This window comes from Acinonyx jubatus, chromosome C2, assembly GCF_027475565.1.
Source record: "Acinonyx jubatus isolate Ajub_Pintada_27869175 chromosome C2, VMU_Ajub_asm_v1.0, whole genome shotgun sequence".
Lineage (NCBI taxonomy): Eukaryota > Metazoa > Chordata > Mammalia > Carnivora > Felidae > Acinonyx > Acinonyx jubatus.
The window spans coordinates 90641801-91754105 of NC_069384.1; the positions used below are offsets into that span (position 1 = coordinate 90641801).

General features: G+C 35.5%; 2 protein-coding genes and 1 long non-coding RNA gene across 11 annotated transcripts; all 3 read right to left on the reverse strand.

Moving 5' to 3' along the window:
• Positions 1-71910: 71910 nt before the first annotated feature.
• On the reverse strand, positions 71911-75271 carry LOC113599878 (uncharacterized). The gene is made up of 2 exons (XM_027061409.2): positions 74800-75271; positions 71911-72329 (listed from the first exon to the last, which is right to left on the reverse strand). The coding sequence occupies exons 1-2, from the start codon at positions 75269-75271 to the stop codon at positions 71986-71988; spliced, it is 816 nt and encodes a 271-aa protein (XP_026917210.2). The 3' UTR covers positions 71911-71985.
• Positions 75272-122526: 47255 nt separating this feature from the next.
• On the reverse strand, positions 122527-946599 carry NLGN1 (neuroligin 1). 9 transcript variants are annotated; one of them, XM_027061411.2, is made up of 8 exons: positions 945951-946599; positions 770896-771708; positions 770394-770453; positions 577980-578039; positions 571469-571621; positions 130297-130509; positions 126036-126825; positions 122527-125154 (listed from the first exon to the last, which is right to left on the reverse strand). In XM_027061411.2, exons 2-8 carry the CDS (start codon positions 771386-771388, stop codon positions 124332-124334), a joined length of 2592 nt encoding a protein of 863 aa, XP_026917212.1. In that variant the 5' UTR covers positions 771389-771708; positions 945951-946599; the 3' UTR covers positions 122527-124331. The 9 variants fall into 9 exon arrangements, with proteins under 9 accessions (XP_026917212.1, XP_026917213.1, XP_026917216.1 ...); XM_027061412.2 differs by lacking the exon at positions 945951-946599 and adding an exon at positions 944593-945027; XM_027061415.2 differs by lacking the exon at positions 945951-946599 and adding an exon at positions 791943-792723 and having other exon boundaries at positions 130324-130509.
• Positions 458260-460319, reverse strand: LOC128315239 (uncharacterized). Its single transcript, XR_008297808.1, has 2 exons — positions 460035-460319; positions 458260-460004 (listed from the first exon to the last, which is right to left on the reverse strand). It is a non-coding gene; the product is annotated as an uncharacterized LOC128315239 (long non-coding RNA).
• Positions 946600-1112305: the final 165706 nt, after the last annotated feature.

Consider the following 1112305-nt stretch of genomic DNA (forward strand, 5'->3'; position numbering starts at 1 on the left):
CAGGCTAACCTGTTAGCCTGCAAGGAGGACAAAATATTAAGCCCTTCTCAGTTTTTGACAGAAAGCCTATACCTCCTTGCTGGGGTGGAGTAGTGAGACTCTTCCCTAGGTACTTGATCTCAGCCCCAGGCTGTATTGGATGTTCCCTGTATTTGCTGTTCCTATATTCTGCTAAGTTTTCTTACTTCTTACTAACCAATTCCTCATTATTTTAATTCCTTATGGTTGATGATTCTTTACATTAAACTTTTCCTGTTCAAATTATTCTGTCATTTCTTTCTTTTAATAGTACTAAGATGGATATAAGATTTACAAAAGAAAGCTAAGCAGCACTTAAAAACAGGTCCTGGCATACTACTGGACTCAGAAACTGAGCTTCTGACTCAAGAACATCAAATGACCGTGTAGTAAAAATGATCTGTCTTGAGTCAGAGCTATCAGGTCGTAACATTGGGCAAGGCTGACAGCAATCTGTTGTAAGATGGAAGTGGTATGCTGAGGTTCAGGCTCAACTAGGTCCAGAGGGCACAAGTAACCTGCAAGAACAGATGGCTTAGACCCTCATGCCAGCTGCAGCCGTTGCATTAATAGCTATCCTTCAGCCTCGTGGGACGGGTTCTCCATTGCCAGCTGTTGGAGAAAGTTTAAAATTGATTCATGAATGGATTGTCTTGGTACACTGTTGCAAGTTGAAAATAAACTTTTTAAAACTGCATCTCCTCCTCAGGAATGACCCTGAAAGACCCTGAAATGACCCTGAAATGACCCTGAAATGAAAAGACCCTGAATGACCCTGAAAGGGAAATCGTCTCAATGGGCAGCACCTCAGCCAGTTCATCTGGTCATTCACTTTGTGTAGAGACGGAAGTGGTCCACAGTCACAGTTTACCTGGAATCATAAGCTTTGGTGAGCAGATCAGCTGTTTGGTCAGAAGTCTGGAAAGAGAAGATTGGGGTCCAGGAGGCCTAGGAAAGAGGCATGTGCTCAGGCCTCTGAGACTGGGTGAGCAGTGTGATCATCTCTGTATTGCGTGCTAACGACTCTCTCACCCTCTTTTATGTCGTTTTACTCATTAAAGCTGCCAGGGCATTTGGTACTTCAGAATCAGTGTGGTATCAATATGTTCCTCCACACCCATGTTTTTGCAGTAATCTGGCAATAGATCCGGACTGCATTAAATTCAGCTCTTGCTTCTCTCTCTCTTTTATCAGTAACAAACCACAAAGAGGCGATACGGTGCATACTTCCTATTGCGTCTCACCAAGAACATGATATGATTGTCCACTTTTACTTAGGTTAAGATGGTTCAAATGTCATCCATCCATTAAAAAAAAAAGTACCATAAATCTTTCATCTAACAGCTTTAACATTTGTTATTTGGTTATAAGTTGCAAAATGGTAATGTTTCAATTCTAATACTCCTCCTGAATTTATTAGTTGTTATTCTTTTTTAAAGAAGAACTTCCATCTTTTTTGGGGGGGGCTGGTGGGGGGAGATATTCTGAAATACACTTTGAAAAGACAGAATAAATAAATGTTTTTTTTCTTTTATTTATAAGGTTCCTATCTTAGCAACTATCATAGCTACCCCATGAGTTTCTTTTTTAATATAATTATGAATTTAAGGACTTATATATATAAATCTTATATATGGGAGACATTTTTTTTTGGTCTAGTGTAGTCACTACTTTTTTTAAATGTTTGTTTTATTTTTGAAAGAAAGAGAGCAAGGGGAGAAGCAGAGAGAGAAGAAGACAGAGTATCCCCAAGCTGGCAGCACAGAGCTGATGTGGGGCTCGAACCACAAACCCTGAGATCATAACCTGAGCTGAAATCAAGAGTCAGATACCTAATCAACTAAGCTACCCAGGCACCCCGCAGTCATTATCTTTTTATTGCTCATTTTGTTCTATCTTTCGTAAATGGAGCTGAGAAATGAATATTTTTTAAAAAATATAGTATAAGTTTATTATTTATTTTACTAATAAGTATATTATTTATTTTGCTAATGTATTTAATTTTAAACTTGTATGTCTTTTCTGTTGCTTTGAAAAACCTGGTTTCTTAATAATATATTCATTTGCTTTATCATTGTATATATGTATGTAATAGTTTCAAAATAATAATGTCAGTATGCCAAATACCAAAATAATGACACCAACATTACTAACAAGACCACTGAAAATAATCTCAGTATGTTTTTCATTTTGTTTGTTTGTTTTCCTTAGGGTATATCTACTAGTGATGTACAGTCAAAATATTGTTTTCTAGTTAATTTGGAATAATTCTTGTTCATAGAGTTATGATTTTAACCAGATATACACTTAGATTGATGCATTTCAATTTGTTTTCAAATGTTAAGCATGTTTTGTTTTTTTTTTTGTCATCCTTTGATTTATTATTTTTTCAAAAAAAATATGCAGGACATTACATGATTCTGAATTTTTTAGCTTCTATCCTAGACTATCTCTCCTGTTCTCTTTTTCCTTGTTTTGGTAAACGTTTAAAATTTATTTTTGTCCTTTCCTTGTTTTGGATTTTGGGTTTGAACCCAAGTAGTCTGGTTCCTCAGTCCATGATCTTAAGCACAATGGTAGATTGAAACTGCCCATCAGAAATTACCAAATCCTTTTTTAACACAGGTAGGGGTAGAGGTGGGGATGGGGTTGGGTAGTGATGCCGTTGAAAATTGTATATGTTTGTAACTAGTTCTTAAGTGTGTAAACTTGAGGGTTCTTTATAAGCCCCACTCCCACATGCACCTTCCAAATTCAAAACCACTAGGCAGCAGCTAAAAGCCTCTTTTATGGCTTTTTGTGTTCCAGAAGCTTACAGCCTTAACCCAGATACCTACTTTATAGATTCATAGCATGCAAGCTTTGCAGATATTCTTTTGAAGTTTGCATTTATAAGGCTTTGTGTACCAGCTTCTGTAAATTTCCATGTGACCTGTCTGAACTTCTTGAAGACAGAGTGTGAACAAACATTACAAGCTTTTTGTGAAAGAGAATGTAGGCTCCATATAAAAAGATTTTTCCTAAATCCCATTATATCTCCTTTAACCATCCCTGTTCATTCTTACAAAGTTTCACTACCCCTGGTCACTCTCACATCTCTCTCTTCTACTTTTGCTTCACTCCCCGCTCTGTCTCCTTAACTCTGGGTTTCTCAAAAAGTCTATTCAGTGCACCAAGCCCACTCAACATAATAAAAGGCTGCCAGCATGTGGAATAGCTTTAGACCACAAAAGCACCAAAGGCAGGGTTGTTAGCTATTTCCTTTGTTCTTTATGAATGCCCCTGGGGAGTCCTCAGTTTATCCAGTTACACTTCAAATTTTTTCATGACCTTTGTGACCTTTGACATAGCAACTCTTCTGGGAATCTAGCCCAATAAAGTAATTCAAACTGGTACAAAGATGTTCATTGCAAAAATTGTATAATAAAGTTTGTTACTGTTTAAGTGTCCAACAATAGGGGGATGATTAAATGATGCTACTTATTTATCCTAGGCTGTTAAGGATTCATTATGCTATAAAGACAGACAACCTTAATAATATAAAAACTCTTAAGATGTACTGTTAAGCGATTAAGTATAAACACAGAAATAGCAGTAATAATCTGAAGAAAATATGACAAACTATTAGCAATCTTTTAAAAACATTAATAATGATAAACAGCATTAATTTCTGTGTTTTCCAAGTTTTCACAAATGGGGATACATTACTTTTATTAATAATACACACCCATATATACACAGACTAACCACAAGGGTATAAACATGGGAGCTGATTGCTCAAGCTTTTTATGTCTATAAAACACAGATCTGAAGGACAATAGTCCTCAGAGAAAAAATGGGCATATAAAGAGTTATAATTTGAAGATGTGGGCTTCAAAGGAAACAGTTTCCAGATAAAGTCAAACAAAGTCAAGATCTGGAAAAGATAATGAGAGACTGCAACTGACATCGCCTGGCCTTATGGAAGCTGGGATAGGAGAAAAGCACAGCACACACTGGAGAAAGTGACACGGAAACTGAAGCTTTCAATGGAAAATTAAGGTAGCACTTCTTAAAATGCAACCATTTGGGATTTTTGTCATCTCTACTTTCTACATAAACTATTATTTTTTCAGTATTTTTCTTTAAATCAACTCACCATCTCTCTCCTTTTTTTAATCAAAAAGTTTCCTTTATTTTTAACCTAATCAATAATATGTCTGCAAAGATGACTCGGATATATATTTTTCTAATACACATTAAAAATGTAGTTATTAAAATTAAAATATTTACCCAACGGACACCCTGAAGTAATCTTTGAGGCACTACTTTAGAGCAAGGAGATGAAGAGAACTTTCTCTGAAGAGAATGAGTATGCAGAAAAAAAGTTGCCAAGGACATAAGACTCCAGAGAGCAAAGTGAAAGTTTCTGGATGGCAATCAACAATAAGAAAATGGGAGAGGGGTTGGGATGGGCAGCGTAAATCTTTAAGTGACAGAACAGAGTAATACACCAGGAGAATCTGCATTTTGAATGATGGTGCTTGACTATTAAGATGAGAAGCATGAATGAAATTATCTGATCTATAAGCATTCACCTTTGGCTTAAAAAAGAAAAAAATAGGGGCACGGAAAGAAGGGAAAATTTGGGCCTCAAACAATAGGATCAACTAGAGGTACCAACAGTGGACCAAACTAGCAGTGCATGATACATTTATAAAAGAGGAGTATGTTGGCCAACAGGGGCAACACTAGGACCCACAGAGTTGGTCACCCCAGGGAGAGCTAACAGGCTGAAACAGACCTTGCAAGCACTGAATCCAGAGTCACTTTGGGGGAACAGACTTCTAGTTACCAAGGCAAGTACCACTGCTCAGCTGTAAGCTGGTGAGGAAGAACCTGATCTCACACATGGGCAAAGTAAAAAAAAATATGTCTAGTCTCAAGTATTTGGGTTTACTTATACATATATCGAAATGAATTTCAACTTTATTACACCTGGGCAACAAATAGATATAGCAATGAAATAATTAAAATAATAAATGCTTTGTTAAGCATTGACAGGAACTATTCTGTTTTATTTCGTTCATATCACTGAATATTATTTTACTAATGTCCATAAGATCAGGGAATTTGTATGTTTTGTTTCCTGCTATATCTTAAGTGCCTTAAAAAAGGAACTGACACAGAATAGAAGCTCAATAAATAAATATTTCTTATTTGACTGGTGGAATGAAAGAAGGAAGGAAGGAAGGAATGATGGACAAGTACTCCAAGGACTTGTCTTGAGCCTTGGGGGAGGGAGGGATTAAGCAGAGTTATTAGAAAAGAGAAAAGGATTCAAGATTCAGGATGGGACCTATGAATCGTAAGGATTCAGAATTCACGAGGGAAACAGTTACCTTGGTTTGTACTTAGGATAAAGAATCCTCAGGCAAATCTCCAATAGCAGGGTTCATATATTCCCAATCTCCCAGTCTCATATTGGCAATAAGAGGTAAAGGAAAAGCTTAATCAGTTCTATGAACATATTCAGCTTTCTCCTTTCTGAGGGTCTTCTGATCTGCTATTTTCCTTGGTTGCAATGTTGTTCCTTTGCCCCACTTTATTTATTTTCTTAAAGACTTTTTAAAAAAGTTTATTTACTGATTTTGAGAGAGAAAGAGCAGGGGAGAGGCAGAGAGAGAGAATCCCAAACAGGCTCCATTCGCTCAGCATGGAGCAGGACATGGAGGTAGAACTCACAGACTGTGAGATCATAACCTGAGCTGAAATCAAGAGTCAGATGGTTAAGTGGCTGAGCCACCCAGGCACCCTTCCTTTGCCTCATTTTATAAACATGGTGAACTACTTCCCAACTTTCGACTTTCAGGTCTTAGATTTAGGGAAATTCCTTGACCACCACCATCATTGTCTCTTCCTGTACCCTGTCTGCTTCATACCGCTATCACCATTTGTAATTGCATACGTACTTATTTGTTTACTGGGTTATCGTCTCTCTCTCCCACTAGATTTAATATCCTTAAGGGCAGTTTCTCTCTTTTGTGTTCCTCTCTCAATACTCAGTGCTTAATACGGTGCTAGGTGCTCTGCAGATGTTCAGGAACTTTGTTGATGGTAGTGAAATGAGATATAATGAATAGTTCTGGCCATTGCATTCATGTGAGTTCATACTATATCCATTTTTCTTAAATGGGGGGTGGGGAAGACTAGTTTTGCAACTTAATCTAATACATTAGCATCAAAGTTAAGAGAATAGAAAAGTTACACAAGGAAGAATAGGGTGACAGATGGTGTTTGGGAAGTTCTTTGTTAACTGCAGTCAAACAGATATAAAAGGTAGTGTTTTCCCTACACAAAATATAATTATTTAGCTTCTAATGATACAGGGACAGTGGCAAAGTTTAAAGAAAATAAAGTTATAGTGAAATAATAATATGTGGTTGAAAAGTTAATATAATTGTGCAGGAAAAATTTTTAGGCATTTTACATTGTATAAAATTGAGTATTAGTGGAATGTTTAATCTAACAGTGTTTCCATATTTTTATACACATATCCGTTGGTATAATACTACTTATTAATTTTCCCTTCATATTATTATTTTGAAATGGGGCTGGGGAAGCAGGTAGTAGATAGGAATAAACAGAAAAAATTAAGCCACAGAGGGGAAATTTGCCAAGCTCTTGTGTTCTCAGCCTATATAACTCTTAGAATACTTTGTACTCTTCACTTTTATCAACAAATAAAAGGAGATTTATCAGTGGTGGTATTAATTTGTCCTAAATTTCCTTATTTTTTCTTGCCTTAATTTATCCAATTCCTAATAATGATGACATGACATACGAGATATTACCAAAAATTCCTGACAGACTGTTAGATAACAAGAAAGAAAATTTTCAGCTAAAGTGTCATATTTATAGAAAAGTTTCTTTTTACTCTGTGTTCTTTGGATGGGAACAAAAAACTGAATAGCAACTGTAGTTCCAGGTCATATCAGGAGCATCTGCCTAAGATTCACATTGTACAATGGGAGCTCTGTAGACAACTCTGTGAGGGTACAAGAGAAGAAACCTGAGTTTGTGTTAAGAAGTCAAGGATAAATACACCTGTCCTTTGCTAAGCAATTTGAATTTTTCCTGAAAACTGTAACACAAAAGCTCTTAAAGAAAGCCATTTTCCATTAGTTGAAATGGGAAATGTTATGATGTGTTCTTTCTATCTTATTCCAAGGTAACCAAAGAATATTCATAAATATAAAAAATTTCAATTAAACAACAAAAACAAGCAAGTATAAATAATAAGTAAAAACTAAAAGTGTTTTCAGTTTGTACTTAAAAAAATTTTTTTAACGTTTATTTATTTTTGAGACAGAGAGAGACAGAGCATGAACGGGGGAGGGGCAGAGAGAGGGAAGCACAGAATCTGAAACAGGTTCCAGGCTCTGAGCTGTCAGCACAGAGCCCAATGTGGGGCTCGAACTCATGGACCGCGAGATCACGACCTGAGCTGAAGTCGGCCGCTTAACCAACTGAGCCACCCAGGCACCCCAGTTTGTACTTAAAATTTAACTATGATTTATTACACCTCCCAATAAAGGGAGACAAGACTTGATAAAAGATGGTGACTAGCAGGGCAAAGAGAGAGGGTTGGTGCAAGGGAATCATTCTTTGGCAGGTGTATTTTTTTATTCCATTTTAAACCTTTTTTTTTTCAGTCCTTCTGAGGCTCATATATGTTTTATATAAAACTTCACTTTTAGGGCAAACAACTTTAGGGCAAAATAAAGCCAAAATATTCAGGGCTACAAAATAGCCCAAGTGGAAATAGCCCAAGTTCACAATAGGGTGAAAAATCAAAGAAGATTCTACCTCTTCATTCCTCTTGTGTATATCCAAACATAGTGCACAATTCAAATTTTTCATATGATATTCTCTCACTAGAAAATCTTGTGATAAATAAATTGGTGTGTCTTTGCCCAAAGCCATAGTGTCAAGATTATTTTTTCATATAGAAAATTTATATTAGGAATTTTGGGATTAAAAAAAGGGTTGTAATGCTAAGAAAAAGTAGTTGTCTGAAAAGTAGTGTAACTTTTCAAATATCTAAATGATGAAAGTAGTTAACTGAACCACTGTGTGGTTAAGGCTGTAGTTTTCTACTAACCTCTTTTCTGGATTCCCATCTGGAGATGAAAGAGCAAAAGACTTTCTGAAGCCATTCCCAGGGCTACTGAAGCTCCTCTGCTCAGATTCTTTGCAGGGAGAAATAGAGGCGTATACTATGAAACGGTCTCTCCTCCTGACAAACAGAAACAGATTTTTCTGCAAAGAAAAAACTCAACAAGCAAAAACAGAAACTAGATTTGATAGCGCCAACTACATCATATGCTCCCATTTAATGTGACAATAGACTTTGCCACGTTTGATTTTGTGGCATCACTTAGGTAGTCTCATCCTCCCCTAAGTTACTCTTTGTGTTAGATATCTATATAATGTTGACTTTCATAGTATGAATTTCCCTAGACCTAAGCAGGACACTAGGAATTCATATTCCCAATGCTTTTTCATTTAAAAATTATCTTTGTAACCCTGTGCAAGTTACCTAACTCTCTGTGCCTAAATTTCCTCATCTATAAAATGAGGATGATACTATGTATTTCCCTCATAGCAGGGGTAAACTGAGAGAATACATCAGTTTTAGACCTGTGCCTGGAACAGATAATTATTGTCACATGCTTCTACCACCATAAGAACAATTTTATTTTATTTATTCACAGAAAACTTGACTCTTTTTCCTAACATTTGGACAGTTTAAGTGGCTAAGTTAGACTGGGTTTAACCTCTACCTATAAAAGCATGGTTGTTGGTAGTAGGCAAGACATACAAGAGATAAAAATGATAAGAATTATTGCAAATATTCCCTGAAGACACACCTCAGGCCCTGGATAGAACAAAGCAATTGGGAATACTGAAGAGACTAATCAGTTTCAAAATGAGAATATTTTATGGGTAAGTAAGTCTCTATTTAGCCCTCTGGCCATCATTATGGATTATTTGTGAAAGTAGAAGATGGTAATGATCAGTCAGAGAGCATCATCAGGCTCTCAACAAGCAGAAAGTGGCTGATGTACAAAATATATCATGATTCTAGGGGTGTCTGGGTGGCTAAGTCAGTTGAGCATCTGACTCTTGATTTCGGCTCAGGTGATGATCACAGGGTCATGGGATTGACACCTGTGTTGTGCTTTGTGCTGTGCATGGAGCCTATTTAAGATTCTCTCTCTCTCTCTCTCTCTCTCTCTCTCTCTCTCTCCCCAATATCCTCTCCCTAAAATTAAAAAAAAAATTTACCAATGGTTCTTAAGTTATTGTATACAATGGGTCCTTTTTCTCCCCCCAGTGGATCCCTTTTTAAACAAATATTTTGTAGCACTCTCTTTATCATGCAAAAGTTAAATTTATAGTTTATATAACCTATCTACACAATAATAAAAATCAATCAACATATTTAATGTAATATAAAGGAGGAATGAAAGGAAAACAATTCACAAACTAGTATGTACTTCAATATGTAAATGTTCCATAACTTTAATTACTGCAATATGTAATAAAATGGACAGTTGTTTGCACCTATATGTATAATCACTGTGAATGCTGTAACTATAAATATGGACTGATGAAACATGTTTTAATGCCATATTAAGGATTACAACTAATATTGTCATTGTGAATTTCAGCAATGGTGAACACTCTTAGCAAAGTCTTTCCTCAGTAATTGCTTTGTTGGAAAATTCAGTGTATGTTAAATTTGTCAGAAATAAATTTTTCAACATATAAAATGAAGTCAAGTCTAATATTAGACTGGGAAACCATCTGGTGGCATGTTATAAGGTATTATGGAATGCAGGACAATTTTTGGTTTTGCAGAACATCTAACAGCCCTGTTCTACCCAATGAATACCAGTATCATCTACTGATCAATGTAACAAACAACACTAATTCTCCCCCTCCCCTCCATATTTCTAAAACATCCCCTAGAGGGTAGTACTATCTTCATGGAAAACCACTGATTTATATCCTGCAGATTTCAACCACACATGCTGTTAGGGGAGTAGAAATCAGACAGACAAGAAATGTTCTCAGCAGACAATAGTGCCAAAAAACACAAGTACATTAAATGGATTAAAGGATCTCCATTTATCCTCACTGCCAAGAAGAAACAATAAGGAACTCCCCGCTTTGTACCTAGATGTCATCTTGGAGTGGTTTCTGGAATGGCAATTAATATCTAAGAAACCAGGACTTTTTACCTAAAGAAAATGACCTAATAATGTGGCTTAAATTATTACATAAGACTAAAATTTCACCCCCATTTCCCATTAGGTGAGGACTTTGATGTTCCAGACATCTTAGCTCTACCCAAGAAATAATGAATCATCAGTAGTGTGAAATGCTTTAGGAAATAACACAAAGGCTAATTAATTGTAATACAGAGGATTCTTGCTAACTTAGGGAGAACAATTTTCATGAAGTTATGTGTTGCCATAGGAGATGTGCTTAGGAGGTGAGGGTATGGAGTCAAGGAAGCCCAGCTATGAAAAGGAAGAAAAAAAAAGTGTTTTCTCTTTCTAATCTGTCTTTTGACAGTTTAATTTGCAGTTCCCAAATACTGAACATAAGAGGGTGGAGAATAAATATTTTCCTATCCTGACAATAGCTATACCAGCTAGAGGAAGCTGAGAAGCAAACAGGATTTTTATTTTGTTTTGTTTTGTTTTTGAAGACTGAAGAAGCTTTAAAAGGCTTACATGCTAAGGGGAAAGTGTCAATATACAGGATATTGTTGAGATAATGGAGAATGGAGCTGATCAATGAGAGTGCATTCCTTGGATACACAGCAGGATGAAATAGTAACCCATGGTAAAGGAATTTCTTTTGAATTACGGGAGGAAGCAGTCATGGGAGTAGAACCGAAGCATTTGGGGATTTGAAATCAATTGAAGGGAAAAGCTTGGGAATTCTTAAGTTTTACCCAACATATGTAATAATTACATTTGAATTATATTCTGAGTAGGCCTTCAGGGGGTTATTAACTTATTAACTAGTTTCAATTAATCCTTACTTAATATTTTATTGAACTTTTAAATAAAGTTTAATATGTTTATATAAAATTGTATAAATCATAAGATTATAGTTCAATAAGTGTTCATCATTCAGTAAATGAGTAAACCCCTATGATCACATCCAAGTCAAGAGGGAGAATGTTACCAGCACCCCCAGAAACTCCCTCTTACCCTCTTCCAGTCACAATTTCCCCCAGGGGAAACTGCTAATCTGACTTCTAGTTTTGGATATTTTTGAACTTAATAACAGATATGGAATCTTACAATATATACAATTTTTTAAAAATCTGACTTCTTGTGCTCAACATATTTTTAAGATTTATTGTATGTGATTATAGTTTTTTATTTATTCTCACTGCTGCATAGTATTCCATTGTGTATATATACCCCCAAATGTATTTATCCATTCCACTCTCGATTGGCATTTGGGTAGTTTCTAGTCTGAAATAATAATGCCACTATGAACATTTGTGGTCTTATTTTTTTGTTTATACACTTACACATTTCTATTGGGTATACACTTAAGAATAAAAATCTGAAGTAAGTTTGGTATTTTTAACTGCCAAAATTTATTGGTCCATTTTACTAGCATGGAGAAACAGTGACATCTGGTGCATGAAATAATGAATTTCAAGTCTTCGTGTATATTTGAAATTTTTTAAGGAATCTGTTCTTATAGGTAGTATGAAATCTTATAAGAATTCATATGAACTGTGAGCTTATAGTTCCTGTTTCTAATATTTAAATTAACCTAAAATTTATTTACTTTGGACACTTAAAAAATTCGAGAATAAAATTCTTAAACTCTTTTAAATAATCAGTAAAACCAAGTAAGTAAAAAGATAATTCGATTTTTGAAGAAATGTTATTTTGATATGTATAGTATCAATGTATCAATATGATAGTTTTTAATGCAAATTGCTACCCTTAAAGTTGCCACACAGTGAAAGATTTTCAGAGTTTGTGAAGTACAAAATTTCTTATCTAACCTAAGCCACTGAAACCTGAAAAAAATGCACACAAATAATATGCTTCTAAGGTAATAAAAAAGTAAAACTAATTTATACATTGGAATTCTGTAGAATTCAGTTAAGGGAGTTCTCTGTCCTTGAGTAACTTTTCTACTTCTGCTGAAGAAGATATTTTTTATTACATTATATGATTAGGATACATACACATGCATACCACTTTATTTTTATGTTTGTATGTGATTTTGCTATCACATGATACAGGTAGAGGGGTTAGGTATGTCATTTAAGGCACTATTTTGATTGATCTCTACAGTTCTAGAAGGATGGTACAGGTTTCTTTCTTGACACTGTGAAGCTCATGGGCAGGATTATCACACTGAAACTTAATGCTTTTCAACATTTATTCCACAAATGTTTATCACAACCTTTTATCCGCTGAGCATATTGGCTAGTGGAGTCCTAGATGAAGCTCTCTTCTCCCACCTGTCCCCTTTAACTCCTTCCTTTCTTCTTCCTTCTCTATTTCTTTCCTCTATTTCTTTTTAATATGAGAAAAACATGAGTAAAGTTAAATTCTGAGAAAAGTCTTGATCACTGTCAAGATACTGAAGATACAGGAGAGAGATGGCATGATTAATGTAGGAAAGCAAAGATTAAGGTCATAAACTTTAGTTAGGAGAAAGAATTGTTTTCTAATTGTGTCAGGAGGAAGGAAAAAAGAAAGGGGGAATGTAAAATAAAAAATAGAGTGACAGGAAGTTGAGAAAAATCTAGCTGTTGTTTTTTATCAGGTAATGATTGAGATCGTGTTCTAAAAGTAGCATTAGAAGAGATATCCTGGCAGTATGAAGAAAGAAAACAAAGGTTGTGGTAGTAATTGTTAATGATTGAAGGAAGTGGAAGTAACTAGAGGAAATATACAGGATTCCTGAGTAACACTGAAAGCCCAGCTGAGGGAAAAATCTTGAATTTGTAATGGTGCCAATGATCAGCAGTGCTCATCAAGCAATACTTAGGAAGAAGGAGGACAGGTGAATTGACCTGGGTTGAGTGTTTTAAAGAATATACGTACTAGAAGACAAATGGGCCAGAGAGATGAGGTCTACAGGATGATTATGGAAATATTTCATGGAGTTGATGTGGATTTCAAAATAAGGGATATTTTACAGGTAGATTATAGACAGATTTTGACGTACAGAGACAATGTTGATGGTTCTTAAGTACTTGGAAATTAAATGAAGAAAAAGTATTATGGCAATAATGAAGTAGGAAAGTTGAAAGGATGAGAGAGGTTAAGGTCAGAAAAAATTGTGAATTTATGACTTTATGAAGCATTGGCAGCATTTGCAACAATAAGTGATGCAGGAGAGTGTGGCAAAAGTGAAGTGGGGATGGAAGTCACTGGAAGTGAGAAAGTCAATAAAATGACAAAGATGTTAGATAGACACTGATTGATAACTAGAATAATTGCAGAACTTCAGAAAGTCTGAGTGATTTTACAAAGTCTTTAATAAATGAGGGACAGTGATCAGGATGTGAGGAGATGAGAGTAGTATTGGTAAGGATCAAAAATAACTCATTGAAAGACATTAATAATTTTTAATAGAAGAAAATTATCTGATTAATAAGCCTATAAAACAATGTCCAACTTTACAATTAATAAAATAACTATAAATTAGAAAAATGGGAAACCATTTATTTTGCCTATGAAATTAGCAGAGATTTAAAAAATCATTGTCAAAAAAAATTTGTCAAAGATGTAATGAAATAGATAATTTAATAATATGAGTGCAAACTATTAAAAAATGGAAAACTATTTAACAATATTTATTAAATTGATCCCAAAAACTTTTGATGAAGCACTTCCAATTCTGGAAAACTATTATAAAGGGATTGTACAAAACCACTGCAGTGCTACTTAAAATAATCAAAACCGAAAAGCATCTGAGTATTTAACAAAGGAGGAAATGCTTTTCATACAATGGTAAGTGGAAAAGTATCTTAACAATGTTTTATATATAATATGATCAAAATGTTTAAAAGCAAAACCTGTGCATATGTAAAAAGACTGGAAGAAAATATCTAAACAAAAATGAAAATGAATGATTTTATCTTCATTTAAAAATATTTTCTTTTGTGTTTTTCAAAATTTCCCTAATTAGTATTTTATTAAACTATACTAGAAATATAAGACCAAGTTTATTAACATTAAAACTAACCACCAAGAGGACCACCACCAACAAAAATTCTAATGGGCTTAGGCTGCCTGGGTGCCTCAGTCACTTATAAGCATACAACTTTGGCTCAGGTCATGATCTCATGGCTCCTGAGTTCGAGCCTGGCATCAGGCTCTGTGCTGATAGCTCAGAGCCTAGAGCTTGTTTCGGATTCTGTGTCTCTGTCTCTCTGCCCCTCCCTCACTTGCATCCTGTCTCTGTCTCTCAAAAATTAATAAACATTAAAAACAAACTTAAAAAAATTCTAATGGGCTAAAAATATAAAAGAAAATTAAGATAAATGTAAACATACATACAAATAAAATAAGCAAATAATCTAAATTTACATGCTAATGGTATTTAAAGTAGAATTTGATACATTGACTCTCAAGTTTTTCTTGAGGAGTAAATTAAACAGGAAAATATATATTGTAAAGTTTAATTTGATAAAGCCTATAAGTATCTATAAAAATTTTAAATATTTAGGCCATTGACACAGGAATTCCACTTCTGAGACTTTAACCTATAAAATTGTTAGAACAAATGCAAAAGGTACATTTGTAATTCTATTTATCATCACTTTATTTCTAATATAAAATCCTACAGTTACTTAAATGTCTTTCTATGAAGAGTCTTTAAAATAAATGGAGCAATGTTTGTGTTAGGGAATGCTATGCAGGCCCTAAAAAGAATGAGATGTGGTATGCGACATTGATGCAAAATATCTCTAAGACATATTCCAGGTAAAAATAAATAACTATTAGGGTTCTGGATTCTAGTAACAAAGGAATATAAGATTCATCCTCCTGCTGACAACAATTATAAATTGAAATTTGAAAAAGATTGCTCAAAGGCAACTGAAATCATACAGAAACTGGAGGGAGTTTGAACCTTGGAGAAGGGGACCCCAGGTAGATTGACATATATTTCTCTGTGAATTTCCTTATTCTGAATTCTGAAAATTCGAGCTGCATTTGTCTCAGACCTATCTGCTCAATTCAGTGAGAGTATTGGACTCTTTTTGGGTTTGCCTTCCCTGCATCAAAATCTGGCAATAATTTCCAGTCATATAGCCAAAGCAATGTTTCCTTTCCTTTTTTTTTTAAATAAGCACAGTTTTATATTTGTTTTTTAACTTTTTTTAAAGCTTATTTCTTTATTGAGAGAGAGAGAGAGAGAGAGAAAGAAAAGCAGAGAGAGACAGAGCGAGAGAGAGAATCTCATGCAGGCTCTGTGCTTTCAGCTCAGAGCCCCACACGGGGCTTGATCCCATGGGCTTGAAATCATGACCCGGGCTGAAATCAAGAGTCAGAGGCTTAACCGTCTGAGCCACCCAGGCACCCCTCTTTCCTTTTCTTAGGGATCACAGTCCTCTGCTAACTATACTCCCTTATCTGAAAATACTTGTTTTCCATAATTTTTCCATTTTCTAGTTGACAGCAAGACGCAATTCTGGACCATCTTATTCCCTCATGACTGTAAATGGAAGTTCCACCTAGCATTTTAGATCCAGCAAAAATATCTTTTGAAAAGGAAAGAAAAAATAATATACTTTCAGAGAAATGGAAGCTAAAAGAACATGTTGCCAGCAGAATATGCCATTGTACAAGAAATGCTAAGGGAATGTCTTCAGATTGAAAAAATTGATACCAGATGGGAATTCAGATAAAATAGGTAAATATAAAATGTTATCTTTTATTCATTTTCATAAGTTCTTTAAGTCATAGACCATGTATACTGTGGGGTTTATAACACATTTAGAAGTAAATATATGACAAAATATTGCAAAAGATAGGAGGGTATCAATGGAATTTTACCGTTGTTTCTTACCTAATCCGTGAAGTTACACAATCATAACTCAAGAAGGCTTTAATTAATTAAGAATGAATATTGTATCCTCTAGAGGAAACATGGCAAAAATGAAAAACCAAAGTAAACAAACAAACAAAAAACTTCCACAAGGCTGTATTAGCTAAATAGCCAATAGAAAAGATAATATGGGATATTAAAATTTTATTAACCCAAAGAAAGAAAGGAAGAACAAGAAAACAGAGCAGAGAATAAATACCATGATGAAGACAGTCTTAATTACAGCAATGATTTGAATTCAAATTTATCAGCCTGTATACAAAAGTGAACCCCAACTATTTTCTGTCTACAAGAGATCCACTGGATATATAATGATAAAGACAGAACACAAGAAATGGAAAAGATACATCAGGCAAACACTAAGAGTATGAAGGCTGGTATGCTATAACAACACCAGACAACACTGACTTCAAGACAAGGAGCATTATCAGATGTAAAATGTGTCATTTTATAATCACAAAAGAGTCAATTCATTGAGAAGACATAACAATCTTAAAGTGAATACATTTAATAATAATATTTTAAAATACACCAAGCAAGGGGCTCCTGGCTGGCTTAGTCGGTAAAGCATGTGACTATTGATCTCTGGGTTGTGAGCTTGTGCCCCATGCAAGGTGTAGAAATTACTTAAAAATAAAATCTTTAAAAAAAAAAAAGTACACCAAGCAAAAAATGGGCAGAATTAAAGGGGGAAATAGATAAATTTCAAAGTTACAGATTTTAATACTTCTCTCAGTAATTGATAGAATAAGTAGACTTTGGTCTACTTATCAATATCAATATAGATCGTCATAGAAGATTTGAATAACACTATCAATCAACTTGGCATAACTGACATTTACAGAACGCTATATCCAGTAACTACAGAAAATACATTCCTCTGAAGAGCACCTGGAACATGCACTAAGATAAATCATGTTGAGTCATAAAACAAATCTTAACAAATTTCAAAGTCTTGACATCACGTTCCCTGTCCACAACCAAATTAAATTTTAAAAAGTAGTAGAACAATATGTACAGTGTAATCCTATTTATGTTAAACAATATTGATCACTCAAATCAATATACTATAAATCCACAAAATATGCATATACATGTATTAAAAAAAAACCTGGCAGAATATAGATCAAAGATCACTTCTTAGGAGAATGAGAATGGAAAAGGGATTGAAGAAGAACATCCAAGCTTTATTTATATGCATTTCTTTACTGTTGGATTACTTTTATCCGTATGTCACTTGTGTATTTAATATTGATAAAAATAAGTCTTATAAAGAATAAATAATATTTCTGAACAAACCATAAAAGTTTTGAACTAGAGGAATAGTGAAAAAGAACCTGCCCTACACTACTAAAAGGTTTTAAATACTTATGGTACCTTAGGTACAGTTATGGGAAGCAACAAGGCACTAAGTAGAATAGAGTCCTGTAACAGACTTACTACATATGAGAATTTAGTAGATAATAGAGACGCCACTTAAATTTGCTGGGCAAAGGATGTTATCTTTAATAAGTGGTGTCAGAAAAATTGGCTAAATGCTTGGGGGAAAATTAAACACTATTATTATAGTCATTAGTACTGTCCTTCACATACTTTTAGCTCTCTATTTTGGGGCACAAAATAAGACTATACTTCATCATTACCTTTGAAGCCAGATGTGCCTAGTGATTTGTTTTGGCCAATGAGATGTAAGCATAAGTAGCAGGTGTCATTTCCAGGTGGAAGTAATGTGTATCTGTTCTAGGCAGTGGATGTACAATTCACCATTTCCTCTCCTGCTATTGCAGTGATAACTGAAATGCATCTTGAGATAACACCTCTGTAAGGCTGGCTTTCTGAGTGCCATATAAGCAGTACACCCCCTACCTGCCGGCACTGGATAGGATACACAAGGGAAAAGTAAATTTTTATTGTGTTAAGTAACTAGATTTTGGTGAGTTTGCCACCACAGCACAAACTGATTAAAATAAAAATTGCTATCTAGAATTTTAGAGAATTTTATTTTTTTAATTTAATTTAATTTAATTTAATTTAATTTTATTTTATTTTATTAAGTAGGCTTCACACCAAGTGCAAAGCCCAACACGGGGCTTGAACTCAGTACCCTGAGATCAAGACCTGAGCTGAAATCGAGTCGGACCCTTAACTGACTGAGCTTACATCCTGGCAGCCCTAGAGATATTTCTTTTTAATTTTTAATTTTCAAAATGTTTATTTATTTTGAGAGACAGAGAACGTGCATGCGAGTCGGGAGTGGGGCAGAGAGAGAGAGGGAGAGAGAGAATTCCAAGCAAGCTCTGTGCTGTTAGCACAGAACCCAACACTGGCCTCCATCTCATAAACGGTGAGGTCCTGACCTGAGCTGAGCAGAAACCAAGAGTTGGACGCTTAACTGACTGAGCTATCCAGGCGCCCTGCCCTGGAGATACTTTAATAAAAACCCAAACTTCTTGCGTTAGCATTGAGGCTGGAAAGCAGGTGGGAAGAAAATTATTACTGGAGTTGGAATATTTCCCATGTTCTGCAGTAGCAAAACTTATCATAAAACTGTTGCTCACAAGGATGTGGATGATTGATTATATATCTAATGAACTTTTTGTCCTGGGGGAAAAGACTAGAAAACAGAATGATAGTAGCAAGCGGTGGTTGACGTAACCTGAGTCTGGCAAAATATTACAAGAAAGTTGCTTCAGATAGAAATTGCCACTTTGCAAGCAGAAATGAAGAGGTATAATGGAATCTAGGAATTTATAGATTTGTAGAGATAGAAAAGGTGACGGCTTCTCAATCTCAAACAGTTAATATAAAAATGAAAAGTAATTTAAACTATATGAGCAGCTTAAAACTCAGCCTTGGTTTATTTATAATTGCCAAAAACTGGAAATAATTCAAATACCTCTCAACTATAGAATGAAGAACTCCCACAACTTAAGAGTACACTGTAGTGTATTGATTCAGTAGAATACTACTTAAAAGACACAAATGACTGATACATGCTACCACATGGATGGATCCCAAATGCATTATGCTAAATGAAAGAAGTTAGGTTACATGACATATATACAAAGCAAAACTACAGGGATAGAAAACAGATTGGTGATTGCCCTAATCTGAGGATGAGGGAAAGACCCAGAGGATTTTGTGGGGTTTTTTGAACCTTATTTTTATTATGGTGGTAGTTTCATGACTGTATACACTTGTTAAAATGATAGGGAAAAATCTGTTATAAGATGGCCCACAGGACTGATAGGGGAATTCCAGTCCCTGCTTAAGACTTTCTGGGTTTTTCTTCCCACCCCGCTTGCGGAGCTCATAAAGACTATAAATTGTCCCGGCTGCTTATGCTCAGGACTCAGACCTCTGGAGAATGATCTCTGAGCCCAACTGTAAAATAAACCTGCTGCCTCCCAAGATCTCCAAGTGCTGCTTGGTTCTTCTGCCAGGTGATCCAGTCCAGTTTCTTGAACAAAAGCTCACAAAGTTGTACTCTAAAAAGCGTAGAACATGTTTGTAAGCCCAAGAGGAACCCTGTTTTAATCATTAAAAATCCCAGCATGAGTAGAGGACATTTAAAGATGCAAGAAATTAGCCTTGCCAAAGACACTTTGCAATAACCATTTATTAAGTACCTATGAGGTGCCAACTAGAACCACTCTACTAAGCACACTTACATAGAGAAGTAACTGTATCTCCAATCCTTATAGCTTCCTATGGGAGAAGCATTGTTATTCCCATTTTAAGAAAACTCAGGGTCAGAGAGATTAAATAACTTGCACAGGTTGCTTAGATAGTAAGTAATAGTCCCAGGCAGAGCTGTCTGTTAAGCTCTAGCAGCTTCCTCTCTATAATGTGGAAACTAGAATGAATGATGCTAGAGATTTTCAGGTAGGAAAAAGGAAGGAAGCTGAGGAAATTATAATCAGGGAATGTTATCACAGCAACATTGTAAAATCTGGACATCTGTTGGCAGTGAGGGGATTAATGGGGTAAAGTTGAAGCCTTGAGTAGAGTGGGAAAAATTGAAGGAGGCTGTGATGATTTTGACATTGTTCATTCTACTCTTTGTCCCTGTACCATAAGGAGGAGATACCATTCCATTCTTCGTTACATTAGCAGAAAGAAATCCTGAGGCAGGATGCAAGAGACCCACAATAGTATTCACTGAGTGCAGATTATCATAAGAATGTGCGACTTGAGAGCCTCTTATTTTACAAGGACCAATTCTTATCCATTCCCCAAGCCCCATTCATTTCTGTCTTCTGTTTATAAAGAATATGTCATTGAAATTATAGTATATTCCTGAGAGTGTGAGAGAAACTTTCAAGTATAAAAAGGAATCATAACTTATAGATGACTGTCCTACGAATCTCTGATGGGTTGATTAACCTTGATTTCTCCCAAATTCTTTAGGATCTCAAAAAATAACTGGAAAACATGAAGTGTAAGATCATAACTGCAAACCCACATCTTTACTGTTAATGAAACCTAGGCTGGTTTCAGAGAGATCACTGATAAGGGAGCATAAGGCAAGCTGACAAGCCACAAACACCGCCACCCCCCTCCCAACCAGGGGGATATGTGTGATATTCCTCAGGCACTCCTGGCTGCCCAAGCACAAAGGAAAGTGAAAAAACAAATGGTTAACTGATAGAGATCATAGTCCTGCAGGACCTAAGTCTCCATCATCCCTCCATAGTGATGTGGGAAACAAAGGAAGGAGGAAATGGCAGATAGAACTAAATTTACTTATAGCCTGCGGCCCATTGACAAATACCTGAGGCTGGCAGAGTAAAATGTTTCTCCAGGAACTCCCTACAGTCTTAATGTTAATAAGGGAAAACAACCTCAGCTTGACAATAGCAAGGCCTCCAGTATCCGGTGAGTCTTCTTTAGCATATGAACATCTCCTTGGAAACTTCCCCTGGACTTTACCTCCCCCAACTCCATAGTATAAAACCAGTCCCTCCTCTTGGTCACAGGCAGCTCTTTCTGCCAATGGGTCCTGTCCCCGTGCTTTAATAAAATCACCTTTTTGCACCAAAGCCATCTTCAAGAATTCTTTCTTGGTCGTCGGCTCTGGACCCCACAAACCCGACTATCACCCCAAAAAACCTCATCAATCACTACACGAAATTGTAAATTCCATGTCAGTTTCCTTTTCTAAAGGTACATATCATGAAGCCTTGGGTATTTTCATGGTGGATATGATGGATGACATTTAATGTTGAAAGCATTAGGAAAACTTTCATAAAATAAGATCAAGTTGATTCAAATAGTGTTAAAACGGGAAGCAGCCTTAGAAATCACCTAGTTCAATTTCTTCATTTTGCTTGTGAGTAAAATAGTCTGGATGAAGCAATTTTCTCTAAGCTCACAAGAATTTGTTAACCAATCATAGCATACCTTTTAAAAAATTTTTGTTACGTTTACACATTCTTTTTTGATTCCTTCTTATATTGCACCCACAGGGTGACAGAACTAAGGATTTAAAAATTAAAAGAAAATGTTTCTGAATAGTAATGGATGAAGGTACTTTAAAATATTACTGCATGTATAGAGGAGGTAAAATAAATTGTCCTCTACCCTTCTAGGTTCTTGGCTAAGAAAGTTCTTCCTCCCCCTCCCCCAACACAAATGAAAAGTAAAGTAATAAGAAAAACAAACAGAGCTTTAATAACATGAATACTGCTGAATACACAAGAGATAGCCAGGAAAACTGAGTAACTCCCTGAAATGGCCCACATCACCACCTTAAATATCATCTCCAGCTAAAGACAAAAGAAAGATGTTGGGTTAGGGGGTAGGGAGTCAGAAAATAAGGTTAAGGTTGTTATGCAAATTTAAGTTTTTGTCTTCCCCACTGCTAAGAGTTTTAGATTTGTTCATCCTTCTTTTCCTGGCACTGAGAGGGAGACATCTTTACAAACAGATTTCCCTTATAAATGTAAATGTCTCTTACAAAAGGGTAACTTCTACTCAGTTTTCTCCTGTGTCTGCTGTTTCTTAAAAATAACCAACTCAATGGGGCACCTGGGTGGCTCAGTCGGTTGAGCTTCTGACTTCAGCTCAGGTCATGATCTCACGGTCTGTGAGTTTGAGCCCTGCGTCGGGCTCTGTGCTGACAGCTCAGAGCCTGGAGCCTGCTTTGGATTCTGTGTCTCCCTCTCTCTCTGCCCCTCCCCTGCTCATGCTCTGTCTCTCTCTCTGTCAAAAATAAATAAACATTAAAAAAAAAAATAACCAACTCAAGATAGTCCTTATGCCAAAGAGAATATTTTGGGGGGGGGATTATGCTCCTTTTCATATGCATTATATTTTTTTGTCCAGCTTTGCAGTGGCATACGATATTGGAAAGAATGTTGAGTTAGCAGTAAGAAGACAAGAGTTCTAATCCTGCTCACTCTCTTCAGGACTCAGTTTCCTCATTTTATGTCCCTGGTTATCATAGAAAATAAAAATCCTATATGTTTAAAAAAATACATTAAAATAAATGAGATTTTAAGTGGGTAAATAGAAGCCCTTCTTATAAGTTGGATGATTTAAAGAACTTGAAAATTATGAAATACCTGTCGTGGAATATGTTTATGAAGAAAACAAACAACCATCAGTCTGGAATGGCATTGAGATATCTGGAGAAAAATGGATAAATTTGAGTCTCTAGAGATTTTTTCTAGATCTATAGTCTTATGATTATGTCACTACCAGGGTAGTAGGCAAAATAAAGCTTAACACATGAATTCTCATCATTGTAGAGTTTATCTACAGGTTCATGAAATTTTACTGCATTGCCATTGGTTCACACATATGCCATAGCATCCCAGAGGTGGTATCTAGGCTGTAAATAGATGATCTTTTGAACTTTTATAAGAAAACAATTTATGTAGAGCAGCCACTGAGTAGCTGACGTTGAGTCTTTACTGTGTGACACCTGGCATACTTGTTAGAAGCAGAGTCCTAAAATCATATTTAAAAGTTTTCAAACAGAGACATCTTCATCTTATCAAATGAAAAAAAAAAAAAAAACCACCTTTAGAAGTAAAAGATTTTTCCTTTACACAGGAATGATAATGACAACACCACTGCTCTTTTACAGTCTCTCTGGGAGTTTTTCTCACCACAGCAGTTATAAGAGAATGAAAGCTTCATGCCTTGGGAAGGCTGCATTTTTATGTCTGGAGCTCTTCCATTAGGTCACACTGTTAACGGCACAGTTCTTTCCTAAGGGAGACCTTCCCTGCTTCATAGCAGCCCCATTTATTCTGCCTGCAGCTTCTCTGTTCCCTTGTACTCCATGCAGACCAACCTTATTAAAACAGGGTGAAAATGATTCTTATGGAAAGTGCATCACTGTTGGCTTAACCAGCTATTTTAAATATAAAAAATACAGTTTGAGTTTTGGAAAAAAAAGAAAATACTGTACAAGTTGTGTCTGGACATTTCCAGGACATAAAAACAAAAGAAGACTGCTAGCTTCTACACAGCATATATGTTTGGCTTTCTTTTTCCATGGTGCAAAGGAAAAGTACCAAAAGATGATGCCACACTTCCTAGATGATATGGAGGGAAAAACTCAATGTATCAACTTCATTCTCATGTACCCATATAGTCAACAATGTCAGGATCCTCCCACAGAAGAAAGAGATATGAGAAAATAAGATGATTCTGTACTCTTTTTAATTTTCAATTACTCACACTTTTTCTTCTCTTCTTTTTTAGTTGTTCAGGATCCCAAGGTATAAAATACCATCTTGACTTCTTCAGTGGAATGTCAAATGGAGTCTCCCTTAACAGAATGCTAACTCTTTCTCCTTGTAGCTCAGTGATGTAATTCCATCTGACCTTTCCCTTCTTTTTTCTGTTTAACATCTGGGCTTTTTATGAAAGCCTAGATCAGACTCACAGACATTAAACTTAAAAGCTATGTATATATTCCTTATTATCGAGAAAACAACTTCCTGGATTAAAAAATATGGTGGAGGCCCTTTATTGATATGTGAAGATGGCAACTTGAACATGTGTCCCAAATCCAAATCAGTAGTATACAACTTTTCTTGAGCCAAACAACTGTTGGACCAACTGACTGGGGGCCTGCTGAGTATGAGCCAGGTCTTATCTCTTCCAGGACAGATGAAAGGAAATGGAAGACCTTTTGACCTTTGTTTTATGATACCTCTGAAGACCAATCATGGAGAGAGCTGAAATGATGATCAAAATTATTTAAATTCTGGAGAGAGTTTGCCCTGTAGAAACTCACAAAATCCAGGAAGATTTGCCCAGGGGGAAAGATGAAGTTTCCTGGGAAAACCAGTTGGCTTCCAGCAGGGAAGTCAAGCAGATGGTGTGGGTTTTTTTGTAACACTAAGGCTTGCAAAATGCTGGCTTTTGCACAGAAGGAGGCTGCAAGCAAAATGAAGTTTTTTGTGATGTTTCCATTTGCGACTGACAGACTGCTGGCTGGTACATGCTAATCTCTTGATATATATACTGTGATCCTTGATCCCAGCAACAATGGCATCACTTGGTTGTTTAATAACAATACGTAATCTCAGGCCTCAACCCAGATCTACTGAATCAGAACCAGGATTTGAACAAGATTCCCAGGTGACCTATAGACACATTAAAGTCGAGAAGTCTACAGACACAGAGACAGCTGTATCTCCCCTCACCTATGGTATTATCATCATTAAGTTAGATTAGCAGCTATACCCAGATCTCACTGAGAAAACTAAAACTCCACCAATCATGGTTCTGATATGCCCCGATTCGAGAGACCCCCCGAAAACAAACCACCAGAGTCCAGAGTCAAAGCCAAGCGGCAAGGGTCGTTTATTGCAGTTTCGAACCCGGTCCTCCGCGCACTCCTTACCGGTGACGCTAAGAGGCCCCGAGCAAGGATCTTACAGCTTCTTTTATAGACAGGCACAAACAAGTTAGGGATTTTTTGAGGTTACAGAGCTGTTATTGGTTGACATTTAAATTTGAACGCTCAGCAGAACTTGTTTGGTTCCCCCCTTTATTTCAAACCACTCAGCAGAACTTGATTGGTTCCCGCCTTTGGGTCAGACTACAACCGGGCACGCCCTGGCTGGTTTCAGGAATGGTGGGGGGGGGGGGGGGGTGTCTTTTCTTTGCAGTTGTGAGTACACCTGGTAATTTTTCTCTTAGTCTCTCAGTTCTTAGCCAAGTAGTGCTGGAGGGGACTGATGAGTACTTCAGGAGATAAATAATGTTCTCTCTATCTCTCTCTCTCTCCTTAGCAGAGAGACTTTGTGTTTGAACTAAAAAGTTAATGATAATTTTAAAGAGAAAATGGTCACTGCTAAGACTTGAATAAGTGATCCTGAAGATTAAATAAAATAACATCTTAAAACAAAACAAAATAAACAGATAAAAATGTAAATAATAAAGGAAATCATAAAAGATAAAAATTCAAGAATCCTAAAATTCAAGTACTATGGATTCTAGAAAAAGAAAAAACAATAGACAGAAAAAGAGAAATTATTTAATTGAAGAAAATGTCCTATTCTGAAGCTAGTTGGTAGTCTGTAGACTGAAGGGGTTTAGCAAATTCCACACAGGATTGCGGGGGAAAGAGAGATCAGACATTTCATAATAAAATCCCTGAATTCTGAGAATAAAGAGCATTACACGCTACCGATGGAAAGAAAAAAGTTGCTTACCAAATGAAACAAATCAAATTGGCATTAAACTTCTCATCAGTAGAAAGCTGGTGGTGTGACCACCGTAGACAACTACAAGTACAGTATGCAATTTAGCCTAGCTTGCTAGATTGCCAATAGTACCAAACCATTTCAGTAGAAAGTAGGGATTGGCTGGTCAGGGATGTGTGGTGGGAAGTAAAGGCATGCTAAGTTCTCATCTTTTTTTTTTTTTTTTTAATTTTTTAACGTTTATTTATTATTGAGAGACAGAGAGAGACAGAGCATGAGCAAGGGAGGGGCAGAGAGAGGGGAGACACAGAATCTGAAGCAGGCTCCAGGCTTCCAGCTGTCAGCTGTCAGCACAGAGCCCGACGTGGGGTTTGAACCCACAAACTGTGAGATCATGACCTGAGCCGAAGTCAGAGGCTTAACAGATTAAGTCACCCAGGTGTCCCCTAAGTTCCCATCTTATGGGAAGGGAAGAAGAAGTAGTTGAGAATTACAGCATCTTTGTTGAGAATATTTGGTACCTTGTGTTCATATTTTGGGAGAGATATATGTTTGATTATGGATGTCTCTAAAAATATAGTGATAGTTGGTAAATAACTATAGATAAATGAAATAAAACTTTAACTTAGAAAAAAAACAAGTAAAGAAAGAACAGTAACTAAAAAACAGAAAAAATAAGGACAAGGAAAAAGAGAAAATAATACACTAGGCAGGAAACAAAGTAAGATGAGTAATATTAATTATATCAGTTATTGCCTAAATGTGAGTATACTGAATGTTTTGCCTTCAAGATAGAAATGGCACTAAAAAAACCCCAGAAATTACAGTTAAAAAAAAACCAACGAAGGTATATGTTGTTTATAACAAGCAATGATAAAGAAGGTGAAATGTGATAAAGGAATAGCTGAAGACGAACAAGGCCAAAAAACCCCTAAAAACAAGCAAAAAGTATAATAATAATGTCAGTCAATATGGAAATTTAAGTTAAAATGATAAAAGTATATTTTAATGAATGAATATACAGTAAATCTCTATGCATCCAATAATACTAGCAGCAAAATAAATGAAGCAAAACATTAAAAATGTAATACGGGCCCAACAAAAACAATTATAGTGGAAAATGTTAATATATATATATTCTTAGCAACTTTATTAAAAATGCATGGTCATAGAAAAATTGAAGCAGATAATCAACAAACTTGATTACAAATGCATGTATGTATACATACATATGTGTATATATACACATACATAAACTTTAGATCCTTTGAAGAAAAAAATTTCATAAGTCCAAAAAAAAACTGCAAAAACAAATCTCTCTTTGACCACAAAGTAAACTTTAACACTTTTTTTAGAGAGACAAATTTTTACCTTACATTCTATAATATAATTATAATCCAACAAAATTAGAAATAAATAATAAAAGTTTATCTTAAAACCCTAATTGCTGGGGCGCCTGGGTGGCTCAGTCGGTTAAGCGTCCGACTTCAGCTCAGGTCACGATCTCACAGTCTGTGAGTTCGAGACCCGTGTCGGGCTCTGGGCTGATGGCTCAGATCCTGGAGCCTGCTTCCGTTCTGTGTCTCCCTCTCTCTCTGTCCCTCCCCCGTTCATGCTCTGTCTCTCTCTGTCTCAAAAATAAATAAAAAACGTTAAAAAAAATTTAGAGAGAAAACCTCTTACTATGGAAACATTGAACATACATAAAAGTAGATAGCATAATACAATGAATCCTTACAAATACATCAAATCATATTTAAAAATTATCAACAGTGTTTGCTTCGGCAGCACATATACTAAAAATTATCAACATTTTTTCCCAATTTTATTTTATGTATCTATCCCTTCATTTTTTTCTTTCCTGGCATATCAAAATATATCCCAGTATTATATCATTTCACCCATAAACACTTCAAATAAGAATTCTTAAAAAAAAGTAATTACCACAACATCATTATATCTATGAAAATTAATAGTAGCTGTTCAATATCTAATATGCATTTGATGTTCACATCTCCTCTTTGATTCAAAAATGCTTTTATACAATTGATTATTTAAATCAGAATCCAAACAAGGTCTACACATTGTATTTTGTTGGTATATTTCTCAAGCATCTTTTAATCTATAAGAGTTTCCTCCTTCTAGATTCTTTATGCAATATGTTTGTTGAAGAAACTTGGTTATTCATTCTGTAGCATTTTCTACATTCTTGATTTAGCTCTTTGTTTCCTTGTGGTTTTATTTAACATTCTCTTTGATGCCTCCCTTCTTGGGAAATGAGTCAATCGCTACAGACTGAAGATCTACCAGGTTTTAGTTAAATTGTCTGGACAGAAATATGTCATAGGTGGTGCTAAATACTTCCTTCGCATCACATTTGCAAGCATACAATATCTAGTTATTCCACTTTTCAATGTTAACGTTGATTAATGTATTCAGGTATTGTCTATCTGATGACCAATCTACTCTTTACCCAAAGGGTTTAGCATCCATTGATGATCTTTGCCTAGATTCATTATTTCATTAGAAGTCTTCTGGTTGAATGCATTTTGGTACATCTATACTATGAAGTAATATTTTGCAATTATTGCAAATAATAATACCTAAGCCTTTTAAAAGGCTTACTTTGAGTAATGTACTGTTCTAAGCACTCTCTATATATTTATTATACCTAATAGCAACCCAATGAAGTAGATACTATAATTGTGGGGTTCAAACTCATGAACCATGAAGTCGTGACCTGACAGACCCTTAACAGACTGAGCCACCCAGGCGCCTCATGAGATGGCAGAAATTTTTATTTTTAATCTATAAGAAGTCCCACATGAAAAATGGAAATACTTCAGGTTTTCCACTTGAGATAGGACAAGGGTTCTAAGTGAGAGAAGATGGACAAATATTAAAACAAACACAAATTATTCATCTTTGAAGAAACTTTCCTGGTAAGTACCCAAAGAAAGCAGACCCAGAAAAAAATGGTTTAAATGCTTTAATGAAGTTTTCTTGAAATTATTGTGAATATTAATGCTTTTCCAGGTTTATATTAGACTTTCCATTTACAACTAGAAAGAAGCCTTTATTATTAGCACTTTAAAATATTAGTAATATTACTTATTAGTAAATGATACGGTTAACATTTAGTAGCATACATTTATTGATTATAGATACAATACCTGGTAATGGTGTTTTGAAATGACAGAATATATAACTAAGAAAATATATATTACTATATTCTAACCACTCAAAGATGACAGAACACATGTTAAGATTTAAAAATATTTATTGGTATGCCAGATATTGTCATTTGGGAAACTATACGCTCAGCTTTTTTTTTTAATGAGATGATATATTTTATTTCATTTATTTATTTATTTTGAGAGAGAGAGAGAATGCCCGAGTGCACTAGCAGGGGAAGGGCAGAGGGAAAGAGAGAGAATCTTAAGCAGGCTCCACACCCAGCACGGACACAGGGCTGGGTAGCACAACCCTGGGATCATGACCAGAGCCAAAATCAATAGTCAGTTGCTCAATCAACTGAGCCAGCCAGGTGTCCCACTATATGCTCAGCCTTGGAAGCAATTTAGACCCTTCATAATGTATCTTTGGGAACTTTCTAAATTAATACATGTAGATAAACTTTATTTTTAATAACTACTTAGAATTTTATCATATGGGTGTAATTTATCTAAGCATTTCTATGTTATGGAAAATTAAGACTGTTTGCACAGTTTTACATATTTTTAAATAAGAATGTAAAATCCATGAGGGCAGATACTTTTTATTCTGCACGCCAGCTAAAAATAACACTTGAAACCTAGTAGGCAAAAAATAAATTTATTTAATGAGTATGTTGACTGAATAATGTCATACTGAGTATCTTCATATAAAACTCTACCTGGGGGTGGCTGGCTGGCTCAGTCAGTAGAGCACCTGACTCTTAATCTCAGGGTGTGAGTTCAAGTCCCACACTGGGCATAGAACCTACTTTAAAACACACACACACACACACACACACACACACACACACACACACACAAACTTCTGTCTGTATTTCTGATTATTTACTGAATGTAGAACTTTTTGATCAAATAGTAGGAGCTTATATCCATTCTTCACCATGTGCTTTCCAGTCTCTTTGATTAAAAAAAAAAAAAAAACTAGTCGGAAAAAAAGAACTCACTCACATGGTAAAAAATGTACAGAACAGGACATCATTATATTTCTAAATATAACCATTTGTTTTAAATTTTCTGTTTACACATGAAACTTTAAAAATTACTTACATGATTTATATGTACTTTAAGAGATTTGTTTCTGAAAACTATTTTAAGAAAATAGGTAGAAAGTACCAAAAACCAAAACATGAGAGAATTAGAATTAAAACTTCAAGTATCAGTCCAGGAAGAGCAAGACCTAACTAACAGACATACCAGAAAGAGCAAAGGTAGGACATATTAATGAGATAACCTAAACAAAGTTCCCAAATCTGAAGATACTTATGACCCCTACTACCACTTGAAGGCTATTGTTCCAGTCTTTAAATAGTAGTTCCTCCTTTAAAGTTTGTACTATATGAGTGCACAGGGGTGTTCTTAGTACCCTGACTAATACTACCTGAGAGTCCTCCCCCTTTCACTTTTTCCCTCCTCCCATTCCTGCTGTCCTGTGAGAACTGGGTTTTACATCTCCTAGTTTCAGCCACTCTCCACCTTAACGAGAGAGTGATAAGCAGATTCAACTCGAGGATACTGTTCTTCAGGATTTTATCAGCTGGAAGACATGCTATCTGAAAAACATTTCAAAGACCTTACAGTTCTTTTGCTCTATTCCAAGGATATCTGCTTAAACCTACAGCCATAGTTTCCCATTATTTTATCTTCTTCACCTAATGGTTGTTATACCTCATATCTAGAATTTATATACTGAAGACTATGCAGAAGTCAGGATTGAACAAGAGAGCATACGATTTAGTTCATGGCTCCCAAATTTATATCTTGGGTCTGAACTCTTCACTCAAACCCCAGACTCAAATATTCAATTCCCAGCTATTTATTTTCATCTATTTTAAAATTTTTAATGTGTATTTATTTTTGAGACAGAGCACAAGTGGGGGAGAGGCAGAGAGAAAGAGAGGGAGACACAGAATCCGAAGCAGGCTCCAGGCCGTAAGCTGTCAGGACAGAGCCCTACACGGGGCTGGAACCCACGAACCCCAAGATCATGACCTGACCCTAAGAACGATGCTTAACTGACTGAGCCACCTAGGCGCCCCTCAACTGCCATTTATTTATTAGGCACCTCAAACTTCACGGGTTCAGAAATTGCAAACAAAATTGTAGGGATCATCTCTCTATCCTCTAGCCTCTTTTTGCACCAGTGTCTTCCAGATTCATCATATTCCTGACACACTGACCTTTTATTTATTATTAGAAAACACCAATCTTATGTTTTCTTGGGCTTTCCACTGTCTGCTCTCTCTGTCCTGAAGACTCTTCCTTGAGATCTGTACATACCTGGCTCTTTCACATATCATTCATGTCTCAGCTGTAATGTCATGTCCTCAGAGGACTTTTCCCTGACAAAATTAAATAAAGCTGCCCCTTCTCATGTTTCTCATTTTTGTCTATCTTACTATGTTTTGTTCATTTTATTCATAGCACTTGCACTATTTGAATTTTTATCTTATTTGTTTATTGTCTGTCCGTCTCCATTATTTACATACTCTGTTACAGTAGATACACGTTCTGTCTTCTTCACCATGTATCTCTGAGCAATGGGAAAATAGTGTGGTGCATAGTAGCTAAACAGTTAAGAACTGTTTTTCAATAAATGGTTGAATGACACAATTTTTCAGTAAATCCAATACAACTTTTTTTTTTTACTTTAGACCCATATTACTATTTCTTGTGTTGAACATTAAAAGAAGTAGTTGGTTTGTTAAAGGCCATGTTGTACAAATAGTATGTATGTTTAATCTAAATTTAGGTTGATAAAATGCAGCATACGGGATCTGAGGCCTACAAAGGAAAAAGCAGATTCATATCTTCTGTTTCACTCTCCCTCAATGGCTTTTCCAATTATGACTTTAGCCTCACTTTAGTTTGTCCTTCCTATAGCTAAGATTTACTGAGATAACCAATTACAGAATTATCCCTTCTTTCTGACAGCACGTGATTCATGACAAAGCCCTACTTCCTTGGACCCTGTCCAAAATCACTCAACCCAAATCCAAATCCTATAATTCATTTCCAGCCTTCTCTTACTGAGACATCCCAGGATTCCCCATGATGTGTGTTACTTCTTCTGGAAATCAATAATAAACCCAACTTGTTCAAGTGTTCTTGGGTCTTTGGCTGGAGGACATTATTATACCTGACACCTTGTTACACCCATTGGCAACTGGTAAAACTTCATCTATACCTAGGTAACTCCATATAAAGGGAAATTCTAGGACTCCCCTTTGGGTTACTTGACGTAGCAGCACGTATCTACATGATACAACTAAGTAGAGAGCTACAGCTGCTAAGATCTGTTGATGGAAATACTGTTCCTTCTTTCTCCAAAAGACCACAACCCTGTGTCTGAGGGCAGTGACACTCAAACTATAATGTGCAATGAATCACCTGGAGATCTTGTTTAAAAAAATAAAAGTTCCTATTCAGTAGGTCTGGGTGGGCTCTGATATTCTGCTTTTCTAACAAGGTCCAGGGTAATATTAAGGAATAAACTTTGAGGAGAAAGTTTTTAAAGGAACTAGAGGCAACAGACTTGAGCTCCTATTTCCCATTTTCCCTCAGATAGGATGCTCAGATGACCACTGCATAGGTAAGATGTGAGTTGTGTCCTGAAATTATAGACTTCTCCTGAACCTCCTTTCTATCTTGGAAGAAGGGATGGAAAAAGATGAAAGGCCTTGCATTAAATTAGACATGTATATATGTTTGTGCTCCTAATCTTTAGGTACAACCAAGAGCAAAAAGATTTTGAGATTGGTTTTTATTTGAATGTCTGTGGATACTCCCAGCAACAAATACTGGGACAAAGATTTGAGATTCAGTAGGAAGGTAGTCCCCAGAAACACCAGTAGGGAATATGAAAGTGAGGCAGGAAAAAGAAGGAGGCCAAGAGAGAGCAAATTATCAACCAAGTTACCACTGTTGACAACTGGAGCATAATCTCATTGGGGAACTCTGTGCAGACTATGCCTTAGAATTATCTCAAGAGAGGGGTGAGTGTTCCTCATTGGTTGAGGCCGGCTTCTAAGGAAATTAATTCTTTATCACTATTGCCCTACCTTGATAGCTGGCCTATTGTGCTACTAAGCCAGAGAAAAAGAAAAGGCAGCTCTTCAGTAAGGAGTCATACTTATTCACGGTAAGCAATCTTTAGCTTAGAGGTAAGCAGTGAGAAGATATATAGGTGAGACATGGACAGCAAATGCTTCCTGAGTTGGGGCCTTTGCTAACACAAGGTGAGAAGTAATTCACCTATTACCTCACCTATTACCCTCAAGAAACTTAGATGTTTCTGATCAAGGGAAGAATATGCCTGAAGCTACTTCTTATCACAAATAACCTTTTTCATTAAGGGGTGACAGCAGGGCCCCTTGAGAGACCCTGAGGTATCATTGCAGATGGATGAAACCTTGCTCTTCAGATAAAAGCTCTCCTCTTCTTTATCCTCATCAGCTGGAAATGCTATCGGGGAATACCCACTCTGAAAATCTAACAAGGTGAACTCTAGGTGTTCTTTCCAAGTAGTCTATTGATCACTCTGAGTTCAGCTATTAACAGTATGATAATTCACACACTCAATTTTTCCCAGACTCCTTTCTCACTACAAAAATTGGAGAGGCATATGGGCTATGATTCAGTAATGATCCTGTTAGCCAACAGTTCTTTAACAGGATCCCTTAGGTAATTAATCTTTCACAAAGTAATCGTCCTAGATTGTTCTGGAAATGCCCTTGAGTCATTTAACATGATGGTGTGCTGATCCCCTTGGGCAAATCCCAAGCAACCCAGCAGGCTTGCAGGGGTTGACTTCAATTTTCACCTCAACTCATCTTTATGCTCAAATGCTGAAGATACCACAAAGTGCAGGAAGACAGGGCTCAGGCCATGGGAGTTTCTAGGACCGTGCAAAGGAGGAGGGAACTAAGGATAGTTTTCTTTTCTGGCTTCCACTTTTCTTTTCTGGCTTCCTCAAGGCATTGTACTTGAGACATGTTTGGTGTGTTTAAATATCTCCTAGTGCTTGGTGCTGACCATGTGTTCTACAAGCTTTAGAGAGAGTTATCCCTCAACAGATCCATTATTATCGAACTTGGTGAAGCAGGACATATCACGGAGCTACTTACTATTTCTTCTTTTACAGTCTTTTCAGGGAATTTCAATATCATGATAAATGTGCCCCATAGGACTTGTTCATTATAACCAAATTCCAATCTTGGTTGGATCAGATGTTAACTCTAGAAACACCTGAACCTCATATTTTTTTAATGTTTATTTATTTTAGAGAGACAGAGAAAGAGAGAGAGAGAGACACGGAGCATGAGCGGGGCTCAGTTGGTTGGGCGACCGACTTCAGCTCAGGTCATGATCTCACAGTTTGTGAGTTTGAGCCCCATGTCAGGCTCTGTGCTGACAGCTCAGAGCCTGGAGCCTACTTCAGATTCTGTGTCTCCGATCTCTCTGCACCTCCCTTGCTCACTCTCTGAGTCTCTCTGTCTCTAAATAATAAATAAACGTTAAAAAAAATTAAAAAAAAAAAAGAATCCAACTCTTGATTTCAGCTCAGCTCATGATCTCATGGTTTGTGAGTTTGAGCCCTGAGTTGGGTCCACTGACAGCACAGAACCTGCTTGGGAATCTCTCTCCATCTCTCTCTGCCCCTCCTCTGCTCACGCACACACACACACACACGCGCGCGCACACACACACACACACACACACACACACACACACACTTTCTCTCTAAATAAATAAATAAACTTAAAAAAAGAAAGATGGAAGCCCAGTAGGTTGTAAGCACCTGAATTTTTGTCAGCATATGGCACTTTTCATATTCTCCATTAATTTATCATTATTTGTTTTGTTGTCTTATGTCACTAGTGAGATTTTAAACTTTTTACAGGTGGAGGTTGTGGCTCACTCATCTCTGTATTTCCTTTATTGTTAAGAACAGTGCTTTGCCCTGGGAAACAGCTGGTGCTCACTAACTGTTTAACCAATAAACTATGCATGAACAAATGAGTGAATGCTCTTTTGCTAACAGTTATAAGGCAATACAATTTAATTGGAAGAACTAATGGGTGGCTTGGAATGCCAGTTGTCTTGTACCATGTTACTTAAACAGCTGGTTAATTTAAAAGTAATATGAATCAAACCAATGTTTTGTCATCACATAGACAAAAATTGGCTCATTAACTGGATTGTTCACTTTCCAGTTTGTGGCTATCAGTTCATGTAGATAGAAATTCGTAGTGTTTTGTCTTCTTCCTAGATAAAGCAATATTTAATTGGATGATCCTGACCAAGTAAATTAAAATCTCCCTGGATCTTCTTTTCTCCACCTGCTAAAGAGTATAGTCAACTCTGCCTGTTCATTGCCTCACAAGGAAATTGTCATGCTGACAATTTTATAAAAGAGGATTTTATATGGAGAAAGAAAGGATGAAATGGCTTAGCTCCTATCTCTTCCCAAGGAAGATTTTGTAAATGACTTTATTCTAATTCATCAATCCAGTTTGTGTTAGAATTACGGCAATTGTGAGCCATGAACTCCTCAGCATCACCCTTATTTTCACATCTTTATTCTTTGGTTGATTCACTAAGTAATGTGATTACAAATGAAGACATTTGATGGATATTCTTGTGTTCCTTGGTATGTGTGATTCCTTGGACTCTATCATACACACACACACACACACACACACACATACACACACATGGAGAAAAAGAGAGAGAAAGGGGAGAGAGAGAGATATTTGCTTTAAATATCTTTAAACTCTTTGGTTATTGAATTTTGTTTTATTTTTTGACCGAGAAAAAAAAAATAGAAAGAAAAAACCCAACTAGTGACTTAAACTGACACATAATCTTTTCTTGTGAGTTTTCAAAAGATTAAGTTCTAAGGTTGAATTCTAAAGGGGATCTATGATCTAAACACCTGACATATTCATACCTAATATACATTGGTCCTTGCTGTTCGTGTCTTTATATCAAGTCTGTTAAGTCTTAGTGTCTTAAGGATTCTCTGCTTCTATTTTCTCCCTCCTCCAAATTATAATGTACATTATTACCAAATCTATCTTCAAAAAACGCATCAAGTACCTTCAATCACTTAATATTTGACTACAGCAGGATTTGGAAAACTATGGCATGAGAACCTAATCCAACCTACTGTCCATTTTCATAAGTGAAATTTACTGCAACACAGACATGTTTATTCATTTATATATGGTCTACGGCTGCTTTTTTGCTACAATAGCTGAATTAAGTACTTGCCACAGAGACTGGATGCCCTACAAAGCTTAAAAATCCATTGTTTTGCCCCCACCCACCTTTTTTTTACACAGAAAAAAAGTTAGCTGACCTCTGGACTACAGGATAAAATAAAAATTCTACAGTCTGGCATCTATGGCCTTTCATAAACTGTAGTTGGAATATAGCAGGTGATCAATAAAAGCATAATCTAGGTAAAAATTTATGCTGGAAATATATCCTACACAATTAATTTCTAGCACAGTCTCCTAGCTTCAGCAGTCTCCTGTCCTGTTGGGAGGGACTGTGCAGCAAACAGTCAGGTGTATGCATAGGATTTAGTCAGACATGACTGGGTTCAACTTAAAGCTTTGGCATTTACTAGCTGCATGGCTTTGAGCAAGTTAGCTTTCTGAATCTTGGTTTTCTCATTTGTAAAATGACTTCATGGGGTTCTAAGAATAAAATGAAGTAATACATTTTAAATACCTAATATAACAGTTCATACTCAAGAAAGGCTATTGCATAGTTTCTTGTTTAGTCCATGAACTAGGATTGCTTAGAAGATATGGTCTATCAGTCAGCTTGGACTGCCATTAAAAAAGTACCTCAGACTGGGTGCCTTCAACAAAAGAAATTTATTTTCTCACAGTTCTGGAGGCTGGGAATTGTGAGCTCAAGGTGCTAGAGGATTTGGTTTCTGGTGAAAGCTATCTTCCTGGCTTGCTGATGGCTACTTTCTCGCTGTGTCCTCATGTGGTGGAAAGAGAGAACGAGCTCTCTGGTGTCTTTTCTTATAAAGACATTAATTCTATGGGGTCGGGGGCTCCCCCATATGACTTTATTTAATGTAATTACCTCCTTTTAAAAAATCTTTTTTATATGAACTTTTAAAATGTTTACTTATTTCTGAGAGAGACAGAAAGAGCAGGGTGGGGCAAAGAGAGAGGGAGACAGGATGCAAAGCAGGCCTGATGCAGGACTTGAACTCACAAACTGAGGTCACGACCTGAGTTTAAGTCTGACACTTAACTGACTGAGCCACCCAGGAGCCCCATAACCTAACTGTCTCCTTGTAGGTCCTTTCTCCAAACACAGTCACATTGACATTAGGACTTTAACGTGTGAATTTACTGGGGGACACAATTTAGTTTATAATACATGGCATGCAGAGGGTGATGACTCAATCTATACCTGGTGGATTGATCACTGTATTCCCCACAGAGTGGGTTTCATCTTTAAGTGAGGCAAGCATTTGGTTTTCAAACTTTAAAACCATTGTCATCTTATTGGCATAATATGATATTTATGTATATTGTTAAGCTGCAAAAGTGTATTACAGGACAACGTATTGTGAGATTACAGTTTTTGGTAAAAATACACAGAAAAAAATACACACAAGGGATATATGCCCCAAAAGTAACTGAAGTTATTGCTATTTGATGGAATAATGGACAATTAAAAATGCTTTTCTTTTTCACTTCCTACTTTTTATATAATGAAAATGAATTGCTTATATAAAAGTGGATATATGAGTAGGGCGATCATAAAACAAACTTAAAAATACATTAAAAACCCCACATATTTTGACAGTGTCTATCACTTTTTAGTTATTTAGTTTTTATTTTAGGTGAAATTCTCATAAAGTTAACATTTAAGAGTGGCATTTAGTACATTAAAATGTTATGCCAACATCACCTCTACCTAGTTCCTGTCCATAACTTTTAAAAACGACTTTGTAAAGGTCTATTTACATATCTTATACTCCTCCATTTAAAATGCACAATTCAAAGAATTCTGCATATTTACAGAGTTACACAACCATTACCACAACTCAGTTCTAGAACATTTCCATCACCCTGATAAGATTCTTTGTGTCCATTTAGATTTTACTCCCATTCTCACTTCTAGCTCCAGGCAAATACTAATCAACTTTTTGTCTCATTAGATTTGTCTTTTCTGGACATTTCACATATGTGGAATCATGTAATTTGTTATCTTTTGTTTTTGGTTCCTTTCATTTTGCATAATATTTTTGAAGTTCATTTATTGCATAGCATGTATCAGTATTTCATTATTTATTTTTTTCTTTTGCTGAATAAATTGCATTGTAGGAATAAACCACATTTTATTTTTCCATTCACTCATGGACACTTGAGTTGTTTCTATATTTTGCCTATTATGAGTAATTCTGCTCTGAACATTCACCTGTTAGTCTTTGTGTGGACATAGGATTTCATTTCCACTGGGTAGGATCTTAAAAGTGGAATTACTAGGTTGTAAACTCATATTTAACTTTCTGTGAAACAGCCACATTGTTTTCTTCATAACTTAGTTTTTCATTTCTATAAGCATCAACAACAACTACATCTTTGAGTTCCATAAATTGTGTAAACTGGGTAAGTTTCTTATGACCTCTTCATCTCTTTTCTCATCTATAAAATGGGGATATCATGGGGTTCATGTAAGCTTTAAAAATAATATACAAAACACTTAATATGTGTGAGTTCTAATTGAGTGCTAGCTGTTATCACAGAGTATGTTCAGAAGATTGGGATACTGACTGGAATTTCTTGCATAGACATAATATAAAGCCATAATATAAAATCATTCATTATTTTCTATTTTCTATGGTTCTTTTCAGTAAAATATCTTTGCAAACTCTTCCTACATTTTTAGAATTTTTTTTTGCCAGATCTTTCCATTTCACAGCTTACTCCTTATTTAATGATCTTGATTTAGTTCTTCCCAAAGTATCCAACTTAGCTTTTTTGTAAATTAGTCTTCATAGAAACATCAACTCTCATTCTATACTTATATATTATATTCACACTTCATTATTTTATGCAATTATATGCCTCTATGGTTGGAGCTGAGTGGCTACCTGGACATGAGGTTTCATATGCTGGGAATATTACTAAGTTTTACAAGGTGAATGAATACTTCTAGTTAATCTGGCAGCTGACTGAGTAGAACTTGGTAAAGATCTCTTACTTTACATGGCAGTGTCTGTAGGAATTTCTACCAGTTACAAAGTTAAAGAAGAGGAAACAGTAATACAGGTTTATCTCCACATTCTGCAAAACATGAAGCAAACTTGGCATATTCATCATGTAAGATAAATACAGCAAAATTTGTGGGTGATTTTTTAAAACATGGGGAAATATAATATTAAGATTAAAAAGTTGAATACCAGTAAGTCTTGAGGAGGAAACTGTGGCTTTAATAGAATTATAGGTTAATTTTTTTCCCTGCATCTCTATACTTTTCTCTATTAAAAGTAATAATGTGGATAGCTTTGACAAATACATAAAAAGTAAATAGAACTTATGGTTTCCGTTACAATATTTAAAGAGCTTGGAAGTTGCCCTCTAATCCTTACAATAAAAAGGTAAACAAATGGAAAATCAACAATTTCTCTTGAACCTATTAGGTAATTGAGGTCACAGGGCAAACTGCCACCCAGAAATATCTAGAGATGGGTAAATCCAGAGTCATAGTCAAGGCCTGCTCGCCTAAAGTAGAAGCAAGCCATAAACTGGTAGAAATACTTAAAAGGTATTGTTAATGAATTGGTGGAGGTTAAGTATAGACACATAAAACCTACGCATAAATATTTATAGTAGCTTTATTCATAATCACCAAAAACTAGAAAAAATAAAATATCCTTCAATCAATGAATGGATAAAAAGTGGGTGGTACATCCATGTAATGGAATATTATTCAGCAAAAAATAAAAGGAAAGGAATTATCAAGCCACAAAAAAGATATGGGTGAGTCTTACCTATATATTGCTAAGTTAAAGAAGCCCATGTGAAAAGGCTACATATTATAGGAGTCCAATTAAATACCTTTGGAAAAGACAAAACTGTAGCACCTGTAAAATATCAGTGGTTTTCTTGGGTTCCGTGGTGGAGGGAAATAGGTGAATCACAGAGGACACATTTAGGGTAGTGAAATTATTTGGTATAAGACTGTAATGATGGGGGCGTCTGGGTGGCTCAGTCGGTTAAGCGCCTGATTTCATCTCAGGTCATGATCTCTCAGTCAGTGAGTTCGAGCCCCGTGTTGGGTTCTGTGCTGACTGCTCAGAGCCTGGAGCCTGCTTTAGATTCTGTGTCTCCCTCTCTCTGCTTCTCCCCCACTCACTCTCTGTCTCTGTCTCTCTGTCTCTGAAAAATGAATAAACATTAAAAAAAATTTTTTTTTAAAGACTGGAATGATGGATGTGTGACACTATGCATTTGTCAAAACCTGTAGAACTTTATAGCCTAACAAGTGAACCTTAACGTATATAAATTTGATTTTTAAAATTTTAGGTTGCAGTTTCCCAGGAAGGATTGCACACTGTGACAAGAGACTTTAACCATGTTACAAATGTATGAAATAACTTCCTGAAGGGGGTGGGAGGGAAAAGCACTGACCTAAGTACTTTTGGAAATGAGCAGCAAAAGGAACTGCCCATGGCATTGTACTCTAGTTGATCATTTTTCCCCCATGAGAGGGTGGGTTAATAATTCTGAAATTTTAGTACATGTATACGAAATGAACAACTAAGTAAATGTGTGGTGGGCAGCAGGAGCCAGATGTCTCACTGTTGGAGTAGGAATGTACAGATAAACAAGTGAAGGAGTCTAGAATGATCCATGTGGTAATGGATTAGAGATATCAGTATAAATAAATTTTAACTTATTTAGTTAAAAGATACAGATGGTTATATATGGAAATGTTTATAGCTTTGTGTGTATATATGGCTTTGTGTACACACATATATTTCCTTGCTCTGTCAGCTGAGAGGACCTAGAAGCAATGACATGCCTAGAGCTCAGATCTGGTTTCTAATACCATTCTCCAATAAAAGGATCCAGGACTGCTTAGAGAAATGGCTGATTTGCTGGAGGAGGAAATATACAAGATGATCCTGGAGAATCCACTAGTGCCAAAAATTTTAAAAAAGGGGTTTAGAAATAAAAATCTATAATAATGAGAGTATGTCAGTGGAACACAGGAACCAATTGAGAGAGCTCTCCAGGGCCAAAACTGAGAACATTTGAGCACCCAAATAAGCAAAGTAGTACTGGATTATAACCCAAAGTAAAGAATAAGTATCCATAAGAACAAACTGACATAAATATTAAAAAGTAAATAGATGAAGAATTTGGAATGAAGGAATAGATAAGATAAAGCTATGGTAAAGCCAGTACAAAAATTTCATACTGTTGTTCTCCTGTGCTCTCTCATGAAGGTGGACTGCATATTTCTTCTGAGTTTCCTAGCAGTCAAAGCAGAAAATGAAGCAAGTTAGAAGACTTCTAGTATACATAAGCATATAAAAAAACAAAACAAAACAAAACAAAACAAAAAAACAATTACTACTTGTTCAGGAGAAGGGCAGCTTCTCTTAAAAATGAGATTCAAGAGACCTTGCTTTCTTGGGTTTTCACATCCTTACAATAAAGATAATAAGGAATTTAAATAATCTTTCAATATAGACTAATTAATAGGAAATTTGTTTAATTAATTCCTCATGGCACATGTCTGATAATGTTTAAAGATACTATAATCCATACCCCCATAAAATCTAAAATCATAACTTGTTTCTAAAAGAGGAGGTTTTAATTTATTTGAATTCTTGAAATCACAGGTGGCAGAAACTGACAAAAATTATTTAAACACGACTTCAAATTTTATTTTTATAATCCTGAACTTTCCTGATAATTAATAAATTGACATGTGAAAAATACATATTTCCAATTTTAATCCTGAGTTTTACATACATGTATTTTAGAAACAAGACCACAGCTACTGACATTAATCCCCCCTTTTAATTTTATTTCATCCTATTATGGTCACAAACCTTTGCCTATTTCCAGTTACTGACATAGCTTCATCTAAAAGCCAAAGTGGTCCCAGATTTATTTAGAATAGGTTGTTTATGGATTGAAAGAGCTCATCAACTCTGAACTTTTTTTCTAAGATTGGCTTGACTTTCTAACCTACTAGAGGTGTAGAACAAAGCTGTGAGATCACACTGGAAGCAGTCAATTGGTGCCTGACAGTACTCTCTTCCACAAGAAGAGCTAGGAGCCACTGGTAGGGTAGCTTACACAACATTAAGTCTAAATTAAAAAGAAGAAAAACACAACAACAATGTATATTGATCCCCACTGAAGATTGAAACTAGGAGAGCTAATTTGTTCCATGCGGGGAAGAAACACTGTAGACTCCCTGCTCTAGGCGCTGTGGGTTCTTACCATTTAACTCATCATGGGGTGTCCTACAGAAGCTGACCTGGAATTGTTTTGGAGTGAGACTACAAAGACAGATATTTAGTATGGTACTCTGTATAAGCATTTCCATCAGATGTGGCATTTAAATTACATTATATTTTAATAGTCCTTCACGTATTGTATCTGTAAACAGAGCGGCTGCTTAGTTTGCAGCACTTCATTACTTGTGACATTTTATCCAAAATGAGAGTCTGCATCTAAGGAAATGATTGGCAAGTTGACCGAGACTACTTTTCCTTGTGTTAAAAGACCAAGACCTATACACCCTTCACTGTGTAATTTAGTAGCTTATGATTCTAATTATTGTCATTGATCCAATAATTTGGTCAGGTATTAAACTCCAGTAAAACCCAACATTACCCTCTTGGTGTTTGTTGGTAGGGTATTATTTAATTTAAGATAGTTTTAACAATTCCCCTTTCAAAGCTTCAGCAGATACTTTAACTGAGACATGAATTCTTCAAAGTCTGTCCTTCCATTCGTCAAATGCGATGGTGTGTTTTATTTCCATGGGAATACATTTCTTCTAATGTAATCGTGTTTTTTAAAGTACATTATCCCTTGGGGACATATTTTCTTATTTATTACTTAGAAATCTGAAGAGAACAAGATAAAAATACTAGCTTAATCAACAGAATACTTACATAAAACCTAACTATTTATATTTAAAGCAGGTCCTTTTAAAATGTTTATTTATGTGTGGTAAACAGTATGATGCGCTGGCACACTAGGATGGTAAAGGGCACTGTGCTACTATCACTTAGGTATAGACTAGGCAAAACAGAGCAGCAAACATAGAAAAGGTCATTATGTAGCTAGAGTGGAAGGAAAACAACAGTTGTATAACTTCGAAAAGTTAAGTGGGAAAAAGTCTCCTGTATTGAGGGGACTTTTACTTATATCGTAATTGGATTCCAGATTTCATTCTCTTTTTCCACTTTTAGCAGTTTGCCTCACTTGCCTTCTTTCTTATATCTTCTACCTCTTCCTCTGCTAGCTACTTCTAAAATTTTCTTAAATAATATTAATTAAAAAAAACCAATTTCTTCAGAAACTTTTCCTTCTTATTGTTGCATTGTAACTCTTTTTTCATTCGCCTATAAACATGGTGGAACACTATTCATCTACCGTTCACGTTCATGTTTAAATCCTTCACAATCTGTTGTTTCCAACTGTTTGTGATTCATTATCTTCATATTATCAGATCTCTTTATTTTTTTAAGTGAACTCTACTCTCAAGGTGGGACTCAAACTCACAACCCCAAGATCAACAGTCACAACCGACTGAGCCAGCCTGGCACCCCTGTCAGATCCCTTTAAATTGTCTTTTGACGTGAACTCTATTTCCTATATGTGCCCCATCCTCACTTCCCGCATGAACTATCTCCTCTTGGCTTCCTGGTTAATGCTCTATTTTTTTTTCCCTCACGAAACTGTTTTTGTGGGTTTTTTTTCTTCTTTTTTGCCGTTAATATTGACTTGTGATCTCTGTCTTCAATGTGTCCTCTATTGCCTGGACTCTAAAGTGTTGGTTTACTCTCCCTAGACTTCTCAGTTTGTGCTCATTCTGAGTGACTTCATCCATTAGCAGAGCAGCCGCTCTCATTCATGTGCTGATGAATCCAAAATCTAAATGGATCAGATGAAGAAAAGCTGGACTACTTTGAGAAGAAGAAGTGGACATAATGAGTAATAAAAGTGGAAAGATAATTTTAAATTATGAAAGGACACTCAATACATTCAATTGCAAAGTAGATTTACAGGCTCTAGCTATTAAAGAGAAAAATAATTAACCCAAGGCACTAAATTCAGAGATTGTATAAGACCATAGGATGACTAAAATTAAGATCAAAAAGTCATCATAGTATTTTAGAACTCAAAGATGCTCCCTCTTCTTTGGATAGAGCAGGAACTCTTCGCCTATAGCTTCCCGGTAGCTTGTACTAAGTAACAGAGAATGTCATGGTATGGAATTTTCTTGCTGTGGTTACTTGTGGAGTAGCGAGAGGAACTAACGAACAATAATAAACATCAGGATTTCTGAATAGCTATAAAGTATACTTTAACCACATCTCAAAGTGGCAAAATGAGATGAGTAGGCAGGTGAGTTAAGATATTAAGACAAGGGGTGCCTGGGTGGCTCGGTCTGCTAAGCATCCCACTTCTGCTCAGGTCAAGACCTCACCATTCATGAGTTCAAGCCCTGCGTTGGGCTCTCTGCTGACAGCTTAGAGCCTGGATCCTGCTTCTGATTCTGTGTTTCCTTCTCTCTCTCTGTCCCTCCCTGACTCAAGCTCTATTACCCTCTTTCTTGAAAATAAATAAGCATTAAAAAATTTAAAAAAGATATTAAGACAAAAAGGTCTTTGTTGCTGATTCATTGGGAGGTATGTCAGCTAAAATGTTGAAAGCAAAGCCCGAAAAAATTGCCTGAGCCAGAAGTGAGTTTTGTGGGATAGCAGTAATGTTGTATGAGTGGATCCATAGAGTATAGTAATTCTTCATATTTTAAAAATAAAGGAAAAGGAGAACTTCATTGATTCAGCAAAGTCATAGCAAGGGTTTACTAACAGACGTTGTATTAGAATTCAGACTTCTGTCTTACGAGCTGTCATAACTGTCAGCCTCTAAAAAATGAGGAAGGCTTAGAGAAATTTAACGAAATTCTTTGTTTGAAAACCATTTTCACAATGCTTTGCCCCAACCTAGTAAACATCAACAGTTATTAAACAAAATGTCTTAATTTGCAGGGAAAATGGTAAGTTATCAGGGTGGCTGATGAATGTTTCATTGCTCCTTCTACTAATCTGAGCCCTGGAGCCTGTCCAGCATTGTTGGCTGTAGGGACAATTTACTTCTTTCAAAGTTCTCTAAATTTAGAGCTGAGATGCTCAGAAAATCATTCATCACACATAAATAAACAGCCTTATTGTTATTTCCAAAACATTGAAAATCTTGGAAAGGAACAGGAACACAAAGTTTCTTTGAAGAATGAAGTGTCTTTGCTGTGTGGCCCTCACCAGTTTAAGAGGCTACTTGGCTACCGTTTTAGATAACTCACTCCATTTGACACATCAAGTGCATTTTTTCAGTGAGATTATCTTTTTGCAGACTTTCCTTTCTCATTTAGCTTGATTATTAGCAATTTAGAAACATTTACAAATGCTGCAAATGATCCAATTTAATTAAAAATACAATATAGATGAGAGGTATATATAGAATGGGGTTTTGTAATAAAGGAAGTCAATCTTTTTTTTTCTTTTTTTTACATAAAGGAAGTCAGTCTTCAATGAGAAAGACCCACTTCATACACAGCCCTTGCATAAATTGACTGCTATTTCTGTCGCTCTATCTTTCCAGCACAGAAAATCAGTGCATGGGTACCATACAAAGACTTGGAGCTTTAATGGATAGGCCACATTGGTTGGGTTCTGGCAGTTGTTTCTTACTGTATTTTGTTATGCTACCTGAAATTCCTATAATTAGAATATTTGGACTCAAAAAAAATTACTCTGATATAATTGCAAACATTTCTGGGAATGGTAAATGGCTTAGAGGCATTGGCATGTAAATATGAATTCATTTAATCAAGTTACTTTCCTCCTAAACCCAGCTGCCCCTTGGCAATATGAGTCTTTGTTTGGAGAAAGGAAAGCAAATCATTTGAAAATAGAGTATTTGGGTTGTTGCGAGCCAGGCCTGGATGGACGACATTGTAGGACAGGAATCACACTAAAGATAGATATGATTAACTATAAGAACAGAGATTTTTTTAAAAAAGCATCCTCTATTTTCTCTGTAGGTGCATACACACATGCGCGCGCGCGCACACACACACACACACACACACACACACACACACACAGGTATACTCAATATCTCTGTTCTGCCAGAAAATAGAAGTCAGGGCATGCCAATAACACCATAAGGATTAGCTATACTGTGGCTTAAATAGCTTATATTATGGACTGGCTTAGATAGAACATTTTTCTGAATTTCAAGTTATAGACAAAAATAATAAGCCTTTGCAATGTAACTGGATTATAAATTTTGGAATTTCTAGACATCATAAATAAAAGGAGAGTCTCCTGAATAAAGGTTAATATCATAAAGTTGTTTTTAGGGTTTAACACCCCAAAAGAGTTTCTTTCTCTTAAAGGACTAGAAAGTTTTTGTTTTTGTTTTTGTTTTTATTTTTTAATGAGATAGTAAGAATTTTGTCACTCTTTTGTTCTGGTCTCTAATAAATTCAAATTTGAGGCCTAATCATATTACAAACCTGGCTCTTTTGTTGATTTATATGCCACTCACTTTTAAAAATTATTTTGACTTTCAATTTCTAAATAAGCAACCTAATTATAAGTGGCCTTAACTTTTGTTTTGTCTTGTTCTGCTTTGTTTTAATATGGTAACCAAGAGAAGGAAGAAGAAACAAAATGTTATGATGTGCTACGTGTTATACATGTATTACCTCACCATTCCTCCCAACGTCCTGTGACATAGGTCTTCTTATCCCATTTTTATAAGTGACGCCGGATTCAAACAGATCTGAAGTGACAGTGTTGATATTCAGACTTCCCTGTATATAACCACTTTATAGAATGAGCAATATTCTGATAGGTCATAACCAGGACGTGGCTTTTTTTTTTTCTCCCATGTTTGCATTTGAAAAGGGGTGTGTGTGTGTGTGTGTGTGTGTGTGTGTGTGTGTTTGTGCGAGCGCGCGTCTCTCCCTTACCTGATCAGGGAGATTGCACAGCTTTTAAATCACTTTCAGCTTAAGGATACTTTTGATTTTAGGTATTCCCAAGTCTAATCCTTTCTAAAACAACTCTCCAAATCTCCATCTAATTCAGAGTTTTTCCCCTGCCTCATGTAAGGCCTGAGATGGGCATCAGAGATTGGAAGTGAAAGAGCTGCTATAGGCCTTTTCACTCCTTCTCCCCACTTAGTCTATAGCTGTCTGCTCCAGAGTTTGGGGGAAGGGGACCTGAGGAGAGGGAGCTGAAGAAAGAAGGAGGTAACAGGAAAAAGCAATGCCTCTCTTGCAGTAGGCTCTAGTAATTCATCTTCCCGGGTCCTCTTTGATGGCAAGCTTCCAAATGCTGGCTGACACAGGGGATTCACTCTCTGGCTGACTTCTTGAAACTTCACTCCCCCCACAGTAAGCCATATTTCCAGCTTCTTCCTGTGGGATGCCCTTTTGGCTGGGCTTCATCAATATGTTTTACACCCTACCTTCTGAGATATCCTTTGGCATGAGGGAAATTAAAGCGCCTTCTTTCACAAAGCAGTGGAAGTGCAGTTTGCTTCCCACTGCTGCCCTTTCCATTTGCCTTGCCATTCAAATCCACTTAAGATCTTCCCAGCTTTAGTACTGTCCAGGTGAGAGGCAGGGGACAATCTCTATGTTTGCATAGGCTCTAGGAAGATATGTCAGGTTCTCCCAATAGCCAGCTGGGGTCCAAAGCCCCCTTGCAGACACTGTTAATATTTATGCCAATTTTCCTATTCCTTCTCCTTTGTCTTGATTTGTGTGAAGGGAAATACTTCAACAAGGCTGATAACTCTTTACCCTGATTAACCTCTTTAATAAACCCATTGATAGTGTTCTTTTATATAGCCAGGAAGAAGGGGTCAATTACCACACTGACATTGCTGCCTTAATTTGGTCCACATACATATAGCTAACACCTTTCTTTAAAGTGTAAGGAGTACCTATCATCCATTTTTCTGAGTCTTCGGGGTTCAGCTGAAATTCAGAGGCAATAGGACAAAACCCATTTAACATCCTGCTGTGTTGTTTTTAGGGTTCCTAGTCTTTTCACTATAACATCCTATTTCTCCAAATTCACCTTATGTGGATCTATTTACATTCTTTAAATACCCCACCTTTAAGATGTTCAATATGACAATAAATGTATATGTATTTTTTTTTAATTTTTTTAACGTTTATTTATTTTTGAGACAGAGCATGAATGGGGGAGGGGCAGAGAGAGAGGGAGACACAGAATCAGAAGCAGGCTCCAGGCTCTGAGCCATCAGCCCAGAGCCCGACGCGGGGCTCGAACTCACGGACCGTGAGATCTTGACCTGAGCTGAAGTCGGACGCTTAACCGACTGAGCCACCCAGGCGCCCCTAAATATATATGTATTAAAAAGTAACCAGACCTTATATTGTGAAACTCATTTCTATCTCTGTTTCTTTTCTGAACACAAGCTATGTGTTATCCTCTACAAATATAATATTGAATTGCAGCTACAGATTATCAAAATGTCAGTATTTGCTAAACACAATAATATTTCTATGGAAATAGTTGCAAGCAAGCATTAAGGAATTTACCATTTTATTCTGCTTTTTTCCCAACATCGCCACTAGTTGGCTGGTTAAAAGTGTCCTGCAAAGAACTGCTAATTGAAAAAAGATATAGATCTTACTTTTGGCCTTAGTACTGAATAGCTGTATGGGCCTGGCAAATATGTTAACCTCTCTTCCACTCAGGGTTCCTATAATTAAAGACTCTTACTAAGTAATCTTTAGAGCCACAAAAGGTTAACCATGCACATAGTGCTTAGATGAACCATTTCAACGAAGCACTGAAATCCTTCTAAATAAAGCCAGAGCCATTGAAGCTGCTGACTAGAAAATAACCCCTGACTGAAAATATGTCTGGACAAGCCATTATCCAGGATGGGATGCTTTGATTTCAGTAAAGTGAAGTGCTAATCTAAGCAGTTAGTTCTTCAGAGTTCCCAGAGACTAAAAAGGATACAAACCAATAAAACAAGCATATTTACAGAACATGTTATTTCTTAATGTATAGATACCAATATATAGACAATGTATAGAGTACATGTGTGTCCATGAGTAAATAATATTCTGACAACATTTTCACAAGTAATAAACTGATCTATATAAATAGGTATGTTTTAAAATATGGATGCATATCCATCGGTTCCAGGGTAAAAATCAAACTCTGTGGCCTGAATTACTAGGGCTTCCATGACTTGGCCTCTGCTATTTTCTTTAGTCTTGACTCTGGCCTTCCCCTGACTCCTATTCTGTCTTTTGGCAGTACTCAGCTTCTTGTTCTTGCTTGGAAACACCAGGTTGTTTTTCCCAGGCTGCTCCCATTGTCTGCTACTCTAGTTACCTACTGCTATATTATAAATTATGCCAACACTTAGTGGTGGTCCTGGGAGTCGGCAGGGCTTAACTAGGTGGTTCTTGCTCAGTGAGGTCTGTGATGTAGATGCAATCACATGATGACTGGAACTGGAATTGTCTGAGACTTGCTAACGCGCATGTCTTATTGCTGGGCTTGAAGGACTTGAACAACTGGTATCCAGAATAGCTGGCTTTTTGGGCATCTTTTCATGTGGTCTTTTGAAATGGTCTCTTCATTATAGAAGCTTCAGGGAGTCAGACTTCTTACATGCTGGCTTGGGCCTTCAAAATACGTGCCTCAATGGAGGAGCAGAGCCAGGCAATAGCTGTATCATCTTTTATATTAGCTTTGAAAGTCATACACTGAGTCACTAAGGACAGCCCATCTTCAGCAAGAAGGGAATTAGACTCCATCTCTTGACAGAGCAAGTGTCAAAAAATGTGGGCATGTTTTTAGGCCACCATGCACACATGGCAAATACCTGTTACCTTTCAAGCCTCCTCTTGATAATCACCTTCACAATGAAGCCTTTAGGCCAAGTCTGTGCTCCACCTGACTCCTTTCCCTTTCTCAAATTGACCACATTCTCCACTGTATGGAGAATTACTATTTCTATTACTACATGTATGATGTCTTTTTTTGTATACATGTTTATCTGGTATTTATTTATTTAAATTCCATTTAGTTAGCACACAGTGTAATATTAGTTTCAGGTGTACAATACAGTGATTCAATACTTCCATACTATCTGACCTGTTAAAATACACATTTCTTTTTTAAAAATTTTTTTAATGTTTATTTCTGAGAGAGAGAGAGAGAGAGAGAGAGAGAGAGAGAGAGAATGAGCAAGGAAGGGGCAGAGAGAGAGAGAGAGAGAGAGAGAATCAGAAGCAGGCTCCAGGCACTGAGCTGTCAGCACAGAGACCAACGTGAGGCTTAAACTCGTGAACTGTGACTTGAGCCAAAGTCAGATGCCCAACCGACTGAACCACCCAAGCGCCTTTAAAATACACATTTCTTAAGGGCAGAAATTATTTCTATTTCTATGTTCTTCTCGTCAGCCCGATTATTTGGCCCAGTGCCTGAAAAAAAAAAAAAAAAAGGAGTAGGGTTACTATTAATTTGATAACTAATGCATTGAATAAAAAATTGAATAAGAAATAAGAGAATATATGTGAAACTTATAAATGCCATAAAATTTGTTACAAAACATTTACTTTTTTTGTTGTTAAAAATATTTTTTTCTTTTAATGTTTATTTATTTATTTTGAGAGAGAGAGTGAGTGAAGCAGAGAGAGAGGGAGAGAGAGAATCTCAAGCAGGTTCCACATTGTCAGCACATAGCCCGAGGTGGGGCTTGATCCCATTAACAGTAAGATCATGACCTGAGCTGAAATCAAGAGTCTGATGCTTAACTGACTGAGCCACCCAGCAGCCCCCAAAACAGATTTACTTTTAAAATTATATTAACCCATTTCTTCCAATACTAAGAACATTTGGCTTTGGGGATTATGAAAAATTACAATTTGCTTACTCTTTTGTCTACATTGGGGAAAAGGTGACTGAAAACCCTAAACTTATTTTTTCCTTGCTAGAATTATGGTCATTGAAAGCAAAGTGTCATAATGGATGAAAAGCTCATGCTCTTAGTTTTGAAGCACTGAAAAAAATTAGAGTATAATGTCAAATATATTCATCTTCTTTTTCTCAGAACTTCAGTCTACGTTAATCTTGTAGGTGCTCCAGTGCTGATTACTGTGAGAGCCATCAAAGGTCCATAAAAGCCTACTACAATAATGGAAGAAGGAACTTTTCCAAGATGAATTTAAGATATGATGGAATAAAAAATGTAATGGTTAACTTCCTGGCAATTGTGTAATGAATGATAAGCAGAAATTAAGCAATGCACTTCTATTTGCTTTAGATTTATATGTTTGCCTTTTGAATACATGCTGGCCATCGAAATTGACAGCATTAATATTTGGCATCTTTGTTTCATTTCCTACATAAAAGCTGGTTTAAAAAGATGTTGCAACTCTCACACAAATTAGTGAAAGCAAGGTTATTTATATTTAATTTTCCCAAGAGCCATACTTTTTACTTCCTATGTATTCTTATATCAATATTAGCATTTTGTATATTGAGATATTTTTAAATTGAATAGTTTACTGGCATATTTTGGCAACTCAAGATCCCTGCTGCCTGCAATTGCAATTGCATGGGGAATGGGTAATTATTCTTTAATAGTAGAAGAATAGTAGGGGTCACATTTGGCTCAGAGTCATGAGTAGCGTTTTCATTAAATATCACCGTCTAATCATTACTCACTGCACATTTTAGCAAGACAGCTGATGAGGAAGGACGATAGAACAGGGACATTGCCATCAATAGTCAGGGCACGCACAGGCTCAAGAGTATAATTTGGTTCTACTAGTACTTGGAGACACTTACTGTCACATTATGCCACCCTACAACTAAAAAGAGTTTAGGGAATAAAAACTATTGTTTAGGGAAAATGTGTGGTTGTCTGATGGCACACGCTTCCAACTGTTCGAATAAAAACTAAGACAAAGTGAGAGAGTCTGCTCATCTTATTGTGTCTTCAATGAAATTTAGGACACTGAATCCCACAATTTTATGTTTCCTCAGGCAATACATGCAATAGTGTCCTTCAGGCAAGTCAAGTGATATAAAATGAGCGCTATTGCCCAATCATTGCACATTCATTGCACATAAAGCTTGAATATAGGGGTGCCTGAGTGGCTTAGTCAGTTAAGCATCTGACTTCGGCTCAGGTCATGATCTCACATGGGTTTGAGCCCTGCATTGGGCTCTGTGCTGACAGCTCAGAGCCTGGAGCCTGCTTCAGATTCTTTGTCTCCCTCTCTCTCTGCCCCTCCCCTGCTTGTGCTCCATCTCTCTCTCTCTCAAAAATAAACATTAAAAATGTTTTTTAAAAATGCTTGAATATAGAGGGAGGTAGAAGAGGGGCTTTTTACCTGATTTCTCTGTACCTTTAAACATGATAGAAAGGAAACTTTTACACGGATTCCTGCCATTGTCATTTTATGCGATTTTTCCAGCTTAGAAAGATCACTCAGATTCATCACTCAGATCACTACGATCACTCAGATTCATTTCCAGATATTTTATTTTGTGTTTATAAAATGAAAAGCAAAACCAGAAATCCCAATGATCCGGGTACACAGGGTGTTCAGTGTCAGCACACATGAATGGTTTGAGATGATTTATCCCTTTTACAAACTCTATTGGCCACATTCCACTCCTTGAGCTTCCCCCCGCAAAACACACACTCCAATTAGACAGTGAGAACATGTGTTCAACATATCTCTCAGATAAGTCTCTGAACCTCATTCTAGCCAAATTACTTCCCCCAAGTCCTTTCATATAGAAATTCTCAAGTGGCCACAGGTTACATTTTCATTGGAACACCTAGCTCTCAAAAAAACTTCTTACTTCTACCAAGATACTTCCAGAGGATAAGAAAAATAGTAAGTAAGTCTGTATATTAACATTTGTAAGAGTCTATGATTTAAAGTATGACAAAAAGGTAAAATCAGAATTCTTTGAGATCCCTAAGAGGTCTGGGATAAAAACTATTAAAAAAGGATAAAAGGATGGGTAAGGTCATTTATACGCAACAATACTCACTTGAAGCAATTTTAGAGGGTTTTATAAATTGGGGGGGTTCTCTTTTACTTCAGGCTTTATGTTTTTACTAGTTGTTTTAAATCTGTATGTTGAGATAGAGTGATCAATATTTGTGTAGGCTTCTGGACATTGGAGCTTCCTCTCGCTCTAGATGGGAAAAAAGAATAGGAAACAAGGCAAAAGAGTCATTTCAAAAGAGTGGTCACGATTTGGAAAGTGACAGAGAGCAAACAGACTGTGCCTGTATCATTGTCTTATGTACGGTTGTCCCTATGCTTCTCTTTTTCCTACCTATTGTTTGTTTTTAATTTTACTTTTGCCTTTCAGATGATCTTAGTGGCACTCTATAATCTCTTTTACTTTCCCTTTATTTTTAAAGTTGTGAGATATCTTATATAACACATAAAATGTACTGTTTAAAAAATAATTATATATACCTTGTATCACTATCTACACCAAATGTTAAATCACATCTAGCTCCAATCTTCAATACATTTACAATTTTAGTGGAAAAGTGGAAACAGTAAATGACAAAATATAATGAAATGTTATAGATATTTTAAAAGACCCATGCCTGCATATAAAGAGTAGACACCCAAAACAGGGCATAGATTAATTGTATTCACTGGAGAGAGGAGGGAAAGAAGAGGGATGGCTTCATAGATGAAATTAGAGGTGAGTCTTACCAGACCAACTGGAAATTGTCAAGAGAACAATCAGGTAATCCAGAATTCTGGGCTGAGAAGGTGCAAACCACCAACATGTGAAAAATCTTGGCATATTTTGAAATCATGAGTGGGATTATGGGGTGTAGTGCAGGGAGGCGGCCTTAATACCTTAAATTTTCTCTGGAATACCAATTCTAAAGTTTGAGTGGGACAAGTCTGGAGGCAGAGTGACCCAATAGAGGATGTTTGGGTCATCCAGGAAAAGACTAAGTTAGAGGTTAGGGAATATGGAAATATTCCACAAATTTGAGGACTTTTAAAGAAATATAATTTAAGGTGCGCCTGGGTGGCTCAGTCGGTTAAGCGTCCGACTTCGGCTCAGGTCATGATCTCGCGGTCTGTGCGTTCGAGCCCCGCGTTGGGCTCTGTGCTGACAGATCAGAGCCTGGAGCCTGTTTCAGATTCCATGTCTCCCTCTTTCTCTCTCCTCCCCTGCTCATGCTCTGTCTTTCTCTTCTCAAAAATAAATAAACGTTAAAAAAATTTTAAAAAAAGAAATATAATTTAAAATAAGTGCAATTTTAAAGAAGTATAATTTTCAAGAACTGTTGATTAATGGGATGTAGATAGTCATGAAAGGAGAATGTAAGAATCAGCCCCAAGTTTTTATTGTTTAAAAAATTTTTTTTAAGTTTATTTATTTATTTTGAGAGACAATGAGGCGAAAGAGCTGGTACACGAGCCAGGGAGGGGCAGAGAGAGAGAGAGAGAGAAGGAGAGAGAGACAGAATCCCAATCAGGCTCTGCACTGTCAGCATGGAGCCTGATGTGGGGCTCAAACCCACGAACCATGAGATCATGACCTGAGTCAAAGTTAAGACTGGGGCACTTGACCAACTGAGTCACCCAGGCACACTCCCCTGCCCGTTTTTATTTTAAGTGATATCATTTAGTTGATGATGATACCTTTAGGCAAGATAGAAAATTCAGTAAAATTACTCAATAACACAAATTTGGATACAATGGAATTTATCATTGGGTCTAATTTTCTTTCCAGCCCTAGTTCTCAAACAGGGAGAGATGAGGAGGGAAAAAAAAAAAAAAATACAGAAGGCAGGAATACAGAGCAGGAAGTAATTGGGAAGTAAGTGCCATGTGTTCATTTGAGACTTTCTCAGTGTATGGTCATCTATATTCAATACATGTTTCACTATCTTTACTTCACTACTTTACTTTTGTGCCTATTATAATTTTATAGCATGACTTTTTAATTAATCTTGCAATAATGTGGCCTTGAATTTTAGCTGACACAATTTTTTGGACCCCACATATAGCATTTTGGTATCCTACTAAATAGGAGGGGGATAGCATCAAAGATGTTGTAATGAGTTTTAATACTGAGTTTGTGGTGCCCTTATCATGCATGAAAATGGGCTGTATATGAACACATATATTTCAAAATCAAAACTGAGATGGATATGCAGATTTAGTGGCTATCAGTATATATCTGGTACTTGAAATCATGATTATATGTTTTGTGGGAAGCTGACATTTTGGGAATAGGCAGAAAAAGAAACCCACATAGAAAATAAGAGAAAAATCATCCTGATTCAAACACATTTCAGGAAATCTAATGAGTGCAGAGTCATGGAAACTAAAAGAATAGGGAGTTGTTTTGAAAAGAAAGAAATGAAACAGTAACAAACGACTGGAAATTTCCCCTGCATTTAATAATTAGGAAGCAACCTGTGGTCTTGGTTAGAGCCATTTTAGTAGTATTCTGGAGGTGGAGGGCTGATGGTAATGAGATAAGAAATGAATGAAGCTAACAAAGTGAAGACTGAGCATATGTGTTCAAAATGTTTCAATGAGAAGGGGAATTTTTAGGTAGTTATTCAAGTACACAGGGTCAAGAGGTTTAAGATGGAAGAAAGTTGAGCCTACTTGTGGTGCTAGTATCTAGGGAGAGGTCTAAGCCTCAGGAGAGAGAGAGAAAATAGACCATAAGACAAAGCTCTTGGATATTGACAAGAATGAGATCACGAATGAGAATGGCACTCTTGGCCTTGAAAAGGAGAAGAAACACCTTTTTCTCAAAGGTTAGCAGAGAGGAAATTAGATGTTTGTAGATCAGAAGGAATCAGCAGTAAAAACTGACCTTGGCTGATGACCTCTATTCTTTCAAGGAGACAAGAGGGAAGGTTAATGACAAACCATAAAAAATGGCTCTTGAACGTTAGCTAACAAAAATTGAAGGCTGGTTGATGTGTGTTATGTGAGAAAATTACCAAAATGTACCCAAGTGCTTTGTTTTCTTAAGCATTGTTATAAATACACTCATCCTGACTACTAGAAAAAAGTGACGAGAAAGGATGTTGTAAACGGAACACTGGAGACTGACTTCTGATTACAGTCTTGCCATATTTCCAGCTCCATTATATTAGACAAGCCAATTTAACAGATTTCTTATCTGAAAGGGAGATGAACTAAATGACCTCTAAATGTCCTTCCTAATACAAACCCAACTTTATCGGCTTTAATTTCCATAAGGGCAACTAAAAGGCCTGAAGAAAGGTTTAAGCCACCCTATTTAACATGTGTGCCCATGCCATGCTGTTGGACACCTGGTAGCAGGAGACTTAAATTAGAGCTTCAGGTTTGGGGTAGAATTTTTAATTTATTTCAGAAATATTTATGGCTTTCTTACTTTGAGTCAAACACTGTGCTAGGTGTTGTGTGAATAAAAAGATATATTAGATGGGTTTGGGTCCTCTAGGGAGCTTACAAACTAGTAAAAGAATTGAATATACATCTTTCAAATCTTGAAACTATAAAACTGAAGACATGAAGAGACAATAAACATTCCAGGACTGAGCATAACAACATAGATAGTCTTTGTTCCCAGGCTGTTTGTTAATTGCCACAGACATTTGCTGTTAATTGGCCAGGACATTTTCCAGTTCAGTTCATGTGATGTGCTGCTAGATCCCTCTTGTCTACTAAATCTGTTGCCACCATAGCCTGGAGAGATTCTAAAAGTATCATAGAAGACTACAGAAATGTTACCTCCCTGCAGAGGGAATTGGCTTGGGCATGAACCCATGAGCAGTTTAATGTCATTCAGCTTATGTCGTGTGTTATCCTTAAGCTAACTAAACTCCGCCATCAGAATCAGGGCTGCTGCTTGGGGGCCGGGGATTGGGGGGGTTGAGGGGATAGTATTCCATTAAACTTGGCATTAACTCCTCCTCTGCATATCTGCAAACCAAATGAATTTTCAGCACTTCCTCTCTCTCTCCCTCCCCCACCTCTTTTCTTCTCTCTCTTCTTTCCTGTCTCTCTCTCTCTCTCTCTCCTTTGTTTGCTCATGTAGTTTGTAAATTTTTACCTCAATTTTTACTTGGCCCTGTGCTAGCTGATATGCATGAAAAGATTTAAAAAATACAGCTTTTTTTTCCTCATAGAACTCATAATCAGGAGAATAATATACAAATCAACAGTAATGATATGCCTTGATAACTGTTTGGAGGGTATTGTGCAATAAAAAGAAAGAGGAGCAATCCATCTGGAGAAGGGAAAGGAAGAGATAAGGGTCAGGGAAGACATTCTGAGTTGAGCCATGAAACATAGCTGTGTGTAACTATGTGCATGTATATTTCCTTTCTTGGGAGAAGTTACTGCATCTGCACAAATCCTGAGGCAAGAAGGCCACACATGGAAGAATTTGATGGAGAGCTGAACTTTCTGCCCCTGCTCCAAATTGTGGATGAGAAGTTGAGCCTCAATCCTACCACAAAATTCAAATGCCAAACTAGAGTTTTTCCCTCCTTCTCTCCTCTCCTATCACATCTCTCTACTCTTCAAATGACATTGCATCTAAAGACTTTGTTTCTGCATACACCTACAGGCCCTAGGACCTTGTCTTAACCTGTTTGTACTGCTCAAAAGAAAAAGAAGAAAAGTAACTTTTTCTTTCTTTCTTTCCTTTGTTCTGTAGAGAAAGTGTCTATGTGCTGTCACCCATTTTTACTATTTAGGTTGCTGATAAGAACAGGACAAGGTCATCATTAGGGAAAGTGCCAGTAATTTAGAAGGCCTAGAAGGTACAAAGAGGAAAAGAGCACAAAGTATGAGATTGGAAAGGTAGACAGGGGACAGATCTCAAGATGCCTAGTATGCCGCTCTAAAGAAAATAGATCTTAGCCTGAAGGTGGTAAGAGCCAATGAATATTCAAGGAGGGAAAAGACACAGTCAGACCTACATTTTATAATGGGCATGATTAATCGTATTTTGTAGTGTGTGGCATTGCCCAGAGAGAGGTCTGGCTTTTGCCCTCAGTTTGGGAGTTAATCTCCTCAAACCTGAGAGAACTGTCTTTGTTCAGGGTAGGGAATGACCATACCAGATCTTAGGGTGGAGCCAGTAACATCTGATAATCTTGCGTGAGGGCTGGGACTAATTCTGTCCAGAGAGGCCAACCATATGATTTAGGGTACAGTATCAGTCAACCCAAAGGCTGAGATCGAGCACATGGACAATCAATCAATCTTGTGTAATGAAACTCCAATAAAAACTCTGAAATCTGATGCTTGAAAAAGCTTCCTGGGGTTGGCAAAACTCCATGAGTATTATCCCATGTTGGTGCTGGGAGACTAATGCATCCCAGCATGTTGGGGAATGAACCAAGGAAGATAACATCTGGAATTCCCCTGGACTCTGCCCTATCTGTCTCTTCCGTTGTCTGATTTTAATCTCTATACTTCCCTGTATTAAATTATAACCATGAGTATAATAAATTTCAGTGAGTTTTGAGTTGTTTTACTGAATTATTGAAATCCAGGGTGGGTTTGGGAAATCCCCTGATACTTGCAATTGCTGTCAAAATTGAGGACAGTCTTGGGGACTGTGCCCTCTAACTTTAAAGTTCACTGGAACTTCTTGCACATAGTAATTAAAAGTACAGGCTTTGGAGTCAGACCTGGATATAAATCCTAGCTTGGTTACTTTGCAGTCTGTGTTACCTCTCAAAAAGCTTTCTTTATGAGAAACAGATGACTTTGGTGCTTTGTGTCACCTCCCCTTGGCTTACCTTGGATTTAGCTGCAGCTGTGCTTAATAGTTTCCTGTGAGCTCAGGCTCACCTTGCCCTGGTACTGGTCCAGCTCAAATGTGTGCTGTGTATCTTTTCTCTTTTTGTCCCTGGGCTGTGGGAGCCTCTCAATCAATGCAAAATTGGCCCAAGGTCAGTCCTCAAATAAGGGGGTTGGCAGCTGTAGTCATATTTTGAATGGCCATTTCTTGGGGGCATTCTGTTCATTTCTCAGATATTCCAGCTTCTGTTGTTGATAGCAGCAATCATGATAATGTACCTTATTGTAGCTTTTCCTGCCCATTCTCTCACCTCTGCTTTCTACCTAAGACCTTTCTCATGCTCTCTTTTAGAAGCTAAATTAAGACACTATCATACTCTTGCTATGAAGATTGGGATATTTACTTAGAAGAGTTTTAGTACTTCATATATAAAGGCTGCTATTAAGATGGTGAGATATGCTAAGGGATAGTGAGGAATCTGAGATGACTTCCAGAATTCTGACTTTACCATTCTTTGAGAAAGAGACTAGGAGAGAGAGACAGGTTAGTGGTGGGAAGTACTGAAAATCATATTTGACAGAAGAAGCTTGATACTCTTGTGGGTGGACAAATGTGACTGTCCATTATGATATTCTTTCTACATATCTAGAGCTAAAAAGACAGGAGGTCTAAAGAACAAGTTACCACTGACCCTGAGCAACCCTTAACATCATCAGAGAAATGTATACCGAATAGAGGTTCCAGATTGGACCCCACAGGCCCACACATAGATGGCTTTTATTTGGTCTGACTACTATTTCCCCATATGTTGGTATTTTTGTTGTTGTTGTTGTTGTTGTTTGTTTTCACTTATTTGGAATAATTTTCTAGCTTATTTTACATAAAAATACAATAATAAGCTTGCATTTATGAATGGCAGCACTCAGATGGGTCTGAAGAGCATGTCAGCTTTAGAAAAGGACAAGCTCTCTCCAACCCAATGCAGGACACACCACCTGCTCTACCTTTAGACTGAGAGTCAGTTGCTCTTTATCATGAATGTATTCGTTAGTTTTCCTTGTAACAGAAGCACATCACTCACTTTTGTTATATATTTGCCTCCTTGTAGGCATTTGTGATTGAAATCTGTGCAGAATAAGGAAGTAAGGGATGAGGCAAACCCTGGGGAAGCATTACATTTTAAGGGGAGGATACTTTGGAAGAAGATCTGAGAAAGGAGACTGTACTGGGGTAAAGGGTGTCCCCTTAAAATTCATGTTCATCTTGAACTTGTGAATGTGATATAATCAAATTAAGATGTAATCAAGTTAAGATGACATTATACTGATTGAGAATGGACCCTAAATTGACCGTTACTGGTGTCTGTTTAAAAAGAGGGAACAAACACGGACACATACACACAGACACACAGATACACGACACACACACACAGACACACACAGACACACACCCCATGTGACAACAGAGGCAGAGATTGGGGTGGTGCATCTGCAAGCCAAGGACTGCCAAGGATTGCCAGCAACCACTAGAAACATTCTCTCTTAGAGTCATCAGAGAAAACATGGCCCGGCTGATGCCTTGCTTTCAGACTTCTAGCCTCCAGAAGTGTAAGAGAATAGTACATTTTTTGTTTTGTTTTGCTGTAAGTCACCTATTTCATGGTACTTTGTGATGGTGTTGCTAGGAAACAAGGGTAAGGATAAGGTGAAGAAGAGAAGGGATCAATGCAGAAAGTCTCTTCAAGAAAAAGGGTGTTGTTATTAAAATGCTGAAAAGTAGTCAAATAAAACAGAGACTGAGATTGTTATAAGTGACAAGTAAGAATTTAGTGCTAACCTTGGGTGGAGAACTTTCAAATGAGTGATGGAAGTATCATCGAGATGGAAGTGGGCAGAAGAACTTCTCCTGGAAGGAGATGAGAATAACAAGAAAGAAAATAGAGGCAACAGAAAAAGGCAACAATGGAGAGAAGTTATACTTAATGTGGTTGAAATGTCAGGTTCTTGACTTTAGTTCACGCTTTGCTAACAAACAGCATATGACCCCTGATAATCCCAGGTTTAGAGTTTTTCTTCCTTTCTCCAGCATTTTGGGTTCCTTTGTCTTGTCCTTCTAAGGGGTCTGACTTTTAGATCCTTCTTTCCCTCTCATATACAGAATCTGCTGCCTCTTGAAGGAGTTCTTCTCTAAAGCCTATAAGCATGCTTAATTGTCTCCTATCTTAACAAACAAAGAAACAAATAAAACACAAAAGACCATACTTTCTCCACCTACTTCACAGGAATGTTATGGATGGGCATGAAGTTGGCTTGGGTATAAACTCCATGTAAGCAGGGATTCTGTCTACTTTAATCTGTGCTGCATCCCCAGACCATTGCCTATTACCTAGATCGTGACAGAAAAGAAATAAACAATAAACAATTATTGAACAGATACATGAAATAAGATAATACATGTGCTTTTTGAAAGATAATATGTGTGATTTGAAAGTGGTATTCAGTACAAATATAAAGGCACAGATGATAATTTTTATCTTCCTTTTGAGCAAACTTTTAATCAGCTATAAAACACATGCAGAAAAGTGCACATATCACAGCACAGTTCAATGGCTTTTGGTAAAGTATTCATGCTTGTATAGCCAGGACCAAGATCAAGGAAAAAAATATTACTGGCACCCAGCACCCCTAAGTTTCTCTTATTTTTTTGTTTTTGTTTTTGTTGGTTTTTGTTTTTTGTTTTTTTTTACTACAGGCCTCCACATACCACGTTGCCTTGTATCCAGTTTCACTAACTCAACACTTGTTTTGGAATTTCATCCATATTATTTCGCATAGTTAATTCATTCCCCCCACTTTGTAACATTCCATTGTATGAATATACTCAAATCTACCAGTTCTACTGTTGATAGATATTAAAGTTATCTCCAGTTTTTGGCTACTATGATAAGTGCTTCTCTGAACATTTTGAGCATGTCTTATGGTGGATCATATCCAGAGGCTAGAATTCCTAGTTGGTTAAGGCTGTGTATTAAAATGCCTCCTAAAATATCCAATAAGTAATAACAACTCCCTCAAATCCACTCAAATAAGAAGGGTTTTATTGAAAGGCGCACAGGTTCCACAGAATTCAAAAAAATGGGGCATCCATCTGAATTCATAGAGCACAGCACTTGGGTTTGAACAACTTGACATATTTTAATAGATCCAGAAGCATTTCAAATTTTATAACTCAGAAGGCTGCTCATGAGGAGGCCACTATTTTCAAGAACAAATTAAATTGTCAGGGTTCTATCATGTATTTTAGAAAAAAATTTATTGACAAATTAAAATATAATTTAGATCTTAATAAGAAAAATATTCAGTAATGTGGAATATCTTCTATTCTAATCTTGCTTTCCTAAAAAGTCTAAATAGCTGCTATTTTATTGAGAGGAAAAAAAACCCACAATCTTTTTATATAATGAAGAAAAATATGAGGAACACCAAAGTTTATTTTTAGCATATTTCAATTTTATATTCTCATATATTTGAATATACAGTTAGACATAGTAACCATTTATTAATATATTGCTCTATTTATAAATTATATAATTATCTTACATATGATATACATATAACGAAGTAGAAGGGCTTTCATTAAAATGTGTTGATTACATGATTATAGAGTTCATATAATATGTGCCACGTAAATTTTATCTCCATGTACCTACATTATTAAAAGTTCTATTGGCCACACAGTTCCTCAAGGTAATGAATTTGTGCTATAATCTTTATTCTGATTTCCACAGTGATATCCCATCTACACCACTGGAGAAGTAATTACTGTTTTCTCTAGGTGCTTACTTAGGTGACCTCCTGCTTTGTTATGCAACCTTCACTGAAATGTGTCATGAAGTGCAAGAGAGAACAGGTCTATTATATTATTAGATAAGCATACCTGTCCCCTGGCTAGTTCAAAAGAACATTGTAAGAATTAATGAGATTATATCATTGGAGTACCTTTAAATACTGGAAAAATTCAAGCTATGTAAATGGTTATGACTTTAAAATGATCACCAAAGGTATATTTCAGGAGTGTGATTGTATTCCATTCAAAAATTATTAAGTCAATAAATTAGCTTTATAATGTCATTTTCCTAAATTCAAAGGGTAGAATCTTGAATTAATTTAACTTTTGTGAAAGAGACCTTTTCTATAAGCCAGGATTCTTTTAGTTGCAACTCTGAAAACCCAGCCCAAAGGAGCTTAACTATTAAAGGGAATTGATTGGCTCAAGTAATTGAAGAGGCTGGGGGGTGGTATACCTTCAGGCAGGACTGGGTGGAGAGTCTCAAAGGATAGAATACTGCAATGATCACTCTGTCTTCTCAGTTCTGCTTTCTCCTAGGTTATTGTTATTGTTGGGCAGATTCTCCTTCGTGAGAACAAATTTTGTCAGTAGCAGCTGCAGAGGTTTCTCAACCCATGTGAAAACCCCAGAGGAAAAGGATAGCTTATCTTTCCCAGCAGTTTTATGAAAATCCTCAGACTATTATTGGCCCGCTGTGGCAATGAATTTCCCACTGTGGTCAGTGAAATGCAGCCTCTTTTAGCCAGGACAGGTCACTGGTGTATCCTGGAGTCAGAGGGTTTAATATTGTCTGATCCAGACCAAGAGGAAAAGTATGATAGGAAAAGATAGGATTCAATAGGCAGAGAGGGAAAGATTAGGACCTGAACTCCCAGGGTGGGGAAAAGCACGTATTTTGCAACAATGCTGGGAGTGTCTGGCCTCAGCAAAACCCCTCAGGTGTAAGGCTCCTCTTGAGAATGTAACAGACCTACTTCCCCTCAGGTTTCCCTGAGGAATTTGACACAAGACCATAGGCCATTGGCCACCTCTCATACAATGGAATCCTGCCAGTCAGGAATGGACAACTCAGCACCTAGAGCTATAGAGCAAATAAGGGTAGAACCTGAGAAGGAATGAGAGGGCAGGGGGTGGGGCAGAACCTTATAAAACAAAGACCCTTGCTTACAGTCTACAGGCATTCACTTTTAAATGTCTCCTCTATGTAAAGAGAGCTTTCCTACTCTTCTTACTTTCTGATTTTGTACTCTAATAAACTTTTACCTGCTGCTCATTTTGCATCCACCTCTTCATTCTTCAAAGTTGGGAGACTCCTGGGTATTGAGATAATAACATCCTGCAACAAAAGGGCTGCCTGCCCAAAGGAAGAAAAGGTGCTGCTACCAAGAGTACAATGCCAAAGGCAAAATCAGCAAAGGACCAAGTACCCTTTTACCAGTGTGCAATGTGTAAATTAGAAAGTTCAAAAAAAAAAAAAAAAAAAAAGAGAAATGATTCCAATAAACCCAGTTGTATTTTTAACATTTGTTCAAGATTGACAAAACATTTAATGGTTTGTGTCTGAATGTTCTGCCACTGTAAATTACCTCCTGGGTTTAGCAAAACTACTTGTTGAGATTGTATTGACTCGGTGTTGCAGAGATTCACTGCTGCATTTCTCCTCAGCAAGATCACAACTCTACACATGTGAGTCAGGATATTTGGAGCCCATAAGAGAACATTCAGTGAATACATAAGGCAAATTGGATGCCCTTGTCGTGTTTGAACATGTATTAGCTAGGGGCACTGCAAGGTTTGAGAGAGCAAATGACAGGTTACAATTCTAATGGTTAGAGGAAAACTAGAAGACCAATCAACTTGATTTTATTTGTAGAAGAGATTCTCTACAAATAAATAATTAAAAAGGAATTTAGAGCCTCAAGGGGAAAATTAAAGGTCTTATAAAATAGTAGGAAAAGTAACAAGGGCAAAGAAAGTCAAATTACAACAGATGTACTTGTTGGTGGGTCATTTGAATTTTGCCGGCGGGGCAACCCCAGCAGGAGGGGTATTTTCACATCGTTTAGCAGAGGCCACAGCAGGGATAAGGAGTTCTAATCACTTTATTAGAATCACAAAGTCGTTAAAGGAGGCACAGGCATGTGGGAACTATTTATGGAAATATTCAATGAAATGCTTGTATGACCACAAGAAATAATGGAAAGTAGATATTGCTTATGGACACATTAAGAGAAAAAAAAATGATTTATTTTGGCTGAATAGATGGACTCATGAGCTTCTCTTTGGTGAGGAAAAGAATTGTTCTGAGAATGAGGCATTACGCGGGCAGCTTTGTTGCACAATCTTGGACCATTGACTCCAATTAAGTCCTTTTGTCCCTTTGCTAAGAGTGATGAAAATATCAATTTACCTTACAATGTTGATTGTAACATATAAACTTGCTTGGAGTTTTTTAAAAATCACTTCTGATGGGGGAATTTTGAACTATTTGGGATTCTGCTCTTCCTACCAAGGATTTCTTTTCTTTCTTTCTTTCTTTTTTTTAATGTTTATTTATTTATTTTGAGAGAGAGACAGAGAGAGACCATGAGTTGGGGTGGGGGGAGACAGAGAGAGAGAGAGAGAGAGAACCCAGTAGACTCCATGTTCAGCATGGAGCCTGAAGCGGGGCTCGATCTTATGACCAATCTCAATACCATGAGATCATGACTTGAGCTGAAATCAAGAGTTTGATGCTTAATCAACTAAGCCACCCAGTCACCCCCCAAGGATTTCTTAAAAAAAATTTTTTTTAAACCTAGACACAACAGATCTTGGTGATTCTACAAACCTAGCTCTGCAATGCAAAATCTGCTACTTCATAACATCAATCTCACTCATTTGCATGGTTCAGGGAAGTAAAAGTGTGCCTAAGACTGGCTATTGTCACCAGCTAAGCCCCAAGATCTGACCTTCACTGCTCAACTACTTATACCCATTGACCTTTGTCCCATATATATATATATATATATATATATATATATATTTCTTTTTTTTTTTCCTTTAACCTCTTCTTTCCAACTTATAACAAAAGACCCTACAGGCATAATATCCCATGATGGAATAAAAAACTACCCCTCAAGCAATAAGGACCTCCCTGAGGAAGAGCTCTGGTGGCCCAGACCACCAGACCAGGTTGAGTCAAACTCCCAACTTGTTCCTGTGCAGATGGGCCATGGAATGACCTCTGGAATGATCCACAATTACCTTTACATCATTATAATGCTAAAATCTCTGCCCCAGGAGGAGCACCAGCCTCATTTGCATAACACACAATGTATGTATAGCATGTTTACTTAAGGCACATTCATGACCTTGTGCCTACTTTTGCATACAATGATGAGGCTTCCCTATCTAATTACTCATCCTAACCCTAAATAAAAGGGACCCACTCACCCTTCTGAGGAGAGTCACACCTTTGGAAGTTATTCCCCGTGATCTCCTGATTTGCTGTAGATAAAGTTTCCACTGTGTGACAACTCATATGGTGTAGTTTCTATCGGTGAGTCACCAACAAGTGAACTCAGATTGGTTGGGTTATACTATCACCACAGGCCAGAGGCCCTTTTGGGCTAAGGGAATATGTATTAGTGTTCTATTACTGTGAAACAAATCACCATAAATTTAGCAGCTTATAAAACAATACCCATTTGTTAGCCCACAGTTTCATAGTCAGAAATTCAGACATGGGAATGGCTGAATTTTCTGCTCAGGGTCTTGCAAAGCTGAAACCAAAGTGTTGGCCAGCTCTGTTTTCATCTGGGGATTCTGGGAGAAAATTTGTTTCCATGTTCATTGAGGTTGTTTCTTTGTGGGCTGTCACCTGCAGGCTGCTCTCTACTCCTATCCTAAAGATTGTCAGCATACCTTGCCACATGGCCCATGGCTTATATGCAAACCCAGCAATGGGAAATCTTGTTGAATCTCTTTTGTGTTGAATCTCTGATTTCAGGAAGAGCCCAGTCCCTTTTAAAGGCGTACCTGATTAGGTCAGGCTCACCTAGGATAATCCCATTTTCTTAAAAGCCACTGTCTCGTATACATACTATAACCTAATAATGGGAGTAAAATCCATCATATTCACAGTATCACGGGTTATGCAGGCTATTTGCAGTGGGTATCTTGGGGGGGGGGGGTCATCCTAAAATTGTGCTTACCACAGGAAGGACAATACCTTTCTTTCACCTAAATGTAGGTGGTTAAGTCTACACTGGTCTATATTTCAAACAAAGAAATTATCACTCTAGTGTTCAACCTGTTTCTACCTATCTATCACTGTCCTCCTGTCCCAACAACCGTGAAAACTGCCAAATTATGACACATTAGGCAGTGGTTCCTGTGAGAAGTAAATGAGACTTCATTTTCAGAAATATGAAATAAAAGCTGTGCTGTCTAGTTAACAATAGGTTTACAACTTATTGGAAATATGCACAGACCCCTCTCCCCCCAGTGGAGTCCCAAACCCTTAGACACTTCACTTCCTAGTTCTTCTTCCCCTCTCCATTTCGTGGGCTTATTTTTCACAGGCTTTGCGATGAGCATGTGCCAAAGAACTGAAGTCTCTGTGACACCTCAAGGAATGTACATTTATTTGTTCCAAACAGACTACTTTTTGGTCTTACATGGGCACAGGCGACTTCTGGGCAAGGCTCTAACCTCTCTAGTACTCAGCCAATGAGGAATCAGGGGAGGGACTTCACACCAGGAGATAATTTGCCTGCTGTGACCACCTCAAGTGTGCCTGCCCATCAGACACTCACTCCTGCAAGAATGTTGATGAAAGCCTCACTTCACTGTGCTCTGAGTCTCCATGTCCCTCCTTTGTTTGGGTCAGTGGGCTTCTTTCTCACATTCCTGAACTTAAGTGTGCATGAGTCTTCTGGGAAAAATGTTAAATTTGTAGCTTGCTGGCTACCAGTCCTAACAAATTCTGGCTCAGTAGGTCTCAGAGAGAAGTCAGGAATATGCATTTTAAAAGTGATTCTGTTGTATGCAATCAATAGAACACAGTTCAAGAAGCACTATGGTTTCAGAATCTGTGTAGTGATCCTTGCAGTCTGGTGTGGCCCCTATTCTACTCATAGCCTGATGTACATAGCATTTTTTAAATTTGAAAACTGTAAGATTTCTGAAAGTATTTGAGAACTAAATTTGAGATCTACTTTATCTAGTTCTTGCAAATGGCAAAATATTTTAATGTAAAGCAACTTTGGATGTAAAACATAAAACAGCCAAAAAACCCAACAAACCATCAAATATTATAGAGAAATTGCTTAAAGAGTTTTAATGTTGTTTGAGTGTCATCATTAAAAATGTCATTTTTTTCCATCTGTGCTATATTTTGCTATGTTTACAGTAGGCATTTTTCACTAAGATGAAGCATCATGAATATTGACTGCATTTTGCTTTCATTCATACATAATGATGATCACAGATCAAAACATGAAAAAAGTGCGGTAGACTATGCGCACATGCTGAAATAGACATTGTATTTTGGGATCATCAGTTAAAGTCTAAATGCAGAGTTAGAGTTGATTTATGGAGAGAAATGAGAAATGAAAAATGAAAAATAGCACCATAATAAGCACCACACTTAAAAAGACTGCTTTTTTTATACAACAATTTTTTGGAATTACTCTCAACATTGGATTGTTTCATCTTTTCTTAATTACAGTGACTTCAGTTTATTCATATTTTATTTTTACAGGTCTTTCATCCCATCATTAAATTAAACCCTGTTTGTCTCTGGAAAGTACTAAACAGTTTAAAGAAGAAATTTGTGCATTTCAACTAACATTTGCAACCAGGCAGGTAGTGAATTTCCTTCGCGATTATGCCAGTCTTTGAAAAACAATGCAGTAGATACACATTCAAATACTCTCTTTAAGAATTGTAAGCTATATAAAATGCTTACCTTGTCTTACCTGGTGAAATGCAAATAAATCTTTTCAATTGCCATTTGCAAGCAATGACTGTGGTAATAAATGAATATGGATATCCAGCATCACTTACTTACCCATTCACATAAACCAGGATAACATAAATTGATCACATTTTTATGCCTGCTAATTCTACTATTAGATAAAAATAGTGGCTTTTTAAAACCAGAGTTCCATTTGACATCTAAATATTTTATGATATTATTACTGAATTTACTAATTTCAAAATATATGTGATGATAATATTTAAAGATGACCAAATGAAGTGAATTCAGGAACATTAATTCAGCTAATATGGTTGAAAATGCAGCATATATCAATGTGGGTTTTTTTTCCAAGAAAATAATTTTCTCTTTCTTTCTTTCTTTCTTTCTTTCTTTCTCTTTTTTCTTCCTTTCTTTCCCTTTCTTTTCCTATAACTATTTTATTTTTTTTCAATATATGAAATTCATTGTCAAATTGGTTTCCATACAACACCCAGTGCTCATCCCAAAAGGTGCCCTCCTCAATACCCATCACCCACCCTCCCTCCCACCCCCCATCAACCCTCAGTTTGTTCTCAGTTTTTAAGAGTCTCTTATGCTTTGGCTGTCTCTCACTCTAACCTCTTTTTTTTTTTTTCCTTCCCCTCCCCCATGGGTTTCTGTTAAGTTTCTCAGGATCCACATAAGAGTGAAACCATATGGTATTTGTCTTTCTCTGTATGGCTTATTTCACTTAGCATCACACTCTCCAGTTCCATCCACGTTGCTACAAAGGGCCATATTTTGTTCTTTCTCATTGCCATGTAGTACTCCATTGTGTATATAAACCACAATTTCTTTATCCATTCATCAGTTGATGGACATTTAGGCTCTTTCCACAATTTGGCTATTGTTGAGAGTGCTGCTATAAACATTGGGGTACAAGTGCCCTTATGCATCAGCACTCCTGTATCCCTTGGGTAAATTCCTAGCAGTGCTATTGCTGGGTCATAGGGTAGGTCTATTTTTAATTTTCTGAGGAGCCTCCACACTGTTTTCCAGAGTGGCTGCACCAGTTTGCATTCCCACCAACAGTGCAAGAGGGTTCCCGTTTCTCCACATCCTCTCCAGCATCTATAGTCTCCTGAGTTGTTCATTTTGGCCACTCTGACTGGCGTGAGGTGATATCTGAGTGTGGTTTTAATTTGTATTTCCCTGATACGGAGCGACGTTGAGCATCTTTTCATGCGCCTGTTGGCCATCCGGATGTCTTCTTTAGAGAAGTGTCTATTCATGTTTTCTGCCCATGTCTTCACTGGGTTATTTGTTTTTCAGGTGTGGAGTTTGGTGAGCTCTTTATAGATTTTGGATACTAGCCCTTTGTCTGATATGTCATTTGCAAATATCTTTTCCCATTCTGTTGGTTGCCTTTTAGTTTTGTTGGTTGTTTCCTTTGCTGTGCAGAAGCTTTTAATCTTCATAAGGTCCCAGTAATTCATTTTTGCTTTTAATTCCCTTGCCTTTGGGGATGTGTTGAGTAAGAGATTGCTACAGCTGAGGTCAGAGAGGTCTTTTCCTGCTTTCTCCTCTAGTGTCTTGATGGTTTCCTGTCTCACATTCAGGTCCTTTATCCATTTTGAGTTTATTTTTGTGAATGGTGTGAGGAAGTGGTCTAGTTTCAACCTTCTGCATGTGATATGCCCCGATTCGAGAGACCCCCCGAAAACAAACCACCAGAGTCCAGAGTCAAAGCCAAGAGGCAAGGGTCGTTTATTGCAGGTTTGAACCCGGTCCTCCGCGCACTCGTTGCCGGTGATGCTAAGAGGCCCCAAGCAAGGATCTTACAGCTTTTTTTATAGACAGGCACAAACAAGTTAGGGATTTTTTGAGGTTACAGAGCTGTTATTGGTTGACATTTAAATTTGAACGCTCAGCAGAACTTGTTTGGTTCCCGCCTTTATTTCAAACCACTCAGCAGAACTTGATTGGTTCCTGCCTTTAGGTCAGACTACAACTGGGCACGACCTGGCTGGTTTCGGGAATGGTGGGGGGGGGTCTTTTCTTTGCAGTTGTGAGTACACCTGGTAATTTTTCTCTTAGTCTCTCATTCCCCCCTCTCTTTGGTGCCTTAAGAGCCAATCTTGGATCTTATGTGCCTGACTCAAATGTTTCGGTAATGACGGGTTGGTATTGGGTCCTAAGGACCATCAGTTGGATCGTGTTAACTCGGTCTCTGATAAAGGCAACTAGTTTATTAATAATATAAGGCCTGAGGGTGAGGAGGAGAAGGAGGAGTATAAGGGGTCCAGCTAGAGCAGAAAGCAGGGTGGCTAGCCATGGGGACTGATTGAACCAAGACTCAAACCAGCCTTGTTGTTGCTCTTGTTCACGCTTCCGTTTGGCCAGGCCTTCTCTAACTTTAGCCATGGACTCTCAGACTACTCCGGTGTGGTCAGCATAAAAACAACATTCTTCTCTTAAGGCTGCACATATACCTCCCTGTTGGAGGAAGACTAGATCTAGCCCCCTTCTGTTCTGTAGGACCACTTCAGAAAGGGAGGTCAGAGATTTTTTGAGGTGCGAGATTGAGTCCTCAAGTCTGGCTATATCCTCATTATTGGAGGTGTCACAACTCCAGGCTGTGCAATAGAGGGTTTTTAAACCCTCCACATGTGTGCCTCATCACCCCCGTCCTAAATCCCGGACATGCATAAAATCCATTTCTACTTATTGATACCCTCCTTTGCAGTTGCCTCCATTTACGTCCTTCCATTTCTTTTAATGGACTAATTTTTTCTAAATTAAAATATAAATCTGGCCACCAGGTATTTAATGGGGCAGTTCCTAGGGTTCTGTTGTAGACTTCACGAGTCTGTAAATTAGTAATTTCCCATGTCAAATTATAGGGGTTGTGGGGGTTTGGATTTACAGACAGAATTTGCAGAACAACCAAGAGAAGGGCAAGTACCATAGTTACGGCTCAGTCCGTTGGCGGTGTAGGGTCAATTTTAAAGGCTTGTCCTTAGTCCGATCAACAGTCCAGGTTGTCTTTGAAGGTCCGATGAGGTCTGAGAACAGGTCCACTGGTTTGGCATGGGCGAAATGGATCCAGGTGGCGATTCTGTCTACTTTGATGGCAGTAGGCATTGTCAGGAGGACCTGGAAGGGTCCTTTCCACCTGGGCTCCAGAGTTCCCTGCCGATGATGTTTGACGAGGACCCAATCCCCTGGCCGGAATTGATGTGGAATAGGCGGGGGTCCAGTCTCATAGAGTTCCTTTAATTTGGGCCATACATCTTCATGGACCCTCTGCAAGGCTTGTAGGGAGAACAAGAATTCAAGACTACTATCGTTCTCAGCTTTGACAAGGTTATCTTTTAGGTTAGGGATGATGGGGGGTGGTCTACCATGTATTATTTCATAGGGTGTGAGTCCCAGTTTGTATGGGGAATTACGCACCCTGAACAGAGCGTAGGGGAGAAGGACTACCCAATTAGCGCCAGTCTCCATGGTCAATTTGGTTAGGGTCTCTTTTAATGTTCTGTTCATTCTCTCCACCTGTCCTGAGCTTTGGGGTCGGTATGCACAATGTAATTTCCAATCAGCCCCAAGTATGGAAGCCAGTCCCTGACTTACCTTAGAGATGAGTGCAGGTCCATTGTCTGACCCTATCATTACTGGAAAATCATACCTGGGCAGGATTTCTTCTAGGATCTTTTTGGCTACAATCTGTGCCGTTTCATTCTTGGTTGGAAAGGCTTCAGTCCATCCTGAAAAGGTATCTACAAAAACTAGCAAATACTTATATCCATATTTTCCTGGTTTTACCTCAGTGAAATCTACTTCCCAATAGGTCCCCGGTCTGCTCCCTCTTTGTCTTACCCTTGTTGTCTGAGGATTGCTACTCGCATTGTTGAGTTGGCACACTGTACATTTAGTGACTATTTGATCAACCTTATCAGAGACATTTCTGATTTTTAGTCCAGTCTGTCTCAGTAAGTCCAACATTCGCCGGGAACCTAAGTGGGTGCTGCGATGGATCCGCTCTAGAACTTGCCATCCTAGTTTATCTGGGGGTATAATGCTGCTTTTGGAGTCTCTCCACCAGCCATCTTTGATTCGGGTCATAGGAAGTTTGCTCATCCATTGAATGTCGCTTTCTGAATACTCAGGGCTGGGGGGCAATTCCTAGGGTCCGGGGTCTGGCAGCTGTAGGGTCAGTAATTGCACTGGGGGCCGAGCTATATTTTGCAGTCTGATCGGCCAAATTGTTGCCCCGGGAAACTGGGTCGGTTGTCTTCTGCTGTCCTAGGCAATGCACAATCGCTAGCTTTTTGGGTTCCCATAAGGCTGCTAGCAGGGCTAGAATCTCTTCTTTATTTCTGATGTCTTTCCCTTCACCTGTGAGGAGCCTCCGTTCTCTGTATATTGCCCCATGTACATGAGCGGTGGCGAAGGCATATCGGCTATCAGTGTACACGGTTAGCTTGCGGTCTCTTCCTAACTTTAGGGCCTGGGTTAAGGCTATTAGCTCAGCCTTCTGGGCCGAGGTTCTGGGGGGTAGGGCTTCTGCCCAAACCACCTCGGTTTCTGAAGTTACGGCCACCCCCGCATAACTTTGTCCCTGGTGAACGAAGCTGCTTCCATCGGTGAACCAGATGGCGTCCGCATCCGATAATGGTTGGTCCTGCAAGTCCTCCCGGCCCCCTTTGCCCTGTTGGGGCGGCTCGAGCTGAGGCTGAGTCGTGCGCGGGGCTGTGCCCTGGGGATGCTTGCCCCAGTGGCGGCCCGCGGGAGCCACGGCGTTGCCTGCTGCTGCGCGAGCCGCGGCCCCGCCCCCGCTCCCCGCTGGTGATCGCCCTGGTTGGAAATGAATTTGGGCCCCCATTTTGGTAAGCAAATCCCTCCCCAACAGGGGGCAGGGGCTGTCAGGAATGACCAGGAAGGAGTGGGTTACCTTCCCAGTTCCTAAGTCCACAGTCCTCTGAGTTGTCCAAGGGTACTTCTTTATTCCGGTGGCCCCTTGTACCCAGGATGATTTTTCAGATACTTTTCCATGGGGCTTGACCAGAACTGAGTGCTGTGCCCCGGTATCAACTAGGAACTGGACCGGGGTCCCCTCCACTTGCAATGTTACCCTAGGTTCGGGGAGGGGATCCGAACCCCATCCTCCCTATTCTGTATCTTGGGTAAACAGTATGGGGGCTATTTTAGGCTGCCATTGCCACTGGCTGGGGCGGGGTTGTTTCTTCTTGGGGCATTCTTGTATCCAATGGCCTTTTTCTTTACAATAGGAGCATTGATCTTTATCTAAGTGCTGCCTGGGAGGGCGTATTGTTTGAATGCCTTCTGGGGGTGGCTGTTCTTTCTGGACTATAGCGGCCAGGACTTTAGTCATTTTCTCTGTGGCTCTGATCTGTCTCTCTTCTGGGGCATCCCTGTTGTTGTAGACCCGTTGTGCTATACAGAGCAGATCCTGGATCTGTTTACCTTCTAAATCCTCTAGCCTTTGGAGTTTTTTTTTTTTTTTTTTTTTTTTTTTTTTTTTTTTTAATGTCAGGAGCTGCTTGATTTACAAAGGACATAACGACAACAGCCTGGTTCTCAGGGACTTCTGGATCCATGGGGGTAAACTGCCTAAAGGCTTCCATTCATCTAAGTAAGCAGCTGGACTCTCTGCCTTTCCCTGTACGACTGAATATACCTTAGCCAAATTGGTGGGCTTGCGAGCTACAGCCCGGAGACCCGCCATCAGAGTCTGGTGATAAATGAGTAGCCTTTCCCTACCTTCTGCCGTGTTGTAGTCCCATTCGTCCTGTGGAGGTCTGGTTAGGGGGAAAGCCGCATTAATGAGGTCAGGGTTAGATGTCGGCCGACCGTCGTCTCCGGGAACCAGCTTTCTTGCTTCTAATTGGATCCTCTCTCCCTCCTGCTGGGTGCGCCCGCGGGTTCGGCCGGCTGGCCCCTCGTGGTTGGTTTCATTTTCAATGGGGCCCGGCGCGGCTGCTGCCTCCCGTCCTCCTGGTTCTGGTGCAGCTACCGCTTCCCGTCCTCCTGGTTCCCCTAGGGGGGCAACTAGCGGGGCGACTGGTGGGGCGGCTGCTGTGGGCAGGGCCTGGGGTGTGAGGGGAGGGGGATGATAGGGTGGAGGGTCTAGGGATAGTAGGTCCTGACTATCGGGCAATATGGGATACAAGGGCGCGGCTGGCGTCCTTGATTTTGGGGGACCTGCAGGCTGCATGGCAAGGACCTTACACATTCCCAAGGATAGGAAGGGGGCCAACCAAGGGGGTGGATTTTCCACTAAACTCCACCATACAAGAAAGTAGGGAATCTGATCCGGGTGCCCCTCGCGACCCGGTAGAAAAAATCTTTGATTTCACCTTAGCAATTTAGGGAGGCAGAAAGTTCCTTCGGTTGGCCATCCAACGCCGAAGGTTGGCCATTCGGAGTGGCAGAGGGTTATTAATTTTCCCCGCCGGATGTCTAAACTCAAATTCTGTCCTCTGGTTCTAACATCCCTGAAGTTCACAAAGAGGAGAGAAAGAGGAGTGCTTTGAGATGGGCCCATCTGTATCCTGGAGGTGGAGGAAAGGATTAAAAGGAGAAACAGTAAAGTTATGAGGATTTCTGGCTGGGCCAGGCCAGGTCACCTGTGAAAGAGAAGGAGTTTAACACTTAAAGGTTATAGAATAGAGAACACAACACTTAACACTTAGATCGCTAGCGCGTTTCGGGTGTCTGCCACCCGAACAGAAAAATTCCGATGGGCCCAAAAAGGTGCCCCAGATGGGTGCCAGTGGACGTCTCCTACTGGACCTGACTGACTGCCCTATAGCGCGTCTGCCAGGGCTGTGTCAGTCACCGATACAGATCCCGTGCGGGAGAGCCAGAAACGAACAAACAGAAACGAACAAAGCCGGCTCACTTACCAATCGGTCTCAGGTACGACCCGTTGACTTGGGGTCTGGTGGGTTTGGGGGGATCCCGGACGAGCCCCCAAATGATATGCCCCGATTCGAGAGACCCCCCGAAAACAAACCACCAGAGTCCAGAGTCAAAGCCAAGCGGCAAGGGTAGTTTATTGCAGGTTCGAACCCACCCGGTCCTCCGCGCACTCATTGCCGGTGACGCTAAGAGGCCCCGAGCAAGGATCTTACAGCTTCTTTTATAGACAGGCACAAACAAGTTAGGGATTTTTTGAGGTTACAGAGCTGTTATTGGTTGACATTTAAATTTGAACGCTCAGCAGAACTTGTTTGGTTCCCGCCTTTATTTCAAACCACTCAGCAGAACTTGATTGGTTCCCACTTTTAGGTCAGACTACAACCGGGCACGCCCTGGCTGGTTTCGGGAATGGGGGGGGGGTTCTTTTCTTTGCAGTTGTGAGTACACCTGGTAATTTTTCTCTTAGTCTCTCACATGTTGCTGTCCAGTTCTCCCAGCACCATTTGTTAAAGAGACTGTCTTTTTTCCATTGGATGTTCTTTCCTGCTTTGTCAAAGATTAGTTGGCCATACGTTTGTGGGTGTAGTTCTAGGGTTTCTATTCTATTCCATTGGTCTATGTGTCTGTTTTTGTGCCATCCTATAACTATTTTAATTACATGCTCTAAAGTCATTCCTCAATGGGTTGAAAGGCAGATGTTTTTCCTCAAGTTCAGATCTTCCTTCAATATCTCCCTTTACACACATGTCCCTTTCTTTTCTATATCCTCCCCTCTTTTCCTTCTTGATTTAAATTCCTTTTTGGTCTTGAATTTCACTAAGGTGTTGGAAGATAAAGGTGGTACATTACAAAATTTCCATAATCTTCATCACCTTTCTCATTACCCTTATCACCCAAAGACGTGGCATATAATCTTCCTCCTATTTTATTGAGTAAAATCCAAGCTCTCATATATAAACTCCCTCTGATTTTTTTTCTTCTTTGCAACTCAAAGTATATTCACTTAGTTAGCATCCTCGGCTTGCCTGACAGTGGGAATGCATTATTATATTAATGCTAATCCCTTTGACTCTGGTCCAGATTCCAAATGATAATGTCTTTTCTGAGAACTATTCTATCACCACCTGCTTTTGGATCTTCAGTCTAACCACTAACTTTTTCTTTTAGCTTTGTAACAGGGGAAAAATAATTTTCCCTCTACCTCTCAAGAGTTCTTGGCTGAGATGCCCCTGTAATAAAAAACAGATTACCAGTAGAAAAAAATTAATTACATATGTAATGTATGAGAGCCCCACAAAATATGAGACTCAGAAGGCAGCCAGACAATTGAGGCTTATACACCATCCACAGCTAAAGAAAGCTCAGACCCCTATGGGGTCTTTGTCTTCAAAAGAAGGAAGGTAATTTATGGGAAGGTGAGAAGAGGAAATGTTTGGTAAACAAAACTTGCTCTGCCTTGCAGATAAGTTTCTCAGGGTGGATGAGTGGCTTCGGGGGTCCAGGTGGGGTGGAAAAAAGTGATCTTTGATAATAACTTTTCCTGGTACAGGCCCCTTTTCTAATGTAATTTCCCTCTAATATAAAAGGGGGAATATAAAATAATATATAAAGTATATATAAAAACTCTATTTTCAGAGTTTCTCTTGTGCCTGTTGTTTTTCAAAATAGTTCAAGGTAATCCTGATGCCAATGAGGCGTATTTTGGGTTGACACAATCTGCTACTTCAGTTTATAAACACACTCAAGCATCTCTTAATTCTCCCACAAAGAACCGAGATTATCTCAACCTGCTGATTACTCTTCCCACTACCAAGTTTCCTTAAAAGGGTAGTCTACATGAACTTCCCCATTTCTAATAAAAAGCTAACAATCTCTTATATTCTGGCTTTTTTTTTTTTTTGCCTTAAACTCACACTTTCCTTCTGAAACATTTCTCTTTCTGCTCTTTTTCTATTCCATCTCTACTCTTTTTGTTATTAATGATGCCATCTTTTTGGAAATTGTTTTATATAGATCAATATCACTTTGATGATATTCAGCATTTTTATTTTCCTATTATTTTATATCCATCTCTATTGCTATTCTAAGTTAGTCCTCTTTGCTTACTTTTACAATGTATATTCATAATTATCACTGTTATAGTTTCTGTTTCTACATGTTACCTCTTATTCTATTCACTTTCTTTTGGTAATTTCATAATAGATAACTGGAAAATTATTTCCTAATCAGATTTCTCTTGGTCTAACTTCTGCCTTGAATTTCAAGACCACCTTCTCCGTTGTTTTTTTTGAATATTTCACAAGGGTGTCCTTTGTGAATCAACATTTTACCTTGTCCAGGACTGCTGCTAGAGTCACACCTGTCACTTTCTCAGAATGGTGCTCCTTCCTGATCATCTTTATTTTCCTAGTGGTTGGCACTGGGAAGGATTCAACATATGCTGAATAAGTTACTCCTTCTCTGTATCAGTGGCTTTTCTATTTTACTTGTTACGTAGGCGTAAGGCCATTTTCTTGAAATTCTTGCTTTTCTTCACCATCAATATAAACAGGGCTCTGTCAACTCAATCTTTGCAATAACTCCTGCTGTCATAGTCTTCTTTCCTATTGCTTTTTCACTCAGTTGCTTATATGTCAGGGATGATATACTATTTTGTTCACAATTTTAGTACTTAGCATACAGTCAGTATCAATAAATATTTGTTGAATTAAATCAAACGTTCATTGTTTTTTTGCATGGACTGTTATAATAGACTTGGACTCTCTGCACCCAGTCTTTTCTCTAATCCATCCCACACATTGCTAGTGGTCACAAACTACTACTCTTTTGTCTAGGTATAAAAATTTATCCTGCCTCTTGGTTATCATTGACCAAATTCCTGGTTATTTCCCAACATGTGTCCAAGCTTTGGATGTGCAAAATACATTTTTTTTCCGTTTCAAATTCTTCCATTACCGTGAATACTTCAGTATCTAAGTGTATGACCATTCTATGTGAAATATCACAATTTCTAGTTCACTGTATCAATCTTCCAGAAATTCTTTAGTATCTTTCAGTTTGTTGAAAGTTTACAGTCTAAGCCTTTGCTGAGGTATCTCTGTATCTTTTAGTTTGTTCAATGTATGTTTAGAAGTTTTCACCCAATATCAGAAAATAGACTTGTTAGCTTAAATGAGCTTTCATAATACTTTGGTTACACAAAAACACATTGAATATCCACAAGACTGCCTCTTTCTGATATGGAAAACAGTGTGATGAGATCAAGAAACACTGTTTTAATCATATTACAAATTACTATCTTAGTATATTGAGAAGATAATATTCCATGAATGATAGTGCTTGACATTGTAGAAGACTGTGCTCTTATGAATAGCTCTCCTGAGAAAAATAAATCATTTTCTGTATCTGAGTTGCCAATCCATTTATGTTATACTTTAATCAGATTAGTAAGACTTTATTTCTCATTTTATTCTTTGCATTATATGTAAATATAATATTATCGTAAAACATCATATTTTGATTTTCTTTATAACTGTGATACATGTTGGTCTTGTTTATACCCTGTATCTGTTTTGGAAAAGATATACCTAAAATGAACACCATGATCTACAGTCATGTCTGTGTTAATATGTCTTTCATTTCATTCCCATGTAATAAGATTCCTTTGACAACAAGCAGAATATGTTCCTTGGACTCTCTGTATTTCAACTATAATTTGCATGATTTTTGGTATCCCACAAGTTACAAAACTTGGGTTGTTACAAAACAACCCAGAGATAATTTTCTTTTCACATTGAGTTATTTTCATTCATTATAATTGAGTAGTTTAAGGTATCACTTTGTCATTACTTGCATTCTCTTGCAGAAAGTTTGGATTAGAAATGTTATCAATGATACTTTGGAAATGGAGCTCATATAACATTAGTAGCCATTTCTTGTATCGCCACAGATGCAACAATTTGCATGGTTTAACACTGATTTGATAGATTAAATAACTACTAAGCTGAGTTATTTAACAACTCTAGGTAAGGAAAAAAATTACCCAAATTAAAATTAAGAAAGACCACAAAAAGGATAAAAGTTTTAATAAATTGGAAAACATTAATCAAATGAATAATTTTCTAGAAAAGTATAAGCTGCAAAATTTCAGAATAATTTCAAAAGTATAATTAGTAAAATATAGGGATTTCTGGCCTATCTCTGGAGGAAGATGGCTTGTTAGCCAATTATTTAAAACTCCAAAAGACATATAATGCTTATACTACATAATATGTTACATAGCATAGCAAAAAGGAGAAGACTATCCAAGTTGATTTTATAAATTAGAAAACCTTGGTAGTTTTGGACTTGACAAAAAACACAAAGCAAACTTTAGGTCAATATCATTTCGAAATATATATGTATAAATTATAAATAAAATATTAGCATGTCAAATTCAACTCTACATTAAAAAATATCATCTATCATGACCAAGTACAGTTTATTCCAGTAAAGTAGAGATGATTCAAGCTTAGGAAATCTATTAACGTAATTCATCACTTCAAACTGTCAAAGAAGAGAAGTCTTATGATCATCCCAATTGAGTCCAAAAATGTTATTTCCTGAGAATATCTCCAAGAAAACTCAGAAAGAAAAATGCTTACTTAAAATCATAAACAATATCTACTTTGACCAATGGTTCATGTCACACTTAATGGTGCAACATTTAGAAGATTGCCTTTAAAAATCATGAACAAGATAAGGATGGCTTCTGGTTGTCATTTCTAAAGGAAATATGGCCAGCATCCCCGAGTCTTCTAATCTCTTCCAATCAGCAGGTGTTGATATATCTACCCTTAGTTTTTACATGTGAGAAATGATAGCCAAATGGATACCTTTTCTTGTATGCTATGGCTTCAATCATGTTATCAGGGAAGATATGTGATCCTGAAGGATCAAACTTAGCCTCTTGTGTGGTTCATCTACTAGTGAGAAGGGAGTCAGTTGAGCAGGAAGTCCCATCAGTTTCAATGTTATGAAACTATTCACATTAGACAAGGAGGAGAAAAAAGATATACAGAGGGCAGAGAAAGAAAAAGAATTTGAAATGAGTGGCTTCTCCCCATCCATTTCTACTTATTTAACCTGTTAATATAGTCTGTTTTACTGTAGTTACACATTAACTCTGAAATCTTAGATACTAAAATAACACAAGTTTGTTTCTCATTCATGCTACATGTTTAATGAGAATTAATGTGGGGAATTGTTCCATGCAGTTATTCAGCGACCTAGGCTGCCTGTGGCTTCCCCATCTTGTATCTATATCATATGGCACACATGACCCCGTCATATGGCTTCCTTAGAAAATATAAAGAATGGTGATTGCTCATGGGCTTTTCATTGTCTCAGTCTAGTAGTAATTAGAGTCAATTTCAATCACATTTCATTGGGTAGAAAATCTTATGACCCTTTAGAAAAGCAAGTGGGATATTTGTTGAACCCAAAATGTCTAGCACAAAGATCAAAACCAATTTTCTTTGGTGGCCCTCAGACTCTAATCAGTGTATGAATGAGATCACTGGCTGGGATGGAAAAAGCAAGAAAAATGGAATGACTGTTAGTTCATTTATTCCTTACTCTAAGTAGCTGTGACCTCCCAGGTGTTACCAATAAATTGATTTGAAATGTACATACTAAATATATCCTATAATTGTTCACTTCATCAGTATTCTCTGCTTACAAACAAGCCATATGGGATGTCAACATTATCAGAAAGTTGAAGTGACCCTAGACTCAGAAAGTAATAGTAACACTATGACAACAACAGGTACTACTTGTATTAATCTTCTGTAGTTGCATAACAAATCACTACAAAGTTTGTGGCTTAAAACAACACAAATCTTTTATCTTGCTATTTCCATGTGTCAGGAGTCTGAGTATGGCTTAACTGGGTAATTTGGTCAAGATCTCACCACAGTGAAATTAAGATATCAGCAAGAGCCGTCACCTGATGTTCGAGGTCCTCTTCCAATCTCATTGATTATTGGAAGAATTTATTTCCATATATATCTTGTAGGTGCCCATTTTGTTGCTTGTTTTCACCTGGGGACCACTTTCAGTAGCTAGAACTCCTTGTCAGGTGCTTGCCCACAGCCACGTCCTCTCACAAAATGACAGTCCACTTAGTCTTTGAAGCCAGTGGGAGAATCCTCCTAATTCTAAAGACCCACCTGATTATGCCAAACCCACTGGGGATAATATTTCATTTGATTAATTTACAGATAATTGATTAGGAATCTTAAACATGGAAGTGATGCCCCATCATATTCAATGATTCTTGCCACAGTCAAAGGGAAGTGATTAGAGAGGGTGCATGTATGAGAAGAAGGAATTTGGGGAACATCTTTGAATTTAGCCTACTACACTCATAACATTTACTGAGAAGATACTTTGTGCCAGGCATTATAATAAGCATTTTACATGCCCTGTTTCACTATTTTGTTTCACAAAACCCTATGAAGTAGGTATTATTAGTCTTATTTTAGAGATGAAAAATTGAATGTCCCAGAACAATCTACTCAAAGTGTCAGGGGTAGCAATTGCTGAGCCAGAATTTTAACCTAGGTTTGATGGACCCAAAGTCAGTCTGCTTCACTTCTATACTATATTGTACTTCCTTTTATTGCCATCCACTTAATAGAGCAAGTGTTGGATGTGCCCACTATGACTGTTCTAGATATTGTTTGCATTTGTGTTGGATATTTTGTTTTTTCTCTATGCAACATCTATGTCCACATCCCCTTCTTTAAAGCCTCTTATTTATTTATTTATTTTATCTTAGAGAGAGAGAGAGAGAGAGAGAGAGAGAGAGAGAGAGAGAGAGGGAGAATCTTAAGCAGGCTCCGTGTTCAACATGGAGTCCAACTTGGGGCTCGATCCCACAACTGGAAGATCATCACTTGAGCCAAAATAGATGCTTTACCAACTGAGCCACCCAGGTACCCCTGTCCACATCCTCTTCTAATGGACATATTCTTTAAGGTTTTATATTAGATTCAAGTGTTGCTGATCCTAGAACTATTCTGCCTCCTTAAGAGAGCTTTAGTTACCTCTGATCTGGTCTATCAGTTTTTAATGTAACTTCTTGAAAGCCTGTTTATTTCATCACATGACAGGTAGTTCCTATAGATACAAAAGTTGCAGAAAGGGACATGATGAGAGACTGAGGACTGGAGAGTCTACTTATAAAAATTTCCAATTTTTCTGACAGGCACTGTTCACTGAGAGAGAAGGATGTCTTTTTAAGTAGAGTTGTTGTTTTTAACCCAAGGCTATTGAAATCTTAATTTCATAATTTATCTCCTTCAGGGGCATATCAGATAAGTGTTATGAAATTTACTTGTGATAGTTTCTGAAGAAATGGCCCAAAATGCCTGACACCTGGTGGAATTCAGACCCTGGAGCCTTCTTCATCCCTCTTTAGTGATTGTACGCTCCCCTGATTCACTTAATCACTAATTCTCTGATTTAGTATTCAGAATGCTGATTCTCAGGTTGACAAGGAGTATAAATTTCAACTATGGTGCATTCTTTTTTTGTTTTTTTCAATTAAAATTTTTTTTTCAACTCTTTACATGTGGTTGCGTATCCTAAGAAATACTTTCCTTTAGGGGCACCTAGGTGACTCAGTTGGTTGAGCATCCAACTTTGGCTCAGGTCATGATCTCACAGTGAGTGAGTTTGAGCCCTGCATCAGGCTCTGTGCTGACAGCTCGGAGCCTGGAGCCTGCTTCGGATTCTGTGTCTCCCTCTGTCTGTTCTTCCCCGCTTACATGCTATCTCTCTCTCAAAAATAAATAAAGGTTAAAAAAAATTTAAAACAAAAAGTACTTTCCTTTGTGTACCCTTTGCTCGTCTCCATACCCTCAAATCGCTGCTGTAATGAGCCACCTTACCAATGGCAATAGATACTATCCTTTGGATGTATTGATATTGAAAATGTATTTGAAAATAACTGGACTAGAAATGAGGAAATGCGTTGGAATCTTTTACTCAAATTTGAAAGGAAAATACTATTGTAAAGAGAAATATTGCATAGATTAATAGCTGTTAAAGTTGTTACTTTTGTTCTGGGATTGATTGCATTTTTTAAAGTTTGTGGGTGTGGTGCTGACATATTCTTATGTGACTGACTTTGGAAAACGTAAGTTTGATAATAGAGTCTTGGAGCTTAAGTCATGCAATTTTTGGAGGTTGTGGAGGAGTAACCCAGCTGTAGCTGTTGAATGAGAAGTCTAGACTCTAACCAGTGACCCTCTGAGTAGGATTCAAGAGAATAGGAAGAAAATTGGGAGGTTGGTGGTGGTTTATGTACAGTTAGACAATTAAAATATACATTAGGTGATTTCACTGACTTAGAACATCAGATAGAGTTGGAAGCTTTATATTTTATGGAATGGAGTGTCAGACAATTGTATGTTGCATTATTTGGATTGAGATGATACTTTTTGGGGGGCAAAGGTAGCATAGAGGGAAAGCACTCCCTCTTTGGAGCCAGACTTCATGGATTCTAATCCCCTCAGTTAGTGGATGAATTAACTAGAGGTAATTACTTGGCCTATGCATTTGCTAATCTATAAAATTAGAATGGTAGTAGCATCTACTAAATAGGGTTATGTGAGGATCAAATGGATTAATGTCTGTCAAAGTACTCAGCATAGTGCCCAGCATGTAGTAATTAATCAATGTTAGATATAAACAGGGTGCCCTTAGTGCAGTAGGACAATAGAGTCAGTAATATTTTGAGAATTGGGAATAGCATAGGGGTGACTGCTAGACTCAGTATATAAGGCCACCTGAAATATTTCACTAACAATCAGCATTTACAAATGACTACGGGACTGCAAGGAAAAAACTGGAAATAATTCTCATCAAGATGCAGACCCTTTTTAGGAAAAATCCTTAAGAGACAAAAACAACAGCCAGAAAAAACTATACATTTACAAAAACATTGCTTTGACTCAAGGAAAAAACAAACAACCAACCATGATTGAGAGTGTGGGTTACAAGATTTAATCTCTTAGGGGAATTGAAGTATTCCCACCCCTCTTGCTACTTTACTCCTCAGGAAGAGTAACTGAGATGGGAGACAAATACAAAATGGAACCCTCAATCACATTATCTTAGACCAATGGCTTAGGGCTTGATTTTCTGTGGGAGAAATGTTCATATCACAAGTAAATCTGACTCTACCTTGAATACTTTCTGAAACGGGTTGAGTAAGGAACAAACAGATAACTGTCTCAAATTTAGAAACAAATTAAATGGATTCATTTGATCATTCTCTTACACCCCTCTTTGAGCCCTCTCTAAATCTTTCTTGCACTGTGCTCTTTGATTTCTTTCATTAGCATTTGTGACCCGTGGTAGGATCGGCTTGGGAGAACATGAGAAGTCATGAAAGAGACTGGGTGTGTCCAGAGGAAAGAGTAGTGACAGATGCTCACACCTGGCCCAGCTTTCTTCATCAGAGAAGACCTGATGAAGATTTGGATCCAAAGCACCAGATGGAAGTGAAGGGCATACAAAGCTTAGGATATAACATATATACTAATGATTTGTAGTTGTAAGTCCTTTGGGTCCTGCTATCTTCCTTTTACATTACAAATACTCACCATTACTAGTATTACCATCATTCTCAAATTTCTCCCCAATGTGTAGAGATAATTCAAACTGGCCCCTCAAAATCCATTTTTTAAAATGTTTTTTTAATATTTTATTTTATCTTTGAGAGACAGAGAAAGACAGAGCATGAGCAGGCAAGGAGCAGAGAGAGAGGGAGACACAGAATCCGAAGCAGGCTCCAGGCTCTGAGCTGTCAGCACAGAGCCTAATGCGGGGCTCGAACCCATGAACTGTGAGATCATGACCTGAGCCCAAATCAGACGCCTAACCGACTGAGCCACCCGGGCACCCCTCAAAATCCATTTCTAATGTATCTCCGGTATAGAGGTTGGAAAGTAAATATCTCTGGCAGAGTAACATGTAATCCAGTGATGTGTTGGCAAAAGTCCCCAGGAGGCCTTCCTTTCATAATGGGAAGCAAAATCTCACCAAAAGAAACTCCTTCACTCCTTCCCTTTCAGTCCTTTCCCTGGGGGGAATGCAGAAGTAATGCCTGAAGGGGGAGCAGCCATCCTGAATGATGAGGTAATACAGGCAACAAACTGAGCTTTAGAAAAGCAGGAAGAAAACCCAGCTGCTAGGCAGAACTTCCTTCTTCCCAACTTCCTTAGATAAATTCTTAGTTGAAGTGTAACAGAGGTAGAAAAGTGTAGACATCATGAATACAACACACATCTGTGTAACGACTACTTGAATCAAAAAAGAGGATATTATTAGCACCGGAGAAACCCCGCTCATGCCATTTACTTGTCATTAACTCTCTCCCCAAAGGCAATTCACTCTTCTGAAATCCATCATCATGAAATAGTGTTTCTTGTTTTGGAACTTTATATAAATGGAATCACACAGTATATATTTTCTTTTTAAAAAATTAAATAGCAATGTGACCAGTACTTTTCTGGACACACTGGAAATATATTGCTGGGTGGGCGTGGGGGTCAGGAAAGATTATAATTTTAAATCAAGTGATCATGGTGAAGGCTTGGGAAGTTGGCAGGGAGACCTAACCTGGGTGTTTGCCAGACTCCTCTGTTAGAAATAACATTTTCATGTACACTCTTATGAACATATAACAGTACCAGGTTTTCTGTAGGTCATGGGGATAGGCAACGGTTTCCTCTTCTTACCTTGCTGAGAGCTTCTTCACCAGTCATTCAGACTTTGTTTTGAATAACCAAATGGGAGAATTCCATTAACTAGCAAAAAGTGGGAAAAAAATAACAACCCTGAAAAGGTCAAACTTCACAACATGAAAAGGAATGGAAAAATTGGATTATTAACAAATGGAATATGGGACATGTAATATTGAGCCCTTTATCTTCCCTCCCTGCTTAACAGTGACCACATGCTTGACTATTGTTTCTTTCCAACCATATAGGGAGAGTATACCAATTGGATAATGCATTTCTCTCCCTCGTCTCCAAGATGCATTGACTCCAGCAGCCCCAGCTTCACTTTCAATCTAGATTTATTTCATTTCTTCCTTTACAGTATTGTCGGAGGGTCCTTTCTAAAATCTAAATGTGACCCAATTCTCTCCTGAAACGTCTTCACATAGAAAACCCTCAATATAATTTATAAAGCCCTTCAAGCTTAGTCTGTGCCTACTTTTCAAGCCTCCTGTCTCACACTTCTGCCCACATACCTACCATATGCTAGCTAGATATGTCACCCTTTTGTCTTTCTGCGTGCTATTCTATTTTCTTGGATGTCCTTTCTTCTTCATCTCCTTCAATGATGGAGGGGAGTGGCTCTGCCATGGTGTGCTGGCAGCCTTGCACATATATACATAGGGCATTCAGGTAGAGGCTTGAACCACAGCTAATCTGAAGCTTGAAAGAATGTCTTCGTGATCGATCATTCCAGGACTTGAAAGGATAGGACGCTTGTAAGGAGCTCCTATGAGGTCATCTCTTGCTCACCTCCCTATTTCACCAGGGAGGCTATTAACAACTTCTCATCACCCCCCAAAGTTCTGATGACCTATGAGGCTTTCTGTCCAGTCTCCTTCAGACGAGAGCTGCAGACCATAAAACCACTTAGCAGCAGTCTGGAACTGATTCCTCGGCAATGGGGTGTCCAACAACTCATACTGCAGTCAACCAGCATTTTTGTTTTCATGTCATCCTTTCTTGGTGTGTAGCACAGATTCATGGAGCTGGCACTTTCGTCTATTCTCCCTTTCACTGTTAATGCAGATAATAAGCTCCTTAGATCTAGCCGTGGCTCATTATATCTTCACTGACTGGGTCCTTTGGCTCTCCTGCTGTTTGATGCTCAACTGGTAACTCCCAGGATTCCGTCAAGTCTCAACTCAGTCTTCTCCGCATTCTGAAGACTTTCCTGTCCAACAGCCTGCCTTAAATACCTTTCTCTCCCCACTCTTTTATATCCTGTACACACCTTCCTCTATATTAACAATTAGAACATAATCTATTTATACCTCCTCTGTGTGGTATGATAGCCACTAGCCAGATGTGAATATCGAGCACTTGAAGTGGGTGTAAAATAAACACTGAAGTGCAAATATTTAGTATGAAAATAAGCATAAAAGTTTTATTAATACTGTAATGATACTGATTACATGTTGAAATATTTGGGATCTATTGAGTATATTATTAAAATTAATTTCACTGATTTTTTTTCTTTTTAAATATAGTCTATATTTTAGAGCAGTTTTAGACCGACAGAAAAGTTTCCCAGAAAATACAGAGACTTTTTCATACCTTTGTCCTTCTCAGTTTTCCCCATTATAAATATCTTGCATTAATTTGGTATATTTGTTAGAACTGATGAACCAATACTGATACATTATTATTAACCAAAGTCCATAGTTTACATTAGGTTCACCTTTGTGTTGTATGTTTGAAGAGTCTTTACAAATGAGTAACGTCAAGTGTCCATCATTAAATATCATGCAGAATAGTTTCTCTGCCATAAAAATCCCCTGGGCCCCACCTATTTATCCTTCCCTTCCAATCTCTGGAAACCACTGATCTTTTTACTCCTTAGTTTTGCCTTTTCAGAGTGTTATATAGTTAGAATCATGCAATATGTAATCTTTTCAGACCGGCTTCTTTCACTTAGCAATATGCATTTAAATTTCTTCCATGGGTTTCTCTGGTTTGCTAGATCATTTCTTTTTAACTTCATCCCATTGTGGTTGCAGAAGATATTTTGTATAATATATTTTTAAAATGTATTGGCTTAATTTGTGGCCTAACAAATGGTCTGTCTTGGAAAATGTCCCATGTGCACTTGAGAAGAATGTACATGTTGTTGTTAGGTAGAGCGTTCCATACGTTGGTTAGATCTAGGTGGTTTCTTGTATTAAGTTTCTATTCCTTCACTTATCTTTTGTCTGGTTGTTCTATCCATTATTGAGAGTGCGAGACTGAAGTCTTCAAATATTTTTGTAGAATTGTCTATTTCTTCCTTCAGTTCTGCCAGTTTTTGCTTCATATATTTGATGGTCTGTCATATTTATGATTGTTACATCTTCTGGCTGTTTTGAACCTTTTAACTTTTTAAAATATGTAACTCTATTTAATATATAATGTCTTTCTTTGTCTCTTGAGAAGGTTTTTGATTTAAAGTATGTTTGACTGATATTAGCAAAGTCACCTATGTTCTCTTTTAGCTACTATTTGCGTAGTGTATCTTTTCACCATTTCATTTTCAATCTAGTTGTGTCTTTGGATCTAAAAGTGAGCTCTTCTAAATGGTATGTAGTTGGAGTCTGTATTTTTATCCATTCTACCAATCTCTGTCTTTTCTATTTAACTCATAATTCTACCACATTAGTCCTCAGGAAGAGGAACTGAGATATAAGACAAATACAGTATTAAATCTTCAATTCATGAACATGAATGTCTTTCCAGTCTTTCCCTTCCTTAGCTAAGCTTATTCCCTGGTATTTTATTCCCTTTGGTACTATTGTAAATGGGATTGTGTTCCTCATTTCCATTTCAGATAGTTCACCGTTCATCAGTTGCAGAAATACAATCCATTTTGCATCCTGCCACTTTACTCGATTAACATTTTTTAATAGAGTCTTTAGGATTTTCTCTATATAAGATCATGTCATCTGCAAACAAAGACAATTTTACTTCTTTCTTTATGATTTAGATTATTTTTATTTCTTTTTCTTGCCTAATGCTCTGGCTAGAACTTCCAGTATGATGGTATATGAAGGTGGTGAGAAGGAATTTCCTTGCCTTGCTCCTGATCTTGGAGGAAGAGCTTTTAGTTTTTCTCCACTGAGTATGATATTAACTGTCGACTTCTTGTATATGGTCTTTTAAACTGAGGTACTTTCCTTCAATTCCTAGTCTATTGAGAGTTTTTACAATGAATGAATGTTGAATTTTGACAGTTTTTATCTATCTGTAGAGATTATCATGCAATTTTTATCCATTATTCTGCTAATGTGGGGTATCACATTAGTGATTCGCATATGTTGAACCATCCTTGCATCCCAGGAATAAATCCCACTTTGTCATCATGTACGATTCATTTAATGTACTGTTGAAATAAATTTGTTAGTATTTTGTTGAGGATTTTCACATCTATATTCATCTAGGATATAGGCCAGCAGTTTTCTTTTCTTTTAGTGTCCTTATCTGGCTTTGGTAGTAAGGTGATTGTGGTCTCATAAAATATGAGTTTGAAAGTGTTCCTTCATTTTCGATTTTTGGAAAAGTTTGAGAACAATCGGCATTAATCCTTCTTGGAATGTTTGGTAGAATTAGCCAGTGTGACCATCAAATCTTAGATTTTTGTTGTTGTTGTTGGGATGTTTTTGATTAGTGATTCAATCTCCAAACTAGTTATACATCTATTCAGACTTTCTTTAATTTTTTAAATGTTTCTTTATTTTTGAAAGAGAGAGAGAGTGTGTGTGTGTGAGTGGGGAGAGTGGGAGGGAGACAAAGAATTGGAAGCAGGCTCCAGGCTCTGTACTGTCAGTGCAAAATCTGACGTGGGGCTCAATCCCACAAACCATGAGATCATGACGTGAGCTGAAGTTGAACACTCAACTGACTGAGCCACCCAGGTGCCTTGTGACTTTCTATTTCTTCATGATTCAGTCTTGGCATATTATATATTTTTAGAAATTTATTCATTTCTTCTAGGTTATCTAGTTTGTTGGTTTATACTTATTCATAATAGTCTCTTAGGATCCTTTTTAATCCTCTGGCATCAGTTACAATGTCTCCTCTTTTACTTTAGACTATTTGAGTCCTTTTTTTCTTAATATGTTTAGATAAACATTTATCAATTTATTTATCTTTTCAAAAAATCAATTCCTAGTTTCATTAAAGTTTCCTATTGTTTTCTATTCTCTATTCCATTTATTTCTGCTTTAATGTTTATTATTTCCTTCCTTTTGCTAACAGGGGTTTAATTTGTTTACTTTTTCTAGTTCCTGGAGTTATAAAGTTAGGTTCTTTATTTGAGGTCTTTCGTCTCTTTTAATGTAGATGTTTAATGCTATAACCTCCTCTCTTAATGCCACTTTTGCTGCATTCCTTAAGTTTGGTATGTTGTGTTTTCATTTTTATTTGTCTCAAGACATGTTCTAATTTCTTTTTTGACTTGTTTTAATCCATTGGTTGTTCAAGAGTATGTTGTTTAATTTCCACATATTTGTGATGGGCCTTTAAATGAATGTTTTGGAAAGTATATGGCTTTCATGATAATTGTTTTTAATTTGAATGCCTGTGGGATATTTAGCAGCTCTTTTTTTCTCTGCAGCATACTGTATCCATCTCAGTCATTATCCATATCACACTCGATTCTAATAGTTGCTTACTCCATTGTACACAGCATCCTGGATTGTGACTATGTTGGGGATAAATTCTCCTTGTGTCTTCACAGTGCCTACCTCAGTGTCTGGTGGCTTATGGGTACAAGTAAATGTTTCTTGAATCAGTGAACAGATGAATGGGTTTAAATGTTTGCATGTCATGTGTGTTCTAATATCCTCTAGCCAATAAGAGTATGTATGAGAAATAATTGTATGCTATACACGTTGGTTCCAAACTCCACGACAATTTTTAGAAGAATGAGGTTTTGAAAGGAGAGAGTGGCATGCATGTGTTACCCCAGGAGGCACAAAAAGTAATCCCATGTTTGAAGGCATGAATAACACTTCATGACAAAAGTCAATTTCCTGCCATATCCCTAGAGCAGCTAACACAGGAACTGTCAGTTTTTAACTTATTTGCAACTGCTATATTTTATTTTTCACTTCAAGGGCAATATGGATTTTAGTAATTTTAGTGCTCTAGAGAAGCAACACATTTGAGCACAAGCCTCTGTTCTAATAAAGCAAGTAGCTGACCCCTTAATTCTCTGAATGTCATATTGTTGTTTTGTTGTTTTGCTTAGTGAAATAAAAGATTTTAGAAAATTTTTACAAAAACTTTAGGAGTAACAGTAGGCCAGAGGACAAAAGAAAAGGAAGAAATCTGGAAAATTGATAAATGTCAATCACTTACTGCATACCATTCAGCTTACAGCAATCAAAGTATGTCTAAATTTGCAAAACATGTGCAATATTGTTTTTTTTATTTGATTCAAACAGATGTCAAAGATAATTTGCCTTAATATTAATGTCTAAGTTTTTGCACCTTTCATCTAATATTTATATGCTAAAACCATGATAAATTAATTCATATGAAAGGGTTTGTTACCAGAAAAGACATTTGTTTGTACCTGTTTATTCTTTGCTTTGTATTTAAGTTTTACATGTCTAATTTGGCAAGGCTTTATTCCTACTAATCACAAATAGAGATTTCAATCTATATCCAAGGTATTTAAATATGTATAACTCTGCTGTAGTTGGCACATGCCATTTTGATGACAAATCATACTGATTATTCTCTCTTGAACCTACCAGAATAATAGCATATTTAATAATGTAGGAGAAAATCATGGTGAAAACATTGGTTTCATATAGTACCAAAATAATGGCAACTTTTTTTTTTGGCTCTTTACAAAAATTTTCTTCTAATAGTTGCAAAATGTTTTCACATGTATTTTTTTTCACATGTGTTGTTTAGTCTTCAATTCATGTTATTATTATCCTCATAAGAGGTTCAGAGAAGTTAAGCAACTTGCCCAGCATTACTCAGCTCAAAGGTATAGTAGAGGTGCCAGTTGAACTCAGGTCACACTAGGGGGCATTTTACAGACAACTTGTTAGGAATGTATCTGTTCCATGCATGTTTTGTGAAGCATCTTATTTAGCTTTGAGAAGAAAAACAAATGTCCTACTTCTCAGAACCAACTAACCAATCCCTAACAAGTAACAAATACATCCATGCATAAACAAACTTTATTGCTAGCAGTGAAGTAACTGTCATTTCAGTTTCCTCCAAATATTTTTTTTAGGTTTATTTATTTACTATTTTGACAGAGAGTGTGCAAGTGGGATGGGGAGGGGGGAGAGACAGAGAGAGAGAGAGAGAGAGAGAGAGAGAATCTCAAACAGGCTCTGCACAAGATCATGACCTGAGCCAAAGTCTGAAGCTTAACTGAGCCACCCAGGCACCCCTCAGTTTCCTCCAAATCTTTTAAGGCTTGTAACAGTAGTAGTACAATGTTTCGGTTGATAGTATATGGTGTCTCCTTGCAGGAACATTGTCATCATAGGATCAACTATTTCTTTTAGGACTCTGTTAATCATTTTCAAAGGATCAGCTACTTATCACAATGTTACTTCTGAAAAGCAGTTTTCAAATATTTATGGAGTTCTTGTGTATGTTAGATTTTGTTCAGAATATAAATAGCTTAAATCCCTATTACCTGGAGCAGTAGTTCCCAACATTCTGCCACCAAGGGCCTTTTCTCACAAGTTGTCTGTCTGCTGATGGGTCAGATAAATACTTAATCATCCAAACAAACTGTTTACAGCAGTTTACCATGGCCTCATTTGGGAGAAATAGGGTTTTTTCTCTAAGGATTTTTAAAATACTTATATTTATTTGAGATTTGTGTGGCTACTTTTTGGCTGCTTGGGTTCAAGAATTCTAGGCTGTCAAGTGCCAAGGTTTGGCTCCTTGGCCAACCTCCACACAGCAAGCAAGCAGAAGCTCCGTAATGAGGCTGGGGTGGTAACCATCTATACTCCTCTGCCTGGGCACACTCCCTGCCCTAAAATCCCTACCTTAAAATGTTCACAATTTCCTTGGGTGAAATGAATCCAGACTCCAGAAGAGTCTTATATTTTAGTTCAGAAGTAGTTTTAAATGAAAGAATGTTGAGAATTAATGGATAAAAAAAAAAAAAGTCTTGAGCAAAGAATTGGGGAAAATTGAGAGAACCTGACTACATGAGAGGGGGCAGGATGTGGGAAGGTTAGACTCTGGAGGCTGTGGGAAGCTTGGAGACAATTTGGGAACAGTGACCGAGTTAGATGCTTAGGAGATGTTGTTAAGGAGGTGAGTAGTAACCAAGTGATAACTTGTATCACTAAGCTTAGCCCAGCCCTATGGTAACACAACACATTTTCTTCTCTTTCATTTTAGTAGCCTCCCACTGCAACTACAAATGTAGCATTCTTTAGAAAACATTATTTTTCTCTCTCCTGCTTTCATTTTTTTAAAAAATTTCTTATTTGGTGTGATATTGGTAGCGTAAGATTTCTCTGATAGTGTTTGGGTTCAAGTTTAACGAATGTTGAGAGTTCTTATTCTATTGAACTGAGTTTGTGGATATTGATTATCAGAAAACATTAAAACCTAGAATTAAATGAATTATGTGATATTCAAATAGGATTTATTTTTAGTTGTCATATGATATGGGTACTACTTTTGGCCTCAAGAAACCTATCTCTAGTTTTGTAGTCACATATAAGTCATGTATGCTATCCGAACTTTAGTTTTTGTTCTGTTTAGTCTGGACTGGGGAGTGACTAGGAAGACTTCCAGAAGTCATTTCACCTCATGTTCAGTGAGAGAGCACCAGGTGGCCTTGGTGATTTGAGACCTTACAGAAGACAGGTTAGAGAAACTGACTATGAAATATGAGCAGATATTATGAAAAATATAAAGCTGAAAAAAGATTAGATTATAATGGTATTCAAACCACAAAGTTTACTCTGAAATATTAGTTGAATGTAGGATCTTCTAGATTTAACCAGATGCCAGAAATATTGCTTCAGGCACATCTTTACTGAAAAAGTAAAACAATGTACAAAAATGTGTGTGTATATATATACTTGCATTAATATAAATATATAGTATATCTTTCTGTACATTATTTTTAATGATGAAATTAGTATTGGAAATTCTGGTTCAGTTTCTGTTCCAAGTTAGTCAGAACTACGGTTAGCAAAACAGATGTATAAATCACAATCCTTTGGGTAGCTGTTTCATTTAAACATTTTTTAAATCGTACAATATAATATATATTTAAAAAGGGATAAAACATAAATATATAGTTTAATGAATTATTGTAAATGCAAACACTTGGGTAGGCACCTCTCAGTTCCAAAAAGAGAACGTTGTTAGCGCTCTTCAAGCCCTCAGTGTGCCCCTCAATTATAACTGTCTCCCTCTGAGAAGTAACCACTAATCCAGTTTCTATGGTAATCACTTCTTTGTTTTGCTTTATAATTTTAACACCAAAGACTGCATTTCTAAACAAAGGAATTTAGTTTTGCTTGTTGACAAAAACAATACATTTTTGGCTAGAAATGACTTAGCGTATGTGGAAGACCAGGTCATCACCACTCCGTAGTGATTAAGTCAATATAATCCAATCACCATTTTAGAGACAAAGCATGCTCCCACAATCCAGCCTAGCTATGCCTTTATTAACAAGAAGTTAATTGATTTTCAAACAATATTTTCTTCCATTTAGGTTCTTTTCCTCTTGATTTCTCCTTTTAAACTCCCTGCTCCTTTAAAAATGTTACTGGATGTAAATGTGAAAACATAGTTTCATAATAATGTTTTGTTTGTTTTTGTGTTTTACATCTTGGGCTATTTCTACATTCATGACTGTAGACGGTTCCAACCTTGATATTGATTAAGCTAATTGATTGCTGTTGTCTACATAACAGCATGATTGGCAGAAGCCGGAGATACTGATAAATTCAATCTTGCAGATGTCTATGAAGACTGTTGAGCCATTTGAAAGAAAGTGGCTTGGACAGCTCTTAGTACCATTCTGCGATCTCCTGTGTAGATCAGACTGTTGATCTCATAAAACTTATGGATGTACTTCAAATTGTGTTACTTGTACAAACCAATCTAAGAAGAGTTTAGCCCTTTAAAAAGCAGCTGCTGGGCATAGAGAGGCTAAGAGTTCAATGCCTCAGAGTATCTGGGGCTAGTAGAAAAAAATGAAGTTATTTTTCTTCAGATCAAAAAAGACTAAAGGGACAAAGACTCTAACACATTAATAAATGAGACATGACCCTTTACACTGATCCCAGATATTAAAGTTGCTTTTCCAAAGTAAGAGTTTTATTTTTCAAGAGAGACAGGGTCATATGGGAAAGAATAAGATCAGAAAATGAAAGGTGATGTCACATCAGAGTAGTTATAATTAATAAGTGCTACTGAAAACACTGTAAGAAATGTCAAGAAGGTAAAAAACATAATTTTAAATGACTATTGTAATTTAGAATATTGTTTTCAAAAGAAAAAATACTTTCAAACACAAATTTATGTACTTAATGGATCAAGGTTAGTTATAGTTAGATTAAATACCAGATATACACTGAATGATTTCAGGGCACATGGAATTGATCTCTCTTAGTTCATCATGTGAAAAAGATAAGTCACCCTATAGCCCATGTCTCTTTCTTATTTGGGGAACCATGTGTAGCAACAAGTTTAAAGACTTTGTAGTATTGAAAATTAATAACATATAAAAATAGAATAAAACTAAAACAGAAACACCCTCCCCCCACCACACACACAAAAGTAGAATAATAATGGCTCCATATTTCCATCATCCAACTTCAAAATGAGCAATTCAATGGGCATCTGGGTGGTTCAGTTTGTTGAATACCTGACTTTTGATTTTAGCTCAGGTCGTGATCCCAGGGTCATGGGATTGAGCCCAGCATGGGCTCCTGTTGAACATGGAGTCTGCTTAAAATTCTCTCTTTCCCTCTGCCTATCTACCCTGCTTGCACTCATTCTCTCTCTCTCTCAAGTAAAATAAATAAATAAATAAATAAATAAATAAATAAATAAATAAATAAAAATAGAAAAAAACAAAACAAAACCAAAATGAGCAACTGGGATCATTGTTGCACTACCAAAACACCATGTTCTTTCATTAGTAAAAAACATTCCAACACTTATCTCCAAATATATGGATGTTTATTGTCATTTTCATAGTTATCTTTGACGTTTTACATTGTAAAATTTTTTCCCTCAAATAATTACTCCATTTTTTTTCTTCTCTTGCATAACAGTTTTCAAACGTCAGTGCAGGTGGGAATTATCAGGAAAGCATCTAGGATAGAGGTCAAGAAATCACATTTTATCTTACTTTATTTTATTTTTATTTTTTAAAGATTTTATTTTTGTATAATCTCTACACATAACATGGGGCTCAAACTTACAACCCCAAGATCAAGAGTCGCATGCTCTAGCCAGCCAGATGCCCCAGAATGTGCATTTTAAACATACATGCTAAAAATTTTTATACTATTGATCTGTGGATCCCACTTTGAAAAGCATGACTGTGGAAATTCATACTAGAGTTTCAAAGTATTTCTGTGAAGTTAAAAGGAATGTGTTCCATGTGAAGGCCACTTTTAAGGTGTTTTCTTTTATTCCCCTCTATGTCCATTGTAAGTACTTAGAATCCATCAGTGTAACACTATTTGCCATTTCCTTTCATGATGATTCTACATTTGTTCTCAGTTTAAATGATTTTTAAGTTTGATGTAAATAAAATCTAGGTGTTATATTCTTACATGAATGGAGGTTTTATCACCTCTTTTAGGAGAGGTTTGCTTTAGAAAACAGTTGTTTCTGATCCTGTCTACATTTGTTATGGGAATTATTATTTAATTTTGTGAATTGTGTAGCTGAAGTACTCTTTGGGAAGGAAGAGTTAAATTTGGGTTTCTCTGAGAAAAAAATAAACAGTAGCTAAATACAAAAAGGCATTCCTCTTATTGGTTAAAGAAAAATTGGAAAATTATTCTTCTGGTGGTGAAATGCTTGGGTGCTCTCATTCCACTTTCTGACTCTGCTCATGAAGAGAGATACAAATGAAGGAAAGATGAGTGGGCAGACTTAAAAGCCAAGCTAACCCTTGGCCAAAATTCTTGGAGGGGAAGGATCATTGTGAGGAAAAGCTAATGACGGCTCCTTTATAAGTTGTAAGTAAGCAGGGTTCTCACTAAAGAGATAAAAATGTTCCCTGTTCAGGAAGATCTAAACAGACTTTGAAAAACGCTCTCAGCAGGCATCATTAGACATGATTTGGATCTCTATTGACCAGAAGTGGAAATCTGACCAGCAAAGGTGTGCAGTTACCAAACATTCCAAAAGAAAAATGAAAACCAAAGATCAACTTTTCTGTCTGTAAAGCACCATTAAGGATTTGCCCTTGTCTTGGCTGCCCATGCTGGACTCCAGATGAAAGAGCCTTCACAGTGAAGACTTAAATTTTCAACTTATTTTCCTAAATATCCCAACACAGCACATCCTACCTTTTCTTCTTGGTCTCTTCTCTGGCCTCAGACCAGATCTAGATAAATCCTTGCTTTCTGCTTGCAGCTAGGCTGTATTTCAGACTCTTGGAATCCCAATTCTGTTGGTCCCTTCCCTGGTCCTGCTTCCTGAGTATGTAGTAATAGGAGGGTTGAGTAGGTAACTAGGAAGGACAGCTCAGGGTTCCTACGTTAACGCATATGCCACTTCCCCACATCTTTTCCCAGATAAAGCAGAAATCATATTTCTTTACGGAATGTTTTAGTCCTGCATGGGGTGTTCCAAATTGTGGAAGGACATTTTTCCACATTTTCCAAATTGTGGAAGGACAGTTTTACTACTGGTCTTTTAGGAATAACAGTTTGTACCATTAGAGAGAGCACCATTTTCTGGGTAACATAGTAGTTTCTCATCTTGTATCATTCAGTGGGGGCTCTGGAGCCCGGGGTATAAGTACACTTATGGACAATGATATGGATATGCCTGTGGAGGAAAATAAAATGCAATTATTAAGATAGAGGCTTTTATCATCTTTAGTCTCTTCTGCTTTTAGGATAAAGGTAAGTGTGAATGTTGTAGGAAGGCCCAAAGAATATCTCACACCAGGGCCTGGTGCTGCTTAATGTAATTCTTGTACAGTTCCAGGTACATTTGAGATCCTTCTAGGTCACCAGTTGTACAGATCAACTGGAAGTTATTAGTAGATGTAAAAGGCAGATGTGGCACTAAGGGTTGAAGGAAAGCAATGAAAAAGGATCTCAATCTCTGTGGAAGCTAATATGATGGGTAAAGGAATGCAGGGAGCCATATTCAATTACTATAGTGTAATTGATAGTTGTGCTAGGATAGTTGTGCTACGAATGTGCTAGTAGGCAGTAGAGGAATACAGATCAAGGGATATGCTCCACTAGGCCATGAGTTTAATTTCTAAGTGGGAGATTTGTTAACATAGCCTGTGAGTTCCTTAAACAATGTCACCAAAAGCCAGAAGACATTTGGAGAATAATACTCTAATTTTATTTTATTTTGCTTTATAATTTATTATTTTATTATTTTATTTTATTTTGTTATTTTATTTTATTTTATTATTTTATTTTTTGAGAAAGCAATTGAGAGACCATGTATATGTATGAGCACAAACAGAGGTGGGGCAGAGAGAGGGAGAGAGAATCTTAAGCAAGCTTCATACCCAGCATGGAGCCCAACATGGGGCTTGATCTTATGACTTTGGGATCATGACCTGAACTGGAATCAAGAGTTGGTCACTTAACCAACTGAGCCACCTAGGCACTCCTCTGCTTTTTAAGAACACCCTAATTTTAGAGGATATGTGCTTAAGTATTTGATTGTAATGTCATAATATGTGCAACCTACATCCAAATAGTTTAGTCAAAAGAGAAGGATAAAACAAACGTGGCAAAATGTTAACAATCAGTGAATCTCTGTGAAAGGTACCATTCTCTCAGTGCTTCTGTGGCTTTGAAAATTTTGAAAATAAAAGTTGGAGAGTAAAAGAAATTATATATGTGTGTATGTGTGTATATATATATATATATATATATATATATATATATATATACACACATATATATGAAGGTAAATGCCATATAAAAGAATCAAACCAGATGAAGTTAATTGTCTCTGGGGAAAAAAATCTAGTTATAGTGGCTGACTGTTGTTTTTCCTTATGTGACTTTTAGTACTATTTGGTTTTTAAACCCTCTGAACACATTATTTTGACAAAAACTAAACAATAACTTAATTTTTTTCCTTTTTTAAAAATTTAAATGTTAGTTAGTTAACAGTGCAATATTGGTTTCAGGAGTAGAATTAAGTGATTCATCACTTACATACAACATCCAGTGATCAACACTAACTTTAAAAGGAAAAAAAAAATCAAATAGACAAACTAGAACATCAGATTGACAGGTGCTTCATGGAATTGGAAGCCCATTGATAAATATGCTGGAACAGTTTTATTTACGTGTGCAAGAAAACAAACAAACAAACAACATCTTGGTGAAAAATACAGTCACCTCAGGGAGAGGATGATAGCCATAATGAGAGAGAGCAAATCAGAGATGAAACAGAAGGAATCTAACTGTCAGGAGAGGGGACAATATTCTCGTAGCCACTCAATTCAATCTTCCTTAAGAAGTAATATAAGGGGGCGCCTGGGTGGCTCAGTCGGTTAAGCGTCCGACTTCAGCTCAGGTCACGATCTCGTGGTCCGTGAGTTCGAGCCCCACATCAGGCTCTGTGCTGACAGCTCAGAGCCTGGAGCTTGCTTCCGATTCTGTGTCTCCCTCTCTCTCTGCCCCTCCCCCGTTCATGCTCTGTCTCTCTCTGTCTCAAAAATAAATAAAACGTTAAAAAAAAAAGAAGTAATATAAGGTTATTTATTCATGAACAATTACACGACTTTGGCCATTTCACAGATCAAATGAAATCAGTAGATGTTTTTACTGGGTTACCATGTCTTAAAGGCCATTGTCTATAGAGACCTTAGTTCCATGGATAGATTGTAGGTGCCCTAGAAATCTAATTTACTAACTACCGATTCTTGTTCAAGAGACCAGAGACCTCTATGGGTACAAGAATGCAGGGAGATACTTCTCATTTTATTATTGTAATGGTGAAAGAGCTCACTATTCTGGTGTTTATGTTCAATTTTATTGTTGTTTAACAAAAACACAAGGTCTCCTAAGGGGAGAGGGAATCCTGCTGATACTTCTCTGTATTCCAAGGGTTTTATTAGTGTACTTTTAAATGGCCTTATCCTTGATCTCTAAAGGAAAATGTAGTGAGGTGATAGCCAGAGCAGATACTGGACCCTTGAGTAGCTTGGGCAGTGGGTGGATGATAGGACTAAGTGGTTGAAATGCTCTCTACATATAAATTAATGGGAATAATAATTTCAACAGGAAATTAGCCTTACATGACCAAGGTTTGGGCCATTATGCTGCTGGATATTTCTGAATCTTGACACCAGTGAATAAGTCTTTTTTCTCTGCTCTGTTATTCCATTCTTATTCTTGGTTGAGGTATAAGAATTGTACTGCCTTATTGGTCACTGACCTTGCCTCATGTCAAAGCTGTAGCCATCTCATTATAGATTGTCACAAACCCCAGCTTAGGGCTGAGCTGCCTGGGAGGCCATGTGATCCAAATGACTTTGCTTCAAGATGGAGGAGAGATCCTGACTCACATCAGTCTTTATGAAAAAGAGAATGAAATCTTTATTATGTTAGGCTACCATTGAGACTGAGAATTGGGTGTACCTTTATTATGGCAGCTAAAAATGATTATCCTCATAAATGCAATATGATTTGAAGAAAGAACTGGAAGATCTCCAGGTCCACAGTGAACCACTACAATGGCATTAGGGACCTCAGAGGCACTTGTGAGATAAGGGTTCTGAGTTCTAAAGTAAGAGAGTAGTTTCTGCATCTGTCATTAGATCATGTTTCCTGGCTGACAGAATCAGGTGGGAGCCTTCAGCAGCTGCCACAGTCAGGCTCTGCAGCAACTCTCAGTTGTTCCTTAACCAGAAAAAAATAAGACACAAATCAGACACTGAAGGATACAGAGAGGCTCATGAAAGATACTACTCCAGGGTGTTCTCGTATGTGGATCCCAGATGTCTTCTTAAGGACCCCTGGAGAGTGGGGTGTGAAAAGTGGATTATGAGAGTCACTCGGTGTTGATCTCACATCCATTTCCAGCCTTCTTTTGCTCTGTTTTGTATCACAAGGGTTTGACCTTGTTGGTTTACATTTGGTTTGGCCAATGGAAGGAACTGGCAGGAAATGGAAGGTAGAGAAGTCAAGTAGCCAAGGTTTTATTCCCTTTTACTCTGACTTGGGAGAGATTTAGGGCGATGGCCATGTCTCTTCTTGTGGTACTAGCTTAGCATTCTGTTCTTCCTTCTGTGGTCTCATTTTCTATTGACATCCCTGGCTCCTGGATTCTAATAATCCCATATATATATATATATATATATATATATATATACACACACACACACATATATGTATATATAAATATATATGTATATATAAATATATATATTCCATATAAATATATATATATATATATATATATATATATATATATTTAACCCTTCAACCCAAGGCATGATGGCAGCTTTCTGCTCTTGCTAACCTAGGGGTTCTCTTATCATCCCTTTGAATTTTACATCTCTTCTAATACTTTAGAACTTATCCCTGTATTTAAGGTCCCTTTTGAACTACCTGTCAAGGGCTCTGTTTTCTTGATTTACCCTGACTCACTTGGGCTATAGACCTTGCTGAGGTTCCAGGAGCCAAGTATGGATGAAGTAATGCATAGAAATGGACCTCTAGACTTGGGGAAAAGATAAAGAGTGATGCCATGGGTTTGTGGGGGAGATTTGGAAAAGATTCTTGGCACAATGGGTCATTGGGGGAGGAAGATATCTTTTATGGGGTACCCACATATGAGTCTTTGGTAAGATGGTACATATTCCGTATCCCATGAGTCATGTTTTAGCCTCCCAGTTTTGACTAGGTGTGCTTGGGAAATCCTTAGAGTATCTAACTTTCCTCCTACAAGCTCTTTAGCAGGACCTGAATCTGGTTTTCTTTCCTAATGAATAACTATCCTCACTATCCCTCTTGGTGTTTAGGGGAAGACCTAGACCTCAGTAACATAGAAAAGTTGTTTTGCGGATGCTTAAGCTGTTTGGCTTAGGTCAATTTTATTTTCCATCCAGATGGGTTGCCTTTTGCAGATGATAAGGCCCATATGCAGCTTCTGACCCACTTGCTAGGTAAAGGGATTGAACTATGCCAATGCTTAAAACATTTGGATTCAGGTTTACAAATGCAATTATTGAAGTGAAAAATAGAGACTAAAAATAATTAAACTAACAGAATTCTCATTTCTTTTCTCAACAGTGAAGTATTATTTAAAAGCTAAATGTAATTAACACTGCCTATTAATACAATAAAGGTTTATTTATCAACTTAATTATTGATCAAACACGAAAATGCACTATATTCTACCAAAAGTACTTAATATAGGCTTAGCTTGCATTCATTTATTTTTTGAATCATTTAGTTAGTGTTACAGTATTATCTTTAAGCAGTCACTTAGGAACTACTCTAATTGGTTTCATTACATTTATACTCAGTTCTTCTAATATTATTTACTATTATTTTTTCTTTAATTAAGTGCATGCATGTATTTGTAAAGAACTAATGATGCCATAAAAATATCCTTAAAAATTCAGGTGTAAGTTCTCAGATTTTCTACCCTTAAGTTCACTATTCACACTGAAATATTAGAGAAAAAGAAAAGAAAAACTGAATGTTAATGCCATGAACTTAAATTTGTTGTAAGCTTTTGGAGAGAAGGTATAAATTGCTAAGGAGGAACCTTTAAAGACCAAACTGAAAAACACTCTATTTCATTGTAGCATGCTTCATTTCATGGTTTTTAAACATAACCAGGGTGCTATGTACTCATGGTGGCAGAGGTGTTCTAGGATTGTTTGCACAATTCCACTCAGGCAAACTGGGTCAAGCAAGGAGGTATGATTGAAATGACATATCATTCAAGTTCTTTTCAATTCTTTTCTCTTCTCTATCTAGTCATCTCTAACTTGTCATTGAAGACCAACTCAAGAAATAGATATTGAGCTGTAAAACATTCCACTCATCTCAACACATAGTTTCTGCTAGCTGTGCTCCTCTCCTTTGCTTATTAAGTTTTGTGCAAATTAAGTTGGACAAAAGGATACATGACATGTGTATGTCAAGCAAGACGTGTGTATAATGAAAAAAATTAACTCTCACATACGTTCAACCACTATGCTCCGGTACAGAGTCAGAAAATCCTTTAGATAATTGGCTACTTATGCTCTCATAAAAACTGATCAAAAGAAGTAAAACAAATAAGAAACTTTAAGAGGATTGGTGTTCCTGTGATGTCACAAAAATGTTTGTTGGGTGGACTGTAGGAAATAAAATTAAAAGCAATTTCTGAAATTTATGTGCTTCAGACCAGTGCTTCTCAAGTTTGTAATGTGTAAATGAATTACTTGGGGATCTTGTGAAAATGCAGATTCTCATTCAGTAGGTCCCTGGGAGGTCTCCAGGTTTTCCTTCTTTAACAAGCACCCTCGTGTGTGTACCTTGCTTGTCCATGGACCATTCTTTGAGCAGTAAAGCTTTAGACCATGTTGACCATTTCTGGGTTGCTGAAACACTGATATCTTCTAAATAATTGCTAATATTTGCATTTTGAAAAAAATGCATTGCAAGCAGTAAACAATGTCCAAAAAGTGATGGTTTTATCTGGATTAATGATGGTGGAAGGCCAAATCATGAGTCAAAAGTGAACCTTTTGGGTGAGCTTCAGTCACAGTGAAAGCAGCTTCAGACCTGTTTTAATTCATATGAAGATAGGTCTACGTTGCTTCTCATGTCTGTAAGTGTTGAATTATTCATTTGAATGCTTCACAGAAGCTTTCTATAAATCAAATGAAGAGAAATGAATTGGGAATTGTAATGGTGAGAAATTCTGAGCGTCTAACCTGATTTACCTGGGCACTCTCTCAGTAATCTTTCTCTTGTTCTGATCAAATCATTCCTGGTGATTTAACAGCACCTAAATTTAGCCCCAGAGACTCTTTCATTATGGTATGTGATTTTTAAGCTCTTGATTTTAAAGCCTTGTCAGATGGATATTAGAGTCAATATTGAAATCTCAAGGTGCCATGTGAGAGAACTTCTAGAGAAAGTTTGCAATGGCTCATCCAATTGCTTTTTCTCTGTTAACCATGTTGGATTAATATGGCTGTCTCATAACAATGGTTAATTGTTAAAAGTTCTTAACTTGTAAAACTTGTAAAAAGTCCAACTCTTTTTACAGAAACATTTTGTTATTCCATCTAATAATAGTACAATGTTCTCCCTTCTTCCCCTCAAGACAGTTTGGCATATGTAAGGATTGAAATATTTTATATGGCTGAATTTCATTCATTTCTGTTGATTTTCTATTGATAAATGGCTCCTGAATATTAGAGGCTAGAAATTTGACCAAAATCCTAATTCTCTGATTAAAGTAGTAAGAAACTGAGCACATGTAAAATTATACATAAAGCTTTAAAAGTAGGTTGAAATAATTGTCAGTATCATACAAGTGATTTATGATGATATAAAAGATGTAAGCTTTTGATAATGCTTTGTCTTACTTGCCTCACAAGATTGCTATGAGGATCAAGTAAGACAGTGTCTTTTGAAAGTGATCTGTAAAGTATCAACGGTATTTTGTCTTAATCTCATTTCCTACCAACCTATTTTACATAAGGTCACCAGATTAATCTTCTGAAAGCATCGCTTTGATTACATCATTTCCTGGGTCAAATCCCTTCAGTGCCCATCCCAACCTCCTTCTGATGAATTGAGTTTGACTTCTCTTGGCATTTAAGAAACATCATGTTGCTTTTCTAGCCTTATCTTCAGCTATTTTCTTATTTCTCTTATATTCAAAGGCTGTTTGATTAAATCACATATCCTGAGCTTCTGGACCAAATTTTCCATTGTCTCCTGGAGAGCTCCATCTGGTCATCCATAATGACCCTAATACCAAACATAACGAAAACTAAGACCATAAGCTTTTTTTAAATATATTTATTATTATCCATTCAGTGGCCTAAGCCAGAAAATGAGGAGTTTTTGTTTTGTTTTGTTTGTTTTTTACTTGCACCTCTAAAGCACACCTTCAGTTAGTAATGGGGAATTTTTTCTTCACCTACCCTTCTCCCTCAAGCCACCCTCTGTTGCTATCAACATCCATTAATTCTCTGTTATTTTGTAGTGTAATATCTTGTGGTTCTTTTAGTGAACAAATATTTGTGAATCATTTGCCATGTGTTGGCTCTTGTATCAGTTTCACATTATTGCCATAATATATTACCACAACCTGGTGGCTTACAATGGTACATTTATTATTTTAGACTTCTGGATGTCAGAAATCCAAATGGATTTTAAAAAAATCCAAATGGGCTAAAATCAAGGTGTAGGAAGAACTGTGTTCCTTCTGGAGGCTCTAGGAGGGAGACTCCATTTCCTGGACTTCTCTGGCTTCTAGAGGCCACCTACATTCCTTGACTTGTGTCTTTCTTCCATCCTCAAAGCTACCAGTTATATGTTCCAACCTGTGCCTCTATTGTCATAGCTTCTCTAACTCTTCTGCCTCTCTCTTTTATTTGTAAGGACACTTATGATTATACTTAGGTTCCACCTGGATAATCCAGGATAATCTCTCCATTTCAAATTTATTGACATAGTCACATTTGCAAAGTCACTTTAGCCACATTAGGCAACATATGTACAGCTTCTGGGGATTAGGACACGGCCATCTTGGGAGAGGCATAATTCTGCCTACCACAGCGATCTTCCTAAGCAGTGTGAACACAAAAGTCAAAATGATGATACAGTCCTTGCCCTCAAGGACATCAGAGACAAAGCAGTTAAATGAGTAGGCAGCTATAATATCCTATAATTACTGCAATGGAATTATAATAAAAGCTATAGGAAATCTTTGGGGATCAGGGAAGGCCTTGGAAAGAAGTGATATCTAAGACATGATTAAAATTCTATTTGAGACTCTTGTTACATTTTAGGAGGGAGAATAATGGCACTAAATAAGTTTGGTACAACATTTTAGGCTTTAATAAAATCAGACAATCTGATTCTCTCACTTTTACAGTGGTGAGATTGGCTTAATATAGATACTAGTTATACTCCAAAGTTATAAATACAGGTACTGTATAAACATATTATATTCATATACATATTCTTTATGTATATGTAATATACCATTCAAGACATAAATAAGCAATAGAATCAACAAGTATGAGCAAAATCCTTTTCTACGGGCAAAGGGGAATAGCAAAATCAGACACAAATTCTGCTCTCCGGATGCTCTCACTTTACAAAGGGTACAAGATGTGGGTATAAATATTCATAAAAATATGAGGCATAAAGAAATGACTATCATAAGAGAGATATTTGGTATTGTGTATATATAGAGCTGGAAGGAAATACTTTCAGGTTAGAGATAGCAAGAAAGATTTCAAAAATGATGTCTGGGGTATCTAAAGATGGGTGGTTGGGCTTTGGCAATGAGAGAGACATAAAGAGGGGCAAGTGTTTCACTTCTTAGGTAGAGGAGAAAAAAAGTTCTTGATGGAGATCTTTGAGTCTTTGAAACATCAGTTGAAGATATGCAAATTCTAATTCCAATTTCACTTCTAGTGAACAGAATTATTCACTTCTATTACTCGCTTCTATTCGCTTCTATTACTCTCACTGGGTCTTCGGAAGGATTTCTGCTGCAGTCTAGTAAGGAGAATATGTATAAATAAATCACATACTTCCTTGTTAGAATGGGAAAGGGTAAGAAATTTACAAATGGGAAGTATTATTACCAAATATATTCTGGAGAAAACACAGTAAAGTTTATAGCTGTGGGAAATTATTTCATAATAATTCATTCAGTATATATTAAACCCTGACTGCATAACTCTGTGATAGATGATATAAGGGATACAAATCTATTAAGACTTAGTTCCTATTTTTATTCCATCTATTTTGGGAGGAAAAAAAAAACAGAGATTGAGTATATTGCAAAGCAATGTGTGATTCATGTTACATGGTTAGAATATAAATCAGATCAATTTTAGTTGGTCTGATTAAGCTAAAGTTCATGAAGAAGAGAATACCTCAGTCTGACCTGAAAGAATAAGCAGGGTTACAATAGACCAAGGCATGTACATAGGGCTCGAGGGAGAGTAGATTGGTAGGGATGAAATTCAGGCAAAAAGACAACATGTGAAAAATCACAGAGGTAGAAAAGTCAAGACTTTTTCAGAGACTGTACATTGCTATTTTTGTCCCCAAAATAGAACTGAGCAGTAAGCACAGAGAATACAACTGCAAGTAAGACAGTCCCTGACTTCAAGGAGCTTACAGCCTTGGGAAGGGAAAAGAGAAACAGACAATTACAGTAAAGTGTGATTTACCTTGTGGCAGAGAGAAAACACAGTGTCCAGTTTTTACCTAGTCTAGAAATCACAAATACCAGAGAGAGCCACCCAGAGGAGGTGGCATGTAAGCTAAGTCCTGAGGGATTACTGAGTTGCCCGAGTGAAGAGAGGGAAGATGGAAAAGTATGTGCAAAGACCCATAGCAGAGAGCAAGAGCACAATGCATTTGAGGAACTTCAGAAAGTTTTTTTTGGTTGGAGTCCAGGATTTATGGGAAGAGGTGAGGAAGCCTATTGATGTAAACAGCAGCTGAGTCATACAGGATTTTGGAGACCAGGTAGGAGTCTGTTTTAACATCGAGATCAGAATGGTTAAGGGTCAAAACTATGAAACGGCAATGAGGATTAATAAGAGAATACAGATGAGATAGATATGAGATACATGAAAGAAGATACCTAGAAACCTGGGTTATTAAGGAGGGGTTTTTACCACAGAAAGTCTCTATGAATATATCGCTATACAGAAGTGATGAAAACTCACTTAGGAGTAAAGCCAAGGTGAGAAAGACAAAGGTGGTGCATCTAAGGAGAAAGGATGAAACAAGATTGCAATAAAGGTTAGGGTCATGGGAAGGCAGAAGTGAGGGAAGAACTCAGGAAACTCAGAATCTGCAGTGAACTATTCTTTTTCATAGAAGCTAGTATAGACAACGGTATGTCGAAGGTAGCCTTTGTAATGAAGTCACCTTAGCTGGGTAGATGCAACTTGATGAATCTTTTTACCTACTGTACAGAAGAGTGGTTAGATGATTTGGCCACGATATTTAAGGCTAAATCCTCATAAGAAAGAGACAATGTCATGAGCTTCAAATCATCTCTCAACTTTTCTGTTTTGTTGGTTTACATGGCAAAGACAGGATATCATATTCTCTGGTAGGTGAGCATCGTTCCCTTCATGTCAAATGTATATAAAATCTATAGTTTGATATCTCTTGGTTTTTGGTGAATTTCTTGATTTCGGAAAGGGGAAGAAAATATAGTTTAGCACTGGATTTTAACTGTGGAAAATTCAAGGGGAAATTGACAAGACTGACTCTTATCTTGATCATTGCTTCTTTCTTCTTAAGATTTTTCTCTATAAATAATTATTTCAGCTTTAGCTCAATCTTTCCCCATGTTTCCTATGTAGTTTTTACAGCTCTTGAAGCAAATGTATGCGATTATTATTCAAAGAACTTTTTTGTTGCCAGGGGAAAAAGATACTTAGAGTTCCCCCTCCTTAACACATCTGTTCACATCTGCTGACAGCCCAATTCTTTCCTCCTTCCCTTCCCTCCCCCAAAATGTCTTATTGGAAACTGTGCACATATTGCTAAGCTTTTTTTTTTGTCTCCCATAACACTGTGCAGACTTTGTGCAGAATAGCAACCTGATGTAGACCTAAGATAGATGGATGTTAAGTGTACTTGGACCATCAACTAAAGGATTTCTCTATATACAGCCTGGCTCACATGGTACCCAATTAACCTTTTATCACTTTTTAAAACATACACAGCTTCATGGCATGAGCTCATTCATCTTTGCTAAAAGCCTTCATGGAAATCTGAACAAAAGTAGTTTCCATTAAATTTTCTTCAACTCTAATGTTCAGCCTTTTATTACTTCCTTTTAGTTTTCTCTTCCCTTTTTTTTTTTTATTAATAGCTATTCTTAGGCTCTTTAAGGTTTAGAGTAAAAAAGTGTAGAAATAAGTCATGTAGCCAAGTGCAGACCCCAAGAGTCAGTTTCAAAAAAAATGATGGCCAGAGAATCAGAGATGCAATAGATGTCTTGGGCAATGGATGAGGAAATTAGGCAGAGTGAAATTAGATTTCTCTTAGTAATGTAGAAAACGTGATCAGAAGACTATCTACTCTATAGCTGTACAATTTGGGAAGAAACCTGAGACCACAAGAAAGATACCGTAAAGATGCCAAGTCAACCATTGTTGTCTTTAAGATACCGTACTCGGTAAAAATCCCTGGCAATACTATGGCAGCATCTACCTAGCATTTGGTTTAGGTCTGTGAGTCCAGGGGCAGGTGGAGGTATACTTCTGTTGTAATTTCTCTTTCCTGACTCAATCTAGACCGAAATACTTACCCATTATAGTTCTTTTCTTGCTGCTGATTTTCTGATAATAGGACTCAGCAAACTTGTTATTCTTAATCTATTTTAAAATTGAATGGCAGTTAGAAAATAAGGTCTTTAGACATGAATATATTTTATAATCCAAAGCCCACAGCAACACACATGAGCAGACTGGGATTATAAACCAGAGGATTTTCCTTTCACTGGCTGGATAATTTTAAGCTTTTTGGCAGCTTCCTATTTGGAAATAAGATGTCACATAGTAACAGGGCAGGTAGGTTTCAGTCATGGGCATGTAAGAAGACAGGCATAGGTAGTAACAATCCACGTGTGGTTTAGTTAACGTCTTGCTCTTCTATAGTCCTGTAGATTTCAAAATCTGAAAATAAAAAGTTCTTATCTTTACAATAAAATACATTACTTTTACTCAGGTCTGAAATGTATTAAAATCTTGACTTAATCTGGGACAAAATAAAGCTTAACTTCCTCCTTAATCTGTTACGACAATATAAATTTCAGATGGAGTAAAGATTTAACTATAAACAATGAGGCTGTCAATAAAGAAAAAAATATGATTAGATTAAAAATTTTGGAATAGGGAACATCATTCCAAGCAAGACAGAATCCAGAAAACATAAAGGAAACACTGATACATTTAAATAATAAAATGCAACCATTTCCACCCTGCACAAAATAACATAAAATTCAAAGGAAAATTGAGCAAAATTATTTACAACATGTGTGACAAAAAGTACTGATTTTATTCATCTATAGAGTGCTCTTATAATTCCAGAAGAGATTAAAAAACAAATAGAAAAAATATACAGAAGAAGACATTTAATATAAAAAGAAATACAATGGCTTATAAGCATAAGAAAAGATGCTTTACTTCAATTTAAAATGCAAATTAATACAATAATGATATCCCATTTATATTAAAATGAAAAGGTAAAAAAGTGCTAATTACAAATTTGGCCATAGTATAGGGAAACAGGCACTCAAATACATTGTTGGTGGGAGTGTAAATTTGTATACCATATTTGAAAATAAATCAGGAAATAGTAAAAAAAAAGAAAATATCTTTTGTTCTAAACTTTCTATTTGTAAGAATTATTCCTTAAATGTACTTCTATGTACATGTGCACAAATATATGTTCAAGGATTATGTTCCATTCTTATAATAATTTTTGCTTTTCTCTCATTAACAATGGTCTTTTTGTTTGTTGCTTAGTTTTGTTTTTTTTACATCCTTCCCAAATTCAGCAAAGAAAATATAAAACCTGTACAAATAACTTTTTTCTTTTTGCATAATGAAACACATCAGATACTCTATCACTTTCAATTTTATTCTAGTGACATTTCTACCTGGGTCCCCTGTGTCACACTCTGAAGCTGGATTGGTTGTTCTCCAGCAGACATGTTAGGTGTTCCCTTAACTGTCCTCCTGGATCTATGCCTTCTTGGACTAATAGCACTGCACTAATATTTTGTTTAGATATAAAATTCTAAATTGATCATAATTTCCCCTAAACAAATGTGAAGGCCATTATTCAAGGCATCTATTCTTAAAGCTTCCAGGACTGGTGTTGAGAACCCCTTTTCTTCCTTTCTGGAAGCTGTAGGAACTTTTCTTTTCATCTGATGTCCTGACATTCCTTGATGGTATGCCTTGATAGGGTGCTTTTTACATCCATTATAGTAGGCGGTTGAAAGGCCTTTTCAATTAATAAACTCGTACCTTTTAAGTTTAAAACATTTTTATGTATTATCTCTTTTATAACAATCCTTTTTATTTTATTATAAAATGTAACACTGGCACAGAAAAAAACTTATGAAATAAGTGGTTTGAAACATCATCAGAGCAAAACTCTGGAGAAAAACACCCAGATTAAGAAATACCACTTTGGAAATTACCCCAAAATCTTCCACATGCACCATCACAACCACTTCTCCTTTCCTATAAATAATCACCATGTTGAGGGCTCACTACTCACCTTGTTTTCTTTAAAATTTTATCCCCCAAAGATACTTCCCTAAACAGTATATTTTTTACATTTTTGTAAATTTCTTTTAATCTACATGTTATCCCACCATATTTTTTCTTTTAATCATTTGTTGAAGAAATCAAGAGGTTTAATTGATAAAACTTCCTATAGTATGAATTTTGTTGATTTCATCCCCATGGTATATATTGACCTGCTCTTTTGTCCTGTGTATTTCCTGATAGTTAGACCTAGAGACGTCATTAGATACAGGTCCATTTTTGGGTGCAAGACTCCTTCAGAGGTAGTGTTAAGTATTTCCGTTCAGGAAGCACATAATGACTGGCTGTTTTTTATGATGATATCAGCCACTGATGCTCAATAGTTAGATGCATTAATTCATTAGGAGTGAGAAAAGGGTGAAATTCTAATATGATGATTCTTTCTTTTATTAGCTGCAATAAATTTTATAAAGTGTACTTCCCTTTATCTGCTATTTGGCTACTTAGTTATATAGTTCACAGAAGAATAGTAGGACAGATTCTTTAATGCTTCCTTTTATTTATCAGTTTCAAAACAATTAGTTGAATTGCAGTTATCCTTCATATGTTCAACTTGATTTATTTCAATTAATGGAGATTATCCTTATTGACGTTCAAACTTTCCCATCTTTACATAGTCAGATCTTCAAGTTGGCTTTTGAGTCTTTTTCATATAACCATACAAGTCTTTGACAAGATGTTCCAGGTTCATCTTGTATAGTTTCTTCCCCAGCTCTCTCTTTCACTTTCTGTGTGTGTGTGTGTGTGTGTGTGTGTGTGTATGTGTGTACATTTTATCATAGGGAATGTTATTTCAAGATTATAATCTGAGCCCGGAGATGCTCTTTGCTACTGGTTTGGTCATTTTTTTGCATAACATTTTTCATGTTTATTCTGATACTTCCACTTTAAAATCCACACCATGGGGTTTAAACTTAACATCACTTATCCTGCCTCAGAATATCCTTTCTTCCACATTAAGATTGTTCATTCTCAAGACAGTGGAGATGTCAATATTAGCATATCATAGTATCATAGTATCATAGTATCATAGTATTCCTCATCTGCTGTAACCCTTGTTACACTGGTAACAGTCTCAGGGTAGCAATAACACTATTACCAAAACCAATATGATGACTGAAGGTAACTACAATTTCTGCATATGATTTACCTACTCTCCTCACATTTTTAAAAATAGTTATAATCTGTATCCATTGTCAAAACATATAACCATTATAGAATGTACTTTCCACCTTGCAATCTTCATTTAGTCATAGTTCTTTGAGCAAATATATATATATTAAGTACCATCACCAGTCCTTACATCAGTGTCACCTTTATGTTTGTCTGAAGGTCATTGTCTGTTAAATTTCTCAGGAAGCGTTCATAGGAATAGTATTACATGAGCTCTTGAATGTGGATAATAGTTTCTTGTGGCCTTCATATTTGCTTCCTAAGTAAAGTTAGTTTATGACTGAATATAAAAAATCATTGGCTCACATTCTCTCTTCTTGAGCATCTTACACACTCAACTCAATTTTCTTCTGTCATAAAGCATTGTTTTCAAAAAGTTGGATGATAATCTATTATATTATGAGAGTCTCCCTTATAAGAGACTTGGTCTTTTTATCTGGATGTGAATGCCTGAAGAATTTTTTCTTTGATATTCAATAATCTTCCTGGAATGTCTTAATGGTTTTCTCAGATACTCAGTGCACCATTTCAAAAATGCAATTTTAAATATTTTTCTGTTGCATTGAGAATGTTGTCTTGAATTCTGGTTTTTATTGTATTTGTTTTGTCCCTTATCTTGATTGTCTTTTCTGAAGACTCCCTATATACATATATTGAGTCTTTTTTTGTCTGTCTTTTTATTAGTCATTTACTCTTAATTTTTTTTCTTCTACCTTCTCTTTTCTTTTGGACATGTTCTCCTTTTTACCTTATATTTCTTTTTCGACATTTTTTAAGTCTCTTAAGGCATTCTTTGGTCCTGTGTTTCTTTCAACCCAATCTTCATGTTTTTAAAAAACATGTATATTTATTTATTTTGAGAGAGAGTGTGTGTATTTGAGTGGGGAAGGGGATCAGAGAGAGAGAAAGAAAGAAGCCCAAGCAGGTTCCATGCTCAGCATGGAGGCCGATTTGGGGCTCCATCCCACCACCATAAGATCATGACCTGAACTGAAATCAAGAGTCAGATGCTTAACTGACTGAACCATTCAGGTGCCCCTAATCTTTACTTTTGAAATCATTCTGTCTTTTATTTATAATTCGTTCTTGAGTTCTGTTAAAGCATTTCAACTTTTCTAATTTGTTTTATGTTATTATTTATAGATTGTATTATTTCCTTAATATCTTAGCTTATTTAATTTTAATCTTCCAAAAATGTTTTAGAACTTCTTAGCTGTTATCTCTTCTTCTATTCTCCTTGTTCTGATAGCCTTATGTATTTTTTTCCCTCTTATATTTTTGTGAGGATTAGGGAGAGGAAAGAAACAAAGACATATTTTCAATCCATAATATTTAATCAGCCTCATTTTTCTTGGGGATTGTCTTTTCTTTGATTTATAGAAGTTGTCTATCCAACTCATTAGTGAATTTTTCATTGCTATACATATTATAAATATTTACTTTTAGTACGTACTTGTCATCATTTAAGCAATCTTGTTAATTAATTTATTGAGATTTTCATTTCAATTTCTTATCCTTTCCTTTATGGTTTATACTGTTTTTTGTCTTGTTTAATAAATTCTTTCCTATTCAGAAGACATGGCAATATTTTCCTATGTGTTCTTCTAAAACATTTAAAATCTGCTTTTCATGTTTATGGATGCAATTTATGTAGGATTAATTTTTGTGTGCAGTAGGACATAGAGATCATTTCCCCTCAAGTACAGAGCCATTTTTAGCTGAAGAGTTTGGCATTTCCTCTTGATTTGTAATGTTTAGCATACACCTAATTGTTCCTTTTTCATAGGTCTCTTTATGAGTTTACTATTATTTTTCATTTCTCTCTCTTTAAATTGATACTACTGTTTTAATTACAATAGCTTAATAGTAACTCTGAAGTGAAGTAGTTGCTCCTTGTTCTTTTGCTTCAAAATGATTTTGGCCATTCTTGACCTTTACCCACCTAAGGTCTAAACACAGACACACACAGAAACATGCTCTGTTACAATTTTGATCAGAAAAGCTTTGGGTTTGTGGATAAATTTGAGACTTATTTTAATGTACTTCAATTTTTTCATGAAGCAGACATGTACTGTGCTTTCATGGTGTCCAGATGAATTTAAAAAAGAATACATACATATAATGACCCTTGCACATATACATAGACAGTACACATTTGCATGTTTGTATATGGATGGAATATTTGTAGAGATAGATATACAAATTAGCACCTGTCAATGTCTCTGGGGAAGGGGACTGAGGAATTGGGACCTGATGTAAGTAGGATGTTTACTTTTCACTGTAAAATATTTTATCATATTTGGGTTTTATTAACCTTGTGCATGTATTACCTTTTCTCGTAAGCAATTCCATTTGAAGACTACACTTGACTGGCCTACATCAGCATCTTAGTTATGACAGGTGACTGGTATGAGAATTGGGGAAAACATCATAGTAGCAGAACCACATTATTTTTCCATAATTTCTTTCATTTAATAAGCACCAGCAACTCAGAAATCTCCAAATGGGTCTAAAGTAATCTCAATTTTCTTACTTAGGATGACTATCACATCATTCAAATATTTTAAATGGAAGAAAACAGATTCTTCAAATTTATCTGATAATGTAGCTTGTGCTATGTGTGTAGACCAAATGAAGAATCAGTCAGTTGCAAAAGAATAAAGGCTACATTTTATTTACTTTTCTATCATCAGTAGCTCAGTGACTCACATATAATAATAGATCCTTAATAAATAGGTCTAAAACTATTGATACATTTTTGAGGGTGGCATGTAGTGGTTTATTGTGGGGTACGATACAGAATCTAGGATATAGTAAGTGCTCAGTAAATGTCAGCTGTTTATTTTCTCAGTAGTATACATACTATTTCTATTAACATTACTCCAGAACTTTATCATTAACCTGATTCTGCATAGTATCTTTGTATCACCTGGGTGAAGATAAAAAAGGTATATTTATCACTTTATTGGATGTAATTACTCTGGGGTGGGTAGAAAGATCTTCATAGGCTGGAACAATGTGCTGAATCTAATGAGGTGGAATGTAGTAGTGTCCAGTATCCTGACGATGAGATAATCCTCAAATGATCAAGGACAGGATGAAGGCATAATTTGCTTACCAGTAGTACATGTAGAAATTTTAAGGAGTTTTAATAGGGAGTAGGTCTCAATCTGAGTTACCAGTGCACTGTGGCCACCAAAGAATATAATGTTATCATGTTATATTAAAAGAATACAGTTTCTACAATGAGGATATTGTTAGTAGTGCTCTATTAGGGATCAGTCTATACTTAAATCATTTGTTATATGCAATTATAGACATCACACATCTTAAGAAATATAAGATTGAGAGAATATTTTAAAAAAGTGATCAAAATGGTGAAGACTAAGTTATTATGTATTGAAAATGGGAAATTTGCTTTGAGAAGAAAATGACTAATGAAAGATGTGATAGTTGTCTTTAAATATTTGAAAGGAAGTCATGTGATGGAGACTTTATGACTTTCAAAAGAAAAAATAGAGTAATAGATCAATATAAGGAAGAAATTCCAAATGCTCTCAAGAGTAGCCACCTGCTTTAGAATTCCAGACCAATGGTGTGCAATAATAAAGTTCGCAACCACATGTTAGAACTGTGGTAGAGGATTAAGGAATCAGTTAAGTGGCTGGATTGGATGAACTTTAAGCTGGATATTTCATGTTTGATTTATTTTGGCATAGTATAATGTGGCTTCAGATATTGCTATATTTATCATTGGAAAGGATTGTCACACACCTGCCTTTATGGGTGAACTTGGCCAATAGAATTCAACTAATATGGCTGTGAACTCAGCAAATACTGTTTTATATTTACTACTTTGAGACATTTAAAACAGATAAAACAAAGTATTGTGTAATGATTTGGTACAGTGAAGAGTTGAGAAGGATATCTGAATAGTTTAAGTGTTTAAACCTATTCCAAGGGTGGTAATAGTTGTATTTTATTGGGTAAGTGTTTAACATTCAGGCCATTGTATTTAAAATTCAGCACATTGGCCCATGATGAGCACTATTTGTTGAATAAATAAATGACTAATTCTTCTCATTGCTTGAATGATGTACACTAGCTTCTAACCTGTGTGAGGAACAGAGGAAGCCAATTCCTAAGGCACCATTCATTTGGATCACCTGGACATATTCCCTATAAATTCTACATTCTTGGAGAAGAAGTCATAGATAGTTATGGAAGACGGCGTGGAAATAAAAGCTGCTGGTAGAAAGTAGCTGGTAGGAAGATCTCTAGTGCAGAGGACACCAACTCAAGAATGAGGCTGAATATTTTCGTGGGAGAGAAAGAAATGTTTTAAAGGGATATTCAAGGAAACTCTCCAGATTTGGGGCAGTAAGAAGAACTGAAAACTTTGTCACTCCATTGGTAAATAGTGTTTTCAAATAAACATTTATGGAATATATTTGGGACCGGTTTTTGAACTCAGAAATAACATTCTGTAACCTACAAGGAAATGTAAAGATGTGGTAAGAATGTAATCATGTAAGACATCAAACCCTACAAAACATCTAAACCCTTTTGTGGAATGTGAAACTCTTTGAACGTCTTTTTGATGTTATTTGGTACTGATGGTTATATGTGGCCCCAGAGACCTGCAAAACAAGACAGTTCTTTTATTTAGCAATTTGGAAATATTGATCTTTAGGGCATATTTTGGGAAATTCTATGATGGCTTATTTGTTTAACTGTATTCTTACCTAAGGCTATATACAGACGAGCAATGCCCATACCTCGCTCAGTCTTCTCTATCAAGATCACTATTGATTAAATAGAACATGACTAGAAACATATCACCCTAGATTTTATTTTTATTTGTTTCCAGTGAAACAATTTGACCAAGGCCTGGATTAAGGATTAAATTCATTGTCTCTTCCTAAATCTTATTCTCTAAGGACAGTGGATTATGGTTTAAAGAGATTTATTTAAATTTCTACTCTTCTTTTTTAATAAGCTGTCATTAACCTCTAAAAAATAACTATTTGGAGGTATAAAGTCATTAATCTAAAACTGAGAAGGTTTTCTTCTTTTTTTCTCCCTCATTTCCTTACTCCTTCCCTTTTTCTCCTCCCCCTTTCCTCTCTCTTTTCTGACAAGCTGAGCAATAAGTGTTCAAGTTCCCCAAATTCACTCTCTAGATTCTTCCTCTGCATTCACCAAAGGTGAACAGACCATTGCTCTGTCAAATCAGAACTGTCAGCACATGTGTGGGCAATACGAAGAAGTTGGAAAGGAACATTTATCTTGGAAATGTTTTTGTGTGTGTCACACAGACAACAAATTATTTCTGAGTTTAAAAATAGTCAACACAACTTGGAAAACATGGTAATATTTATTCATGATAATAAATGTGTTTTAATGAAAGCCATGGATGTCCAAACACAAACTGAATCATGACACCCAATGGCCTTTTTTACAAAAACCATGACATATGTCCCATTAATTTGCTAAATGATATGAGTGCAGAAAAGATGAATCAAAAACACTAAAATTCTTTTGAACATACCATCTAATATAGACAACAACCCTAGACATGGCATTCAAAAATAGTCCCTTTGTTTTAACTTCATCTGCTGTGTTTTTGTTACTGTACCTTTACAAATTTCTTTAAAGCTTTAATTGTTACTGTTCATTTCAACACAAAACTGCTAGCACTTTGGCTTGACCTTCTACAGAAGATTAAATTCTATGACATTAGTACATATGTAGAATGGAATACAAAGTCATTTGAAAATATATGAGTCTGGAAGGACCATTACAAACATCCTATAAACCACATACTATATAGGATATATATACCATGTGGTATATATAATGGTTGACTAGAAAAAGTGATATACTTTCTAACTTATGTTTGTCCCTAATAGCTTCAGACTCCTTTTAAGTTAAATTTACTTATTTGGAAAAAGGTTAAAGTTTGTTAGAGATTTAAGTTTCTACACTTAAATACTATTACATCAGATGCCTAAATAATTATTTGTTATTTTCCAAAAATTCACCTTAATCTTTTGTAGGAGTAGTTTGGACCCATTTGCTGTCATACAAAAATCAAGTTAAATGCAACAAAAGATCTTTCTAAATAAAATTTTCTTTTTGGAAATTTATAACATGGTCATCCTATTGTATCTTTTGAGTTGAATTATCAGGATCTGCAAATTTAAAAAAGACAATAAGAAATAAAACTCTAGGAAGGAAGGCACTTATACCCTGCACATGGTAATTCTAGGCTGTATTCTCCATAATTCTTATCAAATGTAATTGATTTTTGGCCTATATACAAACACACCCAAGTGCCAGAATAGAGAGAATCAAGTTGGCTACCAACTGTTTCACATTAGCAGGATTTTTCTTTAGAGGCTTCTGATGGAAATTTGAAGTATATGTTATCATATCAAGTGCAGGAGAGGTATAAGGCTGTTGGAGAAATTCCCTTAGTTTATTGACTAAAAAGCCAAAACAATTGTCGTTAACAGTAAAGCTTGACAAGATAATTAAATGAATGATAACAAAATCTCAGCAGGGAAATGCCCATTAATTGAATTTATTTGGGAGCATGTTTTCACAAGTATATATAACCAAATTATCTAATTTTCACTCACGTTAAAAACTGATAGTCTATAACAACTAATTACTAGAAATGAAGAAAAAGCCCAGTACTTTAAACCAATAACACAGAGGAAAACAAACATCAAAGGATTGCCATGATATTTGACAGCTTCCTAAAAATTCCATTCATCATTTTGCCCTGTGAAAATCTTTCAGTGAAACTCGCCAAAGAAAAAACCCCAGTAGTTTTTATGTAGTAGTGCTGTTAAAGCTGAAACACATTTGCCACATTCTTTGTATCTTTTCATGATATTAATATGTGTGTCAGTATGAGTATGTCAACAGGTGAAATCACTGAGAAGAATATGATAAAGATACAACAATCGAGTTTTGGCATTTCTTTTCTGTAAGAAAATTAGTGCGTTGTTTTCCTTTTAAGTATTATATATGGTTAATTATTTTTAAAAATTTGTTGCTGTTTTCACATTGTACAGATCAAAAAATCAAATGAAAGCATCATTATGGCCAACTTTTAAATTTGAAATGAGGAATGAAACAATTTACACTTTACTCAGATTTTCTTCTTTGAGCTGCTAGCATGATCTCTCCAAATTCAAATTGGACATTTTTAATGCTTTAGCAAATGACTTTCCAATTTCCATAAAGCTAATGAATCTTATGACACATCTGTAGTAGCCAACCAGATTGTGTTCAGAGTCAACATATTCAATAGAAATTTAAAACTATGGAAATTATCACTTTCATGTTTCTAATCCCATACTCTAGGACAACTTTAATCTATTGATCAATGTCTGGCAATAATTTTATAGAATAGCAAAACAGTGAAATAAAGTCCATTTTGGCTTAATGTTTGTATAAATTCTAAGCAGCCTTGACTATTTGCAATTTAATCTGAGGGAGGAAAATCTGAATTAATAAGTAATGTCAAAAATATTCTTTTAATTTTGTGACTTACTTCTTTCTAAAGAAGATTATCTAAATAAATACATTTTAAAGATATTGGTTAAAATTTAACAATATCCAAAGTCTTTCTTAGATTTAGAAATTATGTTTCAGCTTTAAAAACAGTTCTTAATATTCTGTTTATTGTGGGAAATCATTTTATGTTCAGAAAACTAGCTGCTGTAATTATAAAACTAACAACTAACACTCCTTCACGATGACTTTATCACAACTTGAGAACAGTAATAAAACCTAGAAATGCTTCTTATCTTTCACAGAGTTGGTACTACATTAATTTAGAAAAAAGAGTAGAACTACGCTTTGTTTTACTAAATCACTTCCCTAAATTAATATAACATAGATGTCAGTTATGGCATATATAGGTAGATTGATAGATTAATTTAGAGCAACAGCTACGTAGGTGGACGTAAATATGGCCATCATTAAGATATAACGGAATGCCTGATTTTGCCAAGTGAAGTAATGCATATGAAAGATTTCACTCATATCTTATTTTGTTACCATTTCTATTTCTGCTTTTTAACCAGTGTATTAAAAGACGGGTTTCTGATTAGCAATATTTCAGATGCTAAGCAATTCGTTTTCTTGGTTTACATTGGCAGTTCACAGCCTAAAAGCATAACCACATCAGGCAAAAACTGCATGTAGACCGCTCCGGGTTTTGAAGACTTTTTGCTTCTAACAGGGATTTTTATTTGAAGTTATAGAGTAATTTCTACATTTAATTGATAGTTAATAATTGGGAGGGGAAATTACAAGCAAAGAAATTCCTTGATATAGAAGATTTTATCTTTTAGTGTCAGCTTAATGTCTTGCTCAGCACTTTTAAATTCTCTTAGGAAGATAACTTCCTATCCATTACTTTATGATAGCTTAATCACCCTTATATTATGAACCTAGCTATTCTCATTCCATGAAATATTGCACATTTATTTCCAATAGACCTTTTCCTTGACAATGAGAATTGGGACCTGTGTTTCTAATTGAAAACAATTGGCACATTTTATTTCTACAACACTTTCACATAAGAGGTATTTAAAAGTACAAAGCTAATATTTTTCATGAGTTCCTGGGCTTATAAAGTTTCATCAATTTCATCTTAGATGAGACTTGCCTTTAAACACATGGTGTGTTTCCTGTAGAAGTTACCTGTATGTCTTCAAAAACCCTACTGGTCTAGAAAAATGATTCTCTGAGACAGTCATGTTTCTTTTCTTTTCTTTTCCTTTTTTAAAAAAAGACAAAACAGCAATAAACATTTTAGCTCTTTAATGAGCAAAGATCATGTCTCTTAGCATTGGACTAATAGTCATTATCCAGATTATCTTTATTTCACGCAATGACCAGTGACATGGCCAAGATGTACAAAGTTGTTTCCATCAAGTAGTATACAATTTTTTTTTTGTATAATAAGCTTTCATTCTTGAAAAAGAGTAACTGAAAAGAAAGGTTTCTGTTACTGCAGTTAGTTTGTCAGAGAAAGTTCTTTGCATTATCTTACAAACTATCAAAATTGCTAGTCATCTGAAAAAATGTAAAAAAAAATCACATAACTTTAGTCTAATAGAAATATAGTACAGGTAAGAGAGAAAGTATTTATCAGGATGTGCTCTTTAAGTCCATCTCAATTTTTTTAAATATAAATGTACATCTGATTACATATACAAACATTTGGAAAGGTCTGTGATATACTGTTACTGGTAAACAACAGGGGGATGAAGAGTTTCCTGTGGTCTTAAAGTATTCATTTAAAATCACACATACGTGTAAGACTAAAATCCTCCAGGTGTTGACTCTCCTTCTAGGTTCTGTATCTATGTTGTACTCTACTGAGATTGCGTGAGTAAATTCCAGTGGATGAACCTCAGTGAGAAAGATAAGTGATATGAGGAGGGACATAACTGTATATTGAATTATTAGTAGTAAACATTTTGTCATGCAACATGAGTAAATCAATTAACTGAGAACTGTAATCAGAGTGGTAATTTGGGGCATCCTCATATCATAAAAGACTGTTGCAAGTAACTCTTTGGACACACTTCACCTTACCAAAAGGAACAAAATACAGTATAACAAAAACCACAGAAAATTATAGATCCTGTAGCACATGTCCAATTAGGGCTGTATTTCTATAAATTATTTAGGTTGGAATGAAAATAACATTAAAAACACAGGAATGTTTTTTTCCTGGGATTCATATCAGCGAGTATTCACCACTATACCTATAGTTTCTTCAAATACCTTTAATAACTAATTCTTCCTATTATCAAAACTACTGTGAATTATTTACTTCTAATTACTTTTGCCCCTTAAAAATCTTCTTTAGGTTCTGCCAATTGATAGAGGAAGCTTCTATTAAAGACTCCAATGGGATGAGAAGAATTTTAATTACGGCTTAATCAGCAGCACAGCCACCAAGCATATAAATTATCATGCACATCGTGCTAAAAATATCCAGTTTCCTTTATCCCCACAACTTTATACTGACAGCACTTATGTGATAACGTTGTACCTGCCAGTCTTTAAACTTCTTTGTCTTACTGGCAAATTTCAGCATGAGCCTCCGCTAAGGCCATTAACAGCACTGGTGCTTTGTGTACTTATCCAAATATGTAAATATGGTCTACACAATAAAACAGCTCCAAATAAAAACTGGTGAAAATTATCTGACATTCCATTGGTGTGTCCCTTGTGCATATTCATGGTTGTTTTTTTATTTTTATTTTTTATATTTCAGACATAGTTCTTTCCTGTTTGGTGTTCCACATGCCTAATTCCATTATGTAACATAAATCTTCAAAAAATTAATTCTTGAATATGAATGAAAAAGTATCATTCAGGACAATTGCTTCAAGCAATTGAAATTCATTTTTAAAGTTGATTTGTGTATATATATACAATTTAATTTTTTCAAAACCCCCAAAGTTCTTGATATGTATATTCACATAATATTCCTCCTTATTTAAATAGTAAGAGTCTTGTAGGTTGAAAGCCAAGGAATCTTCAGTAATCTTTTACTGCAATCCATCAAAAAAATAGAGTTTGTTTCTCTTATCTGGCTATACCCTGGTTGTTGAATGTGAATGGGGGTGGGGATGGGGATGGGGCAGAGTATTGTTCTGTCCTCCGGTAAATGTATTGAATGTGTGTAAGGGTTGAATCCCTGGTATAGTATTGGGAATCATTGTAATGGTGTTGGGTGTCATTAAGGGAACATCATCAGGTGACCTCCTCATAGCTAGTGTGTAATCTGGGGGGCAGGCGGTCCGAAGAACCACCTCATGTGGATGGATGGACTCACATTCATGATCCAAATCAGTGTGCTTCATTTGGAGGGACATGATCTCCTCTTCTTGTGCGTGGGTCAGATCGTTGGTTGTAGTACGCTGAGGGCTGCATCTCCTATGAACGTCATGTCTCCTCTTATCCTTTTTGTAGTACAGGGCTGCAAAAGCAAGGATGTTCAGAAACAGCAGTGATGCTCCAACTGCAATAGTGACGCTCAGCTCTGTGGAGTAGTCCCTTTGATCGACTGAAAATGGACTCGGTTGTTGTTTGGGATCATCCTGCTTGGCAGTGGGAAATGCTGATGTGACAGGTACAGAATTCTTTCTCGTAGGTCTGAAAGTGATGTCAGTTGATGGCACTTTAGTTGTTGTCGAGGTATACTGAGAAATGTCATTGAGATTATGCAGATGAGGTACCAGCTCCAACCAGAGGTTCACCTTATTGGCTCTATAATGTTCTTTAACTCTTGGTTTTAATCCAATATGGAGATAAAGTTGATCTTTCTGGGAATATCTGGTCCATGCTACTTCTTCAAAGCGGTTGGGTTTGGTATGGATGAATTTTGTGTCTTGAGGGACTGGTTGATTTGGGTCACTAGGGGAAGAACAAAAGCGCTCATGAGAACAAAGTTGTTTTTGTTTTTGTTTTTTCTTATTCAAAATAGTACTACTTTAACATCTAATTGAAGAGGTAACTTGGCAAGTTAGCAAGGCTTTAGATTGTGTTTTAATAACAATTTGGGTCAACTTAGAAATATAGATCCTATCATAGGCAGGTTAAATGGATGATGACGTGATGCGAGTAAGCCTCACGATCTTGCTCTCTCTGGCCATTTAGAGATGGGTTACTATCTACCCAAAGGTTTTTAAATTCACACACATACACATTGTCTCATAGGCAAACTAGCAAGGACAGCATGGAATAGTGGAAAAAACCCGAGTTTTGGAATTGGTAGATGAAGCTGTAAGTCCTAGTACTGCTATGTATATCATAGAGCTATGAATATCTATATGAGGCTAGGCTCTCATCACCTCAGTCCCTTATTTACAGAATGGATTAATGATACCTGACCTGCCCACCTAAAAAATAAGTTGGAAGGATCAAAGGACAAACAATAGTCTAAATTAGAAAGCACTATAAAATAATATTTGTCACTACTAAATAACAAGAATAAGTCCCGTGTAATTAAAAAATAAAATAAATTTATTTATTGAGTAATACAACAGAAATATAAGTCTTTCTTTCTTTCTTTTTCCCCAGAGGTATGTCTTTCTTAATAAACTTCTAAGAAGTAAGAACTAATAAAGCAATGATTTCTGAAACAGCACAATATACAAGTTTGAATAGAGACTTAATGTATTATTGGTATTAATCCATTAAGTTAAATCATTTGGACACAAAGTATGTATTATTTTTAAATGCTTACAAGGATATTTTTATTCAATTATAGGTAACTTTATTACTTAGGTACATACCCAGTTTTAGCAAAATTTGTCCAGTATGTCATTACAACTGCACTCAGCATCACATCATTTTTGGAGAAATTGCAAGGAAATAACTCTGTAGGTCCAATCATGGGGATTCCTAGTACGTAGGGAACTTCATCCCCATGAGCTGCATCAGCCCAAGCTGGAACCTGATCTGTTTGGCAATGATGGTAAAAGGCATAGAAATATGTAGGTGAACCAAAGTTTGAGTGAAGATCTGCTGTAGCTACAGCTGGTGCCACCCACTGATGGTCTGTAAACAAAGCCAATAATGTCTTCCTTCTGGTTTCAGGGTTATGACGGTCAGCCCAGTCAGTATACATGAATTTAATGGTTTCTCTCAAAACATCTTTGCCTTCAGGATATCCATATAAATTATCAACAAAATTGGAAACAGCAAAGTCAAAATCACTAGCTGATATACCATCATCACTATCTACTATATTTTCAACAAATTTTAACCCTTCCCCTTGGTTAACTCCTAACATTATATCATAGTTGAGAAACTCTCCTTGCTCCATCAATATCTGAGGGTCATCTGGTATTACATCACCATCAATCACAGGTCCAAAGGCTATGTGGTATCGTGCTGGTTGAATATCTTGGTCAACAAGTTCTTTGTAAGGCTTCTTCTGTAGGCATTCCACTAACTCTACTGTATCTGAAACATTGCAACCAACTTTTGTGGCCAACATTCTAGCATATTTTGCAGGTTGGAAACTAACAGCCCAGCTGGAAAGGGCTGTTCCACTTTGAGCTATTGCTCGTTGAAAAAGTCCTATAGGAAAAACAACAGAGTTTGAGATGACTTTTGAATAATGTTGTGGTAAAACAATAACATCTGATATTTTAGCTGTGTAAATAAAAACCCATATACAACTCAAGAAACAGGAAGATAGAGACATTTTTGCTTAAGAGAAGGTACATAAAGACATCCCCAAGGTATAAGGAGTCAAAGAGGTAAAGTCTTATGCTTTGAGTGGCATCTGCTTTAAGGATCAAGAGGTCTAAATTGCTTAGTGTCTCAAAGAGGCAATAAGCAAGGAGAGATGGAGAACATGTACGTATTAGTGGTAAAAAGTCCCAAGTATTTTTTCACCCAACATGTAAACACCCATGTTATTATGAAAGCCAACCAGGTGGGCTTTCTCCCCCTTAACTCTTCATTAGAATTTGTACTGGTTTTTTTTTTTTTTTTTGAGAATATTTCTTCCAATTTGGCTGCATGTATCTTCTTTCAAAATGGCTCTGTATGCTTGTTTTAATCAGATTTATTAAAAAAAAGAATTGCTGGGGGCTCACACAACTACTGGGGCTGGGGAATTTGCTAATACCCTGGGGATGGCCCAGAAGGCACACAGAACAGAATATCACTTTAGACATACTCTTTCCAACTTTTCTTGTCAGACATAGTGTGCTGAATATTCATCTTTCAGAAGAAGATATAACATTTGAAGTGTTTTCACTAGGTTAAAGAAAAAACCATCAGCAGAAGGATTCAGTGTGTGTTTGTGTGTGTGTAGGGGGGTGATTTAACTTTTTCCACTGTTGAATACTCACTGCTATATTTTATCATAAAAGATGAAAAAGTCATGGTCCACTGCTTTTTACTTAATTGCATTTAAGAATTATAAATCATGGTCCCAAATGCAGTTTGATAAGGGCTGCATCCCATTCAAATTTACAAATGCACTTTATCTACTCATTAAGATATTTTCAAATAAAATTCTTGTTTTTAAAACATAATTTATCTATTTTCTTTAAAAATTACATTTATTATCAATTTCCAAAAATATCTTCATAGTTGTTATTTAAACACATGCTCAATTATTCATATGTGTTAATGAGATAAGAATTATTCTTTTCAAAAAGGTGTTAAAGCAGTGTCTGAATTAGAAGCAAAGTTCCAGATTTTTCTCCAAACATGTACATGTATTCAAAGTGTCTATAATGTGTTCTTAGATAATTCTAAAAATATTCAAAAAATCAAACAGTACCAATTTAAATTTGTTTTGGTTTCTGACTTCTTTATGAACATATTTTTAGTTTATCAGAGCAAAGTATGCCAGAGCAAATGATATAAATACAGATATTTTTTAAAAATTACATAGGCTATGTGTTTGTTAACATTTGTTCAGAAAAAATATTTTACTAATTAAAAACTTTACAACTGAAATAAACTTGGTGATTATTTCCCATTTCAGGGGCTCATTGAGATTAACTAAATATACCAAAGAAGATTTGGGAAAAATACATATTACATTATATTCTGAAATATACCATCTAGATAGTATTAGAAAAACCAAATACTTTATCATTAATGAAAATGCTTATTATGTATATATAAGTTGTGGTTGACTCCTGGTAGATACAAGTCTGAGCATTGCTGTAACCTTGGGGAGTTTACAGACTTTAAATCAATGTCTGCACTGGAGACAGAATTAGCTTGATGATTTTAAGGGATCTCCTGGGCATCTCCTGCGAAAAATCATGCAGCCTTTTTGTAGAGATAAGCTTAGGACTAAATCAAATATAAGTCCATTTCTCTGGCCCTGCCATGGACAGTCTTCCTTGAAGAGTGTGATGGAATATTATATTTTCAACTATTGGCATAGACATTGGCCACTGTTCATTAAATCATCAATTGATGAATAACAATGCTGGCCAACTTACTAATTGGTTCATCTCTTTATCAAATGATAGTTTTATACTAGGTGATTAGCTTTGGTGCCCATTTTTGCTCTACATTTAGAAAAACTTTTAGAGTAAATAGGAAGAAATAATATTTGAGATCAAATGACCCTAAGAAGTCTGACCAGATTGTCTAATGTTAACCTACATAAATATTGGCATTCATATAGTCCTCAGCTAGAACAATCTAATCTCTTCAATGAAAAAACAATAACAACAAAGTTTATTTCAAAATAAGTCACTTCATTATAGACCAAAATCCCTATACACTTGGAAATGTTCTCATATGTGTCATTTTGTCATCTCAAATCAGAACTCTATTAACTCTATGACATAAAGAAGATGTCACATAAACTATACCTATAAATTAAGTCTATGAAAATATATGATTCTCCAAATATATATACTCATTTAGTGATAGGCTGTTCTTTTGAAATTCTACATCAATATATCTTTGATACTGAAAACACATATTCTATGTCTGATGCTCCATATCATAAAACTCAGTCTTACAGATCAAGATGCTTCATGAATTACACTTGACAGTATATACTTCTTTAATATATATAAAATGACAATAAAAAAAGCAGAAAACACAAAATGGTCTGTGTTGATGTGCCTGCTCTGTCTTCCTCTCTGTTATGTATAATAGAGAAAAAGTATTTGCTTTTGCAGTCTTTTCCAACAAAACACTTCTGTTCTTGCGGATATTTCAAGTTAATAATGCAATTAGAATGAGTGAATTAAACTCATGGTAAAATGGAAATTCATAAAAAAAACAACATGATGAGCCTTGGGCAGGCACTTTGGAAAAAGGGTGTCAAGGCATGAAAATGGAGACAAGAAAAATGCTTCATGGGTTTAAGCAGCCTCAGTGCTCCAAGCTGCTTTGCCAAGCTTTACAGGGAAAAAAAAATAAACACTTTGGAAGTTGAAAATAGAAAAAGCACAAATTCAAACTTAATATTCCTTTTAATGAAAAGCTCTACTAGTGACCTTGATGCTTTGACAATTTTGGATCATGCATGCAAAATAATCAAACATCCATTCTCTATTCAGACAACAAGTGAAAACCTTGTTTCCAGACAAACCAGCTTGTGACTGCTTCCTTATCTTCCTACTGGTGAAGGGTTTTAAATGCCTATTGTCTTGAAAATAGATAATACACAATCCTTGCATTAAAAAAAACAAAAAAACAAAAAAACAAAAAAACCTGTCTTTGATTTTTGATTACTGAATAAACAGAGATGACAGAACTGTGAACATCTTTGATTTTCCCCAAAATCACCTTTTAGAGGAAAGAAAAGGAACTGTAATGCTAACTATTCTGAAGTGTGCTTGAAAGGGCATCCTTACCAAGCTCCACAGGAGACAAAGAAAAGAGTTTGACAAAAATTTAAACATGCATAGAAAAGCTGAAGAAACAAAAATTTAAACAGTTATTGAGCTCAATCTAACACTCAGTTTCAACAGAGAAATATGTACAGAGCATCACATACTACTGATGGTGGTAGCATGCAGACACCAAAATTGTCAAAATTTGCAACCTGCATAATACCTTTGGTTGAATTGCTCCAACGGTTACCTTCAGAATAATGGGATAAAGTCAGCAGATTGACACATGAACCCCCAGCGCCAGATCCAAAAACAGTGATTCTTAAGGGGTCACCACCAAAGAATCCAATGTTCTCACTAGTCCATCTTAAAGCCTGTATGAGGTCAAGGAGTCCATAGTTTCCTTTTGCAGCCTGATCCCCTGTGCTTAAGAAACCTGGAAGATTGAAATAAAAGAATACCTTAGATCACCTTTTTGAGTTGACATGAATCAAACAGACATTCAATTAAAATACAATTAAAGCTTGGGGTGCCTGGGTGGCTCGGTTGGTTAAGCGTCCGACTTCAGCTCAGGTCATGATCTCGGGGTTTGTGAGTTCGAGACCCACGTCGGGGTCTGTGCTGACAGCTCAGAGCCTGGAGCCTGCTTCAGATTCTGTGTCTCCTTCTCCCTCTACCCCTCCCCTGCTCGCACTCTGACTCTCTCTATTTTTTAATAATAAATAAACATTAAAAAACACAATTAAATCTTGTATTCATCAAGGTGAGTACAGTACAAATTCTTTAGTAAAAAATTATTTCCCACCTGAATAGAAGAATATACTTGAGGAAGAATAGTAGACACTGAAATCTGAAAAGTGACATTTATCCTCCCCAAGTTACCCAGGTAATAGGTAACAAGGGGCAGATAAAGAGAATGAAAACATTCTCAAAAACTTCAAGGGAGACATTCTATAGGCCAAGTTACTTGGTGGAGATATTTGAGATAGTATCACGGGGAATATGAGAATGTGCTTTTGCATAAAACACTGTGTCAGTCCTCAAGTTGCTCATGATCTAACATGGTTGGAATTTAAGGAATGTGTAGCACAGGGGCAGGATGTGAGGGTGATGAGCACGGGTATTTTTCTAAGACTTGTGCATAAAATTATATGCAACTCTTTGCATGTAGATATATATGCACATTTTTATCAATGATGGTCCATGTTTAAGAAATAATCACTGTGTTGGGGCGCCTGGGTAGCTCAGTCAGTTAAGTGTCCGACTCTTGATTTCGACTCCAGTCATGACCTCGGTGTCCTGAGATTGAGCCCCGTGCTGGGCTCTATGTTGAACATAGAGTCTACTTAATATTCTCTCTTTCTGTCTCTTTCTGCCCCTCCCCTACTCGCGCTCACTCTCTCTCTCTCTCTCAAAATAAAATAAAATATAATCTTTAAAGGAAAAGAATGAATCAGTGTGTTAGAGGTAATTTGAGAACACATTTGGAATACCTTAAATGCTAAACTGAGCATATTTGCTCAATTAGAAAACAACATAGAATAATTGAAGGTTTTTAAAAAGTTCAGACTCATATATCTAGAATGTTTAAAGCTCTGCTTAACAGTAAATCTGATAATGAAGAGGAATATATATTGCATAATACAAAGAAAGGAGGTAGAAGAAAGTTTATAAGGATCTGAACTGACAGATTGGCAAAGACAATTGAAAAAAGGGGATAGAAAAAATGTTGTGGCTGTAACAGCTGGCTGAGTAACTTTCTTTATATATGAAAGTTTTAGAGAGGAGTCAAAGATAGTACTTTAATAATACTTTAAACATAGTCACTCATTTCACCGACTTAATAGCTTTTATATTATGTTTATTACAACTTGTAAAACAAATATCTACTCTCTAATATATTTCCACATTTGCCATAAATGAAAAAGTATAAAGTAATTCATAAAAGATTCCATTTTATAGATTATTCACATATTGTGTAGGAAATATTTAGAGATATATTACACATAAATTGATTATATTTAGGGATATAATTTCCAATCTCACCAAGTGTATAGAACTCATATTTTTAATTAGATATATTCCCTTATTGCAGACCCATTAGAGGAACTCAACATAAAAAAAAGTAAAAATTACTTTGTTCAATGTGAAATATACCTTTATTTTATAACTGACATTTATACCTGACTTTTATTTATAAGTCAGGAAGTCAGTGATACTTGTGAAAACCAGACTGTGATAACAGTACCTATCAGTTAAGTGAATCAATCCATACCCAAAATGAATAAAGGGACAGGAAATTCTTAGGATCACTGTAGGAGGCAATAGATGAAGACAAATCTTTTTGAATAGTTTTGCAAAAAAAATATGAGGTAATGTTGATTAGTCATTCTTTTTCTATAAGACCAAAAAATTTAAGAAACAAAAACACAATCTCTAGTCCATGATGCGAGCATATGTGTTCACGTGCGTACACGTGTATGTGTGTGTGCGTGTGTGTGTAACTGCAAAACCAATCACCCTTGATACAGAGGTTAACTTTTAAAAAATAGGATTCAAATAAATATATCTTTCTGGACATACTCATTACTTTTTTATTAAATATACATAACAATTTAAGGAAATCTTCACTGTATCTTCTTAACAAAAGCACTTTTGAATATTCAAAGGTCATATAAATGAGAGCATATTAAAATACAGAACAAAAACATGGCAAACAGCTCTTTTAACTTTATTTGCTATTAAGTAAATTTTGGTATAAGATAGAACCATTAGTTTAAGTTCCTGAAGGGGTCTGTTACACCTTTTTTTTCTATAAACATGGACTGATAGCATGAACTCTGAACACAATCTTATGAAAGGATTACTATGCACTAGATACAAGTGACTCTTGAAGGATAAAGTGACTCTTGAAGGATATAATAAGTGTGTGTGTGTGTGTGTGTGTGTGTGTGTGTGTGTGAAAGAGAGAGAGAGAATAAATGAATGAGAGAATGGGAGTACACTCTAGGTAGTTTATTACCTATAATTTTATATTCAGATAGAAATTAGATTTCTGAATATAGCTTATGCCACTCAGCATAAACCCCAGGATTTGTATTTAATTCCTTTTGAAATAATATTGAATAATTCCAGTATTATTCAAATAAATCTGTATATTCATACAAAATTGACTTCCTAATAAAATAATCATAACTCAATATGTAGCATGTAGAGAACCATAGTAATAATATTATTATCTCTAACTTAACTAAAATATAGGGCCTCTATAATTCCAGTTTTAGTAGCATCATTTTAAGGACTCTGGTAAGTTGGTCAAGTAATTTTGTGTTTATATCATAATACTTGTAAAAGCATGTCAATTGGCCAAAAAGCAAGTTATAATTTATATATGACTTAGTGAAATCTTATAGCATCATCAAGAAAAAATAAAATAAAGTCAATTCAATTCCAAAGTTGCACTGTTAAGTCATAGCATGGAAAATGGAGTAAATCATCAGATAAAAGATTGTGGTCCTAGGCTTGGAATGTCCAAGCTACTCTGTCAAACTTCATTTTTACCTTTCATTACAGAATTTCCTTCACTATTAATTTTTATTTCATGTGTATGCTGTAGTTTATCTATATCTATCTATCACCTATCTATCTATCTATCTCTCTATCTATCTATCAATCATCTATCATCCTCTAACTAAAAGCAACTGATCATTAGCATGAATTAGGAAAAAATAATACCTACTGCCTTTATTAAGGTCAGCTAGCCAATCAAAATCATATCTCTTTAGACCTGATAAAGTAATACTACATGCTTGTATGAATTCTTTGATTTCTGATGCTATATTCAAACAAGAGTTTGTGGCTCAGCCAAGGGTAATAAATGAGGAAAGTTAAGTAAATCGCTGCCTCAAAAGAGACACAGTTCGCTAATTACCCAAGTGATTTGCATTGGCAGTATTCTTTATACTTTGCTATCCAGTGAAGTGTCATTTAAAGTTCTGTTTAAAATTGACTTAGGTGCTGTGTCCTTAACAGCAGAATCATTTCAGATCACTCTACTTGGAATTTTACATTGGACTTCTCAACTACAGGCCAGCCATGGCAGAACTCAATTTTGCAAAGATCCCAGTGTTCCTTACCTTCCTGATTACTTTCGAGAAGGTTTTTCCCTTAATGTCACTTAAGTCATTCTTTACAGTCATTCAATTTATCAGGCCTTTCCTGGCTTTCAATTGTAAGCTCCTAGAATGTATGACTAATTATTGTCCTAACACAATTACACATTATTTTGTAATATAGAACAATAATGATTACAAGTTCTTCTTCTTTTTGGGGGAGATAGCAACAGAATTCTCCAGAAAACATTATTTACCTATTTAATTTACTTGACTCATGAGTATAAAACCTGAAAACATTATTACATTTAAACTTAAGGTAAACTTTCCAAATTCATAATAACAAGTATGCCAAGAATTGTTTCAGTGGCTCATGTACACAGTATAATTCTCACCAACTATGTGTTCAAATAGAATTTATTTAATGCCTTTTTTTCCCCACCTAAAAATTAGTCCTACTAAAAAAAAAAAACAAAAAACAAAAAACTTCTCCAATCATTGTTTTTACTACCTGGACTACTAGTTTTACTGATCTGATTAACTTTACTGAGCAGGGTTTGATGTTTACCTGATCTGGCAACTAGGATTACTTTCAGGTGTTAGAAACCAAGCAAACTGAACATGGGTCCACAGGCCCTTGGAATGGAAAAATCAGATCAGGCATAAAATAAATTGGCAAGGGAGAAATAAATAAAAACAGATAATGGCTGTAACCAGCTGTTGGTTTGGGCTACTGATGCCCACCAAATTCAGACAGACAGACCTGAGAGAGTAGGAGAGAAGCTGAGTTAAGCTGTCTGGCAGCAGCCCTGCAGCTTCTTGGTTGACCCGATCTATATTCAGGTCACTTACAGTATAACTGTATAGACGACATATTTTGAATGTAAAACAAAAGGAAAGCAGGGTGCTTCTCAGTAAAAAAGATCTAAACATATTCAAGGAGGACACTGAGAGTAGTGAAAATGCAGACTGTTTTCATCTGAGATGACATCTAGATTTTCAGAAATTAAGATGTCAGTGATTCTAGGGGCGCCTAGGTGGCTTAGTTGGTTAAGCATCCGACTTTGGATCAGGTCATGATCTCACAGTTTGGGGGTTAGAGCCCTGGGTCAGGCTCTGTGCTGACAGATGAGAGCCTGGAGCCTGCTTCAGACTCTGTGCCTCTCTTTCTCTCTGCCCACGCCCCCCCCCCCCCCGCTTGTGTTCTCTCTTTCTGTTTACAAATTTGTATAAATAAACTTAAAAAATAAGATGTTAGTGATTCTATGTTGTAGTTATGCTTTCTTTTTTAAGGGGAGAAGGGCAAATCTGAATGCCTATGCTTATAGTGTTTGATATCTGACAGTGTTTCTATATCTATATCTATATCTATATCTAGGAGTCCTCAGTATGTGTTCGTGCTATAAAAAAGTAAGAAAGAAATCTTGTCTGTTTATCAATGCTGTTGCCTGGATACAGACGGTTGTGGTTGGTCTTTGAGTCAAATTGATAAGAACTTCAAAATAGAGGCCATACTGAGCATTAAAGAGCCTGCCTTCAAGACATGAGACTTTGAATGATAGTGAGGCATCCTTCTAGGGACTTGGGAATATAGATCAGAAAAATAACTCATTAAGGATTTTGCATCTTAAACATAAAAGGATTTAAAACAGTAGGATTAATATCTCAAAACCTCCCAACTAAAAATCCGACTGAAAATCCCATGTACTAACTTTCCCTGTCTTCTTAGCTGCCAAATCCAGTCTGTTCTTCCTCTGCACTCTATTTCTTGCTTTTCACTCCTGTTCCTGACTTACTCTATTCCTCCTCTTTCTTTCTTAGACTCATGAAATTCTTCGAGCTAGTCATTCAACATCCAAACTTTCAGCAAACAAGTCCACCTTCCATTCTGTCACCAGACTCACTTTTGAAAAATATTCTGTTCTAATGGTGGACATTGTTATATCAAATAAAACGCTTATGTTAACACATATTGGACAGTTCCTCCTCAATTTCTCTTTGAGTCAGGATTGTTTAAAATATGATGGTTTAAAATTCCCCAAATTGGACAATTTGGGGTCTGTGTAGGGAAAAAGAATACACATAATATTATTAATTACTCGTCACCTCTAGCTTAACTTCCCTGCTAATGTGTTCTTTTGAGAGCTATCATCTAAATTTTTCTTAGAAAGCAATAAAAGACAAAGTCAAAATAATTCCCTTTTTGTATGTATCCTCCAGAAAAAACTTGCTCTGAAATGGGTGATATCTTAATATCAAATAACTTGGTGGTATTTCCAAACTTTATATCTTGGTACATTTACTATCTATCTATCTATCTAATCATCATCATCATCTATCATCTACCTATTTTTTTTATTGTGAGGTAATTTGCTTTTTAATGGCTCATGTTTGGGAAAAGCAAACTGAATTACTGGCCACATCTCTTGATTGCTGACAGCTGACATGGAAAAGGTGAAGGTGACTGCCAGCAGATGTCTGGAAATAAGACACCTGTAGATGTCTATTTTTCAATCTTCAAATTTCCCATATGTTTGCCATCTCCAAGGTAAACAGGTGAGATTGGTCTTTCTATATTACAGTCAATGGTAACATTTGTGACTCTTTCCCCCATAGATAGTAATGAAGAAACAAAGGTTCTGGTTTGCTTGGCTCTGAATTGTGTACACTATTCCCATTTCAAGGATAGCCCAAGATACTAGGGAAAAGGTAACTCTCAGTTCCTGATCCCATGCCATCACCTCTATTCTTCACCCCAACGTGAGGCTGTTAATGTTCACAGTTCTTGGTCTCCATGTCAAGAAATGCTTATGCAACATTCCTTGAGTTAGGCTTTGTGTACTTTCTGGCTATTTGAATCTGGACAACAGGCCTAGTATCAAAACTGATAAAATTCCCATCCTTTCTGAATAACTGTTCTCACAAAGAAGTGAAAAAGGACTCTCCCTTCTAAAAAAGCTATTTAGAGGAAAGAAATCACATCGTTAATTTCTAACTGTTCTGATTATGCAGGAATGTGTCTAATGACTTAAAAGCATAATTTACTTCAAAGCAGGACATTCAAGGAGACACAATGGCTGCCATATAAGAAAAATCTTCAGCACCTATATATATAGTTCAGAACTATATAGCTTCAGGAACAGTAAAGACTATAAGAATATTCCAACTATCTGTCTAATGCATATTTTGGTCTTGCTATAATGTGTGTGTGTATTTTGTAATTTATCATTTGTATTTACAATTTGTTCATCTTTTTTATTTCCTCTGAACTGGATGCTCCACTGTACCTGCCCCCAAATGGCCATTCTGTACATGTTTTCTGAATGAAGGCAGGAATTAACATGTTATAATTCTGTTATAATATGGAGACCAACAATTAAATTCTTTCCAAACAGAAGAGGTCTATGTATCTTTCTTTGATGGCAGCAATGAAGTGAGAAGTTAGGAACCTCTCAGCAGCCAATCTGTTTGGAAATTGTTCTTAAATATAGAGTGGATGGTAGCAACATTAAAGGGGGAAAAGTAGAGCCATACTGGGTAGAGACCTCCTGATGGAAGAAGAGGACATACCAACCAGCAAACTGGCCCCGATATTGACTCAGATTACCGTCCCAAGGACATAAAGTTAGAAAGGCATTTGAGATTCTCTCAATAGTGAGTGTTGTGAAAAAAGCACAAGGCTTTAATAGGACAACTTTGATGTGCAAGCAAGTTGCTGGGTAAGTTAGTTAGCCCCTCTGTGCCTCCGTTTCCTAACGGATAATATTAATAGTAGTACCTACCCTACAGAGTTATCATTATTAAAAGATAATGTCTTGACACACAGGAGGGCTTAATATATGTTAGTTAAAACTGTTTTGGTTTTAATCAACTAATTTGACATTTTCCTCATCTTGACCTGTTTAATTAAATTTTTTTCCATTTTGATTGAAAAAATATGAACTTCAAAAGGATTAAAAAGAAAAAAATTTGGGGTGCCTGGGTGGCTGAGTCAGTTATGCGTCAGATTCTTGATTTCGGCTCAGATGAATCTTATGGTTTGTGGGATTGATCCCTGTGTTGGGCTCTGCGCTGACAGCACGGAGCCTGCTTGGGATTCTCTCTCTCCCTCTCCCTCTCTTCCCCTGCCCTGTTTGAGATCTCTCTCTCTCTCTCAAAATAAATAAAAAACATTCAAAAAAATTAAAAAAAGAAAAACAAATTTCAATTACAAAAAAGTTAAATGTATGTATATAGACAATAAGGTTAAATTTACCAGAAGTTTTTATTTTATTTTATTTTTTATTTTATTGAAGTATAATTGCCATACAATATTATATTAGTTTCAGGCATACAACATAGTGATTCAACTTCTGTATACATTACAAAATAATCAGTTCAGTAAATCTAGTTATCACTCACCACTATACAAAGCTAATACAGTATTATTTTCTATATTCCCTGTGCTGTACATTATATCCCAATATGACCTATTTATATTTTATAACTATATTTTACTTATTTATTTTGATCCCCTTCACCCATTTTTCTCAACTCCCAACCCCCACTTCCCTCTGACAACCACCAGTCTGTTTTCTGTCACAGAGGTTTCAAAATTGTCCTACGGGCTGTGGTGGGCAAGACAACTGACAATACATATGTTGCCCTCTAAATTCTAGTCAGGTCGTAAGGATATTTGTTGTGACATAAACACATTTAGGGAATCCTATTAAGCATAGAAAGCATGTTAGTATGTATTGTAGATACATCCTTCGAATTCAACTCAAACATATAATTGGGTTGAATTGTAATGAGAACAGTTTCATAAGCCAAAATACTGTGATGATGACTAAATAGAACACGTGGCATCTTGATTTGCTGATCACTCATTATTTTAGAATAGTCAGCAAAATTGCTGAAACATATTAGTAGTACATTTTTTTATGTAGAAGAAAATAGCAGAAAAAAAAAGATAAGTGATTTTTTTAGTAATTTTGACTATGATAAAACAGGCAACAGTATTCAACTGCACATAGCTGAGACCTGAGAGAGACGGAGGGATGCTGTGTTCTTCAATTCCACACTAGCTGACCTCTGAGAAAGATACAATTAATTAAAAAAAAAAAAAAACGAAAGAAAGGAAGGAGATAAAGTCTGGGTAATGAATAAATGTCTGGTAATGAATAAACTTAACTAACTTAAGACAATTTAACTAATTTCATATGAATGTTAACCAAACCAGATTGTTTTATATATTTTGTTTCTACTATAGTAGGAGTTTTTGAGAAGATAATATTGTCCTAAGGTATGACTAATAAAATTTGATAATCTTTAATGCTGCTTCCATTGTATTCTTCTCTACTAAAAGCTACCCTGATTTACCAATTTAATTTTTTTTATTTTTGAAAACTTTCAATATTACCAAACATTTCAAAAAATAGTACAAAAATTTACCATGTATTCATCACCCAGATTTCCCACATATTAACATCTTCTTTCCTTCCTTCCTTCCTTCCTTCCTTCCTTCCTTCCTTCCTTCCACTAGTTCTCACTCCCCCTCACACCATCAAATCTAGAATCACATGCTGAATTTAGTTTTCTACTTAATCTCCTTAATTTTGAACAATTTATTGGTCTTTCTTTGTTTTTCTTAACCTTGAAATTTTTTAAAGAATACAGATCAGATCAGTTATTATGTAGAATGTTCTTCAATTAAGATTTATCTGATATTTCTTCCTGATTATATTTCCTCAGGTTATCAATTTTTGACAGAAGGACCATGGAAGTAACGGTGTATTTATCTCAGTTCATCAAAACAACAGGCACACAATGTTGATTTGTCTCATGACCACTTGGTTAAGGTGGTAATTTTCCATGTTTTTTCACTATTAAAAGTTACATTTTTTCCCTTCACAGTTAATAAAAATAAGGTAGGCAGATTATATTGATACTATGTAAATATCCTGCTTCTCATCATGCTGTCATCCACTAACTGGCATCTGTTTATGATTCTTATCTGAAACAAATATTAATTTCATCATTTATTTTATTGTTAGTTGGAATTGGCAGCAAGAAAAAGGCCTTCCCTTCTCTGTACTTTGTTTTCATTCATTTATTTGTATTGTAATGGACTCATGGGTTTTTATTTTATTCTAGGAGTTTGAATCTTTTATCGTTTATTTTTATACTTAAATTGTTCCTTATTTGGCCAGTAGCATTCCCTCCAAGCTGGCCCCTATGTCATTTTGACATGTCCTTATCATCTTTGAGCACATGGTTACTTCTCCTTGAAACAATAAAAATAGTATTTTTGCAAGAAACCTCTAACTACTCTTGGGGTGTTGGACTTCCCTTTGGTTAAAATTTCTGAATACTTTTTCATATATAAAGCAATTACATTTTTTTTAGTAATTGCAAAATTAATTAAATTTCCAAAGTAATTTAGTAAAGGTAAATTAAGATTATGAAAATCATTTACAAAAATAACAAAAATATTTAGTAATACAAAAAAGCAGAAACTGAAGTTTATTCTTGAATTTTGGAGTATAAGGTATCTCATTTGTGAAAAAGTGTCATACAACGAGGTTGAAACCACTACCAACTAGTGTTGGAACAACACTAAATAATTTCACCAACACCACATATAAAATACTAACATACCACCACACACACACAAAAACACACAACTACATACCAAACAAAAACAATGGCAGTAACAAATCTATGACTCAGCCTAGCTAAAAATATTTTAATGCCTCAAAGTATACAGATTATGGAAAGAACATAGTAATATGGGTTATCTGGAGTGAAAATCTACAATATAAAGTAGTGAAAGCTACAATATGAAGATTACACTCAACTACCTCCCAATAGTCAGATCTCTGATAAAACTTGAATGATAATCCAAATTTCTCACTCTCCCAAATTTTAAATTACAAAGGTTATTTATTTATTTATTTTTTTAACTAACTTTTCCCAAGAAGTTTCAATTAGTGATTCTTAAAAGGCAAGTTTGTGAACCCTAGATTAGGACCATATGGTATGCCTTTGAGAGCAGCTGCTGAATGTACATAAAGGCACCAGAAGGGACCCAAAATATCCTGAGGCAAACCAATTCCAAGGACCAATGTAGCAGCACCAGCAGCTAGCCTTGTGTAATCTCATTTACTAACGCCAAAGGGATATATGATAGGTGTTACTTAGATGTTAACAATAAATCCACCTAATCTTGAAAATTGGAATAACTTTTGGGTTTGTACTTGAGCATAAGTAACACAGGGCTATTAGCCCCTGCAATCCATCGGAAGTATGGTCTGAAGCCCCAAATCTATTGCTGTGTTAATCTGTGAAAGCTCACCAAGGAGAAAATTACTCATGTAACTTGGCCTTCAGTTGGAGGAATTTTTCAAAAGTCTTCCTAGACCAGCAATTCCTACAGTAGCTAATATAGATCTTCAGCTCAGAGGGTCATGGAATGCTGTTCAATAGTGAAGGAAATATTGAAACAAGTAGAAGGTCAATTTAGAAGAAGCAGTGAACTGAATCTCCCCCAGGGTGCCCTCACATTAAGCTTGGATTTGTAATTGAAAATAAATCTTTCATGTCTGGGTGACAAGTCTGAGGTCCTGTCCTGGGTACAGTTTTCACTAAGCATTATATTTTCCAGCTTGAAGTCACTGTCCTTTTCAGCTGATTTGACCTGCAATGCCAGAGTAGGATGTTGGCTGCCAAGTGATTAGCTATTCAAGAAAAAAGTGAAACTAATCTCGGTATTAATATACATGAGGGGAAATGAGAAAGAATCGGAGACTCGAAGGCACGGAGACTGATGTTACAAGCTGTGCAGTGAGGCATACTCCCCCGGATCCAGTAGCAGAATCAAACCCCACAGAGGAAGGGTGACATGTGGCAGAGGTGGTGCAAGAGACAGCTGCTGTGGGTGGAAGTGACAGCTTGATTCTCTAGCACTTTAATGGAAAGAGTTACTCCTTTTTCAGAATAAAAAGAGCATCCTGTCATTATGGCACTTAGTAAAATGCATACAAGTGCAGAATTCAATTTTTTCCTTTACATTGAGGACAAGAGAAGTGCTATATTGAAGAGAAGCTACGATTTTTCTTTTTTTAATTTGCTGACCTACAAAGCACTTCTACATCACTTTGTGGCTACCGAGGAACCTTTATATAAACAATTTTCCCTCTGTTAGAAATACCCCTTCTTTCTCTTAGAGAATTTGATAATCATGGAGACCAATTAATATCACAGATATGAATCTTTTAATGAAAACAGCTGATTAAATCCACATTCGGTGGGACCTACTCTTTTCCGGGCATTCTGCTAGTTTACCCAATATACATCATGTCCTCTGTCCTTCAGAAAGTTAGTTTTCGTTTGAATGTTTCTTGAATGTATTCCTTGGTTTTCCTGCAATCTCACCATAGAGACAGTGTGTGAAAAAGATTCTGTGGACTCTACCTGTTTAACCAGAATGTCTGAGAGAAGGGCCCAAAATCTGGGGGTGGAATATGCACTTTGAGCAAGTTCCAAGGTGAGTTTGAAGCATACCAAAATTTGAGAACTCTGATGTCTTAAAGGTAAAGAATGTAGGGAATCCTGACCAAAAATATTAGGGCTGGAAGGAACTTTAGTAACTAGTGCAACCACATATGTTACAGATGAGAACACTGAGGGTTGGAGAGTGAATATAAATTATCTGGTGTCACACAGCTGGTTAGGACCCCAGTTTTCCTGTCTTCTAAGCCCAGTGCTTGCAAAGTAAGGACATTGTTTTGGATTTCTTAACTCAAACAATGCATTGCATTGTCTATGTTCCCCTCTTGTTTTTTATTTAGTAATCAGTTATTTCCATCAACTATGATGACAAAAGTTTGGTATATGAAGCTCTCTACTCTCCTGACCTTTTCTACAGACTACCCTTCATCCACCCTTAACTATCTAGACAAGCAAGGGTATTGTCCCATGCAAAAATTAGATCTCCTGCAACAAAAAATGATTATGTGAGGCCCTCCTATTCTACATACCTTTATTAATTTTTCTTGCAGTTAAAAATGCTAATTTTTATTTACAAGTTATCCTTTTATTTCCAAAGTAAAGTAAAAACTGGATTTTAAAGTGTGAGGCAATAGGGGTGCCTGAGTGGCTCAGTTGGTTAAGATTCTGACTTTGGCTCAGGTCATGGTCTCAGGGTTTGTGGGTTTGAGCCCCGTGTTGGGCTCTGTGCTGAGAGCTTAGGGCCTGGAGCCTGCTTCGGATTTTGTGTCTCCCTCTCTCTCTGCCCTTCCCCCACTCACTCTCTCTCTTTCTCTCTCTCTCTCAAAAGTAAATAAACACTAAAAAATTAAATAAAAATAGAAAAATAAAATGTGAGGCAATAAAATCTTTAATCTTACTTTTAAGGTTCTATCTACCTTGGGGGAAAAAAGTTCTCTTCTAAACTAATTTTATTATTCTCTTTGTTAGGAAATTCTTTTCAGAGTCGAAATATCTATGTAGCTTAAGCCAGTTTCCTTTTGTTCTGTGCTCAGAGAAGATGGAAAACATCTGGCAGGTTCTTTTGGCAGGATATCCAAGGAAAATCTTTACTCTTCAGGCAAAATAATCCAATTCCTTTTTGTCTACATTGCGTGGAACTCCTCTCCAACTCTTACATAAATGGATAAATTGCATAATGGAGATGGATATTTGTTGATCAGAGCCAACTTATAGTAGTTTAATTTGCCATTTCTTTGAATAAAGTTAATTATAACAAAAGCAATGTTAATAAATTCTACAGGAAATAATTTGCTCTTTAGGTTTTTCATCTGTTAGCCATGCCAAAAGAAATATCATTATGCAGCATGTTAAGGATTTTTTTTTTTTTGAGCTTATCTAAGAGGAAAGGCTGGCTGGTAGCCTGCATTTGACCAGCCTTTACCAGGTGTCGTAGGGGTGCCTGTTAGCAACTTCATGGTGAGGAAATCATCACGGCACAAGGCTGCAAGGGGCACCTTTTTATCTAATTTATACAAAGGTGCCTTATGAGTTAGTGGCACCTGGCTCGAGGTCCGCCACAAGCTTCCGCCAGTTGTTCAGCATTGTATTTGTACAGGTTTAGACTCTTTTCCTAGACATAGAGAGAAGGCCATTCTACCATTCTCACAAAGAAAAAATAAGAATAATATGTTGTACACTGCAAATTGGTCCAACATTAAATGAACATCATTCGAAAAGTTTTCATTTTTTAGTAGCCATTTCTGTGAATATTTTAGAGTTCTACAATTAGCAGCTTTCTATTTTGTACATAGCTTCCTTTTTTTTTTTTTTTTAATGGAGTTAGTGGATTTCGCTAGCATCTAAGATGAAAAATTCCACAAAAGCACACTTGGTAGGCTGACTCTAAGTTTGGCAATGGAGCAAAGCTTGATTTCCTACTAAGATGGGCTAGTATAATCACACTGTACTCAGTGGAAAAACAGAAAAGCCCTTTCCTTATTAAAACAGCATGTCAGATTCTGCCCAGAGAAACCTTGCTCACAGGAACAAGTAAGGCTCTGAGGGTAGAAGGGGTGATCAATATTTGATTATCTATACATCCTAGGTCACAGCTGCTTCTCTCCCTGAGCTGGGCCATAGTTCTTAAATTATTTACGCTCAGAAGTAAGGAATGTTAACTTCTCAAACTCAGCTTGGAGGCCTACCACCAAGTCTGCTCCACTAATATGACCTCCTTCTCCCTCTCTTTCTTTCAGCCTCTTTGATTCAGCCAGGCATACTTTTATTCCTTTCTTTTCCAGAGTCTTCCTCCAGGCTTTCAGTTATGCCAGTGTCCTTCAACTTGTCTCTCCTTTGCCGTTTTAAAGTTTCTCTGCATCAGATTCTCACTCCTCAAGTGATCATTTTTTTCTTTACCGTCTTTTTTCCTGAATACAAATAAACCCCTTATTCCAAGCCAAATAAAATAAAATTTAAATTAAAAAAATATAAAATCTTGTGTATATATATATATGTATATATATGTAAAATCCTTCCAGAATATGGACTAATTGTGTGATTTTAATAATTCCTATTCTATTACTATAATAATTAAAAATAATAGTGATTAGTCCTATGTAATATGACTACAAATTACTGAGAACCTCACATCACTCTAGGCACTTAGTTAAGTACTTTGCATGCCACATTTCATTTAACCTATATAATAACTCTGAATAGTAGATAAGAGTTTCAGGTCATCTAGTGAGTTAATGACAGAGTAAGACTTAAGGATTTGCTCTGAAGAATGGCATACACTTAATATTTTGATAATGAAGTGTGTCTTTACTGTATGATCTTTTTTTAAGCAAAATATTCATCTGCTGTAGCAACATAAAAGACAAACTTTTCCTGGGCTTCTAAGCGTCTCTATTCTGAACACTTAACATTTTTCCCCCCTTAACAAATCATCCAGCCTACATAACCTCCTTCTATTCCTTGATAATATAATCTTCTCCTTTCCATAGGTCACACACTGGAACAAATGCATGATCCATTTGTGACAATGAAACACAGCAGCCTCCTTCTTATAATACAAAGGCACAATCAGAGAAGAGAAAAATAGCTAGGCAAAAAAAAGGAAAGTGAGAGAAAAACTACTCTGATTTTAAACATAACTCAATAGAAAATTTGTCTTTCATCAAAAGTATTTCCAGGCTAATGACTTGTGGTTTCTTTAGTCCTCATTTAAGTAGAATAGGACTCACTTTTCATAAAGTAGGTAAGTGGATAAAGTACTCATTCAATTCTACATTAATTTTAAAGGGAATGTGAATTAGCTCCACTTGATATGAGCACTCATCTCAAAGAAAGCAGGTTGTCAGAGTTCCTGGGGACAGAACTGTCTAGTCTTCTTTCCAGAAAGGGCCATGTTCCCTGGTCATGCAACTTAAAGAAATGGGCATTGGATCTTTGCCCTAAGTGCTCCATTTTTCATAACTTCTGACCATGTGGTTCTAAGGGGGGTAGGGTGGGGGAAAGAGTGTCCTAATTATATTCAGAATGTATAGTTTAGTTCGTTGGAAGATTTATTGGAACATGTGACATGCACAGCACTAGGCACTGAATTTGGAGAGGCATAGAACAATCACATTTTAACAACAATGAAGGAAGAAATGCATTTCTTACTTATTGCTCTCCAAAATGGAGCAGTGCCATAATATGAAAGATGGGATGTGGGGGGAGGGCAGTATTACAATAGGTACGTTTTTAACATGTAGAAAATACAGGGCACCTGGGTGGCTCAGTTGATTAAGCGTCCAACTTCAGCTCAGGTCATGATCCCATGGTTCATGGGTTTGAGCTCAGAGCCAGAGCCTGGAGCTGCTTTGAATTCTCTGTCTCCTTCTCTCTCTGCTCCTCCCTCACTTATGTGCTGTCTCTCTCTCTCTCAAAAATAAATAACCAAATTTCAATAAAATGCAATTCTTTTAAAGGAAAACATGTAGAAAATAAGACTTTGGGTGTGCATTATTTTATTCAGAGTCTAAGGCCATAACATGAAGAGACAAAGATATGGGCACTAACATAATTGTTATATCTCCTTTAGGGTTCCTTACAACTCTCATCTGAAACTTTCAATTGTATATAGTACCATTACAAATCTCCTGGACACGGAATTAAGGGGGCAGAGAAGCAAGGGTGGGGAAAATGACAGTGTAGAAGTAGTATAAAATACTCTATATTGTACAGTGTATGTATTGTATACTGTAAATTGTATATTGGATTATAGAGCCTACTTTTGTTTCTAACCTCCCAAACTATTATCTGTGAGATACAATCTTTATATTAGAATTCTTTATTGTATAATGCAGTAAGTGCTCCTAGTATACTTTCTAATAAATAATAAATACTCAATTAATGCTTGCTGCATTGGTGACTATACATATTTATTGTGGATAATCCCTTTTTTAAAGTTTTTTTTTAAATTTATTTTGACGGGGTGGAGGGGGCAGAGAGGGAGAGAGAGAGAGAATCCCAAGCAGGCTCCTTTTTGTCAGCACAGAGCCGGATGTGGGGCTCCAACTCAGGTACCATGAGACCATGACCTGAGCCAAAATCAAGAGTCAGATATTTATCCAACTGAGCCACCCAGGCACCCCAATTGTGGATAATCTTTATAAATAATTATGTGCATGACTTTTTTCCATTTTAGACTAAAAACATTTGAAGGAGATTGAGGGAAGAGAAAGAGAATTCATCTTTATATCCCCTCCCAGACTCTGGCACACAGTAGGTCATATTTTATAGAATGGCAAAATGTGTAATTGAATTTGGGTATCTTTTCTTCTAACCCCAAATGGGGTTTTGGCTCTGCCAACCCCTTGCTTGTTAATGATCTAGCTGAGCTCCACTTGCAAATCTGAAGGTGGAGCTGGAAGTCTGGCACCTACCAGTTTGGAAGCTGAACTGATTGTGCAGTGATCCACATCACTCGCTAACACAGCCAATATGAATGAATTAGTCATGCCTGGTCTGCTTATTTCTTGTGTACAGACACAAGCTAAAAGCATGTCATGTGGATTATTATTTTTTTCAAGAATCTATAATTTACACACATCTGCAAATTTTCAGGCAGCTTTATAGACACTCTCAGCCCTTATTCAGATGAGGTTAGATATTGGAGCAAAGCAGAGCAGTAGCCATCACTATGAAACCTGAACAGGCTAGTCTTTCACAGCCAGGGAGGTTTCCAGCTGGGATGGCTGTTAGTGACTTCCTGAGATAGCGGTAACGGACTGTTGGCTTAGGCTCTCTATCTCTTCTCCGACCTGGGCTGCTTGATTGGTGAATGATGAATGCAAGCTGGTCTAGCTGACAGCTGTCTACTGCTGAGGGGCTATAGATAACTGTAAGTACAGTTAAAAGATGGGAGACTTCTCAGCTGCACTGATAAAATCATTTAGATGAGAAGTCTGAGTAAGAGGTGGAGTCCTGAGATAACCAGGACAAGAAAGACCTGTCACAAGGCCCTCTGTAAAGGTTTTGAGAGACAGACCCTTAACAGAGAAATAAAGGTTGGGTTTTTCTCTCAAACATTGAATATACCTTCTGCCAGATAAGGATGGAGAACTCATGTTAAGAAGACATTCACTGAGTGGTGAGCCTGTTGAGGTCAAGGATTATTTTTACAGTTTTCAAGTGATGTGTATCCCTAGGGCTAACCACAGAATAGGCTCCTAATACCTGTACACAGACTTGAACTAAAATGGCCACAGTACTGTCAAGACTAGAGCATCACCTTCGATGTTGATCTCTAATGCCAAAAAAACCCCGACAATCCATACATTTTATTGGCATTAGAAAGAGACATATGCAATCTTTTCTACTGTATGATTCACAATAATTTAGAGAATGCTTAATATGTACCAGTCTTCAGAATTGGAAACATTCCAATTGAATAGGCTTTTGTGGTTTTGATTCTTAAGAATTATTTTCTATATACCTATCTGACCCATAACATAACTAGGTTAAGAATCAATGGGCATTTGAGTTGGATGAACTCAATTTACTAGTCACTTTCTTACAGTACACTAACTGTGCTCCCTTTAGTTCTTACTGATCACGTCCATCAGTGTGAACATCTGCTGATTATCAAGAGCCATTTTTCACCACTGCAAGGAACTTAACCACCCATTCATTCTTGAGTGTGTTTCCTCTAGGATCCAGAAAAGGGTCTTGTTAAAAATGAAACTAGGGTCATCCCAGTGAGTTTCTTCTAAAGCATACCCCTGCCCGTTTTTCCCACAAAATTTTGTCTGCTTGTAGAGCTGGTTTTACACTGATAACCAGATGGATTTGGAGATCAAATATAGAGCAATCAATACACTGAAAGAACAATGACTTCATTTTCATTAAACACGACTTAGGCAAAATAGATAAACAAGAGTGTGGTGGGAATCTTGACATTGCTGCATTTCTTTTAGATCATTCTGCTTTCTTCTATCCTCTACAGGTATCCAGTGCTATCCAGGGCCAGCATTACCATTCTCAGTCCTAAAATATTTGTTCTGGGACTAGGTAAATAATCTGATGAATGACTTTAAGTATGTAAGGGCTTGCCAAATAATGTGCACCCAATAAATGTACATTGCATTGAATTGATGAAAAATGTGCATTGAGGCACAACTTTGTCAAGGCTAGAGAACCATGTTTGATGTTAGTCTCCAAGTAATGCCAGTTCGGCTCCATATCAGATACCATATTAGGTTACCATATTGCGTAATATTTTCATGTAATTGGAGGCTCTTGGAGACAACGTTCAGAGCTGGCTATAGGTTTAAGAATGTGAAAAGTAATTGGGCAGGATATTTTAATCAAAACATAAACTGATCAATTTGTTCTTATAGAGAATTTACAATTTGGAAAACACCTAGATGTATTATCCTTGATATAAATAGTATTTACTAGTAAAGAGGAAAACTGGGAAGCAATTTCATCAAAACTTTATAGTTTTGTACAGTTAATTGTATCTATATCTGTTCAATTACTGTTGTGTTTAGAGGCCAGGTGTATTGTCTTCATGGTTTTTTTTTTTTTTAATTTTTTTTAACGTTTATTTATTTTTGAGACAGAGAGAGACAGAGCATGAACAGGGGAGTGTCAGAGAGAGGGAGACACAGAATCTGAAACAGGCTCCAGGCTCTGAGCTGTCAGCACAGAGCCCAACGCGGGGCTCGAACTCACGGACCGTGAGATCATGACCTGAACCGAAGTCGGATGCTTAACCGATCGAGCCACCCAGGCGCCCCTGTCTTCATGGTTTTTAATTCCAGGTAAAAACTAATAAACCAAGAATATTTTTCCAAATGATACTGGTTATGATAAAACAGAAGACCATAGTTTTAAATCAGTTACCTATTAATATTCAGCAGCTATTGGTGATATGTTCTTCCAGCTGTTTTTAGAATTGGTAGAGTGGAATGCCTAGTATTGAGTTCACTTGTGTTGCCCTTCCCCACAAACCAGACAGAAAGCTTAACATGTTTTATATATTAAACAACAGCAGCTATGTAGGAGAATTCATTTAAAAAATAACAGAGGTAGTTGCCTTTTGAATTAAAAATCACAGACTCTAAATGCCACTTTGAAAAAAAAATGAGTGCTATTAATCTACACTTCCCAAATGGAATCTGGGAAGATTAAGCTACTGCTGGCTGCACATCTGTTACACAAAACAGCTGCATCAGAGGGTAGAGATTAAAATAGAAATAGATTGTGTAGATGCTCTTTTGGCTCCAGCACATCCTTATAAAACACCTAGTCACACACAGTCTCCCTCTAATTTTCCAGCAACAATTTAAATAAATACAAGATGTCAGACAATAGTCCCAGTTCAGGGAAAAAAAGGGCTTCAATTCCACCCAAGTTAATTGAGGCGAGAATCATTCCTGCAACATCTATGGCAATTTCACATTGGTGCACTTCAATTAAGGAATAATAAGAGTGCAAAGTAATTTATACTCATAGATTAGATGTCGTCTGTGAAAAATTACCGATTAACTCAAAGGCGGCCTCTGGAGTGCTCACCAAGCATTTTAATGGGGGTCTCTCTGTCACCTCTTGTCCTCATATCTGGTCAGAAACTAGCAACACTCTAAATTTGCCTTTTAAAAGACTCAATATACCTGTTTTACACATCTATGACTTCTCCTTTTTAAAATTCCCTAAACGACAAGTGTTTTGCAGTAATAATCAATTTTAATCATCTCCCATTTTTTTCTATTATTTTGCTTACACATTTTTCTTTTATTTCAATTCTGGTTTTACTTAGCATTAAAGGACATTTTCTTCAATAAAGTAACAATAAGAAGACATTTTTTGAATAACATTGTTATTCAAATGTTCTGTATTGTGTTTTCACCTCAATGAACATACATAACTAACTTTCAACAATGTGAAAATGTAGTGTTTGTAGTAAAAAGAAACCAGATTCTTAATTACTGTTTTCCTCAAACTAAAATTTTAAGTCTTGGTACATGATGATCATCATGAAGAAATTTTTGTGCGTAATATGTTAAACTCTCCTCAAATTAAGCAGGAGGATTATTCTTGATTATCTGTTCTCAAATCAGTACTTAAGTGTCTACAGACATGGCTAAGAAACAGTAAAGTAAAGAAGAGAAGTAAAAATAGCTTTATTGAAACCATCCCTTTCTATTCTTCAGTTATTATCTGAAGAAAAACAAACTGAAATACAAAGAAAACTCACATTTATTGTATTAAGCAAGAAAATGGTCTATTTAATAACTTACTCTTAGATACAAAAGAGCAGAATTAAACACAAGTGAAACAAGTTGATTTTTCCCCTTTTCCTGTGATGATGGAAGTATCCAAAAGCTTGGACCTAATAAAGTAAGACAATCTGTGTCCTCAAGTGAGTTCAACCACTTACTAGCGGTGTGAATTTTGGGTGGACATTTTGATTTCTGTGAAATGGGATTCTCTGGAGAATGATATGATAGCTCAGGGGGTTGTTATAAGGACTAAATGGATTAGCATATATTGACTGTGTGTAGTAAGAGCAATTGTCATTTTTGCAGAGTACTTTTCAAATAGGACACGAGGATAATTTCTAAAATGTTTCTGAGAGGAGCTCCTGGGTGGCTCAGTCGGTTAAGCATCTGACTTCGGCTTAGGTCACGATCTCACAGTTTGTGGATTTGAGCCCCACAGCGGCCTCTGGGCTGACACCTCAGAGCCTGAAGCCTGCTTCGGATTTTGTCTTCCTCTCTCTGGCCCTCCCCCATTCGTGCTCTGTCTCCCTCTCTCTCAAAATCACATAAATAGATAAGTAAATAAACATTAAAATGTTTCTGAGACATTTCTTTTTCTCTCTGTAGCAAGTATTCTACGGTCCTTTTACTAAGAGGAAGGAATCACATAAATTGTAATTAGTGAGCACCTGTAAAACCACCAACCCAATCTGACTTCTAAAGAACATATTAGGAAGGTTTAAAAAGTTGGGGTAGAAAAGGGTCACAGAGGTTAATTTGAAAGAGATTTTGAGAAAGGAAAGACCTGGGTAATTTAATATTAGGTAAAAATTTCTGCACCTACAGTCATTAAAATGTGGTTCTATGTTTAGTTTAGAATTCTTGCTTTGTGGCAGCAGTTTATTTATATTGCTGACACTGTTAAAGCTGTCATTGCCATAGTGACTAAGTCCCTGGCCTGCCCACCTGTGAGCCTGAAAAGTCACATTCAGTTATTCTGCAAGCCCTGTATCTGGGAAGATAGACACGTTTGGAAGGACAAATTTAAATATGATCTCTGGTTTTCTTGAAGAAAAGGGTTACCAAAACAGTAGGCAAAGGGAATAATTTTTTTTAAGAAATTAGAAATGTTTGTAAGTGAATATTTAAATACACCAGTAGCTTGGGCCTGTTTAGATATCCTATTCAGCTTTGGAAGATTTTTGATTAAAAATGGCATATGATTTAGCCCCAACATACGTTCTCTCAACTTCCCTCAAATAATAAAAAACACATAGAGAAATTAAAAGCTGGAAATGACAAAGAAGTCAAGGCTGGGAGTTAAGGTATAATAAGCATTTTGGAGGATTTGTAACTGATCATGAAGTTGATCGAGCTAGGTTTTATTTCTTTAACATCTGTAGATCACATGTGATGTACCAAGCAATCTAAACAACTTACAAATGTTGACTCATTTGATCCCAATGAATCCTATTAGATCAGTATTTTTTTTAATAAATTTTTTAATGTTTATCTTTTGATGTTTTATTTTTTATTTTTGAGAGAGAGAGAGAGAGAAACAGAATAAGCAGGGGACGGGCAGAGAGAGAAGGAGACACAGAATCTGAAGCAGGCTCCAGGCTCCAAACTGTCAACACAGAGCCTGGCGCGGGGCTCGAACCCATGAACTGCGAGATCATGACCTGACCTGAAGTCGGTGCTTAACCGACTAAGCCACCCAGGCACCCCAGATCAGTTTTATTAACATCAGCTCAAAATCACACAACTGGTTAAGTAGTAGAGCTTGGATTTGAACCCAGATGCTCTAATTCCAAAGTCCTCTCAAAAACATTCCACTCTGCGACTGTGAGATAAAGGATTACTTTGGGGAACAGAGCTGCTGTGCTGTGTTAGCACATGTCCAATTGACAAGAATGTGTATGCAGGTAGGTTTATTGTTTTAGTACCTGTATCCCCCAAAGACATAAGATCCTTCAAGACAAAGGCTATGTTGATTTTGTTTTTTGTTTTTTTTTGTATGTTAAATACCAGAAAATGTTCGAAGAAATTTTTTATTGGTGGATAAGTGTATGCCTGAACAATAGCTAGAAAATTGTTTTCAAGGATTCCTGGCTCCAAAGTCCAAGATCAACAATATCTGATTGGGCATCTCTCTCTCTACTGTATGAGAACAGCTTTTTGAAATTTTAATCATCTATTGTTTTTTTTTTAATCATAAAAGCAGTAAACTAAAGAATATTTAAAACCTGAAAAGTAAAACAACAAAAATAAAAATAAATTAGAGAAAAAATAAATTACTCAGTTCTTACTAGACAGACAGGGAAACAACAACTTAGGTTATAAGATAAGAATTTTAAAAAGATATAGAAAGATATGATCAAATTTCCTAATAATTATAATGATTAAAACTGAACTTTATCCACCTCCACTTTTCTAGGAGGGAAAGAAAGGATAAAAAAGCTTTATTCAAGATTTTTTTATAAAAAGGCATTCAAGATGGTGTGTAGCTGTCAAAACTAAGCTTGTCGTTGTTAGCAAGTATTAGACTAGGACAGCACTTACTATTTTAAGTAGTGACCAAATAAGTCAAGAGAGGCCATTTCAGTTGTTGGGGTGCCTGGGTGGCTCAGTTGGTTAAGTGTCCAACTGGCTCAGGTCATGGTCTCACGACTCATGAGTTTGAGCCCTGCATTGGGCTCTGTGCTGACAGCTCAGAGCCTAGAGCCTGCTTTGAATTCTGTGTCTCCCTTTCTCTTTGCCCCCCACCCCCCGCAAATAAACATTAAAGAGAGAGAGAGAGAGAGGCCATTTCAGTTGTAACGTGGAAGACATGGCACAAAAAACACCTTTTGGAAGTTGATGGGAGTGTGGAGGCAGAAGGGAAACAGCTGAGGAAAATGTTAGAGCCCAGTATCTCCCTTGGGTTGTAGAATTCCCTTGACATGGCATAGTCCACCTGGATTCCTGAGTTGGGGCCAAACAAAGGTATGAAAAGAGCCATAAGTCCTCTTATAGACTTGTGCTTGAATCCTTACTTTTGTTTCAAGATGAATGCAGGTGTGGTGTATATTGTGAGCCTTTGAATATCTGAGGATAGAATAATATCCTCAGGTCACAATGTTTTTGCCTAAAACTATGGATGCTGCTCTGTCATTTTCTGGAATGACGTTCCAGAGAGGGCTGAGGCCAGTGTGATTTCTTTTTTTTTTCCTTTCCACAATAGGTATACTATTGTGTGTTAGTTTTGTTGTTTTCTTTGTGGACTTTATTTGGGGTGGGGAGGGGGTGGCCTGGAAAATGAGAGTACGTGTTTTTCATTCTTTGTAATTAAAAATGTTTTAGGATTTATCTAAATATGGGTATCTTTTTTTAGTCATTGCTTACATTGAAAGCTTTTTCAGTTTGGATACTCGAGCCATTTTTATCAACTCAAGAAAATTCTTCCATAATATATTTCATTATACTTCTATTCCAATTTTACATCTTTCTTAGACAACTCTTCTAAGGTTAACTTTCCATATTTTTAATACCATACCTATTTTTTCTCCCTCCTCATGTCAATGCTATTTTCCTTTTTTTCCCTATATTATGAGTAAGCTTTTAAAGTATGACCTCCACATCAATGAATTGACATCAATCATTTTGGATTTAAAATCTGCCATTATTATTTCATTCTCTTGATATCTTTCCTTATCTCACCACCCATTTTTTAATATCAGCCTGCTGCCTTTTATTTCAATCTGTGTTCTCCAAGTTGATTTATACCTCTGTTTCAAAGGTAATGTATTATATATTCTAGGAAAATGTCAAATTTCTAAAATTATATTCTGGTTTCTACATCGTTTTCAGAGGTCTGCTTTTCTTTTTGTATGATGATATCTTTCTCTTGCTTGATAACATTTTAAAATGGGAAAAATGTATTTTTAATGTTTTCTGGTTTTTTAGTTTTCACCTGGAACATAGCATCCAGACAGGAATTTTGTCAAATTATGAGTTTTGACTTGTTCTTACTTCTACTCAGTCAACTTTTCAACTGGTAAAATGCCCTTCTTAGATCTAAGACTGGTTACCTGGTTGATGTCCACTCTCCTTAACCCTGCTTTAGTATCTACAATTTTATGGGCTCTCTTTCTGACATGCTAAAATACATGAATATTGATAACTATTGTATTAGTCAGGATTCTTTTATAAAAGGGGAAAACATAAAAATGAATCCAGCAAAAAAGAGCAACAACAATAAAAGGAATTTATTGGGGCATATGATGAAATAACTAAAAAGTAATTGGCATCAGGCATGGTTGCATCCAAGGGTTTAACCCCTACCATCAGGACCTTCTCCTGAATATATAAGTTCTAGATACAAGGTCAGTACAGTACTAATGCACACTAAAAGCAAAGATGTAAGTACTCAGATTTAGGCAGCATACCATTCTGCCTTTTACCTATAGGTATGAAATTGGTATCTATGCAGTTCTCAGGGTAGTCAGTGATTGGAGCCATAACCTTCTACCCACACTATTGAGTATAGATGATATTTCATTTGAGGATAAGTAAAGAAAATTAAGGAGAAATTGAAAAAGAGAAAGAGAATTATCTGTATGACTGAAGATGAGTTTTTATCTCTAAAATTATTTACTATGGAGATTGGAAAACAAATATAGAGAGTACTATTTTGCATTCTCTCTAGGGGCAAAAATATATAGTTTATAAAACTGGATTAGGAATTCATAAGAATAAAATAAAGCTTGATTTGAAAATGGAATCTGTAAGGAGAAAGAAAAACTTAGGAAGCTTCCCTATAATAGAAAATAAAAGGACAAAGATACAAAAACAAAGAGAGAACAGAAATTAGATATTGAGAAAATGGCTATGTAATCTTAGAGTTATAGATATTAATTCCAGAGGAAGACATCATCAGGGCAGTTACAAAGTGGGCAATTAGCAGGTACAAATTATCAAAGCAAAAAATCAAGTACAGGGATACTTGTACTTGATTGAAAAACAAAACAAAACAAAACAAAACAACTAAGTACTCCGATGATCTAGCCTGAAAAGATATGAACATATAGGCATGTAGTAGAGCAAAATTTTGGAATCAGAAGGATAATTAATACATCCTACTGTCAACTACACAGGTGAAAAGGCTGTCCACAAAGGAATGAAAGTCTGACTAGCAACTAACTACTTTGAGACATAAAATACCCGGAGACAATAGAAGAGGTGCTACAGAGTGTTCAGGGCAGGATATCAACTTATGGCTTAAAATTGTATACTAATGTAAAAACAATGGAATGATAATTTCAGATATGCTTGGCTCAGCAAGTTATGTCCATTTTGCAAATATTACTCAATGATGCATTTCACCTGACTGATTAACTAAAACTCGGAATTGAAAAACAGGGAAATTATATCACTAAAGGACTAGTGTGATTTAAAATTGTTAAACATAATTAATATTCTAAGTAATTATAAATTTGGGTGGGCAAATGAGTAAAACATAACACATTGCTAAAATAAAACTATAAATAAAAATCAGTGTAACTGTTTAGATCTAAACACATAGCATATATTAACAAAGTCTCTAAATTGGGAGGCAGCAAATAGAGGTGAAGATAAAGTATTTGAAATTCCCAACATTAAATTAGAAAAGCAGAAAGGATTTTATTTACTTGTTGACTTTACCAATGAATTAACTGTAATATAACACTTTTTTTTTTATAATTTCTTAAAAGGAACCCATTAGATTGGAAATTCCATACTTTTTGTATTTTGGCCACTGATATACCTCAACTGCCTACAACATTTCCTAGCACACGGTAGATGCTCAATAAATATCTGTTGAATGAATTAATGAACTTAGAGTTAGAAGCACAGTGTATATATGTATTTGTATTTATTTTTATAGGTTTGAAAATAGTTGTACTCATTGGGAAACTGAAAGCAAACCCCCAGAATCCATATAATAAAAACACAAAAAATGAAGATAACAGCCAGAAATTACAAGCAAGATAAAAAACAAATGAAAACATTGAAAACTAGAATAAGGAGGGCCAAGAAGTGGGGTGCCTGGGTGGGTCAGTTGGATAAGTGTCTGGGTCTTGATTTCTGCTCGGGTCACGATCCTGGGGTCAGGGATCAAGCCCTGCATCAGGCTCTGCGCTGAGCATGGAACCTGCTTAAGATTCTCTCTCTTGCTACCCCCCCTCTCCCCACTCATGCATTCTCTCTCTCTCTCTCTAAAAAAAAAAAATTAAAAAAAGGAAGACCAAGGAGAGTAGCAATCATAATAAATGCAAATGGGATAAATTCTACTTTTAAAAGATGAAGAATTTCTGACTGGTTAGGATGCAAATTCCAAATAAATGCTGATTGCAAGCAATACATTTAAAAATGTAGAAATCAATGGGTGAACAAGATTTGCAAGGTGATACAAACTAAATGGAAGCACTGAAGGCAGGATTAAATGTAGACAAAATGAAAGTCAAGAAAGAAAGTAGTAAACAATTTGATTTTTTTTTCTTTTTTAAAATTTTTTTAATGTTTATTTATTTTTGAGAGAGACAGAGACAGAATGCGAGTGGGTTAGGGGCAGAGAGAGAGGGAGACACAGAACAGAAGCAGGCTCCAGGCTCTGAGCTGTCAGCACAGAGCCCGATGCAGGGCTGGAACTCACAAACCGTGAGATCATGACCTGAGCCCAAGTTGGACGCTCAACCGACTGAGCCACCTAGGCGCCCCTTGATTTTTTTTTCTAAAGAGGAACATTTTTGTTTGGACCAGAATTATAACCTGCAATGATAATAGTTGTCATGAATCTTTACATGACAAAGAGAATAACATTAAAATTTGTAAAATAAGCCTCTTAGAAATATAACAAAAAACAAGGGAAACATTGGTAGAAACACAAAGTTATTTTAGAAGACTTTATGTAACTCTGGGCATTTGACAGATTACATAAAAATAAATATGGGTACAGAGAATTTGAATTACATGATATGAATGCATGTTGTTTGGATTGTAGGTTGAATTAACATGCCTAAATAGGACCACAAGCACCCTATAGAGAATACAAGTTCTTTTCAAGCACCTATGTCATATTTACCAAAATTGATTAGACAACAGACCTCAAACCTTTATAGATATCAAAAAGCATATTAGCCATATTCACTCATTTATTTATTACTATTTATTGAGGGCCAGCACTCAATATTTATGAGCCAGATTTCTTCTAAGCATTAGAAATACATCAGTAAACAACACAGAATAAATACTTCCTGCCTTCTTGGATTTTATGTTTAGGTGGGGAAAGACAGGAATAAACAAATAAGCCAGTAAATATATTGTATATCAGATGGTGGAGAGTGGTATAGAAATAAAGAAGGGTCAGGGGAACGAGGGATGATGATTTTGGAAGAATTCACTTTAAGTACTCGCTTTTTTGGAGTAATTTTTTCTCAAACCTACTGGAAATTTGGGCTATTCTTTAGTTCTGCTGTTTAAGACAACACTATCCTGTTTAGAATTAAGCCTTTTATAATTTCACATAAGCTATCTGACCATAACAAAGAGGGTAAGTTAACAAATCCACACTTTTAACATGTAAGTAGCAACCATATATCCTGTTTGTACCCACAAAGAACTTAAATCTATAGAAAGAATATCAGCCTATTAAGGAGGATTTTCCATTTTTAATTAAAACAGATTCCTTATTATTTTTTTTTTTCTGGGTTTAGGAATCTGACCTTACGATTCATCTGACTAGGATATTATAAAAGGACAACTAGGTGGGGCGCCTGGGTGGCTCAGTCAGTTAAGTGTCTGACTTCGGCTCAGGTCATGACCTCATGGTTTGTGGGTTCAAGCCCCGCATTGGGCTCTGTGCTGAATGCTTGCTCAGAGCCTGGAGCCTGCTTTAGATTCTGTGTCTCCTCTCTCTGCCCCTCCTTCACTCATGCTCTGCCTTATTCTGTCCCTCAAAAATAAATAAATGTAAATAAAATTTGTTTTTTTAATAATAAAAGAACAATTAGGTGATATGTATTTGAAAAGGTTTGATAAACCACTGAGTTAGAGTCACATTGTCTCCCACAGATACAGAAGAATACCCGAGTGTGAACAAGTAACCATACTAAGAAGTATGTGCTCTCCATTGTTCACTTTTCCTTACACCAGACTCACTCGAGTTAATTATTACCACTCCCCAGGACTGAGGTTTTGGCCCAGAGAAAAAGTTCAGGGAAAGGGCAGGAGAAGGACTGGGGGTTACATATTTTCCATATTCCAAAAAGGGGTAAGGAGGGGACAATGCTTATTGGGCTAAATGTTCTTATGAGTAGACTTCTAAATGAATTTGGGGGAAGCATACTTAAACTTCAGAACATGTGAAATCTGAGTTCTCAGTCCAAGTCAGTGACACAGTTGGAAAAATTCAGGTCAAAGTCTCCACATGTTGATTTCATTATATGTTAATACTAAAACAAAACAAAACAGGAAACAAACGAACCTAGCCATCATTAGAACAATGAGAGGAATAATTTCCTTTTGTTGTTGTTGTTGTTGTTGTTGTTTTACAAAGGCCCATAAGGGTGGGTTATAAAAATATGCACCAAAGAGAAGAAATGTGAAGGAAAATTATTTTAAAATTCAAGATATAAGATAATTTGGGGAAGAGAAGATTTTATATATATAAATATTTTTTTAAATTGAAGTTATAAACTGCACAATTTTATTTTACATTAATTTGGTGCTAAAAGCATAACTGAGTGATTTGGTGTGGAAGGGTTAAATGCCATATTCTTTTTATTCATATGGAACTTTAAGTAGGTTACTGAAAAAAAAAAAACTATAGAAAATTAAAGTTTAAATGCCCACATAAAGAATAAAAGGAAAAAGAACTGTATGTCAGTATGTCACAGGAACAACCAAAATAAGCTAGAAATTAACATATAATACTGACTATAATAAATACTGAATTTGCATTATTACTAAAGAATTAAATGGCTAGGGTGGTAATGGTGACTACTCTTTAGAGGTTGGTATTCACTAAATGCCCCCTTCAGTGCAAAGTTCTCTCTGCTGAAATCTCCAAATTTGTAAATCATTCCTTTGGCTCAAGAGGATACTCATCTAAATTTTCCAGTATCATTGTGCCATAAAAACAAGGAATGTGCAACTTCATGATTTTATAGAGGATTAACCCAGACTTAGAAAGATGATGCCATTTCTCCATGTAGCCACCATAAACAGGAGCCTCACAGGTGAGAAAAGAGTCAAGTATGGAGCATGTCAGCATCGGCCAGGTCGACTTAACTTGAACGTGGCATCCCAGTTTGGGTTCTGGGATGATAGGAAGGCCTGAGAGCCCAAGACTGGGAAGCATGAGTGCAGAGACACCTGGATTGGGGAAAGCGCTACTTTGCAGAGAAGCACTGTTGGCAAGTGTGTTTGCAAGTCTGCGTATTTTACCACTCTTCCAACACCAGTCCTGTTGGCAGCCGGCAATCCTCAACATTGCAGACACACTGCTTGGAAAACCATGGAAGACTTGTCCAGACCTTTCAGGCTCCCTCACGTCTATCTTCAGCACTTCCTGTTTGTCATGAGCTAGTCCTCCATGTCTTAGACTCGGAAGGCCCTAATTTTTCCCACTTCCCCTTATAAATCATTCCTCAGCAAGTTGACCCATTGGAAAGACTGTGACAAACATCAATCAAAAATTAAATTCTATTTGGGGCACCTGGGTGCCTCAGTTGGTTGAGTGTCCACCTTCGGTTCACGTCATGATCTCACGGTTTTTGAGTTTGAGCCCCTCATCGGGCTCTGTGCTGACAGCTTGGAGTCTGGAGCCTGCTTCAGATTCTGTGTCTCCCTCTCTATCCCTCCCCCACTCCTGCTCTGTGTCTCTCTTTCTCAAAGATAAATAAACATTAAAGAAATTTTTTAAGTTAAAATCCACTTGAATAAATACATACTTTTGAGCACCTACTCCCAGGCACCCTGGGAATACAAATAAGATCTAGTCTATTTAGGTCAGTGAGGAACATAACTTGTAATAAAATATAGTATGAAAAATATAGCAATAAAGAATCTAGAAAACAGAGGTGGCACAAAAAACCTAGGGAAGCCTTTGAAATGATATAGTTGGTTACTGGAGGATAATAATAACAAAAGCTTGCTTTTATTGAGTATTTTCTGTTTTGGGTAGGAGCCATATTATGAAGGATCATACATGTCATGCTGAAAATATATCTTCTAATCTTACACCAAAGTTCAGTGCAGGGCTTTAATATGCAGGAGAAAACAAGAGGTTACATGGATTTTCCATCAGTTTGACAGCAACATGGAAAGTACAGTGGGGAAGCATAAGGCTAGAGGGAAAAAATTTATTTTAAAGATTATTAGATTATTCTTAGTGTAGAATGATATGAACTAAAACTAAAGCCCTAATAAGAAGGAAAATAGTAGATGGTTTTTTTTGCATATAACAACAGTTCAATCTATTATTCTTCGAGGTTTATTTGTGTAATATCAGGGATTACACCTTCACCAAACCAGGACATTTTTGAGAGTGAAAGTGGACATTACTAACAATTATATCTAGAGAAGAGGTGTAAACCAAGACTATTCCAGGTAATCTTTTAAATTAGTTTTTAAGAACTAAAAGAACTTTTAAAAGAACTAGTGCTAGACTGACAGAAATCATTTGGGGGTAGAAAAAGAAACATTTCAGAATGTCCAAAGTACAAGTGGTCAACTTTTAAGAACTTCCCTGCTGAATCCTAACTCAACCTATTTTTTGGAAAGCAGAGAACGGATGTGCATAATTTTTCAGCTATGAGTATCAGACATAAAACCACCCAACATTTAGAGGTTTCCAGACTCATTGTGACAACCGACTTTCCACTGAGGTGATTTCTCAATGTCTTGCCCCTGCCTGTGGCTCTAGTTTGCTCCTCCTTTGGACATTCCCTGATTCTCACTGAGTTCCTGGAGGGACAGAACTAAAGGGGCAGGACGTTCCATTCACCTAGCTGTGCTGTGATTGGGATGTCAGAGAGTTTCACAAATCTCTTCTTTAGAGCTTGAGCAGTACAACTTTTAGCAATGGGGCGGATGTGCTTCTGGGTGTTACTGCTGGACAGCAAATTGACACATAAATGAAAGCAGAGGGTTATGTTTCTTTCTCTTTGGATTCATTAGCAACTTCCTGCCATGTGGATGAGAGTTTAAATTAATTTTCATAAACCAATAATATGCTAATATCTTAATATTCTTTGCTATGTTTTCTAATGTCATTTAAATCAGATTTCTATAGTTTTAAAAGGCATTCAGTGACTATAATACCAGTACATGCCATTGTTGAAGAATTAGAAAAAATAAAACTATAAAAAATTAAATTAATTATCACCCATAATTTCTTCACCTGGGTATCTCCTGTTAATCAAGAGAATTTCTTACATTTATGTATATAGTGTGTATAGCTTTCATGTGGCTTTTTCACTTAAAATTGTATCAGAAATAATTCCCTATATCATTAAAGTCACCTCAAAGTATAATATGTAATAACAAGATAATACTTTGTCTTATAAATCTACTGTAACTTATTAATGATTTCTCTATATTTGTACATATAGATGGATGCCAATATTTCACTAAAACAAATAATGCCAAGGTGAAGGCTTCTGGGCATATATCATTTTTTTCCATACTCTGATCATCTTTAGCTTTTTAGTAGTGAAATTACTGGGGAGAATTGTACTCATATTTTAAGGTGGATATATACTATGAAATTTCTTTCAAGAAAGTTTATATCACTTCACACACTAATACTATTGAATGTTAGATCCATGTTATTATATTACCCTTAGCACTGGTTATTATAGTTTTTGTAATCATCTTTGATAATTTCATGGGAGAAAATGGCAGCTCATTTTCTTTTAATTTGTATTTCTTTGATTTTTAGTGAGGCTTAAAATTTTCTCATGTTGTTCACGAATACATTTAAGCTCCTTGATTGAAATTTTCCCAGGAAAATACTCATCTCAATTCTCAGGCATCTTTTGAAGTTGAATGTGGTGTTTTTTCAATTTTATACTTCCTCTCCAATGACAGGGCCTCATAAGGCACCAGGAAGTGAGAACCTTATTTGCATCTCACTATATTGCCATGAATGAACATGTAAGGATTTCACTTGTAGGAAACTCTTCTAGAAAAATGTATCTGAAGACTATAATGAAATGGGGGGAAATGTTTTGATGAGAAGGAATTTAAGGACTTTTCTGAGCTTCCTTTAATTTATGAATTTGAGATGAATATGTTTCTTGTGAAATTAGTATCACACAAGAATTGGAGGCTCCCGCGTATTCTGTTCAGACAGAAGTGGGTAGACAGATCTCCGTATGCAAGCAATAAATGGCAACAGGAACAGGTTTATGTAAACCAGACCTAAGAACTCCTTTTAAAAGTGACATTACATAATCATAATTACAATAAAATGGAGACTTATTCTATTCTTTTGATTTCTTCTAGTCGAACACTTCCTTAAATTAATGAACCAAAATTCCAACAATATTTTAAAGATATTTGGCAAATTCTATAAACAAATATATCTATTAGGTTTTTTTTTTTAAACATTCATTTGCAGGAGACTGCTAAAGAAAAGGGCCTGAAAGAAAATCTATTATACTTCAAATTAAGCTACTAAAACAAACTTATCATTTGAATTTTATTAATTTTGGCATTACAAAATCTGATTTTGTCTCAAGTTTGTAAACAGAATTTGAAGAAAAGTGGTGAGGGAAAAGGGTATGTAAGTATTATAAGCCTGGCTTGATGGGTATCTGAGTCCTATTTTTAGATGAGGAAACTGAGACTCACAAATTTTAGAAAACTTGTACAAGATCTCACAGGTAATAAAATGGCAGATTCATAATTAAAACATGGGCACCAAAGCCCATGTTCCTTCTAGTTAATGTTTTGCCTCCCAGGTAGCTCATTTAATTTTCTTAATACTTCTATATGATAGGAACTATAACTACCTATTTTACTGTGGGGAAATTAACACAGAGAGAGGTAAAGAATTTGCTCAAGGTCACACAGCTAGTAAGCAGCAGGGCTAGGAATCAAATCCAGGTAGTCTGAGACTAGAGTCTGCACACTGGATCACAACACCACACTACCTCTTGACGTGCTGTGGAAATAGATGAAATCAATGATCTTCAGTGAATATATGACATCACAGCCTAATTTCTACCATGTGACACTCTCCAGGAAATCATCAATGTCTGCTTTATCCAATGTCTGGATATAATAGTCTACTTACATAATGAATATTTGTACTACTTCTTGGTTCCCACAGAAACCTGGTAGACTAGAAACACCATGTTATTATCCCATCAATAGATTTGTACAAAAATGCTTATCTGGAGACAGGACATATTCAGAAGAAAGCTGTGAAAAGAAAGGGCATATTTCGTGCTATAGTTTGAAATGAAATTTTTTCACCTAATGTAGATACAGGGCAAATGGAATTTTATTTGCAGGAACGTAATATCAGTGGAATTAAATGCAACTGTATAGTTACTATATAGCATCTATGCCACACTTATTTTCTAAAAGATATTTTCGAAATGTCCACCTTCCCCTTATATGCACAGTGAAGAAAATACATTGGCATCGCTAGTTTTGTTTCTGTAGCCCCTATCATGTAGTAGTATCCTGCAAATGCATGCCTTTGGGGGATTAAGGTAAATGATTTATGCTAATAGAACCATGATTAGACTCATAATTGAGCCAAATTCTGTTATGTGGAACTGCATGCTATTTGATTTGCAAAAGTTGTTCCATCCGACTTTATGGGAAGATACACTGATGATCTATCATTTTAATTTCTTTCATGAGCACTCACTGGAAAAAAAGTAGCAAATGACAAGGTTGTTTATTTGTTACAGTAGTGTTCCTCCAAAATCAAATGAACAAAGGTAATCTTAATTTCATGAATCAATTATCTTAATAAATACCTAAATAATTAATTAAGGAATTCTCTTTGGGAAAGCCAACTGAGAAATGATTTCAATGTAAGGAAGTAGAAAGAGATAAACACAATAATTCTAAGGTAACAATAAACTCCCCCCCCCCACAAATATGGCATAGAAATTTTCCTAGGCATATGTACAAATATACATCAAATATGACTTAAGTATATATAATGTGCGAATTATATCAGGTTTGATTCTGTTATTTGGGCTTATACAGTGGCCAAGTTTCCAAGCAACTAGCCAAATTATATTTTTAATACACTTGGTATATCTAAGACAAATATGTATCAGATAAGGCTAACATTAATGTCTTTCTCCATCTCTGTACTTGAACTATAATTCCACTGAAATTAACTTAATAATGCTATTTTATAAATATTTAATAAATTAATTAAAAATATTTATTAACAATTATTAACAATTTTGACAGATTGTTGAAATCTGGGTCCCAACACCAGACACATTTGCCACCAGACATTTATTAATCTTTGAGACATTTTCTTTACCTGTTGTGGTCACAGTTTTCTCATCTATGAAATAAACGGTTTTAACTAGATGAAATCTAAGGCTTGTTTTCTGTTACAAAAATATACTTTTAAAAATATGACTATACTGATAAATTATGAAATCATTAAAAGTAAAAATAAAATAATTATATTAAGTGGTATGACTACTGTGTCCTTAGAGGAATCAAGAGCAGATTTGTGGTCAAATGCCTGTTGTAACTCTGGTGAGCTTTGTGACTTTATACTAACTTCTCTGAGCTTTTGCTTCCTCATCTGTAAAATGAACATGGTAGTAAAAATGTTGTTTTTCCCCAGGAGGTAGCAAAAGCGAATATTCCTCTCAGGTGGCCATATTTTAGTCTTACCATTTCATAGGAATTTGATTAATGTAATGAATCCATAGTATTTAAAATTACTTAAGTGTTCAATTAGCTACTTGTAAAGGTAATAAACATGGATTTATGCTTTTCACATAAAGTCTATGTGAACCTGGCAGGTAAGTACAAGGATTGTTCATTTCCATCTATAAATTCAGGTAAAGCTTATGAAATTAATCCTCATTACTCTTAACAACTTGTCTGCTAGAAACCTTACTAGACCAAGCCTAGAATTATTTTTAATATTTGAATGACTAAAAGTCCAGGATCCTGGGGTGCCTGGGTGGCTCAGTTGGTTGAGCATATGACTCTTGATTTCGGCTCGGGTCATGCTCTCCTGGTTGCGGGTATGAGCCCTGAGTCAGGCTCTGTGGTTGGGTGTGGAGCCTGCTTTAGATTCTCTCTCTCTTCTCCTTCTCCTCCTCTCCCTTGCTCATGCACTCTCTCTCTCTCTCAAAAATAAAATAAAATAAAATAAAATAGTCAAGGATCCTATCTCTACTTGTTTTCATTTCTTATATACCAGCAATAAATAATCAGGTCTTTAACTTCATTAAAACATGTGCTCCTTTGCAGCTAGGATAAATGGAAAAAGTCATCACCCCCTGAAGTGAATAATTCTCTGAACTCCCAATTGGATAAAATAGCCATAGTCAGGGAGCCAAGAAGTAGGGGGAATATTCACAAAGGAATATTTCAGCAAGTCACTTCATTTTAGTGTTGTTTTAAATTTTAGTGGATGGTATATAACCTTTTTTAATTGAGTAACAGACATATAGCACCTGGTTCTTATGTCATAAAATACTTCAGAAGTAGAGGAAGTAACAATAAAATTCGATGCATCATGAGTCTAGTAAAATTTGAGTTAAAGAAAAACGAGCCTAAAAGCCTCTTATACATAGATTGTCTTTAATAGCACCCTAATGTTACAGCAATAGAGAAATCTCACACAAACTAGCATTTAAAATTACTACTTCAGTATCATGCTAAGTGAACCAGGAAAAAAAAAAAAAACAACCAAAAACAACTCTAGAGAAAATCCCTCTTAAATCATGACCTGTTTAGATCTTCATACTATGAGAGATGGATGGTCACAGGTACACCTAGCTAACCAGGGGAGCAGCTAATGGCCCATCTCCCTCTATGACTCAGTATGTGCTTTTAATTAGAAACCATATACTTTCTTGGCATCCACAATCGTTTTCTAGTTGTATTCATAAAGAACTTCCATGCTTTCTTCATAGCTGAGACAATTCCAGCCATCTGTCTCTTAATCATCTCTTTGAACATATTTTGATGATCCAGGGGATAATGAAGACTTGGAGGCCATTAGTGAGTTTCAATTTTTTTTCACATAGGAAACATGATATTCAGTATAAAGGAGAAAACTGTATGGAAAATTGTGATCGTATCTGCACAAATTCTAATAAAATAAGATCCTTCTGTTCTTTTGCTATATTTCATATTGATAGTTCTGCTGTAGAAATCTTCTCCTTGACTTGTTTAATATGCTTTGCTACTCTAAACTGTAATGATACAAAATACAAACAACTCTAAATACCCAAAAAAGTAAAAACACTTCATAGTCCTAATTATAAGCTTTGTTTTTCTCCTTGCTTGTATTTATGGTTTGCAAGGCTAATCTAATAGTACAGGGATAAACCAACAGTACAAGGCATGTTATATCACTTTGGTTATCCATGTTACAAGATGGTTGGACAAGATGCTCATTGTTGAATTTCTCTTCCCCTTATCTACCACACAAAATGAATGCCCATTAATCCCTAGGGTAGGGATTCTCTACATGGGATCCCTGGAAGTGTTTACTGGGATCTGAAAATCCTTAAAATTCTAGACATTTGTTTTATCTGTAGAAAAAGGCCATATTTTTCATTAAGATTTCAAACAAGGTTCTAAACTCTTGTCTTGAGATTATTTAAAAAGATTATTTTATAACTAACATCTCAGGCTGCACAGATAGGACAGTTGTCTTTTCTGTTCTGGGAGAGAGGAAAGGGGCAGGAGGGACAAGGAAGAGCCTGTACTGAACCCCCCCCCCCCAAATGATGGGTTATTACTTAGAAGGTTTGGTTCTTCCTTTTTTTAAAATATTTATTTATTTTGAGAGAAAGAGAGTGCAAGCAGGGGAAGAGCAGAAAGAGAGGGGGAGACAGAATCCCAAGCAGGCTCTGTGTGATCTGCACAGACTCATGAACCGTGAGATCAGGACCTGAGTCAAAGTCAATAGTGGGACACTTAACCGACTAAGCAACCCAGGCTGCCTCAGATTGACTTAACCCATGAAAAATTCTCTAGATTTATATTTATCAATTGTCTCATTTTGGTCTTGGATTCCTTGTCTCTAAACAGAGTGTGTTGGGTTACATGAGTGTGATGTTCAAAGCATGTTCTTTGATGTCCTAAAGGGCCTGGGGGGTCTGGAGAAGTAGTTCAGTGGCCCTCCCAAGATAAAAGACTAGTGTAAAAAAGCTCAGTTAGCTTCATGCACCTCCTAAAAGGAAAGGTAGAGATGGTAGATGCCAAGTGAGTACATAGATTTACGTCTTCAAGTTCACCAATTTAAATTATGTTAGGTTGCTCCCTTGCATTCTCACATCAGATCTTTTCGAGATGTTGAAATTGCCCAAACTTCTAGGAGAACATTTTGTATATGGTGTGGTAATTTTTAGTTTACAATTTTATTTCCTCCACGGGATTGTTAGTAACTCAGGAGAGGCATTATTTATTGCCCATCTCTATAACCGAGGAAGTAGTTGTTATATAGAAGGAGAAAAGTAAACAGAAGGTGAAGGAAAATAATTTGTGCAGCAGTATGGAAGATGGATTAAATGTTCATGAGACAAATAAGACACAAGCAGAGTGTCAGGACTGTCATGCAATAGTCGTCCGTGCAGTGGGATGGAAGGATGGGAGTAAATTTGAGAGACAGTCTAGATGTAGAATGCTTCTGACTTCATGGCCAACATGGCAAGAAAGATGAGGGAGGAGAGCCCAAAATAACTTTCAGATTTCTCTATTGGGGTCTCATTAACCAGAAAAGAAAATACAGAAGGAGGAGCAATTTGGGAGGTAATGATGATTTGTTAAATTAAGGTCATGTTATTGGGAGCACCCAGTCAGGTGTCCCTTTTGTATCTTTGGGTATACTTTGTGATTTAAGATGCCAAACGTGTTTATTTCTGTGGGCAGCAGTCACCATAGTTTAAAAAACATTTTTTAAAGAAGTACGCATGAGATATTCAGTTGTCAACAAAGTACTTGTTCTCAATTTAGGGTACATATTTAGAAGTTAGCAAAAGACATCTGGCTGTGCAGAATAATTTGAGAGTTGCCAGTGGGCAGGTTAGTTGAAGGCAGGTGAGTGGGTGAGATTGGGTAAAGGAAAAGTGAGAAAGAAGAAACTCTGGAGAATACCAACAGTCAGAGACTGAGGAAAAGGAGACAGGAAAAGATACAAAAAAGTGTCCTGAAAGCTAAGAGAGAAGACCCAGCTCATCAGGAAGCTAATTGCGTCTGATTCTTAGGTTTTGTGCCAAGAAAATTACACAGATTTCCCTGTAGGAACTTATCATCAAATACCAAGTCGACATTGGCCAGATTAACAATAAATATAAAAAGCAGAACAGGCACACTAATTTGGCACAAAGGGAGAGTTAAGATAGATAAAACACATATTTGGTGAGGAAGCCAAGGGTAGGAGGAGATGTGGGAGGTGATGTGAGGGAGGGATAAGAACAATGTGAAGTTGTCAGTTCTCCTCTGATCAATGTGAGAACCCTGTTAGCAGAAGGGAAAGTACTCTCAGTGATTTGCAGAAGAGATACATAAAACCCCGTTGTGATCAGCTACTCACCTCTCTGGTGGCACAAAACATGCAAGAATCTAAGAAAATAAATCAGATGAAATGTGAGAATTGATTTTGAAAATGTGAAAAAATTAGTGGTACACTTCCAAAAATAAAGTACAACCTTAGAATAGTAAAAGTATAAGGGAGAAAAAAAGATGTGTTTTCAAATAAACACTTCCATTTATATCAATTCAACAACTCCATATGGTACAATAGATACAAACAGCAGCTAGGATGGTCTAATCAACACCTGGGAAGAAATGGATGAAAGAAATGAGCCAGTGGTGTGCAAAAGGAGATTACATTTACATGTGTCTTGTGAACCTGAACAATGGAAGAGAATTGCAAACCCAGAGAAAACGTTGCTTGCCCAAACAGGAATCTCATTTGGCCAGATATATTGACTGGGCTGAATCTAATGAGTTCTTGTGCCAATGCAAAATGGACCCCAAACCTAACCTAGGAACCTTTTATTCTAAAAATGATTAAGTGAGAGAGAACCATGTTGATTGTGAAAGAGTAAGTTATTTGCTTTGCAAGCCACATATTACATCTGTTTATACAGTAGTATATGCATTGATTTGGGGAGGGGAGAATGCTCTGGTTTATAAGTTTTCTAAACTCTAAATTAGATTAACTTTTACCTACTGAGTCTCCACATAGAGCAAAAGAATGAACTCTTAACCCTAGAAGTCTTTTGCTAGTTGAAGTATTTGTAAAATAAAGTTCAAGAAAGAATTATAAAATCTGCTTCTATTATAGCTATCTAAGAGGTTTCAAATAAAATAAATGCTGCATAAGTTAACATACCATAAAATCAAGCAGACTGTGTCCACGTATAATACGTATATGCAATAGCCCATTAATGAAAGACTTATGATTTAAATTATTTGAATACTCATGTCTAGTCAGCTCAAAATATCAAAAGATTTAGGGCTATAAATTTAATTCTCCTCATGAAGGGGGCTGAATAGTGTCTCCTCAAAATTTATGTCCCCCTGGGACCTCCGAATATGAACTTATTTAGGAATATGATCTTTGCAGATATAATTGGTTAAGATAAGGTCATACTACATTAGGGTGGGCCTGAAATCCAATGACTAGCGTCTATAAAAGAAAAGAGAGGGACATTCAGACACAAGCATGCTGGGGGAGAAGCCATGTGATGATGGAGACAGAGACTGGAATGGTGCAGGTATAAGCCAAGGGACACCAAAGACTGCTGGGAGTCATCAGAAGAGGCAAGGCTGGTTCTTTCGTAGAATCTTAAGAGAGTACATGGCCTTAGCAACAACTTGATTTTAAGTTTCTAGCCTCCAGAACTTAAAATAAATTTCTGGTGTGTTAAACCACCAGTTTGTGGTAATTTATTATGGGAGCCCAAGGAAAGTAAAATACCCAGTATTTTAGAAAAGGAGATGTTTATGTATGTTTACATAAGTACTGCTTATCCAGAAATCTGACTTTAATGAACTTCAAGCATTGTTTGAGTCCAAGAACTTGGGTGATTTGCTCAAGGTTATTTGGTACATGTGTCTTTGTTTTGTAATTGGAACTCAAGACCACCAACTATTGGGAGTGTTTGCAGTAGTCTCTGTCTCTTGCTGCCTCTGACTTTACAAGGATAATTCTATAGAAAAATGACTCTTGTAAATTCTGCTGTCAGTCAGTGGGAGCTGGCAAAGTGCTGGTGCTGATGGCTTTTGTGATTAGAATGCAGGGCAAACAGTCCCACACTCTGGCTTATAAAACAAGCTAAAGTGTCGCCTGCTTCCTCACCTCATCATTTCCAGAACGGTACTTATCTTTCAAGCCACAAAACAGTGCTGATGCCAAGGCCATAAAAAGTATTATATGGTTCTGCCTGCCATCTTTTCAAGGTGGGCTGGCAAAGCAGAGGACCACAGACAGAAAAATGGAGTAATAAAGTTTGAATAGTAGGCAATAATATTAATCTGCTGTGCTGCAGTGCCGATTAAGAGATTGAACCAACTCCCCGCAGTTCTAATTGGATTTTCCTGTGTTTTCTACAACCCTTAGGGCTCTACCCTGATAAATCCTATTTTTGCTTGCCATTTATTCCCCATGAATGACTCTATATAATGGACTTGTCTGTAAAAACACACAAACGTTTGTATTGCCGTAGAATATTTTGTGATTTTCTTTGTAGATTGCTGGCATGCAACTTTCTAAAAAGCAAGTAATTAATACACCGAATCGCTGGACTGATTGCTGTCTAAATATTTCATATGCATTGTAATATAGAAGGCTATAGCTCAAGTACTGAGAAAGCATGGTCATATGTAAAGTGATGTCCTAGAAAACTGTATTATGCTGAGACTAGCAAAATAGATCCATACTTCGTTATGGATAATATCTGAGGTAATCAAATGTAAAATGAAAGAGGAATAAAGCTTTATATTTACACGTGTCAGGGATATTTCTCAAATCTGTGAGATCATTTTCACGTGGTCAATTCACTATTATTTTTAATAATGCTATCTTTGCCTAAATTTGTCTTCAAGTATGTGTATGTGTAGTCAAAGAATACTTCGTTAGAATATTCTAGTCACTGCTTAGTTATGATTCCAATTACAACCGTTTAGCTCCAGTTATAAGATATTAATTATGTATTCCTAGGTCTAGATCAGGGATGGAGAGTATGTGAAAGAGGGTCTCAGTAGGTGCATTTCTTCAGAAGACCGCCACGCTGATTTACAACCAAAATTTTGATAGAATAGGTCTGCCCAATTTGTTTAATTTTATCATAGAAGTACTGATGTTTCTATTTTCTTTTGGTATGTTTTACTTTCAGTTTAATCTGGTACCCTGAAACTACATACCTCTGACGATTTGTTCACAAGAAATCTCCTCACAAATTCTCAGACTCAGTCACCCAAATTTTCTGCTTCAGACTGTATGGACAACATCTCTGCTATCTAGCTTGTGGTGTTTTGCCCATCAGACTTTGCGGACACCTTAGTCCCGACTGCCAATGAATACTGCATCATCTCTCTGCCTGGTTCCTTCCTGCTACAGTATCCATTCTATCTTCTACCTTCTTCCTTTCACTGTCTTCCAGATGGCTGCTACTTGTGTGATACTTGCTGGCTGCTCTTCTGCCATAATGCTGACATCTGGAAAAACTGAACTGCAGTCAACAATCCTGCTTACTTTCTGATGGTATGTCTTGCTTTTATGCTGTTTCACTTGAACCAAACATTCCTTGACCCTCCTGGTTTTCACCTCCAAGTCTGACCAGTGATTTCTAACCATCCATATCAACAAACATACACTAAGCATTTACTATGTGCCAAGGCATTGCATATTGGGGATACAAGGTGGAAGAGAATTTGTCCTTATTTTCAAGGAGCTAATAGCTTGTACAAGATTGCTCTGTTTTGTTGTATTCCTACTATGTAGCAGGAGGGTTACACTTAAATACCACAAAGGTGGGTTCTCTAGGCTTGGCAGCCTTGGTCATCATCTGGGATGTTTGCAAAAATACCAGAGATCTGCACTGCATTCTAGATTTAGTTATTCAGAATCATCATGAATGGGGTCAAAGAAACTGCCTAAGCAAGCAACTCCTATGATTATGTGATTATGTAGTAGATGATCTGAGGACCTTACCTTGAGACATACTGTCATAGCAACTCTATGGACTAGGTTGAATAATCCCCATTTTATGGATAAAGATTCTGGGGAAGAGTGGAAAGTTATGGAAGTTTCCCAATTGAAGAGTGGAAGAGGCATGAACCAAAGCCAATCTATATGGTTTGAAAACCATTGTCATTTCCACTCTCCTTCACAGAGCATCTTACCTGTGGGTCCCTGATTCACCTTCCAGAGTGGTCTCCCAGACAAACTGTATAATAATAGTAGCTGGTACTATTGACAGCAGTGATGGCTAATTATATGTGTCAACTTGACTGAGCCATGGGGTGCCCAGACATTTGGCCAAACACTATTTATATAGAAGTGTCTTTGAGGGTTTTCTGGACAATACTAACATTTGAATCATACGCTGAGTACAGCAGATTGCTGTCCCTAATGAGGGTGATATTTATCCAATCAACTAAAGACCAGACTAAAACAAAAAGGCTGAGTAACAAGGCTTGATTGTTGAGCTGAGGTTGTTGTTGTCTCCTGGGCGTTGGTCTTGGAAAGAGACATCGGTTCTTTTTGGGTCTTGATCCTGCTGGCTTTTGGACTGGAATTACATGTTAGCTTTTCTGGGTCTCCAGTTTGTAGTTTGCAGATTTTAGGGCTTCTCAGCCTCCATAATTGCATGAGCCAACCATATATATGATCTCCCCTGTTGTCTTTGTTTCTCTGGGGGACCCTCACTAATAAAATAGCATTTTCTAGCATTTTAGAAAATATGGAACCATTTTTTGGATATCTTGACAAGTTGCCTGAAATAAACCTGGACATTCCATACTTGCTTTAAAGAGGGAAGACTGAGTGTGAACAAATATGGCAGAAAATGTTCTAGGTCAGAATGAGTCACTAGCTGAACATAAACCAGGATTGTTCTGTCAGAACTAGAGCATCATCCCAATGTTGATAAATGGCAATAACAGCCCAGAGGCAATCCTTGCACTTGAGGGGACTGATGAAATGCTCTCAAACAATAGAAAATGGGCTACTGTCAGTTGGATCCCTGAACAGAGTGGGAAACTTGGAGAATGCCAAGAATCAAGAAACTACAATTACAATGTAGCCCAAGGGGGGAAATAAAGCTTGAGAAATGTAGGTTACTTATCTGATACAAGGCTCATTGAGCAATGCCTCAATTATGCTGCTCTGATAAATTTCTCCTCTGAGAGGTCTTATTTTAAAGGGTCATGTTAGCTCCCATCAAGAGTTTTCCAAAGATGAGGATGTCTTGTTTTGAAGGAGGTCCACAGCATGGACCTTGGCTACAATACTATTACAGAGTAAGGTTCTCAAAGACATAGTGCTGTTTACTGAAAAAGTTACTCTATGTTTGTGCTGAAAGGCAAAGAAAAGGAGGAAGGATTTTGGTTAAACTGAGAAAAGTCTGTAATTCTGAGTGAAGTAAGGCAGCATTGTACTTAAACCATTTCTGATAATCTCCTTCCTATTCCTTATCTCCCTCAAGGAGAGATGGTGCAGCAATACTGGGGGGAAAAAAAAACCTGTACTGGGAGCATTTTTATTATCTGTCTTAAATCCTCCCTAATGCAATTTTACCTTATTACTCTCGGGAAGGTAAGGGGTGGTCAATGAATGGCATTAGTCATAGTTTTCTTGGTAAGCTATATTCCCCTGGTGGCAGATTCTATTACCATGAATATTCTCATTTTAACCTTGCTTGATTATTTAAAGGGAACTTAAGTGGTATGGATTCAACTCGTCTAAAGCATTAATTTTTCCCATGAAAAAAATGGTATAAGCCATAAAAGAGCTGTGAGAGGGCCAAAGACAATTTTCTGTGGAAATTATTCATTGACTTAATTTACTTTAAATTGCAAAACTCTGCTTCTAAAGTTCATTTATCTTCTGGCCCAGGCAAACTTATGAAGTAGGTAAAGTTTGTCTTTTTCAGCCCTCCTCACTCCTTTAGCTGGCATAATCTTGTAGCCACCCCCACCTCGATGCCTCACATACTCATATGTGTGGATTCTGGGTTGCTGTTATTATACCTCTCTTGGGCCTGGCATCCTGGCTTCACTCTTTGCTCCTTCACGAGGCTGCTATACCCTCCTAACCCCCACTTTCACTTTGTGAGAACTTATTCATGTTGTTTATCATTTTTTAAGGGTTCTTGTTTCCTGCTAGGTGAGGTCCGACAAACCTGGTAAACAACTTAATGTGTGTTACTGGAAACTGTTACGGTTTGAATTATGTCCCCCCAAAAGAGATGTTGAAATCCTAACCCCCATTATCTTAGAATGTGACATTATTTGGAAGTAGGGTCATTACAGATGTAACTAGTTAATGTGAGGTCATACCCTATTAGGGGGGGCCCTAAATTCAATATGACTGGGGTCCTCATAAAAAGCAGACACATGAAAAAAAAAAACACCATAAGATGTCAGAGGCAGAGTGATGTTGTTACAAGCTGAGGAATACCTAAGGCTACCAGAAGCTGCAAAAGGATGGAAGCATCTTCATCTAGAGGCCCTGGGAAGAACATGACCTTACCAACACCTTGTATTCAGACTTTTAACCTCTAGAACTGTGAGAGAGTAATTTTTGTTGTTTTAACACAGAGTTTATGGCAGGCACAGGACACTAATATGGAGACTAACTCATTAAGATGCTATTTCTGAGTAACTTACATACATGTCTATTTTAATAAGGCCTTCAGTAGACAAAGTCATAGCAGAAGCAATACCACCAATGACCCAACTGGTCAATGAGGAAGGTATTTTGCAGTGGAAAGGGATGTGTGGTATCTACCAAGTGCACATGAGAGATTCTGATTTCTGACCTAGCATCACAACCTAACATCTAAACTATCCCGTGGGGCTTCAGTTCTTAAATGTTGCAATACAAAGAGGAACATGGCAAGGGAAGCAGTTGTCACTGGTTGAGAGTCTAAAGTATTAGGCACTCTGGTACATCCTTGCTCTCCTCCCGCACTTTCCCTTCATACAGTCTTTTCCGATTCAAGAAGGAGCACTTCCATCTACCCAGTTGTTCAAGGCCAACGTAATATTTTTCTTCCCCTTAAATCCCCAGCTCCTTTCATAATGCATAGGACACAGTATGTATTCAAAAACATTTGAAAGAATGAATGAAATAATCAGTCCATAAAGTCTGAACTGGCTTATCCTTGGGACAGGGGGGGTCACCATTTGTTGTGATTTCATGGGTGCTTTGCTGGGGGACTCTATGCTCCTTTGTTTATCTCTCTCATTGTCTCTACAAAGCCTTTATTTTATTTTTTATTATTTTAATTTAATTTATTTATCTATCTATCTATTTATTTATTTATTTGGAGAGCACATGCAAGCAGGAGAGAGAGGAAGAGGTAGAGAGAGAGAGAGAGAGAGAGAGAGAGAGAGAACCTCAACTAGGCTCCAAGCTCAGTGCAGAGCCCAATGTGGGGCTCAATCTGGGATCATGACCTGAGCTGAAACCAAGAGTTGGATGCTTAATTGACTGAGCTGCCGAGACCCCTGCTCCATGAAGCGTATTTAAAAGAAAATCTGAGAATACAGATCAATTGGCTGATAGCAGCATGTATAGAGGGAAGTATTAGGGAGTCAGTGGGAAGAGTCTGGATTCTGGTCTCAGCTCACCTACTAACTAGATACCCAAACCTGAACAGGGCACAATTTAACAGGAATTATTAACAAACACAGTAATGCAATTGAAACTGGATTGGAAATCCACTAAAATTGGATTTCTAATCTCTGTACTGCCAAAAACTCACCCCGTGGGGTTGTCCTGAATCTCCTCTGGGTCACATTTTTCCCCTCAGGATATTAAGGAGATTTGACTAGTTAAGAGGAAGTAAGCATAAAGCCATTTGGCTCTGTGGGGTGAGGGGCTTTGGAAGGATGAGCTGAACGGAGGGAAGAAGGTTGTCAAGCTGGGAGGCTGCGGTAGAAAAGATAAAAACACCATTTTATTTGGAGCCAGTGATGAGTATAGAAATAGTTTTCTTTTACTGCCCTCAAGTATATTCATTGGCAACACACTGCCCTTCTGTTAGATTTCCATGGTTTTGTGTGACCTACATTTGCTGTGATGTTTTACTGACTGCTTCATTTGAATTAGCTGCTTTTTTTTTTACATGCTTCCAAATGCCATTATGAATCACTGAAGCTCAAGACCATCTATCACAGTTACAAGGCATATAAAAGATGACAATCATCAGTCAAATATCTTCACTCTGCCTGAAACAAAATTTTCTCAGTACAAAATAAATACTTTCCCTCCTGCTGGATTAGCTAAGATTTATACTCCTTATATGCAAATAGTCCTTAAAGTTTCAGATGAAGGAAAGCATTCAGTGCCTTGGCTCAATCATAGGCAGGAGCTATCATTTTAAATAGGTATTTCTGCTTTGAAGCTTATCCACAGCTTCTGGGAGTGTCACATTTTTTATTAGTGGGACAGCACGTCGCACTCTGTATGCTTAAATATTTCTTCAAAAAGTTCTTATCTTGTGTCTTGAGCATACCAGGAGCCTATATTAGATAATAGTTAAATCCAACCATAATTTGTTTCTTAGACCAAGAAAGAAATGTTACATAATAGGAAAATATAAATAGCAATGCATTATTCAGTAATTCAGTAAAATTACTGAATTCGGGAATTGGAAGAAACCAACACATGGTCACTGTTAAATCAGTTGATGATTTGTGGCTCAAAGTTTAGAAAGAAAGCTCCTAATTAATAATACATGGACCTGAAATTCAGAAGCCTTGACTTTTGATTTGAACTCCCTGTCAATTCCATCAGATTCTAATAAATAATTAATTAAGCATGACAGAAACTGCTCATTGCTACCGAATAATCGTTTTTATCTTTTCCTGATTTTATTCTCAGCAACAAGGCATCTAGTCCAAAAACTACATTTTCCAGGTAACTTTTAGACAATAACATTTAAGTGTGAGACTTTGGTGCATTTTCTAAGAAGTTGCCATCTTGGACTATAAGATGACTTTCAAGGAACCCAGGCTACAATGATAGAATCTTGGGTCCCTAGTAACCACAGATCCATTCTACTTATCATCTGTGAATTTCTTTCACTTGAGAAACAAATAATCACCTATTTTATAAGCTACTATTATTTTGGGTTTTCTATACTGTATAGAGCTAAGACTAATTCAAACTGTATACTATGCTATTGCTATGCTTGAAACAAAACAAAATGAAAATAGAAAGCTTTCTAAAAACTCAATAACTGAATGTTTTGGAATCTGCCATCTTGGATCAACAAAAGGGCACCTAGGTTTATCTCAGAAAATAACACTAAAATGTATGCCCATAACAATGTTAAGAACTTATTAATACTTTAAATAAGGACCACTGTGGCTGCCTGGCAAAGAAAGCTAAGAAGTCACTAAAGGCAGTCTGTTTTTATAAGATAGTTTCACAGCAATTTACTAAGCATTTCAGAATAGCTAATGCAAATCCAGGTAAATAATTACATAATTCAGAAACTCAGAATGTGGTGAAAATAATGATTTTGAGGAAACGATGAAAATAGTGGGTATGTTTAAATTCTGAGGACATAATAGGCACTGCAAAATTTCATCTCTGATAATGTGGATTATGATTTGCATCCATTAAAACAAATCACAAATATTCTAAAAGACAAAAGCTGTATCTAATAAACTACGGTAACATCAAAAAAACCCTCTAGAGTAGGTCAAAATCTTCCAAGTAATGAGTAACATTGTCTTAAATGATTTATTGTTAAAGTGCTAAAATATTTTATATATATTAACTTGCTAAGCCTTTAAAAATCCCTTTAAGACAAATAATTGTAAATTAGTTATGGTAAAATAGCATCACAAAGCCGGTGCTTCATTTATATATATATATATATATATATATATATATATATATATATATATGTAATTTGTGTACATTATAAATATAAATATACATTATTTATATACATTATATATACACATATATTATTTATATACATATATACTATATATATATATATATATATATATATATATATATATATTTAGTTTTGAGAGAGAGCAGGAGCATGAAAGGGGAAGGGACAGAGAGATGGAGACACAGAATCCGAAGCAGGTTCCAGGCTCTGAGCTGTCAGCACAGAGCCCGACACGGGGCTCGAACCCAAAAACCGTGAGATCATGACCTGAGCTGAGGTCAGACACTTAACTGACTGAGCCACCCAGGCACCCCATTCATTCCTAAATTTAAATCTAAGGGAGACAAACACCATGAATCATCACCTGCAAATGTAGTAGTTTTCAAAGGTAAATTGTAACTTTGAAATTATGCATAACTTTTAACTCAATAGTCCTTTTAGAATTTTATTTATTTTAGTTAAGAAAAATTATCCAAGATTTAGGAGTAGAGCAGAGTGACTGTAATCCTTTCCAGTGTCATTATTTTAATAGGCACACCCAGGAATCAAAAAATTATCTAAGAGAATGAACCTAGATGTTTGATGACAGTGCAGGCATTGTAAATGACATCTTAACTAGTAGATTTCTATTTGATAGAAAAGAATAAATCCAAAGGTTATAATTTTATGGTCATATATGTTTCTTAACATTAGCAAAATCATTTAGCATTTCTTTGATTGATTATATACATCTTAGTTCCTCATATACTCCTTTGAACCAGTCTCATAATCATGGTTCTATTATTAGATGATAAGTGAATAAAATCTTCGACATGTGTTTATTTTAAACTTATATGAGAGTTTTATTTTTAACTTTTGATAAAGTATATTTTAACAGAAAAATGAACCATGGATCTGGGCAACTGCTTCAGCAGAATTTATCAGCACCAAAAATTGCCTACAACTCAAATGGTACCACACACTCCAATGTAAACCATAGTTACTTTGGAAGAGACAGACTTTTCAAAACATTTTTCATATTGCTTCTTGTAAGATGAATAATGCCCCCCAAAGATGTCCATAGCCTATTCCCCAGAATTTGTGAATGTTCTACCTTACATAGGGGAAGGTTGCAAATGGAATTAAGATGGTTAATTAGCTGACCTTCAAATAAGGACATTATCCTGGATTATGCAGTGTGGCTCAGTGTAACTGCAAGGTTCTTAAATGTGGAAGAGGGAGGCAGACCAGAAGGACAGAGTGTTATGGTGTGAGAAGGATGTGACCATGAGTTGCTGCCTTGAGAGATGGAATGAAGGAAGGGCCATAATCCAAGGAACATGGCTAGCTTCTACAAGCCAGAAAAGGCAAGGAAATGATCACCTGTTAGAGTCTCCAAAAGGGAATACTGTCCTCCTAACACTTTAATTTCAGCCTAGGGAGACCTGTGTGTGACTTGACACATGTAATTATAATGTAATAACTACATTGTTTTAATCCACTACCTTTGAGGTAACTTGGTATATAGCAGCTATGGAAAACTAATAAACTTTTCTATATTTAAAAATGCCATTTGTAATAAAGTGAGTAGGAAAGCATAGTTTAGAGCCTCAAGGCAGGGGTTGGAAGGGAGAAGGAAAGCAATACACAAAGACTTTGGACTTAGTCTCAGCTCTGCCAATTATTAGCCAAGACACTGAATACCTAATTTTCTTGGGCCTCAAGCTCTTTTCAGCTTTTAAATTCTATGGCATTTCAGGGCCTTCAGAAAATTTTGTCATCAGGGAAAATATGCAGTGGTGCTCCCACTTTCACCTTTGCTGACACCAGTCATGTTTATTAATCCTTTCTACAATACACTTTGAAGGACACATTAATTTATTCAACAAATATTTCTTGTATACCTACTATGTGCCAGGCACTCCTCAAGGTGCTGGAGTTACAACAGGAAGGGATAGAGACAAGGCCTTTAATCTCATAGATCTCTCACAGTGGAGAAGACAGAAATACACAGGGTAACAAATAAAATACATAGAATAAATTTATATGGCGACAAGTGAAATGAAGAACACCAAACAAGGGGATGTGACAGGTAAAAACCCATGGTAGTGTGCAAGGAAGGCGTTGGAGAATATAGATGATATAAGTTTCATGGAAGTGATATATGAGCTTGGATGTAAATATTAGAAGGGAACCTGCCATGTGACGAGTTGGAGGAAGAGGCAACAGACAGTCCCTCAAATAAGAATGAGCTTAGTGGATCTATAAAGAGAGAGAATTCCAGAGGGTCTGAGAAATGGTGATCTAGGTGGGGGTAGTAGGAGATGAAGGTAGAAATGTTGACAGACAAGCAGTGGAGTAGCCAGAGGGGATGTACCAGTGTGGTCAACTTGGTCTTCCTCCAGAGTGATGATGTGTCTACTCAAATAAACACATATTCTCATCTGACCTAACTACTTTATTAAGCATTTACTTGTAGGAACAAGTCTACACTGTGTGGTGGAGTGATCTACTGGAAAACACAAGATAAACACTATTTTTGTGGTGCCAAGCATTGAAACAATAAACTTTGTGTTGTTCTTCCACACCCTGATCTATGCACAGTGCTACAGATTGCAGTAAGAAAGAAACAGAACTGCTGCGTCACAGAGAAGGATAAAGGATTTAACAAATCATCAAAAGGAGAAGTGTCACAGTTAAAAATGTAGAATTACTGCCTGCCTATATCACTACTCCCTGTCTGAAATATACTAAAGACCCTCACAAACTCAGAAGAAGAAAGAAAGATGAGTGTTCAGTTCTTTTAGGTCTGATGCTGATTTCCTATGGGCCTTTGCTGATTGAATTGAGGTTCTAGGCGCTGTGCTTATTTTCTTGGCTCTCATGATTGATAAATTATCATTTCCTTTTTTTCCCTGTAAAGGCATTATGTTGCAATAATGGAACACCTTTGAAGGCAACATATGGATAGGCTGTCAAATTTATAAATGCAGGCTACTTAAGGCCGGCTGTGTGCCCACAATATTAGAGAGGGTTAGGGGACTTTCAGAGAGAGCCCAGACTACCTGATCCCAGACGTAGCTCTCTGAAGTAATGCTGATCAGATTGAAATCAGGTGTTTGAAATGGGGGTCATGTCTGCTATAGTAATGGTGTATCATCTACCTTGACATACCATTTGTTTCCTCTTCTTGTCTGGATAAACTCACTGTTAAGCTGTGGTAGCAAATCAGATGGCCCCCATTTCTGTTCCTTGCTTTGCAGGCTTAGTACAAGCTTTGCAAAGAGCAGTAACATTTAACCTGACTGAATTCAACTGTGTCTCCCCACCTCCTACAGACTACTCTCCTTCGGAAATGAGTATACAAAGTTAGAGTGCTGCTTTCCTTTGGGTGGCCATGCAGGAAACACAAAATTGGAAATGAATGATATTTTCATGACCTAGAAATAATGGGGAGCGGATGCCTTTTTTATATCATTCATTCATGTCCCCCAAAGGCATTCTTAAGAAGTCTCTGTGAAAACAAATTGATTTGCCTCTTGCTAAAGCTTTGTTTTATAATGTGTGAAGGGGTCTGAAAAATATAGGCAGTATTCAAAGAAAGCAAAGCAAACACATGCCCTGTTTGCATTATTTACCAATTAGAATTTGGCAAGCAGCTCTAGTTTGCATATATTTGAATTAAGAGAAATTCACTTGTACATCTCTAACAAGAATATTAATTCAACTTTCACTGAAGGCCTAGAATGTGCAAATTTCTATGCTTGGTACAATGAGGGGTTCAAAGAGGAGAAAGATTATGGTTTGGTGAGGCAGCAAGACATACAACGATTTAATAGTCATGAAAAGTTACAAGTAAACGTCTTTGGGGACAGTTATTCTTGGCCATCTTACTTGAAGAATAGAATAAGAAAAGTATCCTGGAATACAAAATATCCTTATAGTTGAAATTTCTCATAGTCAGTGACATCCATGTATAGGAGCCACATACATTTGGACTATAATAAAATCCATTCAGTTTACACACTTAGCTTGGCAAGAGAGGATGAATCAATTTCTTCATAATAGAAAAAAATAATCATTTGATTTCTAACTGAATTGAGAACAGACTGCATTCTGTCTGTATCCTTATGTATTTGCTGGGAAGATATGTATTGAGTGCCTACTACCTGTCAGGCCCTGTGCCTATGGCCCTGTGCCTGTGTTGGGGTCTCACTGTATGTACGGTCTTGGTAGGGCCGTTACGCTAAGAGATACAATAGAGGGGTGCTCTGGTCACCGAATGTTCTCTTTATTCATTATTAGCACGTACTGTTCCCAGATCTTGCCTTCATCACAAACGAGCTGAACAAAACAATGTAGAGTCCTCACGTATCCCCTAGATTTCTCAAGTCTAAATACTAACCTACTAGGTCTGAGTATGCACCCAGGCATTTCTTATTTATTGTTCTTTCTACTCTTTTCAGACCCCACTAAATCTTAAAAACATAAGCACCATTCAGTTTTAAAATCTCACCACTCCAGAAGAAGAGGAAAGAGGAAGACAATTTTTAATATCCTTTTACTATTCTTACAAAAGGCTAACCCAGCAGCCCTTGGAGCTGGGCAGGGTGGTCTTAGCCCTTGGCAAGTCTTTGATGTGTGTGTGCTTCCACTGTAACTTTGCGAGCAGTCTGGGGTCTAGGGAAAGGGAAGATAAGGCAAGTATGCAGAAGTCCATATTTCATACTCTCAACAAGAAATAGGCTCATAGGCTCTCTTGGATAATCTAGAAGACTCATGCCAATTGGTATCTTTTTTTTTTTCCAGACTTTGTACTAGGTCTCCGTGGGTAAATAAAGGTACATCTGTGCCTTTTGAAGCTTATCAGTTTCACAAGGATAGGAGCATATGGTGCTGCCTGGGTTCTAGAGTTCTTTTCCCCATTCCACACAGGTCTTCAGAGTGCCAGCTATGAAGAGAAGACTAGCAAGCAATTCACAGCAATAAAATATTTTTTTAAACATGTGTTTATTTACTTTAGAGGGGGGGGGGGCAGAGAGAGTGGGAGAGAGAATCCCAAGCAGGCTCCTTGCTGACAGCATGATGACACAAATCATGAGATCATGACCTGAGCTGAAATCAGGAGTCAGCTGCTTAACTGACTGAGCCACCCAAGTGTCCACACAACAAAGACCTTAACCTGCACTATTTACCAGGAGCTGCAAATAAGGCCTGTGAAACTCCATGAAGTTACTCCTATAGAGCACTGACAGGTTTCCAGAACATTTTGAAATGCGAGCAGTAATGGGATGAGTCTACACACAGGATGCTTCTTCCTCATCTGGGAGTGGGAAGCTTGTGGAGAGCAGTGATTAGATCTCTTGAGTAAATAAAAAAGGTTTGAGGGGAAGCCTATGAGTCACAAAAAGTGGTGTGAAGTGAAAGAGGGGCTCTCTCCAGAAAGATGGAAAGGTGTTCACACTAAAACATGATTCATGATTTTGCCAAGGACTGGCTCTGCTTCTGAGGTGCCTGATCATGCCTCCTTGATCTGGATCTGCCTTCCTGATCTTGGTGGCTGAAAGCTGATGTGAGCCCTGAGCCACCATCTGATTTCTCTCCTCTGGCCACAGACAAAAAGATTAAATAAAGAAAGGAACGTGATGCATCTCTAAGGTCTTTGGAAGTCCCTGCTCAAGTGATGATCTGTGGTTATTTTCTTGATCTGAAATCAAGTCATGTGTTCTTATTTTTGACTCGAAACAAATATGGTCATCACATCTGGAGAGTTTTGGTAGATTCGTGTAGACATTAACAATTGAGATGTGTGCTCAGTTGCTCCATTTGTTTTTTGGGTTCTAGACTGACCAAATTAACCACACAATTTCCATATCCACTTCTTATGTTGATGAAAATACTTAATAAAAATAATCATGGCCACAATCTGTTGGGCACTGGGTACCAGGAACTGCACTGAGGCACTTTACATGTAACCACCTCAGCAATCTTCACAAGAACCGTCTAAGGTTGAACTTAGAAGTTTGGGGAAACAGTCTTTAAAACAGTCCTTCTCCAGAATATATTGGGGAAACACTAAAATTAAAAGAGCACATTTTCTAGCCTGAATTTAAGGGCTTCTGTATTTCTTATTTAAAAATATACAGTCATTTATCTCCGTATTTTTAAAATGCAAATTAATAGAAATAGAAAAGAGACATATCTTCTAATTTATATCTTCTAGTTTATTTAGTTAATCATTTTGCTATTGTGAGAATTAGCTTCCAAATTCCTTTGTTAACACAATTTAAAAAGAAATACAAAAGAACTGTGCACACACAGATACTATGGCTGAAGAGTAAAAGTCCCGAAGAATTGAAAACTTTAAAAATGACTACCATAATAAGCATTAAAATATTATTTTCAGTAACAAAATACAGCTACTTTGACTTTTCAATGCTAAGTGAAGTTTAAATTTTCATTTAGTATTAAATTTGGAGAGGTATAGAGACTAATTTGAAAGAAGTACTGAAGTCATAGTGAGCAATGGAATTTAAGCGTCTCCATTTTCTTTTTGAAAAATGTAATGATATAATATTTAGCTTTAACCTCAGGCTAATTGTATTCTGAAAAGGGAATATGACAGAATCAATGTTAAATCTTCAAGTGCTTTGTTTTGAATATCTTAGTTTTCTAAAGAGAGAAATTCAGTGGATTCCTAAGGGTAAAATTACCACAACTATGTTTTCATGTCACTTGAGATATTTGTTGAAGATATAAAATGTTTTTTTTTGTTTTGAATCATATTGAAATTAATAAAAGCCTCATAATAATTTGCTAACTATTGGTGTTAAGCACAGTTACATACATTCTGGTCCCGGAGACTTTGCAACCACATGATCACGTGACTAGTTTGCTAAGTTCCATTTCTGTCAATTCATTGCTGGCTATCACATTTAAATCCTTCTTTAATAAGCCACAGCAGGCTAAAATATGATATCTGGAGGTGGGTAATCCAGAAGGATTTACAGGTGGCATCTAAAAAAAAACCTGTTTGAAGTTTAGTTAATACGCACTTTAATGTTTTTCATGCCTACGAATTCAGAAGTTGGAAAGTTGTGGTAGATGACAGGCTAAGCTGTCTTAGAGATAAAGGAGTGCCCACCTTAACAACCGAAGTCTTCATCTCTCAAGCTTTTCTGGGAATTAGTCATGGAAACACCACGATCTTCTATAATTTACCATGCATAGATACAAATCCTGCTAATCAGATTACATTCTTGCTTCTTCATGAGCTTATGCTGTCTCAGAACTTTCACCCCAAACTTCATTATTTAGGGGAAAAAAAGAAAAAAATCCTATGCTTAGTGGAGCAAATGCCAACAGAATCTGGCACACTCCACTGAGACCACAGGGTCTTCAGTTACCATTCATAGATGAATTTATCTTATGAACTAAGCCAGTGATTGATCAGCTGGAACATTCAATAAAGAGTTCTTTACATCAGCGGAAACACAATTAATCTATGCTTTTGCTTAATTAAATTTTAAATTAAAAATTTTTTTGATACGTGAAGAATATTTCTCCTTTTGGAAACATGCTAAGAGTGTTGTGGAATGTTAAAATATATTCTGATTCACTGTCCTTGAAGAACAAGAAAACTACTCTGGCATTAGAGGTTATTAAAGACTTTAGCTAATGATATGCTAATTTTATAAAAACAAAACAAGAACCCCCACTGCTGTGAAAAAATTGGAGATTTGAAGAAATAACTCTAATTAATAATTACTAACTGATCTAATTTTACTTATGTAGATACAAGTCTGTTGTCTCTTACGTCTAATAGAAAGATATAAAAATGTATTCTTTTATAAAATGAGTGTCTTTCCCTAAAAATGTTAATATTAATGTTAATATTAATGCTTTGAGAAAAATATCTGTACAACCATTATAATTTTAAAATGGTTCTAATAGAAGTTCTATATTATCTGAATCAAATTATAATATCTATTTAAGAAACCTATTTTGTGTCTGTGTTGCTGTGGAAATGTTTTTTTAATAAACAAGGATTGGATTCAGTGTCTAATAATAATAGAATAGCCACAGCTTTATCATTTGAATCTAGAAATTCTGTAGAAATATTCTTTAAAAATCTGCCTCTTTGAAGATCCTATTCCATTAAGTATAATTCCACAACTGTTAGCCTATATGCATGTAACAGGTCATGTTACGTTTGTGATGCTGGAGCAGAGGTGACGGGAGGGTGTTCTCTGGTCTTTCATCCATTTCCTTCATACATCTGGGTACCCTGGGTGTATCAGATCTATATCTGCCTTCTGCAGCTGAAGCAGCATGGCTGATGATGGAATAACAGTGCCTTGGGCAAGAGAAGAAAGTCCTGAGACAAAACACTACAGGAAAGCATGTTTATGATGGCTTCTTTTTCTCCTAAGATCCATCAGCCTCCAGCTGTCCAAGAACAAATGTGCAACTAACTAATCTGTAGGGGTGAATGCCTACATACTCCCCTCACTTTCTGCCCACCCCAGGACCTTCCAACAAGAATTCTAAACATCTCTCAGTGAAAGAAATCCTTAGTGGCAATTGGAATAGTAACCTTTGCCAGACTGCACAGGGGCAGAAAATTACTCCTCTTGTCTAGGTCACTGCAGCATGAGGAAATTTCTACCAGTCAGGGATGTGAGATGGTGGGTAGACATGGCCAAGAACTCCAATAATCATAGGAGAAGAGATCTTAAGTGTGTGCTTCAGTAAGCAAGCACTTCATACAGATAGATCTGTTCAGTGACACGTTCAAATCTGTCAAAAAAAGCCCATAAAACTTGTAAAGGAAGTGCTTCCTTTTTATAAGAAAAAAAAATCCAGAACTTCTAGCAGAAAGTAAGGGCAATTTACTTGACTGACGTGTTTCAGCACTCACTGAGGGCTAAAATCCTGCCCTCCACAACTCATGTGCAACTCATTGACTTCTGTGAGTGCTGACCTCTATTATTACTGCTGCAGATATTTATTCTCGAATAACAGATTTTTGGATGAGTCACACTCAGTTCTCCTCTAGTTCTTCCCCACAGTAACACCAGAATTCTTCATTTGCATCTCTGTTGCCATGGAAAAATGAACATTCTGAAAATCAGCAGGCAGGATTATGAGTTTAAGGCAAAGTCTAATAGTAGGGGACAGAGAGAATGCAGGTTGAAAACATGCCACAGCTAATATTACAGAAAAGTGCCAACTTAAATAATAAGAAAAAGAAAACAGAATTCCATTAAATCTCTGATAAGTAATCTTTTAGATAAAATACTTTGTTTCAAAACTATTTTGCAGGTTTTGTTTGTTTTTTAGTAGAAAACACCCTCATGTTTAGGGATAAAGTAAGCATGCTATTTTCACTACCTGGTGCAGGGCTGGTAAACATAAAGGCCATTGTACCCCAAACAGCAGATAATTGGATTGCATCTACAATGTGAACCTGCTACATCATTAACAGTCTTTTCGTTTGGAAATAGAAATGGCTCTTTAAGAGGAGCAGGAAACAAAAATGAAATACCAAACACTCTGTGTTTAGCTTTTTGGACAAGAAGATTTGTATTTGGATCAAGGTCATTTTATCTCAAATTCCTCCTGTACTATGGGTATTGTGTATAGAAGACATGTTTCAAGGGGGAGAGATAAGAAAAAAGGCAGAGAGACATCAAGAGATAGGGACATGTCAAGATAGTGAAACAAGAAAAAAGGAATTGATGGACTGTATTAAGCAGAAAAGGAGAAGAAAAAAGAGAAAGGAAGAAATATAAAGAGAGAACAGGGAAGTGAAAGAAGCATAAAAGAGAGAGAGAGAGACAGAGAGTGATCAAAGAATAAGAAGCAGAGAGAGAAAGATGACTGGAAAGAAATCGGAATGAAAAAGAGAACACAATAGGAAAATTCCTACCTTTAACAAGAAACTTCACCCAAAAGATCTGGGCAAATTAGGTAAAATGGGACCATGGAAAGAAGCAAGTAATGGAATGCTACCATCATCCTACACTCATTATCTTGTCCATCCGAATGAGGCTTCTTTCCTTCACACCCCAGGCACAAGCTTTCCTTGGGAGCAAGTGGCAGTCCCGTTGGGAGACCTTTCTAAATGAGAAACCTCTTTGGATGTTGTCTTCTCCTTTTACATTTAAGTTCTGAGAAGAATTTGACATCTTGATCCCTCTACTTCTGGTTAGAATACATCCATTCAAATGTGCAGTCCCTGGATCTCCAGGCTGCAGGGTTTTGTTTTTTGTTTTTGTTTTTAAATTAATTAATATATGTATTTTTAAATTTACATCCAGGCTGCAGTTTTTAACCCACCTATCCAGGGATGAGCAAGCTGTCAGCGACCTGCCATCGCAGAGGAGAGGATACGCTGCAGTAAAGAGAAGGCAGAACTGAGAGTCAGGAGACACGGAATCAATCTCAGCACTGCCACTAACAAAAAGAGACTTTAGGAGAGGCAAGAACAAACTACAGCCGATTTCTACCCTCAGGACATGCACACGTGTAGATTCTAAGGATGCTATTTCTTTCTTTAGGGGAGAAGAAAAGGTTGTCAGTGTTTTATACCCCATGCGATTGGAATATGTGTGCTTGATGGCTAAGTAGAATCAGTAGTGAGAGGAGGGCTAAGTGGTCTGTTTAGGATCTGGTAAGGTAAAGTTGCCCAATTTAACGGCTGAGAGGGAGGATGGAGTGAGAGTTTAGTCCCAGATAAAAGCTCATATAAAAGGAAGGGTTGTTACTATTACTACCTTGTGACCTTTATTAGTTGAAATTAACCTTTCCTCAACATTTAAAAGGCTTTCTTTGAAATCTATCCTATTGAGTGCCTGGGTGGCTCAGTCGGTTAAGTGTCCAACTTCGGCTCAGGTCATGATCTCGTGGTTCACGAGTTTGAGCCCCGCGTCGGGCTCTGTGCTGACAGCTTGGAGCCTGCTTCCGATTCTGTGTCTCCCTCTCTCTCTGACCCTCCCCCCATTCATGCTCTGTCTCTCTCTGTCTCAAAAATAAATAAACGTTAAAAAAATAAAAAAAAAAAGAAATCTATCCTAGTGAAGCATTTACCCCTTTCTACTATGTGAACCAATTATTGATGTTCACACTTCACCTTGTCTGCTAGACTGTAAGGACTTTCAGTGCAGAATCTGTCTGCTTAATCGTAATGCCTTCCACAGCCCCTGGATAGTGTCTTGTGCACAGGAAACACTCAGTTTACACTCAGTGCATGAATCTTAGAAGCAGTGAAGGGGGTCTGTTTCTGGGACAGCATATAAAGACTTAAGTTTTGAGTTTATCTCTAATTTTGTTGCTAATTTTGAGGAAATTGAGCTGAGAACATAGTTATTAATAATAACTATCAATTGCTATTATGTGCTAGGATCTTTAAAGCAGTTACCTTTCCTCCGTGAATTAACATTCCTAGCTAGTTGTTATTATCCTCATTTTGAAGATGAGGAAACAGGGAATTAATTAATTTGTCCAAGGTGATGTAATGAGTAAAAGGCAGAGGCAGAGAGGCTGAATTCAAATTCAGGGCAGCTGGTGCATTAATATTGGACACATATTGGTCAGATCAGGAATTATAAAAGTTCCCCTGCTAAATCCGGACTGCGTGGAGAGCTCTCCATGCATAGATGATTAAAAAAGGTCACAAGCAAGGAAAAAAAAATGCCAGACAAACTTAACTATAACTGTGGGCTTGGGCAGATATTAAACTCCTATGGCATTTGTTTCCTCCTCTGCAAATAGTATTACTCTGTAAATAACAGTACTTCCTCAACAGCTGTTGAGTATTTTTTTGTGTTAGGTTAAAATGAGATGCTTGAAAAACTCTCCTAGAGCAGTACCTTGGCACATGGTAGGTACGTCAATGAAGGCCATTTGAATCTGCGTTTCTGCAGAAGTAAAATGGTGGCATTTGTGGTACCACAATGATAATTGTGGAACTCTTTCCCCAACATTTGTAGCACTTTCTCCAAAGTCTATCCTATCGAAGCATTTACCACTTTCTACTCTGTGTACCAATTATTGATGTTCACACCTCAATATATTTTCATGGTTCAGATTGCGTATTTGACACTCCTCCACCTCCAGCCCTAACTCCAAGGCAAATAAATCTCATCTAGCTGTCATTCTCATTCATTGACACAGGTGTCTGCCAAGCAAGAGGACAATCCTGAGAGGAGATCTCCTAGATTTTGAGCTCTATGACAACCTTTCTACCCTGTCCAGACTTGCTCTCTGCGAGTTATTCAGATCAATGAGAATCAGAAAATACTGCTTTTAAGAGAAGATAACCTGGACCACACATCCACCTTCACTGTTCATACTATTACCCCTACTACTACTACTGATAGTAACTAACACTTGTTAACTCATAGTGAGTCACATATTGTCCTAAGCCCTTATGTCTTATTTCATTTAATCCTCAAACAAACCTATGAGATGTGTACTATTCTTTTTTTTTAAGTTTACTCATTTTTGAGAGAGAGAGACAGAGACAGAGCATGAGTGGGGGAGGGGCAGAGAGAGAGGGAGACACATTCTGTGCCCCTTTGTGTGTAAACTTTGTATATGACAGCTTCTACCCCAAGTACTTTAAATATGTTGAATTATTAATCTTTATAACAACCCTATGAGTAGGGAACAGTTATTATTTCAATTTTTGCAGATGAAGAACACTGAAGGTTAAGTAGCTTTCTCAAGGTCATTCAGATTGCAGGTGGAAAAGTAGGAATTAATTCCAGGTGGTCAAGCCCCAGAGTCTGTGTTTTAATGAATATTTCATTCTGTCTATTTAGAACGAAGTCTTTTGTAACATTTCCTGTTATTAGGGATGCATAGATGGCAAAAAAAATCACTTTCCTGTTTAACCATGACTTTTCCTGAAATATGGGGGAAGCTGTGCCCACAGAAGGTGAGAACATTTTATATACCCAGTTTTAACAAATAGAGCATAGAATTGAAAAGGCAAGGATAAGTTTCAACAACATAGTGTACGTGTTGTGTTCTAATGATAAACTAAAATTCTTTGTATGTCTTAAAACCAACTTATTAGTGTTATTAACTAATAAGTGAATGAGTTTTTATTTAGTCATTTCTTCAAGACTGGATTCAATTACAAGCAAAGTGATCTCTGGTTGCAAGCGGCAGAAGACAACTCTGGCTACCTTAAGCAAAAGGAAATGTATTCAAACAATAGAGGGAGGCCACGGAATCACAGGAAGGCTGGAGAACCAAGCTGGGAAACTAACAGGGACCACATGATCTTGGTGGAGAAGGAAAGCAGAACTATAGATTCAGTTTACATCAGGTAGAGTGGTCGAGGGAATCATACTAAGATGACAGAATTCCAAATATTTTTGGTTCGTTTAGCTACTCTACTCAAATTCTAGATTCAAATTATAATAAAGGAGGACTTCAATAACATGATTCTTTCTTGGCTAGAAAAAGAAGGGGACTAGAGTACAATCCAGCTAGACTATGTTCAGTGAGGACAATATGCCTTTCCTGAAGACCATTGAGCTTACTATTAGGAAATGGAAATAGATATGGGCAGTCAAAATTCCACAAATATCTATAGTTGTAACCTTCAAAATAATTACCACTGTCTTGTGTGTGTGTGTTTGTGTGTGTGTGTGTGTTGGTAGGGGAGAGTGTGGTTTAAAACAATCTATTGAGAAAACTGCTTTAAAATCATATTTAGCTTGAGGCACTTGGGAGGCTTAGTCAGATAAGCGTCCGACTTCGGTTCAGGTCATGATCTTACGGTTCGTGGGTTTGGGCCCCACATCTGGCTCTGTGCTGACAGCTCAGAGCCTGGAGCCTGCTTCGAATTCTACGTCTCTCTCTCTCTCTCTCTCTCTCTCTCTGTCCCTTCCCCTCTCACGTTCTGCCTCTGTCAAAAATAAACGTTAAAAAATGTATAAAAAATAAATTTGCCCTGTTAACTTGTTGAGAACAACATTCCTGAGTTACAACATCTGCACAGTATCACTTATTTCTATAAGAATTTAATATTCTCTTAATTGCATCTTCGATTGGACACCAAGCAACTATTTGAAAAGGCAATGTTACTCCAAGAAATTACTAGTCATCAAGTAAGCAAAAAACCCTGTGTAATTGAATTCATTTTTCAAAAATAAACTAGATTAAACACGTAAACAAGTTTTCTGTTTAAGATTTTGAATTTTTCAAGATAAAATTCCTTAATGTGTCTCAAAAATCCTATGATAGCATATCTTTCAAGGTTTTTTTTCAAATAAAGCAATTTTTTCCACCCTCTGACACTGTCAAAAACAAAACATATGTCTGCTCTGGGTATCCTGCTGTATGATCAATGCACAACAGCATTTCTGGGGTTTAGGCTCAAGGGAGACTAACTGAAGTATAAGTGTTACTGACTTTGAATAAACCACAGCCATTTTTGTTTGTTTTAACATACTTCTGTCAAACAGCATTGACAAGAAATTCTAATGGACTTCATTTGCAGAACTGAATAAGACACCCACTGGAAGCAAATTTTATAGATAAACAAAATGCTTACTCAGATTATTTTATTTGCAGATAGACCTTTGAAACTGAAAAAAAAATCTGAAAATGTATGTTCAAGCTTCAAAGCCTGGGATACCGCATTTAAGTAATCTTAATGATTCCGTTTCTCTATGCTTTGTTGCAATTATAATTTTGCTAAGCAGACAACACCTGTCAGCACTTTCTTCATAGCTTGAACAAGGTGGCCTGCTCAAACAAGCATATGAACACTATCAAACAACATGTGATTTGTAGTTTCATTTTTGGCAACAGACACACTTCTCACATAATGACAGGTCATAGAGTTGCAAGCCAGCCTCACTTTTTGATCTCTGTCAAGAGCAAAACTGGGGAGCAAAAATAGCTTTGTTCATTTGTCTTTTGCTTATTAGCTGTATGATTTGACTAACTGCTTAAAAGGAAGCATAGCTGTACCACTCCACTATGTACTAATAAAATATATACTTTGATTACTTCATTTCCCATGCATAACAGAGCAGTGGTTGTGACACCACCATTTTCACTTTCTAACAGCAGGTGGAATTTAGCTAGAGCAACAGTATGTTAGGGAGATCACTATACAGGTTTGCTTATTTGCATAAGCAAATTTCCTTACAATAAACTGGTGGAGACCAGAAAATGGATTTCTAAGGAAGACTAGATCCATGAATGAGCCAAACAAGGCTGGCAACTTTGGATTCCTTTCATAATGCATGCCATATTAACTATATGCAAAATCTTCTCTTACATAGAAGTAAAAATGCAATGTATTGGGTACATGCAGGAAAATAAAAGACATATATTTATTATTTAAATATATGCATTTATGTAAAGTATGTAAATATAAAATATGTAAATATATTGATATATAAATAGTATATAAATTTTATATGAGTAATATGTATATCAGTATACAGCCTTATGTGTTTATAAATATAAATATATTTACATATTTTATAGATATATTCATATTTTAAATTTAAATATATTTATATTTATATACTTTATAAAGTATACTTTTATACTTTATATACTTTTTATATACTTTATAAAGTATATAAATATAAATATACATTTATATATCAAGAGGAGAGAATACAATAAAATTTCAGTTATCAGAAATTCCTGCGGCCAATCAAACCCTTAATATTTGCCTTTGGAAAGACAGATTTCTGGATAATTAGTTGCTTTGGCTACACGAAGCATCAAATATGACATTCCCTGATGATTATGTAAGCAGAGCCTGTTTAGACACAAGGAAAGGGATTCCAATTTGTGTGGGTAACACTGAGGTGATGACTACCCGAGGTGGGGACTTACATAATAATTATATGCAGTTAACTAATAAATTGTGTGCACATGTGCAAACCAACAGCTGTGTGTAGCAATTAAGAAAACTCTTAAGTGTGTACACATGCACAAATTAATATCTTAATGATTATAATATAATGATCTTGGTGAACATAATCTATACTAAAAATGTCTGTTTTTATAATTAAAAACATGTTATTGTTGGGGTACCTGGATGGCTCAGTCGGTTAAGCATCTGACTTGGCTGAGGTCATGATCTTGTGGTTCATGAATTCGAGCCCCGCATCGGGCTCTGTGATGGCAGCTGGGAGCCTGGAGCCTGCTTCAGATTCTGTGCCTCCCTCTCTCTGCCCCTCCCCCAGTCATGCTCTGTCTCTCTTTCTCTCTCAAAAATAAATACACATTGAAAAAATTAAAATAAAATTTATTGTTAATTTTAAACTGATTTCATAGGTATATCACCAAAAACAAATGCCTTTCTCTGAGTACCTTAAAAAGTTACATGTTTTCATTTTTTTCTAAAACTAAAAATTAACCATTTGATGATGTTTTCTAATACTGTGAGTTTCACAATAGGGTGAGTTTCGGCCAATCAGCAGGTTCATTTTCTTTGCTTTTTAAATCGTGCAAAATCCTGGTAGGTGCTATTCTGCACTTGAAATTATCTTTCTTTTAAAAAACATGGAGAAAATGTTGCATTTAAAACCATAAACAAGAGTCTAAAACTCTTATTCTCCACGCTACTTAAATACAACTCAACCAAGTAGGAAATGTGTTTTCTAAATCAAATAATAATGCACTGTTAAAAACTGAGTTGTAGCACAGTGCTCAAGTGTTGTACCTTTCTACTCTTAAGTCTCAAGTGGCATCATGTTCTCATTTATTGAATACCCCGGATAGTCAAGTCACCTAGCTGTAAATTGGCTTTCCTCCCGGCCTAATAACTTGGAGACTTTTTTTGTAAAACAATTGTAATATTAAAATTCAGGCAAGTGACCCAAAAATGGCCCTAGAGGGCAGGCCTGCAATTTCCTGATTTGCACTTTCCTTATTCCCTCATTTGTTAAGTTTCGCAACATCAATTTTTATACTGTTGCTGTTTTATCCTGGCCAAATGGTTGTTGAATTTTAATGAACTGTCTCTTTTGACAAATGAGTTATTGTTTGATATATTACATTAGGGATATAGAGAATAAACTACTTATGGATACTAGATATTTGGATAAAATACATTTACATAATACTAGACTATTAGTGTAATGAGTTCTATTAGTTGTAAAAAAGACAATACACAGCAGATTTTGAAACATGCTGAAGAATGATGGACATATACATAATTTAAATCTCAGCACCTCAAATGAAATGGGAAGTATGTTCACATTACAGAACTTGATTTTTTCCCCTTTGTCATGGTGCTAGAGAAAATTTCGCTTTCATGAAACAGATCTGAAGGATGGGGAAACTTTTTCTGGTTATTAGCAATTACTCAAATAGGGTGGTACTTGATTGTGCTGTTAATGAAATGAAATAGGTGTTGAAGAGTAATTTAAAAGGTTGAAACACTATCGCTATGCTCCCTTTCTCCCATAATGCTTCCATCTCTCTGAGGAAGAGTGGTATTTTTTCTCTCACGTGAGAGTGTAGGGCTTGGATTGAAAGCACTCTTTGCTCTGTGTCTTCTGTTCAAAGTTGACTTCAAAATAATTTACCCAGACACTGGTACAGGAAAGGAAAATGTTTAAAGCCAACTCCCACATATTCAGAAGCTAAATGGCCCAAAGGTTCAAATACCCACACTTTAAAAATATTATTATATGCTAACTATGTGTATGATGAAGCACTTCAACATTCTGAAGTACCTTTCTAATCACTGTAGAAAGAGGAAATTCTATTTGGTATGACTTTAATGTTAAGTATGTTATTTTGTTCTAGCTATAGTAAAAACTCACATACTCTGAGTATAATAATTTTCTCCTACCCAGAATATTCGATTACCATTAATAGATGGTGGTGATTAAGAACATTGCTGTCTCTTAGAAGAACATTTGAGTTCCTTCTCCATTCTAACATTGACTAGCTTTGTGAACATGGGAGAGCAGTCACGATTCTTCAAAACTCAGTTTTCTCATCTGGGAAATAGGATGACCACGTACAACTCCCTATTTCTGTTCTGAGGATAAGTAATACAATGAAGATGCAACACATAGAACATAGGATGAGTTTACAAATACTATTAGTTGTTGTTCTTCTTGTTATTTAGGCCTGAGGAAACGTTTAGTGGGGGTGGTGAAGAGTCAGGACTTCGGGGGCAGACAAACTTGGCTTCTGTCCTGGTCTTGCTATTTCCTTGTTGTATGATCTTTGACATTCTTTTAAGATTTTGAATTCTGAATTTCCCCCACTATAGCAGGGAGCTTCCAATAGTCTCTATTTCATAGAATTGTTGCAGGGATTAAATAAGATGACACATGAGAAGTATTTACCGTATTAGTTGAAACATAGCATGAATGGTAGCTCATATTTTTGATGTTATTGTTGTTCCCAGTTTTATTATTATTGGCTATTATTTTATACCTTTTCATTTCTCCAAACATTCTGGGTAAACAGATACTTATTTTATACAAATTCAAATATACTTATTTCATAAATATACAAAATACAAAACTAAAACCATAGAAAATGTCCAAAAGAATTTTAGAAAAGCATAAACTATACAAATGCGTGGTGATGTAACCGTGAATGTTACTTTCATTATTAAAATCATTTAGCTGTTGTTAGCTCTGGCTTTAAAATTTTGTTCTCTTTGATAAATGCTATTTAAACATATACATTATAGAACTCAAATAGCTATTTAAGAATATTTTCCAAGTCTGTGAATTTTACTCTTGGATAAATACTAGAATATAGTTATTCAATACTATGTTGATTGATTGATTCATATCTACCATGCAGTAGAAGTTGTGCTTAGTGTGGAGGATACAAAGGTAACTGAAGCACAGTCCCTGGCATGTAAGCAACCCATTGTCCCAGCACACCTACAATATCACTTCTCCCAAAGAGAAAGCCACGGTGGAAGTTAGAGATAGGAAATGATTCTCCCAGGAGACCATCAAGTCAAGTGAGGCTAAGAATAGTTGATGTCATCATTCTTGATTCCTAAGAAACTCTTCAGTTAGAGGCTTTACCCTAACGCATGCAGCACTGGTTGACAAATATAAACCAGACTCCAATCTATCAGAAATGATAAACTGAATATGCTAGTCAGCCTGCTTGGTCTGAAGCAGAAGCATCAGGCAAAACTGCAATCTGTCCCGATTAGTCTTTGATGACATTGTCCCCTTGCATAGTGTTAACCTCTTACTATAAGAAGTAAAAGAAACTCCATACAGGTCATGAAATATTAAAAGAAAATAGTGAAAGAGCCAAAGTGGTTGAAATTAAATGTAAAACTAAAAGCAATGGGACTGTATAGAACAATAGGTAAGGGACAGGGAGAAAACAGCAATTGTGATTTTGTTTTAGAAAAAGTCTTTGGAAATAACATTTACAGGTTTTACAAGCACAAGGTGTAAATGCACGTATAAAGCAGGTGTTGCAGAATGTTTACTGATGATCGTTATTTATGGCCTTTGCAATAACTATCTTTTCTTTCTGAACATCCACTCTGCTAGTTTTATTAAAATAATTTGTTCTCTGTTTTCTCATTCATTTCACTTATCCAGTAAATATTTATTGAGTGCTTACAGTGTTCTAGGCTTTATATTAGAAACTGCAGATACAGTAGAGATTAGAAGTTTCTGTTCTCAAGGGTGTCACAGCATAGTGCGTGAAGACTTAGATATAATGAAGAGAGTACACTTTAGGGAGATAAATGTATTATAAAACATAAACAGAGAAATAATATAGAGCATCAGTATTTCAGCAGATTTTTTAGTTAGTTTGCATTCTAGGCCACTGTTACCAATAATTTTTTAATGTAAACTCTATTCATGTCACATTATTTTTCCTTCTTATCTTTCCATAGTTATTTTTATAATAGATGTTTATTCACTTTTGAGAGAGAGAGACAGAGAAAGAGAGTGGGGAGAGGTAGAGAGAGAAGGGGACAGAGGATCTGAAGCAGGCTCTGCACTGAGAGCAATGAGTCTGATGTGGGGCTCGAATTCACAAACCATGAGATCATGACCTGAGCTGAAGTCAACTCAACTGACTGAGCCACCCAGGTGCCCCAATAGTTATTTTTAAGTGCCCTTAAAATTTGTAACATTTTCATGGGATCTAATATTTATATTCATTACTTTGTCAAATACACATTGGGACCCACTCGGATTGGACCATTCATTTTACTGGATACATACCACAGTTGAATATGCTGAGGTATATGGATGATAATTCTTTCCCCTAAGAAGGTGGAAATGCACTGTCTGATACAGTAGCCACTAACCACATGTGGCAAGTTAAATTTTAATTCAAATCTTTGAAATTCAATAAAATAAAATTAGCTCCTTTATAACATTTGCCACATTTCAAATGCTTGGTAGCCAATGTGGGTAGAGGCTCTTGGACAGTGAGGATGTGTTTTCATCATTACAGAAAGTTCTATTGGACAGTGCTGGTTAGAATATGTGTGGGAGGGTTAGTAGTGAAGTTGGTAGTATGATTAGTTTTAAATTATAACCTATAGAAAGAATTATTAATAGATGTACAGAGTAGGATGGAAATATGAAGGTCTGGAAAGGTTTCCCAGAGGTGATAATGTTTGGGTGTCAAAGGATGGAATCAATGTTTGGGTCTCAAAGAGGCTTGAAACAGCATGTGTTCAGAGAGTTGTTCAGTAGGACCTGTGAATACAGTTAAGCAGGTTGTGCATGTCACAACTTTGAAGGGTTCCATTTGTATCTTAGTTGTACTACAGGTGCCCAGCTGTATGCCATACTCCTTCTGGTCTCTGGATCTATGATTATGCCCTTTCCTGAGTCTGGAGACATTTACATCTCCTCACATCTCTACACTCTGGACTGCGTGTCTGGTTCCTCTTGACATCTTTTTGATCTTTCCATCCCCAACCGTAAGACCATGCCTGAACTGTAGAACTTCTCAACACTGAGTCCCCAAAACAATTTCACTCTGAGCTACATTGTAGAGACCATATACTGGCTTTCACAGTTTCTCACTGTTCCCACTGTTAGGCATTGTCTTCTGACTACACTTTAATGCCCAGGAAAGTAGAGAGAGTCCATGTCCTCTGTTTCTTCTATTTTCCTCAGGTCAGTACTTGGCATATAGGTAGATGCTCAGATTGGTTTATACAGTAACTAATTATAAATCATTTTTATTCCACTTCAATACATACAGAGTTTACAACCCACGTAGGCACTCTAAAATAGTGGGGATAAAAAAATGAAAATTAAGGAAGATATGGAAAAGTTCCAGAATAATTTGGAGGGGGGACTAAATTATATACAACTGCTATAGAAGAATGATGGGATATAGAGGATTACTGAGGTTAATCCTCATGTAATGTGACACCATGCTTTACAATGTGAACAATCATCCATTGATGTTTCTATGTAAATTAATTTTTGGTGTAGTGGTTTTTGTTTGGGGTGAAATATAATGAATATTTTAAATCATTTTATTCACTGCCAAATTCCTTTTATTGATGTTAATGATGTAAGATTTCTGAGTAACAACAATTCGTATAATATAATTTGTTCAGGGTAAATGACAGGTAATCTTTCAAACGTTCCGTTTGCTTATCACTTTGTCTAGTGTTTTTTTGACTTTCATATTTTTATATGGAGAATTGGTCTAGAAAAGATGCTAAAGATATCCTTTTTTCTTACAAATATGATCATCTGTGTGGCTTTCTCATGAGTTGCTATGGGACATGATTTTTTTTTTCATTCAGGATCATCTTTGAATTGTTCCCTGATATTCAAGGTTGAGCTTTGTTTTCAACCGAAAAATAATAGTTCACAGATGTGTCTATACACACAGATATGCCCTCTCTAAGTAGGAGGAACATTGACTCCTCTTGCCATGAGATTTTTCATTTCAGCTCAGTCTAATATTCAAGACACAATTCACAGGACCTAAGCAAATAATGGAGTACTTTGAAAGGAAGGAGCAATCACACACTTTTCTGTCTTTTCTGCTGATTTCTAGAGATGGGCTAAAATTAGGTTAGATTTTTTTAAGGCAACTTAATTATGAATGTGTGCACATGTGCAGGGGAGTAGAGACTTAACATGTAAGTTAGAAATATGTTTTCCCCTCGTTGCAGTGTTTCTTAGCATTTTCCTCCTCTATTTTCCCTCTCTTCTGCCCTTTCACCCCAACATTTACTTCCTAAGTAAGTAATTAGTTAGGATTTATTCATTCAGTCATTTTTTAAGCAACAGTTATTGAAACACCTTCTATATTTTGAACATAACCTTATAGGTAGAGGCTGCAAAGAAAGATGAGATTCGGACGCTTCCAAATAGAGGCTTATATGTAAGTGTTGACATCAGTGGAAATAAATAGGTGTTATGTACTATGGAACTAAAAAGAACACTGAATACTTAACTCTCCTGGCCAGGTCAAGACAGGCCTCAGGGGGAGGGAAATTACCTCGAAGGATGAGTACACTTTGCCTAATAGACAATGGGGACAGAGCTTTCTGGGCAAAGGCAGCAGCCTGTAAAAAGCAGAGGAAAGAAAGGATGGGTGAGGGGCATCTGGGTGGCTCAGTCAGTTAAGCGTCTGACTCTTGGTTTCAGCTCAGGTCATGGTCTCACAGATTGTGAGTTCAAGCCCCACATCGGGCTCTGCACTGACAGCTCAGGACCTGCTTGGGTTTCTCGCTCTGTCCCTCTCCCACTTGCTCTCTTGCTCTCTCTCTCTCTAAATAAATAAATAGATACATAAACAGAACAAATTAAAAAGAATAAGAAAGCATGTGGTGAATGCAGGTTACGTGCACTAGCAGTGGTGGCAGGTGAACTGACAGAACTGGGCAGGGCCAGTGTGGGAAGGGCCTTCAAGTCTGGAATGTATACAGCAGGTGATGGATAGACACTAATGGGCTTTAGGCCCGGGCATGGCACAGTCAGATTTGTATTTTAGAAAGAGCTTTCTGAGTGTACTTTAGAGGGTAGGGAAGAAGAGGGTCAGGAAGAAGGGCAGCGGTGTGACTGTGCCAGGGAGTTTCAGGAAGTCTTTGGGGATAACATGAAAAGTGAGTCAAGCCTTATAGGATTAGGACATAAACTGTCATCTTCTCAGCTTACATTCTTCCCTCAACATGGACAGGTTTTCATTATATCTCCTATTGCGTCCATGAAGCCTGTCTGTCTTTAAAATCGTCACTAGGAAGCTACTCTAAGGCACTTAATGGGTTTTAATATCTTTCTATTCAAAGGGTGTTTCATGGTCCAGCAGCACCTGCGTCACCTGGGAACTTGTTAGAAATGCAAAATCTCAGGCGTCACTTAAGACCTGTGGAACCTATATTTTAGCAAGCTCCTAGGTGACTTGTATGCATGATGCATATGAGAAGCACATTTCCTGGTGCTCTATGCCCACATTGTATTTTTGAGGGGAGGGGGGTCTAGAGTGGTAGTTTCTACGCTCTGCTTCTTTTGGCTCCCCCAAAGCACATAATAGTGCATGTGGTAGGTGGGCAGCAAGCACTTCCTAGTTGATTTATTTTCAAAATAAGAGTGTTACTTCAAACAGTTCAACCATTTCAATTTAATAGACATTTATTGCAACTGGGAGACCAGTTAAGAGGTTATTGCAATATTGTCTAGGTGAAAAATGAAGTACTGCATTAAGGCAATGATAGTAGAGGTAAAAAAAAAAGTGGCAATAGAAAAGAAATATTTAGAAAGAAAGATTGGTAGGCTTGATAATTAAATATAAAAAGTGAGGGTAAGAGAAAGTACAGGATGTGTGGGTGAGGTGAGAACATCACCTACTGATTTTATCGGCCAACTGAAGATTGGATGTGATTCCAATTTTATTCAGACATTTTCCCTACATTTTTCTATTTTTCTCTCTAGTTAACAAATATTTATTGAGTTGGTGCCTTCCAGAAGGTGGGCTCTCTTCCAGGTGTTATAGATAAAAAGGCTCATCTGATATTATTTGGTCTCTGCCCTCAAGGAATTTACAGTCTAATGGAAGGGAGAGAAAAACAAACTGGCAACTGGAATGGAATAAAGTACGTGCTGTGACACAGGTAACCCCAACAGGCTACATGGCCTTGGGGAGGAGTCTGAATCTAGATTTGGGGTGGGTGGTTTCAGAAAATGCTTCTCAGAAGAGGGGACTCACACAAGACCCCTCAAACTCAATAAGCAGGCAGACATATGTGCATATATTCAGTGGATAAGAAGAGAGGGTGGGTAGACTTTCACACACAAAGCAAATCATGTAGGGAAGACCCTGGAGAGAGAGTGTGGATGGTTGATTCAGTAAATTTATGTTGTTCTACGTGGCGGCAGGGCCAAGAGGAGGTTTGCTATACTGAAAAATATAGGTAGATAATGTAATAAAGTGTCACTGATCTGGTTATTGCAGATCAAAGTACAAAGTAATTTCTTGCAAACCACGTCTCTCATAAGGAAAACACAGCAATTTAGTGTTATCCTTGTTCCTTGTCTGCTATGAAGTAAATCAAATTTAAATCTGTTTTCTCTGCACTCCAATCAGTTGATAGAATCCCACTGATCTTTCAGAATCCATTTAAATACTTCTTTTTTTAATTTTTAAAGAAGCTAACCCTATTCTCTCTCCCTTTTCTGTAGTTGCAAAGTTTTTCTAGCTCATTATCCATGGACTGCCCTTTTTCTTCGTGAGGTCTGAGTCTTCTACTTGCTTGCCAGTGATACAATGTCCTTGGTGTTTTACTCTCCTCTCCCTAATGTGTGCTAACATGCGCTCACATTTTTGCATTGTGTTTAATTTTTCTTTCATCTCTAACTCTTCTGTGACTCTTTTGCCTCCTTACTAAATTGAAAGAAGGGGCTGCGTTCTTTGGCTATAGAAATGGTAGCAGGGAGCATAAATAGTATTTGACAGCTCTTTTATTTTATTTTATTAAAGAAAAATAGATGGCCTCACTGAATCAGCTTGGGATTATATTGCTATAATTCTGTCACTGTTTTGGAAAGAACGTCCCTCCCAACCCAGGGCACCATAAATGATTAACTATGGGCACAGACCAAAAGCTGTTGCTATATAGGTTCTGTGGAAGGAGGTCACAAGTTAAAACGACGTAGTAGAGGATGGCTTTGTGGATGTTGCTCCTTAGAAATGAATTTCAAATTAAAACTCTATTCTTAAAAACTGTGAAAGGCCTTGTGAGAAAGCGGAGATCATCTTTGGATAGCAGTTTTAGGGTAGTAACCTCCAGAACTGTTTAATTTCTCTAGAGTTCAAATATACCCATTTTCTAAAGCAGGATATAATACTCTGGTTTTGCAATGAACTATGCATTGTCCTCCTTCCTCTCAAGGGCTGACATGGTGTTCTTTAAAAATATACAAAATAAAAGTTGTAAGTGAAAAATACATTTTTACCATCCTAAACTTTTTTCCTGTCAACATCTAACACATAATATTTAAGGTAATATAATCTCAGTCAGAGACACTAAAAAAATCTACTTGGTATTTGACCCTGGCTATGTATACATCAGAAACTGAATACTGATGTTTTTCATTATTCTATTGCAAAAACTACAATACATTTCTTTTCCACTGCACCCATCACTTTCTCAAATACACAGATTCAATTTTACCTATTTTTCCCCTGCAACTTCTCATATTTCTTAATATTCTTGCAGGTACACATGGACCTTGGAATCTCATTTTGTCTGCCCAATTAAAAACAAACAAACAGGGTAACCTGCTACTAACCAAGAACTCAATTTAATCCTATCTAGGCTTTAAGTTTAAGATGTTCTTGTGAGGCACACGATTCATTTAAAATAAGCATGGTGTTTCTTATGTCATAATCTTGGCCCAGAAATTGTTGGATATTTGAGGAATCTAACGAGACCCTTTGGTTTATCACTATGATTATCATAACCTCCACTGCTATTAATAACCTAGTGACTTAAAAAATAATCTGAAAAACAATGATGTGGTAGTTAAAATGAGTTTGAATTACATATTCTTTATAGTCTTCCCAGATGTATCACAGAATGATTTTATAACCTTGGGAAAGTCACTGAACCTCTCTATACTTCTACTCTCATCTCTTTAAAATAAAGATAATGACTTTGCCTTATTACCTAGTTCAGTGATGAAGGTGTGAAGACTAATAACCATAAAAAGTACATCAGGCTTTCTGCAAGCCAGGCTCAGGATAAATATAAAGTATTTATGAAAGAGAGCACACAAGGAGTTTTTAAATGCAAAGAGAAAGGTTTTATATAAAGCGTCTTGGAAAAAGAAAATACATAGAGCGAATAAATCATCTCGATAGTCATTTTCTGAGGTACTCCTGTGTCCACCATATCCCCTGAACTGTTAGTCAAAATGAAAGACCTGGGGGAATTTATATGTCGTTGCATTTAGCATTCAGCTACGGCTTCCCATTGCTAGGCAGTGAAATACTCATCTTCTACTTTAAGCACCAGATTTACTGCTCCTAATGGGAGATTTGCATTTGTTCTAAGATTACAAATAACAATTATGCCAAAGCAATTACTCTTAACCTCAATTTGTAGCTCTTGCTTGCAGCAGGGCACTTTCATCTGTTCCATTTATTTTCATTCTCATTTTGGCCTGGAGGTATTTCTAAATAAATCAATCACGGTAGATGTTGGAACAGGTCTATTGAATAACACCTAGGCTGACTACACACACTGTGTGGAGAATGGAGAAAATTATAACTATAATTCAAGCATACTTCAGGGGTCAGTTATCTGAATAAATCAAGGGATAAAGCTTTTTGCCCTAGATTAGCTAGTTTGCTCTCCTTTCCACTTATTCTGGTGGGTACAGAGACAGCCTTTTATGTGACAAATATAAAACAAATAATGCACTGCCTGTTTAGAAATAATTTGAATACTTCACATGGTATAAATGAGTTTCCTTTATCAGTAACTATAATTGGTAGAAATCACTAATTATAACTATAATAACTGTCCATCTTTATCCTGAACGTCCTACCGTGTCAGGCACTATTAAGCATTTTACCTCCGTACCCCCATTTTGCAGATGGGAAAACTGGGGCAAGGGGAGATTAAATTCATAAAGCTAGTGAGTGGCAGAACAAACAGTCCATCCTGGGCCTGACTCTGGAGCCTGAGCTCTCACTACTTGGCTCTCCTATCTTCCCATGGTGAAACAAATGTGTCACCAGCAGTACCGTTGTCTGGGTTGTCTTTCCATCATGATTAAAGACCGATTCCAACATGGAGAATAAATCAAAGGTTTATTAATTGTGACTATGCTTTTACTTCTATTCTCAAGACTACTCATATTTCTTGAGAATATAACACAATGAGAGGTCAGCAGTAAATGACTATGTTTTGACTGTAGGCAAGTATAATTGACTTTAAAAGTCTTACATTTTTCTTTCTATTGAGACTTACCAACCAAAGAATAGTCTTTTATTTGGTGTCCTAAAAATGAAAAGAAACTTGTTGCACAAATTTCAATAATGTTCTCTCTTGCTGAAGACACTGACTTTAATTTGTTATTTCATCATATTTATCATACATGATATATATGGAAAACCAAGAATGGAGGTTATAAACAAAGGAATCGAGCAGCAATGATCACCAATCATATGGTCATAACTTCAAATCAGAATACTAATTAATGTTAAATTTTTCAGTAAATATTAAAATTTTGTACTCGACAATTTCCTACAGTAGCTTTTAAAACAAAAAAATATAAGATATGTACTTAGCATAGGAAACTTGGGAGAAAGAAACTGTGAAAAAGAAGGAGAAAAATCACCTATAGGTGATACACTCAGTTGGAGAAAAATAATGGGTTGATTTATTTCCTTCTAAAATATTTTCATGAATATTTCAATAAGGAATTGTTAGTGAAGCAAAATGTGCATGCAGCCCAAAATTCTGAAATCGTTTCTAAATTTTTAGTTTCTTACATAGACAAGGGCACAGTTGAATTATAATAGCATATTGGGGCACCTGGGACGTTGAATTGGTTAAGCATTGGACTTCAGCTCAGGTGATGATCTCACGGTTTGTGAATTCGACCCCGCATCAGGCTCTGTGCTGACAGCTCAGAGCCTGGAGCCTGCTTCAGATTCTGTGTCTCCCCCTCTCTCTGCCCTTCCCTTGATCAGACTCTGTCTCTCTCTCTCTCTCTCTCAAAAATAAATAAATGTAAAAAAATTATAATCGCATATCTTCTACATTAACTGTATGTTCTACAATAGCATCATTTTAAGTTAAATATTTATAGCTTGTCAGATTATGAAAATCTCTTACTCTAGGCCTTGACCAGATAGCTATTTGATGTATTACATAAAATTTAGCACCTCACAATCAGTAGCATGCACGGATTAATTCTCAGTTATCAAAACTAAGGCAGTGTTGGGTTGAGGCAAGTCATACACATTACTAGTAGCTCTCTTTTCCGTCAGAATGTAATGTATCTAAATTATGGCCAAATTATATTAGCTGTGACTATATGGGGGTGCCTGTATGATTACGTGCACACGCTTACATTTAAAGATATACGTTTTGATCTTTAGGTCTAATTAAAATGATATTACTGGCCTCTGTTCTGTTCTCTTTAGACAGCAATCTATATTACAAAGCCATTACTTACTGTTTCTTCACTGTTCTACACTTGAACACACAAAACAACTTATAATCTGCAAAAAAATAATATAAAATAAAATAAAAACAATTCAGAGCACTAAGCTGTAATGGTTCTCTCCTTCCCAAGGAGGCAGACTACTCAGTAGAAAAAAGGAATCTTACATCTGATGGCTCGCAGAAAAGCTATTTACTTTAAATGCAAATTTCCGTTGTTCTATACATGAGGGTAGGAACTTTTAAAATGCCACTGGTGATTTATTTCACTTATATCTATGTATAGCTGGAGGTAACAAAAGACAATAAAGTTTTAAACATTTATATGGAGATTTTTATTGTAAAAATCCTGAATGTTTGTGTAGGTAACGGAGTTACGGAGATTCTTATTTGGCCACTTCCTATATTTGATAGAAATGTATTGAATGAGGCTCCATTGGATACTCTAAGGTAAAAAGTGAAGGGTATTTTGCACTAAAAATGTATAATTGCGTGTTCCCATTTCCTAATGTGACTCGTAAACGATGTAGTAAAATACATTATTCAACAAAGCTGATACCAGAGACAGAAATCTGACCTGAAAACAGAACTCCTGGATGCGTGGTACAGAAGTGCTCCTAATAATGTATGCTTTGAACTGCTAGTGGATGTGGATTTAATATGGGAAGCATATGCGCAGTGGATGAATGGGAAAAACAACTCTAACATTTTCACCATGGGTGGGAGAAGAGAAATATCCCAAAGACGTCTCAGTGGCAATCTGACCAGTGGCAAGCACAGCAGAGTTGGAAGCATTTGTGATATCTCTCTCTAGCATGCAGCCACCCAGGATTGGTGTGGCTCTCTTCACCACACCAGGATTACGGTGGGCAAATCTTTACCCTCCTTTGAGCTTTGTTTTCCTCACTCTGAAAATGGTGAAAAACACTTGTGGTCCTTTAAAATAATTAAATATTGGGACGCTTTATAAATGCTAAAGCCATCTGCACATGAGAGGTGGAGGGGTTAATAGATGCCACAGGTTTCTCGCAATGAAATTTTAATGATAACTTTCCATGCAAAATCCATGCCATTAAAGTAGGGGGTGGGTATTTAAAGGTCAGGAGAACTTCATAAGAGATATTTAGCATGACAGAGAAGGCTTTGGGAAAAACTCTTGAAATCCAAAGATCCAAAGATCTGAGTGAGCTTAAATTCTACCTAAGAATTACATTGGAATTTGGGGTTTAGCAAATAAATTGGGAAACGTGAGGGAAAGAATTAAAACGTGAGGGAAGAATAAAAAATTTGAATTACATGTGAAACATAAGCATCTCAAGGTCACAAAACTCGGATTGAGAGGTAGAACAATTGGTGATAAGGAGAGAGTCCTGGGACTGTTAAACAAGAAGTTAACCGATGTAACTAAATGCTTCATAGTTTGGGAGTAAAGTAATACCTAAAAATTCAAACTCCCAAAGTATGATATGATTTGTGGTACTGGTATTATGAGAACTCCATGAAAATGCTTATGAACTCATTTTACCCAATTTTATTAGTGGCCTCAGAAGGAAATTAAAGACTTTAATATTTAATTTTTCAACATAAAAGATCTCTCTAAAACACTAAATGAGTTATTAGAAAAAGATAAAAACTAGTTTTTAAAGCTCATATTCTAGATCAGGTTCTCTGCCAATAGTGTGCCACTATTTATTTTTGAATGGCAAATCCTATCATTGAAAAATGATACAGAAGGGGCATACTCAGGATAATAGATATAACAGGTTCTATTGTCAAATTCATTTTATTCATGATGCTTTTTAATTTAGTAGCAAGAAGAACAGTTACACAGTAAGTCTTTCAAAGCCCATGTTTTCTGCACTTTTTAATGATTACCAATAGTGACACCTGATTTTAAATTATTTTTCAGATTTGTATGAAATATTCATTTAATTTGCTTGCAAAAATATTTGACTTGTTACTCTCAAAGACATGACATTGCTCTACATTTCAAACTGAACTTTAGAAAAAAAATGTTTATTTATTTATTTGAGAGACACGTGGGGAACAGAGAGGCAGAGAGAAAGGGAGAGAGAATCCCAAACAGGCTCTGCACTGTCAGCGCAGAGCCCAACACAGGGCTCGAACCCACGACTCGTGAGATCATGACCTGAGCCAAAATCAAGAGTTTGGTGCTTACCTGACTGAGCCACTCAGGGGACCCTGAATTTTTTTTTTTTTTAAGGAGATAAGTGAACTTAGAGGTTTAGTCATGCATTTGTCTATCTATTCCTTCAATAGACATTAAAACCCTATGAAATGTCAAGTATTGAGTAAATGGATAACAGGGTTCATGATTGGTCTTCCTAAATAAGAATGCAAATTTTTGTTTCACATTTTGTTTCATGTATAAAAATATGTAAACAAACATGTAAATAGGTACATTTGACTCCAGAGATAATTCTGTCAACTGATAGGAGTACAAGTGTACATGTAATTAATTAAAAATTTGGGTTAATAGAGCACCAGAGTACATGATTGAAGAACCACAAGTGCGCAGATTAAAAAAACTTATACTGATATTGCTTAAATCTTTTCTTTAACTCAGATAATTGATCCAAAGTTCCTTGGACGTTGCCAAACACATGGTCACCGTTAACCAACATTAACTGATATCATACGTTTCAAATGAAAAGAAAATTCTACCTTGTGAACCAAGAAAATCTGGTGCCTGATTTCTCATGTATATAATTCAATATACAGCTGAAAGGTATAGTGAGTTTTCCCACTCATCCATATCCTTTCAAACTTTTTTCTTTCATTAGGACTAAAACAATTTATGGAAGAGGTCTGTTTGAAGCACTTTCCTTCCTGTCAGCCCTTGGGCTGATGATGTAATACAACAATCCATCATGGAGCCAGGGAGCCCTGCTGATGGATTAGAGTAGTGGGTCATCCATGTGCCATGTGCTCTGTAATACACTCTTACTGGGGCACAAAACCAAAGTAGCTTTGAAAGAACTGAAAATTCCAGATAAAGCTCTCTATTTTTTTCCATTTTAAAAGACATTACCAAAGGTGGAAAGAGGTGAGAAATGTTGATGGACTAGTTGAACACATTTTTAGGTGACACAGAAGAAAAAACAAAAACTTTTCTAGGTTTCTGACCCAAATGGAAATATACTCTGCATAGTTTAAAAATATTTTTAATGTTTTTATGTATTTTGAAGGAGAGAGAGACAGACAGAGCATGAGCGGGGGAGGAGCAGAGAAAAAGGGAGACACAGAATTCGAAGCAGGCTCCAGGCTCTAAGCTGTCAGCACAGAGCCCGATGCGGGGCTCGAACCCACAAACTGTGAAATCATGACCTGAGCCGAAGCTGGGCACTCAACGGACTGAGCCACCCAGGCGCCCCAACTTTGCATATTTTAAAGAAGCAACACAAGTTTGATTAGAGAGATTGGGTTTAGAAATGTCCATGGGTAGTGAATATGATTTCATAGAAGGAGAAAAAAAGAAAAAAAATAACTTTCTAACCAGGAGAAGGTTGATGCTTTTTCTCCCAGTCTAGAAAATATTACAGTCTAGCAGGTAGAGATGTCCTGTAATTAGTAATAACCTCAATATGGACAGTACTTATTAATGAAAAGTCTCTGTATAGTTTAATCTCATCTGCTCTCCACTTTAAGATATAGATTCAGGGTACTTGCTTGGAATGCATAGCTTTCAAGTGGTGGATAAAAAATGTGACCCTGTCTCTGGATTTTAAATTCAGTGTGGCAGACTACAAAGAGAATAGATATGTTTATATTTACCTCTTAGTGTCAATAAAAACTGATAATTCATATACTTAGTTCTGTGCCAGACACAGCAAACACAGCCGTAAAGTGATCTTTTTTCTTTCATTTCCCTAAGCCTCATTTAAATACATGTTTCTTCCTTGAATTATAGGCTCTCACATTATCCTACATTTGAACCCACAGAGAGCTTGCATTTTCACAAGATGGTAGAATAGCCATAAGGATGCTTTAAATTTGTCCCATTTCTTACTTCAAATCCATAGTCAGTATCCATACCCATTCTCTCATTGGGGGCAATCCAATTGTTTCTTTAGAAAATAGCAAAGTAAGATTTACGGGAACAAATAAAAAAATCTTGACTAAATTCAAGACATCATTTGTATAGTACAGAATGGGATATAATTCAGTTGATACAGTTTATCTTAAAAAGCAGAACAAAAAATAATGGTTTTATTGATCTCTTTTTTTTCAAAATTACAATCCTTTTCTAATCCTATTGCCCAGGGAGGAGATAATATTAATATTCTCCAGCTTGGGTAAAAATGTGGTCATGTCACCTTCCTCCTGTATTATTAAACCCAGTATCTTCACCCTGGGCCTCGCCCTCCTCCTATCCTTTTGTGGGATTCATTTACTGAGACTAACAGGGTCATCCACCCTGTCAATCACTTTTTTAATAAATGAAAAAACTATGAGGCGACTGCTTTAGAATTAGAGGAATGGCAACAGTTTATATTAGTGTTTTTATTCCCATCAAATTCAATCCATACCTGGATTACTTGGTATGTCTCTGGATGTTTCATTTCGACAAACTAAAGCATGATGTTAGAGTCTGGAAACCATCTCATGTTAGTTAGAAACAGAAAACTGACTAAATAAATCCAACAAATGGGGGACAAAAATCCCAAGAAGAACATGAGAGGTCTTGTCTTTGTTTGTGGGTGAGGGGTGCAATGTAGTCATGTTTATATTGCTCAAGAAGTTATAGCGAGTACACATGTGTACAAGATCCTGGGAGACCAGACAGTTCCTCAATTTAGACACTAAATTGTCCAGAAGTAGGTTTGTCTGCTTTTTTATATGACTTATGAGGGGTCAACTGTAATTGTTAAATTAAATGATGGAAGATTCCTGTGTTGGATAGAGATTTGGACCAGCCAGCTAAGGCCCTTCCAACCCTAGAATTCCTGTTTTGTGGAAGCAGATGGAAACTGAGGCTCACAATGATGAAAATCTTGAATCACACTGAAACAACTTTTTATACAAGTATGTACAAACACACATATGTATTGAGCACACAGTAGGTACTCTATACATATTTTTCTTCCTTGATTCCTCCAGAAGTTTCTTGTAAACACTAAGCCTATGTGAAGTCCAAACAAAATATTCTTTTCTTTTCTGAGTAAATATTGTGCTTTCTGACATGTGAAACTCTGACAGTGAGTTATGGTTTTCAGGTGAATTGTTTTGGTTGTTATTGCATTTCTAAGCTATGATCCATTGACTGAATATTATTCATATAGTTTTCCATCACAGATTCAGAGTTGATTGCACAATGTTTTACTCAACTGAGTAGAAAAAGGGAAAGATAAAGAAAACACAAATCTACATTATCAAGGTGTTTAGAAATTGGTCACTATTTTCTTTATGAAAATGGAAGTGACTGTATATAGTGTTACAATTGATGTTTAGTTAAATTAACTCCTTAAGGACACAGTAATTTTCATTGTTGTCACATTGGTTCAAAACAGAATTATATAGGTAATAAAAAATAGAATATTATCCTACCTGATTACAAACTGGAGATGTTAAAATGTAACATGACCATAATATTCCACAGGGAACTTTATGGTCTACAAAGTACATTCACAAATATTCTCATTTAATGGCTAGATAATAAGAGAAATAGATTACAGTCAATAGGAGTATTGGAGTGTGGAGGGCCTTGTTTCCAGTGTTTGGAGGAGGTAACCTGGGAATGTAATTTAGAAAGACTAAATGCGGGAGACATAATATGGTGAGGCCTGGCCCGGGCTGGTCGCAGTAATGACAGGAACACATGCCATTACAAAAGCAAAAATAATCAGATGTATTTGCTAAAGGATAGGAATAGGAATGAGGTGGCAGGGACTGAAAGGAAAGCTGCTTATCATTCTAAGAAATTGAACCTGGATGCTTGGGTGCCTCAGTCAGTAAACCATCCAACTCTTGATCTTGTGATCATGAGATCGAGTCCCAGATTTGCCTCTGTGTTGGCAGTATGGAGCCTGCTTTGGATTCTCTCTCTCTCTCTCTCTCTCTCTCTCTCTCTCTCTTTCTTTCTCTCTCTTTCTCTGCTTCTATTTCCCCTCCCTGTGCATGCATGCACGCTCTCTCTCTTGAAGTAAATAAATATTAAAAAAAGAAATTGAATGTATGTGGCTAAGAATATGATATAACCAAGGAGAGCAGTAGGAAAATAACAGAAAGGAAAGATGGTTTTGAAGATTTTTTGATATAAAAATAATAATAGTAGATCTTATATAATACCACCAAACATTGTTCTTAAGTTCTTTACATTGATTAACACATTTAATCCTCACAAAAACCTTACATGGTAGATATCCACATTGACATGGTTTCAGTGAAGTTAGGAATGCAAAGATTGTTGTTCTAGAATTTTACATTGGCTAACCAAAATAAACCATTTTCAGTTCTTCAAAACACCATTGTTAAAGCGGTATAGTATATTATACTGGTATGATTGAAAGTTATTTAGGATTGAAATATTTGTAGGGTTAAGCCTGGAATTTCAGAAGGAGGTGGGAATAAATATTTAGAGGAAAAACAAAGTGTCCAAGGTTTTATGCTTTGCAACCATCTCCTCCAAAACGCTTCACAAAAGGATAAGAATGAATATGAAGAGACGAGATGTCAGTAACTGAAAAATGCTCTTGTGGAAAGAAAAGCCAAAATAAAGATGTTTTTTAACCACTGATTTTATTGTAAATAAGACATTCAGTAGTAGAGGGTGCCGATCAATTTTAATAGTAGAAATAGTCTTAAAATAACTGATTGCTATGGTTAAATATAAAAGAATTTCTTTTCTTTTTCCAGGAGGTGGGAGGAGGGAAAGATGTATTTAGGAGAAAGAGAAATCAGGATGTACAGGTCTACAAGTTCCTCACAAATGGCTCAGACAAAAAATAATAAGAAAGACAAAAAGCAAAAGTGGTAAAATACTAACGTTTGAAACATCTCAGTATAATTTTTTGAATAATTCTTATAACTCTTCTTTAAACTTGAAATAATTTTAAAATACAAGTTAAAAAAGGAAAAAAAGTAATGGCTTCTGTTTGTAGAGGCTGTGTGTGTGCATGAGTGTGTGTGTGTGTGTGTGTGTGTGTGTGTGTGTGTGTCTATTTGGGGATTCTGGAGCTGGATGAAAGGAAAAGTTCCATGCTAAAAATAAGGGAACAAAATGAATATGTGTTTTGCATGAAAAAGAAAATCCCATAAGAAACTGATTTCATCTGGCCCATTCCAAGTACTTATGAAATGATACTGCTATGATTGTAATGCTGCATCTAAGAATAAAATCAATCCCCCATGGAGGCTGTCATGGTATCTTGTTAAATGCTTACTGAAGGTTAAGCATAATAAGTATAGTTGAATAGTAGTGGCTAGTGGATAATTGCTGAAAAGCTCATTGGAATTTCAAAGGATAGGCATAACAGGTGATAACTTACTTTGATGACTATCCTACAAATAAACTGTGGAATCAGACTAGCAGCCTAACTTAATTAACACATCAACCCCATAGCCTAGGGAACTTGTCTCTTGCTGCCTCTAAATTTTTTTCTCTTCTGTGTGATCTTCTCTTTATAAATTTTCTTGTCTCTCCACCTCTTTTAGAAAATCTTATTCTTTATTGGGCTTTCTTTTTTCCTTTCCCTCTCGTTACTTTTCACTAGATCCTGTTTGTCTCCCTCTTATCCATTTCTGTCTTTATAATCAGAACAAACAAGACTTTATAAAATTGAGTTGTTGCAGTTGATGAATACAGTGTGTGCCTTACTATTTTATACTTAGATCTGAAGTTTTAAAACTTTTCTTGTAATTAAACTGCCCTCAAATTGCTATTTCCTTGGATTTGGTCCTTTATTGGTTTCTTTTTTGGGGGGAGGGTGGTTGTTGGTTGTTGGTTGAGTGACATTTAGTTTTTAAAAATGGATCAAAATTTAACAGCAGTCATATAGGGGTAGATACCAAGAGTAAAAATGTCTCAAATATCCTATTTCATACTTGGCTTTAGACACCATGGGTTTAGAGAACTGTGGATAAAGAAGAAGTCTTGCTTTTATGGTAGCAGATATTCCCTAGGGAGCCAGTCAAGCTATTTTAGAATAGATACAATGCTACCCAGTGCATACTGGATGAATATCAGCCTGGCTATTCCTGAATCGACCCAGTGGTTATTCAGTAAGGAATTCTGCACCCTTCAGAAAAAAATTTTAATATCTTTCACGTACATTGTGAAGACTTCAGAAGAAAGATTTTAGAAAGGGAATCTAAAAAAAGATGAGGACACCCAGTAGCTGTGAGCATCTGTTACCATAGCCTGGATTAACATAGAAATTGATTGGAAATGCCTGAAGAATAAAGGAAGTTGGTTCATAAGGTGGTGTTCAGAAGCTCAGATATGAGTCTGATGTCTGTACTAAGCAATCCTTGATAGTTTGGTTAACGGCTTTTTCAAACTCTAGTACATATATCCTGTCCTGGCTCCCCTCATCCTCTTTCCACCTCCCCAGATCCCTCATCTTATAAAATACGTACACACCCACATAAGAAAAATACTGTTCTATGTAAGTGTTTCTCAAACATTGATGTGCATATAAATTATTGCAAAAATGCAAATTCTGACTCAGTAGATCTGGGACAGAGTCTGAGATTTTGCATTTGTAACAAGTATCTAAGAGGGCCTAGGGCTTCTAGTGGATACACCACAGAGTAGCAAGGATCTATATCTCAATGACTTTCTGGTGATTTTCTACTTTATATTGTCTGTAATGTTTATACGATTATAAATGTTATGTTATTCTTCCCCCCTCCTTAAATATATAAACTATTTAGGATTTGGTTTCTACTTATATTTTATCACCATATAATATATACAGTGAAAATAAAAGAAGCTTTATTAAAAATAGAGCTGGGAAGCCCTGAAGGGAGAGCTTTCACATGCTATTGCTCAGACTCCGAATAGGAAAAAGCTTGCTTTACATATCCCAGAAGGAGGAAAAAAGAATTTCTCCTTGTACAGCAACAGCTCAGCCAATGAGAAACTGCCACACTTAGCCAATGAGAGGCCATCACCACCTTGAACTTTTTGAAAGAACCCTCCAGGCTTCCTCCTTTCCTCCATAAAAGCAAGCCCCTCTCTTCTGTTCTCCTGACTTGCCTATGGTTGACCATACTTTGCTTGTCCTGAATTGCATTTCTCTGCTATTCCCAAATAAACCCATTTTGCTGGCAAAATAGCTGAATCTTTTTTTTCTCCAAAGGTTAATAACCTCGAGTTCCAGATGCACAGTAGGCACTTAATGAATGCATTCTCAAGTAAGTTCCACCTTAAATTTTATCAATTTATCTAATTTTTGAATAAAAATTTTCTTCTTTGCACAGGGGAAACTTATAGGTGAAATTTTGTTGGTTAGTACTCCAAAATAAAGTAGAAAAATAATTATCATGATTTGAGGAGAGAAAAAAACACACTTAACAACGTCAGTAAACACAAAATATACTGCTGTTCTTTGTGTAATCTTAATGCCATAGGGACATAGCACTTTATTTATTATAGATATTCTCTCCCACTTACAACCCTCAAGAAGCCTACAATAGATGGACTAGTTTACTGGAAAAGTGCTTTCTACTTAGGACAGTGGCAAAGAAGTAGTTTTAATGAGTGGCATTACAATCTTAGATTGTTGATTAAGACTAAGGAGTAGTGAAGAAAAATTATGTAGTAATGAATAAGAGAGTTCTGAAGAGAAGGAGAAAAAAAAGGATGTATCTAAAAAAAAGTGTCTATTAACATTTCCTCAAAAATATTTTTCTTCCCTGCCCTCATTCTGTTTTTAATATCCTTTCAGAATTCTGTCTGCTTCTTCCCTGTGCTTGAGGAGATGGCTAGAAATCATGACCACGGCAATCTATTTCCAGGAGGTCGAGGGGTTTGGGTTAGAAGTAAAAGTTCTCAGAATCATTTAGAGGTAAGAGGTATTTGCAATTATCTAGTCCAAATATGCAAGTAGAAATATGTATAAATGTGCAAGTACATATACTTTATATATATATATATAAATACCATGCAAATATATAATGTGTATATATATATATATAATGCAACATTTAAAAAGCTTACTCTACTTTTATAATGAACAGCTAAACTTTATTGAGTACCACCAATGTATTAAGCATTTGTCTCTTATTTACTTTTTTGAGGGGTGGGGAGAGGGGTTATATCAACTAATGTCTGTGGGGAAATTCAAAGCATATATTTTGAAAGTATATCTGAATTGGGGTGCTTGAGTGTCTCAGTCAGTTAAGCATCTGACTCTCGGTTTGAGCTCAGGTTATGATCTCATGGTTCCTGGAATCAAGCCCCACATTGGGCTCTGCTGACAGTGTGGAGCCTGCTTCAGGTCCTATCTCTCCTCGCTCTCTGCCTCTCCCTCTGCTTGTGCTCATCTCTCTCTTTCAAAATAAATAAATATTCCACATCTGAAAAACAAATAATCCAGTGAAGAAATGGTCAGAAAACATGAATAGACACTTCTCTAAAGAAGACATCCAGATGGCCAACAGGCACATGAAAAGATGCTCAACATCGCTCCTCATCAGGGAAATACAAATCAAAACCACACTCAGATATCACCTCACGCCAGTCAGAGTGGCCAAAATGAACGAATCAGGAGACTACAGATGCTGGTGAGGATGTGGAGAAACGGGAACCCTCTTGCACTGTTGGTGGGAATGCAAACTGGTGCAGCCACTCTGGAAAACAGTGTGGAGGTTCCTCAAAAAATTAAAAATAGACCTACCCTATGACCCAGGAGTAGCACTGCTAGGAATTTACCCAAGGGATACAGGAGTACTGAGGCATAGGGCCACTTGTAACCCAATGTTTATAGCAGCACCCTCAACAATAGCCAAATTGTGGAAAGAGCCTAAATGTCCATCAACTGATGAGTGGATAAAGAAATTGTGGTTTATATACACAATGGAGTACTACGTGGCAATGAGAAAGAATGAAATATGGCCCTTTGTAGCAACATGGATGGAACTGAAGAGTGTTATGCTAAGTGAAATAAGCCATACAGAGAAAGACAGATACCATATGTTTTCACTCTTATGTGGATCCTGAGAAACTTAACAGAAACCCATGGGGGAGGGGGGAGGGGAAGGAAAAAAATAAAGAAGCTAGAGTGGGAGAGAGCCAAAGCATAAGAGACTCTTAAAAACTGATAACAAACTGAGGGTTGATGGGGGGTGGGAGACTCTTAAAAATTGATAACAAACTGAGGGTAGGTGATGGGTATTGAAAAGGGCATCTTTTGGGGTGAGCACTGGGTGTTGTATGGAAACCAATTTGACAATAAATTTCATATATTAAAAAAATAAAAAATAAAAAGAAATGGAAAAAAAGACTAAATAAATAAATAAACATTTAAAAATATATCTGAATTATCTAAATCTATTAATGATAAGAAAGGAATTTTTAGGAAACTTGCATTAATCATATTTAGTAATATTACTTGTAATGCTTTTTAATAAACAAAAGCCTGCATATTATATAAATATGTGCTACATTGTTTATTCTTAATATGTTAATGCACAAAAATATGAAAGAGAAAAGAAAAAGTGTTTTGAGGTTACTGATTACACTTGTCATTGTGTTTATGTTATCAATTAAACAAGCATCTTGTTAAGAAACATCTTTGATCTAAAAATCTTCTTCAGAGCACTGTGGTCAAATTGGCTTTTGAGTAAAATAACCATTTTCTCTCCAACACATCTCCAGGTCTACCTCTCACCAAGTGCTTTTGAAGTTCTCATGTTAATGAATGTGTAATTAAAATATAGGGCATTTCCATTTTATTTAAAGAGCATAGAGTTTAATTTTTAAAATCGTATGTTTAAAATTAATCTTTACACATGATAATGAGATATTTCTATTTCCCATCTCAAGTAGTACTCTAGTATAGAAACAGAATAGTAATATATATTTATAATTCACTTGGTCAGTTAGCTTTGAAATTTGGTTACTTTTGATGTTTTTATTTTAAATTTCGGCATAAATTTTTATTTTGTATAAAACCTAGATTTTGTTAATATTACCAATATCACACGTTTTCAAATTTGTTAATTGGAAATTATATTTACCTCTTAAATATGAGGACCTCCTTAAGTGAGATGTACCCCCTTGTGTTTAAATTTAGACTGCCTTAATTAACATCATTCTTAAGACAATTACCTTTGATACATAGGTATCAAACTTACGTAACCCATAATTTTGTAGGCAACCCTCACTCTGTTGACAGAGGAGTAATTATATAAAGTCACTGAATGAAAGGGATTTCTAATTTTCAGTATATGTGCTGCTGAAGTGAGCACTTAAGGAGGTTTCTAAATATTCAATTCAAATTAGATAATCTTATTTTCATTCAGAAAACTAGGAGCATTAAAAGAACGAAAACAACAAAATAGGTTTGAAAAAAAAACAAACAAACCCTGGGTGCTATGGACTAAATTGTGTCATTTCTCCAAATTCATATGATGAAGCCCTAACCACCAGTGTGACGGAATTTGGAGAGAGAGCCTTTGGGGTTAAGATGAGGTCACCAGGGTAGGGCTCTCATGATGGAATTAGTGTTTTTTAAGGAGACATATCAGCTCTTTTTCCTTCCCTCCCTGTTTCTCTCTCTCCCTCTCTCCCTTTCTTTCCTCTCTGCTCACCACTCCAGACCTCAGCCATGTGAGAACAGAGTGAGAAGGTGGCCAGCTGAAAGCCAATGACAGGGTCTCATCAGAGGACTAAATTGGCTGTTGACTTGATCTTGGACTTCCCTGCCTCCAGAACTATAAGAATACATGTCTATTATTTAACCCACATTGTTTAATACATGTGATTATTTGGTTATGGCAGTCTAAACAGACTAAGATATCAGTCTACAGGGATAAACATATTTCTGGAAACCCAACTGACCCTGATTGAAATATCTCCTAGACAGATTTTCTAGAGAAATAAACTGTTCTGGGAATAGCTGTTAAAAAGGTTTACTACAGTATTAAGGCAGTTGACTGGCTTAAAAGATATTCCTAAAGTCATATCCAGGAAACAATGAGTTTCAGCTGCTATAATGCTATAAAGGCCTTAGAGTAGAAAAAAGCAGAGCATGATGTTAATCATTAAAGGAAAATAACTTTTTACACCAAAACTCTACCACCGCTCTTTATGCCCTGACTGATTAAAGGTGGTAAATTTTCTTCTCACAGCCAACGTACCATGCTTCTTCAAATAATCAACATGTATCCTAAATTTGGCCTCCTGCCAGTTTACCTTATCATGGAAAGGTATTTCAAAGTATTGTAGCTAGATTATAAATGAAGACAGAAACACTTGTAAGGGCAAAAAAATTAAAGGAGTAACTTTCTTTCTTTTCTGTAAGGCTTATAAAAGGGATTTCTCTAAGATGTACTTTACTCTCTGGAAAACCTGCAAGGCTTTCTTTACATTTAAAAAAAAAATGTGGGGGCACGTGGGTGGCTCAGTCGGTTAAGCGTCCGACTTCGGCTCAGGTCATGATCTCACAGTTCGTGAGTTCGAGCCCCGCGTCGGGCTCTGTGCTGACAGCTCAGAGCCTGGGGCCTGCTTCAGCTTCTGTGCCTCCCTCTCTTCTCCCCCTCCCCTGCTCATGCACTGTCTCTCTCTGTCTCAAAGCTAAAAAAACATTAAAAGAAAAATTTAAAAAAAATGTGAACACACACACACACACACAGACACCCTCCAGTTCTTGCCATCCTTATTTCTTTATTCATTTTCACACTTCTTCATTCACTTTGCATGCTCTTGCTTATTTTCATTACAATTTATGCTATATACAACTTCTACAATATAAAGTAACTCCAGCTAAGGAGACGTTTCTTTTGTCTGAAAATGAGAACTAAATGGAAAAAAAATCCATTACACCCTTAGTAGCTATGTTATTTGACATATCATTGAAACCTGAAAGACATACCAGTAAGATATTCCTATATTGTTTAATGAAAAGTTTGCAAGCATATTTTCACTGTATATTGTTCACAAATGCTTCATTGTCCCCTGACAAATGGTCTGTAGCAAATCTCTAAAATCTTCTTTTGCAGTACTACAGCTTAAAAGATTCATACCATCAAACACTGCACCTCAAAGGCTAATGTCTACTTTCCAAATTTCAAATACCATAGCCTAATAAAAATTTAAAGAGTCCGAGCTCCTCTCCAGGGAGCAGCTGTCAAGCTTCTCTTGAAAGAAAGAAACATAAACAGCCTCCACCTAGAGTACCAATGTCTTGTCTTTGAGAAAAGACATAGTAAGGGCAAGATTTTTTAATAAAAAAAAATCCAAGTTACGCTATTTGATGTTAAAATGATGGACTTTTGATCTCTCAATAACCAAGGAACAAAAACATTCCAAATATATCAGATGTATTTAGAAAAGAAAAATGAAAAAAATGTATATTATATATATATACACACACACCTATGTATAAAACATGTGTAAAACATATATATGTATACACACATGCACAAACACATATACCAAACATATATGCATATCTATTCTATTTGGGGGACATTACAGTTTCTTTTTAACTGCTTTCATCGTCAATTTTTTCTGCAGTTTGATTTATTGAACTCATAGCTGTATTTCATTAAGTCATGGCTGCCCTGGAGACAAAACAAAGTTCATTTTAGTTCAGCAGCATTTCACATTTTGCTCTCTTCTCAACACATTTCATCAATTATCCTTCATTTACACTTTCTGGTTCAGTAAAATTCCTTGTAGTAATATTCCTTCATAAAAGCTTGATCTGAAAAATCCTATGTAGATAGGACCAAACCACTTACTTTATGTCATCTACAGAACAATTTATTTGAGAACAGAGAGCCCTTGATTAGATTGGAAAGATTGCCACTTGCTTCCACAGAAAAGGAACTTCATTTTTCCATTATAGCATTTTAAGGTGTATTTATACCATCACCCCAATAAAGAGATTTATTTAAAATCGGTTTAATATTGAAGTTCTTTATAAAATGAAGCACAAACTATCTCTTTTGTAATCCATATTCTAAGATGCTTTCTGCTGACTTCTGCCTTGAGAGGAAAAAATGCACATCCTAAAAAAGATACTTCTAGATTCTTCTTGATAACCTAATATGATTCAGTGAAGAGGGGTTGTCTTCAAAATTTTCCATGGGCATTAACCACCTGCAATTACATATTATACCTACTTTTGTAAATGTCAAAGACAACAGCAACATATTTTTAAAAATATGCTACAACATATTGTGGCTTTATTCTGTGATGATATGCCAACTTTAACTCAATTTAAATTTAATGGAATCGTAAGAATTTAAAATATTTTTTAAATCTTAAGTATAAATATGAATGTTGTTATAAAATGGTAGAGTTGACATTAAAGATGAAGAGAAAAGTTAAGACCTCTAGCCAAACTATATGCTATTTTTGGTACTATTTGCTGAATAGTGCTACATATATCTATACCTATGAGTATTTTAAATGTGTGGGGGAAAGTGAATATCACCATGTTTACTTCCACATTTTTTTTTCAAACGTGAAGGAAATAGAGGTTAAAATTGTCCTTGAAATGTAACCTTGCTTACATTAGCTACACTCATCACATTGACCATTGTTCTATAAAATGCAACTGTCACAATATGTCAAAATGATAAATCGGGGTAAGTTCTATGAAGTGTTGAGGAAGACTAATAACTTAGTGACATATTAAGGTAAACATCTTCAAGGAAGTGCCATTTAAACTAAGACTTGACAATGAGGAAGTCAGCTAACAGAAGAGTCTAGTTACCCACAAAGAGCACCCAAGCAGGTGTTTAAAGTCTGTCTGGTGTATAGTGAGAGAGGGAGATGAGAGAAATGAGGTAAAGCTGGGAAGGTAGGCTAGGGCTAGACCATACAGAGCTTAGCAGAGACTGAAACAGAATTTTCATTTTATTCTGAATGAATGAAAAGCCAGTGCAGACATAAAAGCAAAAGAGTAAAGTAATTTGATAAATTTTAAGAACTGATCAATCATCCAGGCTTAAGCACGGGTAATGGATGGTGGTGATGACATGTGGTACACAGAAGTAAATGGTTCAGGATCTTCAGTTATATTATCTGGATTTCTTAGATGAGTATGAAATACAAAACAGTTTTCCCACAATATGACAGAACTCACTGGATGCAATGAACACCATGTACAGGCCTAAATGGTGTATCCTTTAAAGCTAATAGATTTGATAGGTAACATACCATTCATCTTTAAATTATTTTGCTTTATTGAAATTGAGAACATCCATCCTCTCCTTCTGGTGAAGAATCCTAAATACACTAAAAGTGATTTGATGGTATATTTATGCATACAGACAGACAGACAGGTAGATAGATAGGTACATTTTATATATAAATCTTGTTATATGAATAACATATGGTACATTTGGGATAAATATAGATGAAAAGCTTAGTTCTATTTTCCTTTAAACATTTTAGAATTTTAGTTAATATTATTTATTTCCCACCATTGTATTTTGCAATTTAGAAGAATACAAAAATGAGACCTATTCTTGTTGGCTGCTTTTTCATGTGATTTGTGGTTAAAGCCTTTCCACAATGTTTTGATATGAAAACTGATACACAGAGGTGTTTGGGGACTTATATTCTTTCCCTCAGAGCCATTTTCTTTTCTATTCATATTATAAGGTCCCAAAAAAATGCTTATAAATGTTCATGAGATATTTTTCCTTAGCCAACTTTTAACTTGGAAATGGATTTTTGAAATATGTGTTTTGTCCATCTGTAATGTAAGGATCATTTAAAGAGCTGAAGAGGAACTCTTGACAGTTCAAATACTGTAGGGATATCTAGATCTCATTTAATACACAAATGATTCAGGCAGCATATTTGATCTAAATCAGTCAATCAGTCCTTAATGCCAAAACCTTTTTAGAACTAGGTTTCACAAAGGAAATCCATCAACATAACACAATGATCTGAATAAATCCTTACCAAGCTATGCTTGTTTTCTGAAGGCTATGTAAAGGTTTACAAAGAACAAACATTCTAGAGATTCATGGGAATGTAATCTGTCTGTGATAAGTTCTTATGAGAAATTTATTTGGGAACATAAATATGTTCTAACTTAGAGGCCTGAGGACAATTCAACTTTTCAGAGAAATGTAAATGAACATATACTATGACAGAGATGTCAGAGGAATATTTTTAATTATGCACATCACCAGCATATTCAACATGATAGCAACTATTTCAAAAGCCTGCAAAGGTTGTCAGAAGGTGATGAAGGTAGAAAATAAAATTTTAAAGTATTGACAAGTATAGAGTGATCAACCAACAGATAACAACCTATTTAATAACTTTTCTGTTTAATAAACACCTTTTTCTAAGCTATAATACAAAAGCAGCTTTTTAAAGCTTGCATAAATAAGAATGAGGAATTAACTTCTTTTATATAACTCAATATTTCAAAATGAAGATTGTTTTTGTTGTTTTCTATATGTAAAGGTCATCATTTGTCAGCATATAAAACTGCAGCCTCGCTCTATCAGACATACACACTTAGATAAAATGAAAGAGGGAATTATGTGAGCAAAAGAGATGTTTCCAGACTTGGAGAAAAACATGTCTATGGCCCAAGGAATTCTAAGACAGAGGAGAGTAACTGCAATGGGGAAAATGCTATTAGAGACAAATGACCTGCTAGGTCAAGTCCTGTTAGTTTGAGAGGACTATGTTAGATGCCATAAGTAATGTGATATGATGGTAACATATGAGGGAATTAATTAAAAAAATTTTTTTTGAGAAAGAGAGAGGGTGAGCGTAGAGTGGGGTAGGGGCAGAGGGAGACGGAAAGAGAGAATCTTAAACATACTCTATCTATGCCAGCGTGGAGCTGGATGCAGGGCTCGATCCAACAATCGTGAAATCATGACCTAAGCCACAATCAAGAGTCAGATGCTCAACGAACAGAGACACCCAGGTGTCCCAAGAATTAATTTTTATTTAGAATTTTTATTAGCAAGAACTTAACGATTGAATATTTAATCTTTTCTTATGCCATTGCATTCTCCAATATTAGAACTTCCTAATCTCTTTCCACATCTACAGTTTCCACTCCAATTAGAACTAGTGATCTGCCATCTCTACCTATATACGTCTCCTCAACCTCTGTAGATCCTGGCCATATCCCCTAACTGTAGCTTCAATAGCAATTAATATGAGGCTTTGAAATGGCGGGCCTACGCTGGCCGACTCCATCTTGTTCTGTGTTCTCCACCTTGAGTGAGTATGTCCCTGACATGACCCCTTTTCCGGGAAAATTGCAGAAACCTCAGACCGCGCCTCCTCCCCTTGAGTAACCTCCCTCTCACCCATTCAAACTTCCTGATCAAAACACACCCAGCGACCTGCGAAACAGGACTCCAACCCTTCCCCAGCCAATCGGCCAAGGCCATGACCCTTCCCCAGCCAATCGGTTGAGGCCACAGCCATTACCTCACCAACTGCCCCTAGACCCCTATAAAACCTTTGTGCTTTTTGAAACTCGCTCTCTCTCCCTGGTATCTCACCGCTGCATCGGTGCAGGTAGGGGATTGAGCTCGAGCTAGCTCGAATAAAGGCTCTTTTGCTTTTGCATCGGACTCGGCTCCCTAGTGGTCTTTGGTGATCACGAATTCTGGGCATAACAGCTTCAGGATTCACATAGTGTCACATTATGTTAGGTCGTGTGATTTTCCTGGTTCTGGCTTACCTGTAGCCCGTGCTCCCAGCATAACCCTGGGACACAGGGTTGGCTTTAGACCAGTGGTTCTTAAAAAAAAAAAAAAACATTAAAAAAAGCAAAGCAAAACAAAAAACAGTGGTTCTTAACCAGGAGTGATTTTATCCTACAGGAGATATTTGGCAAGGTTAAGAGACATTTTGGGTTGCCACAAGCGAGAGACTGCAGAGGTCAGGAATGCTATTAAACATCCTGCAATGCATAGAACAGCCCCCTACAACAAATAATTAACTTGATACAAGATGTCAATAGTGCTGAGATTGCGAAGAAACTCTGCTCTAGGGGCATTTGTTTTGTAATCAATTTTGCTGAAACACATGAATCTCAGTATGAAAAAGAAAAGGGGGCAGAATTTGTTTTTGTAAGTGTTCGTAAACATTTATACTTCAAATAATAAGAATTTCTACCACATGGCATGATTTCTGATATTTTAGAGGAATAACTAAGTTTCTATCAATGGATTTTCCAGTCTACATATAATCCAAGTTACTAGCTGATTCCTTCCTTTACGCTGTTGATTACATTGTGACTATTTGGCTCATCCTCAGTAATAGAGTCTAAGAAGATGGGGAAAATAATGCTTTTAAGTTTTCCTGGTAAAAGAGTAGCAATTATCCGTCAATAAAGATTGAAAGCTACCCATGTATTGGAATGCCATATCTTGAGTTTATTTACAAGAAAAAATGAGGTTGTAAGTCACTTTTGACAGCAGGCAACATCTGTGTCATTCAGCATGCTTTCCTTTTTCTGCCTAGCTGTTCAGAAGCTCTCAAACAAATTTATTACCCACCCTCTGTGATCTGCTTATCCAGGTTTCTTGTAGTACCCAATTTTGTTTTCTTTAGTCTCTTTCTCTTTTACTACTATCCTACATTGTTCTAAGTTTCACTTGTAAATCACTTCAAATATTTTCAGAGATCTTTGGGTTAAAAATTTTGAATTTTATTGTTTATCAAATATTTGTTTAGTGCCTGTATCATTTTAAGAAAGTGATAAAAGGGGTGCGTGGGTGGCTCAGTAGGTTAAAAGTCAAATTCTTGATTTCCGGTCAGGTCATGATCTCACAGTTTGTGAGATGGAGCCCCACACCGGGCTCTGTGCTGACATTGCAGACCCTGCCTGGGATTCTCTGTCTCCCCCTCTCTCTGCCATTACCCCTCTCCCTCCCTCTCTCAAAATAAATAAATAAATAACTTCTAAAAAATGTGCCAAAAGGTTTGAAGGCATAAAAAATAAGAACCAAACTCCTTACATTGAAGGATGTTTAAAATTTGGTAAGTAAATGAAGAGAAGCATGCTAATAACTATTAAGCAAAACAGCAAAAGTAAAGGGGGAGATAGGGATAGACTAAATGTTCAAAATACAAGAGTCACTCCTTTTTGGGAAGGGGTATGAAAGTTTCAGGTTAAGGCTGGCTATTAAAATGCAGGCTCTTCACAAGTGGAGATATCAGAGGAAGAAGATATTGCAAAGGAATAGGATGTGAGAAGATGAATATTTAAGAGAAAATAGTGAAGTTCGGGTTACAATGAGTGTTTGTGGCAGATGCTCTTGGTGGATACTTTTGGCTGGAGCATGATGTGACCCAATTCTAGCGAATGGAAACTTGGGGAACATGAGGGGTGGTTTTTCCTCCTTGTTAAATACAAAAGTATGAGAGCTGGACAAGGTCATGACTGCTGGGTGAAGTTATACCTTTAGCACTTCCTTGTTCATTAAGCCCTTGCAAATAAAAGCATTCTAATTTATAATATGATCAGATGTGATAGGATCATTGGCGCACATAGAAAAGTAGGGAATCATGTCAGAAGGAGATTATATACTGTTGCGACAGGTGTACAATGATATACTGTGTCAATTGGTACTTCATTTGGTAGATCTGCAGAAGGTCTATAAACAGAGTAATATAACTATGGAAATGTGTAATACAAGTGATAAATGCTTTACTGTATTGCTGTATTATTTACACTTATGCTAGGGTCAGGCACATAGTAGGTGCTAAGTAAATATTTGATGAATAAATGAAGCCACACAAATAGCTATTTTAAGTCTTCAACAATTCTCAACAGCTTATTGTCTTTTATCCCTGTTTAATGATCCTACTTGAACTTATAACATGTAAAATTTCTTAGAATACACATACAAGGGTGGATGGTGTCTGTATCAAACAGATCTATATACTTAAGTGGGAGGACATAATTAAACACTAGTAAATTCAGTTATGCTGCTGAGTATTAATTACATGTTACTGAAAATGGATTTAAAGAAACATAGGCAAGAGAGTGGGAAGGAAAGAAAAAAATGTAAATGTAGCTATAAGCTTGTGGCAATTTGGCATGCGTTTCCAAATCATTAAGGTGAAAAGCGTTGCATATTTATATTTATTTATTTATGCACCTGGAGAAGAAGTACCTACCATTTTGGAACAATTAGTTATATTCTACTTCCACAGGTAATGTGTGGCTTCTCTAAGAACATATTATCCAGAACACATTATGTCACTTTTGAATGCAATCTAAACTAGTGAGAATGAATAGAAAACCAACATATTCATAAGTGACACATTTTGCTAAGGCCTTCCTTTTTTTTTTTTAAACCAGAAAAAGGATGTAACATTTACAAGTGGGAAAACACCAATACTCTTTAATCAGATTGGAGAATAGCTGATGTTTGTCACTGACAAAATTAAAAATTCATTGTTCAGTTTAGGAGCTTGAAACCCTGTTATGTCACGTTCTTCACAGAATGACACACATTCTTTTGTAGAAGTGTTCTGCTAAAAGCACACCAGAATGTTGGCAATTGGGGCATGCAAATTTGTTCTGCAACTAGGAACAAGAGGAGGATTTAGAAGCTATTTTAATTTATGTGGTGGTACATTTATGTTTAAAGTACAATAATATTCATGTCATTATCATGTATTATTCATATGCAGTGTTAGAAGTAGAGGTCTTTCCAAATATATTAAGAAACTCTTATTCACAATAATCTAATTAATTCCCACACCTCCCTTCCTCTAGCTTCAGCAAGTGTGAATCTTCAGGCTGAATTATATCACAGGCTATAAACTGGCACCTCATGGGCCAGATCAAGCTGGCCATGCGTTTTGCTCATACAGTGTTTATTTTTTTTTAAGTATTTGCCAGAATCTAAAAATAGAAAGCATTCCACAAAAATTCAGATTTTCAGCCCCTTTTGCAATAATCTGCCCTAGCTCAGTAGGACTCTGAGTAGGGCCCCCACAGTCTGATTTCGTGCAGGCCCCACCACACGCAACTTGTCTTTGGCTTGAAGAGGACTTCTGCAGACACTGGGAACATACACGGGTGCTACGTCCTTGCACACAGCCCGATCCAATTTCATTATCTATGGCTTTAGCTATAGTTTGGCAGGAATCAAAAACACTGGTGGCAACTAGAATACTGTTTCTGGAAATGCGGATGAATGGTAAAGCTGATCTCTGCTATTAGAGGGGCACCTTGGTTACCGATATCCGTAAGCCATCTTGAAGAGAAAAGTTTTCAGTTTTTCAGTTTTTCACCCTTGTTAAAAGACAGTTTCCATGACATGAATTTTCTTTTTCTCATAAACCTGTTTTATATAAACCCTACTAAAGAGAAGGGCGAATTACAGATTATGGACTAGTTTGTTAAAGGCACACGTCAGCTATTTTATAGATATTTTTATTTGAAACTTTAAACATGCAAAAGTATTTGCTTTTGATTTAAAATGAAAACTACCAACACTTTTACTGATGTCTATCATTTGTTGAGCAATTACTATTTGTTATAAAATTGTACTGATTGCTTTATATGCATTATTTTATTTAATCTCACAGAAACCATATGAAGTATGTGTTACTATCATCCTAATTTTATAACTAGAGATTAAATAACTTTCCCAAGGTCTCAAAGTGGTGAAATTAAGTCTTGAGGCCAGTTTTGCTTGATTTCAGAGTCATGTTCTTAACCACTGCAGCAGTGTGAGAAAAGGAAGTAACGAAGAAGGAAAGAAGAAGCAGGGAAGAAATGACAGAGTAGAAGAGAGTAGAATAGAATAGAACAGATTAATAGAATTGGTTATATCTAGGTCATGTATATATTACTGGTAAATTTGATTCTGAAACTTTCCATGCAATTATAAAGTTTGTGCATGTGTGAGTATGTATATGTTTTCATGTGTGCATACATCCTAGAAGTGGTATATTTTTCCTTAATGTGAAATCTGATCAAAAAAGTTTAAAGGTGGGGCACCTGGGAGGCTCAGTTGGTTGAGTGTCCAACTTCAGCTCAAGTCATGATTTTACGGTTCGTGAGTTTGAGCCCCATGTCAGGCTCTGTGCTGACAGCTCAGAGCCTGGAGCCTGCTTCTGATTCTGTGTCTCCCTCTCTCTCTGGCCCTACCCCACTCACACTCTGTCTCTTTCTCTTAAAAATAAATAAACATTAAAAAAAAAGTTTAAAGGCACTACACTATAACCTAATGTTTTCTCCTATTAGAGCTTATAATATTTAATGAAATTATATTCATATTTTAGGTATAGAGTTTAGATTTAAACATCTTTTAAAAACACATTATGTTCCTTTAACATTACAGTGCAAAAAAATTACTAAAATGTATTGCAACTTTCCAAATTAAGAATAATGGTTATACCTTAGTCTTTTAGGACATTAACTAGTCTTGTAAAAAGGAGAATGTTTTTGGAATTGATTCAATGTGCCATAAAATTCAAGTAGCAATGTCAGAGATTTAAGACTGATGACTCAAAAAAAAAGTACAATATATGTTTTGCCAGTGCTTTTTTTAAACCATTTTGTCTAACTATTTTATTTTAAACACCTTATTTCTTCTGTGAACACAAGGTAGACACATTAATCAGGCAACATTGCTTTATTCGGCTCTGTAGATATTGTTAATGAGTAATTAATTTCTGTTGTGAAGAATTTGTTAACAAATCCTGAACTCATGTTTGATGGAGAAAAATAAACACATTGGAGCCTGAAATAACTGACCATATTTTTATACTTAAGCTGTTTCTCTGGGATTGTACCAAAGGGTGCCTTGTGGGGACAGGCGTTAGACCTCAATAATCTCCAATAGCACCTCACAAAGTTGACCCTAAATAAAGTAAGTTTAATCTAATAGCAGTTTCTTCTGCTGGCTGCTTCATAGCCAATTTGCACAACAATGGAGTCCGTTTGGAGCAGAGACATTATTAGAGGGGACATCTTGAGGTAGATGGATTGATTGCATCATATGTTGGAAGAATAATAATTGTAAGGTTTGGGGCAAACATCAATAATAGTACCTTTGTTTTCCGTGGTTTTCTTCCTTTTGGTTTCATAACTCGGATTTATTTTATAAAACACAAATGTCCCAGTGGCTCATGGTGGCTATGGTTTTCTCCCTGCTCTGTGAAGTCTGTAGCAATTTGTAAATTACACACACACACACACACAGGCACAGGCACACACACACAATATTGTATTATGTTATAGATTATAAATAACTTTATATCAACATATTATATAGCAATATATGTTGCACATTAATATTATTATATATTAATATATCATCAATATATATTATTGATATAAAAGAAATGTATCTATATTTGAAAGTTACCAACAATTTGGTTTAGTGCAAAAAATCATGTGCTTCTCATCCTGATCACTATTTCAAATGTCTTACAAGACCTCATCTGATCTGGCCCTTTCCTAAGTTTTAGACCTTTTGCTATATTTGGGCTTCTTGGCCCTTCTTTCTCTTCTTTGAACAACAAAGTTCATCCCACTTTAGGGCTTTTGCTTATATTCTCTTTGTGTAGAATATTCTGCATCCAAAGAGTCTCATTTCCAGTGTGCACAAGTACTGCTACTTGAAAAACAAACCAGAAAATGTATCTAGAAAATTTGAACACTAGCATACGCTGTGACTCAGAAATTCCACATCTAGGCACATATCCATAAAGAAACACATATGTATCAGATTACAAGTATCATAAAAAATGATATGTGAGCTATGTTTGCTGTAACAGCAAACAAAGAGAACAAACATCCTGGAAAGAATCCAATATCAATAGAGAGCAGAATGGATAAATATTCTGTAATGAACTCACACACTGAAATTTAATATATAGCATTGAAAATAAATGAGTATGCATCAACAAGGATGGATATCAGAACAAAATGCAGACTCAAAAAAGCCAGTTATAATAAATAGCTATGATTTCATTTTTATAACATTATTTTAATTTTAAATTTTTTTAATGTTTATTTTTGAGACAGAGAGAGACAGAGAATGAACGGGGGAGGGGCAGAGAGAGAGGGAGACACAGAATCCGAAGCAGGCTCCAGGCTCTGAGCTGTCAGCACAGAGCCCAACACAGGGCTCGAACTCACAGACCGTGAGATCATGACCTGAGCCAAAGTCGGACGCTTAACCGACTGAGCCACCCAGGTGCCCCTCATTTTTATAACATTTTAAACACACAAAACAAAACAATATATTTTCAGGTAAGTGTGGTAAAATCATCAGGAAAACTAAGCAAATGGCAAGTACAAATTTTAAATGGTGGCAAATTCTGGATGTAAGGGCTAAGGGAAAAGTTGAGATAGGAGGGGCACATAGAGGCTTCAAATGTTTTATTTCTTAATCTTTAAGAACACTTTAAGAACCTATGTGTTTTAGTTTTACACATGTGGTATATACATGTAATAAATAATATAAATAAGAGTATTAAATAATAACAGCTTTATGTATTTAATATTATAAATTAAAACAATGGACCATCAGTCCTTTTTAAAGTCGTCCTGTTTTATTTTCTCATAATGTATCACTATCTGAAGTTACTATATTCATTTATTGCTGAGGCTTCTAGACTGTCTCTGTCCGTTTCCCTACTAGACTGCAGGCTTCACAGAAGCTGATACCTGGTTCAAGGCTCAAGGTAGGAGAATGCTTCATACTCAGTAAGCACTACATATACTTATTTCTTATTTTAAGGAGTCCTAGCAGATTTGTTTTACAAATAAACTAACTACAGAGAATTGTGAGGGGGACATTTTTTATCATGCCCTTTAGTTGGATTTGTTCAACATTACATATCTTCAGTGAATCAAACCATTTTCTCCTATCAAACTGACTTTATGTCCATGTACCCATTGCTCTTCCTTGGATAGCTGGCCACTGACACTTGTGATTTTATTTTCTTCACAGCAGACATACGAATTTTGGCATTTAATGAATCCTAATGTGATAAGATGAAAGATCAGGAAGTGCTTCGGCAACCCTCCTCTCATCTATCCTATCACTGGGTAGGAAAATTAGTCACAAATTTCCTAAAGAATATAATCTTATTCCGGTTAACTGCCTGAAAAATAATTTGCTTGTATTAAAGGAATGTCTTTTTCTTGTTAATTTCTTAATGAAAAACAGTGTAGAAACTGTTACTTAAATGGCACGGAAAATCCTGAAGTACTTAATTCAAGAAAGACCAGAAAAATGTTAAGTGAAGTGTAACAACAATTATAAAATGAGCTGAGAAGCCATTAAACAACACTTAACATATGTATTTTAAAATTTTGCTTTTACTCAAATGGTACCGTTTGGGTGTTTAATTATTTTAAAAATAATAATTGATAATACTTTAATGTAGAGATTAAAAATAAATTCCTAACATCATTTTCAAGAATTGAGTCATTAGCTAAGATAATTTTTTTCCAATCACAGAGTTATACAAAATCATTAAAATTTTGGCTATACGATTTATGAACACTTACAGAAAAAAATAACCTAACTGGGGGGATATGTTCCTCCTCAGCTCTTTCGTCAAAATTTAATCTCTGTAAAAAAAAGAACGATCTACAAGATAGGAAATGGAAGGAGATACCACTAACCAAGAGCAATCATGAATTTTAATGTTGCAGAGAAGAGGAACATGACCTACAGTAATGAAATGTAATAGACAAATCTAGGTTGTTGGACTATATTGATTGCTTGGATTTGAATACTACTTCTATCACCCATGTACAAGTTATATAGCCTTCAGAGAGTTACCTTCTCTTTGCCTTGTTTCCTCATCCACAAAATGGGGATAATAATAATAGTTCCTGTCTCATAGGATTTTCAATGTTGAATGAAATAATAGCTATAAAATATCTGGAACACCCCAGCATATAGTATGAGTTTACTACTTCCTATATAAAACATGGAACTTGAAGTGTAAAGATTAATTTATTTAATGCTTAAGTTCTGTGTGAAAGAAATGATGGGTCCCTTACAAAATATTAACTTAAAGCTAACTCTAGTCAATGAATATGTCTAAAATAAATCTGGAAAAATGTTAGGCATAGTCAATGTAACATATAAATTCATCTGGTAAAAAAAAAAAAAAACATGGATCAATTTGATGTTTACAGTCTTATAATAAATCTTGCCTGTCCAAAATCAAATCTGTTTAAAATTGGATAAAATAAATAATTTATGACAAATCACCTTAGAGATATAGCTAATATTTCCACAGAAGAAAAGTATCTGGTCAATAGAAGAAAACAAACCAGAGACTAGGAGAAAATATTTGTAAAAGACGTATCTGATAAAGGACTGTTATCCAAAATATAAAAAGGAACACAAAGTTCAACAGTAAGAAAACAAACAACACAATCTAAAAAACAGACAAAAGTTCTGAATAGCTAAAGAAGATCTATAGATGACAAGTAAGCATATGAAAAGATCAGAGATTTGTACATTACAACAACGAGATACCATTATACACTCATTAGAATAGCCAAAATCTGAAACACTGACAACACCACAGGCTGGCAATGATGTGGATCAACACCATTCATTGCTTATGCAAAATGGTAAGCCACTTTGGAGCACGGTGTGACAGATTCTTACAAAATGAAAGCAATCTTCTCATACAATCCATTAATTGTGATCCTGATATTTACCAAAGTCAAATGAAAACTTATGTCCACAAAAATACTGCACACAGGTATTTATAGCAGCATTATTCATAATTGCCAAAACTTGGAAGCAACCAAGATGTCTTTCAGAGGAGAACAGATAAATAAACTGTGGTGCATGCAGATAATGGAATATTAGACAATGCTAAAAAGAAATGAGCTATCAAGCCGTGACATGAAAAGACATGGAAGAAACTTAAATGCGTATTACTAAATGAAAGAAGCCAATCTCAAAAGGCCACATATCTTTATGATTCTGAAGGGGAGCAGAATATGCCACCCCAAATATGCCACTTTGGCATATTGATTATTTTATTATATTTTTTATTTTTTTAAAAAATATTTACTTTTAAGAGAGAGAGAGAGCAAGGGAGGGGCAGAGAGAGAGGGAGGCACAGAATCTGAAGCACGCTCCAGGCCCTGAGCTGTCAGCACAGAGCCTGATGTGGGGCTTGAACTTGTGAACTGTGAGATCATGACCTGAGCTGAGTTAGATGCTTAATGGACTAAGCCACCCAGGCACCTCTGATTATTTTCATAATTGAGAAATAGTTGGTGCAAGAAGGACACTCTGACTGTCCTTTGTCCCTCCTGAAAGTAGAAAATAAATCTCCCATGTGAAGGTATCCTCCCTATAACAGGAGAGGAAAAGGCATCCTTACTGCCAGAGATAGGCAATTCAAGGCCGAGAAGGCTGTATAAACAAACTTTGTTACTTCCTCACTAATATACTGTCTTAAGCCCAAACCTCTTTGTCTTGTCAATTCTTCACATTTTTTTTTCTTTGCCTAAAAGATATAAAAGCTGCCTGCTTTGGTCACTTCTTGGAACCTCATTCTTTGAGGCTCTCATACATATGAAATTTTTTCTTCTCCTGTTAACCTGTTTTATGTCCATTTAATTACTAGACCAGCCAAAGAATCTAGAAGGGAAGAAAAGTTTTCCACACCTATAATTCTCACTGTGTGACAGTCTGAAAAAGGCAAAATTATGGACACAGTAAAACAGTCGTTGCCAGGGATTAGGAAGGCAGAGCACAGAATACTTCGGTGACAGTGAAACTATTGTATATGATAATACAATGTAGATACATGTCACCATACATTCGTCCAAAACCATACAAAACACAACACCAAGAGTTATCCTTAATGTAAACTATGGGCTTAGGACAATAATGATGTGTCAAAGTATGTTCATCAATTGCAACAAATGTACCACTCTGGTGCAGGTTGTTGATAGTGGGGAGGTTGTACATGTGTGGAGACAAGGATTAATGGGCACCCTCTGTACTTTCTGTTGAATTTTGTTGGGAATCTTAAACTGTTCTAAAAAAATAAAGTTTATTAATTAAAAAAATATCCAGGTGGCCAACCGACACATGAAAAATGCTCAACATCACTCATCATCAGGGAAATACAAATCAAAACCACAATGAGATACCACCTTACACCTGTCAGAATGGCTAATATTAGCAACTCAGGCAACAACAGATATTGGCGAGGATGCAGAGAAAGATATCTCTTTTGCATTGTTGGTGGGAATACAAGCTGGTGCAGCCACTCTGGAAAACAGTATGGAAGTTCCTCAAAACACTAAAAATAGAATTACCCTATGACCCAGCAATTGCACTACTAGGTATTTATCCAAGGGATACAGGTGTGCTGTTTCAAAGGGACATATGCACCCCCATGTTTGTAGCAGCACTATCAACAATAGCCAAAGTATGGAAAGAGCCCAAATGTCAATCAATGGATGAATGGGTAAAGAAGATGTGGTATACACACACACACACACACACACACACACACACACACACACACAATGGCGTATTACTCAGCAATCAAAAAGAATGAAATCTTGCTATTTGCAACTACATGGATGGAACTGGAAGGTATTATGCTAAGTGAAATTAGTCAGCCAGAGAAAGACAAATATCATATGACTTCACTCATATGAGGACTTTAAGAGACAAAATAGATGAACATAAGGGAAGGGAAACAAAAATAATACAAAAACAGGGAGGGGGACAAAACATAAGAGACTCAAATATGGAGAACAAACAGAGGGTTACTGGAGGGGTATGGGAGGGGGGATGGGCTAAATGGGTAAAGGGCATTAAGGAATCTACTCCTGAAATCATTGTTGCACTATATGCTAACTAATTTGGGTGTAAATTAAAAAAAAATTAAATTAAAAAAAAGTATCTAGCATGTAGATATTGACCAAGCAATATACAATAATATTAGTAGAACATAGAATCTGGGTTTTCTGCACAAAGATTTGAAACTAGGTATTAAAATATATTTAGCCTACATACTCTTTAGCCATAATTATAAAATAACTAGAGAATTAAATTCAAATAAACAAACAAAAATGTCTGTTTCAAATTTACTGCCTGGAATTAACTGATCAACCAGATGATTTAATTTTTTTTTTTTTTTTTACATTCAGCACCCCGCCCTCCCTATTTGTCTTCTTGTGAACAGCCAAAAATAAGGAACTAAAAATTGATATTTGAAGCAATATACTCATTATTTTAAAAAACATTTAGAATTATATGCAGAATGAAGTAAATCTTAGTTCAAGAGTAGTAGGAAGTAGTAATAGTAGTAAATGTAGAATAAATTATAACTTTAAAACAATGATATCATTCATTTTAAATTACAACTAGAATTACATCTTGAGAAGACAAAAAGCAACCTTATTAAAAAAGTTTGCATGAATTTTGACAATCAACATTTTTTCCTAGTAACTTGAATTTACTTACCAAGAGAACATTGGAGACTAAGTTTCATGCCAAATTTCACATAAATGCCATATATATACATTCTACTGAGACCAAACTTGCTGTTAGACTATTTAATATACCCAAATGCCAAGTTATTTATAGCTTATCTTAAGCATTATGCTAGATTTTAGGGGACCCAAAACTTACTAGTGTTTGGGATGATTAATAGAATAGTTAGAACATAGTGCCGATTCTAACTGTGAGTCAAATGGATTAGTAGTGCAACTGGAGTGATCAATTTCTTCTATGCTAACAGTGTTAACAAGTAGAATGACACTTGACCAAATGTGACCAGATGAATGGTTTCCACAATAGTTTGGACACCTTATGTACAAATAAAACCTATTTTTGTCTTTCCAGAAATCAGGAGCTGGTATTACCCCTTTCTGCCCAAGAAGACTAGAGGGAATGATTTACTTTTCAACATTTAAGTTCCCCCAGATGTAAGATAGCTGAAATAATTCAGAAGTATATGTATTTTCTTACACCCCAAAATGTCAAAATTTACATGTCTGTACGATTCGTTATGTGTAATAGTCTTCTGTTATCCTAGGGCATTAACTGACACATAGTTTTTCTGGTAAAGCATAAAAATAGTCCTTCCATGTAAGAGTTTTTAAAGTTGCTTCATATCCATGACCTCATTTGAGAATTCCAATGATCCAGCAAGGTTGCCAAAATAGATAGTATTCCCATAGAATCAATGAAAACACTAAGGTTCAGAGTCGATATTGCTTTCCCAAGGTCATATGACAAGTAAGTTAGGTAGAGTCTAGATGAAAACCTAGACTCCTAAGCTGATCTTCTTAACTACAAAATAATGTTTTCATTCTTAATATTAAAGTGTTATTTTTAAATAGCCTTAGGACATTGTATAGTTCATATTTGTTTATAAATTTTTATGTTTTGCTTGTTGGTATATTTCATTTTCTTTTAGATTACACAGAAATATATTCCAGGAGGTGTTATTCGAAAAATAAAACTTAAAGCAGTGTTTTCCAAACTGTGTTTAATGGAACACATGTGTTCTGTGGGACTAAAGTTAATAAGTATTCTAGAAAAACAACATTCTAGAGTTAAATTAGTTGGGAAATCTATCACATTAGCCCCTTTTAAACAGTCAGTGTACTAAGCCCTGCAGTAAAGTTACCTGTTTGCTGCATATCTGTTGCATACATAGGAATATAACCTAAATTCAACTCATCATTAGCTCCTTTTCTCATGGAATGTATTAATGTATAATTGACCTTGGAACAGTTTCTGAAATATTTCCTTAAAGAAAATGGAATGAAACATAAATTATTGTAGTTTTCTTTAATTTTACTTTTTCTAGTAAAGGCCTTGAATCCTCTCTAGTGTTAATGACAACATTTTCATAACTTTAAGCACTCAGAGGGCAGGGACTATACATTACTCATCCTCTTACCTCCTACTAACTAATAATTGCTGGACACATAATGGTAAGCTTTATATGAATACAATTACCAGACATTTATTAAGTTACTATGAATAAAATGCTATTACATTAAGAGTAAAAACAAATTTATGACCACTTTGTACTAATTTTCCTAGTATTGAGTAAATCAATGATGAAGAGGAAAGATTAGAGCTCTAACCTGGAGATTTGTCTCTTCTTTTCATATGAGAATACAAATGCATTCCATTCTGATAGGGAATGAAGAAGAGCAAACAAGCACATTTCCCCAGTGAGCCCCCAGGTTCAATAGGGGAAAATGGTTCCACTGTTGATAAGATAAACTAGAATCACACACACACACACACACACACACACACTTTTTAAGTGTGATGAAATCAGAGGATAATAGCACTGGGGGCAGGGCATTGATTGAAGAGTGCTTTCATGATAGAAAGCAAGTGGATCTTCAAGCATTGATTATAATGTTCTTAACACCATTCACAGAATGGTATGACTAAACTCTAACCCTCATGAGGCCGAGACTGTTTCCTTTACCACACAGTACCTGGAACTTGACTGAGAGCTGACATAAGGCAAACACTGAATGAGTGTACAATTGATCCGGCCCTTTCCAGTAAAATTTAACTAGATTTTTCATTGGGCCAGAAAGTTAAGAGTATTTTTAGGTGAAAACTCCTACTATTTTCTTTTCATAGTTTGTTTGCACTGAATAAGTTTGAAAAAAAAAAAACAAAAACAAACACACCTCTCACCAAGACTCGAAAAGCAGTGACTTAATACACAATAATGTGTATTCAATTTAATTCTCAGGCATGCAGTTGCACAGTAAGATAATTGCAGGGATAGATCACTGTAAGCTATGCTACTGGAAGTCTGAGCCAGGGCCAAAATGGCCGCTAGGTGCTATTACAATTACGAATGATTGCCCCTCTTTGGTAGTATCTGGCTCTCGAGATAGTTAAGAAGCCTAAAGAGCTCAGCCTAACACAGGATCCCGACTCCTTGCCCTAAAGTCTTATGCAAAGCTGCTACGCAGACCTGCCTGGACCAGACATTGTTTTAAATGGAAGAGAGCTAGTTTATTCATGGTAGACTGCGTTGTTTCTCCTGGACCAAATGAAAAATGTCCGTGTATCTTTTCTGCCTCTAGTAGAATCCCCTCCCAACTTCCTTTGAGCCAGATGGTCTGTTCTTGGTGTGTTTTATTATATTGGGGTAATTTTTACTATCAGAATAATGTTGCAAAGTTTTCCAAAACGTGCAAAAATTTCCCTGTATCTTATCTGGCTTTGTGGTGTCACAATTCTACGACCAAGTTTTATAATACCGAGACACATAAAAACAGGTTCATGAAGGCAGACTTCAGTCTTCATTTGAGTTGGTACCTTCCTGAACTAGCTGGAAAGTGGAGGTAACAAACACCAATAATACGATATGTATTTCTATGTGCCTTTGTTTTCTTGTTCTGAATATTAATGTGAACATCCACCCCACCAAAACATGGGACATATATTTTTGTAGCTTACAGACATCTGCTATAATCCTGTGTGCTGCAAAATATTCAGTAGTTGAAGACTGTCCCAATCTTGCAATTTTTGGAATTCAAGATTTAGCAGAGATCAAAGCCCTCTACATGTGTGTATAGTGTCAAACATATTAGAATAGAAGCTAAGCTATGTGTGGCAAGAAAACAGAAGGGTAGAATTTTAAATTTTAAAAACAATGGTTTTTAAATAATAGTCACTTTTCACTTTATTGACTTTCAACTTTCAATGATACACTAACAGTTTATTTATTTCACCAGATTTAATCTAGAGCTGAATCTTAGAAATGGCTTTTTCAGAAGCTATTAACTTAAAATACTTCAGAACTATTACTCAAAATAGTTTATGTTCTGTAATTTTTTGGCTACATACTTAGCAGTTAGATAAACTTTAATTTTTATTCTAAATAAAACTAAAGCATCAAATGACCACAGTGATGAGTGCATATTTCGAACATCATTCTATTCCACAGAAGATCTGGAAGTGACAGAATATGCTTTTAAAAGTCAAGACTGTTAGAACTTTAAACCCATGTACCTAGAACTAGAGTGAAATAATGAAATTAGGTTATTAATAGAAATCATTAAAACCTGCTGAGAGAAAAATATTTGCTGTAAGCCACATATTCTCTAGGCAACTACCAGCCTTCTCCAAGCATGGTTAACACTGTTTACCTTGAAACACATGTAACACCCTATGTCACCTGCTTATCATTAGGATGTAACAGAAAACAATCCTATTGCATGTTCTAGCTAACTGCTCACAATTTTATTTGTCAAAAAAAATAAAAATAAAAATTTTACCTCATTCACTCAGCATTTTCAGACATTTATTTAATAAATGATTTAAAATAAACGTTCTGAGAAATATAATCTGTATGAAATTGCTTCAAAAATGGTTAACTTAGGAAATGCAATGTCTGATTAAGATGCATTAGAAATCTTAAGAAACAATAATGTTACATGTGGGATGATCAGAATGATAGCTATTATAATAAAGACATTAGGGAAATTATTTTAATAATCTCAGAACTTTGGTAGAACTCTAAACTGCCTTTTTCTGTATCAGAAGTAGGTATAATTGCTTCTAAAAAGAAAGAATAAATAGCAGGCTCTTGCAGGGAAGGTGCCATCCACTCCAGGAAAACAGTAGAAGGGCACCACCCTGGATCTCTCTTGGATACCCTTCAGAGAATTTCCTTGATAGTTGGGAAGGCAGGATCAGACAGACCCTGGCTTTTGCTTTCATCTGGGTACCCAGCTGTATCACAACTGGTCAGGTAGCTTTTCACTGTGTATGATAAATTGATCCAGTGTTCACACCCCTGGTGGCATAAGAGTGTTTCCTCAGAATTGCTGGGGCCCACACCATGTAGCTTCAAGTCATTTACTTAGAAACTGCAGCCTCCTTGGGGGCCGTGTTGAAATATTAGGATAATCAGGTTTCTCTTAGTACTTCACACGCCTCAGTCTCTTTGTGCAATATCATGTTGGGCATTCACTGTAGGTAGGGCTGGTTTCTCAGCCTCTCAGTACAGGTCAGGAAGGGGACAGTATATTTCATTCAGGTTTACAAAGGAATATAGATTTTTCATCCTCAAAGCCTCAAATGCAGATATAATTTAAATTATAAAGATTCCCCAAATGATCTATTTATTTACTTGGCTAAGTACATTGCTTTGTATACATGAAAGCATTGAATGGATGACCAAACATGGGCCATGCTGCTTTCCCATTGTTTTCGGCTTTACCCTTAGATTTTGTAAAAATGCTGTTGGTTTTTATCTCACCAACTCCTCATGTTCTCTTCACTCCTTAATGTTTTGCAAATTGGCTTTCCCATCCACCATTTTCTAAAATGGTCTTTTTAATTTTCTTCTTAGTATGTTGTCTGCTTCGTCTGTTACTCTCTGATTTCTGATTTCTTTTAACTACAACCATTCCTTCTTGGTCTCATGGTTACAATAAAATATAGTTTATCCTCTTCCTTCACCTTCAAGATCAAAATTGAGGAGAAAGAAGGCCTTGCCTAAGAACCTACTAAGAACCAGGTCTGTTTCGAATTCTTAAAAAGGCTCAAATAAGAGGTGTGTGTGTGTGTGAGTGTGTGTGTGTATGCGCGTGTTGTTTGTGCACATGCACACACACATGACTGGTATCGTGGGGCAGAGATTTAAAAAAATATCACTGTTTTGTGTGATAACAAGATCCATTCATTCCATTGTGAGAAAGACGGCCTTGCTAATTAAGAAGGCAGGCAGGGAGGGGCACCTGGGTGGCTCAGTTGGTTAAGCATCTGACTTCAGCTCAGGTCATGGTCTCACAGTCTGTGAGTTCGAGCCCCGCTTCAGGCTCTGTGCTGACAGCTCAGAGCCTGAAGCCTGCTTCGTATTCTGTGTCTCCCTCTCTCTCTCTGCCCCTCCCCTGCTCATGTTCTGTCTCTCTGTCAAAAATAAATAAACATTAAAAAAAATAAAAAATAAATAAATAAACATTAAAAAAATTAAAAAAAAAGAAGGAGGCAGGCAGGGAAAGGTTTTCTCTCTTGGGACTTGACAATCTGCCTCCAAAAACTTGTTTATCTTTGGGAAGTATGTGAATTAGATCTCATGGTCAGAACAGTAATTAACAATGTTTTCAGGTTACCCTGGAGGGAAGAGTTTCAGGGGGACTAGACTAGGAGATCTTGTTCAACAGATACTATTTGGCCTAATTGGGAGTACAAAGGCCTCTTTCCCTATCTCTTTGGTGCTGCAGTTTTATGATGTATAAGAAATATATATTTTGTTATTCGGATGGCCAAACTTTATTTCACATATGCATTTGGTTTGCCAAGGCTCCTGGCTCACAGCTACCAACACACTTGGAATTTCCTGCCATAAGAGCAATAAAGGTGTCTTCTATTATGTTAATGATGTGGCTTTTATAAATTAGCTCTTGGGTAACCTAAGTGTGGGGGGCTGGTTGTCAGGAAAACCAAACTTTTGATTAGAGGGTTGGAGCTTTCAGTCCCACACCCGTCCTTACCTTTGAGGAGGGGGAGAAGGGCTGGAGGTTGAATCTATCCCCAGTGGCCAATGATTTAATCAAGCACGCCCATATAATGAAGCTTCCATAAAAACCTGAAAGGACAGGATTTGGAAATCTTGGGGGTTGATGAGCATGTGGAGATACAGGGAGACTGGAGTACCTGAAGGGGACATGGAAGCTCCAATGCCCTTACTACATACCTTGCCCTATGCATTTTTTCCATCTGGCTGTTCCTGAGTTATATCCTTCCACAATAAACTGGTGATCTAGTAAGTAAATGCTTCTCTAAGTTCTGTGAGCTGCTCTAGAAAATTGATCAAACCTTAGGAGAAGGTCCTGGGAACCTCTGTTCTACAGCTGGTCTGTTAGAAGCACAGGAAACAGCCTGAAGCTTGCCTCATTGGTATCTGAAATGGAGAGTGGGGAAGGCAGTCTCATAGTACTGAACCCTTAACCTGTGGAATCTGATGCCTGCTGGTGTGTGTCTGGTGGGGTGGGGGAATCTCTGTTTCCCAGTTTGGAATTGGGTCTAGGAACCCTAGAAAAACACTTCTCCACATGTCTCCCCCAAAAAGTAAACATTGTTTTTAATTCAAAGGACAAAACCCTCTAAAAAGTGATTGCCAGGTGACCTATAGCATGGATTTACACTGAATTTCCTAGACTTGGAACTTTCACTGTTGGGGAAAGGGGGATGGGTCCTGAAGGAGAGATTAAATGGATGGATTTTCCTAGAAGGTCATTGTAAATTTAGATGTTAAAGGTTAGAAAGACATTTTCTCAGAGAGGCTCAACTTGAAGGTAAGGAAACAGGATAGAATCTACAATTTTTTATGACCTGTGCAGGTTTTAACTTCTTGGCTGCTTTTTCTTTGTTTTACATATGACCCTTTCCTGCATAAATTAATGTTAGAGTAGGCAGTTTCTTGACTTTAACAGGATTCCTGGAGGCCAGCAAAGGGTCATGGCTAGCTATTGGGAGAAGTTAGAGACCTGTCCTGGCAGCACTCCAAAAGCAAAGCCACTAGAAGCCAGATCAAACTAGACAGGCCCAAGACAAAGAAGATCAGAGACCCTGATCAAGTAAGGAAGAAAAAGGATGAAACCCTGGTCTCAAAGAAATCCCCTCCCCCAAGTAATAAATACTCTACCCCCTAGTTAACAATTGTCAATAAAAGAGAGAGACCCAAACCCTTGGATTTGGGTTTGAGGTCTCCCTTGGGCTCACTCACTCTTACATCTCATTTTAATAAACTTTCCTATTTGTACCACTCAACCATTGTGTCTGGTCTATCCTTGAATTCTTTCTTGAGAGGAGACCAAGAGCCTTTGGTTGCATCCTGGGGACGGGCTGGATGGAAGCCTCAGGGCCTAAGGGTCTCCCCAATCTACCTGGCAACATATCTGACCACATGATCTCTGAGAAAATTCTAATAAGTATATAAAATCCTTGTTTTCATATGAGAATCAAGGAATCAAGGAGTGGGGACTGAGCTGCCATGGATAGAATAAGAACCGAATTAATTCACCATCAGATGAGCGGAGTCTGAGATGACCATGAGAATCTACAGTACCCAGGAATTCACAACAACCTTGGGGAGGGCCCTGGACTTTCCAAAAATCATGGAGTAAAGGTTAAGTCTAATTTATCTGCCAAAGGATAGAGTGCTCCTAGTAGATTTTTGAATCCCACACTTAGTTAACATTCCCTATAGTTCTCTCAACCTCCGTGTCTTAAATTTAAGCAAGCTCATCCACTCCCTTGGCAGACAGCACTGAGTCTTATACCTGGGACATATTCAGTCATTTGTTAGATTGAATTTCCCAGTTGAGATCACTTAAAATAATCTCATTACTAGATAAAGAACAGAATCATTTTGCTGACACCTGCGGCACAGTGACTGAGTCCACTCTGAACACTATTAAGCCCACTGTGACTAGTAGAGTGCCTTGATCTCTGGGAAGTGCCTAGTAAATGTTTATTGATGATTAATCCAAAAGGTTCCAGAAGCTTTCCAGGAGGTTATAAACAGACTGAAAAAAATCCATAAATCCCTCGAGCCAGGGCCAGTCTTACAAGAGTATTCAAACTATTTTCTCTGAAGCAGTTTTAGAAGAAAAGAACCATGCAAGGACAATTCTAAATATCCTATCTTTACGACATGTGTTTGCAAGTGCAAGCAGAATGCCAAATATTCATATAAAGGGCTTATCTCCTTTTTTGTTGTTTTAACCTTCCCTTATCCCCCATTTGATTATGAAGAATGTCAAACAGAATACTCATATGTTTATCATCTAAATTCAACAAGTATTAATATTTTGCCACATTTACGTGCTCTCTCTTGCTCTCTTCTCATTCTGGGAGGAACATGTCTTTCCCATGAATAATTCAGTATTTGTCTCCTAAATATAAGCATATTTTCCTTTGTAGCCATAATACATCATTATCACATTTAAAAATTTAGCAATTCTGAAATATTATTCAATATCTGATTCACATTCAAATACTGTCAATTGTCCCTAAAATATCTACTATAGCTATTTTTTTTCAGACCAAGATCCAATAAATCTTCCCATATTGTTTTTCTTTGTTTTGTTATGTCTAAAGCATTCTCCCCACCACTTTTTTTCCCCTCATTACATTGACTTTTTGAAAACATCAGGGTAGTTGTTTTGTAGAATGGCCTACAATCTGGATTTCTCATATTGTTTCTTCCTGATGTTAAGTAACCTGTTTCTCTGTCCTCTGCATTTCCTGTGAATTGAAAAGTTAGATCTAAAGGCTTGGTTAGATATGTTAAACAATATATATTTTTTAAGTTTATTCATTTTGAGTGGGGGAGGGGCAGAGAGAGAGAGAGAGAGAGAGAGAGACAGAGAGAGAGAGAATCCCAAGCAGGTTCCATGCTGTCAGCCCTGAGCCCAATGCAGGGCTTGATCTCATAAGATTATGACCTGAGCCAAAATCAAGAGTCAGATGCTTAACCAACCAACTGAGCCACACAGGCACCCCTTAAATTAAACAGTGTTGACAAATATACTCTCTAGGCAATAATTTGCACTTCATATTACTTCAGAATCCACATAATATCAGCTTCTCCCACTACTAATGAAGTTAAATTTGATGTCTTGGTTAGTGGTTTCCACCAGATTTTTCTATAGTAAAGGTAAGTTTTCCCAGTTGTAATTAACAAGTAATCTATAAGGTAATATTTTGAAACTTTACTATTACTCTGTTAACCACCTAAACTTTCATATAATGGTTTCAGCATCCATTGGTAATCCATTTCTGAATCAATCATTTTACTGGGGATTTCTCAGCACTTTTTATTATTACCATAAACACAAGTTAAGTGATATCTTAGAGGAAATACAAAGAGGAAGCCAAACCATTAATAGAAATGTTTTGTCTTGAACTCATCTGGGAGCCTCCAGATTAGCATATAAATAGATAGCAGATGGGATATGTTGAATATATGGCAGAACATGTTTGTTTCTGTGCAAAAGATACTTCAAAATTAGTTCAAATATTTAAGGAAGTTTGAAGAAGATATCCTTTATCGTTTGTCATATACACTATGGAGGTCTTCGTCCGTTGTTGGTTATTTTAAGAGAATCTGGAACAGTTTGATAATAAGCATGTTAGAATAACTTAACAAGAAACAAGAAACAAAGGTGGGGGATAAACAGTAAATACTTTTGAAGTCTGAATAGTAAGACAGTAAAAGTAACTTAGAAAGACCAACTGATACCTTCAAGAATGGAAAGAATTTCTAAATTCTCTAGTGCAGATCATTTCAGCACTATCAAAATCAGAAATTGAATAAGTACAAAGGGCTGGAAGTTCCTTGAGTCATTAAGAAGCACAGCTCATCAGCAAACCTGAGTTTGTGAGTGAGAGTGACCCAAGTGACCCAAGTGGTTTTGTTAGCCTGACTGCACAAGGTGGTTTTCTAGTACTATGATCTGAGATAGAAATAAGAAGTTTGCCTTTATTTTTTTCTGCATATATATATATATATACATATATATATATATTTCTAGGCATCTCATTAGTAAAACATGCAAAATTATAAGAAGAATAATAAAGTTATCCCCTAATTACATTTTCTAGATATATCTTTTTCAGATATTTTAGTGTACATCATTCAAGATTTTTTCTATACATATATATTATAAAAAAATACAGTGATGCTATTTCACTGTTTTTTATATGTTTTTTTATCTAATGTATATTATAGACATCTTTATGTGTCAATAATATAATTTTATATTATCATTGTAATGGTGGAAATTATTACATTGTATAGATGTACTATAGTTTACTAAATAATAACCTGTTGAAAGTAACAGGACATTACTAGATTTCCCTGTTGTGAAAACTATAACAGTGATCTTTCCTGTATTTCATTTTTTTATATTATCATAATATTTTCTCATATAAAAGTTCTAGAAGTAGAATTGCTAAATCAAAAGATACACACTTAAAAACAACTACTTGTGATACATTTAAATCTATTTGTTGCTACATATTTAGCTTCCTGCTTAATTTTTTTTTGTTTAAATCTGACTAATTTTATTTTGCCTAAATTTAGTTTTAGAACATTTTCTTATCACATACTGCTTTAAAAAGTCTATCTAGGGGCGCCTGGGTGGTTGAGTTGGTTGAGTGTCCGACTTCGGCTCGGGTCATGATCTCGCGCTCCGTGAGTTCGAGCCCCACATCAGGCTCTGTGCTGACAGCTCAGAGCCTGGAGCCTGCTTCGGATTCTGTGTCTCCCTCTCTCTCTGGCCCTCCCCCTGTTCATGCTCTGTCTCAAAAATAAATAAATGTTTAAAAAAATTAAAAAAATTAAAAACAAATAAAAATAAAAAGTCTACCTATTGCTCTATAAGTCTACCATAAGGCTAGATATGACATCACCTTCAATTGTGTCCTTGTTTCGTAAATATCTTTAGCCTAGTAATCTAAGGCAAGTCGAGTTCTATAGATCTCCAGGCTACCAGGTGTTTATTACAATAACAGCAAATCTTACACCAAATTCTTTTACAAGGATTGATTGGCAAGCAGATACAAACATCATACATCCTTTTCTTGTAAGTTCAAGGGAGGCTTCTCTCTGTCCTGAGAATCTTTAGGAAAAAACTGTGAATGAATTTTCCTTTTCTTTTACATTCTAAGCATTTGCTGCAATGGAAGGACCAGCCAATTTTTGAGCTGGGTCAGGCAACAAAATATTCCATGAAATGGGAATGACATAGTACTACATGGTTGTTCAGACCTGAAACACATTTTTGAAAGTATTGAGCTGTTGGGCTTTTTGTATTCTAATACTTGTTTAGGAAAGGGCAGTGATGTCCTTATCGTCTTTCCAGGCAACAGCGAACTTTAAACATCTGTCATTTCACTACATAGATTTCTAACATCCTTCATACTTATTGGCAAACTTTCTGGTGTAGTTTCATTAATAATATTTGAAGTGTTTACCTTGGAATACGGATTCTTGATCAGAGCTTTTCAAATACTAGGGAATAATTTACATTTAATTTAAATAGTCACATATAGATACATATTACACTGTTTTACCAGAATTTTAAAAAAAGTAAGTTATCTCAGGCAGTAAAACAGGTGCTGTTATTTCTTGTTTTTGTCATTAATATTATCATTATTATTCCCATTTTATAGATGAGAGAATTGATGCTCAGAGTTTGCTGTAAATCATACAACTAATATGGAAACAACTCTATGTCCATGTAAATCAAAACTTAGCTCTGGGCTTTCATCTTCCACAATAAAGAGGTAAACACTGCAGTTATGTAATTTTCACAGGTAATCAAAGAACTTGGAGAAAAAACACATATATGTGTGAAAACATAGATATTAATCATTTTGGACAATATAATAGAGAATACACCTGTTGTTAATAGTTTGAACAATGCAGAGATGTTCCCATATATGATTATTTCCCATATTAGCCTTGGAGAAAGGCCAGGGTATCATGCTACCTACAGGAGGAGTTAAAATGCATGATGATGCTTAAAAGCTTCTTGGTAACCTGGCTTAATATAGAGATGAAGCTTAACAAATGAATGATTAATATATCCATTATACTATTTCACTATTTTTTTCTCTTCTTGGGAAGAGGGTATGGTGAATAAGAATCTCATGAAGATCTTTCACAATATATGCCTACATCCCTATGACAATTTTTAAAATATTGTCCCAGTAAGCATTTGGCAGGAACTGAATGCCAGACATTACAAAACACAATTTCTAGCAAGTAGTTTCAGAATAAGTATTCTCTGCTGTTGACCGAGGGATGTTCTGCATGCTCTAAACTTTCAGTGTAAAAATCAAATTCCTAAATTGAGTTTTTATTGTCTTTTCTCATTTCTCTTCTTTTTATACCCCATTTTTTCTGTCTTCATGAATGACCACAACTCTGTTAACATTCTGTCGTGCCCCTTTGCCTTTATTCTTATTGTCTGCTCCATCTGGCACACCTTCGCCATACTGTGTCCTAGCCACCATCTCCCAGCTTTTTTTTTATCTTGTGTCTGTCATATACCACATTATCAGACATATCACAGGTCCTCAAGACGGTGTGGAATGAATAAAGGCATGAATGTATATTCATTTTTATTTATTACATTTTGCTTGATCGATTTGGATTTCCCAGACCTTACAGATGCCAGGAAAGGAAAAGATTTTGGTTTGGACACTGGAAAAAGATTTAGAGGCATGTGGTGGGTCTGCAATACCTCAGAGAAGTATCATCTGCACTTTATCCTGATGTTCTATTTCTTTCCTTGTGTGCACTGTGGCTGAATTCTGTATTTTAGCAATAGACAGGCCTGAACAGAGGCTGATTACATGAGAAGTGTGGATTTAGTGACCAACATAGTAAGATCAGTAATAAATGTAAAGGCATTATTTATTTGAAAATTACACATGAGTTTTCAGTGGCAAATGTATTGGAGCAGACACTGAAAAATTATATGTATGACCCATTTAACTTAAATTTAGGTGTCTTATTTTATGAGGCACATTAGCTACTTTATTTTTGCATGATTTTAAGCAATTATTATTAAATACAAATATTTCTTTACCTATATAGTGGTATGGACTGATATAGTTCCCAGTCCTAGGCTTAAAGATAAAGTTACACTATTTCATTGGCCGGGATACCCCAACTAGCCAGCAGCACAGATGATGTCTAGCCCGCACAAGTTTTAAAAATGTCAAAGAACCTAATAAACCCATCTTAATCCAAGTGTCATATGCACCTTGATTGCTAAATTTAACTTTGTGAATTTAGGAAAATTCTTATTTCATAAGATTATATGCATTTTCAGCTCCAATGAACACTTTTTATTAGATACAGTGGAATTAATGAATGTCTCTGTGTGTGTGTGTGTGTGTGTGTGTGTGCGCGCGTGTGTGGTATACCTGGTGGGGGAACAGGAGGAATAGGTGGTGTATTGAAACACATTTATTCATCCATTCCATACCAACTGCCTGGGATTCTTATCTCTTTATATTATAAACCAAAAAATGGATTGTTTGGGCCCTAGTACTTCTAAGTCTTGAAGGTACAGAAGATTTCCCTGGCAGCCTGAGACAACTGAAACCAAATGAAGGTTTAATAAGGAGCGAAAAGTCACCCACTTTTATATGATGCCTATCTGCTGATATTAGGTCTCTCATTCCAGATTTGACAGCAGACCAACCACACATGCTTGGACATGTTTGAATTGAGGATTGTTACCTATAATGTCTAGGTAATGACCTCAAACAGATGCAGCATTCTTTTGCTCTTCACAGGACAAGGACGCACTCTGAAAATAAATTTGTCTCTAATTTCCTTTGTTTCCCGTTTCTATTTTGATTTCCTGAGACTGCTGTATTTGGCAGGCAGACACATTTTCCAGATGAGGCCGTGAGAAAAGCAACAATCAGGACATGCTTTATGATGTTCTTTTCAGGTTGCTTTATGCAGCACCGTATCTAAAGAAACCAGCCTTCCTGAATGTCCAGGCAGGTGGCTCCTTTATGAAGCCCACTGAAATAGCTCATCCCAAAATGGACAAGTTACAAGCTACCAACTGAGCAGGTAAAAGCACTGCACTCTGAGTTCTCTGAGGTCAGTCAGTTTGACTAAATGTACAAAGACGAGAACTACACGAACTTTGGGGCTGCTTTTAAAATGGGTCAATAAATAATCACCATTCAATCAGAGCAACAGTGGAAAGACTGGATGTATTCAACAGCAGTAAAATGGAGTTGAAAGCTACTTTCTTTCCATTTAACTGAGCTGTTGTAAGGATCAAGTGAGAATCCAAGTAAAATGTTTCAGAAAATGTTAAACGTAATTCCTATCTATCCTACACATTATCTTTTCTATTATTTTAGTATTTTTTTCATGACTCCAGCTGGAGAGAAGCTAGAAGTAATATCTGAATTATTACCCTTTACAAACTTATTAGAAATGAATGCCCTGTTAAAAAAAAAGCAAATATAGGATGGGTAGTAAATTACTGGCTCTCAGATTAAGCTTGTAGTTGTATTTGGTCAGAACAGGCTTTTCATCATAATGGACTTTGTCAGTAGAATTAAAAATTCAGAATGCTTCCAACAGAAATGTTGGATTTCTCTTCTTTATTGAGAAATTGGGATATCTGGAAGCAATGGGTTCTCATTTAGCATTAATTCAGTCACTCATCCAACAATATTTATTGAGGTTCTACTATGTGCCAGGCACATTTCTAAGCATTAAGAAAATGACAGAACAAAATCTTGCAAAAAGCAGCTAAAAATATCAGGGGCTGCTTCTATGTATAAGCACATGCTGTCTAGTTTTATCACAGCACACCCCCATCCATATTCTGAGTACCAAGCCTACTGTATTCATTTAACTACTTGATTCCTGTAAACATTGCTGTCTGTGATGCCTGCAATGCACTTGCACTTTACACATATACATCTATGTTCTAGAAAAAGCTATTTAATGGACAAAATTTATTCATTCCAAATAGTAGTACATGAGAGGTTAGTTTAGGAGGAAAATTGCTGTTATTAAACTCAACTCAAGCCTCTATTGAGTACCTGCTACATGTATATTCTTTGAGAGGGTGGTCTGGAGGTTGAGCCTTGAAAGGAGTGGAATTTCCACAGTAGAATGTGTGTGGGGAGGTAAGTGATATGTCTGGAGAAGGGGGTAGAACTGGACTATTCAAAAGTGCTGAAGAGACCAGCGTGGCAGGAGCATGGGACAAGGAGAGGCGGAGCAATATTTCATAACACTCTGCACAGTCAGAAGGGGCCGGTGCTACCGTCACTCTGTTCAAAGAACTAGCTATTACAGGTAAACAAATCCTCCAGAAAATAACAGAAGGATAGCATAGAATCAAGTAGCTTTAAAATACTATATTCTTATAATGCCTACATAACGGAACATGAGCACACACTTGGATTATGCAGTTGCTACTATACTTGTAAAGCTTTGAAAAGGGGAAAACTGATAATTGAGTTTTTAAATGTCTACCTTTGGTCCCACATAAATCCCACATACTTCGGCGTGATTGAACCATTTAAATAAGTTTTCTCACACAGTACTCCAACATATTAAGCTTGATGAGTCATCGGGATGAAAATATTGATTAAGCCCGGCTTCAGTCTAGGAAATAGTTTTAGCTTGTTCATGGGTCAAACATAACCTCTGAAATCATATAAGTCCCATGACATTAAAGGGTGGTAAGATGTAGTGTATTGTATGTGCACATAAATGATATATAACTATATTACAAATAGAGTTTAGAGCAGTAGTTAAGGAGTTAGAATGTCATGTTAGCACATGACATTTTGTAGTTCAGGAAAGAAAACTTCTAATGTCTTTAGAGGGCAAGAAATCTCTTCCTCATCAACATCCAATTTATTTACCTTATTTTCGTAAGTACTGTGTAAATACCATGTGCCTGGTGCTAGATTAAGTACAATGGAAATGGTAGCTTAGAGACATCACAGAACTTGTCCTTGAGGAGCTCATGATTTTCAGGGGTCTAGTTTTCCAATGTGGCATTTGCACAGGGTTAAGGGAAAGCAGAGTATCTCATTTTCTATTCTCTTCTCAGTCCCAGGGTAAGCAAGTTTTTGTTAGGAGTTGATTGACTCCTAAACTATATTAGCAATTATGATGGGTACAATTAACAGATGAAGAATTTATTATCACTTAACAGTATCCTAAGAATTAAATCTGATATATATTTTATCTTGTTCTGTAAAGCACACTGGGCAAAGAGGGATACAAAGAAATAATAAAAATCACATCCATTCAACACTTGGCTCATCTGTACCTGTCACTCCACTAGACACTTCATGGACATTATAATTTTTAAACTATGACCCAGGTCTGTCAGGTTGCAAAATCTATTTTCTTTCCCCCCTACACTATGCTCTGGTGCTTGCCCTTAGCGAACTCATAAATCTAGTGGGAAAGGCAAGGCTACTACATCCACCTAGAGCAATAACAGAATAAACAGAATCTAGTTCCGTGCCCTTGATTTTAATGCTAAAGCAAGCAAACAAACAAACAAACAAATAGCAACAAGAGAAACAGCAAAATTAATTCAGGAAAGGGCTAAGTCGTGCAGAGCATGACCATAGGACTCCATCTCTCCTGTGTTATAGACTTAGGTTTGAACCTCAGGTTTTCCCCCACCACTTCTTAATGTGTGACCTTGAACACTGATGTTATTTCCTCATCAGCCCCAAGGCAATAAAACCTACTGCACTATGAGAATTACAGTTAGATGTGAGGCACCCTGCATGGTGTATGCCACAAAGAAGAACCTCTGTGTTACTCAATTCAATGGGCATTTCTTTTCTGCCTCATATTATTTGACCACAGTAATTTTTGACAAGGTAAGTGGTGCTAATTCTCTTGAAACAACCTCATTCCTCAGGGCCTAAGATTCCAGTCTTAAAGGTTTTCTTCTATCTCTTTGGATACGTTTTTATTTATATATTTATTTATTTATTTATTTACTTATTTATTTATTTATTTAGGGCTCAGTGCTAGGCCTTTGCTTATTTCTTTTATCACTGTACACTCTCTTTCTATACAATCTCATGTACAACCAACAGATACATAGACACATGCATTCCAACAAATCCATATAGGACATTTCAGACTTTGACTTCTCTTTTGAGTCTTAAACTGGATTATGCCACTGTGTATTGAATACCTCCACTCAATGATGAATCACTACATTCTATTCCTGAAACGAGTATTACACTATATGTTAACTAACTAGAATTTAAATAAAAACTAAAAAAATACCCCCCAAACCCTCCACTTGACTATCCATGTGACCAGTATCCCAATAGGAATATGTCCATATTCCTTGAGCTCCTTATATCACACTGACTCCCACACTCAACCACCTCTTCCTCTACTCCTGTTTTAGAGAATGACACCACTAACCTCCTAGTTGCTCAAACCAGACAGTCAGGTGTCATCTTTGATAATCTTCATTTCCTTGTCCCCATATCAAATTGATTGTCAAGTTTTTCACAATATATTTTAAATATACTCTAAATCAAAACTTCAACTTTTTATCTGCCCTCATTGCACCCTTGTGCAAGCCAACTTTACCTCCAGACTGAACTATAGAATTTTATATACTTTTTCTTTTTTTGATCCATGTCATCCTACACACAGTCATCAAAAAGTTCTTTTAAAACTGAAAACCTACTTATACGGTACCTCTACTTTAAACACTTTAATGGCTTTCCATTGTTTTTGAAATAAAGAAAAAATCTTAACCTTTGCCTACATTGTAATCTGCCAATTAAGTATTTCTTCAGCTTCACCTCATATCATTTATTCCACATCATGTTCAATGATCTTCAGCTAGATTATCCTTTGTCAAGTTTTTCAAATGCTCTAAGTCCTTTCCTGGCTCAGGTTTTTTGTACCTCCTCTCCCTTCTACATCTTTGCCTGGTAAATTCCTCATTAAAATTACAAGTTTTAGTTTAAATTTTCTCAGAGAAACCTCCAGGAACCTCCAGACTAAGCTTGGTGCGTGTGTGTGTGTGTGTGTGTGTGTGTGTGATGCTTTCACAGAACTCTGTGTTTCTATTTCCTATAACTCAGCATATTCATAATATATTTGTTTCTTTTCCATTTTTTTCTGCTGAAGATTGATCCAAAGAACAAAAATTATGTTAGTTTTATTTACCAGTGCCAGTATATCCCCACTACTTAGTACAGTGCCTTGTATAAAATAGGTGGTCAATAAATATTTGTTGATAGATTTTTTTTATGTTCAACAAATGGTAGCAAACAAAAGAAAACAGCCACTTGACTGCAAACTCAGCATTGACTACTCATCAGCAGAAATCTTTGACCACCACAGTGGCTACATAGGCTCTTAGGTATCTATCTCCTATTAATTCACCAGCAACAAATACCACTGTTCTGCCTACTCAGGTGACCATTACTTTTTCTGTCTTTTATTATTGGTTTCCATTTCCAAAACATACTTACAAATGGTTCTCTATCTTTACTTTGGGATTCCCAGTTGTGAATCCTGATGAGTTGGTATGGTATAGAAATATATTTGGTCTTTGTCCCTGGTTCACGGAACAGAACTCTTAAAACCTTTGGGATTTTCTGAATGACAGCAGTGTCTTTTGTTATTTGTAAGGAACTCCTTTTGAGCACATCTGAGTTTATGCTAATGAGGTGACTTGGGATGGGGTTGGTCACCAGAAAGACCTAGTGTTTAGAAGGTAGAGTTCTCAGCCCCACCCACCAACCCTTGGGAAGGAGGTGCAGGCAGAGAAAACTGGAGATTAAGCTCTATAAAAAGTATTGAACCATGGGATTTGATGAGCTTCTAGGTCATGGAAATGGGAGAATGTGGTGCATGCAGAGAGGGCAGGGAATCTCCATACCTCTCTCCTTAAGCCTTGCCCTATGCATCTCTTCCCTCTAGCTGTTTCTGAGTTGTATCCTTTTATAATAAATCACTAAATGTTTCTGTGACTTCTGTGAGCCATTCTAGCAAATTATCAAACCTGAGGAGGGGATTGTGGGAATCCCAATTTGTTGCTGGTTGGTCAGAAGTATTGGTGAGGACCTAAACTTGTGATTGGCATCTGCAATGGGAACAGTCTTGTGGGACTGAGCCTCTAACCAGTGGGATCTGAAGCTATCTCCAGGTAGATAGTATCAGAATTAAGTTCAATTAGTAGGACATCCAGTCATTGTCAGCTGAGAAATTGGAGAACTGGTTGGTGTAGGAAAACCCCCACATATCTAATACCAGAATTATCAAGAAGAGAGGAGAAAAGTAGTTTTACCTTCCAGATGGAGACTACACTAAAGAGCCTCATGTCAGGTGAATTTACCTTAGATTAGGTATCTGTAGTGCCATTTGCCTACTACCTAAATGCGTAACTGGTAGTGTTTGGTATTCTCATTCTTGGTGTTTCTAAATTGTGCTCAAATATTAGTGGTTATTTGAATACAGTTGACCCTTAAACAACATGGGGGTTAGGGGTGCCAAAAATCCACATATAACTTTTAACTCCCTTAAAATTTTATTTCTAATAGCCTACTGTTGACGGGAAGCCTTACTGATCACATAAACAGTTGGTTACCATATTTTGCATGTTTATGTATTATATACTATATTCATACAAAAGATAAGCTAGAGAAAAGAAGATGTTATTAAGAAAATCATAAAAAAGAGAAAATATATTTATAGTATTATACTGCATTTCTAAAAAAAAATTCATATATAATTTAACCTGTGCAGTTCAAACCCTGTTGTTTAAGAGTCAACTGTATATGCTTACTATCATAAAAAGTTTTCTCCTTATCTCCTTTGAAGGAAGAGACATGCATTTGTTTGTTTATTTATCTATTTATTTATTTGTTTTAAAATAACATGGTGCTGAAACCAATTTTCTTTGTATATCTCTGACTATGAAAGCTACAAGTGTATACAGGCATGACAGATTCAGCTATTAAAAAAAAAAAGAAAAGAAAGAAATTTCTCTCTTCTGTTATTTAAAAGCCATAAAAGAAGCAAGGCTAGGAATGATTTTCCAGGTGAGGGAGAAGCCAGGGCAAGTGATCTTTGCTTTCTGAGATCTAGTTCTAGGTTTTGGCTTAAAAACAATGTCACTGTTAAATCTGAAGGGCAAATTTACCACATGATAATCACAGGGATGTCGTAAATTGCATTCTTTCCTTCTCCCTGAAGAGGTTATTATAGAGCAAGAATTATTTTGAAAATGTCATCAGAGAGGTGGAAAAAAATAATCTTCGCCTCTAGGTAGAAGATAATAAAAGACTAAGGGATCCTGGTGGATTTTCAGCTAACACAGGGCGCAAACCTTCTTTCAGTTAAAGCAAGAAAGAACGCAGCAAGGTTACATTTCCATTGTATGACCCTGCTATTTTTATGTTATGGTTATTAAGCCTTCATGCTCAAACTCTTATAGAACATGCAGAAAGCCAGTTTTAAAAATGGGTTAAAACTTTAAGTGAAAAAATTTTGCTCTCAAGGAGGTTACCTCCTAAAAAAGGAAAAATAATCAGTTGCAGGTGGCTTTAAATAACATACAGTGTTTTCATGGAGACTCAAAATGGGCAATATCACTCACTGGGCTTGGGAAATATGTTTACTCACTTCTCCTTTCACCTAGTTTCTTAATTCCATAGGACATTTCAAGGCAGCATGATCAATAGCCAGTCCAGAGGTGAAGTGATTTCAAAGAAGGGAAAGAGAAGTCTTTGCTTATAAAAGATGGGAAATTTAGATATAAAATATGGTAAAAGAATAGATGCAGGAGGGTGTTAGTGTCATTTAAAAGCAGGAAAGTCTGTTTGATGTAGAGAAAAAAATGACAAGTGTAAGAATAGTGAGTTTGGTTTCTCATATTTACATGCACGTATAAGTTCAGCTCTATGAAGTAAAGAAATTAGAAACCTATGTTTGGGTAGTATATTCCAGTTTTTGTTCCTGTAAAATCCTATGTACCTTAAATGTTGGGTGCTTTAATATATGAGTGTATATTGTGTAAAATCCTGGAGGTGTAGGAGTTGTTTATATTTGATGAAAAATTCAGTGATGAGAATTGGAGATTGAGCATCCAGAAATGCATCTATTCAGAACTAAATCTCATTCCCCCAGCTAAGGAGCAAAGTTTTATTTTCTTCGTCTTCTTCCTTCACTGTGCTGAAGGTCTACCTTAGAACTAATTTCTAGGGCTGCTGGAAGCTCAAGCCCTAATCACTGATTGCATTCATTTCATACACTTGCCAGCTTGTCTGGAATACAAATGTGGATCAATGTGGCAGTGTTGCCCTGTGCTCTACACACAGCATTTTCACACAAAGCACAGGTCACCCTATTGGGTGGAAATGTGTTTGGTCAGTGATCTCAAAATAAAATGCTGCTGTAGACAATAGCACTCTCAGGCACACTCATTCCACTTAGGACCTATGGACAGAATGGAGGCCAAGAAGAGTTGAAAAGGTCAAGTGGCTCTCAGACAGAACTCACTGCTTTTGTTCTTTCAAATGCTGTCACTAGTCTCTGCTCCAAAACAGCAAAAATAATGAGTATATGTGCTTGGTCTGAACCCTCGATGTTTTACCAACTGTAGGGCACATACAGGGCTAGCCAGTTGACTCTAAAGGTATCATTCAAATTGAACTTGAATATCTGTGGCTCTGAGGTACTTCCTAGTGCATAAGTTACAGGAATTTGAAAGCTTCAGACAATTTAGATTACCAAAGTGAAGAGCTAACATAACAAGGCCTATTGCTGTGCAGATTCAGATATATCTCAGGCCAGATAATGACTGTCGGGCCCTATTTTAGCAAAAGCCAGGAACATAGGCAGCATAGTGGTATTAAGTGAAGCCTAGATTCAGAGTTAAGTAGATCAGAGTTCTAGTCTTGGTTCTAGCACTTTTAAATTATGATACCTTGGCCAAGAAGCTGTATATTTTGAGGCTTAAAACTCTACCTTTTGGGGGTTTAACTTTCCTCTATCAATTCAAACTCCACTCTAGAGGGAGGGAGGGAGGAAGAGAGAGAAGGAGAGAGAGAGAGACAGGGAGGAAGAAATTTTTCTAAAACTCGAACGTGACCATGTTATATCCTGCTTTAAAGTCTCCAATTATTAAATGCCATGGGATCAAAGTTAAGTTCCTAAAGAAGGAAAGTGTGTTACTGGTAAATATTTTCTAGAGAGTCAAATTAATAAGTGATCCAACGAGATGATCAGATAGGTAGAACGGATGATGAAAACATTTTTTTGAACACCTGCTATGTGCTGATGTCCTGTTGCATCATATAATCAATTTATTTGATCCTTACAATCACAAACTTCTAATGATATCCCTAGCTCTATTATTTTGTGATATTTGGAATCTAGTTTCTTAACGTTTGTTATTTTTAATGTTAATGGACATTTTGTGAAATACCTAGGCATCTACACCAATGGTTCTCAAACTGTGACTACAGTATTTCATGAGATATCATAATTATTAAAAAAGGTTTAGGGGTACCTGGGTGGCTCAGTTGGTTGAGCGTCCAACTTCGGCTCAGGTCGTGATCTCACAGCTCCTGAGTTCGTGCCCCGCATCGGGCTCTGTGCTGACAGCTCAGAGCCTGGAGCCTGCTTCGTATTCTGTGTCTCCCTCTCTCTCTGCCCCTCCCCACTCATGCTCTGTCTCTCTCTCTCTCTCTCTCTCTCTCAAAAATAAACATTCCAAAAAATATTTTTTAAAAAAGGTTTAGTGTCCGTATTAAGAAAAGTTAGATGAAGCAAAGATAAATAAGTTTCTTTACTATAGGAATTTCCTGACTTTTAATAAAAGTTGGTGCCCCATGAATGTCCCAGGGGCACTGGGATACTATTGTATTATATGTCGAAGGATTCTTCTTGGTTGAACACGTATTGAACTCTATTAGTGCTCCACAGAACACAGTTGGAAAAATTCTAATCTAGATAAATCGATCCTAGAATTATGAGTCCTTGGCAAATATACCCAGAGCACTTCCCAAGTCAAAAAGAGCTTGCTACCACCTGAGGGTTTGGCTTCTAAGTAAGTCATACAGCAATCTTGTAGTCATTCTAAGAAGAAATGCTTGTTCTGAAGCAGTTTTAGAGTCCCCAGCCAGAGGGGCTGTCCTATAGAACAGAGGACCTTAATGCAAGTCCACAGAATAATTTGGTACCTGAAAAAAGGTTTCATAGATCCATGTGAAATTAGAACATTGTCCAATCTAATGGGATTGCACAAAATTATAACACAAGGAGGACTTAAAAAAATTATGGTAAATCCAGTCTATGTAGTACTATGAAGTGGTTAAATACAGTGAGGTAGACCTAGGTGTACTTCAGGCGAAATTGTCTATGGCATATTATTAAGTGAGAAAGAAACAAATTGAAGAAAGCACATTCTATAATGATTATGTTTATAATGTTAAGAAACATGTACATTTAGAAATACATAGAAATAGGTCTGGAAATATGCATACAAAACACTGAATGGTGTCTGCTGAAAAGATGAACTCTGGGGTGAGGGGTTGTGGGTGAAGGAAGACATTCAGTTTTACTCTAGTAACCTTAGTATTATTTGAGATTTCGATAGCTGGCATGCATTAATTTTATAATAATTTTATTTTAATTGAATCATACATATTCTAAGCATGAGAAAAAAAACCATATTCTGGTGATTTTCTTTTCCTTTGTCTACAGATGGAATATCAATTATTAATGTCTTTTAAAAGATTATAGAGAAGAATATTGGGAATACATAGGGTTATTTACTATAGACTCTGGAAAACATCAGGCATTGCTCACATGCAACTATGTACCTTATGCAAGCCTAGGGTGTGAGTGGGAAAGCCCATACTGTTGCTTTTAGTATGGAACCGAAGCCCCAGTACCTTACTTGCACTCCACACGTATAAAACTTCTTCCCAGATCCTTTCAAATGTTCAGATTTCTTTTCTTTTCTTTTCGACCACATAGGCAGCAAATGCTAGAAACATCCTTCGTTCTACTACCCATCCCACCCCCATGTATTTGTTGACTTCTAAGAATCCTTCAGGAATAACTTCAGAATTTTATTCTTTCATGAAATGTTGCCTGACTTAGCTCCTTCTCCACCAGGAGTGAATAAATGATGCTTTTATTTACCATTTATTATAATGCATTGAAATTATTGTCTAACCTTAGCTCTTGTCACTAAATCATATACACTTTAAAATATGTATGTATGTATGTATGTATTTTCAATTCCCAAAATGGATGGCTTGGTGCACCTAGGTGGCTCAGTCAGTTGAGCATCTGACTCTTGATTTTGACTCAGGTCATGATCTGAGGGTCATGGGATTGAACTTTGCATCTGGCTCTGTGCTGAGTGTGGAACCTGCTTGGGATTCTCTATCTCCCCCCACACCCCATCCCTCGCCTCTGCCCCTCTCCCCCATTGTCTGTATCTCTCTAAAAAAAAGAAAAGAAGAGAAAAGAAAAGAGAAAAGAAAAGAAAAGAAAAGAAAAAAAATAAAGTAAATGGATGGCTTTGGTCATGAAATTAGGATGCTATGTGTAAGATGGTATAGTGAGCTCTTTGAGGGCTTGAGGCTTAAGCAGGCTTCTCTAGGAAAATAAGTGAAATGCATACAAATAAGTATGATACTAAGAAGAAAGTGATTAGGGTCATGAGAAGAATTTAGAGAAACTGCTTGCTGTTCTCCCCCCTAAAAACATTGCTGAAAAGTGGTAAATAGTCATTGCTCAAACAATTTATGAATTTTAAAAATAAAAATAAATTAAAAGAAGAAAATCAGCAGTTATAAAAAGAGATGAAAAATCCACAAAAAAATAAGTAATAATGGCATGACCTTAATTATCAGAAAAAAGAGAAAGAAAAAAAAACCCACTCCTTGTGAAATAAATTTATTCCCTGCATGTAGGATTTTTTTTTTTGTTCTCTGTGAAGCCAGATTAGAATCAATTCCTGAAAGAGAGTGTTGGACTTGAATGTGTGTTAAGATTATATGTTAAATAAAGGGCATTTGTAATGGCTAATAAAATAAAATAATCTATGGAAATGAAAGTAATAGAGTTTCCCTCCAATCTTTGGCTGAATCAATCACATCTTTTGTACGGGTTTCAGATCTTCCAAGCTGGTGTGTTGCAGAGGTTGCAGGTGTATTAGATGTTGACCTCCTGCAACCCTCATGGTCATTCCTCACCAGCCATAAGCAGGCTGGCTCATTTGTCCTAGTGATTTTCTTTGTGTGCTATGATATAAAAAACTTGAGACACATTGATCTACTGTCATTTGAAATCTTCATTCTTTCATGTGAACCAGCTTTTTGATAAATGCCTATTACAGATGGTAATATAATTGAAGGGAATGGCGGCACAACAAAATAGGATATAAAGTTTAAAAATTGATGATCATTAACAAGTCAAAATTATCTGTGTCCTTAAAGAAGTGACCTAACCTCTTTATCCTTAGTTTGCTTATCCATGAAACATACAAAATAATATCTGCCAAACCTATTTTCACGTGACTTTTACAAATATCACATGAAATAATGGATGTGAAAGTGCTTTGAGCATTGTGTGTTATTAAATTGTAAGGCTGTCAATGCCAGCTTACACTACCCCCCCCCCCCCGTATGGACTAGAAATCACTTAACATACATCATTTTGTTAATTCTTTTAAGAAATGAAAAAATATTGTAAGTGAAAGTCATTCAGTACTAAAATGAAATTTAACTGGAATAAGGTTCAGTTGCCTTCTGTTTCAATTGCCATCATCTATGAATATTTGAATTCTACACTTGTAGCAAGTTAATATCAAAATCCAAAATCAACATTTAGCTTTTTGGCATGTGAGTGCACAGTTTCCAAATTCTATTTTTTTGCCTGTGTTTTCCCAAAATACCACATGTCTCAATTCAAAGTGCAGTATTCATAAATGTAAGAAGATAGTAATGTTTTGATGATGATGATAGCGGTGGTGGTAAGGATGGGGATGAGGATGATGACGGTAAAAATCTCTTACTTTTGACTCAACCTTTGTCCAAAGCCCTTATGTCATCTAGTGCAGCATTAATAAAAGTGATCTTAGAAAGTTCTTAGAAGCTGTTAAGTTTTGAATCTGAGGTGTTAATAATTTTCCTTTTGTACTGCACTTCCTACAGGTTTAATATTTCCTGCAGGTTTTCACTGTACATTTTCAGAGGGTAGATGGCATATACAGAATTCCCCATGGGAACATTTCATTCCTTCACTCCAAAACACCAAGTGGAATATTAACTATTTGGTAGAATATACTTTATGATGCTTTCATCTCATGAATAAATACATAGAATCTTAGTGCTAGAGATGACCACAGTCTCATGTCATCTAGTCCCACATCTTCACTGAACATAAGGGGCTTTGAAGATCAGAGAATTTAAATGACATCTTCTGGGCTACATAGCAAATTAGCGGTAGAGGAGAAATTATAGTCCAAACTTCTCAATCTAGGGCTGTGTCCTTTTCATTACATCAAGCAATGAAATAATAGCCCCAGGCTTCCTTTATCTCTGCCCAGTCTCCAAGTTAACCCTGACAATCCTTTCCCTCATCACCTAGTCCTAGACTCTCATGCTTTTCATTTCTTGGATCAGGGATTCAAAAGTTATCTCCATGACCTCCAGGCTCTCTGGCTTCAAGGACTTCTCTATGAATCATTTATCTTTATTTGGATTCTGTAATATGGTTTTATATATCTGTTTAACAGATGAGGAAAACAATATCCAGAAGATAAGATTTGTTCAAGGTCAGGCAGCAGTTTGTGACATGAAGAACCAGGGTTGAAGCCTAAACAATGCCTGATATCTAAACCTATTTTCCCATAAGCTTTAATTTTTACAAAATAATGGCTATCGTTTATGGAATTTAAATGTCAGTCTTTGTGCCTGAGTACTTTAGTTATCTCATTTAATCTTTTCACTGGCAAATGAGTAAACTCAGGGTGATTAAATTACTCTCCATAGTCCCAGAACTAGCAAGCAGCATTACAGGATTTGAACCCAAATCTAACTTCAGTATACTACTCTGCTGACCACACTTGGCTGACTTTGATTTTTAATTTGCAAATAAGAAAAACCCAAATCATAGGAAATGCTGAGAGAGACAGTCCACAATCTTGGGACCACTTTAAATGTCAGTGTAGTTAATAGTCCTTTGCTAACCAGACAGCATGGATGTTCCCATCAAGGTTTGGAAAACCTAGGTCCTGGTCCAAATTTTGCTTTTTATTGGCTTTCTAATCTTGAATGAATCACTCTGAATCTCAGTTTCCTTGCCTTGAAAAGATGAATAATAATGCTTATGATTTTGTAAAATAGTTCTGAGACTAAGCAATCTGGAGAGTCAGAGATGATAGGGAGTCAGGAAACCCTACCAGGTGAGAGAGGAGACCTAAAAGCTTTGCTGGAAACCTTCCAGTTTGGGTAAAAATGAGCCTAAAGGAAAGCCATGCATTTGCTGGGTACTTCTGTTGAGGTGGACAATGATAACAGCACCTTACAGATTATATAGAAGTACATGGAGACTCTGCAGCATAATACGCATGTGCCAACCATAACTAGAAGCTATGTGAGCAAAATCATGTTTCCCAAATTCAGAATTTAAGAGGAAACAGATTTTGAAAGAAGGGAGTCATGGATTTTGTTTTCTTTCATTTTTGACAGATTAATTATTTGTGTGGCTTGGTCTGGTTGAAACTGAAAGCCTCATTGAGTGAGGCATCAGATAAACTGGTATGAAGCATCCACTTTACAATATTTAGAGTACTCCTGGGAGTTTTGGAATTGTTTATATGCCATTTTAAAATGGAAGATTATGCAAAATGAGAGAAGAGATCATTTTTACAACTTCAGTCATATTACTAGCGGCTTTATGTTGATATTTGTAGATTGGTATTTTAATGAGTTACATAAAGTCTCCCCCTTAATGTTTATGACATATGGTTGGTACTGCAAGCTGTGTTGCTAGGAACTCAAATGACTAAATACTTCCAGTACCCTAAAAGCCATGTGGGTAAAAACAGATAGGAAACACAGTAGTTAGGATCGCGTGGCATAAAAAATCAAAGCCTGTGGATGCACAACACTGAAAAATTAAACCCAGCACCTCAGTCTAAATAAATATGATGCGGAAATATATTTCTGTTACACAAGAGTAGTTCCATTTAACATATGTTGAATATTTCAAGCTAATATTTGTACCACTTAATCTAAAAATAGAGAAGGAGAGGGAGATAACGTTGGAGAAGAAAGCTGGCAAAATGAAAAATTATCTCTATTAGAGTGGCACTTACCATTGCTGGGTTGTAGTTAAGTTCTGTCTGAGCCGATGCAATAAATCCTGAATTCCAAAGATTTATAGTGTGACTATAAAAGGGGCTGATATAGCCCCTTCAAATTTTCAGCACTTAAGATTTAAACTGACTCATCCACGTTCAGCTACTGATATATAAACTTAACAGTGTGCTTATCAAAACATCAAATATTTTAAGGATCATTTTATATGTTATATTTCTAAATATTAGCCATGTAAGATCTATACAAGTGATTTTATTAAATCTATACAACAGCTCTATACTATAATTGTTATTTGCATTCACATTTTAAATAATTAAATTGAGGTTCAGAGTAGTTCAGTGATGATTCCAAGTTCGCACAGCTAATATATGGCAAAGCAAGGATAGAAACCTAGCTTGGTTGATTCTTAGCTGCAATTGTTTATGTAGAAGTTAAGCTCATTAATTCTTATTACCAGATCTGAAACAACACAGAGCATCTCCATTTGCTGTCCTTATGACAATAATTGTTACAAAGCCCTTGGACAAAAGGGTATTTAAATTTATTTTAGCTAAGGAATACAAGAACGATAAGAAAGTTGTACTACCACAAAGTTTTAAATTACCTTTTACTGATACTTTCCCCTAATAAATACTACAGTAGAATATATTGGAATTAAATAGTAAAGATCATGTCTCCTAAAACTTTGTCTCATTTTGAAAATAAAGCCTATCTTTCTTTTTTGTATTGCTTTTACTTTATGATTTTTCTTCAGAAACATTTGAAGCTCAAAATCACTGTATGGTATTGATTCTTGGAAGATCAATTGTTTGAAAGTATATGAAATTAATATCCTAATCTACTGGCACGTGAAGATGTATGTTTGTAGCTTGCATATTGTTGAGAAGCAAATGCTGTTAAGAGTTATGCATCCAAGTGAGGAAAAAATGTCAAAGCTCTCACTCATGGTATAGAACATAAAAAGTAAACACTAAAAGTGTTTGAGGGGTGGGATTATTTCTATTTTGACTATTCTCATATTCCTTTCTTTACTAATGCTTCTATCCTATGATCACATGAATATTCCTTGAAAGTGGGAATGCAGAAATTATAGAGAATACTATGTGCATGTAGGCATACTTGTTTATACGCATATTCTATAAAAAGAATACAAACATACATACATGCTTATGTTTAGCCAAAAAGATTTGTGATTTGTATCAAGTTGTTTTGAGGATCAATTAAAGGAGAAAAAGGTCAAACCATCAATTCATTTTTTCACTATTTATTGAGTGCCTACTATATGCTAACCACTGTGCCATATTCATGATTAATCAGTAACAGGCCCTAAATAAAGAATAAATCATATTTGCATTTCAGTCAAAATACCTTAAAAATGTGATATGATTGGCTTATAAATAAGCACTTCTAAATCAATTTATTTTTGTCTTCTGTTTGAATTCATCATTTTAATAGAGAAGCAGGAGTAATGAGTGACATTTTAGAATGACTTTTCAATACAACTGAAGATGTAAAGTACGTTCTGCATCCAACTTGGGCTGTTAATCAGTGTCATGGATCTACTGAACAGTGAGAAGACAAGAGTGATATTAGCAAATATCACTGAAAAGGCATTGAGTCAAAAAAAGAGAAATTGGAATTGCAGTGTTAAGTTCAGATTAATAATAATAATAATAATATTGACTTCTCCCACATTTATTTTAATGACTATATGCACAAAGTTCAAACTCTATTTTGTGAATTAATTCTCAGATTCATAACAGTCTTCTTAAGTATAGAGTTTTTTTAACTTAAGATATGGTAATAGATTAAAAGAAAGTTTAATTTGATATCAATCTATCTATTTCAATCTCCAGATGACTTTATTTTTCAATTAGATAATTTGTGAAGTTCCTAAGTATGAACTACTTATACATCAAAAGACTTAGTTCTTATACCTCATTTAGAAATCTTTCCAAGCCATTAGAAATTTCCCTAGTTCATGATCTAGTATCAATGGCTTATATATTAATTTGGCAAATGTTCAGATATTACTTTGTGACATTTTTTGGGCCATTCTACTAAATTATGTTTTTCTTACACATCAACTTCTCAACTGGATAATAATCATCTTGCTAGCTGGGTCCTTCTTTTAGAACAGTAGTTGAAAATTGGTGATTCCAGGACTAGGTTCACTGGTAGATCTAACAGTACATGTATTTGATGTGGTCTAATATATTTTTAATTAGACCAAATATGCACAGAATTTGACCTTTCTTTCATGACATACTTTCCTTGTAGGTTCATGTGTGGCACTCATTTATTTAGTTCTCATTTAATTGATTATTTTTAATAATGTAATAGCTCTCAGGAACCCTTCACTTAAATCATAAGACAGGACCTTACTGATAACCTGTATTCAATAATTCATTCTTTTCCTTCCTCCACCAAATATAAGTACCACATTCTGTATCCCTTGTGTTCATCATTCCATTGCTTTCTTTTTCTAGGGTTTTATTGCATATGTATGTATTTATGAAAGGCTGATTTTAGAACTTTAAAGGTTATTTATTTATTTGGATGGAGAGAGAGTGAGCAGTGGAGGGGCAAGGAGAGGGAGAGAGAATCCCAAGTAGGACCCACACTATCAGCGCAGGCCCAATACAGGACTAGATCTCACAACTGTGAGATCGTGACCTGAGCTGAAATCAAGAATCACTTGTTTAACAGACGGAGCCATTCAGGTTCCCCAGATTTTATAACTGTAAACTTTACAAAAAGGTAAAAAGACTAAGTGAATCATTTGGGGACTCTATTTGTCACTTAATATATTGTTAAACTTCATTTTTATTTTGCATATTCCTGTAATTCATTTGTTTTGGTCACAGTGGGTTTAAAAACACATGAAATAGTAGCTCCTGAGTGGCTCAGTCAGTTGAGTGACCCATTCTTGGTTTTGGCTCAGGTCATAATCTCATGGTTAGTGGGTTTGAGCCCTGAGTCAGGCTCCATTCTGATGATGCAGAGAGCCTGCTTGGGATTCTCTCTCTCTCTCTCTCTCTCTCTCTGCCCCCTCCCACCTCAAAATAGATAAATAAAAAAAAATCCATGAAATATTTGCCACCATTATTTAAAGACTGGGAGAAATCCAAAGTTCTCTTAAGCAATTTTAAGATCTGGAGATATTTTGTCCCCATTTTTACATATTATAGATCAGAGGTAAGAAGCATTACTTTTGGACTGTGCTTTCCAGACCATACCATATGCTACATTCCACCCCCTGTTGATTTCACCACCTCACCTGGCATACTATGGGATATAAGTTGGTACCTCCTTTCTTAGACTGGCTGGTCAGAAATTGACAAAAGTAATACCTAATAGTTCAGAAAAGCACAGAATCTCAACTCTTTAAAATTACTTTTTTTTGGGGGGGGGGGAGAGACAGTGAGAGAGAGAGAGAGAAAGAGAGAGAACTTTATTTATTTTATTTTATTAAAAAAATTTTTTTCAACGTTTATTTATTTTTGAGACAGAGAGAGACAGAGCATGAACAGGGGAGGGGCAGAGAGAGAGGGAGACACAGAATCTGAAACAGGCTGCAGGCTCTGAGCGGTCAGCACAGAGCCCTACACGGAGCTCGAACTCAAGGGCCGTGAGATCATGACCTGAGCCGAAGTCGGACGCTTAACCGACCGAGCCACCCAGACGCCCTGAGAGAGAGAACTTTAAGTAGGCTCCATGCTGAGTGTGGAGCCTGAAGCAGGACTCATTTCCACGACCCTGGGGTCATTATCTGAGCTGAAATCAGGAGTCAGAAGGTCAATTTACTGAGCCCTAATGTGACTTTTTCTTTTTAAAAAAATGGTAATTTAAAAAATAATCTGGTCTGGTTGATCCACAAGAACAAAGTTACTGCTGCTTAGTGCCAGGTGGTACCCAAGTGTGTATAAGAAAGACCGACAATAAATATTTCTCAACACTTGCCTTAGGTGTTGCTGAACGTGACCTTTAAAAAAATAGCAATAACTGTTTACCAAAAGCCAGAAAAGGATTGTTCTCTGGAATAATATATTTCTTGTTTAGTGCTTTAAATTTATTTAACCTATCCACATTTTACCCTGGGTCTCCCTTGGTTAAAAGAAAATGTTCCAAGGCGCTATGTTTATATAGTCAAAATACACTGAAAATTGAAGCATTTGTCCAGATAATTTAAGCAAAGAGTCATGATATTAAGAAAATAATTCTTTAGTCAAAATAACATATCTTGGCAGTCTACATCAACCAAACATTTTAACCCTTACAATTATTCATTTGTTTATACACTGGATATATTTTTCCTGTTTAAAATTATGGTTTTTTAAAGTTTTTATTTAAATTCCAGTTAGTTAACATACAGTATAATATTAGTTTCAGGTGGACAATTTGGTGATTCAACGATTCTGTACATCACCCAGTGCTCATCACAAGTGCACTCCTTAACCCCATCACCTATTTCACCCATCCCGACTCACCATCCCTCTGATAACCATCAGTGTGTTTTCTCTAGTTAAAGTCTGTTTCTTGGTTTGCTTCTCTCTGTCTCTTTTGTCCCCCATGCTTGTTTGTTTTGTTTCTTAAATTCCACATGAGTGAAATCATAGAGTATTTCTCTTTTTCTGACTGACTAATTTTACCTAGCATAATACTCTCTAGCTTTATCCATGCCATTGCAAATGTCAATGGAATATTATACATATTAGAATATGTATATATATTGAGTATTATATTTATATATACTGTGTATATACACACACACATATGTATAGTATCTTCTTTATCCATTGATTAGTTGATGGACTGAGAAGACATTTGGGCTATTTTTATTAGTTTGGCTATTGTAGATAATGCTGATATAAACATCAGGGTGTATGTATCCCTTTGAAATAGTGTTTTTGTATTCTTTAGGTAAATACTTAGTAGTGCAACTGCTGCATCATAGGGTAGTTCTGTTTCAAATTTTTTGAGAAAGCTCCTTATCCTGGATATCTCTTGAGTATTTACTATGTGGTAGGCATTGTCCTTGGGATTGGTGTTGCAATAGCTAACTCTCTTTTGACCATGTTCATTCATTTTTACAAGGTACTTAAACCCAAAGGAAAAATACTTGAAAAGCCAGTTAGTAAAGAATAAAACAGTTTGTTTTCCAGTAGTTTCAGGTTTTTATGCTTTTTTTCCCTACATGTTGGATCCAAACAACAACAGAAATAATATTTAACTTTATCTGAGAAAATGAAAGGAAACAAACATTCCTTTAAAACAGTAAGATAAAAATAAAACCAGGATACAGCAAAAATGCAAGCAACCCAACTGAATGCTGTGATGAGTCCATGTGGGAGGTAGATATGTGGAAAAGAAAGTACAAATCTACAGGGAAATGTAGCACTATACTCGATGGAATAGAGAATTAAATAACTACAAATCAGGGAAATGTTCGCTAAGGAGAAGTCACCCAAGTGAACATCTGTAGTTTCAGGCTTTAACAAGTCTGGGGAAGTATGTACTGGCAGAATGTTCTAAAAATGACAAATCGAGTGCATACCATTCTGAAAACCGAAAAATGTGAAACACTCCACAGAATTCAATGAAGGCAGTGTTTTAGGTTTTTGTAGTTCTTTAACATGTTTTTAACTCACAAAAAGGGGTTTGCATTTTCTCCCTGTTCAACTAAGTGAGAAATAGTTTAGCAACTCATGGACAGCTTCTGATTTTACCTCAGACGTGAACACTACAGCATCAGCAGACATGAACTCACATTTAAATTTCAAAGGATTTGTTCCTAGAGAGTAACACCAAATGTAACCCTGGAATGGATCTTTAGAGGCTTAAAATATCTTCACATCTTTGCTTATCATAAATATTCTAATAAGGTACAACCCATTAATGGCTAATACTTTTTCCACACTGAATAAAAATTCAAAGAATCCAAAATAAAGAAGGATAAAAGAATATGTTTAATGTGTTAGTTTCTTATGGAGTCTTAAGATCAGCAGGGAGAAAAATATCATCAAAGGAAAGGAGAGGTAACTCTTTGACAGTGTAGGACAAATAAAATGTTTATGAAAACTAGGTGGTTTAATGAAATGTGCATGGTCAAAAAAGAGGATGGACTTCTTATAAGTTAGGAATGGAGAATAAAAATTGAGAAGCAACTTCAAAAGGCTATAATGGCCATTTGGCAGCACATAACAGTGACTTTTCAAAGCTGGTTAAATCCAAACTAGAAAGTGATACACAAGAAGTAATGCACAGTCAACGAGAGGCTGCAAATAGATATGGGGGAAAATACTTTCGAAAGATTAAATAAGGGAGTTTATTTATTTATGTATTTATGTATTTATTTATTTAGAGGGAGAGAGAGAGAGAGAATGCACAGGGGAGGGGTAGAGCAGGAGAGAGAGAGAGAGAGAGAGAGAGAGAGAGAGAGAGAGAGAGAGCATCCCAAGTAGGCTTCATGCTGTCAGCACAGAGCCCAACGCGAGGGTCAAACTCATGAACTGTGAGATCATGACCTGAGCTGAAATCAAGAGTCTGTCGCTTAACAGCTGAGCACCCAGGTGCCCTGGGGGGTTATTATTTTTTAAATTACTCCAGAAGGGTAAGTCACCCCCAAAGTAAGATAATTTAAGATCATTAGAAGATACTTATTTTAAGATTATAAAATTCTATTAGTCATTTTTCATTTCTCCCTTTCCAAATAGACCCATTCTTTCTAAAAACTTAGCAAAGAAAAAAAGTCACGTGTACATACACACACACACGCATACACACGCACAGACACACACACACACACACACACACACACCCACCCCTGATGAATCTCTAGAGAATTAATCTGAGTGAAAAATGCCAATCCCAAACCTTAGTTACTACATGATTCCATTTGTATAATGTTCTTGAAATGACAAAATTATAGACTAAGAACAGATTAATGGTTGCCAAGGGATAAGGAGCAAGGAGTGGGTGGAGCTGAAGGGAGTTGGGTGTGGCTAAAAAAGGGCAACATGAGAATTCCTTGTGGTCATGGAATTGCTCTTTATCTTGGCTGCCATCAATATCAAGATCCTGGTTATGATATTTTACTGTAGTTTCACAATATATTATCACAGCAGGAAATTGGGTAAAGGCAACATGGGATCTCTCTGTGTAATTTCTCACAACTGTATGTGCATCTACAATTATCTCAAGTAAAATTAAGAAAGTTTCATTAAGAAATATGGTGTTCCAGAAATCATGGCTATTAATTTCTTTGAGTAAGTGAAGTGCAGTAAAATAATTCTCAAAATCCTTATGAAAGACAAGAATATTTTGTTGAGTAAGCCTGAGCATGGATGGCTGGAAGATTTTTGTACATTTGCTCTGGATCCAGGAATATTAAGAGAAAAGATAAGGTAGAAAAATGTTAGCTTTAATTTATAATGGAAAAATGTAACCAATCTTGAATTTTTGAGAAAATACTACATACAAAGAATACTACTAAATTCTTGGTGAAAAAAGCATATATGAGAGAGCTCCTTAATCTCAAAAAGATATCAGGGCAGTTTACAAACTTTACACTAGGTTTAGATTTTAACATCAGTTAAAATTGTTCTTCCATGACTCTAGTTGTAAGAGTTTGGCCAGATGGTTTAAACTTTTTGAACTTCCTTTTACTCATCTGTAAAAGAAGACTAATGATTCTTATCAAGGATTGAATGAGATATTTGTATGTGTGTATGTGCGCGGGTGCCTTGTATATATCTGGGTTTTTAAAAATCATTTTATTTGAGTATAGTGGACACACAATGTTACATTAGTTTCAGTTGTACAACATAGTGATTAAACTCCTCTATGTGTTACCTTATGCTCAACGCACATGTAGTCCCCACCTGTCATCACACAAAGCTATAATGGTACCATTGACTACATTCCCTATGCTGTGCCTTTCATTCCCATGATTTATTTATTCCATGACTGGAAGCCTGTATTGCCCACTCCCCTTCACCCATTTTGTCCATCCCCCTACCCCCCTTCCCTGTGGCAACTGTTGGTTTTTTCTTTGTATTTATAGGTCTGTTCTGCTTTTTGTTTGTTTATTCATTTGTTTAGTCTTTTAGATTCCACATATGAGAGAAATAATATGGTATTTGTGTTTCTCATTGCAGCATTATTTACAATAGCCAAGATATGGAAGCAACCAAAGTGTCCATCAACAGATGAATGAGATATTTTATGTAAAGATCTCATCACTAGGTCAGACACAATATAATTCCCAATAAATGGTAGTTAATGCATTAATTTCAGGGATTCAAGATCCCACGTAAAGACTAATCTACCTTCTTCAGCAGATTACCAATGTGCCCCAGACACATTTTGTGGCCATGGGATACTGTACCCATTCATACAATGCTCCAAAACCAACATCACTGATAATATACATTTTCATGGGGTCCCTAGTGTCTTCTGTACTGTTATTTTTTTATTGGAGAAGTGGCAGCAACTCACCAGGTGAAAATTAAAAAGGTGGGAACAACAGAAGCCAGAGAGTTATATATTTCCGAGGGAAAAACAAAACAAAACAAAACAAAACAAACAAAACAAAAACAATCTCCTCAATATGGTGAAGACACTTACCCAAAATGAAAATTACCTGGTGTCACTGATTTAAATGAACAGCAAAATCCTTTAATCGAAACAATCAAGTTAGAAACTCAGTTTCAATTCCTCCCCCTCTGGCACCTTCCACATGAGTCAAAACTTAAGTCTTAGAAATTAGACTTTCTAACCTACTTTTTGGTCTCTCCTTTTTCTCAGCTCTACCCTAATTTCCAAAACATAAGTATATGTTATTTTTTACTCATACTTACGCTGTAGCCTCCTCACCAAAATCTGTGAATCTGCATTCTTTTCCTTTCTTGCTGCTGGTTACAATATGAAGGTACATATGTTGTTCATTATTGCCCACTCTTGCCACAAGCCATACCCTATAAACTCATTTCAAGTCATGTAATTTCCTGATCAGAAGAAATCTTTAGTAGATCCACACTGGCTCCAGAATAATTTCTGAACTCCTCATCATGGCACTTTATACCCTATATGATCTAACCCTAATTTCATGCTACTCATTTAACACAACCTATGATCCTGCCAAAATAAACTATTACCTTTAACTCTGCTGATTTGTATATCTTCACAAATATGAGCATATCTCTCCACTTCTTCATCACTTACAAAAATCCTATTCATTTGCAAGATTGTACTCCTCCCTGAAGCCCTTTTTAATCGGAGTAAGAATAAAAACAAAACCAAAGAACTGCAACTTTTTATGTACATTACAGCCCACAAGATATATATTTATTATTTTATTATTTTTATTTATATTATACCTAATTTTTGTGTGTCTAGCTTGAGTTATATGTCATGTTATATATTTAATTTTAATTTTAATTTTTATTTATTTATTTTTTAATATGAAATTTATGGTCAAATTGGTTTCCATACAACACCCAGTGCTCATCCCAACAGGTGCCCTCCTCAATGCCCATCACCCACTTTCCCTTCCCCCCCACCCCCCATCAACCCTCAGTTTGTTCTCTGTATTTAGGAGTCTCTTATGGTTTGCCTCATTCCCTCTCTGTAACTTTTTTCCCCCCTTCTCCTCCCCCCTGGTCTTCTGTTGAGTTTCTCAGGATCCACATATGAGTGAAAATATATGGTATCCATCCTTCTCTGACTGACTTATTTCACTCAGCATAATACTCTCCAGTTCCATCCACATTGCTACAAAAGGCCAGATTTCATTCTTTCTCATTGCCAAGTAGTATTCCATTGTATATATAAACCACAACTTCTTTATCCATTCATCAGTTGATGGACATTTAGGATCTTTCCATAATTTGGCTATTGTTGAATGTGTTATAAACATTGGGGTACAAGTGCCCCTATGCGTCAGCACTCCTGTATCCCTTGGGTAAATTCCTAGTAGTGCTATTGCTGGGTCCTAGTGTAGTTCTATTTTTAATTTTTTGAGGAACCTCCACACTCCACCTCCAGAGAGGCTGTACCAGTTTGCATTCCCACAACAGTGCAAGAGTGTTCCCGTTTCTCCACGTCCTCTCCAGCATCTATAGTCTCCTGATTTGTTCATTTTAGCCACTCTGGCGTGAGGTGATATCTCAGTGTGGTTTTGATTTGTATTTCCCTGATGAGGAGTGACATTGAGCATCTTTCATGTGCCTGTTGACCATCTGGATGTCTTCTTTAGAAAAGTGTCTATTCGTGTCTTCTGCCCATTTCTTCACTGAATTATTTGTTTTTCAGGTGTGGAGTTTGGTGAGTTCCTTATAGACTTTGGATACTAGCCCTTTGTCTGATACGTCATTTTCAAATATCTTTTCCCATTCCATTGGTTGCCTTTTAGTTTTGTTGATTGTTTCCTTTGCAGTGCAGAAGTTTTTTTTTATCTTCATTATGTCCCAATAGTTCATTTTTGCTTTTAATTCCCTTGCCTTTGGAGATGTGTCAAGTAAGAAACTGCTGTGGCTGAGATCAGAGAGGTCTTTTCCTGCTTTCTCCTCTAGGGTTTTGATGGTTTCCTGTCTCACATTCAGGTCGTTCATCCATTTTGACTTTATTTTTGTGAATGGTGTAAGAAAGTGGTCTAGTTTCATTCTTCTGCATGTTGCTGTCCAGTTCTCCCAGCACCATTTGTTACAGAACTATCTTTTTTCCATTGGATATTCTTTCCTGCTTTGTCAAAGATTAGTTGGCCAAAGATATTGAATTTTTAAAATAAATATTACAAATACTCAAAGACACAATCTAGGCCTAGTAAGATTATCTTTGAATTTCTAGTATCCTCCCTGGTGTTAGGTACATGCAGAGTACTCACATCGAAATGTCCCATAGATATTTTTTGATTAAATGAATGAATAACTACACATATCTGTATCTCTCTACAAATATACCCCAGTGCAATATATCTAGTAAGTGCTCAGTAAAAGCTGAGTAAAATAGCTTTGAGTGAAATATTATTATAACATTCCTAAAATTCATACAGCCAGTTTGATTGAAGTATTACTATAATATTTTTAAAGCTCAAATAATCAAACCATAGAACAGGGATAGAAGGAGAAATAACCAAACCGCTATAGAAGAAATAACGAAATACAGGCTAAAAAAAGATGATATGTAATGCTGAAAGAAGAAATGAGAACCTATTGTGAAAGACTATGAAATGGAAAATTGTATTAAATATATGTGTAAACAAAAGATAAAGTGAAATATCATCACTCTACGAGATGAGAAGAAACAGCCAGGTGTTCTTATGTTTCTGCCTTTACTCAAAACATAAACTAGGAAATGTTACCAATAACCTACATGCAGGAACAACAAAATAATAAATATCAGTTGTGTGAAGTACATAGCATTAGTTATCATGGGAAATGAAAAAAAAAAGATGTTATATTCTGGCCATTTCCCCTCAAAATCGTAGAACATGTGTATACAATTTGACAGGTAAATAAATGTACAGCTATGCCATCTAGTATAAACTATATTCCAGAACATTGGTAGTGGGGGATTTAGGTGTGATTCTAATAGGTAATAGTGTCTTTTATGTTATGTACAGCAGTTCACCATACCACTAATATACTGCAGCGTAACAAAAAGCCTATTTTCAAAGGCATGTTTTCTTATAAAATGCAGATAGGTTATATTATTTGAATGTATTCTAATAACATATTTGATAATTGCCTCTTCACCAGAGCATTTAATTGTCAACTCCCGTCATTGTATTTTAAAATAATATCTTCTCCAGTTCCAAATAGTAAGATGAGAAGATTATCTGGCTATTTGTGATAGTCCTTTCCAACAGTAAATTCTTAATTTGAGGAAAAGGTGGTATTTGGATAAGCAGGAATGAGCCTTTATCTGTAAAATTAACTACTTTGAAATATTTTTGAAAGCATTTTAAAAATGTTAATAGCAATTATTACTCTGTAGAATATTCCCTCTCAAGTCCAAAAACTTTTGAGGAAATTGCTTTTTATCTCTAACCAGTTTTATGCTTAATCAAAACCTTTCTTGAAACATTTCAACAAAGTGACACACTAGGAATTTCTATGTAGAAAAATGAAATGTTACTCACTATGACTAACTTCTAATGCAAATAAACCAAATGTCAAAACAATGTTGAAATTATAAGTACAACAGCAAGCTGCGAAAAAGATTTACAGTTCTTCTCAGTCCCCCATTTATTTTATAGCTGCCATATGAGATTTTATTTCTGGATGAAAGCTGCATTGATAAAGAGGTTTAATTGTCTGTCAGTGTGCCTTATGGTGAAGTTGCTTCATTTACTTCAAGCCTGAATCTCATTACCAGTTCAATTCTCCAGGCTCCTCTTCATCTTAAGGCGGTGCTTAATTAGTGCAGCCGTGACGATGAAGGCAAATACGGTGAATCTAATAGACTATTGATTTTCCATCCTTAAATAGATCAGGCACCATTCAATCATGATATTAGCTGTCCATTAGCTGGAATGCCCCACTCTGATGGGCTGTCAACACCACCAAGGCCACCCAATCAACCAATCAACAACTGGGTAGCACCTGCAAGTGGGGATCTCTTTAAAAACAGGCCTAAAATGCTGGTCTTTATTTTTTCCTTTAGAGGAGTTTCTATTCCTATCCTCATTTTTCTTATTTAGCATTTGAATAAGGCTTTCATTTCCTAACAACTATACTACTTGGAAAGAGGTGTTTGCTTTTGAAAGGTTGATTGTGTTATCTGCCGACAAGCCATAATTTTACTCAAAACTAATTCTACCCCTTTTCCACATGTGTAATATTTTGAAAATAATCTGACACTATAAACAGTTAGAACTTGTCAAAGCAAATAGATCCTTCTAATTTTAGAAAAAAGATCTTTATTAATTTCTACTGTGGTTTTAGGAGCTGATTATCATATTAAAAAGCAAAGGGTGGGGGGATGAACATTTCACTTACCCCCACCACTCAAACACATGAACATTCAACAGTAAAACCAAGAGGAAAAGAGCCTGACTTTTGTGATTTTTTTTAAAAATTGCATATTGACATAGGAGAAATCACAGCTAGCAACACCTCTGTCATTGAAAAGAATGGCAACCATAAATGCCTTCAGAGGGTAGAAAGTCTGAACTTTTGCATTCAGATTTAAAACTACTCTTCATTGTTTTTTAAAGTTATAGTACATGTTATTTACTAAGATTTTTATTGTACAATGAAAATAATGGTGCTCAGGGCCTCTGTCTAAAATGCCATTTCTTCTCACATCTTTCTACATGTTGAAGTTTATTCAAGTACCATTCTCTCTGTGAATACTCCTTAATCACCCCAGTGGACACAAGTGCAATATCTTCACTACTTACATTATCTTTTATTTCTTAGAGCACTTCTGACGTGTACTATGGCTTCTGTAAAAGCACCTTTCTTCCCTGGAGGGCAGGTAATCTACTCCATTCATTCACTCATTCATTCATTCATTCATTCAGTGAGTCAATCATTCTTTTAGTCATTTTTCCATTTCATAAACATTAATTATAAATCTATAATGTGGCAGCTACTGTGCTAGGTCTCAAGGAAAAAATGGATAAAAGACAAACACAAATCTGTCTTTAAGAAGTTCACAGTCCAATGAATAGATACTCTTCCAAAGAAGACATCCAGATGGCCAACAGATACATGAAAAGATGCTCAATGTCACTCATCATCAGGGAAATACAAATCAAAACCACACTGAGATGCCACCTCACACCGGTCAGAGTGGCTAAAATGAGCAAATCAGGAAACTACAGATGCTGGCAAGGATGTGGGGAAATGGGAACCCTCTTGCACTGTTGCTGGGAATGCAAACTGGTGCAGGCTCTCTGGAAAACAGTACAGAGATTCCTCAAAAAAATTAAAAATAGAACTACACTATGACCCAGGAATAGCACTACTAGGAATTTACCCAAGGGATACAGGAGTGCTGATGTATAGGGGCACATGTACCCCAGTGTTTACAGCAGTGCTCTCAACAATAGCCAAGTTATGGAAAGAGCCTAAATGTCCATCAACTGATGAATGGATAAAAAAGATGTGGTTTATTTATACAATGGAATACTACTTGGAAATGAGAAAGAATGAAATCATGCCATTTTCAGCAATGTGGATGGAATTGGAAGGTATTATGCTGAGTGAAATAAGTCAGTCAGAGAAGGACAGATACCGTATGTTTTCACTCATATGTGGATCTCGAGAAACTTAACAGAAGGCCATGGGGGAAGGGAAGGGGAAAAAATAGTTACAAGCAGAGAGTGAGGGAGGCAAATCTCAAGAGACTTAAATACAGAGAACAAACTGAGGGTGGATGGGGGTCGGGGGGAGAGGGAAAATGGGTGATGGGCATTGAGGAGGGCACTTGTTGGGATGTGCACTGGGTGTTGTTGTATGCAAACCAATTTGACAACAAATTATAGTTATAAAAAATAAATAAACTTAAAAAATAATTTTAATACCAATTGCTATTGCCTCAGCAGGGCAAGGTTTGATTGATAAAAATAAATCTCACAACTATAATGATTCAAGAAAGCTTATCTAATTTATCAATGTCAAAAGAGCAAAAATTATGTGAAAAATTGTTCGTAAAACATATTTTGTAATTTTGCTTAAATGAAAGTAAGGAAAATATTTTTATTAAGTAAATGAAAAAAAAGAAGTTCATAGTCCAGGGGCACCTAGGAGGCTCAGTTGGTTAAGCATCTGTCTCTTGATTTCAGCTCAGGTCACGTCATGATCTCATGGTTCGTGGGATTGAAACCCATGTCGGGCTCTGTGCTGACAGTGCAGAGCCTGTTTGATATTCTCTCTCCTCTCTCTCTACCCTTCCTCCACTCACAGCCTCTCTCTCAAAATCAATAATAAAAGCTTAAAAAAAAGAAGTTCATAGTCCAGTGAAGGAAGTAACATGTAATTACTACACAGGCCCATTATTAACTTTACAAAAAAGGCTGTAATTTATTGAAAGCCTACAATGCACAAGAACTAAACTGTGATTTTTATATGCACAATTGAATTTAAAATCACAAACCATTAGAAGTAAGCTATCATTGTTCCAATTTTATGGATAAGGAAATCAAGGCCAAACAGAGCTTAGTCAATACCTGCGTTCATATCCTATAGTTGATACAAGGTGAAAGTGGGGTTTGAAATCAGACCTGGTTGGCTTCAAAATAGTCATGCTCTTGACCTCTTACTTGCTGCACAAGTAAGTGCACTTCTACACAATCTGTAGAAGTGTGATAGCCTTGTAATATATTACCCAAACCCAGAAATCACTATATTGCCAAGCAAAGGGGGTGCTACCCAAATGGAATGCTGAGAAAACAGACATAGTTAGGTTTCCTAGTCAACCAGGACAATGGTTGCTCCATCCAGAAGGGGCATCTTTCTTACCCTTTAGAAGGATTTTATAATGCTTTTGGCAGGAGATGACCTCTGAACTGAAATTGGGAGATTCTGGAGAAAGAACACAAAGTTCTTTCATATATATGTATGTATATATATATATATATATATATATATATATATATATATATGAACAAAGTTCAGATATAAACTACAGCCTCAGTAAAGGCCTGGTGGTTTGATGGGGGAAACACTCTTAGAATTCAGTATGATTGGAATCGAGGATGTGAGAGTAAAGAAGTTGGACTGTAAATCAGGTAGGTGAGGCCAGATCCTAAGGAACCTTGTATGCTACGCTAAAGAGGTTATGACTTTATTCAACAACTTTGTGAAGCAGAGCCACTGCAGGACTTAAACTGAGAGACAGGACTAGCTATGCACTTTTGGAAGATGATTCCGTCAGGGGAACAAAGCTTAACAGTAGTATGTTAAATATAACCTTTAAGAAGAGCTAATAATGTTACCACACATTTAAATGGAATCTGATGTTAGATCTAATCAACAAATTCAGTGAAGTTGCAAAATATCAAAGTAACATTAAAAAATCAGTAGCACTTCTTATGTCCTATTCATTCAAGTAAAAAAAGTAGTTGGAGAGTTTAAAAATATGTAAGTTGGTTTAAAGATAACAATTGATTTTTTTATAGTGCAACATATTAGCAACCTCAACAAGAGTGGTTTTGGCACAATGTTTGAGAAAAATATTTAGTCTGCAGAAATGATGACAGAATAGGAGGTGCTGAAGTAGAGACAGATCAACATAAAGAAATGTTTCTAAAAATTTTGGTGAGGATAAGAGGTTCTAACTGGGTTATAGCTATTGATATATACGGTGTAAGGGACAGTATTTAACAGGTAATATTTAAATTAAAATTTTTATAATGACCTTTACTACCTATGATTCCACTTGTAATATGATCTAAGAGCCAGGGAAGGGAGAGATTGGAATACAAGGTAAGGTAGAGTAATTGTTCTTTATTAGAAGCTGTTATTGGTTGAATTTTGTCCTCTAAAAGATATAACCAAGTTCTAAGTCTCCAGAGCTGTGATATAATAAATTTCTATTGTTTTAAGCAAAAAAGAATGATAATAAAAAATAAAATAAGTTAATTTAGAAAAATAAGAAAGAAATTTAAATTAAAAAAATCAGTAGCACTTCTATACACTAACAACAGAAGTGTAAGAACAGAAGCGTAAAGAAAAAGAAGTAAAAGAAATTATCCCATTTACAAAATTTAACAGAGGAGATGAAAGATCACTACATTAAAAACTGTAAGACACTGATGAAAGAAATGGAAGAAACGAATAGAAAAATATGCAATGTTCATGGATTGGAATAACTAATTGTGTAAAACATGCCCATACTACCCAAAACCATCTATAGATGCAATTCTTATGAAGAGTCCAATGGCATTTTTTACAGAAGTAGAAAAATAATTCTAAAATTTTTATGGAACCACAAAAGACCCCAAATAGCCAAAGCAATCCTGAGGGAAAAGAAAATGGTGGCAGGGGCAGGAAGGTATCCATTTCTTGATTTCAAGCTGTATTATAAAGCTAGAGTAATAAAAACAGTATAGAATTGGCAAAAACAAAAACAAAAACAAAAACAGACACACAGACCAATGAAACAGAATTAAGAGTCCAGAAATAAACCCCAGACTATATGGTCAACAAATATTTGTCAAGGAGCCAAAAATACTCAATGAAACAAAGACAGACAGTCTCTTCAATAACTGGTGTTGGAAAGATTGGATATTCATATTTAATGGGTGAAAGTAAAGCTCTATCTTATACACCACACACAAAAATTAACTGGAAATGGATTAAAGACTTAAAAGTAAGATTGAAAATAAACTCCCAGAAGAAAACATAGAAAAATTCTTTTTGTCCTGGAAATAGTTTTTTTTGTTATGACATCTAGAACAGAAGCAATGGAATAAAAAAATAAGTAAGTGGGGCTACATCAAACTAAAAATCTTCTGTACAACAAAAAAAACCACCAGCAGAATAAAAAGGCAAACTACAAATAGGTGAAAATATTTGCAAGTCATATATCTGATAAGAGATTAATAACCAAAATATATGATGAACTCATAAATTCAGTAGCAAAACATAAATAAATAAATAAATAAATAATCCCATAACAATGGGCAGAGGACCTGAATTTACACTTTCCCAAAGATATTCAGATGGCCAACAGGTACATGAAAAGGTGTTCCAAGTCACTAGTCAGTAGGTCATTAGGGAAGTGCAGATCAAAACTACAATGAGACATCACTTCATGCCTGTTAGAATGGCTAATTTCAAAAAGTCAAGAGATAACTAATGCTGGTGATAATGTGGAGCAAAAAGCTCCCCTCGGTACTGTTGGTGGGCGGGAGTGGATTATAAAGTGGCAATCACTAAGCAAAACGTTACGGAGGTTCCTAAAAAAATTAAATGAAAGGAGAACAAATATACGTCCAGTGATGTCAATTCTGTGTGTGTATGTATACATACTCATATATATACACACACACACATATATAAACATTCATATATATATACACACATATATTCATATATATACATATATCTATATTCATATGTATATATGAAACAAACTTGCTATTTCGAAGATATATGGCCATATTCATTGCAGCATTATTTAAAATAAACAAGACATGGGGCACCTGGGTGGCTCAGTTGGTTAAACATCCAACTTTAGCTCAGGTCATGATCTCATGGTTCTGAGTTCGAGCCCCGCGTCGGGCTCTGTGCTGACAGCTCAGAGCCTGGAGCCTGCTTCAGATTCTGTGTCTCCCTCTCTCTCTGGCCCTCCCCCCGTTCATGCTCTGTCTCTCTCTGTCTCAAAAATAAATAAATGTTAAAAAAATTAAAACAACAACAACAACAAGATATGCAAACAGCCTACATGTCCATTGACAGAAAAACGGATAAAGCAGAGGTGGTATATATACACAATGGAATACTATCCAGTCATAAAAAAGAAGGGAATTCTGCCATTTGTAACAACATGGATGGCCCTTAAGAGTATCATGGTAAGTGAAAGTCAGAGAAAGACAAATATTGTATGACCTAATTTATATGTATGTAGAATCTGTGTGTGCGCGCTCGAGAGGGAAATCAGATTTGTGATTACCAGGGGTGGGAATGTGAGGAGAAATTGGGTGAAGGTGGTCAAAGGTACACATTTCCAATAAATAAATACTGGGCTGTAAGTTACAACATGATGACTATAGTTAGCAATGCTGTATGATATATTTGAAAGTTGCTAGGAGAGTAAATTCTTAAAGTTCTCATCATAAAGAAAACATTTTTTTTCTTTCTATATGAGATGATGGTGGTTAACTAAACTTACCATGGTAATCACTTCAAAATATATATAAGTCAAGTTATTATGCTGTGCACCTTAAACTTTTACAGTGCCACATGTCAATTATTTCTCAATAAACTGAAAGAAACAATCTGAATGAATGAATGAATGAAATCTGAGGTTAAGGAAACTCTAAGCATATTTTTTTCAGGTGAAATCAGGGCATTTAAAAAAAGTACACTACCAAATAAAAATGACCACCCTTTCCTTCACATATATTAAAACCTGGAGATTATCAACAAACTTAAACACTACAAATTAGCATATGCTCTAGCATGGCCTATATCATGGTCTGTTGTCTACAGCAGAAAATAATATCTACAACTTAAAACGTGTATTAAGTATAAGTTATAAGTTATTTCCAAATGCATACATGTGAATGACCATATTCACATCTCACTACATATTTATGAGATTTGAGCCAGATGTTTATCATCTTCAATTTACAGATAAAGAAAGCTGTTTCCATGGCAGAGCTGGGATAAAATGTCTGCTTCATAACTCCTACTGTTTTCCTTTGGACATCACTTTTTGATTTATATAGTTGTTTGTAAGGACTGCTTCCGGTGTTAATAGAAATGTCCAGTTTTAATAAAGCAATTTATCTTTAATACGACTATCAGAATTTCAGAGCAGGGAACCAGACTTAGTTGATACTTTCATTCTGTGGCATTTTCATTCATGTAAAGAGGTCTTATTTATGTTAACAAAGCTAATATTTCTGATACATGCATAAGTAGGCTCCTATTGAATTTTCTAATAACTTATGTATTTGGGGGGGTTACTCAATTTTTTGGGTCTTGGTTATAATACTCATTTGCTTTATGTCCAGTTCTTTAAACTAGATGTGATTCTACCTATTAATAGTTTAATATACTATACTTTTGCTACTCAGAGTACGATTGATTTATGGACCAACAGCCTTTGTGGGATTTGGTTAGAAATGCAGAGACTCAGGCGTCACACTGGACTGACTAAATCAGAATCTGAATTTTAATAAGATGCTCAGGTGATCTGGATACACAGGAAAGTCTGAGAAATACTATTCTGTACTCTATTTAAATAGTTTATCACTGCTGAATAGGATTGCAGAAAGCAGAGACTACCAGACATCCAACATTTACGTATTTTCTTATTGTCTACCATACTTGAAAAAGCATTTGAGGTAGCACGTTCCCTGAATTTGATAAAAATGTTTGCTACTGCTCTTCCTTTTACCTTCACCAAATAATCTGCTAGGTGGGTATAGAGACAAATGGTCATGGACATAAGTATAGTACATAAAGAAAATTTTTATCATGCACATAATTACTCTGAGTTTTCTCATTTTATTATAAAAACAAATTTTGCAGATTTGCAGAAACTGAATTACAAGATGTGAAACATAGATAATCAAACATACTAAGTACATAGCCATAAATGAAGGAAAAATGTTTGGGGAGGTTAATGAAACTCTCAATGGAAACAGGGCTCAATCCTAGATAATCTCATTAAGAGCTTTACTGCAAGTAGCAACAAATTAGCAACATTATGAAGGCGATTTGTATTTAAATTCCCTTTTTATTTTTCCTGCGAATGTGTTTGCTTTGGTCCAACATTTATGGGGAAATGCTTTGATTTTATCAGATGAATGTTAATACCCCTTCAGTGATATGCTGCAGAGAAAGTACTTGGAGGAGAGACAGATAAAACAGCTAATTCAGACACATGCTTAGAGCTACTTTAAACGGTGGGCAGTTTTGCCGGTAACTGCACCACTCACCCACTGACAATGACTCACCACCTTATTAGGGCAAACTGGTGTGGAGTGATAATAAGTGGGTGTCCTTGTAGCTAATTAGAGCTGTGCCATCCCTGACCACTTCCATCAGCACTTGATCTTTCCATGAAACTCCATGAGTTATTTCAGTGACTCTTTGTAACTGCTTTCTTTGTATTCTCAGAGCAAAGATTTTCTCCATTATATACTATGTTTTTCTTCACAGCTGGATACACTGACTCCAAAACACTACATAATTGTGCCCTATATTCATATCAGTTGAAATAATTTGGGATTTAATGATTGACTATTCAAAAGGTTGAGTGAGTGACTGGCAGAATTATCTGTTTTTAACACAGACTTGATAGAAATGACTCACGAACTTTGTATTAATACATAAAAACAATTCTTTGCAGATCCAAATCCAAACATTTTTAAAAGCTCCCATTTGGGCAATGAATATTCTATTTGACAATCTACACTGATCAAATAAATTGAACAACTGCCAAGTTTTCACTTTGGTGTTTGGTGCGGAGACCATCCAAAGTGATTCACATCCATTCACTGATTTTTGCTCTGAGGAATAAATATGAATGATTTCTAAAAGTGCTTTGAGTTCTAAGCAGAGCTAGACTTGAAATTCTGAATAGTTACAAAAATGAAATGATTAAGCCTTTGAAATTCCTTGCCATGAATGGAAATTTCCCATCTGCTTATTAAGAAAACATTGAGAAAATTGGATAATTATAATCATTTATATGAAGCTAGCATCTTTCTACAGTGGGGCTCATAGACCCACTGTCTCATTAACCCTCAAATCATTCCCAGAGTGGAGAAATGGAATCCCTTAAAATATGTGGTGGCAAAGCCATTGGTTCAAAAATTACACACACATACACAAACATGTGCACAATTTAATTATTTACTTACTTAATTCACTCCAGGTTATTACTTCCAAAAAGATGCAATTTGCTTTTTAAGGTCACTTATGAAAGTCTCAGAGTTTCTAAATACCACTGTCATTGAGGTTTCTAGAAATACAGTTACACTTTTTAAAAATTCAAACAAATATTAATTAAGAAGAATGTTGAGAGTGCCCACCAAAATAATAGAGTTCAATAAGCTTTCTCAAAAATGATCACTCCTAACAAAAACGTAAATAATATACAGAAGATCAGGTGGTTTTCCATTGTTATAAATTCTGTTATTCAAAAAGTCATAAAGTATTACTAGAAACCCTGTCTTAGTCAAGTGTTCATTTTTCATAGTCTAGGTTTCTACGTAGAAGTTTCTACATTTATAATTTATCCACTTTCAAACTGACCTCGTATCTATTTTTGTAAAGTAGACATATAGTCATAATCTCTTGCTATTGTTTTCCATGGTCTCTAACATTCCAGGTAGGATTACTCTTGATTAAGCCTTACAGGTGATTTTTATTTTATTTTATTTTATTTTATTTTATTTTATTTTATTTTATTTTATTTTTATTTTATCAGATGAGTTGGTTGTCATCTGGATTGTAAAAGAAAAAAAGTAAATCTGGATAAATGAGTGTGATTGTAAGAGGTATTAATGATAGAAGAAATGACTTTCTCAGGAGTGGTTCTTAGCACAGACTGGGGGAACTGTAACATCCATATACCCATTCTGCCATCAGTATTTGAGGGTGCAGTATCATTTAAAGGAGATGCATAAAAGACTGCTGTCACTTGGTTACAAAAATTTTATTGAGAGGCTTATTTATGAGGAGTGCTATTTGTTGGCACAATTTGAGTTTACCCATTCATAAAAGTAATGTTTCTATATTAATGTAAAATTGAGAGCCCCCAATGAACCAGGGGTTGTGCAAAATGGCTACAGTAACAATATTACATGGTTTCTGCCTTCAAGTATTTGTAGTTCACTGGGGACCCCAGAAAACCACTCATTTCATTCTTTCTCTGTGGGAGTGGAGGTGATGAGAATGAATTCTGACCACCCTCGAGAGTGTGTGTGACCAGCTTTGCCATTTAGACCTTTAAATATTAATAGAAGTTCACTTTGCAAAATTTCCAAAGAACTGCACCCTTAGGTATTTACAAATTAATAGAGCTAAATGCACTGAGAAACTTGTAAAAAAATAGGATTCCCTACTTGTATGATTTGGTCTTCTTTGGTCTTCTAATTTGAGACTATTCTAATCTAAAGTTATTGTGAATGTACTGAAATCTGTCATAACACTTGTGATATTCTTTGTGACCCTTATGATGAGCTGCACATAGATTGATATGTTTGCTATCCAAGTTCCAGGTGATGGAATTCTAATGTCAAATGCGGAGGAACCACTTGATTTTTAATGCCCATGCCCTCCTAGGAAAATTTATGACAATAAAGTCACTACGAGCCTCGTTTTCTTCAAAACGTGTGCCAAATTTCCCTCAAACCCTTCCTGAACTCAATAGCTTTTGTGAAAATATTTATTTCATCTCTGATTTGCTGCTGCAAAAATAAGGTAAGAAATATACAGATAATTAATGCTCTATGAAATAATATTTCCTAGGTTACATTAAGTGTGTTTTAGAAAGTTTTACACTATTAAAGTATATCGGCGATATTACCTGTCATTGATTAAATCAGACCAAGTTGCATGAAAGACTATTCGGGGGCCATGATGGGAGATGGGAGAAAGACCAAGTGTGTGGGGTTCCCAATTCTTTTCCATAACTGTTTTAATCACAGTCATTCTATTTTTATCGATTTTATACATTCAAGGTCCATTAAAACTGGCATATGAAAAAACTATTCTACTGCTAAAAATGCTTGAAAACTCACTCTTTGGATTTGGTGCTTATGGTAGTGTCTATAAAACATATATATATATATATATATATATATATATATATAAAACATATATAATGTTTCATATGAAGTTTACTAAGAATTATGGTAACTGTGTGTGTGTGTGTGTGTGTGTGTGTGTGTGTGTAGACTCTTATATATGACAGTGACTCCCCTATCATGTGTCATGTGTATACAGTCTGCTTTTGCATTGATCATTGAAATTCCTAGTGACTTTCCAGGAAAGTAATCTATAAGATGGGTGAGGACTGCCCTTATTTGATTTTCATTGACTACCTGTTTGTTACTAAAATTAGGTTTTTCTTCTTAACCTTAATCGAGCTCCATACCCATGTAATTTATTTTTGACAGAGCACCTTTATAACTTTTACTTTTGAAACTTTCTCATCAGGTTCAGGATCTATTTGTCCATTTTCAGACCCTGTCAAGTGAGCCTTATACATTTTCTTATGTCTGCCATGGTGACTGGGAAGAAACACCCTGACAAGGGTGCTGAGGCAAGAAGGGCCTGTCTGGTTATAAATACACACATGACCCAAAGAAGGTGTCCAGAACATTTGATACAATGGCTGTGTACCTGATTAACTCTCTTTGCCCTTTTCTGGGGCAGAGAGAAATGGCTAGGTGTTGGATGCCAATCTTTGATCAACCTCAGCCCTGAATTTCCACTCTGATTACTTTTCAAAAGGAAGGACTATTGCTCACCAAGTCCCCAAAACTGCTGAGATTTTAAGTTATAGGCTTTGTGACTGGCTTACCAAGTTTCCCTTTATTAGCTGAAAATATATGCTCAACTCTTTCTTTTTTTTTTTTTTGCATGGGGCCAAGGAATGTTGAGCAGGGAAGCAATTCATTTTCCCTATAAACACAGAAGGAGAATATTTATAGATGTTTAATAGGGTATAACAAGGGAGTCCTAAAGAATAAATAATAGATACTATCGTTTATACCCTCAGGGCAGATGGCCTGAAAGAGAGGGAAGAATCAGGCTTTACAGGTTTTGTAATGATGATATTTGAACGATTACCAAATTAGAGCTAAATTATGAGACAAAGGATTTGAAGATATTTTTTAAGGTAACTTTACCAATATAAGTCATAATTATTAGAAATTATAACTTGGTTTTACAAAGACATGTGTAAATTACTGAATCTTAGGATAACGAAGTGAACTGAGTAGGAATTGACCATGTGTATGTCACTATGTTTGCAACTACAATAACTAAGAGAATACCTGCTCTTAATATTTTTATAATTTAATAGGAGATATTAACATGTAAATAAGGATAGAGGAACAGGAGACATGGACATGGGCCTGATAATGCAGATTTTCAGATAAGAGACAAATGAACATGAAATAAGAATGAATCTGAGAGACTTTCAAATGGGAAGATCTACTTGGATGTACAGAGTGAGAAGATGAGAGACCTAAACATTATCCCCAAATTTACTCTTAAACTAGGAGGTGGATGGAATCATTACAAGAGATAGGCAGTGCATAAGGATAAGATGTTTTGGTGGAACCTATAGGAAGGAGAGAAATAATAAGCTGAGCTTAAGGCATATTGAGCTGAACTGTAGCAAGAGTTCCATAAGGAGATGCTCAGTCAGCAATTAAAACCATCCAATCCAATCTTCTGAGATGGTGTCTCTAAACAAACTGAATGTTCACAAATGTGCTTAAAATGACACTGCTCTATTCTTTATTAATTTACTCATTTAATCAGTAAGTATTGGGTGTCTTCTAGGAATCAGACCCTCTTTTAGGTATATGGAGAGGAACAAAAGAGTCATGGCAATCTTTTCTCATGGAGTTTACAGTCAACTGGAGGAGGCAACAGCAAATAAGGAGATAGAAATGTTTATAATTACAAAATGAGATCAATGTATTGAAGGAAAAGAAAAGGGTAAAATAGGGGGATGTATTTTAGATTCTGTAGTCAGAGACATTCTTTCTGATGAAATGACATCTAATCTGAGACCCAAAGGATAAGAAGGACCTGGATATTCAAAGATTATTTTAGGCAAAAAGAACAGTATATAGATGATAGATAGATAGATAGATCTTGAGGGCCACAAGACCTTGTCAATTTTAGGAATGCAAGAACAATGTGGTATGAGATGAAATTGGTGGATTTGTTAAATTTGCAATGACAGAGACCACTAAATGGAAATGTAAAGTGTGTGCCAAATAGGAAACCAGTTTTGTCCAGTGACCAGAAAGAAGAGGGAAATTTACTAAGAACGAAGATTCCTTTGAAAATATAAACATTTTTCTGATTTGCATTTAACTGACATCACTCTTCCTCCCATTTTGAAGCATCTCAGTTAAATGAAGCAGAACAGGAGTCCACTGAAGAAGACACAAGAGTAATCCTTCAGCAGATAAGCAGATAAGCAGGTGACGTCCACATGAACTTTGTTGTGAGAATAGGGAAGCCATACATTTAGAAATCCTACCCAACAAGGAATGAATATTTTTAAGATAAGCCATTTCAAATGTGAACATAATTTTTTTTTTTGCTCTTTATAACACAAAATAAAACTGGTAATAGCAATCTGTAGAATGATGCTATTGATAGCCATATACAGCACAACTTCACAATTTACAAAGCACTCTCTACACATTCATTTATTTCTTAGACTAATCCAGCGAGGTACATGTTACTATTACAGTTTTTATTTTATCAGAAAGGAAGCTGAGGCTTGGAGAAGAAAATTTCCTAGGACATTATACTTGCAGATGAATAAATCCCAGATATTACTAAAATCCCACCTGTCTTATTCCATGAGACAATTATGCTGCATAATGAAAGCTTCAAGTAGAATTTCTCACAGAGATTTATTGGGGATTAATAGAAAGTGTAATCTTCAAATGTGAACCCAACAAAAACAACACCCAATGGATATCTGATAAATCTTAATGGAAAATGGTATAATAGGAAGCATCAATTACCATATGGGAAAACTAAGGCAAAGTGACATGGAGGGATTTGAACCACAAGCCACACATGCTTCCAACCAGCTAAAAAATGGCCACTTCACTTTGTAGCCACAGGGCCCTGGAAGAGATAATGAGTCCTTACAATACAAATCCTTAAACATTTTAGATGGAAAACATTTTATATAGGAAATATATACTATTTATATAAAATCTATATTATATATCTATTATATTAGTATTATATAAATATATATTTCATAAAGATGGAAAACTTTATGCTATTTTGAGGATATTATGCTATTTTGAGGATATAGTTAATAAATTGCTTTTTAGACAATCAAATGGTACATCGATGAAATATAAAGTGTCTAAAATGTTTTTTAAATTTTTTTATATTTATTCATTTTTGAGAGAGAGTGACAGAGTGTGAGTGGCGGAGGGGCAGAGAGACAGGGAGACACAGAATCTGAAGCAGGCTCCAGGCTCTTAGCTGTCAGCACAGAGCCCATTGCGGGGCTCAAACTCAAGAACCACTAGATCATGACCTGAGCCGAAGTCGGACGCTCAACCGACTGAGCCACCCAGGTGCCCCTAAAATGGTTTTTTTTTAAGTTTATTTATTTACTTTGAGTAGGGGCAAAGAGTGAGGCAGAGAAAATCCCAAGCAGTCCTTGTGCCATCAGTGCAGAGCCCGACACAGGGCTCGAACTCATGAACCGTGAGATCATGATCTGAACTTAAATCAAGAGTCAGATGATGAACTGACTGAGACACTTGGGTGGCTCCAAGTATCTAAAATGTTTTAAAAATATATAAAATAATCCTGTTACTTCTAGTTCTGTATGGGTTGCTACTAATTTGAATCTAGCCTATATGATACAGAACACTAGGATATAGATTTTTACTTCTTTGGATAATGTTTATATTTATGCATTCCTATAATAAAGACAAATTTCCTCAAGTTAATTTCAATAGAAAACAGAATTTCCTTACTTAAATACCAAGACCATAATAGCAAATTTAATTATATTATCCTCTTCAGAGATATGAGAATACAGACAATAAAGACCATTAAAGAGAAAAACACATTTATGAGACATTTGTGAGTGGGTATATGTTGGGGGTGAGAAGAAACAAAGATACTCAATCTTTATATTTGTAATAGTGGATATTAACTAAATTATTCTGACATTGGCTACAAGGATTGTCAGATGTAAACCAACTAGCAGAAAACATTATATTTGCGGTGTGGACAATTTAATCATAAAGTCAAACTTGCAAAGCAGGCCATCACAATCAAATGCACACCTTGAATAAATGTTTCCCATGGTTTCATTTATATCAAATAAGCTAATGTGCAGCATTAACTTATTACCAGGCATTAGCATTATTGATGAATTTGTGTGTAACTATTAATTAGTTTGCTTCACAAACTGCTGTTTTCATTTATTTTCTTAACTATATTGAGATCTACCTTCATTTCCTTCCTCTACCCACTATGTCCTGTACAGCTGGGGTATGTATTGCAGCTGTTTAGTTGGAAGCTGTACCTCTAAAATACTCTCATCTTCTAACAGGCTATGTGGGATGTCACTTATTAAAGAAAGCACTATTCTGAAAACATGTATCTTTATTGCTTGCACTTTTTAGCCATAACTGAATTCTTGTATCTGGTTAAATTTATTTCATATAGGTATCTCAATTCTTCCTTTTCCTTCTCTTCTGCAAAATCCTGTTTGCTGAAAATAAGGCTTCGTGTTGGTACAGTGCCTTTCTGGTTAATGCAAATAAATGGAAGATTGTATTCCTTTAGATCCCTGATGTGCTAGGCAAGGTTAAAGCTTCATTCTCATAAGAAAAGTAAGCCTTTTAAAGCCATCCCAGAGTTTGATTTATTTTTGCATTCACTGTTAGGTATGGTCCTTGGGACTGGCTAGCTCAAGGGAATAACAATGAGCTATGGGGTTGCTCCCTTCTAGAATCCTGGTACAAATCCAGCTCATCTTGATAATGACTTAGAAAATTTAAAGACTTGATGGATTAAAACTTGGGGGAAGGGAGATAGATGACAGATTTGAAGTTAGAATCCATGGACCACATTTGAATTGGCAATTGTCCATAACTTTTGAATAACCATAAAGCTGAATGGTCATGTTCTCTTTAGTGACACCAGGACTGGATTAGCTATATATTTTCATGAGATGACCAGAGTTGCCATGCATTAAAGTGTTTATGTGGCAGCAGACGTGGCTCTAGAGACCCACTTTCCTCTCTGAAGTGAAAAAAAAATAAGAGAAATGTTATAAATCACGTCACCTTTTGGTTTGTCTAAAAAATGTGAAACACAGATCCTATTGTTGGTATGTTTCATTTAGTTTCTCTAAATTATCAAATGACAACCTATTTCGTAGTTTTTAATGGGAGGTAAGCACAGCTCTTAGAGCACCTATGGAAGAATGAAATGTATTGATGTACTAAAATTCTCACATAACCTCCCACAAAACTTTCTTTTATAATTGCTAAAAAGACAACATACTGTATCTGTTATACCATGGTACCTGTCTTCCATTTTTTGTAAATTTATTTTCTTTCTCTCTTTTCTTTCGCACTTGTGTATTTTCCTCTGCAGGCCCTCTTACCTCTGGTTTATCTCATGTATCTTTTTCCAGATCAGAGTTTCTGCATTTCATTTGCTAGCCCACTCTTCTTACGAGCTCAAAAAAGTCATCTGTTTTGGACCTCTTCTCAGAACAACTGCACTTTATACCAAGTATTCATGTGGCTACCAGGTACCTCAGGAGTGCTTTGCACAAAACATATTAATTTTTTTCTTTCTTCATACTTATTTATATTCCATATATTTTTATTCGTAATTATAATTTAGGTAAATTTGTCCTTTTATATGAGAGACTTATAAGCTCAGAGATGGAGAATTATTTTTCAGCTAATTATCTCGGGACTTCCTTAGTACAGTATTCTTAGATTCAGTGAACTTGGGGGACTTGGCCATTTTTGAGGAGGCTGATAATAGGAGTGATATTATCAAAGTCTAAATGGCAGAAGGAGGCAGAGGAACCACCGGTTAGTAATCAATGGATTAGAAGTATCATTCTAGGGGCGCCTGGGTGGCTCAGTCGGTTAAACGGCCGACTGCGGCTCAGGTCATGATCTTGAGGTCCGTGAGTTCGAGCCCCGCGTCGGGCTCTGTGCTGACAGCTCAGAGACTGGAGCCTGCTTCGGATTCTGTGTCTCCTTCTCTCTCTGACCCTCCCTCATTCATGCTCTGTCTCTCTCTGTCTCAAAAATAAATAAACATTAAAAAAATAAAAAAAAAAAAGAAATATAATTCTAGGGGCGCCTGGGTGGCTTAGTCGGTTAAGCGTCCGACTTTGGCTCAAGTCATAACCTCGCAGTTTGTGAGTTCGAGCCCCACTTTGGGCTCTGGGCTGACAGCTTGGAGTCTGGAACCTGCTTTGGATTCTGTGTCTCCTTCTCTCTGTGCCCCTTCCCTGCTTGCACTCATTAATTAATTAATTTATTTATTTATTTCATAAGTATAACTGCAATCAGGCAGGCTTCATAAGGTTTTATAATATCTTAAATGCAAAAGAACCTCCCCCCAAAACCCACAAACATATTCCTTTTAGAATGGCAAACTGTAACATTTTTACGTTTTCCAGTTCCTAAGGAAAGAAAAAAATAAATGATTCATCGAGCTATATTAAAGAATGATATTTCTGGATTAAAAATGATAGTAACCACAGCATGATCTCTTTGCTAGTTTTAAAGAAGAAAACACTGTGAAAGATCAAAGAATAGTTTTGTATCTAGTATGGTCCCTGGCTGAATAGTATACTATACCAGCTAAGAAAATATTTCTACAATAGGCAAAGTTTGAAGGCAAGCCTATTATTAATGTGAAGTTTCCTTTAAGTAATTGGAAAGTATTTTCTATCATCAGATGTAATTAAACATAATACGCCTAAATAAATTTTTAAAAATTCACAGAGAGGAAATATATTCTATAATTGTTAAATAAATAAAGAAACCACAAGAGGCACCAGTCACCCAAACAGAAAGCTATAAAAACCAAAAGCTGTTTTCAAAGGTTTAACTAGAGATGACCACAACTAAATCCCCTGAATCATCCATTTGCCCGATTGATTAGAGATCACCGCAAAGTTCATCTTGGCTTCACAACTTCCTTCAGTTTAATTTCCTTCAGGTACCAGGTCAACCAAGATCAATCACTGCTCTGGGAAGGACAGAGCTGTCTGGAAAAGAGAAAGTTTACCCCACAGCTTCAGCACTCTACTTCCATAAGGGTACAACAGCTTATGGTCTAACAATGTTGCACCATTATTTACAAAGTGAGAATCAGGAGGAAAATCAAGTATTTTTGAAGGCTAAACCTTACTACTCTAGCTTTAAAGGGAGTGAGAATCACCTGGATGGGTCACACTAGGGCAGAGATTAACATTTTCTTTCATTTTTAATGTTCACTTACTTGTGAGAGAGAGAGAGACAGAGAGAGACAGAGAGAGAGAGAGAGAGCACAAGCGGGGGAGGGGCAGAGAGAGAGACACACACACACACAGAATCGGAAGCAGGCTCCAGGCTCTGAGCTGTCAGTACAGAGCCTGATGTGGGGCTCAAACTCACAGACCACGAGATCATGACCTGAGCTGAAGTCAGACGCTCAACCAACTGAGCCACCTAGGTACCCTGAGATTGGCATTTCTAACCAGCTCCCTAGTCTATGCTGCCAATCTGAGGACCACACTTTGAGTAGAAAGGGGCCAAAGATGGCTGATAATCTGGAAAGAAAAATCTTTGCTCTCTTATATCTCCCTGTGCATCATGTTCAAATATTGCCAGTCCTCTGAGTTATCCTTATGTGCCCATATATTCAAACTGAATTCTATTGGTTTCATGACAGAAAATTCCTTTTTAGTTTGGTTCGCAAAAGACTGATACTCCCATTCTGTAGGAATTGATCCAAGTGTTCTTTCCCCCTGAAATATTTTTGTGAGCATTTCTAAAGCTATAAACAATTTTCTTAAGTAATTGTCTATTTTTTTCTTTTTTCTCTTTAAAATTCTAACACAAAATAATTTCATTAAGTATATGGAACACTTTGTTGGTTCTTACACAGAAACGAAATGATTACACATAGGAATGCGTGCTTTTCTTTATAACAGGCAGGTTGATTTCTCCCTACTTTTACATCTGTTCTATTTTACATGCATAGAATTTTTTCTTTATTCCTCACTTTAGAAATTAATGCATTGAGTGGATGCCTATTTTATGAGACAAATGATGGCTGATTCTTTTTTATTTTTTTAGTTTATTTTTTGAGAGAGAGAGAGGAGGGGAGGGGCAGAGAGAGAAGGAGAGAGAGAATCCCAAGCAGGCTCTGCACTGTGAGCACAGAGAAATGATGGCTGATTCCTAATGAAAAGCACATCTTTATCTATTGAACTGCTTTTTGGGTGATAAAGAGTTAATATAACAGGTCAAATAAAAATAACGATAAATCTAGATATAGTGAATGCACCACCACAAAAACCTGGGTCTACCACATATTATCTTGAAAGAAAAAAAAAAAAAAAAGGTCTGTTCATAAGTCTCTAAGACAAATACTACATAGCATATTTTGCTTCCTGAATGCATTTGTGAATTTGCCATAGAAATCCTGGATGCCTATCAGTGAGAGAATTACTTGAACTTAATTGGATTAAATGGATCTGTTGCACACTCCACATGAATACTTCAGATCTCTCTTGAATGATTTATTGGTGGCCTCTTCTGTTATAACAAGAATAAAAGTGTTGCTAAACGATCTTCTAGATTAATATATATTAATTACTTTTTAATTTTTTTAAGTAGAGGCTTCTTTTACCCCAAGGGCTCATAAACACAAAGGATAAGAAATATTTTCAGGTAGTTGGGAAAGACTATGTGCTTACAAAATTGCACATTTTTTTAAATTTAGGAAACTCTGATTACAAATTTCTTAAATCCTTTCTTATTTTTGAACAAGGCTGCAGTTTCTAGGGACTCTGGATGACATGTCCTCAAACCTGAGTCAGAGGCCAAATTTCATGATATTCTGATCAAGTTCTAGTTGAAAGAAGGAAAGCAGTAATGAAGCACAGGCTAGAGGAAGAACCACATACTGAGAATGGCTAGATAAGTTTCCAGGGAAAATATCTTAAGCAAATGGTACTGAAAGCAGGTTATATGTTTATTTATGGGACAAACTTCTACATCTCCCGTTATTCTCTGAAGTGAATGAATGCTGATCATGCTCCAGTCCCTGGAACTATATGCATTTAAATTAAAAATATAGAAAGTACAGTATATACTGAGGTGGGATCTATTGACTGTGTCAGTAATAGGAGCGTTTTCATTTTTCCTTTTGTAATAGAAGTCATTGTGTGTGTTCAGGATGCATTCTTGGTCTTTATTAATCTCAGCAGTGAGAGCACTTGGGATTTTAAAAGCTATTGATTTTTAAAAAAGAGATCGTAGGCTTATTCTGGGTTACCCTCAACTCCTATTTCCAATTTGTCATGAAATGGGTATTCAGTGCAGAGGGTCTGCAACTTGGTGGTGCATTTTAGGCACCCTCTTTAATATGTCCTGAAAGATTTGGATATGAGTTTAACTTTAAGGAATAAAACAATCTTGTTTTGGTTAATGATTTTCCTCCTTCCCCACCCCACTCCTTTCTTTTGACAATTTGATAAACAAGGTCCTGGATTGTGATAATAAAAGTTGCAAAATGGGTACTTTTAATGTGTCCTTCATTTTCATGTTGTCTCAAGGCCTCTAAGTGATCTATTTTCCCTGTAGTCACCTTTTTTACTTTCACTTACCTCTGAATCTTACTGCCTTCTCTCTAGAATTATCTGAACCTTTGTTGGCCCCTGGAATGAATTGCTTACTCTTCTTCAAATGAACCTTACATTAACTTATGTTATTAATGTCAATATGAAATGAATCTCGAAACAAAATGGGTGTCTTTTTCCATTACTCGATGATATTACTTTATTTTACATCATGACATTATAGGGAAAAACACAAAATGTAATGAATGCTAAATATATATCATGTAGTAAAATCTATTAAAACTCTGCTTGCATTCATAATGATTTAAAAGTCTCTGCCCTGAGCGGTAAATGGTACTGGACTGCAGGAATACAGAAGTAAAGATGACGGTGAAAAATCCTTCCTGAGATGGAGAACACATTTGCTTTCTTTCCCTGTTACATAGCTTGGAATTAAGAGAATTCCATATATCACCACAATTCTCGTTCACAGCTATTCAAATGAGTAAAGCATGTGGCAATGGATTCACTATCAATGATGGAAAGAATGATAAGAATTATAAGAATATGGGCAAATATGAACATACTGGCATCAAGTTTGCAGTGACTGTAGGTATAGCAGTGGCGTAGAACTCTACATTACATTTAAAGGTCAAGATATATTCTCATTAAAAATCCCAGAGAATGAATGTATGAAAAGATCTAAAACTCATATTTGGGTTTGGATTTTGAGAGTGGGAGAGTAAGGCATATTAGGTAGTGAAATCACCTAAAACTTGGCAACAGTATAACAGGTAATAACTTCTCTGACATCAGCTGTAGCAACTTTTTCTAGATAGGTCCCTGGAGGCCAGAGAAACAAAAGCAAAAATGAACTATTGGGATTACATCAAAATAAAAAGCTTCTACACAGTGAAAAAAACAATCAACAAAACTAAAGAGCGACGTAACAAATTGAAGAAGATATTTGCAAATGATACATCTAATAAAGGGTTACTATCCAAAATATATAAAGAGCTTATAAAAGACAAATAATCCAACTAAAAATGGGCAGAAGACTTAAACAGACGTTTCTCCAAAGAAGACATTCAGATGGCTAACAGACACATGAAAGGATGCTCACCATCACTTATCATTAGGGAAATGCAAGTCAGAACTACAATAAGATATCACCTCACTGTGTCAAAATGGCTAAAATAAAAAACAGAAGAAACAACAGGTATTGTCAAGGATGTGGAGAAAAAGGAATCCTCCCACTGTTGGTAGGAATGCAAACTGGTGCAGCCACTCTGGAAAACAGTATTAAAGTTCCTCAAAAAGTTAAAAACAAAGCTACCCTATAATCCAGCAATTGCACTACTGGGTATTTACCCAAAGAATACAAAACACTATCTCAAGGGACACACGCACCCCTATGTTTATAGCAGCATTATTTACGGTAGCCAAGATATGGAAGCAGCCCAAGTGTTCCTCTATTGATGAATAGATAAAGAAGATGTGGTATATATACAATGGAATGATATTTAGCCACAAAAGAATGAAATCTTACCATTTGCAACTACATGGATGGAGCTAGAAAGTATAATGCTAAGTGAAATAAGTCAGTCAGAGAAAGACAAATACAATGTAATTTCACTCATATATGGAATTTAAGAAACAAAATAAAAGAGCAAAAGGGGAAACAAAAGAGAGAGAGAAAGGCAAGCCAAGAAACAGACTTCTAACTATAGAGAACAAACTTATGGTTACCAGAGGGGAAGAGAATGGGAGGATGAACGAACTAGGTGATGGAGGTTAAGGAATGTACTTGTCATGATGAGCTTGAGGTGATTAAAATAAAAACATAAAACAAAATAGTTTTGAGTTTTCCTTTCCAGTTATTTTAAGTAGGTGTACTGTTTATATAGCTGTTCATAGAGAGTTATAAAATTTGTATTGCTTTCTGAATTTAGCATTATGCTACATTCACTTCTCTACAGTTCTACTGAGGCTTTTTTCCTATTGTGTTGAAGGCTGTCATGAATATTTTTTACACTTATGACTTCTTTTCTTTAAGAGTGCATATTTGAGTTATTAATAATTAATGTATCAAGATCAGTAAAAACTTAAACATCACTTGTTTAACAATCACATATTAATCCCAAATTGTATGTATGTATACTTATACATGGACATATACATATACATGCTTCATCAAATATTAATGAAAGGAAAAAGTGATTGTCATTGAGATAGGAGATTGGTGAAACATTTGGTACATTTGGTCAGAAAAGAGTAACTCTTCACTATATGTATATTTTTGTACTATTTTACTTTTTTTATTAAAAAAATTTTTTTAACGTGTATTTATTATTGAGAGACAGAGAGACACAGAGCTTGAGCAGGGGAGGGGTAGAGAGAGGGGGAGACATAGAATCTGAAGTAGGCTCCAGGCTCTGAGCTGTCAGCACAAGCCTGATGTGGGGCTCAAACTCACAAACTATGAGATCATGACCTGAGCTGAAGTCAGTAGCTTAACCAACTGAGCCACCCAGGTGCTCTAATACTATTTTACTTTTTAAAAATCATCAATATTAACATTTTTATCCAAAAGTGTATTCATTTTACTAAAAACAATTGACAATTATTATTGTAATGGAAATTAGAAGACTGTTCTAGTGCAGATTGTTCTCAACTCTGGTAGGACCTTAAATTATGTATGTTAAAAATATGGAATAAAGAAATTCACTTGAAAAAATTGAACTTAGATTCAGATATATTTTAAAATCGGTTTTCTGCTAACAAACAGGTATACTAGCTATTTCACTTTTCAATAAGTTGTTAACAATAAGCCAAAATTAAAATTGTACCAATTAGATGTTTAATTCAAGCAATAAAAAATGACCTTTTTCCTCTCCTCCTCAGGCTGTCCTTTCTTCCTATTCTGTAATACTCTGCTATTGAGGACAAAATACAAAGAATCTTCCCTCAAAATGTTAAGAATCAGACACAATGACCACAATACAAGGTAGAATGTGGGAGGGACCTTAACAGGGGAAGAGTTGTATGAAACGTTATGAAAATTATTCTACATGAAGTGTTAAGTATCAGGGAAGAAGGAAATTTGAACAAGACCCAAAGGATAAGAGAGAAATTACTTATAGGGTCTATATTGCTCAAGAAATGACTTGGAGTCATACTCAAGCTTCACGAGATACAACTTCATGAAAACAGATTCATAAATGAGGGAGGGGTGGCTCAGTCAGTTAAGTGTCTGACTCTTGATTTTGGCCTAGGTCATAACCTCAATCATGGTTATGAGATCAAGCCCTGCATTGGGCTCCATACTGGGCAGGAGCCTGCTTAATTAAGATTCTCTCTCCCTCTCTGCCCCTCCCCTGTGCACATGCAATCTCTGGCACTCTCAATAAATAAATAAATAAATAAATAAATAAATAATAATTTAAAAAAATGAGCGATAATAGATAATCAGTGAAGCAATTGAAAGTCTAATAAATGTTATTTTTCTTCATTTGAATAAGGTATTTTTAATTACTCTATTCTAAGAAGTATATTTTTCCCAACATTTTGTTTGGAAAAATTTCAAATCCACACCAAAGTCCACAGAATGCAGTAAGCATTCATATAACAACTACACCTAACATTTTATCATACTTCCTTTATCACATATGTATCCATCTACTCATTCTTAAGAAGCAAATTTTCAGAAATTATTTTTATATTTTTATAATTGCAACTTTCATGATATTGAGTTGCATTTCACAACCAACATATACATTAAATATGATAGTGTTGTTTTTCTTTCAAGGATTGTTTCTAACTTAGTGATGATTCTGATAATACTTAGTAAATGAGGAAATATAGTCTTAGTTTTGACAAAAAAAGACAAGTTGTAATTCAGTCTTCATATTAAGTTTTTTAAAGAGGTATTTCACATTTTTTAAATATTTGGAGTTAACTTGAGCAAGATTTTAAGACTGAAACTCATCATTCCAGTATTAAAAATATGAATCATGTTTGAATTACAGAATAGACTTTTATGGCATATAAAAGAGTGAAACAAAGAATTTGGAGCACTAAATGTCAGGTACAGTATTTCTCGGGGAAGTTATTACAGGTTGACATCCCTATCTGTGTATTTAGGCCAGAGAATCCTTTTCATTATTTTTTAACTTTTGAATGCTGATAAACATAACCATAAGAACTCCGTTATTTTGGTTATCTGGGTTCTTTTATTCTGAATTCTTAGAGAACAAATAATATGAGAATATCATTTATATGTTCAATCTCTGTTGATCTCCCTCTTCATTTTGCACTCTGTGTCATCTTTCCAAGAGTAGAAAGAAGCATGCTGAAAAAATAATAAAATAAAATAAAACAAAATAAAATAAAATAAAATAAATAAGTAAAACCTGGAGAAAAGGCCTATGAAAAGATATGTAAATTTTTATTATCATCTTCTCATTAATAAATCTTCAAGGACTACCGTTAGTTAAATTAATTGACTATAGCTATAATATACGTGCCTGAACAATCTTAGAAATATATCTGAGAAATTCAAAAGGAGAAAACTTTTAAAAACCTGTGATTTGGAATTTTTGTATTAGTACTCAATTATCCGAAATTGTTAAGGAATCTGCGATTTCATGTAATTATTTCTTTCCACATCCCATCCCACACAAAAGTATTAAATTAAAAAAATTTTCTAAAATGTGCGAAAAAAGTTCATGCTTTATGAAATAGTGAATTCTAATTGCACCTTAATGATAACAACTGAGCAGAAGCATCTCCTTTTTGTATTCACTGTATTGTAAAATACAAAATTATATTTTTCTTTCAGAAGCTGTTTGTCCACAGAATGAATGGTTCTCAGGCTTTTTGTTTTACTTTCGTTTTGTTTTGTTTCATAATGTACAGCTGGTATATCTCTGTCCTCCCTATGTGGCTCTTGGCTCTCTCTGTGTTTTCCTGTTGGAAAGCCTGTTATGAATGGCCACCATCTTTTCATCGGTTTCTTATTTGCTATGGTTATAAGGGGAAAACTGTGACCCAGTATTAGCACTGGGTTGAAAATAAGAACAAATCCTCTGAAGGCTTGAGAATTTTTAAAGAATGAATTACATTAGCATCAGAATATAAACTTTCTGATATTGAATTTTTAAAATATTCAAACCCTTAAAATGCATATTTTTAATTATGTTCCAAATAGTTAAAGATTTTAAGTAAATAACCTCAAAATGTGGGTGTTACCGAATATTATAAATCAAATTCTAAATTTTAACTATGTTGTTTTCAGAGAACATTGCATGTTAGGCTGTCCTCAATTTGAAATGTAATTTTAATTACAAATTTAATCATAACAGCTAATACCACTGACTACCAACCTATGTACCAGGCATTATCTTAATTGCTTTATATACAGTAACAAATTTGTTATCACAACAAGACACAGGGGTTAAAAGTCTAAGTATGCACATTTTATAAATTAAGAGGTGGGGATAGAGAGAGTTGAGACAACTTGCTGAGGAGGAATCACCATTTAAGCTCAATCAGTCTTGGTCCAGGATCTACATGCTTAACCACTTGGCTATCCTATGCAAGTTCACATTAACATAAGTTTATCTAGATTTGTTACTTTGTTTTAAGAACATAATTTATATTCATTAAGGAAAACTATAAATAAATAAATAAAAAAACAATGTAAAACAAAATGACCAGAAATTCTGCCACACACATGAAGAAAAACTATTAATATTTTGGTACACTTCCTTATTTTTAAAAAATTTCATAGCACTTTAAAACAAAGCTCCAATCATAGTTGGTATATATTGTATATCCTTTGATTCAATTTACTGCTGTATCATAAACTCTTCCCCAATCTATTATGTAGTCCTTTTGATCATTATTTTAAATGATGGAATAACATGCCAGCAACTACTTTAATACTGGTTTAATTTTAAACCAAAAGTCATATAAAAATTATTGCTAAAGGTAGTATCAACAAAGTGGATAAAATATCTACCATCTCTCTTTAAATTGCTACTTTTTTAATCAAATGAATGTCTCATTGGCCCAATGATCTGATCTAAACAAGGTCTTAGGTAAATGAATATTTATACTTTGAAAAGAATATTTGGATATATAAAGAGGGAGGGATGGGTAGTCATATCAGGAAAATATTGGTAATATATGGAGAAACAGGTACATAAGTATAATTTGAATGATAAAAGCCATTTTTTTAGATTCTCATTTTAACGCACACCACTAGTCAAATAATAATAACAATAATAATATTTAAGTAAAAGCCATATATGAAAGGCCCAGAGCTAATGTCCTTAATGGGGAGAGACTGAGAGTTTTTCCCTATGATCAGGAACAGGACAGGGATGTTCACTCTCACCACTGTTGTTCAACACAGTAGTGGAAGTCCTAGCTTTAGTAAGCAGACAACAAAGAGAAATAAAAGGCATCCAGATCAGCAGGAGAGAAGTCAAACTTTCACTCTTTACAGATTACATGACTGTACATGGAAAACCAGAAAGAGTTCACCAAAAAACTGCTAGAGCTGATACATGAGTTCTGCAAAGTCACAGGATATAAAATCAATGTACAGAAATCAGTTGCCTTTCTATACTCCAATAATGAAGCAGCAGAAAGAGATATCAAGGAATTGATCTCATTTACAATTGCACCAAAAACCATATGATACCTAGGAATACATGTAACCAAAGAGGTAAAAGATCTATAATCTGAAAACTATAGAAGCTTATGAAAGAAATTGAAGATGACACAAAGAAATGAAAAAAATTCCATGCTCATGGATTGGAAGAATAAATATTGTTAAAATGTCAATACTACCCAAAGTAGTCTACACATTCAGTGCAATCCCTATCAAAATGACACCAGCATTCCTCACAGAGCTAGAACAAACAATCCTAAAATGTGTATGGAACCACAAAAGACCCTGAATAGCCCAAGTAATATTGAAGAAGAAAACCAAAGCAGGAGGCATCACAATCCCAGACTTTAGCCTCTATTACAAAGCTGTAATCATCAAGACAGATTGGTGCAAAAACAGACACATAGACCACTGAAATAGAATAGAGAACCCAGAATTGGACCCACTAATATATGGGCACCTAATCTTTGACAGAGCAGGAAAGAACATCTAATGGAAAAAAGACAGTCTCTTCAGCAAACAGTGCAGGGAGAACTAGACAGCAACATGCAGGAGAATGAAACTAGACCACTTTCTTACACCATACACGAAAATAAAATCAAAATGGATGAAAAACCTAAATGTGAGACAGGAAACCATCAAAATCCTAATGGTTTTGGAGAAAGGAGAAAGCAGGCAGCAATCCCTTTTACCTTGGCAGCAACAACTTCTTACTAGACATGTCTCTGAAGGCAAGGGAAATAAAAGCAAAAATGAACTATTGGGACTTCATCAAGATAAAAACCTTTTACATAGCAAAGGAAACAATCAACAAAACTAAAAGGCAACCAATGGAATAGGAGAAGATATTTGCAAATGACATATCATATAAAGGGTTAGTGTCCAAAACCTATAAAGAACTTACCAAACTCAACACCCCAAAAACAAATAATCCAGTGAAGAAATGGGCAGAAGACATGAATAGACACTTTTCCAAAGAAGACATCCAGATGGCTAACGGACACATGAAAAGATGCTCAACATCGCTTATCATCAGGGACATACAAATCAAAACCACAATGAGATACCACCTCACACCTGTCAGAATGGCTAAAACTAACAACTCAGGAAACAACAGTTGTTGGTGGGAAGCAGAGAAAGGGGAACCCTTGTGCACTGTTGATGGGAATGGAAACTGGTGTAGCTACTCTGGAAAACAATATGAAGAGTCCTCAAAAAATTAAAAATAGAACAACCCTACAACCCAGCAATGGCATTTATTTATTCAAAGGATATAAAAATGTTGATTTGAAGGGGCACATGCACCCCAATGTTTATAGCAGCACTATTAACAATAACCAAATTATGGAAAGGGAGCAAATGTCCATCAACTGAAAAATGCATAAAGAAGATGTGGTGTATACATATACACATTGAAATCTTGTCATTTGCAACCACATGGATGGAACTAGAGGGTATTATGCTAAGCAAAATAAGTCAGTCAGAGAAAGACAGATATAAGATTTCACTCCGTGGAATTTGAGAAACACAACAGACAACATGGGGGAAGGGAAGGAAAAAGAAGATAAAGACAGAAAGAAAGGCAAACCATAAGACACTACTAAATACAGAGAACAAACTGAAGGTTGCTGGAGGGGAGGTGGGTGGGGGGGGATGGGTTAAATGGGTGATGGGCATTAAGAAGGGCGCATTTTGGGATGAGCACCTGGTGTCATATGTAAGAAATGAATCACTGGGTGTGTGTTAACTAATTTGAATTAATAATAATAATAATAATAATAATAATAATAATAATACTGTAGCCATTGCACATTTTTCAATAGCAGTCTTGTAACCTAGATGGTTCAAATTAGAACCCTCAATTGCTCTCTGGTATGAGCTAAACTGGGACGTAGATGTGCCCTTAAATTTGATTAAATAATTCAAGGTAAGCTTTTATAATGTCAGTGTCCCCCTTTCCCCCAAGTCATAAAAACATATTACGTGTGTTTTTTTCCCTCTGACACACACCAATATGGAGCAATGCAGACTTTTTCTCATCCAGTTTACAACTCATAGTTGAGGTATGTAGCAGAAAGTTGCAGCCTACCAACTGATGAAAATGATCTTCAAACTCAGCAGCCTCCCCAACACAGCAACCAGATTTCTGGCATTTAATTTCTATAAGAACTATAAGCAAGGGTTAATTTATTGTCTGTTATGATTCAGCATCTCTGTCTTATTGGCTATATATTTTGGATGCAGGCAGTGGCAAAATAGTTGTTATGACAGAAATTATTCCAATAAAGTGGAAAGAATCAGAGGTAATATATGGAGAGCATGCAGTCTAAAGCCACATGCACTAACATTGCAATATGACAGAAGGAAGAGCAGTATATTTACCTGTACACACATGTACACACATAGTTTATACCATGGCATTTTGTTTCACTAAGGTAATATGATCTGCATTTTCAGAAATCCAGCGAACATTAGAAATAAATGTTCTTTAGATTTGTAGGTGGGAAAGTGTTATGCAAGATACTCACAGAGTAGTTGGGAAGAATGAGATAAAATTGTTCTTGAATTAACACAACCAATATCACTTGTAATGTAAAACAGCAGTAATCAAATTGCTGGCCCCTTTCTTTTTCAGATACTGTGATGCAGAACAGGGAAAGTAATTTGCATCCTTAAGATCACCTTGTAAAACCAGAACCAGAGTCCTGTTACAAAGGTTTGAAGTGAGGATCAGGATTTAAGTTTTGGTCTTTCTTTTGACCCCAGAAGGTAACTTCTTTCCATCAGGTTATGACATTTTTGTTTGTGTGAAATATCAAGCATTCTTGTGAGAAAGAATCCTATATATACATGAATAGAAAAACAAAATTAAGACAACAGAATTTTAGAGTCGTAAGGGCCTTCAGAAACCATATAGTCTAATTTCCACCAAAACTCTTCCAATGGACAATTGATCACTATTAATTCTTTTAATAAATGCTATGGAATACCTCTCTTTCCTCAATGAGCAAATTGTGCTCATTCAGGACAACCCATTAACAAAATGGGTTTTCACTCTTTTCTCCAAAGGGATGAATCTAACATATGCAATCAGTAAAATAATCTGTTTTCCATATGTTGCTCTCCTTTGAAAACCTCACTGAATAGTAGCTCCTTTTCTAAAAATACAATGAAGTCATCATATAGACTTTTTAAAATATTGTACTTAAGTTTTAACAATCTAAGTTTTTCCCTCTGTACAGAAAAGTCTCTATGTAGCTTATACAGCATATACAGCATACGTATGTATAGAAATCGTATAAGGCATGAATGTTTACCTGTTAGGTTTTGTTCCTCCGTTCCCTACCTCACTACATCAGCTTTAGGAAACAGCCTTGTAATTCACTGGAGAGTAGTGGCACATTTGTGAGATTTTTCTGGCTTTCGTTCCCTCTATAGACCAAATGCCTGATATTTTGAGCCATACAAAATATGCCTTCCTTGAATGAATATTGTTAACAAGGAAACTGAGCAATAAAGATACAAGTCTAAACATACCAACTTTCTTTTTGTTATGTGAATATTTTCCCAACATTTTCAACTGTCTAAACAATCAGTTTTCCCCTCTCTATTACCACAAGTGTAGAAAGTAAAGTGCTTCCCTTAAACAGATTCCACTTTAAAACTAAGCTAGTTGAAACTTTTTCACAGATTTCAGTGTTCTAGTAGTGCATTTGACTCTTGTAAGGTTAGTCAGGGTATCTAGGTTGATGCCTTCCAGTCTTCATGGAGTAACATTTTGTAAGTTATAATGCTTCATTTCCTCCCACAATATTTCCTACATGATCTCATTTTAAGAATGGGGATAGATATTTTCAATTGGAAAAGAAATCTATTTTTTTTTCTGTAACTTGTCACTTCATGTGCCCATCATAGTGCTGATTTAGCAGCAAAATAGCACACAAAATACATAAAGTAAACTCTCTCCTGGAAATCAGTTTAAAATGTCATTGTTTGAACAAATTAGCTTTTATTAATACCTGCAGAAAATTCTGTAGACTAATTTTGTTCATAAGCTGGCATACCTGGAGCTGCTTTGGATAAGAGAAATTTGAATTAATTTAGGTACCATTGTCTGTGATTTCCAAGGGTTCCAACAATCTCATAGCCTCCTCAGCCAAATGGTGGTGCTCTTTAAAAGCAACAGGGAGTGCACATAGTCTATTCCTGTATCCAAAATGTACAGCCATGTAGGCAGAGGAAATGTTATTAAACAAGAAATCTTCTTGACTCACATGTTTGATTGTTTTGGTTTAAAATATTCTTTGCCCTCCGCCAGCCTTCTCCCTGGTATTTTCTTAGTGGGTAAGGTAAATATCTTATGCTACGAAAGGTCTTTCTCATCAAAATAGAACCTAGTGGTTCTTCCTTATTGGGTAAGATCAGAAGCTACCTGCTATAAAGAGAGCTGTTAAAGGTATATTAGCACTAAATTGAGAGTCTTTCATAGCTACACTTAGAATTATAAGAGAGAAACAGGCAGAATCTTTTCCTAAAACGTTTTGCTAATAGGATAAATATTCCTAATGGCAGTTACATTATTTTTTGATTACTTGGTTTGATTGCTTAGATATACAAAATATTTTAATTTTTTAAATGTTTATTCATTTTTGAGGAGAGAGAGCATGAGCAGGGGAAGAGCAGAGAAAAAGGGAGACACAGAATCTGAAGCAGCTTAGAGCACAGAGCTTGGTGCGGGGCTTGAACTCAGAGCTGCGAGATTATGACCAGAGCCAAAGCTGGATACTTAACCGACTGAACCACCCAGACATCCCGATATATGACATATTTTAAATATATTATCGCTAATCTTCCCCAAACTCTGCTAGAGAGATACCATTATTTGAATTTCACACATATAGATATAAAAGATTAGAAATTTTAAATTGATTATAGTTACGAGTATACCCTATAGTGAAGGCTAGGTGTGGGACTTGGACTTTGAATTTTGATCTCACTGGCTTTAACATGTTTGTTTCTTCCCTACTACAATGTCTTTATTTTTTAGTCTTTAGAAACTGCACCTTGCAAAAATTACATATGAACAGAAAACAAGAATAAAACCAAAGACTTTTATAGTTCTAATATGGGGCCTCAGCAGGACCCACTGCTACCCTATTGAATGTAGTGATTACTGCAAACAAATGCCAAACTTGCTCACTAGTCCAGGGCTGGACTCCCCTGCATCTACCTTGCAGTTTCAAAAGAGGAAGTTCTGTGGTGCCTGAAGCCTATATTATTTGGGGTGCTTCCCTTAAGAAAAAGAACAAATATCAAACACTAATTTAGGTACAAAATAATATCTATTTGGAATAGGAAAATAAGGGGCTCCTGGCTGGCTCAGTTGGAAAAGCATGAGATTCTTGATCTAGGGGTCGTGAGTTTGAGTCTCACATTGGCTGTAGAGAGTACTCAAATAAATAAAAAAAAAAAACTTAAAAAAAATAGGAAGATAAAACACACAAAATATTTAAATCTTGGAATTCAATATCTTTACTTGAGATCTCTATCAACAATTTATATAAGCAAATCATTTATGGACTCAATTGGCCCTCTCAACCTAGAACATTATATACCTTCCAGTAACTCCCAGTATGCCAAGGAGCCTGTGCAAATAAGAGGTCCTGAATATGAAGCTTCTTTAGCATCATGTAAATTACTTTGAGTGTGGATGATTCAAATGGACTTCACTATGACTGCAAGTTATTCCTGGTAACAAAACTTAAATCCACAACCACCAATAGTTTTAGAACCACAGACACATGCGAGCATGAACAGAAACACACATTCTCATACTTTCTGGCCTGGGGAGGGGCGGGGGGCGTGGAAGAATTAACTCCTGACTCTCCCTGGCAGTTTCAAGAACAGCCAGGACAGGACAATTTAAATGGACTGCAAAAGTTGTATAAGAATTTGTTAAGCAAAGGAAACATAGAGAAGTATTTCCAGTTGAGATGAAAGCTTTGGTTGAACACGGTGGAATATGCCTGGGTCTTCTCTGACCCCTTCTGAATGACTGTAATTTGGTACAGATCTAGCCATTCTGAGCTTTCAGAAAATCTCACTGATGTTCAAATAGAGTGACAGGAAGAAGACTAAAGCTTTATATTTATATGCCCACACAGCAGCTAAATGAATAAAAGAAAATTGAGTCTAAAGATTAAAGATTACATCTTATATGTTCTAAAACTTAGAATAACATTTCCTGTATCATTTCTAAAAACAATATTCAGTTGAAAATAAATTATTCTTAAACTTACAAAGCATCCTGCTTTAAAATTGCTAGTCAAGTTTGGACACAAGATATATATGGTAGAAAAATAACATAATGTATAATAGCTATATATAATATAAATTATAATTTAATTGAGTTAACAATTATAAGCTAGTTCAGTGATACAGTGTGGGCAGAGATATATAAAATAAAGTGCTGTTTCTTAGTTTAATTACTATCTCAGATGCTGTTACACCCACAGTGATTCTTCATACAACAATGTAAAGTATACATTCTTAGTATAAATTAGCTATTTCTATGCATGATTTGATACTGATCAAGTTAATTAAAGCAATGAAATTAAGATGCTAATAGCTTATTTTCAGTTCCATGGAGGCTTATATCTAAATATTGATATCCACAAGAATCAATAATCCACATATAGATTATTTCTATGTCCTCTTTATTTTCCTTTTCAGCTCTAATGGTAAAAAATAAATATCTTGAAGTGAACTTTATTTACCCTTATGATATTCTTTAATACACAAATGCTTTCTAGGCCTAGTGGTAAAAACTGAAGGAAAAGTCATATTAATTTACAGAAATGTCTATTCCTATGTGGTTCCATTCTGCCCTCAATTAGAATGTGTAATTCCTGGGCAGGTTATACTGCTAACATGAATATCAGAAATAAAATTTGTGACATTTTCAATCATGTCTGGCATTTACTTTAAAGGATCACTTAATCAAAATTGTGTCTACTCTGGGGGTTCTGATTATCATTTAAATTGATTTGCTGTTTATTGATTGATTAAGGAACATAATCAGCCAATATTATGTGGTTTTAAATCACTGTCATCACATAATAACTTATCTTGACAGTATGCATCCTTAAATAAATTATTGATTATATCTTCAATTTCCTCAGATCCTAGGACATGGAAATATATATATATATATATTTCAAATATTAGTGGAAACTTTTCAGACAAGTTAAAAATTAAGTTAGACTACTGTAAAAACACCCTTTAAATGCCACTCCCATTTGGGATGAATATTCATGGTAGATTCATGGTAGATACTCTTCAGTCAAATAGGTCCTAGAGCTCATCCAAGGTCTATTAGCTTCACTCCAAGAGATATCTGGGTAGCTAAATTTTGTTCTGGTTCTTTAGCACTATATTCAGGAACGTACTTGGTTCAAGCGCGCTAATCTTGGGAAGGCCAAGAGTGCTGAATGAGAAGTTTTTTCAGAACTAAGTGAACAAGGTAATTTTATTCACTTCAATAATAATGTGCACTGTACAATCCTAAGGTTGATCAGAAGCTCCCGGTTTAGGAGTAGATGGTCAAGGGCAAGGCTGCATCTCAGCCTGCTTTAACTGGTGTTTTTCAGGGTGGACTTACAGAAACGATTGAGTTTTCAGAAAGTGTGATGTGACCCTTACTCACTGAGAATCACCCACAACTGTTTCCACTAGTGATGCCGCATTGGGGAAGCCCAGGAGCTTACATCAACGTTTGTCATAGGATAACGTTGCTGATTATCTGCTGTCAACATTGACTGTGCTGACCTTGCTTTCTATTCCTTAGAAAAGCAAACTTTGCATCATTTGCTAAAAGTTAAAGCATGGAGTGAAATCCAGGTCTGATCCTAAACTTTGACTTGCATTTTGTTCCATATTTTCAATATGTTCTCCAAAGAAAACAAGTAATACTCCAGAAATTAAACTCACTTTTAATCTTTTCATTGGTTATCACCCAGAGAGACAGCTTTGAATTAAATATTTCTCTTTTCATGTCTTATTTTTCTACTACAATTTTTCACTACTTAAGTAGTGTGAAAATTATAATCATGAGCAACACCCAAACCATGGAAGCTTAACCATAAATATTATCACGTCATCATCTTTGCCAATAGGACATGGGCAGTAACTATGACTCATAAGATCTGCTTAATTCTCTTTATTTTTCCAGGTATTTAAACAGAGCTAGTCTTAAGCAGACGCATGTGAGAGTTATCTTTTGTACCCTCAATCTTCCATTTGGAATCAAGTCTGATTTTGAGATGTTCCTTCTACACTGGACTCAAGCTTATGTTATAAACATTCCCAGGAGAATCCTGTTCTTGACCTTTCCACTGTTTTCAATTTGATTGACACTTTTTCTGCATATTGTATCCATCTCTGCTTTCTGCTAGTTTGTTTGGTAAACCAGCCTTTGATTTTATATTAGGTGGGGCCAACACTTTACTATTACTTCATTCTAGGCAACGTTTACATTTTAAGTCAGGATGTTATGAAGACTGTAAAAATAGTGGTTCTTATTTTTCTTCAATTGCTTTATTCTTTCAGCTGTAGATCTTATGTTTGGAAAGATTTTGACTATCACTTTAAATTTTTGTGGAAAGAAGTGATCAAAATCGGCGCTGCGATGACCAGACATGCGATGCAGTTAAGTGTGTCGGCTCCACCAGACACATCCCAGAGGTTCGTGTGCTATCACTGAAGTTAATCTGAGCTGCTGATTAGCATGAAATTAGGGCTGCTATACTTTCAACCAAATGTGAAGGAGTAAATTATGTTTTCATGAGGATTTCCAAAATATTGAAAATAATCTTTTAGGCTTCACTGCTACCTATGCAGACATCTAGAAGGAAGAGAACTGAAGCAGAGAATAAGGGTCTTAATCCAAAGGAGTGATTTCAAGGTCTAGAATTTTCTACCAGTAGGGGAAATGCTTTTAGGTAACTCTCATCAGCTCTATGCTCACAAGATATGCTCTTAAACATTTATCCTGACAGTATTCAGGTATTCTAAAGTGGCCTTCACATCTAAGAATTCTGAAATTCTCTTTTAAAAGTTATTGAAAGCATTTTGAAAGTTATTGAAAGTTATTGAAGTTATTTGCAGCATAAACTTAGTCAATCTTAATGAAATAAAATGCTAAAATATGTAAAAGTTGTATATAAACTATGTAATTTATTAGAACATCGTTTGGTATTAAAGGAATGTCCTCGCTACCCCTAGTATAACTTCATTTGTTTGTTTGTTTGTTTGTTTGTTTCATTTGGAAAAAAACCCCAAAGGACTGGATTAATTTTTTTCTAGGTTCAGCTCTGGCAATCTATGCTTCTTGACTGCATTAAATCTAAAAATTTTAGTTTTTATTTACTTGTAATTCTCTTGAAAATCTGATTAAATAGCTGAGTTATATATTTTATATTAATATTATATAAACATAACTTAAGGAATTATTTAGGTAATGAAGTCATTTGATACTTGGATAAAGTCCCACACAAGAAGGCAAATTTTATTCACCCACTCACTTTATTAATAACACCCATTACTTTGGGAGCAGCAATGTGTCTTAATGTCATCTTCAGTTTGAGTCATTTATGTTTCAAATACACTTTACCAGAATCCACACTGAATAACAACAATGATTCACTCCTCTGTTCCCCAATTGCTCATATCCCAGTAACTTCCTCATAGCTACTCTGTCATGAACTCATTTTGGACTGACTCCATTGTCAGTTCCTTCTGTGGGGTTTTCAAACCAATTCTCGACTCTTTATGCCAAAGCAGCCACACCAATAGCCTTCCGTCACCCAAAGTGTCTTCTTTGTTCCTATCCTGGACTACAAACACTGTGGGGAGCTTTACCAATCTGGCAGTATTCACACTGCTGTTGGCCAGTTTCAGCTCAGACCTCACCTTTGTAACCCAGTCTTCTATTTTGCCATCAGTGCCCTTGATGTGCCCACTATTTTCATAGTTTTATTATTCTAAGTTGTCAACTATAACTCCTGAGTCTACACTTTCCAATCTTGGTGTGGATGTCGTTGTGTCATCTGTTACATAACAATCTCAGAATAAACTCTTCGTCATCGTTCCAAAGTTAGTTTTCGGCTGGCTCTCTGGTCTGTGTATAACAATACCACCTTTTAGTTCACCCAAGATCAAAACCTCCTTCTCCTTTCCTCCTTTCCACAAGGACATAAAGTCTCTCTTCAGGATTGGGAGTCCTCATATCACACTTTCTGCTTAAGTGATTTTAGACAAATCAAAGATTTTTTTGGTTCTCAAATTTCCCATTTGTAGAATGCAAAGAGCAAGCAACTATTATTCAGTGGAACTGTGAAGATTAAATACAATAATATGAAAGCATTTTTCTTACCCTAGACTTAACTTTCCAAAGATACTATAATTGTCCTCTTCTGCAGCCAAATAGCATAATTATTTTTACTTCTCTGTTCACAACTATGTAGCTCTTCTACCCTTTTATTCATTCAGGTCACTTCCACATAGAATGCTCTCTATGTTCTGCCAACCAAAGTCTTTCCTGAAGTTATTTCCTTTCCCGTTCCTTCAGAAGGCTTTCCGGATTCTGTAACTACATCTAACCTGTATGTAAGTTACTGAAAAGCAGAAAATTATTTCTATATCCTTGGAAATACTTCACATTGTTTTTCAAAGGACGCATGTGCTTAATAAATAACTGAATGAACTGAGAATATTTCTTACCTGCTTGCCAGACTTATATTTCCATATGCCCACCTGACACCTCCTTAGGTGGAATAGCCTATTCTTGTCCTAAATTCCATGCAACAAAACTAAAGTCTCATCACCTCCTCCTTAATTGATTCTATTTCCCTACATTACTAAATCCTTCCATATTCTATGAACATATCTTTGTCTTCCATGATCAAAAATTCAGTTATCTTGAGGAGCCTGGGTGGCTCAGTTGGTTAAGCATCAGACTTCGGCTCAGGTCGTGATCTCACAGCTCCCGGGGTCGAGCCCTGCAACTGGCTCTGTGCTGACAGCTCAGAGCCTGGAGCCTGATTCATATTCTGTGTGTGTGTGTGTGTCTCTCTCTCTGCTCCCTGCACCCCACTCGCCCTCTGTCTTTCTGGCTCTCTCTCAAAAATAAATAAACATTTAAAAAAATTCAGTTATCTTAAAAATAAATTCTGATCAAATACTACAGTAACAGAAAACTGGAAGATGCCTCAGATTCCTGTGGTCACAAATAAATTAAAACATTTTCCTATTTAGACTTCCATTTTTTAAAAAATTTCGTATCTTAGCCATGTCCTTTAGTCTTAATGAGTACAACTTCACAGTAATTTATCAGTTTATATACTTAGCCATTCCTGACACTCTAAGAAAAATAGTTTTAAATTAATGTTCTGATATTTAATATACAAACTTTTATATTAAAATGTCAGGGATTGTGAGGTGCATGTTATAAATTATCCGGCAAATAATAACTAACTACAATGCATAGTTACAGTGCTTTGTCCTGTATGTAATAAAAAAAAAATCTTAGGCAGAGTATTCTATCTAGGTTCTCTTTAATTCAGCCTTGCACAGTCTTTGTTTTCTTTGAGAGTTGCAGAAAAAGTCAGATTTCCACTCGCTTCTTACCATCTCCCAAGTCATCGGTTTGCTCATTTGTCCATATTACAGCAATACCACAATAAGAACTAATATTTATGTAATGATCAATTACTATATGCCAAACTTTACAGTCAATATTGTACATTAGTGTCTTATTTCATTCTCTTAATCACCCTACAGGATTACTCTACTATTTCCATTTTATAGACAAGGATACTGAGATTCAGTGATGTTTAAGTCATTCAGCCCAGGTCATATAAGTAGTAAGTTTTAGAGCTGGAGCTCAAAACCTGGTCTTTCAGCCTCCAAATCCTCTGTTAATAACCACTCTATTCCATACCTTTTTCAGAAATAACAAGACTGAGGTTCAAACAACTTTCCTGTCACTTACCTGGAACACTAAGATGGTTTCTTTATCTTCTCTCAATCTACAGTCCAAAAGCTATCTAGAGAGCTGCACCATCAGTGAGCTCTCTACACTGTCCCCTGTGTGGCCCAGTGTCACATTTCCACACACTACTATCAACTAATTGGTTGGGTTTCTCCTCCAATCCAACCTTAAAACACTCACTTGCTTCAGAAGATATATGTTTAGATAGCAAAGGTTTTATTTTTACCATATATGGGAAGAAAATGTATGATGCACACGTGGGTGGTTACCCTAGGGATATCATAGCCTTCCTCCAAATTTTTCATGTAGAAACATGAAGTCTAATTAATTAATTCTTCAAAATGTCTCCCAGGGTATTCCCTTCTTTTTCATTCCCACTATCACCACCAGTCTGGTCACTACAATAGCCTTCTTATTTGTCTATCTCATCTGGTCCCTTATTTTCTTCTTCTTCTTCTTCTTCTTCTTCTTCTTCTTCTTCTTCTTTGTCCCTTCTTTTCTAATCTGCTTATGCACAGCTGTCAGAGCTACATTTCCAAGACACTACTTTAATCATATTACACCCAGGTTCACAACCTTCAGGACATACTTTCAATTATTTAGCCTCGTATCCAAGGCAATTAAGTTCTTCTTAAGTATTTAACCTTACTTCCCCGTGAGATTCTGCTACAGATAACATATTACTTATTCTATACCTTATGCAAAGTTGCACTTATTCTTACTTAAAAAAAATTTTTTTTAATATTTACTTATTTTTTAAAAAGACAGAGTGTGAGTGTGAAGAAGGGCCGAGAGAGAGGGAGACACAGAATCTGAAGCAGGCTCCAGGCTCTGAGTGGTCAGCACAGAGCCCGATGTGGGGCTCAAACCCACGAGCTGTGAGATCATGACCTGACCCGAAGTCGGATGCTTAACCGACAAGCCACCCAGGCGCCCCACACTTATTCTTAATTCTATATCATGGGACTTCTCCTTAATTTTTCAGAAACATTAAACCCCATTCTTTCTACTTCTCCAAAGGTTGTACAAGTCTCCTGTCTTCCAATGGGACCTTCGAAACTCCACATCCTCCTTGACCCCATCCCATAGTTTAGCACAGAATTATATACATATGCATACATATGTATGGCAAGACCTGTTTTCTCCCCACCAACTCATTTTTTCTCCATAGCTGGCATGCTATAAGTGTAAGTAAATGCCTAGTATCACACCAACCTATCTCTTCACACCTTAATTTAGAATATACTTGCTATTCAACAAAAAGATTTTAGTTTGCTATTTCACATTAAAAATTAAAGATGTGTTTTTACTCAATCTATTATCTTAGATAAATATCATATTAAAAAGTTTAAATGAAGCAGAATTAAGATCCATCAAAGTAAAGTTGTGGTTTGGATCATTTCTATATCAAATATAACTCCAGGTACATCATTTTCTAAATCCATAAAATTAAAAGCAAAAAAACAAAAAAAACAAAGAAAGCCTACAAGTAAAGTGAGTGTAAGATAAACATTTGTGATGAGCAAATAATGTTTTGCTAATTCTAAGTGCAAGATGACTTCGGTTCAAATCAAGCACACGTGCTTTTGTAGAGGTCAGAGTAGCTAGCACACCAGGCACATGGTAGCAGCCTGGGACAGACAAAGCTTGCCAACAGATGCCTTTGTATTTCATACAATGTTTGCATTTCGTACAAATTTAACCAATTTTTTCCTAATGTTTATTTATTTTTGAGAGAGAGAGAGATACAGACAGACAGACAGAGTGCAAGCGGGGGAGGGACAGAGAGGAGACACAGAATCTGAAGCAGGCTCCAGGCTCTGAGCTGTTAGCACAGAGCCCAACGCGGGGCTCGAACTCAAAAACTTTGAGATCATGACCTCAGCCGAAGTTTGCTGCTTAACTGACTGAGCCACCCAACCGCCCCTCATTCAACTTTTTTTTTTTTTTTTTTTTTTGCTATGCTACCTACCTATCGTCAAGATAAGGCCCTCGAGTACTTAGAGTAACCAGACACTGTATAGTGAACTTAGAGGAGTTTTCAAAGTCCATCCTACTCAGAAACGCTTTTCCTCTCAGCTATTTTCAGTGTCAGAAATAACAAGTTTCCAGTACTTAAAGCAAGAGCCCAGTTAAAATGCAAATGCACATACCTAACTAGAAGGAATGACACAAAGGGGAAAAATACTCAAATCTCACCTACTTCCCTGTTCTGCCTCAAGCCAGCCTGCTGAGAGGAAATCCAATGGAGCTTCAAAGTAAAGAACTAGGGTGTGTTATTCAGGACTTTTGTGTCCTGATTCTCAAGACAATATTCTGTATTTGAACATTCCACATGAACTTTCTTTAAAATTTACGTCCTTTTGAGTTTTTCCCCAAATGCCCCAAACTATTTTCTTCGAATAGATGAATTTGATGATCCCATTTCTAAAAGCGTGTTTGTGTGTAGACACTGGGTTGGGGCGGGGGTGGGGGTGTGGAGTGTGGGGGGAGGTGATACAGAGAGTAACAGATGACTGAAACCAGCAATGGAGCTGGTCTGCACAGATTGATAACAACTTTGCCAAATGAAATTCCCTTGGTAGAACATTGTGTGCCCATTAGAACAGAGGAGACCCGAGAACAATTATTTTCATGGAAATCTATTTAGATTTGCCTACCTTAACCGAATTAAAACTTGATCAAACTCAGTAATGTTCCTGAGAAGAAAAGGAAGACTGACTCTTCACATAGACTTTTAAGTCACATTTCCTAAACAAACACCATTGTAAACTTCTAATATAAGACAGAAGAAAATCAATTCTAGATATTGAATGTACAATTATTGATCTGCTATTTCAAAATGCTCAGTACAAGTAAAAGTTACTATAGTTCAGATTGCCTTGATAGTCAGTAAATGATATACCCTCAAAATATGTTACTTTTACTAAATCCCATTTGCACTATGATTAATTTAATAGGGCTTGGGAGTTAGAAAGGTAGATCTATCAAATGTATTTTATTGTCTCAGCAAAAGAAGAAAAAAGATCAAGATTTGCCAACTTGACAACTTTAAACATAGCATCATTATTTACCTAATTTCCTTTGTGACTGTGTTGTTTTTTTTTTTTTTTCCTTTATCTGAAGGAGTCAGTTAAGGCAACTTCTTTCAGTGAAACAGTGAAATAGTTATAATATTTATTAAGTGAAGAAGTCAGAAATACAGAGAATAAAAGGATTTTAGATTAAGTGTGTCAAATAAGTTTCTTTGTGTTATTATTTTTAGGCCAAGAGCACCACAATCTGAGAAAAACACATTAGTGTCAGTGAGGATATTTGAAAAATTTACTTCCTATCAAATCTCTCCTCAGTCAAACACCCAACAGTCATTTGAACAAATTGCTGGCTCTGATCCTTTGTGTATAGGTCATAATTTCCAACATAAACAAATCATTCAGGTATGAAGTCCTGCTAAACACACCTTGCCCCTAGCAAGGACCAATTTAAGTTTATCACCTAAAGATAAAGTATGTCACAGAGACGTGATTTTACCTTCAGATCATGTAATACATCTTCGCTGACAAGACACTAGTGTTTTCACTACGTTAGAATTAACCATAACCTAAAACAACCAATATTATGGGGTACATAGAGAGAGAGAGAGAGAAAGAGAGAGACACAAACAGATTTTCTCCATAAGCCATTTAAAAGCTGCATTTAGGGGTGCCTGCGTGGCTCAGTTGGTTAAGCATCCAACTTTGACGCAGGTCATGATCTCGGGGTTCTGGAGTTGGAGCCCCGTGTGGGCCTCTGTTCTGAAAGCTCAGAGCCTGGAGCCTGCTTCGGATTCTGTGTCTCCCTCTCTCTCTGCCCTTTCCCTGCTCCTGCTGTCATTCTCTTAAATATAAATAAAGAGCCGCCTGGGTGGCTGACTTAGTTGAGTGTCCGACTTTGTCTCAGGTCGTGATCTTGTGGTCCATGAGTTCAAGCCCCACGTCCGGCTCTGTGCTGACAGCTCGGAGCCTGTAACCTGCTCCAGATTCTGTGTCTCCTTCTCTGTCTGTCCCTCCCCCACTGACACTCTGTCTCTCTCTCTCTCTCTCTCCCTCTCTCTCAAAAATAAGTAAACATTAAAAAAATTAAAAACAAATAAGTAAAAGCTGTATTTAGATGGAGTTGACGTCAGTTTTATAGTACTCCATTATATGAATGTATTAGAGTTCATGCACACTGTGTTTCCTAGGAGATTATCCATGCTGCTTTACTTTTCTAATCTATTTGCAGAGTTAGGCAAAGTAGTCTCATGATTTTTAGTTTCTTCTGTTTGAATATACTTACTTCCTTTAATTTTTTATTCTCCTCCTTTTTCTTGATCAAGATAGTTAGTGATTTAGTTAATTTGTTGATGTTTCAAAATGCCAACTTTATGATGGGTTTATTATATCTACCCTTCTTCCCTTTTCTACTTAATTAACTTCAGTCTCTTTCTTTATTTTTTTCCCAGCTTGATTTGTTGTTGTGCTTTTACCTTTCTGGGTTGAAAAATTAATTAATTTATAGGATTCTTTCATTTTTATTGATACAAATATTTAAGGTTATAAATTTTCCTCTGTTCACTACCTTTTTTATATCACACAGGTTTGAATATGTGGAATATTAGTATTAATCTTTGAAAATTCTGAAATCAGGGTTTGTATTTCCTGTTTTTCTCAAGAGTTGTTTAACAGAGAATTCTAATATTTCCAAGCAGAACGAAGCCTTTTAAAATTATTTTCTAGTTTTCCTATATATTGATAAAATGTTGATATTATTAAAATTTTGTATAGCACACTAAAATTTTCTTTATAGCCTAACAAATGGTCAATTTTTATTAATGTTCCAAGAGAACCTGAGAAGAATGTATATGATCTACTATCATGATGTAAATTTTACTATCTATTTACAATATCTACCTGATTATGTATTCAGTTCTTCTATTTCTATTTCATTTGTCCTTAGAGTAAGACTGATTAATGTTAAAGTCTTCTTTTACTTTGCCATGCCATTTTATTTATTTACTTAGAAGTTTTCTTTATTTGAGTATAGTCGACACACAATGTTACATTAGTTTCAAATGTACTACATAGTGATTCAGCTTCTCTATAGGTTATGTTACACTCATAAGTGTAGCTACCATCTGTCACCATACAATGCTATTAAATCATTGACTATTTCCTATAATGTGCCTTTTATTCTCATGACTTATTCATTTATAACTGGGAGCCTATACCTCCCTCTCTCCCTTCTCCCATTTCACCTGTTCCCTATCCCCTATCCCCTTTCCCATTGATAACCATCAGTTTCTTCTCTGTACTTATAGGTCTGGTCCTGCTTTCTGTTTGTTTATTCATGTATTCTTTTTTTTTTTTTTTTTAAGATTCCATATGAATGAAATCATATGGTATTTGTCTTTCCCAGTCTGACTTCTTTCACTCAGCATAATACCCTCTAGGTCCATCTATGTTGCTGCAAATATTTGTCATACTATTTTAAATCTACAACATTATAAGTTAAATGAAAGAGCTATACCCTTCAGAAGGGTTTGGATGCCCATATGTTAAGGAATTTCATGGTATGATCAACCTTGCCTATCCCTTAAGTCACTCTCCCTGAAATTCATATTCTAATACTAGGCTACCTTGGCATGGCTTTTCAGACCACCCTATTGGTATATTTTTTATTCCTGTTCCTTAGATCAACTTCCATTGTGCAGGAAACCCTCTTCTCTATACCAGCTGCTTCTTTGTTTACTTTCTTCCTTCAGTGAAGTCTTCCCAATCCACTAAAGAGGTAATTAGTCCCTGCCCTCCAGGTTGCCAAAAGCATCATACATTGTTTTACTTAAGCACTTATCATACTGGATTGTAATGATTTTATTTCCTCTACTAGTCTATCACCTCCTCTACTTAGCAGTAAACTCTGTGAAGGTGAGAAGCTTGTCTTCTTTGCTTTTACATCTCAAGAGTCTCACACAGTGGGTGGCACATAGAAGAGGCTCAATAAATATTTGGTATATGGTGAACCAATTAATTCTAAAAGCCCTGAGTGTTTTCTGAATGCCATACCCTCAGATTATCACATTTATTCCTCACAATCACCCTGATTTATTCTATATAACAAAGAACCCTTTGATAACTAGTCTACTTGCTATACTTATAACTACACATTTCCACTATATACATTACCACGTTGGTCTGTAATTTTCCTAGATATCTCCTTCTTAGCTAGGCTCTTCTCACAGAGGCAACTTTCTATAGCCTAGTGTACAACAATGACTAAGAAATTGTTGGATGAATGAATGAATTAATTAATTAATAAGATAGGCACTATTGCCAAGACAAAGACTTTGGTTGTTATCATCAGTATGTAATGTAATGTCATACTTAGGAGAAAACAAAATAAATATAATAGTTATTATTCATAATTATCAAACAAATCATATGATTAGTAGCTAGCATGTTTTCAGTATATACATTTTAATAGAAAAGGTAGTTTCTAAAGTGATAAAGAAATAACATTAATAAATGATTATGTTTCTGTCATGATAAAGGCAGTAATTTTTTCTAAAAAATTTTATGTATTTTGAGAGAGAGAGAAATCATGAGTGGGGGAGGGGCAGAGAGAGAAGGAGAAAGACAAAATCCCAAGCAGGCTCTGCACTGACAGTGCTGATGTGGGGCTTGATCCCATCATGACCATGAGATCATGACTTGAGCCAAAGTCAGATGCTTAGCCAACTGAGCCACCCAGGTGCCCCAAATAAAGGCAGTGATTTCAATGATACTTATATTTCGGAGAAAAAAAATTAGATAGAAAAATAGTTTTCTTCTCTGAACAGTGAGACCATTTGAATGAATGATACATATGACATATAGAGATCATTCTAGTTTCAAAGGCCTGTGCTATATAATTCCAGTTCACACAATTATTTATTTCCTCTCAGGAAATACTTTCAATACACCAAATTATATTGTCTTCTTAGATGATATTTAATTTCTGGAAAACAAGAATTTGAGAAATGTTGGGATTGTTATATGTGAACAACAGTAAGAGGTACTCAAACTCCACTTGGCCCAAGGAGGTCATTTAACAAATGTTGATAAAGAAAAATATCAATTTCTATATAAAATAGGTGCTACTTATTGAAAATAGAGCTATGGGAAGTTCTTCTACCTTATATTATAGGCCTTGATACCTTAACACTTGATACTTACAAAATAAGCTTTTGGATAAAATCATCAGTAATTTCTCATTGTCCCACATTCTCATTTTTTTCTAAAAATTTTAATCATTGAATTTAGGACGATGGGTCTTAATCAAGTTGAAACTCCTAAAACTAGTGTTAATTTTATAAACATATCTTAATGACTCTTTATCCTTCTCTAGAAAAACCTTTCTTATCCCTCCCCTTTCACATGTACTCCTAAAAGTCCATGCATAAATTAAAGAAACACATTGAACTAGTCTTATGGAATATCTAGGCTTCTAATTATTTCCAAGTAAGATTCAGAGTTGACTTAAGTCAACAGATGGTTTGGGGCTTGTTTAAAGAAGAAATTATATCACTCCATATGTACACTTGTGAGATGTGCAATCAACTGCTGCACTTTTGCACATAATTTCTAGAACTCCATTTTAAGAAAATGGATCCACAGAACATTCAATGGAGAACCAGTAATTTTAGAGTTTCTTTCCCTTTTTAGAGTAGTCAAGACCTCATTAGCTTACCTTGCTGGTCCTTACTAAACAAATTGGCTTGAAGCTGCTGCTATTTTGATGCTACTTTTATCTTAAATTCTTTTAATTAATTCTGTCAATAGCTATTTTAAGCATTTTAATTAGCTATACTTGCAACTCTGAACCACTGAAGCTAAAAACAATTCTGTATATCCCTTTAAAGAATTACAGTAATCACTTATGCAAAGTTCTTCTGAGACAATTGTTTCATATGGGTTGACAATACTTCTTATACTGGCAACCAGGAAAGCTGATATGCTTTATCCCTCTGGTTCTACTCCTCTTTTTGGCTGGCCCATCTACAATGCATTTACCAATTCCACTGGCTTTCCTCTGAGTGTAATGACTTTCCTTGTACTCTGTTAAAAATATATCCCCACAAATCAAGAAGAAGCAGATTCAGACTAAGTGGCTGAGAAGATTTACATTCTATTGCTAACCCAGTTATTACTCTGCTGAAAACCCCACAGCATCAATATAATGAATCCCTCAAATTCTGCAGCAAGCACAATTTTTCTTCCCAACCTCATTGGCTCCCAACTTTCTGCTTGACCTTTTACAATCTGTGTGCAGCAGAACTTCATTACAACCTTTTAATGATGCACAAATGGCACACAACACCAAGGTCACAGAAGATCCCAAGTGAAAACTTTTCAAACACCACGAGAATAGTTATTGAGAACTCATTTAAGAGGCAGAATAACCTTATGGAGAAATCATATCTTAGGATTCAGTATGTCTCCCAAGGGCTTATAATGCAAAATATTGACAATGTGGTAAGTTGAATACCTTCAACAAACCTTTTTTTTAGGGGAAAAGAATCTGAATTCTCAAGCCATAAAAGGCTAAGGGATCCTAAATGGCTCCTTTGGTGTCCTATCTCAGTACTGGAAGGATAATAGCTTTAGAATTCCAACCCAGACAGGTTTCATTATGTAATTCACAACACTGATGCAAGCTCAAGAAGCCAACACTTCTATATATTTTTTTCTCATCAGTTTGAGCCAGAAAAAAAGCACCTCAAAATCCCATTGTAAAATAAGTTAAGAATGTGAAAAGTACAAAATTACAGCATAGCTCTTTGCATGATTGATTGAAAGTGGAAGAATCTTGAAGGCCTAGGAGCAAGCAAGTTGAATTTAAGGCAGGACGGGATGTGGCAAGAAAGAAGAAGGGAGAGTTTTATTCTGATCAGCAATCTCCTTCAAGAAGAATGAGTATTTGCTTGAGGAAGAAGAGAGTTAAGGGAAAGAGCCTCAAAAAAAAAGTTTAGTTCCACTTGCTTTGAACCTTATTGCTCAGAGAGTGAAGGAGAACATGTGATCTGGTTCTTCTTTTTGCAATTTTAAATCACTTCCAGGGTTGGTTTCCATTTTGTCCTTCCCTATCCTACCTCTTCTTCTTCTTTATCTATTTTTCACATCAATTCAAAAAGCCCAAGTTATACAATTCATGGCTGAGGCTGTGTGATCTGCTAACGTGAGATGGAGAGACGCCTGTCCAGGTTTAGTTGGAAAAGGGGAAACATTCCAATTCACTGCTCCTCCTCCTCCTTTCATCCCCTAACTCAAATTTTTATTATAGAGTATATACTGAGAGCCATGTGAAAACACAAATGAAAAACAAGAAAGTCTCTTAATTGAAGACCTCAAGTCCAATATCGGTGGTACCATGATGACCATCCTCAAATGCCCTTTAAAATGCTAAATAATTTCTATGGGTGCCTCTCCTTCAATTCACACATTAACCATCAGCTTTATGGAGGACAAAGATGAGAATTCAGAAGCCACAGAAACTGGTTCTAAACCCACTGGGGCCTTGAGTGCTAGACGCCGTGTGTACACTGAAATAAGGATGTAGGTTATGCCTCCAAACACAGCCAGGTTCAAATCTGCAGCTCAGGCACTTGTAACCCTGTGAATTCAGCCCAACTACATAACTTCTCTGTGTCTCAGTTCCTTCCTGTCAATTTGTAATAGCATATAGAGCTAATCCATATAGAACTTCTTGCACATAGCTTGCTACTTAATGGATTCCCTTTAAATGGCAATGGCGATCATCATAGAGTATATGACTTGATTCAAATATTGCAAGAACTCATGGATGTTCATTTTCACCAAAAGCCTCAGTAACTGTAAAAAACTGCTATCAGCTTAAAGAGTAAGAATAATTTTCCCAAAGTTTTTGCAGAAAAGGCCATCTGATTCAGTTTTGCAAACTGTTTGATAGGGGGTAAAATTGGGAATAGAAGCTAATGTATTTTATATACAACCCCAGAATTTGATTACTTAAGTTTCTCCAATGCTCCCCCAAAACCTTTCTTTTACTGTAGTTTCACTCTTAGCCATTCCTTCCTATTGGCACTGAAAATACTGTTATATGGAATTATAATGTACTATCTTTTCCATGAAGAGTTGCCTTTGAGGCCATAATAACCCATGACTTTCTTTCATAGTCTAAGTCGATGCTGGGAAAAAAGTGATCCTTTGACTGGATTAACTAAGTCCAGCCTGGGAAGAAATACTAGATGGCACCATTTACCCTATCAGGCTCTCTGCCATAGGCTCTGAGTCCTAAGCTGTATGACGGCTGGCAGCTTTGCTAGTGAGCACAGACGGAGATTAATTGAAGTGCCCGGTGAGCACCAGGCACATTGCGAAAGCTCAGGAAAGTACTATACAGCAAGGGGAAACTGTTCACATTCTCTCTTCATACAGCTGTTATACACATTTGTGAATATATTTGTAAGTCAGATTATTCACATTTCATCCCCAAGTTGTCAGCATTAAATGGGAAAGATCTGGCATTTGCTTTAAGAGTTCTCAATATCTTGCCCAAGAAAATGCTGAACCTTTGGCAATAGAAATTATCTATAGAAAAGGAGGTATCAACACATTCATTCTTTAGGTATTTCTGCATAGACATTTGCTGCTTTAAAATCTTAAGAAAATGGTATTGATTACTGTAAGTAATAAGTTTTTCACAATAACCGTACAAAGCACATGCCTACTTCTAAACTATTTTTACATATTCCAGCAGAGGTAGGTGAGGTAAAATTAAGAATAAGAGATGTATTAAGATTTTTATTAATATTTAAAATACATATGCAAGTTGATTTATGACAAAATCTTTAAGTATTTTTTGATTAGTATTCATCTATTCACCCATGAATTCTTAAACAAATATATGGGTATCTACTTTCTGTGGTTTAAGCAATTTGATGGGCCCTGGGCAAGGAAGAAGCAGGATGATATACATGAATCTCTCCATTAGTACTGTAACATGGCACTCCTAATGCTCTTTTCCAAAATCTGTAAAAGTGAGAGATTCATCTGCAATGAGATGGGAAGTATGTCCAATTCATATACTTTTATCTAATTTAACTGAGACAGGCACTCTTCAGTATAAATGCTTTACTTTGCCATAAAATTTCATTACAGATGGTGTCAAAATGGTGTACAAGAAAATGGAGTTAAAGAAGTTAAATTTTCATAATTCTAAAAAGTCAGCTGTGAAAATAAAAACTGCCTCTCTGGCTAATTCCCCATGCACAGACTGCTTATACATGAATAATAATACAAAAGACTCTGAACTTGTTCACTTGACAAAGGAGGCATAAAAAATACTGGTAAATATATTCTTACCTGCCTTGTTACCACTTGCCATCTGTATTGTTACTGCATTCTACAGTCACTTCACTGCAAATGTAAAGAAATCATCTTAGCTACAACTCTCTCTTCCCTCAAAATCACAATCAATGCCCTGGGATAATGCCAATCCAAATCTTTTACTCTTCTTTCCACATCTGACTTCACAAAGACTTCTTTTCAACATCTAACACTATCTCCTTCTATTGTAAGAGGTAGAAGGACTTAGCAAATTAAAGGAAACTGTTTACCCTCCACAAACAGAGCTAGTTTCATAATTACACTCAGGGAATTCAAGAACTTCGATTCCCTTGCTTGAAAATGATTTCTTCTCTATATGGGAAGGTCATCCTTTTCAACTGAGTTGTGGGAGGGATGCAGATAGAGAGTTGAAGGTAAAAAAAGGGACCCCACTTAGCAAGTCAGAGTAGCAGAACCATCTCTGGAAAATACACGGTGAATAGATGTGGTAGCCAGAATGCCCTCCCATCGACATCCACACAAAGACCATGGCAGGATCAATGTTACTTTCAGCCAGAGCTGGCTTCTTGTGGTAATGATAATATATGTGGAAGTTTAGAAAACTTTACGGAGGGGAATTCCTCAAATCTAATTGCCAAGCAACACATTTCTATGCCCGTGGCTTTGTAAAAGTTTTCACATATATATACAATTATAGTTTCACCTTTCTCCCTGGCCACTCCAAGACCTGGGGCTGGACTGCTAGCATGGGATGGCCAAGAGTACCACTGTTACTTGTCTGAGGCTCATCAGCATGTCCACAGGTGCTGACTTTTTTTTTTTGTCTGCTAAGCATTGGAGTATTAACACATGTCTAATTGTCAGGAGGTTCCCTCTCCCCTACCAAAAACAGTGCCCTGACAGATCAACACCTCTAAATTTTGTTGTGATAAAAAATACCTAAGTTATGACTTGCTTCTCTTCTTCTCCACTAATTACAATCTAAGGGCAATTTAAAACCAATTAAGTTCTTAGTTTTTTCCCCAGTCTGCCATTAATAGGCCCTAAATTACAAGAATATAAGAAGCTGTGGAACATCAATCTACAGTCACAATACTTTCAGTAGAATTGTCATGAAATTACGGAAGAATAAGGAAATGATTGGATGTAATTAGGCGGGAGGGAAATAGGACCCAACTCAAGATGTCAATCAGCAAGTAATTAATCTTAAGGTAGAAAAATGGAATATATATCTATATCTATATCTATATCTATATCTATATCTATATCTATGGCTTAAAAGTCATTTTATATAAACTGTATTCCCCAGGGAAATGAAAGCATCCAAGATGAATTAGAAGCTCTATATTATTAATTTGATCAAGTTCATGTTTACCGTAATAAATGACAAGTCTTCTAAATTTATTAAAACTGCCTGAAAGGAGAATGGTTTTCTTAAGTCTGAAATATAGCACTCGAGCTTATTTGCAAATGCCATACAGAAATTTAATGTTTTATTAAATGGTTCATTACAGGAAAATAAAAACAGAAATGGCCATTTATCTTTGAGGAGTGACTATAAAAATCCCATTATATGTACTGGTCTTAGAGAACTTCTATGGTGAGAGTTTTGAATTCTTTTTTGTGCTGGAAGTAAAACCTCCTCCAATGAAAGATTTAAGGTTTACTCATCTTTTAAGAAAATTATAATCCTGAGTTAGTAGGAAAGAGAAGTCAAATAGACAATTTGTTTAAATGACATGTGACTGATAACAATTTTATATTACATACAATTCAATAAAGAGAAAAAAGTTACTCCTAGAAGGAAAAGATGAAAAAATATCTTCCAGCTCAACATTCCTCCCATCCATATGAACTGCCTTCAGAATCCCCAGAACCTAAATCTGAAAAAGAGAGAGAGCAAACCTGTTCTGCTCTTAATAAAAAAAATACATTAGAAAGAGAACTAAGCATGAAGTATGGGGAAAACACAGACATGAGGAATCACTTAATATACGTCATTATTACTGCAAAATATCTAAATGCATCTCTGGACAAATAGGCTGTAAGATGTCATGGTTAAGGGCTTGATTTCTGGAGATAGACCTGTGCTCAAATTCTCTTGGGCAAATTACTTAAATCATTTGAACTGTAGCCTCCTCATCTTTGAAAAGAGGGTAATAATAGTATTTGCTTCATAGGGTTGTGAGGATTGAATAGTAGAGGTAACACATATAAAGCTTTGAGCACAATATTTGGCATATAATCTGCTCTCAATACATATTAGCACTTACTAAAAACACAATTTATACTTAAATTCTATTGGGACAGATACAGTTGGTTGTAACCTATTTCTAAAAGAGGCAAACAAAGCAAATTCAGTGTCCAGTGTCAGTGAGTAGATACCTAACATTAAGGATACTGTGAATTTATTGATAAAATTAAGGGAAAAGTCAAGAATGGGAACAATTAATCATTGATAATTTATGGAATGCTTATAATACACCAAGTGATGTTTTAACTGTTTCACACATGTTAAATCACTTAATTCTCACCAAAAATCTTGAGATAGTTTCCATTGTTGCTTGTCTGACCACTCCACTAACTGTTTGAAAATGCGAATTATGTTTTAGGAGCAGGACAGAACATAGAACATGCCATTCAGTTGTTGCTTAAGAGCTGTGAACTGAACACATGAATGAATCTTTCTAAAATGCCCCAAATCTTTAATGTTTTCACACTTCCTACAAGTTAAGTCCAAATGTTTCCTTCTCCAGATTTCTCTCCAGATTTATCTGCCAGAGGCCCACAATTCTAGCTACACAAGACAAGTCACAGTTTCTTGGTCAGATCATAAATTCATGATCAATGCTTATTTTCTTTCTTTCTTTTTTTTTGCCCTTGCCATTTCTGCAGCCTGAAATATTCTGCTCCTTCAAATGCCTACCATCTTATTCTTCTTTCTAAGGCTAGTTCGAATACTGCTTCTTTAGTGAAATCTTCTCTACTTCCTTCAACCAGAATTAATACTTCCCTATTCTGTGTTGCCAGAGCTATTTACATGCTCTTTGGTTCATTTGGTGTTCATTTATTCACAAACTGCATATTAAATGTCAGTGATGACCACCAGGCACTCTCAGACACTGGAAAGAAAAGACAGGCCTTTAAGAAGTTCATACTCAGAAATGTGAACCTACTTGCCCAAATGCATGTGATACATGCAGAGAATAAGCATAGTAATGGGGCTTTGAATCAGAGTTTTGGAAGGCTTTCTGGAAGAGGTAACTTGACAGTCTGAGTTTTGACAGGCAAGTTGGGGATTAGTCAGGGGAAGTCAGGCTCATTCCAGGAAGGAGAAACCACAAGTGGAATGGCAGAGGGTGCCACACAGTTTGCAAATTGCAACTAATTTAAAAGAGTGTTACTTAAAACTGTGATCCACCACCTCACTGGCAGATTGTGCAAGAGATAAAGTCAGAGATTGAGAGGAAGCGTGTAGAAACATTTATAGAAAGTTGACCCTGCTGTGACATGAAAGCCTCAGTGGACCCATACTTGCCTTGAATATGGTATACATCCCATCTTGTACTGTTGAACTAGCATAAGGAGTCACACGTGGCATGAACAGCGTCCTAATCACTTGTTGTAGGACCGTGTACACGTCCACTTGGATTAGAAATAAAACAAACAAGAGTGACAGATCCTTCAACCCAGTTTGAGAAATACTGATTTAGAACATCTGAAGCATAGGAAGGAGGGATGGCGAGAAACTAAGAGGGGACAGGGTGGGTCAGATCCTAAAGGGTTATGTGGATCAACATAATAAGTTTATTACACAACTCATTTAGTCTGTCCCTTTAAGATTATAAAGTTTTTATCAATGACTGATTTGAATTTAGACATCTCTGTATTCCTCACAACTGCCCAGGTTTGTGCTGTCAAGTACTTTTTGAATAAAATTATTTGTGTATGCGTGTGATTTCCTTCATAGCAAGAGGCTAGTTAGGTTCCATGTAGCATTTGAAATTTTCCTGATGCATTAGTGTTGTGAAACACTGGCATAGATTTACAACTAATCTGTCAATTTTCCATTTTGTTTAGTGACTCAGAACTCCAAGCTAGGCACTGTGGATCTAGACATGAATAGACCTGAATAGACATGAATAGACCCTACTGTCTAGTTGTGTCAGTGGACATACATGAAGGAGCCAAACCTGTCATTCACAATGAAGCCATATATTGAACAAGTAAAAGTTTGGCAAGTTATATGGTCTTAAAAGTTCCAGTGATCTTTTCAAGGCTTCTTAAATGTTAGAAAGCTGTTCAGATTTGTATTAAACATAAAGAAATATTTAAGAAGCATGGCATAAATATGTCCCCTATATTGAACATTTCAGAATTTTCAATTAGACTAAAGAAAGGCAAAACTTTTAAAGTAATCAGTTTTAGTCAGTGTTGTAAATTTTCTTCTCTAGACACTAGATACCAGGGAGAAAATAGTGAAATGAAACAAAGGAGGAATTGAAGAGTAAAAGTTGGGAAAGAAAGACAAGGATTAAGGAACAGGAAAGGAGAATATAGACAGATGGCTCTAGAGGGGAAAAAAAGAAGAAGAAGAAGAAGAAGAAGAAGAAGAAGAAGAAGAAGAAGCAGCAGCAAAGGCCAAAGCCCAACGGGAAGTAATTATTAAATGTTAGCACTTGGAACTCAATGATCATTTGGCTTTACCCACTCCCTATTGGTCCTTTTCCGTACATGAACTCATCAAAACATGACTTCAAAAGTGTACAAAGATTTACTTGGAATGGTTTCAAACTAATAGAAGCCCAGTAAAGCTAGCTGAAAAAAGTACAATCAATTAAGTGAGATGTCAAAACTATATGTAAATAATGGAGTCAATTTTAAATGCCATATTTATAGTTAATAAAATTGTGTTAAGATCAATAGAAGCATAGATTTTTCAAAAAGTATAACAATGATCATTTGTCTCTGGCCTCACAGTTTACAAAATAACTTTCATCATATTTTATTATCATAACAACACAGATCTGAGTATAACAAGGAATTTTACTCCTATGTTGTTGATGGGCACACTGACACTCAGAGATATTGAGGAAGTGGTCCCTCCCTAATTACATGATCTTAAATCTTGAAGACAAGAGACTCACCCAACTTTTTTTTTTTTAAGTTTATTTATTTTGAGAAAGAGAAAGCACAAGTGGGGAGAGGCAGACAGACAAGGAAGAGAGAGAATCCCAAGCAGGCTCTGCACTGTGCTGAAATCAAGAGTTGGACACTTAACTGACTGAGCCACCTAGGCTCCCCCCAACTTTTTAAATGCCAGTTTCAGAGCACTTTCTTCAATACTCCACCATCCTTCTAAAAAGACAATATTTCTCTGACAGAATGCAGTAACTCTAAAAGTCCTATACATGTGCTTTGGGAATTGCACGAAGATAGACATGGAGTACAAATAGCCCCATTCCATAATGGTTCTCCCTGGATAAGGTAGTAATTAGTTAGCTATAAAATATTACTGCTATATCCATTTTGTTAGAAGCATTTTTGATAGAGCATTGCTGCTACTCATACAGAGCACTGGCACTGTGATGTAATCATCTCAACTGATTAACAAAATTGGGGATTTTCTTAGAAGTCTATTGATTGTGAATTTTGTTGTTCAAGTCCACACTACTGACAGTCTCACAGATCTCTGCATGAATATCAGTGACACAGATGCTAAAACTGTACACCCTCTAATAGAAGCACTCAATTACCTCACCTTTGTCCTATTAAAAACAAATAAGATGAAAATTTAAACAAATGGGATAGTAAAATATTAGCCCCAAGGCGCCCCATCACACAAATTTGGTTACTTCCATTTGACTTTTATCACCGTATTAAAATATACCTGTATATCACCCTATTTAATGCATTGAAATATATGCTATAAAAATATAGCTGTTCAGTAACATGTATTCCAGCTAAAAGAGAGGTCCCAAAGAACTTTGCTTCATGGTTCTTTAAAATGTTGATGCTTATTTATTATAAATTATGCATTCTAAAATATATCCCTTGCTTAATTAAAAGAAAAACTCATCAATTCTCTTGTTAACTCTTCAATAAAGTTTCCAGAGAAAATAATTAATATTCTTTTTGAGAAAAAGGAAGAACAGAACATGTAGAACATGCTATCAAAAGAGCCCAAAATTATGTCAGAGTAAGTCTTACACGTGTATTACAAATTAATGCACTGAATAATTTTGCCCCTACCCAACACATGCCCTCCCTTTGCCCCAGCTTAAAATGACAATCTCATTTTACATTTCCCACCTGGCACATTCATAAACTGGTTCACAGGAAGAGAAAAATCCCAGTGACATCTCAATATGAGTGTGAGGCTGCAAGTAAAAGAAGAAATTAACATCTTACTGAAAAATTGCTTGGAGTTTGTGAGCCTTGAGCTAAGTGTTGAAACAGATTATGTTACATGGAAAACTAAATTTCCCCACAGAGAGGAAGAGGATTTTTATTGGCCCTGGAAAGGCAGAGGATTCGAGTGTCTAGAGCTATTACTGTCAAGCTCAAGCACATACATCTCTTCTCAATAGTATCGCGTTGTATCTTTATTCACACAAACAGAAGATTAGATAGAACCAAAACATATGAAGCTCATCTGTCTGCCACGGGTGTACATTCCACCTGTGGGTGGGTGGGTGGGTAAAAATTTTAATGATACGAAGCATAATTCCACAGTATTTCTGAAGCTGTCACGCAAGTTAATGTCACTTACTTTCGAGGAACATGTTTTATTAGTTTGATCCCATTAGTTCTCCCCATAGCCCCAAGTTCTATAATTACCCTCTTTCTTCAGTTTTTGTAACATGCCCTGGTTTGTAAGCTTTTCATTCAGTTCCATTCATATCCTCCAATCCCTGAAGCATCCTTCAGGCATCCATGTAGAGTTGATTGCCATGCATAAGGGTAGGAGAAAGTCAGAGCCATTCCAAATTGATTGTAAGAAATCTGCCTCTCAGCTAGTTTGTTCTGCTACAGCAAAAACCAATTCACAAAAAGCAAATGGGAGCTTTGGTGTAGATGGCGGCTGACCAGCACACAGAGGAGAGAATGGAATGTCTCATCAGTGAAACCCCAGACTTGGCAACCCTTGAGAGGTGACATGCCAAACCTTCATTTAGTCTGTCTCTTAAATGGGGGCCATGGAAATTGAATCCACTTGGGACTCTACAAATCAGCACAATGACATTGTGGATGGCACCTGGAACTGGAAAGCAACTTTAGGTGAATCACTTTGACTCCCTAAATCCCAGTTACTTTATCTGATAAAACACTTTTTAGAATCTCTTGTTTCCTAACACCTGGAACCCCATTACATGAAACAGGTGCAAGCAGAGTTGTTGTGGTAGAATCAGAAGGTGGGAACTGGAGGCCCTCCTACCTGATTTCTTACCTCCTGCACTTGGCCATGAGGGAAGTCTAAGAATATTAGACTCTCACAGAACTCTGAAAACTGTGGACTCGGTGATTTCACACACTCACCAAATTCTAACCTCCTGTGAAATGTCCCTGCAGTTGCTAGTAATTGTACTGACAATGTTCTTACAAGCACTCCTGAAGGCAACCTTTGACAATGTTTCACTGGCTGTAGAATTCTAAGCAGCCCAACCTCTCCCAATATCTGACCTCTCAGCCCAGAGCTCTCTTCTCTGTGGCTAGAGTCCTCATGATCAACTCAGACAAACAGACAGAAGTAACACCTCTAACCCTTAGAGCAATACATAGCTCTAGTCCCCATTTCACCAGTATAGCTTCCTTCCTGTGATTCTAGAATGTTCTTCAACATTCATTAGTTGACTTTAAACATATCACGAGCCGAGAGAAGAAAAAGTTTTAAACAAACTTTTGGTGAGGAAAAGACCAAACAGCTGGTCCAATAAAGGTGAGGGAAGGCCCAAGAGACCAACTTCATCTTTCAACCCAAAGCAGAGCCTCCTCTCTGCACCAAGCTACAACATTAGTTGCCCAATTGAGGTACAGCTTATTTTATGCTCAATTATGCACTGTTTTCTAATGGTTTATCATAGACTTTCAAGCTATGATAAGTAGTAGGTCAATCTGATCCATAATCATGCTAGGATAAAGCAAAAAAAAAAGTTTCAAAATCCAAGTTTTACTCAATGGAAGTTCTTTCTCTTCATGGTCATCAATACAGGTATCAGCTAAAACTGTGATCCAAGAGTGATTTTTGTGGGCTAAGTGTCTATTCCCTAATATTGAGAACATAATAGAAGTGCCCATTCTTTTCAATTCTAGTCACTGACCTCTAGAGCTCTAGCAATTGTCTTTAAAATACAATGCTACTCTGCAATGCAGCTGTGCATAGAAGTAGTGATCATTTTTGGTATAAAATTCAAAATGTACACATAGATACATAATTTTTCTGATCCCTTTTCATAAATGCTACAAATGGCCTCAATTTTATATTTTTAACTTTTTTCTTATAACTCCTTTTTTTAAATTTATTTTCGAGAGAGCATGAGCAGGGGAGGGAAAGGAGAGAGGGAGACAGAGGATCCAAAGGGGTTCTGCATGACAGCAGTGAGATGGATGCAAGGCTCAAACTCACAAATCATGAGATCATGACATGAGCCAAGGTCAAGAGTCAGATGCTTAACTGCCTGAGCCACCCACATGCCCCTCTTATTACTTCTTAACACTGAACCCTAAAATACTCACTTTTTCTCTTGAAATTATTTAAAAAAAATTTTTAAGTTTATTTATTTATTTTGAGAGACAGAGATAGCGTGAGTCAGGGAGGGGCAGCAAGAGTGGGGGAGAGAGAATCCCAAGCAGGCACTGCACTGCCAGCACAGAGCCTGATGTGGGGCTCAAACCCACAAGATCATGACTTGAGCTGAAACCAGGAGTCCTATGCTTAACTGACTAAGCCGGCCAAGCGCCCCCTCTTGAAATTATTTAAGGTAACATGGTCCTCTTCCATCGTTCCTAACTCCTAAACACATCATCCTCTTCATTTCCCTTTTACTCCGTATCCTTCCATCAACGTCTCTAGCCCTCCAAATTCAGCACTGTATTGATTTTCTAGCTGCTTTTCCTCTCTATATTCTTAAACAGTTCTCTCGTGTTGGCTTGGCACATCTATCATTCTGTGGCCCCTTTTATACATAATGAATAATTGTATTTACATAGTGTCCAGTTCCAAAGAATTAAAGGACTTTAGATTACTTTGGGGAAATATGTATAATCAATTCTGACAGCATCTCTGAGACAGGTAGAAGCAAAATACCGTAATCCATTTTTACTAAGTAAGAAAGATGGCACTGGAGATAGGGAATTAGCTTAGGTCACACTGTCATTTTCTAGTAGTTACAAACTGACATTCAATCGCTGGCCAAGTTTGCTACTTCTCTCAGTCCTCTTCTTGCCATTCCTTCCATGACTGTCCTAGTTTGGGACACCTACACTACTGCCATAACTGGACTTCCTACTAAGATCTCCCATCCCAGACTCTATCTGCTCAAATTCTATTCTACTTTGTCATATCCATTACCACCTGATGTGTCTTCCTGAAGAACTTCTCAGATCATACCACTTACTGGTTCATAAACCTTCAATAGCTACTTATCACTCACCAAATTAAATTAAACTTTTCTTATATCAGCATTTGAGGATGTCAACCTTTTTCAAATATATCAATGACTGCCTTACATATATTCTTACATGCTACTTGACCAATACAGTTATGAGCTCTTCCCTGCAAGCCCCAAACTTTCCCACTTCCAAGTCTTTGCCCATGCCACTTATTTTTTCCTTTGAGACAGAGACAGAGAGAGTGCAAGTCAAGGAGAGGAGCAAAGGGAGAGAGAGAGTGAGAGAGCGAGAGAGCAAGAGAAAGAGATAGAGAGAGAGAGAGAGAGAGAGAGAGAGAGAGAGAGAGAATCTTAAGCAGTCCCTATGGTCAGCACAGAGTTGAACATAGGGCTCAATCCCACAACCCAGGGATCATGACCTGAGGTGGAATCAAGAGTCAGACACTCAACTGACTGAGCCACCCAGGTGCTCCTGCCCGTGCCACTTCTAATGCTCAGAAACACTTCTCTCCTCGTCTTTGCTAATCCTGTTGCTTTGTTCTTTTTGGGAATCATTTTGAATATTTTACTTCCATGAATTCCATCCTGGATCTGCTAGCCATATGTAACCTATCTTTTTCAAAGATTCAGAAAATTGTACTTGTCTTTTGGCATTTATGATAGTCTAACTTACTTTCTGTGGGTTTTTTAAAATTTATTTTATCACTTTTCATGGAATATAAAATATTTTAAAGCAATAACTATTTGCCTTATATTTTATAAAACCTTCTGTGTTACCTATCATCTACAATTACTTATCTAATAAAAATTCTTCTGTGTATTTAACTTGAATTCATTAATTGTATTTCATCATACTTAATATATCTTAGCCTCAAGTATGGTTTTTCATTACATCATGAATCATCATTTTCCTGAACTCTCTTTTTCTGTATCCCTATTGTTGGCTCCTGTTTTTTCTCTTAATTCTGGCATTCCTTATGGATTAATACATGCATCCCATGGATTGGTTCTTCACTCTTACCTATATACACCCTCCAGGAGAAATTCTTTTTCTCATAACTCTAACTTGTGACACTAACCTGTAAGATGTTTTGTCTTTTTTTTCCAGCCCCCTCTGTTGCCTTGTTTCCAAAGGATTCCTTAAAATTTCTGCTGGGATGTCTACTTGTATGTGACCAAACTTAACACCTCCTCCTCCAAGCCTCCTTTCCATCATTGCCACAAATGACTTCACTTCTTTTTGGCACACTAAGCTGAAATTTCTTCTCTAAACCATCTAATCCTCAGTGTGCACATGGGGAAACTAAACTTAAAAAGGGCAAGTCACTGGTCCAAAATTACACAACACAACTGTTCTTCAGATAAAGTTAATATTAAACCAGGAGCCCAACTGAGGGGATGTCTTAAAACAATCCTATGGAACTTGTGTTTATAACAATATGTTGAGGATGTTGACTCTGCCACATTGTTCTCTTCTTTAAGATAGATAAAAATCACTTCTTCCCTTTCTGAGTTCTGATAATAGATAGGTTGCTTCCTCTGCAATGGCTTTAGCTAGGCTTTCTGCGACAAACTTGAACAGATCTTCCCATTAGCTTCTAGAAAGTTCATATTCCAGTTTTTGCCCACATATAGCAAGTGTGTAAGACCTCAGAGCATCTGGTTTGAACCTTAGTGTCCCTTTTGATTTCAAATTACTTTTTCCTACCAATATTTTCCCTTTGCATAAATTTCATCAATTACCATTCAGTCATCTTAAAGAAACAACTTGCAAATTATATCTATTTTTGGACTATGTTGAATATTTTGGGTGAATAGAACAGAATAAAAATATTTAATTATGTAAGGAAAATTGTGATAAGTAGACAGATAAAATAGTAAAATAGAGAGATTGAACTAAGTACAAGGTCCCTAGACTCCTAGTAGCACACTATGTCTTTTCTGGCTGTTCTTTATATTTTTTGATACATATTGCTGTGTATCTCTGTGTGTGTATGTGTGTATGCATGTGTGTTTAAGATTTATTTGTGTTTTTATATCTGATCAGATTGTAAAATCCCCAAGGACAGAAACTGTCTCAAAAAAAACCTTTTTTTCAACCTTCTCCAGCAAATATAATAGTATGTGCATATGGTAGCAACTCAGTAAGTGGATTTGGATGACTCTCAATCTTGCTAAATCCTAACTCATATCTCAATTCTCAGTCACCATCTCACTTATATATATAGAATTGTATGTCTGACCTTGGCTAAAAGTCTAATACTTTACTTGACAGAATAGATATGTAATCTAAGGGTTTACTGTAAAATGATATTCTGTTAATGGAATTGTGTCTTCTCACTAACATGGAGGAAATGGAAAAATGTGCACTTCACAAAGATATACTTACATACGGTAGTCAGTATTTAAAATTACAGCATGATGATAATGTTTAAATGCATGTTAGTATTCAGAATATTAACAATATTGTTTTGTATTTAATGTAGGCTAAATATTGAAAACATACTAAGTAGAAAGACAAAGAGAATCTCTGATCCAATGGCATCTATTTTATTCTTTCCTTAATATTTCTTTCTCTGTGAAGGTAGAAAAATGTAAAAATCTAGAAATCCCACGTATTTATCATCAATAACTCTCTTAACAATTATATTTTTAAATGCAAGGCAGATTTGCTTTTAACTTTCCAAAAACTTAAAAGAAATTCTTTCAAATATAATGCACAAATTTCATATATACTTACTATTAGCTCCTTAAAATTTGCTGGGTGGATGATGACAGCACTAAATAAAATTAAAAAATAAAAAAAACAGTATCTTATTGAGCAGTGGAATCCACACCCTGGTACTTTGCAGAAATACATTAATTCAGAAATTTTGTTTGATTTTCACCTCAATATTATAAAGAAGGCAACATTAGTGTAGGGAGCCCCTTATGAAATAAACTAGAAGTCTATATTTCCTAAAACATAATCCTTACGAAACAAATACTTACAAAGTTGCATTGAAATTGTTTTCTTTGTTCCATGTAAGCACAAAGAAGTATGTGTTTGTTCAACCTAGTAATATGGGCTCAAACACAGAAACAGGAGGTAACTGGAGTCCAAGAAGTGTCATACTAGGGGCACTGCACCTGTAAGATTACAAGCAAATCCCAGAGCTTCTGCACAGCCTCATTTCCCATGAACTAGTGCAGAGCTACAGGAGGCATAAACAAACAAAGGAAAACAATTAAAAAAACTTTGTGCTTCTATTAGAGCCTATAGCACCTACTCTTATTAAAGCAAGACAAAATATGTTATTCCACCAATGTTCAATTTTCCATTACTATTTAAACCACAAAACTCTTCTATTAGAGTCCATTTGAGGAAATCCTATTGTCATATTTTTATGTATAAAAGCAATTTCAACTCACTGCTAAATTATATTTAAGAAAATATAGTATGGAGCCTCAATTTTTCACATGCTTTTGCAAAACAGTAGGCGCAGTTCTTACTAATGTGCTTGCAATAAATGTCACACATATTGAGACAGCACCTTTTTCTTTAGGTCATTGTTGAAACACTGAGAGTATAATGGCCAAATATTCTCCAAACAAATAGGATTCAGTTTTTACCCTAGTAGTTCTCTAAATCATAATGTATTTTTTCAGACTTCCTGAAACTAAGAAAATATAACTTAATATCAGAACTCTTATTAGAGGGGCGCCTGCATGGCTCAGTTGGTTGAGTGACCAACTCTTGATTTCGCTCAGGTCATGATCCCAGGGTCACGGGATTGAGCCCCACGTCGTACTCCATGCTGAGTGTGCAGTCTGCTTCAGATTCTCTCTCTCTCTCTCTCTCTCTCTCTCTCTCTCTCTCTCTCCCTATTCCCCACCTCTCAAATTAAAATAAACAAAAATCCTTTTTTTAAAAAAGAACTCTTGTTTGATAAATCATTTTAGAGGATTGAAAAACTTGCTTTGTTTCAGCTGATAAGAAAAACTGATTTTTAAAAAAATTTTTTAATGTTTACTTCATGTTGAGAGAGAGAGAGAATGAGACAGAGCGCAACTGGGGAGGGGAGGGAGCAGAGAGAGAGGGAGACACAGAATCTGAAGCAGGCTCCAGGCTCTGAGCTGTCAGTACAGAGCCTGATGCAGGGCTCAACTCATGAGCTGTGAGATCATGACCTTAGCTGAAGTAGGATGCTTAACCGCGCTCCAGAAAAACTGATTTTAAAAGCTCAGCTTTCCATACTTACTCTCTGCTACACAATTTTTAATCACATTTGCAAATAAATTCATTCAAACACTGCCAGTAAAATATAGGATAAGACATAATGAAAGGATAAAAACAAGTCATTAAACACATCAAGATACCATATAAATAATGCTGGTCTGAATTACAGTTTTCTCAAGGTAGTGTGTGGATTCAAATATGCCTGCTTTCTAAATAGTAGAAACAGTGCTGATACTAAATCTCTTCCTAGCAGGTTTAATATATGATTGGCACACTCCTCTTCATTAAGGGGCAATATAACACGTTGGTTAAGAGAGCAGTTTAAAGATTTAAACAGACCTAGGGGCAAGTTTCAGTTTTGTCACTTATAAGCTGTGCGACTTTGGCAAATTATTTTACCACTCCAAGTTTGTTTCTTTATTTCTAAGTGGACGTCATATAAAAATTTATTTAATGGAGTTGATATGAAAACTAAATGAGATAACCTATGCTAAGAAACTTGACCAATAATTTTTTGCTATTTATATTAGCATTTTTTTTCATTAGCCACAATTTTGGGGGAAATAACCTAAATTATCTTTTTCAGTCAAATGTGAGTGTTGACCGTTGTTTCTTGGTTTACTACCTATGAAATCTTGGGTAATTTATTTAAAAGTCTCTGAGAAATACCAAAGAAATACAATAGAAAAAGAAAGGTCTTTTCAGCAAAGGGTAATGTAAAACCAGATATCCATATGGAAAAAATAAATTTCAACACCTACTTCACGCCATAATATAAAAATTAATTTTGAACATTGACCTAATTGTAAAATCTAAAATTCTAAAGCTTTTAGGAAAAAATGCAGGAGACTATACGTATGACTTGCAGCTAGACAAAAGTTTCTTAGATCATAGAAAACAATAATTATAAAATAAAAAGTGACAAAATACATCAAAATTAAAAACTTTTGCTCATCAAAATATGCCATTAAGAAAATATATAGGTAAGTTACAGAGTGGGAGAAAATGTCTATGAAACATGTATCTGAGAAAGAACAGGTATCCAGGTTATAAATAATTCTATAATTTAATAATAAAAGTCCAATAACCTAATTTTTTAAATAAGCAAAATATTTGAACAGACTTTCAATAAGAGAAGATATAGGAATGGCAAACAGTACATGAAAAAGTGCTCAAAATCATTAGTCACCAGGAAATGAAAATTAAAACCATGATAAATACTACTACAAATACCTACCAGAGTGACTAATATTAAAAAACTGACCACACCAATTTTGGGAAAGATGTGGAACAATTTCAACTCACATATTGTTTGTAAGAACTTGAAATGGTATAGTCACTTTGGAATAATACCTCATAGCAATTTCATTCCTAGGTATTCACACAAGAAAAATAAGAATATATGTTTAAACTTTTTTTTAATGTTTATTTTTGAGAGACAGAGATAGAGCATGAGCAGGGGAGAGGAAGAGAGACAGGAGGAGACACAGAATCTGAAGCAGGCTCCAGGCTCTGAGCTGTCAGCAGAGAGCCTGATGCAGGGCTCAAACTCACAAACCCTGAGATCATGACCTGAGCCAAAGGTGGACTGTTAACTGATTGAGCCACCCAAGTGCCACAAGAATATATATTTATAAAAAGATTTGTACAATAATGTTCACAGAAGCTTTATTCTTAATAGCCTCAAACTGCAAACAGCCTAGGTGTCCATTAACAGGAAAATGAGGGGCACCTGGCTGGTTCAGTCAGTACCACATGCGACTCTAAATCTCAAGGTTATGAGTTCAAGTCCCACTCTGGGCGTGGAGCCTACTTCAAAAACAAAAACAAGAGAATGAATAAATACACTGCTGTATAATGGGATAAAATACTACTCAACAATAAAAAGGGAAAAATAGTAATAAACCAACAACGTGAATAGATCTCAAAATAATTATGCTGAAAAGAAGAAGCCTTACAGGAAAAAGTACATACTCTTTGATTCCATTATAAGAACTTTTAAACAGGTAAAATTAAACTGTTGTGGAAAAATATCAGAACAGTGGTTACCTCCTGGAAGATTCATATGGGGAATGACTTAGACGGAGCATGAGGATGATGCCACTGTTCTGTACCTTGAACACAGTTGACTCGCACAGTTGTGTTTTCATTTGTCAAAACTCAGTGAATAAATACTGAAGATTTTTGCATTTTGTTTCATTACATTTATGTGTGTGTGCACATGTATATTATATTAAAAAACTCTATAAACAAATACTGAATTCTAGTTAGAGCTATGCATGCTGAGGTATTTTGGCAAAAATGTGTTGATGTCTGTGATTTACTTTGAATTGCATTAAAAGATAAGATGGACTTAAGGCTACATAGAGGGATGAATAGATGGATAAATATATAGTAAAATAAATAAAATAAAATGTTAATGACAGAATTTAGGTGATAGATATCTGAATGTTTATTCCAAAATTCTTTCAACTTTATTGATGTTTGAAATTTTCCATAAAAAAAATTGTTGAAAAGGAGTGCCTAGGTGGCTCAGTCGGTTAAGCGCTGGACTTCAGCTCAGGTCATGATCTCACAGTTCGTGGGTTCAAGCCCTGCATCGGGCTCTGGGCTGACAGCTCGGAGCCTGGAGCCTGCTTCAGATTCTGTGTCTCCCTCTCTCTCTGCCCCGTCCCCACTCATGCTCTCTTTCTCTCTCTCTCTCAATAATAAATAAACATTAATTTTTTTAATGTTGAAAAAATTAAAGCTTTCTGATGTTCTTTCATCTTCTGGAAAGGGTGAATTATAATTACTACCTAAAAAGTTCTTCAGAGATAAAATGAGACAATGACATTTTAGAGATATGTTTTGTAAATATCTTTTCCTACTCTGTGATATCAATTCATTTCCTTATCGGTGTCCTTTGATGAGCAGAAGTTTTACATTTTGATGTAATTTATCAATTTCTCCTTTAGAATGAATGGATGAGGTGGCCCACACAAAGTTGATCTCTGATAAGTGTTGGTTCTTTCATCCCTTACTTTACCTGCATTCCCTTTCAGGGTCACAGCAAGTTTTATCCATAATAGCCTCAAACTGCAAACTCCTCCTTTACGAGTCTAGATTCCACTCAGATTCCTCAACCTTACTTTCAACTCCTCATCCTCCTGCACATGGTTGGCAGTCACTTGCTGAGTTCCTTCTGAAGAGTATCCTCAACAGGATATCTTCTGAAGGGTATCTCCTAGTGACAGACTTCCTTTCCCTCCCTTCCCTCACAACACACAGAGCTCCTCAATAGATCCATGTAGGCATTCAGGCTTTTTTGGCCCCCAGCCCCTTTTCTCTCAAAAGAGAGAAGAGTAGACAAAAACAAACAGAACTGAAGAATTCAGCAGCCAGGATGTCAAATGAGGGTCTCATGACTGGTTGGGAGCCAGTGTCAAATGCTATGGAAGGTCAGGGAGAATTAGGACAGAAGAAGATGCCTTTGAATTGTGAGGACTGTGAATACTGACCTCAGAAGGATCATTTTCAGGAAAGTGGCTGGAACATCAGAGGATTGGCCTTATTTCTATTCTGGGCTTATCAATAGCTCAAATTCAACAAACTTTCCAGCTACCCTTGCTGTAGGATAAAGGTCCTGCCTATTTTACGTTAGTTTCCCACATTCTTAAGCAGAAAATTGTTACCTCTCAATGTTCCTTATCTTCCTAAGCACAGGCAGTCACAGGCTTACAAAGGCACCATGAACACAAATGATTTCAAGTGTATGGAACACTCACTGCCAGGAACCCCAGCTATGTTTGTTAGTTCTGGAAAGCACTCTATTGCTGTTTTCATTTTCCGGGTGTATATATTTTGTCCAAAGTTTCACCAGCTTACTCAGGTTTATCTTTCTTATCTAATGCATTTTAATGCTTCATCCTCAAGGGAAAAAAAGTCACTTGGAGCCAATGAAAAGACTTTGAAAATACAAATATCAACCTAAGGATCTTAGACAGTCCTTCCTACATGGTCACCTTTTTTGAGGCACAAAACATCTTCCAGATCTTTAGGTTAAAAACCATGAGGTGAATTGTACTGGAGGCTGGATGTCTCCTTCCTAAATGATCTGCTCCTAAGGGATCCTGTCTTGTTTTCTGGTACACGAGGAGTCATCTACCATATGCAACAAGTTCAGCTGAAACTAGAGCTAGCTAAGAGAATTGCATTTACATTCAACAAGCATTTTCTGATGCTCAAGCCTATGTGGGTTGTTTGAAGCCTATAGAAGAAAAATGCCACATGTCCTTTTCCTCAAGACTTATGTACATGAAACCATTAGAGAACAATTCAAAATGCGAAACAATAAGGCATCACGGGCTACTGTGTATATGCACAGAGAAAGATTAAGGGGGCTGGGGTATATTTCCTTAGTTCTTCAAGCTTTCTAGAAAAGGAGAGGAAAACCTCTAAGAATGTGTAGGGTTTGTGAAAGGTAACCTGAATGCTCAGGAAAAGAAACATAAGAGATTTAGGACTGCTGCAGAACCAGAACATAATTTTTCTTTTTCCAAAACAAGTTTTTAACTCTTGGTAGTAGCTATTTTTAGGGTTTTTTTTTTTTAGAAAAGGATTTCCTTAAATTAACCAACAATAGATTCACTACGTATCCTTAGAGGAAATGCTCCATAAGATATGACACACGCAGGAGCAATTGCAACAGTACTTGTAGAAGAAAAATAAAAGAAGTTTGGCATTGAACTTCATTATTAGTATGCACTACATGATGCAAAGACCATCCTTAGGACAAGTTACAGAAGTGGCTTACTGCTGAGAATATTTTCTGAAGAAGTGTTTCAGGAAGAGTCTGTTTCCCGTATCACAAGAAGGGCAAAGGATATAGTTTAATTCCTTGTTGATATAGTGAATGAGTTGAAAACTAAGGGAGAGACAAAACAGCTGACATCTCAATGAATCAGCTTAGTACACTGAGTAAACACACACACACACACACACACACACACACCACACAAAACAAAAACAAAAAACCTGTCCACTAGCAACAGGGCAATTAGACATTGTATTTAACAAAATGTCAATTTTGGCTCAAACCTAACAATCCAGTGGGGTAGTGAAGTTCCATGACTTGTTCACAGAAGCCAAATGAGATTTACAGAGTTAAAACCAGATGAGAATTACATTGTCCAGATTCACACTGACTACTGAATTCTCTCTTTATTACCTTATTTTAGTTAATATTCTTCAGGAGGCTTTATGCCTCATAACATTCTTTGAATAATAAACAATTTTCCACATTTGCAAATGTATTTGTGTCATAAAATTCATTCAATATAGTTTTATCATTACTGGAGGCATTAATATCAGGCATCATCTCTGCCCTTACTTTTCACATCAATAATTCCTCCTTCAATCTGTTTAAACCACTGTTCTCATAACACCCTTCTTCAATAATGTTTCATCACACTGTCAATTGTACATTGTTATTGTTAAAATTACTACCCAATTAACGTGTTCAAAACCACTCTCTCAACCTTCATCTATCGCTATTAATTACCCTTTTCATGTGTCACCCCAGAGGAAGCCAAAGGTACAGAAACACAAAAAATAACATTAGTGACATATTTGCCCCTAAAAAAAAAATAATTGCCTTAAATTAACACACTAAAATCAAGTTCATCCTTAACTAATGACCTTAGCCAATATCTAACCAGTTTTGCTTCCTATTTCCTCCCAGTGCTTATCAATACAGAGAATTCTGTGGATGGAACTTTCTAAATGTCTTGTTCCATGGACCTCTATGTTATTGCGCCTTTGGCTCAGAGGAACATTGCATTGCTAATGCTTTAATCAACATGGTGAACACTAACGTCAAGAGAGTTTTCTCAAACTCCACCACACTGGTGGAGATCATTCCACTTGACAGAAAGGTGACACACTTGTTTCTGAATTGAGCGTACAAAGAAAATATCACCAACAATGCTCAGTGTTGAAACATAACAGAGGTGGATGAAAGTTGTGCCTATACAATGTAAGCTATAGCCTAAAACCTCTTTCCATAAATACTAAGTCACCAGATAGAATTTGTTTTGGTGTTGCTCCCTAATTTTTCTTTCTCGGAATTCTCAGCTTCCAGATTTACAGCTTGATTCAAACTTCCTCATGCTTAATCAGAGGTGGGATTATCCTATTAGTCTTTATTTGCATAAAAAGAACATGTTGAAAAAGCCAGCTGAAAAGTGAGGGAAGAAGACTCATACAAAAGGGAGCCTCTAGGAGCTTTGGTTTTTACTTCTTGTCAGTGGGTTAGCCTGCATCAAAACCACTTGGAGAACTTGTGAAATCATATATTTCTGGATCTCATCCCCAAGGTTTCTGATTCAGTAGGTCTGATGTGGATCATGAAAAATGTGTTTCTGACAAGTTCCCAGGTGATGTTGAGGCCACCAAGACCACACCTTGAGGACCATTGATATGCTCATCTTTCCCTTACCTGCCACCTTCTTAATCCGTGGGATTACTCTCTCATTACCCTTCTCACCACAGGCTTTCTGCTCTCACAGGTTCCTCCTACAGGCCATGTATCTTCAGATCCTATTCATCTCCCTATTGGGGCACCCAGTTCACTCATTCTCAAGCCCAGTTGAAACATCATCTCCCCTGTGAAGCTTTCTCTGTGCTACTTTTCTTTCTAAGCCTCTAAAAATTTTGACTTATCTCCACCTTAGCACACTTAAACACCTATCTTCCCCACTAGACTGAGTTTTTGAAGACAGGTCTCCTTCACTTTGTATTCCCAGAAGACAGCCTTGGACCTAGTTACATAGCTAGTACTTAGTATGTAGCTATTCATAATTTCATTGGCTTCCAGGATAAAGAAATATATTTAAGTAAAGTTTGTTTCATCCAGCTAGATGTTGTGAGGCAATTAAAAAAAAGTGGAAACACGTGTCTGCTATGAAAAGAAAAGGAAGTAAGGAGCTAGGTAGGTACTTACCCCCTTAAAGATGCATGGGAAGGAAATGGAAAAGCCAGGTTAGGGACTAGGTTCATCCGATTCCAGAAACTATAGAGTTATATAGTTATATACTGACTCCCCAAGTAATACAATTATTCCAGGATACAAGACAGACTAGAACTTTAGGCTTGTGATCCCCAGCCTGTGGTCTTTTGCCTACACCAGGCTGCCTCACTCATTTGACACTGTTGTTTTAAGTTTATCCAAGGGGGGCCAGTCAGTGTGACTCTGGGAAATATAATTTTTGTCAGATTTTTCCTCTCAACACTGTAAATCTCATTTATCTTCTATGCACAACTCACTAAACTTTACTGTCCTGCTTAATTGTTAGTTTGGGGTCAAAATTGAGCCCCTTTATGCCTTGTCTAGTTCTGCTGCAATCAGGAAACATCTAGGGTGTCCTTATCATGATTTCTTAGAGGGAGTAATAAAATGTTTCCATAAAACTCACCACTGGGGATACACTACTGTGTGTCTGAGGCTATAACACAGAGATGGTTGTGATCTCAGCTTGTGCAGCACCTCTGCCTCATGGAATCTCACTCTGCCCCTTTCTAACTGTGTGACTTTGGTGTGTTACTTCTTCGTCTGTGCCTCTGTCAATATGGGAATGACAATCGTACCTAATTCATACAGTTGTTACAAGCATTAAATGAGTTCATACTTGTCAAGTACTTAAAAGAGTACCTAGAATATAATAAGCATTATATAAGAGAGTGTTGAAGAAAACTAATATGTATTTAAAAAACCAAACCACAAGTGGAGAGGAGGCCTGCAGCATTAACATCCAGGTTAAACTACTTACTTATTTGTTTCATTTTGTTTTTGAAGTCTGATCTCAGTTTTATTTGCCAAGGTTCTCTACTTGATTGACAACTTTTGAAAAGAATAATATTTGTAATATAGCATTAATGTTTGGTTTCTTGCATAAGTTGCTGAACTGCCAAGGACACTTAATAGCCAAAAGACACCGACCATCTCATTATTATAAAGATATCCTAAACCATGCCATTTCCCACATCAGACCAAATCATATGTTGTCTGCTTTGTAATGGAGAGTATGTAAGATTGGTGATCCAAAGGGTCATGTAACCATGAATGAAGTTAGTAACCTGAAATACTGATGTACAGGGCAGTGATAATCAGATGTAGAATTGCCATCACATGACTTTCTAAGGCAGTTTCACCAACAACATCATCAGCCCTTTTTTTTTTAATGTTTATTTATTTTTGAAGGAGAGAGAGACAGAGTGTGAGTGAGGGAGGGGCAGAGAGAGAGGGAGACACAGAATCTGCAGCAGGCTCCAGGCTCCGAGCTGTCAGCACAGAGCCCAATGCAGGGCTCGAACTCACAAACCGTGAGATGATGACCTGAGCCGAAGTGGGACGCCCAACCGACTGAGCCACCCAGGTGACCCCATCAGCCCTTTTTATTGAGTAGAATTGCAGATCTCTGGCAACGAGACCCTGGATTCCAGCCAGCCCAGCCAAGCTGGAGGCACACTCCTTCTGGCTCTGCTCTCTCTGCAGGGTGAGGTGCTTGAGGATGATAAATGGTAGCAGGACACCAACACAGGAGCTGCTGTAAGTGGAGCAAACTCAAACTTGGCAGGCAGATGAAATGTACCAAGCACATATCAAAAACAACATCAAGCTCCCAGGAAACAGTGGAAATTGCCAGCAGAAAGAGTAGCCTATGAGTCAAGATGATCACATATCATATATGACAACAGGCCGGTGTGAAAGTTCTGCTGACCACTCATCCTAGGTCTCTTGCCTACCTGGGAGCAGTACTACTGTGAGCAGTTTTGAATAGGTTCCCATGACAATTATTAATGTAATACAAGACTAACAAACATAATGGTGTGTTGAGTGCCTGTTTGCAGTTTTCAAATGCTGATTTCACATTTGCTGTTTCAATGTATTAATATAAGGAAATTGAGGCAATGCTATTTTCTTGCATCTTTATTATCTTTACATTCAAACAGATGCTATCTATCAATTGGATTTTCATGAGTAATGAATGAGGTAATGTAAGTGAAAAAAAATCTGTCATGATGTTAAGACACACAGTAGGTGTTTTATATGTAATATTCCTCTTAAACTTTGACAATCTCCTTGTTCTGAAATTGCCTACTTCTGAAATTAACATTGCTACTCTAGCATTCTTTTGATTATGGGCATGGTATATTTTCCTCCATCCCTTAACTTTTGACCTACTTAAGTCTTTACATTTGAAGTAGTTTTCTTTTTTTTATTTTTTTAATCTTTATTTATTTTTGAGAGAGTGAGAGAGAGAGACAGAGTGCAAGCAGGGGAGGGGCAGAGAGAGACGGAGACACAGAATCCGAAACAGGCCCCAGGCTCTGAGCTCTCAGCACAGAGCCCCATGTGGGGCTTGAGCCCATGAACCATGAGATCATAACCTAAGCTGAAGTAGGACGCTTAACTGACTGAGCCACCCAGGTGCCCCTGAAGTAGTTTTCTTATAGACACTTATATTAGAATCTTGTCTTTCTATCCACTCTCAGAATCTGTCTTTTAATTGCTCTGTTTAGACTATTCACAACTGAAGTAATTATTACTGTTAGATTAATGTCTACCTATCTTTTCTATTTGTTATATTTATTTTTTGTAGCTCTCTGCCCATTTCCCCCCTTCTTTTTTGTGCCTTCTCTGGTTTTAAGCAAGCATTTGGATGCTTGTTTTATACAAATTAACTCATCAATATACAAAACCATTTCCCTTATCCTCAATTTCATAATTCCAAAAAGCTATAAAAATCAAGCTTTTAAAAACTCATTTTACAGCAAAACTTCACTCAATTTGAGTTTATTTGGGGGCAAAACTTGACCTGAACTGACATCTCTATCCCATATAGTGTGAATATTCATAGGTCTTGTTAGAGAAAAAATAATGTGGGGGCACCTGGGTGGCTCAGTGGGTTAAGTGTCCAACTTCGGCTCAGGTCATCATCTCATGGTTTGTGAGTTTGAGCCCCACCTCGGGCTCTGCTGACAGCTCAGAGCCTGCAGCCTGCTTTGGATTCTGTGTCTCCCTCTCTCTCTGCCCCTTCCCCAGTCACACACTCACTCTCTCTCTCTCTCAAAAATAAATAAACATTAAAAAATCCTTTAAAAATAATGTAATTGTCATACATTAGTGCATCCCTGTCTCCTTAGTGGTATTTTTTATGTACCATATTTCTTTTAAAAACCTGAAAAATCTGAAATTCTGAAATATTTCTGGCTCCAAAGGTATTGTGGCCCTGTGTAAGTATTTATAACCTTTCCCTCTAAAGCTTACCTGTTAGTTTTGTGTTTTGTTGATTAGGGTTATGAGTACAGCTGAAGAGCTCAAAATGAGAAATGGAAGTAGCTATAATAGGAAGAGGAAAAACTAAAACAAATCCAAACGTTGGAGAAGACGGTGTGAGAGAGAAAGATTGGAACTGTTCAAACAGTCCAAGAAGATAAATTTTGGAGGGAGTAATTGTCAGGATGAATAGTTGTTGGGCAGACAACTGGATAAATGGCATTTTTAGGAATTCCTTCTGGGTGTTCCACTATGCAGAAACTTTAGTATAGGCTTGTGTTGCTTTAGAAGTTTAGTGAAAATCAATTTCTGTTTATAGGGGGTTCTTTTTCTTCCATTTTAAAAATGGACCTGGACCTAACTTAGCCAAGTTTTATATGGCTTACCCTTCTAGCTGTATTCTTCCTGAGCATCTAGGACTCACTCAATCAATTTCTTGCACACACATATTGCTTAAAAGTGCTTTTGAAGTTTAATAACCCTTATTGCATGAATCTATGTAGTGTGGGGAATATTTAGTATAAAAGGAGTATGCAGTATAGAAAGAGGGTAAGATTAGGGACAGAAAGTCTCGCAACCTAGCTTCAAGTTCTGCCTTTGCTGTTAATAAGATACATAATGGAGTGAATTTTGTTTGATTATTGAATCTCAAGTGCAGAGAATTGGGTTAACTATTACTGATAGTTCATGGAACATGGTCATGACAAGTACTCTAAAGCTATTTATTTATTTATTCTTTCCTTTTGTCCCTGACCATCTCTTTCATCCAACTTCTCCTATCTCATACTCTATTATGCCTGAAATATGACCTGAGTTATGCTTGCAAAGTATGTAATAGTGTTGTATGTTCATCTGTTCTGTATTTACATGGGTAGTGCTTATGATGTAGTCTACATTTTAGTTGATTTTTTTTCTTAACTTATTATTTTTAAGATTAGCTATGTGGTTGAATGTACACTGGGGTATTAGGGTTGGAAAATTATCTCTGTGTATATTTTTTATTCACTTATTCATCTGAAACTATTTATTAGTATCAAATACATTCAGGGCATAATAATGGACAGTCTTTGGCCTCTGGGAAGACAGGACTAAATATGTAACTATATCTGAAAAAAGATTTCAATTTTTTTTATTGGTTTCAATTTCTAGTAAAGGGTTTGAAACCACTGATAAAATTTCTCTTTTTAAAAAAAAATTTTTTTAACGTTTATTTATTTTTGAGACAGAGAGAGACAGAGCATGAACGGGGGAGGGGCAGAGAGAGAGGGAGACACAGAATCTGAAGCAAGCTCCAGGCTCTGAGCCATCAGCCCAGAGCCCGACGCGGGGCTCGAACTCACGGACCGCCAGATCATGACCTGAGTTGAAGTCAGACGCTTAACCTACTGAGCCACTCAGGCGCCCCAAAATTTCTCTCTTATAAGAAAACATGTCCCACAAAATACAAGTTGCTGTCTCTTTATGACTTTTTAAATAAAGGAGTTTTACGTAGCTAAATTCTCCTGTGTAGCCAGTCATATGGCAGCCTTGTAAAGGCTTCTCTCCAGTGATAACATTTTCTCCAGAAAGGCCAATCATGTTTACACTCCTATCAACAGTGCCCAAACATGTGCCCAGCTACCTACATCCTTAGCAATCCTGACAGTTACTCACCTTTCCAGTTTTTGCCAAACTGATTGATATAAAATAATCATTGACTGTTTTAATTTGCACTTTTTTCTAGTTGTTAGCAAATGTAAACATCTTTTTACATGTTTATTATGCGTTTGTGCTTCTCTTTCTGCATTTCCCTTTCCTAAATACTTGGCGCATTTACTCTTGGAGTCCCTGGCATTGTTACTGATTTGAAGGAGTTCCTAGTATATTCTAGATAACAATCCCTTTCACTAGTTTTAAATGCTGAGTATATTTTCTACCACCTTAAGCTGCCATCTTTATTTTAGCTTTGTGTATAGTATAATATCTTTCATTAAACGGAATATCTTAATTTTCTTGTGTTTGCTTTGTATTTTTGGTTATGCTTTTTGAGTCATGTATAAGTCATACTTATGTAACTCTAAATCAAAAGATTATAAACTTAGTGCTTAATGATTCTCAGTAATGGTGCCCTCATTTGGAAAATCTAAGTTTGGCCTATGTACTTGTTAATCAGTTTGTCAAAGTTAAGTTTCTAGAAAAATCTACAGAATTTTGTTATTAGTCAGAACTCAGAATGTAGCTAAATGAAATAATACGGGTCAAGCATCTCCAATTTATGGCCCATAGGAGGCATTATACTAAGTAGCATTTACCATTATTATTATTAGAAGAGGTATTATTGGCCAGAAAAAAACAAACAGAGAAAGAAACATGTGGTCTCATGAAAACTGATGGGTGTGATTTAAAGATGGGAATTTAATTTTTATTTGTTTACCTTGTGCAATTAAATGCTGATAAAATGAAATGCGTTTATTTTCTGTTTTAAAGATTTCTAAGTGAAAGATGCCACAAAACCTAAATGGCATCTCTACAGAGCAACCTATTTAATGACAGCTAGATTAACAGCAGAGTGGTTATCTTATATTGTCAATAAACAGATTGAAAAAATTCCAGGAACCATTGGTGTTTATGAAAGACTTGATTCATGGTGACTCTTTGGTAGGCAATCTGACTTTCACCAGCCTTTTCACTGTGTGATAGAAGACTTCAGAGTCTTCCATGGCTCTGAATGATAACTAAAATTTTATTTTATTTTATTTTTGCCAGAAATAACCTGGGGTGGCCTATGGAGGGCCAAATACAAATGAGTGTCTTGTGTACAAACAGAAAATTTTTCTCAGTGGGATATAGAAAGTGTAAATCTGTGAGTTGTTATATACGCACCATAAACTTCAAGAATTCCCAATCCTAGCCTCTCTGTCATTCCTGAAAATATAATTAATTCTGCCCAGCAGATTAACCTATTTTCCTGAAGAGAGATATGCTACTCATAATGCTCAGTGCTTGTATTACTCATTTATGGGTTAACATTTACTGGCAGGAATCATGGGATCTCTCTCTATTCCCCCAAGTACCTACCACTCAATCCTTATACCCACTAGATACTTAAAAAAATATGTGCTGACTTATCAATGATCTATGCTCTACTGTAGCAGTTTACTATGATCAAACCCGTGTTATTATTATAGGGATGCTAGGAATACCAGAGAGTGATGAACTTCTGCATGTAGTGAACAACAACAACAAAAAAATCCTGGTGCCCTGTTTGGATTTTTGCAATAAAAACTAGTTTTCTCTCCTCTCTACATTAGTATCCACATGTACTAACCTGCACCTTGTGGTGTTAAGAGCGTGTTTTATTTCCCAAGCTTCTACATGTGATGGGTGGTATACAAGGAGTGGAGAGACTCACTGAACCAAACCCCCAAGGTGTTATTGGCAGTTGGCTCTTCCCATTTTCCGGATCAGTCTGCCCTTCGCATAAAATCTGCAGCTGCTGACTGCAGGGACTGTCACCGTTACCAGTTCTGCCTCTTCATCACACAGTCAGCAGGACTTTCTTGCTCAATCAAACTTACCCCGATTCGGATTGTTCCATTGGAGTGGTCTGGCTGCTGCTGCTGCTATTTCCCAGCTATTAACATAGACATTACAGTGCTCCAACCACTCAAAGACTGCAGCAACACAGTCATCCTGGACGGCAGCCACTTCAGGGAGATCTCAGACAGATGGTTGTTTGCAGAGGGCAGAGAATTTAACAGCAGTGCCTCTCCACACTGCGATGATGAATTTCCACCTCAAAGGAAGTAATGGGCATTAATCCCCTTGAGATTTCATGATACTCATTCTATGTTGTTTTACCCATATCCCATTCCTCACCCTTGCAAACAGCAAGCAGATGCCGGCATTTTGGACGCCTGAAAAGCAGGAGCTCCTAAGATTACCAAAGAGCATTATATATATCCTGGGAGAAGGAGTTTGTCTCTGAGCAGACCCTTAGCTCCTGCAGATACCAGGTTTGTGATTCTAGAGTCATATAACTTTGATGAACTCCTTTTTTTTTTTCACCTGTAAAATGGAGATAATAAATTTGACCCACCAAATTTTGGGGATAACTGAATAGCTATATAACATCTTGCACAGAGCAGATTCCTGGCACTCAGTAGATGCTTAGTAAACGTGAGCTACAGCAGGGAACCACACTGGGGCAATGGCATGTTGCCTCTCTTACATCTTTTTTTTTTCCTTTTCCTCCTTGTTTATCAGTGACTCCCTCTCACAGTAATTTATGTGTGTAATTTTTATATATCAATTAGAGCTTCCTTTTAGATATTTTTCATTTTTAAGTGAAATTGCACTTAATACACTACATACATAAAAAGCACCCAAATTCTAAGTTATAGCTTAATGAACTTTCACAAAGTGAACACACTTGTGTAACCAACACCCAGATCCAAAACAGACCACTAGCAGCACCTCCAGAAGGCCCTTTTTGCCCCCTTCCAGGTCCTATAATCTTCTGAAGGGGAATAATGAGCAGGAATATACTTAGCAGATACAGTTTTTTAATATTCTATATTGTTTATTTCTGCTCTGATCTTTATTATTTCTCTTCTTCTGCTGGGTTTGGGGTGTCTTTGCTGTTCTGCTTCTATTTCCTTTAGGTGTTCTGTTAGATTTTGTGTTTGGGATTTTTCTTGTTTCTTGAGATAGGCCTGGATTGCAATGTATTTTCCTCTCAGGACCGCCTTCGCTGCATCCCAAAGCATTTGGATTGTTGTATTTTCATTGGTTACCATATAGTTTTTAAATTTCTTCTCTAATTGCCTGGTTGACCCATTCATTCTTTAGTAGGGTGTTCTTTAACCTCCATGCTTTTGGAGGTTTTGCAGACTTTTTCCCGTGGTTGATTTCAAGTTTCATAGCATTGTGGTCTGAAAGTGTGCAGGGTATGATCTCAATTCTTTTATACTTATTAAGGGATGTTTTGTGACCCAGTATGTGATCTATCTTGGAGAATGTTCCATGTGCACTCGAGAAGAAAGTATAATCTGTTGCTTTGGGATGCAGAGTTCTAAGTATATCTGTCAAGTCCATCTGATCCAATGTATCATTCAAGGCCCTTGTTTCTTTATTGATCCTGTGTATAGATGATCTATCCATTGTTGTAAGTGGGGTGTTAAAGTCCCTGCAATTGCCACATTCTTATCAATAAGGTTGCTTATGTTTGTGAGTACTTGTTTTATATATTTGGGGGCTCCCGTATTTGGCACATAGACATTTATAATTGTTAGCTCTTCCTGATGGATAGACCCTGTAATTATTATATAATGCCCTTCTTCATCTCTTGTTACAGCCTTTAATTTAAAGTCTAGTTTGCCTGATATAAGTATGGCTACTCCAGCTTTCTTTTGACTTCCAGCAGGGGATCGCTGACGGCAAAGCAAGCTAAGCCTGCCCCTCCTGCCCTGTGGACACCTTGCAGATCCACCCCGGCTAATATGCCAGATCCCATCGAAGCAGCACCACAAGCCTGGCAGTGTGCAAGTAGCCCAGACAGGGGCCACACCACTCCACAGGGAGTCCTGCCCCTGGGAGAGGGGAAGATAAGGTACACACCAGTCTGACTGTGGCCCCACTGGTGGTTTGGGGGCAGACATCTGGTCTGACTGAGGCCCTGCCCACCAACACAAGTCACTCCGGACAGCACAGAGAAAGTGTCCTGCAGTTTGGAGCCACTGCAGGGACTACCCAAAATGACGAAATGGAAGAATTCTCCTCAAAAGAAACTCCAGGAAGTAGCGACAGTTAATGAATTGATCAAAAATGATTTAAGCAATATAACTGAACAAGAATTCAGAATAATAGTCATAAAATTAATCACTGGGCTTGAAGAAAGCATACAGGACAGCAGAGAATCTATTGCTACAGAGATCAAAGGACTAAGAAATAGTCATGAGGAGCTAAAAAATACTATAAATGAGGTGCAAAATAAAATGGAGGTGACCACAGCTCAGATTGAAGAGGCAGAAGAGAGACTAGGTGAATTAGAAGATAAAATTATGGAAAAAGAGGAAGCTGAGAAAAAGAGAGATAAAAAAATCCAGGAGTATGAGGGGAGAATTAGAGAACTAAGTGATGCAATCAAATGGAACAACATCCGTATCATAAGAATTCCAGAAGAAGAAGAGAGAGAGAAAGGGGCTGAAGGTGTACTTGAACAAATCACAGCTGAGAACTTCCCTGATCTGGGGAAGGAAAAAGGCATTGAAATCCAAGAGGCACAGAAAACTCCCCTCAGATGTAACTCGAATCGATCTTCTGCAAAACATATCATAGTGAAACTAGCAAAATACAAGGATAAAGAGAAAATTCTGAAAGCAGCTAGGGATAAACAGGCCATAACTTACAAAGGTAAGCACATAACGGCAGTAGCAGACCTATCTACTGAAACTTGGCAGGCCAGAAAGGAATGGCAGGAAATCTTCAATGTGATGAACAGAAAAAAATAATGCAGTCAAGAATCCTTTATTCAGCAAGTCTGTCATTCAGAATAGGAGGAGAGATAAAGGTTTTCCCAAACAAATAAAAACTTAAGGAATTCATCACCACTAAACCAGCCCTACAAGAGATCCTAAGGGGGATTCTGTGAGTGAAATGTTTCAAGGACCACAAAGTACCAAAGACATCACTACAAGCATGATACCTACAGATATCACAATGACACTAAACCCATGTCTTCTTTTTTTTAAATTTTTTTTACATTTATTTATTTTTTAAGAAATAGAGTGAGACAAAGCATGAGTGGGGGAGGGGCAGAGAGAGAAGGAGACACAGAATCTGAAGCAGGCTCCAGGCTCTGAGCAAGTGGTCAGCACAGAGCCCGATGTGGGGTTCAAACCCACGAACTGTGAGATCATGACCTGAGCTGAAGTCGGCACTCAACCGACTGAGCCACCCAGGCGCCCCTAAACCCATGTCTCTCAATAATAATACTTAGCAGATACAAAGGATCTTGGGAAATTTTGTACCAAGGACAAATAATGTATCATACACCAAATGAATGTTCTTCCAGAAGAAACTCTGGAGCCACAATTTTCCCAATCTGTGTCTCACTCTGCCTCAGTACTCTTGGTCAGCAGTATTTCAGTAATTGACCCAGGACTTCCACTCCAGAGATTTCTTTCCTGACTTGTCCAGAGTCCGTATTCTTAGCTGTTTTTAAAAGATGACTCTCTCTTTCATCTTCCTACAAGCAATTCCATAAATGGTATCTAAGTGATGAGAAATTCAGCCTTCAAGAGGCAAGATAATCCACTGCTGGCCAAAAATGTTGGCTTAATGGCATTCACTTGATATGCATTCTGATGTGACACTGTTAAAAAATTTAGAAAAAGATGTAAAAATCCCTAACATCAGGATTTAGTCTAAAAACAACTCTAAGATTTTTATGTGGTGTAAACTTGTATTGGTGCAGCCCTAGTAACTCAGTTCTATTCAAGGTATACTCCATAAGAGTAACTGAAAAATTCAAATTTTAATTGTTACTACAAGGCAAACATAATTAACAGTCTTATCAAGTGAAGGTACTTCAGAAGATAAGTTTGAATGTTCTAAAAATAGCATATCAATTATTTGCAAGTATATGCAAATTTAAAGTGATTCAAAAATTAGATATTACCTTAATAGTCATGCTTACAGTATTGGTTTTCTCTGTAAAAAAGATTTTCCAGGGGCGCCTGGGTGGCTCAGTCCGTTGGGTGACCGACTTCAGCTCAGGTCATGATCTCGCAGTTTGTGAGTTCAAGCCCCGCCTTGGGCTCTGTGCTGCCAGCTCAGAGCCTGGAGCTTACTTCGGATTCTGTGTCTCCCCCCTCTCTCTACCCCTCCCCTGATCCCACTCTGTGTCTCTCTGTCTCTCAATAATAAATAAACATTAAAAAAAATAAAAAAAAAACATTTTCCACTTTATGACGGTAAAGATACATCAATTTACAAAAAATTCCCTATCTGACTTATGCAAATTATATACTACTAGAATCTGAATTAAGGAGGATTTATTATTTAATTGACCTTAAAATGAGAGAAATATGAGAACTATATGTCATTAGAAGGGAAGGCAGAAAAAAATGGAAGTAATTCCAGACATATTCAATAAAGATTTCCAAGATATGATCTCAGAGAAGTAAAGGAAAATACTGTGTTGAAAATCATCATGTAAGCTCAAATCGCCTTGTTTCTGTATTTATAGCTTTTGAAAAATTACATGTTCATGTATTCCTTCTCACCTTGCAAATGTGGAATCTTCTAGATTATTTTATGTCACGGTAATAAATACATGTTAAATTTTTTTAATGTTTAATTGCTTTTGAGAGTGAGAGAAAGAGACAGAGCACAAGAAGGGGAGGGGCAGAGAGAGAGGGAGACACAGAAACTGAAGCAGGCTCCAGGCTCTGAGCTGGCAGCCCAGAGCCCAGACGCAGGGCTGAAACCCACGAACTGTGAGATCATGACCTGAGCCAATGTCGGTTGCTTAAACGACTGAGCCATCCAGGCATCCCAACATATGTTAAATTTTAACTCAGTTCCAGAGAAAAATGCTGTATAAAGCAAACTGAATATACAAAGGGAGATGCTTGATTAGGATTGAGGACAGAACCTAGGGCTGCCCACCTTATGCTTGACATTAAAAGGAGATCCATTATGAGTGAAAATCAACCAAGCATCCATCAAGAAACCTAGAGAGAAAATGGAGCATCAAAAATTTGTCAAAGTTGTAGGAGGTGCCTACCACCTACTAGCTATTTTCAGAACACCACGCAATGGAGCCTGTAGAGGGAGGGGAGAGGTAGGCAGCATGGCAGGCCCCCCTCAGACTTGTGCCACCTAACCCAGGTCTAGATTCTCATTCCCATATCTGCCTGAAGGCACGCTCTTGAAAGAAAATGTTCAAAGACCACTCACATAGAGCTGGAAATTGCCCTTTCCAGAATCTCCTTCACCTGGACATTCTTGTTTGCAGGTGACTGAAACCCAACTCAAACTACCACATTCAAAAAAGGGAATATGTGTATACTATTTCAAGTAACTAAAATCAACAGAAGAGCTGGACTCAGAGATAAGGAACCAGAAATGTGGTGGCCACTGGATCCCTCTATCTTTTTCCTAAGCTCTCTGTCAGCCCCTCTTGCGTGCACTCTCTCTCTCCCTGCTTTTCTCTGCATACAGATTTATTCTCTCAGATCTGCTTTTTCCACAAAGCTAGAACCATCACTGCTGGCATTTCCCACGTGTGAATTTTCACCTGAATGCTGAGAGGAACTGTCTTTCTTCTCTTAGCTTCTATTACATTGCTTCCAAGATTATTGTATTTTGCAAAATAGTCAAGTTAAAGTTAAAATATACACATACACACTTCTAGAAAACCAAGGCAGAATGTCCATTTTGTTGCTTTACCCAGAAGAGAAAAAAACAAAACTGAATGAACTTTCTTCTATTAACACTATCATTTCATTAAACAAAAGGACATTTTTAACTCAAAAAAAAAGGGGTGGGGAGAGTTTTATAATCTCAAAATAAAGGACAGTTCTTTAAATGGAATATATTTAGTTTTATGAAAAATTTATTACAGTGCCCTTATTTTTTTTTTTTGCCATTTCACCCATGAATGCATCGTCACTGACCAGCATTAGTCCTTGTAAATCACTGTTCAGAGATACCAGGAGATACAGACTACTGTCACGGGGACCTGCAGGGTTGATATATTTCTCTCTCCACACAGTCTTGCTTTAAGTTTCTTGTCTTCGCTATTGCCCAGTGCTCTCAATTCATTAGTACCCAGAGACCAGAGCCAAAAGAGATTCATCAAAAGCAAGAAATCAAGGGAAAAGAACAAGAGAGGGGCAACAATTGGGTAAAGAGACACCTCGGGCGGTAAAATCAGTTATGGGAAAGATATGGAGCTTGAAAGAGATCAGGATATGACACCCCAAAAGAAACCACTTTAACATCCAGTTTTATTTTGAGCTGAAAATATTTGAGTTCCTGAAATCACTTATCTGCCTAAAAGCAGAGCCTCCCAAAAGAACTCAATTGTCATAAATCCCTTGCCCTGAAGCAGGTCATAGAAATGGTAGGTGCTGAGAGGCCTGTCTGACCTCCTCTTTTCCCCTGAAGCAGGTCAAAAGACCCTCATGGGAGAGGTGTCTTCCCTAGCCCCATATTTCCAAAGATGAAGGAAATCCAGAGGAATCTGAATGAATAAGCCTTGCTGTTTACCCTGGTTTACCACCCTTAGCTCCTATCTTCTGTCCTACCACGGTTTTCCAGGACTTTGCACTCCTCAACAAATCTGGAATAAAAATGCTCAGGTTAACCATTTCTTCAGGTCTTAATTTCCTCATGAAGGCTCCTGTGTCACATAAAACTTACAGTAAATAAATTTGTATGCTTTACTCCTGTTCATCTGTCCTTCTCAGTTTAATTTTCAAACCCAGCCTGGGACCATAGGTATTCCTCCCTACAAACTCTTCTTCCCTTTCTGGAGTATATGCTTTTAAATCCTTTCCTCTCTTTGATTCTGCTACACAATATAAAAACATAGACCACACCCCTAAATCTTTGCTTTTAGCACCAATTAAAGAATACAAAATTGCTTTTGAATTCCAAATATTCATGTAAGAATACAGTATGCTAATTTGCTGGTATTGTTTTATAATTGCATTCTACCCATCCCTCCATATATCCAGAAGCATAATGAGGTCTTTAAACTGAAAGTTTTTCTCCTCTGCTAAAGAGCATAACCCAAACTGCTGTACTGAAATATATTCAGTCATTCAACAACCAGCCAAGCTTTCAAATTAGCATTTGCATTAGTGAATGACTCTGATATAATATAAAATTAATCCTTTACAAATTTATACAGGCTTCCTCAAATTGTTACTGTAATAGATTTCCTTATGAAAGCACATTTAATTACATCTTTTAGGAAGAGTAGTACATCAAGACCTAGACATCAATGTTTAAAAAATTAGGTAAAATTGCATTTCTAATGAGAAAAAAATAAAAGTAAAAAATAAAACAATACTAAAATTATTTACATAATTTCCAATCTTTAAAAAGAGCTGGTATAAATTCCCATCAATCACTTGGAGTCATTTTTGGCAGGGAAAATTTTTTTTTGTCCTTCCAAGGCAATGTAGCTTTCACTCAAACCTCGAGTTATATTTTTTTCTCTTTGACAAAAAAAATCACATCATATTCATTTTACTTCCTCAAGCATTTATTACAGAGAGAATCAATTAACAGTAAAGTTAATTACAAACTATAAAATTGCTAATTGAGACAAATTACACATGATGGCTTTGCAATTTGGGTAAATGACAAGTTCGGATGGATATGTGACCTACAAACTTATGTTATCCAAGACATTTGTCTTTTTAACAAAAATTTCAAAAAGACACATGCATTAAAATACTAGAGGAGCACAAGCTACCATAATGCAATATATTCCAGTAAAAATTCAGTAACAGGAAGTCTCCAGCCTAGAAGCTTTATTACTTCAAGTTTTAGAAGCAAGCCATTGAACATTGTTAAACTCAACCTATACAATCTAGTGACACAGACCCTGAGGGCTGAGTTACAGTGTGAATCAAGGTTTATCGTTCAAATGGTTTCTATCATGCTTTCTGTTTACCTGTTATTATTATGGTAGCAGTCAATCATTTGTTCTACTGCATAATCATATAAACTGTTTAAACCAAATACCAAAAGAAAATAGAGCTCTTTGGAGATTTTTCCTTTGTGAAAACTAAGTTTTCCCATTCTCCTAGTATGAAGTGATACATACTCATTGTAGAAAACCTAAATGAGTAAGAAGAAAAACAACAATCACTGATAATTCTACCATCCAGGGATACTCACTGTAAAAATGTAGGTGCCTTTCTGTCTACTTATCTCTAGTTGTATTTGCATATTTGAAAGTATTTACTTTCAACAAAATAGTATCATACTGTACATATAATTTTATAATCTACTTTCATAACATATAGATGCATTGGTAACACATTTTCTTGCTTAAATTCAACTATATATACATATATATACACAACTATATATACACACACACACACATATATGTATATATATTAGTACTGCTTGTATATGGTATATCTGAGTATGTCAATTCATTAATACTCCAGTTTTATGATATTTTGAAGTTCCCTTTTTGGATACTATAAATAGCATTATGGCCATCAACCTTTTAGCTAATATTTGTTTTTTGGGAGTTAATTTTCAGTTCTTCTGTTTCATATACATCTTTACTGATTTAGTCCTATCTTTAAAAAAATGTGTTAAAGTTAACACACACATATACACACACATGCAATGCACATTGTATTGGATCTAAATTATACTCAGTATTTGAATCAAATCAACATCACTTAACGCTTTTATAGACTTAAATGGAGAACCCTATATATAATATGCTTTAAAGGCAATTTTAATTTTGTTTTAGGAATGTTTCTAGATGTATCTATGGACTCTCACTCCTTGAGACATCATGTAGAACCTTCTAAATAAATCCATTATGAAATGACTACAAACTGTACCACTATCTATGATTCTACCAAAGAGACAACTGATATGAATGGATCTCAACCAACTAGGATACTTTGACAGGCTGTCAAAGAAATGATTCATTATACACATTCCAGAGACTAAATATACATATATGCATCATAAACCTGGCTTTGAATAAAATGTTCACAGAGCAAGCATAGACTTCTGTTAAAGTCCTAGACAGCAATGAAAAATGAACACCTTTTCAAAAAATTAAATAAAATGAAAAGCTCTAGACCCAACATTAGCCAAAAGAAGGGTGGAAAAACAAGCTAAATAATGTATTAACACTCTGAGCCCATGCATTAGAGTTTTCCTCTATTCAACTAAATTCATCCTTCAAATAATGAATACCTCCAAATAATACATACAGTTTTGAAGGCCCCTAACAATACAGTAGCAGATGATGGGGTTCAAGACATGCTACTCCCAAATCTGGCAACGTGGCACATTGAATATTTTAAGCTGAAGGAAATTGAGAAATGGCATGTGAAGAAGGGGTTTTCTGACTTTTCCCTGAAATGGGTCATAAAACCCTCATGTGAGCAGTGCCCTCTCTCTGCTAGAGGAAAAGGGGCATCCTTATCTCTAAGACATGAAGAGGAATATGAACAAACAGGCCTTGCTCTTTTATCCTGTTTAATACAGTTAGCTTTTTTACCCTTTTCTGAATCTCCACTCTTCATCAGAACTAGCACAGAAACACTGAGGTCAACAACTTCTTCGGGTCTCCATTTCCTTATGAAGGCTCCCATGTCATGAAAAACATATTAAAAAACATGTATGCTTTTCTCTTGTTTGTCTTTCTTGTGTTACAGGACCCTGTGCCAAGAGCTTAGTAGAGTGGAGGAAAATGGTATTTTCCTCCCTTATACAGCCTTGATAGAGTTAGTTACTTATTCATTAAATTTTGTTTTGTACATATGGTCTTCTTTCTCAAATGTTAGCATTCTGTTGTCAAGAGCTGCTTCTTTAAAAAAAAAGTCCATTTATTTAGTTTTGAGCAAGGGGGGCAGAAGGGCAGAGAAAGAGAGACAGAGAATCCCAAGCAGGGGACATGGGACTCAAACCCACAAACTGTGAGATTGTGAACCAAGCCAAAATCGAGAGTAGGATGCTCAACCAACTGAGCCACCCCCAGGTACCCCAAGAACTGCATCCTCTGTTCTCCAGATCATATCAAACATTTCCCTGTCCTTCATACTAAAATAAGTCATTCAATAATATTTTCCTAGCCCCATCTCCTTCCCAACCCTGTCTAATGCTCCTGGTAAAATAAGACTCCAAATGATATTCTTCTTTAGTGGCCTGGGAATTTCTACTGTTCTTTGTGAGGTAATCGTCTTGGCTGCTATGTAGCTCCAGGTGTATTTCCTTCTTTCTTGCTGAGATCTCAAGTGGAGGATATTCTTTGTAGCTTTGTAGCTTTGTAGCTCATCCAAAGGAGCAAGTCAATTATTAGTATACACAGAGAGTGCTGCCATTTTTTTTCTGGCATCTTCTCTGTCTGCTTATGCCCAATATTGAGGGTGCTGCTGTCTGTGCCAACAGAACCAGCTCTAGTCACAGTTGCCAGCCCCAGGGCTGCTAATGTCTTGTACACTCAATATCCCATGGTCATTTTAATGAGAAAGCTCTTTCTGGGACTTACTTACCCTTTCATTATAGTGCTATGTGAGCAAACCATGACTCCATGGGGAACTGGTTATAACACAATCTCAGTTGTACTTGGACTTGTACCCTTGGACTCTGTCCCATATACTTCTAAGCTCTTTTACTTTAGGATAAGTTATAACCCAGCAGTTTCTCTGACTCTCACTCTAAAGGTCCTCTGACAAACCTATATTTCTAGGTTTCCAAGTATGTCTCAATCTTAGCATAAACACATTTTGGTTCAAATTGGAGCATCTACTACTTATACAGTTGTTGGTCATTATTCAGAACTCTTGGGGACATATTATTGCAGCCCAATACTGTATTCTAATTCCTGGGAGGTCAGGGATGCTGCTGCTTTCTATAGAATACTGTCTCATGGTCACATATGCTATTCTTTCAAGGTTGCTTTAGGCATTCCAGACATTATTCTATCCTGTTTTATGATCTCTTGTCACCCCTTTGATGTTCATTCTCAGTCATCTTTCTTCTTCCTTTTCCAAAATTTTCTGTTCTCTTTTATTTTTTTTATTTTCACTCTGCATGTGCTTTCTTCATGGTTTGTGAATGTGTCACTTATGTGCTACTTATACACTAAAAACACTAGATGAAGACTCAAAGAACCTGAGTTCTAGTTGTTTTTTTTATCTGTTATTTGGTGTAAAGACTTTGGATAAGATACCTAACCTATCTTTTGTTTTCTCACTTGTATGAGATGTTGGAAAGATAAAAAGTAAGTCCCTTTAAAATCTATAGTTGTATTGAGTTATGATTAAATACTCGAATGTTTTTAAATACAGAATATACTTTGATAATAGATTCTGTAAGAATATATTGTGTTATTTCTAAACTGATGGCCATAAAATTAAAATAATGGCTTAACATATTTTCATCCAAAGAACTACAGGAATAAAGAGCAAACACGTAGTTTACAACCACTTTGAGACACAGACTAAATAAGACCATGCTTTTGTCCTTGTGAGAATTACTCAAATACGTGAGTTGGTAGAAACTTTATCCAGCTACTCAATTTGCTCCCCAGCGCTGCCCCTGTTCACCATTTCCACTTTCACCATTGCTTAGATAGACTTGAAAATGAACTCCCTTCTACTCTTTCCTCAAGAATAATGATCACCATTTATTAAGCCTGTACTCAGGGTTAGGTACTGTGCTAAGTGCTTTACATGGTATCTCACTTGATTGCCATAACAAGCTTAAGAGGTAGGTTAATACCTTCATTTTATAGATGAGCAAACAGAGGGTCTTGCTCTGGAGCATAACACTTGTGAACTAGGATTCAAAATCTTACCTTGTTTGTCTGGCTCCAAAGACTCTATCTTTTATCACATGCTATTGGAGATTAAGGAGAGGAAAAAGCATGCTCTCTCTTTGGAAACCAGCAATTTAATGAGTGAAGGAAAAGAGCAAAATGCAATCATAAGGCGAGATGGTAATAAATATTTAATAAAAGAATGCACCAAGTGCATCAGGTGAGGGGGAGGTGATTATTTCTTCTCAAAGTGGTAACATTTAAATAAGGCCTTGAACTGTAAGTAGAATATTGACAGGTGGTAAAAAGGGAGAAACAATACAGATGGGCTCAAGGACAAGCAATTGCCAGATGTAGCTTAAACCTAAGCAATACCTGGGATAATCTGAAAAGGTAGGTGAGGATGATAGAGTAAAAAGTTTAATATGTTAATAAGATTGGTGTTTATTACGTAGGCCCCCAAAAAAGAATAAATCATATGTTTATGCATTTACATAGAACAATGTGGTTTCCCTATTCTGAGATATTTTAATGTTATTATTTTTTTTATTTTTTTACATTTCCAATGGGGCTTGGGTTGCTTTCAATTTTGAGAAACTCTGTTAACTATCTTGATATTTTTTCAACACTTGGAGATTCTTCGATAAAGTTTCACTTCACTTAATACATGTAGCAGTATCAACCATATCTTTAGAACACACCAGTTCAAGATGAAAATAGAAAAATGGATAATTTCTCTGGCTTAAAGAATGTATTTGAGGCATCACACATTTCTTGAATTCTGTCTTTTAGTGTGGAATTTTAAGTTCTATTTGAATTACCAAAAATGTTAAACAACCGCTAGATGACCTTGCAGCTAATTAGCAGTTGACATCATTGTATTGAATTTGATCTTCCTAAAGATAAATTCTCACTCACTAATTTAATTGCTTCTGGGTTACTAAAATACTATTATTTTAGCATCTTTAAAAATGGTTTTGGTTAATTTTGAGCATATGGTTGTTAAACTCAATTGTGCTGTTATTTTGAGGGAAAAGAGGTATTTGTAAATCATAGAGCATTAGAAATATTCAAATTCTCCATAATAAGATATTAACAGTGCAAAGGTCTGCTGGAAATAGTTTATTGAAGAAGACTCAAAATCCCAAGTGTCTGTTATCATACCCTTGAACTGGTTAAATACCCTTAAACAAGAATTGGCCTTATTCAATATGCACTGCTTTGTGGAAAATCTGGAGGTGCTATTTGAAAGACTTCACCTGTCATGTGCATCACAATTTAAAGTTATTCTCATTTCTGAATTTAGTATCCTCTCACATTTTTGCAAAAGCTGCTCTTTATATTTGAAGATGACAATTTTGATGCATTTATTGCCTATGTATGAGTATCAATACAGTACCCGCTTTTCCAATTCACTATCTGATTCACTTTTACTGATCTAATCTAAACTTTGTGCTCTGTTTGGTAGTTTACACTGAAGATTGTGCTACCCAAAATATGCCACTTTGGCATATGGATTATTTTGAATTGAAAGCAACTGAGAAGAAACAGATGCAAAAGAAATAGTTTTCCGCCTTCCTCCATTTGTCCAGAAGTAGGACATACATTTACACCTAAAAACAGGTGTCTCTCTTCCCCTTTCTACCAAGAAGGACAAAAATTAGTCCCCAGAGAAATCTCAGCTTAGAGAAGGAACCAGAGGAATCTACATAACAAACTTTACTAACTAGCCTTTACCTCTGCTTTATCTCTGCTTAAAACTGCTTTGTTTGTGCTGTCATTTATCTACAGATTTACCATTCTTTGGCTGTTTGTTGAAGATGCTGTATACAGTGGAATTCTAAGTCACCTAAGACCGCCATTTCCCCAGGTATTTCCAATGTTTTCACGTATACTTGTTAATCAACTTGTTTTTCTCTTGTTAATCTGTCTTGTTTTACAGGGGTTTCAACTAAGAACTCAGAATGGTAGAGAGGAAATTATTTCCTCCTCTACAACAGCATATCAAAAATCCTTAAAGGACTGAAGAAGAGACCTTTGTTAATCATTAATTGTTATATCTAAATCTAGCATCTCTACTACATACCTTGACACTGGTATCTACAATTTCAACCTCATTACCAAAACAAAAAAAATTATTGAACATTTATTTACAGGGGTCAATAAAAGGGAGTAGACCATCTGTTGTTCTTATCTTAGGTATGAGCTATGACCAAACTCTAGTTTCTCTGAAACTATGAGAATGAAGATAGAATTGCAAATCTTTAAGTAGTTGGCTTTGAAGCTAAGAAGCTGGGGCAAGGATGGTGGGAAGAACTCGTAGAACTCCTTCACTGGAGGAGAAGTGGTAAAGAGGATGTGAACTGGACAATAGACACCTGGTAGTGTTAGTCAGGAATGAGTGACAGGATACTTTGTTATGTTCTGCTAATTACCCTGCCAGAAACTGAGAGTAAAAGCATGTGTCCTTTGTGTAGGAAAAGGTACTTCCTTTGAAACCCATGAGATTTCCCAGACATTCATACTGGAGAAAAAAGAAAGTGAGAGATTAAATTAAGGGATTGAAAATAACAATCAGAGAAATGGAGTTGGGGTAAATTCTTTTCTGTCTACTGGGGAGTAGGGCAATGTGGACTTGGTATTCCCTGAGGCTGGGATGTAGGTAAGAGAGGGAGGAGGTGAGGGGCACCTTGGGGGTACAGGGCTGTACCAAGCACAAGTTCAGCAGCACAAGCTAACTGACTTAGTGACCTGAGGAGGGAGAGAAAGGAGGCAATTTGAGCAAGTTCTTAGAGCTTACACCAGATGGCTCTTTGGGGGCTCAGAGAAGTGCTGAATGATCCTTTGAAGAGAAGCTCTGGTCCTACATCTATCAAAATTTGGCATTTAAAGGAAATGCCATCTCATTTTATAGTCATAGTCTGAAAAGGTCTGGAAATCATTAGCACCTACTCTACACCATAAAATGGCAGTTTTTCTTATATGGTAAAATATAAAGTTCCAGGGGAGAAGAGATTTTTCTAGGTTTTGTTCACTGATGTGATTTGTACTTACGCCAGTGTCTGGCACAATATGGGCTTCAGGGAATACTGTTGAATATGTGTTATTTTATTTCACCCTTATAATAACTCTGAAAGGAAGTTTTAGAATCCCAATTGTACAGATGGGGAAATAAGACCTGGAGAAGATAACAGAACTGCCAGCACCCTACAGTTTCGTGGAGAGAGAGAAGCACAATCTAGACTTGAACCTGGGTCTTTTCATTGCACACAGCTATTTCAGCATAGTTGTGGATCCAAGAAACATAAGCTAAAACTTTAACAATAAATAGAAGCTTTAAACTTGCAAAGCTAGTTTGCATTTTGTGTTTATAGCTACTGTTCTGAATTGAAACTGAATACAGATACTTTTTTTTTTCTCTTAGGGGTACCAAGGAAATTAAAATAAATGGGCCACATTCACTAATGTGAAATTGAAAACATTTTCCCTCTAGTCAGTTAAAAAATGAAGGCCCATTATACCATACAGCAAAACAGGATGGCCAAAGGAGGAGAAAAGCCAACAAACACTAAAGCCAATTTATTACTTCAATTAATGTCAGGGCAGTAATTGTGTGGGATGTGGATTAATACTGAAAAGAATGGATTTGTGTCATTCTTAAAATATAAATATGAATGCTTTTACCATAGAGTTAATAAAAGTATGTTGTCTGCAGTCACTGGTAATTGATGTGAAACAGTTACCTTTACTTTATCCTGTAAATGGCAGACACAAAGCTTCCACTGAGGGGGCTATTCACACATAAATTGTGTTTAATGGTTTCCTGTTAATGTGTTCTATTTTTATAATGAAAGTCTAGCCAAATTATAGGAGATGCTCTTAACTCCTTTATTGCTATCAAATTGAGCAGTAATTGAATCAGGCAAGAAATCCCTTTTTGACCTTGAAGTCTGAGATTCAGATTTTACGTACTTGTCCCATCATCAAATTCGAGGGAGACGTGGTATTAATTTTTCTAGTTTTTTTATATATTTTTTTACAGTAACCTAATGGTACTAAATAAAATGCCCTCGAATGGAAAATGCATGAATCATCAACAAATTCATCCACCTGCATACATAAACACAAAATTTTGAGGAAGCCCAACTTGATTCACAAATCCAAGTTTTTCATTTAACATTTTATCTGCTATAAAAAAATTAACAATAAGCAGTTTAAAGATTATGCAAAATCTGATATAAGAAAGATTGTGACTACATGTGGGAAGAAATGTGGTATATGAAATAGATAATACTATGTTTAAATGCCTTAATAGAATTATTCCTAAAGCATTTAAACAATATTTAATTTAATTGAAGAGATTTATGCCTTTGTATTACTATGTTATAAATTTTAAAAATCAAATAATATTTAAAAAACAGTGTATGTGGGTTGAACATGTTGAAAGGACTGTCCCTTTATATAACTTCTGTGATTTTCAGAACATGATTTACATACAATTGGTAAATTACAAGCCACATTAGACAGATCTATCCTCATTTTAAAAAAGTGAATAGCTAATTGAATTCATGCTCACTTGAAGACTGAATTGGCCTTAAGCACCACAGAGTTTGTTTTCAAGGTATTATGTTTTGATTACAAAATTTTTTGAAGTCCTGTTTTTAAGCCATCTTTAAAGCTGTCATACCATATTTCCTATAATACCCATAAAAACATTGATTTAGTGGGGAAGTAGTTCCCATTGACTTCCATAGACATGTTCACATTCCTTTAGTGTAGTCACTAAGGTCCTTTGTGATCCCAGCTTCCTCTGACCCACTAGGTACCCTCTTCATGTAGCATCACCCAGATATGTACTCTGTCCTATCCACATGGCCACATCCCTCTGACCTTGCTTGAGTCACAAAAGACCTCTATGTAGGGAATGCCTACTCATCATTCATACTCAGCTGAACCAGTGCCTTCTTGATGAAGAACTCTTATGTCTCCCTTCTGTTGCCTGTTAGAATTAATCACTCCTACCTTTCTCTATTCTTCTATGGAACTTAGCTTACAAATGCTACATTTAGTTTTCTACTTTTTATTTAACCTAGATATTTAGAAATTCCTGATTCTACTCATTACCAACTAGATAATAAGATTCCTAAGAAAGTAAACTGTGTATATTCAGTGGTTAGGAGTTTGGGCTAAGAAGTCAGAGACCATGATTCATGCTCTAATTCCACCAATTTCTGGGGAGCAAATATGGCAAAGTTTGCTCTAAGCTTTTTTTCTTGTCTACTATGAAACTATAGTATGTATCTCTTAGGATTTTGTTAAGATTTAAAGAAATCATGCAACTTATAATGCATGTATCTTGGTGACTGACATATAATAAATTCTCAATAGCTGTTAGATATTTTAATTACTGATTATTTAGTATCTTTCATAGTTGAACACAGTAACACAAGGCAGATGCTCAATACTCCTGGATGAATAACTGAATAAATGAACAAAATTAAGTCAATAAAGAGGAAGAAAAGTCTTTAATTTATAAAGAGTTTATCAACTCTTCCTAAGAAACACTGTCTGAACATCTAAAACTGTGAAAGGATCCTAAGTTTTATGGAGAAATTTGTTTCCTTGTTGGGAAGGTGATTATATAGGGAAGCTATATCCCTGCTCCCCTTATACAGGCATGCCCATCATGCCTGTATAAGCAAACCTGAGTGCCTGGCTAAAGAGCTAAGAGTGAATCACTCTTGCTCTGATGTTAGAGAAAGAGCATAAATGAGGAAAAAAATAGAAAAAAATATGGGAAGGAATATGTTGGAAGCAATGGGAATTTAGGATTCTTCTGTACCTCCCTTAATTTTCACATTTTTTGAAGTTAGCTTTATACTTCGAACCACAACCCCAAGGTCAAGAGTTGTATGTTCTACTGACTGAGCCAGTCAGACACGCCTCATATATTTTCTTCAAAACTGAGTATTTATAAGCCCCATTGATAAAGGGATTCCCTATGGGGGGAATATAATTCCCAGACCAGTGCAACCAGTTGCAAGAATGGAGATTTGGGGAATTATTACCACACCATAAACCAACAAACTACAACAGATATAGAACTCATCTGGGATTCATTCTTAGAGCAATTAAATCCTCCTGCAAAACCCCTCAGGAGCTTCCTCTGCCCTTGTCACACACACACACACACACACACACACACACCCCAAAATTAGCCAAGACTAGTCTGGGCCAGCAAAATCAAGGTACTCACTATACTTTCTATTCACTCTGGAAAACTCAGTAGTTAACAACTGCTACACACTTATACTGCATCATTTTGTTTGTGCATGTTCAAACATTAACAAGTATATGTGCATATGTATGTGTACACATTGATTTTATAACTGACTGGATCCCTAGATATGCATTATGAGAAGACCTGACTCCTGCTTTCTAGGACTTACAATATTGATGGAACTTCACATATGAAACCCTGGGAACATGAACAAGTAGTTATTTCATTACATCAAACACTGGTTTGTCCCACACAGTTAGTGTGCTAAGTATAGAGGATGATGCATACACATAACATCTTTCTAGATGTGGTTTCTGTTATCAAGGAGATTGCCTCCTAGCAATTATATACCATATATACGGCATATATATATATATATATATATATATACCAAATATAGCATATTTATACCTTAGCATAGAGGGTATAAATATGCACATGATCAGCTAGAAACTATCTTAAGATATAAAGTAATATATACCATAAAGGAGGGTGAAACAAAGTGCTATGGGAGGTCATACTCAGGAAAGATTTGAGAAATGTTCCATGATGAAGTAGCTTTTGAAATTGTTGATTGATGGGAGGAGAGTCATAGCATTTGAGAATGAGTGTATGCTGTGATTAAAAGCACAGAATGGGAAATAATAACTCATTTTGGTTAAAGCATGGGACTCAGAATGACTTAAGAGATGTATATTAGTTTTCTAGGGCTGCCATAACAAATATCACCAATTGGTGGTTTAAACAACATTTTCCCACAGTTCTGGGCTCTAGAAGTCCAAGATGAAGGTTTCAACAGGTTTGGTTGTTCCTAAGGCCGCCCTTTTGCGCTTGCCATGGCCACCTCACTTTGTCTTCATTTGATCTTTCTTGTGTACAAGTGCATCCATGATACCTCTTTGAATGTCCTTTTCTTTTTTTTTTTTTTCCAACGTTTATTTATCTTTGGGACAGAGAGAGACAGAGCATGAACGGGGGAGGGGCAGAGAGAGAGGGAGACACAGAATCGGAAACAGGCTCCAGGCTCCGAGCCATCAGCCCAGACCCTGACGCGGGGCTCGAACTCACGGACCACGAGATCGTGACCTGGCTGAAGTCGGACGCTCAACCGACTGCGCCACCCAGGCACCCCTGAATGTCCTTTTCTTATAAGGCCAGCAGTTCTATCAGATTGGGGTCCCATCCTAATGACTTCATCTTAATTAATTTAATCACCTCTTTGAAAGACTTAGCTCCAAATACATTCACATTCTCAGATACTGGGAGTTAGGGCTTCAACATATGAATTTTGGGAAGACATAATTCAGTCCATAACAAGGTGAGTAGACTGAATAAAGTAGAGGCTGACTGGCAACTGGGAAGAACTGAAAATTTGTGATCAAGATAAGGACACACAATTAGAATGGTGATTTAGATAGTTCATGTGAGGTTTGTAGGACCAGCACAGATTGCACAGATGTTTTCAAATATAGGCAGCCAATAACCTGGTTAAAGATAATATCACTGGGTGTGGAAGAAAAGGCATACATATGGGAGGAAATGTGAGACAGAATAAATAATGACAACAAAACTATAACTGATTTTATTTTGGTGACCAGATGTTTATACACTTATGGCCACAAAAAGGTAAGAGTTTTGAAGAGAATAGAAATGTAAGTCTTAAAAACAGAGCTAGAGTCCAGAGGGTTGCCTAGATGGCTCAACTGATTGAACATCCAACTCTTGGTTTTGGCTCAGGTCATAATCTCACAGTTCATAGGTTCAAGGCCTGCATTGGGCTCTGTGCTGACAGCAGAGAGCCTGCTTAAGATTCTCTCTCTTTGCCCCTCTCACAATCTCTCTCTCAAAAATAAATAAATAAACTAAAAAAAGAGAAAGAAATATAGTCTAGAGAAGTAGAAGGAGATTCTGAAATGAGCTATGAAGTTAGAGGAGGTAATTTTACAATATCAGTAGAGTCTTTAAAACTGTGTATGGGGCAAACAAAAGCACATTCTGAGAAAGGGTGTTAGATTTGGTAACTAGGGAAATATTGGCAACCTTATCAGTCTAGAAGAGAGCAGGGATGAGTTATAGAGGAGATGGAAGTGGAGGCTGGATAGAAGCTTGATTGCACAGCACAAGGGAGTATAAAAACAAGGTCTTAAATATAGTAGAAAATATCATAACGTTAACTTTGTTAACTATTTGGTCATTTAATTTTACAACACCTAATGGAGTAAAAACTATCATCATCCCCAATAAGCAGATGGAGAAGATAAGACATATAGGTAAAATATCATATTTAATGTTATATAGCTAGTAAATCAAAGAGCTAGATCTGACCTTAGGCATCTAATTTCATAATACATATATTTCACTATTGTTATTTTGTTTCTCTACATAAATTTGCTTGATGGTGAAAAGAAATTCATTTCACGAGTTTGTTACACAGCAGAGGGCTTATGTGAGTACTCGTCATAAGCAATAAAATGGGAGCAAGTTGAGGGAATAGGTAAATTTTATGTATTTGGACGTTGCAGTATGAGTCATTTCCTAAGTGAAAGAGTCATATATATTACGCTTCATTGGTACATTTATTCAACAAATATTTGTTGAATATCTACTACATTCCAGGCACTTAACACCAGAATCTAAAGATATGATGGAAAAAAACCCCACAGAACTGGTCCCAGGACTTATAGATTTTTCAGCTAGTAATGCTTACAGAGACCATCAGCAATTTGATAAAGAATGGAGCTAGCTATTTGATATCAGAGGTCATAGATTATAATAAACTACCTTCACCATTATCAGGACATACAATTCAAGGAAAGTCGTTATACCTTTGATATCCCAGTTTGTCCATCAATGAAACAGAGATAAAATTATAACAGACTTTTATATCTTTGAATAAAAGGTACATTGGAGAGGTGAAGCAATATTAATAAATGAAGACAGCATATAATACTGTTTAATAATAAGAAATCTTCATTTTATTTTCATTAGGGAAATATTAATTATTGGATTTGACCCAGGCAGGCTTGTTATTTCAATAATCTTTAGAGGCTTTTATGGTTTTCTCCAGAAGTAATAAAGCTATAATTTATAAAATCAGAAGTTAATTAAATGAAAAAATCTTACAGTAAAATTATGTTATGATTGAGATTTAACATGAACATAATTTAAGACATTGTTATGACTCCTCCAGTAACCATACTTCGCCCTCTCTCTATGTAGCCTTTTACTCTATTTAAATAATAGACGCTAAGAGTTGGACTGAGTTGTTGTCTGACCAAAAACATTAAAGTATTTGCATTTTGAAATCTCGAGGAGTATTTTTCCACTTTAAAGGTATAGTAGAAATATTTTTTCTTATTGCTTATAAATTAGCATCTGCATGTGGAAAGTAGCAAACTGAACAGAAGAAGCCAGCATAGATCTCATAGAACTTTCTTCTAAATTCATTTAATTTTTTAAAGGCTTTCATTTTTTTAAGTTTATTTATTTATTTTGAGAAAAAGAGAGAGAGAGAGAGAGAGAAAGACAGAGAGCACAGAGGAGGGGCAGAGAGAGAGAGGGAAAGAGAGAATCCCTAGCAGTTTCTGTGCTGTCAGCACAGAGCCTGATCTTCATTCCATGAACCAGGAAATCATGATCTGAACTGAAATCGAGTGGGATGCCTAACCGACTAAGCCACCTAGGCATGTCCAACTCATTTAATTTTAATATAGTTACTATTGGTAAATCAGGGAACAGGATATCTTGACTTTAGTAGAGCACTCCCTTAGATGTGAACATTTTGGTCAGTAATTAAATAAGGAAATAAAAAAGTGTATAAAATGTATAGATGACACCAAACACAGAAGGCTAGCTGTTACGAGAAGTAACAGAATCAAGGTTGAAATTTACCTTCACAAATAGGTAAAATACGTCACAAATACTAACAAGGTAATCCTAAACCCAAACTACTGGTGAGGCAGCAATTAGGTTTTCACACAATCAACTGTACAAGCCTAGCTTGGTAGAGAACTTTCTTGCCAAGAATTTATGGGAAAGTGTTCTAATAGTTTAGATTAACCATAATTTTATTTTTTAAAATTTATTATTATTATTTTTTAATTTAAATCCAAGTTAGTTAACATATAATGTAATAATGGTTTCAGGAGTAGAATTTAGTGATTCATCACTTACATATAACACCCAGTGCCTCATCCCAACAAGTGCCCTCCTTAATACCCATCATCCATTTAGCCCATGTCCCCACCCAACACCCACCAGCAACCCTCAGTTTGTTCTCTGTATTTAAGTCTCTTATGGTTTCTCTCTCTCTCTCTCTCTGTTTTTATCTTATTTCTCCTTTCCTTCCTCTATGTTCATCTGTTTTGTTTCTTAAATTCCACATATGAGTAAAATCATATGAAATCTGTCCTTTTTTCACTGACTTATTTCACTTAGCATAGTACACTCTAGTTCCATCCACGTGGTTGCAAATGTCAAGATTTCATTCTCTTTGATCACCAAGTAACACCACACCTTCTTTATCCATTCATCAGTCAATGGACATTGGGCTCTTTCCATACTTTGGCTATTGTCGATAGTGCTGCTATAAACATTAGGGTGCATGTGCCCCTTTGAATCAGCATTTTTATATCCTTGGAATAAATACCTTAGTGCCATTGCTGGGTCATAGGGTAGTTCTATTTTTAATTTTTTGAGGAACCTCCATACTGCTTTCAAGAGTGTGATTAGCCATAGTTTTTAGACAAATGGCCCTGAACAGCGTTAACACAGAAATAATAATAACAAAGCTAACAGGAATCTGCAGGCCACCCAGATCAAACTATAGGTTCCATATAATAATAGAAAAGTGATCATTGCTTTGTGGATCTGGTGCTTGATTCAATTCTGAGAAACATAATTTAAGTGACACTGATAATCAAAACCTCATCCACAGAGGAAGAAATTACAGAATTGAATGTGAATTATTTTAGGTCATTTATAAGATCCATTCTAGCATTAAAGTGCTATGATTCCATGCAAAGTGTAAACTGTTGCAGACCATGTTTGTATCAAACAAATCCCATTAAATACTGTACATATAATCCAGTACTTCTTATATACCAGTACTTCTAAAATCTGAGTTTGCATCAAAATTATTACCTTGATAAATCCCACTGTAAAACAATACCAGCTCTCATCATATTAACTCAGGGGAAGGCATCTAATCATTTAGGCTTTATAGATAAGATAGGCAAATATGGTTTTTTTCTTCAAGAGTCTTATTTTTCATCCAGCTTCTTTTGTAACAAACTCTATTTTTACACTGAAATTTACATAAAGAGATACATTAGAGTTAAAAAATACTCTATGTGTATTTTTGTAGGAAAAGGTATCTATTAGACAAGAAAATCTTTTAAAATTGTGTTTAGGCTAAGCATGAATTGGAATATAAAATAGTTTCCCCAAATCATTTTGTTTTAATATATATCTACTTCACAATTCAAAGCAGTGCTTCTCAAATTTTAATGTGCATATAATACACCTGCAGATCTAGCATAAAACCTCAAATTATGCATTTCTAGCTAGTTCCCAGGTGATATGCTTCTGGTCCACTGACCACTCATTGACTAGCAAGGATTTAAAGAACTGTGCTCTTCTAATATTACCAATTATTCTGAAATAATTCCTGCTACATGTAAAATTAAAGAAGTTATCTTCAAAAAGGGAAAAGAACCTTTGCAATTTTCTGTTCCTTGAAAGTCCTTAGCACTTCTGATATGATTCTTCTGAATAATGTCACTTTTTTTCCTTTGAAACATCAAGGCCTTCTTCCTACCTCCTCCACCTCAAAGGTGAGGCCCTTCCTTTACATGAGGGCTCACCAACTTGCCTCTCATTCAGTGGTTGCCATTTCAGCCTCACTCCTCCTCAATTCCCTGCTACTCCCTTTGGTTTTATGCTGTACTCTTTCCCATAGGGCTTTGAGGTTGTTATGGACTGAAAGTTTGTGTCCTACCCAAATTCATATGTTGAAATCTTACCCCAAATGTGATGTGTTAGGAGGAGGGGGTGTTTGGGGAGGTGACATGGGTGGAACCTTCATGAGTAGGGTTAGTACTGTTCTAAGAGTTTTGATAGAGCTTGCTTTCTCTGCTCTGCCCTCCATTATATGAGTTTGCAACTGGAAGAGGGACTTCACTTTGCTGGCACCCTGACGTTGGACTTCTAGACTCCAAAAAATAAGTTTCTGTTATTTAAATACCACCTAGTTTATGGCATTTTGTTAAAGCAGCCTGCGTTAAGACAGAGGTCTTCTATATACTTCTCTAATTTCCTTTTCACAAAGTATTGACATTTTGTGGCTATACGAATTACTCAAAAATCTTTATCCCAACCCAACTTAAAATCCTGACCTATATAAAAAAACAAAAAACAAAACTTCTTGCTATGAATAGTCATGCTTCTGACCCATACAGGACCATGAATGAGGAAAGTTGGGACAGCACCAACTCCTTTCACATGCCTTCTCTGCTCCTCTAAACTTCTTCCCAGTAGGTGGTGCAGAATGACTTCCTTAGAGGCAGAAAACTTAATGTAAAACTTTATGTAAACTTAATGTAAAGGCCAAAATGTACTGTGGCCTTTAACACTTGTCTGCTTCTGAGGAAAAAAAAACTCAAGGTCCAGTTTCATACAACCTTCCACCTATTAGTGATTTCATCTAGGCCAGCCGTTCTTAACTTGCAGTGCTATTGGAATCACTTGGGAAGCATTAAAAAATATTGATTCCTGGACCCCAATTCCATTCCAGAGTCCCATTCCATTGGGAGGAGCCTGAGCATTGGTATTTTAAGAAATATGTTTCGGTGATTTTATTAACTTAACTTACCTCACTTTCATTCCAAACTCTCTCATTTTTGTTTCTAAGACATCTTTTTTACTCATGTTAAAGCATTTCTTCTTCAAAAGGGTTTTTCAACCTCAGCAGTATGGACATTTGGGACTGGATAAGTCTTTGTTGTGAAGCTATGTTGTGGAGGTTCCTCAGAAAATTAAAAATAGAACTAACATATGATCCAGCAATTCTACTTCTGGTATTCATCTGGAGAAAGCAAAAATACTAATTCAAAAAGATATATGCACCCCTATGTTCACTGCAGCATTATTTATACTAACCAAGACATGGAGACAATATAAGTGTCCATGGATAAATGAACAGATAAATATATTGGTATATCCACCAATATATAATATAATGGAATATTATTTCATTAAAAAGAATAAAAAAGAATAAAGTTTTGTTACTTGCAGCAACATGGTTGGGCCTTAAAGGCAGTATGCTAAGTAAAATAAGTCAGAAAAAGACAAATACCATATGATTTCACTTATATGTGTATTCTAAAACACACACACACACACACACACACACACACACACTCATAGGTGCAGAAAACAGATCGGTGATTACCAGAGGTTGGGGGTAGGGGTGAAGAAAAATGATGACCTTTTTAAAATTTAATTATATTGAATAATAATGTATCAGAAAAGAAAATTAAAAGTGTTCCAAAATCAAGTACAGCATGTGCACTTACTAATGATTCCAATGCAAATTGGTACAGCTTTAAAAAAAAAAAAAGATAAATCTTTTTAAAACCTGGATTTTTAACTCATTACCTAGCCAGTTCAAATCATTCTATTCTAACCTTTAAAGGTAAACCTGAAGATTTTAGGCTGGTAGTTTGAAAGCACATTTTAATTTTGCCTCCATCTGCTTTTCTAACTTTATCTTCCATGAAAGATATTGGATTAGTGTGCTTTACAAACACCTTTTGTTGATGAATCCTCAGTACAATTAAATCTTGCATTTAAGCCTGACAAAGTATAATTGAGCTGTGTGTGTGGCAGGGGTGGGGGATGGCGTACAGTAGGCTTAAGTACCATGCAATAAACACTACAGAGCCAGTCCTTGTCCGGGCTCCCTGGATCTCCTGGGGTTTGGAAGAGCCCAAGGGAAGACCAGTGACCACCCCATTCACCCCTCGCTCTCATCCCCCACCACTCACAGAGTAATTTAATTCCGGTCTACCAATGAACACATCTGATCTGACGCATGTCTGGATTTGCACATGTTGCCACATTGCCCCGCTCAGGTCAGTTTTGCTTTTTCCCTTCTTCACCTAGAGCATTTAAGTTTACTGTCATTTAAGTTCCACTAAATTCGTGAATTATTCTCTAGTCACTTCCACCCAATGAGATCTCTCTCTTCTTTGCATTCTTACTCTCATTGTGCAGCTCTCATATTGGTTGCTTAACATATTTTACCTTATATGAAACACAAAGGCAATTTCTTAATCAATACACTAGAATTTTCTTAACAATCATTTAGCCAACTCCATGGATTAAGCAAACTCTCTGTTACCTTTGTGAAACCTATTGATTGCTCTCTAGCACTTGCAGAATCTGAGGCTGTAGGATTTTCTCTGACTCATCCACTTACTTTTGCTTTCACAAGTGGAGTTGTTTGCTTAGCAAAATTATTTCATACATTGTTTATGCCAGTTGAATTTGTGTAGGTGTATACGTAAATTCTTTCTCTTAACAATGAAAATGAAATTCAATATAAAGAGTCACTCTATGAAAACTAACTTAGATGCTTTGAAAAAAATTCAGGTGACTTGTGAATTAGGTGTGGCAGCATAACAGTTCAAAATAGCTGCTCATATTGATGAACAACTTTCTTGAAGATTTACTCTGCTTAAGGAAGTGAAAGCTGGGCATTTGCAGTCAGGGTATCATAGATGAGAAAGAATGAAAAGAATTCCCATCAGTGGACCAGGACACAAATGCAAGTTGTTGTTCCTACATCAAAAGACTGGCACAGTAATGTGTATTTACATGTTTAGGGATAAAATATTTAAAGTATTCATGCAATTCTTTATTATGATCCCCTGTGTTAATGGGCTTTTGAAGACTTAGTCATATTATTAAAGAAAACATCTGTTACTCCTTCAAATTAATAACTCTAGAAAGCCTTGTAATTATCACATTATTTAAAGTAAGTTTTACTCTTCTTTTGGAGATGTGATTGTATTTCAAAATGCTTTGCCCTGTGTACTTATTAGTGATATGTTTTCATTATTCAAGGGTGGATTCAATTCTTTGGAATTAGTTAAATGCCAACTGAAACTACTTTTGCGAATAAAATAGTGATCATGCTGGGTAATACCAGCTTCGGGCAAAAAGGAAGTATAACTAGAAAGGAAATTGATCTCTTTGTCTTATAAATTGGCTCAGAAGGCAACTGAAGAGGTAAGTTCCCAAAATGTTATTCGGATCTTAAAATATAAAGTGGTAGTAGGCGAATAAAGATACCCATTAGCTATAACTCTTAGAAAATTTTATATTCTTTTAATTAGTGAGTTTAAAAAAAATTTCAAATGTTATGTTCTATAAAACTTGTATTTGCATGATCTAACTCTTAGTAATTTTTTCCATTAATAGTGGAAATTCTATTTCTGGCTATTTACAACATAGATTCAGACATATCGAAGGTAAGATCATCTCTTAGAATCCCTCTAATGTTATCTATGACCAAGTACTTCAAATGAAATGCAGTCCTAGAATTTTTAAAACTTTGCTGGGTAGAAGTTTGGAAAAAAATGTTATCTAAAAGTTTTTTTTTCAAAACTCCATGAAATCCCTTTTGGGGCAGATTGTTCTTGTGTTCTGGGAAAACTACCAACTAGACTTTCTATTATGAGAATATCAAACAGCCACGCTCTGCTAAAATGGATATAACTAGTCAGTTGTATCTCTAAGGAGTTCAACTATTCCATCAAGTTATTTTATGGGGCACCCAGAGTTGCACTGCACTCTGGAAATAATGACACCTATAGAGACAGGTTTGTAAGTATGGAGAAAGCATGCTTTATGTCTAAAGACTGTTGCTGACCCTTAGAGAAGTAATTGTATTTCCTTTACTGGTGTGTACAACTCCTGATAGGAATTTAGAGGCTGAAGATCAGCAGCAGAAGGAACTATTTGCAAGGGACCTTTCACAGGCTGTATAATGAGTAATACCATTTTCAGACTCAGGTGATAGCATTTAGAGTGAGGTTAGAGGGTGCGTGTCTGTGAATGATGTTCTCTTTATCTTTGTCCAGAGCCCAGAATCAGACCAATATCTCAGGGGGTGACTTCACTGGAAGAACTTAAATCAGCAGTATCGTTGGTGCTCTTAGGGGATCTGTGGTACCACATGAAGCGATTCTCTGATGAGAATGAAACAACGTAGGTAGAATTAATCCTAAACACATGTCAGTGCTCTGGGGACTCTATGAAATAATTGGACTATAGGTAGCTAATCCCTGGTGGGCAGGGAAGGGATGAAATTGTCATAATTTGGGTTCTAATAAAAGTTATATTTTTATTTCACACATAATCAAGTGAAGCCTGACTTTGAGATTACACTTAACCATCTCTTCTTAAGGTATTTTAGCCACCTGCTAAAGAGAAATCATAACACTATTATTTCTTCCACTTAAACACTTAAGGCACGCAGAAGTTTTTTCTAAAGATGTAAGAGTGTGCCTTAAAGTTAGATAAATTACATATGAATGGGAAAGCTGTCTGTGAACTAGGAATATTCCAACCAAAGTAACATGACCATAGAGTACCTGGCAAGTGAAATATCAATGGATAAGATAAAAGAGATAAATGCTCTGGAGGTAGGCTGTCCTGAGTGGAAAGCCTGCTTGTGCTTCTTACTAAAAAAGTAACACAGGGAAAACTATGTATCCTTGTTGTACTTCACTTTCCTCCTTCATAAAATGAGTATAGAAAGAGTTCCTACCAGGAGGTTTTACAGATCCTCTCAACTAATCTCAAGTGTAGCTCAATTCCTAGAGAAATTTGTACTGATGGTATTATGTTGCCCACCAGGACATTACTTGTCAAAGTATACTTTAAATGGGCAAGATCCTGGCTGAATCGTTATTTAGTGAGAATAGCACTGAACAAACCGTGCATCTCAATTCTAGCTCTGGATCTCCTGCAGCTGTGGAGCCTGGTTCCAGTATTTTACTTCACTGCAATGTAAAAGTCTCCTTTTTAAATTAGGTGTTTGAATTAGATCAGGGTCTTTTAAAAATGATTTATTAGTCCCCCCCCCACACTTTTTTTTTTGTTGTTTTTAAAGCCCTTATTTTTCTCCTATCTGCAAAGTCCCTTTTGCCATGTGAAATTAACGTTCATTAGTTCCATAGGCTATGAAGTAGGTAACTTTGGGAGCCATTATTCAATCTACTATAGGAATTAATCACATTACTTTATTTAACTGCAAAGGGGTGGGGTAGAAACTGAAGCCACCATTGGATGGCTACTTGGCAGAAACCCTTCACTATGGAGGTGGGAATAGGAGAGCTAGCTGACTCTGCCACGCTCCTCCAGAGGGTTGTCACAAAAATTGAGATAATATGTGTAAAGATCTTTAACATAGTGCCTTGCTTATGTAAACCTTTGATATACCATATCTATTATTATTCTGTTTACTTTGTGTTCATTTGCAGTATTCCTCTCTTTACTTTGTATACACTCTCTGTTTTACTACTTTGATCTTGACTCTTTTGGGTTAAGGGTTAACTTTGGGAAATATTTTCCAAAACAAACTCTTTTTCATTTGTGCTCTGGGGTACTTACTATATGAGAGGTATTTATGGTATAATGATTAAGAACACAATCTGGAAATCTGGGCAAGTTAAATTTACCCTGCCTCAGTTTCTTCAATTGAAAAATGGGGGTGGGGCATCTGTGTGGCTCAGTCAGTTAAGCGACTGACTTCAGCTCAGGTCATGATCTCATGGTTCCTGAGTTTGAGCCCTGTGTTGGACTCTGTGATGACAGCTCAAAGCCTGGAGTCTGCTTTGGATTCTGTGCCTCACCCTCTCTCTCTGCCCCTCCCTGAGAGTGCTCTCTCTCTCTCTTTCTCTCTCTCAAAAATAAATAAATTTTTTTTAAAAAATGGGGCTGAATATAATATTACCATCCTCATAGGATAGTTATGAAGAAGAAGAATGCTTAGAACAGTGCTAGAAACATAGTAAGAATTCAAGAAACACAGTTAACTCTAGAATCCATTTGATAGAGAGCTTACTAGAGGTAGGATTAGAGATCAAAAGCCCCACACTCTTGGCCTCCATTTGACAACTCTCAGCAGCCAACGAAACTCTAAGGCACTCTTAAGAGTCTATAAACATAGTTTAAAAGTCACTGTAATAGATGATTCTGGATGTTCTATCCAGCATAAAAGTGCTATGACTTTTGAAACTGTTCAGAGATGCAGAATCTTAATCAATTAACAGGGGTCTACCATGTCTACTCTGTTAGATAACTCATCTCTATGTTCGCTATGGATAGGTTGCTTTTCCATTATAATTTTGCACAAAAGTACCCTAAAGCCTCATTGTAAGATAATTCAGTTTTGTTTTCATTTATATCTCACCCCCTTCTAAAAATGATTTAATGCAGTTTATTGTGCATTTTTATGATGAGAACTTGTCTTGTGAAACAAGTTTCACAGTATAATTACCTGTGTATAAAATATATTCCATCCTTGGGGCGCCTGAGTGGCTCAGTCGGTTGGGCGACCGACTTTGGCTCAGGTCATGATCTCGCAGTCCATGAGTTCCAGCCCCACGTCAGGCTCTGTGCTGACAGCTCAGAGCCTGGAGCCCGCTTCGGATTCTGTGTCTCCCTCTCTCTCTCCGCCCCTACCCCTTTTGTGCTCTGTCTCTCTCTCTCAAAAATAAATAAATATTAAAAAATTAAAAAAAAATATATGTATATATATATGCCATCCTGTTCCATCCCCCAAACATGGATATAACCTTCTAAATTGATTTCACCACTCACTGACATATCACAAGCCACTATTGGGAAAAAACATTGCCTTGCATAAATTTGGGGCTTATATTATACCTTGTTAGGGTGTTTTTTTTTTTCTGAGGAAATTCCTGGAAGGAATTCTTAGGAACCCATTCCAGACTTAACTGAATCAGAAACTCTGGGTGTAAGACTGAGCAGTCTGTGTTTTAACAAACATTCCAGGTGATTCTGATGCACTAGAAAGTTTGAGGAGAACCAATTCAAGAAAGTAGCATTTCTTTGCTGTTACATATGCAATAAGGATCTCAAAATAGAAGTAGAAATAATTTAAGACATGTGGAATGGAAAGAAAGTGCTATGTAAATTGTAGAGGCTGAGCCACAACCATTGAATAAAAGCAGGAATTAGAATTTTTCTATTTGACACCATTTGTGATTCTAAATTTTACTTTAAAAAATGACAATAAAGATACACTAATGCTTAGACTGATACTCTATGCTCTTGGGCATTCAATACATATTTGTTGGTGTTTTGGAACTTATTAAAGTCTGTTGTGATTAAAAACAAAACACAAAACAGTCTACCGTTAATCAGGAGCATTTTGGAAGTCTGATCAATTCACAGTAATCTTTTTCTTAATCCCCACTTCATTCATGGTAGAAGGTTCTCTGCAGCCATTTTGTACAGTGGGATGCCACCTGGGCACATTTGATTCGATCAGGAGGAGCACCTGACTTATTCCAGCTCAGATCCTCCATTTCAGGAATTTGGGCTTGGGCTTCATGGAGATTTACTCATTCCATCTTTATGCAGCTAGACTTGAAATATATAAATTCAGGAACTAAGGGGAGGCTAAGTTTTTTTCCCATGTGCCTTTGAAAGAGAGAAATCTGGTCTACAGAAAGAATGGGGAAAGGCACCAAGAGGAGCAGAAAGTTCCCTGAGGCTCTAAGTCATTGGTTGCAGCTCCTTCCTTGAGAATCTTGAAATTCTGGCCTTTGGGTTCATGACTCCTGAATAATCTTCTAATAAAACCTCCTTTCAGCTAAAGCCAGCTCTGGTTAGTTTCTCTCATATGAAACCAAACCCTCAAAACATAGCCTGTTTGGCACGATAATTTTTAACAAACTAGGAAGAGGAAAGATGAATTTTCTGGTGCATGAAAATCCACAGAAGTTCACATGTAATGAATGCGAGATAAACACAAACGTTAGAGACTTTCACTCAAAGTCAGTATTATACTTTTAAAATATCTAATAGTATTTGAAGGTTTGGTGCCCAATTCTGATAGCTTTAATCTCTCACCTTCTGTTTCCTCTTCACAAGGGTAAAGTTTCAGACATTTCCTCTGGAAAGCTGTTGATGTTGGTCTAGCCTTCTGCTTTGTATTATTACAGTTATTTGACATTTGTGAGGTATTCATGTTGTTCCAAAAACTGTTCAGAATTTTAAAAACAAAAATTTCAGTACCCTTTAAAAAAAGCACTTGTCCCCAATTATAACCTAAAGCCAAGGACTTAGATGCTGTTAGAGAGAAATGAAGGATTTATGCTGTCACTTAATTTTGCCTGTGTCTTTGCCAAACAAAATGTTTCACTGTAAAAGAGGTATGAATCACACATAGCTCAACATTTTGCCATCAGATATAAGATAGAGAACTAAATTTTAACAGGTTTTAAAACAGAGTCAATGCATTACTAATTAGGTTTTTTTTTGCTTTTTCTCAAGGTTAAATATAGAAATTTTCACACCAAAGAAACTCGCACTAAGTAATACCTGCCAATATATCAATTTATGTGTTTTGCAGTTTTAAGTGAAGTATGAAACTTATGTTTTTAATTTATTTTACTTTTTTCATAAAAGTTAAACCTCCAAAATCCTTTATGGCAATCTACTTACATGGATTGAGGTGAAATATTTACCTACAATAATATGAGGCAAAAAAACTGTGTTTCTCTTAACTTGATTTGTAGGCATTTATGTGAGTGTGCGCGCGCGCACACACACACACACATTTTACTATTAAATTACTGAATGAAAAAGCTGAGCTACTCTTAGTTGTCCCCTGCACTATATACATCTATGGATATTCTGCTTTGAATAAGGTCAAAGCATTAAACAAAACAAAACAAAACAAAACTCTTTGGGACCTGCAACTCCATCTACTGACCAAAAGTTACTATAGCATTCTCCAGACACACAGACGTACATGCGCGCGAGCACACGCACATATAGTCCTTCTCTCTCTCTCTCTCTCTCTCTCTCTCTCTCTCTCTCTCTCTCTCTCCCTCTCCCTCTCCCTCTCCCTCTCCCTCTCTCCCTCTCCCTCTCTCCCTCTCCCTCTCTCCCTCTCCCTCTCTCCCTCCCTCTCTCTCTCTCTCTCTCTCTCTCTCTCTCTCTCGTGAGAGAGAGAGGGAGAGGGAGAGGGAGAGGGAGGGAGAGAGGGAGGGGGGTAGAGGGATTGGGGCAGAGAGAATCTTAAGCAGACTCCACACCCAGTGTGGGGCGCGACGTGGGGTCCATCTCACCACTGTGAGATCATGACTGTGAGATCATGACTGGAGCTGAAATCAAGAGTGGAAGGCTTAACCGACTGTGCTACCCAGGCACCCCACTCTCTCTCACTAACGTTTGACCTAACTACTAGTAGCTCTTTTCATTTCATGCTATGATAACTTGTGTCTGCTCTGCAGCAAGTGGCATGAATCATATGTTCAAATTTGATCTGACGTTATGCTGCAAAGACAGCACAGAATGGACCTTTTACTACACACCTGGCATATCCTTTATAAACCACAAGTAGCAATATAAATAACTAAATGAGTGAATTGCCTTGGCCACATACAGGTGAACCCATGGAGAACTGATCTTTAAGATGGTTTACATGCTCCACAACAAATTTAACATGTTTTAATGAAAATGTTTTATCACTGAATATAGGATCCAACCATGTATAGACCACTCATTATGAGAGTATTAAACTGTGTCCCAGTGACATCAAAATAATGAAAATGCCTGTAAGGTGTCCCTTTTCTATTTATTTACACATTTTAACCAGAAACAGGAGGAATAATAAATGATAGCGAAGAACAATTTATCCCCCAGGAATTGAATAGCTTCTTCTCCTATTATACTACACAATCATTAATTTTAATTGCTTCAGATTTGTAACCCACATGGATAAAATTAAATCCATTCCAACAGGTGAGAAAAATAGACTAAGACTGCTGTAAATAGAAATAACTTCCAGGCTATTTTTTAACAAATAAGCACAAGTAATGCTGAATTATTTGGCTTAAGGATCTAAGATAAATATTTGGGTTCTTATGATAAACAGAATTTTAGATGATATTCATGCCATTAATATATTCTTGTCTCTTTGCATCTATGAAAATGAAAGAATATGTTAAAATCTAACACAACATACTCTAAGAGTGTGTTAAAGCTACACATTTACTGTTCAGCATAAAAGGTCACCACAATATCTATTTCTGGACAAATTCATCATCATATTTTAAAAAGATAAACCTATTTCTTTTCAAAAATTTTTTTTAAGTTTATTCATTCTTGAGAGAGAGCGAAAGAGAGAGAGAGAGAGAGAGAGAGAAAGTGTGAGCAGGGGAAGGGCTGAGAGAGGGAGACACATAATCTGAAGTAGGCTCCATGCTTTGGGCACAGAGCCCGATGCAGGGCTTGAACCCACAAACCATGAGATCATGACCTGAACCAAAGTCAGACACTTAACCAGATGAGACACCCAGGCGCCCCCCAAAAAAGATAAACCTACTTTACTTACGAAAATACTTTCTACATGGGACATTAATGTTTGATGTTTCTGGCAGTTAGACCATAAATATGTATCTTATTCTTGAACCACTTAAAATTAAATAAATAAATAAATAAATAAATAAATAAATAAATAAATAGAGCCACCGGTGCATTTGTTGAATTAGAAATTTCTTAGCTGTTCAGGTGTGCCCACAGCTTAGTGCAGGGTGGAACAAAAAAAGCTTTCTCCACTTCCTGTCTCTATACTTCTGCCCTGAGGTTCTATGCACAGCTTCAGGGCCAGAATCATGACTATCCAGCACAATGCTTTTCCATTTGAGTACTGACACATTATTGAGTCATAACTCATTTTAATGGGTCACCACCAGATTTTTAAAAAATCAAATAGAGAAACATAACTTAAAAGACTAGAGTTTCTTGCACTAATAAAAGTAAATATGGCTTTATAACATTTATATATTTTGTATTTATACATATGTATTATATATATTTATGAGTAGTATACAAACACACACATATATATATATATATATATACACATGCATATGTATAAACATAATATATAAACAAACATGAATATACATATGTATATTGTGTGTGTGTGTTCTGGGAAATGCTAAACTAATTTCATACTATTGAAATTGTTGACAAAAAAGTCAAAAATGTTTGAAAGTCACCATTCAAGTGAGAGCAGCTACTGATAGCCAGGAAAGGAAGACCCTACGACAGTGTTTCTCAAAGTGTGATTCTTAGACTACTTGTATCAGAATCACCTGGCCCTAGGCTCCACTGAAAGCCTCCGGATCAAGTACCTCTGGTGTTGAGCCTGTTCATGCAAAACTGGTTCTCCAGTTAATTCTTCTGTGTCCCAACACTTTTGGTTTATTATTCTAGAGACCATCTCCACGCTGAGGGGGGTGTCTAGAGCCTTCAATATGTACAGAGGAATTATTATCTTCTCTACACTCTACTTCATTCTAGATCTGTGATGTCCAATACAGTAACTATTGGCTACATACAGCTATTTAAATTTAAATTAATTAAAATGTAATAAAATTGAGGAATCATTTCCCAAGTGACACTAATCACATACCAAGTGCTCAAGACGCATATGCCTAGTGGCTACTTTATTGGGTAGTGAAGATATGGAATATTTTTTATCATCACAGAAAGTTCGATTGGACAGCTCTGCTCTAGAGGTTTACAATGAATTATGGAATTTGGTCCACCACGTTTTGACACTGAATACATTCATACAAATCTGGGATATTGAATCACATACAGTTTCTAAAACGTATATAAGTCACAGGGATGATATATTTTTATTGATATTAAAATATTTTCTGTTGGATTATATCAATTATTAAGACTTTTTAACATTTCAAAAACAACAGGTAGGCAAAGGAGGGATAAATAGAGTATAGAGGATTTTTAAGGAGTGAAACTATTCTGTATAATACTACAATGGTGCACGTATGTCATTGTACATTTGTCCAAACCCACAAATGTACCATACCAAGAATAAACCCTAATGTAAACTTTGGACTTTGGATGATAATGATGTGCCAATATAAGCTCATCAGTTGTAACAAATGTGTCACTCTGGTGGAGTATGTAGATAACCGAGAAAGCTATATGTGTGTGGGAGCTGGAAGATCATGGAAAACCTTTATACCTCCTGCTCAGTTTTGCTGTGAACCTAAAACTGCTCTTAAAAATCAAGTCTATTAAAAAAAGAATATATGCTTAGAAAAAATATTTTTTAATGTTTATTTATTTATTTGTTTTGAAGAGAGAGAGAGAGTGTGTGCACAAGTGGGGGAGGGGCAGAAAGAGAGAGAGAGAGGGAGACACAGAATCTGAAGCAGGCACAAGCCTCCGAGCTGTCAGCACAGAGCCAGATGTGGGGCTCGAACCCATGAACCGTGAGATCATGACCTGAGCTGAAGTTGGACACTTAACCGACTAAGCCATGCAGGTGCCCCAGAAAACATATTTTAATAAAAAAATAAAACAGAGTCAAAAAGCGTTCTTTATATTCTAATATCATATATCATTTTAAATAAAAAAACAAAATATATTTGATTAGAATACAATATTTATGAATATTCATAACGATACACACATTTCATATCAAACAGCTGTGAGTTGTTTACTAATTTTCCCTTTAAATTATTGTCTCAAGAAGGCACATACTGCTTGAACTGCTATTATAATCAAGTTGCCAATAGAGTAAACAACTTTCATGATACTAGCTGCGCATCAAATAATATTCAAAATAGATTAAGACCCTCTGAAAAATAAAACTTCAAAGCAATGGAATATTGTAAATTGAAATTGTTATGCAAGTCATAAAAATTTGCATACTCATTTGCAAAAATTTTCAAACCAGTTGCAATCTTAAGTATGTATCAAACAAAATGTATTTCTTTATAAATGTATTGTTGACCTATCCCTTTTAAAATGTGTTCACTCATGATAGGGAAGTAAAGAAAATAATCAACAAGTAGAGTCTAAATGAGAGAGAAAGGTAATGTAAGCAATAAGTACATGGAGAAAATTGTTAGGTTTCCTAGCACCCTAAAAACTAGGAAATAAAGGAAGTCACATTTTCCTCAAGTATAACTATATAATCATCCAATGGAGTTTGGTGCGGCTCATTGTTGGTGGCCTATTTAACAGCCATTTTTACTTCTTGCTTGTTAAGCATCCTCCACTCTCATCCTGGGCAATGTGCCCAGCCACTGAGAATGGATCATGATTATTCTAAACCAGTTATGCCAATCCTATTTTTCTATGCCAGTAATTTGTCTAGCTAGAATTGAGCTGGTGATCCAGGTCTGCCCACAGAGAAGTAAAGTGTGACGGGTAGCTTGGATGAGGTGGGGTGCCAGAATGTTTCTGATAAGACAGTGCTCTAAGATTAAAGAGCCTTGTTGCCCTTTCCTTCCTTTCTTGGTTTGTGTGATGTTCTACAAGCACTTGTAGCTGTGAGGATTGTGAGATGCAAAACCAAAACACCGAGCCTGGAGGAAAGGAAGGGTGGGAGAAGAAGGTCTTCGATGAGTTAGTTGAACTGCTTGTTACACTTGCCCTGAGACTACAAATTCTCACGTTTCTTTTTATTTTTTTTTTAATTTTTTAATGTTTATTTATTTTTGAGAGAGACAGAGACAGAATGCAAGTGGCTTAGGGGCAGAGAGAGAGGAAGACAGAATTGAAAGCAGTCTCCAGGCTGTCAGCACAGAGCCCGATGCGGGGCTCAAACCCACGAGCTGTGAGATCATGACCTGAGCTGAAGTCGGACGCTCAACCGATTGAGCCACCCAGATGTCCCTCATGTTTCTTTTTAAATGTCTTTATAGTTTAAGCTAAGGTGAATGGAATTTTTGGTTACTTTTGGCTAAACATATTCTAACTGTTTTAGTGGGTGAGAGTAAAGGTATGCAAAGTAATATTAAAGTTAAAAAGACTCCTAAATTAGACTATAACTTGACTCAAGTCAATCTAATTTAAAAAAGGATATATCAATCATAAAGGAGGCTGCTCAGGCATGGAGGTATAGAAAAAGAAACAGAGAAAAACATAAACCCTGACCCTTATTCAAGTACTTCACATGGGAGAGAGAATTTTGGCAATAGACTTGAAGTATTATGATCCTGTTGTCAAAGTTATCTTTATAACAGGGGTTTTTCAAGCTTTCTTAGCTGAAGATAATTTCTTAAGAAAAATGGACTCAGACTGTTTTGAGTACAGCATGTGACTTCCCACGTAGATTTGCCTAAAGGTAAGGAATGTGTAAGTCACGCTGATGCTGTTACAGCAGTCGATGTGACTGTTGGGGTTCTCATTCTAGGATACCAACTGTCTTATACCTCATGCCCTGCAGGCCTCGTTAATAAGTAGCAACCTGAGAAAGACATGACAGAATGAAGTTAGCTGAACCCAAGCCTGGTGACTTCACCAAATTAAGTGTCACTTCATGAAGATTCTTGCCAATCAGCTGGCTAGTCTCTCCTGCCTTATCTTGCCTTCAGCATTTTAAGTGGGAGAAAACAAAAGTGGATTGGACAACAGAGATGGAACCAGAGAACAAGGTTGAGAGGTGATGAAGTGAGATGATGGGGACAGTGGATGGAAATGTCAGGGAGGTCAATAAGATGCTTAGGAGAGAGTAATGGTACTGAAGGACAAGAAGAAGAAAAGAGGACGTTAAAGGAGGAAGGACGTTAAAGTAGGGTTGTTCAATTAAATTAGAAAGTAAGAGATAAATATTATTTAGGGATTAATAAATTTTCAAAACAGCGCTATTGGTATATGGAATTCAGAAAATTTGAGCAGGGAACAAAGAAGGTAGAGAAGAAAAGGTTAATTCCTGCCTGGACGCTGTGCTTGAGAAAGCATTAATAATTACTGGAGCAAATATTAATATTCCTTGGAAGTTGTGATAGGTAGACTTGTGCTAATAAGAAGGTAAAGTATTTCCACCTTGGTTCTCCCAGTTAAAGTCAAAGCAACCTGCTTTTTTTCTTCATCTATCCTAGAATTGGCTGAAAATAATGGCTATGAGAAGCCTTACTAAGAGTCTATGAAACTATATTTCAAAAGTGGGCCTATTCAGTAATTGGGTATCTTTTTACTCGAGGTAGTAGAAAAAAGTGAGCTTTCTCAAAATGAAGCTGTACATCTTTATCGTTGCTCTAGTCACATTAACTGAGTAGAAACTACTAGCTTTAATAAAATGAAAATATACTTTAAATCACTGACATTGATAAGGAAAGGCATTTGGGATATTTGACAGTAAAGCCATGACTAATTGACAATCTCATTAATTCTCAAAGCAAGTGAGAATTAGGAAGTAAGACCTTCCTTTACTGATAAAACCAAAAAGAATTATTAAGTCAATTGTTAAGTCCAACTGAATCACAGTATGGCATATTCTCAATGCAACCATATAATTATAAATAACTACAGGGCAGAGCTGGGTCTGCACATTGCCCTTTGCACAGCTGAATAATTGTTTTATTGGTGAAAATAAAGGTAAAGGTGATGATGGTAGTGTTGTAGATGGAATTATTATACTAAGGTAAGCCGGGTTAACAGATATGGAAAGGAACTATAAACACAGAAACAAAACACAGAAGTCATGGCAATTTTTACAGACTTTTGGATTCAAGCCTTGGTATTTTTCATATAATTCTTTCCATATTTTCGTCAACCCTCTTACGTTGAGATTAGTGCTAAATAGAAATCAAGCGAGGGCATTAAATTCTCTTTTCCAACTGCAAATTACAAATGGTGATCTCATTTTCCCAATTGGTAGCATTTTCATAGTTGATTCCCTCCAACTTGGATTTCTTCAGTCAATGACAGGGCCAAAGTCAATTTGAAATAACATCTGAACTAATTAATGACAAGAACAATTGGACTCTTTCCTTTGTTACAAGTGCTATGTTAAAGCTCTGACCTCTCTCTGTTAGGCTGAAGAGGTAGGAATTGCATTAGACCAATCCCAAAGAACGTTGGCAGTGGTAGCAGTAATTTCAGGAAGATTCGCTTCAATTTTCTGTATTACCTGCTTCTAACATCCACTTTCAAAATCTAGGCAGTTTTGCCCAAAATGTTGTTTGCTCAACCTTATGGAGCTGTACAAAGTGGGTTTCAAAGTAATTTCATTGCCTTTTATCTTTCCAAATATTTGTAATTTCTGCCAATCTTGGCTTATTCTGACTGAAGCAAAATACACTAGAACAGTAAAGGAAGGCTTTACCGAAAGGTCATTAAGGGATCTACTCCAAGACTTGAGCTATACCAGCAGTTCTAAGCACAAGAACTAAAGAACGTGATCTGAGGAATATTGCTCACTGAGTGGCTCTGTCATGCCCTAGGACCACTCAGACATTTGGTATTCTGGAGGGAGGAATTTGTCTGGCAATAGGATGTGTCCACACAGGACCAAGAGACCTGATTCCAACAGTTACATCCTTTTTAACTTTGCTAGGGCTATTGAAGCAAAGTACCACAAATTGAGTGGGCTGAAGAACAGAAATTTATTGCTTCACCTGTTTGGAGGCTATTAAGTCTGAAATCAAGGTGTTGGTACCGTTGGTTCCTTCTGAGGGACTGTCAGGGCAGCATCTATTCCAGAACTCTCCTGGATTTAAATGGCCACCTTATCCCCATATCCCTTCACATCACCTTCCCTCTGTGCATGTGTCCAAATTTCTCCTTTTTATAAAGACACCAGTTATATTAGATTAGGCAATATTTAGCTCACTAGCATTAGAATTTTGCAGCATGGGTTACTAATGTGGTCTCATTCCCTTGTTTTACATATGCAGAAATATGGACTCTGAGATAAAGTCCTAAAGAGAGAAGTCCTAGAGTCTAAAATCTCTGGTTATTTGGCTGAACAAAGATACATAATAAATCAGCAGAACCAGGACCCAAAGCCAACGTCTTGACCCCAGCCAGTGAACTTCTACACTGCCACAGGGCAGTACTCCATATACCTGAGTACTCTTGGGGGTTTCAGTTAGACTTGATTTGCCTCTGAGAATATTTGCTTACCCAGAAGAACTGGAATCATCACATTGTTTTGTTTTTAATTGAGAAATATCCTAGTCCTAAGACATCCTCTAGTCCCATGCTGTCAAATCTTAAGATCTGTGACAGTAACCTGGGGAGCTTGTTAAAGAATTCAGTCATTTAGTTTACAAGTATTTGTTGGAGCACCTTCTGCAAATATAGCAGTGAACAAAGCAGAGAAACAATCCTGTGTTAGTGGAATTTCAATTTTAGCAGAAACAGATGCTGAGTGTTAAAAATAAGTAAAGAAATAAATAATATGTGACACTGCTAAACACTTTGACACACATAAAGCATACTAATGAGTAGAAAAGTCTGTGAGCGTGGTAGCTGACTTTGGATAGTCATTGAACTCTGCTCTATGGAGGTGACAGTGAAACTCGTTGAACTACAACTTGAATGAGGAAAAGTAACCATTGATGGAAAGTGGGAAATGAGAGACTCAAGCAGAAGCAGAGCTGTGCATGGCCTCTGGTGGAGACATACTTGCCATGAGTCAGAGACCAAAAGAAGCTGGAGCATAAGGACCAAGGGATAGGAAAAGAAATGGGCATTGAGATCATATTCCTGGGATCCAGGGAAGATTCTGATTTCTTAGGTCTGGGATACACCTAGGGATCTGCCTTTCAAACAAAGATCCAAGTGTTTCTGAATCAGGAGGTCCGTGCAATAACCTAATGAAATTTTGTACTAATCCTTTGGACGTACACTGGACTCAAAACCGAAATACAGAAACATTTGCTGAGTAAAGAGGAATCACTACTCTCCACTCACAGCCCTATGTTAAGGGCAACTTAGGAACAAATCAACTAATTTAGGGAAATTTAAAGAAAGGGTGCTCTATAGTCATGCTTTATATAAAGTAACTGACTAGTTAGTGTGGTACGTGCCTATTGGCAGTGCATCCTGTCATGCCCATGTAAGACCAAACACAGGTATCCCTCCTACTTTGTGAAAGTTCAAATTATGTCACTTTGCTTTCATAAAAGACCACTTTTGTATCTGTTTCAACTAACCAAAGAATTTCCAAGGAACTTATGCTTTTATGGAAAAAAGGCAAAAAGTAAAAATAATGTCTGACATCCGTTTTGCAGCAAGCCATTACAGAGGAAGTATGCAGACAGAGTGGTGCCTCCCAGCTCTTTCGCCAGGTATTACACTCAGCATCAAGCTACTGTAGCTTTGAATCGTGACCATGAGCATCTGGGCTTTATCTCAATTTATTTTCTGCATCCAGTAGTAAGATGTGTCCCTAAGTTATCAGAAAAGCCTAAGAGAGAATCTTTTTGGGTTTGGGAATGCTAAAAAAATGTTCCATATAAATTAATGGTAATTGCTTCCTTGCTTTATGCTGTTTTGGTTTATGAAAGTTTTCATAGGAATGTTCTACTTTCAGATAGCAGGGGAAATCTGTAAGGTTAGTTGTCCTTCAAATATGAAGGGGAAATAAAAGAAAATTGACAATTCTTATGGAAGGCATGCCAAGACACTCACCCAAAATAATAAAGAAAAAAAAACCCAGAAGAAATCAACTACATATGCTTTTAAACTTAATTATCCTGTATTTGGTTTCTTTTTTTCTTCAGAAATAACAGGTATAATAGAAACAAAAATGTTTTTATAAGGAAAAAAGTAAAACTCCAATAGTCGATCATTCTAACTCTATCCAGTATCTCTAGATGACTGTACATATATTACTCATTTGGCTAGTGACCAGTACCTTTTTTAAGATGGGTGCCTGGGTATGGAGTGCCATCATGTTGCCATACAACAAAGAAAAGTCTGATGGTGTCAAGGAAACGCAACGCATCATCCCAAACTTGCGAATATATTTTTTCGAGTAAACTACAATCAAACTTAACTTAAAAAAACAGAGTCTGATATTTCTGAACTACTTAAATGTTCTAGGTACATGTCAGCACGGTTCTCACTGAAACTCACAGCAGCACTAGAGATGAAAACTGGACCAACCTTACCAATATGACAGGTAGCAGTTTGACTCAGAAATTGATACAGATACGGTATGTCTGACTGTGACCATCAATCAATTCATTCACTGCTTATCATTCCTAAACTTATTCTCTAGAATGATCAATAATTCTTCACCTGATAGAATTAACTGCCCTTACTCTAAATTTACTACCCATGACATTCTCTGGCTCTTTACCTGTGGGGTCTTCCTCAGCTCTATGGATCAAGCATTTAAAGATACATGGCAGAATTAGAATGATAGAGAGGCTACTGGATTTCTGTTTTTTTCTCTAAAAGCATTTTTCCATTAGCATATTCTTTCTCCTTCAAAAAAAAGGATACGTGTAATAATTAAATATTAAATATATAATTATTCAATTTCTTGTTATTTCTTTATTATTTTAGATAAGACTTCTTAGTATGTGTCTTGGAAAAAAATACTTATTTTCCTTTGATGCTCAGAAACCTGAGTGTCTCTGGGCAATTACATTTATATCAAACCAAAGAATGGCATGCATGAATGGTTAGGATACAGCTAATGGTTAGGGAGCTGAGCTCTAGTCCTAGTTATTTTACCTCATTTTCATATGATTATACAACATGTCATTTATGTCTTGAAGTCTTAGTTTTCCCATCCATAAATTAAGGACACTAATATCTGTTCTCTATCTTTCACATGTTTGCGGTAAATATCAAACAAAAAAATTTTAATGTGAGTGTGAGTGTGTTACAAAAATCATAAATGTGGTACAGAGTGTCAGCTATTAAAATCATTTTTCTTGGAGCGCCTGGGTGGCTCAGTCGGTTGAGTGTCCGACTTGGGCTCAGGTCATGATCTCACAGATCATGACTTTGAGCCCTGTGTCTGGCTCTGTGCTGACAGCTCAGAGCCTGGAGCCTGCTTCAGATTCTGTGTCTCCCTCTCTCTCTGCCCCTCCCCCACTCACACTCTGTGTCTCTCTCATTAAAAAATAAATAAACATTAAAAAAATTTAAATCATTTTACTTAAAGCAAAAAAAAAAGCAACATGGCATTTAATTGATTTCTGTATCATGACACTCATATGTGTCTGACTTTAGTCAAACAACATTTATTAATCAAAGAGAAAATGAATGCTTGTAAAATGCTTTGAAAACTATAAAATGCTATATGAATATGTGTGTTATTGCTAGAATGTGATTATATGTAAGAATTATGCTTGGTATCATGATGAATATGAAGAGGTAGATAACGCAAAGAGCAGACACTATTACATAGATATGTTAATTCTATATAGAAAAAAGGACAAACCCAAGAATGTTAAAATAAATAGCACATCAAACCATGATCTTAGAAAACACTGTAAGAAACAGAAGACATTATTCAGCCAATACCATTGAACAGCAGATTTAATCCATTGAATTAAATGAGATCCTTGCTTTAATGTAATATTGAAAGAATTGGAATTATATGGTGTATCAGTGATACCTGTAAACAATGACCTAAACTCTTTAGCAGTTTGAGCTAAAACAACTTCAAATGGAAATATATTTGGTCAGCATTCCCACTAAAGATTTTACCATTCTATATTTTTATTCATGCCATAAAACCATCCAAACACTACCAAATGAAATTCTTGGTGAATCTACAACAGAACGATAAAAGTAAAATAAACTAAAAGAAAAGCAGTTATCTTAACTTGCTTGGTTGATAATCTAAGTCACTGAGTAGCCAAGCCATTAAACATAATTCTTAAGTACTTGATATTTAATCCTCAACTGTTATACTGCAGTATTATCCCCGGATGAGGAAACTCTGAGGTAAGTCATTAGTAGGACAACCAGAGATTCAGAGGTGGGGTTTACTTAAAGTTTTACATGACTACAATCCCTAGAGCCTCAGCCAATAATATCTTCTTTAATGTAGGCTTTAAGTAGAAATTTGATATAAGTATTTAATTAAATATTTTATGTAGAGTTGCATATAACAAACTTAACTGTACTTTAATAACTGGGAAAGTGTGGACTAGAAAGAATATGTGGATCAAATTATAAGGAATGATTTCTCCAAAAAAAAGTAACTCAAATACATCGATAAGGAATAACTGATTTTCCTCAAAATATAAATGGGACAATCATAGTATGCAAATATTGGAGAAATATTCACACTAATATGAAATAACTCCCACCCCAAGCAAATTAAGGCAGAGGTGCCATTTTACATATAATTAACAAAAAATTTATACTTGATGTTGGCAAAGATAAGATGAGTCTAGACCAGTATGGAATTTATACAACCTTTTTTCTGAAAGCACATCAGCATTTGCTTGAATGTCTTTATCTTTTGATCTAGTAATCTCACTCATAGGTACATATCCTAGGGAAACAATCCAATAAGAATGAACTATATTCCCAAAGATGTTCATTAAGGTATAATGAGGAAAAAATAGAAATAAACTAAATGTCAAACAAAAGGGGAATAGCTGAGTAAATTATAATGCACCAACCCAGTGGCATTTTGTGCAGTTATTAAAAATGATAAATATGAAGACTAAATAGCAACATTGAATACTTTTATGATACAATGGAAAGTGAAATGAGATATAACATTTATGATTGAATAATAGAAAATAAGAATTAAAGGTAAAAATAACATGAAAGAAACTTAAGAAGAATGCATGTTCTAAAATACTGTTATTTTGTTCAGTGTAGTCTTGTTACTTCTTGTTTAACAAATATTTGAAATGAGGGATTTATATGTTAAAGCTATATAATAATTTTTCAAATTCACTTTCCAATAATTTAAATTTGGCCAAGAGGCATAACAGGTGATACAACTCACTGTATTTGTATTGAGTAGGTGTGTTTGGATGAGGGGCAACACTACATCTAAGTCTCTATATCATTAAGATACCATGGTTCAACCCAGAAGATGGGATGGAAGTAAATTCATGCTACTGCTGCTACTTGAGAGCTGAAGATCAACTTCAGAGGTACAAATATAGTAGTCATTAAGATGTCCAACGGGAAATCTCATTTCAATCCATTGAACCCACTATATTCTCACAGTCAAAAATATTTGGTATGCTTGAAGTGAGTAAAGAAAGGAATAATCTAGGGCCTCATAAACTAGACTCATCTCGACAGACACACAAGCAGTCAATGAAAGGATACGGTGAAAGGACTAGAACAGGGACATAAAAAAAGTACCATGTTTGTATAGGAGGATAACGTGTTCCTCCAGTAATCTTGGGCAGAGTTCCAGTCCCGTGCTTATCTTGAAAAATTCTGCATTTCATATAAGGCTTAGCATGAATTATGCTGTAACAGAACACCTTTGAGATATTGGTATTCAGTTACACTAACCACTGCTGTTGTTTGTCTCATTGGAGTCTTCACATCATTGGTACTTCTTATTTCTTACTCTTTATCTTATCTTCACACCTCTATTCAACCTGGATTCTAGGAGCCATCATTTTAATAAACTCTTATGTTTAATAATCCTCTGACCTTGTGCTTGGTACCTGCCTTGTCAAATCTGCACTATGAATTTCATCCTTTCCCATCTGTTGATATCCCTTTTATTTTATAGACCTTTAGTTTCTTCCTTTCTGTTGGATTAATCCTATCCACATTGAACATGCCTAGGTGTCTCTCTAATCAAACATAATACCTCTCTGATCCCTCTTTCTCCTTTAGCTACTGCTTTATCTCTTCCTCTATACAATTAATTATTCTGCAAGACTTATCTGCTTTTATAGTCTAACATCCTTCCTTAGTTCTTGTTTCTCCATTCAGTTTTTAATTCACTCCAGTCTAACTTAACCCTCCCCTCTCCACCTGCCTTTGCTCCTAGTTTATCAATGAAACAGCTCCTGATATCACCAGTGTATTTCATTGCTAATTAAAATGGTTGCTTTTGGTTTTCATTTTACTCATCCCCATTTTACTTGATTCTTGGGAATATTTGCAAGGTTGGCCATTTATTTCCTTTTTCTTGAACGTTTCTATTCCTTTGGCATTGGTGACACCATATTCTTTTGATATTTCCTCTTCCTAACTGCTACTTTTTGTTCTTATTTGATGGCTCTTTTATCTGCATCTAACCCTTAAATTCTAGAGTCCCACATTGCTAGGTGCGAGGTGCGAGGTGCTAGGCACTCTTCAGTTTCTTTCTGTCTTTATAGGTAATCCCATGCATTTTCATGACTTTACTTAGCACCTTCTTTTAATTTTAACTGCTTATGCAACACCTGCACTTGGATGTCTCACATATCTCCCCAACTCAACATGCTTATAACTAAACTAAAAGTTTCCTTCCCAAACTATTCTTCCTATGTGTTATTCATCTTAGTAATGCCAGTATATGATCAGTTGCACAGCTGGAACCTGGGATCCATGCGCAATATTCCTTTATCACTCATCCTTCCATCTAATCAATCGAGGATGAAGATAAAGCGAATGTCAAAGAAGGCATGAGGAGACATGTGGTTCTTAGTGAAATTGTCTGATCAAGGCTTGAATAAAGCCTGATCAGTGCCAGACATATGATTACCAGAAGTAATAAATACCACTTCATTACTCGACTCATGACCTTTTATCCCTTGCTTAGTCTATCATAAACACTGATATTGTTGGTATTTTCTCTCCCCTGGTTTCAACACAATTCTCACTTTGTTTTCCTCTTTTTTTCTCCTTCTTTCTACTCTTTTGGCATGCTCATCCTCCTTCAAGCCACAAGGTGTTGACATTCCACTAAGATTGCGCCTTAGCTCTATCTCCTTTTTTTTGTTTGGTATTTTCTCCCTGTGTGATCTCATCTATCCTCACAGATTCAATTATCTTCCAGTCACAACTGATTCATACAATTATATCTCTAGGCAATAACACTCTTCTGAGTTCCATATTTGTATAGCCAACTGCCTACTTTACATTGCCCCTCGGCATTTCAAAGACATCTCCAACTCAACATGACCAAAATCGATATACACGATTTTCCTTTCCTCACTTTCCCAAAGTCTGGATTCTGTCTATTGTTTCCAGTCTCAGTAAATAGCACCACTACTCTTCCAGGAGCACAAACCAAATCACTTATGTCATCTTTAATACCTTCATCTTCTAATATGAAAAAATTTAATTCACGCTTCAAAACTTTGGTAGCTGCCTATTTCATTTATAATTAAGAAACTTCTTAATTTGTCGTACATGATCCTGCATGATCCAATCTCCACCCACGTTGTCAACTCAGATAAAGCTCCCCTTTACCCTTTGCACTGCGGTTACACTATTACACTGCTCTTTCGCCTATCCTTTGCCATGATTCCTCCCATCACTGAATCTTTTCACATGTACCACCCCCCTCCTCCATCTCCAGTACCCCCATAGGAAAGCATTCTTCCCTTATTTGTCTAATTACCATCTGGTCATGCTTCAGATTTCAGCTGAAGTGTTATTTTCTCAGAGAAGCCTTCCCTGATGTACTTTGCAATGTCATACAGCACTCTCATAGGTTCACATAGTTTGGATATCTTTCTATTTTAGTGTTCATCACAGATGTAAATACGTGTATGAGTGCAGGTGGATGGGTGGGTGTTTGAATGTCTCTCCTCCGCTCTGCTTGCCTGGAAACTCTATAAAGGTGGGAAATTGACTATATTTTCTCACTGTTATATCCATAGTACTTGGCATAGCGCCTGGCACACGGTAGATATTCAATATAAATTTGTTAAATGGAAGAATGCATGAAAGAAAGAATGAGTGAGTGAATTTCTTTGCTGTAGTGCTCAGAAGACTGAGTTTAGACCACTGTGGTTGAACCTGGATACAAATCAGTAAAATGAAAATATATACACTTAATAAATTAGCAAGTGCCTAAAAAACCAAATTAGTAAGAGGTTGAAAAAGTATTTATTAGGAAAGATGAAAAGAACTGCCAATGTTTGCTTGAGAAAATGACAGTTAAGAAACATAAAAGGTCATAGATTCCTTAAGGGCATATGTCAGGGAAAGAATCATTGGCTTAGAGAATCCCATTCTTCAGTGTAGCCCAGAAAAACTAACTGAAATGAAGAAGATTAGAGAAATTGTATCATAATGAAGCATATTTATCCATGATAGAGAAGCAGTAAGAGAATAGCTAAAGTTCATAACCATTTAAAGTAGAAAAAATACTGACTGAGAATCAGGACATCTGTGTTCTAGTTCTGGCTCTACTATTCTCTCTCAGCTGAGCCTGGCTCAATCACTTAAATATACTGACTGTGACTTCTTCATCAGTAATAGTTCTAAAATTCCGATTCTGTAATTCCAGAAGAGTTTTACATGAAATGAGACTATCAACCACTCAAAGGAAGGATCACATCTTACTCATTGCTGCACTCCCCAGGCTCTGGCATGGGATATTGTGCCTAGGGATCTGTGATGTTAACCCAGTTGAATTGTTTGTTCTATAGCATACACTTAAGAATATCTTAAATCAATAAATCTCTTATTAAAATATATGCAAAAATTTATGTGTAGGTTGGAGGTGCATTTTTTCCTGGGGGGAGAAGAGCAAAAGCTTGTATAATATAGTTAAATAAGGGAATAAAGCCCCCAAGTGTAGAGTGATTAAATGTTTATGTCATTTCCATAGCTCTTTTTATACTCAATGTATATTACTCAGTTGGGATCACCCTGATTTATCACCATCTACCCCACTTTCTATAGTAAATAGTCACTTAATAAATATTTCTTTTTTATTTACCAATAGTGTACCAGGAGCTGGGGATACAGCGGTGACAATCAGATTTAGAAACAACAATGAATAAGGCATATTCCTGTCCTTAGGAGACTTAGTTTCCAGTGGAGAGAAACAGTGAATAAATACCCAAATATAAGAAAATAAATCAATGACATGAATATAAAATATCACAAAAAGCAAGATACAGGATAATGTGATGGACAATTATTGTGGGGGGAGGGAGTTAGAGTGGGCAGGGAAGAGCTGAAAATTCAGTTTCAGAGTAAAAAGGGCACTGGAATAGGATTCATAAGATACTATCTCTAGATAATAGCTTCTATTAGTTGTACAACCTTCAGTAGGTCAGGTATCCTGTCTGAATCTTCATTTTCTTGTACCTTTAAAAAGGTATCCTATATTTATTTTTCATACATCAAAGAACTATTACCCTTTTAGGTTGTTGTATTAGGATATTCACCTTCCTTGGAAATCAGTAACATTTCCATATGCAACCAATATTATCCCATGGTTTACATAGCAACAAACTGTCACTTTCTTCTGATCAATAATTCTTGTCTTGTCATTCTTTCCCTCCCACAGCCTCTTTCCCCAGCTAACCACTCTTTACTGATTGGAAAGGGAGGAGGCATATAGGAGTGGAGGAGAAAAGAGGGAGAGATTTGGAGGAGATTCCAATCCATCAAATATCCATGTAAACTCACTCCTTACTTTCCCTGAATCCCCAAATTAATGAGACAAAGTCTAGATTATTTTTAGCCCAAGGTATGTAGGAAGAAGCAATGGCTGTATCTAAAGAAAGTTGAAGCTATAAACACACTCATCTTCAGAAATTGGTACAATACGATGCTAACCCAGCTCTGGAAATGCATAAATCCAATTAGCCAATGTTCTTTATTTTTCTAGAGAAGTGTGAGCTTGGGTCACCACTATTTTTCGAGCTCATTGAACCGAATATTAAATATTCAGGGTGGCCTGTGAGAAGAGCATTATTGGTTCCCGAATGAAACTAGCAAAGGAAAGCCTAATATTTATGATTTATGATCTATGGCTTTATTTCTAGTTTCACCTATCTAGGAAGTAAGATGAGACTATAAAATCAAATATGTATACTTGCAGTTATAAAAGAATACACATGGACCAACAAAACATAAAGTAGGGCCCGCTCTGTGGAGTACTGTAAAACATCCCTATCTTTACCACTACGTGTAACAGATTCTTCAAACTTATAAGAATTAGGGAGCAATCCTTAGCTTTCTCTGAAGTCCGACAAAAGCAATCACTTCTTTTAAACTTTGTAAGTAATTTACTTGTACCTTTCTTAAAGAATTTTCTACTCCGTCCACATTGAACCATAAATTTTTAAAACACATTTTAATTCTTCACTGAGCTCTGATTTCAAAGGTCAGGATTTGTGACCATTTTACCTCTTCTCAACAGTGTTTTATTTAGATCCTTGCATATAGTAAATGCTTAGTAATTGTTTGTCAGGCGAATGAATGAGTCAGTTTGAGGACTCATTTAAATAAAAATACATGTATTTTATAAAAAAAGGTATCAATTCAGTACGAAAAGTCTTCAATGCTTCCCAAGCAAAGTTGAAAGAAAAACATACACGGTAATTCACTCCTTTAAAAGTTCAATGATCACCAAAACTTCCTTTCAGGAATGAAGTAAATCTTTCATCAAATACCCTCCTAAAACTTTACAATTTTATCTTTCAGCCTCTCTTAATCCTAATCGCACAATAAGACTTTTATTAACTCTAATTGCTCTTTGATCAGACTTTTGATTATTTACCCTGGGGCCACATTGTAGAGTCTAAGTTGTTTTGCACAGTTGTAATTACCATATGTTTTCATTGATCTAATTCTGTTAGCTGTCTGTTTACTGAGTGGTCTTAGTGTCAATCAATTATCCTGCCAGCCCAAGCATCAAAACAATTAGAATGGGGTTTAGTTCTCAAGGTGTAGTCATTAGGGTATTTTATTACACATTTCCAGCCTATTAGAGGGTAACCAGAAAAAGACAAATAGGAGATTTTCAAATGCAGTTTTTTCACTGCTACTAAGTACAGAACTACCAGGCACTCATCTATGTGGCTAACATTATGATCAAAGGATATGGATCTTGGAAAACATTATTAAACCTTTGAAAAATGAAGCCATGTAGATCTAAGTAAATGGAAAAATAATCAGTGCAAACTGACATCTCCTTTCAAATACACTGGAAACTGGGCTTTTCTAGTTAACACAGAAATTGTCCTTCACCATACCACTATAATTGATGGTCTCCCAGCAATATTTCTTCAAAGAAATACTTAAAATGTGTCAAAAAAATCAAAACACAATTTATTCCTCAAAAATTAGTTATCATATAGTTTTTCAAAACCTCTATAGAGTTTGACTACTTCTATATGCATTGCTCTGCATGCATTATTTCACTCTTTCCTACATTACTTCCTCCATTTTTTTCATCAAGCAATCCCTGAGCACATACCTCATGCCATTAAAGACATTGCACAAAAAGAAAAAGGTGCAAATCTTGGGCTCAGAGTTTGTGGCAAGAGACCGAGAAAATGAGCCTGTACCACTAAGAGGCAAATGTCACAAAGCACATCGGACTAATCAGAACTATCAATTCTTACAGAGGTAATTAGCACTTTATTCTATTTTCCTATAATAACAATTATTGACAGTTTTTGAGCATTTGCAATATACCAGAGACTGTTCTAAAGGCTTAAGATGCACTGATTCATATAGACTTTACAAGAATACTATGAGTTGGTTGTTATTAGATATCCTCATTTTACAGATGAAGAAACTGAGGCACTGAGAGGTTGAATAATTTGCAAAAAAAAAGGCACTCAATTAATAAGTGACAGTTCTGTGACATAAGCATAGAGCTTGTACTTTAAACCAGTCTTCTCCAGTGGTTCTCAAATGTTACAGTGTGCATGAGCATCACCATGCACAGGTGGGTTTGTTAAAACACTTATTGTTAATGCATGTATTTGTCCTTAGAGTTTCTGATTCAGGAGGTCTGGCTGGGGCCTGAGAATTTGCATTTCTAGCAAGTTCCCAGGAGATGCTGATGCTCCCCGTCCACAGATCACACTTTGAGAACCATTGCTCTACTATATTCCAAACCTCTCAGTCTCTTCAAGTCTCCTATCTGCCCACCATCTTACCACTACTCTTAATTCTCAGGAGAGAAACCGACCCCTTCTCAGAGAAAATGAGGCTCAGTAAGTCAAATTTCTCTTATTTTCACTTTCTCTTATTTCTCACTGCCTCTTCCAATTCAGTCTTATCTTCTTTCATTTATCTCTCTCTTCCACATTTGTGAAAATTTGCTGTTTAAGGTCCATTTTCCCACATGTGGACTCCATCACTCACGCTCCCTTGGGACCACATGTAACAGCATGTCAAATGAACTTGACTTATACATAATTAAAACACAATTTATTTGTATACTCTCATGCCCCTTCACATTTATTCAGTGGAGGGGTCTCTCCCCTCCACCACCACCACTATAAAAATCCAAACAGTTCCATGAATTTTCTGGTCATGTCTAGGCAGTAAAGAGGGCAGAGCACTTTAAATAACAAACAGAATATCACTAACTAGACCTAGCAATCCAGCTCTAAATAATAATCAAAACTCTGAACTCATAGCCACGTAGAAGTTTTTCTTACTGCAGGCAGGCAGATCTCCTGTCATCAAGGAAAGGCATATGTATTTCTTACTGTCTCCTCTCTCACTAGGAAAGGGAAGGTGCAACATTCTTACTTGATTAATGCTGTTGTAAGATGCTTTATCCTCTCTAGTCCTGTTTATATGTTTAAAGCTGATTTTTCTTTCTTCATGGGGACACTTGTAGGTTCTTCAGAAGCTCCTCAGCTGAGCACTTTCCATTGTAACTCTCATGATGTGGCTAATGACTTGCTCCCTTTTTGGCTTCTGGTTTCCTGGAAGACCACTCCCTACAGACCTATCTCATTACCACCCCAGATAGTCCATTTGAGCAAGGGTCAAAATGACAGTATGCCAGTTCTCTGTCTCAGAGGTAATCCTTACACATCCTTGGCCCTGGAAATATAGATATGCACAGGGAGGTCTTAACTTTCTTGGTGTGAGTTGAGTACCAGTCCTCTGTGCCCTGCGACTGGCAGGCACCCATATCATGTCCCCTGGGAAGCCCAAGAAACCTAAACCGGCCTTTCTACAAAGCAATCCACTGCCTCACTGTAGGATTTTACATCTACTGTTTCTCAGTGATTTGGCCGTATTTTTCTTTTTTTTTTATTAAAAAAAATTTTAATTATTTTTGAGAGATAGAGAGAGCAAGCACACACAGGGGAGGGGCAGAGAGGGAGGGATAGATGATCCAAAGCAGGCTCTATGCTGACAGCAAAGAGCCTGATGCAGGCTCGAACTCATGAACTATGAGATCATGACCTGGGCCAAAGTCAGATGCTCAACTGACTGAGCAACCAAGTGTCCTGGGGGAAATTTTAAAGAGAATTATGTTACAAAATTATTCACCACTTTCTTGTGCACTTACACTCCTTAATCAGCTCTTTCCTTGTGGTATGATAATGCACTCAAATTAAAGTGAAATAAAACACATCTTTCACCTCCTCTATCAGCATCATGCCTCTCTCTCTTTTCCCTTTTCAGTCAAATCTCTGTACTATTTCTCCATTTATTCATGTTTCAATCACTCCCCGTCCCACTGAAATTTGATTTTAGCCCCTCTCCCTCCCTGAAAGTGGCCAGTGATTTCCTAGTTTCTCTTTTTTATGAGTATCTTTTCAGCCTTTATCAAGGCTGACTTCCATTGGCAATCTGCAGTATAAATAATTGCCTTTCTGGAATCTTTCTTTGACTATTGTGGCATCACATTCTCCTAGTTCCCTTTATCGTTTCCTCTTTCTCATTCAAAGGCTTCATTTTCCCCCGGACCATTCCTCAAATATTAGAGCATGTACCCAGGTTTTCATATTTGAATCTTCTTGTCTATATTCTCTTCCTAGGCAATTTCACCATTCACCACATCATTGCCAATAACTCATGAACCAATTTCCAGAAGCTCTCAACTTGCCAGCTCAAATTCAACATGTCTAAAACACCGAACTCCAAACACATTGTTCTTCCTGTATTTTCAGTCAGTTCTCCAGTAGCACTCAATTCCTCCATTACCTCTAGTATTCAGTCTTTCTTCCCACTTTTTAAAAAAGAAGTTGCAGCTAGCATCAGCAGCAAAAAAGGTCACTTAGGTTCAGAAGCTGAATAACGGGCTCAAACCACAGAACTCTTAGGTGGCAAGGCCAAGATTTGAACCCAGATCTAGATGGGTCCTCTCAGTCACTATGTTATGTTGTATTCTCTGATAGATCTGGACTTATCTTTTCTATAAATCCTCAAGTTTAATTCATGCCTTATAAGCCTCAGATAAAATCCAACTTTCTTTCCATTTTAAGCAAAGTCCTTCATTATCTGGATTTTCTATCCCTTCCTACTTAATATCTTCCTACTTACCCATAAAACATCTGGACTGTAGCCACATTGAATGTCTTGCATTTGGGTTTGATTCTCATTAAAATGTGGTTCTTTCTATCTCAAGTGCTCATCATCTAACAGATGACTTTCTTCTGTTCTCACAAAGCACCCTGAACATCTCTTCTTATAGAACTTACCACAGAATATTACATTTAATTTGTCTGGTCTGCCACTAAACACAATTGCTCTGTTGGTCTTTAGCAAAAAGGACTGTGTTTACCTTATCATAGTTGCTCAATAGACCAGAGTATATTATTTAGAGATGTGTAAGAAAAGCCAAACTTAATTGCACCTACTTTTTTAGGTATCAAAATCTATAAAAAAAAGAGTTAAAAGAGAAACTCTAACAGAAATGAAACAAATGATAGGCATTTATTCAATGCATTTCAATGATTGTATGTAGCTCATGTAAAATATTATAGTGATATAATAAAATAGGGCATTAAAAGGTTTTATTTTATAATTAAATTTTTTTAGTACAAATATCCTCATCATGCTTCCTGAAGCAGAACTCTGAGATTTCTAATAAACTATTGGGCAATTACTTGGGATGAGTAAAAACTCTTTTTTGAAACAATTTGTATTTTACCCATAGGCACCTTTTTGTGCAAAAGAGTTAAGAACACAAATCAAGTTCCCAAATTTTCCTAACAACTGTTAGTTCTCTATTGATATACCACGTTTAAAGAAAAATGATTGCTATTGAATGAACATCATAGAATATTGGTATTTCAGAGACTCATCACAAATCCAGGCCTGAATTGACTATAGCCTAATTCTAAAACAGGCTCACTTAAATTAAGGATTTTTGAGACAGACTGCTCAAGAGACAGGCTAATTCTTGCTCTAGTTTTCTATTATCCATGTATTAATTTAGAATCTAAACTGTCTACATTTTAGAAAATACCAAATATACTTACTAGTGGTATTTAATTCTTGGCTTTTATAAATGACTGATATAAGAATATTTGAAGAAATTCCCCCCCCCTTCTGCAAAATACATCTGCCAATTATGTTACTTAAAAACCCATTGTAAGGCTTTATAGGTTAAACTCCATATAAAATTCAATACTAGGAAATAATCTGTCTTCCAGATGAGCTGGTATGTGTTCATCTATCAAATATTTAACATCATATTGTACAGCATAATGTCCTGTGTCTTTGACTACTAGAAAACCAATATGTTTTATAATTTATTTTATTTTTGGTTCTCTTTGTATGGTCACACTGTAATGTTGATATCATCCTCAATCTTATTTTTGTTTAGATAATAAGTGGGATATAAAAATAAATAAAATAAAAAATATATATCAACAAGTTGACAGTAACAAGACATTTTTTAATCTCCTTATTTTTTTTTGCCTTATCCAGCTAACAATCTGATCATGTCAAAAATTATTTTTAAATGATTATAGAGTATTAGAGAAGTGAAAAAATCATAATAGTTTTTTCAGAAAGCTTCATATTCAATAAAACATTCATTGACTACCTTCTGGATATAAAGGTGTGTGTGTGTGTGTGTGTGTGTCTGGTTAACACACTTTATTACAAGTATCAGGAAATATTGTGTCAAAGAAATAAAAATTGTCACTGACTCATTTTTTAAAACTACTGAAATTATCTAAAGAACTATAACTGTTTGAGAGATACATATAGCTACAGAAATAGATATATAGATATATTCTATACCTCATTATTAAAAGAAATTAGGTTTAATTATATTTGAAAGGCAAAAGTCCAGTAACCATATAGCTTGTGTAACAGGTAAAATGGCAATTCAAAGTTCAGTCAGTATTTAAAAGATTCATTTTCTCTAAGGGGAAATGATGTCCTGGATAGTTCCCAAGCTAGATTTTAGATATGGTGGACTTGTTAAATGAATGTTGTAACTTATATGACCTATTCTAAAATCATGCAACTGAAAGTCTCCAAGGTGTTTTCAAAGACTGTGGAATTTTTAAAATGTAATTTTACATTTTATTTATTTACTTATTTGTTTGTTTATTCATTCATTTATCGTGAACCACCACAAGCATGAACCACTCAAGTTTTTTTTTTTTAATTTTGTTAATGTTTATCTATTTTTGAGATAATACGAGAGACAGAGTGCAAGCAGCAGAGGGGAAGACAGAGGGAGACACAGAATCTGAAGTGGGCTCCAGGTTCTGAGCTGTCAGCCCAGAGCCAATGCGGGGCTCGAACTCACCAACAATGAGATCATGACCTGAGCCGAAGTCGGATGCTTAACCGACTGAGCCACTCAGGCGCCCCTTGAACCACTCAAGTTTTAATGTTGAAAGTTAAGGTTGAAAACCACAGCAAGTCTCATGTCATCACATTTGAGTTGTATATTACCGGGCACATGTCACCTACCAGCGAGGCTTGTAGGGCCCTCAACCCAGCCCTCATTAATGGAATAAACTCGAGTACGTTCCAATCAACTTTGCTATTTTTGGAATACTTAATCCTAGGGCTTAGACTTTATGTCAAGTTTCTAAAAAAGTAAAAATAAGTGCTTAGAGAAATGGAAACAAGGATGAAATAAGATGATATGTATTTACTGGACCTCTTGATTTTCTTCTCAGCTCCCGTGAAAGTAAGTGTTCATGGGACTGCCAAGTTTATAGACAGGATAAGACAGAGGGAAATGGGATGAAATATTTTTCAGAAGGATTGAGAATCATAATAGACATAGCAAGATATATATAGCAAGATATAAACATTATAAAGTACATACCAAAGGGAACAGAAAGCCCGTAAAAATTTCTCAGAAACTGAACTATGTAGTAAGTAATATGAAAACGTAAACAGAGGTTATAGGGAAGTTTGGGGTGACTGCAGAGTGAAATAAGGCACTTTTTTCCTTGGGTGACAAAGGTCAGATTTTGACAAGGACTCTTTTTCAGTGCAAATGTTAGTTGCGTCCAGATCAATACAATGAAGACTGATCTATATTTAAACTATTTCTAAGAGAAAGCATGCCATTACACACCTCTATAGAGTCACCTTATTACAGTTCAGGCAAGAGTCCTAGGGCTTGCAGAGCAGTCACTAGAAGGAAGCCACACAGGTTCTGACTGCTGTGCGCCAGCATGGTCTGTTTGCTGCTATCACCGTCCAGCGGTCAGGAGTTATGCCACATTGCTTAAAGGCCTTAGAGAACTTCTTTTGCCTACTGTGCTTACAATTACTCCATTTCGGCTAGTCTATCAGCTGTTTCGCCACCCTGCTGTTATCCATCTTCCACACATGTCCAACCCAGTATATCTGAATTTCAGTGAGCTTGACTTCTACCCTGATGTCCGAGGATCCTGCTGTTGTTGACCTTGTCTTGCCATTAGATGTTAAGTATGACTTGTAGGCAAAGTTGATGAAACTATTCCAGAAACTGTATGATATTTTTTTAAGATTTTAGTTTTCAATTCATGTACTGGAGAAATTTTGGCATTGTCATTATTTAGTCCTAGACTTTTCTCTTTGAATGAACCTAAATGTTTGGATTACATCATAGTTCCATATACTTACCTTGCAAAATGCATTCTAGTTCATGCAGCCACTTTCAATTTGGGGGTTTATCCATGTTTACTACCAATACTGCAATAGTGACACTATTTTAAAGGAATATTTCATCTATTTTTATATAGTGTTCTTTTCAACTTTTGTCTTTTTGAATCTATCAGACTATCAAGGCTGATTCTGCTAAGCAAGCAAGTAATACAACTCATAAAGTCTGCTTATTACTAAGCCTGATATATAGCAGATGGAGTCAATGTATGGGATGTACATATCCTTTCAGCAACCAGCTGAGGCATCTTAACATTCTTAAATTAATAACAACAGGTTTCCATGTTCTTTTACATAGTGTAAAAAACAGGTGGTACAAATAATTCACATACTGTCTTAGTTTATTATGTAATTATTTTTATGTCCTTTACTTGATAACACAAAAATATCTGTTTCTGATGCTAGCCCCTTTGGACTACCCTTCTACTTCACAATAGTATTTCAAATCAAAACAAATATATATATATATATATATATATATATATATATATATATCTTGGCATCTTCAGATTAACTACATGTCATACACTTTTATATTTAGAAAACCATGTTATCACCTATAAGGTGAATGTACTAAAGTGAGCTCTGGACTTTTTACTTGATCAGATGGTAAGTATGGGAAGGAGAGATTTCAGGCAAGAGGTCATTCGCTCTATTGTTACAGAAAGGGACAAGAAACAAAATTCCACTGGAAATAATACTTATCTCAAATGTTGATGCCATCCAAATCTAAAATATTTCATTCTCATAAAGAAGATAAGGTAAGTATTACTCAATTGTATAAAATTGAAGTGTTTGCAAGATTGTAAGCCCAGGTAAAGATCAATAATTATACTGATCTCCCCCTTCCCCAAAATCTACATACACATATGCACATGTGAATTATACAAAGTATGTATACTTAGAGGTGCCTTGTTGGTTCAGTTGGTAGAGCATGCAAACCTTAAGTTCAGAGTCTTGAGTTCAAGCCCCACATTGGATGTAAAGCTTACTTAAAATAGATAAATAAATAAATAAATAAATAAAATGTATAAATTATTATTTTTTTACAATGTCAGTATTGATAGTATTTACATGTACAATGAAATATGTTTTCCCTTTTGTTGGTTAGCTTAGCAGTTTTTTAGGGCATTAAATGCACCTTTACTTCAGGGCAATATAGACATTTGTGTCCAAAGATGTCTTAAAAACTTGGCTACATAATGAAAGATCCTGAAAAAAAAAATCTAACTTAAGAAAATTTTCTACCAACTAAGGAACACTTCTATCTTTGGGATGCTAGTGGATGCTCCAGGAAACAAAACAAGCTGTGGTCAAACAAGTTTGGAAAATGTTATTCAACAAACCTAATAGGGGTTCTTTACTGCAAGACTGTTTAGGCCTTTAATTCCACATTATACATTTCACATAGGGGATGAGGGAGTGTATACTAAAAGTGTGGCACCATTTAATCATAGACTTATTTATTCAGAGACTACATATCAGTAACTTAAGAAACACATTTGGAAGACAATAGCTGAAAATATAAACCAAGATACCAGCATGCCACTCTTCAGGGTATGTTCTTACTCAGAATGGCCATGCAGATTTCATATTAAACAATTATCACAAAATCCAAAATTTTCTGTAAATTTGATCCATGCAGTTACCAATCCCCTTCTCATGTACAACCTAAAAATGTTTATTGTAACTCAAACAATAGTCTTATTTTTAAAAAACTTAGCATAAAATTCCAAAACCATAATTATTTGGATTCAAGGACACAAATGTATAAGACCACCATAAAAACCAAACTTTTTTGGTTTTACAATGCCCTTTTTTTTTTACCATGTCCTTTAAAAAAATTTTTTACCATGCCCTTTTAAAAAATGCATTTAGAAAGAACAATTATTAAAAATTAAAAGTCAGAATTATAGCTGATTCATACAGCTTTCTCAAGTAGGGCAAATTCAGAAAGTAAGAGCAATGTATTTCAAGCTTCCACCTCATATCAGGTGAATTCAATACTCAGGATGCTGTCAAAACGTGCTTTGACATTCTATCACCCAAAGTGCAAGGTTTAGTCTTTGTTTCCTGCTACAGTGAAAAGAACATTGAATTGGAAATCAGAAGTGAATCCTGGTCTTGGCTCTGCCCCTACCTAGTTACCTGACCTTAGGCAAGTTCCACAACCCCCTGAATGTGCTCATATGTAACATGTCCAAGTTGCAGCAGATAACCTTGGGGTCCTCTCACCATTTTATGATTTCAGTATGGTAACGAGATGAACTGCAAGACTCTGTGTTGTCACTCACTATTCAGAATACATAAAGTAATGCCAGTGAATGCTAAAGTCTGGGCTGTTACTAGCAAATACTAATTTTTTTCAAATTAGAAAAAAAAAGATATCTCTTCTGGGAGGGTACATTGTAAAAGGCTTCCTTTCTGAGAAAACTAAACAGAAAAAGAAGCCACATTTATTGGGACTATTAACAAAAAAGCACCCTTTCTCCATCAGCCATCGCTCACCAAGCAAGACTCAGGCTGGATTTCAGCATCCAGTCTCCTCTCCACTCAGGGCCCTACATACCCATCTGGGTCAGTCCTCTCAGGACATCATGTTGACTTATCAAGACCTCATTTTGGTATCATCTCTCTGTTCTATATCTTAATTTTCTCTCTCTCTCTCCAGATAAATGTGTTTAAGTCTAATAAAACTCTTCTCTTGATTTCTAGCTGCTGACCTCTTAATCTGCTTCTCTGAACACCCTGGCTTCTATAAAATTTCCATTTACTTTCTCACCTCATCACCTACCATACATTCCTGAATACACCAGAGCACTGAGTGCTCAAGCCTGCCTACCTCTACTCTGCTCATTTCAAACTAATAGGCAAACCCTCTAGACAAATTTCAAGCCTTATCTTACTTGATCCCAGGATTTAATATTTTGACCATTTTCTATATTATAAAACCTGTCTTCTATTAGCTTTGGTGATAATACCCTGTGCTAATTCTCATATTATCTCTAATTTTTACTGCTCTCTAAATATTACTGTTCACCAGATCCTATCTTTTTTCTTCTTCTCAGTCTACAAAACTCTTTAAAAATACTTTGTCCATACCCAAAACTTCAACTTCTATTATCTACTGATGATTTCAAAGCTAACATTCAGACCCCTTTCTTGAACTCCATACCTCCACATCTAACTAATAGGCAACCCCTTCTGGAAATCTATCATGTTAAGCATAACATATATAAAATGGAATTGGTCATTTTTATTTTCTTCAATGTTTTCCTTTACCGTTCCACACTATCTAAGATGTACCTACATTACTAAAGCAATTTATAAAACTACAAAAATGTTCTTGTAGGATCTTAAAGTTCTTTAATGAACCCCCTCTTCTAACTGCCCCTTTTAGCCCACCATTCAACTCCTTGACTCCAATCCCTGTGTTAGTTAAAACTATCTTCTTTTTTCACCTCAGCTGCTGTAACTGTAGAATTGAAATGATAACTCTCTCACATAGTTGTGGCATGAGTCAGATGAGATAATGCATTTAAAAGGCTTGGAACACAGCAGGAGTGCAATAAATGGTAGAATATTATTATTGCTGGAATTATTATTTTTATTACTAGTAGGATTATGAGGTTCCATAAATTGTAACTCGACCATAACTACCACTAACTTTATTTGCTATAGTAATAATAGTTTAGGGTTGAACTTGATCTGATTTACTAAATTAGCATTTTTCAACTGCTTCATAGCAGTGAAAGGAAAGATTATAGACTAACTCAACATAAGAGATCCCAGCTTAATTTAGAATTGGAGACAGATATGGTATACTGAGCATCAGCTTTCAAAATTTTAATTAGAAAGCACCCTTAGGCTATTCTATATCAGAAAGATAACTTTGTAGTTAATGAGTCAAATCCAAGAATTTGTTTGTTAGTTAATGAAAGTAACACATGCCTTGGTATTAATAGAAAGTTTCCTAGTTTATTGCAGAGTAAATTCTTTACCATTTCAGAACTCTAATCTTTGGGACTAAATTTCCACCTGAAATAAGAAATGACTAGGAAATATTTGAGCCACTCTAGCATGCCTTTCAGAATTCAAAACCATTTTCAAGTGTGTTGGGTGGCTTGTGTGAATCTATTTTCTCAATTCTCTCAAAGGAGAGGTAAAATCACTGCTGTGGCCAAACAGATAAAAATTTCATTTAGATATTAGTAAAGAAATCACAGTGAAAATACTACACATTAAAAATTTGAGGCATGGTCAAAAAAAAAATTGAGGCATGGTCAAAGGTTTAACCAAAAATCAAACTTTTATCTGCAAATGTTTTATTAGTAAGCAAGAAAAACTAAAAATAAATTGACAAATTAAATATATAAAAGGAAATAAAAACAAGAAAAACAGGCAGAGACATGTTTTGGTAAATAAGTTAATGAATCATAAAGCTGAAAAAATCAGTGAAAATTATTTGACAAAGTAATAAAATAGACAAACTTCTGGCCTTATGTACTACTGAGAAAAAGAAGAGAAAGAAAAAAAAACTAAGTGTATAATTTCAGAAAAAAATGTCCAAAATCTGAGAAAAAGCTTAAAAATGCGATATACAAATCTGTGCAATCTAACATACAAATCTCAAAGTAAAGATGATTTTCTAGATATATGTCGTTAGCCAAAATCAACCACAAACAATAACAACAAGAACACATTGGAATATCAATAATTATGGAAGAAACCAGAAAAGTTGGCAAAAATGTTGAGGACCACAGAGGTTCAAAAGCAAATTCTTTCAAACTTTCAAGAAACCAACACTCTTTTTACATATTAATAATGAAGGAGCATAGAAATTATGGAAGATTCTGAAAATTGTTGTACAAATCTAGCATAATTTTGTCATCAAAACATTAAGAAAGAAAAATTTCTAGGCCAATATCACTTTTTTTTTATGTTGATGTAAATAGCCTAAATAAAATAGCACCAAACTGAATTTATTGCAGATTGGAACGTGTAGAGTTTGTTTCAAGAATGCAAAATGTTTGCTCATTGAATATTGGGATTCAATATTTATGTAGTTCCTCTTACCTTTAGATAAAGAAAAAAACTACATGATCATCTTGATAGATAACAAAAATTTACAAATTAAGGTATAAAAATTAAGAGTGTATTTTTTTTGTATCAGTGTGTAAGCATGGTCAGTCCAAGGCTTGTTCGGTGGCTCTAAGCACCGAAAACCCAGACTCCTCTCTTGTTACTCTGCTGTTCAGTGTTTCCTGCCTCTGATCTGACAAAGATGGTTCACTACTAAATGTCTATCCAGGACCACAGAAGGGAGACAGAAAGAAACTTCTATTTATGTCCCATTAGAGAGAAATTATGCACATGCCCCATTTAAATGGGATTATCTAGGAATCTAAGTAGTACAGCCTTTATTCTGGGCTAAGAATCAGGTGTTTTCCAAGAAAAGAAGCACACATAATAGGGAAACATAGCAGTATATGCTTCAGATCACATGTCTTTTATTTGTCAGTATTTGATTTTAAGCCATGAGTGCAAAAGAATAATATTTCAAAAGTTCCCAATATACTAACAGCTATCTAAAATATAATGAGCTTTGATATTTATATATACATTATGATCTGAAGGCTTTGAGCATCTGTTGGGGGAGAAAATTTTCATAATATTGTCTTTTTTGCCTTAATGCAGACAATGATTAATTAGTATTGGTTTAACCTAAACAATTTACCCATACAAATAAATAACACATTTGCTTCTCTCAGAAAGACATATGCTTTTAATGCTCAGATACTTTAAAATTTGTATTACATAGTATTTGATCGTTATTAAATCACTTTACCCTCCAAATGGTTATTTTTTGGTAATTTTATGGCATTAATCATAGTTTTATATCTGTATCTCTAATATTTTTTGTTATTGATAGCCTTTCATACAGATGCCTAAAATCACCATTTCATGATGCTCACCATATTACCAACTCATTAAAAAATATATAAAGCTCTGTTGGAAAGAGTGAATACTCTGAAGAAAAGAAAATCTGCCATATGCTCAAATCGGTGGGGAAAATGCATTTTCCCATCCCCATACAAAAATGTAAGCTATTTACTATGCAAGGTTTTACTAATGTTCCTTAGGATTCATAAGTGAGGATTACACTTAATGTTATTTATCAATAAGAAGTTTTAGTCATGAACAGTATCATCATGTTTTGTTTGGAATAAAACAAATGCAACACAATACAACTCTTTAAGTGTATTTAGTATATCTCAAATATTCAGAAATATTCAAATATACAGGACCACCTTGTAGGAATTAATGTTTCATAAAATACAATTTAATTGAGAATATATAAAATACATTTTTGTAGGATAGCAATAATTACAAATAATATTTACTTTATTTTAAATGATAACATTAATAACTTACAACTAGCTAATTAAAAAAGAAGGAGGAGGAGGAAGACGAGGAGGAAGGGGAAGAAGGAGAGGATGGCAATGATGAAGGACCTTTTGGCCAATTTCAGATACTGTTATTTTCTTTCCTCAGTTCATAAGCTGGTTTCATTTTGTTTCCTTTAATTGTAGAATATTGTTAGAGAAAAAACTGGATTCTTGTCTCTATTTACCACTAATTTGCTGTGTGACTATAAGTCTTTTTGCATTTCTGTACTTAATCTCCTTGTTCTAAGCAGGGCTTGGACAAACCACATGATGTAACAAAGCAAGTCACTGCCCCATCAAATGACTGTTCTATTAAATCCTTATTTACCAAATGGGTAGTGGACTGGATTTGACCTGCTATGTAAATAAAGCACACAGTTTGTTGACTCGTGATCTTAGTTGAATGATGGTTGACAGATGATCATTTTATTATTTTGTTTCATAATTTTCAAGTATTCTTACATATGGAATATTAGATAATACATTTAAAAATAGATAAAAATATGTCTTGGGATAATTGATTAAATATGAATAAGATCTGTAGATTGGATAATAGTATTGTAACAGTTTTAAAGAAAACTCTACCTAATCAAATTTGAGTGATTTTATTTTCATGTCATTAAGACTTCTATAAGATCTAGAAAAGCATTTTCTTTGTAGTTTAAAAAAATATTTTTTAATGTTTATTTATTTTTGAGAGAGAGAGACAGACAGACAGAGACAGAGACAGAGCGTAAGCAGGGAGGGGCAGAGAAGGAGGGAGACACAGATTCTGAAGCAAGCTCCAGGCTCTGGGCTGTCAGCAAAGAGCCCAACGTGGGGCTTGAACTCACAAACTGTGAGATCATGACCTAAGCTGAAGTCCGATGCTTAACCAACTGAGCCACCAGGTGCCCATCTATGTAGTTTTAAGTTAAAAAGAGAATTAACTTCACTAGTAAAAGTATAACATTAATTCTGTTTTTTACTAATAATTGACATCAGATTAAATTTGCTCTTTCGTATGATAAACCATATTTATTCTTGAGTGTTCGGAATGGTCTCTAATTTTATTAATAGTACTGATATATGTAATAGAAATGTATTCAAATGAATTATTTGACTAAACATAAATTAAATGATATCAAACATTTCCAAGGTCGTTTCTCTCATCATTAGATCATATCTTGACAGTTACAAAAGAAACAATTTTAGAGTAATTCCTAGTACATTGATATGTTAGTAATATTTTTCTTCAACTATTTTTACCTAAAATCTTAAGTCAAGCAATTATTCTCCAGTTTCATGTTTATATTCCATATTCCAACCTATCAGTCAAACTGTGATTATGCCCAGACATGATGTCACACCCATCTATAGCATCATTTGATTGGCAAGAAAGCTGGTTACACATGAAACTGACATCATATCCCTGCATGACAAAGCATTCTTTTGACAGCGTATTTGTCATGGACTCTATGTAAAAACCAATCAGAAGCTATTGTTTTTATAGACTTTTCCCAGTGCTATAACAATCTGTACTTTTTAAAGGAAGAAAAAAATTTAGTACCACTTTTTAGACATATTACATATACCTTGAGGCACATTTGGAGAAGTTTGTTGAAGGCCACATACAATTCTCTACCATTTTTTTTTGTTTTTAAATTCTGGATCAGACACAGCGTTAATGTTCTATGACAGAGGTCAGCAAACTATGGTTCCAGGCCAAATTCGGCCCATTGACCGTTTTTCTGTGGCCTATGAGTTAAGAATGGTTTTTATATTCTAAATGGTTGAAACAATTCAAAAGAAGAATTTTATTTCATGATTTGTGAGAATTATATAAAAATCAAATCTCAGTGTCCCACGAATAAAGTTTTATTAAAATATAGCCACATTCATTGTTAACATTTTAGCTATGGCTGCTTTTGTGCTAAAATGGCGGAGTCAAATAGTTGCAGCCCAGATCATCTGACCCATAAAACCTACATTTACTCTCTGGCCATTTGCTGAAAAAGTTTGCAAATGCCTTCTCTATGGCAAATGCCTTCTCAAATAACATATACATGTATTATACTAATTTGAATAAACTGAAAAACTACCACAAATTTTCCAAAGAAAATTTTCTTAATATTTATTTTTTCCAGTTAGATGGAAACATAGTTTCTTTTAAAATCTAGTTATAGAAATAATACCATGTTTATTTTTTATTATTTGTGATCTCTTAAGAAGTTTGAACATGAGTATATTTGTTTAAATTCTCCTTTGCCTAAAATATGTGTATTTAATGAAATTAAATTTACAACATACACTTAACATTTCAATTCCAGACAATGTTTTTAACCATGAAAAAATATTTTACAGTTCCCAGTAATTATATTTTTATGCCAGCAAATGTTTACCTAAATATTTATAAATGAGACCAAACAAACTTGGCTACATAAAAGTCTTACATTCACAGAGGCAAAATTTCAAAGTATTTACCAATTTGTTCCATTTGTTCAATGCAGTTTAAAAGTTTAGCATAAATTATTCTATTAACTATTCTTTGGAGCATTTTATAGATAATAAAGAAAAACAATAATTTTACCAAATTCCCTTAATTTTTTTAGTAACAAAAGGATACCAAGTCTCAATATAAAGTGGTCATATGGTACTAACAGTTGTTTTAGCCACAGTAACGACCCAACAACTATTTGTATCTTATGATTGCTAATACTTAACAAGCACTCCATTGAAGCATTTTCCAGGTCTATAAACAGAAATCACTCCAGAAGCAGATGGTTAAACATCCATCAAAATCAGAGGACAAAATTTATTAGAAGCCACATAAGTAATTGATCCAGAACTGCAAGACAGAATGATTTCCTCCTGACACCTTCCAGTCTAGTAACACTCTGGCAAATCTACTATAATAAATTTTTATAAATTCTAGCTTGATATAATTTTCATTTTAAGATTATTGCACTGTTGTGCTTCACTTCCTGACATAATATTATACAGATATTCTTTAGTATTTTTAACCTGAATGTTTATAGGATGCCTTCATTTTTTAAGACTTGGTTTTACCAACTGAAGACTATTTCACAATTCATCATATTTAGCCTGAAAATAGTAAAGACAAGGTTTCAAAAGCACATTTCAGACGCCTCTTTTGCCTCAGAGTATATAAATTGACATTTATGGCATTGGCTATTACAAGGATTTTTCTGAAAATATAAATAAGCAGGGTAGGACTTACAAAATGCCCCAAGTTATATAGGAAAATAAATCTTTCTAATTATGTTTTATGTATAGTTTTGCTCTTTTCTACCATGCAGATTAGGAAGTCTTATATTTCTTCAATGTATTATTTCTGTTAGGAGAGGAAAATGACTAAAAGTTGTATCATAATTAAAGCACTTCCCTTTTGGCAGCCAATTATTTAAATAATTAAGAATATACTCAGAAAGAATATGTGTATCTTGAAGATTTACAACTACTGTAAAAGACATTTAAAGACATGCTACCCTTATGTAAAAGGAACTGTATGTCTGGAGAGAATGTGCTAGGAGCTGTTTTTTCCAAATGCAAACTTCTACTGATTATCTAATTATTTAGCTCTTTTTCTTTCTAAATACCATTTTTTTTCAAAGTTTATTTACTTTGACAGAGAGAGAGAGAGAGAGCACAAGATGGGGAGGGGCAGAGAGAGGGAGAGAGAGAGAATTCAAATCAGGCATTGCACTGGCAGCGAGGGGCCTGAGCTCACAAACCACTGTGAGATCATGTCCTAGGCCTGACCTGAAACCGGGAGTCAGATGCTTAACCGACTGAGAGACCCAGGCGCTCCTGAGTAAGTAGTATTTTTTACATGTGTTGACTACAGTGAAAAGAGTGAAGAGAGGTGTCTACACATAAGGCAAATTTTCCCTAGGGTATAAAACTATGATTTAAAAAATTTAACAAACTATCTTCCATTTTTAAAAAATGTTTTTTTTAAATGCATTAATTATAAATTTTTCCAAATCCCTTTATTTTACCAAGCGTCTTTTTGGATTGCCACTCCATTTCAGTTTATTGTAATTGACTAAAACTTCTAGATACAGGATCACTTTAAAATAAAACTTTAGTAAGAATCAGGATGGAAAGTATTAATTGTTAACACTCATAAAAATAGGTACTTGAGTTTCAGAGCAGTTTAACACAAATATCATATAAATATTCATGCATCTGTCTGCAGCCACCTTTTGCCTTCCCTCATGTCACACCGCATAACTGCCCATCCCTCTTCCTGCCTATGGTCCTATCTTCTGGCCCTATTCCCTCCCAACTTTTCAGGGGCTTTCTCCTGGAACTTTTACATCTGTGCATTTACCACCCATATACTCATGACAAACAGATTGATTTCCAAACTTAGATCTTTCTTCTAAGTTACAGGCAAGCACAATGCCGTGTCTTCCCATCTTCTCCACAATGATGTTCTGCAGATGCCTCAAAGTCACATCTTGACACATCAACAGAACATTTGTTGGATAACCTATCATTGTCCATACAGTAATTAAAATCAACACCTAACATTTAGTTGACTTATGTGCCTGTGTGATGAGTTTGATATTCTTTATCTCACTTAATTTTCACATCAACCTCTCAGGTAAACATTCTCATTTTGTAAATGTAATGAGAGCCTGGAGAATGTAAGCAACATGTCCAGTGCCAACCAACTCTAAGTGGCGGACCTGAGATTTAAGATCGGTTTTACTGAAACACAATATGTGCCCCTCAGCAACCTCTATGCTGCCTCCCCATTGTCTCACAGAGGCATATCTGTTGATGATAACTTTAAAAGTCACTCATGTCCACTTGAAGCCACTCATCAGATGTTGAGAAGCAAATGAACATAGTTAAGTGTTTAAACTCTCAGCTGCTTGTATTTCTTATAGTAACAGACACTACAATTGAGTAAAATGGTGACGCAGTTGTTTTTTTTTTTTTAACTGTCTAGATAGATTGCATCCACTATTCCGGTTCGCTAGATATGTGCTTAATTCTACTTTATTTAATCCGTATATTCCAAATGTAGCAATGAGTATGAACATCAAATACTGGCACTTGATAAGTCAACAATAATTCTATTTCTTATTAACCTATTTTTTAAACATCCATTCTTCTCATAAGTTTGTCTTATGCTAAGCTGAAACAATCTTAAATTGCCACTCACAATATTTAATGTCTATATTTGATATTGTAAAGCAATTTTATGTGGATAATCTGAAGATGGCTTGATAAAATTAATTTCATCCATAACATTAGTCCATGTGCAGTACGCACTATGAGAAAAGCATAATAATTAAATAATAGCAGTCATGAGGGTTTCCTATGAGAGTTAACTATATACTAAGCATTGTGTTAAATGCTTTATATACACCTTCATGTATACTAAAAGAGTTAACATATATAAAGCGCTAAGGACAGTGCCTGGCACATTGTAAGGACTACAGAGATGTTTATATTATTACCATTCTTACTATTATTATATAAGGGAATATATGAATCTTAACAACTAATCCATGAGATGGTTACTACTGTTGTCCACATCATATAGGTAAGCTAAGGCAATTGACACAGGCCACATGACTTGGGTGCACTGTTATGGAGCACCAGGACACCTGGTTTTAGGGACTGCTCTCCCAAACACAACACTGAGCTGCTACCTATGTTGAGTTTCCTGTCTAAATTGAAATCACCATTAAACATGTGATAACTGTTTCAGCTCGCCAATGTAATTTAACAGAAAAAAATTTTTTTAACATTTATTTATTTTTGAGACAGAGAGAGACAGAGTGTGAGTGGGGAAGGGGCAGAGAGAGAGAGAGAGAAACACAGAATCCGAAGGAGAAGGGGTCCCTGGGTGGCTCAGTCAGTTAAGCAGAATCTGAAGCAGGCTCCAAGTTCTGAGCTGTCAGCACAGAACCTGACACGGGGCTCAAACTTGCAAACTGTGAGATCATGACCTGAGCCGAAGACGGACGCCCAACCAACTGAGCCACCCAGGCACCCCTCACCAATGTAAATTTTGAAAAGTATCCATATTTCACCTGTCATGTTGGCAATGATTAAAGTTACAATGTGAGTCTTAGTAAGCAGAAGCTAGTGTACAGGAAGAGTCTTTTGTCCTCCTCGAGTGGAAGTATATGAAGAGTTAATCCTTCTGTAGGGCAATTTGTGATAGATAGATCTAGCATGTAAATAGTCTTTTATCCAGTAATTCCATGTCTAGGAATCTGCCCTAAAAGACAAGATTCAGGAAATGCACAGACGTAATTTATGCATAACAAACATTGAGAAATAAATTAAATAACCGTTAATAGGGAGGTAGGTTATGTAAATTATCACACTGCCACATGAAAGAGTATCATAAAAATCATACTGTAACAATACTTATTGACATGGGAAATGTTCATAAACTATTGTTAAATAAAAATACATGCTACAGGGGTGCCTGGGTGGCTCAGTCAGTTAAGCGTCCGACTTCAACTCAGGTCATGATCTCATGGCTGGTGAGTTAGAGCCCATGTGGGGGCTCTGTGCTGACAGCTCAGAGCCTGGAGCCTGCTTCAGATTCTGTTTCCTTCTCTCTCTGCCCCTCCCCCACTCATACCCTGTCTTTCTCTTAAATATGAATAAACATTAAAAAATTTTTAAAAAATATATGCTACAAAAATATTATATGAAATGCTACCTTTTCTGTGAAGAAAATACTAAATGCCTGTATGTAGATACACACATAAATACACACACACAAGCATACAAAAGCCCTTACACAGTTGTCAAAAGGAATGCATCAAAATATTAAATTGGTTATCTGTCTGGTGGAATAACAAGTTATTTTGGTTTATTGGCTATAATTTTTTTAACTCCAACCTCTCTTTAGATTGAATGAACATTACTGCTGTTATTAGACAGAAAGAAAAAAAATAAATGTTATTTTGAAAATCTAATTTAACAAGAGGAAAAACATTGAGTTGGTTCTTTCCTATTCTGTGAAAGTGGGTCTGTGCAGAAGAGGCTGATGACATCTCTCAGGAAAGGGACAGATGACACAGACACATAAATATGTACTCAGCATTGGTTTATGGCACCAGGCAAAAATCATATTGTATTTGACTCAAAGTTGTCATGCCAAGACCCACCCTGACAGCCCAGAGATGCTTCCCTTAAGAAGCACAGTCTACTTTCGCAGGGCAACTGCAACTCGTCCTTTCCTTACAAATGCAACATGTAGAGTGGAAGACTGACAGCTTGTTAAAAGCTAATTAGGAAGAGAAGGAAAGAAGCAAGCCTTGCGCAACCAAGTGGGTACATTTTTCTCCCTCAATTATGCTAAAGACTAAACCTCTCATAAATGCAAGTGGGAGAAAAGTACATTTATATACTGAATGTATCATGTTAATATGTGTTAAGAGTCGAAATCCTGGATTCAGACACATAATATATGTGTAAAATAAACAACTTTTCATTGGCATTGAAAATATGTGCATATTTCTTACCGGGGAAAATGGCATTCCAGCTCATTAAATTATGTCAAGAATCATAGCTGAAACTCAACACAGACTGTCACCAAGCATCACACAAATAATATGGCATGGGCTGGCAGCTGAATACTACAGACTGTGCAAATAATGACAAGGAAAGCCTTTATTCTCAAACCACTTAGTGCAGATTCCAGCCAGCTCTGTATACTCCAGAGGCATTAACATTATGCACAGGGAAATTAGGTTTACACCCACATCAGAAAATGTATTTGTTGGGATAGAGGTGTGGGAGGAGATGCTGCTGGCTGCACAGATGCAAGCAATGTAACCAGAGAGAGATTTCTGGTTCCTGTTCCCACCACCCCTCCGAAGGGAGCAGAGAGTGGATGGAAAATACCCATCTATTGCAGAATTTCCAAAGGACTCCTGAAATCAAGCAGATGAGCCATAGATTAGAGTCCTTCTATCAGATCACATTATAGACTTTCAAATCAGGTCAAATGAAGCCCAGATTGGATGAAAGCAATCCAATCAAATTTTCATTTAAGTCCAGGTAAAGGAGGCTTAAGGATCTAAATTATTCAGAAAGTGGCCTCTGTCTCATTTTTACTTTATCATCAAAGTTTGTCAATATAAAGTTACCCAGAGAACTGTTAGAGCAACGAAAAAGCTTTGGTTAAAACTCTTGTTTTTATTATATATTCATTTGTACAAATGATGGTTACTGAATGACAACTCTGGACAACAGATAAGAATTTGGCATGGCCATTTCTTTCAGGAAGCTAACTAACAATCTAGGAGGGTAAACAACAATACAAAACAAATGGCTAAAACATTGTGCATCAAGTTGTCAAGCTAGAAAGCACCGGAAAGGAACAAGGTACAGTGGGATAGCAGGGGGCTACCTTGCAAGGGAGTTTCACAACTTTCCAGTTAATCTAAATTGATAACAGGAAAAGCCAGTGAGACTTGATGGGGGCATCCTCCGTTCTAGCTTGAATCACATCCCACATCCACCTTAGCCTTGCCAGCCAACTCTACCCTTGACAGTGAACACTCTGGGTTTCAGAGGGGGATAATTGACTGCTAACAGGTCATCCCAGTCAACTTTCCCAGGACCAGAGAAGGCTGCCCCTCCCAGTGTCTCTGTGCAGTCCAGCACAGAGAGCATCAGGAGGTGCTTCAGGGAAGGTCTCCATCGACTTCTCACTGCCCGTGTAAACAACACTTCAGACAAAAGTTCAATTTTTGTACTTTTTTAACATGGTATTTTAAGCACATCTTCCATGTGCTCATTCACAATTCGTTTCCATTGGGCTTAGTTTGGAAATATCAAAAATAAAATAGGACCTAATTGCTTCTAAGGCATACAATATTTCCTTCCTGGGCTATTTATTTGAATTCTCCTTGCACAGAGACCAACAAATTTCTATAATATGTTACTGGACACTTGAAATGAGGTTTTTAAGTAAGAAATGATAAAATGTTTTGGTTCCTTATTTTGTATTTCGTTTTTTCTAATATTAGCTGGCACAGTTACATATGTCTGTCAAAGAGTTGCTTAATATCTCCATTTCCTGTCACTTCTTTTGGAAAATATAAGCAAACATACTTATTACTAATAATGTTAGAAAGAGATTGATTTTCCTCTGTTTTACTACTTAGTGAATAATTCTTTAGCAGCTGCAAAACATTAAATGTTAAGTAGAAATACAACATTGATTTCTGAAGTGGTTCTGGAATAACAAAATGTCACAGCTTCACACTTGGAAAGCTTTGTTGGGCTCTCTAAATGCTGTTCTCACTTTTATAGGCAATAATAGTAGGAGATGTGAAAAAATCAGATGGCAGGGAAGGAAATTTGTCTGTAAAACACAAAAGCACAACCCCACCCCCCAAACTAAAAAGTTGAATTCCTCCAAAAGCTTCAATAATTGGTTCATTTTCAAATTCTTAGAGTTCCCTTACAAAGCACAAGACACAAAATGTTACCCAACTAACTCAAAGGGGAGTAAATACTCTAAGTAACTAAGAAAGGAAAAAGGACTCAAATGTAATTGACTGTGAATGGCCTTCCACTGAAGCTAACTTCTAGCCTTAGGTGTCTTCCTGAGATGGCTGGTTTTTCTGGTGCAAGTGATACCCAAAGACCTGTTAAGTTCTGAAATCCAAAGAAAGAATGAGTGGCTCAGCACGGAGTGTGTTTCAGTTACAAGAAGTACAGAAATGTATAAGGTTCCTTCAAAAAAGTAATAAGGAAACGCTTCTAAAGGAAAAATGTGTATTTTATGTCTTTTATTACCTTCATGGCTACCGGTATGCTAAACTGTCAGTCCAAAAAGAGAAAAAGAGTAAAAACAAAACAAACAACAACAAAACTGTCCTTTTTAATTAAATTAACATATGAAAATTTAGTTTTACCACTAACTCCTATATCTGCGTCTTTCATGGTTGTCATGAATATGACTATTTTTGTGGAAGATTAAGTCATTCATGCAAGGTAATATTAGACGCTGTAATAAAATATGGGGAGAAACAAGGGAAACAGATACAACACTGATCTCATAGGCATAAGAGTTTCATATCCCTTTGGACTGCATTTTGCTCTTAGCAGATGAAAACATTTTTCCCCCTCCAAATTGGGAAAAATAAAAAAGCTATGAAACTAACCCTTGAACTATAAAGCTTATGCCACACTTTCTTTCAGTAATTGTTGGTGATATTCTGAGACCAGAAAATGCTGGAAATACAGTAAAATCTGAACCACATGATAATCACCTGAGTCAACCTGAGGTCTCTCCCCCTCATACTATAATGGCCACTAAGGTAGTCCCCACTGACTAATACACTTCGGGTTTACATTTTGTTTTTTGTTTCAAACCAACACCATGAGAGTGAGTTTCTCTTTCTGGGTAACTTTAATGAGTTAATTAAGCAGATGTGACTAAACTTGACCGATCATAGCTCTTAGCTCTAAAACAGTAGAGCAGCCATTACAGGCTGCCAAAAATACACACATTACTTTACTATATATTATATATTACACACACACACACACACACACACACGTATGTATATAATAAGCTAGTGTCCCATGGCATCTGTGGGTGTCTGTTGTTTATAAGTAGGATGCTTTTATGATACATAATACACATGTATTATTCATGGCAAGGTGTCAGTTAGAAGCTGACAATGGCATCGAATGAATAGTGAAATAATCAAATGGGAGAGGCAAAGTCTAAATAATTCATCGAGGGCATAGTTAGCTTGTGAAGGAGCCAAAGATTATTGCAGAAGGACAGTTAGTTCTAACTCCATCTTGTTTTCTCTTGAAATAAACAAAAGAAAAATTGAGAGCCAAGGACACACAAGCCCATACAGATTTTTATCTCATCTATCTATCTATCTATCTATCTATCCATCCATCCATCCATCTATTATCTATCTACCTAATCGCTATCCATCCATCTGTCTAAATAAGCTCTCAAAAGCCTTTGGATTTTGTTTATTTGAACATCTTGCACAATAATACATTTTGATATGCTTAATGTAGAGCGTGAAGTGAAAGTCACCTTTTAAGCCAATTGTTTTGTTTTAGGCTTCAAACCATCAGAAGGAGGGGGTCCAATAGGATGATCTGAGCTGTCATTCTAAAACATTTAGAGATGCCTGATTCTAATTAAGCATATCAACTCTGATGCTTGACTTCAGTGAGACAAAGGGTGCCATGAATTTGATAAAACTCTGCTAAGCAGGGTTTAAAATTAATTCATAATTTCTTTTATGTTTGTCATGTGTTGTGAAAATGAACTGCCATTCAATTTTTCATAAGCCATGCACAAGCAGAAGATTTAATTTTAGGCAGTGTTCTGGAAGGCCTGGGTAAGTTTGGGGAGCAAATTATGATTCCATACTGTGATCTTAGAGTAATTGGAACAGCAAGCAAAACTTTCTGGCATGTCGATATTGACATTCACTCTCAGAGTCTATATGCATTTATACAGTTAGAGAACCTCCACTGTTTTCTCCCCATAATTACACCCTGACAGATCCTCAAAAGCCCCTTTATCAAACTATACCAAATGTAACATTAAAACTTTAAAAATTTTCTATAATTATGGAAAATGTAGGGAGAGTTGTGAAGTTTCAGAAGCAGTGGAAGTAAAAGGTGACTATTAAAACTAGATAGTATTCATGTAATATAGTATAAGTTGATCTTCTTATAAATGTGTAATAATAAGCAGCTGAGTGGCTTCAAGAACACCTAGCTGACAAATACACATAGAAACTCAATAATGTTAAACTGTTTATGAGAATTATGTGGCTATCAAATATCATCTGGGGAGAAATTATGAGACTACTTTATGAAATAAGAAAATAACAGGATATTATTGGAAGATCTCAAGGAATTTCAGATGAGATATTCTGTCTCCCAAGGCACAGGTGTTCTCAGATGGGTCAATTTTCTTCATCCTTGTTGTTGGGAGTTGGAGTCAACACTTTATTTTAAAATTTAATTTGTTCAAATCGACTTTTCAAAATGGAACATATCAAATCTACACTTTTAAATAAATGCCAACAGTTTTAGGACAAAACTCAGGAAAGATAAACTCATGTTGATTGAGTTAATGGTTTTCATCATTTCCTCCAAGAAGAACTAGGTATAGTATATACTATAGACCAGAATTTACAAGATGAAACTATTAGAATGTGAAACTTTAAAAACTGAGTTTTAATTTATTCATGGATTTATTTTTTGTTCCTAGACCAGTGCTTGAAACATCAGTTTTAATATATTTTTGTCGATTTCACACAATGTGCTTTATGTTTAAGACCAACTAATCATTTTTAAGTTGAAGATACACTGAACCACTTTTAAAGCCCTAAGATAAATATCATCCAACTTCTTTTAGATGATAAAAGTGACTTGATCAGATGCTATAGGCAACAGCAAGGTAAAAAACAAAAATCAAAACAACCCAGTAACATTCCAAAGGTGACAAAAGGCATGTGTCACGATTATTTGGGCAAAAATTCAAAACAAGAATTGAATTCTCTATTAAAATAAATTTTCTAAGGATTTTTTTCATTTTTAATATCATTATAGTTAGACAAGAAAAGTGGATATGAAAGCAAAATGTTAAAAACATTTTTCTGCCAGCTGGAAACCCTTATGTCTGTTTTGACAATCCTATCACACATATACAGACTGTCACAAAGGGAAAATCTTTCAGTTTCCTCTCAGGAAGATCATTATGAGCCTTTTTTATTGATTGCTTCCTGTGGTATGTATAATCCTCCTCGTGGTTGTGTGCTATCCAGGGAACCTGTTGTGTGTAAACAACCACAGGTGATCAGCGATCAATGAATGATTTTAACCTACGAGATAAATGGAATAGAACATGGACCTTCATGTTAAGGGCCGTTTAGTTTTCATTCCCTACAGATTTAACTTGATTCTTTTCAGCTGAAGGGAGAAGAACATGGAAAATCAATGTTGCTGGTTGAGGCCAACACAGTTGAGCTCTGCTCAAAAGAACTGTTAGATAAACATTTCTGGCTGAAATTTTAAGCTATATTGCGGGCAGTAATTTTTCTAGTATGTGCATATTTGGCATTTTGGGGTATGCTTTTACAAAATATGCTAACAATGCATTTATATAAGCCCATTGTGCACAATACACACAATGCTACTCTAGTGTAAAAAACAGTGAAGTAAGGTGCGGAGAAGATTCAAGATCAAAGTTATTTAATCATCAAGGTTAAATAGATGGTAGTTATATGAAGAACCAGTGACAATGTCACAATTTTATAGTTTTTATGGACATATCTTAGAATCTACAACTCTTATAACTGAAAGGAATCTTATAGCTCACCAACTGCAGGAGTTTCCAAAATAACTGACTCCTGCATTTACCTGGTCAGCTTTTTAAATATAAATATTTCTGGAGTTTTCTTTCATATATATTCAATCAGAGCCTATGGAGGTCTGGTAATCTGAATTTTCAAAAGGTCCTCAGATGGAGATATATTAAGATGAAAAAGCAACAAGTAAAAATAGAATGAAAAATAAACCTATCTTAGCAAAAATAAAACATTAATAATAATAAAAGACTTTCCATGTGCTACACAAATACATAAATACATTGCATGTTTCTGGATGCCTAAAAAAACCATTTATACTAATTCTTTCTTGGAGTAAGATTCACAGTCTAGTGAGGGAAGAGATTTATCTTATTAAATCTTTTGGTTTGGCTTATTCGGTATTGTTTAAAAAAGAAAATTCAACTTTTAAAATTTTTTCCTCAGGCCACTGAATTGACCAATTAGTTTTGGGAAACACTGATACACTCATTTCACCCCCAAATATTATCCCTGACTCAGCTGAAAGGTAAAAGTTGTGTGGGGGCATAGATCACCATCCCTACATTCTACTCTTGCCACCAAAGACATCTGTCATAAATCATTGACTCTGGGAGCCTTTGAGGGCACACTTCTTCTCAGCACCTCTCTCTTTGTAGGAGCCGATCAGATGGGATGCAGAATAGAGAAGGAAAGGTAGGAGACTTCCCCAGTCTGGAAAGTGTTTCTTCTAGTCCTCCTGTGAAACAACAGCATTGGAGAAACCAAGCCAATGACTAATTATTCACTTTATTCTATTTCTTAGAAGTTGGAATAGTATGATCAGAACTTCCTTTGTGCTTCCTTGACATTTCATACAAAACAGTAGTTTCAGCCTAGATGGCTAAGTTCCACTGCAGTAGAAAAGAACGCTGAAGTCTCAGTGGCTTAACAAAACAAATAAGTATTTTTTGCTCTTTGTACATGTCCAGTGCAGATCACCAAAGCCTTCTCATTCTGGTAATTTGGCCATGGTGGCTAAAGTCCTATGAGGAACACATGCTTCAGTGCTCAGCCTGACACGGGAGTGGAAGGACTGTGGTGACTCATTCTGGCTTATACATTTTATGCGATGGGGAGGAGACACTTGCTGGGGAGACACTTTTGGTTACATTGAATCTGCTAAAACTAGTCAAGGGTACATAACTTCATGGGACTGTGGAGTGTAATTCTACTCTGAACTTACAAAGAGAACCAGATTACATTCAGAACTGGATGCAATTTTTTGTTTGTTTGTTTCCCATGCTAGAAAGTGAGGTTCTTGAGGACAAGCACCTTCTCTTAATCATCATTGTATCCCACTGTTTGACAAATAATAGGTGCTCAATAAATATTTGATAACATAATGACTGATTTATGTTTAATTGTTTTAAGTGTTATATTTACCTAACATTAACTTTAGAAGGGTTATTTTTAACATCAGAGTAACTATATTATTGGATCACATCTACAAATACATTTCAAATTTTTAAATGTTAACAGGGCATTTAGCAGTAACTTTGTAAAATGTAAACACTGACATATATCTTCTTACTTAATTGCTTCACATTATGTGATGAAAGACATTTGCCCCTACTACCCTATCTTGGGCTAACCACGTTTTGAGAATACCCCAACATTTTAGAGAGATATAAACAAATAGCTACAGATGATATAAAATCACTTATCAAGGGTATAGTGGCTATTAGTGGTTTATCTCTAACAATTGCTTACTAAGGGATATAGCATAGATAAGAGAAGTTACAGATAATATGCTTTCTCCCATATATTAGCCCTATCTCTTTCTTTGCATTCTAATTAATTAAAAAAAACAACCTTACTAACTTTGGATAGTTAATTCTCAGTAGTAATAAATCAGTTGCAATTTAAAGATCTTATCAAGGTACACCTGCTGTTTGTAGTACCATTATTGAGTGCTTGTGGATTCTGATAAATCACATCTCCCAATCTAAGACACTATAAAGTTCATAAAGTCTATTGATTTTGTCCTGTGAGCTAGAATCTTTGTTTTATTGTACATATCTCAACACCCCTCATTGGTGGGTGAATTATTTCATAAACTCACTAGTAAGGAACTCAGTTTATAATTAATAAACAAAAAAAGGCACCTGAGCCGCTAATGTAGTCACAGTCCATTAACTGAAGATTATGCATTCATAACTAATCGCGTATGCCCTTACTTACAGTCAATGTATCCTAAATTTGCTCTTATTTCTAACAATCTTGATGGTCTTGTGCTCATTATATGGTCTGGGAACTGCATTACAGAATTAGAGGCAGCAGATAGAAAAGGAATAAAGTTATTAGTTCTATAATCTGAAAGCTTATCTTACAAGTTAATTCAAAAAACTTGCATTATGTTTCTGTGTATGTCCCTGTGTTCACATGAGTTGGATTTTATATGATTTCACACGCTACTGTAATTAAGAAAAAAATTATTTTCTATTACATTTTAAACAATTAAATGTAGTAATCCAAGACAGATCTCGCAAAACTAGAGTCACTTCCAAATCCTCCAATTTGTTAATTTACTCACTGCCTGACATATGATGGTCAATGTTGAAGCAAGAGTACCAACGTTAGAATGAAAACCTGAGGCAAGAGTCTGCCATGTTATAACCACTGTGGTACAACAAAACAAGGCATATAAAGAATAATAGAATCAAAATGCTAATTCATGAAATCTTATGCAAATCTTGCTTTGAGATTCTTTCTTCGATCTTGTGATACCCTTTCAGCTGAGAATTTCAATTTAAAATTTGTGAAAATGCTGCAATGAACTGCAATAACAATGCCCATGGTTTGCCATCTGCCATTATAATTCTGGTCATCTACACAGATTCACAATAGTGTCACTGTGCTTAGATGTAATTACCCTTATAATGCCAGAATAAATGAGAGAAATAATTTTTATAGTGTTTATTAACCTGAAATTTCTAAACTCATGGTGTAGGGACCAGAAATAATGCAAATTAAATACACTGTAATAAACATGAAATGCATGGTACTTATCAGGAAGTGTGGGAGGTAGACACCTATACGGCCATGCTTAAGATGAAAAATGGTGCCCTTAAGGAGAAAGCAAATGTAGAGACTGGATTAATAAACTACAAAAGCAGAATAAATGAATGAAATGTATAAAAGCAATACAAAATCTGATCACTCACTCCTAGCTTATTTTGTGAGAGCAGTTATATATGATTGTAGATCTACTTTCTGCCTTAAGATGTCAGAAAGCCCACCCAGCATTTGAGTAGACACAGAGAAGGAGGATTAACATGCATTGAATATCTACTACAAAGTTGAAATATTACAAGCTTTCATCTTTGAAACTTGAGTCATTAACACATTTGTACTACACAACAAGGCTATGAAGTTGGTATACATATTAAATATCCTACACAAGATTAAATATCCTACATAAGAATTTGAATCAAAGTTCATATTTTTTTGATTATAACATATAGTCTGAGGAAGAGCAATTTTTTTTCTTTAAAAATGAGACTTCCAGAATCTTCCTTTCAATAGAGGCTTCTGTTTAGAAAATTTACTTGAGAGAAAATGTTCTTATTTTAAGTATTTAATTATCTTTGTAACTGAAGTTGCCAACATTATCGATGTAACAAATATTCTAGGCCTTGAGAGAGACCTGATAAAAGTAAATGAAAAAGGGTTCACATTTTGGAAAAAAGGGAAACAAATGCCTTTCACATTGAAAGTAAATTTGACAATTGAAAAATTATTGTCTTAGATTAGGATTTGGTACATTTTACTGTAAAAGTCCAAATACTAAATGTTGTTGGCTTTGAGGGCCATAGGGTCTTTTTCCAACTACTCAGTGCTGCCATTAAAGGCACAAAACCAGCTATAAGCAATACTTAAATGAACAAACGGGGCTATATTCCAATAGAAGTTACTTTATGAACACTGAAATTTGAATTTCAGGTAATTTTTACATGTTCTAAAATATTCTTTTCTTTGATTTTTTTTTTCAACCGTATAAACATGTAAAAAGCATTCTTAGTTTGTGGGCCATACAAAAGTAGGCAGCATTCTAGACTTGACCTATGGGCTGTAGTTTGTTGATCCTTATCTTAGATGTCCTACTGTTAAAAAACAATCCTCTGCTAGTTGCAGGTGAAAATAATAAACATTTGAAAAAAACATTAGATAAAAAAGAGGAAACTATTCTCTTTACAGGGTTAATATTAATGTGGGAATTCAAACATTGTTATGAAGTAAATGACAGTTTTGCACAACAGATTCCATGTCTAGGAGAAGTTTTGGCAACTAGTTCAATGTTTTCCCTGAGGTATTACTCTTAAAAATATGCTTAAGAAATTTTAACTTGCTCAGAACAACACTTGCTGAAGGCTTTACACTGTCCATGGGGATTGATTAGTCTTTGGAGTCTAAAAATCTACATTAGTCATAACCTTCCCGCATGGTATAATTCAATATTTTCTTTTAGTCTATGAATTCTAATAACTTTTTGTGTCTTGGTTACTTCAAAAATACATCGCTTTGAACACTAACAGCTGGTTAAAAGACTTAAAAACACATACACATATATCTAAAACAAAATCTCAAATAAACTAATTGGGCTATCCAAAACTTAGTTTCCGGTTTAACAGGTGGGTTTTTTTGTTGTTGTTGTTTATTTGTTATTTATTTTTGTCTGAATCAATTTAATGGAAAGTGTGTTTGTGTGTGTGTGTGTGTGCATTTGTGAGTACTATGTAGACTCCATATTCTCATAACAAATGGAACCTGCCACTTTGAACTTCAAGGGACTAGAACTTGGCTGACTTTGTGGAGGTGTGGCATTATTGGATTTTTTGTTTCTCCTAGGTTCCAATGAACCTAGCATCTATTGACCTTTAGGGCAGGTACAAAAATCCATATTTTCATGTTGGACTGCATAAAAGAAAAGTTTTAGATTAGACTTTTACTATTGATTCTTGTCCCAAGATTTAACTAAGAATTGTATCTCTCATTCCCTATTGCAGCTAAATCCCATGTCTGATATTTTTTTAGCTGTATAACTTTAGGTGAGTCTCTTAACTTTTATAAGCCTCAGATAGTTTAACTGTAAATTAGCTGACATAGGCAAGATGAAAGATATGTGCTAGATAACTAGTTTGTATTTGATGCAAAATGATGAGGTAGTGGGATTAAAAAGGAAAAGACTCCAGAGCTCTTAGAAGGAGGGAATTTAGAGAGCAGAATTTAAGAATAATGGCTAGTCTGAAAAATTAGCTTTGCTTGTGAATACCCACTAAGCATCACTTCTTCATCCATTTAGTGGCAGTAACAATACTTACCTCACAAGGTTGCTGTGAGCAATGAAATCATGAAAGTAAAACTTACCTAGGACAGGGACTGACAATAAGCCTTTGCTTAATGTTGGCTTTTTTATTAGAGACTTTACCACAAGCATGCACAATCTCTTATCTCTTTAAAGAGATATTCCTGAGTTTTTAAATCATACTCATCAGATAATTAGTGACATGTTGGTGGCAAAGCTATGACCTCAACCCTTCCTGTGATTGGATATTTACCTAAAGGTTAATTTTGTGATCAAGACTGATACATCAAGAACTTTTCTGAAACAAACAAACAAACAAACAAACAAACAAAAAAGCAGTTTGAGAATACTGATTAAAAACAAGAAAATTGTAGCTTATTTATAGAGTGCTTTTCCAGGGTATAAAAGATAAGGGGAAAAATCTTAATTACCGGGGATAAAGATAAAGAGCACAATGTGATTTCTACTGAAGAAAGGAGTCAAAAAGCTAAGTAGCCAATGAGAAGTGAACAGTTGTTCAAAGTAATTCTTATCCTTCATTAAAAAAATAAACTTTTTGAGTTTTATCATAATATTAATTATAACTTATAGTTAGCATGTAATCAATAAAAATATGTGCTTATAATTTAAATGCAAATCTACTGTTCATATTGCTATTCAATTTTTCTTTCAACCCTTTCATAAAACAACAAAGTAGAATGAGGAACTTAGATATTCATTGTTTTATTTATCTTCCACAGAATGTAAAACATCTCAACTTTTTCTTTCAAGATTCTGGTAAATTGTTATTTTTTTTCTGGTAAATTGTTACTTAAAATTGTCCATTTATATATAGTTGCTTTACTTTACTTATGTATGTGCTTTTTCTCTAAGGATATTATAAAGTCTTAGAGAGTGACCCAGTGTCCCCTAATACTGAGAACAGTGTTGTACATTATTCAGGTGTTAAACATTTCTTCATCAATGAATGAGATATTTGTTTATTATACCATTCTTAGCAAAATATACTTATTCAATTACAATATATATTTATTACAAGGACTGTGATCTGACAAATATCTTAAGAGAAAGAAAATCTATCAAAAGCAAACTGAGCCTTTGAGATTTGTTGAAATATATGAGATTAACATTAATGGAGTGCAGTGAGAGTCTGCTTGATGTTATTCAGAACACAGAAATAACCTACTCACTACCTAATGGGATTTGTGTCTACATTAAGGGAAAGTAAATAATATATCACAAGAAAGCTCAGTTGATTTATCTGATAGTCATTATCATCTCATCATATGTTTCTGAAAGAGGAAATAGCAAAGGCCAGAAGGAGCAATAACTAATTATATCAAATCTAACTCCTCCTAAAGTGCTTGGGGTTCTCCCAAGCACCAGTAGGTCTGAGTCACTTGTAATTTTGTGGCAAGTTAAATAAACTGTCTCAAACACCTGTTATCTTTAAATTTTTTTTTTTACATTTTTATTTTACTTTGACAGAGTAAGACAAAGCGTGAGCAGGGGAGGGGCAGAGAGAGGAGACACAGAATCTGAAGCAGGCTCCAGGCTCTGAGCAACCGGTCAGCACAGAGCCTGATGCGAGGCTCGAACCCACGAACTGTGAGATCATGACCTGAGCCCAAGTCGGACGCTCAACCGACTGAGCCACCCAGGCACCCCTCAAATGCCTGCTCTCTTTATTGATCATCCAAGACAGCTATTTTTCTACCCCTTCTTATCACTTCCTTTCTAATGCCCTCTCTCTAGAACCCCATCTGTAGTCATCAAGCTCCCTTAATCCACAATTCCTTTTAACTTCTTGTCTTACCTGAAATGTGTTTTATTATAAAGGGTTCTGCTAGTGAGGCTCATTTTTATCTTATTTGTGAGTCCACTGGTGGAAAACATGTCCCTTCTCTTCACAATGTGGCTTCCAAACCACCACAGGGGTGGTTTGGCCCCCTTCTCTTGCCATTTACTTAACTTATTTTTTAAATTTTTTTAAATGTTTATTTATTTTTGAGAGAGAGAGAGAGAGTGAGACAGAGTGTGAGTGGGGGGCAGGGGGGAGGGCCAGAGAGAGGGAGACACAGAATCAGAAGCAGGCTCCAGGCTCTGAGCTGTCAGCACAGAGACTGACGCGGGGCTCGAACCACGAACCGTGAGAACATGACCTGAGCCAAAGTTGGACGCCCAACTGACTGAGCCACCCAGGCGCCCACCATTTACTTAACTTCTAAAGAATTCACATCTGATTTGTGGTCATTTCTAATCTAAGTGCTACAATTCCCTGGATGATTCCAATGTCCTTCTGAATGTTTAATTTGTTCCTTCTCATATCTTTGACCATTGATTTCTATATGTTCCATTCAATCATTCAATGACTCCCAAGATACCATATTTTTGCTCAGACCTGGTACCTCTCTTACTGGTCCCTAAGGCTCTCTGAGCTTCCCTGCCACTGTGTTTCTCAAGCTTTTGTTGTTTAGGACTTCTGTGATTCTCTGAGCATCCTTCAAATATATCCCACCCTCACCCATCACACCAGCCACCTTTATGCTTGAGTTGAATTTCCTTGCTTTCAGGTGGCTTCTACCAAAAGAACCTTAGCAAATACTCCCACGCTTACACATAAGCTAAAGTTATAACACAGCAGTTCCCTGAGGCAGCCGGTGTCTGGGATGAGTCACATTTACCTGACTCACCCTGCATGCACATCAGTCATTCCCTGGTCCTCAGCCAGTTACCCAGACAGACAGCCTTCAAGAGTACTAACCTCATTCATTCTCTTTAGCCTGGAAGAAATGTGATGAAACCAGCATTCTAATCAAAGTTAACAAAGAAAACACATTTTAGGATTTCCATCAGCTTCGTGGCTTAGTCCCTTACCCACCATCACCACATCCCCAAAGAATCTGTTCACACACAAACTACAGTCACCACGGGTAATGCTCCTATCTTAACACTTTTACCAAACAATAATATCACAGTTATTTTTTTGTTCCTATTCTTCTACCAGACTTAAAAGTGATCACACTTTTTAAATAATAAGACTTTTCTCTCACAGATTGCCTAGTTGAGGATGAGTTCATTTTCTAACTGAATATAACTCATTGCTCTCCAGTATATTGGAATTAATCAAAACATACAAACATATTTTCCCCATATACCCGTAGTTTAGTAATAAATAACAAACATGATATAGAAAGAGGAGTTATAGCCCAATTTGTTTCTTATGAATCAACTTCAAAACAAAATTAAGGACTAAACTATTGCCACAACAACATAAATCAATTTGAAATACTACCACTTTTTGCTTGATAACAGTAGGAATACAAAAACTCATTACAAATAACTGGAAAATATAAGCAAGTAACTTGTCTGATATTGACCCAGGTACCCACATGTGCACCCAAACACAAGCACACTAAAAAAACAAAATGAAACAAAGCAAAAATAAACCCTGCTTTCCTGTAACAGAAACCAATTCTTCCATTTGCTCAGGTGAAGAAACTTGGAGTTATCCTGACTTCTTCTTCTTCTTCTTTTTTTTTTAAATTATTTTCTGTCACATCGTTCATCTGAACTGTGAACAAATTATTTTGGCAGTACTTTCAAAGACATCTAGAATCTTAGCACATCTCCCTATTCTCTGCATTACTATCCTTCTCCATTTACCACCGTTTCCTACTTGAATTATTAGAATAACTTCTTAACTGGACATCTAATTCCTCCACAAAGAAGGCACACTGATTCTGTTAGAATGTAAGTCTGGTTTTGTCATATGTCCTTTCAAAACTCTCTATTTCTTCTACTCATGCACAGCAAAAGATAAAATTCCTCAATGACCTAAAAGTCCCTATGATGTTTGGCCTCCTACTCTCCAACACTATATTTCTACCCACTCTTTTCCTTATTCACGTCTTTCCAATCCCTCAGGAGTTAGTGATGTTCCTCAAACACCAGGGACATACTTCTGCCACAGGGCTTTTACATGTGCTGTTTTCTATGCCTGGAATACTCTTTCCTAGATATCCACAGGACTTACTTGCTCACTTACTTCAAAGTGTGTCCTTAAATATTTCCATATTGATGTTTTCCATTGCCTATCTATTTTGAAAATACTGTACCCACTTCCCCTCCATCTCTGCCACCGTGCATACTCCCTATCACACTTCCATGCTCTATTTTCCTCCAAAGCACTTCTCATCTGTAACAAATTTTATCTGCTATGGAGTTATTATGTTAGTATCTTGTTGACATTCTCTAAATAAAACATAGGCTCTATGCAAGTGGAATATTTTATTTGTTTTATTTGTTGTTTTATCTTGAGCCTCTAAAATGATGCTTGAGATGTAATCGGCTTCCATTTCATATTTATTGATCAAGTATTTGAATTCATTTATTAATTCATCTATTATGAGAGAAAAGAATAGAGGCAATGAATGTAAAAATCTCAGTATAAATAAGCAATCACAGAGATTGGAACTAAGTTCCACAAGTACACTGAAATGAATACTAGGGAATTATAACAATGGATAATTCCATGGTGCATTATCATTTATAAAACTTCTGCAAACATACACTCTCCTTAACAAAACCATGTGAGTGAGGAGTAGCATTATTTTCATTTGACAGGTAGGAAACAGCACCATAGACCTTAGTGACTTACTAGAGGCCACACATATTTTAAGAAGGAGGCTACCTTGAGTGCTTGACAAATGCTATTTCCAGCAGCCTGTTTTTTTTTTTTTTTTTTTTACCTCTTCTATAGAAACTCTCTAGACCTTCAAACAATCTCCTCAAGTCATATGATGATAGTATGTTTAAAAACACTGTTACTTTCTATTATGAAGACTGGACATCAGAAGCCCCAGGATAAATATGACAATTGAATTAACTCTCCATTTTCTTAATTCATAGTTTGGAGTACAAAAGGAGTGGTCTAAACTCAATCTTCCTTTCTTAGATTATCTCATTCTATCCTGTTTCCTTAGCTGAGGTGTAAGAGCTTTCACTGACTTGCACTGCATTACCTTAAGTACTTAAATTTCATTTTCAATGAAACCCTGTTTAATGAATATTTATGAGTATGTCCCTGCAGTGTTCATTCAATGTGTAGACTTCCCTTCACAGCAGGCTGCGGTTTTACATTTTGCTTTTTATTGCTAAAATGTTAGCCATACAAATCGATGTCGCTTAGGAAATATGAAAATAACAGTTCCTCCTCTAACTGGAACATTTCCACCAGAGTTGCCCAGTGCTGCATTGATGGTGCTCAAAAAATAGTAAATAATAATAATTAGAATAATCAGGCCCAACCTGAAGTAATATGCAATTTACATTTTTGATAGATGACATGAAAGTATAAATCTCCCAGGAGGTGCAGAGTTTCCTAGCTAAAACATTCATCATTTCTAAAAACATCAAGTGCAGACGCTGGGGTAGATATTCTCTTCTCACCATGAAAGCACCTACTAGTTCTTTTGCCATCAGGTGTCATCAGAGGGAAGTCTAGGGAGGGATTAACTTGAAAGAGTTTACTGGATACACACACACACTTTGATAAGGAGATTTTTCCTCCCAGAAAAGATTTGGGAGACTTTAAGCTGCTCTTTTTTTTTTTTTTTTCTTCTCTTTGTGTAAATGACAGTGATCATCTATAAAATATCCCATTATAACTACAGAATCAAAAGTCACATAATTCCCATCCACTCAGCAAAAGGTAACTCCAATTAAGACTCTCAGTGGGTGGTCTGACATCTGATACTGTGTGGGCAAATCTGACAACCTGCCATATACTTTGAATTCCTTTAAGGTGAACATTCAACTTAGCTGGTAATTTGCAAAAAGAAAGAATATGCAGGAGTGTAAAATAAATGACACCAACCATATGGCGCTCAGTTTGGAAACCCTTGATGACAAGAAGATAGCTGATCATCTTGCAACTGTTACAAGTTTTTCTTCCATCTGAAGCCATTGTGAGCCATTGAATTATGCAAGGAGCATTTTGCTCCTTTCAAATCAGAAAAAAGTAAGCACTTCGTGTAACTTTTGTGTATGAAGCATAGAATAAATGGAATGTATCTAATTTGCCAGTTGATATAAAACCTCGTTTTGGTATATAGGACTTGACTTTCACAAGAAAAACTAGAAGTTTTTTCATACAGAATTCTATAAGGATGAGATTTATAATAATAATTGACCTCTTCTTTTAAAATCTATACATTATTTATTTTGAGTACCTCTAAATGCCACTTCATTGATAGTAGAGGAAGAGAAACACAAAACAAAACAAATATGAAGTTGAAAATTAAGGCAAAAGTCTTATTATCTGTGAGAATTAATTCAATACAACCAATGTTAAGTGTCTTTCATGTGTCATGCACTATGTAATATAGTCTCTGCCCTTGGGTATTGTAGGGCTTAATTATTCCAATAAGTCTCAGAGATAGGTATTATTAAGATTATTTTATTTTAACAGATGAGATCATTGAGATTCAAAAAGTTCAAGTGGCTTGTCCATGATCACAGAGGTTGATGTACCACTCAGTAGGGGATCACAGCATTCTTCACAAGGCAAAATGGGAAGTTATCAAAGTTTAACTGCCTTACTGAAACAGGCTATGAGGTGACCCCAAAGAAAAAAGGATCACAAGGCTCTGTCACAAGCGTGTGACACTGGGCAAATTAATTAACCTGAGTCTCAGTTTCCACATATAAGAGAATAAGGACACTATCCAATTCTTAAGGTTAACAGCAGGTAACTTGTAACTAAGGATATCAAATCTGCTTTTACATTAAAATTGTTTAGAATAACTTCTCCTTGGTCACAGTAATAAAAATAAATAATGGAAATCTATCTACACTTGATGTATTCTGGGAAATCTGGGTGTGACCCTGGATATTGGCAATTTCAATGATTCAAGAAAAGGTTTATAGTCCTAATGAATAAGGCACTGTGCTGGACATAACCAGATCTACAGAGAAGTATGAAACTCTTGGCAACCCCTCTTCCTATCACTCTAAAAGCAGGGTACAGGGACACAAGGGGTAGGTTCCCTCAGCAGATGCTCCCTGGCTCAGAATGAAGAAAGGCTTTGTTCTTCTTGGTGGCATACCGGAACGACTACATGTGAACATGCATGTCTCTGTGTTTATTTTCATATGTTACATGTGTGTCTTTACACATGTGTGCCTATGTGTATGAGAATGGGAGGCCAAGGTCCCCTCAATGGTCCCCATTGTCTCCTCCAACTTGAAAATGAAGCCATTCTTGAAAAATGTATAAGTTCCAAGGGAGGTATTTCTAACTCCATGCCCTCTCCTGTTCTTCCTCTTCCTCTCCTTTCCCAGCTTGGGAAGAGGAAGCAGCAAATGGACAGAGATGTACAGTAGTAAGTGACTGTGTTCCCATCCCCCCTAGAAGTTTCTGAGCCTCGGTCAGGCTCAGAGACAGAGAAGAGAGAATTCAAATTTGATGAGATATTCCAGTTTTGACAGCAGATTATACTAGACTTTAAATACTAAAATTGAGAAAATTCATTAATTCACAGAATGTCTGGAAAAGCTATGAGAAGTTTTTTAATTATGGGGAGAAAGCATTAAGTCGTCAGAGCTTATTAAAAGGGGAAGTGGTAAGGGGCGCCTGGGTGGCTCAGCCCATTAAGTTGCAGGCTTTGGGTTTTGGCTCTTATGATCTCAGGTTTCATGGGTTCAAGCCCCAAGTTGGGCTCTGGGCTGATGGCACAGAGCCTGCTTGGGATTCTCTCTCTCTCTCTCTCTCTCTCTCTCTCTCTCTCCCCTCTCTTCCCATCCCCTAGTCATGCTGTCTCTGTCTATTTCAAAATAAATAAACTTTTTTTTAAGAGGGAAGTGGTAAGAAAGATTTAATTGGTTTTTTGCTTATCCCCATCCGAAATCAACCCAGTCAGTAAAACAGTAATACAGCTATAATGACATTTTGAAGATGGTACTGGGTTGCTTTAAGGTTTAATAAACACTAAGTTAAGGCCTATATTAAAGTCAGGACTGGTAATGTATCCCGCCCTGCATCTACCCACCTTCCAAACAGTTTCCTAAAATTTCTAAATTTCATGGAGCAAGTAGCCACATATACATTTGTAAGGTAAAAGAATATTACAAGGGACAACACACAGTAGGTACTAAAGATGGTATGGCTAATAAAACCCTCACGTGAGCAAAGAAATGAAATTCACTACATACTAGTCTAGAAAGAGAAATGTGTTATTTTTTTTAATTAAAAAAATTTAGTATTTGTTTATTTTGAGAGAGAGAGAGAGAGAGAGAGAGAACAAGCAGGGGAGGAGCAGAGAGAGGGAGAAGGAGAATTCCAAGCAGGCTTCTCTGCTGTCAGTGCAGAGCCCACCACAGGGTTCGAACTCAAGAACCATGAGATTATGCCCTGAGCTGGTATCAAGAGCCAGGTGCTTAACCGACTGAGTCACCCAGACATCCCAAAAGAGAACTGTTTTAATGTGGACAGAATCTAGATGGGTGGTAGAGAATGATGGATGTGTGAATATATAAAACAAGTAGTTTTTTTAAAGCAGATTAGTCTCAGAATTTAGTGGAAGATAAGGTGGGGAGACACTGTAGGACCAGACTGTAGGAATCAAAACAGACTCAGGTGATCTTCATTATCTGAGAGCCTACAAATTGTTTTTTGATTTTATGATTAGAAAAGAAAATGATGAAATGAAGTAGCATTATCTAGGGCAACTAGAGTTGGGAGCATAGCCTTTTTTTTTTTGAGGTTTCACAGTATACTTAAATTACAATTAGTGAAATTAAGATATCTTTTCCAGAATGCAGAGATAACTCTTTTGTAGACAAAATAGTTGTCTTTTATGAGACAGTTCTTTGTTTTTTTCAATGATAACATGAAAACAAACAAAAAACCCCACACCATTAAAAGAATGAAATTATATTTAAAAAAATCTTTAGAACTGAAGATTTAGAAGTATTTCATTGCATAATCACTTAAAGATTTTCTTAAATGGAATTAGATTATAGTAAGATCTTAACGGTTTTAGTACAGCGTGATTCTAATGAAAATGGCAGCACTAAAATAAGAATGAATGACAGCTAAAGAAGTTTTGAATGACACTTAAAATTTTTGAAAATTTTTGCATCCTAAATGGAAAGGGAAAAATGAGAACAATGACATAGATGCTATTTTTAAAAGAGAAATACATTTTTTAAAGGTACTGTAATGTTCTGTTTCTTAATCTGGACGCTTATTGACTATTAGGTAAACTATGAGTATGTATTTTTCACCCTTCCATATCTGTGGTATATTTTTAAATAATAATTTCAAAGATAGAAATGTTTCAAATTTGTCTTTTTAGAATAGATAATGGATCCATGGGGGGTGGGAATCTAATATTATCTCTCCCTATTGTATAGAGATGGGCTTTGCCCTGGAAGCAGTCTCTCGTTATCATTTGTTCCCCATCAGGCAGGACTGTATGCCCTCCAGCTCTTTAGTTAGCAGCAAACCGCATTTGGTTCTGGAGGTAGATAGTTAAAGAAAACATGTGGGTAGTAATAGTTCTTACTACTAGACATTTGGTCCAGGTAGATGCCTTTTCAATTGTTCTGAATTAGTGAAATAAAAAGCAGCTGCCTTGGAAATTTCTCTCCTCATTCTTGAAGGCACTGAGCTAGTTTGTCAGTCATGGAGTTCCTACTCTGAATTTTTTAAATGAACTATTTTTTTTCTTCAAAATATTGTTAGCGCAAAACTTGCATCAAAATACCAACATCCCCAAAAGAACCTCAATGGCTTACTTTCATTAGCCACGTACGGCTTTCTGAAATGTCACTTTTTAATTAAGTACTTAAAATGGATTATATTATTAACATTTATAAAAGGGAATTTTGTAGTACATCAAATAGTATTGTAATATCCCTGGCTTCCTCCTCTTCCCCCTACCACCCTCCCACAAAAACTTTCACAGGTCTGGCCTTTTGTGTGTTTCTGCCTGTGCTTATTTCCTTTTCAATTTTTAGGAAGAACATCAAATTTCCAAAGAGAATTTCCACAGAGCAAAAAAAATAAAATAAAAACTAGGTCTTTTAAAGATCGTAACACTAAATATTTCTAAAGCAATTCTGGATGAGATTCCAAATAAAAGTTTATGAAATACATGAAGTTAGTGTTTCATTTTCAAAATAATGATATCATCTTTGAAACAGATGATTCCTTGAAAGTTTTCACCAGCCAGTGGTTCTTAAGCATTGTTGCCCATATGCCATCTAAAAAAATATCTTAAAAACTATGTACTTTCATACATTTAACATCTAAGATATTTTCTCATAAATTTAACATTTGAAAATATTTAATTCGCAATGTAACATAAATATTGGTAGGTGAAAATAATTGTTTTTAACTTTTATTTGTTTTTAATTGATTCTAAATGTCACATCAACTTAATAAGCACCATCATATATTACAAAGTAAAATACATCAACAAACTCTGCTTAAGTAGTTAAAATATGTTTCATTGTTTCTTTTTCTCTTTGAACTTTTATTTTACCTGTCCTACACCATTACATTTTAGTGGAATAATTTGTTTTTTACATTGGAAGATCTGTATTGATCATCCTCTTATAATTTTCTGCCAAAAAAAGTATATAAATAGAAACTTTTAAAAAATTCTGTGATCATGAGAAACTAAGTGTTAATATTTTTCTTCAAGATTTAGCCTTTAGTATTATTTTAATAATATACTATTAATAGTATATATTTTTAGTATATAAATATGTATATTATATACTATTAATTATATATGCTAGTATTTTAATACATATTAAACAAATAAATATGCTTCATAGTTATGAAACATAAAAATAAAAATATATTGGAAATTCATTTCTTAATGAGATAAATGACCTTTATTTCTCAATTAGTCCTTATATTCATATCTGAATTTTTTTATTGCTATAGTAAGAAAATATTCAACATAAATTTGTTAGTTTTTATTTTTATATATGTCAGCTCTGAGAAAATTAATTCACATATATAATAAAATGAGAATCTACAGAGTTTTCTTATAAAATATCATTTAGTGCTTTGAACTTCTTCCAAATTATGTGCCAGAAATCACATTGTAATGTATAATAAAAAAATACTGTTAATGATCTCTCAGCTGACAACTCAATTAACATCACCTTCAATTTTTTTGAAAAGAAAGAACTGGAAATTAACTAACTTATAAAAGAATTTTTACCCAGCCATTTTCTTTCCCAATACAGTTACCAATATCCTAAATTTTCTTTGTTTCACGACTGAAGATATTTTTGTTTTAATCCATTTATTAGATGTATACTGAAGATTTCAGGAGCTAGAAAAGGGAGGTTATATCATATCTCACTCAGAAAACCAGATATTTCCTCAAGATTGCTTCATCTTGGAAAATGTTTAATCTGTCCCTGAGATTTTTAAATCACAGGGATCAGTAAACTTTAGGAAGCGAGAGAAGGAGAAAAAAAAAGGAGCACTGTACAATAGCTCTGTAGCAAGCATATTCTCAAGCCAATTCATCTTAGCATCATATGTGACCATTTGGGATGCAGAAGGATATTGATTCTTTTAGTAGTGTTGATTCTGAAACCTTTGAGGAATCTTGAAATTCCAGAGGTTTGCCAGTTTAGTTTGAAGAACAAAGTTACCATCCAACAGGACCCTCTACTAAAGGGTCCAATCTCTACTGCCAATCTTTCCTCTGCCCTCTCTCATAGACCTTAGCAACGATGGCTTTGAATCGACTTTTTTCCATCTCCAACTTTCTTTTCCTCTTCATTTCTAAGATTCATATAGTTAAATGTTTAAATTATAGTGAGATAAGATTTGAAAATACTGGATTAGGATATCAATCTTGCCTGTTAGCGTTTTAAGTAAGACTCTATTGGAAAACAATAACAAAATGTATGTGAAATCACAATAATGACAAAGATGATGATAGCAAACAGTTATGTAACACTTATTATGCACCTGTCATTGTAACTAAAGCTTTTCACACATTAACTTCCTCAAATTTCATTGGCTTGATTAAAATCTTCTGAGGTAGGCACCATTACACTCTCCATTTTACTGACGTGGGAACTGAGGAATGAAGTGACTTGCTCATGGTATTTAACCCCAAGTGGTCTGTCTCCTGTGACTGTACACCTACCACCATCCCATAACAAAACCATTTATTGGTCAATGCAATGAATCCCCAGTGAAGATACACAGCTTTACAAAATAAGGCAAAATGGAAAAAAAACAAAAAAACAAAAAACAAAATAAGGCAAAATGTGGTTAGTTATTTCCAGTAAAGAACCTCTGGCATCTTTTTTGTTTGTTTGTTTGTTGTCTAATTACTTTATCCCAAATCTCCCATCTCCTCTATTTGAAAAAGAAATTCCATTGGTTTTTTTTTTTTTTTTTTTGAAATTCTATAGGTCTTGATGAAGTGTGCAAAATTGACATAAATGAACCAGTGTGGAAAAATTCAGCCAATGCCCACTTTGGATGATATTTTAAATAATTCTATGAACATATAACAGCTTTTATAAGGCATAATGTTTAACATCTTTATTTCTAGAATAACTTTTCAATTTTAGAATGTGAACAAATATGGATGCATGAAGAGAAATAGCTTTTTTAAATTTGTGCTTTATTTCTTAATAAAGTCAACATTATTTATGAAATAATTAGCCATGGCAGCTAAATTGTGAGTTGATTGGTTTTAAAGTGAGTGATGGAGTATTTGTAAGATGTTAAATTTTCTTATCAGTTTTAATTGGACTACATTTTCAATTTTAGTATTCACATGGGAATTACAATTAGTTGAAAGTTACAAAAGAAAAGTATTGTGTTTTCATATTGTTAAATGCTCAAAGAAATATATGCAGCTTCTTAATATTTATATTTTGAAGGTACTATTAATATATTAAAAATGTAGTGAATATAATTGCTCAATTAATTATGATATGAAATCTTCATAAGTCACTATTAGCAGTAACAAAGACTATTTAATACAGCAATATTAATTTTAATGTATCCAAATCCTGATTTATTTTATTTTAACACATCAAATAGTTCTGAAAGATCTGTAGAATATGGTCTGCAAGATGTTTATTGGTCAAACTTTTTTTCTTGCTCACTTGTTTCTTTGTTTATGTTATTATGGTTAATATCCATAAACAAAACCAGCAATGATTAAAATAATTAGATAAAATCTGCTACTGTGATAAAATTTATTATATGAAATTAAGTATAAATGAGCCCTTGCCGGATAATACAAGGCTTTGTAATTTATTCATGTTTTGTCAAAGTAAATCATATTGTATTTTTAGTGAATTAAATCCATAGTTTATTTTAAAAGGAAAACAATGTGAAATCAGAGGGGGAAAAGATAGATGTACAAAATCAAAATTTTAAATATAGAAAAAATTAGAATAGTACACATATAATTTTATACAATGGCTATTAGAATATATATTTACATCATTAAAAAAAAAGTAAAACAATACTTTATGCTGGTAACACAAAAGGTCTAAAACCCAAATGCCTGTGGTGGCCAGGCCATAGCTAAGTATGAAGTGCGTCAGGTACAGAGTGTGGGGGATGGAGCTTTCATGATATGCCTGAAAGAGGTAGCCATTTCTCAGTTATATATCATTGTTCCCAGAGTTTCCCATTGTGTAATGGAAGACAGAAATATGGATTTTTAAAAAATGTAAAATTGTCTGCTTTTCAATATCAGTCATTGACTCCATTTCTTTTTAAATTACCATGTTATCTTACCTCCAAAATGGCCACTATAAATTCTTTATGCCCAATGTGCACAAGGAATTCCCCCACAGAGAGTTGCTACAAGTGACACTGTGTCAGCTGCAGATTTTTTTGTTTTTTGAGAGAGAGAGCACGCTCCCATGCAAGCTGGGGAGGAGCAGAGGAAGTGGGAGAAAGAGGACCCTAAACTGGTACCTTGCCCAGCGTGCAGCCTCATGCGGGGCTCGATCTCACAACTGTGAGATCACGACCTGAGCTCAAATCAAGAGTCAAGTAGGACGCCTAACTGACTGACCCACCCATGCGCCCCAGCATACATATCTTTTAGTAGAGCCAAGGCCAGCTTCATGGGCATGTGACTGCTTACAGCCAGACAGGATCCTATGCTTCAAAGGGCCTCATGTTTGGCTTAATGGTGTGCTCTCATCATCTTGAAATTTATAATGATGGTGGAATATGAAGCCCATATTTTATTTTGCACTAGGCTTCACAAATTACATAGCAGGACCTAAATAAGGTTTGTAATCTCTGCCTTCTGGGCTGGCTCCTGGCAAGAAGTCCAAGCTGCTCTGCTGCAGAGGGGCTTCAGAAACGATCACAGAGGCATCTCTCATGAGTGAAGAAGCCATTTTAGATGTTAATCCTCCTCAAGTCAAACCAGTCAATCACAGACCCATGAGACAGCTCAAAAATAAATTGTTCTGTAAGCCACTACGTTCTGGGTTGGGTTGAGATGCAGCAATCAATAATCAGAATAGGCACAATGTTTAATTAGCCTACAGTGAGCCTCAACTTTGTGACCTCTGATCTACTTGGCCTGTAGCCCATTGACCTCCAGGGCTGATCAGCTATCAAGACATTTTTATCAAAATATAATTTTATTTGAGTGTTTTAAATTCTTTTATTATCTTGATTATATTGTTTAAAGTAAGAGTTCAGGAAATAGGTTTTATTTTTCTTTTCTTTTTTTTAATGTTTTATTTTTTTATTTTTGAGAGAGAGAGCCACGGAGGGGCAGAGAGAAAGGGGACAGAGGATCTGAAGCAGACTCTGTGTGGACAGCAGCGAGCCCAAAGCGGGGCTCAAACTCACTAACCATGAGATCCATGACCTGAGCCGAAGTCAGATGCTTAACTGACTGAGCCACCCAGGCACCCATATTTTTCTTTTCTTCGTATTGAGCTATCTTATCATTTGAACTGATATTAGATCAAAAATTACAATATGAATTAAATCATTAAAAATGCTTACTATAATTTGCTAGTCACTTGATATATATTTGATTAGCACGTTGCCAATTCAATGTGTTTTTGTTTTTATCTGAAGACAACTTGAATTGATATAATTTCCTCATTATTCAGCATTCCAAATCTACCTTTCACAAACATATGTCTAACAAGCCATCAAATTTTCCCCTGAGTGCCCAATTTCCCCCTAAAATCTAAAATTATTGTATTTTTCCATGAGACAATTCCTCAAAACCTTTAGGCCATGTACCTTAAATCACTCATTTGAAGATGCCTTGCAAACAAATGATTAAATAATTCTCTCTGAATTTATGTTAGTAAACATGCAACTGGAGGCACAGTGCCTGAACTATATTTATATATTTTGTTCCTCTATCATGCTTGGCAAATAGCCTAGGGTTGCTTGATCCTTTCCATTTGAAGACCAAAGAGAGTTTCTTAATGAAAATTGATCAAAAATATAAAAAAACATAAATATTTAGTTCTTCATACAGCTTGGTTTATATTCCAAGTCAGAAAGAAAATCCATTTCTATATTTTTCCCTAAAGATTTCTAGTTGTATTTACTTGGATCAATGTGGCTGTTTCCTTAAAATATTATTTTGTAAGTGATAAATTTAGCAACTAATGAAGGAACACCATTACAAGACACTTTCAGTAAGTCCAAGAAGTGTGTAGAACCACCTTGGTTGCAGAGGCCCTGAACTTTGCCTTGCTGTGTTTGTTGGTATAATGCATTTGGAATGGCATAGGGAAAAATATTCTGCTTAGGATAGGAAATGAGCATCAAGAAAGAATAGTAATGCCCTAGGGGTTTGTTTCGGTCAATCAAGTGATTCAAATAATCCAACTGCTACAATTAGTAATGATCAACAGCACTTAATTCTTCATGATGTCAATTTCTGATACTTGTATTGTCAAAGTTTTTATGTACAGAAGAAGGAACACCGTGGTGAAAATACATACTAGTTGTTAAGAGTCTCCAGTTCCTTTTTTCATTTTGACAGTCACTGTATGATTTGGGACACATCATAAAATTCATACACACTTTAATTGCTTCCTTGAATGACGATTGTACTTTCCTATTGGAAAAACACCTTGATAATCTCTTAAGTGAACTGGAAATTCATATTTATACATTCAATTAAATTTGAGTTGCTGAGCAATGATTATTTCCTAGAGTAAAATAAATAAGATTTGATCACAATCAAAACAAAAGAAACTTAGCATTTAGACTGATGAAAGAAAACCATTTTGAATGTCTCTAAATGCAATCCCAGTATCAACTGAACTTGAACACAGAAAAAATAAATCACTACAAACAAAACAATAGATTACTAAAGTCAACTGCGTTATTTTCCACTGTATGTACATTAAGCATCAAATTGAAAAGAAATCTGTTGCTATGAGCTCCATATGAATTCCAAGTTGTTTGGGGGGATTTTTAAGGTTGAACTCATTTAAATTCTCAAAAGTTGAAAGCATCTTAGTTGAAAAACAAGTCAACAATAAATCTTGAAATTGAAACACATAAGCTGAAATCCAATTCACTTTTATATTATGTTCCTAGAATTTATAATTTAGTATTTGAAACTACAAGCTTCTTTTATTTTTAAATTTTTTAATGTTCATTTATTTTTGAGAAAGAGAGAGATAGAGGGACAGAGCACAAGTGGGGAAGGGGCAGAGAGGAAGACACAGAATCTGAAGCAGGCCCCAGGCTCTGAGCTGTCAGCACAGCTGAGCCCTGATGTGGGGCTCAAACCCATGAACTGTGAGATCATGACCTGAACTGAAGTTGGATGCTTAACCAATTGAGCCATGCAGGTGCCCCTGAAACTATAAGCTTCTCATTTTAATCATGTTTATACATTTGTCAACCAGGTATAAAGTGCTAGAACAACGATTTTCAGATATTTCTCTCTCCCTCCATCTCTCTCTCTCTCTCTCTCTCTCTCTCTCTCTCTCTCTCTCTTTCTCTCATTCAAAACAAACTAAGAACTAAAAAGGAAGGAAGGCTTGGGACACTTAATCCTTCCTTTTCTCAGTAACCTTTCCTCCTTCATTTAGGTGATTCATAATCACCTAATGAATTCGTGAACAGTTTAAAACCTATCACTTGGGCTAGAAATTGAATCTTCAAGAAAGTGAAATGAAATAATGGTTCATATTTTGAGTGTAGGAGGGAGTTATAACAAATGAGATGTCAGATATACATTCTTACAAGTTTGAGGATGGCTGAGGATAACAGTAACCAATGAGTAAATTGTTGCCTTTATGGTTCCTCTACAAAACCTTAAAAAATAAATAGCATTTCAGTATACTTGTTTGACTAAATAAAGTTGCAAAGCTCTTCAGCAACCACATTAACATTTTAAATTTGGATTGAATATCTTCTAAGATTTATGCAAACCTTAGAAAAAAGTATCAATTATCCATTATGAAAGAAAAAATAATCTTTTTAGCAAAAAGACTCTTTTGCTAAATATTTAATAGTTTCATATGTAATAGAGTAATATTTTCTATTTGCATGTTTTCCATTTTTAGTTTAGTAGAGAATAAACTCACAGGTGAAATGGCTAAGCAATTAGTCATGTAAAATATTATAGGAATCCTTGAAGATTTTATTTATATTTTAGGAATTCTCTTAAACCATTCTGGTGAAGATGTGATGAGTTATATGCAGAGCATGATCTATGCTAAGAATGCAAATTTAAATATGGCTAGGCTTGTTCTAAATTCTTGATTCCACCACCATTTGGGTGACTTTGGACAAACTGTCCTACAAGTCCTGTTTCCTCTTCTGTGAAATAGAGTAAAGCCAACTAACAAAGTGAGTGTGGCTTAGATAATTTTATGAAATTATGTAAATTATCTTGCACAATTCTGTCACAGGATAAAAATCCAATAAAAGTTTCTTCTGTTATATCCTTTTTTTTTAATATATGAAACTTACTGTCAAATTGGTTTCCATACAACACCCAGTGCTCATCCCAAAAGATGGCCTCTTCAATACCCATCACCTACCCTCTCCTCCCTCCCACCCCCCATCAACCCTCAGTTTGTTCTCAGTTTTTAACAGTCTCTTATGATTTGGCTCTATCCTTCTTGATTTACACTTGGAAAGGAGAATATGAACATTAAACTTGAATCTTTTTCATAATATGCCTTTTACGACCTTAAGGAATAAATAGACTTTCCTTTAAATTCACCGCAGTAAACAAAATAATGGCTTCCCTAAGATATCCAAGTCCTAATCCCCAGAATCTTGAATAGATAACCTTAACTGACAAAGAAGATCTTGCAGATTTGATTAAAGATGTTGAGATGGGGAGATTATCCTGGATCCTGTGAATGGATAAAGTAAAATCACAGGGGTTCTTGTCAGGGAAAGATGGAAGCGGGAGAATGGGAATTGGAAGAGATGTGATGAAGGAGGCAAAAGTCAGAGACAGGAAATGCAATTTGAAGATGCTAGGCCACTGGTTTTGAAGATGCAAGAAGGGGTCAAAAGCCAAGGGATGAAGGTAGCCCCTAGAAGATGGAAAAGGCAAGGAAATACATCCTTTACTAGAGCTTGCGAAAGTCGTGCAACCTTGCCAACACCTTGAGATTTGGACTTCTCATCTCCAAACTGTACGATAATTACTTACATTGTTTTGAGCCTCTAAGTTTGTGGTGATTTGCTACAGCAGCAATCGAAAGCTGATACAATCAGTGAAGACTAGACATGAATTAAAAGAAGCTATCATTCTATAAATTTTAAAAATTCTGGTGTCTAATATTTTTGGAGATAGAGAGCAAGCTACAGAGAACTGTGATATCTGATAAGTAGGTCATTTCATGTTGCAATACATCATGAAGCAGTAAATAAGTACATTTACAGTCCCATAAAAACATATTTTAAAAGTAATATATATATATGTTTTAAAAGTTACAAATCCCACATTTGATATGTAATAATGTATTATTTATATTAATAAACAACTTCAATTCACTATAATTCACTGTATATATATTTACTATGTGCCAGTGTAAGCAAAATGTAAGCATTTTACGTTCAATATTTCATTTAATTCTGGAAAAAACCTTAGAGAGAAGTATTCATACTATGGTTTTATAAACAAGGGACTAAATTTTTGTTTAACTTGCAAAAAGACAAACAAAAAGAAAGGCAAAGGATTTGAACCATAGTCTGTTGATTTACAATCGCATGTTATTCACCAAAGATAAATTAAGGGACCAAAACAAAAAAGAACAAAAACAAAAGATTGCTCTGTGAGAATTTTCGAGCGCTTCCCTCCTGACTTCAGATGATAATATTTCAACTTGTCATAGAAATGAGGTTTCTTGAACAAAGTGAAGGCCATCAGGCACCCCACCATTTCTGCCTTACTTTTGCTCTGAACATCTTTTTTTTAATAGGGAGCAATTGACCTACCCATCACTAGAGAACTCAGGACTGGCATTTTAGGTCAGGGCTTAGAAAAATACACAGGTTAAAAAAAAAGGTGTATTTACTTGTTTCAAATTTTACATAAAATCTGCTTTTTGATTCAACTTATGTTCTAGCTCTTGCTATTTTCTTAAGAGGCGATGCAACTCTGTATAAGAAATAAAAGTAAAATTAAACTAATATTAAATGAATACTTATTTTGTGCCTAGTCTTATGCCAGTCATCATCACACATACTATTTTATGTATTTTAATGTTCCTATTTTTACAAAAGAGGAACCCAAGCCTCACAAAGTTTGTCCATAATTACACAGTTAATTGAATCCCAGGTGGGACAGATTCTCATAGTCATGATAGAGTATCAACTAGGAAGATATAAAGTAATCCAAAAGATTATTCTCTCCTAATAATCTTCCTTTATGAAAAAATCCATGAACTTCCTCCTTATATAGGGAGGCAGTATTTGATTCTGCAAATCAGATCTTTCATCTCGAAATTTGGCTCTAGCTTCTGTCATGTGGATTCTCCCTTTGGAGTACACTTAGATTTCTTTGCTAGAACTGGTTTTTCAGCAATGTGTATCTTCTTCCATTTCTCAGTTACTCTCATTTAATTAAGCGGCATGCCAGAAATCAGCTTATTCTGCAATTACAGTCTGCGGTTGGGGGGAAAACTGCATCCAGATTGTCACAAAATAAGTCTGCTGTCCCGCCCTCTGCTTCCTTTGACAGTTTGGTCCAATCATTGAAACCATCCAGAACATTCATTTGTTCTTATATTCAAAAAATTTATGCTGATTAAAGCATTTCAGATTTGTTCTCAGTATTCTCCAGGAGGCAATGAGGCCTCAACCTCATAAGACCAGGATATCCTTTATGGATAAAATGAAACATTCCCTCTTTTTATAATCTGATCAAATTCAAGCACATTTGTGAAAAACCAGCCTCATCTCCATTTTCCATATATTTTGTGTAATTCTCACTAAAATATGTATCTCTTTAGGCTTTACAATAATAAAAAAATAGCATTAAAAGAGCCATTCTACTGAAATTGCTGTCTTGAAAGTCACCAGTGATTAACTGGTCATCATATCTAATGGCTTTCATGTAATTCTTTATTGTCACTATTATAACAACACATACAAAGACATTTTACATGTATCCAATCATTTCATAGTAAATACAATACAGTTGACCCTTAAACAATACAGGGGTTAAAGGTGCTGACCTCCCACACAGTCGAAAATCCACATAGAACTTTTGATTCCCCCAAAACTTAACCACGAATAGTCCACTGTTGACTGGAAGACTTACCTATATAACATGAACAGTAGATTAACACATATTTTTATGTCATACATATTATATACTATATTCTTATAGAGAGAAAAGAAAATGTTACTAAGAAAATAATGAGGAGAAAATACATTTACAGTACTCTACTGTATTTATAAAAACAATATTTGTGTATAAGTGGACCCACGTAGCTCAAACTCATGCTGTTCAAGGGTCAACTGTAATTAGACTGCATTGTAATTATGTGCTTCTCCTATGTACTTCCTTAAGCCAGAACTTATTATTTCCTTATTCCCAATGTCTCTCCACTTGGGGTGATCAACAGGTGAATGAGTCAATGGATGGACAGCATATTTCTAGGATGCCACAGGTGTGTTTTACAAGTTGTGTTTAGAGTTCCATAATACAACAGATATGATACCTGCGGTACAATGTTAATATCTTTCAAAGTGGGGGATTTATAATCTTTTTAATGAATTTCATATGGCATCTTAACTGCACTTATTTATTGCTTCATGATGTGTTGCAACATGAAATGACGTAGCTGTCAGGTATCATTACAGTTCTGAATAGCTTGCTCATCAAACTCAGCAAAAGTGAGGTGGCTGAAAGGCAATTGGATGCAGACCTCTCAATGAGTGATGATCAAAATAAGTAAGCACAACCGCACGTATTTTCACTATGTGCTACATGCTTACACGGCATTAGTTTATATAATGCGCTGATCTGATCTCATTCGTACAAGAAACCTAAGATATCTAAATGTAAATATCTAAATAATCTAAATTTTATAGATATGAAAACAGGCTCAGAAGAGTTACTTTCACGTGTTGCCTTCCCACACAATCTTGATTTAGCCTAAAATGATATTATAATCCAAAAATGACATCAGAAAAAAATAAGAAAGATTAGAATAAGTGTCAAATATGAGCATTAATCTGGAAATAAAATCTACATGGACATTGGATGCAAAATAAGACATTATGATTCTCAAAAAAAAAAAAATTAAAAGGCTAGTCAAGGGCCAGAATAAAGGAGAAGCAGATTACAAGTTACATGACTGGAGCCTCTAAAACTGTGGTTCCCCATTGCTATTTCTGACACATTTACTCCAATTTACAATAGTATCTGCATGATTTAACAGACAAAATGGGTCTTTTTTACTTTATTACTTTAAATAGAATGTATTACCAATGGTCTAAATAATTCTAGAAGTTACCTGGTTATTAGCAGGAGAATATATACATATATTTTTTTCTTTCTGGAATGCTCTTGGAAAATGTTGAAAAGCTTAATTGGATTTCATTCAAGATCAATAAATTTCCTGCCTATAGATATAGACTTCAGTCTACTCATCTGCCCAGAGTAAACAATGCTTTTAATGTAAATGTGTTCAATCTTGACATCCATGTAGACAGTTGCACTTGAAAATGAATGAATGAATTGTGTCTTCCATATGCAAAGGTGTTGGTTATTCATGAGATATAGGTCATGAAGTTTGAGTTTTTTCCCAATAGGAAATCAATTTCCATTGATTTGTTCACATACTCTTACAAAATAATCCTTGAGACCAGAAAAATGCATTTATAACTGGTAGGTTGGGGTTAGAAGTATAATCTATAATTATGGAACAGGGTCAGGTTAGCCAGGCCCCAAGAAATTCATGCCCGTGATCTGGACCCTGTTAATATGTCTCCCAAACCAGCTAATCTAAAGGGCCAAAGTCAAATTAAAAGTGTACATGATTTTAAAAAGTTACAATTAATGCTATTAATAATTTCATTGATTATTTTTAAATGCACAAAGATTATATGTCATTCAAAATAAAATCCCATGCCACATCCAAATATAGGCACGTCATCTAATGAACATCACCACAAACAAGGTATGGCATTCTTTTAGCTTAAAAAAAAGTCCAAACAAATAAACTTGAAACAGTTATTGATTTATGAAACAGTGATCTCTAGAGCTGACCCAGCATTAGTGTGCAGGGCCTGTATCAGGGAACTCAAATCGTTACTCCACTCAACCTGGTGATCTTGCAGTTATTGATTTATGTTTGCTTCAGTCTCTCCCTGTCTCAAAGACCCCACACCTCCATGCTTTCACTTTCACACAGCAATAACAACCACACACACATGCACACACACACTCACACACATACACAACTTCTTTACTTTGTACTTTGTCTTGGGCCATGAAAGTATGCACCTTATGGATAATACTATTTTTTCTCTCTCACTCTGTATTTTCTCCTTTTTTTCTTTTCTCTATTCTAGTAGCCTCCATGTTTCATTGCTTCTAGAGATATATAAGGCTGACCACGAGGCAGTCTGTAAGTCCTACTGGCCTCTGTTTTACAAAAGCCTAATTCCTTTGAAGAAAAGGCAAAGGGATTGGGAAAGGTTGAAGTGGAGCAGAAGTTCCCTCTGACTCGAAAGTCATTTGTCCCAGGATTTGGGGAAGGGGAGAAGTCTGTGGGAATTAGCCACATGTCAGAGAGTGATGAGATCTCAGAGGTGAATCTTGGGGTGAACTAGGAAGGCAGAACCACAGCTTAAAGATATGACACGTTCATTACCGTAAGGAAGAACAGGGCCCCCCAATTTCAAAAGACCACATTGGCTTGTCAATGAGAATGCCAGTGGTAACCACACTTGACTGAGGTTTAGTACCATATCCTTGTTTCGATTATATCATGTAAGTCCACTGGAGTGTGATGTGATTCTGGTCTGGGGAGAGGACCCTAACAATGAATGAGATGGAGTTTTCACTAACCAACAGGAGAGTGTGTTTCAGTCTATAGTTTTAACCTTCTTCAGTATATATTCTTCTGTTTTAAAACAGCAGCAAACACAACAAGTTAACAGAGACTCCTCAGGTAAATTAAGAATCACCTCATGGTTAGAAGCAGAGCAGTCTTGGTAAGAATTCAGTTTAAAAAAAAAGAGCAAAACATATATATATATATATGTATATATACATACATATATATATATATATATATATATATATATATGGCATCAAGCACTTTTCTTTAGCTATTACTGAGTTCTTCTGTTTGACATACTTTTTGCATGAAGTGAAATGTGGCCTGTCCTTGCCAGAGTAGATAATAGTACCTGGACTCTAGCCAATTTAGTTAGAATGTTGAGAGAGGAGAACATGTCAGCATTCACTGTGAGCCTTACCCAGCTGCCTCTGTCAATGCCTTCTTATCTGTCTTCCTCACTCCTTCCTGGGCTGTCAGCACTGAACCTGGCATTCAATGAACTGCTCTACTGCTACTTAAAAAAATTCAGCTAGAAAATCATGTGGCTCTTAGTTCCTGTGATCATTAGTTTGCGGTTATAATGAACTTTTAGTCCTATGGAAAACTCTAGAATGTGGACTTACAGCTGTTCTTCCCGTATGCCAGGATATCTACTGTCTAAATTCTAAATTTGAAAGAAAATGCATTCCAAATGCAAACCACACCTTTTAAGCAACCTTGCAAATTGCTTTCACTCTTCCACTTCTCTTCTACTAATTCTATCTCCTTGGTACATAAACTGGAATTCTTTCACACATGGATTCTTTCTTATAAATTCTTTTCTGTTTCTCACTTGAAGCAGCACTGCTCTGGGGACATAAAGGAAATATTCAAAAGTGTTGGCAGAACTACATTTTAGTGTCTGCCATAGCTTGGGTGAATGAGTTTTCTTAAATAAAAGAGAAAGAGGAAATTAAGGATGCATTCTAGTTGCTGTAGACTCCTGAAGGGGCTCACTTCACCACTCCAACCTCTACATGCTTTTCTTTCATTATCTTTTTCAATTGAAGAGATAGTAATGTGCCTTAAAGGAGGTCTTCTGTACAAATACAGAAATCACTTATAATCATATAACCCATACTAGTTTCATTTAGCAAATTACCTTCCTCATGCATGTATATTGTATATAATGATAGTGTATTACAAAGCCCATAATTCTTCTTCTGCTATTTCTAATACTATTATTTTTTTATTAAGTTTATTTATTTATTTTTGACAGAGACAGAGAGGGTGAGCGGGGGAGGGACAGAGAGAGAGGGAGAGAAAGAATCCCAAGCAAGCTCAGTGCTGTCAGTGCAGAGCCGGACATGAACCATGAGATCATGACCTGAGCTGAAACCAAGAGTCGGACACTTAACCTACTGAACCACCCAGGCGCCCCATGTAATATTGTTATTTTTATATCATAAATGTTCCTCCATAAGTCAGTTTTAAAATTCAAATCTTTTATGATTACATTATATTTAATTCTGTTGATATATCTAATTTAGTAATATAGAATTTACTAACTTCTATTTCTAATTTAGTACCTATGGATTGTTTTTGAGGTTTTGCTTTATAGATGATGCTGCATTGAGAAGAACCACATACTGAGAGCCCTGATAGATACACGAGGCATAGACCAGACACTTAACACATATGATTTATAAGGCTCCCAATCACCGTTCAGGGTGGATACTCTCAAGTCTGTTTTACAAATGAGGGAACTGGAGTCTTATAGAGGTAAAATACTTCCCCAAGGGTATTCAGTGAGCATGTGGCAGAACCAGGATTTGAAATTCATATCTATCTGGCTCCAAATCTCATTCTTTCTCCTCTATGTCATAGAACTCTTTATTTAGTGGAATTTCCCCAAGATAGAATCCCAAGAGTGGAATTGTCGAACCAAAGAGTGTGACTATCTCTGTGGGCCTTGTTACTTACCCATCACTGAAAATAACAGTGAAAAGGAGACAAGAAAAATCATGTGCAAACCTATTGTCTACCTTTCCCAAAGATCTCACGCTCTTTCTGATCAGAGGGGAATGCTGTCAGGCTTCATTTTTTACATGTGAGAAAATTATATGCAGGGAAATTTAGTTATTAGTTCATATTTCATGCAAGCAGATTTCTTGTGATTTTATGAAAAATCTTGGAAAAATGCTGTTCAAAATTTAGCACGTTGTAAATAAAATATTATTACCATAGAAGATTTAAATATTTGCTTGCAACTCTATTTAGCATGGATGGAATTCTTAGTAAACAGAGAAACACATATTTAATCTGTGACTAAATAAGGGGCCTTTGTGTAACAAAAATTAGAGGGGTCCCTTTAACCAGAATAAAAATAAACGTCAAGGAGACAAAGGGACGCTTTCATGGTTTGAGATACACTATTATTATTATGCCTTTTCAACAAGTATCAATGCTCTCTCTTCCCTTTCACTGGAAACAGTGGAACCTTTGCTGAACTGACAGTCAGTTAGAGCCAGTCAACAGAAACTGCTTTGGGGCACGTGGTACCAAGAACTGTTGTTGCCATCGCAACTGCACTATGATAAATTAGCCTGTCGCCACTAAGTATTTGGTTTGCCTACATGCCCTAGAAGGTGCCGTTTTGATATTCTCCTTGACAGTTTTGAGCTCATCTCTGATTCAACCTTTTCAGCAGGCTTGCTAACATTTACATATATTGGGGGAGAGTTAAAGGAAATTAATATTTTTCACTCATTAGATACATTGTGTCACTGTATCTGAAGAATTATCATATTTAAGGAGTATTTTTGCATTCTGACGAAGTTTGATCATTCTTTCAGAAGCCATTCTATGCAAGGTTAATAGGGATTTATTTCACCTCTTGGATACTTACGTATTACTGTCACTGAATAATTGAGATAAACTACTAGATATAGTAAAACTAGAGGAAAAACTGTGAGCTATAAAAGCACTGGAGTTTGTAATAGCTTAAATAATTATTTCTCAAAAATTAGCACATTTTTATTGTTTAGGGGATTACTTTCTTAATAAATTCTGTGTGGATACAAATCAACAGTTTATTTTCTTTCCAGAGGTACGATGAGTTTAGCAGGTGTTTCTTTTTTCCTTTACTCCATTTCTTATGCTTAAATGTAATGCAGTTCATTGATATTGGCATGTGAAATGTAATAAAATATAATGTGATTTCAGACAATGTACATGAAAATTTAATAATAATTAATATTTAGCAACTATGTAAAATGCTTTCAGTTTTCAAAGTGTTTCACATAAATTTTCTCTTTTCATCTTCAACACCCCTCACTTTATTATCACACCCATTTTACAGATGATTAAGAACAATTAGAGAAGATAAGAAATTTCCCAAAGTTATAATGAAATTAAAACAGCCCAAACTTAAAATCAAGTATCTGACTCCAGATATAGACTCTTTATGCTACATCACTACCAAAATAATTGCTTCTCTTTTTTCCAAACAAGCACATTATATGTACATAATATATACATTAGCTGAAAGCATTATGTATTATTTATAAAAATTCAGTAATTTTAAAATCTTAAATCCAGTTAAATATATATGCTTGAGTTGCATGTAAATCTGTATACCATACACAGAACCTAAATAAAAGAATGTTAAAGAAATGCAAACTATTTAAGGAAGTATCTACATCATTATTTCCATATTCTTTCCTGTATGAGGTAAGAAAAGAAGAAAAAAGAAAACCTCAGTAGAGCAGAGTAAAATAGTAGCAAATTTCAAATTTTAGACTTAAGAATGATCACTTGAATTACTGGAAGTGGGGAATGAAGGCTGATATTCACATTGTTGTAGGAAAAGACTGCATTTCTCTTTCTATGTCCCTCAGGGTTTGTCTCGTTCCTTAGTCCATGCTTTTCAAAGTATATTCCATGGATAAGCAACACAACCTATATCATTGGAGGGCATGCTGGAACTGCAGAATCTGAAGCACCACTCCCGATCTACTGAAATATAATCTGCATTTTAGCAGGATCTCAGGTGATTCGTGTGCATTCCAATGTTTGACAAGCACTGCATTTGCTGGAATCTCTACCAGTAATCAGGAAGGAAAAGAAGAAAAATACAGAACACCAATGCCAGTGTCTCAAGTGCCTGGATGAAGACTACATTGACATTAGGGTTTAAAGCTAATAACTCTCTCACACACTGACCTGACAGATGAGACAACAATATAATCCATAGCAATAATTGGTATCTTCAAGTGAATTGGTTGCTCAATAGTGCAGACTGAACAAGTGAATCTTGATATGAAATTATAAAGTCTCGGATGCCAGGGACTGTACCTAGCACAAAATACACAGACGCACACACATGTACACAATCCCTTTTGAATTGAATTCTGTTAAGGGAAAGTCCCAAAGCATGCAATGCTTTTGTCTGGGAAAGTCTATGATAAAGGATGATCTGTAATGCAGGCCCCCGGGAGCAATTTATCAACAAAAGTATCTGAAAGGGAAAAGAAGACCAACAGACTGTTAGCCTTGTTAGCTAGTCAAGTCCAGGGCTTGCAGTTCTGCATTGTTTTTCTTTCTAAGTGCCAGATGCCAAAGCCTGGGGTTCTTCTTTGTCTTAACTAAGCCTCCCTTACTCCCCTCAATCAAATCTTTCTTGCCTTGAATAATTCCATAAGGACTTCCTGACTTAGAAATTAGCTAATATAATAAAATGCATATGCCAGTCATTTCCTAAAAATGAATAATATTAATCTTGGGAGACAATGTCTTAATCCAAATGTGTGCCAGTAATGAAAGAATGATCCATTTTCCTCTTCCACTGATAGGAAGAGATTCTTTGTGACAGTGGAGACAAATGTGATTCTTAAGGCACCGGGCTTAAGGTACTTGAGTCTGGCCAGTTGATGTTATTGCATTTTAATCTTCAGATTAATTAATAAAGCTAAAAAAAATCTCTTTAGCCTGCCAATAGTTCCCATTAAAAATGTTTGTACAGACATTAAAATTATGTTAACAGAATTAAAAATGAAAGAAAAATAATTATTGCACAATTCTACTATTCCTACAAACCAAATCATTCATTTTTTTTTTATTTCCTTCTGGTCATTTACATTAAGTGTCTATTTTTTTTTAAATATAATTTCAGTAATGACATCAATACCAATTGTCCCTGACTTTTCCAGCCCTAATCTGCTACCATTAGGCTGCATTCGGCCTGGTCCCAGAGCCAACTCTGCATTACATAGGCTTCCCACCCCACATAGGCAGGTGGTGTTATACTGGTGGGTGTGTGGTGATGGGGAGAGAAATTACTATTGTCCATTAAATATTTAGGCTGTTTAAATTTTGATGTATAATAAATAACTGTGAACTCTTCTCACGTACCCTCCCCTTATTATGAATTATTTCTTTAGGATAATTTACCATAAGTGGGATTATGAGGTTTGGAGATGTGAGCATTTTTGGAGTCTTTTAAATATTATGAAAATTACTTTCCAGAAGCATGTTTTGCTCCATCCCTGAGGATCGGGGGTGGAGATAGAGGGCTGGCATTGGTAAGTCACAAAAACTGCCGACTGGGTTCTAATGTGCAGCCCTAATTTAAGAGCAACTACAGAGTGTCATGTTTTTACTGAAAACTAGTCTGGGTATTAACATTTAAATGTTGTTTTTGTTCTAATTTAGTCAATATAAATATGCCTTTATTTCCTTGTTTTAAGAGCTTTAACTGACACATATTTATCATTTCTATCAAATGTTCCTTGTTTTCTCCTCTTAGCTCTGTAGTTGGTGAAAAGGTGAAAAATAATTGAAGCAACTGTAAGTTACACCTGCTCTAGGATACTCTTCTTTTACTGTCACTCTCAGCTCTTTATATGAAAAAGAAGAGAGAAAATGACTTAGCTTGAGGATAGAAATGTAGGAACGTGGGGTGGGGGGGAATAGTGTTTGTCCTTGACACTAAAGAAATCTGTGGAATCTGGACTCTGGAAATGCCATGCAGGTCTGTTCTCCAACAACTGGAAGGGAAATACATATTTTAAATGGTACCTCAAAGTCAGAGGGTATCACCTGACATTATGTTTCAATGTGAAATAACAAGGACTTCCTGGGGAAAACAAACAAAAAACCAAAATAACAACAACAACAAAATCTCTTACACTTAAATATCCTCTCCGAAAGTGATGTGAGAGATGCTGGTGGTGAAGCACAGCTCTAGGCTTTCTGGGTTTTGAATATTTCCTGCTTGCTGAGCCTGACCAGGGGTAATAATAAGTGGATAATTCATACCACCAATCCCACTTCTTTAATTTTAAATGATGATGATGCCCAGACAATGGGAAAGACCTTCAAGTGTTCCCAGGGAGGAAAAATGCCAAAAGCTATAGGAGAAAATAGTTCACAATTTGCTTAGTATTTCAGGCTTTCAAAGACATTTTCTTTCTTTTTTTTTTTAACATTTATTTATTTTTGAGACAGAGACACAGCATGAATGGGGGAGGGTCAGAGAGACAGGGAGACACAGAATTTGAAACAGGCTCCAGGCTCTGAGCTGTGAGCACAGAGCCTGAAGCGGGGCTCGAACTCCCAGACCGCGAGATCATGACCTGAACCGAAGTCAGTTGCTTAACCAACTGAGCCACCCAGGCGCCCCTCAAAGACATTTTCAAGAAGTTATTAATTAATCAAAGAGAGCCTTGGTAAGGTGGACATTTTTTATATTTCATAAAGAGAAGAAAAAAAAAGGAAAGAAATACAGTGCTACAGAGGCAGCAGATTTGAAATAGCCCAAAGACCACAGTGACTCTGTGTTGGGAATGATGGAAAATATGGTTATAATTTATCACAAATTTGTTCACAAAAAGTGATAGGTTGTCTAGAATGATGGCAATGCAGTAATGTTCTGGAACTTTTCAGGGCAGTAGTGATATCTCTTTTATATCTCTAGAGACCATTCACAAAGTAGGTGTACAATAAGTGTTATAAAGCATTGAGTCTTATTAACAATTAACACGAGACATAAATTAGTTTATCATCTGCTTGTGAAATCAAAAGTAGCAGAGATCAGATTTCTGTTGAGTAAGATACACATAAGTGAACTGGATAGTGAAGAAAATGGACAGTGATCCATTTTATGATAATAAAATGGAGAGCAATATGATCTTGTGCATAGACCATATAGGTTTAGGGGCCAAAGTTGGATTCAAGTGTGCTATAAGACTAGCTGTGTGCTCTTAAACACATTACTCAAACTCTCTACTTCTAAGTTTCCTAATCTATAACACAGTCAGTAATAACTAGTGGATAAATACTAGTTTTCTTTCCCCTTGAAATTAAAGAGACCCAATTGGTTAGGGTGCCTCTGTTTCCTCAACTAGAAAACAATAGCAGTGGAATCAGTGACCCTAACATCCCTTCTCCCTTCAAGAGTTCTTTAATTCTATAATCTATTTACATAGGAGAGTTCAATTTCCTTGGTGTACCACAGGGATACATTCCCTGTGATTAAATTTCAAGGACCTTGCACAAACCGATGGAATAAATTTTTATTTCTGTCATGGCAAGAATTTTCAGAACCCCACAAATCCTACCATGTCAATGACATAATTTTGCCTCAAGGAAAGGCTATGCACGGAGACTTCCTTGTAATCATAGAGACAAACCTGCTAGAGAAAGTGTGGCTATATCCATGTCTTCTGTTATTTTTACCCGACATTTCTGTGCTTGCTTGAAATGCCTCAAGTGTTGTATTTCATATCACATCCATTGTCACTGGCAGATCTAGAAATGTAAAGTCACAGCCAACATCCAACAGGCTGATGAATGCCCCAGTGAAGGCCACACAAGAGGTATGTCTTCCTCTCTTTCAAAGATTTAGGATGGGGCGAGGCCAGGGATGGGAAACATCAGGAACACATGCCATTATTCCCCTCCTTTGCCTATGGAATGTATCCCTGATGGACCAGAGCCCTTTTTCACTGAACCAGAGTGAAGCATTAGAATTCTCCTTAACATATTGCTCTAAACAGGCAGTACAAATTGGGGTTGGAAGTTAACAAGAAATGTTTGGCTCCCCTCACTTTAGAGTTGTTTTAACAATTGAGCTGAAGTTGCAAATTCAAACTGTACACAATAGGAACAACAACAAAAAATAACCAAGAAATTGGCAGTGTTATTCATCTGTAAAAAATGAACAGTGTTTGAAACCTGTAGGAATAGACATCAGCAGGCCTGACGCCTAATTCTGCTATGGCAATGGTCCACTTGGGAAAGAGAGCGTGGGCAAGCATGTAGGGAGATTCTGGAATTGTTACCAATCACTTTTATCAGGCAGCAGCCAGAACTCGCCTTTATTGCAAGGAGGAGCCAAGGAGGTTCAAAACCTCATGAGACCAGAAAAGGGAGCTTTTCCAAAGTTCTTATGGAATTTTCATCACAAGAAAATGGCAGAAGCAGCAGTATCAGGGACTTTATGGGGACTGGAAAGCAGGGGCGGCCTGGCCTCCTCACTGGGAACACGGTGGTGTCTCCAGCTTTATGCAGTCTGTGTTAGTAAATTATCCTTTACCTACCTGAAGAAGAGGTCACTCTTGTTCTGCATCTGTTGGTATTTTTCTATCAAGTGTTATCACCATCATTTTGGTGACTACTAAGCAAAGCCACAAATGCAAATAAATGTGTCTGTATATGGTCAGATCTGGTCCAAGGCATTCCCTTCTGGAAGGAGAAGTGATCCAGAAAAAGAAATGGAAAGATGTGCCATCCACATCTTCTTCTATCTGCCATGTTGAAGAGGAAAACATTCACTGGACCCCATGTCACCCATTTGTGCTTGCCTACTTGAAAATTAAATGAAAAAAAAAAGCTATAGGGGTGTCTGGGTGGCTCATTCAGTTGAGTGTCTGACTTTTGATTTCGGCTCAGGTCATGATCTCACAGTCCATGGGATGGAACCCACACAGGGCTCTGCACTGACAGTGTGGAGCCTGCGTGGGATTTTCTCTCCCTCTCTCTCTGCCCCTCCCCCGCACATACTCTCTCACCCTCAAAATAAACAAATAAAACATTTTTAAAAAATTATATTCACATATAAACAATGGTCCATTGATGAGGAAAAAAGGCAGAAAATAAATTAAGCAAGGTACAAAACAAAAAAGGTGAAAGTTAAAAAGAGAGAAGCAGGTGCGATTCTAATCATGTGGCAGTAGGAATAGCTTTTTACTCTCTTCAAGTTTCTAGGGTAAAACAATGCCAAACTCAAAAATAAATATTTGTTGGACTGAAAATGAATAGAAGAAAGGGAGGGATAAGAAGAAAGGAAACAGAAAAAAAATGAGAAGGAGATTTTTACATCATACTTCTTTTATTTAAAAAGGCCTTGCAATAACAAATAATGGGTGGCCCCTAAAGGAACCCACAAGAATTTATATCAGACTAAAAACCTTAGTTTGACTTTTCAAAAAATAAAATTGGCAGCCTAAAGCCACAGAAGTTGAATATATTACAAAGTTCTTAAAGTTCAAATTGGACTGTCATATAGAAGACCTTCAACATTTCTTAGAAAAGTAAATCTCTACTTCAAAAGTAAACTTTGTAGCTCCTTGAAAATGAAAAAAAAAAAAAGGATTCTGAGTCTGCATTGGAGAAAAAAAGAAAGACTACAAGTATTTTAAAGCCAACTTCTAGAGGGCACATCAGGATTTGAAAGGATGTAATAAAAGATCTCCTTACAGCTCCCTGAAATATATGACAGTATTTCAAGGAATCTGGCTGAGACTGACACTGGCTCTCATCTGAGACTTTAAAATAGAAGACAAACTGTCCCAGCTTTCAGCAACCGCTTCGTTGTTTCAGGAGGTGTATACCCACAGGTAGAGTTTCCTACCTTCTCTTCTTCCATATCCTTTACCTCCAGTACAGCTGCCTTGATGAGGTAGGCCTGACTTTACCAATAGAGAACTCTACCTTTTAATCACCTTTTCCCAATCTGCAGCTGCCATCTGTCCCTTCTAGCAAGGAAATATGAAAATGAAGTAATAGAGAGCTTTGCTTGTTAAAGAGTATAAAGAAACCTGTTTATGTTTTATACATATAAATAGTCAAATAGTGAAATATACAACATAGTCAAATTACAAAGTTTACATCATCTTTATCATGCAAAAGTTTTTAAATATTGGCACACACATTCCTACAGTAAGATCCTCATCCATCCAGGCCATGATTAACTTTGACTCCTCCTATTCCCTCACTATTTCTCATCCCATCGATAGCCAAGTCAATTCTGGTCTGTTCTCTCTCTGAACCATCCTCTTCTCTCCATAGCAATCTCTTTTCCTTAGATCTGATCACCAATCTTGCTGATTATTGCAGATCTGATCTAATAAGGCCATAGCCCTCCTAAAAGCCCATCAACGGTGCCCCTTTGTCCCCAGGATAAACCTCCTAATAGAACATAAGATGCCCTTCCTGACCTGGTCACTATTCCACAAGTCTCTTCTCTGTGCTAAACTTGTCTAGACCTTTACACATGACATTCACTCTGCATAGTATGTCCTGATCCACTAAAGATCAGTTAGGTGATAAACCCAAGAATTCTCATAGTATATTTATTATAGCACTAACCATAGTCCTGTATTTGTTTTTACCCATGGCCTTACCCATGAAAGCCCTTTAATACAAGTACACAGACTTGTGTTTTGTTTTTAACACCAGAATAGTGCCTGGCACACAGTAGTCACAAAACACACATTTATTAAATGGCTGCTCCTGATAGCATCTTTAGACTTGATGTTATGGGTTCACAAAATAGTTATAGTAGAATGCAATTAAAATCATGTTCTAGATTTTCAGCTGGCCTAGAAACAAGCCAGAAGGTACTATTCCATGTCTGCCCTATGCTTACCTCAATGGAAACAAACAAAAAGTAAAGCTATCTAGTCTGTTGAAATAACTAATGATCAAATATGAAAATATAGCTGCCAGAGGCTTGCCAGCTTAAAAACCGAATAGCCATTGGTTACTGAAAGGTCATTCATAAGAATAAATACAACCTTGAATGTTTCTATCTTTTGAAAATCTAGTCAATACACAGGTAACTCCTAGGACTCAAGTTGACCTATAACTTTGAAATATCGTATTTTTCTTTACCCTCATACAAACTCTCTTAAAAGCCACAATTTTTTGAGCCAAGGGTCAAGTCTTTCTATGTCGGTCCTGAAATCCTCACCCACCAAGGAGAGAGATGAAGACATGGGCAAGTCGTGTGTCCATCCCTGTGCGAAGGTTAACACCACAGACAGAAGCTGAAATCCCTAAACGAAGTGTGTCATCGGTCCTAAACAAGAGGAGGAGAAAAACTAAAATTTGGAAAAGTTAAAGAAAAAGCATCCAGGCTATAAGAAGTGAAAGTATGGGATATGGAAGAATGGGAAACATGGGAAGTCTTTTTTAAAAAGTATGAACATGGATTAGGATACTCAAATAATATTCAGTCAAGGGCCATCTGAGTAAGGAACCAAATTTTGGATGCCAAGCAAAGTGCAAACTTGTCAGAATAAGATCTATACCAGAGGATCTGATCATTAGTTTTTATTCTAGCTCGTCATTAAAATGACTTAAATATAAAAGTTGTATTTTAGACAAGCAAAATGTATCTGAAGTTTCAATATATACTGTGTAATGTTGTGAGACAAATGGCTCCATCTCTGACACAGCAACTGCAATACGTCCTTCTGATTCAGCTCAGATTTCTCGAAGGACAGCGCAGCGATTCTCAAAGTAAATCAATAAAACTATACAGCATTTGAAGGCCGAGTCTTCAAAAAGAAATTAAGCCCCTGTGTAAATTCAGATCATTTCCCAATACAGTTTCCAAAATGAAGTGATCAATTCAAAATGTCTTGAGCACCACGAAGAGAGATTTCATTCTTTCAAACTTCAGTTTTGCAAAATAGAATCCTTTATCGTTTTGCAGGGAATCTTAGAAATAAGGATCTCATTTACCTAAATTTTATATACAGAATATGCAAATCTTGAATAAGAAAAATAAGAAATATTCTTTAGGGGGCAGCTAACAAATAGAATAAACTCCAAAATGAGATTGCAAGCAGATTTAAATGGAATTTCATATTACTCAAATCTAATATGCAATAGCAAGAAATGCCAAGCCCCTGAAAGAAAATACATTCTTTTAAAAAATTCGCACAAACGACAACAAAAATATGGTAACTAGCTTCCAAGTATTTTGTTTCTATTTCTGTTTTCGTTACTGATTTCAGAAGGGGGTCTATATATTAACTGCTTCTCCCTTCCCAGTCACACACACCATGGTGGGCCACACACAATACATGTACATGTTAAAGGGAGCACACACATGTGAATTCCTAATTGTTCTTGGTCACAGTGTCATGCTAAACCCTGAAGAAAGGTTTCCTGGGAAGCGAGGGGAAATAAATCTATATTCTAGATTCTGGTAGGCCAAATGACATTAACTGAATATTTTAATCAGATGGTCAAAAGTCCTAAGAGAGAATTTTTAAGGTGCTTTTCTTGAACTTGGCACCATAGAGTTGAAAAGCAATTGCAAAAGATATGAATTTGGAATCAGAAGACAGACTTACGTTAGTTATTGCTTTTGTGACCTTAAAATAGTCACTTTGTAATTACCCAGTTCTCTCTGCCACAATATGGGGAATATATCTCATACTCTCCTATCAGGATAAATGCTAAGCAAATGATAATTAAACCTGAATTGTTTTACTGATATACCAGGATTACTTTATTGGCCAAAATGAATGTTGCCCTGTCTCAGTGTCAATTCTATCCCTGAATCTTTGTACTTTGCGTGTTTGTCTTCCCCTGAAACTCTGAAGATCTCAAGATAGCTTGAGATTTGGATAGATAATCCTAAGTAAATTTTGCCTCTTAAAAATGAGAACTTAGATTCCCTCTCTTCTACCCATATTTATGAAAACTACACGGAATAGAGACAGAGATAGAATTATTCAAAATCATATTTAGTAATATAAGGAAAGTAATAAAAAGGGATCATGGGGAGAAATTCATGATTTTTCAAAATCCACTTTTGTCTATATTTGGCTAGCCTTAATCTGGAGATAATTAGTTTTCTTCTTCTGACTGGTTAGCTGCATTTGCAAATAAGTCAGGACAAATGACATTAGGCTATATTCACACCTATGCTGTAACAGATACACTCAAAGCTGTGGCCAGGCTCTCAGAAGGTCCAGATGATTCCAATCATTTGAGGCTGTTGGTGTTAAAAAATGAAATAATACCACAATAGAATTTATAAAACTTGGGCATATTTTAAAAGTATACGTTTGACAAATTAATGCTTACAATATACAGAAAAATAGCACACAATATAGTTACAAGATCTCTTTATTATCTCTGCCTTGAGCATTATCTTTACTGACATTTTTAAAAAGACTTCCAAAAACCTTTGCCCTTTTATCCTCTATGCTTTTTTGTGGAAGGAACATGAGTAGAAGATCCACCAGCTGCTTAAAAGCCTTTGGAAACTATTGAGAGGAAATGGAACAGATGATTTGTTATGAACTCAGTGGACTGACTATACATCATCTTATTTCCTTGTTTATATGTTTCATAATTAACTTATGTAGTTATTTGATATCCTTAAGAAAATTGTTGATCTTGTTAATTTGATTCAAGTCAAAAGAATGGAATCAAACACCAAATAAAAAATAAGTGTATTTTACTCCATGCTTAAGCAAATTTCAGTCAAGTGACATTTAGTAAATATTTTAGGCTTTGAAAGCCATGTAATTTCTGTTGCAACTACTAAACTTTGCCATTCTGGTCTAGAAGCAGTCATAAAGACATGTAAAAGAATGGGCATGGCTACGTTCCAATAAAAGTTTATGGAAATTGAAAATTCATATAATCTTCACATGTTAGAAAATATTCTCTTTTGATTTTTCTCACTTAAAAATGTAAAAATCATGCTTATCTCGGGAGAAATATAAATCACATGGTAAGCCAGATTTGGTCTACCAGTCATAGTTCGTCAGGCCCTGGCTTACCCTGGCTAGTCTAGTTTTGCTAGGAATTGCAAACTAGTGGACAAAGTTCAGCTATGTTTCTAATTAAAAGTTTCATAGAAGAAACATTTTAGGTTTATTCCAAATGTTTTTGAAAAAAAAAACATTAAATTATTCTACTAATGCACATCACTCTGAAATTTTTTTAACCAATTAGTTTGAAAACTTCCAGTGTGTTCATTTCAAATTGCAAAAATGACAAATGCAGACTCTATTCTCACACTGTAGCAAGTTCAGCAAAATTTTGTTGTCTGAGGCTGTCCTTTAGGTTATTTAAGCTATGAGCCTCCCAACCTCTCAAGCTTTCTGCTTCTGCTAAACTAACAGAAACCCACAATTTGATGGAGATTGGAATGAGGCAGTGAAGGAAAAGTAGAAGGAATGGAATTGGCTCCATGTCAATATTATTTGGTTAAAAAATTCAGAGATGTGTGTTTTGTCATTCCCTCTCTATGCTTAATTATTTTAAGAGTTGACATTTTCAAATAATTCTATTATTTTGGGAAACAACTGACTTCTTACCCCACTGATCAAACTTGACTTTTATTGCTACAATCACTTTTAATGTTCTCTTAAAGCTCTATCTGAATGACCCACAGGACAATTTCATTTTTCCTTTAGGTTCAGTATGCTTAATGTCTTTGGATGACTCTGAAAGTATGTTGATAGTGTAGCTGATAGTATGTTTATTACACTGATTATTTGTAGTTGGTGACTTGTCAGAAGAGTATACAACCCTACTACTAAAAAAGGATCCACAGTGCATAGTGGCAGTTTTACAGCAGAAATGAGTAAGTCCCCAGTTAACTGCAAAAGAAACAAAAATAAGCAACAACCCAAAACAAACAAAAATAACACCATGACAGCAACAGCAATAAGAGAAATAAGGAACCAGTACAAGTGTCTCCCTAGATTTAGCAGCTAACTGTATTGTTAGAGGTGTATACACACTAATATCAATGGTATGCTGGCTAAGCTTATACATACCTTTCTGGGGAGAACAGCCTTGATTTGTAACATTTGCTGATTTCCATTGTGTGAATACTCCAAACCATGGCTCGTTTTAAGCAACAATGTAACATCTCTGAATGCAGGACTGGAAAGAGTTGCAAGCTATGGAAAGACTAGCTACAGCACAGCACTGTCAGGTGCTGTACTAAGAGATTGTGGTAATTTTTCTGCTCATATCTAAAAGAGAAACTGAAAAGTAAAAGTCCTTCCAATGTTCACTTAAGCAAAATGTAAGGTAAAAATGTATGGTGAAATATAATTGTACAAAATGTATGATAAAAATAAAATCCTCTAAATGATTAAACTGTGGCCAAATGCTGGACTTAAAACACATCTTCAGGTTAACTTACAAATAAAGGTTTTGACAGTTTACATCTTTTAAAATTGTTATGTATAATGAGAGGGAAATTTAACAGAGAAATGATCATTGATAAATGTCAGCAGAAGCTTCTTTTTTAAGATATAACCTTTTGTTAGATATTTTTCCTTTCTATATTCATGGCAATTCAAGTATAATCTCAAAATGCATTTCTCTTATGTATGACTTTTAAATTCTATTTTCTCCCCAATATTAGCTTTTTACAGTATACCATGGCTTTTATGAATGCAAATCTGATTGATTGCCATGACTCATGTAGTCTAAAGGGGGCAAGAACACCATGCTATTCTATTAATATTGATTTGTAACATGAGGGGTAGATGTTCATGGCAAGGAGAGAAAAAAATCTATGGTTTCCTTATAGAACTGAGTCCCTAAAGCTTATCCAGTTCAGTGAACAAGGCTTTCCTCTTGTAAGATAATCTATTGTTGATCTTGCCTTCTCTATTACAGCAAGAATGCTTTACTTGTTTTACATTTAAATGAGGGTATCTGTATATTATACCTAACCTAGACATAATGAGATAGAAATGTAAATTGCCACTTAATTTAAGGTGCACATTCTAAAAGCAAAATTTCTTATTTGGACGAGCCATGCCTGGTGGTGACGGAGATGATACTTGGTCACTAACCAACTTATCCAATCTTAGATATTCATATTTGAATTCTAATTTCAAGATTCTACAAAGCTGCAGTGGGCATCAGCAAGGGTGTTTGTTAAACGATAGACTTATAGGAAGGCAGGAGCAATATGGAAAAGTACCCATTGAGGGGAGATTCCAAATCTTACTACCTCAATTTAATGTGATGGTTATTTAGGAAGGTAGTGGGTGCTTGAAGATTTTCTTATAAAGGCATCGAGGTGCTACTCAGGTGATGACCTCTACCAGGGCTGCCAGAAAGTAAAGCAGTAGAACTGAATCTTGAGGGATCTTATTATGAGGCAAAAAAGTCAATATAGATGGTAAGGAATTTAAAAATATGTGAAAACTGGAAGAGTAAAAACATACAGGGTCAGTGAATAGCGTCTCAAGAAGGAAGTAGCCAAATGCAGAAGAGAAGTAAGGTACATGCTTCTGGATGAAAGAACCCTGATTCTGACCAAGGAGATCTTTGAAGACCTTGGAAACAGCATCAGAATAAGACATCAGAATAGTTTATTGTGAAGATTTGATGGGATATATTCAGCTATAGGTTTGAGAATCAAGCTATAGGTTTGGGAACACCAAGTGACAGTCCAGTTCAAGGAAGAGGAAAACGGAGTGTGCCAAGGAAGTATTTATTTGGGTGAAATGGGAATTGAGAGTCACAGTCTCTAGCTGAGGGAGAGGGTGACTAGGTGAGAAGAGGGATTGAAAATTACGATAGATCAGAAGGCTGGATTGAGAGAGCTGGAGATTTTAGGGCCGAGTAGCACCTTATAATGAAGAATGCAATGTGCACTGAGTGGTTGGGAACTGAAACCAAAGACTGGAATGGAAAGGAGAATGAAAAAGTAGAGGTAATGTCAGAGAATGCCTAATAGAGACATACCAACTTTGTCCCACAGGCCTGCATTTTGTAAACCTAACTAACACATGCCAAATACAATCCTAAATACTAGGGAAGTAAAAGGCCTTCCCAGGGCATGAGAAACTTACTCAGGCGATCCCAAAACCTTGCTACACTAGAGATGGAAGTCTACCTCTGGTTCTTTCAGATACCTCACAACAAGATGTTCAGAGGACTCAATTATCCTATTTTTCAGAACCAGGGAGATTTTATTCTACATATCAGAAGCCTCCTAGCTTTCAGAAGGATCAGCCTGACAGTAATTATTGGGTTCTACATATAGTGGGCCAAACATGCTCCCCCAAAGTGGACCATGCCCAAATCCCAAGAACCCGTGAATATGTTACCTGCATGGCAAAAGGAACTTCACAGGTGTGACAACGATATGGGCTCAGTCTAATCTTATTAGCTCTTCATTTAAAAAATGCTTTTAATGTTTATTTATTTTTGAGAGAGAGAGAAAGAACATGAGCTGGGGAGGGCAGAGAGAGAGAGAGAGAGAGAGAGACTGAATCCGAAGCAGGCTCTAGACTCAGCTGTCTGTACAGAGCCTGGCATGGGGCTCGAACTCGTGAACTGGGAGATTATGACCTGAGCTGAAGTTGGATGCTTAACTGGCTGGGCCACCCAGGCACCCACATATAGTTATTTAAAAGACCTTGGTCAGAGAGATACAACAGGGAAGCATAAGCAGGAGTGACTCAAAGTGAGAGATTGTAGAAGCTAGGGATGGCATTCAGCTGATGTCCAACTGAGAAACTAAACACCAGCCCTACAACTGCAAGAAACTGAACTCTGTCAACAACCTGAAAAAAACAAGGCAACAGATTTTACCCTAGAGACTGCAGGAAGGAATGCAATCCTCCTGGCACCTGATTTTAGCCCAGTGAGACCCTCGTCAGACTTAAATTTAAGATAATAAATGTGAATTATTTTAAGCTAGTAAATCTGTGGTAATTTGAATGGCAACAATGGCAAGCTAATATACTATATGACTCTGAAGTATCTATGAGACTGTATCTTTAATGAACATCAAAGAAGAATGAGAATCAATATATATAACCTTCCAGGACAATGAATGAGTTAGGGACTCCTCCTCTGACCCCCAAAACTTGCAGGAGACAGAAGACTTTTCCATCCCTATAAACTTGAGTCTCTGGAAATGAATTACACTTGAAAGCTAACTAGTTTGAATGCCTTCCTTTTTCCTCTTGGTAAGCCAGTATCCTCCATTAGTTCCGACCCAAGGCTTCCACTCAGGTTTCCGGTAAGTGGTGTGCTAGACATTGACGTCCAGTAGGACCAGACTAGCTGTATAATTGTTATTATTATTGTTATTGTTATTATTGTTGTTATTATTATTATTGAATGGTTACTATTGCACCACCCTGTGAGAGCGTTGTAGTGGAAATCTATACTAAATATAGCATGTCCTACAAGAGAAAGCAACCAGCTTCCTTTCAGGGATTGGGAATGGAAGGAAGGAAGAAGTGGAGGTGCTTTATGGGAATTTAGTGAGTAGGAATTTGAAAGTTGGATAAATTGGCAGGACATTTCGGGCAGAAGTAAGGGTACAAGTGAAGACGTGAAGAAGTGAAATGACTTTGGTTCCTTCTCGTTCACATTTTGCATAAATGGGAGTAAAGGGTGTGAGTGGCAGGAGGCCAAAGATGTGGTTAGATAAATATTCAGGGTCCATATCATGCAAGACTTGCTATGACATAAAAAGGAGTTTGGGATTTATAAACACTAGGCAAGCTACTTCAGAATTCTAAGCAGAGGAAAACAAAATTGTATTTATGCTTCTGGGGCAGCATGAAGGACGAATGGTGGTAGGTTAAGCAAGAAATAAAGACACAGGGGAGGAGCCCTTACAATAATGATTATGCAAAAAATAATTAGAGCTTGAGGTAAAGTGATAGATATAAAGTGAAGATCTGGGGGCGCCTGGGTGGCTCAGTCAGTTGGGCGGCTGACTACAGCTCAGGTCATGATCTCACGGTCTGTGAGTTCGAGCCCTGCATCGGGCTCTGTGCTGACAGCTTGGAGCCTGGAGCCTGCTTTGGATTCTGTGTCTCCCTCTCTCTCTCTGCCCCTTCCCTATTTGCTCTCTGTCTCTTTCTCTCAAATATAGTAAACATTAAAAAAAAAGGATTAAAAAAAGAAGTGAAGATCTGAAGTACTTAGAATGTGCAGGATTTGGTGACTTTTTCCTGAAGGGTAGGTTGAGGAAAAGTCAAAGATCATCATTAATCAAAATGGTCATAACCATAATTAATTTTTTCTGGGTCTTAATAGATGCCTGTCACTGTGTTAAGCACTTTACTTAGATTATATCATGTGACCTGAACAATAAAAATAAGAAGAAGGTGTGATTGTTACATCCATTTTATTTATGAAAAAACTGAGATTTAAAGAAGTAAGTCACTCTTTCAAAGTTACACTGTTAGCATCAGAGCCAAATTCCAAACTCCAACCATTGACCTTAGAAACCACCTACTAAAAAAGTTGCACTCTTAACTACTATGTCTCCAAAGGCTTACACCCAGGTTACCAGCTTGGGTGACTGGGTAGATGGGGTAACACTCATTTAAAAAGTTAAAAATGAAAGATGAATAGCCAAAGGTCAGAATATATTCAGTTTGGAGCATGCTGTGTTTGAAGTATAAGAGACATCTAGGTGGAGAGACAAAGGGCTTTTGGATTTCTGGATCTGATTTCTCAGACACCTGTTTCCTGTCTGATTCTCATGATGGGTCAAAAATTAATGTAACTAGCAGGTATGCAAGAGGGAGGAACCCAGGAAATACACAGCTATACTACAGATTAACCTCAGATATTGAAAACCAGGGGCACCTGGGTGGCTCAGTCGGTTAAGTGCCTGAGTGGCTCAGGTCACGATCTCCTGGTTCGTTGAATTTGAGCCCTGCGTTGGGCTTGGTGCTGTCAGGATGGAGCCTGCTTCAGATCCTCTCTCTCTCTGTCTCTTTGCCCCCCCCCCCCCACCAGCCGCTCATCCCCTCTGTCTCTCACTCTTTCTCTCTCTCTCAAAAATAAATAAACATTAAAATTTTTTTAAATTAAATAAAAACAAAAGCAAAAACAAAAACAAAGCTTCACCAAATCTCCAAGACAGTATAATATCACCACCTACCATGATGGCTATCAAGGACAACATATCTTGAGTCATTGTAAAACCTATCTGGGGGGTTATGGCTGTACATTATAGGCACTCTTCACTTCTTCTTTCCCTTTACTGGTGCAGTCACCTTCCTGTGTTGCCTCCTGTTTTCCTGCCCTGTGGCTCCTGACACATAACTGGGATATAGAGCTAGGGAGGAAACCTTCAAGTTTCCAGCAATTGGAAATCATAGCAAATGTCCCAATTTGTAGTGCTAAATAGACTACTTTAATATTATCTCTTATTTTTCATTTCTTAACTGTCATTTTTTTTGCTTGCTTTGTCTTTTCCTGTTGCTGACACTTATTAATCTGTGGGAAGTTATAACACTTTTTGATACTTATTTTTCACATCTGTAAGCTGGGGCAGCTAATGTTTACCCAACAGTGCTATTCTGAAGGTTCAAAGAAAATGAGGTACACCAAATATGTATAGGAAAAACTCAATAATATTTTGTTCCTTCCACCTTTCATCTTACCAACCCACATTTTGAAAGGATACAACACGTCTGGGGAAAAAAGCTGCATAAAATGAAAGCGGAGAACAGAGATGAAGGAACTATTGGAGGATATGACATAGAGAGTCAGGCCCAACAGGAAAAGGAAACTAATGTGAATATACATAAAAATTGTGGAATTGCAAAAATATTTATTTAAATATTATCTTGATGCAGAATATAATTAAAAGAGATAAATACTAATAAACTAAAAATGGATGACTTCTCTCAAATATAAAGCTTCCATGATAAATAAAACCATTTCATTTATGTATTTAAGTAGAACAGTGATTTAAGTAACTGTTACTTCCCCTCGAAGCCTGCTTCCAAAAAAGTAATTGCTTTGACCTTGGCCGTAGAATATGCATTCTGCCATTTAGTGCACTTTACTGCATATTCATTCATCAAGTATTTATTACTCACTGCAAGGTGTGAGGCAGTGTGCTAGAAGCAATTTTGTCTTTTCTGCATGATGGGCATTATTGTGACTTGATTAGGACAGAGTTGGAGAGTTTATTTAGGGATAGTATAATCAGGTTTCATTTGAGCGTGAGGTATTAGAAAAACTCAACCTTTCTAAATCTGAATGTGTTGGATTTGAGGAGTCCCCGGGACCCTCTGTGGGGGCCACTCACACCCACTGTCCTGGTAAGTTCTGAGACTGTGTTGGGGAGGTTGACAAATGGCCCTGGACACTGGCCAGAAGTAAATCATCCTCACTGTTCAAGGTTTGTGGACATTTCAGCCAGGCAAAATTGGATTTGGAAATTTTAGAGGCAAAAATAAAGGTCAAGCTAGGTATACAGGGGAAGAAGGATGTGCTGGGCAAAGGGCATGGAACACCTGAGAAAGAGAAACTATTTTAGGGTTGGGCTTTGATCAAATGAAATACTCTGAAGGGATTTGAAAACCCTTTGCTCTATAAATATCTGAAATGATTTTCTGATTATTCAGATAACTTGAAAATCCAACAAAATACCACATCAAGTTAAAAAGAATCTAGGGAGGTATTGTTATTAGCCCGCAATGCTCCCAGCTGGGGACTGAGAGATCAAGGTATGTATTTGCTGCTTTCCATTATTTAGGCCATTGCACCTGATCAATAGTTCAGAGAATGAGCAGCGTACAATATTACTAATGTGTCCAGAGAGTTCACAGTTCTTTGTTGGCTTTACCTGTCAACCTTCCCAACATCTCTGTGTTGTGTGGAACAAGTGGTCTTGCATCATCCTATTTCATCGCAGAACTAAACATGGAGGGAGAAACGGTTGGTTGCAAAACAGCTACTTAGCCGTAAAAAATAAACAGAGGGCAGGCCATGTCTGTTAATCCGCACTACTCTCCTCTCCAGTCCATACATTATTCCCTTCAAGATGGACACTGAATGATGAAAGATTCAATATTTAATTTCCTTCTAGTTTTTTCCAAGATCATGTCATTGAACTCTCATTACAGGCGCAACCAATTCTTTTTTAATTTGTAGCCGAAAACTGCCATAGCACACAGATTTCTGACCATATTTTAATGAAGGCTTTTATTAGCAGAGTGGCTTCTATTGCCATGTGTGAAGGAGCTCTCAGATTTCCCATTAGAGGCCATGCTTTGGACGGGTTTATAACTTGGAAGTAAACCTTTTTGTCAGGTTGAGGGAGGGCAAGAAGGTTTTAGCCTTAAGAGTACTTTGTTATTTCATAATAATAAATCAATTTTCCTTCAAGATCAGAGTGCAATAACAATTTTCTTCCAATGCTATCTCCTTGTATTTCTCCAGGTTTATATAAATGACTACCTTTCACACATTTATATCTCCAAAAAGCATTCATTTAGGGTCAGGAAAAAGGGTTCAAGAGTAAGGCAGGTGAATATTTTGTGCATGATACTAATGCAATATCCAAAAAGGCCAGTTAGATTTTGCGCTGAGAAGAATGTCTGTACCAAAGGCATAGGCTTTATCTCCAATCCAGGCAGCCTTTTCAGAAATGCCTTCTGTTGATCACCCAGGAATTAGACAAACGTGTGTGGGTGGTTCTGAACAAAACTCTCACCATTATCTGAAAAACAACTGAGGGGTAGGTCTTTGAAATGAGTGTTAGTAGTATGGTCCGAACACATGAGAGACAGTCCCCTGTGCAAAAGATAATACCATCACTTTTATAAGGGAATTTCCTTTTCCAGTCCAGGTTAGTACATGTATAGTCTTAAATAGAACAGCTTTTGATTGCAGATACCTACACCATACAGCTAAGTGGGGTAACTGAAAATGATTACTGGATCACCAGAAAATGCTACAGAGCCCAAATGAACTCATGTGATTTTACCTAAGCAAACACACATGCGTGCGTGCGCGCGCACGCACACACACACACACACACACACACACAAAGCCCTTTATTTCAGGCAAAACCTCTACTGACTTCCACAATTTGACACATTCTTTCCCATGTCTATGAGCTTAAAGAATTTAAGTGTTTTTTTGAGAGTCATTCAGCATTGGAACTGGAGATGGTTCCTTTACAGTATAAATTTATACACCATATCTCTTTGGAAGGATGTGTATTTTATTGGATGCATCTGAATTAAACAGCTTTCTCACCCAGTACAACTAGTTCTTATTACTGCTGTTGGCAGCTGAACAACCATCATGGTTGTTGCCAGACCTTATGTTTGCTGTGTTCTTTTATTCCTCTTCATGTATCACTGTCTTTCAGTCTCAACCATCCTAGCTACCTTCTTTAACATAAATTGGACGGGATTTTAAAACATCATTTAACAACAACAAAAAACCTTTTTACTTCTTGACAACCCAGAGAAATGGATTCTTCTAAAAGGAAACAGGTTGCTTTAAAAACGACATGTCACAACTAAATAGTCGTGCCACCGAGCTTTATAATAAAACGTATTAACCCCTTGGGATTCCTACACTGACCTCTATTTTGCTCTCTTTGTCACAGTCTCCAGTAAAGCAATGGCAGGGAGCTGGCTAGAGGCTACAGTTATGCAGAAAGAAAGGGCAGAGAAACAAGATGGCTGCAAAGATGGGTAATCCACCTGTCAGCGATTCACAATCCTCCTCCCCTCATAACCATCATGTCATGCTGCCTACAGGCAAAGCTCCTTTTGCTTATATGCAGCTCCGAAAATTATGCTTATTATTGCCATGATCTCAAAAAGGCAAATTATTATTATTATTCATTCCCATGACCTACTTTCAGACTGAACAATTATGACTTCAGATGAGAAATAACAGTTTCATATCAAAATGCTCCTACATTTATGGAAATACATAGCTGTCATTCTGCCTAAAATTAGAAGCCTTCAATTTTAGTTTCAAAATCATTCTGCATGCAAATAGTGAATACAAACAAAAAATTGCTATAGCCGGGTTGAAATGTAGTATTCTATCCTAACAACAGAAAGTTTCCAGCCAAAACAGTTAATTAACAACTAAATCATGATAAGCCTGTCTTTGTACATGTCTTATAAATGGTGACCTGTGAATAGTCCATATGAAAATGACAAAAAAGGTAACAAAAGGAGGACCTTTGAGCCTTGATTTTTATTGGGATGCTGTTGAGTTGAAATACTCCTAAAAATCTTAATGCCCTCTTCAGCATCTAAAAAAAAAATCATGTAGGTATATAATGGAGGGGAAAAAAAAAACACTTCGTGATAAATGTTCTCCAATCTATTATTTTAGATAGAATTTTTGGGGACTCAAATATGCATATTAATAAAATGTCATAATATAATAATATACATTCATTATGCATTCAAAAGATTCACATATATTGAAATGAGCATAGTATAAAAATATTTTCAATACTATTTAGTTTATCTCTGGTGTTCAGAAGCACTTCAGTATCTTATTTTGCTTTAGGATATCTATTATTAAATCAATTATTATTGGACTGAAAGGTTTAGATATGCTTATAATTGAGAGTTTTGGGAATACAATAAAGAGGGTATTGTGATTCACAAAAAATGTTATTCCTTGCCTTATGTTTGTGGATCATATATGCCAATGCATTTCACTGTCACTTGCAATATGCATTTTCTATTATGCTAAACATCTGCATTATTTCAAGTGAGATATAGTTAGAATATTAGCAAAAGGTCACTTAGAAAGTTCTAACTGAAGTTCATAAATTATTTCTTTAAAAATAACCCTTATATGGGGGTGCCTGGGTGGCTCTGTCAGCTAAGTGTCTGACTCTTGATTTCGACTCAGGTCATGATCTCACGGTTCGTGGGTTCCAGCCATGTGCTGGGCTCTGTGCTGACAGCATGGAACCTGCTGGGGATTCTCTGTCTCCCTCTCTTTCTACCCCTCCCCTGCTTGCTTGCTCTTTCTGTCTCTCTCAAAATAAGTAAATAAACATTTTTTTAAAATACAATAATACATATTTTGGCAATGGTGGTGTTGGTGAAAGTGGTTTTTTGTTTTTGTTTTTTTATGTCATGTTTGTTGTTTTGAATCTTCTGAGTAAAATTTTTAAAATACAGATTGGTAATTTTAAAAACCAGTTATTAAAATAACGATAAAACTTGGAACAATCCCTTTCAGAGCTGGTTATATTTAGAAAGCAAAAACTATTTTTCACTAGTATATTTAGGAAATGATTGTATTTTAATACTAACTAAAGAACATCCGAATTAAAGTTATCCTCAGTAGCAACATAATGTATTGGATAGAGTACCGAACAGGAGTTGAGAGATAGGCTTTCTGTCAGAACTCTACCTCTAATTAGCTGTTCCCCTAAAGCAAGTTAAAGTTTTCAATTTTAGTGAGATGGAGTGCAATTGGAGGACAGTTTTCAAGACTTCTTCCCCTCTAAATATAAAATATTTATTTGATGCTTCAGACAAAATTTATCAAATATTCTTGATTATAATCACTATGCTAAAAATGTTAAGTTCATAAGTTCAACAAGATTTTGTCTTTACATCAAGTGTTTAGTGATAACAGTGCAAGAAATCAAAGGAGACAAAATTGATAACAGATGTCTGAAATCTGAATTCTGAACTATTTAAGATTCCAGAGCCATTACGATCCAAGAACGAAACTGGAGGTCTGCCCTCAACCCAATTAAAGTTTCTTATATGTGATCAAATCCTGAGAATAAGAAAGGTACATATCTCTACTGTAAATGGTGTCTACAACCTGTTCCCCAAAACTGTTATTTAAGGATTAACGCACTTTGTCTCAAATGAGATGAAAAAGCTATGCCTTAAAAAAATTAATGATAACAATGAATTTTGATTTACATGCTGGAAGCTGAAAATCTCAAGACTGATTCTGATGATAAGGAAGTGTAGAAATATTTTGCCGCTGACAAACTATAAAATCTAATCAGATAAAAGAGCCATATTTTTTAAAATCAATTTTCTTCTTGAATTCTCCTATATCTAGTCTGTAGTATAAGAGGAATCATAATGTGGTGTCATTGCAAAGGCATGTGGTGGGTTGATGGTTATTTTTATTGGTTTCGGTGGTCTATGGTCATGCACATATATTTCCCATGGAGTCAGGAGGCTACTTTTTTCCCCAGGAATTTCCTGAGTTGAAACACCAAGGTGATACAACTGAGGTATTTCATCCATCATTTTGATTTTTACACTCATCCATATTTTAGATTGTATTGGTAAAGTGTATTGTTAAAAATTTTTGCTTTTAAAGTATTTTGCCTTATACACAGTTTAAAGACTCAGTTTATAATTTAAGAGCTATAGAAATCTTGAGAACCAGAGAGATTCTTGTACTTGCCACCTGTTGAAAACTCGTCTTTATAAGAAAAATAGTGATTAGTAAAATGATGAAACTATTAAACATGTAGAATTCACAGTAGGGTATCTCTAGTATTAAAGATACACATTTTTTTCTTTTTTTCTTTTTATACCTTAACATTTGTTTTTGCGTTTAAAAAAGTAATATTCATATAATAGCAAATTTGAGGACTAGAAGAAGGAGGACAAAAATTATTCATGGTGTTTCTTTCATAATGCACATACTCTTACAATAATGAAGTATTTACTTTCATTTTCTTTTTGTAAGTGTCCTTCTTTTAGCTATAGCTTCTTTTAGCTTATAGCTATACTCATAATGTTTTTATAATTTTATATGCTAATCTTTAATTTAATAGTATATAATAAACATATTGCTATGCCTTATAGGTTTTGAGTGACCATTATTGTAATGCCAGTCTAAGTGTCTGTGTGGATGTACCATAATTTACCTAAGTATTTTTCCATTGATGAGCCTCTAGGAAGTGTGAAATACTCTGTCTTAAAAAATATTGAAACAAACATCCCCATGTAGGTGTATTTTTTTAACATTTTGGATTCTTTCCAATTAATTCATTCTTTGTCAAGGAAATAATAACAAATAACGTTATCACGTATATGGTTTCTGACACAAACTTCCAATTAGTTTCTAAAAAATTTTTACCAGTCAAAATACAACTGAGAATATGGAAGATAGTATTATTGTTTATTAATTGCTAATTTGGGGATTGGAAATAGATCTTTAATGTCATTTCAATTTATAATTCCTTAAATACAAGTAGGGTTAATTAGTTTTTAATAGATTTATTAATTACATGTTTTGTCACGATCACTTCCTGTCTTTGTCCATTTATCTGCTGAAGGCTAAAATATTTTTAGTATTTATGAATCCTTTAGCAAATAAATATTTGTATTGTTTTTAATGTTTGCTGAAAATGACGTTTCAGATAATTAAAATGTTTTCTTCCCTGCAGTTTATTTCTTCCTTGTGTTTATTCTGTTTCCTTAGCTTTCCCATTCAGCAGTTTAAAAATATTCTAGTGTTTAATTGAATATTTAGTGAACTGATAATGATGAAATTATAAATTTTATTTCCTTTAGATATTTATCCCTTAACCATTTATTGAATGGCCTACTTTTCTATTAGTGATTTACAATGCTATTTATCATATATTTAACACAGTACATAGAAGATAGTAAATTCTTATATATAACAGGATCTATTTCTAGACTAATAACACTATGTTAAGTATTTTAGTTTTACAACTAAAATACAACTAGCACAATTTTAGTTTTACAACTAAAATACAACTAGTATTTTAGTGTTTCCCTTGTCTTTAAGCTCTAATATGGTAGTGACAATGTATGACTTAGTCATTCTTTTCAACTCTGAATCATCTACTGTATCTAGTACAAGTACTTTGAGTTTCATTTATGTAAAGTACTTCAAGTGAGCTGGATAGACATAATGTATTTACAAAAAAATAACAAAATAGAGAGTATGCTTATTTTTCTAAGATGGGTCGCCTGGGTGGCTCAGTTGGTTAAGCGACCAACTTCAGCTCAGGTCATGATCTTGCAGTTTGTGAGTTCGAGCCCCGCATCAAGCTCTGTGCTGACAGCTCAGAGCCTGGAGCCTGCTTTGGATTCTGTGTCTCCCCCTCTCTCTACCCCTCCCCTGCTCATGCTCTGTGTCTCTTTGTCTCTCAATAATAAATAAATGTTAAAAAAAAATTAAAAAATTATGTGTGGGGATGATTACAAAAATTTAATTAAATAATATAATTGAGGGCAGGGGAAAATGTACAACACAATTTCACAGTGAAACATTAATACTTGCTAGATTCCTCAGGGAAGATCCTCAGAACCCACTAACATTGTGACAATTTACCTGAATACTATGGTATTGGTAGGTCATATATGTGTTAATATGATTTTAATTCACACAAGATAAAAATATATATACAGATATAGATAGAAGGTCCTATGTATATGCATATGCAGGGGACTTTTTTTTGTAATATGGGTATGGATGGGTGTAAAAATTTCAACTCATTTCCAAATCTGTAGGTCGTTATTAAATAACCTAAATCAATACCTCCCATCTCTCACTGTTAACAATGTATTAGCAGGTAGCACAGAAAGTGTTATATTTATTCTTCTTACATGAAGATCACTATGAACAGATATAGGGCACGCCATAAATCTGAAACCATCTATATTCTACTGTGCCTCATTAGAAATAGTGTGTAAGGATAAAACTTTAAGACTAGGATGGGTGGATTGAGATGTCCAGAAATAGAAATTAGGCGCTAGGAAACATAGTCATAAATAGCAGTTGATCCCTTCTGAGTTTTCTGCCTTATTTTTAATTTTTAACATTAAAAGTAGTTCTATCTCCTACAGAGAATTCGTACCAATTACAGAATAGACGATTCTTAGCAAAGGCAATGTAATTTTTTTTTAATTTTGATCTAATTTATGAGAAAGAAAACCTTTTCGGATTATCAAACACATTAATAGGTTTAAAAGTGAGCAAGAAAAAAATTATATCTACTTATAGGACATAGCCACAAAGTAGTGAAATTTTAAAAAGTCCAAATAATTTATATGTCCAGTAATGGTCCATCTACAAAATAATACTCTGGCGCTCAAAGCATTTTAAAATACACTTGGGAAATACTTTCAAGAATCAGTTTACATGGAATTATGTTTTTGGTCATGGCCAAGTAGCTCCTGTTGAAGTCTCAAATACAACAACTATAAATTCTGGGCAAAAGACAAAACAATCTGAAGACAGTGGACAACAGCTACAAAGAGGCAGATTCTAGAGGAATATACACACACCTTTGGAAGAACATAACAGAATCTAGAGTCTCTACACTGTGCTATTCATGAATTACATTAAAAGAAATAAGAAAGCAAGATCCATACTCAATAAAGAGACAACTAATAAAGACCAATTCTGAAGTGACCCTGGTGTTGGAATAAGTAAATGAGGATTTCAAACAGCCATTGCAACAATGTTCAAGGATGTAAGAAAACTACGTTCTGCATTAATGCAATAACAAATATGTCAGCTGAAAAAACAGGAACTGTCAAAAAATGAACCTTTGGAACTGGACAATGCAATACCTGAAATAAAATTTCACTAGATAGAGTGAACAATAGATTGAAGATACCTAAAGATTAAGTGAACCTGAAGATAGAGAAACAGAAATTATCCAATCTAAGGAATAGACAGAGAAAATATTGAGGAATCAGTTTACCTGGATCCTGAAACATTTCTGGTGGGCTTGCACATTGCTATAACTCCTTAGGCCATAATGTGACAAATGGGCCAAAAGATATAAACATGCAGAGGGGTGCCTGAGTGGCTCAGTCGGTTGAGCATCCAACCTCGGCTCAGGTCATGATCTCACAGTCCATGAGTTCGAGCCCCACGTTGGTCTCTGTGCTGGCAGCTTGGAACCTGGAGCCTGCTTCAGATTCTGTGTCTCCCTCTCTCTCTGCCCCTCCCCCATTCATGCTGTCTCAAAAATAAATAAACATTAAAAAAAAAGATGTAAACATGCATGTAACTATTGACTCAGCAATTCCATGAGTATCAGGTCCTTGAGGGCAAGAGAAACATTCTTTTGTTCTCTGCTGTATCTCTAGCACTTAGAACAGTGCCTGATACATAGTAGGAAAAATAATATAATTGAATTAATGAATGAGAAAAAGGATGAATAAATACATACATGTATAAATAAAAATGATACAAGAATGTATATACAAGAATGTTCATAGAAGTATTGTTTCTAAAAAAATAAAACCGAATGCCCAAAGACAGATATTTGATTGTATGAAGTCTAATACATTCACAGAAATAAATGTCATTCATATTAAAAATGAGGCAGATGAGTATTTATAGATAAGGAAAATACCCATGATCTAATGTTTACTGAAAAAGTAGGCTGCATATATATGCAGCATATATATGTCATGTGTTTAACAGACTGAGATGATTAAAACCTTTTCTTTAAAATTTAAAAATAGAACCTATAATAAGACAAAGGACTACTAGAGTCATTCCTATATGACCACACCTTATTTTTTTTTTATTTCAAGCTACCTAGCTTATTTGGCACTAAATGATTTTTAAAGACCAAACACATTGTCAAAGGACAAAGAATATTTACTTTAGAGTTAAAATCTGGGCTAAGGTCCCAGCTCCACTATTAACTGACCTTATGTATCCTCTTTTCATAGTCTTCTCATCTTTAAAATAACAGCTACAAGGTAATGTTGTAAACATTTTGAGTTAATATATGTAAAGCTTTTAAAGCAGTGCCTAGCACATGTTGCTATGTAAGTGCTAGTCATTATCTTATAATTGCATATGTAAGTTTTGTCATCATAGTTTTTATTTTTTAACTTTTTATGTTGAGATAAATTTAGACTTAATAGAAGAGTTGCAAAAATAGTATAATTACCATATATCCTTCACCCAGTTTCCTCTTATGTTAACATCTTACATAATCATATACCATTTATGAAAACTAAGAAATTAACCTGGGTGCATAATATTCAGTAAAGTACAGAACTTATTCAAGTTTCTCCAATTTTTTTCCTCAGCACTTTTTTCCTGTTCAAGGATCCATTCCAGAACCCTGAATTTTATGTACTTGTGTGTGTTCTTAGTCTCCTCCAATATGTGACAGTTCCTCAGTCTTTCCCTATCTTTTTCTAATTTTTTTTTCATGTTTATTTATTTGAGAGAGAGGGAGAGAGAGAGAGAGAGAGAGAGAATGAGCACAAGCGGGGGAGTGAAGAGAGAGAATTTCAAGTAGGCTCCTCCCTGTCGGCACGCAGCCTGTAGTCCCACAAGGAACTCGGTTTTGCAAACCATTAGATCATGACCTGAGCTGAAAACAAGAATAGAACGCTTAACCGACTAAGCCACCCAGGTGCCCCTCCTTGTCTTCTTTGACCTTGACACTTTTGAAGCGTGATGGTCGGTTATTCCACATAATGTCCCATAATTTTGGTCTATCTAATGTTTCCTTATTATTAGATTGAATTTATATGTTATTGGAAAAGATATCAGAGAGGTGATGTGCCCTTCTCAGTGCATCACATTGGGGTACATCATATTGATGTATATTATCAGTGAAATTAATCTTGATCATTTTGTTAATGTAGTGTCTGTCAGGATTCTTCACTGTGATATTATCTTCCCTTTGTAATTACACATTTGGGGAGGGAGATACTCTGAGACTGCAAATATCCAGTTTTTGTTTCAACCTTTACTCACCAGTTTTAGTATCCGTCAGTGGATCTTGAGTAAAGCAATTACGGCTTTGGTGTTCTAATGAGGATGTTCTATTTCTCTTATTCCTTCTACATTTATTCACTGGAATTCTTACGTAGAAAGAGCTATCATTTCGACTCCGTTTATGTATTGATCCACTTATGTATCTGTGTCAGTATGGATTCATAGGTATTTATTTTAGTTCAGGGGCGTAATCTAAAAAATTATTTATTTGTTCACTTATGTATTTACTTATGTTATTTATCTTGTTGCTTTCATTGCTTCAGCTTTGGTCACCAGGACCTCTTTCCATTTAGCTAGTAGGCCTTTTGGATACCACCCCCATTTTAAAGTATTCTTATTTTCTGTTAACCCAAGATGCCCCAGGCTCATCTTAAGTTTTCCTGCCCCAGCTCTAGGATTGTATAATAGCTTTTAAATCACACTATTTTTAGCAATGCCTATACATTTTTTCACAACAATGTAAGCCAACAGTATCCCTCTAAAATTCTCTAATTACTATTGAATTTTAGTTGCCTCATTATTTGATGCATGTAGACAAACCCCTGAACATTATTTTAATTAATTAGAAATAATCAAAGCTTGCTAATTTTTAAAATTAAATGAAACTCCCCAAATATTTTAAACTATAAGATATAAATATTCAAAGGTTGGGTTATAAGGAGGAAAAAGTGTTTTGTAAAAGTGATTTAACCTGTTCTGATGCATAACCACCACAAATGCATTGTCAAAATTACCCACTGCCACAGTCCTCATAACCTACTGTTCAAAAATTATACATCTTGTTTCCTCTAAGAACCCCTACCAACTTGACATTTCTTAATATGTCCCTGCCTTCCAGGGAATCAATTTGATTTTTCAGCTCTTTATCACTGTTACTATACTTACAATGTTATCACAGTCATCAATCAGTATCTTCAGTTTCAAAATTTTCTCAGACTTTTAAGGCATGTGGTAAGCTTAAAAATTCTTATCTACCACAGCCTGACCTGCATTAAACTCTTTGTACGTGTCGCCTCGGTTCTTACTGGGTAGTTAGATTTCATTTACAAAGACATATCTGACACACTACCTGCTAATCATATGACAATAAAAGTCTGTCATTAGATTAGAAATTGAATTGAAATGATGAACTCTTCTTATAATTTTATAGAGTCAGAAGTTTTCTTACATTTAGGGACTCTATCCTGTTTAATATTATAAAACTTATTAAAAACATAACCCTACAAAAATATAGGCCATTATTAGGAATATATTTGGGTAAAAGAGCTAAAATTAAAGTGCATTCTCATTTAAAAAATAGTGGTGCCTTTTTTGTTTAAAATTGTTTTGGATAAATAAAAAACCTTGCTACATTAATTTTCATTTGCCAGTACAACATTCAGTATATTTATTTTTATTATCATATTATTACCTTGTATTTGCATTGAATTACACAACTTATGATAAATGGATTTTGCATGTATTATTACATCTGATGCTTCGAACAAATCTTTTTAGAAAGCAAAACAGATATTTTTATTATGTGCATGTCTCGCTTAGTGAGAGAAATTCAGTGCAAATTGAGAGTCAGGACTTGAATACAGACCATAGGAATTGAGGCTCCAGACACAGATTCTACCTGTGGCAAGTGAAGTTTGGATGGAAGTAAGAAGGAGCTGAAAGTCATGGTCACATGTACAACTAACAATTGCCATGGCAATTTCTGTGTTACCTGTCTTAGTGCCTTTGGGCTGCTATAACAAAATAGCATAGACTGGGTATCTTATAAAATGATACATTTATTTGTTACAGTGCTGGGGACTGGAATCCTGAGCTCAGGATACCAATACAGTTGAGAGAGAGCCCTCTTCAAGGTTGCAGACCTCTTGTGTTCTCACATGGAGAAAGGGGCTAGGGAGCCCTGATGGATCTCTTTTATAAAAGCACTGACCCCATTCATGAGAGCTCCACCCTCATGATCTAATCACCCACCCAAGTCCCCATCTATTAATATTACCATCACGTTCGGGGATTAAGATATCAGTATGTGAATTTAGCAGGCGTTTGAGGAAACGCAAACATTCAGACCAGAGTACTGCCCCACCAAAGCATACATTCCAGTAGTTGCCAGACACCTTCTGTGTTATTCTTTGCAATGCTCGAGTCCTGGATGTCAAAGTCTGACAGGATGTGAGGAAGTGTGTGAAAAAATTTCTTGCTTTGCCACAGGAATAAATGAGGGGGAATGGTTTATAGCCTCAATAGTACATTGTCTTTGAAAACCAAATGCCCTAAGACCTGCTGAAGTTATTAGACATAAGTAGTCATATTGTCTGTAGTACACATACTCCCTAAACACTTCAGAACCTATTAATTTAGAAAGGCAACTTTCTTAGGATTCAGGGTTTTTTTTCCATCTGTAATCAGATTGCTCCCTCCTTTCCATTACCTGTCAAAAACATACCACTAGTGACAAAGGGAATGACCAAGAGAGGTGAGATAAACCTGCAAATTCATTACTCAAAAAGTGCATCTAATTAGGTAGTCTCAAATCCTTACCTTTTTTAAGAGTGACATCAGCATCATGACAGAATGAGTCATTCCCTTTGTCTCTCCCCTTTAAGTTACAACCCATAGGACATCCATAGCCCTGCAAAGAACCCTCTGCACAGAACACCAGGACGCCTGAGAGACTCTTACATCTATACATCTTAAAGTAGGTGGATTGGATGTAATAGAGGTGGTGGAACCAGGATAGCAGTGGCAGTGCCAGCTCTGGGAGCAGGGGACACATCAGTGACCTTGTCAACCTCAGCAACTGGGACTGACTGCGATACCTGATGACCCTGGCAGTGGTGGCAGCACCTGTGACACGCTTACCTCTCTGCACGATGCCAGAGACCCCACGACCTTAGCAATGCCCACCCCCAACCCTGGCAGATGGGGCGGGGGGTGGGAAGTGCAGGTTCCCAAATAGCCACAAGGCAGCTCTGTTAACCAAAAACTTGTGCTATAGTGCCACCTGCTGGAAGGAAGAAGAAAGGCCTCTAATTGCCAACCTGTTGAACTGTTAAAATTAAAGTAAGCAAAAGTTTACCTAAATAAGAAAGGTCTTTGCTATTCAAATGCATGGAAAAAGGCACATCTCATCAAACATCATGAAAAATCATGGCAATACAGTATCAGAAAAAGAAAAGAAAATGACAATCCTCCAGCAACCAAACTCAAAGTCATGGAAGATTGGGATTTAAGTGAGAAAATTCAAACTCGCTGTTTTGAGGAAATTTGATGGGCTACAAGAAAACTCAGAAAGGCAGTTCAATAAACTGAGGAATAAAATTAATGAAGAGGAGTACTCTGCCAAAGAGACTGAAATTCTAAAAAAGAACAAAACAAAAATTCTGAAGATGAAGAACCCAATAATGAGATGAAGAATGCATTAGAAAGCACAGGAATAGAGCAGATCAGATGGAAGGGACAATACAAGGTCTGTTAGATAGGAATCTAGAAATGATTCAGGTGGAAGAGAAGAGAGTATTAAGATTTTTTAAAAGTGAAGAAACCCTACGAGGGTTATCAGACTCCATTAGGAAAGCCAACACAAGAATAATGGGTATACCAGAAGGAGAAGAGAAGAAGGAGGGAAGAGAGAGGTTATTTAAAGAAATAATAGCTGAGAACTTCTCACACCTGGGGAAATAACCAGACATATAAATCTCTGAAACTAATAGATCCCCTTCCTATAATAATGCAAAAAGACTGTGTCCAAGACATATTATAATTAAGCTATCAAAAGTCAATGATTAAGAAAGAATCCTAAAAGGAGTTGGGGGTGGGGGGAAACACCCAGTAATCTACAAAGGAACCCCATTAGACTATCAGCAGAGTTCTCATTAGAAACTCTATAGGCCAGGAGAGTGGAATTATGTATTCAAAGTACTGAGAGATAAAACTTGCCAGTCAAAAATAATTTGTCCAGCAAAATTATCCTTCAGAAATAAAGGTGAAATAAAGACAAAAGCTGAGTTTACCACCCACTAGACCTGCCTTACAAGAAATGTTTAAACGAGCTCTTCTACCTGAAACAAAGAAACAAAAAGCAAAACTACCAAAGCTTTTGAGTAAGGTATTAAATAGAATCAGAAAATTGTAACTGCATTTTAGAATAGGGTGTTGGGCACCTGGGTGGCTCAGTGGGTTAAGCATCCAGCTCTTGATCTCATCTCAGGTAATGATCTCGCAGTTAGTGAGATCAAGCCCCATGTTTGGCTTTGCACCAGCAGTGCAGAGTCTGCTTCGGATTCTCTCTCTCTCTCTCTCTCTCTCTCTCTCTCTCTCTCTCCCTCTCTGCCCCTCTTCTATATGCATGCACTTGCACACTCCCTCTCTCTCTCAAAATAAATAAAATTAAAAAAAATGGAATAGGATGTTAAACTCTACAGCATAAAGGTTAAAGAAAAAAGTATTAAAATAACTATAGCTAATGCACTTTGGTAACAATCTCATAGCATAAAAAGGGATAATTTGTGACAACAAAAATATAAAAGTGAAGGAGGAAAACGATGGAACCTGTATAAGCCAATGAAGTTAAGTTGCTATTGGCAACTTAAAGAACTATTTTATCTATAAGGCCGTTTATACAATTCTCATCACAGCAATCACAAGACAAAAATCTAGAGCAAGGACAGGAAACATAAAGAAAAATAAGGAAACAAAACAAATCATCATACAAAATAAAACACCCCCCCTTTGCAAAATTTATGATTCTAAAGTCTGCAATCAAAGAAGTAGGGTGTGTACCTGAAAGAAGAAAATACTATGTCTGAAACCAGATGATAACAATTTTATTATTATTATTATTTTGAGTATAGTTAACATACGATTTTATATTTGTTTCAATATAATGTACAAAATAGTGATTCAACTCCTCTATACATTATGCTACCATCTGTCAGTATATAACGCTATTAGAATGTCACTCACTATATTGCCCATGCTGTGCCTTTCGTTCCCATGACTAATTCATTCCATAACTGGAAGCCCGTATCTCCTACTCCCCTTCACTCATTTTAGCCATCCCTCCACTCCCTTCCCTCTGGCAACCATCAGTTTGTTCTCTGTATTTATAGGTCTATTATATCTCTGTAGTTATAGATTCTTTTTGTTTGCTTATTTGTTTTGTTTTTTAGATTTCACAATTGAGTGAAATAATACAGTGTTTTTCTTTCTCAGTCTGACTTATTTCACTTAGCATAATACCCTCTGGGTGTATCCATGTTGTCACAAGATCTTGTGCATGGCAAGATCTCATTTTTTATGGCTGTGTAATATTCCTGTGTGTATTCACGTGCATATGTGAGTCTGTGTGTATACCACATCTTTCTTTATCCATTCATCTATCTATGGACACTTAGGTTCATTCCATATCTTGGCTATTGTAAATAATGTTGCAATAAACATAGCAGTGCATCTATCTTTCTGAATTATTGTTTTTGTTTTCTTTGGGCAGCTATCCAGCAGTGGAATTACTCGGCCATATGGTATTTCTATTTTTAATTTTTGAGAAACCTCCCATGCTATTTCTACAGTGGCTGCACCAATTCACATTCCCACTGACAGTGCACGAGAGTCCCCTTTTCTCCACATTCTCGCCAATACTTTTTATTTCTTACCTTTTTTAGTTTAGCCATTCTGACAAGTGTGAGGTAATAGCTCATTGTGGCTTTGATTTTTATTTCCCTAATGATTAGTGATGTTGAGCATCTTTTCATGTTGCCCAGCCAGGGCACCGCCCCCCCTGCCCTGAGCATCTTGGGATACCCCGGCTTGTACTCAGGTGATGGTAATTTTAAAAGATTAGACTTCTATAGATGACCAGGCCATACTGACTGGAATGAAAGACAACTCCAAAAACATTTGCAAAATTTATGCATCTCTTTTACTAAGAAAAAAATTCCACAATGAAACAAAACAAGAATTTTAAATAGTTTCTTGTTCTTGTTTCTTGTTCTTGTATAAATATAGAGCAAAAACATCTAGATTTACAAATAGCTCTTTTAAATAGTTTATAGGTAAAACTTTGAGTAGTTATAAGTTAATTTTCATTATATTGATAGAAATAAGGTTTTTTTTAAGTTTCTATATTTTGAAAGAGACAAAGACAACATGAGTGGGGGAGGGGCAGAGAGAAAGGAAGAGAGAATCCCAAGCAGGCTCCACTGTCAGTCAGCACAAAGCTGGACATGGGGCTCAAACCCATGAAACCATGAGATTGTGACCTGAGACAAAACCAAGAGTCGGACACTTAACCAACTGAGCCATCCAGCTGCCCCAGTAGAAAGAAGTTTTTAATGCACGTTTTTAGATTAAAAGTACAATATTTTAAGATTCATAACACACGCATTCCTGTATTACCAAGTTGTTACTGAGTTCCTTCACGTACTAGGCATTTTTGGCCTGGGGTTTAGGGACATTCCACAGTAGCATGACGTGGGTGACATCATGTCATCAAACTCTAAGAACTCACTCACTTCTTCTTTCACCTACTTTCCTATATCCCCTCTGTCTCGCTCTGCAATAAAGAACAAAAGACAAAGCTGCCAGAGGATGAAGGGAAGTTCCAGATGTTATTCAAATGAAAGCCCTTTGTGCAGAGATATAAACTACAGATACTTAGTGAGATTATAAGCTTCAAACTGACATTCAAACTTTACATTTAGAGAAGCCAAATAGAAAGAAAACACTAAAATCCTTGAAGCAAGCTTCAGGGCCTCAGTGGGAAAGAAAAGCAGTCATTCTGATAGCCCTGAAGCCACTTGGGCTCACCCCAAACACTGAAGATTCCTATGCAGTGGGGTTTCTGTTTAGCCTCAGGAAACTAAGGAGCTTCTGGAGGTGCGCGCGCGCGCACACACACACACACACACACACACACACACACACCAGGTGAAAGACATCTCTACAGTAAAAGTAGCAGAAAAACAAATTCCCTGGTTTGGGGGGGTGGGCAGAAAGAACCCAACAATAACAACTTTGTTTTGTTAAGACATCAGACACCATTGGACAAATCCAGGGGTCATTTAGGCATTTTTCCAGAGGCTCTGTCTGCCTGCAGAGATAAAGGAAAGATGGCAGAGATAGTACAGAAGTGATTTGTAACTCCAGATTTTTCACTTCCTTTTCGTTCAACTACACTGCCATCTAAATCATGATCACTCAAATCACCAGCACAGGCCCACACTGGAGACACATTAGAGACCCTTCCATCGTGCACATGCTCAATTTAGAGCAATTTAAATAGCGAGTCAGTCAAATCAAATTCTCCTCCTGCCTGTTTGGGTAGACAAGGGGACTGCCTTGGCTACCCCACCCTCTCTCACTCCAATAGAGGGAGGAGACTGCCAATGCCCTTGTGCATGCCTTCCTGTCTCATTACCCAGCCACCCTTTGGAGGCTAGCTCCACCTCACCTTCTGTTGGTGGGTCATCCAAACGGTCTTCATCTATTTAAATTACAGACCACAGGTGGTATTCAGGAATGTGCTTCTAATGAATTCTAGCTAACTGCTACAAGTGTTTGAAAATGAAAGGTCCTATAAATAATTAATATTTCAAATTTTATTTGAATGTCTCCAAAGTTTAAAATATTTTACATCCTAAACAATGTCCTAAGGTTTCTGGCTGCATCAAGACAATGATTGTGCATTTCGTACATTAGTACTTTACCTGAAGCAGAGAGGCATGCATGCACCTATGGCCTCTAGACCATTCTACCAGATGAAAAGTAACAAAAGCAGTAATATGCAGGCTTTACCTGTCAGGAGCTTCTCTGGATACATCATTAAGACTGTGGTCCAGACATGGTCCTATGGTATCACTTCTGGGTTTCAGGTATCATATAGCTCCTAGTAGGGCTATACTATCCTTTGGAGAACTAAAAAGAGTGATCTATTTCCAACTTGATTTTTTTTTTAATTTGTTTTAACGTTTATTTATTTTTGAGACAGAGAGAGACAGAGCATGAACAGGGGAGGGGCAGAGAGAGAGGGAGACAGAGAATCTGAAACAGGCTCCAGGCTCTGAGCGGTCAGCACAGAGCCCAACGCGGGGCTCAAACTCACGGACCGTGAGATCATGACCTGAGCTGAAGTCAGACGCTTAACCGACCAAGCCACCCAGGTGCCCCACCAACTTGATTTTTAATTGAGATTGAGATATGTCAATTCAAGCAACATTTACTGAGAACCTCTTATGTACCATGTATTTTGCTAAATCCTAGGGAAACAAAGATCAAAAAGATCTTCTTGCCTCTGGTGGCTTTTCAATGTAAAATCCTCACTGAGTAAACATAAAATTTCACACTGTCCTTTTTCATTGAAGGCTAACATAAGAAGCCTGAAGACTGTTTCTGTCCCTTTTGAAAAACGATATGTTTTCAACTGTATTCCAGGTTGATACATTCTTGAAATTCAGAACCAGGTAAATATCTCATCCTGAGTGCTCTTTTTTAAACAGAGCAAAATCAAACCAGTTTCCATTTTGCTGGAACTATCAGAAACTCTGAACTAAATTAAGTACTAAATTTTATCATTAAAAATCAGCTTCTAAATCTTTGTTTTTCTAGTTCAATTTCTCAAACTGCCTCAAACTAAGTAAGGATTCATTCTTTCAACATGTAGTCACCGCTATCATGAGATATCTACAAAATTTCTTCAAAAGCTCAGATTTAAAATAAGATTAAAATAATGGCAAAGTATAAACAGCAACTTAGTAACAGGTCTGAAGAGACACATGGTAATGTGTATAATCGTTTCTACAAAAATAAGGATCTCTACTAAAACCTAGGACCCCTTGCTCTGAACAGACTTTATGATAATCTGGCATGCTTCACACACTGAAATGTATTTGTACTGGTCAGCACTTCCTCTCTTCCAGCCTCTGGATCTATTGCCGAACATCACAGCTAGCAATGAAGTCAGCCGTGTCTAGAATAAAAGACTTTCTTTCAAATGTGTGCTCAATTTATCTGAATCAAATGCCTCTGGCTGCTGGAATTCTCGATACAGACTGAAATTGTAATTTGTAATTTGTTGAGCATCTGATGCAAACAGCAAACAGCAACAAAAACACCAGTCAAAAAGACAATGAATTAGAGCCTTGTTTGTGATATATATGTTATAAATGATAATATAAATTATATTTAATATAAGAATATATGATATAATTAGTGTATATATTTAATTCCATAAGGATCAGTAAAAAAAAATGGGGAATAGAAATAGAAGGAAGTTTTTCTCTCTTGTGCTGATTTGAAGGGTTCTTTTCCCACACCAAGAGGCATGTGTTTTCACTGACATGATCAGATGAGGTTAATAACCACCAACAAATGTGGCTTCCTACAGACAAATATTTTCATCCATTTCCTATTTAACAAATAGAAAATAGAGTGCCCTCTTAAGTGTAGATTCTTGGTATGGATTTATTTATTTTTTTTAACGTTTATTTATTTTTGAGACAGAGAGAGACAGAGCATGAACGGGGGAGGGTCAGAGAGAGAGAGAGACACAGAATCCGAAACAGACTCCAGGCTCTGAGCAGTCAGCACAGAGCCTGATGCGGGGCTCGAGCTCATGGACCGCGAGATCGTGACCTGAGCCAAAATCAGACGCTTAACCGACTGAGCCACCCAGGCACCCCTCTTGGTATGGATTTAAAGTGAACCTTCACTTTTCCTTATAATAAAGGATTATAGGTTTCTGATGTCCAGGGAATAAAACTAAACAACGTTTTCCATAGGCCATTAGTTAGTATACATATAAAATCCTAAATATGATTATGTCACAAAGTTAAGAATTGCTTATAATTTTTATTAAATTTATGGATTTTTAGTACCATTTTTATATGTAGAACTAGTTTTAAAGGCATATATTCATATCTGTGTTGAGACAATAGCTCATTTTCATCAATTATGAGTAATTACTAATTGAAAGGAATTACTTTTATTTCTTCCCAAATCTGATTGCAATTTTAATAGTAGTGCATGATGCTGCCATTTAAACTACAAAGTTCATATTGAATATTATTCACCATTTATCTGCACTTAAAAAAAATAATGGTGTAGCCAAGTGATATCCTAAGCAGTTGGCATTAACTTTTCTGATCTATTGTTACGTTCCTTAAAAGTTTGAAATATCAGTCAGTAAAAATATGTTAAAAATATGAAAAATGACATTTAAGTGTAGAAGCCAGTATCATGTGCTCTTTGAGAATATAATGAGAACTTTTGCCTTTCAGTTAAACTGTGGGTGTTCCAAGGTTTTTCTTTTATTTCTCTCTTTGCTTTCTTTGTTCTCTCTTCCTCCCTCTCTCTCTCTCTCTCTCACTCTCTCACATGCTCTCTCTTGCTCTCTTTCTTTCCCACTCCTGTGGGACACCTGTCTTAGATTACCTGAGCTGCTTGTTAAAATGCAAGAGTCATGTCTGAAAAGAACTACTGAATCAGGGTGTTTTTGTTTTTGTTTTTGTTTTGAGATAGGGTCCCAGTAAATCCACATTGTTACCAATGTTTGATATGCCTGGTGAAGTCTGACAGCCACAGCTCCAGAATTTATGTAGAACTTCTAGACCTGACTAATATCTGGTTGAATCTGTCCTTTCACCACAACTGGAATCATTTTGTTCTCACTCAAAGGTGTGAAAACCACAACTACAAGGGACACAAGATGCCCAAGTGCATTTTCATTCACTAATGAGTGAATGACAGTTGGTATAACTTTACTCTGTGATTTACGGTATTCTAATGACTTGAAAACAACAATCCAAATAAAGTCTATATGATGCAATATATACCAGAATCTCTGGGTAGCTAAAACACAGTATTTCCTGGCCTCTGAATAATACTGATATAGATACAGCTGTTGATTGAACGTATATACACAATTAACATATTACTGACTTCAACATCTTCCCTTAACCTCTTAGTTATCCAACTCCTATAGATTCTCCAATCACCTTATCTACTGCCTATATTGACCCACTTCACTTACTTCTCCCTACACTTAGTAATCATACCAATAGAGCTCTGTAACTGATGAAAAGTTCACGACTTTCCAACTGTTGTACTTTTACCAACCATTTATCAATTACTGATGTGAATAGAAACCACAAACATGAATTGGATGGCATTTACAAATGTAATTGGAAAATATTAGAAAGCTACAGTTTCATAATGCACATGGGAAACCTAAGATATGTACAAGATCTGAACTACTGTCCATGTGAAGATCCAGGCTTCTGGACAGTAAGTAACTTGTTCTTAATGGCAATAGCCACATAAGAATATTCTCTAGGGGTACAGTTGGTATAGTCAAAGCAAGTGCAACTCTCAGTTCAAACAAATGAATCAGTAGTCCACCTCACTTTGAAACACACAAACACACACGCATTTATGTATTTTTAGTAAGTGAATTTGAAACTTCTCAACCTATCATATATCCCTATCACTCTGTCTCTTCAGGTGATTTTTTTATGGGGCCAAATGTTTCTATATTATTACAATTGAAAAAGTAATTTAAGTATCCTCCCAGCCACCATTACATAATAATGATAAACCACCTTTGTTCACAATGTTCATTATAAGTAGTTGTCTGATAATCAATATGAACTAATATTTTAATTTACTAACAAGTCATGAGGTTAGAAAATATACCTACATTGTATATTTGTTTAATAGCTCATATAGTCTGTTTAATTTCTGGAAAGTAAAGTCATATTTATATTCTAAAAAGAATTATTCATAGAGTAAATTACCATAAAAATCAATTACCTATTGAAGATAGAAGTCAGAAACATCCTATAAGTGACACATAGTGGGCAAGGTCGGTAATCTTGTGCGACGAATTTTAAGTTGGCAAATACAGAAAAATATACTTTTTTTTTTCATCTCATACAACCTGTTTAGTAGACGTATGAACTCAAGCTATTGGCCATGATTGCCTCTACTCTGTGGCTAAATACAGGGAATACATTTGTTGGTAGGTTGAAACTAAATTTAAGGGAGACAAATGACTGATTGTTATTCTGAAATCTGATAACATCTCCCTAGATTTGGGTCAGGAGAGGGTTACATTTTAAATTTTATTTGATAGTTTCTATATAAATCGGTTTTAAGACAGCTTAATTGATCACCAAATAAATGATCCTTAAAGTCCTGCTCAGATCTTCCTAGTAATGCAGACAGACTGTACTGTTGGAAGATAGTACTGTGCCTAAACTATCTATAAACATTCAAGAATTACAGTTTGAAACTTACAATTATGAATGGTGTAATTTCCTAAGTTTTAGCTCTTCTCTGTTTTTACCTCTGTCTTCCAAAAATGCTGCACATCTTTCTGGAATGAGTTAAACCCTATGGTGTCTAGCTCCAGGAGGACGACTATCTCCAGAAAGGTGCCATTTAACTAACACCACCACTACATAAATCTCTACTGCCAACCTAATGGATATTCTCAAGTCAGAAATCACTGGCTTTATTGAAAAAGGGGTCTCTTCAGTGGCTATGTGTTAAAACAGGCACTACATCTTCTACGAGATTCATTTTTACCTAAAACCAACAAATGAATTGGATTCTGCTGAGGTTTCAAATTTGATATTGACTGAAAGTTAGTTAAGAACATAAAATCAACCATGTAAATCAGTTGCCAAAAATTCAATTTCTAATAGAGTTTTACTCATAATAGATGATAGTAAACATATGACCAATTTCTCATCAAAACATCATTATGCTCCCTCTCTTTCCCTCTCTCATTACTCATTCACTCATTCATATATAGAGCAACATATATTAGCTCATATCAGTTACATAATGTAAAAAAATAATCATTATCTAATTACTGTCATTACCATTTTCAGCTGCCTGCTCGCACTATCAGAAATTGTCAACATTGGAGCATTTGGCTGGCTCAGTCAGTAGAGCGAGACTCTTGATCTCAGAGTTGTGAGTTCAAGCCCCATGTTGGGCATGGAGCCTACTTAAGAAAAAAAGAAATTGTCAAAGTAATGATCTGCCTTATTATTTACAAATGAGCTGCTTTATTATTTCACAAAGATATTCTTGCAATCACCCTCTCAAACTGTAAAATTACCTTGATGAAAGAAAAGATGTCAGGCCCAAGGGAAAAAAAGGATATGTAGTCAGAGGTGTCTGGTTCCTCTAGGGGGCTCTCTCTACTGTGCCTTTAGACTAATACCAATGCTGTTAGACTAGTCAGCTGAAGAGGAAGCCTGCCACCCCTTACTTCTCAGACCCAGGACCACATGGCTAACAGCACAAGACAACTCTTACACATTTTTCTAATCACAATTGTGAAGTAAGGGTTTTGCTTCCTAAAATTTTAGCATTTAGTTTCTTGTCATATATCTTCCCCCAAAGCCATCTCTCATCCAGTGTTAAACGTATGATCATCAAAGGCTTCTTCCTTGTCATTCACCGAGGTGCATAAATAATGTCTAGTAACCACATTAAAGGGGTATTTCAAATATCAAAGCTCCATGTTTAAGATTCATGACAATGTTTCTAGAGTCAAACTACCTGGATTTAGACCCCAGTTTTTCTACTTTTCCACTTCTTAGCTGGGCTACCTTGATCACGTTTCTTCATCTTTCTGTATCTCAGATTTTTATCTGTAAGCTTGCAAATATAAGAGTACCTCTCTCACAGGGATGCACTCAAGAATAATAATTATTATTATTATTATTATTATTATAATACTTATAATAATACTGATAATAACAATAATAATAAATACATAAAGTACTTAGAATGGTTCTTGGCACATATGTCCAATACATATTAGCTATTATGATGTATGCATAAGAACTAACCACAGTTGTTGAGGCTAGAGCGTTTTGGAGGTGAGGAAGTGTCTTTCCTAAAGACACTGAAATAACAATACATACATGATCACATAATACACCTGGATTTTAGGACCTTGGGAGATTAAAGAGCTGAAGGTAAGTTCAAAATTGAGGACTTTTTTTTTTTTCTTTTTACAAATTGGACTATGTCAAGCAACATCTTTAAGTTTATTTTAAATAAATAATTAAATATAACCTCAATTGTGTTAATTCATTTTTATTCCCCATATTTATTATATTCCTCATATTTATCATGAGGTATAAAAGTGAAGAATTAACATAATTGAGGTTATATGAGGTTATATTTATTTCATTATTTATTTATTTTTTTTTAAATTTTTTTTAACGTTTACTTATTTTTGAGACAGAGAGAGACAGAGCATGAACGAGGGAGGGTCAGAGAGAGAGGGAGACACAGAATCCGAAACAGGCTCCAGGCTCTGAGCAGTCAGCACAGAGCCCGACGCGGGGCTCGAACTCACGGACCGCGAAATCGTGACCTGAGCCAAAGTCGGACGCTTAACCGACTGAGCCACCCAGGCGCCCCTCATTATTTATTTTAAATAGACTTAAAGATGTCACTTAATATGGAGTAGCCCTCAGTTTTGACAAATACCATACTGAACTCACAATCTTACTCTGGAATTAGTGCCAGCCAATTATACCATTAAATTGACAATCCATTCAAAAATAATCTAAACAAGTTTCATTAGTTAAACATCATCTATATACATGCTTTCTGTTATACTTGCAACAGAAGCTGATAGATATCAAATCACACCACTCAAAACCATGTCATTTTATTTTCTCCCAAAAGACAATTCAGACCATCTGACTCTCCTTTTTCCATTTCCCTCCTCCACCACCCATATTCCCAAGTTCCTCTACAAATAACTCCTTACCAGTAGAATTGTTTGCTTTAAAAGTCCCTTGATGGGCTAAAGAGATGTTATGTGCCAGTGCTAAACACACGTAGATGATTCCTGCCCTCAGAGCTGACCAGCAATATTTAATTACACCTGCATTTAAGTTTTCATTGTTTACATAAACAAAGCCTAAGTCTACTCAGATTTTTCATGGCATGATTACAAAATTAATGGTAAAGTAATTATATCTTTATAATTTTAAGATAAACAGAAAAAAATATGGACGTTCTTGAAGAGGCAAGTGTGCAAATACCAGTCATTAAAAATAAAATATTTTCTATTCTTTTTTTTAAGACACAAAGTAGTCTGAAAATTCAAAAGTTAAATGATTCCTATAATGGTTTCTCCTTCATGTAACAGTTTTGGTGAAATTGCTTTATGATAAATAAAGATTTTGCTTAAGGGAAAGAAATTTGTCATCCATGATGTAAATAGATTAAAGACAATGGAAGATCACATTCTAATTAAAAAAGTGACAGTAAATGATAATCTACTAAGCAAATTGCCAATATTTGCATCTATTAGCTGTCACATCCATGAACTAGGACAAATTTATAATATGTTACTTATACCTCATTTCTAAAATGGAGACAAGAGGTTATTTTTCCTGTCATATTTAATGCTTATGAAACTAAGGAGTACAATATAGTATTTCATGAATTCAATACTAAATTCTTGCATTTAAACAAGCCATTCAATGGTCTATTATTGGATTGACAACTTTATTTATACCAAAGCAAATGGTTAAATTTTTCCTTTCTAATCATAATTTTTCCATTTGAGACAGATCATTACTCCTCCAATCTTCCTCTCATCACCGTCATCCAAATATCAGAAGCTCTGTCAGGTTGTACTTTGGGTTTGAAGGGAGAATTATCTATGTCCTTGGCAATAGACTGATCACTTTCCCTTCATTAATATAAGATGAAGGCTCAGTGACAGCCGATCAAGTTCTCTTGTGCCCAAAGACTTCCAGGCCTCACCTTGTAGTTTTAGTAATATGGTCACCGCCATTCTGTGAAGGGCCAGTCCTGCCAGTAACACAGCAGATTGCTTAAAGTGAAGTCAGAGAGGGGTGTCTCCAGCATCTTGAATTTTACTTTAGCTTTCAGCTTGAGTCCAAACCCTGAAGGGAAATGGAAACTCATCCGAAGCCATAGCCATCAAATTAGCCCATGTGCATATTTTCCCTCTTCCTCACTCTGGTCATGACTGAGGTTTATTGTCTATTGGAGATATTCAGAATGCCTTCATTGACACAAGTTCTAGCACATTCACAATGAAATTAATTGAGGAAGGAAATGCCATTATATACTCTTGTACTCAACAGGATTTTATTGTAGATAGGACTTAGAAAAAAGAAGCATTACTCTGCTTATTAGAATTCTGAAACCTAAAAGTAAGCAAAGATTTGCTGCTGCTTTGCTGATATGAAAGATGATAATGAAGAAGCTTTAGGAAATGTATTATCCATTTTGGAGAAATCTGGATTAAATATGAACCACAAAGAAAGACAGGTATATGCCATTGAGAAAAACATAAAGGCACAGATGAGAATGTTTGATTTTTAATCTTGAGCTGAAACAATCTGGCATTAGCTTTTTCATAGCTTTTTAATGTAAAAAATGGGATGTGTCCAAATAGATAAGTGAAAATCAACAGGCAGGAAAATAATAGAAGACATGTTTTCCATCACGTTTCACTTACATTGCTATCTGAATGATTTTTAATTTTAATTACTAAAATCTATCAATTCTTAGTGGCTCATATAGACTGACAAAAAGAGCTTTCATCTATTGCATACCTACTATATGTTGCATATTATATTAAGCACTCAGTTTATATTTATTAATTTATTCCAGAAATATTGAAAGGGTTTATATTATGGGTAGGGACTAACTTGGGCTAGCTGCAGGGGTTAGAGCAGTGAGCAAGGCACAGAGAATTTCTGTACCCATAGACCTTAAAACCTGAATTAGAGGCCCAGACTAATGAGGTTAAGTTGGATATCCTACCGACAAAGTTATCTAGGATCTCAATTATTTTTACTATAAAAATTTTATTATATAATCAATGCATTGCAGTAGTGAAAAATTTATATAAATAATATATGGAATACAAAACAAAACACTACACAAGTAGTCATTGTTATTATTTAATGTGTTTATTTCTGGATATTTTTCATGCATTGATTAATATAAACATATGCATCGTTACCATTTTTAAATGCTCAGGATACATACAATTATATGTATTATATTTTTATTTTACTCATAAATATATTGTACTTCTCTTTCCTTATCAATACATATAGATGTGGCTAATTATTTAACTGAACAGTGTTTCTTTGATTGACTATAGGATATTAAATAAAGTATTATAAGTCATGCCCATAATTAAATATTTTCAACCACCTGGAAGGGTGTAAAATTAAAAGTTTAGTAACACACACACACACACACACACACACACACACACTCTAGTATGTCATCTCCGCTATCCTAAAGTTTCTATTTTCAATTGTTCTGTTGGCAATCAAATTTGTATTATTTGCTAAATATTATACTTATGGTTGTATAATTGTTGTTGTATAGTTAAATTATTATAGTATCTCTACAACTTATACACACATACATGACAATCACTTGACTTACCAACTCCTAACAGTATCTATTCATTAACTAGGCATTATGAAAAATAAGGAATTCAGGAAACTAAACACTATCTCTCCTCTCCTCTGTATCTCTCAATTCTAGATTCTGTTATTTCTTTTATCATTATAATTTCTTTTTAAATCTGTAGTGGTTGCCATAAGGACTTTGAGATTTTTATTCCTTCACTAATTTTTCTTGATTTGTCTAAATAATACATCTATTGACTTTATATTGTGGAAGACAAGAGGAAATACTTTTCTTTCAAACTCTCCTTTTTATACCATCGAATTTGTGTTACTTTATAATTATTATGATTTTTATATTGTCAAGGTTTAAGCATATGTTTTAAAGTTTGAGATATGATAAAGTTTTCAATTAGCCTTTACAATAGACTAATCAAACAGGGGTTCATGGGTTAATCAGTCAGTTAAGCATCTGACTCTTGATTTCGGCACAGGTCATGATCTCAAGGTTTGTGAGTTTGAACCCCCTCACATTGGGCTCTGCACTGACAGCTTGGAGCCTGCTTGGATTTCTCAGTCTCTGTGCTCTCTCTCTGCCCCTCCCCTGCTTGTGCCCTTGAGCATGCACTCTTTCTCTCAAAAATAAACTTAAAAAGAGTGTCTTTGAATACTAAAAAAAATAAAAACAGATCAATGGCATTAATGTATGAATCATATGCTATGATTGATCTATACAGAAAGAAATATAAGCTTATATTATAAAAACTTTGTCCACTCAAAGAAGATGTCTAACACTCCTTGGCTGTCTATTTATGTTTATTTTGACCAATACAGGCAACTAACATGGATTTCTTTGACAGGCCTATAAGCTTCTATCCCACAGGCCTGTCCCTTAAATGCGCCCTCCTACTTAGATATGTGTATATTTAGGTCATATCAATGGGCAAGTTCTCCTTCATATTTTAATACAGAGCAGAACAGGCAGGCAGACATTAGGGAAGATCCTTCTTTAAGAACAAGGTTATAATTAATTAAAATTATTTACATTTCATCTCCCTAGAGAGCAGTTCTCTTTGTAAGAGAATAGAAAAGGTTGAGTACAAATATCCCTGCCTTTTGGAATTTTTAATGAATCAACCTAATCACATTGCTTACAAGGGCAGTTTCTTTGCCCTTTTAAGTGAATTTTAACTACTCTATTAATGACACTCACTTTTACTTCTGTGCTATATTTGCATCTGTACCTTGATTTATTAATTTTAGAAAATATTTTTGATTCTAGAATGAAATAGTCTTTTCATAACTACACTGGATGACAAAAGGACATTTGAACAGATACAAAATAGTTGATAGCTTATAAACTGCAATTAGAAAGACTAATCAAATTGGAAATGTAAAAAGCAGCCAAAAATTCTTAGAAATTTAGATACTCAAAAAACACATCTAATAATGCATGGATCAAAGAAGATATCATAATGGATATTTCTAAATATCTGAACTGAATAACAATCAAATATTACCTATAAAAATATTTGGGATACATCTAAAGGTTACTATTAAATAATTAATAAAGTATTTACTAATGGTAAATACATAATAAGAAAGAAGAAGTAAAACTAATGAATTAAAGGTTCTAAAAATATGGTAAAATATAACAAAATAAACCCCAAACAATAAAAATAAACAAAAAGTAAACATAAAATATAACTAATGATAAGGAAAACAAAGAAACAAAAGAGTGAGGCTTAATTACACCAAGAGTTGAGTCTTTGAAAAATTTATAAAATAGGGGCGCCTGGGTGGCTCAGTTGGTTAAACATCAGACTTCAGCTCAGGTTATGATCTCATGCTTCGTGGGTTTGAGCTCTGGGTTGGGCTCTGTGCTGACAGCTCAGAGCCTAGAGCCCGCTTCAGATCCTGTGTCTCCCTCTCTCTCTGCCCCTCCCCTGCTCAGGCTGTGTCTCTCTTTCACTCAAGAATAAATAAACATTAGAAAAATGTTTGAATGATTTATAAAATAACCTTCTAGCAGGATTGATTAAGAAAATAAAGGAGAAGCAAAAATTTTTAAAGATTAGGAATAAGAAGGAGTAAAAGTGATGTAACTATTGGTACAACTGAGATTTGGAAATAATGAGAAAACTGTGAACAACTTTATGCCCAAAATTTAAAAATTTGAATGAAATGGATGAAGTTTAGTGTATGTGTTCTGTATGACATATTGAACAAAAATTTCATGTATGTAAACTAGGAGACCAGATCTATACATTATTTGTTTCAACGGCCTAAATATACAGATGAGAAAATCAATGGGGAAAAAGCTGCTAAATTAGCTGGTTCTACTTACTATATCAATGGATTAAAAAATATTATCAAGTACCTCTTTTATTGTTATCTCCCTAGTTTATATCACATGACAGCATAGCTTCCTAAAGAGTCAAACAGAGCCCTTACTGATGTTTTCCATGACTCCCACTTGCAAGCAGGTGTCTCTGAATACAATGGGTGTGGCCTGCTATTGGTGCAAAGAAATAGACTAACAGAAAAAGGAGAACAACTTTGCTTGGTCACAGTTAGGTATGCTTGGGAGATCAAAAAAATAAAGGAGGCTCAAAGGCAAACTTCTTAGAATACAAACAGGAAGACAGTGACTTTTTAAGGGAAGTACTAGATAGTAAGCTCTTTGAGAGCTATATATAGTTTTCACAGTGTTAGTTATGTGGACGATACACAAAATGCCCAATATTTTACTGTCAAACTAGATAAAATACAAAATCCCTTGAATTGAGAAGGTTTTATTCCCTTCCTTCCTTCCTTCTTTTTCTTTTTTTTCTTCTTTCTTTCTTTTTTCTTTCTTTCATTCTTTCCCTAAAGTATTTCAGACTTCATTGCTGTGCAAAGCAAAACAAGACAAGAGCAACGATAAAGGTAAACTAAAAAAATACTGAAATGGAACATCAAATATACATATTTTAATAAGAAGTGAAACAGCCTTAATATATACTATGATTTTTTTCTCCAATCTAAAACTGTAGACAGTTTTACTGCAGACAAAAGCTGCACAGACATTTTCAAACTAAGACATGATCCACGATTTCAATTAACCACTGACATTACTAGTGTGGTTTCTATGGTTGTGAAGACATGAATAAATGATTTGAAGATCATTTTTAGACCTAGAATAAGTATTTTGCAGAGATGCTGTAGTAATGAAAAATCCAGAGCTACCTGTATGACTATACATGAAATTTAGTTCTAATGATGAATAAGGAGTCTCATATAAAAATTTCATTTGGGCTCAGTACTTAAAGGTTTGAAACTGGGATTCCAAATGAATAAAATCTAATAATGTATGAGTTAGGAATCATCGAGGGAACCATCTACACCGACTCCTTTTGATATTAAAGTTGTGTGTTTACAATGGGATAACCAATGTTAGAAATCATGACCCATTTTAATCAACCACTATGATAAATAAGAGTGTTCAGAAATTGGAAGCCTATTCAAATGGCAGTGCTCCTTGAAATAAATCAAATCTTAGCATTTTACCAAGGCCTTACATAGGCTTGATTACCAGAATATAATTTTAAAACAGAAGGTAACTGTTTTTCCAGTCCTTGAAAAAGGTATCTGAAATTAAACATTCCAGAACAGGAAATGACAAATCATTCTATCCTTCTGTTTTGTCTGGTGTATGGATATAGGGAAAATATATGACTCTGTCCAAAGCAGAGAAATCTGACAGAGCTCATTTTTCTTCACTCATGCATCTTTTAAAATCCAGCACAGTATTGTCCCCTGGGAATTCAAAATGGAAGAGAGGAGGTTGAAAATCTCTTTCCAGGCTCACTGTGCATGTGGAGATACTAACAAAGAGGAAATTGCAAAATGAGGTCATTGAAATAGCAAGATGTAAAAAAAAAGAAAAAAATCACAAATAGACATGTTTTTGCATGCAGAATAATACTGAGATTTAACCTTTTATTTTCATATTTTTCCTATTAGGAATCATGGTTGATTTAATTTTTAAAAATGTGCTTGGGATAGGGAATAAAGGGATTCTAAAGTTCTTGGATAGTAAAATAAGAAAATAGTAACATCCTGAAGATATATATAGCTCAGTAAACAAAATCTATTTCAGAGGCCCCAGTCTTTAACCATTTTCTCTCTCTTTTTCCCTTCCAAGATGGCAATACGATATCCCCATGATTTTTCTGTACTGGCGTGTCGCTTTTCAAAGCTTCTTTAATATTGTTATTGCCAATTCCAAAAGTATTTATTTTGTGCCCACTTTGTACGATGGGGAAGTGGGAGAGTTAGAAGATCAGTTAGGTCAGTCAGGAAAATGGGAACATTGACTTGGGTTTTGAAAAATAAGTGATAAAATCTCAAAGACAGACATAGAGGGAGTTTTAGGTTGAGAAGACTTTCTACAAATCATGAAACTGGGGATTGTTTAGACATCAAGTTGTCTCGTCTCTTAGGATATTGATCACAAATAGTGTGGGAGTCTCAACATCCCAGATATCAAAAGTCAGTGGGTTCAAATTTTATCAACAATAAAATTTGTGTCCAAATTAGCATGGCTCTTAGTTTCCATCTGTTTGACCTATGGACCCTCACCCAAGGCTCTCTTCAAAGCCTTTGGTAGTTATTCTTACATGTTTCTAGAATGTTTGCCAGTAATTCTAACATGAAATTCCTTTTGTGCTCAAGAGGGAGTCCTAAATAAGAACATAAGCTGCATGAAGAATATTGTTTCTTTCTTTTCTTTTCTTTCCCCCACTAATGCTCTCAGAAAATGCCCAAAGAATCTTTTCTAGATTCCCAAGTCCCCAGCGTTCCAGGAGCCAAGTTCCTGTCAGGTTCTGTGTGGAAGAACAGTGACTCCACCCCCTGCAGTTTGTACTTCCCTGTCAACTTGGGCCCCTAAGTTCATCTTATCGTGAGTTTCACAAAGCCTATCATGAAATTGTATTTGTCAAGTTCTGGCTTTCAGGTGATATTCATGCCATTTGTTTCACACTCTAGTCTTCTACCACTCTCTTGACCTCCATGTACAAAACAACTCTCATTTTATTCAGACTCTCCTTAGAACAGTCTCCATGCATATGGATTTATGCAAATAGACTCCAGGAAAGATCATCAACCTCTTAGTTTTTGCAGAGCTGGTTTTGAATCCCAGCTTGAACCAAGCTGTCACACCTGCAATATATAATATCACTCTTGCTTTTGCTGGACAATAGCTTCTAGCTACAAAGGGAGTTCCTGATGGTAAACACACTTACTAAATATTGAGTTTCAGATCTGTATATGGTCAGGTAGTTTTTACCCTAGAGAAATCTGTCTTATATTCCCATTTCCACTATAGGACTTACATAAAGTTTTTAAGCCTTTTCAAAGTTCAATTATGCTCAGTTGCAAAATAGGAATAACTCCACCTATACCACAGGTAGTTTTAAGGATTAAATGAGATAGCCTGAGCCAAATGCAGGGTACAGTAGATAATGTGTAGCAAAAGGGCTACAAAATGCTACTAATTCCTTATTAGTGATGTTACTGTAACTACTACTGTGATAGCCTGAGTCTGTTGCAACAACACTCCCTAGAGGCAAAGTCTCTCTAACCCTCAGAAAGCAACTTTTGTTTTCTATCCATACTAAAGCAAGAAGACATATATTTGACAATGTACCCCAAGAGGAATGCTTCCAGATCCCCATACTGCACACCACTGAGGAATAGACAGAAATAAATTCTTGGCTTTTTGCTCTTAGTGGATAAATAAGACCTGGTAATGAAGATTCAGGGGGAGGAAAGATTCTCAACAGTACCATTCTTTCATCAAAAAGCAACTAATGTGATGGGGGAATCTGAAATGAAGTGGCTTCTTAAATGATAAAGGTGTAGTAGTACATGGTCCCAATCTACAGCCTGGCCACCATTAATGATATAAATTAGAAAATATTTGGCATATTTATTTATAGAGTTGAATTAGGACATTGCCTTGTCTCTACTGGGAGCAAACTGGCAATACTTAGATTTATTTAGAATTTCATGCTAAAATTAGTTACAGTATTGCTTGACATTCAAATTATGCATGTCAAATAATAGAAGTTTATTAAAAGTGCTAGTGTTGGCAATTCTCTAAACAGCCGTGGTCATCCTTTACTTTGTTTGTGACATGTCTCTTGGTTTGTGACTCTTAGGAAAGATTCCAAATTATGGCACATCTTGGAAGACTACAAGAATACATTATGTTGCCATAGAGGCATCTAAAATTAATGTTTCAAATATGTAGGGCTTAGTGCATAAAACTCCTTTGCCAAGTACATATTCTCAATTTTAAAAAATCAAGAATATTTTGTTATTAGTTGCCTTCTACTTAATGTACCAAAATTAACATTTATAAGGCAAGAGAGTACAGTTATTTGTAAAAATTTAAATATTTTCATGTTATTTTAACTTATAATTTTATTTTATTTGGACATACACACTTCAGTGACAATATATAAACATCCTGAGAAAAATAACTTGAGCACTGAAAACGTTTTCACATTTGATGTATTGTAATTTTACTTCAAAAAGGTCAGCTTTAGTCACTAACTTGGTATCACATGCAGATAAGACTAAATTTTAAAATATAAATTTTTAATATCACCACACTTATAAACACTATCATCAATCATTAATAATAATTGGCTTAAAAAAATCACCCACAGTTTGGCAAATTCTGTTGTTAAACAATCTAAAGTGACAGACTTTTAGTCCTTCCTTCAAACTGTGAAAAATGTGGAATATTGCATTAATATGTAACAGGCAAGGAGTGATACACTCTGCTCTACCAAAAAAAAAAAAATTCTCCATGGATTTGAATAAAATATTTAGTCCCTTTTGTTCAGATTTGTGATCTTATACTTATGGTATAGAAGGAAAAAAAATAGCCTGATGGGGATCCGAGTTGTATTTTTTTTTTGACTCTTCTAAACACTAGATATAACTAGAGAGGTAACTTAATCTTCCTGAGCCTCATCTTGGCAAAATGGTAACAATGCCTTAATCTGTGTTTCCTTCTATTTTAAAGCTATATATTCTTTGGGACCCAGATTAGGAATCAATTTCTCCTATGTTTTCCCCAAAGGATGTCACCTTCAATGGTAATCTACCCCTGAACTTCCATATATTTTTTAAAATCAGTCAATAATGTTGAATTTCCTATGCAAGCTCTCCTTTGGCTATCATTGAGATAATGAAATAATGAATGCACACATTGATTTTAAAAAAGTTAAATGAGTTATTCATTATCTTGTAGATAAGAAATTAGCTCTGGTTATGATATTTGTGACTATTATATAGACACAGAAAGTTAGAACAGATTCATACTCACATAACCCACCCTTCTTTCTTTATAATTTTCACTATTTTCATATGTGCTTAAGGAAATGGTCTTCCTGGGAGAAGCCAAAAAATAAAGCTTACAGAATAAAGCATTCTTGCACTGTTTTGCTTTTTATATATTGAAATGGCAGAGTGGTTATAGGACATTTAATTTAGGTAGCAAACATAATTTGATTGCTTTAATTAAAATGAGTTCCTAAGTAACTATCATTTTTAAAAGCTATACTGATGTATTTTGCAAAAGAAAATGGATATTTGAATTATGGATGCAGGTTTTTTTCCATATTAAAAGTGTACTTTACTTTTAAAAACCTAACATAATATTCTAAAGCATAAACGAGATAAAATGAGAATTTGGATATTTGAATGGTAAAGTTTACTTCCTTTGTTTTTTACATTGCTTAAATACTTGATAAGGATGTTTATAATTAACTTTCACAGGTACATTAAAGATATAATATTTTACATATTGAGTAAAAATATTTGGGGTGTAATACATCAACTATATAAAACGATACATCGCCATCAAAAGTACACACATTTTGATAACTAAATTATAAAATGATTATTTCATTAAATTTAAAATTCTAAAAAGGTATCATCATTACTGCTGACCCTGAGTTCCTATCACAACTGGATTGATTATTTTAATATTTAAAATCATAATATTTCTAGGGGTGCCTGGGTGGCTTAGTCAGTAAAGCATCCAACTCTTGGTTTCAGCTCAGATCATGATTTGATGTTCATGGGATTGAGCCACAAGTCAGGCTGTGCACTGACAGTGCAGAGTCTGCTTGGGATTCTCTCTCCCTCTCTCTCTGCCCCTCACCTGTTCTCTCTCTCTCTCTCTCTCAAAATCTCTTAAAATAAATAAATAAACTTTAAAAAAAAAGATCATGGTATTTCTAAAGGCAGTAAAAATCTGCAGAAAGCATGAAGCTTATATACAGTCTGTCTTTTTAAGTAATGAAAGTTTTTAAGATTAGAGTAGTTTGTCAAAAAACATATATTCGGTCCAAGGTAAAAGACAGTAAAAATGCACTTAGTAATAAATACATACAAGAATTGTGCCACTCTAATTCCATCCATTTATGCACTTCAACTACTCATCATGCTGCAGTGTAAATACATAATTTCCCCCATGTTAGACTTTTTGGACACTCTATTGTGTATTTGTTGTATTTATTTTTATATTGCATCTAATGTTAGAACTATTACTTTAAATACAAAAGTACACCTTCTGAAAAGGCAATTGGATTTGGAAGAGAAAGTTATTAAGGCTATTTAAAAATGTATTTACCACTGTACAAAAATCAGGTCATACTAGGTTTCCTGACTTTTCAGATGTATTGAAACTATTTTATATGAAGTTAATAATTAAACTCAATTCTTCTCTTTAAGCCCCATAAGCATCAGCAATGGAAGCATTAGGAGTATATGAAAGAGGAATATTTCTCCACTCTACAGATAAGTTGCTACGTGCCAAACTTATAAAGTATCATTTGTTGCTATCCTGTCTGGGATGGACCACCATGCTGACAACCTACAGCTAAAATCTGGGAAGAAGTCTAGGGCATTGACTAATGAGACAGGTTGCATGTGATTAGGGTAGTGTCTTAAAAGTAGAATGGTGTGCAAAGTGAAGAAGATATGGGTATAAATATGTAGAAGACTTGGTACATTTCTCCCAAATCTGTTCTCAGCAATCATATTGAAATAGCAATAATATAGGCCATTTGGAAGAACACAAATAAACTCACTTGAGACTACTGGAAACATCTTTATCCTTATGATTTATCTGCATCAGCATGATGAGATTAAAAACATGACTTTTTTTTTAACGTTTATTTATTATTGAGAAACAGAGAGAGACAGAGTATGAGCAGGGAGGGGCAGAGAGAGGGGGAGACACAGAATGAAAAGCAGGCTCCAGGCTCTGAGCTGTCAGCAGAGAGCCCAACGCGGGGCTGGAACTCACGAACCGTGAGGTCATGACCTGACCCGAAGTCAGACGCTCAACCGACTGAGCCAACCAGGCGCCCCCAAAACATGACTTTTTTTAAAGGGCTCCTGGGTGGCTCAGTCAGTTGAACATCCGACTTTGGCTCAGGTCATGATCTCGCAGTTCATGGGTTCGAGCTCCACTCCTGGCTCTCTGCTGACAACACAGAGCCTGCTTCAGTTTCCCTGTCCCTCTCTCTCTCTCTGCCTCTCCCCTGCTCTCTCTCTCTCAAAAATAAAGAAAAACATTTGAGAAAAAACTTTAATGACTTTTTTCAAAGTAAAATGATATTGTTTTTATTAACAAAAATCCCTTAATAGATCTAGACAGGTTGTTATTGATAATTTCAAGAATATAAAAGACTTATAACTTTAAGCAAGAACATTCAGCTCTGCTGGAATATAGAAAATACAGAGAAAGTAAAAGCAATTTATTTGTTTTTACAAAACCAACCTATCATGGAATTAAAAACTTCACAACTTCACAAATGTATCTTATAAAGAAATGATTCTGTAAAACAATTTTACATGAATAGTGATACAAAAGCTATAAACGCTTTAATAATAAATAGAAGTAAACAAGATATTTAATGAATAGTGTAGAGGCCGCTTTTAGGCAACATGCTTGAACAGTGGAAACCTGAGTAAGGTAAAAGGGCTCACTGCCACCACCAGGCTGAATGTAAACAGGCCGATTGGGTGACCCAACTCGAAATAGCCGCAAGCCTTGGCCGACCAATGGGCTCCAGGCACAGGCTCCAAAAGTGGAAAATTCCATACCTTCCCATACCTCCTCACCCTCCTCCCCTACCTACAGCAACCCCCCTCCCTCCCACCTGCTCCTGGCTGTCTCTCCTTTGCTGTCCTGACTGCTGCTCCCTTGCTGTGTATTCAATAAACTTCAATCTCCTTTGTTCTGCCTCAGGTGAATTCTTTCACTATCCACACCACTGGCCTCTACCCAAACGTGGTGGCCCCACAAACAGTATCTCATGAGCAGTAAGATTCGTTTCAGAAATACAAGGTTTGTTAAATATTAGAATTCTCAATAATTCTCCACAAGATGCAGACTCACTAGGAAAATGATGAGGCTTTAGATTCGGGATCTTTTACTCCTGAGGGGCCCTCCCACTGCAGCTCTTCTTCCATCCTAAATAACTACTTACTTTCAAGCCCTTCAGCATGTAAGCTTTGGATCGCCAAAAACGAGAAACACTCTAATTTACCATAATAATAGATAAAAAGGGGGGGGGTGCTAAACGATATCAAATTGCATCTGATAAAATTTTAAATTTATTTTTAATGACTCTGAGCATGGAAGAAATGGGTGCTTGATTCTTAAACTTTTTGACATGAGTGTGTTATTAGCTGACCCAAAGATGGAGTCTGACTTAACCATAGGACTCTTGAAGCGTTCTTGAAATTAGGCACAACAAAGGGTTGGTCCCCCTTTTGTTCAAATCCTAAGTAGTACCATGAGATCCAAGTCCTTAATATATTCACAGATGCGTTTTGAGCATCTTCCAGGTAACTGGCATTGTTGATGAAGTGATAATATTGTTAACAAACAGACCTGGATCTGGTCCTCATAGAGTTAACGTAAGCAGAGAAAGACAAGGATAACATTAGTAATATTTTCAAATGTCTTGGTTGTTTACATGGGAAATTTAAGTTATTAGAAAAGTTATCAGAAATTATAAGATGATTCTTTAACGTGGCTGGTTATAAATCACTTTAGAAAAGGAACTATTTGGATCATATAATTTAAACAATAGTCTCAAATATGCCTGGAACCAAAAGCCTGAAAGTCAAGGAATAAATACAACCACAAATTTATACAACCTAGATATATGTGTCTATTGACATAAACATCAAAGACTCGAAAATAGGAGAGACCTTATTCTTAGAGATGAATGACTGGACATTCTAAAATTGTTTATCTTCATTAACTTAAGGTACACAGTCACTACAGGATTAATGACAGTCCTATTATGAACATTAGGAGATTGGATCTGATGAAATGTTCTGAGACTTGTCAGAAAAAATAACACAGGAAGATGATGAACAAAAATAATGGATATGTGTGTGAAGTGGTCTTGACTCACCAGATATTAAAGCATAATATAAAGCTAAATAATAATACCATGGTATAAGCAATATAAAAGTTTAAAAGATACATAGAACAGAAAAGATAATCTAGAAAGAGAGCCAACTAAATATAAAATGAGACTTCTGGGATCTTAATACTCTTGATTATATTTTTTCCTGTGTTATTTGAATTTTCTACATCAAGTATTACAGTTACATGAAGAAATATGTGATGTATGTAATTAAAGCAAATACATTAATATAGAGAAAATATTAAGCTCATATAAATATATTTCATTTTAGTAGTATATATACTCTATTACATTTGAACTCAAATAACTTGGTGGTATCAATGAATCACACTTCTGAAAGAACACATCTATTACGTGGAGATTTTTCATGGTCATAGGATCTGAGAATTCTTTTTTTTTTTAATTTTAATGTTTATTTATTTTTGAGAGAGAGAGAGAGAGAGAGAGAGACAGTGTAAGCAGGGGAGGGGCAGAGAGAGAGGGAGACACAGAATCCAAAGCAGGCTCCAGGCTCTGAGCTGTTGATACAGAGCCTGAGGCGGGGCTCAGACTCACCAACCGCAAGATCATGACCTGAGCAAAGTCGGACGCTTAACCAACTGAGCCACCCAGGCGTCCTTAGGATCTGAGAATTCTGTCACAGTAGAGGAACATAGAAGTTATCTGGTTTAACTGTCATAATTTTATATATGAAGAAAGAACGTCAGGCAGTTGACATGAGTTGCCTTAATCCACACTAGAGGCTAAAGCCAGAACAAAGATAATTTCTAAATTGGTGCCATTTTCACTATATCACACAGTTTTCCTTCCAAGTTCCCACACTGCTCCATAGTGCTGGACTAGGGACAGGTAATTAGCAATGGCTAAAGCAGTATTTTAATGCTGAATTACTAATCCTAAAAATAACTTCACATTTTGCATAGCACAGATTTTGTGTTAATAAAATAGTATGAATTTTCAAACAAACTTCTAGTAACATGTGACCCCTACTAATGTTGGTAGTTGTTCAAACACATTCAGATGAAGGACCCACTGCCACTCTGCAGTCTCTTGCTTCGCCTGATTTGTCTTGACATTTCAGATGATTAAGTGTCACACAGAGAGGTCTGGTTTCTTGAGAAGGTAACTCGAGTTTGTCAAACATTTTATGCCTTAATGTCTATGAACTTCAGCAGAACTTACAGAAGTGACTAACCAATATGAATTAAAATTAAGTGCCAATCTACCTGGTACCACATACAAAGTCATTCAAATTCAAAAAGAAGTATCTATCACTTTGAAGGAAAAAAATATAATACTTCCCCAAATGCAAAAAAAAAAAAAAAGTTCTCTCTTCACTGTATGGTGGTTGCTATAAAGCTTATATAATATTTTTAAAAAATTATCTATAATTCAAGGAGAATTAATGATAAGTTGTATATAAAATCATGGACTCTTCAACTAGTTTCTTATCTCCTATGCAATTCTCCTCTCCCCCACAGGCCACCCCCACAACACACCTTATGCCTAGAAAATGCTTTTCAATTCTTTATGAGTTTTGTTTAAAAAGAAATCTATTGCAGGTAATTATGACTAATTTAAATATCAATAAACACTTTTAAACTTTATAACAGCTAGAAAATAAAATAGTTACATCTCATTAAAACTCAATAGGAGGTAAAACAATCCACATAAAGATAATAAATAAATAAAATATAGTGGTGCCTGGGTGGCTCAGTCAGTTGAGAGTTGGACCTTGGCTCAGGTCACGATCTCACGGTCCTCACTGAACTCAATGCTGTCAGCATGGAGCAGAGCCTGCTTAGGATCCACTGTCACCCTCTGTCTCTGCCCTCCCCCGCTCTCTCTCCCTCCCTCAAAAATAAATAAACATTAAGAAAAGATTAAATAAAATATCTATTAAAAATAGAACAAAAATATCTGACAAAATCAACACTGTATTCCAGACTGGAAGATGATTGCTTATACTTCAGTAAATACAGGCCAATATTCTAAAAAGCCTATTGGTTATTTCAAATCTTCTCTTTCTTAGCAGTTCAGGGGAAAATGGCATTTTGTTGTTATTGTTGTTGTTGTTGCTGTTGTTGTTATTTTTAATGCTAAAAGCAATGGAAGAATAAGACATTTTAGCATTCACAAAGATGACATTTGCAGTAGGGGGAAAAAACCCAACATAATTTGATATTATTACTGTCTTGTGAGATAAATGACTGGAAGATTTCTAAATATTAAAATTCCTTTGAAAACGAGTGTAAAGACCAGTGGATTTGGGAGTCTGGTGAGTGACATGGGGCTGAATTATTTTCCCTTCTCTAGAATACAACCTTGAGAGAATGATTTGACTTCTCTAAAGTTCTCTGTCAGAGATTATGACACTTACCTCATAGATGTGGATGAGGATTCGAGTAATTAATAGCTAATATTGATTTCATGCTTACTGTGTGCTTACCACTCTTCTAGGATCTTTAGCCTCATCATTTTATTAAATTGTCATAACTACATTAGATATTACAATGATCACTATTTTACAGAAAAGGAAAGTGGGATTAAGTATCATGTTCAAGGTCTCACAGCTAGTAACTGGAGAATCTATAATCTGAATCCAGGTGATAACAGCTCAGGAAATCATGTTCTTCCATTAACAAGATAGATGGCATTGAGTACATTTTCAGTAGAAGGGAAACTAATATACATGTTTGTTACTAACTTCCTTCATTAGACTGTGAGCTCACTGTGAACAGAAAACTTTTGTTTATTGAATGACTGTTATTTCTTTGACATTATATTCACTTAACCTGTTTCAAATCCTCCGTATATGCTTTAATTATACAAGTAAATAGCATTGCATGTAAGTTTTTCTCCTATTATTCTTATTGGTTGAAAGAAAATAACATTTATTTGTAAGGGAATAATTGGTATAGTTACCTTTATTGCCATTTCTAAAAATGTACCCATATAGCCAAGGATGAATTTTAGAGAAATGTAGGTTAAGAAAAGGTGAAAGTGGAATAAATTTCATAATATCAGGAAGTTTTACCTTTTTCTCTACATACTTATAATACAATTTTATAATGAATATGCTTTTTAGGAATGCCTAAAATAAAACAATAATATAACCTAAAAAAAACATTCTCATTGGAATAAATGACTCTCTTTAGAGACAACATTTATAATATAGCTGGTAGCAGTCATTGTGGGAAACATTTATTTGAAGAATTGAAGACTTGATCAAAAAGTCTGTTTTCCCTTTGTGTTTAATTTGCATTTGGTAAGTAATATAAAAACCTTACCATCTTTAAGATGTGAGAAAAATGCATTGAGAGATCTAAGTAATGTATGAACAGTCTTTCTGGCAAAAAAAAAAAAAGAGCAAAACAAAGCTATTCATCAGTTGTCATTTTAGAATGCAATCCCAAGATATCTTTAAACAACCTTCTCATTGCAGTATTTTTTAAGCAAGAACATATTTAACTGTCTTTTGCAAGTTCATCTTTTCAAACAGTTGTTCTCTAAACATTTAATCAGATAAAGGAAGACATGTAAGAGAGGCACCTTTCATATATTTTTTAAGACAACCACTGTGGAATATTATTAAGCAGCATGGACAATTTAACACTTTCCTTTTTTATGTACACATAGTACAGTAGGAAAGAAAAAAATATTAACCAAAGGAAGCCTTTAAAATTTTTAAATTATTGATATTTCAGGGAGATATTTACTACAGTGGTTCTTAGATTCCTTTAGACATAAGGACAATGTTTAGCCACTATGAAGACGGCTACCAAAGAGAAAAGTTCCCATTTAATTTAATAGCACATAGAGGACCGAGGAATGTATTTGTATGAGGTCAGTGATACTAACACCTGGAAAGTGGAGTGTCAGATTGGTGTAGAATTCTGAGCACACTTAACTCATTTTACCCTTGAGCAAATGATTTCATCTTCCCATGCCTCAATTTCCTCCTCAATAAAGTAAAATAACATCAGTCTCTCCCCAATAGGATGCTCTATGGTTCAGAACATTCATAGAAATGGGAGAGGATGGCATACAGTGAAGTCAGATTCCCCATCTCTCCAGGTCAGAGTTCTGGATGGAGCATCAAGAGAATTAAGAAACTTGCAAGTTTGGTGGGATCTTAATGAATATTCCTAGGCTTGAGTCCATTGTATGTTCCTTCCATCTTCCCTGATCCCTGACACTCCAGCTAATCCCTATAATCTGTTTTTAACTCCTATTCTAAATTACTTGGGGATGCACCCCTCAGAAATGTCCCTGAAATACCAGAGTTACCTTATTGGAAAGCACTGAGCCCTCAGTCATCCACTATCTGCTGAGAGTGCACCCTGCTAGGCCACAGAACCTAACATAGTGGCTTTTCTGTGCAATGAGGCTTTACTTGGTAACACTGGATAGAACTTTACGTGGAGAATTTAAAAATTTGGAATTTAGAAAAGATGGATTTTCTAAAAAAGAAATCATCTTTTAAAAAGAAACTGATGCCTCTTTTTCACTGTATTTCAACTTCTGGCTATCCGTTCACTGTTGTTTCTTTTCACTTATGCTGATCCATCTTTTTTGCTGAGATTCCCTCTATGTCTATAGTGTTTCCAAAGTTTCCGCTTTTGTTCTCCAATATTTTGCCTTCAGTAATTTCACTTGCACCCAGGAATTCAGGTATGCTCTCCATGGATGCTATCCCCATGCACATCTTCAATTCAATAGCTCCTCCCAGAACTATAGATCAGTGGTGGTTTTTTTTTATTTTGTTTTGTTTTGTTTCTGTTTTTGTTTTTGTTTTTGTTTTTTTGGCATCTCCACCTCACTATCTCATTATAAACTTAAATCGGCAAACATGTTAATGACTGAACTCCTCCTTCATCTCCCTGGAACAACCTCCTTCTGTCCTACATAGTTCATAAATGCCAAGACAATCTTAATTCCATCTATGTCACATGCTAAATTCAAAACTCCCAAAGATGACTTAATGAACAAATATACCCCCATTCAAAAGGAATGCAAATAATGATCCCCTTATAGTATTACAGTAAGCAATTTATAGATCACCATGAAGTTATCACAATTGATTGGTATTTGATTTGGGAGATACAGATATAACTAAATTGGTCAAGGTTTCAAATATTTCTAAGAACTTTAGAATTGCTTAGACACTCAAAAAAAGTGGGGAATAATAATTATAAACCTAATACCTTTTATGTTCACAGTGTGAAATTGTCTGCATTATTATAATTCTTAGCATGGGGTGACATCTATGATACTCATAGGGATCCTGAAAGAAATGAGGTTATATAGATAAGTTGAAGTCAAGTTGTGAGAATATTAAAAACTGGGTTGTGCTTATCAAAAAAACAGTTTCATCTTTGGCTCCTCCTTCCTCCATCTATTCTTGAGATGTCCTGTAATGTCTTTCACAAATGACAAAACCCCTCCTTTTCATGCTCACATTCTTAGTGCAACCCTCCTACCTTTCTTTGCAGGAACCTCATATTCTCTTCATCATCGCCCACCATTATGTACCTAGTTATTATCTACCATTATTTTCTTAATAACAGTCCAGGCATATCTTTTTGCTTCAAAAACTGTCACTAGATTTCCAATATCAATTTGTCTGTCAACATGAGTATAAGAGATGCCCTAACCTAGGTTTTAATTTGTAAAACAGCATGGTAGTTAGGCTGGAATTTGTCTCAAGTTGTCTCTGGGCTCAAATGTCCACATTGACCATTTACTAGCAAAATGAATATTTCAAGTTACCTTTATTTTTCTGTGCCTCAGTTGCCTTATCAGTTAGGTGAGGGGAAATAATAGTAGGGCCAGTAGCTATAGCTGTAATAATACATTTCTTGAAGTGATGCACTGGTTTTTCAGTCCATTTAAATTTTCTCCTTTCTGATTGTCACTAATGTTTGGATGATTTAAACATTATCCACACATCCTTAAACCTAGGATTTTGTTAAGAGGGTAGATACCATGTTAAATGTTTTTACTGCAAAACAAACAAACAAACAAACAAACAAAACACACTGGTTTTTAAAGCCTCTCAAAGGGTCTTCAGGGCCTTGTCATGCTGATGACTTGGCCTAGATCATTACCAGGTGAAATCTCATTGTGTCAGAAGATGACAATTTTATATGTATGCAAATGTTGTAAATTGACTTGAGACTTGAAAAAAATAAAAACAAGTAATGAAATGACAAACAGGGCAGTGACTATTATCTTATATGACTTAAGTTTAATGAATTAAGAAAAGGTTGATGGATTTTTTTCCCTATTTATATAAACTAAAGGTGAAGTAATTTACTGGCTTGTATCCTAATCTGTTAAAAGAAAAAAGAAGTAGCCATCTGATTCAAGAAGTCAAAGAAAGAATAGTGTGAGGGTTTAATTTTCTCTTCAAAATTTGATTCTTGATAATATGAAATTAAACTAAGAAAAATGGTTTCCTGAGCAAAAAATAACACACTCTAACATCTTGAACTGAATGAATATATGCAGAAGAAAAAATATAGTTCAATATCAGTAAGACTTTTCATGTGAAGCATCAGTCAAACTAGACTGCTTGCACATCATATTTTTATTCGCACACTCTCAGGATTCCAAACATAGAGACAATTTCACCCTATGAGTATAGAATCCATTGCCTCAGCAATCATAAGTCCCAATTTTTTTCTCTCTCTCTAAGCAATTCAGAAGTGCTTGGAAATATTCTGAAACTCTACCAACATCACTAGCCACTTAAAAAAAAAAAAACAACAAGTTCTATGGAAAAGCAACAGTGCATGATTCATTCATTCAACAAATACTTCTTGAGAGGTTCTTGTATGACAGTCAGGAATTTAAGGCTGGGATCCAGCATTGAATCAGACAGACAAATCCCTAGTTCATATTAGACATACATTCTAGCAGAATGACTTGGGGCCTAGGGTTGGCAAAAGCTATTTATTGTACTAAGCCAAGAACTTAAATTTTGAAGGGTGTACAAAATTATTAAGCAAATTTTTATTTGATAAATGTAGTAATCTAATCAGTGTCTGAATAAACCACTACATAAAGCGTAAAAGTTAACTTTCAAAATAAAATATTTCTTAAGTTTGCAGTTGGTCAAACAAAATAAGATAAATGTAAGTTATCCAAAATATAATTGATGTAAATTCTCCAAAATTTGGGGGCCATACCTATTTTATAAAGCTATACACTTGGCTAAATCTGATGTTAACACATAAAAATAAAATTTTATTCCTGTATAGTCTATTACTAAAATATATCTTTTAATCTTTTCCTGTTGAAACAAGCAAGTTAATTAGGTGGTATGCAATTTCAAATGTTCACATTAAGCAAAATGCTCAGGTTAACCAGGCACTGTGTAACAGGTCAAACTTTGACTTAGGAATCAAAAAATCTGGTTCTAGACTCAGTTTTGCTTTCACTTCCTATGATTTACCTGTGTAGCATTATTTCTTATTTTGTCAAATCAAAGTCAAAGTGGTAAGTTTTTGTCAGTCTAAACCAACATAATATCCATCAATAGATGAATGGATAAAGAAAATGGGAAATATACATATGATCAAGTATTACTCAGTCTTAACAGAGAAGGAAATTCTTTTGCAACAACATGGATGAACCTGGAGGACATTATGCCAAATGAAATAAGTAAATCACAGAAAGACAAACATTTTATGATTCCACTTATTTGAGGTACCTAAAACAGTTATAAAAGCTGGGAATAGAATTGTGTTACTAGGAATGGGTGAGTAGAGGAGAATGAGGAATTGTTTTTCAATTGATATAAAGTTTCAGTTATGTAAGATGAATTAGTTCTAGACATTTGTGGTATATAGTGCCTATTGCATTTAAAAAATTTATTAGTATGGTAGACCTCATTAAGTGTTCTTACCACAGGCAACAACAATGACAATGGAACACAAGGAGACTTTAGGAGGTAATGTATACGGTTGATTGATACCTTGACTGATACCTTAATTGTGGTGATGGTTTCATGGTTACATGCATACATCCAAACTCATCAAATTGTATACAATAAATATGCCCAGTTTCTAGTATATCAATTATGCCTCAATAAAGCTGCTTAAAAATGTAAACTGATTTGATTACTTATGAAAGTATATAAAAATTTCAGATCAAGAATACTTACTGTCTTGAGTTTCACATGATCTCCACTCCCTTCCCACCTCCTTCTACTGCATAGAAAGTCATTGTAGCCACACAAACATTTTGGCTAGTTATTCTTTTATATTTTTCTGATTTGCCTCAGTTAAAAAGAAAAATAACTTAAATGTATACTAATGTATGCTGGGAAAATGCTCTGCAGTAGAAAAAAGTAATTAGCACTTCAATATATGGATACAAATGTAGAACATCTTATACAGTGGAATTTGAATTTGAATGTTCAGCATGTCACTGAATTTGTTTTTCTGTGCTAAGCTCAGATAACCATAGAGTCTACCTCAGGTGACAGCTATTCCTTTTGCTCAACATATTGTACATTAATGAATATCATTATGGAACAAAGGCTTTTCAGAGTCTTCAGACACTTTTATAATAGACATTCTTTTAAAATTCAGATTGCCTCAGAAAGAATGGAGACTTGTCTATGTTTACTGTCCTGAAGCAGAATTTCCTTTGTTCTATAATTTCTATGGTAAGTACATTTAAATATAAGGAACCCTTTTAAAAATTAATAGAAATGTTACTTTAAAGTATAAATATCATTTGACTTAATTTTATATGCATTAAGAACCCCCTTTTGTCTTCAAAAAATAAACTAGTTATAGTATGAGCCCGCAAGAAGGTGAATTAAGAATGAAACGGAGTTGTCTTAATTTCCTATTTCTTATCACTTTTATGTATAATTTAGGGGAAAAGAAGAAAATTGTTTCCTCAACCCACAATTATTAAATTATTTGGTCCATTGTGTAAATATGTAAAAGGGATTCAAATGTTCCAAAGGAGATGTTAATATCTATATGTAAATATATTTTAGATGATTTTAATAATATACATTATGGTGTTTTCAGAAATAAATATCATATTACTCAGTAGATCAATATAGGGTCTTTAAATCAATCTAGCAAGTGATTATATATTTAAGATTCCTTTCTCCATGTGAGCATTATCACATTGTTGGCAGCCTTAGAAAAAATCCAAACCAGGAATGCTCATTTTAACATGAAATTATAGGAAATGCTATAGTGTTCTAACTTTTGATGCCACAGTCTGAATGTAGAAAAATTAGGATACAGGGATACTGATAGGGATCAGAAAAATTTTCTTTCTCAGTAATGGAGGAAATGGAAGTCAAATTTCAAAAGTCTAGAAAGTTCTTTCATAAATCATAATACTAGGTTAGGGTATAAAAATTAACAAGGTCAATTGAATTTAAATTTCCTGGCAGAAGTTCCTAAAGAAAATTCCCTAAAACCATAATTTCTTTCCCCATGTTTATATTTTTCCATTGGTGAGAATATATTGTTGAAATTTAGCCATTTTTCTCTAAAAAGTAAACTTCTAAAATCCTCCATTCCTGCATGTATAGTAAGGACTATAAATCAATAGACCATTATTATCACTGTTATCATTAGTATAATGATTATTACCACAACAGTATTAGTTGAGGTAATAATAGAAATAGCAGTTATGGTAATATGGTACTAATCCCAAAGAATAATTAACTTCATAGAATGGATAACACTTTAAAATTCTAACATATGTCTTATAATAATATTATAAGACTCTTGAGTTATTATAGAATTGTCACAATGGTTGAGACTTGATACAAAGTCATCATAAAGTTAGGGTTGTGCTCCAAAACATTCTAGTGTCTTTACTATCCCCTATAGTCATGATGGTATAGGTTTATGTTATGTGTTTATTATAATCTTATCTTATAAGATTTATTTATCTTATTTTTTTAATGTTTATTTATTTTTGAGAGAGAGAGACAGAGCGTGAGCAGGGGAGGGGCAGAGAGAGAGGGAGACACAGAAACTGAAGCAGACTCCAGGCTCTGAGCTGTCAGCACAGAGCCCAACGCAGGGCTCTAACTCACGAACTGTGATATCACAACCTGAGCCGAAGTGGGATGCTCCATCGATTGAGCCACCCAGGCATCCCTTATTTATCTTATTTTGAAGTTACATTTTTATCCTGAGTGAGGATACCTGGTTTCAAGTTCCAGCTCTGGCATGCAATGACTATAGGTGGAGATATTCTTGCTAACATCACTGAGTCTCAGATATCCCACATACAAAATGCAATTAGTACTTACTTTGCCAACTTTACTGAAATGTTGTAAGGGTCAAATCAGATAAGAACTGTGAAAATAATTCATAGGTGCCAAAGTTATAAATAAATATATTATTTGTATAACTTCTGTAACCCTATTGAGCTCTATTTATTCTCCAGTTCTAAGTTTCTCATATTCAAGATTCAACAAATGAAAACTTCTTTCACTCCCAAAAGAAAAATCTCGTGATTCATGACTTTAATTCAATATTAAAAACTTCACGTTTTATGTATCTGTTGCATCCAAATGTTATTTTACATTTTCTTGGAGACAGATGAGGGCATAGGTGAAAGAATGTATGTGTGTGTTTGTAAAATACTGAAAATATTATTTTTTACCTATATATTACATATAATAACACATGTATTATTCAATATAAACTATATTTTTACAAAATTCAATAACCAATTGACTTAGATTATTGACAATGAAATGTGTTCCAAAGAAAACATTTGGGACTTAAATTCTGTTGCAAAATTAAATTATCACTCCAGGAAAATTTTAGCAAAGAAAATTTTATCAACTATCAATTACAAATAAACATCTTTTCCTGAGAAGTTTCTCTTTTTATTTGTCTGTACACTATCAATACCTATGATTTCTTGTATGATATAATGATAAAAAATAGCCATATATTAAAGTTCAGAAAATGTTTATGAAAATGTTTTTTTTCTGATAAAATATTTACAATATTCAGAGTCGAATGAAAAATCACTACCAACTTCAAGGGAAATTACAATGGTATAAAGAGACAAATATAGTAGGGGGAATTATTAATAATTTATCAATTAGAAATTAATAAGAATTTTATTAATACTTATTAATAAGTACTTATTAATAAGAAATATTTCCTCCTGTGATATATTTGAAGAAATTATCAGAAAATTCAGGTAAGCATCCACTGGCAGAATAAGGCGGCCTACATACATTCATTGTCTACAGAACAATTAGTGACCTTTATTCTGGTTTGACGCTGGTATAATGGAGAGCATAGTGATGCCCCTTTTTTTCCAGTGAAATGAACAAATTTATCCTTGGTTACAACTCCTGGCCAGTTTGTAGATATACTTTGTTTGCCTTTTCCTCTCCCTTGATAAGTGAGAAAGATTAAATAGAGATAAATATAGTTTAGCATAGTAAGGACAGCATGAGCTTTAAATTCATGTATACTTGTGTTTGATAATCAGTACTGCTTCCTACTTAACTGTGAACATATGTAATTACTTCTCTGATGTTCAACTTCTTCACTTAAGTAAATACATGGTGCAAGAATTAAATGAGACAATATGTTTAAACCTTGTAGCACAGTGTTTGGAAAACACAAGCTCCCTAAGGGGTAATCGTTGTCTTTGTTGTTGTTGTTGTTGTTGCTGCTGCTGTTGTTATAGAATGTAGAAGAACTCCAGGTCATTTGGAAATGTGGAAATTCACTAAAAAAAAAAAAAAGCTCTACTTGAACAAATGGAAAACTACATCTATTTTCTATAGACTAACTCAACATCATGAAAGGTATTCTTCCTTAAGTAAATATTTAATGCAATCCCAATAAAAATATGATGAAAATTTAAAACTAGGTGAGCTGATTCAAAAATTCACATAGAAGAAATAATACACGGAGAAGGTCAGAGTTTTTCTTAAAAATAGAGTAATAATGGACAGGGACTAGCTATGCCCAATATCAAAATGTATTATAAAACTACAATAAATAGTTTTGGTATGACATATAGATATACAGTTAATCTAAAAGATAGAATAGTCTAGAATATGGATGTGTGTGTGATGATAATACAAATTTGGAATATGAAAAGTTCGCATTTTAAATAGGGGGAATAGATAATAATAAATGACACTGGGTCCACCATTTGAGGAAAACATGGTTTTGAGCGGGAAAGTTTGATCCTTATTTTCCACATTCTAAAGCAAATCTTATTTCCTACATACCAAAATAAATCCTAGAAGACTTATGAGTTAATTGAAAAATAAATTGTAAAAATAATGAAATTTTCAAAAAATTATTTTAAAACTCATTTAAAAAGTAATCTTAGTCTGATTTGAAATTACAAATCAGTTTAGTTTTTGAAGACATAGAAGATGGAAACCATGAAGGAAAAAATGTAAATGTGACTACATAAAAAGAATTTAAAGTCAAAGACTATGAGTCAGGGGTAAAAGGAAACAGTCATGTTCATAACTCTTTTCTAATCTTCATTTATTTACTTTTACTATACACATGTGTTACTTTTAAAATAAAAACTAATTATAATAATATATTTAATGTGGCTTAGAAGTTAACTTTTCATACTTTCCTAATTAATACAATTTAATAACTCCAGAAAATATTAGTTTTGATGAATAACAATAGTGGTATTTTATATCCTAAATAATCTTTCTGTTCTTTAAAGGGAGGTAAGTATTTCATACATGTCTTTTAGCTTTTAATGTTTATATAAACTTTTCTAACAAATATTAGTCTCAAACTGAAGGATCTGTTTTTGCAATGGTAAAAATATAAGACTGGTATAACTAAAAAGTAGCATATAATAGAAAATAATAATCCTATATTATGTGGTAGAGAATTAAGGAGAAATGATGTAGTGAAAGGTGAAAAAAAAACCAATAAACTGAATAGGCAACATAAAGGAAGTTTTCCAGTTTTAATAGAATGTTTTACATGTGTTGAAAGAAACATGAGAACTTTAGTGATTCAATGGTCAGGAAAAATCACTTTTTTTTTTTAAATTTTTTTTCAACGTTTTTATTTATTTTGGGGACAGAGAGAGACAGAGCATGAACGGGGGAGGGGCAGAGAGAGAGGGAAACACAGAATCGGAAACAGGCTCCAGGCTCCGAGCCATCAGCCCAGAGCCTGAGCGGGGCTCGAACTCATGGACCGCGAGATCGTGACCTGGCTGAAGTCGGACGCTTAACCGACTGCGCCACCCAGGCGCCCCCCCAAAAAAATCACTTTTTTAAAGAATAAAGTACAACATGGACGAAGCTGTATGAAAATATTAATAATTAATAATGAGTTGGTCATTCTAAGGTAAATAAGAAAAACAACAAAGATAAAAGGGAATGTAACATTCCCTTTTGCTGCTGTGATACGCAGCAAAAACCTATAAGTCCCCCAAATTTCTAGACCAAGAGCTGTCAGTTTAAAGATTTAACAAATTTTTAAATATATTTTTAACTGGTATAAAGTGGGCTAGACAGTCACGCAATGCGTGGCACTATCCTGCAAAATGAAAATTGCCCCATTTTCCGCATGACAAATAAGAACAACAGTTATGACACTATGTATAGAGTACAAATGTTGTACTTTGTTTTATTTGAAACTTTATCAAAACTTTTATTCTATTTCAGAAAATGGCGTCACCTACAATGCCACTAATGGTGTCTGAGACACCAGCACAAACATCAGTGTCTGTCAGCCTGCCTTCATAGTTGTGTGTTCACAGTGGTGCTACGTATCAGGGAAGACATATGAATACTTCACTATGTCTCCTAGCATGATCCTGAAGCAAAACTTGCACTTTGAAACACAAATTTCTTTAAAATTTACTTTTCTTTTATATCCTCTTTGTTTTACAGTAGAAAATGTGGTTGATATACATTTTTTTAAATATATGTGTAAGTAGGTAATACAATGCTAAGCATAATTTTTTTTTCTAGGATAGTTAAGGATGGTTACCAACTATTGCTTTTAAGGAAGATATCGGAACTGACCAAGTTGAGAACTGTAAGAACTCTAGATCAAATCTGAAATGATCTGTCTATTCCTATTAAAGAAGGCCAATGCTCAAATATACTCTTTATTGATGTTACTCTGAATCAGTCTCCTTGAAAGTTCTGAATTTCAATCTTCATGTAGAAATAAGAGTAAATAAAGATCTTAGGTATACAAGGTAAATATGACTAGTTAGTCATATGTTCCTCTTAGAGTATTTGCTATACTGACCAATTTTTATAGACATACACGCATATGACAGTTAATTCATCCTTAATATTATTTCTGTATACAATGCAAATAATATATAAATAATGCTACAATAGATTGCTTTGTGTTCTAGAAAATTACATTTTTCCTAAATTGTGAAAAGCTAAATATCACAACAGTGATTTTTTACAAAAAGAATGTGTTCTATTTGTTACATGAATTAGATTTCTTCAATATTTCCTAGCTATATGGTGTCATCATATTTTAAAAAATAATAAAGCAACCATGTGTTCTAAATAGGTGAATAATGCCAATCTATTTTGTTGGAAAGGACATAGAAATGAGATTCATATGATAAGAGCTATATATTTTCAAGAGGTTCATTTCATAAATAACTTGCCTGTTGTGCATTGCAATTGATGCTGTAGGCATATCAAGCACTAACCTATTGTTTATTATAGACCCATTTTGTCATTTTGATGGTACAGATTCAAGTATGGCAATCTTCTTTCCTCTCTCTGCTTCACTAGCTACATGACTTCCCTTGGCTAAAACCATACCGAAACATACACTTGAATGTCATAAGTTATGACAGCCTGGGAGCTGAATGGGAATCCTATTAACTGACCTATGAAATTAGGGAATTATAAATCTTGGTGAGTACAGGTTGGGCTGTATGCATAGCTTACCATATATTAAAAAGATATATTTTAACATGTTCAGATAAGTCCAAGTGAGCACAATTTAAACAGATGGAAACATACTGATAAATTAATTGAATATAAAGACTTTTTTAAGACACACACACATATATATGTGTATGTATATACATAAAACATATGTGTGTGTGTATGTGTGTGTATGTTGATATATATATCAATCCACTAATTCTATAACTGCTAAAACTGATCTGGAAAATATTATGACCACTCAGCAGGACATTTTGAAACCAATCAACTATTTAGTGCAGGTAAAAAGAAGACATCACAGAAGTTTTTACAAACCATTAGATATATGACATGTTCAAGTCCAATTTAAATAAAAAAGACTGAATATTAACTGTTAGAATACAAGGGGGCAGAAGAATAAATGGAAATCTAAATGAAAGGATTTGAGAAAACAAATCAGTTCAACCCTGTAATTTTCCAAAATTTTCTCTCTCTAGTCCAGACCTCTCCTCTAAACTCCTGACTTGTATATCCAATTACCAAGTAGAAACCTCCACTTTGATACCTAAAAGTCATTTTATAGAATTAAAAAAAATATTTTTAAGTTTATTTATTTTGAGAGAGAGCACAAGCAGGGTAGGGACAGAGAGAGAGAGGAGAGAGAAAATCCCAAGCAGTCTGCACTCTCAGTGCAGAGCCCAATGCGGAGCTCAAACTCACCAACCGTGAGATCATGACCTAAGCTGAAACCAAGAGTTGGACACTTAACTGACTGAGCCACTCAGGCATCCCACCTAATAGGCATTTTAAACTTGATATCTAAAACTGATCTCCTGCCTCGCCATCACAAAATTTTTCATGCCATTTTCTCCTTCTCAGAAAAAACCTTGGAATCATCTTGACTTTTCTAATTCATCCCTCAATTCTTGTCAGCTCTGCTTTAAAAACCTGCACAATCTAGGGGCACCTGGGTGGCTCAGTAGGTTAAGTGTCCGACTTCAGCTCAGGTCATGATCTTGCGGTTTGTGAGTTCGAGCCTTGCGTCGGGCTCTGTGCTGACAGCTCAGAGCCTGGAACCTGCTTCAGATTCTGTGTCTCCCTCTGTCTCTGACCCTCCCTTGCTTGCGCTCTGTCTCTCAATAATAAATAAATGTTAAAAAAATTTAAATCAATCAATCAATCAATAAAAACCTGCACAATCTAGTCACTTCTCATATCCTCTACACCTACCACTCCGGTCCAAGGAACCACCATACTTTGCCTGGATTATTGTAGTAGCCTCCCACATGGTTTCCTTGCTTATAGTCTTCCTCCCCTCCAATCCATTCTCAAACACAGAAGCCAAAGGATGACAGCTGAAAAGCAATTCAGGTCATTGCATTATTTCTCAAAACTCTTTAGGGTCTTCCCATATTACTAAGGAAAAAAAAAAAAAAAAGGAAGTTAGGAAGGCCGTCCAAATTCCTTCCAATGACAGCTCTACATCATTTGCCCTCACCTACTCTCCAGGGCCTATCTGACTCATCTGCAGACCAAGCTGATTTTTTTTTTTTTGAACATTTGAGTCCCTCTCAGCTCATATCCCTTGCTTTTGCTTTTTTCTTTTCCTAAAACACTCTTCTCCCAAGTATCTATTGGTGTAATCTCTCCATCAGGTCTTTATTGAAAGCCTTCTCTGGCTACCCTATCAAAATGCACTCCTCCTTTTCCAAGTTTCCCATCTATCTTCTATGATGTATTTTTCTCTCAGCACCTATCAGTATCTAACATACTCTGTACTTTACTTATATTTTATTTTGTTTATTGCTTTTCTCTTCTCACTAGGATATGAGGCACAACAGGGAAGAGGATTTTGCCTCTTTGATTTGCTGCTGTGTCTCCAGTATCTAATGGTATCTATCATGGTAGAGTATCCTGTGACTATTAGCTGGGTGAATGTTGAAGGACTCTTACTATCTGGGAATCACCTGCCTTTATTACATATCACATAAGACCTCTGTTTCTGAACATATACTATTAGCCTTTTATTTATTTTTTTTTAATGCCATATGGTTTTAAAAGGCTTACACAACTGGTTAAGTCCTGAAAAACATGACAGGGTTCATACTACAGAAAGAAATCTGCAATGTCAAAATTAATAAATGTTTTAAATAAGTGTCTACATGACATGACAGCAACTCAAATCATGCCATTGTATATACACAAAATGAAGAAGCTCCAATCACAGAAATGAAATAAATAATTTTAGCAAACTCAAGGTTATGAAAGTTATAAAACATCTTTTAATTTTCTTTTCTTTAGGCAAGCAAAACATTAATGTGGGAAATGGCACAATTTTGTTTATGTTTTTATGGAACACAAAAAGATATGATGGGGGTCTTAAGTTGCTGTCTTTTTGCTGTCCATGCCTCCAAATTCTCAGCACAATCAGATATATCTTTACTAGTCCATTCCTCCCATTTTCAGCTGTCATAATAATTTTACAGCTTACAGTTCCCTGCATGTACTGACCCCTCCACTCTTCTGGGCAGCTGACTCATATTCTTCTTTAAAATCTTGCTCAGGTATCCTCTATCCCAAACAGTTTTTCTAACTAACCCCCTATCCTACTCTAAGATAATAGGACCAATTTGGTGGCCTTAAATAGCCTGCGGTTTATTTACATCTCTTCAATAGAATCCTCACCTCAGTTTACAGTCCCTATGAAATCGGGATTTTGCCTCCATCTCCAAATTCATTCCTTACCACTTTACTCCTGATATATTATTCTCAATGTCACTGGTCAACGTTCTGTACACTAACTAATTACAATTTAAGAAACTTGGTCCTTCCTGGTCTTCCCCCCGCTAGAATGCTGTATTCTCAGATATTGGAATGGCTGGTTCCTCAGGTCTCAGCATGAATGGTTCCAGTTTAGGGCATTCTTTCCTGATTACTTAATCTAAAGTAGTTTTTCTAGCTTCATCTCTCAGCATCATAATGTTTTATTTTCCTCACGATACTCATTATTCTCTGATGTAAATTTTGTTTGGTGTGTTTATTCCCTATACACCTTTCCCTACCCTACTCTAAATATAGTCACTAGAAACTAGAAACTTGGTCCTAATCCCTATTTTAAGAACCTTATGGGTGATAAATAAATAATTATTGAATAAATGAGAGAATGTATTTACCAGTATAACTTAAAAATTTATATATCTTTTTCATAAATAAGTAAGCTTCTTGGACATAGAAAGACTATGGCGTGGCTTACTCCTTGTCCCCAGTGTCTATCTAGGATAAATTAACCATTTAGTAATTGTTTTTCAAATGAATGGATCATTATTAACACCCTCATCAGAAGCCCTTATTTTCAAAACACTGACAACTAGATTTTACAAAATATTCAGATGGAACCTGAGAATAAATCTCTGAGAAATCAGACACATGAAGTTCAAGTGTTGCCTTAAATGACTAAGGCATTGTGGCAGAAACAGTAATGACACACAACACAGTCTATTGCTTCCTTACATTTATCAGTCCTCTTGTAGTTAGGTGGAACTGTATCACTTGTTCTGGCCAATGCCATTATTTACTTTGAGCTGAGGCAATGTAAAGGCTGTGTGCAATTCTGTGATCTTCCTTTGCTTCAGGAAATGAGGAAGCCATGTATTGTGACGGCAGAGACACAAGATCAAGATCACGGCAGTCTGAGTTACAGAAATGTCACATGGATGGCTGATCAAGAGAGTTGTCTGTATCTCCAGAAGAATTTGAGTGAGCAAGAAGTTTTGTCATACTAAACCACTAATATTTTGAGTTTATTATCCCTGCATCAGAATTTAGCTTATTCTAAGGGACAAACATCCTTCTATACACACATAATGCACTTTTTGTTGTAAAAAAAATATTACATTTATACTCTAATTTAAATTGTGGGAATTTGTCAGTTCTGTTCATTAATATGTCTCATTGGTTCAAGTATATAAATAAACAAGGAGATGAACATCCACCCTAAGTGTGTTGGGGTAATCTTGCCTATTTCCATGAGGGCTGTGACTCAAATCCACTGCATTTTGCTCTACCACAGACCTATTTAAAAAACCAAAATCAGGGGCACCTGGGTGGCTCTGTTGGTTGAGCAACTGACTCTTGGTTTTGGCTCAGGTCATGATCTCACATTCCCTGGGTTCGAGTCCTGCATCGGGCTCCAGGCTGACAGTGCAGAGCCTGCTTGGGATTCTCTCTCTCTCTCTCTCTCTCTCTCTCTCTCTCTCTCTCTTCTCTCTCTGCCCCTCGCCCACTCACTCACTCTGTCTCTCTCAAAATAAACAAATAAACTTAATAAAATAAAAAACCAAAATCACAGATTAAGATCAGGCTCTCTTAGCTACCTACAGAAAACATATTATAGTAAAAGATTACTAATCTTTCACCTGGGACACCTCAAGCCTTTTTGGATTTGATATAAAAGATCAAAATGAGGAGTATGGTGATTTAATTTTACCATTATTTAGATCTAACCCTCTCAGATCTATTTCTGATTAATGGAAAACAGCATATCAAGTACCATGTAAATAAAAATCACATTGAATAGAGATCATCATCCAACTAATTTGGCTGGGAAGTGCCTGAGCTTTGGAGAAGAGGGTGTAAACATTGATTACTTTTGACTAAAGAAGTCTTAGTGCGCCTGGGTGGTGCAGTCGGTTAAGCGTCCGACTTCAGCCAGGTCACTATCTCGCGGTCCATGAGTTCGAGCCCCGCGTCAGGCTCTGGGCTGATGGCTCAGAGCCTGGAGCCTGTTTCCGATTCTGTGCCTCCCTCTCTCTCTGCCCCTCCCCCGTTCATGCTCTGTCTCTCTCTGTCCCAAAAATAAATAAACGTTGAAAAAAACAATTAAAAAAAAATTAAAAAAAAAAAGTCTTTATAATTTTTGGAAAAAATAGAATAAAGGAAAAAACTTTAAGTACAGAATGCATTTTATTGATATTAGCCATACAAAAATAACAAGGATAAAAAATGATATAAAAACAACAATCAAATTGAAATAAAAAATGGCATATTTTTACAAAATATGAAAAAAATCCCTTTTCTATCACTCATTATCAGCATGGCATTTAAAAATAAATGGTCAGACTTTATTTTATTTTTTATTTTTTTAATGTTTATTCATTTTTGAGAGGCAGAGAGAGACATAGCATGAGCGAAAGAGAGGGAGACACAGAATCTAAAGCAGGCTCCAGACTCTTGAGCTGTCAGTACAGAGCCCAACAAGGGGCTCAAACCCACGAACTGTGAGATCATGACCTGAGCCAAAGTTGGACGTTCAACCAACTGAGCCACCCAGGTGCTCCTAAAAATAAATGGCCAGACTTTAAATTTAGTTTTAAAGAATAAATAGTGGCACCTTGGTGGCTCAGTCAGTTAAGTGTCTGATTTCGGCTCAGGTCATGATCTCGCAGTTTTGTAGGTTTGAGCCTCACGTTGGGCTCTAGGCTGACAGCTCAGAGCCTGCAGCCTGCTTCAGATTCTGTGTCTCCCTCTCTCTGCCCCTCCCCCCTCTCCTGCTCTGTCTCTCTCTCTCAAAAATAAACATTAAAAAAATTCAAATAAATAAAAATTAATCATACTAGCAACATTTTAAAGCATCCTTTAAAACGTTTTCTTTTTTTTTGCTAAAAAGCTTTCTTAGTCCCTTTCAGCAGAGTAGCATAGTCTGAAATGTAATAAAGCATAATGTGAATTCTTATGAAGTGAATGAAAATGAGGAATATTTTTAAAATAGAGATCTTAATTCCTCCACTCTTACATTTGCTCGTTAGCTGGCACAGTTTTTTGTGCTCTTCTCTTGGGCACAGTTTGAGGAGGTCTAAGTGGCTATTTGGGTCTACTTTAAGACTGCCAGATTGTTGGATGGAGTTTTTATATATTCACAAAGCTGAAAGAACCCATATAAAGTCTTGAATCTGCTTTAAGAATATTATGGTGTTTGAGGGGGTTCCAAGATTGAGGCATAGAAGATCCTGAACTCACCTCCTCCTCCCACAGACATACCAAATCTACAGCTACATATGAATCATTTCCCTCTGAAAAAGATCTGAAAACTAGATGAACTGCTCTTCACAACAAAAGATTAAGGATCACACTGAAAAGGGTATGAGAGGCAGAGACACAGTCTCAGCAAAAATCTTCACGGCTGGCACTGAGGCTTACAATAAGAAGAAGTCTCCCCATTCTGGAGTTTCTCTTGCAGGAGCAAGTGGTTGATGCCCCACATCAGCATCCTAACCCTTGGGATCTGCACTGGAGAGATGAATTTCCAAAAATGCTCGCAGTAGAACATGAATGGGGTTGATATCCTATGGACCCAAAGTGCTATATAAAACTGATTCTCCTTTTAAAAGTCTTACATACACTCTGACTCCCCTGGGGAACCAGAGCAAAAGCACCAGTTTGAAAAGCCCCTAGACTGTTTTTGAAGGAGATTCATTTGTTGATCTGGGGGCATCTGCAGGAAGGGCAGACAACTGGGGCTCTCTCCAGAGATGGAGGCACTGGTGAATGCCAATTGTGTGCTCTCCACCTACCTTGCTAGTACAGGCAGGTGCACGCAGACAAAGCATGTCCTACTGCCTTGCTACGATGGGTTGGAGCAAGGAGTCATTGTACTGTCCCACTGCCTTGCCACAGCTGGAGAACAGGGACAGTTGCAGTGATGATCCTCTGCTCCCTGGGTGGGGTAGTTGAGCACAAATGGTCACAAAATTCTCCTGCCCAAAACTGGGGCCAGCACATGCACACAGAAGGAGCACTTGCCAGCAAGACTGTTGAAGCTTGTGGGCATGTGCAGCCAAGGCATGTTGCCTTTCTGACGATGATGAGCATGCCTGCTTCCTACACTCACCAGCTGCCCTGCTAAAGCCCACAGACATGCATAAACCACACAGGGGATGCCCATTGTTCACCTGGCTCTGGTGTCAAAAGCAGCTGACATTCCTGAGCTATAAGGGACTATAACATTTGCTAAAAAGTCTTGGTAAGCCAACACACCCAGGATACTGTACAGACAGCAGACTAAAACGCACCCTCAGTGAGAAAGACCTGGTTACTTATCCTGGAGCTTTAGCCCGACAGACAGGCTTTGGGCTTCCCACACATCAAGATGGAAAGAGGTAGCTATTTCATCTAATACATAGAAACAGAGTTAGAACAGAGAAATATGTTCCAAATGACAGACTAAGACTAAGCCTCAGAAAAAGATCTTAATGATAAAGATAAGTAATCAACCTGATAAAGAATTCAAAGTAATGGTCATAAACACATTCACCAAACTTGGGAACAGAATGGATGAACACAGTGAAAACTAGCAAAGAGAACACACTTTTTTTAAAGTACCAAACAAAAGTCACAGAACTAAAGAATATAATAATTGAAATAAAAAATACACTAAGCAGACTGGATGAAACAGAAAAATTAATCAGTAAACTGGAAAACAAAACACTGTCATTCACCCAGTCAAAACAGTTAAAAGAAAGAATTTAAAAAAAATTGAAGATAGCTTAAACACTAATAGAAAAACATCAAGCAGAATAACATTCTCATTACAAGGCTCCCAGAAGAAAAGAGAGAAAAGGGCAGAAAACTGATTGAAAGAGATAACAGCTGAAAACTTCCCTAATACAGGGAAGGAAACAGATCTTCAGGTCCAGAGCATTCCAAATAAAATGAACCCAGATATCTACACCAAGTCACATTATAATTAAAATGTCAAACTTAAAAATAAAGATCTTAACAAGAGAAAAACAAATTGTTGCATACAAGGGAAACCCCTAAGGCTATTATCAAATTTTTAACAGAAACTTTGCAGGCCAGAAGGAAGTGGCATGCCATATTCAAAGTTCTAAAAGAAAACATTTTCACCCAAGAATACTCTATTTAGCAAGATTCTTCAGAATTGAAGAAGAGATAAATAATTTTTCAGATAAGTAAAAACTAAAGTTTATCAACACTAAACTGGTCATGTTAAAAATATTTAAAGGGACTTCTTTAAGCTAAAAATAAATGGTACTCATTTATTTCTTGTGGTAAGAAAACATACAAAAATAAAAATTTCACTGGAAAAGGTGAATATATAGTAAAGGTGGTGGAGAGATCACTCATAAAGCTAGTATGAAGTTTAAAAGACAAAAGAAATAAAAGTAACTAAAGCTACAATAATTAATTAAGGGATATATAAAACAAAAGGTAAAATGTGACATCAAAAACATAAAATGTAGGGAAGGGGATAAATATGTAGAGTTTTGAAATTTGTTTAAATTTAAGTTACTATCTACTTAAAATAGACTGCTATATACATGGAATGTTATATGTGAAACTCACAGTAACCACAAAGCAAAAATTTATAGTAAATACATAAAAGAAAGTGAGAAAGTAATCTAAACACACCAGTAAAGAAAAACAAAATACCTCAAAGGAAGAGAAAAAGAGAAGAAAGAAACAGAGAGTAGCTATAAACTAATAATAGTAGGGGCTTTAACATCTCACTTATAGCAATGGGTAGATCATCAAGACAGAAAATCAATACAAAAACATTGGCCTTAAATTACGTGTACTTAATTCCACTAGATGGACTTAATAGATACATACAGAATATTCCATTAAAAAGCAGCAAAATACATATTCTTCTCAAGTGTGCATGGGACATTCTCCAGGATAGATTACATGGTAGGCCACAAAACAAGTATCAATAAATTCAAGAAGACTGAAGCCTTCAGATATCAAGGATCTGAAGGTATGAAATTAGAAATCAATTGCAAGGAAAAAACTGGAAAACTCACAAAGGTGTAGAGATTAAATAATATGCTACCAACAACTACTGGGTCATTGAAGAAGTCAAAGGAGTAATTTAAAAATAAGTAAAGAAAAATGAAAACAGAAAACCAATGTATCAAAATCTATGGGATGCAGCAAAAGCAGTTCTAAGAGGGAAATACATAGGCCTAACTCAAGGATCAAGAAAATCTCAAACAATCTAACTTTATTTTTTTTTTTAAATTTTTAACGTTTATTTATTTTTGAGACAGAGAGAGATAGAGCATGAACGGGGGAGGGTCAGAAAGAGAGGGAGACACAGAATCTGAAAACAGCCTCCAGGCTCTGAGCTGTCAGCACAGAGCCTGACGCGGGGCTCGAACTCACAGACCGTGAGATCATGACCTGAGCCAAAGTCGGCCGCTTAACCGACTGAGCCACCCAGGCGCCCCAATCTAACTTTATTTCTAAAGGAACTAGAAAAAGCAGAACAAATGAAGCTCAAAATTACTAGAAGCAAATAATAAAGATTAGAGAGTAGAAAGAAATGAAATGAGACTAAAAGCACAATAGAAAAGATCAATGAAACTATGAATGGGCTCTTTGAAAAAATAAACAAACTTGACAAAACTTCAGTTTGACTTGCTAAGAAAAAAAGAGAGCTCAAATATATAAAATCAGAAATAAAAGAGAAATTACAACTGATATCAAGAAACACAAAGGATTATAAGAGAATGCTATGAGCAACTATACACCAACAAACTGGACAACCTACAAGAAATGGATAAACTTGTAGAAACATACAGTGTTCCAAGATCGAATCAGGAAGAAGTACAAATCTGAATAGACCAATTACTAATACAGAAATTGAATCAGTAATCAAAACTTTCCAACAAACCAAAGTCCAGGACCAGACAGCTTCCCTGGTAAATTCTACTAAACATTCAAAGATTTGATACTTTGTCCACAAATTCTTCCAAAAAAAATTTTTTTTTTGAAGAAAAGCAAATGCTCCCAAACTGATTTTATGAGGCCAGCATTACCCTGATACCAAAACCAGACAAGGACACTACACAGAAAAGAAAATTACAGGCCAATATTCCTAATGATCATAGATGCGAAAACCCTCAGCAGAATATCAGCAAACCAAATTCAACAATACATGAAAAGCAACATATCCATTATATATACTATTCCACAGATGTAAGAATCGTTCAATATTTGCAAATCAATTAACACAATGCACCACATTAACAAAATGAAAGATAAAAATCATATGGTCATTTCAATAGAGGCAGAAAAAGCATTTAACAAATTCAATATCCATTTTTGATACTAATTCTCAACAAAGTGAGTATAGAGGGAATGTACTTCAATATGATAAAGGAGATATATGACAAATCCATAGCTAATATCATATTCGATAGTGAAAAGCTAAGAGCTTTTCCTCTAAGATCAGGAACAAGGCAGGAATGCGCACATTCCAACTTTTATGCAACATATTATCAGAACTCCTAGCCCCAGCACTTAGGCAAGAAAAAGAAACAAAAGGCATACAAATTGGAAAGGAAGAAATAAAACTGTCACTATTTGCAGATTGCATGATGTTATACATAGAAAACCCTAGAGACTCCATGATAAAACTGCTAGAACTAATACATGAATTCAGCAAAATTGCGGGATACAAAATCAATTAATTTTATTTTAAAAATCTGTTGTATTTCTACACACTAATAATGAACTATCAGAAAGACAAGTCTAGAAAACAATTCCATTCACAATTACATCAAAAAGAACAAAATACCTAGAAATAAATTTAACCAAGAAGGTTAAAGACATATATACTGAAAAGTATAAAGGTATTGATGAAAGAAGTGAAAGAAAAGATATTTCATGCTCATGAATTAGAAGAATTAATATTGTTAAAATACTCATTCTACCCCAAACAATCTATACCCTACCCATTGCAATCTCTATCAAGATTCCATTGGCATCTTTCACAGAAATATAACAAATAATTCTAAAATTTGTGTGAAACACAAAAGACACTGAGCAGCCAAAGCAATCTTGAGAAAGAACAAAGTTGGAGGTATCATGTTCCTGGATTTACAACTATTCTATAAAATTATTGTAATCAAAATAGTATGATTTGGCATAAAAAGAGACACATAGGTCAATGGAACATAATAGAGAGCCCAGAAATAAACTCATTCATATACAGTTAATTAATATGACATTGAAACCAAAAATATTAATGGGAAAAGGACAATCTCTTCAATAAATGATGTCAGATGTGCATTGGTGGTATAGTGGTAAGCACAGATGTCTTCCAATAAATGGTGTTGGGAAAACTGAACAGCAACTTGCCAAAAAATGAAAATGAACCACTATCTTCTACCATACAGGAATTATCTCAAAATGGATTAAAGACCTGAATTTAAGACCAGAACCATGAAACTCCTAGAAGAAAACATAGGCAATAAGCGGCTTGACATTGGTCTTAGAGATGTTTTTTTGGTCTGACTTTAACGTTACGGGAAACAAATGTAAAAATAAACAAATGTGCCCACATCAAACTAAAAAGCTTCCATATGGCCAAGGAAACCATCACCAAAATGAAAAGGCAACCTATTGAATGGGAGAAGATATTTGAAAATCTTATCCAATAAGGCATTAATATCTAAAATATATAGAGAACTCATGCAACTTAACAAAAGAAACAAACAATATGATTACAAAATGGACACAGGATCTAAACAGACATTTTTCCAAATAAGAAATACAGAGGGCCAACAGGCATATGAAAATAGGTACAACATCACTAATTGACAGGAAAATTCAAATCAAAACTATAATGAGATATCACCTTACACCAATGGATGGCCATTATCAAAAAGAAACAAATGTTAACTGTTGTTGTGTACATGCAGAAAGGGAACCCCATGCACTGTTGATGAAAATGAAAACTGCTGCAGCTACTATGGAAAACAGTATGGAGGTTCCTTAAAAAATTAAAATAGAATTACTATATGATCCAGCGATTCTAGTCCTGGATATTTATCCAAAGAAAATAAAAACACTAACTCAAAAATATATATGCACTCCTATGTTTATCACAGTATTATTTTCAATAGCTAAGATATGGAAGCAATCTAAGTGTTCATTGATAGATGAATGGATAAAGAAGTAATGTCACATATATGCAATGGAATACTAAGCCATGAAAAGGAATGACATCTTGTCATTTGCCACAACATGGACGAATCTTAAGGGTATTATGCTAAGTGAAAAAAGTTAGACAGAGAAAGACAAATACTGCGTGATTTCACTTATATGTGGAATCTAAAAAACAAAACAGACAAACCAAAATAAAACCCAGACTCATTGATACAGAGAACAGATTAATGATTACAGTGGGGAGAAAGAATGGGGAGGGTGAAATGGGTGAAAGGGATCAGAAACACAAACTTTTATTTATCAAATAAATAAGTCATGGGGATGTGATGTACAGACTAGGAAATATAGTTGATAATATGATTTTAACTTTGTGCAATGACAGTGAGAACTAGCCTTATGGAGGTGATCATTTTACAATGTTTGCAAAAATAGAATTATATGGTGTATACCTAAAACTAATATAACATTGTCTGTCAATTATACTTCAATTACATTAAAAAAATAAAAACTATATTCTGGTATTAAATGTTAGTCAATGAAAGATATTTCTAGTCATTTATATTATATACATTGAACCTGCTATCAATGTTCAATAAAAGAAAAATCCTCAAACCAAAGTATCAGCATATAATATCACCAAATCATAATCCTGATGCTAAGGAGCATTTTAACTTATATCAATAGTCTTCATAATGATAAGTGGTTACCCAGGGAAGACACAGTGATCGTGATCAGTCATATGATCTGAAGGGGTATGAGAAAAAAACAGCAAAACATGTATTTATATTTATCTTTTATAAAAGCAAAAAGAAATCTAACTTTTCTAACACACAGAATGACACTGAAGCCTTTCTTGGGTATGTAAAAGAAACATGTCATTTAAGTGCACATGTCATATAAACTTGTCATTTACAGTGCATGAGGGCAGGGGGACTGCCTGGCAGCCTGTTATGCCCTTGTTAATTTCATTATTGTAAAGTATGCTGCAGATTACACGGGCCCGCTTGGGTAGATCTATCATTTATGTCATCTAATTTTAATAAAACTAGCACTCACGGGGGGTCAGTGGCTTCAAAAGATTCCTGAAAATTCACCACAGACTGAAGACATTACAGATACCAATAAATCACAAAAAAGGCAAAGCTGACACTTTCTGTATGTGAATGTGTTAAGAATGAGCTCATAGCCAACTAAATTCCAAGGTAGAAACCATGACAATTCAATCCTACCTGACAAGAATTCAGTCTGCAAAATTGTCAAGACTATCATATGGATTTAAATATATTATAACATTGAACTTCTTAAATGTGTAGTTTGTTGCCTTTGTAAACCATCTTTTTCAGTTCTAATAGTCATTACAACGAAATATTAAACTGATTGTAGAAACAATCTTCCAAATATATGGATCACAAAATGTAAAACTAGTATCTTAAAAATAATAAAGCCTGTTTATCACATAATTTTAAAGTAAAAAGCTGTTTTTTGTTTTTTGTTTTTTTTAACTTTATTTTTTATTTTTTAAAATTTACATCCAAATTAGCTAGCATATAGTGAAGCAATAATTTCAGGAGTAGATTCCTTAAGGCCCCTTACACATTTAGCCCATCCCCCCCCCACAACCACTCCAGCAACCCTGTTTGTTCTCCATATTTATGAGTCTCTTCTGTTTTGTCCCCCTCCCTGTTTTTATATTATTTTTGTTTCCCTTCCCTTATGTTCATCTGTTTTGTCTTTTAAAAAGCTGTAAACTAATGTAACATTATGTGTCAACTATACTTCAAAAAAAAGAACTTTTTAAATGAAGATAAAATAACTATTTTTTATTAAAAATTTTTTAAATGTTTATTTAATTTTTAAAGAGCAACAGAATGTGAGCAGGGGAGGGGCAAAGAGAGGGGAGACACAGAATCCAAAGCAGGCTCCAGGCTCTGAGCTGTCAGCACAGAGTTCAACACGGGGCTCAAACTCATGAACCATGAGATCATGACCTGAGTCGAAGTTGGACACTTAATCGACTGAGCCACCCAGACACCCCAAAATAACTATTATTTTAAAGTGCTGTTTCACCTTCAAGATTTTTATCTTCTAATTTTGTAATATATAATCCATTAATACCCTGGTATATGAACGTAACTTGTAAATATATTCATTAATTGAGGGTTTTTGCTTCAAAAATTTTACCTAACAGATGAGTATAATCAAAAAGGTAAAGTATCTAATGTCTAGAGCTGCACTGTCCAGTAAGTAGCCACTATCCACATTAGACTATTGAGTACTTAAAATGTGACCTGTGTCACAAAAGAACCATATTTTTTAAATTTTATTTAATTTTAGTTGATTTAAAATTTTAAAAGGGAAGCAGCATCAAATATTGTTTTCTGATACAACTATATTATTTTGGGAAGACTATATTTCACTTTAGCTGTTGGAAATATAGCATCTGAATTTAGATGTTCTAGAAGTATAAAATATTTTAATGAATGAAAATGCATATGTTCCATTAATAATTTTACAGTGATTTCATTTAAAATTGGTAATATTTTAGTTGAATGAAATATTAGGTTCAATGAAATAAAGTTTTTAAAATTAATTTTGTCTCTTTATTTTTCTTTAATGTGGCTACTATAAAAATTAAAATTACATGTTTGATTGCATTGTATTTCCATCTGATCCAGAAGCAAAGTAGTGAATAGGGAAGTTTCCAAAAGGAATATTTAAGAGAATAGGTCTTTTATAAAATTCAAGACTAGAATAATAAATCATTTTTAACCTATACAAGGTATACATATACACACAAATTGAACACAATGTGAAGATACTTTTTATTGGGATTTATTGAGCTTAATGCCAATACTGACATATAGAGTTAACTGCCATGAAATTACATTGAAATTAGCCAATTTTAATTGTATTTCAGAAAAACAGCAGATTTTTTGCTTCTATGTAAAAACTGGACCAAAAGCAAAGGACAGGAAAAAGAAGAAAAGGATAAATATAGCAATCTTTTTATCTTTTTAAGAAAATGATAGAAAACAACAAGTATGGGATATGGATCATATGATTCTATTTTTAAAAAGGAAAACTAAGTAAATTATTCTTTCCTCTTAAAAACAGCAGATGATCTGAGCCAGCCACAGAAAAGTCTTTTTTATGAAAACCCACTGACTCAGTCTTCCTATACTAGTGGATTAACAAAGTAAAATAATAGGTAGTTTTCTCATATAAAACAAATATCCAATTAGATTTGCCTATAGAATACACACATACCATGGAAATGCATCTCTGTACATGGCTTTAATTTCTGTCTCCCTGTCCCCTATCTGCTCTGTAGCTGAAAGATCCCTCTTGCTGGACTCCAGCAACAAGCAGAGAAAATGTAACTCATAGGCTAGACGATTGCAGGAAATAGAGCATAAAAAAGTATGGTGCATGAATAAGCTTAAACAACAGGATTTGGGCTGCTTATTTTTAAGCATTTCATCATAGAGTTCTATTTTTATAATTGCCCCTAACATGAAATCTCACATGAGAAATTTCTTTTGAAAAAATCAGTGTTTAGAATAAATATCTTTGATTTCTCTGAAAATTGTCATGTTTTACACCCCTTCTGATAATTACAAATAAATAAAACTTGGTAGAGTTTCCAGCTCAGAGTGCAAATCATCAACTCAGAAAATGTTCTGAGATTACATTTTTTTGTCTTTTCCAGGTCTTCTATTTTCTCTAGACTTGATTCATTATTTACATCTGACTATAATTTTATGTATATACTCTGCATAATCTGTCACAAATACTTTCTAGAAAATGGAAGGGTAAAAACACATAAGTTTACTAAATGTGTGGTTAATTGTCTTTCTAAATATTAAGATTATATAAATTATGATAAAATATTACTAAAGGAATACATGGATAATATGCATTTGAATGCAGAATAGCCTGGGATTAGGGAAAAGTTATACATGACTGATGTGGTCCCTGTAAACATCTCCCAGAAAATAAACCCAAATATTAATTGTCAACTATAAACTGTCTATTTTGGTAAATATTGCAGATTGGCTTTAAAACAGAAGAGTCAAGGGGCACCAAGGTGACTCGGTTAAGTGTCCATTTTGGCTCAGGTCATGATCTCCCGGTTTGTGAGTTCGAGCCCCGAGTTGGGCTCTGTGCTGACAGCTCAAAGGCTGGAGCCTGCTTCAGATTCTGTGTCTCCCTCTCTCTCTGTCTCACCCCTGCTCACACTCCATCTCTCTCTCTCTCTCTCAAAAGTAAATAAAAATTTTTTAAAAAAAGAGAAGAGTCAAAAATACACTCTGAAAAACGTATTCTTTGTTGACTTTAAACAGATACAACTGTGGTATATTTCAAGGAAAAACTGTATCTAGTTAAGCATTTTTCTAATTTAGGTTAAAAAGAAAGAATGCATATTTTTTAAAGCTTATTTCATTCAAAGTCAAAAACCTTAATTCTAGCATAATTAAATGACAAAAAATCATTACATATTCTTTTCTGTCAGAAAAAAAATGCTGCAAATTATAATGTTACTAACAAATCCTTTTTAATAATTTATTTCTGTTTGAGTATGTTACATAGTCTTTTAAGAGAACTGACTCTTCTAGAAAAGGTACTGCTTTGAAAAGCTCAAACGCAAAAAGCTAACAAACACCAGAACAGAAATTAGTATTTCCCTTGGATATGTCTCGTCTCAGGAATATGCCTCAGCTCTTCAGAAAGGTTTCTAAATGGTGACTTTGTTGATACATAAATCAATTGAGTAATACAACTTGCCCAGTATTTAGAAATTTTTCTTAAAAAAAATTAAATGTATTGTCTTAATTGTTCTGTTAGATAAAATGGATCGGTGTGTGAGTAATCAATAGTTGAAGATCTCTCACCCCAACCTCTGTTTGTGGCAATAACTGAAAACCTGTAATTAAACTCAAAACAGGTGAAGTATCAAAAGGCAAAGAAATTATAAAATTGTTTTTACAAAAGAACAACCTTAAACTGCGTTTAAAAACATAAATTTCACAGGCCATTACATACATAAAGTCAATAGTTATCCTTTCTTTAATATTGTATATATTTTAATTCGAAGACTTGTGTTTCATCACTCTTTTTATGTTTAATCTAATTCTCATGAACACCAACCTTCTCACTCACTATATGTTGTGCAGGAAACAATTAATGTAGATTGTAAAGGTATGATAAATTCAGAAATCACTACTCAGTTTAAAATAAATTACTGTTGGGGTGCCTGGGTGGCTCAGTCGGTCAAGCGGCCGACTTCAGCTCAGGTCATGATCTCGCGGTCCGTGGGTTCGAGCCCCGCGTCGGGCTCTGTGCTGACAGCTCAGAGCCTGGAGCCTGTTTCAGATTCTGTGTCTCCCTCTCTCTGACCCTCCCCTGTTCATGCTCTGTCTCTCCCTGTCTCAAAAATAAATAAAACATCTTTAAAAAATTTAAAATAAATTACTGTTGTCATGCATTACAGTTCCAGTACCCAGGGCATTTTTCCAGAGGATCCAGGGGCTTTTCATACTACTGCAATTGGGAGCAAAGTATTGCTACCATCAACAAGACCTCACCTCATTTATGTGGGACAAGACATGAGACCTGGCATGCACATGGTTAGTAGTCTTTACTACCCACATCCTCCACTATCAGCCACTCATTCTATCTGTTGTTTATCCTAAGACATGCATATCATAAGAATAGGACAAAGTGAATTAATTTGCATGCTTATTGATTTTTGGATTATGTATGCAGAACACCCTGCAAGTCTTGAGGATATTGGAAAACCAGATTTCTATTTATTTTGTATTTATTTTCTAGTTTGGGATGCAAGGCATCTACTATATTGAGCAGTTAATATACACAAAGTAACAAGGGGAATTGGTTTTATGCATGCCAAAATGAAGGGTAGGCTGCCTAAGCTATGGAAGCAGACAGAAGAGATAAATCAGTCTGGCCTGAGATAATTTTGTAGAAGGTAGGGTGATAGCCAGGCTGTGTAGATTGAGCAAGATGACTATATTTGGCAAGTAAGCAATTGGAAATGGTCCTGGTATGCAGTGAGGAGGCTAGCCTGGCTTGAGTGTAGGACTTTCCAGAAACTAATAGAAGATAAAGTTTGCTAAGAAGAGAAGCAACACACTTTAGCAACCCTAAAATGGAAGGAAAAATCTGGAATGGATTCCAGAGTTAGTGAGAAATATTTAGAAATACAGAGCAGAGAAAAACTAAAGAAAACTGGTATTCTGTTATATTTTTAAGGATTATTTAAGGTGAGGTGCCTGGGTGGCTCAGTTGGTTAAGCATCTTGGTTTCGGCGCAGGTCATGATCTTGTGTTTTGTGAGTTCTTGCCCCGCACTGACACTGTCAGCAGGGACCTGCTTGGAATTCTCTCTCTCCCTCTCTCTGCCCCTCCCCTGCTCACTTTCTCTATCTCTCTTGAAACGAATAAACTTATTTCTTTTAATTTAAGGTATTTTTAAGGTAATTGGGCATGTAAGTTTGGGTCTGGAGGCTTTAAGTCAGCTGGAAAACCTGGTAACCTAAGGTGAGTAGTTAGTAGCAACAGAAATAGAAAAAAGGAGACAAATAGAAGGTATTTTTTTAAATGAACTATGCCAATTAAAAATAGAAAGACAAAGGAAAAGGGAACAATATCCAAGTGTTCATGGAGTAAATTATTCAAGGAAGAACTTTAGAAAGAGAAAGACATTACAAGGTGTTCTGGCAGATGAAATTGCAGTATATTTTTAAGGCAAAGTATTGAAAATGGATGAAATACCAAGGACCATGGCACTAGATAGATCATGGGAAGGGAGGGGGAGTAAGGCCTTAGTTTCTTACTGAGGGATCATCAGAGGTGGGAAAGGATCATTTGAAAGCAAGCTAAACCAGAAAGCAAAATCCGAGCCATCACTTTGTTTGGAACAAAGAGGAAAAACGACACTGGGTGAAGAAGATATTTATATTTCCACTTAAAAAATCATTAATGTGACTAACTTACACACTGCATGGCTTTTCTAGTCACAATAGGGCAGGTGAGGGAGAAAACCTTCAATTGTCTGTGAAAATTCCTATGATTATACTCTCATTCCATAGACCCAATAGTTAAGGGCTGGTCACTCCCCCCCTGGGATCCTTTCCCTGTTTATTGTATTTCACAGACCAATTTTGCTCATTACATTCAAATAGAGAATTTTGCCTGGTTGTTTGTGGGTGGTCTGTTTGTTTGTTTGGATTTTTGCATTTTTACCACAGCTGCTTGTTTAAATGCTTATTTAGCTTCTAAATACATCTTACATCTTTTAAAACTATTTCAAAATATTTTATCTGTCATTTAATACTTAACTTTGTAAATGCATGAGGGGAAAAAAACAAACAAACAAAAAAAACCACAACTAAGCTAGCATGAGAGGTACCAAAAAACAAAACAAAACAAAACAAAACATAATGTTTCCTGAAGCCCTCATTCTACATTTCACTTCCACAAATATTCTTTTTCTTGACATCCTCATCTTTTTGAAAACACAACTTACCAAAATTTGTACGAATAGCTTTGTTGGTTTGTTTCATGTCGATCTGCCTTACATACTTTGAAATCCAGAGAGGAAGGATTGAGTCTGATGTCTGATATATATATTATTTTATATATATTTTTTGAATTGTGAACACCGACCACCCCAACTCCTGGGAACCTGTAGTGGGCACTTATCAAATACTTGTGAATTAATGAGTGAATAAATGAATGACTGAGTTAAGATGATGACTTCTGCTCTGAAAAGGAAACTAAGTTTCTTTTTGCTTATGGTTTGTTAGTTGAAGTCTTTTGAGTACTTGAAGATGGTTGTCCAATTCTGGACCCAGAAGAACACCTTGAGTAGGAATGAGGGAAATTTTTATTCTGTGTTCTTAGGTCTTATTCCAAATGACTGATCTTAATGTCTCAAGAAAATCATAAATCACATACTACCAACTTCCTCCCAGGATTAATAAAAAAACAAAACAAAATTCCTTTTTAGGAAGCTAAGAGCTTAAATAAGGTCAAGGAAACATCATAATATAGTAATTTATTACAGTTTCTTATATTGGCCAGTCTCTGGAATAATACAGATCATATTGATTCACACTCCTTCAAAACAGGAATTTAAAAGATCTCTCCATAACACTGGTTTGATTCATTCCATTATTAAAGATGTAAGAAAATTAGAACCAAAATTAGTCATTTAAATAAGCAGTTGTGGTAAAAATGGAACATGCTGGCTTGATCATTCCATTATCGTTCATTCCATTATTGGCAAAATGTTTATATTGCTTTTTGTGTAAAAGACAGATTTCCATACTCACCTGAGTCAGCCAAGGCTTGGCTGGTCCCTCAATTTTCTATGAGCTAAATATTTGCCTTATTCACTGACTTTACCAAGCATCTCACTTTAATGAGGCGCAAGCCATGTTCTTTGTATCCATAGCAGATTGTCAACTTTGATCAAAGTCTAGGCCTGCTCAACACACTTTTCGAAATTCAAATCTAATCATGTGATTTATCTGCTCAAGCCCTATTATTGTTTCTCATTGTTCTTAGAAGTCCTACACCTTTAAAGAGATGCTGCACAGTCCGCTGCCTGTTTTCAACCTTACCTGACACCAACTGCCCTGTACTCCAAACATTCCAGCTGGGTTTGCTCAGTCCCTTTAACATGCCAAAATTCTCTCTTCCTCCAGCTTTCACCCAGATTTTCCTCACTGCCTGAAGCTCAGCCTCACCCTCCAGTCAAGGACCACATTGGATTAACACCTATTGATTCTTCAGATTCACATAAATTCATTCAACAAATATTTTCTCAGCAAATCCATTATGTCAGGGACTATTTCAGATTATAGACCACCAGACAACAATAAAACAAACAATCCAAATATAAATAGGAGCTAATCAGGTATGATCATTGTAACACAAAGAATTTTAAAAAGGAGATTACTTGTGATATGGTGGCTCTTGTTAGATTGACTGCACATGGATGGTCTCTCTGAGGAGAAACATTCAAACCAAGATCAGAAGAGCAGGAACTAGTCCCACACAGGTATAGGGAGAGGGAACAGCAAGTATAAAATATCTAAAACGGGAATGAATTTGGGGTATATAAAGAACAAAAGATGGGGGCACCTGGGTGGCTCAGTCCACTGAGCATTGGACTCTTGACCTCAGCTCAAGTCATGATCTCACAGTCTGTGACTTTAAGCCCCATATCAGGGGATCCTGCTTGGAATTCTATATCTCTCTCTCTCTGCCCCTCTCCCCCCTCAAAACAAACAAACAAACAAACAAACAGGAAACAAGATGACTGGAAATGAGAGGAGCAGCATTTTGAGATGAACTAAGATATAGGTACAAGAGGTACAGACACTAAGAGATACAGATACATGATACAGATTTATGAAAGGTTTTGTCAGGTCAGGGAAGGAGTTTGAATTTTATTCTAAGTGAATAATGGAAAGCCACTAGAGGGTGGTAAGCAGAAAAGTGAGCTGGTACACTTTATGTTGTAAAAAGATAATCTGGTTTTGCTGTATGGAGAATGGATTATAGGTATGGAGCAAAAATGAAAGAAGAAAATAATATAAGAGTTTCAAGGAGACTTAGTGTGGTAAAGGAGGAAAGCGAAAGAAGAAGACAGATCCAGGATGCATGGATTAATTCAGCAAGAGAAGCTGATGAATTGGATGTTGAGCATAAAGGAGAGACAAATCAGGGAAAATCTATAGAGTTTCACTTGATTATCCAGACGGATGGCAGTGCTAATGCCATCAATACAGTGTTGAAGAGAAGACTGCCTGGGTTAGAAGCCTGGCTCCACCACTTAATGCCATTTGACCTGTCTGACTATAAATAACATACTTAACCTCTCTATTCATTTGTTTCTACACTCATAAAATTGGGAAAATAACAACCCTACCTCACAGGGTTATTGTGGAAATTTAATAATGCAATTAATGTAAACTGCTTAAAATAGCTTTTGGAATATAATAAGTCCTCAATGAGTGTGGCTACTACTATTGCTATTGTTGCAATTATTATAATAATTGTGGAAGACAATGAAATACACTCATGAGAAAATCAACATATTTTAGCCATTAAGGTTGAAATATTCATTAGATATCTCCATGGAGATGCTGATAGGCCAAAGTATGTAACTGTGAAGTTTTAAGGAATAGGCAGTCCTGAAGATACAGCTTTGGAAGTCTCTTCCATAGAGATGGTATTTAGAGCCATGCATGAGGTTCCCTAGGGAGACATTGTAGAGAGGAAAAGGAAGGGAGCCAACAATTCTGCATAATGGTATTTCAACATTTAGAGATCAGGGTAAGAAAGAGATAGGGAAGGAGACTGAGAAGGAGCAGATAGTGAGATAGGAAGTAACCCTGGGGTGATGCCAAGAAACAGCATACTAAGAAGGGACTAGTTAACTGTCTCCAATGCAATGGAGAGATCAGGTAAGACAAGAACAGAGAAGTGGCCAAAGGAATTAACAAAATGGAGGTGCTTGGGAATCTTGACGAGGGCTTTCTCAGTAGAATATAAGAAATGGAAACTTGAATGTCACCTCCTTTGAGAAACATTTTCTGACTTTCTAGAATAGATTAACACTTGCCATTTCTCTAGTACATATCATCTAGATAATTGTAAAGAAAGTTGACTTCGCACTAAATCATCATCTATGTAAAAGATATCATTTGTATAATTATTCATTTCGTTTCTATCTTGCCTAATGGCTAGTAATCTACTGGATAGCAGGGATTACATCTATCATGGTTTTCACATTATTCTCAATAACTAGTAGAATGTCTGATATATAATATTACTCAATTTATAATGAATGAATTAATTAGTTACACTACATGACTGGTTCAAAAACACAATTTTAAAGAAAACAAACTTCTTTTGACTAACACTCACACTAATCGACATGCTTACTTTCAGGTTACTTCCAAATTGTTGGAATAACTAAATAATTGTTTTTATCTCAAGCCACCTGAAATCATTTTGGAGGAAGTAGGTTGAATAAAAATAGTGAACAAATAGTGAAGCTTCTCCTGTGACATTATCTGTCTTATGTTTCTTTATTCCAAAGGACAAACAATATCTCTACTCCAGTAGCTCATTTTAGCATTCAACCTAAAATTGATTGCCATCCCATCCTTATTAAAACTGAGTTGATATAGATATTTGAGAAAAGAAATCTGTGGACCAAGTTAACTGTCCATTGCTGTCAATTGGTTTTTAGCTCTATCCTATTATGAGTGAGTGAAATCACCAAATATCTTCCTTGAATTGCATTTGATTAGGTCTTTTTATGACACTATAGAAATTGTGGACATTTATTATTATGTCCTGGCTTTTATAGAGCATTAATATAAATAATCATATACTGAGACTATATCTGTATCTTTTAAGGACATCAAAACAATCACAGGATTCCAATATTGTTCAGGGTTCCAAATATAAACAAGCTATATGATAAATTTTGCTAGAGTATAGTGTAAGAAAAAGCCGTGTATTTTTTATTGATTAATAAGTATGTTTTCTTTATCTGATTATAACAATTATGAAATACAATCCATTATCCTTTTTACTTTCCTTCTGAAAAATTAAGATATACATTTTATCTTCAATTCTAATATAGATTCATGACCTAAGTGTCTGTATCTTTTCTCTAAAGCATATGTATTCCTATATGATTTTAGCAGCCTATTTACATCTGTGTTTTTGTCACACATTATCTCCACATTTTTGAAGTAGAAAGAGTATTGATCAAGAAAAACTGAAAGAAAGACCTTTTCTCTTCCCTTCAGTTAAACCCAGACATGATCTACTTTTCATGATCTTACTCAAATAAAATCAATCTTATGAAGAATTTTTGACTCTTCAAGGACAGCCTGACTCTCTCTTCTACCTCCCAAGAAAATATTTGGATCATCTTATAAAATCTTATATTTTATTATACATTGATCTCAAATATAAGGTCACATGTAAAGATTTTTATTTGTTTTAGGATTTATAGCCAAACAGGAATAAAAACAACGCAAAAAAATAAAAACAAAAAGACAAAACAAAAACCAAGAATAATGACAAAACATTGTGCCTCTTCAGAAATTAATATGCTTTTTTCTTTTTTAAATTTTTTTCCTTTAATGTTTATTTATTTTAGAGAGAGAGAGAGAGAGCACGAGCAGGGGCCGGGGTGCAGAGAGAGGGAGACACAGAATCCAAAGCAGGTTCCAGGCTCTGAGCTGCCAACACAAAGCCCAATGTGGGGCTTGAACCCACAAACTGGGACATCATGGGGCGCCTGGGTGGCTCAGTCGGTTAGGCGGCCGACTTCAACTCAGGTCACGATCTCACGGTCCGTGAGTTCTAGCTCCACGTCAGGCTCTGTGCTGACAGCTCAGAGCCTGGAGCCTGCTTCATATTCTGTGTCTCCCTCTCTCTGACCCTCCCCTGTTCATGCTCTGTCTCTCCCTGTCTCAAAAATAAATAAACGTTAAAAAAAATTTTGAAAAAAAAAACTGGGACATCATGACCTGAGCTGCAGTCTGTCACCCAATGGACTGAGCCAACCAGGCACCCCAACATGCTTTTCTTTTTAAATCATAAGCATAACTTAGACTTTACCAAATCTCTTTGCTGCTAGACTGCTCAGATTCAAATATGAATCTCAATCACTGCATCCATAGGGATCCATGTGATATTCTTTGCTTTTTAAAATTATAATTATAAAAATATTATTATAAATATGGAAAAGAATGTCAATTATTGTTATCTAGTGAATGTTTATTTCTCCCCTCTATTAGATTGAAACTGTCTAAAGATAAGTACTATATTGTTCTTACTTTTTATCCCTCATAGAAGATGTATGTTATTGGAGCAAGTACTATATATTTGATAACTGAGCACCACCAAAGTTATAGTAAGTTATAGTTCTTTCACTTGTCTAATAATACTTGAAGTATTATCATAAGGTAGAGAATATAGTTATAAGAATCAACAAATTTCATTAGCCATTTCTAATAGAATAAAAATTAATTCAGGTGTTCATTAAAGTTGATATGCAGTAAAGTTAAAAAAAAAAACTTGTGTTTTAAATGATTTAGCCCTGCATTATAAAGTAAGCTAAGTGTAACTGCATTATATTATTGTGTGATTGCTAAGTGTAATTGCTAAGTTTACATTGCATTAAAAAGTAAGCTAAGTGTAATTCTTCAAATACAAGTATGTACACTTCAAACTTTTTCACCAGACATTAGACTGCTAAAACTTGCCAAATTTCAGATAGATATCGGTACTTCCAAAATCTTTAAAACAATTGTTTTCTAATCTAAATCATATAGGTTAGAATTATGAACACATAATTGCCTCCAAAATATCCATATAAAGATCCAAGTAACATTAAATTTCCATCAGATAAAAATTGTGTTTGCCTAAATTAGATCCTAACAATGGTATAAAACTTTTTCATTTTCTCTAAAAATAACTCTTAAATTCACTCTAAATTTAAAGAGGCAGTTGAAACACATTTTTAACACTAATTTAGTTGATATGTTTTTTATTTTTGAGATTTGAAAATATAGCATTTAGATAGTTTCTATTTTCAAGTGTTAATTGCACAATACCCCATCCTAATAGTGTGAGATTTATTTCATATTTCCTTCCGGTTCTTGTTCATAAGTACATATGTTTATCTTATTTAGAACCATAATATTTAATATTATTTCCCCCCTAAAGCTTTTAGGGACATATGATCAAAACACTTCTCCTTAAATTTCCATTATGGTACTTTTATTAACTATACACTATAATATTAAAAATAAGTCCATTAACAATGATTTTAAATGTATTTTAAAAAACTATGCAACAATGTACTAAATAACAGAGGATGATGAGTTAAAGCTGGCTAAGGACAAAGAATGTGTACAACCAGAAGTGAAAGAAAGTCTAAATGTTCACTGGACGGGTGAGACTGAAGAGATAGGGTTGCAGAGAGCTCGAAGACAAAACAGGGGAAGTGAGATTAGCAGGCAGAGCCCTGCTCTTTTTTTCAACCTTTCCCCCCCCCCTTCCCTTTTTTTCAAACTTATTAGCAGTGTTTCTTATGATCATAATAGTGATAGTCTATGTTACCACTCTAAAGGAAACCCCAAAACAGTCTCGGTTGATAAACTAACTCCCACTTATTCCTAGCTTCGTTAGAACAATGCTACAATAGGAGATCTTTTTTTCTTCTATGCCACTTTATTTTGCAGTGAACAAAATCTTATTTTCAACATGAAATGCTTTAAACTGGAACCTTGCCTCTAGATAGCTGTATGAATTTTATTACCAAAACATTATCACATTTTTAGTTATTGCTAAAACAAACAAATAAAACCTGTAATATTTCTCCTCTGGGATGGCAAAATCAATCAACACTAATTACATTACCTGTTTCAGACATCTTGATTTTTTTCTGCAAGTCTTCTGAGAGCAATAGTCTTGTAATTAGCTAAATTGTACACTGAACCCCAAAATTCATATTCTTCATACCAAAGCATCCAAACCAAAACACAGATCAAGATTTCCTCTAATGTGGAACCAAATCTTATCTTCTACTTAATTTCCAACACTCCCAAATGCAAACTAAACGCAATAATTTTGGATCCCATACCCAAGAAACCTTGGCTTACCTTGTTACTATTAGACAAATTATTAACAACAAAACCCTATAATCTTTATTGTTGTAGATCACCTGTCAGATGAGCTGTTGATCTGGTTGTAGTATACTACACATGCTAAGTATACTGAAACAAATGTTTCAATAATTTATTTTTCATGAACTAATTCACTTAAATATATTTTCACAAAGCCCAATACGTATTTTAGGAACAAAGTGACCAGAATATACCTGTTCCAGAACTAGTATCCCAAAAGGCATCTAAAATTGTTCACCAACAGAGTTTCGTGCTTTATCATGTTGAGAGGTCTAGAAAGGACACCTGATTCTTAATGCTGATTATTAGTGAGCAACAAAGGAGCCAACTGAAAGTTAAACCCTAAACTGAAGTACAGCAGAACAAATATTTAGCACTGAGAAAATTATCCATCATCAACACCAACTCTGTTTGCCATTTCACAGACCAAGCAACTGATCAATTTCTTCATTTTTTAGCTGGTTAGTCTACTGTCCTGCATTTCAATCATTCAGAGCATGGCGTTTACAGATAGGATATGAGCACAAATACCGGATTCAAATTGGACCAAAATCAAGTCCTCATCAATTCTGAATACATTAAAAAAAACAGGCAAAGATTTAGTAACATAACAGCTTGTTTTATAGAATCTTACTTTATGTGCGTACAACTAAACAAAGTGAGGCAACATAAAGTATGGCCAAAAGATTTTTTTTTAAATAAAATAAATATATATGATTAAGTGCATGGTGAAGTTCTTGAAAACATTGCGGTCACAAATCGGCATTAAATTTTAAATTTTCAACTGGCAAACTGTTGACTGCTTCGGGATTTTCAATTTGAAAATTTCATAAGAAACTTGAGAATATAAACAACTGAGCTATAAATAATACTTAAAGTTAAATGTATTAAAATTTATTAAGTGTATTAAATAATTAAAATTAAATGTATTAAAATGTTAAAAATTCTTGCATTACAGTCTTGCATAAAAAACAAATGACAACACTAGGATATTTAAAGTTAAGAAGATGATTATGAACAGCTCTTTATATATCTTTCTAATATACAGTTTCATTGGTGGGAAAACACACATTCCTGCTCACTGTAATTATTAGAACATCCAAAGCAATGCCTGATTAGACACTATGGGAAACTAATGTGTATTTGAAAAATGTTACAGAAATATTTTATACCTAAGTTTGCCACGTTATATCTATTGTCTGCCATACTCCAAATTCAAAATAGAAAACCAGAAAGAGATCAAGATTTCACTTTGCAGGGCTAAAATATCTCCTTCCCCAAGACATGTAAAATTGATTCAAAAAAATTATTCTTTTTTTATATTTTGAGATTGGCATGAACATAGGCTTATGATTACATAGAAGTAACTAACACTGAAGAAGAAAGCAAAACTGATTCTCAATGGCCAAAATATATGATATGAACAATTATTATAAAAGAAAATCCTACTTAAATTGCTTTTCCAAAATCTTTTAAAGAATGAGAGTGAGGTCCTTCTTTGTGTGCAAATAACAGTATAAATTGTATACATTTAAAAAATGTATAGTATGTGATAAGACTTTAAGAACAATTAAGTTTTAAAAGATAAAATCTTTTGTGATCAATTGTACTCTTTTAGCAAATACTCTTAACTAATATACCACAATAAAGGTGTTTTATTAAATGATAAAGTAATTTCACTCCTGAGATTGTGGCAATACTATGAAAATATACTTACACAAGTAGAATATCAGGTTTATCTTTTAATAATGGTTTGTTATTACATAAAACAGTATTTCAGAGTGCTTGATAAGTTATTTTGAAAATAGTATTTCCCTATATTTTCTTCAAACCAAGAATCTCCAATTTGATTTTGTTTTACATATATGTATATATATATATATATATATATATATATATATATATATATAATTGACTTGAACTCTTTATCACTTTATGATATCAACACATGTTTTCCAAATCAAATATTTCAATATAAATGCATTGAGACAAATATTTTTAATTCTTATCTGACCAGCTTTTTAAAAACCCAAACCTATACCACAATGACAATCATTCCCCAAAGCCAGTCCATCCACATATTCTCAGAGACTATAAACTTGTTTCTAAGCTCATGTCAAATTTCAGACAATTTTATGGCATTGTAAAAAAGAAAAGTAGAAGGGAAAATTTGTCCAGGGACTAATTTTTCTTTAGAAAGGCCCTGACGTTGTTGCCTTTCACAGTTCTGTAAAGTGAAACCAAGAAATACATTACTCAACAATGTGAATAATTTCAGTACCTTTTACTTTCAAATTTTAAAATCAACCCTGTCTTTCATCACGTAATTTATGAACATACTTATAGAATTTATTAAAACTATCAAAAAATTTGGTTCAAACAAAATCAACAAGCATAGAACAATGAGTGAAACAAAGCAAAGCAAAACAAAATGAGTCAAAAGCAAAACTATCACATACTTCATGGATTAATGGTGAAAAGAAAAGAAGAGACTTCTTACCAAGTACCCCAAGTCGATAGTTGACTGTGATGACGATCACATTGCCATAACTTGCCAAGACACTCCCATCATATAAATTTCCAGTACCTTCCATATATGAGCCTCCATGGATATACACCATCACTGGTTTGGGACCCCCACTGTCCCGAATATCTGAAAAACAAATGGTTGGCAATTGTTCTTATCCTCAAAAACACACATCATGAAGCAGAGAATAAATTTTCCATTTTAGGGACGAAAGAGTATGATTTTAATATAGTTATTTAAATTGCTGTTTTGTTAAAGTGTTTCTTCAGCAACTCATATAATGATCTATTGTAAAGGAGAGGAATAGATATCCACTGTTTTCTGATAAAATTCCGTTAAAAACTATAATCTGAATTTCAAAACTTGGACAAATTGAAAATAGGTGCTTTTTGATTGATTTCTAAAGTGACAGTAGAACAAAAAGAAAGAATGATAATAGTTTTTAGAACTATTTTTTTTAATGTTCTGGACCTCATATGGAATTTATGAACCATATACTAAGGACAATGTTATCACTGCTATTGTGAATAAAACACTCTGTTTTTTCATTTCTTATTTACTATAAGGATTTTATTAAATGCATAATGATTATATTGAATAATTTATGCTCTAACTTGTGAACATAATTATAACACTGTGTTATAGGTTGCAGGAAGTTTCATTTCACGACTCAAGTATTAACTGGCAAATGAATGTTTGGGTAATAACGTCTGTATTTTTGTTGTTGCACTTAGGGGACTGTCACTTAAATGATATTTTTTAGTTAAGTCTGTGTTATCCGCCCAATTCACCTACTCTACCCTTTGGAAGAAGAAAACAGACTAAATTATACTTTTCACCTCTTTGTGTAATATTGTACTCTTCTTAATCCCACTTTGGTTCTCTGATTTTGTCTTGTAGACATGAAACAGAATATACTTAAGTCCAGGTGTCAAGTGCAAAATTTAAGATGATGTTAAAATGATTTCTACAGCTCTGAGTTTTAATCAACTGTGTTTGCTTTTCTAAGACACTATTCCCAAATTTTGTAGTTTTCAGTAAGGATTTCAGTAAGAAATGATATATAAGGGAACCATAAGATAATTTTAATAGATATTAAAAATGCCCTAATCTCTAGAGAAATACATGCTTAACTTTGTATTGGCAAACACGGTGTTAACTATTATATATTAAAATATTATATATGTATGTATATGATTATGAACATTCACATACATACATACATACATACATACATAAAACATTACTATTCTATAATAGCTCATTATCTCTTCTACTTACAATTGAAACAAAATTAGATCAAGTGTATTATCTTCTTGTTAATGCCAATATTAGAAGTGTCATTTAAAATTATAGTTTTGTTCCTTTGCCTTTGACATTTTTTGGTCAAACTTAAATTTCCTATCTTTGCAGTTGAGGTTTCTGCTTTCAGAATGGCTAATATAATACCAACTCATTGAAAAATCTGATGATTATTTAGGTGCTGCTTTACATTTCCTGTGAAAAGGATGACTAATATAAATGTGCCCATTTTTCTACTGTAATAACAAAGTGATTTTCTTAAATGAAAAATTCCTTTTAGGATCAGGAATTGCAACTCAACTCGTTTGTCCAGATTTTCAAATTGGGGAAATAAGCTCATTGCAGAATTTAGAGACTTTTTAAAAAGACTATTTTAAATTTGACTTAATACTAGCATATGAATTTACCATAAGCCCACCACTCCCAAGGGCGTACTTGAGAAGAATGTCTTACCTTTAGTGGTAGAGGAGGATACTTTGACATAGAAACTATCCACTAGACACAGTTCATTTCGAAGAAAAATCTAAATTTATTTTCTCCTTAAATCCTTGGGAGGGAAAATGGTATTCACTCATTTGTAAAGATTTGAGGGCTTGTGGAGATGTTAGGCTTACACAGAGAAAACAATCCTTTGGAAATTTTGAAACTATCCTCCATTTTTAAATGCCTGTTTGCTACATACAGTTTTAGCTTATTTTTCTAGTATGGCTGGCACTAAAGAAGCAATAATAAATTATTAAACTGAAATCATTAACTGACTGTTCACAGCAGACACTGTACTCTGCTAATTGTATGCTTGTAGGTAGCACAGAGGGAGGCTGTTTCAGAATTCTTCTTTAATTAAAATTACATAGAATTACAAAGCACCAACTGTGAACAGTAATGAAATCTTGGTAGAACCATTCTGTTCACCTGGAAAACAATACAGGCACACATTGAGAAGACATGCCACATTTTATACTTAATAACAGAATGAAGTGGACATTGTCAGGAAACACTGAAAATATGACAGTACATCCTAGGAGCCTTTTGAGTGGTGTCTCTTTATTTTTCTTTGAAAATCAGACTTGAAAGAATTACTGATAGTTTGGGCCCATTCTCATTTCCATTTTGTCTTTTCAAACTTCTTAAAGATTTCAGCTTTGTCTAAGAACTTAATATGTTAAGCTCTTTCCAGAAAGGTACATGAAATTTGAATGCTATGTTCTGAACAGTATTTCTTTTTGTTTGAAGTAATCCTGAAGCTAATTCTATATGGGGTATTAATTAATAAAATAAGTAAAATTACTGTATGTAACACCCCTTAAAATTACTGATAGTTTGGAAAGATGCCATATTTCTATTACAGAACAATTGGTATTCTATGATAGTGTTTATACAGAGGTCTACCCTAGACTTTATTTTCTTCATAGTATACAGTCTTTTTGATGCAAATGTAAGTCGTAAATAGTTTAAATAGCATAATAATATAATGATAAATATAAATAGCTTAAATTGTATTTATATTTCCTTTGTTTTTTTATACAGAATCTTTATAAGTGAGACTAATATATCAGATAGCTTACTATTGAATACTATTTGCTAATGCCATTCTTTTAATAATAAAATTTTGGGGAGCCATTATGTCTTTCATGCAAATGTATTAGATGTCCTTTAGTAATTGTTAATGAATTTATTAGAGCTAAGTCATCCTTCTAAAACGTGTCTAATATTTTTCTTTATAAATAAGGTGAATTTCACCTAAAATTTCTGACTTTGCCTAAACAGCTGCTACTGACTTTACTAAAATCAAAACCGCTCTCAGAGCCTTAAGCACTAGTTCAGGTAGAGTGAAAAGACCAATGTTCATAACGCATATATATATTTTCCATTATATGCATTTTTTAAGGCTTTACCAAACATCTAAATCTCTGAAAAGAGTAGGATGGTAAGGGGGAAATACTACACGGAAAGTTACTTTTTATGGTAAGAAAGTATTTAAGTGTTTCAAGTTAAAAAAATTAATAAACTTGGAATCTGAGTAAATATCTCGATTTTAAATTTTAGTAGCTATTTTACCTTTCTGATAAAAAGTTTAAGCCAACGTGGCAAGTGCCAATAGTTCTAGAGCAATTAATGGGGATTTATTTGTGCCTGGCAACCAGGGTTTGGAAATCACTACTCTCCTTAATGGTCTTAATGAATATTTATTAGTCACATAACTCCTTAAACAAGTTTAGCGGTTTCCTTTTTCTTAAAAAAAACTCATGAAGTTTTTAATTGCCCATAATTTAGAGGTTTTGGCATTTAAAAGTTTTTAAAATGTGGGGTAGTGCTGCAATTAAATTTTTCTTTGATACATTTAAAGATATTTCAAGATATTTTTTGTGCCCCTCTTTACTGAATTTACCAACCTCAGTTACCAACTTCATTCCAAACCAGCAAAAGAATATAGAAGTGTTGACTGAATATAATTCTTAGTTTAAAAGTGTATAAAAATCTACAAGAGCAATTTTTAAAAGGCTCTGTGTAGAATATAAAATTGCATTTGAATACTGAAATATTAATATCAAGGTATTCTTAGCACAATTAAAAACATTTAAACATCTCTTAAATTCCCAAAATAAATTGGTAGAAATCTCGGGTGTTGCTTTGACCCACTTTTATCACTTCAGATTAGTCTTTTTGGAACCATGGAAATAGTCTATGAAATATGTAGTTTTTTGAGGTATTATAAAACACAAATGAAAAGTGATACAATTGTGTCTGGCCTAAAATTAGCAAAAGAATAACGGTAAAGACACAAAGGAGAATAGGAAGTTACAATCATGCTCCACTGAGAAGCATGATTTGGGTTAGTTTAAGTGAATGAGGGGCACACCCCAGTCAATGCCTCTGGTAGCCTCTGAATGCGGTGGCTGTCATAGGAACCTTGAAATCTAGTAAAGGATTTGGGTTATCAGGGAGTAATGGAGAATGGGTAACTAGACTTTTGACTAAAGTAAAAGGAATAATTTATCAAGTAGTTTATATTTGTTTGCTTTATGTCTAGTGATGTTGATTTAACATTTGGAACAAATTAAATGTGAAAGTTGGCCTTGATTTTTATTCACACTCACATCTACAAAATAATTGTAAAAGGAATTGAATAGAAGATGCTCAGACTTTTCTACAAAGGTTTTTTTTAATCCTAAAAGAAATTGATTTATCTTTCTTGTCTTCTAAACAATTACCCAAAACGACAGCACAGAGGAATAGACTCAACTTGAATTGACTGCTCTTACATTCTACACTTTTGAGCATTTAAAAATATTTATTGATCTGATAACTCTTGTGACTAACTGGCTCAGTACTTAATCTGCCAATTTAAACAGGAGTTTAGTACATTTTTAATGGCTATTTAAAAATGTTAAATGTGCTTCAAAATAGGTCTATAAAATAGATTCACATTTACAGGGCTTAGCTCACTATGGTGGCTCAGAGGTATCTTTTGTAAACATGTAAATGTCTTACTTGATACATTTTACCAAAAGAAAAGAAGTACATTAAGTCAGCAATCAAAATATTTTTTTAAATAGGAAAACTATGTGTACTGACCTTGTAAGTACTTTCAGATAATTTGGAGTTTACAAGTCTACACACTAAGAAGTCCTTTATATTTAAGTATTATTTTAGATAACAAATGTCTAAGAGTTAAGAATTTTCAAAGTTAAGAATTTTCTCAACAAATCTCAAAGCCCCTAAGTGGAAGCAGCCTTCTTAGCTGTGAGAACAAAGTCAATAAATGTGTTGAATGTTTAAAAACTTCAGATTTCCAACAGTGTTTTTAAAAATCAAAATTTGCATTTTGACATTATAAGTTTATTCTTAGCAATTTAGCATTCAAAGTGATAACTCTTGGACAGTTTTAGTGATTTATTTCAAATATTAATGACGGCTTTGTGTTTAATCTTTAATCCACTGTTGGGGTTCAGGGTAAACATATTTTTAATCAAAGGTCATCAATTTCACTTAATCAAAATATTTCTTGAATGTTATAAAAATATGAAAACACAATAATATTTTTAAGCTTTCAATACTTCACCTTCAATTTTCTACTATGAGGTAGTTTATTAAATATATATGTCAACGAAAATAATTGAAATTGTTTAGTAAGGATGCATTCATTCATAGTTGTAACTCATGGAGATAGTATTTCTGCTGGTCTGCTTGTGGATTTATTTTCTTTTGAAAAACCATTCTCCCATATTATTAATATTTTTATGAAATTTAATTTCTAGGGTTCTGGGAGTTACTTTTAAGCCTGGGATTACATTAGTCACTTCTCTGAGAATCATAACTAGGGTAGCATTAAAAAAAAAAAAGTCCTAATTGGAATGAAGGTGAACTGAAAATATCAGTGGACACTCCACCTAACACCAGATAAAGGGACACAGTGGCAGAAGAAATGTCAAATCAATCCAGCAAGTACTTACATTTATAGAGTATATCAGATTATACATCGTAAGAAAGTTAGAAAGAGAAAACAATTTTGATATTAGCAAAGTAGGAAATATTTTACTGTTTATAGCTGGCAACACTTTGAAAATCAGAACATTTCCAGTTGCCGGTCTAGAAATTATCTAAATAGGCGGAATAACTTTATCTATACAATTAAATTTATTTACATAATATTTAAGCAAATCAACAGAAAACAGTATTTTTGTCATCTAAATTATATTGCTCAAGAAACACTTTAGTTTTCCTTCATTTTATTGGGTATGGGGTTCTTTTTAAACAAATATCATATGTAAAAATGAAACACATTTTGATATTGGGTAAAATGTTTACATATATTAGAAAACATGCAAAATGGGTACAAAGAGACTACAGGGGAGAGATTGTTAGTTCAAAGAATATGGACAAATTTCAGTCAAAACATGGGATGAAACATATCAAAAGTCAGTTCAAGAAAACAAAAAAAAAATGCCCCTCTTTCTAAAACATTTCAATGGTTGGCATCAAAATGTAAAACTTAACATTCATTTTGAAAAAAAATTAAAAATGTATATTTATATGTAACAACAAGCAAGAAGACAAAACACATCAAAAACGGGAATTAAAAACAACTCTTCAAAAAAAGACAAGAAGTAAAAAAATAGAAAGGGGTGGAAAAAGTGATTGAGGCCGTTGTCATGCAAATAGATTTGGTGGAAAAAAATACCTTCATCTTCCGCACCGTCATTATCACCTAAATCATCTGTCTGTTTCTTTGTAAGGGGACCTAGGATTGAGAACGGAGAAATGGAGGGAAAAAAAAAAAGACAATTCAAGAATAAACAAGACTGAGGGGGAAAAAATAAATGTAAATACTAAAATTCTCAAGGGTATTTCCAAAAAGAGCAGGGAAGTGGTTACGTCAAAGTGATTATCTATTTTGTTTAAGGAAAAAAAAAAAAAAAAAGAATCCCTTTCCCCAAAATATCTTATAGAAGATTTGGTTTGTGAATATATCCAGCATAAAAAATACATTATGGTTTGAAACTCAAGTCATAAGCAAAGGAAATGATTTTTTTTTAATATCTACTGCATATAAAAAAGTAAACAGTTTTAGCTGAAAGAACTTAATTTATTCAGTGCCTTTTCTAATTTGAATTGGTGACAACAACAAAGTAGGCCAAACTCGTCTTTAATTTGGGACAATATAATAACATTAGGGAAAACAGAGATATGAACATTTTTACGGTGTTTTTTTTTTCTTTTTTTTCTCCTGTTTTTTCTTATAAGAGAGTTAACACTTGGATTTTACACATTTTTATATCATACATTTTTCGAAACTGTGACTTTTTAAAATTACTTGTCATAAAACAAATATTTCCCCATTTGTTTTAATTAAATATTAGCTGTGGATTTAAGACATTTGCAGCCTGCACAAAAATATGAACAGATAATCTCATCACTCTGTAGAGAAAGCTACTATCATTAGAAGTCAGTGTTTAGTTATTAAGGAAGTTACAGAGTCAGGCCTTATATTTCATAAGCAATTTAGTAATATAACAGAATTGTGCCCTTGTGCAATTTCATGTCCAGTAGAGTTATTTATAATGGAATCATCTTTTAGGATAATAATTGCATTAAAACACTGTGAATGTTTAATAAATGTTTTATTATACTTAACAATACTAATTTGCTAAAATAAAGAAGCACACCAAAGGGGAAGCCAAAGGCCATGTGAAAGTAATTTTAAGTGTCACATTATTGACATATTCAGCACAATGAAAAAGCAAGTGAAGCCCCACATTTCTTTTTGTTTCCACAACCATTTAATTTGTATGACATTTCATAATCCTCATGCAAAAAGCAATCATTACAAACACAGGACACTCAAGTTAAAAGACAGCCAAACACAGCAATAAGCAAGAGAATTTTGTCATGCATAAAATAAGAGTCATAGAAAAAGGAAGGGGGAAAAAGGACTGAAAGTCATGTACTGATTTCAATAATATAAATAGAAAAGAAGCAGGCATTAACTGTAAGCACACTTCATACGGAAAGATTGTTAAACATTTCGAGAAAGATTTCTGAGTCTTTTCAGCGATTACTGTGCATTATGTTTGTAATTCAAACCATACCTATTATCACAACCCTCAAAGAATGAAAAACACCATCCCAGAAAATGGAAGAAAAAAAAAAGAGAGAGAGAGAGAGATAATCCAGTTGTTTCATCAGCTCAGAGAAACATCCCTGAAAAATAGTAGTAAGTGGTAAAATCCAAAATTGTAAATGAAGAAATTAACGATGTAACTGAAGGGACCCATTGACTACTCAATTGTAAGGTCATGGTTTCAAGGTCATTCCAAATACGGAGAAGGGGTACACAATAAATTAAGTGATACACTTTGATAGTCACTCTTGCAAGCAATCATTCCATTAAGAGAAAACCTAGATGAAAACAAGTCTATGTTAATTGACACTCAGCTATAAGTTCACAGAAATCTACATTTCTTTTATATGACCCTGTTTAGTGGAAAAAATACCCTCAATGTTATTGGAAGTCCATGCAACAATGATGCTATATTTCTGAAAAATAGAGGTTTTTTTTATTTAAATTTAAAAATTACTATATCAAAAACTTTATTTGAAATAGTCCTAATTTTAAAACATCACACAAAATGTTAGGCTCATAAAATTATGTTTTCAAACTTTTTATTTTTCTTTAGCTACCTTAAGCAGTAAATGAACAGACTTCAACAATTATGATTTCTTGCATTTCTATTTTCAAAGATGCTATATAGAAGTTATAGTTTTATTTACTGGTTAACAACACAGATTAAGTGCAATGGTCATTATTTATTGCTGCCAAAACCACTATCTACTTTCCAATTTTTGCCGAACTACTTAATTTGCTTAATTCTTTTTTTTTAAATTTTTTTACTGTTTATTTATTTTTGAGAGAGCAAGAGACAGAATGGGAGCAGGGGAGGGGCAGAGAGAGAGGGAGACACAGAATCTGAAACAGGCTCCAGGCTCTGAGCTGTCAGCATAGAGCCCGACACGGGGCTTGAACTCACGAACTGTGAGATCATGACCTGAGCTGAAGTCGGACGCTTACCGACTGAGCCACCCAGGCACCCCTTAATTTGCTTAATTCTTGACTCTATTAAGAAACCACTAATACGAGCTCAAAAATTTTTTTTTGCTGAATCATCAATTCACTAATATTTGGATACACATGTAAAACCTGTAACAATTAAATTAAGTCACTGTCTTCATTTTGTGCAGGCCTCTTTTGGATAATTCAGGCGAAGCGTCCTAGGGTACCCGAGGAAACTTACATGACTTCTTCAGGAAATCATTCAGCTTCTACAGCCAGTTTTACATACTTTGCACACACACAGAACTGCTGGTTCTTAGGTCTGCATAAGATGCAATATTAAGAGAACCTTCATTAAAACCTGATCTCCCACTTGTTTGCATGTGGGACAGAGTTCTCAGTTTTCTCAGTTGCTAACTGACTCTGGGTGTGCATAAGTAGGGAATCAATGGAAATGATACTGCATATACAATGAGATGACTTTTTCATGGATGAAATGGTTGAACCACCTTTTTTGTTTCATTATTTATTATCACCTTCTCTATTCAGGAAGCTGCACGCCTCTTAACTGATGCAGAATAATGATTACATACATGCACTGTATGGAACATCTTTTACTGTAGTAAATCTGAAGAGTTAAAAACAGATATAGATACTGCTTCAGCATCATAAGTAGATGGTGACATCATTATTGTAGAGAAAGAGTAAGTCAAGTTCTCCCAACTAAAGAATTTCACTTACTGAATACTAAATAAAATCTTATTATCATAGGATATCAAATTGTTACCACACTATGCGTTCCAGCAGTAATTTCATAATTCCAGCATAACTGGGTTTTCTTAACATCAATAATTGTTTACACATCTGATTTTCTAAAGGTTCCCTGGGAAGAAGAGGGCTGATAACAGTTTTTGGCAAAAATGATTATAAGAAAAAAACAAAAAAAAATAGAGTTCCTTTATCTCATATGCTTAAAGGCACAGAGAACAAGTATCTGAGAGTGTCCAGGAACGCAAAATAAAAAAACTCAACCTTGCTTTCCCCGAGAAAGCCTCAAGTAAACATATACTGTGGATTACAGAAACAGATCCCTACATGATCTCAAGATTCCTTATTCTAAGGCTAGAAGGAAAACAGTCTGTTGCCTTAAACTATCTTCTTTTTAGGATATCAGCAACACTGGTTCATTTTTTCTTTTCTCTAAACTGACATAATTTGGTATAATTACTGATGTTAATTTTTTTTTAGTTGAAAGAAAATACAGTAAAAGGTAATTGTCATTAATTGTTTTAGGAAAATTAGACAACCACATTTCAGAGACCACATGCTCCTATAAATTGATCAACATGATTTCCCCAGAAGGTTAAAACATTTATCCTTCAACGAAAATACATAGCAATCATTAACAACAATCCAACCACTGCTTATGCTTCTTTTAAACTACAAACAGTGTATTTTCAATACCAGCAGTTTAAATGGGTATCTTAAAGCATCAAAATATAAAGCGAATGAGTCCTCTACAACCTGGAGAAGTGATTTATTTTACCTTGAAACTCTATCGGATCTGTCCTCCTTGAGGAATGCACACATAACTCTCATTAGAGTTAATAGGAAAGTGGACCTCATGTCATTTTGAAAGGGAGTGAGAGTAATTACTATATTTTATATCTCCTATAGGCAATAAATAGATTCAGTGGTGAAACAACAGGACTAGGAAGGTAAAGGGAACTCCTAACCATAAACTTTCAACTCATTTAAATCCAAAATAGTTCCTTTGCCATTAGTATAAGCATAATTCAAAGTACTGCCCTTTACAAAGGACTTATGATACAGTCTTACATTTTAGGATCTGACCACAGTGCTTTTTATTTTTTAAAAAAAGGAATGAAAATATCAGCATTTCTCTGTAGTTAACTGGAGAATAATTATGAGGCTCCGAAATAATTACTATCCACCCATATTAATGCTGCTTTTTATCATTCTCTTTGATGAAGGGCTAATATACTTTAGGTCTCAAATACATTAGAACTGATTATAAATTCCTTCATTATGGGTTCAATTTAGCAGAAATTATCTGTACTTTGTGTCACACATATCTGCAAAAAGCAAGCAGGTTGAGGGTATTATTAGCTCCTGAGTTAGAAGGCTGGCTATGAGAAATGTGTCCTTCTGGAGAGAAGGAGTCTTTGAAAATTTTAGGATTATTTAGAGCTCCAGGCTCCTGTGAATAAAATTGTGATAGATGGAGAGCCCTGGCTAACAACCTTGCTCTATTCTTTCCCCACCAGACTTTGAGGTAAACTGACTCCATGGAATTCCTAAGGCTATTTCCACAGAATGGGGAAATTGAAGAATGTTGCAATTTATTTGGAAATTATATATCTGATAAGAATTTAATATCCAAACTATATAAGGAACTCATACAACTCAAGGCTGCAAAAAAAACAAAACAAAACAAACAAACAAAAACCAATAATCTGATTGAAAATGGGCAGAGGGCTTGAAAAGATATTTTTCTAAATAAGACCTACAAATAGCCAATTGATACATAAAAAGATCATGAATCATCAGGGAAATGTAAATCAAAATCACACTGAGATATCACCTCACACCTGGTAAAATGGCCATCATTAAAAAGACAAGATGTTAGGTAGCAGCTAGATATAAGCAGTAGAAGGCATACCCAGAGGCAGAGTCCCAAGTCCTTGAGGGGGAAATAATAGAGACAGGAGTTGGAGGCAGGGATGGTGATAAATAAGCCACACATTAAACACCCAGGGGCACAACATTCTAACCTTGTGACTTCCATGATCTTGGGTCTGACAGACCCAGAGTCACTTGTGCAGAACACTTACTGTCCTCTTCCACCCCAGGCTAACTCCTAGACTCATTAGAATATATTTGCATGGCAGGGGCACCTGGATGGCTCAGTCTTTAGAGCAGTTGAGCTTGGATTTTGGCTCAGGTCATGATCTCAAGGTTCCTGGGTTCAAGTCCACATGGGGCTCTGTGCTGACAGTTCAGAGCCTGGAGCCTGCTTCAGATTCTGTGTGTCTCTCTCCTCTCTCTCTGCCCCTCCCCTGCTTATGCTCTGTTTCTCTCTCTCTCTCAAAGATAAATAAACATAAAAAAAAGAGAATATATTAGCATTGCAGACACAGCTGTTCCTAGGGAGAAAGTCTCCTTTACTGTTTCACTACAAACCTGGTAGGTTTCACATCTCCCCCTCCCAGCCTGTGGGAGGAATTCCCCAGATGATTGGAAGCAGCCCCCATTAGAGACCACCCCACTACAAGTCGTTGCTTCTCCCAGCCCAGAGAGAAGCAACAAATATCCAATCCCAAAACAACCCAGGGCCTGGTCCACCTCCAGGAACCTGCTTGCTCTCCTGCTCTCCCACCCAGAGTGTACTTTCTTAAATTGCTTTGGGCTTGCCAAAAGGAAAAAAAAAAAAAAGAAAAGAAAAGAAAAAAAAATGTTGCCACTTATTCTGGGACAATTGGAAGCAGTTTAAATCTTTTCAGGAATGTTCATAGTCTTTATAAAACTAGAATCAAAGATGTAAAAATCTAATTATATCTGCTCTTTATGGAAGACAATGCCAGAATTCAGTACTTTATAAATAAAAAGAGCAGTATGTTACTGTATTTGAATTTTTCTAAATTGATAAACATTAAAATACAATGACTTAAAGAAATCAGACATCACAACAGTTGGTGTCATTGCAAAGGTAGTACATTTTTCCTATTGAAATTTAGTGGATTTTATATAACTATGATACATAACTCTTGAGAATATAGAAATGAATGAGATAAACTGATTTGGAATAATACTCATTAATTTGATGTTACTGTTATTTATTAAAGGTTATTATACTTCTTAAACTATCAGTTATATGAATATATAAAGAAATCATAGCTAAAATAACTTTTTAATTTTTCAATTAAAATACAGCATTCTTATACAATATCATAAATATGCATTATGATAAAATAAAAATGTAAAGCAAACTTCTGTGATAAGGTATTGGAAGCAAACTTTGGGAGAATTCATAGTTTCTAAAGAATCCATACCTGTGAAAATTTTGGTGGCACTACTATGCCATGTATGATGTTTGAGTATCTTTTAGGAAATCTGCCCGTTTAGGCTAGTCTAGTGGTTCAAGTATGCTATGGAAAGGACCAGGTTACAAGGTCATAAAAGTAGCAGACATGCTCTGTGTTTTATTTTTGCGTTAGGAGAAAACACCTACATGTACAAAAAATACATTCCCTCAGACAGTTCTTCAGAGGCAGAGCACAGCTTAAAACATGACTTTTGGGGAAAAGAAAAGTTAATGTTAAGGCCAGGAAAAAGGGAAAGAGAAATCATGGATCCAGTACATTGAGAAGAACTCATTCATATTTATAAGAAAAACAAGTTGTTTTTTCATAAAATTACCTTTGTTACAATACTTTGAAGTCAGAAGAAATCTTGTCTAGAACAAAAGTGATAGGGTCTGGGGAAATTTTTTTTAAGTAGATAAAAAGAAATTTAACTAGGCTAACAATCTGAGCATCACCAAATTTGCACAAGCTTATTATTTTTTTACATTATATTTGTTTGATTTTTAAAAAATGCACATGCAGTATTTTATAGCATGAAGAATGTCAGAATAATGCTCCCTTCTCATCTGGAGTAATGTGGCTGTATGTTGTATAACCAGTAGTACTTTGTGAAGATATACTCTCCACTGACCTGGTTTTCCACACATTATCCAGAGATGTACCTAAGTATGGTGAGGACACAAGTGCCACAGATGCCCAGAGCTCTCTGAGCAAGGCTTGAGGATTGGGATGGCATTAATAGCCCAAACTCCTTCACATGGCTTCCAGTATTTACTCATCCAGGCTTTCCAAATATATGCTATGCTAGGTCCTCAGGATACATGGTGAGCAAAACAGGCAAGACCCTAGCCCTCATGAAAATTAATTTTGTCAGAGAAAGAGACATTCGTCAAATAATCACACACATAAACATATACTCACAGACTGTGTTAAGGAAAAGAATCTTAGTGTTATGAGGGGTTATACAAAGTGACCTAGCTGAGCCTAGGATGTCTTCACTGAATAAGTGCAATGTGGCCTGAGGACTGAAGGTTGGCTCAGTACGAAGGAAGCCAAGAGGCTGGGGATGAGTAGGTAGGGTGGAAAGAAGATTCCAGCCAGAAAGGCCCTAAAATGAGAGGAAGCCTGGAGGTCAGTGTGGCTGGCAATGGGGAGCAGAGAGTAGTGGCAGATGAGGATGAGCACACAGCTCCTCCAGCCAGAGGATTTTTGTCTTAACCCTAAAAGCGATAAGGAAAGTCATTTAAAGGGTTTAAGCACACACTGACAAATTCTGGCTTATCTGAGTCTTCAACAGAAAATCAGAAACAGGCAAAGTCACTCCAAATAATATGGCAGAGAATATCTTACATAGAGATCTACATTATGTTCTTATGAGATGAAAGGAGTTTCATTAGAAGAAATCAGACGATGGAAAAGGAGTCTATAATTCTCTATTTTCTGCTTGCAAATAAAATGAATATCACCAAAAAGGAAAATCTAAGACTCCAGCACACCTAAAATTTTATGAGTATTTTTATTTCTTTCAGTTTATCTATTTATTTTGAGAGAGAAAGAGGTGGGCATGGACAGAGCAAGAGGGAGAGAAAGGATCCCAACCAGTGTCTGCACTGACAGCTGGACTCGAACTCACAAATGGTGAGGTCATGATCTGGCTTAACTGACTGAGCCACCCAGGCACCTCTATGAATATTTTTAAAGTTTTCTATTAAATATGTATTTAAAGTTAAATTTATGTTGCCTAAGAATTAACATAATGAGAATTAACATATCATAACTATTCTAATATTCATACAAAGGCAGATATTCTTTAAGTGATTTCTACTTGGATATCTCACCCCCTTCTCACTACAATAGGAATACCCACAAGGTCCACCTCAAGGCCAGTTGTATCTCCCATACAGGTTTTGCTTTCAGACTTATAACTTCCCTCTGCTTCCAAACTTTAAGCCTGGAGATAGTCATTAACCATTTCCTCTGCCTCCCTCTGGTCTTACCCAGATTTCATCAATTTTCCAATAGAAATTTTATTCTTGTCACACTGTCCCAAAGCTCTCTATTATTGGCCTTGTCTGTAGCCATCATGGTCACGTGCCTGAATTCTTGCAGTAGTCTCATAGCTGTTCCCACTGTCATCTAGACTCTAGACTGTCTCCAAGCCATTTTGTATACCATAGGTTTTTGAAGTTGTACATAATAATAGTGGCAAACCCAAAGAGAAAAAGATTTAATCACCACCAGCTAAAATGTATACACATTCAACTCCTTCTAAGACTAAAATTGCAAGCATTCCAAGGGAACAGGAACTCAAAAGCGTATACAAAAAACTTGTACTGTGAATTTTAAAATAGCTATAACAAGACAGATGAAAACTAAATATAGTTTAACACTCATTTTGATGTTTTAGAAATTCATGAGCAGAAAGATTTTTTTATTCAAAATGGAAACAAGTCATTTCAAATTTTTTTTAAATGCAGTTCAGATTACTGTTCATTGAAGACCACTTTCATTGTTTCACCACTTTGTTTAAAAGTTTTTACTATCTCCTTCTTTCTTATTATTTTAGACTAAATGCCCCAGAATAAACCTTAAGACTCTCCTTATTCTTTCCAGATTTTATCTCTTCATTCCACTGCTTTCCAAAACACATCTTTTCTGAATTCTGCCAAACATTTAAAAAAGAACTAATACCAACATTTCTCAAAGTCTTCCCCCAAACTGAAGAGTCTTCCCCCAAACTCATTTTATGTGACCAGCATTACCCTGATAGCAAAGCCAGATGAGCACACTACAAGAAAAGAAAATTACAAGTCAATATCCCTGATGAACATAGATGCAAAAATACTCAACAAAATATTAGCAAACCAGATACAACAAAACATTCATAGGCTCATATATCATGATGGAGTGGGATGCAAGGATGATTCAACATTAGCAAATCAATTAATATGACATATCATGTTAACAAAATGAAGGCTAAAAAATCATACAATCATCTCAATAGATGCAGAAAAAGCATGTGACAAAACACATCTATTCACGATAAAAACTGAACAAATTGTATATACAGGAAATGTATCTCAACAGATAATAAAGGTCATATATAATAAGTGCACAGCTAACGTCATATCTAATGGTAAAATGCTGACAATGATGCCCATTCTTACCACTTTTATTCAACATAGTACTAGAAGTCTTATTCAAAACAATTAGGCAAGAAAAAGATATGAGGTGTATCCAAATTGGTAAGAAAGAAGTAACATCACCTCTATTTGCAGGTGACATGAAATATCTAGAAAGTCCTAAAGACTCCACCTAAGTACTAATAGAACTAATAGACAAGTTCAGTAAAGTTGTAGGAGAAAAAAATCAGCACACAAAAATCAGTGGTGTTTTCATAACAATGAAATGTAAAAAAAAACATTAAGAAAAAAATCTCAATCACAATAGAATCAAAAAGGTTAAGTAAGATATTTAGTAATAAATTTAACTAAGAAGGCAAAAGATCTGTACACTGAAAACTATAAGACACTAATGAAAGAAACTGAAGAGGACATAAATAGGTGAAAAGATATTCCATGTTCATAAATTGAAAGAATAATAATGTTAAAATGTCTATACTATTCAAAATGATCTACAGATGCAATGCAATCTCTCTTAAAATTCCAAGGGTGCTTTTCACAGAAATAGAGCCAACAATCCTAAAATTTGTATGAAACCACAGAACACACAAATAGCCCAAGCAATACTGAGAGAAAACAACAAAGCTGGAGGCATCTCACTTCCTCATTTTAAACTGTATTACAAAGCTATAGTAATCAAGTCAGTATGATATTGGTATAAAAAGCAGACACACAGATCAACAGAACAGAATAGAGACCCCAGAAATATACCTAAGCATATGGTCAATCAATTTTCAACAAAGAAGCCAAGAATATAAAATAGGGAAAGGATAGTCTCTTCAATAATGGTGCTGAGGAAACTGAACAGCCACATGTAAAAGAATGAAGCTAGACCCCCGTACAAAAAGTAATCTCAAAATGTATTAAAGACTTGAATGTAAGACATGAAATCATAAAACTCCTAGAAAAAAACCTAGTAACAAGTGAGCTCCTTGACACTGGCCCTGGTAATATTTTTTTTGGCTTTGATACCAAAAGCAAAGGCAACAAAAACAAAAATAAAGGGGCTACATTAAACTGAAAAACTCCTACACACCACAGAAACCATCAACAAAATGAAAAGGCAAACTATGGAACAGGAGGAAACAGTTTCAAACCACATATCCAATGAGGAGTTAATACCTAAAATATACAATAAATTCAAACAACTCCATATCAAAACCAAAAACAACACACGCACACGCGCGCGCGTGCACACACACACACACACACACACACCAACATACAAACAAACACAACACAAAAAACCTCAAACAACCCAATGAAAAAATTCAGAACCTGAATAGGCATATTTTTTTCCCCAAAGAAGACCTCTATATGACCAATTGGTACATGAAAAGGTGCCCAACATCCATACTCATTAGGGAAGTGCAAATCAAAACCCTAATGAGATTATCATCTCACCTCTGTTAGAATGTGTTATCAAAAGATAAGAAATAAATGCTGGCAAGAACGTGGAGGAAAGAAACTCCTGTACACTCTTCATAGGGATGTAAACTGGTGTGGAAAACAGTACGGAGATTTCTCAAGAAGTTAAAAATTGAACTACGATAGATTTAGCAGTCCCACTCTGGCTATATAACCAAAGGAGATGAAATCATTACCTCTAAGAGATATTTGCACCCCCCATGTTCACAGCAGCATTGTTCACAATAGCCAAGGTATGGAAAAACCTAACTGTCCATAGGCAGATGAATGGATAAAGAAAATGTGGAGTATATATACACAACGGAATACTATTCAAACTTAAAGTTCTTTCATTTTTAGTAACACGGATATGCCTGGAGGGCATTATGCTAAGTGAAATAAGCTAGATAGAAAAACAAACTAACAAACAAATACTGCATGGTATCACTTATATGTGGAATCTAAAAAGAGTTACAAATAAGGAAATAAAAGTCAAATTCATGGAAATAGTAGAAAAATGATTGTCAGGGGCTGGGGAGTGGATGAAATAGGAAGACGTTTAGAGTGAAAGGTAAAAACTTTCAGTTATAAAATAGGTAAAGTCTGAAATTCTTAACATGGTTACCATAGTTGATAACACTATATTGTATAATTGAAATTTGCTCAGGAGTACAGCTTAAATGTTCTGTCATAAACACACACAAAGGTAAATATGTGAGAAAAAAAAAACCAAAATACATCTTTTTCCATTGTGAGTCTTGTCATTGTTGCACAAAAATGATCTCACATTCACATCTTGTGTGTTTTGTCTCATAGAGTTGATTCCTTAAAGTTCTAATCAACACAGAGGAGGAAAGGATGATGATGAGCATAGGGAATCTCCTCTAATATCCCATGTAAAATTTGTTTTCACATTGAAAAAAAAGGGGTACTATTGTATGGTTTGGCCTGAACTGTTGTCTCCAGGATACGAACTAGAGATAGTTCTATATTGCTCAGCAAGACCTGACTGTGAAAATACCTTAATTCCTGGACATTACTAAATTTTATCTCCATAAGTGAAATAAATAAATTGAGACAGTAATCTTTTTTCTTAGTTTTCACATATTTACTAGTATTTTTGCTAACCCTCTGTTCCCTCCCTCCTTCCTTCTTCCTTCTTCCTTCTTCCTTCTTCTCTTCTCTTCTCTTCTCTTCTCTTCTCTTCTCTTCTCTTCTCTTCTCTTCTCTTCTCTTCTCTCTTTTAATATAATTTATTGTCAGGTTAGCTAACACACAGCATATACAGTGTGTTCTTGGCTTCGGGAGTAGATTTGCACGATTCATCACTTACATACAACACCCAGCTGAGCCAGTGATTTTTAAGATCTATTTTCTGAGTGGTGCTCACTGGGAAATAAGTCAGTAAAGACAAGACCTCTACTGTTGAAGTACCAAAAGAGGTAGATTAACTGTGAGTGTATGTTCCCCTGAAGTGACTTCTTGACAATTTCTAGTCTCACACATGTCCCTCCTGGCTAAATCTCTCTTGTCCTCAGTGAAGCTATTTCACTCTTTCCACCTCATGCATTCCATTAGACATGGATTGATTCTCTCTTACCATGCAATCAGGAGTCTTTTGGGGACACAATCCTGTGCTCCCTCTTGCCTGATACAATAAATGATAAGCTTACATTTGAGATATATATATATATATATATACATAACCCACTTGTGAATCTAGTAATTATATGCCCAGACTCATAGGATGCTAACGCTGGAAAGGACCCTACTGACTACCAAACTCTCTCATTTAACAAGTCCTCAAACAAACAAACAAACAAACAACCATTAACTGATTATGCACAAGCCTCAAAACTAATTAAAAGCAGAGCTCAGTCTAGATCTCAGGTTTCCTATCACTTCTTTATAGTAAGTCACACAGCAATAAAAGATAAGCAGAGAAAAGGAAAAAAAAATTGGGTGTTGAGGTACTGGATGTAGCATAGATACCTTTTAAATAAACCACAAATCAACAGGCAGACCATTATTACAACTATGAAGCCTTTAGTACTCCTCCAACCAACATTTATTTAGATGTCAATGAGGTCAAACTTTAAACAAAAATAAATATTTATAGAAATATTTTCCTTTCTTTAAAAGAAAAAAAAACAAAAAAAAATTAAAACAAACCAACAGATTTGGAAGGACAAAGATCATAGAGTTTAAACCAAATAAGTAAAATCAGTTAAGAGGTACAATTTCCCAGTATTATTAAACTGAGTGATGTGTAGAATGAATAAAGTGTGAAAAAAAATAATCCACTTGACTTAGAAGAAAAACAATAGCTAGGGGATGTATGGCCCACAGGCCAATGAAATAGTGAAATGTTCTGTACAGGCTAAATGACTACTGTCCAGAACTCTTGAAGTCCCTGTACTCTAGCACCTAAGATGCTTTAGCTCAAACCATTCCTCAGATCCCTTAACTGTAGCATAATTAAGAAACTAAAGGGTTAATGTTTGGTATCGCAGGGGCTCCCATCACCCACCTACAGTGCTATCGACTGATATCCCTTTTAACTAGGCAATGTTAGCATTTTAATATCCCCTCTGGATTACTTTCAAAGACATTTTCAAACCTAGTAGTCTGTGACTCTAATACATTTCCTAAAATATATATTAATACTACTTGAGAGGCACCTGGGTGGCTCAGGTGGTTAAGCGTCCAACTTTGGCTCAAGTTATGATCTCATGGTTTGTGATTTTGAGCTCCACATAGGGCCCTCTGCTGCCAGCACAGAGCCTGCTTCAGAGCCTCTGTCTCTACTGCCTCTCTCCCCTGCTCGTGTTCTCTCCCTCTCTCTCTCAAAAATAAATAAACATTAAAAAAAAAAGTACGTGGTATTGTGACTGTGTTCTAATGGGTTTGGAAACAGATACATAAATATATACACACACGCATATAATTGTATATACACACACACAGGTTTGGATAGTGGCTCTTTCATGTGCTAGTGGTGTAATCCTGGACATTTTTTTTTAAGTCCAGAACACCTTAGGAACACAGTGCCACCCCATCCTCAATATCGTTATGATATAATTCAAAGTGCCTACTAAAGGGCTTAATGCAGAGAAGTACAGTTAAATTTTTGTTTGCCCTCCATGTTTCTTTTATTTATTGTCTCAAATCAAAATGCTTAACACATATGCACCTGTGTGCCTATGCACACACACCCCTACACTCACACATATGTCTCCCATTGTAATATATGCTAAAGAAAAAGGACTTTAGTGTTTTATTTATTTTTGACAGAGAGAGTGACAGAGCATGAGAGAGGGAGGGTCAGAGAGAAAGGGAGACACAGAATCTGAAACAGTCTCCAGGCTCTGAGCTGTCAGCACAGAGCTCAACGCAGGGCTCAGGCTCACAGACCGCGAGAACATGACCTGAGTGAAGTCAGATGCTCAACCGACTGAGCCAACCAGGTGCCCCAAGAAAAAGGACTTTGGAATTAGGTTGTTCCCACTCAGCTGTCTACTAGCTGTGTGATTTTTGTAACTTTCTTAATCTCTGTAGTATTCAGTTTCTTTAAATGTAAACTTGGACAATATCCACCTACCAGGACTATCAAAAGGATTCAAGATCATGGATATGAAATACCTAGTATAGTGTCTAATTTATAAAGACACTATAATAATAATGATAATTATCACTGAATTATCTAAATACGAGATTAAATTGTATTTAAGATGTACTAATATCTAATATACACATATGACAACTATTTCCACTGAACTTACAGAATTGACCCAGTCTTCCATTGCTTAATCTACAAACATCTAATTAGAGTCTAATATTGCATCATTCTCCCCAAATAATCTATCAACAGAATATACTGGCAAAAAGATGATTATGGAATCTTACATTCACCTAAAAGTACTGACACGAATTTACCAGAATATTCCTCAGATGGTAATAGTATGTAAGCTTTATGAAGTCTACTGAGCACCAAGCATCCTAGAAGGTGTGTGGCAATAGTTGACTGTATAAACATTATTTTCCACCAGTGACCTCCAGGAAGATTATGTCAAAGTACCTCTTGGTAGTACCTGCCAGGAGCAGTTTTCCTGAAAGTTATACATAGCTCCAGATTTTTACAATGACTGTGGTAGAAAGAAATTTTCTCAATGAGTCAAAAATTGAGCATCTACTTTTACACATCTAACATATAATGGATTTTCACATATTTTTAATTATAAGGTCATGCCAAAGAATGGGACACAATAATTAAAATTACAGTTTCTAAAACTATGCTACCCGGTTTCAAATCCTGTCTGTAGTTATTATAAGCTCTGTGATGCTAATTTCTCTGTCTTCATTTCCTCATTTGTAAAATAAGTATAATTAATAATGGTACCTATTTATGGAGTTACTGTAAGAACTAAATTAGTCAATGTACCAAATTGCTTACTCAATACACTGTAAATGGTGAAGCAAAGTGTTACCTATTGTTATGAGATGCGTAGTGATTATCTTCATTTAATAGAAATTAATGAACTGTTCAAAAAACCTGATGCTATGTTAACTACTCCACAAGAATTATCTTATTGGCTCCTCACAACTATTCCAAATCCCAGGATTATTATTATTCCATCTGTGGGTGGACTGGGAGGGGAATTTGGGGCTTAGAAAAATTATGTATTTTTCCAATATCTTCCATCTAATAAATAGGGATGCCAGGATGCAGGACAAGTTCTGTATTATTCTGGAATTCACACCATTAGGCTTCTTCTGTGCTTCCAAAGGGTATCACAAAAATGTCACAAAACTGCTTTCAGGGAGATTAATAGAATAGCAGTTAAAACTAAGACTGTCTCAATGGGATATCCATACATATGTGTATATATATATATGTATATATATATATATATATGCACACACATATACACACATAGTTATGTATCTATATGTAGCTATGTATCTCATGATATCTACTCATAATATATACATATTTGGATCTCTGCTCAGAGTAAACTTTACTGTTAACTTATTACATGACATTAGTTTCATTGAAATGATGAAGAGAAAAAGAAATGAAACTTTAAAATGTGGGGAAGTGCAAAATAAGATGTGTTGGGAAACTCTTTTATGGTGTGAGGAAAAAGAAGCAGGGTTGTGTATACAGAATTAATGAAATAAAATAAAACAAAATAAAATAAAATAAAATAAGATGACATGTGAGTACTATGCTGTGCAGAAGGACCAAGTCTTATGAATGGCTTATCCCTAACAGAAACACTGGGTAGGCAGAATGGAATTCACTTCATGGGAGCAAGACAGTCTAGAAAAAGGCAAGAAATGTTTATTCAAATGGAGAACATCAAAGTTGAACCTGGGTTTGTTACTTAGTCCTAGGGGTGTGGACCCTAGGCATATTAGGGCCCAGATGGTGAAGTTGTGAGGCAGTCTCTCCCACAGTAACCAGAGGCCCCAACAGCATGAGATGGTTCATTTTAGAATGCCAGCTGCCAAGTTCTCTGGTAAAAGAGTCCAAGATGACCTATATGATATTGTTCAAGTCACTTCATGTCTCTGAGCCTTCCTTTAGCTGTCAAAAGGAAGACAATATCGTCTAGCCACCTCATGAAATCGTTGTAAATCAAATCACGTGGTGTTTGTGAACACACGGCAAAGGCTTATCATATGTAATATGAAAGCTTTACATTATTGGCTCTGAACAAGTGGAAATAGTGGGGACTGCTCATTACAAAGGTCATGACTGACACAAAGGACTGGCTGCATCATGTATTCAAAAGAAGAGTATCTATACTATCTTAAAGAAAAAAGTCCATATATACATGTAAATATTTTTTTTAATTAAAATCCTCTTGCTTCCCTATGTGCCTATCAAAACCACAGGTTCTGGAATCAGATTTTCTGACTCCATCAACCTACCCACTGTCAGACTTCTTGAAAGTCATTTGACAACTCCACACCTCAGTTTGCCCAACTGCAAACTGAGGGTAGAAATAACACCAAGCTCATAGCATTGCATCTGAGACTAGAGGTGGTAATATATTTGTAGTGCTTAGAACAGTGTCTGGCATATTTTAAGGACACAATGCATATTAAGAATTCGTATTAAAACACAGTGAATACAACATTTAGAAAACTAGATTAATTGTCATTTTACAAGAGGAAAAAAATGGGTATTTTCTGGTGTCTTTAAAAAAGTGAAGGCTCTGAATCTAATTAATAATATGTTTAATATTTAGTCACTACAGGTTTGAAATTGATTATCTGCTAATGAGAATTTTAAAGAGACTTTCTTTTTTGGCACAATATCAGGTCTGAATTTGTAGTATTAGGGGAAAAAAGTGCAGAAAATTTGAAAGCAAAATGCCATAATAGTTCTCTATTTCCATTGTAATAATAGTCATTAAGGACAGAGTTGACAGGTTTGGGACAAGCTAGAATTTCTAATACTTTATCCAGTTGAAACACCAAGAATTTTTATAGAAAGGCAAAAGTGATATTCTGGATAGAATTATACTTTAAATTATGTGAATATTAAAATATTTTTTCTAATTCTACTATTTACCAACTTTGATATTCTAGATTTGTTTTCATAATTTGTAGTACTGTTTAAATGTGGTTATGTATGCCAGCACTGCAAGAAATAATTGTTTGCGGGTGACTCCACTCACGATGTGCATTTAAGATGCTCAGTTTAAGAACATCTGCAATAGGAAACATGGCCACCGAAAGCTTACATTCTATATTGTGCATGATTGTGTTTTGGGAAACCCATGAGCAAAATTAAGGTATTTGATCTTCAAAATATAAACATGCCATCTTAAAAGGGGTTTATCTCTCAAGTATTTAATGGTTGCTGGATTACAAGAATCAATATGGGATAAGAGGCTCCATGTTTTATTGATTTCTCCTTCGCTACATTTTCGTTCTTCCTTTAAGCTATTAAAATGCTTCAGATCAAGCTACTTTTTGTAAGATGGTCCAGAATAATAATATTTATCAAAGATAACATATCTAATACTAATATTTTGCTATTGGCAGTCAAGATTGCCTTTGAAGAAAATATATTTACTTATATCAATATAAAAGCTTTTGAGTTTAGTTGCTAGTATTTTTACAACGAAGGCACTTTTTCCAAATATATAGAGATCACATTTGATTTGTTAAAATATTTCACATTTAGGTAAATAGCCACTTCTTGAATATCACAGAATTTTTGTTTTAATATAGAAATCTAGAAATAGCTGTATTAAAATTTAAAGCAATAAAAATATGCAATTGACTTTAAGCAAGAGATGTGTTTCAGAAATTTGCACATGAATCAATGTTTGTAAATTTGGAATACACTAAGAAAGGCTTAGTGTTGGCACCCTGTAGTAAATTATTTGGATAAATAAATTTCTCTTATAAGAGAAGAGCCACCCCAATATGTGTTTTCTAAGTTACCATTCCTATGTATTTTTTTTCCTTTAAATATGGATGCATCTATATTTATTTAGTAGTAAACTCAACTCTTCTGGTTCATGTTAAGAAATAGTATCTAATGTTTTAATTGCTTATAATTAGGGTTCATTTATCTTTTATATTCACCTAAAGATATTTTTCACTGAGAATGAATGATTTTCAACATTACTTTGCTGAAATGGAGTAGAAATTTTCTTCTGCAGTCAGCTTAATTATTGTAGACATTTCTTTTTTTTTAAATTTTTTATGTTTATTTATTTTTGAGAAAGAGAGACAGACAGACAGAGTGCGAGTGGGGGGAGGGGCAGAGAGAGAGGGAGACAAAATCCGAAGCAGGCTCCAGGCTCTGAGCTGTTAGCACAGAGCCTGACGAAGGGCTTGAACTCAGGAACCTTGAGAATATGACCTGAGCCAAAGTCGGATGCTTAACCCACTGAGCCACCCAGGTGCTTCTGTAGATTTTTTTTTTTTTTTTAAGCAGAAGGGCAAAGAGAAAACTCCTAAGAGAACAGGGTGCAAAAAAAGACCAAAATGGTTCTGTGTTAAAAACAAAAGGAAAAGAAAAAAAAATGAATAGATAGAAATACTCAGGACAATTACATTGTACAAAATTCTCAGGTGGAATCCTTCCCTCACATGACTCTTCCTTTGTATTTGAACATATCTTTCAGATTAATCCCTGTAGGAAAATCAATAAAATTCAGTTCTCTAGGCAGTGCTTCTCCTATATAAGTGTACATAAAAGATACCCAGGGATCTTATTAAAAGTGACAATTCCTACTCCCCTTCCCTTTGAGATTGATCAGGGTTCAGTCCAGAGTTCAGCAATGGAATGATGAATGAGGTCTATGGAACACACTTTGAGGAAAGCTTGGGATCTAGACCCCTTTCCTATTTGGGGATTTTGACTCTTATTTTAACTCTCACTAGGAATAAAACAAGAAGATCTACATAAATATATGAAGTTGACAACATTGTGTGCATGTTTAGTTATGACCCACATGAGCTAGAAATATTTCTCTGACTCATATGGTGTCTTCTCTTTGAGAAGAAAATACCCAAAAGAAACAGAGTGGTCTATTCCCAAATAAAGCTTTATTTTTTAGAATACTTTAGGTGATATATAGATTAGGTAGATATGGATAGATATGTGTATATATGAACATGTATACAAACATATGTATACATATATATAATAATGTATACATGTATACATATATATAATAATACACATATATGTCATTGAAAATATTAAATGTCTCTATTCCTTTGCTTTAGTATTTAGAAATTTAGTCAAGAGATAATCTCCATCTCAAAATATTTCACAGCATATTTGTTTAAAATGTACTTAATCCTGACAATAATTTAGATTCTTTGAGGCTCACATATTACTAAGAAAACTCACCTTACTATCTCATGTAATATCATACCAGACCTTAGTAAAACTAAGGCTGGTAGGAAGAAATAAGTTTCAGACAAAGCAATGAGATCAACCTGAAGTAGTTCAGAACATACTTCTAGGAAAATTAAGGAATGTAACGTAAGGACGATGTAAAATTTCTTAAGAGATATCTAAGGGGTATAAATGTCCAGGAGTGAGGGAAATATGCTCCCTAGAACATAATGAAATAAACAGAAGTATAAAAATACAATAAGAACATAGCACAGCAATCTAAGGGTGGCAGCACCATCTGTGGCCTGGGAAAAGAGGAATCGTTGGGCACCCCCCTCCACCCCCTACCCCCACCCCCGCACCCCCCGCCTAGTGCAGGAGCCAGGGAAGCTAGGAAAATTTTGAATATTATAGTGAGAATTAAAGTCTTATTCTTTTTGTCTTCAAGCTATGAGTAACTAAGTCTCTGGTTATTTCTCTGTGTGTGTCTCTCTCCATGCATGGATGTCACATCTACCCTTTTGTGTGTATTTCTTTGTGTATAAATGTGTGTGAATTTTCCTGTCTAGTTAGGCGCACATTTCATTCCTATGGGGTTACGTGTCATTCACTTTGTCTGAATATATGAGATCTTCCCAATTACATCTTGCTGCTTATTTGCATACTTTGTTCTGCCTTGTGTATCTCTCTGACCAAGTGTGTGCTTTTTCTCCTCTCTGTTGTATATGTGCTTTGTGTCTCCATTTAGAAGACTTCTTCCGCTTCTGAGTGTTGTTGACACCTTGTGTCCCATTCTATCTGTACTTTTGTGTATTTCTCTTTGTATGCCTCCCTGATCATCTCACGGTGTCGGAAGGTTTACAGTGGTTGTCTCTGCCTCTGTGTTTCTGAGGGCACATGTTATTGTTTTTACATATATCCATCCATATGTGTCTCTCCCTCTCTTCCTTTTTGCGCCTCTGGGTATGGCCTGTATGCGTGTTTTTCTTGCAAGCTTGCTCCCATTTATGTGGGCACCTCTGAGCATCTCAATGTGTCCTCTTTTCTCTATATGTCTCTCTGTTGAGCATGCCCTGTGGGAGACTAGGCAGACGAGAAGCTCCCGTGATATATACCCTCTCTCAAGCCCAGTCTGTCAGTGAAAAGACTCAAGGAAATTATCTAGTCTTTTATTGCCTCCAGACAGAGCTACTGCTAACGTATTCCACAGAGAGATGTTAATAGCCATCTTTCTTACCTTTCCTAATATATTCTGTTTTACACATAGAATATCTATTCCATGACCTAAATGTCTCTAAGCATTATTTCCTCAAGTAAAAATTATGATAAAAGAAGGACCTTTTTGTAGGATTGCTGTGAAAATTACAGATGTAAAGTTCCTAGCACATTATCTAGCACATAGTTGGTGCTCCATAATTTTATGACTCTTATCAGGGCACATTTCTAGGCTAAATTTTGTTGAAAAGTTAAATTCCTCTAAGGAAATCTGCTATACAATTAAACAATTTTAAGAGAGATTATTTCATGCAACGTTCCTACCTTTAAAAAATATAGCTAGAAGAATGGTATAAAATGGATCTCGTCTAAAAATACTATGACAACATTTTGGATGGAAAATATATTAGAACATATGTTTCCATGCCTTCCGTGGCCTATAGCACTAATCCAGTAGCTCCAGATTATGCACAATCTTAGATCAATTAAAATATAACTCATAATGACATCTAAGCTATGAGATCATTTACTGTAACCTCTTCATCTGTAGCAGGTGCGAACACTGAAGCCAGGGAGATTGAGTCTCAGAGACCTGTCCGAAGTTCTAGGCAACAGTGGCAAATGTGCCACAAACCTTCATGCCCCTCAGGTTTATAGTCTATGCTGTTTCCAGTGTGTTTTGCTACCTTCACTATGGATTAAAAACAGTTTTTTTTTCATATAATCACATCGTTTGAATAGATAATTCATTCACAAAGTTAAAAAATCATTCAATAAATAAGAAGGGATACTGAAAAGTCATGGTCCATCTCACCTACCCTTAGCTCTCCTGTTCCTGCCTCATCCTTGATCCTGTAGGTAAGCACTCTTCCATTTTCTGTGTGTCCTTTCCATATTTTCTATGCAAATTCAAGGAGATTATTTATATAGACACAGTAGTTATAAACTACATGTATTTTTATTTTTTCTCTTTTTTACATAAAGGATAACATTCTAAATTCACTGTTTTGCCCCTTTCTTTTTTTTACTTAACCGTATATCCGGGAGATCTTTCTATATCAGTATACGAAAAACTTCCTCATCTTTTTTTTTATAGCTGCACAGTGATTTCAGATTTTTTTTTAAGAATCTAATTAGTTGTGAATACTTAAACCAAAGGGGAAAAAATGAAGCTTGGTAAAATGATACAAGGCTACATGGAAAAATTCCCACACCAATTTTATTTCATGGGTGGTGAGGAATAATGCAAAGAGAAGGGTCAAGGCGAACTTTGAGCACACAGTAAAAGCTGTCTGGCCACACGTGTTCCCTTTCTTAACCTCCCAAGGGCTGCCTGAGTCATGAAACAAATACATAAAATGTCTACAGTTATTTTACTTTTTACTCCCAGGAGCAAAAATCCATACAATACAAACATTCATAAAATAGGAGCTGCTAGCAGGACCTGAACGTCCTGAAAATATGCAGTGCTCAAACTACCATTTTAAGTTGTAAACTTACCAAGACAAAAACCCATACACGTACACACAAACTCAGTTTTTTCTTAGAATAATTTTGTATGGTATTACAGTAAAACAAAGTATCTGGTTGAGAATTTTTTTTTACTATAATTCCATTATCCATTGTCTTTCCTACAGTCCAATTAATTCGCTTATCTATATTATTTCAGGGAATTAACATTTTAGTGACTATAATCCTGTCAGGAATGTTGTTAGGTGCTGTATGTACTTTATCCTAGTGAGCTCACCCCATCTTCCCCAACTGTCCATGGAAACACAGTTAGATCTATGTCTGATTTGCCTTATTCCTCCCTATCCAAAATACACAGTAGATAACAATACGCAAAGGTAACTAAAAACTTCAGAAGCCTTTCTAACAGGAGAATTGCTTTTGCGGAGTTCACAGTTCACAGTAACACAGTAAGGAGCAAAGAGAGGTAGATTCTCCTATTCTACGTCCTGCCTGTTGCCCAGTGAAATTTCAAACTTCCCTTAAATCTCAGATCAAGTTAAGTCTAAAATAAAATTACCTTAACTTCTTTGTCCATAACCAAGTCACATAAAAATACTGCCCAGGTTTGAGCTAATAGTTTATTTTATGACTCTACTAAGAGTATGGATGCTAAATCTACATTACATTTTTAAAAGATTTCATTTAAAAAAAAAAAACACTTCAACATATATTGCTTCACTTATTCTAACCACGTTGTAAGTCAAGGGCTGATGTTCCTGTTTTAGAAATATACACATTTTGTAAATCTAATCATGGAAACATTGGAAGACAACCCATCTTATCCAAAGTTACATCACTAACAAGTGGTGGCAACTCTGTTGCTCATGTTTGATCCAATGCTTTTCATGGAAACCATCCTAACCTATCCTCAGATCCAGAAATGAATAATTGGACTTGATAACAATTTAGTCATTTAGTCCCAAGAAAGGAAAGACAAAAAATCAAAATGGCAACTAAAATATCCATCAAAGTTCATCCATCCTTAATGGTGAACAAATTCGGTCTGGTGCACTTGATAAAATGAATTAGATGGATCCATATGTTATTATATTAAAGTTATCTAACATACATACTTTTTAAAAAAGGCAAATTTCATAATAACATGAAAAGCATCATCCCATTTATATACAAAAAATATTACACACACAAATGCTTAACTATACATAGACATTTCATGGAAGGATATCCAATAGTTGTACTCTCTAGAAAGTGAGTTTAATATGGGGGGCACCTGCTTTGCTCAGTCACTTAAGTGTCCAACTCTTGAATTCAGCTTAGGCCATGATCTCACAATCATAAGATGAAGCCATGACCTGCATTGGGCTCTGCACTGGGCATGGAGCCTGCTTGGGATTTTCTCTATTCCTCTCCCTCTGCCCCTCCCCTGCCTGTGCTCTCTGTCTCTCAATCAATCAATCAATATAAAGGGAGTATAGTATGTCATATGGAAAAATAGATAGAACTTTTTTTTACTTTTTCACTTACACTCTTCTCAATGCTTGTAGTTTTTAAAAGCATGACTATATATTATTTTTATCACTTAAAAATATCATATGGTTAGAATTTTTGGGGTGCCTGGGTAGCTCAGTCGGTTGAGCCTTCGACTTCTGCTCAGGTCATGATCTGGTGGTTCACGAGTTCAAGTCCTGCATTAGGCTCTTCGCTGACAGCTCAGAGCTTGGAGCCTGCTTCAGATTCTGTCTCCCTCTCTCTCTGTCCTTCCCCCTCTGGAGCTCTGTCTCTCTCTCAAAAATAAATAAAAACTTAAAAAAAATAATTTAAACTTGCTATTAAACTTGGGACAAATCAAGCAAATACTCTATGCATACCTTTAAATGTCTGCTTCTCTTAGATCATTCATTGAAACTTCGATTTTATTTGTGCCCAAATCTCTATTGACTCTTTAAATGAATATTTAATTTCTCCAATTAATTATAATGCTAGTGGGAAGCTTAAACTACAGGGATAAATGTATTGGAATTTTACCTCATCAATAAAATAGCCACTCAGAATGACATTCTGGTTGGATTAGCAAGACACATGCCACTGTCTGGATGACCAGTGTACATGACATTGAGGGTGTTGATGGGCAATTCAAAAGTGTGTATGTTTCATGAAACATTCTCTGAACCTTTAAAGTCTTCCAGTTATTTCCACTTATCATAGAAATGATTTCAGCAGATAAACTATTGAGTCTGATTTAAGATTCACATTTTAGACCTAAGTGTAACATTTTAGCTCGTTTGTGATCCCAGTAAGCATATACATGGACATACATGCATGTGCTTATGTATCCAGAGAGAAACGTGTAAGAATCATCACTAAATATATGAACCAAGTGACAGCAGTAGCAATTGTGTTAATACATTCTTTAACTCACATTATTATGTAGGGAAGTTAGAAGCATTGCAGCGTGAATTAAGGACAAAGTGTCAACCTTAAGTTTAAATATGGACTTTTCAAATAACAAATGATATATTCCATGGACAGCTGTCTAGAAAATGTGTTGCTTTTTATGCATGCATTTTTGAAATTCTATTCATGTATTTTAATACCCTGACTCAGAGACCTTGTAGGTAAATGGATAACACTTTTTATCAAAAATAAGAACTGACAGAAATGAAAAAATAGTTTAAGGAAGTTATAAAATGAAGAGTCAAATTATGAACATTTTATATAATCTTGAAAAAATAGTAATTGATGAGAGATAATTAGTAAAACATTTTTCATTATTTTACTCCATATTCTGCCACTCATCCCTAAGGTCTGTTACCTAGTGCTTGGGATCTACAGAGCTGACAAATCTTCCCAAAATCTCTTTAACTGAAATTAAATCAGCTTAATTTTATAATTTTTGCAGATTTATCTTATGCCCCATAATAGTAAGTTCAAACCACATTAATCATCCCTGTCACACTGCTTTCAGTTACTTTGACGCTTATCTGGTTTCTCCAGTAGATTTTGAGCATCTGAAGGAGAAATCATGCCAAATTCATCTTTATACCTGAAGTCGCTGCCCACAGTTTGACACATTTCAGAACTCAGTTTCTTAAATAAATAAGGGGGGGCAGGGTAACAAATATTCTAAAGACTTTAGTGAATCTCTTCTCTTTATATATATTTACAGGCACCATATACTGTAATTTAAATTGATACTCAGGATGCTGATCCTAATATAAAGGGAAAAATAAAAACAAAACCAAATGTTCTGTCTGCATTCAATACAGTGTACTCATTAAGACAGAATAAGAGGTGCCTGGGTGGCTTAGCTGGATAAGCATCTGACTTCAGCTCAGGTCATGATCTCACGGTTTGTGGGTCCGAGCTCTACGTCAGGCTCTGTGCTGGCAGCTCATAGCCTGGGTCCTGCTTCCAATTCTGTGTATCCGTCTCTGTCTCTCTGTCCCTCTCCCGCTCGTACTCTGTCTCTCTCTCTCAAAAATAAATAAACATTAAAATTTTTTTAAATACAGGAAAAACAAATAATATTTTCTAGAAAGATTATTTTTAAAGTGTTAAAAGAAAATGAATTTCTGAACTAATGTCTAATTAACCAGAAAATCCAAACGCAAAGTTTTCCAGCTTATCAAAATCTTATTGTTTCCACAGAATATTGGTGTAGAATATAGTATGATTAGCTCTTATTTAAAGAATATTATTATTTAAAATATTTGCTATTTTAATGAATAAATCATTAAATGTGATGTTAGCCCACTCATCTTAATTGGTTATTATATCAAGGATGTATTAGACATGCAAATTAAATTGCATAATTTTGCATTACTTTTACCTCATGAGAATAATTTACTATTGTAAATTATTAAACCATAAGTATATCATAATCTTTGACCGTATCAACTAATTACCCATATTACTCTTTGTAACAGGTAACCCTAAATTCTACTTTTGTTCTTATATTTAAAGAACATGAAGTGATTTAAGTTGCTTATTGAATAGACATCAACTGCCAGTTAAAATTGATTTTGCCATTTATTTTGGAGCATTAACTTCATTGTTAAGAAAGGGAAGATTAAGAGGCAAAATCCACTCAATAGCAATATGTTATTTTTCCTGCAAGAAACATGGAAGCTAAATATTGTCTTTGTAGGGGCGCCTGGGTGGCTCAGTCGGTTGGGCATCCAACTTTGGCTCAGGTCATGATCTTGCAGTCTGTGAGTTTAAGGCCCACATCGGGCTCTACGCTGATAGCTCAGAACCTGGAGTCTGCTTCAGATTCTGTCTCCAGCTCTCTCTGCCCCACCCTCGCTCTCACTGTGTGTGTCTCTCTCTCTCAAAAATAAAATAAAATATTGCCTTTGTAGAGCAACCTTAAGGTTGCAGATTATATATATATTAGTAGAGAATGACGGCAAAAACTCATTTTTAAGGGCAATATACTATATTATTCATATATTCTTAGGAAAATGATGGCAAATTAATTGGCTTCCCTCTGTCCTTATCCTCTGCCAGAAAGAGCCATCTGTAATAAGATGGAAATATTGGCACACACAAAAAATTCACTTCCGTTTCCTAAAACTATTGCTTAATAAAGTCCAGTGCATATTTTCTAAGGCTCTAGACTTTTCCATTTTTTAATAGTGATAGGGATACTGAGGTACTTCCTTTGGGCAATTTATAGTCTAATTTCAAACTAAATAAGAGATTCTTAGAACTAGAAAAGATAAAGTGGATCCACATGAACAAGACACTCATATTTTTAGATATAAATGTGAAAAAAAGTGATAAATAAATATGGACACTAAAGAAATTGTACGCTATTTTAAAATACACTTTAACAACTCCAGTCTCTATATCAGAAATGGCCTTTTAGGGACCAGAGATGATCTTTAACACCTCAACTGAAAAGTGAATTTGATTAATACTTCATAGGATTATATTTCTTAGGAATATATTAGTACCACTAAAGTGTTGGTTATTTAATGACATGATTATTTTCATTATCAGTCACAAATGTGCTAGATTTTTCATATATGAAATAAATACTTTGGAGAGTTGCATGAATCCTTACAGACCAGCATGGAATTTGGAAAAGAGTTTTGGAAAATGACTTCAAAGTAGTCACTTTCATGTTCAGGGATAGAGCTTATCACTTATTTACAAATATTTACTCCAGAATCCATTAGACCACTACTTTGGGTATTGAAAGTACAGTTGACTCTTGAACAACAGAAGTTTGAACTGTGTGGATCCATTTATACATAGATTCTTTTCTGATGCAATATAGTACTGTAAATGTATTTTCTCTTTCTTATGATTTTCTTAATAGCATTTTCTTTTTCTAGAGTTTACTTTATTGTAAGAGTACAATACATAACAAAGAAGACATACAGATGGCCAATAGACACATGAAAAAATGCTCAATATCACTAATGATCAGGGAAATGCAAATCAAAACACAATAAAATATCTATCAGTCCGAATGGCTAGTATCAAAAAGATAAGAAATAATAAGTGTTCCTAAGGATGTGGAGAAAAGGGAACAACAACTGTACACTGTTGGTTAGAATGTAAATTGGTGAAGCCACTAGGGAATACAGTATGGAGGTTCTTCAGTAAATTAAAAGTAAAAATACTATATGACCCAGTTTTTCCACAACTAGGTATTTACCAGAAGAAAACAAAAAACACTAATTCAGAAAGATACACACAGCCCTATATTTATTGCAGCATTGTTTATGATAGCAAAGATATGCAAGCAACTTAAATGTTCATCGATAGATAAATGGATAAAGAAGATGTGATATATCTATATTTATATATCATACTTCAAATGGAATATTATTCAGCCATAAAAATAATGAAATCTTGCCATTTGTGACAATGTGGATATACCTAGAGGATTTTATACTAAGTGAGATAAGCCAGATGAAGAAAGACAAATAACATATGATTTCACTTATATGTGGAATCTTAAAAATAACAACAACAACAAAATGAACAAACAAGCAAACAACAATAACAACAAAAAAGACAGAAGTAGACTCATAAATATAGAGAACAAACTAATATTTGCCAAAAGGAAGGGAGACAGGGTTGGGCAAATGGGTGAAGGGGATTAAGAGGCAAAAACTTGCAGTTATAAAATAATAAGTCACAGGGATGAAGAGTACAGCATAGGGAATATGGTCAATAATACTGTAAGACACATTGTGGTGAACATTCTGTAATGTACATAATTGTTGAATCACTATGTTGTACATTTGAAACTAACAGCACTATATCTCAACTATACTTGCACTAAAAATAATTTTTTTAAAAAGAATATATTATATAACACATATAACATAGAAAATAGGTGTTTATTGACTTGTATTATCAGCTAGTCTCCTCGTCAACAGTAGGCTATTAGTACTTCAATTTTGGGGGAATCAAATTTTTATAGGGATTTATATTGGGAGGGCCTGGTGTCCCTAAACTCTGAATTGTTCAAGGGTCAACTATATAGTCTTGTGGTTGTGATAAAATCTAATAAAGCTAACATTTATTTTCTATTAAATTCTGGGCACTGGGGAAACAACTATGTATGAATGGCCTCATTTCTGACACTCAATAACTCCATGAGGCAGGTACTGTTATTACCCCTATTTCATAGATAAGTAAACTAATACTTCTAAACAAAGTAATTTGCCCAAGCCAATGAGTGGAGAACCCACATTTATAGCAGTGTTACAGAACCTGTAGTGTTTTCTTTGTTCATCTGTTTTGAGTATATTTGACACACAATGTTACATTAGTGTCAGGTGTAGCTTAGTGATTGGCAGGTGTACATGTTAGTTTTAGTCGCTATTATTCTTTTCTCAGTTATGTAGATATTCTATTTTGACTGGGTTTTATTTTAAAAATTTTGAATTCATTAGCACTTATACCTGTGTGGACTATACAGTCCACACAGCTTGCTGGATTGGATGACAAGATTAGGGCATTAATAAAGTCAGGGTCGCAGGTTTCATTTGTGCTCAGCTCATGTTTCCCTATGAAAGTCTATGCTATTGCTACTGAAACCCATCTGTCCAACTTTTCCACAAGAGTTATTTTTCAGTGGATCATAAGAAAGAATCAGAGAAGTATCTGCATCTAGGTTGGCAAAAGCAGTCACTCTCGTTGGAGAATTGCTCTAGAGTCCCCCATATTATTTTTGTGTATAAAGGCCAATAAACACCTAACAGCCAAGTCACTCATATTGCTTCCAGCAAATCTGATATACCATCAGGGGATGATCCTATATGAGGAGATTCTTTTTAACCATTTAATTGGCTTCCTTCTTTCACATTCAAAATACTAAAAATGTGATACTCAAAGGCAATTACTAAGAGTTAGTCAACTAAACAGATTTCTCCACACACATTGCTAGAGTAATCACAGTTCTATTAAGTTGTCAACACTAGAACAGATTGAACCTGATCATCAATGTCAATTGATTGAATTTATTAACAATAAGGAAACAAAATATCTTCAAATAATTAATATTGTTATTGTTGAATATTAAAAATAAGAGAGGAATAAAGCTGTAATTATTATTTTAAACAGCCATGATTTCCACAATATATCTTACCAAACTCCTCATATAATCCACATTAATTAAATTTCATTTATTGTCATATTGTTTATATTCAGCTTATGGGCTTCCTAAAACCAGCTGATATAATTTACAAATGGCAAGATATAATAAAACATAATAATCTCTCAGTAAATATTCTTGCTTAGTACCCAAGTATTTGAAGGAAATTACAATTATTTAGAATTTCACTCATTTGATGGTCAAGGAAGAAATTTAGTTAAGAAAAATAAAAGTGTGACCTCTTCATCTGTATGTTTTTGTGAGGAAGTGAAGGAAAATCAAGGAATAAAACTAGTTGGATAGACAAGGTAATTTTGCTGGTCGAAACTGACTACAATTCCCAGGAAAGAACCCCAGCAGAAAATCTGAAGCACACAGATAAAAGTTGATGTTTTTATATCTGGGTAGTACTGTCTATAATGATTATCCTCATTTAGCTTCAGTGCTGTGCAGCCCTATCTCACAATTGCTGTCCTTCCCTTTATTTTGTAACTATGTAATAGTGGTATATTTTCTTATGTCCTAAGTTAAAAAAAGGTGTTACTCTAGTTCTGTTTTTGCTACTTTGAATTTTTAAAATGTTTTGTTGTTTTTAAAGTACTCCAATATCCACTCTCACATTTAATTAACCTCAAAATTCTATGCTGTCTGAAATATTAATTTGCTTTTTTGAGATTGTACAACTAATAAATGGTGATGCCAGAATGGAAACCCAACATGCAACCAATAAGGAGAACAATGGTAACAAATGTACTGAGAACCAGGCATTGTGAAAGGAGATTTAAATATGCTACATTGCAAATTATCATGCAGTAGGCATAATTCCAACTTTATGATGAGAAAAATAGGTATTATGGAGATTAGTCTTTTACCCAAGGTCACAGAGTGGCAAAGCTAGGATTCAAATCCAGGTCTGTTCAAATACAAAGACCAAAGTCTTAAGGGAGAGCAGCACACTCCCATTAAAAGATTAAAGAGTACACAAGAAGAAACATATGTATTTTAAAACTGATAATATAAGAGTAACAAAGAATATAAAGATACAAAATAATCTAAATTATATAATCTGAATATATAATAACTAATCATATTTTAAAGATTTATGTATTGTTGATTTTACTTTTTGATTATTATAAATTAAATACAGATTTAGAAAACCCAGTAATTCCTATAAGTACTCAGAAAATATAAGCATATTAGATTATGTAAATTTGCATTGTAATGAAAACGAGATGGGAAATTTAGGAAACTAAAAAATATTTCATTGACTCACCGTTGTCTGCAATAATTTGATACACAGACAAAAGTTTATAAAACATTCTCAATAACTGAAGAAGATGCAGTTGTAAAGTATCAAATCTAAAAAATTTTCAAAACTAATAGATACTACATTAAGGTATACCTAAAAGATTTGAAGTGGTTTATATAGTGCAGCAGTAAGGAAAATCACTCTATGTTAAATCAATATAAGTCATATCATTTGTGTACGTGTGTTTGGGGAGGTTATATTAGAGTTGTTTGAGGTCAAGACTGTTGATTAAACAAAAGCTAGCATCTCTCTCACTCCCCACATATTTAGGTATTCCAGGAAAACCTGTTGTTTTCCTGATAAGACTATCAAAATGATCACCAGAAAACTACCATGGAAAGTGGATTCAACACTAAGCAAGGACTAGAGGTAGAAGGGAGTGCTGAGAAACCATAGTATAGCTATTTGGGATATGACAATTGGAGCAGTTGGGGAATCCTAAACAGACCAGAAACAAGAGTCACTGGTTACTGGATTTTTTTTTTTTTTAATAAGGAGTAGGATGATCAGGCGGCTGAAAATTTAGAGGAAGACTAGGGACTGCCCATGGGCAGAAGGTTGGCTACTGAAGCATCTGGCAGGATGCTCTTCTCTACTTTGACACACATTTCATACAAGTTCTCTCCATCTCTATACTGATACTTTTGTTTGAGTCACTAACATTTCCTTATTTTGTCTATCTTAATATCCTTATAAATAGGATGATCACACATCAAGGTCTGCTTGTGACAGCTTCCGTTTATACCTTTAAGTCCCTCTCCTGCTTAAAACGCTCCAGTTTCTTCCAATCATTTAAAACATAAAAAACAAAACAAAACAAAACAAAACAAAACAAAACAAAACACTGTTTACCATGGTCCACATGCACTGCTATTTGAATGAAACTACCATTCTCTGCCTTCTTTGTTGTTCTCTAGCTCTACTGTCCTTCCTGTTTCTTAGACATGCAATTACACTGCAACTTTATGACTTTGCATGTGTTACTTTCCCTGATCAGAATGTTTTATTCTCTATTCCTCACATGACAAGCTCCATGTTTCTAATTCACCTTCATTGCCACTTCTCTAGAAAAGCCTTTCCCCCCACAACTCATCTTATTGCAAACTCTAGTCACTTTGTCATATTACTGTTTTGTTTATTTCACAGAACTTATCAACTTCTGAAATCATTGTACACATTTATAAATATAATTACCTTCGTGCATTTTATATTTATGACTCTCTAACTACAATGTGAAACTGAATACCTTCTAACATTCCATTACTCAATATGAGAAAATGTGAAAAAATTATTTTTACTTCATTATAATAAAGTGTTTTCCAAATTAAAAAAAAAATCTCTACTGTACACTATTTAAGGTGAGACTACATGAGTCAAAAACTTTAACATCTACACAAGAAAAAAATGGAAAAGAGCCAGTAATCTTTTAAATCTCTTCATTTCTCCCTTTAATGAAAAAACACAGTTATGTGACTAAAAAAATATGCTATGAAGTTTGTTGCCTCTCTGATCAATACTAATGAACAGTATATTAATCAAAGGGAATTACAGAATTTTTCAAAATAATGTTACACTTGGGGTGCCTGGGTGGCTCAGTTGGTTGAGCATCCGACTTCAGCTTAGATCATGATCTCACGGTTCGTAAGTTCGAGCCCAGAGTCGGGCTTGCTACTGTCAGCGAGGAGGCTGGAGCCTTCTTCAGATCCTCTGTCCCCTCCTCTCTCTGCTCCTCCTCCATTCACACTCTCTCTCTCAAAAATGAAACAAACATTTAAAAAATATATAAGGTTATGCTTTGTTTTTGTTTAAATTCTAGATTGAAAAGACTACAAATTAATTATAGCATTAATGTTAAAGTTAAAATGCTCAGCCATTTGAAGATGTGCATATAAATATGTATGTATATATACATGCACCTTTAGAATTATAATATTTTGTTTCCCCATCTTCTTCTCAAAAGGATTGTATCTTACAATACTGCATGTACAAAATAAGTTTGCTTATATATCAAAATTGAATTAAATAAAAATCAGGTGTAAACACTGACCAACAAGACTAGTGTTGTCATCATATTTTAACAATATTGAGTTCTTAGAAGGTAAAGTCTTAATAATCTTTCAAATTCTAGAGTCCTGCTAAAGGCTCAATAAATATTTGAAGAAAATGAATGGATGAATGAATGAAGCTCCAATTTTCTGTGTTTCCTAGCTTGTTATTTTAAAAATACAATGTCACATACAAACCTTGTACAATTCAAGCTCTCAATTTTCTCCTTGAGTACTTAATCATTCAAGGAATATTTCTTTTGCTCTGCCAATTAAAAATGAGTTAATTTAGGGGCACCAAGGTGGCTCAGTAGGTTAAGCATCTGACTTTGGCTCAGGTCATGATCTCGCAGTCCATGAGCTCAAGTCCTGTTGGGCTCTGTGTTGTCATGACAGCTCAGAGACTAGAGCCTGCTTCAGATTCTATGTCACCCTCTCTCTCTGCCTCTCCCTCTCCCTCTCCCTCCCTCTCTCTCTCTCTCAAAAAATAAAAACATTTAACAAAATTTTTAAAAATGAGGGAATTTATCATTGCTTTCCCATCAAGAAAACTACTTTTTCTACAGTTTTCTGAAATTATAAAATTCCTCAATGCTCAAATACCCTAAATATCACATCCGTTTTTCAGTTTATAGATTTGATTTTAAATGATGGCATATGATTGCAAAATTAAGACAAACCACTAAATTTTTAAAGTTCCTTATTTTCTTTTCAATTTAGTTCAACAGACATTTGCTGTAAGAAGAACCTACTATGTGCTAAGCGTTGTACTAACCATTCCCCATATTCTCAGAGCTCTCATTGTATTATGGAAAGATAGACAGGTAGACAATTGTAAAATTAAGATTCTCACAATAAGTGATATAAAAGTGATAACAGCAAACCACAACGGGAAAGGAAAGAAATGGGAGATTAAATTTCTGTGGGCAGTCTCAGTGAAGGCTCCTTTGTAGAAGTGCATCTGAGATGAAACTTGAAAAATCAAAAGGCTATTGAGAGGTGAAAAACCACTGTAAGTTGAGGGTACAACTTGAACAAAGGAGTGAACAAAGGATTTTTACTTTATAAACGGAATGAACTCTAGGTTCAGTTGTAAAGGACTATGTTATTGGCAGTATGTTTTCTGATTCATAAGCTGTACTCTAAAGGTTGAAGGGCTTTTCATGACAAAATGACAAAAATAGGAGACATTCTTTTTCATTTTATTGGGTGCTGCTAACTGTTCATTGCATCACAGGCGTATCTTATTTAATCCCCTTAAAAGCCTTATGTAGGAGGAACATTGTCATGCCCATTGCACAGATGAGAAAATTGAGACTTAGAAAGGTCAATTAATTTGTCTGAAGTTGTATTTCTTGCCAGCAGTGGACTAGAGTTGTGATTCCATTTTTTTTAAACCCAAGCTTGTTCATTATACCATACTCTCTCCCAAAGGAATTAGGAATCCAAGGGAAACAGCACTTAACTAGAATGTTAGATATATTGCAGTAAATATTGATTTAATATTCTACAAAAAAGTAAAACATCAGGAGGTAGCAATAAAGTAGTTAAAATATTTACACATCACTCTATAGATTGCAAAATTTAAAAAACTATTAATTTTAGAAAGAGCAAAAGACAAGAGTTAAGAATGCTCATTTGTACCCTACACTTTAGCTCCATCACCAATTATCTGTGGATGCAACCTTGGGCAAGTGAATCCACACCTCTGTGGGTCCAAATTCTGTAAATGTTTCACTTGTATACTTATCTTATTACACATCATTATTTATAACTAGACTGTGAGCTCCCTGAAGAGCATGCTTACTCATCTTTGTCCCAGCACCACACATTTTCTTGGCATGTTCAATGATGGAATGGATGATGGATGAATGAGCAAATATTTCTTCATCTGTAAAATAAGGAGTTGCTCTAGTTCTTGTAAGGTTGCCATCATTTTGAGAATTCCCTCTATTAGGGTACACCACTTTCCAGAATTCCAGGAAAAGAATATAGCTTCCAAACTTGTTGCATCTTTGGAACACAATAAAAACTAGAAAACTCCACTAATTGCCTCGATCTTTGAAAACTGTAGATTCTGTATATGGAAAATATAAACAGCATGAATACTGGGTATGTTTCTAGTGTCTTAGAGGGGAAATTCCACCTTTTTTTTTTAGATATTTCCAGAGGGGTGGGTGAGGGAAGAGTGTAGCAATAGTCAAAGGACTCCGAACTCTTCTTTTAGGTAGCTGATATCAAAACCAATTTATGAATTGGCATATGAATAAAAAAAGTTAAATAGATGAACTCAACCTTGTACTCTTCTATCTTTCCAATCCGCATGTCTCTTAACAGCCTAGAGCCCATCTCTAATCTTGCCCTCTGCTATTTGTGCCAGACTCTGGAAGAACTGCTATGAATACAAGATTTCTGAGACACAGTCCTATGTCTCAATGCGCTAAGCACCTAGAAGGACAGACAGCTGCATGCATAGCATATATTACTCCAGATACATACATGTGTTGTCATAGGAACACATCATGAAAGTTTAAAAGAGGTTCTGAGGAGGAGCGTAACTGGCAGAAACACACAGCACTACTATGTGTGTTTGGGGAGAATGTTGGGACGTGAAGTATGGATCGAGAGGTATATGGCTTAGAATTATTTGAGCATATACCAAAACTCAAGGAATGGTGGAAGATCAGGGATGAGCCAGGTCATGGCTGCCCTTGTAAACCATGTTAATTATCTTGGCCTTTCTCCTGGAAGGAACAGTGAACCACTAAAGGATTTTTGGCAAAGGAGTTTTATGGTAAATTTGATATTCTGGCAGTTGCGAAAAGGCTAGATCAAGGGGGCATGGGGAAGCTCACTATTAATACCTCCACCAAGTCCCTAATTTGGACTTCCTGGTCCCTGTAGATTCTCAAAGTAATGGAGACATACTTAAATCAATCAAAGTGTTAGTTTTGGTTTTGAGGTTGTTGTTTTGCTTTTGTCTAAAATAGTAATTTAGTATTTCTTATTGGCTATTATACGTATATGTATGTGTGTGTGTGTGTGTGTGTGTGTGTGTAAAAGTAAGAAAATTAATTAAAATATAAATACAGTTTGATAGAATTTTTTTGATAAAAGGTCCTAGGAAGAGCTAATTAAACAGTGACCTTGAAGAAATATTTGGTGTATGTAATATGTAAGGTGTAAGCTGATGAAGAGTGACCATTCCAAGAGTTTGAGTATTTTTTTAAGTTTATTTATTTACTTTTAGAGAGAGAGAGAGAGAGAGAGAGAGAGGGAATGAGCTGGGGAGGGGCAGAGAGAGAGAGAGAAAGAGAATCCCAAGCAGGCTCCACACTGCCAGAGTGGCGCTCCATGTAGGGCTCAAACTCACAAACCATGAGATCATGACCTGACCTGAAATCTAGAGTTGGACGCTTAACCAACTGAGCCATCTAGGCACCCCGAGCTTGAGTACTTTTTTTAAGACTATTCTTGAGATAAAAATCTTCTGAAGATCCTGAGAAGCAAATCTGCACAAGATTATGTACTAGTATTGGGGGAGGGGACTATTCATCCATTCATTAATAAACTACGTAGTGCATTAGTTGTCTTGCAATTTTTCCGTCACTTCCTGTTGAACCATCTTTAGTAGTTGATGAATGATAAATAAATTCAGTCTCAATAAAAGGAAAGCTTTATAGCAAGCATCTCTGCTTTTACATGGTAGCAATCAAATATTCTCTAAAAACTCAGTGAAGTATTGTCTGAGCAATACTTTTCTTCCTTCCTTTCTTTTCTTTCTTTCTTTCTTTCTTTCTTTCTTTCTTTCTTTCTTTCTTTCTTTCTTTCTTTGTCAATCCCAGACACTGGTAAATCAAATTACTTTATTATATATAGGCTACCTAATTTTCAGTTTCTAATGGATAAATTAAATTTTCTAAGTATTTCATGAATACATATAAACTTGAGAGAGAATTTGAAGTGGGAAAAAATAAAAGTCAATGTAGGAACTTGTTTCTGAGTAGTAACTGTACTTATGTAATGTTGAAATTAACTGACAAGTTTAAATAAAATTAACTTTTAAATGTTCAAAATAAACTGTTAAAAATTATAATTTAAACTACAAAAAAATTAATTCTTCAAAGGCATAAAGTGATGATGGATGGAATTGCATCAGCTGTGAAGGTTGTTGAATTTTGACAAATGACTTGATTTTTCTAGACTAGTTTCTAGACTTGAAACTAGCAATTAACTAGAGAAAGTAAAAAAAAAAAAGAAACTTTAAAACATAAAATTAGAATATCAATGTGTGCCTGCTTCTTCCAAATTCAGTGTGTCATTATTGTTTACTCTGGGTCCACTCTTACTTAGTAAACAATATACTTACACATACAAAACAAATTGCATTACTTAATAAATTAGCTGGATAAAGTAAACCAAATAAGTTTATCATGGAGAGATCTTGAAGAGTCAGTATCTGAAACTGTCTGAAGATTTCTTTGATACTCTTATTTTTCATTGATTTTCCAGTAAAAATGCCTATTCTCTTTGCAAATATTTTTTGCACCCTTCATGATTTTGGCCATCATTGCCTATATACAAGAAAATACTTTTTATTCTAAGTATAAGCCAACTATCAGTCTATGTTATCCATTATTCATTTATTCACTAACATCTGTTGAATGTTAATTTGTGTCAGGTATATACTAGACTCTCCTTATTGAAAGAAGCTATAAATATAATTTGGTCATCAAGTGTAGGAAACCCCTTTAGGTTTATAGTATTGCTTTAAGTACCAATTTCACATTTCTGGTTCAATGTCTGTGAGAGAAAAATGTTCAACATTGAAGTAAAATATGCCAGCCCCTTCTTTTATTTTTCCAGGTTATTAAGTTATGTCCACATGATAATTACAGCCTCTTACAGTTGAAGTTTTAAAATATCCTCTCAAGATAAACTATAATTACTATTTATTTTATCATTATTGATCTAAAGAATGGAACACCAATGAAGGAGATAATTTTAGGGAGAGATGCAACAGATAACTTTTAATAAAAATTTTAAAATCATTTATTTAAATAAAAATAGTAATAATCATTTTTCAATTAACTCATGAATTCCTGATACTATTTACACAAGATTGAGTTATAAATAACTCTTAGTTTATACCCTGCCTTTGTTTATAAACTAATTTGTAAGTTACACAAATGGAAACCGTTTATTATTTTTTGCATATTGTAAAACATGTTTCCCTTTGTTCTTTTCAGTGTCCTTTGAGACCAGTTCTTAACTTTATAAATTGCGAATTTTTAGCTTCAATAGTAACCTGACTCCTAAAATAATTCCATGCATGGATCTTGTTCTATTGTGTAACTTAACCTCTTTTTCCTTTGCTTTACTCCCATAAAATGAAGAAATAATAACATTGTAGGGGCCATTTTTAGGACTATACATAGTGTATGTGAAATTAGAAGCACACAACTAACATGTGGTCTTTGTTCAACAGAAGATAATACTGTTGCTACTGCTACCAGTACAATTACTAATATTGCTACTACTAATAAAAATAGGAGGAGGAGGGAAAATGAGGTGAATGAGAAAACGTACGAGGAAAAGAGGAAAAAAAGACGAATATAATGAAATTTTAAGTGTTTGTGCATGTGTGTATGCATCTATATAATAATATGTATGTAATCATTTAGAAAATAGAAGATTTCCTCCTCCACCAAGTCCTTCTATGCCACTAAAACTCTGAGCATGGCCTATCTCCAAAAGAACTAAGTGATGGAACACAAGGATGATGGAAAAGGACCTCTGACAAAATAAGTATATATATGTGCTGAAAGGAAATGGAAGTCATTCTTTTGTTTTCTCATGGAAGCAGATACTGAAAATATGTGAAACAGCTTCTCCTGGTATTCTTACTGCATGATTTAAGTATAGGGATCTGCATGGTACCAGTGGTCATTCCAAACCCTAGGCATTGAAGGAAACTGGATAAAGGTATAGACACAGACTGGACCAATGGAATTTATGGTTTGAAGAGAGCATGTACAATTCTCTAGAGCAGGATGCCATTCCTATCAAGATTCTTACTGACTATTTTGGGTTCTAGAGAAAGGAGATGGAAATAGGAGAAATGATTCCAATCTAGGAGGACAAGGAATACCAGTTCCTTTTTTTCTTCTGGTTTTACTGGTAAATTTTCTCTTTGTTTTTTGTGTGTGTGACATTTTACCATCTCTCTAGAGACATCACTGGACATAATCTCTTTTTCTCAATCTGCTTAGGCCATAATGAGAAATAGCTCTTGTCTGTCCAATCAATTACTTTTTATCATCAAGCCAAGGGAACTTTCCTTTCACATTATTTTAGATTCTGACAACCCATTGTTCTGTATATCTTTTTTCACTAAGTTAAAGTTTCTCTGCTGCCCCAAACTTGTTGTTGTTGTTGTTGTTGTTGTTGTTGTTAGTATTGTTGTTGTTACTGTTGTTCTTCTTAATCCTCATGAACCAGGAGGAATTCTGCGAGCCAGAAGGAATTTTGTCTTTAAGTAAACAATCTCCCCCATAACAAATGTATGTGTACACACACATCTACGTGTGCAATTTCTGGCACATGTCTTCACTTATCCATCTTGAAGCCCTAATGATGGACATAAAGATATTTTTTCTACTGTATAAGACAAAAAAATTCAACAAAAATATCAGATGGCATCATGTAGTGCTATAAAAATAATATAAATGACTGATGGATTCATTGACATAGGTAATAAAAATTATTTATTCCAGGAAAACTGTACCAAGATATTTGCTAATAAATATATCTTTTGATGAAATGGAGAACTCTATATTTCTATTTCCTATTCCTATTCAGAAAATTGTGTTTTAGAGTAGAGACACAGAAATCCATTCATTTAACTACCCACCTGATGACCAAGTCCTTTCAACAAAATTCTTACCAAACAGTTATCCAGATTGCACTAATTATGACCAGTGGTCATTTGGTGTAACCCAATCTATTGTTGGCATCTCTATGTATGAGAATATCATCCCTCAAAAAGTGAGCTAGAATATACTTTTTACAGTCTTTCCACTTAACCTTTTGGGGACACACACAAAAAATACCTGCTCCACGAGGCAGCCCTTCAGATAAGTGAAGCTAGTCATGCTACCCTCCCCGGTTCTGCTCTCCTTTTGCTTAATCAGCAGTTTCTCACTTTTCTAATCATTCCCTCTAAACAAAGTATAGTCTGTCAGCAGCCCTCTGTACTGACCGCAAAACCTAAGTTGGATCTAGTCAGGTAGAGTAATTATTACCGCTTTGGCAAATTATATTTCCAAAATGCCACTTAAGATCATACCAGTTTCCTTGATGACCACATCCCACAATTTAACCAATATTTAAGACTTGACTGTAATCTCAAGATCTTTCACATCATGAGTTCCTGTTAAACTTTTCTCCATCCTGAACTGTAGGTGGTTTTTTTGTTATTGTTCCTTGTTTGTTTGTTTTGTGCTGTTTGTTTGAAACTCATCTGTGGGAACACAAAAATTTTCCAGGCAATTTCAAGGAGTAATGATGCCCAGTGAAAATAAAGTTTAAAAACAATATAAGAATAGTGTTTTGCAATTTCTTAAATGCAGTGTCTCAGACGTTTGTTAGAGTATTGGACATAGTAAAGATGTTCTTGTAAATGTGTGGGTATAAATGGTTATTTACCCAGAGGAAACAGTGAGTGGCCATGCTCGATGTGTGAAAAGATAAATGAGTGTGAGTTTGCTTGTCTTTAACATCATTGATTATGTGCTCCCTCTTCTGAATGTCTTTGTCTTTCTTTTACATATTCTCTTTTTCCTCCTTTTCATCTCATTTTTTTTCCATTTTCTGTGTTCCCTCTTCAATTTTTATCTTCCTCAGATCTCTCCCTTTTCTTGTATCTCTCTGATAGAAGAGACGACAGTTCATTGGGAAGTTCAGGAAGAACAGAGTTGGAGTCATGGGACAGTTCTATTACCTGTTAACCAATATGAAACTCTTTTAGCTATACCAAGTATATGGTATACCATGTATGCAAATGAAATGATGAACTTCATAGTATCAAAAGGAAAAAAAAAACATGTTTCACCGATCTAGGAAAAATTCACAATGAGTGAGAAATAGAAGGTAAGTTAAAATATAGTAAGTGCCTTATCAAACCAAAACCGTAATTGTAATATGAAAAATAAACTCAGGGGGTGCCAAGGTGGCTAAGTAGGTTAAGCGTTCAACACTTGATTTTGACTTGGGTCACGATCTCACAGTTCCTGAGTTCAAGCTCCACATTAAGCTCTGTGTTGACAGTGTGGAGCTTACTTGGGACTCTCTCTCTCTCCTTCTCTCTCTACCCCTCCCCGCTTATGCTGTCTCTCTCTCTCTCAAAATAAATCAATAAACTTTAAAAAATAAATAAACCCAAACCATGAACTTCTCCCTTATTTTCTCATCAATTTCTAATTTTATTCGGAAGGACATGGATATGTATCTTATTTTTTCCCTACCCCTTGCGTATTAGCTGGCACATAGTAAATGCATCAATAAATATTTGTTGAAGAAATAAATTCCATCAGACAAGAGAATATGTATTTATACATTCTTAATGGAGGCTGGAACATAAATGGAAGGGGAGCTTCCTTTACATCATGTGCTGGAATAGCAGTCATTATATAATCAACAGTCAATTATCTCTGTCTTTATTAGCAGTATAGGATGTATAGACACATTTTCTCACCACATAAATTGACCAGATTGGAAGGAAGAGAAAGAAGGAAGGAAGCTCCCCCAAACTTGCCCATTTTCCCCTTTATTTTTTAGCAGTTGTAGCAGTGAATAGGTTGCAGTCTGGAGAAATGTGAAACCACATGCCTCATGCCCGTCAAAGATCTGTATGTGTCTATGTGTATTCATGAGTCATATCAGAGACATATTCTCCTATTATTTGTAAAAATCTGTGATAATTATTCAAAGAGATAACCCTAGAGTAGCATAAAAATAGTATTTGGAATTTCTGTTTCAATGAACTTAACCCCTTCCCTTCTTCCTTTTACATTTCTCGACATGCTCCAACCCCACCCCAAACCTTATCCTAATCTTGGCAGAATAAGAGTCAATGAACAAACAATCACTCTTCAATGTCTAAGTTACTCCCTTGTAGTGAGCTAAGCACTTAAAGAGATACATTAACTTTCAGGCCTCTTGGGTGCTATTCAGAGTAATGGTTTATAACAGTTAATAATGTATAACATAACTAGAGAATGCCGAAGGCAGGCTCATTGTGTAGTAAACATAATAAAACAGTTTCTTTTTAGTATCAATTGGAAGTACATTATTTCCCCCACCATTAAGACATAGTAAATGAAGAAAAAGATCACATCATTTGCATATTTTATATAGCTATAGTATATTTTATCTCATTTATATTTTACTCACTCAAACCCTTGGTTGTGCACTTCTTTTTATGTATTATCATTTTTAAAAGGTACAAATATTTGTTTGCATCATCACTTTTATGATGGATACCATGTTTGTCAACCCAACATTATAGTAAACTGCTTTCCATTTTATTAAAAAAAAAAAGTGCCTCATTATCAGGGAAGGCAAGTTAGACCCAGCACATTTGCTTGTCAGAGAATATCTTTCTCTGGGGTCTACTTTAACACTGACCTGCTGTTATTTCCCTTCTCGCCAAGGGAGTCACTTTTCTGCCTCTCCTCTAAGCTCACGACCACCCAAGCCACCCTTGGCTTATTTCCTGTCCTGGAGAAATAAAATAATAAGGATTGGATCAGAATAATGCCTCAATATTAGAGACTAGTCCTAAAACTACTAGCAGACCATAGATTCTTGCCCCTCCAATCTCCTGTTATCTGTTTTCTGGTATTACTTCTTTGCTTTGAACTCTGAGAACTAGATATCACTATTGGCCCATTCCAAAGATTTAATCAAAGACTGATATTAGACTGTTCATTCTTGGCTCATTGTTATTAGGTTAGCCTTCTGTCACTGGTTTTGTTCCTGGTAAAAGGTCTACATGTCTACCTCAATTAAGAAGCTTAAATCAGGGGCGCGTGGGTGGCTCAGTCAGTTGAGCATCTGACTCTTGATTTCGGCTCAGGTCATGATCCCAGGGTTGTGGGATCAAGCTCCACATGGGGCTCTGCACTGAGTGTGGAGCCTGCTTAAGAGTCTCTCTCTTTCCCTCTGCCCCTCATCCATAGTTTCTATCTCTCAAATAAATAAATAAATAAATAAATAAATAAATAAATAAAAAAGAAACTTAAATCAGAGAATAAGTGTAAAGGGGATAAAAAGAGCATCCATTGAATGCATACAATGGTGGTCAAAACCTTGTTTGCTCATTTGGCTAATTATGGAGCCAGCAGGTTAGAAGAAATAATTCTGAAGGAAATAAAAGCCATAGAAGAAATCTATTAAAACATTAATAATTGGCCCCATGATATCAGAAATGTAATGATCTATTTAATAAGAAATCTCAAAGGGAGCTGCCCAAAATGAAACAAATAGCCACAGTTAATGATGACAATGTTCCCTTAAGCTTTCCAATTGACTTGCCTCATTAGAACCCCCAGCTTTTGCCCCAGTGCAACTGCACTTTTGATTCATACTCGATTGTTGACACTGGCTCCCTGGCATCTTACCCATTGCTCCCTGTCTGTCAGTGCTACTATGTGTAGGCTATCTGATCAACCTTTCTTCCTGGTTTGGAACCCCTGCTAACCTGCAGGAAGATAGCTTCTCTCACTCTTCAATAGAAGAGAAAATAATGGGTCACACCAGTGGACTTTGAGTTTCCTATCAGCACAAGCAAATTACGTTTTGTGGATTTTGTTGTTGTTGTTTTGTTTTTTTATCACAAGGACTGCAACTTAGGGATTATCATTACATGTTAATTTGAGTATTAAAAATTATTGTACACGGTTTTATATTCAGTTTATATGCTGACTATAAAGACAGAAAACATGTCAAAAAGGGCAAGATTGAGTCAGCTTTCAACATTTCTCAGTGTATTGCACAAAACGTCTGGGAATGAAGCAGAATTTCCTATTTTACTTTACCCAGAGGCTACCACAAGCATTTCCTCTACAAATTGCTATAGGCCTAGAGTTAAAGCTGCAGATTTTAGGTAGCTGCAGGTAAACATCTGTTAATTGCTCTATTTTGCTGACTTGAATATCATGATTTGTGTAATGCCAACACATTAATGAGTTAGAAATCTGAGTTGCCATAATTGTCATTTGTTACGTATTATGACAAAATTCGCATCTCAAAAGCTGTGATTAAGAAAGTGAATGAATGACTTTTTATATGCTTGTATCTGGTTTGGTTTAATATTATCAAAGTTTTCTGGATCCTGCAGATGTATGAACTCATCTATGTCATTTTATGGCTTTAATAAGTAGAAAGATGTAATAAACAAAACTAAATTTAAATGAACTACCTACTAACTGTTTATATATTACAAAGAACTATGCTTGATGGAGTAGTCTGGATTTATGTATTGATGAGTGAAACACTGAGAGATTACATAAATGAAATTTCTTTGTTTAATTCCATTCACTGTAGCAAGAACTTCTGAAGTAAAGTAAGAACAAAGACCTGTCACATCTTGTCTAGAATCACTGTCACTGTGAGTTTCTAAAATTGTATGAAATTGCAGCCACTGTGGAAAACAGTATGAAGGTTTCTCAAAAAGTTAAAAATAGAACTGTTCTATGATCCAGTGATTGCACTACTGGGTATATACCCCCAAAACACAAAAACACTAATCCAAAGGGATACATGCACCTGTATGTTTATTGAAACATTATTTACAATAGCCAAATTATGAAAGCAGCCCAGGTGTCTATCAATAGATGAATGGATAAAGAAGATGTGGGATATATGTAATGGAATATTATTCAGCCACGAAAAGGAACGAAATCTTGCCATTTGCCATAATATGGATGGAACTAGAGAGTATAATGCTAAGTGAAATAAGTCAGTCAGAAAAAGAAAAATACCATATGATTTCACTCATATGTGGAATTTAAGACACAAAATAAGCAAAGGAACAAAGAGAGAGAGAGAGACCAAGAAACAGACTCTTACCTTAGAGAACAAACTGATGGTTACCACAGGGGAGGTGGGTGGGTGAATGAAGGGGTGAAATGGGTGATGGGGATTAAATGGTACACTTATCAAGGGGGCCCTGGGTCCCCCAGTCAGTTAAGTGTCCAACTCTTGGTTTCAACTCAGGTCATGATCTCACTGTTCTTGAGTTTGAGCCTTACATTGGGCTCTGTGCTGACAGTATGGAGCCTGCTTGGGATTCTCTCTCTCCCTCTCTCTCTGCCCTTCCCTTACTCATTCTCTCTCTCTCTCTCTCTCTCTCTCTCTCTCTCTCCCTCAAAAATAAACTTTAAAAAAAGAGTACACTTATCATGATGAACACTGAGTAATGTACAGAATTGTTGAATCACTATATTGTATACCTGAAACTAATATAACACTGTATGTTAATTATACTGGAATTAAAATAAAAAACTTAATAAAAAAAAAGGTACCCATTAAGAAAAAGTAAAATACATACCCTAAATTTCTTAAGCTTCTACCACATCTGCTGGGGAAGATACTGGAACCTACTTCAAGTAATTCAGAGTGAAATATTAACCACAAACTGAATTTGAACCTTGATCATTTTCTCAGGAGGAAGAGGAAAGGAACTGATGTAAACATGTCCCAAGAGTGGTTTTCTTTAGAGCAGAATAAACACTAAGTTATCCCCCAAAAGTAAATAAAAATTGCATGGAACTCTTATGGTTTTAATAATTTATATTTAGTTATTAGTATACGCATTCAATAGCTATGTCAGAAGTTTATAAATTGCACAAAACTCTGAAGGGTGCAAAGATAATTTAGATGGGGATTTTCCTTTCAGGGATTATAAATGAGATCAAGGAGTCATGTATATAAGCAACTACAATTTGAGGTAGGAAGTGGTAATTGCTTTAAGAGAAGTAAAAATTAAGTGCTATGGGGTCTCAGAACAACAAGACAGAACTTTCAACTAGTCAGAGAGAAGATTTTATATGCATGTAAAATTTTAAAGCCACTGGCAGCGTAGCACACATGGCTAAGAAATGGATCACAGTATATTGTGGAATATAATGGATCACTGAGGAGGTATTTTAATTCACATGAAAAGAAGGGTCTAATTTAGCAAATGGATATTACAACTGACTTCCATTAGGAGAAGATACATTGGATCCCAGTCTCACCCAATTCCTGTTGATTAAAGGTACAATTATAAAACAATAAAAATCTTACAAGACACTTAAGAGATTACATATACAACCTAGATATTTGAGATTTTGTTAAAAATAAGATAAAAAGCCTAGAAGTTAGGAAACGAGAAATGAATATATTTGCTACAAAAACTTTAAAATTTGCATGTAGATAACCATATTTTAAGAAGTTGATGAATAATAGATTGGGACACAAATACTTGTAATACAGATAATAAAAAACAGTGTTATTGTATTTACTATACTACAAGATTTTAAGACTGGTAACAAAAAGGCTGACATCTCAGTTGAAACATGGGCCAAGGAAGAAGAATAGACAATTTACAGAGCAAAGCAAAATGACTAATCAATACATGGAAGTATGATGAACCACCCAGGGAGTGAGAAAAAATGCAGATGAAAGAAATCTTGAGATAAATTTTTCCTGAGTGGATGGCATATGGTCAAAAGTGTGCTAATGTCTAACATCCTCCCCATGTAAAAGGGTACTCTCATACATTGCTTAAAGAAAGGCTAAGTCTCGGGGCGCCTGGGTGGCTTAGTCTGTTGAGCCTCTGACTTCGGCTCAGGTCATTATCGCATAGCTCGTGAGTTTGAGCCCTGCGTCGGGCTCTGTGCTGACAGCTCAGAGCCTGGAGCCTGCTTCGGATTCTGTGTCTCCCTCTCTCTCTGCCCCTTCCCTGCTCATGCTCGGTTGCTCTCTCTCTCTCTCTCTCTCTCTGTCCCAAAAATAAATAAACGTGAAAAAAAAGAAATGCTAGGTCTCACAGGCTTTTCAGAAAGCCACATGAAAGCATGTGTTCAAGTTAAAACACACATACCAGTGATTTCACTCCCAAGAAGTAAAACTGTTACTATATACAAGAATGTTCATTGATACACTGTGTTGGTAGTAAAACTAGAAAAGAAAAAGTGAACGCCTATCAGTAAGAAAATGGTTAAATAAGTTGTGCTTTATCTTTGCTGAGAAATACTATGAAGTTATTTTTTTTGAGTCAAATCATCAGCTGATGGATTTCTGTAATGAACTGTTAATTAAAAGCAAGATGCAGAGAAGTATAAATGAAATATTTCTATTTTGTAAGCCACACAAGGAGTTGAAACGCGCATGTGCGTGTGTGTGTGCGTGTGCATGTGATTACATGAATGAATTAAAATAATATGGAAGAATGCATAGCAACAAGTTAAAACCAAGATCCTGAGGGCATGAAAAAGTGGGTGGTGGGAAAGGGGAAGAAAATGGGGAAGGTAAAAGACAAATAACACTTAATATGTATGGTCTGAGCATCTTACACATATCTAAGTGCAAAAGTAAGAACTCAATAAAGGCGTCAAAGCTAGGAAACCACACTGCACCAATGGGGCTCCTAGTGTGACAGCCATGGGACAGGACCCACTGTTGTCTCAGAAGTAATCCTTGAGTTGCTGATTCGGTATTTACCACTTTCCTAAGAAGGAAAAATTGAGGGCTGATATCAGAATCTACACAAATATTCATTTATTTAGCTGCATATAACTGGGTATAATAACTGTTTAGTTATCTTTCATTTTAATGTAAAAACTGAGCTGAACTAGAAGAATCACTACAAATAAATGGAGAGAGGACATTTTTGATGATGTAAGGTTTCTTTTGGTTGAAATATAAGGATATGTTACAGAGAACAAAAGGAGACATTTCTGAAAAGATTCATTTAGAGCTCAATTATGGGAAAGACTGCCTGGCTAAGCATCTTGGACTTCTCTTGTAGGCTGAAGTACTGTGGATGATACAATAATAGGAAAGCTACCAGGTTGGATAGATGGGGGCAGGGAGCAGAGTCACAAAATCAGAATTTATGTAACATTTTATTTCTAGTAACATAGGTGAGAAACTTTCAGCAACAGATTTTTTTTTTTTAGTTTTCAAAATACATAAAATTAGAGAGCCTAATAAATTCCCATATACCCATTGTCTTAGTCTGCTTGAGCTGCTAACAAAATACTATAGAATGGGTGTCTTAACAGAAATTTATTTCTCACAGTTCTGGAGGCTAGGAAATCTAAGGTCAATCAGCCACCTGATTCAGTTTCTGGTGCAGACTCTCTTCCTGGCTTTTAGAGCCATCTTCTTGCTCTGTCCTAATATGGCCCTTTCTTGGTGCATATATGCATGTGGAGAGAGAGATCTCTCTCTCTCTCTCTTCCTCTTCCTATAAAGTCACCAATCCTATCAGATTAGGATCTCACCCCTAAGACTTCATTGAATCTTAATCACCTCCTAAAAGCCCTATTTCCAAATACAGTCTTGTTGGGAGTTACAGGCTCAACATGTGAATTTGAAGGAAACACAATTCAGTCCATAGCACCACCCATCATTCGAGTTTGATACACATCAAAAATTTTTTTAAATATTATTTTTATATTTATTTATTTTTGAGAGACAGAGTGAGACAAAGTGAGACTGGGGGAGGGTCAGAGAGAGAGGGAGACACAGGATTGGAAACAGACTCCAGGCTCTGAGCGGTCAGCACAGAGCCTGACGCGGGGCTCGAACCCACAGACTGTGAGATCATGACCTGAGCCGAAGTTGGACGCTCAACCGACTGAGCCACCTAGGCGCTCCAATAAACATCAAAATTTTTGCCACTCTTTTATCATATATCCTTCTTCTTTTGTTATAAAGTATTTAAAAGGAAGTCTCAGGTATCATATCATGTCATACCTATAAACTTCAGTATATAATTTCAAGATATATGGGGCTTTATTAACATAAACATTTGGGTTACACTGATTATCTCTAAAATGATATTTTTTGTTGTTTTGTCTACACCAGAATATAAACAATGTCTCCACATTGTCATTTGTTGTTAATATCTTAAATTTCTTTTATTATAACTGTCTTCTCTCACTAACTTACTTTTCTATCATTAGCTTAATTGAGAAAATGAGTTGTACTTCTTTTGGTAGAATGCCATATATTCTTTTTTTTTTTTTTTAGTTTATTTATTTACTTCCAGACAGAGAGAGAGAGAGAACGAGGGGAGAGCACAGAGAGAGAGGAGAGAGAATTCCAAGCAGGCTCTGCACTAACAGTGTAGTCCTAACAGGCCCCAATCCTGGGCTTGAACTCAGGAACTGTGAGATCACGACCTGAGCTGAGATCAAGAGTCTGTCACTTAACCAACTGAGCCACCCAGGTGCCGCAGGAATGTCCTATATTTTAAATGTATGCATTTTATTATAATGTCATTTAATTTGTCCCACAATCACCTGCATTTCTTGCAAATCATCACTTAAGTCTAAAGACTTCATTTTAGATACAAGTACAACTTTCAATTTTTTTCCAAGAAGATTTCGTAAATGATGCTATATAATTCATTTCTCAGCATATCAGGATGAATGTGTCACATAATGTTGGTTTGTCATACTTTCAGTGATTCTAAGATTGAACTGTAGATTAAGATGGTAACATCTGATTCCCCATTAATCTTTCATCCAATGGTTTTATCTATTGATGATATTACCTAAATCAGTGACTTCATCTGATATTGCAAAAATGTTGATTTTTCCTAGTTATATCATCTTTTACAACTTACTTACAGAACTCTTTTGTAAAAAATAATTTTGTCTCTTCAACTCTTAAATGTTTAAGAAGGTTTGATACTATCTTGGTCTAAGACTTGGATAATGTGTTTGAATATGTATTTTCCTGCATTAGTTGTATTTGTGCCAGAACTATCATTTATTTTCCTACAGATTATTCATTTATTCATCAAATATTTGTTGCATGCTTCTATAAAGAGCTCACCAAACTCCACACCCGAAAAACAAATAACCCAGTAAAGAAATGGGCAGAAAACATGAATAGACACTTCTCTAAAGAAGACATCCAGATGGCCAACAGGCACATGAAAAGATGCTCAAAGTCGCTCCTCATCAGGGAAATACAAATCAAAACCACACTCAGATGTCACCTCACGCCAGTCAGAGTGGCCAAAATGAACAAATCAGGAGACTATAGATGCTGGAGAGGATGTGGAGAAACGGGAACCCTCTTGCACTGTTGGTGGGAATGCAAATTGGTACAGCCACTCTGGAAAACAGTGTGGAGGTTCCTCAAAAAATTAAAAATAGACCTACCCTATGACCCAGCAATAGCACTGATAGGAATTTACCCAAGGGATACAGGAGTGCTGATGCATAGGGGCACTTGTACCCCAATGTTTATAGCAGCACTCTCAACAATAGCCAAATTGTGGAAAGAGCCTAAATGTCCATCAGCTGATGAGTGGATAAAGAAATTGTGGTTTATATACACAATGGAGTACTACGTGGCAATGAGAAAGAACGAAATATGACCCTTTGTAGCAACGTGGATGGAACTGGAGAGTGTGATGCTAAGTGAAATAAGACATACAGAGAAAGACAGATACCATATGTTTTCACTCTTATGTGGATCCTGAGAAACTTAACAGAAACCCATGGGGGAGGGGAAGGGAAAAAAAAAGAGGTTAGAGTGAGAGAGAGCCAAAGTATAAGAGACTCTTAAAAACTGAGAACAAACTGAGGGTTGATGGGGGGTGGGAGGGAGGGGAGGGTGGGTGATGGGTATTGAGGAGGGCACCTTTTGGGATGAGCATTGGGTGTTGTATGGAAACCAATTTGACAATAAATTTCATATATTGAAAAAATAATTTGTTGCATGCTTACTATACACTTAGTCCAGATATATGTATCAGTGCATAGATAGTAAAAACAAATTCTTATACTAACAAAATTATTAATGAGGACACAGATAATAAACCATATAAATAAGTAAATTTCAGAGTATTTTAGATGGTGATACAACCTCTGGAGAAAAAATATAGCAGAGAAAGGATAAGGAGCATTGGAGGAAAGGGGCACTGCTATTTCATATAGCATAGTTAGAAGATGCATTATGATATGATGACATTTTAGTGAAGACGTGGAAAAATTAATAGACCATACCATGCAGATAGTAGAAGGAGAGAATCCCTGTAGAAAGAGCATCAAGGTTTGCAAAGGCCCTGAGGTTAGAGTATGCTGGCTCTGTTTGAGGAAAAGCAAGGGGCTTGTGTAGCTGGAGTATAGTGAGAGAATAGAGAGAAAGTAGACTACTCAGAGAAGTAACAGGACCTAGACTTTGTAAGGCCTTGTAGGCCACTGTGTGGATGTTGGCTTTTATTTGGGGGGAAAAAGGAACCATGGAGAGTTTTGAGGAGAGGAATAATATGATATGACTTATTGCTGAATATAATTACTGTGGCTATTGAGTTGAGAATAGGTCTAGTGGGGCAAGGATAGGAAGGAAAGCATAATCCAGATGAGAGATGATGGCGTTTGGTTCAGGGTGCATATAGTAAGAAGAGATTAGGTTTCAGACACATTTTGAAGGTAGAGCCAACACAATTTACCAGCAGACTAGATATGGGATGTGAGAGGAAAACGAAAGTCAATGGTGACTACAAATTTTTTGACCTGAGCCACTGGAAGTCTGGAGTTGCTATTAACTAAGATGAGGAAGACCAAGAAGAAAGTATGGAAGGAATAATGGTTGGGGCATGCTAAGTTTGGGATAGATATTGGATACTCAACTAGAGATGGAGAAGAAGCAGAAAAATATTCAAATCTGTATTGAAGGAGAGGCCTAGAGCAAACATTTAATTTGAGCATTATAAATTCATGGATAGTATTTGAAGCCAAGAGTCTAGATAAAATAAATAAGGGAGGAAGTATAGCTTTACAGAAAAGTTGAAGGATTGGGCCCTGTAGCATGTACACATGATGATGGAAGTGATCTAAGAGAGATAAGTGGATGGTGTTGAAAAGGGGCTTGGGTAAGATTTTCTGGAACAATGCCCAGGAGTTGGCAAAAGGATGGCCACTGGGTGGCTGAGTTGGTTAAACCTCCAACTTCGGCTCAGGTTGTGATCTCTGCAGTTTGTGAGTTTGAGCCCCATGTCGGGCTCTGTGCTGACAGCTCAGAGCCTGGAGCCTGCTTTGGATTCTGTGTCTCCCTGTCTCTCTCTCTCTCTCTCTGCCCCTCCCCTGCTCACCTCTGTCTCTCTCTCAAAAATAAATAAACAGTAAAAAACCCATTTTTTAAAAAAAAGAAGGTGGAGGGCAAAAAGAAAGAAGGAAAGTTTAGTAGGCCAACAGTTTACATATTAAAAATTGGGTATGTTTTCCATGTAGAGAGAAGTCAATTCAAGAATACAAATCTATATTTTTAAGACACCAGGTAACATTTGTTATTTGCTTCTCAAAATTCTGACAGGAGGGGTATTTTGTATCACCATAATCCTGGGACTAACTTACATTTACAAATGAAATTTTGAGAATCAGAAAAATACAAATAGAGTGTACATGGTTCCTTAAGGCCTTCACTAGTCCCGTAAACAGCTTGTGATTCTATCACTTCTCCCAGAATCCTTTTCTCCAGTTAGGCCAAACATTCACATTAAGACAGTGTTTTAACAGTACAGGCCTTGGAGTGAAAACAGGATTCAAATCATAGCTCCATGATATGTTAGTTGTACCAATTTGGTCAAGTTATTTAACCCCTTAATCCTCAGCTTCTTATCTGCAACATAAGGAGAGTAAACTTAATTTGAAGGATGGTTGTGGGACTCACATTAGAAAACATACATAAAGGTCTTAACATAGTTCTTGGAACAGTGCTTAGAAGCTATTATTATATTTTATTCCCAAATCCCCTGAAATATTCACACTTCCATGACTTTGTTCCTGGTGTTCTCTTTTAAGGATATGGTCTTCCTTGTCTATATACAACAGAATTGTTGATTCGCTTATCTAGACTGTTGATGCCTTGGCTAAAGACTGTCTTATCAGCATCTGATTCTTTGCATATCAGACTTTCACAGAGGTAATTTAGTTAAGGCCTGTTTGAGTGAATCAAATAAATGGATGTGACATGCCTGCATTTAAGGAGATATGATAGCTATGCTCACATGCTTTCATTATTACAAAAACATACAGCAAATAAAGATGGATTGAAGTAAAGCTACTTTGCTAAGTACTAAAAAATTAATAAACAAATGTTGGATTGACAAGTTATGACTATTGCATTTATTTTTTACGTATATTAGATATTGATAAACATGCTATATGTTTTGTTTCTTTTTTAGTTTATTTATTTGTTTTGAGAGAGAGAGAGAGAGAGCATGAGCAGGGGAGAAGCAGAGACACAGAGAGAGAGAATCCCAAGCAGACTCCATACTGTCAGCATAGAGCCTGATGTGGAGCTCTAGCCATGAACCATGAGATCATAATCTGAGCTGAAACCAAGAGTCAGATGCTTAACCCACTGAGCCACCCATGTGCCCCGATAAATATGCTATACAGTTTTATGATCTTTCTTGACAAGCAATAAATGAAAATTCAGAATATTTAGTCCATTTGAAATTTAATCATGTCAGTTATTTTCTGTCCTCGCACTAAACATTATTATAATCTAGTATAGTCCTGTTATAGATATGCCCTATTCTGGTCATCCTGGAATCATATTTTGAAATTCAAAGCTATACTTCCATAGTTTGTAACTAGAATTCACAGTTTCAAGGAACATATTTGTCACATGCTCAAACAACTGGCCTTTCAATTGTGTTTTGAAACATGTTCTTCTGGAACTCATATGCTTACTGTACTTTTTGCCCCAACTCCCATAGTTGAAGTATTTCTAAAGCACTGTTATTTCTCCAGGCAGTTGAGTTGTGCTGAAATGTTCTAATGATCCCAGGGTCAAGTACATTACAAAGAACTTTTTTGGCTTTGAATTTCCTCCACACATCATAACTCTGTTGGAGTTTAGACCTCAGTGTAAACTGCAGGAATACCAGCATTTGCATAAAAGGATTATGCACCATCTAAAGAATTAACTACGGGGAAGTTGATTTATCTGCCCTTCTATCAAAAGAAACCTCTACTAACTGCTATTTCTGCAGTGTACAACAATAATTAGTGTGCATAATGATTCCTTTGAGGCACAGGAGTGCATTTTGAATTCTCAATAGATATAAAATTATTTTGGTACATATCCACTACTGCTTGTACTGTACTGTGTTCTAGTTCTTAGAAAAATCGGCAAATCCCATTCAGTCTGCAAACTAAAGTTTTGTTAAGTTTTATTAAGCACCAAAGATAACATGCTGACTATGCCAAAGAAATTAGTTTTCTATCTTAGTTCAGTAACCTCCAATTTGCAGAGGCGATGCAATCCAGTGAAACACCCTCACTAGAAACTTCATTACCTGAGTTTAAAACAAATTTAGGAAGCACGAGGGTGTTGTCCAAGACATGAGAAAAGTGATGTTGTGGTAATAAAGTAACATTAAGTATGGAGCAAAATAAAGTCACAAAGACTGGACAACATGAAATAAGCTTCAGCAGAAAGTCCAAAATAATGAGCAAGGCTCTGAGAGGTAGAAGGAGAGAATAGGTGCTTTTATGTGAAGAAGGGCAATGGATAAGGAAGATCACTTTGGTACAAGACAAATCAGGGCAGGGCAGCTTCCACATTCTGGAAGCTTCTGATGGGATGGCAAAATCAACTCAGTCCAGTCTCCAGAGTTCTAGCTGGACAAACTTCTGACCAGAGCAGAAGAAAGGTACAAGGCAGGAGGCTGGGGACAAACTTCATCAAGTTTACTTAGTTTGAGCACTGTTATCCTCAAATGAACATGAATACACAAAAGGTACACAAAATTTACCAAGAATATTTCCACTGTCCAGACAGTTAACTGTAGTTTTTGAAGTTTTTATTATCATATAGTCACCATTTTACAAAGGGAGTTATTTACAGAAAATCAGATACTGGAGGCATACTTCATTCTATTGTAGTTAATATGTAGCGGTCATCATACACAGTGACAGTAATTCTTAATGGGTTATAATAATCTTTTGTTGGAAGACAAAGGTTTTGAACCTACATGTTACTATCAATTGATTTTTGGAGAAGAAACACTAGTCAAGGGAATGGTGTATTACTCATGGAATAAGGATCTCTGGTATTGTTTCAAACTGGAAGGCTGGGCCTTTATTTTGGAATTCAGGAGGGGTGGGGTCTTTCTAGTTAATTAAATCATAATTTATTGTCTACATTAATTAAATTTTTCAGCAAAATGTCAAATTCAAGTCATGTAACACACTATAAAATATATAATGTTACATTTAGAAGGGATCCTTAGTGATCTTTCAGCCAGGACAAACTTCTTCTTCTATAGATGAGGAAACTAAACCTAGAAGGACAAACCAATCCACCCAGGGCCACCCAGGGTTCCTAATATCTGTTTGATAGTCTTTTGAATAAATTATTTGATCATAAAAATTACCATAAATCTAGCAGACTGTAAATCATTTTATTTTGCACTGTGACTTGATGCCAAGTTTGCTTTCTAAATTCTCACAAAAAGATGCTTAGATTAAAAAATGCTTAGATTAAAAAAGATGCTTAGATTAAAAAACTGACTGGGTGGCTCAGTCAGTTAACTGCCCAACTTCGGCTCAGGTCATGATCTCGCAGTTTGTGAGTTCCAGCCCCAAGTCTGGCTCTGTGCTGACAGCTCAGAGACTGGAGCCTGCTTTGGATTCTGTGTCTCCCTCTCTCTCTGCCCCTCCCCTGCTCACACTCGGTCTGTCTCTCTCTCTCAAAAATAAATAAACATTAAAAAATTTTTTTAAATAAAAAAGTAAGAGAGAGAGCAAATGTGAGAAATATTTTTCGAAGATAAGCTGTACTTTTAAGTTATTGGGTTCTCCACCTTATGTTTTCACCTTCTTATTTTACTCTTTGGTTAACTAAAACAAATTAAGCATAAACTAAAATGTAATCTACCTAAGGTTTGTCTTTTTCAACTATAACATTTTTGGTTTCCTCAAGAAAGAAATGAAACAGAAGGAATGTAAATGAATAAAAGAAAAAGGAAAAAAAGGAAAGAAAGCATTCCCAAGAGTGTGACCAGGAAAGGACGACCATAGATCCAATTAGATGTCAAAACAGGGACTGCAGCCAGGAGGAATTAATCCATATACCAGAATCTTGGAGTACAACTGAATGATGTTCAGGTATTCTATTCACTTACATATGATGACATCAACCACACAGATGTTTCATATATGCAAACAAAACATATCCATACATTTAATTTTTTTTAATGTTTATTCATTTTTTTAAAATTTTTTTAACGTTTTATTTATTTTTGAGACAGGGAGAGACAGGGCATGAACAGGGGAGGGTCAGAGAGAGAGGGAGACACAGAATCTGAAACAGGCTCCAGGCTCTGAGCTGTCAGCACAGAGCCCGACGTGGGACTCGAACTCACGGACAGTGAGATCGTGACCTGAGCCGAAGTCGGACGCTTAACCGACTGAGCCACCCAGGCGCCCCTAATGTTTATTCATTTTTGAGAGACAGAGACAGAGCATGAGCTAGGAGGGTCAGAGGGAGGGAGACACAGAATCCGAAGCAGGCTCCAGGCTCTGAGCTGTCAGCACAGAGCCCAATGCGGGTCTCAAAACTCACAAACTAACATAAGCATGCATTTAAACAGATTTGGTTTTTTTCATTCACAATAACTCAATCATGCTATATGCATATCACCAGTTCATATATTTTGCAATCACAGGGCCACAAATAACTCAGATTCTATATATAAGGGCAGCACCAAGGAGTTACCACCTTATTATCTCAATTAGTCTTTTTGTATCTCAGTTCAAACTTCTGCAAATAAATAAGCAATCTTATTCAAACAGTAGACTTGAGCCACAAATGTAGCTTTCAGAAGTTACACAAATCTTCCACTCTGTTAACTGTATCACTACCAAAATCCTCTCCTTTATAGAAACTTAGGAGTTTCTCCTCTTTCTTTATGAGAACTGTAGAGGTAGGTTAAGTCACATTCATAAACAGTAATGTTTAAGAGAAAGGATCTAGGACTTTGGGCTAATTTGTAGTAGACACGAATTTGGAGTGTATGTGAGAATTCAGGTCCAATAAGCCATTCAGCAATGTATTTATCATAGCAAAATGCAATTTGTTTTAAAGAATGGAATTTTTGAATATGTATAGTATAAAAAATGGCTGCATGTAAAGAGAGGTTTGATCTTTGTCCTGGTTCCTTTAATCTTTTGGAGTTTCCTGAGTGATAGCACCTTCATATTTAAGGTGCCCCTCCCCTCATATCTGATAGTTTTCCCTACTAGGTGACCCATGGAAGGCCCCATGGACCACATCTGATAGTTTATGCTAACAAGGCATCTTAGAGTTAAGAGGTAGCCACACTAAAAAGACCATCCACATGGTTTTGTGCCACATATCTTCTCATATCTTTGGGGAGGTTGGAGGTGTAGGACATTGGGTTCAACTCTGTTGGCAATAATTAAATTGTGGTGATGAAGCCTCAGTAAAATTCTGGATATGAAATGCTCAAGTGAACTGACTAGTAGGAAACGCTCTTTGAGCATTATCACCCATCGATGCCAGAATAGTAACTCATCTGTGAGAATTATGGAAGCTTCTCATTTGGAACTCTCCCAGGCTTTGCTCTATGTGTCTTTACCTTTGGTTGGCATGTGTGATAGAGGACAATTTAATAAGATACTGCTCTGACCTCTGTGGTGGTTTTGTCCACATTTATTTTATCAGGCAAGAGAACTTGCCTCAGTTGCTGTGGTTCTTGGCTGCTAATGGTCACAGCTTCTTCTTTATTTGGAGAATTGTCTTTGGGCAAACAGGAGCCACTTTGCCCAAGAGATTAAACATTGTACCCATGGCATGCCCGCCCCCCACAATGGACATGGTGGACAAAAGGTTGTCCCTTCTCATTTCAAGATCAGGTCAGCTTTGTGGAGTAATTTGTGCTCCAGGGCTCCTGGTGGGCTCAGACTGCAGCTCAGTTCCCGCTAAGAGCACCTTGCTTATTAGCTTTATCTCCTACCCCATCCTGCTTCTTCATGCCATTTTTGCATGTGCACTTCCTCTACAAGAATTTTCTACCTCAGGCTCTACTTCTAGATAACTTGAGATACAATGAATAAATTAGCCAATATATAAGATATTATATTATAAATGATCTATCTTCTAATCTTACAGCTCATACATTACATTGTGAAGAAACCTATTTGCTATTGCTATAATAATGCTAGCTTCTTCCTTGCCTTTAAACAGAAGACAAGTGAATATATTTTCGTATACTTTAAGTACTGAGTATGGGTCAGATCCTATGCTTGGGCACTCCCACACTGTGTGTGTGCCTGTGTACATATGCACAAAATCATTTCATCTCTTCCATCATTCCAGGGGGTCAATCACCCTTATTTTATAGAAGAGGTAGAAAGATCCTTATGGTCACATATATAATGGGTGAGGAGCTGGGGATCAGACACAGGTCTGAGTCCTAAGTTCATCATTTTCCAGGGGCCATTCCCTCACAGGATGATATAAAAGCTAGGAGTTATAGTATAGCACTCTGTAAAAAAAATAAGCTATAATTCTGTATATAAGCTAAAATTCTGACACTTTTCCAATGCTGCCTCTACTTTGCATGCATCTGCATTTATTTATTTATTTATTTATTTATTTATTTATTTATTTATGTATTCATTCATTCATTCATTCATTCATTTATTCATTTATTTATTTATACTCCACCTTGTTCCACAAAGGCTTTTTAGATAGTTAAGGTTAAACTGCCACATTTTTCTTCATCTATGTGAAAAAAGTATATGTTTCAGCTAACTTTCCAACTCTAAACACTCACATGTAATAACCTAGAAATAGATAGCCCATATATACCTAAGTAAAAGTCATTTTAAGAGTAATAGTTTCAACTTATAATTATTTAATTAAGGGATAGCATTAAATGCTAACAAAAATTATTTCAAGTTAAATATTGGATGCCAACCAAATTTATTAACTAGATAGAAAATCATTAGATATTACTTTACCTGTAACTTTTAAAGTATTTTCAGAGACTGACAGTAACTGATGCCAACAATATGAATTCTAAAAGAGGACAGTATGTGTCTGTGTGTGTGTGTATATATATATTTATATATACAGTAAATATTTATATACAGTATATACAGTAAAAATTTAGATACAGTATATAATACATATAAAGTATATATATAATGTATATGTATAAAGTATATATAAAGTATAAAGTATATATATATAATGTGCCTTAAATACTAAGAAGAATTACATCAAACTAAACTGCATATACAAATTAAATATTTCTAAGCCATGTCAAAGTATTTATTATTAGCATGAACATTTACAAGACAAATACTAGTGTTAACAAGGGGCAATCTTAGCAACAGGAGAATCTAAATGCACAATGTGTCTTAAGAGTTCATACAGTAAGTTTCTGAAACTGTTCTATATCTGGTTATATATTTAACAGACATGATTTAGACCCAGAGAATAAGACTTGGCATCTGAAAATCTGGATTTGAGATCCTACTTTAATGTTTATTAACTTTTGTCACTCAATCAGGGTAACATTCTGATATTTATTTTCACATACTCCAGAGAATTATTGTAAATATTCAATGAGAAAACATATGTAAAAACACCTGGTAAACCTTCAAAGGTATTTCAAATACAGTTTATCTAGCCATAATAGATTCATACAGAAAATGAATAGATTCATTCATTCATTCGTTCATTCATTCATCCATATTCTACATAATAGATTCATTTATTCATTGAGAAGAATTTGGAACCACCATCAGAATTACTTCTCAGACCTCATGTCAATACCTCAATGTTCTGATATGACTATTTTAAATATGTTTTCCAGACTTATGATACAATGGCTACATTTATAGATAAGGAGATGTCTTCACAGCTAAATACTCCAGATGAACAGTAAAATACATAAGGCCATATCCAAGTATTTTTCAGTAGTTAATGGGTGATCTTCTGGGAAAAGGTATTTTTTAAATACTTTATCTGGATGTTGCAATAATATGTAGACATACTCAGTTGCCATGAGGTTAATTCCTCACATCCATCCTTTCCTCATTCTCTCTCTATCATTTAGATATATGAGAAGGCAAATGGTCAATGTTTATACAAATATGAAAAATTCAACCAGTTTCTTTCACACACATTGAAGAATAAACCCAAAGGAAACCTATTCCACCATGGCACTTTCTTTCCAGAAGTTGCCAGCAAGAATCAAAGATTATTCTGCACATACTAGGTGGATACCGTTTCCTTCATTTTTCTATTTGCCCCATGTGACCAGATATAATGTTCTGCCTGTGAAAATAGGAAAGTCAGCAGCAAAAGTCAACTTAAGGAATAAACTCCTTTCTCTCTTCTGCACTTGAAATTTTCTATTACTTGCACCCTTCAAGATGGAATGTTTCTTGATTCTTACAACAAATGGAAAACAATGCAGTTATTTCTAGATTGGTAATATATCAACTAATAATATGCTTTGGGGTTCTTAAATATATGTTCTCAAGAGAAAGAAGATTTTGTTTTATTAACTTCTCATCATACCCCAATGTTTGCACATATCTTAAAGAATATTCCCTAAATGAATAAGACTGTGAATAGCTTTGGAACAAAGAGTGTATTATTTGCTTTTGGATACCAGTCCTATTCAGCATGTAACAAGTTACTCTGTGTCAATGAATGAATGAGTGCATGAAAAAGCATCTCCTAAAGGATTTAGAAGGGATTATGAAAAAACATACCTTAGAAATTAGAAAGGGACTCTCTTTTGCCAATCAAGCAGAGCACTGACAAGTCAGTTTGAGAGAGATTCATTCATCTATTCAGACATTTGCCAAATAATTGTTGATGGCCTCCTGAAGGGTATTTGGATTCAGACTTGAAAATAAGTCAGAAGGAGCTAGTGTAGAGGCAAGAGCATGTGAAGTCCTACAAAGAGCCAGAGAGAGGGATGAAGATTTCATGGCCAGTGAGTAGAGAGGAGTATATTAAAAGATAAGTTAAAATTGTAAGAAGGGAAGATTTAGTTGTAGGCCAAGTAGATTCTAGGTTAAGGATTTTAAACTTTATCTTGAGAATAATGAGAAAAAAATTGAAGGATTTTTATAGAGTCTCCTTAACTGGAGATCAACTTTTAATGGATGGTATAAACCTTCCATTCCTTCTGCTGGCTAAGAATCAGGAAAACAAGATTCAATCTTCAGGGAGCAAATTTTATAATTACTTTCATAACCCATTGTCCTAGATGGCATTCAATGATACTAGTTTAGTTTAGTCCAATGCCCTGGTTGCAACTCAGTTTCACACCCTTGGAAAACTGATTTCAATATTCTGAGTCTCAGTTTATCTATCTATGAAGTGAATGTGTCTGATTTATAGTTAGTCTGAGATCTCTTTTAATCTAATAGTTCATAATTCAAATAAGCCTTTGTCAAAATTTAATAAAGACATAGAAATTTGGCTCTCCTCCCCACTCCCCCATCCCCCCACCCCCCCGCCCAGAGTCCTGGTACTAAGTAACTAAGTCACCCAATAACCTTGTTACATTGCATTCAAGCATCTAACGGGATGCTTGAAGAGTCCCATAAATGTCTGCCACGTGATCTTGGGCAAGTCATATAATCTCAGCTACAAAACCAGAGGTATGGACTTGATGGTCTTAAAAAATTCCTTTTTAGTCCTTAAATAATGCACATTATTTTCCTCTCTACTTTGATCAGTGATGCAACTCAGGCAGTTCCAAGTTTGGTTGAATTTATGTCTGTTTAAAATAAATAAATAAATAAATAAATAAATAAATAAATAAATAACCAACTCCTTCTTGTGAAAATGCTTTAGATGTACTTATAAGAAAGTAAGATCAGTCATTTATTTAATTAAATTAGCTGATTACTAAATGTTAATCCAATTAAGCATAAACTAAGTAGGATCTCCAAGACTTACTTAAAGAAATGATGTTCGACAACATATTTGGATGAGTACATGAATATAAGAAAGGGAAAAAATTTTCTTTCAGTGCATAAAAAAAACCTGTTATCTGATCCCCATTTCCCTTTTCCCTTCTTTCAAACTCTAATAAGGTCATTAGTCACAAGCAAGGCATCTCTGAGCACAGAAAACATGATAACTGCTGAATTATCAAGTCACTAAGTTCTAAAGACATTTCACGGTAGATGAAGAGAACCGTCATTGTGTCTGCTCATACACAGGGATCATCTGCCCTGGTCAGGAATGGGTCATTAAGAATGCACACCACTGATCCAACTGTACCTCCCAGTTTCAATTTAGTGAAAGGAAAGACAGGTGGCCTGTTAACAATGCTGGGAACATCTGGAGTTGGTAATGTGGACAAAGACTGATTGATACGACTCTGCTGGAGGATACAGAGATTTTTTAATTGGTTGGATGGTATGTGCAATAGTGGATGGAGATCTATCAGCCTCATCCCAACAGAGCAATAAAGACAAAAGATTAAGAACAGGCTCTTCAGTGCCACCGCTAATGAGTGGCCTCCACAAGGGACCAAAGGCAGGACATGCATAGAGAAAAGTGGAAAGAAAGACAAGAATGTGAGGCACATCCACTGCAAAATTCAATGAATTACAAAATTTGGGGTGGGTTTTACTTGTCTGGACAAACAATGAAAAGAAGTTTGTATTTTATAATGGTGATGGTAGTGATGATGATGATGATGGTGATGGCTCTTCACTCACCACTTCGCCAACTTAACTCCTATTTATCTTTTATATCTTAGCTCAATTATTACCCTCTCACAGAAGTCTTCCCAGACCCTCATAACAGGCTCAAATTCTAAAATACACTCTCACCTCTCCCTCCCTCCTGCAGCAGCTGCTCCAGTGACAGTGTGCTTCTATTTGCATGACTGTTCTTTGTTGTAATTTCTCTCCACTCATTTACACACTCCCTGTGAGCATATAGTACATCTGCTTTTGCCTCTCATTATCTCCTTACCTAAGCACTGTGTCTGGAGACTCAATAAATGTCTGTTTAAAGGAAGAGGGGAATAAAGGGAAAAAACACCTTTGTACATATAGTGCATAGCATCTATTGTCCTGATGTGTCCTGCATTTCTCACGACAACCCTTCAAGGTGAGTCCTATTATTTCCATTTCATTGAATCTTGGAGAATGAAGTCAATGGCCTTAGGTTCCATAACTAAAATGGGTGGAGCACAGATATAAACCTGATCAGTTAGGCCCTAAATCCATGCATTTTCCACCAACCTTTACTATACCATGTTGCCTCTTTATGTTAAAGAAATTTATCTGAATTCCTAAGTAGCTTCTCTTAAGTTAAAATAAACTGGTGGTGATGTTACAGTATTCAGAAGTATGACATAGTTGACAACTGCCTCCTTTGACAGGTTTTACTAGATTAAACTTACAGCAAATGAAATCTGACGGTCTATCTCTGAACATTGGATTCTGCAGGCAGTCAAAGAAATTGTGTAGACTGAAGTTAAACCTGAAGGAGAGACAGAGAACCTACCCAGATAATCAGAGTCCATTCTTGAACAATTTATACTCCTTCCTCATCAAATGGCCCAATCAAAAGCCAGCAGCTTGCCATCTCTTTTATTTCAGCCCTGTAACCCCAGCAAGGATAAAACATTTTTCCCTAAGACAGAAAACAATGCAGGCAATACTGTGTTTCAAAGCTGGAAAAAAAAAATGAAGAGGAAAGTCTAAAGAAAACAAAAGCCCTGTTTTTCTTCTCAAATCCTGTGTGAAGGAAGCAAAAGATGTGAGTACTTGCTACGATATATTTGATTGTGCAAAGTACTGACATGAGGTATTATGAATAATAAGTAGCAGCTGTTCAAAGAAGGAAATATAACTCAATAGAGTAAATGGTGTATTTGTCCCTCGAGCTGATGAGTACTTAGTCACTACGAAACCATCCTTCCAGAGAACATAATTTAGACTACACTCCAGGACAAGCTACTCAGGATTCTACACATCTCACTACTCCTCGCTAGGTATTTGTGTGATTTTAAATATTAAAGCCGTTATCAAATATTAATGATAAAAATAAATTAAATGTAGACTGCAGAACTCAACTGTTGCCACATTTTGCCGAAGTGTGAGTTTATTATGAGTCTTTAAGGGTCAACAGCTTAGAACTTCCATCTGGAGAAATGTCCCAATAATAGTGCTATCCAAATCTTGGTAGACATACCATATACTGAGGGAGCCAATGGATGCCCTGTAGCAAAGCTGATGCTATTAGAACATAGGTATAGCCAGGCAATTTCTTCATTGAAGCTTTGGGGAAAGATCTATTTAATACAAATATGTTCAAATAATTTTATAGGTGTAATACAAACAACCCACCCCAAATCTAGAGGAATAACTTACTCAAAGTCACATTAAATGTATTTTCTGCTTTTCTAACATCAGAGATGACCAGTGTGAAGAGGTTCCTGAAACATCAACTAAAATGAGGAAAACAGGGATGTCTGGGTGGCTCAGTCAGTTAAGTGTCTGAGTCTTGGTTTCAGCTCAGGTCATGATCTCACAGTTTGTGGGTTTGGGCCCCACGACCCTGCCTTGTGCCATTAGCACCAAGCCTCCTTGGGATTCTCTCTCTCCCTCTCTTTCTCTCTGCCTCTCTCTCTGTCAAAATAAATAAACTTAATAAATAAATAAATAAATAAATAAATAAATAAATAAATAAATAAAATGAGGAAACCAGGTGCTACTTGCATGAGAACAAAATCACAACTTTTGCCTTCTAGCAAAGGAATCTGGCACAAGTCAAAAGTAAAGATATGTATACATGACTCAGAATTTTTTGCACCGATATGTCATATAAAAAATTAAATCTTGATTTCCTTATATAGTCCATTATCTTTTATGAAAGAGAATATAAGAGTTTAGAGTTATATCCATAACATACCTAGTTATGAGTCCTTAAAGAAATCTCTTAATTTTTGTGACTACTTTCTTATTTATAAAAAGGGAATGCACTAGCTACCTAAAAAGATCATTGTAAAGATTAAATAAGACGTTGCACATAAAACGTATGTAGCATGTAGTAGACACTTGAAAATATATCTCTCACTTTCTTTAATTAATAAAAACAGTATTTTTGAAAAGGCATTAATTACATTTAATCACTTGGTATGTAGAAAACCTCCGTATTTATTACTTGGTACAGTGACATTGGTCCTAATATTATAAGAAAATCTCAGTTCTTCTGTTCCCTACCTCTTCTTCCCCAGTGTCTCTATTGATGATTGCTTGTCTTTAATTTCAGTAAAACTATCAGATCCTTTAAAGGGAAAATGTATATACTGTGCATCCCTAAGAAGAGGTAATATAATTGGGGTGCCTGGGTGGCTCAGTCGGTTAAGCATCCGACTTTGGCTCATTTCATGATCTCATGGTTCGTGGGTTTGAGCCCCACATTTGGGCTCTGTGCTAAAAGTTCAGAGCCTGCAACCTGCTTCAGAGTCTGTGTCTCCCTCTCTCTCTGCCCCTCCCCCCACTCATGCTCTGTTTCTCTCTATCTCTCAAAAATAAATAAACATTAAAAGAAAAATTTAAAAAAAAGAAGATGTAATATAGTTATGCTTGGAGAGAATGAAATGGAATAAAATTCTGGAAAAGGAGAGAAAAAGAAGAAACAAATCATATTACCAAAAGGATGGAGAACATCATAGAATGAAGACATCTCTGTGACTTGGTTGATGTAAGAGTTGAAGTGAGACCAGCTCTGCTTGCTCACCAGAGGGCCTAGAGGGAATGAGGATGTTGGTTTTGATGAATAGAACATGAATTAGAGGCATGCAGTACATGGACACACACCAGACTTTCTCAGGGATAGAAGCTTTCTCACTTTTCTCAGCCTTTGTATATTGGGCTTTCTTAGCTGGACCATGACTATATGCTTCCGTGAGTTGGAATGTTGTTATAAAAGATCACAGTAGGAGTGCCTGGGTGGCTCAGTTGGTTAAGTGTCCAACTTTGGCTCAGGTCACTATCTCATGGATCATGAGTTCAATCCCCACATCAGGCTCTGTGCTGACAGCTCAGAGCCTGGAGCCTGCTTTACAGTCTGTGTCTTCCTCTCTCTCTTCCTCTCTCTCTTTCTCTCTCTCTCTCTCTCTCAAAAACAAATAAACATTGAGAAAAGATAATGGTAAATAGAGTAGATGCTAATGAGCTCATTTATGCCATTTCAAAGACCGTCATCCCCTTGGAACATTGTGTGTCCCTTTTGTCTAGCACATCGTAGACATGTAAGAAATATTTGGTAGTCCAGTAATATCTTCTGCTCCGTGAAGACACTGGCCAGAACTTATTTCTACATCACTCAAGAAGTAGTTATTGATTGCTTGCTATGTGCCAGATATTGTATTGAGTGCAAGAGCACAATTGATGGCTGTTAATGAAAATCAAGCAGCAAGTGAATGGATTATTACTCCTTGGATTCTTATGATGTCTAAGAGGCAATACTTATGTACTAATAACTATCTTCATTAGACTCCATTAGTTTATAAAATATTGACTAAGTCAATTTTCTGTGTATTTAGCCCTTCTTGTAACTAACTGCATATCTATATGCTGAGTTTTCATAAATCTACTAGCTTGCTTTTGGATGCTAATAGTACAATATGTGTTTTGTAAGGTCAAAACTTTTTCTGCAGGCCCTCAAAGTGTCACAGAATATAATATAAATCCTTCTTGATTTCATATCTCATTGACTCTTATTTGGCTCTTCTTTGTCAGTGCTGGTCTTCAGCATTTCTGTCTTATGTACAGTTTTTCCAGTTTTTGAGAACAATTTATTCTTTCCTTTTCTCTTTTAATTCTAAAACCTGTCATTATCCAAGAATTAAACATATAGATGCTTCCTCGTCTATGAACTGTGGTATGAGGCAAAACAAGCACATTTTCATTTTAGACATCACTGCCCATCACCATGACTTTCTTTTCCATGGTCTCCATTTCCTAAACTTAACTTAATTTTCTTTTAACTTCCATTCCTTTCTTTCTTTTCATCTGTAACTCATTTTCTTCTGTTTCCAATCAGAATTTCATGGGAAAAGAGAATTGGGTGAAGGATTAGGGAGAAGCTGTGGCCAGGATGCTGATTTTATATTGGCAGGTCCTGACTTCGTCAACAGAGCCATGTTCATTCCGTGCCATGTGCAAGAGAGAATCGGTCCTTTAGCTGTTAAACCTACCTATAAGAAGGTTATGAAAATGGAACTCTGGTGTTAAAGAACAGAAAAGTCATACATTCTCAATTACTTATACTGTATGATTAAGCCAGCATGTTACAAAATCACTGAACTCCTTCCAACTACCTGGTTCCCTTGATGCCCAGCCATTTCAATTGTCTGGCTTCCATGGCACCCCTAGGGGTAGTACGGTGTGTTAATTTACTTACCTTCATGTTTTATGTGTTTATCACAGTGAGTTGGACCCATCAGGAGAAATGAATGGTTTTTGAATCACAATACTCTCTTATCAGACTACATAACCAAAAGCCAAAGTAGGTTTTTTACCGTGTGTGTGTGTATGTGTGTGTGTGTGCGCGCGCATGTGTATGTATATGTGTGTGTGTGATTTTTTAAAAAATAAACAAACTAAATTAGGGAATAGGCAGGAAGCAGCTACAACTACTTCATCCCCAATATATTTTAAACTGTCCATTAGGAGACAAATCACTATTATATCATTCTGTTCAATTTTCTTCTGATCATCAATCCAGAATGAAAGAATCCCACCCAGAATTCAGAAATTTCTACCAGCATTATCAAGACAAGTAATGCTGAAGTATATTCACTACTCTTGTTTTGTTAACAAATAGTCTATTCACTGAGGCTTCTGGCTTGGAAGTCCAGAACCAGTAGGTAAAAAGTCAGCTTTTTTATAAAGTATAAAAATATTTTGACCAGACATTCATATTTTACAATTTTCCAGTAGAGTCATTATTTTTCCCTCTGCCCTTGCTGTGATGTGACATTTAATTATGGATTCCCCAGAAACCTTTCCCTGAGGTCTTTTACATCAGAAGTACCTTTTCCGGGAGGACTCCAGTGGTGTTTTTCATCATGACAGCAGCTCCCTATGGCTTAGCTTGCTATTAAATCCTGAATTAATATAAGCAAACCCCTTCTATTGACAAGATAAACAATGTTTCCCTTTGTTTTCCAGAAGATCTACTATGCTGATTGTCAAAGCCAGGACCTTTAGTGGGTAGCCTTTTGTATAGGTTAAAACACTTACCCATACACGTGCTTCCCATCTAACCAGATTTTACAACCTCAATCCAAAGACTGCAATGGTTCTGCATCACCTACCAAGTAAAGGCTAAAAACCTAGAAAATGGCATTTCTCAACAAATATGTTTTAATTTTGTGAGGTGTTGAGATACATGATGATAAATAGATTATAGATGATGATGATGATGATAGATAGATAGATGATAAATAGATGATACATAATATATATAAATTGATAAGATATTAGATGATAGTTCCAGATCTGTAATTTTTTCCCCTTACCTCACAATGGAGACAGGGACACCTTTCTGGGGCATAAAGATTCAGATTCAAAATGTTTCTTTCTGGCTACCACCAGATGGTTAGTACTGGCATGATTTTGATATTTTATGTATTTCTTTAGCCATGCCACTAATGTAAAAGGGTGCTAAAAATACCAAACACTTTAAATTTGTATCTCTTCATTTTTGTTGCAGATGCCAAATATGTGGTGGAATAAAAACAAGACAAGTGTGGATGCATGGTCTGTTTATATCTTTTAGCTTGGTTTTTGCAAAGGGTTTGCATCGTAAAAGTGAAGATGCTCTGAAACAACATACTAGCAAGCTATTCCAGCAAAATTTACCAGGACCAATTAGGATTTATCCCAAGAATTTAATATTTGTTTTATACTTAATTAATGTAATGCACCATACCAGTTAGACAAAGGACAAAAATTGCATGATTGCTTCAATGTATGCAGAAAAAGCATTTGAAAATACCCCATACTTCTTCATGATAAAAACACTAAACAAACTGGAAATAGAAAAGAGCTCCCTCAATCTTACATAAGGTATCTACAAAATACCCAGAACTAATGACATCATTTTAATAGTGAAATACTGAGTGCTTTCCCCATAAGATCAGGAACAAGATAAGCAAATCTGCTCCTCATACTCTATTCATATTGGTCTGGAGGTTTTCACCATTACCATTAGGCAAGATATTAAAATAAAAAGCACCATATTAGAAAAAAATTAAACTCCACCTATTTGTAGATGATATATCTTGTTATATAAAATCTTAAGGAAGCCATTAAAAATTTATTAGAACTAATAAATGAGTTTAGCAATTTTGCAGTCTACAAGATCAACATAAAAATAAACCATATTTCTGTATGCTAGCAGCAACTACTCAGAAAATGAATTAAGAAAACAAGTCCTTTATAATACCATCAAAAATAACTATAAAATATTTAGAAATAGATTTAACAAAGCAGGGGTAAAACTTATACTCTGAAAATTAAAACAAACAAAAATCATTATCAAAATAAATTAAAGGAAACTTAAGTAAAAGGTAAGACCTCATGTTCATGTGTCAAAGTACTTAATATTGTTTAGATGGCAGTGATCTCCAATTGATCTGCAGATTCAATACAATTCTTATAAAAATTCTACCTGTTTTACATAAATTGACAAGTTGCTCCTAAAATTCATATGGAAAGTCAAGAGACCCAGAAAAGCCAAAATAATATTGAAAAGGAACAAAGTTGTAGGATTCAAAATTCCCAGTTTCAAAACTTACTACCAAGAAAGATTATGTGGTACTGGCTTAGAACAGAAATATAGATCAATGGAATAGAATTAAGAATCCAGAAATAAACCCTCAAATTTGCCGTAACTGATTTTTGACAAAGATTCCAAGTCAATTCAATGGAGAAAGAACAATTTTTTCAACAAACGATATTGGGTCAACTGGGTATTCACATGTAAAAGAATGAAGTTGGACTGTTTCTTCACACTACACAAAAAATTAACTAAAAATGGGCCATAGACCTAAAGGTAAGAGCAGTCTATAAAACCCTTAGAAGAAAATATATGAGTAAATTTTTGTGACTTTGGTTTGGCAAAGCTCTTTTAGGTATGACACCAAAAGCATAAATGAAAAAAAAAAATAGTAAATTGGATTTCATCAAAATTTTAAACTTTTCTGTTGCAAATAATACCATAAAGAAAATAAAAAGCCCACCCACAGAATGGGAGAAAGTATTTACAAAGATCTACCTTACAAGGAACTTGCATCTAGGATATATTAAGTTCTCTCACAACTCAATAATAAAAATACTAAAAAAAAATAAAATGGGCAAAAGATCTAAATGCACCTTTTTCTAAAGAAGATAAGCAAATGGCCAATAAGCAGTGAACCTATGTTCAACAGCATTCACCCTCAGGGAAATGCAAATTGAAACCACCAGGAGATACCACCTCACATTCACTAAGATGATTATAATCAAAATGACAGATAACAACAAAGGTTGGTATGAGGATGTTGGAATCCTCATACACTGCTGATAAGAATGTAAAATGGTCCATCCACTTTAGAAAAACAATCTGAATGTATCTCAAAAGGTTAAATGTAGAGTTTCAAAAGACTCAGCAATTCCACTTTAAGGTATATACTTAAGAGAAATGAAAACATGTATTCCATGAAAACTTGTACACAAATATTTATAGCAGCATTATTTATAATAGCCAAAAGTAGGAGGACCCAAAAGTCCATCTACTAATAGATAAATCAAATGTGGCATATCTATACAATTAAACATTTGGCAATAAAAAGGAATTAAGTACTGATACATACTACAACATGGATGAATCCTGAAAAAAGCTGATAACTGAAAGAAGCCAACAGATGAAATATTGTATGATTCCATTTATATGAGATGTCTAGAACAGGCAAATCTATAGACACAAATTAGATTAGTGGTTGCCTGGGGTAGGGGTTTGGAAGGAAATGGGTAATGACTGTTAATGGGTTTGGGGTTTTGGGGGGGATAATGAAAATGTCCTAAGGTTCACAGTGTTGATAATTGCAAAACTCTGTGAAAATACTAAAAACCATTGAATCATACACTTTAAAATAGATAAATTGTGTGGCATGCGAATTATATCTCAATAAAACTGTCAATAGTTTTTTAAATGAGAATATTCAATATTAGCAATCATGCTACAGTACAAAAAATTATCCTTTATTGACTAGTAATAAACTCAGCTAACATGGATCCATACTATTCCTCCAACCAAAAGAAATCTGAGTTTCAGATTCATGGTAGATTTTGGCTTTTGTATTTATGATATGATCTAATAATTCAAATAGGTTTGGTTTAATAATATAGCTACAATTTGAAAGATTCTTTGTAAAAATTAGTAGGCATTTTTGAGTTGGTAAAATTAAATCATAAATAGGTCCTCTGATTTACTGCTAGGGATTAAAATTTCAGATAAGCTTTAAAATGAACTATGTGTGCCAACATTGCTCATTATTAAACAAGAGTATTATATAAATGTTTATAGTGTTTATTTATCAATAATGAGCATTTCCAGCCAATACTAAGGTATATATCTACATGGAACATACACAAGTATATTTCTACTTTGAATTCACAATTATTTTGTAGATGACTTAAGTTGAGCTTGTAAAGTTCTTTTATAGTTTAATAAATGGTTTACTAGCATCTCTAAATATTTCATATGCACATGGTTTTCCAAGTGAAAACTCATTTTGGTAACCTAATGTCTTCTTTCTCACATTGCAATCCTCCCCAGGGTCCCACACCCCCCTTCTACAAAGAAGGCTCCATGAGAAGTGAGAAAGGAAATACTTTGTTCAGAAATAAAAACAAAAGGGAGAAGGCTTAGTCACAAGTTATAACTATGTTCTAGTCCTTTTCTGGGTTTTTATTTCTCCTCCATTCTTTGATATTGGTTTTGCACACCTGTCTGTAAATCATGTCCCCTGAACATTATGTTTCCCAACATACTAAATATAAAATATACATAATGAATTAATATACTTTTTCTAAGCTCAGCGATCACATTTGCAGGGCTTTGCAGAGAAGGAAGATGAGATACAGGATAAACTTCCTCCTTCTTCAGCCATAGACATTAGTGAGAGATTTCACGTCCATGTATGAGAAGGTAGGGAAAAGAAGGAAGAGCAAAAAGAATTGAAGGTAGGTAGAAAACATTCTCATTTCATATATTGTATTAAATAGTGAATATAAAGCCTAAAAATAAATCAAGCTGAGTTTCTTTTTACTCTATTCCCACAATCCTTTTTTTGTTTTGTTTTGTTCTTAACTCCAGTTAATTAATATATGATGTTAAATTAGTTTCAGGTGTACAATAATTCAATAATTCAATACATGACCCTGTGTTCATCACAAGCGTCCTTCTTAATCCCCATCACCTATTCTACCTACCCTCCCCAACCCCTCCCATCTGGTAACAATCAGTTTGTTCTCTATAATTAAAAGTCTGTTTCTTGCTTTGACTCTATCTCTCATTTATTTTTCCTTTGCTTATGTGTTTTGCTTCTTAAATTCCACATATGTCTAACCTAGGATATCCACGCCCTTCATTCCCTGCCTCTCTTTCAAACATGAAGTGTTCCATCTTTTCTGTGCTTCCTTCTGTTTGGTGTCTGCCCAAGAAAGAAGTTTCTAAAAGCTACTCTAAACACCAAAATCACCCTGAAGGACAGTATGTGTATACAAAGATAAAATATACTTTTATGTGTGTGAATAACACACAATACAGGAAAGCATTTTTGAAATGCCACCTGTAATTGGAAAAATAAAATTTCTATGTAAAAGATATTTTTAAAAAATCATGTGGACGTCACCATTCCCCTGTGCAATATGAGTCAGCTGTGGCCCTGAGAGCAACAAGTCTAACTGAATTGTCAATCTTTAATGTTATTTCAAGACCCTAGAGCAGAAAATTATTATACAGCCTCCTGTGAAAAAGGAATAACAAAAATAGCAAAAGCAAATTTCATCCCCAAAGGGACTCTGCTCTTCTCAAAACTTATCTCTATGCAGATTTGAGACAGGAGAGTTGGCCTGGTGAGCAAGGAATCGGCCAGCTGAAAACAAGCGCTCGTTCTATGCTGCAGAATCAAAAGTTAAAGATAATTCCTGAACTGGTAAGAAATTTTAGTCCTTATAAACTGGTAAGAGGTGTCTTTTTCTTAATCCTTTAAGTTTGATCCGCAGCACTCTGGGACATAAGATAGAATTGTTCCATCAGTATTTTATATTTCTTGTCTCTAGTTCTGCAATAAAATCAAGTAGCCAAAGATGAACTGGGACAGGAGAACATTTGTTTCCAAAGCAAGACCCACACATAGAAAGGATATGAAAATAAGTTCCTGTGTATAAAAACAAGAAAACATTCCATTCCCTGAACCCAAAATTGCTTGGACTTTGGATTTTGGTTATTATTTTTTTTCAATAGCAGTTGGAATTTGAATAAATCATCTTTACATTTTGCATCTAATGTTTATTCATAATAATAAGAACATGGAAACTGGAATATTCATATGATATGAAACCCAGTGGATCTCACACAGGCAAATGAAATTCACTCCCTTTATCAGAGACCTAGCAGACCCCTATTTGCATAGCCTGATTTATAATTGACAAATACTCTATTAAGTTTAATTCTTAGAGGGAAAAGAAAAATCTTTGCGGAGAAGGATATGATACCATGTTAATCATATAGAAGGAGGTCTGTATATAATCTAAGGAAAGGTCTATTATTTTATTCACTGTACCATTGCTGACACCAACCAGTCTGACTACTTTGAACCAGAGTTCAGAAAGAAACCATTACAATAATTGGTTAAAAATACTAACTCTTGCAGGGAAAATTTCTACTGAGGAAAAACAGGAGAAAATGTTTTTTTTTTTTGAGGAGAAAATAATTTATTCAGATTGCTTATTAAAATGAATTAACTATCCATATAATTGAATTATTATCAATATAATTCACAATGGATTCACAATGAATGGAGAAACAGCACAGGACACCTATTACTTTAGGAATAGAGGGTAGTTATCATCGTAAACTAAAGCATGATTCAAATAAATTAAACTCTAGGACCTCAAAATTATCAGTGCTACAAAACAAAATATTATTTAATAAAAGCAACCAATAAAGGGATTGTCTAAATTTAATAAATACAGTTATAATCTGCTCTCTGATTATTTCTGTGGAAATAATAGACATCTAAGACTTCCATAAGATTTAATATTTAATAATTAAAGTGTAATTAGTAAAGTATACTTGATAGGCTTATGGAAAGAATCAACAACACTAGGTAACCAGCAGTATAATGTCCTTTGTTATTTAGGTTCTATGCTCATTCACTAGAGTTAGTACATCTAAATAAAAAATGCACAATCTATCAAAAAGCAATGATTTTTTTATTTCTTCTTGAATTTAGCCAAATGAACAACTCTTCTGTAGAATTTAGTACATAAACACCATCCTTGTACTGTGACAAATGTTGAAGGACATAATTTTGTTACCTTTCAGACCACATGTACTTTGAGGACTTATTAAAGTAAAGTCACTGTGAAGAGCTCTGCATGCTAACAAACACAGGCAAAAAGAGAGAGCAGGCACAAAAGAGTGAACTTAAGAAGTAAAGCCGTAAATATGCACTGAGATTTAAAGTGAAGATAGGAACCTCCCGGAATCTCTCCCAAGTGAGAGAGTCTTTGCACATGCCGGCAACATGCCTGCGTCTCTCCCTGTACACCTGACTGTACAAACAATACCACTCCCACCACCCAGGTGCTCTGCTTTGGAGAAAAGATGTCATCCCTCCTCCCTGAGAGTACAGCTGCAGAAAGCCACTGTAGGACAGGAAACAATGATTCCAGAAAAGCGGAAGAAGGGAGGGAGCAAGAAAATGGAAAAAAGTTAAGCCTATTGATTCTGGTGACAATTCAGAAGCCCAAAATGATATTTTCCCTTCTAAGATATAATGCCCCTTATGAAATATACAAAAACAAGAGCAAACATTCCTGAAGGTTTTGCAGGTTTAAAAAAAAAAAAACAAACTCTAAATGCACTTATAACTTAAGCACCACCTGCTGGTTCAGCACTGGATCTTCCCACTTCCTCAACAACAATTCCAATTTGGTTTGCATTCACACCAGCCAAGAAGACAATTCAGTTTTTCATAGGAAAAAGTAAGGCAAGAAAACTACTGATTTTTAAAATCAGGCAACCTAAAGTTTTGCTAAGATTTAAAACTAGCTTTGTATTTCCATCTCATATTTAAACCCAAACCAACTTTTGGTGAAACATTAAAAATGCACTGTTTCAGGAATTTAAAGGTAAGCTGTTAGTGTGAAAGATACAATAACCTATACACATAATAGTGACATTTTATGTCTGTTTTTGTAGTTCAGCATCAAAACTCTGGTGAGTTACTAGGTTACAATGTTGTCTTGCTAATGATTATTTTTCTTGTAATAATACTTTTATGATAACACATGAACCTTTCAACATCTTAATACAAATAAACTGTGGTCTGTTTTAGCCATACAGATGAAGTAAAAATCTAACAATAAAAGACATGACCCAATGAAGAAGCTTATAGAAAGGACTTCCTGTGATTTAGCTAGTTACCTTTTCCACTATTTCAGTCACAAAAAAAATATATTATTGGAGAATGTGTCTTAGAATTAGGTCACTGAATCAATTTTACATTTGTTTTAAAAACATTTGCTTTTAGCTCTCTCACAGAAAAAAAAACAAACTAAACTGAAATAAAAATAACTGTTTTCAGTGTAACCACTCAAAAAACACAGTTGGATATTTCATTAATCAAAATGAACTCCCCCCACCCAAAAGTGTCACTGTTAAATTCTCCTAATTTATTAAAAAGCAGCTATATGCAGCACTTCCAGGCATGGTCTCAAAGCCTAACCGGTAGCAGCATCTTAGGGCTACATTAACTGTGTATCCTAGGCAACCAAGTAATGGCTAAAGCACCACAGTGTTTGTTTAAAACGTGATGTGGAAAGCAATCAGAGGAGCTTCAATTCCGGGGAAATTCCTTTTCAATGTAAGCCTCACACTGTATTAGAGTGGTGTTATTTGCACCATTATAATTAAGATTGTGTCACCATATTCATTATTTTCAAGGGTTTGTAACTGAGCTGTAAAAAATTAGTCATAGTAATTAAAAGACAGAAAACATCTAGTTATGCTAAGATGTCCTACTGGGGCATTTAGGGTCCTAGTAAAGGGGATTTAAGCAATTTAAATGACAGACAATATTTTATCTTAACTAGCTTAAAATACTATCCTAACCACTGATAAATTGGAGGTGTGCATAAGAATGAATGTAAACAGTAATTTAGTCTGTACTTCTCTTGATAAAAACATACATTAGCTATTCTTAAACCATAATGATTATTCTTTTATGATTTTTATTGAGTTAATTCCTCAGTGATTTTTATCTTTTGATTAATCTGTTGGCAAAGAGAAGCCATTTAAAACAATGGTAATTTAAAAAAATCAATTTTTGTTTTTTGACTACTTCAAGCGACCAGTCATGATGTAAGAAACTAATTACATGTTATTTTGCATTTTTTACTTAAACATTTATAGACCTACATATATATAGGGACAAGATTTTGTTCTGGATGTAATTTTTTAAACCAAGTTTATTATTTTTTTAAGTCAGTTTTCTTAAGAAGGAAAAAAAGGTTTCATCTACTCTGTTTCACATTGAAGAAAAAACTTGGTTGTTTTTTTTTTCTTTTTTAACAGAAAAATAAGCTGTAATTTGAGATTCAGGGAGAAAGGATAACTAACCTTTATTAAGAGCCTGATGTAATACTCATACATGCTATATATCATGCATTTATTTCATTCAACCCTTTCAACAGCTCTGTAGTGAAGGTAATATTGTTCCCATCTCACAATGAGGAAACTCATAACCCTAATGGGACCCAGGATCCAAACCTCTTACATTTTTCATACCATTTGTGTATCTCTGAAGTAAAGATTTAAAACGGAACATAGTCCATCTTATATTTAAATGATTTTACAAAAATTATCAACAAAATTATAAAGTAACTTCATTTCTCTTTTCATTCTCCAGAATTTTTTGCTAGGTTTCATTACCATATTTAATTAACAAATGTATAAAATTCATCATAACTATAAGCTCATCAAGAATGAAATGAAACTAAGAATTGAAGAAAAAAAAACCAACAACCCTATTTCTTCTTAAAGCTGTTTACTAATAGTGCAATCTAAATTATGCATAAAACAGTACTGAATTGTGCCAGAGAAAAACAGAAATTTTCATCTGAGACTCAGTGTGGTAGATACTGGAATGGGAACAGTCACAGGTTATATGTGAAAATTACTCTGCGGGGCTGCTTTAAGAGAGAGAACCCCTCACTTGCTGGCCAGGGATCTCTCAAGGCACGTATCATATGTGCCTAAATCCAAATTTATATATGTTTACTTTTTATTTAGATTTCTAAACTTAGAAAATGTTGTTTGCTCAATTATTTTCAAAGAGACTATATCAGAGATTTTATTATCTGTTTTTGATATTGAAATTTTATATTCTTATAAGTAAGCTCTGAACAGTTTTATCTTTACATTTTTAAAAAAGGCCTCTTAATAAATCCACTATTTTGGTTTCATATTGGAATATTTGAGAAAGCCAGAGAGAATATATTTTTATTCTTTTTCATTTGCAGAATGTGGAGCAAAAAAGAAAAAAAAGAGAAAGATATGAATTAACCAATGTCCCCATCTTAAACGGAGAAGGCAAGGGAAAAAAATCAGGCATTAGATAGGCACTATCTACTATAGTCATCACCAGTCACACATGCCTATTGAAAACCTGAAACGTAATTTGTCTGAACTGAGATGTACTGAATGTGTAAAATAAGCACTGAACTTCATACCAACACATACACACATGTAAAATCTCAGTGAGAATTTTTACATTACTTGTCGAAATAATAATACTTGGAAATAGTGAGTTAAATAAATTGTATGGTAACAATTTACTCCACTTATTTTTCTTTACTTTTTTTCACATGGCTGCTGAAAAATTTTAAGTTATATATGTGGATGAAATGTGTAGCTAATACTGTATTTATTTGGGGCAGCACTGTGTTAGACAAAGCAAGAGGCACGGCAGTTTGTGTCTGAAGTCATATATGATCTACAAGATATTTCCTAAAACAATTTTGTTTTACTCTTTCCCTTATACCCTAATGTATGTTTCTCATATGTTGATAAAATTATGTTATGCATACATATACATAAGCATTTACGTATATTTTACTCTTTGGTTCATTGTTGTATATTCAATACCTAGAATAGCGTCTGGCCAACAGTAGGTGTTCAGTAAATAATCGTGGACTGCATTTTAAGCCAATGTGCTTTGCCAGCACTGAATGCAATTTGGAGTTAGAAGGGAAAACAGCCCCACACAGAAATTCTAAGCCCCATAAATGAAATCTTTGAAACAAAGAGACATGCTAATGAAACAAATGAAAAATGTAGCTTTTGAAGCATTTGTAATAATATAGAAATAATACAGAAATTGTAAAATAAATTACATAAGATCAGATTACAGAACCCACATTTATGAATGCAACATTTATAATGGGACAACCTGGAAATTTAAAATGCATTCACCTTTAAAATACACAAATATGGCTATAAAAGATATTTGTAAAGCTTCCTATTCAATGTTGTTGATACTTTCCTTCGAAAGACAAAAAGTTCACTTGCCAACGTGTACCTTCTACAAACAGCAGAAACTCCAAAGTGCATATTTGCATGCCATCAAAAACATTAGGGATAAATTAAGAAGAATCATTAGAAAAGCTCAAATATTTTGCATATTGCTACACTGTGACTTCAAGTTTATGGGAGTGTGTGTATTTGAAAACACCCACACAACTTACATCCCTTGGTAAAAAAAATTTAAGGATTATAAAAACCGTTAGATACCAAAGTCTGGAGAATTGCAAGACATGGAAACAGAATGACGTTACTGTAATCCCCAAAGACTCAATGGCCTACAGAAAGCCCAAGAAATCTAAACACATAGATCAGATGTCTTAGCGAGGGCAGGAACCCTTGATCCATTGCTGAATGTGATTACTCAAGAAAAAATGTTTTCCAGAGACCCTTAAACTTTAAAATACATTTGCTAGGAGTTATTCAGAAACTCAAGAAATGGAAGAGAGGTGCATTGTTTGGTGAATCTGAGTCCAACTGCTATTTTAAGAATCCTGGCTCCATCAGTTATCAACATATGTCCTTGGTCAAAAACCCTGGAAGCCTCTGTTTGCTTATTTAAAAATAATACAATAATTGTCCCTCCAACACAGGTTTCTGTGAACTCATTTGAATAAAGCACTAAGAACAGTGTCTACAACAAATTACCACAAACTTGGTGGCTTGAAACATGACAATTTTATTCTGTCACAGTTCTGGAGGCTTAAAGTCTGAAGTCAAGCTGCAGGCAGGACCATGCTTCCCTGGGAGGGTCCAGGGAAGAATCACCCCTTGTTTCTTCCTAGTTATCGGTGGCTCCCGGCAACACATGGTGTTCCTTGACTTGTAGCTGCTTCACTCCAAACTCTGCCTCTGTCTTCACATGGGGTTCTTCCCTACATGTGTATCTCTGTGTAGCACCTCTTTATCCTAAAAGGACACCAGTCAATGGATAAAGGGCCCACCTTAGTCCAGCATAGCTCATTTTAACTAATTACATCTACAAAGATCCTATTTTCAAGTAAGGTCATATTTTCAGGTTCTAGGTGGCCATGAATTTTAGGGTGGCACTGTTCAACCAACTAGAGATATTTAACAAAATCTAAAGCTCATGTGCTTTTAAGCAAAATGAGAGAAAAGTCAAAAAACAATTGAGTGTAAAAGAAATAGTCACCTATGTTACGTATTGTCTTCTTATACATACATACACACAATGTCAACCTAGACCTGCAGTGTGAAAATACAATTTTTCCATTTTCAGCAATGTGCCTTTAAGTAAGCTTCTACTTATGTTTTTGCTTGTTTGTTTTTGGTTTTCTTAGGGCTTATACAGTCTAGCCACATCTTATGCATTTTCACTTACATCCTGACGCTAGGTCTAGCAATTTTCTTCTACATATCTCTAACACCCATTTTTCTTTCTCACTCTTAATTCTACTTAACCTTAGCACCAGCATGAATATAATCACCTTTAAAGCAACAACTGCCTCAACACTTTTGAATCATAACACAAACCATGAGAGATTAATTTCTTACATTTTTTTCACATTTTTATCATGATCACTAAGCCATCAGTGGCTCCCCATTTTTTTATGGTAGAATCTAAGCTCTTCAGACCAACTGAAAAGACATTTATGATCTGACCTAACCCACTTACCCACTTATACTTTTTTTTTTAAGTTTATTTATTTATTTTGAGAGAGACCACGCAAGTGGGGGAGGGACACAGAGAGAGAGAGAGAGACAGAGACAGAGAAAGAGAGACAGAGAGAGAGAGAGACAGAGAGAGAGAGGGAGGGAGAGAGAGAATCCCAAGCAGACTGCACTGTCAGCTTTCTTTTTCAACTAAATGAGAAACCTCATCTTCAGGAAGCCTGGGTCCATTGTGTCAGTTTTCCTCATTCACTTCTTGCTTGGAAGAGAAAGTAATTATAGAAATTCCCTCTCAGCAACATCAAAAAATGTACAGAATAATTCTGCTTTCATCTCAAAGGGCACTTTTTACTAGTGTTCCAAGGTAGAAAGAGTTTGTAAGTGAATGAGAGTGTTTTCTCTGAATGGAGGATAAAGAGGTTGAATACTTACTTGTTGTGGGCTGAGGCCCACAACATGCGCAAGGTGTTGATGCGCTTGTGGAGACAAAGAAGGGAAAGTGGTCGGGCAACAGCTAAGCTGGAAGGTTAGAAATCAGCTTTTACCAAAGTGAATTTCAATTGAGAAAAGAATATCCATTTGGAAATATCCAGCAGATGGTGAAAGGGAAGCCTGAACTGTGTCAATATCATATCTAGAACAATTAAGATGCCAAAAGGGGATAAAACTCTAGCACAAAGATGACTGGTGACAGGCATAAATGGAAGATATTGGCCAGACTCTATTATTTTAAATGAATAGAACTGGAAGATGAATTTGATGAAAGTTTTTCCATTTTTTAGATAATTGCAAAATAGATATTGGTCTGTAAATGCTCCCCCCCACCCCCCGTTCCCTGGAAAGTCAGCTTTGTAGATAACTCTGTAAATTATGTTAAATGATCTAGGAATGTTCGTTTAAGTTTGTCACTTTGACTAACTGACATGGTGCCATGAAATACTTATGGTACCTGTATTAGTTATGTCCTAACAAAGCTGCTTTCCCCTAATGCTTCACTGTTGTTTTCTCCTCCCTATTATGGATATAGGTCTTCTGGGATTTGAGGAACCAACTCCTCAAGCAAATTCTCAATGCTATTCTCAATGGAGAGATGCCGAATAGAAAAGTTAAAAGTTTTTTTTTTATTATTTCTTTCTCCCTCTCCTTTAAAAAAACAATCCCTTGATAAACCACCAGAAAGTTTTCTGATTTTTTTTTATAAGGAAATGGAAACTGAGTTGCTTCCGAAGCAAGGAACATAACTTTTATTATCCCTATTCCCCGTTACTGACTGTTATTAATTTTAAACTTTTGTTGCATTTTTCAGGTAATAAAAAAAGCAATAAAGTAGTCCTTTAGTACAAACTGTGCAACACTTGTGGTTTGTTTTAAAAATCAAACATGCTTTATAAAGGAAGGTAAACGATCTATGGCTCCCAAGATAAACAAAACTAGTTATAAGCCAAATGGAGAAAAACATGGTTGATTCATTCAATAAATATTTGAGAGCTTGCTATGGACAAGGTTTAGAGTGAGGTGAAAGGCTATAAGCCATTTATAACATTGCTATAGACTTTCTGATAGCCAATGAGAGCTCAGAGAACCAAAGTACAGAGAACCAAAGTATAATTGTTATAATAAAGAATAATGCCAACTTACAGTTTTTTATATTGTTACCATTTTATAGTTCAAAATCAAAATATACATTATTTCATATAATATTCATGAGAGTCCTGTGAGAAAAGATGCTGGAAAGACACTTCCCCATCACTACTTTAAAGATGGGAAAACCAAGGTTCTAACAGATTAGTTACCTTGTCATCTTCACATAATAAAAGTGAAAGTACTAAGAGTAAAGCTCATGACTTTTTCCCTTAGTCTGTGCTATTCTATTTCATAATCAAGATGAAGAACAGAAATCTCACTGTACCACAAGTCCCAGGCTATGGGGAATATTTGGATAAGAAGGAGATAGGCAGAGGGACATACCCTAAAATGACCCCCAGTAAGTCAGGCCTTTATATAAGTCTTCTCCCCTTGAGTATGAACATGAGAAATAACTTCATTCTAAATAGAGTCTGACAAAAGTGATTTTATTCTCTTGATTAAGTTACGCTATACAGCAAAGGTGGCCGGTTGTCATTCTCATAATTGTGTAATGCTATATAAGACTATCTCTTAGCAGACTGAAGTTTCAGAGACTTTCCTGCTGCCCTTGAGGAAGTAAAAGGATTGCTCTAAATTGTCTAGGCAAAGAGTCACATGACAAGGAGCAAGAGGTGGCATCTAGGAGCTGAGAGTAACCCCCAGCCAACAGCCAGCAAGTAAGTGGGGACCTCAGTCCTACAACTTAAAGAGATGAATGCTGCCCACAGCCTGAGGAGATTTGAACTATATCTTTTCCCAGTCGAGCCTCTGATGAGAGTACAGCCATGGTCAACATCTGAATTGTAGCCTAGTGGGATCCTGAAAGAGAAAACTCACCTAAACTGTATCCAGACCTCTCAGGCATCAAAACTGATATAATAAATGTGTGTTGTTTTAAGCTGCAAAGTTTGTGGTGATTAGTTAAGCACCATAGAAAGCTTAACATAGCACCTATTTCCTTTTCTGTATATAATAGCTTAATCCTTCTATGAAACTGATAAAAATAAATCAAGGAATATTTGGGGGAGGAAGTCTACTTTAATATAAAAACTAACATTTGTTAAGCACTTAATTGTTTTGAGCTAGGCATATGTACGTATTACATCAATTAGAGTTCTGAATGTTGAAGCACTCCAAGGCTCAGTCCTGGGAACTCTTCTCTTCTCCATCCTCATTCACACTCTAAGCCAGTGCTTTTCAATCTGAGTAACATGCAGTAACTTTTGGCTTTTGAACAAAAATAAAGGCAGAAACAAACAAACAAACAAACAAACAAACCCCAAAATGTATCATACGTTGTCATACAATGACATCATGACTAGGTGATGTCATCCTGTTTCATAGTACTGAACAGCATCCAAACCAGGATGGAGTCATTTTATGAGTTTTATATCTCTAGACTGTATCTCTTCTCTGAACTCCAGAATCATTTTCTGACAGCTTGCTCAACATTTCCACTTGAATGAATAATAGACAATTCAAATGTATCATGTCCCAAATCAGACTCCTGACCTCTCTATGGATACCAACCAATCTGCCCACAGTCTTCCCCACCTCAAGCCAAAGAGCTGGGGGTCATTTTGATTTCTTTCTTTTCTTATACCCTACATAAAATTATCAGCAACCTTGTAATTTCTACCCTTAAAATATATCAGAACCTGATCATTTCATACCCTTTCTGAACTACCACTTCAAGTCAAAATGTCCCGTCTGAATTAGTGTTTTTAAAATAAATGTCCTGGCCACTCTCTGCTTCCATCTTTGCTCATTTCACTCAGCCTATTATCTTCATGGGTGCAAGAGTGGTTTCTGAATTAAATCATTACCCCCTTTCTCAACATCCTCTTCTGACTTCCTATTTCATTTACACTGCATATTTAATTTACTATAATACACATTTATTTATTTATGTATGAAATTAAGAGGTGTCTTATATTCGCATCCAATACGGCAGTGGTCATCGCTTGCACATATACAAGCTTAGACATAGTTGTTCATCATGGCATCACTTCAGTTGACTTATAGGCATTGTTGAAGCATCTTGAGTTTAAAGTCTTCAAGACATTTTCTCTGAGATTGGTCATTGAGGTTAGAAGTTACTGTACATGCAAAAACTCACAGTGGCAGACAAGCATGGAATATAAAAGAATCTTTGTCTAAATAAGATCAAATGAGCTCTGTAAATAAGATCAAATGAGCTCTGTAAATAAATACAAAATAAAAAATTGTATTTGATTAGAAAGTATTGTGTCACTGTTTACATAGAAAAGTTTATTTTTCCTAGTCATACGTGGAATAATGATAAAGCTAACACTCAGGAGTGTCTTAAATTTGATGACATATGGTAAAAAGCCAGTCCTTATAATGTTCTACATGGCCCTTATATGCTGTGCTCTTACCGTCCTGATACCTTTCTAAACTTATCTCTGAAAACTCTCCTCTTTGCTCACGTAGCTGTAGCTGCAATGACCTCCTTGAAGTTTTTTGAATATGCCATGAACACTTGTGTTAAGACCTTTGTCTTTGCTATTCCTTTTGTCTGACGTACTCTTACTGCACATATACCTGTAGGACTCATCTGCTCATTTCTTTTAGGTCTCTGCTTAAACCCCATCTTATTAGGTCTTCCCTACATATCCTATTTAAAATATCTCTGCTTCTCTCAAATTACGTTTTCCATACTCTATACTTTTCTCATGCTTTTATTTATTGGCTATCTTTCCTCCATTGAAAAACATCATAGTGCCTGACACATAGCAGGTGCTCTTAAGAATCTGTTGAGTGAATAAATGAATAAGTAGATCTTCACAAAAATTTTATGATAGTCACTGACATTATCATCCATAGTGATAATATTATCATTCTGCTTAGACTGATGAAGAAAGTGAAGTACAGAGAGATTAAATAATTAGGTCAAGGTCTTACAGGTAGTATAAATGAGAGGTCTTGGGTTTTTATTGTTATTATCGTCTCTCATGGCTTAATATATGAGTGCAGGTCTGAGGCCATTTACGAAGATAAAGAAAGAAAAGCTTGTATAGGACAATGACTTTCATAAAGTTATCATGGAGCATGCACTGAGATAGCAAAGTCTACCAACCCAGTTTCAGGCACTCATTTTGGAGCAATTTTATAGTCAATTCTGGTATTTTACTAATTCATCAGAAGTGCCATTGCATAATGTATCTTTCCATTCTAGGACATTTGCAATTTTGTAGAGACTCCAGAAAAATACAAAAGACTCCAAATCCCTAATAATTAAATATCTAACGCAGGTCCATTGGTATCCCTTTCTTGCCCAGCATATATTCATGATGTCCATCAAGTCACTGCAGCTTTACACTCAACTCTAATGCATGCCTGGTACTTTATCCTGGCCAAATGGGGGCCACTTTTCCAATCTGTTAAAATGATTAAATGGCTATGCAGAGTGAAGAGCAAGCCATGCTTTAGTGATTATTATATTGTAGAGATGATACAAAATTATTTTATAATTCCTCTAGCAGCAATAAACATATTTTATTGCTTTTAAAATTCTCTACTATCTCCAGGCATTCTGTAATAATCTCCATAAATAATTACATCAAATTTATATAGTGTGTTTTGCCTTAGAAAAACCTATTGAGTTGTTGTAAAGATGACATAAGATAATTCATAAATATACTCAGAGCTGTACTTTGCAGAGAATAAGTACCCTAAACTTATTATTATTATTATTACTAGTAGTAGTAGTAGTAGTAGTATTGTTATTATAATTATTATATGCTTGTATTTTACTTTAGAATTCGGTGACCAGAAGTGAAATATTGGGAAATAGAAAGTAAAGAAATGATTATGTACAACTGAAACTATAGAGTTTAGTTAGAAAATATAAGCTGTGCTGCATACGAACACTCAAAAACACAGTCTTTTAAGAATGAGAGTATATACTCTTCAGCCACATTGTCTCTCTGCCTGAAACGCTCTATCTGACCCTTTGCCTGGTCAACTCCCTCCTGTTTATTCTTCAAGACTATGATTAAATATCTTTCCTCGAGGCAGCCTTCCCTGATCCCCAAGGCTAGACCAGACACACTGGTCTTCTTCTTTCATACTTCTCCTCCTTACAACTGTACTTAGATGTCATTAAAAATTAATTTCACAAATAGTTATTTCCTTAGCATTATCAAATGCTCCTTGAGAACAGGTACCAAGTCTTTGTTTCTCCATCTCCATATCTTAGCAGTATGCCTGCTATCTAGGAGGTATTCAATAATACTTGTTTAAAGAATAAATTTAACTATGTTACCCATGCTTATAGGGATATTTAAATGGAAAATCTAAAGGTCTGGAGTATCCAAAATGTATTGGCATAGAAATATAAACAAAACATTTAGTTTTGTTATATTTTCTCTTTAGTGAAATTAGCTTCCTAATAATGTGTGGTATAATGGAAGTTTTGTTTTGTTTGTTTGTTTTTTTCTGAAGCTGAAAAAAGACGAAAAAGTTGTCAACTCCTATTTTCTCATTTAAATTTTTTTATCTTTCCTAAGTAAATAATTTATGATATACTGGAGGTTGGCTCTGCCTATTATGGAGGTGAACTTTTGATAAGTAGGTCAGAATTCCCTGGAAGTTTCTATTGGCTAAACTGTCCTTCCATGTCACATGGGCCCAATGCCCATTCATAACGTAAAAGGAGAAATAAGTAACCTTTGGATCACCAGCATAAAGGGACATTGAAACTTACCCTCAGACAAGCTATCATAGACACTTTTCAACATGAAAAAAATGTTTAAGTATGTGTCTTCAATTTAGCATGCATAGATATTATTTGAGGGTTTATTTAAATTTATTTTTTTAATGTTTTTATTTATTTTTGAGACAGAGAGAGACAGAGCATGAGCAGGGAGGGGCAGAGAGAGACGGACACACAGAATCAGAAGCAGGCTCCAGGCTCCGAGCTGTCAGCACAGAGCCCAAGGCGGGGCTCGAACTCACAGACTGTGAGATCATGACCTGAGCTGAAGTCAGACGTTCAACCGACTGAGCCACCCAGGCACCCCATTTGAGAGTTTATTTAAAAGAAAGATTCCTGGTTGCTATTTTCAGAAATTGTGATTTAACAAGTCTGGACTATAACTCAGAAATAGGAATTTTCTAGAAGCACCCCAAAATCTACAACCACAGTTTGAGAAAACCCTATCCTAGACCCTAGAAAGGATATATCATATCATCACATCATATCATATCATGATATGATATTTCTCATTAACCTCTGCCCCCAGCATAAGTCTCAGTGTTTTCTGAGGAGAGTTCAAACATCAACTCCATGAGATTATTTACAGGACATTGATACAGTATTATCTTTTAACTTTCCCATATCTTTCTGACAGTGCTAGTAAAACCACCATCCAATACGATGACTGTTCCATAAAAATGGTTGGCATTTAAACTCTTCTGGAAGCAGTTACACTATAAGTCATTACTGAAATTTCTTCATTCTTTGACATGAATTTTAATTAGTGTGTAACTAAATGGTCTGAGATACTGGGAAGGCATTTTAAATTTTAAAAAGGGAAGGTTGGAAGTTTAGGTAAGCAGGAAAATACAGAAAGGAGTTTCAATCAAATATGAGACCAGAATATGTGTACTTACTAAGGGAATTAAATCCCAGAAAAATTGAAAGAAAGGAAAACCAGAGATGAAAAGAAAATTTTGCTATTTACAAGTTACCTAGGGCAAGCCTTACTAAAATGGACTCATTCATCCATCCGTCCATTCATTTATATTTATAGAAACAACAAAAATCTAACAAGTACACCAAGTGGTGCTTTCCTTTGTGGACAAAAATGGTCAATAGGCTGAAAGATACTGTCTCTGTCTTTATGTAGTTCCTATGCCCACCTAGTCTACCCTGGGGACAAAGAAAATAACAGTGGTATGAAAAGTGGACCTCATTACCTAAGTTACTTTCAACTGTGGCTAAGCAACATAAGAAATTATTTCATTTTCATGGTTCAAGAAAAGTTTTTCACATTCAGTTCACCAATGTTAATACACATTGCTGTACATTAACAGAAAGCTTCAGGTATCATTATAAGTATTTTTTTGATAATTAGTGAAATTTTCCATCTGAGGCGCCTGAGTAGGTTTAGTGTCTGACTCTTGATTTCAGTTCAGGTCATGACCTTACAGTTTGTGAGATCAAGCCCCTCATCGGACAGCATGGAGCCTGCTTGGGATTTTTTCTCCCCCTCTCTCTGTCCCTCCCTCATTCATGCATGTGCTGTCTCTCAAAATAAATAAATAAACTTAAAACTTTTACATCTTGCTACCTATTTTAGAAACAATTTGCATCAGAACCATATACTGAACAGGATCACAAAGGCAAGCAATGCATCTATTGGCTTATTCAGGATATTCACTGACTTGAATCTAACATGTGAAAGTCATATCTACATGCATTTTCTAGTCAGAGTCATAGATTTTTACGGTTGAAAAGAACTTTTAGAAATTTATTGTCTATCTCCCTCTCTCCAAGTTGTGTAACTTGTGGTCTAGAGCAGGTTTTACAAACTGAGACCTATTCATGGATTGTGAAATCATTGTAATGATCTGTGACCGGCATTTCTTTTTAGTGAAATAGTACACCATAGGATAGAAAATAGAGTCGTACTCTATACAAAGGGCACTATTCTGGGAAACATGTTTTCAGTTGTTAACATACGCTGGTATACTGTGTCACCATGGAAAATGTGTTACCTACTATGGATCACAGCCTAAACAGTGTGGAAGCTGCTGGTCAAGAGCTGTTACATAGTAAGCTGGAACAAAACTTCTAGATTCCAACCTGGCATGCATTCCCAGTATTATCTGGCTTGACATACTTTTTTTTTTTTTTGTAAAAATGGAAATGGGCAACTATCAAGTCACTGTATTTTCTTTAGGTGATCTAAACAGCTTTAAAAATAAAAGCTATTTAATTGTATTATTTTTCATAAAATTTTCAATCACATTAAATTCAGACCAAGTTACATTAAATTCTATAAAAGACTGAAGTTCATGCTCAAATTGCTCTAACTCTGAGGATTACTAGAACATCATCTTACCCAATTGTCTAGCTGAAGTTTCTTTTGTTAGATGTTTCCCTAATGAACTTCTCATGACAATACAGTCCAGGAATGGGCTTAAAAGTGGCTAAAAACCATCTGCTAAGGCAGGAGTCACTTAATAAAAAGTAACTTATTAAAGTTGCTGGAGGCAAAATCAAATACTAGAAATGCATTCAGTACTGGGATCAAAAGCGCAGTTTCATTGATTAATGTGTCAGGATAAATGGTCTGAGGTAGTCCCCTCCTTTCAGTGCATTCAGTGTGCTTCCGTTGCTATGATATCTTCATAAAGAAACATAGCAATTATTCACCTTGGAACAGTGGGCAATAAATGACTATAGAAGAAGGAAAAAATCCTAATTAAAAGGCCAATTTATCAAATAATAATCTAACTTACATTATACTTCACTCTGATTGCAGCGTTCTCTCTTGGACTTAAGGGATACATTTGGCTCCCAGCAACACTAAAGCTCATTATAATCATCATTAAAATAACACTTTTCTCAAGCCAGCAGGAGTTGGGTGTCTTGCTGAAGCTGTGCATTCAGCCTCTGGAAAGAAGGAGTATCAGGCAATGGATCCCTCAGGATAAACCTGAATGGGCTCTGATGAACTCCAAAGGGGTGTGAACCCAAGGTCTTCTGGAAGGGAAAACCCTGCTGCCTCTTACTTCCTATATATTACTAACACTGATGCTGCTGCTATAAGAGAGACTCTCGAATTTAAATACGTCACTTTCTTACAAATTATATACTGGTGCTTCAAACTGAAATGCAGACATTACATATGTATGTTATATATTATACATGAACAAAAATTATCCTATTGATAAGCATTCATATATTTGGGTAAAATGAATACATCTAAAAAATCTGTGACCTCCTTTCTAAAAACTGAGGAATATTTTAGTTAAATTAAGAAATTATAAATATCTGTAAAGATTAATTACTTTAAATCCCTGTTCTTAAACTTCAAAGTCATTGTGTCTACCATCTCTTGTATACAGTCAATTTTTAGAGGAAATGAAGAGAAATGTATACTCACTCAATTTTGTCTGTGAAATAACTTAGAAATTTTATATTAGTGGTAGAACTGTCTTATGACTATCTCTGCCTATTGTAAACATGTTTACTTATTACTTACATTTAAAATCCTTCAAGTAATTTAAAATACAACTCTTATTTTATTTAAATGTTTGTTATTTTGAAGAGCTGAAAAACATTAATCAAAATAGAAGCAAAGAAAAAATTTTTTAAGCCTGAAACCCTGTTTTTCCTAGTGTCAAGATATAAAAGACACTTTGAACACGACAAAGATTTTATTTTTTTCATTTAAACATTCAAAGGAAGCGGTGTATGGACTTGTTTATATATTCTTGACTAATGAATTTTCCATCTGCAAAAACAATGAATGCAACCTATTTGAGTAATTTTAATTTTTCTATATACTGTTTGATGGGCAGAAAGTGAGAGAAAACTGAAGTCAAGTTTGTTTGTAATAAAAGAAATTGAAAACCTTTCTCCTGAATAGTTCACCTAGTTCCTTTGTTTGCTGTCTTTATTCTGCAACAGTGCAAAGCAAGACTCGCAAAAGTTAAAGCTCTTCAGTGAGATGATTCACACCAAAAAAATCATTCTGCTATTACTTACTAGGTATGTGTTCCTAGGCAAACATTTCACTTTCTCTAAATTTCAGTTTCCTCATCTGGAGATCTTAGTATAATACCTACACTACACTGTAAGAACTAAGTGAGGGGCCCCTAGGTGGCTCAGTCAGTTAAGCATCCAACTTTGACCCAGGTTGTGACCTCGTGGTTCAAGGGCGGTTCCTGGGTTTGAGCCCTGAGGCAGGGCCCCTGCTGTTAGAATGGCTGGGAGCTTACTTTGTCCTCTGTCCCCCTCTCTCTGCTTCTCTCTCTCTCTCTCCTCCTCCCCCATTCCTGCTCTCTCTGTCTCTCAAAAATAAATTTTAAAAAATTAAAGAAAAAGAATTAAATGAAGTAAAAAATAAAATTAAGTGAACTAGCAACAAACAAAACACTCAATGTAGTGACTAGCATATGTATGTTACATGCCTTATAAATTATTATTAAGAACAGCCATAGAAATGTGTACCTCCTGATCTGTGTTCAGTTCACTTTTAAAAGCTGGTTAAAAGCAGGAACTAAATAACACACTGTGGTTCTTAACAAAAGTGATTCAAAAGTAAAATGACCTGCATTGCTCACGGTTTTCTATTGCTCACTCTCCGACTCAGTTAATGATTGGCCTCGGTCTCATTGCCACTCTGAACACTCTGAAGCTGGAAAAAGTATAGTCCCTACCCTTGCGGGGCGGGGGTGCTCAATACATTGGATGGCATTCAAACAGCCTCATAATCAGTCAAGTTCCAGTCTGTATTCTCACCTCCTTGGTAGATGGGCTAGCATTTCAAGGGGACCCAACATCACCTTGGTAGGCCAATTCCAGTAACAAGTATAAGCAACAACCATACTTAGTGGGAACCTCAAAAAGCAGGTAAAAGATAAGAATGATGGAGAGAACCACAGCAGGCACAAGAACAAGTTCTCTCAAGCCCCCACTTTTTCTTTTAAGCCTTTGGCTGACCTGACTCTAGATACAAAAATAATGAGCCATGCTGCTCTCACACATTACCTTAGGAAACACAGACACGCAGTAAGTGATAGCTGTAACATTTTGTGTTTTGCCGGCGACTTCTTTATGTGCCTTGTTTCAACTTGGGAGATTACCCTCTGCCTCCCTGACCTGAAAACAAATACACGCTGATTTTTCTCCCACTGTCACCAGAAACAAACTAACAGGCCCACTGTTGGTTCTCAACCAGAAAACATCTAAATTGCAATATCTATAAAATATTATCCTGAATCATTTAAGTCCAAAAAGATGAGCTCAACAAAACTAGGTATCCAACATTAAATCAATACTGTTTGATTGTCTGCATCTCACAAGTTTATATTTTTCCTGTTTCTCCAATATGGCAATTTGTGGACCTTCTTGTCTGTGTAGCTAAATATTGAATAATAAATATGTATACTAGATGGGAATCTGAGTTCTAGAATCTCAAACTTGTAGCCAGATATTCAAATTTTGCCCAGGAGAGTATTTAGTTTCACTGACATAGTATATTTTAAAATATTAGTTCTAAGTTGAATGCTCTTAAGAGATGTCTATACTCCCAGATCACCACAGGAACTATGAGTTCCTATTTTCTTATGGATTACCCAATTTGTTCTTTTAGGGTACTTGACTGGTTCTTGTTATGTTTTTGTGTTTTCTAAGCCTGAATACATGCCTCCAAAGTAGGTATTACCTCCAAAGTGTCTCGGATATAAAGGGACTTTATTGTTAAAAAGGACTCAGTTAACCAAATTTTACAGATGTGATTAAAAATGTAATTATTAAAATTTCATTAACAAAAGCCCTGCAATTTGAGGCATTGCACTTGTGTGCTGTGGGTCATTCAATGGTCGTTGTAGGCACAGATTTAGAGAGCATTCATAAACCAAGTTTTAGAAAATCACATTACTTTTAAGTAATATGACTCACTTTTAGTAGGTAACAATTGGAATAATTCAGAAAAATTGCATTTAAAACTAAGTTTAGATATTTAAATGCTGAAAAATTAGACTGTTGTAGACAGTCAAGTAAGAAGGAAATGAATCCTGGGAAATCTTTGCAGAGAATTTTTATTTATTTATTTTTAATATGAATAGGAATACAGCTAATAATAGAATATTAGATTAAATGTTAAACATGGCAGTACTGAGATTCCAGAATCTACAGTTCCAAAGAAGTCAAGAAGGTCAAGCGGGGTACCTTGTTGGTCCTTTTCTATTTTATGTATGGCTAATCTTTTCTACCATATCTTTAGTATGTCATTTTAATTGTTTTACATTGTCAGATTAGATATATATACACTCATTAAATCTTTGAAAAATCCATAATTAGTTGTGTCTACCAAATGTCAAATTTAATTAAAGAGATGTCTATCACCAGTTTGGCATGGCATGAAGGCATAATTAATGCTAGATGGACAAATATTTTAATTTTCAACATGTAAGTATTGCATTAGGTATCTGTACTTTTAAATTCTATCACAAAGCCTTAGTTTTAAAAACATTACAAAAGTACTAAAAACACAAAGTTTTAAAATCATAAACTCTACACCCAAGGAAATCATTGTTAACAATGTGGTGCATATGCATCTAATCTTTTTTTTTTTTTTTTTGCTTTTCTAGATATACATTTGTACACTATACCAGATTAGTTGATTAATTATTGGTCATGTTAGCAAATACCTAGATCTCCTGATGAGTGCATATACCCATGGCTATAGCTATGTCTGTTTCAATTACTTGATACATTTTGTGTCTCTGACACATAGAACTAGATTTCTCAATAACTACATGCCCTACAAATATGTCAAGAAAGAAACAATAGCACAATACAACAGAAATCATGTTATTGAGAACCCTGCCTTTAAAATAAAATTAATAGTAACGCATTGGTTTAGATATAAAGCTTTATTTTTTTCTAAAGTGTATATAACTTAAAATCAGTACACTTGACTTATCATCATTGAGATGTTTGTGCCATTATCTAACTGACATCTCTGAAATATATTCAAATTCTTCATGTATATGATCATTACCACCCCTAGATCCAGGAAAGGTAGACTCCTAGACCCTGTACTTTATAAGACCTCACTATGGCTCTTACCTTCCTGTACGCATCAGGGGACAAGGAGTATGTAGAGCTGAACGAACATGTCCATCTGCAGTGTACAGGGCCTTCCCTAGATTATTCTCCAGGTATTTAAAACTGACATTTCTTGCCCTAAAGGTCCTGAGCCCAATGCAGGACCTATGCAGGCCTCTTTCCTATTCCATCTTCCTGGAGGTAGATGCAAGTATGTATCTCCCTAGATCAGAAGGTTGGCCAAGACACAGCCTGTTGGGGATGGGAGTAAGTGTTAAGGCGTTTAGAAGTACGATTCACTAGATATGAAGCACAAAATCTCTTGTGCAGCACTTGAGCTTGGGGTGGAAAGGCAGGCAACAAGTAAGGGGCCTACTCTTTAGCCAAGATCTGATGTGGAAGTTCAAGAGTTGAAGAATTAACCCAACCTGGGATTCTAGGTCATTCTGAAAGTATATCTATCAAGATAGGCCAGAGGAACATATTTAACAGTTGGTCAACTTATTTTATAATTTTTATGTATTTTCCCATTCACAATAAAAATTTAAGGGCAAAGCCATACAATTAGTACTCTTAACTTCAATGTAAAACTGTGATGATCAAAACATCATTTCTTATATAACTGAAATACAAATTCCATCTGACGGTGAGGAGCTTTACCTGTCACTGTTAATTAAAACTGTGCTTTGTCACCTGTGATGATCCATTTACTACAATAAAAGTCATTAATTTTTGAACCAATAACAAATCACAAAATGTAATTGCAAGGGCTATTTTATTTCTAAGGATAGGTAGCAAAATTGCCTTAATATTCAAAAATGGTGAGGTAATTTTTTAGTGTTACCATATTCTTATCTCACAGTTCACTGAGTTTAGTATTAACAGCAGGCATGGTGTAATTTTTCAGTTTCTTAATTAGATGTAGTCATTAATTTAACTATTCTATCATACAGGAAAGTAAGTTTAACTCTATTTGTGAGCTGATTTTACTTTCTGCTTTTACTAAACAATTTCTGATCAATGCTTATGGTTATGGCATTTACATATGAAATCTTGCTATCTATTTATGTTCTTAAGATTCACATCACTGAGCACACATCAGGAATGGGGGACTCAGTCTTCTTATTTACCTTCAACTGACATAAAAATTCACATCTTAGCTGTAATAATATTTATGTTTACAGAAAGTGTACAGAGCATTTGTCAAACTATTATGTTGCTTATTCTTCATTACTATTTTGTGAAGTATATTGTTATTGCCTTCATTTCACAGATAAATTAAACTGAGGTTCATGAAAGATGAGGAACATCCCCAAAGTCACACAGCAATCAAGTGGCAATTTCTCTGACTCTAAATCCCATGCTCTTTACCAGAACATTATACTTCACAAAAATCATACCTTTTGTGGCAGACAACAATGAAAATCTATAAGTACCCAACACTGACTTCCTACCATCCTCAAATCAATAAATATTGCCAGATCATAAGGTATTTGTGGAACATAAAAGGAAAAAGTGTGTGTATATATGTGTGTGTTTGCCTATGTCTACATCTGTATTTGTACCTATATCAATAACTATGTCTACATCTCCATCTATATGATCTAGATCTATAACTACAGGTAAATATCCATATTTATACTTTACATATTACCTGTTAAATCTGAAGGCTGAAAAGACAACTGACCTACTAATAACAAAGGGCAGCAGATTTTAAAAATATTCAGATATATTTTAACTTATCAGAGTAACACAAGAAAAAAAGATAGTTAAAAGCAATGTTACTAAGGGATGTGGAAATCCAAATTTTAAAACATGGATGGTAAGAGTTTAAAATAGTATTAGCTGCCTGAACACCTTTGAACCAGCAAATCTAATTCCAGGAACCGATGCTAAGGAGGTAATTGAACAAGTATGCAAAGATATAGGAATAAGAACATTTATTACAATAGTGTTTATAATGGGTAAAATTTTGAAAACAATCCAAATCTTAAGCATATGGAATTATTTAAATAAATTACAGTGCATCTATTTCTAAAAATTATAGATCTATATGTACTAACAAATCCTCATTATATTGTTAAGTAAAGAGAGCAAATGATGGAACAGTAATACAGTGTGCTTGCGTTTAGGTTGATAAAATAAAGGTATATGTGCATAAAAATATAGAAAGGTCTACATCAAATCATAAGCAGTATTTATCTCTGCAAATAGGACTACAAGGAACTTTCAACTTCTATTTAGCACTAATGCTGTTTGTATTTGCAAGGAGTATACAAATAATTTCTAATTTAATTATTTTAAGTTTAATTACTATAAGTTATCTTAACTCACAACATGTAAACTCTATTGCATACAAAGGATAAATTACTCATATAATCCTAATTTTATTTAGATTTTCTTCCTTGGTTATGTTTGATCATCTGGAGACTACAAAATAACACTACAACTGATTTTCATAAGGCCTACATACCTTGAATACAAAAGAGCTTTTTTGTGGGCAAAATGTCAAAAACTTCATAGGCAGGTTTAAAGGATCATGCTCTCAGTGGAGACTACACTTAAAAGTAAGACAAAATAAAAACAGGCTAGGTTTTTTCCATGACAGAATAATTATTCCATTTATTTTTATGACAAAAAAGTCAAATTATTTCAAATAAAACTTTCTATTTAAGTTTATTCTTGAATTTTGTTTTCTTCATCTCTTTTCCATAAAAATATAATACCTCAAATTATCTTTAAATAATATTTTAATTAGCCAATTTCTTATACAACTGTAAACCCCTTAGGATTTCAAAAATCTCAGGCATGCTTCAAAACAACAATATGCATTTTTGCTTGTCTGAAATTCATTACCCAAAATGGAATCTTCCAGGTAATATAAAGCGATTTTCCTGTTTCTTTTTTTATCCAGGGAAAGAATTTGAAAGAAAGAAAAAGAGGAGAGGAGAGGAGGGGAGGGGAGGGGAGGGGAGGGGAGGGAAGGGGAAAGGGAAAGGGGAAGGGGAAGGGGAAGGGGAAGGGGAAGGGGAAGGGGAAGGGGAAGGGGAAGGGGAAGGGGAAGGGGAAGGGAAGAAGAAAGAAAGAAAGAGAGAAAGAAAGAAAGAAAGAAAGAAAGAAAGAAAGAAAGAAAGAAGAAAAGAGAAAGAAAAGAAAAAAATAAAGGAAAAGAAATGAAATGAAGAGATTCAGAAAATAAACATCTAGGTACCACTGGTTGCTATGAAATATTTTCACAGTGACCTATATATCAAAAATGACAGGCCCACCCAACTCCTCACCAGTATATTTTACTGTGGATTCTGCAAATTCACATGACATTTTCCAAACTTAGCTTTAAGTTTGCTACTAGATTTAGATCACGAATTCATCTGGCTTCCATTATTTCAGTTAAAAAAGTTTCAAAGGATATTAGTTGAAAAATAATATTGAGTTGTACATGTATATGTCTAAGACTGTCAGTGTTGTTTTGGGATTGATAATGCCTGACATCATAGATTTGAGTGAAGATGGCTTGTCAACTGGAATAGTAAAAAGTCTGTGCAAAGCAATTTTTCAGTACAGAAAACTGTCAAGATTGAAAGTACCTTGACTGCTATTGATTACACAGTAGTAGGAGTAGAGTTGCTTGAGCAAATGGTAACTGGCTAACATGTTGAAGACACAGAGAGGACAAAACATTAAGTTCAAGTGAAACAGAACAGTATACATACATTTTGCTCCCCCTTGGTGAAAGACTATTGGAAAAATGAATACCTACTGACCACCACTCTTTAACAAATAACTCCAAGGTAACATGCACTTTATAGGGACATTCTAATATAGAAACGACAATGATTTTCATTCTCATTAAATTATGAACAGTAATTTCATTGAGTCCTCCTGTGTCATGAAGAAATTAAGTAGGCAAAGTGACCAAAATAATGCAACAAAACTTCCACCACAACACAAGTTTGTCTCCAAAAATCTATTAGAATTGGCAAGATTTTAGATACTACTTCTATCAGATCTCACCAGTGAATTCTCTGACTCATCATATAAATTGATCTCGCTTATAAATGAAATGATTTCTACAACTGTTACAAGCACTTTTGAAAAGTGTCTCTATTATTTACCTCACTGAGCAACAAATAATTCCCAACAACTATGGGAAGCAAATAAATCATTCTCGTTGAACAAATCCATACATACTAAAAGCCTACAGTTTGACCAATTCTGACCATTCTTTTAGACAATAAAATCACTATGTCATTTTAGAGAGTGGATAAAGAATTGCTCTTCTACAGTTGAGAACATAATTATTTTGGGGACAATGTCAGACATCAGGACGCACTGCCATGTGCCAGACTCACAAAACATCTTCTTCTAGCTTATACCTCCCAAACCAAGTTTTGCATTGGCTAACCATTACTCTGTGTACTCGCAAGTAACTGAAGCTTCTGCATCTGCTACTGCAGGTAAAAAATAAAAAGCAGGCAATAACACAATATGTGTGTGATTTAAGGAACAGTTCTGCCACAGCCTCTAATTGCTCTCAGGATCTGAATTGGCAAAACCATAAGACATTCAACAAAAGGCTCTATGCAGGTAGGCCTATAAAACCTAATTATTTCTCACAAAGCAGACCATTCCATTTAAAATAAAAGAAAGCTATGAGCAATAAAGACCATGCCAATAACAATTAGTCTTCTGCACACATGATTAGACTCAGAAAGATAAGGAAGCCTCTAAATTTAATGACGAATCCCATATTTCTGGCGGGGCTCAATATTCTGTGCTAATTATGTTGAAAGACCTTGTGCTACTTAAAAGTACGTAGACTGCAAAGTACTACGCCATCTCCATGGATTCACTGTTAACACTTAACATTTAACTCTGATATTAAAATATACTTGGATATATAAATTCAGGAATGATTCTTTTTTTGGTTTCTTAAAACTATTTTTAGGAATGGTGTTAAGCTTTTGCCAACTGTAATATTTACTGATATGTATGTAACTCATCATTTTATAGGACTTAAAAAAACCCCACTTTAAGTAAGGCAGAGAATCCTATTTTTAAGAGGAATAAAAATGAATTTAAAAAATCCAACCATTAAATAAAGCCAGTGTAAAAAGGGAATTCAGAGCATGGAATCCTATCTGTTGTTTACCAAACAGTTCTTTAAAAACTTATTTAAAATGAATGATGCAAAGAAGACAGAATGGATGCATCTGAATCCAGGAAACAGATGCTAATGTAGAATTTCTTTATTAAATAGAATTGCCCTGCCTCTTCTAAGTAGAAAAGATTTGTTCTTTCACATGGCTTTGTACTAATTTGGTTCTGTAAAGGGTACTTTCCTACTAGCATGCAAATGTAACTTCAGTTAATATAAACGAAAGTTATCTACATACCACAGCTGTGCAAAATACCAAAGTTGAAGTTTTTGGTAGTTTTTAACGTATAAATTATTATTAAAAAAAAATGAAGTAATATAACGCCAAGAGAATTCTAGATTTACAAACTATGCAGAGGAAACACTATCTTTGTCATCAGAATGGGATGTCAGGAAAGTCTCATTTTCTGTTGGTACTGTATGCAATTTGTAAATGTTCATAATCTTTGCGAAATAAAAGGGAATCTCACTGGCATTGAAGTAATATTGCTTAAAAGAAAACCATTTTAATTTTGTTTCTGAAACTGTTTTAAAGCCACAGGGAAGCGGAGGAGTCTTTTCCCCCTAACTGCACAATAGTTAGTGTCTCCATAGAAACTGATGGCATTGCTGTAAAGTGTCATCAACAAACTTGGGCTTCTAAACTATACACGAGTATGTTTCCAAAGACATTGAACAACACATGTATCTGTTCTTCCCCCAAATAGAAGACAATTATTAAATATTTGCCAATAACAACAAACAGCTCAAGACTCACATGATAGCCTCTTGATGAAATTAAGTTCTTTTTTGGTCACCATCTTATTGAAAGACATATAGATAAAAGGGAAATTCCTTGGACATTGTGACATTTGTGACATTTGCAGAATCTTTTCCCTTTCAAGTTATTAATGAATTATAATGATATGGGTTTATTTTGCCTTCAAAACTAATAATTAGCAAGAGGGCAGGGGCCACGGCTAATCAGTTCATGACTGTTTGCCTAATCCAGAACTTAATGAGACATATAAATTCTTGTTCTGAAGTAACTCTTCCTCAGCTCTATCCCTTCATTGTCATGACCACTTTTACCCCTACTCCTTCTCATGACATTGGAAAACACTTCTCAAATGCTGACTTTTTGTATGCAAATGTTTTCATACCATGAAACAGAGGCAATATGATGTAACCCCCAATTTAGTCTCATCTCTTGATAACTAGCTATGTTACCTTAAGCAGGTGATTTATCTCCTCTGGTTTTAGTTACTCAAGTGTAATAAGCTTCTATCACTAAGATTTATTCTACCTCTATTGTTTGAAAAGGATGAAGACTATGGCTCAGGGTAGAGTCTGAATCACTGTTCTAAATTTCTTTTTAGTTTTTTAAATGTTTTTTTTTAATTTATTTTTGAGAGAGAGAGAGAGAGAGAATATGAATGGGGGAAGGGCAGAGAGAGAGGGAGACATCTGAAGAAGGTTCCAGGCTCTGAGCTGTCAGCACAGAGCCTGACACAGGGCTCCAACTCGTGAACCATGAGATCATGACTGGAGCCAAAAGTTGGACACTTAACTGACTGAGCCACCCAGGCATCCCTGAATCACTGTGTTCTAATTTGAACTTCAGAATTCTATATTCTAAAGTTGAAAATCATATTAACAATTGTGTATTAGTTTCCTGTTAACAAGCTACCACAAATTTCAGTGGCTTAAAATGCTAGAAATTCCTTATCTGACAGTTTTGGAGATTAGAAGTCCGAAATCAGATTCACTGGCCTAAATTAAGGTGGCAGCAAGGGCAGCATTCTTTCTGGAGGCTCTGGGAGAATCACTCCCTTGACCTTTAAAGCTTCTGGAGGCTACTTTCTTTCCTGTCTCATGGCTATACCACACTGCCTTCTGCTTCCTTCCTCACTCCTCTGACTGGATCTCTCCTGATTCCCTCTCATATGGACCTTTGGGATTACACTGATTCCACACAGATAAGCCAGTATAACCTCCCCACCTCAAGATACTTAACTTATTCATATCTGCAAGGTGCCTTTTGCCATATGAACATATTCACAAATTCCCTGATTAGACATGGAACCATCATTCTGGCTATATGCTTCAGAAAAACTATAGATAAACTTTAATGGGATTTTCTGGCACCTGTGTGAGGTCTGGATTTTAAGATTTCTATAAGCTACTCCCAAACACACACATTGGCACTCTCCTCTGGCTTCTCAATAATTGGTTTGTCTTGCCATATATCAGTCATAGCTTTTATGGAAATCTTTTGCATGCAAAAAATAAATGTGACAGAAATCTTTGGAGCCTAGATTACATTCAGGTAATAGTTACACTTCAAAAACACAAATGAAGGTTTCTGCCTAAAGATGATTCATCAAAGAGGAGAAAACAAGCATTTCATTATGTACAGATGTTATGAAAACTTCATGAAAATATAACAGAAGCTCTGAATTCAACAGAAGAAACTCATTATGAAAACATAAAACACTACTGTTCAGCTTTATTCACACAGTCTTAATAATGGTGGAATTTATTTGTTTCTACCTGTAGAGTACAAGGTGCATTACAGTGGTACAGAGGTCTGGGTATATCTTTTCTCACCTCGAGAAAGTCACTAACAAAGGTTCACATCTATAACAAAGCAGTTTTCTGTAAGATTTAATTAAAATGAACTACTCTGGCTCTTTTGATTGCTTTTCAAATTATCTTGTATTTTTCCAAGAAATGGAATGTTATAAAAAGTAAGGAAAAATAGCACTTCTATAGTAGTGATTAACATGAGTGCATTTACAAGAATTTTTGTAGATATACAATTAACAATAATATTTTAGTATATTTCCCAGGAGCCTGTGGATTTTGGCATTTGGGAGTACATTTCATTTTGCTGATTTACTCCATTGCCCATATCTTACCCAGTTATTTCCCAAAAGATGAATAACCGGCTATGTGGAATCTCATCCTTCAGATGGAAAGAATGTAAATTTTCTCAGTTTGGTAGATGAATTTGCTCTTTTTAGCCACAAAGGTCCACTTAATAAATTATTACTACTAAATGGTACCTTTGTGACCAGCAGAGTTCTTTTTCTTTTTCTTTTTCTTTTCTTATCATCCTCTAACCTTCCATTGGTGGCCAATTCTCTACCCACTGATGGGAGAGGAGAGCTTATTGGGGAGCTTTTTGGGGAGAGACACTTTACAACATCTCTATTAGCCAGTTTTCAAAAAAATTACCTGCTGTTAATCCTACAGCTTCCTACATTATTTTTCCTAACATTAGCACATAAAATCTATCATATTACAATTCCTATTTTCATGAATGAAAGCCAAGAAGTCAAAGCCACAGAGGGTACATGGTGACTCAGTACAGGAGACCAGAACTCAGATCTGTGACTTTAAACGTCTTTCCGTTGCTTAGCTTACTGAGACAGGAAGTTTACATTTATACTCACTGCAAGAGAAAAATATCTCAAATAATCCATGAGAAAGCAGAACAATTTTTACTTCTGCCTTGGAAAAATCAGGCCATCTGGCTGCCCTCATGACACATTTGAATAAGAATATCAGGTTGAAAATTTAGGTCAAAGCAAACCAAGAGAAAAGAGTTGACGAGAGCAGGCTAATGTATTTAATGTCAGCTTGATTTTGGATTTGCCCTAAAATTTATGAATGTACATTTTTAAACTGTATTGGTAATGTTTAGTTTGGTTCACATTTGGTAAATCTTTTGTCTTACATTCACATTTGGTAAATCGTCATGAAATTTGGGCTTTGAAATGGAAAAATAGATAAGGTAGCCAGAATACAGTATAAAGTTAAGATAGAAGCGATACCTACCATTTTAAGTATCTCCTTTCTCATAGAAAAGTGCTAATTCATATTTAGGGAAATAAAAACAGAATACATTACAAAAATTAATAATCAAGCTACTGAAAATATCTATGCATGTACATCTATATGATGCATAAGTTGCCATTAAGTTTTAAATCAGAGTCATACATATATCTGTTTTGAGTTAAGGCATTATGTGGTTTTTTTGTTTTGTTTTGTTTTGTTTTGTTTTTAATGAGGTATCCCATACCTCATGTCATATTTTTGTAAGGGAAATGTATTTTAGTATCCACACCATTATTAGTTTTGATTACAACTATGAATGAAAGTAGAAAGGCTAGAAGGGAGCATAAAAACCATAAATTAAAACCAATATGTTTCAGGTTGCAGTAGTGAGGTCATATGTGTTTTATGTATGTAAGGCTATTAATCCAAATAAAATAAAATTTAGATTAATTTGAATGTTCTTTTATTTTTGAGAGAGAGAGAGAGAGAAACAGAGTGTGAGCAGGGGAGGGGCAGAAAGAGAGGGAGACACAGAATCCAAGGCAGGCTCCAGGTGCCCAGCTGTCAGCACAGAGACTGAGTCAGGGCTCGAACTCACGAACCATGAGATCAAGACCTGAGCTGAAGTTGGATGCCAAACTAACTGAGCCATCCAGGTGCCCCTAGATTAATTTCCGATTAAGCTTTTTCAATTAATTGTAAGAACATTGTGACAAGTGATATGATAAATCATACTATTATTAAGCTAAGTACACATAGGACAACTGAAATAATTCACAGTTCTAGTCAAAACATATACTTGTCAGCTTCATTGTATAATTAATTCATCTGAAATTGTTATTTAGAACTGGATTAAACAGTCTTTTGCCTTATTTTCTCATTTTTACGCAATAAAACAATGAATAGATGTTCCTAAGATTGACTATTGCAAAGATTTAATCATTGTTATGGTGTGACCAAATAGAATAGTAATCTAAGAAATGGCTTTGTCATGATTAAGGGGATGGCAAAGTTCCTCATTGCTAAGAATTCAGTTTCTAACTGCACTATGTCCAACATTTTCCCCCATTTCATCAGTGGCATTATCCTAACTCCAAAGATGCACCTACTACCAAGAGAGAACAAAGTGAAGGCTTTTTGAAACTAATCATTCATTCATTTAGGAATGCTTGCCTTGTGTGTGTGGGCAACAGAGTCAGTATTTCAGATATTTTTTCCTATAATATAGGAAAAAAACTAGCAAAAATCTTTCTCCTTGAGGACATACTTCCTTTGTATGTTCTATAGGGCATGGTATAGAACAAGGTATATATTGAGAATTCAATAAATATAGTACCCAATTGAATCTGAGAAGCAACTATCATTTTAAGGCATTCTGCCATCAGTGGGTGAACCCTTAAACATCAAAAGGGAATATGGTTGTTCTCCCATTAGAAAGTGCATGAATACATTAGATGATCAGAAGCTATTTAATGGAATGATTTGGGAGGTCTCTTATTTCTCATCAGTGGAAGAATAGGTATTTGGAAGAACACCTGAGCCCTGATTTTGTTTTCACTGGCATGTGGGGAAAAATCTTCCATTTGATATTTTAATATTGTAATATGTCTTTTTTCCTGAATTTCCATTTCTTGGAAAAACAATAGCACCATTATCATCAAGTAGCATTTATTGATTCTCTAATAGTTGCAGAACAGAGTACAAAGCTCCCCAAATCAGCAAACTTCTGCAACAAAGCAATGATTCTCCTAAGAATGTATGGACCTGATAAACTAACACATGAGGAAGCAGAAAGAAATGAAACATATACAAAAATTTTTTTCTCATTTTTTAAGCCTTATCTTTTTTTCTTTCTTTCTTTCTTTCTTTCTTTCTTTCTTTCTTTCTTTCTTTCTTTCTTTCTTTCTTTCTTTTTTTCTTTCTTTCTTTCTTTTCTTCCTTTCTTTTTTAAATGCTTATTCATCCTTGAAAGAGACACAGTGTGAGTGGGTAAGGGCAGAGAGAGAAGGAGACACAGAATTGAAAGCAGGCTGCAGGCTTTGTCAGCACAGAGCCCAAAGTGGGGCTCAAACCCATAACTGTGAGGTCATGCCCTGAGCCGAAGTTGGCACCTAACCAACTGAGCCACCTAGGTGCCCCTTTAAGCCTTATCTTAATGGTTTTAGGCCACTGGTTACCACTCAATGCACTGGAGCACACATTTACAAAATGGCCCCAGTAACCTGAAAAAATTAATAAGCCACTAAAAAGTGAGTAGTTAATCCTGTAATCACAGAAAACTTCCAACCTATAAGGGAGAATGGGCATAAAAATTGGATTGAAATCTTTCTCCCTCACCCTGTCTCTCTAACAGACAATATAGACATTTGCACACAGCTCTTTTAATCTTATTTAAAATTTTCATAAAGCAAATAACAACAACAAAAGAAGGGCCACTAATTCATTATAATCACCTCTATCATCACTAACCGATATTGAAATACTATGTGTTGGGGGGCTTGGGAGGATCAGTGGGTTAAGTGTCCAACTCTTGATTTCAGTTCAGGTCATGATCTCATGATCATGGAATGGAGCTGGTGTTGAGCTAGGCATGGAACCTGCTTAATAAGATTCTCCCTCTATCCTTCCATGACTCATTCATTTCTTTCTTTCCAAAAAAAAATACTGTGTACAAAATACTTTGCATGCATTTTATATTTAATTCTCACAAAAGATCTTAGGAGGTAAGTACTATTATTATATCTTCACTTTCTTTTTTAACAGATGTAGAAACTGAGGCTTAGAAAAGTAAAATAGGAGTGCCTGGATGGCTCAGTCGGTTTTTCCCGAGATTGAGTAGTGCGTCGTGAGTCGTGAGTTGTGAGAGAATTCTCTCTCTCCTCTCTCTCTGAGCATGCCCCCTCCCCCTACTCATGCATGTGTGCTCTCTCTCAAAATAAATAAATATTTTTAAAAAGAAAAGTAAAATAAGTGCCTAAGGACACAGAACAAAATACTGACTCTCCCTTCCTCCCCAAAAAAGATTTGATCCCTGCTCTGGCCCACTTCAAATCTTTGTTTCTATTAACTCTCACAAGATTTTCTATGGATATCTATGAATTATATATCTTCTAATTAAAATAGTACATAGTATCCTATAATTAAAATATGTATCTATATGTTGGCAAATAAAAGCATAAAAATTGAAGAGAAACATTTTAATTTCTCCACAGTCAAAACTAGTATAGTAATAATACTTCTGATTATATATTTTTTTAATTGTATGAAAAGAGTAGCATTGGTAATCACGGTCAGCTACAGACGGTGGCTTACTCAGTGGCTAAAGAAGACTGTCCATTTTCAAGATATGTACTGTTTTCCTTCACAACAAACCTCTTCTTATCTGGCAGAATACTTCTGTGAAACACACTACTCTATGTAGGTGTCCACTTCATAATTTATGCAGAGTCCCTTGTAGATGGGTAAAGACTGTGATGTAATCATGGAAGTCAAGCTACAAAGACAAGCCAAAATGAAAGTTCAAGAGAGAATGTTTAAATCCTTGGTTGTGGTTATTTCTGATGACCTGTTGCTCCTGTACCATGTCACTATCTTATTGTTCAATATTTTGTTAAAATGTATAATCTGTAGATTTCCATTTTTCTGGTAAATTTAGTTGGAACTTAGTTTCTTTACAGGCACCACAAAGAACTGCAAATAAACAGCTACCACATATCAAGTATCTCAACATATACTGGACACTGGGCCAGATCCTTCCCAAACTGTCCCTAATGTTCACAGACATCCTATGATACAGGTATTACTGTCTGCATTTTACAGGTAGAAAAACTGAATGAAAGACAATAATTTGCCCAAAGTTTTACTGCAAGAAGTCACAAAGACAAGGTTGAATTAAGCTTAATATGCTTCCCAAAATAGTTGGCTAGAGAAAATCTATTAAGTAGACTGCTGGACTAATAACAGGTATGAGATTTAAAAAACAAAACAAAACAAACAACAACAACAACAACAACAACAACAAACTTTTAGAGGTAGTATACTGGTACAATGGCACTGGAAAATAATAGCATCAAAAGATTTGAAAACAAGGCCCAGTTTGCCATTAAAACTGTATCAATAATCCAGAACAAAAAAATGGGTGGTAATAAAAGTCCAAGTATGAATGTATCCCTGTGGGTGGACTCTTTTTGAGGAGGATTTTGTGGGTCAGTCTGGGAACTTAACCACCATTTCCTTCATAAAATGTGTTTTTATTGCCAAGCTATTGACTAACAAGTGAATGTTAGAACACTACTCCTTTGAAATTTGGGGACTGGACTGTACTAATAATGTTCAATTTGATAGAATACTTAAAATTACAGAATCATATTTTCAAAGTACTTCTAGGTACAGAAAGTATATATTTGTCTTTTTCTCCTGAAAAAGTAAATTACCTTGAAATGAATTCTTTATTGGCGACTTTATTTAGGCCATAAAATGCATGATTAAAAAAATGACTAAAAAAAATTAGGAGTCCTTGATTATAAGGATCAACGTATGTAGCTAATAGTCTCTGGAAACATCTCAAATAGCCAAGCTAAATGTCTCAATACCATTAGTTAAAAAGTGAGGACAAGAAAAGATATATATGCAGAATTTATTAGTAGAATCTGATAAATCTAGAAATTTTCAACATATCAGCTATCTGTCTACAGTTCAGTGGAAGGCTGCCCATGGAATACACTTCCATTCTCCACCTTTGGAATTTATTTTTTAATCCTCTGAAGCAATTGGTTGTGTATATGCTGCGTATGTATTGCATCCTAGTCAATAAAAGACAACACAAAAATGCATATGTAAAAGGAATCTGATCAGGAGCACTGCATAGATATGGTGTGGGCCCTAGGTTAATAAACTTACTTTTCAATTTATAATCAAGGCTTACATCTATCAGGCAAATAATATTTCCAATGGTGCCTATGCAAAAATGTCAGGTTTTCACAGTAGATACCAGAAACTATGCACAAAAGCAATCTTATTTATCCAACCCATCCTCTAACAGAAATTTACCCAATGTTGTTTCTTTTGTAGCACAAAGTAATATAATAACAAAATGTGTCCTTTTGAATTAATTCATACATCAGTTTATTTGAAGCCCTCAATTATGTACCCATCAATGTGTCCCACATAACAAAACACACTGAGACTTTAAATGGGACCTTTTTCTTATGGGTCACAAGCTTTCAGCACCCCACTTGACCCCCAAGTGTCCAAATCATTTCCAGTTTGTTTAACACCTGTAACATTATGCATTTTATCCATTATGTAATGTTTTATTTGGTGGTTCATCTTACCATATCTTGTCCTATCCTGCCCACAATGAATCATTGGCTTAAACACATAGAATAGATATAATTGATAATTGATCTGATTTTATTCGAAGCACAAAGAAAAAAGACCATAAGTTTCATAATTCCAACCAGCAACAACAGGTATTTATCCCACAAAAGCACTAATAGGGTGGTTCTATCTCACAGCACTCTGGCTGATAATTTAGGATTCAGTTTCCCCTGGGGGCCCTGGGTGGCTCAGTGGATTAAGCGTCTGACTTTGGCTCAGGTCATGATCTTGCAGTCTGTGAGTTTGAGTCCTGCGTCAGGCTCTTGAGACCCATGTCAGGCTCTTGAGACCCATGTTGGGTTCTGTGCTGACAACTCAGGGTCTGGAACCTGCTTTGGATTCTGTGTCTTCCTCTCCCTCTGCCCTTTCCCCACTTGTGCTCCTTCTCTCTCACACAAAAATAAATACACAATTAAAAACAAAAAAAAAGAATTCAGTTTCCTCTGGACTCTCTCAAACTTTTTAAGAGCTGTTTTCTGAGGCGCCTGGATGACTCAGTCGGTTGAGTGCCGATTTCAGCTCAGGTCATGAACTCACGGTTTGTGGGTTCGAGCCCGCGTCGGGCTCTGTGCTGACAGCTCAGAGCCTGGAGCCTGCTTCGGATTCTGTGTCTGCCCCTCTCCTGCTTGTGTTCTGTCTCTCTCTTTCTCAAAAATAAAATAAACACAAAAACATTTAAAAAAAAAAAAAGAGCTGTTTTCTTCCCATTATTTTCCTATTCTTGCCAGTGTGTTGTTCTTAATGTGTGTTCTTTTATGCTTTCTCTACAAATTTCATTCTGTAGCATGGATTAAACTATACCTCCATATTAATAGTTTTCTAATCATTTTTATCTTCTCCAATTTTTCTCCAAATATTTAACTTTCTCTAAAAATATTTGCTCCTAATACTCCTGAGACCCTAAATAAGCTCAAGAAAAATCTTTTTGGGAAAGTTACTTTTTTTCATTCTTCCTAAACATATTTTCCTTTTTTTGGTTTGTTCATTATTTTCCATGCCATCTTCTCCCCCCAAACATTGTGATTCTGTTATACAGCTAGTATAAGAGGGAAAATTTTTCTTTAATTCATGCTACTAAAATTCAGAGGCATAAAGGCTAATATGCGTTAAAGTTCTAATAAAACATGAATATAATCAGGCTGTCAATGTGATACTTAGAGAGGGAAATTCTCTTCAATAAATAGATCACTTAATTGATAAACATATCAACGTTTTAAGTAACTATCTACATAGTGTTTGAAGTATTGGTCAAATTTGAGCTTATAGTATAGAATTTCCACTAAATGCTATTTGCTAATTATAGTCAGTATTTCTGGTGAACATTTTGACATATATCAGAGGATTCAGTCTAAAATCCTGCAGCCTGAAATTGGGCCTTCAGATGTTTGCCTTTCTGATGAAATGTAAATTGGAGTTGAATACTTGTAGGTGGGTCATTTAGTCTTCATTTTCCCACATACTCTATTATTCTCCTTTGTTTTCTACTCTGACAAGTTACATATGTATGCTACTCAGCTGTCTATGAAGGAATTTGCAATAATGGCACTTATTTCCCACAATAGGTAAATTTTATTTCAGTTCCTCCTTGAATTTCATGATTAAAACATAGTCTCAGACCTTAATAGGACTGACTACAGATGGTCTGATCATCATCCAAAATATTGCCTCCAATGGTGCAAGATCCTCAACATTTCATCTCATTCTGCTTCCAGATGTCAAATCACTCACTCTATTATTTTTCTATAAAATTACCTTAGATATTAAGATACCTTAAATATTCCTTAGCCAGCTTCTCACAACTCTTGTTCTTACTCTCATTTACAGTGTATTCTTGAGGAAATCATCTAACAAAACTCTCTAGGCCACAAATTTGTACCACGTGAAACAGCAAGGATATTTGATTTGATTGAACTGTCCCACTGGTAGAGAAGATACTTGTGTAATCGGCTCTTTCTGGAATCAGGCACGTACTTTTGACTCCATACAGTAGCTCTTAATGGGAAAGTGACCCCTCTTTATTTCTATCCGTGTCCTTTCCAATGCATTTAACCCTGTTCACAGAGACCATCTTCACAGATGTATTCTGAGGATTAGAGGTAATACAGCTAAAGACTTCTGAGTATCTTGCAAAAAAAAAAAAAGTTAGCTCTTAAGAATAAGTATTATCATTTTAGTTCATATTAAATTCAAGCAGCTCATCTTTGCCTTCAGGGCTCTGTAGTTTTCTCTGCACTTCCAAATCTCAGCTATCAAACACATTTCTGAAATACTCAATATAAAAGTTAAACTAGTATATTACCAAGGATTTTCAACACCCACTGCAGATATTTGATAAGTCTAATCTTACCTCTGTACTGCAGAAAAATGTGATTGAAAAAAGTCATATTTTGCACTTACATAGTATTTTACATTTTCAAAGACATAACTGATCACTTGCTTTATATACAGCAGTCACATGGTATTTGGGGATTGTAGAGATAATTGTCAATTAATCCTTATGCTATAAATGTGAGTATATATCATTGCTCTTTTTTTAAAAAAAAATAATTGAGTAAAAATGAACTTCTTCCATGCACTGAGAAGTGATAACTGCCAAATAAGTTTATAGCTTACTCCTTTTATACCTGAAAAGACAGTGAGTACCCCAGTAAGTGATGTAGTGACATCTACAAGGTTATTATCAGAACAATCTTCTTCAAACACTAAAAGGCTTTAAAACATGTTCATTTTAAGTGAGAATTTCCTGTCTCTAACAACTAAATATAAAGGGAATCATACTGATACCAGAATTTGTTATAATAGGTATTATATTGAATTTTATTTGTACATTGAATGTTATTTACTGATTATTGCCTCCAGAAAAATATTCAAGTAATTTCTGATATATTAAATCCACAGTATGCAAGTTGTTATGTGTACCTAAAAGCAATAAAAGTAATTCTGCATTCAATTACAAAAATATGTACTGTGCTTGACAATCTTGGCTTTCGCATAACCGAAGTCCTTCCACAAATGGGAATATTTAACTTGCATTGAAGTTACTACATAGACGTCAATAACGCTCTTTCAAAAAATCTTCAATAGTGAAAACATTAGAGGGAGTATTTATTGTTGTTGCTTCATTTAGTTTTGTTTTGGGTCAGAGGAGTATATTCAGAGTCAAGTTTGGTGAGTCTAGCATATGATCAAGCTACATAATACCCCTGAAGGTGAAAAATGTGATACAAACCATTAGTACTGATTTTATATTTGATCCCAACACAGGTTCTGAAGAGGACTCTAAGGTCCCTTCTAATCCTTAAGCTTTATTTATCTTTGAGTTGATACTGGGTCTTAGGTTCTCTCACTTTAAGTTAAAGATACATATTAAACACCCACAAACCTAGATCTAGCTATTTAGAGCATACAAGAACATTATATACAAATCTTGGCTTCAGGGACCTTATTTTTCGTATATGTACATGAGCATCTCTGGGCTATTGAATAAGACCATAAGACAAAAAATCTTTTAAAATTCAATTTATAATTAAGGAGAAAGAATTAAGAAGGGTGCTAATTTTGTAGTGAATGCAATAAATACAGAGGGCATGGAGAGGAAGAGAGAATGAGGAAGAGAGCGAAAGTTTGAGAAAGAACGTGTTGGCTTGAATCATCAGAAAACCTCCAGAGATAGAAAGACCTGCACTAATCCTTGAGGGAAAAATGAGCTACACAGAGGTTGAGAAAAGAGGAACAGAATTCTTACAGATGGAAAAAGAGTGAGAGTGAAGGACAGGAGAAGGAGCACTACCTAAATGTTATTTCAAGTTCCCCTTCTCAGAGTGGACAATGGCTTCTGATTATCCTTTGAATGTAATTAAGACTCCTAATTACAGGCTTCAAGGCTTCCACCCGCCACTCCCTGGATTCTCCAGCTAATACTTATTAGGCATATCAACTTAATAGAGTCTACACAGAACTAATGCTCACCCTTCCACAACTTTTGCAATTTCTACAGCTTCTCATAAGGCACTTTACCTAAAGTACCATAAACTGCTCAGCTCATACTTCAAAAGTGGTTTAAACTCAAGTCTTTCCATTTTTGTCTTTCTTCACTAACCACACGTGGTTAAGATCTCCTCATATACCAAAAGAGTCCCATATCTATTTTTATGCTTCAATGTGCTTTTTATTCTTGCATGCATTCAATGTTGCTGTAAACAGAAGCAGAAACCATGTCCTTTATTAATTAGATTGTGAGGTTCTTGAATCATTTATGTACTAGGGATTTCTATGGAATCTAGAATCAGAATCATGGGCTTTCATTATATACTTTATGTATTCAAAGCACCATATACATTTATAGTACATAGTATTTGGACCACAAAAAGTTTTCAATTCAGTGGAAAATTGAACTGTAATGCAAGCAGAATGTGAAAAATGCCAAATGAGGTGATTTCAAGAGCTAAGAGATTATTTTTAGATATGTTAGATATGTTAATCAGAGTTGAATTCATAAATAAGGATGTTTCTGAGCTGGAAAATATTACAATGCCTAGAAATAAAATGAGATGACATTCTAGGAATGAGAAACAAAATGCTTAAAGGAATGGCATATGTAAGTCTGGATTCAGGTGGTCAGGAGCCTAGTTTAATTGGAGCTGAGATTTGGTGAATATTTTATAGCATAGTATTTTATAAAAACCAGGGTGACTTGAAATCATGCCAGAACCATTATTTTATTATTATGGGTCCACTCAGCAAGGATTCTAGAGTCATGCCTTCACTCATGACTCTTACAGTAACTAAAGGATTGCTATTTGGAAAGTTCCAAGTCTCAGTTTCTTCAACTATAGTCAAAAGAATAGAGCCACCCAATTTCTTTAAGCCTCACAATTATTTCCCACTTTAACGTTCTGTTTACATTTTTTGTAACACAAATTGTAATTTATTGTATTTGTATTTATTTATCTTGTACCCATTCTCCAAAAATAGAATAAGGGTAGAGATCATATCTACCCTTTCCACCTCTGTATCCCAAATTCTTAGTTTACGGGGTACACGTTTTGAAAATTATTAATGTACTTTTCTAGTGTACATTTTTGAGAACAAGTTTTTTATTATAGTACCTAAATGAATGGGGCAAGGTAATATGGGAGGATTCGAATTTGTTACAGATGGAATGTAAAAAGAAAAACAATCAAGATAAAATTCAGCTTTGGATACTCAAAATATGACTTTGCAGCACATATGAGGCTCTCAAGCCCGGCCATTATCTTGAAAGATAATTGTCAAAATTCCTTTGGCTCCTCTTTTAGGATAACAAAGGTCAGACTTGGCAGGGCCAATAGGAAAAGACTGTAGAACCAAATTCCACTCTCTTTGTTTTGCCTTAGAGAGGTTTGGGAAGAAGGAAATGAAAGTAGAAGAGTTATTTCAGCAGATGTGTGTCTTGAGTTTCCCGGATTTGTCTGAATACAGGAAGGGGCATCAAGTAAGTAGGAGTAAACTTAAGAGCAGACTACCATTACTCTAGTCTCTACAACTTTGGGAGGAAGCCACATCATGGGCTATAATACATACTGTTCTATAATACATCTAACTCTCATACCCTTGGACACAGAAGTAGTCAAGCAAAGAGAGGCTCTTGGGTTTGGTTTCGCCATATTAAAGGCACAATCTTGGAAGGCCAAGATATTGAGCTGAGAACCAACAAACCTGCTATGTGGTCCACCATGGTAATATACAGGAATCCAAAGCAGGGTATGGAAGTGAATCAGGGTATAACCTAGGATCTGACTTTCTTGGAACCAAACAGTGCCAAGGCAACCAGGCAGAGCAAATCAACATCTATCAGAGCAGAATATATATAAATTACACTAGCTGCAGATATCCGTCATAAGTAATTGGTAAACCCAAGTAGAAGGTGCAGGGATGAAATGAGACAACAGGACAGTGACATGGAGACTAAACTTTCACCATGTCTCATATATTACACCTTACCAAATATTCCCTGACATCATTTTAAAGAGATACAAGACCTTAAGAAAAGTTTGTTTCAAAGATTAGGAATTGTGTCCATGAGATTTTGAAGACTAATTCTAAATGCTGATTAAAAAGACTGTTTAGGACAGATTGGACACTTAGTTAATTTCTAACCAGCAGAATAGTTTTCTTACACATCCAGTTAGAGTAAGAACCTGACCACGTGACTTGTCTGCAATATCTTTAATAAAGTAGTGTCTGGCATATGTTCGATAAAGAGCTTTATTTTAATGACTGAAACAACTAAAGGGCTCTCTAAATAGCTATGATTGTTTGATTCCAGTGTACTGCTAAGATTAAAAAGAAAATGTAAATGACCTTTTAGTTGCTCTCTACTGCCCAGCCATGCAGTACTCAGAGGAAGACAAAGTCCTAAGGAAACAGTATTGTTTTGGGAGGCCAAAATCCAAAGCCTAATGAATCATTAACTTTCTTTCAGCTTACTTAAACTTACTACCCCAGGAGAGCAAATGAATTAAGAGGATCACATTGCCTTCTCAGGAGTCAGTATTTAAAGAAATCTCTACAAGAACATTGCTAACATTCATAGTTGGCTTAATAGTTCACAAAGCATGTTCACATAACACTATGTCATATAGTGTCATTTAACATCTGAAGAAAAGGGCTTTGAAAAGTCAAGCCACATGGCCAGCAGTATCTCATTCAGATTTGGTCTAGATCTACAACCCAAACAAATACATACATGTCTATGTATAAATTGCAGAATGTCCCCAATATCAGGCATTTTAGATGCTAGCATGACTTATTTTACATCTCCTACCATTCTATTTTATTTTAGACCCTTCTTAAAGAATTAATATTTCTTGAAACTTAACCAAGATTTTAAAACCTGGTGCACCGGTATAGAGGAACAGTTCTCAGCTACAGTGGTTGTGTCTGCTATCCTGTGTTTTCATTGTTTGTTTAAGTTGGGAGGCGCTCTCATTGATTGTTGGCCACTACTGGCTAGGTGCTCTTCATTCAAGAGCAATCCTGTAGAACGAAGAATTATCCTACATCTCACACATCTTTCAAGTACCTTGCTGGACATATACAAGTGAGAAAACTATGTATATTCATTGAAGCCCATAACTTGACTCTTTTTTACATATCAATATTTTAACATTTTATTTTTTCAGTTTAACATAAAAATGCATTCTCCCAAAATACAACTATTTTACAAATGCAGGTAAATTTTCATTTTAGAATATTATCAAGAGTTCAGTTAGCTTATAGGAAAATCAGGTGACTGACAGCAGAGCTGTTCATGGTATTTGAGTCCCCAGCACAGCATACCTGTACCTGCCTGCATTTTAGCCTTTCCATTTTAATAATTCTATGTATAAGCATAAGCATCTAACTACTTGATCTATCTTCTAGTGAAGCCATGCACATACATTTATATAATAAAAGTATATATTATTATTAAATTATTTCTAAAACTTGCATGTGTAGGTAGAGAATATCAACTCTTAAGTTCATTTCAGTATAATTAAAAGTACATTACAAAAGACTTTATACAAATGAGCCATTGGATCTGATCATATTGAGAACCACTATTTCAGGAGAATTCATCATGGTTCTACAAGCAAAATGTTAAATCCAGAATCCAAGGAAAACAACCCGATTGTGGATTTCATTTGGAGTTTCTTTGTAATCACAGCAGACCCAACATACATAGACTACCACTGTCCCAGAGCTACACACTTTACCCCTCATAATAATCACTATCCTAGACACAAATCACTATACCACACATACCCTAAGAATTAATACAAGGTCCTTGACTGTCTATTTACATGCAGGATATTGAGGTTATTGATCTCATCTAAAAGGCTGTGAGAAGAATGCATAAAGCAATAGCACACTTCTGATTAGAAGTTTGCAGAAATTTACATAGTGGTAAAAACAAAAAATTAACTGTCCTTAGGAAATCACCAGAGACCATAATTTGAATTTAAAAATTTTAACAATACAGTAATTCTGACTTAAAGAAATGTGAAATTAAATATAAGTAAAGTTTAAAAAACCTTTTTTTGAAATGAATAAAGGAGGAGAGAAAGTAGAAGGAACTTTTACTCATTATACTGTTGGGGTTATTCTGTTTTGTTTTGTTTTTTGGGGGTTTTTTTCAGACAAATACTTGGTGCTCACTTCCTCATCATGGTACAATATTAAGAGAACTCTGAATTCAGCAAGAATAAGTTAAAATTTCTTCAGCTTCACACTTATCACTGTATTATTCCAGAGTTATGCTGTGAAAAATCAGTTGTATACTGTGACCAAAAGAACAAGTTTCAGCCCTGGGTTAAGTCAATGTATTTCTTTGTAAAATGTTTTAAAATTTGGAGATAACTTGCTAGATGATGACACCTCCAAAAGTGAGCATGTTCAACGATTGCTGGAATCTGCTATGCTTCTTTTCCTCCTTCTTCCTTTTACCTTCCTATAGCTTGATACAGTGTACTCCCTTCCTCTACACACACACCTCATGAGTTCAGGTTCTGTTTTTCTCAACCAACTGAGAAGAGTATAAATTAGATTTTAGTCGTATGATGACATCTGAGGCTGAGAAATAGGAAATGCTCTGTCCATGCTCACATCAAACCTCATCATGGTTACCCATGATGAAAAAGCCCCAGTCTCTGCTTTGGAAGCACCTGTGATCACCCTATCTAGATACAACACTTTCAGGTTGATTTTCTGAATTTCTGGATTTGGGTTCTTATCTGACACTGCCATCTTCCTGCTCTATGAACTTAGAGCTCACCGTTTTGAATCACTGACTTGAGTCACAGCCTATTTCTGATTATTGGGCCCTAATATCCTCTCTTCTTGAGATTTGGCATCTGCCTGGTAGCCCATGTTCTATGCAGGGAGTGAGGGATGATAGTGATATCTATTAACTTAAGGTTTCAAAAATGGTTGAGAAGGAATCTTGGGAGCATTTTTACCATAGTGTTTAGGACACTTCAAATTATTGATGCATTTAAAATGTGATTAGCACTTAATTTTCATAAGGTATTAATAACCTCATCCCACATAGCTCATAAAACCTGGGAATATGTCCTAACTACACATAAAAAAAAATGATTCAAATCTGTTCTCTTCTTGTCCATGGGGTTCTTAATGATTTTGTCTCATAATTAGTAATTACCAATAAGCTTCATTTTGTGTCTATTATAATATTGGGAGCAACTTATTTAAATTGATTTTCAACTGAAGCAACTACTAGGTATCCTCTAATTATCTTTTATGTAACACAAACCATACATTATTAAATGAGTTTCCATTATTAAAGAGAAAGGCCCTTGCATGGTCTAATAATAAGGGCTAACATCATGGAAAGAATCATTTGGCACCATACAGGGACATAGAGGATTAAAATGGTGACACAAATTAAGTTCTATCAGTATGAAATAATATATTATCTATAATTCAAAAGAACTTTATTAAAAAATAGTAACTTCTGAATCATCAGATGTAGGGCAAGGTTATTTACCTTGAAGACTTTAAAACAACATTCCGTTGTTCATTCGATTAAGTTTTAGAATAGCTTAGTTATGATCTTAACTACTATGATCAGGAAAACACTGAATTGAGATGAATAAATATTCAGTTAAACTCCATCCAACTTATAAATTTCAAATATTTTCTCCATGACATATTGGCTTCATGTAAATTCTCAATAGGGAATCTTCAAACAAAGAAGCAAACAATAACCTGATTTAGTAACTGTCATTTCCAGCATGCTTTACATGGGACATCACGGAGCTCAAGGATCTAATGGGAGTACTTCCACACATTAAAAAAGTTGAGTTCTTTGGTCATCACAACTATATTTTCCTTTGGTCTAGTTCTTCAAGGCCCAGATGTGTGGTAAGCTAATAGCCTTTAAGTAAATTAGGGCAATTAACATCCTTCACATCCTATCACCCAGGTATGCTTCAGACTTACACCATTGTGGAGACATGGAAAGTACACTATGTAAAATCTGACTTTTAACCTTCACATTTATCTTTGTTAAATGTGCTTCACCTATTTCCTGAACTCAAAGTGAAAAGGACCGGGAGGGGCATATTGATCTAGCCAAAACACATGTTGCTGGAAATCTGTACATGAATGAAATCCTTAAAATACAAATTGGGTCTTAATTGCACTAGAAAAAAAAAAGTTCTGTTTAAAAAGACACTATTGTATCTTCAAAGCAAAGAATTCTTTTGAAAAGCTAATAATCACACCAAATTATGTTCTGTTTTGGCAGGTTTGAATTTTAACACACTGAGTATAATAAGGTAGTCTTGTTATGTAAAATTAAGTAATAATAATAATAATATCTTATATTTGCATATTGTGATTAAAAAATAAAACCCCCCAGCTTTGGAATCATCTGGATCTTGCTCCATCTCAAACTCTATAAACAATTACTTGCTTGCATCCTTAGCTTCTGTTTCTTCATCTGCAAAATGGTGCCCATAGGCATCTCTTAAGGTTGAAATGCTGATTAAACTTGGAAAACATTTGCAAAGTACAAAGCATAATACTCAACATACCCTTATCAACTTTACAGTTTCTCCTGGGCCTTCATATGTATTGTTTTATTTGATCCCATCAACCAAATAAAGGGATCTACTATGTCTCAACTGTATGGACAGGATCTAAGACTGAGTAAATAAGCATAAGATATTTGCTCACAGTAAGTGATTAACTGGAAGTTAAGTAATTAAAATTTTTCATTACCATGAAATTAAGGAATGAGAGAAAAAAGGGCAAGGAAATACTATTTTGAGTTGTTACCTCTAGGTTATCAAATCCAGTATTTTCTCTCATTCTTTACCTTTTACAAGCAACAATTATTGTCTTGTCCCTGGGAGATCCACCCCATCTGGAATTAATTCCATATCCTCAATTGTCACAGACTGAGGGAAATTTTAACTCTATTTCCTGGAAAGATAGGGCCAGCACTCACTAAGCACGGTGTTTTCAAACACACAATGCCTGAAGCAGTATTAAAGTTATGTGGAACCAAAGAAGGGGAAGGAAAAGAGGACTTGAAATTGTAGGGATGATCATTTCTTCCACTGAGGACACAAGGGGATAAAAACGAAAGAAAAGCAAATCAAATGAAATCTCTGTATTTTAAAAGGAGCAAAAAATAGCTACTTATACATCATTTATAAATACATGCCAGCTGCATATTAATACTAAATGGAAGGAAGCAACATTTAAATTTATTTTTGTAAAACTAACCACAAATATGCATGCAGTATACAGAATGCCCTGTAATGAAAAGCACAGCTTTAATCTCTGTCAACAGTTGCAAGAACAGCAACTTATACAAGATAACAATTTAATAAAAATCTTTAAATATTCTATTATGGTGGAGAAGGCTCCTTAAATTACAACAGCTTTGATAGATTTTTTTCAACTAAAGAAATATCTATTTTTTAATTATTATTATTTTTTTTTATTTTAGAGAGACAGAGAGAGCAGGGAGAGGGTCAGAGGGAGAGAGAGGGAGGGAGGGAGAGAGAGAGAGAGAGAGAGAGAGAGAATCTTAAGCAGGATCCATACCCACCACAAAACTTGATGCAGAGCTCAATCCCACGACCCTTAGGGCTCTATCTCACGACCCTGGGATCATAACCTGAGCTGAAATCGAGTTGGATGCTCAACCAACTGAGCCACACAGGCGCCCCAGGAGATATCTAAATTTGATATGAGCCTCAGGTTTTAACATCCATTACTTTCCAGTATATAATTCATTAACACCTCAGGCAGCAATTTAAGAGATATGATTTCTTAAATATGGAAAGTCATGGCATATGTAGTAATAGCTATTGTTATGCTAGGTGGGAAGAGACGAATTCATAAACAGAATCACTTAATGAAAAATTTCAAAATAATATTAATAATGACAAAAGGTATCATTTCTTGAACTCTCTATATCAATCACTGTGTGAAATGGTATATATACACACTCTTGTCTAATTCTTTCAAAACCCTATGAGGTGGATATTACTATTATTATCACTATAATGACTAAAGAAAGTTTAAACAAATTGCCCACAAACACTAGTAAATGGCATAGTCAGGTTCAAATCAGATCTAACAAACTTCATAGTCCATTTTCCTACTAAATAGGGCTTACACTGTCTGTCAATTCTTAATGAGTTCATTTCACAAACCTCAGAATCCTTTATAATAGTTTTAGAAGTAAGGAGGTTAACTGGAGTAGTTAAGGGAATTTCCAAACATCATAGTTAATACAATATTGAACACTCATTGAGCACTTATTAGCACTGTGCTGAGGGCTTTACATGCCTGATCATTCAATTTGACAATGTCCTTGTGAGATAGGTACTGTCAATATTCCCATTCTCTGTGTAGGAATCTGGTGTAGAGCTTAAATAACTTGCTCTGATCATTCATCACGTGGGTAGTTACTCTGCATCCAGAGACAAAGCACTTAATCAGAGCATTCAAATGCTTCTTATTCAGGGAGTAACCCATAAAAACAGTTCCAGAAAGAGTATGCAGGTCTCACCCTGAGAGGTGGGTGCAGAGATGCAAACCTCAAAACATCAGCAAGGGAGGGTTATAGAGGCCAAGGACAGATTCATCATGCAGACTCCAGATGACTGACTGTCACAAAAATACCTACTTACAATTACTGATAACAGCTTGAGCCACGGAAATATATTATTTAGAATGACAGCAAGGAAGCATCAGTGCAAATTCATCCTTGCTTTAGAAGAGTGAGAACAGCTAAGAGTCAATTATTATCCATCAAAACATCAATCTTCTTCTATTTCTCTTTCATATCCAAACACTGACCATAAAGCCATTTTGTTACCTTGTCTTGGAGCAAACATTTCATGTTTCTATTTCCTTACCATATTAAAAAAATAGTGCTCAGCATATAAAACAACCTCTGCTTATCTCATCTCACAGGACAGAAAATGCTGCAGACAGTTTGAAGAGAGAGTAGTTTGAACATATACAGTTACCAGCCAATCCTGTCATCATGTATTTGATTGCCTAACAAATTTCAAATGAAAATATGTAGCTTAAATCTCTACCGGTAAACATTATTTTCTTGAAAAATATTGTTTTAACATGAAGCAAATGGGCAATCTTTAAGATGAATTGTTCTAGTTGTTTTTGTTTTGTTTTGTTTTTAATGTAGCTTGAAGCAGAAAGAAAATCTGGCCCAGTTTCCCATGTCTCAATTTCCAATTCCAAGGCATCAAATTGCTGAAGTTGGAACCAGAAAAGGTGCATTTGTTTCAGTTCTTGGTTCAGAACATTCTTATATATATCAAATGTATATATCAAATATATATATATATCAAATGTATATCATTTATACATATCAAATATATATATTTGATATATATATCAAATGTATATGTAATATAAACATATAATATATATTTAATATATATGTGACATACATATTTAACATGCATGATATATATAAGTTCATTTATATTTCAAAGAATTTTCTGATCAACAACTAAAATAAATAATATACATATTATTCAACCCCAAAGTTTGTTTCCTTACCCTAGTGACAGAAGTCTGACTGGATTGTCAACTAAGCCCCCCCTTCAATTCCCCCCTTCAATTACTTGCCATTAACACCTTTCAAATGTATGCTGGAATACTATCATTGTCATAAACTGGCATTGAGCAAACACAAGGATCCCAACCTTGATACATCTTGCCACTTGACATTCAGAGAATTAGAATTTAAAATGAATTTAGTTGCTTAGAATTTTAAAAATTTGCCACCTTCAGTGTTCAGAGAACATTAGTCTAAAAACTCATGATTATATTTAAAAGTAACCCAAAAATTACATTATTAACCTTTCACCTTTGCTTTTACTTTTAGGAGTTTTTAGAATTATGACAGCGATGATTTATACTAAAAGTATATTTCTGATTATCCCTAAAATGACATCTTCTTTTTCAAATCAATGCTAGGTTACTTTTAGACAAATTATTTTATCAATGAGCAATATATAAGTAAAATTTCTAAGAAACCTGCGGTATATTCATATAAATTAGCATAAAAGTCATAACCCTGCTAGGGAAAAACAAAAATAAAACTCTTTTAAAACCTCATTTTCCGTACAGGATAGTCTTTCCATACTCATCTCCCTTCATTCTAGCCTCAAAATATCTGCTATTCCAAAGTATTTCCTTCTAACTCCTTCTTTTTTCCTCTGGCCAACATCCTATGCACCTTCAAAGTTTTAATCCAGTATTTTCTCTTTTGTAGAACATGTCCTGATTTCTTATAACCATAACTATCCTGGAGCATAGACTTTCCAAAGAAACCCTGTCATAAAGCGTGCCATTGTTTAGGACAGGGAGGAGGTTTCTATGTCTCAGTCATCCATGGTCAGTGTCTAGTCATGGTATTCGTACAGCTGGTTTCTCATAGTGTAATGATTACAAATTCAGATGCAGAGGCTACGTAAGGCATTTTCCTGGCTCCTGGCTTCAACTTTAAGAATATAATTAATCTGCTCTTGAAAAATTCCTTCCTCCTTGAGGCCAACATATTTTATTATAGTATCCTTTACTCCTTCCTTCAATCGTTTCTTCTACTAACCTTCAGATCACCCACCTACATTCATAGAAATATAACTCAGCTTACAATCTCCCTCTTCAATCCAACTCATGTAATAATTTTGAGTGATTTCAATACATGGAGATAGCCTATCTAATTTCTTAGGTTCTCACATTTTTTCAAATCTCTTCTCCTATAATAACATTTATCCTTAAATCATGTCAGTAACCCCACTCTATAGGATTCCTTATGACTCAGAATTGTTGTACCTGTAAAAACTTTCAACTATTTTCAGCTCTTTCATTCCCTTATTCTTTCTGAAATCCTGGAAACTCTAATTCCCTGATCTGTATGTTTTCTGCTGATTTATCAGTTTCTTCCTGTTCTTATTCTTTTTTACTAGCTCTGGTGAATCATATTTTTCTCTAATCAAAAACCTCAATAAACTCAATTGCTACTCATCTTTCCTCAACTCTACATTGCTTCTAAAATCTAATCGTATATAATTTGCAACTAGGCTACATAACATAGCAGAATGGAAATCTTTGTACTGACAGACGAGATCAGTACTCATTGGTGGTTTCCAGAGTATTCTCAAACTCACAACATACACAAGCCAAACTTATTTAATTCTCAACTAACCCTTGCTCTACTTAGCTATGTCCTCTTCCACTTAATGGAACCACCCATTTATTACAGACTTTTCAACTCCAACATGTTATAAAACAATACATTCTCCTAAATACAGTAAAACCTTGGTTTGTGAACATAATTCATTCTGGAAACATACTTGTAATCCAAAGCACTCATATAGCAAAGAGAATTTTAAGCACCATTGGCTCAGTTTTGATCATGTGACATTCAGGGTCACGTACTACTCGTATTTCAAGATATCACTCCTTTAGCAAGTTAAAACTTATTAGAAATGTTTGCTCATCGCGTGGAACACTCATAGAACAAGTTACTCGCAATCCAAGGTTTTACCGTATCTTGAAAATCTGCCAATTTTCCGAATTCTCTGACAATGCCTTAGTTGAAGGGCCCCAATATTTCTCACCTAGATTAGGTCTGTGATCCCTAATAAGTATTCTGCCTTTAAGTTTGTCTAATCTTTTTTTCCACAATGTTGTTAATGTGACCGTTTTGAAATTCATATCTGACCACATCACTCTTCTGATAAAAAATTAGCCCATGAGTGGTTTTCATTACCACAAGAATGAAAACTAAATCCCTTGGCTAGTGTACAAGGCCCTTTAAAATCTAGCTTCAGCATACCCCTCTAAGCCTCATTTTCAGTCACACCCTCAACTTCTTTATCTATTGTCACTATAGTTAGGACTGGTGAACTATTATAGTATCCCTGCAACCTCCATGGCATGGATCTTTTCATTTGGAATGAGTCTAGACTTTTTCCACCTAACATCTCTACTACTCCTTTAATTCATAGGTCAAGAATTACCTTCTTTGTGAAGTCTCCCCTAGTTTTTCTATGGTTTCATAATAACTAAGCAAAGATAAGCTCCTTCTTCTTTGTATAACCAATGGCTTTTTCTTTTATCTAGATTGCTAATTACTTTGTGTAGTTATTCTTTCTTTTTTTTTTTAAATGTTTTTTTTATTTATTTTTGCGACAGAGAGAGAGCATGAGCAGGGGAGGAGCAGAGAAAGAGGGAGACACAGAATCGGAAGCAGGCTCAAGGCTCCGAGCCGTCAGCACAGAGCCGGACGGCGGGGCTCGAACCCACAGACTGTGAGATCATGACCTGAGCTGAAGTCGGACGCTTAACTGACTGAGCCACCCAGGCGTCCCAATTATTCTTTCTTATATATCCCTCCTACCAGGTTCCTTAAGAGGAAGGAACCATGTCATTTTCATCTCAGTTTCCCCAATATATGGGAAAAGTACTGATAAAGAGTAGGCATTTAGTATATGTTTGTTGGATAATATATCAGATTTTTAATAGAATGAACTGCTCTTGTCACATTAAAGGTCTGTGGGCACTCAGGTTGACTAGACATATTGTATTTCAATTCAGAAACTGTTTCAATAGCTGATATCATAATTGCTTCCACATACAGAAAGATAAGGGACAAACTGAGGAAATTACAAATACACAATTCCACTTACAGAATGGGACATAAATAAAAAAAATTGCACCAGAATCTGTAGATAACTGAAAATTAAATTATACCACCCTAGGTCTTTGGGGGCAGGGGTGGAGTTAAAAACACTTACTGTTACCGAATGAACAGGGTTCTGTAGTCAGCCATCAAATTTAACCCCATCTCAAGTATTTGTGTATGACTTTCAGTCAATTAATGTTTCCAAAGTTCAATTTCCGTACCTAACAAGTGTGGACATTAATACTCAATGAAGGGACAATTGTTAGGAAGATTATGTGAATGGTTAGCATACAGTGTCTGGCTGATAGTAAAGTTGTCCATTTACAGTAGTTCTTTTTTCCCATGTATCTAAATATTTATACATCCATATATATTTCTATCTATCTACATTAATTTTTGAAGAACATATATTCAGAATCCATAATTTTTATGCACCAGTTATACAGTTATCAAATCTATATGGTGGTCTATGGGCAACAATATTTCTGTCCATCTGTGAAGCAACTGTCCTGGGTCAAAATAAAAACCAATGTTGCTAAGGAAGTCAAAATTAACTTCTCTCTTCAATTTATCAGCAACTTGAAGACTTTAAATGATAAATTTATTAATAAATTAAGGCAAATGAAAATGAAGCAATGAAAGCAGACAAAAAGAATTATGAGGTACGTGGAGTTACATGCAAGTAAAGCTTAAATGTTGTACATGCTTCTGGACTAGCCTGGATATCAGAAAAATATTCCAGCATCTAGCTCCAGCAGATGCAAGATGGCACTATCTTTAGACCTGGTGCAAGACAGTATTCTACATCATTCGCTGGCTTCCTATTTGTATAGCTAGGTGTGAACCTTGGTCTCCAGATGTCCGTCAGCTGCCTTCACTCTACAGTTGGCTGGACATCTATACACCTTGCGCTAGTCCCTCAACCAAGTCCTTGTTTGATGGCTAACGAAATATTCTTTCTTGGAGTTTCAGGTCTTTTAGTTCTGATTCTGTAGGATTCCTTCTCCCTGGAAATTTCACCTGACCTCTTCTAATTCACTTTTAAATTATTTCAGCAGACATTAATTAAGTGTCATTATTTGCATGATATTATGCTAGACATTTGGGCCTAGGATAAAAAGAAGAGAGACACAAACAAGTGAAGAACTGTTTCACAACTCTAGGACTCAATGTCTAGTTAGGAGAAACACATGAAAACAAATCATAAGAAAGCAGAACAGTTGCTTTGTTTGGAGTATGTTGAGATGTGTGGTGAACATTTAGGCATTCTTAAATCTAAGGATGGATCTTCATTTAATATCTCAGTTTATAGTAACTACTATATAAAATAAAAATAAAAATCTTTTGTGAATTAAATGCATTTTGTAATATGTAAATTTATGTGAAAAATATATACACAAAATCAGTTATACATTTAATGTGTGACCTTTATCTAAAAAAAACACACAAAAATGTTATATTAACTGGAAAAGATAGCATGTGTATTTTCTATACTTTAGCAATTATTGGGGGCTGAATGGCCATTGCAAAGGCCCAGGAAGGGTAGACTGGCTAAAATTCTTTACACAGGACTTGTACTGATTTGGACTCTGTACTGATTGGAGCAGGGCTCTGGACCCACTGTCAGGCCTTACTGTTAGTTTCAGTTTCCATCTGTACCCTGTTTATGCTCAGTCCTGTTGATCTGCCTGTTAGCCTGCTCAGATCGTACAATCTGTCAAAAGCATCACTACCCAGCTCTCTGGCTGTTCTGAAAGAAGGGAAGACCATCAAGCCCCAAAACTCACTGAAAGTTTCTCTTTCTAGGTTCCCTTTGCTATACTTTGTAAAATCCAACTTCCTTTTTTTTAGATAATTGTAGATTCATGTGCAATTGAAAGAAATGTTGAGAAAGAGCCCACTTACCCTTTATCCAGTTTCCCTTATGGTAACATCTTGCAAAACTATAGCAGATATCACAACCAGGATATTGACATTGGTACAATCCACTGACTTTATTCAGATTTCTCCAGTTTACTTATATTTCTGTGTATGTGTGTATGTTTATACATGGGAATATGTGGGTGTTGTTAGTGTGTGTGTGTGTGTGTGTGTGTGTGTAGTTCTATGCACTTTTATCACATTTACAGGTTCATGTATCCTATAGCAGAGTCAAGATTCTGAATTTCATCAATGAAATCATGACCTCTTGTGTTGCTCTTTTTTAACCACATCCACTTCCTTCTTGCTTTTTCCCACATCTGCTCCCTCCCTAACCCTTAGCAACCATTAATTAATCTGTTCTCATTTCAATAGTTTTGTCATATTACAATTTGTCAGTTTTACATAAATGGAATAATGTAGTGTGTAATTTTTGGGATTGGCTTCTTTTTTCCCCATTCAGCATCATTCTTTTGAGTTTCATGGAAGTTGTTGAGCACACAGATAATTCATTACTTTTTTATTTCTGAGTAGTATGCCATGGTACCATTGCTATATCTTTTAGCACACTGTATAATGGCATAGTAGAAAAGATCATAGGCTTTTGCATCAGGCAAGCTCAGGGTCAATCCCAACCTATGTAATCTTGGACAAGTTAATTAATCTTTTCCATGTACACACCAACCCCAAATGTTTTGGCAAATATTAAATTAGACATTTATAAAATATCTAGCTTGGCTCCTGACATCAGTAAATGGTAGTTAATAAAGTACTAGCAGCCACCAAGAATAAAATAATTGGTTAAAAACTATTAGGTAAAGTGATACCTCCCTACCTACAACCACTTTTTTCTTATTTACAATGACTTGATTTTCAGAGTTCTTCTATGTAAGAATTTACTGGAGCTTTTTTTGTTGTTGTTTATTTGTTCTAATAAGTTTCTCAGTTTACATCTGCTACTTGAAGTTCTTAAATGTATTAAAATAATCAGGTCTAGAGACAGATTAGGCTGAGTGGTCAATTGGGAGATGTATGTGCAATGAAATGAGCCTGAGATTCTGGCATTTTGCAAATCAGCTACTTAGAAGACCAAAAATGACCAAAAAAAGGTATTCTGTTGATATTTATCCATGTTAGAATAAAAATATTTCATTAAGAAAGATCCACATGGACATCAGTGCAACCATTTCCATCAGGATTTCTTCCCATTTACTCCTCTACTCCTTTATACCAAATCTAAAACCGTATTATTCTTAAAGACTAACAAACACCATATAAATAATTAATGTATTTTACACATTAAAGGTATACTTGAAAAATTGTTCAACATCACTCATTATCAGGGAAATACAAATCAAAACGACAACTCAGGCAACAACAGATGTTGGCAAAGATTCAGAGAAAGGGAAACCCTTTTGCACTGTTGATGGGAACGCAAAGTGGTGTAGCCACTCTGGAAAACAGTATGGAGGCTCCTCAAAAAATTAAAAATACAGCTACCCTACAACCCAGCAACTGCACTACTAGGTATTTATCCAAAGGATACAAAATGATTATTTGAAGGGGCACATGTACCCCAATGTTTATAGCAGCACTATTGACAATAGCCAAATTCTGGAAAGAGCCCAAATGTCCACTGACTTATGGATAAAGAAGATGTGGTATATATAATCAATGAAACACTATTCGGCAATGAAAAAGAATGAAATCTTGCCATTTGCAACAACATGGATGGAATTAGAGGGTATTATGCTAAGCGAAATAAGTCAGAGAAAGATAGATATCATAAGATTTCACTCATATGTGGAATTTGAGAAACAGAGCAGATAATATGGAGGAAGGGAAGGAAAAATAAGGTAAAAACAGAGAGGAGGCAAACCATAAGAGACTCTTAAATAGAACAAACGGGAGAGTTGCTGGAGGGGAGGTATGTGGGGGGATGGGTTAAATGAGAGACAGGCATTAAAGAGGGCACGTTTTGGGGATGAGCTCTGGGTGTCATCTGTAAGAGATGAATCACTGGGTTCTACTCCTGAAGCCAAGACTAACCTATATGTTAAGCTACTTGAATTAAAAAAATAAAAGGTATATATGTGCTGATCAAAAATTCTGGTCTTGGCAAGATGGTAATTTTATATTACTGTTTTCCCACCACAATTTAATTTTTTTAATAAAAAATACATGAAAATACATACATACATATATGATTAAAAAAAGAAGAGCTCTTTTAGTCAGCATGGAGAAAACAATGCTACCATGTTGATTGAATTTGAGTAAAAAACAAATAAATTTAATCATCATGCAAAACCATGGAAAAATAGTTTTTTATAATAATAAGGCACATCTCAAATCCCTATTACCTTGCAGATTCCTGGGAGTCAGAAAATCTATCCTAATCTGGATCATTTTCTCCAAGTTTACAAACCTGTGTCTCATCCCAACTGGTACTCTCTAAATTCTCTTATTCTGTCTTATTTAACTTAAAGTGGAAAAAAATAACTTTAGAAATGGTCTTTATACTAGAAATTTTAAAAGCTATTCTAATAATTAATGAGCTTAAATCCTTAATATACTATTGTCCTAGTTAACTCACCAGTAATGGTATCTTATGCAGATGCAGAGTTACCCATTCATTTCTGAAAGGATAGTCTTTTATTTCTTTAACACATTTTCCTACAGTATTGAATGACATGTCCAAAATTTACCATGTTTTTTTTTTTTTCCCTACAGGGCTTCCTCTTCAGCCCAAGATATAATATAGTGACTAAGTGCAAAGACTTTGTAGTCATTCAGACATTACTCAATTTTTAGCTTTTCCAAAGCTTTGTCACCTTCAATAAGTTATTTAAACTCCCCAGGCATCAGCTGCCTCATCTGTAAAACTGGGATAATAATACAAATGCATAATTCTTGGTACAAAATAAGGAGTCGATTAATATGTTTGATACAATGAGTAGTAATTCATATGTGAAATAAGTAAATTTCAGATATGACCATTCTGCTATTGATTGTGTTTATATTTTCTTTCATATTTTACAGAAATCTGCCACAAAAAGTGTGTTATTTTGTATACTTTTCATTCACCTCTTGTTACTCCAGAAAATGAAACAAAACTTTAGCAGCTTAACATAGGTCTCCAGATACTAATGATCATTGACTGACTGCATGTTACTGAGAAACAACAACAATAAATAAGGGATATCATAGTCAGATAGAGATTGCATTCTGATGTCTAACTAACTGGTTATGTGACATTAACAAGGGTTTATCCTCTCCAAGCTCCAGTTTCCTCATGTGTCAAGTGAGATAATACTATTGAGTTTACAGGGTTCTTCTAAGAACTGAATACAATAATGTAGGTAAGATAGTTGGCACCATGCTTGATACTCCTTTCCTTTTCTGAAAACGTTTTAGTTTAATATTATTGCAAAAATCATTAATAGGTATGCTAACTTGACAAACCAGACCAGTATTTCAAAAAGAGTAAAACAGATTTATTTTAATGCCTTTTCTCTTAACGTATACCCTAATGCTCTGATACTGCTTTTAGAATAAATGCACAAGGATCTACCATAGCAATTGGGAAGATATTATCTTCCTCTATGTGGATGATATGATACATCATTGTATGCTAAAGGTGGCATCAGGAGTTAACTAGTACTGGTACCTAATTATTGACAAAGGAATGACTCAATATGAATCACTGAAATCACTGTATTTAGAGCCATTCTTCACAATCTGACTGGCCATTATGTGTTTTCAGCATCTTATTTTTCTCAATTACCCAGGGGTGCATTTCATAGCAACAAGATAATGCCATTTTGATCATGTACAGTTATTCTATATTAGTCATAAGAGAAAAAATGAAACTGATAATGTAAATCTTTGAATTACACATTAAATTTCCTAAAATCTCCATTTAATCCTTAAAAAAAAACCTTTATCACAACCAGCTCCCATGTCATACCATAACAATTCTTAAAAATATAACTCAGTCATTTCAAATTCTTTTATTCTGAGATATCAATTCTTTATTGACAAGGATAAAACCAGCAAAACCTGAAGTGAGTCCCTACCCGTCTGCCTCCTTCTAAAAATGTCCCCTGAATAATGAGTAATACATAACCATTTGTGCTGTTATATAGTGGCATTGACCTCTACTTTTCAGCAAGGGTAATAAAACAATACAGTTGAAAGAGGTACACTATAAAAGATGTTTAAACTCTAGAATAAAACTACAAAATACCTATACATATGGTAATGAGGTAAATAGTAACTAGGTTTGATTGAAGTAACATAACATAAGCTGAAATAATAGTGTATTAGGCGGTGGGGAGAGGAGAGAGAGAGAAGAAATATGTCTTCTCAAATGTGTCAGGCCTCTGTTTGGCAATTTACACATGTTCTCCCATTTAATCATTAGGTCAACTCTGTCCAAGAGGTATCAGCAACACCCAATTGTACAATGAAGCACAGAGGCTCTCAGAAGTAAATTTGTCCAAAGCCATGGAGAATTTAGCCAGGATTTAACCTTCACCTGTCCAAGGATTTCTACATCATCAGGCATTAGAACAGACCCTTCTGTAAACAGAGACTTTATGCAGGTCACTTAAGTGTTTGGGTCGTCTTTATTCACCATCATAGACACTCTGTGCTATCTCACAGGTATACATTAATAACACTTGAAAAATGCCTCTATTCTCTTTGGAGGAAAGGCAGCCTATAAATCTCAAATGTTAATCTGCTAAAACCATAAAGACCAGTACAACTTCACAGCTCTAAACAAATTCTTTCTTGTTTGAACTCTGCTGTTCTGCATTTAAAATATCATTTTATCTACAATACTCTATAGTGGAGCACTGCCCTCTAGAAGACCCATTCTCTAGTCCCAATCTTTCAAGCATTAGCTAGTGCTTGCCCTTGGATCAGATACTAGAAATACCAGAGGCTCAGTTTCCTCACCTATCAAATGGGATTTCCTAACTATTTCATCTGCATCATGGGGAGGAGCAAATGAGTAAAGTATATGTGAAAGTATTGGGAAATTGAGCAAAACGTCAAATGTAAAGTGGCATGAGAAATATTGTTACAAATATAGTGAAACATGGAGGCATGTCTTAGGTCTTCTCTCTTCCAACGTGCTTCTGTTAAGGTAAGTTGTCCAATCCCACATTATTCCATTAGAGGTTTTGTGCTAGTGCTTCCACTTGCAAAGAATTTTGTCAGGGAAGCAAAATTATATTTTCCCAAACATAGTAACAGTCACATATGTATTTAAGAATAAATGGTATAGGGGAGCCTGGGTGGCTCAGTCGGTTAAGCATCCGACTTCGGCCCAGGTCTTGATCTCACGGTTCGTGGGTTTGAGCCCCATGTCAAGCTCTGTGCTGACAGCTCAGAGCCTAGAACCTGCTTCGGAGTCTGTGTCTCCCGCTCTTTCTGCCCCTCCCCCGCTCCCCCCCCCAAAAGAAACATTAAAAAACTAAAAGAACAAGTGGTATGGGTGTGAAGCATGAACTAACACCACACCATCCCTCAGACAATTTAAAAAGCCAAGGCAAGCCATCCTCTAAGAATAAAATTAAGGAATCTGCCATTATACTCTATAAAGCTGTTTGCTATTTATGGCATTCTTAGCTATTATAGTAAATACTGTAAGTTTGAGCACTTTTAGAGTACTGTGTTTTCTTTTTGTACATTGAGATTTACAGTACAATAGATGCTTAACTCTTGGCCTTTATTTTTATGCTTAGAACTTCTGGCATTTTAAATCTCGACATTTATGATTAACATCTTTGCTTTATGCCAGAAGCTAAAAACTTAGGCCTCTGCATATAGTAACACCTTTCAACAGTCACACACTCCAGCAGTTACTAATTTTCCAACCCAGTACCTGAAGATGACATTTTGATAAATATGCAAAGGACTTTCTGAACTATTTATTAGTTCGGGATATGAAAAAGTACACCTTCAGTAATGACATTTTGTTTCCAAAATAACTTTGTATACTTTGTCCATGTTTTAATTTTAAATTGAGTTATTTATGGAATTTCTGAAAATATCACAAATAACTCATAATTAACAAACGGCATACTTCTATTTCTCATCTCATCACACTCAAAAAGCACTGTATTTTTTTTTGAGTCAAAAAATTGCTTTTCCAGAAAAAAGAATCTGCCATGATACTTTATAATCCTCCTGTAAATGAATGAGGTGCATATCACTTTTTCATCCTTACTCTTAGTTAAAATGAACTAAGGAAATTTAAACTTTATGGCTTTCAGGATCAAGAAATGGGCCAATAGTTAAAATAAAAATGAAATGCTCAACATCACTCATCCTCAGGGAAATACAAATCAAAACCACAATGAGATACCACCTTACACCTGTCAGAATGGCTAACATTAACAACTCAGGCAACAACAGATGTTGGTGAGGATGTGGAGAAAGAGGATCTCTTTTGCACTGCTGGTGGGAATGCAAGCTGGTGCAGCCACCTTGGAAAACAGTATGGAGGTTCCTCAAAAAACTAAAAATAGAACTACCTTATGACCCAGTAATTGCACTACTGGGTATTTATCCAAGGGATACAGGTGTGCTGTTTCGAAGGGACACATGCACCCCCATGTTTATAGCAGTACCATCAACAATAGTCAAAGTATGGAAAGAGCCCAAATGTCCACAGATGGATGAATGGATAAAGAAGATGTAGTATATATATACAATGGAGTATTACTCAGCAATAAAAAGAATGAAATCTTGCCATTTGCAACTATGTGGATGGAACTGGAGGGTATTATGCTAAGTGAAATTAGTCAGAGAAAGACAAAAATCATATGAGTTCACTCATACGAGGACTTTAAGATAAAAAACAGATGAACATAAGGGAAGGGAAACAAAAATAATATAAAAACAGGGAGGGGACAAAACAGAAGAGACTCATAAATATGGAGAACAAACTGAGGGTTACTGGAAGGGTTGTGGGAGGAGGGATGGGCTAAATGGGTACGGGGCATTAAGGAATCTACTCCTGAAATCATTGTTTCACTATGTGCTAACTAATTTGGATGTAAATTTTAAAAAATAAAAATAAAATTAAAAAATTAAAAAATTAAAAAAAATAAAAATGAAATGGATGCAGTAAAATAACTCTGTACTCTACTCACTTGCCATGTTACATCTGAGGTGTAGAATTAATACAACACCAAGCATTTTCTAAGCTTCTTCTATGTGCTCAGAATAATGATGATAGCTTTCAATGCATAGAAATCAAGATCTAAGTCAAAACTATCAGGTTTAATAAATCAGCTGATATTTTGGATTTATCTGCTTTTGCCTATTTATAAAAAAAATCAACAAAAAGATAATTTGAAAAAAATCATAATCTTAGTATCATAATAAAAATAACATTTCTTTTTAGCATGTTAAATTTCAGACATGCATACACATATGCATATTCCTGACATAGTTTTAATCATATCACAAACAAAATTTTGTATTTTGTTTTATTAAAACCTGACACCACTTAATTTTAAACTACTTGATCCAAGAACTACATGTATCAATAAATAGAAGTTATGGATACCACCATACACTTGCCCAGTATTTGAATGATGATGCTTGTTTTTGAATAGTGACAATGAGCTGAGACAATTGGTTCTATTACAAAGCTAACATTATAACTAAAAATTAGTTATGAATTCTCACACATAATCATTACCATAATCCTGGGAAACACCTAGAAAGAATCATGTGACCCTAAGGTTAGAAAAAACAATGTTATGGGTTGAATTGTGTCTTCCTAAATTCATATGTTGAAGTCCTAACCCCCAGCACTTCAGAATGTGGTGTTATTTAGAAATAGGGTTGTTGCAGACACAATCAGTTAAGAAGAGGTCATACTGCAGTAGAGTGGGTCCCTAATCCAATATGGCTGGTGTCATTAAAGGAAGCCATGTGAAAGACAGACATTGATATAGGGAGAATGCCATAAGTATATTGGAGTTTTCTTGCTACAAACCAAAGAACTACGACAACCTAGAGGGAGCACCTTCAGAGGGAGTGGGACTTTCCTGGCATCTTGATTTCAGATTTCTGACCTCCAGAACTGTGAGAAAATAAATTTCTGGTTGTCTATGCCACCCAGCATATGGTACTCTTTTACAACGTCCCTAAGAAACTAATACAAACAATGTATTAAAAAATTTTACCTCATTACCCTCTACATACTCAACAAATGTAACACTCTCATAAGAAGTCTTACTGTCTCTTAAGTCCCTTCAAGTCATTACCCAAATTGCTCCAATACTGTTCTGTCTTAAATTAAGAATGTGATCATTTCAGGGGTGCCTGAGTAGCTCAGATGGTTGAGTGTCTGACTCTTGCTTTCAACTCAGGTCACGATCCCAGGGCTGTGGGATCCGAGGGTTGTGGGTTGAACCCTGCATTGCATTCTGCACTGCCAGCCTAGAGCCTGCTTGGGATTCTCTCTCCCTTTCTCTCTGCTTCTCCTCCCCACACTCTCTCTCAAAAATGAAATAAACATTTTTTTTGAAAAAACAGTAATTTCAGAAATGTAAATGGGTGCAGCCACTATGGAAAACAGTATGTAGCTCCTAAAAAATTAAACATAGAACTACTCTTTGATTCAGCAATGCCACTTCTGGGTTTGTAACCTAAAGAAAAGAGAAGAGGATATGGAAAAGATATGTGTACTCACATGTTCTCTGCAGCATCAATCACAATAGCCGAGATACCAAAACAACCTGTGTTCATCAATAGATGAATAGATAAAGAAAATGTGGTATGTATAAACACAATGGAATATTACTCAGCCATGAGAAAGAGAGAATCCGGCCATTTATGACAATGTGGATGGACCTTAAAGGATTATGCTAAATGAAATGAGCCAGACGGAAAAAGACAAAGTCTGTATGGTAACATTTCTAAGTAGAGTCTTAAAAAAAAAGTGGATTCTAAAAAAAAACTCAAATTCATAGAAACAGAGTAAAAAAGTGTTGCCAGGGGCTGGATGTGGGGAAAGTAAGGAGAGGTTGGTAAAAGGATGAAAACTTTTTTTTTAAAGCTGTGAAATGAAAAGGTGTGAGGATTTACGTATAACATGGGTGACTACAGTTGATATACTGTATTGTAAAGCAGAAATTTTCTCAGAGTAGAACTTAAGTGTTCTTACCAACAAATAAACAAAAAACATAAATATGTAAGGCAATGGATAAAAAAAAGGTGAAATCATTTTTTTCTATTAAACTCAAAATGAAAAAATAAACTATTACCCCATCCCAACATTTTAAAAGGTAATTATTTTACTGCTTAAAATAACTGTAAGGACTTCCTCATGTTGATAGGAAAAAATTAAACACAGCATGCAAATATAGCAATGACAGCTTTAATATTTATGATAATGTACTATGGGCTATGCATGGGGTTCAGTCACATCTATTATACCCTCATAGCATCCATTTGAACCCAGTAGTAGTGTTCCAATATTAGAGATGAAAGAACCAAGACTTAGTGAGAAAGTGAATTGCCCATGATCACACGGTTAAAGAAGAGCCAAGCCAGATGTTCACCCAGAGTTATCCTCCTTGAGGACACTCACAGTTAGCTGCCGTGAGGGAACTACAATAACTGAAAGTCCCTTCCAGATATGGCTTCTATATGTGTTGTACTTCAGTATTATTTCCTGATTCTACAATACCCTTCCCACTACATACCTGCCGTCTCATGCATTCATTTTAGATTGTGTGCCTTTAAATTTAACTGTATGTGTCTCTCCTCATTACTTCTACTAATACCTTTTTTTAAAATTTTCTTCTGAAAGCCCAACCAAACTGAGAGCTACTTTCCAATATTTACGATTTGGTAATTATCACTTCCTCTGTGAAGTCTAGTTAGTTTCTCCTTAAGAAAAATCTGATGATCACTGCCTGTTTTCTGAATTCACGATAACTGGAAAGATGCCAATTATAGCATTTAGACAAATATATTACTAGTCACAAGTTTATATCTTTCTTCTAGACTATAAGCTTCTTAAGGAAAGCACATTATATCCCTAGTGCCTACAACAGATGATAAGTATGGATTTGTAGATTATATAAATGAATGAATGAGACATAACATTATTTTTAAGCTTTACTGAGGCATAATTAACAAATAAAAATTGTAAGTATTTAAAGTGTACAACTTGATGATTTGATATATGTCTATACTGTGAAAGGACTCTCCTCATCAAGTTAACACATCCATCACTTCACATATTGGACCAGCTTTTTTTTTTCTTTTTGGTGAAAATATAACATATGATTAAGTTAAGAAGTTTTCATGGTTTCAAGTTTTTGCTATTACACCACAATATTTGTCCTAAAATGTAAATCTTCTTTCTCGTTAATGGATACTCTCTAAAGTCAGAGAATAGAACATTTGCTGGCCCCATCATAACTGCTCAATAAATTATTTGAATAAATGTTGAATCTTAAGCATATTTCCTAGAACATATGAAATATTATTCAGCAGTTAAAATGAATGAACTAGATCTATATGTATCAACACTGATAAATCTAAAAAAATAATGATAATATTAACAGGTAAAAAGCAAATAGAGAAAGTATATTTAGCTTTATATTTATGATATGGTTTAGATAAAATTTTGATATGCATAATATTTTACAATATTTGTGATCAAATATATATGCACATATGTAATTAAAAATGCATGCAATGGATAAATGCCAACTTCCCAAAGAGGTAAGGAGAGTAAAGGGACAGAAGGGAACTTACCCATATCCATTATGTTTTATTTCTAAAGAAATATCAAAACAAAAAACATGTGCAAAAATAAGAGATCTAAAGCTAATGTTCCAAATGTTACCAGTGTATTAAATCAGGTTGGGAAATGCAGAGATAATTGTTTTACTGTTTTTTTGAATATTTTACTTCTGGAGCATTCCACAATTAAGAATAAAAACAAGTTATTTAAAATGTGTAGCATGAATCTAAAGGGAAAAGAAATTAGAAAAATCACCACTGGGTAAATGCCATTGTAATGATTGTTGCAGACAAGATTCACAAGTGGATGCTAAAACTAGTGGGCAAAAAATGAGGAGAAATAGAAGATTTGCATAATCTCAGTTTCTCCTCCAAGACAGTCATAAATTACAAAGGTAAATATAGCAGATTTACAGTGGAGAAACACAGCAAGCACCATGACATGCACATGTTCAGGGTGGATAACATCACCAGTGATAACACCTGAGGACATCACAAAACCCCTGGTCCTATGCACTGTGAGGGATGCAACGTGATTTCTCCCATATTCTTGCCAAAAATGTGTAACTTCATCCAAGTCACAGGAAAACCTCAGACAAACCTAAATTGAGGAACATTCTACAAAATAACTGACCGGTATTCTTCAAAAGGGTCAAAATGATGAGAGACAGGAAAAGACGGAGGAACTGTCACAGACTGGAACATGCTAAAGAGAAATAACTAAATGTAATGTGGGAGCCCATACATTTCATTTTCTGTGCATTTTCTTAGCACAGAAAAATGAAAGAGAAAACTGGCAAGATTCAGTTAAGGTCTGCAGTTTAGATAATAGTTTCCTACCAATGCAATTTTCTGGTTTTGTTAAGTGTGCTATGGTTACACTACATTAATTTTAAAGGAAGCTGGGTGAGAGGGGTTGGGGAAATCTGTGTATTATTTTTGCCAGGTTTCTGTAAGTTTAAATTAGTTATATTTCCAAATGTAAAAAAAAAAGTGTGCATACCTATTAATCTCACAAATTTACCTGTAGGAATTTATTCCAATGAAATAATCAGAAAAGCCCACAAAGCTTTATGGGTGTATGCATGCTTCTGTATGTGTGTGCAGGCGCGTGTGTGTGTGTGTGTGTGTCTTCCACCATGGCATTATTTAAAAAATTAAATTGGGAATAACCTAAATTCCCAATGAATAATTATGCTACATCCATAAAAAGCTATATTAAGCCATGCAAATTATAATATTTTCTTTAGATTTACTGACATACAGTGCTGTTTGCAATCTATTGTATAAAAAAGCAGGGTAAAATACAATGTAATTATTATTTTATGTGCACATTTTGTATTTTTAGGGGCGCCTGGGTGGCTCAGTTGGTTAAGCATCCGACTTTGGCTCAGGTCATGGTCTCACGGTTCATGGGTTCGAGCCCCGCATCGGGGTCTGTGCTGACAGCTCAGAGCCTACAGCCTGTTTCAGATTTTGTGTCTCCCTCTCTCTCTGCCCCTTCCCTGCTCACACTGTCACTCTCAACAATAAATAATGTTGTCACTCAACAATAAATAAATATTAAAAAATTTTTTTAATTGTTTTGTATTTTTAGTCCAAAGAGTTTTTCTGTTTTTGAATATGTGCAAAGGAATGGATCTTGAGTAATATACAATATTAAGATGTGCTTTTTATGAGTTAGGGTAATAAGTTTATTAACATGCATTTTCAATAGTTCATTAATATGCATTTTCAATAGTTCCAATAGTGCAATTAAAAACTATGTTGTTTTTAAACTTCAAGATGTTTTGGGGTGCCTGGGTGGCTCAGTTGGTTAAGCGTCTGACTTCAGCTCAGGTCATGATCTCACAGTTCTTGAGTTCAAGCCCCACGTCAGGTTCTGTGCTGACAGCTCAGAGCCTGGAGCCTGTTCTGGATTCTGTCTCTCCCTCTCTCTATGCTCCTCCCCTGTTAGCACTCTGTCTCTCTCACCCTCAAAAATAAACAAACCCCAAATTTTTAGATTAAAAAAATAAAATTCAAGATGTTTTGGTGATGGATACCATAAAAAGCTACTATTATAAATAAAGTTGCTCATCCTTGTTATAATTTTAGTTATTATTCATTGAAATGTGGACTTTCTTTTAAATTTATCATTGAAGCAGAGTTTTCACCCTCAGGGTAGCAATGAATCTATGACACATCAAAAGAGAACTGGGATCATTTTCAAAGAAAGACTGCATCATCAAGAGAGTTCCTGTTAGGGAATGATTGATCTGTTAATCATATATCTAGGCAGGAGAAAAGATCCTTAAACTCTGACATCCTCTGATTAAAACAGTATTGTTTCTAACTTAACACAACTTTCCTCCTAAAACAATAAACTGTTTTAACACGAATACATTAGGCATACTTCCAGCTCCCTTCATAGTATAACTTTTAACTCTCATTAATTATGGTTCATTTAAAATGATACACATTTTGGTTGGAGCTTATGGTTTGATCCAGAATTGCACCAGTGTAACCTATTAATAGGAAATTTAATTTTTAAAGAGGATATCCTTAGGCTTATGTTTATCTACGTCAATAAGATATGACTGCCAGAGGGAGAAAAGACTTTATAACTACTGTAATGTTTATTTTACTTATTAGGAACTCAAAGTCAAAAGACATTTAAGAAAAGATTGGGGGATGGTGTTTCCAATCTAGGCATGATGGTTTTCTGAGTATATCACAATTTGCATCCTCGATCATGCACAACAGTATAGTAAAGTATGAATTCACCCATTAACCACCTGCAGGGCTACAAAGATGAATAGTCAGTCTGTGCCCTCCAGGTGCTCATGGAAAAGAGGTCAGGCATATAAACAAAACACTTGGGCAACACTCCATTATCATATTAATGGGAGCTAGAAACTAATACCAATTATGAATCCCAAAGTAAGAAGAATTATAACAAACCTCACATGTTATAGAAACAATTTACCAAAAGAATTTGGTCACTACTCTTTTAAACTTAACTACAGTTTATTTTTTTCCTTTTGCACATTAGGTAATGCACACACCACATAGGTAAATGTAAATGCTTTCCTTTGAAATACATATCTTTTTATTTTTCTCATATTGTTCTTGACATTATTATTTCTGAACGCGTAAAGAGTTTTTTTTGGTAAGGTGACTCAAGTAGACAGAAGTTAAGCACTGTTTACACATGTTAGAGTCTTCAGTGTCAATTATGTAAACCTTGCCACTGCAGTAGAAGTGTAGTATAACTACACATGTATTTAACATTGATCTTCAGAATATCTAAATGCTTTGACAGGTATGCCACTCTACCACCTTTGTTTGACAAATGGGGGAAGCTGTACTTGATGAATGTTTTCAACCTTGGCATCTATTTAACAAATCTTTGTAAGAACCAACCATATGCCAGTCACTAATACTGAATATTTGATGAGCACTAGGATGTGCAAGTCGTGGCTTCTGACACTGAAGAACTCATCTAGCAGTGGAAATTTAAAGCAGTTTGGTAAGTGCTCAAATAGAAACACTATAAAAGAACAATAAATAATGCAAGTAGTGTGATTTCGAGGGAAGGGCACTAAACTTTAGAGACCTTCACATTTGGACTCAAACTCAGACCTACTCACTAGTTGAATTAGCTTACCCTCTCTACAACTCAGTATCCTTATCTATTATATATATGCCATTTGATTGTACTTACCCTGCATGGTGGCTCTGAGAATTCCATGAGAACACATGTGGAGGCATCAGAAAAATGCTGGATGTTCAATGACTGGAAACTTCCTTATCCTTTGCTTTAGGATCACAGGACAGGGAATTACTAATTCTGTCTAGTGTTCATTTTTTTAGACTTTTAATGGTTCCCTTACCCAAGCTGCTCATTTCTTTTTCATAAAAGGGATGATCTGGCCATACTTATTCTTTAAGAGTCTCCATGTACAATAAAGTGATTCTGTATGTCTCAAAAGTAGACATGAATTCTGTTTTAAGTGTTCATTTCCAGAAGGAGGCATCTTAGTAAAAAAAAAAAAAAAAAAAAAAAAAGACGAGAGGGTGGATATAATCTATTCTAAATTAAAGATGTGGTGAGCTTTCAGGGAATTGTTGAAATTTTTCAAAAGTTCATTTTAGGTCTAACTGGGAGAGTCCCCCTTAAAAATGTACTGATAAGGATTTTAAGTAGTTTGTTTTTGCAAAAAGATATGATTTTTATTATTCAGAAAATACCATTCTCTTCACTAAGATATGTGCATAATTTAATAGGAATCCAGTCCAATTGTTTCATTTTGTGGAGAAGTACATTTTTTAACCATTCATATTGTTTTGGCACAGAAATAAATTACAGTGCTGAAAAGGCCCAGAATAAATATAATGACAGCACACCTCATGCTGCATACTCCTCCATCTTCCCAACGGTTTGCTAACGGGGAAAAACACCCAGGAAATACTTCTACAGTTCTTTCAAACAATGCACTCCTCCTCACCAGGCAGGATTCCTTTGGGGGAAAAGACTGCTCACAGTGGAAAAGAATAGCACTGATTTACAGATTTTCAACGATGATTTTCAAGGAACTTCGCTTTCAGGAGTTCATGAGATCACAGATCTACACTTGAACATGTTCTAGTCAAGGTGACTGACTGGCACAGGACATATTAGCACAGAAAAGACAGAGCGTTTAGAAGATGAGCAGGTCGAAATAGTCCCCAGCTCAACTACCAATAGATTTCAAGCCATCTTTCAACTGCGGCTTTTTTTCTGATTCATTTGTGGGTGGTTTTAATATCTCTAGGAGCTTCTTTTGTTCAGCATAGTTCTTTAGGTATCTTTCCAGTGCCATTTATTTATTTATTTATTTTCTGGCACCAGTGTCTATATATGCAAGTACTTTCTTTTTTTAAAAGTTGTTTTTGTCATATTTTATTCTCTAGTTTCAATGAACAATAGATGCATACCTCAGTGCTTCCTTTCAACCGTAAAACCTTAATAAGTAAGTCAAATGACCGGTGCAAGTTAAAATTGGTCCAGTGAGATACAGTAGTACCCCCTTATCCAGTTTCACTTTGTATGGGCTCAGCTGCCTGTGGTCAACCACAATCAAGAAGTAGATGACCCTCTTGAGTATCCTCAGAAGGTCAATCAATAGTAGCCTAACGCTAGGCCATAGCCTAATGCTATGGCACTGTGACATTTAGCTCATCATGCAGGCATCACACATCATCACAAGAAAAAGAAGGGTGAGGACAATACAATAAAATATTTTGACAGAGAGACCACCTTCACATAACTTTTGTTACAGAAAATTGTCATAATTGTTCTAATATTATTATAATTAGTTATTGTTAATCTCTTTCTGTGTCTAATTTATAAATTAAACTATCATAAGTATGTATGTGTGGGAAAAGACAGTATATACAGGTTCGGTATGATCTGCAGATTCAGGCATCCACTAAAGTCTTGGAACGTATCCCCCAGGGACAAGGGGGTCTCCTGTATTCTGCCTTTCTTTGACAACCAGATTTTGCCCCTATACCTGTGATATCTGAAACAAGTGCTCCATGGATGTCAATTAACTTTAATGAGTGATTCATTGTACAATGGAAACTACTTTGCATTTCCTCTAGATGCTTTCACTGTGTGGAAAAGATAAAGCTCCATTTAGCTTGGGGCTGACATAGTGAAACATAATTCACCTGCCTCCATTGTTTTCAAGTCATGGAGGTTTCTACACAATGGCAAGAATAACCACTCATTTTACTAGAACATATGCCACATTTTTTCTTGCTATATACTTAGAACAAGCGACCTACATAAACCAACAGAATGCAAGAGAAGAAAACCTGCTTATCTATCAATTAAATGCAAGAGGAAAGTAAATTCAGAACAAAAATATATGACTTTTAGGCATGATACTTAATCTCCAAGACTGATAGTGAGGTGGGGGCCTACTGTGATAAAGAATTTTGACAAAATACAGGACCACACAAATATATCCTCTAGCTAAAAACAAACACCAGCATGCAAATGATTAAAGCAGTGAAGACAAGACACCCAAAAAAGGCAGACAAACAAACCCAGAAAAGTAACAAATAAACAGCAACAATACACACATCAAGATTTGAAGCCAGCAATGCTCTAAAATGTGTGAATCAGGGATCAAAGCATCACAATGTCCCTTTTATATAATAAACCCAGTATGTTAGCTGGCAAAGAAGACTCTGTGGCCCAAGGCTATTTTTTAAACTGCTGCTCTGGAAGGTTCTAAGTGCTAAATTATCCTGGTCATACTTACTTGCTTTTTAAATGACTCCCACGTGGTTAATATTTCTGACATACCCAGGTAGATGGTTATGTCATGCAGTGATTGTCATTTCAGCTTTCACAGAGTTGACACCAGCAAAAAGAGGAGTCAGCAAATAGAACAGACTTAGATCTCCACTTGCTTATTTGAAAAAAAATTGCAGTACAAATGCATTTTCTTTAATCTGCTTTGGTTTTAACAGTTTATACATCATCATTAAATATAATATGAGAATACATATATCTTAATTTGGCACTCTTCTGACCTCTAAAGTTTTTCTATATTTGTGTTTTATTTTCACTGGATATTATATTATTATCTTCACTGGTTATTGCTCACAATGACACTAATAGTAAGCCACGGTTCTTTGGTTAAAATATAAAAATAGAGGCAATAGAAGTTAAGGGCTCATCAGTCTAATGAGACAACCCGAGGCTTCAAGTTCCTGGTGTTATGTTTCTCTTTTGGAGTGAAAGAATTACAATAATCATGTGCCTGTCTTCATGGAAGTATCAGATAAGGCTACCTGAGGATATTTATTCTCTTTGAATTACTTTCTAATTTTATAAAATAGTTTTACAAACACTTTGAGAATGGACCTCCATTCTATGCATGTGTAGACATCATATAAATGTAGTACCTAAAGAGTAGATTACAATGCACATTATAAACCACAGGCATATTATGGCCCAGTGGGTCATTGGAGGCCTCCACTTAGATACTACTATTCAATAGCGCTAGAATCAATCCCATGCCTTCATAGCCTGATAGAGGGTCTTAGGGGAGGAGGGGGGATGGGTAGCAAGATTAAAGCACAAGAAAGTCTTAGTTTAGCAGCATCCTTAGCTTTAAACCAAAGCAAAGTAGGAAAAGGATTTTGATATCTTCTTCATCCTGATTTTGCCAACTCTGCAGGAGTATACACAACTGAGAGTAGACACATCAAAAGTCATGTGATGGAATAGGATCGTTCTATGCTATTTCCAAAAAAGTTAGAGTAGTCACAATATAGAGATTAGACTAGGATTAACCAAGCATGCAAAAAATTTAGATTATCATTGCTGTAGGTCACTATCCTGGATTCTACTCTAAAAATGTAGATTGCTTTTCTTATTTCTCATCAAAACTTCTCTGTCCCAAGTGAATTCTCTTTTCCATAAAGTAATTAATGTAATTACACCCAATAGAGAGTCAATTAAAGAGTACATCAGGTCATTATAGCTTCCTAATAGCACACCTGGTAGCAACAGACCTAAGGCAAATGAGAAGCAACGGGGCCTGTGTCAGCAAAGGCCCAAGATCATCTCGATTGCTAACAGTTACATGATGTGGTACTTGGACTTATGGTATAAATATGTACAGCCACAGCATCTACTAATGTAGACATTGCCCCCATATCCATTAAAGTACTTTCACTTAGACATATAAATTATACCACTTTTCTTTCCTTAATTATGTTTTATTGGTAAGGTTGATAAACCTAATTTCTTTCAGTCTCCTTTACTAGATTTTGGTGAAAGTGTCCATGTACTTTCAAACTTAGGTTTATCACTCCTATAGTAGATTTAGGAATACTGCTGTCACATTTTTGAGCTTTCATAGGAAAAAAAAAAACCATGAAATCCCAAGAGACTTTTGGGAAGAGCATTGCCAACAAGGATCACCACCCAGTACTTTTGAAAAATATTGACATCCTTTATTCATGGCTCCCTCTTTCAGAAAAGCCTTTTTACATTTATTTACATACTTCTTTAATGTTACTGAGAGTAAAATGAACGGACCTAGGGCTTTGGAGTGGGTGGGATAATTCTAATATCTTTAGCTGAAAGCAAAACATATGCACCATATTTTCAAACATTCTTAAGATAAGAGTGTGAATCAGGTTTCCAACTAATGAGTTTAAAGAGAAGGCATTTACACTTTAAAAGAATAAATTCAAAGCAAAAACCGTGTATTAGCACTCCTCACTACTCCCCAACACCCGGTTAAATGATAGTTCAGAGCCTTTGAAAGATGCAAAATCTTACGATAACAAAAGAAGAGAGGGCAGACAATAGTACTGTTTTGGAAGCTAAATGCAAAAAATAAGAAACTAAAACACACACACCAAAAACAAAAAGTAAAGTACTTAGCTAAGAAAGTTGCTAAACTGGCAGTAGAGAAGGTAAAAACCAACCCAACTTGCACTACAGAACTCCAAATGTCCCAGGAATTGGCAACACAAGTAATTCGAAGGGTGGTGAATCCAAGTCTGAAAACAGCAGGATTGTTTGAAAGTCTATGTAAGAAGCAGAAGGATCCCCAGATCCCTTCATCTTCATTATTTAAGGCTCTTACCTGAGATACCATAGTGAGTGGGATTCAGGAGTCACACACCGTGAGATCCCAAAGCCCCCAGGCCATACAACTTACTTAGTAGTTAGATTATTAAACCACATGTTTTCAATAATAACAATAAAAACTGGCTGTTTTTTAATTTCATGATTTTCAAAACATTTTTACATTTAGTATCTAATGTAATCATCACAGTTCTCTCCAGCAGGTGAGACAAAATAAAATGGTTTTCTTTATTTTTACATGAAGAAGAAACAGGAAAAATTAACCAACTCACTAGTTGTAAAACCTTGATAATGGTTTCCAAAGTCTGTAAATACCAAATGTCTTGTAGCTTAAATTGTCCTTTGATCTCTTCCCATAGCTCTCCCTCTCCAAGTGATTTGCCATCACTGGTGCTCATAACAACCCCTTGAGGAGCTTAATTAAAACAACCCAATCCCAAAGATTGATTGAGGAAGACTGAGGTGAGGTCCTAAATAGTTAACAAATAAATAACAAATTATTCAAGTAATTCTAGGCAGGTGGCAAGAGGACCATCTTTTAATAAATGCTTTATTAATTAAGGCATATGTACTTTTCCACTGAGAACCCCTCCCTCACATACACTCACATGAGTCTGAGCTATTTTTAGTTTAATTGTCTTATACATGAATTTTAAAAAAGCTATCTTAAAATCATTTGGGAAGTAGGCAGGGTATAAATTATAAATAAATACACCTGAGAAATATGAAGTAAACAAATTCATGCAGGAATAATTTCAACATGAAAAAAGGACAGGGAGCTAGAGATTTGCTGTGGTAGATTTTTTTCAAAACATAATTCTTTCAGGCACAGTTGGTAAGTACACCTGTCATATATGCTTCCAAAAATGTAGCTCAAAATGATAACATACTGAGAGAAAAACAAATCTTGGGAATACAAAATTCATTTGTTATAACCAGTTTTGCTTACACTCTCTCAAAATAGCCATCTGTGCTAAAGTGTGTACATAACAGAACAACTTGCTACAATACAAAAAGTTCACATATATTTAGACCTTGGAGTTTTCTAAGGAATTAAAAACTTTTTAAAATCACCTTTCATTTTAGCTACAGAGAGGCTACATGTGCGGGAACAGGAGTTGACCTAAATGAACAGCAGCTGTTTAAATAAATCTGATCATAATGTTGTCAGTTCTATTTCTTTTTTCTTTCTTCCCCTAAGATACTTAGCTATCTATCCCCCTTCTGAGGTCCTCTCTGGCTTTTATTTAACAAATACTTGCTTGATGCTTACTACATGAAGGTAATTTGCTGTGTGCTTTTCGATTTTAGTTCATTTAATCTTCATAGCAAACTATAATGTAGGGAAAATTTCCCCAAATTACAAAGTACTGTGGAAGAGTTGAACCCAAGCAATCTGCCTTCAGCATCTGTGATCACTGCATACTCAGCCGACTCTATGATATATATAAATATATATAAGGTATATATAATAAATGTATATATTTATACAATATATATAACATATATTTATACATTAAATATATTTAGCATTTATACAAATTTTAATATTTTGTAAATATACAAAAATATATTTAAAAATAATATATAATTTATGTTATATATAATTTATATGTAATATATGTGTGTATAGTTATATATTACATATAATATATGTGTATAACTTACATGTTATATATTATATATACATATATGGCAATGCCTTAACAAAAAATAATAGTGCCATACATGAATTCCTAACCTCCTATATGAATTGGGATATAAATCCATCTACATTTTCCATTTCAAACAAAATGCCTGAAGAATCTTCTTGTAGATACTAGACATCTATAGATGCTTATTTTATTTTGGGAAAAAAAAAGAAAACAAAATGCTTCACGATGTGTACATGGTTCCTCAATTGTGAAGTATTTCTTTGATTTAATAATAGCTTTTGGGGAAGGAAGAAACACTATATTAAACATATATGTCAATCACAAGAAGTATTCAACTTGAGAAACATTAAAATGTTAAAAGAATGAAACTTAGAACAAAGAAAACAGTATAATAATTTAATCTCTTCTTTTTATAGGTTTCACCTTCTATATTGTTATAACAAGAACCTGACCTATATGTAGCATTTTAAGCACCCTGAATACTTATTTAAAGTAGATAGGATAAAAGTAATAAACAAGTTGCTTTCAACTGTTAGAAAATATTCTGTTAAGATAATCTTATGTTATGCTCTTCAGGATCAATGTTTTATAAGATGTCACTAGTATTGTTGATGTGTTTAAGGTAAAACACTTACTTAAATCTACTATACTCCCAACAGTTTTTTCAATAAAATAAGGTAGGTAAATTAAAGTGTAAAGAATTTACAATAGCATCTTGGTTCAAGATGTAAAGTTAAAATATTATCTAGTTTTAACTCTCCTGAACATAATTGCTCTGGCAATCTACTGCCATGTAATACACTACACTAAATAATAGCAATAACCTTTAGTAATTATTCATTTTCTTCAAAAATCTCCAGTTTGATAGGGCTTAGTGGGGATGATTCATCTCTGCTCCATACAGCATCAGGTGAGGTAACTCAGTATAGAATCTACTTCAAAGAAGAGACACTCAAGTGACTGGCTAGTCGGTAGTGGCTGTCGACTCAGCCAGGGTTGTGCGCCAGAACCTTTGGTTCCTTTCCATGTAGCCACTTCATTGAGCTGTCTGGACTTCCTCACAACACGGTGTCTAGGTCTCAAAAGGTCCCAAGAGACCTGTAAAGTGTCTGTGATGCTTTCTCTGCCCCAGAATTCACATTGTTACATACTGTTAGACAAGCAGGTCACTATGGCCAGCCCAGATTCAAGGAATGGAGAATTAGACTCCACATCTTCTTGTATGAGTAGCAAAGAGTGTTCAGCTATCATTAATCAACCATATCAATATATAAATTGAACACAATATCTATAGAAATGGTTAAGCTCATTTTCTTGAGCTTAACAATTTGACGATTAAATTTATATAAGAAAATAAACATGTAAGAATAGCTAGGAAGTCCCTAGATAAGAATAATAATCAGGTACCAGTTATGAAAACATACTCTACAACCTTAAAATTAAAACTATATGATGCTGCTCCAATGGAATAAAATAAATACCTGACATATACTCAAGAATATATGAAAATTTAGTGTATGGCATAAAAATAGTATCTTAAATCAATGAGAAAAAGATGTTTTAAACAAATTATGTTGAGACAAGTGTGTAGTCACTTTTAAAACAATCATATCAAAGGGTGCTCAAAATTTAACCTAAACTGTGATACTATTCCAAATCTGTCAAATTGGTAAAACTTCATAAGTTTGGCAACACACCCAAAGGCGAGGCTGTGAGAAAATGGTAGTCTACAGATTGCTGGTGGGAGTGTAAAGTACACAACCACATGGAGGGGAAATTGGTAATACCTTCCACAACAAAAGCAATTCCACTCCTAGGAATTCATCCTGAAATAAACCTCCAAAAGTCAAAACCAATACACGCAAAAGGTTATTCATTTTGCCATTATTTGCAAAGGCAAAATAGGGAAACCATCTAAATGTCATCCTTGGGAAACTGATTTGAGTAAAAAATGATGAAAGAAAAGTATGCAGCGGAAAATGAACGAAAAAGATGTCAATGGACTGAATGTTACATCCCCAGTGTATTAAGTAAAAAAGCAAGCTTCAAGAGAGTACCTGGATATCATACAATATGCCACCTCTGAAAAAGAAATTAGAAATACAAAATAAGTGTGTGTATACACATATATACATACACATATATAACAATTTGTTTCTTTTTGTAAAAAGAAATTAAGAAAATAATTCTCTTTCTATGCAGGTGGAGCAAATTATTATGGGACAAAGATTTGAGTATATGTTTTCATATAGTTTTGCCTTTGGGATCATATAGATATATATTAAAAAATTAGGATGGAAGGGGCAAATCATACAATTCAATCCATGTACAAATAAATGTACTGTACCTATATATCAAATGTATAATTATTACCACACAAATAAAACTGAATAATTTAAATAAATTAAACACAGGTTGCTAATTGTACACCTTCAGGGTACCCTAACGAGTATACATCAAAAGGACCAAAAGAACTACAATAAGTCTTTTTTCTCACTTTTAAAGTTAAATTATGTTTTATTTTGAAAACTCACACAGATTTCTAATAAATGTTTATGATGCCCATCATTACATTCATTAATTCACTCATCAAATATTTATTGACCACCTCTTGCTTATCAGGCATTGGAGGTATAGAATTAAACTTTTAACTTCTTTGACTTTCTTTTGGTAACAGCGGTATAGATGTGATCCCAAAACTAACTAACTCTGTGTGTGTGTGTGTGTGTGTGTGTGTGTGTGTGTGTGTGCGCGCGTGCGCGCGCGCACACGTGTCTGCATGTTGAAAAATAGAATAATGAGTACCTATTCTGATCTTGTAAAGAGCCATTTTTCACTATGAGTAAGGAAAACACAAACATAGATTGTGGGAAGTCGAGAAAGAATTCTATGGTACTGTGTTTGAATTTGAGATAGTGATGTGAACTCAACATTGTTTTTTAAATGCTTTGTTTAGATATAACTGGCATACAATAAACTGCATATGCTTAAAATGTATAATTTGATCATTTGCATTCATATTGATCACTCCCCACAGTTTTCTCATTTTCCTTTGTAATTCTTCTATTTTATCCCTCCTCTCCAGTCCTCCTCCTTGCACTCTTTGCGACCACACACACTCTTTCTGTAATTATAGATTATTTCGCATTTTCTAAATGTTTATATAAACGGAATTATCCAGTATATGCTCTTTTCAATGAGAAGAGTTGGGCTTTTCCATTTAGCATAATTATTTTGAAATTTACTAACGTTCTTCCTTGTATCAATACTTTCTTCTTTACTACTCAGTGATATTCCATCTTATGAATATTCCACAATTAACTTATCTGTTCATCTATTGATGGATATTTGTGCTATTTCAGATTTTTGGCTAATACAAATAAACATTCCATAAATGTGCACATACAAGTCCTTTCATGAACACATGCTTTCTTTTCTCTGGGTTAATTACTAAGGAGTGCGATGATTCGATCAAATAGTAGGTGTCTATGAAGAGTTTTAAGAATCTGCCAACCTGTTTTCCAAAGACTTTGTATCTTTTTACATTCCTACCAGCAATACACAGAAGTTTCCATTCTTTCATATCCTCCATTGATTTGGCATAGTCAGTCTTTTTAACTTTTCATTCTAATACATGTGTAGTAGTATCTTATTGTTTTAATTTGAATTTCTCCAGTAAGTAATTATGGTGAGCATCTTCTCATGTGCTTATCCCTAAATCTTCTTAGATGAAGTATTTGTTCAAATACTTTGACCAGCTTTTATTTGTGTTTTGGTTTCTTATTACTACATTTTCAGACTTTTATTATATATTCAGGATATGTCTTTTACAAAGACATTATTTTTAAATATTTCTCCCAATGTATGGCATTTCTGTTTTCCCTTGACAGTATCTTTTGATGAACAGGATTTTGAATTTTAGCGAAATCCAACTTATCAATTTTTTTTTTCTTGAAACCAGGTAGTTTCTATTCTTCTACTTTGTTCTCTTTCAAAGTTTTTGGCTCTTCTAGTTTCTTTCCATTTCCCTATAAATTTGAGAATCAGGTGCTAATTTCTTAAAAAAAAAAAACTAGTGCTATTTTTATTGGCATTACATTGAATCCATCCATCATTAGAGAAAGAACTGACATCTTGACAATAGTGACTCTTTTGACTAATGATTAAGGGATATCGCCATTTATTTCAGTCTTTTTCACTTTCTCTCAGCAATATTTTTCGGTTTTCAGAATGCATGCCTTAAATATCTTTTGGCAGGTTTATCCCTAGGTGTTTTGATGTTAAACATGGGTAGAATTGTCTCCTATTTTTCTGGTTTCATGAAGCGAAAGCTGATGCCATGGGTTTGAGATGGCTCTTCTTTTCCAATATAAGAGTTTATTGTTATAGATATTTCCCTATATACCTTTATATATCCCTATATATATACCTATATATATCCCTATATACCTTTAGAGGTAGCCCCTAAATTCTGATATACTGATTTTCATTTTCATTCAGTTTAAAATACTTTATAATAGTCATTTTGATTTGCTTTACACATATGTTATTTAGAAGTATATTATTTACTTTTAAATATTTCAGAATTTTCCATAGACTTTCTTTTATTGATTTATAATTTACTTCCATTAAGGTCAGAAACATACTTTGCATTCTTTGCATACTTTGTGGCTCAAATATGGTTTGTCTGGGTATATGTTCTGTGTGCACTTGAAAAGAATCTATTCTGCTCTAGGTTAGGTGGAATGTTCTATATATGTCAATTATATCAAGTCGGTTGATAGTGTTACTTGTTGATTTTATGACTACTGGTTTTATCAATTATGGAGAGAAGAATATTGTAACTTCTTAGTTTTTTGAGTGTTGTAACTTCTAAGATTTTGAGTTTATCTATGTCTCTTTAAAATTTGATAGGTTTTATGTATTTTTTAAGAACTATTATTAGGGGTCGGAACATTTAGACTTGTTATTTTTTCTTAATGAATTAAGTCCTTTGTATTTTAAAATGAACTTTTTATATAACTCAGGTAATATTCCTTGTTCTCAAATTAACACAGCTTATATAAATATGCTAATAAGACATACAAACGTTATTGTAATCGGTGTTACCATGACATGTCTTTCCCTATCCTTTTACTTTTAAACTACTTATATTTAATAATAAAGTGTGTTTCTTTAGGCAGCAAAATTATTTGAATTTCACTTTTTTATACAATCTGACAATCTCTGCCTTTTAAATGAAGATGTCTAAAGCCGTTCATCTTTAATGTGATTACTGATATGGTTAGGTTTGGCCCTATCTTATGTATTTTTAATTTTTCCCATGTGTTCTGTGTTCCTTTTTGCCTCCTTTTCTGCTTATCTTTGGATGAAGTGAATGATTTTATAATTCCATTTTATATCTTTTGTTGGCATATTAGACATAACTCAGTTTTGTTATTTTAGTCATTGATTTAGGATTTATAATACACATCTTTTGCTTACCATAATCCACCTTTGAGTAATATTATATAATATTATGTATAAGAATCTTCTAAGAGTGTATTTTCATTTCTCTCTTCCTGGACTTAATGCTACCATTGTCATGCATTTTACTTAACATGTGTTATAAACCCTTCAAGTGTTTTGTTTAAATAGTTATTTTCTCAAGAGATTTAAATTATTTAAAAATCATATGCAAGTACACATGTGGCTTCTATTTCCAATGCTCTTCATTTCCTTTGTGTAGAACCATGTTCTTATCTGGTACTATATTTCTTCTGCTTCAAGAACTTTCTGTATCATTTCGTATAGTGTCTGTCTACTGATGATTAGTTATTTAAGCTGCCATTATTTTGCTATAGTTTTTGAAATATATTTTTTTGAGTACAGAGAATTCTTGGTTGACAGTTTTAAAAACTGCTTTGAAGTGTTTTGCTCACTGTCTTCTTACTTGCATTGTTTCTGATGAAAATTCTACTGGTGTCACTATCTTTTTCTTCTTTTTTATATATTTCTTCTCACTGGGGCTCATTGAGCTTCTCATATCTGTGGCTTTATATTTTTTTACTCCAATTATATACATACTAAGCCTCTTGAAGTTGTAACACAGATCACTGATATACTGTGCATTTTTCTAAATTCTCTTCTTTATGTATTTCATTTTGAATAGTTTCTATTCTTATGTCTTCAAGTTCATGACTTTTTTTCCTGCAATGCTTATTTGTCTTTATCTGTCAATGGATTCTTAATCTTACATACTGTAGTTTTCATGTTTAGAAGTTAGATTTAGGTCTTCTTTTATATCTTCCATGTCTCCATTTAACTTTATTTAGACATCTAGAATAGAGTTATTGTACCTGTTTTAATCTTTTTCTGCTAATTGTAACATCTTTGCCTACTCAAGTTCAGTGTCAATTGACCTATTTTCCTCATGAAAGGTCACATTTTCCTTTTTTTGCATGCCTGGTAACCTATTACTGGACACCATACATTTTGAATTTTACCTTTTGGGTACTGGATATGTTTAGAGTCCTATAAATATTCCTGAGCATTGTTCCAGGACTCTGTTAAGTTACTTGGAAACAGTTTTGTCCTTCAAGTCATGCTTTAGGAAGTGTTAGATAGGTACAGAGCAGTGCTTAATCTAAGGCCAATTATTTTCCACATCTACCAATAGAAGAACTTCCTATATACTCTACACTACACTGTACCTCATGAATTATGAGATTTACCATGCATTGTGTACTGTTCACTTTAATACTTTTGGATAATTCTTTCTCTGGCCTCTGATAGTTTCTACACATGCATCTTCTAATCAATGTGCTGAATACCTGAGGTAGGTCTTATGAAGATCTTGGGGCTTCTCTATGTGTGCAGCTTTCTCATCTCCTTACTTTATAAGCTGCCTTGACCTCTTGGACTCCATTTCTCCAGGAGCTGGTTAGATTCTATCTGGATTTCCTGTCCCTATGTTATGGTCGGGAAACTCTCTTAAGGCAATAAGCTGGGACAGTTGCAGGATTCACTTTGCTTGTTCTCAGGGATTGCTCTCCTTTGTTTTTATTGCCTGAAATACATGGTCTTATAACTCCTTGTTTCATATACTTTGGTGTTATTTTGTTTTGTTTCTTGGTTATTTCAGGCAGGAGGTAAATCAAGTCTTTATTACTCCATTTTGGTCAAAGGAGAAGTAAAATCGTGACATTAAAAAAATGTATTCCTAAATACACTAAATCCACTAAAAGCATCTAACTCAGAGGTTGGTGCACTTTTTTTTTCTGCAAAGGGTCAAATAGTATATATTTTAGGCTTTGAAGTTCATATGGTCTCTGTTGCAAGTACTCTACCATTGTAGTGTGAAAATATCAATAGGTAACATGTCAACAACTGAGCATAGGTGTTCCAATAAATGTTATTTACTGAGGCACCTGGGTGGCTCAGTCAGATAAGCATCTGACTTCAGCTCAGGTCATGATCTCATAGTTCGTGAGTTTGAGCCCCATGTCAGGCTCTGTGCTGACAGCTCAGATCCTGGAGCCTGCTTTAGATTCTGTGTCTCCCTCTCTGTCTGACCCCTCCCCTATTCATGCTCTGTCTCTCTCTCAAAAATAAATAAACATAAAATTTTTTTTTAAATGTTATTTACCAAAACAGGAAGAACACTAGATGTGGCTCACAAGCCCTAGTTTACCAGCTTCCAAGCTGGATCAATGTCTGTCGCCAATATCTCAGTGGTGAGCTATAATGAGCATTGTCTTAATCAAGTCTCCAAAAATACAGCATTATCAATAATAAGATACCCTGACATTACTTGCTCCTGATAGGGGTAAGCAACATCACCGAGGTAATATTCTTGCTAAAAATGTCCAAACTAATCTAATTATGAAAAAATAATCAAATATTAAATGTGGGTTATTACAAAGAACACTTAGAGTAGGCCAGAAAGAACATGCTGGCCAGGAAAAGTGTTTATTGATTAGATATTTTATTCTTAATGTCCTGTCCTATTCACATTTAGAGTCAGAAAGCAAATGTAATGAATAAAATTCTGAGTAGGTGAAGTATCTTATACCAAAGTTTCATGCTCAACAATCCTTCCCCCCCATCCCTACAGCACTCATGTTCCTTTCAGTATTCTTGTTTGTCACAAAAAAGACTAGGAATAATATAGAGACATGATAATTACTCATTTTAAAGTTCCTATTTGTTTTTCTATTTTTATAAGAACCTCTCCCTTTATTCAAAAAAACTAAGATCCTATAATTCATTTTATGTGAATAATTCACCTTTGGTAACAATAAATATGAACATGATATAATTTAAAAGTATGGGTGATACCAAACATGGAGCTAAGTTTGGACTTTTCCTTAAATTCTCATTTCTTTGAGTTTTTAATATTATAAATATATTTCTCCAATTTATGAAATATTTCCTTCAGTGTGTGGCAATACCTTCCTGTACTACATATTTATATTCTATCAGTTCAGAAAGCAATTAATGCCTGTATTTATTACATGAAAATTAATACATGAAAAAATTCTTCCCTCCAAAGTTGCTCTGGTTACTTCTCACAGTGTTCTCACAGGAGAAATGATATAACCCGAAATTATAAAGCATATTTTAAAAATCAGTATTTCCATAAAGAAGATTTCTTTAGGGGCGCCTAGGTGGCTCATCAGTTAGGCGTCTGACTTTGGCTGAGGACACATTCTCACGGTTCGTGGTTCGAGCCCCACATCGGGCTCTGTGCTGACAGCTCAGAGCCTGGAGCTTGCTTCCGATTCTGTGTCACCCTCTTTCTGGCCCTCTCCTGCTCACACTCTTTCTCACTCTCTCTCTCAAAAATAAATAAACATTAAAAAAAATTAAAAAAAAAGATTTCTTTCATGGAGATTCTATCTCTGATAAAATAATTCATTACATGCAAGTGGTCTCACGTTTTATCAAAATTCTCTCACATTTTATCATCTAATTGCTCATGAATTGTGTAGTAGGTGTCATCGTCAATTTACAATTGAGAAATAACAATAGCAGAGGAGTAAAAGACCTAACATCACATATTTAGAGGGTAATGGGAGAGAACTGTGAAAACATAAAAACAAAATATTTAGAAGAATATGATCCCCAATTTTATTTTAAAATTCCTTACTTACTTATATATATATATATATATTAATAATGCTCACAAACCTGCAACTTGTCCTTTTAATTTTATAAGGATTTTTGCATAACCTTTTTCTATTAAAGGATAAAATTAACATCTGTCTACTGAAGTTGACTGAACCATCAGACTCATTTCATACCCACTTCATTTCACAAACACAGTTACACTTTCTCAGCCTGGAACATCAAAACAGAGGCACAACTAGGCTTTTGCAACTTTATGGCTACATAAAAGAAATATTCTAACAAACGAATTTCCCCCATCTATTCGTTGGTTTAAGAGAAAGAGAGAGAACTGTACTAATGAACATGAAGTGGCACAAAACCAGAGTTTTATCCTAGATAATATATCTCAAGTTTTAGATCTCTGGAGGATGTAGAGAAAGCAAATATCTCTGCTGAAATCTATCAGTGTTCCTACTTGCATATATCTTCAACTGCAGTAAGTGTTTACCATCAAAGTTTCACAACTTTCCACTTGCAAATGTTGAAAGGCAAAGAATGAAACAGCATCTCTGGTGATTTTTATCTGGGTCCAGAAGACTAAATCCAAAACACAGACACAGAGAAGAAGAAACACCATTGAGATTTATACCCTATGCACATATTATGGTGACTAGGCACAGAAGAAGCCATTTTCATGGTTCTACATACTAATATAGCATGGTCTTCTCACCCATAACTCAATTCTGTATTTTAAGGCATCATAGAAACCTTCCTGAACTCAGCCACCAAAGAACAAACGCCTACCTGTGCTAAATAGACATGCTTCATAATGTCACAGTATCTCAATATCTCAAAATCTTAACTCAATTATCTCAGCCTATGAAAGCAATAAGGGTCATAAAAGTCAAATTTTGATTGTATCAATAGCCTTAAATAAATATAATGTTATCAGACTCATTTTTAAATATTACTTTCACCATTTACAGTAATAAAACAAACTTACATATGAAGGAATAGTGGTAAAAATAGTTTTCTATATGATTCACACCAAGGGTGAGTCATTCAATTTTCTTGTTATTCAGAGGCCAATTATGGACTATTATGATCATTGTCTTCTTTATGTATTAAAATAGCAAAACAAATGAGAAAGGAGGAAACCAAAAATGATTTTCAATATTTTAAACTGCATATTTCCAAAGATATTTTATAATAAACTCTTAGATACAGTTATCAAATCATTCCATGAATAATATGCTAAAAAGTCTTTTAATGGTCTTTTTATTATTTTCCTTGACCTTCAGATAATGGAGACAGTGAGTCCCTACACAGCCAAGTCTTTTCCTTGGGAATAAAGAGTGTTCCATATCACCCAATGTCCCCTGTTTAACCAAGATAACAATTTTCTTATGAATTTATCATTAAGGTAACCCCGATTATCTTAATCAGTATTAGACTAATATAAGGAGACAAAAAATTCCCTAGAATTTACGATATTTCTATTTATTCTTTACATCATGAAGTTAACAACTCAGGTTTTATTTATTTTTTTTATGCGGCTTTAGGCACAGCACTGTCAAGAGACATCCAAATGTCCTCTATTGACTTCTTTTCGCTAGAAGTTATTTTCAACTTAGTTCTTTATTTAAGACTTCTAATTTTGTTTATTATAATCTTTCCCATTATGCTTATTAATGGCCTCAGTAGTGTGTAAATTCAAGAGAGAAATGAGAGTCACTATGTTATCTAGAAAACAACTTCCATCCATTTTTAAAGTTATATCAATTTAACATTAAATCCCCATAGAACTATTTTCCAGCTAGTTCCAAGAATGAACAAAAAGTTTATAATAATCATATTTTGAAGTTCCAGACCATGAGCCCAATTCTCTTGGCTTAATTTTTTTTTCATTATAAAATACCTAAGAATATCCCTATGTGAAGAGTTAAAAAAAAAAAGATACACTAAAGATGAGGAATGAGAGAAATACCATGGATAACTTGTGACTGTAGGGAAGATATTTAATTTCTGAACCTCAGTTTTTCAATCTATACAAATGGGTATAATGCCCTTGAAGGATTTATCACACCTTTTTAACTCCTGCACCTTGACTCTTTCCTCTGGGGCTCTATATTATCCCTAAGTGTAATAAAACCACTTCACTGTGCTATTAGTTATACAATAGAAAAGGTGATTGATAGAAAGCATTTTCTCCTCTTCTTTTTCTTTTCTCTTTTGGCACTGGTGGAAGGGCCAAAAAGAAATGACCAAATGTGACTTCTCTGCAGAAATGCAGCAGAGGTAGGGGGGGATCACAGATAATCTATATATGATATTTTTTCCCTTATAGCGACTAATTATATTCTAGTAAATGACAAATTGATAAAATACCATTGTTGAGTTCTTTTCTTACTTTTTAGTAGAAGCACAGAAATTAAGGTAGGAAATTTGTGAAATACTAAATTAAAATAATTTAGAAGCTGGGAATAAAATACTGCCACCCTTGATGTCTTTTTGGAAGGCTAGTGAGAAAATTACAGTTCTTCTTTGCTTAGAACTGCACATCAGGAGCCTGTCCAATGTTCTTCTTGATTGCTATCTTCTTCCATACTTATTTATGAAGATTAAAGTGTAAAAGAATTCAATAGAAATGTGAGTCTCTTTTTATTAATATAAAACTCAGTCCTTTCAAAAATATTTTATGCAATTAACTTAACTCCCCACAGACACAGTCTTTAATAATTTTGAGGGAAAATGAATGATATTTCAAGATTTTCATTGATATAAAATGTCTTCTAATTAATAACAGTAATGAGAGAAAATTAAGATAATAAAGGAAAATTATTTCCAAATATAGAAACATCAAAACAAAGAAAGATAATTCAAATTTTAGTCAGTTCCTCGAATGGCCTGTTGAGCATTCATTTCCAGAAAAGTGTCTTTTGAAATCATTTTCTTCAGGTAAACATTGTACATTCCTGTTAGCAATACAATTAAGAAACTAGATATTTGTGCTGCTTTCCTCTTCTAAAAGCAGGGGAAAAAATGAACCCAAACTTTCAATTCAAAACAGAATAGTGGAATAACAGTATTCCAAAGTGGAGCAAAGACTCTACTTCTATGCCATTATGCCTTATTTCATACTTACTAGAGAACTACTGAGAATTGATATAGCAAACAGAGCTCCCTTGTCCTCATCTGCCGAAGCAGTATAACTCCAAAGATAATAACCCCTATAAACTTAAATTACTTAGTACTTCTGAGCTACATAAACAAAATAAAATAGGGACGGCAATGACTGTCTCACAAGACGATGTAGAGAGTGAATTCTATATGTATAAAAAGCAAATGGCAGGTGGGAACATACAATAACCCATAGATATCTGTTATTATTCATGGTATTGTATACTTATTAGTATTTTTAGGCAAAATAAGTGTTCATGGACTCTGTAAAAAGCAAAGCAAAATGTTACTATTAATGACTTATTTTTTTAAGAGTGCTATATATTAGGGGCGCCTGGGTGGCTCAGTCGGTTAAGCATCCGTCTTCAGCTCAGGTCATGATCTCAGGGTTTGTGGGTTTGAGCCCCACGTCGGGCTCTGTGGTGAATGCTTGCTCAGAGCCTGGAGCCTGCTTCGGATTCTGTGTCTCCTTCTCTCTCTGCCTCTCCCCTACTTGTGCTCCCTCTCTCTCTCTCTCTCTCTCTCTCTCTCTCTCTCTCTCTCAAAAATAAATAAAATGCAAAAAAAAATTTTTTTTAAAGTGTTATATTTTAGAGGAGATCCAAAATTAAGTTAATGTATCCATGTGTAACAATAACATTCCTGCATTATGTAGCAAAGCATTGTCTTCTTGTCTCCTCCATGTCTGCTTAAATGCTCTATTGCCATCTTAAGAGCTCCTTCCCTGACTCTGCTTCCTCCATCTCTCAGTGTCAGCCCCTCCTCTGCCCAATCCTGCTCTATCTCTCTACATCTCACATTGGGATCATCACAAGGATAAAAAATATCTTACTGCTCTTCTTGCACACCTACTTTCTCAGTTCCAATTCTTCCTGCATGCCAATGATAGAACAATCTTCCTAAAGCATAGTTCTTGTTAACAATAGTAAATAAGCTGAATTATAAACGCACTACTTAAAATAATACTCAGCATGCATTTAAAAAATTTTGGGGGGACTCCAAGTTGGCTCAGTCAGTTAAGCGTCTGACTCTTGATTTCAGCTCAGGTCATGACCTCACAGTTCGAGAGACCCACACTGGGCTCTGTGCTGGCAGCATAGTCTGCTTCAGATTCTCTCTCCCTCTCTATGTCCCTCCCCCACCTCTCTCAAAATAAACAAACAAAAAAACAAAAAAATACAGGATGATTAAATTAACCATGGTGCACTCCTCCTCTTAAATATGTATTAAAAATTAGTAAAAAAATTAAAAAGTATGCATTACTAATGTGGAAAACAATCTATCATTTATTGTTAATTTAAAAAAAGCAAATTGCTAAATAACATCTATTATGTTACCCCATTTTGTAAAGGAGTAAATTATATATTCATATGTTAGATATTTGAAATATGTATGTGAAAGCATATTACATAAGTCTTAGTAATATATGTAAATATACTTAGGATTATGAATTTGTTCGCAGTGATCATATCTGTGGGATGAGATTGGGAACAATGGAAGAGGAGATTTTATTATTCATTTCTTTTACAAGAGATATGGGCATTTTGTTAAACTTTATTTTTTGTTGTTTTTAACCATATTTTTCATATATACTGTCAATGAATTATCTAGTGAGATTAAAGTAGTCAATAGGAATTTTCACTTGTTGTTTTATCCAACACTGTATTGCTTGCTTTTTTAAGAAACAAAGTACATGTATTTCTTTACTGATTTGAAAAAATTTTAAGCCCATGATATTTTTAATTAAAAATAAGGATTTAGACAAGGTTACCTTTATTGGCAGATAAAGCCTTGAGTAGATTGTCTTTATCCTAGTAAGGAATTACTTAAACAAGTTGTCATTTATCACACCATCTCAAAATTCTATTAAAATGGGCAACAGTACAATGCCTTGCAGTGTTGTTTTGAGTTTAAGCTAATATAAGTGGATTATGCATAAGAGGTTTAACAAGCTATGGGGGATCAGAAAGGGCTATGAGAAAAAAAATACAGCCCAATATATTCTCTTTTGAATACTGTACTGCTAAATGAGAATTATAAGATGAGAATCAGAAAGTTTCTTTTTGTTGTTGGCCTTAGAAGTCTAATTTTCTTCATCTAAAAGACTTTACCAGAAATCCTTTTCTCAGAAAAGCTGTTTCTAAGAGCTCAGTGGACTGGGCTTCCTTTATAGAGTGGCAGTTTCCCTGCCTGTCACTGAAGGTGCCCACATAGAACCCATGCTGCCATTTTTGAATGCTATGGTGAATGGCTTGAATTACATATGTCTGAGGTTCCCTCAGTGTGTAAGCTCCTGGGTTACAAAGTTCCTCTTTTCAGGAACTTACAAAATGTCCCATTTTTATCAGATTAATTATAGACACCCATCTTGTCACTTAATGATATGAAGGGCATATATATGTGACCAAGAGCAAACAACGCAGGAAATTAGGGAAGAGTACATTAACAATGCTTAAAGAAGGACAAAGTGACTGTAGTCCAATTAGCAAGGGTGAGTGTGGAAACCAGATAAAGGTAGAAAAGTTGGCAGAGGCCAAACCATGAGTATATTGTATGAAGACCAAATGAACACTACAGAAGGGTTTTTAACTGGAGTCTATGAAAGGATGATAAAATAACCAGTCTTGTTAAGATGTCATTTTAAGATACCAACTGTGGCTGTCGTGTTAAGAACAGATTGAAAGGAGCCAGCAAAAATCAGTTCATGTCAATCCTTGGAGCACAGCCCTTCCGAGATTCTTCATCTCAAACATAATAAAAGCTAAAATCCTTAAAGTATCCTAAAAGCTTTTCTGTGATCTGACCCCCCATTTCTCAGATTTTCATTCCCACAAATCTCTTTCATATAACAAATATTTCACGGTATCAAAAGTCAAATGTATTTTAAGAGCAAACTACAAATTTTGGCCACTGAAAAAATTTTCTTGAAACAAATTAGACTCATATTGCTCTGGGAGCAGTACAAAAGTATTCTCATCCCACTCTTGCTATAGAAGGCAACAACTACAGAAACCAGCCCTCAAGACAAACCCTGTGTGGTTATCTAAAATTCTGTCCGTGTACCAGGAACCGATAGTGTTAGAGAAACAAGTGTCTGGGGCTGTTTTCCCTGGCTCTTAATCTCAAAAGAGAAAGACTGGATGGTGGAAGCCTAGTCAGCTGATAAGAAAATCCCACCTGCTTGAGGCAGGGCATCCAAATATTCAAGCACCCAGCTTGTATTCAAGAATCTAATAATTGACTGACTGACTTCTCTGACCTTCACCTAAACATGAAGCACAAATGACAGAACTAAAAGTAAAAAAGGTCATTTTTCTCTGCTACAGTTTATGGCAATTCTTTGTGTGTGTATATATAGACCATCAACAAAAGGATCTCTTCAGATAAAATAAGCTTATGATGACTTCAAGCATTTTCCACAAGACTGGGATTTACCAAATTTTTGAAAAAGATGCAAGATGACACTCTTTACTCTTAAGAATTTCAGACCTTTGTTTCCCAGAAATTCTGGGGATAAAATGAAGCAGAACAAATGTTTTCACAACCACCAGCTGGGAAGCCCCATGCTATAACCAAAATATCTAACAAAATTCAAGAAGCATTAAGTGATATGTATAGCATAATAAACCCATTTCCACAGATGCTGACCTCGATAAAATGAGTATGTTTGTTTGTTTGTCTCTTTTTTTCTCTAAAAGTAAGACACTTCATTTCCTACATCTGAAATGCTCAAGATAGACACTGCAGATGCATCTGAAAACTAACTTCTACGTTATCAGAATATCATGAAGCTTGAAGGCTGCCTCGTAGCACTGCTAGATTTAAAGTTATGGCAGTATTTCCATTATAAATACCATTTTCCAAGAGTTTATAAACCAGCTGTAAAAAAAATCTGCTCCTGGATCAAGTTTTGTAGGCTTAAGAAAGGAGAAAAATATTAAAGTTTATTATCAAATAAAGGACATTTTAAACTCCATCTTGAAATTGTAAATTACAAAAACATGATTTTAAGGCTTTTGTGCCACAACTTAATTTTAATACATAATGAAATAAAAATAATGACCAGAAATTTGTGACATAATGAAATAAAAATAATGACCAGAAATTTGTGAAATGGAAACCTATTTTCACCTATTCTGAATGCATGTTGGAAAAAAGCTTCAAGTAAATAGCTGTCATTCCAGAATAGATTTTACTCCTAGTTAGACTGGATTTACTCTTGTTACCATACTTATAGGTAACTACAAATATGTATTCTTACTGAGTTGTCAAATGATACTATATACTTCAAAAATTACTCAGGATCAAAACCAACAAGTACAAAGGTAAAACTGAAACCCTTGTTCCTGGTAGCGTTTCCTTCTTTCTCACATATATCCATAAATTCATACGCTGACACTCCCCACACATACACACACATGCATACACATTAACACACAAGTATGTCTATGTCAAGCACAAAGTCTTTTGTTGTTTTTGGTTCTTCAAGAATAAAGGAAAGTTAAACCCCAAAATAAATAAGGGGGAAAAAAAGGAAAATTAAGACTTCATTTTTTTTCTTAACCTACACATACAAAGGATGGACCAATAGTATCATAACCAATCTTTCTCAAAACAAGAAATCTATATTCTCCACATGTGAGAATCCTCTACTTGCTTGCTTAACAGACTATGTCTTACTCGGTGACAATTTAATATAGGTAGTTGCCAATAATAACGATTTGAACCACACATTTGATTTAAAATAAGCACTTTGAGAATGAACTTGTCTCTCCCCAAACATTTAAATCTACAAGTACCTATACGATTACCAATCTGGAATATCACTAGGAAGGCCAACTTGTAATACCACATCTTCATGTCCTGAGAAAGCACCTTAACTATTGGCTCTCATCTTGGAATTTTCTTTGAGGGTCTCCGTCTAAACTAACTTCCACCAAACCACCTCTCCCTTAGCACACCGCTCAAGTTTCATTACAAGAGTCTCCTTTTCCAAAGTCCAATACTTTAGTATTTGCATACAATGTTGCATAATTGGGGTAACAAAGTCAACAGGCTTATGGTACTTGAAAAAAATTTAAGCAAGGCATGTCAGAAGAATATTGTTCTACATTAAGAAAACATGTTCAAAAGGAACTTTTAAAGACTACTCGTGCCTAGTAAGAGATGTCCTTGAAGAGATAAGAGACCCCACAAAGGACTGAGCTTCCTTCTCTGGAAGAGGAGGAATTCTAAAAGATGATACTATTAAATAAAAATTATGTTGAAGGGGAAAGACGGAGGAAGGAATCTAATTATAAGGGTCAGTAGGATCTACCTGAAAGGAATATACTTGACCACTTGATTTGGAAGGAAATGCGGAACACTGCCAATTCACACATACTTTAATCATGTTTTATCTTTTTTTTATTTTTAGATTATATTCAGCTTTATTTTGAAATGGCCTTTGGTTTCTATATTCTTACATATAGTAGACTTACTCCTAAATCGAAGAAAATCAGGTAAGAGTATGAATAATTTCAGTTAGGGATTCTAGAACTTCATATTTATTACTTAAAAACAAGATTACTGTTCACTGTTCATGATGCCAATGGGGGAAACATCAACTTTGTGCCTTGGAAATCTTCCTCATACTTTGGACAGCATATCAGTCATTTAAGTGCTTCAGTGAAAATACTTTTCTCCTTGTCTGTGTAGATTTTGTGATACCTTCCAAAATAGCTTTGTTTCCCAATCACAATTGACTGGCTGTGCCTTTGTTCACTTTCCCAGGCAGGTTTCATAACTGAGAAACATAGTTTACTCTAAAGTCATACATTTTTTTCTCTTTTTCTTTGTCTATAAAAAAGAAAATCATTCTCAAATAACTCCTGCCTTCTTTAACCTTCAACATTTTTTAAGTTCTAAATTTTTGGTATGCAGTATTAAAAAAACTTTTCTATAAAGGTTAGAAAAAGAATTGATTGAGTGTTCAAGCATTTTTAAGCTATAATTATACAAGTCTGATAAAGTCTGAAATGGAGATTGATTTCTTCACTATTTTAACACAGTCAAGACTTTTTTTCTAAGCAATCAAGGTACAGATGTTTAAACCAGCAATATTAAACAAGATGTGAAGGAGTTGGAGATAAGGGATTAGTTACGCATATATGATTCAAAGGGAGTTGTCTCACAGAAACTTGATATACAATTTGCTAAAATGCCCTTTATCTAAGGATTCCCAAGTTTCAAACAACCTTTCACTGGATGTTTTATAACCTATTGTTACACGGCTCTTCCTTTGAACCTAAATTATTATTTTCCTTTTTAATGATAACTAAAGCTATGTCTTTGAGTAAAGAATATTTCTTTTAAATTTGAGAAGTATTTCTTAATTAAAACATAATTGTCTATTGATCATTTTGCTAGTCTGAAAGTCTCATTTTTAGGAACACAGAGATGGTGTTTGCCAACCTAATTAACATTGGATCAACCCCAGTCTGGGAATATGGTCCAAGCACACACACAAAGAAATAATTAGATCCTTCTGTTTAGAAGACTTATTAAAAATAAAAAAGCAACAAGATATTCTAAATACAGGTATGTCCCTCACTGTTGTGATCAAATTAAAAATAAAGGATTATAATAGAAATCCTAATATTGCTTATACAGTAAAAATAGTTATTTATATACTGCTCCACAAAGTGCTTTGACCTCATTGAGTAAGCAATTAAAATATTACATTCAGCTTTTTCAGGACAAAATTTTAAAGTTACATCGGGCCCCAAACAAGTTATTTTCCTAAAAAATGAAGATGTAGCTTAATATATCTCTTAAGAGTCTTCCCAGTTTTATTAGACAAAAACTGTACAGAGTTCTACATATTGATAGAATTTATATTAAAACTTGAATTTTCTTTATGTGCACACTTGCATAGATTTCTTCATTTCTAACCAATCACAAGACTAATAGATTGCTCAGAGCAGTTTGGATGCTCAGTGACTATTGCTATAAGGTAAAACCTAAGACATTTTCACATGAATTTCTGGCATAAAAAAATCAGTAATAATCACAGAATAAGAGAGGTTGTGTGTGTATATGTGTGTGTGTGTGTGTGTGTGTGTGTGTTTCCCCACCTGACTGGCTTACCTTAAGGGTAATGACAAATGACATTCTCATATCTATATACAGGAACAGAAAACAGTCTCTACTGCAAAGAACGTGTTATGGAGCAAGGTCATCCCAGAGGTGAGGAATCCAAGCCATGGCAGATGACGGTGAGGCTCCAGGAAGCTTGTTCACCCCAGAAGGCCAGGCTCATATAGGTAAAAACTTTTACACTGCCTAATTCTTCATGCAAATGATAGAAAGTGAAAGCACTATCTGTCAGGAAGAGAAACAAGCATTCACATAAAAGAGAAAAATACAGAGAAAAGAGAGAGGTTCAATGGACAAATACTGGAATCAAGTACAGCATCAACAAAAGCCTCACAAAAAGACAGCAGACTTCAGGTAATGCATACAGATTTTCAGGGATGATTTCTTTTGCTGAACAGAAAACAAGAAATTAGAAAGAAAAAGTCTCACCTGGATGAAACGTAGAGCCTTTACATTTGCTTGAATAACTTAAAGCATGAGTCTTTGTGAGAGAAAAGTATGCAAAATAAGTGGCATGTATCTTCCTAAAGATTAGGAAAAACTCAGTTGCTATCAAGAAAATCATGAAGGAAAAAATAATGACCTAAAAGGAGGTAGTTTCATACCAAGAGCTAGAATGAACCCATTTGCTACAAACAAAAAACCCAGTACTAAGTGAGATGATGCAATATGCAAATAATAAATATTTTGACTCTGAGGTTAATATGTTAGAAAATCACAAATTGCAAATGCCTCTATATAATGTGTTCAACTTAAAACCATAGGAGATGAGAATAAAGAAAGAAAGAGAAAGAAGATATAACTTTTGATGACGTCAGTTTACTCGTGAGCCAGTCTTATGGAAATGTTTTTGTTTTCCAGTCAGTGACTTTCAAGAGGTCCCAAGGGAAATATACCTTTCTTTCCCACTGGGATAGTTTTACTATTTTTGGCAATAGCTAGTTTTCAAAAATAAAGAATAGATTATGAATCATAAGCACAGTCTTAGAAAATGATTTGAAAAGTCAGTGGTTATAATAGTCAATTCAAAACCTCTAAAAACAAACTGCATGACAAGTTTGTAAGCTGATTGTCAAAAAACAGCTAATAAAAATATCTCTTAATGATTAAGTCATTTGTGAGAGATGAATTCTAAAATAGCTGGGGCGGGGGGGGGGGCAGGCGGTATGTGGCCCATCCTGGTGTATATCCTTGGGAGAAAATATTGTATACATTAATTCCAGAAACAAACAAAATGTTCTTAACTCCATAGATCTCTTAGAAAATATTAGCAAGAACACTTGCTATATATTAAATAATCCTTAATGTAATAAACTGTTCTGAATTACTTTTGTTTTAATTTTGAAAAACTGAGAATTAATTAACTAATTATTTTCAAAAAATTTTTGGAAAGACCTAGTTAAATTTGAGAGTGTTATAAAAAAAATCCCTGAAATTAAAAATAATCATACTTGACACAATGTATTCGAACAAGTTCATTTCTTATAAAAAATTAGCTACTATCTTCTAAATTCAAAAATTATCACAATTGGCGACTACGTTTTACCATATTAGAAAATCTTAGATGATTTTTATCTTTCCTCTGGTGATACTAATATTCATTCTCTAGTTACACTGCCATAAATGGTAACAACTAATGAAAGGTAGCTGCTTAAAATTTAATTTATACTAATAAAAGTTAAACAAAATTAAATAGTTTCTCAGTCACATTAGCCATGTCTTAAGTGTTTAATAGCCACATGTAGCTAGTGGCTACCATATCAGTCAGAGCAGATATAGAGTATTTCTAAGGCTGCAGAAAGTTCTATTAGCACTAACCTACAGGCTATAAACAGAGATGAGATTTCATACATTTGAATGTATTGTTGATATAAAGCTAATATAAATTCAATTACCAAAGCTGTATTTCTTAGCTACAAGAAAAATTAATCATGCTAAATTTCAAAGATGTTTCTATCATCTTTTATATTTTGACCAAGTCAGAGTCCTAACAGTAGGTTTATTTTAATTTTGTACTGAGTTTTTCACACTAGTAACTCTGGTAAAAGTCATCTGATTTGTATCTATGGACCTCTTAAAAAGATTTCTTTTATCGGGGTGCCTGGGTGGCTCAGTCAACTAAGTGTCTGACTATTGATTTAGGCTCACATCATGATCTCAGGGTAATGATCTGAGGGTCATGAGATCGAGCCCCATGTTAGAGTCTGTGCTGAGCATGAAGCATGGGAGTTGGGGTGGGGCGTGAATATGTAGGTATATTCTTTCAATATCTATAATCACAAAAAAAGTGTCCACCCTCTCAGAAAATGGTCCACATTAGCTTATCTCTAAAACCCACATCAAGGATATTTTTCCTAATCTATATAATGTCATTCTTTTACCCAAATTCTTTACCATTCCAGTTAATCTTTCCATTTTTCTGCAAAATAAAAAAAAAAGTGGGGAATGGTACTTTTAACAGTGGTAGCCTCAGTCCTCTGATGACTCAAACTCTGCTAAAGGCTGTGTAGACATAATAGAGTAAATCCAGAAAGAGTTAATGTCTCTCTAATTAGAATCAGGCAAATGGTAAGTGGGTACAGTCAAGAATATTTGGCTCACCCATTCTCTACACCTGTCTGACCAAATTGACATGTATGAAATCTCTAACAATTACTGTAGAGCTCAAGAAGATTCTCACTGGGGGTGGGAGGGGGGTGGGGGGGGTGGCACCTGGACGGCTTAGTGGGTTAAGCATCTGACTCTTAATTTCAGTTCAGGTCATGATCCCATGGTTCATGAGATTTACCCCACATTGGCTCTAAGCTGAGCGTGGCTCCTGCTTTGGACTCTCTCTCTGCCCCTCCCCTGCTTGCATTCTGTCTCTCAAAATAAATAAATAAACATTAAAATTCTCACTGGAATATATTGATCATGCTGTCCTCATAAGCCTTTTATAAAACTATATGGAAGCCCCCAGAAAAAAAAATACAAATTGACAAAGTGAATAGAATATCAGAGAGAATTATAAACCTTATCATCTTAGTTAAGAACAATCAGACAACTTATGAGCTATAAATTAGTCTTGGAAACACAACCACTGGTTCCTTAATACTCTCTACATTCTATTATAATTCATTTAATTAATTAATTAACCCACTGATTGAAATAGTTTCTGTTTGTTCTTACTGAATTTGGTCCCTAGCTGTCTTGTATTCGTATTTTTAAAGTATTACAAAGCACATCTAGCTGACTTAAATTATTCCCTACGAAACTAAGATATACCAATATTACATTATGACTAATTTATTTAAACTGGTATTCCGAGTCTTCTTAAATATAAAGAAGAAAATGCATCCTAATTCGTTGTAAAGACATGGAAGCAGGCATCAGCAAAAGTTTAACTTCTTGGAAACAAGGAAAAACAGCAAGAGTATCATGACAAGAAAACATTAAAGATGGTATTTAAACTGCTGCAACAAATGAATTGAGCTCATGCTAAGTTAAATCCATGCATGAACTGAAATCTTCAACTCCTCCTCCTTACTAGGATTCTTGGGAAGTCAGTGAAATAGGCAGAAGAAAACGAAGACGGACATTAACCCTTTTATCCATTGCAATTCACTTTGTTCCTATAAAGACTCTGAAAATGTGAAAGCTGGAAATGACTCTGATGGCATGGAGCCTGAACCCTCATTTCACACAAGTGAAAACTGAGACCCAAAGAGGTGTGACTTGCGCAAGGTCACGCAGCAATGCAACGACAGAGCCAGACCAGGAAGCCCTGCGTCCAGCATTCTATCCTGAGCTGATATGCTGACAGAAAGCCAGAGAATCCAGCACATCTCCCCTTTTAACCTTACATACTGGTACTTCTGGCATACTTTTTTTTTCTTTTCTTAGAAAGAAAGAAAGAAGGAAAGGAAGGAAGGAAGGAAGGAAGGAAGGAAGGAAGGAAGGAAAGGAGGGAGGGAGGGGGAGGGGAGAAGAGAAAGGGAAGGAGGGAGAGAGAAAGAGAGAGAGAAAGAAGGAAAGAAAAGAAAGAACAAAAGAAAGGAAGAAAGAACAAAAGAAAAAAAGAACAAAAGAAAGAAAGAATAAAAAAAGAAAGAACGAAAGAAGGAAAGAAAGAAAGAAAGAAAGAAAGAAAGAAAGAAAGAAAGAAAGAAAGAAAAAGGAAGGAAGGAAGGAAGGAAGGAAGGAAGGAAGGAAGGAAGGAAGGAAGAAGGAAGCTAGTAATACTCCTTATTGCCAAATCTTTGGAGCCTTTTAAATAGATATCGGTGGCACATTAGGAAAATTTAAATATTTATAAGATTTTTTAAATTACTGATCAACTTCTTGTCAGATGACACAATTGTAAAAGTCTATTAACTTTTTTTCCAAGCACCAGCCCCTTGCAATATCCATCTAACCAAAGACAACTGCCAAACTAATCTTCCTAAAACAGTTTTAATCATGTCACTCTCTTATGCACAAACATCTGCTGGCTCTCCTTTGCCTACCAAATTAAATGTTAAATCCTAACACGAGCATTCAAAGTCCTTCACAAAAGTCCCAATCAATCTTTTCTTCCTGATACTTATTACTTCTTTCCCAGCCCAACTCCACCCATGTGACAGTCACATCTTTGTTCTTTCCCATCTTCACGCCTTCCTTTGCCCATGCTGTTCTCTCTTCCTGAGAGAACAGATCTCTCCTTCCATATCTATCCATCACAAGTCTGCATTATTTCAAGTCACTTTCAATCCTATCATTTCTTGGTTGTCTACTCTCTAAACTCATCAAAAACACATTCATGATTAGGTATCATCCCTCTCTCCTTTAACCCTCCAAAGACTCTGTTTTGTTTTGTTTTTTTTGTCTTTTATGAAAATTATCATATTCCTTTACATTTACATTATATATGTAACCTGCCCAACTTCCTTTCTCATAGACTAAGCTTCTTGATGACACAGGTCAATTGTCACCCCTGCTGCCAACATCCTCTCAGTATTGTGGACTACCATGCCAAAGCACTTTAAGGACAGAATACACAAGAAGCATTCAACCTTCACCAATGTTAATCTTCACTGAGGTTTTATGTGGAAGTCATGTTAGAGGCAGGCCACCAACAGGGACATGGCTAACAAGGTAGACTGTGAGGAATAAATATCATATGTTGCTGTAGAATAGTGATGAGATAGGATGCTGGCATTTTAAGCTTCAGGAATAGCCTAGTGTAGTTCTTCATTTAGCTTAGCTTCCCTGGGACTCAACACTCCCTTGGGTGTAGAATGCAGTTAGAAGCTCTTTTAACTCTTTCAGCATAATTAGTGCACTGAAGAAGTCATTTGTTCAATGATCTGGAAGGCAGTGTGCAGCTCCCCTAAGGCTTGCATCTGTTATTGGGCAGGAAATATGGCAACTTGCTGTGTTTACTAATTGGGTCAGTTAGTAACTTTGTTCTCTTTTTTATTTTTCAGAAATTCCCTAAATAAGTATTTTGCTTATTTGAATCATAAGAAGAAAAGGGATCCCCATGATCACTCCAGGTAAACTTTTGTTTCTCTAAAATCTCAAAATCAGTTTGATATTTTTACCTCTCTTTTGCCTGGAACTATTTCTCTTCTTCCAGCAGGTCAGCATCAAAAAGCAATTTGCGCATTCTGTCATGCTCTGATCTTGCCAGATGTTCTTAGCATTGCTTTAGACAATTTTCTACTTGATGTCGCACATTCCATATTCTCAGTCTTTCTCTGAGGTTTATGTGGTTTTAATGATCTAGGTGTATAAGTCTCAAGTAAAAGTCTCTCCAGTCCCATCTGTACTTCTCACAGCAAGGTATTGTAGCTTTGCTGCTTTCTAGTTCTTTGGGTCCATTCCACTTCCATGCAAATAAACACAGCACTTGATGTGAAGAGTTAAATAGCTGGAAAAACACACTGAGTCTGTGCAATTGGCCTTATATACATCCTTCAATCTTGGCTTGTCAGTGAGAATTATACTCACACACTATGGCAGTGGGTGGCCTTTTCCTGAGAGAAGTATTATGTACCCTACTCATTTCTCTTTTGGAAATCTAGAACTATGCACAGCTCATAAATGACAGTAATAGAGAAATTTTTGCACAGAAGATGCATCACCTTTTTTCTCCTCTTTGGTAAGGAATGAATGTAGGATTTTTTTTCAGAGCATTTGTGTGTGTGTGTGTGTGTGTGTGTGTGTGTGCGCGCATTGATGAAATTAATGAAATTAATGTGCATTGATGTCTGTGTCTTTGCCATCAGTTTCCAATTCTGCTAATTCTGCTTTGAAATGTCTCCCCAATCCATCATCTTTGTATTGCCATTGTCAACCACTTTCCATATGAACTATAAGGCCATTACCTCCTATCTAGTTTTCTTTCCTACAATCGAATTAGTTTCCACCCTAGACAAAAGCTCTCATACCCCTACCTGCTGAGAGTCTTCCAATCCTTCAAAGCTGATCCAGACTATTACCTCTTTTAGGAAACTTTGCTGATTCACACCCATCTTAATGAGTTCCTGTATTTTTATGAAGACTTATAACATTTCATTCCCCTAATGACCTCTCTGGTCTTATAGTACATATATTTGGTTATTTATAATTTGCTTTCATGCTACATGTTAAGTACTGAGTTCAGTGTGTGTATGTCTGTGTGCGTTATTAATGTGCACAGGCTGGATTTGTATTCCAATACCTAGCATGAAGCATGCCACACAGTAAACACTTCAAAAATACATGTTGAATTCAATCAACATGTATTTTCTGAGTTACTAGTGTTCTGAAAAATTAGGTTCATTTGTTTAGTCATTAATACAAATCTACATAAATTATACACCTGTCTGTTCTTTTTACCAATTTACATTTTGATAGATGATTTTGCTTTCTTTCCAGTTGACAGTTTGTGATTTGCTGTCTATGTATGTCTTCCTTCTCATTTTCAAGCCTGCCCCAATCAAAGGTAGGTTACAGAGTTACGACTCTTTCCTCTGCCTCATTGCCACACATCCTTGTCACCTGTCTCTGTCTTGTTCTGACATACTTATCTTTTCATCAAGTTCCATTTTTAGAAGATGACTCAGTAAAATAAATACATATATGTGGCATTATTTTCAAGAGTTTACCTTAATCTGTCACATGAGAGATTAAAAAACTGTTCAGTATTCCATCTAGTCCTTCCATTTGTTTTCTGGAAATTTTCTCCCCCTTCTCTCTCTTTCCTCTGCAATGGACACTTTCCCGTTCTCGGACTTCATTTTTTTACTCTAACTTACTCTCTATACTTTCCTCCCTTCTTGAGTCCTGGTGAAGAAGCTATGTTAAAGAAGGCTTGTTCAAGGGAAAGTGACAGCAGTAAGTCAAGAAGGGAGGCACCGGGCAGTGAGCCATCCTAGGCTCCATCCCTTCTTCAGCCCTCCTGACAACCAGCCAATACCCCAATCCCATTGAGCTGCCAAAAATATATCGCTTATCCTTCATTTCCTCCTTTCTACTCTTCCAGCCATTGTCTTTGCGAAGTCCCTCAGGTTCACTGACACACCATTGCCATAATCCTCTACTTGTCTCTACTGTGAGTTTTTATCCTTGGGTTCTATCATTTACAATGCTGTTGTAGAGTATTCTATAATTATTATCTGATCATGTCAAGTCTTTGCTTAAAAATTTTAATGACTTGCCATCCCTATATAATACCTTCAAGCTCCTTAGACACAACATCTGGTTGCTGCCTAGAGCTCCAGGCTTACTTCTCTGCTATCTACCTATCCCAGCCCCTCCCACCTCATCCCAGTACATTCTCTTCCTCAGTGGATGGGCCACTTCCTCATGCTTCATAGTCCATTTCAAGCAAGATGAATTTGACAAAACCTTCCTCACCAGCCCCCTCCAAAACAGAACTGGTAATTCCCTCCTTTGGGCAGCCTCCTACCATGCATAACCTTTGCCTCCTTCCCTCATAGCACCTCTAACATTTGTTGCACTTAGTGGCTAAGGGCACTAAGTCAACAAAGTTAAGCTACTTGGTTTTAAATCCTGGCTGTGTCACTTTCTAGCTCTGGAACCTGCAGAGTTTATGCGACCTATCTGTGCATCACATTTCTCATCAGTAAAGTAAGGATATTAATAGTAATAATTTCACAGGGCATTTGTGGGAGAATTAATCACAGGGATTAAGTGAGTTAGTATATAAAACCCTTAAATCAATGGCTGGTCCTTGATAGATATTATACAGTACAGTATAGGTACAGTAGGTTGCCACAATAATAAGAATATTTTTTTTTATTATCCCTTAAATGCCCCTTGTGGGTAAACACCACGTTTAGTTGTTTTTTTTCCTAGTGTTTAACACAGTCTCTAGGACATAGTGGATACTCAATAACCATTTTGTGAGACAATGAACAAATACATAAAAATAGGAGTAAGAGAAAAACAGACCTTTTGTTTCCCCAAGTTACCATGTGGTCCCTTTTGTTCCCCTTAAATGTGAATGAGACTGCAAGGGTACAAACACAAATGTTCTTAGTGTTTAGCTGAGAGTTTTAATCAAACTTTCCAACATGCACAGAGGGTTTCTGTTTTACTATCTCTCAGAATTGTATGAACATCAGTGGGTATGAAGCATGGGGGAAATGCCAGTGAAACAAGGAAGCAGAACTGGCTGTGTAACTTGTGGGGCCCAGTGCCAAATGAAAATGTAGGATCCCTTGTTCAAAAATAAATATGAATTTCAAGATGGTGACAGTGGAACATTTAACTAAGTATAGAGCCTTTCTCAGCACAGGGATCAATATGACTGTACAGATCGCCCTCCCGTGAAGCCAGCCCTGCCAGGAATCTAACATTATCTTCTCCATCAGCTACACAATGTGTTTGGAGACACAGATCTAGTCTATGTGACTGCCGGATTTGTCTCTTACAACTAAATTAAGAGATTATAAATCTGTAATGCTCTTACTACACCTCTCCACCTTGAACTGTCCAGGATCCAGCCTCCACTGTCCACTACAAAAGCCAATGGCCTCTCCATGTAGCTTAGGAATCTGAGCTGCCCATTATCTGTCATGCTCAAAATGTTCCTTCATTTATCAACCAATTATTGGGCACCAACCATATTTCACAAGCTCTGCCTATGGTGTTATATATACAATAAGGTCTCATTCTGTCATGTGCCCCACTTTTTAATGTGATTTCTGGATTTTCCTGGGAAAGCTGGCAGTTGCTAATATCTAATAAAAGAAGAAAATAACAAAACAACCTTCTGGATGCATGTACATGTTAATGGCAATTTGAGACAACTAAAGGCTAAATCATAAGCACAGAGCATTGAAGGAACTATTTCATGCTATATAGAAAATCCCTTAAACAAATCCAGTTAGACCTTTTCTGAGATCCTTTAGTACCCAGATTCTGCCTGTTTAGTAACCTCAAATGACATGCCTTAGAAACACTGGCAAGAAATTCTATCATAGAGGTAGATGGTATAACAAGGACAAAGAAAGTAAAATAATTATAAGAGAAGATATATTTGTAGCAGGGGGGAAATTGGGGTTAGGTAAGAGGAAAAGGAAATTAAATTAGAGGGTGGGAAGGGAAAATGAAGCTTCTGGCCTGGAAAAGGGAAATCATTCTCTGTGCTTCTATTACACAAATGCGTTGTTGGCGCCCTGTATTAAAATATAAATTCAGTGCAGAGGCAATAAGGCTGGCAGTAACGTGCACAGGCAGAGAGCCAAGAGCCTTGGCTGTTGGCAGCCACTCGGCCCCAAGGGCCCTTGCAACAGAGTCCAGGTTATATCTGTCAGACACTGAGCCACTGAACACTGCTATTTCTTAGTTAAGGACTCTGATGTTGGCTTCGAAATTTTCTTCATTTTAGGAGCCATAAACAAACAGTGATTGCAGAGCAGAGAGGAATAGAATATATTCTTACCTGCTATGTCTGGTGAGAAACGATAGCAGGTGTAGTATTACTCAAATAAATGCAGATGGTAGGAGATGAAGGTTCTCTCCAACAAAGTGCATTGTGTCTTAAGGCTGTTTATGTTTTCGGTGAATATTTATTTAATCCCTTGTGAGTACTAGGGATGTAACAGTGAAGAAGAAAAATGTTCTTCTGGGGCAGACAGAGAGTAAATATGTAAGCACATAAATGAACAAGATAATTTCATATGGAGATAAAATGTAATAAAAGAAATAATCCTGGGTATGTAAAAGAATACCTGGGTGAAAAGAGGTTACTTTAACAGTGCTCAGCAAAGGCTGACAATTTACCAAGACTTGAATTACAAGACTTAGACAAGAAAAGAGGTAGATGCTGTATATTCAAGTTAGAAGGAAGAGCAAGTTCAAGGGTCCTGAAGTAGGATAGAGATCGGTACCCGAAAGGAGATCAACAAGGCTAGACTGTAGAGAGCAAGGGGGAAATATACGGAAGGAGACTGCAGAAGTGGGCAGGAGTCATCACGGAGTCATCATATGAGGAATGGAATTCAGGAGCAGGAATGGAAATGGAAAGACCTGGTATGAGGCTATTACAGTGGTTCAGACAAGTGGCTCCAGGTGAAGGTGAGGGAAGTGGAGAACAAGGGAAAAGGTGCACCAGGATGGAAGGATAATGTTTGCAATGTCCTGAGTATCAGAGGTAAGCAATGTCTGTACACATGTCCGAGAGGTGACTTTGTGAAGAGAAAGGGTTGGCTCCTATAGCTTCACAACTAGTGAAGCACAGTCAGCTTCAAAATCAATAGGTGAGGTGTTTGCCTTACGTATTCGGAAGCTACCTCTTCAGCAGCCTCATTTATTCAGAATATGAAATTTAAAGATTATTTTTGAACAAAGCCTACATATTTAAGTTGTTATGGACTACTCATAGCGCAGACACTTTTTTTAAGTCTATTTGTTTTTCTTTCACAAACAAGTTTTTGTTTGTGTGTTTTTTAAAGTGTGGTTGCTCAGTCTTCCAACCCATGACAGTTTTAATCACCTCAGAAGTGGGTAGGCAGCATTTCTACAGCCTGGCAAAGTGAGAGCAGTAAAAGGAGACAACCCAGAAAAGAGGAGGAGACACATGGATATACATACATACATGTCCTCCGACACATACAAACAAGCACACATTTTAAATAAACACAAACATTTCAACCTGGAGTAACTCAGTACAATGGTCCCACACACCACACTAGACTAGACGGATAACAATATTTATTCCTGAGTGGTCACATCAGGGACATGTTTCTACTACAGAACATCTCTAAACCACAGACATCTCTCCTATGCGTCCCCATCATGCCCCCTGCTTCCATTCCTCAGGGCACTTACTACTTTGCTATTTTCTGTTTCCGAATCCACTACCTCCAAGAGTTAGTGAGTGCTTTGAGGGCAGCCCTTTCAGGCCCTTCTTTTATCTCTGTGTGTCTGGGGCCTACCACAGGGCCTTGCGCAGAGAAGACACTCAACAGAAGTGTGGAAAGAACTACAGCGCAGCAGCTGTTAATTTATCTCCAGAAGAGACAGCCTATAGCCCAGTAACTCAGCAGCTGCTATATCAGTAGCCAAAGCATTCTCCAGCTTTCCAGAGATTTGTATAGGTACAGTGCAGTTTTTTGGGTTTTTTTTAACAGATGGATAGAAAGTTTTAAAGCACTGCTTCTTGGCAGAGCAACGGAGGTGGGCTCAGGCACAGGGCTGATATAATTATAGTTTTGGTTATGCCTGATGTGTTTTATTCTGATGTGCATATTTTGTGCTCCATACACATTTAAAGATTTAATTAAATGTTTTATTACAGGGAACACAGTGCCAAATATCAGCTTCATTACCTTTTTTTTCCCCCCACAGAAAGAGCCATTTCCTCATTTGGTTTTGAGATTTTAATACAAATAAGGCTTACATTTACTTGGTAATATTGACATGGCCACCTACAACAATATCAGATTTCTTGTTACTGGTGGGTTCTCACTGCAAAGGAAGCTCCCTGAGGGCGAAGAATAAATCTGTCCTGCCCAACTGAGCCTCCAGTAGTTGGGGACATATATTTTGCCTATGGTAGGCTCAAGAGAGAGACAGAGAATGGCCATGTAGGAAATTTAAGGCAGTGCCTTCTGGACACAGAACACAAACTAAGCCAAAGCAACATCAATACTACAGAGAGAGACAGAGGGAGGGAGAGAAGGAGAGGGTGAGGGAGAGGGAGACAACGAAAGGAAGAAGGAAAGAGAGAAAGAGAGAGAAGCATCATTCTGATAGTCAAAGACTCTACTTAACGACAATCTGAGGACCCAGTAAACATTTTACAAGGTTTTGTTTGCGCCCCCCTGCCCAAAACGCCTTTGCTGAGCTGGACAGGTGGCCAAAGGCCTTCACACTATAGAAACAGAAATAAGCCCAAATATCATCCCTAGCTTTTCAGAGTGAATTGGAATACAAAATATTTTAAATGGTCATTACAGAAAAATTGTTTTCTCTTCAAAATCCAAATTTATAGATATTTTAGTTTCCATGGAAACAAAGTTAATTCCCTAAATAAATGCCAAACTTTTTTTTAATAACAAAAGAAAAAATCTCACTTCCCCCCACTTTTTTTTCTTCTTTTTTTAGAGAAATCTTGGCACTATAGGTGGACTTTCCCTACATGTGTAAGGAATGAAAGCCGAGCTGTCCTGGTGGTGTTGGGATGTGTGGGAGTGTAGGGGTGTGCAATGGTGGGGACTTGGGGGTAGGTCAACAGAGGCACTGTCAGGCTCCTTGGTTACCTAGCTCAAAGGCAGGTCAGAAACCTCAGGCTCTTCCTGGCCTGTAAATTATTGTGCCAAAGGGACAATATTAATCTTTGTGATGAAAGCTTAGAGCTACAAACTGAGGCCTGAACTCACTGCCTGCAAAGATGATGAGCTGAGGAAAACGGTGAGTAGGAACTTCGCAGGAATGCAAACTTAGCACGAGCTATAGGCATTCCTCTCCAAAGATCCACTTCACAGGGACATATCTATTCCAGAAAGGCCCAGGAATCCAAATCAGAAAGAGCATATGTGTTCTTAATAATTCTACCTAGGCTTCCCTCCTCCTTTCCTGGGAACAGCTATATTTACAATTTATATTCATGAGTCTTATCTACCTTTCAGGGTTATATTTGTCCTCATGTCATACCTGTGCTGCACTCATTTATCCCTCTATTCCCTCTCTTCCTCCTTCCACTTCCACTTTGAGGAAGTTGGAAAGATTCTAGAAGAGGAACCCAGAAGTTTTTTGGGGAAACAGAATAGGAACTCTTTTGTGAGAGAAAGAGAAGGGAGGGAAAGTGCTTTTGTATTACCCTCCTAAGACTAGCAGACAACATGTAATTTCTTTTTTGGCCTAACTGTTCCAAAAGTCTTTGCCTCAAAGAAAAGAGATAAAAGGGAGGATGAACTTTTTTTTTTTCAGTCCTCAAAAGAGAAGCAGAAAATTAGGACTGTTGATTAATCAGATTTTATAATTTTCCAAATTACGGCTGCAATGACCCCAACTCCTTTCATTAAGATTTCTTTTCGTAAGTGTTTAAAACTGATTCTTGCCACATTTTACAAGCTTTAATGAAAATTAAGGACTGTAATTAAATTGCTCTAATGCCATCATTACATAGATACCAGACGAACACAATTACAGCAAACAAAGAAATAGTTCTTAAATTTAAAAATCATTTTAAAAAGAACTTTGTTCAACTGCCTAAATATGACAAATGAGATAGTATTGAAAATCAATGCTACTACAATGTTAAATTTATAGGATCTTAATTTTAACTGAAACCATATTTGCATGTAAGTAACCATCTGGATAAAATGTTTAAAATTCAGGGAAAGTTTAAAAAAATCAGAATCATTTTATCACAGATCAAACACTTGCATATTTAAAAGTATCTAAACTAATGCATAGCATCCTCTCTTGATAAAAAAAATACTGAAAAAACAAATTAAAGAAACTTCTCAGGAGAGCACAAAGAATCTACAGGTGTTGGAGGGCCTGAATATTACATTTGAGTTCTGATTTGAAAAGAAGCCCCAGCTCCTAACTAGCAGCATGTGACCTTGGGTAAGTTATTTAACTTAAACAAGAAACCTATAAAATGGATATAATGATGACCCATTTTGAAATTTTTAGGGGGATTCAGAGCTTAGTGTCCCTCAAGAATTCATGTCTAACTAGAACCTCAGCATTTCACTTTATAGGTTAAATTGTGCCCCCCCAAATATGTTGAAGTTCTAACCCTGAGTACCTCAGAAGGTGACCTTATTTGAAAAGAAGGTCTCTCTCTCTCTCTCTCTCTCTCTCTCTCTCTATATATATATATATATATATATATATGTATAAAATTTGTTAAGATGAGGTCATTAGGGTGGACCCTAATATGATTGGTATCCTTATAAAACAAAAAGTAATTTGACAACTCAATAACAAAAAAACAATCCTATTTAAAAATGGGCAGAGTATCTGAATAGGTATTTTTCCAAAGAAGACATACAAGATGTCCAACAAGCACAAGGAAAGATGTTCAACATCACCTATCATCAGGGAAATATTAATCAAAACCACAATGAGATATCGCCTCACACCTGTCAGAATGGCTATATCAAAAAGACAAGAAATAACAAGTATTGTTGAGGATGCAGAGAAAAGAGAACCATCATGCACTGTTGGTGGGAATGTAAATGGCACAGCTGCTATGGAAAGCAGCAAAAGGGTTCCTTCAAAAATTAAAAATAGAACTACCACACAATCCAGTAACTCCTACTTCTGAGTATTTATCTGAAGCAAATTAAAACACTAATTGGAAAAGGTTTATGCACCCTTATGTTCATCGCAGTATTATTTACAATAGGCAAGATATGGAAACAGCCCAAGTGTCCATCGATGGATAAATGGAAAAAAAAAGATGTAATAACCCACATGCACGCAGAGACACACACACACACACACTCACACACACACACACACACACACACACACACACACATGCATACACACACAGGAATACTCTTTAGCCATAAATAAGAATAAAGTTTTGCCATTTGTGACAAATGAATAGATTCTAAGGGCATTATGCTAAGTGAAATAAGTCTGACAGAGAAAGATAAATATTGTATGATCTTACCTATACCTGGAATTAAACAAACAAACCAACAAAAAACAAGCTTATAGATATAAAGAACAGATTGGTGGTTGCCAGAGGTGAGGGTGAGGGGTGGGAAGAATGGATGAAGAAGGTCAAAAGGTACAAACTTTTAGTTATATAATAAGTAAGTCATGGCATGTAATATGCAGCTGGTGACTATGCAGCTGGTGACTATAGTTAATAATATGGTACTTCACCCTTGAAAGTTGTTAAGAGTAAATATTAAAAGTTCTTGTCACTAGAAAAAGAATTTTTGTACTTATGTATGGTGATGACGTTAACTAGACTTGGGTGTGGTGATCAATTCAGAATAAATACAAATATCAAATATTATGTACGTTTGAAATTAATGTTATATGTCAATTATATGTCAATTTAAAAAAAACAGATTTTAAAAGGGGGTAATTTGAACACGGATATACATACAAGGATAATGCCATGCACAGAGACACAGAGAGAAGACGGCCATCTGTAAGCCCAAGGAGCGAGACCTAGACCAGATTCTTCTTCATAGCCCTCAGAAGGAATCAACCCTCACGACCCCTTGATCTCAGACTTCCAGCCTCCAGAAATTTGAGACAAAAATTTCCTGTTGTTTAAACTATACAGTTTGTGATACTTTGTTATGGCAGTCCTAGCAAAGTGAGACAATGACCTTATTTGGAAACAGAAGCTTTGAAAATGTAATTAAGATAAGGTCATACTGGATTATGGTGGGCCATAAATCCTGTCATTGGCATCCTATGAGAAGGCCATGTGAAGACTCACAGACAACAGGGAGACCCAGGGAAGAAAGCCATGTGACAACAGAGGTAGAATCAGAGAGATGCATCTACAAGCCAAGGAATGCCCGGGAGGTTTGGCAACCACCAGAAGCTCAGAGAGAGGCAGGGAGATTCTTCTTCAGAAGCTCCAGAAATCATCAACCCTGTCACCTCCTTGATTTTGGAATTTTCAACTCCAGAACTGTGAGAAAATAAATATCTGCTATTTTAAGCCCCACAATTTGTGCACTTTGTTACAGCAGTCCTAGGAAACTAATATAGGAAGTGTTACATTAAGTACTCTGTCCTCTTAGAAATGGCTATGAGAAGATTGATGAGTAGAAATTATGTTTCCACATCTAGTCAAGAATTTAAGATGATCAAATCTAGAATGAGTTCATATGATTGCTTCTAGCAAATTTATATACTGGTGTGATTTTTAAAATTGGTCATTTCCTAAACTATTTTAGCATGTACCACCATGATGGGGAGGAAAAAGAAGAGCATTCATAGGAGAAATATTAAGAACCAAAAGATTATCAACAAAATCTGTAATGCTAAGTAATGTAGAAATGAATTAAAGCAACAATTATATCATAACTGTTAAGCTAGTAGCATGTCCCATATGTGAAAACAATACATGAAAGAAAATATATTATTTATTATACATTGGATAGGAGAAAGAAAAGCAGTTTCTACAAAGGATTTATTTTGCGGAATAACTCTTTTTGCTGGTAACATAAGTCTTACATGTTTTCAACTTCAACCCCAGTTTCTATAAGAAAAAAAGGTATTTATTCTCTGGAAAAATTGAGTTGGACAACTATAATGGTCTTTTAATCATCCGCTTCAGAAGACTCTCTCTGCCTGTCAGTAAACAATGGAACAATTGATGTTACTCTTTTAAAACTTTACAATGCTTTAGATCTACTTCATTTCAGAGTTCCAACTTAAACTGTTTAGCTTTTAGAAGACAACCACATCTGTCCAAGGCTACTAATTCAAATGTGATCCCAAATCTCTGGTACAATCTGGCTTCCCATTCATCTTTGAACCCCCAAATGAACCAGATGTTGTAATTATTCCAGTATATAATGTTTTTTTTTTCTACTGGCCACCAATTTCATTTTCTGTTTGATCTGGGATCCCACATAAACAGGATTGCTGTTGTTGCTGTTGTATTGTTTTGTTCTATTCTGTTCAAAAATAGTCTCCTCAAAGAAAATATAATTGATCACCAACAAATTACATATTTTAGGACAAGATGTTTAACCTCTTTGGTCCTCCATGTCTGCATTTGTAATATGGTAATAAGAATCTCATAAGATTGTTATGATATTAAATTAATGAGGCTAAATTCTAGAACAAAGTAAGAGCTTGCCAATGTTAATTCTATTCCCATTCCCTTTAATATTACACACCAAACAAAATAAAAATAATCAGATACGGGGCACCTGGGTGGCTCAGTCAATTGAGCGTCCGACTTCGGCTCAGGTCATGATCTTGTAGGTCGTGAGTTCGATCCCTGCGTCCAGCTCTGTGCTGACAGCTCAGAGCCTGCAGCCTGCTTCAGATTCTGTGTCTCCCCCTCTTTCTACCCCTCCCGTGCTCATGCTCTGTCTCTGTCTCTCAATAATGAATAAACATTAATTTTTTTTAAATACTCGATGAAAATAGAATCCTACTACCACTTCTACCCATGGAATCCCACTCATGAACTCTTCTTAGTTATTAATGTTAATTTAAATTATCTGCCTATGCTCTTTTTAATCCAAAACCTCCAAATGTGTACTAGATCACATCTTTCTATAAGAATGTTATTTTAGCAGTCTACCATCTTCTATATTTTAAATTGTTCTCTTTCTACTATACAAATATTTCTTTCTTTCATCTTAACATACAGCAACAAAATCAACCTCTATTTTCCTTTGTTCCCATTTTTTTCTTCTTTTTTTTTTATAGCAAGACTCCTTAAAATAGTTATTTATGCTCAGAGACTCCAAATCTCCCATTTTTTTCTTAGACTCCACTCCAGTGCATCAGACTCCACAAAAGTCCATTTGATAGAGTTGATAACTCTGTTTACTCTGATGCGTTTTCTTTACTTAGCTTCTAGGACAGCAACAACAAAATCTTGGCTTACCTTCCATCTCACATGTAACACATTTTCAGTCTCCATTGCTTTCTTTCTCTTCTTCCAGCCCTCTTAATGTTGGAATGTCTCATGGATTGGCCTTTGGTGTCTTTTTCTTTTCTCTATTTTCATTCAATTCCTTTCATTCTCACTCAGCCTCATGACTTTAATTATTTACCTTCTATACACAATGATTCCTAAAGGTATTCCTCCTATACCTCTCTCTTGAACTTCAAACGGTTCCTTGATATCTGTACTTGAATGTCTAAAAATGATCTCAAATTTAACACGTCCTCTAAACCATTCTACATTCCTTTTTTTTTTCCATAGTAATTGATGGCAAGTTTATTATTGTAAGGACTTAGACAAAAAATCTAGGAATCTTCTCTGACTCATTTTCTTTCACAGCCCATAGCAATTTAATGGGGGGGGGGGGAATGTGACCTTCAAAATACATCGAGACTATCACGTCCATTGTTATTTCCCTGGACTGAGGCTGGACCAGGCTTCTATGCTGTCTGGACTATAATAGCCTCTTATCTGCTCTCCCGGTTTCCCCACACTCTTCTACAATCTACTCTCAATTCATCAGCCATAATAACTTTTTCTTCCCCTTTGCTGAATCTTTCATCCCAATGACTTATTCATTCTATAACTGGAATCCTGTACTCCCCCACTCTCCTTCATCCATTTTTGTCCATCCTCTTACCCCTTTCCCTTCTGGTAAACCATCAGTTTGTCCTCTGTATTTATGGGTCTGTTTTAGCTTTGTTCATTTGTTTGTTTTTTCTTTATTGTTCAGATTCCACACATAAATAAAACAATATAGTTGAGCATTTAGGTTGCTTCCATATCTCCATATCCATAATAGGTTGCTATTATAAATAATGTTAAAACAAACATAGGCGTTATGTATCTTTTTGCATTAGTGGTTTTGTTTCCTTTGGGTAAACACCCAGTAGTGGAATTACTGGATTGTATGGTAGTTTTCTTTGAAATTTTTTGAGGAAACTTCATACTGTTCTCCACAATAGCTATGCCAATTTGCATCCCCACCAACAGTGCACAAGGGTTCCTTTTTCTCTACATTCTTGCCAACACTCGTCTTTTTTTGTCTTTTTGATATTAGCCACTCTGACAGGTATAAGATCATACCTTGTTGTGGTTTTGATTTGCATTTCCCTGATGATTGGTGATGTTGAGCATTTTTTCACATGTCTGCTGGCCATCTGTATCTCTTCTTTGGAAAAATGTCTATCCAGGTCCTTTGCCACTTTTAAATTGTATTATTTGTGGGGCTTTTGTTTTGGTGTTGAGTTGCATAAGCTCTTTATATATTTTGAATATTAACCCTTTATCAGATATATCATCTGCAAGTATTTTTCCCCACTCAGTAAGTTACCTTTTAATTTTGTTCATAGTTTCATTTGCTGTGCTGGCATTACCTCTTTAATAAAAAGTTGGATCATTCTGAATCTCATTGCCTCTCTCTCTCTCCCCTTCCATATATACAATAGTCATAATTGTTCCTTAACTACACAACACAACCTGTCACCTTAATGCCTTTGTACTAGCTCTTTACTCTCCTCTTTCTCCGAATATCCACTTCACCTCCCCAGATAACCACTTCATCTCCTTCAGGTCTTTGCTGGAATGAGGGCTATGCTAAGTATCTCATTTAAAATTACCTTCATCCATCACATCAGCACTCCTGATCCTCCATATTCTGTTGATTTCTCATCTTCTTACACCTTTTAACTTTAACTGTTAATTGTGTTTATTGTCTATAATTTGTCTCCACACACTAGATGTAAGCTCCAGGAGGTCAAGGATTTTTTTATTTTATTTTTATTTTTTTTTATTTTTTCACTGATGTCTTAGAACAGTACTCTAATTGGCACAGAGTAAGGACTCAATAAATATTTGTTAGATGAATAAATTTGTTAAAAATATATGAGGCAAGAAGGAGAGCATTCTGGAATATAATCTCCTTTTAAACACATTAACAATGAAAGGAGTAGTGTTATACATATTTAATTAGGGAAAATTCAGTCTCTATGTACAACAAAGAACCAGATAGACCCTAAATGTGTGGAAAAGACTCTTGAATGAATTCAATGTTATCTCAGGTAATGACTACTAAACGGAGAATGCACAAGTAAAATACTTATGAAAATCAGGAATAAAATGCTCAAGGAGTAAACAATTATGCAAGAATTGTCTATTAAGATTCTAATTTTCTGTACATTAAAAATTGAGGTAAATGAGAAAATTAGGTTAACAATTTCTCACCACTGCAGAAAGGAAAATCAATTCTGTATTCATCTCAGAAGAGCTATGCAAATAACAGTCAAAGTGCTGGAGAAATGCAAAGCTACACAACTCTAGGGTATCCAATAGCCAATCAATTTGTTTGTGGATTCTCTGGGTCCCTTGTTCCTCCTTCTCATGTTTACTGCCTAATATTTGACCACTCTTCTGTTTGTTGGCAACTCTCACAAGACAGCAAACTAAAGAAACAAAATGAAACATAAGCAAATTAAAGCTACTCCTGATAGTAGCCAGGAGAAATATGCTGAGATTTTGGCCTAGACAGTAATAAAATTATGTGTAGCACTGAAGATCCGAGTAACTACAATGGTTACTAGCATGTTTTCTGGAAATCAGTTGCTATCATTGTCTTGACCCAATTCAATTAATGGGAGCATGAAATTTACCTAAAATAGAGTCAACAGGTAGAATAAAAAGAATTCATGACATTTTTGAAAGGAAAAAAAGGAAAGGAAGATCAATAAGGTAGAGAGATACGATATATTACCAAAGCTATAGAAATCTCTAGAGGAGGGGTGCCTAGGTGACTTAGTAGGTTAGACATCCGACTCTTGATTTCAGCTCCAGTCTTGATCTCAAGAACCGTAAGATGGAGCCCCACATCTGGCTCTGCGACTACATGGAACCTGCTCGAGATTCTCTCTCTCCCTCTCTCTCTCTGACCCTCCCCTGCTTGCTCTCTTTCTTTCTCTCTCAAAATAAACAAATAAACTTAAAATCAAACAAGAAATCTCTAGAAGAGGTAATTTAACACGATGGAAATGCATCTAATAGAAGCAAGAACTAGAGACAAACCTATCACTTACTGGCAATAGAAATTGGGTCAGAACACTTAACCTCAGAACCTACTTTCTTATTTATATAATAAGGATAGCAGTATCTTTTCTCATAAATTTGTTGGTGATAAATTACATCTGTCCTCTACATCCAAATTCCAGTTTCTGTCACACATTATCTGCCCATTTGGCCAAGTGTTGACAGCCATCCCATTTTAAGCCCCCATGTTTCACTTTGCAAGGATAAAACCCTGAAGAAATATCTAAGGAGTAATTAACATATGGCTGAAACTATCATGGGAAATATAAAAAGATAGATTGAAAAGTGCAACTAGGACCTGTTTTAAATGAGTGGGAGCTTATTGGTAAAATGTTTTTCCCCCTTCAACTGAACAGGATAATATTACAAAAGCTCTATTTAAAAACTATAGCAAGGGATCTCTTAGACAAAGTAAAAGATCCTGTTATGCAGACTAAAGTGGAGAAAATGCTTTGTTCTTTGTATATTTACTTGAATGCAGTAAGTTCTATGAGAAGAAAGATCTTCGTTTCATTCATTACTGACTCCTTTGCATAGTGCTGACTTAAGCAATTAAGAAATAGTTTTGGATGAATACAGTATGCACGGATTATAATGTACTTGGCACAGGGATGGGGGTTCACCCGCCTTGGAAGATGACTACACACAATTTTTTTAAAAAGATAAATAATAACAAACCAAAATATCTTATCACCTATAAAATGCAGCACACCTATTCCTATACTTCCTGAATCATCATTTATAAACATCTAGAATTCTGTTGAAGACTTAGAGTCCATATGAGATAAATATTGGCATAGATAGATAGATATTATAAATGACTAATATCTTCTTAAACCAGAATACTATGATTTCATGAAGTGACCAAAAGAGACCTTCCATGATAGAGAAGGAAAAAAGTTAAAAGTTTGGAAAAAAGAATTCTACTCCTCTGCTTAAAGTCAAGCTCTAAAATTTAGTTTTATTTATTTTAAGAAAAGCTATCTATATAGAAAGCTACATTTAAAATCTTTGTTATTTAGACTTTGGAGTAATATACAAACAGCCAATGAATGATCAAAATTTATGTATTAATAATAAGATATATTAAATACCAAAGCAAAATAATTGTTTGAACTGCTTAACATAAAAGCACAATAGATTTGGACTCTAAACCACACAGACTGAAGGAGGTATCTACAGATTTTGTCCTCAGGCTAATTATAAATGAGTTCAAAGTTGCCAAAGTAAATAGCACAGCCTTACACACCTCTTTGCCAACTCTCTCATACAGCCGATGGAACCGACCATCTAAAGAATGATGAAGAAGAATTTTCTAATGAATTCATTCCCCCCTGAAGTTATATGAGAGGAAAGGTCACTTTCTCACTTACTAGCTTACCTTTTTGGTATTTTATCATTTTCTTGATTGTACATATTTTCATGTATTATGCTCTATTTATGCATTCTTTAATAGCATCTTTATTTATGACTTTGTGAATCAACATCTTTGTGATAGGAGGTGAAAGTCACTTAGTTAATTACACGTGCTTGACAAGCTGCATAATAATAACCACTGCAGTATTGTACATTAGTTGAAGGTATGTAAATTACTGCAGTTTTTCTCATTTGGGGAAAAACAAGAGACTTTGTTTTGGTCATTCAGAACACCTTTGCTGTGTCTGTATCTGTGCTTTTCTCAAGTATACTGTGCTTTTAACCCAAATCATGGCATCAATAATAAAATAGAGGTTAAATCCCATTCTACTAGTATGACCAAAGAAATAAAAACCAAACCAAAACTCAATTGAATGCGAACACTCTGGTCAGCAGTTGAGAATTTTGTTATATGAAACTTCTTCCATACAATGCAATCCTCGTAAAACAGAACAGTTTAGACACTCCCTGCCCCACCGGGATGTTGTAATGAAATCTAACTTGGTCCAGCCAGATTAGAAGTGCATAGGGAGACAGAATGTACAGCACTGGAATGTTAATATGACTTCTGCATGAAGATTGGAAAGTCTACAAAGTTACGAATAAGGTCAAAATAACACTTAGATGATTTACTGCCATAAAAAATCATACTCTCCTATGAGTGATTTACTGGATGTTATATAAAAATGGAGTGTGGACAAGCTACATTCAGATGCAAGCTTGCAGCTGTCAGTGTGTACATGTGCTCAATCTGGCTAGAGGATGATTTGAAGGTTGATTTAATTGTAGCTTCTGAATCATGTTCTTCCCTATGTGTTAAATTGTTTAACATAAATACAAAAATGTTAAAGTAATTTTAAGACTGTAAATATTTAGTATAAAAATCTGTAAAATCTCATTCTTTTCTGGAAGAGTAACTGAAAATATAGACTATCTGGGAAAAAATACCATGACTGAATAATGGTGACTACCAGACAGTTACGGCAAATTTACCCTTATCTGAGAAAGTTCACAGGGCTTTCAGAAGTAGCTGAGAATAAACAAACAAAAAACTAGGTGTGTGACAGAGCTCACCAGTGTTAAGAGGAACAGAAATCTGTATCTGTAGAACAGGGTTCAGAGATAAAGTCGACCAGTTGGTAAGGCAGCATCATTTGTGTTCCTTGCAGGCAATGTCATAGCCTAAACATATCTTGTCCTCTGAACACAAACTCAAAGCAGAGATTCAACTCCTATTGATGCTACCAGCACCAAAACATCAGGCACCACCAATGAGCTTTGTCAATATTATCCACTCAACTACAGTTCTCCTTAATCATCTTTCTATTCCTTGACATGCCTTCATTAAATTCCAAATATCACCTAGCCATTTACTTCTCAGCTCAGCAAATCATCCTTAGGGAGAATATCTTCTTCCTCTGTAAGCTTTTTCCCCCATTTTTTATTTCCACTTTTATACATACCTCCTTTTCTACATATTTTCTTGCCGGGTTTTCTGGCACATTCCTTGGATATTCTTTTTACTGAAAAATGAATAGAAGACTAGAAAATAACATGGCGCTCCATCACAGACCGCCGGAACATGCAACACCACTATCTAACTTAATACGCTCCTGCATTTACTGAGTGCGAAAGATCCCCAATTCGTTGAGCCTGCACATGCAATGGAGAAATGTTGATGCATCTTCTCAGAAGTCATTCGGTAGGAAATGGAAATTAGGAACCCATTTCTACCTAAATATACGTGCTGTGGAGGAAAGAAAATGAGTAGGCACAGGAAAAAATAAGAACAGAAACATTAACACACATAAACAAAAAGAGCAGCATGCAAGCATGTAAAATATGTCTACATGCTAACAGGAAAAGCCATGCATGCTACCAGTACACATGAATCAATATTGTTAGAACTTAGAATAGAAAAGAAAATATAAATTTATCTCCCTGTTTTTCCTGCAGTAAACTCACCATCCTCAGTCGGAACGTATATGTTTAAATATAGGCAGTCTTCACTCTGGTCTTGCACATATGACGAAACCACATCCAAGTTATTAGTAAACCACACAGGAAGCATGACTTCTGGCAATCTGCCATCAATGATATTCTGGGGACACACAGGAGCAAACTGAGTTGCATTCCTGATATCTGACCAGGGAGATGGTGGTTCTGGAGGCTGAAAACGATGTTCCCCTGTTGGTGGGGCTGCATATGGAACCCCAAGAAACTGAATAACAGGCCCCAAAATTTCATTATTGAGTTCTTTCTTCATCCCTCTTATCTTGCCGAAGTTGGTAGTGACCAGTGGGTCTGCATCATCCAATTTTTGTGAAAGCACATGGGCAGCCTGAAGTAAACATCCCAACACACAGAGAGTCAATGAGGCACCCAATCCCCTGTGTACCAAGCATGCCATTACTGCTCTCCACACATAATTTGGCCACATGCATCTGGGCAGTGCCATGGTCCCACATTAGTTGTGTAGTTGTCTGGTTACAGTGAGGCAAAGGTATTTGTATCCGCTTTAGAAAGACTGGATAATGGTAGAACACACCTCCAACTTCTTCAAGGCAAGCTTGTCAAGAAAAGCTCAGAAAGCTCTTTATGCATCCAGTATCTCCCATTGATTTCACATGTATTGAAGTAGCATCTTCAATCATCACTATTTATCAGACCATATCCTATTGACCATTCTGTTTTCCATAGTAGCAATGTGACAAGAGTGGCCATTGACTGTAGATTGCCCTCTTACAAATCAAATCCAGTTAGCAGCAGATCTGCATCCTAAAGAAAATGAAAATAAATCATTAGGATGAACAAGCTGAAATAGAGCAATAACTAGATGTTTTACAAGCTACAGAAATACATAAATAGCTGCTAGAGTCAGTTAAGTTAAATACTACCATAGGAAAATTATGGTTTGATGTGAGGTGAAAGGGGAAATAACTGATTATTAGATTCTTGAAAAACTTGCCTGCTGACTTACACACATTTAAGTGGAAGTGGGCCTTTTCAAAATATGCGATTTCAGGAGCATTTCACAGTATACTTTTTTAAAAAAATACTAAAGGCTATATGTAAAATTTCCCCTTTATTGATGGTCTTCAATCACATCAAGGAACTACAGAAGTAATCAGCAAACACACTAAAAATTAGAATTAAATAGCAGAAAACCTTTTGAAAATTATTGGTAGGGAATTAGTGGAATGTAAACAAACTATAAGAGTGACTATATATATTTAAGAGCAAACAAACAAAAAGGTGGTCCCCAATATTATGCTACATAGAAAAAACAAAGTAAATGTTAGAGCAAGAAAACTAACACTAGTTCAACTGTGATCATTTAAGTGCAACTACCTTATAAGATCAACCTCCTTGATGTTTCTCAAAAGTTTGCACCAAATCATTGGGTATAGGTCCCTCACCTTAAATTAAGTTTCAAAAATTTTAAAGATAAAATGGCTTCAGACAAATTTGAAAAAGAAACAGAAATTGGCATCTTTTTGAGGACTAAAGTGTTTTTAGTTTTTTTTTTTACAATCTAGCTATAATATTTTAAAAATCAGTAAATTCTCAACGTGAAAATTAATTTCTGCATCAATGTATTGTAAGTTACAAGTTTTGTTTTCACTACCTATCAGAGATCAAAGGAACAATAAAAAATAAAGTGTAGTAGTTCTGTGAAACAATCATACTTAATCACCACATCTTGCATATTAACACTAACAGAACATCTAACACTGTTTACCCAATTCAACCTAAAACACATCAGGATAAAATGTAACACTCAGTGCAGTGCAATTCACAGCATAATCTTACTTTAACTGCAAGATAGCATACAACTCCGCAAATTCATCTTTTCTTATTCAAGCAACCTTTTCAAGTGCTTACTTTGAAAATAATAGTGTTGATTTGTATTACAAATGGTTCTATCCTGTCATATTATGAGAAAATTCCCAAAGAAGTGCTGGTCTGGCAGTGAGACTGCCCTGACTTTGTGTTACCGAAAAGGAGATTGTACAAACTATATAGGGCAGTGGGAGATTTGGTTCAGGCCTGGTGTTCCTTTAGCTCTGAACAATCCATCACAGAAGGCAATAAGGAGATAAATGTCTTTCTTCAAGAGTACTTCCGTCTGTGTTAATTCATAAACCTTTGCTGTGAAAGCTCATTAACATACAAAAGGCAGGCTTAGACCCATCCCATTCCTGTCTCAAAACTCGAGCACATACTGAAGATTTAGCTACACGAACCCATTTCTATTAAGAGTACACAGTGTTTATTTTTGTGCAGAATCGTGGTGAGCCACAGCATGGCTGAGTCTCTCCTAGTCACATTTGGTGGTAAAAAGCACCGTATCAACAGATGAAACACAACAGTCAGTCAAGTTAATGGTAGAAAAGCCATTGTAATTACGTCCAGGAGCCCCACAAAGATATGAGACTCCAAAAAGACAGCAAGCAATTGAGCCTTATATGCCATCCTGAGCTAAGGAAAGGGAGAGGGGGTGTGGGCGCTTCAAAAGGTAAGAAGGCAGATCACAGGAAGATGAGACAAGGAAATATTTGGTAAAGAAAATTTGCCCTGCCACACAGGGCTCCTCCAAGGAACAAATCAAAGTATACCTGGTGGAGGGTCCAAAATATCACTACGAGTAGGGTAATAAAATAACCAAAGTCACAACAACAGAGAGCAAGTAACAATCTCCAGAAAAACACCTCCTGAAGGGCCAGGCCCTGGACAGTACAGTGTATGACCCTCCTTTAACAGAGCAGTGCTCGCAGGTGCAGAGCACACAACAAGCTTTTAAGACACATAAGGGACAGAAAGCTAGCCAAAATGACGAAATGGAAGAATTCTCTTCAAAAGAAATTCCAGGAAGTAGCGACAGCTAACAAATTGATCAAAACCGATTTAAGCAATATAACTGAACAAGAATTTAGAATAATAGTCATAAAATTAATTGCTGGGCTTGAAAACAGCATAGAGAGGACAGTAGGGAATCTATTGCTACAGAGATCAAGGGACTAAAAAATAGTCATGATGAATTTAAAAATGCTATAAATGACGTGCAAAGTAAAATGCAGGCTGCCACAGTGTGGACTGAAGAGGCAGAGGAGAGAATAGGTGAATTACAAGATAAGATTATGGGAGCGTCTGGGTGGCTCGGTGGGTTAAGTGTTTGACTTCGGCTCAGGTCATGATCTTGTAGTTTGTGAGTTTGTGAGTTTGAGCCAATTCAGGCATTGGGCTCTGTGCTGACAGCTCAGAGCCTGGAGCCTGCTTCAGATTCCATGTCTCCCTCCCTCTCTGCCTCTCCCCTACTCACAATCTGCCCACCCCCCTCTCTCTCTCTAAAAAATAAACATTAAAGAAAAATTGTTTTAAAAAATTATGGAAAAAGAGGAAGCTAAGAAAAAGAGAGAGAAAACAAAATCCAGGAGTATGAGAAGAGAATTAAAGAAAGTTAAGTGATGCAATCAAATGGAACAATATCCATATCACAGGTATACCAGAAGAAGAAGAGAGAGAGAAAGGGGCTGAAGGTGTACTTGAACAAATCATAGCTGAGAACTTCCCTGATCTGTGGAAGGAAACAGGCATTGAAATCCAAGAGGCAGAGAACTCCCTTCAGGCATAACTTGAATTGATCTTCTGCACAATATAACATAGTGAAACTGGCAAAATACAAGGATAAAGACAGAATTCTGAAAGCAGCAAGGGATAAATGGGCCTTAACATACAAAGGTAGATACATAAGGGTAGTAGTAGACCTATCTACTGAAACTTGGCAAGCCAGAAAGGAATGGGAGGAAATCTTCAATGTGATGAGCAGGAAAAATATGCAGCCAAGAATCTTTTCCCCAGCAAGTCTGTCACTCAAAATAGAAGGAGAAATAAAGGTTTTCTCAAACAAACAAAAACTGAAGGAATTCATCACCACTAAATGAGCCCTACAATAGATCCTAAGGGGGACTCTGTGAATGAAATGTTGCAAGGACCACAAAGGACCAGAGACACCACTACAAGCATGAAATCTATAGATAACATAATGACTCTAAACCCATATCTTTCAATAATAACACTGAATGCAAATGGACTAAATGTTCCAACCAAAAGACACAAAGTATCAGAATGGATAAAAAAAACAAGACCCATCTATTTGCTGTCTACAAGAGACCCATTTTAGACCTGAGGACACCTTCAGATTGCAAGTGAAGGGATGGAGAACTATCTATCATGCTATAGGAAGTCAAAAGAAAACTGGAGTAGCCATACTTATATCAGACAAACTAGACTTTAAATTAAAGGTTGTAACAAGAGATGAAGAAGAGCATTATATAATAATTACAGGGTCTATCCATCAGGAAGAGCTAACAATTATAAATGTCTATGCACCAAATTCAGAAGCACCCAAATATATAAAACAATTAATCACAAACATAAGCAACCTTATTGATAAGAATGTGGTAATTGCAGGGGACTTTAACACTCCACTTACAACAATGGATAGATCATCTAGACAGAGAGTCAATAAAGAAACAAGGGCCCTGAATGATACATTGGATCAGATGGACTTGACAGATATATTTAGAACTCTGTATCCCAAAGCAAAGAATATACTTTCTTCTCGAGTGCACATGGAACATTCTCCAAGATAGATCACATAATGGGTCACAAAACAACCCTTAATAAGTATAAAAAAATTGAGATCATACCATGCACACTTTCAGATCACAATGCAATGAAGCTTGAAATCAACCATGGGAAAAAGTCTGGAAACCTCCAAAAGCATGGAGGTTAAAGAACATCCTACTAAAGAATGAATGGGTCAACCAGACAATTAGGGAAGAAATTAAAAAACACATGGAAACAAATGAAAATGAAAATACAACAATCCAAATGCTTTGGGATGCAGCGAAGGCAGTCCTGAGAGGAAAATACATTGCAATCCAGGCCTATCTCAAGAAACAAGAAAAATCCCAAATAAAAAGCACCATATCGACACCCAAAATACAGAAACTGGGTGGCACGTTAAAAATCTCCATCACCATTTTGTATTCAGCCTTATTTCCAAGTACAGTGATTTCCAAAAGTTCTTCTTTATACACTTGGTACCTTATTAATATTATAAAGTAATTATTTCATTATTAACAAAGAACACTCATTTTTGTATTCACAAGCCCTTAACTGTGTTAAAAATAAAGGGGGTCCTGTTTACCACTGATGTGATACTTTAACACAAGTTGTGAAGGATTAGATTTCTGTACACCAGGGTAAATTTTCAAATTCTAATAACATTTTGTTACTGAGGTTACAAAAAAGTCCCATTTTACAAGGGCTTACCTGTATGGAGAATTATGGTATTGACCCCAAAGATTTTTTAGAAGTTGGTGTTATATTAATAACAGTTGTCCAAGTCTAACCTAAAAATATGGCTTACTTAAGTTAATGAAATTTTAAATATGTGTGTAAATTAGTCTGTGTGTGTGTGCACATACATGTATAGATTACTAAATATAAAGACTCTCAAATTTCTTGGCAGACTTTTTTTCCTATCTATTGGTGCTTTCTTAGCTTTTATATATGCCAAACCCTTAGCTTTTATGCATTTACATCTCATTTACAATAACCCTATAACATAAGTTCAACAGTTATCCCCTTTTTACTCAGAGGGACTGAGACTTCAAGAGGTTAAATACCCTGACCGAAGTCTCTCAGCTAATCAATAGCAGATCCAGGAGCCCAGTGGAATCTGATTTAAAAGCTGCCCTCTTGATCACTGCACCTGATAACACTCTCACTTCACAATTAACACTTTTTAAAAAATTGATCCTAGTGCACTTAAAATTGAATTGTAAAAGTGTTTTATGTTCCTCCAGAAGGACAGAGTCTAGGTAAATACTTTGACAATTTCATAGGAACAGAAATTTAAATGGATTACCCTGTTCTTATTGGAAATTTCGATTTTATTTTGCTAGATTTCTTCTATTTTACTCTTTTTAACTTTTTTTTTACATCTATTGCAGTGATCAGTTATTCATATGTGTTTACCTAAGATTATGCTAAAATAATAATGGGTAACAAAAAAAATTACAACCTTGTAGCCTAATAGCCTAAATGTCCATTAATAGATATTGATAAATGAATTATGATATATGCATAAATTAGAATTCTATACATCAGTGAAATAAAGGACCTGGACCTAAATATGTCAACTTAGATAAATCTCAGAAGTTTTAAACAAGCAAATTGCAGATGAGACAAAGTAAAGTGTTATTCAAATAAATTATAAAATATGCAGAGCAAAGCTATATATTATTCACAGATTACATAAATATGTAGTAACAGAATATTTGTCATCCCTGGGTAAGGAGGAAAGCATATGAAATTAGTCTAATGGTTAATAATTAACATTATTAATTAATTAATTGGCATTAAGATTGATAACCTGTGGTGAGGTCTTAAAAGACTATAATTAATTGACTACAATAAGTTTTACAAATCTAACATTTGATAGCATTAGGTGATACATACACACACACCTATACATCTTTGTTATGCAATTCTCTGTATTTTTCTATGTGTTTGAAATCTTTTATAATAAATATGTTAAAATAATAAGATCAGCAAGCCTTATTCAGCAGGCCAGGCAAGTAGATGAGTCTATTAATTCATATAGGACTAGCTCCATTGGACTTTGCAGTTAGTGCAGACACTAGCTCAAAAAATTCTTCCCTTTGGGTTAAAGTATGAGTAATTCCACTGAATTATAACATTTTAAAATAAATAACATTTTAAATAACATTTTAAAAGGCATCATAAATGGAAATATATTATCTCACTTGCATTAATTCATCATAACTGGTGGAACTAGTTTGTTCCTGAGTAACCCAGATCAAAGAGATGACACTGGAGAGAATAGAGAGAACTTCTTTAAACATTAGATAATCATTCATCCAATCTTCCACTCATTCAATAAACATTTATTGTGTATCTGTAATATATAAGCTATTGTGCTAAATGTTATGAGAATTTAAAGACAAGTACAATTGCATCTTTGCTCCCAAGTAGCTATAATAGTGTAAAGGAATAAGTCACATTAAAAAAAATGACTCTAATGTAGGTTGGAATGTGACATGTGTGCAACACAATGAATGGGGATATGGAACCCAGCAAAAAGTTTCTGATTGATAACTTTACATAGTCTTATATGTCTTTTTTAAAAATATGACCTATTTATTTTCTACCTTGCTCTGTTTTTAATTTGTTTTATTGTTGAACCCAACTCTCCCCTCCTCCCGCTACTGAATTTCTTATTCAAGGGCAAGGATTTTGTTGTTTTTAAATAGTATCTTCATATCCATCATAAACTCTATGTTGACAATCCTTTATATAATGCAGACATGGGTAAAACCTCAGCTCATATGGACTGAATGAATGCTTATCACCAGAGTGGTGTGGAGTCTGCTCAATGCTATACAATTGATTGTTGTTATTCACTGTAGTTATGTTCCATAAAGTCACTGCAAACGTCAAGTTAAGAAACATGGATCCATGCTCCTAGGGAAATAGCTATAAATTACTCACATAGTTATAAATCATAATCTCAATTTCAAATTAAATATTTATAAATCATTCACATAGTTGTAAATTATAATCTTCAACCCTAAAAACAGTTCATCCTAGTAGATTCTATTTTATTTTACAAAAGAGAAAACAGGGTTCAAAAATGTTAAGTGACTTGTCTGAGGCCATTCCACTAACAGGTGCCAGAGTTGAGATTCAAAGCCCCTTCATCTGGCCCCAACACTGGAGCTTCTTGCACCACACAGCACTATGTCTATCATTTCTGTCCTCCATTCATTTCAGTGTGACAGCTGAGACAAGGAGGGAGAAGATACCCTTGTATAACCTCAGCTGGAAACTATGCTTATAGGAAGACGCAAAGTGTTTGCTGCTCTGTGAATGGCTGCGTACCTGTGAGTATTGACTTTGGGGTTACAAATAAATTTTAGTGAATAGGCAAATTTGAAAACACAGGTCCACGAATAATGATGACTGACTCTATTAACTAAAGATAAATAATATTTTATAACTATGGGTCTATGAGTCATTTTGAGGTCAGAATATATCAGCCTGTCACCAGCCTGTCACTACTAATAACTAGTAATAATCATTGGTTTTAAGAATTGGATTTACTACTAATAATTTAATAATAATTGCATTTAATAATAACTGGTTTTAGTGGAGTACAGTGTTCTCAGCCAGCCGACGCCACCCATGTAACTGGAATGTGCTTATTGTAGCCAGCTCGCTATAAGAGAATCTGACCACCAGCAGATTTTAGGATTCCTATAGCAAGATGTTTCACATACATGCTGGAGGTGGTTCAAAATTTGGAGACAAGGAGTATCCTGCGTGACCCAGCAGTGGGAAAACAAGGAAGGCTGCATCTGAGATGTCCAGACCCCATTCAATGCATATCTTTCCCCTGTTGTTGCTCTCTGGTACTATTTGCGTGTAACAAAGCTGTCCAAGGAGTATAAACTGTTTGAATCCCATGAGTCCTTTCAGTACCTGAACACTTAAAGTAACTAATGTGTAATTAATTCACACAGTAAGTACTTAGAAATAGGATGAATAAACAAATGAATGCAATTGCACAAAATTCTGTTAGGCTTTAAAGGAAAAGACAGGTCTACCTCTAGTTAATAGATTAGGAAAGACATTTGAACAAATATTGATGGTCATGGAAGAGATTCCAGGCAGGGGGCACATTCTAGAAACATGGAAAGAATATGTAGTGGACATTGCAGCGCTCAGTCTTCCTGGAAACAGCTCACATTCCAGTGACTGGTCCACATCAGTGTAAGGCCTGGCCTTTTTGCCTCAATGCAGACCAACTCTGAGGGGCTATCCTGGCCCAAAAGCTCCCTACTGTATGGAAAGGGACAGAAGGAGGAGTTGACTATGATTCCTTCACTCCCTCCCATGTGTTTTTCCCAGCGGTGTGCCCTAGTAAATTTCCTGCAGGTAAATCCCCATCTCAGAGTCTTTTTTGTTCCCCCCTGGGAAACCTGACCTATGACAGAAAGGAAAGAAGCAGCAGTGTTTGAGGAGGGCACAGTTTAGTTTGGCAAGAACACAGAGTAAATGAGGTTCAGTACTGAATGAGACTGGAAAGGCAGGTTACAGCCAAATCAAGCGAGCCCTTTAATAAAAGGCTAAAGAGTTTGGATTTTATTCACAGGATGATAAAAAGTCATTAAATATTCCTTGCAGGGGAAGACTATTATCAAATTTACTCAGAAGAAAATTAAACTGGCAGTACTGTGGAGCAGGGATCTCCAAAGCACTGTTCTCATACCCTACTACAAGATGACCAGAGAAGGAAGGTAATCGTTGAACTATGTATCATAACTTTTATATAAAGCTTGAAGATAGAGAAATTAAGCTTTGCTAATATGAATACATGGTTTAATACCAGTGTCTCCACATGGTTGCATGGCGTGTATAGCACTTGAGATATTCTTGGGAGGGTGTACAGTCTAGAACATGGTAGGATTCCCAGCAGTGACAATTTTGCTGTTATTGTTTCTTTCCAACACACAATGATATATTAGAGTTAACATCACTAGATAAGTAGATTTATACTTTTTTTCATCATGTTGTAATCAAAACAACCGTCACAGAAAAGAACTACTGAATTAAGTTTTTCTCGCAAGAGAAATATATGTTAAAGGAAATACTAGTAACACAATCATAAGAACAAGAAACAAGCAGATATGAAACTTCTAGTTCTGATACAAGCTCTTCAACTATATTGCAAGACTCAAAACTATGGCTATCGAATCATATACAATAATAAGTTAGACAAACATTTTCAAAAAATCAAGAAAGTAACTCAGAATGCAGATTTAGGGGCACCTGGGTGGCTCAGTCGGTTGAGCGTGCGACTTCAGCTCAGGTCATGATCTCGCAGTCCGTGAGTTCGAGCCCCACATCAGGCTCTGTGCTAACCACACAGAGCCTGGAGCCTGTTTCGGATTCTGTGTCTCCCTCTCTCTCTGACCCTCCCCTGTTCATGCTCTGTCTCTCTCTGCCTCAAAAATAAATAAATGTTAAAAAAAAAAAGAATGCAGATTTATATCCATTTCACTAACTGAACTGTGTCCTTAGGATCTCAGTGGCTTGGTATATTCATGAATGATAGAATGAAGGCGTCAACATTTATAAAATTTTAAAAATCCTAATTTTATCTTTCTCATCTTTTAATGTTTATTTTTGTGTGTGCCTTGCAATCGGATACACAAAGATATTTGTGTAGGAATGTATGTATATATTTATACTTTTTTGGTTTGGTTATCATAAACACAGGATTGCATGATCACAAAAATGTGGAGACCATTACCTTAGTGAATGAAATGGTGGGAAAGAAAGAAGAAACAGTTTTATTTTTATGGTCAGTTTAAACTATAGGTTAATATACCACATTTATGTGAAAATGACAGCAAATTGACTAATATTATAAATCACCAATTACTCACCAAGCCCTGTCCAAACCATTTACATGTCTCATGTCATTTAGTCCTCACAACCAATTTATAAGCCAAGTACTGGTATTTGAGATGAGGAAAATGAGGATTTGTGTACTTAGGTAACTTTCTTAAGGCAAAGCTAGGAAAAGGCAGACCCAAGAAACAAGCTTGGGACTGCCTAACTCCACAGAATATGCCCTGAACTTTTATGATACATGACATTTTGCTTTGTTCTCCAATGAGACCAACTCAATCAAGTCATATGTTCAGTTTGAACATTTGAAGAAAGTGAAACACACCAGACACTAATAGGAGGAAAATAAAAAGGCTCTTGATCAGCTTGCCAGGGTTAATTAATAGGCATAGTTTAGAGCAGTGCCAAGCACTGTGATATTGATACTTCTTCCAGAAACATTCCATAATATAGACTAGAGAGTAATGAAAAAAGTTAGGACTGGCGATAAGCAAGTCAAGAATGTTAGAATTTCAAGAAGCGAAGATTATGAGAAATGGTAATTCCAGTGTTGAATAAACTATATCCAGGTAGAAAGGTAAGTAGTACCTGAAGGGTACAAGGAGAAAAAGTAAGAAATAATTAGAACCAAGGATTATGAAAGGTCTACTCTGAGATGGGAATATCAAAATTTGAGATTTTGATCATGCAGAATTTCAAGAGATGCCATGGTCCATATTGTGGCCATACTACCATGGAGCTATTGAGAACTAATGCAGTAACAAGTATATTCTGCCATTACCACCATTAATTAATAACTTGATTAATGGCTTGCTCCAACTGAGCATAGACTGGGGCCAGTGAGCTAACAGCATCATCTCATTTAATTGTCTCTAATTACGATGAAGTAGAGATAGTTACCATCTCCTTGTAACTGATAATTAAATGGGAAATCAGGAACACAAAGCCACTGAAACATTTTTCAATAAAACAAGACCACAGTTTTATTAATATACTGAGTTCTAATAAATAAAAGGGGATAGTTCTAATATCCCGAGTTCTAATAAATAAAAGGCTGAAGAATTAATACACTCTAAAGATAAGCCCTGCCCCCTTCTCAATTTTTTCCAGAGCCTCTTTTTCAGAGAAAAGGGTAGGCAGCCTTCAATAATTTTCAGTTATATACCATCCCCCTCTCTTCTGAAGAAAATGTAAGCAGTTCTATGTTTTCTTTCTCCTTGAGCTACTTCCACTCTAAATGAAGCTCTCCAGTGATGTGAGAAAATATCAGAGAGAAACAATTATTAAGAAGAAAAGGCAAACTAAAATTTGACAATAATAAAAGAACAAATTTTACGACCAAAATATTTTAAAGATTAGCAGGGAAAAAATCATGAGTATGTTGCCAAGGTTACACCGGGTAACAAAGTATCTTTGCAAAAAAAACAAGACTACTGGAAGGCAGCGCACAGCACGGGGAGCAGGATCCAGTGAATTGGGTCCAACCGTTCACCAACATCTTTCTGTCTAGGAAGTACTCACTTGAGCAGTGTTTGCCTGAAGGAACCCCAGCTAGCATCCCCCAAAGCCTGGCTCAAATATCAGTACTTCCTTCCCAGATCCTTCCAGCCTCAAAAATACTCCTTTCCCTCAACTCTCAAAGCACTCGTTACCTTTCTTGTAACTGAATCTGTAGTACATTCTATTACAGTGATTTATAAACAAAGCTTCCCTCTTCATTCTCTTATATTGTTTAGTGTCAGCCATTGGTGAAGTCCACATGAGCAAAATAGGCATAGTGTTAATTTAATTCTCATGGAGACTAAAATTCCATGGGAAAGACACACTTTATGTAAATCAATCACACAGACAACTATTTAGTCATAGATGCTTTGCCAAGAAGGATAATGCAGGGTGCTCTGAGGGAAGACTTAATCAGTCTGGAGTGGGATGGATGATCTTCCTGAAGAAGAGATCTATAAACTGGGTTTTGAAGGATGAGTAGAAGTTGGCAGGTGAAGATCAGGGGACAGACAGGCAAGAGAAAGCCCAAATGCTGTCAAGCCTGGGGCTTTGCAAGAACAAAGAGGTAAGTGTAATTTGAGAACAGAGTAGGGCATCGGGCTGGAGAGGAGCTGACAATTCAAGAAAGTCTAAGCCATTTTAGGAATTTAAGATCTTATCCCAAGTATGATGAGAAGAATTACAATCACAATAATGACACAATTAGGGTGGCCATAGTCTTTGAGAGAAACCCATTCATTTATTATATTATTTGCCATCAATTAACCCTTCCCTCAGATTTTATCCATCAGTGACGTCTGACCTCTGTGAAGGCATTACTTTAGAGTTACAGCCAGAGAGGGTAAGACAGAGAAGAGGTAGAAACAAATTAGAGTACAACAAAAATTCCTCATCATGCAGGAATGTGCATGGATGACCCATGTAGACTAGTAGCTAATTGCACTGCTGTTTGGCAAAAAACGGGATTCTGAAAGGCCATAGCTTTTCTGACAACACAAAGAACAAGAGACCAAAATTACAGCACTTCCTTCTGTATTCATATCTGAATATTTCTACTATGGCCATCATTACAACTAACAGCTAACTATTAGAGAGTTTCTTGTTTGTTTTGTTTTGGAGAGATGGCTAAAACAGGCTGTTTAACATTTAATTGTATATAATAAGCTTTGCTTTCTGTTTACTCTGAATCTACTTTCAGATAAGATCTCCAAATATTAATTGTTAAATTTAATATCTAACTTAGTAATCTCAACTTCTGAATGAACAAGAAGGTGAAGAAGGTGAGAGGGACAGGAATTCATAAGAGAGGATGCTGAGGAAAAAAAAAAGCATGGGTAACACTTTTAATGTATATGTAAAACACTGCAGGACATATTTTTAAAACCAATTGGTGACCCTGTGATCCCCCAAAAGAAAATGAATAATCAATCACTCAAGAGCTCAGAGAGCCAGCAAGGTAGGGCTGATTACTTCCCTTGATATTAAGTTGATGCTTTTGTCTGAAAGGGGCCACTTTTGGGTCACAAGTCGTTGCTTCCAGATGCAACTTAATTACGGCTGCCGGTATCTTTATAGAGAAGATAGCACAACCTAAGAGCACTGCAACATTCTCAATTCACTGTTTAAGCTTATTTTTGTTTCTAGTGAGCTGCTGTGCCTGGGAAGAGTGGAGAATTGCCATTCCTGGTGCCCTGCTTAATTAAAGTCCTCTTTAAAAAATCCCTTGTTGCCAGAGAATAGCTACAACTTTGGCAGAAGCAGTACTAAGTTTCTCAGTATGGCCTTGTGCCAGGTTGTGTCAATCTTGACCCCTTGGAGGATGATTAGCAGAGAGGGGGTAGTTAAACCTTTGTGCCCATTCAGTCCCAGGCTTCTGCTGGAATTGGCAAACACTATAGTGACTATTGTTTAAGGAGTAACTGTCTAGTAGGACCTGGACTAAGACCACCAACTCCTTTCACGTAAGGCACCAAACAACAATAATGGCTTCCTGCCACTCCTGACCTGGCTTAGAGCTCAACCGGTACCCCAAAGGGGAAAGCATATTACACTTGCAATCATCTTCAGATATTCACATCTTTTATTTTCCCTGCATATTACAGTTCTATTAGTACTGATAGTAACAAAATTAAAAACAATGCTCTATTCACGGGCCATTTGTGTAACAAAACATCAATGAATAGATATTTGCAAGAATTTAACATATACGTGGAACATAAGTTGCTAAATGAATCCATCATTTAAATGATTTCACCAATTAAATGATTTCACCAACTTTAATAAAATTGAATGGGGGGGTTAGAATTATGAAGTGTTAAAAAATGAAAAAAAAGTGTTTAAGATTATAACCAAAACACCAAACTTTACTGTATTTTAGATCTTATTGTCTATGGTCTAAGTGTTTGTAAGTGTTTGACTAATTTTTAGTCCTTCCGAAGTTCCTTGAGAGACCACATTTTCTTCATGGCAGAAAATAACTCTAATGTATTGTGGTAAATTACAACCAGAAATAATCCTATTATACTTGTAAGTCTTAATAATTTATCAAAATTAAAAACTATGTAAGAAATCATTACAAAGTTTCAATTATTATTTTTCTTTGATTAAAATTCAGTCCTTTTAAATATATTCCTTTCTACCTTTGGAATTTGCATATAACATCAAAATATCTGTCAATTCAAATAACAACTGATTTATGTTAAGGAAAAAATGGGAAAAATGAAGAGGCCATGTATTAAGCAAGAGGTTACATATTTAGTTGTCAACATTCAAGACTAGAACCCAGTGTCCTTACTCACTTAACAAATATTTATTGGTCACCAATACTGTGCCAGGTACAGCTTTGAAACACCAGACAAAAATCCTTGCCATCATAGAAGTTATACAGTTACTACTATATTATTTCAGTGTGTAATATATTTTGCCTTTGTATATTCAATAACTCCTCAGAAGTTACTACTTAAAGACCACAGCTCTCAATAATGAGAACTTTTGGTATCAGCTTCACAGCACCATACATATTTAGAACACTTGGCATTGTTAAAGAGGTAATGAAACTAGTGACTTTTTTACCCATAAGAAAAAGGATAGATAACACTGTCACTTGTGTGTAAAGTTTTAGACAGCTAAGTAATATAGATTTAAATTAAAAATGACAGATGCACTGACTTGAAACATGATGGTTACTGAAGTGAACCTTTATTCCTTGTAGTGTTATGGTTAACTATTAAATGGCTCAAGTACTATTTTTAGGTGTGGGAATATTGTGACAACTGTTGGTCAATGTCATATGCTACAATCATTATTTTCTTGGTTAATTCTATCATAAGAGGAATGGTTATCAGGGCACCTGGGTGGCTCAGTCAGTTAAGCGTTCTGACTCTTGATTTGGGCCCAGCTCATGATCTCATGGTTGTGAGATCAAGCCCTGAGTCTGATTCCATGCTGCTTAGGATTCTTTCTGCCCCTCCTCTGCTTGAACATTCACGCATGCACTCTCTCTCTCTCTTAAAAATAAATAAACATTAAAAAAAAAGAGGAGTGGGGGCACCTGAGTGGCTCAGTCGGTTGGGCGGCCGACTTCGGCTCAGGTCATGATCTCACGGTCCGTGAGTTCAAGCCCCGCATCAGGCTCTGTGCTGACGGCTCAGAGCCTGGAGCCTGCTTCCGATTCTGTGTCTCCCTCTCTCTCTGACCCTCCCCCCGTTCATGCTCTGTCTCTCTCTGTCTCAAAAGTAAATAAACGTTAAAAAAAATAAAAAAAAAAGAGGAGTGGTTATCTTATAGGAAAAATTTATACTAGTGACAAACCCCAGTTAGTTTTTATCAAATCAATATTCATTGATTTCATGAGGGACCTTGTTGAACTTCCAAGCAAAGTGAGTATTCCATATTACAGTATGAAAGTATTCACCATAACTCTTTTCTTTTAAAGTCAGCAGGAATTTTCAATTCACTTTAAAATGTTAACAATTAGGGGCGCCTGGGTGGCTCAGTCGGTTAAGCGTCCGACTTCAGCTCAGGTCATGATCTCGCGGTCTGTGAGTTCAAGCCCTGCATCGGGCTCTGTGCTGACTGCTCAGAGCCTGGAGCCTGTTTCGGATTCTGTGTCTCCCTCTCTCTCTGACCCTCCCCCATTCATGCTCTGTCTCTCTCTGTCTCAAAAATGCATAAATGTTAAAAAAATAAAAATAAAAAATAAAATAAAATGTTACAATTAATCTCTTTTCTCCTAAAAGGCAGCATTCACTGGGTGTGTTAAGGGAGGATAAAACTCCTATTACATTAAGTGATACCAAAGACCTATACAAAAGAATATTAGTATATCAGTTAGGCGTTTCAAAAAGGGAAGTTGAGGAACACATACAAGACCTTCATATCATTTCCTGACATCTTCACTCTTCCCAGAGTATAACTGTGTTATTTAGATATAGGCAAAATGTAAGAAAACCATATTCTAAGAAGATATTTGCCCAATATTCCATCTGCTCCCCAACTGCTGCCCTATCTGTCCCCACTGGCATTACCAAATAAACAAATATGGAGGCAAACAAATAAGTAGGTCTACTTATTTTCTAAATTATGCCAAAAATTAAACAGAATTATAGGTGCAGGTAAATCGATAAACAAGCAGTTCTCTTACTGAAGCACCACTTACAGCACACCCAAAGGGATGGCATGGGCTTCATCAGGTACCTCTAATTGCAGGCATATGTGGTATTAGAGAAGACGACTACAGAAAAAGAAAAGGTTACTGTGTGGCTCAACTCAAGAGAACTAGTATGTTTGAAAAGTGTGCCTGGCTACATAGTTAAAATACTAAACTAAATTGCTACAGAAACCAGAGAAAAGGGAAATCACTGTGAAAAAAGTATATATTCTTCCATTTCATATATCAAATCCAAGCTCATGAACTTAAAGGCAGGTCCTAAGATGTCAACTGTACTAAGTAGCTCTAGTCTCAGGCTGGACCCTTTATTTCCGGTGATGTTATCACTGTGGTTTCTGATTTTACATCTGTAGCAGTAACTTAACTTGCTTTTGTTCCAAAATGAATTTCATGCTCAACTTGTTTTTCTTAATTAAACTTCCTTTAGCAGTCCCTAATATGTGTATTATTAAAACTCATTAGTCCCATTCACGCTTGCCTGTCATTTTTTGGCTACACATTCATATATTGAAGTGTTCTGTTGCTATATATAGGAAGAAAATTAAATAATAAATATGGGGACTTGAACGTTTTATGAGTGTCAGGATGAGAGACTGCCTGCAAGGCCCATAAGGTTTCACACAAAAGAGGCATTACTGCTAAAGCTAACATGCTGACATGTCTCTGATCTATAAAGTCTGCAGTAATGGCAGCAGTAAAGCGTTTTGCCATTGACTAGAATTTCTCTTACATGCAATGGAAATAGGCACAGAAGAGATTGTACTGACTGTTATAAAACGAATTCGTATAAAATCCCCCAAAAGTTTAATGTCTAATGATTTCAAATGCCTGAAGTGATTTACTAGTTTTCTCTAACTTCAGTTAAGCTTAGAGTTGGCAGTCTTTCTCTTTCGTGTAGGTTTACTACCAAATAGGTGTTTTTTTTTTGGGGGGGGGGTGTAATTTAAAGGCAGAAATAATTCATATCCTTTTATAACAACATAGACATATTGTATATTGTTAATGTGATTCCATTAAAAACAAAGCCAAAACAAATTTGTTACTGTTAAGGAATCATTCTTCTTAGAAACAGTTGAGAATGTAGCTACCCCACAAGATTAACAGGTTAGCTACCTCAAAATATTTTCAGTTACCTTTTAAAAGGTATTAAGAAGGACACTCTAGATTCATCATGAATATTTGCGATTTTATCTTTTAAAAATTTTCTGGGCTTTGCAAATTTGAGATATTAAAACATTGAAATTTAAAATGAACTGAAACTTTTGTTGTGTTTTTACATTTCTTGAGAAAGCCAGAGATGGAATATTTGCATCTTTGGATGTCATATGTTAAATTTCAACAAATCATTAAAGAAGTATTTCCCTTTTCATTTTACTTTCAATTAAGAGTGTATAGCAATTTTCTTCTCAAAGATCGATTAATGTAGAATAGCATTTAACTGTATTTAATCATCTCAAAATCACAGAAGGAAGCTGCAGTAAATATCTTAACTCCCACTGAATGTACGGTCAATTAGAACAACACATGGGAGGCTTTTGAGGGACAGGTGAAGCTGTCCAGTGAATGCAGCATCAGTTTTTCCACAGTCATAAGCTTTGGGCAACCCAGTGCTATTTCTTATCACATATATCAGTCTCTGTGCTTCCAATTTTTTGGAAGGCTTCCATCCCTTCATCCCAAACTGCCACAGTTTGTGTTATTCTTCAGCAAAATTGGAACAGCTGATCAAGACCACCATGTTCTTTTTAACAATCACAACCCAAGATATGTGTTTGGATAAGGTAGAGCAAAATGTAATTAATTTTCTAAGTGAATGCTCGGGTTTTTCAATCGTTCTTACAGTGATCCACTCTATTAGTAGAGAGTATTTCTGTAACTGGATAACTTGCTCTTATTTATTGGCTACAGTTTTAAAAAATTTTGTTGTATGCAATTTTATTTTTATTTCCATCGCTGTTGACCTTCCAAAGTGGACCCACTACCTGCAAAGGTACTGAAGTTTGGTGCAGGAACTGCTTGTAGAAACCAAAGACTAGGCCAAAGTTTCCCCTTTTTCTTTTTCACTGATGAAAGGGAATAAAACAAGAGAGTAGAGGGTATTGATTACTCTTGACAGAGAAAAACATTGTCCAGCTATGACAAAGGCACTTTAGGTTGAGTCTTCTGCTTCAGCACCATGGTACGTGCCATGACCATCAGTTCAATGATTGTGAAATACACAAACCAACTTCTAAAAGAACCTATTTCTCACGTTTCATATTCTCCATCTACCTTTATATCAACATTACATTCTCTACTAGACTGAAAAGAAAAATTCCAGTTCATCACCCTTTAGCCTTCATTATTTATTTACTATCATCATTTATTATGTTATTTACTGGCTGTCTTTTTTATTAATTTAAACTTTGAAAAAATATGTTAACTATTATTGGGCTGTGTGGCTACAATCAGTGGCTACAATGTACCAATACACAGAACATCCATTCTTCTAGCTCACTCTGCACATGAACCATGTGACTGAGAGCTGCGTAAAAGAAAGGCAAATCTAGCCTCTCAGATATCTCCTTAAAACTAACAGTTGGGCTTATAAAAACGATACATACACATATATATATATATTGCTATTTTTGTCGCCTTTAGGCAAGCTTACACAAAATCTGCATAAATAGGAAATATTTAACTTTACCACCATAGAATCCATGGGGGACAAAGTTTTATATTTTGCTATTTCATCTTAAAAAAGAAAAAGGGAATGGCATTGTGCTTGTTTCAGAACTTAGATGTAACAAACACATAGACACACATAAAACCAGGAACAAAGTTTGGCAAGACTCCTCGTTTAATACCAGAATGTCTGATGTATTTGGGATTCCTGAAATAAGTAGTGGGATGATGAGTGCTTCAGATGACAGTGAAGAGTTGCCTTTCATGAGTTCACACATAATGGAGAGGCTTCAGTGCTAAAGCCATAAAGGTATCCACATCATATCATAACCTGTAAACAGAAACCCCTGAAAAAATATTTGGTGCTTTTCTTTAAAGATAAAACTGTACAAAAAAAAATTATTTTATATTTTAACAATTACCTATCTTCATTTTATTCTAATGTATTTGGATATCTGAAGGTTTAAAATTTAGTGAATTGGCCTTAAATAGGAAGAACCAACTAAAATTATAGTGCTGAGATGTCAGAAGGTATAAAGGGCTGGGGGATATTCATTAACCTGTTTAACATATCTATATCTATCTATCTACCTATCTATCTATATTTAAATGAATTACTTCTTTACATGTTATTGTTCTGAACCTATGTGTGTTCCAAAATTGGTTCAGAATAATATGCTTTACTGGATTCCAAAGCAACTTTTAGTTTCCGAAGTCAATTAATATTCACTCATTTGAGTGATTAATTTTAATTATATCTGCTGAAATTGATTTTCCTTCTGCAAATAATGATGATCTTTTCTTGAGAGCTAAAAAAATAAATTAAGATAATAAAAAGGGGGAAAAATCCTTGTATGTATTCAGCTGCAAGAAAATGTCTGGGAACGCGCGCGCACCGCTTAGTTGGAAAGAAAAGCCAGCGAGTGGCGAAGCAGCCAGGGCAGGGATGCATCAGAAATGCAGCCGGCTGCCTGGCGCACTCGCCAGTCGGGGCCCTCGGCATAAAGGCTGCAACGCCTTCCTGGACTCTTCCAACTCCAAGAAAGTTACCTCGGACTGTATTATGCAAAGTCGTGCAAGTGAATTACAAGACAACATGTGAGGCCAGTCACCCACCTCTGTGTCTACAGGATGCAGTGACCCTGTAACCCTTTAGCGTTCGGCTGAGAGAACGGGAAGGTGGGAGGGGAAAGGGAAAAAGGGAGGGAGGGAGGGAAAAGAAGATAATAGGAAAAGGGCCAATTCCCCCTGCAAAATTCCCCTAGAAGCCAAGCCAGCCGCCGAAGCCAAGGCTGAGGCAGCAGCGATTTCTACTTGGGTTTTCCTCCTGCACAAGCAGGTTTTCCAAGGCATCACTGCTACCTCTCTTTAAAGTATCACTAGGAGGAAAGCCCTGGATCCAAGAGGGATCTCCTAACTGAGAGGTTTTCAACGCAAAGTTGAGAGCTTGGGGGTTGTTTGGCTTCCCCTCCGACGCCACAAAATAAGGTTTTTAAGCTCGATCTGGGTAGCTCCCTAGCGATCCACCCCGAGATGCGCGACGTGGCTTTATTGCATACCCGCTTCTCTCCCCATTTTACTGGCACCGCGTCCGCAGCACCTACCGCGCAGCGGCACACAAACCCAGGCAGACAGCCCCCTCCCAACAAAAGACCCCCAAACTTACCCTCAGTAAGATAAATCCACAGAGGGAGCCCCCTCAACCTTCCCTAGTCCCCTTCCAATCATTCAAGGAGACAGTTTCTACAACACTTCGCCGTCAAATTTAAGCTGAATTGGTCAAAGTATTTATCAGCTTCTAGACGCTTTTTTTCTTTCTTTCTTTTCTTTCTTTTTTTTTTTTTGAATCTTGAGCACCGGTAATTCTTGTTTCAGAATTCAAGATGCTTCCTTTATTTATCTTTCTTCTTTAAGCAGCCGCAACCCCAGTTTCGCGCCCCCCCCCCCGTTTTTTTTTTTTTTATTCACCCACGGACACTTCCAAAACGTGTCGATTGATCCTTTTTTCTCTCCAGATGAAACCACGATCCAGAATCCTCGGGACCCAAAGCCACCTCCATGTAATTCCGACCATCAGGCAAGAAATACAAATGATCAAACAACGTTACTTCTTTCGGCTGCAATCAGATAATCCTACTAATCCAATAGATTTATCTCGATTGGAAATTGACCTCAAAAATGAATCCCTGGCGCTGATGTCCAGTAGAGCGATTTCGTAGCCCTGTTCGGGTGACCGAAGGAACTGTGGTTTCTTTCCTTCTTCTTCTTTTTAAAAAATCTTTTTGAATTCTGGGTGCACTGCTCGCAAAAAATGCCGAGGACCCTGGTTTTCCCCTAATATAGGTTTCTACTCCAAATCGGTGCAGGATGAAAAATGGTACAAAGATACCCCTAGTGGCTCGAAGTGATATTGCAGGGAATCTCACTTTTTTTTTTTTTAAACCCCTTCTCCTCACCTCTCCCCCCCCATCCCCCGCCCCCCACTAGATAACTGGCTGCTGTAGTAGTTAAATAAGAAGAAGGTGAACCGAGATTAACATGAATAGTATATGACTACTTGAAACATCGTCTGATCTCTCTTCTTTGTTTTACTTTAAAGACCGAATCTTCTGTGTGTCTATCTCCCCAGTATTGCATCTTTTTTTCAACAGAATTTTCCCCAATGGCATTTAGTAGCTAAAATGCCAGTTTGGAGCAGCTAGTGATTTCAAAGCAAATGTATTTGTTTCCTGAATAACTACAGATACCCAAAGAAACCTCAGTCTTCCTGAGATGCTGCTCTTTGGAAAAAACCTTAATGTTTTGTTTTCTTTAAAAGAATATGATTATGGATACATATTTTTTAGACAATCTCTTCTCATTTTGGACTTTTGATATTCATTCAGCAGAGCAGATGATGGATGCTGTAAGCCTATGGTCAAAGAGCAAGACCTAAGGGTCATTATATACTACTTCTCAATGTTTATCTGAACCTTGTGCAATTCAATGATCTCAAGATTACTACTAACATTTTTGACAGGTTTTAGAGAAAAAAGTGATGCAATCAATTTCAAGACTCCATTTTGGTAAGCAATACTTCACAAACTTCACTGTGCCTACCAAAGACCCAGGAATCTTTTCAAAATGAGGATTCTGTTTTGGTAGCATCAGAGAAGGAATGAGATTCTGCATTTCTAACAAGCCCTCTCACTACACTCTGATTATCAAGGATTAGTAAACTTCGGAAGTTTAATTCACTTTCATGAGTGGGTGCAATGGCTGCAAGGACTCCACCATCTTCATTCTTAACTAACTAAATAATCAAGTCTTTTTAGCATATGAGCTATTAAGGAGTCAAGAGATATTCTATTACTGGTTTTATTATTAATTGGCCATGTGACCTTGAGCAGTCACTTTTTGGCCCATGGCTAACTTATCTATTAAAATTAAAGAGTAAACCAAAATAAATGAACAAACATATCTGTTACTAGATGGGACACTCAATATTGTAAATTAATTTATAAAATTAATGTAATTATTATTAAAAGCCCACTATAATTTTTCATGGAACTTGAAAAGTGAATCTTAAAATGTGTTTGCAGGGTTAAAGGGTCAAGCTTGTCAATACGATTTTATATACAATACAATACAGTACAATACAATTAAGAACAAGGTATGGATAATTTCCATATAAACTTTTATGACTTAATATAAAATGCCAGTAATTGAGACAATGTAGCTTTGGTTCAGGAATAGAAATTAGTCCAATGGAAGAGAACAGAGGGCTCAGAAACAAATCCCTGAATTTATGGAAACTTGATAAATAACAGGTGGCATTAGAGAATAGTGAAGGAAAATGAATTATTCAGACAATATATTAGGCAAATGAAAAAATTATAATGCTAGCTTTCCAATTCACATCTAAATATGCATTTAAGGTAGGATAAAGGCTAAAGATACAGAGCAAAACTTAAAACCTTTTAAAGAGAAATAACTTTGTGATTTTGAGTAGACAAGAAGTGTTTATTAAACATTAAGACATCGAAAAGGAAGTCCAAAAGGAAAAATATTAATTTTGATATATTAAAATTAAAGATGTATGTATATCAAAAAATCCAAGGCATACACTGAGAGAAAAAATTTGCTATGCATATAACCAAAGAAGGACTAGTATTCTAGTACATAAAGCTTTCTTACAAACTTACAAAGAAAAAAAATATGATAGGAAAAAATGAGCCAGGAAGATGAACAGTCAATTGACAGAAGGGGATTTTCAATATCCAATAAACATTTGAAAAAGATACCCTAGTTATCAGTGAAATGGAAGCTAAAATGGTGAGATATAATTTCACAGGTATGAAATTGGCAAAAATGTGTAAATCCAGCAATATGAAAGATGGATGAGAATGTGGAGAAACCATGGGAGGTTTATAATAGGACAACTTCAGAGAGTTTAGAGACAGTTGAAGATTCTCATTTCCTAAAATCTAGTCTTTACTCCTGTGTACTTCTCTTCACATGTACAGAAAATATCCATTGCAGAATTACTTGAAGGAGAAAAAAAAAAGGAAAAGGAAAAAAATCTAAACACCTTTAGATAAATAAGTGGACAAGTAATTATGGAATAGTCACATACTGTGATACTTGAAGCAGAAAAAAAAATGCACTATAGCTATTTGAGTTAGCATGGATACCTCTCAAAAATGCGATGTGAAGCAGCCACAATAAATGTAGGCTGCAGAAAGATACTTGTGGGATGATACCATTTATGTATCAAGTTTTAAAACATGCAAAAACAATTATATATACATATATATATATATAATTTGAGCATATGTATATGTGACAAAAGTATATAAACATCCATGATAATGATAAACCTGAAATTCTTGGTAGAGGTTATCTCTGGGAAGAATGGAGGTTAATGACACTGGAAAGACATCACAGGGAACTTCAGCTGAATTTTACATGCTTCATTTCTCAGACTAAATCTTGAGTACACATGTGTTTATATTATATATAAATTGTTTGTATGTCTTAACTATTTCATTAAAAATGAAATATTTAAACTGGATGATTTCCATGAAGACTTGACAGTATTAGAATATTTTAAATTAGAACAAATATAATGTAGAAGTGAAAAATTAGTATGAGAGTCTAGAATTTAATAATGTGCTTTTTAAAAAACATCTGAAGTACTTACTATTTCTAGAAAGTGGAAATGGATCAATGTTTATTTATTTCTACCATAGGTATGAAAATTTCCAGCTGACAAGCAAAAACTACCACCTAAATGACAAAAATGTGGTTACGTACAAGGAAAATATAATCCTCAACTAGCTCCTTTTTGTATTTTCCTTTGATCTCACATAGAATAACCAGGCTCTGAAACTATGAAACAGGCAATCAATCAATGGATGTTCAATTCTGACCAGTTAACTAGGAACCATCAAAACCAGAGTATCCCTAAACCAAACTATAACATAATTCTTCCATAATATTTAAAATTACACATGTGAATTCAAACAGGGAGGCTTTGTTGATATGAAATATAAGAACTGGAAGTCTTGTTTCAAAATCATTAGACAGTATTTTTCATAATTCATACAAAACTGGAAGATATCATATCAAATATTAGGAAAGAATTTTTTAGAACCCAATGTTAGAAGTAAAAGTGAGTTAGATTAGCAGTTAATACCACTCAACTCACATTGAACTCAGTAAAGATACCTGGACAAATTATCAATCAATTTTCAACCATTCACAACAACATTCCTGAGCAACAGCCGAAGCAGCTTTGTAATAAAGAAAGAGAGAGGAGACAATTTAATATCCTTCAATGATAGAATGAATAAGGGGGAAGAGCAGATGTAGCATTTCCAAAATTTGGAGATGTTGACGTATTCTTTCAGCAACCACTTATGGAATACCTCCTGCAAACTGGACATAGTATAAAGTATTCCACAAGAGAGTTAACTTTAAAACAAGTAGCCACCACAAACCCTTAGTTAGCTATTGATAATTGATTCATTCATTCTAAATGGTTAATAGTTATTTTGAATTAATATTTCACCATCTATACTGAAAATGAGATATTAGACACTAATATAGAACTGAAGGTTCATTTTCAGTGTGTTTAAGTACAAACTGATGTGATGGCTTAGGGTAGTCAATGAAGGAGGAAGAATAAAACAAGAAGTAAAAGGATGAGGGTTGTAGAGGAAAGGAAAAGACTGAGGATAAAAATATTAATCAAACTCATTTCTCTCCCTGGTGATTTACTTTACAGACAACATAGAAACTTAATCTTTGGATCCCTCAGAGTACAAACGATTAGTGAATGAATGACTTAATGGACCAAAGTGTGAAGCTAGTTGGCACATGAAGAAAACAAATTTATTCTCTATATTGGATAAGCTTGCTAATATCTCTTCAGAAAATGAAATTAATAGAGTAGGGAAGTAAAAGACTACTGTGACTAACAACAATGGGAAATGAAAGGCCAAGATTGGCAAACTTGAGTGCCAATTGGAATATGGGATTCCAATTTGATGGTGTCACTAAGATTTCAGCTCTGCTAAAACTTATAGTAGGATTACAAATCTTATTTTGGTTTTTACACTTTAAACAAGCAAACAAAATGATTAATACCAAATGTATCATGTAAAGAAATGGCATAGTTCTACTAAAAACAGATGAGCAAGTGTTTAATTGTTGCTTTTAATACAAGAGTCATTATGAAAAGAGGGTTATGATATTTTTTAGATAATTGATATAACAGCACATCTTATGCGACCAAGTCAAATCAATTAAGTTCTGCCTGGTAGTTAACATTTTAAGATGCTATGGAATATTGGTGTTCTATGTCTGAAAAAAAATTAATCTTATAAAGTATTGTAAAACAGATTTTCTAAAGCAAGTCTTGGGAAAATATATTCTTCTACCATCTTCAGAATTCCCCTGATGTACCCTCATTTTACGTGCTTAAAACTTGAATCTAAATGAATGGCAACTGGAAATTATGAAAGACATAAAAATAAAAAGTATTGCAACATCACAGGCCTAACTACTGCAAAGGTAGCTGTTTATAAAGAGGTTCTCTCTACAGGGAAGAATGTGCTCAGGCAATTCTGCTTAATTAGAAAAGACTACTTAAAACACTTGACCGATACTGAATATTTCAGGTATGTATTGGGAGAACACACCTGCTTGAATGCTAAATTTACCAGATGTGTCTTTATATTTCATGGTTTGAAGACCTGTAATGCAAACCAAGGAAGTAATGATCAAGACTAGATATTTTAGGATGAGACTGTCAAATAGAGAAATGGGGCTTCATCAAGATTAGTTTGAGATTCTAAAACATATTTTCAAAGCTCAAGGGCTTAAGTCAGAAATAAATCTAGATTTTTGAAACAAATTTAAGTCAGTTTGAGCTGTTACAATTTCTAAATTTTGGTGACATTATGCTAATAATTAAGAATCTGTTTTGTTTCTTTTTGAAAGAGGTTTTTTAAATCTATGATTTATATTAAATTGGCACAATTATTCTTTACTTAAAAATATGTGAGTTCTCATCTTCAAAGATTTTGGCTGTTAACAGCTTACTACATTATTATTTTACACAGTATTTTAGAGTTTAGATTTTTATATTTTTGAAATTGAATAATATTTATATTATTATATAAATAATAACTTTATAGCAGATTCTCTATTTTAGCTGCTTTTGACTCCATCATACCATAGTTGATTTTAATCCATTGCAGTGTAGCCTAGAATTAAATTATATAAATGATCTTAAGTATTTCTTTAGTAGTGAATAAAACAACCAAAAAAACATCCTATTGTACATCATCCATTGAAATTTATTGTACAATATTACTTTATCTGAGTCAATGTTTCCAGTATTAGTAAAATTTACTATAAACTTTAACTCAATTATGGAAAAGTCACATGAAAATTAATGATTTGTATTTCAATCTAGAAAAGGAAAAATTTTGTTACATCCCAATGACATTACCATCTCATTGACTTCACATACATGGGTTGGGTACTCTTCCCTCTCTGGATAGGATTTTATGCTAATTACACAATTAGAAGTAAACACTGGCCTGGATTTTCATTATTGTTCAATTAGTGATTTAATGAGCATCATCTACCTGTCCGAAAATATTTAGTTTCATAATTTCCTAAAATATTAAATAAAGGAGACCTTTAAATCACATCTTCAAAAGGAATGATCTGTCAGTCTTTCTTCCTCTTTCTGCCTCACTCTTTCTCTCTCTCTCCCTATGTGTACATGTGTCTTCATGTCTTTCTCTTTCCCTCTGACTCTCTCTCTCTCTGAGAATCTCTGAACACATAAATCCACCTCCTTAGTTAATTTTTTTATCATTTGGAGAAAACTGGAAATCATGTCACAAATGTTCAAAAGGATGAATTTTCCTAAAATCATTTGTATTTGGTTTAGAGCTTGCTTTTTAATTACATATGAATAAAAATTATTTCTGATGACCTCGAAACAAAAAGTAGAGTGAACTAACCACATTAGAATGATATATTAAAAAGATGATTGTCAAACTATATTAACACTAAATGCATAAGTGGCTCAAACTTCCAACCATCCATTCTCAAAATCATGACTCTCAGCCTAAGCACTGGGTTTTTTTCTCTAAAAATTTCCCAAACCTTCTTAGAGTTAAGTATATTATTCAGAGAAAGTAATATTTAAAAAGTTCAAAGAAAGATTTGTTATGTCACCAAGTTGATAGATTACCAGAGTAGATAGTTTACATATTAACAGAAAATTTACCTATTATAAGATCAAACAAGAATATAATTCTTAACTATTTGTAATATATTAAGCCTACTTCACAGTTCACATCCTCATCATATATAAGTCTGATAAAAGATACATGTCTGAAATTAGTTTCACCATTAAAAATGGTTTTACCATTAAAAAATTAGTTTTACCATTAACTTATCATTAAAGCAAGCAGAGTACATTTGAACTGTGGCCCAAAGAAATGCAGTTTTATAGTCCATGTATAGACTCCACAGATCTCCTTTTGCTAAATAGAAAAAAAAACCTAAGAAAGCAAATGACTAAAATAACCAAGGTCACATTGAGGTCAATAACATTGTTAGATGAGAAACCACTGCACCATGCCACTTTAGATTTGTTTTTCCTTTGGTTCTTGGTATTAAAGTGTCATTGTTATTAAAGTATTTGACCACAACCAAGCTTCAAAAATTGCATATTAACAGGTCAAAAAGCACAACATTAGATATGCTCAATATAGTTAGCAGAATAATGGCCCTCCAAAGATGTCCACATTTTAATCTGTGGAATCTATGGATATGTTACCTCACGTGACATGAAGGACTTTGCAAATATGATTAAGTTAAGGATCTTGAAATGGGCCCAATGTAATCACAAGGTGCCTTATAAAAGGAAGGCAGAAAATTTTGAGCCAGAGAAATAACAGAAGCAGAAATCAGAGACAGATAAAGAGAGAGAAAGAGATTTGAGGATGCTATACTGTTGCTTTAGAAGAAGGAAGAAAGGGCTATAAGCCCAGGAATGCGCGCAGCCTCTAGGAGTCGGATAGTCAAGGAAACGGATTCTCCTCTAGAGCCTTCTAAAAGGAACGCAGCCCTTGACAACCCACTTTGGACTTCTGACTTGCTAAACTGCAAGTTGACAAATTTCTATTGTCTTAAACCACTAAAGTTGTGGTAAATTGTTACAGCAGCAATAGGAAGCTAATACACTTAACCAAAAATATGTATTAAAATTATTCTGAGAATAATCATTTCTGCCCAATAAAAACATAATACATGCTACATATGCAATATAAGATTTTCTAGTATATACTTTTAAAAAGAAGCAGCTGAAATTAAATTTACTAATATATTTTCTTTAGCCCAATATATAAAAATATAATCATTTTCATATGTAATCACTATTGAAAATTATTAATAAACCATTTTATAATTTTTGTAAAAGTTTTCCAAATCAAATGTATATATTGGATATCTAGTATCTACAGCACATCTCATTTTAGACTAAGTCCACTTCAAGAGCTCAGTTGCCATATATGACAAGTGACTACCATATTGGGTAGCACAGCTTTAAACTATAAGAAACAAATTAAAAAGAAAAATCCATATATTATTCTATAGATTCTATAGATTATTCTAATATTCAACAATATAGACTGAGAATCACAAAGGCATCTAAAGAAATCAGGATGGTTGTACAGGCAGTTTTCTAATAACCATGTGCTTGAGAACTGTATTTCAAAAGGGAGATCAGAAAAGGAGCAAAAACAAAAGAATAATGTGAGAGAAGAGTATGATCACTTAATGACACTGAGTTGTCTGATGTTTGTGAAAAATGCTAAGGATAACAGAAAAGAAATTTCTCTGGTATTTTCAAAGCAAAAAGATAAACCAAGTAAAAGATAAGAATGACATTGCTTGGGGCCAACTATGTAATATGAACAAATGACCAAGAGAAAAGCAAAACTATTAAACCACAGCTTCCAATTTCTCCACAGAGAAGAATGATGTTTGAACTGGAAAAGAGTTTGATGGTGAGAAAATGATAAGAAAGCCTGAAGGTGATTTAAATTAGTTTTAAGATTCCAGGTCCAAATCAGTTACCTAACAGGATACTAAAAATACTTGAAGATGTGTTTTTGGAATGAATATCTAATATCTTTGAGTCACCATGGAAAAATGCCATGAAAACTGTTAACTGTCCTGGTTTTCAAATAGAATTCCAGAAACTGACATTTACTATTCTTGACATTAACTGAAATTCTAGAACTCATGCTCACATGTGTTCACTAAGTATATGACAAAAAGAATAAAATCTTATTAGAGTTATTGGAATGGCAGATCAAAAATGTGGTTTGAATTGTTTATCTTGACTTCATGCAAGGCCTTTTATTAAAAAACACCACTCATAATTTTCTACTGGACAAAATTATGAAGTATAGGCTGAATGATGTAGTTGAGTAAATCTTTTGAAAGTTGAACAATCATTCTTCTGTAGCATCCATTGAATGTTCTTTGATGTCTACTTCTTTTTTCCCTTTTTGAGAGTTAAAATTTCTAAAAGAATTTGTTTTGTAATCAGGCCTTTCCATTAAACAAATTAGTCTAGTGATGGGTATGAATGAGATGCTATAGTAGGAGATGGACTTAGACCATGGACTTTTAAATAGATTACTTAAAACCATTAACTATTTTGGGAATTATACTTTTCAATGATGCTTTTCCAAATTATTTATTAATAGGAGTTTGATATAAAGCATTTAAATAGTAAATTTTAAATTGAATTTTAATTCAATTTAATCAGATTTTGACATCTAGATCCTCTGTGTATCCTCCATTGCAACATAGAAACCAAAGTCTCCTTATTTTTAATTTACTCACTGATATAACTATTTCTATTTAATTAATCAAGCATGTTTTTATCAAAAGGCATTTCTTATTGATAGTATTGAATTGGATTACAAGGAAATTCAGGTTATAAATAGAGTAGTTTTAATAAAAGCTTCAAAATCAATCTAAATTTAAAGTGAATCAATCAAAATACAACTCAATATCAATCTTAATTTTGGCTACATGCATTTCAAGTGAACTCTTATGATATAAAGACATGGAAGTGTTCTTTAATCTTTTTTGATTCCTAATTTTGGCAAAGTCAGATAACCTTTCTCTATCCTCTCTCTCCCCTGATATATCAAGAAATAGATCAGAAAGCAATATAACAGACAAAATAATAATAATAATAATAATAATAGTAGTAACTAATAAAAACAGAAAAGAGAATAAAATCTCAATATAGGCTGTTTTCCTCCTCTCATTCTCTTTCCTTCCTTCTACACATCTTGTTTTTAATATACATATTATATTAAATATATTTATGTATATACATCTATAATATATGTATATTTATATATAATATATCAATATACATATCATTAAATATACATAATATACAAATAAAGATATACATAGTCCCATGTGGTTATTGCAAAGACTAGCAGTTTTAACTACTCCTTTGCTCATGAGCGCTTTTAAGACACGAAGATATAATGATCATAATAACAAAAATAATGTCTACTTTCATTTGTTTAATGTATCTTCTGTACTTGGTTCTTATTCTTATGTATGTCTTTCAAGTTTGAATTGTTCATATAATTTTTCCTATTTTTACAGAAAACAGAAACCTCATAACACTAAATGACCTGCTGCCACTATAAATGGATTAAACTAGGATTGCATTCAAATTTAAATCCAAGTTTCTTGTACTTCCTTTTTACTGCAAAGAGAAGTAAACTCACAGGTGAAGAGTATGGGTACTGAAGAAATGACTCAGTGTTCAGGAGTTCATGCCAATGGAATGACCCCCAAAATGATAAGGGGTCACCTTTGGGCAAAGGGATGCCCCCATGCACTTCTCAAGAAGCAGGGATAATGCCAGGATTAGATTAGCTTTACTCACCCTGCCTCACATAGGGTCAATGCTGCTGACTATTTTGAAGAACAGTAGAGGGTAAGGGTATTTCTTGTAGTGAGACACCATGGTGATTTCACCCATTGAGAAGGAAAACTATGTACTTAAGTGAGGGACTACAAGAGGAGAGCATTGCCTAGTGTTCAACTTAGGAGCAGTTGGCAAAATCCTCTTTAAATGACCATCAACTAAGGGAAAACACCAGGCTACCAAAGCCAACACTGCGGTTTGCTAGCAAAAGAGTTTGTTTCCCTGATTATCTTGGAAAGGGTGCTTGCTGCCTATAAACCACAGGCAGGACCAACTTTGAAAGATATAGCCAGATGCACCAAGGAAGCATATTCAGAGTAGCCTATGACAGCAGAAGAGTCAACTAAGGTTGGGGAGACAGATCCTAGAGGACCAGGTAACAGCAAGATTCTTCATCAAGGAATTGCAAGTGACACTGGACTTCTTGATGTGGATCCATATACACTCATCCTGCATGGCTGTGCCAGCCTCCTCACTGGCCTCCACTCCCCTCATCTAATTTTTTTTCAATCTGTTCCTCATATGGACACCAAAATAAATTGTTTATAAAATAAATCTAGTTGGGGCACCTGGGGGGCTCAGTCGGTTAAGCATCCGACTTCAGCTCAGGTCATGATCTCACAGTTCATGGATTTCAAGCTTCACTTCAGGCTGTGTGTTGATAGCTCAGAGCCTGGAGCCTGCTTCAGATTCTGTGTCTCCCTCTCTCTCTCTGTCCCTCCCCCATTCAAGCTCTGTCTTTCTCTCTTTTTCTCTCTCTGTCTGTCAAAAATAAACAAACATTAAATTTTTTTAAATAAATCTAGTTGAAACACTTCTGTATTAATTTTTACCAGGGTTAGTGGTTCTCACCATAGTTGCCCACTGGAATCACTTACGGGGAGAGGTTAAAAATACCAGTGCTTAGCCCTACCTCTCTGCCCCCCACAAACCAATTAAATCAGAATCTCTGACTAGGTCATCAACATTTTTTAAACGCTCCCATATAATTCTTATGTATAGCCAGATTTAAGAACACTGACCTAGAGAGTGCATTTTAGATGCCATAGAATGATAACAAAGCTTTCTTAAGTGACATGCACAGGATTTGCTATCAGAAATGCACAGAGCTACATATCATTTTTTTTCTTTTCAAATCTTCCATGCTTTTTATTAAGCATTAAACTTTTGCACATGGTTTTCTCTTTGTCTGCAAAGTTCTCTCTTTGAATGCCTTCCTTCCCAACCTATTCACTTTTCTAACTTCCATAGATCCATCAAACCTTAGCACTGACTCTAGAGACCATTCCTCAACAGCACCCACCCATGCCACCCCTCACTACCATCCCACCCCACTTCATACCTCTCCCACTCCCAAACTGGGTTAGCTAGTAATGGATCTCTTAAGAACACTTGCACTTTCACTAATTGCTCTCTGAAGGAGACAGTTTTGACTTTTTCTATGTTTATTAACCAGCATTTTGAACCTATTCAGCATTACAATAAAACAAGAAATACAAGATTGAATCAATGCTATTTTCTAAGTAACTTCTTACAAAGAAGCACGAATGTGGGACAGTGTGGTATATATTCCAGAGAAGTAGGCCTCACTTGAACCTGCTGCATATGCTGTATCATACTGCCAGAAAATAGGACAGCCATGGTCCTCAGCAACTCCTAATTTGCAGCTCTAGAACTTTCCATTTCCATGACAGAAAAACCTTGCCATTTACCTATATTAAACAATCTAATCCTTTATTCATAAATTTGAACAGAAAACCATAAACAGCAAGCATTTGAGGAAAACCAATAGCATTAAAGAGGAAGAACAGATAAATAGAAAAAAAATATATACGGTGGGGAAACATATTTAAGGAAACAAAGAAATATATATATATATATATTTTAATTTAATGTTTTACTGAGGCTCAAGGGACTGCTATTTTGAGAAAACAAATATAGGCTTCTCTAAAAACATATCTATAAGAAAATAGTTTTTATAAAATTTAAATATTGAAATGAAAACTGTAATAGAAGCCTTGAGTAGCCGAATGCACATGGGCTGCAGATTAATTTATAAACTGAAAGATGAAGTAAAAATACCTCCTTTAAGAATTATACAAAGCACAGAAACATTTATATGAAGACTCACAATTCCATGTTTTCCCTTGGTTTCTTTTACTTCTGTTGCTTTTAAGGAAAACTTAATAAAACAATTTTATTAAAATTATGTCTAATAAAATATTTTCAAGTTGTACACAATGCTGTCATAAAACTGACTAGATAACCTAGCACATTATTTGTGTAAAAGACTCTTGAAGAATAATTTTACTGTACTTTTCAGGAACCATCAGATTATCATTGTGCTTTTGCATTTTTCACCTCAGGCAAAAGTACCGAGAAAAGAAACATAGAATGTTGAAAAAATAAGTCCTGGAAATTCCTTTTCCTTCTGAAGCTGTATTTATTTCCCTAATTTGTTTTTTTTAAATAATTTTGACTATTCGTGAAATATCTTAAATTGTTATTCGTCACTAATTTAGCTTCAGGATTTTGAGATCAACAGATTTCTCTAGTAAGAAATAAATTATTTCCTTTTTCTTCTATAGGTGTGCTCTGGAGGTGGACCTAAACTAGTGATTTAATTATCTGTTCCATCGATTAGCAATAATCCAAAAGAAGACCCACATAGGAAAAGATGTTCCTTTCAAAATAATTTATAATAGCAAAATTAGAAGGAATCAAAATATGCAGAAGTAATAAAATATTTAAGTAAAATATGGTAATATATTTGATAAACATTATTAGGAGATTATGTAGCAACATGGAACAATGTTCAGGATAAAATGGAAATGAAGAAAACTATTCAAAATTAAATCTGTGCCCCTATTCCAATTATATAAAAATGTCAACATTTGAATTTGAAGAATTTTGAAGAACATATACAATTTTCATTTTATTTGAATAAGATTTTTAAGGGAAAAATAATAGAATTTTTCTTCTATCCTATCAGTATCTCAAATTTAAGAGTACCCTAAAAGAAAAAAAGTTGATTCACTTTTGAATTAATAGTAAAATGTATACGTGGTTCATACACTCAACTCTGACATCAAATAAGTATCTTGAAATTGCTAATCTGTCCGCTAATTTATCTCATTTTATCCAAGGTGACCATTTTTAATGTAGAAATAGAAACTTACATGTATACCACTTTATAGTTTTCGAAGTACACACACACAAACACACACACAATTGTTCAGTTCTCTTAACCATGAAGCAAGGTTAAAGTAGATAAAGGAAATGGGTACTATAAAAGGAATAGAGATTATAGGTATTATCATCTTTTTCAATATATAAGGATTAAGGGGTCAAGTGAATTTAAGGTCCCACAGGGGCACAACATGAAACCCATTTCCAATCCTTTCTTCTACATTAGCATCATCTCATGACCCCACTTAATAACAGATAATTCATTATATGTTTAACTTACAGAGGATAAATTTCTTTTCATTAAGTTTTTAAAATGTAGGAAAATTTTAGTTTAGTTTATTTATTTATTTTTTGAGTATAGTTGACACATGATGTTACATTAGTTTCAGCACACAACATAGTGGTTCATCAACTCTATACCTTATGCTATGCTCACCACAAGTGTAGCTACATCTGTCACCATGCAACACTATTACAATATCATTGACTATATTCCATATGCTGAACCTTTTATTCCCATGATTAATTTATCCCATAACTGGAAGACTATATCTCCACTCCGCTTCACCCATTTTTCCCATCCCTCTATTTCCCTCCCCTCTGGCAACCATCAGTTCGTTCTCTGTATTATAGGTCTGATTTTTGCTTTTTGTTTATTTATTCATTTGTTTTGTTTTTTTAGATTCCACATATAAGTGAAATCAGATGGTGTTTGTTTTTCTCTGACTTATTTCACTTAGCATTATACCCTCTCAGTCCACCCATGTTGTCACAAATGGCAAGATCCCATCCTTTTCATGGCTGAGTAATATTCCATTATATATATAATATATATGCATACATGTATATGCATATATTTTATATATATTATATATGCATATGTATTATATATAATATATATTATATATGCATATGTATTATATGCATATGCATATATAATATATTATATATGCATGTGTATTATATGCATATGTATATATGCATATGTATATATGCATATATATTATATATATGATATATATATAATATATGTATAATATATATATATACACCAAATCTTCTTTATCCATTCATCTGTCAATGGTAAGTTGGGCTGTGTCCATATCTTGGCCATTGTAAATAATGCTGCCATAAACATGGGGTGTGTATACTGTTTTGAATTAGTGTTTTTCTTTTCTTTGGGTAAACAGCCAGTAGTGACATTATTGGATCATATGGTGGTTCTATCTTTAATTTTTTTTAAGTTTATTTATTTATTTATTTTGAGAGAGACAAAGACAGAGCAAGTGGGTCAGGGGCAGAGAGAGGGAGACAGAGAATCCCAAGCAGGCTCCATACCATCAGCATGGAGCCTGACACTGGGCTTGAACTCACAAAATTATGAGATCATGACCTGAACCGAAATCAAGAATCAGATGTTCAACTGATAGAGCCACCCAAGTACCCCTTCTATTTTTAATTTTTTGAGGAATTTCCATTCCTCAAAATACTGATTTCCACTGTAGCTCTACTAATTTACATTCCCACCAGCAGTGCACAAGGGTTTCCTTTTTCTCCACATCCTCACCAACACTTTATTATTTCTTACCTTTTTGATAATAGCCAAAAGGTGATATCTCATTGTGGTTTGGATTTGCATTTCCCTGATGATCAGGAATGTTGAGCATATTTTCATGTGCCTGTTGGCCATCTGTATGTCGGGAAAATTTTAATTTTTTACTTTTCACTTGTTCATTCCTATTTTTACGCAATAAAAATTTGAAGACAAACAGGCAGTCTACCAAGTGCTAGAGATAAAGAAATGCCCAAGATACCTCATCCTCAAAGGATTTGCAGTTCAGGAAGGAAGACATCCAAATAAGTAAAGAAGTATGAGTCAATGCGATAACTGTTGAGGCAGATACCAATTATATACAAACAAGGAAATGTTGAATCATTTGTGGGATGGGTGTAAAGAGGAATTTGGGGAAAGTATTTGAGAAAGGTCAAACCTGGAGGATAAGTAGCAGTTAATAAGATAAAAGATGGCGCAGAGAGTGATCATATTTTAGAAAGTAAATTCTTTTTCCAAATTAAAGGATTTCATAGTATTTTGTTAATAGGTATCACTAAAAAATCCAATTTTGCAAGCACTATTTAATTCCCAAATAATTTAGTATTGATTTCATACTGTTTGTTTAACTACACATGTTTTGGTCATCTGCTAACTCATACAATGAAGTAATTTGTCTGAATGCTGTTGAAGTTGAGGTTAGGGAAGGTCAACAATGCCTAACAATTACAAAGCCTAGGGGAGAAGCTAGAATCTGTAGCTTCAATATTCATCCTGAAGTTATTTCCCACTGAAATTATGACTCATGAAACTTGTGCATCAGTTAACCCATTTACTAACCAGACGTGTTGGTGGATATTTTCAGGCTCTCTTTAGATTAATTTGAAATAATAAAGTTCTGTTGTGTAATAACTGCCTGACATCAGCCACTCTCAGTGCCATTAATTATAGGCTTATATCTCTCCACTATACCTCAACATTTATAGGCCATTCTTTACATAACACCACTACTCTTAGGTCCTCTTCTTTCTCTATGAATAAATCTGTTTGCTTTGAGTTTGAAGAGGATGAACATAGTGAGGGATTAAACCTCTATTCACAGTTAATGGAAAGAGCAGTTTGATTCAATAAATTCTAATATTCCTAAAACAGTTTTAATGGATATTGTTTTAATTCAATCAAAAGAACTGTTCTTCAATACATACATCTAGAGTCCTAATAAAATTCTCATCGTAACATCTGCTTCGCCTTCACTCCAACTACACCTGCTGAATTTCAAACTGTCAAAGCACCTTGGTGGTAGTATAAATCAGTTTATCTTCATGTGGTAGTACATATGACCAGGAAGAAAAGCCATGTCTCAAAACCATATTTCTGGAACTACTCCTTCTTTGTCTGAGGTGACAGATATCTTACAACGGCCTTCTGTTTCCCTAGGCCAAGTAATAAACCTACCTGTCTGGGGAACTGCTTATGTTTCTTCCCTCACCTTTCAGCACCTACCCTCCTCTGGGCCCATTATAGTTATTAGAAGTAGGCACCAGCTTTCTGAATGCACTCTAGCCTCAGTGAAGTAGAATGAGTGGGAACTCAGCAGTTCAGGTCCCAGGATTTAGTAGAGTTTGAAAAATATAATTTTGGCGCTCAGCTCCCAAAGGCTAGTAATTTTCGGGAGATCTCTTTCTTCCCATTTGCATGCTGTCACAAGGCATGGTACTCGCCTTCACCTTCACATCTACTTCACCCTCCATCTGTAAGGCAGCCTATCTTACTCTACTTAGTCTACTTGAGGGAGTGACTACTCTCTTGTATTCTTCATCTGGCTTTCTGCTCTCTTCCTCATCCTCATGGGGCCCATTTACCAGGACTGGTCCAACTCTCCCCTGTTGCCTTCCAGCCCCACACTGGCTTATAACCTAGCGTGACATCCCTTCCAACTCTGCCCTGCACTCCCTCATCCTCTTCATCCTAGGCTTCCCTTTTGACCCCATAATTGCTTCTGCTCAACACTTGACTCCAACTTCTTTTAGACTATAAACTACATGAAAACAGGAAATTTTGATTATGACTATATTCCCAGTCTTTTAAAACATAGAAATAGCTAATACATATTGAGTGAAATAATGGATTTTCTTCTTCCATGAATTCCTAATAACTGTCTTACCACTTCATAAGAGATAATTTTGGTAAAACAAGATGGAAGAATTAAACAAAACAATAATATATCATTCAAAATAATTTAGGTTATGCTATAATAACAACCTTAAAATTTCAGATTGCTTATAACCATAAAGATTGATTTTTTGCGCATGCATATGTGCAACTTGATTTAATAAGGACTCTCATCTTCACAATCATTGAAGAGTTCTGGGAATGAGGCTGGGCCTATCTTGTGAAGCTACCATCTCCTCATGAGTCCAAAATTCACAAAGGGGAAGAAAGCCTAAGAATTGCACACTGGCTCTTAAATGAACAAATAGCGTATCTGTTAACATCTCTTCATATGGACAAAGCAAGTTATATAGTGACAATCAAACTTCAAGAGGACATGGAAGTATAATCCTCCCATGACGCTGGATGAAGAGAACTGAAAATATCGATGAGAACTAGTCATGTTTGACACAATTAATAACAAAGTTTTATATCCTTAAGCACTCATTTGTCAGTAAAATCAGCACAATTCTACTTAAATATCTTTCTACCTAAACAAGGAGGATGAATAGAAATCTGCATTCTTCAGTATCAGTCCTACATCCCTATATATTCTTTTTACTCCGGTCTATAAAGAGCACAGAGAAAAAACAGAGATGTTTAACAGAAACCTATGCCTACAATAAGTGAAAGGTATAACAAAAAAACCCCACAAACTTTTAGGGGGAGAAAAACATTCTAGGCAGAGGAAATAGCAAGGGTGCTTCTATGTTTACAGGGCAGGCATGAGGAAGTGGGGAGGAAAAGGGATGGGATTCTTCTATATTTTGAAGGTTGATCCAAAACGATTTCCTGAATGTATAAGGGTGTGAGAAAAGGAACTGGCCCACAGATGATACTAAGGTCTGTAACCTTGTTGCATAACATTATCACATTTGCAAAGAGCTCAGTAAAATGTAAATCTGTTTGAGAGCAAACAGATACAAGCAGATTGGAGAGAAATCAGAAGTCCTGGCAATGCTAGGGATTCCTAATTAGATAAAGTTGTTGCTTTTTTCATCTTTTCAGCAACATAACTTTACTACTTGATGTAAATAAATGTCTCTTGATGGTAAAAATTAAATCATTCCTTGGCTTTTGGTGTACATGTACTTGTGCTTAATTTCCCTTAGTTTTTCCCTACATATCTAGTTATTTATTCTGAATGTCTCATGCATTGGTTTTTCAGGTAAAGGTAAGGGCATCTTTAAATTGATGATTTTCAACTAACAAGTGCATGTACATTATCAATAATCCCATGTTGTTTGTGAATTTTCACCTAACAATAATTCACTCTGAGCAGGCACGCTGTGTTCTATTATACAATGTTTGATGACTGCAAAGCTGCAGGCTTGTGCTGTAACCAGCTGATGTCCTCAGATGACCCAGATTGGAAACAGGCTTCTCTACCACTGCAACATACCATTCTATAAGCCAGAGTGATTAGAATAGTGGAATCCCCGTCATCTCAGGTGCTGAAAGCTGTGGGTAGAACAGGCTTTTGGTATATGTGTGTGTGCAGGTTGTAAAGAAAAAGATTTTACCTTTGGATGTGTTAGGTAAAGCTTATTAGCTATCATGGAGGACATGTCCAATATGTAGTATGGCTTTGTATCTTTCAATACAAGCCTGGAATTCAGAATTACTTCCAGGAATAGAGATGTAACTTTGAAAATGGCATATAGATGCTATTTTCAGCTACGAGACTGGATGAAATAATCAAGAGAGAGTGAGTGTAAACACATAGGATGAGAACCAAGAACGGAACCTCACGGCACCCAAATGTTAAAATGTCTAGATGAAGAGGAGTAAACCACCAATGGAGACTAAGGAGTGATGAGTGAGGGTCACTGCTGGGAAATAAAGTAAGATGACATATAAATGCTCTTCATAAATTGTAAAGTGCCATCAGAGCACAGCCTGCTTGGGATTCTCTCTCTGCCCCACCCCTGTTTGCATGAACTCTCTCTCACTCTCTCACAAACTAAATAAATAAATTTAAGAAAAAAAAAGTCCAACTGTTCTGACCTTCCATGGCCCAACTTCTTCAATCTTTTTGCAATACCATTTTAAAAACTGAACCATTAAAACATTGTTCCGAAATGTTTTATAGCCTTCAGCAGATTATACCTTGTACTATACTTGTTAATGTACATGTTTTTATCTCTCCTGCTGGCTGGTTAAATGCTTTATAGACAGATGTCTTAAATAATCTCTGTATTTCTAACAGCATCTAATTTAATCCTTAATATGTCATATGGAGTCTATAAATTTTTAATAATTCAGTGAATCAGTCAAAGAATAAAGTAATAAATATATGTTTATCCTGAGCAATGTTTCATTTCTTTTGGAGAGAAAAGTCTTCAACTAATATTTATCTTATGATACAGTATTTGGTCTCTAATTTCAATTGATTTTATATCATTGCCAAACATATTTAATGTCTGCTATTGTGTTTTCTAAGTGGAAAGTGGAAGTCTAGTCCAAAATTTAAAGGCCTGAAGAAAAATTAGCACTGATATAAACATGGTGGGTACTTAAACAATGAAAAAGAAAATCAATCTGTTGATTGCTTTAAAATTACAGGAGTAAGTAACAAGTTAGCCCTCCTTCCCCCTTTCTTTCTTTTCTTCTCTGTCTTTCCCTCCCTTCTTCACTTCCCTCTTCCCTCTCTTCTTCCTTTCCTTTGCATTTCTTTTATCTCTCTTTTCTTTTTTCTTTTCTTCTCTCTCTCTCCCTTCCTTTCTTTCCTTTCTTATTTTTATTCAATTTCCTTGTTACAATTATACACTTAGATGGCTAGAAGAAAAGTCATAATGCTCAGATTTACTATAAAGTTGACCCAGACCAAGTAATGTTATCACTGAAGCCAAATGATAATAAACTTTAATGTTTTTCATTAATGAAAATGTATTCTATTCATGACAGAAAATAATATTTCATATACTATTTTAAAATCCATTAATATATATCTTTATTTATATAAAATATATATAAAAGCATTCTAGCATTTAGAATATAAAACATATATTAAAGTAAAATCTTCCTCTAAAACTATACTAAGTCTCTATCTCTGTATATCTCTATCTCTATTTATATCTGCAGGGATAGAGTTTCTTTAAAGTATTTACTTGCTGGTGGGTTTTCTGCTTCCAAATAGGATGTAGAGGGATCAAAACACCTTTCCTACCATCAAATAATGAGGAAAAACTAGATAAATTAAAAATCATAATATTCTGTGTGGTTATTAAAGCCTGGTGCATGCTAAGAAACCTTGGTAAAGCAAATTCCAGACAAGAACAAACACTTAATAGATGAGCCATAAGCATAGCAGCCACTACACCTTGGGCTAAATGGTTGGTATGGGCAGACAAACAGTGGGTCTGCCACAGAGTTTTCAGGGACAAGGTCAAATCCCCCATGTCTTAGATGACAGCGTGGGAAAGGCAGGTTGCATATGGATCTGAAAGACATCCAAATGCTAAAGCACATTGTTTGAGCCATAATTCTTCCCTGCTGAATTTTTCCAAAATCTATTTTTCCAAAAATGCAGCAGTGCATGAGAAATACGTAGTATTTCCACCACCTTAGATTCTAGGGCTTTGCTAGGGATAAATCCACAAATACAAACAAATATCTGAAAGTGCAAACCCTTTCCTCTTCCTGGAAGATAAGGTGAGGGAATACCCTTTCAGCATCTTTGTAGGTTGAGTTGACCTGGTAATATCATTCATAGCAATTCATTTTTGGAGCTCTACATAATCCTGATACCAAAACCTGACAGGGATATCACAAGAAAAACTATCCACTAATAATCCTCGTGATCATAGTTACAACAGTCTTTAACAAAATATTAGCTAATGAATTAGCAATACATAGAAAAGATTTAATCTGTAGTGCTTATCCTACTAATTAAAGGGAAGTTTAACATTTAAAAAATCATTCAATATAATTTATCAATTAAAGGTTAATACATAAACATCTCAACTGATGGAGAAAAATAACTTTACATAATTCTATACCCATTTGTGATTTAAAAACATGTATCAGCAAACCAACAATAACAGGAATTTTTCTTGATCTGATAAAGACTTATACTTAGAATATACTAAGAGATCAACAATACATAGGTAAATCACACAATTAAAAGTTGTCAAATATTTTAACAGACCACTCACTAAAGATATATGAACAGCCAATTAGCACAGACAAAGGTGTTCAACATCATTAGTCATCAGAGTAATACAAGTTAAAACCACAAGGAAATACAATTTAAAACAACTACAATAAAAAGGACTAAAAATGCCAAATGTTGGCAAGGATGTGGAGCAACTGGAACTCTCATACGTTGCTTATGGTATGCAGAAAGAGTCAACTATATAAAAAGAATTAGAAGTTCTTATAATTACACATCTACCCTAATAGCCAGAATTCCACTCCTACTTATACAAAAGAAATTAAAAATTTGTAACAGCTATTTACAGGAGCTAAAAATGTAAAATAAATGTCCATTATCAAGAGAACAAATAAACAGCAGAATGCTATTTGTTAGAATATTCTTCATCAATAAAAGGAACAAATTGCTGATAAAGTCAACAACCTGGATGAATCTCTAAGAACCAAAAAAACCCAAATATGTCATTTATATTGAAATGGTATTAGTATTGCCAAATACTAATCTAGACTAATCTGTACTGATTAGTATAGATTATATTAATGATCCTATGTAAAAGATTATATTAATCTTTACTGGTTAGTATAGATTACTAATCATGCTAAAGGTTAGAAATACTAATCTATGATCGTTGAAGTATGATAAGATTCAGAAGAGTACTTTCCTGGGATGTGCAGATGTTGGAGACTGACTAGAAAAAAGCACAATAAGAACTTTTGGGGATAGCAGAAATACCCCATTTGGGGATGGTAGAAATATTCCATATGGTATGTTTTTCCCCCATGTGCTGGATTTTCCCTTAAAGTCACCACTACCTCCTGAAAACAGTAGTGAGTTAAACTTCATTGTTGATTCAGTCATAAGCAAACCTACTTCTAAACATTTTGAACCGGAGGAAGAAACTTTAAATGGTTTTCTCTTCTAAAGTAATTTTAAATTATCTTTCATCTTTAGTTTAAGAAACTAACATTACTTAGCTAATTATGCTTTTTGAAGCTTTATAGAATTATAATTCTCAGCCCGGTTTTGGAAATACAGTTGATTTAAGTATAAAAAAATAGGTAAAAGTTATTTGCTGGTGTCACCATATGGCAGCAATTGAATCAACTGCTATAACAAAGATAATAAAAAATAAATTTCTAAGAATCAAACAAGTTGCAGCTCTCATGAGCTATCTTAATTAACTTTTCCCTGCTCTTTCTTAGTACCTCTCTTTCATGTGCAAATACCTACTAATATTATGCCCAAGGAGGAAGTTCAGTCTCCTTTCCGATCTAAAAATCAGTGCTGCCCTGCTTATCAGCCAGCAGAGGGCATAATGAATGAATTCCCAAGTCCTCAGAAAATAGCTAAGAGCACCTCTGTTCTTCGGCTTTGTTAAACATGTAATTTGCCTCTTAAATCTGCATAGGCAGTGTAGCTGATTATTCTTATTAGTTGTTAAACTTAACCATTACTTATGTTCATTCAAACAGTTCTCTTTTCACTTGTCACATATATCCAATTATTCACAGGCATTTTTAGTACCTGAGTGGACAAATCCTAGAATTTTAGAGTTCAAAGTCACCTCTGAGGTTGTTCCTCTGAGATCTTTCATTTTAAACCTCTCACATAAAAGGCTCTTTCAGCAGTGCTCCTGACTAATAACTGGATAGCCTCTTGCTTGTGGAAAGGAGATAAATAGATATCATTTGCGAGAGAATGTATTGCACATATGCACAGTTCGATGATCTGGCACCAAAATCTCTTTTGCTGTAAAATCTATTCATTGATCCCAGTAATTCTCCTTGTACCTACATGGAGTTAGTTCAATTCCTCATCTAGTTAGTGGACAGCGCTTTATATATTTACAGGCTTTTATCAATTCTTTGGGTTTTGGTATCAGCCATGGTAAACAATATGATTTCACACATATCCGTATGCAATTAGTTTTCATTTAATTTAGATTTGTTTCTTAATGTACTAGTTAAATGTGGTGATTCCCATCACTTTGGAAATTTGGAATTGCAAGGCAAATCCTCCAAGTATTTATAATATGGAGGGATAAGGACCTCAGGAATAGCTTTGTGACCTAACCCAATGACTCTCAAACTTTAATGTGTATTGAACTACCTGAAATCTTATTTAAATGTAATATTTGATTCAGTAGTTCTGAGGAAGATCCTGAGAGTATGCATTTTTAAAAGCTACCATGTTACTGGTCCACAGATCACATTTTGAGTAATAGGGTCTAAATACAATTTCTTATACAGGTTTCATTAAATTCCAAAAATATAATATGCTTTTGTATACTACTGTATTTTATATAAACACATAATTAAGGCAAACCATTAGCACTAGCATATATACACAAAAACACAAGTGATGCTGTTTAATGCAAGAAAAATGTAGGAAAAATAGAGATTATTGCATTAATTCTCCACTGCTAACAATTATTACCTAGTGCATGGGTGCTTTGAGCTATGAAAAAAAAATTCTTTCAAATTACCTTGGATTGTTTAAAGGACAGTAATTGTTCAAAACTTGTGAGGTAATTAAAACCACCACAACTTTTCTAACCCTATACCTGTTAATTAAGTGTCTCATTTCCATAGGCTGACTTTCATTCCTCCCTGCTGGCCAGCTCTCACTTTTACCATCAAAAAACCTTGTCTTTATTTTCACAAAGGTGAAAATGAATTTATTCTCCAGGGCATTAGCCACACATACTACAGAAATTTTCTCATGTGTTATGACATGAATTTTCCACAGTGAGTCTATTTCAATATGGAATAATTTTTTTTTCTCTTCTAAGAAAAAAGAATCATCAATTACTTAACAGTCATCATCTCATGACTGGATTACAAATAGTATTCTCTGTCATTTTGGATATATTTGTTTTACTTAGTTTTCTACTAACTTATTAATAAGATTTATTATAATTTACAAAATTAAAATTATGTAATTATATAGATTATAATAACTAATAATTTGCTTTAGTACCTAAGAACTATCTACAGAGATTTTATTAATACAACAATAATAAAACAGCTACTACTACAATTTACTGAGCACTTATCTCATGAAAAGTACTATCCTTATTCATGCTTACAGAATTCTAGATAAGTAAGTATAACAGAGAACATTATACAGATGCAGAAATAGAAGTTGATAGATGTGAAATAGCTCGGTTGGGGTCAAATGAGTGTAAATGGTTAAGTTGAGGTTTGGAGCCAAATAACTTAGGCTCCATGATCAGAATGCAACCCTGCCTGCCTTTGAAAAGTATTTCATATTATTCATAATAGCTTTTATCTTGAAGAAAGTATTTATAGCAATCTTTAAGACTGGAAGGTTCCATCAAACTAGATCCAAAGTACATCTAGAAGACAAGAGGATATTTTAAAATGTAGAGTATCCTCAGGGCACAAGAATAAGCTTTCTTAGGATCAGGGATCATAAAAAGAGAATTTTTCAAACATAATGCTTTATTTAAGAACATAAAACAATTAGTCTAACAATTACTTTAAGCTATTCAAATCTCACATATTAACTAAGTGGCAAAGAGCATTCAACCAATTTAATGAATCCATAATATAGACCTTAGCAGAATTTAGCACTCCTGGCTTTAGTTTAAGTTAGCAATGAAGTGGCTTAGCTTTGTGTTTTGTTTTGTTTTATTTTGTTTTCCCCAAGATGCCATGATCCTTAATTTGAATTCCCCCAACTTTTGCTTCTTCTTTTGTAAATCTTTGGGTAAGAACCTGAAAATTACACTGCCTATCACTGGCCTTCCTTCACTTTCCCAGTCATCACATCTGCTCATCTCCACACCTCCAATCCACTCAATCGGTGACTCCTGTACTATAAATGTCATAGATGAGAGCAGGATGAAAGTGCAGGTGATTAGAAGAACTAGAATGACCTTTTTCAGAATAAGTATAGTAAAGTGAAGGAAGAAATCTGATTAGATCCATAGAAATGCTTGAGATGAGGGGCACCTGGGTGGCTCAGTTGGTTAAGCATCTGACTTCAGCCTAGGTCATGACCTCGCCATTATGAGTTAGAGCCCCACATCAGGCTCTGTGCTGACAGCTTGGAGCCTGGAGCCTGTTTCAGATTCTGTGTCTCCCTCTCTCTGCCCCTTCCCCACTCTCACTCTGTCTCTGTCTCAAAAATAAATAAACATTAAAAAAAAAGAAAAGAAAAGAAATTCTTGAGATTAGAAAAGAGAAGTTATCATTATATGTAGGGAGAAAAATACTGCCAAGGAATTAAAGTAATAATGCATTCCCTACAGAATACAGCTATAATCAACCAAATTATGGTGCATCTTTTAAAGACTCAGAACCTCTCCATATCAAGATGTTTCATGACAGTATCCCAGTTTTCATTCTATTGTTCAAGTCACTGGTCTACTGTTAAGGTCTCTGTTGGTAAAATTAACTTCACTAAATAGTTAGCATAATGGTTCCAAAAAGACACTGAGGGCTCTTTTGCCTGGGCTGCCAACAATGCCATCCAGACTGAGGAAGACCAGGAAGTTTCAGGGTCATGTGAGCCATGGCAATGGCCTTACGGGGAAATGTGGGAAGCACCCAAGAGGTAGGAGTAATGCTGGTGGCATGCATCACCACAGGATCAACTTCAACAAAAATCACCAGGTCACTTTGGAAAAGTTGCTATGAGGCATTATCACTTAAGGAGGAACCAGAACTTCTACTCAACCATCAACGTTTATAAACTGTAGACCTTGGTTAGGGAGCAGACATGGGTAAATGCTGCCAAAACAAGACTGGAGCTGCTCCTATCATTGATGTGGTGTGACTGGGCTACTACAAAGTTCTGGGGAAGGGAAAGCCCTCACAACAGCATATCATCATGAAGGTCTAATTCTTTAACAGAAGAGCTGAGAAGATTAAGGGGTGGGGGGGGGGGGGGTTGGGGACAGGGTGCTGTGTCCTGGTAGCCTGAAGCCATGTGGAGGGAGGTTCATTAAATGCTAACAAATGCTTTCCTTTAAAACAAAACAAAAGAAGACACTGAAGGTTACAAATGTTTTTGTGTAAACTTTGAGAATTTAGCTAATACTTTCAATATTTCTTTTCAGTAGTTTCAGGAAATATACTAAAATACCAAGTGGCCATCTGATAATTATGAAGACTCCCAGGTTATTTGCAAATTTTGTGTGATGAGTGTGTTGAAGGGAAATGTAAGGTAAATATCTAACATAATTTTTATTGATGAACTCATTTAAGTCCTTTGCTTTAATTTATTCTTTTATTTTACTTGACCTTTAGTCCTCTATGTAGCCTGATGGAAGACATAATAACAACAGAAGATCCTTCCTTAGCACCTTGATATGCATGCGTGCCTAAACATGCTTTTTATCCAAGCATGGCACATATAGAATCCCATACCTTATTAAGGGCAGAAGAGAAAATCATGGATGATTTTTGTTCTAAACTTCTTCATATATTTATTAAAAACAAAATTATTTCCACCTTAATTGTCCAAATAGAATTCTCATGTCACATTTCATTTGGAAAAAAAATCTGCAAGATTGCTAAAGAGAGGTGCCTGGGGGGCACCTGGGGGGCTCAGTCACTTAAGCCCCAACTTTGGCTCATGTCATGATCGAGCAGTCTGTGAGTTCGAGCTCCACATTGAGCTCTGTGCTGACAGCTCAGAGCCTGGAGCCTGTTTTGGATTCTGTGTCTCCCTCTCTCTCTGCCTCTCCCTTGCTTGCACTCTGTCTCTCTCTCTCTCAAAAATAAATAAACATTAAAAACAATTAAAAAAAAAAAAGAGGGTTGCCTGGATGGCTTAGTTGGTTAAGTGTCCAACTCTTGACATAGGCTCAGGTCATGATCTTGCAGTTGTGAGATTGAGCCCCACATTGGGCTCTGTGCTGAGTATGGAGACTGCTTGGGATTCTCTCTCTCCCTCTCTCTCTGTCCCTCCCCCATTCTCTCTCTCTCTCTCTTTCTCTCTCTCTCTCTCTCTCTCAAAATAAATAAACATAAAAAAAAAAGATTCCTGGGGCACCAGGGTGGCTTATTTGGCTAAGCCTCCGACTCTTGATTTTGGCTCAGGTCATGATCTCAGGGTTCATGAGATCAAGCCCTGCATACGGCTCTGTGCTGAGTGTGGAGACTACTTGAGATTCTCCCTCTCTCTCTCTCTCTGCCCCTCCCCCACTCATGCTCTCTCTCCCTCTCTCTCTCTCACAAAGTAAATAAATAAACTTTAAAAAAAAAAAGCTTGCCAAAGAGAAATTTACAACAAATTGCAATACTGTATAGAAAGATACCATGGCTAAGTTCAATTAAGATATTGAAAGTCAAATCTTGACTGAGCCAACAATAGGATTCAGGACTCCTTACCAGCTTTCAGAGTCTAACTCAAGTGACACAGATCCTCACAATCTCCTCATCACCTTCTGCATTTTCAATACCATCATCTGCCAGTAACATGCGGAATTTATCATTGAGGTAGAAGATAAGGTTATGTCACCAATAATGGCCCACTGGGAAAGGTTAGCTTTTAGGAAAGACTATGTTACTGACCTCCATAGTAGAGTGAACAATGTTGGTAACTTGCAGGCAGAGGAAATATGAAATAATTTTCATAAATATATTCTAAATATAAGTCTAAATATAAAATATATATTCAAAAATAATTTACAAAGGATTGGTTTTTCTCCAAATCCCACGGGTTAATGTTGTCAGCTGGCTAAATTTGGTTCAGAAATATGCACGGTCATCTTTCCACCAGTAATATAAGCATCATAAAGAACTGGTGCAAACAATTTTTATTACAAGCATTGCATGATTTACCATCCTGCCTATAAATAATTTAATCTAATAAAAAAAGAGGAAGCATTCTTTTCATTCAGGGAGAAAGTAAATTTTAGTATAAAATGAGAAGCAACATTTTTATTAACACAGGAATATGGACCAGTAAACAGAGGGAAAAAAAAAAACCTGTATGGCTCACTGGCACTATATTAAAATAGGTATACAAAGTGAAACATATTATATATCACTTTGCTTAACCAAAATTTGAAATGTTTTCTTTTATATTTTGCTAAGTAACATTTAAAGTTTATAAGTATGCTGGAATAATATGTTAGAAAGCAGTCTTTTATTTATTCAGGAAACAGATAAGTAGAAATAAAAGAAAAATCCTTTTAAACACATAATTTATCTGAATTTACTATCTAGTCATGTGAAATGGAGATAGTTACAGACTATTTAGTTCCATGGTGATGGTGAACATATTTTTAGTCTTCATTCATAAAATGTGGTACCTTTAATCTAATAGAAATTCACAGTTAGTGGTTAAAAAAATCTCCAATGTAGAACATGTCTTATCACAAACCTTTTTCTGAAATAAAAGCAACTGTGGTAGAAAGGATATAATATAGATATATATTCACAATTCTCAAGGGGTCACAATAGATCAGTGTTTTTATTAAAATTTTATTTTTAAATAATCTCTACACCCAATGTGGGGCTTGAACTTATAGTCCCAAGATCAAGAGTTGCATACTCTACCAACTGAGCCAGCCAGGAACCCTTAGTGTTTTTCAAACTGTAATCTATGACATTACATGAAATAAATCTAATGGGATGTGGCCAGCTATTTCTTAATGGTACACAGCAGAAGAAAAAAGAATATAATATATTGGAAGGCACTGCAGATAGTAAAGTAACAAACATTTAATAAAATCTCTATATCATATCATTTACATACACATACAAGTATACATATATATTATATATATATATATATAATATATATATATATGCACACACATGTATCAGTATGTTGTTATATACTAGATCCTAATATAAAATAATACATTTTTGTAGGCCTGGTAAAAAAAATTTTTTTTGAAAACTGCTTCAATAAATAATATTAAAGCCCAGTCTTTAATCAACAATATTAAATCATATATTATACTTCTTTTCAGAGAATTGTCTTTAAATTAACTGATCATCATTAGCTTTACAGTTAGATCGTATTACATATCATATTAAATCTATAATCAACACAGAACCATCACATGATCTAGAAAGAAAAATTTAGGTTTACTTGAATTTCCTCAATACTTTCTCTTTTGCTTTTTTATTACATTAAGGCATGCAAAAATTTGAAAGTCCAGCTAATATAGGAATCATTTAAGAATTTTATATATATTTTTATACCTTAGCTTGACATAGTCAAATGTGCACAAAGCTTCCTTGATATACTGACCAGACAATTAATTTTAGAGAAGCAGTATAGATCTACAGCTCCCATTTGATAAGGTGATAAGTTATGGGATCCAGAGAAACATCGGGAACAAGATGGTTGCAGATGTTGAGTGATGGGCCAAAGGTGTTTCTGGTGGGCATTATTTTGGAACAAGGAAAATAGAAACAATTTCAAAGAACTTTATGAGTGTTGGAGAAAACAGTAAATGAGTAAGTTAATAAATTAAAGAACTACAATAGTGGAGGAAATGACTGGGGAGAAGGACTACACTATCCCTACTCCCGGGGATAGAGCTTTTGGGAAAAAAAATTAAAATGTGTTCAGGTTTTGTTTTTATAAGCCATTCAAAGGAGACATCTGCTGTCCTTACCAAGACTTCTGTCTCTGCCCTCTGTAACAGAAATCATGCTCCTTCTTGCAGGCCTGGAATTATAATCAGACCACCTTCATTTTATATAGACCCCAAGAGAGTACTAACAACTTTTGACTACTGATAGTCTGGGAAGAATTCAAACCACTAATCCATTGTCTGTAAGCACTTTATTCTCATACCAATGCCATAAACCATCTAATTCTGTAAAAGCTGACACATAATACCTAGTACGAAGAGAAGAACTTATGTTTAGTAGCAACCTGAGGAAAAATAAGTACATAAAATCAACAAGGAAGCATCAGTATGGTTCATTGGAGATCTGGGACTGCATATCTGGATATAATATTGGATAAATTGAGAAAATTGGGGCAATAATGGATCAAAAGTTATAACACAGCATTTTTGTGCATCACAGAGACCCTTTAGGGAAACCCCTGCTCAACAGTGAGTTCATTTATCAAAGGGATAATGACCCAAAAACATTCTTTTGGAGACAGCGTGGAAACTATCTCCTTTTTAAAAGAAAGGCACCTGTGGAACTAATTAGGATGAAGTACTTCTTTCAAAGTATGGGCTATAATCCTGTTGAGTGAATAAAAGATTTACAAGACTATAGTTCAGAACGAGAGAGAACGCAAATGACAGCTGATGGCAGGTGGCTTCTGGTATGAAAATAAGAATATTTGGAAAGATTCAGACTGATATTCACTGAGATATTCACAAGAGAAAATACTACTTGTACCCAAGAACAATTTAAATAATTCAAGTCACTCTAGCCCCAAATTCAATTAACTAGTGCCCCAAAGTAGGTAAGCCTCTCCTGAATGCATATCTTATTATAGATTCAGGGAAAAGTTCTGAAGAGATAGTTCCCTCCAAGGAGTAAGTAAGGGGCTTATGCTAAAAGGTTACATTTTTACTTTATACCTTTTAATTTTGAACTGTTTACTCTTCTTAAAAGCATATGCATGTATTAATTTTAAAATATTATTTATAAAGAAAGAGTATTGCTCATTAAATTACAGAATGTAAGATATTTAATTATTTTCTTCATTCAAGATGCAATAATTTTTTGTTGGCCGATTTGTATGTATTGCTCAACTTTATGTGTATAAGTAAAAGAGTATGTAAAGGAATGATATTGGACATTTGTTATCACTCCATTGTGAGTTAAAAAATAATTCAGAGATTTGATAACATAACCCAACTGTCAAGGCTTATCATACCCATGCATAACACAGAGAGAAAATATAATAGAATCATACAACTGTCACCTGGTAAGAATCAGGGACCTTAGCAATCTAGTGAAATCTAACTTATTTACATTTTCCTTTTATTGTTAGTCTTGTAAGAAGGCCTCAAATTTTAGTTAAAATCAATCTATTTATCAATCTAGTTTAATTTCTAGTCTTCCCTGGCAGGGCTTCAGAGAAAGCTAATTCTCATAATACTTCCTTAGTTATAAGTCTCCTGGAATATACATTTGTTTCTATCTCTGCCTTAACACCACCTCCAAGACTTCTCTCCATCTTTGACACTAAAAACTTTGCAGAGCCATCAATGACCATTTTGTAGCAAATCTAAAAGATAACTTATACTCTATCATACATTGGCCTGTCACGATCATGTCACATTCTGGATTATGCCCTCCCTCCCTCCTGCCTCTTTCTTTCTTTCCTCGGTTCTGTGACAGTGCTCCTTCCTGGTCTTTCTCCTAACTAAGGCCTTCTAGGTTTCCCCTCTCTTGAAAGTTGGGATTCCTCAGTTTTCTCTTTAGGGACCCTTTCCCTTTTCACTTTAGTCTGTCTCTGGATTGTGTCATGAACTCTAGGGTGTCATCTGCCACCTACATACTGAAAATTTCCAAGTCTATATATCTAGGTCAAATCTTTTTTTAAACCTATTTTTCTGACTGCCTACTACATACCTCTATCTGGATGTTCCATAACTACTTCAAACTCAATATACCTCAACCTTGCCTCAAGGGATTTCTTCAAACCCAATCCTTTCCATGTATTCCTTTTTTCAGAGAATGGTACTGATAACCACTTTAGTGCCCAGGAAAATATGGTGCTTCTTGAGTCCTTTTTCCTCATCCATTATAACCAATAAATTACTAGAATGTACAAATTCTATGACACCTACTTTTTTCTTTGTACTCGTTGCCACTTCCTTATCTCTTACACAAATAAATGATAGCCCTCTGTCTCCCTGCCCTCCTTTGCTGCTTCTCTCTAAATCATTCTCCACACAGCAGCCAGAGTAATAAACACGCATACACAAAATCATGGCACTTTCCTACTTAAATCAAATAAGTGTCCCCTATTACTTTTCAGATAAAGGCTATGTCCCTATTATGACTTAGCACATCATTATGACTTACCACATGTCATACCCAATCCAACACAATAATTCAGTCACTCAAAATCATTCTGTTACTCAATTATACCATTTTCCCACCCATACTTCGGAACTTTCCACATGTCTTTTTTCTAAAACACACACGTTTGAACTCTCGTGCCTGGTTAATTTCTGTACATCATTTAGATTTCAGCTAAGGCATTATTTCCAATGAGAGGATTACTCTGACCTCCATCCCTCCACCCAAGTCTTTTTTACTGTCACATCTATGTTTCCATGACAAGTAATATTTTGTTGCATTTATCACATTGTATTATAATTCTCTCTTTACTTGTCTCTAAGCTTCATGTGGGCAATGACTGCATTTATTTTCTTTATCATTTTATTTCTAGCTTCTAATGTAGTGACTGGTACAGATTTGGTGTTCAGTAAACATTATTAATTGCATATATAAATTAATGAATCATCACCATCAATCCTATCAATGTCTTATTCTCAGAAATCCAAGGTTCCCTTACAAGAATTTCACTTATGATATCTGACTTTATTTAATCAATTTTAGCCATGTTTCAGAACACAGGATAATAAAATATGTATGCTATCTTCTGACATACTTTCCACTCAAGGAACACTTGTCAAAGTCATCAAACATCTTCAAAAAAATTATTCAAGAGCTGGTTTTATCCTAATGGATATGCTCCTAAGTATACATCAGGGGTTCATGTACTACTTTGAAAAGGCAGAATAGTACTGGGAATGAATCATTACCTTGAAGAAGCTCAAAGTTCTTTACTAAGTTGTGCCAGGGAAGCCCCACATTCAGTGACAGATTTCATTACCAGCACATCCGTTTTTGCTATCTTTGTAGAACACTGTTAAGTGCTATGCTAATAGACAAAAGTAGAAAATCAGAACATATGTTATGAAATTAGCTGGAAGCTTTACAAGCAACATTTTTTTTTCTGGATGAAGAGATCGAGTTCAAAGACATAGTTGCTAACATACTAGTGTGCAAGAAAAGCAACCAATAATGGATATTTTAAACAGAATTAAGAAATCAGACAGAATTAAGCTAGGTGGTATTCTCATCTGACACACCTCAGGGTTGCAAGAGGAATAAATAAAATGCTGCAATTAAATACTGAGTTTTTCTTCAGTACGTTCTTCTAGACTACCTACTGCAAATTAAGAGCTAAAGACAAGTCATCTTAGCCTGAGGGAGCAAAGTTAGAGGAAATATTTAGAACTCTAGACACAAATAACAACTATTTAGACAAACAATGTATCCTATAGTTATTGGAATGGAAAGGACAATAGACATGGAGCATGTAATGTCAACTTAGAGTATTAGTTGACATTTGTATCAATGCCATCTTTAAATTAAAGGGCAAGAGTATATAAATAACACTAGGGATTAAGACAAACTAAAAAAAATGGGGATATTGATGAGAGTCTCTAAATAGAAGACCTGAACTAGCAAAATACCTAGTAGTTCATCACTTATCCCAGGTAAAAACAAAAACAAATAACAGAGGGCTCTTCTCTGAAGAAAATATTAAAAGAAATCTCAGCATATGATATTTCCTGTCCCCCAGTATAAAGGCTGGCTTATTGATGTTCACCATAAAGAGAAAGGTAATGATCAGTTCTGCCCACATCCATAGAGCTTCTAGGAAATACCTCATTTCTAACCATTACAGGTAACCGATGATTAATGGACATTTAAGGAAAACAAGTGATGTGGAAAAAAATAAAAGGTCAAATTAAGCAAACAGAAAAGTGGACTCTAAAAGAGAAAAAAATTAGAAAACAGAGTAAGATTTTTTTAAATTTTTTAATGTTTATTTTTGAGAGAGAGAGACAGAGTGTGAGAGGGAGAGGGGCAGAGAGAGAGGGAGACACAGAATCCGAAGCAGACTCCAGGCTCTGGGCTGTCAGCACAGCTCAAACTCACGAACTGTGAGATCATGACCTAAGCTGAAGTCGAACACTTAAGCAACTGAGCCACTCAAGCGCCCCAAGAATAAGATTTTTTTAAATGTTTCAATTAGGGGCACCTGGGCTCAGTCGGTTAAGCATCCTACTTCGGCTCAGGTCACGATCTCCAGGTTCCTGCCCCACATCAGGCTCTACTGAAGCTTTGATAGCCTTACATTTACTTCCACATTTACACCATTAGATCAGTTCCAAACTTTTAAACTTAATAAATATTTTTACTATGATGCTACTGCTGCAAATGTAGTTTATTGCAATCTTGAGTCACATACTAGGATTATATTTCATCCCCTATAAGTCCAATACTTCCACAAGAAAGACACCATCTTGTGTCATTTAGAATGAATTCTCCTTAAATCTTCTACCAAATGCCTTTACCATATTCCTAATTTTGTACAATTTGGAATCAGTCTTTATTTTTACAGATTCTTCCTATCTCCCAGAGCCTTCTGTCCAAAGCCTTTGTTCTACTGCTCTCTAAGGCAGAGTCTAGTTATTGTAGAGAGATGGCATGTTACTGTGCTTCTAAGTCAAACCCATTCTTTCTGTGATATCATGTATTCATCTTTCTTGGTATACCCTCTTCTCACTATAGTACATCTTTAATTAACTTTCCAAGAAGGCAAGATAATAGGGGGGAAGGATCTGAGCAGGAAGCAGAGAGAAGGTTGATGGTGTGAATGAACTAGACTCTTTTTTCATAGCAGCAAGTCAACACACAATGTATAAGTAGATTTTTTTTAAAGAGAGATATCAACATATCATTTTAAAATAAACATCAGAAGAGCTAAACAGAAACTGAAGTGGTTGTCACTTGAGGGTAGAGCCTGGCAAGAGAGAGGATTTTGATAGTCAACATTTGCTTTTCAATATAACTTATAATTATTTACTGATGTTCACCAAATATTCCCAGTTCTCTACCCCCCAAGAATATGGCAGGACTGCACCTCTTGGTCCCTGTGGGGCTGCATGGAAACATATTACTAGTCATGGCTAAGGACTTGTGAGTGAAAGTGACATGTGTCACTTCTAGGTGGAAGCAATACACAATTCATCACCCTCTCTCTTTTTTTTTTCTCTGTAACATGAATCAGAAACTTTGGTGGCTAATCATCAGCCTGAGTACCAGAATGAGAATACACGTTTCAGCGCTAGGCCCCAGACAACTTATGATATGCAGCATGGTCTAGAAATAAGCCTTTGTATTATGAGCCACTGAAATTTTGGAGTTACTTGCCACTGCAGCAAAAGTTAGTTAAAGAATGCTATCTGATTTTTTTCACATGTGCATGATTTATTTTGATAATAAGATATTTTAAAACATCAGAAGACATGGAAAGATTCTAACTTGTCCTAAATATATAAATATAATGACTTTGTTAATGCCAAATCTATAAGCTTAATAAGATAATTTTAATTCTTTTCAACAAGGTTCTTCCTCTGAACCTCAGAACACAGAAAATTGAGCAATTATTTTCTCCATTCTCCTGGGTTGGTACATAAATGGTATCATTCCAGAGGCATAAGAGAAATTAATTCATTACATATAATAGATGCCTTAAGTCATCAGGGCTTAATTTCTTGTGGAGCCCCAGATGAGGAAATCTACTTGGACTATAGTCCCCATAAGGAATATGGTAATTCATGGAAAGACAGCTAGTCATTCTTTAACATTGCTATACCACAATAAAGCATTAAATAATTAAAACCATAATGATTAAATAAGAATTACTCTTTTGCTATGCTAATTTATATAAGGTACCAGTTCTCAAACTTCAGTGGGTCTGGAGTAGGAACCAGAAATTTGCATTTTATCAGGCACCTGAAGATATTCTGAGATAGGTAATCTTTAGACGCACTAAAAATACTGCCTTAATGTTTTACTATATACACATTGAAATTGAAAAGATTGTTTACATCAGCCCCCAAACATCAGTGAGTGAGTAACTCTCTCAATAAACACAGTGATAAAAATGGAAACTAAGAGAAAGTCAAAATCACACTTAAAATAGAATTAAATCCTCATTATCAGGGAAGATTAAGCATCTCAAAAATTGACAGTGATTAAAACATAGCAGGAACCTGATGAGGGTTGTGCCTAGTCATCTTTCAGAAGAATTCAGTGATTGATAAGATACCAGCTGGATCAATGGCCATCTTCACATTCCCACAGACACATCCCAGAGAGGCAGTCAGGCTCAAGGAGGAAGGGATTCACAAAACCAATCAAATTTCCTAAGGCCCCAAGACCACTCAAACAGAGCACTCCAGGAGGCAACTTGGTTTCTATTCTCCCACCTCATAGGGGACCACTGCCTGCTGTGGCCTAGGCACAGAGCCTTGCTTTGTAAAAATTCTGAGATTAGGCTCCTCTTTTTTTTTGCCACATGACTCTGCAAATCAGTTAATCAGTTTCAGATCATAACAGTAGAACTGATGATCGTGAATATATTCCCAGTTCTATTAAAACTCATCTATGCATGCCCTTGGCTATATTAAAATCTTGCCATATTTTGAAACTTAAAAAAATGCCATAACCATTTGACTTCTGGGTTTTTTTCTGGTTATTTTGATGACATAAAACTAAAGGCTAGCAATGGTTGGTGGAGAAACACTACTGAAATGTGAACAAATATTAAAAATGATGTATATGAAGTCACTATTGAAAATTGATCTTGTCCATCATCACCAAAAGTGAGTCCACATCTGTGGTGACTGTCCATACTGGCTTACCATCTCACTCCAGTTTTGGCCTCTCATAACTTTAGTAACCTAAATACAATCCTATTTACATATCTCCGCTTCATTTTATATCTCATTAAGACTCAAAGTCTCAGTCCTGTCATTTGCAGCCTGACGTTCAAATACGGTAGAGAACAAGATTGGCTTTTGGTGGAAAGACAGAATACACACTGTTTAATAAGTTTTAAGTTTCAGCTCAGTGAAAGTCTCAAAGTCAAACTTATCAAGTAGCCACTGAAAAAAGTAATGTTGAATGTAATACATATTTTTCACTATGCCAAAACGTGCCTGTGTATGATAAATTTTCCATGGGTGAGCAGTCTTTTCCATATTAGTAACACTAAACTTTATACCTGATTATATTTCCACTTTACTTTGGTGTAAAGAAGATTAGCATTAAATTTACAGTCTTTTCCCACTCACTGCCTAGGATCTTATGATTTGCATCTTTGTAATTAAACCATAACCCTGATATCTATTTTTTCTACCCTTATTTTTCCTTTACTCTAATCTTTTTCATCTGTTCATTGTTATTTTGTTAAATGGTATGTATTTTTATGAGATACCTCAAAACAGAGCCAAGCTAAAAAAAAAGTGTAAGTAATAGGTAGGCAATAAATGAAGAAGAAAGAGAGATAGAAAGGGAAATGATATCTATCATGTAGATGAGCCATGAGGGAAATTCAAGATGGTGGCGCTGCAGTTTAGAAAGTAGCTCCTGCCCAGCTGAAACAGACCTTCTTACCATGTCCTGAGATTGGTCTTTTTTTTTTTTTCACTAAGATAGTGGGAGACAGAAGTATTACTTTCTGTAGTGTTTAAGTTATGAATGCTTTGATACTTTCAGTTCTTATGAGTAACATAAGGGTTGCCTACTGATAAAAATATTAGTGGTTAAGAAAATTTGAATTTACTTATTAATCAAGTAAAAGCTTGAATCGAAGCACTATGCTGAGTATTCAGGGGTGGAGAGTTCCACAGGACGTGGGTAGGATGAAGGCAGGAAAGAGGACAGTGGTTCAGAATTTGAGTTTTAGATAGAGGTAACTTGGATTTGAATTCTTCCTATTGGTGTCACATTGGGTACTTACTGTTTTAGCCTCAATTTCCTTTATCTATAAAACAGGAATAACTTTGTGTCCTTTAGAGATTTAACTTGAGATGAAGGCCTTAGAGAACTTAGTACAGAATATGTTTTCCATTCACTTTTGTTTTCTATTTATGACAGCTCCTTCCCTAAAAAACTTGAGATTTATAGAGCAATTAAGTCATGTATACAAGACTATAGTTGACAGGCATATGTAATAAATACCATGATGGTGGCATATGCAAAGTGCTATGGGGGTAAGAGAAACAAGAGAAAAATGATCAAAGTCAGAGACCCCAGCTGTAGGGTCAGCTTGAAGAAAAGCCTGTAGTTATTTGAATGAAAGGCTACCTACTGTGTTTGAAAACACATAGCAAAACTACATCAAGAATTGGCTTGAAGGACAAATTGGAATAGACCGTACAATGTCAAAGTAAAATGAAAATGCTATCAAGAAGAAACTAATAATGAGAACACTGCTTTTGCAAAGGAATCATTCTGTGAAAAGTAATATGCTCTTTATGTTGCCCCAATTAGGATATGTAGCTACATTATAGTTCTTCTCATAACAACTAGCATTCAGTATAGAATTAATATGTTCCAGAAGTCTTTTAGATACATAATAATCAAGATAAGAATTATCCCCATTTTCCAGAGCAGAAGATGAGGTTTAATAAGCTTAAATACTTTGATTAAAGTCACTTAGTAAATAATGGCATGGAGATGCTTCCTGGCTACAAAGTCCATGTTCCAAAGCCTGTGCCCTTCTCACTATCATCTTTAGCCTCTTTATGTAAGTGCATCTTACAGGATCTTTTTTAATGACTGTGTCAAAAATGTGGTTTGATTGTTTACATGAAGAGTGAGCCCTTCACATAGGATTTTACATTAATTCTCTGAACAAGTCAAAATGTGAATTGGAATAAATAAGAATACAGGCTTTATTTTCCAGAGAAGCAAGTGACACCAATGCCAGCAGTGTCTTATATAAGGAGTGGTTGCCCCCACACTTATGGGGTAACAACTAACTCGGTATTTTCTTTTCTACTAGTGACTATAGCTCTTGACAGTGTGCTAATTGTTTCGAAGTCTCTGCTAAACTGGGAGCACATCTCTGTAGCATTCTGAAAAATAAAAGGTCCTTCAGTTAAAAGGGAGAAAAAAAAAACAGAAAAACAAAACAATGTATAAGCAAAGAGAATAAGTGATAACCTTCCAGTGTTTGCTTTTCTAAATTTTCAAATACATATTTAATGTGAACTATAACAATTTTACATGACTTGTCCAACAACGACTATGCTCTAATCAGAAACTGAAAATAATTAAAGCTACCTCTAAAGATTAGCTAACAATTATCATTATGCTATAAAAAATAATGGCAGAGTTGCCAATATAGCATTTCCAAATAGCCATCTATAGGAAAACAGATATTGAGGCCACTTTGCAAGTAAGAGACTATAAGAAATGAGAAAAAAACACCAGAAAGAACTTTTCGAAAGATTGTGTAGTATTTATTAGTACCATTCATTGTGTTTTTGACTCTCCATCTTCTGGACACACTTTCTGATGCTATTGTTACCATGTTGTACCCTGTGACTTTTGCTGGTCAGTGAATCAGAGTATATATGTAAAATGTCATTTCCAAGCTAGATAGAGCATTTCATTATTTGTTCAAGACCCCCACAGTTCTCTTTCCCTCGATTCCACTGACTGGTTGACTTGGACAGTGGCTGCTCCATCAAGCTGGGTTCAAAAGTGAGGGAATATAGAACACAAATTTCAGTCAGCCAGCAACAGACATGGAACATGAGGGAAAATTAGACCTTTGTAGCTGTAAGTCACTAAGATTTTGTTGTTGTGACTGTAGTAAATCCTAGCCCAGCACTGTCCAAGAAAAAAAAAACATGATCCACATATGAAATTTTATGTTATTTTTTTTTTAATGTTCATTTATTTTTGAGAGAGAGAGAGCACGCACATGAGCAAGAGTGGGCAGGGTAGTGGCAAAGAGACAGGGAGACAGGATCTGAAGTGGGCTCTGTGCTAAGAGCAGAGGGCCAGACACGGGGCTCAAACTCGCAAACCATCAGATCATAACCTGAGCCAAAGTCGGACGTCCAACTGACTGAGCCACCCAGGTGCCCCTGAAATTTTAATATTTGTATTAGCCACATTTAAAAATGAAAAAGAAACAGGTGAAATTAATTATAGTCGTATTTAAAGTGCTCAACAGCCACAAATGGCCAGTGGCTACTATATTGGACAGAGCAGATTTTGCTTATTATGGTGATACAGACAATATATAGTATTTAATTAGTCACTAAGATTTCATCAAGAAGCACACATATATACAGTAGGACAAATGGCTTAGAAATTGGATAAAGTTGATAAATTATTTGTTTTAACGTGGCAACGGGCTATTCTAGTGGATATGTCCTTTGGGCAATGGGAAAATACAGAACAAAGACAGCACAGAACTTTTGGAATATAAATGTAGTTCCAATTATCCTTCACTTTGCTAGTCCCTGCAAATAGAATAGAGGGCTCAGCTATACCTTGAAAAATCTACAGTTGGTCCTCAAGAGACCAAATAATATAAATGATTTTTTAAAACACTTTGAAAGACATATCTGAAAGACATGACATCAAACATCTAGCACTCATAGGTCCTACAGCTAAGAAAAAAATATAAGCAATGAATAGAATTTTGAATATACCTAAAGTAATCAAGAGTGAAAGAAATACAAGAACAGAGGGAAATCTTTGGGTTTTTAACAAGAAATAATTATTAGTGACATTTGGAAGTATGGCTTTGGTGAACTCATGAGTTAAGGGACCAATAAAGAAAATTCAAAAGAAATCTAGTGAAGAGTAAATTCAAGCAATGAATGAAAGGCAATAGTAATAGTAGGAGTAGAAATACACTTCTGTAAAATAGAGCTCCATTTCAGCTGAAGAGCCCAGGGAAACTTAATAAGAGAAAACAGCCATTTGTGGGTCTGTGTGAAGCTAATAATGAAATGCGGGATTTTACAAGGAGATGAGTGGCATGAGGGCAAAAAAGAGCAAAGGACTTAGACAAGGATCAAATACCCTATCTGGAGGCTTAAAGGAATAAAATGTAAGGCAGAGCTTTAGATTGGCTGCCAATCAAAGACAAAATCTTTGATCTATTGAGAATTACATGTTTAAATAATTGGTTACCTTGACTTTGAATGAAAGAAGGCATGGGATTTATAGGTAGTTGTAAGTTTAACGGGAATAAAGGTAATGAGAACTTGACTGACTAATAACATGATTTCTACAGAAATAGGTATGTATTTTTTCACACAGGTAAAAATGAATAAAATTCTTAGGGAAAATAAAAATGAATCAAAATCAAGTTTATCATATGAACTAGAAATAACTCACAAAGGAAGAAAACTTTAAAAAATTGAATTTTTTCTTAAAATTGAATACCATAAATGCCTGTGCCTTTAAACATTTCAGAGAATGAGCAATAATATGAAATTCCAGAGAGTTTTTAGAACGCCTGTCACAGTACCATGTTATTGTGCTTATCTACTGTTTTTCTAAGTTTATACCAAACCAAAATTCTTGAAAAAATCAAGTTCTGCAAGCACTACACCCCTATATATTCTCACATATTTCCCCACAAATATCTCTTGATGTTAAGGTGTTTAGAAAAATTTATGGAATGTATGTAGGTTTCAAAAATTGTCACTATAGTTTAATACATAATTTTTCTAATATGTAACAGTATATGTTAAAAGTAAAGAGCAGTGTAAGTCACAGAATTCCAAAAACAATATCAAGGATTTTGGAAGAAAAAAAACAGTATTTTGAAAGTTTCAAAAACTTGGATAACTGGAAGGTTGTGTCAATTAAAGCAAAGCCCAAGATAATAAAAAATACTTTAAGAAACCTAATTTTTCAAAAAGAGCATCAAGCAGTGAAAAGAATTTCAACTAAAACCAAAGAATATTTTAAATATAATTATACAGTAAGCAAATGACAAAAGTGATGAAGTGTAAAGAAATAGTCTATGAAATAATTGTTTAGACCCTATCTCCAGAATTAAAGCAAAAGACCAGGCTTTTGCTTATCATCAAATCAGATTTATGAGTAGAAACATGAGAAATTAAAGAACCAGCAGATTAACACCTTAAGTGACAATTAACTCAGTAATGTTTTCTTTGCTGATAAAAGACCAACACTAACAGCTCTTAGTCAAAAGTGCCAAATTAGTAGATGATAGAAATTCTTCATTCATTGAGATGGTTAATATCTGGAAGTAATCCTACTGAACTCACCTCTGGAAATTACCCTTACAAATAGCTTTTGTGTGTGAGGGTAATATCTACTGCTGCCCAGGCGAGATGTCTCCCTTAGGTAAGTTTAGCTTCTTCCATTCATCCCTCTTCCTTATCCAGACGACAGTACATTGTCCTTTATTCCTTCCTCTCTTTCATGACCCAGCATGGACGTGTGGAGCTAGATCAGAATGAGGGGTTGGCTCTAGGCACAGCGGGAGAGAGGTAGTATGGGTCTGGGAGTCAAACAGGACTGGGCTTAAATTTTTCCAGATCCACCACCTAGTGGCAAGTTGTTTAACCTCTATGATACTTACATTCCCCATTTACCAAGTGAGGATGATAGTACCTGCCTCACAGAGTGATAGTGAGAATTAAAGCTAACAATTCAGATAGAGTGCCTATTACATCTTGGCATGTAGAAAGTATTCAACTAGTTAATTTCATTCTAAAGATCTGAGTCTAATCCTGTTCTGCCATTAGAAGCTCTGGGGCTCAATTCCTGATGATATAGTACCTACCTCATATAATTACTGTGAGGACTAAATAAGTTAAAATATGTAAAGCACTTAGAATAGTGACAAGCAAATAATAAATGCCACGTAAGTGTTATCATTATTATTACTAGGCTCAGAGTATCTAAGTGAGCTGGGAGGTTCTGGAAATAACAAAGCCCTAATGTATAGACTTTGTATATGTAACATAGAGGTCAAGCTTTCTATGAAAACAGACACAACTAGGATGATCAGAAACGGGCTAAGAATTAATGACCTTAAAAATTAGTACAGAATAAAAGACCAGCCCATAGGACAGTGCTGATTCTAGGCTTCACCACCTTTTTTGACAGTCACTGCTACATGGAGGTGTCCAATGCTTATAGGCACATCATAGCCACAAGAAGAACTGGGTTCTTACAGATGCAATTTGTGAGGATGAAAGGCTAGTCCCCCAGGGAGATCTTACACACTTCTCTGAGTTCCCATAAGTCTCACATTGGCAAGTCATACATGGGACTGTGATATCAGAAGGCATCACTTCAAGTATGTGGTGTTGTGCTTGATGCTTCTGTTCTCTCACTATATTTCAGAACCAGGCAGGCATGGGTTCTAGTCCTGGCTCTGTCATTTACCAACTTTGTGATTTAAGCATATTCTATAGTGTATCTGATGCTTCACTTATGAAATACCTGTCTCCCAGGGTTGCTGTAAAGTTTGGGGATATTATACATAGGAATGTCTGACATGCATTCAGCAAGTGGTCATTAAGCACCAGCTACACAGTCGCCTTATCTGATTTCTTTCTTTGTCTCACACCATCAGAATGTGTTTATTCTCAATGGTCTCTCTTTATGTAGTGGAGTAATTCTTATCCCTCTCTGGGCTAAATATCCATGATGCGCTAAGACCTCCTTAGGCTCTTGCATACATTGGTATCTACTGTGCCTTTTTACATCCTGGTTGCTTCTAGTCCAATCTCTCTATTCCTAGCTCTCAGGCTAGAGAAGGATGCTATCAACTAAGGTGGCCATATAAATGAAATGAGTCTTAAGTTTCCTTGCAGCCTTTATATTCAATAATCCTAGTAAACTTAGTTCTATAAAAGCTTACACTTTAAATTCAAGTTGACACTTCTTCCTAGGTATGGGTTACCTGAAACTATCTCTTTGCTTTGTTTCCTAGGAAACTACATCCAGTTGGTGTTCCATGTATATTTCACATCAAACTTTCAGTCTCTAGCATGTCATCATGATTTGAGAATATCCCATGTGCCACCCTCTGTTCTGCATTTCTTTCCTTCCACTTCTCATGCCAAATTTAAACTTGCCCTTCCAAACCAGATCACTTGTCACCACCTGTGATGCCCTCCCCAACTCCCTCAAACATTCCAGGTCCCTGAATTTCCTAGGTTGCAATCATGTAAAAAAAACTGACCACACTGTATTATGATTTGTTGAATGTTTTTCTCACAATCGGCTATGTGTTGGGATTTGAAGATAAGAATAATGTCCTACTCATTTTCTTAACCCTAATGCACACTACCTTGCTCTAGCATGAGCTTTTAAAATGCTCTGTAATTAAATAGATTATCACATCCCTTCAGTGAAATGACCAAGTTTAGTAACAATAAGGTCCCACATTTGCTCATTCCCACCTCAACATAATTTTGTATCTATTCCTATCGTATAAGTCTAAGTACAAACAATTCAGCAGCATATCAGAAGACCGAGTAAGATTTGTTCCCAGAAATGTGAGGAAATTTAAATATTAAAAAACTATCTGTATGGGGCACCTCCTGAGTTGGAGGCTCAGTCGGGTGAGCGTCCAACTTTGGTTCAGGTCATCATCCCATGGATCGTGGGTTTGAGCCCTGCATTGGGCTCTGTGCTGACAGCTCAGAGCCTGGAGCCTGCTTTGAATGTATCCCTCTCTCTCTGCCCCTCCCCAGCTCGTGCTCTGTCTCTCAAAATAAATAAACATTAACAAAAATTTGTTTAAAGTATCTGTGTAATTTATCATAATAATAGATCTAAAGTTAAAAAAACCATATGATTACTCATTATTAAGTACAGAGACATTAAATCGTATAGTATACTACATTTTATATAAACCCAAATCCATTCCTGATGGATTCTTGATGAATTACAATTCATATTTTATTAGTATGATAAAATATATTTGCCTAAAATCATAAGCCCACAACACATGTTTAATAAGTTTACACTAGACACATCCCCATTAATGTTATAAACAAGACAGCAATGTCCACTCTTACACATAATTTTGGCATAGGTAAGGAGGTACTATCCAATGCAATTAGATAAGGAAAAAAATACAATTTGGAAGGAAGGTGGTGAACATATCATTTGATATTAATATAATTATTTTGTGTGGAAACCCAAAGATAATTAATGACAGTGAAAAATTAATTATAGATATCAATACCTTCAATACATGCACGCACACAAAAAAACCCTAGTTATGTTGAATAATGAAAGAAAATACTCCATTAAGTGACAACAAAACACCAAAAATCTAGGAATAAATTATAAGAAACATGTAAGTTCTATATAAGGAAAAAAATTCTAAACCTCTGAGGAACAAATAAAACTATAAGGAATAGAAGCTATATTTTTGCCAAGGAAGATACACATTCATTAAGTTTTTAGTATTCTGTAAATTAATCAATGCAATAAATGCACTTTAATAAAAATATTCAACAGATTATTTTAAAGCACATATAGACTATTCTAAAGACAACACAGAATAATCATCATGACTAGCTAGTAAAAAATAAAGAGTAATGAGAAAGAACTATCTTTACTATAATGATATCAAAATATAAGACTATAATAATTAAAAGACTGATGTCTTGGTGGGGAAGTAGAAAGGAAGAGGAATCAAATCAAATTGAATTGAAACCTTATAATAAACCACAGATGAAAACTTAGCAAATGATCAGTGACATATATGAAAAGAATGGCATTTCAAGTCAGTGAAAAAAATATGTATCATACAATGATAGTATTGAGACAATCTGGGAAACTATCTGAAAAAAAGTTGGAGGGGCACCTGGGTGGCTCAGTTGGTTGGGCATCCAACTATGGCTTAGGTCGTGATCTCACGGTTTGTGGATTTGAGCCCTGTGTCTGGCTCTGTGTTGACAGCTCAGAGCCTGGAGCCTGCTTTAGATTCTGTGTCTCCCTCTCTCTCTGCCCCTCTCCTGCTTGTGCTCTGTCTCTGTCTCTCTCAAAAATAAATAAACATTAAAAATTTTTTTCTTTGAAAAAAGTTGGATATAACTTAATATTTTATGACAAAATAAAGTTCTGCTGAATCAAATAATAGATGTCTAAATAAATAAATAAATAAATAAATAAAGCAGCAAATAATTTTTAAAACATAATTTAGAATAAGGAATAACTTTCTGAATTATACAAAACTCAGAGGCAATAAAATAAAAACTGCTAAATATGACCTCATAGAATTAAAAGATTTTCCAAAGGGAAAAAATCTCCATGAACAAAGTCAGAAAATTAAAGATAAATGGGGGACATATTTTCAACTCACATCACAGACAATGCACATACATATCTGTATATGTTTGTGGCATGCAACTCTAACTCTATAACTATATATACAAAACTATAACTCTAGATACAAACATATATAATAATTACAGTTATAGTTGTAAATTCCTAAATATAATTATATGTTATATGTGTAAATATTTGTAGCAATATGTAACTTTGATGTAAATCATCATAAGACCCACTCCACTAAAAAATATTGAGCAAAACATATGGACTATTTATAAAAAAAAAATCCACAAAATATGGCTCTTAAACATAGAAAAGGACACTGCATCTCAGTCATATTAGCAGAAATTTAAATTAAAACTAAAATGAGACATTTTTAACCCATTACTTAGACAAAAATAAACTTGTCTGGCAACATATCTCATTGGTGGCAATGCCTACAAAGGTAGTCGAAGATGCAGCTGGTGGGAATGTAACTAGTACAGCTTCAAAGAAAGGCAGCTTAGTAAGATATTTCAAGATTAAAAATATATCTGCCCTTTGATTGGGCGCGTGGGTGGCTCAGTCGGTTAAGTGTCTGACTTCGGCTCACGTCATGATCTCGCGGTTTGTGAGTTCCAGCCCCGAGTCAGGCTCTGTGCTGACAGCTCAGAGCCTGGATCCTGCTTCGGATTCTGTGTCTCCCTAACTCCCTGGCCCTTCCCCTCTCAAGCTCTGTCTGTCTGTCTCTCTTTCTCTCTCTCTCTCTTTCTCAAAAAAAAAAAGTAAACATTTAAAAAAAATTATATATATATATATATATGTATATATATATATATATATATATATGCCCTTTGATTTAACATTTCTACGTTTAAGTATTATTTATTTTTCATGTGAGTAAACTGATGCTTATATAGGGTATACATTGTGGTGTTGTTTGTTATTACAAAATTGCCCGTCAGTGTGGAGCAGATTAAATAAAATATGGCCCATCCACATAAGGGAACTCCATGAGGTTTAAAAAGAAAAATGTAATGCTATATTACTAATGAGGACATGATAGATAGGTAGGATACATAGATAGATAGATAGATAGATAACTGCAGGAGCAAAATGGAAAAGAGAAAAGTATGTACTATGCTGCTGGCTCTAAAATACATTTTTAAAATTAACACATATAAACATATAGATGTTTATGAGTACATAGACTGTACAGGGAAAAAGAAAAAGAAAACTGATCATAGTGATTATCCTCAACATTGGGGAAAAGGATGGTTGGGTGACAGGAAACACAGATTAACTTTTTGGTATACATTCTGGGGTACTTTTGCTTTTTTTTTTCAATATATGAAGTTTATTGCCAAATTGGTTTCCATACAACACACAGTGCTCATCCCAAAATGTGCCCTCCTCAATACCCATCACCCACCCTCCCCTCCCTCCTACCCCCCATCAACCCTCAGTTTGTTCTCAGTTTTTAAGAGTCTCTTATGCTTTGGCTCTCTCCTACTCTAACCTCTTTTTTTTCCTTCCCCTCCCCCATGGGTTTCTGTGAAGTTTCTCAGGATCCACATAAGAGTGAAGCCATATGGTATCTGTCTTTCTCTGTATGGCTTATTTCACTTAGCATAACACTCTCCAGTTCCATCCATGTTGCTACAAAGAGCCATATTTCATTCTTTCTCATTGCCACGTAGTACTCCATTGTGTATATAAACCACAATTTCTTTATCCATTCATCAGTTGATGGACATTTAGGCTCTTTCCATAATTTGGCTATTGTTGAGAGTGCTGCTATAAACATTGGGGTACAAGTGCCCCTATGCATCAGTACTCCTGTATCCCTTGGGTAAATTCCTAGCAGTGCTATTGCTGAATCATAGGGTAGGTCTATTTTTAATTTTTTGAGGAACCTCCACACTGTTTTCCAGAGTGGCTGCACCAATTTGCATTCCCATCAACAGTTCAAGAGGGTTCTCTGGGGTACTTTGGAATTTCGTACCATGGATATATATTAGTTCAAGAAAATAAACAAAACATTTTAATATTTAAAATAAGAGTTATGCTTTCTCTCTAATACTTTTCTTCCTACCTCTTTCCTAAGAAACATCCTCCTGCTGTTCCCCTTCTTTCTCTTCCTTCCAAGCATCTTCAAATGCAGCCTCCCCTTTCTTTCTGTTTAATTACCGCAAACCTTTGTGAGAAGAACTTGAAAAATGCAAACAAACAAATAAAATTCCCTCCGATTATTCATATTGTTTTCTGTCTATTGTTTCAGTTTTTATTCCTCCATTAAGAAAATGCTTTTAACTACCTATTCCATGCCAAACACCGTGTTAGATTCCAGGGACACACAACATTGAGAAAGGTCAAGGTCTGTGTTCTCACGGATCTTGCAATTTGTGGAAGAGACAGCTAATCAGACAACTAATGGAAAGGTGTATTAGGTCGTATACTACAGAATATACAAGATGATATAGGAGTTTATAGAAGGGGCCCCTCACACACACTTTGGATGTCCATAAAGTGATTTCCAGAGAAAGTAGCATTTAAGCTACAGAAGAAAGATCACTAAGAGAGAGCTCATCATAAGAATGAGTTCCATTCAGTGAAAACAACCTGAGTGTACACTGACAGGAGAAAAAAACCCACTGTCCTTTTTGAAAGAAGATTAAAGTGGTTGAAATTTCAACAAGAGGTTATAAAGAGTTTGACAGAGGATAGATATTTGAAAGTAGAGAGACTGGAGAGAAGAAGACCAATTAGGAGATAATGATGACAATCCCATTCAAATGTGAAATATGATGATAACACGGATTTGAAAAGACACGGGTAATTGAATATATTCAAAAAATTTGAGGAGTTCAAATACAAAAATTGGCAATTGAATGGATATTGGAAATGAGAAAGAAAAGAAGTTAGGAATTATTCCAAATTTCTCTGCTAGAGCACATGATATGGTGATTGACATCATGAACTAAAATAAGGAATATAGAGAAAGGACTAAAGTTATAAGGAAAATCTTTAAACTCGATATTCTATCCACTGAGTTTAGGGTGTCTGAAAGATTTCCCAGTGGAGTTTTCCAGTAAGCTCTGGTCTGTAGCTTATGGAGACTGACCTAAACTGAAAGTGTATGTGAAAATCCTAACGATAAAAATTGAAATTTAAGCCACAGATATGAATGTGATTGTCTCAGGAAAGTGTACAAAGGGAGAAAAGATGAATATTTAAAGTAATGTTATAAAGGGAACCATAGTCTACAAGGTAAGACAGGATAAAAGATCTGAAACAGAGGAGTAGGAGAAAAAAGTTAGAGAATAAGGAGATTGTAGCATCACAGAAAGCACAGGAAAAGAATATTTCAAAAGAAGAAAGCAGTCTGTATGTGTTAAATACAGCTGAGGGAACAAATAAGATAAGGACTAAAAATGACCTCATTGGATTTAGAACAAGCAATTTCATCAATATGTGTGCAGAATTAGTAATTGCATTTGGTTGAGGAATAAGTGAGAATGGTGAGTCCAACTAAACCTCCATAGCTCTCCTATTCTAACTCCTGCATTCATTCCTTCCTCGTTACTTCATTCAGGCACTACAAGCTGACAATGGAAGAGCAAGCACAATTATAAGGGATTAAGAGAGGTCATACATAATGATAAAGGGGTTAAAACTCCAAGAAGATATATAATTCTTAATGTACATGTGAGTCAAGATACATGAGAGACAAAAACTGATAGAACTACAAAAAGAAATAGAGGAATCCAGTATTATAATTAGAGATGTAACACCCCTCTATCAAAAATGGAAAGACTCAGGGCCACCTGGGTTGCTCAGTCAGTTGATCTTCTGACTTCGGCTTAGGTCATGATATCATAGTTTGTGAGTTCAAGCCCCATGTCGGGCTCTGTGTTGACAGCTGAGAACCTAGAACCTGCTTCGGATTCTGTGTCTCCCTCTCTCTTTGCCCCTCCCCCATTCATACTCTGTCTCTCTCTCTCTCTCTCTTTCCCTCAGAAATAAAATAAAGATTAAAACATTTTTTAAAAAAAGAAATGGACAGATTCAGTAGGCAGATAATCAGTAAGGATACAGATGTAAACAGCACCATCAATCGACTGGATATAATTAACAGACATAGACGGTTCATCCAATAATAGTATATTACACATTTTTTTCAAGACCACATGGACCATTCACCATGAGAGACTACATTCTGTGCCATAAAACACACCTTAATATATTTAAAATAAAAAACATACAGTGTCTGATCTCTGATCACAATAGAAATAAATAACAGAAAGATAGCTGAAAAACTTCCAAAATACTTGAAGATTAAAAAATACATTTCTAGATAAGATATGGGCCAAAGAAAAAAATCTCAAGAGAAATTTTTAAATATTTTGAACTAAATGAAAATGAAGATATAACTTATTAAAATTTATGGGATACCGTGAAAACAGAGTTTAGAGAAATTTTACAGCATTGAATACATATATTTAAAAAGAAGAAAGATTTAAAATCAATAATCTAGGCATCCCCTTAATAACTAAAAAGCAACAACAATAACAAAAAGCAAATTAAATCCAAGTAAGCATAAGAAAATAAATAATAAAATTAGAGCCAAAATCAAAGAAATTCTAAACAGGAAACCAATAGAGAAAATCAACAAAACCAAAATCTGGTTCTTTGAAAAGATAAAAACTTGATAAAGGATTACTAGAAAACACTGACAACACCAAATGGTGACAAGGAAGTGGAGCAACAGGAACTCTCATTCATCGCTGGTGGGATGCAAAATGATACAGACACTGTGCAAGTCAGTGGACAGTTTCTTATAAAACTAAACATATTGTATTATTGTCAACCATGCCTCTTAGCATCTACCGAAAAGAGCTAAAAACATGTCCACATTAAAAAAAAAAAACCTGAATATGGATGTTTACAGCAGTTTTACTCATACTTGTCAAAACTTGAATGTCCTTCAGTAGGTGAATGGAAAAATAAACTGTGGCACACCCAGACGAGAAATGAGCTACCAAGCCTTAAAAAGACACGGAGGAAACTTAAATGCATATTATTAAGTCAAAGAAGCCAATCTGAAAAGGCTACATACTTATGATTCTAATGATATGACACTCTGGGAAAGGCAGAACTATAAAGATAGTAATTAGTGGCTGTCAGTGGTTGGGGTGGGAAGGGAGGAATGAATAGGGAGAGTACAGAGGGTTTAGAGTAATGAAACTGTTCAGTATGATACCATAATGGTGGATACATACCTTTACACATATGTTCAAAACAACAGAATAAACACCAAGAGTGAACCTAACGCAAACTGTGGACTTTGGGTGATAATGATGTGTTAGTGTAGGTTCATTGACTATAACCAATGTACCACTGTGGTGTGGGCTATCTGTAGTGGGTGAGACTATGCATGTGTGGGGATAGACCATCAATAATGGGAAAAGCTCTGTCTGTGTGGGATCAAGGCTTATATGAGAACTCTCTGTACTTTGTGCTCAATTTTGCTATGAGCCTATAACTGCTCTAAAAATAAGATTTACTCATTAATTTAAAAAAACAGCAAAACAGCTTATCCAGCTGTAGATTTGGACACACTTTATTTAATGGAAACATAGTATTGTAAAGAAATAAGTTAGTTTTTTCTCTTCAATACACAATGATATAGGTTTGATATCAAATGTTTCCCTAAATTTATCATGCATTAGTAGAACAATTATAAAACTACTGGTATTGTCTTAGCTCTGTTAAAATGTTAAGCTTTCCCTTATATCCAAAGCACACACAAAAGAACATTTGTCTGTGCTAGAACTGATGGCTAGATTTAAAATAAGTTAGTATGGGTAAAAGCAGACCTTTGGTTCTATAAATTTGTAATAATCTATCACATATCAACCAGTAGTAACAATGCAAGTTTTATGCTTTGTCCTGGGTTCTTTCCACATTCATTTCCAGACAGGACCCACAGCATACATCCTACATATGATTTGTGAGAGGAAAAACTCTCTGTGCTCTCTCTAGGGCCTTTTCATCTCCTGCCAGGCCAGTGAACAAGATGAGTTTCTTTTTATAACGACAAGGCACAGAGATAATTCATCAACTGGAGAGCACAAACAATCCTTTATTCAGCAGAATGACAAAAGGTTATTTAGCTTCTGGCATCTACTATAGTTCTTGCAAGAACCAGGCCCAAGAGCCAATATGATAATTAATAAATTTCCAACATCTGGGCAGTAAAACAATTTTTTATGAATGTTAAACAATGCCAATGCCAAATTAAAACCTCCCCTTCTTGTATTTATCTATCTGAACTCCTCATTGTACAGCCAAATTTGCCTGTGTTCTGGCTATAAAATGGGGATAGTGATGACATAGTAGGAAGATATTACACAATTTGGGAAATCCATATTACTAAGTGTCATTTAATCATATGGACAGTGATGATATCACCCACTGAGCCTAATGGACAGTAATCCTTGCCAAGAGTAGAGTATCAAGTTAAATGATAGGTGAGTGATATGAATCATCACACTGAATAAAGGAATCAAATTTAAGGGAAGAATTGGAGTCTCAGTTTCTCTAACTGTCCTCCAGCAGCCTTTTTTAATTTTCTTTTTAAAAAAATAATTTTGGTTATGTGGATATTGCTTGCATAGGTCGAGAAAGACCACTTTCAAGTCCTAAAAGCATTCATAAACTAAGAAGCACCAAATCTTAGAATCAAACTTAACAGATCATCCAGTTCAAGCCTTTTCCCCTACCTTAGATTTCCCAACAAAAACAGTATATGATGATGACTATGGTTATGTACACTATATAATATATGCTATTAGGATTTTTAAGGAGAAATAAATGTAGGCTAAAGTATTAAGGACATTTTATGAGGCAGAGTAACTGTAAATCATAAATCCTATGTAGAATATTTTATAATTTATGAAAGATTCAATAGATACAAATTAAAACAACATAACCTGGAATAAAAAGTGGCTGTTTTTAATTGTATTAAAATAGATTCACAAAAAGGGGAATTTTCTTGAATGCATGAGGCCTCCCCCTTTGTTGTTTAATTAATGTGTCTATATATAGAAATATATATAATGTGTCTGTATATGAAAAATGTCCCTTCCCCACTTTGGTTGAATCTACCATTAAATATTTACCCAGAAATTATATTTTAGATCAAATTATCCAAAATGTATTGATTTTAAAGATTAGTTGTAATAAACTTGGAGTTGTGTGAAAAAAATCAGAAAATTCAGCAGTGAATGATATTTTCCAAAATGAGTTATGCAAACCCCAGGTGATTAATAGATGATGCACAGGATTTCAAGAATACCTTAATATGGTAATAAAATATATGCATATAAGCCAAGATAAGAAAAAATATTTGGATGTGTCACCTTAAACATGATTTACTAATGGGGGTGTGTGACCAAAACAGCTTGGAAAGCAATGTTCTAGAGTGGCAAGAAGGTAGACTGGAAGGTGCACATTCCAGTAAAAGTTCTGGGTATGTGATAAAAGTCCACAGACTATGAGTTGGAAGAATAATTCATTCATTCATTTCTTCATTCATTCAATGAATTTAGTTTGAACCATCTGACATTACTAGTATTTGATTATATCTGACTCTAGACAAACAGGTCCTTTATATGCAAGGACCATGTTATCTATTGCAAGGAAAACAAAGATAGTTCTGCCACCAAAAGGGCAAATAGATTTATAAAATTTGTATGGAAATAAATATAATATGTTAAACTCCCATACTACTGAGGACAGAAAGAGAATACTGAGGAATGGCACTATTTTGTGTTTATTGTTACTTTCTTTTCTGGATTGAGCCACATGACTTACCAATTTCGTGTGAATTTTCTACTACTGAAGACAATTACTACTTTGTTCATATCCAACAATTAAATGAAGGGAATGGGGGCACTTTTATTAAAGTTCCATGATCACAAAATGGCATGAGCTTTGGTAACTGAGCAAATGGATATGTAGGAGATTCAGAAAGATACTGTGAAACATGGTTTTATTAAAACCTTTTCTCAGTTGGATTTCTAAATATGTCCCCAATAATCCCATAAAACACTCTTAACATCTTACAGAAAAGTAATCTCTATAATAAAAATAAATGTCTTTTCCTAAGCCATTCAAAAATCTTTTGGATTTATTCCCTCCAGAAAAATAAATAAATAAAAATTACAACAAAACCTTTCAGATTCAATCAGTTTTGTCACAAACAGCAAACAGTGGCAAGAAAGAGCGACTATATAGTACCTATCTATGTCTAGAAATGTGAAACCATTTTTATCTTGACTAGATAGATTGCTTAAGAGTTTAACAGAGTCATTGGGATGAAAGCTATATTTCTTTGAAATAATTATCTAGTTTTAATACAAATCGTAGTGATTCCTAGAAGAACTCTTCAGATGAAGCCACTTCCCTGTTCTCTGACTTGATTTTATATTACTTCCCAAAGTAAAGCCAATGTGATATAAATGCTTATGTGTATTTTTCACTTTTTGTAATTTTTAGATTTTAAATGTTTAATTTTTCCCATTTATCATACTTGAATACAAAAAAAATAAATCTCTAATAATAACCCATATTAATCACAAGCTATGAATGGAATTCCAGGTCCAGCACCCAAAAATTTGATTTCATTTTTAGGAATCTGCTATGAAATACAGAAATATTCCTCTCCACACCCAGTTTAAAACTGGCCCTCTGCATACTTGCCAAAGCTCTCATTTCCTTTGCTCTGTATGAGTCAGTTGTCTGTAGATCTCTTTGCCTCAGTAGCTTAGGAGCTAATTGAAGTTCATATCTTATTAATTTCTGTCATTCCATAGAATCTAACAAAGCTTTTTCCAGAATCGGCATAGAATAAATGTTTGTTGAATAAAACTGTGAAACAATGAAGAAAGAAAATGCTTACAACAACAACAACAAAAAAAAAAAAACCAGTAAAAAATACCCACAACCAGACCAAACCAAACAGTAAAACCTATCCTTTACGTAGAGTCACAAAATAAACATTAGGAGCAAACAAAACTAGAAGCTAGTTAAGTCTGCTTTATATTTTGATCCCTTAAGTGAAAAATGTACTTTGCTCCATTGCTTCATATAAATTCCCATTACAACTGATGTGATTCCTATCAAATCTACTCCAATGACTGAAAACCGTTCCAGGTACTGAAGCATACTTCCTCAAGCTTATTTCCTTCACAGCATGGGTCATATGAACATTAAAGTTAGATATTTCTCAGTCTTTTGTTTGTTTGTTTTTGTTTTAGAATGAGAGAGAGAGCAGTAGAGAGGCAGAGTGAGAGGGAGACAGAGAATCCCAAGCAAGCTCTGCATCTAGTGTGGAGCCCAACAAGGGGTTCAATCCCACAACCCTGAGATCATGACCTGAGTCAAAACCAACAGTCAGACACACAACCAACTGAGCCAACCAAGAGCCCATCTCACAGCAAATCCATTCTCCTAAGATGAACTTGTTGATTAAAAACACACCAGTGCAATCAGTTCATGAGTTCAGAGGAAAAGAAAGTCTATGATGGTATTTTTGAAATTCAAAAAAAGTTCTACATGAACCTATAATTTCATGTCAGGTATAATTTCTAATGTTCACAAATTTACCTAAAATTTTTAGAACCACTATTACATAGATATGCTGTTTAGTTAGATATGTTGACTTATTGCTTGTTAGTGAAAAAAAATGTATGAAAAATCCATGAATGTAGAAATACTATTTATAATTTAAATATATTTTAAATAATAAAAATTTGACTAAAAGAAAAGTAAACCCATAAAGACAGGGTAAGAGAAACAATGAATGGCAAAAGCTTCACATAGGATAAAATGACTTTTAAAATCTTTCCTCAAAATATCAAAATGTTGAGGGGCGCCTGGGTGGCGCAGTCAGTTAAGCGTCCGACTTCGGCCAGGTCACGATCTCGCAGTCCGGGAGTTCAAGCCCTGCGTCGGGCTCTGGGCTGATGGCTCAGAGCCTGGAGCCTGTTTCCGATTCTGTGTCTCCCTCTCTCTCTGCCCCTCCCCCGTTCATGCTCTGTCTCTCTCTGTCCCAAAAATAAATAAAAACGTTGAAAAAAAATTTTAAAAAAAATCTAAATGTTGAAACAACAAGATTTGCCAAACTTATTTTTGTAACAGCGTGTTTTAGCTTAGCCAGAGCTGAAGGTTATATTAGAATTTTACTTTGTGCCTCATTTGGAGTGGGGGACAAGAGAGGGAAGGGAGCCTAACTATTACAGAATATTTGATGAACTTCCCATCTCAGAATATTCTTAAATATGGGCCTGTGGGAAAGAGATTTGAACCTATTCCAGAAGCATCATCTTTCTGATGGACTTGGAGTGACAAAACTATGAAGTGAGAATGTCGGGAAGATGGCAAGACTCTCAAGGAAAATTGTGAGAAAATGAGTGAGAGTGAAGACATCTGGTGGAAGCAGGATGGTTGACCTGGAGCCACAAGGTCAGGGTGTCAGATGCTGTCTGTTCAAGCATGCAGGTTAGGCTGGGCTCAACCCCCCCCCCCCCCCGGACCCATACTGCCTACTTCAACCTCACCCTATACCTGTCTGCCCCAGAGAGAAGAATTTGATATGACTGGAGAACTGTATTCCTGCGAGAGAAACTGAAGAGCTGTGGGGTTCTCTCTTAGTGAGCAGGACAAGAACAGTACATTGCACAGCTCGGGGACTGACACATGCCCCACAGGTCTGGCACACAGAGAAGCGGAGGGAAGCAGGAGTAGTGTGTTCCAGAGGAGAGGAACTGTACCGCTAAAGGAATCTCTACAGGACAAAGCATGCGCCCTACCCAACCCACTATCTTCTGGCACACCTAAAGGTATAAAGATGTCCCCTTAGTTGTGTGACCTGCAGACCTAAGCAACATTTAAGATTACACAGGAAAGCAGACCTGATTATATTTGTTTATTCGTGGTAGTTCCCATAATCTCAAAAGGGACCAAACAGAAAAAGAAAAGCCTCTAGACAATATAAAATCAACACAGGATCTGTGAGAAAAAAAATAATTGCATGCATCATAATATGATTCATTAATTTGTTGATCAAATGTACTGATCCTATCTATAAAATGACAGAATTGCTGATCATAACACTAAAAATTATGAACCAAAATTATAGACAGGAAGAAAAAGCCAAGGCAGGAGCTTTAAGATACAAATACCTTTTCAGCAGTGATATGCTAACCACTAAAAGTAGACAAAGCAACATTAGACCAGACCTTTCATAAAGGAAAACACAGAGTTTTCAGTTGTCTTGATGATAGACTTTTATTTATTTTTTTAACGTTTATTTATTTTTGAGACAGAGAGAGAGCATGAACGGGGGAGGGACAGAGAGAGAGGGAGACACAGAATCGGAAGCAGGCTCCAGGCTCCAAGCCATCAGTCCAGAGCCCAATGCGGGGCTCGAACTCACGGACCGTGAAATTGTGACCTAAGCCAAAGTAGGATGCTTAACCAACTGAGCCACCCAGGCGCCCCAATAATAGACTTTTATAACACACTAATACTGTCACTACCATTTATTAGGTACCAGATATGTACCTCTCAATGTATATCTACTATTTCATTAAATTAATGAGGTAGTATTAACACCTTCTTTTTACAGCTGAGTAAACTGAGCTGTGGCTAAATAAATTGCCCATGTTCACAAAACTACGTGCTGAACAGCAGAACCAGAAATCAAGCCCAGCTGTCTTGCTTCAAAGCCAGTGTCCTTTCCAATGCCAACACTTGCTGCCATTATTAGTAATCTGAAAATGTCAGAAAAAGTGGACCACAATTACCAGAATGTGATGTTTATGGTCATAATGAAATAATTTTTAGAATGCAGATGTGTGTGTGTGTGTGTGTGTGTGTGTGTTGTGTGTGTGTGAAAGCAAAGATATAATGCATTTAGAAATAACTTCATCAATAAAATATATGAAACAAAATTTCTACATGTATAAAATAATCAATAATTATTTGTAAAATTCACTAAAACAAATGGTTAATTGCTAGTTTGTTTAAGGCCATTATATATATCATAGTAGAAATACTGAGTGGAACTATACTTTCAATAGCAATCATAGAATTCAACTATGTTATCTCTTCTTGGGTGGTTAAACCATAAAAAATGGAAAATTCAGTTCAAACAACACCAAAATCTAGCTTAAAAGAGAAGGGCAGTTGTGCTCTCATTTTTTCATTTTAATTGGATGGATTTGATTGTCCTTCACCAGGCATGAAAAGGTTCCTACACCACTTCCTCCACTCTCAGTGTGACAGAATGATAAGGATGCTCCTTGCAATCTCCTTCCAGTCAGAAGCATAGATTTGTGTGGCCCAGAATAGAGTGAGCCTGAGGTTAATTCTTTCTCATCAGCAGCAAACATTTATTTATTTCCTACAGTGGAAGTAAAAAATGTAATCCAAAAGAATTTCTTCCATGCAGAAAGGTGTGAAGTAGCAAGTGTTCAGACACCCAACTGCACTTTCAGCCTGAAAGGAGTAGAGTCTGGGTACGAAGCAGAATAGAGATGGAAAAGAATACAGGTTTTACAACCAAACTTGAATGTAGGACCTATGGCATTCTTTTTAATTTTGATCTTTCTTTTGAAGATTGGAATATCCTCCCTCAAGAGTTTTTCTGAATCAACACTAAACCTAATGTATGACACAACTAAAATAATAGTGTAATACAGGAGTGCTTTACCGTTGATGTGACATGGAACCTTTGGCAATCTGGTAAAACCTATCATCCTCTTCCCAGAATAGTGTTTTAAAATTCATTTTAAAAATGCATAGAATTCCAAAGGAACCAATCATACAGTCATCAATACTTTAAATTAATCAAATATATAACATTTTATGTGCATATTAGCACATTAAGTAACAAAATATAGTAGCAGGTCAAAAAACTACCATAATTTCAGAATAAAAATCACTTGAAAATTAAAATGCCACAGCTAGTTTGTAGCAGGGCTGAGATTGAATTCAGGGGCCCTGATTTCATATCTGGAATTCTTTACACTATTTTGAAATGACTGCAGCAACTAGAATACGATATAAAATGTTTTTAATTTCGGTAGGTAAAATTAAGTCACAATTAGAGCTAGTACTAGTATGTGTATTGTCTAAATTCATCATTAAAGGAAATGCTACAATTCAGCAGAGCATACTGAATTTGTCCTTGAATGCTTAAGAGTTAGAAAAAATCTGGAATAATATAACAAAATAAGTTAAACATAAAAGCTGCAGAAAATTTTATTCAACCTTACTTTGTTAAAATCTAAAATATGTAGACTCTGACAGGAAGAAACTTCCTAGATATTAAAATGGTAACTATCAGCTTTAATATGTTGACATACAAGAATTCAAAATTATTGTCTCTGAAAAGTAAGCTTTCAAGAAGAGAAAGAAAGAAAGAAAGAAAGAAAGAAAGAAAGAAAGAAAGAAAAGAAAGAAAGAAAGAAAGAAAGAAAGAAAGAAAGAGAAAGAAAGAAAGAAAGAAAGAAAGAAAGAAAGAAAGAAAGAAAGAAAGAAAAGGAAAGGAAAGGAAAGGAAAGGAAAGGAAAGGAAAGGAAAGGAAAGGAAAGGAAAGGAAAGGAAAGGAAAGGAAAAGAAAAGAAAAGAAAAGAAAAGAAAAGAAAAGAAAAGAAAAGAAAAGAAAAGAAAACACAAGACAAGACAAGACAAGACACCCAGGTGGCTCAGTCAGTAGAGCATACAACTTTTGATTTCAGGGTCATGAGTTCAAGCCCCATGTGGGGATAGAGCTTACTTAAAAACAACAACAGAAAAAAGAGGACAAAAAAATTCTTTTGCCAAAGAAAAAGATAACAAAATTATTTTTATAATAGAAGATATATTTAACAATCCAGTCAGGATTCAATGTTTATCAGGACCATTCCTTATTTAAACAAAAATGGTATTTTTAAAATTATATTCCTTGATATATTTATAAACATTTATTAAATACCTACCATGTGCCAGTAGCTTTAGAAATACCTAGTATCAGTTATCATTTAAATGGCAACTTATTTATTTAACCATTCATTAAGTAAATATACATGCAGTGCTTTCAGGCCAAGGTATTATTTGAATGCTGTACAGCAAAGAGCAATATAAATACAGGTTTTTATCCCATTGAGCATATATTATAGCAAGTGAGAAAGACTTCTAACAAGTAGTTTTATTTCAGCCATTAGTTAATAATTGTGCTAAATTCCACAACAGAGAGGAACAGACAACTTATGACCTCTTTATAACAAGAGCATCCTGAATGGTCAGGGAAGGCTTTTGAGAAACTAACATTTTCACCGAGCTTGGAAATATATGTAGTTATTCACTGGTAAAGGGAGATGAGATAAGGGTTCAATGAGTACAGAGAACTTTCAAGTTTGAGTGAATGGAGTGTGCTGAAATCCTGAGACAGAAGGGTGCTTAGTACAGTGAAAGACAGGAGGAGAACAGCACAAAATAAAGCTAGAAAAGGAGCAAGGATTAAATTCTGTAGGGCATCATGGGTTATATGAAACATGTGATCATTTTCCTAAGAATTATGGTAAGCCACTGCAGTTTTAAGTAAGGTAGTGATATGACAGATCTGTTCTTAACCGTTCACTTTGGCCGCAGTGTGGTGGCTAGATTAGATGTAAGTTGCTCGGTGAGAATCTGCCAATGCAGAAGCTGACCCAGACAAAAGATCAGAGATACGTGAATTCAGGTTATGGCAAGGAAACTGGAAATAGGCAAATCCAAGGTGGATTTTAATTCATAAATAAAAATGATAACTTGATAAAGGGAATGAAAAAGAAGTAGATTTCCAGCATGAGTCCCTTTGACTCAAGCAATGGTTGAAAAGAGATACTCTTTACTCAGACTCAGTTCACAAGAGGAAGGCTGGATCTAAAAGGGGCGTGGGGAGGACAGGAGAAAAATACACTTTGTTGTTAGAGACTTATTAAACTTGAGACATCTATGAGACATCCAGCTGGAGATCTCAAGCAGGCTTTTGGATTTCTGAGCCTGCTGCTTAGAATTGGGGCCCTACCCATATATATCTATTTAGGAGTTTTCAGTCTTGAGGAAACCTGACAATAGTCACATTTCAGAGGACAAGCCTGCAGGAAATTCTGAAAGAAAGAAAAAATGAAAGTGGTAGGAATAAAGGATAAGGGAAAGAGACAGTGGCCAGTCAGGTCAAATGCTGTTGAGAGAGCAAGAATTAGGAGAAATGAAAGATGATGTTTGGTGACATCAGGTCTGATCAAATCTATTTTGGTGTGGAGTTGATGTGAAGCCAGATTGGAGTGGTTTGAAGAGTGAAAGGAAAAGGAGAAATGGAAACAGTGCAAACAGGTATGTCTTAACCTCAGGCTGCAACTGGCAATAGGCTAGTGTGGAGACCAAATGTGAGGTCAAGATACTTCAAGTGTCCTCATACCATCAGAACATTTGAACCAGAAGATATGCACTTTGCAAACTCTTCTTTCTCCTCTTTTTTAGGCTCTATTTTTAATTATTGAAGCAGATGAAGCATTTTAAGTAAATTTCATGCAAAGGAAATTAAAACATTATTTCTGGAAATGCTGAAGCACACATATGAGTGAGCTATCAGCTTAAGAATCTCGGAATGTATTCCACACATTACATCATGAATTCACCCAGTACTTTATACACATGTTCTGTATAATGTATAAATAAGAAAATACATGGATTATATTCAATAGCTAGAAACAGTATTCCCTATAGTCTACAGACGAATATTTTGAAGTGGAGTAAAAAAAAATGTGCCTATAGTGATTCAATGAAACAGAAGTAAAGTTAGAAACTGCACTGACCATTGATAGTTGTCCAGATCTTCTTGAAAGAGGAATTACTGGTAACTAAAGTTGACTACATTTCTTATCATCAAGATTAATTGGCAGTTTATAACACATATGTGCCATTATAGACCTCCTAATTACCACATTTCTCATGTTGCTATTTTCCTATTTTGTTGCCAATAATTTGAATGTGTTATTTTTTCTCTTCAGTGAACAAAGAAACAAAGTGTCTTCAGTGGGGGATAATAAGTGATGGAGAAAATAACTCCAGCCAGGGCTCCCTTTTAGACATGCATTCAGAATTACCAATGAAAGATATCATAAAGCGAAAATTACCAAGTATCAGATTTACAGTGCTGTTCCCCGTAGCACCTTTGGAAATGGCAGTAAGTATTTCAAGATAATTAGAGACTGGTAAACCAACAAATTAATAAACTATCCCCAGGTGCCCTCGAAAAGATAATGTTGTTCCCACAAAGTGACAAGCATTCCCAGGGACAACAGCAGGAACTAGGAATGTCTGCTTCTCTAACAACTTAGTAGGCCAAATTAATCAACAATCTTAAAATATAAGTGAAAATAAATGGCTTAATTCAAAAAGTAAAATCTTTTACAAATTATTTTATATAAAACATATTTATAGAAATCTTTCTTATGGACTATTTTACTTTTATAAATTATCAGATGACAAGAATAAGCCTTTGCACATTATCTCATGCTGTTCAGTATTTGGCTTGAAGCCCAGAGAGGGTCATGCCTTTATAATGATGAAAATGCAACTATAAAACAGCCAAGGGGTTTAGAAAGTGTAGCTAAGCAATGAGGAAATGGGGTTCCGTCCTTGTTTTGCACCCAGTAGGCATTCTGCAAATATTTGCAAATGGATTTGTTTTATTTGTTGCCATATTGCTTCTTATATATTTACTATCGGCTTTAACCAAGATTCTAAGTATCCAAGAGGTTATATACAGATCTTAATAGCTGTGAGGACTCACGTTAGTCATCTGATGTTTTTAAGTGTCAATTTTCTCATTTGTAAACTAGGGTTAATTATGCACACACCCATACATATGTGTACATATATAAATATATATGTCACACATACATTATATATGTATATGTATACACACACAAATGCACACGTATCTTTTTGTATTAATTATAAAGAAAAAGGAAATACTACACATGATAAGGCATCACAAGTTGTAAAAGGTCAATAAAATTATATAATTCATAAACATATTGCAACCATATACCATTCAGCTTTAATTTATAAAAATACAACAAATAGTCTCCAAGAACCAGAAGTGCTTTTTTAGCTTCTTTTCCTAGCCTAATCACTGCTTCCTCTAAATGTTTTAACAAGAACCCCCTTTGTGAAGTTCCTATAGGAACTTATAAGGCCTGCCAGGGAACAGGGTCTCAATCAAAATTCAGTGATGTGTGCCATTTGTGATTCCTCTTACCCAGTTGTTCAACACTTAGTATTTATATGCTGCATCAAATTATTAATACCTCTCTTGCAAGTGACTGACTTCATAGACTAGAAAAAATATCCCTACATACACTTTTCAGTGTAAAGAATTTACTTAAATATTTGGCACAATACACACACACACACACACACACACACACACACACACTTAAAACATGTCTGCACATGAAGAAAACATTACCTAAAAAAGTGTGTAGTTCCCTTGTGAAAAACTGAGAATCATGGCAACACCAGAGTAGTGCTTCATATTCCCTGGAAGCATTTATTAAATACATTGCTTGACATGGCACAGACCTCAAATCAACTTAATTTGTGTCATCTAAGAGTTCACACATGAATAAAGGTATCACATTTCATTGAAATTACTCCTCTAGATCTGGAGATTTATTTATATACTTCAGAGATTTGAGACATAAGATACTTTCTTCCCAAGTCTCTAGGAAAATTGCCAAGAACTAGACTTTAATGTTTATGGCCAAAAAAATTAATAATCACTTCAGAACACTGAAGAATTGAAATCCACTCTTGATAATAGAGTTTGATTGCTGTCAAAATGAACTACTCGCCACTTGAAATGTTTAAACTTGCAAAAATATTTGTGGAAAAAATTATTACATTATGAGTTAAAATATAAAGTCGTAAATGTCTAACAACCTCAAAGTCTGGGTCGTGACAGGTATTATTAAATCAAGAATGACTGAGAAGATACAATGTTGGGATCTGCCATGGACTTGCAAACTGTGGGTACTCAGACACACTGTCTTATTACTGATAAGGCAAAGACTATACTGAGGTATGTGGGTGCCCTGGGTAGGCTAATAATTTAGAACTCTTCCAACCAATAGTATTTAAATGATTGTTCAGCATTTATTTAATGAGGTAAGGAGAAACCAACTTTCTTTTGATAAAAATTTTATATCTATATCTATTCTTTACATGATGGTTTTTCTTAAGATGCACTGAACATAAAAATAAATTATTTTAATATGTTTGGAATTATCTTCCATTATTTCACATGATTTCTCCCATTTGTCAAAATGGGAGGTGGTCACAAAACGGTGGTCACATAAATGGAACATAGTAAACAGAACTACTGTAATAGGATAAAGGAGAGGTTCTGCATGAGAAGTGGACTTTAGGTTTTGTTTTATTTATTTGTTTGCTTATTTTCAGAATTTTTTTAAGTTCCTACTATGTAATTTATTACTGGAATCTGTGGAAGTCTGAGAGTAGGTTGTCATGGGATTAAACGCACGCTGGAGAGTTAGAGAAAGACTCTCCATGAAAATGAAGGTTTTTAAAGGAATGGTCCTACTCGGTATTGGGGGGGAAGTTTAAGAAAACTGGCACAAATGACTCTGTGGCGTGGGAATTGTAAATTATTGCAAATTTAAAAGGAAGCAAGTTGTTAATCACAGCCAATGCCTTATAAAAAGTGCCTACCTTCAGTCCAACAAGAGTTTTTATTATTAAAATTACCAGATATATCCTTCTATGTATAAAGATATTCATTACAGCGTTGTTTATGTAGACTATTTTTAGACACCATAAAATAAAACAAGTGCCATAGTTACTGAAGATCATTATTTTAAAGCAAACATTAAAAAGTTTAGGCTACGTTGGCCTTGAATACAGATTTATTTTTTTCCTCAGACAAATGTTCATTTTATGACTGAATTTTAATAGAATATCAATTTCTAAGTTGTCAAAAGTTCTGATGAGCTCATATTCAAGATTTTTCAAAAGATGAGGAATAATTTGAAGACAATTTTTGTACCTTACAAATCATTTAGTGACTGTTTAATAAATTTACTGAGTTTAACATTATATTATGAAATAGGTATATAGGTATATGGGTATATTTTTAATCCCAAGATTTTCAAAAAAATAAGAGTCTAAATCATCTTGTGAGCAGATACTGCTGGTTTACTGGATATCTGTAGTGGTTTAGTATAGGACATAAATAAGGCTTTCTGAAGAAACAATGACAAAGTCAGAAAACAAACACCCTTTGTCTAAACAAACAAACAAAAAATGTATTCATGATGATTTGTGAAGAACAGTGCCCTAACATGGCGGTATAACTTTCTTTCCCTGCCATTCTAGAAATAATTGGTACTCTTTGCTAACAACATTAAAGGACAGAATAAGAAAAACTGAAAACAGCTGCTGGTAGAGTAACAGAAACCCAAGCGGTATTTAGATATTTAGGTATTTAGTAATTAATAAAGATTAATAAGACCCCTAGAGTTAAAACAAGAAGTCATATTTCTTTAAATTTTACTCTAATTCAGTATATACTCCATTTAAACATATGAGTAATATTAACTAGCTATACCAAGATATTTCTTATAGTCTCATTAATATATTGTCTATTCTTTCTCTCCATCAGTCACACTTACGTTCATATTCCAAACTCACAACCAAAGCATGTCTGTCAATTATGATAAGATAACCTCAGAAAGCTAACTATTAACATGCCCCTGATTGAAGAACCATATATTTAGTCTCTCCACTACTTATTAGTTCAATGTATCTCAGATTTGTTTCATGTTTTGATAAAAATATTTCTCTTTAATAATCCAATCACCTAATTATTTCCAATTTTCTGCAAAGTAAAGAAAAAATGAAATTTAGTACATGTATATACACCTTCAAGTTAGTCCTGTTCTCCTATAGTATATGCTGCTTTTTTGATGAATATAAATTTCAATACTTTGTATGCTTACATAACATCACATTTTTATTTTTATTAAAGAAATATTTATTGCTCTAACCTTTATCTCCTCAATATCCCAGAATACTCTAGAAGTTTGCACCTTTAAATATCGTTCTTGAACCAGCAGTATAGGTATCACTTAGTAGCCATCATGCAGAAATGCAGGCCCATTCCAAACTTCCTGAATTAGAATCTCCTTGTTGATAGGATTTTCATGCAACTCAGACATGCACTAAAGTTTATGAAACACTATTCTAAGAACCCTGAATACTACTATAAATGAGCAATTAGTAAGATATGTTAAAGCTGTCTCATTCACCAGGTTTTTAATTTTTTTAAGTGGGGGTAGGAGCAGAGGGAGAGGGAAAGAGAGAATCCCAACCAGGCTCCACACTCAGTGCAGAGGCTGGCGTCGGGCTTGATCTCACTACTGTGAGATCGTGACCTGAACCAAAATCAAGAGTCAGATTCTTAACCTTAACTGACTGAGCCACCCAGGTGCCCCTCATTCACCATATTTAAGGTAACTATTGATGGACTGATAGGAGTAATGATGATTATGGGTTAAATAAGAAGAAGATTTTAAATAAAATGTTATGATTTGAATAGAGGCTGGGAGTTTAGTCTAGAGATTGAATTTTGCAGAGGTGATAATTTACTACAGCTTTAAAAAGAATATACAGTATAACAAAAGACTTATAAATGAGGGTGCATCTAATTACAGACTATTTCTATAATAGCTACTCAGTTCAGTGTTGCACTGTTTGTTGCAAGGTGTCAAGTTAGGGATTGACAAAAGTGCTGGAGATGAGGTGTGAAAGAGTGTGAACTCTATCAAAAACAAAGACAGGGACTACAGCTTATACATCTTTGCATCCTAGATGCTCAAAACTATACAGACACAAAACGGGCATTCAAAAAAGAATGGACTGAGTGAACATAAGGATGATGAAGACATGGTCTTTGTTCTCAAAGTTGGGTGATGAAGAAGGAATGGAATACTGTTAGGGACAAACCTAAGAAAGGGCATAGAGATATGAAAATCCAAGTACACTTGGTAACACAAAATACATAGAAGTTGAGAAGAGATGAGAACAAGAGCACAGAGATTAGCCTTGTTAAAAAAAATCTTGAATGGTGAACTTTCAAGGTATAAGGAAGCAGTTAATTTTGCAGCCAGAATCTTCAATATGAAGAAATAACAAAATGGCCGAAAATTAATAAATAAGTAATGAAACTAAACTGCACTTGAATTATTTGAATTAATTGGAAACAAGAGAGAAAATATAGTGAAGACAAAAATGGAAGGAGCAAGAGAAAAAGAGAAAAAAATAAGTGGGGCTGAACCAACATCAAATTGTGACATGTAAAGAGATATAGAAGGAAAGATACAGGCACATGTAAAACCATCCTAAATCAGGTAGATAGCACAAAAAGAACAGATGAAACATTTTATCAGCTATTATCCAGAGACACGGAAAAATGTGACGTTAGCATTCAGAAAAAGTTAATTGCACACTTAAGTTAAATAGGCAAAATATACTCCATAATCTAAAAAAAGTTTTGTTTTGTTTTGCTTGCTTTTGTACCAAGTATGATATTTTATAGGAGCTGTACCTAAGAGTAACTACAATCTCAGCTATTGCTTTATGTCAGAGATAGCTCTAGTAACAATGATGGAGTGGAATTAGGTTCAATAAGAGCTCTGCTTACTCATAATATCATGCCTTGGCAATTACATTATTTTCTGATAGTATAAAATAACAATCTAAGCAGATGTAGAAATAATCACAACCCACTAGCAAGATGAGTAACTCTACCAGCAGAGTCTCAAAAAACAAGGTACAATTTTAGGTTCTATAGTAGATATAAAGAAGGTGGGGTCTGTGGCAAGGTCTCAATACTTAATTCTCACTATTTCTGGCTGAGTAACTACAGAAGGAACTATGACTGAGTTTCACTAGTGATAAATATGAGAATATACAGACAATGATTCTCCTCCACTATCAGTTGCCAGTTGATAACCTGAGTATCAACTGAGAAAATACTTTTTACTCTGCATTAAAAAAGAAAACCATTTATCAATTCATAATATAGATAAATATCAAATCATTATGTTGCACATCTGAAATTAATATAATGTTAGGTCAACTGTACCTCAATAAAAAAATTTTTAAAGAAATAAAAGTTTTAATAAAAGCCATAGTAGTTACTTCTTTTAATTCACACTATAATCATTTTTCAAATATTTCTAATATCATCCTCATCACTATTATTATTGTTATACAAAAATAACAATACTTCACAGGATGATATGAAACTAAAAGACTCTACAACATAACATTTACAATGTCTAGGTTAAATCCCAAATTATTCAGCATATGGAAGATAAATAAATATAACCCATTCTCAAAAAAATGAAGATCTATATTGGATGATCTTAAGACTGAAATTAGCAGAATTTAATACAGTTATTGTAACCTATACAATGAGATAAAATAACATATGCTCAAGTAAAAATAAAAGAATTCTCAGAAAGAATAAACTACTGAAAATAAATAATACAAAATAAAATAGCAGAATAAAATTGGATAGCAGAATGGAGACAACAGAAAAAGAGTCAGTGGATTTGAAGACAGAATAATAGAAGTTATACAATTTAAAGAACAGGGAAAAAATATTTTTAGAAAGTTACACACACACACACATACACACACACACACACGATGAACAGAAAGTCTTCAAAGTAGATAGAGGAAAAGGATATATTACATGCAGGACGGAACAAGGCAAATGACCACTGGATTTTCATCAGAAGCTATACTGACCAGAAAACTGTAGAAAAACATTTTTAAAGTTCTTTTTAAAAAGACTGTCAACCCAGGATTCAATACCACTTGAAAATATTCTTCAAAGGCAAAAGTAAACTAAGAAGAATTCATTGGCCAATCTACAGTAAAAGCAATACTAAGTAAAGTTGTTCAGGTTAGGGTAATTAGTACCAAAAGGAAATGCGAATCTTCAGGAAAGTATGAAAAGCACTGGCACTCAAAGTATCTAGATAACTACAGAAGACATTTTTTAACTTCTATTTCCTTAAAATACGTAAAACTAAAAATTACATTATTATATTGTGGAGTTTATAGTGTATGTGGATATAATATATATGACAACTTATAACTGAAGGGTGAGAGGGTAAGATAGATGGACCAAATGGATTCATGTTTTCTGTTTTATTGGTGAAATGACAAAATATTAACTCTAAGCAGACTGATACATTAAGGAAGTATATATTTGAATCCCTAGAGCCACTACAAATAATACAAAAAGACTTAGAAAAAACACTAAAAATGACATTAAATTTAAAATCTAAAAATACTTTATACAATCTAGAAGGCCAAAATGAGGGAAAACAGGATCAAAACAAGAAAAGAAAAACAGAAACATAATAAAATAGTACGCACAGATTCAACCATAACAATAATTACATTAGATAATGGACTAAACTCTCCAATTAAAAGGTAGAGTTTACCTAAATGTATAAAAAAGAGACCCTACTATATGCCAGCCAGAAAAGACACACTTTAAATATAAAGTAGAAGGATATAGAAAAATACACCATGAAAACAAGATAATGGGGATTTTTCTATAATATATCAGATAAAATGGAGTTCAACTCAAAGAGTATTACCATGGATACACTTACTAATGATAAGTGAGTTAATTCTTCAGTAAGATAAAACATTCATAAAGATATTCAGACCTAATAAGAAATCTTCAAACTACATGAAACAAAAATGACAAAATTAGAGGTGAATATGGTCATTTACACAATAATCGTTAGAGATTTTGATACAATTTTCTCAGATTATATAGAAAAAAGTAGACAAAAACTAAGTATGCTCATAGATGATCCGAACAACATTGTCTTCTGAAAGAGTCTGTGAATACAAAATGTCTCAGTTTATAAGTTTACCTTTAGACTCAAAAATAGATGGGATGTTGTTTTTTAACGATTATATACTTAGAACCAACAATTTCTACTAATTTCAAAGAATCCTCTAAAAGTATTTTTTAAATAACTGATTTAAGGGACTACAGTATATCTACCAAATTCCATTAAAACATTTATTTTTTTTCAGATTGATTAACATGATTCCTACATAACACAAGCCAATATATTCAATGATGAGCCTTTTCATTAAGTCAGAAATGACCTGAAGTTCTATTTTATACTGATTATCATTCTATGGATCCCAGTATGCATAACTTAAATAAATAATTATTTACCTTAATTATTAAATATTGAAGTTCAATGTAGACAATATGAAAAGATACATGGTCAGAGGCTGAGAGTACAATAGCAGATTTAATATTAAAAGCAGTAAAAAATATATCATGGGTACTGTCCTTATGACTGGAGATTACTCTTTTTCTATTTTTTAATATAATTCTCATACACAACTCTATGTTTAAAGTGGATAATTCCCTACTATTCATTTATCTATTTTGATCCCCTTCACCCACTTCTCTGACTCCCTACTTCCTACTGATGGGAACCACCAATCTATTCTCTATACATATGAGCTTGTTTGTGTGTTTTTTGGTTTTTGGAATTTTTTTTTTAGATTCCACATAACAAAGAAATCATATGGTATGCGTCTTACCCTATCTAACTTTACTTAGCATAATTCCCTCAAGGTCTATCCATGTTGTCACAAACGACAAGATTTCCACTTTATGGCTGAATAATATTCCATTGTATACATAGGCCACATTTTCTTTACCCATATAGCCACTGATGGACAATTTTTTCCATATCTTGGCCATCGTAAACAATGCTGCAAAAAACATGGAAGTGCTTTTCAATTTCGTGGTTTTGCTTTCTTCAGATAAATATACAAAAGTGGAATTGCTGGATCACAGGGTAGTTCTATTTTTAATTTTTTGAGTAACCTCAGTACTGTTTTCCATAGTGGCTACCAGTTTACATCTGCAAAAATGCACAATGGTTCCCTTTTCTCCACATCCTCACCAACAGCTGTTATTTCTGGTCTTCTTTATAATAGCCATCCTAACAAATATGAGGTTGATAGCTCACTGTGGTTCAGATTCGCATTTCCCTAATTAGTGATGTTGACCATCTTCTCATGTACCTATTGGCAATCTACATGTTTTCTTTGGACAAATATCTATTCAGACCTCCAACTCATTTTTAATGAGAATTTTTGTTTGGTTCGTTGTTGGTTTTGTTTTTGCTATTGAGTTGTAGGAGTTCCTTATATATTTTGGATTTTAGTCCTCTTATCAGACATGTGATTTGCAAATATCTTCTCCTGTGCAGTAGGCTGACTTTCAATTGTTAATGGTGTCTATTGTTGGGCAGAAGATTTTTAGCATGATGTAGTCCTACTTTTCTGTTTTTGCTTTTATTGTTTTTGCTTTTGATGTCAAATTTTAAAAAATCATTACCAAAGCCTATGTCAAGGAGTTAACTTGCTATGTTTTCTTCTAGAAGTTTTATGGTTTCAGACATTACATTCAAGTCTTTAATCTATTTTGAGTTAATTTTGTGTGTGTGTTGTAAGATAGTAGTCCACTTTCATTCTTTTACACATGGCTCTCCAGTTTTCCCAACACCATTTATTGAAGAGACTGTCTTTTCCCCATTGTATATTCTTGACTCCTCTGTCATAAATTAATTGACCACATATGAATAGTTTTATTTCTGGGCTCTCTATTCTGTTCCATTGATCTGTGTGTCTGTTTTTATGCCATACCATACTGTTTTAATTGCTACAGATTTGTAATATAGTTTGAAATCAGACAGCATGATTCCTCCAGAGTTATTCTTCTTCCTCATGATTTCTTTGGCTACTTGGGGCTTTTTTGTTATTCCATACAAATTTCAGAATTATTTGTTTTAGTTCTTTTAAAAGTGCCACTGGAATTTTGACAGGAATTACACTGAACCTGTAGATTGTTTTGGATAGTATAGACATTTTAACAACATTGATTCTTCCAGTCCATAAGCACAAAATATCTTTCCATTTATTTGTGTCTTCTTCAATTCCTTTCATTAATGTCTTATAGCTTTCAATAAATAAATCTTTCACCTCTGTGGTTAAATTTATTCCTAGGTGTTTTATTCTTTTTGATGCAATTGTAAATGAAATAATGAAATGTTTTGTTAATTTATCTTTCTGATAATCTGCTATTGGTATATAGAAATGATACCTACTTTATGTTTTAATTTTTTTCCTGCAACCTTTCAGTTTTTGATGGAGTCTTTAAGGTTTTCCATAAGTGACATCAGGTCATGGGCACATAGTAACAGCTTTATTTCTTCATTTCCCAATTTAAATGCTTTTTTATCTTTTTTCTTGCCTAATTGCTCTGGCAAGGACTTCCAATACTATCTAAATAAAAGTGGTGGGAGTGGGAACCCTTGTCTTGTTACTCTTAGAATAATGGCTTTCAGCTCTTCATTTAATATATTAACTGTGGGCTTATTATATATAGCTATGATTATGTTGAAGTATGTTCCCTCTACCCCCATTTTATTGCGAGTTTTTAATCATAAATGGATGTTGAATTTTGTCAAATATTTTTTCTGCATGTATTGAAATGATCATGTGGTTTTCATCCTTCATTTTGTTAATGTGTTATGTCACACTGATTTCCAGATGTTGAATCACCCTTGCATTCTGGAATAAATTCCACTTAATCATGGTGTATGATCCTTTTAACATATTATTGAATTCAGTTTGCTAATATTTTGTTGGGGATTTTTGCATCTATGTTCATCGGTGATATTGGCCTATAATTTTCTTTTCTTGTGGCATCCATGTCTGGTGTTGGCATCAAGGTTATGAGTTTGGAAGAGTTCCCTACTCTTCTATTTTTTTTAAGAGCTTGAGAGGATTGATATTAGTTTTTCTTTGAATGTTTGGTAGAATGCACCAATGAAGCTGTCCTAAACCTTTGTCTGTTAGAAGGTTTTTGATTAATGATTCAATCTCTTTACTAGTAATTAGTCTGCTCAGGTTTTCTATTTCATCATGATTCAGTCTTGGTAGGTTTTATTTTTCTAGGAATTTATCCATTTCTTCTAGGTTGTCCAATTTTTTCAAGTGTAATTGTTCATAGTAATCTTTTATAATCCTTTCTATTTCTGTGGAATTAGTTGTGAAATTTCTGTTAACTTCTGATTTTATTTGAGTCCTCTTTTTTCTTACTGAGTTTTGTTTCTCTTTTCAGAGAACCAGGTCTTAGTTTCATTGATTGCCCCTATCATCTTTTTAGTCTCTGTTTCATTTATTTCTGTTCCAGTCTTTGTTATTTTCTTCCTACTTACTTTGGGCTTCATTTGTTGTTCTTTTACTAATTCCTTGAGGCATAAAGTTAACTTATTTATTTGAGACTTTTCTTGTTTCTTGAGGTAGGCATTTATTGTTATTAACTCTCTTCTTAAAATTGCTTTCATTGCATCCCACAGTTTGGTATATTATATTTTCATTTTCATTTGTCTGAAGGATTTTTTACTTCCTTTTGATTTCTTCTTTGACCCACTGGTCATTCAGTAGCATGTTGTTTAATCTCCAAATATTTGTAAGTTTACAGATTTTCCAGGTGTAATCAATTTTTAGTTTCACACCATGTGGTCAGAAGATGCTTGATATGTTTTTCAATTTTCTTTAAGTTATTAAGAGCTGTTTTGTAGCCTAACATATGATCTATCCTGGACAGTGCTCCATGTGCACTTGAAAAGAATGTGTACTCTGTTGTGTTGTTGTCGGTGGTGGTGGGTTTTCTGTTGTTGTTGTTTTTATTTAAGTTTATTTATTTATTTTGAAAGAGACGGGGGGGAGACAGAATCCCAAGCAGGCTCCACACTGCCAGCACAGAGCCTGACATAGGGTCCAAACTCACAAAACTGTGAAATCATGACCTGAGTAGAAACCCAGAGTCAGACGCTTAACCAACTGAGCCACCCAGATGCCCCTACTCTGTTGTTTCTAAATGGAATATTCTTTATGTATTTGTTAGGTCCATCCGGTCTAACATGCCATTTAAGGCCAAGATTTCCTTATTGGTTTTCTGTCTGGATGACCTATTTATCAATGTAAGTGGGGTATTAAAATCTCCTACTATTACTGTATTGCTAGTCTATTTCTCTTTTTAGGTCTGTTAATATTTGCTTTGTATATTTAGTTGCTTCTATGTTGAGTGCACAAATGTTTCTGTATGTTATATCCTATTGTTGAATTGACCCCTTTACCATTGTGTAAAATCCACCTTTGCCTCTCATTTATAGTCTTTGTTTTAAAGTCTGTTTTGTCTGATATAAGCATAGCTACTCCAGCTTTCTTTTGATGCCCATATGCACGGAATATCTTTTACTGTCTCTTCACTTTCAGCGCTATGTGTACCATTATATCTAAAGTGAGTCTCTTATAAGCAGCATACAGATGGGTTTTGGAATTTTTTTATCCATTCAGCTATTCTATGTCTTTTGATGGGAGAATATAGTCCACTTACATTTAAGATAATTATTGATAGGTATGTACTTATTGCCATTTTGTTAATTGTTTACTGTTTTATGGTGCCTCTCTGCTCTTTTCTTTTTATCTTGCTCTCCTCCTTTGTGGTTTGATGACTTTCTTTAGTATTATATTTAAAATCCTTTCTCTTTATGTTTTGTGTATTTACTATAGGCTTTTGCTTTGTGGTTACCATGAGGCTTACATATAACACCTTCTATCTATAACAGTCCATTTAAGTTAATAACTTCAGTTTGAGCCCATTCTGAAGTTCGAAATTTTATTCTTCTCTCTCCATGTTTTATTTTTTGGTATCACATTTTACATCTTTTTATTTTGTGTATTCCTTAACTAATGATTGTTATCATAGCTATTTTCACTAATTTTGTCTTTTAACCTTTATATACCTTTACAAGTCATAAATCTACTACTTTTACTACATATTTACATTTTCAGTGAGATTTATTCTTTCATGTTTTCTTGCTACTAATTAGTGCCTTTTCTGTTTAGCTTAAAAGAGTCCCTTGAACATTTTTTGTAAGTCCAGTTTACTGAGGATGAATTCCTTTAGCTTTACTTGCCTGAAACACTATCTCTCTCTCTTTCATTCTGAATAATAATAACTTTGTCCAGTAGAGTATTCCTGGCTGGAAGTTTTGTTTGTTTTGTTTTTGTTTGTTGTTGCTGTTTTTAAGTCAGCACTTTGAATATACTGTGCCACTCCCTCCGGCCTGCAAAATTTCTGCTGAATAATATCCTGATGGTCTTATGGGGTGGGGCTGAGGGTTGTTCCTTCTAGTAACAAGTTTGTTTTTTTTTTTCTTGACACTTTTAAGATTCTCTCCTTGCCTTTAACTTTTGACATTTTAGTTATTATGTGTCATGGTGTGGGTCTTTTTGGACTCATCTTGTTTGGAACTTTCTGGGATTCCTAGATCTGCATATCTGTTTCCTTTCCCAGGTTAAGGAAATTTTCAGCCATTATTTTTTCAAACAATATTTCAATCAATGTCCCTTTCTCTCTTTTCCTAGGATCCCTATAATGCAAATCCAGATGTTAGTGTATTTGATGTTGTCCTATAAACCCTTTAGCTATCTTCGCATGTTTATGTTCCTTTTTTTCTTTTGACTTATCTGACTGGGTGAAGTCCATCACCATGTATTTGAGTTGACTGATTCTTTCTTCTGTTTCATCTAGTCTGTTGTTGAAACCCTCTAGCATATTTTTCAGTTTAGCTATTGTATTCTTCAGCTCTGTGATTTCTGTTTTGTAGTTTCTTACACTGTCTATGTCTTTATTGAAGTTCTCACTGTGCTCATCCATTCTTCTCCCAAGTTCAGTGAGCATCTTTATGAACATTACTTTGAACTCTTTACCAGAAATATTGGTTATCTTCATTTCATCAAGGTTTTTCTCTGAGGTTTTATCCTGTTTTTTCATTTGAAACACATTCCTCCATTTCTTTATTTTTCTTGATTCCCTGTGTTAGTTTCTTATAGAAGATCAACCGTCTCTCCCAATCTTGAGGGGGTGGCCTTAGGTAGGCATTGAACCTTGTCTTTCAACCCTGTTCCAACTCTTTGTTGCCTCTCAAACTTTTGTGTTTATCCAAGCAGCCTATTTTTTTATTGTTAATGGCTTTCAGTTGTTGAGGATGTGCCAAGACCTGTCAGTGTCCCTAAGGAGGAAATCTCAGCACCTAGATTCATGCTGCTTGTAAGCCAGACCCTCAGTCAGTGGCTCTTAATGCAAATATATACAGTCCTATGGGACTACCAGCATAAGCTCCTCTGGGCAGGTGATTGGGCTGTATTCCCTGGGTGATACTTACAAAAATGGGGCTCAACCTGCTGCCTTGGAAGTACCTTAGGGTGGTAGCCTGCCAGAAGTGTCTTTCTGATAGCCATGGTCCTGTAGGACCCAGAAACTTAAACCTACCCCCCCAACCCTGGCCACCAGAGCCAGGTGATCAAGGAACTTCCCCCAGAAAGCAGGTGCACACACTGGAGCACCAGATGTAAAAAGCAGGGTACGAGCCACATATAAGGGTCCCCTCCAGGAGATACTGGTGCTCTGAAATATGGCAGAGGGAAAGTTCAAAGGCAGTACCTACCCTCCAAGGTCCCTGGAAAAGATTATGGTCAGCCCCTAGATATTTAATTAGAAGCCTGCCCCTCAGGCTTCAGCCATGATGATTAGTTAATAGGTCTCCTCAGAAGAACAAGTTCCTGACTCTGTTGCTTCTTGTTGTGCCCTGGTGGTAGTAGCTATTTAAGAACTCTTTCTCCATTGGTTACAGTCTTGTGGGATGGACAAGCATAAGCATCACTGGCCTCCAAAACCAAATGATACAGAGGTGTACCTTGACAGCAACCATAAAAATTGGAATGCCAAACAGAGGTATGAGCTTCTTTCTGGGTGACACCGATTATTTCAGTCCCATGGGACCAGGAACTCAAGCTCTACTCTGACTTCCAGAGCCAGGCAGTCAAAAGGTGTTCCCCTGGATGGTAATCACAAAGATCACAGCACCAGACAAGTATAAAAGCTTCCTTCCAGGAAATAGTGGTGCTCCAGCAAAGGGAGAGTGTGAAGATGGAACAGTTCCATTTATGATAGCATCATGATATGAAATATAAAGAGATAAATTTAACAAAAAATGTGAAAGACTCATGAAAGACAATGAAAACCACAAAGCACTGCTGACAGAAATTAAAGAATTTCTAAATAAATGGAGCAATATGACATGTTCATGAATTGAAAGATATCTATCTTCCCAAATTATTCCATAGGCATAATACTATCCTTAATAAAATCCTTGCAGCTTTTTTTGTAGTAATTTAAAGCAAATTGTAAAATTTATATGCATATACAAAGAATTTGAACACCCAAAACGATTGACAAGTTGCTTATAAAACTTATACGAAAATGCAAGGCATCTAGAACAAAGTAGTTGAGTAAAAGCATGAGAGGATTTACACTATCTGACTTTGAGAGCTCAAATAATGTTACAGAAATCAAGACTATATGGTAGTGGCATAAGAACTGAAAAATATATCAATGAAACAGAATAACAAACCCAGATTAAATTTCCACTTATTTAGTCATCTAATATTTGACAAATATGCAAAAGTAATCAAATGAGAAAAGCCTTTCCAGTAAATGGTGTTGCAATAACTAGATATTCATAAGAAAAAAAATGACTTCAGCTGCTATATGATATCATACATAAAAATAATTTAAATCACACATTTAAACATAAAATCTAAAATTAAAAGTTGTTAGAGAAATACACAGAACATCTATGTAATTTGAGGGTAGTCAAGATTTCTTAGGTAGGTCACAGGAAGCAAAGCAAACAAGAAAATAGAAGATACATTAGACTTGATCAAATCAGAAAGTTCTACATATTAAAAAAAATTATTAAGAAAATAAATAATAAAGCAAGAAACTGAGAAAAATATTTTTGACAATATCCCATTAAGGACTAGTATCCAGGATATATTACAGAACACTTACAATTCAATAATAAGACAAATGACCAATAAGAAAAATGAGCAAAAGACCTGAAATAAAACACTTCACTAAAGAAGATATACAAATGGCCAATAGGCACATGAAAAAATTATTCAACATCATCACTCAGAAGACAAATTAAAAATTAAAATTACAATTAACCAAATTAATCACAAATTAACCAAATTAAATCCATTGACTAGAATGACTAAAACTAAACTAAACAATGGCAAAACACCAAACACACACACACAACTAGTGATACTAAATACTGACAAAGATGTAAAGGAACTGAAAAAACAGGGACTAGAAGAACAAGTTGAAAACACACACAAGCCACAAAACAGACAAGTCTGGATTTTTAGAACATTCTGTAGATCATTATGATATAGCAGAGCACTGTAACTGTTGAAGCGAGGTAGTGACTAAACGGAAGTTTGTTATAGTTATTTTTCAATTTTTATAAATCTTTAGAACTTTCAAAAATTTTAAAAACAAGAATATTAACCCCAAGGAAAAGTTGGTTTTATATACATTTAAATTAAATCATTCACTATGCATGTTTTAAGACTTTTTTTTGAGACAGAGTGGTGGGGGAGAGAGAGAGAGAGAGAGAGAGAGAGAGAGAGAGAGAGAGAGAGAGAATCACAAGTAGGCTCCACGCTCAGTGCAGAGTCTGACACAGGGCTCAATCTCATGACTGTGAGATCATGACCTGAGCTAAAGAATCGGCCACCAAGGCAGCCCTTACTATGTATGTTTTAAATGTTTTTCTATGTGTATTTGTTTTATAGAGCAGTGGCCTGATGTCTAAATTCTTGTGGTTCACTGCTTGTATTTTAATTCCAATTTTCCATATACTGGTTGGGTGGACCTGGGCAAGAGAATTAACCTCATTATGCTTCAATTTCTTCATCTATAAAATATAAGTAATAAGAGTACCATTTTCATGTGGTTGTTATAAGCACTGAAAGAGTTTACACATGTAAGGCACTTCTAACTTTGACTGGCACAGGGTAAATACTTAACTGCATGAGCTATTATGATATTATTACATACATACATTAATTCATGTACATCATTCGCTCCGTATACATTTGCAACAGACAAGAATACACACTAAAGTTGTTAAGTAACTGATCTCCATTTTTATTAGCAGGTTCAATTGATTAACACAAATTGCAGTTTGTTATTAGATACTACAATTATCCCATTTTATTTTCTTTGGACCAGGGAGCATGTAAAAATGAATCCCTTCACTACTTAGGCAAAATATGGCACATATCCAGAAGGCAGAGACTGTGGTTCATACCTCATAAACACGCCTGGATTGAATTCTCAGACAAGTGACTCAACAGCTGTGTAACCTGGGGCATGATATTTAATGTTGCTGAACTTCAATTTCTTCATTCGTAAAATGAGGTTGATAATACCCACAGGCATATATTGGGGAATAAATGAAATTTACTATTTGTAAAACTTTACTACAGAGTATGGCATATAATATAAACTCAATAAGTGGAATTCTTATTTTTTTTACTACTTGAGAAATACGTATTGATGTATAATAATAAGATGCCTCAGGGACTGCTGACAATGACCCACAACTAGAGGATAAGGCAGAAAGATCCAGAAAGTTCCTTCTATTAGGACTTCTAGAAAGACACTCAATTTGCCATGCTAGAATGTCAGTATTCCAAGTTTTAAGCCCCAAATAGAGGGTTGCATTAACACAATTAAATTTTCAGATATAGAAAATTGCATTTGCATTTTAACTAAGTTACTGTTATAAAACAAACTAAAAAACTGTGCAAGTAATTTTCAGAGAAGAATATGGAATAGTTAAAAATAAATTCCTGAGAAAAATGGAAGGATTATGCTTAGAACACTATAGTTTATATGAATATTGTTTGAATATTTTATTACTAGAGTTGACATCATCTTCTTAGGTAATTTATTTGCCTCTCCAGAATTTAAAAATTAAGTATATTTATCTGGAGAGATATGAGTATATATATATTTTTAAGTCTGTGCATTTTAATACCAACAACAAATTTGGGAAAATGTCATTCTTGTTGCCTAGTTGCAAAGTGCTGTAAAACCAGTTTATTCATGCAGTCATTTTGTTTAATAATTCAGTGCAAATAATTTAATCAGAAGTTACTTTTTCCTTTATTCTTGGATGTCCTTCCAGTCTATTCCACTTTTCTATTGGCTCTCAGATACAGTGAACTATTATGTTTGCAATGAATTCTGATTTAATATGTTTAAAAAATCTTCTCTTGCCAATTATATTTCTTATTATGTACTTATGACTAATTCACTGCTATACTCTAATCTCTTTATAATTTAATAATTTTAATAGAAACATGAACCAGATATATGCACACTAATTTTAACCTTGCTTAGAAAACATCCAAATACACAGGAAATCCTATGATAAAAAATGCTATCATTTATACATTTCATCTCTTTCTGCACGCAAATATTGCTTTTTTGACTCATAAGTGTACATGTACCAAAACAAGTTAAAACTCTAAAACAAGTTGAGATAATACATAAAATGGTGATGTGGTAGTGATTAAAGTTAAATAGTATTCTAAGATTCTTATATTGTTATAAAGAAAAGTGTAGTTGCTATTTAATGTTAGGTACTGTTTTGGCAGGAAAGAATGTTTAAAAATGTAAATATAATACTAAAAATTAGCAATAGAATATAAAATGTACAAAATAAGATAAAGAAAATGTCATCAAACACAAGACAGGAAAGAAGAATTAAAAAAGGAAACAAAACAAAATAAAACAAAAGGAGAAGAAAAAACAACACACACAGAAAACAACAACAAAATAAAACAAAAACTTGTGATTAAAGAAGAAATTCAAATGGGTCAGTAACCATGATAAATATACATTAAATAAACATTATTTCATAGATGGAAACCCTTAGAATGTATTTAAAATGACAGCTGTGTGCTGTTTAAAAAAGAAACAATCAAAACATATGACGGAGAAAGTATAAAAAAAAGGAATGAAAAAGAAGAAATTAGGCAAATACTCAGAAAACTGGTGCAATTATATTGATCTCAAAGAAGATATATTACATGGAAAAAATATCAGAGGTAAAATGAATAATACAGAGTGATAAGAAAGAATAATTCACTAGAAAGACATAATAATATTTCACCTTTTTGTTCCCAATAACATTGTTACAAAATACATTAAAAACCTTGAAAGACTTATCAGGAGAAATCAACAAAAATGAAAACTGAATTTTTCAATTTTAACATAAGTATCTTAACATTTACCAGACAAAACAAACAAAAACAATGCTAAAACATGGAGAGTTTAAAAAGACAAATAATTCTATCTAATGAATAAGTACAAAACTCTAGCCAGAACAATTAGTGAATTAATATTATTTCAAACCCACATAGAACATCTACAAAACTGCCCACAAAGCAGATCTTAACAGACACCAAAGGATTGATATAATACAAATCACACTGCAACAAAACAAAATAAAATAACAAAACTTTTTAATCTCCTAATCCCCTTATCATGATTTGAGAATTTATTTTTTTTTCAAATTTTATTTAATTTTTTTTCAACGTTTATTTATTTTTGGGACAGAGAGAGACAGAGCATGAACGGGGGAGAGGCAGAGAGAGAGGGAGACACAGAATCCGAAACAGGCTCCAGGCTCTGAGCCATCAGCTCAGAACCCGACGCGGGGCTCGAACTCATGGACCGCGAGATCGTGACCTGGCTGAAGTCGGACGCTTAACCGACTGCGCCACCCAGGCGCCCCTGATTTGAGAATTTATAAATGTACTTTTAAATAATTCACGGGACAAAGAAAAAATCATAAAGGTAATTAGCAAATATATAGATTTGAAATGATAATGAGAATGCTACATACATTTTGTTGAATACATCCACAGCAGTACTAAGAGGCATATTCATAAGCTTAAATGCATATATCCAAAAAGTTTAAAAATAAACTAAATTTCTAACTTAAGCATTAGACATATTTTTAAGAAATATTAATTTGAAATTTTTAAAAGGAAGAAAATTCTGTTTGACCAGAAATTAATGACATATACAAATTAGTTAAAAAAGAATAAATCAGACAAAAGTTGATTATTAGAAAAGAAACTGGGAAAACAGAAACCCCAAAACCGAAAAGGACACTCTTGCTCAGGTATGAATCTTCAGCAGGAAACAGCCAGCCACAAGTGTAAAAGGATAAAATAGTGAAGAACAATTAGAATTATATTTTTGCTTCGCTCCTACCACTGACTAGAGCTAAATAATACCTTTCTGAGAGTCACAGTGATTCAGATCTCTAGTTCAGGTATCCAGGAAGTAGCATCGGAGGGTACAGAGCCCTTTGATTTTGGAGGGATAAAGACAGAAGGGGAATTAACGAGCTTTATGAAGTCTTTTCTCCACAACTTTTGCTCCAAATCCCTAGACTGATAACTACAATCTAAGGTTCTTAGCTTTTGTGTGCAATGAACTTCTTGACAGTCTGGTGAACCTATAAATCTCTTCTCAAAATATCAAAAAATACAGTAAATAAAATAAAGCATTACGAAGGAAAGAAGTTAAATTGAAATTCAACCATATTTTCCAAACTCTTTATATAGCACTATGTGTGCTTTTAAAAAAAAAAAAAGTATAGCATTAAATATAATAGCTATAGGCTAGTACTTACTGTAATTCCAAAATAATAAGCAGAAATAATATCAGACGTATCTCCAACTATAAATGGCATGAAAATATGATATATACTGTAATGTCTACATTCATTATTTAAAGAAATGTTAAATTTCAATTAGATAATAGTAAAAAAAAATGTGATTTTGTTTCATGTGCTCATGGGCCCCCTGATCTGATGTCTTCTCTTAATGCTGCCTCTCCTTAGGGGAAAGGAGTATAGCCTTAACCTGAGGATTTAGTCTGTGGAGCAAGATAGATCTTCTTTGAGTGTGTGTTGTTTGGGCTTCACTCTGCTCCCTGTGGTTCACCCCCTACCTCACTGCCTAGCTGACTGGGGCTAACTGGGACTGTCATCTCAGCCATCCCCATAAGGAATGCCAGACAGAGTAAGCCATACTCCCAGGGGAAAAAGGGATTTGGGGAGGGGGAATGAGAGGGAGGAAGAAAACAGTGACTTTCCCTGAGCACTCTATCTAAAACAGCCTCCAAGAGAAACATTAAAAATAAATAGATCTCATTCAAAAAGCCAAGGGATTTAACCCATTTTTTTAATTAAAATTCCTATGTGATATTTTGAGGAAACAAAATTTTTCCTACAATTCACTTGGACAGGAAAGCCCATACAAATATCCAAGTGTATTGATAGTGTATTATCTGTAAAGATGTGGGCAGTGAGGGCTAGGAATACAAAAGATTACAAAAACCAGAAGAGACAGGTAAATCCATGTGGAGAAAAAAAAAATCAAGTATATTAAACCATTACATTGAATAAGTTAGTAATTTCAAAAGTACTTTGAAAAGAAATATGAGTTCCTCCTCACACCTTATATAAAAGAAAATTTCAGTTATATTAAAGTTTAATTATAAAAATGAAAATGTAAAACCACCCAGACATGTATACAGATTAATACATTCTAAGAGTAAGAAAGATATTTCCATACATACCATCAGAATGAAAAATAACACATAAGTGTCCACTTGATTTGAGTACACACAAGTGAAATGTCATCTAACATCACCAGAAACAAAATGGGGAGACCAATGACAATTTAGAAAGGATGGAAAGGGATTTGAAAAACAAAATCACTATGTTTAAATTAATAAGAGATAAATAATAAAAGACCTCAGCAATTCATCCAAGAAATAAAAATGACTAACAAACGTTAAAAAAAATGTTTCAAAAAAAGTGTTTAAAGTACCAATGAAATTTAATTTTGTCACTTATCAAAGTGTCAAAGATTTTTAAATCGAAACTTTTCATGCTGATTAGGGTGTGATGAGATGAATACTTTCATACTCTGCTGGTGAGAATGCAAACTGGCATAATAATATTACTGTAGAGCAATTTTGGAGTACCCTCCAAAGAGCCTTAAAAATCTTCATGTATTCTAATTGAGCAATTCAACATCTAAGTAACTATCTTTAAATTTTTTTCAAAATACATAACAATGATCATCACATTATTATTTAAGATATTAAAATACTGGACTCATAAAATACCCAACAATAGAATACTAATTTAATATATCATGATACACCCATATGAAAATGTTATATACAGACACATATTGATTTGAAGAACATGTAATGACATATAAATATATGTGGTTCTCATGAAATGTTAAATGAAAGAAACAAAACAAAAAATTTTAAATTTTATCCAAATTTTGTAAAATAAAAAAAATAATTTCATAATAAGAAGGAAAGAATAAAATAGACCCAATCGATAACAGCTGTTGGCTCTGCACAATAGTGTATGTGTAATGTTTAATTTCTTTTTTAACTTTTCCATGATGATTCATATAACCTTACAGTCAGAAAAATAATAAATGTTTTAAAATACTCCACTGCAAATATTTCTTTAGTTGTTATGAATCATTACTGAATCTTAACAATTCTGGAAAAATATGAAATTCTGCATAGAAAACTTTTTAAAAATAGCTTATATATAGAATATAATTATTGCATCATCAGGAGCATGGATTCTGGAGCCAGACTGCCTTGGTTTAAATGTCAGCTTTTATGCCTCGGTTTCCTTATCTAAAAAACCAGAATATGACCACTGCACTAGTAATGATAACACCAATAACTATCTCAAGGCATGTTTGTGAAATTTAAATGAGCTAATATATGGAAAGTATTTATAAGACTGACACATAATAAACACCATGTCAAGGTTTGGGTCACACTGACACATACATACACGCACACGATGTCATTGTGCTCATGAAACATTAATTATTTAATTACTCAATTGATCTTATTTTACTTCCCTTGTTATGAACAAATGAACTAAACACTGAAGTTTGGCTGCAGTCTAGGTAGTTTCACAGGCTCCATAGTTGCTAAATTCAAGTAACATTTATTGAAAGCGCTTAGAGACCTAGATAAGTGATTGACTAATTAAGTGGAATAATTAAAAAGCAAGAACTATCACCTAGCCAGATTATCTAGAGATTTCTTATTGATAAATTAGAAAATTTACTACATTTGCTGCAAATGTAATCAGACTAAATCCTGTTGATGTCCTTGATTGGGTAATTATGTAATGAGATACATAAAGCAACTGCTATAAATCTGTCTTAGTATCTCTCCAGACTCCATGAGTAACATCTTGGACCTCTTCCTCTTCTTATATTTTCTATCAGTTTATTCAAATCTGAGGGTTTGTGTGTAGAGCATCACCAATATAGCAGGTTCATTTTTAATATATTTTAAAACTGGAGAAGGGAAAGTGAACTTTGGTTTATTTTACATTTTCCATTCAGTGGAAGTTAGATATTAATTTCAAATGGAAACCTATTCTTCATTTCTTTTCCAAGAAGCAAGTCATGCATTTGTCCTCTATATCACTTTAACGTCATTCATCCGATTTGGAGTCTGCAAATCCATAATGTAATACCTAGTTTGCGGCCAGCCTTGGGATTCACATGCTTTGCACATTTCAATTGTATAAATGAAAAATGAAAATAATAGGGGGTCAGAGGAGTTACCTTAACTCATAAAAAAATATATGGCAGCACTAAAATATACTCTAATCCCTCTGAACCAAATCTAGTATCTTTTCAACTATCTTACAAAATAAACACCCTACAACTTGTCCATCACTTTACAGATCCAGGTCAGATTCCTTTCTAGTTCTCTTCAATTGCAAGTAGAGTTGCAAATTTCCATCACTGCCCCCTACTTGACTCTAATCTGTCTCATTTTTATAATTTCTCTTTCAACCTCACATATACAAAATAACAAATAATAAATATAAACAACAAAAAATAAAAATAAAGATGATTGTGTATTCATTACCTCGATCTTAAGCCCAATCTCAAATTATACCAAATCTTCTTCATTGAGGACAGATTTTTCCCTGTCCCAGATTGTTTTGATGGTTCCTCCCCATCCCAATCCCATCCCCTGTGGTCTTGACTGGGTTGTCAACCACAGTTCCCCACCTCCACCTTGTCTGTAATCTGGGGCAGGCACATGGCCAGGAAAAGTCAAGCACAGAACTCCTCTGGTTTGATATTCAAACATAGGGAGTAGAAGAGTCTTTTCCCATGAGGTTGCCAAAATGAGAGGAGTGGGATCTAGACCTCTCAGTGACCACCAAACTAACGATGTGCCATGAGAGACCATGACTGTCACAGCTGCAGTGACTTTGATCCTTTGGTTCTAGCTCTATGGAAGCCAGTTTGAAACCTGAAACACACAAGTATGCGTCAATAAATTCCCCTTTTTGCTTGTGATATTTTGGGTTAAGATGTTATTATATATATCAGTACTATCTCCTCTTTCTTCCCCTCCTCCACTTTCTCCCTCCTTTATTTTCTTAGTTGCTTCATCTTCACTCTTACTCAAGGCTAGATATATATTGACCTGTATTCTGGATTTCATTCCTTCCATTTCCTGAGGAACTCTGCTTCACCAAATCATTTCCAATCTAGACTTTATTCTCTATGTCTTCAAATGATGCCTTCTATTATGTATTTTTTCTATTGCATGCAAACACATACAATTCCATGACATAATTCTGCTCTATTTACTTCCTTCTCATTCTACATTCCTTTAAAGTAAGCTTCTTGAAAGGATAGCCTATACTTGTTTACTCCACTTTTGAAACTGGTTTTACCCTTGTTTACTCTGTTGAAATACATTATACAACAGTCAAAATAGACATACTATTTCTCAAATCCAATTTTCACTTTTCTGTCTTTGTTTTACTTGGCCTATCTCTAATACATGAATATATTGATTATTAATTCTTTGAAACATATTCTTCCTTTGTCTTCCATGCTTCCATTCTCTTTGCTTTTTATCTTTTGCTATCCAAGTGCAGGTCCCTTCAGGGGCTCCCTTCCTATGCTTATCCCTTAAAATGCATCATTATTTAGTGGTTCATTCTTGGTCTCATTTCATTTTCCATGCTTCCTCATATATGTAAATGACACCCATGTCCACTTTTCCAGTTCAGACCTCTCTCCTGAATTTTGAGCAATATATCCAATTGGCTGACAATGCCCATTCCATGCAGATGTTACACAGATACTCAACCTCAAAAAATAAAAACATTAATCTGCCAAACTCTTTCCCAACCTGTTCTTCCTCTCTTCCTTTTCTCGGTTAGGGTTACCACTATTCATTCCTACAATGAGCTTGACTCAGATAACACTTTAGATTCCTCCTTCTTTCTCCAACTCCTAATAGGTACTATGGACTCTACCTTTTATATGCAGATAAATACATTTTCCACCTCTTCTAGAACATTCAATATTTTATTACTGGTCTGTCCCTGGTAAAGTATCCACTCACCCTCCATAGAGATGTCAGAATGACCCTTCAAAATACAACTTTAATTTTTCACTCCACTTTTTTAAAAAAAAATTTTTTTAATGTTTATTTTTGACAGAGAGACAGAGCATGAGCGGGGGAGGGGCAGAAAGAGAGGGAGACACAGAATCCAAAGCAGGCTCCAGGCTCTGAGCTATCAGCACAGAGCCCGACGCGGGGCTCAAACTCACAGACTGCAAGATCATGACCTGAGCCAAAGTTGGACACTCAACTGACTGAGCCACCCAGGCACCCCTTCACTCCACTTTAATGATAGATAAAGCACATATTTTTTACTTAACACACAAGGAACTTTCATCTTCTGGCCCTTCTTACTTCCTTAGTCTCATCCCATCACCCATGATATAGACTTATTACACAGTTCCCTAAATGCTGCATGCCTCTAGACCTTTACCCATCGTATTTATTCCTCCTGGAGCCCCAACTCCAGAATCAAGCAGGTTTAAAACAGCCAAAAACCCCATAGTTTTTAGAATAATTTTTCAAGTACTTGAAAAATAGATTTATAATTATGTATGCAGTTATCTTGCCTAATAATTTTAACTCCTAAAAGCTGCAATGTTAAGCTTATCCAAACCTTTCTTCCATATACAAATTAATAGATGAAAAATCATTTTATATAGTTTATAAAATTTTGACTTTTGCTAATACTTCCCTGGAAACCCATATTCAACTTTTAGTATTACTGCAATCTGTAGAGGACAAAGTGCCTGCTCAGGCTGTGCTCCACTGGTCAAAGGGAGACATCGGCTTGCTTCCAAGTTGAATTATGTCTTCCGGCCACATGGGGTTTTTGTTCTCTTCTTGGCCTTCTCCTTAGGTAATTCTCCAGCTTATCTCACTCTACTCTCAAGTAATCAATATTTATGAGACACTGGAGGCAGAAAACTACAGTCATAAAATATCATAACACTATGTCGACTTCACTAATTTCTCAGAGAAGAAAATGACTCCCTTCCTGCCTTTCATTCCATTAGCTAGACTGAACGCCAATTCTTTTAAAGCACAATGCTTGTTAAGTTAATAAATGGACCCAGTTAACTGATTTCTAACACTTAGCAGTTTGTTTATTTTAGAAACTGTTTCTGATACAAAGATTAAAGTATTTACATCACTTCCAAAATTTTATAAGTTTACTAAGGCTAATGTGCTTAGTCAAAAAAGATTAAACATAACTTGAAGAATGACTAGTAATAATTGTTGTTCATTAAGTGAATCAATCATTCATTAATGTGTGCTGCAAATATCTCATCATATATCAATCATCATGCAAGGATCTGAGGAGTCAATGGTGGACAAGATGTAGTACTTGCTGCCACAAAGTTTTGTTCTAATACGCAGTCAGGTTTAAGCAAAAATTAGCATAGTATATGAGATGTGCTGCTTTTGATCAACTCATTCTAATTCCTACATTTTGTTGGAGATTTGGAAATAAAAACAATAATGAACAACTCTACATATTTAAATGACAGGTAAGAGAGCTGTGATATCAGATGCTAAGAAGTACATACATACATACATACATACATATATGCAAAGATTATAACTATCTCACATAAAGGATATTATTAATTAATCAGAAAACAACATTGTAATTCATTTCAGAAAAAAGTTTAAAGCATCAGACACATGTAACTTGTTACATATATAAATAGCACTGACCACACTAACAGTTATTGCAATAACATTACATGAACTAAATTCTATCTTTCACAACTTTTAATAATTGTAGAGGTGATCACCTGACAGTTTAATTAATGAGTAAAAAATAAAGTGTCGTTATTTTCTATTCTTATTTGGAAAATTTATTAGCCAGGGTATAACTTTATTTCAGTAAATTTGATTCTGCATTTAAGATAATGTAAACATTATTTTTTTGGTTTACATATAATGTCAGAATATCAGAAACCATGCTAACTTGCTATGCATAATGTATACCATTTCATGAGGACATATAAATTAAATACACATATGTACAACCAAGGAAAACTGCGACAATCGGTATGCATATATTAGTCAAACTGTGTCAGAAAAACTTCTAAAATTTATATTAAGCAAGTGGTTCTCAAGTTTTTCTGTTCTATTCTTAAAAGTAATCTTGAACATTTCATTAAAGTTGTATATTTGTATGTATGGATATATACTTTATATATGTAAATATCTATATGCTTACATGGAAATATCTATATCTATGAATATAGACACAGGTATTTTTAAGAAAATTAAATATAATTAACTTTTTTAGGATGATACAATATTCTGCAGAATATGTGGCACTTTTCCAGTGTATGAATTACAGAATAGTTTGTCGAATAGAGTATTAATTCAGGTTTAGTTTTTTTTGTTTTCATGTAAAAGAAGGACAATTCTTTTATAAAGCACTAAAGATCCTACCTCATGCTAGTTGAAGGCAAACTAAACTTCAAAATAATAAGATGATCAAGGAGGAGAAGGAGGAGGTGATGAAGAAGAAGAAAAGTTACACAGAGATCTAAACTTCGCTAGAGACTTGGTCTAGGTTAACAACATATTTTAATTCCAGTCTGTTCTAGGTTTGAGTCTAATAGTGGCACGCTTTTTGCTGCTACTAGAAGAATTTTTATAAGGAAAAGGCAACCCTGTGCCAAATTACTGCAGAGACCAACATTCTTAATTTTCAGAGGTAAGAAATCTGCCACCTCGTTAAAGGGAGCGCTGTGTTATTAGTCCGCTGGCATCTCAGCAGCTGTAGAGTACACAGCAGGCTTGTCCTCTTGACCAGGAAAAAGATGCTGAGAAGCTGACTTAGGAATACTTCTTTGGGGACTGACTAGGGAATGCACACATTAAAACAGACTAGGAATTATTGCCTAATGCAAAAAGAAATCTTTTGTTTTATTATATAATAGTCCTACTTACAAACGGACAATTGAAAGTGAGGAAATTGAAGGGGAAGAGTAACGGTTTTCTGGAAGACACCATGTTGTAACACTATCTGAAAGGAGTAGTATTCAAGGTTTGGATTCCTTAAGTGGAAATTATTTCACAAAAGTTTCAGACATATAATTTTTGCTTCCTGGATTCAAGGTCCATATTTGAAGGTCAAGGTAGAAAAAGTGGAGTATATTCTAAACACTTTTCTGCAAATCAGCATTTATAGAATTTCAATGCTCATTTCCACAGTGGAGAATTAATCTCTACTTTTAACCCAATGGCCAACATTCAAAATGAACAGAGTAAGCAATGCCTTCTTTGAAACTTTGCTTCATTATAGTAGCTCAGGTACTCTTTCTGAGACAGTACAGATTCTCAATTTGCAGTAATGGTCAATACAGCTTTTTAAATATTTCTTTTACTTCGTAATGGCTTAAATTCTCAAACCTTAAGACATTTAAATTTTTCATAGGAGATCTTAACAGAAGGAAGGATAATGGATCTTTCATGGATTTCAGTTGTGTCCTTATTGGCTCTGGCTATCAAAGATTTTGATTTCTCATTACATGAAAAAATACTTCATACTACACACTTGAAAATAAGCTTTATATAGATTTGGCACATTTGCTTCCTCAGTATATCTGTCTTTTGTGAAATAAATACTAATCTCTGAGATACTGTGTTTTGATGGAATTTACAATCCAACACTGTTTAATTATTCATGATGAGCGATACATCAAGCCAAAAGATTCCTGAGAGGAAAGATAAGAACAACTTGTTATCTAATTTGGGTCAAAAACTCAGAATTGAGTAAAAATGCCTTAACACTGTATAAACAATGGATTTTTTTTAAGTTGATGATTGAAAATACTAAGAACAATACCGTAGGCACAGTAATTAAATTCACCAAGAACTTGCGTGCTTGTGACATTTCTTATATGTTCACATTCCAGGTAAGCCTATTCCTTTATTAGTAATAAAAAAGCAAAATATTAATTTTTAGATAAAAATATTGAATAGAAGCTCATTTTAATAAGTCCAAGGGGGTTGGAAATATTAATAAATTCTGTCTACCCAAGGCACAATGCTAGATACTGGAAGTTCCTCAAGGTTAACTCAAATATAATTTGCCAAATGAAGCTAATTCTCCATTTTAACTATTTAATATAAATCCTAACTACAAATTTTACTCTTAAATATCCTCTCTGGGCAAAGGACATCATTTCCTGTATAGCTCACATATGAATATTCTATATAGGGCAAGATTTCAGGATATAAAACAATAAAATCATTCAAAAAGACATTACAAATTAGGACAAAATAATAAAAAGGACAGAGGAGACTTTTTTTCTTTTTAAGGAAAAAGAAAGCAGAAAAAATAGACATGTTTTTAAGTTTATAGTCAAATTGTAAGAGATCTTACCACTGGACACAGTAAGAAGCTATGCTTCTTTGAATTTATCTTATACACTAATGTAACCAGCATCGCATCTCTTTGCTTAGGGACCGAGAATGTTATGTTCTTTCTTTTGGATGTAACTATCTTTTCTTAAGAGAAGGATTCTATGTTACCCAAGTCCCTGAATTCTATGATACCTCCACAGTTCCTCTAAATATTTTACTTTCTTGAGTTTTCTATTAACCCAAAACACTTCTGCATTAATAATCAGATTGAATTTCTGGAAGTTGGAATTCATTACCTTCTTTCTTGGAATGTCAACACTGCTAAAATTTGCAAACCTGCCTGCTTCAGCAAAGTTCAGGTTCATGATCTCTAAGCAATCATAAACCTATCTATTTGGATAGGAAATTTCTCTAGTCCACAGAAATATCAGGTATCATAGATACAAGTTTAGAAACAATAAATGTGTTTACTCTTGGCACTTAAGCTCGGAAAAACAAAATCAAAAACAAGGTCATTGAAGATGCAGTAGAATATAACCAAATACACTGAAATTCTGCCTTTACTGAATTTTAAACATGTTCTCTAATGTCTATTGTTATGGGCTGACGATGTCACTCCAAAATATGTATGTTGGAGTCCTAACCCCCAGGATCTCAGATTGTGACCTTATTTGGAAACAGGGTCTTTGCAGACATGATAAGATGAGGTCAAGTCACACTAGAGTAGATTGGGGCCCTAATCCAATATGACTTGTGTCCTTATAAACAGGGAAATCTTAAACACAGTCATGCACATGGAGAGAATACCATGTGAACATGAAGGCAGAGAGAGGGGTGATGCATATACAAACCACCAAGATGTCCAGCAAACCACCAGAAGTTAGAAGAGAGTCATGGAACAAATTCTTCCTCACAGCCCTCAGAAGGGATCAACCCTGCTGACACCTAGATCTCAAACTTCCAGCCTCCAGAACTATGAGACAATAAATTGTTATTTAAGCCACCTGGTTTGCAGTACCTCGTTATGGCAGCCCTAGAAGACTAATATATCTATTAGAGATTTTGACCTTAGTTACTGTCTGATTCTGAAGTGCTACTGGCTTATTGTAAATTTTTATTCTAATGGATGTGTTTTTTGTAGTCTATCTCCTTCATACTTCTGCCACCTTGACTGCACTAGAGTCTTTCCTGAAAATTGCCTTTATTTCCTTGAGGCTGGCCTGAACCAACAGGTGTATCCCAAAGTATAATGTCTTCCCTCAATAGATTGCTGAAATGATAAGGTCTTCTATTTCTTTTTCTGGAGATCAATTGACATACCTATTTTTTTCCTAAAATAAATGACAATTCTTATTTGCTCATTATAGATTATATGAGTAGTTATAAGCTAAAGACTCCTCAGTGCAGATCTCGCTTTTATTTTAGGTTGTGTCACCTTGAGATAACTCTTGTAATCCACTCTAAGAAAGGCATTACCTGTAGAATTAGCAGTATTTATTACCCAAGAGTCAACTGTACTGAAGCTGGCTGGAGATATGAAGATGAATAAACAAGATTTTAACTATTAAGAAGTTCATAATTTACCATGGTAGACTGATATATATTGAGCTATGTCTGAAATATATTGAGCTATGTCTGAAAAAACATGCTACAGAATGCTTACTATTTTCCATAGACTATTCCAGACACCTAAAAGTATTATCTCATTTAATCCTATAACAGCTTCGGGAGGTTAGAACTGTTATTATTCTCACCTTACAGGTGAGCAGTAGAAAAAAGACAAGGAAATTAATAAAACTCATAAGACTAAAAAGTGACAGAAACTGAATTCAATCAGACAAATCCATGCTTTAGTCCTTACACTATAAGTACTAACAGTATTAGGGGTTGGAGAAAGAGGTCAGGGAAGCTGTAACAAAAATATTTAAGCTGAACCATGGATGAATTTGACAATGAGATAAAGAGATGGATATATCTGGAAGAAGGAATCTCCAGAAAAATGATGCAAGACATGGGTAATCAGAAGCAGTTCACTATAGGAGGGGCTGATGACAGATAAGAGAATGGTGGCACCAGACTATGTAGGACACAAGATTGAAGACAGAGTGTGGAGCACTCTGAATGCCCTGTAGAGCGGTTTGTAATTACTCTGTAGAATAAAGGAGTCTTCATTGGATTTTGAGCATATGAGAGAAACAGCCTCATCTATGCTTTAGATGCACCCTTGCTGACTTGTACAAGAAGGTAAGTCAGTTCTCAAGAAGGCAAATCTGTCGATACCACACAGGTGTCTGAGGGTTACTTTCTTTTTTTTGTTGTTAATATGAAATGTATTGTCAAATTGGTTTCCATACAACACCCAGTACTCATCCCAACAGGTGCCCCCCTCAATACCCATCACCCTGAGGGTTACTTTCAAAATGGTTCAGAAAATAAATTATACCTAGATATATGTATATATAATTATACCTATATATATAAGTACATATATAATTATAAATAAACACATCTATCATTAACATATAATTATAATAATTACATATATAAAGAGGGAAGTAAAAGGGGTAATAAGTTAACAATAGGTGAATCTGGATACAGCATATACAAGTGTCTTTTGTCCTAGTTTTACTTGGCAACGTTTTGTAAATTTGAAATTATTTCCAAATAAGAAGTTTTAAGAAGCACAGAATTTAGATTGGTGGTTGCCAGGGTCTGGAGTGGGGGAAGAGAAATGGGAAGAAACTTCTTAGCGGGTAAGAGATTTTTACTTTGGAATAATGAAAATGTTTTGGAACTAGACAGAGGTGGGGGTTACATGACATTGAGACTGTACAAAATGCCAATGAATTCCTTTAAGAAAAAAAAAGAAGTGTTTTGGAGTATATTTACCAACATTTTGAAGACTTAATTCTCTTCACAAACATCCCTCAAATGCCAGTTCCAATCCAACTACCCTAAGAATATTCTCCTGAATCTTTAAAGGTTATAGGTACAAGTGCTACAAGCCAAGAAGCATTTGAAATGCCATAGTATTAACTGGCTAACTAAACATATATTAGTCTATGTAATGGTGCTGCTTTCCCAGGAATCATCAGAGAAGGGGAGGCAACCATCAGGGTAAGTGGATGCGGGAGAACTAATTGACAATCAGGGAGGTATTGCTATGTTTCTGTGGGCCAACTCCCAGACAAATGCCTAGTTGGATGTTGAAAATATTGCTCTCTTTGAAGAGATATTTTAGAAAATATTTTAAAGGTACACTATCTATTATAATTTCAGGAATAAATTATTGTAATTTTGTGTAAAATATATCCAATTAGTTAGAAAAATTAGATGATTAAAAATTAAGAGCTTACAAAAAGTATAAATAGCATATTATTTAATAAAATAGTATTACCTTAAGTTTTGATAACATTTTTTTCTTTTTTTTTAATTTTTAAAAGTTTATTTATTTTTTAGAGAGAGAGAGTTGGGGAGGAGGGAGAGAGAGACAGAGAGAGAGAGAGAGAGAGAGAATCCCAAACAGGTTCCACACTACCAGTGCACAACCCAATGTGGGCTCAAGCCTACCAACTGTAAGATCAAGATCCTGAACCAAAATCAAGAGTTGGATGTTTAACTGACTGAGCCTCCCAGGCACCCCACACTTTTTATTTCTTCTGACTACTTTGTCTCACCTAAGTCTGACAACCTTATGATGGAGACAGAACACTTTAGTATATTATAAAACACTTTTCAGATTAAAACACCTCGTAGTAGTGGAATCCAAAGTAGCTCTTTCTACCATACCTTAGTCATTTGTTCTCTCTTTTTCTTTTAATGTTTACTTATTTTTTAGAGAGAGAAAGAGTGTATAAGTGGGGGGAGGGGCAAAGAGGAAGAGGGAGACACAGAATCCGAAGCATGCTCCAGGCTCCAAGCTGTCAGTGCAGAGCCCTATGTGGGGCTCATATGCACGAACTGTGAGATTATGACCTAAGCCAAAGTTGGACACTCAACTAACTGAGCCATCCAGGCACCCCTACCATATCCTAGTCATACACCAAATAAAATTGGTTCAATTCCAGAATACATAGTGAATTTCCTTATTATATGCTAATTTTTAATTCAGTTGCAGTGGACATTTAGAACATATTTTATACCTAGTTTTTTCAACCATAATATGAAATTGCATTGCTTGAACTCACTTATTACAGGTGCACTATACAGCATGGTTACTATAGTTAACTATAATATTGTAATATATACTTGAAAGTTGCTAAGAGATATTTTAAATGTTCTACACACATACACACACACACACACACACACACACACACACACAAAATAATTATGTGAGGTGATGGAAGTGTTAACTAACTCTACTGCAGTAATCACTTTTCAATTATAAACATGTACCAAATCATCACATTGTACACCTTAACTTTATACAATGTTATATATCAATTATATCTCAATAAAAACAGGATTCTGAGACCCTGAGTAATGGTAGAGCCAACAGATGGAAGAAACCTGGATCGCTGAATGACTACATCAAGCAGATTCTTCATTGATCCGTAATGAAATGTGAATAAGAAACTTTTATTGTGTCAACCATAACTGTGACCTAAGTAGCTATTTTATAATTAGTGACTATGTGCCAAGGAATATTCTAGGCGCTTTCCCTTTCATTATCTCATTTATCTCACTTACATACACAATGATGACTCTGAGTCATTATAATATGTAGCACATGGCTTGAAAACAATGGCAAAGACAGCAACACTTGCTGATGGCAAGAACGTAGAACAATGGGTACTCTCACACATTTCTTATAGAAATATTAGCTATCAATATCTTTCTGAAGTCAAGGTTTGACCAATTTGTACTAACATTTGACCAACTGCACTAAAAGTCTAAAACAATATCTTTATCTTTTGACCCACTAATTCCACTTCCAAAAAAATTATTATTAAAATAAAAATCTTCTGGGGGCAAATGGATGGCTGAGTCAGTTAAGTATCCAACTCTTGATTTCGGCTCAGGTTGTGATCCCAAGGTTGTGGGATTGAGTCCCACTTAAGATTCTCTCTCTCCCTCTTCCTCTGCCCCTCCGGTGCTTGTATTTGCATGCATGCACATACACATGAACTCTCTCCTTCTGTCTCAAAGACAAAAAACAAACAACAAAAAAAAAACCCACTTCTGCACAGTGGAGGAGACATCAAAACTAAAAGGCAACCTATGGAATTGGGAGAAGTTATTTGCTAATGGTATATCCAATAAGAGGTTAGTATCCAAAATATATAAAAAAGTTCTAAAACTCAACACCTCCCAAAAAACAAATAATCCAATTAAAAATGCACAGAGGATATGAACAGACATTTCTCCAAAAAAGACATAAAAATGGCCAAGAGACACATGAAAAGATGGTCGACATCACTCAACATCAGGGAAATACAAATCAAAATTACAATGAGATATCACCTCACACCTGTCAGAATGCCTAAAATGAACAACAAAAAGAAACAACAGGTGTTGGCAAGGATGTGGAGAAAAAAATTCTTGCAGTGTTGATAGGAATGCCAACTGGTGCAGCCACTCTGGAAAACAGTATGGAGTTTCTTCAAAAAGCTAAAAATAGAACTACCCTATGATCCAACAATCTCACTACTGGGGATTTACTCAAAAGATACAAAAATACTAATTCAAAGGTCTATATGCACCCCAGTGTTTACAGCAGCATTACCTGCAATAGCCAAAGTATGGAAACAGCCCAAGTGTCCATTGATTGATTAATGGATAAAGAAGAGGTAATACACACTCAAAGACACACACACACACACACACACATACACACACACACACACAATGGACTATTACTTAGCCATAAAAAAGAATAAAATCTTGCCATTTGCAATAATGTGGATGCAACTAGAGTATTGTGCTAAGCACAATCATTAGAGAAAGACAAATACCATATGATTTCACTCATACCTGGAATTTAAGAAACAAAACAAGCAAAGGAGGGGGGAAAGAGAGAGAGAGAGAGAGACAGATAAACCAAGAAACATGGTTACCAGAGGGGAGGTGGGTGGGGGGATGGGCTAAATAGATGATGGGGATTAAGGAGTGTGCTTTTTGTGATGTGTTGTATGGAAATGTTGTATCACTATATTGTACAGCTGAAACTAATATTATGCTGTATTTCAACTAACTGGAATTTAAATAAAAACTTAAAAAAATAGCAATTGACAAGATATATCATCATTCGTGGTAAAAAAATGAAATAAAATTTCATTTAACTAGTAAAAATAAAAATAAATGTCATAGATCTACACAGAGATATGTGAGGTTATCCACTGTAGCATAAACTATAATTATAAAAAAATGAAACAACCTAAATGACTAGCAGTATTCATATATTTAAAGTAATTCTAATATATCTATTTGATTAAATATTATGCAGCTGTTAAAAATCGTATGTTCCAAGAATAGTTAATGATGTGGGAAAATGTTCACAAATTTATGTGACATATACTAGATACAAAATACTTCAGTTTTTTCAAAATATTAAATTAATGCAAATAATAAAATGTAGAGGAAATAAAGCATCATGTTGATATTAATTACCTCTAACGATGGGATTAGAAATATGCTAATATCCTCCTTTATATGTCTCTATTTAAAAATGTTCTATAATGATCATGCATTATTTTTTATTCAAAATATATGTTATAAAAATAAAGAAGGCAAGGAATTTGCCAACCCATTTTTGAAAAGTTTCCATACAAACTGGTGCTTAAATCTGTAATTCTATTTAATAGGAAAATTCACTTATGTGAAACAGCTAATTCCCTGATGATGTTAGATAAGTGAGGTGTTATTACAGTATTTCTAAAAGTTGTCTACCATCTGTGAGTTTATTTTTTTAATTTTCTGTGGTTTTCCACAGCTAAATTTAAAATTGTTTTCACATATAACGATCTATGACTTGTGGTGATTTTTTGATAGCTTACATTTCTTTCTCCAGTTTTTGGTTCCACCAAAACTATTCAAAAATAACCTCCTTCCTCATAATAACTTAAAAACATTTTCTCCATTTACAGGCAAATCAAGTAAAGGCAGAGATATGTTAATATATCTAGAACACAAAACAGGACATGGAGACAGCATGGTATCATGTTCTACCTAGAAATTGGCCAACGTGTGAGTATTTACCTGTATCAAGGCTTTTTATTTTTTATCTTTTTTTTTCCTGTTTATTAGCAAACCATGGCATATACATAACAGGATAGTGCTTCTAATGGTGCTCAATTAGCCTAAGTATTCAAAAAAGATGTCAGGCTTCATAGCATAAAGATTTTGGTTCATATTTTTCACTGGTGTATGCCAATACCTAGAAGAGTGCCTGTATGCCACAGGTGCTCAATGAATATATGTTCTATGTGTCTAGTAGACAACCTGAGATGATGAAACTTTTCTTTCAAGTCAACTATGCATCATTGTAACCTCATTTATCAGTCTTTTCTATAACCTTGTCAATTTTCATATCTTTATTTATAATGGTTTTCTTTCCATTAGTTCCTGAAGTTATCATCTTATTTCTATTCTTGTGTATCCTGACGTAGGATCTAGCTCTCACATCAACAACTCACAAGTCACCAATAACTTCCTTATTAACAAGTATGATATTCTCTTCCTTTCTTTAGTCTATCTTCTCTGGAACGTTTTATACTGTTGATGAAATACTCTTTTCCAAAACTTTTTTCTCACTAGACCTTAGAGGCACTTGCATATTCTAATTGCATGTTCCTTCCTTCAGTCTAACATAGGATTTGTACAAGATTTAGCAGTCATCTCTTTAAGCTAGATCTTTATGATTTCCATTAAAAAAAAAGTATGGCTTCATCTCTCACCGCTAATTTAAAACATTCACTTCTATAAATTCCATCCTGTTCTTTCCCTAAGCTCAGTCAGAAATTTCTGCTTATTTGACATTTCCATTTGAAAGTCTAGCCTTTACATCAAAGTTGGCTGAAACTAAATTTATTACCTTTTTTTACAAATTCCTTTCCCCAGATTAATCCCGTGTTTTTTGTATGCTAGGTTGGGGTATTTCTCTTCTCTCTGCTTCCCTCATATGTCTTACCTACCAAGATCTTCCCCAGCACAAAGTTTATATAAGGTTGCTACAAGATGAGTCAGTTGTCCTGCAGAGCTCCTTCCTCCAAGAAGTTCTCAGGAACAAATAAAATCAATTATTCATTCTTTTTTTTCCCTAAGCATTATGTCTTCAACGTTGGCTCAGTCTACAAAAGCCAGCATCCTCTGTGATGCTGTGTCAGTTTCCTGAGTTGCAGGACACAGCACCCTGCAAGCATGGCAGCAGGCCAGTTAATTGAACAAAGCTTAATTATGCACTGATAACTATGAAAATCTTAATTCTTCTGTGGAGAAATCACTAAGTATATTATCGGGAAATGGAATTATGAAATGTTTCCAGATCAAGTTAAGGATCTACTGGTGAATTAACATAGAATTAAGCTTCAAAAGCTTACTTCAAGTAGAAGTTGAATGAATTGTGTTCATTCTTTGAAATCTATTGATTTGCAAAACCAATACCTCACTGCCTACAGGAGGCAATCCAGACCTGAAAATAATTCAGAGAAAAAAAAAATAGTTCTAAAGAGAAATATCATTTGAAGATTGACCTTTGCCGTCAATGGCTCCTGAAAAATGGGCTGTCCATATGTATTCAACAATCATTTTGTTCATTAACTCTTTGTGTATGGAGTTGTAACTGGTGATCCAAGAAGTAGTTTCAGGAATAATAAGCATTTATAAAAAGTAGTGTTAAATAGTAAAAAAATACTAGGAATTTGGGGTCAACCAGCAGTCTTGTTCTACTACTTAGTTTCTGGGAAAACTTGAGGGATTCCTTAATTTCTCTAAATCCCAGTGTCCACATCTGTACAACTAGAATAAGAAAGCTAATTTATAGGTTTACTGGGTGGATTAGAGATAATATATATAACATGACTCTCTATAACACTGTCAGTAAAAGATATCTATGATTACTTATGAAACTAGGGAGTATGAGCAGATATATAGTAACAAAACAACCCTTACATCTTAATGCTAAAGAAATAGTTCTCAAGGTTTTTGGTCCCTGGACATTTTTAGACTCTTAATAATTGTGGATTATCTCAAAGATATTGTGGGTTCAATTCTGGACCATCACAATAAAATAAACATCACAGTAGAACAATTTTTTTTGGTTTTCCAGTGTATGTAAAAGTTATATTATACTGTAGTCTATTAAGTATGCCATCACATTATGTCTGAAAATAATGTATATATCTTAATTTAAAAATACTTCATTGCTAAAAAATTATAACCATCATCTGAGCTTTCAGTGAATTGTAACCTTTTTGCTGGTGGAGAGTCTTGCCTCAATGTTGATGGCTGCCGACTAATCAGGGTGGTGGTTGCTGAAAGGTGAGGTGGCTTTGGCAACCTTTTAAAATAAGACAACAATGAAGTCTGCCACATTGATTGACTCATCCTTTCACAAACAGTTTATCTGTAGCATGTGAAGCTGTTTGATATCATTTTACTCACAGTAGCACTTGTTTAAAATTAGAGTCAATCCTCTGAAACCCTGCTGCTTTATCAACTAAGTTTATGTAATACTCTAAATCCTTTGCTGTCATTTCAACAATCTTCACAGCATCTTCACCAGGGGTAGTTTCCATCTCAAGAAACCACTTTGCAGCATCTGGGTGGCTCAGTCAGTTGGGTGTCTGGTTCTTGATTTTGGCTCAGGTCATGATCTCGTGATTCGGGAGTCCAAGCCCCACATCAGGCTGTGTGCTGACAGCTCAGAGCCTGGAACCTACTTCGGATTCTGTGTCTCCCTCTCTCTCTGCCCTTCCCTCGCTTGTGCGCGCTCTCTCTCACTCTTGCTCTCACTCTCAAAAATAAACGTTAAAAAAAGTTTAAATGGTAAATAAGTATTGGCTTCAACTTAAAGTCACCAACTGCATTAGTTCCTAACAAGTGAGTCAGCCTGTCATATGAAGCTTTGAAGCGAGCATACACTTCTCTCTAGCTATGAAATTCCTGGATGGCCTCTTCTTTCAGTAGAGGGCTATTTCATCTACATTGAAAATCTGTTTAGTGTAGCCACCTTCATTTCTTACCTTAGCTAGATCTTTTGAATAACTTGTTGCAGCTTGTACATCAGCACTTGCTCTTCACTTTGAACACTGTGATAGAGATGGCTTCTTTCCTTCAACCTCATGAACCAACCTCTGCTAGCTTTAAACTTTTCCTCTGAAGCTTCCTCAGCTCTCCCAGCCTTCCTAGATTGTAGAGTTAGAGCCTCACTCTGGATTAGGCTTTGGTTTAAGGGAGGGTTATAGCTCGTTTGATCTTCTAACCAGACCACTAAAACTTCCTCCAGATAAGCAGTAAACTGTTTTGCTTCTTTATCATTCATGTGTTTGCTGGAGTAGAACTTTTAATTTCCTTCAAGAACGTTTCCTTTGCATTCACAGTTTGACTAACTGGTACAAGGAGCTAGCTTTCCACCTATCTTAGCTTTCAACACACCTTCCTTACTAAGCTTAATCATTTCTAGAATTTGATTTGAAGTGAGAGATGGATCACTATTCCTTTCACTTGGACACTTAAGAGACAATCACACAGTTATTAATTGGCCTAATTTCAATATTGTTGTGTCTCAGTATATAGGAGACCTGTGGAGAGGGAGACAGAGAACAGCCAGTCTGTGGTATAGTCAGAACACACACATTTATCAAGTTTACCTCTTATATGGGCTCCCAAACAAGTACAATAGTAACATCACTGATCACTGATCACTATTCACCATAACAAATATAATTATGAAAAAGTTTGAAATATTATGAGAATTACCAAATGTGTCAGAGACATGAAGGAAGCAAATGCTGTTGAGAAAATGGTGCAGATAGACTTACCGGATGGAGGGATGTCAAAAACCTTCAATTTGTAAAATATGGAATATCTGCAAAATGCAATAAAGCAAAGTGCAATAAAATGAGGTATACTTCTACTCCAAAGAGTTTTTTTTATATTTAGGATAAATCTATGGATACTAACCAGAATAGAAAATAAATTTTGAAAATTTTAAAATATTTGTGTATTGCTTCACCTTTAAATAACAATAATGAATCCATTGCCTATTAATATTAACAACATATTTTATATAAAATAATGGTATTTTCAGAAACAAAAATATTCTGTAAGAAGATAAGTATTAGTTTATACTTTTTTAACTGTCTTTAATGCTGGGCTTCATGTAAAACAGCTGTATTGCCCTATATACTTCTGCATTCAGTCTGCTGTGATATGTTGTTTTTCTTGATATGTTAGAAGAAAAGCTGGCCACACATAGATATGCAGTTGAAAGAATATCAGGAACACTGAAGGATTCGATTACCCATTAAAAACTGCTTGCCTGAAGTTAGTCAAGATACTTTCCCCCAGGAAATGAGTCATAGGTCCATTCAGTGATGATGAAGATGAAGATGGCAATAATAATAATGACAATAATAGCAAATAAACCCTAATCAGAGAAAAACTACAAGAGAATATTCTAGGCAATGATAACATCTGTGGTTAAAGTTGAAATGTGGAACTGAATGTGCCCAATGTAAAATATCATGAGAAGATTATATCAGCAGGAGTAATAGATCTGTACTGAAGAGAACAGAGAAAAAAAATCAGAGATAAATTAGGAGTTTTAAGGGTGGAGGAAATGTGGAATATGAAAACGTCTGAATGCAATTGGAAAAAAAACCATATTTTGATTTATATTTTGCACTGATTTATTTTCAAATTATTTAGAATAAACAATGTGCTACTGAGATTTATGAGCAAGATAATCCTTATTAGTGAAAGTGGAGTTTTAATTATTTAGAATAGTTAGTAATACCAATGCTTGGGGATACATATAGAGTCACAGACCACCTGGAAAAAATTCTAGCACTCCACAAAGATCTTCAGCTCCTAGTTTGGGAAATCTAGCTCTCACAGAGCTAGATTTGAGCAAAGAAAATGTCCCAGAGGGATTAAGGCAAGGTGGAGATCAGGTCTCTCCTACATAAAACAATTGTGCATGACCAGAGTTATAAACAATTTTAACACAAAATGTGAGAGATGAATGATGGATGGATGGAGGAAGCTAAGAGGTGGATTTTGAATTCTGAACAGAATATTTAGGTACAAAACTTATTGCTGGAGTTAAAATAAACCTCAGGAGAAAACAAACACCCATAGAATTTCCCTGGAAACACCAAGTCATCACTCCTGATAGAAATTTAAGAATGAATGAATGAATGAATGAATGAATGAATGAATAAATATCATTTAAAGCAGAGATGGGGTACTAAAATGGTGGGATAATAACCACTGCATACAAAATAATTTGAAACAGAAATAAAATGATGGTAGAGAGAGCTATGGAGGTTGTTACCTTAATCTGGGAGTATAATAGCAAGGCTGAAGATTAAAGTCACCTTGGAGGCAGAATTACCTGAGTTGGAGACTGGGTATGGGAAGACACATAACCAAAAGAGGAAGCAGAAGAGGCCAGGACGAGTGATTTGGTGATCACTAATGGAGTGATTAGGAGCGACCTTCTAATGAAATTAACAATTCAAGGTAGTGCATGTAAAAAGAGAGTCTCAAATCTGAGAGTTAAATTTTAAAGAATTTTCAAAATAAATGAGCAAGAGCAATAAAGGTGTTGAGGAGGAAGTGGTACAAATCTAATGAGAGAGAAACCTCAGGGAGTAGTTTGGATGACAAAGAGCAAGAAAAGTATGAACTAAGAGTGTCATGGGTACCTTGTTTGCTTACAATGGAAATGCAAACACATATGGAGCATTTAATATGCTGGGTACTCTTTTTGGGACTTCACATCAGTGTCATTCAAAATAGGGCCAAAGGACTACTGCCCTTCAGAAAACTATTCTCTATCAGTCTGCAATGAAACCAGTACAAAAATGAGAGTAGGCTTTGAGAAATTTCTACAGCAATTTGACATTTAATTATAATTTTTTTAATTTAATTTTTATTTAATTTAATTTTTAATTTAATTTAATTTTTAATTTAATTTTTCCTTAAGGAAAATACTCATTCCAGAAACAGTACTTCACCATTGATAGTCTGAGAAACACAACTTTACAGGCTTTATCTAATTTATTTCTCACAGCTATACCATAAAGTAATATTCTTTTTTTTAATGTTTATTTACTTTTGAGAGAGACAGAATGCAAATGGGTTAGGGGCAGAGAGAGAGGGAGACACAGAATCGGAAGCAGGCTCCAGGCTCAGAGCTGTCAGCACAGAGCCAGACGCAGGGCTCGAACTCACAAACCGTGAGATCATGACCTGAGCCGAAGTCGGACGCTCAACCCACTAAGCCACCCAGGCGCTCCTCATAAAGTAATATTCTTATGCCAATTTTACAGAAGAATTGAGGCACTGAGCAAACTCATACACCTATTAGCTATTTAAGTGGTAAGAAATTCATATAGTTTTCAAAAATTTAAAACAATGGGTGAAGAGAAGAAAAGGAGAAGCAAGGGAAGGAGAGAGATTTTTCACACAATATTACAGTACACTTTCAAAATATAAAAAAAATCACATGAGAAGAGAAATTTTCTAGTTTCTTTTGTGAGTGTATGGCTTGTGATTTGATAATATTTGTGGATTAAATCACAAATGTTTATAGAACAATCCTAAAACCAACTTGAAAATGAAAAGAATGATATTAATGTTGACTTCTGAGTTATTACTCTTTTTCCTCAAATATGTATTGAAAAACTACTACACGTATGACATAGTGCTATGATGAAAAGCAGGCACTGGGGTCAAGTGATGTTCTAACTGGGTGAAATTAAGTAAGCTAACTTTTCTAAACCTCAGTTTCCATATCTCTATAATGGTCATGATAGTAGAATCTTCCGCATATGAGAATTAAGTGATGTGGTCCATGTAAAATGCAGCACAATGTCTGGCTAATGCAAGGGCTCAAAAAAAATGAGAATAGAAATAAATGTGTTGTTAGGTACAAGTGCACACAAGTTCATTTTCCCAAGTGAACTAGAAACCCATATGGTTAGCTAGAGTGTAAAATTCCCCAAGTACTCACTAAAAGCTCTAACTGAATTTGGTACTTTACCATCCTTTCAATTCAGAATCAAGGATTTCAGCCATGCATAGACAGTTCAATCTGTTTGATTGATTTCCTTACATCAAAGCTCATATAGGTGTTAACTGCTTAGAGTTGACTGAGAGATGTATCTGACTTGCTTATAATGGACCTCCCTGGCACTCAATAATGTCTAGAGTAAACTCCTGTCTCTCCATACTCCTGCCTTTCTCTCTGATTCATCTTGGTGAGGGGATGCTGTCTAGATGTCTCTGGGGAAACATCCTAAAGTCCCTGTCAAACTCAACTCTGTAAGATGGTTACAGAATGGGCTGAATTGTGCTTTAGGTGTAGAAAGAGAGAATTTCTAGACAGCTTTTTACATTGTGGGAATACCAAAGTCACTTGAGACCAATGTTTATCCCTAAAACTATTTATCCCTGAAAATCTCTCTTTTATTATCATATAGACACCAACAAATCTGATTACAACCAAATTAAAATTTATTTACCCTTGGTAGATTCAACTTTTGTCTGGGACAAGAAAATATAAAGTCCACAATATAGACTACATCTAACTTTTGGCAAACAGTACAAATATAAAGAGAGAAAGAAAGAGAGAAAGAAAGAAGGAAGGAAAGAAAGAAAGAAAGAAAGAAAGAAAGAAAGAGAAAAAGAAAGGAAGGAAGGGGGAGGGAGGGAGGAAGGAAGGAAGGAAGGAAGGAAGGAAGGAAGGAAGGAAGGAGAAAGAAAGAAAGAAAGAAAGAAAGAAAGAAAGAAAGAAAGAAAGAAAAAAGGAAAGGAAGGAAGGGGGAGGGAGGGAGGGAGGAAGGAGGAAGGAAGGAAGGAAGGAAGGAAGGAAGGAAGGAAGGAAGGAAGAAAGAAAGAAAGAAAGAAAGAAAGAAAGAAAGAAAGAAAAGCTCAAACAACCAATTGCTGAACCTACTGGTTAGTACTTCTACCTCTAATGGTTCCCAGGGGGAAAAAAAAATCAATTAATTGTGCCTTCAGTCCTTGAGCTCTGAGGTAATATTTAGGTCACAACCTCCAACATTTTAATATATCAATATTAAGTACTTTGAACCAGCACAAGAGGAGGGGATGCCAGTGTTTGAAAAGAAAAAGATTAGAGAATGCTTTCTTTGACTATCCCTTTTTTTTTTTTATCATTTTTATATATGTCTGATCTCTTCAACTAAGCACTAAACCCCCTTAACTTTCTGGAGGCCACACTGGTTGTCTTAGTTATGAAACATGTTGGATCCTTTAATTCAATATAATTTGTTTATTTCCTTAAGTCTGCCTTCAGCAAACTTAGGAATATTTCACAAGTAACTAAGAATGTCTATAATACACTGTTATAAGTTCAAAGGGTAATTACAGCACATAAAAATTCTTACATGATTTATAAAAGTATTCCAACTCTGAGTTTTATAATCAACACTTATTGCCACAGTGCCTGGCTTACATTAGTCGTTTTCTAAATATGTGTTAGTTATTATGTTAATTAATAAATATTGATTTTTAAAATTACTATTTAAGGTATGTATCTAAGAATTCTCATTGCAAAAAATAATTCTGCGTTGCCAACTTTCATACACATACACTAGAAAAATAATTGCTTCTCATGTATTTTTATTTTAAATAAAAGCTCAAAAATTTCCAATAACCCTGGATAACAGCTTTATAAATAAAATCCCTGATTATAATTGCTTTTTAAATAAAATACAAATACACATGTGACACCTTTACAAAAAGTGCTATTATAGTATTTAACTCCTAATTATTCAAGACTTGCCTCTCACTCAAACCTATTATAAACACTCTTTTGAAATGTATCTGTATATGGGTTATCATTATAGCATAAAATTATCATAAATATAGTAATGGTAATAGTTTTATTTTTCTTCTTTAAGTGCAATCAGACATTAATATTTCTTCAGAATACTTCAGTTATGAGAAAAAAATGTGAGGAAAGAAAACTCTGCCATAATTTCCTATGATCTTCTCTTCAATAAGAAATTAAATAATATCTCATTGATCTAGAAGCCACCTATTTGTTAATTTGTTTACCATAACAAATTCAGGAATGAGAAAATTAGCATGTAAGGCTTTGATCAACCAAATAAATGTCACAGAATTTGTGCATTAGTTACAATAGTTGCCAATACTTCTTTCCAAGCCAATTTGCCATGACATTCATCACACACACACACACACACACACACACACACACACACACACACACCTGAAAGGGCTTGGGGATCTGCTTAATCCCCAGCAAAGTAGAAACAGAAAATTAGAATTGTGGAAGTAGTTAATTGAAAGACATGAAATTCATTGTTTTACTCATTAAACAACTACGTATTTAACTGAGTTACACAATGAGTTGAGTTTTCAGAATAAAATGGTGAACAAAACAGACACTGCTATAAGATCAAGTAGTTTAGTCATTCATTGGTAATCTAATAAATATACAAACTGATGAAAGGAATAAGATAAAAGTACAGTAAACTATAATACTGAAAGAGGGGGCAGAAGAGAGGAGGTCAGTAGGAGCAAATGAGGAAATCGTTCCTTGATGAAGTGACTTTTGAACTGAAATTGGAAGATAGGCATAAACTAGATGAAGGGATGGGAAGAATTCCAGGTAAAGACCAAATTGCATGTAGGAAAGTGCTAAGGTTAGTGTGTGTGTGAAAGAAGATCTGTGTGGCTGAAGGACAGAAATCATGGCAGGGGATCTAGTCATGAAATGCACAGGCTGGTAGGCTAGGTTAGGGATTTGGGTTTATCCTAGGAACAATGGGACACCATTGAGAAGTAGACAATAAGGAAGGAATGCAGAGCGTGGTGCTCCTGAATCCAAAGGATGAAGCTATTTTCTAAAAAGAAGGGAGGTCAAGTGAAGTAATTGATGTGAAAACTCTTGGTGGAGGGATCTAGTGGAAGCAATATTGGAGTACTGTGGCAGCCAGCATTCTGTTGCCTATCCAGCAATCACTGCCCTCTTCTTTCTTCCCTCTTGACAGAGCCTGTCTCCCACCAATGAGGCTAAAGATGCTAGAGCCCTGCTTTACCAGCCTCCCTTGCAGCTAGAGAATGTAGTGTTGGCCAGTGGAACCTGAGTGCCCTCTGCTGGTGGCTTCTTGAAAGGTTTTCCTTTCACGTTTCACTTAAAAGTGAAACAGTGAGAGGTAAAGACATGCCCTATGTGAAAACCTACCCTTAAAGTTGCTAGAGCTGCCTTATACCCATGAGGAAAAACCCAAAAAGATCACAAAGCATCAACACTCCTGAATTGTTGAATTACACATGTAGTCTCTTTTTACACTAAAAAGTAAATCTTCATTTTTAAAAAAGTCACATTTAGCTGGGCATTTAGTAACTTTCCATCAAAAGAATCGCAACTCATTAACTGGATTAAGAACTGCCTGGTTGATAAAGAACTAGAAACTGAGAGTTTACACAGCTCTTGGAAATGACTGAAATACTGAGGGATGGGGAAATTGATGGATCTGGAGTTTGGGGACAGATTTGCAGTTTTGGGTTTGGTTTGGCTTTTGTTTTTGAGAGAGAAAAGATTTGAATACATTTAAGTAATGATTGCAAGGATCCAATATAGACCAGAAGGTACATGATATAGAAAAAGAATTATCTTCAGGGTAAGCTTCCTGTGACTGAAAGAAGGAGGTAGTATGTCCAGCTCCACAGGACACAGGATACCACTCCATCATTCTTGAAACATTTACATGTCATGAACACTCCCAGTTTCCTTCCTACTTCACTGTCAGCTTCATCTCAAGCTCCTATGCTGTGTACCTCTTTGTTGTATCTCTCAACATTGAGGTAGACCCCAGGGGCTCAGTCCTTAATTCTCTTAACTATACTTTGTATAGCTTTAAATACCATTAATATGCTGAAGACACCTAATGTGTATTTGAGGCCTTAATTCACCACTGGCTGTGGGACTATCTCCTTAATATGTCTACCTGTTTGTCTCACAGACATATCAGAACTCTTAATCCTACAATTACTATGTGTTACCCCTTCTCACTCCCCCACCCCCTGAAAACACACATGCAAAACACATATATTTCTTCTACTTCCAGGCTTTAACTTTTGGTAAATGCCAATCTCTTATACCTAGTTACTTAAGCCAAAGTCCTGAAATCATCATTGATTCCTCTTTTTTCATCATCTCCAACCCCCCCCCCCATTCACAGTCAATCAGAAAGCCTTATGGGCTTTACTTCCACATATTCGAATTTGATCCACTACTCTCCACTATAGTCTAAGCCACCATCATCTCTCACTGAGTCTATGATGGCAACCTTCCCGCTTCTACACCTGCTTCTACACTTCAATTGTGTTGAAGCTCACAATTCAATCTCCAGGTAGTACCCAAAGTTGTCTTTGATAAATACAGATCAGATCAAGCCACTTTCTCATTGAAAATCCCCAGGGTCTTCCTATTACATGTAAAATAAAATTCAAACTCCTTAACATGAGCTATAAGGACCTAGATGACCTGGCCCTGCCTATCTCTCCAGTTGCAACTCTCCTTCCATATACCTTATTTATTTTATTCAAACCACACTTATCTCTCTCCTTTTGTGGACACAGCCTCTAATACCAGCTGTTAGAGGTGTATGGCACAAAATCTGCACAACAACAAGTAGCAACCTTTCTTCGGGGCATTGATGTTCTCTCTTTCTGGCACTATTCCCCTGATCTCTGAATTACCTGACTTCTCAGGTCAAGTATCTGATGATAGCTGACTGCCTACTCTCTGCCCTTCTCTTCCTTACTCTGTGCCTTGGAGGTGTGACCTCCACTGACTGCCCCATCTAGCCTCCGTTATCCCCTGAATTCTGGTAGAGTGCCCTGATAATAAGCACTGCTGAAAGGTTAAAGAATAGGAAGAGAGAGGTCAGGGCATTACACACGCTTCCCTTCCCAGCTTCCTCCCTGCCAAGCCACTCTTTAGACAGTGGCCAAGTTTCCCTATGACTACAGCACTTGTTGGGGGGGGACCCTCTACCATAGATAGCTATTGCATCTTCCCATCATTTCTCTTTGTCTCTCCAGACAAAGGTAGTAATTAATGGATTCCCACTGTTGCCATTACCTGAGTGATTTGCCATCTCCTGCTGGTTCCCTTAGCTAAACCCATACCTCTGTAAATGCCCCCTTCCTCACAACCTCTTCAAATGAACTCTTTTGAGGAGGCTAATTGATATTTGCCAGATACAACTGAACATTTCCTATAATCCAAGCACTATTCTAAACTCATTGCATGTATTTAATCTTCACATTAACCCCATTATAAAGGTCTTGTTAACATTCCAACTATTTACAAATGAGGAAACTCAGAAACACAGTTTCAGTAACTTGCTTAAGGTTATGCAGCTTATAAGTTGTAGAATCCACATGCCAGGCTATGCCCTAACACCGTGCTATATTGCATCCCAAAAGGCATCTTCCCTTGCCACCCTAGTATGCTGCCTTCTCCCATCCCAGCCACTGTGCTTCCTATCACCTGCTTTATTCTCTTCCTAGAACTTATTTTTTAAATAACCATTTATATTTAACTCCTATATGAGTGTACTGTCTGTCTCTACTATGGAATGATAGCTCCATAAGACCAAGAAACTAGTTTAGTTTTTTCATATGTGTACACAATGTCTAGAACAAAGTTACCTAGCATGAGTATTCAAAAAGGATGACTTTGATTTTAATGCAAGACTAAGAAAAGTTGATTGTGAATGCTGGCAAGAAAGTTTACCAATTTTATATCTGATTTCTTCTCTCTATAAAGCAGAAAAAGGGGTCATCTGCTCATAATAAGACACAGAGTGAATAAATCACATGTCTGCTGAAGGTAGAAAAGTTTGAACTTCTCATTACACAGAAGGGGAAACCAGAGAAAGGCAGTAGAATTGCTAGATTGTGCTGAGGGCTCAGCTGTACTTGGTCAGTGTGAATTTAAAGTGTTCCCAAACCTCCCCGTTTTGTGATTTCCTCCAACAGTGCTCAGCTGCCCTGGTGCAAGCACAAAGAAAATAAACCCTAGCGGAGTCAACAAGAATGAAGAAGGCTGCTGATCTATAAAAAGCACAATGCAAAGGTTTAGTAATCTGAAGCCATTTAGTGTGAAAGAAAACTATCTAAAATACCTCAGCAGGTTCTAAAAGCATTAGTGTATTAGCGCAAAGGGCAACAACTGACTCACCACATGGGAAGGGCAACAAGCTTAGAACTGGAGTTAGTTTAGGCATTTACTAGCTGTGTGATCATTGGCAAATTACCTAATCTCTCCAAGTCTCAGGTTTTGCTTCTATAATTTGAAACATGTATGCCTTCCTTGAAGAGTTGTTTTGCCTGGGAATTAAGCTCTAATTAACCTGGGAATGTCATACATGTGGAACAGATCATTCTACTCTAATATCAGATAAAAGAAAGGTACTGATTGACAAAAAAAAAACCATGATGGTTCTTAATATGAGCTTTTTATATATTTCTTTATAAAAAAGAAAATATATATCTTTATGGTTTGCATTTCTGAAACAGCAGGATAAGACACCAAAAATACATTTTTATAACTTTAAATAACTATAAAATATAACATATATATGTATATAATGAATTAATTATCTCACTATGATCCTGCAGCCTATACTGTGAACATCTAGCCTTTGAAGGCAGGGAGCATAAAGAATACACTAATATGATAAGGGCATTTTCAGAGTTTAACCTTTTTGATCACTATCAATTTTCATCGAAGCAACCAAATTGAAGAAAGTAAAAAAGAATATGTATTTTTTGGTCTTTGATTTTACTTTTACAAAAATGATAAGAATCAGGGGCAGGCAGGTTTTAAGGACCAAAATATAAACATCTGCACTTAAAGTAACTGCTGTAATATCCGGATAATAGGTCAACTATGCAAAAGTTACCTTATCAGGACTGGAAGAAGAGAATGGCAGAAGTAAAGATGGAATAAATGTATACTGGACTTGCATGAAATTACATCAGTGGCTCATTTAATTCAAGCAGAAGCCTAAGTTTTATCTTCCATTTTATGGATATTAGAACCTATCCATTTTGATGAGTAGCGTTACCTGCTCTCCTTCTGCTGTACAGACAGGTAACCCCAGAAATCTATCAATCATTTTATCTGGGCATACAACATAATATCAAATATGAAATGGACTCTATAATAACCTTAAAAAAGCAGACATCTTTCTGAAAAGATGTTTTAAGTCGGAGTTTTATACACAAGAGTGTATTAAAATTTTGAATTTCTACAATTTGAGTGTTGTATTCCTATAATGTTGCCAAGACCTTTAAAAAGGTGCCCGTCGGTGCTATTTTTCAAGCTGCATTTTTTGCAGGTTTTTTCAAGTTAAAAATATATATAGATGTTACCAAAAATAAACTGGAACATAAATTATGAGCAAACAAATACCAATGTCAATACAATCACATATAGCTTTTTACCCAATAAAATATATTCACTGGTCAGTTAAGTGAGTTGGTATTTACAGAGTGACATGCTGTCGTCAATGAGTAAGTATGAGTAGGTACAAATGATCTATTTCAAAATTGCATTACCTGGGAAGAACTTGATCCCTTCTAGTTCTTTATAGCATTACAATTTTCAATACTTAATGGTTATGAGTTTAACTTCCATAATAGTCTTTCCACTGAGAAAATACAATGAAATTGTTTGCTAGAAAAAACCTAACAGTAATGTTTATACTTTTTCCCCCTAAAGCAATGGAAATTCATTAATCGAGAAAAGTAAATACTGAGGAAAGTTGGAAATTAAATATCCAAAGTCCAAGTCTGAAAGTAACGTTAAAAGATCTGTTATGAACCAACAAAAATACAGCAGTTCTACAATCAACCATAGAGACTTGATGTCAAAGCTTATCGATACTGCAAATACAAATACGTATTACTTTTGTTTTCTCCCTTCTCATTAAATGCTTTCTTAATTAGAAAACAATTTTTAGAAAAACCTGAAGGCAATGGAAATCGTGATAAAGTTGTGTCGCACAGTATTGGGAGTAAAGTTCATTTTCAAAAAATAATAATTTAGTCACAAAAAGCTTCAATGTCTGTCATGAATACATATATTATTAAAGGGAAAAAATAAAATTTGGCATTCAATTTTAAATCTTGTGTTTCCACTTTAAAATATACATATAAAATTAATAACACATATATAACAATATAATATAAAACATATAATAATATAATTATAAATCTAATATAATTGCCTCCCCTAGAAATATAAATGATGCCAATGCTTTATTATACACCGACTTCAAACCACCATGTCATTTCTTGTACACTCCTTATACAGAGTTATAAAATTACATTTTATTAATACTGAAGGTTCCTGGCTTACTCAAAGATATGTATGTGTGTGTGCGTGCATGTGTGTGTATGTGTCTTAGGGTTAAGTCTTACTATAATTAATCTGACAGAGTGTAAATTTTAAAAGATATACAACTACTACTACTAGCCAAGTTATTAATATCCTGAGATTCAAGATCTCTAAGTTACACCATCTTCCATAGTATTTATCTCGTAAAACTTGAACAGAATGAATCAAGCACCTTTCAAAAAGAATGTAATTTTTAAAGTTTCAATATAATCATGAAAATAATATTTTATAGTTGTTTTGAGTCTAATGTCAAGACTCAGTAATTACTGAAAATATACGAGAAAACTGAAATGAAATTTAAACACTTTGACACAGACATCTGTACACAGTCATTTATGTGGTAACAAAGTACAGTTATAAAAATTAGTCTGTAGGAGTCTATTCGTCCTTGGATTACACAATTTGAATGCTACACATTATTTTTAGTTGAATACAAGAAAAATGTGGTCTACTTTATTAAAAGGAGGGACTAAACCAAGTCAACACTAGAATGAAAATAATTAGAATTAGATGGGATGGAATTAGTATTTCAAAGGGAAAAATAACCATTCAACAAACTTTAAATACAACTACACATAACTCAATACTCTTCATACATTCAACATCCCCTCTAGTTCTTTACAGTACTACAAATTTCAATATTTAATGACTTTAAAAGCAATAGTAAGTTGACAATGTACTCAACATAAATCATTGCATGGGGGGGGGGGGGGCGCCTGGGTGGCGCAGTTGGTTAAGCGTCCGACTTCAGCCAGGTCACGATCTCGCGGTCCATGAGTTCGAGCCCCGCGTCAGGCTCTGGGCTGATGGCTCAGAGCCTGGAGCCTGTTTCTGATTCTGTGTCTCCCTCTCTCTCTGCCCCTCCCCCGTTCATGCTCTGTCTCTCTCTGTCCCAAAAATAAATAAACGTTGAAAAAAAAATTAAAAAAAAAATCATTGCATGGGGGAAACCCAGTAACAGAATTAAGCTCCCAAATGTTGTTGGCATTTTTCCAACCTACAAGGACACTTTCATTCCTCCAAATTTAAGTTAATTGCTGTTTAGAGATATTTTTACATAATTTGAATGCAAGTGTCGTGATTTTGAATTTAAAAGGGCTAAGATGCACCTTGACTTTCTATAATAAAAATTTCTTGAGGTTTATTTCACAGTACTAAGATTAATGCAGAAGGCATCCAGGCATTTACGTCATGGGCTGATAGTTTAATAGATTTTACACTTCATATACATTATTTTGCAAGTGCATGAAGAATACTTTTAACAGTATAAACCTCAGGTTCTCCAAATATGTTAAACCAGTATATTTTCCTTTGTGTTTACATCCTGGTACACATATTTCATGTGAATAGAAGCATAAAGCATTCATGCAACCTCAAGGTAATTTCTTTGTATAGTTTTGTACATATTTCTTATTTAATTCCCATTCATCCCTTGGATTAAATTCCACAATTTCATAATGATTTCTTAATATAATCTTAAAAGCCAACAGTGAACCTCAACAGGTTTGGAAATTCATTCTCCAGGCTTTAAACCAGTGCTTCCTAAACAGGCCCCTAGAGGAAACTAAAGAATATGATGTGCGCTGACAGTGGGGGAGGAATTCTTCCCTGTGCACATAAACTGTGTTGCCTAAGCATTAAAAAGACTTCAACAAGTTCCTACCTTTCCAGGACTTCTCAGAGCCTGCAACATGCTAATGTGTATTGCTAATATCCAAGAAGGGAATATAATATGAAACATTTCCCGAACATCTTTGACCATGGGAACCTTAGAAAAATGAGTATCACTGAAAAACTGTGCTTCTACTGAATGTAATTTGGGAAATGCTGGAAATTTTTTCCAAATAAGTCTACTTTTGAAGAACTTCAGAAAAGAGGTTTCTAAAAATGTCCACATAGAAACCATGGCTTTTACTTTTCTTACTAACATATGCTACTCACTGTTCCTTCTTCTTAACATTCAAGGGAAAAAAGGAACATTTAGTGCCCATTAACCCCCTAAAGGCAAGTGTGCCTTCATCTTTTCTCTCCACTGAATAACTCTAATTCCTTTAAGCTTTCTTGAGAGGTCCCATTTTCAAACTTTTGAGTCACCCTTCACTGTTCCTGAATAATCTACAGTTTGTATTTGACTTTCTTAAAGATGGTAACCCTGAACTTTGAAAGTAAAACTATAAAAACAAATAAATTTTTTCTCCATGATTCCTAATTATTAAGAGAGCTCAGGATCATGTTAATTTCATTTTTTTAAAATAAACGTTTTATATTATACACCGCCCAAGAAAGATCATATACTAGATCTGCGATCCCAGAATGGTATAGCCCAGAATTTGGGGAAAACTTTCTGAAGAAAGTTGGCAGGTCTCTCTTTTGGTTCTTTCCTTCATTTCATAGTTTTTTTTTTTTTATACTTAGGGTTTTTTTTATTATTGTGTAATTTGACTTAAATTAATAGTGCCAGAGAAAAAGTGAGGGGAAACTAAACAAAACAACACTGAAGAGTTGATAAGGAGGTTACTTAATTCATCATTTCTCACTAGAATCCCTATAAACAAGGAATTATCACAAACTGGAGTTGTAGAAGATAAAAATGTAATTTGTGACAATTTTTATGTAGTTTTAGTAGGAAAGACAACATGTATAAGACTCAGTTTTTTCATCACCTTATTTAAACTCTACTCCTATCTTAACCAGGAAATTGAATTTCTGTTATAGAAATTTTACTGCACAAAACATGTATGAATACAAGGTATAAGATTTTCTCCATTGTCAAATAAATGGGTTTTTGGTTTGGAAATAGAGTCCAAAGGAAGAAAAAAAATTAACACTATTAAAATGAAATTTATCTCATAATAACCAAGTGATCAAAGGTGTATTCCTATTTTCTCAAGAGAACAATATATTCATATGCACCTGCTATAACTGCCAAACTAATGAATCCTTGAGGACTAGGTTCCTCTCTTTATTATAGTAAGTCTGCAGTGTTAAAAACAAAGTCCAAAATACCAAACTTCATTATCAATGGGGACTAGATATTTGGGAGCTCAGTTTAAGGGCTGAAATAGAGAAGGAAACAGGCTGTTCAATTGGCAGTTGGTGGAAAATACAGAGTTGATGGTGGAGATGATGGTGGCTGCAGGATGGCACACAAGTGTGTGTGATGGGGGTGGAGGAAAGTGTGAAGGGGTGGGGATGGTGATGATCAAAGTGAAGGCATTAGCAGAGGCCAAACCAAGGACGATGGTGGCAGGAACAGCACTGGAGAAGACAAAGATGGTAGCTCCTGTGTTACACCTGGCATATTATGGTCTGGGGGTAAGATTTAAAGGGCATCAAAAGTGAGTAGCCAAACAAGAGGAAAGTCCAATACACTAAATGAAGAATCAAATCAGAGCAGGAAAAGCCAGCTACAAGCTGAGAACCAGAGAGCACAACTGGGATTAGAAATGAAGGTTCAATAGTAAGAGGAGTGCTGGATAAATTCCAGCACAAGTTTTATTGCAACTTCAACTGTCTTTCATTTACGTTCCTGAAAAAGCCTTATCTTCCCTCATCCCACTTTAAAAGGTTTCTCATCAATGTATGCCATGGGGTCCTCACTATAGGAGTGAAGGTCAAAGAGTAGCTATTGCCACAGTAAGCACGGTGGCATTGGTGGTGACAGGTGATAACCAGCAGCTGAGAAGCTGGTTATCGTAACTGGGAAAGCAGGAGCTGAGAAGCAACACAGAGCAAAACTGAAGCTATTTCAAATATAAGTACTTTCTAGACAGATCGCATCTTAAGGATCTTCCTTAGGTTTCCCACTTTATTTCTATGTCCAAGAACTTAACAGTCAAATGTGTTATACAGTGTTTCTAATTGCTATTACATGCTGTGTCAGTCATTCAGGAACCAGAATCCAAACTAAGATTTTAGTACAGAACCACTGATAGAGTTATGGGCAGGGTGAAGGAAACCAGAAAGGAATGTTGCAGCACCCAGAGAATAGCAACTGAAAGAGGCATTTCCCTAGGGCACTTGTTGCCCTAGGGAAAGAGGAAGAAAAAAAAACAAAAACAAAAACAAAAAACAGTGTTACTGGAGTACAGTTAGAGCTGGAGGCATGGACCTATGCCAAGGTCATAGTCCATAGTCATGGGAGGATACAGGCACTACTAGAAACCATGGCACACGGTGGGAAAGAATGGCGAAAAAATAACCCAAACTCTCTCTTACTACCCTCCATTCCTGTCATTGACTTGCCTGTGTTTAAACAGGAAGCTAGCTTTGACGTCAAGGCAGCTTGGGTAAATGCTCATAGAAGACAAGGTCAGCCTTCTAGGACATAGAACAAGACAGAGAAAGGCAGAATGTAGATGTGGATAGGGCAGGGTCACAAACAGATAATAAGTAATAGATACATTACAGCATTACTGGGATACAGTTAAACCATCCCTAGAAATGAATTCTGGCCACAAATATAGAGATCTCTCCATTTGTCTTCCCTATAGTATGAAATCCTCAAATTATGAGAGACAGGTATGAGTGGTAGGAAACCCAGAATTATTAAAATATATTCCAGAACTCCTATGTGTGCCATGTGTTATTTGCAAAGTAATGGGAGCAGCTAATCACAGCAAAGAGAAAATGTGTAGTGAGTAGCAGTCTTTGTTTCTAAATACTGTGAAATAATTTGAACATTGGGAAATATATCTAGATGTTTTCATTAGCATTTTGAATAGTAACGATGAAAAATTATTTTGCTTTCAATGAGGGTCATTTATTTTTTTAAAATCTTTAAAACCTTTATTTTTTTTAATATGAAATTTATTGTCAAATTGGTTTCCATACAACACCCAGTGCTCACCCCAACAGGTGCCCTCCTCCATGCTCATCACCCACCCCCCCTCCCTCCCACCCCCCATCAACCCTCAGTTTGTTCTCAGTTTTTAAGAGTCTCTTTTAAGAGTCTCTCCCTCCCTCTCTAACCTTTCTTTCTTTTTTTTTCCTTCCCTCCCCCATGGTCTTCTGATAAGTTTCTCAGGCTCCACATATGAGTGAAAACATATGGATGGTATCTGTCTTTCTCTGTATGACTTATTTCACTTAGCATAACACTCTCCAGTTCCATCCATGTTGCTACAAAAGACCAAATTTCATTCTTTCTCATTGCCACATAGTACTCCATTGTGTATATAAACCACAATTTCTTTATCCATTCATCAGTTGATGGACATTTAGGCTCTTTCCATAATTTCGCTATTATTGAAAGTGCTGTTATAAACATTGGGGTACAAGTGCCCCTATGCATCAGCACTCCTGTATCCCTTGGGTAAATTCCTAGCAGTGCTATTGCTGGGTTATAGGGTAGATCTATTTTTAATTTTTTGAGGAACCTCCACACTGTTTTCCAGAGCGGCTGTACCAGTTTGCATTCTCAATGTGGGTCATTTTATAGCAAAGGCTATAAAATAATCATTTCTTTTTTTTTTTTTTTTTTGTGAGTGCTGGATTCACTTGGGATTTGATGAGTTGATTTAAAAGGGGAGTTTTAGACATGCTCAAAAGTAAGAATGACAAAAAAGTAAGAACAATACTGCTAGTAAGGGAGATCATGTGTTGTTTGACTTTGTCTTTGTCTTTTAGGTTTGTCAGTTTCTTAATAATAGTTATAATGAGCAATACCAGTTTGGTACTGGTGTTTCCGTCTAACCCCAAAGCCACTATTTTCTCCTCATAATATCTCTCCCTCATTTAAAACATTAGCCTCCTTTCTGGACTGAATGCATGGCATGGACTATACATTTCTCCCTAAAAATGACTTTCTTTTATTGAACTGATGCTGAAATATTACAAAATAATGTTTCAGTGAGCATGGGGTTTTTATATGTATCTATACTATTTTAAAAGAGGATCTAACTTTATAACATAAAACACCATATATTTAAAGTGAAAATAACAGCTTAAAAGGCTAAAGAAATTTTTAAAAATAAAATCAACTTTTCTATGGCAGATGATGGGGATAGAAGGAGGAAAAATGTGCGAAATAGTGGCTTACACTCAAAACACCCTTAAAGGATTATGCCAGTTTATGAAAACCATACCATAGATTACATGGAGAAAACTATTAAAATTATCTGACAAAAAAAAATCCATGGAACAAAAGACATAATTCATGAGTAGAGAGGACTGTTAAGAAACAAAACTGCTGTTTTCCGTGGGAGCCTTTGTTGTTACTTTTCTAACACTTCAGTGGCTGAAAGGAAATCAAACTGGGAGGACTTACTGCCAGTCCAGTGAGCCCTGGGGGATTTGTCACAAATTTGGAACCTGAGTGGCCTCAAGCATCACAGCTCTGGTCCTCAGAAGTGACAGAAAGCAAAGGGACCAACAGAGAAAGTGGAGCATTAGTTATGCAGAATTGAACACCAACATATTTGAAATTATTGGGCAAACTTCAGGCCCCCTTTTCAGTTTCACATTAGACCAAACGACCAAATAATTTCCTCCCAAACATGTGCTATACTTAGGAGCTTACAAGGAACAACCACTATTTTGTAGCTATTCACAGGTAATTCTGAACTTACTCTTGCCTGGAAGAAAGCTTCTTAAACACTGAAAATTGGATAAATAACTAAAAGCAGAGTAGCTCTTCAACTCCTTTTAGATGATTTTATATAGTGTCATTTTACTAAAAACCTAAGAAAGGATAGGAACATTCAAGGAACTTAGCTCCTAGTCTCAGAGAAATGAACATCAACAGACTCTTGTGGAAGTAGATTATATAGAGTGCAGTTGACTGCAACCACATGATGCTCTCCAGTCCCTGAATTCTAATCTCCTCACTAGAAAACATGCCTGTTTATCTCCACTTGGAACAAAAGTGAACTAGTTGAAACATTTACTTAAACACTATTTCATTCTAAATCAATGTTTCTTAAATGAGGCCCATGGACCTGGAATCACCTGGAGTGTTTGATTAAAATGAAAATTCTGGGGCCCCTGGGTGGCTCAGTTGGTTAAGCCTCTGACCTCGGCTGAAGTCATGATTTTGTAGTCTGTGAGTTCAAGCCCCGCGTTGGGCTTGGTGCTGACAGCTCAGAGCCTAGAGCCCGCTTCAGATTCTGTGTCTTCATCTCTCTCTGCCCCTCCCCTGCTCATGCTCTGTCTTTCTGTCTCTCTCAAAAATAAATAAATTTAATTTTTTTTTTAAAAATGCGAATTCCTAGCCCCTATACGTAGGTAATTCATACGCATGTTAAAATTTGAAAACCATTGCTAGAAAGAGCTCATGTATTATTTCAGGAGCAAGAACATAAAAATTACAATCTACTTTGCTATGTTGTTGATAACTTTAGAAGACTTTAGGAAATGAATGGAAACTTGAGGAAGGAATCTATTGATTAATTCAAGTAGGCCTAAAATTGTCTAATATGAATCAACAATAACAAATTGTTTTATTTTCATAATTCCCCATCCTACCTAGTCTTACCTTCTGGTTAAGGATTTTGGATTAAAATCAATTTTAGAATTCTTTGTAATTGTATATTTTCTACTTCTATATGTGTAAATTAATGTTATAGGAAAAGTCCAATTACATACATATGAAGAAGCAAAATGACCACTATTTAAAGATAAAATTATAATTCCAAATTGAAAATGATTAAATCTATATATAAGAGTTGGAGAACTTGGTTAGTTACAAATTAAGCATTCAACATATAAATAAAACTTTCCTAATATACCAAAAATTAGATGAAAATAGAAAATAAAATAAATGTTCACAATACAAACAAAAACACAAGATGGCTAAGAATCTAACAAGAAAACTAACAACAAAGTATAAAGTTTACTGAGGGACATAAAAGATCTGACTCTTGGAGCACCTGGGTGGTTCAGTCGGTTAAGCATCTGCCTCTTGATTTTGGCTCAGGTCATGGTCTCATGGTTCATGAGTTTGAGCCCCACATCCAGCTCTGCACTGACAGTGCAGAGCCGGCTTGGAATTCTACCTCTGTCTCTCTCTGCCCCTACCCTGCTTTCTTTCTCAAAATAAATAAACTTAAAAAAACATAAAACAAATAAAAGATCTCTCTTCCCACTCCCTTATTTTCCTTATTAAACAATTAAGTAATCAGGTAAGGCAGAGGAAATACAACATCCTCATGGGGCAAGGAATGAGTCCAAAAGGGCCAAGAGCAAGGTGTCAGACCCTGGCAGGGTGAGGAGGAGTTTAACAGGGATGCAACCCAGTGTGGGGAGTCAGAAGATGAGCAAGGTGAGGAGGGCATCCATAGAGGGGCAAGCCCAGACATGGACTGTCAGGGCCCAAACTGGCTGAGGAGGGTGTCCGCACAGCAGGGAGGCTAGTGAGGACTTTCAGAGCCCAGGTGGCATAAGGAGGACATCTATTCAAAGCAAGGAGTACTGACAGCAATAGGAGATTGGTTTCATGCAGAAGCCTTGATCAAATGAGTAAATATCTTTAAAATGCTGGGAGACTCTTAAAAACTGAGAACAAACTGAGGGTTGATGGGGGGTGGGAGGGAGGGGGGGGTGGGTGATGAGCATGGAAGAGGGCACCTGTTGGGGTGAGCACTGGGTGTTGTATGGAAACCAATTTGACAATAAATTTCATATTTAAAAAAAATAAAGGTTTTAAAGATTTTAAAAAAATAAATGACCCTCATTGAAAGCAAAATAATTCATACAGAGAAAGACGGATACCGTCCATATGTTTTCACTCATATGTGGAGCCTGAGAAACTTACCAGAAGACCATGGGGGAGGGAAGGAAAAAAAAAGAAAGAAAGGTTAGAGAGGGAGGGAGAGACTCTTAAAAGAGACTCTTAAAAACTGAGAACAAACTGAGGGTTGATGGGGGGTGGGAGGGAGGGGAGGGTGGGTGATGGGTATTGAGGAGGGCACCTTTTGGGATGAGTACTGGGTGTTGTATGGAAACCAATTTGACAATAAACTTCATATATTGGAAAATAAAATAAAATAAAATAAAATAAAATAAAATAAAATAAAATAAAATGCTGGGAGCTATGTTCCCCGTAACAGATAACAAATTTGCAAATATGGAAAGAGAGAAAACCAGAATGAATTCTATGCTGTTTGATCAGAATTTGAAGTATTAATGTAAACTCACTGCTTTAAATAGATAGGTAGAAAGATATGGAAATATTTACGTAGCTGTGTGTGAACATGTCCATTGAGACATGTCCCAGCTCTGTCCATTGAGAAGCCTAGAAGGAGTCATGCCCCAATAGTAACAATTCACACCCAGATTCTGGCTTTTAAATATTATTTTCCTCTAAAAGGGAACAATAACTCCTGATTACTTTTTAAATACAAGACCAAAGCCACACTCTGTGAAAGAAATAATTCATCAGCTGGACTTCATTAAAATTAAAAACTTCGGCTCTGCAGAACATTCACACTGTCAAAAGAATAAGAAGACAAGCTACAGAGAGGGAGAAAATATTTACAGAAGACATATCTTATATAAAGGACTACTATCCAAAATACACAAGGAACTCTTAAAAGTCAACAATAAAAAAACAAACAACTGGGTTACAAAAATGGGCCAAAGACCTTAATAGACACCTGACCAAAGAAGATATGCACATGGCAAATAAACACAGGAAAAGATGCTCCACATAATATATCATCAGAGAAATACAAATTAAAACAACAATGGGATACTACTACATATCTATTAGAAAGTCCAAAATCATTACACTGACAACACCAAGTGTTGTTGAGGATGTGGCACAACAGGAACTCTCACTCTTGACTGGTGGGAATGCAAAATGATACAGCTACTTCGGAAGACAGTTGGTCAGTTTCTTACAAAACCAAACATGGAAAAGGAAAAACTAAGGAGACAGTAAAATGATCAACAGTTGTCAGAATTCAGCGAGGACAGAATGATGAATAGACAAAGCACAGAGGGTTTTTAAAGCAGTACAACTACTCTGTATGATACTACAATGGTGAATATGCATCATCACACATTTGTTAAAACCCACAGAATGTACAAAACCCAGAATTAATCCTAATGTAAACTATGGACTTTGGGGAATAATAATTTATCAATGTAGGTTCATTGAATTGAACAAATGGACCACTCTGGTGGAGGATGTTGAAAATGGGGGAAGTTATATATGTGTGGGGCAAGAGTATATGGGAACTCTCTGTATCTTCCACTGAACTTTCCATTGAAACTAAAACTGCTCTAAAAGTTAAAATACATTTTATGTAAAAAAAATTCATGCAAAAACTATTTACCAAAATGGAAAAAAATCTAACAGATGTTGATTTCATCAGATTTGTCAATAAATGTGCAAGTAAAAACATTTATATATATGAAATATGTTGTATATTACAGGTATCTTCCACTTTTCAAAGGCTCATGTTACGGCAATTCACTGTTACGAAACACCAACATTAGTACTTGTGTTCATTAACCAAAAGGAATCTGAAGAGGGTTTTTGCTTTTATGAATAAAAGGAAAGGTGAAAGCTCTCACCTTTTATTCATAAAAGCAAAAGTAACATTCACTGTTTGATTTGCAGTGAGCCATTACAGAAGCCACAGGTCCATAGCAGCGAGAGTAGCCCCACCAAGCTCCTTCCCCAGGAACTACACTCAGCATGAAGCATCACCATGAACTGTGTAAGCATCTGAACATTATCTCAATTTATTTTGTGTATTCATGAGTAAGATGTATCCTAAGGTATCAGAAAAGCCTACAAGAGGTTATTTTTGGGGTCTGGGAACACTAAAAAAATGTTCCACTCCATTAATGGTAATGTTCCTTCACTTAATGCCATTTAGGCTTACAAAAGTTTTCATAGGAACGCTCTACTTTCAGCTAGCAGGGGAAACCTGTATCTATATTGGCTAGATTTGATAAGAAAACTAGCATGACTAAAATCAGATATTAGCTTCCTACTTGCCCCAAAACTGCTCTCTTCCCTAAGGAAACAAAATGAAGTATAAATAACCAAAAGAAGAAAAAGGAAAAGGAGGAGGAGGAAAAGGAGGAGGAGGATCAAAAGGAAACAGGGCTCCTTGGAGAAATGCTTAGTTCCAGGACAGAAGTGAAAATGCAAGATTAACTTGGAACAACTTACTGTGTCAGAAAGCAAGGTATTCCTCCAAGCATGATAGGGACATGCCATCCACCCTGAAGTGCTCCCACTAATCAAGTATGGGAAAACTGATCTGAACACAAAAAGAAAAATGAGAGTCACATAACCTATTAAATAAAAGTGAATATCTTGAGCACTTCCTGATTTTTTTAAAATTAATTAATTAATTAAAAGTTAGCTGGGAATGGAATATTTACAGTGTTAAGGTATCTCCTTCAAAATACTTCTTAATTACAAAGGGGAAAAGAAGAACTTTACAGGGAAGGAGACCTGCAAACATCACTTTAATCAAGTGCCGCCAGTGATGATGCAATGGGAAGAGCGCATACCTCCCAAAGACGCATGCGCTAAAGCTAAACACTAAGAAAGACCAAACAAACACAAACTAACAGACTACCAAACAACTGCCCTATATTCCTTAAAAGTACCAAGGTTTTGAAGTCAAAGAAAAATTGAGAAACTACATCAGGTTGAACAAGGTTAAAGAGACAAGGCAACTAAAAACAGGATTCTAAACTGAACCCTTTTGTTATTTATAAAGGATATTATTGGAACACTGGACAAAAAACTAACAGGGTCTGAGAATTAGACAGAGTCATGTATCAACCTTAATTTCCTGATTTTGATGGCTGTATCGTGATTAAAAAGAACAATGTCTATATTTTTAGGAAATGCACAATAAAGTATTTGATGGGAAGATGGGCAACTTACTTCCACATGGCTTAAGAGAAAAAAAGCCATTCGTATTCTGCTTGCAACTTTTCCATAGTAAGATTGTTTCAAAATAAAAAGTCTTTAGCAAAAATTATTTGAAAAATGTGATACACTGGGTTCCTGTTTCTGAAAATCCAACAGTACAAAGATTATTTAAAATTTGCTTAATAAAATCCAATACTATTACTTTTAACTTATCCTACATTACAACTGAAGAAAGAGTGGACACGATACAAAGAAAATATTTGAAAAATAAGACTAATACACAGGACCCGTATTGCTCAATATTATAAAGTACGAAAAATTTATAATAAACTAAAACAATGGAGAACTTTTCCAAATAAACAGATTAATGAAACTGAAGAAAAGGTCCAAAAGATGTGAGTACATGTAAGTATTTTGTACATAATAAAGAAAACATTTCAAATTAGTATGGAAAGATGGGCTCATCAATACTGCTATTTAGAATCTTATCTCCTATTTCACAACAAAACAAATTCCAGATGAAATTCAAAACATAAAGGTATCTAAAGAAAATATAGATTAATATGTATATAACTGGCATCACAGAACCTAAGCTTGAGGTCAAAGAAAAAACCATAAAGGAGACCTATATTCCCATAAACAGAATAAATAGACAGTAGATTAGAAAAATTAGGCAAGTCTTAAAATATGGAGTTCATGTGGCAAATAAATATATTTTCAAATGTTTAAATCATTAGTAATCATAGTTCTGCCAATTTAGGCAATGAGAGAGAAGACTACACCTACTGGATTGCTAATATTATAAAGACTATAATGTTAGTATTGAAGAGGGCACCCTGAATTTTTGCCAGAGGGATTATATATGGCCACCACTAATAGGGAGGACACATTGGGAATATTTATTCAAAGGACTGAAAATGTGCATATCCCCCAAAAAATAAATAAATAAATAATAAATACTTTAAAAATAAAGAAAATGTGCAAATCCTTCACCCAAAAATTCCCCATCAAGAATTGTTCATAAGGAAATAATCAACTGTGCAATGTATATGCAATGCTTCTTGCTGATAATAGGGGAAAAAGCTAGAAACAATTGTACAAATCAAGTAATTAGGTGTTAAAGTATGTCATTAAAACAACCAGCTAATAATTATGTCATCCAGTATTTGGCATATAATTACAAGAAATGAATGTATGACAGAGCATTAACAGATCATCTTTGTATTTAAAAGTGTGTGTGTGGATACACACACATTTTCAAATGTTGTACACACATAAACTCTCAGAGGGAGAAAATTAGTAAAAGAAAGTCAAAGAAAGAAAATGGATAGGTAAAAGTAGTTATATCAGGGTGACAGGATTCTAGGGTTTTTCTTTCTACCTGTACAACTATTTCTTATCTAATTATGATTAAATGAGCATGTGTTTCTTATTTAATAAAAATAATAAAAGTTATAAAAGTTGTGGGGAATATTTAATCTGAGGATTCATAAGGAGGGAGAAAATTTATCAAAAAAAAGTTTAATGAAAGAAGAAATGAAACATCTAAAGAATGTAGTTACTTTTTCATATATCGCATTCTCTTCATATTTTATATTATAATATCTGCCTTGCAATCTCCGTGTAGCTCCATTTAGCTACAAAATAACTATATAACTGAGAGAGATCCAACATCACATATTTAAAACTGCAAGTCATTGTTGCAAGCAACCTGTTATAAATTTTTACATTACTCTGTAGTATAAAATATAAAACTAAGCAACCCAAAAGAATTAGCATTAGTATTTGATAAATATTTTCTAAGAATTTAAATCTATATAATGATAAAATATGAATTACTAACTTCATAAAGAGACTGATTGTTTCCATAAAATTAGGAATGCTTCTATGATTCAGATAATTAAGCAAAATAGGAAAACACTTTTTAAATATAAATAATTTAGAGAATTCAGTTGAATATCATATCAAGAACTATTTTAAATAATTGTAGTGAACTTTTAAATGTCTAATTCCATAGTCTTAAAAGGGAAGAACACCAATTTAAAAAAAAAAAATGCATCAGGGACTCCAGGGCGGTTCAGTCACTTAAGTGTCTGACTCAATTTCAGCTCAGGTCATGATCTCATCGTTTGTGAGTTTGAGCCCCACGTGGGGCTCTGCACAGACAGTGAGGAGCCTGCTTGGGATTCTCTGTCCCTCCCTCTCTCTCTCTTTCTCCTCCTCTCTCTCTCACTTTATATTTCCACTCTCATTCTCTGTCGGCCCCTCCCCGCCCCTCTCAAAATAAATAAATAAATAAACTTTTTTAAAAAAATGCATCAGAAAAATTACTTTTGATTTATTTACTATTGCCACAAACTCTTTTAGACATTTATAGGATATTTAAATGCAATGACATAAGTGACTAATACAAACATAACTTGTGTGGCCACAGGGAATACCTTGTGACATGGAAGAATATGTCCTAATAAATATCTAATACAAAAAGATAGGTTATCTTCTATAAACAAACAAACAACACAAAGTACTAATTCCAAATAAGGGATTCCCAAGGTCAGCAGTGTGTAATCACAAATAATCTTAATTTTACAATTATAATAGCATACATTGACATGGACATAGGTGTTAAATTAAAGCAGACAGGTGACAATGTTACAGTTCAACCCATGGTAACAAAAGAATTTATTAGAATTAGAAATCCCAAGAACATATTTGTGGACTTCAAAATAAACACTTGGGTTTTCTTCTCTTTCAAAGTGCATTAGACTCACTTCAACTATATATTTTAAAGTGATGTAATCTTTGTGCTTGAACCATGCCAGCATCTATTTAATCATATTAAATTCCAAAGGATATAATTATTATTTGCATCCATGTATCTCCTCACCCCTCATTTCCAATATTGACTCCTACATGTCCTGGTATGATATCCAAATAAGAAATAACATATTGTTTTGAATGTAAATTTTTACATGGCTTTTCCCAGGCAAAGTCTCAAGGGTCCCAAAGACCTGACAAGGGTCTGCTTTGTGATCAAAGGAAATACTCTTTTTTATTTTTTTTAATTTTATTTATTTATTTTGAGAGAGAGACAGAGAGAGCAAAGGGGGAGAGGCAGAGAGAAAAGGAGAGAGAATCCCAAGCAGGCTCCTCCCTGTTGGCGTGAAGCCCAATGCGAGGCCTGAACTCAGGAACCCTGAGATCATGACCTGAGCCAAAACCAAGAGTTAGATGCTTAACAGACTAAGCCACCCAGGTGCCCCAACGGCAATAATTTCTTCACTGAAGCAATCATTGAGTAGTTTGGAAAACAGAGGAAGTGTGAGTCAAGGAAGAGACTTCATGGAGAGGAAGAAGCTGTCCCTTGGTGCCTGTTTTTCCTTTGGTTCTTTATTGGCATCTCTGATGTTGGGCTATCGTGGAAAGAACAGAAGGAAATCAAACCAATGAAGGGCCACATATTCTATATCCATTATCTCATTTAATCCTCCCATACTAAGAGGAATATATTTTTATTTCCACTTTATAGATGAAGGATGAGGCTCAGAGGGATAAGGAGCTTACGGAAGGTTCATAAATTCGGGGGACAGAATGTCTATCTTGGGCATTTATCTTTGCTTACTCCTTTGGTGATCTAATCCATTCTTGAGGATTAAATACTATCTGTATGCCAACAACTCCCCAACTCCAGCCTCAGCTGCTTCCTTGATGCTCACACCAGGCATGTTCTCACTGTAGGAATTTGGCACTGACTGTTGTTCCCTCCACCTGCAATGCTCTTCTCCCCAGTACACCTATGGATTGCCCCTTTACCTCCTTTAAGTCTTTTCCAAACCACCAGTTAATGAGGCTTACTCTGACCATCTGATTTTGAATTCAAACTGATACCTTCCCTCCCCAACATTCCCCACACCCCTCCTCTGCCTTATTATTTTTTCCATGGCACTTATCATCTTTTAACACATTATACAAATTATTCACTCATTTTGTTTATAGTTTATCTCCCCCAAAGTAGGACATGAGTTCCATGAGCACAAGGATTTTTGCCTGTTTAGTTCACTGGTGTAGCCCAAGAGCCTAGAACTGAGCCTGGCACCATAAGTATCTTTGACAAAATGAATGAATCAATCTAACTTTAGATTAGCCAGTTTTCACTATTAATCCTATCTTACCACACTTCTTCCTCTTTGTCTCTCACTACGGAGGATTTTACACTTCGTTTAAATATCTCTGGATTGATCACCACAAATTCCATAAACATCTGATTATTCAACTGCAATGGAATCTTCATAAAAAATATGCCATGAGTTAGCCAATCCAAATCAAAATATGAAAATGTGTTCATACTCCACTGAATTTTTATCAGCCATTTTTTCTAGAGATTCCCATCTTGATGTCTAAATTCCTTATCTTATATGAATCTCAAGGAATAAGAATGTATGACCCAAAGAACAAAATAAAAGTAAAATGGTGAAGTATGAAAAAAACTGGTGAAAAAAAATAGTAGAGTGAAAAATAAATGCAAAGATAAACCAGAAAAGTTATTTACAAAACTTACCAACAAAGATGTATGCCCATGATATGGAAATTAATGTTTCAAGATCTGGATCATGAAAAAAAAATCTACAAAACTATGATGAGTAAGAATAAAAGATAAAGGGTAGTAGTCACATCACCGGGAATATTTAGCCTATCAAGTTGCTGGTAAAAGGTATCACAGGGCACCTGGGTGGCTCAGGTGGTTAAGCGTCCAACTTTGGCTCAGGTCATGATCTCACAGTTCGTGGGTTCGAGCCCTGCATTCAGCTCTGTGCTGACAGCTCAGAGCCTGGAGTGTGCTTTAGATTCTGTGTCTCCCTCTCTTTCTGCCCCTCTCCACTCATGTTCTCTCTCTCTCTCTCTCTCTCTCTCTGTCTGAAAAATAAATAAACACTAAAAAAAAAAAAAAAAAAGGTACCAGAAACGTTCGTTCCGGGAAAGCATGCCAGTATCTGTCCATGAAAAGTAGAGTTAAGAATGAAAGGCAATGAACCTTTACTGAGATATCAGTAACATATTGCACATTTAGCAACATATTGATGCTCAAAGAAGTTAGTTAGCAGAGATCATAAAATGGCCAGAAATAGAGAGTGAATTAGAAGCCATTTCTATCTCATTCTAAAGCTTACTCAGGCAATTCAGAAAGTAATACCTTTTCTCTGCTATAGGCCAAAGCAAAACTTTTTGGAACCAAATAGCAAAGACAATTGGGACTTAAAAAGAAAGAAAAGAAAAGAAAAGAAAAGAAAAGAAAAGAAAAGAAAAGAAAAGAAAAGAAAAGAAAAGAAAAGAAAAGAAAAGGGGGGTGCCTGGGTGGCTCAGTCGGCTGAGCGTCTTGATTTCGGCTCAGGTCATGATCTCACACCTCCTGAGTTCGAGCCCTGCATCAGGCTCTGCGCTGATGGCTCAGAGCCAGGAACCTGCTTCAGATTCTGTGTCTCCGTCTCTCTCTGCCCCTAACCCACTTGTATTCTGTCTCTGTCTCTCTCAAAAATAAACAAACATTAAAAAAAATTTTTTGAAAAGGAAAGAAAGAAAGAAAGAAAGAAAGAAAGAAAGAAAGAAAGAAGCAAATGAAAGAAAGAAAGGAAAGAAGGAAACACTGCATTACCATGCTACAGGTCCAAAAAAATCCATGCTTTTATTTGTCTTAATACCCCATTCCAGGACTCCAGTAACTGGTAAGCCCCTACTCTTCTTTAGAGACTGAATTGAGGTGCCCCTATCACATTATCACTGATCATCACTGCATAGCATTTACTACCCTGTCTATGCAAACCTACCAGCAGTAGAGGTTGAGAAAAAGTCTTCCAGTAGAATGGCAACAAACCACTGGGAGAGGCAGTGGAATGGTCCAACAGTCTTTCAAACATTTACTGAGAACCCACCAGGGCTAAGCTCTCAATCTGCTTGATACTAGGAATACAGGGCAAAAAACCACAAGTCCTCCTGTCTTAGTCTATTCAGGCTGCTATAACGAGATACCACAGATTGGGTGGTTTAAAATAACAGAAATTCCTCAGTCTGTAGGCTGGAAATCTGAAATCGGTGTGCCAGATTGGTTCAGTGAGGGCCCTATTCCAAGTCACAGACTTCCTGAATCCTCACGAGGAAGGGGCAAGGGAGCATTCTGGGGACTCTTCTTAAGTCTCATGATTAATTCACCTCCCAAAGACCCCACTTCCTAACACCACTGCACTGGAATTTCAACATACAAATGTTGGGGGTAGGGAGACATAAACATTTGGACTGTTAGTACCTCCCTTTCATGGCATCTGGATAGAATGAGAAAGGGAGATCTCAACGGGCTGCAAAAACTCAGAGCAACATTTGAGAAGGCAGCCTTGGGCATGGCACATGGCTGGGAGGGACTCAGGGCCAATAAAATATCCAATGCTGGGGCAGACATGGTGACAGGGAAGTTGGAAGATCACAAAGATGAAAAGTTAGCTTGAAGATGTGCTGAGAGCAGGCAGCAAGACCTCAGTCTCTCAGGTAAGGCTCAGGGGCACATGCCCTGACAAAAGTATCTATTTACAAGGAACCCGACAGATATCCATTTACCAACTGAAGAACAGTAAAATAAGAACGGGCCTCAGAAGTCAACCAAAGGTCAAATTATCACTTAACTTGTTGCATCCCCAAATTCCCGAGCTCTTTATAAACCTATTTTATGCTCTTGTGCCCTCAGGAAGTAAAGTGGGATTTTCTATAGCTACAGCTATAGCTATTCCTATATAGCTATAGCTATAGCTATAGCAAAGCTATTGTACATTAGCTTTGGAAAAAAACGGTAGAGGCTGAGAATTAGGAGCGGTCAACAAAGACAAGGGTAAAAAATAAAGTTTTCATTCATTACACTTCTAAGTATTTGTTTGCAAAACTGCCAAGTCATAAGCAACTGTAAGGAAAAAAAACTAATTGGCAAACAATAGTAGGTATTCAAAATGTATAAATAATATTTATAATGGTCTTTAAAAAAATTATCTAAGCTAATAATAAAGAAAAGAAGGAGAACAGATAGGGAAAATGTGGATAGGGCCAAGTACAAGGTAGAAAAGAAAAGGAGAAAAGAAAAATAAAAAGCAGATAATGGCAGAGTAGAAAAAGAGAGACAAAGAGAAAAAAGAAACACCTCTTGCCCTTCTCTTTTGTAAACCATCTGTGAACCACTGGATTTTGTGTCCTCATGGCTATAATAAATATGGTTGGGGTCATAGAATGGGAAAGAGGTGTTCTCAGGATTCCTTCCTCTTGAACAAACAGGTCTGTCCATTACATGATGTTCATTGATCCTTCTGATGACAATATGACACAACAGGTGAGTGCTGAAGGATGCAGCAATCCACAAAACTAACTAGATAGATAACAGATAGATCCCAATAATGCAATGCTAAATTCTGGGTCACCAAATTACCCAAGTGAAAAAAGTTAATGTACTTCCTGTACATTGTTAGCTATATAATACACAGATTTCAGTCTTTGATATTTAAGTTATATACTTAGATAAATTGATGTGAATGTGATATAGAAATACAGTGCTTGGACTTGAAGATCCCTTTCTGTGAAGTTCATTGGTTTATTATTTCCAAGATAAATGAACTCAGTAGAGTCGACCACAATAATCACACCTAGTAATAGCTAATCTTTATTTTACTATGGACTCTCATGTATCAGGCTCCATACCAATCACTTTATGTACACTCTCCTTTAGTCTTCATTACGTTGTAGTACACCAAAGGGAGACCTACCCTTATCTTCCTTCATAAATAAGGAAACTGAGGCATAGAGAGGCTAAATAGTTTGATGGTAAAGCTGGAATTCACATGTAGACTCCTCTTCCTAAAAGGTCTATGCTCTGATTCCCTCCACTGCCTATAAGATGGTGCCTTCTGCTCTTTTATATTCAACAGAATCCTATATTTATATAGAGCTTAATTGTATATAAAATGCATTTTCAGACTGTGACCCATTCTAGCCTTACAACTATGCTATGAAACGGGCAAAGATACGTTGCCTTTCCCATTTTATAGGTAAAAAACATTGAGATTCAGCCAGGTTAAGCAGCTGAATCTCAATGTTTTTTTTTTCCACCAAATCACCAACACATGGCAAAGTTAGAACTTTTATGTACATCATCCAACTTCAAGTCATGTACACTATCCACTGCATCAAGTTCTTTAACATCCTTCTTCTTCCAGAAACAAGCAAGATTTGTCTTCATACTGCTAAATTACTTGTTGAGGACTAAAAAAATAAGGATCAGAGAAAGAGATATAATGCCTGTCAATGGCCTGAAATAATCACCCTTCCCACCCCTGCCATCTTATTAGATTTAAATAGCAATCCCTATATAATAGGGAGCTATAAATTTGCCTGATTTGCAGACGACAAAGAAGGTTCTCTGAAAGCATTACTTGAATGCCCAGAATTTAACCATATACCACTGAGTTACTATAATTATTTGGAGGACTGTTAAATCTAAGTATTTGAAATCATCCTTTAATCTCAATTATTTTGCAAAACAAATGTGGTTAAGATACTCCAAATGTTCTGACTTTGTTTGATAAACATTGAGCCAAAGACCAAGGAAAAATTTTGCTCACTTTGCATTTTCCTCCTTGGTCTTCTTCTGGATCTTATTGTGAGATCTTATTCCAATTTGTTTGTTTAGAGGTCCCAGATGGACTTATTTGATAGAGCTTTTTCTATGTGGGTCTTAGGGCCTCTCCACTGCTATGTCCCAGGATCTCTTCCCATGTCAGACTGTTTCTTATTGTTTATCTTTTTAGGGCCTACACCTTCAGCCTTTTCAACATCACTCACTCCACTCCTTAGGGTCCTGCTCCAACAAATCTGACTTCATCGTGAGTGGTTGCTCCCTAAATTCTCCTTCTTTGCTCCAGCTAAAGACATAAATGTTGAGGGTGTTTTTCCTTTCAGGGCTTTACTCTTAATCACAAGAAAAGAAAGAGAAGATGGAACTAATCATGGAGAAATTACACAGCTACACAATGCCCTTCTAATTTCTTATCTAAAACTCCTGATTTCCTTTGAGGAGGCAAACTGAAGCCTCCATGTACCCTCTGCTAATTCTGAGAAGATTACAAACAAAAGACCACTGATCCCTTAAATTTATTGGTATCCTAGCTGCCTGGGGATTGCTCTTTCTCTAGTCCAATCCAAATATAGCCATTTAATCATTCCTGGGTAGGACACTGGATCCTCTATTCACCCTATCCCCTGCCCTTGCCTAGCTTCTCAAGTATTACCAATAAGAGGACCACTACAGACTGAATGTTTGTGGGCTCCCCAACACAATTCATATGCTGAAACCTAATCCCCAGTGTGATGATATTTGGAAGTGGAAACTTTGGAACGTGATTAGGTTATGAGGGTGGAGCCCTCATGAATTAAATTAGTGCCTTTACAAAAGAGACCCCAGGGAGGTCTCCTTCCCTTTCTGCCATGTGAGGACACACCAAGAAGATGGCTGTCTATGAGCCAGGAACTAGGATCTCCCCAGGCACAGAATCTGCTGGTAACTTGATCTTGGGCTTACAGCCTCCAGAAGTATGAGAAAAAAATTGCTGTTTCAGCTGCCCCTCTTTGGTAATTTTGTTATGGCAGCCCAAGTGAACTAAGACAAGTAGTATATACTATCTCCTTTGTCACACTCAAATCAATGTTCAGGCATTGACCCCTCTTTCTCTTATGCCAGTGATACAGCTACCATGTTGCTGCCAGACATAGCTTGGAGACAACAGTATGAGAATGACCACTTCAGGCCCTACATGCCCCTTTTGTCTGAGGGCTTTCTGTTCGAATATGTCACATCCCAAGGCAATCGAAGTATGGAGAAGCCCCTGAGGCAATGTGGAGGCACCCTCTTTGTGCAAAGCTCACGCCAACCTTTCTATGCCTTTGAGGGTGGCCTTGCACACCACTGCCACTACTGCTTTCTCCCTCACCTTCTTCCCAGAGAGAAGAGGTATTTTTCTACCTTCTTGCCTATGGGGTAGGCAGATCAACTGATATCTTTAGGTACAGGGCTTCCCAACTGACCCACTGTCCTCACACAGCACTTCTCTAGAACATCTGGGGGCTGAGGCTCCCTGAAAAAGTGCTACTCCTGTGGACTCTTTCCTCAGTAATGGTACCTCTTGCTACACTAAAAAGTACTATTTTAAAAATTAAAATAAAATACACAGATGCAAGGATGGATGAATAAATACACAGAAAGTAGGTAGATAAAACAACCGAAAAATAAACTATATGTGCTCCTTTGCCTCCGAGGCAAATTTGTACACCTGAAGTCCCATAGGCAGGACATTTTGATCAGTCACATTGCATGCCCCTAACTCCCCACCACCCACCACTTCCCTCACAAATAGATTAGATATAGGCAGTTTGTCAGGGGAGCAGTTTGGCTGGGTGGCAATGCAGGAAAAGAATGAAAGGCTGTTATAAGGAAAGAAAGATAAGTACTGCCAGAGTCAAGTGCAACTAATCTTCACTCTCATTTTCTCCTTTCCATCTGTAGCACAAACCACAATAAATACTTTCCTGAAGAGAATGACTGTTATAAGGACAGGAACCTAAGAAAGCATTCTGTATCAATATTATGCACTGCAGACTTTATTGTAATCAGATCAACGAAGTGCCATTACATGAGCTAGTGGAGATCATTTTATTTTATAGAACATTCTTTCTTGTGATTATATATAATGAGATTTACCTGATTCTATCAGAGCTGGGGGGTTGAGGAGTATTAAGCATAAAGCGCTTTTGTTTAAAGAACTACAGCAATTCTGCCTGTCCAGTTTTTTTTATAATTTGAGTTAGAACTACTAAAGATAAAACAACCAAAGACCTAGAAATCTCCCTTCCAAGAACAGACCGTTGGAATCAATACATTTTCCTGAAATATTCTGTCAGAGTGGTAATTAAGAGAGTATCCCCAAGACTGCATACATTTGACTGTTTCTTTATGAAAAAGGTCAGTGTGCTAATAAAGACGCGTGCCTATTTTTCTTTAGGTGTACTAATTTTCTTTCCTGCTAGGGGACCCAAAGACACACTTATCTGATGTCCATACAGCAACACTGCTTCTACTGATTGATAACAAATACTAGAGGAAATATGCACACGTGTGTGTGCATGTGTGTCACAAAGAGGGGCAGCAGAATGTGTTTGAGCACTGGCAAGTGCATCCAAAGAGTTTATTCTTCATTTTTATTTTTGGTAGCATAATTTACATTACAAAAACAGTAAACTGGCATAAGTTTCAAACATACAAACTTGCTAATACTATTCTGTAGAGGGACAATGACAGGATCAGAGAAAATACCTCTTGCTCCAAATACAATTTTACATTTTGAAATATGATTTACTTTCTGGATTGCAGCCAGGCAATTACCATTCACAAATATTTCAAGTGGGAGAAATGAAGTGGTTGCTGCTAGTCCCATAATCTGGAATTGCTGCTAACAGATTTTATATATCATCAACTTTTCTGCCATTCTTTTTAGAAAATACAATAAAAATCTTAATATTTCTGCATTTCAATCGTTATAGTTAGCTTTGCTGATGCTTGAGACAAAACTGTGTAAGTGGCTCCCTCTGGTGATGCTACTAATATTCATTATTGTTTTGTTTTATTTATTCTTTTTTATTCACAACCATAGATATAAACCAGATTAGCTGGGAAAAGTAAGTAAAGTCATGGCCTGCATAACTACAGATGTCTCTTGGGATACAATTCCACTTGGAATCAAATTAGATGAAAGGTGATATCTTTCACAGTATAAGAATGGACACAGGAGAGCCTGGGTAGCCCAGCCAGTTAAGCTTCCAACTCTTGATTTTGACTCAGGTCAAGGTTCTTGTTAGATCAAGCCCCGAGTCAGGCTCTGTGCAGATAGCACTGAACCTGCTTGGGATTCTCTCTTTCCCTCCCTCTCTCTCTATCTCTCTCCTGCTCATGTGCATGAGCTCACTCGCGCTCTCTCTCTCTCTCTCTCTCTCTCTCTCTGTCTCAAAATAAATAAATAAATAAATAAATAAATAAGCATAAAAAGAATAGATACAATATCTTCCTTGCCCTTTTTTCTTCATTTAATATAAACCAAAGGAAACTGCAAAAGGTAAAAGAAAAGTCATGTTCACTAAACCCTGGCCAAAGTCCCCAAGAAACTACTTAAATAATACTCAAAGATTTCATTTAAAGACTTCTAATGGACCTCCGAGGCCATCAGTCACCAGCCCAAAACTCCACTTTAACCTATGACCTACATAGCAGTGATTAGAGCAAACATGGGGTCATAAAATGTCCTTTCCAAGAGGCAACCAAAGGCTCCAGAACGGCATTTCTGAATGACAACATCTCCTTCCATGGCTCTGATCCATCATTGTCTCTGACGACTGCTCTTTCAATATTAAGTCCTACCCAAAGACAGCCAATGTTTGAAATCAGGGCTCCCAAGTCAGTCACCACAGTTAAAGCCACAGGGATTTTTCTTAAGGCAATTTGCAGGCTCCTTCATGGTGATCTTGTCCTCCTTTCTGCCCAAGAGGCAGCACATCCTCCCTGATGTACTTCTCTAAAACAGCGTATCCTCTACCACCAGCCAGAATGTTAATGCATTATCACTCTGTACACTGAGAAAACAAGTGACCATATGTAGCCTATGCCAACGGAGCTGCAACTGTGAAGAACAATGGCTCTGAGTCAACAGCAGAATTAAACTACTCCCTCTTATGAAGCTCTTCTGAATATTTTAAGTGTTGCCTTGAAAGTGTGGGATTATGTGCAAGCATAAACATTAGCTTAATGTAATTTTTTTGGTTTGGAATATGCCAGAGTTTAAAAATCAGAATTGAAATGCAGAAAATAACTTTGGTATAAATTTAATTTTTTCATGTGTGATTAAAACATGATTGAAGAGGCATACTTTATGTATAATTAAAGTTGCTTTGTAATTAAGAGATTTAAGCATGTATAGAAAATGATACAGCTTAGTTTGGAGATTTTACAAAGGCGCCTATTAAACACTCACTCCCTAGCAAGCCTATGACTCAAATGTTTCCACATCCTAATGCTGATAGAATCCTTGAATTTTTTTAAAGCTGCCAATTTCACCATTTCTAAATGCTTTATCCTTCCTTCCATGTGTTAATAAAATAAAAACAGCCCTATCTTCCTTGCATTAGGCAAGCCAGGAATATAGAACATTCTATATCTGAATTTCAAAGGCTCTGGGGGGAAAATACTAGTATTCCCAGGACATTTGAGACAAGGTTTGACTTGTCTTTGCTGTCTTCATTGTGACTAGCACTGCACGGCACACAAAAAGTGTGGGATAAATGGTTATTATTGAGTGAGCAGAGAACGTGTTTGTGTACACGTGTGGAGGGTTATCATGATAACAAGAGCACTCAGAGACATTGTCTATGTGCCAAGCAAAGGTACTAAATACATTATTTCACTTAATTCCACAACAGCCCTATGAGATTGACATTATCAACCCTATTGGACAGATACATAAACAAAATCAAAGAAAACCTGAAGGCTACAAAAAACCACATATTTTAATACTATCGTAGCAACAGGATCACCTTTGGGGCTAAGAGCAAGACAGAGGTTTGTTTGCCTCAGTCTTGTTTATTTTATAGTCCTTTTCTCACACCAAAGTTTTTCAATCTCCCACCTTCTCCAGGGATTGCCTCCTGTCCTCCCTTTGGGGCTCTAAAGCATCCTTCTGGTTAACACTTGGCATGAACCAAGGTTCATCTCATTGGCAATGGTCCTGGTTTAAACTAATATTCCTGGCCTTCCCCATAAATACCTATTTTACATTTCATTCATTTTAGATGAGTATCACATGGGGAAGGAAAGAATTCAGACAAATGTATTCATATAAATAAACATAAACACTTATTATTCATGTAAACATATTATGTTTATATATACATATATATACCTGTTTTGCAAGCTTGTGTCTAGCAGAAAATTTAAAGGATATTGCAAACGATGCTCTTTATACTGTCTGTATGTACCTGATAGACTATTCCATTTCAGTGACTGGGACTTCTCTCTGCCCTGTAGTAACATCACCTCACTCTTTTGTTATTTTCAGGTTTGCATGGTAGAGAGAGGGCCCCACGAGAGGTAGTTCTGTGGTGTTTCATGCTTCTTTGGAGTTTTAGAGAAGACCAGTGAGGGAACGACATTCTACACTGACTACTAGGACTATTCCCAGTGTATTTCTGACTAGCAGAGTCAAAATGCACCGATTCATGAGAAATTACAACCGTGTTTATGGAGTTGTATAGAAAACATGCTCATGCTTTTCTGATGCATTCTCTGTTCTCCAGCTGCTGGTTATTCTAAGCACTGATTCCTAAAATGAGCTGTTTTTACAAAAAGTGGATTGAAGGAGAGTCGGGAGGGACATGTTGATTTCATGTACAATTTAGTAGAAACAGAGGAATATATCTCACTTGAAATTGCACTTCTTAGGCCTTGGTAATATTATAATCCTTTAAGTAATGATGAGGATGATCTCTGGGTGTTAATAGATTAGCACCAACTAGAACCTCTCTCCCTTAAGCAAATGGGACATTTTGATTATAAGTGTCCTGTAATCAGAAGTTCTGAAGGGACTGACTAGAGTATTACATTGAATGGGAGCATGGGAAAGATGTTTTGGGTGCACAATGTCTCTAGTACTTTCTGGGGAGAGGCTGCCCAGGTTAGAAAACAGTATCTGGGCAAGTTAGGATAAGAAGAATCTTGTTTGGTGGCAGCTAATGATCGCAAATTGATTTAGTACTTTTTTTTTTCTTCTTTTTCAAATTTTTATTTAAGTTCTAGTTAGTTAGCATATAGTGTAATATTGGCTTCAGGAGTAAAGTTAGTGATTCATCACTTACATATTCAAATTGATTTAGCATTAACCAGTTATATTACTTGACATATACTCAGAAAGTTATATTTTCCATTTTAAATAATTTAATTTGCTTTCTAGTTTCTTCTGATGTGAGTAATATGAACCAGTTTTCCTGAGGAAACTGATTATCTCAGGGGAAATACATAATTGCCATTTCTGATTTGCAGAGGTCCTAAGCCAAACTACTGAACACAGAATGAGATGTACCTTTTCAATAAGCACCTTTCTTTCTCTTCTACAATAGTACTTCTTAATGTGGGTTGTCTTATTTATTTACTTACTTTACTTTTGAAAAAGCGTAGAACGACCGATTACCTCTGCTACATGTCCTATTCTTAATTTTTTTGCTTTTCTTCAAGCAGTGCTTTGCTCCCTTTTCTCCATTTGTTCATATCTCAATCTCCTTTTTCACAAAACTTTCCTAAAAGTAAAACACCCTTCTTTATAACTTCTGTCAATTATCTCCCTGTATTTACAAACTAATAATTCTATAATCATATATATATATACATATATATATATACACATACACGTATATATACATATATGACACAGATATATGTAATGCTGTCTTGTACATCAAATTGATGCATGAAAGTATTACATAAAGATTGGGATGTTTTGGTCCAAGTTCAATCGTTGTATAAACCCAGCAAAACATTATTTATTTTGGCCTGCTTTGTCACTTGCAAACTGAGGATGCTGGCCTACACTTGTCTAAAAAAAAACATTATGGCCCTTTCAGCTTCTCAGATGGAAATACCATTGGATATTTATTTTAAAATTTTAAAAAGGAATTATCCCTTTTAACATCATATTTTTCATATTATCTGGGGTCAAAAACAAGGATTTTCCCCTTTAGTCAAAAAATATTTATTGCAATGGGAATATAACCTCAATACCCTAGTTAATGGTCTAAAACTCTAAACCATTAAACATTTTAATCTTAAATACTAGTATTAGTTATCATGGATATTTTTCTAATAGACCAAGTAACCTAAATAGAGGATTAAAATAATTTAATTAATTAAATTCAATAAAAATCTACTTCTTTGCAGCAATATTATGCATTCTATACTTGACTTGTATGAAATGGGAGCTTCAAGAATATCTCATCAAAATAAAGGGTTTTTTTCATGCTCTAGAAATCAACTTACTTTTATGGCCAAAAAGATAGGTGAGAGGCCACAGTGCTTTCTTTGTGGTGACTATACTACAATGAGAGAAAGGAGAGTGGCATACCTCTGCAGAGCTTGTTAGTCATCAGAAAGTAAGTACCCAGCTTTCTGACCACTTAGGAGCAGTGGCAATTTTCAAATACAATACAGAGAACAAACACTGTCGCCTGTGCAATTGCACAGTAAGAACTGTCAAGATATTTCCACAAATAGTAGCATCTGACTGATCCAACCCAAGACTACTCTTTCTTTTATTCATATTTTTTAATCAGTGGTATGCAGTTGAGTAATGATAAAACAAAAAAAAAGTAAAATTCATTTTTACCTGCCAATTTCCTCTTGCTTTTTACTGATGACTCTTTCTCTCTTTTTTTTTTTTTAATGTTTATTTATTTTTGAGAGGGAGAGAGAGACAGAGCATGAGCTGTGGAGGGGCAGAGAGAGAGGGAGACACAGAATTCCAAGTAGGCTCCAGGCTCTGAGCCGTCAGTCCAGAGCCTGATGCGGGGCTTGAGCTCAGGAGTTGTGAGATCATGACCTGGGCTGAAGTCAGATGCTTAGCCAACTGAGCCGTCCAGGCGCCCTCCGATGACTTTCTTTTTAAGCGGAATATTTATATATAGTGATAGTTAATTCCTTGTGTAAGTTTTCTTTGTTCTTGGTATAAAATGCATTTTCTCCTTGCCTCTTCCCACTTTTTCACTCTTTATTTGGCTTTGGTATATTCAGTAATCTTTTTCATCCAGTATATTTGAGGAGAAGGGTCCTAAATCCTAACTGTTCTGTTGAAACTTCTGTATTGCTTACAGTTGTTTTAGAGAGCAAACAAGATATATGTAAACCTCCAGAAACTGTAAAATCTTAAAGCTATACAATAAATCTTAAGGCTATATAATATCTATTATATATATTAAACTTACTAGTTTAAAGGAACACTTATCATTACATGTTTATATAATACCAGCTTAATCATATATTATTATTATAAACATTCTTTATTACTGATTGTCTTTACCCCAAACAGTTATGAGAGCCAAAAGACACATTAATTTCAATTAGTCTAGCTGTACATTTTAAACATGGAAACTGAGGCCCAGAGAGCTTACATGAATTATAGGAAGTGACAGTTAGTAAGAGTCCACTCTACAAACATAGGTTTCTTGATTCCTAGTCTGTGCTTTTCTTCATCCTACCATTCTCTCTTTGGAAGACTAGCTCTGTTTTATATAATACAAGCTGGGAGGATAAGTAGAGAATAAAAGGGGATAGAATTAGATTCAATCATTCTGTCTAAGAATTATGTAGTAATCTCTCATATCCAAATGCTTAGAGATTAATTAGTTGGTTAATTAATAATCATTACTGCATTAGCTCCCTTAAAAAATGAGGACAGATGTAGCATTAAAGTTGCCACATTTCATTGATTCTGACACATTTTTTGTAACCTTTAACATCTTTGAAATCAGGATGCATTTTAGAATTCCTATAGCCAAGCAGTAGTGGAGGCACAGGTGTCATTGGCTTTGTGTGTAAAAATTGGTTGTGTTCCTCTTGCCATAAACAGACAGCCACGACTTCTGACATTTCAAGACAATTTAAGAAATAAGTATGAGATCTGGTTGTCATCTGAAAATTCTCAGTTGTCACCTTCTAGTAGGATCAACAGAACACCAGCATCAAACTTTTCAGAAGGTATCAGCTGCTTGGAATGAAATGTTGAAGATAATCATGGAGCACTCTTCAGAAATAGCATACCACCAAACACAGAGACTATCATCAGAAAAAACATGGATATGGATACCTCTGAGTCAAAAGAAAAAAAAAAAGATTCAGAAGAGTGAGGATCTAAATAGAACAAATTTTCTTTAATTCTTAAACCAATGTATTTATTAATATTATGCTTCTTATATATTTACAAGACTGATATAGTATAAAACTATACATCTGTTTAATTTAGGTTGCTCTTATAAAAGTATAAAATAAAAATTCTAAGTGGTAGGAAAGAATTGTGTAATGATTTGAGATGTTTCTTCTTTCAAAGGTGTACTTAAAATAATGTGTCCTGTAATCAGGTGTTCCTCAGTTTTGATGAAACATAGTATATTCATTATATAATTAACCATTTTATTCCCTGAGAGAAGCTTTAGGAACTTGCAATATCTGAGGTCAATTCTGTGCACCATAATTATTTCACAGGGGATTTGTCAAAGTATCAGATACTGCCTGGGTCTAGACAAGAGAATGTCAGATGCTTAGAAAACATGTTCTCTTGGTGGTTTTCATTTGATACAAGAGTGCCCACTAAAACGTGGATCTGTTTAGAACAAAATTTCACTATGGTTCCATTTTTAAACATACCTTCTATTAAAACAAAAAGGAGAAGCATCTGTTTCTGCCCGTAAACACAGATGGAGTTACTAATTATGATTTTAAGTTTGATTCAAATAATAGTTCACCTGGAGGTGAGCAGCCCAGGTCAGAGGTGGTTGCTGTGGCACAAACGGCTTCAGGCATGGAGCCCAAAAATAGAGCACTGGCAATGGAAAGATGAGATGCTGAAAATGCATTCATTCTAAAATGCTGATAGTTAATTCAGGAGATAGATAGCCAATGGCCATCACAACATTTGTGTTAAAACAAAGACAGAGAGATCAAATCCATTCTTTTCTTGCTCATGGTTCTTTTACATGGTGGCTTTGGTGTTAAAGCTTATTTGACTATTTTTATTAGGGAGAAAGTTATTAGATAGGAATGAGATCGTAGAAATTCTTATGCTACAGAGGAAAGAAAAGTTGAAAACCCATTTCTATATGACCACAGAGCAAAATACGTATGATGAGTTCAACTTTTTTACACTTTCTCCACCTACCCTGCCTTAGTTTACCATCAAGCTGTAAACTACAATGTTTATCAAAATGATTCAAGCACTGCTGGTATCTCCTTTCCCTGAAATCCTATTGCACATGCTAATGGAAGCATAATTCAGCAGTTTATTGCACACAATATTGTCTAATTTCTGAACATGTATTCATTCAGGAGAAGACACTTACTGAGTGATATATGACAGCACTTGTTTGTACATGCACATATACATATATTCTTCCTCTTTCAGAAAAAATTTGAGTCACAAATTATTTATGATAAAAAGCCAAAATACAATAAAATCTTAGAGCAAAGTTTAAGTTAAAAAAATAGATTCAAATAATAAAGCAGGGTAGAAGGAGATGGTTAAGAACCCCTTTTCAACTGAACACAAAATTGACTCTATCCTTCCATGAAGTCAGACAAAAGAATGAAAATAAAGCTTTCTTTGTTTTTGAAAAAAAAAGACTCATAATGTTCATTGAGAGAGATACTCCCTGGCATGTAGACTGAAAACCCTCCCCTAGGCCCTCCAAGTAAACAGTTATCAAAAGCAGCAGGGTAGTTTTAATTTGGGCATAACTAATATCAAGTCCTTCATCATGAGAATAATTGGCAAAGGATTCAGTTATTTCTCTCATTATTCCTGAATTATGATTATAATATCACGTGACAAACACAGATAATCTATTTAGTAGAAGAGGAAATGCTTTGATTTAACTACGGCTATATTATATAATGAAGGCATAAGTTGAAAAGATAGGGTTTTGTATTTAGACATGTAATGTAGCATAATTTAGTGTTTGTAATTCTTCTATCCAGGGCCCATTCCTACATTTTCTGATTCTCCAGGTAGTATTTTTTTAAATCTCTGGAGCATCATGAAAGAATCATTCTACATCAGAAGCAGGGAGCCTGACATGTATTCAGTTTATGTTCATGGATTCAAAGACTGGTTAATGCGTGTGTGTGTTTTCCAATATAGTCATTCCATATTATAAGAAGTTTGAGGAAGACAGAGCATGATGTTTATGGAATACCCTATTAGGTACCCAAGGTTACAGCTATTGCCTCCTTCCTCCCAGTTAACAAAAGCTCTGATTTTAAGTACGACCTTGCCATGTCCACAGGGAAAGGAGACCTCCCCTCAGCCCTAGGGGAAGGACCATGATTAACCAAAATCAATCATGCACAATGCATTATCTCTTTGCCAGTGATCATTTTAGGAGTAGGATGTGTCATAGTTTTAGTCAATCAAGCATATTCTCATTTCCATAAGACTGCAACTCTTTGCTTTGAGTAGGACTGTTTGGCTCTGTGATAGTCAGCCATATTGTTTTTCTTCTTCCCAAGATGGAGAGCCAAGAGAATAACAGCAAAGTTTATCCTAGAGCCCTGACATCCTTGAACTTCTGAGTTAGCTGGACCAGTATACCTCCAGAATCTTTGTTTTGTGAAATGTCTTCACTGTTAAAGCCTTTAATCAGCTTACTTTATTCTGTTACTTGAAGGCAAAAGTTTCTTAAGAGACACCATATTTTATATTTCTATATTCTACATAAAATTGAGCAAAAGTTGGCATTCAAAAGACTCATAAAGAATGAACAACAAGGGTAAGAAGCAGAAAAAACAATTGTAATCAATCAGACAAGATTACTGGCCCATCACAGCAATGTTGATATATCTTTGTAAGGTAGAATTCTCCCCTATAATGATATCCAATAGTACTTCTTTACCACACTGAGGTAAACAACTGAGCAATCTAATTTAAAGCTACTATAGCCCATGCTAACATAGCTGTACAAGAAACCATTATTTTATCTAATGCCATCACTAGCATGTGCTTTCCAAATACAAGCATTAGAAAGTTGTATTAAAACACTAGATCTGCATTTTCATCTTCTCTGACAACATTTCTCACTATTGACCACTAATTTATAAATATGAATAACAAACTTTACTGCTTTCTTCAGTAGATTGAAGGGGATGGAGTGCTGTCACTCACACACACACACACACACACACACACGTTAGGAAGAGCAAAATGCCTCCATTCTGCCCACTTATTTTCCAACTAAATTAGCATCTAGAGGGAGAAAACACAGTATTATCCAAGTCATTTTGTTAAATATTTAGCATGTGAAAAATTTTATCTATCCTCTTTTATTATTGTTTGCTTTCCTTTTTTTACTTTTTCTCCTTTTAAAATATTTAGATGAATTTTCCATATTCATTTATCCTGTCATAGTGGTAAACACTTCTAGTTTCCAACTACAAATCCATTTCCCTTTCTTTTTTCAGATTCTGATTTTCTCTGAGGTACTGGTATGCCACACTAAAAATATTGTTTCTGACCTCTCATGTACCTAGAAGTAGCCATTTGACACAGTTCTGGCAGTGATATGAGAATGGAAGTCAACAGGAAGAATGTCCGCATCACAAAAAAAAAGACAAACTGCCCAAGGAGAAGTTTCATTTGGCCTTTTCTTCTCCCCCTTTTTCCTCTTTTCTTTTCTTTCCTTTCATTTCCTTTTCTTTTTTTCTTTTTTTTCTTTCCTTCCTTCCTTCCTCCCTCTCTCCCTTTGTCCCTCCTTCCCTCCTTTCTTAAGCAATCACATAAAGAGTCCACTACCATTTATTAAGCAAAAACCAAATGGATCCTCACTACCACTACAATGCAAAGAAAAAGAGGAAGTAGTAACCGGGAATTACCTTCCTCTGACTTTGGGCAATCATTGCCAATCCAGGACAATTCTACCTCTAAGGGCATTTGGCAATGTCTGAAATAACTCTTGGTTGTCAAAACTGGATGGGTAGGGTGTGCCACTGGCATCCAGTGAGTAGAAGCCAGAGACACTGCTAAACATCCTAATTTCCCCCCCAATGAAGACAAAGGTTTATCTGGCCCAAAATGACAATAGTGCCAGTTGAAAAATCCTAGAGTATTGTCGTTATCTTTCTTTGGGCCTAGAAAGCAGACATGATGCCAGAAGCACAGCAGCAATCTTATGACCATGAGAAGAAAAATACCAAGATTATAAAAGAAGTTTAATTCTTTCACCAAATGTTTAAACAACTGTCTTCTTGAGTTTTTATTATATGAAATAAAGAAACCCTTATTTGCTGCTAGCCAAGTTTTCTGTTACCTCATAGCCAAATGGATTTCTAAAGAATACAGTTTTCAATCATTTCAATCATTTTTCAATAAATCAATACAATTTCAATCAATTTCAAATTATTTATTTCATGTTCATACATGGGTCTAAGCATTCTGAATAAAATGATAAATCAAGTATGGTTTTTCACCTATGGGAACTTGCTATCAACTGAGGAAGCCAAACATCAGGAAGTGTAAAAGGCAGGCTACTCCTGGTATAAAAAACGTGTTGTGGGAGCTCATGTCGGAATCCAGGAATGAAGCAGGATGGTGGAGGAAAGGCCACTCTAAGGAAACAAAATGTTCTCCTATCCTACATTTGGGGTGTGTGTGTGTGTGTGTGTGTGTGTGTGTGTGTGGCAGGTAGGGGATGTGGGAAAGTAGTCCATGGAGAAATATTAGTATAAGTCAGGTACAGAGGCATAAAATGGGGTGGTATTGGGGAATGTAACAAGTTACAGTCTTGTGAATGGAAAGAGAAAAGTGGGGAGGAGTTCTAGGTGGAAGGTATTTTAACCTAAAAAGTAAAGTTGGGGAGTAAATTGTGCAAAGAATTAAAAGCCATCTGCATTCTGGACATTAGCATCCATGCTATAAGGAACATTGGCCATTGTTAACAAGAGATCTGCAAGACCAGACCTGCATTCTAGGAAAAAAAATAAGTTTGATGAACTGAACTTGGGTGATTCCATTTACAAATAATTAAAATATAACTGAGGAATCATATCTTCCTACTTACATTCTGGCTTCAAACTTCACTTCAAAATACTTTAAAATGTGGCAAAATTGTACTGTTGAACTGCTGTGGTTTCAAATCTTACTGTTAATTCCAATTGTGTTTTGCTTACAAAAACTACAAACTGGCATGTTAGGTAATTCATAAAGTAATTCCTTTGTATAAAAATTTTAAAAAAGGATTACTATGCTTTGCTAAAAATACTCAAAATTATTTGTTTCAACACATGGCAACCCAGAGAGGCACTTGTCAAGCATACCTAAATCTGCATTAATATTATCCCAAAGCTGTCAATAACATTAAAACTTATATGGAAACAAAAAAAAATTTTTAACTCAGAGAGCTTAGATTTGTATCTGTAGTCTCTAGTTACAGCTATTTAATTATCCTATTTTAAAAAATCCTAACTAATTTAAGGAAATTTGAAGGAAGATGTAGATCCTGTCACTGGATAGTCATGTGAAAATAATAAAAGTGGAAAAAAATATGAAAAGTTCAGAGTTGGAAGAGGCTTTAGGAAGTCAGGGAACTCACTCAGCCCTGCAAAGAATCACCAAGCCTTCATGCACTCTATGTGCAGCAAATGGAGTTCTCTGCCTACCTTCCATGAGTGTATATTCCAATGTCAATTTCAAAACAAGTCACACATTTTTATTTGAAAATGTTATACCTAGACACATAAGAAAATTTTCACAAATGAAATGACACCATGGGAATAGAGACAAGACTGACAGAAAGTACTCTGGGGGTGAAGGAAGGGAGACTGTGAAAAGAAGGGGAACTGAAGAAGGCTTTTCTTTACCCCCACACTGCAGGAACTCTAGGATAGTCTGCTAAAAGATTGACTCCTTCAATTTCTGCTTATGTTAAGAGGATTGGAAAGACTAACTGTAGAATAGCAGGCTTACAGAAAACAGTTACTTATTTTAATCAAACCATGTAATCAGAAGGCCTGAGTAATGATTAACTTCCACTTTCTCTGTAAATCATTCAATCACTCAGCAGTGCAGGTAGCCTTAAATTCATTCTCTGCCAAGGGCACAGTAAACTTAATGTTTTTGTACTTAACATTTAATATCTTAAATGTGTGCATGGCCATTGCTTCTGAGCTCATTTAAAAAGCTGGTGTTCTGCTAGGTTGCAATGGCTGATTGAAATGCCGAGACATTTTATAGCTTTTACACTCAAACACACGTACCCACACCTTTCCTTAGTGATATTTTTATATCTATGTTCTTATTTGTAATTAAGCAAAATTAATTTTGGAGAAATGCATTAGGACCCTGTAATTTTCATACACAGCATAAGAATTTATTTAAGCGAAAATAGTCTACTGTAGTTTCACTATAAGAAAAAGAAAAATGAGAATATTAAGTACCTATAAAATGCAGAGTAACAGATACAGGGTTTGCTATTTGAATTCATGTTTCCTAAATCCTACATGTATCACTATGGCCCTGGAAATGAAAAAGAAATAGTATAATACCTTTGTGGAGGCCGACTGCCCATAATTTAGAATAATCACAAATGAATCGAATGTTAGACACATGATTTCCCTCATCTCTATAACACGCTAACAACCTCCTCTGGAATAAATTATTCCCAACTCAAAATCTCAACCTAAAATAATTTTAAATTCACTGCAGGTGGTTTTTCATTTCTACTCACAAAGCACTGTGCTGGACGGTCAGGAGCCAGGGGAGAACGTTTGAAATGTTTGGACTCCCTTGTCTTCCTGGGGGACTTTATTGCCCAATATGCATAATCTATTAGCTGCTCGTCGCGGGGGGATCTAGGGAGTGACATCTTGACTTGCACCACGCAGATCCGAAAAGCTCTTCTCAGGAAATGCGGGGAAGAGCAACTTTCTTATCCCTGTCAAACTAAGAGGCGGAACCACCCCCTGAACTAGCCCGAGGCCTGGGGAGAGCAGGGGGCTGAAGGCAGCTCCGCCGCCCTCCGCCAGGGCTTCTGGGCGAGGGATTTCTTTTGGAGGCGGCATTGTTCCTCCATCTGTTCAGCCTCCGTATCTCGCCAGCAAACCCTCCCCGCTCTTTCGTATTTTTTTCCTTATTTCTTTAGTACCTCTCGGCCGATTTCCTGGCTCTTGGTCTCTGTGGTCCCTGGGCACAGCTCTAGGCTGAAAAGCTGCAGTGACTGGGGCGCCGCTCTAAGGCGTTGGAGGCGACTGCACTCGTCCGCACGAGCTCGGGAAGCGTGCGCGCCTCACACTCGCCCTCTCCCTTTTCTCGGTTCCCTCCGGCTCGGACGGGCTCTCCCGGCCTCGCGTCCGCCGACTACGGCTCGCCTTTCCTGCGGTGTCTCCTCACACCAGCTCCGCGCGGCGTCGGCCGCCGGGTCGTCGGCGCACGACACGACGCCCCCCACCCGCCGGCCGGTACTCGGGATTGAAGGGTCAAGGCGCCGCGGGGAGGCGGGGAGGAGGAGCGAGGAGAGCTGGGGCAGGTGGGGAGCGCGGGGGCCGGGGCAGGGGCTGGGGGTGGCGGGGCGGGCAGAGGCGGGAGAGTGAGCCCAAGAAGAGCCAAGATGCATCTGCTCCGAAAGCGCCAATGAAGAGAGGACAGAGGGGGGCAGGAGAGGAGAAGAGCAGAAAACACCCACTGACTGGGGTGGGCAAAACGGGCAATTTGCAAACTGCCGGGGCGAGCGGGGGTGAGCGGAGGGGGAAGGAGGCTGAAGGGAGAGAAGAAACACAGAAGGGCAAGTTTCCACCTCTCCCCAGAGGTCGAGTCTGAAAATGCGTCCCCTGGGCAGGGAGTTAAACAGGGACTGGTCATGGTGTCAAGGGTGGATCTGAAAAAGGAATTTAGTATCGTGTAGTTTTTCCTACACTAGACTCCGCTCCATCTCGCTCAACTCTGGTAAATGACCCTCCAAGTAAAATGAATTGGCTTAATGTAAAAACGGAAGCTGAATTTCCTCCACTGTGGACTCCCCCTGAGGTATGGGTTTGTTTTTAAATGAAAATAAGCGTTTGGGAGGTTCCATGAACCCCAGTGCTAAAGAAACCACCCAGTTCATTAAAGTTCATTATTTTTTTTATTGCTTTTATTTTCGTCAGAGGAAAGAGGTGAGGGGTTGGCACCATGAGATGCTTAAAACAGCTATCTAGGTAGCGTTCTTTTTCAAAAAGACAAAATGGGTTTCCTGAAACAGCTAAAGGGGGATTGAGAAACTCGGTTACTCGGCTGGGAAAAGAGAGAGAGAAGCATTTAAACTCTAACAGACGATTAAACCTTCAGCACCCCCTCTCCCCAATCCATCGGAACTGAAAAAGGGTTAAGCGTACCTAAGAGAGTGAGCAGGGCAGGGTTGGTGGAAGGTGGGGAAGAGGAGAAAGAGGCAGGGAAGTAGGAAGTTCTCGGCAATCCCCGGGATTAAGATAAACGCCTGAGGTCGGCGGACGCAGGAAGCTCCCTTACCTTTCTCTCTAAGCCCCGTTTGCACCTGATCTGCAACCATAAATACTTCGTGATGCTTAGTGTGCAGCCAAACAATGGCCGAATGTTAAACAATTCTTCACGCTCCCTCCCCTTTTTTAAAAACAGGCTCAAAAGAATGTTAATACTGTTCTCGTTATCCATCGGCTCCGAAACATTCCGCTTTGTCGGGAAGAGAGACGAAAACCAAGCGCTTGGGCACGCATATATGTATTTACATATTATGCGGTCGGTATATAAACATATATACGTTTTCTGCATATAAATCCAAAAAGAAAAGCACCACAGATGCCTCTGGAGAGGGAGGGGACCGGGAAGAGAAAAACTTGGCAAGCCAAATATATCCAAAGATTTATCAGGAGCCACCTGCTTCAATATGCAGAATTCCCGAGAAGATTTACAGGGAGAAGAAAAAAATTTAATAAAATACCCAAAACACACACTTGCAACTGGAAGACGCCTAAGACGCGTGGAAATGGAGAGGATGAGAAGATCTCCTGAGGGTAAAGATCCGCCAGCTAAGTGAGCAATCGCCTCCGAAAATCACAGGCGGGGAGGTGGCTGCAGATCGTCCCCTGCTCCGGTCCCCGCCGCCGCCGCCGCCGCCGCCGCTGCTACCTGTAGACACGCGCACACACACGCGCACACACACACACACAGCACAACGCTCCCCCCCCCCCAGTTTCTTCTCCCCACCCCCCCGTGGCGTTGCCGGGTGCAGGAGTCTGAATTAAGCTAGACCCATCTTTCAGACCCCGTCCTGCCCCCTCAGAACCAGGACTCCCCCCCTCCGCCACCCCTTCTTCTCCCGGTTTATTGCTCAGCATCCCCTCCCCTACGCGTCCCCTCCCTCCCCCCGGGCCCGAGCAGCGATCGCAGTGGGGTGGGCTTTCGGGGGTGCGGGTCCGGCGGTAGCTAACGTTATGCTAGTGGTGGTCCCTCCCTTTACAAGTTCCGCCCTCCCCCCTTCCTCCTCCCGCAGAGAGCAAGCCTCCTCCGCCCGCAGCGCGGAAGGCGGCAGGAGGGGTTAAGGCCTCCGGGCGTCACGTGTGACGTTCACCGAACCACTCGGAGGAGCGTGTGAGTGAAGGGGCCCGGCCGCCGAGCCGCGAGGCCTCGGACTCGAGGAGTTTCTGTGTTCTCGGCGTCATTGTGCTCCCTTCCAGGCGTTTTCGTCTTGGTAACTGAACGCGCAGAGTTAGAGGCAAGAGCCTCCTAGCGTGCCTCTTCAGTTTTCGTCCCTGTGGTAGAGCTCTTGCTACCAAATTCCCCCTCTTTTTGTTTCCACCAGCCAGAGGCAGAGTAAGCTCCGAATTGTAGCGTCTGTTGTAGCCCCATTTGTGGGAATAGTGTAGATAAATGCCACTGCCTTGGGCCTCTGCCCCCCCCCCCCCCGGCTGCTCCCACATCTTCTGCCACTGGATAGGTGATATTTAAAAATTCATCATAGCTAACCCGTGTTGGCTTTTGTGACGGGTGTGACTAACTATACCACATCGTTTACCCACCTCTGATCAGCTTCTCTGTGTGAATTTTTGAATGAAAGTGAATTGTGGGACAGGGCCCTGACAACAGAAGCATTAAATTAATCAATTGCAATGTGTCATAATTCAAACAAATAAATCCACCAGTGGGAAATCGCTAGAAGAAATTGTGACACTCAGTGTAGAAAAGTGGTGTTTTTGTCTTATTAAGTGCTTGCCTCAAATTTCTCAAACTCGTGTTTTAATGAGATTTAATGAGTATGTTTTCATCTGTAAAATTTAGATAAAAGAAAGGAACTTTTTTTAGTTTGTAAATATAATTTATTGTCAAATTGACTAACATACAGTGTGTAAAGTGTGCTCTTGGTTTGGGGGTAGGTTCCCGTGGTTCATCGCCTACATACAACACCCATTGCTCCTCCCAACAGGTGCCCTCCTCAATGCCCATCACCCACTTTCCCCTCTCCCCCACCCCTCATTCGCCCTCATTTTGTTCTCTGTGTTTAAGAGTCTCTTATGGTTTGCCCCTCTCCTCTCTGTAACTATTTTTTCCCCTTCCCTTCCCCCATGGTCTTCTGTTAAGTTTCTCAAGATCCACGTATGAGTGAAAACATACAGTCTCTGTCTTTCTCTGACTGATTTATTTCACTCAGCATAATACCTTCTAGTTCCATCCACTGCAAATGGCATGATTTCATTCTTTCTCGCTGCCAAGAAAGGAACTTTAAAATAACCAACATTTAGATTGCAGTTGTCCAGAAGTATTACTCATTAATTAATTAATAACACTAAATAAGAAACCTAAGTTTCTAGAATATGCGATCTTTTAAAAAATCATCTTAAATATATCCTTCCATCTTCTTAGAAGGAATTTGGTTTCACATTTTTCTGACAGTTTTAGAATTTAGTCTATCTTGTCATTTTTTTCTTTTTTTCTTTTAAAGTAACTTTTAGGCGATGTGTTGACAAATAGTAGATCTCAGTATTGCTCCCATGAAAGTGAAATTTCATTCAACTAAAACATGCATCTGATTTTCTTGGTGAAAGATCTGCCTTGCCCAAGTGTGTCTAAATTCTAAATCCTGTGAAAATTCTCTGAAATTTCTAAAATTCACTGGAATTTTCTAGGAAAAATTAGAAATAACGATCTATTCCAATACCAGTAAAAGTACATAAGTGAATCCTTTCAGCTTTCACGAGACTACACAATTGAGGTAGGCTGATAGAGGACATCATTATCAAAACTGCAAAATCAAACTTTTAAAAGAGGAATAAGGATAATGTGATAAAGCTATCTATTGTACTTTACAGAGATGAAGTTTTGTATACTTTCTTTTAACTCAAGGCTCTGGGACCACTTCCTAAATGCATCAGATGATGTTAATATTAGAACCCTAATGGTAATAATGACTGAATGTTTTTTTTTATTTCTAATATTTGGTATTTATAGTATGAGATTAATTTTAAATAGGTTCTATTGTGTTTTTTCATTATTCTTTTCACAGCTGTACTTTATCAACTGGGCACTACTATCTCATTTTTATTAGTTAGTCTTACAAAAAGCCCAAGAATTTTAACAAAATAGAATTACCTTACAAACAGCATTTATCACAATCTGTAAATACAGGCAAATGAGCCACACTCTTCTTACCCATTTTTCCCACTTTCCCCATCAAACCCCCTGAGGAAAATAAACCTATCCTATACCATTTGATGAAAGAAAAAAAAAAAAAGAATGAAAGCAAGAAGTTTTGTTTCTCTTATGTTTTTCTTCTTTTGTTGGTATGTAGTTAAGAGTTGGGACTCTGGTAACAAATTGCCTGAGTTTGAATCCTGGATCTGCACTTAATTTGTTATTGCCTGGTTCATGTTACTTAATCTCCCTAAACCTCAAATTCCACCTCTGCAAAATGGAGATAATAACAGTACCTACTTTGTATGAATGTTGTGAGGATTATCCAAAATAATGCATGTAAAGCACTTGGCACATGAGTAAGTAATTTTTCAGCGTTCACTTTATTTTTGGTATCTATGCTATATCTTTCCTCTTCGGGTTCAAACACCAGTATATGTAGTGACATTTGGGGTTAGGGTTAAAAACTGATCATGACATTTGGTTGCATGGAAGCCATTAGTGATTAGAGAGTAATTGCTAGACCCTTCCTGCCTTCTCTTTTTCTTATGGTACAATATCTGTCTTCTATTAACTAATTTCAGTGTAAGGGATCATACTAAATGTGTTAAATGAGATAGAAAAGAAAACATTAAACACATGAATAGGTGATGAAGGCATCAATAAAACGTAGGAAGTTGAATTCAATTCACATTGCCAATCATGTGATCTTCTAGATTGTGACATTAACTGTGCTCAAGTTTGCTGCCTTAAACCAGGTCAGACACTGTTTGGAATGAATTCTGGAACTCTCTGTAAGGTCAAATGCAAATAAAAACCTTGTGAAATTTGCCCAAATGCATCTGCTCATCTGTAGATTGGGAAGGAGATCTTAACATGACACATATGTAAAGTATTAGCATTTTCTGAAAATATTGGCTCAGAAGAGCCAATCTCTCTTGAGTGAGAATGGCAGAAAATATCACTAAAGGAATAGTGAAATCGACTTTGTAAGTATACGTTTATTCCCTAATTGTTGTGATGGTAAAATTTCCTTTCCCAGAAATAAAAAAGAAAATATTGGCAAAGGAAATTAGGCTTGAAGGTAAATATTATAGTGTATTTTCAAATACTCAGTACAGTGGTATATAGACTCAGTTTGCTTTCAGTCCAGAAAGTTATTAAGTGGGAAAATCTTTTCCCCTCGGTAATTACATATATATAATTAAATGGCATGTAAAAAAAAGAAAGCACGAGTACTACTCATTCTTTGGAAAATCCCAAAGACTCACAGCAGGAGATTAATACCCCCCCCCCCCGCTTTTTTTTCTTTTCCAAGGGGCTTCAGAAGGAAAAGTATTAACATCATATCATGCTTAGATGAAATTTTACTGCAACATTCCTCATAAATCATATGTATATTACTTAAAATGGGTTAAATATAAATAATATACTGAGAACGATTTCATAGGGGCAGTGAAAAGTTCATATTTCAGCTTTTAAAGAAAGAAAAAACAGAGCTGAATAATCTGTCAAGTTATGGCATTTGCCAAGTGTACCACCTGCATAGCTTCCTGGCAGTATTTTGTTATAACCTAGACAAAAGACATACATGTTATTCATACAGAAAAGACAGACCTAACTTCTCGGAGTACCAGCATAGTCTATAGTATATATAGTATCTCTTTGGCCACAATCCACCTGGTCTTCAACTCCAGTCTGTCCACAAACCTCCTCTCCATCCCATGCACTTTGTACAGCATGGCCAATTGATCTGTTTTTAATCTAGCCTTTACCAAGTCAAACCATTTATTTATTTTGAGAGAGAGCATGCAAGTAGGGAATGAGCAGGGAGAGAGGGAGAGTAGGAGAGAGAGAGGATGCCCAGCAGGGTCTGTGCTCTCAGCACAGAGCCCCTGGACCTCACCAACTGTGGGATCATGACCTGAGCCCAAATCAGGAGTCAGGATGCTTAACAGATTGAGCCACCCAGATGCCCCCTGAGTCAAACCATTTTTGAAAATCCTTAATGAATCTGTAATTCCCATCACATGAAATGCACACTTCTTATCCCAGGATCCAAAGCCAACATACTCTCAGTTCCATACATCTTTAGTCGGCTTTCTCTCCCATTACTTTTCTACCGCATCTCTGTTTTTTCCCTAAAAGATATAACTCATTGGTCTCCAAGGACAATTCTCAAAATTTCTTCTCTTGGGCTACCAAATCACCATCCCTACCTACTGAAAACTCAAAAATACTACCTCAAATATTCCCTCAGCCAGAAATTATTTTCTCTAGCTCTAAATACAACTGATGTGTACTTCCCATAATGCAATTGTGCAGTTTATCCTATCTTGTGTTACCATTATTTCTAGATCTTTTGTGTCTCCTAACTTATTTACAGAATACTAAACAATTTCTCACTCCAGGACCTTTGCACTTTCCAATCCTTCTTCCCTGTACTCTCTCTTTCTGATGGCTATATGAGTCACTCTTTCATATAGAACTCTTCTCAGATGTCACTTTCAAAAAATGTCTTCACGGAATATCTAAAACAGCATTCTCCTCCTCATTCACCCTGTCTCCTTAACTTATATTTGCTTCAGTGTTCTTATTATAACCTGATTATATTTATTGTCTGTTGTTTGCTTCTCCTCACCAGAAGGTAAATTCCATGAAATCAGATACTTAGTCTGTTTTGTTCACTGTTCTGTACCAAACACCTAGAAGTATGCCTGCTGCATTATAGTGCTCTATACATAGTGAAACAAATGAACGAATGAATGAATGTGGTCAATTTGATTCACTAATAGCAATTTTGGAGGCATGATTACTGACTATCTCTAACTTCAGCCAATAATTGAACATAAAGGCATAAGAATTTGCTCAGATGTTCTTGAAAGACATTTCTTAAAAATATGTCTTACTTAAAATACATTAAAGCCATAATTAAAGAACATAAGCCCACTTTTTAAAAATAATGTTTAGAATGGGTATATATTAGCCCCAAATGTGTTCATAAAGCAATGATACTATACTGTACTACCAAAAATATGCTATTCTTTTGAGAGCCAATGCTACTTTATTATGCATGACTTAGATTCTGCATTTGCTCATTTCCCAGATTTTAATGACTTTAAACTGTGTATCCAGGTAATGTTCTTTATCAAAGGTTCTAAAATTCTTTTTTGTAATTATTTAAAAATTTAAAAAATTTATAAGAGCAGTTATATAAACCCAAAATGACATTTATAGTATACTATGAATTTAGTTCTTAAATAGGTCAAGATTGCTTTGTTATTAAGTAAATGAATTCTCACTCACCAATCCTTTGAGTGCCTACCTGTACCCATTACCTCATCATTGAAGGATCAAAAGAACAAAAGACATGGTCCCTCTCTACCTATACAGTATCTCTGAGGTAAGATCATATCTAAACAATATGATGACTTTGTGCACTATACAAAAAGAGTTTCCAGAGAAGGACATTCCAAGCAGAGAAACAACATATGCAAAGGCATGAGCTCACTTGAGTGCAAAATATATTATTAAAGGCAAGCAGCTCAGGTTAGCTGGAGCATAGGAGATATATAAGGGAATAGCAAAAATGAGCTTGTGTGTAAGTAGGGTCAGATAATGAGGGGACTTGCATTTTAGACAATGAAGTTTGGATCTGACCCTCAGGCAAGGCCAGTGGTGCCTTTTAGAAAAGTCTGTCCAAAGTAGGATGGGTAGTGGGTTGGGAAGCAGAAGTAAAACCAGAGTCAGGGAAGCTAGTTATGAAATTATTGCAATAGTACCCAGGAGAGATGCAGGTGTCTGAACTACATAGCAAAAACTACAACAAGAAATTAAAAGTAGTGCATTAAAAAGCTTAGAAACTGATTGGCTGTGGAACGTGAGAGAAAATGTAAAATGATTTTTTATTTTTGAGCTGGAGCAACAAAGTAAATGGTAATGTCAATTACATCAGCTTGATGAAATAGTGATTTTTAGTACACTTATTTCAAGATGGAAAACCTCAACCTCAGTGGTAAAATTACTAGATCCAAGTCAAAACACTTTAAACTTGAAACTGTGTCTTCTGATTCCAAAACCAATTAACTTACCACTGTGTCACACTATCCTCCTGAACTTAATAGGAATGAACAGGTATGAGAATATGGCATTCAAATATTCAAGTTTGTATTTAATATGAGTTCAGGAAGAAACTGTTGAAGCTAGAGATTCCTGGTAAATGTCTGAAATTTAGGTATTCTGTATTGTTAATTAAAAAGAAGTTAATATGTTTGATGCCAAGAACTGTGTAAAACTTCAGTAAGCATACAGGAGAGAGGGAAGAGAGAAGAAGGGGAGGGGTGGAAAAGCTCAATTGAGGACCGAATTTCTAGTTAGTCTTATAGAATCAATCTGACTTAATTACGTGGAAGAAGCATACAGAGCTAACAGCCTGAATAAATTCACCTTCTAGATAAACAGTAGTATTTTTTTTTTTGATATGAAGGACTTGTTTCTGGTAATGGCTGAATAACATCTTAGACTAGCCTTCCTGAAGTCAAAAATTTCCATAAACTTTGGGCATAACACAAAAAAAAGAGCTACAGAAAAGCACTTTATAGCAAACAGAAGCATGCAGATTCTTTTAGTGAATCAACACACAGAGAAGGAATTGTGCAAAGTGAGTTCTCATTTTTCAGATGTTAGCCCACCAGTGATACCTTGCTTTGGGGGAATCAGAAGTCTGAAGCCAGGGGAAAATGAAAAATAGTGAAAATCTTGGGGAAGATAAAATAGATGTACAGGAGATACTCAGATTCTGTCTGCTTACATCTTTGGTTGACCCCTGAACCACATCCATGAGCACAACATCATAGTAGCTCAGTTAAAGAAAATTTAAGTAAGTATTGGAATCATTGCCCAGTTTGTAGCTGGGTTTCCCACTAAAGTAAAAGAAATAATACTCTTTGGAGGAAAAACAGTAGAACTCAGTTCCCATAACTTAATATTCACAACATTCAAAATGTAATCCAAAATTATCTGACAGACAAAAATTCAGGAAAATAGAATGTGTTCTCAAGAAAAAAGAAAATCAGCTGAGACTAAACACTAGGTTATATAAATGTTAGAATGAGCCAATCAGGATTTTATAACAGCCATTGTAACTACCCTTTATGAAGCAAAAGCATATATACTTGCAGTAAATTAAAAAAATAGGAAATTTAAACAGAGAAATATACATGATAAAAAGAAATAAAAGGACAATCGAGAACTGAAAAGTACTATGTATGACATAAAAAATTCATTGGTTGAGGGGCATCTGGGACACCCAGTCAGTTAAGCTTCAGACTCTTGATTTTGGCTCAGGTCACGATCTCATGGTTCCAGAGACTGAGCCCCAGAGTCAGGCTCTGTGTGGAGCCTGCTTGGGTTTCTCTCTCTCTCTCTCTCTCTCTCTCTCTCTCTCTCTCTCTCTCTCTCTCTCCCTTTCTCTGTCTGCCCCTCCTCTAATTGTGCTTGCACCTGCGCATGCTCACTCTCTCTCAAAATAAATAAATAAACCAACAAACTTTTTAAAAAATGTAATCTTCATATTTATCTTAAAATACAAATCTTAAAGCATTATCATGCTTTAGAAATATTAATCTAATAGCAGAATACATGATAGACTAGAAGGGGAAAAGATATGGGCTAAGAAATCTGTCTGGGTCATCAGGTCAAACCTTATATGGTAGGAATGAAAATCAAGGATGTATCTGAAATATTTCAAAGAATATACTGATTTTTGGGATACTATTCCCTAAATAAAAGAAAAAATTAAAAGTGCTGTACATGAATGTAAAAATAAGATATGAAAGCATTTACCTAAAATACATTATCAGCATTTACCTGTTGGGACAGAGTGAGAAATTACATGTTTTATTTTCCATACTATATAGCTACCCCACATTAAACATTTTTCAGTCACTCTCCATTTATTATCTTTCTTAATCCTCACAACTAAATTATGAGGTAGGTTTACCAACCCCATTTTATAGATGAGGAAACCGAAGCCCATGTTTAAGTGAATTGTTCAGTGAAGCCAGATTCAAATGAAAGTCTGGCACAAAGCCGATCTTTTTCAGCCTTACACTCTACTGAGAGAATAAATTATCACTGTCATCACACACTGTAATGAAGTCAAGAAAAAAGCAAACTGAGAAAGGACCTTTGAATCTAGCAACAATTTTTCAGGAATCAGTTTGAGTAGAAAAAAGGGGAAGACCTCTGGAGTTAAGAAAACCAATCAGAGAACACATAAGTAGAAAGCTGATATAACTGTAATTATCTAATACTTTTATCAGACCTTCAGTGTTCTTCCATCTTTATAGTAAAAACACTGACTACCTTCCAATATAATCCACTCTCTTTTTAAGGCAACTGACAGAAACTCAACTCAAGCCCAATAAGTAAAACAAATTCCTGAAAAGCAAAAACACAGTTTATTGTTGTAACTGAGAACTTTAGACTTTACAGAGTTCTTACCATGACTATTTAGAAGCTTAACTGTGGTCCTTAAGTTTTTCTCTTTTGTTTTGTCATTCTTCAGTTTGACTCAGCATTACTTTCTGGCAGCTTCTCTTCACCCCTGGGGCAAGGTGCAACTCCAGATTCCCCTTTCCCTGATCCTCAGGGAAAATTACTTTGTTAACTCTAGAAAGAAATCTTATGAAGACTCCAAGTGGTTTTGCTTGGATGACATGTTCCTTCCTGTGACTGGCAATGGAGTTAATTTGCTTTATCAAGCCCAGGACACATGATTTACCTCTACACCAGGTAAGAGAAGCCACCAAGATTTACACAGACAGTGGAGGCTGATGTAAGAAAAGCCCTAGGATGGTTACCAAAAGAAGAAAAGTGAAAAACTTCTCTGGGCAAACCTACACTAAGGTCATAATGGTCGTACACTACATACTGCTCTTAGTTTTTCTCCTGTGAGCTCCTTTTCAGTTCTTTTATCTAGCAAAAATGGATTATTAGGTGTTGCAAAACCACATCTCATGCTTCCCCATCGCTGAGTCTTTGTTCAGTTTATTTATGCTACTTTGAGTTCCTCCCCTAAATCTGCCTGATTAAATATAAATTCTAGAAACTAATGCATTGCATATATTAGGTGCTTAATGAATGTTCATTGTGGGGAATTGTCTAAGCAATTCATTAGACATTCAGGAGACAAGAAGACACACAGGGTAGAGTCACTAACCTCAAAGAGCTTTTGATTAGAAGGTTATAGAAAACACATACACAAATATCCAAAGTATGAAACAAAACAATGCACTGAATACAAAGAGTAAAGGAAATTCAAAGAAAAGGATGAAGCACATCTGAGAGGAGGGAGATATGGATTCCAGAATAAGCTTTGCTTAAATGAAAGTATTTGATTTAGCTTTTAAAAGTGATTGAAATTCAGTGCATATTTGTTTTGAATTGAATAGATGAACAAATGAATGAGCTGATGTAAATGAACAAACAGATAAAGCATTTAAATTTTCGATCATCTATAAAGAAATATTAGGCTTTTAATTCTAAAAGGTAGTAGAGTCAAGAAAAGATAAGTTTCTTTTTCTTTCTTTCTTTCTTTCTTTCTTTCTTTCTTTTCCTAATTTAGTAGGGAATTGAACATGTTTCAAGCAGAAAAATACAAAGTGGGATATTTTAAATTCATTAAGAAAAAAATTGGTTAGGTGTAAGATTTTGGCCTAGGAAAGTTGCGAATGAGATACAGAAAATAAATGGAGTTTTAAAGCCAAATCTTTTAAGAAAAAAATAATCTTAAATAGATTTAGGAAACCAAAACCAAACAAGAGAAGTTATAGGAAAATACCTTTCTTTAAATGATAGGCTTAACTTTAAAATAGCAAAAATTAGTTCACAGTGGATTTTCCTGTTTATAATGGATTACTGTGTTTTGTTTTAAATCTGTTCAATTATAACTTATGGACTACATTAAAGCAAGAAAATACTTCCTCATACAATATCTAGTGCTTATTTCTTAATAATCTACCTCAGCCAATAGTTTAAAAGTGTTCTTCCAGTCATTTATATATAAATAGAGGTGTTAAGTGTCCCTTACAGTATTAGGAAATCAATATAAATATTTAATGTAAAGGAAAGAAGAGATGATTTAAGCATCTTGGGATTCAAGTTGGAGATAATTGCCCTCTCACATTTCTTTCTCGTTTTCTCTGTTTCAGAGAAATAAAAGTGCTATATTTGAAACCTAAAATAATAATTACAATTTTTAAATTCATGAAACAGATTGCAAGCCTGAAGTAGCAAGTTCTCCTTTATTCTAGTGCTCTCACAATGGAAAATACAGTAAAACTCGGTATCTGTGATGTAATTATGAAAAGAAATCTTTTAGGTTTTACCTTACCATATTCGTATATGCCAAGATTTCTGTTTATTTATGTAACAGCCACTTAGAGCTAACTAAAACATTTTGATCACTAGAAGGTGCTAGGTATTTGCTCCTACAAGTACAGGGAGGTAATGTAAAGCCTACAAGAATTCCCTAGTAGAAATTTTCTCTTGTAAAGATTGCATGTATGGGGAAGAACCAGGTAAAATGTAATTCTGAAGTTGTTAGACTTGATGAGTAACATGCACTGAAGGGTCAGTTCGTTATTCTGGGTCACACCTCATTTTTGCAGAGGCCAGAGGGATCTCTTCCCTCCTTCAATTTGCTAACAATTTCAAATGTGGCCCTCTCTATCTCTGTATGTTCCTAATAAAATAGAGTGTACAGAGGAGGGAATGTGGAAACAATGCACTCCCATGAATCATGTTAAGCATTTATTTCTGAGCTCTTCTAAACATCTTCAAACACCCTGCCTAGTAGCCAGCTAGATTCAGTGATTTGCATACTTGCCCCCCACAGGATTAACTTCATTCTCTTTTCTCCTCCTGGAGCATTCCCCTTCCATGCACTTCCTTCCTTTTATCATTTGCAACTCAAAACTCTCAATACAAAAAAATGTGAAGTACAGCTCAAATATCCCCTCTTCCATGAAACCTCCTCCCTTCCCGCCTCATGATATAATGCCCTCCTTGCAGACATCACTAATTGATTCATTGTGATTTTTATGCATTTCTCATCTACCCTATTGGAAAAGTGCTTTGCAGATTTTTTTTCTTTTTAGAAAATTTGTTAGAGTGCCTGGCACATAGGTTATCTTGCACAAATAAATGCTTCATGAGCATTTTGGGATACATAAATATGTGAAAATGAATAACAAATAATATAATTAATAAATAAGTGGAAAATAAATGTGGTAGAAATAAGAGCAGTTAAAAAGTTATTGTGGTCATTCAGTGGTCACACCTTTCAAAGCAGAATGATGGGGATATATACACTAGGGTGGTGGCAAGTAGAAATGGATATAAGTGGAAAATTGTGAAAGGCATTCAGGAAATAGGGCATGGAGAGGAAAGTGAGGGAGAAGGAGAATTTGATATTATTTTCTGATTTCCTGCTTGAAGCAATGAGCAGCTGATTGTACCATTTACCAAGATAGAGAATTCTGAAGAAATAGCAGTATCAGGGGGAGAAAAATAATTCCTTTTATTTGGATATCTCAAGTTTTAAGTGCATGTGAAATCCGAGTGGAAAAAAACAACAACTAGGGATTGATGATGGATCTGAAATCAGGAGAGGAGTGTGGATATCTATTTTGGAATAGCCTGCGCACATGCATGGTCATTGAAGCTGTATCAGTGACCGGGAGAGATCACTAAGGAGACTTTGTAAACAGGAAAGAGAAGGGGCTAGAATCAGAGAACAACAGCATTTTAAATTCAGGTGAAAAAGGATTCTGGAGACCTAGTAGTGAGTGTCTAAGGGACAGAGAGGTGACAAGCATCGGATCCTGATGAAAGAGATCAGAATGAAAACGAGACAGAGTCCAACTTAGACCATGGTATCTTCAGTGGAAACATTTATTGTGGAATATTCAGAGCAGAAACCAGACTGAAGTGTGTTTAATAGTTAGAGGAGAGAAAATGAAAACAGCAATTATGGAAAATTCATTCAAGAAGTTTGACTGTAAAAAGGAGGATAAAGATAGATTCCCAGCAGAAGAGGGAAATTTGGTCAAAGGAGGGGCTTTTGTTTTTTGCTTTTAGTTTTTATTATTGGAGAGATTATTTTGAAATGTTGATGGAAAGAAGCTAGCTAGTATAGAAGGTCAGGTTCATAACAGAGAAGAGGAAGATTGATAAGGTTCCTAAGAAGGCAGAAGGGCCTGGAAAATAAAGCTAAGAGGAAAGATACCACCCTTCTAACAGGGAGATAAGTGCAGATACAGGTAAACTTACAGATTTCCTGGGAAGTCGAGAAGCTTCTGCCTGATGGTTTTATTTGTTCAGTGACTTAAGATTCAATGACATGTATAAATAGTGTGTGTAAGTGTGTATTGTAGAGTGGTATTGAAGGTTTGAAAGGACCAAACAATCAATATTTTAAATAGCATAAATATATTTAATGGTCATTAAAACTAAAAATTTAACAATATGTCATTAACAGGTGTATTTAAAATTCCCTCTGTGTGTGTGTGTGTGTGTGTGTGTGTGTGTGTGTGTGTGTGTGAATGGACTTGTCCATTTTATGGATCTAGGTTTGTAAGGCTAGCAGGTAAAAAACCTAATGCACAATGTTTGCAATCAAGACAGCTGGGATAAAGAAATTAAAATACAGGGCAAAAAGTCCAAGGCTTTTTGTATGATCTCCACAATAATCCTATGAAATAGGTACTATTTACTATCTCCGCTATATCTGAGGAGAGTGAGGCACTGAGTTTAAAGAACCTGAAAAAATTTCAGAAGTCATGAACTCCCATAGACTTAGTAACTGCTGGGATTGGGATCTGTATCTGTCTCTATTTGTGAATATATGCTCAATATCTTTGTGGTAAAATCCCCTGAATTATTTCCTATACACAATTATCCAAGTTGTATTACTGGCCCAAATATTTATTTATGTTGGTAACCATACATTAAATGGAAGTAAAATTGATCTCATCTAGATTTCTGGTCAAAATGGCACTGTGGTGGGGTGCCTAGTGGCTCAGTCAGGTAAGCATCTGACTCTTGATAACAGCTCAGCTCATGATCTCAAATTTCATGAGACTGATATGGAGCCCTGCACTGGGCCCTGTGCCGACAGCACAGAGCCTGCTTGGGATTCTCTCCCTCTCTCTTCCCCTCCCCTGTTTACAGTCTCTCTCCAGCTCTCTCTCAAAATAAATAAATAAATAAACATTAAAATTAATGAAAACACTTTTTTTAAAATGGCACCGTGGGTTCAATTTTTAAGTGCTTCTCCCTACATCATATTTATGCCAGTAACAAGTAAAATACATTTTTTAAATGAAATGAAGCAGAGAAATTAATTTTATGTGTTAGCTTGACTGTGCCATGGGATGTCCAGATATTTGGTTAAACATATTTCTAGGTGTATCTATGAGAATGTTTCTGTAAGAAATTAGCATTTGAATCATAAAACAGATTGCCCTCCCCAATGTAAGTGGGCCTCGTCAAATCCACTGAAGGCCTGAATAGAACAAAAGGGCAGAGTAACAGAGAATTCTTTCTTTACCTGGCTGTCTTTGAGCTGGTACATCAATCTTCTCCTTTCTTCAGATTCTGACTTGGAGTGGAATGTGTATATTAACCTTCTTACTTCTTAGGCCTTCAAACTCAGACTGAAACCATACCATTGGATCTCTGGGGTCTCCAGCAAGTCTTGGGAATCCTCGGCCCTCAAAATCATGTGAGTTGACTCCTTATAATATGTCTATATACATACATATATAGAGAAACAGAACCAATAGAATGTTTCTGTTCTATTGGTTCTGTTTCTCTGGAGAACACTAATACAGTAGTAATACTCAATGACATGGTAAATATCTCCACTAGCTCAAAATAGAAGAGAAACACTGTGGTAGGAAGGGTTAAGACCACAGGCTGCTGGCTTCTAGGTCTGGAAGAACTTAGGAAGCCATGAGGAAGTCAATTCCTACAAACAAAAGGGACTAAAAGCATTCCACATACAATCAAGGGCCAGAGCCAGGTTGTGTTGTGACATTAGGAATTAGGAATTAGAACTGGACTTAGGACCCAGGGATAGAGAGACCAATAAAATCACTTGAGAGAGGCAATGGGCACATGCACACACATGCACACACACATACAGAAAAATCAACTACTCAAAAAATGCTGTAAATTAGTATTCCAAAAAAAAAATTGAACTATTGTTGAGATACTCAAATAAAAACTATAATCCAAGAAATAAATTGACTAAGAGTAAATTAAAAATACCAGCAATCTAAAAATCACTTTAATCTAAGTATATTTAATATTGTCAATAAGATAAAGGAAGAAATGCCATTCATACATAATAAAGACTAGGAATCAAAAACAATCAGATGAATGAAGAACAGAAAAATATGGAAAATAAGTAGTCTGGAAGAAAATTATAATTACTATAAATAGGTAAAAACTTTAAAAAAAGCCCCTCCAGACTGGATAAATTCAGAAATAGTATTGAAGACCTCACCCAAAACATAGAAGGGAAAGAGCAAGTAAGCAAATATTAAGTACTGAGAAAAATTAGAGCCTGATGCTTCTGCCTAGAACATAGAAATATGGAGAGTGTTGTTCCTACCCCGAAAACAAGAAAAAGCCTAATAAATTGCAAAATCATAACTTCTGTTGAACCAACAGGCAGGTAAGCTCTCAGGGCACAAAGTAGCATGAACTCAGAGGAAAGCCAGGTATCTCCAAGTAGAGACAGGACATGAACATGCTTTACCTGTGATAGAAAGTATGAGGAGGAGAGAAAGAAATGGATACCAGGTGCACACAGTGGGTGAGAAGAATTCAGTTATCATGTTCACAAATTGCTAAAGGCAGTTTGTAAGAGAATAGACTCTCTGGGAGTCATAGACACAGGGGGAATTTGCACCCACTTACATGTATCTTCTCCACGGTTTCCAACAAATGCCAGTGAGAAAGATTGCTGGCAGGGTTGGTGACTGGAGAAAGCTTCACTTAGTGGTGCAGGCCTGGAGGAGGGAAGAGGTCTTTCTTGCATGAAAAGCTAGAGGCCCCACCTAGACTCTAGATTCTATGGAACAAAAACCATCAGTCACTTAAGGAAAGGCAGCAAACTATCACCCCCAGAGTACTGCTGAAGGAGACCCATCGCAGCTGGAGATGAACAGCAAAACTAAAACCAAAAAACAAAAAAAAACCTCTACATTGCAGATGATGCCAGATATAAGTCTGACAGCATACTGGCATTTCTCCCCCTCTAATGTCATATTGTAGATCTTTTGCTCTTTTTTAAAGTAAAGATTTAATAATGCATAAAGCTGAATGACTTCCTGGGCAATGTAATTTAAGTTTAGCTATCAAATAAAGGGCCATATCTTGCCAAGTGATGTTGTTCTTACTCTTTAGACAATCACCTTCTTCGCAGTTGCTGTATAACCCCTTGGGCTTTTACCGCCACTATTTTAAAAAATTATCAGTAATTTTAATGTCAATGACACAATGACCATACACCTCATTATCAGCCTGCATACTTATCCAAATTTATGTGTTCTGTGATGGGTATGACAATAAAATTTTCCTTATTGTTTCAAAAATTTGCTAGAATGTTTTCAGCAAAGTATATTCTTGAAACATAAAGCCTTTGTCACTCTGTGAAGACGTTGTACTACTGCTGACATGACAGCAGGCCACGCTTTTCTTCAGACTCTCCCTAAATCCAACTTTGAGGAGAACTCCAGGCATTGGTGATTACCTCCCCATGCCCTACTCCTGCTGAGAAGAGGTTCGGAGTGCCTGTACTTGTCTCCTGCTTAAACTGTTCTTTTAGCCTTATCATTCAAATGGGTCATGATATATAAACTGCTGGATTGTTTAGGGGTTAAATGAAATGAGGTAAGAATTCAAGGATTGAACTAATACCCTAAACCACCCACAAAAAATTGTGTTTAAAGACCATTTTTATCCAAGTTCAATGCCTTCAATAGTTTCTTCAAAGTATTGAGCAACTGGGATTACACTTGAAACTTAAGAATCTCAGGAGCCAAATATTTTCCTGCTATGGACTATAGGGAGAATTCACCACAAAACAAAACAAAACAAAACAAATCCAAAACCCTAAACCAAACCATGCCTAACCAAAACTGCAGAAGAATTCAAGAATATGCTATCTGCATGAATCTACTAGCCACACCTTTCTAAAATGGCAGCCTCAAAAACTATCATTATAAGTATGTCCCTTCTCACTTTTATCTTTGGCCACTGGACAAACACCAAGACACCATAGGAAACTACTTTGTCAGTCCTGTTGTCCACATACAACTCAGTGCTTTATTCTCTTTTGAGTATAGTTGATTTTCTTTTCAATCCATCCTGGTACTCTTTAGAATTCTAGTTCTGTGGTAATCCTATTTATTTACATCTTTTTCGCTCAGTGCTTCCTTAAACTTTCTACACTAACCAAAACCAAGTCAGGGCATAGCTTCCCCTATAGCTTCCCCTGAAGACCTGTCAAGTACTGCCTAGTCATAGTCATACGCCTTGGTTCTATGTTACTTCTAAGAGCAAAAGACACTTTGGCAATCTCTTAACTCACCATTGCTGCCTCTAGATATCTTACTTTTTCTCTTGAGTGCAAAATATGTCTTCATTTAATGTGCAATATTTGGAACTACTCTTTTTTGCTACTGTCTGTCACCCATTGACCTTCTGGTTATTTCCCTGTTTGTTGAACATTTCATGAAATGACTCGTGATTTTCCTTACCATTCCAACCCTGGCCATCATCATAGAAAACTTCAATTTTTGCATGAACAACCTCCAAGATTCTTAAAATTACTTACCATAATAGAAAGTTCTAGAATAATGAATGATATTTGCTCACAATTACCATAGAGTATGGCACTTGGAAGCAAAAATTACATACAAAGAGAGGCGATTACTTTTTCTCTTTAACTATATCCAGACAGACTACTTTAGTCAGCTTCCTAAAACTCTCCGCATTTGGACTGTGCTTCTGCTAAGTGCAGCACACTTACCCAGGAATGAACTTTTTTAAGGTAACCATCTATATGGAAATATGTGAAGAAACAAAAGGGTTAGTATAAGCTAACAGAACATGTGGATTTTAGGAAGATCCATAAACAGTGTTCAAAAACTACCAACGTAGGGTTGTATACCAAAAACTATAAATGACCACCTTGTGCATGTGTGCTCCCCTTTTGCCAAGGAGGGTAAGGGAAATAGTTCTGTCTCAAGAAATTTGGATTCTCTTCCTCATCATCTAGTGCTGCCATCTGCTGATCTCTTCGGCATGTCACACTTTTTATGTCCCATATTAGATCAGAACCAAGGTTATTAATTTTAATAGCAGAAAATTCTCAAACTCCCTGGAGAGAGCTGCCTTACATTCACTCTTTGGAGGCTTTATCAGTGGTATTTCTATAACCTGTAGCTACTCCATTGTCTGCACAATTCTTGGATTTAAGAAGATTTGCTCTTCTTCCAAAAGCTCTGAAAAATGCCAGCCACAGCCACTTATTGCCTGGGAATGGCCTTTCTGCTCTGCGTGCTCTCTTCTCTGTGCCTTTTGACTCTCTCTGGGCCCCTCTGAACTCTGCTATGGAAGTAAGAGGCTAGCTTATTAAGCTTTCTGGCAGGAAGAGGGATGTTTGGTCCATTTCTTTTCAACAAAATGTTACTGGGGCTCCCCATTTGAGTCCTGCCTCACAAAGGTTCCTTCTCTGCACAGAAAACATGGAGTCCTGATTACTTGATTGCGACACCTGATATTGCTTCCAGCCTCAGATACCCAGGTTGTACTGTTTAGCTGTTTGTGCTTTCTGTAGACTGCAGGCAGAAATGACTTCGTGGGGGGGAAAATACCACAAAATCTTAGCGTCGTGCTTTTCCAGATGATTTAAAAGAGCAAAATCTGACTTTCTGAGTTATGTATCTGTTTGAATCACTAAAATATCCTTTCAAAAGTCACATGGTTTAGTTAACATGTGTTCTTAAAAATATTTTGCCCTTCTAGTGAGTTTAAGCCAGATCTTCAAATTTGTTCACAGAGAACCATCAATAAAAAGTATGGCTGGGACCAGTGTATTTCAAAGTACGGTCTGGGTCCTGCTTCCATATATCATTCCTGGGCCCCAGTCCAGATCCACTGAGCACGCCTGCTGTGGAGTGGGGACTGGGTATCCGCATTCCCAAGGTGCTAATTAGTGGTCCCTAGGCATAAAGTTGAAAATCAGTGTGCACATGGAGGCTGCATTAGTAGCTCTATGTTGGTGGTGCATCAGCTTCATCTGCAGAGCCTTTTAAAAATACAAATGCCTGTCCCTTACCCTAGACCTGCATTGACTCAGGACCTTCACAGCTAAAGCTTCCAAAAGCTTCTGACAGAGAGCTAAAGAGCATCTGCATTAGGCAAATACACATTTTGTTGGTTAAGAATAACCGCTGTCATTTATTAAATACTTGCTAAGCAAAGTACACGTTAACAAATCATTTAATCCTCACGATGACCCTCTGAGTTTGGTATTGCGATTAAGCAGTTGTCATCGTTGTTGCTTTTCAACATAAAACTGAGAGATGCTAAAGAATTCACACAACATTGTAGGAAGGGGATTGGAACCAGTTCTGCCTGACGGTAAGGGCTGGCGGCTCTTCACTATCACACAGGGCCTCTTGCTATCAGGTTTTTTACAGCTACCATTTTAAATGTTAGTACAGATTTTCTTTCCTTGGTTTGCTTTTCTTCTTTTTGGTTTCAAAATTAGCATAATCTTTTTATGTTTTGGCTCTTTATTTTTTCTTTGTAATTGTTGATGTAGAATTAATTCTCTGAGACACCTAACTTGTATGCTGCTTGTGCACAGAACATTTTATGAGAGAGGGAGTCTTACTATAAAGTTTCAGGGCTAAAGCTTGGGGTGCCTGTGTAGCTCAGTTAGTTAAGCGTCCGACTTCAGCTCAGGTCATGATCTCATGGTTCTTGGGTTCGACCCTGGTGCGGAGCCTGAGGCCTGCTTCAGATTCTGTGTCTCCCTCTCTCTGTGTTCCTCCCCCACTCACACTGCCTCTCTCTCTGTCAAAAATAAATAAAAGATTAAAAACATTTTAATAAATAAATAAAGTTAATGGCTAAGCTGGTCACCGGAGAAGTAGTCTTCACCTGCAACAGAATCCTTTTGACTATTACTTTTAGTCCAGTACATCAGGCAAGATGCTCCAAATATGTGTACATCTAACAAACTTTCTTTAACTGCGTCTTACCTGTTATATTATTATAACGATATAGTTAGACTGTTCTACCAGACAATCAGCTTCTCAAGGAAGGAGATATGTCTCTTATTTCCGCACAACCATGGATGATAGACTGAAGGCCTTCAGAATAAAGTATTAAGAAGCAAATGGTTCTGTGTACCACCTATACCACCATACTTTCACCATGTGTATGTGTACACGTGACTTAATTTTGCAGAGCCCTGACTCCTTTGTTTGTAACACAGGAATAATAATGTCTATTTGTTAGGCTTGCTCAAGAGAGATAAGACAGAAAATAAACAAATGATAAGTAGCTATACATAACAAATAACATAGCATAGCATGTTAGAAAGTAATGAGTGCAATGGGAATGAAAAATGTAAAGCATATAAGGGGTGGTTAGTGTGATAAAAAGAGTAAGTTAGAATAACATAGGATAATCAGGTTAGGACTCACTAAGATAGTAATATTTGAAGAAAGCTTAAGGAGATGATGGTATTAGCACATAGATACCTGAGAGAGGAGTATTCTAAGCAGAGAGAACAGTCAGTGCAAAGACACTAAAGCAGAAGTGTGCCTGGTTATGTTTTAGGAATAGCTGGAGGCCAGTGTGGTTAGAGCAGAGTGAGTAAGAGAGATGTCAGAAGATCGGTGCTTCTCAAACTTCAATGTGCGTAAGAAATGTCTGGCATGAGGAATGAGATTCTGCATTTCTAATATGCCCTCAGGTAATGAAGATTCTATAGGCCCATACGGCTCGTGCTCTGAGTAGCAAGGATTTAGATGACTCCCATTTTGAAGAGTAAGAAGGTAATTATATTACAGAAGTATAATATTATTGTGACATGGTATTAAGGGCTCAGATGAGGTTGTAGTCATGAATTTAACACAGTGTGATTATGTGTTTTCTTCAATCACATTCACTGATACAGAGACAGGCATGAGGCTGGCAAAGAGTTTTAACTAGGATTGTAGTTTTGCCATGATGAAGGGAGAGAATCCAATGGAATCAAGTATGTATACAAGGAAGTAGTATGATGACTGACCACAGGATTTAATATGGGTAATGACACAGCTGGTGGGAAGTCAGACAGACCTTGTGGCACCTCACAGTTAATAGGGCAATGGTTTTAAGCCATAGTTACTGAACATGTGATCTCACCCTTCATTGCATCCATGGTTCATGTGGTAGGTGGTTTCAACAGTTTAATGGAAACATAGCATTCTCAAAGCAACTTGCATTGAAGTGTCAGTGGTGTCAGGAAGTCTGTAGTGTTTATGTGCAGATGCTATTAATGCACACACATGCACACACAGTAATATACTATACACTGTTAGAAAATGGAAATTTGAGATTTAGGAATTATCTCATCATATTGCCTTTTTATTTTACCTCTGTTCAACACTGAGTATCTGCTGTCCATAGCCTTCAATTATTTTTATACGTAATCATGACTGCAGGTTATTTACCCATCATTGCAAAAACTTCCTGATGACCCCAAAGGAAATCCCAAATGCTGCTGAGTTATAAACTATCACACAGAACTCTTCTCTCCTTTATGTGAGATCTCAGTTTACTTGCATTTCACCTTGCTGGCTGGTTTCAATCCTGGTGTCCATACTGGTTTTGATCTTGGCCTCTAATACTTAGAGATTGAGCATTTTTCCTAATCCTCCACTCATCTTCAGCATCTAACCTTTTCTACTGAAGATCTTCTGGGTTAGTTTGCCCCTCTGGCTTTCCTACATTATTTCTAATTAGGATTCCCTGAATCAATTACAGACCCCTCCTCTCCTCATCCTTATTTTCCCCAACATCAGTAAGAGAAAAGATGCTGTTAATTTCCATTGCTCTCTTCCTTCTTTCTTCTTTTCTCCTTTTTTATCTCATTATTTCCTTTTACATAATATATGCCACCCTTTCTCACACACACAAAAGTCTCATTTTATCTAGACTTTAATCTTCCTTTTTTCCTGTTGAAGAACTAATCAATTACAATATGGGACTGTAATCTTTGAGTCTTCATTTTATCAAGGCTTGTTCATTTGTTTATTTCAGTAGTGTCTACAGGAAACAAGTCTCCATGATAAAAAGGAAATGGGCAGAAGTGATGCTGTGTGTGCATGTTTTCTCCAGTTGTCTTGAGATTTGGACCAAAGCCTGAGATTTTAGGATGCCTGGTCTCCAGATAGCCAAGCTTTACTGTAATAAGCAAATTGTACATAGAGATTAACGCTAATAGCTACAACGGGAAATAACATTAACTCTGCAATTAGGACAAAAACTTTATATACACAAGGAAATGGAAGGGTTCTTTATGGAATCATAACCATTTCTAGAGCTGGATGACACTGAGATCTTTCAGATAAATCCTGAGATGAGAGAAATGAAATATGTTCTTATTGATATATGTTATCACCTCCATCACTTGGAGGAATTTTACTATAAGCCATATTGGAATGACAGAGATGAGATATTCATTAATTCACATGTGTCCATTGATATGACTTTAAAACATTTACATCCCTCTATTTTGTTTCTAGAATGCTTGGTTCACATCTTTACTATTCGAGGCATACCTGGTGGTAGAAGAAATAAGACCCAGGGAAATAAGATTTCCCTGTGTAAGCTGAGATTACTTAAATAATATATAATTGGGGAGACATGTCTCTTTGAAATAGCTAGTTATAGTTTAATCAGTAATAGTAACCCATATAAAGAAAGCATTTTTTTTAAATAAATTTCTTCCAAAGACTCTCTAAGCAATATAGAAGTTACAAGTGTCAATTTTAGAAAAAAAATGAGTTTCAAATCCTGGTTCTTTCAATTCCTGGCCATAAATTAAGCAAATTACTTAACCTCTCTATGTCTCATTATCCCTAGCTGTAAAATGAAGATATTATTTCCTGCTTTATAAGGTTGTGCTGAGGATTCAAGAAGTAAATATGTACCCCAGAGTAAGCTCTATATGTCTTTGATATCATTCCTGATAATTAGAAAGAAGAGTGTCTTAGAAAGGGAATATGAGCATTCTGACCATGGCAAAAGAATATCTTTAGTGATGTATCGATTAGTGTCCAGAATTTAACCATTATTTCCTTGTTTGAGAGGTTGATTATCTCTCCTTATTACATTAATAATGTCAAGTTTCTTGACCTAAAAGGGTGACAAATATACTTTGAATTATAGTAAGTTGGCCCATACCATCCAATCCTGTAAGGTCACTTGCTTACTGATTATGTTCAGGATAGAGCTCTTCCATTTAATACACATTTTTATTCACTTGTCTGCCTTCCACATTAGATTCTGAGTTCCCCAGGACAAGAACCAAACTTACTTATGTTGGTGTCACCTTTGGGCAGGAGTACTCTTCTTGTATTTCAGTAGAATTTGAATGTTGTTCTCAAATATAAACATCTTGCCGGTAGGGTTTATTATTTATATTTGCAGTGCTTGTTTGTGGTGTAATGCCTAGTTCACAGCAGGCAGTAAATGGATGTTGGCTGAACCTAACTAAATAAATGTTGACGTTCTTTTATGAAATCTAGATACATTCCAAGGTGTATCAGGGTCTCATACTGTTCATTTGATAGGGGCTCATTGGCACAATCGCTCACAGAAAGAAATTAAATTAATCTTTTTCTTTTTAAATAAAAATGAAAGCCATTATTCACAGATGTCCATTATCTTATTTAAAAAATTAAAAAGATAGAAATAAAATATGCTTTTATAACCTTTAAAAAATTTTTTTAATGTTTATTTTTGAAAGAGACACGGAGCACGAGGTGGGGGAGGGACAGAGAGAGACGGAGACGGAATCCGAAGCAGGTTCCAGGCCCTGAGCTTTCAGCACAGAGCCCAACATGGGGCTCAAACCCAAGAACCATGAGATCATGACCTAAGCTGAAATCAGATGCTTAACTGACTGAGCCATCCAGGCACCCCCTTGTAATCTTTTTTATGAACAAAGTTTCTCACTTGTTTCTATAATAATAAAATGGCCTTTACAAGTCAGTGGTTGCCTAAGAAAATGAAAATAAGGATTAATGAAGTAATATTTTACAAACTTTAAGTGAAGCAAATGTTGGAGCACCAACCAACCCAAAGCAAGCTTTCCTTGTTTCATGTTTTCTATGAAGAAATGTATTTTTGTATAGGCCGGAAGCATAGGGAGAAAGGACAATTCATTTCTTAAATTGAACGCTGTTCCACACCGTAGATTTTATTACTCTGATTACTCCCACCCTCAAAATCTTCCAGCTCAAGTTCCATTTTATGATGCAAAATTTAGTAATGTCATCAAGGGTATGAAACTTACTAATCTATTTTTTATATACCATCTGGTGAAGGACTAAAGTCACCTCAGGTCAAGAACTGAGCAGACCCAAGAATCTCAGTGAACACCAGCTTCAATACAAATTTCTGGGATGGACATTTGGAAGAACCAAAATGACCATTCAAGAGTCATGCTTAAGAACAGATGGACTCCTTCCTCAAACCTTGAGTAGGTTTTGAAAGGTATGAAGAAAACAAGACCACACTTCAACCTTCACTTCCTGCATGCCCTTCATAGGACTGTGATGTTCAAGCAATTCCTAAAACGCATATACTACAGACATACAATTGGGACCCATGCTACGGTTCATCCTCCTTTAGTCTATAATAGTGCTGAAGCAGTTTTCATTGGTGAATGAAAAAGCACTGAAGAAAAGAAAGATTAAAATAATTTGCTATGTAAAATTGCTTGACTTGTATTCTCATATTCAATAACTTTCTTCCTAACATTTGAAACAAAGAAAGAAGAGAAAGAATCAGACAGAATTAACATGATTATTTGGGGCCTATTACAACTGGAAAGAATGTTGTTCATGTTTTGCAAATTGCAAGCATGGCTTTTCTTGCAAACTTTGCCGCATACTTTTTGGGGACACATTGCCCCAAATAAGGGATACTGTGAGAGACAGAATAATGATTCCTCCAAAAATATCCACATCCTCATCCCAGAACCTGTTACTGTACATGGAAAAAGAGGCAACACAGATATGATTAAGTTAAGGATCTTAAAATGGAAAGATTATCCTGGATTATCCAGATGGACCCAGTGTAATTACTAGGTCCTAGAGAGAGAAGAGTCAGAGTCAGAGAAGCTGAGGTCAAAGTGATGCAGCCATGACCCAAGGAATGTAGGCAGCCTGTAAGAAGCTAGAAAAAGCAATAACAGATTCTCCCCTAGAGCCTCAACAACAACAACAACAACAACAACAACAGCTTTTCTGACACCTTGATATTAGCCACAAAAGACCCATTTCGGATTTCTGACCTGCAGAAGTTTAAGACAATAAATTTGTCTTACTTTAAGCCACGAAATTTGTGGTACTTTGTTATAGCAGCAATAGGAAATTAACACAGATACTAAAATTAAAATTTAGTTTTTGGTGAAAATGTAAAACTAGGTTTCTGGGTCCTGAGAGGCCCAGGCAGTCCAGGCAAAATAGGAATACTGAAATGATCACACTGGTATGATGTACCACACAAGGCAACACTAAAATAAAAGTTCACAAGGGACTAAGGAAGGTGCTAAGGACACATTGCCCTAAAAGTAGTTCAAGAGGCATGTGTGAGGAAAGACAAGGGAATGCTTAACTTCAAAATTCATCCAGGTTTCTGGGGTGCCTGGGTGGCTCAGTCGGTTAAGTGTGTCTGACTTCAGCTCCGGTCGTGATCTCCTGGTCCGTGAGTTTGAACCCCCCCCCACACACACACACATTGTAGGGCTCTGTGCTGACAGCTTGGAGTCTAGATCCTGCTTCTTGCTTCAGATTCTGTGTCTCCCCCTCTTTCTGCCCCTCCCCCTCTCACACTCTCTCTCTGTCTCTCTCTCTCTCTCAAAAATAAATAAACATTAAAAAATAATTTTAAAAAATTCACCCAGGTTTCTGACTCTTGGCAACAGTAATATATAAATTTTTCTGAGAAACAAGGGAGAAAATGACTATCAGCTAGTATTCTTTGCCTTATATCATATAGTCTAACCCATAAACATTTTGTATCTACAATTTGATTATTGCTCATCAATCTCCATCTTGGTTTGTCTCAAACAATGAATTCCCATTTCATCCTAAAGTTATCCCTTCCTGATTTTACACAAGTTTAAATAAGCACACAAATAGAGCAAAATTGTAGAGTTGGGATCCAGCAGGTCAAATATCTCAGGGAAAACAAGACAAAAAATCTTGAATTTTATTTTCAAAGAAACATGTATGAGTGAGTATGCCCACATTATATTAACCTAGGCCTATGTCTTTTGTTATAGGATTTTCAGATATAAGCATGTTGAGCTTTATTTTGCTTTAATACAGTGATTAAAAGTATATCCTGAGTCAATCAACTTTGACCAATACCTTGTTCATCTGCCCTTGAAATTACTTAACATCTCTGTGTTTTAGTTTCATGGCTATAGTGATAATAATAGTATCCAGCTTAACATGTTGTTGAAGAATTTAATGGAAAACATAGATTTAAAAACTCAGCAGGGAGTTTAAATAAAGCTCCATTAAAAGTAGATAATATTAGTATTTTTATTAACTATTTCATGAAGAGGGCTACATCACTAACAACTATTTACTATATTCCAATAATAAATTTGCTAAACGAACATGTCTACAGTACATTTTATCTTAGGAACTTAAGTTATAAACTAAATTTTATACTAAGCTCTGCCAGATCTTTCTTGCCTTTAAACTAATTACCTGTCCAGGTGCAAAACAACAACAACAACAAAGAATATTTAGAGTGTCTGAATGCTCTTATCTTTGGAAAATCAGGAGGTGTTTTTTTTCAAAGTTCAAACATGTTTTCTTTCTATTCTTTCATCAGTTATTTGGTGATTTGCCAATATGAACCTCATAAGGGAATCCACTAGATAGACTTATTTCTTCCCAGTCTGCATTTTTATGGCCCATTTTTCATAATTTATTCTAATACTGTTTGCAATGATAGTATTTATAGGTTACTCTCCCCAATTAAACTGTTCCTTGATAGAAGACGCTGTCTTATTTATCTTGAAATATCTTGTATGTGTTTAGTGCTCCAAAATGTTATGTGATTGAGTGAATGAATGAGAATTAGAAAAAAGTCAGTTACTGTATTTGGAGTCGTATCCACACCTAATTTTCCAATGGTGAATCTATGATTTAAGTTCTCTAAACTAACCAGTAATAGATTTTGCATTTTCTAATACTTTTCCAATAAAAGATATATCAGGGCAACCGACCAATGGCCCAGAGCTAAACTAACATACCACTTACTGCAAGTAGTATCTAGAAATTAACTGAGAATCAGGAATTCTGATTTTATTTATCTGATTAGCTGACTATATGATAAGACTACAGGCAATCGATATTTTAATCATCACCCCTAGAAAAAGCAAATTAATAGGATTTTTGGAAGTCTATCTCATCCCTCTTCTCAAATAACTTGCCCCTTCACTCCCCACCAATTCTAAATTTTTTTTAACGTTTATTTATTTTTGAGACAGAGAGAGACAGAGTATGAACACGGGAGGGGCAGAGAGAGGGAGACACAGAATCTGAAATGGGCTCCAGGCTCTGAGCTGTCAGCACAGCCCGGACGCGGGGCTCAAACTCACAGACCGTGAGATCATGACCTGAGCCAAAGTCAGGCACTTAACCGACTGAGCCACCCAGGAGCCCCTAACTCCCCACCAATTCTAACAGACCAGATTTGATTGTATTGCTGTCCATCATTTTGAATGGCCATACTGTTGCTTAGTGGATAATAAATCATACCCTAAAGCTGATAGACTTCCAATAGGCAGGCAACCCAGTGAACAAAAAATACATTTTCAGAAATTGCTCTGTAAAATTATTGGGTTATTGTTTCCAATGACATTACTCATGTAAGCAAATTTATACGTATTACAAAGAAAATTAACAAAAAATCTGTCATAATTTATTGTCCAATGCCTATTAAAACACTTCATCACGAAAGGGCTATGTACATTAATTTATCTTTACATGATTTTGCAAAAAGCCCTGGAGCCAGAAGTTTTCAAAACAGAATTATAAGTTACCGATTCGAGTCTATTTTATTTAATCATCTATCTGTAAATTGATGCTTTCGAGAATCAGCAAGCATGCAGCAAACTTGCTAAGTAGGGAGAGAGATTGGAAAGTGAAAACCTTTGTGTAAGTACCTTCATTCTGATACAGACAAGAAAGAAAACCGTGATTGCTACAGGCAAAATACATAAAACTGCACATGGTTGAATGCCTAATAGACCTTAACAATGCCAGCTATTTAAATAACAACTTTGAAAACATATTAAAAGGTAGCAGAAATAAAAAACTGTTTCCTCCCTTGACAGCTACCTAGACCACACTTTTCTTGTAAAAACAGTAGAGGATATGCCACCAACTGAAATGAAAGCTTTGTTTCTTCTCTTTTGCATATGGGCTCTCAATTGATGTATAAAATATTTTGGGAAACAAAGCAGAAGAGAGTCAAAATTACCAGGTTGATTTTGCTCTCGAAAACAGTTTCCTTTCACTTTTTGTGTAGTCTGCCAAGCTCATCATACTTTTGGCAGATGTAAGGCACCTCTTTTGAATCAGTTTCATGAAGCTGGTTAATGCTACTAGCAGCCGCTGTTACCTGGCAATACACATCAGACGTTTTTATTATTGCTATTAATCAATGAGGTGAACTGACATTTAGAATGTGCATATAACAGGCCTGGTGACTTTCTCCCTGTAATCAATAGATTTTAAAGGCATCTGGAAGATGATTTATTAAAACAGCCAAAGACTTGGAATCAAAATATCTTAGAAGTGCCTGGGTGGCTCAGTCAGTTAAGCGTTGGACTTTTGATTTCAGCTCAGGTTATGATCTCATAGTTGTTGTGAGATGGAGCCCCAGTGGGGCTCTGCACTGAGCATGAAGCCTGCTTAAGATTCTCTCTCTCACCCTCTGCCTCTCCCCTTGCTTGTGGACTCTCTCCTTCCTCCCCTCCCCCACCCTTCACTAAACAAACAAACAAAAACATGATGCATTTGGGGCACCTAGGTGGCTCATCTGACTCTTGATTTCAGCTCTGGTCATGGTCTTATGATTCATGGGTTCAAGCCCTATGTCATGCTGTCAGCAAGGAGCCTGCTTGAGATTCTCTCTCTCCCCCTCTCTCTCTCTGCCCCTCCCCTGCTTTCTCTCTCTCTCTCCCTTAAAATAAATACTTTAATATATATATTTATATCTTTATATATCTTTACATATATATATCTTTAATATATGTATATATTAATTGTTTTATTTATATTTCAGAAGACAAGTGTTTTCTGTAATGGGACAGATAATAAATTATTTTTTTAGCTTTGAGTTCCATTTACATCCTCCTCCCCTTGTTATTCCCCCTTTTCCTTTTCTCTTCTTTCTCTCTTGCTAAAATGCTTTAAACTTTAAAAACTTCTTAGCTTGTGAGCTAGATCTGGCCCACAGGTGTCATTTGCTGACACCTGAATTAATTCATTCAGCAACTGTTCTTAAGTGATGAGGTCACCACCCTCATGAAACTAGTTGAAACAGATGAATAAGAAAGAATTGTACCACAGTGTGTCTGGTGCCATGATGTTGTATGGTCTGTCATACCCATTCTAAATGTCAAAGGTGAGGTAATTTGTGATAAAATGATTAGCAGAGGAAGTAGGAGATTAAAAGTGAACAACTTCTGAGGAGAGAGAACAATGTGTACAAAGTTCCAAAAAAGAGAGAGAATTGATAAAATTGAGGAATCACATGACTGTGCATGCCCTAGAAGGCTGAGAACACTGGGGAGGAGAATGGGACAGACTTAGAGACAGACCTTGGAAGCCATGTTGGGTTTAATCTTGCAGGAAATGGGAAGGCATTAATTGAATAAGCAATTTAATAAAGGATACAAAGTGAGGAGATTTGGACTTTAGAAATACCCGTTTGGTTAGGAAACAGAAAAGTAGGTAAAGTTGAGTAAGCAACTTGGGACTCGAGTTGAAATCCCATTTTTAAAATCATTCATTCTCTTGGCATGCACAAAACCGAACTAATGATATTTCCTAGCCTATTTGTCAAGGTTTCCATGGAACTCAACTGAAATGATGTTTATAAAATGACTAAGCAATTCTGAAGTGCCGTAGCTTCTTACAAGGGTAAAAGTTTTCATTATTATGGTTAAGTTAAAAATTTTTTAACACAATAACCTTGATAAAATTATAGCTTGAATAAGATTCAAGGAGGTAATGGAAATTTGCAAACCCTGCTTTGTCTCTTCTCACCTAGATCTAAAGGCTTGTATTTTGCTCTGGCAAAGCCTCCCAGTTGTTTCTGGTCTATCATAAGCTGATTCTAGATATATCATCCCCTTGTAGCTTCCTTAAGTTTACTTTAGAACTGGAAAACTGGAAAATATATGATTATCTAAAAATATGTCCCAGAATTGCTAGGGAGTACTGCCTTTGTTTAGATTAGAAAGAAATACCGTAACTGTTTGGTATAAATCTTGAGGGTATTCAAAGATCTCACAGCAAAGGATGGAACTTCTCTGTTTGGGACAGGCAAAGACTATTATTTTTTTCCTCCAGAGAAGTAAGGGAAAAGGAGTATGAGAGGGAAATAGGGGACAGTGCAGAGAGGAAGAAGTAACTAACTGCTGCATGGGGAGGTAGCCAGGAGAGATACCCACAGACCTATGGAAAAGAGATTTCAATCTTATAGTGTTGACTGCATGAAAAGCAGAGACCACTCCACCCTTTCACATGACTCAGGTTCTGTAACACATCAGGAAATAACTTAGTTGTGCCATATTTGTGGATATTTTGTGAGGTGTGGATGTTGTAGATAGTTGTTGTAGTTGCAGGTGGAAATTGGCAAGGGGAGTTGCATTTTGTAAGACAGTGGCAGGTGGAAATAGGGGGTCAGGTGATAGAAGAGATCATGAAAATGCAAATTCCTTGCAAGTCTGAAGAAATCTTGGGAGAGTTTTGGATTTGCATAAGTCATGGAGTCAAGTTGAGGTCTTGTAGACAGTATATAGAACTCCAAGGAGGAGAGTGCTTCTTAGCTGATACTGTTGGTTGCAGGATTATCATGAATTATCGGGAAGTCTTGTTTCAGGTAACCAAATCTGTGGTTAAGAATGTTTGAAACCACCTACTGATGTGGAGTGTTTAGAGACAACCAGCTATTAATGCAACTGAATTATGGTATATTCTTCATGATTTACTGGTAGTAGCACAACCTATTAAATATCCAGATAAACTTCAAGTTTCCTGTGAGCCTATGTTTTGTTTTTGAAAATTATCTATTTTATCTCTTTCTTGATACCTAAAAGTGTAAAATATTAGAAATATACAGATTTATTTCCATATGATCGTTTGAAAATTACAAATAGGAAGCAACATTTATATGACTTCTGGGAAGAAGATATTAGTTTATTCACTATACTGCTGGAGCAATGAAATGAATAAAATATTAATAGCAAATGTAACCCTATGATATTCTAAGAAGTAGTAAACTTCATAGGCCTTTCTTGCACATTATGACTACAACTACATGCTATAACTTTTAGCATGTAGAAGATAGATCACTGGCTTAAATCCCCATAGTGTAATTACCACGTCTATGACTGGGTAGCTATGGGCCCTTTAATAAGTCATTTCACTTCTCTGAGTCTCTGTTTTCTCATCTGTAAGATGGATTGTTGAATATAATGATTTTTAAATATCACAATTGTAATTTTTTTGTTTATTTTATGATTGCAATGAAAGATCAGAAATAAGCAATGTGTTTACACTGTTGTCTTAGTGACAATCAGAAATTTCTCTCAACATCATAAATTCATAGTTATATAGATGGAATTACTTTTAACCCTTACAGTTGTAAGATCATAAAATAATACTTGTAAGGGATCTCTGACTACATTTCATTAAAACTTTACTTTGGCACAATCTGATGAATATATTTCAAAGTGGTCTTAATTTTAGAACATTTCCCATGATAGAGAATTCACTAATATATGATATCTACGTACCTATTTGCTGGCATCAAATCCTATGAGTTGTCTGAGACATTTATTTTGATGTCAGTTTAAAGATGATGATAACTGTTAGAGATTTTACTTTAAAGATAATGAAAGGCCTTCTCCTTGCTCTGTGATTACAGATCCAGAAAAAGGGGGCTATTTTCTCTTTTTTCTCCAACTCATTATCTACCCTATTATTATCCTTTTATTTCTGATTTTCTCTCCCTCCCTCCCTCCCTCTCTCTCTCTCTCTCTCTCTCTCTCTCTCTCTCTCTCACACACACACACACACACACACACACACACACATTCTTCCCAACAAATAGAAAATATTGTGCACCGGTAAATAGGTCAGTAAGGTCATATAAAGCTAATATGGAAGGAGCTAGCTTCATCTGTACGTAACAATGCATAGGCAGTCAGAGCTAAATTCATGATCTTTAATTTTTTTTCACTTCTAATGCAGTAGTAGATAGAAAACAGGTATAGGCATTTTGGTCTTAAGATGACAAAAATCCTTGAAACAGCATATGCATTTGTCTTAAGAAAGGTTTGTAAATAGCACCCTCTAATCTTTACATGATGGTACCATTTTGAAATGCCAAGCAACCCATTTTTGAGTACAGATTTGGAGCCTTTATTCCTGAAAATATTTCAATAACTATAACTAAATAAAAGGCTTGAAGCTCAGTACTCTCTCTTTCACTCTCTCTTTCACTAAGAGAAAAGTGTTAGAAGTGGACTCATCGTTCAATATGAGAGAGGTGCCAAATGAGTGAAAGAACTGGTTACAGAGGAAAAACAGTAGAGTCTGGGCAACTTGCCTAAAGGGACACTTAAGTTGACCTTCATATAGGAATTGAAAATGTGAATCATTTTCTCTTCTTTTTTTTCCTGGATTCTAACAATGAAGACAGTCTTTAAACTTGTGTTGTTTCTTGTTCTTTTATCAAGGCAGAAAAAGGCAACAAGAGAGCAGGCTTTCGAGTCAGAAAACCCAGCACTTGAATCCAAGGACCACTATTTGTTATATGATCCTTGTGAATATACTTAATCAGTTTAATTTCAGTTTTCTCATCAAGAAATTAGTTATGAAAGTAATTATTTTATAATGGTATTATGAGAATTGTACAAAGAAATTACTTATAAATGTTTTACAATGTACCTTGTGCAAAGGCATTTCTTAATAAAATGTATCTATTATTGTTATTTGAATATATTGAACACATATATTGAATTTGAGTGTATATATTGAGGAACCACTAAATAAAATTGAGAGATTGAACTCTTATTGTTTGACTTTATAAAGCTTCCCCTCTATTTTAAATAATATGAATGAATAAATAGCCAAAATGACTATATATTCAAAATTATGTATGGGAATAAAAACATGTGTAAATGCAGACACTTGTGTATTTTTGGAACTAAGAAGTTGTAGGATGGTTGAGTTTATTACATGTTGCAGTCTTTGGATGCTTAGAGCAGAGGATGAGGCCAAAGAACAATACAACTTATTTATAAGAATAACTTTTTTTAAGTGACTAAGACAAAAATCACATGGGTAATTTATGCTGGACATCCTCTATATGCCCCATCACATCTTCGTTTTGACATTCCCCACCCTGATCTATAACCCATGAGATAATATTGATTGTCAGTATTAACTGTTTCTCTTGTTCACTGACTTTGGCTACAGTTCAGCAAATGGGAAGCACCAGCAGGAGATCAAAAAGAAGCAGGAAAAAATGATCATGTAAATAATTTAAAATTTGGAAGATTTACAAATCTTGATATCAAAACATTTTATAAAGCTACCATAATCATGACAGTGTAGAGTTGGTATAGAGACAGACTCAAGATCAACTTAGTAGGTTAGAGAGTCTGTAAAATCTACAGACATATATGAATTTTGCCAATGTATGAAATTACTTCAATTAGAAAAGAAGAGTTTTTTGGGTTTTTTTGTTATTTGTTTGTTTTAACTAATGGTGCTTGAACAGTTGGAGATTTCTATGAAAAACAAATGGACCTTATTTCACTCTACAAAAATTATTTTAGATGAATCATACACCTCCTGTAAAAGCTAGAATCATAAAATTTCTACTAGAGATTATAGGATAATAGCCTTATGAACTTGTGGTAGGCAAAAATTTCCTTTTTTAAGTGTGAATGGATATATGTATTCAGCATGAAAATAGAAATAAAAATAGATAATAAATTTTAAAATGCCAACAAAGACTACTAGCAAGCATCAAAAATTTCAGGAAACTAACATTGTATAGACCCATCATTAATTATCTCCTTGGCATATTTATACAACACTTTTTCCTAAATATTTTCTAGTTGCAAACAGTGTGATTGCCTTCTTAAAAGACAGTTTTGCAATATTTTCTATAAAGAAAACTCAAAGACCATTTAGACTTTCCTCTCTTATGGTTGATGAAAAACATTTCACTTTTTTACTTTTCCGAAAATTTCTTTCAGCCTCACAAATTGTTATTTGTAATATCCCATAAATTTATAGGATTCCTTTTAAGTTGGGGAAAAAAATCTCACTCAGCTTTATTTAAGACCTGTAAGACTTCAGAACATTTCAAATTTTCTTGTTCAACAACTAATCTTAAATATTCTTTAAAATGTTAGCATTCATTAACTGTTTTGTTGTTAAAATTCTCATTATATGCACATAATATGACAATTTTGTTATCTTCACTCATCATATTTTATAGAAATGCATAAAATGTATACTTTGATTTAATATTTTGGTGGATATGCATAAAACACATAACTTGTTTCATAGAGGTACCAGCTGTTTATAGTAGTGCTGAAGGTTTGGGCTCATAAATACAAGAATTCTTATATATTCTTTGTTCTCCAGCTTTACTGAGGTATAATTGATAAAAACTATATATATTTAAGATGTACAATGACTAACTGTAGTCATCAGACTGTACATTAGATCCCCAGAACTTATTCATCTCATAACTGAAAGTTCTTTGACCAGTTTCCAATTCCGCCATACCACACCCCAACCATTGGCAACTATCATTCTACTCTCTCTATGAATTTGAGTTTTCTCAATTCCATATATAAGTTAGATCATATGGTATTTGTCTTTCTGTTCTAATTTATTTTACTTAACATATTATCCTGCAAGTTCAATCCATGTGATTACAAATGGCAGGGTTTCTTCTTTTGTATGGCTGAAAACTATTCGTGTGTGTGTGTGTGTGTGTATATGTGTGTGTGTATGTGTGTGTGTGTGTGTGTGTGTGCAGGCACCACATTTTCTTTAAACATTCACCCATCAGTAGACACTTAGGTATTTTCAATATCTTGGCTATCGTAAATAATGCTGCAATTAACATAAGAGTAAGATATCTATTTGAAATAGTAATTTTATATCCTTTAGATACAAACCCAGATGTGGGATTGCTGGATCATTTTAGTATACATATTGATGAAGCGAGCACTGCGGGATCATATGGTAGTACCATTTTTTTGAAGGACTTCTATACTGTTTTCCATATGTTATATTTGCCATAACACTGTTTATTACAGCTTTCAATTTACATTCCCACCCACAATGTACAAGGGTCCTCACAAACATTCATCATCTATCATCTTTGCTAATAGACATCCTAACAGGTGTGAGGTGATGTTTTATTGTGATTTGATTTTCATATCCTTGATTATTAGGGATGTTTAACACTTTTTTATATACCTATTGGCCATTTATATCTTTGGGAAAATGTCTATTCAAATCATTTGCCCACTTTTAAATCTTTTTTTTTTTTTTGCTACTGAGAGGAGCTCATGCTCTGTTTCTTTCAAAAATCAATAAACATCAAAAAAATTTTTTTTCAAAAGTCAATCTACAGATGAGGAAAATATATTTACAAAACACATGTCAGAAAAAGAACTCATATCCAAAAATATAGAAAATTATGTCAATATAATAAAAATATAATTTACTAAAAATAGTCAAAGGGAATGCGAACTAGTACAGCCACTCTAGAAAATAGTATAGTGGTTTCTCAAAAATTTAAAAATAAAATCATCCTATGATCCAGCAATTTCACTACTAGGTATTTACCCAAAGAATACAAAAACACTGATTCAAAGGGATACATGCACCCCAATGTTTATAGCAGCATTATCTACGATAGCCAGCTATGGAAACATCTCGTGTCCATTAACTGATGAATGGATAAAGAAAAGGTTATATATATATAGATGATAGATAGATAAATAGATAGATAGATAGATAGATACACACACACACACACACACACAATGGAATATTAGCCATAAAAAACAATGAAATCTTGCCATTTGTGACCACATAGATGGAACTAGAGAGTATTATGCTAAGCAAAATAAATCAGTCACAGAAAGACAAATACCATATGATTTCACTCATATGTGAAATTTAAGAAACAAAACAAGCCAGCAAAGGGAAAGAGAGAGAGAGAGAGAGAAAGAGAGAGAGAGAGGCAAACCAAGAAAGAGATTCTTAATAGAACAAACTGGTAGTTACCAGAGGGGAGCGGGGTGGAAAGATGGGTTAAATAATAGGTGATGGGGATTAAGGAGTGAACTTGTAATGAGCACAGGGTGACTATGGAAGTTTTTTTTTTTTAATGTTTATTTATTTCTGAGACACAGAGAGAAAAAGCATGAGTGGGGGAGGGGCAGAGAGAGAGGGAGACACAGAATCTAAAGCAGGCTCCAAGCTCTGAGCTGTCAGCACAGAGACCCAGGTGGAGCTGGAACTCACAAACCGTGAGATCATGACCTGAGCCAAAGTCGGTTCACTGAGCCACCCAGGCGCCCCATGGAAGTTTTAAATTACTATACTGTATACCTGAAACTAATATAACACTGTATGTTAGTTAACTGGAGTTAAAAAAAAAACAAAGGATTTTAATTTTTATTTTACAAAAGAAGATACAAATGGTCAATAAATACACAGAAAAGGTGTTTACACCATTAATCTTCAGGAAAACACAAATTAAAATCACAATAAAACATCATTTTATGCTTTGTAGTGTAACTAAGATTTAAAAATTTTTAATATAAACGTTGGCAAATTTGTGGAGCAATTAGATCTTTCATTCTTCAATGGTGTGAGTATAAAACGATACAACTGCTTTTGAAAACTGTTTGGAATTTTCTCATGAAGTTGAACATAAGTCTACCCTATGATCCAGCAATTCTACTACTAAATATTTACCTAAGATAAATGAGCACATGTGTTATACAAAGACTTACATAAGAATATTGATAGCAGCTTTAGTTATAATAGCTAAAACTACAAAAACTCAAATATCCATCAAGAGGTAAAAAGATAACAAATTATGATATATTCACAATACAGCACATTCCTCAGGAATAAATATGAACAAAGTACTGATAATTTCAACAACAGGAATAAATCTCAAAAACGTACTGTATAGTGAAAGCATCCAGACACAAAAAAGTGGATAGTATTCGATTTCATTTTTATGAAAGCTAAGAACAAGCATCACTAATGTATAGTTTTAGAAAACTTCTTGATTACCTCTCAAACGTATTAAACTGGCCTGAGGTTTCTGGGGTGAAATTATCTCTGTCTTTCCTGGAGTTTTAGCCACACAGGTTTATACAATTATTAAAACTCATTAATCTGAACACAATATTATACATACATCATGCCTCAAAAGTGACAACTTGTTGAAGACTTGGGTTAACTTGAAAAAAGCAACATAGTGCTGGAAATAAAGGAGATAGAAGAGACTTGAGAGAAGGAAATGATGGACAGTCTCACATCTGTGTTAAGGGAAGGAAGATGCATGGAGAAAGGAAGAACTGAGAACATAAGATAAACCATCAGTATGATTAAAAGTACCCACCAGATTAAAAAGAAAAACTGGAAAGATGATGAAATATTGTCATTAGGTACAAAAAAATTAGAATTAGCAAAATAAAGTAAATGGCAAGTAATGAATAGGCTATTACTTGGAGATTTCGAAATCTGAAACGGGCATTATGAGAAAGTTCATATACAGAGGCATAATGTCTATACAGGCATAATGAAGTTCCCAGTAGCCACTTTTCTGACCCATTCTAGCTCCAAAGTTAACACTACTCCAGCTTTGAAATCTGTGCTGAGGGAAGAATCTTTCAATTCTGACATAGAGAAAGAGAGAGGGAATAATTTTCCTTAATTTTACATTTTTCATGTTGTGAATACTCAAATACATTTTTTAGTACTTCTAATTATTTTAAGAAAAAATATTTTGCCTTTTTCCTGCCAATCCCTCAACACAATAAAGTCACTATATGGTTGTTTATGCTAGAACGGATATGTTAATTTACTCATTTGCATCATTTATGATACTCTTCCCAGAAAGTGGAAAACATTTTTACATTTGATTAAACACACCTTGTCTGATTTAATAGCAATCTTTAAACTTATTTTTCATCTTGGTATTTTCTAGCAGTTCTGCTGCCCTGACCTCTTGTATGTAAAAAAAGAGCAAAAAAAGATCTTCCGCAGCAAGTAAGGAGGACAGCTTTATGTTATTGTCATAATGTGTGCATGGGTCAATTGCCAGGTATATAAAAAAAAGTATTTTCAGTAAAAGATTTTTCCACACTGAAACAGTATTCATTGTTTTGGTTTGGCTTTTCTTTTAATTATTTAGATTCCACCTTGCCTGTCACTGTATTACTATGATGACTCAACATAAGTCAAAAACATTTATAACATTTACACAAATGTACTCTTTGAACTACATAACTATATGCATTAGCAATTATTTTTGTACTGCCTGTGACATTTCTTGCATTACCCCCTTAAAATTAAATTCTTTGATCCCTGTATTTATTTTTCCTGCTTAAAATATTATTTTCTTTTAACTGATAGTCTCTTCAACAAATTCAGTATTAATAATGGTATATTTTCTAATACCTTAACCCTGCAGATCCTTAATCTCTTCAAAACCAATGACTATCTTTCCTAAGAGTTGCTTTTGTGTAGATTTGGTGCTGATGTTCTCGGGAAGATGAAATACATTTCTTCTCTGTTTCCATTGCATCTTGTATAATACAATGGTAATCATCACACTGTTATAATTAATTATGTATTAGTTTCCACTGTTAAATTCTCAACAACTAGAACTATTTAATGTACAAAAATGCATTTTCTAAAAACCATTTAGACTTTTTTCCTTTTTTCCCATTTTCCCATTCATTCTAAATTTGTTTTTTGTACTCAGGGTTATAGTTCTTTTCATCTCCCTATTCTTCTCAGCCATACTCCATTTTATTACTACTAGCTAACATTTATTGGGTTTTATAAATTAAATGCACCCAAACTGATATCTATATCTATGTGAAATCTACATTTACATACATAACTGCAACTATTCTTGTATATAGAACAATGGGCCCAATACTATGGCTGACATAGATATTCTGACGTCCTATTGGTGGGTCTTTTTATGGTGAAAACACTGTAAAGATGGACATCCTTGATGCTGCTGCTACCAACAATAATAAAACAATCCCTAATCCTTATTTAACATTTTTGTGCGTGCTGGAAACTGTTCTAAGCATTTAACATTTAATCCTCACAAACATTTGATGTGATAGTCATAATATTTTCTCAATTTTGTAGACAATGGAACTGAAGCACAGAGAGGTGCATTGTAGTGAACTGGATTTAAACCCAGAAAGTTTGACTTTAAGTTCGACGTTCTTAATCACTATGTCAAAACATGTTTCAATTAAATATGCTACCTCATCAACTGGATTCAAAATAAGGAAAGGAGACACAAAATATGAGGAATCCATTTTCCTGCTGTAGATTATGGTGGAGACAGTTTGGTTCTGTAGTTAGCACTTCCAGATTTGATATTTCTCTGCAGTAGTAGCAGTTGCTTTCCTATTCAAATAAAAAATGATGTTATACTATGGACTAAGAATTGCTGCTAGAAGTTCACTGGAGTCTGTTTCTCTAGCACTCTCAATTATATTGATAACCACCTGGTGATAAATCATTTTTTCCCATAAATAAACAAGAATAGTGTCCATTGTAGCTCATGGTTTTTAACCAATATAATAATTTGTTCCAGAAGCAGCAACGGCAATTGAAAGGAGGCACAATAACAAGAGACAATATGGGTGTCTCGCCACAGAAATTTTGCAGTATTGCTTAGCAAAAATGAGATTAAGGGTACTGCTTTCCTACCAAAATTGTTCCTATGTCAAAGTGGCCACCTTCAGTTAAAAAGGGGAACGGAGGACCACAAAAAATGGAAACATTAGATGAAACAATAATGCTGAAAACTACTGGCTATCAGGCAATGAAGGACAATCCCTGACAAAGTAGGAGCAAATGAGGTGTGCTCTACAATTGCTCCACCTTACTCTTATGAAGACATTTCCAGGCTATTTCCTTGGGAAAAAGAACTGAGTCAATGCCTGTTGAACTCCCTGAATTGAGGAGATAAAGATGAGAGCCTAGGGAGAGCTTGTGTTACCAGGGAAGACTACCAGAGAGAATAGAGCAACACAAAGAGAGAATTCCAGAGATCTTCAGAGAATCCCCATCAAGTATTCTGCTGAGTGCTAATCAGAACATGAATGAGGAAACTATCAGTGACTGAGGAAGGTACAACCAAAAGATTAAAAATTAATAGCACCCAACAGTCATATGGGGCTGGAAATAGTGCTTGTTCTAACAGCCAGATTGGAAAACCTCATCATTCACAGGATATTGCATGGAGTATTCAGAACACCCTTGCCTTAATAATAGAAAATAGTTATCTCTAGACTGAGAACAATCAGACCCCTGTCTAACAAACCTCAAAAGCAAGACCCAAAGAGATCAAACTCTTTCCAAATAACCTAATTGTGTACCCCCCCAAAAATCAACATATTTATAAATTGAAGGAGACACAAATGAATAGAAAGATATTGCATACTCATGATCAGAAGAATTAATGTTGTTAAAATATCTATACTACCCAAAGCCATATAGAGATGCAATGCAATTCCCATAAAAAAAAATCCAATGGCATTTTTCACAGAAATAGAAAAAACAATCCTAAAATGTGTATGGAACTACAAAATACCCCAAATAGCCAAAGCAATCTTGAAAAAGAACAAAACCAGAAACATCACACTTCCTGATTTCAAATTCTATTAAAAGCTATTTTAATCAAAACAGCGTGGTAATAGTATAAAAGCAGATATATAAACCAATGGAATGGAATCAAAAGCCCAGAAATAACACCCCACATACATGGTCAATTATTTTTGACAAGAAAGCCAAGAATTCTCAATAGTGAAAGATAATCTCTTCAATAAATTGTTTTGGGAAAACTGGATATTGAATGAAATTGAACACATATCATATACCATATGCAAAAAATAACTTAAATAGATTAAGGACTTAAATGTAAGACTTGAAACTCTAAAATTCCTAGAAGACAGCATAAAGAAAACCTTCTTGACCTCGGTCTTGGCAATCACTTTTTGGACATGACATCAAAAGCACAAGCAACAAAAGCAAAAGTCAACAAGTGGAACCACATCAAACTTAAAAGCTTCTGCACAGCAAAAGAAACCATCAACAAAATCAAAGGCAATTTATGAAATGGAAGAAAATATTTGCAAGTCATATATCCGATAAGGAGTTAATATCTAAAATATATTAAGGACCTCATACAACTCAATAGCAAAACAAAACAAAAACAAAATACACAATCCAATTTAAAAGTGGGCAGAAGACTTGAATACACATTTTTTTCAAAGATGACATACAAATGGTCAACAAGTACATCAAAAGATGCTCAACATCCCTAATTCATCAGCTCTGTATCCCTTGCCATCCTTAATCATTACAACAAAATATCACTTTACACCTGTTAGAATGGATATTATCAAAAAGACAAGAGATCACAAATACTGGCAAGGATGTGGAAAAAAAGAAACCCTGGTGCACTGTTGATGGGAATGTAAGTTGGTACAGCCACTCTGGAAAACAGTATGGAGGTTCCTCAAAAAAGTAAAAATAGAACTGCCATATGATTCATCAATCTAACTTCTAGATGTATACCTAAAGGAAATAAAATCACTATCTTGGACTGATATCTATACTCCCTCATTCATAGCAGCATTATTTACCATAGCCAAGACATGAAAACTACCTAAGTGCCCACCAATGGATTGTTAGAGAAAATGTGACAGATATATTACATGAATAGACTTGGAGGGCATTATGCTAAGTGAAAAAAGTCACGCAGAGAAAGATAAATCCTTCATGGTATCACTTATACATGGAATCTAAAGAAAAAAAAGTTGATTAAAATAAAAACAGGGTAGAATGGTGGTTGCCAGGGGATGGGGTGGATAAATGGGAAGATATTGGTAAAAGGGTACAGACTTTCAGTTATAAGATGAATAAATTCTGAGAATCTAATGTACAGCCTGTTGACTACAGTTAACAGTACTGTATTGTATATTTGAAAGTGGCTATGAGAGTAAAGCTTTCATATTCTTACCGTTCCAACAACAAAACGGTAATTACATAAGGTGAAGGATGTGTTGACTAATTGCAGTGTGATAATTATGTATTTCACAATATATACATGTATGAAATCATCACATTGTATACCTTGAATTTATACAGTGTTATATGTCAATTAGATCTCAGTAAATGGGAAAAAAAGACTATTCAGAGTAATACAAAAATATCCAGGAACCAATATGGTAAACTACACTGTGTCTGACATCCTATTAAAAAATTAATTGTGTCCAATTTCCAATAAAAAATTATCAGCCAGGAAAAATAGCAGAAAAATATAACCTATAGTAAGAAAAAGAATTGATCAACACCAAATTACATCTGGCAGAGTTATAACAATTAAATATCTTGATATTTAAACAGTTGTTGCAGCTTTATTCCCTATGTTCAAAAACCTATTGGAAAAACTGGACATGAGAGGAAAAAAAGAAGGATTGAACATGTTAAGCAGAGACATGGAAGAAATAAAAGGGATTTAAATTGAACTTCTAAAAATGAAAACTACAATGGCTAAAGTTAAAAATACACAGTATAGGATTAATTGCAGATTAGACATTGCAGAAGAAAAACTAAGTGAACTTGAAGACAAAGTAATTAAAATTATTGCAAACAAAACAAAAAAAGTGCATTAATGAAATTAATGAAGAATTAGTGAATTGCAGAACAACTCCAAACCACCTATTAAATGTGTAATTACAGTCCCTGAGGAAGGTAGGGGGAGAGGTACAAAATAAATATTTGAAGAAATAATGACCAAATGTTTTCCAAGTTTAAATAAAAATTAAAAACTTACATATACAGGAATCTCAATAAGTGGTAACAGAAGCAATATGGTATATAGTTCTATATACCAAAGTATATAAAAATCATGACCAGTTATAAAAAAGAATTTTTCTAAGTTGTCAGAGAGAAGATAACACATTATGTGTGGAGGAACAAAGATAAGTAAGGAGGTAGACTTCTTGTTGGAAATAACATAAACTAGAAAACAAGAGAGAAATAATTTTAAATTACTAAAACAAATAATCTAGATACTAATCTTTTAATCTAGAATTCTATAACCAATGAAAATACCTTTCAAAAATGAAGGAACAATAAAACTTTTTCAGATGTACAAAAACTGAAGGTTTCCATCACCAGTGACTTATTCTACAGGTATTAGTGACAGTCTTCAGATAAAAGGAAAATGATACTAGATGGAAATCTGAACCTACACAAATAAATGAGAAGCACTGAAAGTGATAACTACATGGATACATTTATAAATACCTTTAATTCTGTGTAAATCTCTTTAAAATAAAATTATTTAAACACAAATATTACAGTGAGTGGTTTACAACATATGTGAAACTAAATTACATGATAACACAATAAAGTTCAAGATGAAAGAATGGATATAGTATTGTAAGGTGTTAACACTATGTATTAGTATATAACATAACACTATGTATTGGTATAATATCATTCAAGGATACACTGTGATAGGTTAAATCTGTATATTATAAATCTTAAAACAACAACTAACATAAAAAAACAAAGAATTATAGTTAGTATTTCAATAAAGGAGATAGAATCATAAGAGCAGGAAATTAATCTACAATAGGACAGAAAATGAAAATGAAGGGAACAAAGGGCACATGACACAAATAGAAAACAAATAGCAAATGATAGATTTAAACCTAACAGCATCAACCAAAAAGCATTTAAAGCAAGTGGTCTAAATATTCCAAATAAAAAAGAGATTATTATACTGAATAGAAAACAACTCACCACTAAATGTTGCTAACAAGAAACACTCTTTAAATATAATAAAATTAGGTGACAATTTAAAAGATGGAAAAGACATATTCCATACTAATACTAATACTAATACTAATTTTAAAAAATCCTAAAGTGGTTACATTAATACAAAATTATATTTCAAAGCAAGAAGTAGCAAGGATAAATAAGGTCATTTCATAATGAAAAAAGATTACATTCTTTAAGAGGATTTAACAATCCTGAATACTTAAACATATAATAACAGAGCTTCCAAACACATAAGGCAAGAACTGATAGAACTGCAAGAAAAAATAGACATATCCACAATTATAATCAGACACTTCAATTAACCTCTCACCATAATTAATAGAATTAACAAATAATTTTACAGAAACCCTCTTATAATAATTAATAGAATTAATAATAAAATGATTACACAGAAAATCAGTAAGAATATAGATTTGAACAATACTAGTACATCTTGACCTATTGACATTTATAGAAAGTACCACATAAATACAAAAGAATACGCATTCTTTTCAAATGGAAATTTTACAAAAATATATCGTATTCTGAGCAATAAAACAGGTATCAACACGTATGAAGGACTTAAGTCATATAAAGCATGTTCTCTGACCAAATTCAAACTATTTTCATAATAAAACTTAGGCACTATTTGTCCTTTTTTTTCACTCTCATTTTAGCATGAGTTTACAGTGGAGTTTTCCAGAATCTGTATCATAAATGACATTGCAGAAACAGATATGAGAATCCAACTATTTTTAAGCCATAGATTAAAGATATTTTCAAAAATTTAAAATAATATATACCACTCTATTTGATAATATTTTTCAGAAATGTTTTTTATAAAATATATTAATTATGTTGATATACAAGACTTGATTGTTGTTTTAAATTATTAAATACTAATTTCTAAAATTTCTCAGTTTCTAACCTTGTAAATGTTCATAGATAAAACTCCTATAAAGAAAGGTCCTCTTTGGAGATTTCAGTAATTTTTAAGAGAGCAAAGGAGTTCCAAGACCAAAATCTTTGATAATCATTATACCAAAACACAATGCAAACATGTTGGATGCCAAACTCATCTCATCCTCGCTCCTCCCATCAAATCAGTTCATTCTTTTGTCATGTGTGTTTTGTTAACACTCAATTCTCTGAGTCACCTGAACCAGATATAATTTTTCTTTTTATGCCTATCTTTTGGTTTCATTGTTTGGTGTTTGCATTTTGTCAGTTTACTTGATGCATCTACTTACTAGATTCTATGTTCTTTGAGGATAGAGTCCATATATTGATCATCTTTTTTATTTTCCATAATACTGATTGCATACTGAACACCAAAATCTATCAGTGGAATGATTCATAACTCTTTGATTAAAATGACAGCAAATTGGTACTGACAATTTACTGAATATTGTGAACACAATGTCACTTGCATAACCTAGAACATTTACATTATTTGCTGGAATTAATTCATTATTTAATACAAAATTATGAGTCTGTTCATGAGCCTCTGGACATAGTTAAATGCAACAATGTGATTTTAATTATCTTTGAATTAGCACCATTATAAAATACCAATATGTTAGGTAGTGATAAAATACCAATATGTTAGTATATGAAAGACCTCAAGATCAGTTTAGAGACAGGCAGAGGATGCACTAGGTGGAAGGAAATGCAATATTGGCAAATAGTGTAGATTCTGCATTTAGCTTTTTGTACCTAAATTTGTGCCCCTAATTAAAATAGCTATGAGTGATGAAAGCTGGGAAATTCATTAAAAAAGGCACCAGTGCCAGGCCCAGGCTTCACTCAAAGTAGAGACATTTCAAACCATATGATAATGATATTTCAGGAGGGTGAGTCATACTGTCATGACTGAGAACTGGAATGGGGTGGGGGGGCAGTTTGACAATATGGCTGCTAACTGACATCTGTTCTTAGGAGATAATGCACGCTCTGGTGGAACTTCTTTGCCCATGAGTAGAGAAGCCAACAAATGCAGGTTATTTCAGAATGGAATAATATGGGAGGACAAAGGTAAGAGCACTGTGCTGGTGATGAAGAAGCAGTAGGATCTTGATGGCAAATGATCTTCTGTGGGTGTAGCTGAATGACATGCATGATTCCCTCATTAGCTTTACCTTTAAGGAATATCATATTATTGACATTTTGAGATGATTACATCACATTGTTATACTGCTTGCAGACCACAGAAAGTTATATTTACCAGGAGAAGTTATCCGGACAGCTAACACAATGAGGGGATCACCATTCCTTAGTTGTCTGAACTGATAGGTGAAACAACAAACCTTGAATTATACTACTTTTTAATAACTAATGGCTTTTCCACTTTTGTTTCTGAGCCATTTACAAATTTAAGATTAGACTTTAAACACCACAGCTATCAACCATGCCTACGGTTACAATCAGTTGTGCTATTTTGACTCCTTTTTTTTTTTTAATCAAGCATAGCATGTTAACTTGGACCAGGCATTGATTTGTTTTTGGCTAGGCAGCCCAAACAAAGTGAATTTTGGAAATTGGTTGAAATTGTGAAAATGTAAGAAGAACTTCCTTTTTTTAGTTTATTAAATTCATATACAAGTAAACCAGCTTTAATTTCTGGACTAGAAAACCCAATCAGGAAGGAAAACACAAGGACTATTTTAATTTAAATTTAGTAATCTTTTGGAGATCTCTTATGTACCAGTGTTTAATATGTAGTATAGAAATATTGCAGGTGGTTGGGAAATGAACCAATCTTTCTATCAACAAACATTTATTGTCTAGTAGGCACCAATTAAAAAGTCGCTACAGAAAATATCCTAGTTACTTCAATAGAATGTGGCAGAAGTTACTTCTAGAAAAAGTAAATGGTCAATATTCTAGACCACAGGAAAACTGTAGGCCTAACTGTATTCATTTGTTTCTATTACAAAGAGAAATGTTATTAGCAGCAACATGACAGCATCCTTAAAAACAAATAGCTATTTTAGTTCTTTTAAATAAGGACTTAGATAAAAATGAATGATTTCAGAATTTCTCAGTCACTGAAGTATGGATACATTATTATCAAAAGAAGCAGTTAAATCAAATGTACTCAATTTCATTACAAGTATAGATAAGACAGTGTACAATTTAAACTCCATTTTAACCATCATTCCTTCTACCCTAGAGAAATGGAAACAGTTTTCTAGCATGGAGACTAGCTCTTTGTCTCAGTCCATCCCTTCACTTCTTAGTCCCTGGTCTTGCTAACTAAATTGCACTTCTCTTCTTACATCTTTTTATTTATTTATTTATTTTGCAACAAACTGTGCTATCCCTCTGCAAGTAACTTAATCTTTAGATAGACAAAAATTTCTTGTGTATATTGCTTCTTATTAGATTTCTTTCTTTTTCCATTTTTCTTCCTTTTTGCTTTATGTGCTATTAGACTGTTCTTCTCTTTTCTAATTCCTCTGAACCTTCTGTTCATACTACTGTTGCTTTACTGCTTACCCATACTGTTCTTGGTGTGTTTCTGTGCAGAGGCCCTAAAACTGCCATCTGACCTTTTCTCTCTATGGTTGCTTTTGCTTCGATTATTTGAAAGATAGAAAGAGCTATTTATCTGCCACGTAGAAAATCCCATCATTCTGGTTTGAAGAGAGAAGCTTCCAGGCTGTATCTTCAGAGAGGTACTTACTTGGTACAAGGGAGAAAACACACTCTTTCTGCAACATGCCCATTAGCCTTCATGATAAAGCACCTGCCACTTATCAAGGATTCCAGCTGAATCAAAGACCCTGCAAAATCACACCTCTATAAATCCATTTTTAATTCATACTTCCTGGGTAAATAAACATATGATGTCAAAAGATTTTTGAGAAACACTGAAAGATTTCTAAAGAAAGATCCTTTTCCTTCTAATTCTAACTCATCATGAATAGATGAGTGTAGTCCAAAAAGTTCTGAGCATTTTTTTTTTGAGTATAAGCTGGGCCAGCATTTCCTGGAATTGATCTTGATTGGAGGCATCTGGTTTATAATCTTAGCATTACAAAGAGGCTCTGAGACTCCAACTTGAGCTGGCAAATGAGTTCCAGTGAGTCGTGTCTGGAAAAGTCTCTCCTTTTGGGACAACGACTTCCACAGGTTCTTTTAAAATTGAGATGCTTTGTGAAAACTGGCACTGACATGCTTCATGGTTCCTTAAATTTCAAAATTCTAAGAACATAAGAGCCAATCTGATAATAATTTTTGTCTATAGACTAAGAAAATTGATAATAGTCACTGTAAAATTCAGAAGTTTTCTACAATAATTAATAGATCTTGGGTCATCATGGTATTCAGTCTTATTAAAAAATGTTCTCATTAGTCATGCTCATGAAATTGACAAGTAGTGTTTATTCCATGAAAAGTCTCTTCTGCTCATTGCACATATCTTTCTCATTGTTCAAATGAGTCACCATAGGCTTGATGTGCTTCAAATATTTGTAGGATATGTTCTGTTTGATCCATTACAGTTGTTTTCCAGTTTTTTTTTCAGAAGTGTACTATATAAAACTGATAAAAATGAAGTTGCCCAAGTCAAAAGAAAAAAAAAAAAGGAGGAGGAGAGTCTTGTACCCTACTCATATTCATTCTCCCTTCATTTCCTGCCTAACCCCCAAGGCACTTCATCAGAACCCCTAAAACCATGCAAAGCTCAGAAAGAAAATTAGATTGCTAATCCAAAGCAATCAATCTCTTAGCAAAGTCCTGCACACAACCCCAATTTTCAGCCTCTTGTAAAAATGTCATGTTAGCTGCAACATTTTATAAACTTAATATTTAAAGTTTAGTAAAAATGCAGGAACTTTTACATTTTTAGGAAGTATTTGTACCTGTTGTACATATATTCATATGTATTTTCACATTTAATTTTTTATAATTTTTGTATCACACAAGTTGTGCATATTACAACAAAGTTGTACATATTGTAGAAGGATCAGAAATCAGAGTACAGCTAAGACAGAGAGGAAAATAGTAACTAATATTTATGCAACCATTTGCAGACCTGCCTAGCTCTATTTTAAATGTCTTTACACATAACAATTCATTTCAATCTCTCAACAATTCTAGGATGTTGTTATTATTATTATTCCTAATTTATAGATATGGGAACCAAAGAAGAGAGAGGTTGAAAAACTTGCTCCGTGCTACAGAACTAAAAGAAAGACTGGCATGTGACTTTTTGTGTACATAGATAGCCTCATACCCTATTATTCTTTTCACTTGAAAACATATGTCCATGTTAATAAATATGCTGCTTAATGGTGATTCCACATACATTCATACAAGCCCTATATGTTAAAGTCACTTGAAGAGGAATCAACACACATATTCACTCTCACTCTCTCTCTCTCTCTCTCTCTCTCTCTCTCTCTCTCAATCTCTCTTTCCATGGACTTGATAAGCTGGACTTCATTGAAATCAAAAACTTTCACTTTGCTCCAGACAATGCCATGAGAATAAGAAGACAATTCACAGACAATTCACAGGGAGAAAATACATGCAAAAGGTATATCTGATAAAGGACTATTATCTGAAATATATGAAGAATTCTTAAAACTCAAAAATAAGAAAATAACTCAATTTAAAAAATGGGTTAAAGAGCACTTAAAAAAAGGAGGGGGGTCACCTGGGTGGCTCAGTCAGTTAAGTGTCAGACTCTTGGTTTCAGCTTGGGTCATAACCTCATGGTTGAGTTCATGAGATTGAGCCCCATGTCAGGCTCTGCATTCAGAGCAGGGAGTCTGCTTAGGATTCTTTCTCTCTCCCTCTCTCTTTGCCCCTCACCCACTCACATGCTCATGCTTTCTCCCTTTCAAAATAAATAAATAAACTTAAAAAAATGGACTAAAGAGTTTAACAGACACCTCACCAAGAAGATATAAAGATGACAAATAAGCCTCTGAAAAGATGGCCTATACTGTATGCAATCAGGGAAATACAAATTAAAATAACAGTTATATAATACTACACACCTATTAAAATGACCTAAATCTGGATCACTAACACCAAACATGTCATTATATATTTTTCTAAACTCAGAAAATGTACAACATGAAATGTGAATCCTAATATAAACCATTGACCTGGGTGATAATGATTTGTTAATGTAGGTTCATCAATTATAATAAATACACCACTCAGGTGGGGGATGTTGATAATGGAGGAGATTATGCATGTGCACAAGCAAGGAGTATATGAGACGTCTCCCAGTTTCACTCAATTTTGCTGTGAACCTAAAATGGCTCTTAAAAAATAAAATCTATTTTTAAAAATGTAACAATATTTCTGCTTCCAACCATAGTGAAGTAGGAGGGTCTGTATTGAACTTCCACTGGAAACAACTAGAAAACTGGACAAAATACATCAAACACCTGTTTTCAGATACTGGAAAATACACCGTGTAAAACTGTGATCCCTGAAAAAAAAAAAAAAGGAAAGTGATAGAAATGAGCCCTATAAGCATGTGGTTCTCCTTCTGGAGGCACAATCAGGACTCTACTAGAATGAGGACAATCACAAGCAAGGCATGATGATCTCACTGAAAAAAGAAAAAAAATAGCAGTTCAGAGAGTATAAGTTGACCAGAAGTTGAACGGCAAAAGTCTAGATGAAAAAAAAATTTTTTTCAAAAAGAGAACTTCAGGAATCTTCATAGTAATCCCTTTGAGTCTATTGCTAAAACTAAACTGTATGTGCATATAGCAAAACTCCATGACACCAGGCGAAAAAAAATGTCCAATGTGCTGTAAACTATTCCAAGAGCTCATATAGGGAAGGGAGACATTCTGATTAACCAACTAAAGTGGACTGTCCTTGATAATCCCTAGGGCAGTCAGTAGAGATCCCAGAGAGCCATACCTGAGTAGGAGAACTAACTTATTCCTAAAGACTAGTCAAATCTTAAAATAAGCCTCAAAAAGATTGAACTGATCCATAATAATTAAACTATCTTCCAGAAAAAGTACAACAATCTTTAAGGAAAGATCACAAAATCTAAGCACTCAACAACATAAAACAGAATACCCAGCAGCTAATCAAAAATAATTAGAAAGGCCAAGAAGTAAACTGTGACACATAACAAAACAGTCAGTCCCATAAATTCTCAGCAACTAAGATTACAAAATAATTTCATCAACCTGGTAGTGGACATCTATCATATTCTACAACTAATATCTACTTCAGGTTGAAAAACTGAATACATCCCTCAAGCTCAGGAATAAGAAAAGGAGACAGATTCTCACCACTTTATTTAACAAAGAATGAAAAGACTTTCATTTTGGATAGGAAGAGATTAATTCATCTTTATTTCTAGATGACAGGATGGTGTATGTAGCAAATCCTAAGGAATCTTTTTTGAAAACAACTCAAAATTATAAGTGATTTTAACAAAGTTACAAGATAAAAAGTTGATATACAAATACCAATTTTCTTATCTTCTATGGCAAAGAATTGGAACTTGAAATGTATGTATGTATGTATGTATGTATGTATGTATGTATTTTATTTATTTATTTATTTATTTATTTATTTATTTATTTATTTATTATTTTAGAGAGAGCGAGCATACATGAGTAGGAAAGAGAGGTAGAAGAAGAGAAAGAGAGTCTTTTTTTAACTTCAATCTTTTTATTTTTTTTAATTTTAATTTTAATTTTTTAAAATTTACATCCAAATTAGTTAGCATATAGTGCAACAATGATTTCAGGAGTGTATTCCTTAGTGCACCTTACCCATTTAGCCCATCCCCCCTCCCACAACCCCTCCAGTAACCCTCAGTTTGTTCTCCATATTTATGAGTCTCTTCTGTTTTGTCCTCCTCCCTGTTTTTATATTATTTTTGTTTCCCTTCCCTTATATACATCTTTTTTGTATCTTATCATTCATATGAGTGAAGTCATATGTTTTGTCTTTCTCTGACTAACTTCACTTAGCATAATACCCACCCTCTAGTTCCATCCACCCAGTTGCAAATGGCAAGATTTCATTTTTTATGATTGCCGAGTAATACTCCGTTGTATATATATACCACATTTTCTTTATCCATTCATCCATCGATGGACGTTTGGGCTCTTTCCATACTTTGGCTATCGTTGATAGTGCTGCTATAAACATGTGTCCCTTCAAAACAGCACACCTGTATACCTTGGATAAATACCTAGTAGTGTAATTGCTGGGTCATAGGGTAGTTCTATTTTTAGTTTTTTCAGAGACCTCCATACTGTTTTCCAAAGTGGATGCACCAGCTTCCATTCCCACCAACAATGCAAAAGAGATCCTCTTTCTCCACATCCTCTCCAACATCTGTTGTTGCCTGAGTTGTTAATGTGAGCTATTCTGACAGGTGTAAGGTGGTATCTCATTGTGGTTTTGATTTGTATTTCCCTGATGAGTGATGTTGAGTATTTTTTCATGTGTCAGTGGGCCATCTGGATGTCTTCTTTGGAGAAGTGTCTATTCATGTCTTTTGCCCATTTCTTCACTGGATTATTTGGTTTTTGGGTGTTGAGTTTGGTAAGTTCTTTATACATTTTGGATACTAACCCTTTATCTGATATGTCATTTGCAAATATCTTATCCCATTCTGCCCGCTGCCTCTTAGTTTTGCTGATTGTTTCCTTTGCTGTGCAGAAGCTTTTTATTTTGATGAGGTCCCAGTAGTTCATTTTTGCTTTTGTTTCCCTTGCCTCTGGAGACGTGTTGAGTAAGAAGTTGCTGTGGCCAAGATCAAACATGCTTTTGCCTGCTTTCACCTCGAAGATTTTGATGGCTTCCTGTCTTACATTTAGGTCTTTCATCCATTTTGAGTTTATTTTTGTGTATGGTGTAAGAAAGTGGTCCAGGTTCATTCTTCTGCATGTCGCTGTCCAGTTTTCCCAGCACCACTTGCTGAAGAGACTGTCTTTATTCCATTGGGTATTCTTTCCTGCTTTGTCAAAGATTAGTTGGCCCATACATTTGTGGGTCCATTTCTGGGTTGTCTATTCTGTTCCATTGATCTGAATGTCTGTTCTTGTGCCAGTACCATACTGTCTTGATGATTACAGTTTGTAGTATAGCTTGATGTCCAGGATTGCGATGCCTCCTGCTTTGGTTTTCTTTTTCAAGATTGCTTTGGCTATTCAGGATCTTTTCTGGTTCCATACAAATATTAGGATTATTTGTTCTAGTTCTGTGAAGAATGCTGGTGTTATTTTGATAGGGATTGCATTGAATATGTAGATTGCTTTGGGTAGTATCGACATTTTAATAATATTCGTTCTTCCTATCCAGGAGCATGGAATCTTTTTCCATTTTTTTGTGTCTTCTTCAATTTCTTTCATAAGCTTTCTATAGTTTTCAGTGTATAGATTTTTCACCTCTTTGGTTAGGTTTATTCCTAGGTATTTTATGGTTTTGGTGCAATTGTAAATGGGATTGATTCCTTGATTTATCTTTCTATTGCTTCATTGTTGGTGTATAGGAATGCAACCAATTTCTGTGTGTTGATTTTATATCCTGCAATTTTGCTGAATTCATGAATCAATTCCAGCAGTTTTGGGTGGAATCTTTTGTGTTTTCCATACAGACTATCATGTCATCTGCAAAGAGTGAAAGTTTGACCTCCTTCTGGCCGATTTGGATGCCTTTTATTTCTTTGTGTTGTCTGATTGCTGAGGCTAAGACTCCCAATACTATGTTGAATAACAGTGGCAAGAGTGGACATCCCTGTATTGTTCCTGACCTTAGGGGGAAAGCTCTCAGTTTTTCCCCATTGAGGATGATATTAGCTTTGGGTCGTTCATATATGCCTTTTATGATCTCGAGGTATGATCCTTCCATCCCTAGTTTCTTGAGGGTTTTTATCAAGAAAGGATGCTGTATTTTGTCAAATGCTTTCTCTGCATCTATTGAGAGGATCATATGGTTCTTGTCCTTTCTTTTATTGATGTGATGAATCACACTGATTGTTTTGCAGATATTGAACAAGCCCTGCATCCCAGGTATAAATCCCACTCGGTTGTGGCGAATAATTTTTTTAATGTATTGTTGGATCCAGTTGGCTAATACCTTGTTGAGGATTTTTGCATCCATGGTCTTCAGGGAAATTGGTCTATAGTTCTCCTTTTTCGTGGGGTCTCTGTCTGGTTTTGGAATCAAGGTAATGCTGGCTTCATAGAAAGAGTATGGAAGTTTTCCTTCCATTTCTATTTTTTGGAACAGCTTCAAGAGATTAGGTGTTAAGGGGCGCCTGGGTGGCTCAGTCGGTTGAGTGTCCGGCTTCAGCTCAGGTCATGATCTCACAGTTTGTGGGTTCGAGCCCCGCATCGGGCTCTGTGCTGACAGCTCAGAGCCTGGAGCCTGTTTCGAATTCTGTGTCTCCCTCTCTCTCTGCTCCTCCCCGACTCATGCTCTGTCTCTCTCTTTCAAAAATAAATAAAAACATTTAAAAAAATTAAAAAAAGAGAGATTAGGTGTTAAGTCTTCCTTAAATGTTTGGTAGAATTCCCCTGGAAAGCCATCTGGCCCTGGACTCTTGTTTTCTGGCATATTTTTGATTACTAATTCAATTTCCTTACTGGTTATGGGTCCATTCAAATTTTCTATTTCTTCCTGTGTCAGTTTTGGTAGTGTATATGTTTCTAGGAATTTGTCCATTTCTTCCAGATAGCCCATTTTATTGACATATAATTGCTCATAATATTCTCTTACTATTGTTTTTATTTCTGCTGTGTTCATTGTGATCTCTCCTCTTTCATTCTTGATTTTATTTATTTGGGTCCTTTCCTTTTTCTTTTTGATCAAACTGCCTAGTAGTTTATCAATTTTGTTAATTCTTTCAAAGAACCACGTTCCTGTTTCATTGATCTGTTCTACTGTTTGTTCGGTCTCAATAGCATTAATTTCTGCTCTAATCTTTATTATTTCCTCTCTTCTTCTGGTTTTGGGTTTTATTTGTTGTTCTTTTTCCAGCTCCTTAAGGCATAAGATTAGGTTGTTTATCTAACATCTTTCTTCCTTCTTTAGGAAGGCCTGGATTGCTATATACTTTCCTCTTATGACCGCCTTTGCTGCATCCCAGAGTTTTGGGTTGTGGTGTTCCCATTTTCATTGACTTCCATATACTTTTTAATTTCCTCTTTAACTTCTTGGTTAGCCCATTCATTCTTTAGTAGGATGTTCTTCAGTCTCCAAGGATTTGTTACCTTTCCAAATTTTTTCTTGTGGTTGATTTTGAATTTCATAGCGTTGTGGTCTGAAAATATGCACGGTATAATCTCAATCTTTTTGTACTTACTTAGCGCTGATTTGTGTCCCAGTATATGGTCTATTCTGGAGAACATTCCATGTGCACTGGAGAAGAATGTATATTCTGCTGCTTTAGGATGAAACGTTCTGAATATATCTGTTAAGTCCATCTGGTCCAGTGTGTCATTCAAAACCATTGTTTCCTTGTTGATTTTTTCATTAGATGATCTGTCCATTGCTGTGAGTGGGGTGTTGAAGTCTCTTACTATTATGGTATTACTATCTATGAGTTTAGTTTGTGATTAATTGATTTATATATTTGGGTGCTGCCATATTTGGTGCATAAATATTTACAATTGTTAGGTCTTCTTGGTGGATAGACAACTTGATTAATATATAATGCCCTTCTGCATCTCTTGATAGAGTCTTCATTTTCAAGTCTAGATTGTCTGATATAAGTATGGCTACTCAGCCATTCTTTTGTTGACCATTAGCATGATAGATGGTTCTCCATCCCCTTACTTTCACTCTGAAGATGTCTTTAGGTCTAAAGTCGGTCTCTTGTAAACAGCATATAGATGGATCTTGTTTTCTTATCCATTCTATTACCCTATGTCTTTTGATTGGAGCATTGAGTCCATTGACGTTTAGATTGAGTACTGAAAGATATGAATTTATTGCCATTATGATGCTTGTAGAGTTGGAGTTTCTGGTGGTGTTCTCTGGTCCTTTCTAATCTTTGTTGCTTTTGGTGTACATATATATATATGTGTGTGTGTGTGTGTATATATATATATATATATATATATATATATATATGTGTGTGTGTGTGTATTTTTTTCATCTTTTCTTCCCTCAGAGAGTCCCCCTTAAAATTTCTTGCAGGGCTGGTTTCGTGGTCACAAACTCCTTTAATTTTTGTCTGGGAAACTTTTTGTCTCTCCTATCTTGAATGACAGCTTTGCTGGATAAAGAATTCTTGCCTGCATATTTTTCTGATTCAGCACATTGAATATATCCTGCCACTCCTTTCTGGCCTGCCAAGTTTCTGTGGATAGGTCTGCTGCAAACCTGATCTGTTTTCCCTTGTAGGTTAGGAAATTTTTTCCCTTGCTGCTTTCATGATTCTCTCCTTGCCTGAGTATTTTGTGAATTTGACTATGACATGCCTTGTTGATGGTCAGTTTTTGTTGAATCTAACAGGGGTCATCTGTGCTTCCTGGATTTTGACGTCTGTGTCTTTCCCCAGGTTAGGAAAGTTTTCCACTATGATTTGCTCACATAACCTTCTACCCCTATTTCTCTCTCTTCCTCTTCTGGAACCCCTATGATTTTGATGTTGTTCTTTTTTAATGAATCACTGATTTCTCCAATTCTGAAATCGTGCTCTTTTGCCTTCATCTCCCTCTTTTTTTCTGCTTCATTATTCTCTATAATTTTGTCCTCTATATCACTGATTCTCTGTTCTGCCTCATCCATTCTTGCTGCCATGGCATCCATCTGTGATTGCAGTTCAGTTATAGCATTTTTAATTTCATTCTGACGAGTTTTTACTTGTCTTATCTCTGAAGAAAGGGATTCTAATCTATTTTTGACTCCAGCTAGTATTCTTATTATCGTGATTCTAAATTCTGGTTCAGACATCTTGCTTGTACCTGTGTTGGTTAAATCCCTGGCTGTCGTTTCTTCATGCTCTTTCTTTTGGGGTGAATTCCTTCGTTTTGTCATTTCGAAGGGAGAAAAGGAATTAATGAGGTAATAAAATTAAAAGTAAAAAAATTAAAATTTAAAAAATATTAAAATTAAAAAAATTAACATCACATACACACAAAAAAATTGAATAAATGATGCTAGATCCTAGGTGTGTTTTGGTCTGGGTGTTAAAAGTGGTTTGACAGATTAGAGAAAAAAAGGGGGGGAGGAAAAAAAAAGGAAATCGTTTGAGAATTTGAAAAAATGAATACACTGAAGTAGACTAAAATAGATGATGGGAGTAAAATAGAGTTTGAAAAAATTTACACAAAAGTAAAGAATATAGTAGAAAAAAATTAAAGAAAAATATTTTAATAAAAATTAAAAATAAAATGATTTTTTTCTCTTTCTGTATTCAAGAAAATAAAAAGAAACGAAAAAGAAAAAAGAGAAAAAAAAGAAATCGTTTGAAAATTTGAAAAAGTGAATACACTATAGTAGACTAAAACAAAATGATGGAAGTAAAATAGAAATTGAAAAAATTTACACAAAAGTAAAAAATATAGTAAAAAAGTTAAAGAAAAATATTTTTAATAAAATTAAAAATAAATATGAATTTTTTCTCTTTCTGTATTCAAGAAAAAGAAAAGAAGTGAAAAAGAGAAAAAAAAGAAAATTGAATAGATGGACCTGCTAACAGATTGAAATAGGACTAGAATTACTTCGTTTTCCCATAGAAGTCAGACTATGAAGCGCTTTATAGACCATAAACTAAACCGGCGGTGAGACTTGTGTTCTTGAAGAGCGAGGTTGGCCCAGTTGGGCGGGGCTCCGTGTAACGGCTCTGCTCTCCACTAGATGGCGCTGCTAGCCTACTGGGATGGAGTGTTTGGCGTTCATAGGTTACTATGCGCATGCGCGGGAGTGGTGAAAATGACGTCACCCAGCTACCCAATCTGTTCTCCCAGATCAGCAATCGAGCACCCCTCCTCTGTCTTCAGCTCTCGTCCACTCCCGGCTTTTTCACTGTCCGTGACCAGGCCCCAGGCAGTACCTCTCTCCCGAGTTTTGTCCAGATGCGGCTGTTTTCCCCGGCCCCTAACTTCTGAAGGACTGAGGCTTTGACCCGTTCCGCCCCTCTGTGGGAGGGTCTCACCGAGAAATGGCCGAATAAGCAATGGCTGAATGTCGGCAGGAACCCAGGAACCCTCGCTGGACCCTGCTGCTGCGGGTGCCCTGAGACTGCGGCAAGGTGCCACCCCGCCCCAGAAAAAGTTCGCAAGATAGTGTAGCAGCAGCATTTTGGGGATAATGGAAAATCACAACACACATCTGGCACCAGCCTTCCCCTTAAGGACCTTGTTCCAGCACCAGCGAATGTGGCCGTTCTCTGGGGTCTGCTGGGACCTGGTGGCCTCAACAGTCTCTACCAAATGTCCTTCCAGCAGTGGAACCACTTTTCCCCATGTAGCCGAGAACCTCCCGGACCCCACTCTGCTCCTGGGGATCCACCTTTCACATCAGAGCACCGCCAGGTATCAAGCTGCGGAGTTGCAGACTTTGTGTTCCCCTTGTTTACAGTCTTAATGGAATTTAAACCCTCTCCTTTCTCCTTTCTCCCATTTTTATTTTAGTCCCTGTGGCTGTTTCCAATTTTCCACTTTCTCTCCAGCTGCTTTTGGGGAGGGGTGCTTTTCCTGTATTCTCCCCCCGCCCCCACCGTCTCCATCCTGTCTCTGCCTGCAAAACACCTCCCTTCCCGCAGCTTTTTGCTCCCCAAGTTCACCTCTCTGCGCCGCATACCTGCTGAATTTTGTGGTTCAGGTTGTGCAGATTGTTGTGTTAATCCTCCAATCACTTTTCTAGGTGTGCAGGATGGTTTAGTGTTGGTCTGGCTGTATTTCATGGGTGTGAGACACACAAAAAACTTCCATGCTGTTCTGCCATCTTGGCTCCTCCCCCAAGAGAAAGAGTCTTAAGCAGCACCCTGGAACTTGAAATTTAAAGACCGTCATTTTTAACATCATAATATTATACAAACCTATGAAATACTGAGGACTCTATTTAACAAGATACATGCAAGAGACTCCTGAGAGAAATTAAAGGTTCTGAAAAAGGCAAGGATTTTTCCCCTCGCCACTTGTATTCAACTTTATACTAGAGGGCACAGGCAGTGAAATTCCTCTGGATAACAGTCAAAAGAACACTGCATTACTATATAGCAGAGGAAATAATTATCATTAAAAATATTTATGAATCTCAAAAAAAGGCAGAACTGAGGAAAACTTACCACTGAATGGGAGTGGAGAGACAGTGACTAGCAACAGGTGGAAGAAAACGAATAAAGTTCTGTGGTTTGTTCTTTTTGTTTGTTTGTTTTGAAACTAACAGACCTGGTAACTTGTTTTCATTCTACTGGTAAAATTCTAGTATTAAAAAGGTAGCTAATATAGTGAGAAGAGGGAACCAAAACCAAATTCGTTGAGCAGGTGGGAGGAGATACAATCCAGTGCACCCAGAAGGATTAGTAATTGATGGTGAGAAAGACTCTTCCAGAGAACCTACTTACTCCTTAGTACATTAGGAACAGTTTTAGGAGCTCATAAATGGTTTTAGGGCCCCCCCCCAAAATGTTTTCCTTAATTCTAAAGTCAGAAAGCCATAATGTTCTGCTCTTCCTCCATTGAACCCCAATAAAACTAGTGTGGAAGCAAATCCAGGTTGGTGGACTGATTCAGTGATGGGGATAGCAGAGATCACCCATCTGACCACTTCTATATCCTCTATAGAATATGAGCTTATCTGGCAGCAGTAATGGTTGGTACCTAGGCAGAGATTAAACACACTAAAAACCAAAAAATATATGATAGACACTTCTGAGAATAGAGTAGTGAGCAGAATAGAGAAATATAGAATCTGATTAGGGTTGGGTGAACATGAATATGCACAGCAATACCTTTTTGTTGGTCTGTGTGATTTACTCTTTCCCCCACTCCACTAAAATAGGTGGCTCACTTCATGAAGTCTCTGAACTGTGCTAGTTGGTTGCCACTTAAGAGGAAAAAGGACAAAAAGAAATCTCTTGCTCTTTTCCTTGGCCTTGGTGTGTCTTTCTCTCTCACCCATATATACATATATCTCCCTAAGCAAAAGGGATTTTTACTTTAAACTTCAGGATAATTTGAAGCTTTTGTAGAAAGCATTTCTCAAACAGGTAAAAAGGAGTAAATACGGCTCCACTCTTGGTTTACAAAATTATAAAAGTCATGGGCTCGGGAAAGTAGGGCAAAATTCTAGATATTCACAGCTGTGCAACCTTGGACAAGATGCTTAATCTCTCTGAGCCTTTATTTTCCTCATCTGCAAAAATAATATCTAACTTATAATGATTTTGATAAAGGTTTATTAAAATGATACACAGCAGTTTTGAACAGTTTTGGTATATAATTATTAATTGAAGGACAAACTCATCAATGAAGGGTATTAGCAAAAATTAAACCAAAATCAAATCTTCATATATTGCCAAAAATTTTTAATGTGATTTCAAAAGTGACCAGGAAGATGCATATAATAAGACTTCAAAAACATAATATCCTTGGGAAATCATTCATTCATTTTTTCATGCTATTATCCATTTACATATTATATAAATATTTATTTAACATGTACTTCCTGAGTGCCAGGATGCAGTGGTGAAAACAGCCTTCTGAAGCCATTCAATACATCTGGCCTTTTTTGACTTGACATTGAGTTAAACTCCACATGACTCTTAAAGTTTCATATGCAGAGAATGGGTAATCAACCCAGCTTCAGTTCTCAACTCTGCCCTTCCTTTAGGGAACTATTTTGGTTATTTTGATGGCAGATAACTGCTAACTCACAATGACTTTTCTACATGACTCTTTTCATCTCTACTATCATCTGCCATTTGCCTGATATTTCTTTAAAATTAACTTTTCTGACAGGGGAAATTATCTAACTTTTTAGAGTCCTGGTTTTCTCATTTGTAAAACAGGGACCCTGGGTTTTGGGGTTTGGGTTTTTTTTTTCTTTTTTTTCTTTCTTTTTTTTTTGGAATCCAATGAGATAATATAGTTGACCCTGAAACAACATGGGTTTGAAATATGGGAGTCCACTTACACATGGATTTTTTTTTATCAATACAGTACAGTACTATAAATGTATTTTCCCTTCCTTATGACTTCTTGCCTTTTTCTTTTCTTTACTTTATTTTAAAAATACAATATATAATACATATAACATGAAAAATATGTGTTAATCAATTGTATGTTATAGGTAAGGCTTTCAGTCAACAGAGTATTTTTTTTCAGTATCTCATTTTATCTCTAATAATGGCTATTTAACTAAGACTCCTTTTTATTATTTTTCTGAGGGTTTTCTTGAAGATTTATAGGTTTAGCACAATTTACCTTCAAGTAATATAATATTTCACATATAAGAGGCTTACAACAATATATTACCATTTCCCTCTCCTGCCCTTTGTGCTGTTGTTTTCATACATTTTAGCTTTATCTATATTTTGAAGACGAAGATAAACTACTTATACTTTTGCTTTAAATAGTCAATACCAATATTAAAAAGAGAAAATAAAATATTTTTTATTCCCTGTGTACATCCCAGTTTCCTTCTTGTATTACAAAGACTTTCCTTTGACATTTCTTGTAGTGTAAGTATGTTGGCAATAATTCTCCTGATACTGTGTTTTCCTGAAAAAAATTCTTAACTTTGGTTTTGAAATATGTTTTCTCTGGATATAAAATTCTAGGTGCCCCCCACCCACCCACAAACACACACTGCTTCAGCACTTTAACAATGTTAGTTCTTTGTTTTCTGCTTCGCGCAGTTTCTGAAGAAAAGTGCAGTAATTCTCATCTTTGGTCTTATACATTTGATATACCTTTTGTTTACCTGGGTGTTGTGTTATTTTCTTTACTGTTAGTGGTTATCAATTTGATTATCTGTTCTGGCATGAAATTTGTGTGTGTGTTCAAAGAATATCTTGGAAACTCAGTTTATAGTTTTCCCTTTCCTTTTTTTTTTTCACCTTCTTTCAAATATAATTTCCTCAAATATTTTTTCCTTCATCACACCTCTCTTTCTTCTGGGATTTTAATTAAATATGTGTTATATCCCTTGATGTTTCCCCCATGAGTCACTGAGGTTCTGATCACTTCTTTTGCAGTCCTTATTTTCTTCTGCTTCATTTTGGATTGATCCTATTATTGTATCTTCAAGTTCACTGATATCTTCTGCAGCATCTAATTTGCTTCTAATTACTTCTAATAAAATTGCCATCTTTACTATGCTGAACCTTCTAATTTATGAATACTATATATTTTTCTACCTAGGTTTTTGATTACTTTAATCAAAATTTTGTAATTTTCAGCATACAGGTCTTTCTAGATATTTTGTTACATATATACCTAAGTATATCATTTTGGGGGAATAGTGTAAAGAGTGTTTTTAAGATTGGTTTCCTTTTGTTCATTGCTAGGAAATAGTATTATTGATTTTTTCATGTTGACTTTGTATTTGTGTCATTAGAAACTCATTTATCACTTCTAAGAATTGTGTTTTGTTTCGTTTTCCCATCCTTGGGATTCTATAGACAGACAAGCATGTTATTTGTGAATAGGGAGACTTTATTTCTTCTTTTCCAATCCATATACTATTTATTTGTTTTTCTTTCCTTGTTGCACTGGCTGAGACTTCTTCTATAATGCTAAGCAAAAGTGCTAAGAGTGGATATCCTCAACTTATTCTTTAAGGGAAGAAGCATTAAGAGATCGTAAAAGAAGAGCATTCAGTGTTTCACCATTAAGTATTTTGTTAGCTTTAGCTTTTTTGGACATGGCTTTTATGAAATTTCTCAAGTGTATTTCCATTCCTAGTTTTCTAAAAGTGTCAGTCATAAAGAGTTGATTTTGTTAAATAATTTTTCTCCATCAATTGATACGATCATGTAATTTCTCAATATAGTACATTATCTTGATTGATTTTCCATTGAAAGCCATCCTTACATTCACAAGGTAAAAAGCCATTCAGCTTGGTGTGATTCTGTTTTTTGTTTTGTTTTGTTTTTTACCTGATGTGATTCTTTGAGAGAGAATTTGTGCTTTATTTTAACCAGTGACCCAGAATGCCATAGTATGGCATCTTTTAATGTTAATTTTGCAGGATAGCATTGCCTGTGCCAGAATATGTACAAATATTAGGTAACGAGTATAATGTTGAACAACAAACCTGCATACAAGTTGGCCTTCAGTTACCATTTTTTAAAATAAATGATTTTGGTTTTGATTTTGTTTTCGCTTAGACCCTAAGCCAAGATAGAGAATTCACCTGTCTTCTTACTTTGTTGGTGAGTTAGATTTCGTTAGTCTATTCTTTTACTAAGGACAAAACTTATTGAAAATTTCACTTTATTTTTCTTTGATTTTTTTTAACATTTATCTTTTTGAGAGACAGAGCGAGACATAGAATTAGTGGGGGAGGGACCGAGGGGAAGGGGGAGACACAGAATCCAAAGCAGGCTCCAGGCTATGAGCTGTCAGCACAGAGCCCGACACAGGGCTGGAACTCATGGACCACGACATCTTGACCTGAGCCGAAGTCGGATGCTTAACCAACTGAGTCACGCAGGCACCCCTGAAAATTTCACTTTAAAGATTCAGTTCTAATTCTCACATTACACGGATAAAGGACTTGTTTCCTGTTTGTGCATAGTTAACAAAATGCAGATCTCTTATTTTAGAAGCTACAAAATTGCCCCAGGAGTTTTGCAGCTCTAAGATCGATTTATTCCTCTGGATTTCAGCTATTTTGGGTTTTTAAAAATATTTTGTTCATTCTTTAATTTCTTGAATTCTTAGATTGTTGATGGTTTTATTTTATTTGGTTTTATTTTATGTTATTTGTTTTTAACTGGGAAACTTTCAGGATATTTAGTAGCTATACAGAGCCAAAAATAAGAGTCTATATCACTTTCATTTTCATTAAAAAAACAATAAACCTGATTTATTTATTATTCATGTTTGGGGTTCCATGCACTGGTGTGTCATTTCTGTCTTGCCTACTATTTTCTTTTTTGTTGTTGTTTTTGTTTACTATTTTTTAAAATAAATAGTCAATGGAAACTTGCAGATATGTATGGCCAAAGCAAATTCTTATAGCAATGCAAAGATAGAACGACAATGCATGATCATGGCTAACCAGCACAGAGATAATACAAGGTCAAATCAAATGTGGGTGGGTCTTGTTTCATTATTTTTTTTTAAAATTTTTTTCAATGTTTACTTTTGAGAGAGACAGAGCCTGACTGGGGAAGGGCAGAGACAGAAATCTGAAGCAGGATCCAGGCTCTGAGGTGGCCAGAAATAGCTCCCCCACTCAGCCCTCAGGAATTGTGAGATCATGACCTGAGGCGAAGTTGGACACTTAACTGACTGAGCCACCCAGGTGCCCCAAGGGTGGTTCTTGTTTTAAAGAACCGGTTATTAAAACCAAAAAAATAAAAACAAAAATGGAAAATAACAACAAAAAAAAGTCTTAACCAAAGACTATTAATACAATGAAGAATTTAGGAGAAACCACAAGAGATTCCTGAAACCTCATGATGCTCCCTTTTGGTTTAGAAATGCCCATCGGGACCTGGCAATTCTTATGAATCTGACCTTTCTGTACCTCTTCATTTCTCTGAGACGTATGCTTGTTTTCTATCTCACGTCATTTCCTCAGGGTTCTGCTGTGTGTTAATGAGTTTTAATAAGACGGAAAAATTCATGCTATTGTGTTTGGGTAGCAAATGATTTACCCAGGAAATATAATGCCTTAACCTAATTTAAATGGTTGTCTCTACAAAGCCCTCAGGGGACAATGCTAATTGTAAGATTTTCAGACATTGTGTCAGCTTCTTGGGAATCCTTTTTTGATTGTGAGGGAATTTGGCATCCTTCAAGTTTTACTATCACTGAATGGAAGATCGAGTTATGCTTCTACTCTGTAGCCTAAGCATCCAGTTGATTTATAACATTTTTATGAAAGTGAAGAAAAATTTATGATACACAATGTAATTTAAAATTTTTTAATTTGTGTCATGTGGACTACAAGAATGTGAAAACAAAATAGTTAAAACTCGACTGGAGAGACTTTTATTAAAACTTCATTTAATATTTATATTTTATTAAAACTGCCTTACACATTAAGACAAATTCTTTAATTTTAATTTAGGAAGTATCTTTTTGTTTCTTTTGCATTTTTAAATTATTGATTAAAATATTTGAATAAGTGACACATTTATATGGTTCAAAATAAAAAATGAGAATTACTACTATATTTTGTAATCAGATATTCTAACTAAGGAAAAATAGCTTTTACCCAATAATTTAGAAGTCATATTAGGGAAAATTGAAACTTCTTACACATAGAAGTATCCAGAAAAACAAAAACAAAATTAATAAATTCTCTGCCTTAAATTTTGAACTTTGAACAATGTCAGACTGAGTGACTAAAATTTTTTGTGCACAAATACACAGATATCCAGCTGATACCTGCATAAGAATGCCTTAGGAAAAAATTAAAAATTATTGCTAAAACCTAAACTGCTCACAAAGAAAAGAGATCTCTAACAGATAGATACACTTGGGCTGTTCCAGAAGAGAGAGTTTTCCTCCTTTGGCTAAAGATTTTCACCAATTACACATTACAGAGGTATACGTTTATTATATATTACACATTTTTTATTACATGTTTATTACACATTACACATATTTATTACCAATTACACATTACAGAGGTATACGTTTATTATATATAACGTATATATACGCGTTTATTATATATGTATGTTTATGCACATATAAATATATATCTATGTGTGTATATATATATATGTGTGTGTGTGTGTGTATACACACACACACACACACACACATACATATATATTTAAAGTTAGAGAAAAAATGACCTATTTTGATACTTGGACTTGTGGCTCTTACCTGACTGTTAAAAGCCCAAGATAGAATTTTCAGTTAAACAGCACCCTTTCCAGAAGGTGCTCTATTAAGACACATTTTATAAATCATAAGCTGTTACATTATTTGCACCATGATGTTAATGCTTATAAAATGCAGTAAAACACAAAGCATCCATCAATAGCTTACATTTCCATATAAAGAGGGCAATAGAGAAGATCGTAGAATCATAAAACCTTAGAGCTGCAAGGAACCTAACAACAACAGCTAAATTTAAATAACACTAAGTATGTGACAGACACTGTTCTATATACTTCAAATATATTGATTTATTTGATCCTGATAACAACACTATAAGATGGGTACTATTATTATTCCTGTTAAGTAGAGATGCAAACTGAAACAGAAAGTTTAAGTGAATTACCCAAGGTCACATAGCTTAACAGTTTATGAGTTGAGATTTGAAACTGGCTCCATAATCTATGTTCATGACCATTATAATTCTAAAGATCATTTCCAAGTAAATGAAAGTAGACAGTATTACAATGGGGGTAAAAATGTTGGGTTGGAATACATTACAAAATTTATGACCAATGGAAAGAATTTGTTACCTATATTATTAGTTTTTTTATTATTGCAATGTGAGTGGATTTAAGAAAAATGAATTTCGCTGTCCTTCTTGATTAGTCTAAGCAATTATATACTTTCCTTTATCTAAAAGGAAAAAAAAAACCTACAAAAGTCTATTAACTCACTATGGATAATAGGGCTCGTTTTTTTATGGAAATATAAAGGCTTGAGCCTGCCACTCTTAATCCTCAATGAATGTTTAAAACTTAAGACTATTTTCACTTAATACAAAATGATTTTATTAGAAATAATTGAACTAATTATTCCCAAAATGATCTATGCTTCCCACTGCTTGAGATTTCTTTTTCTTTTGAGCTTTCAATGTTTCAAATGCTTTAAGACTTTTGTAAAAAGATGTTTTTAAAAATACATGCTGTCAAAGTGTTACTAGTTTCTATGAAACTCAGTTACATCAGACAGTGTACATATTAAAATGTTAAGTGACTCATCTTAGATTCCCTATGTTGCTTGTATGACCTACCCAGAGTCAAATGGTTTTAGAGAAGAAGAGATTGTCAGTACTTTTAGTAAGATGACCTTGGATGAATATGTGAACTAAATTCTGTTTTTTTTTAATTTATTCCTAATTTAAAGAACATTTTTCTCTCTCTCCATTTTCAACTTGCATGGGCTCTGAGGGACTAAGTGATGTTAAAATCTCAAAAAAAAAAAAAAAAAAAGAAAGAAAGAAAAGAAAGGTCTCAACCACTCTCACATAGATCCTACCTAGAATTCTGGAAATATAAAACAAGAATTGGAAGTTCATTTCTGAAATTAAACAAATGACAGGGCACCTGGGTGGCTCTGTCATTTGAGCGTCCAACTTCAGCTCAGGTCATTTTCTTGCAGTTCATGAATTCGAGCCCTGCATCAGGCTTGCTACTCTCAGTGTATAGCCTGCTTCGGATCTTCTGTACCCCTCTCTCTCTGTCCGTGGCCCGCTTGCACTCTCTCTCTCTCAAAAATAAATAAAACGTTAAAAGATATTAGACAAATTGGAGAGTTTCTTTCTAAATAAGATTGTTATTTCTTCAAGTATTGTTTTAAAGTGCTTGGTAAATTCTAATCAGCCTCTTATTTTGAAAGTAAGAACTTTTGTGATATTCAAGGACAAAAACTGCTATTTTATAATTTACAATGTGTCTATAAACATGAAATTTCCTCATATTGGTCTATATGCATGAATCCTAGGAGCCATCTGCAGCATTCTCTTACTTGCCCCCCTAAATACCCAGGAATTGAAGGTAATCTGCTGCAAAACCACCTGTGAGTGTGCTGTGCCTCAGGAAGCAGCTGGCGGCTGGGTGCTTCTGGCCATTGTGCACGGCAGGCGCTAGCCCACAAAAAAGCTCAGAGTGCTGCTATAGGAGCATGGTTTTGGAGAAGACCACCCATACTTCAAGAACCCACAGAATGAGTAAGCATGAGAATATTGCCATCTCAAAATAATACAAACACATAAACAGCCATAACATAGAGATAGGCAAAAATGTGTCTAATGCTTCTTAATTAAATATATATAGATAAAAAAGAGAGAAATGATTGCAGAGAGAAAAGGCTATGTGAGGATACAGTGAGAAGGCAGAGAGAGGAGAAATCCAAAGAGACAGACCTTCTGAGACTCCAAAACTGCCAACACCTTGATCTGAGACTTCTTGTATTGTGAGAAAATAAATTTCTCTTATAAGCCACTCAGTTTGTGATATTTGTCATGGCGGCCCTAGGTGACTAATGCAATCTTACAATATGGTCAAGAAAGCGATAAAATGAATGTTATTAATGAGCACCCACTATGTGCATTGGCCCTAATTCTAGGTTTATTTAAGCTAACTCCTGCCTGTAGATGGTCCTCAAAATAGTTGAACTGCTTTTGTCTATGTCTGATGTCTCTTTGACTTTCCCCAAATCTTCCATTATATTAGTAATAATCAAAACCTGTGTAGTTTTTGTATTTTTTGTGACAGATTCCAAGCCCTTGACTACAATCAACAAGTTTATTAGCAATTATCGTGAATATCCAGAAAAAGTATAAGCATTCACATTAATACCACAAATGTTAGCACAAACCATACATTCAGAGAAAACTTTACTGTCAACAAGGATGGCAAACTCATTAACTAATATACTAAAAGTACAGCTAACATTAAGATATTGTTTTGTAGTTGTATTTTCTAATCTGTTTACATTTGTCTTGAGTGTTTTCATAGCTCAGGGTATTTAAAGAAAAAATTATTTAGAATCATTTAAGGTAACAAAATATCACAAGAGAGACATGAGTTTCAATACTTTAAGTATGAAACTTATCCTTTTTTATCATTTAAAAATTTTGTATATTCACAGAACCATGTTGGACAAAGATAACAACCTTGATTTGTAATGATTTTATGGGTTTAGATGATCAGTTTAATTATATTCAATTTCAACCAGCAGAAGAGAATAAAAATTATCCAAAATAAATTTTAATACATAAAGGGAACAGTGTTCAAATTGACTTATTACATAAATGGACCTAAAATATCATATTATTTTTGGATCAGGACAACATACCAATTAGTTTGTGTCCTTGCTGAAATCACTTGACCACCCACAATCTTAATTTCCTCAAATGTGAAAACAGTGAGGTACTACCAAAGGGTTACTGTGGAGAATCAGTGCAGAAATAGCCTCCAATTTGTTTCAGCCCCCAGTATCCATGTCCTTGGGTAGCTTTTCCCACATTGACTCTGAGTATAACCATGTACTTTGCTTTGGCTGGTGGGACAATAGCAATTGTGATACAAGTAGATTTGAACAGCGCTTGCCCATTTGGACTTGTCCCCTCTTACTGGGCTTAGAACCCTGACATGTGAACAAGCCCAGCTTGTTCAAGAGACATGTCAGCAACCATCCACATGGTCTCAGACTAACTTGCTAACTGCAAGCACAAGGGTGAGCCCAAATGAGTCCAACAGAATTCTGAGTTAAATAAATGAATGTTGTGAAACCATTAAGTTTTGAGTAGTTTATTACACTGATAGGGAATGATACAGTTTTCTAAAGTCTTCTTTAGCGCTGAATGCTATGATTCTTCCATTTCATGTTATAAAATTGCAAAAGCATTCTTTGAAGATAGAGAACCTGTCCAAATGTTTTTATTTGAACAAAACTCTGAGCCTCAGTTTTCTACTCACATATACATAGGCAGGTCTTCCACCTGGTTGGCCAGAAACAGTCTTAGTTTCCCCTCGTATGGAATTGTTAATAGCGTGTGTGGTCTCAAAAATATTTCAGTTAAGGGGCGCCTGGGTGGCTCAGTCGGTTAAACATCTGACTTTGGCTCAGGTCATGATCTTACTGTTCATGGATTCGAGCCTCATGATGGGCTCTGTGCTGACAGCTCAGAGCCTGGAGCCTGCTTCAAATTCTGTGTCTCCCTCTCTCTCTGCCCCTCCCCTGCTTGCACTCTGTATCTCTCTGTCTCAAAAATAAACGTTAAAAAAAATTTTTTTTTTAAATATTTCAGTTAAGTCAATAAACTACATGGTAATCTTAAGATATATCTCCTAGGTTTGGAGTCAGGAAAAATGAGATTAAAAATAATGGTGATTATTATCATCAGTTTTTAATAAGCAATTCATAACTTTATTGGGACCAAATATGCAAAGCTCTATTGCAGGAGTTATGAAGATATAAAGATTAAAAAACATGGTCCATGGCTTCAGACATTTACAACCTACTAGTGTTTTGGACGGAATTGTGTACCACAAAATTGATATGTTGAAGTCAATGAAACAGTGTTTAGAGAGGGGATCTTTGGGAAATAATTAGGTTTAGACACTTTCATGAAGTGAACCCCTAATGATGAGATTAGTATTTTTATTTTTTTATTTTTTAAAGTTTATTTTATTGAGAGAGAGAGAGAATTTGTGATTGTGAGCAGGGTAGGGAGGGGGGCCAGGCAGAGAGAAGAGAATCTCAGCCAGGCTCTACACTGTCAGTGCCAGGCTGAGGCAGGGCTCAGTCCCAGGAACCAGGAAATCTTGACCTGAGCTGAAACCAAGAGACAGACACTTAACCCACTGAGCCACCCAGGCACTCCAGGATTAGTATTTTTATAAGAAGAGATACCTAACAGCTTGCTTTGTCTCTCCCTGCCATCTGAAAACATGGAGAAGCTGGTCATTTACAAGCCAGGAAGAAGGCTCTTACCAGAAACCAATCATGCTCATGCCTTCATCTTGATTCACAGCTTCCAGAACTATGAGAAGATAAATTTCTGTTGTTGAAGACAACCAGTCTATGGTATTTTGTTATGGCAGCCTAGGCTATGATGACCATATAATTCCTCTAGAGTACATAAATTTCAGAAAATCAAACAACCAGTAGGCATGAAATAACTTGTATAGTGAATCTGTACATGAAAACTTATTTATGTACTATGTAAATATAGTAGTTGAGAGGATGATTTTGAAGCCAAGTTGCTTGTGGTCAACTTTTACATGAACATTGTGACTTTCAGTAAAATACTTAGCCCTCTGTACCTCAGGTTTTTCATCTTGAAAATTCACCATATTTTCAGAGAACTAATTTTGTGTATACTATCATATATATATATAAAATAATATTTAGCAATTAGTGCTTTGTTAGCATGAGATATTATTACAGATAAAATAATAAAAGTGCCTTAGTTTTTCCTATAACAACAATAAAATGCATTAATAGAATCTTGAGAATTATATATTTATAGGCCGTATTACTTAAAATATGAAATACCTTTGAACTACAATGGAGTCAAATCTTGGAACTTATACATATTAAGTGAAATATCAGGTCCTGACACTATTTAAAAATCTCTCACTCAGGGCAGTGATTCAGTCAGTTAAACATCTGACTCTTGATTTCGTCTCAGGTCATGATCTCAGTGTTGTCAGGCATGGAGCCTGCTTAGGATTCATTCTCTCTCTGCATCTCCCACTAAATAAATCTCTCACTCTTCTTTTCTGAGTCAGTATAGTTGATTTTGATTAAATTTAATGCAACTATGATATATTTGTACCTCTGTTGTCAAAAGAAAGCAATATTTTGTTTATTCAAATGATAGGTGCTGCCATTAGTTGTTATTAAGTGATTAGAATAATATACACTAGGGTTAGAATGCTGATAATGTTATGATTATATTTAGTCTTTTGTTTTCCAGACTAATTTAAATGTGCTTTGAGTTGCCAAAAGTACTTATTTAGGACTGGAACAATTCTCATTGGTTAAATGAGTAAATCCCTGGTTTAAGAGAAACTGCATCAGTATAGCACATAATTGAATATCTCAGAGGTGGCTTCTAGGTGTATTATACACAGGGATATAGATAAGTACTTTAAAATTGTTAATGGTTCTCTTCATTACTTATATGTGACTTTAAGGAGTGATATTACATGTTTAATACATGTTATAGAAAACTCCTCTTGCGTTTAGCTATTATTTCTAATTTTCAACCTTGTCTCTGTAAATACATCTTCTTTACCAACTCTTTTCTCAGATCTAGCCTTCATACTAGTGACTAGTATGTCCTTTTCTTTTGCCAGCTGTTATTGATTCCAGTGGGTCAGAGCAAAATACATAATTTGAATTGTCCTTTATGTTTGATGGCTCTTGTATTTGTGAGTCAATGTAGACATTGTTTCAGATAACTTTCATTGCTAAAATTAACTGACAAATCCTGGAAGGACCACCATTACCAAAAGTGATTCCTTTAACTTGATTATTCCACTGACTTCAAAATATTCATTTTTGGGGTGCCTGGGTGGTTCAGTCGGTTAAGTGTCTGACTCTCAGTTTCGGCTCAGGTCATGGCTTCATAGTTTCATGGGTTTGAGCCCCGCATTAGGCTCTCCACTGACAATGCGGTGTCTGCTTGGTATTCTCTCTCTCCCCCTCTCTACCCCTCCCCCACTCACGCTGTCTCTGTCTCTCTCAAAATAAATAAAACTTAAAAAACAGTATTTATTTCACTTTGGTTTTACATATAAAGACCGAATTGGCATACACAAACATTGATATAACTATTCTTAGTTGGGATTTACAAAATTAACAGCACAAACAAAAGAGAAAGTATATACGATTTGAATAAGAGCTCTTCATTAAAAAAAAAAAGAGCAAAAACAAACAAACAACAAAAAAATCACATACTTTGATCCAAGTAGAATTCAGAATGAGAAAGAGCTAGCACTAAAACTTTAAAAGTTGTATTTCCCTTCCTAATACTATTTTCATGGCTGGCTTTATATGAGTCTTAAAGGAAAGCACGGAAAGTAAAAGAAATGAAGTTTCCTCAAAATTTTCACCTGATAAAAATGTCAAAGAAGCTATAATTTTAGTCCAAACTAGGCATATATACTTAGCTACAGGTACTCTTTCAAATGTGTAGCACTTTTTATTTGTATTGCAGTGACCTTATTTTCGCTTTTCTTTAAAATGTTCTAACCCACCACAGAGGAGAAAAATTGAAAAAACTACAAATGCAAAGTGAATTTTTTTTTCTGTGACTCCAACCTTAAATTTGGGCACAATAGCTGGTAAAAGTGAATATATGAAAGTAAGAAAGATTACTTGATAGACACAAATTGCCTGTTGAATAGCAATTTCTGGCAGATTTTCGCTTGAGCACCTAACATGTAGAGGATAAGAGCTGTGTACCTTAAGAATAACAGGTAATATGAAGGTGCAAGGTTTTAGTAAGCAGTAAGCACCATGCATGGAAGCAATAAATATGGTCACTAAAAAGTCTCATAGTATTTTAGGCTATTCTAAGAAACCCAGCAAAATGGAAATTCTTTCTACTTTGTTCTGGACAATTGTGATCAGGTATAGATGTCACACTTAACGTAATGTACATCAATAGCAGTGACCAAAGAAGAGAGAAAAGGGTGCTGAAAAAGTTCAAAACAATATGCAGTTGAAGACCTGTAGGTTCAAGAAAGACACGAGAAGACTCAACAGAGGAAGGATAGGGGTCGATGGCAACATGCAAACACTTGAAGAGAAGTGGACCCCCAATTTTTTCAGAGAGAGATTTTGTTTAATAATAAGAACTTTTTAATAGATCAGAAAGGTAATATGTTCCCATTCACTGAAGTATTGATTCAGGTCACACAGATATTTAGCAGAAAAGCTGTAGACTCACTGATATAAGAGTAAATGAGCTATATAATGTTTAATGTTCTTTCCAAGCCTAAGACAACTTGATTCCAAGAAGTTCAAATGTACAATTAGCTAAGAGAAACTAAAAACTCTTTGTCTTTATAATGAAGAGTATACGTGAGTACCCGTGAAAAAGAATCCATCCAACACATAACTCCATAAATTTTGTAGGCAATTTTTTTCCAGAGTGAAAGAGGTCTAAAAGATAGGTATAAACTTGCCTAAGTAAACATGTCCTTGTTTTCCTACCTGAGATTTATTTACAAAGGGATTCAAAAATTTGAAATTGAAGTAAGAAAAAAAAAACCAGCAAAATGACAAAATTTTAAGTGGGCACAATGTAGTATTTCCAAGAAATATAAAGATTTTTGTTTTCAATGTGCAGGTTTGTACAAAGAGAAAAAGAAATGTACAGCTATTTTTTTTTAAAGGAAAGCAGAATGTTCACAGAAAAATGCTATTCTCTGAGTCTTTTAAAATATCCTACATCTATGTGTTCCTAGGAGTTCATAAACTGTTTCTGTTCTCATGGTTTCCCTACTCAAACTGCCTCAGTATATTTTCAAACACACCTCCTTCAGTATCTAGCTAGTCTCCTGAACTAGGTCTCCTGGTCTCCTGAACTAGGATGGATTTAATTTCTGACCTGCAGGCTCTCAGACTACATGGTCTCGAACTTTCACTCACTATTCCTTTATCGCAACCCATTTTAGATTCCAAAGAAATGGGAATTGCAATCTTTCTTATCTATATATTCCAGAAGGAGAATACAGTTGCTGCATGCAACTTTAAAATATTCCAAAGGGATATAACTCAATGAAAATTTATTTCCAGTCTTACTTCTCATAGATATCCATGTTACACTGAAGAAAATCAATTTTGAATAATTTTGGAGCTTTGTGAAAGCTTCTTAGAAATTATCCAAAAATGGTTCAAATTCACTGGACCCTAAGGGCCATCCTCATACTGTTCATAAGATGCATACAAAAATCCCACTCCCTTAAATAAGAGTACAAGACATGCCTTAGAAGATTTATTGAATATTAAGTTTTTTATGCTTAGAATTCTTTTTTTTTTTCCACATGTAATAATCATCAAACACCATTTCACTCAAGTGCTCAAATATGCCACTGGATCTATAAATGGACTCAATTTATGTTTTGTTGGATCAATGCATGAGAATGGAAACCAGAACATTATTAATATTGATATATGGAACTTAAGTAATTAACATTTAATCATATCAAGAAATGGCCCAGAAACATGGGATCATTTAATCTTGTCCTTTCTGAGACTGAAGAGTTCACCATGTATAATCTGAGATCCAAGATAAGAGTCACTTCTACAGCATTCCAGACCAAGGGTGATCCCAGCTAAGGTTGAATGAGTTTGTCCAATGTGCCATAGATACATGTATTTACCTACCTCAGGAGGTATATTCTGAAGCAAACTATGCTGACATACTCATATGGTGCAACTCTACTCACAAATGTAAAGTTTGACAAAGATAACAATAAGCTTCATTTGTAGATGAGGGAGCCTGGGACTAATAGCTATCAGCATTTCCGGGTTGAAATCATCTCTTTTATTCTTTTTGATGCATAGCCCCACAATTTCCATCAAACACTTGACAAGGAACTTGTGTATTTAAAAAGAAAACTTTTTCTGAGGGAAAATGTTCCATGATTATATCTGGAGCAACTTACAGATATAGGTTGTTAGGAATATTTCTTCAACAGTATAGTTGGAATTAGAAATGTTTCTTCAACAATATAAACCATTGGCAGATCAGATATGTCAGAAAATGCTTACATAATATAGCAAAGACTGCAAAAACTATGGCTGGAACAAATGGAAGTTAAGAGGGTATAGTCAAAGAAAGAATTAGTGAATAGTGAAAGAATTAGTGAATTAGTGAAAGAATAGTTCTTTATTATATTTTTAAATTCATTAGATGCCCAGAAAGGAATGTCCTTGGAATGCATTAGTTTAACTCCCTAAAGAAATACCTTTAGTTAATTGCTTCTATGTGATATGCTTTTCATTTTAAGCTAGATGTAAAGATTTAACACTTGAGGTGTTTTTATTTATCTTCTGCAGGTAACATGTAAAATTGCCTAGTAAAATGCCAGATACATAGTAATGCTTGATAACAGTAAACAAAATGGAGAAGGATTGTACTGGCATCATAGTATTGGCTAATATTTCATTCCAGGTGAACTAAATCCACCAAATCTTTATAGGAATTTCTTTCAGTTAGGCATTCACATCTTCTACATATGTAATTAATCTTTTGTATTTAAATTCATAGCACTGTTTCTATTTTTAATTATATTCCATTTGTTTTGGTAAAGTATTCCAGCCTCCTGGGATAATTTTAAATCATAGTCCTGAATTACTGAATTTACCATCCTTTCTCGTTTATAGGAAGTTCCCTCTCCTTTCATTCAAACATTGCTGACAATAGTGAATTGTACAGGGCCAAGGACAAAACGATATGATACTCAATGGATACCTTTTCAAGGGCAAAGATTTGTTCTTTAGGGAGAATGACAGTACAGTGATTTAATTCTATTCATGCTTAGAGCAAATGTGGCCATTCAGCATAATATCTTAATTATGATAAAAATGAAAATGTAAAGGAAATTATTTCAGACCAAAGTAAAGGCACATAGAATGAAGATACTGTGTAATCTACTTTATGTCCATGAGAGATTTGGATCTTTTATATTAATCACATTTAATTCTTTGAACATCTCACCTACATCATTTAAAGTCATAATTAGCACTAAATAGCAAGAGAGGATCACCAAGTTGGAGGTCATGGAATAAAGCCAGAGTATTGACATTGGAGTCTACTAACATTATTTGCCTCATCAAACTCCACAAGTTTGATGGGTACAAAATATGGGCATTCAGTCAGTAGCTGTGTGATGAAATGAAGTGGGGTCAATGTGCAGTAGAAACATTTAAAACACACAGGCAACTTGGAATATGGCAAGTACAAGTGAAATGGTACATGTTGAGCAAAATGATGAATCCATAAGGGGAGAGAAAGAATGTCAATCTGCAAAGATGTCTGTAACTAGTGACTCTAGTTGTAAACCAATATGCAACCTCAGCCTTTTGAGTCATGGTCACAGACACCACTGTCTTTGCTTATATCTTCACAGAACAGGATGAGATCTTGAAGACACATGATTAACATTTGTACTTATATTTGAAATATGTAATTATGACCATTACTAAAAACACAAAGAACAAAACAAAACAGAATTTTTCTGTGTCTATGTCTGGCTGTGTCTAGAATACTGCATCCTTATATATTAATAATGTGGAGCAGATTGTGTAACATTTCAAATTATTTTTCATGTTGCATATGTTTTCATTATGAAAGGTAGTGGAAAACTATCGGAAAGCAACCAGTCTTAATTAACGTACCAGAATCAACCCACAATGAGGTTCACATTTAACTCCCTCTTTATGCAGGAAGGGCTAGTATTAAGTCAGGCAGCATGAAAAGGAGTCACCAAGTGGCATCATGCTGTGAGAGGCACTTGGCAGAGTGGAAGGTCTGGGCTTTAGAATCAGGAAAGATTTAAGCTGGATCCCTGCGTTGCCTCTCACTTTGCACAGTCACTTAACCTGAGAGTCAGTTTTCCTACATACACAATGAGGATAATAACACCTGAGATCCCTGTGAAAAGTATTGAGAAAATATAACATACACTAGAGTAGTGGTAGCCACAACTGCCATTTCTCTAGACATATTATACCCATTCCATTTGTTTGGACAAGAAACATCACAAAAATAAAGATACAAGAATCATTTATTTGGGGGTACAAGAAGTAGATTAGATAAGTTCTTTATTCTGTAAGACTTTATTTTAGCCTAAAATAATTGACCTCAAAGAATTTCATCTAAAATAACTGGGAATTTGTCTATAACTTCAGACTAAATCAGAAATGTAGTATACCAGGTAGATAACATACCTTAGTGGTTTAAAAATCAAGGTCCATGTGGTTTAAAAATCAAGGTTCCTGGATGGCTCAGTTGGTTACACATCTGACCTTGGCTGAGGTCATGATCTCATGGTTCGTGAGTTCAAGCCCTACACTGGGCTCTCTGCTCTCAGTAGAGAGACTGCTTCAGATCCTCTGTCTCCCTCTTTGTCTGCCCCTCCCCTGCTCACACTCTCTCTCTCAAAAATAAATAAATAGTTTTAAAAAATCAAGGTATAAGAACTCTGGAAAGTGTTTTAGCAGTCTCCATTATGCTAAAGCTAAAGACATAATCTATGACCCAGCAATTTCACTCCTAGGTCTATACTGAACAAATACATATACCTGTTCAACAAAAGATGTGTACTAGAATACTCATAGCAGCACTATTCATAACAGCTGCACACTGGAAACTACACAAAAGATCATCAACAGTTGAATAGTTAAATTGTGCTATATTTGCACAAAGGAATATTATTTAACAATAAGAATGAATGGCATATGATTAGAAGTAATAATATGGATGACTGACAAACAGTGTTAAGCAAAATAAGATGAACACAAAAGAATACACACTATGTGACTCTGTATAAAGTATAAAAACAAAAGAAACTAAACTATGCTGTTAGATATCAGGATAGTGGTTATTCTTGGGATGTAGTAGTAGGAAGGGGGTGCCTTGTGACTAGATGGAAGTAAGGAGAGGTTTTTATGGGGCTGGTAATTTCTTATTGTTTGATCTGTGTACAGTTGCATAGATTTGTGGTTTGAGAAAATTGATTAGCTCTATACTTATATATGTACAATTCTGTATGTGTATTACATTTAATAAACATTAAAAACTTAAGGTGAGCTGGGGCACCTGGCTGGCTCAGTTGGCTAAGTGCCCAACTCTTGATTTTGGCTTAGGTCATGATCTCCTGGTCATGGGATTGAGCTCCATGTTGACTCTGCACTGAGCATAGAGCCTGCTTGGGATTCTCTCTCTCTCTCCACCTCTCTCTCTGCCCCTCTCCTGCTTACACGCGTGCTCTCTCTCCCTCAAAATAAATAAACATTAAAAAAAGAAGAGAAATTAAGGTGGGCTAATCATAGTGCTTGATTTTAGCATATTCTTTGATCCTTTATTCCATGGTTTTCAGAAGACATCAGTATGTCAGCAAGAGAGAGTTCCCAGAAAACTTTTGACCAGAACAAGTTTAGTGTGTTACTCAGTTCTTGAATAAATGCCAGAAAGCACATTGTTTAGAGACATTATTAAAATTCATGCAATTTAAATGTTAATGTTTTAAGCATAACCTTCTGCTAGTGGAAGAATGCTCTATTTGCTATTTGTTTCCAATATGCAAATTTAAAATTTACATAGCTGTATCCTAATATTTTGCTTATAAAAAGTTGAATTAGTATAAGAAAACTCTTTTATATGTCTACTGCATATTTGTATTCAATATTACCATCTGCCCCTTCAACTCATTTCTGGACATAATAAATATATTGCCACCTACTGATAACTCCACCTGTAGGTGCAAATGACATGTGAATCATCAAAAAGATAAATATTGTAAACAAATATTACTTTATAACTCATATATGTTGACATATAAAATCACATTCACATTTTAATGTTAGTCCTGTGAAGTTTTTCTTTAAATGAAATGCTACTTTGCATATTTAATTCTACTTTATGTATTTGAAATATTACTCTACATAAATGGCTTATATTTATTGAGATGACTTAGTTTCATTTGGAAAGTACACTTTTCTGTTATCCATTCCTGCTGAGCTAAAAATGACATTGGTTCTGAAAGTTTTAGCAGAACTTGAGTGTATGCAGTCATTTGTTGATGAGATAAACCCCTGGCCTTGTTCAAACATTTTCTTTCTACTTTTTGGAAAGTATTTATTTTTATTTATAATAAAATAAAATTAAAGCTAAAATATTTATTCCTATTAAATCAAATGTACTGTTTTCTTTGTGAAAGGCAACCTCACAATGCTTCCCCAAACCACTTGTTTTTATAACTTCCTTCAGTTGGTATTTAGACTTTAGTCTGCAAAAGAATACACTGATTTCCATAATGGATTAATTTGCTTGAGTAATGAACATGTCACATGTACTTATAGGTCCGTGAATTTCCTCTAAAGCTGGGACTCTAAAGAGATGTTAGTTTGGCCTGAAAACAGCATGCATAAATTTAGCATCAGGTTTAGAGTTCCTGGAGGCTTCTCCTCCATTGTCTTTGACTTTCCTGTGTCTTATGGAGAAAACATTCTTGCTCTGACAAAGCCTCCATCCAAAGAAGAATCCTGGACAGTCTCTCAAAGGAAGGAAACTTCCTTTTTTTTTCCTTCTCCATATTATTTCATGGTATCATATATTTTTGTGGGTCATTGATTTTTGGTTTTCCCCCACTGCCTTGTCTTTACCCATTTCCTACTTTAGAATATACCCTTCACGGTAGTGATATATTTATTCCTCTCCCTCTCTCTCCTCGCTACGCATGGCCCTGTTAGCTGCTAGGGACAAGGGAAGGGTATAAAGGTGATTAAGAGGCAGCCTCTACCTTCAAAAAGCTTACAATTTAATGGCCAGGACTGCCTTTTTTGAGATTAAGAGAATCAGTAGCAAAAGGCTACTAAAAACTGATCAAATGAATATATTTTCCTATAATTGACAAGAGTTAATTTCACTGTGAGACCTGACAATTTCCTCCAAAAACAATGCTCAAATGTATGGTTGTTCTATTCTCCAAATTTCACATTTGCTCATAACTCATTATTGAAGAATGAAGTCTCTGTGGCCTCTCTTTAATGGGTGTTGGATTGTAGTCTTTCAATTTAATAGCCATCTCACAAGATAAAGAAATCAGAAGAGTCAGAGAGCAGATGGGGACTATATTTGAAGGGGCAGAGGGCTCTTCAAGCACTTCTGAAATCACCCCTGTAGGCACCTCATGTCAGCCAGACAGTCTATAGCTAGAAATAATATTAACAATGTAAAATGATGTTCCTGAATATTAGATCTAGATTCGCATTAATGCAAAATATGTAGAAATGCTATTATTTCAACTGCAAATTAATTTGGAAGAGTGGTGCAGAATGTTAAATAACTTTACGGAATAAAAGTTATTTTTTTCCTACTGTCTGCGGGAATATTTTATATCTGTAGTCAAGTTGTTGTTGCTGAGATACCTTGGCTTCCTGGTGATTTATAAAAGCAGGAAAAATCTGTGAGCGTTATTGGTATCGTGTGCATGCTGTCTCTAGTTATGTGCCCCTACTGTTCGCTCCAATGTTCCCAAAATTCAGCCATGGTAGGCTAATGTTTCTCTAGCCACAATTATGTAAGGGTAATAATTACAATTAATGAAGTGCCACACAAGAATGGGTAACTTTACTAAGTTATGAACATCTACCGAATACATGCAGAAATAACTTGTATAAAGTTTTCAAAAATATATATTATAATAAAGAGATGTATTGACTTAGGCAATATTTATTTATCATCTATTATTTGTCTTATTTTAGGTTTTTGGTAAGATATGAAATGGTTCCCCCCCTTAAAGGACTTAGTCCCCCAAACGTGACAGACATATGTGACATATGTGACAAATAAACACTGTGGTGAAGCTGGAGTAGAATATACTGCCTACTGGATCATTATTTCTCAGTCTCTGTTCTTGGCTCCTCCATCATCTTCTCATGTCTTCTTAAAATGGGTGTTCCTTGGTGTTCTTTCCTCCTCATCTCGTTATGCATTATCACTGAGCAAATTCTGCCCTATAATTGGCTTCAATTAGCCCCCATGCCAGTGAGTCCCAGATATTTCTTTTCACGCTAGATAGCTCCTTCAATTCTCCTCACAGAGCCTACTGAACATCTCTACTCAGATATCCCAGGCTTGTCTCAAAAGCAACCTATCTGGAACCAAATGCATCAGTTTTCCTTCTCTTCCTTTTCTATGTATCCATCAGAAAAGAAAAGCAAATGGAAAGAGAAGGGAAGGGAAGGGGAGGGCAGGAGAGGGGAGGGAAAAGGAAAAGAAAAGCAAAGAAAAGAAAAGCAAAAAAAAAGAAAAAGGAAAAGAAGGAAGGGAAGGGAAGAAAGGGAAGGGAAGGCAAGAGAGGGAAGAGAAGGGAAGGGAAAGGAAGAGGAGGGGAGGGAAGGGGAGGGGAGGGGAAGGGAAAGAAAGAAGGAAAGGAAAGAAAGAAGGGAAGGAAAAGAAAAGAAAAAAAAGAAAAGAGAAAAGATATCATCATGATGCTCTGTGGCTGGGCCAGAAACCTAGGCATTACTCAGATTCTCTTCTTTGTCTGTTTCTCACTATCTAGTGTGTGTGCCCCTGTTGCATGCCCCATGATACAGCTCGCAGCCTTGCATCTCAGTATGCTGCTTTCCCTTTGCCTCGGTTCAGGCTTCTATTCATCCACATACTCATACATTAATTTAGCAAATATTTCCGAAGCAGCATCTCCATTTCAGGCCTTCATCTTCTTGATGAATCTCCTGTTTTGTGCCCCTAATATCATCTTGCTAAAACATAGAAGTTTTATAATTTTGCCAAGAGCAATGATTCTAAGATGTAAATCTGGTCCTATAACTTCTCCACGAAATATCTCCCTTGGCTTTTCATGGCCCTGAGACATGGTGTTCACATACTGGGGATGAGAGAAGGAGGTGTTAGGAGCTGATTAAAGTAATAAGAATCTTTTAAGCATCTAATCCTAAAGTAGAATTGATATAAAGCAGACAGAACATGTCAAATCCGCTCCCCTTTCTTCCACACTGTATCAGAGCCCCATTTCAGAATAGCTTTGAATGGCCAGATAACACTAATAATTGATGACTTCTTTTTTCCTTTCCTCCCGACTAACTTAGAAAAGATAATAAGTATGTTTTCTACTATCTGGTATATGTATATAGGGGTTTTCTAAATGTTTACCAGGGGAAAATGAGGAATCTGTTGGGAGTATATGTTAGATACCAAATCTTTCGGCAGAATATCCCCACCATCCTACCCTTGTGAGATTCTCTCTATTACCCAGTTGGCATCCCTTCCCTTCTTGTTGATATGAGTGGTTGAAATGGTATGAAAAGAGAGAAATGGAATTACCATGGAATACTGTAATATGATAATGGTATCCTTTCCAATGTGTTTGTGAAAACCTCTCTCTCTGTCAGACTTAGCCCCATGACAACATGGCATAAGGAATATAATCTGTCCAATAATGCATTCAAGCCAAATCTATCTGTCTTAATTGCCCCAAGAGACTAGAGGCCATGGAAGTATGGATTCTGGAGTATGTTAACATAAAATCTTTCTTAAAATAAAAGTTCAATATGCCAAACAGATAAATTTGGAGTCGCTCCTGTTGAGGCTAGTTTGATCATTGGAACTCTGCTTTCTCCTCTACCTGTCCCTGACCCCAATGCAACATCCTTTGCCCTCCCCCTACTGAAAGCCTCTCCAGCTCCTGCTTTATGTTAAAGAGCCTGATTTTAAATCCACTAGCCTATAAAATAAAGTCTGTGCCCTTTAATACATCATGCTAAAGCATTCCAGAGTCCTGTTCCTAATATTTTCATTCTGATCTCTTACTTTGCAACACCCTCCCAGCCACCAAATTGCCCCTTCCTCTACTCCCTTCCCTAAATCCCCTGCTCTATGCACTCTCTGAACCTGCCTACTGGTTTTGTACCAGGTTACTTTAAGAAAATGATTTTTACTCACATTATTCCTTCAACATTCGTAACAAGAGTCTTGTTACCCCTTCCTGTTTCCACCCACCCATAACATCTCATCTTTTAAGGACAGCTTAGGGATCACCATCCATTGGAAACATTTGCAGTCCCCTCAAGATACTTCCTAGTATCTTATCCCAGTGCACACTATATACACTTCTAAGGCAGTGTCTATAAAGTTATATTATGTTTATTATCAATTGGCGTCTTTTAAATATGGTGAACTTTAAAAATACAGAAAGGCAAAAAGAAGAGAATAACAAGCATTTACATTCCTTCCATCCACAATTTACACTTAAAATGTTATTTATTTATTTATTTATTTTAATCTTATTGGTTTTTGTATTTTTAGAGAAAGTCACCTTTGCTTAAAAGTGAACTGTGCTTATTGTAAATAATTCAGAGAGTGCTGAAAATCAGGAAGATGAAAAGTTTAACAAAACTCAGAATTTGATCACCCAGAAATAAACTTCATAATTATTATTCAAGTCATCATACAAAGCATATGTACAGATACGATGAGGAAGCCAGTTTGGCTGAGACTTTATTAAAAGGAACCATACTGTAGATATTAATTATGTGATTTTAACAAGAGAAAAAGAAACTAAAGAACATCTGAAGGAACTATTTAACCAAGAAAATCAGTCTTCACAGTAACAGATATTTAAAAGACTCTTCTAAGTTTGCAAAGTTTATGAAAAGCATTAAAATTCTGGACTCAGAGTGATTTTCTTTCCCAAAACACATTAAGTGTCAGACAGTATTCATTAACTTCCTGCTATGGAACATGAAAACTCTAATGCCTTTATAATTCTAGCTATCTTTTCCTCCTACCTTCCTATTCATTAATTATATTAAAATTTCATATTGTCCAGGTTTTAAAAAAATCTTTTATTCTGGTGTAACTTCAAACATACACAAAAGAAGCAAAAGCAGTACAAGGAATTCTTGTTTACCTTCTACCTAGATTCCCCAAATATTACATTTTACCACACTTACCTTATCATTGTATATATCTAGAGGGTTTTTTAATGAAATGTTTGAGAGAAAGTTAGACATCATTTCTTTCTACCTCTAAATTCTTTGGTGTGCAGTTTCTAACAGCAGGGAGACTCTCTTATATAAATGCAGTGCAATTATCAAAATCAAGAAATTAACATAGTTATAGTAGTATTATCTAAGTCCAGGCTTGGTTCAGATGTTACCAGTTATTCCACTAATGTCCTTGTACTGATCTAGGATCAATCCAGGATCATTTATTGCCTTTAGTTGTTATGTCATTTTACTCTCCTTTAATCTTTAGCAGACCCTCTGTCTTTGTCTTTCATAATCGTAATCTTTTTGAAGCTTACAGGCCATTTATTCTGCAGCCTGTCCTACAATGGTTCTGTATGTTAATGGATTACACACAAGATTTTCCAAAGCTTTGCCTTCTTGGCTTCTTCATTTTTGTTGTTGTTGTTGTTGTTGATGTTCAGGAATGGCTGGATTTCCTGAGTTCCTTTACCTGTGAGATAACACCTTGACTACTTTGGGACTTGGGGGGTTACATTTTCTTCCCTTCAGACCGATGGTTTAAACCTGGCTGCACGTTGGTATCACCTAGGTAGCTTTCAGGGATGAGAAGTTCTCATCTTTGTAGACTGACAGGAGTCGGGGATAGAGTCCAGCTGAGGTGTAGTCTTTGTTGGACTACTTGGGCTTCACGTTCTCTGAGTCTTGTTACATATACTACACACAGTTCACTCTGTCTGCTAGCATCAGAGAGTTCCCTGTCCTTTGCATTATTCCTCCAAGTGGATGTATAGCTGTGGAGTCTTTATTTTTTTGCTTTATTTATTGCTTCTTTAGAAGCATCCAGCCCCAGTCTAGTGTCTCAGTTCTACTTGTTTTATCCCAAATGCTGTTTTAATTACCCCCCAGTAACAATAATCAAAAGATACGGACACACATTTGTTTCTCCCAACTTTGGGGGTATCCATAATTCAGTACTTTGTTGGTCTACCTATATTGCTCAGGGCCTTACTAATGCCCTGCTCCATTCCAGAATCTTATTTCTTTCCATGAGGGCCAATTTTATTGCATGAGTCTATGCTCATTTCCTTATTTGGTTACTGTTGATTATTTTGTTGTTGCAGTTTTCATTTTCTCATATTGTGAGGTGTTGGAGAAGGGGAGAGATTCTGTGATACAATTTCAACCTATCATCTTAACACAGAGCAGCACTTATTTATACGACTGTCCTTTTCTAGTGGACCATAAGCCCCAGAAAGGCAGGTCTTTTTTTTAGATGACTTAGCCATGGCAGAGTTCCTGGCACATGATAAGCATTCAATAAATGCGTTTTGAGTGAATTTTTAAAAATATAAGAAGAAAACAAACAGAGGGCACTAAAATGTTATTCATTGAATCAAAACCCAGACTTTTCATTCAAAGTGTCTATTGTTATGTGTTTGTACATCAGTTACACACATCATAACTGTATACATTATCCAATGATTTCTGACCTCATCTCAACATCTGCTGAATATCACTAAAATCTTACCCTTTCCAAACCTTTCTCCCAGGTATTTATTTTTCAGACCGATGGATATAAAGTAGGATTGAACAGACTCACTAATATACCAAGCATCCTTTTTCTCCCATTTCTTTGGTAATTATAGGCACAGAAAGATCCCTTAGAATTCACAATACCATCACTGCTTCCAAAAACAAATCAAAACAACTTTAGTCCCTAAAGATGGTTTTACAACCAACTCCTTTATTTTTGTAATAATTTCTTTCCTGGCAATGTAAAAAACAGGTATTCTTCTCCCTCTGTACCCCATGTCCCTTTGTAAAGCATTACTCATTGTCACAGGATGTTCCTCTATGAATAAACAAAACTACTTGTTCTTTTCCTATATATTTTTGTAGCAAAAAAAAAGAGAAGCGGATGGGGCACCTGGGTGGTTCAGTTGGCTGAGCAACTGACCTCCGCTCAGGTCATGATCTCATGGTTTGTGGGTTGGAGCCCTGAGTCCGGCTCTGTGCTGACAGCTGAGAGCCTGCAGCTTGTTTCAGATTCTGTCTCTGCCTCCATCTGCACCTCCTCCACTTGTCCTCTGTCTCTCTCTGTCTCTAAAATAAATAAACATTTAAAAAAAATTTTTTTAAGTGGTCTTTAGGTTTTATGAATGGACATGGAGATGATGTGAGCTTAGAGCCACACTCACTCATGCTATGAGTAGCTCACCGTACCCCTGTCTCTTGTTCTGGGTAAGCTCTCCTAGCTCACAATTATCCCATGACCTCCCACCATTCAGTTGTATATGAATTGAACTGTTTTTTCTTATTTACTTTTTATTCAGCCTTGAAACTCTGTTATACTTTCTCTCGAGCATCTTTTAAAGATACTACTTTCTTATATACATTCAAAATCTTTTAACTAGGGAACCTTGTTAAAATTAAGTAAATGTATAAACATGAGGTCTTTAGAAAGAGAGATAGACGTCAAACAATTACACATAAGTATTTATACTATTAAAATTTTTAAAAGAATTGGATGAATATCATCCAATAGAAGATACTTAACAAGGAGGGCAAGTTACAAGGAAATAGTTACAAGGAGGACAAGATAGTAAGGTGGAAGAAGCCTGTTACACCTATTGGGCCATAATATTCGTACACAAGTGGATGAACTGACTTAACTGGCTAATTAATTTACACTTCCAAAAACATTTTTTAAATATTGGTTACAATAACACTATTCAATGGGTGAAAATCAAGGACGGGAAAAATTAGAATGGAGTAGAATAAAATACAAAGAATAGGTTAGGATTTGTGGAACGTTAAATAATGGCATGACAAATATGTCTACATTCCAATGCCTGAACCTGTAAATATGTTACCTTACATGGCAGATTATGCAGATGTGATTAGGCTAAAGAGTTTGAGATGAGATTATTCTGGATTATCCTGGTGTGTCAAGTGTAACCACAAGATTCTTTTAGAGGTAGGTAAGAGGCTCAAAGTGAAAAGAAGACAGCTAGATCAAGGTCTAGGTTGGAGTGAAGCAGCTATGAGTCAAAGAATGCTAGTAGTTTCTAGAAGCTAGAAGAAGCAAAGGGTGGATACCCTCCCAGAAACTGCAGTAGAACCCGTGCTGCCAATACTTTTTCAGTCCAGTGAGACTGATTTTGGACTTCTGACCTGTGGAATGGTAAGATAATAGATTTGTGTTGTTGCCACCAAGCTTGTGGCAATTTGTTACAGCAGCAGTAGGAAGGTAATGCAGGATTTTTTTTTTAATTTTTTTTTAATGTTTATTTTTGAGACAGAGCATGAGTGGGGAAGGGGCAGAGAGATGGAGACACAGAATTAAAGCAGGCTTCAGGCTCTAAGCTGCCAGCTCAGAGCCTGATGCAAGGCTCAAATCCACAAACTGTGAGATCACGACCTGAGCTGAAGTCAGATGCTTAACTGACGGAACCACCCAGGTGTCCCCATGCAGGATTTTCAATGCCTTCCATAAGGGCCTATAAAATATCTGGAAATAAGCTGCACGGGTTGTATAATCAAGTCAAAAGTAGAATGTTTTCTTGGTTGCTTTCTTAAAATATGTGATGAAACTATTGCTTCTCATCATACTGCCAGGTTTCAGTTGTGTCCAGCTTTTAGATGTGTTTCATATTCCTGTTTAAAGTTCTGTGTGTTGATACATACGAATGTGAAATTCTCCATAGCCTTCTGGAACATAAATTCATTTTGTTGTTGTTTTTTTCTTTCAATAACACCTCTGATGTAATTACATCTTACTGGCTTTATAAAACAAAGCTCCCTAATTGTGAAAGCAGAGATGTTATTTGAAATGTTAGTCTCTGTGATCAAGATATCTGTGACATCAAGAAAAAGCCACTAATTCCCAGAGCATTTTCACACCTGAAAATTAAACCAATTTGTTTTGCAAATCTGTATTATGCAAATTACAAAATCAATCACTAAATAGAGATGTCTTAACAAAGGATTTTCCAAAAGGATTAAAGTTTCTCTACAGAGGTCAGTTTCTCAAATGTCCCTCAATAGAAATGTATACATTTAACAGTCTATGGTGAGACTAGTTATTTAACTAATGCCATTCTATAGAATATATCTTAAAATATTTGACTGACATGGGACAATGCTCTAGACAATATCATAATATAATTTTCTTTCTTTCTTAAAAGAGTATAGATTTTCTGTTTCTAGAATTCCTTATGTGCATGTCATGGTTAAATGTCTGGGCTGTGAAGCCAGACTGGCTTGAATTCTAGCTCTGCCCCTTGTGACCTGAGGTTAATTACATAATCTCTTTCTGTTTCATCAGGACAATGGGAAAAATAGTAACACCCATTTCATTTGATTGTTTTGAGTGTTAAATAAGTTAAAGCATGTAAAATACTTACTGATGAAATGAGGCCCTGTGCCAGTAAGCCCTTAGTTAGCACTTATCATTAAAGTCAGGAAGATAAAATAACTGTCAATCAACCTTATATATACAGATGTAGTTACCATTATGTAGTCAGCAAACATTTATTAGGTCCACATATTTTAGGCAGTAAAATTTCAGCATGATTTATTACAAAATGAATTTCTTTTCACCAAACTTTTCACAACTGAGAGCAGAAATTTTAGCAGTCAAAAAAGGACATTTCTTTTCTTTTTACATAACTTTTTTTTTCTTTTAGACATCAAAGAAAAGTTAGCCAGAAAGTCAACTCTTCAGCCACATTCATCTGCAAAGGATACAACATGTTCAACAAGAACATCATGTTCAAATGCAGGCATATATTAGCCTCCCAGAGAAAACTTGGACCATTGTAGTAGCTATTTATTTGCAACTGGGTTGCAAGGAAAAGTCTGGAAATTGAAGGAAAACTTGTAATTGTTTTTTTTCTTTGTATCAACCTAAACTTGATTATATCACCCCAGCTGGGGTTCATTATCAGTCCCTCTGAGGCATTTACCCCCAATTTGATCATGACAGGGTGTCAGGGTCTTATACTCAAAGCCCTCCACACTCCACTCCACTATTTGCTATTAATTACTCATGGTCCAAGGCAGGATATATATAGTTCATTGATGTTCTCTGGGTCTGCTGTTTCCTTGCTTGGGGTACAGGAACTTCTGCCTGAAAACCCTCAGGCCTGGCATTCTGTCTATATAGGTGTATTCATTTCTTTCTGAATTGTATACTCCCTTTCCTACTCTAATCAAGTAGAGAACAACGCAGGAATCAGAAGATGACTGTGACAGAGACTTCTGTCTCTTAATATATACTGTTTTTCTTCCTTTCAGTGCTAGAATTTTCCAGTGCTAGCACTGGAGAATACATGTGCTAGCTTCTTCCGAGTTAGGTGTGACTGTGTTATATTTTGACCAATGGGAAGTGAAATAGAAGTTATTCCTTAAGTCCAGAGGATGGCAAACAACCAAAAAAAAAAGTAACTACCTGCTCATGAGATCACCTAGGAACTCAGGTTTCTTCTTGCTGATTGTTCCTCTATTCCCTGGTATGTTATCTCTCTCTACATTGTTAAAAATGGATCACCTCCATGATGCCCATTCACTGCAAGACAGGGAAAATAAGAGTGTAGGGAAAGAAACTTCTTCTGTAATGAAAATACCTAAAAGTTGCAATAATAAATTCTGAAGTAAGTGGAAATGAAAAAAACTACATATAAAAATTTGTTGGATACAGCTAAATCAGTGTTTAGAGGGAAATTTATAGGATTAAATATTTATATTAAAAAATTAAAATGATCTCAAATCAATAATGTAGACAGAATTCCACACTGTAAAACCAAAAATTTTAAAAAAGATGAAGAACAAAACAAACTGAAAGGTAACAAAAAATAGACTATAAACCAATGACATTTAAATCAGAAAAAAATATACAAGATCAATTAAAAGGTAGACTTTTGAAAAAGTCAATAAAACTAGTAAAAGTTGATCAAGACTCTCAAAGGATTAAAAAAAAAGAAAAAACATAAATTACCACTATCATGAATGAAAAGGGAAATCACTAGTTACTCCCAGCACATTAAAGGGACTTAACAAATAATTTCATGCATGTAAATTTAAACACTTGGATAAAGTGGATCAATTTCTTGAAAACCCAAAACTCTAAAGTCACCTAAGATGAAATTAATAACACAAAATATCCTAAACCTGTTAAAACAATTAGATTAACAGTTAAATATCTTCCAAAAAAGAAATCCCCATGCCCAGCCAGTTTCACTGGTGAATCTGTTTGTGTTCCGATTATCACAAATCTATACATATGTTAAAATTCACAAAGCTATAGACGTATTAAAATTTATAGAAATGAATACAGTGGCTCACATACAAGTTAGACATTTATTTCTCTAATTTCTCTACAGGGCATGTAAGCATCTTGTCTCCATGTCATCCAGGGTCCAGATTCTCTCTTTTTTGTTGTTCTGTGAATCCCTAAAATTTTGGAATGTATGATCACTTCCTGCTGGAGAATATTTGGAGACTAAAGATTTATAGTAAAGGGTCAATTTGGGCTATGGGTGAAGAGGTAGAGAAATGGAAAAGGGTATTTCAGGCTGGGGAGGTATTGAGCCAGAATACAAACATATGAAAGACTAGAGCTATCAAAAGAAATAAATTTCCGAGAAATTAATATGTTTTCAGTGTATACAAATTTTCTGAATAAGATAATCAATCTCTCTTCATAGATTCTAAAACTGACTTTTTACTATTCACTTGCATAGCAAAAGGGTCATAATCAGAACCCCAAGTTGTGGACTTATACACAATTATTTATTAGTTTCTATAATTTGTAATTTCCATGTATTTAGGAAAGTTTTAAAACAAGATGGTTAGCCTTAAATAAAATCTGGATATAATATTTTATCTTTGATACCTGCAACCTCCTTTTTCCAAACTTTTGTTCTCCCCTTCCACCTCTAAAGTCTATCCTGTGTCTCACTTCTCTCACCTTATAGTCAACTAATTGCTAAACAAACATCAGCAGACTACATTTTAACATGTTATTTCTCCTAGGAATATTTGCATTTCAGTAAGTTCTCTTGTAGGTTAAATCCTCAAGACCCAAAGGAATAAATCTCTAATGATGGAAATGACAGGTCAAGGGGTAAAGCATTTGAGGACCTGGTTTAGCCTTAAAAGCCCTCCATGCTCTCTTGTCTACATGCTTTTTCAGGGAAATCCTTTCATTTGGCTCACATGGGAATGAAGTAAAGGAGACAAATAAGGAAATACCCAAAGCTGATACTAGTTACATAAGCTGTTTCTTGATATTCTTTCTAAAAGTTATTACTCAAGCAATTTTACTTTCCTATAAGTAGGGGAAAAGGTGAAACAATTTGCATATAATTTTTATTACTTCATTAACTGTAACTGCAATGGTTTGAATTGTAAACTGTGAACATTTTGAAAGAGTATTTAAAGTATAAAAGAGTGTATCTACATGTTTCTATCTACATTTATCATAATAACATTCATATAATCAACAAATTCTGTTTAATGTAAATTAATTATATAAATTTCCTATAGAGTGATTTGATGATTAAATTCAATTATGGTGTTTTTACTAAAAAAAAATTATAGTACCTTGTAAAACTAGAACCAAATTATATATATACACATCTATATACACATGTGTATATATATATGTATATATATATGTGTGTGTGTGTGTATTTATATATGAATATAAGAATGTATTGCATTTTTAAAAATCACATGTTCATATAATTTTAAATTCCATGTAATAAATGAGTCTATATCTATAATATATATGTATTATATATATATATGTAATACATATATATATATAATATACACTTCTTTTCACTGAGTTACACTTGGAGTGGTATCTTTAGCTGATACTTTTGTTAGGTAGAAGCTAGACAGGAGCAGTGAAAGGAACACCCTGAGGCAGAGTCCTGATTCCTTGAAGGGGAATGATTGAGATGGGAGCTGGAGGTAAGAACAATAATAAACAAGCTACACATTAAAAACCCCAGGGCACAACATCCTGACCTTGTGGCTTCCAAGACCTTGGGACTGACAGATTAAGAGCCACAGAGGTGGAGCATGCTATTTTCTCTTCCACCTCTGCACCTCTGCCCCAGGGTAACCCTAGATTCATTATTATGCATTGAATTGCAGTTACAGCCATCCCCCCTCCATGACTGTTGGGTACAAACCTTGTAGAGGCAAAAATTCCCCCTTCCAACTTGTGGGGGGAGTTTCCCAAATGCTTGGAAGCAGTTTCCATTAGAGACCACCCCACTGTGGCTCGCAGCTCCTCCCAGCCCAAAGAGACCCAATAATATCCAGTTCCAAGACAACCAAGGGGCCATTTCCACCTTGCAGAACCTGCCCACTCTCCCACCTTGAGTGTACTTTTTGCTTTAATAAACTGCTTTGTGCTTGCTACTTTCCTTCTGGCTGTCTTTATTGGAGCATGGATCCTCATGTATATCTTTTCATGGGGAATCCAAGAATGGAGACCTCAATTCACACAATACCCACTGGTAACACTTTCAACCTAGGGACTTTGTCCTTTTCTTTTTTGATCATGCTGTTGAAGGAAGAGGCATTAATACTTTTTTGGAATTTATCATCACCCATGATTCTGGATCTTTTTATATTAACACATTCATTTAAAGGAAAAATAATTTTCTTCTGTATCCACTTCTGCAACTAGAACCTCAGTCCTTAATCAGGCTAAACTGTTTCGTCCACTGGGTTAGGCATACTGGCTCATGTGAGCCTCTCAGGCAGGGGCATAGTATGGTACTCTATCAAACTGGGATGCTTTAAATATTCATTGGCATTTATTCAGAGATAAAATATCACCAGAGAAAAGGATGGAGAAGAAAGAGCACCTTCCTAGTGCTTAGTAATTCTATTTACCAGAAAAATTTAGCTTTGGAGAAAAATTCTCACACCATCATTCAGCAAATTAAAACCTTTTTGGTTAACTGGACTCATCTTCCTCAGAGGCAGTTTATTATCTATTGTAACTCAAGCACAGAGCTTTATTCTCACCTTCAGTGCCAACTAGCTCATCAAAATATTTTCATATGTTTGCATTCTCCCTGTACCAGACCAGTCCCAATAAACAGAATTTTGCCCATTTCATAAGATTTCCATAAGAGTGGTTTCCATACTTCTAATACTTCTTGAAGTTGCTCAGGAGCATTTGATAGTATCCATTCATTTCAGTGTTGCAGGATTTTTTTTTTATCACAATACTCAGGATTCATTGTCTTGCCACTTCAAGGAATGAAGAGATGAACACAAAATGAGCAACAGGCAAAAGTTAGAATCTTATTAGAATCTTATTAGAAATCTTATTAGATTATAAGATTAAATCTTATTAGAATATAAGATTATAAAGGAAGAATGGTAGGAAATCTCTCTTTATAGAGAGGGGACATTCAAAAGTGAATGCCTGGGACAATAGCCAAGGGTCTTTGCTTTATAAGATTCCTGTCAGCCCTCACCCTTCCTTTCCCCCTTGTTCCTTCTCAGGTTCTACCCTTATTGGCTTGATAGCTCTAAGTGCTGGGTTGTCCATTCCTGATTGGCTCATTTCCATTGTATGAAGCTTTGTCTATGGCCTGTGGTCTTTTGTCAAATTCCTGAGGGAAACCTGAGGGGAAGAAGTTGAGTTCTGTTACATTCTTAAGAGGAACTTTACACTTGAGGGAATTTGTTGTGGTCAGACACTCCCAGCATTGTTCCAAAAAGGTGTTTTTTTCCCCAGCCAGGGACCTCAAGTCCTATCCTTTCCCTCTCTGCCTATTCTATCCTACCTTTCCTATCATATCAGTACCTCCTCTGCCTTCTCTGTGTCGTGTTGTTTGCAGAACACAACCCCAAACCATTGCATTCCATATACATGTATGTGAAACATACATTGTAAATACCAATTTAATCTATGAAATATAATTTACCGTTTACTATCTCTCGTTCAGGTCTGTGATTTAGAAGACACAGAATAAACATAAAACCTGGTTATTGCCTTCAATGTACAGTCCACCATATGTATTCTTCCAAAGGTAAATTATATTGGGGAAATTTATTCTTTAAAAGTAACAGTGGATGTGCTTTAAATCCACCATGTTCTAGAATATGTTTTGAATTTCTGGGTCTCAAAAGGAACCATAAGTTTTATCTGTAGCTATATACAGAAAACAGAAGATTGTGGCAATGAAATGGACTGCAAAGATGAAAAAAGACTGTCCCTCTTCAATATATTTAGATAAGGGGCAAAAACAAAATAAAACAAACATTCGAAATAGCACAAAGGCCCTCAGTTTATTAGTTTTTTTAGAAACTTGTTTTTGTAGATGTCATGGTTTTCTGTTTGGAATGCAGCCTCAAACCACCACATTCCATTATAATTAACTGGGCTGCATATGACTACTCTACTGATGGGCTGATTTTGAGATGAAAATTTTTGAGGAATCACATCAAATGCTAGAGAATGCACACACATTTAGTATAAAAGAATTGTAATTAAACTTCAGTCATCCTCTCCTACAGAGAACATTGAATTAGAGTCAAAATTGGTTTCTATTATGTTTAAGTCTATCAGAGGCACGGGGGAAGATCATTAAGACACTAGAGCAAAATGAAATCTGTGGGCAAATGTTCTATTTATTATAAAGTGTGGGTGAATTCAAAGCTGTCCATAGGGCGGGTGCTGAGGGCAACCTCTTTGGAGGGATGCAAATGTAGTCTACAGTGATTCTCTCCAACAAAACCCTGCCACAAGAGCAGAGACTCTGGGCCATTTAGATAAGAAATTCCTCCATGGAGGGCCCAGCTTCTGTAGAAAAACCTTTGAAGAATCAGGAAAAATATGGAGTCTCCTTGGATTCAAACTTAAGTTTGCTCTACTGTGGTCCCTTCTTCCCACTTAGATTCAGATTAAGTTACCAAAGTCACCCATGTCCTTACAAAAAGCTTCTTCCTTCTTATCCTCTCTGTAAGCAGAGTTTCTTGGGGAAAGAGGAAGAAAGACACTTCTCTAATGTTGAGTTGGGAAGAATGAGCCATTCTTCCCATTGCTATGAATCACTCTTGTCAAATACCATCAGCAGAACAAAAGGAGATTTGATGAAAAATGCCAAATTAAGAGTCAAGCTGAGCACAAGCAGGATAAATGCAAAGAAAATCATAGCAAGACACATCATAATTAAATCCTTACCACTCTGTAAACCAAACATTTTCATTATGAAAGCAAAATGTACGGACTATCTCTAACTTGCCATTCAGTTGTATTTTAAAACACATTTTTAGATGACTTTTTGAATGCCTCTTGTCAGATTCACAGTAATTTCCATGGTGATATATTCTCAGGTTAACTAGAGAAATAAATTTAACTCAGACTATATACAAGAATATAGAACAAATTATAGGATGTATATATAACAAGAATTCTGTAGAAACTACAGTTACTGATTTTTCAGGAAATGCCTGGAACACACCCCATGTTTGCTCTAGTGGGATAGGAAGCTTTCCTTCCAGCTCCACCCTGACTTACATGGCAGTTAGAATGAACACTACATCAACTTCAAGCTAGTGCAGGAATTTTGGCAGCCAGAGTTGAGGAAAAGTTGGAACTGAAGCCCGTTGATGTTACCATGTCTTGGAAACACTTCTATTGCCATTTGGCACACATCTTCCTTGTTTTTTCTGGTCAGCCATAAAGATGGGTCAGGTTGTAAGACTTATGATAACATTACCTTTGGATTCTCACTGGGATTTGTCTTCTTTCAAGTCAGCTTAGAGCAACACGGTTTTGCATCTTTCCTCCTATTTGACTTTTCCTAAGATAGACTCAAAAGGACTTTCTGGAGGTGCCTGGATGGCTCAGTCAGTTTAACGTCTGACTCTTTATTTTGGCTCAGGTTATGACTCTAGTGTCCTGGGATTGAGCCCTTTGTCAGGCTCAGTGACACACACACTCAGTGTGGAACCTCCTTGAGAGTCTCTCTCTCTCCCCCTCTGCCCCTCCCTGCTCATGCACACTCTCTCTCCCTCTAAAATAAAGTAAAAAATAAAAAAAGGATTTCCCAGGTGTTTTGTTTCTTTTGAGTTTTGTCTACTTAAATCAATTCTTACTGCAACTTACAATGCAGAAACAAACAGAATTTCCTATTATGAGCCTCTTGGATTTTTCTTTTTCATGTAGACTCAGTTGTCTTTACACAGTGTTACAGCAAGCTTGTTTATCAAAATCTGAGTGATGGGGGGCAAATATTTCTGATTAATGACAATTTAATTACCAATGTTTTTATATAACTAAAATAAATTATAATAAATTTGAGGTTAGCTTTCTAATAAATGTCTTTTCCTTACATTTTGGTGTGTTTTTGTAAAGTGGAAAAGAACATGACAGGATTGCATATATATAAATTGGGAACTGAACAGTATCTATATTCTACTTATCAGTGCAAACATGAGTCATATGACCTGAGTGACAACGGGCAAAAAATGTTAAGAAACATCTCTGTCAAAAATATGGAATCTTTGTGGACAGAAAGAACAAAGAAAAACATATTCTGAGTTTAATATAAATACTCATGCTTTCTCGGGCATTTGACAAGGTATCTTAAGGTAAAGTCTGAGGTAATACATTAAGTGGCATGTGCCCAGGCTCAGCGTTGCAGTAGGGATAGAGGAGAAATGGCAAAGCATGTTTTACTCTTTCACCACTTCACTCTGCAATCCTGCCTCCTTGAAGTTTATCTTCAATCATATCAGAAGCAAGAGGAGAAGTTGGGTGCATCCCTTTCCCGTGAGAGTTAAGAGTGTTAAGAGTGAAGTTAAGAGTGAAGTTCGTTCAGGTAAATACAGAAAAGGAGAAAGAACACAAAGAGCAGAAATATGAAGTAAAGTTAAAAGATTTATTATGTTCCCATAAATATGAGAGGGATGTAAAATTTAAAGCCTACCTTTTTATCATGTCCCATATTCAGAGTTACCTTGAGGAGTTGGTGGAAGCATAGTACAATGCACAGATCAGCCAGCTTTTTCTAGAAAGAGTCACATACTAAGTATTTTAAGGTTTACAGGTCATATGGCCTCTGTTACAACTACTCAACTCTGCTATTGTAGCAAGAAAGAAGCCTTAGACGTTATGAAAATGAATGGGTGTGACTGTGTTCTAATAAAACTTTATTTACAAAAACAGGCTGTAGGCCTGATTTGACTTGAGAGCCATAGTTTGTTGACTCTTGCTACAATGAATAAAACACTGGGTTTAGTTCAGCTGTTAACTAATGTAGTCTATAACCTGAATAAATTTACTTAATCCCCGTCAAGGTCTCCTTTTCCTCAGCTTCCTCATATGTAAAATGGGCATTAAGCTAATTCCGTAATAGTGTATGTATACATGATATACATGTATGCATTTATAGAATATATAGGATAAATTTATATTGTATTTATCAGGGTAAATATTGTAATAGACAAACCTTGAGGCTCAGTGGCATAGCACACTGAAAATTTATTTCTCACTCCCATAAAGCCCAAAGCTGATACTCCTTGTGGGTGGTTCACTGGGGCAGCCCACCTGCAAGCTGTGATTCACAAACCCCAGTTTGCATTGTCTGGGACCGCCATTCAAAGACACCTCAGTGTCATCCAGGCAGCAGTTCTAAGGGAAGAGTACACTGGGGATCACATGTCCCACACTTACCTACCTCAGCCTGGAGGTGCACACATTCCATTGGTCACAGGGATACAAGGGAAAGTGCCTGTGGCATGGAGACCCCTAAGGGGCAGCTACAAATGCACTCTATGGCAGGGATGAACAAATCTACAGTAGTCAGCTAGCAATATTTTACAGCCAAACACAAAATATGAAAAAAAATGTATGCATCTGTGGGGGTATCCTACCAAAATTTTCATTATGGGTATTTGCAGATATTTTCCGGAAATATTAAGTAAGACCCCTGTGTAAATTGGATTAGAATGAATAAATATATTTATTGTATTAATGAAGTAACAGACATCAAAAATTTGGGCAATTGCTTAAATTTTCTACAGTAAATCAGTAGTAAAATTCAGGTTCAGGGCTTTGGGTTAAAGCCACTGATTCAGTTTTCTTTGGGTTTTTTGTTTTTTTGTTTTTTTTTTTTTTTATGAACTCACATGTATAATGAATTCAAATTTCCACAAGCAGCTGGTGTTCACACCTACAAACGTAGAACAATAATGGTTTCCTCCCAAAGTCCAAATGCAATTCTAGCTAGGCAAAGAAAGTTTCAGATCTGGAGATGAGCCAAAGCAAAAGAATTAAGCATAGTTAAGCAGATTTTCAAACACAGAAAGCAGTTGAATTTCTTCTTAGGGATTCATAATTATAAGGAGATCATTAGAAGAAGATTTAAAACATATTGCTGCCTTGCCTTTGATGCTGCAAAACCATACATCTTTGATGCTTATGCTGCCCCTTATGCTCAGTCACTACAATTAGTTTTAAGCACTCTTACAAACTAAGGGAAGCTGTTCATTCATTTGTTTACTCTTTCTGAATACTGAACACATCACACATTCCTTTCTCAATAAACTAATTATTTAGAAGTGAGGGTATCATCCAGGAAGCCTACCAAACAAATAAAACAACTCTTTGAAGAGCATTATTTTACTCAATATGTATGTAATGTTTCCATGTGCCAAAAATGGTGTTGGAAAAAAAAAAATAAATTAATTAATTAATTAATTAATAAAATTAAAAAATGCTGTTGGCACAGCATATGCCATGGCACCTGAAACCAATAGTCATAAGCCCTGCCCTCACAGAGCATAGAGTCTAGTAAGGAAGTAGACATTGAACAAGGAAAGAGATAAATGTATAATCCAAAAGAGTAAGCATGAGAAGGAAACAGGCAGAGAATACTACATGTAGGGAATATCCACTTATAAAGGGTATACAGGGACAGTTTGAAAGACATTTATCTTGAGATTTAAGGAAAAGAAAGTACGAGCCAGGGAACTTAAGGCATTTAACTTAAGACTTCAGTAAAAGAAAGCCCCAGGGGAAGAGAATCCAGGGAAGAAAAACAACAATGATAACAACAACAACAACAAAACACTTCACACACACACAAAAAAAAGCAAGTGAAAAAGATCTAAGGCAGGAAAACCTGGCTTATATAAAAACAGAATGAAGCCAGAGTGAACTTGACTTGGTGAACTAAAGGAGAGAGTTGCCGCAGGAGATGAGCATAGGCCGAATCACGGAAGGTTTTCAGGTTGAGGCATGCACTTGAAATTTATTTTAAACTGCATGAGGGAGACCACAGATGGTTTTAAAACAGAGACAAGATCTTCATCTGATTTTACAAGAGAGCACTGTGGCTGTTAAGGAGAGAATATATTAGGGTCTGGGCAGGAGAGGAGGAGGCAAAAATAGAGGCCCAAGAACAGAAATTAATTAAATAAAAATCAAAATGAACTTTAATTTTGTTTTCTGTATTTAAAATGGGCAAATCTTCATTTCTCCTGCTATGGGACTAAATAGCTATTTAAATGAAAACCAATCAGGGCTGAAAGTTGAAGAAAAGTTCTAAACAAAATATAGTATACATAAAACTTTATTTGGGAGTGTGGCTCTAGCTCTCAAGGGTATTTTTACACACACACACACACACACACACACACGTTATAAGCTTTTAATATCTTACATCCCTATGTACACACACATTTCACATATATGCATGTGTATGTGCATGTACAATTTAAAACAGTATACCACATATCTGAAGATATTTCTTTAGAATAGTTTTACCAAAGTTGGTGAACAAGAACTATATTGGCGGTAGAGACATGGCTTTAGGTAACATTGGAGGTGGCATTTGATGATAGAACATAGTAAAAAATAATATTCATTCAAATGGCAAGAACATCATTTCCTTTCCTTTCAATATAACAATGTAAAAGAGGAAAACTCAATTTAAGGTTAAAATTACTTAACATCTCTCTGACATGAATTAACCTTTACTTTCCATTTAAAAACTCAGATCACAAGCTCCCATACTTTAGCAGACAGTGATACCTAGCCGGAATTTAATGATTTTTGCTTGCTTCTGTTACCATAAGCTATGTATGAAAAGAAATATTGCTTTTTCATATTAGTAAGAGGATAAAGACTCCTTAAATCCAGCATTGAAATTAAAATGTGAATTAATTTTAAGAAAAGAAATAGTAAAGATATAGTGGTTTCCAAAATTGTGCAAAAATTGTAAAGGTAGTTCATAAATTACTGAAGTTGGGAAAACACTGCTTTAGAATAAAGTTTGTTTCAAAGATGAGGAATGACTCCAAAAGTAATAAAAAGTTATGAAATGATCTACAAAAAGACTAGAAAGTTTTCAGAGCATTGCTGACAGCAGGTCTTATAATTGTTAACAAGCCCAGTGAGGATCAAATTAAAGTGGCAATTGTCCAAAGCCATTCAAGTCAATATCTAGCCTTCTCTCTCATGTAAGAGTTATTAAAATGATGAAGAAGATGACAATCTTATTCAATTTTCTATTATTTTTGTGAAAAGAATAAGGTATAAATAAGCAACAAAATATATACGATTTATAAATGGGCAATTGCTTTGCCGATCTTTTTTTACAATCAAGGGAAAAAAATTCAAAAACACCAACTAAATATAATAGACTTATGAAGGTATGGATGATTAAATCTTTTTTGATATTAGATATTTGATTGACTTGGAAGTAAAAAGTAAATGCATTTCCTCAAAGTACTTCAAAATCTCAAGATTATGACATGAGAAATCCGATTTTGGATTCTTCTGCAATATCTTACTGTTTATTAAACACAGTTATCCCAGAAGAAAATGTAATTTTATGTGAAACAAAACATGTCAAACTTTGTATTGCATAAAATAAATATTAAATTTTCCCTCTATTATCCTTATTAAGATACTTATTTTCCTTAAAATACAGAAGAATCGGATCATCTCCTAGAAGCCCATCTAGCTCTGTTATTTAATCATTTTATTAGTCCATTCAGCCATTCATTTTTTCAGCAAACATTTATTAAGCGCTTATTTTATACCCATCACAGTGCTTCATGTTGCAATAAAGAGGCAAATAAAACATGTCTTTGCCCTCAAGGAATTTAGAGTCTAATAGAGGGAAAGGACCATGTAAACTGCTATGAAGAATCAGTAACTATATAAGATGGTTCTTAAAGTTCTGTTTTATGCTTTCTCTCCACTTGGAGCATGCTCTCCAATGATTGCTCCAAATACAGCCATAGAAGACCATCGATGGGAAAGGTCCTTTCAAGAATAGACCAGGGACACCTGGCTGGCTCAGTCAGCAGAATGTGCTACTCTTGATGTTGGGGTTATAAGTTAGAGCCTCACACTGGATATACAGATCACTTAAAAATAAAATCTTAAAGAAAAAAAGAATAGATCAAACTAATTGACCCAATCCTTTTCCAGGGCAGTGGTTCTTTGTTATGCCTTTCTAGAAAGATATTATCTATTACATAAATCTAAGATGACCCTTGTGTTTTGTTTCCCATTCACACTTTTATTGTAGTAATCACACTAATTTTCCATCATTTTATATTGAATATTGGAGAATAAATACATTTACCAGTTATCTACATGCAGGAAACCATAAGGATCCAAAATTAGAATTAACTTGGAAGACTAACATATTATTCAGATATTTTTAATTTAGCTTAGATAAGATTTCAGTTGTCTGCTTTTTTGGACCGGATGAGAATATTCAGTATAGATATGAACATTTTGAGCACATAGATTAAGACAGATGGATATGTATAGTAAACATGGAATAGTCAATTAGTCAGATAGTAGTGGAAATATGTCATTTTTAGATACCAAAAACCTTTCTATATTTTAATCTCTGTCACTATCAGCCCATGTTCTCCTGCTGGAGATAAGTCTGCCCCTACCCACTGATTGGAACACATAGATCAGTCCTAATTTAATCAGGGGATCACATCTACTTAATCCTTATGATTTGGTGAGAATGTGACCTAAGTGAGGCCTACCAGAATGAATCTCAGAATAAAAGCTATTGAAAGAGACTTGCATTCTTTTCCACTGGGCCTGAAATTATGAATAAACATAACAAATGGCAGTATAGCAGCCATTTTGTGGCAATGAGGAAAGATCATGGCAGAGAATTAAATCAACAAAAAGTACAAAAACAGAGCTAAGCTCTATGAAGAAATGGAAAGAATTGAGTCCTAGTGAAAAATAAAGTTATCTTAAAATCAGTTGGGCACTAAATTAATACTGTCTTCAGTATTGTTTCCTCTCACTACTTATTTTACAGGTCTCTAGAACAATCTAGAAACTCCCCCTGATTTATAGTTCCTCTTGTGTGTGTGTGTGTGTGCGTGTGTGTGTGTGAGTGTGAGTGTGTGTGTGTGTGCACGCATGTGTGTGTGTTTATTTACTGGCTGTAGTTAGTTCCTAAAGATATATGTCAATTACTTAAACTTAGAAAAATATCATTTGAAACATCCATTTTTCTGTCACATTTAGCCATCCTATAAATATTAGTTCTTTCTCTCTCTTTCCAACCAGGTGTGATAAAATAATTTATATTTCTAAAAATTTCTTACAGAAGCCTTTAAAAAGTACTGGTGGACTTTGACTTAAACAATGTAGTGGAGTAAATAAACTGAAAGCACTTCTAATACAAAATGTCTAGAAATGTTGGATTTAATGTAACAAACATAAATTCATAACTGAGCAAACAAGAAAGCAATGGAATTCACAGAGCCAAAAAACTGGAGTTTGGGGAGGTTATGGGATGGAAAACCAGAATGATAAACTACATTAGTTGATTTCAATAACTGAGAGACCTCACAGAGGCAGGAAATATGACAGAGGGTCCACACAAGTTGGGTGATTGGAACTAAAGCCCTCATGTATAAGTTAATCCTCAAAGGCCATATCCTCATAAAAAGTGAGTAAAAAAAAAAAAATCCACCTGTCAAAAAAGGTATACACACACACACACACACACACACACACAGAAAAACAGAACAGAAAAGAAAAGAAAGGAAAAAAAACAAAAACAAAACAAAACTTCTCTATCTTTACCTAAGATATGCATAAGGTGAAAAATATTGTTTCCTCTTACATAGGTCTGAATTTAACTACTTATGAGATCCAGGTAACTTCATAGTATAGAAAAGTTCCATGTTGGTAGAAATCAATTACACCCGAAACGCAACAACAATACATGTTTTCTTTTTAAGACACTTAGAACAAGCCGAGAGGATTGTCATGGATAATGTCTCACTAAATGTGAACTTGCCTTCAAAATTGCATAACTTATGAGGAAACAAATCATTCTTAATGAGAATCCATAGAACTGAAAAAACAGCTAAAACAAGCCTCTAAGAATATTAAATCATAGAATTTTCAGATTTAAAATATACTGTAGGTTTGTTTAAAATGCATAAAATATTTGGGGGCACCAGGGTGGCTCAGTTGGTTAAGCGTCCAACTCTTGGTTTTGGCTCAGGTTGTGATCTCACAGTACATGAGTTCAAGCCCCACATTGGGCTCTGTGCTGACAGTGCAAAGTCTGCCTCAGATTCTCTCTCTCCCTCTCTCTCTCCTCATCCCACTTCCCTCTCTTTCAAAATAAATAAATAAACTTAAAAAAATATATACAAAGTATTTAAAATGTTATGAAAAGATTACAAAAGAGCATGATACTCTTAAAAATAATATGTAGCAAATTTGAAGAAAACAAAATAGAAATTTCAGAAATGAAAAATATTACATTGAACATAAAAACTCAGTGAGCAGGTTAAACAGAAGAACAGACATAGGTAAATAGAGATATATTAAGTCAGCAGATAGCTCTAAAGAGGCTAACCAGAAAGTAATAGAAAAAATAAAGAGATAGAAAAGATGAACAAAGTAAGAGATCTAGAAAATAAAATAACAAGGCTCAACATTCATCTAAATGATATTAGAAAAAGAATAGAATGGGTAATAGGCAAAATTAGAAGAAATAATGAGTTAGAATTTGTCAGAACAATAGTTATGATCTATTCATAAAATACATTACATAAAAATAAATACAAACCTAGACATATAATGACAAACTTCAGGTTACCAAAGAGAAAGAGAAGATCCTAGTAGCTGTAGTTAAAAAACAGATAACATATAAAGGAATGACAGGTAGATCAAAAGCCAAAACAAAACAATAGAAGACAGCTGAATGGTATCTTGAAAGTATTGAGTGAAAATAATTATCAACCTAGAATTTTGTATCTGATGAAATTGTCTTTGCAAACAGTTGTAAAATAAAGACATTTCCAAGTAGATAAAAATGTTGGAAAACTTTAGCCACAATAGACCCTTAATAATTTAATATCTAAACAACATACTTAAGAAAGAAAGGAACTGAATCAAGGGCTGAAATTACAAAAGAGTAGTTAGTTGTAAGATCTCCACATGGTTTTAGAAGCAGAGATTAACTGGTTAACTGACTCTGAGTTTGTTAAACATCATTTAAAATTTCAAGGGTAGTAACTAAAGGACTGTAAAGAGAGTATATAAATTTTAAATCCTCTCCAGGGAAGGAAATGGAACAAAAACAAAACAAACTGATATATCAAAATATAGAAAAGAAAGAAAAACAACTCACAGAAAAAGAAGGATTAAATGGAAAACCCACACTATCAGGATTGACAGTAAATGGCAGAAACTGCAAGAACATATTTTTTTTAAAGTTGCCTACAAAATGTACATGTAAAAATGGCAACTAGGCTGCAATTAAAATGTTGAAAATATATAAAAAAGTATATAAGAAAATGCCTAGTCAAAAGTAAGTTTTTGTGAAAAAAAAATAAGCTTTTGTTTAAGCTAGTATGGCTTTATAGATGCTAAACAGATTCTGAGATCAAAAGAATTTCAATGAATACAGACATTTACTGCACAATTTTAAAAATGAATCTTGTCAGGAATCTTTTAGAATTCTAAATATGTATGCAATTAATAGTAATTCTCAAAGCTATTAAAACAAAATGACAGAATTTTACAGAAAACAAATCAACAATCATGTGTGAAGTTTTGATACACCTCTTTTGGTAACTAAGAACTCAAGCAAAAAAAAAGAGAGAGAGAGAGATTTGAACAATTACAAAGCTTGACTCTTTAGTCTGCTCAGGTTACCATAACAAAATATCATAGTCTGAGTGGTTTAAACAACAGAAATTTATTTCTCCCAGTTCCAGAGACTGGCAAGTCCAAGACCAAAGTGCCCCGTGATATGCTTCATTCTGAGACCTTTTCTCATGTCTTGTAGTTGGCCACCATCTCACTATGTGCTCACATGACCTCTTCTTTGTGCACAGGTGGAGAGAGAGAGAGAGAGAGAGTAAGGGAGAGAAGTGTCTCTTATAAGGCCAGTAGTTCTCTGGGATTAGGCCCCACCCTTATAATTTCATATAACTTTAATTACCTAAGACCCCTATCTCCAAATATAGTAACATTAGGCAGTTAAGGTTTCAACATAAGAATTTGGAAAGGACAAAAGTCAGCCTACAGCACTTGATATGTAGAACCTTGATTCTAGCAATTAAAAAATGCACAAGAACACAGAAAACAGTTATAAAAAATGTCCAATACATTAGGCCATTAAACAATGCTCAATAAATTTAACAAATCTATATTATTCATACCACATTCTCTAACCAAGGTATAACTAAGTTAGAAATAAATAATAAAAAGAAAACTAAAATAAAAATTTCTATACTTTTTCAAATAAAGAATTTTTAAATTTTTAAATTTTTAAATTACTCATGGGTCATAGGGCACCTGGGTGGCTCAGTTGGTTAAGCGTCCAACTTCAGCTTAGGTCATGATATCGCAGTCGATGAGTTTGAGCCCCGCTTTGTGTTCTGTGCTGACAATTCAGAGCCTGGAGCCTGCTTCAGATTTTGTGTCTCCCTTTCTTTCTGCCCCTTCCCTGCTTGCACTGTCTCTCTCTCTCTCAAAAAAAAAAAAAAAATTTAAAAAATTACTCATGGGTCAAAATATTAATTACAAAGGAAATTAGGAAAACTTTGAACTTGAAAGAGAATTAAAACAGGTTTTTGTGTGCAATATGGTATAGATAATGCCTCTGAAACTTTGATTTCTGCAAAATCACCCTCTAAAATTAACAGTGTATCAGAGGAAAGATAGATCCAGTAATAAAACACCTAAAATTTATGTATTTTGTAAAATAATAATCCTAATGAAATAATAATTTACATAGTTAAAAAGATATGTTTATTTTTAAATACTATAGCAAATATGAACTCCCCCGCCCTTTTTTTTTGAGAGGGAGAAAACGGGGCTTGATGTCGAGACCCTGAGATCATGACCTGAATGGAAATCAAGAGTCAGACCCTTAACCGACTGAGCCACCCAGGCACCCCACCTTATTATTTTTTTTAAATAGGCAAACATAAGATATAAGGAAGCATTGAGCTAAATTAAAGCAAAGGAGAAATGTACAAAAATGAGAAAAAAATCACACAGTAAGTCATTCTAAGAGGAAGCATGTGACTGAAGTAAGCCAAGGGGAGGAACATGAAGGGAACAGGTAGCATGTACAGTACCATGCTCACTCACAGCTGGCAGTATTTCAGCAGCATTTGTGCACTTTCTATTTTAGTGTACTTTCTGTTTTACTGCTATTGCTTTTTGTAACATAAAATATTAACACGTTGACATTTTAAAAATGCAGGAATCAAAGGAATGTATGCTTTCTGCTGTCATCATTCTCTTATTTACAAATCACACATGAACTAATTCTTCTTACAGAAACCCTTGTTACTGGGGCACCTGGATTGCTCAGTCAGTTAAGCAGGGCTGGAGGCTGCTTTGGAGTCTATGTGTCTCTCTCTCTGCCCTTCCCCCACTTGTGCTCTGTCTTTCAAAAATAAACATTAAAAAAGTAATTAAAAAAAAAGAAAATAAACCCTTGTTGTAGCAGAAGAGTCTTACCATATATAAAACTTCATTAATAGAGGGGAATTATTAGCCTTAGCTCTTCTTATTACAAAACATACTGATATTAAGTTAGTATCTATATAAGCTAGGTCCAATCAGGACAAAGAAATTAGAGAAAATTTTGTATTATTTTGATTTAAAGAATTATTAATTATGATAGGAGAGTTACTGTAAAGATAGAGAATCCTAAAGAGGATCAATCCCATTCCTGAGGGAAAGTGTCCAAGGAAGGACACATCTGAAAGGGTGGTTCAAACCTTGTTAAAGGAGGTGTGGTTGCAGCCAATTAGATAACAAAGAAGTTTGGCAGATTGCCGAGCCAAAGCTGGTCCACACACACCAGAAAAGCAAGAGCACCCCTTTGGAGCACAGACAAATTGAGGCTGAGGATGAGCAGGTGACAGGTGGCTTTGGGATATCACTGTGGATTTAAGAAATAGAGTGCCGTGCTCACATCAGGAGAGGTACAGGAAATAAACCTCAAAAACACATGTAAGCTGGGCTGACAGGTAGGCAGTTGGAGATTGGTAGAGAGTGGGAAGGGTACAGGTGGGAAGTGAGGACTGCTTATGCTACTGGAACCAGGAGCTGGGTAAGCCTCCTTCTGTGGGAATTTCATGCTCCACTTGCATGCAGCTTGACCTGAGTGATTCTGGGCCAGCTGCTGGGGATGAAGGTTGGGCAGTAGTTCCACTAAATGGCAAGCCCATTGAGTCCCCCAGCACAGTACCAGTAGGACTGAGGGGAGGGTACAGGGAGCCAGGATGGTGGCTGAGGCACCATACTGTCAGGGCATCCTAGTCCATGCTGTCAGGGGCGCTAGTTACGTTTTTGCTGCCCAAATTAAAAGTTACAGAAAGCACACAGCAGCCAAATGCTGAAGGAAGCTGATTCCTCTAAGTATCTAGCACTAGGGATTCTGTGCAAACCAAGAACCTGGGCGGGGAGGGGGAAGTACATCCTCCAGGAATCTGGTGAGCAAGCCCCTTTGGAAGCAGGAATGCCCCTTATGATTTTTCTGGTAGGCAAAGGAGAAATATTTATAAGGCCAAGCTCCTTTTCAAAAAAGCATGAATTTAGAACTGAAAGGCAATAAATGAATGACCACCATATCATTCATCTTGTGAATCTAAAAAAAGATATTTAAAGAAATAAAAAATTCAATGAAAGAATCAATAAACCAAAAGAACAGACTCTTGAAATGACAAATAAAAGAGGCAAAACTCAGGACTGATCAAGGAAAAAATTGTGAAGGCTCATAAAAAGTTAGGATTAATAAGGAATATGTAGATAGGATTACAGTAGAAGCATACAAAAATAACACTATAACTAAATTTAAGCCAATAAATTTGAAAACTTAGGGAAAAAACCTACCTCCTAGGAAGATATAACTTGCCAAAACTAACTTAAGAAAAAAGGAAAAAAATCCAAAAACACCAATGATCATTAAAGAAATTGAATCAGTAGATACAAGTCTACCTTCCAACCGACACAAACCCAAAAAAACAATATCAAAAGGGCAAAGACAAGTAATTCTATAGGCAGTGTATACCAAACTCATGAAAGAAAGAAGAAAGAAAGAAAGAAAGAAAGAAAGAAAGAAAGAAAGAAAGAAAGAAAGAAAGAAAGAAAGAAAGAAAAAGAAATAAAGAAAAGGAGAAAACCATTCAAGTAATTTTATAAAGTAAGTTTGATCTAAAATAAGAAAAGGACAGCATAAGAAACAATTATAAGCCAATTTCACTTTTGATATAGAGTGAGGCTAGAACAAAAAGGTTTGATTTCAGCCTAAAGACCACAAAGAATGATGACTGAAATCTAATACACTGTGACCTTCATTTCAGTTTCCTGTTGAACCAGTAAACAAGTGAGACACAAATATATGAGATAAAGACACAAGTGAGAAAGTGAATACAGTTTCCTAGTTCTTGGCTGGTTTCTTATCAAGGTGCTTCCTAAATTTTGTTTTCAATGAAGAAAGGGCAGGATAAGAAACCCACCACATCAAAAAAGCTCAAGTCACTAGCTCCCTTCCATTTATGCATTAAAAAAAAAAGAGAAAGATCATATCATCATTCAAGAGTCTATCTACTTACTATATTATAAAGCAATTTCTTTTTACATGACAGTGATACAATTTTGTGTCATCAATGCATTGTATTTTTATTGAATTATTGGATCCAAAAGAGGCTTGACCATAGCCTATTAAAAACATGAACAAAATTCGTAAAAAAAAATGTGTATCTGCACCTTGAAATCTGCAATGTATTTAAAAAAATAAATCATGATCAAGATGGGTATATCTTAGAAGTGTAGGGATGATGCAATATTAAAAGCTCTCATAATGTAATACAATGCATTAATAAAGGACCAAGAACGTTTTTTTGTCCATGCAAAAACAGCCACATTCTTTTAAATCAACTCCAATTTAAGATTTTTTAAAAACCTTATCAAACCAGAAACAGAGGAGAACTTTCTTAAGTCAAACAAAATGAACTGTGCAAACACTACGGTTTAGTTCGTCTAATACACAATTTCAATTCCTTGTCCAATGCTGCCTTTCATGATACAAACTGGAAAGCTTAACACTCACTTTCCCAGAGAGTGAATCTGCCTTGCAAGAGTTTTGGCCTAGGTGGATGAACTTGCAGTAGGCATTTTGAGAGCATGAGGAAAAGGTCTACATCTAGGCCTATTTTTACATGAGAAAAGATAACTTCTATGTGTTTGAAATACTAGATTCTTGTCACATTTTCTGTCACCTTACAAATGAACACATTCATGAGAGATCCAGATTATCTGACAAAAACCTACAGAGATTTCCATAATTAATGTTGAAATTCTAGAAACATTGCCTTTAAAAATTAAAATTAAGACAAAGATGCCTGCCATTACTGCTTCTATTAGCAGCATACTGACTGTTCTTGTCAGTCCGGGATGACAAGAACAAGAGCTAAAATCTATGTGATTTGGGAGGAAAAAAAATTAAAACTGTAATTATCACAGAAAAACACTGATGGGATATACAGGCAAATTATGACAATTAATTGGAAGAGTTAAGCAAGAATACTGGATAGAAGATTAATACACAAAACTCAATTGAATTCTGTAATTCAGCAACAGTAAAATGTGGTTTTTCAAAGTAACAGTAACTTTCAGTAACCTAGGAATAGAGGGAAACTTCCTAAACTTGATAAAGTATACCTGCAAAAAAACCCCACATGGCTAACATCATACTAAATGGTGAGAAATTTGAAACTCTCCCATTAAGATCAGGAATAAAGCAAGTATGTCTCCTCTCACAACACATTTGAAATTATAATGAAAGACCTAGCTAATGCAATAAGAGAAACAAAAGGTACAGATTGAAAAGAGAGAAATAAACCTGTCTTGGTAGATGACATGATTGTTTATGTAGAAAACTCAAAAGAATCAACAAACTCCGGGAATTAATGAGTGATTATAGCAAAGCTGTAGGACACGAGGTGAATTTATAAAAGTCAATCACTTGCCGACATACCAGCAATGAACAAGTCAACTTGAAATTTAGAACAAGATACCATGTACATTATCACCCCCAAACTGAAATACTTAGGTATAAATCTAACAAAATTTACATATATGAGGAAAACTACAAGGCTGTGTAAAAAAGATAACAAAGAACTAAATAGGTGGAGAGATATTGCATGTTCATGGATAGGAAGACTCAATATTGTAAAGATGTCAGTTCTTCTGAACTTGATCTACAGAGTCAGTGCAATCCCAATCAAATCCCATTGGTTATTTTGTGGATATTGACAAACTGATTTTGAAGCTTACGTGGAAAGGCAAAGACCCATAAGACCCAACACAACATTGAAGAAGAATGATGTTGGAGACCTGACATTACCTGACTTCAAAACTTACTACAAAGCCATTGTAACCAGAACAGTGTGGTATTGATAAAAAAAAAAAAAAAAAAGACAAATAAATTAGTGAAACAGAATAGAGAGTCAAGAAAAAGATCCATATAGTCAGCTGATCTTTGACAAAGGAAAAAAGGTAAAAAGTATTTTCAATAAATGTTACTGGAGCAATTGGACATCTACATGGAAAAAAAAAAACAAAAACAAAAATAATCTAGACACAGACCTTACATCCTTCATAAAAATCACTCAACATGGATCAGACCTAAATGTAAAACAAAAAAAAACTATAAAACTCCTAGAAGATAACGTAAAAGAGAAAAACTAAGGGACATTGGGCATGGTGAGGACATACAACACCAAAGTCATGATCCATGAGGGAAATAATTGATAAGCTGGACTTTATTAAAATAACAAATTTCTCCTGTGCTAAAGACAATGTCAAGAGAATGAGAAGACAAGCCATAGACTGGGAAAAAAAATATTTACAAAAGACATCTTCTAAAGGTCTGTTATCCAAAACATACAAAGAATGCTTAAAATTTAACAATACGAAAACAAACAACCTTATTTAAAAACGGGCCAAAGATCTGAAAAGACATCTCACCAAATACTATATACACATTCAAAATAAACACGGGGGTGGGGGGGAAAGTCCTTCAGCTCATATGTCATCAGGGAAATACAAATGAAAACAATGAGATACCACTATACATCTAACAGAATGGCCAACAAGCAAAATAGTGACACCAAACCCTCATGAATTTGTGAAGCAACAAGAACTCACATTCAGGGGTACCTGGGTGGCTCAGTCGGTTAAGCTTTCGACTTCGGCTCAGGTCATAATCTCACGGTTTGTGGGTTTGAGCCCTGCATCAGGTTCTGTGCTGATAGCTCAGAGCCTGGAGCCTGCTTAGGATTCTGTATCTCCCTCTCTCTCTACCCCTCCCCTGCTTGCTCTCTCTCTCTCTCTCTCTCTCTGTCTCTCTCTCGTGCGCACGTGCGCTCTAAAGAATAAATAAAACATTAAAAAAATTAAAAAGAAGAACTCACATTCATTGCTGTTTGCTAGTAGAAATGAAAAATGGTATAGTCACTTTGGGAGACAATTTGATAATTTCTTACAAAACTAAACGTGCTCATACCATATTTCCAATGATCATATTCCTTAGTATTTATCAAAAGGAGCTAAAAATGTATGTCCACATAAAAGTCTGCACATGGATGTTGCTAGCAACTTTATCTACAATTGCCAAAACTTGGAAGCAAAGTGCCCTTCATTCAGTAGATCTGAATGATGAATTGACAAATAAATTGTGATGCATCTAGACAATGTAGTCTTATTTAGCCCTACAAGGAAATGAGCTATCAAGCCATGAAAAGACATGCATAAAATAAATGCATATTACTAAGTGAAAGAGGCCAGCCTAAAAAGGCTACATACTGTATTATTCCAAATATTTGACATTCTGGAAAAGGCAAAACTATGAAGACAGTAGAAGGATCAGTTGTTGCCAGAGGTTTCTGGGGGAGGGAGGGATAAATAAGTGGAACATAAAGGATTTTTAGGGCAGTGAAACTACCCTGTCTGATACTATCATGGTAGATACATGTCATGATACTCACAGTCTGTTCAACATCAAGAGTGAATCCTAATGTAAATTATGAACTTTGAGTGATAAGGATATGTCAATGTAGGTTCATCAGTTGTAGCTAATGTATCACGCTGGTGGGGAATATTGATGATGAGGGAGGTTAAGCGTGTGTGGGACCAGGAGGTAGATGGGGAATCCCAGTGCCTTCTACTAAATTTGAACCTAAAACTGTTCAAAAAAGAGTCCATTTTTAAAAATACAGCAATAAGCCTGGTGCGTCCAGCCATGATGGAGTAACAGGACTTAATCTGCACTTAACAAACTGGACAAAATACAGCAAAAACCCATGTTCAGTTCTGGAAAATACACAGGGTAAAACTGTTATCTCTGAAAAAAAGGGAAATGAAAGGAACCTCACAAGCACCATGTCTCTTCTCCTGGACAAACCATATGGACTATATATAGTAGAATGAAGAAAATCACAGTCATGGCAGGTCTCACTTATTGAAGAGCAAAATATTTCAGTTTGGTGGGTTTAGGCATCTAGAAGTTGAAAGGCAGAATTCCAGAGGGAAACTAGTCACAACAGCAACAACAACTACAACAACTCCAGGAATCTGTAGAAAAATCCCTTTGAGTCTATTGCTAAATATCAAATTGTGCATGCATACTATAAAACTCCATGAGGTCAGATAATAATGGCCAGGGTGCTATAAGTTGCAGAATTATCAGAGCTCACACAGGAAAGAAAGTCATTCCCTGATGATCACCAGGACAGTCAGTGTAGACTAATTTATCCCTAGAGTAAATATCAGTCAATATCTACTCTATCAAACTTTAAAAACAAGTCTAAAAAGGGTCAAATTGATCCATAATAATTAAACTGTCTTCCAGAAAAAGCACAACAATCTTTAAAGGAGGATTATAAAATCTAAACCCTCAATAATATAAAATCATAATGCCCAGCAACCAACCCAAACAAAAGAAAACTAGAAAAGTCATGAAGCAGGAAGTCGTGACCCATGAGCAAAACAATCAGGTGCATGAATTCTCAGAAACTAAGATTAGAAAGTAATTTCACCAGCTTGATAACAGGCATCACAAAATTCCTCAACAAGCATCTACTTCAGATTGAAAACCAGTGCTTCCCTCAAACTCAGAAACAAGAAAAGGGTATCAGCTTTCACCACTTTATTCAACAGTGAATAAAAAGGCATGAATCATGGAAGGAAAGAGATAAGTTTGTCTTCATTTCCAGAATTTTTGCCCACTGTTGGTGGAAGAACAAATTGGTTCAAGAGAGTTTGGAGGTCAATTTGCCAATATTTTATACTTTTAAAGCCATATAGTTTCTAAACTAGCAATTTTGCTGCTATATAATATGACCTAGAAAAGGTCACACGTGCCCAAGGAGATAAATACAAAAATATTCATAGTAGCTTTGTTTGCAAGAGCAAACACTTGAAAACAATCATCAACATGAGAATGGAAAAATAATTGTGGTGCAGTCACATAATGCTATATTACAGAGCAGTGAAAATGAATGAACACGAGTCATATATGGGAAAAATCCTCAAAAACATAATGTTGTGTAAAAAAAAAGTAAATTTCCAGAATATATAGAGAGAATATAATGTCAAAATATGCAAAATGATGTTATATATTAAACAACACACTCTTAATTAGTAAAAATATGAAACCGTATAGAAGAATAAATGATACTTTAGGATAGTAATTACTCGTAGGCTTGATCTTATGCAATGAAATCATGGGGCCACAAAAAAGAGCTTCATCTATATTTTAATGCTTTCTTTGTTAGGTTGCATAGTAGATACAAGGGAGAATAGTGTGTTATTTTTATATATATATTTTTGAGGTCAAAGTATATGATAGTATAGATGAGTAAGCAAAATAAATAAAACACCATGAAACTATCCAGTTAGATAAGGAAAAAAATGTATTGAACGTTATGGCCTAAAGTGATTATGCTGGCTTAGTTAGAACTTAGAATGATAGATCTTAGAAGAATCAATAAAAAGTCTTTCAAGAATAAATAGGGGAAAACGTTATTCACTATTCATGAATCTTCAGCTGTTCTTATTAACCTGCCAGAGGCTCTCTCTGAAGAAGATAGCCAAACAGCTTATCAAAGGAGTATTTTTCTCTAGGTTTCTATACCATATTGATTAAAATCATCTCTTAAAATATTTTTTTTCATCCGTGATAAAACTAAATTTATAGCTAAAGCAACACCTGTCCCATATGTAAGACCAGCCTGGTTTATAGCAACATGCATATTTATAAAATGTGTATCTCATTATCAGACAAAAAAGATATGCGTGTTAAGATATTGACTATCCTCTCTCCAAAGTTGTAAAATAGAAAAGCGTCGAGAGGCAGCTGGGCGGCTCAAGTCGATTAAGTGACTTGGACTCAGATCATGGTCTCACGGTTGGTGAGTTCGAGCCCTGCGTTGGGCTCTGTGCTAACAGCTCAGAGCCTGGAGCCTGCCTTAGATTCTTTGCCCCTCTCTTCCACTCACACTCTCTCTGTCTCTCAAAAATAAATAAACATTTAAAAACAATTTTTTAAAAAGGAAAGTGTTGAAACTCGAATACTAGGTTATTCCTCCTCTGGAAGGTACCCCGTGGAGCAAGCATGTATTCACTCCCTTAATTCCACTTTTGGGACTTTTGCAATAAAGAAGAATCTGCTACAGTAGTAAGGTAATGTGTGCAAAAGAAATGCAGAGCATAGCCAATAGAATTGCCTATTTCTGTGTCATGATTTTGTTGTTTTTCAATATATATTTATTTCACTCTGATTCTTCTATTATTATTATTTATTATTATTATTAGTTTTATCATGACATGTGGACTCTTTAATGCCTCACCTTCTTTACCCATCCCCCCACCTACCTCGCCTTTGATAACCATCAGTTTGTTCTCTATGGTTGAGAGTCTGTTTCTTGGTTTCCCCCCCTCTCTCTCCCTCTCTCTCTTTTTCCTTTGCTCATTTGTTTTATTTCTTAAGTTCCACATATAAATGAAATCATATGGTATTTGTCTTTCTGTGACTGACTTATTTCACTTAGCATTACGTCTCTAGCTCTATCCATGTTGCAAATGGCAAGATTTCATTCTTTCTTGTGGCTAATATTCCATTGTATTTGTAAACCACCTCTTCTTTATCCATTCATCTATTGATAGACACTTGGGCTGTTTTCATAAATTGGCTATTGTAAATAATGCTGCAATAAACATACAGGTGCGTATATCTCTATGAATTAGTGTTTTGTATTTTGCACTACACCCAATAGTGTGATTCCTGGATTGTAGGGTAGTTCTATTTTTTATTTTTTGAGTAACCTCCATACTGTTTTCTACAGTGGTTGCACCAGTTTGCATTCTCACCAATAGTACAAGAGGCTTCCCCTTTCTCCTCATCCTCGCCTACATCTGTTCTTTCTTACGTTTTCGATTTTAGCCATTCTGACAGGTGTGAGGTAATATCTCATTGTGGTTTTGATTTGCATTTCCCTGATGATCAGTGATGTTGAGCATATTTTCATGTGTTTGTTAGCCATCTAGATTTCTTTGGAGAAATGTCTGTTCATGTCTTCTGCCCATTTTTAATTGGATTACTTGTTTTGGGGGCATTGAGTTGTTTCAATTCTTTATATATAATTTTTGATAATAACCCTTTATTGGAGAGGTTTTTTGCAAATATCTTCTCCCACTCCATCAGTTGCCTTTTAGCTTTGTTGATTGTTTCCTTTGATGTGCAGAAAATTTTATTTTGAGATAGTCCCAATAGTTTACTTTTGCTTTTATTTCCCTTGCCTCAGGAGACATATCTGGCCGATGTCAGAGAGATTACTGCCTGTGCTCTCTTAGAGGATTTTTGTGTTTTCAGGTGTCACATTTAGGTCTTTGATCCATTTTGGGTTTATTTTTGTGTATGGTATAAGAAAATGTGCGTTTCATTCTTTTACATGTAGCTGTCCGGTTTTTCCAACACAGTTTGTTGAAGAGACTTTGTCATGTTTTAAGAATATGTCTTCTTTGTGTTTAGAGAGAAAGTCATTTTGATGAGAAATATGCAATTATGCTTCAGAAGATAAATTTTAGCTACATTAAAGTGATGATCTAATATATAATCCTTTTCACCTATTCTCACACATAAATATATATCATATAGTTCTAATTATAAAGCAGTATATCTGATAGTGAAGCCACACGTAAAAAAATCTGTGTGTATGTGTGTATATAACAAGGCGGAAAATAAAAGATATATGAACTGTCTACCTTGATCCAACCTGCAGAACTGTGCATGACAAGATAATTTCAGAATTTCTACTTCCTAAAACTGCTTAGATGATACATGATCTAAAAACAACCTAAACAATTAACTCCTACTCATTCTTCAAAATGAAGCTTAGGTAGAACCTCCCTGGGAAAGCTCTTCCTGGCACCTCATTCTTTCCAGAGGCTGAATTAGGCACCCCTTTCAGCAGCTCCATTGTCCCCGGGCCTCCTCTATTGCGCCAGTAACATCAGTATTCCTAACAATCCACGTGTGTCCATCTCCCTCATAGAGCGTAGAGCGTAGAGCACGAGCACCTGGGATCTGATTAATTCAGGCACCTCAACTTAGCCTCATGTCTGGCACTTAGGATTTACCCAACAAATGTTTGTTAATCTAACAAATCTAACCTTTTAATGATATCTACTGTGGATCTAAATGCCCATGAATATAAATCTAATTAATATCTTATTTTACCTGGAAAAAGAAAATGTTTCAACTAAAAAAATGTGATCATTTCCTAGCAACATGTTACCATTTTATGTTACCATTTTCTTTTCTTCTGCTTCTCTAGCAGAGGAACCCCTATGGCATAACCAGACACAAACTGACATTCCTTAATAGAAACAGTAGTTACTTTTCTACTTTCCAGAACATTGTATTTAAAATCTACTATAAATGAAGTTGGTGAAAGATGCCAATGATATAAGCTTACCTTGATGCATATCTTAGCCACAGAGAAAGTATTTGATTCAACATGCATTAAAATTTTATACTGGATAATATTTGATATAACTTTTTATAATACACCTGGATTCTTGTCACAGTATGTACAGATACATGCAAGAACTCTGCATCTCAAAAAATGTAATAAGGGATACATTGAATTATGTATTGTATGAAAAGAAGTGACAGATGGTATTATAAAGCACACTGAAACACTGGTATTTATACAATAAGCATTAAATACATTTCTCTAGATAAATGAGGTTATTTGCAGGTATGACGCACCTAACACTCAAATAATGATTTATTTTAGGTTTGAGTGCATCACACAGCTTATTTTAGAGGCTGCATCTGTCAGAATGAAACTGATGTGATGCAGAAATTCAAAAGATACCAGAAAGTACTCCAAGTAAAGCTAGAAATGTGGGAATACGAAAAGATCATAAAACTAAAGCATAGATTTCTGTAGTGGTGAAAGAAGAATAAAATAAAATATTGAACTTAAAAGAGAACTGAGGAAAAAAGATTTAAATTCATGGATATAAGTTACTTAAACAGCATTCCATGAATAAAGAACTCTACCCTAGTATAAGATATCTAAATGACAGTTGAGAATTTACAGTAATCAATGGAATCAATGCAATTTACAGGAAAATAAATCTCCTGAGGATGCAAATGCAAAATCACCTTTTGCTTTGCATTTTGAAAATTCATCCTTTAAAAAAGCTGAAGAGGGGTACCTGGGTGGCTCAGTTAGTCTAGTATCCAACTCTTGATTTCGGCTCAGGTCATGATCTCACAGTTCCTGAGATAGAGCCCTGTGTAGGGCTCTGTGCTGACAGTGGGTAGCCTGCTTGGGATTCTCTCTCTCCATGTGTGTGTCTCTCTCTCTCTCTGCCCCTCCCCACTTGTCCACACATGCTCTGTATCTCTCTCAAAATAAATAAATAAACTTTTAAAAAAAGCTAAGGGAAATGAATGAAATTTTTTCATTATACCCTGTGTCACTCAATTTTTTCCCTTCGGTGCTTTCAATTTTCTTCAAAATACTGGTTTTCCAGCACCTAGCCGTGAAAAGAATTACCCCCCAACTTAGACCAAAGACCATCTTTTTTCTTGAGCCCACCAAAATTTTATTTGAGAATTCATGATTTATTCATGTAGACAGGAAACAAAAATACATGATGAAAGTATATATTTTATCATATTCCTTAAGATTTCTGCATTTTAGGAATAGTTTTCATCAACATAGGGCTTGTTTCGGAGCCAGTCTGGTGTTTCCCTGGCCCTCTGTGCAGCTGCACAATGGACCGCATTCCCATGCTGAACTAAGACTAGGATACTCTCTGCCCTTCACAGACCACTTACTAGTACAGTAAAATGTACCCACTCCTTTTAAAAGAGAATGAAATACTAAACTGAAAGGAAAATACTTAGTTTTCACTTGTGAAAATTTTTGATGATGTAAATTTATAAATACCACTGTTTCCTTTTAAATATTAATTCCAGCTTTATAAAATAAGTTTTCAAATGTAACATTGATGATGAATATCTTCAGGACAAAGTAATTATATAAAAATCAACCAGCATGTTGACAAAGAACAAAAAGCTTTTATGTATTCTCTCTGGTTATCCTATTTAAATATATGCTAAATGCTACTTTTGAATACCAGGAATAACCAATATAAAATAGAAAGGACGTAGGTAAATAACAAACATACAATAAAATCTATGTATATTGGACTTAAAAAAAAAAAGATTATTAACGCCCTGACCAAGCTTCCTCATTTCAACATGTTTCTATTCTTGCTCATGATTTTCTACATAAATTACTGAAAATACTAGTTAGGAATTATATTCCACTTCTGACGTGTACTATTTTCTTCTCCAAATAAAAACGAAGCATTAATTCCACTGAGCAAAAATCTGTATCACACGAATCTTTCTTTTTTCTGTTCACCACCATTGTTTTGTTCTGTTTTAAAGGAAGGAGAGGCAAACTATGTGAAAACTGTATGGTCCAACTGATGTGTTGTAAACCTACTGAATCATTGACACAGGACCAATTACACATATAGCAAATTTATAATCGTGAAGCACCTGATGATTAAGTATGAAGGGTGGAATACTTCTGGAGGACTCCAATAGTAATATAAACTGAGGCAGACATAAGTGGCAGGAAAATTCTAAACCACAGAACATCCATCTCTAAATCTGCAAGGAATATACACACATTACATGTTGCTCTAAAACATAATTGATTTGGACGGCCCAGCATTTTACAAAATTGGTTTTTCGTATAATAGTTCATAATTCTGATTGTTCTTGAAAAATCAGAATAGTGATTATACTGGGCCTAAGTCCCGGATGGCAGTGGTTTTCAAAGTGTTGTCTGGACCAGCAGTATCAGCATCACCTGTGAACTTGTTAGAAATGAAGATTCTCTGACCCCACACTAGATCTACTAAATCAGAAATGCTAGGGATGCGGCCGAGAAATCAGTATTTTAACAAGCCCTCTAGGTAATTTGAATCTTATGCTGCAGTTTGACAGCTACTAATCTATGGCAATAAAAGGTAGAGTTTTGCTTTATGTGTTGCTTTGTAATGACAAAAAAAGTGTTATTTTGTGAAATCCTTTTGTTTATTTCTGCATTTATTGAGATGATCATAAGGTAGGTCTCCTTTAATCTGTTAACAATCTGAACTATTTTATTGTTTACTACTATTAAACTATCCTTTCATATCTACTTGGTTATTCGAATAGTTTTCTAGTTTGGTTTGCCAATAATATTTTATTTGAATATTTCCTCTATGTCATTAAGTGAATCATCTAATAATCTTTCTTCCTTATCTAGTTTTGTTATCAAGCCTAGAAATAAGGTAAGAAGATTTCATTTTTTCCTTTCCCTAGAATAGCTTGTATAAGACAAAGATTATCCATTTGTTGGAATTTTGGTATAACCTTCCTCTGAAGAAAAATGGGATTTTGTAATTTTTTGGATATACAGTTAATCTCTAGTGTGAGAGAATGCTGTATTTTTGAAACCGCCTAATCGCTAAAATTTACTTGTAACCCCCAAATGAGTATTCACAGTGTTTTTGTAGTCATCACAGATTTGCATGGGACTTTAAAAAAAATCTTGGTCGCCCAAAGGGAATCTTCCTACCTAAAGTCAAACAAGGTGACATTCTGCCTTCTTGTTCCAGATAGCACATTGAACACGTCTTTTTTGTGGTCTGTTCGGTGCCATGTTTTTCACATTTTTGTACTTTTAGTTGATGATTGTACTGTTAAAATGGCCCCCAGATGTAGTGCTGAAGTGCTGTTTTAATGTTCCTAAGTAACAGAAGGCTGTGATGTGGCTGAGAAAGAAAATGTCTGGGTTAGATAAACTTTGTTCAGGCAGTTATAATATCGTGGGCTGTGAGTTCAATGCTAATGAATAGACATTATACATTATATTACAAATGGCATCTTTAAGAAAACACACATAAAACAAGACTATGTATTCATTGCTTGGTGAAAATGCTGTGGCCAGAGGCTGGCAGGAATCTAACCTTGTATTTTCCTCTAGGAGTAATTGTTCATATTTCCTCAGTGTTCACAGTCACTTATAGAACAGACATATCTATTGTGAGAATGAGAAGTGACCATGTTAAACTACTAATTCGGTTTCTTTAATGGATACACATTTAGTAGGTTTTCTCTTTCTTTTTTGAGTCTATTTTGCTAATTTAAATTTATCTTGAAAATTATTCATTTCATAAATTTGTTTTGCCACTGTAAAGATTTTTTTTAATCTGTGGTTATGTCTTTTTTCCTAATTTTGTTCAATTTTGCCCTTTTTTTTTCTTGATCAATTTTATCAGATTCTTTGCCTATTTTAAACGTTTTTGTTTGGTTTTATAAAACCTCTATTTTCCTTTGTCTACTTTATTAACTATTTTCTTTTTCCTCTACCTATTTTGATCCTCATGATTTTTTATTTTCTAAGTTTGTGAGTTGAGTATTATTCTTATTTGTCTTTTTAAAATGTTTATTTATTTTTTGAGAGAGAGACAGAGACAGAGCATGAGCGGGGGAGGGGCAGAGAGAGAGAGAGGGAGACAGAATCCGAAGCAGGCTCCAGGCTCTGAGCTATTAGCACAGAGCCGGATGCATGGCTCAAACTCACAAACAGCAAGATCATGACCTGAACTGAAGTCAGACGCTCAACCGGCTGAGCCACCCTGGAGCCTCTTCTCTTCCTTAACATACGAATTTAAGTGTAAAAATGTTTGTTCTTTATTTTACAAGTTTTTACTTTCCTTGTCATTTAATTGTAATTATTTCGTAATTCACATTGTAATTTCTTTTTTTGGACGATGAATTTCTTAGAAAAGGTGTTTTTTTGCTTGTTTAGATTCTAATAATATAGAAATTGCAGATTTTTTCTTCCAATTTCTATATTCATTTCTTTGAGATTATAAAATAAGGAATGCATGATTATGATTTTGCAGATACTTATTTTGGGTTCTACTGTGAGTTTGCCCAGTTTTGGTAAATGTTCTATGTATGCTGGAAATGAGTATTTTCTATGGATGCAAGTTCGTTATATATTCATCATATTAGCTTATTGATTATGCTGTTCAATTTCTAATGTTCCCAATAATTGCTCTGTCTGCTTGATCATTCATCGTCAGAAAGAAATGTGTCAAAATCCACCATTAAGATTAGGAATCTATCCATTTATGTTCCTACTTCTGTCCATTAAATATTTTTTTTTCAATTAATGTAATTCTATGTTTATAATCATTGTGCTTCTTTTGTAAAAGGAATATTTATTTTATTAGATTTTCTAATTTAGTTAGTTCTATAATTTTAGTTCTATAATTAAACTTTATTGATTTCTGTATATATATTAAATTTGTACTTAGCAATCTACTAAATTTTTACTTGTCATAGTTTTCCAAGTGATTCTTTTAGGTTTTCTAAGTAAACAGTCACTTTTCTGTGATAGCAACGATCCTTTCTACATTCTACTTTTGTACCTTTTGCTTTTGTTCTCTTGTCTAATTGCATTGGGTAATAGCTCTATAACAATGTTAAATAACAAAGATGACTGCAGATATCCTTATCTTGTTCCTGCTGCTAGTGCTAAAGCATGGTGCCAGCTTTTGGCTAACACATTACATCACAAGTATGAAAGTGTCATCTATTCCAATTTTAAAATATTATGGAAATTGTGTCACTGGTTTATCATAGTGTGAAGATGTTTATTCACATATTATTACATCGTACAAGTATGCATTGATTCTTATTTTAGATACTAAATGTTACCTAATATTTTTCAGACTTTATGGAGATAATCACATTACTTTTCTCTTTGGATATATTAATTTTAAAGATTTAATAGAATATCATTTTAACACTACATAGTCTTAAGAACTGGGGCTCTAAGGAGTGGGTAGATGTGCATTATTTGCTTTCTAAAAGTTCCTTGTTTTTACCATAGCAACTAGTCTGCTTGGGTTACAGAACTTTACTTGGATTAGTTTTGTAATTTTTATAAATAATCCATATGCATGTGAAAAAGTAGTGTTTTCAAGGTACAGATTTTTACATATACCTTATCATTATGTTTTTTAGCTTGTATGTGGACAGTAACATGTTAAATAAAGTGTCTCATTACTACTGAGTTTCTATTTCACTGTGTATTTCTAGCAGGTTTTTTAACTGTTGTATTTTCCTTCCTAAAATGTTTTTTGAAATTATTTTCCCAGAGACGATTTTATTCATAACATGGAATTAACGTGACTACTGCAACTGTAGTATTCATGGAAATAAGACAAATTTCCTTTCAAAACTTCTGAATTCTTGACAAATGCAAAATCAAGATGCAGATTATAGAGAAATCATTATTTTACAATTGTCCAATAATTGATTTTTTAAAGGGCCTATAACTAATGTCTTGGATTCCAAAAGGAAAGAATAATTCTAAAGGCCAAGAACTAAAGAAGTTATTATTTTCCTACCCATACATCTTAGAAATATAGATAATTCTTTTAATAAGTTGTTTATTCTTCATATTCACCCTAGTTCTCCTCAGTGACCATCCCTGAAACAGGATTAGATTTAGTCAACAATAGTGTTTGACTGTGTAAAAGGACCTTAGTTGATTAGCACTTAACTAGAATATATGGACAAATAATTCTGTGTCAATCTGAACCAATAGAATTAGACGGAAGGCAAAGAAATATTTGGTAATAATATTTGGTAATAATCTGTATTCAATAAATCTAATTTCCTAGATGAATACACACACACACACACACACACACACACACACACACACACAACACACACACATACAAATAGCTTGGCCCAGAAATTATGTCAGTTGGCATCATCACTAGGCTTCTTATAATCACATCATTCATGTTCTGTGCTCTTATTTCTTTACAGTGAGGCTTATGTTTGATGTTAAATCCTACCTGACTTTTGAGAATGAGAAGTAACCACCTTTTGTCAGCTCCCTGCTACCTCCTACAATTGCCGTGTTATAAGGGACATCCTCATCCTAGACAGATAGCAGTTACCCTTCTTTTCTTCAATGCCATTGTCTTCCCATAAATCAGCAAGCAGAAGGAACATATGTGACACAAATTACGTCTTCCCTAAAGCCCAACTGTACCAAACTGCTGTTGCATTTAATTGTCACTGTATGAAAAAACTGAAACCCAGAATCTCTCGTCTGTCTCCCTCAGCTATGCCATCGAGCTGCCTGTCAACCTATTTTCAGTCAGGAACTTACAGTGTATCTTGTGAAGATTTCTTTACATAAATATTTTCTAATTTTGTGCCGTATTTTTCTCCTTATTTCTTTTTTTAAATGCTGTTTCTCAAACTGAAAAGCCCGTTCTAGCTTGGCACATTAAAAACAATTCAACAGATGTTGCACCCATCACTGTGTGTTTTCTGTTTCTACACAAGAATAGAAAGTTGGCTGAGAAAGTGAGTCTCTGTTGATCTTTACTTGCTCCCAGTACTATCAATGCCTTGCTCAGAGTGCACCTTCCCTCCTATCAACCTCACTGTAAGCCACCTGTCGTGAAGATATAAATTACTTCATTCCATGTCACTTTCAGACCCATCTCCTATCTGGTCAAACAGTACAATGGCTGTTCTGTTTCTTTTTCAGTGTGACTGTCTACAAATATTGTCACTGGCTTTTTTAAACAGTTTTTTTGTATTCTATATTTTGTAGTATTTTCCTCTAGTGTCTTTCCTAGGCATCTGACTTTTCTGAAAGACAAAACACAGTATCTGAAGAGAAATAATTTCTGATTAAGATTTCCCTACACCAAACTTTTGCAAAAATTTGATAATAGTCTTTATAGGTCATTATGCTTAGGGGCACCTGGGTAGCTCAGTCGGTTAAGCATCCGACTTCAGCTCAGGTCATGATCTCGCGGTTTGTGAGTTCAAGCCCTGCGTCAGGTTCTGTGCTGACAGCTCGGAGCCTGGGAGCCTGCTTCAGATTCTGTGTCTCCTTCTCTCTCTGCAACTCCCCAACTTGTGCTCTCTCTATGTCTCTCAAAATAAGTAAATAAATACATAAATAAATGTAAAAAAATTTTCAAGTCACTATGCTTAGAATTTATATGATTATAATAAAAGCTTGTTTCAATTTAAGAGTAGTAACAAAGAGTAACTAAACATCTACATAAACATAAATTCAACTTTGCAGATGTTTCATCAGTTCAAGTCACTAAACATCCACATGATTACATGAATTATTTTACATCACTCAACACATAATTATTCATTTTCCACTCCTTGCCTTACATTTCTATTAGGCAGTTGAGGAACACAGAACTTCAAGATTCCTGTTCTTCAAGTATCTGGCTTCTAGTCAGTGAGATGTAAATGAATCTACTGTAAACAACTGGAGAATAGCCTTTATCTTTGAACATACTCTAAATATGAAATATTTTTATTATAAAGAAGCAAACACTGTAATTTAGTTGCCCAAAGGGTCTATCATCTACCAGTTTCAAGGCTGATGTGTCCTTCAATATAAAAATGTGAAACGTGGGACACCTGGGTGGCTCTGTCAGGTAAGCGTCCGACTCTTGATTTTGGTTCTGGTCCTGATCGCACTGCTCATGGGTTTGAGCCCAGTGCTGAAAAGGTAGAGCCTGCTTGGGATTATTTCTCTCCCTCTTTCTCTGCCCTGCTTGTGCTTAGTCTCTCTCTCTCTCTCTCTCTCTCTCTCTCTCTCTCTCTCTCTCTCTGTCTCTCTCCCTCTCAAAATAGATAAATAAACTTTCAAAAGAAAAAAAAAGTGAAATGTAGTGTAAATGCCATTCTTTTGCTACTTTAGTACAATATTTCCACATAATCAATGCTCTATAAAAATTGAATGAAAACTGGTTGAATGAATATTGTTATGATTTAAATATCATTATTCTACTAATCCTCCATAAGAATGTATACAACTGCTACTTACAAAAACTGCTTTATTTTTTTTTAATTTTTTTTTAAGTTTATTTTTGAGACAGAGAGAGACAGAGCATGGACGGGGGAGGGTCAGAGAGAGAGGGAGACACAGAATCGGAAGCAGGCTCCAGGCTCTGAGCCATCAGCCCAGAGCCCGACGCGGGGCTGGACGCGGGGCTGGACGCGGGGCTGGACGCGGGGCTCGAACCCACAGACCGCAACATCGTGACCTGAGCCGAAGTCGGACACTTAACCGACTGAGCCACCCAGGCGCCCCAGAAACTGCTTCAAATATACTAGTTTTACTTTCATTTTTGTTTTGAGCCATTCAATTAAGAACAGCAAAATAGCTCCCTAATTTAAATATTTCATATAATCAGATGCATCATAATCAAAAGGTAGCCTTCTCTTCTAGACAATTCAGTGACTTCAATTTAATAAAACTAGTCTTACACTAGTCCTGAAAGTTCAACAATTATTCCCAGATAAAAATATAAGGAAATAGATGCCTTGATTTTCTTATGTGTAAACATGGAAACTACAACCCAGGAGAATTCGTCTATCCTGACCAAAGCTAAGAATGTTGGAAGGAAAAAGAAACCACATTCTTTAAACTTTCCAACCATTAAATATAATTTGTTTGTGTCATTGATAGAGGTCCCCTCATTTGTCTGCCTTGAATCATTTAAGAGCTTATGATGCTGGTGATGGCTACAAGAATGTAAAACAGAGCATTTTCCAGCAAAATATAAACAAACCTTGAATATGGGACAGGATTCTGGGTGTGCTCTGGCTACAGGCAAAGCTGGAAGAGGCTTTGTGAGGAGTTTTAGAACTTCTTAGAAACAACTTTTAGAAATGAACCTTAAACACACAAGGAAGTCTTGATTCTAATGAAACAAATTATAGTATCTTATCATCATAGTGGCTGGTTGGAACTACTGGGCAGGAAGACTCACATGTATTTGTCACTCAAAAAAATGATTTATAATTGAATCCTAATAAAATGTAAAACAAAACCTGACATATTTCTAGGCCATGACTGGATGGCCACCTGCAGGGATGATGACCCCTACCTGGTCAGGCAATGGACTTCTTGGATGATTTCCCAGAGCCTGTGGTACTTTGGTTGCTCTCCCTTTAATTAGACATGTATTTGCATAGTTTGAAAGCATGTGAATTTGAACAATATCACTTAGTTTTTCAGATGAATGGTCTGAGGAACTTTCATACTTAGAAATTGTGTTCCCTGTTACAAATTGTACTCCAAATTCGGAAAATGGCCTTTGAATGTCTTCAGCTAAGATGCCTCCACAAACATCTGTCTGCATTATTGAAAAGCCCACCTACTGTGTCCCAGGACCACAAGTGGACCAATGTCTCCGGAACAAAGGGATCAAAACGGTGAGTTGATACTGGAGAGTAACCAATTCAGAGATGCAACAGGAAACCAGGCTTGTGAGCTATTGAAAGGACCATTGTTTTTATTCTCAGAGTACAGTAAAGCTAGTGTAAGGTTTTGAGAAAAGGAATGACTTGCTATGACTTTTTAAAGGGTCTCTCCAGCTGTTGCATGCAGAAGCAGCTCATTAAAATATCTGTTAATGGACATCAGTACAAATTGAATCCAAAGTTCTCCACCACGCTGTCATTCTCCTTTATCTCTTCAGATCACTCATCACATCTGAATATTGTCCAGGACTGAAAGGACACATACAACAAACTCAACCAGCATAGGTAATTGATGGCCATGCATTAAACGGTCTATTCACAGAGTTGTGGGCAAGAGTAAGTGAAACGAACAGTTGGTGGTGAAATCACCCAGAGTTAGAAATAGCAGGGAATTGTTACCACCCTTAGCTCAGAAGGGGAAAGGTGAATGGCGGTTACCTGAACCCAGAAGTGATTTCTGTAGCTGTATGAGAGGATACCTACAAAAGCCACATCTCTGAGCAGAAATGCAGACAATCTGCAGCAAACTGCAGCAAAACTCTTGTTTTGAGAACACATGGTTGTTCCAATGTGATTAATATATTAGGGAACAATTTGAGCATAACTGAATTTGATGTTTGCTTATGCACAATTTCATCCATGAGAAATACCAGGTAAACAGAGAAGACCGCATAGCTGAACTGTGCTGAGTAGGAAAACCCAAAACGTACACATGCACACACCTCAAATATCTACCAGCTACTTCAGTTCGCTGTGTGTTATGAGCCTCGTCCATCCACATCTGGTAGTACAGCTTTCCTTCCAATTTCAGATAATCTTCCTTCCACCACTTGATGATAACTCACATTCTGCAACTTTTCTAATGCCCCCTTTTGCAAGCAAACGTCAGGGCTTTTTCAAGGTAAAATGCCATATTTATTGGAAGATGTGTATTTTTTTAACCATTTATGTGCAAAGTTGTACTATAGTTTTTTATTAGGTTCCCATCTCTCTCTCTCTCTATCTTTCTCTCTCTCTCTCTGTGTGTGTGTGTGTGTGTGTGTGTGCGTGTGTGTGTGTATGACTGACCAAGATTTTGAATGTCCTGTCCCTGATCCCATTTACCCCAAAGCCTTGTGGTTTTAATTGCATGATTTTGTACATTGTGGTGATGTTTTAAGACATCAAATGTTCTGTTTTAGCAAAATAACTGTAAATACCCAGATGTCACTCACTTCTCTTTTTCCAGTTTCAGTCAATTTCTCTTACTGTCCAAAACCAACAGGAAACCCCAGCAAAAAGAAACCTCACTGATGTGCTCCATAAAGGTCAGCCTCTTCAGGCACAGCTCCAGGTGAAGAAGGGTGGAAGGTGGATCTGAAAAGGCAAACTGTAAGTGTGGAGCACAGAGACCTTCTTTAGTTTTAAAATCCTCTCTTTTGATTTCTAGTGCCTTGCTGCTCAAAAGGTGGTCCAGGGGTCAGTGACTTCAGCATCTTCTGGGGCGTGTTAGAAATGCAGAGTATCAAGCTTCTCCACAGACCTACTGAATCAAAGTCTGTATTTTAATAAAATCCCTCAGGTGATTTGTATGTACATTAAAGCTTCAGAAACACGGTTCTCAAATCTTATATTGGCTCCTCTATCACATACCTTATTGGCCACTGCCACTTTCAAGGCTGTAATGAACCACAGCTGGCCCATAACCTGAAGAAATTTCAGTGGTGGACCGAACTTGAGCTTTAATGAGAGTATTTCCATCCTTATAGCTAGCTCCAAGAATACTGGAGAAAGTGAAATAACACCTGTTCCCCACCCCCCCCAAAAAAAACAGATCAAGATCACTACAGTCCAGCTTAACTAATTCATGCTGACTCGAAAATACCAGATATTATCTATCAGCTTGCAAGAAAAATAACATGAGACCCCTAGGCTGATCAAAATTACGAATCTACAGTTGCTAATAGATATGGATTTTTAAAACGATTTAAAATAGCAAAGCCTAATAAATTTAGTTGGCTATGAATGCTTCATTGATTAAATTCAGTAAATAACTTTATCTTTACACTTTATTTTCAACACCTGCCAACTGAAAGCAATGTAATCTTCACCTTCCCTCTCCTCTGTCACTTCCTCCAGAAGTTTCTCCTGGTCACCTACCCTCAAGTGCTTAGAATTAAGTTTGATTTATTTCTTTTTCTTGATCTTACTCTTGGAAGCCAAATAATCCCTGAAACTTAATACTGCTTGTTTCTCAGTACCTCTTATATATTTATCATCCTTGTCATTTCTGTTTCTAATTTTCTGGTTTACATCCTATCACCATTTACTTTGGAACACATGAATGACTTCAGTGGTCTTCCTAAATTTATTATTTTCTTACAGTAGTTAGTTCTATGCAAATCTCCAGATCATCATTGCTTCCAGGATAAAATTCATGCCTGCCCTAAAATTTATAATTTCTGATAATTTAGTCTCAACCTAGCATTCCAACTTTGTGCTGGAACCTGCATGGTGTTCTTCACATCTCCATCACCAAACATAGGTGAGACCACAAGTCTCTGTGAGTGCATCCCTCCATGTCAGAGCATTTTGGAGAGCTCCTCAACATTGGTCTATTGTGTGCCCATTGAAACTTGTTCCTTTCACCCTCCTTTCCATAAGGCATTCACTATACTTCATGGTTTTCTGAACTGACCACCTTGATTTTCATTTGTTTTTATCCTTGGTGTTATTTTTTCAGGAACCTATTGATTCTAGGCTTCAAAGTCATAGATCATACCTGCACCCCCTTCAGATCTCAACCCTGAGAAACCCTAGCTCAAGTCAGTGTACCTGGACACTTTTTAATTTTTTTTTGGCTGAGAAAAAGATATCGAGAAGCCCTATTTCTAGTCCTTTCTACTTCTCTATTCCTCTACCAAATTAGTTTCTTGAACAGATCTTGCCCCATTTTACCCTCCATGAATGGCATGCACTCTCCTTTCTTCTGTGAATCCACACATTATATCCACGTTCCAAGAACCTGCTGAATTCCACTTTCTCCATCAGGGACTGAATTCCACATCCCTTCGGCTGCACCAGTTATCCCTTCTTCCTTTACTTTTGGGTACTTTTTTATTTTTTATATCAGTCTTTATTTTCAGTTAGGACTCCTATGGTTTTATGACATTGGGTGAACTTTTCCTGAATTGCTTAACTTCTGTTTATGCCTTACCTCCCTAAGAAGGACAGGGACAAAGCATAATTTTCTTTTTATGCCTTACACCTTTTGCTTGTGTTCACTTATATTTGTTGATTGAAGCCATAGAATTTTCTCTTGTTTGTCTAATGGAAGAAGAGGGGGGTTTTGGGGTTTTTTTTTTTTTTTTTTTTTTACTTAATGGAAAAGATGGAGCTGGGACACTGTGAAGGTGCATTCAAATACTAGAGATACAACCCACATGCTGACAGATTAACAATGCTTTTAAAAGTTACATTAAGGATCCAATTTAAATCTACCTTTCATTAAATTTTAATCCCATAACAATTTCCTCTTCCGGTGTCCATTCTCAGTTACATTGTCTCCATAATGCTATTTAACTTTAACCATTAAGAAACAGGGTAAAACAAACCCATAAATTGACCCGGCAAAGTTATCAACGCTGCTTTTCAGTGCAAAGCTTTCTATCTTAAATATATTCCATGTGTCTACTGCTTATCTGCTTTACCTAGTTGTTCATAACTTTATTCCACTGAAGCTATCATTTATTTTTTTTTAATTTTTTTTAATGTTTATTTATTTTTGAGACAGAGAGAGACAGAGCATGAACGGGGGAGGGTCAGAGAGAGAGAGACACAGAATCTGAAACAGGCTCCAGGCTCTGAGCCGTCAGCACAGAGCCCGACGCGGGGCTCGAACTCACAGACCGCGAGATCATGACCTGAGCCGAAGTCGGCCGCTTAACCGACTGAGTCACCCAGGCGCCCCTGAAGCTATCATTTAAATGTACATGCAGATATATGTGTGATTTACATACATGTGTATTTAATTTTATATGGTTGGGTAAAATAGATAACTAGGTACTTTTAGTAAGTCACAGTAAATTTTAATATAAGAACTATTTTAAAAGAGTTTCTAATATTTGGAATATTTAGCTTTAAACTTAAACTTGTAATGGGCCTATAACATTGATAAAGTTTGTAGCAAACAAAATATGATTTTTTTATTTAATTAGGAAAATCTTATGTAGTGCTTACTATGGGGCAGACACTATTCTAACTTTACAGGTATTAATTCATGTAATCCTTATTACAATGCCATGAACGAGGTATTACTGTCATATCCACTTTACAGATGGGAAATCAGGCATAGCTAGTTTGTGGCAAAGAAAGTATTCACACCCAGGATTTTGGCTCCTCTGGGCTCTTAACCATTATGCAATGCTGCTTCTTTTGTGAAAGAACAAAGTAATGTTATGGTATATTTTGTGTGCGCATATAAGTTTGAAATGTTCCTATGTCTATATCCAAAGCTATTTTTCCAAATACAGAGAAAGATCTACTAGACTATGTAAACTTGACACTGTTTAGAGCCACATAAACTTGCCTTCATCAACCTAGTGAATCATGTTTCTCCTGTTACAATTCTCAGCATTCCTTTCAAGGAACTTTTGTTTAGATTTTAAAAGTTGTTTTATCAGTAGTGTCTACTCCTGTGTGAATCTGGGCATGTTTTAATTTTTTTAATGTTTACTTATTTTTTTGAGAGAGAGAGAGAGAGAGAGCACAAGTGGGGGAGGGGCAAAGAGACCCAGAATCCAAAGCAGGCTCCAGGCTGTGAACTGTCAGCAGAGAGTCCAACATGGGGCTCAAACTCAGGGACCATGAGATCATGACCTGGGCCTACGTCAGATGCTTAACATACTGAGCCACCCAGGAACCCCTGGGCATGTTTTAATAATGGTTCATTCTTTAAATTTAACTTTTATGTGTATTAAGGTGATATACATGCATAATTATAAAAGTCAAATATTTCTATAACATTTAAAGCCCTTCTACCCCAACCCTTTTCATTCTTTACTTCCATCTCCCAGAAGCAACTATTTTCAATTCATTTTAACTATTTCTTCAGGTGTTTGCCTCATTTTTAAGAAACCTGATTAAACTGTAATTTCTTTTTGCTCATTTGTTTTAGGTACTATCTACTGACTACTGTGATAGATGAGAACTCTCTGTGGTGCAGGCTTGGGGAATGGCATGCTTCACTCTCAGGTAATGGCGTAAATGCAGACATCTAATGGGGTTATCACTATAATTAGCATCTATAGTATTATCACTTTTCTATTTTTTTTTTTTTATCCAAGGAAAATCTCCCAATCTCTTATGGGTGGACAAACTAGGGAATAGAATGAGCATATACACATGAATGGCCACTGGGGGGATGGCAGTTGGAAAGTTGCATTTTCTTTTACTAAATAGAATTTTATTGAATCCTTTCATTTTCAGTACAGTACCAAAATACTCATCTGGCCTAATGTCAAAAATCCCAGACTCTCTCTCTTCCAACCCATCTGGAACATAAATCTCTAGTGTACTGCCAATGTTGAAAGAAGTATGGTCACCTAGTTATGTTGAGAAGCTAAGTGTCTTTGGGAAAGGAAGAAAGTTCCATCACATTTGGAATGAAATCTAAATGTCTCCTTATCAAGGTGGTTTTCTAACCACCCAACCTATAGTAGTCCAACTGAATCTATCATAGAGCTAATCCCTTCCTCCCTTCCTGCTTTCCTTTCTTCCTTCTCTCCTTTACTATTAGGATAGAAATTTGCTAATGTCTCATAAAGCACTCCAGTATCTAGAATAATATTTGATACATAGTTGTCACTCAATAAAAAATTTTGAATGCGTGTCAGTAGAAAGAAAACTCACAAATTGAACTTCAACTTCCTTTACCAATGCTTTGCAGGTAATCTTCATCCTTAGCTCAGGGAACCAGCACATTTAATGGGTGATAGTAGGGTCTTTAAAACCAAGGTTTCAGCTATAACCCAGATTCATGACTTAAGGCCATATGAATCTCTTATCTGTAACGTAGGATGATGGCAATAATACTGCCTCACATTGCAGTAGGAGGATTAAATAGCTGCTATTCAGAATGCATTTCTCAAATGTCAGCATTCTGCCTTATCCCCCTTGGCTAGGAAAAACTTCATTTCGACTTCCTGTTCCTGTGTATGTTGCAGAGGGCGTGTTCTCAGTCTTCTCTCTCTCTGTTTGCTGGAGGGTCCTGGCTTCACCTGCTCAGTTCCGGATCTTCTCCAGCCATCTAAGGGAAGTTTCTTTTGTTGCCATGTTAGTTTTTTTTTTTTTTATTTCAGCATTGCAGAATTGGCAAAAAAGTTCAAAACGTATAAAAGCTACAACTGTGCTGGTAGATTGTAGAGAGAAATAAAGTGAAAGTAAAAGAGCAACCATGCTCTGCAGCGGGCTGTGATGCTGAAGGAAGAAGATAACAAGCTGGCTCAAGAGGAATTAGGTTGGGAGGGGAAGTGTGTATTTAGGAGCAGAGAAGGAAAGACATGGAAGGGATAAGAAAGGCATGAAGAACAAAATAGTCTTCTAAGTTAACACTGAAAATTGCTAATGCTTATTGGGTGCTTACCATGAACAAGTTCAACACATATTATTCCTCTTAATAGGAATAGTAGGAGGTAAGTAACTTAGAGGTATAGGGTTTTAGAGAATAGGAGACAATCTGGAATTTTCATAAGCTTTTCTGTGAAACACAACTCCTTCTTTATATTCTCCTAGAGAAATGAAGAAGCAATGAAATTCTTGTTTAGACTATACATCTCTAAAAGAGAGATTACTCTTAGATGGACTCATATAGGTCACAGCTTCAAAGGATGACACATACAGTCAATTTATACCGATTTCTCATTCCTTGGTATTAACTATGGATACAACAGACCTTCCCTTTGCTATCCAAGTTTGGAAATTCCTTTACTCAATAAGAGCGAAGGGCCTAATTTTAAAAGCTCTAAAGACAAAAACATCCAGAAGATTATCTCAAGGAAATTCAAAGAATTAAGCCATGTTCATTCTCTGTGGTAGGTATAAAGATTAAACAAAAAGAAAAGTTGATGTTTTTCTTCCTAATAAGTTGGGAACGTAATCATTAAACATAAATGAAAGACCTCATATTTTAAAGAAAAGCCACACAATTAAAATTCAAATTTTATTTCAAATTATAAATTTTTAAGATCTATAAAATTGGTGTTCAATTAATTTCTCTTTTATTGTGTTTTCCTTGATCCTGAGGAAGGCAAAACTTCACTGATAATAATTATATTTCTTTTAGGAATACTGTGCCTAGATAATGGCATTGGTAAGTGGGTTTGCAATTCCATAAACAAATAAATTTGTATTCACTTCAGAGAGTCAGAGCATATATTCCAATGTACTCTGTATACTCTTCTAGTGTGGAATTCCTTTGTGCTTTGGCTACCCACAGGTAGTCTTGTTTACAAGCTTCGTTTTCTTTCTTGACTTTAATTGAAGGAATAAAAAGCCTTAAGAATTTTAAGGGCACAGCTCTACTTCAGGCTCATATGTTATCTTATTAGGTTTGGCTTTTAAATGTGTTTAATTTTCATTTTCATTGCAAAGACAAACTTCTATCTCCTTGGATCTTTAACATCATGGTCTGCATTATTTTAATTCATATAAGCATAAAATAACCTTTTTTACTGCACCATTTTCAGATTATTGAGTATTTTTTTTTCCAGTTGTCTTTTCAAAATAGTAACAAAAACAAAAAGGTAGATCTGCATAACACTCATGGTTTCAAATCAATTTCATATCCCTTGTCTCATTTTTTTCTTCCAAAGCTTTAAGAGGTATGGAGACTGGTATTATTTTCCACACTTATTAGATAATGAAACTGAGGTGCAGAGAGTTTAATGCACCTGCCCTAGGACATATAGCTAATAAATGATAAAATAGAACTACCACCCAGGTCTTCTCTTTTCTGACCCACAAAATAATAAATCACATGTGTTTTTTCAAGCCTTAATTTCTCTTCTAACCAGGCTTTTACTATTGGATTGGAGCAAATGTTTATCTGTTATTATTATAACACACTATATTCTAATGGTAAGCCAAACTTGGGAGACAGATTTGCCTCAATTTTCTTGTTTGTAAGAGGGAGATGATGACAGACTCTAACTCACTGTGTGTTGGGAGAATGACATGACTTAACACAACGAAAGGGGTTAAGCAACCTCCACATGGACCAACAAGGGTTAAAAGCACAGTACTAGCTGTGCAAAGCTGGGCCAGTTTCCTCGCCTTTCTGAATCTATAAAGTGCGAATAACAGCCTAGCTTACAGATCCTTGAGAGAATTAACTGATATAATATATGCAAAGTGCCAGTACAGCTCAACTATCAGATGAGTGGTAGATGCCACTGCTGTTGTTTTCCTAAGTATTAGTCCTTGTCAATGTCACCACTTGTTTGTTCCACTCTGCTTGTTATTAGTGCTGTGATTCAGGATTTCACTCCATCATTCACTCCATTGATCAACATTATTAGTTACTTTTGGGATAGTTTTTAGTTAAAAGGGCATTTCACGTTTATTCACCTACCTTTATCCCCCATCTTGCCCACTGGAGGTAGTGGGATATTTTTCAGAGGCCTTAATAAAAATAAGCCTAGTCGTCTGCTCCATCCACTGGGTTCCCACAGAACCTAGTTTGTACCTCCATAATAGCACTTGCTTTTTTACAGTAAATTTCTGTTTTTACTTCTATCACCTTGAAATCGGATGCCAACAAGCTGAGTGGAACTATGGATCCAGCCAGCTGTGTCCCAGGGAACAGGGTTCTGCCCAGAATTTCAGGACTTTGTGCCCATGCTGGCAGCTAGAAAACCAAGAAGCAGTTACTAGAAGCAACACTTTATGTGGGTACACAGTTGACATTCCAAAACAGGGTGACCTAATCCAAACAGAATAAAGTCAAATGGTGGAAATCAAGATTTTAGCCTGAGTATGTGAGGAACAACTGAATCAAGAATTGATGCAACACAGTCTGATGAATGAGAAAATTTAAAGTTTATGAAAGGAGGGTAAAACTGGAGAAATTCTCTGAGCTAGAATTCAGGTGGTATCTGATTCTGATCAGACTTTTTATGTGCCTGCTGGGGGCAGTTACAAGACCTGATGCAAAGAGGGAGTATCTCTGTCCCACTTAATTCTGGTTTTTCCAGTGCTGGACATGAAATGAAAATCCTCCTTCACAGCCATGTCAAGGCCACCCACAGCTCCTTAACCCATCACAGGAGGGTGGTCATGTTAAGTCTTTTCCTCCTGGGTTATTAACAAGATTCTTCCCGATTGGTGGAGCCTATGATTCTCCTGTGTATCAGTGAGAACAGCACACGGTTTCTTCAAGCAGTCCCCACACACTGCATAAGAAAATCCTCTTAACTGGGATAAAATTCCCATGGTGGACAGATTTTCCGTTTGTGCATTTTATTGCTGTTACTGTTTTCTTTTCCATTTTTTATTCTGAGTTACAAACTTCCATTCACAAACTTTTCATTGATTTCCTCTGTTCTATGCCCATCTGACTTACTTCTTGCAACCTGTCTGCAACAATTCACCCTCTTAATAAAAGAACATTTGCCAGAGATTTCCTTTCACCTTTTCCTCCAGCATGGACATGAACTTGCGTTTGCAGCCCACAGAGCCAACAATCATCCAAAGCAAAAATACATGCATTGCACAGAAGCTATAGATCACTGGAACAGATGCCATCATGCTCAAATGTAATGGGTCTCAGGAGTAATTCTTTAGCTCCCCTGATGTATTTCTCCCTATAAATTGTGTGCGAATTGCCTCTTTGCGGTGCCTGTTCCCAGAGAGAAGAGCTACTTCTTACTTACTTAAGACTCATCCTCTCCTACTTGGTAACTTGCAAACCTGCTGTAGATTAGCTGTAAGCAAGATTTTAACCCCGTCTCTAGTACCCTCACCCACAGAGAATATCCAACAGAACCTTGCAACAGATTTCACTCTCTCTCACAGGCTTTTGGTCTGCATAGTAACGCATGCTTCCTTGCTTTCTTACCTCGGTAGCATTTTCTGCTTCTTCAGTGATGTATGGAACTTGAGACTGGAAAAGACTGTCAGCATGAGACAAATAGGTTATGGTTTTCTTGAGTAATTACAAAGAAGAAATGAGTATGATGCACGTGTCTTCTGTGTATTGGAATGTGAGGTTGAGAGAATGGTACTGAAAGTAACTCCAAGGTTTTAACTCAGAAAGACCAAGAGGATATAGCCCACATAATATTAAAATGTTAGACTATTCTGAATTTTTCTAGTCATCTCAAAGCTCTGGAACCCCTAATACTAGCTGAGAGGTATAGTGTTTTGTGCAGGAAGTCCAGGAGTCTCACTCAGTGGACATAAAAAATGAGCAGTTTAACCCAGTGTAGTTTTTTGAGGATTTGGAACATTTTTTTTGTTTTTTGTTTAGCTAATATTATGTCATACTACAGAAAAACCATAACTGACTTATCAATTAGTATGTTGGCTTATTGAATATAATATATATATATATTTGTGTGTGTGTGTGTGTGTGTGTGTGTGTGCATGTGTGTGTGTTATATAATCTACAATCTCTGGTTCTGGTTCTACAATCTCTCTGTCTCTCTCTCTCTGTATGTATGTATACATACATATATATATATATATATATATATATATACACATACATGTATATATATATATATGTGTGTGTGTGTGTGTGTGTGTGTGTATGTACCTGGATGGATATATATTCTTATCTCTAATACTAAAAATTATTTATGTAGTTCGATGTTTGATGACTTTAATTATTTTAAAAACTTGAACATTTCTCCTATAGTCCGACATTTTTAAGTGACAGGCATTAGCATTCCTTCCTTTAGTTCTTTAGATCCTTCTTTTATTCTTTTTTCTTCCTCTTTTCTTCTTTTTCCTATCCAAACCACCCCTCTTCTCCTACTACCAACAACCCCAGTTCAACAAGACAATGATGTCTTCTCAGCCACAGGCATCCAATTTGAGAATCGCAGCATTTCTGAGCTTCACCATCTCCAAATCAGAGATGCTCATTTTCCTTTCAGGAACTTACATTAGAAAGAAAGAAAAGATTCACTTCTAACTAAAGCTACAATTAACTGAGTGCCAGGGGGGAAAATGCTTCATAAACATTACCAATAATCTATTTCCATAAACTAAAAGGAACAACCATTTTCATATCTAAATAGTCTTATAATCCAAAACTGATGCCAGCTGATGCTATTAAGTTGTTAGCATCTTATTGGGTGCTTGTTCTGTGTCAAGCATTGTGTTAAGCAAAATACATTATTTTGTTTAATCCTCGTTTTGATGCTATGAGATCAGTGTTAGTAGTAGCACTGTCATTTCTAAAATGAGAAAATTGAGATTTAGGATGGATAAACAACTTACCAGCAATCAAAAATCTAGTAAAAATGTAGGATTAAAACCCAAGTCAAACTCATTTTAAAACACATGGTTTTAACCCTGGCATTCTAATGCTTACAGGATTTTTTAAAGACTCCAAAATATATCTGAGATAAAGATGAAATAAAATTCTTGATCAAATAAAAGAATAGACTTTTTTTTTTGCCAAATTCTAATTTACAAATGGAGCATATACCTACTTCCTTTCCTTTCAAACAGAAGGAATATTTCAAACAAGAAATATTATAATGATTTGTTTGGTCATATTTTAAAGGAAACTTCTGACATTTTACCATTTCAACTGTTAAATAAATCTGTAAGCGTGTCTGCAAAATATAGACATTTAATTGCATGCTATTATCATACCTAAGGAAATTAATAACTTTCAACATAGAATAGTTGGTCCATTTCCTTATTATTATTATTATTATTTTTTTTTTTGGTAGTAGGGGCAGTTCTACCCCTTCCTCTAGTCCTAACAGGAACAGAGGACAAATGGGCTCATTTGCCATATTTAAATATTTAAAATTTTATACTAAATATTTAACCACTAATATTTTTTTGAGAGAGAGAGAGAGACAGCACAAGTCGGGGAGGGGAAGAGAGAAAAGGAGAAAGAGAGAATCCGTAGCAGGCTCCACACCATCAGGGCAGATGCCCGACCATGAAAGGCAAGATCATGATGTGAGCCAAAACCAAGAGTCAGACCTTTAACTGAGCTATCCAGATGCCCCAATCACTGATTGTTTGATTTACATCAGACTAATAAATTACTAGATATATTACATTTACCCTTCTACCCTGACAAATACACCTTTATATAATAACAAAACCTGAAAAATATGTGCACAATTATAGTTTTTATATGGATGAAACTTCAAAAAAATATCAAAAGATGACTAAATTTCATTATTGCTGCATATGCCTGGGCATTCCTTGGTTAGCTAATAATGTTTAGATATGTAATAAAAAAAACAGTTATACATAATCCATAAGTAAGATATTTATTACATAAATTTTATTTGTCTCTATTTCATTTTAGCAGAAACACTGGCTTTTATCATTCTGATCATATTTTTTAACATAATTTTTTCTCCTGATGGGAGTAATTTAAATAAACAAAAGTAATGTTATTTTCAAAAGTATACAAAATTTATATATACTTCATCAAATGCTGTCAAATTTTTAAATCAAAATCATTTTCATGTCTTCTAAAAAGGTTTTTCTTATAAAATAATTTGTCAAGTATTACAATTATAAAAATATAGTAAAATTAATGAATATTTAAAAAACAATGAATATTAAAATGTAAATCCATTGCTTAAGTCTGATGTTTAATTTTTTGAAAATTTAATTAAGTCATTACTTTTTCATAAAACCACAACTATTCTCAATCCTTGCATTCACTGTCTTCTTTTTGCCAACGTAAAAATCTGGTGTCACGATTCACCTCAATTACCTCTACATCTATGTATATGAAAGTTTCAGAGTAAATACCAATGATTTCTTATTGTAAAATTTCCTCAGTCATCATGTGCAACTGTTACAAATTTCACACTGTTTCATTAGCACTTCCAAAACCATGAATTAAAATAGGAAAATAAGTAAAATAAGGAAATCTCATCACTACTGAGAAACAATACTTCATTATACTTCAAAATCTATTGCAGTCAAGCTGTCTAGAAGAAAACATTTGACAAGTTAATTAATGTGTCTTTTCTGCCGATAAAGCACTTCTGCCTCTCAAATCCTTCCTGTACTATAAAGCAGTGTCATTTTCTGATGTTCAAAGGCATAATCTTTAAATCTTTACCACATTTGGAGGCTGTCTCTTATGATATCTAGGACATGAGGCTAAAGACATGGAGAAGCTTTCCCCTGGAGCCTGAATACAATTGGCCACAAGAACTTTAATCCATGTTGTACAGTGGTGAGTGCCAGATCTCAGGTAAGAGAGGTTGTTTTTGGTTTGTTTTTCTGTCCTGTTTTATATTTTTATGTATGTTTGTGCTATGCAGAAATATGTAAACTTACCAGCCCAGGGAAGGGGACCATTTTGGGCAGGTCAACTGTTTAAGGGTCATAGGTCATTTTCAACATCAGAGGAGCATCTGTTGAAGAAGCAGCCAATTCCAAAAGCTTGAAAAAGTGCCTCCATATTGTCTCAAGCTTAATTAAATCAGGGCTTCTATATATGATTTATTTTTGTCCAATTTATTTGGCAATGGTATGTAATATTTCAAACCTCATCTGTGCTTAGCTAACCCAGAAGAATAAGTCAGATCTGTAGAGTGTCCATTGGGTCCCATCTAACACTGCACAATGAGACAAAAATACACTTAAAGTATAAAAAAGAGAAAAGAAAGCTGTTCATTACTGTTTCTATGCAATTTTGTTTTCCATTATACCAAGAAAACTTAAAAATACAAAACCAATAAAAGATTTTAGGAATAGGAATTGCTCTGAAGATTTTGCAAACAAGTGCTAGAAAAATGAATTTAAAAAAGACACCCATTCTCCATTCCAAGAATGGAAGATTTACGTTCAACAAAGGAAAACAGATGTGTGTCAAATTGCTACTTAATCCTTGTCCAGACAGAATTCAATCAGGGCAAGGTGCCTGATCAAATTACTGTGATGATCTATTGAAGTTATAAATATGACAATTCCCACAACAGAAAGAAAAATGGGCTATCAATATATATAAGAATATATATGTACATTGAATGGAAGAAACAAGTTGCAGAATTTCAGAATCTAGATGATATTAATATAACATGAAACACTTTATGTTGATACAGAAATTCTGTTAAAATGTGTATGTGTGTATTAGTATATATGTATATATTATGTGTAGATACATATAGTACATGCACATTATACACACACACACACACACACACACACACCATAAATATATTTGGGTATGTTTAGATACGTCCACCAGAAGTTTTTATATAAACAATATGAATTGTAATCAATAAACAGTGGAAGTCATTAAACAGTTAAGGACACTGATTTATAGGGAAAGACTAAAATAAGTAAATATATGAAGTTCAGAAATAAAAAGATTACTGGCATAATTACATTATGCACTATCTGGAAAAAAAATTGTGGCCATGACTATGAAAGATGTCTTAATTTAGAAAGTAAAATAAGAGCAGCATATGAAATTACAGGTCTTCCTTAATTATCAAAAAATATTTCTTGGAAGATTGAGAACTAGGAAATAGAATGCAGGGGAAGATCTTTTGTGAAATGAGTCAGTGACAATTAAGGACCTATATACACCATCACCAGTTCAGAGCACCAAAATATTTCTGCTAAATGTTTCCAAATTTGAATATCAAGAAACCAGAAGGAAAGTATGAGTCATTGAGATGCCCTGATCCAGGATTTCCTCATGTTTTAACTACTACAAAATCCAGTTTGCTAAACTCAAAGAATAAAAACATCTAATTTTCTATAAGCAATGTTTTTAATAGGAACAGAGACTTGTAATTGTTTGACTCTCTGTATTACATGTCATTTTCACCTACACCAGAGATTCCTATGCATACCAAGGGCATTTCAAATTAAAAATAATTATAATATAATAAATGGAGTTTCTTTTCCAATCAGATAAGAAAGCTATGAGACTGTTACTCTCACCCAATCAATAATAACAAAAGCCAGATAAACTACAAAAATCATAGCTCTTAAAACTCATTGAAGACTTGGATACACACTGAAACTCAAACAAACTAATATACAGAAAGTGTTGAGTCCTGCATAGAAGAGAAGAGACCATGGCTGCTGAGAAAGAAAATACACCATGAAAGTGAGATACAGTGGGGGTGGGGGTGAATAAGTTGAAATTGGATACAGATTTAAAGAATTGTTAGCAATAACATGTAGGCTGACATGGCAGATCAGAATTTGGAGGAACCCCACCCACAGGCCAAGTCTGCACCTACCTACCAATTCTTGCTCATAAGTATTCACCAAGTGTAAGGAGTAATACCCTAAAAGCAAGGGATAGTGGTGGCAAAGAATGAGAGCTAAGAGATTGCTCCATTGGGCTGTTCAGGGCCTCTTTCAAGTGCACATTTCCCTCAGAGGAGGGTAACTAGGGATGACAGCAGAGACAAATTCATCATCTGAAAAAGGTTGGAGAGATCAGAGAGCTGAGAGGAACACACACACACACACACACACACAATGCAATTACACTTTAATTTTAAATTACCAAAGCTGAAAAAAAATCTCTTTAAGGCATTCTACATCTTCATGGAGTATAGGGCCACAGCGCTCCAAAGGCCAGGAGAGAGGTAACAGCGGTAAAAGATCTCTAAAGAGATCACCCACAGATTCAGAAACCATTGGGCAAGACTGGAAAAGATAAATCTCCAGACATCTAATAACCTGGAAACCAGGCTGTAAACTACAATAATATTCCATAGTTTCAAAAGCTGGTGGCTCCCACTTTGAAGCATAGGTAGATCTCTGGAGTCTTGGCAGTACTTTGGCCCCAAGTTCAGCAGAAAGGAAAGCCCTGATTTAATCCTCAAACCTTTTGAAGACAATGAGAAACAAAATAAAACTAACATTGAAAGAAAGAACAACCCAGGTCAACTAGAGCATATTGACTCAGTCCCTTCTCTGGTAGCCTGATTAAAAAATGTGCCCTTTCTAGAAACGAATATAACTTACATCAGTTTCTTCTACCCTTATACAAAATGTCTGGCACACAATGAAAGATTACAAGACAAACAAAAGGCAAAATATATGAACAATGGATAAGAGAGGAAATAGTCAATAGAAGTGGATCAGAGATAGCTCAAACATTGGAATTATTAAACAGAATTTAAAATAACCATGATTTTTAAAAAGTTAAAGAATATAGTAAAAATTGTGGATAACAGGTATGAATAATTGGCAAGTGTGAGCAAAGATATGAATTACAAAATTATAGTTATAAAAAGATCTAAACAGAAATGTTACATGTGAAAAGTTTGATATGAGTTACACTTACAGGCTTCCAGTTATGTAATGAATAAGTCACAGGGATTAAGTGTGCACATAGGAAATATAATCAATGGTATTACAGTAGTGTTGTATGGTGACTGATGGTAGCTACATTTGTGGTGAGCATAGCATAATCTATAGAGTTGTTGAATCACTGTTTTGTACACTTGAAATTAATGTAACATTGTGTGTCAACTTTATGTCAATTTAAAAAAGATGGATTTAACAGATGAGTGGACAAAGCAGAGAGCAGTATCAGTGAACTAAAGGCAGATCAAAAAAAAAGTTTCCTAACAGACACAAAGAGGGAAAAAAAAGTACAAATAGGAATTAAAAAGAACAGAGTATCTGACATATGAGGAATAATATCAAACAGTAGAACATATATATAATTGGACTTCCCCCAAAAAAAGATGAAAGAAAGAGACAAACTACTAGAAGAGATAATGACTGTTGTTAATATGAGTATGTAAAATGATACCATTACTATGGGGAACTTTTTTGGACTTATTATAATTTGTATACACCATGATCCAGATATTTTACTCCTAAATATTAGCTAGGAGAAATAAAAATATCTGACCACCAAAATGTTTCTCTAAGAATTATTATAACCACTTTGCTTACAATAAGCAAAAACTGGAAACAAATCAACAGAATAAATAAACAAATACTGTTATATTTATAGAATGGGATACTACTTAGTAATAATAATAATAACAATAAATATTGATACATGTAAAAAGATGGATGAAACTTAAAATCATTATATTGAGCAAAAGAACCCAGACACAAAAGAGTACCCATTGACTATCTGCATTTATAGAGAAAGCCAAAGGCAAAACTAACCACAGGTAATGATCAGAAAGTGACTTGTTAAAGAAAGGAGAACGGGAAATAGACTTGATGGAGAAAAGACATGTGGAAAATTTCTATGAGTGATGAAAATGTTCCATACCTTGTCTTAAAAGGTGGTTACAATGATGAACCCAACTGTCAAAGTAATTAAGTTGAACAATTAAGACATGTGCATTTGATTGTATAATAATTATACCACAATAGAAAAAAAATAAATAAAAAGAAATTTTTTCAGGAACATTATTGTAATCAGTAGGAAACTGGAATTCTTGCAGAAGAAAGAGAAAGTAATTCGACCAATGAATAAAAGGCTTTCAATTAGAATAGTCTAAAATTGTGTTTGATTGCTATTTGCTTAATCCCCAACTGCCTTCATATTCATATCTCCAGGACTACAATAAAATTTAAAATATGCTCAGCAGACAGCCAAAAATTTTTAATGTTCTATCATTCCTAGTGGCTGACACATATTATTTATTCGATAAAAGCTTATTAAGGGCATTTACACTAAAATAAGAAAGGATAAGCCCTACACTAAAACACCTGGGGTTAAAAATAATTCCAGCGCTCAGAAGGTTCTAAAACCATATTTTGCCACCAATAAATTTTAACTTCCATATTTCCCATTATGTCCATTTCCTTTTTCATTGTATATTTTTAATGACTCTGCAAAACATACAAACAAAATTCTTATTTGAGTATCAGTTTCTGTTAATTTCTCTGTCTCATAATTCAAGAAACAAAATGAAAGAACACGCAAAATAGCAATCCAATACGTTTTTTATTGGCCTTATCAACAGGTATTCAGACACTTGCACAGTAGTGATTGAAGAATACTCCCTCGAAGCTGGAAAATTATCCTTTCTCACCTATAGTTAATCTTTAGAAGAGTCATTTGTGGAGCAGTAAGAAAAGAAGGAAAAGCCATTATACACAGCTGGAAAAATAGAAAGAACTCTGTTGTCTTCACGTTCAATAAGTACTTCTTGACTAATTTGAAAACTATCTATATAGTATTACCCACAGAAAATTTGCTCCAACTTACTCTTATTTTCCATGTAGAACAGAAACTCAGATATCTCAAGTATTAAAACAGGAATTGCAAATCTCTTCCCTTCCTATGCTTAAGGAAGAGATCAATATTAATCACCATATTCTATCCTGCTGAGCCAGATATGGCTTTAGAATCTTTCTCACCACAGCACCTGAAACAGTCACTACCATCATGGTGAGATGAAACTGTTTGCCATCCTTACTCTGAATCTCCATTCAGTGTGACCTTGCTAGATCCGGATTCTATAGCTATAAACTGAAGAACATAATATTTATGATTTAAATCAAAGAGTCAGGAGTGTTGTACTAAAACCATCATAGCCTCTTCTAGCTTCAAATGACACAGAGACCATGTGAGTTAAAATGACTTACTATTTGCTAGGCGTTTTGAGTGCATTTGGTGAAATAGGCTGAACATGAACAGTGATGCATTATTATTTTCAAAGCATATTTATTTGTCCACCTTTAGCAAACCGGGGGAAAAATGCCAGTTTTCTAAAAGGATACATAATTCTGAGATTCTCAAATATCTGGAATCAGATTAAAACAAATCTACTTGTTTATGATATCAAAGAATTCTGTTTTTCAATAACTACTTCTTAAGCACTATTTCTTCCTTGGAGATAGACCTTAATTATGTCCACCCTAAATTTACAATGTGAATATGTACTGCTAATATAGAAAATTCAACTTTTTGAACAATTTTTGTTATATGTGTGGCTGATTAATCTCTAGTCTAATCCCTTGCCATTTTATTTTATATTTTATTTTTATTTTATTTTATTTTATTTTATTTTATTTTATTTTATTGAGAGAGAGAAAGAGAGCAAGGGAGAGGGGCAGAGGGAGAGAAGAGAATCCCAAGCAGGCTTTACTCTCAGAGCTTGACACAGGGTTGATCCCATGACTGTGAGATCATGAACTGAGCTAAAATCAAGAGTAGGATATTCAACAGACTGAGCCACCCAGGCACCCCTCCTTGCCATTTTAAATTCTATTATCTCTAATACTATTATCTCTAAGGTGACAAATTTACTAGATTATAATAGCCTTTCAGTCTTCTCAGCTAGAAACAATTCCTTGTTGCAGATCAGTTTACTGATGCCAATAATTGTTAAATAAAAATACAGTGGTAATCTGGGTAAAGTGGAAAAACTAAATGCGAATGATATAGAGAAAGCAATAGTCAGAGGAAGGAAGAGGATAATCTGCCATTTTTATACTTTAAAAAATTGTTGCAATGACATCCAGGCAAGAGACTGAGAGAATTTTCCTTCTTTAGCTTCTCTAACAAATATTAACAGAATCCCTTTTGTTAGCTGAAAGTAAACAAGCAGTGATATTTTAGCTATAGAATTTAAAATTTAAGACACAGATATACTAAGATTAGAGAAATTAATATTTCTAGACTTCTCTTGCCCCACTCTCTACAAAGCGAATCGTAACACAATTCAACTCAAACGGAAACCTTTTGTATTTTTGATAGCCCAGTATTTTCTGCAAAATTGTTCAGCTTATTAAAAATATACAAAAAGCTGCCAAGTTTATTTAAAATGCAAGAGACATTAAACTCTGTGGATTTGGGCAGACTGCATCATATATTTAGAAACTATCAATGGTGGACTTGTTGCCTTTTAGAAAGGATTTGCCAACTGACTGTAGAAGTCCTCAACTTCTCCCTTTCATTTGAGTATTCCTGACTCATCAACATCAACATTCTCCACTGGACACACAGTCTATATTCTCTAGCCTTCTTGTAGTTAGGTGTGTCAAGGCGTCCATTTGTGACCTGTTTGCTCGGAGATAATTCCCCTTTCCCTGATCAGTTCTGCATTGCAGGGTGTTGACCCTTGCAGCCAGCCTTTCTATCTCAGGCTTGCATGAGTGGCTTCTAGCTGGATTTCACAAGTGAGAAATACTGGAGGAATATTAGGGGGTGGGAGGAAGGCAAAGACCAGGAAGGCATTTATACCAGTGGTTACATCCCCTGCAGAGCTCTAGACTCTGTAGAGAGCCCCACCAGAGAGCCCCACCATGGTTTTTGCTTCCAATATGTAACATGATCTAGAATCTGGTAACTGACCTGCTCCTACTAGACAAAGTAACAGCTTCCTGCTCCTGGGGTGTCTATTGTCCCTTATTTAAAAGAGTTCTCAGCTCTTTTATTAGTTGTGTAATTTCCTGTACTAAATTTCTTGAAACCAATTCCTCATTCAGATCCTTAAAGTAGTTTCTATCTGGTAGGACTCTGACTAATAACACAATTATTTCTGAGTTCTGATCAAGGTAATATGAGCTGAAGAGATGAATGTCATTGCGAGTAGAACTTCCCATAGGATCCTCACTCCTTTTCCTCTTCTCCTGCTGAATAGAAAGGGCTGCGAAGACTTGCAAGGGAAGAGTCCTTACCCACCAGCACACAGTCTATTTTGACATTAGCAAGAAATTAAGCATTTGTTAAGTTTCTGGTCTTTCGGGGTTTATCGATTACAGTAGCTAGCATTGACCTTAATGAATGCAGGTGCCTTCCTGCTTTGTATACACTGTATAATTTTGGGTTTCTATACTCACATGTGGGGTAATTATTATTGTACAATTTTTTTTCTGATATCCAAAATTAGAGTTCAGTAACATTTACCAGGTAATGAGATTTTTAAATTAATCCTCAATAACTATCTCAAAGAGAAATCATTTAAAAGGTGGAGTTAGAGTTTAGAATATTTCATCTGTGTTTTAAGGTTAATCCTTCAGACTATTGTGACCCTATCTTATGCTAACATAGCAGTTCTATTTTCTCTTAAAATACATTGACTTCAACAAAACAAAAATTTATTTTTCTTATATATCAGTAAGCACAGATGATCCAATGCTAGTAAGATGAATCAGTGGTGTTGGAACGTTTTTCAAGCAATCCCTGGTTTTTGGTCCTTGGGTTCACCGTCAAAGGTGGCTTCCACCATATTTACCCTCCAACCTCAGCAAAGAGGGAAAACAAAAGAAGATAAGGGGACAAAGGTGGAGGAAAAGTTCTTTTTATTCTACATACACAAGATAGAAATTGCATATATCACTTCCGTTTGCATCACACGAGCAGAACATAGTCACACTGTCAGAGCTCAAGGGAAATGGAAAATGTGTCCAACCCAAATTCCTGTTACTCTAGAAAGGGATAATATATCCAGGGACCAAAGGAATGGAACATCTGTTGCTTCTGTCATAGAGGCTTGCAAAGCACATTCGATCAGGATTTTAGAAGGTTTTGCACAAAAAAGAATGTGATTCACTCTAAAATAAGGAGGCTAAAAGATTTTACTGAGAAGTAAAGTTATATTATAATACACACATTTTAAAATTATATTTCCTTGACTTTAAAGAGCTATCAGTTCAATAATTATTAGCACACTACTATCATAACCCCTAAGAAGAAAAGTTCTTATTGAACCATAGCACAGTGCTTTTTATTATTTAGAATTTTTACTTTATACTCATTGCACTAACTCCTCTAGATTTATTTATATATACATTTCAGCAATTATTCACTGCTCTGTTTCCTGTATTTTTATGCATTTAACTGTTTGTATTATTACTGAATTATAGGGTATTCTTCCTGATGATATTTTAAATACCAATTAAATTCAAAGCATGTAGTACCAACAGTGTGAATCATTTAGTTAAAATGATGATATTATAAGTAGTTGTGGTCAAGTTTTCACATGAGCACCACCACTGCCTGGCCAGCAATAGCTATAAGATGCATCCCAAACTTAGAGGTGTTCGGATGTTAAGAGCAAAAAGTTCATCTTCAAATAAAGAAAGTACAGTAATTATATTGTAGTAAGTGTACCCTCTCATCCTTCTCCTCAGCTCCACTCATTCCTGTTAGCTATGTGTCTTTCTGAGCAGCACAGGCTTATGAAGTAAGAGCACACCATTTTCTTTTAAAAGATTCCAATTCACTTTTGTGGCGAACATTTACATAGTTCTGAATTTATATACGTTGACCATTGTTTCTATTTTTATATGCTGCCTATAAGCATAAAAAGGAGGACTGATATGTAGTAACAGAACAGAAGGTAAACAGTGATGGCCACGATATAAAGGTGTGGCAATAGGTAATTAAGAATTGGAAGGGCTAAGAAAGGATGGAAGAATATTTAAGGGCACAAAATTCCTCAGTTTACCTTGTGAATATGCAAGCGACGCTAACATTAACAGATAATAAAGGATTAGTATATTAAGTGACTCTTGAAATTAAACCAAGAGACTTAAAAGGAAAAGCATGACTAGGAGAAATATAAGGATGGAACAAAGGGACAAGAGAAAGTATAGACCAAGTGAACTGAATTCTTCTTCTTTAATAGTGGGGAATCCATAGACACAGTAGAAAGCTGTTCTTTCTAGGAATTAGGGCAGGAAAGGCAGAAAAATCTATTTACTTTTCATTATACAACTTCTGTCGTTTTGAGAAAACATTTTTTAATTTTTAATTTCAATGATTATAATTTTAAAGTTTTTTTCACTCTTTTAGGAATAACTGATTGTTTTTAATGATCCCTAATTGTTTGCTTATTTACATTCCATTTTCATTTCTTTATAAATTCTGTAAACATTTTACTTGTACACTTTATCAATAATTCCAGTCATTAAAGTCCTTGGAAATCTGTATCTCAACATTAATCCATCTGTGCTTGCTTGTTTCCCTTTTGTTTGTTATTGGTTTTATTTTAACTGTGATTAATTTTTAATATAATTTGGGGAGGGGCGCCTGGGTGGCGCAGTCGGTTAAGCTTCCGACTTCAGCCAGGTCACGATCTCGCGGTCCGGGAGTTCGAGCCCCGCGTCAGGCTCTGGGCTGATGGCTCAGACCTTGGAGCCTGTTTCTGATTCTGTGTCTCCCTCTCTCTCGGCCCCTCCCCCGTTCATGCTCTGTCTCTCTCTGTCCCAAAAATAAATAAACGTTGAAAAAAAAATTTTTAAAAATAAAATAAAAAATACATATATATAATTTGGGGAGATTACCCTAAAGGCCTGAATAGTGTATACTTCTCCAGGACACTACTGACCCGGAACCATGTTAGCCCCACTGAAGGATCCTTTCTGATCTCCTATCTTGCAGTGAAACCCAATTTCAGTCTCCTATTCCCAGAAATAAGTCAATATTTATCCTAGGATAAGGTTTCCACTCTCAGGTTTTAGTTTATTTCATCCTTGGAAGTATCTCTTATTTTCTGTGATTCTAGTGATTCAAGTAACACATTAAAAAGTGTATTTTAGCTTGAGTTGTTGTATTATAGTGGGAGGTTCCTTCATATTATTCACTTACCTGTACTGGAAGATCGAGAAGAATATGAAATTCTGTAAGATTTACTAGTGCCCTAAAACAACAAACATTTATTAGCTCATAGTTTCTAAGCCATGCATAGTTTCTAAGCATGGCTTAGCTGGGTACCTCTGGCTCAAGGCCTCTCACAAAGCTGCACTCAAGGTGTTGGTTGGAGCTTCAGTCATTTAAAGGGCTGGACTGAAGGAGGATATGCTTCCAAACTCACTCGCTAAGGTGTCCATTGGCTGTTGGCCAGGGTTATCAGCTCCTTGCCACATGGACTTTTCTGCAATGTGACAGCTGGTTTGTTTGGAGGGAACAAACAGAAAGAGATCAAGTGAGGACAAGATGAAGCCACAATCTCTTTGTAACCTAATCTTGAAAGTGGCATCCCGTTACTTTGGACTACTCATTAGAAGAATCATTAAGTTTAGCTCACACTCAAGGGGAGGGAAGTACTCAAGGATTAAGAGGCAGAAGTCACTGGGGGCCATTTTATAAGCTGTCTATCACAATGACAAAAATACATAAATTTTAAGAGTAAATTTGGTATTTATATAAATCACGTGTCATTCTTATAGGTGTCTCTTTCCTTGAGTCCTTATTGCTATGTTACTCAACTGAATTGCCCACCATGAATCTCTTTTATTTTATTCTGTATGCCTTTAACATGATCTTTCCTCTACGAACAATATTTTCATCATGTAATTCCTCTTCAATAAATCTTTCTTTGGCTCTTTATTTGCAACCTCTCCTCTGCTTCTTTGATCTATCATACTACTAATCAACCTTACTTCTTCTTCTCCCTAAGAAGTAGTTTTTTTTTTTCCTTTAACTGGTCTTTTCCTTGCCACTTCCCTGCATTTATTCAGGTTATTTTGCGTGTCTTCATGGCTATCCCTTTATCCAGCTTCCTGACAAATATTCTCATAATCTTTCAAGATCCAGTTTGTCTCATCTCTTCCTTCTAGGCATTCTCTGCCTCCCAGCTCACAGAGTTATGTTTTATTATCTATATCACTCATTTGACAGTTAATCACATACTATTTTGTGACAACTCTTATGTGAATATTAATCTTCAACTCCCACTGATATTTAATGTAAATGTAATATTTCTTCAGTTAGATTATTAGTACATCAAAAGCAGGAATTGATTTTCCAGGATACTTACATCATTCAAAATGTGCCTAGCATATAGATGTCACCCAAAAAACCCTCTGAGGGGCACCTGGGTGGCTCAGTCGGTTAAGCATCCAACTCTTGGTTTTGGCTCAGGTTCTGGGATTAATCCCTGAGCCAGAATCTGCTTTGGATACTTTCCCTCATTCTGTCCCTTCCCTGCTCACGCCTGCATACTCTCTCTCTCAAAATAAATAACTAAACTTAAAAATAATAAAATAAAATAAAATAAAATAAAATAAAATAATAAACCATGTGAAACATTGACTTATGCAAAAATAAGCCAAAACTTATACCTTTAAATCTACTTTTCACCTACAACCATTTGAGATCCAACATGCTATATATATTGATGACTCTTTTGCATTCCAACAAATGAAATTTTTTATTGGATACTCAAATGTATGAAAAATGTGTGTCAAAGCCAAAACACCAATTATAATCAATAATGAGTAAAAATCAATGATGATGATGTTTCAGAGTTCACATGGAATTTTAAAAAACCTTTAGGAAAATCAAATTCAGTGGTCAACCTTTGTGACCTTTGTTTTCACAACCGTGAGTGCCTAATTATCCAAGTGCAGACATTCTTAAAGATACGAGGGGAAAAGCTAGGGGCAATGATAAAGGACATGGAACATGAGTAGGAAAATAGCCATAGAGAGCTTTAAATTATTTTTTAAAAACCCTTAAAAATGAAAACCAAAATTTAATCCCATTCCCACTCATGAAGCAAAAATCAGGTTAAAACGTTGGTAGTCAAGTTCCCAATGTGCATAGCAAGCCGTTGTTATAGCCTCAGGGATGTTCGCAGTGGATGGTTCTGCAGGCTGCCCTGTTATAGGATGACCCAACGCAAGGCCATAGAAAAGAAATAATAGGTTAGCCATACTTCAACGTTAAAGATGCCTTTTGAAGAGATCCTCACGTGAAGTCTACAAACCTTTCAATCTTATTTCTGTTACAAATTACGCTTGAACAAATCACAGCAGGACGCCCAGAATCTCAAGTACTTTAAGAAAACAGAGCGACAACACAACGAAAGAAACTAAAGTTTTCTCATTCCAAACACAAGCTACTTTTGAAAAAAGGAAATTTTTACTAGGTTACAACGTGTTAAGTGAGGTGTCCAAGGGCAGAGAATGACTCATGGCAAGGCTAAGAATAAAACATGAATTTTACACCCTAGAAAACTTTTATTTAAAATAAAAATTTAAAACCTATGTGTAATTGAAAAAATGTTCTCACGAATTTCTAAGTGTTTCACCGAAAAGTTCCTCTTCTCTGCCTCTCTCTTTCTCTTTAGATTTAAGGTAAGCACTTGCAAAAATATTGTGCTAATAGGATGGCATTAATCTCAGGATATAGAAACTTTAAATACAGAGAGCTGAAAGGGGAAAATGAAAGTGAGGAGGGAGAATTAAATGAAGTTAACTTTTATATTTTTTGTAATAGCTGGACTACTCTAATAGGCATTTATGTTAGAGGACATTCTCATACAGTGCAAAGAGCATGCATTCTAAGATCAGAAAATCTGAGTTCAGGGGTACCTGGGTGGCTCAGTTGGTTAAGTGCCTGACTTCGGCTCAAGTCATGATCTCAAAGTTTGTGAGTTTGAGCCTCACATCTGGCTCTGTGCTGACAGTTCAGAGCCTGACATGTTCTTCGGATTCTGTATCTCCCTCCCTCTATACCCCTCCCCCACTCACAGTCTGTCTCTCACTTTCTCAAAAATAAATAAACATTAAAAAAAAATTAAAAAAGAAAAGAAAAGAAAATCTGAGTTCAAATGCCTGTTCTGCCCTATGAAACCTGGGTAAATCACTTAGTCCAAGCCTCAAGGTCTTTATCTGTAATTTGGGTTACAATTCCGCCCAAAAGAGATATTTTGTAGAAAAAATCCTTTGTAAACTCTAAAGCTTATATAAATATTAAGCCACATTTGGCCCCCAAGATTTTGTCATTTTTCCTCTAATGCACGAAAGGATAGCAGCTAACTCTAGGCAAAACTGAAAAACAGACTAAATCATGTCACCACTCTTCTCTTTTCCATGTTTCACCCTCTTCATTATTTCTTACCCATGTCTGCTGCTACTGTGGAAATACAAATGCCCTCCTTCTATCACCTTCTCTCTTTTCCACATCCACCAAGCTGAGAAAAAGGTATCTATCCATATCTATATGCACATACCCTTGCATAGGCATGTAAGGATGAGGGCTTTTGGAGGAAGAAAATAAGATCTGCTTCTCCACCTGCTAGCAGTTTATCAGACACCAAAAGACAGTGTCTCCTTCCCATATCCCAGAAAATTTGCTACTGTGATGCAGATCGTGGACGATGTGAACAGAAGACGTTGCAGTAGAATAGGAATTTGAGGGGAGAGTAAATATTGTGCAGCACTACACACAAAATAAGACACCAACCATTGGCCTAAGCCCTACATCTACTTTCTATTTCATTTTTCTAAACCACTTAAAGGTAATTTCTGGGTACATGGCTTTATTTGTAGGGAAATAATTGACCTTAATAGTGTTCAACACTAGAACCAGTAGGTATTTATAAAACAAAGTTACCCAATATGAATGGTATCTGTTTTTAAACATGGAGCTCCAAGTAGTGTTGGATAACAGTTCGGTTTTTATTATTTTTATTTTTATGGTTTTTTAATGTTTATTCATTTGAAAGAGAGAGACAGCACAAGCAGAGGAGAGGCAGAGAGAAAAGGAGAGAGAATCTCAAGCAGGCTCCACACTGTCAGTGGAGAGCCCAAGCGGGACTCAATCTCACAAACTATGAGATCATGACCTGAGCTGAAATCAAGAGGCGGTCACTTAACCAACTAAGCCACTGAGGCTCTAAATAACAATTTGAAATTAAAATATAGTTTAATCAGATTTACATTCATAAGTTGAATGATTGCCAAAGTATGTTTTCTTTTGATTGTTCTGGAGACATTCCAAATATATGAAAAACAATTTTTTCTGCAATATGCAAAAAATTAAGTGAAACATTGAAAAGTAGCCCACTATAATCTGTGTTACTTGATGCTACGAGATTTAAGCAATTGTAGAGTCACTAGTGTTTTTCTGATTGCCATTTAAAATGCATGTTAGAGCAGCCTGGTTGGCTCAGTCGGTCGAGCATTGACTTCAGCTCAAGTTGTGATCTCACAGGTTTATGAGTTTGAGCCCTATATCAGGCTCACTGCTGTCAGCATGGAGCCCGCTTTTGGATCCTCTGTCCCCTTCTCTCTCTGCTCGTCCCCCACTCATGCTCCATCTCTCAAAAATGAATAAACATTTAATAAATAAATAAATAAATAGAATGCATTTTAGTAAGAATAATTACACATTCCAACTAAGATTTCCATACTATTCTTATACCAAAAAATGTAATAGTAGTAGTTACATAGATTCTAGAGGATCCAGTGATTTCTCCCTATTTGATATGTATTATTTCCAAAACCACTTGCTTCTAATATGGAATATGCATAATCTTGATATTAGCGAAACTGTTTCAGAAGTGGACTGTTATTAATATTATATATTTTAATTATTATAAATGTGTTTATTTTTATGTGCCATGTGCAATCATACATTTGTCCAACTCCATACATCCTAGTAAATAGTTATGCTCATAATTGAAGTTTATATATGATAAAGGACTTTACAAATTACATGTAAACAATTATTATTTGTTTTCTAGCTTTCAATAGTTATCTTGTAAAATCTATTTCCTATTGTCTGTAATACATGCTCCTTCCTTGGGAAAGTGCTACATCTATATTCTCCTCAAATATATTTATGCACTATAAATTCCCACTGACATTATGGTAATTTTAATTTTCATTTTCATGTAATAATCCACAATTTTTCTATAGTCATGTTGTATTTCCACCCTAGCTATTAATTTATTAATTTATTTCTAATGTTACAAATTTCATTAAGAAAGTCTTGGCAAGCACCTATCTTTGCAAACCAAAGTTCTTATGTGGGCGTTTTATTTGAAGATGTTATTTTGCTCTCCATGTCTCTCCATCCTCAACCCTCAATTCTCCACGTCCTTCAATAATCAATTCTTTCTCTGTGGATGTCAGTTTCCTCATCTCCATGGTCCTCAATTCTTCCTCTCTGGCCAGGAGACTTTTGCCATTCATCACACTGCCTGGAACTTCCTAGCCTTAAATCAATTTCATTGCCTCCTTTCTTAGCCTTCACATCACCACTTCTGAGCGCTAATGGAGGAAATCACACAACTGCTCAGATTGACTCCATATTGTTTATGGCTTCCACATCCACTGGGTACTCACACCTGTCTGGTAAACCTTCTGGGTTTCCCTAGGCACCCTCTCTCCCAGTCTCAGATTGGCAATTTCAAATGTTCTCCCTCTCCTCACACCTCCGATCCCATCTCCTGATCTGTCACTCTCAACATGATGAATCTTCTATTCAGAGAGAGAGAGAGCATTGGGAGCCTCCTTGGTGCTGAGCTCTCCCTCCCCCCCTGCCTGGCTGGCCTCTGCTGTGTCCTCGACCCCAGATGTCTGCCCTCCTCAGAGAACTTGCTCTCACACTCAGGCCCTCCCCTTCCTACGTCTTCAAAACCCTTCTTCTGCTAACACCTTCCTCCCCCAAGCACCACTCTCCCAAGTCTCACCCACCTTAAAATAAACTCTCCTGACCTTTCCTATGCTAGTTACTTCCATTTACTCTCCTCCCACACATTTCTCAATTTTCTGCATCTTACCCCACCCACAAACTATTAAAACTTCCCTTGCTAATGATCTCTTTTTACCGATCCAATAAATGCTTCCTAATCCTACGCTTACTTGATATTTTGGCTCCGTGTAACACGTTTTATTGGTCTTTTTTTCCCCCAAATTCTCCCTTTTTTGCATCTTCCATGACACTACACTCTCCTGATTTTCCTTGCCCAGTCTCTTTTTTTGGGCTTCAGTCTCTTTTTTAGTCTCCAGTCCCTTTTTGGGGGCTCATCCCTTTAAGGAGGGTATTGAGGTTCCACCCTCAGCCTCCTTCTCTTCTTATGTTAAAATATTACCCCTGGGTGATTTAATCTACTGCCATAGATTCATTTACCATCCATATGCCGAAAACTTCCAGAATTACACCCCAGTTTTCTCTGCTGAGACTCAGACCCATGTAAACAACTGCTCATTAGGTATTTCCACTGGGACATGAAGTGGAGTCCTACAACTCCCATGGTCAGAACATAACTCATTAGGTACTCACATGTAGCCTGTTGCAAATCCTCTCCTGGCGCTCTGGAAATTTCTCTGGCTTTAGTACATGGCTTCCCAAACTTTTCTGTTTTATTGAGCCAGAGATGTATGCACATATGTACAAATTAAGAGTGATACATATAGAATTTTTTCTGACATCATTTCACATTAAACACAAAATCCACACAGTTTTTCTTTCTCTATATACCTGAATCTGTCAGTTTCTTTCCATGTCCACTGCTGCTTGCCTAATTCACACCACCATCATGCCAGGGTCAATGCTGGTGAGAGAGAAGCTGTAAGCAGAAGGGGGTGTTGAAGTGGGGAGGGCCTGAGTGTGAGAGCAAGTTCTCTGAGGAGGGCAGACATCTGGGGTCCAGAACACAGCGGAGACCAGCCAGCATGTGTGGAGGGAGAGCTCAGCACCAAGGAGACTCTTGAGTCTCTCTCTTTCTGAATAGGAGAGGTCTTGTGTTGAGAGTGACAGATCAGGAGATGGGATCGGAGGTATGAGGAGAGGGAGAACGTTTGAAATTGCCAATCTGAGAATGGGAAAGAGGGCACCTAGGAAACCCTCTTCTAGATTACTGTTACAGCTTCTAGCTCATCTCTCTTCCTCCTGTGTGGTCCTTCCAACATACTACACCCTGTAGCCAGTGATTTTATTAAACAGATCTCCTTTTTAAATACTTCTGAACGCGACCCACAGTCCCTAGGAATTTCTAAGCTGCTGAGCATGACATCAAGACAATTGCAGTCTGGACCCTGCTCAGCCCTGAATCTCACCCCTTGTCACTGCAAGCTCCTTCACTCACTCTGCCAGTCAAACTGAATCCCTTGAAATGCTCCAAAAGTGTCATGCTCTCTTTCCTCTTGAACCTTAGCACATGCAATACCTGTGTCTAGAGTGCCCATATCTACCTACTCAGCCTGCCCTCCTCCTCTGTATAATTCCTCCTCTTATTTTTTCAGTCTTAATCTGGAGGTTATCACCTACAGAACACCTTTCAGATGCGCTTTCTGCAAGAAGTTACTTTTGCCCACAGTGGTGCCTCCGTATCTCATGCTTTAGCCCTTTATTAGCATGTATGCTGCATCATGATTATCTGTTCACTTATTTTGGCAAGCATTATGGCAAGGCCAGAGGAAGTGCTAAGTTAATAATTTTGAGTGAATGAAAAATGAAGTCCGCCCACAGCAAGGCATTTGTTGTACAAGTGTTTATACCTTATACACGATTAATTTCCAAAGAAATACGGAAGAGGAGGCAAAAATCTGTGTCCTCCTTAGATGAATACGTATATCCACTTTAAAACAGAAAATCAAACCATGTGAGAATCTCTCAGCATGAGAGGCAGAGTACATATGGAACCTGGATGTGGTTAAACTATTGTGCTCAAGCAGGTCAGGAGCTGGGGCATCTATTGCTTGCCATCAGTAATAAGGCCTGTCAACTGGTCGGTAGACAATAGAATGTCAGCAGTCACAATACTGCTGTGGCTCCCGTTATCTAGTTAATAAGCTCTACCTACTAAATATGCATTAGACTAATGGAAGAGAGCGATGCAATAATCTTCTGCACAAATGCATGACCGTCGTTTTTTGCAAGCGGCTGAAGATTAAGAAAATACTGGTGCAGCACCCTGATTAAATGTTACACTTATTTAACACTTACTAAAACTTTTCCACTCTTCTATTATTAGTTTTCTTTCTCCGTTTTAAATACAAACTACAAAGTCATTCAATTCCATTCCTGAACCAGACGTAATGCTAATATTTTCTGCTTTAAGTAAAAAGTCTAATCGTTTTTCTTTCATCTTTCCCTTCTTATGGTAACTGATCTTTCCTATCTACAACTCCATGTAGAGTTCTTAGGTCTATTTGGGGATTAGCCTGGTGACTTCTTATGTCAGTACTAAAATGTCACACAGCTTTTTTGTTTGTTTTTTTGTTTTTTTTTAAATCACAGAAGTGGTATTACAACCTGGGCAAAAAAAGAAAAAGCAACACCTTCCCCACCCCATGCTGCACAGGTACCAAGTGATTACCCACCTCTGTCTTTACAAACTGATGTTCTGTTCTTTGCTAAAATGCCCTACTTCTCCAGCCCAACTTGTCGAGGCAGATTATGCTGTTATCTGCCATTAGATAGAGTTGCCAGACAAAATACAGAAAAACAGGTTAAATTCGAATTTCAGATAAACAACAAATAATTTTAGTGTAAGCATGTTCTATGTCTTATTTGTAATGGATGGGTACTAAAAATTATTCGTTGATTATCTAAAATTCAAGTGTAACTGAGCATCTTCTAATTTTGATACATTTAGTAACCTTAGCTGTGAGGGCTGCAGTCAGAGGCCATCTCAAAAATCACCTATTTCCTCACTAGCCACATCCCACAACCCTCCAACCCCACCTCATCTTTTTGTTACTGTGAAAGTTACCAACCCAGGGATGCAGCAGGAAAGGACCTAGCAATCCAGGTCCAAGTTTAAGCCCCAACCTCCTCATTTTCCATTGAGGAAACAAAGGCTCAGCGTTCAGGACATACAGTAATGCGATAGTAGAGTTGCAAGGAGTTCTGGTTTTGTTGTTGGTGTTGTTGTTGTTCTTGTTGTTGTTGTTTACAAGCCTTCTACTCTAAAGGTCTTAGACAGTGTTTGTTTTGTTTTTGTTTTTTAAGAAAAGAGGCATTTTCAGGATACCACTAATAAAATACAGCTAAGCTTGGTTGGATGGGACATGCTTATTGATCCTCTCTCAGAAAGTCTAAAAGTCATATAAATATCCATTTAACTAAAATGCATGCAATATAATGCTAAGCAAAACAGTGGCTAAGCCAGAAATAAGGATATGGGTATGGTGGTACAGCAAGAAGACAGAGGTGCAGAAGCTGGAGGTGTCTACATGTCCATGGAAGCAGAGAAGTCCCTGGACACCCTGAGAGTTTCTCCTCAGGACTGTATAGGAGTCTTTATATCCCCATGATGGGCTATATGTGGCACAGCTAATACTTATCAATGTAAAGGTACTTTGGAAAACGATCAACATAAAATGATACATGTACATCTGAACACATTCAACTTACTTATGCACCAAGACGTAAGTAAGTTGCCTTTGTGGGGGTCCAAGTCTGGGTCTGCTCTTCCCATGAACTCTCACTGTACTCCCCCACAGATATAACTTCCTCTGTATGACATCTATTATGTTTTCCTAAGGTGCAATATAATTTTAATATTGCAAAATCTCAGGCATATGATTCTCAAGATCACACTCCTTTGCCCCCAGCTTCCTGAAGGATACAGTCATCAAAGAAATCAATGGAAATAATACTCTGAGTAGAGAAAGGCTTCATCATGCATGAAACTCAGAACCTGTCTGCTGTCTGTCTTGAAAGAGACCTAAAAATAATAGAAAGCTTTCCTTAGGCAGGAAGAGGGAATTTAGCAAGCAGCCATGTGCTTTGGAACAAGAAGGAATAACAGGTACATTGTGCTGGTGGCCGGAGTGATGTGATGTAGAACAGCATGAGAGAAAGGCAGTGGGCATATTAGAGGGACCCAGTGACAATATAGACGATGCAGAAAACCTGGCTTGGAACTAACTAGCCAAGCAAGGGAAAAAAATAAAAATAAAAAAGGATTTTGTCTCCTAATAAGTGTAATTCATAAAAAATTAAAGAAGATAGATGGATCATGGGCAAAAAGCCTATAGATATCTAGGACCGAAACTCAGAAGGTGTCTGTAAAGAAAAACAGACACGGTGTGCTGGAGCCAGCTCTTTACTGGCTTCTGGGAGCCAATTGTATACACCTCTCTTCCCAGTGCCATGTGCAGTGACCTTGTAGTAGTGGTTTAAAAGAGGCCACTGTAAAGAATATTTATATATGGAAATTGGCACACTGCAAATCAGTGTTTGTGTGTGTGTGTTTGTTTTCCTGAGAGCTGGTTTATAAGCACAGCACTGCCCACTACCTAAAACCCAGCAGAGGAAACATGAGAGGGATGGTATAAGACCAACAGGCTCGGGATGCCTTCAAAGAAGATGGCCTGGGGCCAGAGGATATATTCACTGGGGCAGAGGGAGCAGAACCAGAAGTAGAATTGGAAAGAAGAGTCTGGCATAATTTCCCCAGACCTAGAAGCTCTACCTATCCAAATCTAATTCAGAACAGAAATCTAAGAAGTTTATCTCAAATTATGTTGAGGCAGAGAAAAGAGCATGGGAACTTTCAGTAATATGTAGAAACCAATGCTCTGTAAACATGAACATTTTTATTTTTGTTTGCTTCCAGATTTTTCTTTTAAAAAATTCAAATCCTGTGTTTGATATTCTAAGGACTATTGTTTCTAAACTTTAGCCTTGAGAGCCCCAAATGAAGTATCTGCAGCTGGCGCCGAGAGCAAGAGATGCCGAAACAGGCAAGAAGGATGTAAAGTTAAACTTCACCCATTTCCAAACAGAAACTAATAGCTATTTGACCAAGCAGGGCTATACCTGGAATTTGCAAAATTGGCTCCAGAGGTTCCATGGGGCTCCCATACCCTGTGAAGGCCCCAAATGTAATAATGAGACTTCAGCATGCATCCTCAGGGGTAGCCCCTGAATTTGCTCAACAATATCAAGCCTGCTCATTAATTTGCTTTTCCCGTAACTTCAAGACAAGGACAAAACTTAAACAATCTGTGTTTGCAAGGGAAAGCACATAATTGCTTTTGCACTTTAGCAGAAGGTAATTGCTAAGCCTATTCCAAAGAACAGGAAACACATTTCTTGTATTTTTCTCACCAAAATTTTTGCCAATCATAATAAAGAATTTTGAAGACAATTCAGATGATGAAATTACACTATATGTGCAAAAGAGAGCATTAATCTCTTTGTCTTTTGTAAGAAATTATGATATTTACTATTACAAATAGAATAGGTATTTTATAAAGGATATGTAAAAGAATGACCAGGGATAATATCAGAAACAAATATATAACATCCATTCATGATAAAAACCCTCAACAAAGTATGTTCAGAAGGAAGATAAAGTCCATATATAAAAAACGCACAACTATTATCATCCTCAATGAGGGAAACTGATATCTTTTCATCTCCAGTCAGGAACAAGACAGGGATGTCCGCTCTCATCACTGTTATTTAACATAGGACTGGAAGTCTTAGCCTTAGCAATCAGACAACAACAACAAAATAAATCTAAATCAGCAAGGAAGAAGAAAAATATTCACTATTTTCAGATGACATGATACTATATATAGAAAAATCTTAAAGCACTAAAAAACTGTTAGAACTGATCAACAAATTCAAGAGTCGCAGGATACAAAATCAATGTACAGATATCTGTTGCATTTCTATACACCAATAATGAAGAAGAGGAAAGAGAAATTAAGGAACCAGTCTCATTTATAATTGCACTAAAAACAACTTCTCTGACATCAGCCATAGCAACTTCTTTCTAGAAACGTCTCCTAAGGCAAAGGAAACAAAAGGAAAAATAAACTATTGCTACTACATCAAGATGAAAAGCTGCACCATGAAGGAAATAATCAACAAAACTAAAAGGCAACCTACTGAATTAAACCTACTGAATGGGAGAAGGCACATCTGATAAAGGGTTAGTACCCAAAATATATAAAGAACTTATAAAACTCAACACCCAAAAAACAATCCAATTTAAGAAAATGGGCAGAAGACATGAACAGACATTTTTCCAAAGATGACATACAAATGACCAACAGACACATGAAAGGGTCCTCGTCATCACTTACCATCATGGAAATGCAAATCAAAATTACCATAAGATAATACCTCACATCTGTCAGAATAGCTAAAATCAACAACACAAGAAACAACAGGTGTTGGTGAGGATGTGGATAAAAGGGAACACTCTTGAACTGTTGATGGGAATGCAAACTGGTGCAACCACTCTGAAAAACAGAATGGAGTTTCCTCAAAAAGTTAAAAAGAGAACTGCCCTACAATCATCAATCATCACACACTTGGGCTGTTTCCATAATTTGGCTATTGTAGATAATGCTGCTATAAACATTGGAGTGCATGTACCCTTTTGAATTAGTATTTTTGTATTCTTTGGATAAATACCTAGCAGTGCAATATATGTGTGTGTGTGTGTGTGTATACACTCTCTCTCCATATATATATATATATATATATATATATATATATATATATATATATATATACCCACACACACTCAGCCACAGAAATGAATGAAATTTTGCTATTTGCAACGACATGGATGGAGCTAGAGAGTATTATGCTAAGCAAAATAAGTCAAAGAAAGACAAATACCATGTGATTTCACTAATGTGTGGAATTTAAAAAATAAAACAAATGAACAAAGGGAAAACAGAGAGAGAGAGAGAGAGAGAGAGAGAGAAGCAAACCAAGAAACAGACTCTTAACTACAGAGAACAAACTGATGGTTACCAGAGAGGAGATGGGTAGGGAAATAGGTTAGATAGGTGATGGGGATTAAGGAGTGCACTTGTCGTGATGAGCACTGGGTGATGTATAAAATCACTATACTGTACACATGAAACTAGTATTATACTGTATGTTATTAACTAACTGGGATTTAAATAAAAACTTAAAAAAAAGAAATATGAGTTATAGTTTTGTGTGTGTTGATTTTTCTACTTTGAGCTCATGTGAAAGTTTTTTTGATGTTCTTTTTCTAAAACACATACTTGGGGCGCCTGGGTGGCGCAGTCGGTTAAGCGTCCGGCTTCAGCCAGGTCACGATCTCGCGGTCCGTGAGTTCGAGCCCCGTGTCAGGCTCTGGGCTGATGGCTCGGAGCCTGGAGCCTGTTTCCGATTCTGTGTCTCCCTCTCTCTCGGCCCCTCCCCCGTTCATGCTCTGTCTCTCTCTGTCCCAAAAATAAATAAAAACGTTGAAAAAAAAATTTTAAAATAAATAAATAAATAAATAAATAAATAAATAAATAAAATAATAAAATACATACTTAAATCATACACACACACACACACACACACACACACAGAGTTTTAGAGGAGAAAAAAAATCTTAGTAATCAATTACTTCAAAGCCTAAATGCTACAGATAAGGAACTGCAGCCAGTTTGCTAATGGAAGAGCTTAAGTCCTGTCTTTTAGTTCTGAATCAGTATTCTTTCTAGGACTATGATACAATGCTTCACTGAAAAAAAATAACCTAATACTTATTGACTGAGGTGTACGAAATATTAAAGTATGTGATATTCAGGTGGAGTGAGGGGAA

Bases quoted from the DNA above. Each gene is read 5' to 3' on its own strand.
- LOC113599878 (XM_027061409.2), bottom strand. From the start codon at position 75,271: ATGTGTAAGGTCCTTGCCATGCAGCCTGCAGGTCCCCCAAAATCAAGG. The intron at 72,330-74,799 runs GTAGGGAAAGGC...TCTCCCTACAAG, and splicing joins GGACTACAACACGGCAGAAG to CCTTGCAGAGGGTCCATGAA.
- NLGN1 (XM_027061411.2), bottom strand. From the start codon at position 771,388: ATGGCACTGCCCAGATGCATGTGGCCAAATTATGTGTGGAGAGCAGTA. The intron at 130,510-571,468 runs GTAAGAAGTCTC...TCAATCTTCCAG, and splicing joins CTATCGACTTGGGGTACTTG to GTTTCTTAAGCACAGGGGAT. The intron at 126,826-130,296 runs GTATTATGCAGG...TTTTTCCTATAG, and splicing joins TTGGAGCAATTCAACCAAAG to GACTTTTTCAACGAGCAATA.